Source organism: Triturus cristatus, chromosome 7, assembly GCF_964204655.1.
Source record: "Triturus cristatus chromosome 7, aTriCri1.1, whole genome shotgun sequence".
In the NCBI taxonomy this organism is placed as follows: domain Eukaryota; kingdom Metazoa; phylum Chordata; class Amphibia; order Caudata; family Salamandridae; genus Triturus; species Triturus cristatus.
Window position 1 is genome coordinate 1045930783 of NC_140590.1, and position 1153433 is coordinate 1047084215.

General features: G+C 45.5%; 2 protein-coding genes across 7 annotated transcripts in view; one reads left to right on the forward strand and one right to left on the reverse strand.

The window, feature by feature from the left end:
- Nucleotides 1-261944: 261944 nt before the first annotated feature.
- RBM27 (RNA binding motif protein 27) lies at nt 261945-953884 on the reverse strand. Of its 4 annotated transcripts, XM_085618109.1 has the most exons (24): nt 953666-953872; nt 887927-888045; nt 887402-887568; nt 877244-877326; nt 869300-869473; nt 854963-855156; nt 820898-820996; nt 735127-735390; nt 699552-699770; nt 651937-652071; nt 626879-626968; nt 605731-605880; nt 583252-583393; nt 537148-537301; nt 461428-461700; nt 419121-419249; nt 402298-402420; nt 401191-401265; nt 400854-401018; nt 372559-372663; nt 347225-347416; nt 333412-333498; nt 303045-303155; nt 261945-265481 (listed from the first exon to the last, which is right to left on the reverse strand). In XM_085618109.1, the coding sequence occupies exons 1-24, from the start codon at nt 953722-953724 to the stop codon at nt 265398-265400; spliced, it is 3393 nt and encodes a 1130-aa protein (XP_085474235.1). In that variant the 5' UTR covers nt 953725-953872; the 3' UTR covers nt 261945-265397. The 4 variants fall into 4 exon arrangements, with proteins under 4 accessions (XP_085474235.1, XP_085474237.1, XP_085474236.1 ...); XM_085618111.1 differs by lacking the exon at nt 820898-820996; XM_085618110.1 differs by lacking the exon at nt 626879-626968.
- A 97292-nt stretch (nt 953885-1051176) lies between these two features.
- The window catches only part of LARS1 (leucyl-tRNA synthetase 1), a 497298-nt gene continuing 395041 nt past the window's right edge, over nt 1051177-1153433 (forward strand). Inside the window, exons 1-8 of one of the 3 annotated variants that reach the window (XM_085618114.1) lie at nt 1051177-1051315; nt 1083506-1083624; nt 1089804-1089891; nt 1106540-1106620; nt 1108716-1108859; nt 1128637-1128798; nt 1130061-1130173; nt 1131242-1131305. In XM_085618114.1, the coding sequence (XP_085474240.1) occupies nt 1051310-1051315; nt 1083506-1083624; nt 1089804-1089891; nt 1106540-1106620; nt 1108716-1108859; nt 1128637-1128798; nt 1130061-1130173; nt 1131242-1131305 (777 nt within the window). In that variant the 5' untranslated portion in view covers nt 1051177-1051309. Of the gene's footprint in view, nt 1051316-1083502; nt 1083625-1089803; nt 1089892-1106539; nt 1106621-1108715; nt 1108860-1128636; nt 1128799-1130060; nt 1130174-1131241; nt 1131306-1153433 lie in introns of all 3 variants that reach the window. The other 2 variants (XM_085618113.1, XM_085618116.1) reach the window with 2 other exon arrangements.

Consider the following 1153433-nt stretch of genomic DNA (forward strand, 5'->3'; position numbering starts at 1 on the left):
TAAGGCCATGCCCAAACTGACATCACGCTTTCTGTCCAGAACTGTCAGTGGAGCTCCACCTCTGGACATATTAATCTCGTCACGCAGGTGCATCTCAGTCGCACTAAAGAGTGTGCTCATTAGACATGTGACTTAGATGTTCCTTTGCTCTCCAGACAGTGCATAGTCCTGGCTGGCACCTCTGGAGCCCAGCTTCGGCTGCAGAGATTAGCCTACAAAAAAGGGGACAAGAACTTGTAAGATAACAGTTCAATTCAAGATTAAAAGTAATGTATTTTATTTATTTTATTTATAAGTCTTGTATAGCGCCTGAATCATCCCCGGAGGGATATCTCTGCGCTTCGGACGATATTACCATAAGGCTTAGCTGAGCAATGTTAGAACCGGGTGGTCTTAAGAAGCTTTCTAAATTGAAGAATGTTAGAGCATTGTCTGAGATGAGTGGGAAGCTGATTCCAGTAAAGTGGAGCGAGATAGGAGAAAGCCTTCCCGCCCAACCTTGATTTCCTCACTCGGGGAACCAAAAGAAGGGATTTGGCACCCGAGCGAAGGGCCCTGGAGGGAACGTAGGGCTTACATTTCTCCACGAGATAGGAAGGGCCATTATTGTACAGGGCCTTGTGGACGGTGCAACAGGTCTTAAACTTAATCTGTTTACGTACCGGAAGCCAATGCAGCTGTTGATGGAGGGGGAGGGAGGCAATTTTTGGGGGGGCCTTCAAGACCAGGCGAGTGGCGGTGTTCTGCACCACCTGCAATCTGCTTAACGAGGCCTCATTGGCTGAGACCAAGAGAGCGTTACAATAATCCAAATGGCTCAAGACCATTGACTGAACAAGGGTAAGGCGCAGGTGCCCAGTGTGTACTTCTCCACTAAGCTGAAGCACACCCATGGAGGCCACAGGCACTTAGAGGAAGAAACAAGAAAGAATTGTTATTTGCAAGTTTTCAAGTATTTGAAAGACATCACAAGAATGTGTGCTCAGACTTTTTAGCTAAGCTCAGAGTGCGTTCAGTAAGAAAGGATTACAAAGCAGTGCAGTGTTGGAAATATTGCCACAAAAACTTTAGAACAGGAGAGAGTTTTGATTAGCACTCTATTAGGTGGGTGAAGGGGTGTGTGATGCTAACTTCCTCATATGTACCCGTTAGATGTTCCAGAGAGAGAAATCAATATTCATTCCTGAGGAGAAGAGCAGGTAATGATCCCTGAGCGTGAGTATAGGAATGACGATCCACTGAAAGGGGCATTAGTCTCATAGAGTTGTACTTTCCTTCCTAGAGACATCCAGGGACCCTGATTGAGGGCGTCCAACCAGTCAGAAGGCGGAAAAGGGGAACACTTTGGTGGGTATCATGAGTATACAAGCGCAAAACATAAGTAAAGAGAACTCCAGTGAGTCTTCTATTAAAAATCTATCAGTGTTTACCTTTACAGTTCTGTGTTAGGACCATTAGAAGCAAGTACCTGAAGACTACCACTCATCCCAGCTACACGCAGCCCAGCCAGACCATGCTAGTCTATCTTTCCTTCTCCTTCTCCAAATCCCCTTTCCCCTGGTCGTCTGGTGTTGAATCTAAGTTCATATCACTTTTCTGGACCAGAAAGGTAGCAGCGTGGTTGTACAGACCACTTCAAGAATATGTGTCACTCACACAGGAGGAAAAGCACAGCTTAGTGCTTTCGGGTCTGGCAGTGGTCAAACAAGGTTGCCCGCTGTTCTCTGTATTACCTACCCAAGTTTTTATGTTCCCTGAAAACAGACATGCAATAAACTGACAGGAAACAATTTCATACCTTGATGTTCATTGATGACTTGGGTCATGAGTTAGAATTTTTCATTAGAACTGCATTACATCCTATGGGACTTGTAATAAGGTGGATGGGATATTCATCACATTTGGACAATCTGCCTGTCTGCAAAACTCTAAATCATGCTTTAAATCAGGATCTTAAATGCCTGGCAAGATTCAGAACGAAGTGGCAGGGCTCTTCGCAAAAATTAAAATAAAATTTACCATTGAAGATTTCAATGTTATGACCTGGGGACTTGTGCTTCCGAAAATAAAAACAGAAAAACTGTAGTGAACAACCAAAGCTTGGAAAGGGTTAATACAAATTCTGCCTTCTTGGTATCCGATTTGCACCCTTCACTCATGAAGCTACACATAGAGAAAGCAGCTGCCCAAATGGATCTTGTGGAAAAGGGCATATTCAGATTTGCTAGCTGCTTCAATAAAGCATATTAGATCCGTCGCTGAAAAAATTAAAATGCAATAGAGCTCTCCAAAACACAAGTCTAGGCAACAGAATCTTAAACAGCAGAAAAATGGAGACCTCCCAGATGTGCTTCTGGAAACATGTTTTCACGGTCCTCAAGCATAATCAATGTCTCTTGTAGAAGCAGAATGGGCCTGTGTGAGAGCAGCCTCTGAAGTTAAGAAATCCCTTAAAGGAGTTCTTCAAAGGATTTTTTTAATCTTTATTTATCGGTTCACTTAACAAAGAAATGCACCACAGTTAACGAAGCCATACATGCCAATGATGGACAACTTACAGAACTTTAGCAATGAGAGGTAATTGAAACACAAGTGGAACAGAGCATATAGAACAGCCTGGTTCCATGTGCAGCCAGGGACGCTCCGAGATTTTGAGGCCCTGCAGAGGAACATGTATGTGGTGCACAAAAACATCTGCAATGAGTCAGCGGTAACTATGTGTGTGCAATGCAGCCGACCGCCCAGGTGAAAATATGTGTGCTATGGCTGCTCACAGCAGACCCAGCAGCACGCACAGTTAGTTCTGAGATGTCTGGCCAGCATGCTGTAAGTGCGCAGGGGCAGCCAAATATCGTGGGGGAGGGACGCTGGTGGTTGTAACTGTGCATACAATTCACTAGTGGTATCGCAAAAAATTAAGCTTTTTAGCCACTGTGCAGAGTTAGGACCGCCCCGCCTCTCCAGCACATCGCAACGTCGCAAGGGAAAAAGCAATCGCTACAAATCGGCGAACCCCCTGTGGGACGTCACACACCGTAGCCTAGGGCATCAGGGACCAGTGATAAGTCTGTCATCTGGGAGATTTTGGAGAAAATGTCCACCCAATAGCGACTTCATGTGGGCACGTCCAGGCAAGATGCATAAAGTCTGCATCCATGGCGTTACATTTAAGGCACTTCAAAGGATTTTCGACTGAACCAGGAGTGTTGTTTAGAGGTCATTAAGAGTCCGGACTCTTCATCTGTAGCAAGAGAAGCAAGTTGAACTTCAATGAGAAGCCATTTCCGGAAGTAAGGAGTACAAGCATAAGCAACAACTCTTATAACCGCATTAACAGTAGTGTTTATTATATGTTTTTTAAAGAGATGGGGCCTAAAGGAGGACGAATGAAAATAAAAGAAAAATATTATTTTTCTTAAATTGCTAATACAGCTACTTAGGCTTGTCTGTTTTTCCAAGAGGAGGATGACCATGCCCTGTTTTCTGAAGATGCTAGTCCCTCGATAAAGTATTACCCACTAGCAAGTGAATGATTGGTACAAATATATGGGCACAAACTTTCACAACCATTGGCAAGGCCAATAGGTTTGATATAGGCTGCCAATCTTTAGCCTCGTTAATGCCTGTTTTGTCATTTTAAAAAAAAATATCACTTTATTGTTGGGGGAGCTATTGGATACACGCCAATGTAAAAATGCCTGAAAGCAATAATATTTTGGGTCTCAACAAGCAGTATTGCAATATTGTCGTAGCAACCCCTAGCATCGTAGGGAGCTTCGTTATGTGTGGATGTGCACCTTCTGAACGAGCACAATGCAGTCACTCACAGTGAAATTAGACAATGGCTGAAGTTGCCTGACCCATTTCCCCTGTTATATGCTCTAGTAGCCCAAAGAAATATGTGAATGACACAATGGCAGACCAATGAATGAAGAGGGTTGGCTAAAAGTAAGTCTAGAACATACAAGTTTAGCAAAATCAAAAGGTGTGCACTTATTGTAGAAGTCGCAAAAAACGTAGGCGTAAAATGTGATACCTCCCTCTCTTTCCACCCTGAAGCGCTTGCACTGGCAGGAATGTCTTTCAACCTGATTAAGTCTCTTAGAATGTTTTTCGACTTTCTCCCACTGGCTACAAGGAAAACAGCCCCTTTAGCTCTCATCGCCTCCAGACTCGACTATTGTGATAGTCTCTATGCAGGAGCTTCGAAAGTTACACTCCACAAACTGCAGATGGTGCAACACGTGGCAGCTAGGCTTGTGCTAAAACTCTGCAGACGGAGTTCTGCTTCCGCTGCACTAAATGCTCTACACTAGTTACGGGCACACAAAAGGATCCTTTTTAAGATTCTTGTACTGGTCTATAGAGCATTCAGAGCCTTTGGTCAAAAATACCTGACTGCCAGATTCAAGCATTACACTAACACAAGAACTCTGAGATGCCTTCATGTGTATCTTCTCAATCCACCCCTTCCCTATTCAGACTATAAACCCGAGACAGCAAATCCTTTTTCCTAGGTTCTTAGGCATGGAAGCAACTTTCAGCTCTTTGCATCTCACGGAATCAGAAGCCCTATTAAAAAATCTTCTGAAGGCCTGGCTCTTCCTGGCCCCCGAGCCTCTCTTCTATTCCCTCATTTAGCCATCTGTGCATCATTCCCTTCTTTTTCGGCCGAGTATCAGATTTAATTTAAGCGCCAGGATGTTCCATTGGGATTGACAGTGCGCCGTATAAGTTTGAGATTCATTCATACATTCATATGCCAGACCTAAAACTCCATGCCGAGCGGGAGTTCCTGCTGAACTGGTCAGCATAGGCCAGCCAGAATGACACGGCCTTACTGAGCTTCAATACCTCCAGTATCCCACGAAACCCCTGCAAGAGGACCATACAAATAACACTCCCTCCATCATGGGGATTTTACCCCAGGAATCAAGGGACAGGCGGAAGATATCACTGTGCAAATCTATACTGGGAAAGGCACTGTTTTGCCTACAAGTTTAAAAGCGTATTCTTCACATAAAAGTCACAAGACCCGCCTTCAATACGACTTAACCAAAAACACCTATCTTTCCTATATTTTCTCCAATCGTAGAATTCGTTTTCAGTGTTTAGGCCTCGCCTATATCGTGCTTTGAGAAAAATAAAGGCGGAGGCTGCCAGAGACCATGCACACCTTGAAGAAGTTGCGTGCGAAAAAATTGTAAGCGCCATTCAAGGCACTACACGGATAAATGTCATACAGCAATCAATTCTCTGCTCCGCCCTTCATGCTATCTGCCGTTGAGGGGTTCCTCGCTTTATCCCCGCCCCAGAATAAAGCCACCCGTGCATAGGCAGCTATGACGCCTGAGTTGCCCATGTGATTGTTTGACTTGGTCCCATTCCCTTTGTGTCGCGTGACAGTCCGTTCTGCATCTTCAGCACCCTGGACAGCGCATTGGGCGAGCTGAGCTCCCTCCTCTCGCATGCAAGGAGAAAATATCCACTTCACGCACGCGCAGTCTGTACACCACAGACCGCCACCTGGAGTACGGTTTTCACACCAGCACAAGCCCGTGCGTTATTCTATCTGAAATCGCATCAGCGAGTTGTAGTTAACGTAGTGTGTGTGATGCGTAATGCGTTGTGAAGAAAGTTTCGGCTATGGTGTGGTATATAATGGGAGTTTTCTTTTCCGGTTGTGGTCGTTGTTGTTCTAAGTCAGACTGTGGTCGGAGTATGTCAGAACTATACGGACCCATAAAGCAGACACTATTCAGAAGCGACGGCAACCTTAAATGCACAGGAATTCTGGGGGAAACGCGTGCTCCGTCCCAAGGATGTCACCTCTTAAAAAAGTGTTTGGGTGTCAGTCGCGAGTGTCATTGAAATTTTGTATTTCTTGGCCGACTGGAATTCTGCGGCAAAGGGCGACCAAATTATATGGCAGGGTTTAGTAACAACGAGGAAAGAAAAGAAAAAGTATGCGCTGCATCTGGCACATTCCTTGACCGTATTATTTGACTATTTGACATTTCAAAACACATTAATACTACCTTGGCAAACTTTTCACCTCATTAGTGGCATTTTATTTATTTCTTTATTTGAGACTTTTATATAGCGCCGGCTAGACCCGAGGGTATCAGAGCGCTTTACAGACTTGTGAACAGAGACCATGACATTAATACGCGGACTCACAGGTGACATAGTGTATTCCCATCCGAACGCAACAATAAGCACCTAAAAAGTGGCCACATAACCTTTGCATTGGGCTACCCACTGCGCAGCACAACGCGTGGTGCTTTTTTAAGTAACTATATCCGTTTGAGCCAGAAACAACATGTTATCATTAAAACTGTACATTATGCAGCAGATGGTGGATTATGTGGTAATTCCCCAATCATGTGAATGAAACTGTAGGAACACAATCACTTAATTTCAGTGGCTCGTCGCATTTCTGATCTTGTTTGAGTTCTGTACGTGTGAAAGTTATACTAGCAGGACATATGTACACTGGCCTATTGGGAAGTAGATATGTATAAACCTACAAATTGGTGGCTCAACAGGGCCACGAGAATGCCAGGTCAGGAACAGAACAGTAAGGACACCTCCTGCTGCCATCAATACCAATTCGCCTCAGGAGGCGGTGCCCAAATTAAATATTACATTGCTAACGTTTAGGGTTCTCAAGGCTTCCAGGGCCAAACTCAGTATTTCCATTCTACATGATATGCAGTTATGATTGATTGAGGAAGTACATCACAAGCCACCATAAAAGGAATATCATCTTCCAGCACTTCCAGGCTGGACATATCTATTAAAAAATATATATAACACTTAATAACGGTCCGCAGCTTCTCTCTTAGAACTACTACTGCAGATAAGTGACATGAAGTGGGCAGAGATAAGCTGACATATCTAGGGTCAGACAGGATGGTCAAGGAAAGAGGATTGGCTTAAAAAACCTAGGTCTCCCGGATCCAATGTCCGCAATTTAGTGCTAGTGCACAACTTCTCCCACCAAAATAATGGATTTAGTGAAACAAAACACAATCAAACATGAACAATGAAAATACATTGGTCATAGTAATAAGTGCATGCACAGGACAGAACAGAACAGAAAAGGCATGACTGTAACATATAGGAAGGCAATTTTACACGTTAAATTCTTGATTTAGAACTAGACAGAGGCACTTCTCACATCTAAATCTTGCCACTACCTCACCATGCTCACACCACAAGTGTCTGGGTTGGGGGTTGGTCAAGCCAAAGTAGAAAATGGCAGGTAGTAGCATACATCAGCATGGTGGTGGACCCAATGCCATACTTGTGAACTAGTTCCATCAGCAGGTCTGTCTAGCAGAACCTAGGGCTGGTTCACTCAAGTAAAATGCCGGCCTTCACTCCAAGACCAGTTGAAAGCCCCAAGGTCCTCCAATGGCCCTAGGTAGGTCATACAACCCTGGAGGGATAATCCTAGGGATGCGATAGATCTCCAGGGTTGCCAGGATAATGCGATCTCTGGCTCCCTGCCTTATCTTCAGGGAGTGCCAGTACCTTCTGCTAGCATGACAATTGTTATGGTCTAACCTAGACCAGAGGATGATTGAAAAATATCTACTTTCCGCATTCCAAGCAGGTTTTGGGAAGGGACAGAGTACAGCAGATCAAGTAATGAGACTAAACCTCATTTGCTTGAAATACACTGTCCTTCAAAAGTCACCATTGTACTTGGTTTTTATTGGTCTTCAAGCCTCATTAAACAGTGTTGATTGCTCCATTCTATGGTAAATTCTAAAGCAACAGGTGTTCCCTACAAGCTTTTAAGCCTTCTAGTTGCAGTGCCCTCAGGTACTACTACCCGGGTGAAATATAGCACAAGGGGCAATCTAACTGCAGAGATACCAATTGAACGGGGCGTCAAGCAAGGCTGCGCATTAGCTCAAACATTATCTAACTGCTATATAAATGACATTGTAAAAACACTGGTGAACCTTGACCTAGACGTACCAAAAATAAACGAGCCAATACCAATACCGTTTTTCGTGTATGTTGCGGTTCTAATAACTCGAACAGAATTATCCGTAAACCATCTTTGGCAGGGTTTGAGCAATTCTGTGTTTCCAGAAGTCTCACCATTATTGTTGGAAAAACGAAGTATATGATTATCAGTTGAAAGACCAAACTCAAAGCGATGGTCTTTACTCGGGCTGCATTATGCAACTCCCTTAAGCAGCTGTTTGGGCACCTAGTGGATTCATTGAGTTCCCTGGATAAGGAGCATGTTTTCCACCCTTTTTGAAGGTTATTGTGTGACCAAGAAAGTGCTGGCCCTGGGAACCTTCTTGCAGTCTAAGAAATCTCCTTCCCGAGAAGCTCGAACAAGTCCCTCCTGCCAAAGACTGCCAAGTCATTACTGCCCGTATGAAAAATGATGAGTGCCGGTGGTTGTGGCCCCCCGCTCAACCGGGACTACTCCACCAGATGGCACAGATCTTCCAAGCAAAGTCCTCCATACCAGCCAGTGCATCTGAAGACCAGCCACTCTGGCCTGGCTTTGGACTTCTCCCTGGTTAAATGCGGTTTCTGCTTTTTTCAGAAAGGTATGGCCAAGAACCCACACGCTGACAGCAGTCCTGCTGCCTGATGCAAAAAAATGAGGAAGGGGATTAGATGTGATCAATACACGTCTCCTATGGCCTAGATAAGATTGTGGTGAACATGCTGTTTATAGCAATCTGACTTCCATCTCCAAATCCTTTTAACTGCACTCAATTCAAGGCCCAAACCCAAAGTAGAGAGGCTTTCTAAATCCTGAAGGAGTGGAAGTGAAGTTGGAGTCATCTAATCCTGCTACTTGCAATGCCATAGAAATAAACCTTCTAAACTGAAACCTGGTCTGGGGACAATTAGGATTAAAGCTCATGAACACAATCAGACCCGAGACTGGTCAATCCTCAATATCCTTCGACTACCCCAAAATCTCCTGTTCGGCCCTCCCACACTGGTTAGTCATGGAGAAATGAGTGTGACCACCAAGTCCTCTCCTAACCAGGATAACATTTGCATAAGTAGCCCAAGATGTTTTTAATCCTGCAACCAGTTCCGACATTCTGAATGGGGGGGTTGGGGGGGGGGGTGGCATGCCGATACCCTGGGAAATGGCTATTAGAGCCGGATTCAGACTCTTTTAACCAGAAATCTTTCATAGGGTGTACTACACCAGATCGAGATTGTTTGCAGTAGCTTGAATTACAACTGATCGGTGTCTGTAGGGTGTACACAGTAGAACACACTCATACACACAATATGGAAATGCCCTAGGGTGCTGGATAGGGGGTCCAATGTAGGGTGTCTCAGACCCTGGGGGACACTGGAGCCTAATCCCCAGGGGGTACTGCTTGGAATCTGGTGTGACAAAACACTAGACAGGTATGCATTCTCTCTTTGTAATGTAGGGCTAATGGGCCACATAACAGTAAAAACACCTGAGATTGGGTCCATCTTTCAAAGATACTACTCGTCCTTGTTCACTCACCAAAATTTGGACAGAACATCCTAAAACAAGCATCTGAACAGTTATTCTACCCTAATCTCGAAGGTGAGTTTAGCTCCCTACAGGAGGATATCACTATGGATGGAGTATGCAGGAGATCAAAAACCTGCCACTTTGTAAGTCCACTTGCCCGCTGGCCCAGACGGTTTCTTGGCTTCCTTCTGTAAGGCCTTTGCCTCACTAGTCAACAAGCCCCTCACAAAAGTATTTAACTACTTCCTGACCTCCCAGACTGTGACGGACTGTATGGTGGGCTCCCACCTCACCTTACTTCTTAAACCAGACAAAACCCCTCTGCTAAGCACCTCATATCGGCTTTAATTTCACCCAACCATCGAACTTTATTAAAATAGACAAGCTAAGGGGAATACACGGTTGGCAGTGACCCTGATGGAGGTGGCTGAAAGACGCAAACAAAAAGGTCCTTCTCTCACTAGATGTGGAGAAGGTCTTCAATAGAGGTGACTGATCATACCTTGCAAAGCTGCTCGTTGAGATCCACCTAGGACCCAAATGAGAACCTGCATTCAAGCCAACTATAAAAAAAAACCTCAGCGAAGATTTAGATTAATAATGAATACACGTCAGATATACCTATCTCAGGGGGACGAGACAGGAATGCCCTCTCTCTTCCTTGGTTTTTGCTTTACCAATGGAGTCTTTAGGGACCAACTTATTACGGTATCCCAATGTCAGTGGCGTGACGGTGGGAGGGATAGAACATAAACTGGCCTTATTCGCCGATGATATCATCTGTTTTCTTACTAGCCCAGATCAATTGCCTCCAGGCGTAGTCAGAGCACTTTGCAGAGGTCTCAGGCTTTAAGATAAACTACTCCAATTTCCATGGTAATGGTGTGGCGGATCTCCAAGAGAAAGCACTGGAGATTGTCCGACGGGTGGGATTTTCATAGACCGAAACATCCATCAAATATCTGGCCATGTATTTACCACCAAACACCTGCTCACTATATGAAGGTAACATCCCTACACTCAGTTAAACTCTAAAGATTTTTACAGATGGGGTAAGCTCGAGATCTATGCTTGTTAGGGAGGATAAATACCTTAAAACTGAACTTCCTGCCCGCTTGCTTTATGCACTATAAATGCTCCACTTTAAAATTCCAGAGCTGACATTCAAACAAACTTGTAGAAAATGTTTGATTTTGAGTGGCAAGGTAAATCCACTAGAGTGGCACACTCGACTCTCTTTCGCCCACTGGAATAAGGGCCTTGGGTTTCCCTGATATTATCATATTTGCTTGAGCGGCCCACGTGTGTCCAGTCCTAGACTGGAACTACAACCCAGACAATAAACTATGCGTGCAGGTGGAACAGGCCTTCTCTACAGTTTCAGTTCTAAAATATACTATGGCTGAGGCACAGGCTGAGCTCAGGCACACACACCCCTCATGGCCACACTACATGCACTCGAACACTGGCAGCCAGTGGTGTCGAAAAAAGAATTTCCCACTTATCCATTCCCAATTACCCCCAAAGCCCATAATCCAGACTTTCCTCCTGGCACCTCAGACCTGGGATATACCTCTTGGAATGCTGGGGATCCCCCGCTCCTGAAGGACTCTTTGAAGATGATGAGCTTTTAATGAGAGAAGCCCAAATGGATACATTTAGCTTGAATAGAAGGGCTCATGATCTGCTTACGCAGGCGCTACATTGGGTGGGAGGAAGAGCAGTCAGCAACACGATCTACAGGGAGGAGTCACACCTGGAATCCCTTTTTAGCACCAATGTTAGATGAAGGTGTATCTCCTGGTTATATCGATATATCCTGGAACTGAGCCCCCCCACAAAAAGCACGTCATGTCTCACTTTGGGAGAAAGATTTAGAGGTTGACATCTCAAACGAAGATTGGAGGGCAATGTGGAAGAGAGCAGCCGGGTCCTCCATGTGCACACAACATAAAGCCAACGCTTGTAAGCTACTAACTAGATGGTACCTCACCTCCACTTGTTTGAGTGCCTTGTTTGGCAGCCCAGACTCCTGCTGGAAGGGCTGTGGGGAGCAGGGACCCTACCTCACACATGGTAGTCCTATCCTTATCTTCAAACTTACTGGCACAGGGTTCTTATTCAGATACCTACCATAACAAACGTTACTTTCCACACCATCCCCTAACGATACTGTGGGTCATCCGGGAGATCATGGGATATACCGCCTGACCACTCCAGGGGAAAACTGATCTCCCGCCTACTGTTGGCCGTCCGGTTCAGTATAGCCCAACTGTGGAAACTGCCAACTACACCATCCATTAACATGTGGTGGGAACAAGTGTGGTCAATTTACACCATGGAGAAATTATAGGTTCTGGTCAATGACCATATCTATACGTTTGAAGAAACATGGCGCCCTATCATAACCTACATGAAATGGGAACACAGAAAGAGAGGTGCCCCAATGATAGTAACACGGACCTAGCGTATCTCCTGTATCTGCGAAATGTCCTAGTCAGAAGACGAGGGTTCAGAGACCGTCAGTCTGTGATGATCCTCCTCAGAAGTTCAACAAGAAACTCTGAAATAACTGTCTCTTTGCTTATTAAGATAGAGTTGCATTATTTTTGTTTGTGTACATCGAAGTGTTAATCTCATTGTAAATGATGTAACCTAGTCAACCCAACTTTTCTAACAAATTGTCATACCCGCTAAAGGCTTGCGTCTCACACAGATGTGTGTTTGTTTTCCTTATTACCATTTTTTTTTCTTCTTTTGTCCATTTTCTGTCAATTGTTTATGCATGTTAAAACTTCCAAAATCAAGTAGTTAAAAAACAAAGAAAAAGGCTTATGCTGAAATGTGCCTCCTTTCAAAGGCCTCAGATTTTACTTCCAGATGCATAAGTTCAAGGAATAACCTACATAATGAGAAAATGTCACCCTGTGTGGAACCCTCAGCAGATGACAAATGAGATGTTGAAAGCCCACTCATAGGTCCTCTTTATCTTAATTACTAGACTGGGTGATACAGGGTCAGGAAGCATTGAGTGTAAAGACTTCAAGCTTGTTCTGGAAAGAGGGTGGATTTCTCCACTTCCCCAGGATGAAAACACCATGACTCATGCAACTTAAAATTAGATAATGGATCAGCAGCATTGTTCAAGACACCAGGTACATGTTTAGCTCTGACCAGGATGTTTTTTTCTGTAAAACAAATCAGCACAATCTCCTTCAACAGTCTCAACACCATTTCACACTTAGCATGCTGTAAGTTAATGGACTCAACAACTGACATACTATCAGATCGGAATATAACCGACTGGTTGCAAAAGCAGTCTGTTCACACATGGATGGCCACACGAATAGGGAGCAATTCTAGAAAGGTAACATTCCCGCCAATGCCAAATTCAAACCACTGTTTGTGCACCTTGTTGTGCACACTGTTCCCACCCCAAAATTTGCTCCAAAGCCCACAACGCCTGTTGCATGCGTAAAAAGGCCGGATTTGTGATTTGACACAATGGAGGTGGGCTATACCACTGAATTTTTCCAGGAATCGTGTCCAGATCCTAAGGTCCTGTTTTATCTCCACTGATAGGCAGCTCCTGTGGTGCTTCTCCCCAAGCCAAAGAATATCCTGGGAGATGGACCTCGAGAAGGTGCACCCCTGTTGCAATAATCTGGAGATATCCCACCAAAACCTACAACTCAACATACGCTCCCCTCCTAGTCTTATTCTTCACCTCTGCAGTCATGTGCAGGCCCAGCTGACCCCTAGGACAAAGAACCTTATAATGTGACTGGTGAATAACCGACCTTTCTCATCTTTTTTTATCATTGCCCCAACATTGGCTGATACAGCAGTGGTAGCAAGAGATACGGGGCTGTGAGCCTGAGGAATTACAGTGGCCTGGGAGTAGCCCGGCTGTTCTACACAAGTAGTGGCAATAGCCTGAGACTGGTAGGACCCCTGGCCACTAGTAGGCGCTGTGCTGTTGCGGTCTGGTTCTGCTGCTTGTTTGCAGACACCAGATCCTTCAATCTCTTTGTTGTAACCAGTACCTCACCTTTGCTGATCGAAAAGCTGCTTCCACTGCCCTTAAATAACAAGGTAAAACTCACATAAGACTTGCTACAGGGTCCTCGTCACCATTCATATATCCTCCCACATCACCCCTGGACCAGTGACGGCTGGCATCTACCAGGAGGGTGGGGCAGGCGGACACATGTGCAAAATTAAATTAGAAAGACATACCGAATGACGTCCTCCGCTCCGGAGTTCCGTCACCGACGCCCACAGGAACTGGATGCTGCAACTCCCTTAAGCAATCCTGGTGCTGCTCTCATGCTGTGAGACCAGTGCCCTGATTGGAGGGGGCGACCTCACCCGGCACTCCACAGTGCCCTGGAGGCCTGCACTAACTCTAACTGAGCATGTCTGAGTGGCCATCGCAAGACACTCAGCAGTCGCCCCGCCCCCGTCCTGACGCTCTGTTCGGGACTCGAGATGAAAAATAAAATGGTGATAAATTACTGTATTTTTTTCACCTTAGGTGCTTGGGGGGGGGGGGGGATTTAAGTGGGGTGACGCTTCTCTGCTACAACGGAGGAGCCGCCCCTGCGCTGGACCCAGGCATTTGCTCCATCTCCTGCTCTCCAACTGGAATTACCAGACCAGGGTCAGCTTGCACTTCCCCAGCGACTGCAGCCTGAACCATGGTTGGATTTGCAGATCGGGACTTCCCTCTCCCAGCTAAAGCTGCCCCTTTTCTAGGGTATTTGAATAGCTGGGAAAAGCCAATCTAGGTGGCACCCCAGTCCTACACGGACGCTCTGCGCCATGTGCAGGAGCTAAGGTGTGCTTGGCATGGGTGGGTGAACACACTCGGGAGGCGTCAACTGATTCAGGACGCCCATCACTGAGGCCACATCTGTGCCCCTTCCCCGGGCACCCTTTCCCTTTGCCCGCTATGGGGCCTTACTAACCCCCAGCAGTCACCTGAGAAACGGGTGAGGTTTCAAAATCAACCTCCTGGTCTGGTAGAACTACAACTACCCTTCAACAGTTAGACATGAGAACCAGGCAAATGTTATACTTGTTTAGCCCGTGTCAGGTCCACCAAAAATCTAGAACTCTCCCCCCTGACCCCACCCAGCCTCATATCGCTAGAGTCCCCTACGGCAGAGTCCAACTTTGTTTCAATTTAGCACAAAAGACAAATTGTATTATTTTTTGGGACTTTCAACCGTAGATATAATTACTTACCTCAATACTTAGTTTATCAAACTCAAATCGATGACAGTCTGAGGTGGGCCTGCCTAGGATCGAACCGGTGAGCTACACTTATCTCTGCTTCAAAAGTCCACCCCAGAGAGCTGCCTCTGTAAAGCGCCTCGTGGATTGTACATAGCGTTTTCCTCTTTCGGAAGCATGGACTAGCGGGGGCTTTGACAGCCAAACAAAAGGGTGACTTAATCAGACCCTCGCGAAGCCAAAAGGGTGTAGTGAAGAGCCCTGGCACACGCACACAAAAAAACGCGCCATGGCTCCTGAGAGGGGGGAATTCGGGCCGGGTGGCGTCTCTCTCTGCCCTGATTTATGATAAAAAATTTAGAGCGAATCATTTATATTTCAACGGGCCTAAACAGCTGCATGAAAGTTTTATCCAAAGTGGCGCTGTATTCATAGGCGGCTCTTCAGTGCTGCGGTACAGTAATTAACAGATGTCTACATTGCAAGGCTGTTTCACCCGCCAGACAGAGGGCTTCTGCTGCGCCTAGAGGTGCGCCCAGGACGCTAGATCAGGATTCAGGTCCATACCGGAGATTGTGTTAAGGGACCTGTCAAATATGGCACTTAGCTGTTGTTTTTTTTCCATAACACAACTTCCACTGCGAACTAATACACATAAAAAGCGATAAAACATGCTCTTAGCCCTTTCTTTCTTCGGCACAGCTTTTCATTAAAATAATACAATCATAAAATCACATTATCAGCGATTAGGAAGTTGATTTCAATTTGTAAAATGCAAATTTCCGAACTAATGCCTTTTTCAGAAAGCACAGGGAACACCAGCATTAGCCATCTGACTTTGAAAATGCAAATTTAAAAGGATGTGGCTTGGTCCAAATAGTTTGATTTTTGGACCAAAATTATTAGAAGGTGAACTTTTTAATTTGATTATGTTATAGATTTTTTTATAGCACTCTAATCCCTCATTGGTTTATCCAGGCGCTCAGTAGAAGGTGTGTGAGGCCAGCCCTGGGGGCTTACTCGAAAAATTGGGTCTTCAGTTCTTGTGAAAGTCAAGAAGAGAGGAGAAGGCTCTGATGTGTTTATGCGAGGTCATTCCAGGCCTTGGGAGCCAGGAACAAGAAGGTGCGTCCCTCCTGCTCTGCTTTTGTGTATGCCTGGGGTCAGGTGTGTGCAAGTGAGAGAGCGCAGAATGGAGAAGGCTGAAATCCTTTCCTTGCCCTGCTTTTACCACAAGTAAACACTGGAACTTGCTTGCCATATTTTTTCAGTTTGAAGCATAGATTGATAATGTATCCGTCAAGATTTCTATCAATCTCTTTCCAACTTTATACTTTTTTTTAATGTTTGTCCAGCTATTAAATTGTGGAAAAAAAAGTGTCGGGGCTCTTGACAGGAGGAGGCAGCTTGCACCAACCCATTTTGCCTGTTAGCGCCGCCTAGAACAGAACTAACTACTAACCATGAAAGTGGGGAGAGGATGTGGTGTAATGGCTGGAGCTGCCGACTTCGAAAGCCTCAGCGTGGGCTCAACATCCTGTGATGCTGGTCAAATCACTTAATCTCCCCCTGCCTACCATAAATGAATGTGTCCTTAACTGGTGCTCATGAAAAGTGCCGGTGTTGATGATTAAGTACCGATGCTGAGCACTGGAAAACACCTGCTCAAATTAAGCACTGTGTTTGTCCTTCTCTCTTGCTATCAATATATTTGTGGTATTTGTCTTTCTACGTGTAGACACACTGTAGATGTGTAGCTTGTCTCTGCATGCGTAATTTACACAGATAAGTTAGATGGGACTTCATGTTATATTACATTTGGTTTAATTGGAATGTAATCAGAAATGACAAATGTGAAGTCATGAGCAGTGTGTTTTGAGTGATGATGGCTTTAAAGGTTGCATAGTAAACCATAAATGGCAAATTTGGGGGTATTTTAGGTTTTATACCAGAACCAGAACTTTTGTTGGAGTTATTGCGGCATGGTAGCAGAATATTCTGGCCAAAGTATTGTTTGCCAAAAATACTCTTTTAGATTTTGTTAAAAAGAAATTGTGATATTTTTATAAATTAAACGTAGGCCACAATATTGATGTAAGTTTGTTATCAATATTCTTATATGCAGCCATTATTTCATAGAAGTTGTATGGTGCTTTTTTGTTTATTGACACTTTCGCTTAGTAAAGGAAACTAAACTCGTGTAACTAATGTTTTTCATTGAATTTCATAGGTTCTGCAATATGTGCTTCAACACACCTGGTTTGTATGCCTTTTTTTGGGCTAATTGAAAATGTGCTAGAAAATGTGCTCCCAGTAGTTCCCCAGAAAGGCCTGTGGGGCTCCAGCATCCCACTGTCTTTGCACGCTGCTTTCAGTGTGTGCAGTAGAAGGTATTTGAGGAGGTGGAACTAGTAGGGCTTCAACCCTTTATCTGCATTCTGATGCAAAGGTATCCTGATCTTCCCTATGTAAAAGTCCACCTGTTCTACTGTGACCGAGTCTGTTTACACTCTGGATCCGAGGAGCTCGCTTTAATTAAAGCCATGAAATATTCATGCCCTGGCCTTGTCTGTTCACGTTACACCTCAGAAACAGACAAGAGAAGTCGCAGCCATCACAATACCCAGGGAAGAGGGGGGCAGAGGCCAGGGGCCCAGATGGCCTGCCGCCAGCATCCTTCCACTGGCACAAAGCGTTAGTTTGCCTTGTGTTTGAGAGATGCCGCTCCCCAGTGCTTAATTTGTAAAATATTAAGTGCCAGGGCTCTGACCAGGAGGCCACTGCAGCGTGCACCACCCATCGTCCCTGTCATCTCTGCCAAAACAACTACTAACCATCTCTCTTGCATGTTAATGTGACAGTTCAGATAATTCCAGGTCCCCAAAGCTAAAGGAATGGCTGGGGAGGCAGGTGTTAGTAATTTTATAATGTATATTGTTTTCCTAAATAACTGTGATTCTGCTCACCTCTAAATTACATGAGCAGCTCCACCTTGTGGCAGACTGCCCTAAGTGTGGTGTTGACAATTAGGTGCCGAGCACTGGAAACCACTTAAGTGCCGGTGCTCAGCACCGGAGAGCTCCGGCTCCAATTAAGCACTGCCGCTCCCGAGTCAGTCACTCTGTCTCTCCCGTTGGCTTTTGGCAGGTTGGTTGGTGGTAGGGTGGGTGGGAGCATGAAAGTGTTGTAAGACACTGGAAATAAATGGAACACAATTGAACGGGATAGTCACCAAGAAATCATATATTCAGTGAATGTTGAATAACTGATCTAATTTGTAGCCTATGACACTGCGACTCTGGGGTATTCTGCCGCTTCAAAACAATCCCTTGTTCAGGGACTTCAGTCCTTTCTGTAGTGGCTCCATTGAAATACGTGCGCATGTGGGCACGTAAATTCAATGGCCCATATTTATCAATAAACCACGGGCCAAATTCATGAAAGGTTTTGCGTTGCCCTGCGCCATTCAAGGGGAAGCAGGGTGACTCAAAACCTAAAATGAGATTTGCCACCCACAAAAGGCCACCTTGCATGGAACTGTGTGGTTTGATAATTCTAGACTATCTAGATTTATCAAACCACACAGGGCCATGCAAAGTGACCTTTTGTGGGTGGCAAATCTCATTTTAGGTAGCACATATCGCTGCCTTGCGTTACCCCGTGGTACAGAGGCTTGCCATGGGTGGAGCGTGGGTATTCCTACACACCCATCCATGTATTCTGACACATTCCCAGATTTACCAACACTGGTAGATCTGGGAATGCATGAGAATTACACACCTCCCCATCAGAGGTGCAACGAGGAGAAATACCTTTATTTCTCCTCATGGTTTCCTCTTTCTAAGTGTGCTGCACATGTAGAAAGAGGAAAATGCATCTGAGAATCGTTTATGAGAACATTGTGTCTCTCCCTGCACAAAAACAATCCTGCCTACAAAGCAGGCACACTTGCTCCATGGTGCCAGGGTGCCTGCATTGGTGCTAGGCAGCAGTTTGCACGCCTGCTCAGGCAGATAGACGGAATGCGCCATATAATATTAAATGCGGCGCATTCCTGCCCTCTCCCTTTCACACAGAGCAGCAAAGCGGCTTGCTGCGTTGCGGGAAATATTGATAAAAATGGGCCAGTGTTTATTCTCTCTAATTTTGAACCTTTTGGTTTGAGCTCTGTAACAAACTACTATTAGTGTTTTGATCAAACTTCCAGGCACTTTATTCAGCATGTGTCAGCCACTGCCCAGAATGCAGTTTGGCTTTCCTGGTTTCAGCCTCGTACACCACTAACCTTTACTATCCAATCATGACATTTACACTAAGCCAGCATTGTGTAGCTGATGGTCAATGTTTCCTTAACTCATACATTTACTTCAGTTACCATATTGCCTATAGCATTGATCATTATGAATAGTAGAGCACAAACATGGACATGTAGTTATCAATGGTGAGCACCCTGTCTCCTTGGTGGCAAGTGCCTTCAGGTAGTTGCGAGTAGGCTCACCTATTGTAATTTACACTCTAGATAACATCACATGTTCTGTCGTTTTCTGGCATGCAGTCAAAACATGGGTCATTATTCAGAATAAAACATTTTGCATTTAATTATAGGCATGAAAAGGGCACACACTCTCGTGTTAGACCTCCATTCATTCAGAACCTATTCCCTTTAAAATGTACTGAAATGCAACAAACAGCTTCACTTTTACCATTATTACAAAATTGACCAAATATTTTCACGAAGTGTCCCCCGGGGGCAGGTATGTTGGTGATGTGTCGATGATCGGAAGTTGGCCCCTGGAAGTGTGGACGTAAGATGTGTTATTCAAACAGTGATCTACAAAGTATCGAGTGTGCAACAGTATTTTTGGGACATCCAGTTTTAAGTGAACCATTACAATTGGAAGACATCCAAATGTCCAGTGCTTTTAACTTCACGAAGAGAATTTTGCTACACGTAAGTTATCTTCGTGGTTTGAGCCTTGAAACTTCAAAACATTAATGTAATCCATGTCAGCAATTTAGTTCTGTTTATATGGGATGTAATTTATTATTGTATGAATTCCCTGAGTTCTCTCAGTGTTTTAATTCCTTTTTGACCCATTGGAAGGTACTGTGAGGAACTCACACTGCCTCCTGCCTCAACTCCAGACCTTTCTGTCATGGTCCGTCACAAACACTGTTTATAAAGGGCCACGATTGAAAGTGGTCCCCCCACCACTTTCGAATGTTGTCAGCCGCCACAGCACACACCGCAAAATTAACTTATACATTTATGTAAATAGTATTGAATATCCAATGTATTCTCTTTGTCTTATTTTCATATGTACAGGGCTGCCTTGCACCTGGAAGCTGTGTTTGTGATATATAAATCATCTAGATACTTAAAATGAATACAGGCCTGTGGACTTAGATGAGCATTGCGTACTCACCGATTGGAAGTTCTGGTCCTGGTATACTGTAAAACCCTCTGTTCAGGCTGACATGAAGATTTTTACCTGAATATGCAAAGATGGTGAAATGCCCTCATTATGGAGCAGTGCCACCTTCCTGGCATCACTCCAGTGCAAGTTCTACTCTTTACATCATGAATGACGTGGCAAATGGCATAATCAATGACATCATTGTTGAAAGCATATTCTAAGATTCCACAGCCTGTATTTTGACCGCTGGCGTTCCTCCATCAAATTACATCGTCATTACATCTGATGCAATCAATGTAAATACTATGTGCCACGTTAGTATTGTACTGCTGAGATGCTGCTATGGAGATATCACACACTATATAAAATATTTGGATGTTGCTTCACAAATGCTCTAAACACCTTATCTTGTGCAATAAAAGGTACAGTAGGCAATGCTGTAGGCATACACTTTCATGAAGAAAATAGCTGTGTACCTGCATTTATGTGCACCGTATTTTTTACACATTTGCTAAAGTAAAAATAAATTGTAGGTAACAGCAGGCGTGGCTACATAACAAAAGGCTAGGAAGCCTACCCAGCATTCTATCTTTATTTAAATAAAGAGAGGCTTGTATAGCGCTAACCAGTCACCTTGGTTACTTTAGAATGCTCGGCACAGACGGTCATAACATGCCTTGCTCTTCATTTCTTTTACAGCACATGGCATACATGAATGGTAAGACTAGGGGGCCGATTCACAGAACTAACTTAAGACAAAATCCTAAACTTACTACTTTTGGTATTCACAGAAGTTAGGATTTTGTCTTAAGTTTGTCTTAAGACAAACTTAAGACAGACTTAAGACAGTCTTATGACAGACTTAAGACAAACTTAAGACAGACTTAAGACAGACTTAAGACAGACTTAAGACAAACTTAAGACAAACTTAAGACAAAATCCTAACTTAAGTCTGTCTTAAGTCTGTTTTAAGGTTGTCTTAAGTCTGTCTTAAGTCTGTCTTAAGACTGTCTTAAGTCTGTCTTCAGACTGTCTTAAGTCTGTCTAAAGTTTGTCTTAAGACAAATTTAAGACAAAATCCTAATTTCTGTGAATACCAAAAGTAGTAAGTTTAGGATTTTTGTCTTAAGTTAGTTCGGTGAATCGGGCCCTAGGTGAATAATTGTAAATGATTAACTTTTTGTTAAAATATGAAAAAGAACACGCACAGTTTTACATTTCCGCAGTCCCGCTTTTATCAAATTGTTCCGAAGAAAGTACTGGTAAAGGAGCCAAAATCTGAAGTTGCTTTTTCTATTCCACCACGGTTGCTGCCTGAAGGCGCTAAAAGTTCACTGAACGGCTGCCGTCAGTTTGACTACCAAAGTAGGACTATTTTTTTTAATAAAAACAAATTACTAATTACCTTTACGCCCAGGAAGTTTTTAAAATTATTTTAACTTTAATTTTTCTGTTTGTCACTGCCAGGTTTTCCCTGGAGGTGATAGAAAAAAGCACATTAGACTACCCCCCCCCTCCCCCTAAATTGGGCGGCAGTGTGATGTCCTTACATTAACAGCCAGCACTCCATCAGGCCATGGAGTAAGTTTCCAATGACAGCCAACAGGGCACCCCTGACAGAAAGCTGATGGTCTTTCTGACTTACCATAGGGTGGGTGGACGAAGATACTCGGTCACCTTTGACTCTGACGGAGAAGCCCATCCAACAAAGTCTAAATCAGGCCCTAAGTCAAAAATTGCGTACATGTTGAGGGGGTTGGGACAATGTGGTACTAATATAAATTTGATCATTAATTATTTGGCAAAGGTTGGACAGAATGTGATTTTGTTTTCTCAAAGATGAATAGCTATTTCAATATACCGGCTATGTTGTTTGTTCCTTTTATTAAATGACAGCCATTGTCAACTCATGAAATAGTTTGGCTTTTCCTAATCCAGTCTAAAAGGGGAACCTCTGTCGCTGGGTTTTGTGCTTGTGTCAGCAACATTTCTGACAGTGTAACACTGGTAAAGAAATACCTGCTGCAGCATATGACAGAGCTGTTCCATTGCACAGTCTGGTAGAGGAAATATAGGGTAACCCAGACACTAAATTATGCATCAGCTAAATGGCCCAGCATCAATTACCTGGCATGATGCTCTTATTCATTAAGAAGATTGAACGGCGCAATTTGACAAAGCAGGTGGAGCAGGTTGCTTAGGTACCTGTCCCGGAACACCAGTTGCTGCCTGTATGATAAAAAGTACTTCTGTAAAAAGAGGCCAATCATCAAAAGAATGTGCTTGTGGGTGATACCATGTGCATCTATTCTTATGCAGCCAAACCCTGCATCCTGCACTGATGGAATGGCCTTTTACATTGCTGCCTTAGGAAGACTCCGCTACCAATGTAGTGACACCATAACATATTTTCTGAAACTTGTTATACGTAAAGCACACTGTCACCTTTGTTTTTTATGTCCACAATTTTTCAAAAACTGCCCAAAAAACAAATAAATGAAAGTTTAAAAATCTGAAATTCTTCTTTCAGTCCTGCTCTGAAGATCCAACTATTTTGGCTCCATTCTCAACACTTTTCAAATACATCTTCCAGTCGTAAAATGACGTGTGGGTAACCATGAATGCTGAGTTATCAATAGCCACATTGATGGCTGGTGTTGTCTAAACTGGAATGTACCACTACTGGAGACTAATGTTAAAGTCTAACTTTTTCATGAAAAAGGATCTCGGTTAACATTGAAGAAAATTTGAGTGATATTAGAAAATGTGTTTAACTTTGTCTTAACCATGGAAAAAACATAGAAAATGCTTCATTAAAATATGATAAATAAAACCTGGCGCTTTCAACCGTAGGAGAAATGCTTTCTTGAACGTGTAAAACAAATGTGCAGTTTAAATAAAGCAGTAGGCCCTCATATCTAATGTGCTTCTACGATTAGGCCTGAAAATTTATTTCGGACTTCAGTTTGACATTTAAATAAAATGCCTTTTAGAAACTGCTGACCTAATTATCTGACTGCAAAATTATTCATCACTTTAAAATGTGCTGCTCTAAGAGAAATGTGTTTCTTTGTTTGCTCACATCATATGATTTCCTTATTTCTCTAAACAATGTACTTCGCTATATTTTATAACGAATAGAGTGTTACTAATGCTAAGCTTACTGATAGAAATGTTTTGTTGCTTTAGACTAGCCCTTTGTCCACACAATGGAATACTGACAACAGCTAACAGAATAAGGCCCGCAAAGATTCTCATGAGAAACTTCCCTCATGTATCTAGTGCAAGACATTTAGAAACTTTTATATTAACTGCTCACCGGCATGTATGCTTACCGTGGAAAATTGGAGGAGAGACAACAGACCATCGGAAGCCCCATTTCCAATGGACAAGAATGACTTAACTGTACTGAATGTTGCAATAATGTTTTATGTTTTCATATATACGTGTTCCCAGTTAAAGATAATCAAGCCATTGCAACCCTATGCTTTGAATCCTTGATGATTTTAATACAACTCTCTATGCTTTATGCATTGTTTTGCCTTATTCTTGCCCAATAATGCTGTGTGCTACTGCTAACAGCGATTTCCTTTTACACTGACCCGTTTTGTGGGGAGATCATATTGATCATATCTACTGCTGTGGTTAATTTCCTTTGGTTTAATAACAGTTGCTACTGCAACTGGTTGGGGAACTCGGCTGAGTTTCCGGAACTGCTCTTTAGGGAGAGTTCATTCTTTGACAAACTAGAAGCTCCAAAATCGTGCTCTTTTCCAAAAGAACTCTTTATGGGTTTCTTATTTAGGTTAGGACTCTTAGATTAAGATAGGGACTATTTCCATTATGGAACACGCTATCTATTTTATGCTGACTCTAACAAGACCTTTTTTTTCGATATTTCTGTACTTGGACTAAACTGAATAAAAAACGGCAAAAACAATACTAATCTCTTAATGAGAAATAAATTTGAAATTATTCTAAACCTCTCATCGTTGACTGAACTTTACAATACTGAAAGTTGATGATTTATTTAAATGAATTTCATTACAGATCCATTCTAACACAGTGACAAAGATCCATTTGCCTGAAAACAGAGGGATGCCAAAAGTAGGAGGGCAGTGTTGTAAGTGCTTTGGGTTTGCACCGGTCATCAATTGGTCCTCCAAATTTTGGGCGCTGACAGATTTGGTAGCAGAGGGAAGGTTTACGTCCTGAATGGAGCTATAAAAGCTATCCCAAACCTTGCTTAAAAGTCCTGATTCCTGATTGCAATGTCTAGAATCTGAAGATCCCACAAGATGGTACTTGAAAGCAATTGCAGTTTTGAAGGTGTGAGTATTAATAGGGCTGATGTTGCGGTTGTGAGTGGGTTGTATTCTGTTTTCTTTGGGGTGTGCGAATGAATGGTAAGAGTCTATAAAAGAGGTTGAAGAAAAGAGATTGAAGATTTCAGGCTCGTCGTGGCTGAAAGATCCCAAGATAATATAAAATGTAAACTTGTTTGCAGGATTTAGGTGTAGTGTGTGAGGTACCATCACCTACATTGGTCATATAGTTATTCGAGATTTGTTTGTGATTGACTAGTACTGATTGATGTTAGTGAAAACTAATTACGCAAATGGGGAAACTGCATTGATTTGGGTGATTTCCCGCTGATCGAGAACTCACTTGGGATTGTGGAAAATTTCTTGAGTGGTTGTAATACTTCGATTGTTTTAGCAGAGCAAACAAGAAGATATTTAACATAGTTGTATGAATGCGGAGAAAATTGTAAAGGAGTGAAATTGTACGTCATCGTTTTTTGCATTGTGATTGGTCGGTTGGTGTGCTTTCGTGCTGCTATTGAATGGTCACGTCACAGTGCTATGCTGGGATTGGATCTTTAAAAAGTGAATACTGTCTTTGAATTTGGTAGTTGGTTTCATGAGAAATAATAGGCAAAATTGTATTGGGTTGCTGGTAAATGTACTTGTACGGAAAAGAATCATAACATTAGTTTTGATTAAAATTGTTGTAACCAAATTGTTATCATGAAATTTTTTTAAGATTTTAAGAAAATGGTGAGAGGGGATGTTACTATTCCTGTACGTAAGGGAGAGGTGGCACGTCCTGATGGTACTCCTGCGTACATTATGACTACTGAACATGGTTTGAACGTGTCTTTGGCTTCGACAGTGAAATAGAATTACTGAGAATGAGGGTGCATTGAGTTTTCCTAGATATGGGACATTTAAGACCAGAATGCTGTATTATTTGAGGGTAAATTGTATGAAATTTAGCCACCACCTTGACTCATTCAATAGGAGGCATTTAATGTCTGGGAGAAATTTGCAAGGGAAAAAGAGAAGGAAAAGTACCAGAGGAGAACTGGACACAGAAAGAGAGAGACCTTTAGATATGCCAGCTTTAAGGACAGAACTGGAGGAGATGATAAGAGGACGTTTGGAATTGAAAAATGTAAACAAATACCAGAGGAAAGAATTAATTTATCTGTGTAAGGAAGTTACACGAAGGGCAGCTTTGGTACATGATCATCGATTGACAGAAATAGCCAAGAAATATGAAGTGGATCTCACCAATAACATAAATTTGCACCAAAGTTACAGGACAGAGTTATATGATCCAGTAATAGAAAACATGAAAATTACAGGAATGCGCTTGCATATTGTGGAATCAATCAAATGCCTCCTCAGATGGAAGGATATGGAAAAACTGGAAATTAGATGTGCAAGGAGCATAAACAGACAAAGAAGGAAACAGCGTGTGGAGGAGGACAGGATGAACAACATGAGGATGAAGTGACAGTATATCCACTTAGAGAAATAGCAGGAGGAATGTATGTGAACCTTCCTTGGAGCATAGGTGATTTGGCAGCATTTCCAAACAATTTTTCAAATTTGCGAGATAAGCTAGTGCAATTGTATGCACAAGTTGAGAGATTCATTAAAATGTCTAAAGTACTGTGGACTGATTTGAATACATTATTTGACATTGTGGTGCCTGCTGATTTATGGGCTGAATGTAAGACGGTGGTGCAGTGGCCAAAAGAAAAACTATCTAGAGAGAAAGGGACGAAAGCAACATCACCTGTGGTAATGGAAAACTATGAAGCGGTTGTTACCTTTTTAAAGGGTAGAGTACCTTCAAAATATATGGATTGGCTCAAGATTAAAAGAACCATACAAGAGCTGAAGGAGACAGTTCATGAGAATTATGAGAGATCGTTGCAGGTGTTTCAGCATCACAGTGGCATGAGTATCTTGAGGAAAGCGAAATGGGGATTTTTGTATCCCAGTATGTTTTAGGATTGAAGCCTGAGACATGTGCACACACAACTCAAAGAGTGATCTGTTGGCAAAATAAATCTCTTGATGAAATCCTGCGATATGCTACATAGTGTAGTGATGAATTGGACATGAAGCAGAAAAAGATGGAGAAGTTCATGCTGGCCCAGATCAAGCTAGTTCAGAAAGGATTTCCAAATCTTCCTTTTGTAGGAAATCAGGGAAACATGCAAGCAGTTGGTGCCCCACCACCTGGTTTTCAGGGAACTCAAGGAGAAATTAACATGTCACAGGGTAGAGGTGTTCCTTTAAGTATAGGACTGGGATCAGATGTGGCTGCTATGAAAAAGATTACTGCTTGTCACATCTGTCATAGAATTGGACATTGGAAACAAGAACGTTAATTTGATACTGAAAATACCGGAGAAAATATGCAAACACCTTGAGGGGTGCAGGTTCTAAAAATGCTTATGCAACAGATGCAAATGCCAATGCAGGGACAGGTCTTAATGATAGCTCCTGTGCCCACACAAATGGGAAATCCTAGATTAAACTTAAACCAAATGCCATAAATGAACACATTGACTTGGCTCAATTTCAAAAGCCTATACCACAGTTTTAGAATGCTGTACAACAATTCCAGTTTCCAAGCCAGAACTCACAGCAACAATTCCCTTTATTTGAAACTGATGGCTCTGGTTCCGCTAATTCCCAATGACGGTGCCAGAAAGAGGAGAGATATTGCTTACTTGGCGCAGTCTTGGAGGAAGTCTAAAGTGGCCCATATGTAGATGCTGAGGTTTATGGCCACCCCGTATCTTTTCTCATCGATACAGGAGCTACCCCTTCTACTGTAAGAACAGTGGAAGTTCCAGACCTACCTGTCGTGGGGAAAACTATCCAAGCAGTTGGACTTATAAATAAGCAAATACTGAATCCTATATCAGAGAATGCCCCATTTAAAATAGGCACATTTAGAGAAAAGCATAAATTTGTGTGACACAGGTCCTGTGAATCTGTTAGGAAGAGATCTACTATGCAAGTTAAATTGCACGATTTATATACACCGCATGGTGTCGTGTTCCAAACACATGATAAGGATGTAGATTTTATATTGATCAAACGGCAAGCTGAAGTAAGGATATTCCCTTTATTGACCATTGATGCATTACCTGAGGAGTTGAGGGAAAGTGAATACAGAAGTATGGGATTTCACAGGAAAAGACATCAGACTTATCAAAGGTATAGAACGGGTCTGAAAAAATTTCAAATGCTGTCTACCCCAGAACGCCACCATATCATTTGACTCCAGAAACCATCGCAGGAATAAAACCAGTAATAGATGATATGTTACAGAAAGGGATCTTGAGGGAAATAATTGGGAGTAAATTTAATTCCCCAATTGTGGGCTTACAGAAGCCCAATGGAGAGTACAGGATAGTACAAGATTTGAGGGAGGTGAATGAGATAGTTGTGCCCTGTGTCCAGTGGAATCAAATCCAGACACTGTATTGTTTCAAATTTACCTTGTACTGCAGGGAGGTTACTGTCATTGATTTATGCCAAGCTATCTTCTCAGTTTCTTTGCGTGAAGAAAGCTAGTATATGTTCTCCTTTGTGTGGCAGAAGAAGGTATTAACATGGTGTTGTGTCCCACAAGGGTATACAGAAAGTGCACACATTTTTAACCAGATTCTGAAAAGAAATCTGGAAACCCTACAGCCCTGTAAGTTCACCCTTGTTCAGTATATAGATGATCTGTTTGTGGCATCAGAAACACATGATGCATGTAAACATGACACCATCGCACTCTTGAATCACCTGGCTGAGAATGGATGCAAAATGTCTGCAGGTAAACTTCAGTACTGTTAAAAATAAGTTCAATATTTAGGAGACATTATTGTGAAGGGAGCTAGAAAGGTGTCTCTAGAAAGAATGGAAGCCATCTTACAGAAACATCCACCCCAAACTCAAAAAGAGTCAGAATGTTTTTGGGAATGGTTAGCTACTGCAGATAGTGGATACCAAACTTTTCCTTAATGGCAAATCCTCTACTGAGGTAGACTCACAGAGATGTGTCAAATCCGATTCCATGGCACAACGAATATGCAAAAGCACTAAGAATGCTTGATTATTACAAAACAATTCACTTTATTTTGCAGCGAGAGAAATGGGTGTGCTCTCTCAGTGTTGACACAAATGCATGGAGGAGCTTGAAAGCCTGTAGCCTATTTTTCTACTACACTTGATCCTGTAGTGGCAGGTCTTCCTAGTTCCCTAAAAGCGGTAGCCACGGTAAGCATTACTTTGGAAAAGAATGAGAACATAGTGATAGAATACTCTTTAACTGTTATGGTCCCACACTCTGTGGAGCTATTGATGACAAGAACTAAAACACAATACATGACTCATAACAGATTGACTCGTTATGAGCAGAGTATTTTGTCCGCAGACAATATCACATTAAAACATTGTACAATCCTGAATTCTTCAACGTTATTACCTGTAAATGAAACTGATGATAAATGCAATGATTAGGACCATGAATACCTAGGTGTCACGGAATTGTGCACCAAACCCCTCCCGATATTAAGGATACACCACTAATTGAGCCGGACCATGTGTTATTTGTGGATGGTTCCTGCCTAAGAGGAAAGAATGGCACACTGAGAGCAGCATATGCCATATGTGCCATGAATGATTTTCTAGATAGAAGCATCATGGCTTCAAACAGTGTTCTCTGCACAAGTTGGCGAGATAAATTCCCCTTACCAGAGCCTGCAGTTTAACTGCGAAAATTAAAGTTACCAAATTTACTGACAGCCAATATGGGTTTGGTGTGGTTCATGATTTTGGGCAGCTATGGTCTCAGCGTGGTTTTCTTACTTCCGCAGGAATGCCAATATGGTATGGGGTCCATGTCAAGAACTTGTTAGAAGCATTACAATTGCCAGGAGAAATTGCTGTAGTTAAATGTCCAGGTCATCAAAATGGAAGAGGATACATTGCCATGGGCAACCGTTACGCTGATTCAGTAGCAAGGTATTGCACACTGTTGGCTTGTTCTTTTAATGGAGCATTTACTTGTGAATCTGAGGAAGAGAGTTCTTTTGCAATGTTGATGAGAGTCACGGACACATGGGATGAACTGAAACGAGTACAGGAAAAGTGTCAGAAGCAGAACAGAATGGATGGGTAAGAGGAGGATGTGAGAAAGATGCAAATTACATTTGGATGTCAGTTGATGGGAAGCCAGTGTAGCCCAATAGCTTACTGTTTCAAATGACACAATATTACCACAGTACACACATTTGGGAAGGGATGCCATGGTGAGACTATTTAGACAGAGTTGGTACAACCCCAGGTTCAAAATATTTGCAAAAGAGATCTGTCACATGTGTGTAATATGTCAGCAACTGAATGCTGGGAAAAGAACACATCACTTTGACATACATAGGGAGATCAGGAGATCCTTTTAACAGGATGAAGATGCATTTTATCAAGATGCCTGTACATAACGGGTTGAGATATATCCAAGTGATCGCTTGTATTTTCTCAAGATGGGTGGAAGCTTACCTGACAAGAAGAAACAACACTCTGACTGTAGCAAAGCTGTTATTCAGGGAACCGATCTCTAGGCACCGCATCCCAATTTCTCTTGAGTCAGATAGAGGAACACACTTCAACAATGAAGTGATGCAGATGGTCTGTACAGCCTTACAGAATGAGCATTGATTACATTTCAGTTACAGACCAGAAGCATCAGGTATCGTGGAATGAATGAATGGTATCATCAAGTCCAAAGTGGCCAAATGCTTTACCCTTGGTGATAATGAGCATTCGAAGTACCCCAGACAGGAAGAAAGGACTATCACCACATGAAATCCTAATGGGCGGGGCAATGAGACTACCTGCTGTGCCTGCAAATGCTCTTGTGAATATTACAGACAACATAATCTTGGATTACTGCAAAGAATTGGCTGACATGATTCATTCTGTCTCTCATCAGGTATCACCAGTCATATCAGACTTCCACCAAGAAACATGCCACAACCTCAATCCCTGAGATTGGGTTGTATTCCAGAAGTAGGTCTGAAAGACTTGTCTTGAACCTAGATGGAAAGACCCCTTCCAAGTGATCTTGACTATGAACACTGCTGTTAAGTGTGCTCGAGTTGCAAATTGGATTCATGCCTCACACACCAAAAGAGTGAGCAATCCAGAAGAGGTGCCCCAGCTCTTATATCCTGGGAGATGAGTTTTGGTTTTTGGACTGCCAGAAGAGAGACCACCCAGACCATTAGCACCAGTGCCAGTCTGGCCACAACAAGAAGAAAGGGTTGAAGATCAGCAAAAGGAGAGACAAGTGCAAGTGCCGTAAGTAACACAAAGTGGCATTGAGATCTCTGATGAAAGTGAAGCAGAGGTAGAAACACAGGTTGAGAGTGCTCAAGGAGTGGAGCAAGGAGACAAGAATGACCCAAGGCCAGGAACAAGCATCAGAGTAAGGAGGACAAATCGACAAACAGAGTGGCCAAAATGTTATGAACACAAGAACCCAAGGAGCAGTATATCAATAGCTCGGATTTCAGAGATTATACCCGAACAAGATGAAACAAACAACTAAAGTGGAATAAATCTGAATCAACAAGTAATACGGAGAGCCAAAAGAGCACGAGTACCTTGTCGCAGATACTACAAACCTGAATGGTCCTATTAATTGAACACTGCTCTGAATGTTACACTAGAAGACTTGTACAACGTGAATCCTGAACTATCAGAGTCACCCTGAAACCCGAAAGATATCAGAAATAAATGTAAAACATTTTGAAGTAAAAGAATTCGGAAAGACAGTGAGAAAAGACTTTGAACTGAGAAGAACCTATGCACTATAATGACAAATTGTTTTCATGATGCTTTTAAAGTGTTATTTATATTTGAAAAAATAAATACATTTTTATTCTGTGCTTTTATGCTCAAACCATGACTGAATGAAGATGATTTTGACTTTGAACTATACCTTATAGGTGTATTATTTTATTTAATTGTTTTATAGAAAACTAACCTATGCCCGAGAAAAAACTACGGAAGAGTTAGGGATAACATTTTAGAAGAACACAGAGTAGGTTTAAGGATTGTCTCTTTAGAAATCTAAACTGCTGAAAGAAAAAGAAAAAAAGGACACTAACTATCATAGGAGCCATTTACTAAAACTAATGAACTAAGCTTTTGTTTCACTCATAGAGAATGTGTTGCATTAAAAACAAGTGTAAATATATTGTGGGATTGATTTTTATGATAACAATAATAATGATCACTATAGCTCTAATAGGGTTTTACTTAACACCCGAGTCAGAACTTGAAACAAAGAATCTTGGTAATACACAGACTTCTAACATTAGAGGAAATTCTTTTAACTATGCCTTTATAAGCTATAAAAAAAGACAAATATTCCACTAACATTTATTCTAGCTTATTTTAAGAATACACCAATACTATAGATGCAAAGGATTGCTATGTTTGTGCTCATTTACCCACTTCTGTATCTGAGGAGCTTACACACTATCACATACCTTTGTCTTATGCTGTTTCCTGTAGTATTTTACTATCATTGGTTTATAGACAGGGACATTTTGAAGACTTTTATTCTAATCATGATTTAGTACTTTCTAGAGTACTCTTAATAGAGAGCATGAACTTACCCCCGCAAGTAAAGGAGATGGACGGCGCTTGGTGTTATTTCTTTCCACACGCACCTGTAGATAGTGTAAAGGCTCATAAAAACATTTTAACCTGTCTGATGCAACCTGTAGAAAAGGCATACATAATGGCATTAGAAGAATGTATGGAACAAAGAAGAAACCAAATTCAGAAAGAAGATGGTTTACCCTAAACTCAGACTAGACAGCTGACATAAAAGGAAGATCTGCGTTTATAAAAGGCGAACACTAAAAAGGACAAGGCATGTAGGGATTAATAGTTGTTAACATACATTCAAATTGACAGGGGGATCTTGACAGAAATTACAGGGAGACAAAAATATAATTCCAGGGTATATTTGTGGACAAAACGTGTATTTTCTGTTGCCAACTGATTGGGCGGGAACTTGCTATTTAGGCATATTAATCCCAAAGATGTATCATGTTACATGCTTAGATGCGCTAACATTCACACCAGCACATAGACACAAACATAGTGCAGAAACTGGAACTGGATTAGTAGGTGACCTATTTGGAGCAGCAATGCCACCTGTAGGTGTTATCGTAAATGAATAAAAGATTAGGAAGTTAGCAACAGTTGTTGACAAAATGGCAACTAACACATCTGGAGCTTTTCTTGCAATTAACACAGAGTTAGTTGCCATAAGGTCCATGGTTTTGTACGACTGTCATGCTTTAGACATAAAACTTGCAGAAAAAGGCGGAGGTTTCCAGATGCTTAAGTTAACTCACTGCTGTTCATACATACCTGACGAAAGAAAAGAAATAGAGGTATACAAAGAACATTTCAGGTTTAGAACCCAAATTACAGGAATTGGAAACACCAAGGGGTCTATTAGGATGGCGGACAGATGGCCGCTGCCAGGCCGGCGGTGGCAATCGCCAGAGCGGCGGACATCCGCCCGCGATCGCAACCCTGAAAACCCCTGGTCCCATTAGCATGGCAGTGCCGACCGCGGCAGTGAGAATCTCTGCCCGCCACCTTTCCGCCAGTACCAGTCCGCACGCATGCCTAGCAGGCGAAACTGGACCGCTACAATGATGCTGGTGCAGGGCCAGGCTCCACCGGCACGATTATGATGCCGACAGTAGCCAGCCTTTCCGCGGCGGTGGAACCGCCATGGAAAGGCATGCAGAGAATGTCTCCGGGGGCCCATTGCGGGCCCCTAATCGGTTGGGGGGGGTATGGGTGCACTGGGGGGTCTACCTATGCTACATGTCCTTGTACCAGGTGGCAGGCACTGTGCAGTGCCTGCCACTCAGTGCAGTGACATGCATGACATGCTCCTTTTCATACCGTGGCAGTGCTGCTGGCAGCAGCAACCGCCACAATGTTAATCGCCAGAATCCGACCGCCGCGGTCGGATTTCGACTGCGGAGCATCCTAATTGGCCCGGCGGTTATGCCGCGGTCCTTGCTGGCTGTCTTTTCCCGCTACCATGGCGGTCGGGGAGAATTTCCGACCGTCATCCTAATAGGCCCCCAAGATTGTATGAAAATTTTGGAAAAGGATTAACCACAATTGGGAATTGCTTTTCAACAGCGGGTAAAGGTATATTGAAAGCTTTTTTATTAATACTAATGGTAATAATGGAACTTTGTTTAATATTTCTTCATGCTCTATACTGCGTTGTAAATATTTCATACGCAAAAGACAAGAAAATCTTCAGAGGAAATTATATGAAAGGGATATGGGAATGCATGGTATTATGAATGATGACTACATGAAAGCTCTAAAATTCAGTGGGGGCAAAGAGAAAATGACAGGACTCAGCTGATGATGAACGTGCATTCTATAACAAATTTACATGTGAAACCTTACTGAGTGATGGTTTAAAAACCTCCAAAGGGAGAGACTGTTAAAGTCTAACTTTTTCATGAAAATTGACCTCGGTTAACCTTGAAGAAAATGTGCCTGCACTGGTCATCAATTGGCCCCCCACATTGTGGGCGCTGACACTAACTAAAACGGCACAAATTTGTGTGGAATAAATCAAAAACAATATTATAAAGATTAACATAAGAAATATATTCATCGGTTAGAGATAATTATTTTAGGTGCTTCTTGTGCGACAGGAGGTGTAACTTCACTACTTTATGATGACATCATTTCTGCCTGGGACCCCAAGCTTCAGCACAGTTGAAGAGCACAGAGCAAATAGCTGTTAATTGGAAATAACATGGAAAAAAAGGTATGCGACCAAGGACATCGATAGACACAAAGAGCATCCTAAACTTCCCAAGCAACCATCAAGAATAGCAAACATGCTCTTTGGCAGGAAAAACTAAATCTGCTTGAAATCTACCTAGATAATTTTTCAGCACCATACTAAGATCACTGGACCTGTTGGATGCCTATACTATTGTTACTCTGTCATTAAGTTTCCACCATTGATCATTTCTTACAAACCAAAGCAGCTTCTATGAGAACAGCATTAAAGAGATGATGGTCGCCCTTTCCTTAGACCAGGTCTAATACTTGTTTGTGGTATTTAAAAAATGTGGGCTGGGCACAAATTTATTTAAAAAGTAAGGTGGCTATGCACTGAGCGGATGGCACAAGTCAACTGTGGGGGGTCACCTCTCATGTAGAATTCCCATACAACATAGCACCTGAGTAGGATGTCTCCTGTCACCGCTTCTCTTCATTTTGGACCATTAACCATTGCTATCTGCTCCTCCTTACAGATACAGGCCATACCAATAAAAGCTGGGCCCATAAACACTCTTAAATGTCAATTATAGTTTGCTGATGGTTCTACAGCCCCAGAATTGTATCACAGAATTAATGGCCCTGTTAGACAATTTTTCAGCTTTCTCTGATTATAAGGTTAACTGTGAAAAATGTGAGGGGTGCCAATATCCAATAAGACAACAAGTGCCTGTGTGGAAGGGGCTAACATGCTGTGGGTCCTGAAGAGGATGAAGTACCTAGGCATGCTTCTCAGCAAAGGAATGACACATATGGCGGAGGACAACATGATGTCCTTGCTAACTCAGATGAAGTTAGTCTTTGTGAAATGGTCCCACCTTCAACTGTCCTCATACTGAAGGTTTCAGGCAGTGAAAATGGTAACAACACCTCTATATAACTGAGTTATGGGGATACTTCCCATCTCTGCCCCGCAGGCCAGCCTGCTTAGAATAGACTCCAAAATCCAATCTTTCATATGGATCCAAGTTAATATGTTGTATGCGCACACGGAGACGATGGGAATATGACTGATCACATAGGTTCCAAATACCTTGCACAACACCTCTCGCAGATGAGTTTCTGGCTGTCAGACATTTGGAACCCCCCTGCTGTGGATACCAATATAGTGAAATATGCTCATGGGAAAGCATGAACTTGGTATCCTTTATAAGTATAAGACTGTGTCTGTAAAGATAGACATTCCCCTGATTAGACATATGTTCTATATCTGGAAGACAGCACACTCTCTTTTACATGTACACCCCTGGCTTTATACCTTTACCCCTATCTGGAACAAAGCAGGCGTGACAATAGGAGTTAAGTGGCTCATCTGGCAGTAGTGGAGAGTAGAGGGGATAAGCACTCCCATCCAGCTACTTAAAAGGGACACTTTGAAGCCCTTTGAAAACCTCTGTAGTGAGTTCCGCTTAGAAGCCCTGTATGGATGGAATTATCGCCAATTGGCCCATTACCTTAGTTAGGGACTGCGTGGAGACCCTCTATTACTCTCAGACTCACTGATCTTGTCCTACCTTGCCACATGAGGCTAGCACCTAGGGGTTGCATCCAGGATGTACAAACTCCTCATCCAACACACCTTATTGTCCCCCACTAGGGCCTCCACTAGGGCGCATTGGCAAGAGGTCCAGGGACTGGACTTTTCCGCAGAAGCCTGGTCTTCATTGGTGACCTCACAGGACACTTTCCTCAGGGATTAAAGGTTGAAGCTCTTGTACTTCAAGCTTTTACATAACTGTGGTTGGTCACCGATCAAATTGCACCTGGTGGGTGTACTACCATAGGCTAATTTTTGGAGATGTGAAATAATTGATGTTCTTTGTGGGTGCAACAACCTAAAGGCCTATTTGGAATAGGTCTGGGCAATACTGTCTGAGCGGGAAGAAATTCATGTAGTTATCACTACGCCTAGCCCTTTAGCATGATATTTCTGACAGCATCGTTCCCACTAAGCACAGACAAACATGGGTAGCAACAGGACATGCAAAAGCAAAGCTGTGTGTTTTACGGTACAGGAGGAAGAGGAGAGAGAGTGGTTGACGGAAATGTTCAAAATTGTAGATTGTGAACGGTTCATCTACAAGGTTAATGGACAAATGGACCTATATGCACAAATATGGGAGCCCCTAATGTGTCCTTCTGATTGAGTCGGCCCACATACCCTAAAATCCTCATAATAGGTCAATGTCAGAGCAAGGGATTCTGTCATGGCACTCTTCGGAACCGATTACATGGGGATTGTCGGATGCCTTCAGAGGCGGGGAAGACTACTATTGAAGCTAGCCTCATTTTGGGATGTTCTAGTATTGAATTCTATCATATTTTACATTACTCTTGACAGGATGGGAAGACGAGGCTATTATTGTTACTTCTGCTGCTGCTGCTGTTGTTGTTGTTGTTGTTATTATTATTATTATTATTAAGTATTCGTGGCCATGGGGCAGTTATTTCTGTGAATTTTTGTTTCATCGGCTTGGATACCCTTCGTATGTACCTGGACGAGAAAACTGCAAACTACTTTGAAAATGGACATGTGTGTAAGTTCTTGTACTTGCATGCTTCATACTTGTGTCCTTTTCTTTTCTTGTTTGCCCTGACAATCTCTAAATGATTGCTAAAATATAAGAAAGCACACTCAAAGCATAAATAAAAGAATGGCATTGAAGTATCTGGTTATCCTTACACTGTTCCAAACCCTCTGTGTTTTCCACAATTGGTCATGATTCAAATCTTGCTGAGCATATGCTTCTTGTTACTCATGCTGCAAAGTTAAGTTTCAATGTATGTCTAAGGGAAAGCACTTATACACAAAAAGTGATAGACTTACATTATCATCCAAAACCTGGGTGGGCCAATTGTCAGAATTACTTTCGACTTCCCAGCTTTGCAGACTCATCACTGGCCATCCGGAGAATATTACCACGAAGCTGCATACACATCAAGATCATAACAATGTTCACAACAATAACCTGTTAGGACTTTGGCATGGCTGTGGGATCATCATAACTTGCTTAATTCCACAAAGGCAGATTCCATGTCAGCCTGTCTCTGCTTAGACTTTTCTTGCCTTATAAACTGAGCAATATTTATGTCATTCTGCTTGCTTATTTATATTTAGGTTTATTGCTCACTTTCTAGTAAGCAGCCTCTATGTTGGTCTGGATATTGACTTATACTTAGATTTTCTTTGACTTTTGAACTGAGCAGATTTTATGATAGTCCTCTTACTGAATTATACTTTGATTCCAGCTATTTATGTGCTTTAGAGGGGTGACCTTATATTGATCCACTTGCATTTACATTATTTGATGCATTATTCATGCAGATTTAAATTTGAATGACTGCTTTTTGCCTTCTGTAATGATTGTTAAATTTGAATAAACCATTATGGTTTTGACTTTCAATTTTGTCCTGTGAAGCTTCTTTTATTTGCACAAGGGCCTCGCCTAATGAGACTCGCACTGCGCAAGTCTCTCAACCCTTTTAATTTATTAATTAAAAGCATTAACAAGGTCCTTCAGAATTCCAATTTATCTCTAACACGGCGTAACATCCATATGAAGCCACTTCTGCACCTTATTCAAAACTATGATCTGTTACTTTGGTCAAGCATGATATTCATATCTTATTAAAGATTAAGAGCAACAAGGATCAATACAGCACAACACTGATATGCCTCACGAAAGTGAAATCATGAATGAGTCAGAGTTTACTCCAACTAAATAGTCTAAAGACAGAAATGGTTATATTCAGAAAATGAATGAGACTCAAAAACTTGTGCACATATGACTTCTCCTAAACTTTATATAAGGAATTCATTTGGCAATAAAGAATAAAAGAAGTATTTTGTTTCCGTGATACCTAGCTAACTCTAAACTGTAAGATTTTCTTTGTAGGAGAAAATATAATATTCTATCTTATTTGTCTCAAATTATTTATGAAAATTCAATCGAACAATTTAAGAGCTAATATCACTGCCAGCCGTCAACTGAGGCTTGGTTATTTAACGTTTTCTTTATCCCAGGATTTCAAAGAACTTTCTTGCCTAACCTCAATAAACAGTTGGTTGATTTCTTCCATTAAATTCACATTGGAAAAAGTATGTTCTAAAAGACAGAGGGCCTCATTTCCGAGGAAATGACACAGTGCGGCGTTGCAAGCCATTTTGCTGCACCGAGCGATGTCATTTTAAAAGCACAGAAATGTGCTGTATTTACAACAATATGGCGCATCCCTGTGCTCTCCCCTGCACCGGCCCTAAAACAGCAGCCGTATGCCAATGCCGGCACCCGGTGCAAGGGTGCCTGCGTTGCAGGGATGATTGTTGCTGTGCAGGAAGGAATGCCTTCCTGCACAAAAGCAATCATCAATGGTGTTTTCCTCTTTGTATGTGTGCTGCACCATGCCCTGAGGCGTAGGATTCTGATGCATTCCCAGGTTTACAAAACCTTGCAAATCTGGGAATGCGTCAGAGTCCATGTGTGTTGTGTGGGAACACCCACAGCAACCCCCTTGGCACACCCCTTTCATGCAAAGTAATGCATGAAAAGGCGCTTTATGTACAAGGGCATGAAAAGCCATACAGGATGGCTTTGAGTGGCCTTGTAAATAACGGACAGCACACTGCACCGCCGATACATCAAAAAAAGTGACGCACGGCAGTGCAAGGGGCTTGTAAATAAGCACCAGAGTATTTTCCATTCCCTCTAAATTCTAAATGAGGCTCCTGAAAAGAGCCAAAATCTGTGTGGGGAAGCGTGGGAGTGAATTGGGTATTACCAAGGGAATTGACCCAGAATTACCAGTTCTCCACAGTTACTGCTCATTTCTCAGTGGATCCCAATGGGTCAGTTTGGTTTCCCTATTAATTTCACATCCCTGAAGTTAACCGGAGACGAAGACTTAACATTCTTGCATACATGTCACTTGTAATGACTCTCTAAGTGGGTTATTTCATTCAGGAATGGGCTCTGGTGAGAGTCTATGCTTGTCTGATAGGCGACACTCTTTTTATGTTTAATAGCAGTCTTTAGCTCATTTGTAAGCACCCCCAGCTTTGCCGATAAAATAGAAATAAAGCACCTTTCTCACGACTGCTTTTTCGGGTTGGTGAGCAGGTGAATATGTCATTGCTGCTGTATTGACTTTAGAGGTGGGCGCACGTCACATGCAGTAAGTGCACCAAACACCTCTGGATTCCCTGTTTGAGGGAAGCAGTGGGAATATAAGAATGCATTTATTGAGACAGCTTTTATTCTCCATGCATGAAAAAAGGACCAAAAAAGCCAGTCTACTTGTGCATTTTCTGCAAAGCGACAGAAATAACTCAATTCAAGTGAACGAATAATGTGAGCATGGGACATATTAGCAGGTCTGCTGAGATACAATATTTTGTGTATTGCAAATGAGCCTTTTGCCCAAAACGTCTCAAAGCAATTGCAGACAAAGAGACCTCGGGGGATTCCTCTGAGTCTATTGGAACCTCATGGGAAGCCACATGGCCACCCGGCAGGCAAGGGCTAGGGTTGCTATGTTAACTTGCCCCCTGCAGCTTTCCCAGTAGATTTCTTCAATGATGTGCTTGTTTCAGGATCAGATTTAGATTTTTCACTGTGCAAATGCTGATCTTTTTATCCCCTTGTGTAGCCTGTTTGTAAGCCCTCAGTTTTGATAGATAAGGAAATAGAGGCACTGAGACATAAATGGATTTGCAGTCATATTACAAGCGTTTCATAGTAGTTGTGCTTCCAAGAGGGGTCTGTATGCTCGTTCTGTACATGATCTGTTGTCAGGAGTCATTGTTGATTCTGAGAGTCTCTTCTGTTTCCTTGAATATGGGATTGGACTGTGTTATCTTGTTCTTTAATCACTGATAACAGGTGGGTGCAGCAGCCCTTACTTTATCTTCGACCTCACCCGCCAGAGGGAAGAATAACGCTCTTCAGTAGCTTCTTTTTATGACACAATTAGTTAGATATTTAGTTGATTTTGTTTCTGTTAAGGCACAGAGAACTCTAGTTCCAGATTTCCTTTTATGGTGTGTGCCAGGAAAAGGGTCACAGGAAATGTGGCCATTTTTAATAGGGCCTGAGCAATGTTTAGATTCCAATAAGCAGCCATCTTGGAATGGTATTGTAAAAAGTCGAACAGCCAAACTAGTAATAATAAAAGAAAACAGGTGAGGGAGAAAACAATACGGCAGCCTGCTCTTGTGTTCTATGAAGGAAGCCTGCTCTCCAACCCAATAACCCCCTCCTCCAGCATGTAGTGAACACTGAGGCCCACGCACTGGTGCCCAAGAAGCAAGATGGGCCACAACCTCAGCCCGATGGCATGTCTCTATCAGCAGCATTGCACTCCTTCAGATCCAGACAGGCAATCCTTAAATATACAAAGGAAGAAACCCATCCAAAAATAGCAATAGAACGAACTAGCATCAACAATGTGCTATGATGTGACTTCAAAGAAAAGGTTGTCACAATCTTATTATGCCCTCCTTTGCAATCACACTGAGGAAATCAAAAAAAGTGATGGGTTGATTGCTTACTCCATTATTTTTTGGCCACCATCCCACCTCGAACAGGAATTAGCTATATGCAAATTATCCTTGGCCCTGCTCCAATAGGAACAGTGCAGCCAGAGCTGCCAGGCTAGGTCGCCAATTGAAACACAATCATAGCACAGACCAGTTTCAGCCTATTTGGGCTCATTAGTTAGGGTGCTGCTTCAGTCCTATGGCAAAGTGAGCATGGCACCCATTTATGGGTATACTCATTGGACTTAGGTCATTGTATTTAAGAAAACAAAAAAGTGATGGGTGAATTGCTTTAATTCAGCCACTGTTAATTACTCTATGCTACAATCCAGCCCATTGTGTTTTTGTCAACCATGACAGCTCAGACAAGAATAAGCCATGAAGAAAAGGATGGGAAAAACATGACACAGGATGACAGAAGGAACATGGAAGAGTGGGATAAAGGGACGGAGAGTATCTGGCAGTGGATTAAAAGGCATGAGTTGGGTTCACACTACGCAGCCTTGGTATTCGGCACGCTGACCAACAATAGCACTTTCTACTGACTTCTCATCAAAACCTTGGGCCCTGACACTTATTCTTTCACAAATTAAGCACTGCACCTGGCTCAAGACTTAAGCATTACCTCACTGACTTAAATAGGTTGAAACCAGGCTGCTGTTGCTTGAGTTACCGTCTGGAGGGGTTCTGGCCTGACCGTTCAGGGTGGACTGTTCCTATTAGAGAAGGATCAATACTGATTTTCAAATGGCAGGTCTGTGTGTACAGTGGCATAGTGGGCAAAAAATGATGGTCTGGAATGTGTCCTGAGTGATCACCAGTGGCTGAGATTAATTCAAACATTCTTTCCATCGCCTTGTTATCATAAATGCCCTAACTAGTCACAGCTGAAGTATACACTCTGCAACGTATATTATGCATGGGAATGTATGCAAGTAAATGCATGATTCAAAAGAGATATTTTCATATATTACAGACGCATTCATGTTCGTATACCTACAACTGTAAAGTAGTGAATGAAGAAATACCTGCATACATTTAGAAAGCTGTATGCATCTTTAAACATTTGTTCATATAGCCGTACTAGAAAGCAAAAAGGAAGGAGTGCAAATGGAGCTGTTAAGAAGCTTTGCACGGCTGTTACCATTTATATTTGGACCCTCTCAATAGAAGGTAAATCATGATAAAGTATCCTGCAAGATGCATTTATTTGTGAGAACATTGTAGAAAGTGTGTAGTGTGATATTCGTGCACTTCTACATAAAGGATTCTCAGAGGTTTCAATCATATTTTTATTGGTGCTCGGATGTGACTTTTGGATTTTATGAGCACAATCAATAAAACACAACAGTGAACCCAAAATTACAATTGTAAATCGCATGTATGATTCCACTAATGAAGGGGTATTTGACGCAAAATGATAACATTTTAAAATAAAGGTGAGGGAATCTTAGTTGGTGCATTTATAAGGGAACACATCAAAAAGTAAAACAAACGTTCTGCATGTAACGCTATGGTGCTTGGGTGCTTACCGTCTACTACATGAGAGATGCTTTGCAGCTGTAGACATATGTGCATCTTCAGCCTACCCCTTCACCTCCCGACACACACACTCGTAGATCTGTGGATCACTTTTTTTTACCCTTGGGGTTATCTACAGTGCTTGGAAGTAGGGGGATCCTGACAGATCCTGGTTCTGGCAGCTATTTCTTGGTCGGATCTGGGATCCGACCGACCCAGGGAAATATGTTGAATTTGTCCTGGTGTCATTTTCCGACACCAGGACACAATTCAGGAGTACCCGCACGTTGTCATCTTTCTGTTCGTTCGAAGTTGCAACCTGCAGGCGGCAAGAGGGCTTTCTTCTGTTTTTACTTCCCGCTCGACCCAAAACAAGGGCCTAGTTTAAAGGGCCACCAGCCCATCTTTTTTTGAAGTATCTTCCTGGCCGCGAGCCACATCGAGCCGAACACTTACACGCCAATGCAGTACGAAAACTAAGGAACACAGCTGATTACTTTATAAGTGCTTTAGAGAAACTATGACGTGGAGGCAGGTCTTTCACTTTGTTCATCAGCACATGTAAGAGATGTGCATGCACTGTAAGAATGCCAAACGCATCTGTATATATGAGTAATTACACAAATAATCATTTAAATGGCACCCACTGTTCTTTTTATTCAATTCTTTTATAGCGCTGCTCATCCCAGAGTAGGGTGTCAGAGCACCTTACATCACACACAGACACAATAATACACACAAGTGTGCAAATCAAAGTATATGATACATTACATAAGACAATGAAGGTTATAAGGTGTAGGAATCACATATTACTTCCCAAAGGAACCCTTCTTTGCAATATACAGATAACAACAGATTGTCAAAAATAAAAATAAGGATCGAAACCCATGACTTACAGTTTGCATTCAACTCCTTGATGCTGATAAATAGATCATTGTGCTATATTAGAAGAATGCAACTTATGAACTGAAAGTAACAAAACAATCTCAGTGTCAAAAACAGTAGCCCACTTACCTATCTACATAACATACACATTTGTGATCGGTGTGTTACAGGATGTGCTTCGCTGCAGGCACATTAACCCTCTCTGCTACTTTATGAGTCAAAAGTATGATTGGAAAAAACACATAACTCTCGCAGAGGTGCATTAACCACCAGCGTTATCTTACTGCTGTTATCACTCCCTCAAAGTTCTTGGCCTCACATAGATATCTGCAGCAGGTGACTCAACCCTGTAAAATATTTTAAAATGCATCCTCTTTGTGACTAATCAAGTAAACTAGAAAAAGATTTACTGACATATTTTTATTTGTTAGTTTCTTTGCAGCAATTTTCTTTTTAATAAATGCAAAAATTGATTGTTGGACTGCTTTTCAAGCACACCCCATCGTGACTCCAACCCTTTCCTCTGCCGCACATTGACCCCCAATTTATGGGTTCTCAGAGAATATTTTTCCGAAATCCGGCGCTGAGCATCTACCAAGTTGGTGCAGGCGCTCTTGCTGGGCAGTACAATTTTAAGAACAGACAGACTTTTATAATGAATGGTAAGTTGGCGCTATGTTTTGCCTTATGTTGCACCACGCGAGTGCCAGTACGCTGCTACCGATCGAGATTGGTGAGGCGGGGGCAGGGAAACTACGTTTTGGAACAAGATAAAGAATAAAAAAACGTACCTGGCCTGCCGGCCACTGCCTCTTCTCCCTGTCTCAACCGGCTGCAGGAAGGCGCAGGAAGCACCCGGGCTCCCAGGCTCCCCTTAGCCAATCACAACGCTGCAATTTGGCGTTGTGATTGGTCTGAGCAGCGAACCATGGTGCTCAGACGGGACTGGGAGGCTTTGCATGTTCCTCACCAGGCTGTGTAACGCAGGCTTGGTGGGGAAGATGCAAAGTGCGCAGGACCGTTTGGCCGGCCCTTGTGGGCTGGCCAAGCATTCCTGCGCACTTAAGGAGTGCAAACCACTCCTCTCTCTTCTCTGGCCAGCCCCGCCCTGAAAACCACTCACTTCAATAGGAAAAAGAAAATGATATAACAATACATTATTATAATTTTATTTTTTCTATTCAAGTCAGTGGGGCGACGCTAGGAGCCGCCACTGCGCACGTGCAAAACTTTTAACGTGTACCCCCCCTCGTCTTTAGGAAGTCAGGCGCATGGCAATGAACGGAGCCTCAAGCAGGATCGACCAATCGCCAATGTGAAGACTTGGTCTCCAACCTTAAGGTATGGAAGGGGCTCTGGCCCCAAGACCGCTCATAACATGGCTCCCTCTTTAAAAATAATGCTTCAAACCAGTTTACATAAATGTGGCCCCCGGAGGAGCGCGCGCGCAGAGTTTTTGCGGGGAGCTTGTCCCAGTGCATGTTATGACCTCAAACACTCTTTTGATTGCTTTGTGGGTGAATTCGGTTTACAGAGAACTATAAAACCGCCGGGAACGTGCAGTCTGGCTGGCACGGACCCCTTTTTTTCCTACATTTGCTATAATTCAGGGACTCTCCATAACGCGCGCGGAGTCTAACAAGGCCCGTTTGGCGAGAAATTAATGAGGAACAATCATTAATAATTCATGCGTTGAAACAGTAGGCTTGCTAATGTTTCTGCTAATCACCAGAGCAGAACAGATGTATCTTTTTAAAGGCTAGCTTAGAGGATATGACGGGGAGCGTTACAGAAACACGAAAATAAAAAAAAATTCAAGGGTGCCACGGTGGTTTTGAACGCCGCCACCGCCTTGGAAGTTGAGAGCGTGTCATTTAGCGGTAGCAAGCTGCAGTCAGAGCAAATACTTCCCTCTGTTGCACGCTGCTCAGCCATTTCATCTTTTTTTCCGGCGCAGGAGCCGGAGAGAGCACCTTTCATCTTGTTAAAAGAGAATATTTTCCTACCGTTTGGAATTAGGAAATCTTGCTTGATGTGATGGAAAGAAATCTCTGATTTCTGCTCTTTGCCTGAGTCGTCTTTAGCTTGTGCTTCTGTTCAAAAGAACAAAACAAAACGAGGTAAAAGGTTGATAGTTTATGATTTTTTGTGCTCCAGGGCCTCGCGTGCGCACCGAATGAATGAATGAATGAAATAAAATTTATAATGCGCAGAAACTTAGCCCAAAGGGCATCAAGGCGCATCCGGTGTGCCCTGAAAGTCCAGAACGCAAGTCGCTCTGGCCATTGCGGAAGGAGGAGCTCCCCTGTCCATGGCCGGACAGAGAATCAAAGGCAGCGCGGGCAGAAAGGCCAAACACAGACCTTCTCCCTTCCTCCCCTCGCGAACCCCCCCCCCCCCCCTTTCCATCTACCCATTTTCTCTCTCTCCCTCTCCCCTACTGTCCCACTCTCTCTTCTCCCACTCTGATCGCCTTCTCTCTACATCAGCCCCTGACCCCCTCCCTCTTTCTCTCCCTTGAAGCCTCCCTGTGCCTGCTGCAATTAAACTAACCTCGAGGAGCTGGGGACAGAGGCACCAGGGGTGGCCCTGGGCTTTCCAAGACTCCTGGGCCCCAGCCCACCGGTAACATGGCCACTGGAATAGAAGTCCAGTCGGCCCCGCCCCAATCTCATCTTCCAGTTCCTGGCTTTTCTCCCACTCATGGTACATTTCTGACAGTTGAACTTCCGCACAGTGCCTCGAGGCGTGGCTAAAAGGCGACCCCCCAAAGTACTGAGCATGAATGAGTGGAGTGAAGTCTGTCAGGTATCCGCCAGGGCCGCCATGACACAAGCAGTGCCGCTAGCCCCCAGCAGTTAACCTCGGTGTCCGGCCTCCAGGACTCCTGCCAGCGTAGCCCTGGGCTTGTCCCGAAGAGCGACTGACAGCTGTATTGGGCTGTGCCCTAGGCGCTTTGTTAGGTTGAGCCTCATCAAGCTAAAATAATTAAATTGTCCTATTAAGTCATATTAAGTCTCGCTGTGGTGCGGGGGCACAGACTCCACACAAGCGGAAACATGTCCAGCAGAATCGTGAATTGTGCCCCACACCCTTTGAAAGCGGCTGCAGTCTGTCCCTTTCATACTGCAGCTCCGGGCCCAGGCTTTTGTTCGCACTTCTTCCCTTTTTTGTTCGCACTTCTTCCCTTGGATGGTAGTTCCTCTAGTTGTGGTAAAGAATTACCACGTATGCTGTATGTGTGTTAACCAGTTTCACAAGACTCGTTTTATATCTTCTATTTGGTCTTCATTCTGTAAACAGATCTGGGATCCTACAAAAATAGGTCTCTTGGCAAGTGCTCCTCTGTCCCATTTCATGTAGCTGGAAATAAGTAATCTCTTCTTATTACACAGCGAAAAGTGCTTTCTGACTCTCACATCTATGTCACTCCCCCAGACAGCACAATTTCCCATTCATTCATTATCTCTCAAGGTAAGCCAAGACAGGTGTAGATGGCCGGTGCCTCTTCTGTCTGCCATTCAGTGTCAGGTCAACGTTGGGGCCCCGTACCTGTGGTGTACTGACGTCACTCACATGTCACATGCAGTCACCGTAAAGGAGGCAGATGCCCATGCTTCCTGTGGTCTATGCTCCACCTCTTGACACACACCCCAAAAGCTATGGCTGCCCCTTCTTACCCATGCTCCAGTGGCCAATGCTTCATCCAGACAACTTCCTGGTCCCCTTCTAGTCTAAACACACAGACTTTGAAAACATTTTAAGAGCAAGATAAAACACCAGCTCAACCACCACCAGCAAACTAGCCAATGAGGTTATTTTGGGGAGTCTGCACAATGCTATAGTATATCATTTTGGGGAAGTTTACAGTCTAAGTGGAGTTTTGTCATGTCTAACTGTGTTGTTTACAGAAACATAAAATAAACCAAATATTTTGGGTGATGCGTCAAAGTGACTGGTTCCTCAAAGGTCGCTAGAAGCTGATGCACCTATAGGACGATTACCCAAAAGGTGATCAGCCTTTACCAAGATCCACAAGTTCACCCCTATCATTATGGGCCTTAAAATGACATCATGGGGCACCATAGAGGTCATTTTGACCCACTGGGCCTGAGAGTGCCCATCCTTTCTTCAATGTCCATTATTTCCAGGGCTTTCTCAGTGGATAGGCTCTGTGTTTTTGCATGTAGTGCAAGTCTGAATTAAAAAGGATTGTATTTTCTTTTGATCCTAGTCCAACTTCTGTATAAACACCTTGTGGGAAGCTGGCTCTGTATATACTACACCAAAGTAAGGTATAGTGTGCACAGAGTCCAGGGAGTCCCCAGAGATGTAACAGAGGCTAAATTAGATAAGTACCAACAGCTCTCTTTGTGGTAGTGTGGGCGAGCAGTTAGGCCTATCAGGAGGGTGTTTTAAGCATTTATTGTATTCACTCAATTAAGGACTGATTTCACACACTCAGAGGCAGAATCCAGACCAGTTGGGTAATTATAAGAAATGTATGCTCATGTTTTATTTTTAGAACCAAGCAGGACTTGGTACAAGTCGGTAAAATGTACATGCAATTGTGAAACTTTACAAGGTAAAGTAAATGGGAATGGATTTACAATCGTCACAGGTTTGTATATGCTTCAAAACAGTTTAAATTACATAGAAATGACTTTTGATGACTTTTGTATTACTTTTGCATTACATCGACTACTCAGTGTGGTATGCTTAGATACCACACCGTGGATCCTACAATACAAGGTAAGTAAGACTTTTCTAGGTTTGCAATATAGTTACCTTTCTCTCATACAAAAGTTCAACTCGACAGAACCTTTTTATGAACAAAACATCACAACATTGGTTCCTATGGGGAAAATAAGGTTATCCGTTTGCAGGTAAGTAAGGGACCTGCAAGAATAGTTTTTCACGGTCAGAACCAAGGTTCAGGTAGGCATTCAATGTGCATCACCAGCGGCACTGCGGCGGCTGGGTTCAGAGTGCAGGGGTCTAATGTTAGCCAATGGGGCTAAGGTGGCCGTCGGTCAAAGACTGCTTTGGAGCAGGCCACTTGGCTGGAGGAGCAAATGTCCTGGGGTTAGGATCAGTACTGCAGGGAAAAACAATCAGCACTGGAGCTGCACCACCAGCATGCACAGGGGAGGCCGTATGCAGAGTGCCAAGGCGACGTCGGGGACCCTGTGGATTTCAATGGAAATCTACAGTTCGGCAAAGATGCTGCAGGCTCAGGTAGGGAGGCTTCCTGAAGGCGACCACCGGCTGGAGAGATATGTTGTGTTCCTGGGGGATGCCTGGACACCGTTGGTTGGGCCACCCAAGGATGTGGGGCATCAGGTGCAGGGGTGACTTTTGGTGTCGGGTTCTTCTTACCAGCTCCAGTCGTGGTCCGGGGGCACTTCAGGTTCAGGCTGCAGGCATCGGCTTGAAGCTTGAGGGAGGTCGGGGACCACCAGATCCCAGACCAGGAGGGTTGGGAAGACCTCCTGATGGTGTTGGGCTACTCAAACTCGGGCCATGGGCGTCGAGTGCAGAGAGGTGCAAAATTGCGGAGCCGCCTATATCTGGATTCTGTGGGTGAGTCTTTGTTGAGTAAATCCGGTGCTCACGGGAGACAGAGTCTGTAAGATGAGTGCAGGGCAGATCCTAAGGGCTCTGGGGGGCTGCTGGACATGACAGGGTTTCTGCTGTAGGCTGGTAGGAGTTGGGACAGGCCGGTAGGGCTGGGGCCAAAGCAGTTGGTGTCCTCTTCTTCCTAGGTCAGCACTGCTCTTCGGTCCTTCCTCTTTCTTCCTTGAATTTGAGGAGGCAAGGTTCAGGGTCGCCACTCAATACTAAATTTAGGGGAATTAAAGGGATGTGCAGGTCAGGCCAATGGGTCCCTTCCTAGGGGTGGGTATACACATTATTATGCCATCCTCCAGTGGGAGGGGGCATAAGCCTCTTCCTAATTGGCTGGGTCCCCTCATCTTCAAGTTGAAGGGGACTGAGATGAGTGTTTCACCTCATCTCCCCTACCCGAGGGGTGGGGTTGGCAAAGGTGGGTACACCTCTCCTCCTAACTTGGTTTTCCCGCCAAATCTCCTGCCCAAAGTAGGGGGAAAAAACGGTGGGAGCCAGTTGGTAGGGACAGCAAAAGGCATGGACAGCTTGGAAAGTCGGCAGGCCTTTGAAGCTTTCCCTACGTGGACCCAGCCCATTTTGGGGAGGAGGCATGGCACCTCTGCCCTGTCTGTTGGTGGCAAATGGCGGGCAGCCATTCAGGAACCACACCAGGTCTGGTCATTTTTCAGGGGGCATCTCTGAGTTGCTCTCTGAGTGAATTTTACATTAAATCCCAGACTGGCTTCTGTGTGGGTTTAATGTGTTGAGAAGTTTGCTACCAAACATCCAAGGTTTTAGTAAAGCCATTTTGGAGCTGTGAAGTTCGTAATGACCAACTCACAGACTGTAGGACTTGGCCCTTTATGGCTAAAGTTCCCTAAACTTTTTTCCTTCCCCTAGACCTTTTTTCTGACATGGTGTTGCCAACTTAGATGCTTTGGGCACTTTGCCACTGCTGATCAGTGTCAAAGTGCAAGTGCTCCCTGTATAAAGTGTTATCGTAATTGGCTGTCCATAATTGGTATATTTGTTTTACTAGTAAAGTCCCTAGTAAAATGCACTTTGTGTGCCAGGGCTAGTAACACAAATGCTACTCGTGGGCCTGCAGCACTAATAGTGCCACCCACACAAGTAGCCCTACAGATAGAACTCAGGCCTGCCACTGCAGTGCCTGTGCGCAGTTTGCTAACTGCTCCGTTGTCCTGACAAGTGCACCCACTTGCCAGGCCTTACGATTCCCTTTCCATGCACATCAGACAACGCTATGGTAGGCCCAAGGTACCCCCTAGGCAGGGTGCAGTGTCTGTGAAAGGTAGGACATGTACTGAGGTGTGTATTATGTCTTAACAGTGAAATACTCTCCAATTCGTTTTTCGCTGTTGCAAGGCTATCTTGCCCATAGAACACAATGGGGAAGGCTGTGTAATATGCTTCCAGCCTATCTTACCATAGGCTTAAGATGGAGAGGGGAAGTTTAGTGTGCCTGAACTCACAATTTAATAACATCTTTTTTGTGAAAGTGGTTTTTGAATTGCGTGTTTAGAAACCACACTTTTAGAAGTGGCTGGTTTTCTTGTTCTAACAATTCTGGGTGTCTCTGCCTGGTTGTGGATTGACTGTCTGGATTTGAATGCGATAGGATCTGGGAAGTGTCTTGACCCAGGGGAGGGGTAGGTGGGACCTCAATAGGCTGACCTGCATCTGGAGTGCAGGGGGAGGAGTAGCCCCTGGAGGTGAAGAGGCCTGGGCTGCCGCCATAAAACACTGGCTCCATCTCCTGCTGAGTGATTGAGGAACCAGACCCCCACTATCAAAGGAAGAAGGTGCCACTGGCAGGGAGACTTCCAGAACTGATTTAGACAGGGGTCAGTGCCCCCTGAGCTCAAAGACTTCAAAGACATTTAGGGGTATAACTATGAGAGCTGAAACCCCCGAACGTTGGACTGATCAAGACTGAAAAGGATTGAAACTACTTTGTGGTCAAGAGGAACCTCTGCCAAGGAAGAACTGCTGAAGAGACTGAAGAAAAGGACTGACCCTTGCGGTGTGTTCTGGGACTGGCCTGCAGTTTGCTGCTTTAACTAAGGAGAGGCTAAGGGACTTTGCTGTGTGCTGTGTCACCTGCTTGAAAGGACTTTGCTGTGTGCTGTGTCCTGAAGTAACTTGTCCCCAAGGGCCCGAGGAGAGCTGGCTCCCTGTTGTGGAAACTCAGGAACATCAGAGTTTCCAAGTGTGTCTCAGTGGCGCTGTGTGCGAGTGCTTTTTGCAGCCTAAAACCTTTGTAACCATTGCATCGGGACTGTGTGGCCCAAAGCTCCTCCAAGTCTCAGCGACGCTGTGTGCGTGTGCTTTTTGCAGCCTGAGACTGTTGTAAGCATTGCCCGGGACTGTGTGACCCAAAACCCAACTGAGTCTCAGGGACGCTTTGTGTGTGTGCAGCCTGAGACTGCTGTGGGAGTCCGTGGTGCTGGTTGGAAAGTGCCCCGTGACAGCAGTGCCGCCGCAGCGTGATTCATCATCCACACTGCTGTGTAGCTGTTGTGGCCCGAACCGTCATCGTAACGGAGGCTGTGGATCAAGATCGCCGCCGCAAGCCCGAGCCGCAAAGTGCTGAAGGATTTCGTAAAGCTACGGAAGTTATGAGGTGATCGTGATCATTGTTCGCAAGAGGAATCTGCCCAAGATCGTCAGCAACGGAGAAGACAGTGCTGTAACCTGTCCGGCTACAGCGTCGCCTGCATTGAAGCTGTGACGACATCGGAAGTACCGAGCAGGACGTCCGACGAGCGGGGAGAGAGAGAGAGAGAGTGAGGCAGCGCATCCCCCAGGTAAAGCTTGGACTCCGGTCGGGAGACGCAAGCATGTGTGGCCTGGGGAGGCGCAGGAGGAGTACCAGAGTGCTCCCGTCTCTCTCCCGGTGCATCGCGTTAGATGCGCTGAGTCCTCGAGCGGCCCGGACCTGCCCGGCAGTACCGGGGCCACCCTTGGAAGGTCATGACTGTTGTCTATGGTTGGGGCCTAGTGGCGCCCGCGCTAATCACATCGATTGACCTGGTATTATTCCTGTATTACGAACTGCCTTATTACTTGCATTAGGGATAGTATTAGCTTTTTTTTATTGAGAGTTTTATTGAGGTTTTAAAACAAACAGACATGAGACTCAATATGGCAAAGTGGCAATAGCGATGGCACACGTTGATCAAAAATGTGACAGCAGAGTACCATTAGGACAGCAAATAGGCCTATTACAGCGATATCATCTCAACAATCCGTGCTACCTCACCTATATCCAGACCCTTCCTCCAACTACAGTTACAATGTGATATAAGCGTTAAGAAGATGGTCAAATTGTGCCACTCTCAGTATGTCGGCGAAGGGCTGTCACTAAATGTCAATATGTGTGGAGTGGGTCAGGTCGATTCTTGCGTGGCGTCAGCTGCTGCCACTCCGCGCTCCGTCTTAGTTGCGAGGTAAGTTTTGTACAATTCCCAAAAGTTTTTAGGTCTGCTCCGTGGCGGAAGGAGTTCATTAAAATGTTGCGTTTGTGTGCTACAGTATATCATATCACGTGACCACTGAGCTATCGTGGGAACTGGTCCCCGTGACCAACAAATTGCTACCCTGCGTCTGGCTAATAGCAGTCCCATTTCCACCACGCAGCGTACCCCCTTTGGTATCTGTTTAGAGTAGCCTAGCAGGGCAAGGGCAGGTTTCGGTGTGAGTGTCAGTTCAGTTACAGGGATTGTATTATCTCTGCCTTATGAACTGCCGGATTACTTGCATTGAGGATTGTATTATTCCTGCATGACGAACTGCCTGATTACGTGCATTGAGGATTGAATTATTCTTGCATTACGAACTGCCTTATTACTTGCATTAAGGAGTGCGTTATACTTGCATTAAGGATTGCATTATTCCTGCATGACGAACTGCCTGATTACGTGCATTGAGGATTGCATTATTCTAGCATTACGAACAGCCTGATTACTTGCATTGAGCATTGCATTATTATAGCATTACGAACTGCCTGATTACTTGCATTGAGGATTGCATTTTTCTTGCATTACGAACTGCATTAGTCTGATGATGCGAACGGCATAACAAACTGCATAACATTACATTAGGACTGCATTTGAACATTGTGAATGGCTCATTGATACCGTAAGAACCTACAAGTGTTTGTTGGCCTAATAACCGGCAAAGTGAAATATTACAAATATGCATATGTTGGATCCTTATCGTGTGGTCTTACCGTATTTTTCTTCTTGATAAAGATACCGCTAATTTCATACATCAGTGTGGTGTCCATTTGTGGTGTTATCACTGTGTCAGTGGGAGTGTGGTTGCAAATGCTTTACACATTGCCTTGAAGATAAGCCTTGCTGCTCGAGCCAAGCTACCAGGGGGTGAGCAGGGGTTATCAAAGAGGGTGTCCCTCCTTTCCCTGACTAAAAGCAAGGGTCCCTATTTGGACTAAGGCCACTGCCTCAGCCAACTGGAGACCCCCAGTTCTAACATAGACCATATACTCTGTATGGCTTTACTACGCTTACAATGTCTAAGAATGAACATGGACACTGTAGGGATACAGGGCTCATGCCAGTGTACCCTCATCTGAAGGCTAGTGCACCCTGCTAGAGGTGTGACTTACCTAGGCCCTAGGCAGTGGGTTGAACGGCACACAGGGATGTGTCCAGAAAAATTGTTGCAAAAGGCACACACCTGTTTTTGCTATATTTATCAGAGTTTAGAACAGCTACTTAGAATATATGTGTTCTGTACCTGGCCCGGGAGCTGCCTGTCTCCCGTTCATTGTTAATGTAATGTGTATCAAGTAGATGTGTACCTGGATCCTGCAAAATGTATTTAACTAACACATTAAACTTAGGTTCACAAGACATTTATTCACTATTATTCAATGAATGGCTTTGAAAAACACACTTATTATTTGTTAAATCATTATTCAATTTCTCACCTCCGTACCAACAAACATTAAACTGAAATAAAAAAAGTAATCAATACATGAACAGTTGTCAAAGTCTTTCTTGCGTCTGTAGATTCCATTACATAGTTATGTTGCCATATACATTACAGGATACACACATCCCTTCCTCAGGGGCCTGTATATACAAAAAACATAAATGAATATTTCTATCAAAAACAAAGACTTTAAATCCAAGAATGATAAGTAGCTTACTTCGGTGAATGACCTATATCATCCTCCTTTTTTTTAGGCTATTGTTAGTTTCACCCATTTGAATATTCCAATCGGTGATGTTTCTATTTATATCCACATTCATATGTGCTTTGTGCCACCAAACCTCCACTACCAACTACCATTAAGCTGCATTAGTCACTGGAATACAGATTAACACCACTCTTAAGTACATGTCACCGCACTCTAGTACTCACGAGATAATAGAATTTTCAGATCCTCTCACCGGGGAAACAATCACCCAATCTTTTTGAAAATGAACGTTATCAATAAGTACTGCATTACTTGCCCAGATTAATAAATACAAGGACTATTACAACTAGCATCTCCACCTACCGTGCTTGGTAAAGCCGAAGTCGGAGACCTCGAAACAAATCTGCTCTAGTTCAGCATTGTATTGGTTCCTATGAAAAAATGAAACTATCAATATTCACTGACTCCAAACACACAACCGGGCCCCTTAAACTTTGGTACGCCACTGATGAGATCAAGAGTGTAAAGTCAAATTTACTCAGATGTAAATCACCATTTTCGATTGTAAAGCCAGTCGGAGGTGCAGACTTAAATGTCTCTATCATTCCCACCTCAGAGGAGTCTTCTGAACCAGTGTTTATAGGTGTAAAGCTAGTACTTATAACTTTTCACACATAGGCAGAGACGTCTGCCACAGCAGTGGAAGTGTACCACTGGGAAAGTATAGGGAAATAAAAAAGTTTATCAGACTATAAAAAATAATATAACAAATATTTCAATATGAAATCCTTTAAAAGATGTATTTTTTAAGCCTAGAATTTATAAAATAAAAAGGTACAGTACAATAACTTAAATGTGTATTAAATAATTGATAAAAAATATATTTACTTAAGTATAAAATATTGTTTCTTAAAGGGTAATGGAAGAAAGTTGCCACTTACATTAAATGTTTTTTTATTAGTATGTGTCAAAAATCGTTACCAGTTTTGTATAGAATTAACATAAAATAATTTTATTTTCTTAGCAAAAGTTTAAATGAAAGTTTATTTTAACATCAAAACAATTTTTTTTTAAAGTTTGTAAAGATATAATATATAATTATTACTTATATATAAATATTTATAATTAAACAAAAGTAGAAATACTTATCTTTATTTAGCATTATTTCCTATGAAGTGATACCTTAAGTTCCTTCCCCCATTATTTTCTACAAGAGTGTGGTGCCACATTTATTTCAAGGTTGGGCTGGAGTAAATTTACTACTGCTTTGTGAACTTTTTAGCTGCAGTACCTTTAAGAAATGCAGTTTGTGAATAGTAATGGCCTTACTCTTTTGTGGCAGGGTGTTTGTGTTAGCATTTCCATCCTAAACCAGTTCTAAACATTTCCTACACCTCTTCCATGTCATAATAAGTATTTGCCATTTGTCTGACACGCTCTCTGTCCCTTTCTCATTTACTACTAAAACGTAGACCTAAATGTGTGGAGATTTCCGCAAACGTGGTGAAGACCTCAGCTCAGAACAGATAGGAGCAGCGGAGAAGGAAGTCTCTGCCTGTAGGGTTGTGAATAGCATTTTGTAATAGAGTAGTATTACTGTAGTAAAACTTCAAGACGTACAAAATGGAGTTTTTGAATAGGCCCCACAACATGTAGTCATTCACTTAAAGTATGAAAAGTCAACGTCTTTGATAAACATGCGGGTCAGTAATTTAGAATGAATCAGTGCCATCCCTGCTTTCTTCAAATCTCTGTCCTTTTGCATCACCCTGCAATACAACCTGACAGTTTAAGAAAGGAAAGACGGTGTACGAGTGGTCCTTGAACCACGGTTCAATAAGTCTGAGTATGTGGCACTCTGATTCGAATGAGAGTTCCCATGTACCTAAAGCATGCTTGCTAGCCATTTGAGTGTAAATGACGTCTAATCAGACCCCCCAGTATTTTGCAGCTTTGGGTGGCAAATGTGGCGGCCAAAAAAGCCAGATTTGCGACCCAAAACCTCAAAATTCGTGGTATTTTTGCAGTGGGCAAAATATGTGTCGCCACAAAAATACTGCAGACTTCTGCTTTCTAATGGCCGGCAGAGTCTGCAGGGGGCACACAAAGGTGTGAGGCGGCCTGCAGGCTAAATGCTCAGGAGTGGGCGAGGTTTTTTTTCTAAGGCAGGTGACAGAGGAATTTGTCACCTCTGCTGTCCGCCTGTTGTTCACCCTCCCTTTAATGGCTCAGTGGCAGCACAGAGCCAGTAAAGAGAGGGTGAACTGCATTTTTTCCGTTTTTTTAAACATATTTTGAAAGCACTTTTGTAAAAATCGCGGCATTTTTACAAAAGTGCCGATTTTGCAAGTTTTTTGCAAACTTTGAAATCCTGGGTGGTCTGTCTAATGTAATGATGGGCTTACGATTGGATTTAGGTTTAGACGGGATTTGGAAATGATCAGAGTTTAAATGACTATAGTACTTGGAGTTCTGTACTGAAGAACTCTGATGGGAGTCATGGGGGGGGGGGGGTTTGGATATGAAGCGTATTTGAACTGTTTATATGTCCAGCCAGCTGCTTTTTTTTACCAATGGAGTTGGATGGCTGAGGGGATATAAATAATTGTACAGAATTAAGGCAACCAATCAAAATACAATAAATCAAGACACAATAATAATTAGTGATGCATATACTGTCAAATAGAACCAAAGACAACAGTGATTATGACAAAAATACAAATTAGGCTTTTATTAAGAATAGAAACACCATGGAAAGGGTCTTATACCTGATTTTAATGTTAATAAATCATTAACTCGCAATGGATAAGGTCCGCGTAGAACATGGTGTTATACGTCCTATAACTCTGAGTATAGAGAGATAAATCGAATGTTACAGTGAACAATTTATATGTAGTGATCATGCTGTATAGTAACGATAGAAATCATCTATCTTATATTATGACGTATGGCTTGTTCCTATGGGATTTCCTGATTTGATCCCTGTTTCACCGTATCTAAGATAAAAATCCAAAAAACTTCTCTACTCTTTCTGATGTTATCTATATCTGTACCTGTTTTGGAATTGATTTTTTCCAGAATTAACCACTGGATGTCTTCATGGCTATGTTCTTTCTCCCTAAAGTGTTTCACTAAAGGGGCTGCCATCTTGTGTGTCCGTATCGCTGAGCGATGTTCTGTAAGTCGTGTGGCTAAAGTCCTCGAGGTTTCCCCAACGTATCCTAATCTGCACGGACACAACAGCAGATAAACAATATTTTTTGTTTTGCAGTTCGTGAATGACTAACTCAAAGGGATGCCCATTATGTTCGAATGTTGTGGTGATGATTGCACTGTCACGTGCCTTACATTGAGAGCATTTATTGTTGCCCTGGATAAGTGTGCTACCATCAATGGTTTTCTGGATAAATGGATGTTTGGTATTAATACGTGAATGGACAATGTGATCCTTCAAATTTTTGTTGCGCCGATGTGCAAACATTGGACGCGGTAATTTGTCTGTTTCTTCTAAGTTAGCATTCAAAATGTGCCAGTTGGCACCTATGATTTGACGTATTTGTTCATTTCCTGTAGAGTGCCTAGTGACGCATACTAGAGGAGGTGTAGATTTTTCTTTTATATGATTAGATAGAAGGTGATCTCCATCGTAAAATCTTGCTCGTTTGTATGCATCTCTTATCACCCATCTTGGGTAACCGCGTGCGCTAAACTTACTTTTCATATTTTCTGATCTACTGTCATGATCAGAAATGTTTGTACAATTTCTCCGGAGACGGAGGAACTGTCTGAATGTTATGCTTTCTTTTTATTTGTCGGGTGAAAACTATTGTAATGTAGAAGAGTGTTTTTTGCCGTGGGTTTCACAAAGAGGTCAACCTGTAGAGTCTGTTTTTTTTCTTTGATTTGAATATCAAGGAATTCTATACTGGTAGAACTCATGTGTGCTGTAAATCTAAGGTTCTGATCGCACACATTGATCCAAGTTAGGAACTCAAGCAATATATTAGAGTCATTGGTCCAAATGAAAAGACATCATCTATATAGCGTGCCCAGTTTTGAATTGATTCAAAAAAGGGAGCTATTTCATTGTATATATGGATACTTTCAAATTATGCCATATATATATTCGCTACAGTCGGGGCACATGCCGTCCCCATACTTACTCCTTTAATCTGTCTGTGGAGAGTACCGTTAAAGTCAAAGGTGTTACTTCTAGTACAATTTTTAGAATCTCTATAATGAATGCAGAACAGCAATCAATTTGATGGAATTCTATAAACCACTTCACAGCCGTGAGTGCACCTTCTTGAGGTATATTGCTGTAAAGAGATTCTACATCTAGAGTGACCAACATGTCATTGGAGCTGTTGAATGGTAAACCCTCCACTGCCTGAATCATGGCTTTTTTGTGTCTTTTATATAAGATATCATTTTTGGCACATGTGGGCATAAGATACGGTCTATGTATTTAGAGATAGGCTCAGTAACTGAGTCGATGGTAGTTACTATTGGTCGATAAGGAGGATTGTTTTTATCCTTATGAATTTTGGGAACACCATAAATGGCTGCCATTTTTGGATGTTCCATGTTAAGGAAGTCAAACTTCATTTGACAAATGGTTCCTATGTCTAATGCTCTTTTTGTACAGGTAAAAATCTTTCTTTGAACACGTGCAGTGGGATCTATTTTGACTAGCTGATAGTAGTTTGTATCATTAAGAAGCTCTTGCATAGTTTGTATGTATTTTTCTGTGGCTACAACTACTATCCCACCACCTTTGTCGCAATTTTTTATTATGACATCTGGATTTTGTCTTAGACTGATTAGTTCATCTAGTTCTTCTCTGTTTAAATTAGGTGGTGGACGAGAAGACGAACTGATGGATGTTTTAAGTTGTTTGAGCACCACATTTTCAAAAATCTCTACTTCTGGTCCAAGTTGGTCCAGTGTAGGTGTGAAGATAGATGTAGGTCGTAAGCCTGAACGGTTATTTTGAATCGTTTGATCAGAATCTCCACTTCTTGCAAAATATTTTTGGAGACGTATCTTACGAAAGAATGCCATTATGTCCTGATGTAATTCAAAGATGTTAATACCTGTATGCGGTACAAAAGAAAGGCCCTTAGACAAAAGGAAAATGGTGGATCCAGATGGTGTTTGTTTGGACAAATTAAAAATGGGTATATCAGTTACAACCTCCAGTACTGGGCATTCCTTGTCACCAGAAATTCCTGGTTGTTCTGAAGGTAATTGCCCCGATTGAAAGTACCTTGATATCTGGGTTGATATCTCGGTCTCCAGGGGCCTCGTCGTGCCTGTCGTTTGCCTAAAAAAGGTTGACCAGAAGTTTGAATCAATTAACAAATAGCTCTATGTCCTTCTTGATGGAATTGATTGGAGCTACCTTCCGTATCGGAATCTGATGTATCCGAAAAAGTAACATCTTTTCTCATGGGGCGTTGGTATTCATTCGGTTTATATTCTTGATATTCCCTCTGTTTGAAGAATTATTCATTAAAATATGGATAAGTTCTTTCCTTAGTATTCAATCTTATATCTTTTTTTAGTTTGTCTGTTTTTCTCTTAATCAGATAATCAGAATAAGACATGACCTCTTTATCAATATCATCTAGGATTTTCTTTGCCTCTTCTAAAGCATTATTTTGTTTGATATTTTCTTCTAACGTGTTCAATTCTAAAAGTAGGGTTTGTACCAATTCCTTGGCTGTTTCTATGATTAAAATCATGAGGTCACGTGAGCATCTGTTCGCTATAAGTGACCACTTTTCAAGGAACGAACGTATTTGTACAAAAAGGCCTGGAATAGTCCTTACCCTTAATCCTTGTGGTATTACCCCTGCTTTGAGATAATCCCTGAAGTTCTATTCTACAGACCTTTTTTTTAAGTTGAAGTAGAGCATTCAGATCTTCATTTGTAGCTAAATTGGTGCTATGGCCCTGATTATTTATAGTTGCTTGGGATCCTACTAAGAGGGCATATTGCTCATCTGAGAATCCCAATGTTTGTAATGTATCCATCATTTGAAAAAGTGAATGAAAAGCCTCAAGTCAGAGGAACAACACACAGCAATAGAAGAAAAACCCAAAAGATACGTGTGGTTCGTTTCCTAGTTGTTCAATGCAACAAGGGAAGAATAATAAAAAATATATAGGATATAAAGCCACATCTTAAGTTTCTCTTCACAATATTGTTGCAAGATACAATGTTTGATAAATTGGGCAATGAAGACTTTGAGAGTGGTCAATAGCACTTGGTCATGACGGAATATTTTGACCTGGCCAATCTGAGAAAATTCTCGTAGAAGGATTTCATATGAGAAAATTATGGAAAAATTCTCCTTGAATTATCTCAGATTTCTTGGTTTTTATCACAATAGCAACATAGAGTAGATGACGAATATTGGCCTCCTGTGAAGAGAAGAGCTTCAAGAAACATCATCAAGGCAATATGTGAGGGGAGAGGTGGGCGCAGCAGCCAGCGTGGCTGACTCCAGGGTGCGGGGCTCACGGTTCGATCCCCGGCACTGGCAGCAGCTCAGCTCAGCATCGTGCGACTCTGGGAAATAGCTCACTTAATCTCCCCAAAGTCCCCCAGCGCCTTCAAAACCTTAAGGGTGTGATATGTTCGCACTTTACAAATTGGAATTATTATTTTTATATTATTATTATTATATGTCCATGAATGATTGACAGTGAAGTAAAATTATAGAAATCAATCTTTTTGAAATGCCATGGTAGTAAGAAGTGGTGCTCCAAAATTAGCATTCAGGTTAGTGAGATTTCTCATGCGCTGTTAGCACTTCATTTTCACCCGAGGTAGACTACATCCAAAATCCAGACAGGGGTGACATTGCTACAGAGCCTCGGAAGAGCAGACCCGGAGAGTGCTGAAAGGACAAAGATGTGCGAGCGAGATTAACTGTCTGCTAGGAACTTCCATTTTGCGCTGCAGAAAACACGATTCACACTGCACCCCGAACCAAGCACACAAGGTGCTCTCAGGGGAGGCGAAGGATCCAGTTATGAAAGTCTGCACGAAGTTACCAAGACAGTCAGTAGCGTTTGGATTTATCAAAATGCCAGTAGACAACCCCTTCATCACGGTGCAGTAACCTCTCAATCACCTGCCACCAATCAGAGCCCTATTAGGTGACATTAGTCAACCTCCACTATTTATTTATTTATTTTATTTTATAAAGTTTTATATAGCGCAAACTTGACCCAAGAGGGTATCAGAGCGCTTTACATTAGGATTGTTATGTTAAAAGTTACATCAGTTACAAGAGCATAGGAAGGTACAATACACAAAAATAATGTTTCAAGGATTTGTAGGAGGGAGGGAAGGAAGGAGTCAGTAGCAGGCAGAGGAGGAGAAACTGTGCCCAATGTCCGGCTGGGTAGGTGACGGTCAGGGGGAAACCAGGGCCCATCTCATCAATATCTGTCTAGCAGCTCCACCGGATATCAGCCATGTTGCTCAGGTCTCAGCGATCAGGGGAATCAGTTTTGAATTTATTTGATTTGATAAGATTATATAACGCTGGCTAGACCCAGAGGTAACAGAGTGCTTAACCAGAGGATCGTTCCATTACAAGGTACATCTGAAAAGAGTTTATATAGCGCTGGCTAGACCCGGAGGTATCAGAGCGCTTTACCAAAGAAACTTTGCATTACCAGCTACATCAGTTACCATAGCATAGTAACGTAGTAAGGTACAGTAAACAAACAACGAGGTTGAAAGAATTCGTAGGAAAGGAGGGGAGGAAGGAGCCATAGCAGGGAGACGAGGAAGAACTAAGCCCAATGTCCGGCTGGGTAGGTGACGGTCGAGGGGGAAACCAGGGCCAATCTCCTCATTAGCTGTCTAGCTGCTCCGCCAGGCATCAGCCATGTTGCTCAGGTCTCAGCATTCAGGATTAAAATAGCTGAGACCCGAAGGTATCAAAGCGCTTTACATGACATCTACATGACATCCTTATTGTTCCAAAATTACATCAGTTACAGGTTACAACGGTTGCAGGGAGAACATATAGAGATCTTTGAGGATGAGGTCAGAGGAAATGTAGAGGGGTAAGGGGTGGGGTAACAGGGTAGGGGGAGATGCGACAGAAAGACGAAGGGAAAAAGCTGCCCAAAGTATATCACTCTTACTCTTCAATTAACGATAAATTAGCCACAACAAAAGGATGACAGGTCTTGAGGAGCTGTTTGTTGAAAGGTAGGTGGGTGTTAGGGTTATGAGATTTATATAGCGCTGGCTAGACCCGAAAGTATCAAAGCGCTGTACATGAGGATCCAAGAAGTTACAAAATCAATTGGGTTACAATTTGGACCGCTTTCCCCCCTGTTCAACAAAGCCAAGCACTCTACTGAAGCAGCAGCAAAATCATTGAAATATTTAAAACCTCTGAGCAAAGAAACACAATCCATCCGAGAACTAGTAGGTAGATATCGTTGACAACTATCTATATGGGATGTTTGGCCCAACATCTTCGTAATGGGAGTTGCACATGTATACAGGGCCGGCTTTAGGGCAGAGCGACCGGTGCTGCTGCACTGGGCTCTGACCTGTGGGGGGGAGGCGCTGTGTTTAGCAATAACATGATTGGAGAGATGAGGGGCACTCTTGCCCGGTGGTAGTGAGTGAATCCGAGGGGGGTGTCATGGGAAATTATTGTTGCACCGGGCGCCACCAGCGCTAAAGCTGGCCCTTGGTGTATGCACAAGTGACAGAAGGATATTCTATACATAAAGCATGGAAGTGATATTTTTTCAGAACTTCAAAAATGTCTTTGGTATGGGTCAAGGATAAAAAATTTGATATGGGTGGGAAAAGCAAACTCTCCCATGGAAGTGAACTGGAAGAGTCAAGGCCCGTTCTGAACTTTTTTTAGGGTCCTCAAAAGGGCTGCACTGTACGCCCTGGTTGTCCCCCTTTTTTTAAATTCATCTCTTTGTAGCCAGAGTGATGCTTTCAAAGGATGTTCCTTTAAAAAACGCACTAATTTGTTCTTCTATTATTCCAATTTATCTTTATTTAACTTCCCCCGTTTGTCTCCAATCACAGCATCAAACACCCCAATGTAGATTCTAAGCTGTTAAAGATTGCTGCTCCACTGTCAGAACACATGGACCCAGCGTGTGAATATTAAATACCCAGGTATTTGCCGGCGTTGATATGAATTTACGGAAAGTGGCGCTATCATGTGATACATTGATCTCCCTCTGTTTAATGGGGTTTTGGGGGGGGCAGCCGACCAGCGGGAGACCTGCCACCCCTGGGGAGTGTTGGGCCGGGGAGGCAGCCGTACCACGTGGGCTTTGGGCTTGTTGGGCTTGTTGGGCTGGTTGGGCTTGGCTTGGGCGGTTTTTGGGCTGGGTGGGTTTAAAGCCGGCCATTTTGTGTCGCGAGCCACCATTTTGGTGGTCGCGACACGACAGCCAGCTGGGGAGGCTCTGGTGGCATATTTTTGATATTTGTGGCCTGGGTCAGTAGGTTTTGGCGGGGTAGCGTGGGTCTGGCAAGCGGTGCGGGAGTAGCGTCGGTGAGCGGTGGAGCACACACGCGGCATACGGACGAGGAAGTGAGGACTTGCTGTGCGGCGATTACAGGTGGCAGCGATTGCGCAAGGGGAGGATCCGCGCGTCATGGAGGTGCCGAGGCTGTTGGAGGAGGCGGGCCGCCTGGATATAGTGCGGCCCGGAGTCAAGGTGAGGCCTCCCAGGCGCGCCGCGAGTGGGGTGGTGGCAGCGGTGTTGGCCTGCGACCCGCCGCAGGCGCAGAAGCGCGCCCCGGCGGAGGAGGGGGGGCACGGCTGCATGGTGCACGCGGCCGCGCAGGTTAAGCGCCCGCTGGCGGGGAAGCCGGGGCAGGTCCGGAGGCCAAGGTTGGTCTTTCAGGATGGGGCGGGAGGGGCGGCGGCGGGGGGGGGGCGCGAGCGAGTGGAGCGAAAGGTGGGAAGCGTGGCCAGGGGCAGAAGGGCAGGGGAGCTGCTATTGGGCGAAGGCGGGATAGCGCTGGGGACGCCCCCGCACCAGGGCCTAGCGGGGTGGTGTCACCCCTGCTGATTGAGAGTGAGGGAGAAGGGGAAAGAGTAGGGGGAGGTCAGGTGTGGAGCTCACCAGCAGGGCGGCCGCAGGATCGAGGGTGTGTGGGGTCTGGGGAGGGGGGCAGGACTGGGGGTCTGCAGGCTGGGCCGCCAGGGGAGAGGGGGGTCCGGCAGGCGGGAGGGGGAGGGAGTAGCCTTGGGAGGCCTACTGGGCGACGGGTGGGGGTGACACAAGGGGAGGGGTGCGGGGAGCTGGCACTTGGGGGTTCTCGGCCTGCGTTGGAGGTGGAGGGAGGGAACGGGGGCTTGGGGGGGATGGGGCGTGGGAGGGCTGGACACGGGGGCGGGGCCAGCAACGGGGCCGTGAGGGGCAGGGGCAGCGGGAGGGTCGCAAGGGTTCGGCACGGTCCGGCGGGAGCTGGAGTCTTTGGCGTGGAGCGACGGGGGAGAGAGTGGGGGCGGATGGGAGGATGGGGGGTGGAGCGGCAGTGGGGTAGGGGTGGGACTCTGGGGGCAGGGAGGTCTACGCTGTTGTGGCGCTGGGGACATTCCTCGGGGGGGAGGAGGGGCTAGGGGGGTCGGGGGGACGCTGGGGAGTGCGGCGGTTCGGGGGATAGGTTTAACCCCGGCATGTTGGACACCACTTCTTTCTTCCGACAGGTAGGCGTTGCGAGGTGCTCTGGAGAGCTTCATGCGGCACCAAGCCACCGAGGGGATGGGCCGGCTCTACCTCATGCGGGCGGTCGCGCTTCCACGAGGGACCCAGTTGTTGTGCCATACAGGAGGCGGGGCGGTAGGTCCCCGCCGGCCTCACCCCGAAGGGTCGAGGTGGCCTTCGGAGGATGGGGTCGGAGTTTCGACAGTCCAGACCGGGCACACGAGGAGCAGCGTACTGGCGAAGGAGTGGGAGTGTGGACTTGGGAGAATTGCTGCGCACATGAGGGGAACGGGCGGGGTTGAGCAGGCTGGAGCCCGGTGAGGGCGGCCTATGGCCAGACCACGTGCCAACAGGGCTGGAGTCCGAGGAGGGCGGCCCATACAATTTGGATGATGATGAGGAGAGTGTGGAGGAGGGGAATATATGGGAGGGTCGGTTTGGGGGGGGAGCGGAATAATGCTTGTGCTAGTTTTTTGCAGCCCCAGAGATTCAAGAAGGATAAAGTAACTGCGGAACTGGTTAGGCGGCGGGATCCAGTGCGGACGCCGACCTTGACACCAGGTAAGGCATGGCAGAAATTGGTGACGGGCGGTTCCTCACAGATGGGGATATCGGTAGGCACGGATACGAGGGGAGAAGATGGGGGTGCGTTTGAGTAAGGGAACGTATGTGAGGGACACAGGGGTGGGGACAGACGGCGCAAGGGCCGAGGGGACAGGGACCACGCAGGGCACGGGGGCTGGGGGGACGCCCGCTAAGGGTAAGGAGGGGAAGGAGAGTCATGAGGTCCCGGTGCGCAAACTCCCGTATATGGGCATTGCGAAGCCGTTGGGGGTGCATCTGTCTTTGGCCACCAAGGAAAAGATCTGGAAAGGGGAGTACGTGGACATCTTGAAGCTCTTGCATAGGGAGCTGACGGCAAAGGAGGGGTCGAAGGAGGAAGAGCTAGAGCTGGCTCGGTTCCCCCGAGTGCCCTTGAACATAGAGAACTGGTCGGCGGGTTTCTTGATCTTTGCGAGTGTGTACTGTGATGAGTACCCGGAAAGGTCAGTTGCGCTGTTTAAATATATGGATGTGATGCGGCGGGCTCAAGTAACGTATGGGGTTACGCTTGGTCGCGCTATGACGAGTAGTTTCGGGCGCGTTTGGCCTTTGACCCGGAGGCGAAATGGGGGGTGATTGATTCGGACCTCTACCAGCAGATTATGGGCAGGGCGAGGTTTGGGAAAACGATTCACATGGCCAGTGGCTTGCCACTCGCGCCTCGTCCTTTTCCGGCCCGCCCCACCCGGGGGGGTGGGGCAAGGAGAGAGTGCTGGGGGAACCAATATGGGAGCGTGTTGGGAGGTTGCGCGCGGCAGTATTGCAAGTTCCGCCACGAATGTTCTAAATGCGCAAAGCGGCACCCGGTGGTGTACTGCTGGGGGACAGGGGGCAGCCAGGGGCAGCAGTCCGCCCGACAGGGCAACAGTCCGGGGGCAGGGGCGGTAGGGGGTGGCAGGGGGCTCTGGGAAAGGGCTCATACGCCAGTTAAACTGGACCGGCTGGAACACTTCTTGGCGTCTTATCCACGGACTGAAGACACTGGGCTGTTGCAACGGGGGTTTCGGGAGGGTTTCCGGCTGGGGTATGAGGGTCCGCGGATTGCGCGGTGGGCCGAGAATTTGAAATCGGCACAGATGCATAAGGCGGTGGTGCGGTAGAAACTGGGCAAGGGGGTAAGGGAGGGACGGATGGCAGGCCCCTTTCGAGGGACCCCTATTCGGGACCTGATCGTGTCCCCTATAGGGGTAGTGCCGAAAAAGGAGCCGGGTCAATATCGCCTGATCCAGCATCTGTCGTGGCCTGAGGGGGCGTCGGTCAATTATTACATAGCAACCGAATTGTCGTCGGTGTCTTACTCGTTGGTCGATGTGGCGCGGTGATTGGTGGCAGCGGTTGGGTCAGGCGCCTTCATGGTGAAGTGTGACATCAAGTCCACTTTCCGGCTGTTGCCAGTGCACCCGGAAGATTACCAACTACTGGGGATGCAGTTCGACGGTTCCATCTCTGTGGATAAAGCGTTGCCCATGGGGTGTTCAATCTCCTGCGCGCTGTTTGAACGTTTCAGCACCTTTCTGCAGTGGGCCTTTTTGTGGCGCACGGGTCATGAGACGGTGACGCACTACCTGGATGACTTCTTCCTGGTGGGACTGCCCGGTTCGGCGGACTGCCAGCAGCAGCTGGACAGTTTTACAGAGCTCATGGGCTACCTGGGTGTGCCCCTGGTGCCAGAGAAGACGCAAGGTCCTAGCACGGTGCTGTCATTTCTGGGAATAGAGCTGGACTCGATGGCTATGGAGGCACGCTTGCCGGGGGACAAAAAGATGCACATGATGGGGTTGGTGGACACTATGTTGGGGAAGCAGAAAGTGACGGTGAGAGAGGTGCAGGTTCTGTTGGGACATTTGACCTTTGCGTGCCGAGTGGTGCGGGCGGGACGCACGTTTTGCCGGCGTTTGGGGTTGTCCTTGTCCGGTTTGACATTACCGCACCACCATTTGCGGTTGTCGGCGGGCACGAAGGAGGACCTGCATATGTGGCGGGCATTTCTGGAGCCCTTCAATGGTGTCCTATACTATAAAGAAAAGGCTCCCACTAGGTTAACTAAAGGTCCAAGAGGAGGGGGAAAAAAATCAGAGAAAAACAGTAGAAACCTCTTACAGGACCAATATTACTTTTACAAAGACCTATACAGGTTCTCTCCTGCCAACAAAGATCTGTGGTTAAAGACACATAAGATACAAAGTTATTTTTACAATCATTTTATTTTTTTCACTTTTTTCAATTTTATGAATTCATCTTCAATAATAACATCAAATACTTTATAAACAGTGGCCATATGTTGCAATTAGACCATCAAAGACAAATGTCTTATTCAAAAATGTAAATACCCCCACCAATTTAAACACACAAAAAGAAAGAAAATTTCTCATCATACTCACTACTCCAAACATACATCAGTCATCCTCATACTGTTAAAATAGCAAAAACATTCAAAAATTGTATAAGGTCCAATGAAATCAAATGGAGAGAAAACAAGCACTTTAATGATTGTTTCTGATGGTATTGAGTCTCCTGGGACCTCTCCTCTATCGTGATGGTAGTATTTAAGGTCTTGGCCTACGCGCGTTTCGGTGGAGAACCACCTTCCTCAGGACCAACAATAAGAGCGAAGAAGCCCTTAAAATGAAGGGGGGGTATCTGAAGTGGATACAACCAGTTATTTCAGCTGAGCATTCTGGTCATTTTGATAGTGTCAAAAACTCTTGTATTTATCCGGTTCCCACTGAGGCCAGTCTATTTCCTGTTATATTTGTATGGGTAAAAGCATGTACTGGTCAGTCTACAATTAATAAGAGCATCAGCCTCTGTCAAATTCCGATGGGGTGAGATGATGGGCTGTGTGTAGAGTGATTCGATATCACAATAGCTGCTTAGAGCAGTCTGTCAGCAAAGTACACGCATCGCAGTCGGAAACCTCAGCAAGAGTTGTCAAAGGAGGACCTGCATATGTGGCGGGCATTTCTGGAGCGCTTCAATGGTATCCCCATGGCTCCCCCGGAGGAATGGGAATAGGACGTGACCATCTCCTCGGATGCGGCAGGGGCAGGCTGTTTCGGGCTGTAATGGCAGGGGAGGTGGTGTGCGGAGATATGGCCGCTCGCTTGGCAGAACGGGGAGGAGCATTGCATTTCTGGAACTGTTTCCCTTGGTGGTGGCGGTGATGGTGTGGGCCCCGGAGCTCGTACAGCAAAAGGTGATGTTCAAGGTGGATAACATGGCGGTGGTGCACGTCGTGAATCGACAGTCGGCCAGGGATCCGCAGGTGCTTAAGCTGTTGCGGGTTTTTTTAATGCAATGTTTGCAGCATGACATTTTGTTTCAAGCACGTCATGTGCCAGGGGTGGACAATGACATCGCGGATGCTTTGTCTCGTTCACAGTGGCAGAGGTTCCATGGGTTAGCCACGGAGGCGGACGAGTGCAAGACGCCGGTGCCAGCCGGGCTGTGGTCAATAGGAGAGAGAGGGTCGCGCAATTGGTAAGAAAGTCTGTGGCCGATTCTACCTGGAAGGCATACGTGCAGGCATGGCGGGAGTTTGTGGCGAGTGGGGCAGTCAGACACGACAATCCTTGGGTGAGGAGTGAGCAGGTGGTGCAGTTTATGTTGGCAATGATGGACAGGGGAAGGTCGAAGTTGACGATTGCCGGCCAATTGTCAGCCTTTATGGGGAAGATGTTGTGGGGTTATGCACCGTCGGCAGGCGAATTGGGTGCACGGTAGTTGGAGGGATGGGTGCGAGAGAGGGGTGGCAGGGCACGTCAGCGCTGCCCCATCATGGGGGGTATTCTCGGTGGCTTGATACGGCTCATGCCGGATATCTGCCGCAATCGGGAGGAGGTCCGGTTGTTTTCCACGCTGATGTCCTGGATGTATTTCGGGGCTTTTCGAGTGTCCGAACTAGTAGGGCCGCGGGGAAAGCAAGGACTGCGGTGGGGGGAGGTGGAATTGCGGTCGCGGGAGGTGGCGGTTCTGTTGCGGCGCTCGAAGACCGATCAGAGGGGCGAGGGTAAGTGGGTGGTCCTGGGTCCGGTGGTCGATCGGGAGGTGTGCCCCGTGGTGTGGGGGGGACGATTGGCGGGCGGGGGGAGGACAGAGGACGAGGAGGTTTTTCGCCGGACTGACGGAGGACGAGTGACGGCGGCGCAGCTGCTTTGGGTTCTACAGCACGCTTTACAGGCATTGGGTGAGGATCCCAGAAGTTTTGGGACGCACTCGTTTCGCATAGGGGCGGCAACGGACGTGGCGTGGAATGGGTGGGGGAGAGAGGAGCTCATGCGCTTGGGGCGGTGGAAGTCGGATTGCTTTAAGCGGTACATCGGATTGAGGGGGCGCGGGATGGAGGAGGAAGCATGATGTGGGAGTCAGTGGTTTACATGTGTCTCTTTTCAGGTGCAGTGGCGGGGCCGGACGTGGAAAAGCTGTCGATCCTCATCATAGGACATTTGTTTGTGAAGCGGGCGGAGCACGCTGAATGTGATAGGCACAGGAATCTCAATTTAGGACTGGATCCTAGGCTTTTCAGTTGTCGGTGGCAGGGGAAGGGGGGCATAAGGTGACATGAGTTATTTCCGATATTGAATCAGGTGGTCAAGGTGGGGATTTGTCCAGATGTCTTAGTTATTCATTTAGGCGAGAACGACTTGGTACAATGCAAAGGCTTGGCATTGTTGAAGCAAATGAAGCGGGATTTGATCGAGATCCGACAGCGGTGGTCCGGGTGCCATACAATATGGTCAGAATTTGTACCCAGGAGAATTTGGAGGGGGGCGGAGCGTCCTGCGGCTATAGATAGAGCGCGTAGAAAGATCAATAGGGATATGCGAGCCTTTTTCGATAAGGAGGGTGTCGGGAGGATGGAGCACCCGGAGCTGCGCTATGCGGCGGTATACTTCTTTAGAGAGGATGGGGTTCATCTGTCCCGCTATGGCATTGAATTGTACATCATACAGCTAAAGGAGGCATTGGACAAGGCACTGGGGGTGCACAGATACCCGAAGCGTACGTATTCCTGGGAGGGGGGGGTCGAAGGGTGTCCAGGACACCCTTCGAGTGGCATTTTTCCTAGTTCATTCGGGATAAGGTTGGATGGTTACAGTTATGAACAGAACATACGAAGTTTACCTAGTTAGGTAGGTGTAGAGAAGTTAGGAATGGCCAGTTGTTATAATTGTTGCAGGGGGGGGAAACATGTTAGGGGAGGGGGTGGGGGTAAGGTAGGAAGACTTTATTTAGTGAGGCTTAGTTTTGTACAGCACAGGCCAAGGGAATTTGGATGTAAGGTGCACCTGTTTCCAATAAAGCGGCCTTTTTCACACCAAGAAATGTGTCGTGGTATGTGCTGCCTCCCAGGTTAGGCCCAATGGAGTTTTGGGGGGGTGGCTGACCAGCGGGTGGCCTGCCCCCCCCTGGGGAGTTTTGGGCCGGGGAGGCAGCCGTACCACGTGGGGTCCGGCTTTGGGCTTGTTGGGCTTGTCTAGGGCGGTTTTTGGGCTGGGTGGGTTTAAAGCGGCCATTTCGTGTCGCGAGCCACCATTTTGGTGGTCGCGACACGACAGCCGGCTGGGGAGGCTCGGGTGGCATATTTTTCCCTCCCTCCCACCCTGATGGCGATTATCCTCGTTGGGGGGGTGGCCCTCGGGGGACTTGGCTAGTTCATGCAGTTTTCCGGTTGGCTTTTTGGGGAACAGGTGCATCAGGGGGGGTTCATGTTATGGGGGTTGTCACTGGAACAGGTGCGGGTGTGGTGAGTTAAGCTGTGGGGGCGTTTTTCCTAGTTCATTCGGGATAAGGTTGGATGGTTACAGTTATGAACAGAACATACGAAGTTTACCTAGTTAGGTAGGTGTAGAGAAGTTAGGAATGGCCAGTTGTTTTAATTGTTGCGGGGGGGGGGAAACATGTTAGGGGAGGGGGTGGGGGTAAGGTAGGAAGACTTTATTTAGTGAGGCTTAGTTTTGTACAGCACAGGCCAAGGGAATTTGGATGTAAGGTGCACCTGTTTCCAATAAAGCGGCCTTTTTCACACCAAGAAATGTGTCGTGGTATGTGCTGCCTCCCAGGTTAGGCCCAATTGAAGCCAGTGCACCGCCAAGTTGTTCCAGGCACTTAAGATCTACTTGTGTGCTACACTTTTACCGCATTTAAAACCTTTCTGCACATCGACTGAAGACTTGGATGATAGAAATTATGACAGTAAAATGGCTAGTGCTTCAAAGTCTCTTTATGTATAAAACCTGTGCTACAAAATAAATAATTACAAATACAATAATCAGTAAACAGACGTCTTCTGGTGCAAGACCATCATCCTGTGAGTTTAGAAATAAAATATTGACCACTTCATCTTTCGTAAATCCCAATAAGGTCTTTACATTCAGAGATAGACAGATACAAACCATAAATGATTGCTTATTATCCACAACACACCTTCTCCATTTCCATTCGGATGGTAGAGAAAGAAGTTAGGGTAGCTACTCGAAAGTGTGACCATAGACAATGAGGGCTGGCTTTAAGGCAGTGCAACTGGTGCGGCCGCACTGGGCGGTGACCTGTGGAGGGGGCGCCGACCACATGGGGGGGGCGCTTTGTTTAGCAATAACTTATGATTGGAGCGATGAGGGGCACTTATGCCCGGTAGTAGTGAGATAATCCAAGGAGGCGGTCATGGGGTCTGGAGGCGCCAAAAATGATTGTTGCACCGGGCGCCACCCGCGCTAAAGCGGCCCTGTAGATAATGAATCATACATGACTATAACTATACGTCTTACTAAGCACTAAATTAGAATGGTCCCTGCAGGAATACACAAAATGCAAATCCATTAAAAAAAGTGCCCCCTGTAGCCCAGTCAGCCAAAATGGCAACTAAGGGCGACACACATCTGTTTAGAATACCCATAAGACTACGGGTCATATTGAGAAGAGAGCAGTACCTGGACAGTAACAGTTTTCCAACCTCATTAAGGGCCACATGTACGACACGTTTTAACGGTTGCAAATGGAGAATTGGCGGCTTGCGATCGCTAAAGAGTCATTTGGGATTTAGTAACCCTATATTGCAAGTCGGTAACCTATTACCGACTCTCAAAATTGGGTTCATGAGTCAGTATTAGGAAGGGGAGTGTTAAGGGTGTCCCTTCCCAATAGGGAGTTGCAGGGGGATATGCAAATGTTTTGCGACTGGAATGCAGTCATAAAACATTCAGATTTTACCGACTTCGTGAAGGATGTGGTAACTCATTCGCAAACGGGAATGGTTCCCCAAGGGACTCCTTCCCCTTTGTGAATGTGGGCGCCAACATTTTTTAAAAGAAATCAGTGGTCACACGGACCACTGCCTACTCTTAAAAAATGAAAATGAAATAAAATACATGTTAAAAAAATTTAAAAGACTTACCTGATGCTCCACTCCCGCTGACGCCTGCCTCGTGGTTCCTCTCGTCCGTCGGCCTGAAGGGGATGGGCCCCCAGGGCACAGGCTCCACACACAATCCAGAGGCTGCTCTCACCTGAGAACAGCGCCAGGATTGGTCTGAGCGGCCTCGTTTGCACCTCAGACGGCGAATTGGAAACTGTGGCTTTTCTCCAACCCGGCTGTGTAACACAGCCAGTTGGAGAAACATAAGTGTGCATATGTGTTTGGCCGGCATAGGACGGCCGGCCAAACACACATGTTCATTTATAAGTGCATACTACTCCTCCTCCCTGCCATGCCTGGCCCGCCCCGCCCTATACCTATTGTATTGCAGGGCTCAGACCACATAAATAAAATGATAATCACATTGTGTCATTATCATTTTACTTATTGTCTGCTGGCACGGGCTTGGGGCGACGCTCCTCCGCCATTACGGAGGAGCAGCCACTGCCTACCATTATGTTTTTTACCCAAGGTCCCTCCTGCCTGGACACAGTGGCAGCCCTGGGGGTCAGGGGCGGGCGAGGGGTAATGGCTGTTTTCTGTACCAAAAAACACTAAATTGAGTGAAAGAACTGTGGGTGGGATGGGAGAAGTCCTGATTCTCTCGCAAACTGTACGTCAGCAGGAATGCTGAACACAAAATGGCCCACTATTGCTATAAAATAAATGTATCTGTGATGTATCTAATGTATGGTGGTTGAACTCCACTTCAATATTTTGCAGTTCTATAAGTTTTACTGTAGCAGAAAGTGTGCTTTTGTGAATTGCTGTACTTGGGCAAGTGTATGGTTAGGAAATTAAATATGGTTACTTGGGTGGGACGATTAGTGTATAGCGATTGATGCTGACTTCCGTTTCAGCAGAGTGCAGAGGGAAAAATAAGTGGAATAATCTCAAATTCATAATTGTAGCCTTACTGCTCCTGAAGTGTTGCAACCAACTCTAGAACCGTCTGTGCAGGAAATTTGTGAGATACAAGTGGGGATCCAGCCGGGTTCTTCACATTGAATCTTAACAGTTTGCTAGGCCTACAAATGTTTTTCCTTCAGTATGGATTCTGCTGCAAATCCTCTGCAGGCAATGGCATAGGCGGCCACCAAAACTAAAGGTGACTTAGAGGTCACAATCACAAGTTTTCCTAATGAAGGTCATAAACCAACTCCTTTCTCCGAGTACCTTCAGTTCCACTCAGTCCTCCACCAGTGCTAGTGGGACTAAAGAGCATTCCTTGTGGAGTAGATGGTGCAAGTATAATGACTTCTCACTAGACACCAGTAAAAAAAAAATCTTTTGATCCTCACAATTATTTGTCTTTTTTACCACAATGTGAAGTGCATTTCCTGACTCAACCTTTGGTGTTCCCAAAGGCGGCATTAGCTTGAGCAACCCTGATGATAAGTGGTTCTTATCATGTACTAGCACAATATGAAAAAATTCATAAGAGACAGCCATATTTGGTAAACAAAGCACACCCGATAGTCAGCTCATGCTCGCTAACTTACCTTACGCCAAGGGCCCAAAGACAAGATCCAATATGCAAGTAATTTTTAATAATTAACAGCAGGAGCTGAGTGGACTGATGAAGCTTCTGTTGCTGCATATTACCATGCTGTGAATGAAGAGTTAAAGGAAGGCTTTGTCTTGGTGTACAAGGGCCATGATTGATTCAATTCTTGGAATGACTGACATGGCTGCACAAATAATTACAGAGCAGGGAGGGAAACTGAAACCACTGTCAGATTAGGTGAATCAAATGGGTCTAGCTTCTTGTACAATATATTTTCCCACTGGTGATCTCTGTAAGTTGATTAGGTCTAACTTAGCTCTAGCAAGTATTGGAGACTGGACCTCAGTTAATGCCCTGGCCCACCACAGCGGTCACCCTGATAGTATACAGTGTTCCAATACCTTAAAGTGACTGTAGCTCGGCGGAGCCGCTACTGAGCACCCACACGTAGCCTAGTTTTGATGGCAAGAGAATGTCTACAAGGCTTTGTTCTGTATCCCAGAGGGTCTTCCTTATAAGTGGCTTTTTTCTTTTCTGCGTTTCTGATGTGCACCAAGCTAGGGGACGAGGTCAACAATCAGGGCTCCATGCCTCACCTGGCCTGGAAGCCAAATAATTCTCAGCTCCTGCATACAGAGACTTGAACCCACCATCTCCTTAAAATGCAATGAGGCCTACATGGCTTGGTGAGTGGTGCAGAGACTGAGAAGGTGTAGTTGATTACTCCTGAGTTGCTTTGTTAACCATGAGGGAACAGCGCCTAGGCTGGCACTTTGGCATGCGAGAAAAGATCGCAAGATGAATATCTCCGCACACATTAGCTTCTGAAAGGCACTTTTACGATTCAATAGAGGTTGCATTTGAACCCACCTGGTGGGTGACAGCTGGCCCTGCCCCTTGGCGAAGAGGCATTGTTCGATTATCTCAGCTACTCTTTCCCAGGGCTGTAGCTATCAATGGTGCAGCAGATGCAGTCACACCAGGGCTAAGGGCCTAAAGGGACTCTATCTACTTCAATTCTGGCAACTGTGTACTACCCACCAATAGGGGTGTGTCTGGAGGCCCATTTTCCTTGCTGCATTATGGACCATGGTGCTCATATTATGCCACAGCTCTGACCTGTTCGCTAACACTATAAACAAGATAAAGACCATCGAAGAGGAGGAATAACCAAAGTATTTCACAAGGTGCCCAAATATTCTAAGATTTAATTGTGCTGAGTCATCATCACACTGTCCCGCCTGCCCTCCCACAGTTGGCCACCTGTTTGCAACCTGCTGCTGACTGTGGACTGCCTGCAGCTGACCGTGTCGCAAGTATGGAGAAGGATAGGGGGCAGGGAGTTCCAAATGAAGAACGGCCAATGGGGGTGTTCTAAACAAGGGATGGTCAAAATAGACTGGGGGCCGGCTGGTAGGTGGACTTAGACATCCACCACTTAGAAGGTAAGCTCGTCCTTAGAGATGCTGTCCCTGCAGAAAACCACTTATGCAATGTTATGGAAATCGCTGTTATTCAACTACAAACGTTTCTTGGTCTTCATCAGCTACATTATCCTAATCAACCAGATTTCAGACCAGGAGTTTTACGATAACGTCTCAGTTGTGTGTTTTTTTAAACAAGCTTCATACATGTATGGGGGAAAGCCACAGGGCTGTCTCTGCAGGTCTTATTTGATTACTCTGGTGCTGCATTTGGAACAGTCATTGATAAGCAGCTGTCCCTTAGTTCAGGACTTTCTTAGTTGAAGGATTCACAGGGTTGATCTGAACGGATGATCATTGTAGAGCCCACTCTCACAAGTCCATTCTAATGTTTTCTTTTTTACTTTGCTTTATATATATATATATTTTTTTTTTTACAAAGCCATATGCCGACTACACTATAATGTGAATCAAGATCACAGAATACTTATGTAGCGAGCAGCAGCCATTCAAGCTTGCATGAATTTAAGCCTCACTGAATTGACTGATGAAGCCACTCTTCGGCATTTGGGGCCAAGACATGCCCACAGCAAAGTAGCAAAATCCAGACCTCATTTGAGACCCTGATGCGCTCCGAAGACCGCAGACCAGGGTAGTCCTGAGAAATTGCATGTTCTAGTTCTCACGTGAAGGCACTTCCAACCAATACTCCTAAATCCGTGTCATCTTAAATGTACCAAAAACTACAAATATCATAAAAGGCTACCTTTCGCCTAATTTACAGATCCACAAAGGGCAATCATGTGCCTCGCGCTAAGCAGGCATAACTTAATCGAAATGTGCTTATGTTTAATTGTAAAAAAGGACATTTACGTTTGTTAAGAACTTCGAGTTTACATCTGAGAGATGAAAAGAAAAAATGTATCCCTCCTCTGGGGAATGTCCATAGATACAGCGGGCTGGATGTCAGGGTTACATTTTTTGTGCATGACAAATTCCTAACCCCATTTAGTGACAACATTTTGACAACTATGCAGCTCGATTGGTTGGGTGGGACGAGGCCAGGCCCTCCCATGCCATGTCTTATGCATATCTGCTCCGGATCACATCTGTGAACACATTTCTACTAATCTAAAAGCAAACTATATAATGCACAGCTGGGGAAGGGCATGCAGTGGGGACAGCAGGAACCTTGTCATCAGATATTAAGATCTCCATTCACACATTGAGGTCACGCGCTCCCGTCGTTTGTCGCTCTGCTGTAAGTAAGGAGTCGCTGGCCACACAACGGGCTTTTGCCACTTACATACACCGCAAAGCCCACGCAGTGCCAGCGTCTGCCAGCCGGGGCCCCATGCCATCTCGCCATGTTTTATTGAGTAACACAGTCCACTGGGCCATGTAGCCGACATGGCTCTCTGTAAACTTCACAGCAGAGTTCCTCCGCCACACTGCTCGCTGACACAGACCCATCCTCAGCGGCGCACTCCTCAGGCACTCCGCATTTTATCCAGAAAACGATTACAATAATAATTTGCAATTAGATTTCTCAAACACTTTCTGGCTTGTGGGAATATAGGTTGATTTGCAACTTTTATATTGTTTCCATATTTTGTATTACTTAATATTATAGGGTCACATGTATAAAGTGTTTTAACAGTTGCAAACCCTCAGATTCAGTAAAACACTTTTTTTTTGCGTTCAAACATTAATATTTTATCACAAACTCAAAGGAGGTGGTAACAAATTCGGAAACAGGCAAGGGTCCCCAAAGGACCCCTTCCCCTTTGAGAATAGTGAAAAAGTTCATCATCATCATAAACCTTTATTTCGATCATCCAAGGATCATAAAAGTACAAATGCAAAAAACATGTTAAAACCATCCAATTGACATCCATAAATGTCATACAAATCATATTGTCTCAGGGGCTTATTAACAAGCCCCTTCCGCCACCTGTACATCACTTTTCCCATGTTAAAAATGACGCAAAAGTGGCGCAAGAGGCTTGTAAATAAGCCCCTCAGAGTGCAAACTTTATACACTTAGATCCACGATATCTTATGCAGAGCATCATGCGGGTTCCCTGCTCCCCGTAACACAGGATACAAAGCCAGGGTAATAGTGGTTAGACATAAATAACATAAAACCAGCATTGCGGAGTACCTAGAGACTTGACGGGCCACCCATCTGGAAAAATTGTGTTCTGAGGAATTGGGGTTTAATATGTATAAAATATCCGACTGGTCCTTAAATCAACTACACAGAAAAAAAGTGTGACTGCTCAAGTAAAGAACACGTTCTTCTAGTGCCCACATATGGACCCAGCTTATTAGACCTTTTAGACCTAGAAGGGTATACAAAATAGCAGTGGACCACTAGGCATGAAAAAATATTTAAGATTAAGGAGCAGTCCTAATCTTATAAGACGTTTGTAGACATTTTCATTTTTTTAAACGCATCCCATCTTCCTTTTAGTGGAAAGGGGCTGTATTATTATTCTTTTATTTTTTTTAAGATTGCTTTAATTAAAAGTAATCACAAACAGGGCGGGCTGCTGACCCGGCAGACCACCATGCCTACGCGCAAGCTATCTCATTAATATTTATGAACCAGGTTGAATTGTGACTCACTATGATTTTGTGGGGCTTATTTACAAGCCCCTTGCCCCGCCTGTGCGTCACTTTTAATATGGGAAAATGTGACGCTGCACAAGGGGCTTGTAAATAAGCCCCTATATTCTACAAACCTACCTATTAATACATGGGTAGTTTTGCAAAATAAGAATGCATTCGGTAAAAGCAGATGCAAAACTTGCGACCCCTGGTACCTAATGCATTCTTGGTACATGAGGGCAATAGGTCCCAGTATTATGGCGATTATTTTGAGAGCATTTCTATCTCTAATTAGCCATTTTTATTTTGTACTGATTTTATTAGTCTTATCTACATGTTTGAAGTGTATTTTTGTTCAGGACAATTTACTGTAGCTGGTATTTTCGACTTTTGATGGTAAATGTATGCTCCTCGTAAATTTTATATATATATATATACACATATATATATATACATATATATATATATGTATATATATATATATTATCTACTGGCGGTCGCCAGTAGATAGTTATAGTTAGGACCGTGTTTCCATAGGAAATCCGCAACATTCTATTTGGAATAACTTTGGCGCCGGTCGACGAATCCTCGCGAAATTTTCAAAACTAATGGGGCGCTACGCTCCGCTCCTACCCTGAAAGTCTCGGGGGGGTTCGTCAAGCGGGGGCTGAGAAAAAAGGGGGGTCCCAAAACGCGTTTTCCCCATGCATTTTTCCATAGGACCTTTAGACACAGCTACAGCCCGAACGGCTGAACAGAATTACTTGAAATTTGGCAGAGAGGTAGTCCTCAGGTCAAGGATGTGCCTTTTGTAGGTCTGGTGTAAATCTGTTCAGTAGGTCCTGAGAAAATAGCATTTAAATCAATATATATATCTGTAAGCGCGCTCCGTGCGCTTACCGTAAGCTTCCCGTACGCGTACGGTGCCATACGCGAGCTCAATTCTGATTGGTGGTTACATGACTGTAAACATTCGAATCGGTCGAAATCAGGAAGTGTCGGCCGCCATTTTCTGTCTCTCGCACTGAGAAACAAAGGTGGGGAACGTGAAACGGGGGCAACGAAGAGAGTTGCAGACCCCCTAGTGTTTGTCAGGGTGTGCGCATAGTGAAAAACCAGAAAAAAAAATAAAAAATAAATACATAACTTAGCATTTAAAAAACCGTACAAATTCACTGAAAAAACCATAGGTTTCACACACGTTATAGTTAGGAATTATCATTTACAAAACCTTGCAAATTCACTTAAAAAACCATAGGTTTCACACGTTATAGTTAGCTGTACATTTCACTCGTAAAAAACCAACGAAATTCCACATTATAGTTAGATCAGGTAACTATAACTTGCGCGACCGCAATCCACAATGTGTAATTTCAGATGTCATCATTGATGTCATGAGTGATGTCACTGACCATGTCATGAGTGATGTACTATGTGACGTCATCAGCAGTTTATTGTGGGCGCGCAAGTTATAGTTACCTGATCTAACTATAACGTGGAATTTCATTGTTTTTTTACGAGTGAAATGTACAGCTAACTATAACATGTGTAAAACCTATGGTTTTTTAAGTGAATATATATATATATATATATCGCTTTAGATATAATACTATTGCCTAATTAAACATGCATTGTAGGAATAGGGTATGTCAGAATATCGACCACAGAAATATCATGTTACAACAATATTGTTGCAAAAACATCGCCAGCCAAAATATCAGAGTGGTAAGCAAATATTGGCAAGTGTAGGTTTATTATCCTTAACTCCGCATCTAGTTATACTGAAGACATATGTATCGTCAAGGTATATGTGGATTTAGGTGTAGTTAACTTATACTGACCTATATATACTTACCTTGTTCATATTGGTTGTTATTATTTTTGCTACAATATTTTTGTTGCACAATACTTCAATCTGGGTAGAGGAGGTGGCCTAACAGGCTAGAGCCGTCGACGTCGAAGCAATGTATTCAGGTTCGAGTCTTGGCAGGGATGTTCAACATCCTGTGATTCTTGGCAAATCACTTAATCTCCCCTTGCCTAACAAAGTGAATGTGTCCTTCTGTAAGGCAACTGCTGCTCATGTAAAGTGCTTTGATAACTTCGGGTTGAGTTCGGCGCTCTATAACTCCATGAAAAAAATATATATATTCTTATAGCATACCCACTGAGACAGGCCCAGACTGGGAACACAAACAGGCCCTGGCAATTGAGTCTGACCGGCCGCCGGGGGAGAGTGTGGGGAGTGGGGGGGATGCAGAGCATGAAAAGCACTGCAGCTGCTTTTGTTACAGGAGGCCGATAAAACTGGCCCCCCGGTAACAAAAACGTCCCTGTCCAAAACCGGACCCCATGCTGGCTCCCATCGGGGAAACGCCCAGTGCACGCTACGGCCAGTCCGGCCCTGCACTCAGATGCAGCTAACTTTTCACTCTCTGCTGGCGATTCTTCATTATATATTGGCTAAACCTGAATGCCTCTTCTGCACATTAAGTTTTCCATTTATCATTTTCTTTCTTTTTAGTTTTTCCTGGCCAAAATGGTCTACCTATGAATGTTCTTCAACAGTATCTTAAATTGTTCACAATAGACCTTTGTTTCCCTTAACTATCACCACGTAACCCAGGTACTAGGCAGGCGTTTCTGCATTTAAACGTATGTAAACATAAATACATACAAAGAAAATATTTTTCCATCTGTATTTATGTGTAAAAATCCGTATACATGGAAAGCAGCCTTACTCTCAGATGACAAAATTAAGAACTATGATTGAAAATGTACACTTTTTTCAGGTACATGTATCCCACTGCCTTTCATGTAAAGTGTCTAAAAAGTGCAAGAATTGTGCAGTAATTAGATTTTTATTGCATTCAGCTGTTGTAAAGTGATTTACCAAAATGCAAGAAAAGTGCGTTGTAGACGGGAAAGCCATGCAGTTGTACATCAGCTTGTTCCTGCCCTTCCTTTACTTCCTGGCAGGGACAACACAAGTGTTACTGCTTTCTGCTTGAAATGCAATCTATCACCAGCCTGTACCTCAAGAGCACAAGCACGCCAGAATACACAAATGTGTTTATCCAGAACCAGATATTGTCATTACTAAAGATTTATATTGGACTCATCAGTCGGGCCTTTTTCTGTTTCCTGCATTTAGAATTAACATCTAATTAAACTATTTTAATTGATTCCCTCCTGTCGATTGTTGCATCATGTTTTCCCAGCTCATTTACTTGAATTGGTGTTATAAATGATAATGTCATGAACTCGCCTTGTATGTATTTTATCTAATGTGCTTTTATGATCCAAAGAACCGAAATAACGTTGAAATTGAATGAATTGAATTGAACATCTAATTTGCTTGTGCCTTCAATCTGCAAGGTCATCTTGCATCCCTCACAACATCTAGAGGAATCCATCTGCAAGACGACCCCATGGGGACGTGACATGCCTAGTTCCATCCCTATCATCATTATATTCATCACAAATTCAGGCTTTCACCAAATAGGACATCCTAAACTCTCAACATATTCAGATATGAACTGCTACATAACATAAAACAAACATTGAAGGATACAGCACAAGCACAAATGTCTCGCAAACAAATTCTGGCAACCTAGTGCAACCTTAACTGCCAGCAGGAGCCATTTCAATGTTTTGGCCTATGTCCCAACCCGTTACGAGGCCAGGGGGCAAGTGGAGGATATTGGGCCTCAATCGTGGTAATTGGGACCTTTTACCCCACATGTCCCAGTGCCTGACCTACTACAGCACTGCATACTGGGTACTAAATACACCCTTTATACACTTATGCTCTCAGTAGAGAGATACTGGAAACAAAGGCTTCTCAGAGAGATAGTGTGAGGGGCAAAGAGACAACACTCAAATGGTTATGTAGCTGAGACAATAATTGCTGAGTACTTTCTCTGCTGAAAAAGAGAAGTATTTGTATTAAACATTATAATGCAACACTACACTGAGTAAGGTCAATCAGGCATAGGGTTCTAATATCAGTGCTACAGAATTATAATCACTCAGATTACAACTAGGTGAGATTATGGCATGGATGAGAGCTCACTATGGCATGTGTGAGAAGCCTTCCTTGTTCTGTAACCTGTAAGTCAGTTCAATCATGGCCCACTACTAAAAGAGTTCTATATGGAGTATTCAGTTTAGAGGACAGTGCATGGTCAATATTCAAGTTCACTTGGTTGGTTTACCTGAAGTATTTGATGCTCAGGAATCTTGAGCAAGGGGCCCGCATACCACAGCAGTGGCAGCAGTGGGCTGCCCACCCTCATCCCAATCTCAGTCAAGTAAAACAGCAGCACAGGTCCAAGTGGTTCCATCTCCCAAACAACAGGGAGCTCCACCAACGCTGGTGTTCACAAGTCATCCAACTATGGTGTCGGCTCCCGGCATAGTCAATGCAAGTCAGTCTGCTCCTAAGGACAGCTTAAAAAATCACAGTTGTGCTGATTGTCACACTCTCAGGTGATTAATTGTGCAGGCATATAAAGCTTGGTCAGGAAACGTACAGTGAGGTTAGGAGACCCAATCCTAGACTTGGGTTAGTGCTGGTTACACTCCTGTTATTCAATCCACTCTTCTGGGTTGCCCCGTGCCACCAGCATAGCAAATGGGCTTCTCCTCCTCGACAATCGTCTCCCTGAAAAGTGAGTGTTGGACCTGACATGCTTGGCATGGTTTCCCCCCTACTTTTTGCCTTCCATCACATGACTAGGTGTAGCCAGAAGTTGGTCTTTGTGTATTTCTTCCAGTCACTGAGGGGGAATAGGTTTTGGCAGGATGGACAATCTCTGTCTTAATAATGGGGCAGAGCTGCACCTACCACACTTGCACATTATAAATCCTCTACTTGAGCACACTCACAAAGTATTTTACACTAGTCTTTTGTGTCCCCAGACAAGCTGGGGCCAGGGCAGAAAACCAGGAAATTCCAAGCACCTCTGGATTGGAAACCTCCAGAACTATCCCCTACTTCAAAGCTGGAATGAGGTATAAATATTGGACCCTCAGACCCAACTTTTCAGCACACTTCTGGACCTGTGGACCTGTTGTGCTGCTCTGCAAGAAGTACTATCACTCTGTTGCCCTGCTGCGCTACTGCCTGAGTGAAAAGGACTGGACCTGCATGTTGAAACCAGAACCACCAGAGTGACACCAAGGGTTAGTTGGCTTTCCTCCTGATCAGAGCCTCAGGGACAGAAAAGGCTCCATACCACCTTGAATCCAGCATCTGACTGTTTTGAGCCCTACCCCCAAGTGGTGCCATCCCAGTCCTGAACCCTTGGAGGTGGGCCTGAAGGTGCTCTGCCAGCCCAGCTGTGGTACTGCCAGCAGAACTGACGCAGCATGACTCATCTCCTCGCAGCCGCAACGGACCTGCCACTGCACAACGCATCCTTGACACAGGACATCATATCGATACCCCCTTTGACTGGTATCCTCGACGACAATGCAGGACTCTGCATTGCAGCCCCACTGCTTCCTCGGAATCACCACTGAGTGACACAGCCTCAACGCAGGATCTCGCAATGCTCTGCAAACCAGGTTTTAAGTTACGTTGTTCAGCGGGCCTAACTTGAGGCCACATGTACAAAGTTCAGAAATTGCGATTCCCTATTAGCGAAAAATAGGGAATCACAAATAGGGAATCTCAATTAGGGAGGTACATAGGCCTCATGTGGTGAAATTGCGACTCGCAAAACATGTGAGTTGCAATTCTAGGAATCGCATTTTGTGACTTCCAATTCTGCAAAAGCATTCACAAATTGCAAATGCAATTTCAAATTTGAGAAGAACATTTCCTGTAACAAAGGCCACACCCAAAGCCCAAACACCTGGCTCAGGAAGTGTTAATTATTGCCTTCCAGAGAAGGAGAGACCAAGAAGGCATGGCAGACTGCTCTGACTGCTGAAAACTGGCAGCCACTGGAGACAACATCCCCACCCCAAACAACAAGGCAAGCCAGCAAGGAGAGAAGGAGACAGGGGGCAGAACGAGGAAATATAAATTCAGTGAGAAGGAGATGGAAATTCTTACGGAAGAAAGATGCACCCATCACATACACAATGCATTATCATTGACAACGTACCGCCCAAAGACATGTGCGGCAATGTGGTCCTAGTGCTTTCTCCCATCCTCTGCTCTGCTCCCATCTCGTGGCTGCTGTACTGGTGGCTTAGGATTTTCATCCTTTGACTCTGGGTCAGACATCTCGATGTGTATGCCTCTCCTGGTGTCAATATTGTGGAGGATGACACACATTGCTACCATCTTGCAAGCTATATTAGGAGCATATTGCAACACCCCCCCAATCTTGTACAATCACCTAAAATGTTATTTCAGTAGGCCAAATGTCTGCTCAGTAAACACCCCTTGTTATATTGGTGCTCACTGTGGGAGGTGGGAGAAAGGTATGGTGTGAGAATCCATGGACGTAGGGCATACGCATTGTCACCTGTAACTCAGACATAGTTGTGAAGCTACATTCCATAAAAACGAATAGATGACCACACACATGTATCTCTGAGTAACTTTCTACTCTGTACCTAATAGATATCCATAATCAAATTCACTTCTTTCCAACCGCTATCCTGCTGTGTCTAAACATGAAAGAGTCATGGGTGCTTCCTGGACACTGCAACAGTATATCAGTTGATACTGTGAGCATTACATACCACTTGAGTGCTTTTCCTGTTTCTGAACATGTATTCGAGATGGAAGAGGGGACATGTGGGCACATGTGTCCCATCTATACACACGATGACATTGGGAAACTGTGCAATCATGTAAAACTCTAATTTGGTACTCTGCGTTTCCTGGACGTTCGTGGGTAGGTATATGTGTTGGTAAATGTATATCAGCATGGTGTCTAGGAAAGCATGAAAGAACAGTTATAGAGATCTTTGTGACACCCCTCCTGCTACTGCAGTCACACCCTGGTAACTGCCAGAGGTGTAATGAGCACAAAGACCTGTACATGAGTATAGATTGCATTATTGCGCCGGCTCCTGTTTTCTAGATGTGGGTGTAAGGGTGCAATAATCTCCAATATGACAGTGCTACTTAGCCTGTATGTCTCATATATTTCTTCCTCATCTTGTTGAAAAAGGGTCAGTCTGGCTCTAAATAACCGCTCTTGTCTCCGTCTCTTCCTCCGCTGCACAGCCAATATTTGTATCCTCTGTGCAACGAAGTAAAGAGCAGCCATTGTGGTGCTCCCTGATGCATTGTGGGCCAGTTTATGTACTTTCCACCCATTTACCACCTGTTACAAATTAATGCTAAATTGCATGTGCAAAACCTCAATTTTGTGACAGTTTGCTATTTGCGAATGTGATGAACATACCGTTTGCGAGTCGCAAATAGGGATTTCCCATTCACTAACTTTACCAACTCACAAAACAGTCACATCATTATTTGGAGTTTGCGAATGGCTTTTGTACATTGCAGACAGCCATTTTTGCGGTCGCAGACCCCTTTACGACCGTTTTGAAAGTCACGAATGTTTGGAACATGTGGCCTGTGGTCCCTGTATCTGGCCTGTGCTCATTTCGACAGCATGAACTTATGACTTGGTCCCAGTCCAGCATGACCAGATAACCACCATTGGTGCTGTGTGCTTTTAGGCACTATTTTACATAAAGCTTTAAAATTGCTTATCTCTGGTTCTACTGATTGGATTTTTGTCATGTTGGTCTCAATTAATTTATTACATTATTCTCTATTGTTCTAAATTGGTGTGAGATTTTTCTTGTGTTGTGTTTTCACTTTATTACTGTTTGGAGTGCTGCATAAATACTTTGCACATTGCCTCTGAGGTAAGCCTGACTGCTTTGTGCCAAGCTACCGGAGAGTTGAGCACAGATTCATTTGTGGTTTGCTTGCGTTCCACCCTGACAGAAATTATGGCTACTGCTTGAGTAGAGTTTCACCCCTCAACCAGTAACCCAATTTCCTAAAGTTTTCAACTCCTTTCCCTTTATCAGCAGGCACGAGGTAGATCCAAGGCTCTTTGAGCAAGATGGTGCAGACTTCAGATGATGTCTACTTAGCTCCGAGCAACTGGCTGTCAAATACAACAGCCCTGAATCTCAGTAGTTCTTTGACTACTATGTGGAGCACTCCTTCCCTTAGTCATGAAGAAAAAGGAAGTGGAACCAAGGGGGATGGTCTGGGTCCTACTCTTGAAGCTATTTTTAGGGGTAGGGGGTAAACTCTGCTCTGCTGCAGAGTTTGTTGAGTTTTGCCAAGTGGAGATCGGAGTTTGGGAAAACTCCTTCAACCGCCTCATGACTGTGTTTTTCTGGTGTGCGGCTCGCCAATGTTGAGTTAGCGAGTGAGAAAAAATGAGTCCTAGACTGCCTCTTGGCGAGATTTCTCAACACAGGCCGTCGCGACGGGTCACTGCTCGTATTGAGAAAGATGCTCCTCACTTTGCTAAAGCTGCCGATTGAGTAGAAAATCTACAGCAGGGCCCTCTGGCACTCCCGGCTCTAAAAATCAGCACAAGCAGTGCAACGGCCCGAAATTCAGCCACTTGCAGAACTCCACAGAATCTTGCAGAGTTACGCAGAGTAAAACTTTGCGAGTACCTACCGCCCCTAGTCATTTTCTTGTCACGGGATGTTGATTCCAATGTCAGTGTTTTGGAATCACTTCGAAGCAGTTCACTTTCAAAAGTATCTTCTCTGTTTGCAGCACAGGCACAGTCTTTAATGATAGTAATAGCTCTCACAACTGGCATTGTCGCAACCGTCGCCAGAATGCAGTCCCCAAAACATAAATATAATAAAGTGGGAAGACTCTAGGGAGAGACAAAGGGACAGGCCCTACCTAGAAGATTCCCCATGCTCAACAAAAGAGAGCTTTGCCCGTCACCTTCCCACACCCACCATCAGTCAATTGGAGGTGCTCAGAAGAGGACTCAGCAGACCCAGCTAATAAAAGGTCAGTTTTGCATTTCTAAAGAAGCCCTGTCTCCATCCTCCCATACTTCAGTGTCTGTGGCTACGCCGTTCGACTACACTGTTGCTGTCTGGGGAGGTTGTACTAAAACCTCCATCTTTTGCTATGGGTTACCAGGGGCATCCAAAATGGATCCAACCGGTCTTTGCAACCATACACTCACAGTAACCATGGAGTCCTGCTGCCAGTAATCATACATAGGGCATGCACATGACAGGCCCATAGTAAAGTCACTGCATTGTCTGGGCATTATATTGAAGTGAAACTTTAGTCAAGTAGAACCTGTAGACACCACACTCATATCTTAAGAAAATGGTCAGTTTAGCATTATCAATCAGAAAGAACGGTACGTTGCCACCTCCTATTCATTTATATGCCCCAAGAAATGGACGGTAATCGCATGACGACTAGAGGGTGCTCTTGGTGCACCCTTCCAGACATTTGAGTAAGCACCTGGGTTTCACGGTTAGCTACAAGGCCTAGGACTTAGCACACCTGCAGAATTATCATGTGTGCTGGGCCAAAAATGCTGAGATATCAAATAACTTACAGCTGGGGTTACTCAGGGTTGCACGCCTTTACAACCATGCATGGGACATTCCCATCCCAACAGCATAACACAAGGCCATTAAAAGTTGCCCTATGAAAAGGTACAGTAACACCCCACAGTGCATTACTCATACAAACCAGTATTGTCCTTTCCAGCGCAAATCCCTGTAGCTATTATCCATAGGAAAAGGTGAGTACAGCTAAGACAGGACGGAGTCTAATTTGTGCAGAGCCTGTGACTTAAAATTGGGCCCAAACAACCTTGGCCCCTAATTTTAAACTTACCACCTCTCAGAATTAGATAATTTGACATGAAATTGTTGACCGATGATTTGGAGTTTCACGGTGACTTGGATGGCAACAACACCAGATGCTTTTTGGTGCTCACTAAAAGAATAAGAATACCTACTATCTTCTGTATTTCCATGTTTTCCACTATTTTAGTTTTGTTTTTCAATCCTACTGTAAAATGTGTGTTCACTAACTACTAATGACTTTTACCTCTCCGTCACTGGATGCTTTGACAAATACTTACCATAGTCACAATGGTGACTGCTATGGAACCGGAGTGGTGGGCGGGGTGAGGGAGATAAAAAAGTAAAAAGAGATCACTTACCTGATTTACGGCAGCAGCTTCTCCTCCATCCTCCTCTCTTCCTGGCTCCCGAATGCACACAGGCTCCCCTAAGCCAATCACAACGCTGCTGTCACCAGCATGACAGCAGTGTTGTGATTGGTCTGAGTGGTCTGTTTGGCTGCTCAGACAGTGCCTGGGAGCCTTGGGACACAGCCAGGTGGAGACATGGTAGGTGCACATGACTGTTTGGCCGGCCCAAGACAGCAAGCCAAACTGTCATGCGCACTTATGGTGCATACATATTTCCACCTCCCTGTGACCCCAGCCCCGCCCTGCACTAACCTGGCCCTGTAGCCCGTACTAAAAATAAAATGATAATAATGTTGTGTTATTATTATTTTCTTTTTCCTTTTTCCACTGCTTTGAGAGCAACGGGGTGACAAACCTCCACCTTGGAGGAGGAGCAGCCACTTCATAATCAGCTATACTAGACATGCTTGATGTACACCAGATTAACACAGATGGAACTGTAGACCATTCTTTGAGAGGTAAGAGTTCTTGGGTGGATGTGGCCATGAGGACAATTAGAGAAATTTTAACAGTAAGGTGCTTTTGTAAGGTGTATGAGTCTTGGTCTGTAGATTCAGGTGGACATAGAGCCACATCATACCAACCATGGGGATACACTAACTTAAACCACTAGTGTCCACTACCCCAACCATTTAAAATTCCTAAGGTCCTTGATTTATCCTCCCACATGTGACAAAGTGTTATGATCCTCAATTCTCTCAAATTTATAAGATGAAATAGAAAAACCAATGGAAAACATTCATATAATTTCGGACCAGGGCCCATCGCCTGTGGCTTTCCTTCTCACTCCATTCACCTCTCCCTGATCCTCTGCTCTCTGCTTTCATCCCCTTCTGCCTGTACCTCATGCTAATCAATTTGATCGGCCTCTCTTTCACCGCTTCTGTTCCTTTGTACTTTTTTCGTGTTTGTAGTGCTTTTTATGTTTTTTTGTGCCCTTTTTTGTGCGTTTTCTGTGCTTTTACGCTCTTTCATGGTCTTTTGTGCCTTTAGTGCTTTTTACACCATGTCTGCCCTCCTGTTGTTCTCTCTGGAGTCCCCCACCACTCTAAAATGCATTTTCCCGTGTCCTGCCTCTCCCGCTCCTTACCTGTTCTTCTGTCGAATTCTCCTTACCACCTCTTCTTCCCGTGCCACGGTAGCCCCACCCAGCTACCCCACGCCCACACTCCACCCCCCCCAGGACTTACTTAATGGTGGCCGGTGCATGACCCCGTTGAGCAGGTGCCTAGGCCCAGCCCCCCCCCACTTACTTGGACAGGTCCTCCAATCATTCAATCCTTTTGTACCCAGCTCCTTGGCTCGATGTTTCCTGCCTCATTCCTTCCAGCTCTCCCTGTTGCTCTACTCTGCGCTTTCATCCCCTTGTGCCTGTAGCTCATGCTAACTGTTTTGTTCGGCCTCTATTTCATCCCTTGTGCTCCTTTGTGCTGTTGTGTGCTCTTTTTGTGCTTTATGAACTCTTTTTATGCTCTTTTTATGCTTTTTATGCCCCTTTGTGCTCTATCGTGCTTTATTGTGCCCTTTTGTGCTCTTTCTGTGTGTTTGTTATATTTTTGTGTTCGTGCATACTCTTTTGTGTTTTTCCTCTTGTTACCACATTTCAGGCATTCTGCCCCCTTGTTATGCATCCCGGGGCCCACCACTCCCTTCCTGCGCTTTTTCCCACCTCTCCCTTCCCCCTGCTCCTTACACCGCTCCTGCCGCGTTCTCCTTCCTGCCTCTTCTTACAGTGGCATGGTATTCCCGCCCACAGACCCTTCACGCTCCTCCACACTTCCTGGATGTACTTAATGGCAGCCTCTGCACAGATGTATTCAGTGGGAGTGCCGCTGGCATGCCAGTGGCTTCCCCGTCTGCACCTGTCCATACCTGATTGGGCCCAGAGCCAGAGACGCTGGTCCGATAATCCCCCCCCCCCCAGTGATACTCTGCAGCGCTCCTCCAATCACTCAAACCGGGATACCTCTACCCCCACTGCTGCCGCACCACACACCACGGTAGGAGTTTTCACCTGCACCCACTGCCGGTTCTCCTGCATCCACCAGCCCACACACTTCATGCAAGCATGAGCAACGCCATCAGCGCTCCCACTCAGCACCTCACTCGAATGCCTGCTGCTCAACACACAATTGCTTAGCAAACAAGCAACTGTAATCCGGGAACTGCTGAGTAGCGACGCGCCGGACGTCTTCATCTTCACTAAAACCTGGCTGAACTCCACTTTGGCACCATACACCACTGTGGCAATCCCAGCAAGCTACAATATCTCACAATAGGACCACATCCTCAAACCGGGAGGACTCACAGTCATCTACAAAAAATCCATCAGATACTCAATAATCCATGTAGATCACCAACTTCATCCATGGAATATCTGCACATCAAGCTGCACATCTCCCAAAACTTCCCCCTGAACGGAACCCATGCCTACCCACCATGAACCACCTTCACCAGCCTTATCACCAACTTCATCGCCCTGCTCACCATCAATTCCAGAACCTACTTACTCCTCAGTGACCTCAACTTCCACCAATCCCTGCACTACAACACTCCTCGAAAGCCTGGGCAACATAGGTCGTATTTAGCTTAACTCAGGACCAACACACACTGCAGGACATGCGCTGGACCCCATCTTTACCACCAGTGACAGCATCAAATACAACTCCACCTTCCCGCTCACATGAATCGACCACTCCATCATCCATTCCAAATCAACATATCACAAGTCAATGCATCCACCAGTTCCAGCTAACCAAGCCGCAGCTGGGGGAAAATCTCAGAAGCAGATTGGCTCAGCGTCCGCAGCATGGATCAACCCAACACCACAGACAACCTCAACAAGGTCTCACCAACTTCTACTGGATTAAGAACTGTGTGGATGCCATTGCACCCATCAAACCCAACAGATACAGAAGATCCAACAAGCAGGCCAGCTCTAACACAGAGGACCTTTGAGGCATCAAACAGAACTGCAAACATCTAGAGAGGAAGTGGGGAGCCAGCCACGAAACCACCGATGGAACCCCCTACAAGGCTGCACTCAGATGCTACCACCAGTAGCTGAGAGACACCAAGAATAGAGCGCTAGCTGATTGCATCGAAGGAAGCTCCAACAGCTGCAAAGAGAACTTCTTGTTTGTCAAGGACTTCACCACACCCACAACCTCTGTCAACAACATCTCCCCCTCCCACCTCCCACGAACTCTGTCACGACCTATCAAACTTCTTCCACAGCAAAATTGCAAACATCTACAGCAACTTTTCACACCCTTCTGACCATAGGGAAGTCATCGCCAACCTACCCATCACCAACCAATACAGCCACCTAACCGAATAGACAACCATCACCAGACACTGCAACACTCATGCAAACCATCCACTAAGGGGGCCCCAATGGATCCATACCCCCATCATGTCTACAACCAGGGAACAACACCAATCAGCACCGCCTTCACCCACATCATCAACACCTCCATCACATCCATCATAATCCCGGATGATGGGAAACATGCAGAGGTCAACGCCCTTCTCAAGAAACCATCAGCCAACCCGAACAAACTGTGCAACTTCTGACCAATCTCCCTTCTCGCCAACCAAGCAAAGTGATTGAGAAGGCTATCAACAAGCAACTCTCAACCCCCTCAAGATCCACCATCGACTGGACAATACCCAGTCAGAATTCAGAAAGAACCGCAGCACCAAAACAGCACTCATTGTGGCCACCTATGACATCCTGACCGTCCTGGACCAGGGAGAACCAGCAGTCCACATCTTGATCCACCTCTCCGTGGTTTTCAAAACTGTCTCCCAATGCACTCTCATCAGAAGACTCCACGAGATTGGCATCCAAGGTTCCTCACTAAGCTGTATTTGCTCATTCCTCTCGGGAAGAACCCAAAGGGTCAGATTGCCATCCTTCACGTCAGATACCAAGAACCTGATCTGCAGAGTCCTCCAGGGATTATCCCTCAGTCCCACCCTGTTCAACATCTAGATGGTACCGTTCACCAAAATCATCAGATCCTAAGACATCAGCATCCCCTCCTACGCCGATGACACCCAACTCATTCTCTCCCTGATGGACAAGACAACCACCACCAGAACTAACTTCACCAACTGCATGACAATGGTAGCAGAGTGGATAAGAAACAACTGCTGAAGCTCAGTTCCCACAAGATGGAAGTACTGGTCTTTAGAAATAATAACTCCGTATGGGACTCTACCTAGTGGCTGACAGAGCTGGGACCAACACCCACAGACCAAGCAATAAATCTGGGAATCATCCTAGACAACAAACCCAACATGATGGCCCAAGTCAATGCAGTAAGGACCTCCTGCTTCCGCCTCCTATGCATGCTATAAAAGATCTTTAAGTGGCTGCCACAGAACACCAGACGGACCATAACACAAGCACTCACCACTAGTAGGCTCCACTAAGGCACCGCGCTCTAAGCCAGAATCTCCAAGCAACTCCTAAATAGACTACTGATCATCTAAAATGCCACCACAAGACTCCTACTCAACCTCCCATGCCACACCTGCATCGCATGGTACCTCAAGGAGCTTCACTGGCTCCAGATTCGCAACCGCAGGTAATTCAAACTTCTCACACACATACAAAGCCTTATACAGCACAGGACGGGCATACCTGAACAGCTGCATACACTTTCAACAGCATGCCAGAAACCTATGCTCTGCTTCACAGCGACTCACACACATCCCTCACATTCCCAAAAGCAAAGTAGGAGGTCGCTCATTCTCCTACATCACTCCCAAAGCATGGAACGACCTCCCTCAAAACATCCAAGCCTCCTTCTCAGACTTTCAGTTCCTCAAGAGGCTGAAGACCTGGCTCTATGAATAATTCTACCAAGACTACTTGCCTACACACCTACTCAAATGCTTCGGTACCGTCATGGGTGATTAATGTGCCTTACGAATCACCATAACATAACAATATAACATTAATTTCTGAAGCATACTTGCTTCAAATAAAAGTTCTATCCTCTAGAACTTCTACCTTCACTGTCTCCACCTACCCCAATTGAAATCCTGTGAAACTCAAAGGTAAGATTGCAAGTGTTGATGTTATGCATGTGTGTGTGGCTGCGAGGTGAGATATTAACGGTAGAAGGGAGGCTGCCCTGCACAGAATGTGCTGCTCCTCCCACTCTTGACCCTCAATTGAGGTAGTCTCACAATTTGATGAGGAATAAGTAAATTACTCAGTCAATGTGTCTGATCTCCGAACTGGACTGTCATAGATGCTTTCGTAAAACATTGAAATCTCAATTGTTCTGTTCACAGCCTCAGCGGTGGCCGCTCCTTTAGAGCAGAGGAGCGCCGCGCCCCCCGCTCCCGCCACCACCAGCAAATAAAACGATAATAGGACAGATTTAAAACCTGTTTTATCATTGTTTTATTTTAATCCCCTGGACCCGGCCCCAGGACTCTGACAAGTCTTGGGGGCGGGTCCAGGGGATGACATTGCTGGTGGGGGAGTGGTGGGCACTCCCTTCCCTGCGCATGAGGTCTTTGGCTGGCTGTCTCATACCAGCCAAACACCTCATGTGCAGTGAAGCTCTCTCCAGCCCCAGCTGCGTTGCTGGGGCTGGAGAGAGCAGACACAGGCTCCCAGTCTGCCTGGGAGCGCAAGTTGCAGGCGCTCAGGCCAATCCCAATGCAGCTTTGAGGCAGCGTCAGGATTGGCTGCAGTGCATTCTGGGAGCCTGTGCAAAGAATCAGGAAGAGCGTGATGCGGCGATGTTAAGGTAGGTTTTTTAATAGTTATTTATTTAATTTGTATTTGTCCCCTGACTCCCACTCCCTCCCAACCTCTCTCCTCCGGCCCGGCCCGCCCTGCCACTTTGGCAGCGGACGGGCCACTAATGCACAGCCTCCACTTTAGTCTTCTTTTCAAGTCTTGCCTACACAGCACATGTGCTGTGCTTGCAACGGGCATTGTTTACAATAAAAGGCTTGAATCACACATATTGCTTACGATTTATTGGCATCAATGTCACTCTTCTATGTTGCCTCCTAATTGGCCAGCGCTTGCTAAGCGGCACTTCCTTTTCTTTCTGTGGTGCATGAACCTGGCACAGATTGATTCTACTTAATTAGTTTCCATCTGCTGATCATGCTCCTATTCAGGTACTATTTCTTTCACTACCGCCGCTGGGCTCCATCTCCTTTACCCCCAACCTGTATGATATATATTGTCACCTGCCCCTCCTGGTTTAAAACACATTTATTTGTAAACAAACCAGTTCTCGTAGAATAGTTGTACATATTAACAAGCTCTTGCATTGGATCAAAGGCATCAGACATTTACATAGACAGTAGGTTTAGATCATTGGTAACCTATTGTACTGTATTATAATTGCATTTATATAGCGCTTACTAGCCCTGACCAGGCTTTAAAGCACTATACGGCAATTCATTGGCAACTTGGACAATTTTCCATACCAAATAATGGCACTCCAATCCACATCACACCTCTCAAAGGCACTCCACTCCTCTTAACGCAATGCCACTCTACTCAACACCACGTAATGCCACTCCACTTAACTCCGTTCTATGCCACTCTACGCACTCCACTCTATGCCACTACACTGTGGCACTCAACTATGTCACTCTACTCTACACCACTCTACTCTATGCTACTCCACCCTATGCACTGTATCCTACTCTATTCTATGCCATTCTATGCCACTCCATGTCACTTTACACCACTCTACACTACTCCACTCTCTTTTGTGCCATCCCACTCTACTCTACGCTACTCCACACTCTACACCACTCTGCTCTACGCCATTCCATTCCACGCCACACCAACTCACTCTATGCCATTCTACGCCGCTCCAACTCACTCTACTCTATGATAGTCCACTCCACTCTACGCCATGCCACTCCACTCTATTCTACATCAATCTACCTTATGCCATGCCACTCTAAACCACTCCATGCTACTCCGTTCTACGCCACTCCATGCCACTCTACTCTCTACCACTCTACTTTAGGCCACTTTTCTGTATGCCACTCCACTTCACTCTACACCACTCCAGTCCACTCCACTCCAAGATACTTCATGCCACTCCACACCATGCCATGCCACTCTGCTCTGTCACTTCCCGCTAAGCCACTCTGTTCTATTGCCCTTTATTACACTCTGCACCACTCCATGCCTCTCTAAGCCACTTCTCTCAATGCCACTTTATTCCCTTTTATGCTACTCAACACCACTGCACTCTACTCTATACCACTCCACTATACACCTATGTACGCTGCACCAATCCACCTCACTCTACACCACTCTACACCACACCACACCATTCTACGCCACTCTACTCTACGCCACTCTACTTTATACCACTGTAATCTATGTCACTCTACACCTCTTTTCTCTATGTTATTCCACTCTACGCCACTCCACTCCACTCGCCTACACTCTATGTCACTCTACACCCCTTTTCTCTATGTTATTCCACTCTACGCCACTCCACTCCACTCGCCTACACTCTACGCCACTCCACTCCACACCACTCCAAGTATTTCAATTTATTCCTTAGTAGGAACAGACTGGGGCTTCACCATGCACGGTTTCCACCAGCTGAGTCGGAACTGTGTGCCTGAATAGGCCAGGTAACCCCGGGGCCTGCGTATTTTGCCCCATTCCAAGCTTGGTTGCTTGTGATAGCGGTAACTGGGATGGAAATACTGACCGATATCGGTAACTGCTATCTGCAGTTACCGGCCATCTCATAATGAGCGCCAGGCTGTAATGGAGTGAATGTGACCACGCTGATGTTTCTGCTAATACTGTGCCCATATTATCCAGAGCGCATTAACTCCAGAGCTATTACTGACCTGCAATTCACCCGGAGAGAATAAAAATGGTTATTTCCGGGTCTTTGGGCTACGAGGAAGTCAGCGCAATATACTGATTTGATGCCAAATAATTTTCACATGAATTCCTTGAGTGCCACGAATGCATAATTCATTAGCATTTAAATAAATTACAGGCAGGAGGCGTGCACTAAAGCCGTCGGTGGGTAATGCACAGGATGCCAACCGACATCTGCCCCAAAATGAGCGAAACATTAAAAGTTGCATAATAACATGTTCCATTTATGCAGAACGTCTCTTCTCTAGGGCACGAAGGCAGAAAATAGAGGTTGTTTTACACGCCATACCACTAAATCACACTCTATAAGGGGTCAATTTGTCACAGTTGGTGCTCATTAATTATGTGGGGGGTTTGCACATTCCATTGCCCTTCCAGCCTCCATTTCTTATTTATTTGGAACATCCTGTCTCAAGCAAGTAATGCCCAATAGTTTGCAATTTTATTTATTGTATTTACTCACTTTTGCACAAAATGTTTTACAAACACAATAAAACGCGGCAGTATAATAAAAAAGCAGCTTGCAGCCATTAAGCTCAAGGTTGGTTAAATAGTTCAGAGATGGGCTTTGAGCAATGTATTAAGCGCGTACATAGTCTGTGCACTCATCATAGGGTCAGGCAAGCTCATTCCACAGTTTAGGTGGCAGGAGAACAAAGGTGCACAATGAGTGACAACCAAAGGGCGCACTCTATGCACGGAGTCATAAGTGGGTGGTTTCTATCATATTCCGAAAATTGCTTTCTGTTGTATAATGTATCTATTTGAGATATTATTTTATCGATTTGTAAGACACACACTATAAGAGTAAGTTTATCTCAGTGGCAGAGACAGCTCAATTACTGATCCAAATTAACTACAAGGCAAATTCCTTTACAGTGAGGGGCAGGCACACCAGCTCAAGCTGAATTCTTCTTTCTTAAGTTAGTTTCATGTACACTCCAAGGGAATGAAGTATGTAACTAGAACAGGGGGACATCCCATCAAAAGCAGCCACCTCTCTCCTTTGCCTCAAGACCATAACTGACTCAAGCGGCCAACAAGCCACACTCCACGCTTACCACTCTATTCATGCATCACTTCTCAAGCAGGCTGAGTAGTGACATACAGCATAAGGCATAGATTTATCACCTGGGCCAGCACAACAACCCTTATGAACCAAGCCAAAATCATCTGGGAGTTCTGAACTCAACTCTTGAATAGAAAGATTTTTGTGGCTTTTCTGAAGCTCATCACTGTTGGCTTGCCTTTAATGTCTGGAAGAAGGGAGTTCTACATTCTATTGCTAAGTACCCAAAGGCTGGGGTGCCTTTTCTGCTGAAACTGAGGTCTTGGAATCAGTAAAGTGTTGAGATCACCTAATCTAAGATTGCATAGTGGGAACATACCTGCTGATTCCCTGACCCCCCCCCCCCAAATATATACTAGAGCTTGCCCCTCTGTATGCCAAAGATGCTCATTTAGAAGTGATACCCTTGGATACCAATAGCCAAGGAAGAAACTTTTAATGTACTATGGTACTATCATATTTTAATATATTGAGCTCCGTCCTTGTTTTGAACATATGTAAGATGGACAACTTGGCAGTATAGGAGACCTCCAATTAATGTGGGACCTTAGACAAGTTTGGAGTTTACGAGAGATCACACGGTATTTTTGTGGTGTATTTTGTTACTGAACTGCCGCATTTGATATAGCTGTTGGAGATAAACAAAAGTTGACCAAACCATTAATCCTATGTTTCCTTCATTGTTGAGTTCTTAGTCCTAGATGCCACTTAGATTTCCCACCTTTTGTAAAAAGATGTGGGGATGCTAAATAACTTATGTGGCAAAGAACATTTGTCTTCTTTTTATTGAAAAGATGCATACAGAGTAACACATTATTAAACAACATATAACCAGTGGATTAGTGTCCAGAACCAATCAATCAAAAAACCTGCATTCAATTAAAAGCAAAAAAATACATCATAGGAATGCAATATCTCATGTGAGGTATAAATTCATTGAATTATCAGGCTATGTATCCGAATTATATCAGGCTTCCAAATAATCTTTAGGTGTCAACTTTTAACATCTCTTTTAATTATCAACATTTCAGATTCACAGAGATCTATGAATTGATACCACCCTTTCTGGGCAGTTGGTGTGCTACCATCTAGCCAACATTTTGAAATAAATACTCAGTTCGACATTATAGATGCAAAGACAAGTCCTGGGCAACTGATAGGAACATCTTGAGAATAACCTAGCAGTATCATTTTTTTTTTAAATATGAGGGATCAAAAAAACCTTGTGAAGGTGTGAGGTCATGGTATAAATCCCTTAGTTACCATTGTATTTGGAAAATCCAACCACTTGTGAGAGCCTGTGTAAAAAGCAAGACCGCTAGTATAATTTTATGCAAAGTAATGACCACCCAACCTTATAAAGTGAAAGCTCTAATTGAGTAATTGCTCTATGGGAGCATGAGGAATCAATTTTTCAACAGAAAGCGATGGGAACAAGAAGGGAAACAGCACAGAGGAGAAATAAACATTTTGGAAGTATAACTATTTACCAATCGCACCGGGACCTTTCTGCAAGCAAAAATACCAAACGAGAAAGTGAAGACTCGATCTGAAGATTTAAAGGAAAGACCCTTTCACACATATTAAGAACCTCGCCACACCGTTTACTTCAATCCTAGGACGACAGTTACAATGCGGAGCATCGTTTTACTTCAGCTGCCCCCTGCTGACCAAATATTTAACCTAACCTCACTTTATAGGCATTTAAACTCCCATATATATTCTATATAGCTACTTTACATATTACTATTTTTAGCTACATATAGTCTTTAAAAAGAAAAATGTCTGAACAACAGTTATCTTCTTTAGTTGAGGGCAAATTAGAGGAATTAGTAAATAGGGCTTTAGGAAAATTGATGGGGTCGCTGGATGACACCATCAATAAAAAATTAGAAGCCCTCTCAAATAACCAACCAATTGACCAACCCGGATGCTCCTCCCGGCATGATAAACCCCGGAAAAAAGGCCATCAGGTGACCACCCTCATAAAAAATCCAAGAAAGCTAAAGGGGGTCATTGAGGGTCTACCGGATGACGCCGGTGATGAACTCAGTGTGTTCGACACTGTGGATGGACATGACGGCCCGGTTGTCCCTTTACACAGTGAGTCTGATAAGGACCACACTTATGAGCCAGAACTATACTTGTCCTGCTCTTCAGAGTTCGACTCAGATTATGAAGACACGCCCACGACTAAAAAAGGGACATCTGATGAGGCATCATTGGCCTCTGGGTCTAAGATGGGGATTCTTGACCCACTTGGGGACAATATGTTTGACCCCCTCCTGATTAAACATCCCCTGTCACCCGAATGGACCCCCTCCCTGCATGTGGCTAAATACATCACCTTCTGGTTGAGAAGAGAGATCCCTAAGGATGTAAGATCTCGTTTCCGGTCCGAATGCCCTCGACCATCACTCCCCGATAAAATAACCAAAACACCTGAACTCGACCCAAAGGTTGTGTCATTCATCAACAAGGGAGGCTAAGACCCTAGAAGAGGCCTGGATAAAGGCTTGAAGTCCTGCCAGGACAGACTCCTTGACATTACTGGCCCCCTCACCAAACTCTTCGAGATGGCCGAGATGGCTTACCTGAACGATACCCAGGTGGACCCAAAAGAATTACGAGAGTGGGCTCAGAGAGCTGTTTGCCTCCTTGGCAATGCAAATACGGCTCTTTGAAATAAAAGACGGAAGAGTATCCTCCTAAAACTGGACACCAAATTAATTGAACTAGCCACTAAAGAAGGAGGACCTTCTTCCCAGGGCCAACTCTTTGGCGATGAATTCATAAATGAGATGGCGAAATATGTGGGGATCTTCAGCTCCATACAGAAATCCCAAAAATAAATAAGAAAGGTGTTCAACGATAGAGTTTTTGCATGGGCCGGGCGAACAAGGGGTCGGTTCCCCGGCCGAGGTATATCTTCCTCAAGACCCAACATACCATGAGGAAATAGGTCCTTTCAACCATCCTATGGCTTATATTCCATCACCTATCCCCAAAGGCAGAGAGGCCGCTTCCGGAACTCCAGAGGCGACAGGAGACAAAGAAACATCTCATCAGGTAGGTCACATGACAACATTTCAGATCCCCCTATAAAGGTGGGAGGGAGACTAGCTCAATTTTGTGGAAATTGGAACCTTGTAACTTGGGTACTACAAACAATCAGGGGATACCGAATATAATTCACAGATATCCCCTTTCAAGACAAAATCCCAAGGGAAATCAGTTTTTCCCAACAACACTCAAAATTAGTAACAAAAGAGGTACAAGACCTATTGGCCAAAGGTGCCATCAGAGAGACAACCGATCCGGGGGTTGGCTTTATCAGCAACATATTTCTAGTGGAGAAAAAGAACAAAGAAATGAGACCAGTCATAAATCTCAAAGACTTAAACGAATGGGTGGTATATCGTCATTTCAAAATGGAGGGAATATACCTATTAAGAGACATCCTAAGGAAAGGGGGCTGGTTAACAAGACTAGACCTCAAAGACACCTACCTTACTATCCCCATCTGGCCTACACATCAAAAATACCTTCGCTTCACATGGCTAAACAAAGTCTGGGAATTCTCCAGTCTCCTGTTCGGACTATCTTCAGCACCTTGGTGCTTCACAAAGGTACTCCGTCTGGTAGTGGCCTGGCTCAGGGCAAAAGGAGTAAGGGTTGGGGAGCGAGATGCGGAAATTATTCCACAGGGGGACGTTGGTCAGACCAAGAGAGGAACATGCACATCAACTGCTTGGAACTCTTAGCGGGCTCATTTGCAGTCTACAGTTTCACTCAAGAAAAGATGAAATGTTGTGCAATGCTTCGCATGGACAACATTTCAGCAGTCCAATATGTGAGCAAGATGGTAGGACCACATTCCAAAGATTTAGCGGACCTAGCAAAAGACTTTTGGAGTTATTGTTTGAGCAAAGGAATTTCAGTTGTAGCTCAACACATTCCTGGTTTGAGCAACGGAGTAGCAGACTGGTTCTCCAGGAACTTCAGAGACTCCAGCAACTGGAGACTGAACAGGGAGATATTCCTACACATTCAACACATATGGGGTCCTTTCAACATAGACCTCTTTGCGGACAGATTGAATACTCAACTGACACAGTTTTTCAGCTGGAAGCCAGACCCTCAAGCAGCTGGGGTGGATGTCTTCCTTCAAGACTGGAGAGGTCTAAGGCTGTATGCCTTCCCTCCATTTGTTATGTTTCCCAGGTTCCTCCTACAAACACGCAGATTCAAGGAAACAGTAGTAGTGGTAACTCCACTTTGGAGATCCCAGGTGTGGTTCCCTGTTATTCTGGAAATGTCAATAGACTTCCCCTTACTAATACCCCATTTCGAGACCTTTGTCCTAGGCCCTCGAGGAGAAATACATCCCCTGATAGAGGAAGGCTCCCTCCCACTGATGGCATGGAAGATTTCCGGAGACAATGGGAAATCCCTGGCCTTTCGTCAAATGCTTTCAGACTCATATCTGAGTCATGGGCACCTGGCACGAGAAAAGCATATAGACTGGCATGGAATAAATGGATTTGTTGGTGTGTTCAATGGGGTATCAATCCCATTTCAACTGATGTAGTCCATGTAATAAATTACCTAACAGAATTATTTGAGTCAGGTTTGTCTTCTAAGACAATAAACATTTATAGATCAGCCATTTCTGCCGGTCTTTGCCTGATAGATGGATTGCCTGTCGGTCAAAATGCTTTGACAAGGAAGATTATGAGAAGCATTAGGGTCCTCAAACCCCCTATGCCTAAGTACACCTCTCTGTGGGATGTTAAACTGACACTTAAAATTCTAGAGAATTGGGGTGATAATCAATATTTGTCGCTTAAAAAACTCTCTTACAAGCTCACAACCCTCCTGTGTCTGGTTTCATTTACACGTACATCTGACGTTAGAGCTTTAGATGTCACCAGTAAAGCATACCAACCCGAGGGAGTATGTTTCTATATTAAAAGAAGAACCAAGACCCTTTCCTCTACTATCTTCTATCCTTATTTTTCTGGAAACCCAAGACTGTGTGTGGTGCAATGCTTGAAAGAATATGAAAGGAGAACCCTTAATCAGAGAAATGGCGTAACACAACTATTAATATCTCATAAAAGGCCCCATAAAGCCGTTTCCCCCTCTGCCTTGGCTAGATGGGTGAAAGATGTCATGATTGAAGGGGGTGTGGACATCTCTATTTTTGGAGCACATTCACTTTGCGGCGCCTCAGCTTCCAAAGCTTTCATTTTGGGAGGGGATTTACAGGACATTCTAAGAGCAGCCGACTGGTCTAATGAGAGCATGTTTAAGAGTTGTTACTTTAAACCAATGTCTAATGCAATTGAGAATGTATTGAATGCACTTTGAACTTGCATAATATTGGCCTCCGTGTCATGCCATAAAATGTAGATTTTCCACAGCCTGCTGAACTGAAAATCTGGATTTTATTAAGGACACAGAGGCTAAGATTATCCCACCACTGATACCCACCCGGGTAGAGTAACGTATTCTTTACTTTCTTTCAGAGTGACGAACTTTGGACCTGGAACCTTTCATTTCCTGGACTTATTTATCAGGAATTTGTTTGGATTAAAGTTTATCTCGTTTGCAGCGCAAAATAAAAGAAGGACGATGGCTGCCTGTAGCTGGACTTTATAGATGTTTAGAATGTTCTCAAAGTTCTAAATTCTTGTTAATTGTTGCTGCTGTGAGCTGGCAATAAAAGGAGATTGCATAATCTTAGCCTCTGTGTCCTTAATAAAATCCAGATTTTCTGTTCAGCAGGCTGTGGAAAATCTACATTTTTCAACGGAAAGCGATGGGAACAAGAAGGGAAACAGCACAAAGGAGAAATAAACATTTTGGAAGTATAACTATTTTAATAACATTGTAACTGCCCTTGATCCCCAATGGAAGTTTGTTTCATTTCTGAAGACTAGGCTTCCTAGAGGCCTGTAGAGTTGTAGAATGAAACTGGAATATTTCAGATAGGTTTGTGGAAATTTGAACCTAAATTTGGGGTCATTGATACATAGTATTTTTGAAAATTTATAAGTTAGCTTGAGACAACCCCAAACAAACTGTTTGACCTCAATTTTGACAAAGAGAAGAGCGGTTGAATGGTAAAGATAGCAATGTCATCTGTGTAGGCTGCAATCTTGCAGGAAACTTTATGAAGAAGCAACAAAGGAATGTAAAGAAACTGCATACAATATTTAAGATAACGTTGTAAATAAAGAGCAAAGAGTTGTGAGACTTAAAGGATGTCTCTGGCAAGCGCCTCTTGTTATTGGAAAGCTCTGTGAAACTTAACCCATGCTCACAACTTCAGCTGTTAGATCCCTATATATTTTCCTAATCCAGTTGAGCATTATGGGGCCAAAACCGAAATGTATAAGACCTTGCAAAAGAAATAGTCATTAGGCCCTGTTGAATGCCTTTTTGGCATCCAACAAGATCATCCCAGCTGGCTTATTCTAGGAAAAAGCTTTATCAAAAATGAGGTAGCTATATAAGTGTGTAATTTAGTGCCCTTTGAGGGTTGAATCAAGGCAAGAAAACCACTAAATGAGTTTCCTTCCAAGAGGAAGGGATTGTGTGACATTAATTGTTAAACTCGGCAACGAAAGGGAAAGGATAGAAAGAAAACTCTCAGAGAATTCTAGGGGGATAGAATCAGGGTCTATAGCTTTCCCTAAAGGGACATCATTAACTGCTTTACTTAACTTCTGTGCAATTTTGGGGGTCTCTCTATTATCTAACACTGTGTATGTATTACATGCTTGATGTTCGCTCACTTGATACAAAAGTCCATGTGGGCAAGGGCGGAGAACACATTTTCTTGGTAGAGTTGTTTGCAGATATTCTATAAAGTAGAAATAAGTGACTCTTTATTACATAATATTTTGCCCTGTGAATCATGGATGCCCACTATGTGATTGGTTGAGGCCTGTTGTTTCATTTTCAGGGCAAGAGTATGACCCACACTTCATTGTTTTCAAAATATTTTATTTGGTTTTGCAGAGCCTCGCATACTGGCTTATCCCATACATATATTTGGAGAAGCATCTTGATTGCCAAGAGATGAATAAGTACTGCTTCTTGCATGACTACAGCTTCATATCTTGTCAGAGAGAGTGCATATTTACCTTCCAATCTCATAAGAAATGGGTCTTTGCCTCTAGAGATTGTAAATATAAGAGCAGCACTTCTTATACAGCATTTAACCAACCCCACACAATGATACGAGGGCCAGTGTTTTGTTATTTGCAAGATATTCTGTGATTAAACTGTTCATGTATGCAGGATATGTTGATTCAGCAAGAATATTTCTATCAAACGTTAATTGCTGATAGACTGACAATGCTTCAAAGTAACTCTCAAGGATCAGTAACATTATTGGGTTATGATCAGAGACCATCTTAGGGTGCATCTACATCTTAGCTAAGGGGGTGAGACTCTACAATGCGAATAATACTATTAGAGAACATAATTTGTGAAGCACTGAGCCAGATGCAAATCCCAATTGAGTTGGTCAATAAGAGCGCCAGACATCCTACATGCCTAATGATGACATACTGTTTAATGCTGTAGCCCAAAAGTGCTGCATCTGTGTGGCTGAATGAGGGACTGTAAAGTCTTTACTGAGTACAATAGTATAGAAAATTGCGCTACTGGTTGAGGGGGATTATCACCTTTTGGAGAGTCTTTGCTGCGAACAATAAGTGAGACAACAAGAGCATTGTAGGAAAGTGGGGTGTTCTCTGCCTGCTTTTGGTTCCTGTGGTGCCTCTTTGCTGCCGCCGCATTTCTGCAATTTCCTGATTACCCCTGGTGGGACGAGGGTCCCAGGGGCTACACTGCTACTGCTGCTCCATCCGCGCCACTTCTACCCTTCACACTGTGGGGTGGACTGCAATCCCCAGAGTGCACCGCTATTCTACACACCTGCCGCGAGTGAGGGGAAGGTGGGGCCAATGCGCTCATAGCGCAGCCTCTCCCAACGCGTCGTGGGACGCGCGTGGGACGCAGCCCTGTCGAAGCCAGGACCAAGGGCGGGCCCGTCTGTGCCCGTCCGGGACCGTCAGAGACCGGGCCGGGCCACCCCTCTGACATCTCTCACCATTCATGCTCTGCAGTGGCGAGTGCTCTGCAACGCACATCGCATTATCGGGACAATTGCCGCTGGGGTACCGGAGTGCACGTTGCACCTTGTGCCTGCCTCCTGGACTTTGTTATCTTTTCTAGACATTTCCCACGTAACCCAGGACGCTTGGGGCCCGTCTTAGCCCGTTAGAGGAGACATACGATTGATCTGGTTGAATAACATTACGTGTAAGATATAACTATATTCAGGGGGGGTTTCATCAAGATCGCAGATATGAGTAAAAGGAAAATGAACCAGATAACCAAAGCGGCTAAAACTAATTCGAAATTAGCCGGCCAAACATCACTGCTGACTTTCCTATCTGGTGCTATGGGGGCCATAGAAGAACAAATAGTTACAGTAGAGGAGACGATTACCAAAGGGAGGTGGGGGTAATATCGGAAGACTTGTTGCACCTAAGCACTCTGAATATTTCTACCCCCTCCCTAAACGAGAACTTAGATGCACAGGGAAGATCGAATGGGTGCATACAGGAAATTTCCGATCACATAGAGACGAGCGATCAAGATGTGAATTCTCAACCACCCCCGAAACGTATTAAGAATCCGAGTGTGAGCGAGGATGTAATAATCAAGGAACTTGCAGGAAAGATCATGATAGACCGGCCCAAAAAACTATTATCTAAGAAAAGGAAAACCCCTGTACATAAACCATCTGCACATAGAAATCAGGGCAGTATAGGAAAAGTAACATTGAACACGTTAATCGAGGGACAAACATTGGCCTTAGAAAATATATTTTAAAAAATTGATGAAATGTATGCCCATATGTTAGGAGCACTAGGGAAATTAACTGATAGAGTGGCGATTCTAGAGGGCTGTCTAAATGGAAGAAATAAAACCGCTGCAGGGGTAACGAGTATCCAAGGCAATGGGAATGTATCTAATTTAAATGTACGAAACATCTCAAGTGGGTCAAATGGCATGAACCCTTCCGCTACCCCAGTTTTAGATCAGGTATCCAGACCGCCTTTTCAAAAAAACATTCCCAGTGGAAAAGAGCATCTGGGAAAATCTGGACACAAAATACAGGATGCAGGAAAAAACACTAATCCAGGGAGTAGTTCAGGGGCACTAGAGACAATGATGAAACATCCATTAGCAATCCCAGTGGCTGATCGATTAGACCTACCCCCGGCGGCCACACCCTGCATAGTAATCCTGGCCAATGTCCCCAAGATGCTTATATCAGGGCAGGAAACATGGGAAGAACTTCGCAATAAATCATTGCACTGGTTAGGACGACACACTGACCTTAGTGAAGCATTGTTTAAAACTTTTAAAATGGCAAGACAGGTCATGTGGGTTGGAAAAGAACGTAAAATCCTAGAGGGTGATTGTATAGTCTTAACATTCAGTGACCCCAGATTAGTGCATACAATCTTGAACAGGAGAGGGAACTCATCTTTTAATTATAGTGAAATAAATGTCTTACCATTGGGGGATTTTTATACCCCTTCACCCACGTACCCGCAAAGAAATCAAACTAGGAATCTGAGCAATGATGCAATCAGACCATGGACCGTGCCACTCCAAAATCGATTTGAATTACTAGGGTCGATGGAAGACTTAGATTGACCAAAGGCACAGTACAGGAGGAGGAGTGGTGTAAGGAGGGACACACGGTCTTTCAAAGAGGTTAATACCTCTGGTGCACAGGGATATGATCACCATATTATACAGGTGAAAGCGAGACAAACTATATTGAACACTGAAGACAGCCGGGTGGGGGGGACATATTGGAGGATGTAATTGAAAGGCAACATACTAATGAACACAGACTTAATAAAGAAGCAATCCCGAGAGAGATAGGGAGCACGTTAGGAGATAGTATGACTGCAGCGGATTCAGGGGTAGGAAATAAGAAGCCGGAAATAAGTAAAACATGTAAAATAGTATCTTGGAAGAACATTTGCCAGGGGATATGTGTATCATATGGGTTGGTGATTTTAACTGTTCCCTATGTCCATATAGCCAACAGGGCATTTGTGGCCTAGGCAAAGACAAGGAAGACACACTAACCCATTTCTCTCACACAACTATGGGGGATCTGTTAAATGAAATAACCTTCCAATTTGACTTGGGCTATGCGAACGTATTATGCATACCCCCTGTACCCTTTGAGCCCACTTTTAATGGGAGGGGGTGTAATTCAGTAATAGATTTCGTCCTTATGTCAAATAGGTACTCCTGTAAGGTCTGTACCTGCAAAACATGCGAAATAGTGATGAGTGATCATTACCTGATGAGGTTAGACCTCTATGTAGAAGGGGACACAAAATCTTCCAAAGTGAAAGAAACAACTTATAATTGTACAATAAATCTTGCAAGTATAAATGGATATACCTTAAACTGGGCTAAAGTGGATCCCACGGTATTCCTTGAAACCCTAGTACATAAGATCAACGGGGATTTTGAAATCTGTCTCTCGCAGACAGGCGATGATGTACAAATCTTTGAAGCCTTCCTTAGGATAACAGAGGAAACACGAAATTTACATACAAGGGAGCAGAAACAGGGTGTGAATAAGGCACAGGGCTGGTTTAACAGAGAATGCAGCAAAGCCCATGCCCATTTAATGAAATTCCTAAAAAAGGAAATTAGAAGTAAAGAAGAGGTGAGACTGGCCAGAATAGATTACCAACTAGCAATAAAAAAGCGAAATATCCAACTGAAAACGGCAGCAAGGCAGGCTTTGCACCAGGCATGTATAACTAAGGATAGTACTGATTTTTGGAAGGCAGTTAATGCTCCCTTTTTCGTAAATAGGGAAACTGATATTATTGATGCGGTAATCACTGAAGACAAATGGGTCAATTTCTTTAAGGACCTTAATAAGGATGAAGTTTTAAATCAGAGCGAGGGAATTGTTGCTGCAGTAGAGGGAGATGCTAACGCACATCTCGCATCCTTTCCCCTGGATATTGTATTCTCCTATGAAGAAGTCATAACGGCCATTAACGAGAGTGCCGCAGGGAAAGCTCCAGGACCTGACTGCGTCCCCGTGGATGTATACAAGTCTAATATTGAATTATGGGCACGCTCCTAACAAATGTTCTGAATAGTTGTGACCGCCATAGGTTTATCCCCACTTGGTCAGATGCAATTGTGATCCCTATTTTTAAAAAGGGAGATAGAAATGAACCTAGTTGCTATCGCCCAATCTCTTTATTGGATGCACTCATGAAAGTTGCCGGGGGGGTTATCTTAAACAAATTACAACTTTGGGTAGAAGAGACAGGCTTATTATCCAAATTTCAATATGGGTTTCGGGCAGGGTTGGGAACGAACAAACAGGGATTAAACTTAGCATTAATTATAGGCAAATACTCATTAGCAAAAAGGGGAAAGTTTTTCTTGATGTTTGTTGACTTAAGCTCAACCTTTGATTGTGTAAATCATGACAAACTATGGAGTACATTAAGAGAGATGGATGTTGATCCCAATTTGCTACTATTCATCAAGGAATTGTACAGGGGAGCGGGGGCGAGGGTTCGGTATGGGAAACAGGGGGAATGCTCAACTAAATTTAGTATAAAAAAGGGGTTAAGACAAGGATGTATACTCGCCCCTTTTTTTTTCCCTATACATAAACAGCCTAGGACTTTATTTGACAGAACACAGGCAGGATTCAACGCTGTGAAAACGCTTTTTTGCGCTATCTTTTAGCAGTCCCTGGTTCTACTGCTACGCTTGTATGCCATAGGGAACTTGGTTTGTCTTACATATCTGATATCATCAAAGTAAATCCCCTTTTATAGTGGCATAAGGTCAGGACTTCTGGAGAGACTGGTTTTAATAGAGACGTAATTGAGGACTGTCTCAAACTAGATGGGGTAGCCAGCATACCATGGATTAATTATGTAAAAAATCTATTGTATGATATCGGCCATCCTAAATACTTCGATTCCCCAAATAGCTTGGAAAGGATATCCAGAAAAATTCTGAAAGTAAATTGTTTAAACCACCTAGAGAACAAGTGTTGGCTTTCTGAAAAAGTGAAGAAAACAGTCATGGAGAATCACTTGATGCTGCGATGTCAAGGTATGCGGTAAAAAAACAATGGTTCGGGTGTGGCCAAAAGGTCCAATAATAAAGTGATCCTAAGGAGAGCACTTATGGTTAGAGAGTTGAAGATTAATTATTTTAAAGGAGCAAAAAAATTAATAATGTATCTAGGGACATAAGTCATTTCATGTGAAACATTTATTTCCACAACAATAGAATTCAGGTGCTCACACAATAAGTGAAAGAGGCGTGACGTGCAGAGTGATGGTGAAGTTTAAAATAGAGGCATCGCATTGACAACAATAGTGTAAACTCCCCAAGCAACTTTATAGAATAGGAAGAGTTTTGTTGTAAAGGGTCAACGGCGTTTCGATCTCAACTGTTCGAGATCATCATCAGGACATATAACGGGTGAGCAAGCTGAATTGATGAAATTATTCGTAGCGCAAGGAAGAGCAATTGAGGGCTTCAGAAAACAGCTGAGGGTAGACGAGTTCACCCAGATTAATTCGCTGAAGGTACGGGCGTGAGAATATCAGGTGTGTGTAAACTTGAAAGGCAGGGTCAGCTGTATAAATTGCGCGTTACTAAACGTGAACAGCCCAAGCAGCATGACGCGCTGAGCTCCTCTTCCAAGACTTTCCAAATTTGAACTGGGAGTGACTTTAACTAAACTTATTGAAATCATTAAGCACAATTTATACAGCTGACCCTGCCTTTCAAGTTTACACACACGTGACATTCTCACGCCCGAACCTTCAGCGAATTAATCTGGGTGAACTCGTTGACCCTTTACAATAAAACTCTTCCTATTCTATAAAGTTGCTTGAGGAGTTTTACACTATTGTTGTCAATGCAATGCCGCTATTTTAAACTTCACCATCACTCTGCACGTCACGCCTCTTTCACTTATTGTGTGAGCACCTGAATTCTATTGTTGTGGAAATAAATGTTTCACATGAACTGACTTATGTCTCTATGTACATTATTAATTTTTTTGCTCCTTTAAAATAATTAATCTTCAACTCTCTAACCATAAGTGCTCTCCTTAGGATCGCTTTATTATTGGACCTTTTGGCCACACCGAAAACATTGTTTTTTTACCGCATATTTCACCCCAGGTTCACGTATTGGGGTACCCTTGTTTTTCATAAAACGCGATGTCGAGGTACACAACCCTATCTGTTACAGGTTCAGAGTAGCTTTTCCTGCATGCTTTTAACACGGTTTCGCTGTGGGTCCTTTTTTAGAATGGTTACCTTCCCAGAAACAAATACTTGGTCTAGAAATCTGTCACTATGCCCCGTGATGATATTTCCACACAATCCACTCTACACTGCATGTTTTTCTGTAAATACTATGACTTACCAAGGAGAAGGCTTTTAATTCCTATTCTAAAGAAGTGGGGACTTAGACAATGTAGAATAGCATTTCTGCGGTTACAAACCCTAGAAAATGAACAGATAATCATGGCTACTTCGTCTTTTTTAAAAGCTATTATCAGATATAGGAGTACTATGTATTAATCTGTTTTTTAGCATCTTTTGTCCGTGTTAAAGATTTCTTTTTTAAATATCATGAGCTGCTTTTATACATTTTACAAATTTGGTAATATAGTATTAAGATGTGTAATATAAATGTGTTTGTTATTCTGTACTGTGCTTTTATGGTTTTTAAGGTACAAAAATCGAATAAAGCAGATTTGATTTGGGTTACTGGTTGAGGGGGTGAAAAATAACTCAAGCAGTAACCATAATTCTTGTCAGGGTGAACCACAAGCAAACCCCAAATTAACCTGTGCTAAACCCTCTGGTTACTTGGCACAAAAGCATTCAGGCTTACCTTTGAGGCAATGTGTTAAGTATTTATGCAGAACTTCAAACAGTAAGTCAAAATTACTTTATTCAGCTTCAAAAGACCATAAAAGTTTGAACAAACAAAAATACATTACAAACTAAGAATTTCTACATACAAACTTGATCAATACCAAGAAAGAATCCAATACAATTGTTTCCAAGGATTCCGGCCACTAAAAAAGAGATATAAATCTTCTTAATATCAGATACTATATCAGATCAGGGGGGTCCTGAGGTAACATGTGTGCAAACACACCCTGTGGCCGTTTTAAGTTGGGAAATTAAGTCCCCTTGAATCCTGAGGGTCTCTGGGGTCCAACTAGACTACTAGCTACCTCCAGTAAGCGTCACAGAGCTGCGTTGCACAGAGGTGTAAAAAGGGGCCTGGCCTTAACCACCTCTCTGCAACGCAGGCCTGTGGCGCTTACTGGAGGTACCTGGGGGCCTAGTTGGCCCCCAGGGGCCCTCAGAATTGAAGGGGACTTAATTACCCAACTTAAAACGCGCCACAGGGCTTGTTTGCACACGTCAACTCTTGCCCCGCCCCTCCCTTTACCACTGTGCAGAGGCGCCCATATTTTAAGTTGGGGGATTAAGTCCCCTTGAATCCTGAGAGTCCCTGGGTCCAACTAGCCCACCATGTACCTCCAGTAAGCACCACAGACCTGCGTTGCAGAGAGGTGGTCCAAGGCCATGCCCCATTTTACACCTCTCTGCAATGCAACTCTGTGGCACTTACTGGACGTACCTGGTGGGTTAGTTGACCCCCAGGGACCCTCAGGATTCAAGGGGACTTAATTCCCCAACTTAAAATGCGCCACAGGGCACGTTTTCACACTTGTGACATCAGGCCACGCCCCCTCCCTGCACCACTGCGCAAACGCACCCCCTGGTGCGTTGTAAATTGGGGGATTAAGTCCCCTTGAGTCCTGAGGGTCCCTGGGGGCCAACTAGCTTTTTGTGTTTCTATAAGTGATTGTTTATAAGACTAAGTATGTGTAAGTTTCTGTAGAAGTAAGTGTGGTGGTGTGTGTATAACTGTATAAGCTAATAAATGTATGTTTGTTTCTTTATTAGCATGAGTGAGTATGTGTGAGTAACTCTATGGATGAGTGGCATTGTGTAACAGGATGTATAGGTGTATGAGTACATATGATGAGTGAGTGCATGTATGAGTGACTGTATAGGACTGTTGGTGAATGAGTGGATGTGTATGTGGTTCTTAGAATTACTTAAGAGGTTCTTGTAACTGGTATTGGTATGTCCATTGTTTTGAAAATTTCAGTCTCTATTTTTGAATGTGTGTATCAAAGGTTATATTAGGGGAAGAGGAGGTCTGCCACTCTATCACAAGGATGATGTCATCAGTGATGTCATCAGTGATGTCATTTGAGATGTCATCAGTGATGTCATGAGTGATGTCAGTGACCATGTCATGAGTGATGTAATATGTGACGTCATCAGCAGTGCATTGCGGGCGCGCGAGTTATAGTTAGCTGAACTAACTATAACGGGGGAATTTCATTGGTTTTTTACGAGTGAAATGTCCAGCTAACTATAACATGTGTGAAACCTTTGGTTTTTTCACTGAATTTGCAAGGTTTTTTAAATGCTAATTCCTAACTATAACATGTGTGAAACCTATGGTTTTTTCAGTGAATTTGCAAGGTTTTTTAAATGCTAATTTCTAACTATAACGTGTGTGAAACCCATGGTTTTTTCAGTGAATTTGTATGGTTTTTTAAATGCTAATTCTTAGCTATAACATATGTGATTCCCATATTTTTTTTTATTGATTTTTTTTTTTTTTTTTTTTTTATAAATTCTTATATTAAATGTGTTTTTTTTTTTAAAAAACAAGTTTTTTTTTAAACTTTTTATTCTCTTAAAACACTGTTTTTTTTCTTTAAAATCTGCAATATTTCAAGATTTATTTTTTTTTATTTAACAAACAGGTAAGATATATTAGTATAACTTTGAAAATATATATATATATTTTTTTTTTTTTTAGTGCGCGTACGGTAAGCGTACGGTTTACGCAATGTCCGTAATTTATCTACGCTGTTTGCGTATAGTTACGCAATTTGCGTAGCCGCGCGTACTGCGCGTGGGGCGCGTACGCGTGTACGCTACACGCGCACGTTACGCGGAAGTGTTGGGGAGTGACTGTTATGCGCATGCGCTTGTCTTTTTTACGCGCATGCGTACTTTTGCCGTAAGCGCACCGTAAGCGCACCGTAAGCGTACGGTTGGTCATGTGATCATGAAACACAACTTTTGATTGGTTGAAACTACTTTCAGTTCTAGAACTCTCCTACACCACACCCATTCCCCTCATTTCTGCTTGTGATCCCTTAGGAGAAGGAGCTGGGTTGTCTTTGTGATACAATGGCAGAACAGCAGAGCCCTTCTGAGAGTGAGGCTAGCAGCACTACCTTGAGGCAGAGAGCGAGGAAACAAAAGACCTCTTACATATGGGAGTATTTTTCTTTTCCAGAGGGCCAGCAAAAGGTAAATGCACCCTTAGTGACTTGTAAGCTGTGTGGCCGTGTACTTTCAAGAGGGAATCCCGACAGGAAGTATTCCTTCGGGAATCACACCATGATGAGACACCTTAAGGATGTACACAGAAGGACACATGCTCGACTTACTGAAGGTAACCCTTCAGTAAATCAACCAAGCACATCCACAGCAGCTCAGCCTGGACCATCATCTGCAGTGCCGAGTCCTTCTTCTGCAGGTCAGGTGAGCCCTTCATCTGTGGGGGGAGCATCTCCTTTTTCTTCTCCTCAGGAAATTAACCCTCGGTTTCTGAGGGTTGAAATACGGTGCGCCACTTGTCATGATCTAATTTGTTATAGGGAGACCAGTATTTCCCTAGTGAACAATAAAATAGATCAGCACACTTGTCGTACCGTCTAACATTCCCATTCTTTCTTTCCTCTGTCCCTGCATGAACACAACGGCTCTTTTAAGAGCCAACCTTACCTTTCATCTATTTTTTATATATGTTTTTAAAACTTTTTTTTTTTTTTTTTTACCGTACGCGTACGGTACGCGTAATTTTTTTTTTTTTTTTTAAAAACACTAAAAATCAATTATCACATTACAAGGTCCTTGAGAGACTACAATGAAAAACTGAAAATGTGATTGTGGAGAAGTGGAAAAAAGGGACCATGATATTTTTGACTTACCATACCCACTCAAAAAATTATTTATTAATTAACATTTAATTTTTATTGTTTTAAAAATGGTTCAAGTTTTCGAAAATTTTCTATCTCAATCTGAAAAAAAAGAAAAAAGTATTAATATTTAATAAAACATTTTATAATACAGTACATAATTCCTGTGTGCACACAAAGTCATGCTTTGAAATTAGACAGAAAACGAAATTTCTTTGCCAATTGCAAAGCATACTTTCTACTACTTTTTAGGCAAGTGAAAAGTACTTTTACAGACTGACACATTATGAATCCACTTTTCAGATTCTTAAAAAAGCACATGTCCAAACTGCTTTTTCAGACCAGCACCATGTGTAACCTGGTTGACTGCCTACACTCCAGCAAGGGCAACCAGCCTTAGTGATGCTGAATGTATTTGCATTACTGACTGAAACCTCAAACCCCACTCGCTTGTGAATACTGTGCATGATTCCACAGGGTAAGCAGCTGGGTGTGTGCTAAGAGTCTGCTTCTGCACCAAAAAATGGCTCCCCCTTTCCATCTAATGCAACTGTGAAATCACCAGAGCAATACGCAATAAATCTCTGCCTGTAATTCCTATATGCACACAGAGTCATGTTTTCACATTAGTGACAAAACGAAATTTCTTTGCCAATTTGAAAGCACACTTACTACTCTTTTTTTTGGCAAGTGATAAACACTTTTACAGACTGACACATTATGAATCCACTTTTCAGATTCTTTAAAAAGCACATGTCCAAACTGCTTTTTCAGACCAGCACCATGTTTAACCTGGTTGACTGCCTACACTCCAGCAAGGGCAACCAGCCTTAGTGATGCTGAATGTATTTGCATTACTGACTGAAACCTCAAACCCCACTCGCTTGTGAATACTGTGCATGATTCCACAGGGTAAGCAGCTGGGTGTGTGCTAAGAGTCTGCTTCTGCACCAAAAAATGGCTCCCCCTTTCCATCTAATGCAACTGTGAAATCACCAGAGCAATACGCAATAAATCTCTGCCTGTAATTCCTATATGCACACAGAGTCATGTTTTCACATTAGTCACAAAACAAAATTTCTTTGCCAATTTGAAAGCACACTTACTACTCTCTTTTTTGGCAAGTGATAAACACTTTTACAGACTGACACATTATGAATCCACTTTTCAGATTCTTTAAAAAGCACATGTCCAAACTGCTTTTTCAGACCAGCACCATGTTTAACCTGGTTGACTGCCTACACTCCAGCAAGGGCAACCAGCCTTAGTGATGCTGAATGTATTTGCATTACTGACTGAAACCTCAAACCCCACTCGCTTGTGAATACTGTGCATGATTCCACAGGGTAAGCAGCTGGGTGTGTGCTAAGAGTCTGCTTCTGCACCAAAAAATGGCTCCCCCTTTCCATCTAATGCAACTGTGAAATCACCAGAGCAATACGCAATAAATCTCTGCCTGTAATTCCTATATGCACACAGTCATGTTTTCACATTAGTCACAAAACGAAATTTCTTTGCCAATTTGAAAGCACACTTACTACTCTTTTTTTTGGCAAGTGATAAACACTTTTACAGACTGACACATTATGAATTCACTTTTCAGATTCTTAAAAAAGCACATGTCCAAACTGCTTTTTCAGACCAGCACCATGTGTAACCTGGTTGTCTGCCTACACTCCAGCAAGGGCAACCAGCCTTAGTGATGCTGAATGTATTTGCATTACTGACTGAAACCTCAAACCCTTAAAGTATTCTTTATTTTTACCAGTACACCTTAATTTATGGTGAAAACATAGTCCATATTATTTTACATGTTCTTCACATTTAAATTTCTCCCAAAACAGAAAATAATAAACACAACTTCAACAAAAGGAATCCCATTTCTATTATTCATTTCTTAATTTACCATATACATCCCCTCTCAAACTCTAAACTCACCTTTAAAATTAGTTAGTTGTGAAAGAAATGTGGCACTCAAACAGCAGATTATCAGAGCCAGGATCTCTGTTCTTTACACCTCTCTCCTCTCAGCAGAACCAGATAATGGCAAACTTTCCCTCTCTTTTTCCACACATATACATGTTAGTTTCAAATCTCAGTGCTTCCCCCTTTTTTTCAAATGTAATCACACATTTCTATTGGTTGAAAACCAACCCTTTTCCAAAAGTACCCTTCCCCCAACTTGACTTCTGCCTAGTACCCTTCCCCCAACTTGACTTCTGCCTGCTACCATAGCAACAGCTCATGGAACACTGCTGTGTGGAGTTAGGTCAGAAGTTCACCAAACAATGTTTCAATTCCACAGAGCAAGAGTGCTTGACTTGTCAAACCTAACAGCAAATCCATAGTACTGTTCTTTGGTAATACATTTTTCTGTACCAATACAAAACATGCTTCTATTAATTTACACATACAGCCTAGTTTTTATTCTAGAATGGTATGAAACAGCCAATCAGTTCTTTTTTTTATGAAAAAAATATGTATGCCTCCATTTCCAAACTGTCTTTCTTTTCATATTGCCATTCTACTGAAAGACACCTCCTGAGTGCATCCAGTTCTCCTTTGAAGATGTTCACAGTGTGGATTGTAGGGCACAGCTATGTCTTCTGGAGTGAAAAGTATGCAGAGAAAACAGATATGGTGAGAGACCTTGCTTTGCCAAATGTAGACATTAAATGGATTGGTCAGAGAGGGTTAAAGTGGCACCAATTGATGCCATTGGTGAAATCCTTCATGCACATCCAACACCCTGACCTCATAATAGTGCACTGTGGTGGCAATGACCTAGGCACTTTGACTGGGGTAGGTCTGGAAATGCTTATGAAGGACACCTTTGCACAACTGTTTTCACTTTTCCCTAAAACTGCCTTTGTGTTTTCTAACATATGCCAAAGGCAAAAATGGAACTGGTCCAATCATTTCTGTCCGCAGATTGACAAAGCAAGAAAGCACGTCAACAAATCTGTTTCTGCTTTCCTCCGTGACTATGGTATGGGTTCCATTTACCACAACAACTTGCGTTACGACATGCAAGACATTTATAGAGGAGATGGTGTGCACTTCAATGATGAAGGGAACAGAGTCTTCCTCTTGAACCTTAGACTCTGCATCGGTACTTACTTGTAGGTACCACTAAAAAATCATTTCATAAACACAACGGCTCTTTTTAGAGCCCCCTAATATCTAAACACTTAAATCTGAATTTCATTTCTTTTTTTTTCTTTTTTTTCTACCGTACGCGTACGGTAAGCTTACCGTACGCGTACCCCGCGATTTTTTTTTAACCCCTTCCATGCTCATGACGGAACGGTTCCGTCATGAGCCACGGTTGAGCTGTGCTCATGACGGAACCGTTCCGTCATGGGCCCGCCCGCGCACGAACCCTTCAGCACCGCGGCGGAATTCGCCCAGCGCTGAAGGGGTTAAAATCAATAAATGTTGTCTTTGTACTTTTCTGTCCTTCTTTGACCCCCTTACAAATGTTAGGGGGTCTGTAACTCTCCTCCTTGCCCCCTTTTCAAGATATCACTCTTTTTTTTTCTGAGTGAAACACACGAAATGGCGGCCGCCGCTTCCTGGTTTCGACCGATTTGAATGTTTACTAAGATCTAAGAGCCAATCAGAATCGCGCTCGCGCACGCCACCGTACGCGTACGGTAAGCGTACCGTAAGCGCACCGTAAGCTGGCTCAGATATATATATTGATTTAAAGGCTATTTCCTCAGAATCTACTGAACAGATTTACACCAAACCTACAAAAGGCACTTCCTTGACCTGAGGACTACCTCTCTGCCAAATTTCTAGTAATTCTGTTCAGCCGTTCGGGCTGTAGCTGTGTCTAAAGGTCCTATGGAAAAATGCATGGGAAAAACGCGTTTTGGGACCCCCCTTTTATCTCAGCCCCAGCTTGACGAATCCCCCGAGACTTTCAGGGTAGGAGCGGAGCGTAGCGCCCCACCTATTTTGAAACATTCGCGAGGATTCGTCGACCGGCGCCAAAGTTATTCAAAATAGAATGTTGCGGATTTCCTATGGAAACGTGGTCCTAACTATAACTACCTACTGGCGACCGCCAGTAGGTAATATATATATATATTCACTAAAAACCATAGGTTTCACACATGTTATAGTTAGGTGGATATTTCACTCGTAAAAAACCAATGAAATTCCCCCGTTATAGTTAGTTGAGATAACTATAACTCACGCGCCCGCAATTCTCTGCTCATGACGTCACATATTACATCACTCATGACATGGTCAGTGGCATCACTCATGACATCACTGATGACATCATCCTTGTGATAGAGTGGCGGTCGCGCGAGTTATAGTTATCTCAACTAACTATAACGGGGGAATTTCATTGGTTTTTTACGAGTGAAATATCCACCTAACTATAACATGTGTGAAACCTATGGTTTTTTAAGTGAATTTGCAAGGTTTTTTAAATGCTAATTCCTAACTATAACGTGTGTGAAACCTATAGTTTTTTCAGTGAATTTCAAAGGTTTTTTAAATGCTAAGTTATGTATGTCTTATTATTTTTTTTATATATTTATTTCTCAATCAACTACGTATTAAATTTTTTTATTTTTTTTAATGGTTTTTCACCGTGTGCGCACGGTGCGCGCACCCCCGTGATTTTTTTGAAAAAAAAAATTAAATGTTTTTTTCTGCCTTCTGGGTCCTTCAGGGACCCCCTGACCAAGGCTAGGGGTCAGGAACTCTCTACCCTGCCCCCTTTTCACGTTCACCACCTTCCTTTTCCACTCTCGCACTGAAAACAAACAAAATGGCGGCCGACACTTCCTGATTTCGACCGATTCGAACGTTGACTGACATGTAACAACCAATCAGAATTACGCTCGCGCACGTTAGGGTGCGCGCACGGTGCGCGCACGTTGCACGGCTATAGATATGTATGTGCTTTTAAATGCAATTTTCTCAGGAACTACTGAACAGATTGACACCAGACCTGCAAAAGGCACTTCCCTGACCTGAGGACTACCTCTCTGCCAAATTTCAAGTAATTCTGTTCAGCCGTTCGGGATGTACCTTCAACTAAAGGTCCTATGGAAAAATGCATGGGGAAAACGCGTTTTGGGACCCCCCTTTTTTCTCGGCCCCCGCTTGACGAATCACCCCGAGACTTTTAGGGTAGGAGCTGAGCGGAGCGCCCCATTAGTTTTGCAAATTTCACAAAGATTCGTCAACCGGCGCCAAGGTTATTCAAAATAGAATTTTGAGATTTCCTATGGAAACACGGTCCTAACTATAACTATCTACTGGCGACCACCAGTAGATAATATATATATATATATATATATATATATATATATTACCTACTGGCGGTCGCCAGTAGGTAGTTATAGTTAGGACCCCTTTTCCATAGGAAATCCGCAACATTCTATTTTGAATAACTTTGGCGCCGGTCGACGAATCCTCGCGAATTTCTCAAAATAGGTGGGGCGCTACGCTCCGCTCCTACCCTGAAAGTCTCGGGGGGATTCGTCAAGCGGGGGCTGAGATAAAAGGGGGGTCCCAAAACGCGTTTTTCCCATGCATTTTTCCATAGGACCTTTAGACAGGGCTACAGCCCGAACGGCTGAACAGAATTACTAGAAATTTGGCAGAGAGGTAGTCCTCAGGTCAAGGAAGTGCCTTTTGTAGGTTTGGTGTAAATCTGTTCAGTAGATTCTGAGAAAATAGCCTTTAAATCAATATATATATCTGAGCCAGCTTACGGTACGCTTACCGTAAGCTTACCGTACGCGTACGGTGGCGTGCGCGAGCGCGATTCTGATTGGCTGTTACATCTAAGTGAACATTCGAATCGGTCGAAACCAGGAAGCGGCGGCCGCCATTTTCTCTCTCGCACTCTGAGGGGGGGGGCTGTAAATAAAGGCAAAAAACATATAAAAGGGCTGTTTAGACAGCGCCCATGCACATAGCCATGTTAGTTGAGTCCTCAAAGGCCAAAAACGGTAAATTTTTATTTTTTGAAAATTTCGCCGATTACGCTTACCGTACGCGTACGGTGCGCTTACGCTAAAAATTTTAATAAAAAAAAAAAACACTCTCTGTGCATGGCATATTATTGTCATCACTTACAAATTAAATTTAACAGATTACCTATCACAAGGAAGCGCATAATATGTCCTCCATGTGCGCACGGTGCGTAACGTGGGCACGCGGTGCGCGTAGCGCACTGCGTGCCCACCTTGCGTGTATGGCACTAACTGCGTAAAGTGGGCGCGCGGTGCGCGAAGCGCTTCGCGCACCGTGCGCGCACGGAACGAACTGCGTTAAGTGGGCGTGCACGCCACGAATGGCGTAAAGTAACTTAGCATTTAAAAAACCGTACAAATTCACTGAAAAAACCATAGGTTTCACACACGTTATAGTTAGGAATTAGCATTTAAAAAACCTTGCAAATTCACTGAAAAAACCATAGGTTTCAGACATGTTATAGTTAGCGGAAATTTTACTGATAAAAAACCAATGAAATTCCCCCGTTATAGTTAGTGCAGGCAACTATAACTCACGCGACCGCAATCTTCTGCTGATGACATATGTGTCTTTATGAAAAAAAAATATTTCTAATATATGTATAGCTAAACATTTATGGAAGAAGACATGGGCAAATAAGTGTCTAAATACAGTATTAGCATCAGCAGAGGATTGCGGTCGCGTGAGTTATAGTTGCCTGCACTAACTATAACAGGGGAATTTCATTGGTTTTTTATCAGTAAAATTTCCGCTAACTATAACATGTCTGAAACCTATGGTTTTTTCAGTGAATTTGCAAGGTTTTTTAAATGCTAATTCCTAACTATAACGTGTGTGAAACCTATGGTTTTTTCAGTGAATATATATATATATATATATATATACCCTTGTGCTGAGAAAAAGACATCAGGACAGTTAGGTAAATATAATTTAAACAAAGTTATCTTGGACCAGTTGTTATCAAAGAAACTTGTATTAGTTCAAGATTCAAGCAAAGCCTGTGCACATTCCTCTGACGAACAAAAGTAATACTGTGTTCCCCGTATGGTTTTTAATTGAGCTGGTTCTTGCAAAAATAAAAACCTTTGTGCCAATGGATTGAAAGCTTGGAATCATCTAGCAGAGTTCATAACAACACTGATTAACGACGAGCAGTGCTTTAAATGGGTAAAGAAAAGCGCAGATACTCACCAAATTGAGCTATGACTGAGGGGGCGAGTGAGGAGGCGGGTTTAGGGGTGGGACCAGAGGCGGGTTTAGGGGTGAGACCAGAGACGGGGTTACTGGGAAACATTTACTGTGAATCAATATTTTCTTGGCTTGAGTGATAGCTGCTACATTTCTGCAGCCTGTGGTTTGAGAAGGGTGGTGTTAGAATAACTATCAGGGTGTGGGTGCTGCAATTAATATTACATCTCTGAAGTCATAGAGACTGTGAAAAATCCAAGCATCGCACAAAAAACAAACGTAGCAAATGAGCCATGTTCAGCATGAAAGTGGCGACGGTGTGGTATCTAACTGGTGGTGCATGGTGTGGAAGCTCACTGTCGTTTAGAGGCAGCACATTTCCCTTTGACATAACCATTACATTTGCACAAACATGCAGTTTTGCTTATAAAACTATACATCGCACCAATGATAATTTGTGGATAGTTTAGTGTAGCTAGTGTGTCATGGTACTGAGTGCAAGGAAGGAAACGGGTCACTGGCCCCTGTTTGATCTGTGAAATACAGCAATAATCTGGTTTCAATGGGCCCTCCAGGCCTCTGTGCCACTGCACCTGCTGCACCACTGGAAGCAAGGCCCCCTGGTTGAAGACAATATGTATCTTTTGTACACCAACCAGTAAAATATCATGCTTTGTTCTGATCCTATTAAATTCGTTCATGTCCTTTCAGAATTACAAAATAACTACTTCATTTGTCCTTTCCTACTTCTAATGTTGAAATATTTGTACAGTTAATTGATAGGTTTTACATGTTGTTGTGTGTTTGCAAAACATGACATCCTAAATACTTTGAAAAATCCTCACTCTGCAGAGAAATAAAAGTAAACATCAAACTCCATGTCAAAAGACTAAGCAGCAATTTGTCAGATGTATCACCTGACATTCGACCTCTGTGGCAAGAGAATTTGTTTTTAAAGTTAAATGCATCTTGTTGCTCTTTCACCTTCTTAACGGTTTCGTGCTTTTGGGCGGGGGGGGAGGGGCGGGGGTTACCTACAACTCGACATAAATGTTAAAAAAACACATTTCAAAAATCAGCCAGACAATAATGTGAGATTGTGCTCATTGAGCACCAGCATTGGCCTCGCTGAAAGTGATAAGTCCAACTTACCTTTTTAATCTTCTGAAGATCTGTGCAGCAGGCGCTGCATGGGTGGAGGGTCCAGCAGCTGCAGGAATCCAGTCCTGGAACCTCAATGACGCTGCAAGATGGGGGGCCAGCTGCAGGAATCTGATCCTTGCTTGCTTGGTCCAGGATGGTGCTGGATGCATGAATCCAGTCCCGGGTCCCTGGGTAGCACTGGAGGGAAGCCTGCTCAGTAGGTGTTGCTACTGAGTGCCCCTTGTCGACCATCCTCACTGCTGTACGGCAAGGAAAGAAGGGAAAGCCATTGCAAGCAGCATTTTTAAAGGGCTTCCCTTGGTTTATGACACACAGTGACCCATTTGGGGATGTCACATGTAGTGTTGCCGCCAACATGCTCGTCACTGCCAGTGTGAAATGAAAATCATGTGAGCATGTGCCGCAGTGTAGAAATGCTATGTATGCTCATATGATCACCATTTTTGGGGAAATGCTGACATGCTGCAGGCAGTACCGGTACTCACCCTGGGCACGGAAATGTTCCGGTACTCAGGAAGGAATAAAAAAAAGTGTTGTTACTCAGTACCGGTGAGTATCGGCCCATTTAAAGCACTGAGCACGATGGCAAAAATCTGTGCGTATGAAGAAGTATGAGTACCGTCTTGACTTGGTTAGATAGATGAGCTGCCTGATATAGTACGTGTTGGAGGATAAAGTTACCAATGCATATGAGACTCGCTTGTGGGTCATCGAGTTTCTATTTTTGCTTTGGTTTCTGAAAGAGAAAGAGGTGAGCTCATTGGACTTGACAATCTATATCCCATTCTTGCAAGTCTTGGAATGCATTCAGGAAAAGCTGGACATATATCATTGGTGATCATCCCCTTCTGCCCCTTTCTCTATGTAAAGTACCTGTAATTTATAAAGGCGCATGTGGTTCTTCATCTCTTCCAGCTTATTCAGCACTTCCTGAGATTGTGTCGGCTGTATCCAATGCTGCTGCTGGAGCTGTGCTGTCTTCTAGTTTGCTTTTGCGCTTTACAACCTCAGCTTTTCATGAGCCAAAGAGTGACATTTGCTTAGATATCCTGAATACCACACTTGCGCTTTATTATGAGCCATGGGTAAAGAGGCAATGTCTACCTTTGGACTCTTCTTGATGAGTGTATAGAAAGGTATATGTAGAAGTCAGCAATCTCTCCAATCGATGTTGACCAGCGATGGTGGGCAGATTTCGGGTAGTACTTGACTTGAACTGACTTGTACTAGTCTAGCCTCTGCCTCATGGGAGAAGGTTCAACCAATGAGCAGAGTGATCCCATTGTAGGGATGCATTTTCTTTCTTGTTACAATCACTCTATCATTTATACCTTCGTCTTCAAATGAGCAGAAGCCTGAGAATGAGTCTGGACATATAAAGTATGCTTATCGATGATCTCTCCGGAGGAGAGTAAGCAATTAGTATAATTCACTACATCTTCGGGGTTGATCATATCGGTTTCAGACTCATAATCGGCATTTGAGCCCAAACTTGAATCGCCTGACATGAAAAAACTGCTTCCTGTGACCTGGTCTTCTCACTGATCTGAATATTAGGTTGAGTAGTAATGCTTGCATTTGTACTCTTATAGCTCTGAACATTGATTTGAAGCGGGTACACATGAGATTCTCTCGGGGGCAGAGAGAAATACTGTGCTCTGTTCAGTCGAGATCCCAGAGCTGGAACCTAAGATGCTGTCTGTCTGTGTTAGCCAAAGAGGTCAACCAGTGTGTGCAAGTAGTTATATCTCCTGTATGAGAAATGGCAGATCTATCTACAGGCTTATAAGCAGAACACATGCTATCTACCTCTTTGCGCTTTACAGCTCCCTGCTCTGGTGGAATCTGCATACCAGGATCCTTGGTTGAAGAGTCCACAAGGAGCATAACGGGTAGCTCCGGGCTCAGCCTCCCTAAATGCTTCTCGAGACAAGCGATGATCCTTAAATTGCTCCTTTCCAAGTCACTCTGTCTACAGTTTACTTGCCTGCTTTACGCCAAAAAGAAACCCTTCATGAATCGTCCTTTGGTGCATGACTACCCAGATTCCAGATTTGGCAGCTATTATTTAACCAGGTCTGCAATCCGGGTTAGCCCCAGTAATCTACGCTGAATTTGTTCTGGAGTAGTAATTTGCTGACACATTCAAGAGCACGTACATGTTGTCTGCCTTCCCTTGTGACCACCAGCCTGCAGGTAGTGAAGGTTTTTTTAATTTTCACTTACAGCTGGACCCAAAACAAAGGCCTGATTTAAAGGGCCATCAACCCTCCTTTTGTTCAATTGACACCCTGGCTAGGAGCTATCTGGAGCCTATCACCTAGATGCCAATGCAATGGAGGGAAACAAAGGCACATTGCTTGTTATCACTTCAAAATTCCTCAAGAGAAACTATGATTTGGAGGCAGATTTTTGACTTTTTTTAACCCCTGTATATAAGAGATTTGTATGCATTGTAAGAATACCAGATGTATCCGAATGAGTAAATACATTATTGATGATTTAACTAGCTCATAATGTATTTGATAACAGATTTTTTTATTTATTTTATCACAGTGCCATGTATCACATTGTAGAGTGTTGGTCCACTTTAAATCCCACGCACACAATGAACAGGGACAATATATCATACAAATGTGTAAATGAATGTACAGGAAATGTTACATATGACAATGATGGCTAAAAAGTGTAGCAATCACCTACTGGGAGGCATTATATGTTAAGCGTGCATGGTTGGGGAAACAAAGTCAGGATTCAAAGCGCAATTCAGTGTTTCGGGTTGTCTGTATTGATAAATCTTTATTACTACCCAAAGGAATCCTTTTAGCAAACTTTGAATAATGAAGGATTGAGAAAAAACTGAGGTTATAAACGCATTCCTTGCAGTTTGCATGCGGCTTCTTGATGGTTTTTCGTAACTCATTATGCTATACTAGGATTTTAACTTATGAACTGCAAGTAAGAAAAAGATCTGTGTCAAAATCAGCACCCCACTTAACCTATCTATTTAAAAAACAAATCTAAGATCTTGATTGTAATAGGATGCGCTTTACAGCAGGCACATTAAGCCTATATTCTACTGCATGAGTCAAAACTATGACTAGTCAAAACACAGATCTCTCAAGCAAGTGCATTAACCACAATTAATTTTATATCCTGGAAAATGCTGGGCCACAAGGAAAATATAGCTACTTTGCGACCAATTAAGTATGCCTCGACAGATTTACTGCCAAAGGAACAAATGATAGATGGAATGGTGTGCAATGCAAACATTCACCCCAGTCACAAAGATCTGGGTTTAATCCATCATTCTTTTGCTCACCATGCCACCCCAGTTTGGACCCAGCAATATGCAAATCAGTCTTGACCCTGTGCCTCATGGGAACAGTCCAGCCTGAACTGCCAAGCCAGGTCCTCCCTGGACCAGAAACAAGCATCCTGGGACTGGTTTTGGGGCATCACCCCTAATCCGCCAGGCTATCTTGAATCCAGTGGTGCAGAGAGCGCAGGACCCATGTCTGGGCATACCCTTCCCACTTAGAGCGACAAATGCAAAAGGAACAAATGATGGACAGAATGCTGAGCAATGCAAACATTTACCCCCCAGTCACAAAGATCTGGGTTTAAACCATTGTTATTTTGCTCACCATGCCACCCCAGTTTGGACCCAGCAATTTGCAAATCAGTTTTGACCCTGTGCCTCATGGGAACAGTCCAGCCGAACTGCCAAGCCAGGTCCTCCCTGGACTGGAAACTAGCATCCTGGGACCAGTTTCGTTGGCATCAGCCCTAATCAGCCAGGCTATCTTGAATCCAGTGGTGCAGTGAGCACGGGACCCACATCTGGGCATACCCTTCCCACTTAGGGCGACAAATCCAAAAGGAACAAATGATGGACGGAATGCTGAGCAATGCAAACATTCACTCCCAGTCACAAGGATCTGGGTTTAATCTATCCCTCTTTTGCTGACCACGCCACCCCAGTTTGGACCTAGCAATATGCAAATCAGTCTTGACCCTGTTCCTCATAGCAACAGTCCAGCCGAACTGCCAAACCAGGTCCTCCCTGGACCAGAAACTAGCATCCTGGGACTAGTTTCGGGGCATCACCATGGCTGGGTTTAAGCTGGAATGGCATGGGGAGCAAAAAACACAGTTGATTTAGGCCCAGCTCTATGTGCTGGGGTGAATGTTTAACATTGTTCAACATTCTCTCCATCAATTGTTGTTTTTGCATTTGTAACCCCGAGTGGAACGGGTATGCCCAGCCGTGGGTCCCATGCTCTCCATGCCACTGGAGTCAAGCTAGCCTGGCTGATGAGGGGTGAAAACCCCAAAACCGGTCCTAGGATGCTTGTTTTCAGTTAAGGGAGGACCTGGCCTGGCAGTTCAGGCTGAACTGGTCTCATTGGGCGCAGGGCCAAGACTAATTTGCATATGGCTGGGTCCAAACTGGAATGGAAAGGGGAGAAAAAAAATATGAATTTAGGCTCAGATCTGTACTGGGGTGAATGTATGACATTGTTCAACATTCTGTCCATCAATTGTTTTTGCCTTTATTCAACAGATTTACTGTCACCTTTCTCCTTGTTGTCAATTTGTTTGCAGCAGAGTTTTAAAAAAATGAATAAGATGACTTTCACATTCGCTTTTTATGACAACTCCTCCTGACTCCACTCCGTCTTGTCGGCATACCTCCACTCGACTCCTCATTTATGGGTTCTTCGAGTGATTTCTTTCCGACCCCAGGACTGATTTGGTGAGAGGTCGGAAATGTCCCAAGAGGCACATGTGCGTTTTTGTGAGCTTGCAGCAGACCAGGCGTGTAGCTGGTGTGTCATGGTCCCTAGAGCAAAGAGGATTCCTCACCCCGCACCCCACGGTTTCTGTTTGAATGGTGAAATACAGCAAAAATAAGGTTGTAGTGGGCCCCTCAGGTCCCTGGGCCACGGTGCCACTGCATCGGTTACAGGAATGGAAGCTTCTCCCATACAGCAGACTCGCTTTGAAGTATAACAGGCAGAGACGTTTTAAGGCATGGGCAAAGTGGGCTCTGGCCCAGGGCCCCAGCCTTTCAGGGGGGCCCCTTGGAGCCAGGTCTGTGCTGCAGATTCTTGTCCGAATGACTTTGAATAATTCTTAAACATATTTTCTAAATACCGTTTTCCATTCAATTATTTTAAATGAGGGTGATGTGTGAGAGTGCATTACAGATATTTTGCAGAGAAAATGTGTTTATGTTTCATGCAACATCCCTAAAAAGAAGTTTCTTTTAGACCAAAACAGGACCTCACATATGAGAAATGGGAGGGTGTCACACAGAGATTATTTGCAATAATATTAGTTAGCTGCTGCTGTGATACAATATTGAAAACACATAATTATATCTGTATATTAGATATAAACACAGAATTTCAACAAGTGTGTCTATGCACTGTCAGTCACATGTCCAAAGAGGACATGAAATAGCTGAAAATGGATCATAAATTCGAAGCTGTTCCAAAGAGGGGCCCCAAAAATACCTTTGGCCCAGGGCCCCCAAAATCCTTAAGATGTCCCTGATAACAGGCAGTGTGAAGTAAAAAGCCACTTCAATCCCATGTTTCGGCAGTTTTCATCTCTAAAAGATGGTTTGGCGCACCTTGTAGTGACAGGTTTATAATATGTCCTTCATGAGAGAATCCAATACAATGACGCAATGATTAAGATTTCAATCAGCTAATGGGAATTGCCAAACAATAATACGTGGTAGGTTACGTAGCTTGACGTTTAATGCTTGCTACTGTTTAAGCTTTACACAGCAGAGTTACATTTCCCGAATCCGACGCTGTTCCACCCTTAATAGGCGAAAATGTAAATACTTACAAACGCAGTACATTTTAAAAAAATTACTGGGCTTATGTATTCAGAGACCGACGAACATCAACGCAATCAACTCTGCTTGGGAACATTAAAGAAGAAACATAATTTAAAGTAAAGTAACACCGAGGTCACGGCGCTGGCAACCCCATTTTAAAGCTGATCGCATTTTCGCACAGATTATTGCAGGGGTCAGGGAAGATATTGCTTTACAATATGTTTATCTGCACATTAGCATAAATAAATGTGGTTAGAGGCGGTTTCCAATATTCTGTTTTAGCGAGATTTACTGCTCCGTTTCCCGGGGGAGCTTCGTTCGGATTCAGGGCACACGGAAGAGAGAACGAGAGGCGACGGGACCGCGGGTTTTGACGGACACAAATCAAATGCCTAGATGACAGTGACATTCTGTACGAGTGCGCGCTACAGCGCCAAGCAATAACGTGTAAGACAGAGGGGGAGGAAGGGTGGCACATCACGGAAACTGAGGAAAGAGATTTCACAGCCATGAGGTCTAGACACTGCAGAATTTAAGCAAACTCTTACAGCACCCCTCAAGACAAAAAAAAAGACGCCCCTATTTTATAAATGAGTTTTCTTAAATGGCAAAACCCGTAACGTTTTTATATGCCTGTTGGCACTTTGGGCCTGCCCGAGTCAGGCAAGGTAAGGAACAGCCTCACGGTAAACCCAGTACAGCGCATCGGGGGCGCCAGATTGCCAAATGATAAAACTTCTCTGTTGTGAAAATAAGGTGTAGAATTGGCAAAATGCCACTTTTTCACGTGGCAGCGAAGATCCTTGAATTGATGCAGCATTTAGGATAAGTGCAAGCCTTATGTGCTTATGATTTACTGAAAAAAACATACACATTTATTAATGCCTTCTTAATACTAAGAGGCATATTTACAAGCCTCTAGTGCCACCCTAACGTCACTTTTTTCGACGCTCTGTTTGTGCTGCGTGCTGACCCAAATTTACAGGGCCACGCAAAGCCACTTTGAGTAGCTTTACACGGCCTTGTAAATATGGCCCTCTTTCACGCAGCACTCTGCGTCAAAGGGGCGTGTCATGGGCGTTCCTGTGGGTGTTCCCACCTGTGCTTTAAATAGGAAAAAATAAGTGCAGGTTATGGTCGAGGGGTGGATTTAGGGCGGAGATAGGGGCGGGGCTAAGAAGCTGGGCAAGGGTAAACAATTAAAAAGATAGACATTTTAATTCTTTTTGGCCTTATGCGTAGAAAAGTGTAAATTTAATATCATCTTTCAGATTTTCAATGTGTACGGATTATCTCAATGCATGACACGCAAAAAATATTTTGCAATTCTATACCATGGACAGTAACAAATACTGTGGGCACTAAAGAAAGAAAACTTGACAAATGATATACCAGGATCTCATTCTAACATCTGTGGTTTTCTTTTTCTAATGTTTAATGTATTATTACTACTGTGCCCAAAAATGTCAAACCACATTAGATCAACTACAATGTGTTTACATAGTTTATTCTACTCCATGGCCTATACATTGGGGATAATAAACCGCAGGAAATACTACTGGCGTTACCCCTAGAATTAAACAAGGCACTTTACAATCAATGTTTACCCCAACCCATTACTATACCGCACTTCCAGCTCCAAGAATTATCTGGGCTGTTTTTTTAATTAAGATGTAACGTAAATACATACATTTGCAAACCCATCAGCATCACAGCTTCGAACTATATGGCAATAGATGACTTTTAATACAAGCAGGAGATTCCAATGAGTAGGAGGGTAGGTTAAACAAAATGGGCAGTTTTAACTGCATGCCTGCAGGGCAGCCTGACGTGAGTATCCCACGGTATAACATTTAAACGTGTATGGCTTGTTGCAAACCTTATCATGTCTTAGAAATGTTTAACCACTTTAAACCCTAGCAGGAGGAAAAGTCTGTTATAACCTTTACCAAATGAATGGCCTCTTCGAGCCAAGGTACATTCGCTTTGAGACAGTGCGGCCGCCGCCTGACCACAGAAAAAGGCAGATCCCCTCTGGTGAGATCGGGAGGCCCTGACCTGCTGCAAGCTGACCCTGGTGTGCACGATCCAGAGACAGGGCCGGCTGTTCTGATGCAAGGCCTGTGGGGCGGTCAGCTATACCAGCTAAGGTGGCTGGAAATAACAGCACCTACACAGGCAAACATGCACAGGAACATACTGGCCCTCACACACACTTACATATTTCTTTTTATAAATGCATATCTTCGCTGGTGTCCACTCAGCTGTGCCTCGGTTACCACGCGCTCTGCTTCACTCTCACAGTTTCGCCCCCTTGCACCTCAGCCTGGCTGCAGAGATGTCTTGGCGCACCCTGCCGCCCTCGTGCTGCTATTGGCATCACTTATAGGTTTCCTGCAAGTCGCGGTAAGCAGCAGATTCTACCTCTGAGACAGACAAGATTGTCAGCAGCACCTTTATATTCCACTGAGCTTGCTACCCGTATGAGTACCGGTGCTGTCCTCATCCAAGGGAAATTGCCAGTACTCAAGGGGTGAAAAATCAGAAGTTCCGGTACTCAGTACCGGTGAATACCGGCCCATTTAAAGCGCTGGTTCCCACGCACCACCCATGGGTTTTTGACACTGCCCCAGATTTACAAAGATTCATAAATCTGAGGCAGCGCCAAAAATTAACACCTTTCCAGAGGGGGTGCTAAAGTGGCACAACGAGGAGAAATACTTTTATTTCTGCTTGTTTTTTGCTCTTTCTATGTGTGCTGCATTCTGCACAGGGGCGGCTCCTCCATTGGGGTGGAGGTGCGTCACCCCACTTAAAATCCCCCAAAGCCTCAGAGATGAAAAATAAAATGGTAGTTCATTACCATTTTATTTTTCATTCCCTGTCCCGAGCCTAGAATCAGGTCAGGGGTGAGGCCGCTGCTGACTCACAGCAGCAGAGAGGAGGGTGGGCTATCTAATGCACTGTTTAAAAATGCACATGTCTTTTTGTCTGGCCGTCTTGCGACGGGCAGCCCCACATGCACACTTTAAACCTCTCAACACAGCTGTCTTAAGACAGCTGGGTTGAGAGCAAGTGCAGGCCTCCAAAGTGCTATGGAGCGCAGAGTGAGGCCGCTCCCTCTAATCAGGGTGCTACTCAATTGTTTTATGTGAGTAGTGCCAGGATTGGGCAAGGGAGTTTTAACATCCAGTTCCAGTTCCTGCAAAGAAGATGTCTGGAGCGAGGACGTCGCATTAGGTAAGTTATATTTATTTATTTATGATATTTTGCTGTGCGTGTGCCCCGGCACCCCTCCCCGTAGATGCCAGCCGCCACTGATTCTGCAGCACACATAGAAGGAGCTAAACGCTATTAATGATTGTTTTTGTGCAGGAAGGTGTCCCTTGCTGCACAAACACAATCATCCCTGCAACGCAGGCACCCTTGCACATTTCAAAATATTACTTTAAAAATCCAGTTTGGATTGAAGAAATGTTGCAATTTTTTCAGTTAAACCAAGACATATTTTTTTCTCTTCCTTAAAGCTATTTTAAATAAATATGTCCTTACTTCCTCTACCTCTGTGAAAACTGGGCAGACTCCTGATTCTTTCCGCCAATTTTCGAGGCACTTGTGTCTGCAACTTTCACTTGTATCCTAAGTATGCAGATAGTTTTGGAAAATGCACATAAAATGTTTGTAAATACCAACAAAGTTACACTTGTCTAAGTATTACTACATTTACATGGCATTTCCATGAACACTCCCCTGACACTCCTCTGGGAATGAAAACAATTGAAACTTAAGAGAAATGTTATGAGTGTGCACATTCCAGTAAATGGCACACTTTTATTTCACTGACTTGAGACACTTCTTGCACTTTTGTAAATCCAATGTAATTTACTCTTATTTTCTGACATAGCCTACGTTTGGAGACTTCTTTTGAGAAATGGCCAGGAGTTTGTAATGGAACCTACTCTTTGTTTCACTAACTACTGTTGTTTCATTTGGTGGACACACTTTGAACCTTGTTTGACGAAGTAACAACTTAACTCACATTTTTTTACCTTTTTTCTAAGGTGGTTAAATAGAGTCCTGTAATTCCGATAATGTCGTCATCAGGCAGGTCTTGATTTTGCAACTATCAGCTCTCGCCCAGATTGTTACCGTGCTCTTTAAGGGGGCCTATCCGCAAAAAATAACGGGGCATATTACCAAGCATTGCGTTAAAATGATCGCCGCTTTAGCGGCAGAAAACTGCCACTAAAGCGGCAATAATGGGCTTGATAATATGCCCTTGTGAATTCCCATAGAAGCCCATGTTGACACCAGAACCAGATCATTTTAACGCCGTTTGTTGATTATATGCCCCATAGACATTGTGCAAAGAAATTATAACTTTGCCACCATGACCTTACTCATTTTAGGCCACAGGAAGCACATCTCTCCCACTCTGGAATCATGAAACCAGCCCCACATTTAATATTCCACCCAATTTCTATGATTCATCTATTTCATTCTCTGATATTGCCCGAGTTGCCAATATGACCCACCCCATTGTTCATGTCTTTGTTTCGAATCTGTTTATTGATTATACTTTGAACAGGGAAAAACAAAAGAAAATATAGGAGAAAGTAAATCCCAAATAACATAGCATACGAGTAGAGCAATGCAGAGACAGGCATTAAAATATAAACCAAGGCGGGATATGGGATCTGTGAGAGAAAGGGAAGGGAATAGTGTGCTGTTTCCTTAGCTTGAGTTACAAATAAGCATTGGTTTAGAAAGGAGTCTCCAATCGATAAAGCACCATTTTGTGGGGATCTCATGAGCCCAACCCCAAGGAAGGGACGAAGTGAGTGAGGTTCATGCATGTCTATGTAATGTCTTACTCGTGCATTCACCGCTGCGCGTTATTGTCATCAGATTTAGGGAATAGCGGCTACATAACTCAACCGACAAACAGGGGGAGGGTAGACGAACCCCAGATAGGGGGGACAGGAAGGGGAGGATGCGTTCAGGTCGTCATTGGGGAGAATGGTTAGAGCCCTTTTAGGGGGGGGGACATCCCCTTACGGGTCCAATGGAACACGAGAAGCTGTCCGTCCATCTCTGGAATAGGGTACTAGCTGGTCATCAAAGAGTTGTAAAGCTCTCAGGCGAGGAGGGACCAAGTGGGAATGCGCTGTCTGGGAGAAATACTGAATTAATGGCTGCCAAGTGCGAGTGAATTCAGTGTCTGTATGGTTAATACGGGCCATAAGTAACTCCAGGGCCAGGACGAGCCATAAGCGGAGGAACCATGTGTCGATAGGTGGGGGGTTAGGTTTCTTCCAGTATAGAGCTATGGACTGTCGGCTGCTCCTAGCATTTGTGTAATTAGGCGCCAATCAGCGTGTGCCATGGCTTCCAATGTAGAAGGTCTGATGGTTAACTTGGTCACTATCGGGGAGCTAGGAATAATGAATCCCTCCGAGTCTTCGATATGACTAAGGATTTCTTTCCAAAATAGCGTCAGACTGGAGCAGGACCACCAGATGTGAATGAGGTCGCCTCCGTCCCCCTGACACCTCCAACAGGTTGGGGGGAAAACCGGTATCATCTGCTGGATACGGGCATTCGCGTCATAAGCTTTTAAGCCGACTCTCGCTGTGGAAGGCTTTGGTAGATTTTTGGGATGTCACGCCACAGACAGTCCCTGCTCTGTGAGGGGATCTCCTTCGCCAAGATCTATGTTCCATTGTTTTTGATACGTGTAGGGTGGATGTGGTTGCAAATGTTGCAGAACTTTATAAGTGTGAGAGATCAGTCTCCTAGAGCCCAGTCGAAAGTGATGAATTTGTCACACTGGAATAAATCCTGTAGTATGCGGCACTCGCCATCCGTCCAGGCGCTAAAGGCTCGAGGTTGCAAACCAGGAGGAAAGATGAGGTTGCGTGCTATGGGGGTGTTAGGGGACGGGAAGGAGGCCAGGCCTCGAGTTATCGCCAGTTTGTCCCATATGTCTAAGACCGTTCTTGTGGGAGTGGCTATGTATGCACTACGGGGGCGAGCCCACAAGGAAGCCAGGCTAGATCACAAGGAGGCCTGCATGCTACAGCCCGGTCCATGTGGAACCAGTACTTTTTACTCTCCTGAACCACCCATTCGGAGATGTATCGAAGATGGCAAGCCCAATAATATTCAAGAAGGTTAGGGCACGCTAGCACCCCGATCTCGGGGCAGCATCAGTACCTTGTTGGAAAAGCGTGGACAAGACTTGCCCCAGATAAAGTTGGTTAAATCACACTGGCGTGACAGAATATCAATTTGTGGGATTAGGGTAGGGAGGGTTTGGAATAGGTACAATATCTTTGGGAGGAGTGACATTTTGACAGTGTTAATGCGTCCTAACCAGGAGAGGGGGAGGTTACGCCATCTGCGGATTCATTCCCTTATGGCAGATCTATAGCTCGGCCAGTTGGCTTGAGTCCAAGAGGAAAGCGAAGGGGTCAAGTCGAGCCCTAAGTAGCGTATAGTCTTCTCGGACCATTTCCGAGGGCTTAGATTTTATAGGTCTTGTATCTCCGAGGTCGATAGCGTAAGATTTAGCTACGTTGATCTTAAAACCTGAGGTGCCCTCAAAATTGTTCATGTTTGAAGACTTCCTAATTATTAGACAACCTATCAGAAAGAAAAATAAATTGAGATTCAGAAGTAAGAGCTTAACCCTTTCAGCAACACAACTCTGGGGCAAACCTCCACCAGGCCAAAGAATCACAACACACATCTGAAGCTTATCTTCAGAATAGCCGTCCCCATTGAAGGGACTGTGATGTCACAATAGAATCTCAAAACCGAAGCAGACATCTAAAGAAGTATTGGCAGCCATTAGGTCTGGCACTGGCTGACAGATGTTTGGCTTTGTCAGTGCTTTTTTTGTTTTGTCATGGTTTTTGCTAAATTTTATTGTTAAGGAAGCTGCCGGTCACTGCTTAGTTTGAGCAGGTGGTTGGAGGAAGGGCCCAACAACACTCAGTTTTTGAGGGACAGGGATTCTGACACAGGGCCAGAAAGAGAAACATTGAATAGGGGGAAAGGAGGAGGAAGAGAACGACAAGAAGACAGTGAGAAAGGGAGTAAGAAGGGATGAAAAAGATCCTGAAAGAGTGAGATAAAGAGATAGGAAGTGTAGAGAGATGAAAGAAAGATGCATGAGGAGGAATCAAGACTACACAGCCTTGAGATTCCATGAACCTGACATTTGACAGCACCAGCGGTGGGCTTCAGAGAAAAACCTTGGGCCCCAGCACTTCTTCTTTTACAAACTAGACCCTGCTGCAGGGCCCACATCAATCTTTAAAAAGTATCTAAAAGTAAAAGTTTTTTTGGGGTGTTTAAAAGCAAACATCGTGATAGCAGTCCCATGCACCGAAGGGAACTATTTTGTATGTTTGGTTGTGCTCCTTATGAAAGGACAAAATGCGTCATTCACAGTAAAGTCAGCTAATGGCTGAAGTGGGCTCAGTCATTGCCCCATGATGTATGCTGTAGTGGGTGAAAGAAAAATGTGAATGATACAACACCAGACCAATGGATGGAACAACTTATAAGCACATTATTCATATAATTTTAGAAAAATCACAAGGCCTCGCTAAAGTGAGACCTAAAAAGAAACATTCTAAATGCCTATTGTTGGAGGTGTTTTGAGCTAAAGAGCTGGAGTAAAGAGAACTGCTTTATTCTCTCTTCACTGGTGTCGGCTCCTTGAAAAAATAAAAATTGTCTGGTAGCAGCATGAGCAGAGCTGAACTAAGCTCCAGTAAGAACATACCTAGAACCTGTGGTCACTCTAGGGACATGGTCGGCACATGATGTCTGGGAGGCACATACACTACAGGCTGCCTGCATGCAGCTGGGCAGTTCTAAGACCATGTTTCGAAAAGGCAAGAAGCTTCCCTCCCAGTGCGTTTTCACTTCCTCACAGGTCAATAAAGGAGCGGTAAACCACTGATTAATTATGGGGAAAAATATCTCTATTCACTTTTATTTACATGAGATCATTGAACATGCAGAAGCCGTAATCTTTTTTGTTGTCCGTTCATTTCTAGAGTCATTTAAAAGATGATTTTTTTTATATTAAATTGACATTTCAATTAAATATTCATTCTGCTAATCATATTTTAATGGGCATTTCAGAAGACGGAAGGCTGTGGTATAAACCGAGTCTTCCTGGTAAAAATAGTTATGTGGCTGGAGTAACGTTGACATAATCCACGAAACACATTTAGGGGTAGGATTTCAAAGAGGAACCAACAATGTTTTGATGATGTCCTTGTACAGTGGGTACATTGTATGAACTGTTCCACGGCGAATAAATATTACGCGTTAATAGTACACATTGGGGCATATTCTCAAGGAGCTATCGCCGAGTTAACGGCATTATCGCAGCCAAAGTCGTGATAAATTTATCACCCCATTCACAAGCCAGTGCTAACAGCCCATAGCACCAGTTTACCCGTGATAGCAGCCGCAAAAACCATCACCGCAGATGACCCCGGCAACTATCGCTAATGGGACACAGAGTAGGCGTTCCCGAGCAAAAAGCAGCGACAACACCACACCGCAACATTCTCAACGACCAGCCAGATCGGCGATAACATCCCAAAACAGGCGATGAGGTGCATTAGCAGCAGGAAATTAACACCTGCTCTGACCTGGTGTAAAGTCGGACGGCAGCCTGCACCACAAAAGGGAGCCCAGCCCAGAGCCACACCTGAAGAACAACAGATGCCATAGAGCCACTGAACATGCAGGATGGACACCCAAGAGGGCCACAACATCCACCGCCACCACACCCAGGGCACCCCCCCCCCAGACACCCACCTCCCCCCCCGAACCAACACTGAGGCAGAGCACACAAAGGCAGCGACCTCACAGACCCAACACCAGAGAATGTCATTGCCCACTACATGCCCAAAGGGACAACGTTACTCCGCATCATGACCACCATTACCCACAGGCTGATGGTACCAACACAGCGGACAACCAACATCCCACCTCAGACAAAGCAGCTGGCCGTGCTGCAGCTGCTGGCCTCTGGTACCCTCCAACCAACATCCGCCTGAGACGGAGGAGTCACACAGCCAGGGCAATCCAAGTCCCTCACAACGGTCATGGATGACACCATCAGCTTGGTATCCCACTATCTATACTTCCCACACACTGCGCAGGAACAGCTGGAGACCAAGCAAGGCGTGTATGCCACAGCTGGCTTCCCGCACGTGTCAGGGGGCAATTGACTGCACACATGTCCTACTTGTGCCCCCTGGCAACACTGCACACAATAAGCGCAACAGAAAGCGCACATATCCCACCAATGTGCAGGCAATAGTGGACCACCGGGGAATCTCCGCCAACGCCGCCGCAAACCACCCAGGCAGTGTGCACTATTCCTACACCTTCCGACAGTCCATCATCAACCTGCGCCACCAGGATGGCACCCACGGAAATGCACTGCTCGTTGCCCAATACCAAATGCATACACCACACACCTAAAGTCCACAATCATGCAACACACAACACAGGAATTGCACATGTCACAGGCTCACATACAACATGCACACCTACCAGACACAACAGCACAACTCACTGTGGGAACCTGGGCCAGCCATGTACATTAGCCATCAACCGCATGGCACCTGGGTCACACAATAGCAGAATGTCGGAAGAGGTGGGGACCAGGCATGTGCGAAGGAGGCAAGTGACCGACCAATCAGACTGTACACAATGCCAAGTGTGGCGTGGATGTGCCAGCCAGACTGCAGTATGCAGACCACACACATATCCATGCCGACACACACCACTGGTGTTTGGAGTGTAATGGACAGTGGACACAACCATGTCACCCCAGCCAGTGGGGAAGATCTCGGAAATGTAGCTTGTTACGTCCCCCCCGTAAGCCTGAACGGAGTGGGCTGGCCTGGCGTACACCAGACCAGCGTAGGGGTGTGAATAATAGGCATGTGACTCTGGGCGTGGTCCTCTTCCGGAATGCCGAACGTCTCTGTCAGGGCAGCACCTTTCACCCCGCCACGAGGCCGACGCCGTGAGCAGTGTTTCCAGCGATCCTGTGTGCCTGCTGCACCCCGGGACGCTGGTCCCCGAACCAGTCCTGCCTGCCCCTGCGCACCCAGGCCTCAATGCCCACCTGCCGACACTGGCGTGTGTCAAAGAGGGCCCACCACGTGCCAGTTCAATCTCCAAGCCCGATGCCTGCAACTCTGGCAGCCACCTCAGACCATCACGGCCTCCGCAACACAGGCCTGCAGGCCTGCAGTACTCCTTTCCCGTTGACGTACTCCACCGGCATGCACAGCGGACAAGTAGGACACACATTTGGAACGGAGTCTTGATTACACCATGGCAGAGTACATGAGTTAAGGCTGAGTTGATGTCACTATACTCCCTCTGATGTGGTGCCACCAAGTCTGTGCATAGGACTACCACCAAACGTGTCTGTGGGCCCTTCGGCCTGCACTGTGGTTCTGCAGGCCTCACACCAATACAATGCAATCCTTCACAGGTAGGACACGGCCTCCTCGCTGGCTGCACACCCGCTCAGCTCTGGTGCCACTACCTGTTAGCCACAAATCTAATACAAATGCCATTCCAACGTTGTGTGTGAGAGATCCAGGAGGAGATGGCTGGACAGCGGTTGGCCCGCACTGACCGCTGCCTCCGGCCGACACTGCGGCCAACTAAGTCGCACTTTTGGAACTGAGTCTTGATTACACCATGGCAGAGCACATAAATCATGGCTGAGTGTATGTCACTTTACACCCTTTGATGTGGTGCCAACAGGTCTTAGTGTTACATCACAGCTGCAAGATTCTGTGGGCCCACGCGGATTACTGCTCTCGGCCAACGCTGCGCTCGAGTAGGTCACAGAATTGGAACTGAACATCGATTATTCAAAGGCAGAGTATGTATCATTGCACGCAAGAAGAGGCGTAAGAGGATGACGCATTGCATTTGGGAGGAACAAAGGTTTATTATTAAGGAGGTGATCAAACACTACCGACAACTGCCCTGATGTCACTAACTCTGTGCATCGCGAGCCTACAACACGTGGCCGTGGCCCACTGCTGACCGCTGCCTCCGGCCTACACTGTGGTCCAGTAGGTCACAGGGTCTTGATTTGGCAATGCCGGAGTTCTAATCAGTGTACTGGCATCATCGCAGACTGCATCCCCTCTCAGCCCCGTGGCACTAAGTCTGTTCCCCGACATTCATGGACACTCTCTGGTCATACATTGAAGGCGTCTGAGTCTATGGACTAGAGGGTAGTTTTCATCCTCATGCAGCTGATACCGATTTGGTGGTGGCAACGAGGCAGTCGCTTTCCACTCCTCCATTTGCTGCTTCCGGATAGCTTCTGCCCTCTGCATCATGCCCTGGAGGGCACCTTCCACTGTCCCCCACAACCCTCCACCACATCCATCTTCGACATCGGCGAGGACCCGCACAGTCTGCGTGGCCCTACCTCAGCGGACCGCAAGTCACCGTCCCGTGGCGGGGTGCCTGTGCCGGCCACTGTGCATCCAGGGCCACTAACTCTGTGCTGGTCAGGTCAGGGAGATATTGGATGGCCTCTGAGGCGATGGCCTCTGAGGCAATGGCCTTGGGGTCATCAACGCCATGTGTCTGTGGCCCTGCGCTGTCCACTGCCTCCGGCCTCAACTGCGGCCCACCAGGGCTCACACATCAAATCGAGTCCTGACCGGCCCGGATGTCGCATCACTGCAAGAGGCACACGCCACCACTGCCAGGACCAACTCCAACCGCCAACTACCAGTGTTGAAACGGTCGTACTGGCAGACTGACAGAGTTGCTCACACCTGTCGTGGATGCCATCTTCTGCCTGGTCCCCTGCTCAGCACTCCAGGTGCCACTAACTCAGTGCACCATGAATCATCGTCCATTATTGTTTTTGTTATGTGCTGTGGAGAGTTCACGCAGCAATGTCACCTCAGGCAGTGTGGGAGACCTGGGACGACGATGGAGAAGATGATGCAGGTGTGACACCCTCCCACTGCAGCTGCATCAGGAATGTCCCGAAGGGACACAATCCTAGACATTTTCTTCACATGAGCGCGCTCAGCCCTAGTGCCCCAAACTCAGCGCACTGCACTTCTGTTTGCTCATTCTGTGACTTCTGGACTTGCTCCGGCTACCTCCATGATGCTACGCAGTTGTCCCTGTAATGCTGGTGTTGTCTGTTTCCGTATTCATAGTGTTCACTGTTGTATTTGTCGTCAGCACCAACAACTCCTTGCGGGCTGGCTTGCACTCACCCCACACACATCCAGCACAGGCGTCACTGTACATGTGGCCCTGCCAATAAAGGAGCCGGGCGCACATGCCCGTAGCCAGTTCAACATAATGTCTGCATGTGTCCCTGTTGTCTTGTTGTATGCATTAGGGCTCTGGGCCCTACGACATTACATTGTGCTGTGTTCAGCGAACGCAGACATGTCACCGCAGGCAGCGGGTTAGAGCTTGGACATGTAGCTTTGTCGTCGCCTACTCAATTCGTAAGGGGAGTGGACTGGGCCGTCGTACGCAGAGCCAACATGGGTGTATGACTGATATGTGGGTGCCCCTGGGCATGGTTCTGTACTGGGAATGTGCATCTGCATGTGTCTCTATGGCAGTGTGGGTTCCCTTTGTGGGGTGTGTGTGGTCCCTGAAGGGTAATGGACACCCACGTATGTGATCTAGTTCACCTTCCATGGGTTCGGAACACACCCGCACCTGTTCGGCCACCTCCTTTTGGCGTTCTGACACCTGGCATTGGGGTGCCATGTGTGGGCCAGTGAGGTGTCGTGAGCCAGCCGTGCTTGCGGGTGCTTCCTGCTGTGTGGTCTGTTGCAGGGGCTGGGTTCTCCTCTAAGAAGCTTATCTGCCCTGGTCCTGGTGGTGGGTTGCGTGGGATGTCCATGGGATGTTGTAGGGCATCTGTGTCGAAGGTGTGGTGGTCATCTCCGGCATCACTGATGGGTTGTCTGGTCTGACCTGCTGGAGGTGTTGTTTGTCCCTCTGCAATGTGAAGGGGAGATGCATGTTGACATTGTGTTGACATTTATGTTGGCGCATTGTTCTTGTAGACATGCAGACTGTGTGGCAATGTACATTGTGACTGTTTGGGCGGTGCTGGCAATATGAGGGGGGACAGTGGACATTTGGACTACATGACTGATGTGAGGTTGTACACGTACATATGCATCTCACAGTTCCCTGCTCTGTCAAATGTGATTGGCCTGTTTCTGCACATGGGCGGACCCAGTTGTGTCCCCTGTTCTGCAGAGTCGGTGTTGCACTTTGTGCCACATTGTCATGGGATGTTCTGTTATTGCTATGTGTGTGTGCTGCAGTGTGCCACGGGGATGGGGGACATGACCCTGGGTAATTGTGATTGTGCAGTGTGCTACACATCATTGTGCATGTGTGCCATTATGCCCATATCCCCCGTCCCCCCAGTCCCTGGTCGTTACTCACCCTGTTGTTGTTGTGTCAGGTCCTCTCGAGCTGTGTCTGTACTCCCACCTCCTTGCACCGTTTCCACACTGATGACTGGCCTCCATTTCCTCCAGCTCCTCCTGTGGCACAGGACTCCAGCCTCCTGTCACCGTTGCTGCCTTCCTGTTGGCAGCAGATTTGGGCCTGGTTTAGGTTTTTACATCATGCCAGCGCCTCTTGGCCTCCTCGACACTCCGGCTGCATTCAAGGTAGTCTGATTGTGGGTCAGTTGCTGGTAGTGTTCTGTCACCTCCGTGACGCTGGTCTTGTTTTCCTGCGGACTGCACCCCGTCTTCCTCTCCCTCTTCTCCTTGGCCTACCCCGACCCTGTTGGTCCTTGCTGGTGGTCTGTGGGATTCGCGTTGGCCTCTGCGCTCGGACAGGGTGCATCCATGTTGCTACGCACTTTGGATTGTTTCTGGTGTGTTGTTTTTGTTGCTTTTATAGTGCATGTTCCCGCCAGACGCGTGGGATTTGCAGGCCTGCCACTGGTTTTCACTGCATTTTGTATCGCGATTGGCCTCATCGCAGCTTTATTTGCGTTCGTGTTTCGCATTTTTGTGGCATGGCGTTGATTTTAACGTGGCCATTTGATGCGTTATCTGGTGACTATCGCATGGTGCCGCCGTTTTGTGAATACTTGGTTAACACGGCGTAAATTTCCCGCGATGGACTGCGATGTTGAAGGTTGCGTTAAGTTACTTTTGCGATGGTTATCACACGTTCTTGAGAATATCCCCCATTATCATACTCATATCAACCTCGGAAGGATGAAAGGCTGAGTCGGCCTTGTCAGCATTCTTGGTACAACTATGCAAGTGAAACTCTACCCACTAAGCTACCATGCCAAACAAAAGTTATGTTAGTAACTTAAATGTCTGCACTTATTTGATTCTTTAAATGTGTAGACACATTTGAAGTAAGTGGCAGGAAAAACACTATTCACCACCATGGCAGGTAACGTGACCTCTCAAAGACTTTCACAAAATGGTACTTTGATCACTCTAACATAATGGCATTCCTGCCCCTCTCCCAGTACCAGGTTAGAGAGACTAATTAGTTTGAGACCGGTAATGTATCCTCATTTTGTGGCACATTTACGATGCACACAATTTCTGGTGGGAATTTAAGAATGTTCCGCTGGAGTTTTCTGCTCCAAATGCCTATCGGATTGTGATTTCAAGAGTATGAGTACCATAAATATGGCACCCCGCAAGGACTCGCAAATCCATGCAAGAACCCAATTTATGACTGCATGCATTACTCATAAAGTCCTCTTAAAACTCAGCTCCCTTACCACAAACACTGCTAGCCTCCAATACTTTGCAAAACACCTTTACAGATTGTCTTTACAAGTTGAAAACTACTCTGACTTGCAAATGTGGGACACTTTTTTAGCTAACTTGGTCACTAATGGTCCCCCTTTTAATTTGGTGCAAAAGCCTGTTTTCTGTCCCAGTCTGACCCTGGCTCCTCCCCAACCCCTCTTTATGGACAATAAGTCCCTTCCAGCCTGTCAAGGACTGCTTACCACTCACCGCCTCTCTGTGGATTGGAACTTCTGGGCGCACCATACCTTCTGTTGTAGCCCAGGGCTGATAATTAACCATCTTACTTATTCAACATTTATTCAAGGTATTTATTGTAACTAAGTGTCTGCTCGGATCTCCGTGTTCACTGTATTCCCTGTCTGCCTGCATTGTTTATAAAGTATGCTTTTGTATCACAGAGCAACCCAAGAGAACAAGGAAGTTAGACTACATGACTTACACCCAATACTAAATACAGATTCCTAACCAAATTCAAATACATCAGTCATCCTCGACTCTGGTCAGCAAAGAGAGCTCCCAGATCCAACAGTTCACCTTAGACACAAAACCTGGCATCGTCACATGCAGAAAACGGCTAGAAGTCGTTTAGTGGCTCGCGAGCACTCCCGTAGCGGCACATTCATATCAAGTCATACTTACTTCACAAAACTGCAATTTTACACATTAGGCAACCCTGCTGGTGCCATCATGCACAGAGCACGGCTCCAAGCTATATATTGACAAAACATTGACCCTTCAACTGCACATACATTTACAGGATATTCTTGCTTAGACCTACCATGTGATCCTTACTCAGTAGGGCGGGTGGAGATCACAGCAGGATAGGCATGGTAGAACTTGCTATGGTGCGGTAAACGGATCACCCTACTATGTAATCTCAGCCTCTCGTGGTCCTTTTGCTCTCCCCTCCTGAATCTCCCAGCTCCTTTCTTCTGTGCACTACCTTCCTCTTCCAGGGCACCTTGATCAGGCCCCCCCATCCCCCATAGTCTAAAATGGTTAATATTTGATCTGCTTCACATTATCAACATGCTTTTAGACTAAATAACCAGAGTTGAGTTGTGCACGGTTGTTTTTAAAGCCTGCATTGTTGTATACTGTTTGATTTTCCACATTAAGGGCTGTGCACTTGATTATCCGAAAACCTGCACCCTTCAGTACTGTGTGCTTTGCCTTGCTTCTCTTCCACTGGATATATAACCCAATTATCATGAGGATCATAAGACTTTGACATAACCTCACATGCAAGCAACACAGCTTTGGTTAAGTAAGTAGTTAACTGTAGTTCTAATACAAACTTTAAACACATTCCCCAAACCAAGGCCCTGAAACCTCAACACAGAATCAGGAACTACTTTTCCCAGGAGGCCACAGAACTCCCACAATGCTTGGAAATGCTGGCGGCCATCTTGATGATATTAGGTATAAGTGTCTACATTTGCCAGAGCGTGCTTTGTAGGCAACCAAGATATTCTGTTGCTGCAGCCACAACCTTGATGCCAGATGTTTATGAAAACCTTACAGATTGTTTTCCCTTTTAAGGAATGGTTGTTAGTTGAAGCTGGGTATGGAGAAGTATTCCAAGACATTAAGTTGTATATTGGGATGAACTGTTTTTTTTGTTTTACATTTTACCAAACAAGAAAGAACATGAAATATAACAAAATAACACAACTCAAGTAGCACATCTCATACCAAGCTTTCCATCTGGCTAAGTATCAACCAGAAGAATAGCCACGAAGAAAAATAAAAATGGGTATTCACATAATAATACAAACCCCAATGCCATCATCTCTGTGGAGAAAATAGAATACAGCCTGTCAAGAGACATTCTGGCAGAGCCTACTTGTGAGAACACAATTTCTTCCTTCCTCGTTAAAATTTCAACCTCATTAAAACGCTCACCAATGCTAAGATTCATTTCTGTATCAGCTGCTGTCAGATGTCCACACTTGGCTGTTTCCAGCTTAATATCTGTGGTCTCACATTTAGAAAAGAAGTAGTCTCTGAGCTGTCGATTGAACCACTTCCTGACATATTGCCACACTCAAAGTAGATCATACATCTCCATTGATATGACCACCATAGCAGCGAGGGCAGAACTTTGCTTGGACCGGTTTGCTTGGGTGAGAGGGGTTTGAACAATTTCATCAGTGTCGTAGGTGTCAACCTACTGTAGACTTAACTGATCATCAGATATTTTCTGAAGGTCAATCAATCAACTTTATTCGGTTTCAGCATATAAACCCATCAAAGTTATTAAAAAATCAACATTTTATAAGAATAATGACACAATTCATCACAAATAAATTACAATCCACAATAGTCCATGTTGATTCAAAACCTGAGGTATAAAGTTGAGTACATATACTCTTAACCCTCGATTAAAATGTTTTTAAACAGTCAAGAGAATAGGTCTCGAAGCCTTATCTGAAATGTATGCGTCATGAGGGTAAACATAGACCCTGACCATTGCTAACATTTAATCAAGGCAAGCCCTGGCCTTCATAGCAGATTTCAGATAACTAAGAACAAAAAAAATGCATTTTTCATGCAACAGTTGTAAATAAATGAGAGCTGGACGGGCCTGTGAAAAATTCAATCTCTTTAAAATCAGGGCAGTAAAGGTCTTCCGAGGGACTTCATAAAGTTTACAAAATAGTGTAAAATGTAGCAGATCCTGTGGAGACTCACTGTCGCAGCCACCGGGTGATAACAACTGCCCTCTCCTACACCCCCTTGGTGTGGCCAGCAAAAAATGAAAAAGGCCCAGGCGAAACCTGGTAAGCAAAAACGTTCATAAATGCTTAAAAGCCCCAAGAGATAAGGCTCAGCTGATGGGGTTGTTTTCAGCATTAGGAATTTGCGGACGCTAGGTTACCTCAACTCCAACTCTTCCTTCTCAAGTTTCTTTAAACTACTAAAAGCCTCCCTTATTAACCCCACGTCCATTTTAGTTACTGATTCAGGGTTAGTACACTGATTCAGGGTTAGTACACCGATCAGCTCTACCTAACATTACAAAACTGCTCTTAATGTATCTGAGCCATGGTATGTGGAGGGCATGGTCAAGGGTCATACACTCTTTTAAAATCAGTTGGCTCAGTGAAGATCCCTCGCTCAACCAAATTTTCAACCAAAAGGTTAAGGGGCGGACGGCCAATGTATCACCTGAATAAGATACCCCCAGTTCTTCATGTACCACCATGTTGGACATGCCCCTGGGAACGTGTAGTGACTGAGTCCAGACGTGTGGAGGATCATAGGATGTTTATTAGTAGTAAAATACAGGTAATCCAGAACAATCCATTACAGGTAGTCAAGACCCATCATAGACCAAAAGTAGGCCCAAGATAAAACCCCACCAGGAGCAGCTTGTCTCTTGCTCAGCCCTTCCCAACTGACTCACTGGCTCCCAACATTCTGTGATACCTCATAGAATGAACATTCCACTGGCTGAGTGGGAGATCACATGCATAAATACACAGCCAGGATATAACATATCCCCTTTTCTTCCATATAAAACAAATAAATAGCTTCAAGTGAAAAAAATAAAGTAAAGAAGAAAGACAAAGAGTAAGTCAGAAACACTACACGGAACAACCACAAGAAGATGCAAAACAAAAGCAAAAATGACCAAATTGAGAAGATGCAAAACAAAAGCGAAAATAACCAAAGAGAGAACACCATCCTCCCTTCTAGCACAACAACAGAAACAAAAAGAGATAACCTCAATGACTACCCCAAGATATACCTGCTGGCCAGGCATGTATAAAAAGAGACAATCGAAAAAGGACGTAAAAAGAACACAAACATAGAAAAGCAGAGAAAAACACAGAACGAAAGAATCCAGAATCCACAAATGACATCAGTAAAAGATATCACAAGGAAAACTGGTGTATAACAGGAAAAAGTGAGAAGATAAACAAATGAATCACTCACACTTCCCATTAAATAAAAATTTCAAAAACAAGAATGTTGATGTTGAATACCAATTGAAAATTTGTAAACAAAGCACATTAAATTTGAGAAAAACAACAGATGGTATTCAGACCAGATACCCTGTGAAGGTAACATAACAAAATAAACAGGTGGTAAACAGGTGCAGACTGTGCACTAAACAGATGAGCATAAAACCCAATAAACACACCACCCAAAAAAATATATTGTGCACTGTTGTGAACTAACAGGTAAAACTAAAAATGTTGTGCACTGTTGAGAAAAACGACATACCTCATGTAGAGGTTAAATATCGTACAAAGCAGTGATGGGACTGTAACCCACACTACTCACCTCGAGTGGAGGTCATTAGTTGTGCACTAAACGGGAATGTAACCCATTTAAAACACCTCTTGTAGAGGCAAATACGTTGTGCACGGTACAGATGGGACTGAGACCCATATAAGACAGACCATGAAGTGGTCCGCATTGTCCACAAGTAGAAGAACAAAACACTTGCGAAATACCTCTTGCAAAGGTAATGACAGTGTGCACTAAATAAAAAGGAATAAACCCTAATATAAAGGTAAAGAGATTGTGCACTTGTGCAAAGAGGAACGACGCCCATAGAAACATTGCACACAGATCAGGAAACAAGGCACCCGATAAAGAAAACAAAAACCCAAGCTGTAAACCTTGCCTTTGCCTTGACAAAAGTTCTTAAATACAAACATTGAATGGTGACCATAGTAACGTCCTTAAATAGTACCATAAGACAAAGCAGTGACAATATACCAAAGAAGTTTCACATTTTTTTTTTAAATGCAAACATATCACTCTTATAAGATAAAAGTCTCTCGAACTTATGCTCCGAAAAATGTAGATGCAGCGTATGTCACCTGATTGTGCTCAATCCCCAGACTCCACAAAAATCCACAAGTAGCTCAAAAACCAAAAGAGCCTGTAAATATAGCTCCCACGACGGCTCCACTGACAGAAAAAACTTGAATAAACTTTATTGAACACGTCGTTGGCAAAACGTGGTTGCCAAATGTAGAGATTCTGCGCTTCATGTTGAAAAACGTGGTTGACGACTGAAGAAATAAAAAAGAGTCTTGAAAATTGAACAACAACCAACCAAAAGATGGCGGAACGTTTTCAACGTACAGCCGAGTGGCTAACATCACATTTGGGCAGCAGAAACCATGCCCACTGAAGATGGAAAGGCAAATGGGGCACATAAACTGAGAACTCACCGCAAAAATTGAAGGCAAGATCCGGTGTCCAGTGTACAGTGACTTGAAAAGAAAAACTCACTCTCCAAATGGTGGAACTGTAATGACACACCTTCAATGAAAACGGAAAAATTGAGCTTTATTGTAATGCGGAGCGTGCTTGGCAATGCAAACTGCTGGACCCATAGGAAACCAGAGAGAGTGGCTGGTGTCTCCAGCCACAAGATGGCGGTGCGCAATTGACGTCGCTGCAGGGTGGCTCACGGTACGCCGGTGCTCCTCAAAACAACTTTGACAGAGGAAAAGCACACGTCATAGAGGAACCATGACGAACATCGCAGGACTGCAAAGTAGAGGTACGAGGGAGCGTGCTGAAAGATGCTTGCGCCAACATTTTAAAAGTAAATCCGGCAGTTGAAAATGCAGCGTTGCTCAAACGACCCCAATAATAAAAGACATTAATTGTCCCAAACTTGTCAAATTGCTGCCGATCCCAAAACACACACTAGAGGCAAGAAAAAAACGCGAAATGTCTCCTCACGAGAGATTACTGAACTCTCCTTACAAAAGTGCCACAATCGCAGCCACGTGGCGCACACCATGCACAGTGTCCATAAAACAAAAACTTGTATGTAAAACCACTGCTTACTTTTCCAGTTGCGCAGCTGAAGACTGTAGGTTAGATAAACACACTTCACAGCGCACAAGAAGTACAAACAAGATCGTCCGATAACCTTGTAAGCAGTGATTCAAGCTGTAGTTTAAACAGACATTGTAGAACAGATTAGAGCTGCCGTTGAACAGTTGATGTAGGCACAGCATTCAGAGACTTGAGCTGCAGTAGACAGAAACTGGCACCATTACATAGAGGGCGACTGTTGTAGCGGTCACTGGTGGGGCTATGATGTGCCAGATAGTTGAATATTCGCAGCTGTGGTTACATGAGTTGCTTGTAGTTGCTTGAGCTTGATAGTAGGGACTCTAGACTTGAAGAAGAAGGTTACAGAGGTAGCAGATGCAGGTTCTTTTTAAATCGTCGCCATAAAATTGTAGTGACTGAGTCCAGACGTGTGGAGGATCATAGGATGTTTATTAGTAGTAAAATACAGGTAATCCAGAACAATCCATTACAGGTAGTCAAGACCCATCATAGACCAAAAGTAGGCCCAAGATAAAACCCCACCAGGAGCAGCTTGTCTCTTGCTCAGCCCTTCCCAACTGACTCACTGGCTCCCAACATTCTGTGATACCTCATAGAATGAACATTCCACTGGCTGAGTGGGAGATCACATGCATAAATACACAGCCAGGATATAACAGAACGCCTAGTAAACGTTTCAGGAATGCGTTCTCAGTTACTTGAAGGTCATCTTTGGTAACATGCTTCCATATTTCGCTACCATAAGACGCTGTCGCAACACTCTTAGCCTGATAGATCCTTAAAAGCGCAGCGATCGGTCTCATTCCCAACTTCGAGGTGAAATTAAAGATAGCCGCATTTACCTGCACCAGGTCTCCCCTCTTTCTTTGTTTTAAAGGGCCCCATTTCATCTGCTCATTCATTATGACTCCCAAGTACGAGAAGACATCAGTGCGGGGTACTTTAGCAGAACCTTCCCTGAATTAAAAGGATTTATTTGGGCAGATACCCACCTGTATAACAAAGGATTTAGAGTCATTAATAGATAGATCACGATCCGACATAAAGGCAGAGAGTGCGTCAAGCAGGGTTTGTAGCCCCGTAGCGGTCCTTGATATAAGGACCGCGTCATCTGCGTATAGAAGGACTGCGAGACCACGTCTTCCGACATGCGGATAAACTACCCCTGTTAAAAATAGTGCTATATCTTAATCATTAATATGTAAATTTAAAAAATGGTGCTAGGATACACCCCTGGCGTACACTTCTCCTTATGTCGAAGTAACATGAGACTCTTACATCCTGCGAGGATCGGACATGGGCCTTAGTTGCCTTAGTTGCACGATGAAGATCTTCTAAAAAATAAACAATGTTCCTGTCTACCCCGATATCTAACATGGACTGCCAAAGCTTGATCCTATTCACGCAATCAAACGTGGAGGACAGGTCCTTTCTCCTTTCTAGGAGCACTCAGCCCACCACCTTAACCACCGAGTCCAACAGCAAGATTGGTCTGTAGCAGTGTGTGCTTTCACGATCACCCTTTTTAAAAACTCGCACTATAGTTGAGGTAGCCCAGGACGCAGGGAATCCAGTCCTTACCACAGCATTAGCTACTGCAGCAAGGTTCGGAGCCCAAAGAGTTGGGTCTGATTTGAGGAGATCCGGGGGAATACCGTCAGGTCCTGGGGCTTTATTACTTGTCAACCCAACAATGCCCTCCTCGATCCCTTCTATACTGAAGACCAGGTTAGAGGTGACTGCCTCACGAGTTGGCAGGCAGTTATGCTCGACGGGGCTCTCGAACATCGTTTCAAAATGGAGCACCCACTCGTCCTCTGTAATATGTGCGCCTACTGCACTGCCATCATCATGATTTAGAAAGGGACTATTGATAATGCTCCAAAATCTGGAGCTATTCCTCAATGTACTGGCCTCTATTATCCCCCTCCATGCCTCTTCCTTCAAAGCGGACTTGCGTTTGGCTAGTGCCAATTTGTAGTCTCTTCAACTCGATCTAGCCAGAGTCTGATTTCTTGGGCTACTATTCAAGGCTTCCCGCAACTTTCTTGCCGCCAAGGAACACGAGGAGTCAAACCATCTAGGGGTCTGAATTACTGGACGTCGGGCCGAAATGCTTAAAAGATCGCCTATTGTGGCAGAGATGGTGTTAAAAGCTATTATGACCTCCCCCGGGGTTGTATGCGGTGAAGTACACAGAGCTAGCTCGCTAGCACATGCATCTTTCACTGACTTGTGAAATACGTCTGGGTAGATCTATGACCACTTTAACCGTCTTCTACCATCTGTAGGTCTTACTGAACCAATATGCCCAACTCCACAGTAAGGGACCAAGGAGTTCAACACATAGAGGATTAGGGTCACTATGGGCACTTGCTTGTATCGTAAATCCCGCAAATAAAGCTTGTACAGACGATGAGATTAGTATGAAATCTATAAGTGAACCACCCCCTCTCCCTTTAAATGAAGGGACAACAGCCTTGCTACATGGGTCACATAATGATAAGAGAGATATTAAATCAAATTAGTGTGGAGAGTGTTTAAAATAAATTCCCCTCACACGTGGAGAACCAAGATCGGCTACCATTACTACCCTGTGATCTCCACATGTGTGGATGTTGAAGTCTCCAGCAATCATAAGATTTTGGAGACCAGCGTTACAGTGTTGCCTTATAAAAGAACCTAACATGGTGATATTACACCCACCATTAGAACATAATGGTGAATTGTAAAAATTAATGAGACACAGTTTGTTAGACCCCTTACTTAGTACTAAAGACTGTATACACAAACTCAATGTGGGCAGGACCTCAATCTTGCATTCCACAGCTAAGGAGATATAAATTGCAAGACCACCCTTTGGTCTGCCTGCCGGAGAGGGAGATGCCGGGACGAAAAAAAGACTTGTAACCCTCTAAGAATAAACAACAATCCATCAGCCATGTTTCCTGCAGACATATCACACAAAATTGCTTCACAAATACAATCCACGGCGGATCAGTGAACTTGTTGGCTAGACCTGCAACATTCCAGAATACAAAGTTGTAACATGTTCACCCAAGCACCACTGGCTATGCCGTGGAGAAACCCGCTATTCATTGGATTTCTCTAAGTCCATGGGGGAGGGACCACCGAGTCAGTCGCAGGCATCAGTCGGGGCCAGGAAGGTAAATCAATTTGACAGCTCCAGAGGGGGTGGACCAAAATCCTGTCGTCTTAAAGGCATCTGATTCGGGTGGACTAGGGTGGAGGGCAGATTTAAATAAACATTCCTGATAGGTCAATCTAACGGCAACAATCTGTTAAATGGAACCATGTTGACGTTGTTGATGTTATTCCTAAGTTTATACCGCATTGACTCTGGTTTATAAAGGAAGCCAAGGGGTAAGGCCAAGATGGATGACTTGTGACCAGAGGGAGCAAGGTGTAAATCTGTGACTAGGATCCTTTCAGCGATGTGGGGTCTATTAAAATTTATAATAACACAGTCACCTGTACAAGATTTAAAAGAGCTGCCGATCCAATTGATCCTTTGCGCCATGTTAATATTTTTCCATCCTGGCTGAAGAGGGGTGAAACCCCGAAACCGGTCCTAGGATGCTTGTTTTCAGTCCAGGGAGGACCTGGCTTGGCAGTTCGGGCTGGACTGTTCCCATGAGGCACAGGCTCAAGACTGATTTGCATATGGCTGGGTTCAAACTGGAACGGCATGGTGAGCAAAAAACCAATGGATTTAGGCCCAAATCTCTGTACTGGGGTGAATGTATGACAGTGTTCTGCATTCTGTCCATCAACTGTTATTCTTGCAAAATTTTTCTCCACCCTCAATCCTATGGTGGTGTTATGCAACAACCAATGTAAGACTTTGTTCTTTAGTTGGAAAAAATCCTCCTTTGTACCCAGGGGAGAGTTGGCACATTCCCCAATATCATAACATAGGGTGTTGATTCAGCAGGCAAGTGAATGACCGGTAGATCCTGCATAGAGGTGTCCCCTCCCTCCTGCAAATGCCCCCCAGATAAATGGTTCTCCGAGGCTAACTGATCCCGTGTGGCCAGCCTGTCCGTATAGCAATGGTTAACACCCGGGGTGGGCACTGGGGGGCTAGCGGGTACCACCCCCCCTAACAACTGCGGATGTACCCTGGTGTGTGTAAGTGAGTCTGTCGGGATAGGTCTCTCCAAAATTAGAGGGGCCACTGGGGGACCAGGTTCTATATTGGCATCTACCCCTCCTGTTGATACACTATGTGTAAGATCAAATAGGCCCTTTTCAATCACCAACGTTGGATTAAGGATCACAATTTGGAGTCCAATAAAGTCCTCATCGATACCTGAAAAGCATTTAGAGCGCCAATCAAATCTGCCTTAGTCAATGTTTGTGAGGACGACGACGACTCAAGGGATATCAAGTTGGGTCTTGATTTTTTGGAATTACCCCCCATAGATATATTCTTCCTTTTTGTACCTGTTCCTGAGCTTTCCGGATCGGCCACTATTGAGCTCCCTCGTGTTATGGGACCAGCGACTTTCAGATTAACTGGGTGCTTGCTGAAAGTAACTGCCCCATTCCCTTGATTTGAGGGTACATTATCGTCCTGTGGTTGTTAATTATCATAGCCGGAGAAAGAGGTAGCTGTTGGGCTAAAGGATAGCTATTGGTCCCAATAGAATCATGCGTTGTCCTTCACAGCCCAGAGATGTTTATTAAATCCCCATCAGCTCTAGGCAAAGATGATTGAGAGTCAGCGGGCCTGAGGGGCATGAGGGGTGGAGAAATGACAGGAGACGTGGAGAGACGTCGAGTTACCAACTCAGTCTCCTTGTCCAACACAGCTGCAGCTCGTTGGAGAAACAACTCCATGGTTACCACTGGGGCTGTGGTACCTGCCGGGGTCCTCCCGGGGGCTAGGGTCGCCTTGTGCCTCACCATATTAAGTCCAGATTAGTCTGCTTAATAGCAGGTCTAAAGTCTCGGGCCCAAAAGCTATTTAAAAGGATAGTTGATTGACTTAATTGGCTTATTTCAATTAAGACAATGTCTTTGCGATAACAAGGTGCTGAGACCCCCTGCTAACAGACACATGGCGTTCTTGATGCCGAGGTCAATACAGTACAGTACAGGGTAAGGCAAACTGCCTTCCTACCTTGTCCTTGTCCACTGCCAATGCCACTGAGGAACAGGCTGTAGAGTGCTCTGGAGCATTGAATCTGGGCACAAGTTATCCTAGTGAAGTAGTATTGGATGTCCAGTGGCAGAACCAAGGGGGTAGGCCCAGCCCAGCCTTGTCCTGTCGCGGACGGGCGCAGAGGGGCACTTCCTTGGCCCGGGCACGCCCGCACGTGTCCCGTACTGCAGGAGCCCAACGGACGATTAAGTAGTGCCTCCTGGCACAGTTCAGTGACGCTGGCGGCTGCACGTCGCAATGAATGCTGGTGCCAGTGGTTCCCCCGGTCTCCGGTACAGCAGGGGTTGAAAGTACAAACAGACAGCAAGCAGAAAGCAGATTCTGAAGGTCACTCCTGAGACAATCAAATTACCTCAGTCAGAATGCCCAGAACTTTGATGTGAGACCCTCCTCAGATTATCCAAAACCTCAATCCTCTCTTCTATGGTGACAGAGGCACCCACAGCTTTAGCCTTAAAAGATTTCGCCTCATCCAAACGGGTATCTAGATCCTCCACCTGGCCTTCAAGGGACTGTACTTTGCTGTTTGCACCATCCTTTATTTGCTCCATTTTCAACACGCTACCCGACAGACACTTCTACATCTTTTCCAACTCTCTGAGGGTCAACTGAATAGATCTTGTTCGCTCCTTCAAATCTCTATACAGAGTCAAATGGGTTTAAGCAATGACTTTTCACTCTAGAACATGACCCTATCCTCACCAGGATATGGGACACGCACTCATATTTGCTCTTTAAAGCTGCTTTCGGAAACTCAAAAAAATCCTTTTAACCTCTCCATCCGTTCGCCATACTTGCCACCAAGTGAGAGCCCTATGTCGCTCTGCAGGGTGCTGCCTCATGAGATGATACCCTGATGTGCAGTGCCAGGCCAAAACTCTAACCCTGCTGGCATTCGATCACTGGGAGACCAGCATCACTCTTCTCTAGCTCGTCTCAACGTCCATCTGTGACCTGTCACCAATCTGAGGTTTCAACCCATGGCCCACGTTTGTGCCGTTTTGTCTCAAATGGGTAACCGACCTGTTGCTCCCTCAGGCAAATCGCGGATGGTACCGGGACTAATGCCCCTTCTTTCACTGGAGAGCCCAATTCACCTAGAGAGCCACCTATGGCTCTCTAATCAGATGCTTCAAACCCTACAGAGGCCTCCACTCATGGAGCACTGTTGATGGCAAGCCAGTCCCACCCATTACCAAACATTGCCACTTACTTACCAGTATACGCTCTGGGCTCCAAAGCAGCTGAAGCCAGGCAGGGGTAATATTTGGCTCCAGTGAAGTTGAGCAGGCCAGAACACAGGAGATTGATATGGGATTCTAATGGAAGGCAACCATCTTTGAGGCCATCCCGCCCTGTCCCCTTCTTAAGTCACATTTTGGAAAAAATGTTAAGTTAGTTTAAAGTACTGTTTCACACAATTCCACTTTGAGGTATCTACTCTACAGATCTGTTACACATTTGGTTTTAAAGGGCTGTGCGATGAACGGAGCGGATCCTTGTGATATTTACAGACTTGTGAAATTTTACAATGCATGTGTTTGTATCTAAGTCATAGAAACAACCCGAATACATATCTGAACGAGACAACATGTATTCAAGAAAACATAAGTTGACAGAATGCCGTCCAATATTCCAAAGATACCGAAGTCTCGAGATATTCTAAGGAGTATCCTCTACAATCCAAATAGACAGCGACCAGCAGAGTGATGAGTGAAAGTGGTGATTTTCAGTGTCTCTAATCTCTCTCTTGTTCCATTCCCCTTTCCCCGTGTCTATTGCTAACCCTCATGTTCCTGTTGTAAATGGTTGGCCTTGGATACCGTGAAGTGCGGAACTGAATTTCATTCCCTTTGGATCTGGAAATCAGTTTAGTGCATTCTGAAACCAACATACATCTTAAAAACATTCAGATAAAACTACCTGGAATATACTACCCCTCACGTAATGAACATTGAGACATTGCGACATACCTGGGTAGAGATGCTTGACTAGGAAACCATCAGTACTGTCTGCGCAATGGACAACTAACCAATTAGCTGAAGGAAAATGGCTATGTCCTGTGGCACACCTTTCCATGCTCCAAGCACATTTCAAAAAACTTTATCTGAATTTAATTTGTCTAATTATTATATCACCTAACACAAATCATTAGTATATTTGTGCTAGAAATTTGGTTTCAGGTTGGCAGAGGTATGCACCCTGTCCAAGCAGTAATAATAATCCTAGTTAGGGTAAGCCTCAAAACACCCTAAATTATCCTGCGCTCACTCTCTGGTAGCTTAGCACAGAACAGTCAGGCTTAACTTAAGAGGCAATGTGTAAAGTATTTGTGCAACACTTCAAACAATAACACAGTGAAAACACAAACAAAAAAGACTCTACACCAGGTTAGAAAAATAGATTATGATTTTATAAATAAAACAAGACCAAAAAGACAAACATCCAACAAGAGGAAGTCGAGATATGAATTTTCGAAGAATAACTGTAAAATAGTGCTTAGAAGCAATAAACGCTTAAAAGAGATATCTGGTCATGCTGGACCGGTGCAAAGTCTAAAGTTCAGGCCGACCACGATGGAGGGCGACCCGTATACAAGGAGCCACTTGGGCTTGATCTGGGATGCGTCGTAGTTGATGAAGATTTGAGGTGCTGCCGAAGCGATGCGTTGGTGCTAAGCCATGAAGTGGATGAGATGCTGCAATTTTGTCAATTTAACTGAGGCGATGCATCAGTTCTGAGTGTGAGGCACTGGTTCTGAATGCAATGTGCGGCTGCTTCTCCTGCAGTAGGCAATGCATCAATTTCCAAAGGCGATGTGCTTGCTCCAAAAGCTATGCTCAGGGTCCGCTCCACGCAATGATGAGAATGTGCTGGTTCCGACTCACGCAAAGGCAAAGATGTGCCGATGAGGATGCATGAGTTCTGGTTGGAACAGCACTTTATACCTACTTCCAAGGGCCCTGAACTGGATTGGCACCACATGGCTAGGCAAGACTTGCAGCAAGAATAGTCTAGGTGCTGTAGCAGTATGAGTTGAAGTCTTTGATGTCCCTGAGACTTAGAACAGGAGGCAAGCCAGCTAGCCCTTGGAGTCACTCTGTGTTCAAGTGAAACAGGTCCAGTTCTTCGCACCCAGGAGAACAGCAGGCAGAATGGCAGATCAGCAATGAAGGGGCAGAGCCGGGCAAGAGTCTAGCAAAGCAGCAGTCCAGCAGAGTGGCAGTCCTTTCAGTAGCACAGAAGTTCTTCCTCACAGAGTGGTCACAGATCCACAAGTGTACTGAAGTTATGGTGTCAGAGGTCCAGTTCTTATGCCCAGTTGTGCCTTTGAAGTGGAGAAAAAGAACGTGGAACAGGAGTATACCCGTATACCCAGTTGAGACCAGGTGAATTATGGTACCAAAACAACAACGTCTCAACCAGTGATTGCAGGGACAATTTTAGGAAAATGCATAAATCATCAAGGAGGGGAAACGAGAGACCAAAGTAGGAAAATTTGTTGTTATTATTATACAAATAGTTACAACAGCACTATAGTACAATTAAATCAGTTTAAAGTAGCCAAACATACACCAATTGTGTACTGACTGTGCTTAGTGCAAGTGATAACTGCATTGACACAAGTGATATATACAGTGTGAACGGCGCAAAGTGAGAAACCAACATTAATCATAAACAAATTACATAAATACAATGAATAATTTGCAATACAGTATTAATCCTTAGGTAGCCGTGAATTACACTGGGATGTCGACAGCGTTTCGACCTTATACAATTAAGGTCATCATCAGGACAATGGCTACAATTTGAAGGGTGCTGAAGTCAAATCTACATGGAATCAAACATAACGCTAATGAATAGACGTTATCAGGAACTCATAAGTAGACGTTATCAAGAAGTCTTCGCAGGCACAAGGAAAATATTCAAAAACAGGCTATCTGTTCTTTTAAAGCCTGTTTCGGTCATCAAATTATAGTCCAACTAATATGGACGATATCCACGGTATGGAACCAGAAATCTCTTTTCAGGCAAATCGGTCGATTAATCTCCAGCAAAACAAGAGGAATCAATACGCCAAGATGACTTAATTCCGCTTATTTTGCTGGCGATTAATGACCGATTTGCCTGAAAAGAGATTTCTGGTTCCACTAATCGGTTACCTCTTTCTTTGGTTGTGCAATTATGGCACTCTTTCGCATTAAATCTGATTAAACAGCTCAGATTTTTGACGTGTTGACGTGTTGGCTCCGACTTGATTCAGCTTAGTTGATTCGGGGTACTTATTGAACTTTACATATATACTGTATTTATGTAATTTGTTTATGATTAATGTTGGTTTCTCACTTTGCGCCGTTCACACTGTATATATCACTTGTGTCACTGCAGTTATCACTTGCACTAAGCACAGTCAGTACACAATTGGTGTATATTTGGCTACTTTAAACTGATTAAATTGTACTATAGTGCTGTTGTAACTATTTGTATAATAATAACAAAAAATTTTCCTACTTTGGTCTCTCGTTTCCCCTCCTTGATGATTTATGCATTTTCCTAAAATTGTCCCTGCAATTACTGGTTGAGACGTTGTTGTTTTGGTACCTTTGAAGTGGAGAAGACTTCAAAGAAAGATTTGAAGTGCACAGAGGTCCTCCCTCCTGCCCTGACTCCAGACTCCTACCGGGGGTATGCAGCCCTTTGTGTGTGGACAGGACACCGCCTATTCAGGTGTAAGTGTGAGGCTGTGCCCAGTTACTCCTTCCCATCTCCCAGGATGAGAGTGGTCGTCTAGAGGGAATACACAAAGCCCAGCTGTCACCCAACCCATACTGAACATAGACAGGCAGCAGGTACCAAATGGCTAAAGTAAGTAAATGCCAACTTTCTAAAAGTGGCATTTTTCAAACCGTAATTTAAAATCCAACTTCACTATAACTTGTGACTTTAAAATGTCCACTGACACCAAACTTGAAAAGTCTATTGCTTCACAATTGGGAATTACACTTAAAGGTGTAATAAGGTAATCCCAATGTTGCAGTAGTGAAAAACGAGATTGGTTGTTTTCCACTGCCATGACATGTAAAACTTAAAAGTACATGTCCTGCCTTTTAAATGTATTGCACCCTGCCCTGTGGGTCCTACAGGGTCTTCCTTAGGCGTGACCTATAGGTATAAAAAGAGAACGTTTAGGCCTGGCAAGAGGTTTATCTTGCCAGGTCGAAGTGGCAGTGTAAAACTGCACATACAGGTTACTACAATGGCAGGCCTGAGCCATGGTTAGAGGACTACTTAAGTGTTTGACACAAAGGGTGCTGCAGGCCACTTCATTTACAGGCCAAGGGCACATGGGTGCACCTTACTAGGGACTTACAAGTACATTAAATATGTCAGTTGGGTATGAGTGAATGTTGCCATGTTTAGGGGAGAGAGCACAAGGACTTTAGTACTGGTTAGCTGTGGTAAAGTGCACAGAGTCCTAAAGCCAGCAAGAACCAGAAAGGGAAAATGGAGGGAGGAATACAAAATGTTGGGGAAAGAGCACCCTAAGGCTGTCAGGTCTAAACATTAGGCTTTTAAACACATTTCTACAAACCATACAAGCAAATAAACATACACAATCAATTGATGGAAAGTCCAGAACCGTACAATAGGAGGCCCTTGGTCTTGAAAGAGCTGCAGTGCAACCCTAATGTTGAGGGCATTATTCATATGTAGATAATATAGTTTTTCAATAGTGAAATGAAGCTCATCACATATACCAAAACACCTTCTCTTTTCCAACAAAATCATTACCTCGTGAATGCAGCCAGTAATGATTCTTTATATCATGACCAATACAACATAGGATCTTACTTTTGATGTAATATTCATTACACAAAATTCAATTTACAGGCATCTCAAAATATCTTGTATACACTGCACCATTATTTCATCATCAGATATATACTACTGACATTACCTCATCTTACAAATATAACCATTGAACTTCATAATATGTGGTAGTAATACAAATAAAACTACCATCTATGAATCAAGGGACTGTGCATGGTGGGGGACTGGGAGTTTGGTTCACCTGTCCTTACTGTACACCCAGTAATATAGGAAACACAATCATTACTGGATTGGTATTTATGGATCTTGCCCTATGGTGTTTTGGTAGCCATCACAACCTCCATAGAGGTTTCTCTGCAATCACCTGTTCTTTTCGGTGGTTATAGGAATCAAATCAGACAACGACCTCTGTTGGGGCATTTTCTTGCACCTCTCTATATTTTAGCACACCAGCTCTCCATTATGCCCCTGTGCCTGCTGACCCTTGCCCTTCTACTCTCCCAGATGACGTCGTGGAGGTAAGTTCTTTCAAGAGTTGTAGCTCGGTTCTTGGTGCCACCCACTGGCACTGTCAGAAATGATGACAGACGCGCCAGCCTCCAGAGGAGATCTAGTACCCTGCATTCTGCTCAGGTGTGCCTCAGTTTAGGGTAACTGGCTTTGTACAAGGAGTCTGTCGCCCTGGTCACATGTAGATCTAGGTATAGGTGCCTGTCTTTCACACACGACAGCCTACCCATTTACCTAGTGTCTCTTTTTTTCTGCAGGCTATATATTAAGGTCCAGCATCATGAACTTAAATTTATTTGAAAAGCTGATAGCGGTTTGAATCGGTATGTAAAATCTGCATAGGGCAGGACAATATTTTATTATATTATTTAGACACTGTTTAATGAGTATGTTTGCCGTTCTAAACCTTACAGTTGAGCTATCACTCACGTAGGGTGGTAAGAATCCCTCCCCTTAGCAGTGTCGAAATACACCCTGTGGAGGCCCCTAGGCAGTCGCAATTTCACCCCACTCACAAGTTATCTCCTAATACGTTTTAATTTTACCAACCAACAATTTAAATTATCCAATTGTTTACACACAACTAAAAATGATCAGTTATTAATGTTATGAAACATTTTTTTTTTTTTTTTAAATAAATCACCAAAACTTTTAATATTCACTTTCCTCAATTTATTTTTGTTGAAATCTCTCAGGATATCTTGGAAGTCTACCTTTTGCAAGACGTGGTAATCAGTGGAGTCTTTACAGTTTTTGTTTCTTTGAGTGGATTCATTTATTTTTATCTTTTAGAAACAATTTAAGAAAGCTTGATTGTAATTTTCTTTCAAGATCAGATCAATATTATTTTGATCCGTAGTCTCGGGCCCCTAAAAGGTGTGTGGCCCTTGGGCCGGTGCCTAATTTGCCTATTTGCTAATCCGGAACTGTCCCTTGGCTCCTGTGGCAACATCAACTTCTTAGTTACAGCAGCAGCACCCTGACCTCTACTTTGGCCACGACGTTGTGTGGTAACACACAAACTTTTGTGACTTGAGCATTGCTTGTTATTTATGTTTCTCGGTTCTATTCATTTTAAATCTGGCCTTCTTCACAGGCACTATTTCACAGAAGCTATTTTATGGAGCTATTCACCATTTAAGACTAAGGTAATCTATCATTATTTCTGCACATGATGCCATGAAGTTGATGTTGGAAGAAATGCCTCTTAGCTATCAGCTATCATATATCTCACAATCACATTGTTCAGAGGCTGAGATTTCTAATCAATGGCATGTTGTATATTAGTTGTTGTTTGTAGAGTTATTTTTAACTATACACGTTATTTTTTCATGTATTTATTTTCCACCTCAAGCAGGGTTAGGAGGATATCCATATGATCCTTATGGTACTGAGTGTATTTAAGTTGTATATACTTCCTATTAGACATGAATTAGGCTTTGGATTCAAGGTAGAGTTTATTAATGTCAATTATCTACTAATACAGCTCAGCTCTGCAAAAGTTGGCCAGAGATTATTTTAGTATTTTATCTAGAATTAATTTCCAATTTTGCATCTTACCTGCTTTTAATGATCAGGTAATGCATTTCTTCTTCTTTGTTAAACAGGCCATTCTACTTGTTCATTCATTCATCTTTCCTAATAATAGCAGACTCGTTGAATGGTCGTTGTGATTTTTTGGCGACAGACTCACAGGAATAATGTGGAGGATCAGGTGTTTAGATGTCTACGTCTAGTTAGCAGGGCTGTCAATACAACTAATCACTGCTCAGTGTCTTTGTCAGTGAGCTGGAGGGTCTAAATCTGCCATGTCATAGAGCACCTTCAAAATACCAATAAGACACTTCCTCCATTAAATTGAGGAATGCTGTTATCTCCATTACATCCTATTATCCTTGGACTTCATTAAATGGCGGGTAGTAATGGAAAATCCACTGATTTCGGTAGTATTACATCTGGAGGAATTTCCTTCACAACACATATGATCAGGACTCCATTCCTAAAAACCAGTGGAGGAACTAACTCACAAAAGTAATTCATAATGATATCACATGCAGTCACATTACCAGAAGTTACATCCCTGGAAATTAATTCACACTCCCGTAAATGGGAATGAACACTTTTACATACCTTCTGTACAAATAAATAGAAAATTCATGAATGTAGATGTTGATTAAGAACCTACATACTTTACATTCTAAACACAAGATGATGGGCGGAGCGCTGAAACTTTTCAGACACTCACCCCCAGTCACAGATCTGGGTTGAATCCATCATCATTCTTTAGCTCACTTCGCCACCTCAGTTCAGACCCAGCTACATGCAAACCAGTCTTGACCCTGTGCCGCATGGGAGCAATCCAGCCCGAACTGCCAAGCCAGGTCTTCCTTGAACCGGAAGCAAGCATCCTGGGACAGGTTCCTGGGTAACACCCTTCATCAGCCAGGCTAGCTTGAATCCAGTGGCAAAGTGAGCAAGGGACCCATGTCTGGGCATATCCTGCCAACTTAGGGCAATCAAAGCAAACACAAGGAGATGATGAATGGAGCGCTGAAACTTTTCAGACTCTCACCCCCAGTCACAGATCTGGGTTGAATCCATCATCATTCTTTAGCTCACTTCGCCACCTCAGTTCAGACCCAGCTACATGCAAACCAGTCTTGACCCTGTGCCGCATGGGAACAGTCCAGCCCGAACTGCCAAGCCAAGCTATCTTGAATCCATGCCTTGCTGATTAAGGCTGTTAGCCTGAAACCGGCACCAGGATAGCTGTGTCTGAACTGGAGTGGCTAAGTGAGCTAAAGAACGATGATGGATTCAACCCAGCTCCGTCCATCATCTCCTTGTGTTTACATACTTGACATTGTCATTTATACTTGAAGTTTATGGCGTTGGAACTAAAGGAGTTGGTATCAGGGATGGCATAGGCATAATTGAAGGTACAATAAAAAAATGAGACATGGAGGCTGAGTTTGTCAGACTCACTGTACCACCGTGATGATGTCTGGACTTTGATGCTGCTCCATCTCAGCAACCTTGTAATTTGAGGAGTCTAACAAGTCACTGTGAGAAAACAGGGGGAGAGCGTAAATGGGAAAGACACACATCACTACATAGCACCCTCTCTTGGACATGGTATTATTTAGTCTCATACACTTGAGTCCTGAAGAGAATAAACAAACATGTACTGTATAGTCTTTTGAAATGAACTATCCCACACTATCTAAAAAACTGTGTATGTAGTTTAGAGTTGGGTAACACTACAGCAATGTATGCTTGTCCATAAATGGTTTGCTTGCAACATGCAATTTGAAATGTTAGTCTGTTTACCTCTTCTACGGTGTGACGATATATACACGCATAACCTAATGCTTCAACTACTTTGAATAATATTGAATGTAAGACTTACTGTCACCCATCAGCGCAGGAAGTGAAATCGCTGGATCTCCCATCGTCCACCTACACAGGAAACAACATCACTGAATTAACCATCATCCATCTGGACAGGAAGTGATATTACTGGTCAAGGGAGTAGCGAGAAAATTATAACTACCCCCACTTAGAACTAAAGCTGTCACAACACACAACATGTGAAGCAAGTGAGTCCAGCCTTCCCTGGAAGAGTGCCCTCCTCTCTTCCACCCAAGCACCTACACATTCATAATTTTACCTTTACATCCACCCGCTGATATCCACTGTTTCACCTTTCCATTCTGCCATTCTTTTATTGTTTCATCCATCATTCAGTCTTTCCCTACTTCATACGTCCATCCACTCTGCCATCCATCTACCCGCTGTACCATCCATCCATTTGCCATCAATTCACTGTCATAAATCCATCCACTCTAACATCCATCCTTCCATCTATCCACTCTGCAATCCATCCATCTACTCTGCCATACATCTATTCACTTTTTCATCCATCCACCCTGCAATCCATTCATCTATCCATCCACCCTGCCAACCATCCATTCACTGTGCTATTCATACACCCCTCTGCCATCCATACATCCATCCATCATCCATCCATCAACTCTGTCATTCATCCATCCACTCTGCCATCCATTCAGTCATCCTTTCACCGACTCAGCCATCCATCCATACTTTTACTCTGCCATCTTCTCACTTGTCCATCCACCTATTAATCCCTTCACTCAGCCATCCTTTCATGTGTCCATCAGGCTATCCATTCACTCACTCATCCATCCATTCCTTCACTCTGTCATCCATTCACCAGGTCACCTAACCATTCACTCATACATCTATCAACTTATTCAACCACCCACTCATTTGCCCACACACTCATTCATTCATTCATTCATTCATTCACCCACTCCTCCATCCTTCTATTCACTTTTCCTTCCATTCCATATTCCTTTCATCTTTCCTTTTTCTATCATCCCATCTTTCATTCTTCCTTGCTCCCACTTACTCTTGTATTGATTCTGTATTCAATTGATTAATTAGATGCAGAGGCTCATAAAGAACCCCACCCCCGCTATAGCTGCTAAAGTGTGGGGTTCACGGCGCTCCTGTTACTGGTTTTCCCACCTAAACTGTCTTTAAAAGAAGAAGCCAAGCAAGAGGACTTCCTTTGCCATCACCCATCAGCAAGGGAAGTGACATCACTGTATCTCCCATTATCCACATACACAGGAAGTGACATCACTAAATGTCCCATCATCCATCTGGACAGTAAATGACATTACTGGTTTTCCTGCCAAAGCAGTCATCAAAAGAAGAAGCCACGCAAGAGGGCTTCTTTTCCCGTCACCATTCAGCACAGGAAGTGACATTACTGGATCTCCCATTATCCACCTACACAGGAAATGACATTACTGAATTTCCCATCATCCATCTGGACAGGAAGTGGCATTACTGTTTTTTCCGCCAAAACCATCTTTAAAGAAGAAGCCAATCAAGAGGACTTCATTTCCCATCACCCATCAGCACAGGGAATGTGACATCACTGGATCTTCCATCATCCATCTATACAGGAAGTGACATAATTGAAATTCCTATCATACATCTGAACAGGAAGTGACATTACTGGTGTTCCCTCCAAAACCGTCTTCAAAAGAAGAAACCAAGCTAGAGGACCTAATTTCCCAACAGCACAGGAAATAACGTCACAGCACCCTGCACTTCTCCAACCTCCCAGGGACTACTTAGTTGCAGATGCTACAAGGATGTGCAGTGACGCATGCAGCGGGTGTACCACTGGTGCACCACAGACATACCAATAGCAAGCCTGTCTGCACCCACCGCACCTGGACCAGAGCCACGAACCCTGGTCCAATCACTGCCCAGCGATATTCCGTATTACTCCTTAAATCGCTAGACCCAGATGCAGTATCACCAGCTGCTGCTGTGCTGCGCCTCACACCATGATAGGAAAATTTACCTGCCCCCACTGCCAGTTCTCCAGCAGCCACACACCCACACTCCCATGCAAATACTGACAACGTCCTCAATACCCCCGCCCAACACATATGCCACACAAGCACCAACAAAGCTTACACCCCCGCACTACACCACACACTCCGTAGCAAACCCGCACATCAACACCCATTCACACCACGATCACACAGTAAACAGACAACCAAAATATAGGCCCTCCTGAGTTGCGATGTACTCCATGTCCTCTTTATCACAGATACCGGGCTCAACCCATCTTCATCTCCCAATATCGCCAAGGAAATCTCAGTGGCCTACAAGATAACTCAACAGAACCACCTTCACAAGCCAGGAGGAGGACTCATTATCATCTACAAGGAATCCATCAAATGCACAACATCCACAGAGAACGCCACCCCATTCATGGAACACCTGCACTTCAAGCTGCAAATCTTTGAAAACTTCACACTGAATGGAACCCTCACCCACCTACCACCCAGACCACAACCCACCTTTATAAACCTCATCAACACATTTATTACTCCACTCACCATCAACTCCAGAGCCTATATCCCCTCGGTGACCTCAACTTTTACCTCCTCAAAAGCTTAAGCAACACCAAACTCACCCAGCTCATCCAAGAACCAACACATCGCAGGACACACACTGGACCCCATCTTCACCACAAGCGCAGCATCAAATACAACTCCACCACACCCCTCACATGGACCAACCACTCCATCATCCACTTCCAAATCAACACACCTCAAGTCTACACCCCTTCTAGATTCAGCATTCAGCTGGGGCAAATTCACAGAAGCAGACTCGCTCAGTGCCTTCAGGACAGATCAATCTAGCCTCACAAACAACCTTGACAAGGACATCAACAAATGCATCGAGAACTGCATAGACTTCCTCGCACCCATCAAATCCAACAAGCATAGAAGATCATACAAGCAGGCCAGTTGGTATACAGAAACCAAACGACACGGTAAAAAGATAGAAAGGAAATAGAGAGCAAGCCACAACACCACCAACAGAACTACCTACAAGGCTGTACTCAGATGCTATCTCCAGCAAATAAGAGACATTAAGAAACAAGCATTGGCGTAGCCAATAGGTCTCGCCTTTGGGACCTTATAAGTGTTGAGCCCATGCAGCATATTACCCTCGACTTTGGGAAATACAAGCACAAAAACATGTAATATACATTAATATGCCAAACAGCGTCACAGGTGAGACCTGCATGTTTTGCCAATGGGAGACGGGTGCAGGGAAAATCAAAGGAAGAAAGTGTTTATTCATGATTCCTACCACATCATTTTAAGGCTGCCATGGAAACAGTTAAAAAAACAACCCCTGATGTACTACAAATATAGGAACGTGTTTGTGTAGCCTTACTATGATTATCTCACAGCACACGCACTTTCATTTCTCGTTTTAAATGGAAATATAACAAAAGAAGTGGCGTTCAGGATTCAAACTGCCCGGTGTCACGTGATGCAACATGCCGCCATTAAAGTCCACACACCCTAGTAGATTTTAAGGCTTTCTTCAAAGTACCACTAGTAGTGACTCAATTCGTTGCAACAAGTGAACTACACAAACATTTAAGAAACTATTTGGTTGTGATGTACAACTATTTAACCACATAAGGTTGGATTACTCTTTAGCTAAGCCTCATGCTCAACAAACATGGATGCATGCCTGTTGCTAACAGATTCAACTTCACAAAGGAAGACAAATTCAAAAACACAACTCCGCTCAACGGCATAAAGGGGCGGCTATTGCTTCATGCCATACACGCGAAACTTTAGATGCATATTTATTTAGATGCTCATGGATGTTTAGGGTGTGCAATTCTAACGATTTCCGGCCCTTCCTTACTGCCCTCACCCCTCCTCCTACATGAGCTCCAGTACAAGCAAGCAAGCATAGAAGAACAGCGTGTCCAGGTAGAGCGCGTATCCCTCCGCCGGGTGGCTCTTACCAACCCTGCTGCCGATTCGCTGAAGGCAGCCCAATTCCCGGATGTAACTGTTAAAATTGTTAAAATTGACCATAGTTTGAATTAAAGTACATGGTAGTACACCCACGTGGCAAAAACAAAGAGCTACTGCTATCCACCTAACTTAAAACCCACGGCTCCCAGAAACAACTTCTGAACATGACAGCCTATCTCAAGTGGCCACTTCCAGTAGGCCACAAAGTGGGAGCACAGTCTTGATGGCATTGAGTATCAGGAGACTGCTTCTCTTTCATGCCGGAATGATAGAAAGAGTGTTGGGAAGTCTCCTGAAACAGAGTAAAGGGCTGTCATAGCGTAGACATGGCTTAGGGTCATTAGCATATGATACTGACTCGGCTAAGGGATGTATGTATTCACGGATGTAACGGTCATGGCCGCCAATGGGGACTCGAGGAGCTATTGTCGAAAACAAGGTAATTCTCGAGAAACTGCGTGATGGTGATGCGTGTAGCCATCATTCCCTTGCGAGGAGTCATCCCTGCTGTCTCCAGCTAGGCTCGGGTCGCGTGATTTCTTCCCCGTTTCGGAGCATTGAAACGGGAAACGTTGGTTGACTTTCAATCCTGCCAGGGGGCGGCGGTCCGGGTAATGGTTAAATAGAAAAAAAAAGGCCCGGCCGCCATTTGTTCACAATTAACGCAAGCACCAGACGCGAGCGTGATAATTGGAAACAGATGGCGCTGCTGCTCTCAAACCGTAGGCGGATACAAAAGTGGGACATGCACCCGCCTTTGTCCAATTGCATGCTGTCTTTTTATAAAGACGCACGCAAAGCCCAATAGCATGTGAGCATCACACGCACAAGCTTCAAGAAAAGCTGTAGAGATGCCAAGAGGCCCTCTCCTAGAGCTGTCCTCTAGGCGAGATCTAAAAAGCACCAGTGGTCCTCATTGAAGGAAGCTCAAATAGCTGCAGGGAGATTCTCGATTATTATGGATTTCACCTCACCCTCAGCCACTGTCACCAACATCGCTGCCTCCATCAACTCTGTGACAACCTATCCAACTTCTTTCGCAGCAAAATCGTAGATATCTACAACAACTTTACACACCAACCCAACCTCAGAAAACATGTTGCTAACCTACAAACCTCCAGCCAAGGCGGCCACTTCACCAAAAGGACAACCCTCACCAGAATCAACACAGCAGCAATCATGTGGACCATCCACCCAGGGACCCAATCGGACCCATGCCCCAATCAAATCTACTGCCTGGGAGCATCACCAGTCAGCACCACCCTGACCCACATCATCCACACCTGCATCACGTCTACCACTTTCCCAGATTAATGGAAACTTGTAGAAATGAACTCGCTCCTCAAGAGTCCCAGAGCCCACTCAAATCAAGTGAGCAAATTCAGACCTATCTCCTTGCTTCCCTAGCCAGCCAAAGTGATTGAGAAGGCCATCAACAAGTAACTCACAACCCACCTCAAACTTCACCATCTTCTAGACAACACTCAATCAGAATTCAGAAACAATTATAGCACCGAAACAGCACTCATCACGTCCACTGATGACATTCAAATCAACCTGAATCTACAAGAAACAGCGTCCCTCATCCTGCTCTACCTCTCTGCTGCCTTCGACACGGTCTTCCATAACACCCTCATCAGAAGACTACACAAGATTGGCATACAAGGATCTGCTCTCAAATGGATCTATTCCTTCCTCATGGGATGAACCCAAAGGCTCAGGTTGCCACCCTTCACATAAGAGACCAAGAAATTGATATGTGAGTCCCACTCGGATCGTCCCTCAGCCCCACACCACTCGCTATCATCATCTGATCACAAGACATTGCCATGTGGCTCAGTGGGACACACATTTGCATGTGTGACAGTGCAGGATTAGATTCCATGAAACTACACTTGCTTACAAATTCCACTTCGAAAGAACAAGATCACAACACTTACAAGGTCTGAACATATATTGTGCAAATGTGGTTGTTTGTTGTTTGTCGACGCAGTTATCTATAGAACATAAACAATGGAGGCCTGACTAAAGTCTCGGCTCAGAGCAAGGATGCTTTTTGTTATAAATAAACAAGCATTTCTGGGTTTAGGCGAGGAGAACTTGTTGTCATTGCAAGACCACTACACACTGACACCTCAGCCCAGCTGCTTGCTGTAAGAAAGGGCCCTCTTTTTGCATGGTTGCCCACACTTTTTGCTAAACTGCTGATGTGCTTTGACTGAGTGTGCCCTGGGTTCCTGCCAAGCAGGTACCCAGGGCCTATGTTCTTAGCCAACCCCACCCCTCAGGTGGGGGAGGCGAGGCACAACTCTCAGTCCCTGCGATCTTGCAGATGGGGGCATCTAGCCAACCAGAGTGAGGCATATGTCACCCTTCTACTGGAGGGTCACATAATAGGGGGTGTACCTACCCCAAGGAAGGGACCCATTGGTCCCAACCTTTAGCTACCTGTAACACCCCTAAATTTAGTATTTAGGGTCACCATTGAACCTTGCCTCCTCAGACAAGAACCAGCCAAGAACAAAGGAAGAAGAAGGACTGAAGTAGCCGTGCTAGAGCTAAGAAGAGGAGGACGCCCACTGACTTGGCCCCAGCCCTACTGGCCAGTCCCTATCTCAAACCTGAAGAAGCAAAATCCCGGTGTGTCTTGCAGCCAGGAACCTCAAGAACCCTGAGGACCTGCCCTGCCTTCCACAAGAAAGACTTTGTCTCCCGTGAACACCGGATTTGCTCACTTAAAGACTCTGGCTATGGCCGAATCCGCAAGTCTGCACCATTCTGCACCTGACACCCACGCCCGAGTTCGATTGGCCCAAAACCACAAGGAGGTCGCCCTGGCCATTCTGACCGGAGATCTGGTGATGTCCAACCTGCCTTGAATCTCCCAGTGAAGCCTGCAGCCTCTTTCTTGAGGATCCCCCCGAACGTAACCGGAGCTGGTAAAGAAAACCCAATGCCTAAAGACACCCCTGCACCCGAAGTCCCACGACCTTGGGTGGCTCAACCATGTAGGAAGCTGGCTCTGTATGTACTATACCAAAGTGAGATATAGTGTGCATACAGTCCAGTGGAACCGCAAAGGTAGGCAGAGGTAAAAGTAGATAGCACCTTACTCATCATTTGCCGATTGAATGTGTACAACAAAAGGTTAACACTACGCTCTGATAAAGCCTTACTGCTCGCTCACACTACCACAAATAGAGAGTAACGTGCTATCTACTTTTGCCTCTGCCTACCTTTAGGGTTCCACTGGACTCTGTGCACACTATATCTCACTTTGGTATAGTACATACAGAGCCAGATTCCTACACATGCTGATCCCTCTGCGAGGAGGGATGTCCAACTTGTGACCAAGACAAGAACCTACATTCTTTTCCTTCAGGTAACGGGGGGGTGGATCATCCTATAGGGGATTCCTGGCAGAACACACACTCTAGACACTTAGGTTAGGGAAAGCATAGTAAGAGTACGCTATCTAGATATTGTTTTATATGTCTGCATATATGCATTTTTTAAGCAAGATGGTGGAACTGTTCATTCTGTCGGCTGTCATTCTGATAACTACTCTTATCTGCTTCTGTCTATTGATCATTGCAGTACATATATTCTATACAATAATAACGATGGTTCAATAAATATTGAGAATGCCCTTGTGTGCATATTCCTCTGAGAGAGAGCACGAGTGACTGAGCGAAAGGGTTCTAGATCTGTTACCACGATTCCTGGGGGAGTCAGGGTTGTCATGTTCTGTGGTTGCCCAAGCCATTTGTGACCTGTCTAGGGTTAGGGGTACTTATGGTGACACTATGAGCTAGGTGGCCACTAGGCCAACATATCCTGAGGAAGTACACAGAATCAGTTGGGCACCATCCCAAAGTTTATGTTGCCCAACAAACACGCAGATCCTACTGGAAAGTGGAAACTACACGCCTTTGCAACGCTAACAGTGGTAGAATGGGTTCTTATTTAATGAATCACCTGAGTAGTTCTCTTGTGTATTCTCAGAGACCCCAACTTACCTCCTAACCGGGGACATCCATGGTAGTAGGGACTAGCCACCACAGCTGAGTAGGTAAATTCTAAGTATTGGCTGTAGGTTGTTCAAACTTGAAGTCTTCAAGGGATTTATTCCCATTGTGTTACCGTCTGTGTAATTCATTTAGAATAATGTCTGAAGATAGAGGACTTAAAATTGCTGAGAACTGCAGACATGCGGTCACTCAGTAACATTTTCAACATGGTCTCACATCTAGGGTGAAGATGTCACCTTCGATGTTGAGGCTCATATAGCATATAGGACAGAGGTGTTCTATTCTTGGGTTACATTCCCAGCTGCAGACAACATAATATGGTAACTTCACACGTACAAAGAGGATGAAATATCAGAAAGTTATACACCATACGAAGAAATAGAGATTCTTTCAACACACAACAAAAAACGTTGGACTCGATCCCCTTAGCAATGAGGGAGCGAATATGGCCAGTCTTAGCCAGATACACACCGCATCCTAATGTTGATAATTTATCAGGAGCACACATGCGAACACTAAACAAAGATTTAGTAATAATTTATAACTGTTTAACACAGTCCATAATGCGAACATTAACACTTAACCCTGCACGTACTGCTCAAGCTGCACAACCACAAGAGGCTACCATGGGCATCAGCCCACAAACACTGACTGCAGTCATGGGTAAGGTTCTCATCAGATGGGAGGAGATTCTTTTCTGCATTGCACAAAAAACAAGTCCACTTGAAGTGGTATTTCCCCGTATTGGTGCACAGGAAAAATACTGAATATTAACCATTTGCTTACAGATGGGGATGGCTTCTCCTGTGGAAGATTGCGCAACTGGGGGTACAGTCTTTGCTGCAGTGAATACCAAAACACATGGTACCCCTACGTTGGCTGTTTTGCCTGAAGTGCTGAAACAGATCCAGAATGAGTAAGCAGCAGCACCTGCCCCGGACTTGGGGATGAAACTGGTGGGCAATTTTGTTGAGTAACATAAAGGGGGAAGTACCAGCATTGGGTATATGCTAGCACCTAAGGAATTTGGCTCTGGCACGACAGGAGCATGAATTACCTAAAAGTATTGAAGATACCTATGCTACGCTGGGTAGAGATAATTTAGGAGCCAGACCTAGTAAACCACAATTAAAGAGTAACTCAGAAAAGGATAACTTTAATAACTTTAAGCAAGCACCCGACTCTTCTACAAAGAAGAAGTGAAGAAAATAAGAAAAACAGAGACAAAACAAAATCACAGGGTGGATCTCTAACACAGGAAACCATTGAAAAGCACTATAATTTGCATAACCGCGATAGCATTAGACCGCCTGACAGGTATCAGGATGCTGATGCACATTTGTCTCATTCATTTTAGCATTCATCCGATAAAGGCTCAGAGAAAGTTGGATGGTCAGAGCGCAGATCGAAGGAGCACGTGAAACCAAAGGACTCACAATGCTCATCTGACTACATCATTAAACAGGAAGATAAACCCAAACCTGCCAAGCCTCAAAAAACCCTTAAAAAAAAATAAGGTAGCCGGACTCAACGCCAGGCATGCTCCGGAAATTGAGGATACTGCTTTTGAGCAGTATACAATACAGTATGGGCAGTGACAATGCGGGACAGCGTGGCAGAAGTCACAATAGTTCACCGGAAGTTGATGGATTGCCTGGTGGGAGTAGTGCTAAGTGAGTATGTCACAGTGGAAACACCGGATCCTAGGGTAAGTGTCCCACATTGGCTATAAAACATACAACTTCAATTGGAGGAGGACGTACCTAGGAACATTAATGTTCTCTTTTGAGAGGACTTAACTCATGGTTAGGATATTCTTTTGGCTGAAAAGGATTGGCCACCTGATTTTGTAATGGATTGCCCAAACAGAGAAACGCTAATTTTACCTGCTTTTTCCGATCTCGTTCCAGAATCAGTTAAACATTAAAATGTCAAGTGGGTTCTAGCTCCTGCGTTATACTACAACCATAGGGGGTGGGATGACGGTTCCCCTTACCGTGAAATACCACTGAGGACAACCCCACAACCTCAAAGACAAAACCCTATCAAGAATGAAGCTAAAAAACAAGTTAGGGAAATCCTCCAACAACTTGAATACCAAAGTGTAATAGAAAGTTGCACCTCATCAATTAATAATCCCTTTTTTCTTGTGATGAAATCCGATCATTCAAATCATCCAGTATTAGATTACAGACTCTTAAACACAGCTCCTTGCACATCTGAAGTGCAAAATGCACACAGTGCCACACTAATGAACAACATAGTGTGGAAAAACAACTCTTGATCAGTGCTTAATTTGAGCAGGTGCTTTCCGGTGCTCAGCACCGGCACCTTAATCCTCAGCACCGGTGCTTATAGCACCAAATAAGGACACACTCATTTGGAAGGCATGTGATTTTCCACAGAATCAGAGGATGTTGAGCCACGCAGAGACTCGAACCCTGTTCCCCAGCTCCGAAATCGGCAGCTCTAGCAATTAGGCCAAGTCCTCTCCTGAATAATAAGTGCCGGGGCTCTAGTCAGGAGGCAGTTTGCCCCAGCACATTTCTCCTGTTAGCGCTGCCTCCTGAAGAGAGCCCAGGCACTTCTTATTTTACAAATTAACCACTGCTCTTGATATCTCCAATGGATTTTTTTTTGCCAAGATATAGTGCCTGGAAGCAGACATCTGACTTCACTTTCAGTGCTAAGCTCTCGGTAACAATTCTGTTGATTGCCACAGGGGTATAAGAATAGCCCCTGGCTGTTTTGAGCCAGAGTAACAAAGCTTCTACAAAATGTTGATGACCAGGTATTGTCCTATGTTGATGATATATATCTGAAGGATGATGACCTCTTGGAACAGTTGACAAGAATAGACTGCTCAAATGGGCCAATCTTAACATCCTTTTTCAGGGATATGAGCTATCAAGTGAAGGCAAAAGTCTTGAAACACACTTCTTAGAGAAATGTGTGTCACTACAACCTCCAACTACATTGAAAAGACTATAATCCATACTGGGATTCCTAGATCTTGGCAGAACAAACATTCCACAGTACGCAGAAAGGGCCAAACCATTCTACGACTTGATACGTCCAGACTTTTCCAATGCACATTGGAGTTAGGAACACAGAAATATTTTACGTTCTGTACAAGCTGACATGATAGCTTCAAAACACTTACACACACGTGTAAGCACAACAAGCTGGTGATCTACGTCATCGCGGGGCATCAGGGTACACCAACGCCATGTTCAATGAAGGTGGCGCCGTACCGATTGAATATAAATCGCATTTATACACCAGTGATAAAATGTGTTTTGCACCTACAGAAAAAATACTGACAGCGGTCCAGACTGCTGTGGTGAGAGAGCGAGCCCTGGCTCAGGATAAACGCATTATTGTCGTGACCCCAGTGCTGACCTTAGATGTCATCACCAGAGTCAGCATTCCATACACTAAAGCATTACATCCACAATGGATTCAATGGGCTGACTCACTCACTGCAACAGATGTAGATTACAGATTTGATTCTACACTACAAGCACAAGCTTTTCTGCATTACGAACAAGAATATCCTCTGGCTAATGAAGTAATGCCTCTGGAAAAATATGATGACATCATATACTGATTGTTCTGCCCAGTCTGCCGTAGGGACTAAGCACCAATACTCAGCAGAGTGCACAATTGTAAAAGGGTGCATTCATGATGGAGAATTGCATCCTGAGAAAACCTACACCCAGTCACTTGGTTACTGCATGGCACAGTTGGCTGAACTAAAGGCGCTAATTATGGCACTGGAGAATGCGGATCCTAGATTCCCACACTCATGCTGTGCGATTTGTATATTGTGTCCAGTCTTACAATGAATATCTACACTACTGGAGCCAGAATGAATTCAGAGATTCAAAGGGCAGCACGATAAAGCACAAGTTGCTTTGGAAACAGGTGGCAAAGCTGAAAGACTGCTTGCCAAGGACTCATGTAATAAACACATTGAGTCATCAATGTGCTGGCGTTCAAGTTGCAGGGAATTCCATGGCTGATCAAAGGGTGAAAGCAACAGTTTGCAAGGCTGCAAACACTCGTTCAAGTACAAGAAAAGACAGAGACATCATGGTGGCTGTCAATGCTGCTCGCAACGACACCCAACTGCCAAAAGGCTTTCCACTCAAATAGTCCAACAAGTTAGATGCACATAACATTCCATGTGCTCACATTCCTGGAGTGGGGGATAGAGTAATAGCAAACACTGATCACAGGATGGGTTTAATACTAGCTGCACACGAGGGTTTGGCATCTGCTCATGCAGGAGTGGCTGCTACAATTTCACTACCGCAGCAAAGCTACTGGTGGCCAGGTCTTTATAAACAGCCAGCAGATGAAGGGTTCCACCGTGGCGCATTCAGTCCAGACACCTCTACTGATATCAGAAAAGCCTCCGGCTTGTGTCTATTTGGACCATTGAGGCCACTTGGCATCAGATGGAGCTTACAAGTGCATCTTGGTAGTAGTGGATTCCTGCTCTAAATTCGTGTGGGTATGGCCACAGAGGTCAGCTGACACCCAGACTGTTATAAAGTATCTGAGAGCCTTTATTGGGTCATACACAGTCGCCAAATTACATTTCCACCATGGTCCGGCATTTAGCTCTAGTGTTTACAAAGAGGTTATGGGCCTGCATTTCTCTTCTCTCAACCATACTGAGGTAAGCTCAGTGATGGAGAGGAAAAACCGTGACTCAAAGCAGTCTTTAACAGCTAGGTTACTAGACTCAGGTCACAGTTGGGTCCATCACTTATATGAGGTCCAGAGGGCACGCAACAACCTGCCTAGAAGATCCCTGGATGGTCGGACTCCCTATGAAATCCTGTTTGGGGTAAATATGTGGGTCCCAGACCTCGACAATCCCAGCACAGTGCCGGCGGAAACACCTTTTGATATCAATGAATGTTTGGCTGTTTTACAGGAACTAAATGACTTTGGGAATGAACATAGCAAATACAAGTAAAGCGCACCACCACTGGGAAAGTGAAGGAAGTGCCAGCAAGACCTGCCTGGGTTCCCTAGGTTGGGGATCTGTTCAGGGAGAAAATTGTGGACAAGAAAGAATTTGGGCCATCTTACAGAGCACCTGTACCTTTCCTGGCTGTTGAATGTACCAGAACTGTACTTCTTCTGCCTCTTGCCTGCCGAAATGACTAGAGATTCATCTCCATTGATCTGATCAAACCACACTAGCTGGCCAATTCTCAACAGTAAGCCACTTGGGCTCCCAGGTAGCTACCTTCCTCCTCTCGCTACCATTCAGGAAGTTCAGATGGAAGCTTTAATAACTAATGAAGCATCCACTCTCCAATGAGAAACAATAATAAACAACAACAAAGTATGCCTTCTACCTCTTGCTATAACAACTGTACAGTCAACTAGTACAGAAACACATATTTCTATTTGGAAACCTGAAAATAAAATGGTTTACTTCAATGTACCACAGATCGACTCTTCACCCAGTTCTACAAAGCCAGCTGAGCTACCAAAAATTGATCTGACTGCCTGTGGCTACTTCATCAACTTTGATAACATCTCTTCAGATTCATCTGATCCAACGCCACCTCTACCGTTTAGGCTGAAAGTGCTTATCTTATATCTTTGGCTGAAAAGGACATATTTTGTTTCCCCATGGTTCAACTTTGGATTACAATTTTGTTACTGTTCCTGGTCATTTGGATTGGTTTTGTGAGAGTCTTTTTTCTACTTCTGAATGGACACTATCTCTCAGAACGGTCAGCAGTACAACTGGTGAACTTGGTTCTTAAACCTTCTCCGACATCACACCGCGAATGAAGAGACCTTTCCCTGGTGAACATTTCAGCTGTTCCAGTTCCTGATGGGATAGGGTATCCTTACACATGTATGGTCCCACTGAACCTTTACAAATCCCATACCTAATTCATTGAAGTATGTCATTGCACCTAGTACTGTTGCTGACGATTGGGACATTGTTACAGTGCATGAAATGCTAGAAGATCTAGAGAATTCTACTGTGTTTTCCTCTGATGAATTGTATAAAGGTAAATCTAATTATGATGAAATATTTTGTTTTCAACATTGTGGTAATCATTTTCTGCATAAAACAAGTATTACCCATGCTGTTTTCAATGCACACAATGGGAACAATGCCATACACTACCAGGGGGTAGTTAAAAACATTTGCACATACGTTTTCTTATTTTACTGGGTATGATACATCTGACTCTGCCTATTATTACTAAAGGCTTTCTCCTTCACCTGAAAAGAAAATGCTGACCCACACCAAGCTGATATATTCTGCTTCTTTTCTTTCCAAGCTGTCTGTACATGGTTTCGACTTTTGTAGGGACATTATAGATGCAAACTCAACTTAGGGGACAAAAGACTGGCAGGATCAGGGAACTGAGACTTAGTTTAGAGCATGTCTAATACCACAAGAAATGATTTTCCTGAATAAAACAGTGCAACAAATGACATGGCTTGGATTATCTAAAATGAAATATTTGAACACACCCCTAATGCCCAAATCCGCATTTTCTTGAAAACTGACAGCAGTTTACAAAATACAGAGAGGATACATTAGATACCACTATTACATAAAGGCTTGTACAATTCATAAGACCCCAAATGGAAGGGATGGTTAGTTTGGCCACTAGACACGAATGGATGTCAGGCACGATTCCTAGATGACATCAAGTGTTTCCAAACAAGCAGGTCTGACATATGGTATGTGCAGTCTGAACACTCGGGTGGTGGCAACATACAGTGTTGGTAAGTTGTGCCTTGATTAGCTAAAAACCTCAACACTGTCTCAGGTGAAAGAATACTTGTCCCTTCTATCTGATGACTTGGAACGCAAGAACTTTTTATTAGGCCCTCAAAAACCACCTCAAAAATTATTCCTGTATGCAATATACAATGAAATATGGAAAGTTTCTCAGCAGGAAGCTGCTGAAAAACTGCGCGAAATTGACAGGGCCAATTTAGAGAAAGCTCTAGCAGTGAATGACAATGATATGACCCCCTTGTCCACTATAATAAACCCTTTGGGAAACAGTGTCATCATCAATGGACATTGATCAAGAAGACAAGTCTGCATTATAACATCGGCAGTCACAACTTAGGTCTATTCTACCATTGAGCTGGAAACCACAAAAACTACTTTCTGGCCACGTGCCATGGCATCATGTCAATGCCACATGTATGTTTTCACCTTACCGCCCTACAAAACAGCAGATACTCATGGCACGTAAAGATGAAACATACACTTTGTTACACATTATAAAATTAGAGAAGTTACCTTTCACCGTTGCACAAACAACACCCGCGGATTGGATAATCCATGGGTGCATCACCCTGCTGATTTCAAGAATTCATTTTCAGTACTGTCTGCAATACCACCAAGTGGCCAGATATGAATCGCTGAAGGAAGGGTTTGTACAGGAGTATTAGCAACTACCTTTCAAATTTCGGTGTCGAAATAAAGGAACTGAAGTTTGTCTCAGAAGTTCAGACTGCAAGAATACTTTAAGTGGATCCGTTTCGCTTCACGGGGCCTGTATGCTTCTGTGGCAAACTTATCGTGCTACTTGAATGGTTACCCAGTTGATGTGATATGTCAAGCTTTCAGATTGCTCGCTAATGGGAGTTACCTGAAGTTGAACAGTAAAGATTGCTGTGTTATGCCTATCTGGTGAAGGTTTCTTCCATAGTCACTTGTTGTACACAAGTACGGTTTCCACCTGCCCGAATAGTGAGGGAGGCGACGCTTTGGCCTTCGATAAATCTTACCAACCTGCATTTTGATGCCCTGAGCGAACTGAAAGCCTCACTATTTCAGAAGGATGTAGCCTTAACATCTGCAAACGAGACGTTTGATCTTCAAGTTGCAAGGTCCTCTTCAGAGATACAGGTGCTACTCCGCAATGACTTCCCACTACAGAGTTGGTGCACCATATTTTTTAACATGTTTAGAACAAGAGGAATAGTGCACTTTTTTAAAAGTATAGGCTCTTGGTTGGTTAGCACCTTCCGGACAGTTTTCAGTCATTCCATCATTCATACACTGTGCTCGGAAGCATTTTTTGAAGGTCTTCAGCTGGTCCTTTTCCTAATTGTTGGGATTGTGATCTTAATATTTCTGCTCCGCAAAGGATGTCCCATTTTAAGAACAATTGGAGCTGACACTACCACATGTGCTACGGTGCCGTGAATGCATTGTGCAGTGCTTTGGCACACCCTTGTGCCAATATCTGAATCAGCATTGGTTCTTATCATTTCGGCCTGTTTGGCTTCAGTGCACGCAGCCCGTATTCTGCTGTCTGCTGTCTGCTGTCCACTTTCGAGAGTGCCTTGGACTTGTGCCTCAGAACACAATTGGTTGAGCCTGCGGACATAAATGTACTGGTGAACCCCTTAAAGGCCCATTTGTATTGCTGTCCACTGCGTATTCCATTGCTCCTGGCCGCATTCTACAAGAACTTCCTGGGATGCTTCTGCTCCTGGGAAATTGGATCTTGGCTCTGGTTCAGCGAAATCATCACTGGCTGTGGTCCCTCCCTCAGCGGATGCTGTGGGGGCTGGATAGGAACCCATTTGTTCCACAAATATGCTCTGAGGTGTGCCTCTGGGATCATCATCTGCAGTTGCTGTGAACAGAAATGTTTTGTCCTCCACTTGTAACATATAAACATTTGGTTATTCCGTTTGGTGGGAACTTTTAATTCGGCCTGTTTTTAACATGCTAAATTGTTTTTAAATTGGCTTTTATTTTTGCTTTTCTGTTTTTTAATGGCTTTCTTTGTGCTTTTGACCTTTATCGCCTTTTTTATTGGTTTTTAGATAGATTTGAGCATTTTATATGCAGATGCTGCAGCATTAATTGTCACAGCTTTCTTCCTATTTAGATAGCTTATTAGTCGACTTCCGTTTAGAAATGGGTGTAATGTGTCTTACTTAGCTCCAGTGGAAAAAACTGCATTTTACATGCACATATTTTTCCAAAGTTGCCTTTCCCCTCGCACAATGACTTTTGACACACATTTGTTTGCATGACAGTGCAAGATTAGTTTCTATGAAATTGCACTTGCTTACAAATTCCACTTCATAAGAACACTGTCACAACACCTTGAACATCCTGTGCAAGGCCTGAACATATATTGCGAAGATGTGGTTTTGTTGTTCGTCCATGTGGTGACACAGCTATCTATAGAACAAACAATGTCGGCCTGACTAAGGTCTCGGCCCCGGAGCAAGGATGCTTTTTGTTATAAATAAACAAGCATTCCGGGTTTAGGCAAAGGAGCACTTGCTGTCATTGGGAGGTCATTACACTCTGAAACCTAAGCCCAGCTGCTTGCTGATCCCTCTGTGGGATGTCCAACTTGTGACCAAGATGGGGACCTACATACTTTCCCTTCAGGTAACGGGGATTGGATCATCCAATATGGGTTTCTTGGCAGCACACACACCCTAGACCCTTAGGTTAGGGAACACATAGTAGGAGTACACTATCTAGATATTGTTTTATAAACTTACATATATACATCCTTTTAGCAAAATGGTGGAACTGTTCATTCTGTTCATTGTCCTTATACTGCTCATTACTCCCATCTGCTTCTGTCTATTGATCATTGCAGGAGATATATTCTATACAAGAATCACAATGGTTCAATAAATGTTGAAAATGCCCCTCTGTGTATTCTGTGTATATTTTTCTGAGAGAGAGCACGAGTGACTTAGCGAAAGGGTTCTAGATCTTTTACAACAATTCCTGGGGGAGTCAGAGTTGTCATATTCTGTGGTTGCCGAAGTCATTTGTAGCCTGTCTAGGGTTAGGGGTACTTATGGGGGCACTGTGAGCTAGCTGGCCACTAGGACAACATATCCTCAGGGGGTGCACGGAATCAGTCTGGCACCATCCCAAAGTTTATGTTGCCCAACAAGAGTGTAGTTCCTACTGGAAAGTGGAAACTACATGGCAACATCACCATCATCTCCTACGCTGATGACACCCAACTCATCCTCTCCCTGACTAACAAAACAACCATGGCCCAAACCAACTTCACCAATTACAAGACCATGGTAGCAAACTGGATGTGAACCAACTGCTGGCAGCTCAACTCCGACAAGATGTAAGTACTGGTTTTCAGCAACAAGGCCTCCCCATGGGACTTCACCTGGTTGTCGTCAGAACTATGACCAACACCTACAGTCCATGCAAGAAATCTAGGAATCATCTCAGACGACAAGCTCAACATGGCAACTCAAGTCAATACCGTATGCACCTAAGTCTTCCACACCCTATGCATGCTGCAAAAAATCTTCAGATGGTTGCCTCAGAACACCAGCTGGACTGTCACGGATGCACTCATCACCAGCAGGCTGGACTATGGCAATACTCTACACCAGAATCTCCAACACAGACTCCAGACCATCCAGAACACTGCTGCAAGACTCATACTCGACCTCCCATGCCGCACCCACATCACACCACACCACAGGAAGAAGCTTCACTGGCTCCCCATTCACAAGTGCAGCCAATTCAAACTTCTCAGACACACATACAAAGCCCTACACAACACAGGACCAGAATACCTGAACACCTGAATACACTTTCACCGAACCACCAGACACCTATGCTCTGCCTCAATCTCACTCACACACATTCCCCACATCCGCAAACTAAAAACTGGAGGTTGTTCATTCTCCTACATTGCAGCCAATACATGGGACAACCTCCCTAAACACATCAGAGCCTCCTACTCACTTCGTGAGTTCCGCAAGAAGCTGAAGACCCAGCTCTTCATATCAGCACCTTCAGGACCACAAACCTGCCCAAGTACCTGAATACCCTCTTGGTGATTAGCGCGCTATAGAAATCAAAATACCATAGATTATAATCAGCTCAGAAAAAATATCAAATACTTAGTTCAAGGTCTTTAGAAGGAATGGGAGAATGTCACTCTGCAGGTGAAAACATAAGTTTAGTTCAATAGAATTAGTTGTGAAACAACACCAGCTTTTAAGAAATGTCCAAGACCATACAAACACTGATGGCAGCACTGCAAGTACAATCAGTTTCACTTAAGAAATTCAGCTGATACTATGAAGAGAATTTTTCAGAGATGATCATAGCACAATTCAGTCTTCAAACTTGAGTGAGATGCGAGCATCCAAAAACGGCCATTGCATAGCATTGCTTTGCTAGCGTTCAAAGATGGCCATCACCTTCTAGTTCACGTTTTTGTTGTATAATGTGTAACTCTACCTATGAGGAAACCATCTTGGTTTGGGAAGGATTCACCAGAAACGAACCATTTTGGCCTCCATCTTAGAATTACAGGAATTTGCTTACATCTGCATTCAATATTGAATATGTAATATCAATATTCCAAATATAAATATTCTGAAGAACTAAATGTAAGGAATCATAAAGGTACCAAATGCCTATGTCCATCTCCATAGATTAGCCCCTGTGATGAATCCTCTCCTACTCTTACTACAAGTTATGCATATTGCACTGATGTTCCTGACAGAGGTTAGTAATCATGCACATGTTCTATCAGTGGTCTGAAGCGGTCTCTTGAATGCATGAACGCTTTACAAATACAAGTTTATATATGTAGAAATGTGAAGAGAACATGTTTGATTTTATTGATTTTCTTTTTCTAAACCAACCATATGTATATTTTCCACATATCAATGTGTAATTGGAAATAGAAATGGCTGAAAGGCAATCACTTTTAATACTGGTGCAACAAACTTGAAAATTACATTTAAGATTGCTTTTACAAAAGAAAGAATATTTGAGGTGCATTTTTCAATCATTATCTGTTTATGCATTTGTTTCTTGCGTTCCCCCCTCATTTAAAGATGGTAGGTTTAATGGGATGCAGGTAGGAAATCCATGGATAACCCACTCTTGGGCCATTCACAGAGACAGAGAGTATGGAGCGATCAACACATTCCGAGGTCATGTTAGAAGTACATGCAATGACATACCCTATTTGGAAATGCAAATTGATCCGGTGGTGAGGAACACGGTGACAGCCTCCATCGGCTTCCGGCAAGGGGGAGCAGGAGTCACCTCTCTAAAAATTGTGGGTGAACTTTGTACGCCCAGCCTCACACCTGCCTTCTAACGGCATATGTTGGAGAAAATTCCACTGGCGGATTCAGCTCCAGCGTTACAGTTACTCCCCAAAAATAGACGTATATTCATTCCATTGTCACTAGATTCTGAATCTAGCTGTATGTCTCACATAAAGTGTAAATCTAGAATACTCCCTGGACCCCAATGTATAAAGTTTGATAACCCAAATTTCAGCCCTCCATCTCAATCACTGGAATTCCTTCACAACAAATGGGTAAGTGCCTATACATTTTTGCCAAAGATGTGATGCATGTAAATTAACACAAATAAAATATTGCTGCTTCAATCCACGTGCCCAACACAAATAAGGTACAAAAACTGCTCGGGAAATACTGTTGGCGAATACAAACAAGCATTGGCATAGCCAAAAGGTCTCGCCTTTGGGACCTTATAAGTGTTTAGCCATGCAACAGTTGCATAACTAAATACTTATAAGGTCCAAAAAGCGAGACCTATTGGCTATGCTGTGCGGCCCCGAAAGTAAAAGTAATCGCGGTAAAGCTCGGCACGCGCACCCGCGCACATGCACTGTAGCTCTAGGCTGGCCTGGTAGCACTTTTTGGAGCCCTCTCAATAAGTCTCGCCAGACCAGCGCATGCGCTGGGTCAGGCAAGACCTAAAAAAGGGTGAGTGGAATGTTTGAATTAATCTCAGCCACTGATAATGATAGGGCTGTATGCCGGTCAATCGTTTTTTAGCCCACCATACCACCTCACACAGGACCCACCCGTATGCAAACCAGCCTTGGTCCTGCTCCAATAGCAACATTTGAGCCTGAACTGCAAGGCCAGGTCCTTTCTGAACTGGTACACAAGCAACTACAGACTGGTCTCTGCCCATTTGGAGTCTCTTCGGCAGGGCGCAGCTTGGCTCCAATGGCACAGTAAGCAGAGAACCCACACCTGGACATAACCTTCGCACTTGGAGCCAAATTACACTCTACAGTAGAGGCCCAAATAGGCAAAAAACAGTCTGGGCTGCTAGTGTTCTGGTTCAGGATAGGCCAGGCCTGGCATTGCATATGGCTGGATCCCGTCTGGTGGGCAAAAAACCCACAATGAACTTGGAAGTGGCCACAAGTAATTACCAGCGGGTGGGACTAGTTCAAGCGTCCCACCGATTACTATTTGTATTCCTTAGGGCCATGCGCTAAGTGCGACAGGTGTGGGTCCTAAGCCCCCTCTGCCACTGGAGACTAGCTGCACTCTAGTGAAGAGGCCCAAACAGGCCAACACTGGCCTGAGGTTGCCTGTGTTCTCGCTCTGAATAGACCAGGCTTGGTCGTGTGGGCTGGTGTTCCTACTGGAGTAAGAAGACTAAGCTGATGTGTCTGTGACTGGACTCTGTCTTAAGTTAGATTGTTTTTCCTGCAATGGTAACTAATGTATGCAAACGTTTTTTACGACCGGTTTTACCACACAGTACCATTTACCCCAGATAAGAAATGACGCACGCAGTAAGACAACCCCATGGTCGAATGAGATGTACGTAAAGATGTATGATTTTAAAACCTGAAGTAAACATGTATTTTAAACTTAGCTCTGGGAATGGCTGCGCGAAGTAGGATCCAAAGTTCAGTTAAATGAAAACTTCTCAAACGAGATCTGCCCATGAACTTTTGGTTTGTAACGCCACCTACTGGCCAAAGGAATGCATGACGCCTACCCTAACATCAGTTGATGAAGCTTGTAAAATGAATCTCAATTCACCTGTAGAACACGCAGGACTCTGCTTCTAGTTCTGAATCGTGAAATAGTATATGGACTGACTTCGGTTTGATAACCTGCAGTTTTTAATGTATGCTTTATTCTCCATATGTGCAACAATTACTAATTGGCATTGGTTATCCTGGAGCGCCACAGTCCAACTGGCAATTATCACTCTGAACATTTTCTCCAGCCTAGGCACTGGGTCCGACTCAGACACTTAACTCTAGTAAAAGGAGCTTTACTATTAAAGAATGCGAGTCACTCCTTGCACCCCAGTCTCCACGGTCTACAGGATTTAACACTGCGAAATGATCTTAATGAATTCATGAAGGGAAGTATGTGGTGTGAGGTGGTGTAAAGTTTTTCACAGATCTTGTGGACGAAGAAGTACTGCAGCCTCCATCGACCTCTGGATAACTCAGCTGGTGAGGGCTGTGCTGTTTTACCTCCTATTACATGCTCTCCATCTGAAATCCCGCCTCATCTCGTGGAGACAGACAGATAGATAGATAGATAGATAATTCTTTGGTCCAATACTGGTGACATCCTAACCCATTTCCTTCTGTAAACAGTTGTCATTCAATTAAGACTTGGGCCATGCATAAAGTCAGCACATGGTTACATAGATCCAAAATACTTAAAGTACTTAGATGATCTTTAGTCTAATACCGGTGACATCATGACCCATTAGGCTGAGCAGATTTTGATTATCACCAGAATGCTTAGATGGCAAAATAGACCCATATTAAATGTTACCCACTGTGCATTTGTTTTTCATTAAATGTTCATTTTGGGGGATTTCGTTTGGAAAATCTGTTTTCTTCAAAATACAGCAAGAAAATAGGCATTGATTGGCATTAGAATGTTTAGGTTTTGTGTACCTTTTATTAATAAAATGTTGCCAAAATAATGGACAATGGTGAGGTCCAGTGGATTGTGTGATTCTGTGGCTGCAGTATTTACAGCATAATTACTTGCAGATTTCACAGCTGCCATTTGCAGCACTATAAAAAAAACGAACTGTTATTCTAGCCTTTCATTTCACCTCCATTTCCCACCCTCAAAGTGGGAAATCAAAAAATCTACAAGCATGCTACATGACGGCCAGTAGCCCTTGGTGGGAGTGGAGTGTGTATCCAAAAACGTAATAAGACCCCGTCTTCCTGGGTTAGGGACGGAGGTGGCGGGAGTGATAGGCGGGAGCATAGCAGGTAATTAAAATGCAAGAATCCCAGAGCGGGCATAGCCTCAGGCCTGGCTCCGGTGCTTTGGGAGGAAAGGAAAGGTGGATGGAGGAAAAATGGTCTCTATAAACTCCTTTTAAGCTTATGGACTGAAGCAGTACCAGGTTTCCTTTACAGTTTGCTACTTTTATTCTCTTTCTTCCTGTATGCTAGGTTACTACCTCTCTGGAACGTGCTGGAAGGCATCTTCAAAGTATTAAAAACAGTTTCAATTTACACTCGAGTATAAAGGATTAAAATATATTCAACGACATTCCACCTAAAAATCCTAACATGGAGTTTGCGCCACCTATCTCAGATCAGACAGAATAGAATGCTGGGAAAGAGCTGTGACTCGTGTTCATCGTCTCATTGTTGCAACACTTGGCCATGCCACTTTACAGTGCAGGCACCATGACATGTATTGACGCTCTCAACTGCCAGCTCACCCAAGCCGACTCAGTTAAATCACTGGGAATCACTCTGGATCCCAACTTAGACATGATCAAACATACCAAGACCACTGCAAAGAGCGCCTTCCTCAACCTAAAACTTCTATACCAAAGAAAACCCTTCATGCCTCCCAATGACCTTAAACAGGCAACTCAATCCCTGGTGTTGTCCAGGTTGGACTACGGGAACACATCCCTCACAGGCATAGCAAGAGCCCATCTTGCTCCCCTCAGATTAAGGGTGGGCGTAATGTGCATAAGGTACCTACGCGGAGAGGCACGGAGATGGAACCAATCTCTGCATAGTTCCCTTACGCACATCCCGCCTCCCGCCCACAGTATTAAATACATAAAAAATTAATTTTTAAATAACCTTACCTTATCGGCGGTGTCCTCCAGCGCGTTTTCTTCCGGGAACTGCGCATGCGCGGGAGTCCGCGCATGCGCATTCCTGCCGAGGAATGCGGATGTGCGGGCTCCCGCGCATGTGCAGTTCCCAGAAGAAGACGCGGTGGAGGAGGATGGAAGCCCGGAGACGCCGCCGATAAGGTAAGGTTATTTAAATATTCATTTTTTTAATGTATTTAATACTGCGGGCGGCCAGCTTCCGTTATGCCCCGAGTGTGCGGAGATTTGCCCTGTTTCTCCGCCTATTATCGCGGAAGGCGGAAGGGCAAATCTCCGCACATTCCATGGGAGGAACGGAGTTGTTCGCCCACCCTTACCTCAGATCAACTCTTAATGCAGCAGCCAGGATGGTCACTGGAGTAAAGAAATATGAACACCTCTCCTGCTCTCAGAGAGCTAAAATGCCTCCCAATCGAAATGCGTGCCAACTTCAGAATTGCCTGTCTCACACACAAAGCTCTGCACACTGGGCAACCTGCCTACTTGGCCGCCAAACTCATTAAGGCCGGCCAGACAAGAACCCTCAGGAGTACTTACACTCTACTTCTCACTTCCCCGAAAACTCGCAAGCAAAAAACACTATCACGCTCCTTCTCTGGAAACGCTCCCAAAATCTGGAACTCCATTCCAGTCCATATCAGGACCATCCCCTCCGTCCCAAAATTCAAAAGTCAGCTCAAAGACCTCTACCTCAACCGTACTCTCCCGAATGGTTAACTGGACTCGTCGCGTCTCATTGTTTACCAATGTTTTTACTGTGTGTACGACTGCCATACTATGTGCTCGATTTTTTTCACTATAAATGTTGTAAAGCGCTCCGATACCTCCGGGTCTGGCCAGCTCTATATAAAATTCTTAAATTAATAAATAAATACATACATGGTGCTGGCCAGTGCTGGAAGTGAGCAATGCATAGACGTATTGCATTGTTAGAGCCAGGCTCCACTTTGTGATGGTTGTGTTGTCTCTAAGCAGCCTCTCTACAGAAGAAAGCATCAAGCCCATACATTCCCATAGGCACGAGCAAACCTGGCCCTCTGCTTACCACCTTCACACAATAGCCATGCAACCCGGACATGGCCCGAAGACATCCAAGCACTTCTCCAACAGTAGCAGGATACAAGTGTACAGCAAGTTACAGTTACAATAATTACATTGACATTTGCATCTGTAGATGCGACCAGGACAACTGCAGCAGATTGGTCAGAGGTCTTACACAGTTCAAGCATCAATTAACCTTGTCGCTGCAAGGCCTTCCAAACCCCTATTCCCCCTCCCCTCCCGTGCTAAGCCTTTTTTGTCTATTAGGGGTAGTTCACGCTTAGACCCCTGTAACTTTTTGTCCGCATAGGTATCCATGCCAAATTTGCATCCTTTTCTTCCAACATCTTGAGGATTCTAAAGGTACCCAGGGTTTGTGGATTCCCCTGGAGGGGACCGAGAAATGGGCCAAAATACACCTAATTTTCATTCTTTTCGGAAAAAAGTGCTTCAGAACAAAGGGGTAAAGGTGCTAAAATAACCATGTTCCCAGATTTCAGGAACAGGCAGACTTTTGTTAGAAAACCAAAGTTTTCTACACAATATTGCATTTTACTCGGGCATAGCCTATTTTTCCTATTTTTTGTACTGTCAACCTCCTTCCAGTTAGTGGTAGAGATGGGTGTGAAAGCAATAATGGATCGTGGAAAACTATACATTTCTGAAAAGCAGACAAACTTCTAAATTCAGCAAGGGGTCATTTAGATTTAGACCCTTCATGGTTTTTCTATAGATCTAACAATTGAAATAAAGTATTAAAATTGAGTTGAAAAAAAACAGCCCTTTGTGCCAATGTTTTCACCTGTAACTTCTTCGAATTATGGCAGATTTTTTAAAACAATATACTGTTACGTCCGCTGGACCTTTCTGGTTGCGGGATATATAGGACTTGAGGGTTCATCAAGAAGCCGAGATACCCAGAGCCAATAACTGAGCTTTGCTTTGAAGAGGAAGCTTTTCATTTTGTTTCAAAATAGGATGAAGACTCTTAACAAAACAGTGTTGTGCATGAAGAGACAAAACCAGAAGAAAAGATTAGTGAACAGAAGTATCTTTTGTAGAGTTTTTAGTGGATAATGGATGTATACTTCTAGTACAGAGCCTTTCTTTAATGAAGACAGCTATCTTCAGGATAACAGATTAGTTTATGCTATTGATGAAAGCGGATGATATTTTGAAATTTAGAATGGCAGTCCTATAGCAAAAGACGTGATGGTACCTAGAAATGTAGAATAAGTTATTGCAGAAGAGGTACAAGGGAGGCATAGTCAGGCCCCTGTATACAAATGGAATTATAGTAGTGTTTATAGTATTAGTCAGCAATCCATTGATATATTAAGGAAATTCCTACGTATATTTCCAAGGTGAAGTGTAAAACAAAAAATAAGCACTTTACAAAGTTTGGATCCTTGCAAGCTGAGAAAGCATACAAATTTGAAGGGACACTCACTAGCTTGTCTATCAAAGAAAGTGTGCGAAAACACCTTTCATCATTTTAGGATGTGAGCTGTACACCACTCAACAATGCAAACTTTAGTTAGGAGACTGTATTATGTGAAAACTCCTACTTTATGTTTAGGAGAAATGATTAGGGCACTTTTGCATGGTACTGTGGCAGAGGTAGAAAAGGTTTGTGATGATGTGCAGTTTAAATTCTTTGGTCCAGAACAGGACTGTGGGGAAATTGAAGAGTTGATAACAAGAGGCGTTGTAGAACAGGATTCAGGTACTACAGTTGATAGTTGTGTAAAAGAGATTACAAAATGTAAGACAGTATGCACTGAAAATGTATGTTTGTATATGCTATCAACGATGTCACTACAAGAATCAAACGCGGACTGTTGACTTATATTTAAAAAGTGAAATAGAGAATAATGATAACTGGCAAATGTTTGCACTGTATTTGTTTGTAGATAAAAGACTTCACTTGTCCACACAACAAGTTATATGTAAGTACTGCTACAATAAATTAGGGAATATAAAATGCCTGCTACAGCTGTGCATAACAAGTTAGAACTGGATCCCATTCCAGAAGCACTTCAAGGTTTAAATATTTATGAGTCCGTTCTGATTCAAACTATACATCCATTTCAGGCTGTAGTACGTATGGAGCCAAACACAGGCTAGTTACCCTCAACAGAGCTGCAAAAAGGTCTAGAAGGTAGAGTAGTGTATTTGCCATTAGATATCAAGAAAAACATTGAAATGTTATGGGGTAGATAGAGATTTAGAAGAGGGACTAGTAATTCTTGTAAATTGTTGTGCCTACTAAGAATAAGAAGTTAAAAAACACAACTTTATACCTGGTACAAAACAATGTTTACTATAGAAATGTGGAAAGCCTGCAAGACATCTCACACATGGAGGATCAGACATTTCCATCAACAGGTCAGATTGAGAAGGTGGATCGGTCCTGGACAGAAGAAATTTATGAACATTATAGCATCAACCCTTTGCATTCTAAAGAGGTTATTTGTGATGCTATTGAGCTGTTTCAAATGAAGGAAGCAAAAGGTCCTCCATTAAGTGTGTGGGGAAAAAAGTTTAGAAGCCCTGTGTTTCCCACATCTTTTTCCTAAAGGACTAGGTAGCAGGTATAACGAGCTGCCTGTGAAAATACCTGCAGCTGAGTATAGATGTAGTAGACTTTATTCAGAAGACACTAGATTTTTTCTATACCGTATATATTTTACCTATTGTTTGAGGGTGACTTGTCTTGAATCTCATATGCTGTGAATCATATTCTAAAAACTGGAGTTAATTTGCATAAAATATCAGCAAGAGAACTTTTGGAAAGAGTTCAAGAAAAATATGAACACTTGGAATAAAATTTAATATAGCCCGCCGTAGCAGGCTATACCGGCTATTAAAGGCCCGCTGCAGCGTTAAAGGCCCGAGCCGAGGGCGAGGGACTTTAACAAAGCACCGGGACTTTAATAGCCGGTATAGCCCTGCTACGAAGAGCTATAAGGCTATTAGAACATTCTGCCACTAGAGGTTAGAATGTTCTAGCAAATAAAACAAAGCCTTGAAGGAGCGCAAGGGGATTCAAATCCCCTCAGGCTCCCTGAAGCCTTTGTTCACAGCCAGAGCTGTGAACAAAGAAACATTGGAATGTTGGAGCTTATACCAGCCATTATAAGCCCAGAGCACTCCATTGTTTTCAATGGAGCTTCCAACATTCCAATGTTCTAATATAGCCTTATAGCCCGCCGTAGCGGGCTATACCGGCTATTAAAGGCCCGCTGCATCGTTAAAGGCCCGAGCCGAAGGCGAGGGACTTTAACAAAGCAGAGGGACTTTAAAAGCCGGTATAGCCCTGCTACGAAGGGCTATAAGGCTATTAGAACATTCTGCCACTAGAGGGCAGAATGTTCAAACAAATACAACGAAGCCTTCAGGGAGCGCGAGGGGATTCAAATACTCTCTCAGGCTCCCTGAAGCCTTTGTTCACAGCCAGAGCTGTGAACAAAGAAACATTGGAATGTTGAAGCTCCGGGCTTATACCAGCCATTATAAGCCCGGAGCACTCCATTGTTTTCAATGGAGCTACCAACATTCCAATGTTATAATAAACCTAATGGCATGTCAGCGTGGTACTAATTAATTTTGGTATCAGCATCTTGGTGAACTCAAGTGCATGTTGAGGAACCTTGGAGCTCCTACTTGGTTCCTGATGCTGAGTTGTGCTAACTATACTTGGGATGACCTCTTAGAATTCTGGCAGGAGGCAAATTCAAATATTAAAGACATTCATTTGAAAACGCCAGGAGAGTTGTGCTCACTAGACCCTGCAAATTTTTGCAGATATTTTAATCACAAATTTCAAGCAATGATGATTTATCTTGAACAAAACAAAACCTACCTCTTTGTGAAGTGATCGATTTCTTTTGGTGTAAAAAGTACCAAGCCAGAGGTGCTCCCCATATTTGTTTTGCAGATATATATAGCACGAACTCGACCCGAAGGTATTAGAGCGCTTACGTGAGCACCAGTTACGTTACACAAGGACACATTTATTTTTTGGAAGGCACAGGAGATTAAGTGATTTTCCCAGAATCACAGGATGTAGAGTCGATCCCGAGGCTCGAACCTTGGTTTCCCAGCTCCAAAGTCGGCAGTCTAGCCGTGAGACATCATCCTCGCCCCAAATTCACATGCTATTGTGGGTAAAAGATACCCCAAAGTTTGAAACAGACAATGATGAGTCTGTGTTGTCTTTTTATTGATCAGTATGTAACTTGCTCCATCCCAAAGGAGAGTAGTGATAACATTTTAAGACAACAAGTTCTACGATTCCAAATCATAGATATGGAAAATACGGTCAGCAAAGATACAGAGCAAAAGAGAAATGTAGTTAGATCCCTTTCTGCCCCGCCCGGGGGGGCAAAATGTCCACTGGATGGCAGGGATTTTTTTGGGGCAAATTTGAATTAGGGTGGGGGCTCCCAAAACGGGCATGCCCATGCCCCCACCCCCTCCCCTGCAAAAATTACAGCCTTCCTGCCCCCCCTGGGGGGCAAATGGAACAGTAGCCCCCAATCTGCCCTGCGGGAGGGGCAGAATGCTCACTAGATGCCAGGGATTTTTTTGGGGCAAATTTGAATTAGGGTGGGGGCTCCCAAAACGGGCATGCTCATGCCCCTACCCCCTCCCCCACAAAAATTACAGCCTTCCTGCCCCCCCTGGGGGCAGATGGCGCAGTAGCCCCCAATCTGCCCCCTTCGGGGGAGCAAAAAGCCCATTAGACGCCAGGGATTTTTTTGGGAAAATTTCACTTAGGGTGAGGGCTGCCCAAAACAGGCATGTCAATGCCCCTAGCCCCCACCCGCAACAATTACAGCCTTTTTGCCCCCCCCCCCTTGGCGGAAGATGGGGACAGTAGCCCCAAATCTGCCACCCCGGGGCAAAAAGCCCTCTAGACACCAACGATTAGTGTGGCTTTTTTTTATGCGTGGGGGCTGTCAAGAATGGGCATACCAATGCCCCCACCCCCCCCAAAAAATAGTCACAGTGTTTCTGGGGGGGCATATCGGGGCTACCCCCCCACACCCCCCCACACCCCCAGATATCCCCCCCAGGGAGGCAGAAAGCCAACTAGGCACAGAGTTGTTTTTAGCAATATGCCTACCTGTGGATTTTGGGCCCTAGCGCAGCCGGCACATAGGGAAACCTAGCAAACCTGTAAATTATTGAAAACTAAACCCCCAGGGGAATCCAGGATGGGGTGACTTGACTCGCTCTCACCAGGTTCTGGTACCCACAATCCCTTGCAAACCTAAAAAATTGTCCAAAAAAAACAAATTTTCCTCACATTTCTGTGGTGGGAAGTTCTGGAATTTGCATGGAGCCACAAATTTCCACCCACCCCGCGTTCCCCAAAGTCTTCAGAGAAAAATAGTACCTCACTTGTGTGGGTAGGCCTAGTGCCCGCGACAGGAAATGGCCCAAAACGCAACGTGGACACACCACATTTTCACAGTGAAAACTGACCCTCTTCTTGCAAGTGCCTAGCTGTAGATTTTGAACACTAGCTCTGCCGGCACCTAGGGACACCTAGCAAACCTATACATTTTTAAAAACTAGACACCCAGGGGAATCTAGGATGGGGTGACTTGACTGGCTCTCACCAGGTTCTGTTACCCAGAATCCCTTGCAAACCTAAAAATTTGTTAAAAAAACAAATTTTCCTCACATTTCTGTGGTGGAAAGTTCTGGAATCTGTGTGGGTCCACAAAATTCCACCCACCCCGTGTTCCCCAAAGTCTTCCAAGAAAAATGGTACCTCACTTGCATGGGTGGGCCTAGTGCCTGCGACAGGCAAGGGCCCAAAACCTATTGAGGCAACATCAAAACTACCTATCACAAAACTACTTGGTTTTGCAAGGGGGGTCCCATGAGTTTTTGGCCCCGGGCTTGGCGGCCATCTAGGGAAACCTACCAAACCCACACATTTCTGAAAACTAGACACTCCGGGGAGTCCAGCGAGGTATGGCTTGCGTGAGTCACCCAGCGTTTTCCTACCCAGAATCCCCTGCAAACCAAAAATTTAGCTGCAAAAATCACTTTTTCCATACATTTTTGCGTAGGATCACAGTGCCGGCACAAACGTCCTACCACCTAGCGTTCCCCTTGTTCTCCCGAGTAAAATTATACCTCATTTGTGTGGGTGTCCAAAGCAGAACTGGCTAAAAATGTATTTGTAAAAAAATGTAGCGCTTAGAATTCTCGGTGCTATACTCTAAATCCCTATGTTTTGGGCTCTTCCTAGCCACAGGCCTTTGGCCCACCCACACAAGTGAGGTATCATTTTACTCGGGAGAACAGGGGGAACGCTGGGTGGTAGGACATTTGATCCGGCACGGTGATTCCACACAAAAATATGTGGTCAATGTGGTTTTTTCAGCTAAATTTGAGGTTTGCATGTCATTCTGGGTAGGAAAACGTTGGGGGATCCACGCAAGACATACATCATTGGACTCCCCCAGGTGTCTACTTTTCAGAAATGTTTCGGTTTGGTACTTTCCCAAAATGGCCGCCGAGCCCGGGGCCAAAATCTCAGGTGCCCCCCGCCAAAACCAGGTAGTTTTGCTATAGGTCATTTTGAAGTCTCCACAGTACGATTTGGGCCATTTCCTGTTGCAGCCACTATGCCTACCCACACAAGTGAGGTACCATTTTTATCGGGAGACCTGGGGGAACGCTGGGTGGGAGGAAATTTGTGGATCCACGCAGATTCCAGAACTTTCAAAATTTGAGGTTTGCAGGGGATTCTGGGTAGGAGAATGATGGGGGACCCACGCAAGCCATACCTCGCTTGACTCCCCCGGGTGTCTAGTTTCCAGAAATGTGCGGGTTAGGTAGGTTTCCCTAGATGTCTGCCGAGCCCCAGGCCAAAAACTCATGGGGCCCCCCCTTGCAAAACCAGGTTGGTTTGTGATAGGTAATTTTGATGTCGCCTCAATAGGTTTTGGGCCCTTGCGTGTCGCGGGTCCTTGACCCACCCACGCAAGTGAGGTACCATTTTTATTGGGAGACCTGGGGGAACGCTGGGTGGGAGGAAATTTGTGGATCCACGTAGATTCCAGAACTTTCCACCACAGAAATGTGGGGAAAATGTGTTATTTTTTTATTTATTTTTTACAGTTTTTTAGGTTTGCAAGGGATTCTGGGTAACAGAACCTGGTGGGAGGCATCCTGGATTCCCATGGGAGTCTAGTTTGAAAATATTTATAGGTTTTCTAGGTTTCCCTAGGTGCCGGCAGAGAAATGGTTAAAAAACGACAGCTAGGCAATTTGCCAAAAAAGGGTAATTTTTCACTGCAAAATTGAGGTGTGTCCACGTTGCGTTTTGCGCCATTTCCTGTCGCTGGTACTAGGCCGACCCACACAAGTGAGGTACCATTTTTCTTGGAAGACTTTGAGGAATGCGGGGTGGGTAGAGATTTGTGGATCCACGCAGATTCCAGAACTTTCCACCACAGAAATGTGGGGAAAATGTGTTTTTTTGGACAATGTTTTAGGTTTGCAAGGGATTCTGGGTAACAGAACCTGGCGGGAGGCAGTCAAGTCACCCCATCCTGGATTCCCCTGGGTGTCTAGCTTTCACAAATGTATAGGTCTGCTAGGTTTCCCTAGGTACCGGCAGAGCTATGGTTCAAAAACTACAGCTAGGCACTTTGCCAAAAAAGGGTCATTTTTCACTGCGAAATTGAGGTGTGTCCACGTTGCGTGTTGCGCCGTCTCCGGTTGCGGGCACTAGGCCAACCCACACAAGTGAGGTACCATTTCTCTTGTAAGAGTTTGGGGAATGCGGGGTGGGTGGAAATAGTTTTCAAAAATGTATAGGTTTGCTAGGTTTCCCTAGGTGCCGGCAGAGCTACGGTTCAAAAACTACAGCAAGGCACTTAGTCAAAAAAGGGTCATTTTTCACTGCGAAATTGAGGTGTGTCCACGTTGCGTTTTGCGCTGTTTCCTGTTGCGGGCACTAGGCCAACCCCCACAAGTGAGGTAGCATTTTTCTCGTAAGACTTTGGGGAACGCGGGGGTGGTGGAAATTTGTGGATCCACGCAGATTCCAGAATTTTCCACAACAGAAATGTGGGGAAAATTTGTTTTTTTGGACAATTCTTTAGGTTTGCAAGGGATTCTGGGTAACAGAACCTGGTGGGAGGCTGTCAAGTCACCCCATCCTGGATTCCCGCAGGTGTCTAGTTTTCAAAAACGTATAGGTTTGCTAGGTTTCCCTAGGTGCCGGCAGAGCTAGGGTTCAAAAACTACAGCTAGGCACTTTGCAAAAAAGGGTAATTATTCATTGTGAAAATGTGGTGTGTTCACGTTGGGTTTTGAACCATTTCCTGTCTTGGGCACTATGCCTACCCACAAAAGTGAGGTACCATTTTTATCGGGAGACTTAGGGTCATTCAGATTTGTAAGGCAACTGGTATTACCTATTGACTTTCAATGCATTTCTGCCTTCCAAATGAAAGACACTGTGTAAAAAACGAAGTCATTTTGAAAAATGACCGATAATTCTCATGTTAGTATGAGTATTCCCCATTTCGGAAATGTGCAAATATCTACTGTTTCTAAACTCTATATTTTGTTCCCATTTCAGAAATACATAGGTGTCTTTCATACCGATTTTTCCATTATATACATTTTCCCACAATAATTGCTATATACCCGGTACATAATAAAAAGACATTGCAAATTGCTGCTCAGTTTTTGACTCTGGGTTCGTCGGGTTCTTGGTGAACCTACAAGTCCTATATATCCCCACAACCAGTAAGGTCCAGCGGATGTAACGGTATATTGATTTCAAAGAGCTGTCATAATTAGAAGAAGTTACAGGTGAAAACGTTGACACAAAAGACTGTTTTTTTCAACTAATTTTTAATTTTTCCTATATTTAACTGTTAGTTTCTATAAATAAACCTTGATGGATCTACACAAATGACCCCTTGCTGAATTCTGAATTTTGTCTACTTTTTAAAAATGTATAGCTTTCCAGGATCCATTATTGTTTTCATACCCATTTCTACCATTAACTGGAAGGAGGTTGAAAGCACAAATAAATGCAAAAATAGGCTATGTCCCAGAAAAATGCCAAAACTGTGTACAAAATGTTGGTTTTCTGACAAAAGTCTGTCATTCCCTAAAAGCTGGGAAAATTGTGATTTCAGCCCCACAAACCCTTTTTTGGTACTATTTGCAGGGAAAACCCCAGACGCTTTCATTTGCAGCAATTTTTTCGCATTTTTCCCCCCAAAAAACTAAAGTTAGCTGTATTTAGGCTAATTTCTTGGACCCCTCCAGGGCAATCAACAAACACTGGGTACCTTTAGAATCCCCATGATGTTGGAAGAAAAGGACGCAAATTTACCTTATGTGGTAAAAAAGTTACAGGGGCCTAAGCGCGCACTACCCCAAATAGCCAAAAAAAGGCTTAGCACAGGGGGTAAAAGGCCTAGCAGCGAAGGGGTTAAGGAAGAGAAGTCCATTGTTTGTTTGATGCCAACTCTTGAGGAGTGTAGTAAATTCAATGAGCAATTATTGCAACTGGTAATAGAAGAGATGGTCGAAATTAGAGCAAATGATAAAATGGAACATCAAGGCGTTACAGTGCTACTAACAGAAAAACTGCAATCGATATTGGATATTTTAGAAAAGTCTGCGTCGAAAACTGCAGAAGAAGAAAAACAGATATGGGGGCGTGGCCGACTGCCGAGCATGGACGACGTGAGCTGCGCGAGCTCCGTCCCCAGCCCCGACACTTTGCAACTTATCCTGTCAAAACTGGCACGCCGTTGTCTGATTTCGACACCGCAAGCGGCGGAACACCGCAGGAGTATAACGGCGGCTGGACGAGCTTCTATCTGCCGGAAAAAGCCGCAAAATTGTCCAGGAGCTCTGGGCGGCCATCGAAGGCGGGGCGGAGCCACAAACCAGCCGCCTGTGCATGGAGATCGGGCGCCCTGACTACACCTAATCTGGGGGCAACCAATCAATCAATCAATCATGGAATTTATAGCGCGCACTACTCACCCGGAAGGGTCTCAAGGCGCTTGGGGGAGGGGGTCTGCTACTGCTCGAACAGCCAGGTCTTGAGCTGTTTCCTGAAGGCGAAGTGGTCCTGGGTCAGCCGCAGGTGGACGGGCAGGGAGTTCCATGTCTTGGCCGCTAGGTAGGAGAAGGATCTTCCTCCGGCGGTGGCTCTCTGGATGCGAGGGACGACGGCGAGGGCGAGGTTTGCGGATCGTAGCTGTCGGGTGGGCGTGTAGAAAGTCAGGCGGTCGTTGAGGTACCTTGGGCCCAGGTCGTGGAGGGATTTGTGTGCGTGGGTGAGGAGTCTGAACGTGATCCTCTTGTTGACAGGGAGCCAGTGCAGGTCTCTCAGGTGGCTCGAGATGTGGCTGCGTCGGGGGGCGTCCAGGATGAGACGGGCGGAGGCGTTCTGGATACGCTGAAGTCTTTTCAGAAGCTTGGCTGTTGTGCCGGCGTAGAGGGTGTTTCCGTAGTCTAGTCTGCTGGTGACGAGGGCCTGGGTGACAGTCTTCCTGGTCTCGGTCGGGATCCATCTGAAGATCTTGCGGAGCATGCGGAGGTTGTGGAAGCAAGATGAGGAGACAGCGTTGACTTGTCTGGTCATCGATAGGGAGGAGTCCAGGATGACGCCCAGGTTGCATGCGTGGTCCGTTGGCTTGGGTGCGGTGCCCAGGGCCGGGGGCCACCAGGAGTCGTCCCATGCGGAGGGCGACGGTCCCAGGATGAGGACTTCTGTCTTGTCCGTGTTCAACTTCAGGCGGCTGATGTTCATCCATTCGGCGACATCTTTCATCCCTTCGTGTAGGTCGGCTTTGGCGGTGTCGGGGTCTCTGGTGAGGGAGAGAATCAGCTGGGTGTCATCGGCGTAGGAAATGATGTTGAGGTTGTGTTGGCGTGCGATGGCAGCGAGGGGTTTCATGTAGATGTTGAAGAGAGTGGGGCTGAGCGACGATCCTTGCGGGACGCCGCAGATGACTTCGGTGGCCTCAGAGCGGAACGGAGGGAGGCGTACTCTCTGTGTTCTGCCGGAGAGGAATGAGATGATCCATTCCAGAGCAGTCCCCTGGATGCCGGTGTCATTGAGGCGTTGGACTAGGGTGCGGTGGCAGACAGTGTCAAATGCTGCGGAGAGGTCAAGGAGGATGAGTGCCGCTGTTTCACCTTTGTCGAGCAGGGCTCGGATGTCGTCGGTGGCTGCGATGAGGGCGGTCTCGGTACTGTGGTTGGCTCTGAATCCGGATTGCGATGGGTCGAGGGATCCGTTCGTCTCGAGGAAGGCGGCCAGCTGCTTGTTGACTACCTTCTCGATGACTTTGGCAGGGAATGGAAGGAGCGAGATTGGGCGGAAGTTCTTGAGGTCGGTCGGGTCCGCTGTTGGTTTTTTCAGTAGTGCGCTGAGCTCGGCGTGCTTCCAGCTCTCCGGGAAGGTGGCTGTGTCGAAGGAGGCGTTGAGGATGTCTCGGAGGTGAGGTGCGATGGTAGAGGCGGCCTTGTTGAAGACATGGTGGGGGCATGGGTCGGTCGGAGATCCGGAGTGGATGGTGTTCATCATGCGTGTCGTGTCTTCGGTGGCCACTTTGGTCCATGTCTGGAGGATAGCGGCGGGGTGTGTAGGTTCGGTCGATGGGTGCGGGGGTGGAGCGCCGAAACTGTTGTGGATGTCGGCGATCTTGCGGTGGAAGTACGAGGCGAGGGAGTCGCAGAGGTCCTGCGAGGGAGTGATGTCGTTGTTGCCGGCGCTGGGGTTGGAGAACTCCTTGACGATGTTGAAGAGCTCCTTGCTGTCATGGGCGTTCTTGTCCAGTCGTTCCTTCAAAGATTTCTTCTTGGTGGTGCGGATGAGCTGATGATGTCTGCGGGTGGCGAGTTTGAGGGCGGTCATGTTGTCGGTGGTCTTGTCGAGGCGCCAGGCCTTCTCGAGGGTGCGGCAGGCCTTCTTGGAGTCCTTGAGTTCGTCGGTGAACCAGGGGGCCTTCTTGCTTCTGGGCCTGGTGAGTGGGTTCTTCAGTGGGGCGAGGTCGTTGGCACAGGAGGTCAGCCATTGCGTGAGGTCGAGGGCTGCTGTGTTAGGGTCCGTTGTCCTGACCGGTGGGTTCTGGCTGAGGGAGGTGGTGAGCTGGTCGACGGTGATCTTGCTCCAGTTTCTGTGGGGAACCTGCTTCGGGTGGTGCTGGACCGTGTTCTTCTTGAAGCTGAAGTGGACGCAGCTGTGGTCAGTCCAGTGGAGTCCGGTGCAGTGGCTGAAGGTGACGTGCTTGCTGGATGAGAAGAGGGGGTCGAGCGTGTGGCCGGCGTGGTGGGTGGGGGTGTTGACCAGTTGCTGGAGTCCGAGGTTGGCGAGGTTGTCCAGCAGGGTGGTCGTGTTGCGGTCGTTGTTGTTCTCCAGGTGGAAGTTGAGGTCCCCGAGGAGGATGTAGTCGGCGGAGGGGAGGGCGTGAGGGCTGATGAAGTCCGTGATGTCTTCGCAGAACTGTGCGCGTGGTCCCGGGGGTCTGTAGATGAGGGTGCCTCTGAGGGTAGTCTTGGGGTCGGTGTGGATCTGGAAGTGCAGGTATTCGGCGGTGTTGAATGCGTCGGTGGAGTCAGTCGAGATGCGAATGGTGTCTTTGTGTACGATGGCGATCCCTCCTCCGGTCTGGTTGACGCGATCCCTCCTGATGATCTTGTAGCCGTCCGGGATGGCTATGGCGATGTCGGGGGCTGAGGAGGTGTTCGTCCAGGTTTCCGTGAGGAAGGCGACATCTGGAGATGCGGTGTCGAGGAGGTTCCAGAGTTCCACGGCGTGTCTGTGGACGGAGCGTGTGTTGATCAGGATGCACTTGAGGTGGTTGCTGTTGTCCGTCTTGGTGGGCGTGGTGCTTGTTTGGAGGCAGGAGAAGTTGCAGGATCGGCAGGCGAAGGGTCCATGGGTGTGTCGCGGGGACGCTCGGTAGCACCCGGGGGCTCGGGCGGTTTTGAGTGCGATGAGCGTAGTGAAGTCGTAGGTCCTGCGGGGAGGCTGGCGGGCGCGGGGGCCAGGGGGTCTGGCGCTGGGCGCGGTCCAGGCACGGACGGGCGCAGACGGGCTTACCTTTGGCGCACCTTCGGCGCTCAATCGGCGCTCCCGCTGCGCGCGTCCGCTGCGCGGTCGCTCAGGGGGCGTCATAAATAAGGAGCCGGGAGGGAGGGTCAGCTGGGAGGCGGGAGCGGGTTGTCCAATGGGCAGTGGGGGGAGGCGGGGACTGCAGGCGGGAGCAGGAAGGAGGAGAGCGGGTCAGCGGTGGCGAAAACGGCGGGAAAAAGCGGAGCGGAAGTCACCGGGGCAGCGTCGGAGGTCAGCGGGCGAGGAGGGGCAGCAGCGGCAGGAAGCGACAGGCAGGAAGCAGGAGGCAGGAGGCGGCAGCGGCGTGAACCAGGTGAGTGGCGTCAGGCGGTGGTAACAGGGTGGGCAGGTGCCAGGCAGCGACAGGTAGGCAGAGCGGTGAGGGGGAGCGACCGGCTGTGGGGGCACAGGGGTCACACTGACCAGCCCGCTACTGTCCCTTTAAATAAGGAGCCGGGAGGGAGGGTCAGCTGGGAGGCGGGAGCGGGTTGTCCAATGGGCAGTGGGGGGAGGCGGGGACTGCAGGCGGGAGCAGGAAGGAGGAGAGCGGGTCAGCGGTGGCGAAAACGGCGGGAAAAAACGGAGCGGAAGTCACCGGGGCAGCGTCGGAGGTCAGCGGGCGAGGAGGGGCAGCAACGGCAGGAAGCGACAGGCAGGAAGCAGGAGGCAGGAGGCGGCAGCGGCGTGAACCAGGTGAGTGGCGTCAGGCGGTGGTAACAGGGTGGGCAGGTGCCAGGCAGCGACAGGTAGGCAGAGCGGTGAGGGGGAGCGACCGGCTGTGGGGGCACAGGGGTCACACTGACCAGCCCGCTACTGTCCCTTTAAATAAGGAGCCGGGAGGGAGGGTCAGCTGGGAGGCGGGAGCGGGTTGTCCAATGGGCAGTGGGGGGAGGCGGGGACTGCAGGCGGGAGCAGGAAGGAGGAGAGCGGGTCAGCGGTGGCGAAAACGGCGGGAAAAAACGGAGCGGAAGTCACCGGGGCAGCGTCGGAGGTCAGCGGGCGAGGAGGGGCAGCAGCGGCAGGAAGCGACAGGCAGGAAGCAGGAGGCAGGAGGCGGCAGCGGCGTGAACCAGGTGAGTGGCGTCAGGCGGTGGTAACAGGGTGGGCAGGTGCCAGGCAGCGACAGGTAGGCAGAGCAGTGAGGGGGAGCGACCGGCTGTGGGGGCACAGGGGTCAACGAGTGTATTTTAATGAAAAGCAGAGTGAGGAGACCGGTGCTGTTTTCTGTACTGCTCGGGGCTTTTCCGCCTTTTCCCTCCGGCGGGGACATCAATACCGCTGCGTAGCTGCTACAACGGAAACACGATCCAAGATGGCGGCCGGCGGCACCTTCTTTCCGCAACGCTGAGTTAATCAACAGCAGTCGACTACACAATTAATATGATGGGGTATGTGCGCGACCACTAGCGATTCTTCCCTCCTCTGCCTGCGGCGAGCACTCAGGAGAGCACCCTACTAAGGTGGCTGACTGCGGGGCCGGAGCGGCTGGGGCCAGTACATAGCCTGGGACCTGACTGGCTAACCTGCGGGGACACCGCTGCGACCTGGGAGTATAACAAGCGGTCCCCTTTGATTCACCCCCGCCTTACACTGGCGAGGACTGAAGGGACCTGGCCCGAGAAGCTGTGTGTGCCCCCCAGGGGCATAGAGAGTGCGTGGCAGCGCGGTGGCTGGGCACACCTTCGTGACCGCTGTGAGCCCAGAAAAAGAGCTGGCACGTTGCTGATTTCCCACCGGAGCTCCGTGCTGGATTATCCCCGAGCACGCAGGTGCTACTGTCTGGGACCTGAAACGCGTCACTTTGCGCCTTGGGGGTGGCGGCGCCCCTGTGAATTGCATCCCTGACGCCTCTAAGAGAGATTGCTACAGTACGCCACACTGCTCCAACGAAAGAGCGGACTCGCCACCTCGAGGAGGCGTAGGACCGGAGGTGGGGAGGGCGTCACATACCGCTGTAGGTAGTACACTACGATATTCATGGCTCCTCCTCCGCTGCCATGCCTGTTGTAGCCGCTGACTCTGCCGTGGGTGGTCTGTCACCCGGACATGCTGTTTAGCGCTGTTCTGACCCTTCTGCACTGTTGGGTACGATCTGTGCTGTTGACCCTTGTCGCATCCAGCTAGAGAAGAAAATACCAACCATATATATGGCTTGGGGCAACGACCTACCATCCCCTGGCACCTGAGCAACCTGGAGCAGAGACGCGTGGGAACCCGAAGAAGCACCATAGGGCGCCCTAAAGCTAAACCAGCAGATGCCACGATGGACAACGCAACGCAATCCTCTACCGGTGGACACCCCTTCAGTCCCTCGGATAACGAGGTTATCCCACCCAAGGGAGTGGACCTCCATGCTGCTAAATTGGACTTGATACTAAAAGAAATCCGGGATTCTCGAACAGCGCTGGAAACCCGCATGGACACAATGTCAACGGGCCTCACCCTTTTACAAGCCGATCACAAAAAGCTGGCCGAGAAAGTCAGATCGAACAAGCTAGCCTTGGACGATCTTATCCCACAACAAACGCTGCACTCCACGCACCTCGAAGACTTCAAACGCCAGCTCCGGGGACTGCAAGATAGGGTGGAAGACGCAGAGGGGAGGTCCCGTCGCAACAATGTGCGCATTTTGGGGATTCCGGAACGCAGCAAGGGGACTGATCCCATGCGGCTCGTGGAAGACTGGCTCAGGGATAAGGTTGCCACGACGGGACTTACGCCTCTTTACAGTGTGGAGCGAGCGCACCAAGTGCCGCCCAGACCGGGTGCACCCCCCCCCCCCCACCCACTGATAGCACGCATTCTTAATTACAAAGATCGTGACACCGTCTTGAAGTCTGCCCGGGAGAATGCGCCAGTGAAATTTGAAAATAGAACTATCTCAATCTACCCAGATTTCACCCCGACAGTCCAGAGGGCGAGAGCGACGTTCCTAGAGGTAAAGAAAAGATTGCACGACCACAGCCTGAAGTACGCCCTGCTCTTCCCGGCACGCCTAAAGGTGATCTATAATCACAAATCATACTTTTTTGAAACTCCTGAAGAAGCAGCGGAATGGGTCAAAGTCACTCTCACACCAGATCTCTCTCAGGACCAGCTCCTGCAGAATCATTCCAGCACCGCTGCGACACAGCAGGATCCGGGCATACATGGGTCTGGTCTTGGCCTTGGGAGTCTCTCCTCGAAAACAGCACCAACGTAGGAGCAAATCAGCACCAGCCAAGAAAATGCGCTACTCATGGCGGCCGCCCTGGCGGTGCATGATGCTCAGACAGTCAACCAAGTGGAACATATATCAGACACTAACACAATTTGCTCGGAGTCGGATACCAGCCAACCACTATTTCCCTCGATCACAGCGCAGATGGCGAATGACTTTTGACTTTGATGGGGTGCCCTGCGGTGGTAAAGTATACAACAGCGCATGATGTGGAGTCATGATGTTAAGACTTGCTGATACGGCCCTGGTTGCATGAGCTTCCTGGGGCACAATTCTACTGTTATGTAGGGTTGTTTGTTTTAGTGCAGATATGGCCTTCACCCCCGAGCGACTGCGTGGTTTTATTTAACTAGTGTTGCCCATGTTGGGCTAATGGTATGGGTTAGGTCCTCGATAGTTTTACAAGGGGAACCTAGTGTTGGGATGTTATTGGGGGGTTATGTGCTCAGATCCCTCTGTACATGTTATAGCAGGGCCTCTTTAGCGGGTTCTACCCATACAAGAAGTTGTTCCTATGGCGGCGTCACCTAATACATATACTTTTTGTACATGGAATGTGCGCGGACTGGGCTCTATCCACAAGAGGCACAGAGTCTTGGCGCAAATTAATAGACGGAGAATCTCCATTGCATGTTTACAGGAAACGCACCTTACTGGGGACGAACAGACTAAGTTACAAGAGAAATTGCGGGGACAAATATTTGCCACTCATTAATCAGCTTTCTCAAAGGGGGCGGCGATATGGATGAGGAAATGGAATACAGTGCCATTCACAATGTTGGAACAAAATATAGATAGTAACGGTAGATATGTTCTACTGCATGGTTTACTAGATGGGAGACATGTGGTGCTGCATTGTATATATGCCCCCAACACTGAACAAGACAAATACCTGGCTGCACTTAGTGCAGTTTTAACTGACTGGGCCGGTTACCAATGGATACTGGGCGGGGATTTTAATGCTGTGTTAGATATTGCCTTGGAGAGATCCCACCCTCCACTACATGCTACAGAGAGCAGGAGACAAGCGGAAGCACTTTATGGATGGGCACAGGGATGGGAACTGAGAGATGCCTGGAGAGCAAAACACACGGGACACAGGGAATACACATTTTACTCCCCACCGCACGGCTTGCACACTCGAATAGACCGTTTTCTATGCTCCACCACATTGCTGCACTCCACATGGGGAAAACACTGTCGGATTACTATCCGGTGGAGCTACAGATACAATGGGGTAAGATACCGACACCGATCCCCACATGGAGATTGCAGCCAGACATGTTAGAAGAAAAGGTTTTCCGGGCGGCCCTGTCAGAGACGATAAAACAATATTTTGAGGTGAATGTGGGTACTGCTAGCTCCCGGCAGATAGAATGGGATGCTTTCAAGACGACAGTGCGGGGGGTGGCCATCAGTACTAGAGTTGGGGTAAGGCAGGCGATCATTGACAGACTAAAGAAAATAGACGACGACCTGGCTGTGGTGGGAGGGGAGGCGGCAGGAACATGAGACCAGCTCAAGCAACTGCGTGAGGCTAATATACAATATGCTGAACTATTAGAGGAGCGTAGAGTAGTGGACTACCGACTGTATACCCAAATGCAACACTCGCAAGCAGACAAATCTGGACCACTGCTAGCGCGCTTGGTACGTAACGCCCCTGCTCCCACCCCAATAACGCACATACTTAACAGCGCTGGGGAGGAGGTCAACACACAAATGGACATCAACATTACATTCAGAGACTATTATGCACTGCTTTAAGCCCCTCCTACACCGCAGACCACGGTCCCTTTTGACGAAATTTTTGAAGGTATTTGTATGACCCAACTCACACAGGATCAACAAGATGACCTGGCGCGCCCCATAACAGGCGCGGAAATCCGGCACGCCATTAAGACCTTGCCGCGTAATAAGACCCCTGGGAATGACGGGGTCCCGGCTGAGTTTTACATCACGTTTGCTGACCTCCTGGTGCCTCATCTGCAAACCCTTTACCAAGAATCTCTCACAGGCAACGGTTTACTGCACACCACATTGCAGGCACTGGTGGTCTCGTTGCTGAAACCAGACAGAAACGCCCTGCACATACACAATTACAGACCCTTGTCCCTTCTTAATACAGACTACAAAATCCTCAGCCGCCTCTTGGCCATCCGACTTAACCAATTTATCCCCCTACTCATACACCCGGACCAGTGTGGCTTTGTGTCAGGCCGCAGCACGGCCCTTAATATCAGGCGCTTGCATCAGATTATGATGGGTACGCACCCCTCGGGCAGCAAAGAGGGCTGCATCTCCCTAGACCTTAGACAAGCGTTTGACTCACTAAGATGGGATTACATGTTTCGTGCCCTAGAGCGCTACGGCATACCACAGACATACCTAGCATGGGTGCGTTTGTTGTACACAAACCCCACTGCACGGGCCCGTACCGGCTGTCATATTTCAGACCCATATGTGGTTGCCCGGGGGACGCGGCAGGGCTGCCCCTTATCCCCTTTGTTGTTTATTTTAGCACTGGAGCCCCTACTGCACAAGCTTCGCGCTGTTGCGTCCCCTCGGGGTGTGGCACTGCGACCCACATTGTCTCTGCTTACGCAGATGATATCTTGCTCTATCTGAAAGACCTGAGTACCGAACTAGACCCTATACCATAAATATTCGATGCCTTCAGCGCAATATCAGGCCTTACCATTCATGAATCTAAGTCGGTTCCTGGCGCAGCGCTCTGAGATACATTAGCAAAACAACACTGTACGCCCCTACTATACCTTTACTAGATCGGGTACGCTCTCCAACCGCGCGATTCGGGCAAGGTCAGAGTCCGGTGTTACGACGATGGGGGATTTTTTCCAGGATGGCATTTTGATGTCACATGCGGAATTAATGCAGACGCATGGCACGTCTGCCACATTGTTTCTCCTGCACACTCACGTAACCCACTACATTCGCACCACATGCGGACCCACGGGGGCTGAGCCGCCCACGAACGCACTTCTCACAATGCAGTACATGATGGGCAATGGTGCCCGGCTAGTAAAGTGGCTGACCCACGGGATCAGGAGCGAGAAAAAGCTCTCTTTACTGACAACGCGAAACAAATGGGAGGGGGATGTCGGTCGCCCGTTTTCGGACAAAGAATGGTGCAGGATCCTGGAATTCCCTAAAAAGGTATCGAGGAACCCTAAATTTAAATTCATACAGCTAATGGTGCTCCATAGAGCGTACCTGACCCAGCGGCGCCTACAAGCTATGTTTCCAGGCACGACGGATGAATGCCCGCGATGCAGAGCGTCACAGACGGGCTTACTACACACGCTATGGTCATGTCATTACTGGGAAAAGGTTCATGTCAGTCTCGAGGCGGTGGTCCCATCCCGCCCATATGACTCCTTCGAATATTGCATCCTGGGATTGGGCCCCCGCACCAAGAAAGGAAACCCCTCCTCGCGTTTTGTTCATCTTGCGCTTCTTCTGGCCAAACGTACGGTGACCACCCGCTGAAAGTCAACCAGACCCCCATCTCCAATGGACTGGCATGCCGAGGTACTTCGATGAGGTGGGAGCAGAGGGAACAGAGTTAATCAGGGAGGAATACAGGGGGCTAAGACGTACACCTATTTCAATGGAGTGGCATGCACTGTTGAATGTTTTTGCTGCGCAGAATGTTGATGACTGATGACCGCGCCCCACCTTAGGGACTGAGATACTCTGAGTAAGCTCGCGCCGGTAGCGCAAACCGACGATTCCGTATCATGCATTGGTGTACTGGCAATAACCACTGACGGGCCAGAATGAAACGGTGTACATTACCGCCGCACTGCATACACTGGAACATGACAGGAGTTAGGATACACTGAAATAGGATCTGAGCACGGGGAGGGGGGTAAGGTACATATATATATATATATATATATATATATTCCATATGCAGGGGACTCTCACTTGGAAACGCCACACGTTGCAGGTTAAATTCTTTATTGGCTGGCGGCAAGAACACAGACAGGTAAGTTTCGGCAGTTCCTCCGTTCTTTCAACTTTCGTGCCATACGCGTTTCTGGACCAAACGTCCCTTGTTCACTGGCTAAGTTCATGGAGGGAAGTCAGGTGGGCAATCAATGACGCTGAACTCACAGCGTGTTTTAAGTCCTGCCTTAGTGGGCGTGAACAATAGGTGCATTCTGGTATTCCGAGTCTTAAATCCATAATGAAGGCCACCTTGTGTCCCTCCCACCAGATTGGATTCACAGATGGATGTAGCTCAAAACGAAATCCCGCTTGCATGTTGCCACCCATACCTTCAATGAAACATGCAACTCCTTTGTCACCACTTCCGTCATCGGTGCCGTGGATCCGCTTGGTTCGCGGGGGGGCGTTTCCGCGGCCAGAGCGAGCCGCTAATATTCCATATGCAGGGGACTCTCACTTGGAAACGCCACACGTTGCAGGTTAAATTCTTTATTGTCTGGCGGCAAGAACACAGACAGGTAAGTTTCGGCAGTTCCTCCGTTCTTTCAACTTTCGTGCCATACGCGTTTCTGGACCAAACGTCCCTTGTTCACTGGCTAAGTTCATGGAGGGAAGTCAGGTGGGCAATCAATGACGCTGAACTCACAGCGTGTTTTAAGTCCTGCCTTAGTGGGCGTGAACAATAGGTGCATTCTGGTATTCCGAGTCTTAAATCCATAATGAAGGCCACCTTGTGTCCCTCCCACCAGATTGGATTCACAGATGGATGTAGCTCAAAACGAAATCCCGCTTGCATGTTGCCACCCGTACCTTCAATGAAACATGCAACTCCTTTGTCACCACTTCCGTCATCGGTGCCGTGGACCCGCTTGGTTCGCGGGGTGGCGTTTCCGCGGCCAGAGCGAGCCGCTAATATTCCATATGCAGGGGACTCTCACTTGGAAACGCCACACGTTGCAGGTTAAATTCTTTATTGCTAATGTTTAATGTCTTAAATGGGCGTACTATTGCTGGTTAATATACTGATAAAAGCGTCCTTATGTGTTTTTGTACCGTCTAATTCCTGACCTTTTAAAATCAATAAAAATATTGAGGAAAAAAGAAAAACAGATATGCATCTGTAAAAAATTTCTCTACTCTTACGTCGTAATTTAAATGTTGAACATGTGCTAGTGAATGGCGCAATGGGTAAAGTTATGAAATTTAATAATTATCCAAACATAAATGATGTGGAATACTTAGCCATAACATTTGATGATATTGCTGAAGTTAAGCAGATTGGTAGATGCGTTGTACATTTCCTTCTTGTGAAAGACTTGTATGTCCAGCGAAAGCAGTTCCCAGTGTCTTTAGTGTATGCAGTAACTATTCACAAGTTACAAGGTTTAAGTGTAGCTACAGGTCTTGTTAATATTGGTAGTAGTGTATTCAAAAAAAGGAATGTCATATGTTGCTTTGCCGCAAATTAGAACATTGTCTGGTTTATTTCTGATTGATTTTGATTAGAAGAAAGTAAGTGCTGATGTGAGCTGTGTAACAGAGTATAATAGGTTAAGCACTCAATATGCACCTCATTTAGGCCAGTATCCTGTGGTTCAAAGCAGAAAATATCTAAACAGTCTATCAAAGTTTAACAGAAAGATGAACAAAAAGAAAATCAACAAGGAGAAAAGAAAACTAGAGCACAATGAGGAAATACAAGGCTATCACTTTGATAATAAATCTGGAGAGAACTGTTATGCAAATGTAGTGTTAAATGGACTATATAATTTGCCTCACTCGTTTAAAGAAACGGTAGATAAAAGAATTTCTTCACAACTGTGTAGTTTACTTGAAGAATTAAGAAGTGATAGAAGTATTATACATTCTGCTACTGGAATATGAAAACTCACTGATGACTGTACTGGATCAGCAGTGTTCTCTCAAAATCTTCAGCAGGATGATCAAGAATTTCTAATGGTAATACAAGGACTATTAGATTAGGAAGATGTGAATATCAATGAATTATTTTTTGTAACTTATAAATGGACCCATAACTGTGAAGATTGTGAATTTATGTCTAGCACTGAAATACATTCAGAACGATTCCTCTACTTGACATTACCAGATTGTGAAGCTGTGCCATTTGAAGTTTTAACTACAAACACCCATCAAGATATGACCGCTCCAAATTGCAAAGCAGAACTTAGGTCAACGTTGTTTCTACAGAGGTATCGTAAATATATCATAGTCATGCCACAACAATGCAGAGTGGATGGTACTAAGTTAGGAACTGAAATTACAAACTTTAACGCTGCACAAATTTCCATCTCAAAAAGAAGTTTCACAACTACAGCAATCATATTTCGTGAAGTAGTTAATATAACCTCTGGACACTACACAATATATTTAAGATGTCAAACAGGATGGACAGAGTGCAATGACATACAAGTAACATTCAAATCAAGACTACCCAAAAAGTTACCAAACGAATATCTGCTGTTTCTAGAACTGAAGTTCTAAGGAGAATCTAAGATAAGACGATTTGGTATTGTGTTGATATATATATATGTGGATTATGTGTTTCTGAGATATTATTCGGCCTATTGGGGGTATTGTCTACAGCAAGCTGTTAGAAGTGAAGGACTCTTTTTAACTAAGGAAAAGGAATTTATAAATATTTGAGGACTACATTGTGTTACTACAGATAAAAAGTAAATGGAGGTGCATAGTTGTGGCATGACTATGGTATAATACCAGTAGCCTTAAGTTGCATGTGAAACGTTCCTTCACAACTAAAAAAAAAAAAAGTCTCCTTTTGTTTCTGCTACAGCAACTTCTACATTGTACTGAGAGTTATGTTTTTCATACATGGACTAAGCACACTTAAGATATCATTTGGCCTAACAGGGATGTTTACAAAAGGATATGCAAAAATGAAGACTGCTTCATAATTGTTGGACATTTTGTATTAGATATAATATCAAAAACAATGTTACCATACAGTTTTCATTAAGGTAGTAAGCTATCAGCAAGCCAGTATTTAAAAAAACTTGTAATGAGTGCAGTTAACAGTATAACATAGTTATCATGATCTACAGTGCACATTTGTTTTTTGTTTTTTTTACAATCCATTGATTGTTTTTTCCCCACTGTTTCATGATAAGCCCTCATACAAAGCACTATTGTAAGTGAATAAGTATGAAGGCTGAAAACAGGAAAAACAATAAAACATTTGTCAATGTTGGATTAAAGTTTTGGTTAAAAAAAATATTGTATCTTGTTTGGTTGCCTAACGTTCGAAATAAAATTCTGATAATTTTTGTCTTTTTTTATTTCTTTACAGTGGTTAGGTGTCAAGATACATTACGTGTGTCAATTCACTAATCTAGTGATGGATTCATTGAGTTACTAGTCATGTACTCATCCCATCTCCCAAGCACAACTGTTGCAATAGTCCAATCATCCAGCCACTACGTAAGCAGTCATCCAATCATTCAGGTAGTGCACTTGAATTCATCTAATCTCCCATCCCACTACTCAGGCACTCATCCAATCATCCAGGCGCTACCCATGCACTATGCAAACACCCAGACACTATATATGCACTTAGCCATTCACTGAGGCACTGCCCATGGACTCATCCAGTCACCCAGGTACTAATCATGGACTCATCCAATCACCCAGGCACTATCCATGCACTCACCCAATCATGCAGACAGTATCCATGCATTCACCCAGACCCTATCTGTGTACTCATTCAATCACCAAGCCACTACCCTTGCACTCATCCAATGACCCAGGGTCTACCCTTGCACTCATTCGATCACCCAGGTGCTATTTTTGCAGACATCTACTCATCTATCGGCTATTCACGCACTCATACAATCAACCAGGCACTACCCATGCACTTATCCAATTATCCAAGCAGTACCCATGCACTCATCCGTTCACTCAGGCATTATCCATGCACTCATCTAATCACCCACACTACCCTTGCACTCATTTATTCACTGGGGCACTACCCATGCACATATCCATTTACCCAGGCACTACCCATGCACTAATTAATTTACCCAGCCATTATCCATGCACTTTTACATTTACTCAGGTACTACCATTGCACTCATCCATTCACTGAGGCACTACCCATGCACTCCTTCCTTCATTCACCCAGGCACTAACCTCCAACTCATCCATTCACCCAGGCCCTACCCTTGCAGTCATGCATTCACTCAGGCCCTACCCTTGCAGTCATCCATTCACTGAGGCACTACCCATGCACTCATCTACACACCCAGGCACTATCCATGTGCTCACCCAATCATGCAGGCACTATACATTCATTCACCCAATCACCCAGGCACTATCTATGCACTCACCCAATCACCCAGCCACTACTACAATTACTGAGGCACTATCTTGAACTCATCCAATCACTAAGGCATTACCTTTCCAGTCATTCATTTACTTGGGTACTACTGTTGCATTGATCCATTCACTCGCGCACTACCCATGCACTTATCTATTCACTCAGGTACTATCCATGCGCATATCTAATCACCTAGGCACTAGCCTTCTACTCATCCATTCACCCAGGGAGGGGTATCCATACACTCATCAATTCACTCAGGCAGTATTGATGCCCTCATCCAAAGAACCAGGCACTACTCATACATTCTTCCAATCACCCAGGCATTACCCTTGTACTCCTCTATTCACCCAGGCAGTCTGCATGCGGTCATCCATTCACTCAGGCACTACCCATACATTCATCAAATGATTCAGCACTACCCATGCACTCATTCATTCACTCTGGCATTAACCATGCACTCATCCATTAACCCAGGCATTACACATGCTCACGTCAAATCACCCAGGCAATACCCTTCCACTCATCCATTCACTAAGGCACTATGCATGCGTTAATCCATTCACCCAGGCACTATCCAAAAACTCGTCTAATGACCCAGGCACTGATCTTGCACTCATCCATTTACTCATGCACTCACCCAGGCACTGACCATACACATATCGATTCACGCAGCCAGCACCCATGCACTCATCTATTCACTTAGGCACTACCTACGCACTCATCCATTCACCCAGGAAAATACCCATGGACACAATCACTTAGGAACTACCCTTGCACTCATCTGTTCACTCTGGTACTATGCATGCACTCATCCATTCACTCAGGCATGACCCATGCACTCATCCATTCACCCAGGCACTACCGATGCACTGACTCATTAACCTAGCCATTACCCATGCAGTCAGGCACCACCCATGCAGTCAGGCACCACCCTTGCACTCATACATTCACTGAGGCACTACCCTTGCACTCATCCAATCACCCAGGTTCTATACATGTACTCCCCCAATCATGCAGGCACTATGCATTCATTCACCCAATGACCCTGGTACTATCTATGTACTCACCCAATCACTACCCTTGCACTAATGCAATTACCAAGGCACTACCTTGCACTCATCCAATCACTCAGGATTATCCTTCGACTCATTCATTTACTACCATTTCACTGATCCCTTCACTCGTGCACTACCTATGCACTCATCTATTCACCCAGGTACTAACCATGCACATATCGAATCGCCCAGGCACTACCCTTCTACTCAGGCAGCAATTGTGCACTCATCTATTCACCCAGCCACTATCCATGCACTTATCCAATCACCCAGGCACTACCCTTGCACTCATTCATTCACTGAGGCATTATCCATACACTCATCCACTCACCCAGTCATTACTCATTCAATCGTCCAGGCAGAACTTATGCACTCATCCAATCAACCAGGAACTACTCATACTTTCTTCCAATCACCCAGGCACTACCCTTCCACTCATCCATTCACTCAGGCACTATGCATGTGTTCATCCATTCACTCAGGCACTATCCAAACACTTGTCTAATGACCCAGGCACTACATTTGCACCCATCCATTTATTCATGCACTCATTCATTCACCCAGCCATTATCCAAGCACTCATCCATTCACTCAGGCACTAATGTTCCACTCTTCCATTCACTCAGGCACCACATATGCACATATCCATTCAGCCACACACTACTCATGCACACATGCAATTACCCAATCACTCAGGCATTACTTATGCACTAGATTTACTCAGGCACCACTGCTGCACTCATTGTAACATCCATACACCAGTCACACACTCAATCCAACATATATACATACTATCTTTTTTAAACAGTAAAATGCGGTTACAAGAAATTCTTTTTAAGGCTTTTGTAAAGTTTAAAATATTTTCGTTTTTTATAATAACAAAAATGGTAACTGGGACAGCAGGAATTGAAAAAAATGTGCTGAACATATAAAAGAGGGAAAAAATAGCATGTACGCTGTTCTGCTGCATTGTGTAATAGCTGTAAGAGACTGCTCACCAGCACTTATGACAACACTACTGTCCATGCAGTACGTGGCAATTCTTGCCATCTCTGGAGCCATATCTGTTGCAGTAATCTGCAGCTCAGGAGGGAGTGTTTGACCAGCAATTGTTGCTGTTGCCACTGAAGTAGATGGTTCTTCAGCTTCCCTTTGCTTGATCGCCCGCGAGAAGTTTTTTATGATCGGTTTTTGGATGGTATAGCATGGACGTTGTCCCGCATGAATATTTCGTGTTGGTACCTCTTTAGAGAGGGCCTTCTCGCAAGTTGTGCAATGCACACGTTTGGTAGTTGTTTATGATTCACCTGATGAGATTGTAAAGAAATACCAAGTCACACTGGCCTTTGGTTTTTTCAGTGAATATATAGCTGGAGAGCTACCAGTAGCACACAAGGTACTAGTTGTAGAAGCCTGGTTTACGCCTTTTAGTCCAAACATATATTTTTTTTGGAACAGGATTGCATGCAATATTCTCCACCTCTTAAAATTCTCTTGAATATAGGATTACAACAGCCAATTCAAGTTGTTTGAAATGTTAATCTAGGATAAGCATTTCGCCCTCTAGTTTCCTTTTAATTTCGCAAACAAATCTAATGCAATGGCCCCTGGTCATACATTGAACACTTCACATTTGAACAGAGTCTGGGGGCAAAGTATTGAAGCATCTCATCCACCTTGGTGCCTCAGAATGCAGGATCTCTAACGGCATGATTTGGAGAGGCCAAGAGGAGACATGTTCTTGTCCTGACACAATCTATTCCCATCATCAGGTGATTGTTTGTGACGAGAAATGGTTTTAAACAAAAATTCACTCTCTATGATGCATACTGCCTTGTAGTAAAACAAAAAATCTGCCCAATCTCACTTACAAGTCGTGCATAAAAGAAGAACAAAGTCTTCCTATGTGACAGATTATGCACCCACCAGGAATCTTGCAAATCCCAGTGGACACCCATTCCTATATGGCTTGGGACCGCACAATCACATGAAAGGTGAAGATGGGGAGGAAATCTCCAGTCATAACTAACTACCTACCTACCTGGATCTATGTTCCTCTACTCAGTCTCAGGCATCTTTGGATTCAGTGAAAAAGTGTAACTGCCATCTGAGAATATAATTTTGCTGGGAACGTCAATATGTATTGTACCCCCACGTCACGCAGCTTAAGTGTGATTGCTAGGAAGGAGGCCAATAGCAGCTGTACCGCTGGAGTGTTGTTTGGGAATATCATCACTATGTTGATTTTACCTGAGCAGTAGCCTGCCTTCCGGACTATTTAGACAACTTTTAGGAGTATGCCCCTCATCTATGTTTGCAGGCAATCACAGGTCTTTGGGGGGGGGGGGGGTCGACTGATGAGGGCTAGATGAAGCTGGAATCAGCGGTCACACCTACATTCTATGATCTTTCTATTGTATAGGAGTCTGAGCGTGCCTGTGGTACAATGCTCTGGGCCAGCCACTTTTCTAGGAAGTTGACAAAGTTACCATTGGCAATGCTTTCGGGAAGTCCCACCACCTGTATAATGTTATCTACAGATCTCTCTTTTGAGTCCCCTGCCCTGTATTTTAAAAACACTGCAACCCCTCAGTTTGGTCTTACTTGTTTCTTAAGTACTTTCGAGCACTTCCACTCAGACTGCAATGGCATCTAGAATTTTCACTGATCGGTCACTGGACACTTCCCCTTCCACCATATACTGTCAGATACTGTATCAGTGCCGGCATTGGTGGTTTCCACGCAAAGCTCCTTTTCCGAGCTTTGGCTTTTCACCTAGTTGTGTTTACCCAATATTGCCCCTGGACTAGGCACTCAATTGTTTCTTGCACTAGGTCCAAGATTATCAATTTTCGCAGCAGTGGAGCTATCCCAGTAATCGCAAGTTCACCTCTCCCCACAAGAGATACCTAAGCAGAGTTTAGAAATACAGGCTGGGATGTAGGGTGTCGGAAGGGGTTGTGGATGCCAACTTAAATTCTGCTGTACGCATATCCCTATGTAGTGCTTCCAATGTGTGTGCACGGATCTTGAATCAAAATGTGCTACCCCTCCTTACTACAAATACAGATGCCAGTGCCAGCATCTGCAACTATGTTCCTGTGATGATGATTGTGGCCTTTGGGTGGGCCTGCCTATCCCACATGACTCTTCTAACCCACATAGGCTGTCAGGCCCACAGTGTGCCATTGTCTGTGCCCTGGACAACGGCCTACCCCACTCTTCTTTCCTGGGCATTTAGTTAAACCCACAACATGCCACTGTGTGTGCAAATCCCAGTTGTCAGCCACCTTCCGTGACAGCTGCTGTCTAGGCTGCAGACATTCAGTTCACCACAGCCACTATTTTGTGTCGGTGTCACCAGCTAAAGGACACCCCAAGCTGGCCTCCTGTTCCCCTCCATTTTCGTCCTGTGCTAACTTTGCTACGGGTCTCTCAAACATCCTGTAGTTCGATGTGTCTCCAACCCTTAGCCGGGATCCTAGTCTACATGGTCCACTGGAAAGGAGCACCCATACAACACCTCCCATGCAGCGTACACCTAGTGACGCCCTGCGTGGACCATGCTGGTTCTACTGGGCACTGTCACTTGTATCAAGATAGACGCTTCGTCTGGTCAAAAACTTAATGTCTTATGTGAAGCGAGATGCCAGCGACCAGGCTGTTGGAAATATTCCTGCAAGGACCCGCGCTTGAATGGTTATGCTGAAGGCTATTTCATGAATGTATGGGCGATTTTACAGAGAAGGGATAACTGGTACAATGCTACCTGTGTTTTTTATGGTTGTGTGCGCGTTAGGATGTCAATTGATTAGTGATTTGGTATTATGCGAGCTTAAATATGTGCAGAAGTCCAAGTTCATTTTGGTAAGCTATAACTGAATGAATTCAGAATCGTTCGGTACTGTTAATGATAGTATTAATTCAGGCTTGTTTGGGGTTCCATCCCAGACAAGTACTCAAAGTTCACTGTTACTGTTCTGATATTGCTACTTGATCAGATTTTTATGTGCAGTCTAATGTTGAGAGCACACAGTGTATTTTTATTGTTGTGGTTGGCCACGAGTCCTCGGAGTGGTTTCATAAAAAGTTGAAGATAGCATGATACAGGAGGGGTTCTTCAGGTACTCTATACATCATCAGATGGAACTAAAAGTAGCCATCTAGACTAATATAGATTTGTTGGTTAGGGAGGGAATCACCACTGCAACAATGTGTATTCAAAGCTTGTAGGCTGTACAGTGCTCAACAATGCTTAGTGGTCAATTGAGTCCAAAGAAGCTGACCAAACCACAGTATAGATGAATTACACTGTTGGTGCTGCAGAGCAGCACCTATGACCTATACAGTCACTATCTCAGTGCTGCAATGTTATTTGAGATGAAATGTTTTCAAGCAAATGGGGCTTGCTAATTTATTCAATTAATTTGCCAAGTAAAGGGGAGTGACAGAAGAGGCAATGATCTGGATTAGTTAGCGTTTGTCAATAAAATCAGAATTTGTCCCATTTTCATTGCTTCCGGGAACATGCCTTAAAGAAGGGAGACACATGTTGATGAGATGTGTGATAGCTTCTCCATAAAGGAAATACCGATGAAGTAATCTTCATGAGTGGTGTCATTGAAGATGTCTGAAAGGTTAGTGGTCTGAATGTTGCCCTTTTGGTAGTCAGAGGGTACCAGAGGTACACTGGTTGTGTACTTGGAGCAATCAGATTATTTGTAGGTTTTGTTTACATGATCTATTAATGATGGCTTCCCACTTACTAAGATTTTTGCAGCGCCTTTCTGGGTTGATGCAGTGCTGACAGCTTTGAAGTGGGTTCAGATTTGTGCTTTCCATGTAACAATGTACTGATCTATGGGCTTTAACAAAGTGTAATACCAATCCATCCTTAAGGTTGTATTAGTTTTAATATCTGCTTTATATACTAAGCAAGTTAGGTCTACTGTCTTTATTTTAACTTATCAAAATAACAAGGACCCCTATGGCTTTTAACACAGCCTCTTCAAATGAACCAATCATACCGATCGTCTTAAAATGGGTATGTCACCATAAACAACCTAAGCTTACTATACTGATCATAAATATTCAATAAAAAACAATCTAAACCCCCTATTAACCCCTGTGCTGCTAGGCTAACCCCCCCCCCCCCGCAAAGCCTTTTTTTTGTGGCTATTTGGGGTAGTTTGCGCTTAGGCCCCTGTAACTTTTAACCACATAAGGTATCAACTTCCGTCCTTTTCTTCCAATATCATGGGGACCCAGAAATTAGCCAAAATACAGATACATTTTGTTTTTGGGGGGAAAAATGGGAAAAAATGTGCTGCAAATGGAAGCGTCTGGTTTTTTCCCTGCAAACGGTATCAACAAAGGGTTTGTGGGGATAAAATCACCATTTTCCCAGCTTTCAGGGACTGACGGACTTGTGTCGGAAAACCAAAATCTTTTACACAGTTTTGGCATTTTACTGGGACATAGCCTATTTTTTGTGTGTTCAACCCTCTTCCAGTTAATGGTATAAATGGGTATGAAAGCAATAATGGATCTTGGAAAGCTTTACATTTTAGAAAAGTAGAAGGAATTCTGAATTCAGAAAGTGGTCATTTGTGTAGATCCTTCAAGGTTTCCCTATAGAAACTAACAGTTGAAAATAGGAAAAATTGAAAATGAGTTGAAAAAAACAGCCATTTGTGCCAACATTTTCACCTGTAACTTCTTCTAATTATGCCAGATGTTTGAAAACAATATAGCTTTACATCCGCTGGACCTTTCTGGTTGTGGGGATATATAGGACTTGTAGGTTCACCAAGAACCCGAAGAACCCAGAGGCAATAACTGAGCAGCGTCTTGCAATGGTTTTTTATTATGTACTGGGTATATAGCAATTCATTTGGGAAAATATGTACAGTGAAAAATTGGGATGAAAGACATCTATGCATTTCTAAAGTTGGACCAAAATATAGAGTTTAGAAACAGTAGCTATTTGCACATTTCTGAAACTGAATACCCATACTAGCATGAGAATTATAGGACATTTTTGAAAAGGACTTCTTTATTACAAAGTCTTTCATTTGGGAGACAGAAATGCATCGAAAGGTAATAACAGTTGCTCTACAAGTCTGTGTTACCTTAAGTCTCCCCATAAAAATGGTACCTCACTTGTGTGGGTAGGCTTAGTGCCCGCAGCAGGAAACGGCTCAAAACGCAACGTGAACACACTTCATTTTTCCAGTGAAAACTGACCCTTGTTTTGCAAAGTGCCTAACTGTAGATTATTTTCAAAGTTTGAGGTTTGCAAGGGATTCTGGGTAACAGAACCGAGTGAGAGCCAGACAAGTCACCCCATTCTGGATTGTCCTGGGTGTCTAGTTTTACAAAACCTAAGAAGAGACTCCTGAGGTGTGAGCCGGGAGTCAGGTAGTGTGTCTGCCTGGAACGTTCAACACTGTCAGACTTGTGTATTGAGCTGTATTTTAAAATTGCGCCGTAAATAAATGCTTAAAGTTTTATCACTCGCGTTGCATTTAAGGAAAAATACTAAAAACATTTTAAAAGTTGCATTCATTTTACCGGTAATCTCCCTGTGATCTGTCCTGAGGTGCCGAGGGGCTGCTTCCGCTGGCGCAGGGGTGCTAGCAGGAGAGAAGCTGCTCTGAGGAACCGGGAGGTGGAATTGCGTCCACCATCTTGGGGGAAACAGCAGGCAACGCTCTAGCGGCCCGGGAGGGAATGCTATTTCAGGGGGCACTGACGCGACCGCACAGCGGCCGTGCGCCAAAGGCAAGCCCGTCTGCGCCCGTCCGCGCCAGACCGTCGCCAGATGCCACCCTCCCTGTCCTGTCCCCTGTTATACTCCGTAGCTACTCACGCGATGAGCTGTTGAGATTACAGCCTAAATGTTCTTCTTACACATATAATCCCCTTGCTGGTCCTTTCAAATGTATTGGATGTGCCTTCCAACTGCCGGGGGTGCCACAAGACCCCGGCCCCCTTGGTTACACGGATTTTAAGTTTGAGTATAAACTGTTGGTCATTATCAAAACATCATGCTGAAGTTTTTGATCTTTTGGAAGATGAATCCCCAGACGTTCTTTTCCTAACCGAAACCTGGCTTACCCAAGACTCCACTACTGAATCTTGGTTGGCTCTCCCCCCAGGTTTTAACATGAAGAACCTAAACAGACTGGGGAACAAGGAGGCGGTATTGCAATCATCACAAAGAATATCTATTCCTGTGTTCTCAATAGAGAGAATGTGGTGGGTTGTGAAAGCGCTCTGTTTAAAATTAGGATGAACCCCAACCTCACCATTTCCGTTTTTCTTATTTATCGCCCACCTGGACCTTCGGGGGCTTTTCGGGAAGATCTGGTAAATAAGACCGCGCTGTATGCCAGCCAAGCGGCAAATTTCAGCTTTATTGGAGACTTGAATCTCCACTGTGATGTTGTTGAAAAGACCGAAATTTCGAGCTTTCTGGCCGATCTAGAAGCACTCCAATTGATCCAGTGGGTACAAGAGCACACTCATGATGCTGGACACCTACTGGATCCTCTATTCTCGAATCTTACCTGGCTGATGACGGATCCTCCAGCCCCACAGTGCTGGACAGATCACTTTTTGGTGACCTTTACACTAAGATGGCAGGGCCAGCTGAGAGAACATTGCCCGACTTCCATCTTTAAACGACCGTGGCACAAGCTAGACAGCAGTAAGCTGTCGGCGTACTGGTCGAGCCATAGGCCTCAACTACCACAAGATCTGGAGGTAGCGGATTTGCTAGTCCATGACTGGGTAACAGCAGGTCTGGACAATTGCATCCCAGCTAAGCTGACGAGGGTAAAACGGGACCAACCTAAACCTTGGTTCAACGAGCCGCTATCTAAGGCAAAGAAGCATTGTAAACAGTTGGAACGTACATGGAGACGCTCTTACGATGTAGTGGGGAAATCTAATTACCGAACAGCCATTGATCTTTATCATAAGCAAATTCGGAGAGCCAGGGCTAAGTATATAGGAAATACTATCCTAACAAGCTCGAATCCATCTAAAACAATTTTTTCCTTGCTTAAGATTATGAAGACCGGTGATATGGCTAAAAGTTCTCCAATTTCTCCCAATAACCAATGCGGTGAGCTGGCCAACTACTTTATTAACAAAGTGGATAAAATATATCAAAATCTACCGGTAGCCGCTGATCCTGTTACGAAGATTGGGCCCACTGTCCCGGCCTCCCAAGGCCTAAATAGCTTGCTATCGTTTCCAGCGCTATCTCTAACAAGTCTGGAGGTCCTGTTCAAAAAAATTAAATCTGGTTCACCTATTGATCCATTGGCCCCAAAAAATCTTTCTCAAGTCATGCCATCCATTCTACCAGTGTATCTTGAATTGATGAATCTCTCTCTAGAGTCAGCTATAGTACCTGCAACATGGAAACACGCAAAAGTTATCCCTCTGAAAAAAACATCGCTGGACCCAGCCAAGCCGGGTAACTATCGTCCCATTTCGCAACTTCCTTTTTTAGCGAAAATGGTAGAACTAAATGTTCAGACTATTCTGACAGAGTTCATTGAACAGAACACTATCCTTGACCCGTCGCAGAACGGTTTTAGAGCCCGGCATGGCACTGAGTCTGCCCTGTTGACAGTGACGGAGGAAATCCGAGGGATACTGGATGAAGGGGACTCGGCGGCCTTAGTTCTTCTCGATCTAAGTGCCGCCTTTGACACGGTCTCCCATGAAATCCTACTGAAGCGGCTATCTGATATTGGAGTGAGGGATCTGGCTCTCGACTGATGCCGAGCCTTTCTAACGGGAAGATCTTTTCAGATTTGGATGCCACCATTTCAATCCCGGAGGTAGCCTTACAACGAGGAGTGCCTCAGGGGTCAATCCTGAGCCCCCTCTTGTTTAATATCTACATGCAACCTCTGGCCCAGGTGGCTCGGAAGAGGGGTCTGTCAATGGTGTCATACGCTGACGACACCCAATTAGTGATTGCCTACTCTAAAAAGAACACCGCCAATCTAAGTAGATTCAGGGAAGATCTGGTTGAGGTGGCAGACTGGATGGCCAGCAATTACCTTCAACTTAACGCCAGTAAATCCGAGGTGTTAGTATTTGGAAAAGATCGGGACCTATGGTCTGATCACTGCTGGCCTGACAACCTTAAGCCAGCCCCTGTGCCCAAAGAAGCGGTCAAAAACTTGGGTTTCTGGATTGATAGCGGACTGACTTTTGACTTGCAAGCCAAGGCTGTGGCTGGGTCGTGTTTTGGCCTACTGCGTGGTTTGAAGCCAGTACTGGGCTTTTTTCCCCCTAGAGATCGTCAGACCATCATCCAGGCGACTATACTATCGAGACTAGATTATGGGAATGGATTGTATCTTGGGGCAAACAAGTCCAGTATCATGCGTTTACAGAGAGCTCAGAATGCCGCAGCACGTATGCTAGTGGCACTCCCGAGATCTGCAGCCGTTGCCCACATCCTCCCCAAGCTGCATTGGTTGCCGGTTGAGAAAAGAATTCAATTTAAAACCTTATGTGTTGCTCACAAAATTCTCTCTCAACAGGCTCCATTGGGTCTATCTAAGCTACTTCAACCATATACACCTCAGCCATCTCTTAGATCATCCAATCAGCTGCTGGCTATTGTACCCCGGACGGTGAGAGCAAAAGCTGGGGGGCGGTCCTTCCGCTGTCTTGCAGCGTTCCTGTGGAACCGACTCCCTCTCTCCATCAGACAGATACAGACTCATTTCTCCTTCCGCAAGGCAATCAAGACCTGGCTCTTCCCTGCCGATGTATAATCGCCTCCTGTCCCTCCACTCTCTCGTGTCTCTGATCGCGCTGGGACGCCCCATTGCTGGGGCAGCTATGCGCGCTATAAATCTGAAAAAATAAAATAAATAATAGGTGTGCTAGGTTTCCTTGGGTGCCAGCTGCGCTAGGACCCAAACTCCACAGGTAGACACATTCAGAAAAAAAGTCTGTGCCTAGTGGGCGGTCATCCTGGGGAGGGGGGAAATTGGGGGCTATTGCCCCGGTATGCCCCGGCAGAAAGACTGGCTTTTTTGTGGTGGGTGCAGTTGCGGCTCGTGGAGGGAGTGCCACGGGGCGGGGGAGGGGGCTAGTAAACTCCGGCTCACGGCCGACCCGAGTAATGTAAATAAATATATAAAACAAATTTCATTGTGTGCGCTGAAACACTTGGGGCGTTTCAGCGCGCGCTATGAAATTCGTTTTATTTATTTATTTACATTACTCCGGGCGGCCGTGAGCCAGAGCTTACTAACCCCCACCCTGCCTCACTGCCCCGCGGCACTCCCTCCACGAGCCGCTACTGTGTGGGTGGGGATATTGGGATGCCTATTCTGGGCAGCCCCATACATATAGAAAAGCCAGCATAATCGCTGGCGCCTGGTGGGCTCTCTGCCCCCCTCCACCGGGGGGCAGGTCAGGGGCTACGGCCCCCATCTGCCTCCTGGGGGGGCAGAAAGACTGTGGCATCTTTTTGGGGGGAAGAGGGGACATTGGCATACATATTCTGGGCGGCCCCCACCCCTATGTATAAAAAAACAAAACAAATCCCTGGTGCCTAGTGGGATTTCTGCTCCCGGGGGGGGGGGGGGGGACCAGATCAGGGGCTACTACCCACAAATGCCTACCAGGGGGGGCAGAAAGACTGTGGCATTTTGGGGGGAGGCATTGGCATGGCCATTTTGGGCAGCCCACACCCCGAACTTTGGGTGAAAAAATCCCTGGTGCCTAGGGGACTTTTTGACCCCCCCCCCCGTCCGAACTTTAAAAATGTTTTACATCCCTGGTGCCTAGTGGGCTTTCTGCCCCTCTCCCCCAAGGGGGCAGATCAGGGGCTATTGCCCCCAACTGCCTCCTGGGCAGGGGACAGAAAGTCTTATGTCTTCTTTGGGGGTTTAGGGTGGGGGCTTTGGCATGACCATTTTGGGCAGCCCCCACCCCTGGCCTATAAAAGAAAAGATCGCTGTCGTCTAGGGTGCTTCCTGCCCCCGTGGGGGGGACACAGATTGGGGGCTCCTGCCCCCATCGACCCCCTAGGGGGCAGAAAGGCTGTCTGGCAAAACGTAATGGGGGGAGCACAGCTCTTGCCCAAGGGGCCGCTCCCTCCTCCCTGGTGGCTAGTGGGGGGATCCCTGCTTGGGGATCGCCATCCTGAGGTGATCCCAAGAAGGGATCCACTAGGGAAGGGTACCTTCAGAAAGGGGAGATTCTCTCCTTTCCAATGATACCTCTCCCAAGTGTTTCGGTGTTGGGGGTTGAAATAGCTCCACAAGCAACAGAACATTGAAACAAACTATGTTTCAGTTTCATTTTCAATGTAATGACAGCAGAGCGCCATGCGCGTGATCGTCATTACATTGAAAATCAGCAACGGGCCTCGGGAGGGCTCTTCCCCACCTCCCGAGGCCCCCCCAAAAAATGGAAATCCCTCTGCTGGATTTAGTGCCTCTGTCCTCATGAGGGAACGGTTATGTTATGAGCACAGGTGCTCATGAGGGAACCATTCCGTCATGAGCACCGAAGGGGTTAAGGCTCTTACGATTCTAACAGTAAAAATGTTCTACCTTCAGCATTTGTCCGAGGGGTAACAAACACTAAAACCCTTGCCAACTAAAAGAAGTTGGGAGATGCAATATAGCAAAATATCTGTCTACAGGTTTTAACATTGTGCAAAAATAATCCACCCATAAAGGTTTACTGGCTTTAACAAACAAGCTACTTACCTTTGGTAACACTCTTCGAGGTAGAGACTACCTTACCACATATCCCTCGCATTAGAGTATTCATCAGAAATCTGACTGGATCTGGTAAATCTCATTTCCTCTGAGCAGCAGTGGGTGGAGTTGATCAACTCTGTGAAGTGACACTGTGGTGCCCATATAAACTCCACCCTGGAGCAATTACATCAGTGTCTTTTGCGATTATTTTGCAGAACCATGTAAAAACCAGTGCTAAACCAGTGTGCAGTGTTTATTGGGATCAATAGGTGAAGAGCCCAGTTTTCGGAGCGGGGAGGATGGGAAGGTAGGTGAGGAATCTGTGGATAGCCTCTACCAGAAAAATCGTTACCGAAGGTAAGTAACTAGTTCTTCTGATAGACTTCTAACCGTGGATTTGTCACCTCATAATGAATACATAAGCTATACCTCCTAGGAGGTGGGTCTGAAACTGTTGCAAAACAGAAAATACTGGAGGACCAAACAGGCAAAGTGCCCCTCTCAACAGCCCAGACTATCCAAGCAATAGTGCTTCATGAACCTGTGGAATGACGCCCATCTAGCGGTTTGTCAGATTTTCAGGACAGTTACGCTGTGTACCAACACAGTACCAGCAGCCTTGACAGAATGGGCCTGCAATCCCTCGGGAGGCTGCTTCTTAGGTAATGCGTAGTAATTCTTAATGCAGAGCACAATCTATCGAGAGGTGGTCTGCTTCTGCAAAGCCTTGCCATTTTTCGCTCCACTAAACCTATTGAAAAGTTGATCGCCCACCTGATGGTCTTTGATGTGATCAACCTAGAACAAGAGGGCTCCTTTCAGGACCAGGAAATGGAATCGCTCCTCCTTGGAAGGATGAGGTGGAGGGAAAAAAGTAGGCAGAGTGATACTCTGACCGACATGAAACAGGCGAACATTCGGCAGAAAGGAGGCACACGTCCGAAGGATTAGTTTGTTAGGGAAAAAGCTGGTGTATGGAGTGTGAACCGACAGCTTGATGCTCACTGACTCTCCTAGCTGATGTAATGGGCTCTAGAAAAAACGTTTTGATAGTTAGGAGCCACAGAGAACAGCTGTGTAGATGTTTGCAGGGAAACACATGAGAAATGTGAGAACCAGATTGAGGTCCCACTAGGGCTTCACAAATGCTGCAAACCTTTGATAAAATGAGCCACAACTGGCGATTTGAACAGAGGGGGTTGATCTGACAAACGCAGGAAAGCCAAAATAGTCGATCGATAATCCGTAACAGTGCAAGATCTCAGACAGTTGTTCAGGAAGGGGGTCCACATGATGTGAGGCGTATATAGTTTTAGTGGCTGCTTGGCCATCAAGACGGCATCATAGACCATAGGAGAAAGGCAAAAAAAAACCTCTACTGTTACTGCTCAATCTCCATGCATGAAGGTGGAGTGGGCACAGATTGGGGCGCAGGACCCTGCCTTATTGCTGGATTAGAAGACTCCCCTGAAGGGACAGCCTGATTAGAGGACCAATATTCATGCTCAGGAGTTCGGAATACAACACACTTAGTGCCCAATCCTTAGCCCCTAGGATGACTTGGCACGGTCACTTCTGATCTTCTTGAGAACTCAGGGCAGGAGTGGTATCTTCAGAAAGGCAATAAGAGTCCTGATGTCCACTTGAGGCGGAATGCAACTCCAGGAGTGAACTTTTTTCGAAATTCCAACACAGAAGAACTGACATTGCGCATTCTCTTATTTTTATCTTACCTCACCACTGTCCGATCAATGCAAGATAGGTTTCAAACTCTCCAGGCCCACTCAGCCCTTGGTATTACATCAAGCATCCCCATTTTGCCAGATTACGGGCAGAGAGCAATTTGGCAAGTGGATAGATTGTTATAATCCTTGGACTTTTCTTTCAATCTAGTCAGTCAGTTAGCTGCTGCTGGAACTGCACTCTCTTCCCTAGAGCAGCAGGCTCACATTCCAAACACATTTTAACCACTCATTTACATCTAGTGGGTCTGCTAAATCAATGTTTTTACAAATTATATGCCAGGTGATGAGCATTAAATAAAACCCCAATTTGACTCCTCTTGGCACAGCTGATAAGAATTTCGAAAAACTGCTCCAAATAAAATAATATTCAGGGTTACCTCAATATTATCACAAACAATGTCAAATATGGTCTTCCTTACAGCTTTTCAAAATGCAAACACCAGACAGGAAACAAACATACACATGCCATCAGTTACAGGAGCATTGCATTTCCTAAAGCACAGCATGCCATCCTTCACCCACTTCGCCATTGTTTTCAGAGCCCAGTAAGCCCCACGGAGGGTAAAAGGGTGATTTATCTTATGAATGGCAGAGCTGAGAATAGCATAGAGAGCGTTTAAGGATTCTTGCCATAAAATGTTCAGCTCCTCATCCGGTAAACATCCATTCCAAGCACGGTAGATGGGAGGCCTCTCCTGATCCTCGGCCGCACATAATGCTCTGTACAGTCTTGGAAACTTTTTCTTCAACTGCACCTCACAATGGAGCACTTACGAAGCCAAAGCGGTTACATTTTGTCCATCTTTACGCCAAATAGCACAAGGAGTTTTGGTGATATTTGAACCTAGAAAGGATCCCTTCAGTCTCAAAGCTCAAAAGAACCAAGCCTTTACACAATCAATTCATTAAGTTTCCCCATCGTGTGATATTCGCCTTATTCAAAGGGAAGCTCAATTTATCTACTAAATAATCTGGAGTACCAAGCGAGTCTCAAATCAGAGCAATGATATTATAATATGGAATTTTACACTTGGACCTCAAACAGGCCTATACTCTAGCAGCCGAAATCCAATACTTCCAGCCTCACTTTCTTAAAAGTACTTTGGGTACCCAGACGTTTAGAAAGACCCTTCCTTGACCTTTCCTTAACAAGGACATGGATAAATACAGCCTCCCTCTATCTGATAAGTCGGGGATCTCCAATAGCATCTTAAATGGCTTAAGTTAGAAAAGCAAGCAATACGTTGTAAATTGGGCACTTGTAGCCCACCTTTCTATAATCTGCTTCTTACAAGCAATACTCAGACTCTCAGAGTCCCTTACAAATCTATTGAGAGGCTTACAAGTTTTTGGATAGAAGCTAAATGGAATATTGTTGAATACAAATGAAACCTTGGGCATAATACACATCTTTATTAAATCTACTCTTCCATATATCGACAAAGGGAGTGTGAATAATTTTTCCAGTCTTAATCCCATTAATGGAATATCTAGACACTACCTCCAAAGTCATAAGGTACGTCTTCAAAATTTTAGAATGCCATTTCTGGACATATAGTAAATATCAACAGATTATCCACAGAGCACCACTTTCTTCTTCAGCCCTGGTATTTCAAAGGGGACTATTGCATCCTTCACTCTCAATTTTTCAGCTAGGGAATCTATAAACAAGTCAGAGTATCGGTGATAGAGAAACTCTAGCCATGTGCCGCTGCTTATCACAACTCTGTTAATCAATAACTGACCCAGATCCTAGACGAGGAATTACAATTATTAGCCTTTAAGACATTCGGGATCACAAAATTCTCTAAACTCACCTATAGATATTCCCAATATACTTGTTTGAATGCCTTTGCTGCATCAATAGCCACAACTGCAAGGAGGAGGCACTGAGACGAAGTCTATCATATTTATGACCTGGTGAGCCATCCAAAGCTACAGCCCAGGAGAGACTCTTTCTGATCCCCATATTCCAGCTTCCTATTAGCCCCAGAGTCTTCTAGATAATACTTGAAAAATATTTGTAATCAACAATTAACGAGATTGGTCTGAATGATTCACATACATCTGGATTGTTATCCCCTTCCCACTCACCGAAGCAGGATTATTTTGTCCTCTATCTAAGATACTATTAAATAGTTCCTTCGGACTGAAATTACTTGGTCAACTAATAGTTCATAGGCTCCCCCTGGAATGCCATCTGGGCAAGTAGCCTCCCCACTGCCATATTATCAATGTTTTTTGTGATTTCCTATTCTGTAAATTCCTGGTTCAGCATTGCTTTGTCCTGAAAAATTAGTGATGGCGACTAAGATTTTCAAGACAATTCAAAATGCTTTATCTTGCTGGCTATAGAACCTCGATATAAAGGGGACTGATAGAACTCAGTGTTTATTATGCCCTGACCTTCCAAGGCAGGATCTTACCAGCCCTTTCCCCATAATCATGCAGCTGGATGTTTCTAGCCTGCCACTGGGCTTGCAACTTCTGCTTTAATCTTAATATGGCTAAAGACGCGCTTTCTTCCAGCATGCTACTAATAGCGTTATACTCCTGTTCCTGCCCAAGGTTGATCAATTTTTCTAATCTCTTAATCCCTCGATTTAGGTCTATCTTTTTGTCTCTCCTGTTTGGTGAGTTTAAAAGCCCAGCTAGTAATCATACCTCTCGAATAAGCCTTATAAGAGTCCCAAATCACCTCAATCGATTTACTGGCTAGATTTTCCTCAAAGAAGAGCTTAGTATGTGTGAGAAGTTGGCCTGGCATATGCTGGTCACTAGTTATAGTGGCCACCTTGCACCAGTCCAATTTGACTCATGGTAGATAGGTTTAAGACAACCTTTTAAAGAAAGCTATCCTAGTGGTAGCTGTGGAGAGCAGCCTTCAGGCTAAGTCTGTGAGGAATGTAAAGCAGCTTGTTTTACCTTATAATCTCTTGAATTACCAAATGAAAAGGTCACCACACAGGTATATATATCAAATATATATGTATTTATTCTTAGATACACTCTACTAATCTCTTTATGAGATTAGAACCCAGATACACATTCAAATGTCAACACTTCTCAATAAATTAAGCACAAATATGGCTGTAGCCCTAGGGGCGTACCAGACCATATACTAAGAAAATGGTTTAACAAACTCGACTTGCAAAATGAAAAGGCCTAGGGCCTTGGGAATCGCTGGGGCTTCACTTCTGCAGTGTTAGCAGGTAAGTAAACAGCCCATGGGAGACGCGTGCAGTGTCTAAACACAGCCACGGGTTTCCTATTGGTTTCAATGGCACAAGTCGCGGTTTGCAATTTAAAGTTTTAGGGCACTTCGGAGAAGTCAACAAGCAAGCCACTTACAGGGTAAGTATTCCGAGGGCCAACACACACTTGGGCACCGGAGTGCACGAGTTACCTCACCCACGGAAGCTGGCTGCATAAAGTATCTTTTGGTGTTGGGTCGCGATGCTGTTTTCAATGGAGATCACTGAAGACTTGCTGCTTGGGACGACTGGAGAGGTGTCCGCTGGAATCCGAAGATGGATTGAAGTTGAAGAGGACCTGAAAATTGAGGGGACAGAGTTCAAAGTCACTTGCCAGTGACCGGTGGCCAGCAGGGTGGATGACCACTGATGTTGCGTCGCTTCAGGTCCTCGATGGTGATTGGTCTCTTCGCTCACGAGGTCCAGGAGAGATCGACGATGACCAGCAGCTGGATTCGGAGGGTCCCTCGACGTCTGCAGCTGATGACGGTGTCGGCAGCCGGATTGGAGCCAACAAGCCTTGGCAACTGCAAGTCTCGTGTGGAGTGAAGATTGAAGATGGTGCAGACCAGCAAGGTCTGATGGACTTACCCAGCGAGGGTAAGTGAGGGCAGGCCCGGAGCAACCAGAAGAGCCCTTGAAGTCGATGAGAAAGTCTTCAGGTGAGTCACTAGCCAACGGGCAAGCAACCGCAAAGACGCCTTTGCAGGAAAAGTTCCACAGGAGCCCACGGTCACTCGGGACGGGGTAGGCCGCTGACTTTCGGTACCAGACCTGCTAGGGACTTGGACTACAGATAGTCCAAACCACAAGTTCGTAGAACGTTGTTTAGGGTTTGCACTCGAAATCAGTGCACGGTTCCCTGGTATTGCTGTTCCTCGTCACTCGTGGGGTCCAGACGCCACAGCTTCGCTGGGGACTCAAAATGGCCGTCGAGAGGTCAGGAAATCCGCTTCAGGGGACGCAGGGACTTCGGCGGGAGCGGTGAAGTTTGCTACCGTTGATCAAGTTACTGGTGCCTGCCAAGCAGGGGAGTCACTCCTTGACTCCAAGGGAGATTCTTCAGTCTTCAAGAGATAGTGGAACGTCGAAGGGCCAGGATTCTTCTTTGTAGAGCATCGTCCAGGTGTAATCTGAATTGCATTGGCAATGCTTGGTATCTTATAGTGAAGATAGGGGAGGGACTAGCTCTATGACCACTCCTCTAGGAGGGTCAGGGTAGTGGGTGGTTACACCCACTTCCCTTTGTCCAGTTTCGCGCCAGAGCAGGGGCAGGTAGCCCCTGAACCGGTTTGAGCTGGCATATGCACAGAGGAGCCTACTGCTCCCCCAGTGCAGGACTTCAAAGGCACTCTAAGAGTGCACCCACCCAGCTCCAATACACTAAATCCTGTCTGGGAGGTGGTAACACCTCCCTGTGACAGGATACCCTTTGCTGGACATCCTCCACTGCGAGTTTCGGTCAGCAGCAAGAGGGCAGCCCGGTGTCTGTGCTGGTGGCATCCATTTTGTGATGCCAGGGCTCTAGAAGATTTCTACCGTGTAGTACAGTGGGTACATATCGTCCCCTCTAGAAGGGTGGGATCCTACTCCCACACCAGTTACTGGTGTGGGGGTAGGATTCCAAGTTGTTTGACACCAAACACGACATGTTTTGATGCAGTCATTCCAAAGTTAGCATTTACCGCAAGGTTATAATGCACTTAAGAGTATATGGTTTAACCGCATCCACAAACAGCAGTAGAGAATTGACTCTGCTAGCCGCAGAGGGGTCCTGCTCAGGCAGAAGCACCCCCTCACATAGTAAACCAAGCACCCTGCCCTCAGGATTGTTAGGGCCTGCTAGAGGGGTGACTGATAGGTTTATAAGTGTGTGTGAATGGTGAGATATAGGAACCTATACCTCAGTGAGGAGTGCTAACACTACCTCACACAGGCTGCAGTAGCAGGCCTGTGGTGTCAGATTGTGAATGCTTCCCAGGGGTGGCACAATACATGCTGCAGCCCCTGGTAGGCCTGTGAAGTACCAATGCCCTAGGTACCGAAGGTACCATATACTAGGGGCTCATAAGGTACCACAGTATCCAATCACTAGTGCATCTAATATGCACACCAAGTTGTTTAGAGAGATCAGTTAGACTGGGGCCCTGATTAGCAGGGACCCAGCCAGACTATAGTCAGAAACCAGTGTATACATCAGAAAAAAAGTGGGGGCAACATAAGTGCAGATCCTACTCTCCTACAGTATGCGCCTGTAAGAATGGAGACGAGGTTTTTTTTTTTTTTTTTTTTTTTTTTAAAATCAACCTCTTCTCCACCTCCTCCTTATTTGTCTAGGTCCCTTGTCTAATGCTACAGCCAATAACGAGTGATCAAATAAAACAAAAAAATAATAAAAAGAGCGGTCATGTCACTTCAACCAACTGGCCCAAATTCCTCCTATGAACCAACCAAAAGTTGATTCTGGGCCCAAGTCCATACAAATCACTTCTTGGATCCAATGAACAATTTACTTACCTTTGGTAACGATGTATCTGTAAGAAACATTAGTTAGTTAGATTCCTCACCTTAGAATATCCCCAGGCGTCAGGCTGGATCCGGAAAGATTTTTCGTCAGCAATACCCCGTGCGCGTCGCTAGCCGTCGTCCGCGGCTCCGCGTCAGTTGTCGGCGTCGTGCGCCGGAATGACATCGGAGTACTTAGACACCGTCCTCGCGCGCTGACGTCAGTTCTTGTACACAGCTTTCCGCGCCAGGGACGCAGAGCCATGCAAGAGACAGACACTGGTGCCAAAAAGTCTAGGGCCCTGAAAAGGATAACCTTAACCCTAACCCTAGATGGCAGTTCGCGGAACGGGGAGGATGGGTGGGTCGGTGAGGGATCTAACTAAGTAATGTTTCTTACATATACATCGTTACCGAAGGTAAGTAACTTGTTCATCTGAAAGAAACACGTTAGATTCCTCACCTTAGAATAGATACCCCAGCAATGCCAACCCTGGTGGTGGGTCTGCGAACCAAGATCACACCAGAAAGTCCTGGAGAACAGAACGGCCAAAGAAGCCGTCTCTCCGGACTTGGCTGTCCAGGCAATAGTCCTTGGCAAACGTGTGCAGCTAGGCCCACGTTGCTGCCTGACAGATGTCCAGCAAGGGGGCTCCTCGGCCCAGGGCAGTAGTCGCCGCTGTGGCCCGGGTGGAATGAGCTCTCAGCCCAACAGGAGGGTCCTTTTTAGCTAAGGAGTAACAAGCTTTCATACACAATACGACCCATCGCGAGATGGTTCGCTTGTGTACTGCCCGCCCCTTCTTAGCGCCCACGTAGCCAACAAAGAGTTGGTCGTCCACCCGGAACTCTGTGGTGTGCGGTCCAAATAAAAGGACAGCGCCCGTTTTTGGTCCAGACAGTGGAGCCTCTCTTCCTCTTTGGAAGGGTGCGGAGGCGGAAAGAAGGTGGGCAACGTGACAGACTGCCCGACGTGAAAGGCAGACACCACTTTTGGAAGAAAGGAAGGACGAGTCCGGAGGACAACCTTGTCCGAATGGACAGAAAGAAAAGGAGGCTTAGAAGATAGAGCCTGGAGCTCACTCACCCGTCTAGCCGAGGTGATGGCTACCAGGAAAGCAGTCTTAAGAGTCAGAAGACGAAGGGGACATTTATGAAGAGGCTTAAAAGGAGCGCACATCAGAAATGTCAAGACCAGGTTCAAATCCCACTGAGGCATTACGAAGGGGACAGGTGGAAACATGTGAGTAATGCCTTTGCAGAAACGAGAAACAGGGGATTTGAAAAGAGAAGGCTGATCAGGAAGCCGTAAGAAAGCAGAGATAGCAGAAAGATAACCTTTTAGGGTGCCTAGAGCAGAGCCCTGCTGGGCCAAGGAAAGAAGAAAGAGAAGAACCTCAGAAAGAGGGGCGGAAAGGGGATCCACAGCCTTTGCTGTGCACCATGCCACAAATTTGTTGCACCTGCAGGCGTATACCGTTTTTGTGGAGGGACGCCTGGCTGCCAGAATCACATCGCAGACTTCAGGAGGCAAGTCAAATGGCATCAACTGTCGCCGCTCAATCTCCATGCATGAAGGTGGAGACTGGACAGGTTTGGGTGGAGGACCGTCCCCTGCTGCTGCGACAGAAGGTCCTCCTGAAGAGGCAGTCGAATCATGGGATCGATTGATAGACTGAGTAGCTTGGGATACCAGTATCTCCTTGCCCATTCCGGAGCCACAAGGATGACTTGGGCCCGGTCGTGCCTGATCTTCTTCAGCACTCTGGGCAGAAGTGGTATAGGCAGAAAGGCGTACAACAGACCGCAACTCCACTCGCGACGAAAGGCGTCCCCGAGCGAGTGCCGCCTTGGAAACTCCAACGTGCAGAACTGCCGACATTGCGCGTTCTCTTCGGTGGCGAATAGATCTAACCAAGGCTCTCCCCACTGCCGAAAGAGGCCTTGCGCCACGTCCGAGTTTAGACACCATTCGTGATCCATCATGCACCGGCGGCTGAGTTGGTCTGCTCTGGCGTTCAGAAAGCCCGCCAGATGTTGAACCACCAGGGTGATGCCCTGATGTTCCAGCCATGTCCAGAGGCGCAGAGCCTCCTGACAAAGGGTCCACGACCCCACCCCGCCCTGTTTGTTGCAATACCACATGGCGGTGGTGTTGTCCGTGAACACCTGCACCACACTTCCCGACAACGGGAAGGAATGCCTAAAGTGCAAGTCGGATCGCTCTCAGCTCCAAAAGGTTGATATGGAGCCGAGACTCCGCCGGAGACCAGAGTCCTTTGATCTCCGCCTCCCCCATGTGGCCCCCCCAGCCCAGGAGGGACGCATCAGTCACTACTACGTGCTCCGGTTGGGGTAGGGAGAGGGATCTGCCGCTGACCCAATCGCGGTCCGTGAGCCACCACTGCAACTGCTTTGCAGTGCCCTCCGAGATCAAGACCTGGTCGTACAGGTTGCCCCGATGCTGGGCCCACTGAAACTTCAAGTCCCACTGCAGTGCCCGCATTCGCCACCTGGCGTGATGCACTAACAGGATGCAGGAGGCCATCAGCCCCAGAAGCCGCAGCACCAACCTGACCGAAACCCGGGTTAGAGGCTGAAAGATGGGAATCAGAGCCTGAATATCCCGGACCCACTGCTCCGGAGGATAAGCCCGGAAATGCGCAGAGTCCGGAACCGCTCCGATGAAGAGGAGCTGCTGGGAGGGACTCCGATGAGACTTCGGCAAATTGATGGAGAACCCCAGCAAATGCAGGAGGTCGGCCGTAGTCTGGAGGTGGGAGACGACTTGCTGGGGCGAGCCCGCCTTCACAACCAGTCGTCGAGATAGGGGGAAGACTGGAACCCCTGATCTGCACAGATGAGCTGCGACCACCGCCATCACTTTCGTGAACACCCGAGGGGCACTGGTGTGTCCGAAGGGTAGTACAGTAAACTGAAAATGCTCCTGACCCACCGTGAACCGCAGATAACGCCGGTGACCCGGCAGGACGGGGATCTGAAAATAAGCGTCCTGCAAGTCCAACGCTACCATCCAGTCTCCTGGGTCCAGGGCAGCCAGAACTTGAGCTAAGGTGAGCATCTTGAACCTCTCCTTCCGGAGGAAGGCGTTGACGCTCCTGAGGTCCAAGATAAGGCTTAGGCCCCCTTTGCCCTTCTTGGGAACCAGAAAGTAGTGGGAATAACCACGGACTACTTCTGGACCAGGAACGTGCTCAACGGCCCCTATGGCCAAGAGGGCCATAAATTCCTACCGTAGAAGATTCAAGTGATCCCCCGACATGCGGTGGCACTGCAGTGGCATGGCTGGAGGGGTCGTCTCGAAGGGGAGGGAGTAGCCCCTTCGGACGATTTGCAGCACCCACCTGTCCGAAGTGATGGAACGCCAGTGGAGCAGGTGATGGCGAACTCTGCCTCCCACTGGCGTGGAATGGGCCTGAAAGCACGGACTAGGAAGGCTTTGAGGCGGATGCTGCTGGGGTGGATGTGGATGGACCGGCACGTTGTCCCCCTGTACCGCCTTGGCGGAATCCACGTCCGCGACCGTGTGGAGGATGGTTCTGCGGCCTGTGGCTAGGCGGACGTGAGGGGGTGCCCTTTCCTTGGCCACGAAAGGGGTGAAAAGCGGAAGTTTGCGGGCGCGGGGCCGAGAGACCCAAGGACTTGGCCGTGGCCCTGGAGTCCTTAAAGCGCACCAGCGCACTGTCCGCTTTGGCGCCAAAGAGGCGATCGCCATCAAAGGGCATGTCCATGAGGGTGCTCTGGACATCCCCGGAAAAAGACGTGGACCGCAACCAGGCGTGACGACGAAGCGCCACCGTGGACGACATTGCCCTGCCAAGCGAGTCAGTCGTGTCCAAACCACATCGGATGGCATATCGCGCTGCGTCCCGCCCGTCGGCAAGAGCCTGGGCGAGCAGTGTCCGGGCCTCCTCCGGACACAGGGGCAGCATAACCACAGAGATTGGGAGTAACGGTCCAAGAGACAAGCGGTGTTAACAGACCGCAGCCCTAAACTAAGGGAGGAGAACAGCTTTTTGCCAAACTGCTCCAGTCTCTTGGATTCCCGATCCGGGGGAGCGGACGGGAAGGAGGTCTGGGAAGTAGAGGTCGGGATAACCAGGCTCTCAGGGGTGGGGTGTGGAGACAGAAAACGGGTCGCCCGGAGCAGGGTGGTGGCGTCGGGCCACGTTCCGATCCACAGGAGGGACTGTGGAGGGCTTGGACCAGGTGCCCTTGAGAACGTCCATCAGTGCTTCGCTAAACGGCAGCAGAGGCTCCGAGGAGCTTGCTGACGGTTGGAGCACTTCAGTGAGTAGGTTAGTCCTCACGGCCATGGTAGGGAGCTCCAGCCCGAGGGCTTCGGCCGCCTTACGTAACGCCACAGAAAAGGTAGCACCTTCCTCTGAAGCCACGGTCGGAGGAGAGATGAAGCCAGTGTCAGAGGAGGTATCAAGTCCACTGGCATCCCCCAGCTCATCTGTCCAGTCCCGTGATAACTGGCTCTGGTGAGCCAGAGGGTCTTCAGACCCCTCCCAGTCGCCCCGTCATCCGATTCCTGATAAACAGGGGGAATAACCGGAGCCGGATGGAAGATGAAATGGTCATCCATCGGCGTCGGATGCGGCGCCGGGCCCGGACCGGGGCTGAACCGGGGAACGGCGTCGTCTGGAGACGGCGCCGGGGGTGGAACCGGTGTCGGTGCCGGCGGAGAAGGCGTCGTGAGGTTGACCGGCACCGACTGAGATCCAGGCCTGGATCCCATGGGGACCTGCGGCGTCGGGACCGAAGTCAACGACGGCGCTGGGGCCGGAGCCGCCGGCTCGCTAGGCCGCCCAGTCGAGCCCGCGGGGCTCAAAGGCGCGCCGGCAGGCGTCGACGGCAGAGCCAGGCCCCTCATGGCCGAGAGGAAGGCACTGATCTCTGCCGGAGTGGCGTCAGTCCCAGGGACCGGTGGGTATGGGGACGGACACGGCTCCTGTGGAGCCTCGGGGGTGGTACCACCCTGACCCTCGCGCGAGTGGAGTCTGAAGAGCGGTGTCGTCTCTTGGACTTCGTACCATGCTTCGACTTACCCGAAGACTTGGAACCCGACGAGCAGTGATGGTGGCTGCGGCTCCGCGACCGGTCCTTTGACCTCCTCCTGGACCGGGACCGTGAACGGCGCAGAGCAGAGTACTGGAGCTCGAGAAGCTTGCGGGACCGCTCCCGCCTAGCCTTCGAGGTCAAGGCCTGGCAGTCGAGGCACGACTCAGAATCGTGGTCAGCCCCAAGGCAGTAAAGGCACCGGCGATGGTGGTCCGTTACCGACATCAGTCGGTGACAGGAGTCACCGGCTTTAAACCCAGGCATCCTACCGGCACCAGTTCGAGTCGACGAGTAGACAAAAGAGTCCAAAAAGGTTTAGTCAAAAAATGACTAAAGGGGTAAGCTCTTCCCGGATCAGCGCGGTCTGGCGCGGAAAAAAGAAGAACTGACGTCAGCGCGCGAGGGAGGCGTCTAAGTACTCCGATGACGTCATTCCGGCGCACAACACCGACGACGGACGCGGAGCCGCAGACGACGCCTAGCGACGCGCAAGGGGTATTGCTGACGAAAAATCTTTCCGGATCCAGCCTGACACCTGGGTATATTCTAAAGGTGAGCAATCTAACTAACGTGTTTCTTTCAGATGCTGCTTCACAGCTAGTTTGCTTAATCTTGCTTCCATTAGATGTCTCTCCTTCAATAGCATTAATTGGGCACCACTAGCTATCAAAACTCCAATACTCTGCCTATTTCTAGCTATCAGTCCATTGACATTTCAGGACATTAATTTGACTGTCTACTCATGTATACTACCCACCTCCCTGGAGAGGGCACAACTTAGGTGACAACGACAAATTCGTTTTAAAGTGTTTTCCCTAATATGCTCCCCACACTGACATTCAAAATCCTTGCAAACCTCCATAAATCTTCTGGCTATACTTAGCCAATCTGTGAGTTCTTCTATATCTTCACACCCGAAATAATCAAAATGTTAACACTTTCTTCTCTTTCCTTTTTTTTGTATATATTTTTTATTGAGTTTTTAAATTTTAAATTTCCGTTTTTGACCTCTGTAACAGTTTGCTACGACATGTAGCGGCAACATCTATAGCACACTTAATCTTAACATCAAGCTCTCAATATTTTTCTGCAATGGGTATGATGATATATTAAATTGCACGTTTTACATTTGTCCGACCACTGCATGCACGGCTCGTTAGATCATGCAGTCTTTACAGTTATTGCATTGCGAGTATTGCATCGGATCAAGTTCAGTTTAAGTTCCACTGACATTTTGTGCATGCGATATTAGATGGGAGGAAGTAAAACAAGGGAGATGGGTTACAAAACTTGGAAGAGAGCTGGAACAACCTCACGTGCTTGCTGGTATTTGCACATCTTTTAGTGCACCCCATGAATTTTCTTGGAAAGTGGTGTCTGGTGTGCGTGAGCTCCAGTCTGCCATTGCATAACAGAGGGACAACGGGTCTGATATTTACAAGTGATTTAAGGTTGCTGGACGCATGCGCAGTTACCCTAAAGAGTCAGGCGTTTGCAAGGGTTGATCTGATTGATGCACACATTGTTGTAGTGTCACCAGGATCGCTTCCCAGCCTGCATAGATAAGTATTTTCCTGAGGCCCATGGTTTCTTCTCGTAGAATCGCTACTCCCTCAGCTCTGGCCCATGCAAGGGTAGAATGCCTCCATGCTTGTATGTGCTGGGGATCAGGTGCCTTCCATCGTTTTGTGATTAGCCTCTTGGCTGTCCCCATACCCAGGTCCAGGTCCATGCCCAGGTCTAGGAATCTAGAGATGGTTTTAGTGTTTCGTGTCCTACGGAATATGTGTAGCAGGTATGTTGGCCAACCAAAGGGTATCTCTCTCTAGGTGCAGGTGTGGAGTGTGGATGCCACCGCCTCCCATTATGCGCTCAACCTGGCACAGCCCCAGATCATGTGCACCAAGGGAGAATGTTTGCATTGTCAGCATTCCGTCCATCATTTGTTTGCTGTAACACTTTTCGCCCTAAGTGGGATGGATATGCCCAGACATGGGTCCCTTACTCACTGTGCCACTGGATTCAAGCTAGCCTGGCTGAAGAAGGGTGACATACCCTGAAACCGGTCCCAGGACGCTTGTTTCCGGTCCAGGGAGGACCTGGCCTGGCAGTTCGGTCTGGACTGTTCCCATGGGGCACAGGGTCACGACTGATTTGCATATGACTGGGTCCAAACTGGGGTGGCGTAGTGGGCAAAAGAACGATGGATTTAACCCAGATGTTTTGACTGCGGGAGAATGTTTGCATTGTCAGCATTCCGTCCATCATTTGTTTGCTGTAACACCAAGTCTGCATCTACAGCAGCACACCGGGAGTCAGCAAGGTGAAAGTATCGGTTAATGTTGGCTGGTGTGAGGTACGCCCTCTGCGTTGTGTAGTACTGGATTTGTCTAAATTTAGCGTTTCTGGGGATCTGCACTGGGCTGGCCAGCTCCCATTCTTTATCTGTGAATTGTCGGTCCAGATCATGTTTCCATTTGTGACGGAGGGGGTCTTACCACGAACCACCGCATCAGGTGCCTACCGCGTACAATGACATGTATATATTTCACAGTGAGGTGCGTTTGCGGTTCAGTGGCGAGATTCCCCCCCCCCCTCCATTTCTCAGAGAGCGTAGCTATCAATGAATGGTGTAGGAGGAATTGCCCTGCAGTGAACCCTTCGTCAGTCACTAGTGTGGTGTAGGGAACAAGTGAGCCTTCACGTTCGAGATCGCCCAGAGTTTGTATACCTGCGTCATGCCAGTGCTGAAGTTCGGCGGCTGTAAGCATTGCCCAGCCAGTAGGAGCACCCTCCAGGGGGAGTGCTGGGGCATAGGGCATTGTGCCCCGAGTGAGCTAAAGGCTTCTGCGGTAGCACTTGTACGCTACATTTAGGTATTGGGGCTCGGGGGGCCACAACCGTGTGCCGGGGTGGAAGAGCGCAAGGATCTGGGGGAGCGTGTACGAGGGGCATGTGGTGGCCATATCGTCGTGCTGGTGGTTTGCCATCCATCTGGCGATCCATTAAAGTTGGGCTGCAAAGTAGTAGTGCTCAAAGCACTGTGCCGGTTGGAGCCCCAGATAAAGTCCCTGGTCATCCTCTACAGTGCGGCAAAATAGGAGGCGGGGACATAAATGGGCAGATCAGCAAAGTAGTACAGGAATATCTACAGGGCCACCATTTTGAGCAGTGCCACTCTACCAACCACTGCGAGTGGGAGCATACTTCAGACTTGCATCTGAGATTTCACCGCCATCAGCATTCTGCCTAAGTTTCCATAGAAAAGGTCAAGCGGCTGGCGATACACGCGTATGCCTAAGTATCAGAATGTGTCAGTGCTCTATAGTACTCTCACACCATTGAGTAGAAGTCCTCAACCGCGGCTATCTTCTTTAAAGGTATACAATTTAGATTTAGCTATATTTACTTGCAGCCCAGATAGAGGTGCAAATTCCCGAAGGATTTGGGCTAGTGGTTTTGGTACCTGAGTGATGTCCCTTAAGTAGATCAGCAGATCGTCTGCGTACAGCGACACCACATGTGTGCCATCGCCCAGCGGTATGCCATCGCGTAGCTGTGTTCTCAGTGACTCTGCTAGTGGCTCCATTGCGAGTGCGAAAAGGAGAGGGGACAACGGGCAGCCCTGTATCGTTCCCCACCGCACCGGGATGCCAGCTGAAACGTATGGCCCCAACTTCACTCACCAAAGGGTTTGTGTCGAGTAGGTGGGTTAGCTGTAAACAAATCTGGGCCTAGTTTATATTTCTCGAGAGTTGCAAACATGTAATTCCACCCGAGAGAATCAAATGCTTTCTCGAGAACGAGGCAGCCTGCTCTCGGCCAGTCGTACACAGAGTAGGTTGCGAGTAGAAAAAAAACGACGCAGATTGAGTGAGGTGCTGCGGGATGTCCTGAAGCCGTTTTGGTCAGCGTGTACCAGATCGGGGATTGCCTGCGCTAACCTGTCCGCTAGGATTTTCGCTAAGATTTTATCACTGGTGTTGAGCAGGGCTAGGGGTTGATATGAGCCCATGTCTGTTGGGTCTCTATCGGCCTTGGGCAGAGAGATCAGATGTGCTTCACATAGCTTGGGAGGGAGTCGCCCTTCGTCCACTGCAGCCGCATTAAGGGCACACAGCCGCTGGACCAGCGATGCTTGATATGCCTCGTAGTATTCTGCTGGTAGCCCATCCGGTCTCGGGGTCTTCCCCGTGGCCAGGGACATAAATGCTTTGCTAATCTCCTCTACCGAGACCCAGGCATCCAGTATCTCAATGTGTGTCCGCGACGCCTCAGGCAGTTGCACCAGCTCTAGAAAGGACGAGAGGATGTGTGAAGCATAGCGACTATGGGATTGGTACAGCCGCGGGTAGTGCTGCATTAGGGCCTCATGAATGTCCCGCTGCGTGTGCACTAGAAGCCCTGTGCCATCGCGCAGCGCAACTATCGGTGTTCGGGCATGCTCTTGGTGCATCAGCCAGGCTAGAAGACGGCCTGCGCGATCAGCAGTAGCATGAGTGCGGGCCGTATGCGCCGTGTAGTTGTGGCAGTGGATGCGTTCCATCAACTGTGCATGTTGTGTTCGCAGTTCTCCAAACGATGACTGACTCTACCTTCACCTTCCCCTTCTATCTCATGGCACAGCAGCTCTAGTTCTAGTTTGGGCTGGAGGCGAGGGTTTTTTGTGTGTTCCATGTCGCACCCATGCAGTGTCACCTTATTGTGACTTTGAGAGCCTCCCATTCAATTAGCGCATCGCCTGCTGTGTCTTCATTAAGTTAAAAATATGCAAGGATAGCCGTGCCCAGGGAGGAGCGAAAAGGTGCATCTTCGAGTGCGGCTGTTTGGAGTCTCCACGTGGGAGCGCTCAGATTCCCAGGTGAGTGTCAGTATCTGGGGGTTGTGATCAGTGTGTGTATGGTCCAAGTAATCTATATGGTGGATTAAAGGGAGCAGCGCGGGGATCCCACTATCCTATTTAGATGTACATGCAGGCGGTGTACCGCTGAGTAGTGTGAGTAGATCTGAGTCTCAGGATTAATGGCGAGCAACATGTCTAATAACACCCAGTGAGCCAACCAGTCTGAGAGCCTGCGCGTTGGACGTTGCTGCTGTCCTGTACAGGGGCGGGAACGATCTGTCTAGGTTTACATTGAGCGCAGAATTAAAGTCTCCCCCTAGGAACCAGGGGACTCTGCTCCACCCTGCTAAGATTTTTGTGAGGGCTTCAAGGAATGCGGGGTGACTGACTTTCGGGACGTAAATGGATCCAATGAGGATCGGTTGACCATTAAGCCTCCCGCTTGCAAGTGCATATCTGCCTTTGGAGTCGATTAGTGTCTTTTCACAGGCGAACAGCACCCCTGCTCTCACCCAGATAAGGGCGCCTCACACACGTGCCGAGGAGCTGGTGCCATGTATTTGGCCCCTCCATCGGCGGCGGAGGTGCCCCAGTTCCACGTGGGACGTGTATTTCTTGGAGCAGTGCTATATCGGTGGCTCTGCGTCATAGATCGAGTATCTGCATGATGGTGTGTATATACCGCGCACATTCCATGTGACTACATTGACCTGTGTCATACCTTTTTTTTGCGCTTACAATGTTGGCATTGGGGGGGGCAGGATGTTACAGATCCTGGCCTGCAGGGATGTGCTCCAGCTCAGCACTATTAAAAACAGGGGACATATGTGAACTAAACTGAATATAACCATGAGGGCAAGCTCCAAGTGAAGGTTCGTCCTAACTATATTGCCCACCCTCGGGCTAAAAACTTTGTCAAACTGACGTGTGGCGTGGGTGTGTGTGATGTGTCGGCAGCAAAGAGTGGTGTGCCCCTTGTTGCCATATTTCAGTCATATATCAGCACGGCCCATCCGTAGCGCAAGGGAGGAAGGCGCAGGCCGCGAATGTCCCCAATATAGTGTTAAGCGTATGCTAGACATGTTCATGTGTGAGGTAGCGCCGCGCTGTGTGAAAGGAGACAGTGAAATAGTCAACATTTCGTGTAACTCAACATTTGCCGGTATGACAGGTACTTGCGTGGGAACATTCTGCCGGTATGGCAGGTACTTGCGTGGGTTATGCTCATCAGTTCACAGGAGGCCTTGGGAAGAGTCATATAATGTTATCAGCCGTTTGCGGCATAACCTCCGACATTGGGAACTCTTCAGGGTCCTCGAGTCTGGATGGCGTGGAGTCCCCGGTGGTTGAGGACCTGGTCGGATTTAAGTGGCTTTCTGATTGACACGTTGCGGTACCCAGCATCGCGGCCATCTGTAGTGCCCCCCCCGTCTATCCGCCTCTCTCTGTGCCAGGTCAGGGGCCGTGGACGTGGCAGCCGTCTCTGAGCGGTGCTTGATGTGCCTGGTCCGACGGTTTTGTTTCCTGTTGGACTTTCTAGGTTCTTCTTCTGCAGGTGGTCTGGGACCCGTCAATGTCCCTGATTCTGCTAGCCAGTCCCAAACCTCTGCGGGCGAATTGAAGCGCATCAATCCGTTTGCCGGAGCCGAGCTGGAAATAGCAGTGAGTAATTTAGGCCAAGGTCGCGGAGCTGCCTTTTCACTGCTGTGTATGCACTTCTGCGACGCTGGACTTGCACCGTGTAATCTGGAAAGACTATGATTTGGCTGCTTGCTACATTTATGCTTGGCAGCTTGCGGGTTTCGGGGAGGATCCAGTCTCTGACCTTGTAGTGGAGGACTTTAAACAGGAATGGGCGCGGGCAGGCTCCCAGCAGTGGCTTTTGCGCCGGGACGCACTGTGCTCTCTTGACTACAAAGTGAGGGGACAGGGTACCAGCAGGAGGCAAGTCTCTGATCCAACGTTCGGCATAGTTCTCCAGCTGCCGTCCCCCCTCTCCCTCTAGAAGTCCCATGATGCGAATATTTTTGTGGCAGGAGTGCTTCTCTGCATCCATTTTGTCTTCAAGTTCATGCACCCGGTCTATCAAGTCTTGGAGGGCTGCAGTGTGATTACGTGTGACTGGCTTGAGCTCAGCGAGTGTTTGGTCCTGGAGGTGTACTTTATCTCCAAGTTTGTGATGGTCAGCTTTCAGAAGGGTGAAATCGGAGGTAACTGTCAATTTTGGACTCCAACGAGGAGCGGGTTTGGTCCAGCGCCGATCCTATCTTTTGCACAGCCTCCAGAACAGCGTCCAGTTTGGAAGCGAGCGTGGCATTTCTGTTTGTGCCGCTCACCGCCGTTGTCTGCTCTGAGCTACCAGTCAACGCACTTAGTTGCTGGGTGGCGGTATGTAGGCAGCCCATTACTAGCTGCTGTGCTGTCTGCATCCATCACAGGGCTGTGGTGGTGTCACCAGGGCAGGGTAGGGACCGTGCTGGCGTGGTAGGCCCAGTAGCATGGAGGAGCTGCCCTCGCAGCGTATGAGGCTGACAGTTGCTAGTATGTGCATGGGCAACCTGCACACCCGCGTGTTATCGTCAGGGTACCACCTCCACCCTGGGTAGGCTTAGGGAGGTCTGATCAAGACTGTTGTTTGTAGGTAGTCTTAGCGGTGGGTTCGCTTGTCTGTGGGCGCTCACTTAGGCTTCACAGGGCATCAATTGACTGCTCGTGTTAGGGCTCCGCAGGGCAATCGCTTCCATCAGCTTCTCAGGCATACAGCCTAGGCCCGATCCGACCTCCGGGCAAATCTGTACCTGGGCTGGTTCCGTGCTGGTGAGCCCCCCGCTCCGTTCGTGCAAACGAGACCCAGGTCAGCCTCACAACTAGGCCCAAGCGGCGACAGTCCACCCCCACTGCATTTTGCGCAATCGTCTTAGGGCAGTACAAGGTATGTGGGTGAGTTGGGCACCCCGGTGTAACTTCAATTCAAGGCAAGGGGGAGGGGAAGTCCAGGGTAGGCTGCCCGCTTCAATGCTCTCAGGACAACCTCTCCCCTTATGGTCCACAGCTCAGGTCCAATGTATGTGCTGTGTTTTTCCAGGGTCACTGGCAGTCCAAGCACCATCTCTCCCTCACGCCACCACAGTGGTGTACTGGCAGTCCAAGCACCCAGCAGCAGTAGGCAGCCTCCTCCCTCCTACAGCAACATAGGGGAGCGCCTCAGTGGCAGAGCCGGGGGGCACGATGGTGCAATCAAAGTCCAACGGCCCAGGAGGTGCAGGGCCACACCAAGTGGGCCGCCTCCGAAGGCCCTCACTCCTCTGCAGCACCACACGCGTCCCCACGGGGTTTCTGCAGGGCTTAAGCGTCCGATACTTCACCGCAGGTGGTCTCAGTGTGGCTTAGGTCGTCCTCATCACCTTGTTGGTGGCAACCGTTCTGACAAATGAGGAGCAAGTCAGGGGAGCAGGCCGCCCACCCCTATGTGCTCGCCACAGGCCTGTCGCACAGCACAGGGGGTCAACGGGCCGCCTCAACGGCCGTTCTCCTCCATCTGCACAGCGGCTCATGTTGGCAAACACTTTCACACCACAACAGGAGGGCACTCAAATTCCCAAGCAGCTTGCCGTCTCCTACCAGCTTTTCCGGCGGCCCGCATGCGTGCAGGTCCACGCCCTGCGTGGTTGCAGGTCTACGCCCCGTGTGGGAGCAGGTCCACGCCCCGCGGCCGCCACAATAGGCTGCCATATTGCAGCTCACACGGGCCTCACCACTGGGCCTCCGCAGGGCACGCCGTCTCTTCAGCAGTCCGCAGGTCTCGTTGGGGGGTCACACAGGTAGCAGGCATCCGCGGTCCCCCTCGACGGTGACCGCTGCAAAACACCAGTCAACCGGAGGAGTTCGGGCGGACCGCAACCGCACCTCTGTAGGTGATCGGCAGCGCGATCCACAAGCACCGGGTCTCACAGGGTCTCAGTCACGCCTTTTTTCACCTTCTCCTCCTGCATCCGCTCTTAAATTAGGGTTGCCGCTGATCAGACACCTATGTGCTGGCTGGGCACCTCCGGATGGCGGGGATACCGAAAATGGACAGGATAATTAGGGGCAGAAGGACGGAGCTCTAGTGAAGCATGTCCGTCATGTTTGGCTGGCTGGCCATGCCTCCCTCTTTCCAACTTCTTTCCTTACCAGAGACTGAATTAAACCAAAAGAAAATAGTGAAAAGTATCAGTAAATGAATCCTATGGAGTGCACATATTTAGCCGATAACCCAGTAGATAGCCCACTTGAGCCGAACCAAAAGCAGAGATCATCTGACTTATTTAGCTACCTTCACGCTTCGAATCAGATCATACAACTTCTCCTCTGACCTCACCTAAACCGTCTTATTATTCCACATCACTTTAAAAAAGGTGGAGAACTTCATTTGCGCCTTAGAGCCCAGCCCTTGAAGCTCAACCATTCCCCGCCCCTCTATCAGCCTTCGCTTTTCTTCCGTGGCCTTACAAACATCAGACCAGCTCACACATGACTTCTTCATCTGGTATGGATTTAAAGTTCAAGGCAGTATTTAACATTAAATCCTTCACCGTTAAGGACTGAAAATTAACCAGGATCTTCCTTGGACACTTCCTATTTGGGTTTAGCTTACAAGTCTCTAAGAACTCGAATTTCAGCTCCTAGAGCTTTCTTTAATACAGCTTTTTTCCATTGAAGAACCTTCTTGAATCAGATTGAATGACTCTTTAATGTCTGCTCCCTTTGAGCCGTCCGGGAAATTGGTGATGTTATTCCTATGGCCCAATTTCTATCCTTTCTAATGTCTCATACACTGCTTTATCTCTGACTTTTAACTTATCTTCGGCGCGTTCTTCTCTACCGATATCTTCACCACTGCTTCATTTCATTGTTCAAGCGGCCAAATCAGCCTGCATCTCTTCCACCGCACTACCTTTATCCTGAATATCTGTCTTCTTAGTGTCAGAGACAGTAAATCTAGTTTTTAGCTCTTCTTCAATGCCCAATAGGATTCTTTCCAGGACTTTTATCTTAGAGCATTGAGTGGCACCTGATCTAACTGGGGAATATTATCTTGGAAAACCTTTTTACTAACTGAACTCACCATCCCTTGTTGGACAACCCATTACAATGCTGCTGCTTCCCTATAGGTACCTCTGCGTAGATTGGGGTCTACAAGATAGTCAACAGGGAGACACCTTGCAACCTCAGCCTCACCAGAATCACCTTGGTTCGCCAGAACTTGAAACCTGTATGACAGGGGTTCCACCTGTTGCACCCCATGAGGCAACAAACGGACATACATACTCTTTGGGGGCATTAAACGTCCCTTAAAAATTGTATCCCTAGATGGTATCTTTCTCAAGCAGCCTTTCTCCCTCTAAACACTCAACCTTTTGGGGGTGGGTAGTGAAACAACTTTGATCCCACAACACTTTTCCCACAAGCACCTCCCAGCTTAGCCATGTTATTAAAATCAATTGTTCTAACACCCATTGACTGAGTAGGAGCTGGACGGGGGGGGGGGGGGGGGGGGGGGGGAAGGAGGGAGGGGTTGTGTCTACCCTACTGCAGACAAGCCTAACCCACTGCACTCCCCCCTCCATCCCAACTCCTGTAATACTGCTGCCAGGGGACTCCTTAACGACACTAAATAAAGATGTAACTAAGGAATTGGTATTAGGGTCTAGGGGTCCGCAACCCCCTGTATACTCTCTCCCTATAGGTGGCAATTTGCTCAGGGCTCCTATGCTCCCCACCCCCAATCCCTTCCTTGTACCTGTATTTGTGTCTATTCTTTTAATAGGGGGTAATCTTGCCTGCTTGGTCTTCCCTTCAGATGCCAGGTTTTCATCTACCTCAGCTGGTACCGAATATGAGCCTTTGAGTAGTTTATCTTGAGATGTTTCCCCTTGTTTATTAATCCTACTACAGACTTGCCATGCTTATTGCAGAGGCCATTTCCCCATCATCAACACAGTCAAATCCCAAGGTTCCTGCAGTAGCATTATTAGCTGGGACCTCTCTAATTTTCCAATTCCACCCTCTTGCTGACATCCACCCAGACATCGGTCCTCTGCCGCCATCCAGGACGGCCTCAGGTTCTGTTGCCGTTGGGCTCCCACGTGTGCAGCTCTCACTGCCTCCCTGTTTTTCCTCTACACTCTTGGGCCTGGCAGGCTGCAATCTCCTACCCCCAGCAACAACACAGGTAGCTCCAGGACAGCCGCCTGCTCTGAAAGGGAAAACTCCACTCAACTCTTCATTCCCTCTCTCGTGCAGCAGAAGCACTACCCCCAAATGATGCCAGGACGCCAGTGCCCCAGGGAGCTGATCATAAGAGCAGCCTATCGTAGCCAGTAATCACCTCAATGCAAATTCACAATAATTGCACCTATCCACAAAACAATCTATAACCAACGGTCCTTAGCTCAACCGTTGCTAAGAGATGCTGCCCAGGTGAGCGTCTCCTGTGACCAGGTGAGTCTCCTAGAAACAGTGCCTCACCTTACTGCCATGTTCCCTCATGGCTGCATCGAGCTGACATTGTGTGTTCTAAGTGGTGGCGAACAGATCGAGCCAAGGTTCTACACTTTCTCGGAAGAGACCTCATGCCACCTCCAGATGTAGTCGCCATGCATAATCAACAAGGAATTGACAGCTGAGGTTGCCATGCTGGCATTCAATGAGCCTGCCAGGTGCTGTACAACTAGGAAGCTGGCCTGGCTCCCCAGCTAAGTCCAGAGGCCCAGGGCCTTCAACCTTACCCACCCTGTTTGTTGCAATACCACATGCCAGAGGTGTTGTACAAGGACATCTGAACCAGCATTCCCCTGATGGATGGGAGGAAGGCTTTCAATGCAAAGCAGATTGCCAAGTTGATATGGAGCTGGGATTCTGCAGGACACCAAAGTCCTCTGATCTCCACCTCTTCCAGAAGTGATACATTGGTCACCACTGTCAGGTCTGGGTGTGGGGAAGGCAGAGAGGTCTGCCGATGGCTCAATCACGGTTCATCAGCCACCACTGCAGATCTTTTGCAGTCTCCTTCGAAATCTGGGCCAGGTCGAAGAGAGTTGCTCTGGTGGTTCACCCTTGTATGCCATCATCTGGCGTACTTTACCAGTAGGATGCAAGAGGCCATCAAACCCAGTAGCCTCTGAGTCAGTCTCAATGAAATCCAGGATTGAGGCTGAAACATCGGGATCAAAGTGTAAATATCCTCAACTCTGCCCTGGACGATAGGCAAGGAACTACACTTTATCCAGAATGGCTCAGATAAAAGGAAGAGCCTGAGGAGTCAGGTGTGACTTCGGCATGTTGATAGTGAGCCCCAGCGAGTGCAAGAGGTCCACCAGAGTATGGAAGTAGGAGAGTACTGCCTTGGGCGAGCCCGCCTTCAGCTGACTGCCATTGAGGTAGGGCAAGACAGGACCTCCCCCCCTACCCTCCTCTGATCTCTGAAGATGAGCTGCAACCACTGCCATCACTTTCCCAAACCCCGGAGGGCTCATGGTAAGGCTGAAGCAGTGAACTGAAAATGCTTGGGCCCTACCATGATCCTCAGGTAATGCCTGTAGACTTGCAGGACAGGGATGTAAAAAGGAGAGTTCTGCAAATCCAATGCTACCATCCAGTCTTCCAACTCCAGGGTAGACAAAACCTGACCAGGAAAAGCATCTTTAATTTCTCTTTCTGTAGAAAGGCGTCAAGAGGGCGCAGATCAAGTAGCCTTCCGTCCTTTTTCGGCACCAGACAGTAGGAGGAATATCAACCACAACCTACTTCTGGCACAGGCACACTCTTGATAGCTCGTTTTGCCAGAAGAGACTGCACTTACTGACAGAGTAAGGATATATGGTTGTCCGTCAGCTGGTCTTAGGATGTGGCAAGGGCAGAGGGCGTTCCACGAATGGGAGATGTACTCCTTCCACTCAATCGGAAGCATCCACTTGTCAAAGGCAATTGCAGACCATTGGGGCAGGTGGTGTCTGACCCTGCCACCAACGGGATGACTGTGCTGGATGGAGGGTGCACTAAAGAGGCTTAGAGGCTGTGACAGTCAGAGGGGTGGCAGACTGCACAGCACGCTGGCTCTGGCAACTACATCCTCTTTGGGATCAAGGACCACGAAAGAACTGTGCATGCTATTGGACTGGTAGGTACAGTTGATATTGCAGACACCCGTAAGTGTCCTGACCACAGCCACATTAGGAGCGAAAAAACTGTGGCTAGGTTAGGGCAGACGGAGACAGCCCAAAATACCCTGGTGATGACCTAGCTCTACTAAAAGCAGTGAAGCACCATGCCGGCTTGGACGTCAAATAGATGGCAGTTATCGAAGGGCATGCTGATCAAGGATGCTTGGAAATCTCCCAAAACCCAGTGGAGATGCTGCGGCACCGTAGAAGTCCTTGGAATTAAGCCCACACCTTATGGTGAACTTCGCCAACTCCCGACCGTCCACTAACGCTTGGGTGAGAATAGCTTTGGACGCAGCTGCGCCACAGAGTTCCATAACGCATGGGAATATCAGCCCAAAAGGCATGCGGTGTTCACGGACCGCACGGCTATGCAGGTGGAAGATGAAATGCACTTCCAAAGGTGTACTGCTTCTTGGATTCCTAGTCTGTGGAGTGAAAAGGAAAACATTGTGTTGACCTTGGCCATGGAGGCCTGCACAACCATGCTCTCCTGGAAGAGGTGCTGAGAGAGGAAGGTTTGGTCTCTCCGGGGCCGGCTCATGGCTCTGGGCAATCATGCAGTGCACAGGAGCCATTACTCGACATTAAGCCCCAGCCCCCAGGGAGAACATCAGTGAGGGCTTAATTGAAGAGTATAGACTGTTCAGTGAAATCCTCCTGGGTGAAACACCTGTCAAGGCGTTTGCCCTGATCTTAACTGCTTATGGCTGCAGGTCAAGAATCTCTGCTGCCCTGTGCATCACAGTGCCCAATGATGTGCCTTCTTCCGAAACCTGGCCTGAAGGTGAAAGCATGCCAAAGTCTGGAGAAGTGTCTAAACAACTGGTATCACTCAGCTCCTCACACCAGTTAACTACTGGCTCAGGTTCCTCTTCCATTAGGCAAAATCCTTCTCCTCATCCCCTTCAGAAAGGATGGGAAGTTCAGGAGTTAATAGCGCCTGGACAGCAAGGGTGATGAAGAGCTGGTCATCGAGCAGCCTCGGTAGGGTCAGGGACAGCTAAAGGTGAGAAGAGGCCGGGGTGGAAGAATGCACCGGTGACGGAATTTGCCAAGATCCTGGGGAAGATCCAGAGGGCCTGGCTGGCTTCTGGAGCAGACTCGCCGTCAGTACCTCTCAGCTATGTGGGGAGACCCAAGACCCCTTGGGTCTCCCCACATAGCTGAGAGGTGCAGAGGGAATTGGAGGCACAAAGATAGCATGCATGGTGTCGTAGTAATCCTTCAACTGAGCAGGGGCTGCTCTGACTCCAGGGAACTCTGAGAAACGCAGAGTTGGGCCAGACGTCAGCTCTGCAGGTTGAGTGCAGGAGTGGGGCCTCAAAGTGCGATGATGCGAGAAGGAGAACTAAAAACCTTTTGACTTCTTTTTGAACTTCTTTGACTTGCCCAACTTCAGAGTGGATGCCCTGGAGAGTGAAGAGTACCACCATGGGAACGGCTCCGAGATCTCTCTCGGGAACAGAACACTAAACAGCATGGGGTCTTTTCCTGCCATGCCGCCTGGAGCTTTAATTACCTTTCTTGGTTCAGTTTGGGGTGCATGGCATGGACTTGCAGTCGTTGAAGGCCTTAGGGTCATGGCCTGACCCCCAGGCCCCAGAGGCAAACCAAGTGAGGATCCAACGCTAAACATTTTCTGAAGCAATCTCCACAAGTTTTAAAACCCATAGGCTTTGGGGGGACATGTCCCTAGCACACTGGGATCAAAGGCTCAAACAAGCATTTACAATGCAATAGGTCTTGCATTTTCGAAATTTTGACCTATTGGTATTGTAAATGACAATGTCTTTTATTATTGCAGGTTTTTTAAACCCACAAAAGGCATTGTCAATTACAATGCCAACGGCTCAAAATCTCGCAATTGCAAGACCTATTGCATTGGAAAGCTGAAACAGAGAGCGCGGAGTCCCTGAAGTGGGCGCCGAGTTCAGCATTAAAGTAAAAAAAAAAAACGCTGATACAAATGCAAGTGATTTCTTGTCTAGCTAAGGACAAAGATCCGCAACTGAGTAAACGCAATGTCAGTACTTAATTTGAGCCGGTGGTTTCCGTGCTCAGCAACGGCACGTAATTGTCAACACCGGTGCTTAAGACAGCTGCCACATGGTGATGGCACGGTTTGTGTAATATAGAGGTAAGCAGAACAGTTGTTTATTCATTCAATATATATTAAAAACAACTGAAACCTGCCTCCCGAGCCTTTAATATAGATTTGGGAGCCTCGAACAGTCTGAATTGTCATACTTGTAGGTGTGTGATTGTTAGTAGTTAAGTAGGTACTGTTGGCAGCGCACGGGCAGTGCAGATGGGTGTGCAAGCTACTGTGGTCCCCTGACAAGGGCCCTGGCATTTGTTGGTTTCATTTTTTACAAATTAAGCACTTTATAATGTACTGTTATAAAAAGAAGTAAGGTGTTTCAGTAGATGTGGGGTTAGAAAGTTTTGGAGTTCAAAATTAAATACGGTTGTCGCAGGTGATTTCTAGAATGTCCTGGAGTTTAGGTGCAGCTCAGGAGAAATGCATTTTTTGATGACTTGTGCTTCATCAATCTTTCTCTTCTGGGCAAATGCCAGCTAGTCCATCGTGAGCGTTCTGTGTCTAGCACAATTCTCCCACAATGACCCCTCCAAGGGCAAGGTGGACCGGCACAGAGAACTTTAAAGATGGAGTCCTATTTAGGCCTGTGGTCGCTTCCGGGCGCTCGCTAATGAGATTCTGTGCTCGAGCTGCACAGCTTCATTATGCAACCGCCGCTCTAACTCAGCGACTGAAAACACAAATACCTGCAATGCAATAGGTGTCACATTTAAATGCGAGACCTGTAGCATTGGAAAGAAGTGGCTGCCATTGCCCCTACCAGCTGCTTAAAAAGAAAAATGTACGCAAAGCACGTCATGCCTGCAGTTAGAGAAACTCAATAAAAGAAAATAATGCTTACAGACTTTAGAACACCTACCTTGTAACAACCGAAGTAAAAGGGCCAGTCGCTATGGGAAGTTACAAATGAAGACAGGGCGGTATTAAGGAAGGACTAACAAGCCTATTTACGAAGGACAATGACAAGCCAATGACAAATAAGGGCAGAGAGTGGGTGGGGCTTCTATTCCATACTCCACTATAACAAGTCTCGAAGAGCAGCACATGCGCGCTGACCCTAGGCTCGACCTAACAGAAAACTTTGAAAAAAGTGGTCAGAAAGTGACAGAGGTAGCTCTCCGGATCCACACTGTTGGTGCGGAAAGGAAGAAACTGATGTCAGCGCGCCAGCGGTGGCATTTATATGGGAAAGTGATGGCACTTCTGACGCAGATAATGCAGAGCAGATAGACATCACCAGACACTACCAATCGGTGCACAGAGGTACTGCTCATGATTTCCAGTCTGATGCCTGGGGAATATTCTAAGGTGAGGAATCTGTGGTCAGAGGTTTCTATCAGAAATATAGTTTTTGCACAAATACGTAGGCCTACTACTTTTGACATAAATTTTCATAATAAATAGCTCAGATCAATGGTATCTAATATCACCTTTCACAATGCACCAATCAGGCCTGTAGCTTTCATCACTGGCTTATCACCATGGCAAACTTACAGCTTACCATATTGCTCTTAAGCTTTTCCGCAAGGCAACTAACACGTATATCATAATAAAAATGTAAATGTGTATTAAATTAGTGTTGGAAAATATTATACAACCTCTCTTAAGAGGCGCTAACAAGCATTATCAAAGTGAATATCTACTCCCACCCCCACCACAAAAACCATTGCCTACTACAGATTTCTCTGGCTCTGCATGTATCTAAATATCTGTTTACAGTTTAATACCAATCAATGCTTAAATGCTTCTTGACTTTAAGGTGTGCTTTTAATAATAAATGAGGCAGCTTGCTTCTTCTATAATATTTAAAAATAAATAGATAAGACCTATGATATCTGATAAACCGTTTTGCAATTACCCACTTTAACAAGGGCTTTTCTCCATAACTAATCTAAACCTACTGAATTGAGAATAAGCTTTCCTATATGGCAAATCCTCAGGAATAGTGATAAAACTGCACATGGTAATCTGTGACTTTCCATGTGACTAAATTGCTGTGAACCGACATTAACACCGTCTAATATCAATCCATCCTCAGATGCCTACTTTCTTTGTCCTAACTTGTCATAATAAACCGATAAGACTTAGACATTATGAAATATGTTTCCCAATGAACAAATTAGGCTCATTGCGCTGTCACCATATTAAACCTATACCTACTGAGCTGAGCTAAGCTTTCCTGCAAGGCAACCGTAACTCAAAATTGTAAAAACGTCCAAAATCAGAGTTGGCAAAACAATAAACAACCTCAATGAAGAGGGTTTAACAAGGATTGTCAAAGTGCATACCTTCCATCTCTAGAGTAAGTCAGAGTACATGTCCAACACCAAAACCCTTGCCTTGTCCAGGAATTTGTGCAATTCAATTTAACACAATACCTACCGATAGGCTTCCACACTATGTAATAACAATGCATAATTAAATTCCTACTGGCTCTAACATATGCCTTATAAAATAAGTATGTCAATCCTGCTGTCCATCTTAACCTTTCATAATAAACCAATTAAGCCTAGGATAGCAATACTAGGCGACTAGGCGCCTGATGTACTATACCCAGTCGCAAACCAGGGATGTGCAATTTGCACACTGGCTGGTTTGCGAACGAGAACAAGATTTGTACCACAAAATGCATTCTGATCTCAAACAGTTCACTAGCTGTCGGTCACAAAACAAATGAAAACTAATCAGGCATGTTTCAGTGTACAACCCTGTGCGAATGCCTGCAAATGCAGGGATGGAGGCCTGCAATGAACAGCAGAACTGGGTCCGTGCAGCTGCATTTCCAAATAGGATATTTTTTTTAACAGCCCCTGTCACCTAAAGGGAATGGTGTTGCTGTTTAAAAAAAGAAAACAAATCCATTTGGGAAGACATCAGGATAATAGACGGGCCTGTGGACCACTGCATGCTCCCTAAAAGTCACTGCTACAATTCTTCAGGGACTGTTTTCATTTTGTAAATGAGACACCATCACCTTTAAGGTGTCAGCATCTGATAAATGGTGTGCAACTGAGGTCACAAACCATTTATGCATTTGTCTCCAATTCATAGACAGGAGTAGGACAATTATTTATCGGCCTTTCCGATTACCAATTTGAAAAAGTTTGCAAAATCCTTTTTACAATTTGGAAAGACTTTTCTGGGTATCACTCCACTGCACTTGCATGGTATGCACAGCTTTGTAAAAAACACTGTTTAAACACCGAGAGTTCTGCTAGTATGTAGGGGCAAAAAACAATACACAGAGAAATAATATTCCTTAACTTCGGTAATTATTGTGGACACTATTTAACCACACTTTCCTCACTTTAAGAACATTCCCCAGGCGTCGACTGAACCCACAAACAGCAGTGCATATAAGAGCCAGCCTGAGTGCGGATATTAGTTTTTTGCTCGACTCTTTATGCACCCTCACATGTGAAACATGAACAATTGTCTATCCCAGTGTGAACATTCCTAACTTAGGACCTTTTTAGGTATTAAAGAGATGCCACGCCACCGAACAGCAAGGTGGGAGGGCAGCAAGGAATCTGAAGTATCTAATAGACAGAGCGTTACCGAAGGTAACTTTTTCTTATGGATACTTTTAATCTTGAATAAATTCATGGGAAAATGAGGGTTATGCATCCTTGCCAAGATTGAATGGAACATTAGTATCCCTCCATCATATTAATGTGAGGTATGTGAAATTAGTTCCTCCAATCACCTCCCTAGACCAACAGCATTTCTGTAGGTGTGGTGGAGGGCAAATACAATAAGCACCGATTTTGCCCACATGACTGTGTTGTACCAGTCTTGGCAATGATATTGGGGTAGAGTTCATCCCCAGTGCACCATGAGGCGAAGAAGGCTCTTAGCTTCACTAAAAGCTTAAATACTTAATTTAGCAGACAAGATGATTTGGTATTCTGCGCCCATAGCAAATTAAAAAGTTATAGTGCCATTATAGTGCCTAATGATTTAGCTGCTTATAGACACATTTGCTATAAGGCTGAAGAGACATTTTTCTGATCATGGGTGCAACTGATGAGTTTTAGCTACCACAGGAGGGTATTGAGCCATGTCACATTAGTGCCTTGTGGAAGGATGTGGTTAATAGATGCGCAATGGTGATCCAACACTCAACAGATTGATATATTTGGGCTGTGGAATGTAGGATCCTTGCTAGACCAGCAATTTTGATCTTCCGCCATGGGTAGAAGAGGTTGATAAACATGCCTTTTTCTTATTGTGTTGATGTGGAGGCCCACTGTAGTTATGCCCTGGACAAATCTCTGATGGAGTGTGCATTGTGGAACGGTCATGGAATTAGAACCTAATGGGATGAAGACATAAAAAGTGAGCAAGGTAGATTAAACAGAATCAATAAATGTGAATGCCAGGGGTTCAGACTGTTTGAGATGACTACGAAGTGGCGGGTTGGCGGGGAGGGAGGGATTAGGAGTCTGATGCATCGTTAGCTGTAATGAGTTACATGAATGGAAGGGTACAGGTTTTGAGTTATCTGCAACAAATGCTTGTGCATCGACACCACTATGGCTGTGGCTTAAATCATTGCAAAAATGTATGCATATGGAATAATTGTGTGGACTACTGTAGCGGAGTCACTGAAGAAATTGCTTTATAAGTGTATAAATTCAAATGCTACACTAGCTCATGATCCAGATGTAAAAAAATGAAGCGATTGGTGTATGACTTCAATAGAACACTGATTACTGTAAACAGAAATTAGGAACCATAACACTGGTTGTAAAAAAATAAAATAAAGAAAAGTACAAAATGCGTATACACTTCCCAATGAAAGGAAGGCAAAAGTCAACGCATTAAATTAACAGACATTTTAATAAATAAAGATGGCCTCCCCACTGCCACACTCCCAACCAATGGTACCTCCTCATTAAGTCAGAGAACCAACCATGATTATATACAATTGAAAAACAATGCATCCTGGACCAACTTTGATATTGTCTCAGAAGAAAGAAATCACCAAAATACTTGCATGCATTATGCCAACTTTGCATCCCTCCGACCCTCTGCCCTCCTCACTGGACAAAAAACTCAGGCACATCATGGCCACTGCACTGTTCAAAATCATTAACTCCTCCCTTTCCAGCGGCACTATGCCAACCTCCTTTAAAATGAGCCAAGCCCCCCCACATAAAAAAAGAGGACACAGATCCAAATGACCTCAACAATTACAGACCAACAATTAACCAATCTCTCCTTGCTAAAACCACTGAAAATTGGGTGCTCTCACAACTTAACTACATTGAAAAATTCAACCTGCATGACGCCTTTCAATCTGGGTTCAGGAAAGGCTGTAGTATTGAGGCTGCAATCCTGAACGTCACGGATGACCTACAGAGATCTCTAGACAATGGACAAGCATGCCTCCTAATCCTTTTGGACCTCTCCATGGCCTTTAACACGGTCGGCCACAAAATTCTCCTAAATACCCTCTCGCAATGTGCAGGCATTGTCCTTCAGTTGTTCGCCTCCTACCTAAACCAACGTTCTCACCTAATCAAACTAAAAAATTCTACCTCACCAGCAATATCAATTCACAAGGAGTCCCCCAATGGTTCAATCGGATCCCCTGGCTTGTTCAACATCTATATGGAAACCCTTGTTCTAAACAAAAGCCAGAATCGCCTACCACCTCTATGCAGATGACACCCAACTCTACATTAAAATGTTGCCATCCAAAGGCATCCTGCACTTAAATAACACCTTCTTCATGGTTCAATCCTGGCTGACCAACAGCAACTGAAAAGGTAACCCCAACAAGACAGACCTCATCATCATCCAACCCAAGAGGGGAAGTCGCTGCCTATCCACACTTGACTTGACAATCTAATTGCACTAAACTGTAAACTTTCCATCTCTAACTCTGTTAACTCTCTTGGGATCACACTTGACAAAAACCTGAACTTGAAAGACCATATTAATGCCTAAAAAAAAGTGCCTTCTTCACCCTAAAACACCTAAGAAAAATAAAACCCTTCATCCCCCCCATTAGACTTGAAGACTGTAGTTCAATCACTAGTCTTCTCCAAGCTCGACTATGGTAACGCATTGATCACCTGCACCCTAAAAACATTCCTTATTCCCATAAAATCCACACTCAATGCAGCGGCCAGACTCATCTCCAGGGAGAGCCACTTTCACATCACTCCCACTGTCAAAAAAATTAACTGGCTACCAATCCAAACAAGAAGTATATTAAAAACAGCCTGCATTACCCATAAAGCTCCACACTGAACACCCGTTTACCTCACAAACTATGCAAAATTGGCCAAAATAGAACTTTGCGAAGGACGAACTCCCTACTCTTAATTCCACCCAAATTCAAGAAAGTAAAACCACTCACCTGTTCGTTCTCTACAGGGATGCACCTAGAATTTGGAATGCCCTGCCACAGGATCTTTACGCCACTCAAGCTTTCCTCCAGTTTAGGAAAAACCCCAAATTACTTCTCAAGAAATACCTGAACCCTGCATCCCAAGTCAAACATATGTGGATACACATTTACCCCAACTCCTAGTGAGCCTGATCGTCGCTACCTCTGGACAGAACTGTGCACTTACTCCTCTTATCCCTATTCCAACTATCCATCACTACCTCCGAACTCCTTCATCCATCCATTCCCCCGCCTACTGTTATTTGTATACTGTATACAGCATCATATTTTTACGTTGTATTTTCTATCCTGTATTGTGACTCCTCCAGCGAGTTTTTATGCTCTGTTCTCCCTGCAAATGCTGTTGTGCACCCTGTGAAGCACTCCGATACCCTTTCATTCCCCACATATTGTTATTTATATACTGTATATTGCATCATTATTTTCCTTGCATTATCTCTTCTGTATTGTGACTTTTACAATGATTAACGCTCTTCCGTACTGCCTGAAATTGCTGCTGTGCAAACTCTGTGAAGAGCTCAGATACCTTCGGGTCCAGCTTGCGCTATATAAAACTCGAAAAATACATACAAATAAATACAAAAAGTACTACTCCAATTGACTGTTGTAATTTTGAGGAATGGTTCTATTTTTTTCCAATCTTTTTAAATGGCAATTTTTTTTTTTTAATCTTTTTTGTTTGTTTTGTTCTGTCCGAACCATTCCTTACTGTATCTTTATTGCAAAGTCAACATGCTTTTGAGAAATTCGGATGGCAGTCAATAAAACAAACATTACATATTTAAATGTATAAACACTTAAGAGATTGAACAATATCTCATTATACTATTACACAAGTTTCACAATGTTGTAAAAACTATAATACAGTTATGCTACAAGTCAATAGGAACCTGCTTTCCTTTTCACATGATTTTGGATTTAACAGTTTGATTATTTGCTTTCATTTTTATCTCAACAGAACTACACTTCTAAATTAAACAAAAGGCTTTAGAAAATGTAACAAAATGTTTGAATGCAAACTCATTTGCTATGAGCTCAGACAATTAAATTAACCTGGTGACATTTACATTGCATGCTAGAAGGCCTCAAACATAATAAAAAAAAGTTGCCAGAAAATGCTAAGGCATATCTAAGGTCATGGTAACTACTCCACAGAGACCTTAAGTTGCTACATTTTTAATCTGGGGTGAGGAGACAGAAAAAAATACAACTAGTTTCTATATGGATTTACATAACAAAACTGAAGTAGCTAGTGGATTTAAATTACAGCTACTCAAACCACTTGGTAAAACCCAGTTTAGTGTGGCTCCACAGATAATGTTGAACTAGAAATGCTCAGCACTGCCTATTTAAAGGTTGAATGAAAATTTGTGTTTTACGCTCAGAAATGCTACTACTACAATTTTATTAGGGGAAGATCGCCTGCACTTATTAGGGCTAAAAGTTAACCAGCAAATCCAGGAGTAGAACAAGAAAGTTGCCCATCGACCTTAAAACAAACCAAAGAATTACCGTTAATACATAGCTTCTTTGGGTGCTGACAACAGATTAGTGTGTTGAGTATTGAAATATTTTTCAAATACATTTTAAAATTGGGTGTTGGTAAACTAAGTGTATGCATGCAGTAACATTTCTGATTTGTTTCACAGTTCAAGTTAATCAAATAAAAAGTTGGCACACTAACAAAGCCAACCATCACCTTGGAAAGCCGTATTTTATACATGCCAAAATGTTATCACTGCAAGGGCCCAAACCATATGAAAAGGAAAAATTGTGTTCAACAGTCAGTTGACGATTTTTCTTACAGCTTCTTCCAAACCACTGTAATCATTACTTTCCCCAAAATACAAAAATACAACAATTCTTATTGAAATCTATACGTTGTTAAGTTTAGTACATAAAAAAGTAACATATTTACAAAATTATACAATTAAGAAAACCTCTGTACAAAAAATACATATAAATTCTTTGATCCCTCCATCACATTTTCTATTTCCGTTAAACAGTCTAGAGTTCTTGAACGTAGGCGGGTATCCTCATGTGACACTGAGCCAAAGATACGAAGAATATGGGAAAGGCCACAGAAAAAAAGAGAATTGTTTTTGCTGATAACCAAACACTTCTTTCTTCTTAAACAGTTCATTTGTGCCAAGTTAGTTACCACAGAGGAAAAGGTCCAGTAGATCAGAGAAAGTGAGCAATACATTTTTTCTCACACAAAATATGAATTATGCTATCTTATCCGACCTCCCAAAGTGGGCTTTAATCCTGTATAAATCCATGTACATGCAATACATTCCCTATGATAGGATTTGAAGAATGTACACAATGCGTTTTGAATATTGTCAATAATATCATACTTTCTAAAGGAATCTGTCTACATACCCCACAACTGTATGTACAAATAGTCAAGTTTTCCTGGGTGAAAGTAACTTGTGGGAGATTTATAACCCAATTCCATTTTTGTTAGAATTGGCTGCAGGCAAAATAAGCTGCACATACCATGAACATCATAGATTCTGTGCAAATTTGTCAGCATGTTTAACATACCATAAATCGCATTATAGTTTGTTATCGGTCATTTAAACCTTTCAGTTGACAGTCTCTCGCAATATCTACTCTTGTTAACATTTAGTGTATAGAATGAAATGCATAGTAACACCCTGTGAAGATACTGTATGTTTGCTACAGTAAGTACACCTAAATACAGTGAAAATAAAACATCTAGTGAAACATGAACAGGCAAATGGAGAAAGCAGACTAACCGCATTCAATCAGAAAGATAAAAACAATAGACAACACTTTTCAAACAATAACTCAAATAAAGTAACCTCTGATAAGACAAGGAAGCAGTCAGAAACACTCCACACAGGCATTGTATCAAACCGTTTAGAACACACTAAGTGTGGGCGGGAAAGTAAGAGCAAATATTAACTAAAAATAGTAGCTCTTACCACAAAAAGGCTAAAAGAGTTATCGTACTGAAACAACGGGCTGGACGAATACATTCAACAAAAGAAAACTAATCACCAAGATGCTGAACTTTTAGTAGTCTGCACTAAAAAGCTTGGGAGAAAATTATACGTTTATATGAAAAAGTCAACATTTGAGGAAAAACTCACGAAGGAGAATAGTTTTTTTCATAAATTAAAAAAGCAGATTTGGTCACAGGATTTGTGCAGCAGTTGTAAAGCTGTACATGGAACTACAGTTTTTAAATAGGCGGTCACAAGGACTCGCTTCATTTTGGAATTGGCCCTTTGAGGCACATTTATCAAAGTGACAGGGATTAATACTGAAATAGCAAATCAGAAACAGGATTAAGACAGCAGGAAATTTCATACTGGTGAACTGGGCAATTTTATCATACAAGATGTGTGGCAGGGTTCAGGGGGATCAGTGTGAAAGTATCTATGCTGCTTATTTTAGCAAAGCAGGATCCTTAAATGTAAAATTACCCATTTTTCTAAGGACAGCATTAGTTTCGAACCACAACCTTGATCTGTATGAGTGTGCCATTGTGTGAGGACTTCACAACAGTGTGGACAATGATCAGAAGACTACAGACAAAAAGACAAGGACAACCAACAGAGAGATGCCATAGAAAGCCAAAAGAAAGGATTAAATGCACTTATCTCTACACTTCTGAAGGATTGCCATTCATACTTAGTGCAATATGTTCAATCCATTCATCATCCAACCAATCATTCCACCCACCAGAAACCCAACCACCAACAAACTAATGATGAGTCAACGCATGTATGTTTTGGGTTAAGTAGAATCTTAACAATATTAACAATCTAATTGTTAGAACGGGTGGGAATTACCCCACGGACTGCTTTCATTACATGGAAACTTAGTTTACCTTTGGTAAATTTAGTAATTCCATCAATGCATCTTGTATTGGTAATGGGCTCAAGTGAGTGTTCCATTTCAAGCACAAAAAGAAATGAAGAGGAGAAATGTTTTTTGGCTCATTTTGACTTTCTTTAAATAAATGATAAAAAGCTATTTAACATTCCTAAAAATATACAACTCCAAAATTAAATTTCATCTTCGCCAAGAACGAGACTCATCTTCATCTTCGTCCTCGTCGTCATCTTCATGCAAAAACAACTCAGGTGGTTCCGTTTCCTATAATTGAAAATTGGTAAAATCAGTCTTTGTAGGGAGTGAGTGGAAAAATTCTCAAGTGATTTGGGGTGCAAATGTCATTTAGAAAAATATCAGTCAGGTCATTCTTTCTAACAATGAAGTTCACAATGTACCGTACACAATCATTTATTTTCTGTGTCAGGTGTTTTTAAAAATCACAACAGATGTAATAATCTATAAACTTGCTTAACATTGTCTTGCAGTTTCACAATACAATCTAAATATCTGTAGATTTGGGGACATTTGTAAGGTCTAATAGGGATTACGATGGCACGTTCTGCAAGGAATTTTAAAATTGTCTGTTGCATACTGACAGCAACATTACTTTGGTGAATGGTTTTATCATTTCATTTTTTAAACCCCTGTAATAAATACTCACTTTTCTCAGGAAGTTGTGAAATGCACAACAGCCTATACAATATGAAAGACATGCTAATATTACACTCCTACCTGTAAAGACATAAGGGATTACAGCTAACAAAGACCCTACTATAACACTGAAAATGTCTTGACATTTCCATATGTTTATACATGATAAACACAGAGCTGAAAGGTGAATACCAGAAACATACCAGGCCTTGACAAATCTACTCGCTATGGCGAGTCGGATTTTATCAGGGCGAGCTATATTTAGGGTCTACTCGCTCCTGAAGCGAGCTGATAAATAACAGGTGTTCTGTTCACTCACAAAGTGAAGGAGAATTAAAAATGGGTTTAAATCTTGTCGCATTTATTCTGAGTTCAGAGAAAGAGGTCAAAAGTCAGTTTACAACTACTTTTCTTTCTCTGACTGCAACATTTGAGGATTTTATAAAGTGAACTGTCTGACAAACATGCTGTATAAAAAGTGTGAAATGAAAGGTTGTGGGATGTCATTTTTTCCTAACACATTTAAATAGCTAAAAAATGAACTGTACAAACATTTCAAAATACATTTCAGTAGTTATGAAAACTCTTGATTTGAAATTCGGTGTGGTGAAAAACATATTTGAATAGGATGAAAACAAATTCGAACACTTTACATGGTGATGTGCCAATGATAAATATGGTTACTGAAAACAAATTTCTACAGATTATTTATACACAATATAGTTTTAAAAGTAAAACTGCATGTTAGTGGGAATGCTTTTGGCCATTTCAATGAAAAATGTGCTGCCTGTAAATGACAGTAGACTACCATCACATGCTTTAGTAATATATTTATTAACCATGAGTTTTTAAAGATGAACTGAGAAACAATCCAGCTCATACTGGATGGCAATGCTATTAATGAATTAAGAGGCATGTCTGGTGTATTATGTATCCTATATGTGGGCTTAATTCCTACTATGCATGGAGCAAACATTTAGTCTATTAAATCAAACCAAATAGCTTTTTGTACAGCAGGAATTCTGAACTCACACACTGAAAGGTGCTCGCTTAAGTGATAATGAAGAAAAAGGTGGCTCTGCAAAATAAAATATTTGCCTAGGATGACATAATGAGACCAGTTTATGGGTCAAGTACATTACAGTTGGGTTGAGTAGATTATAGAAGTTACAAGACCTGCAGGTCTAGTAATATTTTTATGATTTTTCAAGGCCTGCTTACATTTTTGTATTCATCTTCAGACTATGGTCTATCCTTCAGTCAGATTCATGTACTACAAGTCAAAATTCTCTATCACAGCCCTCAATTACATAGGTTTTTTCCAATCTATAGCCTTTGCAGAATAAATCTATGTTAGTCAAAGCCAAACTTTTAAATGCCAGATTGCCAGTCAAATAAAGGCAGTTTGATGTTGATCTGTATGAAAGCACGTACTTGGACATATCAGTTTCACTAAAACATGGCTAAAAGGATTGTTCCTCATAGTCTTGCTCATTTATATATAACGGAAAACAATTATCTGTTGTGATCACGTCACCCAGCTAAGTATGTATGTGGTATTTCTATAATGCAAACCTGCCCCAAAAGGTAGCTGAGTGCTATCTAAGACAACCATAAAGTCAACGAGTGATAGGAAAGGTAGCTGAATTGAGGTCTGTTAATGCTTTATGATGTATATAGCATTAGTGAGTCTTCCACTCTTTCCAAAACAGAAAAGGAATTGGGGAAATTTTGATAGAGGAATGTTGTTCCAGATCTAGGATACATAGATGGAAAAGGCCTGCTTTTTTTTTTTTTTTAGTCATCTTTCATACTTCTTAGTCTGTAGTCTGATGGTATCCTGGATGCGGACGTGCCAAGGACCACCTGAGGCTGGTTAATTGTCTGCAATACAAGTAGGAGTGCTGTTAATGACAGATTTGCAAATGAGGCAGCATGTTTTGAAGATGGTGCGTCCCAGCAAGGGGAGTCAAATGGTTTCCATCAGAATAAGGGTTATGTCATCATAATTCTTCAGGCCCTAGATGAGAGCTGCTGCAGCATGCAAGATACTCTTAAGGGATACCAGTGTGAAGAAATTGCCACCATGCACCCAGCCAGGCTGTGGTCTGGTTATCACTACTCACTAGCGTTCTGAGCACAAATGGGAAACTGCTGTACCAGGGATGAAATCAAATCGCTCACCGTTTCATGTAAACTTAATTAGAAAACATACTTTGTTTAATCACGCTTTGAATTCAAACCTTTTGCTCTTACATAAGCTGAAGAATCAGACTGCATGGATCGTTCCTATGTTTTGACAATGTAGTGGTGACAGGCAATTTGAATTTTTGGTTAGAAACCTCTACAAATGTTTTACAGTATTAACCCATTGCAGTGGGACATTTCCTTGAACTCTATTGGCAAACAGTGATTTAGTCGGAAGATCGTATGCCTGTCATACGGACTGACAATTACGAATCCCTTACTACTGAAATGCCATGGCATGTCTCGTGAGTGTGACGTTTCCAACTAAAGAAAAAGGGAAGAGACACGCAGGAATTGGTTACTTACTTGCAACTCAAGTTCTTCAACCCTGGCATCTTTCATAGATTAACATGCTTGAATAAATTACCAGTCATCAGCCTGGGAATCAGCAGTACTTTAAAATAGCAATAAACAGTGTCAAAATGGTTACAGGCTCAAAGGTGTTTTTTTAGTGATATATTAAAAAAAAATGTTTTAAACTGAACTACAGCTAATGAGGGAACTGTACTCATTGTTTCAATCCACCTAGAGGCCACCACAGCTCAGATTTCACAGCACAAGTGTGAAGGATACAAACTGCAGGGATGAGCCTCAGATCGAACAGAAGGTTGCATGTTAACCTGTGAAAGATACAAGTGCTGGAGAACCAACGTTAGAGATGGGTAAATATTTTTTTCTTCATCACTGGAACTTTCAAAGATGCATATGCCTGACCCAGCATAGCAAGTAGTCACATAAAACATCAGATGAAAGGGAAGCAGGCTCACATTCATTTACTGAATTGTGCAGACTACTTGGTCCGCTTGAGAGTCTGCTACAGTAGTCCGATCCTGGCAGTTGTGTGTGGTGAACGTGTGCCTGTTCTTTTACGTAGCTTCATGGCAAATATCTGTGAAAAACACTCCTGCATAAAGTGCATCCGTAACCATCATGTTTCTGGTGAAGGGTTAACTCACTTTACGTCCGAGCGGTTGTTCCGCTTTCCTGTGGCAGCGAATGATGCAAGCAGATGACTGAAGGGGGCCCCTGCCTGGGCAAACTAATTATCTAATCATTATGTAAAATTTAAATATGAATGGAACTTTAAGCATGAACCTCAGACTGGTTAAGTGGAGTGACTCCACCCATGAGTGAAGTGCAGAGAATTCTCCTTTAGTGTGAACACGTCCTGCTCTACATGCAAACGCCAAACCCAAAGCCAAAAAGGTCCATCATCTTCCAACATGGGTACCTTAAATATGCTTCATAGACAGGCCATAAAGAAGATATAATAAGCTGGCTGAGCAGAATGTTAAGTTCCCATGGCGCTGAGGGATTTGGACTTGAGGAAACTCTTGTAATAGAGATTTAAGGAACTGTTTGACAATCCACTGTGAAGAGGATGAAGGATCATTGGCCGGTACGGACATGGAATTTAGAACTTTACTCCTGTATCCTATGCAGAAGGACGTCCACTTAGCAATGCAGCTTTTGGTCATAGAAAGGACCTCTTCCAGTATTGCTTAGCAATCTGACGAATTATAGGTGTTCAGGAACCAAACTAAGGTTCAGAGATTGTAGATCGGGGTGTTAAGACTGGAGTCTGACCTATGCAGGCTGAAAAGAGAACCGTGCTTTTAGATGTATTGGAAATCACAATCACCGTAGAGCTTCTTAGAGGCACTGACCATAGCTCCTTAGCTTGTTGCCACTGTAGTTGTAGTGCCTGCTGAGTCAGTCTCATTCAGAGGAAGCAAAATGTTATTAGCGCTATGCAGCAAAACATATAAACCAGCAGTGACTGGTTCGCTATAACTGGGACTATGCTGTACTTGCCAAAGCGTGTGTCTATAGCGTGTAGCTTAGAGATGCGTTCTGTTGATGTAAATGCTTTGCTGAGATGTGTATCCAGGATTGCATTTAGGAATAGGAGCAGTAGAGCAGAAGGAATTAAAGATTTGACAACAGTGAACATCAAGCTCTGTTGGTGAACCAGGTTGATGCAAGCAGCTATTGAGAAACTGGCTTCCTGTAAGGAAGAGGCCCTCCAATGGCCAATTGTCTAACTGAAAAAGTTACTTAAGTTCTGTATGAACATTTCTGTTGGATGTTAAATCTTCCAGTACATGCCTTATCTAATGAATACCCTCTTGGTGCTAAACTGGATCAGGACATTTTTCTGCCTGTAAAAACACTGAATGGACTCTAGTCCCTCCAAGCCTAAGCGGATGGCTACAGGGCATAATAGTTTTATGTTCTTTGTAAAAACCCATTTTTGAATCACAAGGTGGCCCTCAGAAGCATAACAAGGTTTTGTAACAGTGAAAGGATCTCTTCCTCTCAAGACTAATATAATTTGAGAGTGGAGTTTAGGCCTGGTGTGTTGCCCTCGTCATGGGTCTGTAGTTACTGTATTCTTTGATAATACCTGCACTGGTGGTCTGGACCAAATCTTCATAACCTCACTTTCTCGCCTGTAAAATACCAGATTTTCTTTTCTTTATTTTGTACTACCTTAAATGGCAATAAAAATTCTTATGTAAAAATTTCAACAACGATCCCAGTACATGATGTTTGAATGACATGGGATGTTATTAACTACAGTGCTAACGGGGAAGTAGGGAGGGTGGTGAGAAATTTGCTGGGAGATCGAGTTTGCACAGAAGTCTTGCTACTGAAGTAAAAGTTACTTACCTTCGGTAACGCTATATCTGGTAGAGACACAGTCTAGCCGCAGATTCCTTAACTTTGAATTCTCCCCAGGCGCCAAACTGGATCTGGAAATTTTTCAGCATTACCTCTGCACGCCGGCGTTGTATGGCTCCACGGTGACGTCATCTCCGGATAGGATGTCAGAAGAGCCATACAAGTCCCCTCCGGCGCGCAGACGTCCGTTTCTTTTGTGAAACCTTCCGCGCCAGAACGCAGAGCTACTACAGAAATTGGTTGTGGAAACTGTGTGCCAAAAATGATCAAAAACCTTTAAAATATGAATAAAGAAAAAACATCAAATGGTATGTTAATACAAGGCATAGATTTTAAAGTATCCTCCAATAAAATCAACAAAACGCAGTGCTACATGAAACCCTCCATCCTGGTGAATAACCTCCATATGACGAAAGAGACCACACACTCTATAGACCGTTCATCAATGGTAATGAACGGTATGGCAATAGGCAAACAACCAACACCACCGGGTTTTTCGTTGAACCACACCATTACGTGATATATTGACAGTACCAATGTCAAGGTATGAAGACACCAAGAAAACTTTCATAGAATAAACAAATGAATTGACACTGTTCACTGGTGTGTTATCCACAGTGAAATAGAAAACCCACCCCCACTCTACCAACCACACACATTTGGAAATGGATGGTGTTGCAGCATCTAAACAAAAATAAAGTGGCCTGGCCAATCGGTTTGCTAGCCCCAACATAGATTTAGATTGTGATCACTGGTATATAAACCCTGTACTGAAAGGGTATAACTTTAACCTCAAAGGTCATTTACGGAGCAGGGAAGATAGGCAAGGCGTTTAGGAATCTGTGGATAGACTGTCTCTACCAGATATCTGATAGAGACATCTAGCCACAGATTCCCTAACTTTGGATTAAATACCATAGATATACCCCACTGGAAGAAGGGTCTGCAAACTAATCCTACAAAAGTTCTCAAAGTGAACTAGCCGGTCAAAAATAACAACTGATCAAATGTATGTAGGAACAGCAGAACAATAGCTTGGCTCTTAATAGAACCTATGATCACCTGTTACAACCTTACAGGTCTGAGAGAATCGCCCCTTGAAGGAAAAGGGTTGAAAACCCCTGAAAAACCATCAGAAGACTGACATTAACCCCTTCCCCAAAAGCGGCAAGAAAACTCGATGATCAAAAGGGGGTAAAAGCATGATAAAAGTCATATATTCTGCATTATTCATAACAAAGAATCAGAGAATGAACTAATTTCCCAAAGGGAAAAATGAACAACAATACCTTGTCACCAGATACTTCGATTGGCCCAGCAATTCACAGAATTTCACTGGCCAATAACTACTGCCAGAATGCAACAATGTATAAAGCTGGTCTCCATATGACCTTCAGTGCCATAGTCTGATAGACTGAACACAATTTCAAGCCCCAAATAAGCGCAAACACCAAGGCAAGCAAGAAAAGAAAATCAACTGCATTTTTGATTAAAAACTTTTTTTTACTTTCCTTTTTTTTAAAAAAAGACAAATCTGTGTAACACATATAATGCAATTGTGTATACTCTGTATACATAAGAACTAACTAGAACTGAGAAACCAGTTCCAACAAGCATTGACATAGCCAATAGGTCTTGCCTTTGGGACCTTATAAGTGTTTAGTTATCCCGCACAATATCCTTGGTGCAACAACATCAAGTGTTGCATGGCTAAACATTTATAAGGTTCCAAAGGCGAGACCTATTGGCTATGCCAATGCTTGTTTTAGATCATGTTAACTGATTGGCCAGGCTCACAGATCAAGCAGAGGCAGTACAAACACTTATATTAGCCTTTAACCACTAGGAACTCCGGTAAGTAGCATTTCCCGCCATGGTTTTAGCGCATATGTTTTCATTAGAGAAAGGGACTGATCATGCGCAAATCAGTCTTGGTACTGCCCCAAAAGAAGTAGCCCATTCGATGGGAACACAAGTTAGCCCAAACATTTGTCAGCACCATTAAGTATACCCAAGTAGTTTTCTGCCATTTATTTTGGGATGTTGCCATGTTCACCCTTAATGGCCAAGGGTATGCCCACACATGGGTCCCGTTTTCGCTGCACCACTGGATTCAAGTTAACCTGGCTGATGAGGGACGATACCCTGAGACCAGTCCCAGGATGCTTGTTTCAGTTCCAGGGAGGACCTGGCTTGCTAGTTCAGGCTGGACTGTTCCCATGAGGTGCAGGTCAGGAATGATTTGCATATGGCTGGGTCCAAACTGGGGTGACGTGGCGACAGTGCATAATTTGAGCCAGTGATTTCCGGTACTTAGCACCGACACTTAATCATCAACACTGGCACATCACCAACACAACACCAAAGGTGACTTGCCATAAGAAAATCCTGTCTGTCAAATGGTGGCCTAAAGAATTGACACCACAAGAAACTGGCAAGATTTCCAAAGAGATGGAAAATGCTGAAAGTAACAAGTAGATCCTCTGCAGCAGACCGGAAATGTGGACCAGGCAGAACCACTTGTATCAAGAACATATACAATAAAGAAAAGTCTATTATAAAATAGTCTCCCAAGACTTTCATGGATGATTGGTAACCAAGTAAACGTAGGTCCTGAGACTTGTTGTCCCAACACTTACATCACTAACCTTTGGCTGCGAACTTACTGCAACACAAAGTGGAGCAGGAATAGGAGTTGCCTGCATTTGAGGAAATATTCTTGTCTACAGTAGACACTGTTCCTTTACCCTAAAGGAAGGGCTCACAAGCAGATAGCACCTAAAGGTATGCAAAGTATAAACTCTTAAATAGAGCAATGCTCTGACTTCCTCAATCTCTTCAAAATAATTGCACTCCTAATAAATATGTAGTCCGCTCAAGAAGAAAAAACAAAATACACTGAATACACTGGTTAAGAAATACCATAGAAGCATGTAAATGTAACAGAACACCCCGGGGGTGTCACAAGAGGAAAAGAGCAGGTATTAGCTCACTACCATGGTCCTCAAGGGAACATACAACTAAGTCCAAAAAGGACTAAACTGTACATCATAGAGATCTATAGAATAGAAACAGACTACAAAAGTAGTATTTCTTAAGAGTTATACAATAGCAACTAATACTCCACGTAGAGTTAGTCACATACCCAATAAGGGGAATAACCGAGACTAAGCTCTTCATCAGAGTACAACGAAAGAATAAACCAGCTACACAGCTGTAAATACTATCCAGAGATTTAAAAAGTCAAATCTGGAGACAGATCTTCTCATTATAGGCAAAACGTAGTGCTTAACACTTCACCACTACAAGACATAGCAGAGTGAGGAGATAATCCTTAAAAATAATAACCACAGCAGTGGATACATAAGAAATAAACAAAAGATCTGATAAGGTCAAATTACAAATGGCCAGCAATGAGGCGTTGTACCGAAGAATCAGCATGGCTGTCAAATAAACAGGCTCCAACAAAAAGCAAGAGTTTCAAACTCTCCCAAACATTATCAAGAAATCTCGAATCAAACAAACGTGCCTACGGAGAGCAATTGATCGAGCCATTGCTCTGCCAATACAATCTGTTGTGTCCATCGCCTATTTAATAATAAACTTTGCCATCTCTGGGCCATCCTGCACAAGCTGAGAGAGTTCAGCCCTGACCCCTTCAGGAAGGGAAGGAAGCAGTTGGTTGACTGAGTCCCACAAAATATAGAAGCCCTTCCAAAGACACATGAGGTGTTCAACGACCTCAAGGTCGAAGTAGTCGATGCAAAGATACTGTGGCCACACATCTCCAACCACATAGACTCTACCTGACAGAAGCTAAGGAGAAACCTCCAAACTTGGCGAAGCTGTAGCAGTTTGCACAACGAATCCTTTAGCAGTAGGGTGTCGGGAAAGACAAGCAGGTTCCTTCCAGAGCAAGATGACGACAATGCGAAATGGCACGATCAACAAAGATATCCCGACATTGGCCTTACCCAAGTACCTAGTAGAATGTCATACAGAGACACTCCATAAGGTAATAAAGGTTCAACACCTGTGCCACCCTGATGAAGCAGATACAATAATGGATCAGATGACAAAGTCACTGATGGAAGCTGCAATTTTAGCATTCCCGCAGCTCTCGATAGCCTCAGCGAAAGCTTCAATAGCCTCCTTTGCCATTTGTGGCGGAGAAAGCAGATCAAAATTAGGACAGTTGCAGACGGCTATCTCCACCACATGTGGCCAAAGATCCTCCTACTGGAGGCTGACCAAGACCAACGAAGCGGTTGATGTCACTCGTGTATGCAGAGTCTTGCAATACTGGAGAAATAGCAACATAACCAGCCTCATACCCAATTTGTAAAGGAGAAGGTGCAGGAACAGTAGTGGCTATAAACGGCATCACCGGCGCCGCTCGACATCGGGGCGTCGTCGTATCAGCGTGCACCATGAATGGTGTCGCAGACGTCGACCAGCGTTGTGACCACGTCACCGATGTCACAACGGGAATCCACACCGGGCTGTGTCCCGATTTCATAATGACTCCAGGTACGATGTTGAGGTCCACCATCGGTGCCGAGGGCGACCCTGCCAGCGTGCTCCAGATCAGATTCCCTTCAACCTCTTTGGGGCCAAAGGGCGCACAATGGGGAGGTGTTAACCCAAAGAAGGATTGCAGAGCATGAAAATATGCCTGCGTCTGGGTCATAGTCACCCCAGTTCCAGGATAAGGAGGGAGGCTCGGGGTCGACTCTTGCACTAAGGAACAGGAGGAACCAGGAACAATGTCATGACTTCGTGAGTCGGAGGACCTACGTGACCTCGATCCCTTCCAATGGGATATCCACAACTTGGACAAACGATGCCCATGGGAACAGCTCCTTGAATGGTCCCTTGCAGGAACTTCAAAGCGGGAATGAGATCAACGTCGCCTAGACTCCGATCAGGAGAGCCATGCCATCAGCAACTTCATTCGCATTTCCTGCAAGGACTTCAGCTTCAGCCGCTTACGGGCGTCGCACTCCTCAGGGTCGTGCTGCTCTCCTAAGCATCACAAACAGATGGAATGCAGATCCATAACGGACATCTGTCAAAAAAAGGTCTTGCGTGTCTTAAAACACAAAGGCATAGGCACATTGTTCCAAGACGCAAAAAGGCGTCGAAGAAGGCCAAAAACAGAAGGCCTGAGGAACAGCTTCTCCGGATGCACGTTGCAACACGGAAAACAAGAAACTGACGTCCACGCGCCAGAGGGGACTTGTATGACTCCACCGACGTCATATCCAGACACAATGTCAACACGGAGCTGTACGACGCTGTCCCCCAGTGCACATAGGTACTACTGAAAATTTTCTGGATCCAGTCTGGTGCTTAGGTAGAAATCAAATTGAAGGAATGTGCGGCTAGATGTCTATCAGATGGTAAATATTTTTTATTCTGTTGAATGCTTCTTTCTGCAGATTCCTCACTTACTGAATAGGCCCAGAGACATTATCCACCAGTAAATGGGACTGAGTAGCACTGAAACCAAGAAAGTAACAACACAGCCCATCCCAAGTATCTACCACTGTGCACCTGAGCTGTGGCACATTTTGCAAAATCGAGTAAGGATGGCTACCTGAAAAAATAGCTAGCAGGAGAATTCTGTTTTGAGCAGAAGCTGCCATGGCCTCCATGGAGTTGACACAAACACCAGCTGGAAGGGTCTTTCTTGGCCAAGATGTAACCCAGCTTTATACAAAGGGTAAGCCAATATGAGATCATGCGCAGGGTTACGATTCTGCCTGTCTTGCCTCCAGCAAAGCCCAAAAAGAAGTGATCATCAAATGTCCTGCTGTATGCTGTTGATAAAAGATACCTCCTGGCTTGGATCGAGCCTTGGCAAGTGCTCCTCTTACTCATTAGGATGATGAGAAAGAGTAACCAATGATGGTGATTGACTGGCCCATGTGGAAGGGAGATCACTTTTAGGGAAAAAAGACAGATGTGATGTACCAGTTTGTCTGTGAAAGGTGGCTGGACTAAAAGGGCTTGTAGTTAACCAACTCAATGGCTGAAGTCATCACCACCAGGAATAGTTTATGTCAGTAAATGCATCGGACAACTGTGCAGGAATGTTACGACCAGATTCAAATCCCACGACAGAAAAAAAAAAAGGCATAGGAGAGAACAAATAAAGCAGATCATTTAGATAGCACGCCACCAAAGGAGATTTCAAAACGGAAGGGTGAGCTGGTAGACAACAAAAATAACTTTGTATTGTGGCGACTGCCAAACACAGCACTATAAGGGATAATACAAAACATGAGAAAGGCGAGAATATAAAGGGCTCAAAACCACCAACTCACACTAATAAGCAAACTTTGATCAGCGGTCCACTTAACTTTGTAGAAGGTTCTCTGGCAGCAAAAAAATACAGCAAACATCTCTATTTGGCACTGCTTCATTTCCAAACATACAGCATGAAATTACTGGGAGATAGGACCAGGCAACCCTGCTGTGAAAGCAGGTATGGTGTTTGTGGAAGTGGAAGCACTTCTAGCAGATCAGAGTCTCAATACTTTGTCTATCCTGGAATGATCAACATCAGCTGAGCTAGGTTGTCTTGCATGTTCTGCGGGACCTTTGACTAAAGTGGGATTCAGCAGGAATGCGTAAAGCAGACTCAGTGGCCCGTCGAAACAGAAGGCACCATTCAGAGTTAAGTGTATGGCAAAAAAAAGGATGGACTTCTTGTTCTTGGCTATTACATTGACAGGTCCATTTGTTGGCACCCCATTCTGGAGACAATCACGTCCCACACCTTGGGATGGAGTTCATATTCATGCTTCCTAAGGAAAAGGAGGCAAGATACATCTCTCCTCACACTGATCGAGCTCGAAAGATGGGCCACCACTACAATGATGCCCTTCTGCAGAGCTCTCGCCATGAAAGGCCTCTGAACACAGGTTCCAAGAACCCACAAAACCCAAATTGTTGTTAAAGTTGCCACAATACCTGTAACAATCTGGGTGGATGATATTCCCTGAAATGAAGTGAACAGGACCTGCAGGGCAAGGCAAACAGACAACAGCTTTGACACATTTAAATGCATCTGTTGCTCCAACATGGACCAAATGCCTAGTGTACATATTATCCAGATGGGCATCCCAACCCAACAAGGAGGTATCCGTAACTACAGTACCTTGCTACTGTAGGAGACCAAGGACGATCATCCACAAGGCCTGAGGGGCACATCACCAATACAGATCAGGGGGGTAGTCTGGAATATCTGAACCCAAGCCAAAAGGATCTCCTTGTGCTGAAGCTACACTGAAGGGTCCCTACAATATACCCGGTGTATGAAACTAACAGTATGCACAATGCCATCAAGCCTTAATGTCACTGCATCAGGAAATAAAGGCAGGTGTCCTAGAACTCCAGAACAGCCAACCAATCTCCTGCATTAACGACCAATAGAACCTGGCTCAGTTCAAGAGACTGTGAACCATAATTGGTCTATGCCTCCTCCAGGAAGTAAAGGGATTACAATTCTGCACCATTTTCCTTTAAGGGCACCAAATCTAATGCTTCTTTGAAATGGAGCACGCAGTCAACAGTCGTAGTCATCTATTTAACTGGTGACAAAACAGGAGATCACACCCCTCCCTTCTTAAAAGTTGGTACTGTTGGTAGTGATGTTTAGTCCGGAAGGCCAGGCTTAACGAGTGCACTGTGGTAGGAATGTTCTTAAAACGCTTCAAACAGGAGCCATCATTCTTGCTGAATATCATCCTGGTGTTGAAAGGCATGTTCATTAGGGTTCAACTGAACTGGGAAATCACATCCAGTCATGCCTGTGCAGAATAACCATTGTGGTAATGGACTGAGTTGCTGTATCTGCTGATCTCTTTGTATCACTGCTGACAGATCCAAAAAAGGCTTCTTTCAGTGCCAAACATAGCCAGTTTCTCAAACTTCCATTCAGCATGGACATCAGTTGAGAAGGCATGTGGAATTGGCAAAAAAAGAGGGCAAGAGTGCATAAGTAAAAATAATTCTGCCCATAGAGTCAAGTTGCCGATTCATGGTTTGGAGGATCCGTATGAAAAGCATGCAGGTTTATTATGGCAGATGGGAATTGCACCACCAGGCTCTGTGATTGGTCTATGGACTGTAAAGCCCGAAAAGGGTGTCTCCTAGGCATGGACCATGTCTTCCCATGGAAGCAAGGCCTCAGATATTAAAGATTATGTTTGAAAGACGTAGGACAGGATTATGGATTTTGGTTCTGTAGTAGATACTGGTTAATTTTAGGACCCTCTGCAAACTGTGCCTGGAAAGATAGAATGCACCAAGGTCACTAGTGTTTTTTATAGGTAGGTAAAGACCAGAGTCTGTATTATAAAGAGGGAGGAAGTGATGAGCTTCTGAATCTTCTGCCTCCATGCACTAGTAATCCCTTCTGGGCATTTCCACAGCATTGGAATCTGACCCTCAGAATTCCTTAATATTGCCTAGTCGCTTGGCTCCAGAGAGTGGTAGAACCAAAGGTTCATCTTCAAAATAGGCGACAACTATTCATTTTGTAACTTGGTTGCTATTAGCAGACTTTGAAGTTTTTGGATCACAAGACAGTACCTTAGGAGTTGCATACTTTTTCAGAAACTGCACCAAGACTAGAGCCAGTAAAGGTGCGGCTTTGGGTGGCATTCAGGTTGCCAGAATTACCAAGCCTGTACAATCCGGCCCACCCTTTGGGAGTGGTCTCAGAGTTATGGGGCTGTCCAAAAATCTCCAGCATGGTCAAATAAAAGGTCTTATCCTGTGCAAGGTTGGAAAAAGGAAGTGATAACTCTGTTTTTCTCTTTTTGAAAACCAGAATTGTGACCTCTGTTCCGGTAATAGCAAAACCAAGACTGCACATGGTCCTGGGAGCAGGGTCCTATTTTTCAAGGAAGATGAGGATTTCTCCTTCCAATGTTTTGAGCTTTTTCTGGTAAGATCCATTGGCAGATTGTTCTCTAGCAGAACATACACTAGAAGGAGAGGACAGGAAATGCTTTGGGGTGTCCTTGCATGCCCTCACCAAAAGGCAGCACGTTGCCCTACTGCCTTTCGAAGCAGTACGGAACAATAGATGCAGGCCAAGTGGACTTAGTCTAATCCAAGACAGTACATACTGATGTTGAGTGGATCCAATCAACATCTTCCTGTGACACTGGAAATAGGGATTAAAAGCTCAAAATCATAGAAAGTGACAGTTGACCGATTAGCTGTCGTATAACCAATTTCGTTGGTGAGGCACAAAAAAGGTCTTCAGACCCACATCGATGAGGTGTAGAAAAATAGGAACCAACAGAACTGCATCAGAAATTCCCTCTGGAGGTTGAGTAGATTTCAGATGAAGCCTCGTGGCACACCCTTGTGGTGCCAGAAAGCAGGTGCTGAGGGGACCAAAGTTTCCCAATGCAGTCTGGTGCCTGGAGGACATTCCTAAGGTGAATAATATGAAGGTAAAAGATACCATCAAAAATTGAATTAAATAGTAGCCCTGCTTTTGAGAAAAGACTGCCACTGGAGCGAAACACTTTTTGAAAATCCAAGGAGTAGATTTCAGTGTTAATATGGAAATCTATGCATTCATGGATGAAAATGAAATTTCGTCCTTATTAACAGAATCGCCAGTTGTGAACTTCATATCGACCTCGACTCGCAAAATGTAGTCAACCAGGCCTTGAGACCAAGGAGCAGGATTGAGGATTGATAGGTCACAGGTGGGAGGGTGCGTAGCTGGCAGGCAAAACGCTTAGACAGGAAACTCTTGATCAATCCTACAGATAGCCGAAGCGATATTACAAGGGTCAAGGGAGATTACCCCAATAAAGCACATGGCTGGAGGGGGTAGGCGCACTCCTTAAAACACCATAAAATTCAGATACCACATGAGTTAGGAACATATAGCCAATCAGGACCTAGCACACGCAGTGATCAAGCACTCTCCATGCCGGACATCTTGAAACATTATCCACGGGCCACATTGTGTCCAAGCGAGGTCAAGACCCACCTGTGGTAACCATTAGACAATTAATATACAACTCCAAAAGCAGCAACCAACATTCCTCACCATATATGGTACGCCAGAAACCTTTATAAGCCATCATGTTTTGTATAAAAGGACATACACTGAATTCAAATTGACAGTCCTCAGACCTTGTGCCTGTAACTGTTCTCCCAGCTGTAATGTTCAATTAAACAAACTGCTCTTGTTTTGCCAAATACCTCTTGTCTTCTGTTATTTAAGGAATTTCAAACTCTAATAACATTTTGTCGAGCCAGCCAGGAGGGATTGGAACCTCAAACCTGCCTGCAGCTTAAGGAAGGAGATCCCACCTGGCCAGATTCACGATTACACAACAAGAAAGGTGGGTAGGCACCGCAATTGATTGGAATTACTGCTAAATTACCGGGGCGTAGGACCGTCCTGAAGCAGCCGTCACAGAAGGTAAGAGACTACAATAGAAACTCAGTCTAAAGCATTTGGTTTATGGTAAACTATGGAGAAGCATAAAAAGATAACATAAGCACTTGTGCTACTGACAGTGTCTGGCATATTACCTATTTTATATGACCTAACAGAATCAGTCGTAAGGGGTTCTTCGAGGCATTCCCGCTGAAGTCACTTTTTTTTCGATAACGGAGTACGCTAGTTAAGGAGAAGACAGCCCTTGATCATTCCCAGGACGCTGATTTTTCAGATCTAGCTATCCTAATTGAGTGAAGTTAATACCTCAGTCTCAAAGTATTTTTAGTTCAACATTTTCTCAGTGCTAAGAGCTTTCTTAACACCCTTAGTATCTGGAAGGAGTGTGAGAGGTACATCTAGCTTGGACCCTGGGCTTTTAACAGGGTGGAATTTGGAATATAGAGAAAAAACTGGACGCAGGAATCTGGGCGTAGCATGTGTGTGGCCAGAGGGGCCAGTGGCTCCCGAGATTTACGATATGGTTTCTATGATTACCACCTTTATTTAGGAGCAGATATTGGCAGACTATCCAGCTCACTTAGGAACGTGTTCCATGCAAGTCTTCTCTTTTTAAAGGATAACATGCTGAGAGCGCACTCATTTTTTGACTAAGTAATTTTTTCCCCGTCAACCATTATTGAATTGTATTATGTATGGGATGATTTTGTATTGATTGTTGATTGCAAACTGTATTGTGTGAAAAAACTATTATGGGCTATATGTGAAGAACCTAAAACCATTAGCCCCACAATGCCGATAGTAAGGAAGGCGTCGGCAGCTCCATCATATGCAGGGATGGCTGTACTCACCCCAGCTCCCCGTGTATTAGGATATTTAAATTCAATAACCGTAGAAGCCGACGAGCCCCCATCGAAAAAAGGGCAGTTAGATCTAAGCCCGAGAAAACCAAAAGCAAGCGAGCCCAGGCGCCTCTAGCGCAGTCCAAGTCCCTAGGGAAGCTCGCCAAAAGCTTGACTCCCCGTCCACAACGCTCAAAACGTGACACATCAAAGGCAAGTAAAACACACACTCCCACCGGTTCAGTTGAGTAGAAATGAGTGTCAGGAAAGTTTGTGCGATTCTCTATAGCGACTCCGTGAGCTTGGGAGAGGAAGGGAGCTCCAGTTTCCTGGGAACCGATGAGGATGGGGCTACAGGGATTGCCTAGGTAGCCGAGCAGGAAATGGAGAGTGAATTTGAAGATGAAGCCAGATCAACAAAAGCAGCGTGTAGCTCAGAGTAAAAGAGACGTGAGCTGATGCTTGAGAGAGAAAACGCACGCAACCAAGAGTTAGAGCAAGAGTACAGGACAGCGATCTCCTTACATTAGGAAAGCGGGGCCAGGTACAGGGTGTAGCGCTGGGAACAATTGGAGGTAGATGAAAGGCTACTAGCATGGCTCAGAGCCACACTGTACGGTCAACAAAGGAGAGCAGGCTGGCCAAGAAATAAGGGAACAAGGCAGCCTGGTACTTATCCAGCTACGACGCAAGAAAAACAAAATGGCATCTGTGCGTACGAACAAGGGGAGCAGCAACAAGGATACGTGCTGCTCTGCACGGATGCACGACACAGAAATTAACCTAGTGGGAGAGAATAGCCAAAAAAGGAAGGCAAGACTTTTGCGTACCTGTTTTGCGACCTAGTAGCGGAATGGACTGAGGAGATGGACCAATATGACAAGTCTTGACCGAAGGAAGGACTGTTTGAGCCAGAGGACATGGCAGTTGCGGAGGACTGCATCAGGCATGAAGGAGAACACCCCAGTTGGAACTTCCTCTACATACAAAAATGCCTCACAAGATGGGATTGCTATATTGAGGAGAAGCCTGTGGAGTCACCTAGAAAAAGAATAAACCCGTTACTACAGAGGGGTGCGGCGGGAAGTATATACGTGCCATGGGCCCCTATGGAAAAAGAAGGGTTGAGAACAAAGTTACAGTCCTTTCTGGATGGGAAAGGGAAATGGATTACATGCTTCGAGAGAAACACCACAGTTATCAACCTAGCGATAGATGACATTAAGAGCCTGCTAAGACGCCTAACTGGGGAGCAGACAAAAACAGTGTTCACCCAAGCTCGCATTCCAGCTATCACGCGAACAAATACCCAGCATTTTGTTATTTAAGGGAGTTCAAACTCTAGTAACAAGGGAGAGCTGTGAATTGAAAATACTGTCCCCTACAGAGAACTACAGACAATGCCCGTGGTTTGGGTTTATGGGGATGTGAAACTAAGCGTCCTAGCAATCCATGGAGGATTGGAGCCTGCCTACTTGCAGCAAGAGGAGCAGTTCTTGAAGGGTTAATATCCAACAGGACTGCTTTTGAAGAACTTGTAGAGATCCCAGTAGTGCAGGATCAATCGCAATCATCACAAAAAAAGAATCCTTAACAGGGACTAAGGTTCTTTTGTGCCTGTAAGATTCCTGTAGCTTCCTTGAGAAGAAAGTCAGATATTTAGCTTCAGCTTAAGATTGTGAAAATGGAGTTGCCATGTCGGTGAATGATAAGTTGGTGGAAACTCACCTTTGCGACGCCCACTGTTGCATTAAATATGGCAGCCAAGGAACTAGCCTCTTCCTTAATAAAGCATTTGTTTCTTATTATCTGTCCTCTGGGATGTGATCCACCAAAGGTGAGATGCAGTTTTACATCTGACAGTGCTTCCACACTAGAATGCCATTAGCTACCTTTGAGGCTGCTGCCATGCAATTAACTCAGATCAGATTGTATATATGCGTTCCATCCCTGGCTAGGGAGATGAGCCCATCGTGATGAGTTTTATTTTGCACAACCTTTGGTCCGCCTTCACAATCATGGAACCTGGTTTAGGATAACCAATGCGAAATACTGGTGTGGAACCTGGTGCTCTAAATTTATTTGCTAGATATGCACAACTGCCTGAACAGTGGCTAGCATCTTCAATAGCTTCAATCCATCACTTCCTATGAAGACTGGGGAGAGGAGTTGGCCTAACGGCTAGGGCGGTCAACATCGAATCTGGGGAACTGGGTACAAGTCTCGGCAATGACACTGAACTCCTGTGATTCTGGACAAATCACTTCATCTCTCCGTGCCCAACAAAAAATGAATGTGTCCTCATGTAACGCAACTCGTGCTAAGTAAAGCAGAGGGGAGAGGTGTGGCGCAGCAGCCAGGGCGGCTGACTCCGGAGCGTAGGGTTCATGGATTGATCCCCAGCGCCGGAGGCAGATCAGCTCAGCATCATGTGACTCTAGGCAATAGCCCACTTAATCTCCCCGACGGCCCCCAGCGCCTTGAAACCCTTATGGGTGATTAGTTTGCACTTTACAAATACCAGGTTATATAGGTTATAAAGCGCTCAGATACTCAATTTGGGTCAAGTTTGCGCTATATAAAACTCAGTAAAAAAAAAAAATTTAAAAAAAAGAATCTACTTCAGAGACTTTCTTGGGTCTTCCTTGAAGTCACAGAGATGCTCAACAAGCATCAGTGATAAGCTAAAAGCCTGGTCTGTACTGTCCAACCAGTGGAAACAAGCAATACCAACTTAACATTGCTCAGACTGCAGGGGTGTTTGCTCTCCTTTCTGAAGCTCTATGAAGTCTCTCCATTCATCATCTTCCTGCTGATCCTCCTAGTCTTGATGATGAGCAGTTAGATCTTCCTCTTCTTTCTTTTGGTTATTACAGTGTAGTTCTTCCCTGCCCATGTCCTTAGTTGTAGAATACATTGGCAATGTCAATCGGTGTGCTGGAGTGAAATTGAGGTTGTGTAGGCAACAGCAGATGGGGTGGAGGCTGCTTAGGTAGAGGCAACAGTGGTTATTGCTGAAAAAGCACAAGTAGTGGTGCCAGCAGAAACACACAATATTGCTGCCACTGAGAGACTGGCTTCTGGATAATTGCTATTGTCTGCTGTAAGGCACTGGGGAAGTTTATAGGGACTTGTACCATACGTATGCAATGACGCGGGTTCTGGGTTTGTAAGGGTGTTTGTAGCCATGTTGCTGGCTCTAAAGGAGGAGGATGTAGGGGTAAGTGGCACCTTTATACTCCTGTGGTTCTGTGAAAGTTCCTCTAGTTTTCACCACAAGTGGTGAGCCCTTACTTCATATAATTGGCACTGGACGTCTAAGCTGAGTTAGCATTTAGGCAGTATCCGAAGCCTGCTGCTCCTCACGGTCAGCCTTCCTTTTAGGGTCCAGGATATATACTGGCAAATGTCTAAATAACAAAAGCAGGGAAACGGAGTAAGCAACAAAGCTTTACTGAGGGAGGAATGCAGACATCCTTGGCTATGATCAAAAATAGAATCAGTGACAGTTACGATCAGGCTATTGAAAAAATTCACCAAAGGAGCCGTTTCCGTTGATAAAAGTCATCGTTGATGAGAATCATCGATAGAAGAGGCTGGCGCTTCATCAGTAAAATTGCTAACTAAAAGAAGACAGATGCTGATAACACAGTCATTGTGGGTGCCGCTGCCAACAGAGTCGTCTTCGTGGTCGATGGAAGGTCATCTGTCAATGACTGTTTAGGCAGGAATGCTGACAGAGCTTCAGAGAACCTGGAATTTTGCATCACCGTGTGTGTACAGTGCTGTGTATCTTTTTCCGACAGCTTTTCAGTAAAAGTTTTATTTTTTCCCCCATTTTGGGGCACATCATATTTCTTCCTTAGATAACTCTACCCCTGGAAGCTTTATAAGCTTTCTCTTTTTCTACACATTTGTTTAAGTGCTTAAAGAAACACTGTGCCCAGAATCATCCCTCTTAAAGGGGGAATCCTTCTCTCTCTCTTGAAAGTACTAGGCAAGATATGAGTTACCTATAACTTTAGTTCTGCAGCAAAGGTATACTTGATATAGTCACCTGCTTGAATCATCCCTGTCATCAGGGGGGAATCCCTGTTAACTTTAAATGGCAATACATACGGTTGTTGAGTCCTCTGGCCATTTTAACAGTATTTGTTTCGTAGCACATCCACCTCAGTTGAACCAACCCAAACTTCATTCAATGTGGTAGAAGTGCTGAGCTCTCCTACTCCTCTGAGAAGCCACCAGAGATCAAATTTCATAGCACAGGGATAATGAGTACATATAGCAGTGAGCCAGTGACTACAGAGGAGGGAGGGTCGCATGTGAATAAATGAAATATACAATGGGACACCATCACCTTTGGCAGTGCTTGGGCGCAAGAAGGGTTTCCATGCCCAGAGACTGTCGCCCACACTGGGGGACTCCAAGCCCTACCGGACATCGCGGCAGCATGGGGGCGGGATTACCGCTGAACACGTTATGAAGCGCTCACATCAATCCCGCTGCGCAGGACGCACTTGGGAAAAGCCCGGGCCAGGGGCGGGCCCGTCCTGCACATGTCAGTGGGAGAAAGAGGCAGAGCAGGGCCACCCTTCCTTGGCCCTTCTGCTTGTTGAAGTAGCCTCCGAATGACAGAGTGAGTATTCACAAAGGGGCTCTTCACCATAGGTACAATGATTGACTACGTCTCTCGAAATGGCAAGGAGCCTAAGCTGGCAAAGAAATATGCAGCAGAAAAGTAAAAGTTACTTACCTTAGGTAACAATGTATCTGTAAGAGACATAGGTTAGTTATTCATTCCTTACTGTAGAATTACCCCCAGGCGTCAGAGTGGATCCAGAGAACTTTTTCTTAGCAGTACCCCTGTGCGTCGGTAGGTGGCGTCAGTTGACTCCCCATCCGTTGTGGGAGTCGTGGTCGCTGGGATGACGTCACGGTGTCTACTTTGATGCCGCCCCTGCTCGCTGATGTCAGTTCCGACATGATTTTCCATGCCAGAAGTGCAGAGCCATGAAAAACACTGACCGCTGGCGTGCCACAACTAGGACTCTGCAAGGGAGTCCCTATCCCTAGAAGTCAGTTCGCAGAGCGGGGTGGATGGGTGGGGCAGTAAGGAATCTATAACTAACCTATGTCTCTCAGAGATACATCGTTACCGAAGGGAAGTAACTTTTACATCTGAAAGAGGCCGTTAGTTGTAGATTCCTTACCTTAGAATAAATACCTCAGCAATACCAAACCCGAGGAGGGTCTGTGAACCAAGTTCACACCAGAAAGTCCTGGAGGACAGAACGGGTAAAATAGCCGTCCCTCTGGACTGGACAGTCCAGATAGTAATGTCTGGTGAACGTGTGCATAAAAGCCCACTTTGCCGCCTGGTAGATGTCAACGAGCGGGACTCAGCGTGACAATGCAGTAGTTGATGCCGTAGCCCTAGTGGAATGAGCACACAGCCCCATTGGAGGTTCCTCTTTCGCTAAAGTGTAACACATTTTTTTTTACTAAGGACAACCCATTGGGAGAGGACACGCTTTTGACCAGCCCGGCCTTTCTTGGAACCCTCATAGCCAATGAAGAGTTGATCATCCACCCAGAAGGCTTTAGTGCGGTCGAAATAGAAAGACAGCGCACGTTTTGGGTCCAGACGGTGGAGTCTCTCCTCCTCCTTGGAAGGATGCGAAGGTGAGAAAAGGGTGGGCCGAGTAATAGTTTGTCCTATGTGAAAAAGGATAAACTACTTTAGGAAGGAACAAGGGTCTCGTCCTAAGCACCACTTTGTCCGGATGCACAGAGAAGAAATGGGGCGTAGAAAAAAAGCCTGGAGCTCGCTCACTCTGCGAGCAAAAGTGATGGCAACAGAAAGAGTGAGGAGCCTGAGAGGACAGTTGTGAAGAGGTTCAAAGGGAGTGCACATAAGGTAAGGTAAGTCAAGACAAGACAAGATTCAAGTCCCACTGGGGCATTATGAAAGGAGATGGAGGATAAGAGATGAATAATGCCCTTAACAAATCTATATACAATAGGGGGCTTGAAGAAAGAGGGCTGATCTGGTAAACGAAGGAAAGCAGAAATGGCTGCTAGATAGCCTTTTAGATTGCCCAGAGCAGAGGCCTGCTGGGCCAAAGAAAGAATGAACAAGATAACTTCAGAAAGAGGGGCAGAGAGGGGATCCACAGACTTTGCTGTGCACCATGCCACAAACTTGTTCCATCTACAGATGTATACCGTCTTCGTGGAAGGACGCCTGGCTGTCAAGATGACATTACAGACTTCGGATGCAAGGTCAAAAGCTGTCAATTGACGCCGCTCAATCTCCACGCAAGGAGGTGGAGGCTGGACAGGTTCCGGTGAAGAACCGTCCCCTGCTGCTGCGACGGAAGATGCTCCCGAAGTGGCAGTCTGATTGGAGGATCGTGGCCATGCTCAGGAGCTCAGGGTACCAGACTTTGTGCCCAGTATGGAGCCACAAGAATGACTTGGACCCAGTCACGCTTGATCTTCAGCACTCAGGGTAGAAGTGGTAAAGGCGTACAAGGAGGCCGCAGTTCCACTCGCAACGAAAAGCATCACAGAGTGAGTGCCACCTTGGAAACTCACAGGCTCAGAAGTGCTGACATTGCACGTTCTTTTAGGTGGCGAACAGATCTAACCAAGGTTCTCCCCACTGTTGGAAGAGACCTTGTACCACCTTTGAGTAAAGATGCCATTCGTGATCCACCAGGCGTTCAGAGAACCTGCCAGGTGTTGAACCACCAGGGTCAATCCCTGATGTTCCAGCCATGTCCAAAGGCGAAGAGCCTCTTGACACAAGGTCCATCACCCCAACCCGTCTTGTTTGTTGCAGTACCACATGGCAGTGGTGCTGTCTGTGAAAACCTGCACTACTTTCCCCTTGAGAGAGGGAAGGAATGCCTTCAGTGCCAGGCGGATTGCCTGAAGCTCCAACAGGTTAATATGGAGACCAGACTCCTCTGATCTCCGCCTCTCCTAGATGACCGCCCCCATCACAGAAGTGACACATCTGTCAGCACTGTTAGTGCTGATTGGGGAAGGGGAAGGGATCTGCAGCTGACCCAACCCAGGTTCATTAACCACCAATCCAGGTGTTGTGCAGTTCCCTCTGAGATCTAAACGTAGTCAGAAAAACTCCCCTGCTGCTGCGCCCACTAGAACTTCAGGTCCCACTGCAGAGCCCGCATATGCCACCTGGAATGATCCACCAGCAGGATGCAAGAGGCCCTGAGGCCCAGCAGTCTCAGGGTCATTCTCACCGATATCCGGGATAGAGCCTGAAACATCGGTATCATAGCCTGAATATCCCGGACTCTCTGCTCGTGAGGAACTACACTGTGTTCAGAACAGCTCAGATGAAAGGGAGCGCCTGAGAGGGAGTGAGTCAGGTGAGACTTTGGCACGTTTATAGTGAACCCCAGCGAGTGCAGGAGGCCCGCCGAAGTCTGGAGGTGGGAGACAACAGCAGGGGCGAACCAGCCTTAAAGAGCCAGTCATAGAGATAGGGGGAAGACTGGAACCCCTGATCTGCGCAGATGACATGCGACCACCGCCATCATTTTCGTGAACACCCGACGGACACTGGTAAGGCCAAAGGGGAGCACAGTGAACTGAAAATGTTCACGGCCTACCGTGAACCGCAGGTAGCGCCCGTGGGCTGGCAGAACAGGGATATGAAAATTGGCGTACTGCAAGTCCAGTGCCACCATCCAGTCTCCAAGGTCGAGGGCAGACAGAAACTGAGCAAAAGTGAGGATTTTGAACTTCTCTTTCCGGAGGAAACGGTTGAGGGCCCGGAGATCTAAGATAGGACGCAGGCTTTTGTCCTTCTTCGGCACCAGAAAGTAGCAGGAGTAGCATCCAAAACCTACTTCTGGCATCGGTACCCTCTCTAATGCTACTTTGGCCAGAAGAGCAGAGACTTCCTGGAAGAGAAGCACCAAATGATCCTCTGGCATGCGGTCGAAAGATGGTGGCCTGGAGGGAGGGGTAGCCTCGAAGGGGAGGGAAGTAGCCCCTCCAGACTATTTGCAAAACCCACCTGTCTGACATGATGGAGTGCCAGTGAGGGAGGTAGTGGCGAATCCTGCCGCCCACTGGCCGTTGATGGGCTTGAAATGTCAGACAAGGAGCTTTTGGAGGCTGCTGCAGAGGGGTGAAATGGTGGACTAGCCCGCCCGCTGGCTTCCAGAACCGCAAGATCGCTGGGTCCCATGTCCGTGCAGAGGCTGGGAAGCTTGCATGAGCCGGTGGCTAGAATGGGCCAGACGTGGTGGGGTGCCCCTTCCGTAGCCACGAAAGGCAGACTGCGGTGGACGGTAAGACGCAGCGCGGCCCAAGGATCTTGCCATAGCTCGAGAATCCTTGAAGCGCTCCAGCGCCGAGTCTGCCTTGTCACCAAGTAGGCGACTGCCATCGAAGGGCTTGTCCTGTAGGGTTGCATGGACATCCACCGAAAAGCCAGACGTTCTCAACCAGACGTAGCGCCGAAGGGCTACAGACGTGACAATCGTTCTGCCCAGTGAGTCGGTGGTATCCAGTTGACATAGAATCGTGAATTTTGCTGCGTCCCTCCCATCTGCCACTGCCTGGGAGAGAATGGCCCGAGCCTCCTCCGCGCACTGAGGTAGCACTTGCGCAACCGTATCCCATATTGGATGGTACTATCGGCACAAGAGGCACCCGGCATTTACGGACCGCAGTACCAAGCTGGAGGAAGAAAACGTGCGCTTCCCAAGATGATCCAGCTTCTTGGATTTTCTGTCTGGGGGAGAAGGGAATGCACCCTTGGAGGAAGAGGTTTGGACCACCAAGCTCTCGGGGGGGAAAGGATGTTGGGTGAGGAAAACTGGGTCGCCTCGGCCGGGTGGTGGCGGCGGGCAATCGTCTGTTCCACAGGAGCCCCTGCGCTGGAATTGGACCAGGTGCCCAGAAGGACATCAGTGAGGGCCTTATTGAAGGGCAAAAGGGGTTCAGAGGAGGTGGCCTCAGGCTGAGGCACTTCTGTCAGGAGGTTTGTCCTGACCGCCACAGAAGGGAGCTCGAGGCCCAATGCCTCGGCTGCAAGTCACACCACCACAGCGTAGGACGCTCCCTCCTCCATAACCACGGTAGGGGGAGAAAGCATGCCAAGGTCTGGAGAGGTGTCCAGACCACTGGCGTCACCCAGGTCCTCTCTCCAGTCCGGCTCTTCAAGCTTGTCTGCTAAAGGGTCCGGATCCAGTCTGACCCCTGGGGGTAATTTAAGGTAAGGAATCTATAACTAACTGTCTCTTTCAGATCTGTACTTCAAAGGAAACTGATTTGTAATTGGACTAGGATGAAGAAGCCATATTCACCAAAGGGTTTGAACAGCCTGGCTTACTTTGACTAAAGCCGAAGACTCAAACCAAAGATAACCCTTTTTTTAGGGGGGTGCATAAGTCAAGTCACACTGTGTCAACCCCCAGATCAGACACTTCGCCACGCCTTACAGCTAAAAAAACACAGGAAAAAAAGCTCCATGATTTCAAAACCAGTCTACTGTTCAGCTGCTTCTGGTTCAAAGCCAGACTATTGAACAAACGTGCTTTTGCTATTGAACGAACTTGCTCTCCGAACCATGTTCAAACCAAATCAGCCTGACGGCCAGTCACCACTTCGAGAATTCCTTGCCTTCCAAGCCTGCCAGAATCACTGCCACCAGGAGCTCTGAGGACATATTACTGCTGGTCAATACCATGGAGAATGTACTTGATGCCTTAAAAACCACAGTTCAGACACTGAGTGACAAAGTAAAGGAACTTTCATAAGCTAATGGCAGTGCTCCGCAAAGGACACTGGACACTCAACCCTGTTACCATAAACAACTTTCAAGTTGCCGGTAAAGACTAGTGAATGTGGCAGAGGAAAGGCAAATAAATGTTAGCAATTCTATTTCTAATGCTATGCCAACTGGCCCGTTAACAAATAGAGTTAACTGTGGTCATGTAGGTGAGGAGAGTTCACTAGTCTTAAAGTCAAGGCTGCACACTAATATGGGAGATTTATTCCTCAGCCCAGAGTCATCTAAGACCGCCTCCCTTTCCCTCAAACGATGTCAGATGGGTCCAGCTCCACTAGTTGGTCGAATATCCATCGGTACCATTCAGGAAAGTTGTTTCCTAATCAAATCGATCTAAGGAACCTTTTATCTATACGACTTATGTTCCAAAATTAAAGGCGGCCAAATGGAGTCCATGGAGTCACTAGTTAAACTGACCCAGTGAATTTGCTTATAGTGGAAATATCTTTCTTTATTACACTCTGCCATAATATATGCACATCGCTTGCCAAACTGCACAGACTAGAACACCACTAAATTGTATTTGAGAAATCATACCCAAACGGGCTTTTAGCCCTGGATGCTCGAACTTTTGTTTTCATCTTGGCTCTAATATAGAATTTAAGAGCACCATATTCAACCGGCCAGTTTAAATAGGACAGGTAACCTTGCCCAAAAAGTTGCCCAAAACCCTCCCAATGATTTAGTCCTAGTTAGTGACACAGTGCACTCAAATCCCCAAGAAGTTGTTAGCTCTGTAAAATCTCCATCAAAAGAAATCGACCGACTACATCAAGTAAATTCTATTAACAAGCCAGGGGGTAATCAGGCTTAAATTTCAGCCTGTAGATTATGGAACACACCTTATCCATATTAAATACTGTGACTCGTCTTTACAGCATTAATCCTTACATAGCAACTTCACTCATCCTTTATCCATAAACACCAAAATCCTTGTCCCACGTGAATCGTATCCGTCCCCATCATGCAGTAACTCAAATGAACAATGTACAACTGCAAATGGGTCCCTGCTCCCTTTTCTATTACTGTATTGGAAAATTGTTGGACAATTACAGACCCAGATTAGGGAACCTTGATTAAGCTTTTTGACACAATACTTTTGCAAGAGACGTGAGCTCTATAAATATATCATAGTCTGGTTTACTCTACCTTTAGTATAGAAACAGTACCTTCCAGAGCTGGTAGCCCTTCTGAGAGCCTTCTAATTTGCGTTAAAAATAAGACAACATAACTAAAAGAAAATTAGAACTCGTTAGTAATGTTATCTTGGGTCGATCTATAAGGGGAAGAAATGGTACTAAGGTACATTTATACAATGTATGTAACCATTCTGTGCAGAGGAATAATAAAAACGAAATTGCCCACGCTGAAAATGTGCGCCAAACAACTCTCTGATAGATCGAATAGTATACCGGTCATAATTGCAGGAGACTAACACATTTGAGCCACTAGATGGCTTAGCTTCGGCCATTGACGTAGAAGACGAAGCCAGAGTGATAGCATGACTGGAGAGTAAACCTTTACCTTCATGGACAGTTTCTGCCACACAACTATTGTCAATTACCCTGAATAACAGTTTGCGAGTCTGTAACAGGGGATTCACATCTGACGGACAGTGTGCGTATTCATTAGCTTGGGGCACAAGCCAGAGTAGAATCGAGGATGTACTCTTTAGAGATTAACCTCTGGCATGCAACAACTGATTCTGAAATTCTGACTAGATTGGATCACGAACATAACACCCTTAAGCTATCTCAGAAAAGTAATCTGTTGAGGGACACCACTGATTTGGGATCCCAATCAGAGACAATCGTAACTTTTGAAATAAATGAATGTCTACTAAATGGTCCAAGCTATGTTTTGAAATAGATCTACTAAAACAAATTTACAACACCTCAATTGAAATTTTGAAACCTCTTACTGAGCATCCATCATCTGCAGCCCCTTTACATGATCATCATAAAGACCTATTTAAGGCTCTGCGCCATTTATGTACAAAGGAGCTAAAACGGAAAAAAGGTCCAATGGAGCAGGCCTCAGCATCTTACGCCAAGGAGTGCTGGAAGGCCAAGGGGCAACTAATTGAACCTGTTAAAAAACTAACCCGAGAGGCAATTATCGTTGCCCGTTCTAAATATAAATAGATTACAAACTACCAAACAGAGTTGGATTGATTTAAATTGGTTAGCCATGGTCGAGGCATCGAAAAACAAAGACCCCCAGACGTTTTGGCATATACTCGCTCATGGCAGCTCACAAACCTGTAGCTTCATTTAAATATCCATTCAACTGCAACAGTGGGTGGAACACTTTTCGGATATGTATGCCCAAATCACTAAAGGGGCAGAAGTAATACTGCCAGATGCACAGGACCTGGCAACTGCAACTAATTTCAGTCCTATACATTTCACACTTGACAATACACTTGGGGCCATTCAGTCTTTGCAATCCGGGAAGGCACCAGGCCTGATAAAGTTCCAGGTGATCTGTTCCGCTCAGAACCCTCTATATAGGGCCCCTATTTAAATGCACGGTCAAACAGGATTATAGCACATGGGAAAAAACCCTACTTGTGGCGTGGTGACGAGTTAATCTTATTGTTTATAAAAGGTGACATTCGTTTCTAACAACTTTCGGCCCATCACCTTAATTGATAACCTCCAAAATGTGTTTTTGACATCATGTTCTAATTAAACTACTTGACTGTAATGATGAGGTCTCTATTCTGTCTCCTTTTCAGGCAGCCTTTCATTCCAGGGTAAGCGCAATTGATCAGATCTTTCAATTCAGCCTTATGGTCTCTAAATACCTTTGGCTCTCCAGCGAGCATTTATATAGGACCTTCGTGAACCTTACGGTCGCCTTTGACCTAGTGCCTAGGCAGGAACTATGGTCCACCCTTGCAACAATGGCTATTGAGCCTTCACTGGTAGATGTACTCATCAGATTACACAAGAACACTTTTGCACAAGTTAGGTGGGGGATGGGTGACAAGTTGACTGACTGCATAACAGCGGTGTGACTGGGATGCCTTCTTGCCCAAACGTATTTTTTTATATAAACAACGCGGTTCATTTCCTTAGCGTGTGCAACCATGACTCCCCCAAGCTGGGTGGTTGTCCTGTCTCAGCACTGCTATTTGCAGACGATACGCGTCTGTTATCTTGTACCACGTCTGGGCTCCAAAACGTACTCAATAAATTTGTAGATGTTTGCAATCTTCTTGGTTTAAAGGTGACCACCACAAAAACTAAAATCATGATTTTCAAACCCCACAGATCAAGCAATGAAGGGGTCGACACTGCAAATGGTTGATAAATTTGATTATTTTGGAGTCAGAATTTATAAATCTACAAAGAGTAACACTCGCATTCAAAAATGTGATACATGGCAACCACTCCCAAATCTGTCTCTCCCAATATTGAAGCTAATAAGGTAAAGCGACAGGCAGCAGCCCTGTATGGGGCCGAAATCTGGGTGACTAAAACATAAGTGGTCGGACCCTTAAAGAGAATAGTTTTCTGAGGCCACTGTTTAGATTACCTCAGAGCACCGTTATGACCTCACTATTCTTTGATACAGGACTCAAAATGATTGGTGAAGTAGCATTGCTAAAACCCCTTCTCTATTGGTTCAGTTATGGTCTACCCCCGAACTTCAGCAATACAGGCTTGCTGCAGAGAAAGACTTGAACTTGTGCAAAACACACCTTTTGCCTTGGTTTACATATGTTGAATTCCATCTTAATTCTCTGGTTTATGTACTTACTGGAGAAATCCTTCATCAATTAATACCGGTGCTAAGATTGCAGTAAAAACTGCTTTTTGTAATAGTAAAGCCATTGTCCATCACTGTAATACCAAACCTGGGGGGCTAGTGGGAGAATTTCTATCCATCAAACCTGCATCCACATTGGAACCGTAATTGGATGCAATCCAACCACCACAGGCCCGCACTTAGTTTAGAAAATTCACGCTGGGTACATTGGAGATTAAAATTACAAGCAAAAGGGTAACCAACCAAATCCAATTGTCAGCATGTGCACTCTGTAATCATGCGATCGAGGACGTTAAATATGCCTTATTCTTTTGCCCCGCATATGATAGGCCAAGGCAGACTTGGATTAGGACACTTTGCATCATTCTTGGCCTGAGACACTTTAAAGTGGCCTATCAAATCTTACGGTCTGGCACTAATCCTTTGGACTAAGTTGGCATTTATACGTGATGTGGTTACACAGGAAGAGAAAGGTATCACGTTTTGACCATTAGCCTGCTCTCCCATTACAAATTGTTTTCCCTTTTTGACTGCCGATCAATTCTGTATATTAGTATGTCTATATCAACAGGGTTCTATGCAGTCAGATTATACCTGCACTTTATTTCACTACAAGCTGCTATTGATCATTCAGTGAGTAATTAAGATTGCAACTTTAGATGTTATACAAGCACCCCTTACCTGCTGAACTCCATTTTCTATGTTAAAGTTTAAGCAGAATTATACGTCTAAACGTTTTTTGTGTGTGATTTTAAGATGTTTTGACATGTTTTATGGGTTAGTTCCTGAAATAAATTTAATGAACATTCTTGAAAGATACCAACGCTGAATACATGGAGTTACTGATAACTAATTTCTTCTCCGGCAGTGGATCTTTCATATATTTCCAAGCTTGAACCATTAAAGCAAGCAGTACATACAGTTTGTATAAAACTGGAAACAGGCTTACCAAACCAAAAAAGGTAGCAAAGAACTGCTTGTCCCACTGCTGATTCGGATGCTGCATTCAGATCAGGGCTGTAATGCCCATTTTGCCACATGGCGGCAAAGTTGTTATCTTGTAAAGCCACTCCAGCATAGAGCACAGGTGCTTTTGCCGTGCTTCTGGAAGTATGCCCCCACTCTGCGCTGGAGTGGACATACTTTGCAGTGCTGTGAAAGAAGATGATGCAGTCAGGCAACCTAAGTACGATTCCTTGTTTGGAAAATGGAGGGCTAAATGAGAGAAATAACTGATCTGAAGAACATCAATCAATGTTTTCTCCAAGTAGAGCCTTCTAATGCCGGCACCCTGTTGATGGCTCCTTTGGCCAAAAGAGCCTGAACTTCCCACCGAAGCATGGAGAGATGATCCTTCTTTAGCCGATCTGAGGACATGGCATGGGCAGCTTCGTTCCTCGGAGTGGAAGGGAGAAACCCCGCCAGACAATTTGAAACATCCACTTCTCCGATGTTATGGCTTGCCATTGCGGCAGGTGGTGCCGGATCCTGCCTCCTACAGGGTTGCCAGAGTTGTTGCTAGGGCATTTTCAAGAGATTTTGAGGCTGTGGCTACCGGGGGGCATAGCTGAACAGATCTCTGGCTTTGGTTCCCCCCGGACATGTGGGAAGCACGTCTGTGGCCGAGAGAATCCTGGGAAGCCTTTTGGCCATTGTGGCTTTGATGGAAAGGACATGGCTGGTAGCCTATATCATAACCATGAAAGGAGTGAAAGGAAGAGTGCGGCAGGTATGGGACCATGGCGAACACCAACAACCAGGCGGTGACCATAATCTCCCTGAAGTGGTCACGCGCCTAATCAGCTTTGTCACCAAACAGCAAGTGACATAAAAGGGCAAGTCCAAAAGGAATGCCTGGACATTCTCTGAAAAGCCAGTTGATCTCAGCGAGGTGTGGCAGCTGAGTGGCACCGATGAAGCAATGGCCCTGCCCAGAAAGTCTGTTGTGTCCAGCCTGTATCTAGTGGAAATTTGCTGCATCCTGACATTGGCAACAGCCTGAATCAGGATGGCTTGGGCCTCCTCCAAGGCCATAGGCAGCACTTGCATAACCTAGTCAAATACTGTGGCTATATTAGCCCAAGAGGCATGCGTTGTGCACCAACCGCAGTGAAAGGCTGGTGTAAAAGAAAATTCTTTACCCCGAAAGTATCCAGCCTCTACGATTTCTTATCCAGGTGGAGTCTTACGTAACACACCAGGATCCACTTTGGAGGTTGAAGCCTGCATCATTAGACTATTAGGGGTGGTGCGCTGGGTGAATGGAAGCAGAGTCCCCAGGAGCAGGACGGTGGAGACGTGCAATCGTCCTATGCACTGGGTGCATATGGAGGGATTGACCCGGTCCCCAAGCACGACACAGAGAGGGCTTCACTGAAGGGAAGGTGGGGTTCTGTGAGAAATACCCCCGGCTGAAGCACCTCTGTCAGGACAGTGGTCTTGACTTCCATGGAAGGTAGCTGGAGGTCGAAAACCTCAGTCGCCCCCTCCTCTCCACCAAAGCAAAGGACACCCCTTCCTCTGTAGCCACACAGAGGAGAAACCAGGCCAGTGTCTGGTGATGTGTCCAGATCACTGGCAGCAGCCAGCTCTTCATTCCAGCCGTCATTCAATTAGGCCAATGGGTCTTCCTGGGAATCAGGGTAGCCCATAAGAATCCTCAGATCTACCACAGTCAAAATCCCCACTAAGGCTGTTAAAAAAGGGAGGCACTATCTCTGACCCGGACAGTTGCTAGGATCCAGTCAGTGCCGGTGTCTATGTTGAGTGACGTCGGTCGGGGTCCATAACAGAGTCCGGAATGATTATGGGCTTGGTGCCAGATTGCCTAACCCCGGCAAAGTTTGTGGATTTGTGACAAGAGTCCGTCTTGATCCAGGAACTGATCCAGAGGGCTCAACTGGCACCAAGGGTGAACCCACAGTTGGAAATCCAGTCGGGGCACCTCCCTGAACCATCGGGCCCAAAGGTGCTCTAGAGGGGCCTGGCCACTCAAATATGAGGTGCAGGGCCTCAAAAAACATTCTTCAGATATCATATATAAGATGAGATTTAAATGGCAGCGTTTTACATCTGTAGTCTTAGGTAATCTGCCAATTTATAAACAATAGGGCGAATGCTACCATATTTGTCCTGATAAAGACCCTTTGGAAATAATTGGACGTTGGAACTCAACATGTTGACTGGCATTCAATGTTGTGTTAAAAAACTACTTAAAATGTAAGTTGTTCCTTCAAAATTCATACCGCTTACTAGACCACAGGGTTTTTACCTTTTGGTATATCACTAGCGTGCTTTTTTTCCTCTACTTTTGACACTGTTATCCACAACTGCGCCGAGGAGCACCTATTTAAAGATTTTGATTGTATAGGAGCAATTATTACACAGCAAATAAAAACCACTGCATTTTCATATATGCAACTTGATATATTTGTGATGCCAAGGAAGCGTAGTCTGAAGGCTTTCTCAAAGCAAACCATTTCAGGTTCATCTGGGCACAATGGCTATAAGTGCTGAAGTCCTATTCTGCCCCCAAGCACCAAAAGCATACATGATGGGGACGTGTACCAGACATTTTGCAACAGTCCCTACAAGGCTTGAACCCAGTAGTCTTAGGGGGTGACATTTACCTTGCTCACTGGCATATTTACTTTTGAGAGAAAAATTGGTCTAGTCAGGGATCAATGCGCAGCACTGGGTCCACGTCTGGCAGCGCAGAAAGATAGGAACTGATGTTATTGTGTATGGGTGGCATTTATACACAGCTAAGCGAGTCACTTTCCAAGTGGAACAATAACATTGTGGAGCAGAAAATTAAAATTTTATATTGGTACAGTGCACAACAAAAATTGTGACTGTAGTAAAAACCAGGAATTTAAAAATGTTTTCCCCGTAAGAGGGGATAGTTGAAGGGTCAGTGAGGAATCTGCAGGTAGCGAGAGTATCCACGAAAAAGATAGTTACCAAAGGAAAGTAACTCTTTCCTCTGCTGGATACTTTTACCTGCATGCTCCTCACCTCAAATAAATTCCTAAGTAATACCTTGAATGAGGAGTGTGTAGAGAAAAAGAGAAGATTAGATAATCTTGAAATAAGGAGCGGGCAAAGTGACCATCTCTTCTTACTTCAGAGTCTAAACTGCAATGCTTGGTGAAGAAGTGCAGAGATGGCCACGGGACACCTTTGTATATGTGTGCTATAGGTATTCACCCAGCTGAGGCTGTTGTGAAAGAGTTGTGAAATTAGTTCTTACTCCTTCCGGAGGACCTTTTTCAGCCAGAACTAACAGATTATAATACACAGGATATCCCAATTGGAAATTGAGAGTTTCTGAACTGCTTTACCCTTTCTGCAACCACTGTAACCAATGAACAGCTGGTCATCTAATCTTATGTTCTTAGTATGGTTGACGCATACATGGAAATTGAGAGTTTCTGAACTGCTTTACCCTTTCTGCAACCACTGTAACCAATGAACAGCTAGTCATCTAATCTTCTTCTGAGGTCTAACCTGGGTAGCTGTTGTGCTCCCGTAGAGAGATACAGAGTTAGATAAAAAGACTGATAGTGTGATGGATTGTTGCACATTGAATGGGGAAACCACCTGAGGGTAGGAAAGCAGCCTTAGGTCACAGCATCAATTTGCCTGGGAAGACGCACTTGAATGGCGTGTACAGAATGGGTTTGAAGCTCATTTATAAGTTAAGCCAAAGTAATGGCTACCAAGAAAACTGTCTTGAGGGCAAGTATTGTTAACCGACAGTGCAGGTGCTCACATGGAGTCCCAATGAGAAACATCAGAACTATGTTAAGATCCCACTATGGCATAATGAATGGTATTGGCGGATACATGTATGTTAATCCTTTCAGGAATCTTGATACCACCGGAGATGGGATCAGGGAGGAACGGTCAGGTAGGCAAAATAAAGTTGATAAGGCTTAAAGATCTCTCAACACCTTAGCTAATACACTGTTGTTGTGCTAAGGACAGTACAAATTGTAGTACGTTGTCAAGGGATGTTTAAGACTAATTTAGTGCAGCAGGAAACATTTTGTTACACCTTCCTGAATAGATGGATTTGGCAGATGGGCGAAGTGGAGAAAGGATCATATCCACCGCTTCAGGTGGGAGCTGACAGGTGCTCAGATCATGCTACTCAATCTCCACCCATGAAGGAGTGGGCTATAAAGATTAAGGGCAGAATCTGCCCTTCTGACGTAGACAACAGGCCCTCTCTGAGCAGTAGTTTAAGAGGGGCTGTTATAGTGAGATGCCATAGGTCTGTATACTACACCCTTCTTGGCCAATCCATGGTGACAAGAACAATCTTGGTGAATTTTCCTGGAAACCGGAGGAATCAAAGGTATGAGAGGAAACGTAGTGAAGAGGAAATTTCCACATCAACTGAAACACATAGCTAAACTCCCTGCAACAGATACTGGAAGGTGCAGAATTTAAAGTAATTAGCAACGGCCTGAATCACGAATGAGTCCACCTGAAATATACCCCATACAATGAAAAGATCTTGTGCTATCTCAGTGTGGACACACCACTCATAGTTAGCAAGATGACATGACTGAGGCAACCAGCTCTGGTGTTCAAGGAGCCTACCAAGTAATTGGCCAGCCACAGGGTGAGTTGATGCACCCATGTCCAGAGCCTCAGGGCTTCTCAACAGTCTGAGACTGCCCCCCCACCATTGTTTCAGGTAGGACATTATGGTCAAGTTGTCAGATAAGATTTGGACTGACCGTGAATGGAATGGAAAAAAGCTTTGGACGGCAAACACTTAGCCCTCAATTCCAGCATATTGATGTGTAATCTCTGATCTTCTGGAGACCAAGGATCTATGATCTCAAGGTTCTTCAGATGTGCACCCAAACTGAAGGTGGAGGCATCAGTTATCACCGTGGTCACTGCTGAAGGGGACCAAAAAGGGCCTTCTTCGAATGTGGTTGGCTTCTGTTCCCCACCTAAATATTTCTGCTGCAGTGCCTTTAGAGATCACTATGAATTCTGTCAAGGCCTCTTGATGCTGGAACCACTGTTCGGAGGCACCAATGAAGGGCCAATATGAGCCTGAGTGCATGTTGACCAGAAGGATGCAAGAAGACAACAAACAGAGCAAGCATAGGACCCTTCAGGACCAGCACTTGAGCTCCCATCTAGAACATGGGAACAATATTTTGAATGTTCTGTATCCTCCGTGGTAGGGGGAAAGTTTAAAGTGGGATGATATACAGTACTGCCCCAATGTGCAGAAGGCGCTGGAAGGGTTCCAGGTAAGATTTGGTGAAGATTGATCAAAACTCCCAAGTTGAACAGCAATGAAGTTGTCAAAGTTGTCGAGGTTTTGATGAGCCAGTCATCCAGATACAGGTAAACAGCTATGCCCATTTGCCGGATATTAACCCAATAGGAAGTACTGGGTACTGGCAATGCTTGAACATGCCCTAACTCGCAAGTACTTCCTGTGTGCCAACATGATCGTTATGTAGCAGTACGCATCCTTAATATCTACTGACACATCCAGTCTTCCAAGTCCAACACCATTAGCACCCAGCTAGAGAAAGCATCGTGTATTTGTCCTTTCACAGGTATCAGTTCAGAAACCAGAGGTTGCAGATTAGACGAAGACAGACATTCTTTTTTGGTTACAAGAGTAAGATTTGAAAGTAGATGGCTAATATCTGGGTGCGCTAATATTAATCTTGAGTTTTATACGTGTCGAGTGGGTTACTGAATAGAGCAAAGACATATTGGTAATGTGTTCCATGAACAAAGACTACAAACTGCAAACCTATGATAATTAATACATTTCAAAAGCTAAATCCGCACAATGGAACTCCAAGAACAACTCAGCGGGTTAGTGTCCAAGCTGCAGAAAATGGTCTATCTACGCTTATTAATTTGCACTTGTTTACTAAATGGTTAAAAGCAGTGTCACACAATATGGTAAAAGAAACACACATTCAATTATCGGGAGTGTGGCTGAAAAGGAAACAAACTCCATCACTGGCTTTTCTGAAAACAACTGCCAATACATGCAACATTTTCAGGAAGGCTGCTGTACACAGGGTTTTCTTACTTAATTTCATTTGGGCAGTTTCAGAAATACAGAATAGACCATTGTGATACTTTTGAGTGAATGTAAATTATCATCTCATAAGGTGCAGCTAAAGACCAGTAGGACATAAAGGACTACAAATGAAGACTTTAAGGAAGGAATGAAGATGCATGTATCCTGGAACGAGGATTATCGTACATCACATTTCCATAAAGAATGAACTTGGGAGTAACAGTCAGCCGTTCTCAAGTTTAAGAAGCTATTATCAATTTACCTCCTCCTTGGATTCTTCCTCTTCTATCTCTGTGGAAATGGAGGGCGTTTTCGGTTTATGCCAGGACACTTGAAGTCTACGGCCTCTGAATCTTGAGCCTTGGTTGGCAGCCTGCATTAAAAATCAATCAGAAATATTTACTGTAGTACACTTTGTGTGTTCACACATCTATAGTCTTATGAAAACAAATTAAAACAATCCTAAATTGATCCTTTTGCATAGTTCAGAGGGGGATCGTCGAGAACCGTTGTAAGAGACAACTATTATTTTTGGGGCTTACCGTAGCAAAAAGGGACATTGCCAAAATGTGGAAGGCGGCTACACCACCACTAGTTGGGGTGTGGAAGAAAGCAATAGAGCACTGTATGGGTCTAGAGAAAGCCATCTTCCAGGCAAGGAGATGACCCCCAAAACACCCTAAGATATGGCGGCGTGGTGCTGATTACCATGGTTTAGTCTTGGCAAGAGTACTGACTGCCACGGCTCATATTGACAATGAAATACACGGCTCACATTGACAATAAAATACAATCCTCTAGTGTTTCGCTTTAAAGATGAGGACTGGGAACTAATAATGTACTTGATTGGGGGTAATGTTGGGGAAATGTGGGGTGGTTTTGGAATATGTGTGCCTGTTTTTGTATCAGCAGATGTACTGTTAAAATGCAATAGAATTTGTCATGAAAAAAACCCCAATTAGAATAGCTATACAGGAAGTCTTAATAATTTTAGACAAACATTCGGTGCAATTTTCTATGAAGCATCAATATTGCAGGTCACTTAATTCCAGCCTGCAATCACTGTAAAACCAGATGTGCTTTTGCCAATACAAGCTCATTCAGCCATTTAGTCTATTTCTCCCATTTAATTCATGTTTAATAGACTTCCTGTATTACAACTTGAACAATCAAACCAGGACAGGATACAAACTTTGCTCAGTAAATAATTTAGTTGTCTTTCACATCTGGGTCTTCCATTCAACCGGGGCCGCCTAGAAGGTGCAGCAGTTGTCACCGGGTGCAACACGCTGCAAGGGACAAACAGGCCAGCAGCTAGCAGCTGCTCATCAAAGGCCCGCTTCCCAGCCGCCATCTAGAAAGGTGGAGTTGCCACCCCTAACCAAGCATTCCCTTTATGGGACCCTGCTTTGCCAGGTCGGAGATAAAGGGGGCGGGGAAATCAGATCCCGGCAGTAGGGTGACAGACAAAGCCTTCTCAAAGGCCGCACTCCCACACTTTCCCAAGAGCCAGTCAGAGGGGGTTGGGGGTGGGGTGACTCGTCAGTCCTTTGCCTGCGAGACACCACAGGAGTGCGACGGCCTGCGCTTTATATACTGCGAATGTTACCTACATCGAGAGCGCCTTGAACTGGTGTGTTCTCCCCTAAAGGGGCGGGTGATCGGCATTCTGAAGAGACTTGACGCCAGGATGTGCGGGCAAGTGGTGACCACTTTGCTCACTTTCTGTGGACGCCAGGTTCAGAGGCCTTGAGACGGTAAAGTGTTGATGGCTCTGTAAGCATGCAGCGATCGGAGATTGGTACAGATGGGCCTCACTGCTGCTGGTGGTCCTGTGTGGTGTCCTGGGGCAGGACTGAAGCATCTTATACTATGGAAGAGAGCATGTGATCTCACATCCTGTTTGGCTGCGTATTGTCCGCAACAAGGGTGTCCTCCACACCCAACTTCACCTCCAGGAGGTTCTGTGAGGGTGCCCATTCAGCAGTGTTTGTGCCTGGACACTGGCTGTGACAAGTCGGCGACTATCCTTTGTGCCCAGGTCTGCTGGCTGGCGGTGCACTTAAAACCATGGGTAAAGACAATGCTGCCCACGCTCAAGCAACCAACACTATAGCTCAATATACCACTCCACGCCAGGCCGTCTAGAGGATAACGAGGTAAACAAGTGCACTGGATGCTCAGATTCCATCAGGGGAAGATGCAGAGTCATCCAGGTCTGACTTTTTGGTGGCCATACTAAGCTCCTGCACTGCCCTCAAACAAAAAATGTAAGCTGTTTCAGTAGACGTAAATCTTCTCCAAGTCGACTTGCTAACTGTCTCCAACAAAGTCAAATCTGCAGAGGGCAACATTGCTGAACTGCAGGAAGAGGTAGCGGGCCTTAACCTTCATATGGCACAGATGGCTACCGCCACTGCGGAACTAGGCAGGCAGGCTGAGGACGGAGAGGGACGCTCACAACGAAGCAATATCAGCATCTTGGGAGTTCATGAACAAGCGGAAGGATCGTCTACAGAACAATTCCTGGAACATTAGGTACAAAACTAACTCAAGCCACAGGGCTTGTCTGAACCTTTTGTGGTTGAGAGGGCCCACGGAAAACCGGTGTCGGACCCGCGCCCGGTGGCTCCCCTCGTGTTCTCATGGCTAAAATCCTCAACTACCATGATAGAGATTGCATCCTATGTGGTGCTAGCGAAAACCTGGTCCCCCCACTTGGGCAAAGCCAAAATTGCAATCTACCCATACTACATTAAGCAAGTGCAGGATCAGGGAAAAACCTTCTTTAATGTCAAACAAAAACTGAAGGCGCTTAACACCAGAAACCTTATTCCCTGCGAAACTTAAAGTCTGCCATCAGGGGAAAGCCCATTTCTTTGACAGCTCAAATGAGGTATGAGACTGACTCGAGCTCCGGGGTGACAACCTGGACTCGTTGGCGGGCTTCAGCTGGCAACAGTCGAGAGGGATATGCTCTTAAAGAACTAAGCATCAACACTGTTCGAGGGTGACAGGCTCTAATACTCAGCCATTGGGTCCCTGGAATGTGACTATCAGCTAGGACAGCACCATGTGGCTGCATAGCGTTTACCACCCACACACTGATTGGGGCTCAGATCTTCCATCGCAGTCAGATGACAGTGGAACTGGGGCTTCGAGCCCAGCAACGGACTTTGTGCCTGATACTCTGGTCGCCTCAGAGGTGAGGGAGCATGAGGAAGGTGAATGAATATTGATGCTTAATGTCTGCACAGCAATGAGGTCGTGAACGATGACTGAATGTAACCGTGCCTGTGGGATATGGGTCGTGGATTTGTGTTAGAGGTTGGCCAGATAACTGTCTGCACTCAGTTTTGGAGGGGGTTAAATGTGGCAGATGATGTTGTTGGAGGTGTGTCATACGGCGCTGGTGATCACACCATCAGACATGGTCACTTACTTCTTAAATATAGGGTAGCGTCAGTAGCGCCTTTCCCTGATGCACAATTTGGTTATGAAGTCTGGCCAGGTGGCTGTTCAACTGTTAGTTCTAGCCAGTCTAAGTTGGACAGGCGGGGATGCTGTGTGAGTCCTGGCACATGCAGTGGGTAGGTATAGATGGTCGAATGGTTGCACCATATCAGTCTGTTGGTGTGGGGGGGAGGGAGGGGATTCTGGTTTATTTGGTTAGCAATGTTTGGACTGCTTGGTTGATTTAGATGTTTTTCAGCCGCTGGGCACAATTGCTTGGGTGGAGTGGTGGTACGAACTAGTGCGCCAACACCGGGATGGGGATTGACTGTTGATTCCTCACCTGGAACATCCAAGGTCTGGGGACTTACATTAAATGCCACAGAGTACTTACATTTTTCAAACGCCATAAGATCAGTAAAGCACGCATGCAAGAAACGCACCTTGATGACTCTGGGGCCTCCAGATTAGCTAAAAAAAAAAATGTTGGGATCAGATGTGCTATGCCTCTTCTACGTACGCCAGGGGAGTGTTTATTTGGGTGGCACCGGGGATCCTTCTCTCCCTCACATATATAAGGTTAACCCCACTGCTTATAGAAGAACTAGCACTGGTTGCGATTGATCTAGAAGAAACCTTTGATATGGTGGACTGGGGCTACCTTCTTGAGGTAATGCGGCTTAAAGGCTTTGGCCCAAGATACCGTATAAGAATATGGTTGCTTTAATCGGACCCCATGACAATAGTGTACATTAGATGATGTCGCTTGGAATCCTGGCAGTTGGGCTGTGGTACTGGTACCCAGCAGGGCTGCCCACTGTACCCTTATTGTTTGCTCTTGCAATAGAGCCCCTTGTAATACGGGTACGTAGGGACGTGAGTGAAAGTGGCATACTAATGGGTGCAATATCGCACATTATTTTGCTCTATGCTGACGATGCCCTCTTCGATCTTAACTCCCTCCGTCAGGCAGTACCAAAACTACTGAAGATGCTGAATGATTTCGGAAAGGTCTCAGGACTTCGGTTTAATCGGGATGAGTATCTGCTGTTCCCCCTTGCCTCTTTGGCCGGCATCACAGTACACCGGCTACCTGCTCTGGGCCTGATATGGGAGTTGACTCAATTACGTTATCTTGGGATCAGGGTTGCACACACACATTGATTACAGATACAGCTGAATGTGGACAGGGTCCCTGATGCTTTATGGACATCAGTAACCTTTTGGAAGACACCGCCACTCTCATTAACGGGAAGAATGGCCATAGTAAAAATGTTTTAGTTGACTTTCTGTCTTTATGTCTAACAAAACATTCTGTCCTCCCCCTTCCAGAGTCATTAAGCAACTCAATTGTATTCTTATATCACTGCTTTGGGCGGGTCAGCATTGCAGAGTGGCTCTGGCTACTAAGATCAAACGGTACGAGGACGGTGGACTGGAAGTCCCCCCGCCTTGATTTATATTACTATGTCTCACATCTTCAGCATACGGCCAGCTGGTTAGATCAAGACAAAAACTGGGAAAAGAGTCTTAACTGGCAGCAAAGCAGTCAATTGGCTGCCAGAACTCCTCATGGAGGGGTCTGGACTCCCTGCGTACCTTCCGTATATAGTCAGACGGCAGCTGTAGGAAAGTAAGATCTGCTTTCATGGTCATCCCCACTTTTTGCTGGTGTCAGTATGTTTTACTGACTAGTCTGACTGGGATCCTGCTAATCAGGACCCCAGTCTCTGTGCTTCTTCCCTAAACATGGTGTGTAATTAGGTACACTTCAGATTGGCTATTGGTGTGCCCTAGTAAGTCCCTAGTATATGGTACTAAGGTACTCAGGGTATAGATACACCAGGGGTCCCCAATGGGCTGAAGCATGTATTATGCCACTCATGGTAGACCTCTCAAATTGAGACTACAGGCCTGCCATTGTAGCCTGTGTAGGCTGGTGCTAGCACCACTTACAACAGGTACAAGTTTCCTTATATCTGAGGTCACTGCACTTAAAGAACAAGTTACTTACCTTCGGTAACGATGTATCTGTAAAAAACATTAGTTAGATTCCTCACCTTACAATATCCCCAGGCGTCAGGCTGAATCCGGAAAGATTTTTCGTCAGCAATACCCCTTGCGCGTCGCTAGGCGTCGTCTGCGGCTCCGCGGCCGTCGTCGGCGTCGTACGCCGGAATGACGTCGAAGTACTTAGACGCCGCCCTCGCGCGCTGACGTCAGTTCTTGTACATAGCTTTCCGCGCCAGGAACGCAGAACCATGCAAGAGACCCACACTGGTGCCAATAAAGTCTAGGGCCGTGAATAGGATAACCTTAACCCTAGATGTCGGTTCGCAGAACGGGGAGGATGGGTGGGTCGGTGAGGAATCTAACTAACTAATGTTTCTTAGAGGTACATAGTTAGCGAAGGTAAGTAACTTGTTCATCTGAAAGAAACACGTTAGTTAGATTTCTCACCTTAGAATAGATACCCCAGCAATACCAACCCCGGTGGTGGGTCTGCGAACCAAGATCACACCAGAAAGTCCTGGAGAACAGAAAGGCCAAAGAAGCCGTCTCTCCGGACTTGGCTGTCCAGGCAATAATGCTTGGCAAACGTATGCAGCGAGGCCCACGTTGCTGCCTGACAAATGTCCTGCAAGGGGACTCCCCGACCCAGGGGAGTCGTCGCCGCTGTGGCCCGAGTGGAATAGGCCCTCAGCCCAACAGGAGGTTCCTTTTTAGCTAAGGAGTAACAAGCTTTGATGCACAAAATGACCCACCGAGAGATGGTACGCTTGTGCACCGCCTGCCCCTTCTCAGCGCCCACGTAGCCAACGAAGAGTTGGTCATCCACCCGGAACTGTTTTGTGCGGTCCAGATAGAAGGAGAGCGCACGTTTTGGGTCCAGACGGTGGAGCCTCTCTTCCTCTTTAGAGGGAGGCGGAAAGAAGGTGGGCAGCGTAACAGACTGCCCGATGAAAGGCAGTCACAACCTTAGGAAGGAAGGAAGAGCGAGTGCGGAGCACAACCTTGTCCGGATGGATAGAAAGGAAAGGAGGCTTAGAAAAGAGAGCCTGGAGCTCACTCACCCTTCTAGCAGAGTATTCTTTTTGAAGTTTTTATATTGTGAATTTTCATTAATTGTACAATAAATTAAACTTCTAGCAGAGGTGATGGCTACCAGGAAAGCAGTCTTAAGCGTCAACAGACGAAGAAGACAATTATGAAGTGGCTCAAAGGGAGAGCACATCAGATATGTCAAAACAAGATTCAAATCCCACTAAGGCATTATGAAAGGGACAGGAGGAAACATGTGAGTAATGCCCTTAAGGAATCGAGAAACAACAGGGGATTTGAAAAGAGAAGGCTGATCAGGAAGCCGGAGGAAGGCAGAGAGAGCAGAAAGATAACCTCTAAGAGTGCCCAGAGCAGAGCCCTGCTGGGCCAAAGAAAGAAGGAAGAGAAGAACCTCAGAAAGAGGGGCGGAAAGGGGATCCACAGCCTTTGCTGTGCACCATGCCAAAAATTTGTTCCACCTAAAGGCGTATACAGTTTTAGTGGAGGGACGCCTGGCTGCCAGAATCGCATCGCAGACTTCAGGAGGCAAGTCAAATGGCATCAACTGTCGCCGCTCAATCTCCACGCATGAAGATGGAGACTGGACAGGTTCGGGTGGAGGACCGCCCCCTGCTGCTGCGACAGAAGGTCCTCCTGAAGAGGCAGTCGTATTGGGGGATCGATTGACAGACTGAGTAGCTCGGGATATCAGTACCTTCGTGCCCAATCCGGAGCCACCAAGATGACTTGAGCCCGGTTACGCCAAATCTTCTTCAGCAGTCTGGGCAGAAGTGGTATAGGCGGAAAGGGGTACAACAGACCGCAACTCCACTCGCGACGAAAAGCGTCGCCTAGCGAGTGCCGCCTTGGAAATTCCAACGTGCAGAACTGCTGACATTGCGCGTTCTCTTCGGTGGCGAATAGATCTAACCAAGGCTCTCCCCACTGTCGAAAGAGGCCTTGCACCACGTCCGAGTTGAGACTCCATTCGTGATCCATCATGCACCGGCGGCTGAGTTCGTCTGCTCTGGCGTTCAGAGAGCCCGCCAGATGTTGAACCACCAGGGTGATGCCCTGATGTTTCAGCCATGTCCAGAGGCGCAGAGCCTCCTGGCAAAGGGTCCACGACCCCACCCCGCCGTGTTTGTTGCAATACCACATGGCGGTGGTGTTGTCCGTGAACACCTGCACCAAACTTCCCCGGACAACAGGAAGGAATGCCTTCAGTGCAAGTCGGATCGCTCGCAGCTCCAAAAGGTTGATATGGAGCCGAGACTCCGCCGGAGACCAGAGTCCTCTGATCTCCGCCTCCCCCATGTGGCCCCCCCCATCCCAGGAGGGACGCATCCGTCACCACTACATGCTCCGGGTGGGGTAGGGAGAGGAATCTGCCGCTGACCCAATCGCGGTTCGTGAGCCACCACTGCAACTGTTTTGCAGTGCCCTCCGAGATCAAGACATGGTCAGACAGGTTGCCCAGATGCTGGCCCCACTGAAACTTCAGGTCCCACCGCAGAGCCCGCATTCGCCACCTGGCGTGATGCACTAACAGGATGCAGGAGACCATCAGACCCAGATGCCGCAGAACCAACCTGACCGAAATCCGGGATAGAGGCTGAAAGATGGGAATCAGAGCCTGAATATCCCGGACCCGCTGCTCCGGAAGATAAGCCCGAAACTGCGCAGAGTCCAGAACCGCCCCGATGAAAAGGAGCTTCTGGGAGGGACTCAGATGCAACTTCGGCACGTTGATGGAGAACCCCAGCAAATGCATGAGGTCGGCCGTAGTCTGCAGGTGGGAGAAGACTTGCCGGGGCGAGCCCGCCTTCAACAGCCAGTCGTCGAGATAGGGGAAGACCGGAACCCCTGATCTGCGCAGATGAGCTGCGACCACCGCCATCACTTTCGTGAACACCCGGGATGGCACTGGTGAGGCCGAAGGGGAGCACCGTGAACTGAAAATGCTCCTGACCCACCGTGAACCGCAGGTAACGTCGGTGGGCCAGCAGGACGGGAATGTGAAAATAAGCGTCCTGCAAGTCCAACGCTACCATCCAGTCTCCTGGATCCAGGGCAGTCAGAACCTGAGCTAGGGTAAGCATCTTGAACCTCTCCTTCCGGAGGAAGGCGTTGACGCTCCTGAGGTCCAAGATAGGGCGTAGGCCCCCCTTTGCCCTTCTTGGGAACCAGAAAGTAGTGGGAATAGCAACCACGGACTACTTCTGGACCAGGAACGCGCTCGACGGCCCCCTTGGCCAAGAGGGCTGCAACTTCCTCCCGTAGAAGATTCAAGTGATCCCCCAACATGCGGTGGCACTGCGGTGGCATGGCTGGAGGGGTCGTCTGGAAGGCGAGGGAGTAGCCCCTTCGGACGATTTGCAGCACCCACCTGTCCGACGTGATGGAACGCCAGTGGAGCAGGTGATGGCGAACTCTGGCGTGGAATGGGCCTGAAAGCACGGACTAGGAGGGCTTTGAGGCGGATGCTGCCGGGATTGATGTGGACTGACCGGCACGTTTACCCCCGGTACCGCCTCGGCGGAATCCGCGTCCGCGTGCAGGTTGGTTCTGCGGCCGGTGGCTAGGCGGACGTGAGGGGGCGCCCCTTCCTTGGCCACGAAAGGGACGAAAGGCAGAAGTTTGCAGACGCGGCCCGAGAGGCCCAAGGACTTGGGCGTAGCCTGGGAGTCCTTGAAGCGCACCAGCGCACGATCCGCCTTTTCGCCAAAAAGACTAGTGCCATCAAAGGGCATATCCATGAGGGTGCTCTGGACATCCCCTGAGAAAGACGTGGACCGCAGCCAGGCATGGCGGCTGAGCGCCACCGTGGTTGACATCGCCCTACCCAGCGAGTCCGTAGTGTCTAGTCCACATCGAATAGCATGTCGTGCTGCATCCCGCCAGTCGGCAAGAGATTGGGCGAGCCGCGTCCAGGCCTCCTCCGGACACTGAGGCAGCATGTCCTGCACCGTATCCCACAGAGAGTGAGAATAACGGTCCAAGAGGCAAGCAGTGTTCAAGGACCGCAGTCCCAAACTAAGGGAAGAGAACAGCTTCTTACCGAACTGTTCCAGCCTCTTGGATTCCCGATCCGGGGGAGCAGACTGGAAGGAGGATTGGGAAGTAGAGGCCTGGATAGCCAGGCTCTCGGGCGTGGGGTGTTAGGACAGAAAACTGGGGTCGCCCGGAGCAGGGCGGTGGCGCCGGGCCACGTTCCGATCCACAGGAGGTGCTGTGGAAGGCTTGGACCAGGTGCCCTTGAGAACGTCCATCAGTGCTTCGCTAAACTGCAGCAGCGGCTCCGAGGAGCTTGCGGACGGTTGAAGCACTTCAGTGAGGAGGTTAGTCCTCACGGCCACAGCAGGCAGCTCCAGCCCAAGGGCTTCGGCCGCCTTGCGCAGCACCACGGAAAATGCAGCACCCTCCTCCGAAGCCACAGTCGGAGGAGAGATGAAACCAGTGCCCGGGGAGGAACCCAGGCATCCTACCGGCACCAGTTCGAGTTGAGTAGACAAAAGAGACAGAAAAGTTGTAGTGAAAAAGTGACTAAAGGGGTAAGCTCTTCCGGGATCGGCGCTGTCTGGCGCGGAAAAAAGAAGAACTGACGTCAGCGCACGAGGGCGGCGTCTAAGTACTCCGACGTCATTCCGGCGCACGATGCCGGCGACGGACGCGGAGCCGCAGACGACGCCTAGCGACACGCAAGGGGTATTGCTGACGAAAAATCTTCCCGAATCCAGCCGGACGCCTGGGGATATTCTAAGGTGAGGAATCTAACTAACGTGTTTCTTTCAGATACCTATAAGTCACCCCTAAGGCAGGCCTTTCAATCCTGAAGGCAGGCTTCTTGTTTTTAAGTGTGAGGGTACCCCTGCATGAGCAAGACAGCCCTACGACCTCGGAGTCCATTCTCCTGGGTTGTAAGTGCATCAGCCATTACAATACACAGAGTGGCCATGCATCATTACTCAATGGCTATCTCTAAACTGGCTGTAACGAACCCTGTCGTGTTTGGTATCAAACATGTTGGAATCATACTACCACACCGTAAACAGTGGAGAAGGTATGATTCCATGCAACGATGTCAGAGATATGAATCCATGCACTGTAAAGCTCCGCCAGGAGGCCCTCAGTGCTCCCGGTACCAGTCTCCTAGACCCAGACAGCAAACTATGGCTGCAGCCAACCAGAGACCCAATTCTGCCTTCCTGATGCTGAGCCAAGCTCGAGCACGGGACAGCAGGACAATAGGTTTCCTGCCACAGGGAGGTGTGACCACCTCCCAGACAGGACTTAGTGTATTAGGACAGGGTGGGGGCACTTGCCAGCGCCACTAGATTGATTTGATGGGCACATTTGGTGCCCTCTTTGCATACTCCAGTTGGAACCAGTTCAGGGAGCCGTTGGCTCCTGCTCTGGCATAAAACTGGACTAAGGACATGAAAGTATCCTCCCCACAGTCCAGCCCCTCCTCTGGGAGGAACCCCTGAATCATCCCAACCCTTTCCTTAGGGTACTTAAGGGCTTACCTGTGGGTGGGTTCCTAGATTCATCGTGGGACAGTATTCAGATCCGAAAGCACTGCGACTTCAACCGTCTGGGCACTTTGGACTTCGCTGGACTTCGGTTTGGGAACCGAGACTGCAACTGGGAACTATACTGCTGCTCCTGGTCTCATCGTCCTGCAAGTCTTCTGCAACGTTCGTGCCTGTGTCTCATACAGGTTCTTCACAAGACCTGTGGACATCCAAGACACCCGAAGGATTTTCCCTTGGAGTGAAGGAGTCACTCCCCTGCATCTGCAGGCATCCCAAAGGAGCTTCCTGGTCTGCTGATCCTGGGCTCCCACAGACTCTGAAAGGCTCAGCAACACAGGTGAGGTTCTACAACTCCCTCGAGGTCTGCACAGTTTTCTCACCGAGTTTGAGGCCAGTATCCCTCGTCTGAACCGCTGGAAGAGAACCCCTGTGCAACAAATCGACTTACCATTACTAAGGCTTGTTGACTCTCTCCTCCAGAGATCTTCGGGCTCCAAGATGCGCCAGCCCCAAGCTTTTTCTGCAGCCAAGATCTTTGTCTGCACCGCATCCCTTGCACCGTGGGCCTTCATCCTTTGGTGAGCTGCTCGAGGTCCTTTTGCTACTGGTGTGTCTCTGGGCTGTGGGTCCTCTTGAGGGGTTTCTTTAGCTCCAGGTAACAACCATACAACTAAGCTGCTCTTGGAGCTACTTCATCAGGATAACAAGAATCCTGGAGGGGCAGAAGAACAGGACAATGTGGGTGGGGATGCTCCCGAAGCGGGGGCACCAGGGGTTTCCCTAGTGACCTCAATTTGGAGTATGGTCAAGAGGAGTCTAATGACTCCACACTGGCAAACTCCGATCCACCGGGAAATGGTGCTGATGGCACAGTGGGAGCCCCCTCTATTCCTCCTGGGAGGGTTCAGAGTAGGCAGAGGTGGTCTAGGTCCCCCCTTTGTCGAATCCAATGCTACAGACACTGCAATAGGGACCTCCATTATCTAGCAAGCGGTGACAACTCCTTGGAAAGGGAATACCATATATTCCAACTTGAGAGAAATAGACTCAGGCAAGAACAGTGGTCCTTGACAAGGAGATCCTAGACGTACAGACAGCTAAGAAGAAACTGGGACTAGAGTCCCACGGTGACTGCAATAGTGTTCGTAGAATCAGGGAAACATCCTTTGACACTAGGAACCTGAGCAGGATAGTCCCTCCTTATAAGGAGGGGGGTGCCATCCATAAACGGATCACTGCTTTGGAGAGGGTCTGTACAATTCAAAAGGTCCCTCAAGGGCAGTGGGCAGCTATCCTGTGGCTCTCCCTTGCTGACAAAGGTAGAAATAAGCTCCTCACTGTTAGAGAAGAGGGTGTTGACAACTATTCAGTCTTAAAGAGTGCGCTCATTGATGGGTTTGGCTTAACCACTGAGCAATACAGGATTAAGTTCAGAGACACCCAGAAGGCACACTCCCAGGACTGGGTAAATTTCCTTGACAGTGCTATTAAGATTCTGAAAGCAAGGTACAGGACTATGAGGGATTGTACAGTTTGATAATGAGGAAGCACATCATCAAAAACTGACAGAACCAACTACTGCACCAGTACCAGGTGAACCCTGATCCAACCTCGCCTCAAGAATAGGGAACGAAGGCAGACAAATGGGTCCACAAAAGAGTTAAGCAGAAGAACCACTGTGGTGGAGGTGACCAAAGAAGCAAGCTTCTTCTAAACCCTAGGAGAAGGTAGGGAGAAGAGGAAAAGAAGTCTTCTCATGGTCCCCAAAAACCTGCATCTGGGGGCGAGTCCCAAAACTCCAAGAAAGGTAAAAAGAAACCTTGGTGTTATTTATGTAAAGACCCATTGAACCAGAGATGCAGATTGTCCAAAGGCCAAGGAATCTACTACCACTGCCTCCAAGGCAAATGCGCCCCCAAGCATCAGTACAAGTGATGGTACAACAACCAAGGTATTAGTTGGGTTAACCTTGGGTTCTGAGGTTGGTTCTGGCTTAGTCAGAACTCCAACTCAGCCTGTTCTAGTCTGTGATGGTGGCATTGATCTTGCCACCTTACTAGTAAGCCCCACTAACTTGGGAAAGTACAGGCAACAGCCTTTAATCAATGGAAAGGAAGCAATAGGTTTTGGGGACACAGGAACAAGTATCACCATGCTGACAGAGAAAATTGTTTGTCCTGAACAAATCATACTTGGACAGATGTACCAAGTAACCAGCGCTAGCAATGTCAGGACTGATCATTCCTTGGCAGTTGTGAATCATCTCAGCTGGGGAGGGGTAACTGGACCTAAGGGAGTTGTGGTATCGCTAGACCTTGGAAGAAACTGGCTCTATATATACTGCTCCAAAGTGAGGTACAGTGTGTATAGAGTCCAAGAGTCTCCAAAGGTTTGGCAGAGGTTAAAGTTAGATAGAACCTTACTCTCTAAAGTGGTAGCTTGGTCGAGCAGTAAGGTAGTATCAGAGGACAGTTAAAGCATTTGATGTACACTCAGTCAGCAAATGGTCTCACACACTCAAGAACTGAACTCTAGATCAATTGTTTTGTATAAAAAAAATATACTGTTTTATTTCTAGAACCAAGCAAGCCTGGTACAGGTAAGCATAGAAAATACTTTGCAGTATTAATTGACTTGTTTGAACACAGTTCAGAATTGCAGTGCAACTGGTACTGGTTTTGATTACAGGTTTAAGACAGCAGTGTGCAACACATAGCAGGTAGAGTACATTCAATTGAATGAGCTTTTTCAGAAAAATGCAGTTAATTACTTTTCAAATTACTTTTCTAACCACAGGACTGGATCCTCGATTCAGCCCTGGGACATTTCCTGAAAACAGGTGAGTAAATGCGTTTTGGCTAAAGTTATGATTTTTAAGGAATATTATTGTATTTCAAAAGTTGACACTTCAAAACTTTTTCACATGGAATCACCAATGTTATCCTATGGGAGGAAATTCACTTCGCAGGTAAGTTAGGTTATCGTTACTTTTTCTTAGTCAGTGCTGGATCCTGGATTCAGCACTGGGACATTTCCTGAAAACAGTTGAGAAAATGCGTTTTGGTTAATCGGACGATTTTTAAGGAATATTTGCAGTTTTCAAAAGTCGACACTTGGAAATATTTTGGGAGAAAACGTGTCAATGTTATCCTGTGAGGAAAAATGAGTTATCGGTTTCAAGGTAAGTAATCGATCTTTTGAGTTAGGGTTCTGGGGTTAGACTTGGGGGTGTCCCAGGGTCAGTGATGCACTGTTGTTGCACCTTCAGCGGCACTCGGGTGCAGAGTGTTGAGGCCCAATGTTATCCTAGGGGGGATAGGGGGACTCCGGTTGGTGGCTGCTGGCAAGCAGGCCACCGGGTTGTGGGAGCAAAGCTCCTAGGGTTAAGCTCAGGGCACGTTGGGGACCAAGTTAGCACTAAAGGGGCACCCTCAGCGGCGCTAGGGCAGCCTGGAGCAGTTTTGAGGTCGGTGCCCTGTTGAATTCAATGGAGATTCTCCGGGACAAAGAAACACTGCAGGCTCCGGGACGAAGATCTTCCAGGAGTGACCACCACTTCGAGGGGTAAGTTGGGATGTAGAGGGATGGTTTTGCACCACTGGGTTGGGCACACAAGGCCGTGGAACGTCGGGTGCAGGGGTGCCTTTAGACGTCGGGTTTTCTTACCCGCTCTGGTCGCGGTAGGGGAGAGGGTCTCCTGGATTGAGGCTGAAGGCGTTGTCTGGAAGCTTGAGGCAGGTCAGGGGTCGCCGGATCTCGGGCCAGGATCGCCGGGGGGACCTCCTCGTGGTGTTTGTTCACTCAAATACAGGCCGGGCTCGGCGGGTGCAGAATGTGCTGGATTTGCGGTTTCTGGCTGGCACCAGAAGCTGCAGTTCAAACACGTCCGGTGTTCACAGGAGAAACAGCTTGGAGAGTGAATGCAGGCAGGTCCTCCGGAGTTTGTGGTTGCTGGCCACTGGACACGCTAGGGTTTTGCAGGAGCAGGTTCGAGGAGAAACAGGCCTGTAGGGCTGGGGCTAACTCAATGGGCGTCGTCCTCTTGTTAGCTCTGCACGGCTTCTCGTCCTTCTATTCTTGTGGTTGCTGAATCTGAGGAAGGAAGGTTCAGGGTGCCCCTAAATACTACATTTAGGGGTGTTACAGGTCCCTTCCCTCCGTTGGGTACACCCCCTATTCTGCCACTCTCCAATGGGATGGGGGGCAGGAGCCTGTCACTGGTTGGCTGGGTCGCCTCCTCATCAAGATGGCGCGGACTCGACGTTGTACTTCACCTCGTCTCCTCCACCTTAGGGGCGGAGTTGGCAGAGGTGGGCACACCTCTCTTCCTCACTTTGTTTTTCCCGCCAGGTCTCCCACCCAAAGTGGAAGGTAGAACCAGTGGGGACCAGTTGCTTAGTACAGCAAGTGGTCTGGAGAAGCTCACAAAGGCGACATGCTTTTGAAGCTTCTCCTTCGTGAACACTGCCCATCCTGGGGGAGGAGGCATGGCACCTCGTCCCAGAATGTGCATTGTTTCAGGCCCCCGAGAGCAGAAAGCTCTCGACCCAGGGGTCCATAAACATGTCTGGTGATGGCAGCCTGCGCAGCCACTCAATCAGGTCACTGGGAGTTGGTCGAGTTTCAGGGGGCATCTAAGATGCCCTCTGTCGTGCATTTTACATTGAATCCCACACTGGAATCAGTGTGGGTTTAATGTGCTGAGAAGTTTGATACCAAACTTCCCAGTCTTCAGTGCAGCCATTATGGTGCTGTGGAGTTTGTAATGACAACCTTCCAGCTCCATATAATCTTAATGGCAGCACTGCACTTACAGGGCCCAGGAATGGACTTGGGCACTGTAGGGGTACAGGGCTCATGCACCTGTACCCTCACCACTTGCATAGGGCACCCAGCTAGAGAGGTGACTGATGTATGCCAAGGCAGTGGTTTGTGGGCATGGCACACAGGGATGTAGGCCATGTTGTCTCTTTGTTTTGTTTGGCACCCACTCAGCCTGTAAAGGCAGTGTGTGTGTGTCAGGGTACAGGGCCTCTAAGGGTGGCATGATAAGTGCTGCAGTCCTTAGAGGCCTTCTCTGGTCACAGTGCCCTAGGTACCTAGGGTACCATTTACCAGGGGCTGACATGTGGCCAGAGATGCCAATTGGGTTTAGGCTTCAATGCAGTTTTAGAGAAGGAACACAGGCACCTGGTACCTGATTGGCAGGAGCCCAGGGCACACTCAGTCAAAGTACATCAGCAATGCAGCAAAACGTGGGGTCATACTATGCAAGAAAGAGGGCCCTTGTAGATTGGCTGTTGGGCAATGATTTATAAACTTCAGCCTGTTCTGAAGTAGAGTACAGGACTCATATAGAGATGATGGGCATCTAGGCCAGTGTATTTGCTGTCACTAGGGCTCAGGCCAAACAGCTCAGCAGTTTGGGATCACTGGATCCTGAAAACATTGACCAGATTGCTCCTAAGAGAAGGAGCAGGAAGGATAAGGAATTATCCTCCTCTCAAACACCTAGTGAGGATCAGTCTCCTGAGGTGAGATGATCCAAGTCCCTGTGAAGGAACTGTCCGAGAGGAACTTTGGACAGACCAAGCAGAGTTCTTGGGGGCAGGGGCCCTTCCAGGGCAGACGAGATTGGAGCAGCAATCCGGCCCCTTTCTTGAACAACTCAGACAGCAAGCTGCTGCTGAGGAAGCAGGGAATTTCAGTGGGTCCCATAGAACCTCCTGGGAAGATGGGCCTCTGTAGTCTGAAGGTAGAGACCCCAAGCTTGGTGCTACCAGGAGGTTGGTAATACCCCAGAAGTTCAGCGGAGTCCCGCTTCGCAGATGGGCGCTGTGTGAGCAGCTACAAGCAGGCAGCTTTAGCGGGGCAATCTGGCAGGGAGCAGAGTAAGCCGCTACATGGAGGTGGCTTCAGCAGGGCAAGGCAGGAATCCTGGTCCAGAGTAGGGCAGATAATTGCTTGATGGTCGCCCTATCTCACAATGTGGAGGTCTGCTGGAGGATACGGCATGGCACAGAAGGGGTTCTGGTCTAGGGCAATGGCAGACAGTAGTCTGATGACTTCCCCCTAATAGGGGCCCTTGGGGAGCTACGCATAGCTGCAACAACTGCAGTAGCCCCTCCTGAATGTGCATGGCAACAGGGGCGGGGAGGGGGTTAAGTGAGTCGTGAGGAGCACGAGAGTCACCAACGTCGTGATTGACCACTGGATGGTCGGATCTTACCTCCTTAGCATCAAAGCTGGTGGATTCCCTTTATTGCCACCAAACAGTGCCAGGATTCTGGTGGGCGACGGATGAGCTGGGAGACACCAGTGACGACAGCTAATCTACTTGGCTGAGAGTTGTGGGACAGAGACAGGGGGACAGAGACAAGGGCACAGAGTCACCGCAGCCCGGGAGCCACTCCAGGAATCCAGCTAGATCCTGATAAGGAACCCGGGGTGAGACATGTGGTCCGAGGGTCCTCATTACTGTCACAGTGTTTCACGGAAGGAAAGCAGGCGATCCATGCCCTTACCCAGCAGAGAGATCACTGTAATTAGGGCAGACTGTTCAAGCTTTGGATGGGTGGCTAAAGCAGGGATAAACACTAAAAAGTGATCTCAAGTATAAACGCCTCTTAAAGGCTTGACCCTCTGGCAGCCATCTTGTATTAAAAACACTAAAAATGCTTTACATTCCGGGCTCCTAAGTTAGGCCTTACTGTCCAATAGTTCAGGCTGTAGTCTAGTTCAAAAACCCTATGAGAAATTGCACAGGAAGCCCCTCTATTCTTGGAACTCGGTTGGCAGATCACTCTCTCCATGCAGGACTAGACAAAGTGTCACTTTTTTGGGGACATTTTGTAAAGATTTGTTAAACAAGTTATAAGCGAATCAAAAAAATGATTTTCCTATGGAAACTAGGTGTTAACTATAACTACCTACTGGCAGTAAGTAATGTTTTATATTTTAGTTATAAAGAAAGAAGAACACATATATATATATATATATATATATATATTATCTACTGGCGGTCGCCAGTAGATAGTTATAGTTAGGACCGTGTTTCCATAGGAAATCCGCAACATTCTATTTGGAATAACTTTGGCGCCGATTGACGAATCCTCGCGAAATTCTCAAAATAGGTGGGGCGCTCCGCTCCTACCCTGAAAGTCTCGGGGGGATTCGTCAAGCGGGGGCTGAGAAAAAGGGGGGGTCCCAAAACACGTTTTCCCCATGCATTTTTCCATAGGACCTTTAGTCCGAGCTACAGCCCGAACGGCTGAACAGAATTACTTGAAATTTGGCAGAGAGGTAGCCCTCAGGTCAGGGATGTGCCTTTTGAAGGTCTCGTGTAAATCTGTTCAGTATTTCCTGAGAAAATAGCATTTAAATCAATATATATATCTATGGGCGCGCTCCGAGCGCGTACCGTAAGCTTACCGTACGCACACGCCGCCGTGCACGAGCGCGATTCTGATTGGTTGTTAGATCTAAGTAAACATTCGAATCGGTCGAAACCAGGAAGTATCGGCCCCCATTTTGTCTCTCGCAGTCTGAGGGGGTGAAAAACAAAGGTGGATAACGTGAAAAGGGGGCAGGCTGGACAGTTCCTGACCCCCTAGCCTTTGTCAGGGGGTCCCAGAAGGACCCCCAAGGGCAAAAATTATTTTTATTTTTTTTTTCAAAAAAATCGCCAAATGCGCGTAGCGTACGCGCACGGCGTAAACGGAGAAATTCCGCGAGGAGAAATTCCGCGAACTTCGCGTAACTATTACGCGTACCGTGCGCGCACGGCAAAAAAAAAATTTCAAAAAGGAAAGCTTAAAAAAAAATAAAAAATTGTGAGGTAAGGTTGGCTCTTAAAAGAGCCGTTGGGTTAATACAGGGATGGAGGAAAGAAAGAATGGGAATATTATAAGTGTCTACAAACGTGCTGGTCTATCTTATTGTTAATAAGGGAAACACTGGTCTCCCCAAAAACAATAGGACCACAACACGTTGTACACCTCATTGCAACCCTCCCAAATCGAGGGTTAATGTCCAGAGGAGCAGAAGAAGGTGATGCTCCCACCTCAGAGGAAGGGCTCAGCTGAGCTGCCGATGATGTACTCGGCTGAGCTTCTGAGGTTGGGCTCAGGTGACTTACTGAAGAGTTTTCTCCAGTATGTCGAGCAAAGGTCCTGGGATGTCTATCCCTAAGGTGTCTCTTCATAGAGTGATTTCCAAAGGAATACTTCTTCCTTGGATCCTTCCACGGTCACAAAGTGTGCAAGTGACCAATGGAGCATTGACCTTTTTCTGCCCCTCTGGAAAAGTAACATACTCCCACACAAAAGAATCCTTTTGTTTCCTCCTTCTCTGTCTGATGATGGTGCTGCTAGGCTCCCTCTCAGAAGAGGTCTGCTGCTCTGCCATTGTATCTCAATGTCAATTCAGCTCCTTCTCCTAGGGGATCTCAAGCAGTAATGAGGGGAATGGGTGTGGTGTGGAAAGTTTCTGGAACTGAAAGTAGTTTCAACCAATGAAAAGTGTTCTTTGTGGATCACATGACCTACCGTGCGCGCTCCGTAAGCTTACGGTACGCGCTCGTAAACAAGTACGCATGCGCAAACGTGACGCTTACGGAGCGCTTACGGAGCGCGTACGTAAGACGCACTCGCGCATGCGCATTACACGCCCCTGCGTAACCACGACGTTGCTTCCGCGCATGCGTGTACACGTACGTATCACGTAAGTGCACTGTACTTATGACGTACGGAGCGCGTAGCGTCAGCTTACCGTACGCGCATCGTATCACGTAAGCGCACCGTACTTATGACGTACGGAGCGCGTAGCGTCAGCTTACCGTACGCGCACGGAAAAAAATGCATTAAAAAAAATTAACCATTCCATAATGCAGGATATAGTACATATATTATTTTATACATAGGTTTACCAAAAATCTCAAAAAATTTGCATTTAAAAAACCGTACAAATTCACTGAAAAAACCATAGGTTTCACACACGTTATAGTTAGGAATTAGCATTTAAAAAACCTTGCAAATTCACTGAAAAAACCATAGGTTTCACACTTGTTATAGTTAGCTGGACATTTCACTCGTAAAAAACCAATGAAATTCCCCCTTTATAGTTAGTGCAGGCAACTATAACTCACGCGACCGCAATCCTCTGTTGATGCTAATACTGTATCTTTAGCTATACATATATTACAAATATTTATTTTTCATAAAGACACATGTCATCAGTGATGTAATATCTGACATCATCAGCAGAGGATTGCGGTCGCGTGAGTTATAGTTGCCTGCACTAACTAGAACGGGGGAATTTCATTGGTTTTTTACGAGTGAAATGTCCAGCTAACTATAACATGTGTGAAACCTATGGTTTTTTCAGTGAATATATATATATATATATATATATATTCCAACTCAAAGTGCCCAAGCATATCTGGAGGCACACACCGCTGCTGTTAACCGCTGAATCACACCAACGATTAAATTAAAATATAGCAACCAGCAGGATCCGGGATTACAGTCTTTCTGCCGACGCGTTTCGAGGATGTCACCTCTTCTTCATGGGCGACTGCATTGCTAAGTCAAATTCGGAACGACCAGCACACCATTTTGATCAGTTCCCGCCCTGAGTGGGTGTTGCTTAGTGCACAGGAGGATGCTGGTAGAAGTAGTATATATATATATATATATATATACATACATTATCTACTGGCGGTCGCCAGTAGATGGTTATAGTTGGGACCGTGTTTCCATAGAAAATCTGAAAATTCTATTTTGAATAACTCTGGCGCTGGTTGACGGATCCTCGCAAAATTTTCAAAACTAATGGGGCGCTCCGCTCGGCTCCTACCCTGGAAGTCTCGGGGTGATTCGTCAAGCGGGGGCTGTACCTTTAGTCGAAGGTACAGCCCGAATGGCTGAACAGAATTACTTGAAATTTGGCAAAGAGGTAGTCCTCAGGTCAGGGATGTGCCTTTTGCATATATGGTGTCAATCTGTTCAGTAGTTCCTGAGAAAATTGCAGTTAAAAGTACATAAATATCTATAGCCGCACACCCTGCGCGCACGGTGCCGTGCGCAAGCGTAATTCTGATTGGTGGTTACATGTCAGTCAACATTCAAATCGGTCGAAATCAGGAAGTGTTGTCCACCATTTTGTGTGTGACAGTGAAAAAGAAAGGTGGAGAACGTGAAAAGGGGGCAGGGTACAGAGTTCCTGACGACCTAGCTTTTGTCAGCGGGTCCCTGAAGGACCATGAAGGGTGAAAAAAACATTTAATTTTTTTTTTAAAAATCACGAGGTGCGCGCACGGCGAAAAAAAAAAAAATAGAATTAAAAATACAATGTAAGTGTTTAGATGTTAGGTGGCTCTAAAAAGAGCCGTTGTGTTGATAGAGGGACAGAGGAACAGAAAAATGCCAAAAATTATAGGGTGCCGCACGTGTGCTGCTGTATCTTGCTCTCTATTAAGGGAATGCTGGTGTCCCCATAAGAGAGAAGAGCATTGCACGCATTGCACCGTATATGCACCCTCTTAAACAGAGGGTGTATATCCAGAGGAACAGAAGCAGGTGAAGCTGCCGCCGCAGATGAAGTGCTCGGCTGAGCTGCCGATGATGTGCTCGGCTGAGCTGCTGCGGATGTGCTCGGCTGAGCAGCTGGAGGGTTTTCTCAAAGCAGCTCGAGCATAAGCCACAGGATGTACATCTCTAACGTGCCTGATCATAGTGAAGATACTAAAAGAGTATTTCTTTTTAGGATCTCCTCTTGATAAGACACGATCACAAAGAGTGCAGGTGACTTTTGGAGCATTCGCCTTCTTTTGCCCCTCTGGAAATGTAAAAAATTGCCATATAAAAGAGTCTTTCTGTTTCCTCTGTCTCTGTCTCACAAGGGTCTCCTGCTCACTCCCAGAAGATGACTGCTGCTCTGCCATTCTCATGTACTGGAGTACTGGAAAAGCTGCTCAGCTCCTTCTCCCAGGGAATCAGAAGTAATAATGAGGGGAGTGGGTGTGGTGTTGGAAGTTTCTGGAACTGAAACTACTATAAACCAATGAAAAGTGTTGTTTCTTAATCACATGCCCTGAAACTACTATAAACCAATGAAAAGTGTTGTTTCTAAATCACATGACTTCCTGTGCGCGCACGGTGCGCGCACGGAGCACGCACGCATGCGCGTACGGAGCACGCACGCATGCGCGTACGGAGCACGCACGCATGCGCGTACGGAGCACGCGCGCATGCGCGTACGGAGCACGCGCGTACTGAGCACGCACGACATACGCATGCGCACCTGGTGCACTTACCCATGCGCACACGGAGCACATACGCATTTGTTCACCGTGTGCGCACCGTGCACGCACGGACAAAAACCCTTACAAAAAAAATTATTTTTAAAAAAGTGTTTATAAGTTTATAGAAGAAATTAACTATGCTGTTCAACTCTATCCAAATTTAAAAAAACAAAACTGAGCCATTCCATATTACCGGATAAAGTTAATCTATAACTATATATAGAGGTAGCTTATTGTAAAATAAATATTTAAAAAATATAATAATACATTCATAAATTAGCGTTTTAAAAACCTTGCAAATTCACTTAAAAAACCATAGGTTTCACACACGTTATAGTTAGGAATTAGCATTTAAAAAACCTTGCAAATTCACTGAAAAAACCATAGGTTTCACACGTTATAGTTAGCTGGACATTTCACTCGTAAAAAAACAATGAAATTCCCCTGTTCTAGTTAGTTCAGCTAACTATAACTTGCGCGCCCGCAATCCACTGCTGATGACATCACATATTACATCACTCATGACATGGTCAGTGACATCACTCATGACATCACTGATGACATCTCAAATGACATCACTGATGACATCACTGATGACATCATCCATGTGATAAATTACCACATCTTCTCACACCCTAATATAACCTTTGATACACCGACTCAAAATTTCAGAGTTCCATTCTCAAAACCATACATACTCCAATACCTATAACTACATACCCACTTATTAACTGTTAGGTCTACATACACCTCCACTCATTCACCTGTACAGTCACTCATACTTATAGTCACTCCATACAAGACTATCATATGCATTTATACACCTATATAGACACTCACACACCACCAATCATCCATAGAGGTACTCTCACACCTAGTCAGTCATGCAAATAATTGCACTCCCATTTACTCACCTATGCGGTTATACACACTCAAGTTCACGTAATCATAAAAATAGTACCACATTCTTACGCACTTATAGAATCATTGATACAAGCACACACTCATCCATACAGTGACTCTCACAATCACACAGTCTCACATCTACCCACTTATATACTCTTACACGCATATATACTGCCTTACACATATGTAGTTAGTCACAAATGTACCACTGAGATATACAGTCAATCCCTAACACACCCATACATACACTCACTCAACCATACAGTCCATCACAGATGCACTCTTAAAACCATGCACCCATAGAATCACCCACTCACACATCTATGCATAGAGTCACACACACCCTACCCACACAAACACTCAGGAACCCATACAGATACTGAGACAAGCAATCAATAACTCATATAGACACTCATATAGGTATTCACAAAACCATGCAGCCACTTATACACCAACATACAGAAACATACAGACATTTACCTAGTTTAGTCACTAGTCTGCCTTAAGATACATTTAATGACTCACTTATAGAGTTAGTTACGCACCACAGAAAATCATCCATTTACACACTTGTACACCCACTCATTCTTCAACAGGCCTTTCCCTATATATATTAAACATTAAAATTGTTCAGAAACACATACTCAATGGATGATGTCATCAGTGATGTCATCAGTGATGTCATTTGAGATGTCATCAGTGATGTCATGAGTGATGTCACTGACCATGTCATGAGTGATGTAATATGTGACGTCATCAGCAGTGGATTGCGGGCGCGCGAGTTATAGTTAGCTGAACTAACTATAACGGGGGAATTTCATTGGTTTTTTACGAGTGAAATGTCCAGCTAACTATAACATGTGTGAAACCTATGGTTTTTTCAGTGAATATATATATATATATATATATATATATATATATATATATACACACACACACACACACATTTATGTATTTTGCCTAACATATATATGCATTTAATAAATTCATGTTATTTACAATACATATAGGTGGAGGAGTGTGTATATGGCTTTTTGCTTCTTTTTAAGAAAATAAATGCATGGCACAGTATGTAAATATGATTATAGGGAAAACACCTGTAAGAGTATTACAATATATTTAGATAAAAAGCAAAAATCAAGCTTTGTATACTTAGCCACAAGATACACTAGTAAATCAGGCCTTGTAAATATTGCAGTTTCTATGTACACTTGGGTGTGTATATATAGGGGGCTTTATGCCTGCTAATAAAACCTTTCTAAGTGACGAGTGTATATATGTATGCATGCATATTATATCACTATATATTTTGATGTGTGTGAGAAGTTGGCCTGATGTATGATGTCACTAGTTCTAGTGTACACCTTATATCAGTCCAAACAACCCTTATGGTGATTGGTTGTAAAGTCAACCTTATAGACCAGCTATCCTAGTGGTAGCATGGACAAGAGCAGTCTTAGGCTAAACTCTGAATGGCATGTGAAGCCAGCTGTGATACCATATATAATCCCTTGAATACCAAATGAAAGGACACCACAACAGATATATATATATATAAAATAAAGTGTATTTATTCTAGTCAAACCCTCAGCACTCTTTATGAGATTCGAGGTAAGTACAACACAGTCTTATTTAAGTATACATTAAGTCACACAGGTAAGTAAAACAGTTAGGCCCTAGGGGCCACGCAAACCATATACTAAAGAAGTGGTATAAGGACCACTGTCACGGAAATAAAATAGGCCTAGGCCTAGGGAATCGCTGGGGCTACACTACACTACCAACAGTTAGGAAGTGGGAGGCCCACGGGATTCAGGTGCAGAGTGGAAACACTCATGCGTAATGCGTATAGTCGATAGAAATAGTACAGTTCTGAAATAAGCAGTTTAAGGACACTTCTGAAGCAACTAGAGAGTTGAGACTCGGAAACTAGACCCTAGGATAGTCACTACCCTTGTGAGCACCGAAGTACCCAAGTTACCTAGCCCACAGGCAGCGGGTGCATAGGTCTGAACTTGCGTCGGGTTTCGTCGTGGACTTCTATGGATGCCTGAAGAAAAGTTGCTGACAGGCAGTCAGTGCAGAGTGTCCGGTGGATCCCAAGGCCGGGATCAAGAAGGAAGTGTACCTGCAAGCAGAAGGGACAGAGTCAAGGTCACTAGCCAGTGACCACGTGGAACCAGGAAGGAACCAGGCAATGTCGTGAAGATTGCAGGTGAAGGGTGAAGCTTGTCGCTGCAGCCACGGGTACCAGGAAGCGGCGAGGACAACCAGGACCAGGAGGCGAGCTGTCCCACGAAGGCTCTTGCTGTCGGCGGCGTCGAAGTCGATCTAGGACTCACCAAGCCTTGGCAAGCGGAACCCACGAAGAACGGAGGACTTGCTTCTGGTGCAGACCAGGAAGGTCTGGGGTGCTTCTCTTTTGCAAAGAAGCGGGAGCCAGTCTGGAGGAGCCAAACCAGCGGTGAAGCTTTCAAGGTGTGTCGTCACAAAGGCCGCTAGCCAACGGGCAAGCAACCGGACAGACGCGGCAAGCATGAAAATGCAGAACGGCCCCACGCAGGACTCGTGGAGTGTGGGGGGCTGATCTTCGGTGCAGATGGTGCTTGGGGTTGGGGCTTCTCAATCCCCGGTGCACAACTTCGAGGGTACCTCAGAAGCTGCGCTGGAAGATACTCGCCACTTTTCCCAGGTAGCCGGTCCCACGTCTCTCGTCGCCTCCACGGATCTCAGCTCGGCTGTGGATGTGGATCAGGGTCGGAGAAGTCTGGAAGTCAAGGCTCTGGTCGGGCTCTGCAGTCGGTCCCTCGTAGAACTTCAGCAAAGCAAAGGGTAGTCTCTTGATGGTGCCTGTTTGCACAGGGTAGCCACTCCTTGGCCACAAGGGAGATTCTTCAGTCTTCTTCTTTTGTCGAATGTCGAAGGTCCAGAGTTTCTGTTCAAGTTGCAGGTTCAGGATAATCTAATCTCCTGGGGCCCAGCTACCACTCTTATACCAATCTGGGGGCTGGGTTGCCTGCTAGGTCACGCCTTATGGGTGGGACCTGGGAGGGGGGTGGTTACACCCCCTTCCCTTTGTCCAGTTTCGCGCCAGGACTGGGGCTGGTGTGCCCCAGCACCGGTTTGAACTGTACTATGCATGGGACACCTTGTGTGCCCCAGGCAGTGTCTCGTTTCATTCATCCCTCCCTGCCCCAATACACTAAGGCCTGTCTGGGGTGGTGCTCGCACCTCCCAAGGCAGGAAACCTATTGTCCAAGCTTCCCTTGCCGGGATCACTCCCAGCAGCAGGAGGTCAGACTTGTGTCGTGGCAGCAGCATCCATTTTGTGATGCTGGGGCTCTGGTTAACTTTAACCGGGTAAGTAGGTTACAACATGTCTTCTCCCTCTAGAAGGGAGGGATAATATCCTCATCACCAGAAATGGGATGGGGGTGTTATTCCAAAGTGTTAGACACCTTACACGACATGTTTTGATAAAGCCAAACCATAGTTACCATAACCGTTTAAGATTATAAGGCACTTTAAGAGTATATGGTAGGCTATATCATAGAACAGCTATAAGGACATGGTTCCGAAAGCTGCAGACAGGCTCAGCTCATGCTAGAGCACCATCTCACATGTTACCAAGCACTCTGCCTTCAGGATTGTTAAGGCCTGCCATAGTAGTGACTGGTAGGTACACATGTCTATATATAAGATAGGTATAGGAATACTACACCTAAGCAAGGAGTGATTACACGACCTTGCCCCAGCTGAGTGATCAGCCAGTTGCGTCATAATGGAAGGCCAGGCCAGGGGTGGCATAATACATGCTGCAGCCCCTGGTAGGCCTAGGATACACCTATGCCCTGGGTACCTAAGGTACTCTGTACAGGGGCCAATAAGGTGATCCTATCCAAATGGGTTATGCACCTAAAGTACATAGTATCAATTTAGAGAGAGACCAGCAGGGCTGTGGGTCTGATTAGCAGGCCCACAGCCACATCTAAGTCGAAAACCAGTAAAGCAAAGCAAAAAGTGGGGGTGAACATAGAAAGCAGACCCTACTCTCCTACAGACTGGATAGGCCTCTACACAAGTATAGCATAATTTCAGTTATTTGTTAAATAAAAAATCTATTCCCATCAGCCTTTGTCCCATTCCTCCTCTCTCTGAGTCATGTGAAACTTCTCACTACTATGAACTCCCACACATTTTACAAACTTTCCTGTCCTTTTTTAGACAATACACCCAACTAACATGCGCACACGTTCACTGCTCTAAAAAAAAAAAAAACATACAAATTCTCATCATTCTATCCCTACTCAAAATGCGACTAAACGCATAAGAAATCAAGAGCACAAACTTACCACAACTTGTCCAGAAGGAAAAAAATAAACTTCATATTATTAATGTACCATTTAACTTTAACTCTCTCTAATCTTGTGTTCTGGAGAAGCATGCTACTTGCTGCAAAGCGATTCCCCTCGTCAGGGTAGTAAGTTCTACATAAACACAATTAACGAAGGGGGCGTGGCTTCGGAGCCGATGAGGATGGACCCGTGAGCTGGGAGCTCCGCGTGAACCCCACCGCTTATCCTGTGACAAGAGCAGTCATACCGACTTTAAATATCGTAGACTGTGCCCGTTGGTGCCCGAGACTGCTGGGGGCGAGTTTGGGCGCCCTCCGATCCCTGGTGCACTGAGACTCCGGGGCCAGAGGACCCCGACCTGCGTTCCTGAAAAATGGCGGCTGCGATGGCTGTCCGCCCTTCCTGGTGATCCGTGCGCGAGGTGTCGGAGTGTGGCCCTCCTGTCCGGAGGGTCCCCCCTGGATCGTGACGGGCTCCACTTATCTCCTACCGAGGCCTGGAGCTTTGGCTGTGCCAGGAGTGGGGGTGGTGATGTAGCAGGGCGCCGCAGGCTCCGCTTGTTTCCAGGAGTGCCCGGCCGTGTGAATACTGAAGGAGGATATCGGGTAAGAGCTGCGGAGCGGATGTGACCGGACGTCGGAGTTGCGGGATGGGCGGATGAACGCTGCTGACGCTGGGAGCCCTGCTTGGTGGACTTTGCTGCTGATCTGTGCCCAGTGCGCTGCCGACTCGCAAGGCTCGATTATAAAGTATGTACACAAATATAAAAACAATAAGCAGGGTGGGGGAGGGAGGAGGGAAGTGCACAGAACAGGAACCCTCCAAAAGCCTCTGATGAGAGGGAAACAAATAAATGCTGTGTGTGTTACCTGGGAATAAGTGTGCCTGCAACAGCAGGTAGGACAAACTCATTAAAAAAAATAGTGCTCACAGACTGTAAATGAAACATACTGAGTACCAACATAAGTAAAAGGGAAAGTCCTCATGGGAGGATACAAAAGCAGAAAAGGAGGGATTACTAAGTATATTTACGAATCAAAAGCAACCCTTTAGAATGGACAGGAACAGGAGCTAACTGAAAAGATGGGCGAAAAATGGGCGGAGCTTCTAGGCCATACCTGAATATAGCATGTCTCGAATTGACAGCGCGGCCTAGGCGACACACGAAAATGAAGAGGTGGAATATCTGGATTGTTACCTTGGACGAGGAGTGTCTTTGGCAGTGAACAAACTGGTGCTTTGAACTCAAAGAATAATGCCTATCTGATGAATGTGATCTTTGCCTTGATGATTTTGACCTTATTGGGAGGACCTTTGAGATACCGGAGGTAGAGGAGGTGACAGCACCACAAGTTTTGACGCAGCTGTAGGTACCACAAGTAATAGAGGGATTGGGGAAACAGTAAAAGGAGATGCTAGATGGTTAAGTTGAGTCAATCTCTATGAAGAAGAGAGATCACCGGAGAAACAGTTCTAGTCCGAGGTGGTGCACTCTTCTCTGGATTAGCTGGCACAGCCAGTCTGCTGATAAATGTATGGATCTGCTTGATGGCGTGTCGTACAACATCAAGGGGATCTTTAACATCATGCCATTTCTCAACATTCCTTGCTTTAACAAATCAGGTCTCGACAGTAAGAGGTTCTTCGATGTCAATGTCTCCACGATGAGTGACTACCGTGCAAGTCCTCAACATCCTGGATCTAGATGCTGACCGAGATCGTAACCTCTTCTAACCTTCAGATCTCTTTCCAGATCTCCCTCTGCGGGAGTCATTAGAGACAGGTGGAAGTCCAGCGAGGAAGGAAGCCCATGCTCCCCAGATATTCATTTAACAGACTACTGTCATATAATGGACCTACTGCCTAAAGTGAAGAAAGATTTTGTTTTCCCTGTCTTTCAATGTTGTCTTGACATCTGCCTGCTGTGTGTGTATGGTCTTAGGGGTGATGGAAGACAGTTAAACAGAGTGCATGAGGCTTTGCCTGGGCCTTTCTTCGCCTAAAAACAAAAAGAGGATTTAACAACATGGTGCTGCCTTTTTGTGATGAAAAAAATGAACATTTTCTGTCAGGAAACTGAAAATAAACATTCCTACTATTGAACAACACCATGGGCATCAAAAAAGCCAACGTTTGGAAAGGATTTTAAATGAAAAGGTAAAAAAAAAAGTGGCACTGACAGGACATGGGATACTGATAGAGCGTGTCATCTTAAAGCAGTGCCAGTACTGAACAACTCCGGAGTGCAGCGTATTAACCTTCTTTGCCTGCTTTTCTCTAATGAGAGACCTTTAAAAAAGGTCTCTCATTACTTTTTCTACTTCAGTTACATTTCTAAATTAAAATTGCCATCAAGTTAAAAAAAAAAAAAAGAAAATAAACAAACATTGGGCAAGATAAAGTGCTCTAAGCTGTCAAAAGTCATTTTTCAGTTTTAAATTTTACTTTTCTGAGAAAAGATTCTACATTATTTTGTAAAAAGAGCTCCAGAGCCTAAGAAGGGGTGGGGAAATTCTGTGCTTATGATTATCATAGGAGATCGTCTGAAGGAGAAATCAATAACCTTGCTGCGGTGGTTATAGATGCCACACAGAAAACAACTCTAAAGTAAAAATGTGCACAGTGCTGGAAAAAACAGTGTAAAACATTATCATAGTATTCCCCAAACTTGAAATTTAGGAATATTCCAAGTGTAATATGTAAGCAGCAATTAACTCAATTTGACAGAAAAAATCTGGAGGGAAAAAACTGATAAGCTAGCTATGCTCATTTTTACTGCAAGATTTTGCCTGATTATGATATGAGAACCAAACCAGATACTGTGTCAAAAGCAAATGATCTTTCTTTATGTCATATAAATATAATGAAAATGGGTCCTAAAACAGAGTAACTCTATTCAGTTACTTCCATGCAAGCAAACAATGTCCCAAGCATAAGTCATGCATGCTCCCTCAGAAAATGTACATTTCTAAATAAACCAATAAAAAACATTTTCAAGATGCCCAGCATAAAGCGATACATCAGTCTACTTACATTTTCAGCTTCTGATCTAGTCTTGAATATTAAAACCACAGTTAATGGAGAATCCTCTTCTTTCAGATCTTCAATACTTCCGAATTTCTGAAATTCAAAGTCATGCACTGTGAAAAATGTTCTGAAATGTTTTCAGCTCAGAAGCTGGTACCTGCCACTGCCAAAAAGGATGTGGACACAAAGGGACTCGAAGATAAATCCCTTCTGTAAACTTAATTGGATGCAGAATTGCTGCCATCTAGGAAGGTAACCATTTTTTACAGCCACAAAGTCCACACTAAACACAGACATTTTAGATTTTTAGAAGGCTAAGAAATTTATGCACACACGTGTTTGGAAGGCTAACAAAATAATTTTTTTCTTTCAAGAGGTTTGACGCTGCAAAGATGTACCACTGTGTATAAACTTAAGACTAAATACTTGAAATATTCAAGGCCTTCTGAGAAAAGTTTAATTACAGTTTTTCCCCGATAGGAGCATACATTTTCCCTTTCTGCAAGCACTGAAAGATGGTTAGTAATATGAGAAAGTGTGTATTGAAGAATGCAACAGGGATCCCCTCTTAACTAAAGGCATTACATTTGAATCCCCCAGTGCCTTTGCATTGATGAATCCACTCTAATAAACCTTGAACTTCTGTTTCGTCTTCCAACCCTGCCCCATAAACTTACATTTACTGAATATCAAATCACGTGTCCTCTACAACTACCTCCACAACTGCCTATCCTCCTCCTCAATCACCACCGCATGTCCTCATCCACAACCTCCAGTACTCTTACTATCACCAATAATTCTCAACCACCTGTCTTCCTGCACCATACCCACCCCACCACCATTACTACTATCATTTCTCTACCTCTAACACCTGTCATTCTGCATAACATTTGTCGTCCTGCACACCACCTGATTTCCTGCATAATTAGCACCACTTGTCCTCTTTGATCAAAACACCGTATGTCCTCCTGCACCAGCTCTACCTGTCTTCCTGTGCCACCAGTCCTCGTCCACCACCATCAATTGTCGTCCACCCCACCCTGCCTTCCTATGCTACACCGGTCCTTTGAGTGGAAAACAAAGAAGTGTTTGACATCAAAAGTAACAAAAAAACATCTGCACCGTTTCTGTGGTGAAAACATATACACTTCAAACAGTGAGGCAACAAGTAGGGCATAGCCCCAATCTTTTACCTATAATCTGAATGTCAAACACTAGTTTGTCATCAAACATTTATGATATTTTAAAATCCTGAATCCAGGGGTACAGCTGACCCTATAAGGCCGAATTAGGCTGCAACTATCAAATTACAATGACCCATGTCCACTATCTGCGCTAACGCATTACAGCAGCTGGTTTTCAGTTATAGATTGTGCCTCTTGATTAATTAATTTGAAAAGACTGAAACATTTGCAATAAAATGTGATTTGTTGTTTGACACACAAAGCCAAATCTAATTTGTGTTGCATGGTCTCACATACTTGCAAAGGAGCACTGTATGATTTCCCACCCACCTGAGTGATCTTTCTTGGCCACAGTATAGTAGATTTTAATCTAGAGGGTAACCCAACATGAAATAGTGTACCTGGACATCAAGTTTACCTTGAAGCCCGCAAAGAGCTGATTAGCCACTCTTTTGTCATCTGCAGAAACTTTAGTAAAACACTGCATGCCAATCAGACTACGTAAAAAACAGTTTCTCCAGTTAGGAAATTTAATTGACTGAGAGGGCACTGCATGATTGCTTTCTTGAGAATCTTTATTGATTAATCATCCTGCTCTGGGCCTTTCTGTCTGAAATAAGTAAGCAGTAGACAAATATGTTCCTTTGATATTTCAAAACTTTCTCAACTGTGTGTTTTAAATAAGGGTGCGCTCTACTTTACTAGCCCGTGCAGAAATAAAGGTTCACGCCTTGGTGGAATGTTGGGCCTAATTCAATCTTATACATCAAGTACCCAATCTATATTTAGTTTTTAACTGCCATGCTGGGAAGATTGTGATAAATGTACCTCTCCCAAAGCTGGATGGTGGCAGAAAACTGAAGCAGTGATTGCTTCCCTATAGGCTTTTACTGCAGTTCACATAGTTGGCTGTTTCTGTATCTGAAAGGCATGCAGTGCTGACAAATACTTTGTTGCTGCAGTCAAGTCCCTTTCTATAACAGTTTGTGCTCTCTCTAATGGCAACGCCCGTGATAACCTCTATTCTTTCGCCTAGATCCACAAATCTTAAGAGCTAGACTACATTCCTTATTCTCCTGTGTTCATCAGCATGTCAGCCTAAGAGACAAAAGGGAGGAAAGGGCAAATCAAAGATTTGTGGAATTACAGATGTTATCTGGTGCCACAAAGATCTTTATAGAGAGCCCATAGCACTACTAATCAGACAAAAGGCAAGCCCTAATAGAGTGCACAGAAGAAACCATCCCTGGTCTGTGATTTTTTTTTTTAATTTTCAACTTTTCCTGTGCAGCAGCCGGTCCACAAACCATCCATTGTAGATATGCTGAAGACTACAGTTCTAGCATTTCAAGAGGGTTGAGGGTATAGCTTCTATCATGTAGGTGCTGTCCACTGTGTCCACTTTCCAACTTTCTTTTTCAGCAGGTGCAATTGCTGGTCTCTTGCAGCACTATATTGTGTCTCCTCAAATACAAAAAGAGTATAAATTGAGACTGTCCCACATGATAAGTCACTCTGTTATGGCTCAATGTACTTTTTTCAAGTTCCTCTCTATAGACCTTACTCATGTAGAAGTCCTGAGAACTCTTGACGTTGAGCTTCTTACTCACTGTGCTACTTACATCATCAAAAGCAATAACATCCTCCTGTGCAGGAATATGCAATACGAAAATTGTGATTTTTACAAAGAGGTATCTACACTTTGAAGATGATGAAGTTGACTCGTGCATGCTAAGGAGGTATAGTCAAATTAGGGATTTTCCTTTAAAGACAGTCATCAGCTAGTTATGTCCTATCCTGTCTGACCTTCGACTTAAGACGTCTCTAGAGGGGAGTCAGCTCTACATCTTCCAAGGGTGTGAACAGATTACTTTGTCAATGGTGCTCCAAACTTGTGTGCCTCTCCTTGGTCACTCAATCCTAGTGCCTACACTTTTCAATCTATATGCTGAACACCTGAGTTTAGTATCTGAAGGATCATGTGACTATAATCATCGTTATGCTGAAGATACACAAACTTACATCAAAAACACATCCATACACAACACACACTTTGGGACTCGCACAACATCCTAACCCAATTATCTCTGGAGCAGTCTCTTCCTGTGGAACTCTCCTCCCCCCACAAAAATACAAACTACACCCATTCTCCTCTTGTTCAAGAAATGACTAATAACTCATCTGTTTTATTTCCATTTGAACGTTTTCTGACTTGGCTCTTTGCCAAACAAAGAACTCTAAACAGAAGACAGTGCATCTAAAATGTTGTCTTTTACTTATTTCACTTCTCTGGCTCTTCTACTTATGGTGTACATTCTTTTTTCCAAAACAAATTTATTGATTTTACAAGATATACACAGCCCAAAGGCCGACATGTAAAGGAAAATAAAGCAGAAAAAGAAAAGGTTAAACAAAAGCAAATACCGTGCACATTAAGCCTACTCACACCCGCATTCTAACAAAAGGGCACAGAGCCAGTCTAGCTACCAGGGCACCTGGTCCACTCTCCCCCAACACTATCTCATCACATAAACAGACAAATGTTACAATTTAACAATTGTCACATAGAACAGACAGATCCTAACACAATGGCCCTGTAATCCTCCCACGCCTTCCAGGTCTTTAGGTGCTTCTGCGGACATCCTGAGCCCTATACACCGCCACATCCAAACGCATACAGCAATTGTAATTTTATTTATATAGCACTTACTACCCCTGACGAGGAGCCAAATCACTTTTCGGCGAGTAGCACACTACTCCGGAACCCTAAAATTGAAATTATTATAGGGTAATATGTGTTCATTTGAGCAGTGGACATGCAAGTCTGTTAGTTGCATTGAATAAGATAATGGAGGGATTGAAGAGTGACGAGACGAGAACGTGTTATTTGAGAGATCATAGTAGTAAGATGAGGCTTGAAATGAGTAAGAAGAGTATATGGAAAGATGGAGGAGGGAAGAGTCTTTAAAAAGGGATTAGGGAAATCATAGTGGTAAAATGAGATTTGGGATGAGTCAAAGCAGGGATACATGAGGGAAGAATTGAAAAAGGGTTGCTTGGGAGATCATAGCAGTAAAAAAAGGTTTCGGGTGAGCCAAGCATGGATAGAGGGGGAAGAGTCTAGAAATGTTTATTCATAAGATCATGGTAGTAGAGTGTGGTTTGGGATGAGTAAGAGAGTGGAGGCAGAGGATATATTGAGAGAGGTATAGGGTGAGACAGACTAGTGCATTGGAGAGTCAAAGGTGTTTTTTCTTTTACTTCATCTATAATAGGAGTAAAGTAATACATATATAGATACATAACTACATAGAAAGGGTATGCATTCTTCCACATCCCCCAAGACAGGGGTGTGGCCTTCCACTCTCTTGCTATATGTTGCACATCCATGATTATTTGTAAAGCACCCCCAATTTTTCACGGTAGAAGCGAACTACATTGTTCTAGACAAACACAATACATTAATACTCTTCTGAGTGGTTATGCGTCTTGGATCTCTTATGCCTGCAAATTATCGTGGAGGGAGTATTTAATAAGGTGATATGCAAAGAAAAATCAGGCCACTTCTGGATGAAGGAGGAACTATATTAGTCTTTGTGGTAGCAATGGAAAGTAGTTTCTCCATTGCCAACTCAACTTGTTATGAAGAAGGTTAAGGTTTTCTAAGAACTCGAGCTCATCTACGTTTGAACCCTAGACTTCAATGGCATTGACAAAACTTTGATAATCCAACCACCTCAAAACCGAATGAGACTGCAAAACTGATGTTGACAAGGAATGAGCAGGGAGGTGGTACAAATATTAGTCGTGGACAAACGTAGATTGGTCATACTTGGTAGCACCAAGGGGCAAACAGGAGGATTATTCTGGCTCACGAGGAAAAAGCAGTATCACAAAGTGCATTGTTCAATACTCTCAGCTAGGCACCCACGTGAACACTCTCCATTCTACTACAGAGCTTCTCTAAAATGTTACACTTTTAATTAAGCATTTTTAGTAGGCAGATGAAAGTCCTGCTTATCATTCAATAACGTCTTCCACCACCACTAAGGGCACTTGTCAAAGAGAGCCGGTCTAGTGAATGAGGAAAGACTGGAGAAACACCTTATCAAAACCAGAATGAAAAGACATTGAAAGAAACCAGACTTCTACTTTTCAAAAACTCTTGAAAAGTTAAAGCAAAGTCCTAAAATGTTGAGACAGCACAATATCCCCTAAACTTGATTTCTAAGTCTACTCTAGCCTCTAAGAAGGCTACTGCCTCTAGACATCCTAGCACAGCAAAAGGAAACCATGGGCAAGTTACCAGGCATAATGGGGCACAGCTCTACAATATTTAAAGTAGCAGTGACCATTCTCCATAAAATCTTTTTATTTTCACGGATTAACATTTTTTTTAAAGAGGTGTACTGTGTCAAATTCACTATCCATATCGGAGTGAATTTTAACTAGCTCCTAACAAAAAAGGATAAACTGTTACCTTCCATAGTTATGTTCACGTGAATGATCATCACATTTGCAAATGCATAGTTAACAGCTGTGTTCTAGGATTCAGCACTTTGAAGACTTTCCACAGTTCATAAATATCTTGACTATGTGAAGCTGGAAAATGTATCAATATATGCGGGCCCACCAGAGCAAACTTGGGCAAGAAGAAAAGCACCTGAGGCTTCATGGCACCACCTAATAGTGCTAGAGAGCTATTGCTGGGGAAGTAGTTTCCAAATCCAGTCTGGTACACAAGAGATATTCTTAAGGGCAGGAAACTGTGGGGAGATATCGTTTTTTTCCATCAAAACTTTGCTTCCCACCTCCCAGCTGTTAAGATTTGCTCAATCTCATTCCCCATAATCTCTGTGAGCTCAGTGCCAGTACTGTGGTAAGTGTACCTGTCTCAGTCTTCCAAAAACAATACGTCACAAATCTCCCAGGGAGTTCAGATTATACCATTTAAGTTGCATACCTGCATCCCTCAATCCTTCGGCTGTCAACCGATGGTCAGAGTAAAATCAAAGTGTATGCAGGACCAACCAGTGCACTGGTATTAGTTCCTATTACATTTTCGGAGTCCCATCAATTTATGTGAAGAGTAACCCAGAGAGCATCAAGCATAGTGACAATACAGCATTTGATATGGAACATACAAAGATACAGTATCCAAAAATATTGTTACCAAAGGTATCTAACTTTCTTCTGATGGAGGGCTCACCTGGCAGATTCCTTGGTCTATGAATGAGTATCAAAGCAATAGTTTCCGGAAGGTGGGTCTGAGTAGTGCCGATTTGCCAAGAATGTCAGGGAACCAACAAAAAAAGTATACGTCATCACATGCTCGGGCAGCAGTGTTCAGCCAAAGTATACATGGGTGACAAATTGCGCCCAGATGTCAACCACCAGCCTCAGGTTAGAGCAGTACAAGCAGACATCGCCCTGATGTAGTGGGCATGAATGCCACCCGGGGTTCCTGTTTTGGCAAAGGTATGGTAGATTTTAATCCAAAGGGTACACCCAACATGAAATGGTGTACCTGGACACCATGTTTCCCTTCCTGGCTACAGGAAAGCCCAGAAAGAGCTGATTATACACTCTTGTTAGGTGCAGAAAAGGTAATAAGACACTGTATGCCTGGATCTAAACTATGAAAAGAACCAGTTTCTCCTGTTAGAAAAATGAACCGACTAAGAGGCCATGGAGTTCACTAGCTTTGTGGGCTGACATTGCGCCACTAAGGAGCTGGTTTTCAGAGTTTGAAATTGAACCAAGCAACGATACACTAGAATCTATGGGAATACGATAGAAACGTTAACACATGATTTAAATCCCATTGAGGAACAATAAACAGTAGGAGAAACAAGTGGAGGGAACATTATAGAAACGATCAACTAGCGGTCACTTAAAGAAGGCTGGTCAAGTAGACAGATGAAGGAAGGTAGGGCAGCCGAATAACTTTTCTCGAGCAGCCTCTGCCAGGCAATGCTGAGCAAGAAAAAGTGCAAAGTGTAGAACATTAAAAAAGAGCCACTGAAATGGGTTCAAGCCATCCGAACCTCAGTGAAAAAACTTGTTCCAGTGAACTGCTTAATTTAATTTTTTGGCAGGTTTCCTAACAGCCCAGTTGATGTCTGCAAATTCAAGTGAAAAGCAAAAGGACTCTAGTTGGCAGTGCTTAATCTGCACGTAGGCAGCCACAGCATTTGGGATTAAAGATCTGGCCACCCTGCTTCAAGAGCAGGTCCACATTATTGGGTTAAATAAGGGGAAAAAGTGAAGGAGTTCCATCTGAAAGGCATACCAAAAACTCTCCTCTCCATCTCGGTTGCCAGAATGTCCTTCAGAGGGGGTTGTGACCTTTTATTCCTTATACTCTGGGGCCTGAACTGCTAAGGGCTCTGAGTAACTGGGCCAAGTACAGCCCCTTCAGTACTGGACTCTCAGTGGTAGCGCGAGTCCAGCAGTCCAAGGTTCTTCAGGGGGAGGTAAGTGCAAGATATGCGAGGACTTACAATTCAAAATATATATATAGTATCCAAAATAAGGTGATGGTCGAGTCCAATACAGATTTTATAAAAGCAGTATTTGCTAAGCTTGCCAATCAAGACTTATTGAGCAAGTTATGTACCTTCAGTAACGCTCTTTCCAGTAGACATTACCTCACTGGAGATTCTTCACCTTCCGAATATTCCCCAGGTGTCCGACTGGATCAAGAAACTTTTTAGCAGTACCTCTGTACACCGGCAGGTGGCGCCATGTGGCTCTGCACTCTGCTCCGGAAATAACACCTGGAGCCTATTAAGCACCACTCCTATCACTGACCTCAGGTGCTTTCTGCACTGACGTCAGGTGCAAAGTCTCAAAAGCAAATTGGTGTGACCAATGTGCAAATTCCTAGACTTGGGAGCTTATTAATAGATCAAGTCCAACCACATGAAGGGCAGGATCTGATAATACAGAAAGGGGAGGATAGGAGTGCTGGTGAGGAATCCGAGGCCTGATAATTCTCTACCAGAAAGAATTACAGAAGGTAAGTAACTTATCCATCTGATATAGGCTTCTAGCAGCAGATTTTTCCCCTTTTGAAAACGCAGTATCTAACTGGGTTTGGGTTTCTAAATGGACTCAAATCAGAAGGTCCTGTAGAACCGAGCAGGCAAAATGGCCCTCCCATTGGACCGGACACTCCTGACAATAGTGCTTATGAACCTATGTAGGGACCTCCACCTAGTCCCCTGGCAAATTATTCTGCATGCCAACGCAGTGGAAGCCGTGTTGGCCCTGGTAAAATTAATATAAGTCCTTCCAGAGGCTACCTCTGAGTCAATGAGTAGCAGATCTTATTGCAAAACACAATCCAGCTGGAGAGGATCACTATTGCAAAGACTTGCCTTTTTTCACTCCAAAGAAGCCCCATAATGAGCTGAAAACCCACCCAGTGTTCCTTTGGTACGATCAATGTAAAAGCTCAGAGCTCTCTAGAGATCCAAGCAATGGAGTCTCTCCTTCCAAGAGGGGTGAGGCAGATCACAGATTGCCTGCCAGCAGGGTGATGGCTGACTGATGTGGAAGTGCATCACAACTTTGGATAAGAAAAATGCTTGAGTCAACATAACCAGTTTATCTGGGTAAAGGTGGTGTACAGCAGCAGTGACATAACAAAACTTGAGGGGGCCCTGAAAAGTAAATGTAGTGGGTGCCCCACGCTCCGGACCCAGTCCGGAACTCTCCGTTTCGGAGGGGGCTTTGAATGTGGGGGCTTTTGTTACGTTACTGTACAGCAGGTTGACACAAAGAGCTTCAAGCTCATTCAGTCTCTGCACCGATGTTATGGCGACACCATCATCTTGAGGGTGAGAAACTGCAAGGGGTAGCTGTGAATAGAGTATCTATCAGGAACATAAGGACCAAATCGAGGTACCACTGTGACATGAGAAAGTGAAAGGGAAGAAACAGATGTTGCAATCCTTTTTAAAACTGCACAGTAACTGGAGACGTAAACAAAGGCTGATCTGGCAACTGCAAAAAAGCCAAAAAATACAGTTTAACAGTGCACTGAACAAATCATGACCGGGCAGGGGCTGGGAAAAAAAAAAAGTAACAGAACGTCCAATAACTTTGCTTGGAGGGGGTCTATTTGGCGTGAGCCACACCAAACTACACATCTGTCCCAATGACAGGTGTAAACAGTTGTAGTCAAAAGATGCCTGGCTGACAAGAAGATGCTAACCAACTCGCGGAAGACCAAAGGCATTCCGTTGTGATCTCCCAGTCTCCAGTAGCACAGGTGGAGACTGTGCAGGCCTGGGTGCAGAACCCCACCCTGCTGCTGAAACAGCATATACTCCCAGAGAGGCAGCCTGATCAGAGGATAGATATTCAATCCCAGTCCTGAAAACCACACTCTCCATGTCCAATCTGGAGCCACAATGACTCAGGTAGGTCCTGATCTTCTGGAGAACTCAGGGGCAGGAATGTTAACTGTGGAAAGGCATGCTGGAGTCCTGAGTGACACCCAAGGGGGAACGAGTCTCCGAATGAGTGACGCCTTTAAAACTCCAGCGCACAAAGTGCTGACACTGAGCATTCTTGGTGGTTGCAAACAGATAGAGCCAAGATTCCAGTAACCAACACTGCAGTTCTTTTGCAGTCTCCGCAGAGTTCTGGACTTGGTTAAAGAAGTTCCCTCTATGTTGGGTCCACTGAGATTTAATGTCCCACTGTAGAGACTGAATGAACATGCCACTTTGTATGCTCGTCCAGCAGGATGCAGAAGGCCACCGCAGGGTACGTACATTCCGATTTGCGATTCCCAAATATTAATTTCTACAGTTTTGCTATTTAGGAATTGCAAATTAGGAATTTCGGAAGTATGGGCCAATGTATCATGAACTAGGCAGATCATGGCTGTTTTGGATAGCGTAGGCAAGAACAAATTGGAGATCTTTGAGGAGACCAGAGGGAAACTGGCAACACTGACTCCCAGAGGCATGTAAGCAGCGTCCCTGGAAGTAGCTGTCATTTGTTTTGCAGAAAGACAAACTAGTAAGCTGTGGAGGGCTGAAGTCTGATCTACTAGGAGGTGAAAGGGCATATCCACCAGTGCAGATCTAGCATGACTGAACTGAAAATCAGCATCAGTGCTGAGAGGCTCTCCCCTGATATTACAGGCATTGCTTGCTCAAGTACCATTGAAGGCCTCTCATTCGCAATCTGGTATGAGACACCAACATAATTCATGAAGCAATCAGTCCTATCCGGCTTGGAGTAGAGGGAATAGGGTCCAGAGTCAAACATCTGAATCACATTCTGAATATCAACAATCCTCTGAGGAGGTTGAAATGGCTTCATGCAAGTCATGTCTAGCACAGCTCCTATGAAGTTCATTCTCTCAGGAGGCACAAGATGGGACTTCATGATGTTGCTCATGAAGCCCAAGTCCAGAAGAAGAGTCATGGTGTGCTGAAGATGTTTTATGGTAAATGCAAAAGACCGTGTCTTCAGCAGCCACTTGTCCAAGAATAGAAAAACATGGACTCTGGACCTCTGCAGTTACGACGCCACTGCAGACACTGAATGGTGAAAATGTTATGGTGAAGTCAGCAGTCCCAAAGCCATAACCGAGAACTGACAGTGCTTAGAGCCCAACGGTAGATCTCAGGTAACGTCATGAGCGGAAAAATTGACAGATGAAAGTAAACATGTTGGAGATACAGGGACACCAGCCAATCATTTTGCCAAAAGAAAAGATTCAAGCACAGAACCAGAACTGATCTCAGTCCCCCATTCTTCTTTGGGACCAAGCTGTAAAGGGAAAAAATATCCTGTGCCACTTAGCTCCATTGGTACCAGTATAGCCCCTTTCTTCTGCATGGCAAGAACTTCCAACTCCAAATTGAATATGGTGTAGAGAATCATATACTAATGGAAGGAGAACAGTCCTCAGTAGAGAACATGAGGGGTAGGGAGTAACCCTCTCTGATTAGCTGGATGACTTAATGCACTATCATGATCATTTCCCAAATGGTTTAGAAAAGGAAGAAACTCCCCTCCACCAGAAATTGTTGGCAAAGTTTGGGTAGGAGTTTCAAATAAGTTTTGAAGCAGCACATCCAGCAGAATATGCAAGAGAATGGAGCTGCTGCTGTTAATTGTGATGGCATCCCTCCAAACCACTCATACCCCACTTATCGGTGTTTTTAAACAAGCTGCGAAGGTAAGCTCTGACAGAACTGTTGAGCCCTGGAATAGCCCTGAAACTACTCCTGAAATGTTATAGCGGAATTGTTTTGTGTGGAGGCCAGACCCAGCAAGCATGCTTTGGCTGTGCTGGTTTGAAGTGCTCCAGGGAGCAGTAAGCATTCTCTCTGAAAAGCATTTGCAAACAAATGGCACGTCTGTGAGGGTTGCCTTGACATCTCTCACAAATCCTTTGGAAAGCATCCAAAAATGACATCAAAGTGACAGTCGTGCCTATGGATCAATCCACAGTGTCCACAGGATCTGTTTGGAAGCTTAAAACTATTGCTGACTAGACCATGTAGCCAGGCAGGCTGTGAAATCGATTTCTCCAACAGCCCAGTAGTGCCTTGGTGAGTCAAGTGTGACGTCACCACAGACAAAGACTTTCCATCGCATAAAGTCCAACCTCTAAGACCCTGGACCTGATGGGGCCATAGGAAAGGCATTTACAATCAACTTAACATAGGCAGCTTGAACTACTGGTAACTCCAGTGAGGGATACAAGCTATAGGTCTGTGTTGTTGAGCAATCTGCCTGTGGACTGCCAGCCCCAAGAATGTATATGCGAAACCAGCCACTACGGGTCCAAAAAGAGCCTTGTTAAAAGGTAATACAAGCTGTGAAAAAGCACAGAAAGGCATCAAGTTTTTGTCAAAATGTAGCATCAGTGGAGGGGAAATGTTAATACCAGTGCTTCTGTTCCGTTTTGTACGTTCAATTGAACTAAGACCCTTTCTCTAAAGGAGGCCGAGATGGGTAAGGGGCATACCCTTCTAGAAATGTATTCAGGCCACCTGTGTTTTTCAAGCCCAGGTACAGGCTAGCATCTGTTTTATAAGAAGGAAAGCTGTTGTCAGCGTTCGGCCATGATCTTTGTCAGGTATGTCTAGATCATTAGAATCTGAATGGTTCCTTCATGTGGGTTAATCTGTGGCCATATGCCAAGGGGTCTTCAACAAACAGGCCCAAAACGTATTCTTTTGTCATTCGGATGTCAGCCATTTTTTTTTTTTTTTTAAACTGTTTTTATTATTTTCATGTTCAAGGCACAGATATTTCTGACATATTTAAGCATATACATATAATCATTACCTTTGTATTGACGAACATTGTGGCACTTGGTGTTATAAAATCTTAAACATTTCCTTAAACTGGTAACTGTCTTCACATTACATTTCCAACTCTCCTCCGTTTTCATTGCCTGAGTCCTCCTCTGCTTCGATGTCGGGGGGGTTCACAAATGTATCCCCTGTATTTATTCCATGCCCCCCATATCTTGTTCCATTTCCGGGGACAGCCCCGATTTACAAACACTGCTTTCTCTGCCACCATGGCCAAATCGAGATCTCCACACCAGGCGGCCAGTGACGGTGTTTCCTTCGCTCCCCACTTTTGTGCGATGTTGCGCTTTGCCACCATTATCCCCATTGTTACCCACTCCTGTGCTGGGCGTGTGAGGTCGTTTGGCTCCCATACATTTAGAATGCATCTTCTAGGCTCGGGCGCCAGCGATATTTCCTCCACTTGCGATATGGTCCTCATCACTTTTACCCAGTATTCCACTATTTTGGGAAATTGCCACAAGGTATGGAGGAAAGTGCCCTCCTCCCCACAGCGTCTCAGGCAGTACGGATGTGGTGCCGACCCTATTGTGTGTGATGTCAGCCATATTTAATGCTTCAGAGGTGGTGCCAAAACTGGTTTAAATGGAGGTGGCTGTATCATCAGCGGTGCTAAGAGCATGTAGGTTGGTACCTTGGTGGGCACTGGGAGCAGCACCAAGGTGAAAGCATGTCACAGTGCAGAGTGGGTGATGCTGGGATTGATGGCATAACTTACTTGCTGGGGAATTTCATTGGTGAAGCATTAAGAACAATAGATTCACGTCAATGAGGTGCAGTAAAACAGAAAAGGACACACGTGTGCCTTAGATACTCCAATGTCATAACATAATGACCATATATACAGAATTAATGTAGACATAGATTTTCTTTTTAAACTTTGGCCGAAGTGAACATTCACTTTCTGACTACAAACCGAGAATGTAACCAGTGAACAGGATGGTGATCACGGTCAGCTCAAATACAGAATCATCTGTGAACGATCAGTCCAGGAAGGTACAACAACAAAAAAGTGATAGAAGAAAATCAGCTCAATAGATGTCTTTAATGTAAATCACTGCACTATTTGACATATAAAAACAAATAAAGAGAGGAGTTCTGTTCATCCATTGCATGAAAATATAGCTCTTATTATGATGGACAACAGGACAGCGAGTTCTCACAAATAATGCTATTAAGTTGAGAAAGGAAAACATTTTGCAAAGTGTGCTCAAGCAATCCACAACAACAAACCCAACCTCTTCAATCTCTTTCCCAATGATTTTCTTTCAAAGAACTTACTGCGAAGTGCTGCAACAAGTCTTCCTTTTCCTCTTCCATGAATCCCGACACAGCAAGTGATTTGGGTCGATGATCTACCACCATGGTATTCATTGAGCCCCTGCCTCTCCCACCACGGCCCCGTCCCCTGCCTCGGCTCTGGGCAGGCATAGTTTTACCACGACCGGTAGACAAGAGGCCCAAGCGAGCAGCCTAGTCAAAAGAAAAGATAACTGGTCTGAAAAATGCGGAGTGTGCACATTACATAAGCGAAAGCATTTCTTTATTGACTTTTAAGACTATATTAAAAAAAGACAACATTTTACACAGTGATTGCCTATTGGCCAAGCAACTTACAAACAGGGAAGTCAGAAGAACACCAGTCTAGGATAGGATGATGCAGATTGCATTAATGTGTTTGTTAGGCTAGGTTTCAGTAAAGCAGCTGTAAGAAATTAGGTCATCAGTTGAGAGGGGTCAAGTACCCACCTCGAGTAATAATCACAATCCTTGTCAGGGTGACCATTAAAGTCACTAAATAAACCTGAGTTCAACTCCTGGTGGCTAAGGTAATGAGCAGACTAGCTTAACATATAAGCAACAGATAAACAATTTATGCAGTAATAAAGTCGAAATACAACACATGAAAAGTCTCTTTAAAGTGCGTCTTCAATGTTGTATGAAAAACATCAGCAGCTCTGGCAAGTAGGTCTCAAAACACTCCAGCAGGATCAGACACTGATGTCAACAAGAGGACTGACCAGTCTGGCAGGTGGGGACAAAAGAAGGGTGCCAGCCCGGGTGTTGGCGACATCTGCATATTGAAGTGTAGGCATCTTTGATGTTAAGTCCTTGTGCCCAGCCCACAGGCCATCCTGTCAAGGGCACACAACCGCACACCACACCCAAGGCCTTTTGTCCTCATCTTGGGAGCAGTTTCACACCCCACTCATGCCTCTTTAAATGCTAATTGCGAGCTGACAGAAGATGCATAGCAAAATACAAATTTAGCTTCCAGGGATTTTAGGCGTGGCAAAGGTAACTTTTTAAAAAGCTTCTGCTCAAACTATTTATTACAAGCCCAACATCACCAGTGAATTGGGCTAGTATTAAATATTTCATATAATCCAAAAATTTAATTTGCAGCCCTTTCCTAGGCAAAAATAACATTAAACTTAATATTCTATCCCAATGCTTTCCTACGGAACAACTAACCCTACTATAGTAAAAATTGCTTGAAGGTGTTTTTCACTGAAAAGATGTGTTTAACATTCAACTTTTACAGGTCCTACTTTTAAACAGCATGCACTGTTGTTTATGGGCAATAAAACCTACTCAGGGCGAGTTATTAATATTAAAAAAGAAGAATTAAGCCTGTCAAAAGAGGTTATTTTGATAGGTTGAATTTGCAGTTTTAAAAGTGCACAGCCAAGCTACAATGGTAGGCCTGAAGACATGCTTTACAGTGCTTACAGGCTCTGGGTACACTTTGCACCATGTATTAGGGAAAGATTAGTTAATTAAGCATGTCTACAAGGATCATTCCAATTTTTGCCATGTTGAAAGGAGGAGCACACGCACTTTACCCAAGGTTAGCAGGGGTGAAGTACACACTGTTGTATGCCCAGCAAAAATAAGGTTCAGCAAAAAGGAAAAACAAAATCCAGGGTGTCGAAGGAAGAGATGGGTGTACTAAAGCAAATTAGTTTGGAAAACTTTTAATGAATTGATGACATGATGAGGGGAGTTGACAGAAGGATTTCAGGAGACATCTGAATAAACTCCTGCTGGTAAAGTGAGTATGAATATCAGATTGAAAAGCGCGACAATCTCTGCAGAGCAGAGTGCCCATTATCAGTTCATCCACTTTGACTCTCAAATTTACTTAATATTCCAATTGGAAACTGGGTTAACACTGAAGCCTAAAAAGCATTTGACATCAACTAAAATTCCATGGGGAATCTTTATTGGTGGATTTTATGGTACCAAAGAATGGAAAAGTAACTTACCTTTAATACTAATTCTCCTGCAGCAGAAATGTAATTATAATCATAAGCAAACCTCCTTCCCCCCTCACCATTGTACAATTTATTTGCACTAGCTGGAAGTTTGTCCTAAATGCTGGTAGGAACAAATGCTGGAGGAACAAGTTACTGACCTTTAGTTACACTCTTTCTGGCAGATACTTCACCAAACCGCAGATTTTTCACCATTAGAATACCCCCAGGAGGAGCGCGCGTGCGGCGGCATCAAGATGGCCGCGCCCTGAAGAGCTCCGGAGCACCGAGCTTCGTCGTTTCATCAAAGGGACCTCTGCCCCGAATCGCCGGCATCTATTAAGCGGTATGGGGACGTCGGAAGCGGCCGGGACTGTACACCAACTTCCGACGTTAATTATGCCGGTCTAGACCCCTAATTCTTCATTTTTTTCACCACCTCAGAACACCAGAATATCGCGGCCGCCATTTTGTGAGCTTCTGAATCACTGCGCAATACTCGGCTTGAACCTTGCTTAGCCGTCTGTGTGCGGACGTTTTTTTTTTTTTTCTTCTCACAGTACTTTGCCTGCCTCTCAAAATTGGATTGCTCTATCACTACTGCATGAATTTAGTGCTGGTATGGTTTATATGAAGGATGTGCTCGAGATGGCTCCGTCTGTATCCTCACTCTTCTCCTCAAGTTCACCTTCTGGACTATTTTAGTACATCCTGTGCCGGTTTTGGTATGTCTGCTCCGTTCTACTCTGCGCACTAATGAAGTATTCAGACTTGCCCAGTCAGTGATCTCTGTGCTTCTGTTGACTGCCTCCATTTTTTGTTGCTTATTGCGCAATAGCAGCTATTGTCTGTGGCCAGTGGTTCTTACACATATCAGCGTTGTTGGGGCTGTTGGTTCTGCGCTCTTGCTGATTCTGCACCTCGCTGATCATTTTCACTGGTGTTTTGGTGGTCCATTTCTTCTCCTTACAAGTGTGTGATTGTGTTTTATTCTCCTTTTCAACATGGATCACTCGCAATCTAATAAGCAGCATGGGGCCACAGGATCTTCTTCAGGAGGTCGCAAAGACTCTGCAACAATTACTAGTAAGCGTCTTAAGAAAGATTCTTCCCCATCTAAATCCCCTCTTCCCCTCACGTTAGAGGACGTCATGGACGAATTGAGCCTTCTTCGCCCCTTCATGTCTGACACCTCAGCTACGCTCCAAAGAATTGAAGAGAAATGGTCAGGCTTGGACTTGAGGCTCTCTGATGTTGAACAAAAGATAAGGGACGCTCAGAATGTTATTGCCAAGGTCAACAGTCTCACCAAAGAAGTTGCCCAACTCAAGAAAACTGCACAAGACTTAGAAAATCGTAACCGGCGTAATAATTTGCGCATTTATGGTATTCCAGAAGGTTCCGAAGGGTCAGACATGATCTCCTTCCTAAAGACTCAAGTTTTGCAGATTGTTGGTCTTCCAAAATCAACGGAGTTTAATATCCAAAGAGCGCATCGTCTTGGTCCTCAAAGCGCTTCCTCCTCCACCAAACCAAGAGGTATCATTGCCTATTTTTTGTTGTATTCCGATCTCATGGCAATTCTTAATGCTGCCAAACAATCTAAACAGTTGTTCTGGTCTGGTCATCGGATTTTCTTCAGTCAAGACGTATCTAAACCAACTGCCAGCCGACGCAAAGAATTCCTTGATCTCAGACCTGCTTTGAAATCCATGAACGCTCGTTACGGTCATATACATCCTTGCTTCTTCAAGGTGACTTTCAAAGACAGAACATTTTCCTTTGAAGAACCCGCTGACCTTCGGAAGTTCATCCACACGCATCGAGGAGAACTTATGGAGCTTAGCAAACCTTGAATGTTTTGTTATGTGTTAACTCTTCTACTTTTTAGGTTGTAATTTTTACCGTCATTAATTCTAATTGTATTTTGTTTGTACTTTCTTCCTTTCGTATAGATTCTCCCTGTGCTGTTGTCGAAGACCCCTGTTCACACCATTCGTTTGTTCATAATGTCTGACCCATCTCGTTGCTATTCTGTATAGTGTCTGGTAAGTTCCTTTCCTTCTTTGTCTTAATATTTATTATTCTTTCAATGGAGTCTTTTTTCTTCCGTCCCTTTATATAGTTACGTAATATTATATTTCTTTTTCGGTGCCCCCCTCTGTGCGATGGCTGTCTTGGCTTTTGCCGTCCCCCCTCCCACATTAATGTTTTTTCTTTTCTGGTTTGATATGGCTGAAGCTCTTTGGCTTTTTGTCATCTCTTTTTTCCTACCTTTTTTGAGGACGACTGTGTTCCTTCCTCTCTCTGCTATATCCTCTCTCTCCCCCGTCTTCCTTCTATCTTTGGCAATGCTTCCCTTCTCCACCCTCTTTTAACTCTTCCCTCCCTTCTTTTCATTATATGGTTCCTTACTGTTCCCTTTGTCCCTCACTATGGTTGACTTATGATATTCTTTCGTTTCTCTCTAATGTCCATTATCATTTTAACCTTTTCATCATTTCTCTACTCTTGCTTTCTCATCTCTGCCCCTTTTCTAACTTGTCTTTATTTTCAAGCCTATTCTTACTTAAATCTTGTAGAGGAGTGGTCTTCAAGTTATCTCATGGAATGTTAAAGGTTTCCGCAATCCTGTCAAAAAACAACGTGTTTTATCTCACCTGGCTACATTGAAATGCCAAGTTGCCTTGCTGCAAGAAACGCATCTTAAGTTGCAAGATTTGTCTTCATTGCGTAAACGATGGGTAGGAGAAGCAAATAACAAAAATGGTGTTGTTATTTTATTTCATAAGTCGTTAAGTGTTCAGTTACAAAATGAGTTTCACGATAATGGTAGATGGTTGTTTTTACATACTATTGTTAATAACACTCAACTTTCCTTTTGTAATGTTTATGGTCCAAATGCTATTGATCTAACATTTTGGAATTAATTTTCCTCCCTTCTTTCCTCACATGCGACTGAGGATTTGATTGTGGGTGGTGACTGTAATCAACTCATGGACCCCTTTTTGGATCGGAAATCACAGACCAAATATGTCCCCAATAAAATGCAGAAAACCTTTTTTAACGCTATACCCTCTAGAGGACTCAGACACTTGGAGAATCTCTCACCCGGACACATTGGAATTCTCCTTCTTTTCCCCCGTTCATGCATCTCATTCCCGTATTGATTACATTTTCCTCACTCCACATGTCTTACAATTCATGACCAATTCGGAAATAGGCTCCATCCTAATTTCAGATCACGCTCCCATTATTTTAGACATAGACTACCCTTCACCTTCCCCCCCCTCTCGTCGCTGGCGTTTTAATAATTCTCTCCTTTTAGATCCTCAGTTTGTTGAGCTTTTTACACCCTTCATGGAGGAATTCTTTCTTCATAACCTTCACTCCACTTCTCAATTTCACTTTATTTGGGATGCATTCAAAGCTGCCGCTAGAGGTTTTATTATTGACTTTGTATCTCGGAAAAAGAGAAAGGCTCTTTCACAATCCTCTCTCATCCTCAAACAAATGAAAGACCTCGAGCATCAATATTTTACTACAAACTCCACGGACACATTATTCTCTCTTTTCAAGGCGAAAATGAAATACAACAAACACTCTTGGGACTCTGCATCTAATAATCTCCTCAAATTCAATGCTAAAATGTATGGCGGACGGAACAAATCAGGTAAATCCCTTGCTAATTACCTTAAGATCAAAAGACAGAAATCCAAAATTGTAACTATTATTGATAATCAAGGAGTTCCTCAATCTACGAATGACATAATTCTTGATTGCTTTGTCCAATATTATACCTCCTTATACACTCCAGAATCCACTGCTTTTCCAGAACAAATCGACCCCTTCTTCCAAACTATTCCTAAACCCCCTGATAATCGTACGGATCTTTTCTCTCTTGACGCTCCTATCTCCGAAAAAGAAATAATCAATGCCATTACTCGTCTCCCGAAAGATAAAACACCCGGTCTGGATGGCTTTACTGTTCCTTTTTATCTTAATTTTAGACATATTTTAACACCTCATTTACTCTCGTTGATCAACTTTTTTCTGATCAATGGTGAATCCAAAGGATCCTTTACCCAGGCAATGTTATGCTTAATTCCTGAAAAAATATAAGGATCCCTCCCTCTGCAAACATTATAGGTCTATCTCTTTAATAAATACAGATTGCAAAATGTATGCAAAAATTCTAGCCATTCGAATTAACAAAGTTATCCCTGGCCTCATCAACATTTATCAATCTGGCTTTGTTAAAGGCCGATCTATTACAGATAATTCGAGAACTCTCCTTAACATCATTCTACTTGCCTCAAAAATGGACTCCCCAGTTGCTGCTATCACATTAGATGCTGAAAAAGCATTTGACAGAGTAAGTTGGGATTTTATGTTTGGAGCATTGCGTTGGCATGGTTTTAGCCCCCCTATTATCCATTTTATTCAATTACTTTACTCCGCCCCCTTTACTTCCATTTGGGTTTACGGTTCTCAATCTAAGTACTTCTCTCTTCATAGAGGTACCAGACAAGGTTGCCCCCTTTCTCCCCTTCTTTTCATTCTTGCTTTAGAGCCTTTCCTAGAAAAAATTCAGCATTCGCCATCTTATACTGGCCCGAAATTACATAATGTTGATATTAAATTCACTGCCTATGCGGATGATATCCTTCTATACATCTCTAATCCATCAACCTCTTAACCTTCTCTTTTCTCTTTATTAAAAGAATACGCTTCAGTTTCCGGATACAAATTAAACATTGACAAGTCTGAAGTTTTACCTTTAAACAAATGTTGCCTTTCCCATATGTTTTATGGTTCTAGCTTTGATTGGAATCCTAGGAATATTAAGTGCTTAGGAATTCTCTATGCCAATACTATTGGAGAAACCATTAAAATCAACCATACCGAAAGACTTAAAAAGCTTTCTGAACTTACTGAGGGTTGGTCCCCTCTTTTCTTATCCTGGTGGGGGAGGTTAGCAACCATCAAGATGATGCTCCTTCCCATTGTTAATTTTTATCTCTCCATGCTCCCCATCTCTTCCTGCTTTTTTCTTTAAAATTATATACAGTCTTTTAACAAAATTTCTATGGAACAATCGCAAGGCCAGGCTTTCTCTTTCCCGTCTCCAGCAACCCAAAGAGCTAGGTGAAGTTAATTTTCCCAATCTTACTCGGTATCACTCTGCTTTCACATTAAAACAAATTTGGCCTTTTTTAGCAGACTCCTTGTGCCCCTCCTTAACAGCTTGGAGGTCCCTTGAGCTTGCGCAATGTACACCCTTTTCATTTCTTACACCTACTCGCCTCACCCAGCCTCCAAAGCGTTTTCTCACCCCTATATTTAAACATTCCAAAGCTCTTGCCCTCTCACTGTCTCGTTCCTTTCTTTCGCAAGCTGAGTTTCATTCCCAAACTCCGATTTGGTATAATAAATTCTTAAAGATTAATAACAGAGCATTATTTTGGAAGGAATGGATTGACAAGGGTATCATCACCTATAATCACTTACTTAGATGCAATTCCCCGAAAGAATTCTCAGAAGTTCGTGACTCTTAATATATCTAACGCATATTCTTCCCAATTTCCCTTGCTAAAGAACAACCTAGCTTCTATTATTTCCTCAAAATAACTCATTATCCACTACTGCTCCGACCCTCTCCCCTATACCAGATTTTTATATTCCTCTTAAAGCTGCCGTCATTTACAAATTACTTTCCCATCTTTCTGCTGATAGGCCCAACCAAATCTAATTTAGAACTTTTATGGGAAAAGGATCTTGCCCAGAATTTCTTCCTACAGGTCTGGAACTCTATCTGGTCTAAAATACAGTTTCCCGCTAGCACTACACAAACTTTATATTTTTTTTATAATAGACTTTTTTTCACCACATCTGATCTCCATAAATTTAGACTACTTGAATCCAATAAATGTTGGTCCTGTTCACATACTGAGAGTGATTTCCTCCACATGTTCTTTCACTGTCCACAGATCAAATCCCTTTGGTCTCGCATCTGGTCAAAACTAAATGACATTTTAGACACAGACTTTCCTTTTGAAATTGTTCATATTTTTTTGGGCGGCTTTTCGCCTATATGGAATGTTCAATGTAATGTACGCAAATTTATAGATCTTTATATAGCCATTTCCTTTCAGATTATCACAACAAACTGGAAAGATACTTTAAAAATTTCATACAATGCTTGGTGGAACTTATTATGTCATCATCAGACTTGACCGTGCTTTCGCCACCACAGTACCTCTGTTAATCAAAAAGGACTTGTTATGGTCTCCTTTAACCAATTTTCTTTCTAGACATACCCCCTGACTTTCCTTCCTTTTATTTATTTATTTATTTTCTTATTGACCTATATTTCATTTTTATTTGTCTACGGAACACTTATCAATGAATTTGTATTTTACATAGCCCTTTCTCTCCCCCTCCCCCTCTTCTCTTCTTTCCTTTTCTTTTCCCTCCCACAAAAAACACCTTTAAAAAGCTCTTCTCATTGGTATTGTTTATAAATCCCTCCTTTGGGATTGAATTGTATTTTTCCTTTTTTATTATTGTTCCATTATCCTTTTGCGATGCTTCTCTTTTGTACTTATGTTTTACTATGCTTAACTTACTCAATAAAGCTTTCTAAACTAAAAAAAGAATACCCCTAGGAGTCAGACTGGACCCGGAAGCTTTTACAGCCATGCTCCTGCTAGGTGGCATCATGCAGGTCTGTGCGGACTTCGTTCTGATCAGAAGTGACACATTAGAGCCACATATAAGAGCCAGCCCTGTGTGCAGCTGTCAGTGTTTTTCTTTCGCGCCTTTGAACGCGGATCCAGAGCTAAGCTACCTTTTTTTCCCGCTGGATTGACAAACTTTTCTCCAAAAAAGTGAAATCTGGTGTTCAAAGGAATGGTGTTTTCCCCTAAAACGAAGGGGTTCAAACCATGCTGATGACTGTTGTAAACAGACGTTAGTGACAGACTTGCATGCGATGTGCATTTGGTATTTGGGCTCAGGGAACAAACCGCAGTTGCTTGAAGAAATCAAACCCCATGAACCCAAAGGATGAGCATCAGAAAAAGCCACACAGCTCCTGCTTGAGGTCGATAGTGAGGAATCGCTTACACTCTCAACACCATTGCCAGACAGGTCCATTTTACGATCAAGGTTGTCTTGTAAGTCAAAGTCCATATAGAAGCAGAAACACAAGAAGTATAAGCGGGACTCGTCCCCATCCTGCCACTTTCTATTACTAGAGAAGTTGCAAGAGAGTAAAGGTGCCAAATCGGTCTCGCTCCCAATCTCTGGTTGAGGAACAGATTTCACAATTGACCCCAATGCACCAAGAGCTCTCGGGATCATCGTCGACACTGCAGCAGATAAAGACCTTCAGGGAGGAAATGTTGCACATTTGTACAGTCTTCTGGTTCTTCTCTGGTGTGCTTTCGGGCCCAACGATTCGCAGGGCTTCCAGTCAGGTTACAGCTGGGTCCTTCGATGTTGATGCTTACCCAGCCAATACCAGAAAAGGACCCTTTGCTGATGTCCAAACTCACCTCGGTCCAAACCGAGATTGTTTCACAACTTAATTTCAGAGCACCCATCGATTGCACCAGTGTAGTTCGAGTTAGATCTGACTCTCCATAGCAAAGGCAGTTTTTGTTTGTTTAATAACTTTGGCGCCTTTCTACGAATCTGCACAAAACTTCTCCAAAAAAGTTCACTCACTTCAGCTTGTTCATGTAAAGTTTTGCACTGATCCATCAAGCGGGGGCCAGGAAAAAATGAGGGCCGCGGGAGGCTTTTCTCCCGTTATCCAATGGGCTACTGCGATCCCTGGGATAGTATAGCGGTACCTCACTATCTGGTCGCCAGTTGCAACATCTCCGAAACATGTTGGGCAGCCATTAAAGGACTCGTTCCACTTACCTTGAGAAAGTTTAACACAAAATAAACGAGCACTGATAAAGCTAATAGGTCAAGGCCTATAACAGAGCTATTGGCTTTGTCAATGTTTTAGTCAGGTTGTAGAGCAGTGTAGCTCTGTGCAGCATGGATAACAAAAAAAAAAAATTAAGTGCTGTGCGTCAACGCTTTTTTCTGTTTATTAAGGAGAGACAGTGGGTAGGCTGGCATCACTGAGGAAAGAAAGGTGAGTCAGGGGCATCACGAACAACAGAGGGTGGGAGGAGGTGAGCATAAGCACACAGACAACAGAAGGTGAAAGGAAGGAGTTGAGAGCAAGCACAGAGACAACTGTGGGTGAGAGGGGCTGGGGCACGCAATGCAGATATCAATGGAAGGAAAGAGGGTGGGTGTGGGCATGCAACACAGATGAGGGAGGGACACAGAGGGGGAGAAGTACATGAGAGGGCCAGCTGAAAAAACGTACTCTGATAGATTGCTTAAGCACAAAAAAACAGGAGCACCCAAAAAAATGAGCAGTGAAGGGACACACGTAATGCGTCCATGCGCCAGGTGAGAAACAAAAACACCAAGAGTAAGGAAGTCAAAGGCAGATGACCATTTATCTAAAGGTTGTTTGAATTGTCACTTAACTAAAGGTTGTTTGAATTGTTAAAGTATCGAAGAGTTCTGACTAAAGGGGTTCTAATTAAACGTTCCCAATTCCTGCAAAAACCTAAGGAAAGAATATATTTAGCCTAAAGCACGTGTTTTGAAAAACCTATGTTATGAACTTGAACTGCTTTTATAATAGACAACATAAATATAGCAGATATATATTTTTTTACTTTAATAAGACCTCAAGCAATACTATATTTTGTGGCACAGCACTGTGAAACAGATATGCCGAGACTTCGTGCATGTTTAAAAACTAGTTTATTCAGTAGTTTTCAGGACCCATTGGTTTCATCTGCACCATGGCACAACTGTGATCATGCTGTGAACAGTGTTGGAGTCACGGAGTACCAGGAAGAAAGGAACAGGAATTTAGTTGGATGTGAAAGGACGATCGAAAGTCCTTGGGGATAGGTGTACATCCCTGAGTTGCAGCAGGTTTTTTAGTCTTTTCTTTCACCAATCTTATGCCTTGAATCTCAGGTCGTCCCATGTGAGCCCTACAGCCAGTCAAATGCCTCCATTTCCATGTTGTAGGTAAAAAGGTACCTAGTCCATCAGATTTTATGAAAACATTAGAAAAATAGAAAGAGACTAAACACTTGGTGTCTATAGATGCCAAATGTCTTCCCAATGATCTTGTTGGTGGTTACAATGATCCTCCAGACTTTGTTTTGAATAACTTACATGCATTCAAACTTCTGGAATAATAAAGGTGCTTGATGCCACGTGCCAAGGAGAGAGAGTGAGCCTGTCTAATTGACGAGGACCTGTATGAAGAATGTCATATTTCTTTTTGATAGAAATAAGTCTCTCCTCTGAAGTAAAGACTTTTCTGTCAGCTATGCTCAAAAAGGTGCATAGATAATTAATAACCAGAACTTGGCATTACATTCATTTGGAGGAAAGATGTAGATATGTGAGAGTTGAGCTGCGATTTCTGGTAAATTAATAATTGTGAACCAAAGCAGACTTGTCTTACTGAAATGTGCTACTACATGCACAGTCATTTACACAAGATTTAGTCTCCTACCTGTGGCCAAACTAAAAAACTTTGTAATAGTAATGAATACAATACCCTTTTCAGAGCAAGATATTCCTGCGTTCCTAAAAATGCTATATAGAAGTGCATGTTTTAGAGATCTAAGGCACATAGCAAACTGAATTCTGAAACCAAGGAAAGGTTTAGTGTCAGGCCGGCATTCTGAATTTCAGAAATTCACATCAGTTTGTATTACCATATCGAATAAACTGGGTGCCCGTAATGTACGCACCTTATACTAGAAAAAAAACTTTTATATGTATGGCCTTCAAACTCGTGGTACATCATCGAACGTCTTCAGGTTGATGCTAGAGATACTCAGTGACACGTACGTTGCTCAGACATTTCACTGTAATCTGCCATTTTAATTGTTTGTCAATCTGACCATATGTTTATTTCATGGGGCCTGGCAACCTCAGTACACGTTCTTTGGTACAATATATTGCTATCTTAGGTTTCACTAGTACATTTGACAATGCTCCAAACAAATTCTGTATCTTTTTTACTTGGGAGAAACACAGCAGGTATTGCTAAATACTTTTCTTGGGTGATGTAACAATTGCTTATCGCAGCGCTGAAAACACTGCATCCCAAAATTCCTGTATGTTGGGGCAATCCCTGATTATATGCAAAAACCTTCTCCAAGTCCATCCACATCTAGTGTATGCTCTGAATCTCTCTTTTCTGATCAATTTGTTTGTTGTCCTGAGATAGAAGTTGAAAGACAAACTACTTTGCACAAGAAAGTATTGAAAGTGGATTCGTTTTCCTTCTTGGGATGGAACCAAGGGGGTCCACCACTCGTTTTTTTATAAGAAGAATGGCTTCTTACTCCAAATGCTCCAGCTGATGTTGAAAAGAGCAAATTTGTAACATAGCAAAAGAGATCTTGAATCTCAAAGTGCATTGTTGTGTCAGGAGCAATTTCGAATCTCTCTGCTAGACCATAAGAAGTGGTCTAACGCGCATGTAGGACAATTGGACAAGTCACTGAAGACGGGACGGGACAGGAGAGTCATTGTTTTAAGCTGCAGCAGAAGACTGTTCACCTTTGCTGTCAAGATTATTTTGGGGGTTAATTGTTGATGGTTTCTCATGGTAACTGTTCTCCAGATTTCAAGCAAAAACACTAGTAATGATTTCCATTTATCAAGGCCAACCACCTTTTAAGGTACAGCTTTGACTTTTATTTTATGTAGTTTCTCGCCAACCTTGGAGCTAAAAGCAATTGTTCCTAGGAAAAAACAAGCATTGGCATAGCCAATAATTGGCATAGCCAATAGGTCTCGCCTTTGGGATCTTACAACAGAGCAATCGCACTTGACACTCCCATGAGGATAGAGTGAGACAGCCTGTGGATTTCGGGTGAGTCAAACCTAGCATATCAGATAATGTATGTGGAGTGTAGCTGAAAGCACAAAGACCAAGCGCTACATGCTGGAAAGTGAAAGAGACAGCCTGTTTAAGTGTGGCAGGAGGCTTGTTTTTTATTAATTAAATAAGCAGAATAACAGCGAAAAGTCTTTTCAGAGCGGGGGCAATAAGGCGAGGGATGACAGGACTTTTCTGAGCCGCTGAACCCTCTCTCGCTGCATCTGCTGGCAATAACCAATGACCACGGCTGTGCACCCACTTCAAATATAGTTTTTAAGAACGCATTTTACCACATTTCCTTCACACACAAGTAACATTTTTATTCACGTTCTGCTGCCGTTTCTTAGAACTTCCGACTTCAGCAGATAATTCAACCAAGGCAGATGTAGACGAGGGAATGTGCCGAGGATCACACAGTTTTCTTTTTAAACTGGAATGCGAGCGTAGGTTTTTGGTTGTGTTGCAAGTCAACCTTCAGCAACCCGCACAGTCGGCAGAGTAGTCAGGGAAGAACAGACCCCAGGGGTTATGCTTTCATTCATGCCCTCTCATCCGCACCGGTTTGTTTTGAAAGCAAAGTGAAGCAATGTATTTATTTGTAACAGGTGCGACCGGTCTGGTGCAGAGATGAACGCGCACACGGATCCGCATCATGGGTTTTGGAATACGTGACACTCGGCATGCTCTGCCTGGAGCGATGGTAGTAATGTGTCATGGGTTCCGCACCGGGTGGGGGCTGCTGCCCTTCATGATTTCACTCAAAGCAAAATGGCGCCATCTCTCCCTGCAACATCGTAAAAAAAAAAAATCACATGGTTATTTTACAATGTTGCTGGGAGCTATGCTGCCGACACTTTGCTTTGGGTGAAATCATGGACGGGAGACAGCCGTTTGGCCGCCATCATTTAATAAAACGGAGAGGGAGGGCAGTGGGGGGGATATTGAAGGCACTGTCATCGAGGAGGCAGGGCGGGATGTTGATGGCACGGACAACGGGGAGGGAGGGCGGAGGGATATTGAAGGCACGGTCAACCAGGAGGGAGGGAGGGCGGGGGGATACTGATAGCACAGGCAACAAGGAGGGAGGGTGGGATATTAAAAGTACGGTCAACGGGGAGGAAGAGAGGGGGTTAGAAAGCACGGACATCATCAGTGGAAGGAAGACAACAAAGCACGTCCGCTCGCTCCTGTGGGCAAAATGCCGTGGGAGTGACCCACGAGGACGAGGAATGAAGCTGCCACCCTGCTCGCAGCTGCTCGCTCCCGCAGGCAAAACACAGTGGGAATGAACATTACAGAAGAGGTGGGACATGCACCCGCCTATAGACATTTGCGTGCTTTCATTATTTGAAGACACACGCAAAAGCCAATTGAATGTGTGTGGGGGAGACAGACCCACACAGAGTAGTTTAGAGTACTTACAAGAAGCCTCGCAGAGCAGCTCATGCACGCTGTGCTAGGCTCGACCTAAAAAGGGTCATCCTGAAGCTACGATCAGCGCTAGCAAAGGCTGCATGAATAGCCTTGCACAGCCTATTCAAATGTCAGTACTACCGAAGATATGTCTCAACACAAGTGGCCCTTCTTGAAGGATCTCTTTGAAATCTTGTTGCTTTTCTACAAGCGGACCTCAATCAACTTGTCTGCAAAAAGTCTCAAAGGGGTCCTTTAATAACTTCCAACCTGGCATGTTGCACTTATGGCTTCACAGCTGATATCCAGGAATTCATTTTTCTTGTCTGAAAGAACATTCGTTTTTCAGGCTGAAGCATGCCTTTTCTTAGTTGGTGAGACCCCCTCTGAACTGGGCTGAGGATCCATACTTAAACCGAGACGATCCTTCAGTGGTACTCTGCACTTTTTAAATACATGAAGGAGATGCTTTCACAGTAGTCTAAGGTCGTGCTGGGTTCAGAGGGAGAAAGGGAGTATGTCAAGAATCACTAATATTTTGGCCAAAATTGAGGTGGATAAAAGGTGCCTGGATGGCAGACCGTGATCGCTGATGTGATGCACAAGTTACTACTTGTGTAACGATATAGCAGTAAGAGCCATTAGTTAGTGATAGATTCTTTACCTTTGACTATCCCCAAGCTTCAGGCTGGATCCTGAAAGTTTTTGTAGCAGTACCCCTGCGCGTCAGTAGGTGGCGTTGTGCGGCTCTGCGTCCGTCGCTGGCGCCGTAAGCGCCGAGATGACGTCACGGAGACTACTTAGGCGCCACCCATGCGCGTCTACGTCAGTTCTGTACACAACTTTACGCGCCAGGAACGCAGAGCCATGAAAGAAACTGACCACTGGTGCCAAGAAACTAGGGCTCTGAAAGAGCTGACCTTAACATAAGAATCAGTTCGCTGAACGGGGAGGATGGGTGGGGCGGTAAGGAATCTATCACTAACTAATGTCTTACAGATATATTGTTACACAAGTGGTAACTTGTGCATGTGAAAGAGACACGTTAGTGATAGATTCCTACCCTTAGAATAGATACCGCAGCAATACCAACCCCGGTGGAGGGTCTGCGAACAAGATTACACCAGAAAGTCACAGAGAACAGAACGGCCAAAGAAGCCATCTCTCTGGACCTGACTGTCAAGGCAGTAATGCTTGGTAAAAGTGAGCAGTGAGGCCCACGTAGCTGCCTGACAAATGTTCTGCAAGGAGACGCCGCGTCCTAAGGCAGTAGTGGCTGCCGTTGCCCTGGTGGAATGGGCACGCAGCCCCACAGTAGGCTCCTTCTTAGCCAATGAGTAACAGGCCTTAATGCAGAGAACGACCCACCGAGAGATGGTCCGCTTGTGCACAGCCTGACCTCTTTTGGCGCCTACTTAGCCAACAAAGAGCTGGTCATCCACCCCGAACGGTCGTGTGCGCTGCAGGTAGAACGAGAGCGCACGTTTTGGGTCCAGACGGTGGAGCCTATCTTCATCTCTCGAAGGATGCGGAAAGAAGGTGGGCAAAGTGATGGTCTGCCCGATGTGGAAGGGCATGACAACCTTTGGCAAAAAAGAAGGAAGGGTCCTCAAAACCACCTTGTCCGGATGAACAGAAAGGAAAGGAGGTTTGGAAGAAAGAGCCTGGAGCTCACTCATTCTTCTGGCAGAGGTGAAAGCTACCAGGAAAGCCGTCTTAAGTGTGAAAAGACGCAAAGGACAGGTATGAAGGGGTTCGAAGGGAGCGCACATCAGATACATCAAGACAAGGTTTAAGTCCCACTGAGGAATTATGAATGGCACGGGAGGAAACTTGTGCGTAATGCCTTTTAGAAAACGGTTAACAACCGGGGACTTCAAAAGAGAAGGCTGATCTAGAAGCCTTAAAAAGGCAGAGATGGCCGAAAGATAACCTTTGATAGTGCCCAGAGCAGAGTCCGCTGGGCCAAAGAAAGAAGCAACAGAAGGACTTCAGAAAGGGGATCCACAGCCTTAGCTTTGCACCATGCCACAAACATGTTCCACCTGCAGGCGTATACCGTCTTAGTGGAGGGACGCCTGGCTGCCAGAATGACATCACAGACTTCGGGAGGAAGATCAAAAGCTGTCAACTGTCGCCACTCAATCCCCACGCATGGAGGTGGAGGCTGAACAGGTTCCGGTAGAGGACCGTCCCCTGCTGCTGCGACAGAAGATCCTCCCGAAGAGGCAGTCGGATCGATCGTCATGCTGAGTAGCTCGGGATACCAGTATCTTCGTGCCCAATCCGGAGCCACAAGGATGACGTGGGCCCGGTCGCGCCGAATCTTCTTCAGCACTCTGGGCAGAAGTGGTATAGGCGGAAAGGCATACAACAGACCGCAACTCCACTCGCGACAAAAAGCGTCGCCGAGCGAGTGCTGCCTCGGAAATTCCAAAGCGCAGAACTGATGACATTGCGCCTTCTGTTCGGTGGCGAATAGATCTAGCCAAGGCTCACCCCACCGCAGAAAGAGACTTCGCGCCACGTCCAAGTTCAGACGCCATTAGTGATCCATCAAGCACCTGCGGCTGGGTTCGTCCGCCCTGGCGTTCAGAGAACCTGCCAGGTGTTGAACCACCAAGGTAATGCCTTGTTGTTCCAGCCATGTCCAGAGGCACAGAGCCTCCTGACATATGGTCCAGGACCCCACTCTGCCCTGTTTGTTGCAATACCACAAGGCGGTGGTGTTGTCCGTGAACACCTGCACCACACTTCCCAGGACAGAGGGAAGGAATGCCTTCAGTGCAAGTCGGATTGCCCAAAGCTCCAACAGATTGATATGGAGCCGGGACTCCGCCTAAGACCAGAGGCCTCTGATCTCCGCATCTCCCAAGTGGCCTCCCCATCCCAGGAGGAACGCATCCGTCATCACTGTGTGCTCCAGTTGGGGAAGGGAGAGGGATCTGCCATCGACCCAATCGCGATTCGTGAGCCACCACTGCAATTGCCATGCAGTGCCCTCCGAGATCCGGACATGATCGGACAGGTTGCCCTAATGCTGCGCCCACTGGAACTTCAGGTCCCACAGCAGAGCCCGCATATGCCATCTGGAATGTGTCACCATCAGGCCCCGAAACCGAAGGGTCATCCTGACTGAAACCCGGGACAGAGATCAGAATCATAGCCTGAATATCCCGGACTCGCTGCTCGGGAGGATAAACCCGAAACAGCGTCGAATCCAGAATAGCTCCGATGAAGGGGAGCTTCTGAGAAGGACTCCGGTGCGACTTCGGCACGTTGATGGAGAACCCCAGCAAATGCAGGAGGTCGGCCGTAGTCTGAAGGTGGTTGACGACTGCCTGGGGCAAGCCCGCCTTCAACAACCAGTCGTCGAGGTAGGGGAAGACTGACACCCCCGACCTGCGCAGATGAGCTGCGACCACCGCCATCACCTTCGTGAACACTCGAGGGGCGCTGGTAAGGCCGGAGGGGAGCACGGCAAACTGAAAATGCTCCTGGCCTACCGTGAACCACAGGTAACGCCGGTGGGCCGCCAGGACGGGGATGTGAAAATATACATGCCGCCACGACGAGGATGTGAAAATATGCACGTCCAACGCTACCATCCAGTCTCCAGGGTCGAGGGCAGCCAGGACCTGAGCCAGAGTCAGCATTTTGAACTTCTCCTTCCGGAGGAAGCAATTGACGTTCCGGAGGTCCAAGATGGGGCGCAGGCCCCCTTTGTCCTTCTTGGGGACCAGAAAGTAGTGGGAATAACAACCACTCCCTACTTCCGGCCCAGGAACGCACTCGATGGCCCCCTTGGCCAAGAGGGCCGAGACTTCCCCCTGGAGAAGTACCAACATGCGGTGGCACCGAGGTGGCATGGCCGGAGGGGAGGACAAAAAGGAAGGGAGTAACCCCTGCGGATGGATCTGCAACACCCACCTGTCCGATGTGATATCGCGCCAGTGGGGGAGGTGGTGGTGGATTCTGCCACACACCGGCGTGGGGTGCTCCACAAAGCTCGGATTAGGAAGGTTTGGAGGTAGAAGCAGCGGGGCAGAGGTGGACTGACCCCCACGCTGATTCCCAGACCCGCCCCTGCAGAAACCGCGTCCGCGGCCACGCTGAGGCTGGTTCTGCACAGGCTTGCTGAAGGAACGTGCCTGGGTGCCTCTGCCGTGGCCACGAAAGGAACGAAAACCAGGAGTGGCCGGGCTTTTGGTGGAAAGACCCAAGGACTTGGCCGTGGCCCGCGAGTCCTTAAAACACTCCAGTGCACTGTCGGCTTTATCGCCAAACAGGCGAGTGCCATCAAAGGACATGTCCATGAGCGAGCTCTGAACATCGGCGAGAACCCGGTGGATCGTCGCCAGGCGTGGCGACGAAGCGCCACCGTCGTAGAAATCGCCCTGCCAAGAGAGTCAGCGGTGTCCAAACCACACCGAATGGCGAACTTAGCCGCATCCTTACCCTCAGCAACTGCTTGGGACAGCACAGCGTGGACCTCTTCAGGACACCGAGGCGACACCTGAGCAACCGTATCCCACACCGCGTGGGAGTAGCGGCCCAATAAGCAAGCGGTGTTCATCGACGCAGCCCCAAGCTGGCCGAAGAGAACAACCGCTTCCCGAACTGTTCCAGCTTCTTAGAGTCCTTATCTGGCGGAGCCGTGGTAAAGGCACTCTGCAACGTCGAGGCTTGAATGACCAGACTCAGGCGTGGGGTGAGTAGTCAAAAACGCGGGTTCACAAGGCGCCGGGCGATGATGCCTGGTGACATTCTTATTCACCGTAGCCCCTGTGGCTGGCCTCGATCAAGTGCCCAACTAGACGTCAGTGAGGGCGTCGTGGAAGGGAAGCAGGGGCTCCAACGAAGTAGATGCCGTCTGGAGCCCCTCAGTGAGGAGATTAGTTTTGAGGGCCGCCGTAGGAAGATCGAGGTTGAGGCCCTCAGCAGACCGACGGAGCACTATCGTGTAGAAGGCACCCTCCTCCATGGTAGGCGGGGGGAGAGGCAAACCCCGGGTCAGAAGAGACATCGAGGTCGCCGGCGTCCTCTAAGTCGTCCACCCAGTCCTGCTCGGAGTCACACTGACGGGCAAGAGGGTCCTCGGACTCCTCCCAGTCATCCTCCACCTCCGTTGCAGGGGTAACAGACCGCGGAGCAGCAACATACGGCATCGGAAACGGCGCCAGCTGGGGCCGAGCCAGCGCCGCCTCCCAATGCGGATCCCAGATAGGAACGAAATGGTCCTGGAACTGGGGCAATGGCGGAACAAACTGCACCCCCTGCGGCGTCAGAGGTGGGCCGACAGCGCTGGACCTCGTGGCGCCGGAGCCAACGGCGCAGGATCCTGTGGCGCCGAAGCGGGTCCGCCGGCGGCGCAGAGCCCAACAGGATCTGGACATGGGACCGCCGGGCCCGAAGGCACGCCGGCTGGAGCCCGAGGCCTAAAAAGACGGTCCATGGTTGCAAGGAACTCTTGCACCTGTTCGGGAGTCGCCGATGGACCCGGATATGGCGGGTAGGCCGCAGTACACCCTGGCTCCAAAGGAGCCGCAGGGGCAGAACCCCTGTCCCCCTCGTCCGCATCAGAGGACCGGCTGGGGGACGTTGGAGAGCAAACACGCTTCTCCGACTCCGAGGGCGAAGACTTGGAGCCCGAGGAGCGACTGCGGCCCCGCGAGCGTTCCCGGGACCTGGAACGGCGTTGGGACGAGTGCCGGGCCTCCAGCAGCTTCCGGCGACGGCAGGCACCACAAGACTTAAATCCAGGCATCCCTACGTGCACCAGGAGAAAATAGGGGGGAGACAAAAGTCTCAAAAGTGTAGTCAAAAAGTGACTAAGGTACGTGCTCTAACTGGATCTGCTCTTGCCTGCGCGAAAAAATAAAGAACGGACGTCAGCGCACATGGGTGGCGCCTAAATAGTTTCCGTGACGTCATCTTGGCGCTTACGGCGCCAGTGTCGGACGCGGAGCCGCACGACGCCACCTACTGACGCGGAGGGGTACTGCTACAAAAACTTTCCGGATCCAGTCTGACACCTGGGGATATTCTATGGTAAGGAATCTATCACAAACGTGTTTTTTTCAGATAATACAGATTTGGAAGGTATGTTATTGTGTTTGCCATTTTGTGTTTTATTGCAAATACTAATAAAGTGTTTAATTAAAAAAACAAAATCAAAGCCACTAATATTTTAACTTTCTGTAAAGGAATGTTCAGCTTGTTAAACCCTCTGACATTTATAGGCAACATGCCTTGTATGGTAATGCTGGCAGAAACACACAAGAGTATTTGCTAGGTCTGAAACCTGAGTCTTCTCATTCAGCTAAGGTATGGAGATGATGCATCCTGGAGGATCCTGAAGCCATCCAGATGGAAATTTCAAGATGGCACACTAATTGTCTTGGAGAAACATAGCTGGAAAATGTTTTGGTGAAGAGAATACTTTCTTTGGCATATGCCCTTTGTGCAACATATTGAAGGAGTAGGGAACAATTCTGGAATCATATAATCAGTATTTGACTACTTTCTAGAAAATAAGCCCAGTGAAAAGACACATTTAACAGATTTTACTGGTGAAGATGCAGTCACTACTGATGTCTTCGAAGTTGGTGAAACTGTTTAACTATACAGATTTAAGACTGTCATTCAAGTTAAGAAGAACCTCTGAATCAAAGGAAAACCTGAGACTAAAGAACAGTGTCACAGCGTAGAGAGCTTCAACGTCCATAATTCATGTCAAGAATGACCTTACCAATCTTTCAGGAACTATTCTACTCCTTTGGAGGTTAAGGGATAATTATGTATCTGAAAAGGAATTACAAGGAGGTAAAGGAGCAGGCTATGATTTGACAAGTTGCAGTGTGAAATAGTGGAGTCGCTGTGCTACAGTAGTGTAGCGGCCCAGAATGAGTACAAATACAAGATCTGTGGTGGGCTTAAGCCATGTCCTTGTGAGTAAGAGGATGTCCAAATGGATGTGGGTGATGAAATCAGTGTTCTCTTCTGTGTCCTTGTCATCAATTGTAAGAAAAGGCGGAAACACAACCAAGCGTCAAGACTGATATCAAAGTCCTTCAGCTGGCCTACCATACCAATCCCCAGGAAGCCTACTGCAAACAATCCTTTCTAAACCTGAGAAGACCTCCAAGCCAAGATAGATTTTTTCAGACGAGGAACGTTTTGATGAACTCTGCAGCATTGTTGGAAACCAGATGTGAAGCTTGGCTATTGGTCATCCCATGAAGACTGCCTGTCATCTACGTAGGACTTTATTCACTCTAGTTCAGGGGGGTTTATGAGTGTGCCATCCCTAAACATAGGTCTGTGCTAGATAACCATTTACAAAGCTTCATGAAACACTGAATTTTGCAGTTCTAACCACTGACCAGGAAAGCACAGGTGAAGGGAAGGGAATCTGTTTTTGTCACTGATGCTAATGTAATGTAAGACAACTCCAGGTTGTGACTACCATTTACAGAAAATATCATTTGGATGCAATATAAACTGTGCATACCAAAACAGATGATGGCAGTTATCATGCCCCTGTGTATCAGGGAAGCCTAATGGAAAATCAAGATAATTACTTTGTTACAACAGCAGCATGGCAATCTAGGAATATAAGATTTGTGCTCCTATTAGCTGAAATCTCTTGCAAATTTCTAAAGTTACTAATCCCTTTACCTGGAAATCAACTGTGAAAATTTGACTATACAAAAGCTGTTCAAAGGGCTTTTTCTTTCAACAAAGGACTGACTGAGAGCAACACTGCTTGACTAAGGCAGAACCTGATCCTGTCTGAACCATTTTGTTAGACTACAAGCTTCTTCATTAACAGCAACACATCAAACTGATTGGAGTTTGTGAAGAGTTGCCATCAATTGTACCCTTTTAGAACATTTAACTTGGTTTGCTCTAGGGTTTGCTATGGGCTGCTCCACTGTTGTTGCCTGAGTGGACACTACAGAGCATTAACCCTACATGCCTGCAACCAGTGCATCCCATGGGGATGGTTTATTGGTGTTTTTGGGAGGCTCTTATACAATACTATCACTAGCAAGCACACACTAAAATATAAATGCCACTATTTAATGCCACTTTTGTTTGTTTCCTTCCTCCCCAGATGGCCTAAATTCACTTTAAGGCCTGTCCTCTGTCGCTTTTGGGTTGTGTCTGACCAGCATTTACTATGTTCACATTCCTCCTGTGCAAGCATGTGGGCTAACTTCTGGTTGGTCCCCATAGGCAGGGCCACTGGAATCATGAGACCGGGGAGAGACAAATTATGTGACTGGGTTGAGTAAATTATGCAGCAAGAAAAGGAAAATTATATGGCTTGAAGCAGCAGAGTTTGCAATACCATTTCTTGATTATTTGGTCTTTTTTACACTTGTTAAGATCGTATGTGCATTGGTTACAGCACATTTGTACCAGTTTAACACCCAAATACAGCAATAAGCACCAGAAATGTGACCAGTCAACCTTTGCAAAGGGCATTCCAATGCACGACAATACATGTTGCTTAGTTTTTATTAACTTTTGAATGGTTTAAGCTAGAAACACTTTTTTCCTAAAAACTGCAGATCATGAAGCAGATGAGGAAATATGTGGCAAATGCGGAAAATCTAAAACTATGGAAAAATCGCTGAAGCCGCACAATTGCATAATTTCCGTGGCCCTGTCCATACACACACTCATGGCTGTTGGTTGCACAACTGATACTCTAGGGAAAAACCATACAGGACATTTCACTGTCTGTCTAAATTGTACACCGGACACTCCTGGATGGACTTTACAGATCTACCATGACAGTCTACATCTAGTGCATACCTTACCCCTTTGCAGCTCCTGCGTGGACCTGACAGCATTTACCCTGGGATCATGTATGGAGTGCATTTATGTCGTTACTAGTGACACTCTTATTCAGGTTCTTTAAAGCATTTACAATGATCCACACTTTCACCAGACACCCCAATAAACAAAAGTAAACCACGTACAAAGTATCTGTCATCCCTCTTCCTGCCAATTACATGCTTATGCGGAGTGAACCGGGTCAAGATTAGAACATTACTCTGGTCAATAATGTAGAGCAGAAAAATGTTCTCATAATGTTCACAATGTAATTCAACTTCCTTTCAATCAGCCGCTCCATGAAAAGTGTGACCGCCTACTCAACTATTAATGCACTTTGGTGGCCAACAGCAGTATGGAGCACTATACAAATGCAACTACAACACATCTGTAAGCAGCTTTTCACTTAAGTAAATTTTGATCCACAAAATCTCTAATAAAAAAAACAGGAAAAAATGTCACTTGCAAGCATGTTCGTTTTTCTCCAAGCACAGCTCTGCTCAATGGGCGTCTGTAGTTATTTACTACCAAACAGTTTGAAGATTGAGATAATTTTAACTCAAGATATGAACGTTTTTATTTCAGCTCTAATATTTTCTATTGAGGATAGCCTATTTCGACAAGAACAAGGACAGGGCAAGAACATTTTGTTTTTAAGAAATCCCCATTTAGTCTTTAGCCCAGCCAATCTGCCTAACTTCAAAGTGACTTTAGTTTATCCAGGTCTTTGATTAGTTGTCAGAGCTCATAGGAAGCCTCATGCATACCTGTTGTGTCCTGATGAGTTGCCTTGTGGAACAGTAAATATGTCGCTGAGATACAGCTGGGGAAATTAAGAACATAGGCCCATAAAGGTTTCAGCAGTAATGGAGGTAATGCCATATTTTACGGTTTCCTTAGGCGGAGGCCTATTTATACAAGCAATTAATGTATATTATTGTTTGTTCTGTGATAGTGTGCTACTTTCGAACTGCTACAGAATAAATCAGTGGTATTCAAAAATCCATATCTATAATGTTCAACAAGCCTTTGGTATAGAGGATTTCTTTACTTTGTTCCCTACCTAACACTCAAAAACCATCAGATACCTGCTTTGAATAACGGGTCTGCAGTCAAGTTCCTTAGAAAATAACTGAGGACTTGAAAATACGCCCAGAGTAGTCTAAGTAAGAACCAATGACCTAGGAATAGGTTTCAGGAGTAAAAGAAGCTAATAACTGATGTCTCTCTCCCCCTTGTCTTTCACAAAGGTCATTTATAAAGACGACACCCTAATAGGTTTGACTACAAGAGTTCTGATCTGGGGCAATACTGTGCGCAAGTTGTAGATCAGCATTTCAAACAGATGAAGAGAGAGCAGTGCAAGTCCAGGAAAGTAAAGGCACCAAACTGATTCTTTTCTGTCTTTCCTATGCAGGTGAACATGCTACTTAAACCTTTACTTGTATGGGTTACTAGGTGAGTGTTTATTCTCAACCCCTGTTCCCTTCAGGTTATATCACTGCGTGAGCTCACTTACAGTGGAGAATGTATGACTGTTGATTCAAATAGCCTCTGCAATCTTACCAAAGAAAATATTGAGTTCCAACAGGACCTGGCAACAGAAAAGCTAAGGTACTGTGGAAGATCTTGAACTGGTTCATTTATTTAAAATGTAAACTTAAGGTGAATTTACATTTGTGTGTTCTATTCTCTCATTCCTGTAAGGCATTAAACTGAAAAACAAAAACAACTGTACCACTCTATATAGCGGGAAGAGTAAACTCTTGTTAGAGAGTCCAGATAGCTCTTCGTTTACTTTTCTCCAAATGGATGTAAAATGTCCGAGAAAAATAAACGGTTTACCACGCTTCTGCTGCATTAAAGACAGAAGAAGATCTTCCATTAATTGCCTTGACTAGGGAATTTGTTCAAATTACAACTCATCTAATTATATTACCCAAATTCTCGTTCTTAAAATGGTGCAAAAAATGTAAATCACACTTTGAGGTTAAAAAGTTTAGAAGGCCCAACTTTTATTCCCGACACCATTCAACTGAGCGCATATAACAGACAAGTACTAGAAAATATCAGTTTCATGCAAGAAATAATTAGCATACCTCAACTTGCAACTGAGAAAGCTTTTTCCGCAACTCTGTTGCGTCTTCTCCAGATGTCAGCCTTTTGTGAAAATCCATTTCAGCATCTAGCAACTCCTTCTGAGCCTTTAAAGAGGAAAGCAAATCATTTTAGATGTGTATATATATATTGTGGTAGTCATAATATTTTGTCCAGTGGCAAATGATGAATTGCTATCACCAATGTAAAGCTTGCTTCCAAAAATGGGTATTCTTCTATATAATGGATTAATCAGAGGCAGTACCTAGTGACAGTCAAGCAGAGGAGCAATACAATACTAACTTGGTATCTTATTAGCAAAGTCAACAAGGATCTTCAGAATGGGTAGCTGGGTTGATCAGTGAGAAATTTGCACACAGATAAAGTATCCACCAGAAATATTGTTACCGAGGGTAAGTAACTTTTTATTCATCTGATGGATACTTCTTCCCGCAGACTTCCTCACCTTTGAACAGACTAAGAACCAATAATGCCCTTGACTGGTGGGACTGCAGGACTAAACCAGAACGTTGTGAAGGACAGACAAGGTAAGGTGCCCATCTTTCCTCACTTCTGTATCCATGTAGCAGTGTTTGGTGAAAGAATGTATGTTAGACTGGGCCGGGACAGAATTTCAATTCCACCCGATTAATCAGAATAATTTTGGCAATTCCACATTACTCTTTGACGCCTACTCAAGTAAAAGTAATTTGAGGTGGTAAACTTTAGCGGCTGCTCACTCGTGCTATTCATGTGGGTTGTATTTAATGGTAAGAAAATACTGCAAAAGAAAAATTACTTACCTTGGGTAACGCCTTGTCCGGTAGAGACTTTATCTAGTCACAGATTCCTTATCTTAGAATATTCCCCAGACGTGAGATTGGATCTGGAAGTTTTTGAGCACTACTCCAGCGTGACAGTAGGTGGCATCGTTTGGCTCCACTTAGACCGCACCATAAATTAGGTGTACAATACCTATATTGGCACCACCCCAGCGCACTGACATCAGTTACGTTCGCACCTTTCCACACCTGGAGCACGGAGCCACAAAGAACATGGACAACTGTGCGAAATTCTAAGGCTCTTAATAGGGTGACCCTAACACTAATCAGCTCGCTGAGCTGGGAGGGCCAATAAGGAATCTACAGCTAGATCGAGTCTCTACCAGTTAAGGCATTACCGAAGATAAGTAAATTGTTCATCTGATAAAGACTTCCAGCTGCCAAATCCTAACTTTAGATTAGATAGTCAAGCAATACCTCTCCGGAGGCAGATCTGCAAAGCTGACTAAACCAGAATTGTCTAGTAGGACCGAACGGGCGGAGTGCCCATCACGACGGACCTAGCTGTCCAGGTAGTAGTGTTTGGTAAAAGTGTACAGATATACAATGATGCTGCCTGACAGATGTAGAGGACAGGGACTCTGAGGGCTAACGTAGTGGTCAAAGCCTTGGCTCTCATGGAATGAGCACTCAAGCCCTCAGGAGGTTGCTTCTTGGCCAATGCGTAGCGCATCTTGATGCAAGGAACTATGCATGAGGAGATGGTCCGTTTCTGCACAACCTTCCCTTACTTGGCACATACATACCCATGAAGAGTTCTAATCCCCCGGAACTCTTGTGCAAACAAAGTAGAATGACAGGGTTCTTTTTGGGTCCACACAGTGCAGTCTCTCCTTCTTTTAGGAGGGATGAGGCAGAGCAAAGAAGGTGGACACGTTGATTTCTGGCCCAAATGGAGAGGAGTCAACCTTCAAGAGGAAGGAGGCTTATGTCAGAAGTATTAGCTTGACTGGATAAAAGGTGAAATAGGGAGGGTGTGCATTGAGTGTCTGTAAATCTCTGACCCTCCTCACCAATGATATGGCCTCCAGAAAGGCAGTCTTTATGGTCAATAACCAAAGATGGCAATTGTGCAGAGGCTCAAAAGTCACACACATCAAAAAAATCAAAACAAGGTTAAATCCCACTGGGGCAAAATAAATGGCCTGGGAGGAAATATATGCTGCACGCCTTTGAGGAACCTAGCAACAAGTGACTCAAACAAAGAAGGGTGGTCCTGGCAACCGCAAACAATATGAAATGGACTATAACTAACCATTAACAGGGCCCAATGCAGAGCCCTCCTGGGCCAAAGATAGAACAAACAGAAGAATCCAAGAAAGAAGATCGATGTTCCTAGAAGCACACAATACAACAAATGTATCCCAGTAACAGGCATATATTAATTTGGTGGAGGGATACCTGGCTGCCAGAATAACAGCAGACTTTGGGAGAAAGGTCGAAAGCTGTCAACTGTTTTCGCTCAATCTCCATGCATTAAGGTCAAGGGTGCGCAGTTTCGGGTGCAGGACCCTCCCCTGTTGCTGCAACAGAAGATCCTCTCGAAGAGGCAGCCCTATCAGGATACTAGACTCTCCGTGCCCTATCCAGAGCCACAAGAATAACTTGGGCTCTGTCGTTCATCATCTTCTTGAAAAAACTGAGGAGGAGTGGTATTGGATGAAAGGCATAAAGGGCAAAAGGCAAGAACGCCACTTGAGCTGAAAAGAGCCCCAGAGCGAGAGCCGCTTTTGAAACTTCAGCACGCAAAACTGCTGACACTGTGCATTCTCAGAAGTGGCAAACTGATATAACCAAGGCTCCTCCCCAATCTTGAAAGAGATCTTGCACCACTCTCTAGGTGGTGCTAGGCATCTTACACTGAGTTCATCCACTCTAGTGTATAGAGAGTCCTTCAGGTGATGAACCACCAGGGAAATGCTCTGGCGTTCAAGCCATTGTCCAAAGATGCAGCGATTCCTGACAAAGGGTCCACAACCCCACCCTGTTGGTTTCAGTACCACATGGCGTTGTCCGTGAAAATCTGCACCACCCTTCCCTTGATCAAAGGAAGACAGGCTTTCAATGCTAAGTGGATCGCCCGATGCTCCATCAGATTTATACGGAGTCCAGAATCCGCTGGAGACCAGAGACCTTTGATCTCCACCTCTCCCCGATGGCCACCCAATACCATGAGTGATATCTGTCACTACAGCTAGCTCTAATTCGGGGAAGGGAAGGGAAGGGGTCTGCCACTGACCTAATTGCTGTTAGTCAGCCAACAGAGGAGATCTTTCAGAGTTCCCTCTGAGATATTGACTATGTCGGAGATATTCCATTGATGCTGTGCCCATTGCGACTTCAGGTCCCACTACAGAGCCCACAGATGCCAAAAGGCATGCATTACAAGCAGGATGCATGAGGCTATGAGGCCCAACAACCTCAGGATTATTCTCACCGAAATCCAGGATCGAGGCTGAAACCTAGGTATAGCTCAAATATCCTAGATTCGCCACGAGAAAATGGGCCGAAACCGCACTGTGTCCAAAACCGCTCCAATGACAGGGAGCATCTGAGTAGGAGTGAGGTGTGACTTTTGCACAGTGATAGTGAACCCCAGCGAAGGCAGCAGGTTTGCTTTAGTCTAGAGGTGGGGGATGACTGCATGTGGAGAGCCTGCTTTCACCAACTAATCGTTGAGGTAGGAAAAGAATGGAACCCCTGACCCCCGCTGGTGAGCTGCAACCAACTCCATCAGCTTGGTGAACACTTGAGGAGCCCTGGTAAGGACAAAGGGGAGTATGAAGAAATGAAGAGGCTCTTAGCCCACCACAAACCGCAGGTAAAATCTGTGGGCAGGCAGGAGAGGGAAGTGGAAATATTCATCCTACATGTCCAACGCAACCATTCAGTCTCCCAGGTCCAGGGCAGACAGAACTTGGGCAAGCATGAGTATTATGAAGTTCTCCTTTGTCAGAACAGACTAAGAAGGTGCAGATCTGGAATAGGATGAAGGCCTCCATCCTTTTTGGGCTCCTGAAAGTAGCGGGAATAGCAACAATAACCTACGTTTGATGCTGGCACCTTCTCAATGGCTCCCTTGGCTAAGAGAGAGAACACTTCCTGAAGGAGTAAGAAGAGGTGGTCTGCCATCAGCCAGGCATATGTGGGTGGCCTGGGTTGGGGAGGGTCGTCACAACAAGGACGGAGAAGCCCCTTTGGACCCTCTGCAAAACCCAACAGTCTAATGTTACTGAACTCCAGCGGTGCAGGTGATGGTGTATCCTGCCTGGCACTCAATGCCCATGCTGGTGGAAGGGCAAACAAAAAGGGTTTTGGGGCTCCGTCAGTGGACTGGCCAGACCTCTGGCTACCAGTCCGACGTAGCTACGAGTCCAGATCCTGGGCTACAAAAAGGCTGGGAAGCCTGTTGGCCATGGGGGCTGGGGGGTATGAACTTATCTGGAAAGCCTTTTGTGCAGAAGGCAGACTGTGGTTGACGGGGGAGAATGGTGAAAGCCCAAGGACTGAGCCATAGCTCTGGTGTCCTAAAGTGCTCCAGCGCGAAGTTTACCTTTTCTCTAAAAGGACAAGAGCCATCAAATGGCATGTCCATAAATGAGGCTTGCAGATCCACTGAAAAAACTGTGGTTTTCAGCCAGAGATGGCGCAGAAGGGCCACTGGCAATGAAATTGCTCTACTCGGTGAGTCGACCATGTCCAATCCACATCGTATGGAGAACTTCGATGTGTCTTTCCTGTCAGCAATAGCTAGGGAAAGTATGGCTCAGGCCTCCTCCGAGATCATAGGTAGCACTTGCGCAACCAAATCTCAGATCGTATGAGAATATCGGCCTAAAAGGCATGCAGTGTTTACTGAGCCCAGAGCAAGGCGGTCAGAAGAGAAAATCCTATTGTCAAAGGTATCTAGCCTCTTGGATTCCCTATCCACTGGACTGGTAGGGAATACACCAGGGTTGACAGTAGAGGTGGAGGATTGGACTACCAAGCTCTCCGAGGTGAGGTGCTGGGTATGGAAACTGGGGTCCCCAGGAGCGGGGTGATAGCAGGCAATTGCCCTATGCATAGGAGCCCTTGTGCAGGTCTTGGTCCACGCACCAATAGGACGTTAGTAAGGGCTTCACTGAAAGGGAGAAAGGATTCAGAAGGGGCGACTCCCGGCTGAAGCACCTCTCTCAAGACGTTAGTCTTGACTGTCACTGAGGATAGTCGAAGGTACAGGTCCTCAACCACCCTACGCACTACCATAGCGAATGAGGCTCCCTCTTCCAGAGCGACGGTAGGAGGAGAGACCAAGCCAGGGCCCTGTGAGGTGTCTAACCAACTGGCCTTCACCAGTACCTCATACATATTGTCTTCAGTATCATCTAGAGAGATGCTGGCAGCCATGAAGGTCCTCAGACACCTCCCATACGTCTTCCTCTCTAGATCTCGTGAACGAAAAAGGCTCTAGAGCATGGTCCAGGTAAGCGCTTGAACTGGCGTCTGAAATAACGATAAGGATAGCGCTGCTGTGGGGCATCTGTGGCATGGAGGGCGCCATCACCTGAGCAGGCCCTGAAGAAGGTCTCACAGTTGGATCCAAGGAGACCGACTGGTGCCGAGGGTGAACCTGCATGCGGCGTTTTAGTGGGGGATCCTCCCAAGCCTATGGGACCCAAAGGTGCTCCAGAGGAACCGGCCACCCAAATATGATTTACATGGTCTCGTAAAAATCCTTTCAGCTGGGGAGGGGTCACTCTGGATCCAGAAAAGTTAAGAACGCATGGAGGGGGAACCTGACTAAGGCTCCGCTGAAGCACGAGGCCTGGAGTGCCGATGCTACCACACGTAGTGAGAAGGCTTCACAGGGCGCAGCGTAGTCAAAGACCTCGGACTAATTCAATTTCATCTAGCGGTTGGACTTACCCGACTACTTCGAACAAGAAAGATGACCACCGCCAAGTGTATCTCCGTAAGTGGTCTCAGAACATTCTGCACGACCAGGATCTTTAGCATCACAGTCCACCAAAGTCAGGCAGTGAGCGCTCCCTCAACACCTTTGGGTGCATAGTGTAGCAGTCCTCCCATGTTTGAGTCGCGCCCCTCTCCAAGCACCAAAGACAAACCAAGTGTGGGTCTGTAACCGACATCTGCTTGTGACAAGCACCACGTGGTTTGAAACCAGCCATTTTCTTTGGGGACATCCTGTCACACCAGAAGTGATCATTTCTCAAAAAAGGGTTTGACAAAAGTCAAGAGAAAAGCCAGCTAGAAAACGACAGAGGGTAGCTCTTCACGGATCTGCACTATATAACGTGTAAAGGAATTAACTGATATCAGTGCGTCAGAGGAGCAACTATATAGGTACCCCACACATTTCCGGTGCAAACAACAGAGCCGAACAACGTAACCTACCAGCTTGCAGCGAGACTGCTCAAAAACACCACCTTTGGAAGGAAGAAACATGTAAACCAGGTGGGAGGATGGGGACCAAGACCTGCAATTCGTTGACACAGAGAAGGGGTCAAGGCATCTAGGAAAATTGTTCTTAAAATTAAAAGCTGGAACAGTGCATTGGCTCAAGTGGGGTTACTGTAAGAAATATTAGAACCAAATTAAGCTACCACTGAAGCATTATAAAAGAAGTTGCCAGACACATGTTTGTTTATCAAACATTAAGTAAGATAATCGCAGATGGAGCCTTAAACAGGGAGACTTGATCTGGAACACAGAGGAAAGCAGACAGCTCTGAGAAACATCCCTCAACTGTGCTTTTTCTCCCGTTGTTCCTTCTCATACGTAGCCTAGTAATTGACACCTACCCTTCTAATCATTATCCCTCTTTGATAGTCAAGACTTTGGTGTAGAACGGATCTCACCTTCCTCGCCCCTCCCTCTTGCACATACCAATACTATAACACTCCACTAAGAAACGTCAGCAAACCATATATTTGTATGACCCAAACTAAATCACAAACCCTACAGCCCACCGTATCCCACCAGACACATTCAACCCTCCTTTGCATTCTTTGATCAGACTATCCCTCCTCCCACCTCATTTTAGCCTTCTCTACACCACCTCTTTTACCAGAGCCCATTTTCTTCCTTCCTTCTTTGTCCTATGCCTTCCAGGAGCGCAAAAAAGGATTGCCTAATGGCATCAGTTCCAGGCAGAAGTGAACAAAAAGAAACCAAAAATATAGTAATAACCCTTGCGGACAACCCATCCTAGCACTGACAGTCTGCCACAGGATCAAAATGCACCTTCAATGTAATTGCTATATCAAAAACTAACATTAATTACACAATTTCATCACAGACATGCAATTAAACTGGCCATTCATAACTGAAACCTTGGCAAAACATCTGATTGTTGTTCTTGGGCATCAACCCACTAAGCAAAAGGAACCAGTTTTTTTTCTTTTTTAACCTTTCGCAACATTCTTTCTGGTGAATTCTAACCTCATACCTTACCTCATGAATATCCCCAGATGCCAACTGGATATGCAAACTCAAAAAGCAGTGCTCCTGAGTGCCAGTAAGTGGGGTTGTGCAGCTCCACATCGAGTTAGTTCCACTCTGGAACTAACAAATGGAAAGCATTTAAAACCCACCCATGCATGCTGATGTTATGTTCTTTTGGAGACTTGTTTGTGCACTCAGATGGGGAGCCCATGTGCAGATTCATAAACTGGGACCTTTCTAAATTGTTAAAAGGAGACCATTCCACAGAACAGGGGAGAGAGTGAGAAATCTGCAGTTAGAGTATTCACCAGAGAGTTACAGAAGGTGAGTAAGAAAACAAGTTACTTACTTGTAACTACAGTTATCCAGTATTGGTATCTTTCATAGATTCACATGCCTGAATCATTCCCCGTCGCCGAGGCGGGAGTCCCACGGTAAATACAAAAGTAGTGCCAAAAATAATAATAGTAGTAGGCCCCAAAGAAAAGGCCTGAGGCCTAGATCGTAGCAGCCTATCGACATCATTATGCCAAAAGAACCAAAAAGTTGGTACCAACCGATCAGCACCTTCTAGAACACTCAGCAGAGCCAGTTCTCCTCAGATTTTCCTTAACACAAGTCGGAAGTAAGTGTCACAAAACAAAGAGAACTGACTCTACGGGAAGGAGGGTGGGTGCATGTGAATCTATGAAAGATACTAATACTGGATAACTGTAGTTACAGGTAAGTAACTTGTGTTCTTTAAAAGTATTGGGGGTATATTTCATAGATTTGCATGCCTGAATCAGAGTAGTAAGCAGTATACCAAGTATACAGTCGTTTGCGGATGGTGGGAGACTAGTGCTGATAAACTCCCAATTGCATCCACAACTTGTTAACAAAAGGTATAATAAACCAAACCTTATAATTCAAAAACATGTAACATACGTAGGGAAATGAAACCTGCACTGTAATAACATTCTATGTCAGACATGCCATCATTGCAGAAATGTCATTGACATGAAAAAATGCAAGACATATATAGCATTTGAAAGACTGAAAAGGTACCTGAAACTGACCTCAAAGAAAAAGATGGTGTAGGACAGCTTGTCCGACTGCTGCATCGTCCTGATGCGTACATTGAAGGCAGTAATGTCTCGTGAACGTGTGGACATTCTTCCATGTCGCAGCACAACAGATATTTTCTAGAGTCACCCCAGCAAACAACGCTGTAGACGCTGCCACTGTTCTTGTGGAGTGGGCCTTGGATTTCCTTAGCAATGGCCTGTGAGCTTTGTCATGGCAGAAATGGATTGTAGATGCTATCCATCTGGCAATTGTGGTTTTTGTGACTGCAGTTCCCATAGTAGTTTGGCCGTAAGCCACGAACAACTGGTCAGATTTTCTAATGCTCTGTTTTTTAAGGTGTAATTTTAAACATCTTTTAATATCAAAAGAATGTAAGGCACATTCCGCTGGTGTAGACGGATTTGGAAAGAAAGTCTTTAATTTTACCGGTTCTTTGAGGTGAAACTGTGACGGTACTTTAGGTATGAATGTAGGATCAGTCCGGAGGGTCACGTAGTCCTGAGTGAAGTGTAGAAATGGTTCCTTTATAGTGAAGGCCTGAATTTCACTCACTCTTCTAGAGGACGTTAGAGCCAGAAGTAAGGCAACCTTCCAGGTGAGGAATTTGAGTTCGACCTTGTGGATCGGCTCAAATGGGTGTTTCATTAGTTGCGTTAAGACAGTGTTGAGTTCCCACTCCGGTGGAGGAAGCCTTATCGGAAGAAACGCTCGGAAAAGTCCTTTCATGAATTATTTGATCAAAGAGGATGAACATAATGAAGGAAGTTGAGCACCCTTTCTGAATCTGGAAAGTGCGGCTAAATGGACTTTGACTGATGAGAAGGTGAGCCCAGACCTTGCCAGATGTAACAAATAAGGAAGGATCTGTTCCGCAGGAGCTTCCACCGGGTGAACATTGTTAGCTTTGCACCAACAGCAAAATCGCTTCCATTTTAGACGGTAAGTCTTAATTGTGCTGCGAGCTCGCGATTTTGCCAATTTGTCACAACAGTCCTGAGGGATGTTAAGGTCCTTGAATTCTAAGAAATCAGGAGCCATGCGTGTAAATGTAGAGACTGAGGGTCCGGGTGAAGCACCTGACCTTTGTTCCTCGACAGCATTGTGGGTGTCGGAGACGACGGATCGGCTGGTCCTGGGATAATAACAGAAGCTCTTGGAACCAGTACTGGCGTGGCCACCGGGGTGCAATCAGGATGAGACGGCAGCCCTCCAATTTCATCTTTCGTATTACCCTCGGGATTAAAGGTATTGGGGGGAAAAGCGTAAGCACGAATACCTGACCATCGCATGGACAGGGCATTCCCCCTTGATCCCTGTTGAGGGTATCTGCTGGCGTAATATCGGCATTTTTTGTTGTACTTCGTTGCGAACAAATCCAGTGCCGGCTTGCCCCAAGCTCTGAACAACCTGAGCACTTGAGTCTGCTTTAGCTCCCATTCGTGGCAGTCCGATTGGGACCTGCTGAGCGTGTCCGCTAGGGTATTGTGGAGACCCCTGACATGTTGTGGCGTGTGACCCATTCCCACAACTCCTGAGCCTCTCTTGACAAAGTTGCCGATCTTGTCCCTCCTTGCTTGTTCACGTAAAACATGCTGGTGGTATTGTCGGTCCGAACCAGTACCGATGAACCTGCAATCATTGGTAGGAAAGCTTGCAGGGACAGGAAAATTGCTCGCAATTCCAGGCTGTTGATATGTTGTTTCTTGTACTCTGGAGACCACTTTCCTTGTATCTGTAAATCTTGGCGATGACCTCCTCATCCTTCCATGGAGGCATCCGTTGTGAGAACAAAATCTAGAATATCCTGTATAAAAGTGAGTCCTTCTGCTAAGTTGGGCATCTGTGACCACCAATGCAGAGCGTTTTCATGCGTGGTTGCCACTGAAGGTGTAGCTCCACCTGTAGAGGTCTCATTCGGAATCTTGCCAAAGGGACGAGATTTATTGCAGAAGAGCACATCCCCAGGAGTGAAGCTAAATTGTGGACAGAAACTGACTTTCTTCTGGAAATCAGAATTGCCAGCTTTTGAAGACGAACCTGCCGATCGTGAGATAAGAATGCCCTGCACTGGACGGTATCCAGCAGAGCTCCTAGAAATGGTAGGACCTGCATCGGGCGTAACTGAGATTTGCTCCTGTTCACAGTTAGCCCCAGAGAGTTGAAAAGATGAAGAGACGTAACGGCAATCTTGACTGCTCTTTCCGAAGGACCCTTGATTAACCAATCGTCCAAATACGGGAATACTTGGATTCCCCGGGATCTTAACACTGCTGCTACAGGAGCTAGGCACTTTGTGAAGATCCTTGGAGCCGATATTAGTCCAAACGGGAGCACTTTGAGCTGATAATGGGCACCAGCCACAGTGAAGCGAAGATATTTGCCATGCTTGGGATGTATTGGGATGTGGAAGTAAGCGTCTTCCATATCCAGAGAAGCCATAAAATCTCCCTCGTTGAGACAACCTAGAATCTCTGAAAGTGTGACCATGCGAAATCCTTGTTTTTTGAGGAATCTGTTCAGGTTGCGAAGGTCTAGAATCGGGCACCATTCCCCTGATTTTTTTTTTTTCTCTGATCACAATCAAGAATAGAAACCCGTCCATTTCTGATGTGATGGAACCTTCTCTATTGCATTCTTGAGGAGCATCGTTAAAGCTTCTTTGAATAAGTGAAGACGAGTGGGAGGGGGTCCCTTGGAGGAGTGGTGGGTGGCTTGGTGACAAATTCTAGGGTATAACCATTGTTCACCAGGTTTAGAACCCATTGGTCTGAGGTAATTTCTTGTCACTTGTCCACAAATCCTGGAATTTTCGCACCCACGGGAAGGGGAATAGGTGTGGAAGGCGCCCTGCGGAGATCACTGCTTTCTGTTGGCGTCCCGTCCTTGATTTTGAGATCGTCTTCGACCGTCCTGACAAAAGAAACCAGACGTGTTGGATTGCCTGTATGAAGATTGGTAAGTTTGTCTATATTGGGGCTGGCATGGTCTATTCTGCTGGTTTTCGTAGCCTCCTCTACAGGAAAACCCACGCCCCCTTGCACCTCTGAAGGTTCCGCGTTTGTACTGCAATGAACCCAAGGATCTTGCCTTATCTGTATCAGTTTTTATTGCCTGGAGAGCTTCGTCGATGTGTTTTCCAAACAACGATTCGCCATCATAGGCCATGTCCAATATTTTTGTCTGGACTTCAGGTCTGAAAGTGGTGGCCTTAAGCCAACCCTGGCGTCTGAGTACTGCGGCCAGCTGGCGAAAATTTGTATTGACAATGTCTAGTGCGCAATCTATGGTTTCAGATGCCGCGCGCTCTCCCTCTAATAGACTTTTTCTTGCTTCCTGTCTTTTGTCTTCCGGATGAGCTCAATAAGTCCAGCCATCTCTTACCACATTTGGCGGTCATAACACCCTAATATTGCTAGGGAGTTAGCTGCTCTGATGGATGCAGCTGCCCTTGTCGGAAACGTCTTGCCGATCAAATCAAGACGACGCCCTTCCTTGTCCGGTGGTGTAGTAATGGGTGCTGCCGGGTTCTTAGATATTTGTTGGGCAGCCTGGGAAATGACCGAATCTGGTCGAGGATGGCCAATGAGACAGGATGGACTATTGGCCGGAGCACGATATTTCTTATCTATTTGTGGAAGCACTGCTGGCACACATGCAGGATTTTTCATGATTTTGATCCCTTCTTTCCAGATGTAATCAATTATGGGGACAGCTCTCGTAATCTTTCTGAATTCCTCCTTAAAATCATGTAGGAAGCATTCAGACTGTTCAACCGTAACAGGCAATTGAAATCTAGCAGCAGCTCGCTGCATTAGATTATGAAATCCCCCTATATCCTCTGGGGGCGAATCAGATGGTAGAGGAGTCGGTGGTGAAGGCATAGGGATAATATAAGAATCCCAAGGATCTGCCGGAATGTTCTCTGGAAGGTCACCCTCTTCAAATTCCTCTTCAGAGGACGTGTCCTGACCCTGATGCAGGTCTTGAGGAGGGTCTGGAAGCTGAGGTGTTGGAACAGGAGCGTCAAGTGAAGGCAAAGGATCCGGAACCGGCACAGGTGGTGGTGGAGCCTGTGGAATAACTTGCTGTGGGGGAAAACGCTGTCTGTAATCTGCTAGCATGGATTGAGGTCTTGTATTAGAGTTGGAGGCAGATGCGACATCTCACTCTGGCGAGGTTGTTTATGGTAAGCTCTGTGATGCGGGACGACAATGTCCTCTTGATAAAATTGTTCTTGATAATCCTCCTCCTCTTCATCATCGTCATCCTGACATTTGATGTGTAGCTCAGAAGAATGACGAGCCAACCCAAATGGTCCTTCTTCCTCTTCGTCCTCGTAATCATCATCCTCTTCCTGCACATATGTTTCCAGGAGATGTGAGGGAGTAAGCGGTGAAATATTGCTATATTCATGTCTTTGAAATGTTTTGAGCAGACAACTCCTAGATGAAACAGGTGTTGAATGAGTAGGAGCTATAAGCAATGCAGGTGCCGCAGACTGAACAGGTAAATCCACAGTCGATGGATTCGTCGTCGATGGACTCGTCGTCGACGGGCTCTCCGTCGATGGATTCGTCGTAGACTGGCTGGACGTCGACGAGATAGGTGACGGGCTCGACGTCGACGAGATAGTTGTCGACAGGACCCTCCGTCGACGGGACCCTCCGTCGACGGGACCCTCCGTCGACGGGACCCTCCGTCGACGGGACCCTCCGTCGACGGGACCCTCCGTCGACGGGACCCTCCGTCGACGGGACCCTCCGTCGACGGGACCCTCCGTCGACGGGACCCTCCGTCGACGGGACCCTCGTCGACGGGACCCTCGTCGACGGGACCCTCGTCGACGGGACCCTCGTCGACGGGACCCTCGTCGACGGGACCCTCGTCGACGGGACCCTCGTCGACGGGACCCTCGTCGACGGGACCCTCGTCGACGGGACCCTCGTCGACGGGACCCTCGTCGACGGGACCCTCGTCGACGGGACCCTCGTCGACGGGGTAGTAACCAGCTGCATCTTCGTCGGAACTTCTCTCGTCGACGGTGGAGGCTTCGTTGACTAACGTCGTCGATATGGATTTCGACACGGACTTCGTCGACGAGGTCTTCGTCAACGATTCCTCGACGACGGGGTTATTTGACAGGATAGTAATCCTCGTCGACAGTATAGGAGTGGTGATAGACATCGTCGAGACAGTCTCCGTCAACGAAGGAGCAGAAGAAGTGACAGAAATCGTCGACGAAAGCCAGATATTTTGAAAGGCTTTTACTCACAGTTTTTGAAGACGTCTTGTTAGAGTCCTTGAGAGCAGAGTCCTGAGGAGAGTGCGCTGACCCAGAGGAGATGAGAGGAGTCCTCTGAGAAGGGCCAGAAGTAGAGTGGGAAGATTTATGGTGTTTTTTCCCCTCGCTTGAAGAGCTGTAATGAGACCTAGCTCTCTTGCTGGAAGCTGAGGCTCTATCATCCTCTTCAGCCGAAGAGGATTTAAGCCATAACAGCACTCTTGCCTCCCTATCCCTAAGAGTCTTAGTAGGGAAGGTCCGGCAAATTTTGCAATCTTTTGCCTCATGTTTAGGGTAGAGGCAGTAGATGCAGTCCATATGCTGGCCATCAACATGGACTCTTCTTGGCGCAGGTTCTGCAGGACTTGAACAAGGCTTTCTTGTCAGATATCATGGAAAAAAGTAGAAAACTGAGTGGCACTCAGGGGAAACTCCCTTGCACACGACGTGCGGTGAAAATCTGAGGAGAACTGGCTCTGCTGAGAGTGTTCTAGAGGGTGCTGATAGCGGATTGGTTGGTACCAATTTTTTGGTTCTTTTGGCATAATGATGTAGATAGGCTGCTAAGATCTAGGCCTCAGGCCTTTTCTTTGGGGCCTACTACTATTATTATTTTTGGCACTACTTTTGTATTTACCATGGGACTCCCGCCTCGAAGACGGGGAATGATTCAGGCATGTAAATCTATGAAAGATACCCCAATACTGGATAACTTGTTATTCTGATGAATTTCTGTAACCGCATATTCCTCACCTCATGAATACAAAGCAAAGCAACACCTCCCAAAGTGGTGGGCCTGCTGAATCAAAAAGATAAAAAAGTCCTGCAGGACCAAATAGTTAAAAACCACTCTGTCAAGGCAATAATACTTTGTGAATGTGTGCAAGGATGCCTACATAGGAGCCTGAGAGATATCCAAGGCAGGCCCTCTGCATGTCAACACCATGGGAACAGCCTTGGCACTGGTAGAACGAACCCTCACACTTTCTAGAGACTGCTTATTAACCAATATGTAGAGATCCCAATTCAATGGGCTATCCATTATGATACAGGCTGTTTCCGCAATACCTTGCATTTCTTTGTTCCAGAACAACCCACAAAGAGCTGTTCACTCACTCAATGGTCCTTAATATGATCCATATAAAAGTTCAGGGTCTTTTTGGGGTCCAAGTGAAAAGAGTCTCTCTTCCTCTTTCGAGGGTTAGGGAAGAACAAATTATATCTGAAGCGTAATAGCTTGTCTGACATTAAAGGACATCACTACCTTTGGCAGGAATGCAGCTCAGGTTTTTAACATCAGTTTGCCTGGAAAAAAGGTGGTAAAAGTCAGCTAGATAAGTGGGGGCTGGCAGCTCACTCACATGACAAGTTGATGTTATCACAACCAGAAAGACTGCTTTCAAAATTAAGATGAGTAAAGGAAAACTGTGCAGTGGTTCAAATGGTGTACACATTTGGAAAGTAAAAACCAAACAAGTCCTACGGTGGCACTGCATATGGTTTTGGCAGAAACATATGGTGCTAACCTGTAAGAAATCTCATTAGGTGATTTGAACAAGGGCGGCTGGTCCGGCACATGAAAGAAGGCCAAAAGTGCAGACAAGGAACCTTAAACATTGTCCACGACATATCGTTTCTGGTCCAAAGAGAAAATGAAGAAAACAACATTCAACAGTTTGGCTTGCAACAGGTCTGTGGCAGGTGGTGCACCAAGTCACAAACTAATCCCAGGGTACACATTTCGTGGAAGTGCACCTCACTGCTAAGATCACAAGAACTTTGGAAGGAAATCAACTGCCACCACTCAACATTCAAGTATGGAGGTGCAGGTAGCACAAGCCCAGGGACAAGACCCTGCCCTGAGGCTCGAAACAAGGTCCTCCTAAAGCGTCATCCTGATTGAAAGACAAATGCTCAACCAAAAAGCTCTAATAATACACATTTGTAAAGCGCGAACAATCACCCGTAAGGGTCTCTAGGCACTGGGGGCCGTCGGGAAGATTAAGCAAGCTATTGCCCAGAGTCACATGATGCTGGGCTAATCTGCCGCCGGCACCAGGGATCGAACCGTGATCCCCAGATTCCGGAGTCAGTCGCTCTGGCCGAGGCGCCACACCTCTTCCCATATGGAATGGTCAAAGAGCAGGATGCACGAGGCCACTAGAGCAAAAAGCTCTAAATACTGCACTCTTGTAGCCCAGTCTGGAGCCACTAAGATGACTTGGATCCGGTGGTTCTCGATCTTCTGCAGAACTGTGGACTGGAGAGACCGCAAAAGGAAAGCATACAGGAGTCCTGGTGCTCCTCTCTGAGACAAATGAGTCTCCGAGAGAGAGGCTTCTTGGGAACTTCAGTGCACAAAAGTGTTGACATTGCACTATTTCTGCAGTGGCGAAGAGATTGAGCCATGCTTCTCTCTATTACTGGAAGACGCCCTGCACCACCTCTGGGTACAGCAGCCATTGCTGACCGCTAGACATTGACAGCGGAGTTAGACCTCCCTGGCGTTAAATAATCCTGCCAGGTGGTTCACGACCAGGGAGATGACCTGACAACCAGGCCACCTCCAAAGATGCAGAGCCACCGTGCAAAGGACACCCACTCCCCTGCCTATTACAATACCACAAGGCAGCAGTATTATTCATGATAACCAGCACCAGCCTCGCTTTCATGGTTGACAGGAAGGCCTTCAATGCCAAGCAAATCGCCCGCAATTCAAGTAAATTTTTAAAGAGGCGGGTCTTTTATCTTATCTCCACATCTAGGCTCAATGAGACTTTAGATCCCACTGTAGAGCTCTCACTTACCATATGGAATGGTCAAAGAGCAAGATGCACAAGGCCACTAGACTAAGAAGCCTTAGAGTCATCCTCACTGAGATCCAGGACAGAGGCTAAAACAAGGGATCATAGCCCAAACGTCCTGGAATTGTGGATCCAAAGGGAAGACCTGAAAGCTCACCATATCCAGGATGGCTCGGATGAAAGGAAACCTGTGCAAAAGTGTTAGGAATTACTTTTGCTTGCTAAGTAAGCATCCCCGTGATGTGAGGAGGTTTGCCATCATCTGGAGGAGGTCCACGACTGAGCCTGGCTTCAACATCAGTCATAAGGTATGGGAAGATTAGTATCCCCGACCTCCAGAGATATACAGCAACCAACGCGATCACCAACACTCGAGTGGCACTGGTGGCGCCAAAAGGCAGCACGACGAACTGAAAATGCTTGAAGCCCACCTTTAACTACGTGTCCTGTAAGAGGTCTTTGGTACGCTCATTAGTTTGAGTAACAGACTTCACTTGAGATGATTTTGTAGAGCGTGACGAATCCATTTGTTCTCAAGAGGTAATTGGCTGTGGAGCTAGGTATGCTGGGTGTGTTTGTGAATGAGTTGGTTCAGTGCATAATTTGAACCTCAAGTTGCAGGTGGGTCCCACTGGCACTCATTTTAGAGATCTGGCACTTGTTTTTCCTCATCAGACTTACACCCAGAGCAAGAGAGAGAAAAAACATAAAAGGGGCATAGAGAGGGAAGATAAAAATGGAAAATAGAGAAAAGGGAAGAAAGCAGGGATAGAAAAGAACATGTGAAAATGCAATAAAAGAGCAGAGAGTGTCAGGTAGTGGATGAAGGAGGCGTGAGGTGGAATCCAGACTATGCGACCTTGATATTAAACACTTTCGAAGTTCATACTGCTGGCAAAACACTGGCCACGAACGGTTATTGTTTTACAAACACAATTACTCAAGCAGGCTCCCATGAGATCCTAGCCTTTACAGTTTTCAAGGGTGCCCATATATTACTGGGAGGAGCAGTCATTTACAATCCTACAGGCCAATATCCCGGATTAAGCACTAATTAACTTGCTCAACTTTTTCACCTCTGCCTAAAACAGAATCAATTCCTAGTCATAGGTGATTTTAATCTCCATTATGAAAATGCTGCTACTCCAGGTGTTAAACACATGGAAAACGATATGGCCATAATGCAATTAACTCAGAGGATATCGGATCCAACCCATGTGGCTGGACACACACTGGACCTAATGTTCTCTAACATAACGACTAATAATATTCACGAAATTAAACCACTTACATGGACAGATCACTCCTAAATTTCCTTTTCCCTAACTATACCAATTAAGTCATCTAAGGCTGAAGCTACACATCAATTAGGGATAAGATCTTGGAACCTAATTACTCAGGAAACATTTCCTATGCACTTCACTCACTTAGATCAGGACACAATTCACTCTCACTGTGCTAGCACCTCAGCCGCTCACCGACAACAAGAAATAGAGAAGTCGCTTGACAAATGTGCCCCAAACTCAAAAAAAAAAAAGACGACTACCAATTTGAGATCAGAAAAATTTTACACTCCTGAACTAAAAATAAACAAACGAAAATGTCGCACTTTGGAGCACAAATGGAGACTGTCAAAGGACAACACAGATAGACAGAACTACCTAGCTGAACTGAAAATCTACCATCTTGCTTTAAAAAACGCAAAAACAAAGTACTATACAAGAAGGATAGAAGATAATAGCAGCTCGTCCAAGGAACTCTATAAAGTTGTTCGTGAACTTTGTAAACCCACCAGCGTATCACAAACCATGGCTCCCACGGTAGAGAACTGCAAACTAATAAATAATTTCTTCACTGACAGTGACAAAAATATATGCATCATTCGACAATCCACTCGAAGACGATAATGTTGATTGGGAAAATTTGGCTCCTCATCCCTCTGCACAAACTCGCCTAGACACACTGCCTCCTTTTTCAGAGGAGGAAGTGACCAAAGCTATGATTGAGGTCAAGGCGGGATCCCCCCTCGACCCCTGCCCGCATTTTATTTTCACCAAACTAGCACCAATTGTATGCCCTCATGTCACTAAAATATTCAATCAATCTCTAGAGCAAGCATCATTCCCAGACATTTGGAAGAAATAGTATTTCCACTTTAAAAAAAAGCAGGACTCGGAATATATGGCCCAGCTAACTATCGCCCCATCTCTCAACTACCTTATTTAGCCAAAGTTTTGGAGTGCTTAATAAGCAACTCACCACCTTCCTTAAATCTAATAACCTATTCGACCCCTCACAGACGGGCTTTAGAACCAATAACAGTACCGAAGCAGCTCTACTGGCTGTGTCTGAAAATATCAGATCACTAGTTGATCAGGGTAGAGCTGTAGCATTGATCCTACTAGATCTCATTGCGGCCTTCGATACCGTTTCTCATATCAGTAGGAAATGGGGATTTGATATCTGCTGCTACGCCAATGATACGCAATTGGTGATTTCCTTGATATATAGGTTGACCAACACAAACAAAAAATAACCTAATCAACTGTCTCACTGAACTCGCAGATTGGCTGTCTCAGCACTGTTTAAAACTAAACGCTGGAAAATCTGAAATCCTGCTTTTCGGTGGTGCCCAGGATATCTGGGATAATAGCTGGTGGCCCCAGGCACTGCCCCAGACCCAAGCGAGCTGCAAGAAAATCTGGGCATCATCTTCAATGACACCCTATCTATGGTGGACCAAGTACGCACGTTGTGCGGTAAAGCCTATGCTACACAAACTTTTCAAACGGCTCTTTCCCTGGATTCCACAAAATTGCAGACAAACGGTCACCCAGGCTCTGCTTATTAGCAGACTTGATTATGGCAACGCACTTTATGTAGGCATGGCTATCTTCTCGCCAGACTCCAGATAGTTCAGAGTGCTGTCGCCAAACTATTATGTAAGTAAAAAAAGGAATATGCTACTTACCAGTATGCATCTGTTCTTGGCATGTAGAGCTGCAGATCTACACACTTGTGCATAGATCGCCATCTGGTGTTGGGCCCGGATGTTTGCAGTTGTTTTTCCTCTTGGAAAGTCTTTGGAAGTCACGAGGTCGGTGACTCCTCCTTTGGATCGTATTGTGCATGGGCTTCGGCTCCATCCTCAGATTGTTTTTCACCAGCAGGGAAAGATGGAGCGTAGTAACGGTGAAGATGCCCATGTGTGTGTTATCTAAATAAGATAGACTGGAACAGATAAAGGCAGCCGGGGAGGCAGGTGGGCGGGCGTGTGTAGATCTGCAGCTCTACATGCCAAGAACAGATGCATACTGGTAAGTAGCATATTCCGTTCGAGGCATATGAGCTGCAGATTACACACTTGTGTATAGATCATATAGCAGTACCCACCGTTAGCGGCGACCACCAGTTTCTGTTGCAGTGGTTTGAAATAATGTTTTGAGTACAGCCTGGCCCACACTAGCTTGTTGCTTAGTTTGCACATCTACACAATAGTGTTTAGTGAAAGTGTGCGGTGTTGACCATGTAGCTACTCTGCAAATATCATCTAATGGGATGTTCCTTAAAAATGCCATTGAAGCCCCTATTTTACGTGTAGAGTGGGCTTTAGGGGGGACGGATAGCTTTTGTTTTGCTTTGTGGTAGCAAATCTGAATGCATTTGACAATCCACCTAGCTATCCCCGACTTGGAGATGGGGTTGCCTTTTTGTGGTGATGAGAAAGACAAACAGTTGTTTGGTCTTACGGAAAGGTTGTGTTCTCTCTATGTAGTAGAGTAAGGCTCGTTTGACATCTAATGTGTGAAGAGCTCTTTCTGCAACAGTCTGTGGTTGCGAGAAGAATACTGGTAGTTCTACAGATTGGTTTAGGGGCAAGGGAGAAATGACTTTAGGGAGGAATTTTGGGTTGGTACGGAGAACAACCTTGTTCTGGTGCATTTGGAGAAAAGGTTATTGAATGGTAAGTGCTTGCATTTCAATGACCCTTCTGAGGGAAGTGATGGCTACAAGAAAAGCGGTTTTCCATGTTAGGAATTGAAGTTCACATTTGTGTAGAGGTTCGAAGGGAGGCCCCATTAGACTGGTGAGAACGATATTTAAGTTCCACACAGGTGAGGGTGGCACTCTGGGGGGAATTATTCTTTTAAGGCCTTCCATGAAGGCTTTAATGGCAGGTACTCTAAAGAGTGATAGATGTTGCCTGTTTTGTAAGTAAGCTGCTATGGCTACTAGGTGCAGTCTAATGGACGTATAGGCTAGATTGCATCTTTGTAGATGTAGTAAATAGCCTATGATGTGTTGAATGGACACATCTAGGGGATTGATGGTATTGATGTGACAATAGACAACCAAACGTTTCCACTTGGCCGCGTAGCACGCTCTTGTGATGGGTCGCCTAGCTTCTTTGATGACGTTCATACAGTCAGGGGGAAGATTTACGTAACCGAATTCTAGGATTTCAGGAGCCAGATCGCAAGGTTGAGCTGAGCTGGGTCCGGGTGCCTGATCTCTCCATGGTTCTGGGTTAAGAGGTGTGGGGAGATGTGTAATTTTTGGTGAGGTACTATGGATAGTTCCAGCAGTGTGGTGTACCACGGTTGTCTGGCCCAAGTTGTAGCTACTAGGATTAGTGTGAGGGAGTGTTGTTGTAGTTTGCGCACCACTAGTGGAATGAGTGGGAGAGGCGGAAAAGCGTATGCAAATCTGCCTGACCAGTTCATCCATATCGCATTGCCTTTGGACAATGGGTGTGGATATCTGGCGGCGAAGGTTGGGCATTTGGCATTTTCGTGGGTGGCGAAGAGGTCTATCTGTGGATGCCCCCACATTTAAAAGTACGGGTGAAGAACTTGTGGGTGGAGTTCCCACTCATGGAGTTGTTGTGTTTGTCTGCTGAGCAGATCTGCTATGGTGTTTTGGACTCCTGGGACATGCTGAGCTAGGAGAAAGATTTTCTGGGGTATGGCCCATCTCCATATGCTCTGTGCTAGCTGAGAGAGCTGTGGAGAGTGTGTGCCGCCTTGTTTTTGTATATAGTACATGGCTGTCATGTTGTCTGTGCGGACTAGGACTGCCTTGCCTGAAATCTGTGTTTGAAAAGATTTTAGGGCTAAAAAGATGGCTAATAACTCCAGATGGTTGATGTGGAGTAACTTTTGTTGAGGTGTCCATCTGCCCTGCATGGTGTGATGTAGTAGGTATGCTCCCCAGCCGGAGAGCGATGCGTCCGCTGTCAGTACTATCTGAGGAACCGGGTCCAGGAACGGTCGCCCTTTGGAAAGGTTTTTGCTGGTCCACCACTGCAGAGAGCGAACGGTACGACAGTCTACCAACACCAGATCTGTTAATTGACCTTGGGCCTGGTTCCATTGGCGCGCTAAGCACTCTTGGAGAGGACGCATCTGGAGTCTTGCGTGAGGTACTATGAATATGCAAGAGGCCATCATCCCTATTAGTTGCATAAACACTCGAGCTGGAAGCGAGTGTTGTGCCATAAATTTTGCGCGTAGAGCCTGAATGCTTGTAATCCTGACAGGACTGTGGTAGGCTAGCGCTCTTGAGGTGTCTATGGTGGCACCGAGGTATTGTTTTATGTAGGATGGTTGTAGACGGGACTTTGCGTGGTTTACTGTGAAGCCGCGTTCGTGAAGCAGCTGGATAGTGGCGTGCATGTGTTGTACACACTGGTTGTATGAGCTGGTTTTTATCAGCCAGTCGTCTAGGTATGGGAAGACATGGATGTGTTGTTTCCGCAGGTGTGCTGCCACTACTGCTAGGCACTTGGTGAATACTCGTGGTGCTGTTGTGATTCCAAATGGGAGTACTTTGAATTGGTAGTGTTGGCCATCCACTACAAATCTGAGGAACTTCCTGTGAGCGTTGTGCACAGGAATGTGGAAATAGGCGTCTTTTAGGTCTAAAGTGGTCAGGAAATCGTTGTGGGAAAGCAGTGGAAGTACCTGCTGAAGTGTTACCATGTGAAAATTGTCTGAGTGTATGCATCTGTTTAGGGGCCTGAGGTCTAGGATGGGCCGTAGACTCTCATCCCTTTTTGGTATGAGAAAATATAGGGAGTAGACCCCCATATTTTGTTGTTTGGTAGGAACGTGTTCTATCGCCCCTTTTTGTAGGAGGGAGATTACCTCCTGCTTTAGTAGTGTTAGATGTTCCTGTGACATTGGGCGTTGTCTGGGTGGAATGTTTGGGGGGGTAGATATTAGTTCTAGGCAGTAGCCTGATCGAATTATTTGTGTTACCCATTTGTCTAAGGTGATGGTAGTCCAGACAGGAAGGAAATTTTGGAGTCTGCCCCCGACCGGAGTGGGATGGTCTGGGGGGAGTGGAGGGAGTGGAGGGAAGTCATTGGGTAGGTGCGGAGGCAGAGCGGGCCGTGTTTGTCTTGCCTCTGCCTTTATTATTGTTGCCTCTGTAGCTGCCTCTTTGGTAACCCCTTGTAAAGGTGGATTGGGTAGGGGCCTTATATGAAGTGGAAACGGTGTCAGAGGAGTAGCCTCTGGATGTGCTCCGAAAGGAAGAGCGGCGAAAGGAGCGCCTGGGAGAGTGTGATTGTAAGGCTCCCATAGACTTTGCCGTATCAGTGTCTTTTTTCATTTTTTCTAGGGCCTCATCTACTTTTGGGCCGAACAGATGTTCCTGGTCAAAGGGGTGGTTCAGGATGGAAGCTTGTACTTCTGGTTTAAAACCGGAGATCCTTAGCCAGGCATGACGATGGAGGAGGATGCTGGTATTAATGGCTCTGGAGGCAGTGTCAGCTGCATCTAGGGCACAACGGATGGAGGTATTGGTGATGGTTTTGCCCTCCTGAATTAACTCGTTTGCCCTATTCTTGTATTTGTCAGGGAGGTGTTGCATTATGGCTTCTAGTTCGTCATAATGGGCCCGGTCGTATCTTGCTAGTAGCGCTTGTGCATTAGCGATACGCCATATGTTGGCAGCTTGTGATGCAGTGCGCTTGCCGGATGCGTCCAAGAGTTTTGACTCTGTCAGGTGGTGGTGCTTCGCCTGACGCTTGGAAGTTGGCCCTCTTTCGTGCTGTAGACACTACCAGGGAATCTAGTGGTGCTGGCCCTCTGATGTAGGAGGGAACTGTAGGGGCGGCTTTATATTTTTTGTCAATGCGCGGGTTAGTGACACTGGCTCTGACTGGGTTTTTAAAGACCTCCGGCGCGTGTTTAATAACTCCTTTGAGCATGGGCAGTATGGAGGTGGCCCTGTGCGTAGTGTCAAAGGTATCGAGAAGGAAGTCCTCCTCCACGGGTCGGTATGGAGATCCACCCCGTGATAGTGTGCAGCCCTCTGGAGTAAGTGGTTGAACCCTAATGAGTCTAATGGTGGGAATGGTCTCGAAGGGTAGAGATCATCTTGTGGGACGTTAGGCATGTGAGGGATGTTATAGTCGTCCCACCGGTCTGGGGAGCCTGTGGGAGTGGGGTCCCCTGTAGCTAGGTCATGGGGTACGTCCCCTATGTCATCATAGACATTGTCAGTATCATCATCATCCGGAGAGGGTGTTGGAGAATGATGAGGTGGGGGTGGAGAAGAAGGTGGAGGAGGTGGGGGTGGAGGAGGTGGTGAAGGCATTCTGAAAGGGGAGGTAGCTGAGTGCTTCCTCTTTGGAGGTGGAGCTGGGGCAGGTTTTTCCAGCTGTCTCTTTTTGATGCTGAGCATCAAGTGTCCGGTTTTGGGTTCCTTGATCAATGTCTTTTGCAATGGATCCGGTGTAAAGAGTTCTTCCGAGGGTGGTTTGTCCGTCGGCGCCGAAGGCATCGGGCCGTTGGTTTTCTGGTTTTAGAGTCTAAGCTAGTCCGCTGTTTGGAACTATGCGGCTTGGAAAGGGCCGTTTGTTTACTCGGTGCCGAGATGGTTTTCGGCTTCGAGATATCGATGTCGATGGCCTTGTGTTTTTTGGTCAGTTCCAGGGATGGTGTCGGTACCGAGGAGCTAGAGCTGGTTTTCGGCGCAGAGTGTTTCGGTATGGAGCTCGGTGCCAAGGAGGCCATTTTCTTTTTCGGCGTCGGTGCGGAGGAGTGTTTCTTGGCACCGACGGTGGGCTGGCTCGAGCCCGAGCCGCCGGAAGGCTTAATCGGCTTCTTTACCGGTCCCGAAGGTGCCGTGTGGGAAGCAGTGTCTTTGGTCTTACCTAGGCCCAGAGACGAAGGCGTGACAGAAGCCTTTTTCGATGCCGTTGAGGGTGTGTGTGTGGGGGGGGTGTTAGGAACTCACAACCCTCTGTGCCGGAGTGATGTCCTCCACATCTGAATCGTCGGCTTCGGAGGCGTTGACAAGGGCCTCGTCGGTGTGGTGTTCTTCTGGAGCGTCGACGCCTTCTCCTAAGATGTCATCTGGAATCGCCGTCGATGAGTGTGCCATGGTCCTTCGTGCCCTTCAGGCTCGAATGATTTTCTTGGACCGGAAGGACTTGCACGCCGGACAGTCTCGAGCCTCGTGTTCAGGGGAGAGGCAGATGTTACATACTGTGTGGAGATCGGTGTGGGAGAATCTGGACCCACATCGAGGGCACTTCTTGAAGGGAGTCCTTTCCAATAGCCAGGACCGGAGCTTGGGTAGGCCCGAAGGCCGTCGTCGACGACTGGAATCGAAGGTCTTGATTGATGAGAGGCGCGCCGAGTGTGGAGATCGCGATCGAAACACTGTTATTTAGGGTGAGGATTGCGCGTCGATTGGAGAACTGGAAGCTGTTCGGAACCGGAGCGCGAAGATCACATCCGAGCCTGATGGCGGAAAAAAACAATCTGAGGATGGAGCCGAAGCCCATGCGCAATACGATCCAAAGGAGGAGTCACCGACCTTGTGACTTCCAAAGACTTTCCAAGAGGAAAAACAACTGCAAACATCCGGGCCCAAAACCAGATGGCGATCTATGCACAAGTGTGTAATCTGCAGCGCATATGCCTCGAACATACAGTTTAGCATCCCTCTGCCTGAAGGAATTACACTGGCTCCCAGTCCGCCAGACAGCCAGCTTCAAGCTCATCTGTTTTGCGCATAAAACCCTTCATAAAAAGGGACCACAAATCCTACATAATAAACTACAATTCCACATCCCTTCGCGTATCCTGAGATCACGCCATCAAGCTCTTGCCTCTATCAAGCGCACTTCCAAGGCCAGAATGGGCGAGTGGTCCTTTTCCAAATCAGCCGCGGTCCTCTGGAACAACCTACCCCCTGATCTTCGCCTGACAGACTACTACCTACTGTTTAGGGAAAAAATTGAATACCACCCTGTTCCCTAGAAACTGACTCTACCAATGATCAATTACACTTTATTCTAATCCGTTGTAGCGCCGTGATGTCCCTTGGGATGATTGATGCGCTTTATAAATACTACCAAATACAAATACAAAATACAAATTAAGCACTGAATTGGCTGTTGTAGTGGTGAAAGAAACCTGCTACATCTTTTTAACTGAATGTGAAATAATTGAGCCATCTGTATAGGTGGTGAAGCGGAACCGCAAATTCAAGAGGCTGCCTATATTTGTCTGGCCGTTTTTCCTCCTCATCTGCGTTTCCTGTGATAAAGTGTGTAATACAAGCATCTAGCTCCTCAGCATGAGAATCTTTGTCGGAGTGTGAGCTATTGTCATTCGTATACACTTATTCTCTTGTCAAGCTCTTGTTCAGGGAGACAATTACTGTGATCCGACCCCAATGAGGAGGCATTTAGAGCTGGCCTGACAGTTCTGCTGTTATACTGACTGGTGCCACCAGTGTTAGTGACAGCAGCAGAGAGCTTATAAGAGTTTGTGGGAAAGCTGTTGTAACAGTAGTCATCTGGGTACTTGAGGCAACAGTTGTTAATGCTTTAATAGATGTGGTTGTAACCACTGAAATTGTCATCAATGGTAATTATGTAGTTGATGATGGGTATTTATGGGTCATCGACAATAGTAGCTTCATCAATAGTGTTTTCGCCAACAAAATTGTCTTCAACAACACTGTCCTTGTCGCCGATGGTGTCTGTAGACACTGACAGATCTGCAGATGGTGGACTAGTATGATGGCAGGGCATTCACAGATAGGTGTTTTGAGGCAGACTTGCTAATCAACGTGGAGGTTTTCATCGGCAGCAATACTGGTTTCAGTCACAAACCCTTAGATGGAGTCTTTGTCAACAAACCACTCGTCTACGATCCCAATATGGACAGCATGCGGCACAGCCATCGGAGATGGAGACATTTTAGCCTCTTTTTTGGTGGTGAGGTTTTTGTAGTGAATATAATAACTTCACAATTACCAAAATTCTGTCCCTCCAGTGCAGGGGCAGAGGGCCTCTTTGAAGGTGTTGTAAAGGTTCTGAGACTGCTTCAGAGGCTGGATACGTAGAAGATGATGCCACAATAGCCTGGTGATTCTGCATTCTGAAATTGCAGCAATCTGTGCTCTCTATACTTTAGAGATTTACTGTTAAAGGTCACAGAAAATTTTACAGGCTTATGGTCTGATTGATGAAGACAAAAAATATATTTAATATGGAGGTAATCACTCTAGACCAAATCAAACACAAGGAGATGATGGACGGAGCACTGAAACTTTTCAGACACTCACCCCCAGTTTCAGATCTGGGTTGACTCCATCATCGTTCTTTAGCTCACTTCGCCACCTCAGTTCAGACCCAGCTATATGCAAATCAGCCCCAACCCTGTGCCTTATGGAAACAGTTCAGCCCGAACTGCCAAGCCAGGTCTTCCCTGAACCACGTATCCTGGGACTGGTTTTGGGGTAACACCCCTCATCAGGCCAGGCAAGCTTGAATCCAGTGACAAAGTAAGCAAGGGACCCACGTCTGGGCATACCCTACCAACTTAGGGCGAAGAAATCAAACTCAAGGAGATGATGGACGGAGCGCTGAAACTTTTCAGACACTCACCCCCAGTCACAGACCTGGGTTAAATCCATCATCATTCTTTAACTCACTTTGCCTAGACCACGTATGCCAGCTTGGCCCCTCAGACCTCAAATGATCAGTAGTGTTTGGCTGAGGGATTTTATCCAGGATTCTGATCCATAAAAACATTAGAAAATTACTTTTGCTTTTGGAAATGATGGAAAGTACACTACATGCTCATTGATGAGTCCACGATTTAAAAAAATCAAGAGAGGAATACCTCAGCAGAGCTCAGGGGTTACCACTGCCTGTTATTGAGCTGTAGAATACCAAGCAGTTGGAGACTGAGCATGGTTGGAACCCAGAGCCCTCCATCTGACTGGTTTACATCCAGTCATATAATAAGGTATGGATATGTAAGTGTGGTGTATTAATGCTTGTGGTTTTGTTTTCAAAGCTTTGGGGAGAGGATATGGCCTAATGGCTAGGGTGGCTGACCTCAGAACTGGGGAGCCGGGTTCGAGTCTCGGCAAGGACGCTCAACATCCTGTGATTCTGGGCAAATCACTTAATCTCCCTGTGCCTAACAAGAATGAATGTGTCCGTCTGTAACACAACTGTTGCTCATGTAATGCGCTCGGATACCTTCGACTCAAGTTCGAGCTATATAAAACTCCACAAAAAAAAGCTAGGATATATATTGACTGCAGATAGTTCCCAACCTATAAGGAGATATGTAAAGCATACAAATCCATTATAAAGTCAATGCTGCAGAACATAGTTTCTGCCCCAGAGCATAGTAGGATTCGACCCACAATAGCCTTGTTAATTTCAACCTCCATTTTAAATTTTATTATCTAAGCTGCCACTGAGCAGGTCTTGAAAACATATTTCAATCATTCCCATAAGCTACTAAATAACATTCTGCCTTGAATGTACTTATTTTCTCAAGCATGATGCTAAAATGAAAAAACATGCATACCTCTGTCTTTGACTTGGGCTTGGAGGATGCTGAGGTAGTTGAGGAGTTTTTTAATTCATCCTTCAACTGGGAGATCTTGACCTCAAGCTCTTTCAAGGTTTTCATGATTTCACCCCTTTCCTCTGCCTTCATGGTTTTGTTCTTTTCAAGTTTTGATATCAACATCTATAAATACACCAAATGAAATGTGCATTATTTAAGATACTCTAACCAGAACGAAGTGGATCTATACCAGCTATCCTTCAAGCACAAAAATCTATTTTAGTTTATAGTATGCACTACATAAATAGTCAACATTGTCCACCCGAAAATAAAATTAACTATTACCAAGACTCACCTTTTGACATTCTATTTGTTTTTCTAACATTTCTTGTTTCTTTTTCTTCATGTCATATTGCAGTTTTAGTGCTTCCTTTGAAATGGAAAAATAAAATGTGAAAATGCCACAAATATAATTAGTCATGCACCTTTTCAATAGGTACAATAATATTATTAGTGTATCAAGTTTAGGATTCAAGAAAACAGCAGTGCGAATAACCTTAGGAATAATTTTTGCTGGCCATTAATTTCATGCAGAAATAGTGACTCAGGCTCTTCCTACACTTTTAAGTTGTGTTCAGATATTCATCACAAAAATTTATTATTATTATTATTATTATTATTATTATTATTATAAGTAGTTTCTAAAGAAAACACCCCATAGAATGAGGATTTTTCCCTCACAACTCTTCCAGGACACTACAACCCCAAAGCCAACTTCCAAAGCATGAGACATCTCATACTGTTCAGACTACTCAGTTCCTAACATGCTGTCTGCTACTGTTGGCTCTGTTAGGGTGAGACTTCATAATTATGATCTTCTGGATGTAAAACAGAAACCTATTTATAGCCCAATTTCCCTTCCAATTATGAGCATTTATTTTCAGTGTTGCGAATATTGTCAAAGTAACACTATACAAAACACTTTGTCTATGCAACATAATACAATATTTGAATACAGCAAGCTGCAGTATCAAATACTGTCCTTCAAGAGCAAGCCACAGTCTTATGAAAATAACACAGAAAAAAACAAACAAATCGACCTAATCTGCCTATTTTGCTACATGATGGAGCACCCAGAGGCCTTGCTTAACTTATGCTATCACCTAGTAAATTGTTAATTTAGTGCTCTTCATAAAAGATACGATTGAGACTTTCCATTTCTTTATTCCCATACAATGCAAAATTTCTTGCAAAGAAGAATTTGGCATTACAGCAAAATTTGAATTCATATTTGCTTTTCTTTCATCATCAGTAATCCCAAAAATACACAATACAATTGAAAGCAACCATATTAGGTATCTTATATAACACAAAGATTAAAACAAAGCTCACAAGTGGGCACCAATCTTAAAGTTAAATGCAACCCTTTAGATAGATGTCCGTTACATATGACAATTCATACCTGCTTCTTCTTTAAAGCCTCTTGAGCATCCAATGGCTTAGACGAAGTTAATGACTTGGCAGAGGATTTCATGTTTGCAGGGCTGTATACCGTTTTGGTGTGGTTAGTTGTAGCAGAAAATGGCTGAAAAGTTTGTTTTTTTAAAGTCAGATGAACAAAAAGGTTTATTAGAGGGATTGAAAGAAGAGACCCAGTTCCAGACATACCTGACCTCTTTACTGCTTGTTTCAAGTTGAATTAACAGTTGTAAATAAAAAACAACAAATCTTTCAAAATAGAATAAGCTACTGAGGTCTTATGCTTAGAAAGACCAATTTAGTTAAAATACACAACGCACTCCAAATCAACACTTAGTTATAGAACAATAGATTTTATTTTTTATTTGAATTTTTGCATGGCACAAATCAAAGAAGCACGGTTATGGTACAATCAAGGGAATAATAAACAGTAACAAAACGAAAAATAAAACATAAGGAAGCATTGCCCATCTTGGACTGATTATCCACCACAGAATACTGATTATTGCAATAATACCTTCCATTATTTCTCAAACCCCGCCCAAAAAAATAAATAAAAAAATATATATTTTTGTGACAAACATAACATCCTGTAAGAAAGTAAATATAGCAACAAATAAGCAGATACGGGCACCCAAGCCTTCTTACCCACTTTTCAAACAGCCTACGCTAAGTTAGCTGTACCCAATCGGTAACAGGAGCCCAAATTCTACAGCCCAGGGCCTTTTTTCTTCTCCCTTTGGTCTTATAGATTGAGATTTCTAAATTATATGTAGCTAGGAATCTCGACCGCCAATTAAAAAAGATAGGTGGATCGGGACTGATCCATTCATTCGTAATACATGATCGAATTATTGCCATAGCAATAAACAATATACCAGTCACGAATTTGACTTTGGATTACCCTCCCTATCAAATCCCACACCCAAAATTACCGATTCCTCTGTAATTTTTATCGATGTCCCAAGTATCGTACCCAGAAAATTCTCAATCTCTTGCAAAACAATCCCCAATCTGGGACAGGAGAAAAACATATGGACTGAATCTGCAGTTTGTAATCCACACCTATTGCATTTATCCCCCTTCGATGCCCCCCATTTAGCGAATTTCCCTGGGGTATAGTATAAATCAAACAGTGACATAAGATGCTGACTCCTTAGTCTACCAGTCATTAGAATCTGGTTCGCCAAACCCAAAGATTCTTCTATGTTTATACCAACGATCCCGAGCTTATTCTCCCATTTATCATTCCACATATCCATGTCATCCGGAAATGTTTCCAGTATCTGTCGATATACCTGCCCAATTTAAGTTTTTTTTCCTCACTTTCTAAATCAGGGGAATTCTTGCCAACTGTGTCTGTACTCCAGACCCAAGCCGACCCAGAAAATTGCCAACTTGGAGGTATTTTAAAAAGTCATGCACTGCTAGGCCGAACTTCTCCTGCAGATTTAAGGAGGACAAAAATTGGCCCCCATTAAGCAAATCACCCAAACAGGCGAGATCCTTCAATCCCCATCTAAATGTGACTAGATCCCGAAATATAGGAGGAAGCAAACCAGAGGCGGTATATAGGCATTAAGGTTTGGGATGTATAGTTTTCGCCTAATATGCTTCCAGACTTGATATGCAGCCTTAAGTGTCTTAAACTTGTTTTCTTTTTTATAATAGCTGTGCTCGAGTATCTTTACCAATCAACTATTGGCCTCATCCCCCATCCCCAAAGCATAAATAGATGGCCTATTAAATACTGTGATTTCCGCCTTACCCCCCACTAAGAGGGGGCCCATAAACTGTAGCATGGATGCCCAATAATACACCCAAAAATATGGGATACCCCATCCTCCTCGGTCTCCTGGTAAAATCATTCTTTTAAATGCCCTTCTCGGTCTCTGATAGCTCAGAAGAAATCTGGAGCAAATCCACTCTAACTTAGTAAAACAAGAAACAGAAAGTTCAAGGGGATTTGTTCTAAACATATATAAAAACTTAGGAAGAACCATCATTTTAAAACATTACAGCGCCCATGAAGAGAGAGATGTAGATCTAATCTTTCCAAAGTTTTGTTTACTTTATCCATCACTGGTATGATATTCAGCTCCGGGATCTAGTCCACTTCCGGTGTAATTTTAATTCCCAAATATGTTGCTGAAGTAGCTATTGGTAGATTTGCCGGAAACTTGGTAGATGATGAAGCAGCTGAGTTTTGTCCATATTTAGTTTATAACTGGAAAATCTACCAAATTGTTCAGCCAAAATTCTTATAGCAGGAAGTGCCGAAGTGATGTCACTAGTGAGGACCACAATGTCATCGGCATACGCCAATGCTCTATATTCAGTACTATGGGCTCCTACTGGTTTAATATTAACCCTCAAATTAATTTTATTGAGAAATAAATCAATATAAAGTGCAACAATAGATCTTCTGTATGATATTTCATAAGGAAATAAACAAAATAACGAACGTTAGCCAACAGTGTAAATGTATGCAAATGAATAAAAAGTATTCTATTCTTTCTAGAGAACATTACTATCCATAAGGCATACCAGTGCTTAAGACAACAGAGCAAGTTTATTCCACAAATTCTATATAAACTGCAGGAATGTTAACGCTTTCCTGAACTTGGATTCATTTCCTATCCGGCCAATCGTAATAGGCAAGAAATTCCTAAGTTCTGGAACCTGTTAATCATAAGAGCGGCCTCCACGTCGAACTTTCTTGATTTTTGGAATTGCCATTGTACATGACGAAGCAGAGCCTAATTTCCTTCTCGGACTATAGGGTTGAACTAGATGGGGAATCAATTGAGGGCCTTTTTTATGTTACCGTCGATAGGCTATACAAAGTGCCTTAGATTGTATCCCTTGTTTTATGGGTAACCAGTGCAGCGAGGATAAAAAGTTGTAAACTAAATTAAGCTTTGGGATCTTTAACAGCAGTTGGGTTGCGGCATTCTGCACTACCTACAATCTCTTTGCCACATATAAAGGACAACCAAGGTAAAGGGAGGAGCCATAGTCAAGATGCAATAAACTAAGAGCCTGGACAACGGCCCTCAGAGTCGAAAAAGGGAGCACATCTAGTATCTTCCTAAGCATTCTTAGCATGCCATAACAGTTGGCTACTAAATTCCTGGCCTGTGTCTTAAATGCGAGTTTATTATCTATCCAGATATCTAGGCTCTTCACTACAGTTTTAGGTGTAAGAAGACTTCTTAGTGAGTCTGCCCAACTAATCGAAGACCAATGATCACCGTCACTGCCAACTACCATCACTTTGTTTTTTTCTCCCTGTTAAGTTTCAAGCAACAGTTTGCCATCCAGTCAGCTGCCTCCTTCAAACAAGGTCCGAGTTGAAGCGTTTGTGATCGATTATTAGGTGCAAGAGAACTATTTGCGCATTGTCTGCAGACAATAGTAATGACAAACTGTAAGACAGCACAATTTCTGCCACTGGACTGACAAAGACTAAATAAATGTAGGGTTTAATGAAGAGCCTAGGGGCACGCTGCACTCGAGGGAGCATAACTTCGGAATAACATGGTTTGTCATACACTTGAAAGCTCCAGTCCTTAAGAAAGGACGAGAGCCACTGAAGTACTAGGTTAGTCTCGCCTGCACTTTTAAGTCTCTGTATCAGCAGCGGTTGGGATACAGTGTCACATGCTGCACTTAGGTCCAAATAACATAACTGCTGCTGAACCCATTTGGTCAAGGATCTGCTTAATTTCCTCCATCACTTTAAGAAGCACATTTTAAGTACTCTGTCTTGGAATAAATCCCATTTGCGTGGGGTGCAGAATATCATTAATTTCTAGGAATGGTGATAGATGTTGATTGACGTGCTTCTCCAGCACTTTCCTGATACCTCATAGCAGGGTTATCGGTCTATAATTTTCAGCTAATTGCTGGTCTAAGGAAGTTTTTTTTTTAGCAATAGCTTTACCACTGCTTGTTTCCAGGATGAGAAGGACCTCTGCCCACCACAAGGATTGTGCAAGTATTAGATACCGCACTACGCCAACACATTTTGCTGACAGTTTCTTCCATCTACTCTCATATTTGATGCCCTACCAGATAGTCTGAAATAGCTTTTAATTACCCCCAGGCACCAGATCCGGAAATGTTTCTACAGCAGAACCTCCGCACGTCGGCAGAGGGCGTCGAGCGACTCCGTAACAACGTCATACACCAGTTGCAAGATCAGCAGAGTTCATATAAGCACTCCCTTGATGCGCTGAAGTCAGTTTCTACTGTGACTAATGGTCACGCCAAAACAAGGAGGAGTCACGTACAGAAGCTGCTTTGTGGACGCAGGCAGAGAGGCCCAAGGACGGGCCGCAGCCCGCAACGCTTTATTGACCAATGCCACCTATTGACGAGCAGGAGTACTGCTTGAGAAAAATCTTCCGGATCCAGTCTGACACCTGGAAAGTTCTCAGGTAAGGAATCTGCAGCTAGATGTCTCTATCAGATAGATCAACGCCACAAGTGGAGGTCCAAACAGAGGAACCAGAGTAAAGAACTGAAGTAACAGATGGAGAAGCAGTGCCTACAGTCTAACAAGCGTGGAGGCCAGAAGCAAAAAGAAAATTTCATTTTGCACGGGACGACCTGTGCCCGGACAACAAGCCATGTAACATCATGAGTGAGGATCCGGATGCCACCCAAGATCGTATTTTGTATGCTCATCAGTTCAAGGGAGAACAAACACCCCTAGGGGTTGGAACTGTAGCAATGCTCGAGAAAAGTGAAGGAAACTCCTCGGAAAGAATACTAAGGAATCACCAACCTCCATGCAAACCAACCCAGAGTGGGTGGTCAATGAACCAATGTTCGAGAAGAAACGATAGATGAAAAATAGAAATAAACCCCAAAAAGTGGTAGAAGGCACATCTATAGAACATCCAGGTCAGTAACTAAACAATGGGGTTGGTAGCGGAGGTGTCATGGAAGTGTCTCCAACAAGCACAAAACATTGTCCAAAGCGAAAAGTAACAGCAGCATTGCGCAGGGCAGGAGCAGATTAAAACAGGACATGCAGAGGCATAGAAGGGAAAGGGTCGGTAGAGTAGGCCACCAATGCCAAGATACGGACAAGGTACGTCCACAAGGGACCTAAGAGAGAAAGAACGGGCAGGAGCCAGTCTTGTCTGTGTATAGTGAGAATTAGCACAAGAAGTGCTAACGCCTGAAGAGAGAAAGAAGGGACACCACTTAGGTCAGGACCAAACAAAGCATCCTAAGCCGAGGGCCAAGCCCCTTCCCTTGCTCGTGCTGGGAAAGAAGGGCACCAGATGGAGTGGAAGGAAAGAATCCCCTGGCTAGTGTGGAGAAACACTCAACAACCAGGGGGGGGGGGGGGGGGGGTGGTAGGAGCAATAAGAACTCCTGTGCACCATCTTCCGACTTGCACTGTTGCACCAAAGCACGGCATGTGGAGTCCACTATAAGGGGTACTATCTTGTCAAACATCTGGAGGAATACCTGCAAGGCATGCAGAAGTAGTACCCTGTCGGACAGGGAACAAGGCAACGGTGCATCCACACAATACCATGAAAATACCCCAATCAGAACTTGGGGAGAAAGCTAAAGAACATTGTGCAGCCACTGGCGTAGAAATCAAACAGGGCCAAGACCTAAGATGCGCCCCAATAAACAACCAGGGACCACAACCTGTCATCAACAGGGTAAGAATGCAAAAAAACAAAATACCTGCCAGGGCAGGAGCACCACACCGGATGCCATTTAGAGGCGAAGAGTGAAAAGAAGCTAACAGGCACCGCCCTAGAACGGCTCACACATGCAAGAAATCAAGGGGACCATCCCCGGACAGACTAAGTATGGGGTGAAAGAAGAAGACGGGAGAGCAAGCAGGGGTTATGATCCTACTTAAACCAGACTGTCCGGAAAATGGTGCAAAGCTGAAAAAGCCAGAGGGCCAAACAGATGGTGACCATCGAAAGGCATGGCCACCAAGGTGGATTGAACAGCTTCCAAAAAACCAGAGGTGCGTAGCCAGGCATGCCGGTGGAATGCCGCCGACGGAGCCATCGCCCGCATGACAATCTGTGGAATGTATACCACATGGAATCAGCAATTTAACTGCCTGTCGGCCATCCTGGGGTGACTGGGTAAGGGCAGCCCAGGCCTAGTACGGGAGTGAGGGGAGAAGGCATGAGACCAAATCCCACAACACTGAGAAAAACATGCCAGAACACAACTGGTATTAAGTGAGCACAAAGAGGAACTGGTGGCAGCAAAGCTATACCGACCACGAGTATCAAGACTCCTTGACTCCCTGTCTGGAGGGAGGTCCAGAAGGGTGCCCATGTCTGGGCAGGCTGTAGCAGTCTGAACCACAAAGCTGTGTGGAGTAGGCTGCTGAAGGAGGCAGCCCAGGTCTCTAGGAGCAAGACTATGCTGATCAGTTATCCACCTGTCCGCCGGAGCCCCTGAAATGAGCTTAATCCAAGAGCCCAGCAAAATATCAAACAGGGGCTCACTGAAGGGGAGCACAGGCTGTGCCCCCATCTGACCCCGATGAAGCACCCCAATCAAGGGATCAATGGCCAGCTCCACAGAAGAGAGCTGCAGCTCCAGAACCACCGCAACCCTCCTCAGAATCTCAGCAAAAGACGAGCTTGTATCAGTAGCTATGCTAGGAGGAGAAAACACGCTTGAGATGAGGGAAAACTCGAGGCTACTAGCCTCACCAAGTTCAGACACCCAATGAAACTCCAGAGGACGCTGAGCAGCGTCACTCATGTCATCACCAACTTCACCAAAACACCGGTCTCCCAAAGTGAAAACAGCTGGGGGCTCCTCCAAAGAAGGAAGGTAGCCAGGGGTGACCTGCTCTACTGATGTCAACTCCAGACGACATAGGGAGTGATGTGGCAACACCTCGACGAAGAGAGATACAGTAGTGGCGATCAGCGCTGTCGACTTTGGTGCCGGCTGAACAGACACTGGCGTCGCAGGTGGGAATCCCAAGGGGCTTTCCACCGGAGCGAGACCTGATCTGATCACGGATCCAAAGGGCCTCGCTGATGCTGGGGGAAGACCCCATCAGCGTGAATTCAGTCAAGGTTCCTCTGGGCTCCTTGGGGCAGAGACACCCACGAGAGGGAGGAAGATAACCAAACCTAGCATTAAGAGAGCTAATTCTCTCAACTGATCCAGGGTTGCCTCGACACCGGGGAGTAACAGAAGGCACAGGGTAGACTCTCGCTCCGACTTCGGAACCCAAGGATGTGGAGGGGCGTCAGATGCCGCACGTATGTGAGGAAGGCCGCAACTTCACCCTATTACATTATGACTTACCAGTCGACAGAGGACGAAAGACGCTCGTGGGAAGGATTCCTGGAGCAGGGCCTCGAGAGGTCCTCAGAACAAGAAGACAACCACGACTGACGTGGGGCCTGCGATCACCGAGTCACCAGGAGGGTCATGCTGCACTCCTGCAGCACCGAAGGCTAAAGTGGAAGACAAAAGCCATACTCCTCTGAGTCGTGGTGAAAACCCAGACACCACATGCAAATAATATGAGGTTCCGGGGCCGACATTGGTCATCCACAGGACCCTGGAGACACCAGAAAAAAGTGCATTGTGTTGTCGTCAAAACTTTGAGAGAGGCCGAAAATGGCCAGAGGAACCGCTCTCCGGATCCACGTAGAAGCACAGAAAGGAAGAAACGGACGTCAGCGTGTCAGGGAAGGGCTTATATAGACTCTGTTATGAACAACAAAAGAGTGAGGGAGGAAAAAAGGAGCGCTGGCCACTCTCAATCGCCGAGGAAAATGCAATCAAATCAACGAGAGAGTGCGCCTTGAATTTATCAAAAGAGCACTACTGTAGAATCCAAGTTGGTTTCTTTAGAAAGCCCTCACTCACCAACCTGGTTGGTGACATGCTTCATCATCGGGCCCCACCGGGAGAGGCCGAATGCCACCCCGGTGTGCTTCGAAGCCAGAATTACTGTAGAGCTGGTGATGTGAATGGTGTGTGGTGATAGTTAAAAAGTCTTATTTTTGTCACCAAAAATAATTTTAATGGAAGCCAAACAGACATATATAAAAACAAGGTGTAGGACGTATGGACTGAATAGATTGCTCAGACAAGTCACTTTGGTGTGGTCAACATGTTTCAGCCTATGTGTTATGTTTTAACAGGCATTCGTCAGGACCTTAGATGTATGTGAAACCCCGGCGGTATGGGCGCGCTAAGGCCCACCCTAACCTGAGGGTTAAAAGTGTGAAAAAATGTAAGAATAAAAGACATTTTTGTGTTGTAAAAAAAATGGCGACTCCCGCAATGGAGAGGAACCGAGTTTATTCTGGATAATGGACAGACCAACAAAGACAAACGAAAGAGAAAGACACACATGTAGAGATTAGACATGGTCTTGCAGGTTTGTCAATGGTGGACATACAGTAACAAGTGCTCTGCGTGGTGCACTTAAACGGTAGCGCTGAACATATGTCTATTATGAGATCAGAGAGTGCTTACACGCTGTAGAAAAAAGGTTAAACGGTAACCGTAAAACATAAACGGATATGAAGGGCCCAGGACAAGCACTAGCATTAAGGCAAAGTCATTGTGAAAGAACAATATGCGCAGAGAAATAGACACACAGTGTGGTTGGGCACTGAGCATACATTAATTAGATTATCTCTCACTTTGGGTGTAGAAACTTACTACACCATGGGTCTCGGGAGGGGGGGTGGAAGCTACAATGGCACACCCTAGGGAAAAGCAGGGAAAGGGGAAAAAAAGAGGACCAGGGGGATCCTTGCTTTGTTGAAACTCACACCCGCTAAGCTTGGCACCCGCTTGGCACCTAAGCGGAACCTCTGAAACCGGACCCCGATGGTAAGTGAGAGCGGGGGCCGGTGTGCTGATAAAGAAAAGATACGAACCTCGCGCTGAAGAGGCGAGGGAGGAAGGTGTGGCCACAGAGGGGGGCGTGCCCGTATAGGGCGTGATGACGTTGTAGGAGCAGTGTCCAATGGCGCTGCATTGGACAAACCGATCTTGACGGTAACCAATCGGCAAAGAGGTTACTATGCGAGTCTTCATTGTCAAGGACACAGAAGGACTCGTAACGCAGTTCCGTGTACGTAATACATTCAGCTCGTGTGAATCGCTATGTTACACACCGGCTGATGACGGAAACAGTGGAATGCTGCTTAAAGTCCAAAATGGGTACATGACGATTTAAAGGCATAATAACAATAAAAATTACATGTAACCAGGATACAATGGTGGTGCAAAGGAACACGGGAGGATGGGCTGTGTAAAAGGATTAAGCTCTGTTGCGGAGCGAGATATGCAGAATGGCATAGCGGGGAAGCGAGGGTCTGTAGGGTATACAGTGCAAGGTGGCGGAGGGGGTCTAAAAGAAGGGTGGGGTTTAAAGAAAGGGAGGGGTGGGTTGGTAGGAAGGGGCATTAAATGTCTGAAGGCTGGTCAGTACTTCAGGGTTATCAGGTATCAAACTGTCGTCATGAGAGACAGAGGGTCTAAAAAAAAAGGGGGGGGAGGGAGGAGGGGGTCAGTACTTTATATGTGCCTTCAGGGTTAGCAGGCATCAAAATAAGGTCATGATAGGCAGAGAGGCTAAAAAAATGGAGAGCTCCCTATCATAGGTCAAGGCTAGCACTAGATGCGTCATTAACTAGTGATGCAGCACAGATGACCAAGGAATATAGTCATTTAGGCCCTGGAGGCGAGTGTCCAGACGGTACACCCACCTCTGTTCCTTCTCAAAAAGGATTTTCTGAAGGTTACGTTCTGAGTGTACTTGCTCGATTATGGTCCACCTGAGGTCATTAGCGGTGTGTTTGTGTTGCATGAAGTGGTCGCTTAGTTTGGTTGTAATTCTGCCACAGCAGCTATTACTCCGATGTTCTCCTATGCGTAGTTTGATTTTGCGTGTCGTCATGCCAACGTAGCGTAGCGTAGTCCACACGGGCAAGTGATCAGATAAACTACATTAGTAGAATTGCAATTGGTGTGGGCACGCTGAGTCCAGATCTTGCCTTGTTCCAGAATGAGAGTTTCTGTCTGGCTGGTGAGATGGCAGATGCTGCAGGAGGTGCAGGGGTAATGACCCGTGATCTTAGGCAGGCCCCAGGCTTCTGTGATAGTGGGATCCCTCATCTGGTTATTTCTCGGGCGTGTGTGGACTAAGGTGTCTTTGATACTGTGTCCTTTTTTGAAGGAGAAAAGAGGCTTTTCCCACTGGCGGTTGTTGCTTGTGAGTATACTCCAATGTTTATTGACCACTTTCTTGACAGCGTTGGAAGCACTACTATAAGTGGTTACGCATGTCAGGGGTAATTCCTGTTTGTCTTTGGGGTTGTCTTCCAGTAGTGCCTCCCTGGGCTGGTTACGTGCTCTTTTGTAACCTTTGTTAAGGACATGGTCTGGGTAGCCCCTGTGTTTGAGTTTGGTGGTCAGATCCAAAGCTTGTTGGCTGAAATCTTCAAGATTGCTGCAGTTTCTTCTCACCCAAAGGTATTGGCCATAGGGTAAATTTTCTCTAAGGGACCTTGGGTGGAAGCTTGAAAAGTCTAAGAGGTGATTCCTGGCTGTGGGTTTGTAGTGGGTCTTGGTGATAAGACATCCACTGGATTTTAAAATGACTACATCCAAGAACACTACAGATTGTGGACTGCTAGTGTGGGTGAATTTTAAATTTGGATCTAGAGCAGTGGTTCCCCAACTTTTGACTCCTGAGGACCCCACTGGAAGTCGGGGACCCCCAAGCAATTTGTATGATTTAAATTTCAAACGTTAAAACAGTAATTCGAAAACAATAAACATGTGTGCACACAAAACAAATACTCGAATTACTAAGGATTTTAGGGGCATATTTACAAACCCCTACCACCATGGAAACATCACTTTTTGCAACATTCGCATGTCGATGAGGGCTTCGCCTTATTTACAAGGCAGCGGTAATCCACTAAACACGGCTTAACGCTGCCATGTAAATAAGACCCCCTTTCGCGCAATGCTTAGCGTGAAAGGAGTGGCTAGTGGGTTTTGCAGTGGGCGTTCCACCGCAAAACCCATTGATTTTGATGCTGCCCCCTATTCACAGGGGCAGCGTAAATAGAAGGCAGCGCCAAAATTAACACCAGAGAAAAACAGGTCTTAAGTGGGCAAAACGAGGGGAAATGTTTTATTTCTCCTTATTTTTGCTTTTTCCATGTGTGCTGCCTTGTGCAGCACACATGGAAAAAGCAAAACGCCTTGCATTGTTTATGTTCAGGAAGGTGACCCTTCCTGCACATAATCATTAAAAAATAAAAGGCATTTTGTAACTTCCATGTGTGCTGCATTTAGCAGCACACATACAAGTGACAAAACCCCATTTCAAGATTGTTTATGTGCAGGAAGGGGGGACCTTCCTTTACATAAACAATCTTCCCCTGCACGCAGAAACCCTTGCACTCTGTTGCAAGGGTGCCTGCATTGGCGCTACACTGCTAAGTGTAGCACCAGCACAGGGCGATATGTAGGGCTGCATTATATTCTTGTAAATATGGTGCAGCCCTGCGTTTCTGAAGTGGCGGTGCGTGTCGTTAAGCCACAGAGGCAAACGACACGCTCCACCACTTCTTTTGTAAATATCCCCCTTAGTATTTTATATTTGAAAGAATTTGCAAAAAACTAAAATTTTAATGGGAAGGTTGGTGCTGCATCTCTGTGAATAACTTTTAAATGGTTGGTTTTATTTCGCAGTACGAGGTTTCTACTCCTGCCAGGACCAGACTGGAAACCCAAAGCAGCCCTGGCAAATGTTTTCAGACCAGTCCCCATACGGTGCACACCAACTGCATTGAGTGTGTGTAAAATCACACGCTTTTAATTAGACTGTTTTTAAAGCAGCGCGGAAACACTCTGTTATCACCACGAGTTAGCGCGTTTTAAAGGAACTGCCATTTTATACGTGTTGAATTATCTCACTGTTGCTCACCTGCCTTAGCGCTGCAGCTCCGCCCACCCCGGTCCATCACGGCGTGTGCCAATTGTGGTGAGGGCCGAGCAAGCAGACGCATTTCCTGGGAGGGAGGAGGGGAGGATTTAACCTGACTCCTCTATTTAATTTCATGTGCAGGCGACCGCGCAGCGGACGCGCGCAGCGGGCGCGCCAAAGGCAAGCCCGTCTGCGTCCTTCCGCGCCGGTCTGGGCCCAGGTCCCCTGATCCCAAAACTTCCAGGGATAGGATTACCTACACCAGAGGGGAGCTACTTATATTATCTAAACCACTGAATCCTACATGTAAACATAGGCTAAGTGTAGACAAAAACACATTGAAGTGCTGGCACTGCCAAACCAACTTCAGACCAGAAACCCAGATCAGTAAGAACCAAATGTGGCGTTTTGCTCTGCTCAATTGCAGATCGTTAGCCAAACACAAATATGAAATTAAGGATCTGCTTGAGGAACATAAACTACACGCCCTATTCCTGACAGAAACATGGCTTATTGAGAGTTCCACCCCAGATGTTTTGGATGCCATCAATGATGATTACAGGATGATGAGGCAGGACCGTTTGGGGCGAACTGGAGGAGGTATAGCCATAATCCATAAAGTCACTTTGACATGTGACGCTAAACAAGTTGATATAGATGATTGTGAAGCTCTCTCATATACTTTATCAACCAGAGAGGGCACCACATTAACCGGATTTATAATATACAGACCGCCGGGCCCAGCTACTAAATTTATATCAAGTCTGGTGGACACAATAGTGCAACCAGCCCTTAGACACAACAATTTTATGGTGCTTGGTGACTTAAATATTCATTTTGACAATAAGCAGGACGATGGAATAAATCTCCTATGTAAAGACCTACTGACATTAAATCTAGCCCAAAGGGTCACAACTTATACACATCAAAAGGGGCACATATTAGACCCTATTTTCACTAACTGTGAAGATGTAACGGTTGGACTTCCTTGTCCTATTCCGTGGTCAGACCACTACCTAGTTGTTTTCTCCATACCCTTACACAGGAAAATACCGAAACAGCCCAATCAGAAAATAACTACAAGGAACTGGAATACATTTAATTCCACCTCCTTTTCTCAGGCACTAATAGAAAGGGAACCCAGATTGGACAATGACACGAATCGTGCAAATGACCAACTAGACTCATGGATCTGCGAGACACTTAATGAAATAGCACCATGGAGCACAAAGATCCCCAAAAGGAGGGGTGCTACCGCACCATGGTTCAATAAAGAATTGGCTGTAGCCAAAAAGAAATGTAAAAAGCTAGAACGTATATGGAGGAAGAATTACTGCAATAAGCCTAGAGAGGAGTATAAGTACGAACTAAAACAATATCACTCACAAATCACGAAAACCAGAGGTACATACTATACAGAGAAAATTAATGGAGCCGAGAATACTCCTAAAGAACTATTCACAATATTGAAGTCACTAAAAACACAGAAGGAGTTGGATGAGGATCCTACCTCCAGGGAGAACTGTGACAAAATTGCAGAGTTCTTTGCCTCTAAGGTCAAGAACATCGATGACACCTTCCCTATAGAGGCAAGATTAGGTACCAGCACTATTGACTCTAATAAGGAATTCTACGCAGGAGGAACGTTGGACGTATTTACCATACACAGTCTAGCCGCACTCAATGATATAGCTAGAGGAATAAAATCCGGCTCCCCCCTTGACGCCGCTAGACCAGATATAATTATGGAAGGTGGCAACCCTATCATGCCCCATATCTTAGACATTATCTCTCGCTCCTTCCAAGAAGGTCTGCTCCCCGATAAATGGAAACAGGCTATTGTCAAACCTCTGAAAAAGAATCGCCGTATTAAACATACTGTACTAGAAAACCTACGCCCAATCTCTCTACTACCTTTTATAGCAAAGATAGCGGAGAAAATAACTAATAAATAATTAACTGACCATATAAATAAATACGATCTATTACATCCTTCACAATCAGGTTTCAGATGTGCGCACTCAACGGAGTCAGCATTACTCTATGCTACTGAAGCATTGAGGAAACATGCCGATGAAGGGGATACTGCTGCACTGATCCTTCTTGATCTCAGTGCAGCTTTCGACACTGTATCCCAACAGCTGCTCCTACAAAGACTGGAAGCATGCGGTATTCGGAATAAGGCTTTGCGCTGGTTCAAGTCTTTCCTCTCTGATCGTAGTTTTAGAGTGGCTCAGAAACCTTACCTATCAAAGAGCATGTCTCTAGAGCAGGGAGTCCAGCAGGGTTCTATACTAAGCCCTACCCTCTTCAACCTATACGCAAGTCCCTTGGCTGAGCAAGTGGAACAACACAATGTGTCAATCGTCTCATATGCTGACGACACACAGCTAATTGTCCTACTGTCACAAAGGGAGGAACATGCAGCCACTCGCTTCTCCAATTGCCTATCAGAGGTTGCGAACTGGATGTCACTGTCTCAAACTAAACGGGAACAAAACGGAGGTAATGATTGTGGGGAAATCGCCAACCATTTGGTCGTCCGCTTGGTGGCCAGTCTCCTTAGGCCAACTACCCAACCCTAAAACTGAAGTAAAAAATTTAGGAATTTATTTTGACTCCGATTTGAGCTTCATCAACCAGATACACAGGGTTGCGGGCAAATGCTACGGAGCTATTAAAGTCTTGAGGAAAATTCTTAACCTCCTGCCCTCTAGTGCCAGAAAAACCATTGTCCATGCGACAATAACCTCACAACTGGACTATGGGAATGTTCTATATCTTGGAACCACTAAGGGGGGACTTACCAAACTACAGAGAGTACAGAATGCTGCTGCTCGACTAGTACTTGGCTTACCCAGGAGAGCAAACACAGAATGCCCTGAAAAAACTTCACTGGCTGCCAGTAGGAAAGAGGGTCATATTTAAGGCTTTGTGTTATGGGCATCGCATCCTCACGAAATCCGGCCCTAAATATCTTCACTCGCTCCTGAAGGAATACAAACCTGATCGAACTTTGCGATCCTCGGATAAGGCCTTGGTTAAAATACCCAGGATATATAAAGCAAGCCCGCTCCTTCAGGTATCAAGCCGCAAAGACCTGGAATACTCTGCCAATAACCCTAAGAATGGAGACTTCTGAAATACACTTCCGCAAACAACTTAAAACATGGCAAAAATGAACTATTATAGATTCATACTAGCGCTTCTCCCTCTTGTAACTCTCTCTCTCCTGTGTCATAGCGCGGGGACACACCGTTTGTGGTGTAACCAAGCGCTTTAAACAATGGTGCAGTCTATAACATGTTTATCACTTTACATCACACACATATAGAGACAATTAATCATAAGTGTAAATCAGTGTATAGAAAATGTTACATAAGGCAAAGGGGACTACAAGGTGTAGGATTCACATGTCATTTACACTTGTAGGCATTTTTAAAGAGTGCTTGGTCTGGAGAAGCACAAAAAAACTCGGGATTCAGAACATAAGACAGTGGTTAGCATTGACTTTAACAATAAAAATGTATTTCCACCCTGATAAACCTTTTTAGCAGCATCGGGATAATGAAAGACCGGGAAAAAACATAAGTTACTAACTTGTACCATGCAGTTTGCAAGCAGCTCTTTGATGACAGTTTATAGGTCACTGTGCTAGATTACGGTTGTCACTTATGTACTGCACAGTAACAAAATAATCTTTGTGACAAAAGCAGTAACCCACTCGCCTATGCACATAAAATACTGTTATTTAAAATGCATGGTACGCGTTCTTTGCAGCAGGCATATTAACCCTCTGTGCTACATTAGATAACTCAAAGCTGCCACAGGACAAAACTCTCATCTCTCTCCAGCAGGTACATTAATCACTGATGTTATCTTGACACTTTTATTGTTGCTGGAAAACTGCTAATTATACAAGTGCAGTGCTTTTTAAACTGCTGCCTGCGGACCCCCTGGGAAAGTGTCAGGGACCCCTGGGGGTCCCCGGAGCACACTTTGGGAAACACTGATCGAGAGTATTGACCCATTCCAGTAAAGCCAGAAGATCACTCTCGGTGCCGTGTCAAATTAAAAGGACATCGTCTATATATCTCTTCCAAAAACTTATCGAGGAAGAGAAAGGGTTGCCGATGCTCAGAATGTGTCTACGTTCAATATCATGAACGTAGAGTCCTGCCAAACTAGGCGCGAAAGTGCTGCCCATCGAAGTGCCTGTTACTTGTAGGAAGATGTCCCCTTTGTATTCGAAAAAGTTTCGTTTTAGTGCTAGGGTGGCCAACTTGGATTCTACAGTAGTGCTCTTTTGATAAATTCAAGGCACACTCTCTCATTGATCTTATATAGTCTCTGCCAACTTCGCCTTCGGTGGACGACATCATTATGGAGTCACTAGTCACCCTTTACCGACATGCAGAGGTGCTGCTGTAGTAAACTTTCCTGATCCAGTCTGGCGCCTGGGGACAATTGAAAGGTAAGGAATCGGAGGTTAGATGTCTCTATCAGATAGCAACTTTCAGAATGGATGCAGCTGCTTGATAGTAAAGGTGGTTGCAGTTATCAGTACTTTTCGATTCAATGTCTGCCCAGTAAGTAATCACTGAACACAGCCAGTTGTTTAATTATATTATTTCTCTAAAAAATATATAGAATGCAGCACCTGTTAACAGAATAAAGAACGTAAACAGCAGGACTGGTCATTTTCAGTGTTGCGATGCATTATAGCAACATTAATACAGACTTAACAGGGGAGTTGAATTAAAATGTTTGCCCTGAAATCAAATGTTGTAAGCTAAACTACTGCAATGGTTACTTACCTGGCAGTCATCTACAGTAGAAGTCGATTGGTTTGTCTCACTTTGGTTCCCACTTGCTTGTCCAAGGTTATGCTTTGCAGATACCTTATTAAGGACATATGCACCTGGACCTTGTGGCTTAGGTAAAGCCTGGAAGAAAAAAAACAGGTGATAAGATATTTTACCTCAGATGCAGCCAACGCTTTTAAATTTAACTTTTTTCTTATTTAGTTTATGAAACTAGAGGGTGAAAGCACTGAAAAAGTAATTTTATTATTCCTAATAATGTGCTTTGGATAGGACATGAACAAGTTTCAATCGAGAGTTTAAAAAAGCTTAGTGACATTCAAACATGACGAAAATAAATTTTAGAGGGTGGCAGAAAGTATTAGTTTAAGGCCTTCCTGAAAGAAGACTAGAAAACTATGGCATTTGTCCAAAAGAGAGTACATCCGTTTTTTTTGCTGTGCCAGTACAGGTCTTATTTTATACTTGTATGGCTTTGAATCTCATTGCTTACAGATGGAAAAAGTAGAGGATTCGGAGATCACAATAGCTCCTGGAAACATTTAGTATCAGGTCTTGGTTATATGGACAGATGTATAGATCATGCACAATATTTTCTATTTGATCCTAATTTCATTGCAGAGGCCAATGCAACTGTCCAAATACTGAATAGGGATGATCAAATCTGCTGCAAAAGAGGTATGTTTTGCTGCTGGATGGGAGGCGATAGGGGGCGCACAGGCAAGATGGATGCATGGCTGTGAAGCTCCTGCAGCCCAGATGCCAAATCCGTAAATATCCTGCCCGTCTACCACTGCCAGGAACCTGATGTGACAAAGAAATGCCCCGTTAAATGAAGACCTGGTAGGGAGTGACCACTGGTACGCTGTAATCCTCTACGGAGAAGGAGAATAGCGTGGGCCGCATTGGAGGCCTGGCGGACTGGTCGTGGGCTATGCCGCCACTGCGGAGCCTGGAGGGAGACCCCTACCGCTGGAGCGGCACAGTCAGAGACAGCGTGGAGACATATTGCTGCCACCGTGGCCCGGCCACGATAGAGGGAGTGGGACGGAGCATCAGCGAGGATGCCTGCGTCCCTAGATGCAGTGATGGCAGAGCACAAAGGAGACTGGTGGCTGCAGATTGGGAGATGGCAGATTCAGTAGAGAGCCAAGGTGTGTAGAGGAAAAGCCCGTGGTGTCAGTGAGACGTTCCCAGGAACGAGAGCTGAAGAAGGCACAGGTGGCGGGTCGATGAGTTATCCCGCATAGGTGAGGCTCGAGGTTGCGGGCGAAGGGCGTGTGAGGCAGCACAACGGGAGAATTGCGAAGAGGCGCGAAGCCGTTGCAGGGCACACGCCGGAGGAAGAGACCGCGACCCGCAATACCATTAAGAGACACAGACACTGGACGCCGAGAAGAGTGAGGAGTAAACACCAACCATGTAACCTAGAAAGGTGGAGTATGGCAATGGACCACAGCCATTAGAAAGGCTGAAATCAAGGAGGTGAGACACTACTAATCACAGTGAGAAAAATACATTGTGGAATATACGAAGCAATACAGTAATTAAAAGCACAAACTATCACTGGTCAGCAAGTCCAACAGAGCAGGTAAGCAGCAACAGGCCAGTGGTCAAATGGCAACACCGGTTCGAACCGATAAGGTAAGGAAGACAGGCACACAATTCGGGCCGGAATATATAGCGGTGGAGGGCGTCAGACTAGCGAGGCCACAGGCCACTGAATCGAAGTGAGTACCGACAGCTAAGACATTAGGGGAACGTTGGCATAATAACTAGCTGGGGGGAAAACATGGGCAAAACAGAAGGCAAGCAGTGCAGGTTGTCTTTTGAACCCTGGAGGGCAGGTGGTGCCAGTCTACATTTACAGAAAGGGAAATGGCAGAGGGGCCAATTCTGCTCACGAGGCTGCGGATGATGTAAAGTCTACTGGAGTCCATGAAGCATAGCCTCACATCCATAGAAAGCAAAATGGACTCGATATGCTCCCGAGTTGACTTCCTGGCTCAAAAACTGAAAAACAAATGATGGTAGGCTGCAGGAAGCAGAAAATAGGCTCTCGGATCTAGAGGATACATCGGAGAGTAGAAAAGGACAGCTATTGCAAATGGAGCGCCTCTTAAAAGTCATTGTCGCAAAGAATGAGGACTTAAAAGCGTGCTCTTGGCGCAATAATGTATGCATTATGGGGTCGCCGGAGAGAACCAACTCAGGGCGCAAGGGGTCTATGTGGAATGGATGGTGGAGACGCTGCACAGGGGCGGATGCCCTTTCTATACAGCTTGTAGTTGAGAGCGCTACGCTCGCTGGGGCCCGGCGTCCTCTGGAGGTACCGCCGCGGCCTATAATCGAGAAGATACTCAACTATTGGGACCGGGATGCCGTCCTTAACATCTCCAGGGAAAAGAAGCAGCTTGAATTTGAGGGGAATAAGATCGCACTCAACCCGGATTTCACGCTGGCGGTGCAGGAAGCCAGGAAGAAGTTCCTACCAGTCGAGCAGAAACTGAGGAAGGACCAAATAGACTACTCAATATTATAAAAAGCTCACTCACCAGGGAAAACAATGCTCCTTCACTAATTCACAACGGGTGGAAGACTACCTAAAAGGTTCAAGATGTCGAACAGCAGGGACACCGAGACATCGCCTAGGAGGTCCCTGTAACCCGCATCGGTGCATGGATAAAAGGGGTCGGGCTGGGGCCGACCGAGCATCGACCTGGAACCAGAGGGCACGACTGAAGTGTGTCTGGAATGAGGATACCTAATAGTGGCAGAACAACGGGCACCCACTGAGAATAGCCCATATGTCGTCACTTTAACATATGACTAACTGCAACTTCAGGAGGAGGTAACAAGACACTAACGATCTCGCATCCGGGCACCCCGGGCACCCCCCCACCCGTGCAACAGGGGAAGGGGAGCGGCTGTGCCCCCAAAAAATAAACACCCCAGAAAGAAATCCCTACCGAACTTCTGTGAGAACCCTTTTATACTCTGTGGTCTCTTTAACTCTACATTCTATTTCTCTTAATTCTTGTCTCTTTCACATTTCCCTTCTATTTGTAAGGGGTAATTCACTAATACTATAGTAGTATCAGTGGTGGTTACTGTTTAGTGATCACCTCGTAATAGGGACCTACCTCAGTTAAAAGCCCATATGGAATATAGACATAGTGAGACCCAGCGACATCTGTGAAGCGGACAGGGACTGGAGGGAAAGACTTCAGACACTATCAGCTCAATCACTAGGCATTAGTTTATGGGGCGGGGGGACCTATGTCTTCGACAAGTTGGGGATGTCGATGTGGGGGTGGGATGCATCTGCACAAATGTACAGTACAGGACTACAAATTGAAGCCATTACCTGTCAGGGTGGCCGGAACAGCAGGAGATGGCAGCCCCTTGCCAAAGCACATACAGCAATATACTTTCTCCCTTTCAAATGACGGAGCAGTGGGGTAAGGCAGGACTGAATTTACAAACCAAGTGCTGGGAGAAACCCTGAAACGCAGACGAGTCCTAGCTTATCTGGATAGGCACAATATCATGTTAAAAGGAAAACACATGGCACACAGAGCAGACTCTGCATTTGCTTCCCGTAGGGTGTGACAGAGGTTTTTCCGCATACTCCACATACGCCATAGGTAAGGCGATACTAATGAAGAAGAACATGCAATATGTGGCGATGGGGTATATGCAGGACACAGAGGGTCGATAGAACATTATGTGGGGGAGACTGGCGACATACTCTGACACACTGGTTTGCTGCAATGGACCGAATGTAGATTACCCGTATTTTTTTTAATGTCCTCTCGGGGTAGGTGCTTGACATAGGGTCCACATATGTAATATGGGGGGCGGGGAGGACCTAAATACATCCTTGGAACATCGTAAGGACAGATCAAACCATCACCCACATCATTACACAGCCACATAGAAGCAGCTGCAGCAGATCCTTGCAAACCACTACCTAATAGACGCATGGAGACACCTGCACCCTCAGCTAGAAGGCGGCACCCATTTCTACGCAATACACTAAACTTGGTCCAGAATAGACTACTGGATAAAATCCAGAGGGATGGGAACATAGGTGACACAAGCTTACCATCTGGGCCGCACTATCGAATCATTCCCAGGTCCGAATTACACTCGCCCCCGTCTCACTGTGTCTCAAGTCGCCTGGAGACTTAACCCTACGACCATGCTAGATGCCCCCTTTCAGAGAGAGCTGGGGCAAGAGATACAATAAGTTTTCCAACAAATGTTGGATCAGTACTGCGCCTCACCACTGTATGGGAGGCGTTCAAGGTCACTATTAGGGGCATATGCATCGTAAAAGGAGGTGGTGTGAAGCAGGATACACGCAACACTCTCACCTGCCTGGAGGCAGACCTTAAGAGGCTGGAAAAAGAACGTGCAGAATCCCCAACAGCGCCTACAAAAAATAGCCCTCAGGGATACGCTAACAGAGTCCAGGGAAACAGCAGACCAGGAATGCCTGTTACGGGGACAATATTTCAAGGCGCGCAGATATGGAGAGGGAGAGAGACCAGGGAAAGCACTTGTGGATCAAGTCCACTGCCCTAGATTTGCCAATTACCTGCTAGAGATAGGAGATACCAATGATAACCTACATAAAGACACAGCCAATATCCTACAAACTTTCACTAGATTCTACTCAACATTATGCTCTACGAGCGTGTGGCAGGCTACTTCCTTGGATACTTATTTTGAAGATGTGGCAGTGAGGTAGCTCAGGGCGGCACAAAAGGAATTCCTGGCAGCGGAGAACAAGGAGGATGAGATTAGAGCAGCAGTAATGCAGCTCCGATGTGACAAGGCACCCGGCTCAGATGGTCTACCGGCTGACTTCTATAAGACATATGTGTATTACCTGGTCCCAATTCTTAAGAAGGTATACGACGAAGCTAGGGAGGACGAAATCCTTCCTCAGTCCATGAGAGAAGCAACCATAGTCTCCCTACTAAATGTAGGGAAGCCTGGGGATAGATGCAAGTCATACCGGACATTATCCCTTTTAAATTGGGATCTTAAGATTCTAGCCAAGGTGCTTGCGAATAGGCTAAGCCTCCGTATGAGCTTCCTGGTACTGCCTGATCAGGCGGGATTCATTCCAGGGTGCTCGTCTTCACATAACCTACAGACTGTATGCTCATTGCTACAGGATGTACACCTGGACGCCACCAAAGAGTTTGATTCGGTGGAGTGGGGGTACCCCCTGAGGGTGCTGGGGCGGATGGGGATCCCCTCTGGATTTCTCTGCTGGATAGATTTACTGTACCATCAGCCGCAGGCCACGACATCGGTGAATGGCGTGTGCTATGCCCCTTTTTAGGTATCACGTGGGACGAGGCAAGGGTGCCGCTATCGACCTCTATTATTCACATTGGCTATAGAGCATGTGATACGGTACTTCATCAGACATATTCTGATATCTCTGTATGCGATGATATTACTTTGAATGTCTGGATTTCACAGATTAGCCTAAACCCCATATTACAGGAATTTACTGTCATTGGAGGAATCTCAGGAATTACTATTAACTAGGCAAAGACGCAAATGTTTCCATTAACTACAGTCACTCGCCAGTACTATCTAGATTACCCTATAGGTTGGTACCAGGCGGAGGTAAAGTATTTAGGAATAACTGTCACTCGGGACCGAACAGAATTGATATGGACCAATTACGGTCGTGCCCTGACGGACATAGCGCATTGGATCGCCTGCCCCTCTCAATGGCAGGACGTACATCATTGATAATAATGATAATACTGCCCAAGCTACTGTACCTGTTTCTAAACATACCATACAATCAGGGACAATTTTTTTTCTAAAGAGCGCCAATCACAGCTGATCAGACTGGCATTGGGAGGGAGACAACCCAGGCTAAAATGGTATACATTAACTCGCTCCTTTTCACAGGGGCGCTTTGAGGCGCCGGACATATAAATATACTATAAATGCGCACAGGTACACTACTACACTTACTGGTTTCATCCTCCCCCATACATGCCGCACCTAGCCATTGACCAGGGAGACAGGGACCCTTTCCCATTAGCGGGATTCATCGCACATAGACCCTAGGGTCAGGGATTTGGACTTCACCAACGGTAGACTGCACTAATGCGGCATGGAGGGACAGTGCAGCTAGAGTTGAAATACAGCTGTTTTGCTCACCAGGACTGCAACTCACAGTATCCGGACGTTGAGGAAACAAGAGAAGTTGTTTGTCAGCGAATGCTGCAAAAATTCAAAATGAAAACATGGGGGAACCTCTAAAACAAAGGCCTTTTTAGAACTAAGGAACAATTCTTTCACCATTGTGAACCTACGCCCATGGAGCTGTTCATGTACGTGCGACTCCACCAGTGGGTTAGGGCCATTACACCGGACTTCCCTCCAGATCCACCTACGCTGAGCCCACTACAGACAATCTTACAATGCGCTTCCCCATCTCATGTAGTCTCCCTGCTATATCACCACACATATGTATCGTCGACAGAAGCCCCAGGCACCTCTAGGGCCCGTTGGGAGACATACTTGGGCACACCCCTCTCTGACAAACAGTGGAAATATTGCTGTAATCAGACTGGAAACATCAGCAAACAGCCGCTTTAAGATAATACGTAACAATTTTATCCACAAGGCTAAGATGCGTAGGTTCCAGATTCGGACAGATGATAGATGTGACAGGTGTGGGCATGGGAACGCAAACTTTCTGCACTTCCTGGAAGTGCTCGCAGAGATGGTAGGTCCCCTATTATGGCCTTACTGGGATATGCTGAAGTTGAGGCCGCCTATAGGAAATTTACAGCATTAGGGCTTTTGTTTGCGAAAAGAAGGGTAGCTTGTAGGTGGGGGGCGGCGCAGGGGACTGAGATTTAAGGACTGTATTCAGGACCTTATACTGTGGCAGGAACAATGTCTCATATATGCCGAGCTCCTCCTGCCAACCTCCAGGCCAAAAGACATAGGATCCTCTACGAATGCATGTATTAACACACACGCCTTAGAAGAGTGGGGAGAGCATGATGAGCTCTTGTGGGAGGAAACAGCAGGAGGAGGGGCGAAGAGGGAGGGCATGTGGAGCATTTCTTGTGAGTTGTGGACCTACCTCCCGGAGTCAGACTGAATTGGTTTTTCGAATATGGCATGTATTAATTCACCTTCTCCAACTATTGCTTAACATTGTTGATGCAGATATCTCATTGTTGTTTGTATCCTAAAACTTGAATTTAAAAAAAAGTTTTGCTGCTGGATGGATAAAAGCTTTAAATGAGGAGAGGTATGACAGGTACATCACAGAATGCATTGCTCACTTAATCTGGTCAGGGTCTTACAAATGCTTACATTTCTTTAGCGAATAAAGGTAGAAGTGAGCTCAGTGTGCAACTCTGTGGATGTGATGGATGAGGGTAGTTTCAAGAGTGAAGCTGGGGAATTTAGCTAATGAAAAGATTAAGTGGCATATCTATTGATGCAACAGTTTTCTGCTTTGTATGCCATTTTCTTTTTTTTGTTTTTACACGTCATTGGTGAAGGAGTGGAATGAGCAAGGTGGGAATGTAAGTCATGCTGTGCTTTGTGCACTGCACATCGTAACTGACAATTTACAGGCCATTTTTGATTTTGTATTCACTGACTGTTTAGTATTATTTTTTTTCCCATGGAATGTCCATTTTTTATGGTGTATCACTTGCTATATACCCAATCTGGACTGAATTTGGGCTTCAGCCTGGAACAATGTGTAGCCCCCTTAGGCCATGTGCAGAGATCACTAGCTGCATGCCTGTCTGAAGTTGTACTGATATTAATTTGGAAGCTACCAGATTACATGTAGATTCAAACAGTACCAAAGTTATTAGTGAGTTAAATTGCATTACCCCATTTATCTTTGTCATCCCTTGATGGATTTGCATAAAAGTATTCATTTACCAAAAATCTAAGTCTGCTAAAAGTCTGCCAAATTTTCTCCAGCTCCATCAAACTATCCCAAAGTTACTACTAAGTCAAAAATGTTTGTACTTTCCATTAACTCACCCTCCATTGTATCTTCATGAAACCTGAAATATCTGCGGTGGGCGAAACTTGCAAATTCCTCCCACATTGATGGAGATTAATCAAACAGCCCTAAAGTTCTAAGCAACTGAAAATGTTATTGCCCCCCTTGTAACTGTAGCCACACATAGATTTGATTTGAATTATTACTTACTGAGCGCATGACTGCCGAGGCGTCTTGGCGCGGACTGTGATACATAGATACCCAAGGCATCCTGACTCTGGTTGATTCGATTTTAGAGAACAACCAGGTTTTCAACTCCTTCCTTAACCTCAGCCGATTCGGTTGAAGTCTGATTCAAAAGTTTGGCTGCACAGAATGACAACATGCGCCCCCCCCCCCCCCCCCCCCCCCCCCCCCCACCTTGCCTTGCAGATTTTTGGAATACAGACAAAGCCCTTCATAGAGGATCTAAGTGTTCTAACTGGAGAGTACATGCAAAATATTTTCCGTATCTCCCGAGAGATTCCACCAGAGGGCCTTGTGTACTAGACAAAAAGATTTAAATTTAGCTATTTGTTGGACAGTAAGCCAATGTAAGGCTCTAATGGCCTCTGAGGTGGGACGATCCTTAGGGATATTCATGAGCAGTCTGGCATCGGCGTTTTAAAGAGATTGCAGCTTCCTCTCCTGCACCTTAGCAATCCCCACAAAGAGCACGTTGCAGTAGTCTAGTTTAGATAAAAAAAAGTGCCACTATAACGGTCTTTTGGGAGTTCATACGCAATAAAGGGAAACATTTTTCCTCAGTGTTTTTAAGAGGAAAAAGCAGGAGGAGGTTAGCTGGTTGACTTGAGCTGAAAGGTTGAGCTGATCTTCAAGGATCACCCCCAGATTCCTGACCTTGGTAACCGGGCGAGGACAGACTACTGCATCCATTGGCCACCAGTTGTTATTCCATAACGAAGGTCCCGTACCAAATTCGAGGACCAGGGTTTTATCAGTATTTATTTTCAGGAAATTTTGGCTCATCCAGATCATCATGTCTTTCAGAAAAGCATGAAAACTGTTGGCCACTAGCTCTGATGGTTTAGACACCAAGACTATAAGCTGCGAATCATTGGCATACATGATCGCGAGAACCCATGCTTCCTGACTAGGTTAGCCAGCGAAGACACAAATGTTGAAGAGGGTCGGTGACAAAGCAGAACCCTGCGGGACGCCGCTTGGGAGCTGAAAAGTTCCAGACTGTAGATTCTCCCAATTAATATTTTGTTCCCTGTTTTCTAGGAAGTAGGAGAGGAGGCTCAGAGCGGTATTCTCTATTCCCACATCTCCCAGCAGCTGCACCAGCACCGTATGGTTCACAGTATCAAATGCCGCCGAGAGATCCAGGAGAATCAGGACTGTTCTGCCCACCCCATCAACTATCCTCCGAATCCCCTCAGTGGCTAGTACTAAGGCTGTCTCCGTTGAATGACAATGCCTAAAGCCATGCTGTGTAGGGTCCAGCAAGGAGTTGTATTCTAGATATTTTATCAGCTCCTTGTTCATGGCTTTTTCCAGTATTTTTGCTGTCAAAGGCAGCCTGGAAATTGGCCGTTAGTTTTTAGGCTCTAAGGGATCAACGGCTGGCTTTTTAAGAATTGGCCTTATACAGGCCTTTTTCCAAGCACTAGTATATTTACCCGTTTCTAGAACTTGGTTCAAAAGAGGACTGAGATGTTTACGGATAGTTTTTGATACTAGTTGAAAAATAACTGGAGGGCAGGGATCATTAGGCGAACATGATTTTACTAATATCATGAGATTATGAACCTCCTCCAAGGTAAGTGCCCTGAAGTGTAAAAGCCTCCCATGTGCTGCCCCTACATTTAGGTTTAGAGGGCTGCTACCTGGCGTGGTAATAACTGAATGTAAAAGATCGTTTTAGATCAGTTGTACTTTATTCTGAACAAATGTAGCCATTTCATTATAAAAAACTTGATCTGGCCTGAACGGAGCAGTATGATGAGGTTTAACTAGTGTGTACACAGTTTTAAAAAGTTCCTTAGAGGAATGTGCAGCATCTCCAATTTTAGTGGTGAAATATACCCGTTTGGCTTCAATAATTGCGTGCTTGTATTCTTCTAAGTTTACATTGTAGGCTAACTTGTGCTGAATACTGTAATCATTCCTCCAGGTCCGTTCACCACTTCTACATTTCATTTTTATAATTTTTAAGTCCGGACTATACCAAGGTGCAGTTGCTGATGCCCTTTTGACTGTTTTATTTATTTCAGGGGCAATGCCCTGTACAACAGCCCTAATCCAATTGTCAAACTGGTTGGCTGCTGTATCATGGTCACTATCTAAAATGGGCAGACCAGGGTTCAAAGCATGTTCCAGGTCCTCCCTTTTTATACTGTTCCATTTCCGGACGCTCTCCTTCATAGCAGGAATGAGTCGCGATTGATTAGGCATTGTTTTGGCCACCTCAAAGTATATAGCTCTGTGGTCAGTCCAGGGTAGCAGTAAAGTCTTTGTGATAGTTATATCAGGTTCATTTGTGAAGATGCCGTCCAAAGTATGGCCTACCAAATGTGTGGGTTCGGATACTATTTGGGAAAGACCGTATGCAGCTAAATTATCTACGAGTCAAGATGTATCAGGATTAGTCTCTGATTCGAGGTGATAATTAAAATCCCCCATAATGGTAAAGAAATCAGACTCCAAACTTAACTCTAAAAAATTCAGAAGGGCCTACGAAAAAGCGGTTCTAGGCCCAGGGGGCCGGTAGATGAGAAAACCTTGAAACGTGGAGCGGTCATTAAGTTTAAAAGAAAACAATAGCGCCTCTGCCGGGAGCAACGGTGAGGCCTCATGGCGCAGTTTTAGGTAGTCTCGGTAAATCAAAGCCATGCCCCCGCCTCTACCCTCTGCCCTGTCCTGTTGTACCACTGCATATCCCGGAGGAAGGGCCACATTCCAATCAGAGTCAGAACTGACGTCTGTCCAAGTCATAGTTAAGAAGATAATATCTGGCTTGTCTGACTGTAGAAGGCACTCAAATTGATATTTGTGTTTTATGAGTGATCGCGTGTTTAATAACATACATAATAGAGTATGTTTTTGCACTTGTGTCTCAAACCTAATTTATATGGAAGGGCTTGTCTGAGATCATGGCCTTTATTGCATTCTGAGGTCCCCTTACTCTCCGTTTATGATGTAGTTAGTTCGATTAGTTAACTCCGCTCGGCCCCGGTTAATGGAGAAAAACAGAAACCACAGCCGAGGCATTTATATATTTCAGACTTTATCCCCCCCGTCAGCGGTTACATGCCTGGCACTCACCATTCTTAATATCACAGAGTTGTTGCTGGCTGTATTTATGAACAGGAAATTGACCAGGGGTTCAATGTTATTGCCCCCCTTGTAACTGTATCCACACAAAGAGGAGTTGGCATACAAACAGAAAACTAATACATTCATGACTCTACTAAATTCTATGCAGTTTCATCACCCAGTGGAAACTTTATAAGCAAACAAACGTTTTTGGGCATCCCCTTTTTAGCTGGATAGTTCTAGATGGCTCTGCACAAGTTTGAAAAATACTAGGAGTGGCCTCAACATAGTAAACACCTGTCAAGACAAAGTGTTAACACCGATGACCACCACGCACATTTTTCACATCAATATCTCAAACTACTGTATGGATTTACAAAAAAACCACAATTTACACAAAACCAACAGATTTTAGTTCTACTTTCATCCTACGTTTTGAATAAACTTGTTCAGCAGTTTTTGCTGTAGGCACCAGAAAGACATTCCTCAGCTATATGTCTTCCATTAAAAAATAGAGATTTTCAAAATTGCAATTTTTGTCAATCATTATTTTGACAAATGTCATTGGCTGATGGAGCAGACTTTGCTTTTATTCCAGCCTTATTGGAAATCATAAGTTTTGACAAAATCATGAATTTAGCACTTTGGAAAAAATATTCCACATCAATCAAGGGGCACCATGAGGGGATTCCAAATCCAGGGGGTTGCTGGGTGGCAGGGGTGTGGAGTGCAAGCAGAAAAAGCCAACCCCTTTGCTTGGATATAACGATATTCAGCAGACAGTTTGTATTCAGACTAAAAGCACCATTTTTAAAAAAAAAGAAAATGTTCATATTAAAAAAAAAAAAAAACATCTTGCTCCATTAAGCCCAAGGACGTACACAGTCTGTGTTGAGCAACTGCAAAGGGTTGGGAGCAGGTGGTGGCAGAGGGCCTGGGACAATGGGAATGCACACCGAAGGTTGGATGCACAAGGCAGTTTGGGTGCATTACCTGGCATGTGGCCCGCATGCAGTGCACAGATTTGAGGATGCACTCTGCAATGAATGGATACATAGCAGGTGAATTAAGTCTCATACGTCAAAATAAAAATGTACTGAAAAAAACATCATTAAAGGTTAGTTATGATTCAGGAAATAAACCTACAAAACTCCTAAAATTCCTCGGATATGGTCAGGAACAAACAACGCATGCCAAAACTCACAGAGATGATAAGATTTCTCAAACTCAGGAGAATACGTAAATATTGTTTCCAACTGTATTCGATCTAAGCAATTTGTTGGTGCAATGTAGATTTCTCTTGTCATTAATAGTTGGCCAGCTGAACACTATAGACATGAAATTTGTCAGATATTTAGCATTTTTGTTTCTATATCCCTGCCAAGCCGTGACCTCACTGTTGTTCCACTGGTTCTCTAGAGTGTGGGGGAAAAGAACGGGTTCTGAACAGGCTTGCGGTACTCACAGGAAATAAGTGCAATGGATTTTGGAAATCACCTGCAAGTGAAACGCATGTTTAGGCTACCCGTCTTTTGGTTGCAGGAATCAACTCCAGGCTGTATGCAAACATATCTGTACCATATATTTTTCAACATCTATACAGACAAAAGACTCGATCAATGGGTGTCAGATCTCCCTTGCTCAATTGGCTATCTGAGAGGCAACATTGAATATGCTGGTCCTGTGATTTTGCAATGAACTATCATAAAACAATAATTCATTTTTGGCCTCCTTCATCCAGAAAAAGGTATGATGGTTTGGTGAATGCATATCTCCTTTCCCCTGGGACTCTGGAGTGTCGCAGTTACCTGACATGCATAGTTTTGCATTGTAGCCCAGGTCTTCCCGGCACAGAAACAAAGCACCCCACCCCCAGTAGACTCCTGGAAGCTTTATAGGCTTTAGTCCTCAGTTTTGAAAAACCCAGTACCATATGGAAACATACCACCACATATTTTAACATCTATACATCCCAAGGTTTCGTTTGCTGATTGTTAGATACCCTCACCCCAAATGGCCGACTATAGAATATGTAGGTTCTGATATTTATTTGCTATTTACTTCCTTTAACCAAGGATTTCTCTTTGCTCTGCTTCACCCACAAAACATATGCTGAACTGGATTATACATATCTTCATTCCCCCTGTCTTCTGAGTGCCAAGATATCAAGCATGTGGAAATGGGTTGGAATCCTAGCTTCAGCACTTGGCCACAAAAATTATACAACACTTGGGTAATAAAAAAAGCTAAATGTCAAAAGCTACTGCAAGGTTCAGTAATGTTCTGATGACAATAAATAATTATCAAGTTCTTACTGGTGCTACTCCCCCCTAAACACAGACTCCTTATCTTAGACTATCCCAGGCCACCACTTTTTCTTCTGAAGCATTCTTCCAGTTTCAGATTTCCTACTTTAGAATAGATACCAAAGTAGTACTTCCTCCAAGGTGGGGGATCTGTGAAGTGGGCTCAGAGCAAAATGTCTTGAAGAACCAAGCAAAGGAAGTTTCCCTCCTGTCAGACCTGGCTGTAAAAGCAGTAGTGCTTCGTGAGCGCATGAACCAAATACACATTGTAGCATGGCATATATCAAGGACAGGAACCCAGCTTAATGGCCATGGTTAAATAAACTCAGACTTTCTGGGAGCGGATTCTTAGCCAGTGTGCAGTACTTTAATGCAGAGGATTATCCCCAACCTGGCCACACAGCATTACATTTCCTCGCTCTGGAGAACTACACAAAAAGTTAATGGCCTACTCGATTGGTACGACTTTGTAAAAGCTTAAATCCCTTTTGGGGTTTGACCGATGGAGCCTCTGCTCCTCTTTCCCAGAGTGAGGGGGAGCAACGAAGGCTGGTAGAGTGATGGATTGCCCAACCAGACAGGGTCAGAGCCATCAACACCAATTTGCCCAGGAAAAACGTGATGTAGGGTAATTGCACGGACATTGCCTACAGTTTCACTTACATGACAAGCTCATGTAATCCCCATGAGGAAAACAGTTTTGAAGGTCAAGAGAAGGAACGAACTGCTATGCAGATGCTCAAAGGGCATACACAAAGAATGTTGAGACCAAATTAAAGTTCCTCTGCGGCATTACAAAGTAATTGGGAAAGAATGTGTGTCAAACCTTTAAAAAACCGCTTTACAACAGGCGATTTGTTAATAGGGCATCTGGTTTTATGGTATTTATGTTTTTTAACCGCTTCAGTGCTCATGACGAGTCCAGCTCGTCATGAGGCACAGTGGAGCTGTGCTCATGACGAGGTGGGCTCGTCATACCCGTCACGGCCTGCCCACGCGCAATTGATTCCCCGCCTGTGCGGGAGAATCAATCAGTGGGCGGGGTCGTGACGAGCTCAGCTCGTCACAAGCACAGCTCCACTGTGCCTCATGACGAGCTGGGCTAGTCACGAGCACAGCGCCACCGCCCCCCCCGCGCTGTGGGGGAATTACCCCCCGCGTGGAAGGGGTTAACATTACTGTGTGTATTTATCCACATTTATTTATGGCCATCTTATTGGTATTTATCCAAATTTATTTTGTGTTTTCAGTAAAAAAGGAGTCATAAAAGGTACATTTCCCCATTTAACTGATGAACCTGCTCTCATACTTTGCGACCTTAGCAAATTAAGCAGCCAAATATAGCAAAATATTACACCCACAGGTAAATATCAGCTTTATAATACACATATATAATTAACCTATCCCTGTATTTAGGGAAATCTGAAACGGTTTTTTTTTAACTTCCCACGCTGTCTATCTGCTCAGCTGTTGTCCTAGAAAGCATGATAGTGAGCATGGAGATTCACCCACAAGAACCAACATTTTCAGTTTTTTTTCTGCTTTTAAAAGTAAATACAGATAGGAAACACTTTGTTTTATGTCTGTATTTATCTGTAAAAATCATTAAAAACTGACAACTGGGAGGATTCTTTATAAACAAGAATGGCTGGTCAGGCAAAAGTAGAAAGAGGAGACAAATACCCTTTTAGAGTATCCACTTCAAGACCTTTCTTAGCTGAAGACTTAACAAATAAAAGGATATGCTACTGCTGCACCTTTAATAGTTGAGTGTAGCGCAAATCACGCCAGTTTAGAAACTTGTCCCTAACACACAGCATACACTCATTTCATGGACATATGCCTGGCAGAGAGGTTGACATCCACCCACCTTGGGGTCAGCTGGAAAACAGTTAACTGCCTCCAATCCATTAATTTAAGTTGTGCAGATCCAGGTGGAGGACTCTGCCATGCTTGCTGGGAAAAGAGGCGCTCACGGGGTGGCAGCCAGATCAGAGGACAGATGTTCATGCTCAGGATTTCTGGGTACCCCACTCTCCTGAGCAAGACGAGCTTCATAGTCAGATGAATGGCCAGTAACTCCAGTAGGTTGATATAGCACATCTCCGGAAAAGATCAATGGTTCAGCCCTGAGCATTGGGTTGATTCCCACTGGGCACAATATTTTGCTCTCTATGAGAAAAGGGTTTACGTCCTTTTATGTTAGCCCGAAATGCATTCGATTTTGGATAATTGAAAGGATCACGATGATGGCCTTTGAAATTACATATGAATTGATTGAATTGAAGTTCATTATATAAATTCATTGGATTACAAATTTCGACTACTGTCTTTTTCAGTGTACAACATAAAAGGACTTAAACCCTTTTCTCATAGAGGGCAAAAGATTATGCCTAGGGTGATTCAACCCAATGCTCAGGGCTGAACCATTGATCTTGTACTCAACCACGCACATGATCAAAGAGCGATACCCTAGGAGCACATCAAACTTAAATACCTCAGTTAAACTTTTCATTTAAACAAGAGGCTGTGCACGGGCACATATCCACGACATCTCTGGAAAACCCAGTGGACTTAATCCAGGTATGCCTACAAAGGACAAAATTAGTACCCACTGCCCTGGTATCCAGCCTGGTACAGATAACATATTTGGCCATGCCCAGACTATCAGATATCATCGGAATCCAACAGGCCCCAAGATCCTCCGGGACTGCTGTCAAGATCAAGCTGGCCATGTCCCAAAGGGCATCGTTCCGACAGAAGACTGCATTTAAGAAACGTAGAGTCAACCTGGCAGAGAAGAGCACATTTTGGCCACAGGAGTCTAGCCTTTTGACTTTTCTAACTGGCAGATTGGTTGAAAATGAATTAGATTTCACCCTACTGGTCGAGGCTTGTACAATAAGGCTCTATGGAGTGGGGTGTTTCTGAGAACATTTAGGTACGAGCCACCTGCTTGTTCACAGGCAGGCAAGAACCTGGTTTTGACCAAGGTAGCCACAAGATCTGTGAGGGCATTGTTCTGTAGAAATTCTGTGAAAACATTTATCTTAGTAACAATGGAGTGCAAATGTAATTCCAGTTGTTCAGCTGCCCTCCGGACTATCATTGCAAACAAGGAACTTTCCTCTGTAGTGGTCCATGTAGCGAGTCATGAGATATGAAGCCCACTGGTGTTTTGTAAATCATGGTACAGGTTATTATCAGTGTAGCGAGGAGGGAGGGAGAAAGCTATACTGCTGTAATAAACCTCCTGCGTTGCAACCTGCTTTTGCACAGTCAGAATCGGAGCAACAACAAAAAAAAAAAAAAAAAAGAGTGGAGCCTGTGCTAATTGATGCAATGTGATAGAAATACATGGTTAGAGTCAGTGTGCATGACAACAGGTTGTGCTTATAAAATCTGACAGTGTATCGGTCTAGCGTAAGTAGACGTCTGTTTAGGATCTGACACGAGTGTCAGACAGAGGTCAACTACTGACACCAAAGATGTCAGCACAGGTGACGGGCCCTAGAAACAGACATGGATCTAGGGTGTAGAGTGGAATTCTGTACCACAGGCAGTTGGCCTAAATGACGAGTCCGGTAACAAGAGTGAGTACACAGTTCCAGGGAAGAACCTGCCAGTGAAAACCAGACTGGTGGCCCCTGAAGTTCCGGCACCAGAGTGAACAGAAGCACCCCAAAAAATCTGTAGCTTCGCCTCTTTGAAGGTCTCGATCTGCTGCAGGGTTACAGATAGCCTGAGACCTGGATGGTGTGCAACTAACATCACAACGACCTCCTACCTTCTCTTTGGAGTCAGAGTGGCAGGATGGAGTTAGGTCCTACTTAACTCTATGCTTTCATTTCTCCTTGGACTTATTGGAGGACTCAGTGGGAAGAGAACAGTCACTGGAGCAGCCCTGGGACAGAGACTTAGGCCAGGTTCTTGACTTGGAGTGGTAGCTACATGAAGGCCACGTTCGGTGACAAAACTTTACATTCTAGTCTCAAATCGCCTTCAAGTGCATGAGGGCATAATTATCACACAACTTTGAGTAATGTCCTGAGCCCAGGGACCAAAGGCACACCTTATGCAGCTCCATAACCGACATCAGCTCCTGCAGCATGGTATGAATCCAGGTGTTTTTGGTGGGGGGCATAGTTCCCTAGCACACTGTGAGAAAAGTCTGGAATTGTTGGAAGACTGACAGTCGGAAGTGGAGCTCCGGATCAGTCAGTAGAGACAGAAAGAAAAGAAGAACAGGGGTGGTGTTTATTTGCGGCTTCGCTCCATTACTTCTTGGGTGGTATGGAGTCAGCGCAGAGCTGCAGTACAGCACTTGGCGGCGCACAGGATCACTGATACAAAAAATTCTCTCTGAATCCAGCCTGGCACCTGGACTTTCAAAGGTGAGGACACTGTAGTTATTAGAATCCATCAGATTAAAAAAAAAAATCTTTATAAAAGCTATCCATATATTAATGCAAATGTCTAGAAGACCTTTCTCTTGCAAAATGTAGTGTTCTACCCTGTAATCCGGTTTAGAATGATATAATTCAAAACATTTCTTGATGCAGCATTTAGGCTGATCGACAAGAAGAACAACAGAATCAAGAATCTCTCAACTTCATTTTTCCAGCACATCATGCAGTGTTTTTGTTCACTTGTCTTGAATTAGATGGCTCTCAACTGGCATAATAGCCCCCTGAGAGGCGTTCAACATTCTTACACCGTTCTGCCTCCAGGTCAATAAGCTGGTTGTAAAGCAGACCAGAGGGGAGAGAGCAAAGTGGAACTTGAAAAATGCAATTTTCCGACTCCTCTTGTAGAGGACATATGAATTGCGAAGACTAACTTCCACAAGGTAAGGACATTTTATTTTATTTTTCTACACCATGTTATAGATTCTTTTGTGACATTATGCAACCGCGTAATTTGATTTGTTCCATCGACACCACCCATGTATCGGTTGTAGCCCAGGGGACATAGAGGGTTTCCAACAGGTGTGCCCTGACTATAAAAGTAACTTCTATTGTTGACATGGACGGATGACAAAGATGTACAAGCTTTTCATCTGTGGACAGGAGTTCTGTGCACCTTATTGTTGCGGTTTCACCCCATTCTTGTTTTCTTGCTACCAACTGAACAGGGAAGCCCTTTCTATTTTTGCAAACTGTGCTACAAACTAGAGGGCTGCTGGTACATACAGCTTTGAATAATGGCAGGCCAGTATAAAAACGTATTATTTACAAATGGTAGCCACAATGTTACATGAGGTGCACTAAGTTACAAAAGATTTTCTCCAGGACATGGCTAGCGATACCCCAGATCAGTTATGCATAAAGATTTGTGTTTACTATTTGCCCAGGAAGAGTGTCACTAAAATATATGTGAAATAACTCAGTTGGTGAGAAATGCTACACTTCAAGAAACACTCCAGCAGCTGCAGTGAATAGAATAATCGTGGGCTAATAAAAGTTTGGAGCAACCCACGGACAAGACTGACTAAGGGTTAGGGCGTGCAGTTACAATGCAAGATGAACAAGACTCTGGCTTGCAATTCTGGGGCTCAAGGTGGCTGTCCTGAGTCACAGCTTGTATTTCTACAGACACAGTGGACACACTGCAAGTTACAAAACGTTAGCAGGCTTGCGACAGAGTATACGTTATATCAATTCCTATTAATTTGGTAAATCTTCATCACTAGAATTATTAAATCTGACCTCATAGGGCACCTACTCTGAGCTGGAGCCCATGGCGGCACAGTTTTCCGTCAATTGCTCTTCGTTACCAATACCCAACTGCGGTTCTTCTGCATCTTTGGCCATCAACATTTCTGCCACCTCTTTAGCTGTGATGCGTTTTGCAGTTTTTCAAAAATACATGCAAGATATTTGTCACAGTGGTTTTTTTTTTAGACCCTGTCTTTGCTGCAAGTGCACAGATTTAGCTAAGGAATTGGTGAACTTTTATTTTATGATTGGCAAAAGAAAGAATTTACTTACCCAACAGAGTGTGTGTAATAATGTGACAGGAGTAAAGGAATACATGTATGCAGGAATATAGAGAGCAAACCTAGCCGAAAAATGGTAGAGCATTGTACAGGGAGGAAAGCGGGTACAAACAAACTGTGATGGGGTTAGCGGACTCTAAAGAGGGAAAGTGTCTTGCTAGTTCATAAGAATAAATGGGAGAGGGTGTGTGCATGAGAGTCAGATGTGCTTTTTAGAGAACTGAGCAACTATTTGCTTTCCTGTGTTTGGGTGAATGGCGCTTTATTTCTCAAAATGACATAAAATTTCAATGTGCTTGGGTGTGCTGCATTTGTCTGAGAGTGCTTGTAAGAGAGAACGAGAGAGCGAGAAAGACCGCGCGAGAAAGACCGCGCGAGAAAGACCGCGCGAGAAAGAGCACTTTTCTGGGTAGTAAAAATGGGAAAGTGTGAGCAGTGGTATATGATACATACAGGAGGTTATGTATCCCCTGGAGAAAGTGTCTGGTAGAAGATTTGTGTGCCTGCGAAGAGTTGTTAGAAATTCAAAGGCTGTGACCTAAATGTGTTTGAGGAAATTCCATGGTAGGAGCGGTGCATTGTCACTTTCTACCTTTCTTCGTTTCCCACAGATCCTTCTTGTATATGACTGTGGTGTTATCAGTGATGTCATTAATCATGTCATAACAGACGCAAAATGTGAGATCATAAGCAGGATATTGTGTGGGCATGAGTTATAGTTATCTCAATAAACAATAGCCGGTGCATTTCTGTGTTTTTTTTAATGTAGCTTTTTTTAATCTTATTTCAAAACCCAACAATAACATCACAAAAAAATACACTGATTTTTTTTTTTACACAAGGTAAGATCCGATTATCATTCCCAAGTATAACATCATTTTAACATTTGTTTTTTCCAGTGAAGTAGTTATTCTTTATGCCACAAAACATGTGGGGGGGGGGCGTGGCTACGACGGCAATGGAGGCAGAAGTGTCTTGGTAGAGCTCTGTCGGAGGCTGCCCTAAACAGGCTTCCATCTACGGTTGCAGACATCCGCCGGATTTCCCGATCGACTACACGTTGCTATGACCGTACCCTAAAACTCCGTTGGAAGTTTCAACCTGCTCGGAACCCACAAACCGCGCCGAGACCCCTGGGTGTGTGGGCTGCCCACTGAGCTGCTACTGTGCAGGCGAGATCGACTACGTGAGCCTGTGGCTTGGCCCCACCCACAGGGCCGCGGAAAAATGGCGCAGCCCCCACAGAGCTGGTCCTGGGTGCATCACCGCGGCTTCCCCGGATAAATACACGACCGGAGAACACCGAGAAGCCACGAGACATCGTAGCGAATGAGAGTGGACTGCCCGCACGTCTCTGCAGACCTGCTTCGCGCCGCTGAGCTTACGAGAGAGCAGCACATTCCCCATGGGTCCTTTAGCAGATCCTGTTGAGGTTGTTGCCGTGCGCTGATGGCGGGGGTGGGTGGGTTCTCTTTGGTTCGTAGCGTTTTTGAGGGTGGGGTTTTTCTTTCTGGGTTTATAGGCTTGTTTGGAAAAGCAGATGACGGACAGTGGATCATCCGGACCAGCCTCGACATCCTTCTGAGCCCCCATTGAATTTCGCCGCCCGACCCTAGGGTTGTGGGCTGAATGGCTGTGTAAGAAACTTACGGCGGGGGGACGGAGGGGTGTGTCTCATTGATCTTGCTTGTTATATAATGCTGGTCGATTATGTAACGATTTACTGATTCCTGCAATAAAAATATATTTAAAAAAAAAAAAAAAAAATACGAGAGAGCAGCACACCCGAGCTGGAGATGCTCACATGGCGCACCTGAAAGGTGAGGCGCCGCTGCTCCGCCATTGCTCTGAGACTCCATATCCTCCCGGTGCACTGGCTGAAGTATTGATCGGCTGGGCCCCCCCTCCTGTGCACCGGAGACTACCGGTGAGTGAATTATCTCAAAGTTAGTGGTGGTGGGGACCCACCAACACACGCCCGGAGCTTCACTTTCCCTGCAGGGCCGCCAGTGAAACCACATGCGCTACCAGACGGCACGGGGAGCACATCTGTGACTGTTCCAACAGGGGATTGTCCAGCCCGCGCCAGGGGACCCTCGACTGGTGTTGCATGAGGGACCAGGCGTTGATCACGATCGGCTTCACCCAATGCTTATTCCAGACGTGGGACCCACACCTCGGCCGCGATAGCCAGGGTTCCATCAACTGCGCCATACGCCTAGACCCTGTAGTAAAAGCGAGCTGACCACTGGGGCACAGGCTGTGCCTGGGCATGTCATTCCTGCTGAGATCGTGACTGTGGGGGCACATACAGTCCATTACACCAGCGCTTTAGACTCTGACACATCCACATAGTGAAACTACACGTGGCGCGGGCTGAGACACAAACTTTGGCCGCCTGCTCCTGGGCACACACCGGCCCTGGGGAGGGCCACCTGGGCCTTTGGGGCGCTCCCTGCAGAGGAGACTGCTATCGACCAGATGACGGCACCATCCTCCTGACCGCATTATCGCCATCACGGTGGGCCCTACGCCGAGTCATTCAATGTTGTGACTATCTTTTCAGTGCCTCTAAGCCTGGAGTGAGAGGCAACTGTATTACAGTGAATGCGCCCAGGTGTGTGCACGGGGACCCCTTGCCGGTATCCTGAGTTGTGAGGCGCTTGCCGTACGATTCTACTTGGCGCAAGCACGAGATTGACTGCAGAGCTTCCAGTCCCTGGAACACAGCATCCGAACGACCGCGTATAGTGCGCGACACCCCGTGTACACTCTAATGTCAGGTGGAACCCATGCGCGGACTGGAACAGGAGTAGTACAGGCCCCACCCCTTTCAACCAAGCCTAAATCAGATAAGATGGCGAAACAAGGGCTCATGGACCAAACTTCTAACAAGCTAGACGCGGTGCTTGCTGAGGTTGGAAGATACCATCAATCAAACCCGCACCTCCTTGGAAACCAAAATCGATAAGGTGGCAATAGACCTCACTCATCTACACGCAGATCACCGGAAACTGGTGGATCGCACCGCCGTCTTGGAAGCAGCACTTGCTGACATCAAACTGCAGGTGACGCAAACGGATAAACGTGCAGAATTTACTAAATCTAATGGAGTTCCTGGAAGAAAGGGTTGATGATGCCCAAGGACGAGCTTGACGAAATAACGTGCGCATAGTGGATCTGCCGGAGGGGAGGGAGCCCGCTTCTTACGTGGAAAACTGGCTCCGAGAACTGCTTCCTGAAGGGACCCTCTCACCCCACTTTGTGATAGAGCGCGCACATTCCAGTTCCAGTGAGGCCCCCTCCTACGGGCTCGAATTCACGGCTCCTTCTTATTCGGCTCCTCAACTACAGAGATAGGGATTCTATATTGCAAGAAATCAGAAAACTACAAAATATTCAAAAAGACAATCACAAAATAATGTTTTTCCCGGACTATACCATACAGGTACAGAGGCAGAGGTTTTCATTTATGGCGGTGAAGAAACGTCTCCGACAGAGCAATATACAATACTCCTTGCTATTTCCGGCCCGCCTAAGGGATGTTGCCAACAGCAAAACGCACTTTTTTTCCACATCGGAAGTGGCGGAGGATTGGATCGATATTTTAAACGACACGGGAACTCAAGACTCAGGCGCTATGGCAAAGATGCCAGAGTCAAAGGCTCCTTTCCGCCGCCTCAGGAGAGAGCGAAGATCAGCGAGGGCACGGACACCACCGTCACCTGCTGCAGGCCCACCTCAGACCTGATCCTCAGTGGACAGCGAGAGGCACTTCAGGCAGTGGCTGAAATCAGCGGCTCCTTAATGACCGAAGATGCTTCCAACTCCAGTCACAATGAGCAAACGAGTGATGATGACCGGGCTTATGGCCTACAGACTTCACAAGACTCATGCGACCAGCCGAACATCACCCCGCAAACGGCTGATGATATAGTATGAACATTGCAAGACATCGCTGCTGGTTGTAATGCTGGTACAGGTACTATTGTTTGAATGCAATGGTGGGTAGCCGTTTATGGTATAGTCTTATGAGAAGGTCACTGATAAGAACTCAAATGCAGTTTTGGGTACAGGGATACGAATATGATCCGGGTCATGAGGATAAGATTTAGTCAACCTACTCTACTACTGACTTTTGCGCTCCTACCTATACCTTTAATTCAGTGGACGGCATTATGTTAGTAAGAGTGGTCCGCCTTTTTGCTTATATTCAGCCTGGAGATGGGGAGCCTCCACGAAACAGTCTGCACACTTGGACAATTTTCACAGCGTAGTGCGAAGCGCACACCCCCCTTAATAGATTTTTTGTTTTGAGAGGTCATTTATTATATGCCGGATTATGAAGTACAAAGTGCTGAAAGTCAGAAAGCTGGGGGAGTCGTTAACTGTTGGGCAAATTGCACCAAATGTGTTTAAAGAGCTGACACGTGACTGTTCATTATCGGGGGATTACAAACGCCATGGTTTCACTTGAAATTGGTACATGGAACATGAGAGGCATGCACACACCATCGCGCAGATATCAGGTATATTCGTACCTTAAACAACATCATATACAAGTAGCTCTCCTTCAAGAGACGCACCTAGCTAAAACAGAAATTGTGGATTTACAACTACACGGAACAGGATACTAGGCATTTGCACGTGGTGCACTCATATGGGTTCAGCCAGGGGTTCCATTTAAAATTACAGATTTGTTGGTAGACACAGAGAGTAGGTATGAAGCAGTTAGAGGCACACTCTATGGCAGGCAGATTGTCATTGCGTCGCTCTATGCCCCCAACACAGAACAAGCTGCTTTCCTAGACAATTTATCACACGTGCTAGCGCCATGGCATGATATTCCCATGGTTTTGGGGGGAGATTACAATAGTGTAAAGGACGTCTCTCTAGATCGCTCCTTTCCGCCCCTTCCAGGTACAAGCCCACGCAATGCTATGAAGGCGCTGACTAGCTGGGCAACACAGTGGCACTTAAGGGACATATGGAGGCATCGCAACCCCCACAATAGAGTATACTCCTACTACTCAGGTAGTCACGGGTTACATGTGCAATTAGACCGTTTCGTGCTCTCAGAGGAGCGGCTACCACATGCCTCCGCAGTCTACTATCTGGGCAGGACGCACTCGGATCATAATCCGCACATTCTTGAAATGAACTGGGAGCACACCAGGCCGCCGATTTCCACCTGGCGGCTGCAACCGGATGTCCTCCTAGATGCACCATTCTGCAACCTGCTAGCCACTAACATCACACACTACTTTGAAGATAATGTAGATACAGCCACAACCGCACAAGTTGAGTGGGATGCATTTAAGGTAGTGGTCAGAGGCGATTGCTTATGCGCGCAGGCGGGTATGCGAAGGCAGCTGGAGGCTGAGCTAACAACTTGAAAATAAGCTGCTTCAGGGAGAGGGCGAGGCACTTTGAGTCTTGACAGCATCGTTAGTGCGGGATAGAGAGGAACATTCCCGACTGCTAGAGCGACTTAGTCATTTAAACTACGCGGCACACTCAGCGTGGACACATCACATGGGGGACAAACCAGGTAAATTGTTGTTGTGACTGATACGGCAGGATGTTGTGACCACGCCTGTGACGTCTATAAGAACTGCTCAAGGCATCACTGTACATACACAGGGAGACATACATAAAGCCCACTATGCTGAAATGTACAAGTCATCTTTGCGAACTACAAACACAGACATACAGGCCTATCTTGCACTACCGCAACTAGCCCCGAGCCAACAAGAGGAACTAGATAGCCCTATTCTGCCGGAGGAAATTAGAGAAAATATTTTCTCCCTCTTGAATGGCAAATCTCCGGGTCCAGACGGGTTGCCGGTAGAATTTTACAAAGCCTACTCTGACATACTAATACCAGAGCTGCTACGGGTATACAAAGCGGCAATAGAAGACTCAGCACTCACAACCACGCAAAATGAGGCGCTGCTGATCTCCCTCTTAAAACCAGGCAGATATCCGGGTTTCGTAGGCTCCTATCGCCCGCTGGCACTGCTGAACACGGATTACAAAATATTTGCCTCCATTTTAGCCAAACATACAGCCCCATTGGTAAAAACATTGATACATCAAGATCAAAACAGATTTGTCCCAACTAGAAGCACCTCTCTGAATATACACAGGCTGTTGAGAATCCAGAAATATGCCTTGGAATGCTGGCCACGCTCTGGCTGTCTGGATCTGGAAAAAGCCTTCGATTCACTAGAATGGCCCTATCTAGCAGCAGTATTACGCAAATACGAGCTGGGAGAAGGATATTTGCAAATGGTGCAGTCATTATATCCGCTTCCTACAGTGCGGGCTCGCACGGGTAAGCTCATCTCTGATACCATACGAGTCCGGCGAGGAACCAGGCAGGGGTGCCCAATCTCCCCACTGCTTTTTTCCCTTGCCATGGAGCCGTTGGCAATCCTGCTTCGGGAAAGCGGCATGGATTGGGGCATTCCCCTCGGGGACGGGCTACATGTGGTTTCTCTATATGCAGATGATCTGCTTTTATATGTAAAAGACCTACATAATATCCCTCCAGACATATCTGAACTCTTTCGCATATTTGAAAAAATGTCGGGACTCCGGGTAAACTGGTCTAAATCGGGTGTCTATTCTTTTGATAACGACGTGGCAGAAGCAAATATAACCATTAATAGGACTGCACTCACCTGGTACCCACCAACATTCAGATACTTAGGCATTTACATATATAGGACCCCAACGTATATACTGGACGGTAACCTAGTGCGAGCTATCTCTTCAGTTAAGGCACAGATACAGTTCTGGAAACCCTCCCATTAAATGTAATGGGTCGCATCACGTTAGTCAAAATGATAATAGTACCGAGATTGTTGTATTATTTCGAAAATCTTCCAGTATATGTTAACGTCAGAATGTTTTGAGAACTGAAGGGCTTGATCCGAAACCTGATCTGGAACAAGGGAAGGCCCAGAATAGCACTACAGAAACTATATGCGCCACCAGAACAGGGTGGATTGGCAGTTCCCAACTGGCCGCCCAGCTGCAATGGGTCACAAAATGGATGAGTGGCAGGAACCTGATGGACACAGCGACCGTTTCGCCTCCGTGGACACAGACCCAAGTATATAGTCTGTTCCACTCTCTGGCGAGATTCCCCCGTTCGACTCGGGTACACATTGAGCTGGCCCATAGATGTTATCGGAGAAGCCTACCACTCACCAAGGGCACAGTCGCTTATGCTCCAGCATTGCCACTCACCGGAACACCCAGGGGCAGAGAGATTGTGACGGACATAGCGCTGACATCCTGGCGTGAGGCAGGAGTAGAAACGATGGGAGACCTGTATGTAGATGGCACTCTTTCTTCTTTTGAAGTTTTGGCGGCAGACAGTGGCATACCAGCAGGCCAATTCCTCCTACATGCGGCTATAATGCGGAATCTGACGCTAGCGTGGGGAGACTTGACAGCTGAACAACCGAAACACCTGCTAATGCAGTATTTGCCTGTTATAGGGGAGGGATCGCATGTGATTCACTGGCTAGTACAAGCTTTGCTCACTCATGTATTACAACCAGTACAGAGTCTCCGTAAACGTTGGGCTGAAGACAGAGGCCAACCCTGGACTGATAAAGAATGGGAACGCGTACTAGCCAGCGCTACATACATACTGTGTAGCTCAAGGTTTAAGCTTATACAAACATATCTTACACAGGGCGTATCTCTCACCGGATAAAATAAACCAATAATTCAATATTAACACCTCCAGCTGTCCACGATGCAGACTTAATGGTGCTGACTTCCTACATATGATGTGGTCCTGCCCCTTGCTCCTGACATACTGGTACACGATTGCAGAGACACCTGCGACATGCACCAACACCCAGATGCCCAAAACGTGGGAGGTCTGCATACTGGGGTTTTATGCTCACACCAAAGACAACCGGGTGAGCTCCAGATTACGCGATCTGGGACTAATAACTGCAAATAGACTGATCACCAAACGTTGGAAACACAAGGACCCCCCTGCGACAATTAGCTGGAAAAAATCCCTAGAGGTGTGGGCACAGGCAGAGAGCACCATACTCCACAGGGAAGAAACAGCGGGGTTGCGCAAGTACCCAATAGCGCAACCCTGGGATGACATCCTTAAAGCATTTATGCATCCTAATGCTGCACCACGCACACCTCCTACGCAGCAGGCAGGGGACAATGATGACAACAACACCCAGTGAGTTCAACATACGGCATGTGTTGTTGTACTCTAAAGCATTTGTAGAGATAGGACTTTAATTTGCATGACTTAGAAACATTCCATGACAACAAACTTTATCACATGACACCCTGACTTCTTTTCAGCCATGTACAGAAGAAATACAGCTCAAATTAACAATTAATAATTCGACTTAGCCACAGCTTATGTTAGATGGCACCTCTCACAATGTTACATCATTGATCTCATATTTGATGATTCCTTTCTTCCTTTTTTTTCTTTTTCTTCAGTTGTAGTTTCATATTAAGATGATAATATCTATCATCTTTGAAGATCTGCAAAAGTCTTGATTCTGTGATATTGAAGGTTAAAGTTTCGACATGTGTTATATATGTAGAGAGTATTTGTAAGTAATTAGGCGTATTTGAAGATTGGCAGCAAATTGATAGGGCGGTGCGCTCATGATATGCAAATACTGTTATGCCACTAGAGATAACATACGCGTGTAAAGGAAGAACACAATAGTCCATACATGTACGCAAATGCACATGCTATAGCTGTATATTTTGCTGTGATTACATGATGAAAATGTCTGATCTCATATATACAGGATCATAGCAGTATCGTCTTTAATGTGTGTAAAGCATGTAAAATTGCATGTTTACATTGAAAAAGAGAAAATTAATAAAAGATTTATTTTTTATTTACTGATGTAATATGCGAGGTTATAAGCAGTACATTGTGGGGGCGCATGTTATATAGTTAGCTTTGCTAACTAACATTTTTGAGATGTTTTTAGTTCAATGTTGGTACTGACATACTCACCTAATTTTACCTTTACTTTAGCAACTAATTTTAACTTTACTTTAACCTTTGTTTTTTTCAGTCAATTTTAAGGTTTATTAATGTCAAGTATTATTTTGTTACCCTACGTATAGGCCCTGTGTGGCGAGGGTGGTCTTAGCTGCACACAGCCCACAGCCTTTGGCTGTGCACACCAGGGAATTGCCAACAGGGCCCGGCCTATGGTATGGTCAGGTCAAGTGGATAACCCACCCACAGCCAGCACCGTTGTTTACTACTAGCATGGGTGGTGCAGGGGCAAATGGGAGGAGCTTGTAGGTTACTTGGCAACTTTGCATACTCCGTAGAAATTAAAAAGGAGATCCTTGTACTCTCCTCTCAGACCAGGAGATGACAAAGAACCCTCTTGCCTTGGTCAATCACTACAGAAGAGAATGCCCTACAATAAATCAACTATGCATTCACCTCCATCAAGGATTTCAGATCGATTTTCAAGGTGCAACTGTAGAGAAAAAACACTGTCCATCAGGCAGGAAAATGGCAGGACCACTGTTGCATACTACTAACCTGGACGGGGCAGGCCAAACGGGTAGAGCTTGTCGGTGATTTGGAAACTCTGTTTTTTATGGGGAGGGGCAGGGGCACACGGCAACTCCACCACCAACCCCCTTCCTGAGTTTTTAAAAGGCCTTATAGAACTCACCCCCCCCCCCAAACTCCATCCCCGAGAAAATGTTTCCTTTTTTAATTTTGGTTAGGGATCAGCACGGCCCTTGTCCCCGAGCCTATTCTGGCCCTAGGGACCCTCAGCCCCCAGGACCCATGTTTAATATAGGTGGCTGCCCTGGTGCCGACCCAGGGCTCCCACCATACACACATTGGGTGTGATGGAGGGAGCCCGGAAGCATGCTGCAGGAGCTGGCAATGCTGCTGCCCTGAGGGAGCAGCTATTAAAGCCGCTCTCTTCGGGCAGGAGCAATATGTTGATCTATTTCCCTGCCTGTATCAGTGCGGGCAGGGAAATAGATTAAAATGCTGCTCTCAGCTGCCAGGAACATTTTTAAAGCTCCTGCCCGCTGGGAGCAGACTTAGTGTTTGCTCCTGTTTGACGGGAGTTTTTAAAGTTTGTTCCCGCCAACACAAGTTTCCCAGACAGTGCTGGTACAGGTAGGTAAACTGCTGTGTCCTGGGAGTGGGCTTCCCAGAACCCAGCAACTGAGCCAGCCTCAGGGAATGGGGTTCCCCAGAGCCATTAATGACTCGGGGAGGGGGCCCGCTGCCCCTCCCCTTTTTTTTTTGCTTTAAGTAGCGGCTCTGGTGGACGAGGTCCCCAGGGTATTTTAAATACTCGAGGGTGGAGTGGGGGAGCTGTGGCCCCCTTCCCTTTTTTGGTAGTTTTGACCCCAGTAGTGGACTCCCAAGGGCCTTTAATGGCTCAGATGGGGGGGCATCTGCATCCCTCCAGTTATAAATGCAGCCCCAGGGCGGGCTCCCTCGGGCCTGTAATGGCTCAGGGGTGGGAACTTGCATCCCCTCCAATTATGAAATGCGGCCCCAGGGGTGGGCTCTCTAGGGCCAATAATAGTTCGGGAAGAGGGGGCCATGGGCCTGGGGGATACTTCTCAGGGGCTATAATGGCTCGGGGGGGGGGCATTTTTTCAATTTTGGTCGGAGGTGGGTGGGGGTCCTTCTGGGCCTTTCCCGCCATGGGGCCTGTGTGGGGGAGGTGAGATATCCCTACCCTGCCCCCTTATATCTTTCTTTTGATCAAACTTCATGACAGGGGGACTAAGTCCCAGAGTCTTGTAAGGGCTGCCATTAACATTTTTCTCATGTTGCTGGCAGCCAATCAGAGCACTTGCTCCCGGCGTGAGCGAATTGGCCCAAGGAAAATAAAGCTCCATAGGCTAATCAGAACGCTCTATATTTTAATTGGGGTTCCAGCGAGAGCCTCAAGACCAACAGTTCAGATATACAAATACTTTTCACCCTTAATTTCTATAAAACTACTTAACGGATTTACATCAAATCACAAAAGCAAAATCTGCAGACTAAGATCTAGCTTCCTGACAAATTTGGTGCAATACCATTCAGCAGTGTTTGCTGTAGCGCTTCTTAAAGAAGTCTATGGAACATGTATGGGGATTTTGCGTTTCGAGGACCTCCATTTTTCTCTGCCCCCACTTAACAGATCACCCAGAAATTTTCCATGCACCAACCAGTCAAAAAGTAGCACCTTTTTGCAAAGTTTCATACTGATTCAAACAGATCAAAGTTATTAGCAACCCACTCAGAAGCTTTTAGTGGAGATCATAGAACATATACCAATAAACTACAATCAGGACGATAGAACTGCAGGTGATAATGAACTCAGTAAGGTGGCGAGCTTTTGGATTGCAAGTCTTTAAAAAAGTGAGCACTATTTCCAAATAAAGGAGTTTGTCTCATCTGAAGGAAACATTTTCTTTGTCTGTCTGTAAGGCAGACCCAGATACGCTAGAACTTGTACAGGGAAAGTTACAGATTTCTGGTGGTTTATTCTTAGACTTAGGGCATCATTTAGATAGCGGTCGGTCGGACCGCCGACTGCTATCATGGCGTTCAGGAGACCAGTCCGACCGCTGAATTAGGAAGCTACCGCTGGCCTGGCGGTCACAAAGTGCTCCTTATCGCAGTGGCATGTGCTGCGGCCAAGGAAAAGGGCCATATCACAAGCCGCCATTAAAAGGAGTACCTCCTGCACGTCCATGGAGAGTGTGCCATGCACCATGTCATGCATGGCACACGGTCCATGAAGGTAAGTGGGTGCATTACATGTGCCCCCAGGGCCACTTTGCAGTGGCCCATGACGGACGAGGGCCCCGTTTGGGGACCCCAATATCCCTTTCCAACAGCCTGTACGTGGCGGTATTTCCACCATTAACAGTCTCTGGGGAAGGGATAGCCAAATCCCGACGGTAGTTTCTGGCTAGGCACAGCTGCCATTCTAGGCCGCAACTTCAACCATGGCTCCGCCGGGATCTGAAATCCTGGCAGAGGCAGCGGTCCAACTGCCAGCATTATAATGCTGTTTGTTTTTATCCGCCAGCTGTCTAGATCAGGAAAAATAATATTTGTTGACATTGAAGGCAAGCTGCAGCTATTGTCATGCAGCTGGAAAATGTTCAAGGAGCGGACATCAGACCAAATTGCAGCACTACATATTTGTTGAGCAATACAAAGAATCTCTGGTATCTTCTGTGTCGGTTTGCTTTTGGTATATAAAAGAAGGCATCTTGTACATCCGCAGCACACATCCAGTCCTCTGGCTTGAAACAAACAGAAATTTGATGGAGTGCTAACCTACATATTTTTATCCAACCATGCAAAGATCCAAGACTGGTGTGAATTCTCTCAACAACTTTTTTCTGAACCAGAAGAAAAGCCTCTTCTCCTGTGTTTAGGGTAAGGGACTAGATCTATTGCATTTTTATTGTTGTTGTAAGAGTTCTCTTTTTGCAATAAGCTGTGGATGTGCTCTTAAGCACAGAGATTAGCCACCAATTACAACAGTCTGCACCCACTTTGTGATACCCTTCTCCTCCGCCAGATGCGTAGAGATTGCGCCATCCTCACTGGAGTGGTAAACAGAGGGAATTGCAGGGAGGAGTCATTGACAACTAACCGAGAGCACTCACCCGGAGGAGTCAGTAGGTTGAGGCGGACGTGATTATTCTTTGAGCCACCCTCTGTTATCAAGAGTATCTCATAGCCCTTCTGATGATGTTGCTTCTGCTGCAGTTACAGCAAGGGAACCAAATCATCTATCAAGGATAACAGTGGTGTTCTCTGCACCTGTATTAAGACCAGATTTTTTTTCCCAAAACCCACGGCCTGTCAGATTTCTTTTTCACATTTTGTTCCTCAGCGTGTTAGTCAAACCGGGATGAGCCAGCAAATGGGGGTTGAAAAGATTTTAAGCTGGGCATCAGACTTCAGGGTAGTCGGGTGCAATCAGAAAGAATGCAGTAACTAGATACCGGCAGCTCCGCAGAATCAATATCCTCGTTAATCACCTGACTCTAAACAAGGAAACCATTGCAAACCATTTTATCAATATCCTACCTGCGATGTTGCAGTAGGTCATTGGTGAAGAATTTAAGGCCATCCCACATATCTGCTTTTATAAGCCCTGCAAAGTATTTAATGCGTGTTTTTCACTCCAACTGTACAAATCTGTCTGGGGATGGTTAGGATTTGGTCAGTTATTTTTATACCTCTCAAATACCATTAACGAGCCGGGTAATAAGGTTTTAGGGGAAGTTAGAACACTAAGGTTCTGCGAAGAGGACCAGTCCACTCTATCAGAGGCCTTGTCGGAATCTGCTATGCCTTGATTTTCCAATCAAACTGCTTTTTTATTATTACATACCATTTTTCGATTTCTAGTCAAACTCGTGATTTAGGTGAACCAGAAAAGTTAGCACTATACCTGATCTGGTTGCCAAAATGTTTGCGAAAATTGTGCCAATAATGTTCAAAATAAAATGGACATACGAACTACATCCTCCGTCAATCCAAGTTTGATTCTATTATGAGGAATAATGTGGCCTCCATCATGGAGAACGTTGTTTCTCCTTTGAGCATGTGCTGTTAATTACCATTGCCAAGTTCTCTTGTTAGTCGAGGGATAATTTACTCTAGAAACTGGCTGACAATCAGTCTGGTAGAGGGCAAACGTTAGGATCTATATTAATTTTACCACCTTGTCTTTTTAGATGGGAGCATTGATACATATTTGTGCCCGCCCATCCAGGGAACAGAAAGCAGCTGCACTGAGGAAGGCTTCAGCCCTACCGAGAGGTTTCCCGAATTGCTTCAATGTCCACTGTTCTTCAATGAGGAAGGTCCGGTTTTCATCTTCAAGTTTCTCAACCCAAGAGGGGGTGCTAGAGGGTGCACGGCAACATGGCCGCACTCTAGTGAGGCTCTGCCCGGCTGATCTTTTATCCGACAAATATTCGCATGTAATCATTGCATCGCAGTGATGAAAATGTGAGACCTGTGTTGGGGTGCGCTCCTACCTACACTAGCGGCAGTTTGGAGTCCTGGAGGCCGTCGCAACGTCCATATTTTCAACTCCACTGGGCCCTGCGGCGCATTGGTAAAATGGCAGCGGCTGTGGAGGAGTGGTTGTCTGTGGGTGCCCGTTGCCGCTTGCGACACCGGAGGCATGAGTAGCCAGATTGGTAGGACCAAGAGCTGGAGGGGTGAGCGGCGACCTGCCTGTGAAGTGCACTTGCTGAAGCCGCTGGAGAGGCAAGAGGGTGTTGCGATGATGTGGGCCGCGGAGCCCAGGTGGCTGAGGTGCAGAGCAGCCACACCGAGACAGCGCTGTAGCTGGTGCCGCCCTTGGTGAGTGGGGTGCGGCCTGGCCCAGGCTGGTAGCTGCAGCGGGTGTAGGCCGCGGCCTGCGAGCTGAGGCTAGGTGCTGGTGTGCGGGAGAGGTGAGGGCCGGAGCGCTCATGCGCCATATCTGTCGGGTGGCGCTGCAACTACCAGGCGTTGACGGACTGTGGGTCCTGCGGGGTTTAGCTGAGAAGGGTGTGTGAAGTGGCCGTACCTGCGTTGCAGTTAATCGTTGGCCTGCGGTCCCGCACAGGTGTCCCTAAGTTGCGGTACGACTGCTGCTTGCCGCCATGTGCACCCCAGTCCAAGGCTGATCTGTGCAGTATTGCCCCTGTCTGTGCCACAACACGGGGGAGGCCAGTTGGGACATTAAGCGTTAGCACCCACAGGTGTTGGGACTGCCTGCTTGGCCAGGACGCCTCTATGCATAATTGTGGCAATGGTACAGCGGTAGCTGACTTGGTCTAGGTCTGGGGGCCCTGGGAGCTTTTCCTGTGCTGCATAAACGAACTTCGGGTTTCTTGACTTCAGGACATTCTGGCCCGCGGCTCTGTGGTGGTTGCCTCTTGTGCCTCTGCTGGTGTCTACGTTGCTGCATGCCGGACTGCCTGTATAACGTCTACTCTGCATCTAGCCCTTCGCCCCAAACCTGCTTCTCTTTGTATCGCGGATTGCTGGAATGGTGAGCCCCTGGGTCTGCATGGGACTACATTACCGCATTGTGTGATCTACTTTTGGGCACTTCACCTGAGCATAGAATTCGGATCTCTGTGTGCATGTGTGTGCACACCTCCTGTGGCAGAGGTGCCGTTAAGCCACACGCCCACCCCTGTAGTGGATCTGCCTATTTCCTGGGCGGGCTGTGGGCCCTGTGGCACCGGGCTCTGTGGCTGCGGGGCTGGGTGGCCCGCTGGGAGTTTAGGGCTTTGCGCTGTGGACTGCTGACGAGCGCTGGCTGGAGGGGCCTTTGATTAGGAGTGCCTTATTGTGTAGACCGCTCTTCCCAAACTGCTGCGTCCACCATATACCATGGGGAAGACGGATACGACTCCGCCTCGCCACACGTCTGAGGCGCGTAAATCAGGAAAGTCCCAGCAGAAAGCAGCCTCTGGCTCAGAGGTGGAAATTCCGGAAGAGGACCCCTCTACACTGGAAACCACGCTGATGGCTATTCAGAAGAGTCTTCAATCCATTGAGGGAACTGTGTCAGCTATGAATCATAGACTAGACCACATGTCTGCACAACTGGCACAGCAGAACGTGAGAATGGGCAAGGTGGAACAAAGAGTCAACAACAGAGGAGGGTCTCAGTGAGATTGCGGGAAAATCACTTAATATGGAAAAGGTTTTGGAGCTGATCCGGGCAAAAAATGAGGACTTGGAAACCCGATCACGTCGGAATAACATCAGAATCACGGTCCTTCCGGAGTCTGCGAATACTGGTCAGATGGAAACTTCATAGAGACTCTGATAAAAGATCTCTTTGGTCCCGAGAATCTTTCCGCCATGTTTATAGTTGAACGAGCCCACCGTTCACTGGCGGTGAGACCGGTGCCGTGTACCCTGCCTCGCCCCATAATCGCCCGCATCCTAAACCATAGGGACTGCGACGCCATACTGAGGCTGGCAAGGGAAAAAGGCGCCATCGCCCACCAGGGGAACTCACTGTCCTTTTTCCCCAGACTTTACAGTAGCAGTTTAATTTGCTCGTTGGGAGTTTGGCAGTGTGAAGAAACTCCTCCAATCAGAAGGCATTCCATATTCCATGCTGTACCCGGCTCGCCTGCAGGTTATTCCGGAGGGAGACTCCAAAATTTTGACTACGCCCAAGGCGGCGATGGAGCAAGCTGAGGAATTGAAGGGTCTGCGCCACGACTACCAGTCTGAGATGGACGAAGGAGATCCCAGAGTTATCTGTACTGCGTCTGTAGGACTGCTGACCAAATAGTCTCCATGCAGGCCCTCTTAAGTGTTCCCTGTGTGTAGGCTTAATGTTCTATATGAAGGTCTTTATTTGCTGGTCTTTAATTGTTAACTGCGATGCAATAGCACCTAATGTCTACTTGTTCGATCCTAGCACAGATGCTAGATCTGATCAGTCACCTCCTGCATAGTAGGAGGCTAGTAGCACTCTATTACCCTCCTGTATGGGAGTTCCCCACGATATGCAATTGTTTGGGTTGTTGATGTTTGGGGTTGTTCACTCAGGGAAGGGATAGCTTTGGCAATTTGGGAACGCTGAAGTGGGTAGGGGAGGAAGGGATGGGCGGGGTTTGGTGGGCACTTCCCGTTGCACTGAGGATGGTCCTGGGCGAGATAGTCATGCTGTATGTTCGCTCTCTTGCATGCCAATGATAGTAGCCGTGTTGGACCTCAAACTATATTTCATTATTAAACACAACACGCACTGGTGGTAGCATTAAGTTCCTTACATGGAAAATGCGAGGCCTTAATAGTCCCAAAAACAATTCACACCGTCTTTGCCCATCTGGACAGGTTGGTTGTACAAGTGGCCTTTTTGCAAGAAACGCATCTCACTAAGCTCTCTGAGAAAGGTATAGGCGCTCGTTGGGCAGGGGTGGTGGTGGCCTTCTCTTTCTACTCCAGGGGGGTGATGATTTTGGTAAAAAAGGGGGTTCCCTTCACGGTCCTATGCTCCGAGACGGATATGCATGGCAGAGCGGCGATGGTGCATGGCAAGTTTGGAGGTGTATTGGTCCTCCTGGTGAATGTTTATGGTCCGAATGTTGATGACCAATGGTTCTTTGCGGATGTCTGGGACTGAATCTCCAAATTCCCCTCAGTGGAGATTGTGTGTAGGGGGGACTTTAACAATTGCCAGGATGCAAATGTGGATAGATCGGTGAGTGGGATCGCACAACACAAGCAAGCGACAGATGCTTTATTGGGGATGATAGAGGCCGGCAACCTTTACGACATTTGGCGTTTGAAGCATCCGGTGGCGCAAGAGAGTACCTTTATCTCCACGTGCATGGCACATGGTCACGCCTGAACTATTGGCTGGTCTCGGAGAGAGTGCGTTCGTGGGTGGTGAATGTGAGTCACTTGGCCGAGAGGTTGTCAGACCACTCCTCCGTTGCACTGGACATGCAGGTACCTGAATGCGAACGGCCCACCTTCACGCGGCGCCTACAGTAGTCCTCTCTGACAGACCTAGATTTTAAGTGTACGGTTGGTGAGTCAATCCACAATTTTTTTAGGGAAAACGAGGGCACTGTGACGAGCACTGGCGTCCTCTGGGAAGCATTTAAAGTGATCGGGGGTCTGTATAGGAGCACAGGCCGGAGTGTTGAGGGACCTGCGACGGCGGATCAGTAAGCTCGCGGCAGAGATTGCCGCTTTGGAAAGGGATTATGAGTGTTGTTTTGTCCCGGATAAGCTTTCTGTGATGCTAGGTCTGGGTACTGAACATAACAAAACTGTGGATCAAGAGATGGCGCACAGGTCTCGACGGAGCATAGCTCGCTATTATGACGAGGGGGGCAGACCCAGTAGGTCTCTGGCTCAGAAACTGGTGGCGTCCTGGAGTCATGACGGCATCACCGAGATGCTCAACACAGAGGGCGTTTTGCATTACACTATGCCAGAGATTAGTAGAGTGGTGCTGGATTTTTACTCCATGTTATATAGGGATCATGCGCAGGTGACGACCTCTGATATTAATGCATACCTAGATGACATTGTGCTCGGATGGTTGTCCCTGGTGCAACGTGAATATCTCACACAGCCGTTTGACGTTGAGGATGTCAAAATGGCCATAATGTCCCTCCCCACGTGCAAAGCGGCGGGCCTTGATGGCCTCCCCAGTGAGTTCTACAAGGCATATGCGGACGATCTTGCGCCTGTTGGGACGTTTTTGCAGAGGACTATGACTCTGGAACGCTACCACCCTCTCTGAAGGAGGAGCTACTTGTTACGCTACTCAAGCCGGACAAAGCGCCTAATAGGTGCGATTCGTACCAGCCCTCATTTATTATCAATATGGACGCCAACATTTTGGCAAAAATGATAGCCAGCAGACTCCAGCCTCTTATTTCCAAAATGGTAATCCCAGATCAGTCGGGTTTTGTGACACGCTGCACTACTTCGAGCCGGACTTCCAGGCGGTTGCTTTACTACTTGACGCAGCAAAGGTGTTGACTCCCTTCTGTGGGATAATATGTTTACAGTCTTGCTTTGAATGGGTCTACCACCTTTCTTCCTCAAATGGATTAGATTGTTGTATAATGCCCCAGTTGGGCGGATTCGGGTGAATGGCTGGGTCTCTGAGGCTATCCCTATTGCAAGAGGCACGCGACAGGGATGCCCTCTGTCGCCGATGCTCTTTGCGCTCACGTTGGAGCCCCTTGCTTGCAAGCTCCGCCAGAGACGCGCACAGGCAGCGCTGCGTTTTAGACAGAGACCACTGGTGGTTTTGCTCTACGCGGATGACATGTTGCTCTATGTGCGTGAGCCCGAACGGTATCTCCCGGAGCGGTTACGTGAATATGTGAAGTTCGAGAGGTACTCCGGACTTAGTATAAATTGGGCGAAGTCCACGGTGTTCCCGTTGACGGCTGGTACAAAAGAACTGGAATTGGACTTCCAACTGGTGTGGTCCTCTCATCCTGTGAAGTACTTGGGGATCTGGCTGCATAGAGATCCTGGTGTCGTGACTGCTGAAAATTATGGACGCCTCATCACTAAGATCACGTACCAGGCAGCGAGGTGGGCTAAATTGCCACTCTCCCTAGCGGATTGTAAAGCAGTCGTGAAGATGTCGATGCTGCCCAAACTTCTCTACTTGTTCATCAACATCCCACTTCACCTTAATATTGTATTATTTAACAAGCTTCAATCGGCCTTGATAACAGTCGTCTGGGGTGGCAAGAAACCTAGGTGTAGTTGGGATGGGCTGGTGCTACCCTTCGAGAGGGGAGCCTTCGAAGCTCCTGACATGAGGCTCTCCTAATTGTGTGTGCAGGTGCAGTATGCACATTTTTGGTATTATCCACAGCGGCTTCAGCCCCACACTGCGATTGAGGCAGACTCTGTTCTCCCTGTACCATTGGTGGCGGTTCCCTTGACTGCAGGGGGTGGAGGGCCTAGAAACGAAATTAACCCCGTCCTATGTACGGCATGGGCGTGGAGGACGCTTGAAAAACGGGCGCGGTTATCTTACCTCTATGCTCCCGCGTTACCGCTTGTGGCTCACCCGGAGACTGCCACTGGCACGAGAGCCGGCGGCTGTGACAGCATTGAGGGCAGTGGGCATCACAAAGCTGGGTGACTTATATAAACAGGGTCAGATTCGATCACTCTCCGACGTGCAGGCTGGCCGGGGTGTGATGCTGGGTTTTACCTATGTGCGGGTGCGGCAGGCGATTAGAACTATTTATTCTGATTACCCAGCGGAACCAACTCCATTGCAAGCACTGCAGGCAGTGCTGGCAGGTAAGGAGCGCAAAGGGCTTATAACGAAATTGTATAATGCATCTGTCCAGGAATGTGAGCCTCTTCATTCGGTATTGGGGATGCTTGGACGCTGGATGTTTGACAGTTCTGCTGTACGCTCACTGGTCGCTTGACGGCGAATTGTAATATCCGTATTATCCATTTTAAATTCCTGCACCAGTTACATTACACGCCGCTCCAGTTGAAACATTTCGGCCTGCGTGAGAGTTCCTGCTGTGTGCGTTGTAGTCAGGATGATGCGGACTTCCTGCATTTGGCGTGGGGTCGCGCTGGGATACATGCCTTTTGGACACAGGTCTGCTTACTGACGTGGTGATGGAGCCTGTGTTATGCGATCCAGCTGTCTGCCTGTTGGGGTGGGTGAAAACCCTTAAGCTATGCAATCGGAGACTGGTAGCGGTCTCAACATTACTTGCTTAGCGGGCAGTGGCGCAGTGCTGGGGGGGCTAAAACCAAACCAACGCTGGCAAAATGAGTAAGGGACATGATATATTGCAGGGAACAGCTAGAGATATAATCAGAGGAACTGCCTGAGGCCTCACGCCCCAAGGACTTCTGGGCCCCTCTTACGCGGTACCTTCTAGGGAACACAGATTTACAGTGATTAAGATGTGTTATGAGTGCGCTATATGAGCTTGATGTCTTGGGACTATATATATGAGACTTGTTTTTATATTCAAGGTGTGTGCTGCCTTTGGATCAACCATATTATACGAAGTGCCGGGAAGGGGGACGCGGGGGGGGGGGGGGGGGGGGGGGGTTTGGGGGCGGGGTGTTCTTTGAAACACTGTTGCAACATGGAAAAATTGCTTTTACAATTCGCCTGTAAATGATTGCTGAGGCCCAGCAATTGGGCATGTATGCTCTTGTTTAAGCGGTCTGATAATCACATTTAAAAAAAAGACAAGCGTTTGCAATGCAATAGGTCTCGCATTTATAAGAGTTTGAGCTATTGGCATTGTAAAATTACAATGCCTTTTATTTATGTTTTGGTTTTAAAAACAAATAAAAGGCATTGTCATTTGCAATGTCAGTAGCATAAACTCTTATAAATGCGAGACCTATTGCATTGCAAATGCTTGTTTTTTTTAAAAATGTGATTATTAGACCGCTTAAACAAGAGCATAAACTCGCATAAAAGCAGTGTGCGACGTGCAGCAGTGTGCGGCGTGCAGCAGTGTGCGGCGTGCAGCAGTGTGCGGCGTGCAGCAGTGAGTAATGCAGCAGTGTGCAGCAGTGTGTGGCGTGCAGCAGTGTGCAGCAGTGTGTGCCGTGCAGCAGTGTGCGGCGTGCAGCAGTGTTTTGTGTAGCATTGTGCGGCGTGCAGCAGTGTGCGGCGTGCAGCAGTGTGCGGCGTGCAGCAGTGTGTAATGCAGAAGTGTGTAATGCAGCAGTGTGTAATGCAGCAGTGTGTGGCGTGCGGCGTGCAGCAGTGTGCGGCGTGCAGCAGTGTGCGGCGTGCAGCAGTGTGTGGCGTGGTTTGTAAAAAACAAGAAAAGCGGACATCAAAGGAAGGGTGGGCGGGAACGAGCATATGGGGTGTGAGTTATAACAAAAGTTAATTGTTGTAAGAGGGGATGCAGGAAGTGAGGCAGAGCGCGCGCTGGCGAAAGCAGTCTGCTGCTTTCAAGTCCGATGCCAGATGCCAGCTTTGCGCTTGAATGCCTCACATGCACTGGCCATAAACCGCATTCCGAAGGTCTTGTGCGGCTTACTAAATCTCTCTGAATGCATGAGGCGGCGCAGGAAGTAGCTGGTGGCAAATGAAATGCGCGTGGTTGTGCGCGTAACCGCCACCCAATCCGCCTGGGAAGCCTTTGGGAGCATTTTCTGAAGCCCCTACATAAGTCTCGCTGAGCGATCGCTTACGCGATAGCCAGGCGAGACCTAAAAAGAAAAGTGTTTCTCAACCCAAACTCACTAGTTAGTAGCCTTCCAGGCTCGTTCCCTCCCTAATATTTTGGAACGAACCACGGTACATTGTGCTCTCTTGCTTCCCTCTCCACCCCCACTCCCCCAATCATCTATGATTGTCTCCACTGTTTATGCCACTGATTTTGACTAGTTTTGGATTGTGCATTTTGGTAATCCTTCTTGCTCTTCTTCAGGAGAATCATCTCCAAATTTATTTAGTCCTGGGGCTGCTCTTGACTGCCAGCACTGCTTTCAGCAAATAACAGTACTTTACTCCTTACATTACCTGAATCACTGGATCGGTCTAATGAAACAAGAGACAGGCAAATGGTAGAAGATGCAAAGATGTGAATGTGCTTGAGAAGCACTTGTTCAATGATTTCTCAGTCATATACTTTAAAAGTATGTGGTCAGCTATTTAGGCAAAAAGTCAAATGACTGAATGACATGCTCTGCTCTCTAACGAAATAGTTAAGGAACGGAAGACATTTACATTTTTAATTCTAGCCTGTTAGCTAATTAAACAAAATACTGAATCAACTCCAAAGGCTTTCACAGGTGAGCTTCTTTCGATTATTGAATACTGGATTACAAACGAAAAACAACATCAGCAAGCAGGTCAGCATAATATGGTACCACAAAATGCATTAATATCTTTTTTCCAACAATCCTGCTTGCCAATAAAACTAGCAACTTTTAAAGGTATATATCCATTAAGCACGACATCAGTTTAAAATATAAGTGAAGCTCTATTACCGCGGTGCCACCTTATAACTGTACACGTAATCCTTAACAACGGAATTCAAGGCAAAGAACAACAGTAAAACAAGATGGCATTGTGGCTTAGGTAACCAACTTACCGTGGGTATATTTACTGGTGGTGATGCTGCTGGAGCTGTGTGATTAATCTGTGTTTGATGATTGTAATGCGGCGCCTGGTGGTGGTGTTGTGGTGGTTGTGACTGCTGATGATATGGTTGATGTGCTTGATGTTGCTGATCGTTTTCTCTGTGCCACATTAATTTTATAAACCGGTTGTTTAAAACTGCTTCTGTGCTAGAAATGGCCCGCCTGGCTTCATCGTTGGCTACATACTGAATCAGAGCACCTTCAGGATCTCCTTGAAATGCAACCTTAAATATAAAAATAAATGTAGTTAACTCAAAGCACGTAGGTCCGATCCCAACTGGAATAATAATTGGGTAAAGTAATTTTTACTAAACAAGTAGACTAGATGTTTTGTGCTTCACTGTGTCCCACGTGTTAAGTCAAGTGCATCGATAAATGGGTCAAGTACCTACCTCTCAAAATAATAGTTTAGTTTATTTATTGTCAGTACCATATAGTAGTATAAATTAACACCTTCCCTTTATATGCTATGCTACCTGATGAATTTGTCAGTCAATGTCTTTATATAAAATTCCTAATTTAGGTTCTAAAATAGTTAAGGTAACAATACTGAAATTTAGTAGCGATGTAGCCAACTCCCAGTTAGCTCAAACACAAAGGTACCAAAATCCACACAGAAGCACCAATATCCTCAAGAAACCCTGCTGAAAATAAAATGGAACAACGTTCATGTACATCTCCAGACTCTGCAACATGTTCCACTGATTACCCAGTAAACATATTCCTGAATAAGTGAGACTTATTTAGGCCAGGGTTTATTTAATCCTTATGCTCAAGCACCAACCATGATACCTTTACTTCTCATCCTTTAAGGAAGGGATGGGTAGTAATTCAACACATTAAGAAATCAAAGCACAATTGCTTTGACAGAGAGGGAGCTGCATGTTCAGCAGCTTCCTCTCTGTCAAAGCAATGCTGGCTCCCTCAGGAGGCAGGGAACCGGCAGGGGCCTTCAGGATCCCCGTGGTCCCCATTAGTGGTAAGTGGGTGCCCTGAGAGGGACCAGGGCACCCACTATAGAGCCTGGGCTTTAGGGGATGGACTCCCCAGGGCCAAAAGCAGCCCTGAAAGGTGGTCAGTGCCCCCCCTCCCCATTTAAAAATTGCCTGGCTCCGGGGACAGGGACAGGGACGAAATTGAGCCAGTGAAGGGTGGCAGTGTAGCCCTACTCCCCTAATATATATATATATTATTTAAACTACCGGAAAGTCACTGCACGGCAGCCCCCTTTCACCAGCACTCTGCAAAAGCACCTCCTGGTGCATTGCTGCTTGGCAAGGGGGGAGGGGGGTCCCCACAGAGGGTCCTTGGGGGGGCAACAAGGCCTCCTGTTACCTCCAGTAAATCACACACAGTGGGATTGCAGAGAGGACTTCGGAGGCCACGCTCGCTTTCTCCACCACTCTGCAAACGGACCTCTGGTGCAGTGCTGGTTGGACAATGAAGTCCCCTTGGATACTGAGGGTCTTTGGGGGCCAACCAGCCCCTCCTGTTACCTCCAGTATGTCCCACAAAGCACGACTGCTAAGTGGACTAAGGAGGCCATGTCCACCACTCTAAAAACCCGCCTCAGGGCGCACTGCTGGTTGGGGGATAACGTTCCCTTGGTTCCTTAGTGTCCTTGGGGGCCAACAACCCCTCCTCTGACCTCCAGTAAGTCTGACACAGCAGGACTCCTGAGAGCCGGTCAGAAGCCTGTCCCCTTTCTCCACCACTCTGCAAACACGACTACCAGGTAAAAACAGACATTCGATGAAAAAACAAAACAAAGGTTACAGGGACGTTATAGTTAAGCTCAGATTTCATTTTGACTAAATCAGTGAAATTCAGCAGTTATAGTTACCTCAACTAACTATAACTAACGCCCCACAATGTACTGCTTATTACCTCACATATTACCTCACTCATGACATGGTCAGTGACAGCACTGATGACATCTCAAATGACATCACTGATGACATCCCTTAAGTGTAAGTATTTTCTAAGTAGTTATTATTGTTAAACATATATACTAAGCGATTACAAAAGTTAAATTAGTATATTAGGTGTACTACTGAGTGATACTACTTCTACATATATAATATGTGTGACTGTATATCGGTGTGTAAGTGGCTGTGTGGGTGAGTGTGTGGCTGTGCGAGTAGCTCTATAGATGTGTGACTACTTGTATTGGTCAGTGAATGGGTACGTGTGTGTGTGGGTGAGAGAAGTTGTATAGGGGTGTGAGTGGGTGTGCGAGTGGTTCTATGGATGCAGTCATCAGTGATGTCATTTGAGATGTTATCAGTGCTGTCACTGACCATCTCATGAGTGATGTAAATTGTGAGGTCGTAAGCAGTGCATTGTGGGGGTGTGAGTTATAGTTATAGCTCAGGTAACTATAACTGTTGAATTTCACTGGTTTTGTACGAGTGAAATCTGAGCCTAATTAGAAAGTCCATGTAACCTTTGTTTTTTTTCAGTAACTTTCCACAGTTTTTTAATGTTATTTCTTAACTATAACGTTCTTGTAACCTTTGGTTTTATACGTGAATTTCTACGGTTGTTTAAATTTCATTTCCCAACTGTAACTTGGCCAAATGGGCAGAGCTTCAGGTGATTTTGCACATTTGTATCCTCATAGTCATTTAAAGGGAGACCCACGGACTCTGCTCTCAAAAGGTAGGGACAAGAAAGAATCCACTCATCACAGTAACTACACATTGCGCTCCAAAAGATCAATGATGCATTCACCTACACAAAGCATTTCAGATCGTCTTTCAATGTGGAACTGCAGAAAAACCCCACCTGCTTTGCCAAGCCCAGGATCATTTGACTACAGAAGTGAAGCTTCAAGTGGGGCATCAGCTATGTTTATATATGTAAGTGTTTCATGTTGAGGTTTAGTTGCTGCAAAAATTAAGCAGGTCCTCGTGCCAGCTCCCCTTGTGACAGTTCTCTTGTCCAGCTTGCCCATAATCCACTACCCATTGTTGCCTGTTTACCTGCTGCGCGTTTCTTGCCGTTTTGCCTTTTTCCTGTCCTGTTTTGCCTTTTTCTACTAATGTATCTGTTTTGCCTTTTCTGCTCTGTTTTGCCTCTCCTGCTCGTTTTTCTGCCCTCCATGTTGCCCTCTTCTGCTCTGTTTTGACTTTCCTGCTTATTTTTCTGCCCTCCGTTTTGCCTCTTCTGCAATGGAGAGGGGGGCTTAGCCAACACTCAATGGGGGAGGGGTGTCGTGTGGCCCTCATGGACCCAATTGCCTGAGGCCCGGCCACATCAACCCGGGTGCCCTGGCCCCACCTAGGGCACCCAGTGGGCTTTGATGGGGATCATGGGAGGAACCTCAATGCCCCTACGGTCCTAGCCGTTTTCCTTCTCCGCCGGGAGCTGTCACTGATCCAGCACGCAAGGAGCTGCTAAATATGCAACTCCCGGTGCACAGGTGCAATCTTTGTTTCCTTGCCCCCATAACAGGGGGCAGGGAACCAGGTGAAAACTCCGCACCAATCAAACGGGAGCAGTTTGACAGCTCCCGGTTTCTGTTAGTGTTTGCTCTCGCTTGGTGAAAGCGGACACAGCTCCCGCCAAGCGAAAGCAAACTGCTATCTCCCAAATGTGGGCACCTCGGGAAACAGCAGGAGCTGGCCCTGGGGGTTTGCGCTCCCCAGAGCCGGTAATGAGGGCCCGTTATATAGCATGCAAGTGCCAGCCCTGGGAAGATGGTGGTCCTCGGGGTAATGTATGGCCTGGGGGGATGGGGCATGCTGCATCCCGTCAAATTTTAATTATATTACAGGACCTGGGGAGGTGGTGGTCCTCAGGGCTTCAAAGAGCCACAGGAGGGAGGTCCGCGCGGCCCCCCTCCATAACAGAAATCAAGCGCCGGGGAAATGGTCGTCCCCAGGGATCCAAAGAGCCTTAGGAGCGGGTGCCTTTTTGTTGTTGTGCTGCATGCCCCCGGGACCTAGCCTACCCGAGGGCTAAACTGAAAACTGGTGCAGGAGACCGTGGTCTTTTTTTTTTGCTGCAAATTCGGAAATAACAGCGATTTCGCAGCAAAATTGTTTTTTTGTTGTTTTTTTAAAAGCTTTTTTGTCCTGATGATGTGTGTGGGGGACCCCAACACCAGGGCTAGGGGGTCAGGGTATTCCCACCCCCTTGTCTTTATTTTTTACGTTTTTCTTTGGACTCAGCGGAGCCTAAACCCCAAGATGGCTGCCAACACTACCGGGTTGAAGTGTCGGCAATCAATTAAATCTCTGCCCGAGATCAGGAGCATTTGCAGGGGGTTTGCGCCTCAAGATATACAAATTTGTTTTTCTTTTAATAACTCTAAAACAACCGAATGGATTTATAACAAATACCAAACAGCGTGCTTTCTGCACCAGGATCTAACTTTCTACCAAATTTGGACTAATTCCGTCCATCGGTTTGGGCTTTTTGTCATCCCCTTTTTCTCGGCCCCCACTTAACAGGTCACCCCAAAACTTTCCAGGTACAATAAAACCAAGCTGAAAACTTTTTTTTGCAAAGTTTGTGAAGATTCGTCATAGGGCGCCAAAGATGTAGACAAGTCAAAAAAGGCTTTTTCTATAGAAACTAGGTCCTACCTATAACTTACTACTGGCGACCGCCAGTAGGTAATATATACACACACACACAAATACTTATTATCTACTGGCGGTCGCCAGTAGATAGTTATAGTTAGGACCTATTTTCCATAGGAAATCCGCAACATTCTATTGGGAATATCTTTGGCGCCGATTGACGAATCTTCGTGAAACTTTACATACTTGGCCAGCTCCGCTCCTACCCTGAAAGTTTTGGGAGATTCGTAAAACGGGGGCCGAGAAAAAAGGGGGGTCCCAAAACGGGTTTTCCCCATGAAATTTAGGAGAAGTGTAGCTCACTGGTTAGAGGAGGCATACCCTGAAGCAGAGGTCAGACCCGGGACCAGGGTTCAATTCCCGACGCGGCAGGGTCCGGAGCCCAATTGTCCACGGACTCGATAATTCTCGCTTCGGTGCCCACTCTAAGCACGAGTTCACACTATGCAGCTCTGGGCAACAAGCTTGCTTAATCTCCACAACGGCCCCCCCGCGGCGGGATGCCTGGCTTTCACCTTGGGGATGCCCAGTACGGGTTATCTCACAGGGAAAAAACCAGGACGGGTTCCCAATGCAAGCGCCAAGATGCCCAAGGGTGAGTTGAGCGCTATATAAGAACTAATAATAATAATAATAATAATAATAATAATTTCCCATAGGATCTGTTGTCGCAGCTACAGCCCGAACCGCTGAACGGAATGACACCAAATTTGGCAAAGAGGTAGTCCTCAGTTCGGACTCCTGCCTTTTGCATATTTGGTGTGAATCTGTTCAGAAGTTCCTGAGAAAATTAGGGTAAAAAAGTTAGTGATATCTATGGCCGCGGACCGTACCCGCACCGTAAGCGCACCCTCCCCGAACCGAGCGTGCACCCTCACGATCGCGCTCTGAATGCTAATTGGCTGTCGAGCGTCTCTCTACATTCGAAACCAGGAACTGTTGGCGGCCATTTTCTGCCTCGGTTGAAGCGAGGCTGAAGATGGAAGGGGAATAAGTGTGTAAAAGATATAAAAGGGGGCAGAGTGGAAATACCCAGAAGGACTCCCTGTGTCCCCCCCCTTTTTTTTTTTTTTTAAAGCGGCGAAATGCGCGCACGGTGCACGCATCCTATCGCGTTGGATGCACGGATTCTCTCGCGGTGGGTGCGCGGATCCACGGCAACGTTTTTTGAAAAACGACAAGAAATCATTGGTTGTATAACAACTTTCTACACTGAAAGGTAGGGTGTATATTTTTGTTTTTTAAAGGTATGATTGTTATTGGTTAACAAAAACAGATTGTAAGGAACATTACATATGATAAGCTGATATGTTGAAAAGTCAAGCACACTTCCTGCCTTGTGTAGGAACATTGTGTGCTAAACTTGTGACCTGTGAGCTCAGTGCAGTGTTCCATGAGCTGTTTCTATGGTAACAGGCAGAAGGCAGATTGGGGGAAGGGTTGAAATGTATTTCAGTTGGAAAGGGTTGAAATGTTTAACCAATAGAAATGTGTGTATGCTTTTGAGTTTATGTGCGAAGGATTGTGATTTGATGTTTACATGTATATGTGTGGAAAATGAAAGGGAAACTTTTTCATTCTTTGCTTTTGCTGAGAGGTGCACAGTGCTGAAATTCTGTAAAAGAAAATATGGTGAGTGACTGATATACTTCTTAATCTACAAAACAACTTGAAAGATTAGTTATTTAATTGTGAGGGGATGTATGTAGACTATTTTGATTTTAATCAGACTAATGTATTTTTCCTGCTAAAGTGTAGGGAGTACTTTTTTTTCTCTACAATCTTATTGACAGTGTGTGTGCATGTGGAAACCATTTTGTGATAAGGATTTGTTTTTTTCATGTGTTTGTAGACAGATAACTATGCAGTTTTTATATTTTGGTAGAATTAGAAACCAGTCATTGTTTATGAATTTGTGAAATGAGTTATGTTTGTGCAGTAAAATGTAGTACTCCTTGTAGATGAAGAAATGCGTTTTGGTATAGTGCAAGGGATAGTGGTGCTTGTCTAGAATCACACTGAGTGTGTGTGCATTTGGGAACCACTGTGAGAGCAGGATTGGGTAATCGTGTATTTTCTGACAGAGAGCTCTTTTAAAACCGATCATGTTGTCAAGTTTTAGTAGCATTAGAAGCCAGTCTTTGCTTATGTGTTGATGAAATGAGCCAGGCATTGACACTAAAGTGCAGTCCTGAAATATGAAGATTGTGTGCAGTTCGCTTACCACTTCCACTGTAGTGAATGAGTTTTGGTAAACTCCTACGGATAGTGGAGCTTGTCTAGAATCACACTGTGAGTCTGTGTGCATTTGAGAACCACTGTGAGAAAGGCATTTGGTAACATTGTGTATTTGCTGACAGATAACTAATTTAAAACCTCTCATGTTGTCAAGTTTTAGTAGCTTGTCTTTGCTTATGCATTGATAAAATGAGTCAGGGTTTGACACTAAGGTGCAGTACCATGTACTATTCTGTTCACTGTGGCAGAACTGAAAATTTAAAAGTTTTACCTAAGCACTGTCCTAGAAGTAGTCTGATTAATTAGTCAGTTTCTAAGTACCAAATAGACTGCTTCAAATGTCTATGCAGTATGCATGTAGTGTTCTAACATACTATACACTTGTCTTTTACACCTTCAATTCCCTAGTCAGTATCCATACACTTCCAGGAAATATCCTGTCACTTCCTTTGCAGTCCTCTAGAGACCCATTCAACAGCATGTACTAATCCATTCACTGCGCCAAACCCTAATAAATTCACCCAGGCACTCTCCTTGCTGTACTCTAATCATTCAGTCAGTACCCAAGTACTCATCCAGTGACCCAGGCCTTAGTATATGGACTGCTTCAAACCCTTATCCACTATGCATGCAGTCCTCTAACCACCTACACAATTGTCTTTCTCACCTTCAATTCCCTAGTCAGTATCCATACACTTCCAGGAAATACCCTGTGACTCCCTTTGCAGTCCTCTAGTGACCCATTCAGCACCATGTACTAATCCATTCACTGTGCTAAAACCCAACCACTTATAAATTCACCAAGATACTATATTTGCAGTACTCTAATCATTCAGTCAGTGCCTAAGTATTCATACACTGAGCCAGGCTTTAGCACATGGACTGCTTCAAACCCCTATGCACTATGCATGCAGTCTTCTAACCACCTAAACACTTGTCTTTCACACTTTCAATTTCCTAGTCAGTATCCATACAGTCCAGCACTTGTGACTGCCTTTGCACTCCTCTAGTGACTCATTCAGTACCAAGTACTAATCCATTCCCTGTGCGAAAATCCTAGCACTTATAAATTCGCCTAGGAACTCTCCTTGCTGTACTCTAATCATTCAGTCAGTACCCAAGTAGTCATGCAGTGAGCCAGGCCTTAGCACATGGACTGCTTTAAATGCCTATGCAGTATGGATGCAGTCCTCTAATCACCTACACAGTTGTGTTTCACACCTTCAATTCCCTAGTTAGTATTCATACTCTTCTAGCAAACACCCTGTCACTCACCCAGTGTGTCTCTTTATAGTACTGTAATCATTTAGTCAGTTAGCATGTAGAGTTTTAGTGAGGTAGGCTTTAGGGCATGAACTGCTTCAAAGTAGTATGCACTATGCATGTAGTGTTTTAACGATCGTCACACTTGTGGTTCAGGGCTATAGTTTTAGTCAGTTTTTATATACAATGTGTTTGTACAGTAATGGAATAGTATAAATTTGAAAGTTATTAATATACATTTATTTGTGATTCTTTTTTACAGACACAGAACAGGAGTGTTTCTCATCTGTTTGCACTCTTCTCGTGCAAGATTGTTTGGATGAAGGGTCCTTAGGTGTTTCATCATACTTGCTGTGCCGCACGAGTATTTTTTGTTAGGATCCCCTCGTAACAGAACTCTTTGGCAAACCTTGCGAATGAAGAAGGTGGCATTGGTCTTTGTTTGCCCCTTGGAAAAAGTTAAAAATGTCTTCACCACTGATGAAAAACGTTGTGGGCGTGGTGCCTTCTGCAAAAAAAAAAATCCTCAGATTCAGTAAATATTTTAAAGCGGCAACATTTACAGTTTTTGTAAGTTAAACTTATAACATTTTTGTTAGCTTTATACATTTGATACATCTGTGATTTGTTTCTTGTGGTATTTTGTTAAGAATACCATGTTGTTCATGTTGTTTTTTAACAATCTTTTTGATTTTCCAGGTCTGTCGTCGACATCCGTGGTTCCCACAGGAGTGTTCTGCTTTGTTGTTTTGTATTGTTGTTACATTTTGTTTATTAGTTTATTGTTTATATTTATGTTAATAAAAATATAAAGTTTGAAAATAGTTTATCGTTTATATATTATTATAAAAAATAAAGTTTGAAAAAAAAGAATTAATAATGTTTTTGGTTGTTCTCTTAACAGCTGTGTGACTCTTTCTTGTTCTTATTACTGTTATTTGATGGAGTCCACCATGGTGTTAAATTTTGGGGCACTTATCGCTGGAATACTAGTGATATCTGTAGTTTGCACCAACTTCTGAATAGTGTGTTAGATTCATCTCAACTTTACTTCCGTTAAAGTGCCGATAATGAAATGGAGAGTAGCCGTTCCCGTGCAAAAAGACATGAGGTGCACCTTTGCGATTTATTCTAAATACTAAAATCCTGTATTGCATTGCACTGAGGTATTGGCTGCACTTACAGTGTACACACGAAATCTATTAAGAAATCTCATTGTATTTATATTGATTGGGAATAGTGAGTCAGGTGCTGGATCTTGACGAGATACACTGCTCAGTTCGTATATTGTTCTGCACACGAAAAAAATCACATCACAACTTTCACACCAATTGCAATGCGAAACAAATTCCGGCGATAAGACACGTTAGCACCAGGGATTTTACACCTGCTTTCTGCTGGTGTTAAGCAGGACAACTACCTGCACCATGAAAGGGAACACAGCCAAGAGCCACACCAGAACACCCACAGGTGCCATAAAGTCAATGAGCATGATACAGGGATACCCATGAGGGCCAGAAGACTCATCTCAACAACTCCAGGACCGCCAATGCCCCCCAAACCCATATCTTAATAAGTGTGTCCCTGTGGTCATTGTCTTAGCATGATAGGCACGAGCCCTGCAACATCACAGTGTGCTGTCACCTCAGCGTTGGCAGTGAGCCTGGATGTGTAGCTACATACGCATCCTCCTGCATGCACAACTGGCGTGTGCTGGTCTGGGGTTCACAGGTCAGTGGAGGGGTGTGCCTATCCGGCAAGGGGAACGGGGTGTCACGGACATGTCCGTGTACAGGAAGTGCGGTAAGTGTGTGTCTGTGTTCTGGTGTGGCCTGTTACAAGAGCCGCAGCAGTCGATGTTGTAAAGTGGCATGTACCATCTACAAATGGCACTGTGATGTTGTTGGTGGAATGTAGCAGGACATGCGCAAATAGGCATTACAATGGCGTGCCGCACGAGTGCACGAGATACAACAGCTCACCGTACAAAAGTGTGGGGGCTCGTGGGAGGGAGGAGCCGCCGTTTGGCAACATAACACAGTGAACTCGACCGTGTGCCACATGCTGGGCATCTCATCCATGATGACCACGGTCGCAGACATCCCACAACACCGACTGGCCTTTGTACACATCCTGTATGAATGCAGCGTGGTTTTCACTTCTATGCTCGTTCAGTGGTGTGATGTTGGCGGGTTGTGTGACTTGTGCTCCTTGTTGGTGTGTTTCATTTTGGCTATTGTTTGTCTATACTTGTGCTGTACTTAATTGTGCATGTGTGCCATTCTGCCCATCTCCCCTCATCCCCCCACTCCCTGCTTCTTCCTCATTCTGGTGCTGTTGCGTCTATAATTTTGTTGCTGCACACATAAATACATGTAAAGAATAAATTAGAATAGTTCCTGGATTCTTTTAGGTTTCAAAACTTCTCTATTGGTTTCTTTTTAATTTTCCATATGAACCGTTTTTTTAATATTCAACAACACATAGAAGTCAGAAGTGCAACGTATTCTATCAACACACTTTCTAGAACATTCTACAACACGTGCAGGTTAAAAGTTCATCAATTTTTTTTAAACTTTACGATATTTTTTTGTAACATTTTCTTGAACATTTAATGACACGTGCAGGTTAAAATTTGACGATTGTTTTAAATTCGAACAGTGCCTTCCAAATGCAAGTAGCAGGTGTGGTTGAGCTGAGCAAATTTTATCCTAGGATATGTACTCCACGTTGAAAGTGCTTTTTCTTAACCAATCACAAAGATGCTTTTCCATAAAACTAATGTGCTCCCTACTTTTAAAAAAGAATGCTTTTCATGATATCTTCAGAGATACGTTATAGATAGGAATTAGCATTTAAAAAACCTTTGAAATTCACTGAAAAAACAATAGGTTTCATGCACGTTATAGTTAGGAATTGGCATTTAAAAAACCTTTGAAATTCACTGAAAAAACCATAGGTTTCAGGGGTGTTATAGTTAGCTGGACATTTCCCTCGTACAAAACCCTAGAAATTCCCCTGTTATAGTTAGTTCAGCTAACTATAACTCGCGCCCCCACAATGCACTGCTGATGAAGTCACATATTACATCACTCATGACATGGTCAGTGACATCATCCAGTGACTGTGTTTCTGTAAATTTTAAATATGTTTTATATATTTATAGTGAAAGGCCTGTGGAAGAATGAGTGGCTGTACAAGTGTGTGAATGGATGATTTTCTAGGTGCGTAACTGACTCTATATGTGAGTCATTAAATGTATCTTACTGCAGACTAGTGACTAAACTGTGTGAATGTCTGTATGCTTCTGTCTGTTGGTGTATAAGTGGCTGCATGGTTTTGTGAATAGCTATATGAGTGTCTATATGGGTTATCGATTGGTTGTCTGAGTGTTTGTGTGGGTAGGCTGTGTGCGACTCTGTGCATAGATGTGTGAGTGGGTGATTCTATGGGTGCATGGTTTTAAGAGTGCATCTGTGATGAACTGTATGGTTGAGTGAGTGTATGTATGGGTGTGTTAGGGATTGAATGTATATCTCAGTGGTACATTTGTGACTAACTACATATGTGAAAGGCAGTATTAATGTGTGTAAGAGTATATAAGTTGGTATATGCGAGAGTGTGTGATTGTGAGAGTGGCTGTATGGATGAGTGTGCTTGTATCAATGATTGTATAAGAGCGTAAGAATGTGGTACTATTTTTATGAGTAAGTGAACTTGAGTGTGTATAACTGCATAGGTGAGTAAATGGGAGTGTGATTAATTATTTGCATGACTGACTAGGTGTGACAGTACCTCTATGGATGATTGGTGGTGTGTGAGTGTCTATGTAGGTGTATAAATGCATATGATAGTCTTGTACGGAGTGACTGTAAGTATGAGTGACCGTACATGTGAATGAGTGGAGGTGTATGTAGACCTAAGAGTTAATAAGTGGGTATGTAGTTATTGGTATTGGAGTATCTATGGTTTTGAGAATGGACGTCTGAAATTTTGAGTTCGTGTATCAACGGTTATATTAGGGTGTAAGAAGATGCAGTAATTGATCACATGGATGACGTCATCAGTGATGTCACTGACCATGTCATGAGTGATGTAATATGTGACGTCATCAGCAGTGCATTGCAGGGGCGCAAGTTATAGTTAGCTGAACTAACTATAACAGGGGAATTTCTAGGGTTTTGTACGAGGGAAATGTCCAGCTAACTATAACACCCCTGAAACCTATGGTTTTTTCAGTGAATAGTATATATGCATATTGCAGAGTGTAATATAACATTACCATTGGTGAGTGTGGATAGGGGCCTATACTTGTAAGAGTATCTCTCTCTATATATATCTACATATATGGATATATCTATATATTTATTTATTACCTACTGGCGGTTGCAAGTAGGTAGTTATATTTAGGACCTAGTTTCCATAGGAATAAAGTAGCTAATAACCTTGGCACAGTTTGACTAATCTTCACAAAATTTTCAAATTTTGTTTGCCATGCACTTCAGCTGCAGTCTAGAAAGTTTTGGGGTGATTCATCAAGTGGGGCCGAGACACACGGGGTGGTGTTTTTTTTCCCCCATGCAATTTAACATAGGGATTTTAGACATGACTAGAGCCCAAACCGCAAGGAGGAATTACACCAAATTTGGCAGAAAGCTAGCTCTCAGTCCAGAAAGAGTCCTTTTTGTAATTTGGTGTAAATTCATTCAGCAGTTTTGGAGTTAATAAAGAATATATATTTCCAGCCTAATATATATATATATATTCACTGACAAAAACATAGGTTTCAGGGGCGTTATAGTTAGCTGGATATTTCCCTCGTACAAAACCCTAGAAATTCCCCTGTTATAGTTAGTTCAGCTAACTATAACTCGCGCCCCCGCAATGCACTGCTGATGACGTCACATATTACATCACTCATGACATGGTCAGTGACATCACTGATGACATCATCCAGTGAGTATGTGTTTCTGTACAGTTTTAAAATGTTTTATATATTTATAGTGAAAGGCCTATGGAAGAATGAGTGGGTGTATAAGTGTGTGAATGGATGATTTTCTAGGTGCGTAACTGACTCTATAAGTGAGTCATTAAATGTATCTTACTGCAGACTAGTGACTAAACTGTGTGAATGTCTGTATGTGTCTGTGTGTAGGTGTGTAGGTGTGTAAGTGGCTGCATGGTTTTGTGAATAGCTACATGAGTGTCTATATGGGTTATTGATTGGTTGTCTGAGTATCTGTATGGGTGCCTGAGTGTTTGTGTGGGTAGGGTGTGTGTGACTCTGCATAGATGTGTGAGTGGGTGATTCTATGGGTGCATGGTTTTAAGAGTGCATCTGAGATGGACTGTATGGTTGGATGAGTATGTATGGGTGTGCTAGGGATTGAACGTATATCTCAGTGGTACATGTGTCAGTAACTACATATGTGAAACGCAGTGTATATGTGTGTAAGAGTATTTAAGTGGGTATATGTGAGAGTGTGTGATTGTGAGAGTGGTTGTATGGATGAGTGTGTGCTTGTATCAATGATTGTATAAGAGCGTAAGAATGTGGTACTATTTTTATGAGGAAGTGAACTTGAGTGTGTTTAACTGTATAGGTGAGCAAATTTGACTGTGTTTAATTATTTGCACGACTGACTAGGTGTGTCAGTACCTCAATGGATGATTGGCGGTGTGTGAGTGTCTATATAGGTGTATAAATACATATGATAGTCTTGTCCGGAGTGACTAAGTATGAGTAACTGTACAGGTGAGTGAGTGGAGGTGTATGTAGACCTAAGAGTTAATGAGTGGGTATGTAGTTATTGGTATTAGAGTATCTATGGTTTTCAAAATGGCCGTCTGAAATTTTGAGTCGGTGTATCAAAGGTTATATTAGGGTGTGAGAAGATGCACTAATTTATCACATGGATCATGTCATCAGTGATGTCATCAGTGATGTCACTTACCATGTCATGAGTGATGTAATATGTGACGTCATCAGCAGTGCATTGCGGGGGGCGCGAGTTATAGTTAGCTGAACTAACTATAACAGAGGAATTTCTAGGGTTTTGTACGAGGGAAATGTCCAGCTAACTATAATGCCCCTGAAACCTATGGTTTTTTCAGTGAATTTCAAAGGTTTTTTTAAATGCTAATTCCTATCTATAACGTATCTCTAAAGATTTCATGTTTAACGATTTTGCTTGGATTTCTATATTTTTCCAATTCAGTGTGTCAATTTCATGAATTATGTTTTTTTTAAAATACTTTATCACCATTTTTTTAACTTATTTTTTCAATTAATTCTTTTAAAAATTAAAAATTATTTGAATTTAATGGATTTTTCAAACATACTTTTTTATATTTTCCCCCCAAAAAATTTAACTATATGTTCAAAACTTTATTTTATATATTTTTTCTCCATGTTTTTGGATCCGCGCACCCAACGCGAGAGGATCCGTGCACCAAACGCGATAGGATGTGCGCACCCTGCGCGCATTTCGCCGTTTTTTGGTTTTTTTTTTAATTTTAAAATCGGGCCCGAGGGGGTCCTTCTGGGACCCCCTAAGCACCTCTGGAGGGTCATAGTATTTCCACTCTGCCCCCTTTATATGTTTTACACACTTATTCCCCTTGCTTCTACAGCCTCGTTTCTACCGAGGCAGAAAATGGCCGCCAACAGTTCCTGGTTTCGAATGTAGACAGACACTCGACAGCCAATTAGCATTCAGCGCGCGATCGGGAGGGTGCGCGCTCTGTTCGGGGAGGGTGAGCTTACGGTGTGGGTAGGGTGCGCGGATCCTCCCCGGCCATAGATATATATGTACTTTTAACTCTAATTTTCTCAGGAACTACTGAACTGATTAACACCGTTTATGCAAAAGGCACGAGTCTGAACTGAGGACTACCTCTTTGCCAAATTTGGTGCAATTCCGTTCAGCGGTTCGGGCTGTAGCTGCGACAACAGATCCTATGGGAAATTGCATGGGGAAAACGCGTTTTGGGACCCCCGTTTTTTCTCGGGCCCCGCTTGACGAATCACCACAAAACTTTCAGGGTAGGAGCGGAGCGGAGCTGGCCAAAAGTTTGGAAAATTTCATGAAGATTCGTCAACCGCGCCAGGCTTATGGGGAATAGAATGTTGCGGATTGTCTATGGAAAATAGGTCCCAACTATAACTATCTACTGGCGACTGCCAGTAGATATATATATATATATATATATATATAAATTTCGCGAAGATTCGTCAACTGGCGCCAAAGATATTGGCAAAAGAAAAAACGCTTTTTGAATAGAAACGAGGTCCTAACTATAATTACCTACTGGCGATATCCAGTAGGATATACATATATATATTTTTCAGGACCTCTTCATTTTCAATTGTGCATCACGAGGTCTCCTTTTCCGATATTCCTAAATACGATTGTGTTTGTTATGGTAACTAACATTGAAGAAGGCATTGTTTGCCAAAACGGGACTTTCACTTTTCACATGCTTGCCGAATAAACCCTCAACTTTAAACTTCCTCACTGAGTGCCTCCAAGTTTGTCCACGGATGGGTGGATCGTATCCTGTTATGTGACGCAACTCACCACCGCGTAGGAGTGCACCCGGGAGGCATGGTACGACCTCTGGTGAACTCTTATTGAATACACACACACGCACACACACACACACACATATATATATACATATATATATATATATATATATATATATATTCACTTAAAAAACCATAAGTTTCACACATGTTATAGTTAGGTGGATATTTCACTCGTAAAAAACCAATGAAATTCCCCCGTTATAGTTAGTTCAGATAACTATAACTCGCGCGACCGCAATCCACTGCTGATGATGTCACATATTACATCACTCATGACATGGTCAGTGACATCACTCACGACATCACTGATGACATCATCCTTGTGATAGAGTGGCGGCCGCGCGAGTTATAGTTATCTGAACTAACTATAACGGGTGAATTTCATTGGTTTTTTACGAGTGAAATATCCACCCAACTATAACGTGTGTGAAACCTATGTTTTTTTAAGTGAATTTGCAAGGTTTTTTAAATGCTAATTCCTAACTATAACGTGTGTGAAACCTATGGTTTTTTCAGTGAATATGTACCGTGTTTTAAATGCCAAGTTATGTATGTATTATTATTTTTTTTATATATTAATTTTACAATAAACTACATATTTAAAAAAAAACTTTTTTTTTTTTTGGTTTTTCACCGTGCGCGCACGATGTAAAAAAAAATTGTATTGTCTTTTTCTGCCTTCGGGGTCCATCAGGGACCCCCTGACAAAGGCTAGGGGGTCAGGAACTCTCCACCCTGCCTCCTTTTCACGTTCGCCACCTTCCTTTTTCACTCTCGCACTGAAAACAAACAAAATGGTGACCGACACTTCCGGACTTCGACCGATTCGAACGTTGACTAACATGTAACCACCAATCAGAATTACGCTCGCGCACGTTAGGGTGCTCGCACGATGCACGCACGGTGAGCGGCTATAGATATGTATGTGCTTTTAACTGCAATTTTCCCAGGAACTACTGAACAGATTGACTCCATATATGCAAAAGGCACATCCCTGAGCTGAGGACTACCTCTCTGCAAAATTTCTAGTAATTCTGTTCAGCCGTTCGGGCTGTACCTTGGACTAAAGGTCCCTATGGAAAATTGCATGGGGAAAACGCGTTTTGGGACCCCCCTTTTTTCTCAGCCCCCGCTTGCGAATCCCCCCCGAGACTTTCAGGGTAGGAGCGGAGCGGCACGCCCCACCTATTTTGAAAATTTCGCGAGGATTCGTTAACCGGCGCCAAAGTTATTAGAATGTTGCGGATTTCCTATGGAAACACGGTCCTAACTATAACTGTCTACTGGCGACCGTCAGTAGATAATATATACACTGTGATCAAGGCCTCTGGTAGGCCGAAACGCGTCATGGCGGTGGTGCAGTTTTGGACTGAATAAAGAAAACCAGCACTTACTATTGGGTCCATGTTCGCCTCTTGTACGTCTATGGTGTGCAAATTGTGAGGCGATTCCTTGTGGTATATATATATATATATATACACACATTTATTTTTTCGTGCGCTGTGCCGCCATGACACGTTTCGGCCATTGCAGGCCTTGATCACATGACGCCCTTATAAGTCCTTCCCCATTTAAAGTGCAACGTGCAAAAAACAATATGGAAAACAGACTATCGTTCTGATTTCCAAAGTCACAATACAAGTTACCAGTACATTGACACGTTTGTAGAGGCTGATCGTGACTGTGATAACTATGTACAAAATACATATATAAATTACTTTTTTTTAAGAGTCCAATGCTTCTCAAGTTGCAATAAAATACATTTTTGCTTGTTATATTGCTAAAAGAATGTTAAAATCATAAACGACCAGCCTAAAAACAATATCAAAGAGAACTGCTGTCCTAGTGGACTTTCTCTGATACGGATAGTTGTAAAGTGCAAAAAATTGGTACAAAGTGCAAATTTTAGTTTTGCTGTCAAACTCCAAAATATACCTGGTTTCTAGTCTCCTTTAGATTGCCTCTCTATCTCAACCTCGTCTTAATGGCAGGACTACGTCCACGGCATAGAATTTTAGATGTTCCAAGTTATTGCCATGGACCTCTCTGAAGTGGCGGGCCACCGGATAGGATGGATCCATATTTGTTACGGACTTCACGTGCTGGAAAATCCTCTTGCGGACCTGCTGTTTTGTGCTCCCCACGTACCGCAGTCCCCAAGAGCACTCCAGCATATCGATGGCAAATTCTGTTTTGCATGTAAGGAGCTTATTGATTTTGGTGGGTTTATTGGAGAAGGGCATACAATAAGATGTTTTACTGATTCCAAACTTGCACGCCCTACACGAGGAGCATCTAACAAAACCTTTCGGACCAGCCAGAGCCTGATCTAACTTCTGGGCTGCTACTGACTAGTAAAGCACTAGTGGGTGGGGTCTTCCTTAAAGTTATTGTAGGTGTCTGTGGAAGTTTGTCCTCTACCACTGGGGAGATATATATATATATCTAACAAAGCATAGTCTCCAATCATCCAAAAGACAACACACCTTGGCCACAGATTTTCTTATGCGTGATTAATTTGGGCAAAGTCACTCTACACACTTTGGCGCGTCCGCTCTTTGCTCAGGAGTAGCCTTGCTCCGAAACGCATAGAGTGAATTTGCCGAAATAAATCACGCATAAGAAAATCTGTGGCCAAGGTGTGTTGTCTTTTGGATGATTGGAGACTACGCTTTGTTGGATTGTGAAGGGTTTGCGCCCCTACCACGGCCCGCCATTGCAAGTGGTGCGGGTTCCGACGCAACCAAACTGTTGGAGATATATATATATATATATATATTCACAGAAAAAAAACATAGGTTTCAGGGGTGTTATAGTTAGCTGGCCATTTCACTCGTACAAAACCATAGAAATTCCTCCGTTATAGTTAGTTCTGCTAACTATAACTCGCGCGCCAGCAATGCACTGCTGATGATGTCACATATTGCATCATTCATGACATGGTCAGTGAAATCACTGACATCATCCAGTGAATGTGGTTTAGTTTGAAATTTAAATAATGTATTATATATATATACCAATCTGTATTGAAGATTGAGTGGATATATAACTGTCTGGATGGAGGATTTAGTAGCTGTCTGACTGTTTAAGTGAGTAATTAAAAGTGTCTCACAATACATGGATTAGTAACTAAACTATGTGAATGTGTGCATCACTTTCTCTGTTGTTGTAACATGCTGCATCAGTTGGTCACTAACTACATGAGTGTGTATATTAGTTATTGATTAGTTGGGTGAGTATTTGTATGGGACACAGTTTGTGTGTGTGGTTGGCTGGTGTGTGTGTGTGTAACTATGCATAGATGTTTGAATGGTAAATTGACTAGGTGTATAGGTTTAAGAGTGCATGTGGAAACAGTTGTTTGGGTGAATGAGTGTATTTGTGTGTTGGTGAGCGAATATATGTTTTAGTTGTACATCTTCAACAAAGTAAAAAAATAAATGGCATTGTATGTGAGAGTTGGTGTATATAAATAAATATGTGTAAGAGTCAGTGATTGTGAGAGTAACTATATGAATGAGTGTATAATTGTAATGATGATATTTTTAACATATGAACTATGAGTTACTATGTGTTTGAATACATGAGGTGTTGTTGGATAATTGTGTAAGTGAGTAAATGTAAGTGTGATTAATTTTTTTCATGAGTGAGTAGGATAACTAGAACGGAGGAATTTCTATGGTTTTGTACAAGTGAAATGCCCAGCTAACTACAACACCCCTGAAACCTATGTTTTTTCTGTGAATTTCTAAGGTTTTTTAAATGCTAATTACTAACTATAACGTCTCTGAAACCTATGGTTTTTTCAGTGAATTTCAAAGCTTTTTTAAATGCTAATTTCTAACTATAACTACTCTGAAACCTGTTTATCAGTGAATTTCAATGGTTTTTTAAATGCTACTTTTTAAGTGTGATAGTAGCTATACCTTTTTTTGTACTGATTTTCTACAGTTTAACTGTTTATTTAGAAATGTTTTATTCATTAAATAACATATTTTTCTGAAAATTGCAAAAAAAAAATTTAAAGTCAAACTGAAATATTGATTAATTTTCTTGTTTTCATTTTAATATATTTATATTCTCTTTAAAAAAAATTCTATTTTTTTTTCCAGAGTTGCGCACTCAAAGCGTACACATCACGGTGGGTGCGCGCATTCTAGCCGCCATTTTAGAAAAGTCGTGAAGGATCCGCGTACGGTGTGCGACGGCTGCGTGTTTTTCAGTTACATCATATACATTTAATATTACGTGATGTGCGCGATTGGTATGCGACCAGTCCGTGACTCCTGCTCCTGCGCATTCGCGACACATGCGCATTAAGGTACAAGATGCTTCCGCGGTTGTGGGTCCCGCGTGACGTCCTATACGTGCTGGGGCACGCTGGGTGCGCGTCTCCCGCAAAAAAAATGTATGTTCCAAAATGATATGTATGTGTCTTTAACATACATATTAGATCTAGAGATTATCTAAGATATTCATAAAAATAATATATTTGTACTTATAATAAACTTATATTATTTTTAAATATATTTTCGCGAAGTCGGGTGCATGCATCATGAGTGCAGACAACCAGGTCAGCAAAGCTGCTGTAGAGCCAGAGAAACCAGGTCAGCAGAGCCGTTGTAGAGCCAGAGAACCAGGTCAGCAGAGCTGCTCTAGAGCCTAAGAAGCAGGACAGCAGAGCTGCTCTAGAACCAGAGACCCAGGTCAGCAGAGCTGCTTTAGAGCCAGAGAACCACGTCAGCAGAGCTGCTCTAGAGCCAGAGAACCACGTCAGCAGAGCTGCTCTAGAGCCAGAGAACCAGGTCAGCAGAGCTGCTCTAGAGCTAGAGAACCAGGTCAGCAGAGCTGCTTTAGAGGCAGAGAACCAGGTCAGCAGAGCTGCTCTAGAGGCAGAGAACCAGGTCAGCAGAGCTGCTCTAGAGGCAGAGAACCAGGTCAGCAGAACTGCTTTAGTGGGAGAGTTACTGAAAACTGGCTGGAGGAGTCCTCCACCCCAGACTTAGTGGCCACCTTACCACCAAACCACACCGCCCTCTGCCACAACAGACCAGGCAGCACTAGAGGGGGCGGAGTAGCAATTCTACATAAACAGCTAAAAGTAGAAATCATCTGCACCGGAAAGCATCGAAGGGGCAGATGTTCTGGGGGCCAAGATCCGCTCCCCGACCACCTGCCTCATCTTCCTGAAAGTTTACCATCCCCCGCAAACCCCGCCGAAATTCATAGAGCTGTTCACAGAATTAGTCAATGACATCAGGACGCAATATCAATGCATCTTAGTGATGGGAGATCTTAACTTCCACTGGGATCAGACTCCCAGGGAAAGCCAGGCCAAACTACTAGACGAAGCACTGTCATCCCTAGATCTCAAACAACTGGTGAAGGTTCCTACACACGAGAAGGGCCACACACTCGACCTGGTATGGACATCACACCCTTTCACTGGCCCACTAGATATCAGTCCCTGCGCATGGTCTGACCACCACTTAATCAGCTGCAAATTTCCACCCACAAAGCATACAGCCCACCGCACCCCTGAGTGGAAGTCCTGCGGAGCTGGGGGAAAATCAGAGTTGAAGACCTGACTAACACCTTACACAAATCAGCCTCCCCGATCCCACCTTAGGGCGACACCGATGCAGCTAGCATCACTCTGTCCTCCAGGCTGAAGCAGGCCATAGACATTGTAGCCCCTGCACGCAGAGTGCGAACCAGGGATAAGGGCAAAGGGGCACCCTGGTTCAACGACACCCTAAGAGACTTGAAACAAACTCTACGGCAGCGGGAGAGAACCTGGCGTAAAGCCTACGACCCTGACACCCGTGTAAAATACCTCTCCACGCTTGCCACTTACAAAAAAACAATCCTAGCTAGGAAAGCTGAATTTTACGAACTTAGGATCGCCACCGCAGACGACACACAAAAGGAAACCTTTTGTGTACTCTCAGAATTAAGACAAACTCAGGCACCAAAGCCCTCCCCAAGTCTGGAAGATTGTAATAAATTTCAGGCTTTCTTTCTTGAGAAGGTCAAGGACCTACTCAACGTTATCCCCGCCACCCCCACTGTTCCCTGCCTGTTGATGCCCGAGCCACCAGCCCCCTCCTACATTCAACCCCTCACCACCTTCCCCACTACGACCAGCGACTCCCTGTCCCCTCTAATGTAGCGGGTCAAGTCTGGCTCACCCGCGGACCCATGCCCGCCAAGGGTTTTCAAGATGTCCCTACCTGGGATCGAAAATGAGGTGCTGTCACTCCTCAATCAATCAATCACTGGCACTTGGCCACGTCCCTGCCAACTTCAAGGAAGCCCAGGTCATTCCACTTCTAAAGAAACCAGGGGCGGATGTGAAGACCATAAAAACTACAGGCCTATCTCCCAACTTCCCTTCCTGGCGAAAGTGCTGGAACAGCATGTGCTAAAAACCCTCTCCCACCATATAGAAGCAAACAATCTCCTACAACACAACCAGGCTGGATTCAGGGCCCATCACAGCACAGAAATGGTCATGCTAGCAGTGTTAGACGATCTCAGGCTTCGGGCCGACAAAAAGAAGCCGTGTGCCCTGGTCCTGCTGGACTTGTCCGCAGCGTTCGACACCTCAACCACAGCATACTCCTGTCACGAATCTCCAAACTAGGTTTCCAGGGCACAACCCTGAGGTGGCTCACATCCTTCCTCAGTGGCCGTTCACAGAAAGTCCGACCCAGGTCTACTCTCCTGTGGGGTTCCACAGGGCTTGGCGCGGTCTCCCCTTCTTTTCAACGCCTATTTACAACCCCTGATAGCTGCACTGAACCTCATGGATTGTCAGATCTACAACTATGCCAACGACACCCAAATCACCATCCAAATTGATAGCTCCTCTGTCTCCCACGCCAGAATGCAAAACATCCTTAAATTCCCTGCCAATTGGATGACGGCCAACTCCCTCAAAATCAACCCTGATAAAACCGAGATTTTGGACGTCAACACTGACTCCAATCCTTGGAGCGACCTCTTCTGGCCCCAGGACTTGGGCACGAACCCAGAACCAGCAGTGGTTGTAAAAAGCTTAGGGATAAAGATCGATGCCAAACTCAACATGACCCAGCAAGTGTCCGCTGTGGTGGGAACATGTGTTGGCCTCATGAGACTACTGTGTAAACTGGCCCCCCTCCTTACCTTCTCTACTCTTAGACTAGCCGTGTCGGCCATGATAGTGTCACGTATTGACTACGGAAACGCCCTATACATCGGCCTCCCGGAAAAATCATTAACTAGACTTCAGGTCATTATGAATGACGCAGCCAGGCTGATCTTCAGGCTCCCCAGGAAAATCCACGCTACCCCCCTCCTACGCCAGCTGAATTGGCTACCTGTCAAGCAGGGAGCCAAATTCAAGGGCTTCTGCATTGCACACAAAGTCATCTATGGCCATGCCCCCACCTACATTAAAGACCGCCTAAACCTCTATACCCCTAACCGGACCCTACGATCCTCAGAGGCATGCCTACTGGCATGTCCCCGCTTCAGCCTCGCCACCATGGGAGGAAGAGCTTTCTCTAACTCGATCCCCCCACTCTGGAACAAAATGCCAGAGAATCTCCGCAAGGAGCAGCCCTTCTCCCCTTTAGGAAAAGGCTAAAAACTATCCTCTTCTCTGGGCTCTCCCTAATCTAAAACCACCCCCTGGCCGGACGCTCCTCTCACTCTTGACAGCGCTTAGAGACCTGACTGTGATAATGCGCTCTACAAATTTGAATCACAATCATAATCACAACCAGGTCAGCAGAGCTGCTTTAGAGCCAGAGAACCAGGTCAGAAGAGCTGCTCTAGAACCAGAGAAACCAGGTCAGCAGAGCTGCTTTAGAGGGAGAGAACCAGGTCAGCAGAGCTGCTTTAGAGAGAGAGAACCAGGTCAGCAGAGCTGCTCTAGAGCCAGAGAACCAGGTCAGCAAAGCTGCTTTAGAGCCATAGAACCAGGTCAGCAGAGCTGCTCTAGAGGCATAGAACCAGGTGAGTAGAGCTGATTTAGAGGAAGAGAACCAGGTCAGCAGAGCTGCTTTAGAGCCAGAGAACCAGGTCAGCAGAGCTGCTCTAGAACCAGAGAACCAGGCCAGCAGAGCTGCTTTAGAGCCAGAGAACCAGGTCAGCAGAGCTGCTCTAGAGCCAGAGAACCAGGTCAGCAGAGCTGCTGTAGAGCCAGAGAAACCACGTCAGTAGAGTTGCTTTAGAGCGATTGAACCAGGTCAGCAGAACTGCTTTAGAGCCAAGGGACCAGGTCAGCAGAGCTGCTCTAGAGTCAGAGAACCAGGTCAGCAGAACTTCTTTAAAGCCATAGAGCCGGGTCAGCAGAGCTGCTTTATTTATATTTATTTATTTATTGCAAATAAATATAAATACATGTTCAGATAACGGAGAGGCACACTCTTAATCTGCTAACATGAGCAGCCACAAATGCCAAGATCACGGAAAATGCTTTAAGTGCGGATGGGAGGACAAAGGTCAGTACTGAAAATTGGTAGTAGTCAAAGATTTTTACATACCTCAAATGATGTTTTTGAGACTACAGAAACAGACTGAGGAAACTGCACAAGGGAAAGATTTTACACTGGTCATCCTTCTTGGGCATAAAGACACGACTAAGGAGATTGTGTGTGCTCTCAAGATGTAGACAGGTCGGGTAGAGTGTGGGGAATTTCTCCTTTTGAATATAGTGCCCTCACACACCCTTTCGAGTGTCCTGCTTCATCATAGGGCGTTGCTCCTCGTGGGGGTGGCGCTGCAGTCCCCCACGGGCCCCGCAAGAGGGCTCTTTGTCGGAGATCTTTTGTTTGGAGACGCCGCAGTTGTGCATGGGGGTGTGTGGGCCTATCTAAAGGGAGGTGGGTGGTGCGTTAAAAATTACTGGATAGAGTACAAGACCTTTATTCACAACTCTACCTAGTAAAAATTAAAAATAGTGATCCTGGAGCTCCTCTTGGAAAAGAAATAGAGAGGGCAGATGTGAAGATAACTGCTGCTCTCAGGATAGTGAGTGAAAGTCCTAATAATAAATGGTCAACATGTTTCGCGCTTCATGGTGGGTCCTTAAGGGATCCCAATGCGCTTCGTCAGGACCAAACTATAAAGTGGGTGAAACAATTGTGAATATACGAAACAGGTTTCAAGTAAGGTGCTGTGTTGTAAACCTGTGGTACCTTAATAATAGGGAAATACAGCGTCCTCGCGCTGGTAGGTACTCCTTCTTATTTGGATAACCTTTACCCAACCTGGTAGGGTAGAAATACAAAAAAGACACACACATGGATAGAGGAGAGGGAAAACAATAAAAATAAAACATAGCATCTGGTAATCATTAAACATAGTCTGTAGCGATTACAATGTAACCCAGCACAAGGAGTATAATTTCAAACCATGCTTCTAATGATTACATGCAGGTACAAACGACTTGTGTTAGAAAAATATCCAACATCGTGCAGTATACCGCTATAGTGGGGTGCGAGTAATGTTTGGTCAGATTGCAATACTCAAGTGCCATCAAAAAGTTATCTGACAACCTGTGTAAAGAGACTGTCAACGGTCATAACGTGATAATGGAACACTATTACTCGTGAAAATCTTACAAAAAACGAAACTACATGATAAAGCCTACCCTCAAAGTATAGGGAACGGGCTCCATCAGCAACGCGGAGTAGGCAGAAAGAGAGACTGGTGAAGGGAAACAGAAAGGTATACCATGGATGTTGGTTTCTGGTAAAATGACGAAAGACTCAGAGCGCATGAGCTCACCTCTTCGTTATAAGTGGATACTCACGGGTGCTCTTTCGCCAAGGATGTGGTAACCTACCCCCCCTCCGTACAGCGCTGGAATGGATGAGGGACGATGTGAGAACGTGCTTGTTAAGTATGTTCCTTCATTAGTGCTGAGTTCCGGGTTGGGGCGGTCCCGGGGCGCCGGACAATGACGTCATGACGTAGCGTCATGTGTAGTCATGGTGATTTTGGAAATCTTATGACGCTATTGGTAGACGTGTTAGCGTGATGCGATTTTTTCTTTTGGAAATCGGGGGAGTTGCTTAGTGCCAGAAAATGACGTGGTAGCTCTGAACAATCCGTTGTTATGGTGACCGGGGGTGTGTACGATGCGGTCCGAAGTGTCAACGCATTCGTAAAGATACAGGCTTACATTTATCTAGAGACATCAATAAAGTTTTGAGACATGAAAAATTGTCGAGAAGAGTCTCATGAAAGAAAGTGATGTTCCTGGGGGGAGTGTGTTATGAAGCCATGGTGGTAGGTCGGCGCCAGGGAATGGCGTGAATAAGTCGTGTTCATACAATGCTTTTGACCTTTATGTTCGTATTATAACGAGTAACTCATCATTTTTCTAGTTACTCCATGCATCAGAGTGTGTGTAATGTTGATGCGCAGGATGGAATTAGAGGGAGGTCTCGGGTAGGGATATGATATTACATTAGTCTAATTATTATCAGCATAGACAAATTCAATGTTAGAAATGGAATGTCATGTTAACTCAACCCAAGGAATTTCGTCATTCAAGCCCCTAGTATCACATCTCAATCTGTGGACCCATCGTTGTTCCTGTCTGAACAGAGTGCGTTTTGTCCAGTAAGGGTTGGAGACAATGATGGTCCATCTCAAACTGTTCGCTGTGTGTCCTTGTTCTGCGAAATGTGTCAATAATTTCGTGTTGGTTTTCCCTCGTCTTATGGTGCTTTTGTGCTCCCCCATACGAGTCTTGACTGCTCTTGTGGTCATACCCACGTATCTCATGTTGCATGGGCAGACTATAGTGTAGACACAGTTGGTTGTGTTACAATTCGTGTGTCTGGTTTGGCGCCAAGGTGTCGTGAGGCCCAAGTCGATTTCTTTTGAAATCGTGGTCTCTGCACATGTAGAACAGGAGCCGCACGGGTAATGGCCTACTACTGGTGGTAAAGACCAAAGTGTGGATTGATGTGTAGTTTGTAGTCTTGGCCTAGTGTGTACCAGGTGGTCTCTTAAATTCTGCGTACGTCTAAATGCAAACAGAGGTGGTGGGCCAGGGTCAAATGAACCTGAATTCAATATTGGCCAATGTTTCTTGATCGCCTTCTGTACACTGTTGGAGCTGGGAGTGAATGTAGTAACACAAGTCATGGTGTCTAATCCAGATTTTTCTTTTATCTCGAGGAGAGATTCCCTGGGGCTGTTTCTGGCTCTCTTTTGAGCTTGACGAATAATGTTTTTCGGGTAATGTCGTTTAGCCAGATTGTTTCTGAGAAGATCAGACTGTATCTCAAATTCCTTGATAGTGTCACAATTCCTCCGAAGACGTAAGAATAGGCCAACTGGAAGGTTGTTTCTGAGTGCCCTAGGGTGGTGGCTGTCATAGATCAGGAGGTTGTTCCTGTCTGTCGGCTTCTTGTAATTAGTGGTGTGAAGGCAACCATTCTCCAATGAGATAAGGAGGTCCAAAAAGGGGATTTTGTGACGTGATCTTGTGCTTGTGAATTTTAAATAAGGGTTGAGAGTGTTGACCCAATTGCAGAATTCCATGCATTGTTCTTCATTCCCTCGCCAAAATAAAATGACATCGTCTATGTAACGGCGCCATAGAAGAATGTGTTCCTTAAAGGGGTTGTTATCTCCTAGAATGTGTCGTTCTTCAAAATGGGCCATGTAAAGGCATGCCAGACTCTGCGCGAATGTGCTTCCCATGCTCGTGCCTTGTATTTGATGGAATAGTTGCGATTTAAAGGCAAAGAAATTTTCTTTTAGAGCAAGGGAAGCACAGTCGCAGATAAATGGAATGGGAGTTATGAAGGGCCAAGGTTTGATGTTCCGGAGGGTGTCCTCTAGTACTTCCAAGAGAACCTCAATCTCATTGAACTCTTTCCAGATGCAGACAAAATAGACTTCCTAGTGACCATGGACGTGGAAGCCCTCTATACGAACATACCGCAGGACGCCACTTTGCAAGTGGCCCATTTTGAAGAACGACACATTCTAGGAGATAACAACCCCTTTAAGGAACACATTTTTCTATGGCGCCGTTACATAGACGATGTCATTTTATTTTGGCGAGGGAATGAAGAACAATGCATGGAATTCTGCAATTGGGTCAACACTCTCAACCCTTATTTAAAATTCACAAGCACAAGATCACGTCACAAAATCCCCTTTTTGGACCTCCTTATCTCATTGGAGAATGGTTGCCTTCACACCACTAATTACAAGAAGCCGACAGACAGGAACAACCTCCTGATCTATGACAGCCACCACCCTAGGGCACTCAGAAACAACCTTCCAGTTGGCCTATTCTTACGTCTTCGGAGGAATTGTGACACTATCAAGGAATTTGAGATACAGTCTGATCTTCTCAGAAACAATCTGGCTAAACGACATTACCCGAAAAACATTATTCGTCAAGCTCAAAAGAGAGCCAGAAACAGCCCCAGGGAATCTCTCCTCGAGATAAAAGAAAAATCTGGATTAGACACCATGACTTGTGTTACTACATTCACTCCCAGCTCCAACAGTGTACAGAAGGCGATCAAGAAACATTGGCCAATATTGAATTCAGGTTCATTCGACCCTGGCCCACCACCTCTGTTTGCATTTAGACGTACGCAGAATTTAAGAGACCACCTGGTACACACTAGGCCAAGACTACAAACTACACATCAATCCACACTTTGGTCTTTACCACCAGTAGTAGGCCATTACCCGTGCGGCTCCTGTTCTACATGTGCAGAGACCACGATTTCAAAAGAAATCGACTTGGGCCTCACGACACCTTGGCGCCAAACCAGACACACGAATTGTAACACGACCAACTGTGTCTACACTATAGTCTGCCCATGCAACATGAGATACGTGGGTATGACCACAAGAGCAGTCAAGACTCGTATGGGGGGGCACAAAAGCACCATAAGACTAGGGAAAACCAACACGAAATTATTGACACATTTCGCAGAACAAGGACACACAGCGAACAGTTTGAGATGGACCATCATTGTCTCCAACCCTTACTGGACAAAACGCACTCTGTTCAGACAGGAACAACGATGGGTCCACAGATTGAGATGTGATACTAGGGGCTTGAATGACGAAATTCCTTGGGTTGAGTTAACATGACATTCCATTTCTAACATTGAATTTGTCTATGCTGATAATAATTAGACTAATGTAATATCATATCCCTACCCGAGACCTCCCTCTAATTCCATCCTGCGCATCAACATTACACACACTCTGATGCATGGAGTAACTAGAAAAATGATGAGTTACTCGTTATAATACGAACATAAAGGTCAAAAGCATTGTATGAACACGACTTATTCACGCCATTCCCTGGCGCCGACCTACCACCATGGCTTCATAACACACTCCCCCAGGAACATCATTTTCTTTCATGAGACTCTTCGACATTTTTTCATGTCTCAAAACTTTATTGATGTCTCTAGATAAATGTAAGCCTGTATCTTTACGAATGCGTTGACACTTCGGACCGCATCGTACACACCCCCGGTCACCATAACGGATTGTTCAGAGCTACCACGTCATTTTCTGGCACTAAGCAACTCCCCCGATTTCCAAAAGAAAAAAATCGCATCACGCTAACACGTCTACCAATAGCGTCATAAGATTTCCAAAATCACCATGACTACACATGACGCTACGTCATGACGTCATTGTCCGGAGCCCCGGGACCGCCCCAACCCGGAACTCAGCACTAATGAAGGAACATACTTAACAAGCACGTTCTCACATCGTCCCTCATCCATTCCAGCGCTGTACGGAGGAGGGGTAGGTTACCACATCCTTGGCGAAAGAGCACCCGTGAGTATCCACTTATAACGAAGAGGTGAGCTCATGCGCTCTGAGTCTTTCGACATTTTACCAGAAACCAACATCCATGGTGTTGGAAACAGCCCACTCCCACTCCTCAGGGTGGTGATGGACTTCCCCGAACACACTGTGGTAGCTTGGCTCGAGTGGTCAGGAAACAGGCGCAGTGCTAAGCATACAATATACCCATACAATAACCATGCGTGCATCCGTTCCAAAAACGACTCTACACCGTAAAAATTATGAAAATATTCTTTCTTTATCTTTTTCTCTTAGTTGCTGATTGGAAACATAAATAGGTCAATCACAATATACAAGTTTCAATTAGTGCAGGTCAAATAAATATTGGCTGTTTGATGAAATAAATAGGGGTGATCATAAATAACAGGGCATAAATACAAGTGCAATATATACAGACAATTAAATACTTTGAGGCAATAAATACTGTACCAATAAATATTGTACACCAACAAGTCCTGTGGACCTATAAATATAGTGCAGCAATAAATAGATAAAAATTCAATAAATACAGTATCCCCAATAAATAATTACAAGTATACAGCACCCCTCATATAATCAGATGACACTTCACTTCTTAAGGGCTGATTTGGCCCAGGCACAGCTTGTAGGGTTGTGGAAGGCTTGAGGGGGGAGGCTACTCCCTGGCTGGGACAAGGCTGAGGCCTAAACTGAGGTAGATCAAAGGGGGGAAATACCAATGCCCTGGCTTTCCTTCTCCACACAACCTCTCTAGGTTAGTCCCAGTTCACCCCAGGCACAGTCAGATGGGTTTCAGCACCTCCCTAGCCCCTTAGAGCAGTCTCTCAGGTCTCCACAGGGCCTTAGGCGCCCTCTACTCCACTTACTGCCCTTTTTCTGATGTTCCGACGCCGCTGGAGTCGTGTCGACGCCGTGAGGCGGTTCCGGTTCGGTCTCGGCGGCCTCGGCACAATGTCAGTTCTTTGTCGACGCCGGTAGGCGGTTCCGGTCCGATGTCGGCGGCCTCGGTTCGATCTCTACCCCCGATTCGACGGCGTCAGGCAGTCTCTTCACGATGTCGACTTCGGGCGGCTCCGGTCCGATGGCGCTCTCGACTCCGATGACGTCGGCCGGCCTGGCCTCGATGTCGACTTCCGGCGACTCCGGGGTGCGATCCTCACCCCCGACCTCCGGTGCTCCTCCTCACAGGTTCCGGGCGACTCCGGAGTGCGATCCTCACTCCCGACCTCCGGTGCTCCTCTACCTCGGTCTCCGACGACTCCGGAGGGCGGACTTCACTCCTCCGATGACGCCGCTCGCTCGACCTCGGTTCACTTCCTCCTCGACCTCTGGTATTCCTCACGACCTCTGTCGGCGCCCTCTCACGACCTCAGGCGGCTCCGGGTACGACGTCTGCTACTTCAGTCAGCGCCGCTTCTCCACCTCGGGCTCCAGGTCTTAGGCTACTCGACGCCAGACTCCAGGGAAACCAGTTTCCAGGTCAGGATCTTGCTGCTTTCTTGGTTCTAAGGCCTGTTCCTGCTGTCCAGGTCCTTAGGATAAGTTTCTTCTGTCTTCTTCCCACACAGGGCTATAGGCTGGGATCCATCAGTAGGGACAAGTATCAAGGGTGGGTTTATGGACCCCACTCCAGGCACAAGTTTCCACCCCTGCTGCTTCACTCCTTCCTCCTTCACTGTTGTGCTCCTCTCTCTTCACCAGTCAGGTGCCAACTGCCAGCTCCAACTGCCAACTGCCTCTCTTATCCTCCCAACATTCTAAACCGCCTCCAACGGTCACAGGGTTCTGGAATCTCCTGGAATGTTCTGGAAGGTGCTGGTAGGTTCCAGTGGATGCTGGTGATGTCACAGGTGGCCACCATTTTGTGCTCCAGGCCCTCAGACAGAAGTTTCAGGGGTAGCTAAAATGGTTCCCTGAATCTGTAGCAACACTAAAAAGTCTGGTGGTTCCCAAAAAGGAAAAATTCAAACTGGGTTTGAGGCAAAAGTGGGACAAAATAAATAATGATGAGGAGGGACCACCCAAAGGGCTGACAGGTCTAACACGCGTCCCCCCCCAGCTGAAAGTGGGGAGAGCTACCCAACCCCTTGGGAGTTCTCATCACTAAGGCGGAAATACCTTGAGAGACCGTCTGCATTGGCGTGGTCCACTCCAGGCCGATGTTCCACCTGAAAGTCCATCCCCTGTAGGGAAATAGACCACCTCAACAACTTGGGATTCTCCCCCTTCATTTGCATCAGCCAACGAAGGGGTCGGTGGTCGGTCTGAACTAGGAAGTGCGAGCCAAACAGGTATGGCCGCAACTTCTTCAGAGCCCATACCACTGCAAAGGCTTCACGCTCTATTGCACTCCACTTCTGTTCCCTGGGAAGTAGTCTCCTGGATAGGAAGACCACGGGTTGATCCAGACCCTCTTCGTTGAGTTGCGATAACACTGCCCCAATGCCATGTTCTGATGCATCTGTCTGGTCAATGAACTTCTTGGAAAAGTCTGGGGCCCGTAAGACCGGGGCCTCGCACATGGCTTTCTTCAATTTCTCAAAGGCTTGCTGACAAGCCTCCGTCCAGACTACCCGTCGAGGTTGTTTCTTGGACGTGAGCTCCGTGAGAGGGGCTACGATGGTACCGTACCCCTTCACGAAGCGGCGATAGTATCCCGTGAGGCCCAAAAATGCTCGGACCTCAGTCTGTGTCTTGGGGGGTTCCCAGGCCATGATGGCCTCGATCTTCGCCTGGAGGGGTTGCACCGTTCCCCTACCCACCAAGTGTCCAAGGTACACTACCGACCCCTGCCCGATCTGGCACTTGCTGGCCTTGATCGTCAATCCAGCTTGTCTCAGGGCCTGGAGAACAGCTTGCAGGTGACGCAAGTGATCCTCCCAGCTGTTACTGAAGACGGCTATGTCATCCAGATAAGCAGCAGAGAAACTCTCCATTCCGGTGAGGATCTGGTTTACCAGGCGCTGAAACGTGGCAGGTGCGTTCTTGAGCCCAAAGGGCATCACACAGAACTGGTAGTGGCCATTGGGCGTGGAGAAGGCTGACCTTTCCCTTGCTCCATCAGTCAAAGAGATCTGCCAGTACCCTGAAGTAAGGTCAAAGGTACTTAGATATTGGGCAGCTCCCAGCCGGTCAATCAATTCATCCGCCCTAGGGATCGGATGAGCATCAGTTTTTGTCACTGAATTCAGTCCCCGGTAGTCCACACAGAACCTCAGTTCTGGTTGGGCACCCGGTGGTGCAGCTTTCGGTACTAACACCACCGGACTGGACCAGGGGCTGCTAGAAGGTTCAATCACTCCTAGCTCCAGCATCTTAGTGACTTCACTATGAATGCTGGCCTTCACCTTGTCTGACATCCGGTAGATCTTGGACTTCACAGGTGGGCTGTCTCCTGTGTCCACGTCATGGACGCACAGGTGAGTCCTACCCGGGACAAGGGAGAACAACGCAGAGTACTGCCCCAGGGCCTGGCGACAGTCCTCCTGCTGTTCAGGAGTTAGAGATGGGGAGAGAATCACTCCCTCCACCGACCCATCCTTTTCTTGAGACGCAAACAGATCAGGGAGAGGCTCGCTTTCCACGTCCTCTCCTCCGTCAGTCACCATCATCAAGATGACTTCGGGCCTCTCGTGGTGGGGTTTGAGGCGGTTGGCATGCAGCACCCGCAGGGGCTGACGAGGGGTCTTCAGGTCCACCAAGTAGGTAGCCTTACCCTTCTTCTCCAACACCTCAAAGGGTCCTGACCAGCGATCCTGGAGGGCACTAAGCTCTCCTGGTTCGATCACCCACACCTTCTGGCCAGGCTCCAACTCCACCGGGTGAGCGTTGTGGTCATACCACGCCTTCATCACTGCTTGGCTGGCTTCCAAGTTGTCAGAAGCTTGCTTCCACAACTTAGCCATTTGGCTCCGGAAGGCCAGCATGTAGCTCACCACATCCTGGGGGAGCTTTCTGGGAGTTCTTTCCCATCCGTCTCTCACCAGGTTAAGAGGTCCACGTACAGGGTGCCCATACAGAAGCTCGAAGGGGCTGAAGCCCACTCCCTTCTGTGGCACTTCCCTGTAAGAAAAGAGTAAACAGGGTAGGAGGACGTCCCATTTCCTCCGCAGGCTTTCAGGCAGACTTCTGATCATGCCTTTTAAGGTTTTGTTAAACCTTTCCACCAGACCATTGGTCTGGGGGTGGTAAGGAGTTGTGAACCGGTAGGTCACTCCACACTCCTTCCACATTGCCCGCATATATGCTGACATGAAGTTGGTCCCCCTGTCGGACACAACTTCCTTGGGAAAACCCACTCGGGTAAAGATTCCCATCAGGGCCCTAGCCACAACAGGTGCTGTTATGGTCCTCAGAGGTATTGCCTCTGGGTACCGTGTGGCATGATCCACCAGAACCAGGATAAACCTGTGACCAGCTGTAGTTGGTGGATCTAATGGACCCACAATGTCGATGCCCACCCTTTCAAAGGGGGTGCTAACGACAGGAAGTGGTTCCAGGGGAGCTTTCAGCTTCACCCCTGTTTTCCCACTGGCTTGGCAAGACACACATGTCCGGCAGTAGGTATCGGACGACACTTTCATCTGAGGCCAATAAAAGTGTGGGACAAGACGGGCGAAGGTCTTGTCTTGCCCCAGGTGTCCTGCCAATGGTATCTCGTGAGCCAACTCTAAAAGGAAGGCTCGATAACGTTGAGGAACTACCAAGGCTCGTGACGATCCATGTAGGGGTGCCTTGGGTTCACTGTAGAGGAGGCCATCCTCCCAGTAAACACTGTAGTTCCCTTCAACGTTCCCTGCTGCCTGGGCTTCGGCCTGTCGCCTCAGCCCCTCAAGGGTAGGGCACTCCCTCTGGCCCTGGCAGAATTCCTCCCTGGACGGGCCTCCCTCCACGTGCCACTCGGCCGGGATGGGTAAGTCCTCCAGGTTGGTAACGTCCCCCTCCGCAGACTCCTGGCCCACCACCTCCGGTGGCCTATCCGTCCTACGGGGTGGAGACGCCGAGGCAGGCTCCTCCTGTCCTCGGTTCTTCCCTTGACTGGCAGCTGGCTGGGCCTTTGTTCCAGGCTCCAGCCGGAATGAACTCCCTCTTCGGGTAGTCTCGGACCTTGTGCTAACACAGGCCCAGTCAGGTGTACCCAGCATCTCGGTGTGAGTCCGGTATTCCACCTCCTTCCAAGCGTTGTGCTCCATGTCATTGCCCAGCAGACAATCGACTGGCACGGCAGGGCTTACGGCAACTCGAAGTGAACCTGCAACCCCCCCCCATTCAAAGGGAACCTCGGCCACTGGATAGTGACCTGTTCTGCCGTCAGCCATCGCGGCTGGGTGGAGTACATCGGGAATTACCTGCTCTGGAGACACCAGTTGGCTACGCACCATAGTCATACTGGCTCCTGTGTCTCTCAGAGCCTCCCCTCTTTGGCCGTTGATGGTGATCCACTGCCCATACTTTGCGGTATTTGCGGGCACCTGGATCTTAGGAACCATCTCCCGTTCTCCCAGGGACACTAAAGTGACACCCGCCCACTCCCTTCCCTTAGTTAAGGGCATCTCCTCCCCGAGCACTACACTAGCTACTCCGGGGGGCTTTCCTCCAGTGGGAGGGGGTGATCGTTTCTGACACTTCGGATCTCCTTTATAGTGTCCAACGCCACCGCACTCGTAGCAATGGACAACCCTTGGCTGCTGACTCTGGCCAGGATTAGGGTTTCTGGGTGGGTTAGCCTTAGAGGTGAATCCTGTTCCCTTCCCTTGGAAGTTATTTTGGGGGCCTTTGGAGAACTCCTTTTTCTTTTCCCCTCCTTCTTTCTTCTGGGGGGCGCCCTGTCCGGCCTTTTGAGTATCCCCTCCAGTCCCCCTTGTGGACACCCGGGTACTAGCCCAAATGTCCGCCTCCTCAGCAAGCTTCCGGGGGCTGGTCAGCTTGCTATCCACCAGGTGTTGCCGCAGTTCAGGGAAACATTTCTCGAGTAGGTGTTCCTTCAGTACTAGGTCAAACAGCTCCTCGTAGTTCCTTACTTCACTGCCCTGAATCCAACCTTCCAGTGCCTTCTTTGCATAGTCCAGGAAGTCCACCCAATTCTGTGTGCCCAGTTTGTGACTACCCCTGAACTTCTGTCTGTACTTTTCAGGTGTTAGTCCAAACTTTCTGATGAGCGCCAGTTTCATGGTGGGGTAGTGGGTCTGCTCATCCTCTTCGAGGGCCAATAAAGCATCCCTACCAGCTGGAGGCATGTACCTATACAATCCTCCTCCCCAATACTTCACTGGAACCCCATGGGCCCTCAACGAGACCTCATAGGCTGCTAGCCACTTGGCGATGTCGTCACCCGCCCCATAGCTAGCTACTATGTCCTTTGGCAGGTAAGGTTTGGATTCCCTGGTGATTTCTTGGTCTTTGCTGCCACCATTAGGAACAGTTGGTGCCCCAATTCTTAGGATCTGAAGCTCTATCTCTTTCAGTCTTATCTCATGAGCCATCCTCTCTTTCTCCGTCTCATGAGCCAACCTCTGTTCCTCCTTCTCCTTCTCCAGCTTTGCTAAATCCCATGTGAGCTGTCTTTTCTCTCTCCGATCTGCTAACTCCACGCTGGATAAGCCCCCGCTAGAGACAGTGCTGCCCTTCCTAGAAAGTGTCCTGGGCCCTGCTGACAGGTTCCCCACCTCAGGTTGGTACATCTCAGCCCCCTCGGGGTCAGGCTCTCCATCCCTGTCTTCCTCCTCAGCCTTGCTTTCTCGGCGTGCCTCCCCCCAAGCCCTTAAGCTGGTTTGGAGTGCACCCTTCTTTGCTCCTGGGGGACAGTACACCCCTTCCCGCTGGCAAAACTCCGAGTTGGGCCACAGTGTACGTTTCTAGATTCTCTAGTACAAACTCCATCTTGCCCACTCAGGTTAGAGGACAGGTTTTGTGCAGTAACAATGCAGGGGGGTACCTTTAATAATACCTCCTCCCACCACCAGAGTAAATTTGGAAAAAACAAAAACCCACAATTAGGAAGGCCGCTGTGAGAAAACTCCCGGTGTAGGCCTATGGACTACCCACAGTTATTGTTGAGTATATGTAGGCACAGCTCTATCCCACCACTGAACACCAATTTAAGTTGGAAACAGCCCCACTCCCACTCCGCAGGGTGGTGGCGGACCTTCCCAACACAATGGGGTAGCTTGGCTCGAGTGGTCAGGAAACAGGCGCAGTGCTAAGCATACAATATACCCATACAATAACCATGCGTGCATCCGTTCCAAAAACGACTCTACACCGTAAAAATTATGAAAATATTCTTTCTTTATCTTTTTCTCTTAGTTGCTGATTGGAAACATAAATAGGTCAATCACAATATACAAGTTTCAATTAGTGCAGGTCAAATAAATATTGGCTGTTTGATGAAATAAATAGGGGTGATCATAAATAACAGGGCATAAATACAAGTGCAATATATACAGACAATTAAATACTTTGAGGCAATAAATACTGTACCAATAAATATTGTACACCAACAAGTCCTGTGGACCTATAAATATAGTGCAGCAATAAATAGATAAAAATTCAATAAATACAGTATCCCCAATAAATAATTACAAGTATACAGCACCCCTCATATAATCAGATGACACTTCACTTCTTAAGGGCTGATTTGGCCCAGGCACAGCTTGTAGGGTTGTGGAAGGCTTGAGGGGGGAGGCTACTCCCTGGCTGGGACAAGGCTGAGGCCTAAACTGAGGTAGATCAAAGGGGGGAAATACCAATGCCCTGGCTTTCCTTCTCCACACAACCTCTCTAGGTTAGTCCCAGTTCACCCCAGGCACAGTCAGATGGGTTTCAGCACCTCCCTAGCCCCTTAGAGCAGTCTCTCAGGTCTCCACAGGGCCTTAGGCGCCCTCTACTCCACTTACTGCCCTTTTTCTGATGTTCCGACGCCGCTGGAGTCGTGTCGACGCCGTGAGGCGGTTCCGGTTCGGTCTCGGCGGCCTCGGCACAATGTCAGTTCTTTGTCGACGCCGGTAGGCGGTTCCGGTCCGATGTCGGCGGCCTCGGTTCGATCTCTACCCCCGATTCGACGGCGTCAGGCAGTCTCTTCACGATGTCGACTTCGGGCGGCTCCGGTCCGATGGCGCTCTCGACTCCGATGACGTCGGCCGGCCTGGCCTCGATGTCGACTTCCGGCGACTCCGGGGTGCGATCCTCACCCCCGACCTCCGGTGCTCCTCCTCACAGGTTCCGGGCGACTCCGGAGTGCGATCCTCACTCCCGACCTCCGGTGCTCCTCTACCTCGGTCTCCGACGACTCCGGAGGGCGGACTTCACTCCTCCGATGACGCCGCTCGCTCGACCTCGGTTCACTTCCTCCTCGACCTCTGGTATTCCTCACGACCTCTGTCGGCGCCCTCTCACGACCTCAGGCGGCTCCGGGTACGACGTCTGCTACTTCAGTCAGCGCCGCTTCTCCACCTCGGGCTCCAGGTCTTAGGCTACTCGACGCCAGACTCCAGGGAAACCAGTTTCCAGGTCAGGATCTTGCTGCTTTCTTGGTTCTAAGGCCTGTTCCTGCTGTCCAGGTCCTTAGGATAAGTTTCTTCTGTCTTCTTCCCACACAGGGCTATAGGCTGGGATCCATCAGTAGGGACAAGTATCAAGGGTGGGTTTATGGACCCCACTCCAGGCACAAGTTTCCACCCCTGCTGCTTCACTCCTTCCTCCTTCACTGTTGTGCTCCTCTCTCTTCACCAGTCAGGTGCCAACTGCCAGCTCCAACTGCCAACTGCCTCTCTTATCCTCCCAACATTCTAAACCGCCTCCAACGGTCACAGGGTTCTGGAATCTCCTGGAATGTTCTGGAAGGTGCTGGTAGGTTCCAGTGGATGCTGGTGATGTCACAGGTGGCCACCATTTTGTGCTCCAGGCCCTCAGACAGAAGTTTCAGGGGTAGCTAAAATGGTTCCCTGAATCTGTAGCAACACTAAAAAGTCTGGTGGTTCCCAAAAAGGAAAAATTCAAACTGGGTTTGAGGCAAAAGTGGGACAAAATAAATAATGATGAGGAGGGACCACCCAAAGGGCTGACAGGTCTAACACATGGTATACCTTTCTGTTTCCCTTCACCAGTCTCTCTTTCTGCCTACTCCGCGTTGCTGATGGAGCCCGTTCCCTATACTTTGAGGGTAGGCTTTATCATGTAGTTTCGTTTTTTGTAACATTTTCACGAGTAATAGTGTTCCATTATCACGTTATGACCGTTGACAGTCTCTTTACACAGCTTGTCAGATAACTTTTTGATGGCACTTGAGTATTGCAATCTGACCAAACATTACTCGCACCCCACTATAGCGGTATACTGCACGATGTTGGATATTTTTCTAACACAAGTCGTTTGTACCTGCATGTAATCATTAGAAGCATGGTTTGAAATTATACTCCTTGTGCTGGGTTACATTGTAATCGCTACAGACTATGTTTAATGATTACCAGATGCTATGTTTTATTTTTATTGTTTTCCCTCTCCTCTATCCATGTGTGTGTTTTTTTTGTATTTCTACCCTACCAGGTTGGGTAAAGGTTATCCAAATAAGAAGGAGTACCTACCAGCGCGAGGACGCTGTATTTCCCTATTATTAAGGTACCACAGGTTTACAACACAGCACCTTACTTGAAACCTGTTTCGTATATTCACAATTGTTTCACCCACTTTATAGTTTGGTCCTGACGAAGCGCATTGGGATCCCTTAAGGACCCACCCTGAAGCGCGAAACATGTTGACCATTTATTATTAGGACTTTCACTCACTATCCTGAGAGCAGCAGTTATCTTCACATCTGCCCTCTCTATTTCTTTTCCAAGAGGAGCTCTAGGATCACTATTTTAAAGTTTTACTAGGTAGAGTTGTGAATTAAGGTCTTGTACTCTATCCAGTAATTTTTAACGCACCACCCACCTCCCTTTAGATAGGCCCACACACCCCCATGCACAACTGCGGCGTCTCCAAACAAAAGATCTCCGACAAAGAGCCCTCTTGCGGGGCCCGTGGGGGACTGCAGCGCCACCCCCACGAGGAGCAACGCCCTATGATGAAGCAGGACACTCGAAAGGGTGTGTGAGGGCACTATATTCAAAAGGAGAAATTCCCCACACTCTACCCGACCTGTCTACATCTTGAGAGCACACACAATCTCCTTAGTCGTGTCTTTAGGAACAGTTACCCTCTTAATACATATACATGATTCTGAGGGAGCACGGGTACTGGACCTATTTCCAATTACGCTCCCGGTCCCCCCCTCTTTTTGTAGCATGATTCATCCTTCTTGGGAAATATTAGGAGTGGGATACGCGTTCCTCCCTTCTGGGGGTCATTCCGTTGTACTTTCAGGGAAACAAAAACCTCATCAAGATGGGAGTCAGTTTGAAAGAGGAAGGCGCAGAATGAACAGGAAGAAAATAAGTCAGAGCATCCAGATAAGGGTATAACCATTTTCTATGATCCGCAGGACCCATTATTCTATAGTTATGGCCCGGTACAAAACAGTGACATGCACCTACCAACCAGGTGATCGTGCTGCTGCAAGAGCAAATTAAAGTGACTTTCTAGGATTGTCTAGAGAAGAAGGCGACTGCTACTGTTTCCCTGTAGCAGGACCCATGCCACTGTACTGAAGAAACAACATGCTGCAAAGGCTGAACAAGACAAGGTTGGTCTCCAACTTGCAGAGTGCGCTCCAGAGCAGCTGCAAAGCATTTGGCACTGCAGATAAAATTGATGGAAAGGCAAAGCCAGACCCATGGAAGGACATGGGGCCATGCTCTGTTGAAAGCGTTAAAATGAGAAATCAGCCTTTTCACCAAAGTGCCATTCTCTAACAAACCCAACAGTCATCAAATTAGCTTGCAGATCTCTGGAGAACTCATGAAACTTAACCAGACATACCTCAGAATTACCACACTTATGTTTATAAAACAGGCACCATGTTTTTAGCGCCCAGCCAATCTCCAATTATATTTCTCTGCATCCTCATTAACTTTTATATAAGAGGAGACAGGTGGTTGTATATGATCAAGCAAGATATTCCTGTGCAAATCAGAAAGCAAGTAGGTGCTGTTCGCCGTGCACAGAGCCAATCTGTGGATAAAAAAAATCTTAAGATCCATAGAGTCCAAGCTGAATAAACCTATGGGTCCATGAGCGAAGCCTATGATGACCCGCTATCAGTCTGCAAATAGCCAGTGCTGGAAAAGGCTTTTCCCAGGCAGCCACAATCGGATGACACAGAGCAGAATTTATCCAGGTTTTTGAGGAAACCATAAAAATGTGTTTGACCTTGGTGTGCAAGTTAGATGTGATCTCTGGTGCCAACAAATGTAGCCCCAGGACCAAGGCCACCTATGCAAAGACAGAACAAAAGAGTCAACCACTTAAGAAGGGTGTCCTGAAAGCTTATGCATTATCAGTTTTAGGAGCGATATCAAGAAAGAATAGATTACATCCATGTGAAAATAAAAAGGTAGAATTTTAAAAATAATTTTCAGAAGCATAATGCAGTTGGAGATTAAGCTGCAAATGTGGGAATGAGAAGAAAGAATATGATCAAGAGCAGTTCCCAGATTATGCAACAGAGGGAGCCTCTGCAGGTGTAGGTCATACTTTATAAATCCACAGGCACAGGAATTAAAGAACAAAAACAAAAAAACCTCAGTCTTAGAAGTATTAAGACATAGGAAGTTTCCATTCATCTGTTGGAACAAGTTACTTTCCTTCAGTAATGCCTTTTCTGGTAGAGGTTCCATCTAACGACAGATTCCTTACCTTAGAATATTTTCCAGCTGTCAGACTGGATCCAGAAAATCTTGAGCAGTACCTCTGCACCGTAGCAGGTGGCACAGATGGCTCTGCGTCAACATCATCCACGCCAGATCTTTTGTGGCAGTTTCTATATAGGCGCCACCCAAGCTTCTTCATGTCAGTTTCTTTCGTCATATATTCAACACCCAAAGATACGGAGTCACGTCAGATCCCACATTCTTATATTTGCGTTAGCTAATTAGAACCTTCCAGAAGAAGTACCGTTCACAGATCTGGGAAGATAACAGTTGGAAAGGATGTGCTCCCAAGCCTTTCAGAGACTGCCCCTTTCATAATGCTAAACAGATTTTTATGCAAATCGAGAGATCGTCTACTCCTGCACCGCTTTGACCATCTTTGCTCCAATTAATCTGAAGAAAAGCTGATCATCCAGTCAATGTTCTTTTTTATGATTTATGTAATAACCAAGGGCTCTCTTAGGCTCAAAAGATGGGGATTCTCCTCCTGCTTAGTTGGATGAGGGTGAGCAAAGAATGTCTGAAGGTAAATAGTCTGACCACCATGGATGGGGTTCTCCACTCTAGGCAGAAATGAGGCATGCGTGAGAAGGACCAGTTTGTCCTGGAAGAAGTTAGTATAAGGTGGGTGAATAGAGGGCCTGAAGCTTGCTCACCCTCTATGCAGATGTAAGATCCACCAAGAATAACATCTTACGTCAGAAGCCTAAGAGGGCAGCTACACATGGTTTCGAAGAGGGAACACATCAGCTAGGTTAAGACCAAAATCAAGTTCCACGGAGGCATTAAAAGGGGGCATTAAAAGGATAATGAAAGGGAAAGGCAGAAACATGTGAAGCAAACCTTTCAAGAAACAAGTCACAATGGGTGTCATTAACAGGGAAGGCTGACCCAGAAAAGCAGAGATAGCTGAAAAATACCCCTTAACAGTGTTTAGAGCCAGGCCTTGACAGGCCAACAACAACAAACCGTAACACCTATGATAGTTTCGTATGGAGTGAGTCAACGAGTCGGTCTTAACGCAAAGCCACAAACTTGTTCCAACAGCAGGAGTATAGATTTCGTTGAGGGACTCCTGCTCCCAGAATAACATCAGCCACTTCAGATGGGAGATCGAACACCCTCAGCTGTTGCCTCTCAATCTCAACGAATGAAGATGGAGTGTGTGGAGGTTGGGGTGCAGGACACTGCTCTGCTGATGCGACAGGAGATCCTTCCGAAAAAGCAGCCTGAGCTCCGTACAGATTCTCATGCCTAGGATTTGGGGATACCATATTCTCTGTACCCATTAGGATGACTTGGGACTAGGATGACTTGGGACCAGCCAGTTTAGACCTTCTTAAGGACTTTGGGCAGGAGTGGTATCAGCGTAAAGCACTTACAAGAGTCCCAATTTCCACTCCAAGCAGAAGGCGTCTCAGAGTAAGAGCGGATTTGAAAACTCAAACACACAAAAAAGCTGACACTACATGTTCTTGGTGGCAGTGATTAGATCAAGACAACTTTCTCCCCATTCTCAGAACAGCCCTTGCACCACCTTCAGGTGTAAGGAATATGCTACTTACCAGTATGCATCTGTTCTTGGCATGTAGAGCTGCAGATCTACACACTTTTGCATAGATCGCCATCTGGTGTTGGGCCCGGATGTTTGCAGTTTGGTTTTCCTCTTGGAAAGTCTTTGGCAGTCACGCGGTCAGTGACACCTCCCTTGGATCGTATTGCGCATGGGCTTCGGCTCCATCCTCAGATTGTTTTTCGCCAACAGGGAAAGATGGAGCGTAGTAATAATAGTGAAGAAACCCATGTGTGTTGTATCTAAATAAGATAGACTGGAACAGATACAGGGAGGCGGGTGGGCGTGTGTAGATCTGCAGCTCTACATGCCAAGAACAGATGCATACTGGTAAGTAGCATATTCCGTTCGAGGCATATGAGCTGCAGATTACACACTTTTGCATAGACTACATAGCGGTTCCCAACCTTAGCGGCGACCACCGGTATCTGTTGCAGTTGTTTGAAATAGTGTTTTTAGTACAGCCTGGCCCACACTAGCTTGTTGCTTGGTTTGCACATCTACACAGTAATGTTTAGTGAAAGTGTGCGGTGTTGACCATGTAGCAGCTTTGCAGATATCATCTAAAGGGATGTTCCCTAGAAAAGCCATAGAAGCCCCTATCTTTCGTGTAGAGTGGGCTTTAGGGGAAACAGATAGCGTTCGTTTTGCTTTGTGATAGCAAATCTGTATGCATTTTACAATCCACCTAGCTATCCCTGATTTTGAGATGGGGTTGCCTTTGTGTGGTGGAGAGAAAGAGACAAATAGTTGTTTGGTCTTTCTGAAAGGTTGTGTTCTCTGGATATAGTAAAGTAATGCCCGTTTAACATCTAACGTGTGCAGCGCCCTTTCTGCAACAGTTTGAGGTTGTGAGAAAAATACCGGTAATTCTACCGATTGGTTTAGATGAAAGGGGGAAATTACTTTGGGTAGGAATTTTGGGTTGGTACGGAGAACAACCTTGTTCTGGTGCATTTGAAGAAAAGGTTCTTGTATAGTAAGTGCTTGTATCTCACTGACCCTTCTAAGGGAAGTGATGGCAACAAGAAAAGCTGTTTTCCATGTGAGAAATTGCAGTTTACATTTATGCAAAGGTTCGAAGGGAGGCCCCATTAGCCTTGTGAGAACGATATTTAAGTTCCACACAGGTGAGGGTGGCACTCTGGGGGGAATTATTCTTTTAAGGCCTTCCATGAAGGCTTTAATGGCAGGTACTCTAAAGAGTGATAGATGTTGCCTGTTTTGTAGATAAGCTGCTATGGCTGCAAGGTGCAGTCTAATGGACGTATAGGCTAGATTGCATCTTTGTAGATGTAGTAAATAGCCTATGATGTGTTGAATGGACACGTCCATCGGGACTGATGGTGTTGTTATGGCAATAAACAACAAATTGTTTCCACTTGGCAGCGTAGCACGCTCTAGTGGTAGGTCGTCTAGCTTCTCCGATGACGTTCATACAGTCAGGGGGAAGATTTAGGTACCCAAATTCTAGGATTTCAGGAGCCAGATCGCAAGGTTGAACTGAGCTGGGTCCGGGTGTCTGATCTCTCCATAGTTCTGGGTTAGGAGGCATGGTGAGAGGTGTAGCTTTTGGTGTGCTACTACCGAGAGTTCCAGCAGCGTGGTGTACCACGGTTGTCTGGCCCAGGTTGGAGCTACTAGGATCAGTGTGAGGGAATGCTGTTGTAGCTTTCTCACCACTAATGGAATTAGTGGGAGAGGTGGAAAGGCATACGCAAATTTGCCTGACCAGTTCATCCATATCGCATTGCCATTGGACAATGGGTGTGGGTATCTGGCGGCGAAGCTTGGGCATTTTTTGTTTTCGTGGGTGGCCAAAAGGTCTATTAGTGGATGCTCCCACATCTGAAAGAACGGGTGAAGAACCTGTGGGTGAAGTTCCCACTCGTCGATCTGCTGCGTCTGTCTCCTGAGCAGATCTGCCATGGTGTTTTTGACTCCTGGGACATGTTGGGCTAGGAGAAAGATTTTGTGTGGAATTGCCCATCTCCATATGCTCTGTGCTAGTTGAGAGAGCTGTGGAGAGTGTGTGCCGCCTTGTTTTTGAATGTAGTACATGGCCGTCATGTTGTCTGTGCGACTGAGGACTGCCTTGCCTAAAATCTGTGTTTGAAAGGATTTAAAGGCTAGAAAGATTGCCAGTAACTCCAGATGGTTGATATGGAGTAACTTTTGTTGCGGCGTCCATGTGCCCTGCACTGTGAGGTGTAAAAGATGAGCTCCCCAGCCGGAGAGCAATGCGTCTGTTGTTAGTATTATTTGTGGAACAGGGTCCAGGAACGGTCGACTTCTGGAAAGATTTGTGGTGTTTCACCACTGCAGAGAGCGATGGGTGCGACCGTCTACCAACACCAGATCTGTCAGTTGCCCCTGGGCCTGGTTCCATTGGCGCGCTAAGCACTCTTGGAGTGGACGCATCTGGAGTCTTGCATGAGGCACTATGAAAATGCAAGAGGCCATCATCCCTATGAGTTGCATAAACACTCTTGCTGGAAGAGAGTGTTGAGGTATGAATCTTTGACGCAAAGCCTGAATGCTTGCAATCCTGGCCGGATTGGGGTAGGCTATGGCTTTTGAGGTGTCTATGGTGGCACCGAGGTATTGCTTTATGTGGGATGGTGTTAGCTGGGACTTTTGGTGGTTCACCGTGAAGCCTAGCTGGTGAAGTAGTTGGATTGTAGTGGCGGTGAGGTGTACACATTGGTTGTAGGACATGGCTTTTGTCAGCCAGTCGTCCAAATATGGGAAGACGTGAATGTGCTGTCTTCTGAGGTGTGCCGCCACTACCGCTAGGCACTTGGTGAATACCCTTGGTGCTGTTGTGACCCCGAATGGGAGCACCTTGAAATGGTAGTGTTGCCCGTCCACTACAAATCTGAGGTACTTTCTGTGAGCATGGTGTACCGGAATGTGAAAGTATGCGTCTTTCAAGTCCAGTGTGGTGAGAAAGTCGGTCTGGGAGAGGAGCGGAAGTACCTGCTGAAGTGTTACCATGTGAAAATGGTCCGAATGTATGTATGTGTTTAGAGGCCGGCGATCTAGAATAGGTCGTAGAGACTCTTCTCTTTTTGGTATTAGAAAATATAGGGAGTAGACCCCTAAATTTTGCTGATTGGCGGGAACTTGCTCTATTGCCTGTTTTTGTAGGAGGGAGATTACCTCCTGTTTTAGTAATATGGAATGTTCTTGTGACATTGGGCGTTGCCTGGGCGGAATGTTTGGGGGGGGTAGATGTCAATTCTAGGCAGTACCCTGAGCAAATATTTTGGGTCACCCATTTGTCTGAGGTGATGGTCTCCCAGACTTGAAGGAAATTTTGTAGCCTGCCCCCGACCTGAGTGGGATGGTCTGGAGGGAGCGGGGGGGAAGTCATTGGGTAGGCGGTGTGGCAGAGCGGGCGGTATTTGTTTTGCCTCTGCCTTTATTGTTATTGCCTCTATAGCCGCCTCTTTGATAACCCCTTGTGAAGGTGGATTGAGCAGGGGATTTGTAGGAAGTGGACGCGCTGAGGAGTAGCCTCTAGCCGTACCCCAAAAAGGAAGAGCGGCGAAAGGAGTGCCTAGGAGGGTGTGACTGCAGGGCTGCCATAGATTTCGTCGTATCAGTGTCCTTCTTCATTTTCTCGAGGGCCTCATCTACCTTTGGACCGAATAGGTGTTCTTGGTCAAAGGGATGATTTAGGATGGAGGCCTGTACCTCAGGTTTGAAACCTGATACCCTCAGACAAGCATGGCGACGGAGGAGGACGCTAGTGTTAATGGCCCTGGAGGCTGTGTCTGCTGCGTCTAAGGCACAGCGTATGGAGGGGTTAGTTAGTCTTACCCTCTTGAATTAACTCATTGGCCCTATTTTTGTATCTTTCTGGGAGGGGGTGCATTATGGTTTCTAATTCATCATAATGCGCTCTATCGTATCTGGCCAATAGCGCTTGAGTGTTGGCGATACGCCATATATTGGCTGCCTGTGACGCAGTGCGCTTTCCTGACGCGTCCAGTAGCTTTGACTCTTTGTCAAGTGGTGGTGCTTCGCCGGACGCCTGGGAGTTTGACCTCTTCCGTGCAGTGGAAACCACTAGGGAATCTAGTGGCGCTGGCCCTTTGATATAGGCAGGATCTGTGGGGGCAGCTTTGTACTTTCTCTATGCGTGGGTTAATGACCCTAGCCCTGACTGGGTCCTTAAAAACCTCTGGCGCATGTTTTATCACCCCCTTGAGCATAGGTAGTAAGTAGGTAGACTTATGTGCGGTATCAAAGGTGTCGAGGAGGAAATCCTCCTCTACTGGGTCAGTGTGTAGCTCTACCCAGTGATAATGTGCCGCCCTCTGAAGTAGGTGGTGGAAACTTAGTGAGTCTTCCGGTGGAGATGGCCTGGAAGGGTAAAGGTAATCTTGTGGGACGGTTGGTATGTCTGGATTATTGTAGTTGTCCCATGGGTCTGGGGATCCTGTAGGGGTGGGGTCTTGGGGCACATCCCCTGGATCGTAATATGGGTCCCCCTGATCATCATCGTCTGGAGAGGGGGTCGGGGAGCGATGAGGGTGGAGAAGGCGGAGGTGGAGAGGGTGGAGGAGGTGGGGGAGGCATTCTGAAAGGGGAGGTAGCAGAGTCCTTCCTCTTTGGAGGTGGAGGCGGAGCCGGTTTGTCCAAATGTCTCTTTTTAGAAGAGAGTGCCAAATGTCCAGTTTTTGGATCCTTGGTAAGAGTCTTTTGCAACGGATCCGGTGTAAACAGTTCCTGTGACAAGGTTTGTTCCGTCGGCGCCGAAGGTTTCGGGGCCGGTGACTTTTTAGGCTTGTCCGTGCCGTGCTTAGCACTGGGCTTGGGAACCTCCGATTTCTTGGTCGGCGCCGAGGTGGGCTTCGGCGTAGAAGTGTCGGTGCCGAGAGCCTTATGGGGTTTGGTCGGTACCGAAAGGCTGGGTTTCGACACCGAGGACTTTGGTGCGGAGCTCGTTGTCGAGGTAGAGGCCGGTCTCTTTTTCGGTGCCGAAGTGTGTTTCTCGGCACCGCTGGAGGGCTGGCTCGAGCCACCGGAAGGCTTGTTTGGCTTCTTCACCGGGCCCGAAGGTGGGGTGTTTGAAGCAGTGTCTCTGGTCTTGCCTAGGCCCGGAGGCGAAGGCATGACCAAAGCCTTTTTGGGTGTCGGCGCGGGTGCGGGAGGGGGGTATAGTACTCACGACCCTCTGCGTCAGGGTGATGTCCTCCACATCTGAGTCGTCGGCTTCGGAAGCGCTGACGAGGTAGTCTTCGGTGTGCTGTTGTCCCGGATCTTCGACGTCGTCCCCGAAGAGGTCGACTGGAACGGAGGTTGAGGAGTGCGCCATGTTTCGTCTGGCCCTTCGATCTCGAATAGTCTTTTTCGATCTGAAAGACTTGCAGGCCGGACAGTCTCGAGCCTCGTGTTCCGGGGAGAGGCAGAGGTTGCACACCTCATGAAGATCGGTGTGGGGGAATTTGGACCCACATCGAGGACACTTCTTGAATGGAGTTCTTTCCATCAGCCAGGACCGGAGCTTGGGTAGGTCCCAAGGCCGCCGTCGACGACTGGAATCGAAGATGTGTCGAAGAGAAGGTGATTGAGGAGATCTGGATCTGAACAATACCGCGATGAGCGAGGATTCCGCTTCGATCGTCGAACTGGAAATGTTCGGAACCGGAGCACGATGTATTACATCCGAGCCCGATGGCGGAAAAAAAACAATCTGAGGATGAGCCGAAGCCCATGCGCAATACGATCCAAGGGAGGAGTCACCGACCGCGTGACTTCCAAAGACTTTCCAAGAGGAAAACCAAACTGCAAACATCCGGGCCCAACACCAGATGGCGATCTAAGCAAAAGTGTGTAATCTGCAGCTCATATGCCTCGAACATATAATTTGAGGTCCATAAGGTGAATAAGGCGGAGTTTGTCTCCTCTGGTGTTCAGAGATACTGCCAGGTGTTGTACAACCAGGAAGATGATGTGATGTTCCAGGCATGTCAAGTGGTGCAGGGTCTCCTGGAACAGGATCCACAACTCACCCCGGTCTTGCTTGCTGCAGTACCATATGGAGGTGGTGTTGCCCATGAACACCTGAACCAGCATCCCGCTTTGATGGATGGCGGAAGGGTTTTAATGCCAAGTGTATATTCTGCAGCTCCAAAAGGTTATTGTGGAGGTGTGTCTCTTCTGTCCTAGGTGGCCATCGCAGCCCAAAATACAATCTGCCTGGAGCACCAACTCTCTGATCCAGAGTTATGACCTGAACAAACTTATTAGTTGCTTTTGCCACCAGAAACCGTTGAAAATGTTGGCAAACTATTGCGTCATCTGCCGCGCTGTCTAGCAGAGTCAGAGCCCATCCCTTATTCTGTAGCAAAGTCGGAAATATTTGTGGCTTTTTTAAATGCAATGCTTGCCACTGTTTTCTTCTTAAATTGAGGATTTTGTTGTGGAAATTTTTCTTCCCTTTTTTTGGGGATGTCAGAAGAGCATTGAGAGTCCTTCGGTTTCACATACTGCTCTGACCTGTGCACTGATCGTCTACCTCTCTCAGATAATTATTGAAAGGAATGAAAGGGACATGTATCAGTATACTGATACCTATAAGGGTGTTTAATTGTTTCACATTTGTGCAGATTACAGGGCTTTTCAGAGGACTCCTGTCGAGGAGATCCACCCAATGGTTTAGCTTTTTCCTATTTTTCTTATTATCCTAGCTTTTTGTTTTTTTTAAAGAGGAGTATGGTGCCTGTTTCAGAATTATCTCTAATTTGTAGTTTATTAGGTCTGACCCCAAAATTATCTAGACTTGTTGATGTATGAGTTTCAACAAATTCAGGTAGTTTGCGCCCTTGGTCTGCCAAAGCAACCTGCGCGAGAAGTTGGCATACTGCCAATTCTGCTGCGTCCCCTTTAATATTACTTAATATGACTGAGGATACTGTAGCAAAATTGCCAATTAACTTCATCTCTGCATTGATTTTGAATCCATTTAAAGTACATTAGGCAAAACAGCTATGAATGGTGAGCCATGATGGACTGATTAGATCGCAGCGAACACTGTGCCCCATGGGGCATAGTCTTCTACCAGGGAAACCATCACTAAAGGTAGGCACATTGTGAGAATTCTGTGTTTATCTTGTGGTCCCGTATGAGGAAACACTGATTCAAGCTGATTTTTTTTTGGGTGCAATCCAGAACTGAAATTCCCTCCACATGGTAGGAACCTTACCCATAACTGCATTAATAGTTACTGGACTAATTGTGGCATTGCCAAATACGGTTGTGCAGCTTGTAAAGCCTTTGCTGGGGTTGCCATAATTGTTCGCATCAACAGAGTTAACCGCCTGTATAGACTAACTATAACTATGTTGTGAGAGCTCCTATTTGTCAATATGGTGTATAACTGGCTAGGATTGGCCTTGCTGCTCCATCATTGCTAAAGGGGCCCATTCTAACGTTTGCTAATGGATGTAGTGGGGCACCTTGGAACAAATGTGTGTGTTACTACAATGTTAATGACATTCCTAAACCTTCATAAGCTCTGTAATTGCTTGGTATGGCTGTTTCCGTGTATGTGTGAAAATGTCCTTTGTTTACATTTGCTGCCGGAAATGTTACCCGTTAAAAGAATACCTCTGTTTTACAAGCTTCATGTGTCAGAGGTTGGCCTGGTATATGCTGCCCACTAATTAAAGTGGGCACCTTGTACCAGTCCAAACCACCCTTATTGATAATTAGGTTAAAGACAACCTTTATTGAAAGCTATCCTAGTGGTAGCTATGGAGAGCAGCCTTCAGGCCAAGTCTCGAGGGAATGTAAAGCAGCTTGGTTTACCAGATTATAACCTCTTGAATGACCAAGTGAAAGGAGAACCACACAAGATATATATATATATATATATATATACACACAATATATGTATTACTAAAGACTCTCTACTAGCCTCTTTATGAGATTGGAGAGCAAGATACACAATATTAAAGCACTAGAACAGGGGTACTCACAAACTTTCTCTCGGGGGCCAAATTTACAGTGTGGTTAGTGGCCGAGGGCCGCACCGGTGGGGGCGGGGTCAGTGGTGGAGGGGGCGGGGCTAGAGCAACAAAAAAAACTGACCATGAGGTTGAACACAGACCCCTGCAGCGGACGCATTCGTCCACTGAGCCGCCAGACCCAGCATACACACACACATATGTATACAGTTCATTGGGGATTTGTCCATCAGAAGAACCGCACTTGAACACAAGCTGCTTTTCCCCACAAGCTTTTATTAGGTATGGTTCGTCGCACTTGCCTGTAATTATTCACACCTGACTGAGCCCGACGCGTTTCGATGACTCTCTTCCTCAGAGGCTCACACAGTCAGTAGTATGCGAATGAAAGTTCCCCGAGTCCTTGTTTGGCAGTATATCGTACGCAACGTGCTGTCTCATATAGAGCAGCCCATTTGGTCATACGACATACTGCCAAACAGGGACTCACTCTCTCCCGGTCTCACTCTCTCTCTCCCGGTCTCCCTCTCTCTCTCTCTGTCTCCCTCTGTCTGTGTCCCTTTGTCTCCCTCCCTCTTTGTCTCCCTCCCTCTCTGTCTCCCTCCCTGTCTCCCCCTCTCTGTCTCCCCCTCTCTGTCTCCCCCTCCCTCTCCCTCCCTCTTCCTCCCTCTGTCTCCCTCCCTTTGTCTCCCTCTGTCTCCCTCTGTCTCCCTCCCTTTGTCTCCCGCTGTCTCCCTCCCTTTGTCTCCCTCTGTCTGTCTCCCTCTGTCTCCCTCCCTTTGTCTCCCTCTCTCTCTCCCTGTCTCCCTCTCTCTCTCCTGTCTCCCTCTCTCTCTCCCTGTCTCCCTCTCTCTCTCTCCCCGTCTCCCCCTCTCTCTCCCTGTCTCCCTCTCTCTCTCTCCCTGTCTCCCTCTCTCTCTCTCCCTGTCTCCCTCTCTCTCTCTCTCTCCCTGTCTCCCTCACTCTCTCTCCCTGTCTCCCTCTCACTCTCTCCCTGTCTCCCTCTCTCTCTCTCTCTCTCCCTGTCTCCCTCACTCTCTCTCCCTGTCTCCCTCTCTCTCTCCCTGTCTCCCTCTCTCTCTCTCCCTGTCTCCCTCTCTCTCTCTCCCTGTCTCCCTCTCTCTCTCTCCCTGTCTCCCTCTCTCTCCCTCTCTCTCTCTCCCTCCCTCTCCCTCCCTCTCTCTCTCTCCCTCCCTCTCCCTCCCTCTCCCTCCCTCCCCCTCCCTCTCTCTCCCTCCCTCTCCCTCCCTGTCTCCCTCTCTCCCTGTCTCCCTCTCTCCCTCCCTGTCTCCCTCTCTCCCTCTCTCCCTCCCTGTCTCCCTCTCTCCTTCCCTGTCTCCCTCTCTCTCTCCCTGTCTCCCTCTCTCTCTCCCTGTCTCCCTCTCTCTCTCCCTGTCTCCCTCTCTCTCTCCCTGTCTCCCTCTCTCTCTGTCTCCCTCTCTCTCTCCCCGTCTCCCTCTTTCTGTCTCCCTGTCTCCCTCTTTCTGTCTCCCTGTCTCCCTCTGTGTCCCTCTGTCCCCCTCCCCCTCTCGGTCTCTCTCTCTCTCTCTCTCTCCCTCCCTCTCGCTGTCTCCCTCCCTCTCTCTCCCTCTGTTCCCACTCTCTGTCTCCCCCTCTCTGTCTCGCTCCCTGTCTCCCTCCCTCCCTCTCCCTCCGTCTTCTACATCTCTCTGCCGCTCTCTGTCTGAGAACTCATTGTCCTTGTGACGAAAATTAAACATGCACCCATTCTAAAACCCGCCAAGTTCTACAGGCCATGCTGACCTGTAAGTGGTAAATGGTTGAAGATTAGATTCTGTGTGCTGATTTTTGGCGTCATCGGTGATCTTTGGCAGTTGCCAGCCCACAAATACAAACCCCCTGAATATGGGCCAAACGTACGTTAAAAATATTTTACTGTCATTTATTTTTGGAAAATGGAAAACAAGCACAGTCCAGCAACATCAGTGGACAGTCCAGCAACATCAGTGGACAATTAAACTATGCGTCATGTCTCATGTTTATTCACATCTTTGCTTGGATCAGTATGTGGCAAGAAGGAATATCTATTTACAATCATTTAACCACCTGTGTGGCAGCTCGGGATGAGACAGCTTCCCGGGCCACAGCCGCACCCGAGCACTTCACAGGTCTTTAAAAGACCATTTGCATGTTAATGACGCCTCGCTGTTTCACCCCTTCTAAGAGGCCCTGCAGCGCCACTCTGCTTATTGCTTAAAGATTCAGCCCCCCCCCTGAAATCAGCTCCACTCTGCCTATAGCTTAAAGATTCAAGCCCCCCCCCCCCGCCGAAATTTGGCTCTAGTTGCGCCTCTGCTTGCGATGTTGAAAACTAAAACAGCGATCTGATTAAGCATTCACTAAAGACATGAATTCCCCTTCCTTAGAACAAGTTTCTCTTCTTATGTTGACTAATGTCTGGACTCCATCTTGTATTGTCGTGTCTCCACGTGCTCTGCACGAGAAGAATCCTATCTTTGTGTTAGTTGTCCTTGTAATCTGCCTAGTAACAATCTATAAATAGCTCCTTTGTCCGTCTGGCGCATGCCCAGACTTGACCACATCTGTTATCAGTTAGTCCTTGTTTGACCATGTTTTCGCGGGCTTAGGAAATTGCTTACTCCGCCCACATATTGGTTCTGTATCGAAAATGTCCATAAAAGGTAATACTCTTAGCTTCATGTTGTATCCACCCACTTATGAGCCCTTCTGTTGTGTATAAAAGGGGACCGTGTATGCAAGTTCTTTGTGCTACCCTATGCAATACTGGAGAAGTGTTGTGTAGGTTGTAGGACCACCCTTAAGGGTTAATAAACTTTGTCTTTGTATTTGCAGTTTCCGTGCCAACTTCCTTCAAGCTTTTGTTACAGGAGAGCGAACCCTTGTATTCTGCGGGCCTAGCTGGGGCCTGTATTCATCAATTGGCGCCCGTCACGTGGGGCTCATCGGCGACTCGGATGCTCGAAGGACTGGTCGTGACGAAGGTGAGGAATTCGGCCGGGGATGTGATCACTGCCAGTGGCGGTTTTAGCCCTGGCATCCCGAGGTTTTCTTCCTTCCCTTCCGGACTGACCTTCTGGGTGGCGCCGGTCCTCGACTGAGACCTCTTCTGTCGGTTTGCCGCGACAGCCGTTTGGGCGAATTTTGGAACTTGGCAGTTGGAATCTGTACACTCTTGATTGGTAAGAACCGTTGTACGGTACTTGCTCCGAGTTTTGAAGCCTGGGTTGGCTATTTGAGTTTGATTTGTGATGACCGGTCATATTTTGTATTGATTATTGTGAGAATATATGCGTTGCAACACATATAGGCAGGTAATGTGGAGATATTTCTCCGGAGTTGTTTAAATCTGAACGGCGCAAAGTTTAAGTGCCATTTTTGATAATACTGCACATTTTGCATTATTTTTGAGCATGCCTGCTTTTAGCGCACTCCGTAAATGGTGCTGCTGCTTTGGAAACCGGTTAAATCTCGAGGAATCTGCTCCAGCCCCCCCAGAGGGGACTCCTAATAGGGACATGTATGTGAAGCATGGTCTTTCCTCTATAATGTACAGCACAGTGTGGAGGAAATACACCAAAAAGGATCCTGAGTTACGATGGCCTTTGTATGGATCGTTTGATATGCGTAAAATTGAGTATGTGGAACAGTGTATGTGTAAACGGCGTGCTTGGCAAGACATGTTTGAATGTGTACGGTTATGGGTGAAGGAAGTGCGTGAGCGAGAGAAACGTGAGAAAGCGCTGTTTGATAAAGAGCAACGGAAAAATGATCATGTGAGAGCGCAGGAAGCGAAGCGTCGGGAAGAAAGAGAACTGGCGGAGAGACAAGAGAAAGAGAGTAGGTTGCAAGTCTCGGGTCAATATGCTGTCCGCCAGCCACTTTATCCTGTCCTTACTAATCTTGAAGATGATTTTTATTTATTAGATCGTTCTCCGCCCCCTTATGTTGGTGCGTCTGCTCCGAGGTCACAGGATTCTGGATCGGTTTCGGATAAGGTAGACACGCGGTCGATGTTATCAGTTGAGCGTATGGGTGAGCTTCGGAAAATTTCTCTTCGTGCGCTTAAGGGCAAGCTATCTCTTTCTGAATTATTGGAATCTTTGGAAAACTGGCGGGATAGAGAGAAGCTGTATTTTGTTGAAACTTTTTCTGATGAAGTGATTACTGCCTTTCGGAAATATTCAGATGTTTTCGAGCCTGATGCTGTAGTATCAGATGCTAAAGCATTACGTAACGGTGTTTTTTCTCCCTCTAAGGTACCCGATGCGGTCCGACGGCTGTTTGCATTGCGGGACGCGGCGTTTGAACTTAAAGAGAGAGCGCACCTACAGGCAGCGGAAAAGGAGCAATCGGATTTGCACATCGGCGACGGACAACCATCTACTTCCCATTCAGATAAGGGCGAACTAGTGCATGCTAAACCGATGCGAGAGGCGGCACCTTTGTATGTTCCTCCTAAAGGAGCGGGAAATAATTCAGATATCTCTTCCCCCGATGCTAAGGGATATTTTGTGTATAATTGGGTTTATACTCCCTGGCATAGGGCTGATGTTATGGCATTAAAGAATGCATTGCCTGACCCCCGCAAGAATCCAGCGGCCTTTTACGAAGAGGTCGAAGGGGCCTTGAATTCTTGTACTATGACTTTAGCGGATATAGATTAGTTCTTTGGGCTCATTTTACCACCGGATATGTGGAGATCTGTGCGGAAGGTGGATGATGTTCTCGCTTTTAAGGCTAGGTGGTCCGAGATTGAGGATGAGGATAGGGAGAGAAAACCCGCGCAAAAACCACCGCGGATTATTTTAGATCTTCCTGCTGCTATCTTGACTAAATTGAAAACAATTATCCCCCCTAAAAAGATTGACTGGAACATGTTAGCCTCATGTAAACAGAAGGTTGATGAATCAGATTCAGACTTCTTTACGCGCTTTGAGGAGACATTTCATGATTTCAGTGGTCAGTCGCTCACGGATGATACGGGTCGACATCTCTTTGTTGATAAATATGTGGCGAATTTATTACCGGAAAAAGCAGCTCGATTGAAAGCGAGTGAAAGTTCTTGGTCCACCTCGTCTCCGGCATCCCTCCTGACTATGGCTCAGTATTATGAGCGTCAGGAACAAGAAGCGAAGGGGAATGAGGAGAAGAAATCGAAAGATTTGAAAACTAAGGTGATGTTAGCACAAGTATATGGTCCGCCTCGTCGGGGTGTTGAAAGAGGTAGAGGAGGATTCTATGGTCCCCCTTCTGGTCGGTCAGATGTTAATAGAAATCAATGTGCGTATTGTAAACAGTCGGGTCATTGGGCTAGAGATTGTCCGGTATTATATGCATCTCGTCAGGGACGTGGTCAGGGACCACCGCGAGGTAGAGGGGGCTTTTCGAATTTCAGGGGGAATTCTAATGATCGTGCTCGCTTTGAGCCTAACGTGCAGCAACGAGATAGACCTAATGTATTTGATCGTCAAAATCAGTATCAGATGTCTGGGAATGACCGTTCTGGGTACCATGACTCACAGCATGCGTAGGATTGCGTTGGATGGGGGTTAGAATCAGTTGAAGTGCCGGTTGATCAGAAGGGTCCTTATGTTTCAGAAAATGTCTTGGGTTTTACTGATCGGTTCCTAGTTGATACAGGAGCTACTCGCAGTGCACTGTCCAAACAATTGGTTCAGAGGGCTCCCCCATATGGCTTAAAGGTTACATCGGTAGGGTTTGATGGTACACTCTCTCGAAGCCCTCTTTCCCGACCCCTTGCATTCCATGTAGACCACTTTTCTGCACCCTGTCCGTTTTTGCTTGCTCCGAACACGCCCGACAATATTATGGGTCTTGATATGCTCAAACACTTCAGAGCTACGATCCGCTGCTCCCCTACTGGAGTACGTGTGATATTAAACGATAATCACCCCATGACAGAACGGATGTGTGTGGTTGCGGAGGATACTGTATTGGCTTCCCTCCCTCATTCTTTGTGGGCCACTTCGGATACTGATGTGGGACAGATGGTGATTCCGCCTGTCCACATTAGTGCACAGGAGGGTGCGGTGTTGCCACGCCTCCCTCAGTATCGCATTTCCCAGGAGGGGGAGGAGGCACTCATACAGATTGTGCAGGATTTGATTAAGGTGGGAGTAGTGGAGGAAGTTCCCTATAATGTCTGCAACAGTCCTATTTTACCCATTTTGAAGAAAGATACTGACACTAGGGTTTATCGTTTTATCATTGACTTAGGGGAAGTGAATAAGATAGTGATACCTCAGTATCCAGTGGTTTCTGATATCACGACGTTACTTACTCTGGTCCCACCAACGGCGACCACGTTTTCAGTTATTGATTTGAAAAATGCTTTCTTTTCGATTCCTATTCCCCCTGATAGCCGATACCTTTTCGGCTTCACTTTGAATAATAGGTCTTATAGATTTTGTAGAGTCCCTCAGGGTTATACAGAGAGCCCTAGTATTTACAGTCAAGCGTTGAAAAGACAATTGGATTCCTTTGCTCTGCCTGATGGTGTCGCCCTTATATAATATGTCGATGACATCTTGTTGGCGGCCGACACTCCTGAGCTGTGTGAGGAGTGTACGTTATCTTTGCTTTCCTTTTTGGCATCGCACAATCACAAAGTGTCGAGGAAGAAATTGCAATTCTGTAGACCAAAGGTGACTTATTTGGGTCACCTTTTGTCTAAGGAGGGGCGTGCACTCACACCAGATCGTATTCAAGCAATTTTGGACACGCCAGTGCCTTCCACACAGAAGGATGTGCGTGCATTTTTGGGTCTTGCTTCTTTCTGTAGGCAATGGATATTGGGGTTTTCACACATAGCTAAGCCTTTGTTAGCCCTTTTGACAAAAGACACACCGATTCCTCTTCCCTGATCAAATGAGTGTGAAATTGCTTTTCAGCAATTACGACAAGCCCTTTGTTCAGCACCAGTGTTAGGTACCCCTGATTATATGAAGCCCTTTTCACTGTATGTGCATGAGAAAGATGGATGTGCATTATCAGTTTTAGTGCAGATGCACGGCGACAAGCAGCGCCCTTGTGCCTATTTTTCGGCTGTACTTGATCCTGTTGCCAGAGCATTACCTGGTTGTTTTCGCTCGGTTGCGGCGACAGCTGTGTCAATACGCCAAAGCGAGGGAATTGTGTTATCTCACAAACTGTTGGTATTAGTCCCCCATGCTGTCGATGCCCTGCTTAATCAGACAAAGACGCAGCATTTGACCAGTGCTCGATTAACGGGATATGAGTTGAGGCTTTTGGCTCCTCATATTACGTTAAAGAGGTGTGCAACGTTAAATCCAGCCACATTGTTGCCGTTCCCGGAAACTCAGTCTGAAGCACGGAAAGCACATGATTGTATTCTTGTGACTGAGGAACAGACAAAGGGTCGTATTGATCTCCAGGATACGCCCTTTACAGATGTAGATGGAGAACTGTGGGTGGATGGATCATGCCTGAAGCTACCAGATGGTACGACTTCAGCAGCGTATGCAATTACCACATTACAAACAATAGTGGAGACTGCACGCATACCGCAGAAATCAGCTCAAGCAGCGGAACTGATAGCATTAACGCGAGCATGTGAGCTCAATACAGGATTGTGTGTGAATGTTTATACAGATAGCCGCTATGCCTTCGGAGTAGCGCACGACTTCGGCCTACTCTGGAAGGAGAGAGGGTTTCTAACGTCACATGGAGCACAGATAATGTATGGAGAGTTAGTTCACAACCTTTTGACTGCATTAACATATCCAAAGAAGATTGCTATAGTTAAATGTAGTGCCCATAAAAAGGTGGTTGATAAAGTTGGAGAAGGGAATGCTTTAGCAGACCGGGTGGCACGAGAGACTGCGATGCAGCCTGGTGCTACTGCAATGTATGTTGTGAAGTCGCAGGCAGAAAGATGGCACGATGCTAGGAGAGAAGTGCTGGAAATACAGAGGACCGCTTCCGATAAGGAACGGGAGCAATGATCCAGAGATGGAGAATTGGATGATGAAGGGTGTTGGAGAAGTAAGCAGATGGATAAATGGAAGTTACCCACAGCCTTCGTACAACCTATGGTTCAGATGGCACATGGACTAGCGCATGTCGGAGCTTCCGCAATTGTTAAATTACTCACACGAGTTTGGGAGCATCCGGAGATCGCTAGTACGGCAAAGAGGGTAGTGCAGACCTGCATGATTTGCCTGAGGTACAACCCAGGAAAGGGTACACGAACTCCAGCAGGAGGATTCGCGACACCTACTGCACCCTTTGAGGTTTTGCAGATGGATTACATTCAGCTTGAGCGCTGTAACAATCTGAAGTATGTTCTAGTATTGGTTTGTGCCTTCAGTAAATGGGTTGAGGCATACCCTACGAAAGACAATACTGCAATGACTACAGCCAAGATGCTATTGAAGGAGTTCTTCTCTCGACATGGTGTTTGCAGATTGTTGTGGAGTGATAACGGACCTCATTTTATAGCAGACGTTATCAAGTATGTCCTGAAAGGCCTAGGCATTACTCAGAAGTTCCATGCAGTCTTTCACCCTCAGTCTGCGGGATTGGTTGAGAAATATAACGGTACTTTGAAGCTTAAGATCGCGAAGATCCAAGCTTCGACTTCTTTGACTTGGCCAGACGCTTTACCGCTGGCATTATTGTCAATTAGATCGATACCGCATTCTCAGACCGGTCTCACACCCTACGAGATCCTGTTTGGACGCCCAATGAATATTTGGGGTCCACCAAAACCGAAGTCAGTGTATGATGTACCTTGTGTAATGATGAATGATTATCTGGCACAGTTAACGGATAATTTGGTTTCCATTCATCAACAGGTTCGAGAGGCGCTCCCTGATCGGTCCACCGGTGAAGGCCATAATCTCCGACCTAGCGATCAGGTTATGATAAAGGTGTTCGAAAGGACGAACAGTCTGGAGCCGAGATGGGTTGGTCCTGAGCAAGTCCTGCTCGCAACGAGGACAGCTGTGCGAGTTTCCAATCGGAAGAACTGGATCCACTCTTTGCACTGTCGTAAAGTGCCGCCTGGATTGGTGGAGCCTGCTGTGTTGACCGACCATCGAGAAATCCTGACTGCGGAGAAAGGCCGTGCTGTGGAACCGAACGACACTGAGGAGCTCTTCCCGGACCAAGCGATTCCTGGAGGAGGAAGATATCATCTTCGACCGAGGAAGTGATTTTTTCTGTATCCAGATATGTTGTCAGAACGGCCCTTAGGTTAGTGAAACGGAGAGCCAATGAGGCAAGGGGGGGGGGGATCAGCCCTGCATTAGTGTAGTGACACCCGTCTTGGCCCGCTGGTGAAGAAATCAACGGCTGCCTAAGGGGAAGAGTTCTGACAACCTTTTAGTTTCAGGAAGATATTGACTTCTTATTACAAGATGGAGAAGAAGAAGATTTTTTGTGCGACAAGCTTTATTATCATTGTGGCTATTGTTGGTATAACCACATGGTTTGTTGAGGACGTGACTCCTGCCCGTGAGTTGCTTGTTTTGACCACTCCAGTGCCTGAGGAGCACTACTTTTATACCCTTCCGTATCAGGAATTGAAGCATCGTCAGTCTTATTTGAATAACACTTTCATCCAGATGTTGCATCATACCCATGTTGCCACAAATGCTACGAACTGTTGGATATGTGGTATGATGCCAGCTCATCAGAAGAAAGGAGGAACGCCGTTCATAACTCTTCCTTTCTCTCATAATGGCTCTTGTAGAGCATGGTACACTTTGCTTTTTGCCACACGGAAACCTACAGTGGGACGATTACTTTTCAGACTTAATAGGGAATGTCATCAAGATAAAGATGGCTATCCACAAGCGAATGGGACAATATGGGAATGGGAAGAATATTGACCGGACAATGAATCGATCCCCTACATTTTCACGAATACCAGAGACACTGCAGGGAAGGAACAATTCGTGATTCAAGTGGCACAAGCTCAAGCGGATCTGTGTGTTCAGAGTGTGGGTTATATTCCTGTTGGTGTTAGTGATTGTATTATTGTGTTAAATATAGATGGATTAAATAATAGTACTTTCTTAGCCTCCCATAATACATACTTTGTATGTGGGAATAAGGGCTACTATCGTTTGCCAGCTGGCTGGTCCGGAGTATGTTATGTAGCGTTCTTATTACCCCCTGTATTTTTAGCACCTGCATCTTATCATAAAGATTTGAAGTTGTTGAATAATGTGACTGTAAATAGGTATAAACGTACTCTATCCATTGATGATGTTGATCAAACCGATACTAGCTTACAGCAGTATGTTGATTTTAATCTAGGATTGTTTTTCTTTGTTGGAGCTGCCCTAAATAGTAGGAAGGTTCGAAGATTAACGAGAGTTGTAGAGGCTGTGACGAATCAAACCACTGCTGCTCTTGGGAATCTTACGGAAGAATTACAAATTACTAGAATTGTTGCATTGCAGAATCGTATGGTATTAGATGTTATGTTAGCTGACCGAGGTGGAGCATGTAAAATTATCGGAAGTAGTAGTTGTGTGTTTATTCCTGACCATACGCCATCAGTTTATAACGCTATTAATAAATTGCATAAAATCGCAGCTGAGATTCATACAGAAAATGGCACTTGTACCTTTTCTGGATGGTTTTGGGCATTGATCACTGCATGGGGATGGAAGGTTTTAACTGGTCTCTGCATTATTGTGGCAATTCTGTTTTCTTGCTGCATTTGTGTTCAGTGTGGTCCTTTACTCTGTTCGCTATGTGTGTCATTCTGTATTCCTGATCAGAAAGCTATTGCCAATGTCACCTATCAGAAACATTTAACCAAAGAGGTGGAAGAGATGATGAAAATTGATATATATGATGATTATCCTAATAAGCCGAATGTCTTCAGTAAATGCTGAAAGGGTCGTCTGTTGAAAACTAAAACAGCGATCTGATTAAGCATTCACTAAAGACATGAATTCCCCTTCCTTAGAACAAGTTTCTCTTCTTATGTTGACTAATGTCTGGACTCCATCTTATATTGTCGTGTCTCCACGTGCTCTGCACGAGAAGAGTCCTATCTTTGTGTTAGTTGTCCTTGTAATCTGCCTAGTAACAGTCTATAAATAGCTCCTTTGTCCATCTGGCGCATGCCCAGACTTGACCACATCTGTTATCAGTTAGTCCTTGTTTGACCATGTTTTCGCGGGCTTAGGAAATTGCTTACTCCGCCCACATATTGGTTCTGTATCGAAAATGTCCATAAAAGGTAATACTCTTTGCTTCATGTTGTATCCACCCACTTATGAGCCCCTCTGTTGTGTATAAAAGGGGACCGTGTATGCAAGTTCTTTGTGCTACCCTATGCAATACTGGAGAAGTGTTGTGTAGGTTGTAGGACCACCCTTAAGGGTTAATAAACTTTGTCTTTGTATTTGCAGTTTCCGTGCAAACTTCCTTCTAGCTTTTGTTACAGGAGAGCGAACCCTTGTATTCTGCGGGCCTAGCTGGGGCCTGTATTCATCAGCGAGGCACTGGTTTTGCGCATGCCTCTTTCATCCCTTACCCAGTGAATGCAGCCCCCGAGGATTAACAACAGGCGGCATTGCAGTTGATTGCCAACTGTCTGTTGTTTTACACGAGGGCCGCATGGAAAGGGCTGGCGGGCCGCAACTGGCCCGCGGGCCGTACTTTGAGTACCGCTGCACTAGAACAACAGTAAATAGCACAATACACAGTGGGCCCCAGGGGGAGACCAAACCATCTATTAAGAAAGTGGTATAACAACCCCGACTTGACGAGACACAGTGCCTAGAGCACGTAGAATCGCTGGGACCCCAAGGAACCACCCAAGGTAGTGACACAGTGGACCCACGGGCGACGCGTGCAGTGTGAGAACACAGCTGTGAGCTCCGTACAATCCTATGGGAAAGTCGCGGTTGGCATTTTAAAGATTAAGGATACTTAGGAGAGGATTTTAACAAACCCTTTCAAACTTAGAAGGTTCTAAGGCAAGCACCCATGTGAGCACCCGAGTACTCGTGTTACCTAATCCAGGGAAGCCGGGTGCATAGGTGTCAAATGGTGTCGGGAATCTTCGTTGTTTTCTATGCGAGATGCTGCAAAGTGTTAATGCCGTGAAGAGGAAAAGTGTCCGGTGTGATCCAAGCCTGGATCGGAGATGTGAAGAACCTGAAAGCAGGGGGGGGACAGAGTCTGGGTCACTTGCCAGTGACCAGGGGCTCGGTAGACAAATGCCCACCGATGTCTGGTGCCTCAGTTGCAAATACTGGGATCAGCAGATGTCTACGCCGACCAAAGTCCGCAGGCGAGCTGTCCCACGAAGGATGTTGAGTGCTGGGGGGGGTCAGTGTCCGGATTGGAGACCAACAAGCCTTGGCAACTGCAACCCACGCGGTTAGATTGAAGATGCTTCGGTGTGGACCAGCAAGGTCCTGTGGACTCTCCAAGCGATGGAGAGTCAGGGCACGTCTGGAGCAACCAGGCAAGCCCTGTGAAAGTTAAAGTTGCCTTCTCAGGGACACACAGATCGACGGACCAAGGATCGCGAAGGGACCTCCAGAGGAAACAAAAGGCCAGCCCACGGAACACTCGTGGAGTGTAGGCCAGGGATCTTCGGTGGAATCACTGCTCGGGGTCGGGACTACACGTAGTCCAAACCACAGCCTCAGGGATCACCAAAAAGCATATGCTGCTCAAAATGTGCACGGTGTCCAGGGGTTCGGGTTGCACGGTCCCCACGAGGGCTTTGGGTCTCAGGTTTGCTAAGAGCACTGATCGGCCTCGGGAAGCTTGGAAACCCACCTCCTGTGTTGCAAAATCTTCGGAGTCTGTCGGGAGGTGCGTGAATGCAAAACGGTCAGATGCGTTGAGGTGCCTGCCTTGCAGGGGAGTAACTCCTTTACTCCACGGGAGATTCTTCAGTTGTCCACCAAAGCGTAGATCGTCGAAGGATACTTGGTTTCTGTAGCAGAGTTTAGTCCAAGTAATAAAATCCTGTAGCCAGGGGTTCATACTTTATACCCAAGGAAGGGGTGGGACAAACTCTGGGGACCCATCTATGGGAGGGTCAGGACAGAGGGGTGGCTACAACCATGTCCTTTGTCCAGTTTCACGCCCCTGCAACCAGTTTGAGCTGGACTATGCAGAGGGACCCCAAATGTGACCCCAGTGCAGGCATCAAACCACTCTCAGAGTGCACCCGCCCAGTCCCAATACACTAAAGCCTGTTTGGGAGGTGGTCACACGTCCCTGTGACAGGAAAACTATTATCCAGCAGTCCCCTGACGGAGTTTCGTCCAGCAGTAGGAGGGCAGACTCGTGTGTGGCTGGCAGCATCCATTTTGTGATGCGAGGGTCTGTAATGCTGGTGCCGGGTGCACCGGTGCGGTCATGTTTCTCCCTCTAGTAGGATGGAATCATACCTCCCACACCAGTTACTGGTGTGATGGTATGATTCCAAGACGTTTGACACCAAACACGACATGTTTCCATGCAGCCGGGCCTCTACAACACAGGTAACATCTCCTCCAGTAATAGGAAGCCCTTGTTGTAACATCCGTGTTAATGCATGTCTGCAGTTACGTGGTATAACGACCAAACTGAATTAGCCATTTCAACTAATGGAATTCAGAAAAGGTATACTTTAGTGAGATGTTCCTTTTAAAGGTTCAAGCTTGAACAACCTACAGACAGAAATAGAGGTTTCCCCCCTATTTTGCTGAGGAGGAGTTTTCCCTATCATTACGGACGTCTCCAGTAAGGATGGTGACCAGGGGCTTCAGGCACACATAAGAAAAATACTAAAGAGATCCATTAAATGAGTGTCTGACCTAGAACATTGGTGAGGCCATGTTGTTTGGCTCCTACTAATTCATTAAGACTGCGTTTGGGCAACGTAAGCATCTAAACCATGGGGGACTGGTTCCGCTCATACCATCAAAATATGTTGACCTTGTTCCTGGCTAGCTTCCAGTGCGCCATCTGGACCTCTGAACCTTACACGGTATCAGATGATGTCTGCAATATCAGAACATGACTACCCTGATTCCCCCAAGGATATTGTGGAAACAGATCTAACCTTTCGTTGTTATCTCAGGCATGCCTAAAGGGAAACACAAGAAATACACAAACTGGCATTTCAATCATATTGAAGCAATTGGATTCTTGTGTAAAATACAAGTGCTGCAACGATTAGTAGAATAAAACCAAGAATGGCAACCAACATTATCAAAATGGTGAAAAAGATTAATAATTCAATCATTATAGTTGTTGCATGAATTATAGGAATACATATAATCCTACTCCTACCTAATTCTGGCTAACTTAGAGAGCATAGGGTCAATGAAATGCTGCCAGATGCCTCAGAGTGGTCTAACTCCCCATTTACCTGTGTGCATGCGTCATCTAGTAGCTAGCCTGGTTTAGAACAGGCCCCTGTCCCACTCAGGAGAGTGATGAGATTCCGCTGGTCTGGAACTGAGGCACGGGGTGACCGGAACAATCAACAGAAATGTTCTTCTACCAAACAAAAGCTTGGTGCAGCTTATACAAGGAAAACTGTACCAATTGGTTCTGCGCCCAAGCTCCGGTCTGGCTGTCATTGTCGATTCTACCCACCCAGAGCTGTCCCGAACAGAAACCAACACGGGCAGTTTGTGCAGTGTACTTGGTCTCTGAACAAAGTGTACAATAGTATGATAATGTGGCTACAATTTTTTTTTATTTGTAAGCAGAACACTGAGTACACTATGACATGCAAGCCCAAAACTGAGGCCTATTTGAAAGAATCTATATCGAACACAGAATAGGTCATATAGAACTCGGACTCATAAATGTAGGAGTATGTATTGTATGCAACGTGATGCACTGAACATGACCATGTTTTGCGTTTTCTTGTATCGCAATAGGCGGAATAGCTGTATAACATGTAAAAGGCAATAAAGTTTGTTTAAAAACAAAAATGGCATGCAAGCACACAATCACATTTTTTTTAAAGCAATTGTCTAAAAAGATGTCAAATTTAAACCTGAACATGTAAAAATGGGAGTGTATGTGCACGGGCCCTATTTAACCTCCCAACACTAGCTCATTATCACTCTAGCCCTCTGCCGCAGAGCGAGTTTTGCCACGTGGCCTGTTCTTTTCTATAAGGTCTGATCAAGATAAATCTGGATAATGATCGCGTACAGCTTGATATCCAGGATCTCCAACTGACCTTCTGACTAGGAGTCCACCTCACACAAAAATCTGAGAGAATAGGAGACTGGAGGGGGGGAAACCGGGATGGGGGATGGTATGGTGGCGACGAAAGGTGGGGAAAGGTCACTGGATAGGGAAAGGTCACTGGATAGGGAACAGCAGAGAATAGCTTGGCTGCTGAGTATAGGGGGTTGTGGACTGGTGGTAACAACTAATGTACGCATTTCTGCAATGTCATGGTTATTTTCGCTGTCTTGGTTCTTAATAAAAAGTGTTTTTAAAAAAAAAAAAATCTGAGAGAAAAAGGGTTAATGGTATTCCATACCCTCTCCAGTCCAGTCAGATTGCAGCTGGCCTTTATTCATATTTGAGAAGAGACGCAAGGAGGATTTAGTTAAAAAGCTTCAGAACTGGCAATAAAAGAGGGGCGCCTGTAAGATGGGCGGTGCAAGATCAGCATCTTAGTCGACATTCAGAAGTTTCAACGGGAGACTATTACATTGCCCAGCACTAGTTTTACCCCCCTTGCAAACTGTCAATGTTAGTAACAGAGTCAGTAATATTGCCCCCTCGTATCCATTCCAAAGCACTGGGCATTTACCTAAATGATGGATGTCTCTGGGGGCAAGGCATTGCAACTGGGGGATCTCATTCTGGGATGAAGACCGTGTCAGGTAGACAATCTGCTGAACAACTCCTGATATCTAGCCAAATCTGCTCTATAAAACCTGGTTGGTCGTCTGAAGCTTTTGACTTGTTTGCCTTGTCTGGATTAGCAGTCTGTTTTATACTTCTGTAGATACGGTTGATTTGCAGAGACTATCAGGTCCTTTGGTTTGATCCCGAAAGAAGTCTGTAGGAAGGAGACCCTTACATTGAGGGAGCTCTTGGGACTGAGCTGCATCTGCGGGTTCCAACATAGGAGCTGTTATCAGGAGTCGGGCACGCAAAGACAGCTTTCCTGCAACATGAGCTCTTCAGGGAGGTTTGATTAAGGTGTGTGTGTGTGTGTGTGTGTGTGTGTGTGTGTGTGTGTGTGTGTGTGTGTGTGTGTGTGTGTCCCACACTGCCTTGAGTCTTCATGAGAAACCCCATGTTGTGTGACTTTGCAAGTTGCATTCGAGAATGTGGGCCAAAACAGAACTGAGCATAGACTTCAGGTGCCACGACAGAAGAGAGGCATGTAAGAGTTTGGTCACCAAACTAAGGTAGCGCTGAAGAAGTTCACTGAAGGCACAGTGGCATTCAGGTTCGCCTTTATTTTTTCTATTAGTTCATTAGTATATTTTACAAAAGTCTTTCAAAGGGAGCCTGAGGCACTGGGATTATCAAGAATTTAGGAGGACGTTGTAGATGTTACCTCTGCTTGACAATGAGCCTCACCATGGTGACATCTTCCCACCCTGCTCAGACTATCCACTCTTGATAAAAGCTATACAGCTACACGGTCCTGAAAGGATACTTCCACAGTATCTTCTTACAAAAATAACAAATAAGGATCCAAATTAAGTGCGTTTTACAAGATAATTTCTCTAATTAATTTTGATCTTTGCTGATTGGATTTCCCCAGAATATTGGGGTAATTTGGTACAACATGGGTTTGTTCCTTAAAGGGACACAGTAACTTATGCTAATATAGGTACAGCCATGTTCGATACTGCAGCTACTCTAGACTATCCAGGCAGGATGATTCTGTTGGATGCTGAGAAAACACGTGATTGGGTCATCTGACCCTTTTTACCTAAAACTTGACAAGCTTTGGCATCAAACCTTTAATTTGTAAGTAGAATCAAAGCTCTGAATACAGGATTATCTGCTCAAGGTGCTTGTACTTGTGTGTGTGTGTTGGGGGGGGGGGGGGATTATTTGCCTATATTTTAACCTTATGTATGGAATCTTATATAAAACATCTTGAATAGTTCCCAAATATTTTTTCCCAGATTCTCCGTGGCACTGCTCCCAAAATAGTCTCTTTTGCAGAAGAGACTGCAATTTTCACTTCAGACTCACCCAATCGCTCTTCCTGCCATCGAAATTGAGCCATTCACTTTGGCGTGGTTTTGGGGTGCCTCATCAACATTTCTAAAACATTTAACTTCTTTAAATGGAAGACCCTTAGCTTTTCACTACATCATGCCTGCAACATATCAAGGTGTCAAAGTAGCACCCGAATCAAAGAGATAATTAAACTGAATTAAGGAACATTGCTGGCCTCTTACATTAGGGATTATAGGAAAATGTAATGTTATCAAAAGAACTTGAGTGTCTAAATTATTATTAAGTTCAGATATTTCTCTTCTTATCTTTATAATCATGCTTCATCTGGCAAAGCAAGCAGCCTTGTAGGAATGCAACTCTCATGCAGCTTTCCTTACATAGCAGAGGATGGTCACTACCTAGTCTCAAGTTTTATTAATGGAATGTTTTCCATTTCTAACTCTCCCCAATGTTAAGACTGACAAATAGCTCCTGGCCTCTCCAGGAACTATATGATGATTTAACAGCTTTCTCTGCATTTTTCAACCCATTATATGTCAACAGAATTCTATTTAAGACCTTTGCCATCTATTCACATATCTGGGCAGCAATTACACAAAGCTCATTGGATACACTTCTTTGGTATAATCCATTCCTAGCCAGGTTTTCTCATGATACATTTGTCTAATAATAGTCTAACACTAAGCTACAGCATCTAGGGCAACTGTATGATGCATCAGTATTGCACTCGTTGGTTCTCTCTGTCTTCACTGTCATCAGTTGCCGCTACAAGGTCTTTTAAGTACTTACGGATGCACGAGTACTTCACCCATTCTCCACACTCTTATCTGAACTTCAAGCCATTCCCCTTAATCAATTTACTTGTCAACCAACACCATAAATGTTTTGTAGGCCAAGTAGATCACCTATTGTTGGAGGGACAGACTGATAATCTAAAACACCTACCAGATAGACACACTTGGTGAATTGGTCACGAAAAAACAAAATATGGAAGAGTATAATTTGAAACCATAAAATTATTAAGGTTTCACACCGTATGACTGACCAGCTCAAATGCATTTAGGATTTATATTGCACTCCAAAAAAGGCTCCATATATGGGGATAACTTAATGATTCGCTATTCTTTCAATGTTGTACTCCAGTCACTGACACAACCCCCTTATTTATTGATTGCACAAAGACCCAGACTTATTGGATTCAGGCCTATCAGGAGATTAACAAACTGCAAGTTATTTCTCTCTGCTGCTCCAAAAACAAGCATTGGCATAGCCAATAGGTCTCGCTTTTGGGACCTTATAAGTGTTTAGTTATCCAGCACAATATCCTTGGTGCAACAACATCAACTGTTGCATGGCTAAACACTTATAAGGTCCCAAAGGCAAGACATATTGGCTATGCCAATGCTGGTTTTTGCTGTTAGCTCTTGTGTTCGTTCCTAACTTACCCTTTGTGGGTCAAAAATGAGGGTATCGTATGTCTTACTCATAATACGGTTTAGGCAAATAGAGAGGAAAGTGGTTATGTAAGCCACTTGTTTATTCTGGAATGATAGGTATGATGTAAATTGTGGCAGTAACGATGAGGCTGTTATCTACCTCGTCGGGTATTAAATATGCTCCCAGTTTTAACAATATTAGAGCGTTTACAACACCCTAATCCAAAGGGTAGCAGAAAGTTTGAGGGAAAATAGACAAAGAGGCACTAAAGTAAAGGGAATGATAAGGATGACATCTCTTTCTCTGATTAAATGATATCGTTGCACATTGTTTATGTCAATTAGCCCTCCCAATCATGGGAATGTTCCATGCTTTTTAAATTTAAGAGATTGAAACTTGAGTGTTCGACGTTGGTCAGTTCTATACAAAACTGAGTGTCGTGCTCTCACGTCCCTCCAATAATGTACATCTCATGTGCCCCATTCGCATTCACACAGTGAGTCACGCGCCCTACTCAAGTTTCCTTGAGAGTGTCAGGGGAACCAATGACGTTCGGGTGTACGAGTGCTGTGCCCAGGAGTGCTTCCCTGATGTGTCTCTAGAACTCTGCTGGTGTATCTACCGTCTTTCTCCGGTGCCCTATGCATCTGCTAGTGCAAGACTGCTTCCCAAGCACTGCCTGCTGCTCGTGTGGAGCGTCCAGTTGTCATGGTAACACACCACCGCTGCCAGGATCCGCACTCGCATTCCCGCCTAAAGGTCAGCGAAAAGTGCAGTGGATTCCTTTTGTCTCCATCCCCTCCCGAGGATCCCAACTCACCTCTTACCTGGGTCAAGAAAACAAGTATAAAGCGAATATGCACCAAAAAAGAGCTAACCTAGGGCGCAGGGACAACGTCCAAGGTAGAGCTGCTAGGTCCCAAATAAAACAAAACAAGGCCAATTTTCCTTGAAAAGAAACCCACAACAAGCACAAATCCTACCAAAGGAAGCCCAAATAAAAAACTATGGATTATTACAATTATAACTTGGATATGTAATGAGGCAACCACACAGCATTAAATGCACGTGAAACTAAGTACATTGGCGCCCAAAACAGGTTCTTCTTTACATTAAGTGATTTTGACATTGCCTTCCTAGTTTCAGACCTATTTTAATTTAATTTTATTTATTTTTATTTTATTATCTATTTTACTTCTAATTATTTAATTCATGCACCTTCTTTTGAAATTCAAGACAGTCGGTTTCTTTAAAAGGAACACTTATCGTAATCATCATCATCATCATCATCATCGTCTTTATTCAAATTTTTAAAAAATTCATAGAAGACACAAACATATACAAAAGACACAATTATCAATAATCTGATCCTTATTAAATAGATAAAATCGTCCTTTAAATATCTAAAAGTTCCAATTAAGACAAAAAATCAAACATATCGGCAAACTAAAAATTACAGTTTAAGACAAGAATTAAACATGGCAAAAGACTAAAGATGGAAACATTTTAAAAGTGCAATTCAAAGTAATACTTCTATTCATAGAAGGGGGTTTACTGCTAACAACCCATGAGACCCTATGGTGGATGCTCCCGCGGATTCCCTGAGAGCCCTATGCCTTAAGGACCAAGCCCATCCCAGGTATTTGGCTAAGGCAATTGAGAGTACTGGAAGAGTACTTGTGCACAGAAGTCTTAGAGCAACAACAGAACTCCTTGTGGCCAAAATTTTACACAAAGGAGCAAGCCATGTCCTTCTAGGGCTGGCGTATACGGGGCAGACAAACAGAAAATGGGCAATTGTTTCCTCATGGAGGCCACAAACGGGACAGATCCCTACACTTACTCCAGCCCACCCATTAGTTAGAACCCTGAGTGGAAGTGAGCCTGCTCTAATTGGAAGTAAAGTTTCCGATCTCTGGGTTGGGTGATCAAATCCCAGTAAGGTTCAAGAACTGGGGAAACCTTCGCCTCCAAAAAACGGCTGGTCATTGTAGGTGAGGCAGAATCATTCCAGACCCGGTGATTTACCCGTTCCCAATATTGCATTTTCAGGGATCTCTTTGAAGGGAACCCGGTGGCCACCGGATCACTCCATAGCCCCTCCATGCCCAGGTCTATCATAGTTTCCCGGAGGTTCCTTAACCACCCAATCTTATGAAACGCGTCGGCCTGTATTACATCCATAAGGCCCATAGCATATGAGTGAAGCTCTGGAGTGGTCCAGAGTCTCCTCCAGTAAAGGACCGGGCGGAGTTTGGCTATGTCCTTAATTGCCTTCCTACCTAAGTCGTACCGTAATGGGACCAAGGGCGTGCTCTGCGGGAGGCCGACTATGTTACGGTAGAATTTATTTTCAACGACTGTTAGAGATGACAATGCGTCGAAACCCCATAACTCGGCCCCATACAACACTGAGCTTAGAGCCTTTGCCTCATATACTTGGAGCAATGGTTTGATAGGCCTAGTGTAAGATTTTTTGTGTATCGTAATAAGAACTGCCCCCTTAGGAGTTGATTGCAGCGTACTACTTTTGCTTTGGTGACTGTCTTCCTGTATGCTCTGCCAATGAGCTGCCATGTTCATTCCAAGTATACTTATATTCATGGGTTGGGTGCGCAGCACCCTTTTGCTGCTATCACTTTCAACAACGGCAGTTGTGAGTGGGGCTTTTGAGGAAATACCTTATAGTTTAAGGGTTAAACAACCTCCAGAGAAAACTGCAGCAAGATACGATGAACCTTATTTGCGATAACAAGCACAAGAACCTAAGTTTCGCTTTACTATACGTAACATAACTCAAAAATACAAGCACTTTCAATCACGTGATAAAACGCAGGCGGTGTTGCCCGTCCTGCAGATCTGTGCCCTCAATCTCACAAAGTTGAGTTCACTCAGTTTGGTTTCTGCAATGTAGAGTTTAAATGCTAAGTCGACCCTTACTGTTAGATTAATTCAAATCGTTACAGTGTGCAAAAGTCTACTTCTAGTGCAAAATAGTGCTGTCATTTAAAAAGATTAAAACAGTAGACAATGTGCGAGTGCAAAAGGAACAATAACTAGATTTGTATGCTAAGTATGCTAATATCAGAACAAGTGTGCGTTTAAAAAAAAAAAAGGCAATAAAAGCGTGCAGGCTGCAGCCGTAGGGACGACAGAGGGTGAGAGGGAGGTAGAGAGGTGCGCGTGCGTGCTTGCGAGCACCAGGCCATCTGTTTTGCATTATCGCACACGCGTCTGGGCATGATAATTCAAAACAGATGGTGCCTGTGCGGGTAACCGCAAGCAATAGGCCACAAGCACAAGCGTGTGGTGAGCCTTTTGAAGCCCTCTTACTATAAGTCTCGCCAGAGCAGCGCATGCGCGCTGCACTAGGCTCGACCTAAAAAGGATATTGCTCAGCTCTTCATCAACAATTTACTCCAAAAATATGGGTATAATCTTTGTTGCAGGTGTGTTGGCAAGATCAGATTGGCTAGATAAAAACTCTCCTCTCATGCTGCAATGTAAATCTCTCTGGCTTAGAGATGTCCACTTAACAGAATGTTGAAGGTCAGCACTTAATCTGGGATCTGAATATATTTTGGATAAAAACTTGTATACCCTGAGAAGACTGTTCATGTACTCTCACGAATTTATCCTTTTTGTAATGTTAAAGACTTAAGTAATCTCTATATGTATTTCTAATGTTTACGGATTTTGCTGCCAATAATTACTATTCACACAACAGCAATTTTTCTATAAATTGTAACATCTTTTTGGGTGCAAAAAAAGTAAATGTGTGTAGTGCCTCAAGCTGCAACAGGGCGTAGGGCACCCCATAGTTTTGTGACGAAGATTCAAATAGCTTTGTATCCTGAGTGTTCTGCTTGAAACTTGTTTGTATGGTGAGAATAGTTTTGCTTCATTTCATGGTTTGAGTTGGTAATTAATGGAAGCTTCTGAGTGGTACAGCATAGGCCGAGTTTCAGTAGTCTTGTCTGGGCAGTACCAAAGCCCTGGTAAGTTTAATGTGGTATTTATTTTACTTGCAGAAGAGGTAGTTTTGTTCTGCCACACTGTCAAATAATCATGTAGTTACTATTTCTGTTGGTTTAAGAAAAGCATTTTTGGCATTCAGCCACTTATTCTATTGACTGTAAATCTTACTACGTTTATTGTAGTTTTTTGTACTGCAGGCCCACAATATGGTCAGCCTGCCATATTGAAAGGCTTAAATGTGTCTATTGTAATTGTTACATACAATAGTCTCCGCTTATCCCCAAGAGTTTTGTCTTTGACAATTTCACTGCACATCCATCAGTCAACGTGAGTAGGTTTATGTTAATAGTTTCATAGTGTGTTCAGCCAGCTTTCAGGCATTAACCGGAAAGGACTATTAAAGAACTTTAATTACCATAGAGGAAAGGGTTCTGCTGCATCATGCAAGCTTTTGTTTGCACTGAGTAGAACAAACAACTGAACTGATAAGTAGGAGGTTTAGAGCAAGATCTGAACTGGATGCAAGACAGAGCACTTTATAGATCTGAATACATTCGCTTGAAATCAAAACCAAGGGCAGACCACTATAAACAGTGCACTGTTAGAACACTAGAAATTTTATCCATACAACTGGCATATATTTATATAATTGCACTGCACTGTCTCTGAACTAGTAACTTTGATTTTATTATGCAAATATTTACAAGAGGTTTGTAAATGCAAACCATATTTCTGAACTTTGATGAGTGCAAGTGAGTCCATTACGCCCACAGTATAAACACAACCCTGTAGTAGCTGTAGGGAGGACATTATGCAGTAACTTGCATACAAGGTAACATAACAAAGATGTATGCAGACAAAATGAGTTGCCTTTTTAACTGCATAATAACTTGGAGCAGCACTGAGGTAAGATCTTACATAATACAGGGATCATTTGTATCCAGCTGGGAGTGATAAAAATCATGATACATAGAATTGGGAGTTAGACTGGGTATTATTTACTACTTCATGAGGGAACGAAAGGTCTGTGCAAATCCATACAACAATATTTTTTTCAGCTTGGAATGCCAGTTTCGCCAGACTACACCAATTGCATATAGTCGGTAGTAATTCTCCAGTTATGGGGATTTCAGTCTTCCGACTATTGACCAAGGTAACGCTGCTTCACTTAGAAGCAGGTGCATTTGAGGCACTTTTTAAATCTTTTTTGAAGTTGCTACCAACTCAAATCTTAAAATGCATGCCCTCTGCATACATTTGGAAGAATATTCAGTATTGAGAGATGGTCTGAATCAGATACGAGATCTATACGGGTGGGTATGAAGGGTTTCTTCAAGTTCTGGTTTACCCTCGAGCAATCCAGATTAAACCACCTAATGGGTTTATTATCAGGCCTCATCCTAGTAGATCTTCGAGTACCCGCAATGACTGAATATTTTGGTGAAAGCTTCTATAGTTTGGCAGGGTAAGGGATTTTGTTTAGTACAGGTGGAAAATACATTAGGGTAGTCCTTTAACACACTTTCAAGTAAAACGGATCCGTTTACATTTGTACACCTGAGGCAAATGCCATTTGTACCATGGGTTTCAATATCTTCCGCCATCTGTGGACCTTAAATATTAAATGCATTCATGTCATGTTGGTTTATTCTTTATTTGCTTAACATTGTAAGGTCATTATCTCGAATCCAAATACAGAGGAGATGCTAGAGCTCTGGAATTCTTTACTGGATTCTCTTCAGATCATTTTTAACAGCACCTGGTTTTGTGGACGTTGGTACAGGGGAAGAGGTGGGAGATAAAGTAATTGTTTGCAGGACAACGTTAAAGATTTATCCTGTCCAATGATTCAATTTATGTACAGGGATGGAATGTGTTACAGATGAAAATACATCTGCTTTGTGCATGAACTGTTGGGCCACGTAAACACTAGTTTTGGTGGTAATCGCCATTTTGCAATACTTTACTAATTAAGATTTTAGAAGACACTAAAATTAAAAATTACACAGCTACATTAATAGAAAATTCAATGTAGAAAATTAAAAAAATACAATACACAAATCATTAGCCTCTGTAAAGGCACCAGTCTGCATAACCAGCTGCAAAACATATAGAGGGAATATTAAACAATGTTTTATGACTTGCATTATACGATTAAGGCAACTTGTGCTTTACCTGTATATTAACAATAGTCCCAAATTTACTGAAGTGCTCATTCAACTTGGTAATGTTGTTCAACTCTGGAGGCACCTTTCGGACTTCAAGTTTGGTGTTATAAAACTGGATCCTTTTGTTAAACATGGGTTTGCTTACGTTGTTAGATCCTTGCCTGCAAAATACATAACATGAAAGTAGGTTGAAAATATTCAAGCATTATTTCAAGGACAAGAATCGATCATCAGAAAAAAATATTACACAAGGACAATGTAACTTAGGATTAACAGTTGTTCGCTACTGAGTAAACTGAATGATCAGACATCTGGAAAATCCTCAAATCATACTACTAAAAATGATAAGAAAGGAGTTACTTTTTTGAAAGTCCAGTTCTACTGCATTATTTTTTTTCATAGATTCACATACTTGAATCATTCGATGTCGTCAAACTGGGAATCCATGACACTTGGAGCATAGTAATACATGATGTTAAACGTCCATAAGCTCAAAAACTCATTGAAAACAACCAGACTTTCAGTCAATTAGGGTAAGCACTCTACTACTCCCTCAACCTCAGAGGCAGCCACAGCTCACAGCAGCACAAGGGTGAAGGATAGTAAGAATATTTTGTGAACCTCTGACCGAGAAGTGATGGTTGAATGTGAACTACGACAGATATCAACACTGGAGAACTGGAGATAAAGGTAAGTAACCAATCTCTTCTCCAACAACTTATATTTCATAGATTCACCAACTTGAATCAAAACAGCCAACAGTATTCTAAATGACTGAACATGATGCAGATTGAGAACCAGCAGATAATGTCCGGTTCAACAGGAGGTGACATCTGCTAAGGCACCCAAAAAGAGCTGATCAGTCGTTCTAATGTTCTTCTCCATGTAGAGAAACCTGCAGACAACCAGCGAGTTCAATCATCTTAATGCTGATGTTGAGGTGTTTGGAAAAAAAGAAACGTAGAATAACTTTTCAATTTATGTTAAAGTTTGAAGGAACCTTGGGCATGAATTCTGGCTTAGGGCATATGTTTACCTTTTTCTTCGTTAAGAACAAGAATGACTGACTGTGGGCCACGTTATATGGCTGGAGCTTCTCATAAGAGTGATTACTAAAGAGACTCAACAATAATCAAAGGTACTGTTCTTATTTGTGCTGGACTGTCTGCCCCATACATTGCTCTTTTCTGCACTCTGAAAGCCCCGTTGTTTGAAATATCCCCCTTATTTAATTGAAAATGAACAAAGTCAAGGGTACTCTGGGTAACAGGGTGGTGGGTACCTTGGATGCTTTTTTATCCAGGGCCAAATCAGTATTGACTCAAGAGATCCTGGATACTGAACGTAGACTTTCCTTAGAACCCCTCAGTTCTACGAATAGGTTATCAGCCACACCGGAATTCCTCTCACTACCAGAACTAGGTGCTACTGAGGGCTCCTCGATTAACATATCGCGGTCTCAGACCATTGAGGAGACGGATATTCCTGTGGTTGAGGAAGTAGCGATCGTGGATAAAGGGATGATTACCAGGGGAAAACAGGGCAAAAATAAAACAATCAAGGCTCCAAACCCCAGAGAAAAGGGAAAAAGGGAACATAAGCCACTGGGTGCACATGGAAACGAGGGTGGGATAACAGTTAACGCCCAAACCCCTGATATTACTGACATTGTTAATATTACCGGGGCGAGACAGGTAACTAAGAAAGTCATCGAGGGTAGCCAGGTACACGAGGGCAATTCAGAAATTCTAGAAATGTTACTGAAAAAGCTTCTGGATCCGATCTTTAAAAAGCTTACAAGTATAGAGGATAGACTAGCAATTATAGAAAGGAACAGTGGGGGGAAACCTGACAGCAGACCAGTCACGCAGGACGCTCGACCACTACACAGTGTCTTAACCTGTACTTACTACTCAATAAATATACTGTGGTAAATCCTGGTTCGATTCATCTCGCCTTCATGGACCTCTCATCAGCTTTTGATTGTGTCAACAAATCGAAGCTTTGGTTGGCCATGGAGGCGAGAGGGGTTGATGTGGGGTTGACCAATTTTCTACGGGATTTGCATTCTTCAACACGAGCAAACGTTAGGTACGGTAAAGATTTAAAGGTTACAACTGACTTTTCCATCAGGAAAGGCGTAAGGCAAGGATGTATTATGGCCCCATTTTTATTTAATTTCTATATTAATGATCTTGAGAGGACCCTGGAAGAGACTGGTGCAGATTTTCCGCGTGCAGCGGGAAGGGGTATTCCTGTCCTGCTGTACGCGGATGATGCTGTACTTTTATCTAGAACTGAAATTGGGCTCCAGACCCTGTTAAATTCTTTCCATGGGTTTATGTCCAAGCTAGACTTGAAGATAAACAGTACAAAGTCATATACCATGAGCTTGGGCAAACGACCAAGGAAGACTTTTATTTTTAAAACAGGGGGAGATCTAATTCCCAACACTAAGGTGTTCTCTTATTTGGGAGTCCTATTAGATGATAAATTAAAGTGGGATGCCGTTATACATAAAAAAAGGGGGGAGATGGCGCGGGCAAATGCAGCAATCTTCAACTTCGCTTCCAAAATAGGGAAGAAACCAACAGGGGCTATGCTCCAGGTATATAGAGCAAAGAAATTGCCATAGCTACCTATGGTAGCGAGCTGTGGGGACGTGCTGAGATAAACCCTATACAGGTCGAGGAAAATAAGTTCCTAAAAAGACTCCTATGTGTCCCATTAAGTACTCCTAACCTGGTGGTCCATGAAGAACTGGGAGTACCTTACATAGCCGACCAGATAGCAATGAGCCCCATGACTTTTTGGCTACAATGCTGGCTCAACCAAGACATACCCTTGACCCAGGAAATACTTTGGGATGGTCTGGCTTTGGAGAACAAGGCACGGATCCCGTGGTTTTCTTATATCAAAAAGGGATTCGAATCAATAGGAAGGGGCTCCTTGTTCTCTAAGCCTGAAGAGATCCACAAAAAGGATATTCAACTGGTTAAATTCCTCTTTTTGAATTATAGGACACAGGAAAGGGAAGGGATTGAGCTTACTAAACCCAGTGTCCGAACACATATTGCCTTAATAACCACCCATACTGCTGAACCTTACCGAATGTCTACTCTTACAACCCATGAAAATTTTTTATTTACCAGGTTTAGATGCAATACATTTCATCTTCTACTGGCCAGACCCAAAACGGGTCATTTGGGACAGATGTTACCGGTATGTGGGTGTGATGAACAGTCTCCACAAAATTTAATACATTTTATGTTTTTCTGCAACTTTTACTCTGTCCCAAGGAAAACCTACCGGATACCAATCTTAATGAAAATGAAGCTTACCCAGGTTAAACCTGCTCTAATGTTTTTACAATTATTGCATATGGACTGTATATATTTTATTGTCTGTTTTTTAAAATCTACAATGAAATCAAGAGCGGATATGGATTGTTAAACTGTCAATGGAACTTTACTTCTTTTTAATTGGTTTGTGATTTTTAATCTTGTATGTATGTGACTTTTTATGAATTTATATACTAAATTCGAAATAAAGTATCTTTTGACTTTGACTTTTGACTCTGACTGTAAAAGTTTGCAGTTCTCCTACCATTCTTGCGGATGTTAGAGCTGGAATGGTCAAGGTTTTCCAAGAGAGGTGTTTGAAGTCTACCCTATGAATACGTTTGAAGGGCAGCAGCAGCAGTTAACCAAGTTTGAATGTTACCTGAAGCCATTAAACCAGGGGGAAGGCTCTGAAGAGCCACTTTATGAATTGCTTAATGATTTTATAGCAAGACGGAAGCTAATATTATGCAATATTCGTTTATTGCCACCATACACTGCAGCATATTCAAAGCTTCTATAACAATAGACCTTAGAACACCCAAAACATTCAAAAAAACATTTTAAAAAACCCCAGCAACTAGTCCACTTCCTTCTTTTATTGCTGCTGCTCACAGACATAAGTACTCTTTATATTATTTGACTATTCTATGGTGAAAGATTTTATTTATAAGCTCTTTGGAGTGCTTGTGCTTTGTATAATATAATTTGAGGATAATTTGTATGGTATGGTGTGTTTATATTAAAATTAAAATGTTTTAAATTTGAAAGGGTAAAGAGTATTTTAATATCAAAAGCTTGGTTTGTTAATTTAAAATAAGTAGGTTTTATTTTTGACGCTCGAGTTGTGTGCTATCTTTAGATGAGAGGTAAAGTTAATAAAAAGATTGGTGGTTTCGTCTTCGCGAGCCATAGCCGTTTAAGGTAACAGTATGGCTCGCGAAGACGTTGCCATGGAAATGCTCACCGTGTTTGGCTTTCTCCTTGAGGCGTGCAGTCGCGTGTGAGGCTTCGTGGGTGAGTAGGAGTCAAGGCTTGTGATGTTCTGGCGCGTGATTATTCGTGTGTGCGCACGCACGGCCGTTTTAACTGTTTAGGTTGCCGTAGCGTGTTCACATAGGTTGCTATGGAGATGCTTGACATTTTTAGTTTGCGTGCTCGTGACGAGGCATGCTTGAGCGTCTGAGGCTTCCATAGCGGACGCTTGACATAGAACATTCGTGTCTGCTGAATTTATCGAGAGATCAGTTTCTTTAGCGCAGAGCTTTATCTTGGTCAGTCTTTGAAGCTGATGTTTAGAAGTATTTTTAAAGTTGATAATTTAGATTGTGAGTGATGTTTTAGCAACTTATTGTTGTTCATATCTGAATTTGGGTTTAGTAATATTATATTGGTTTGTCTAAGTATGGAGCTTAATAGAGTTGAGAAGAAAGGAAAATTGTGTTTTGGTGGTAATTTTGGCAAAAGATGGAGCAAGGAGAGGGCTCTGCAGAGTTTACACTTGAGGAAAAGTTAAATAGAGCTACTGAAAAAATTACTAGTGAGGTTTCTTTCAGGATGGAAAAAAAGTTCTAACTTCTTGCAAAAAAATCTAATGTTCCAGTGGAGGAACAGTTTTGGTCTGCTACTGAGGCTGGGGTAGCAAAAAAATAATATCGGTCAAAAAAAAGCTTCACGTAAAAGGAAGCATGTTTCAAATGATGTTGGAACAGTGAAAAGAATTAAGTCTACGAAGGTATAACATGTTTGCTGTTGAGACAGCCATATTAATGATGCTGAGGACATCCAGGAAGGGCGAAACAAAGGCCCGGGAAGTTGTTGAACAAAGAAAATAATAGGAAGAAAGCACAAGGTGGTGCTTTGTGATGGGTCCTCTGGTAGTAATGAGGTGGAACTCAGATGTTCCTCCGATTTTGAAACTGAGGAAGAGGACTATACAGATGAAGATTTGATAATTGAGGTTAAAATGAAAAAAAGAGGATGGATCAATTTTTCGATACTTTTGGTAATTCTATGTTTGACCCTCTCCTGATCAAACATCCTTTGTTGCCTGAATGGTCTCCATCAGAACATGTGGCCAAGTATATTGAGTACTGGATGAGGAGAGAAATTCCCAAAGAGGTGAGAGTCAGATTAAGATCTGAATGTCCAAGACCCTCTCTGATAATAAGGTGGTGGTGACACCAGATTTAGACGCAAAAATTATTGCTTTCATTTCTAAAGGATGACGTCACCCTAGGAAGGGTATGGATAAAGGCTTGAGGTCTTGTCAAGACAGGCTCTTGGACGTTGTGGGTCCATTATCAAAGGTTTTTGAATTGGCAAAGGAGGCTGATGTAAATATGGAAAATGTTGATTTGGAGGAATTGGGTAAAATGGATTCAGAGGGCTATTTGCCTTCTTGGTAATGCCAATACAGCCCTATCTATTGAGAGAAGGAAAAGTATTTTTTATTAAAAATCGACCCAAAGTTGGCAGAATTGGCAGGGAAGGAAGAGGGGCCTTTGGCTAAGGGCCTTTTATTTGGAGATACCTTTATTCAGGATCTTTCAAGGTATGTAGGACCATTTAGTTCCCTGCAGAAGTCACAAAAGGACATTAAAAGAGTTTATCAAGAACGTGTTTTTGGACAGGCCGGGCGGACAAGGAGGCGGTTCCCCGGCCGTGGTCAGGAAATCAATAGAGGCTCCTTTACTACAGGATTCATAGGATTTCAGAGTCAACTATCCTGTCGTGGAGGAGGATTTTTCCGCAGAAAAATAGGTTTTGAGGAAGAAATTTTCGAGAGGAAAGGAGCGGCAGAGGTGCAGGCCGTAAGTCAAGGCCTTTCTATTATCCCGTTAAAATTGGGAGGCAGACTTGCCCAATTTCAGGAAAATTGGTTGGTGATTACAAGGGATCCTTGGGTGTTGGAAACTCTCCAGGGTTTTCGAATAGAGTTTGTCGGTATGCCAGTGCAAACAAGGTGGCCCAGAAGGTTGGCTTTTCAGATGGATCAAGAAAAGTGGATAGATTTAGAGATACAAGAGTTGATCGCAAAAGGAGCAGTTGTAAGAGAGTTGGAGATGACGAGTGGTTGTGAGAGCAACATATTTCTGGTCGAGTAAAAAGGCAAAGGTATGCGTCCTGTCATACATTTAAGAGAACTGAACGATTGGGTGGTGTATCATCACTTCAAAATGGAAGGGATGCATTTATTAAAGGATGTTTTTTACAAAAGGGAGATTGGATGACTCGTCTGAATTTGAAAGATGCGTATCTTACAATACCGATTTGGATGGGGCATCAGAAGTTCTTGAGGTTCAAGTGGAAAAGGGGTTTGTGGAAGTTTGTGTGTCTGCCTTTTGGACTGCCCTCGGCACCTTGGTGCTTCACTAAGGTTCTTCGCCCAGTGGTAGCTTACTTGAGACAGAGGGGCGTACGTCTGATAATTTAACTAGACGATATATTAATTATGGATAAGGACAGATCTGTTTTGAAACGTCAAACAGATCTGGCAGTGAATCTATTAGAATTTTTGGGTTTTGTTGTGAACAAAACAAAGTCTCAATTTGTGCCAAGTCAGCAAACACAGTTCTTGGGTTTTGTGATACACTGAGGGAGGTTTTCTGAGGTTACCAAAGGATAAGGAAGGAGTTAAAGAATATTCTACAGTTGGATTGTGTCTCATTGAGAATGTTAGCCCGTATTGTTGCACTACTTTCTACTACTATTCAGGCAATTTTTCCAGGTCCTTACATTATCGGGCCTTACAAAGGTTGGAGGCGCGTCACTTAAGGGATGGTTTGAAGTACTCAGAGAAAGTTTGTCTTTCTTTGGAAGCGAGGCAGGAATTGATTTGGTGGTGAAAGAAAATATGGAGGCATGAAAAGGGAGTGCAATTTTTGGAGAAAATGCAGATCTTGTTATAGAATCGGATGCAAGCTTGGAAGGATGGGGTGCAAGTTGTGGTGGTTGAAAACTGGTGGTCGATGGACAGAGCAGGACAAGAACTTGCATATAAATTGTTTGGAATTATTGGCAGGTTCTTTTGCTATAAGATGTTTTGCAGAGAGAAGTGTGAAATGTTCAGTGATTTTAAGGATGGACAATGTATCAGCTGTTCGTTATGTCAACAGGATGGGTGGACCTCGCTCAGAGGGTTTGGCAGATGTTGCAAATGTTCTTTGGGAATATTGTTTGGAGAGAGGCCTCGCTGTTCAGGCAGAACATATTTCAGGTTTGACGAATTCAGTCGCAGATTGCCACTCAAAGGAATTTCAGGGATTCAAGCGATTGGATGTTGGACAGAGATGTGTTCAGGAACAGCATAGTTAAGTGGAGTGCATGTTTACGAAGTTAGAGAGCACTTACTCATGCCTAGTTTTGCAACATCCTTTAAAACATTTTGGCACAGAGAGTAAACACTGTCAATTTGGTTCAAAGTGATAAATAATAGGCATTGTGGTGTTCTAAGTCTACCTCTACGAGTAATGTCAAGTGCACTTTTTTGAATCAACATAGGTATCTCACAAGGAGTCTGAGTAATTGTGAGCGATTCACCTGAAGGCTTTTGTAACACTTGGCGTCTTGCATTTACGGTTGGGTGGAGGCAAGAATAATCAAACCTTCCAGTAAATTAATGCAAATAACATAACATGTATGTATTTGAAAAAGAAGAAAAGACCAGGGGCAGTACAATACCCTAAGGCTTGAACTATTTTTTTTTTTTTAAAACCTAATTTTATTGGTTTTCAAAAGTTGCACATTTCATACAGTGGCGTGAAATTGCATAATAACTATCATATGACTTGTAATATGAAATAACATCATGTCCGCTTTCCGCAGCTGTTCCCTACTCCTGCAATTGCTTACCATAGTGCTCATCTCAACAAATATATAACCCACAACAATAGCGTTCCCTCCCCCCTCCCCTTCTTCCTGGGTCCATACACATCTCCCGCTGTCATTTTCGGCATGTACATAATTTCTTTGCACACCATACACTTTGCAAATTTCTTATTGCTTTGTACGTGTCTGCCCGTATCCCGGCCTCATACCTTACCCTGCGTGTTGTTATTATTGGAAGTAAAGTCTACGTCCATGGCTCGACTCGCTTCCAGCATGGCATTCCACTCCATCGCAATAGGAGTCCTCCGTAACCCTCTCGCTTCCTCCCGTCTCAGCGCTGCAATCTCTGCTCCCACCCCCATCTCACCACTTCAGTATGCCATGCATAAATTGTGGGCGGCGTTTTTGATTTCCATCTCATGGTGATCGCTCGCACTGCCAATAGAAGTGCTAAGTTCACAAACCTATTCTGTACTTTATATTTGGAAGCTCCCTTCCTTAATCCCAGTATACAGCTCTCGATTGTAGCAGGTATCTCCCTGTGTGTAATCTCCGCCGTATGGCGTCTGATCGAGTCCCAATACCCTCCAATTCTTTGGCAGGACCATATCGTATGTATAAGGTCTGCTCCCTCTAATCGACATCTGGGGCAATGATTTTGTGTAGTTGGGTACATCTTGTCTAATCTGTGCGGTGTAAGATATGCCCTATGTAAGATCATGGTTTGGCTGTACTTGAACCTCGCATTCCTTGATACCTTCTTCGGGTGTTCCATTACCCTCTCCCATTCCTTGTCCTCTAAGGCTCTGCCTAGGTCACCCTCCCATGCTGTGCGCAGCGGCGTCAGGTCTATTTGTGTATGGGAGCGCATCCCTACATATAGCCATTTGATGAGGTGCCGAACCCTCCCCATATAGTACAGTGTTTTAACCAGATCATTCGTGGATGGCTCTTGTCTTTGTGGGGCCCAATGTGTACGGACGTATTGTAATAGTGCTGCGTGTAAGTGATATAGGTGGTCCGGAGCTCCGGTTTCTCGCACGAAATTATCGTGGTCCATTAATACCCCGTCTCCGAAAAGGTCTGCCACCGTGCTGACCGCCACATCCAACCAAGGATCCAGCCTGCGCGACGCCAAGCATCCATCTTGTAAAGGTATACCAAGCAGAGGTATGTTCCCGGCGTACGCAGGGGATGCTCCAGTCTACTGCAGAGCTGCCCTCCAACAGCGCAACGCCGTGCGCAAAAGGGGGGGGGGGGGGAGGAGATCCCGCGGGATCCTACTGTGCGGTAGCAAGAGGGTGTGTAGAGCCCTTCTTTCAACATCCTGTTCAGTCATCCCTATTTCTTGTAGGTTACGCCCCGCTGTCCAGCCACTGCAATTGACAGGCATAGAAATAAGCTCCGAGATCAGGCACTCCCAAGCCGCCTCCAGAGGTGCTGCGTTGTAACTTCTTAAGGCTAATTCTCCGCCTACCCGTCCCCCAAATAAGGTCAATTAGTAGTGTATTCATCAATTTAAAAGTGGTGCCCGGGAGCATAAGTGGTATGTTTGTAAAATAATAAAGCAGCCTCGGGAGGACCACCATTTCTGCTATTGCCGCCCTGCCTGCAACTGACAGTGGCAGGGCAGTCCAAAAGGTAATGCTAGATCGTAAGGCTCTAAGGGCTCTGTTTAGGTTGCCCTCTATCATGTCTGTTTGGGACCGATAAACTTAGGCTTGAACTGTTACTGTTACATTTCACTAGATCTTTGGTGGTCTCATGCTATTTAGCTGTTTCAGCAAGTACAAGGTGAAGAAAAAAAATCACACCTGCATGGTTCCAAAAGACTTCAGAGATAATCTCGTACTGGGGTAGTGCCCTCTTCCATATGACATAGTTCTGCCAATTGCTACAATACGACTGTCCTAACTGGTTGATTAAACCTGCTTCAAAATTAAAGATTTATTTTTTGGCAGACTAACATGAGTGGAAAAGGTATAGTTTCTTGCCTGTAACTCCAGTTCTCTCGTAGGGGTATTTCCATGATAGTCATAAACCTTGAATAGTCCCGCGCATCTGCGGGGACCCCGGAGCATTTTGCCAATATAAGTTTTTAAGTGCTGAAGTTCGCCTTTCTTCGGAAAGGTCTTGAAAAGTCACTTAAGTCATAATGCAGCCTAGGGGTAGGGTACAGTGGTCAGAGTTCTTTATCTTGGAATGACAAAAGAAGAGACTGAAATTACATATGCTCTCAGTACATGAATCTTTTGTAATGGCACAGAAAAAAGAACCTTCACAAACCCTTTTGCTTTGAGAAAACAGAGATGAAGAAGTGCAGGGCAATGTTGCCCATAGGCTGCCATTATTAGGGAAGAAAAATTAAGATGCTCCTTTAAGAGCAGAGCAACCACCAATATCCCATCATGTACAACCAGAGGCAGTTACCTCAGTTCTTTTTGAAGGCTATGCTAAACCAATAATAACGGAGCATGAAAATATCTGTCTACTCCACCGGGGAGGAGGGAGGGCTGCTTATGACTATCATGGAAATACCCATACGGGAGAACTGGAGTTACAGGAAAGAAACTATACCTTCGTTCGTAGGGAATTTCCATGTATAGTCATAAGCGTTAAAAGTAATAGCAACCTCCTCCCCCCCCCACCCCCTCCCCCAGGCGGGTGTAGTAGACAGAAAACATCAGGAATGTACACCGCTAGGTAAAGAGGTTTCCAGAGGGATGCCGGTGCTACTTGAGCATTTGTCCTAGCATCTGTGTCCAGGCAGTAGTGTCTAGTGAGCATATGGATTGATCTCCAAGTAACTGCCTTGCAAATATCCGCTAAGGGAATATTCCTCATTAAGGAAGCAGTAGCTGCCTTGCTCTGGTAGAGTGAGCTTTGGGCCTACCAGAAAGATTTGTTGGCTAGCTAATAGCAGCAGAGAATGCAAAAGACAATCAGCCCTCACTGTTTCACCTTGCATTTGGTCTGATCACCACCTTATTAATTTCACGCTCACCACTATCATTAATCCTAAAATTGCCTTAAAAGGCGGTGGTATATCGAGGAAATGGAGCTCCATTGATAAACACGCCTTTCTCGACGCCCTAGCCAGGTCCAGCCCTCCCTTCAACTCAGATGTTGATGTCATGAATACTGCTATCTCCGACTGGTTACTTAAGGCCTGCGATTATCATGCCCCTCTCACAAAATGTACTCGTTCCCGCCACTCTGACGCCCATAAGTGGTTTTCCACGGAGCTTAAAAAACAGAAGCTTGAGATAAGGCAAAAAGAAAGAAAATGGAGATTACACTACACTTTGGAGGATAAACTTCAGTTCTCCTCAGCTCGCAACGACTACAAAAAGACCATACGTGAAGCCAAAGCCGCACACTTTTCCGCTAGAATTCTTAACGCTCAAAATAAATCTAAAGAGATCTTCTCCATTATCAACGATCTATGTAATTCAGTCAGAAGTCACCCTGATCAGCCATCCACTCAGGAGTTTTGTAGTTCTTTGAACTCATTCTTCTTGGACAAGATATCCACGATAAAGGCCAGTATCCCCGCCATATGTTGCACAGACCACACTGATCTGGTCACGACTAATCCCGTTACCTTGGATCATTTTCCAGCTTTATGCCCCCAGCTCTTTTCAGAACTACTGGTTCGAGTCAAATCTGGGTCACCTAACGACTGTTGTCCCCCTCATATTCTAAAAGAGGTCCTGTCCGTCCTCCCCCCATGTTGTACTCCCTCTCTTAAATGAATCCCTCTCCCAAGGTAAGGTTCCCTCTGCTTTCAAGAATGCGATAGTGGTCCCACTATTAAAAAAAACCGGGGCTGACCCTCTGAATCACTCCAACTATCGCCCCATCTCTTTGCTTCCCTTCTTAGCAAAAATTCTTGAGGCCCACGTCACCAAGTACCTCTCGAATTTCATCGAACAATCCGACTACTTGGAACCCAATCAAGCCGGGTTCCGTCATGCACACTCCACTGAAACGGTCATCCTCGCCATACTAGACACCCTGCGAGCAAATGCGGATAAAGCTAATCACCAGGCCCTCATCCTCCTAGATCTGTCGGCCGCGTTCGACACGGTGAATCATCATATCTTATTATGCCGTGTCGAACAAGCAGGTATACAAGGCTCTGCCTACAACAGGATCAAATCTTTTCTTCAAGACAGAACGCAGGCAGTCCGTCTAGGCACTTTCACCGCCCCCAGGATGGTCTCCTCTTGTGGAGTCCCCCAGGGATCGTCCCTTTCCTCTCTCTTATTCAATCTTTATCTCAGACCCCTCATTAGTTCCTTAAAAAATATGAAGGTCACGACTTTCATTTACGCAGATGACCTTCAACTTATTTTCACACTAGACGGGCCAAACTCAGTCTCTGAATTCCAAGCTACCATGTTACACATTCAGCGCTGGATGAATCTCAATCATCTCAAACTTAATCCTGGCAAGACTGAGCTAATCTTGCCAGGTATTAGCGCAACCAGGTGGGGCCCTTCATTTTTGGCCTGCTAACCTTGGACCACCTCCTTCCCCCTCCCCCTCAGTAAAAAGTCTCGGAGTGACTTTGAACGCCGACCTTTCGCTCAGGGGACAAGTGGGGTCCGTAGTTTCCTCATGTGTTTTTCAGTTGAGGAAACTCAAGAAAATCGCTCACCTACTTACCCCTTCGGACCTTACTCAGGCAGTGATCGCCCTTGTACTATCGCGTCTCGATTTCAGCAATTCTATCTACTTTGGCCTGCCCATGTTTCTGCTCAAACGTCTTCAAATGGTACAGAGCCAGGCAGCCAGATTAATAGTCAAGCAACCCAAATGGCACTCTGCCAGCCCCCTTCTGGCTAAACTACATTGGCTCCCAATCGTACAACGCGCAGCTTTTAAGATCGGCTGCCTTCTTTTCAAAGCTCTGCATTGTAAGAGCCCTAAATTTCTTAGCAACCTGATCGTGAAATACAAACCACACCGCTATCTACGGTCTGGCAACCTCATGCTACTAGCTACTCCGACCATTAAACCGAAACGCCAGGGAGGGCGTAGGTTCTCGCACCTGGCCTCTGGAACTCGCTACCTCTGGACATCCGAGTGCAGGAAAACTTATTGAGTTTCAGAAAGGCCCTTAAAACACAGCTGTTTGCACTTTCATACAACTAGTCCGCCTGCCGCGTCTTCTTGTGACAATTAGCGCCATGAAACCTTCGGGTGTACGTGTGCTATACAAATTTCTTTTAACATAACATAACATCACAATCCACCTAGAGAATGCCTGTTTAGAAGTAGCTAAATCTATGCGTACTGGGCCATGAGTGATAAACAGCTGTTCTGAGCTACGAATGGACTTGGTCTTGACAAATAGAATTTTAATACCCTTTTAACATCCAGCATTGGAGAGCTCTCTCCGCTGGAGACAAATGGTTTGGAAAGAACGTGGGTAAAACGATAGTCTGGTTTACGTTGAAATCTTAGACAACTTCAGGGAGGAACTTAGGGTGTGTGCGCAGCACTGCTTTGGAACAGTGGAAGAATGTGTAAGGCTCCGAAGTGCAAAGGGCCTGGATTGCACTAACTCTCCTAGCTGACGTAATTGCCACCAAAAGCAGTTTTCCATGTGAGATGCTGTAATGAAGCTTTGTGAATAGGTTCTAAGGGAGGAAGCATGTGGCGAGAAAGGACTACATTCAGCTCCCGCGGAGTAGAAAGGCGTCTAATGGGAGGAAAAACCTTCTTTAACCCCTCTAGGAAACCTTTAATAACTGGAATCCTAAAGAAAGATTTGTGAAGGGCTTTTCCTGTATGCCATGAGAGTAGACGAGTGGACCCTGATTGAAGAGTATTGAAGGCCAGATTTGGCCATGTGTAATAAATACAGGAGAATGACTTCCTCCTGGCAAGAGTTGGGATCGATCTGTTTGTAGGAGCACCAAAAGCAAATCAGTGGTACTAGAGGAAACACGTAAAGAAATTTGTTTGACCAGTCGATTAGGGCATTCCCTATTGATCTGGAGTGGTAGAATTTGGCGGCGAACTCGCAGCATTTTTTTTTTTCCTCTGTGGCGAACAGATCTGTAGAAGGTGGGCCCCACAAGCTGAAGATATCTTGTACGAATCTTTGTTCAGCACCCACTCGGGGATTTCGTTGAGAACCCTGCTGAGCATGTCTGTGTGGATATTCTGCGCCCCTGGCAGATGTGCAGCTACCAATGTCAAGATTCCTGGTGAGGAGCCAGTGCCAGATTAATTGAGCTTCTTGTGACAGGGCTCTGGACCGCTCTCCCCCTGCTTGTTCAGGTAGTACATGGTGGTTGTATTGTCCGTCTGAACAAGTAGGGTGTTGGTCATGAATGAAGGATGAAAAGCCTTGAGTGCCAGATGTACTGCACGAAGTTCATGAAGATTGACATGTTATGTCTGTTCTCTCGAGGACCATAGACCTTGTATCTGTAGGTGATCCATGTGGGCTTCCCACCTGAGCACTGAGGCATCCGTGACCATGGTCTGTTTCGGTGGTAAAAAGGCATTACCCTCAGGAGACTTTTCTGGGAACACCACCACTGGAAAGATCCTACAGTATGAGTTGAGAGGGTGATCTTGTTCTCTCAGTTCCCTGATAACTAGTTCCACTGGTCCTCCAAGCAATCCTGGAGAGAGCAATGTGGAGGTGAGCATTGGGAGTCAGAAATATGCAGGAAGCCATCGAGCCCAGGAACAAGAAGACTATGTGTACTGATGGATGGGTTATCCGTTGAAGATTGAGACATTTTCGGAGAATGGATAACAGTTGTTCCTCCGAAGGAAACACCTTTTCCTAGAAAGTATTGATGGTAGCTCCTAAGTAATGTAGTATTTGAACCGGAGTGGATGTAGACTTTTGAACATCGACGTGCAGACTCAAGCGATTAAACGCATTACACGTTCATAGGAAATTTTCTTGGGCTACTGTGAAGGTGAATGCCTTGATCAGCCAATCGTCCAGATAGGGATATACAAAGATTTTGTGTTTCTGAAGATGCACTGCCATGCATTTGGAAAAGGTCCTGGGCGCTGACTTGATGCCAAATGGTAGAACCGCCTACTGGCAGTGGTTCAGTCCAACGACAAACCGGAGGAATTACCGATGGGACTTTGCAATAGGAATATGAAAATAAGCATTGTGCAGATCTATTGAACAGAGCCAGTCACCCTGTTGCAGTTGAGGGTATATTTTTGTAAAGCCAGCATCCAGAATTTTTCCTTTCTGATCCACTTGTTTGCGATGAGAAGGGCGAGAATAGGCCTGAACTCCTGTCTGTCTTTCTTTTACACTAGGAGGTATCTGTAGTCGATACCTTGACCTCGTTGATTTCGAGGGACTGGTTCAACCGCTTTCTTGTGACAGAGTGTTGACTTCCTCCTGTAAAAGCTTGAGGTGAGACGTGGACGACCCCGGCGGAATGGATGGTGACAGGGCAGTGAATCGGAGACAATAGCCATGTTTGACAATATTCAAGACCCAGGCATCGGTTGTTATGCGTTGCCACTCTGCCAGATACTTTGCAATGCTTCCCCTTGCCAGAGTGGGTAACAGAAGAGAAGAGTCAGGGTTTTGCTGCAGCGGGATGTTGTCCTCCCTGGTTAGCTTGTTGGGAGTTTCATCCTCTAGGCATCTTGCGCTGTGACTGGTAAGGTTGCTGATATTGTTGCGATCTGCCAGACTGCCATTGAGCGCTTGAACCCTCTGTGAGGGAAAATGGGGGTGGGTAAGGGCAGAACGAACACCGCTGTTCTTTAGATTTTTATAATCACACCGCTTTTATGGTATCCATTTCCTTTGTAATTCTCGCCATTTCATCGCCGGCGTCCGAGTCGAAGAGGGTGGAAACGGAAAAGGGTAAACTCTGCAGACGTAACTGGGCGTCTGGCTTCAAAGATGTCAATCGCAGCCATGCATGTCGACGTAAAGAGATCCCGTTGCAGTAACTATGGGCAGCTAAAATTGAGAAATCTGCTGCCGCATTGAAAACCTGATTTGAGACCATAGCTCCCTCCTGGACAATTTCTAGAAAATCTTCCAGGTGCACGCTTGAGAGATGATCCGCAAAGTGGAGAATGGAATCCTACAAGGCACAGTTGTACCTTCGTAGGAGGGCTGTGGCACTGGCCACTTTGATGGACGTAGAAGCAGTGCTGCAAATCTTGCATCCTCACAAATCCACCTGTTTGCTCTACTTATCGGGGAAGAAGTAGAAGATGGTGAGGTAGCATGAGATTTTCGTGCCGCCAAAATCACCACTGAGTCAGGGGGAGGATCAGCGCGTAAGAATTGTAGATTCTGGTCCAGTGGTCGATATTTCTTTTGGAGCCTTGATGGCGCTGATTTGGCCGCAGCAGGCATCAGGAACAATTCCATGACTGGATCTAGATAACCTGGTAGTAGTGGAAGTAACCGTCTAGAGGCCATCCGTTGGTGGAGGGTCTCAAAGATGACAGAAGTCAATGGAGTTGGGATCTCCATAGGTATGCTAAATTTCGATGCGCCTCGAACCCGGACCGCCTTTAAAGTGTTGATATCATCAATTGCGTAGGACTGAGGTTGAGGTGAGTCTGTCAAGGTAGGAGAATATCCTCTGGTAGACGAAGACGTATCCCTATGGCGATGGCGTTGAGTGTGATCTTGACCTGCGGTGAGATCAGCGATGTGAATGGCGTGATCGCGTGGAGCAGCGTGAGTGTCTATGGCAAGAACAATGGCATGTCCTTGAACGTGATCTCCTAGGAGCCTGTGTGATGGGGACCTGAGAGTTGGTGGCGCTGTTGGAGCCGCTGAGTCCAGTTGAGGAGAGACCGGATGGGAGAAGCAGGTATCTCAACCAGTGATGAAGATCTGGAATGAGACTCAATTGAGGAGTAGATTCTCCTTCTTTTGGAGGGTTTTCGTATCAGACGTCGATGAAATCCTTGACTTTGACCTCTGTTGTGACTGGCCTTCAACAACGATCTGCTCCTCGACATCGACCCCTCGATGAAGACCGGCTTCTCAACTTCAACCAATCTCGTTAACGTTTAGCTGTCGATGTCAACCTCCTACCTCTCGGCGACGATGAGTCGGTATCCCTCGTCATCGACACCTGTCTCGACGTCGGTGCGAAATGGTTCTTGACGTCGCTCGAGTGGTTCTGGACATTGAGTGTCGACGTTTACCTTACGTCAAGCCAGTCAATGACGGCGAACATGTCAGCGCCGTACCTCCTCTCGACGTAGATGGCCTCCACGTTGACCGGGACCGATAGCGTTTTCTGCCTGAAAAGTGAGTCTCAGACCTCCCACATCCAATGGAGGTTGAGGGAAGAGCTCCGTTGGAAGAGTTACCTCCCCCACGCTCAGAGGTCCTACTGGCTACTTGCTATATTCTCTGCGAATCTTCTCCCCGTCACGCAGGGTACATCTGGAGATGGTCTTGCAGATGTCACAGGCAGCAGGCAGGTGAGAGAATGGTACACAAATAATGGGTCTGTTTTAGGTTTTTTTCTGCCACATCTACGACATTTGTTGAAACTAGATTGCATTTTAAATAGGCAAAACGCCTCTTTCATATCGAAAAAATACTTTGCTCCACAAAGAAAGACAAAAGACATTGAGTGAGGCAAGAAATAGTGAACTTTAAAGAACTAAATTGTAGAAAAAAAAAATAAAAAGGTTGAGGTCAATGCTCCAAGGGTCTTGTCAAAATGAGCCAGGAAAAAGAACTGAGATAACTGCCTCTGGCTGAGCATGATGGAATATTGGTGGTCTCTATACTCTTAAAGGCACCGTCTACTTTTTCTTCACTTATAATGGCAGCCTATGGGCTACATTGCCCTGCACTACTTCATCTCTGTTTTCTCATAGCAAAAGGGTTTGTGAAGGTTCTTGCTTCTGAGCCATTACAAACAATTCATGTACTGAGAGCAGATGCAATTACAGTCTCTTCTTCTGCAAATCCAAGATGAACCACTGTAACCTACCCCTAAGCTGCATTATGACTGACTTTTCAAGGCCTTCCCGAAGAAAGGTGAACTTTAGCAATTAATAAATTCAATACGACAGTAGATGAAACAATCGATAGACACCCGCAGCAGCCGGGGGCGCGACCAAATGTGCGAATGGCAGAATTTATCACAGCTATGGGCCTAATGGATATAGGGCGTGCACTTAAACTGAATGAACCGCCATTCACCTTGTCATGATCCACGGAACAGCGCACCGCCGGCCCGGACTTACTGAGAGCCGCGGGTGGGTGGACCAAAAGACTACAATTCCCGACGGGCGTCGCGAGAGACGCAGCATGTGACTCACGCTACGCCCGTCGAGAACGTAAAAGGGGAAAGGTCGACTCCTTCGGAGCCAATAATTCTTCGTAGCCAGAGAGCAACCAGGACGCGCTGTATCGCGGTAACGGACTGAACCAGTCAGAACGGAAGGAGGAGGAAGCAGTACGCCGACGTTTCCCGGAGTCATCACTACCGAGGTAGGGGTGTGGGGTGCCGACTTCTTCTTCCGTGATCGGAAGAGTGAGACATGGTCTCAGTATTCTTAAACGTAAACGGGAAGCTATCCCGGTACTTTTGCATTGTTAACCCGCTCCTCTGTTGGAGAGACCAGCTGGTCTCATGCAGAGGAGCCGTCACGCCTCATTTGCCTAACAATCGTGCATTAACCGCACGCAACAAGCAAGTCAATCTCTCGACGTGAGAGAACAGAAGAAACGACATTAGTGCTGCCTGTATGTTCACGGTCTTGTGTACAGAGAAAATCGTACATTCTCAAGAGTGATGTAACGAATGAGAAGTACGGTTGTGAAGAGAGAGTATTGTTGGCAAGTAGGCGGGAGGTCAGAAGATCCCCCACCACCGCCAGTCATCATTATTGTTTCTTTTCTGTTTATATCCAGACATACGAGAGAGCCTAGTCCAGACGGGGTGGTGACAACTCCGGTGGTGTAGAATACAAAAGGAATTTGCAAGTGGGTACATGCAAGAGCAGGTTCTGCCGTGATGTAATGTTCTCAGTGATGGTGTGACGGTGATATTCATGTATGTCCAATTTCCCTTTTGTATTTGTATTAGTTGCCTGAAACCACTGGTCACTGCCTCTAGCTCTCCCATATAGGTCTTTGACGTACCTTTTTCCTTTACAGGTGAGGGGGCAATCTAGGTTGGAAAACATTGGTGTGTATGAAACCGTAAGTGTTTCATTAGACCAGAACAGGGTCTCATAGTGTCTTGTGTTCTTTGCTTTTCAGATCTCCCTCCCTGCAGTCCCCATCCTTTCCTTCCCCCGCTCGATCACCCCAAAAGTCCGTGAACACTCACGCCGGACTTGGGGTCATCCAGAGGTGGGCCCCCCTAGAGCATCAACACAGCCCCGGGGACATCGGAACGGAGGAACCTGCCACACCTATTTCTCCAACACACACAAGAGTTCCTCCTGTATGGATTATTTCCTGACCCATACTACATCAACAAGAAATTTTAGACATCCCCAGGTTTTGCCAAGGGCGATCTCAGATCACTCCCCAGTTAGGGTTGAATTCACATAATGGGAGCGCATGCCGCGTACTACTATTGTCCTCAACCCGTGGTTGCTAAAAATACCAGACATCAGAGAGGAATTGTGTACGCAACCTGGTAATTACTTTGAAGACAATTTGGGTTCAGTCGATTTGGCACTCCCTATATGGGAGGTATTCAAAGTGGTTTTGAGGGGGCAGGCCCTGTCTCTAAAAACAGGCTACACCCAGAACAAACGTCGCCTACTAGTTCAGTTGGAGGATGAGCTCAAACAACTGGAACTTAATCACATAAATGGGCTGACAGAAGACACACAACACTGTCTTGCACTCAAGCAGGAAGAATACAAGCTCAAAGCTAGACGACATATGATGGCCAAACACCTTCATACCCACCATTGACTGTATGAATTGGGTGAATGGTCCGGTAAAACATTGGCGTGGTTAGAGAAGAGAGAGCAAGGGGATAGATGGGTACAGAGGCTAACGCTACCAAATGGCGAGGTGCTTACTCATCCCAGAGATATAGCGGAGGTATTCGCAGACCACTTAGAGAAAATATACTCCCCCTCTACCAACTACACAGCGGAAGATTCCAGCCAACTCCTCTCCGACAGTGTTTTGCCAATACTCTCTGAGCTACACAGAGACACTCTTGATAGTGCTTTGACAGACAAAGATTCAGAAAGCCATTAGTCAAATCCGCTATAGGAAAGCGATGGGGCCTAACAGCCTTCCCATCGAGTTCTTGAAAGTAACAGCCTCCCAAGTGGCCCCGCACCTGCGAGCTATGTATAACGAAAGTTACCAGACCAGAAAGCTGCCCAGAGACCAGCGTCTTGCCATCATAGTAGATATCCGTAAACCACGGTAGTCAGGGGACAATTGTGGCTCATACAGACCAATTTCATTGATCAACGTAGAGGCTAAGATCTTAGCGAAAGTGCTTGCCACTAGACTAGTTGCAGTTATCTCCTCTTTAGTTCACCGGGACCAATCTGGCTTTATGCCAGGTAGGAACACAGCACTCAATATCCACAGTCCCCATAACGTGCTCGTACAAAGAGAATACATGGAGGAAGATGCAGTGGTTCTTTCACTGGATGCCTCTATGGCTTCCGATTCTATAGAATGGCCATACTTATTCGCGGTTCTGGGGATGTTTGGATTTGGTCCGAAGTTTCTGGGCTGGGTGCAATTGCTTTATACGGATATACAGGGACAAGTAAGAGTTAACAATTACACATCCCGTGCCTTCACACTGCGAAGGGGTACCCGACAGGGCTGTCCTCTATCGCCACTAATCTTTTGCCTCATGGTAGAACCATTCGTGGCATGGAGACGTTGGGAGGTAATGAGAAGGGGGCTGAAATGGACAGAGGATCAGGAGGATCGTGTATCATTATATGCTGATGATATACTGTTGTATCTTGCCTCCCCCTATAAGTCCATATATACGGTTTTGAACATCTTCACGTACTTTGGAAAGTATTCCGGTTATGCGATTAACTGGAGCAAGTCGGTACTGTTTGTGCTTCAGGGACAGGTTCCTCGTCTTCCGGCGGACTGTACGATCGAAGTGGCCAAGGATGTTTTCCGATACTTCGGAATCTTTGTCACATCAGATTAGACCCTGTTTCATGACCGTAACTTAGCCCCTCTGCTAGCTCGGTTGCGAGCAGATGTAAAACACTGGCGGTCCCTGCCTCTGTCCCTAGTGGGCCGTGCTGCCCTCTTTAAGATGCTGGCTCTTCCGGGGTTTTTATATATTCTCCAGAACTGTTCGAATCGTTTCCCGGATACATATTTCGCAGCGGTCGAGAGTGAGGTCCGTACGCTGCTGTGGGATGGCAATGCCCCTCGGGTGGCACTGAAAAAGTTAACAAAAGGGTGGTATGATGGGGGAACAGCGCTCCCTGACCTTAAACTCTATTATTGGGCTTCGCAACTGGTAGTGGTGAATCACTGGATGTACCACCTCTCTAATGTACCGGCATATGTGCTGGACAGATATCAAACTACTTGGGAGCATTGTATTCCAAAGTTAAGAAACATAGATATTTTGGACCCACTTCTCATACGGTTGAAATCTGGCACCAGGTGAATTCACGCCTGGGCTGGGCTAATATCCTTACAAAAGCGACGCCACTGTGGCAAACCCAGAGACTGGGCACTCTATGCCACCAACTAGGGTTTGACCAGTGGGACATGATCGGGATTTCAGTGGTGGGAGATTTTATCAAAAAGGGTTCTATTGTTAGTTTTGAGGAACTCCGGGGGCGTTACCAAATGGCACAAGGGGAACCGTTTAGATACCTACAAATTAGACATGCCCTTATGGTGGTTTTTTCAGACCACAAAGACATACCAGAGTCGTCGCCGTTAGAGGATCGACTGCTCGATGGGCCATTACACTCGAAAGCCATATCCTTAACCTATAAAAAATTATGTAATAACCTGCCTGACACTTTCGATAAACTTAGGGAGCAGTGGCAAAGTGACCTGGGGCCTATCGATGACGACTGGCAAACGGCCCTGATGTCACCTAGAGAAGCAGCTATTACCCTCCGCTTCCGACTGATTCAACTTAAGATTCTAAATCGGTCCTAGCTGACAGGGGTCACTCTGGCCAAAATAGGCGCCAGGACGGATGCGTTCTGTCTTTGGGGGTGGAAGCAAGAAGCCACCTTTTACCATACGATCTGGGAATGTCCTGCGGTAAAGCGTATATGGAAGGGAGGCACAACTCTCATTCAAACTGCATTGGGGAAGGAGTTAGCTCTTACACCGCAACTGGGTTTACTTAACATATGGGCTGCCACAGACCTCACAGAAATTGAGCAACAGATGGCAACATTAGGATATACATTAGTTAAGTGAGAGCTAGCACAAAATTGGGGGGCGGAGGACCCACCGTCCATTCATACATGGGTGAAAGAGCTAGACAAGTGTATGGTAGCGGAAAAGGAGGTATTTATAATACGCGGATGCCCTAAAAAGTTGGACAAGAAGTGGAAGAAATGGAATGTATACCGGGGAAGTATATGTGTATCCCCAAAGGGGAAACTAGAAATGAGAAGAAGTGGAGACGGAGCTGTGACAGATTTGTAAATGTGACTCATAATCCCCTAAGTCTTGTAAAATGTGTTGGATAATTGCAAAGAATAATGAACAGTAGGGTGTAAATGACTATTGCTAAAAATGTATTAAAAAGATATATATATAAAAAAAAGAAATTCTATTGAATACAGTGCTCCGGGTCCCTGCAGATGGGCGGGACTACTCACCGCTTATGACTACAAATGGAAATCCCATAAAAGAGAAATATTAAACTGTCAAACACAGAATAGCCAATGTATGAAAATAAGTGTATGCTCACAGCATCAACTGATGAAAGGATCTTCAGATGTGGGCCACCACAGAGTAAGGCTGCAACTTTGTGACCTTTCAAACATGACTAGCCATACTCCTTGAGTTCATTTGAGTCTCTGACAGATTAGCATAGCTAGACAGTATACCCAACAGTAACAGACAACAGGGCATTTCCCACTGAGAGGACAGTTGATGTCAGGGTCCACATGACATGGTCTCCCACTGTAAAACGCATACACCTTTTGCTCAGTAGTGCTGACTACTTGCATTTCTGAGACACCAACGCAATTGTGGTTAATGCATGACATTACCCATGTACGTTAAGGTAGCTCCTTTCTTCCATGTATAGAAGAGCACGTTTGACCATATCTCCAATGACTCAACCACCAGTGAATAGCACAACTGGACTGCTTGTACTAACCATTGTGCTGTATCTCCTTTAGTAAGCATCACTCCATTTATTTGTGGCACATGAGCCACAAACAACTGTGCTTTCCTTGTCATGTTTTTCCTCCTGCTCGAACTACATAACCCTCCTAGCATCCAAAGTAGGTGGGGAGCTTTTACATACTTGACTGAATTTTGAAATAATGATAGTAATCTAATGGGTTTATTAACATGGATGCATTGATTCAACCTTGGGAATAAACAACTGGCTTGTTCAGATAACTTGCCTTTTATTTATGAACTGTAAATTAGGCTCTTGGATAGTTTGTTAGAATTTCACTAAATATGCATATATCATTTCTATCGAGAAAAATTCTGTTTTTGCTAAATGATTCAGTGTTGTCTAAATGGAAGCTTCGTAAGTCGTGAGATTTAAGTTCCAAAACTGTGCTGGAACCATGAGTGGAGAGCACCACTTTCCTTCCTGCTGAAATCTTAGTATCTGGTACAGTAAACTGCTGTTTTCAACTGATGCCTTGTGGATGCGGGAATAGTAGAGTAATATACTCATAAAGTTCGATGTCTTTTTACAGTCCAGTAAATAAATCATGCGTGCAGTAACATCTGTTTAATATGTGGTTTGTACGTGGACCATTGATTTTATCCAACTGAACACAATTAACCCACTTTGCTGCTCAACACCTTGGTGTTGCTGCTATTCTTGCCTCCTAATCTCCTCGATACACCACTGTTATAAGTATGAGTGGTAAATTTTTAGGACTACTGAGTCATGCCACTAAGTTCAAAGTTTTGGGTTTCAAGCGACGTATATTTCACATCTACATTGTTGGCATGTGGAAGGGGAGGTAGTCAGCAGCAATTGCAAGTTTGTTTTGATGCGATTTAATAATGCTCTACTAAGAAGTCTATACGAGAAATAGGGTGATAGCAATAGGGGAATCCGTTCCATCACCTTTTTTACAAATCGGCACAATCATCGACGTAGCCCAGGATGCAGGTACTGTATAAGCAGCCAGGGAATTGAACAGATTCGTTAAGGAGTGAAACCCAAACGTCGGCATTACACTTATAAAGATCTATAGGAACACCAACTGGGCCAGGCACTTTATTGGGAAGGTGTGTGTGTGTGGGAAAGGGGGGTGGCATTGTGACCTGTAGTTACTTCCTCCATGTCAACTTTTATCCACATCTGTTGTTAACAACCAAAGAAAGTGTTATATTTATTGATGGTTAAAGAATATACTGCTGAAAACTGTTGTATCCGGCACTATGCCTCAATGTGTGAAGTGAGGGAGTCCTGTTGCGGAAAGAACTTCAAATGTGGATTACGGTAGACCTGAAAAGCCTTCTGTCTTTTAGTTTGTTGTCTTCAATTAGAATACTTACAATTTTGGCACCAATTTCCTTCTTACTCGCACGTAAATTGCACGATTTGCTATGATACTAACTATGTGAATGATAAATCTGCCGAGCCCATGTGGTGCTTTTGGTATCATGGCTATGTCACACTTTGCACCACTTGATCAATACAGTTATCAGTGGAAAAGTAAAAGCCCCAACCTAAATCAGTGATTGAGCATTCCTCAGCAACTGCGGGTGTGCAAGTCTAGATGTGAAGCTTCAACATTTTGACGTTTCTTTTGTGGCAAAAAGATCTCAATCAAAAACATTTATTTGATTAAAATACAAATCATAAAAGTACAGTAAAAATGTAAGAAGCACTAAAAATGGTGATTAAATTACATGGTATGATAAAACTGCATACTTGTTCTACTGCAAACATGTTAAAGAACCAACAGCTATTTAAATATGTGGATCACTTAAGGCCTGTAAAAATGATCAAGAAGATCCACAATGCCTAAAGTTCTACGTTTTCAAATACTGGTTTAAAGAAACCACCTAGTATTTGATACAGTAATCACTGAAAAACAAAGAGCAAAAGTGCTTGAGGAAGTCACGTTAGAACAAGGGCACATAGATGTATTTGTCTCCTCGCACTGACCTAACCGCAAGCAAAGCAAGTTTCTAATAGTGCCAAGTCTGAATCTCAACAGTAACCTTTGTTCCCAATGATTTGATGCAGACCGCAAGCATGGTTCTTAGTAGGAGATCGTAAACAATATTGGGGAGTGGGGTTTTTTAATGTCATCCTCAGCCCTCAACCTTATCCTTTCCTCATAAAAAGCTGATTTCAACCAAGACGCATCGGATTTGGTAACGCTTTTAGTTTAGTTAAAAACAACAGTCCTGCCCAGTCTTAAAAAAGCTAGATTTTCCATAAGCAAGCTGTAGGATAAATCTTACCTTCTCGCAATCCTGGCATTCCGAAATTATTTGTTGATCTACAAGCGCCTTGGTATTATTCCAAATGAACAGCCACAATTTCAGGAGGGCGAGCCTGACGTTATCCTCAATATATCTCAACCCAAGCTCCTTTTGTCAGACAAAGTACAGACAAACAGGTGGTTGAGATAATAGCCTGCAGCAAAAGCGATCTTCTTCAGTTTGAAGGCTAACTGGCTTGGAATACCCCCACACACACCAGCACCATAAGTGGGCACTGGGATCCACTGCGTGTTATAAATTTCCAAAAGAGTTGCTATCGGTTCCCCCCCCTACCAACAGGGTTGGGTTGAAGAAAGCACAGAACTAATTTAATGAGTCTAGTAGTAAGGCTACTATTCCGGGTTCAAGGCGAGTCGTATTTCACCCCTGGTACGTGAGGAAATATGAATTTTTATGGTCAATTGTGTCCCCTACCTTAGACCCCAACGGCTCCATGTACATGCTACAAGTACATGTATGTTCCCTCCAGTTCCAGCTATGAAGACGCAAATACATGTGCGTCCAACGTCAACATGTCCTCTCTCAGATCCGCCATGAATGGGCCGAATATTCCATTCCTAAGTATGATTGGCCACCGACTTTATATGGTTCACTTTTCTAGTTTTACAGTTCAGGCGAGTAGGCCCTGAATTCTGCCATCAAGCCTTTTCCTGCTTCTACCTCTGAAATGCTCCAGCCTGGACCTGCATCCGTATCCCTGAACTTTGTCCTACTCCCTGCGCGGCTAACGGTGCCTGACGCGGCCTGTTGCCTGCCAAAAACTGTATTCAGCCTTCAAGTTATCTGCTCCGCTCCTCATCCAATGCATTCCTGTCTAGTAGTTTAGGTAAACATCCTTCCAGCTACCGAGCAAAGAGCTCGGCCTCGCTGTCTTTATGCAAGTAATTCATAGCCCCTGTTACCATGGAAGATTCCTGCCCCCTCGCATCTCATGTAGACACATAGACGCTTGTACATGCACTAACAGTCAGTATAGAGTAGATTCCGTCCGAGAGACCTTTCCTTTTGGATAAAACAGTTCCTTAAACAAAGATATTAGATACGATTTGGGATTAGGTTGACCTGACCCCCAGACTTCTGTCTCCACATGTAGAGCTAAATGTCAATTCCCCTTCACCCTCTAGTTGCACGTCAATCACACGTCATGCGGCTGCACGCGCATCTCTGCCAAACATTTCTGCTGACACTGCAGGATTCTCTTATGGATCCACCCACTTGTGACATCATTTTAAATGACGTTTCTAGTATACGCCTGTTATTACGCCCATTTTCATTACGTATGTGTATTCTTATCTGTATTATCAGCTGTTACGCCTCCTGCATCTGTCTTAATGCAATGCTTTTCATATATATATTGTTACTTGTCAATAATGTATTGCCTATCCCTTCCTGAACCTTCGTGGTGATGGAATAAGATTGCCTGGTTCGAACCATAATTCCTTTGTAAGGAATAAAGCCCTTTTCAGAACCTCTAATACCACGGATTCTGCCTCTTATTTTGACTGAGTTATTCTTACTAGACTTTTCCGCATAAAAAAATAGTACAGGTAATTTAAATATTTACCACATAAATTGGCGCCCGAACAGGGACACTTTCTCATCTCACGCGCCGGAGGTGCGTTGCAGGCCCGGTCCCCTGCCACAGCTGAACGGACAAAAACGCGTACCCGCAGGATTTCCTGTATCTCCCTCCGGCCAAGCGGGGGTGACTGAGGCTGCGATCAACACCCAGACGAGGCGGTGAGAAGTGCGAAGTATCCCGACCAGAGCCTAGCTGAGAGAGCAAGATCCGAGGTATACAGAGGCCCACCAGGTTCCGAAGTTCCGAGTCCAGTCGAGTCCAGTCCGATCCAGTTCAGTTCAGTTCCGAGGCCTTCCGTTCCGTGCTACCCGGTGAGTACCGTTGCTGGGGAGGCATTTAGACGTGCACATTGGTTTGTGCCGGTCCTGACGGGTTTGGGTACACAGATCCGGTCTGCACTGTTTTAGCAGTGTATCTGTACTGTTTAGCAGTATATCCAGTATGTGTTGTATATAATTCAGTATTATCTAGTATTAGTATTATGTCAGTAACTAGTTTTCTTCTAATTATCATTGTTCGTTAAATGTTAAATGTTAAATGTTTACAGTGTTTAAAATTGTGGTATGAATGAGTGTTCATTATTGTGTTTATTGTATTAAATTGTGTTCAAACCCAGTTCAAGTAAGAATCAAGTAGCAAGGTTTAAAGATGCCGTTCTTTTCAAAATTAAGACAGATCAAAACTAGAAAAGGAGTACTCGAAGAAGCTGTTCCCATTCCACCTAGGGACACTCCAGGGTATTTTATGTACCATAAGCATGGCCTGGATGCCGTGTTATATCTTGACTTATGGGTGGACTACACCAAGGATCTAGCAGAAATTCAGAGGTGGCCCGCAGCTGGGACATGGGATGCAGATTGCATCATTAGAGTAGAAGAAGAATTATGGAAAAAGAAAGCCAGACAGTCACAGAAAGATGCCATTGAGTTATGGCCTAAAGAGTCGCATAGGCGCACAGAGAAAGCGCTCAGACAGGAAGAGAAAAGTAGGGAGAACTCAAATAAAGCCCGAGAAAACGTATTAGTTGAGGAAGGTATCCGAGTAAAAACAGAACAAGTAGATAGACAACGAAACACTCTTATGAATGGTATGTATCCTCTTTTGGCCAAAAGTTTACCTAAGGCCACCCCGGAAATACCGAAAGATTTGCCACCCCCGTTACTCCCGATTAAGGCACATCCCAAGACCGCAAAAGATATTTTCCTTTCCTCCTATTTAGACGACGTAGCTCCCGAATATGTTAATGTTCCACCACACACGCCACCTGTCGATGGTGCTCAACCCCGAGATCATCCGCCCCCAACTCCGCAACCACAAACTCCTCCGCACAATCCAACCCTTCCAGCATCCACAGTTTCTACCTTACATCCCACAAATCCTTTTATGCCTAGCACCTCAGAAGGTGCGACAGGAGGTGCGGCAGCAATTTTCGCCACACCACCATTACGAAGTAAATCGTCTCTTAGAGATTTAGCAAACCAACGTACACCCCAAATAGCAACGTCCGACATGTTTAAGGAACATCTTGTAGATTGTAGATATGATCCAGTGCCCGGTAAAAATGACAGAATGCTGCTATCATCACTACGTATACGACAAGCTTCAATGTATTTAACGACACTACCAGGAATGATTCAACATTTAGACAATATATATCGCTTTGTCCAAACGGGGCAAGGCCCTGAAAGTATTGACGAAGCCATGGAATACCAGAAAGTGGATATACAGAGACTACTGTTACGTTTCTTCATAAACTGTTTGATCAGAGACAGAGATAGGTCCGAGGTAGACCAGGATGAAATGCAAGTACTTACCAGATGGGGTCAGAATATATCAGAGGGAAAACATGATAAACAGACATGTATAGTAGCTATGTGCCGAAAGATCCGCAAGGACGTAGAACGAATACATAAAGCCGGATTGGAGGCAGGCAAAACTGAATCAGAGGGAGAGGAGGAGGAAGAATCAGAAATGCCCACAGGACAATTAGAAACGATAGCTTATGTAGGTAGGGGAAGACCTTGTAACAATACCAGATACTTTAATGATCCGATACGTCCGATACGTCCAGAATGTAACAGACATTTTCAAGCTCCTATGCTAAATACGAAGTCCCCTGAACACTTGTTCCAGGCTGCTGATAAATTACTCCGAGACCGAAGGGGGTATCACATGCTCGATTCTATGGATGAACAAGAATTAGCCAGGTCAGCAGTACAATGGGCTGACAGTTCTGAAAAATACAGTGATGATGCGCTAGCACACACGTTTTTGAACCTTACCCCAGACGAACAGCGTTTAGCTGGTATATACATGATACAACACCTCCTTATATTATATAGAAGCCAACACTCCGACCCTGGTCCCCTACCTGATATACTGATAGAATTACTCACGAATAAATGGAGAGGTTCAGGTACTGATTTAATTAAAGAAATTCTAGAATATCGACACCAGTACATTGTCTTCGTATGCCCAGAACATGTTTCAGTTCCCCCCAAGTTGGAAAGAAAAACGTATCACATAGACAGACAGAATCCCTTACGCGAAGTACACCCAATCAGAGGTGAAGACAATACATTTAAACGCGTGTTTGTGTACACGCCCATAACTAAAATTGAATTATTAGAAATGAAGAAAGTAGTACCTAGCCATGACAAAGACCCAGCAGGTTTCCACCGTGAGATAAAAGACATGTTACTCATGGGAGAGTATACTTATCCTGACATTATGAAAATATTGAAAGTTTTATTGCCTGCCGGTATTTACGAGAAACTCAAAGAAAAGGAATGGGAGGTGGGAGACCAAAAGATAGATTGGACAGCACTAGAAACCGAAGAAAAAGCCCGAGCTGCAGGTTCAGGGCTTGGGGAAAAGACTACAGCATTACCAGGATTATTAGTGCAGGTACTACCACGTTTATTAACTACGAAAAAGGAAGACTGGGGTGCAATTTCAGCCTGTAAACAAAAACAAGATGAAGACACTAGTGATTTCTATTCCCGATTTGAAAAATGTTTTGGTATTAATAGTGGCATAAAAGCAAATAGTGAGTCGTATCCGCATCTGTTTGTGACAAAATTAGTTGAGAATTCCCTGCCCCAAGTTAAGAGTAGAATATTAAAATTCGAGAGTACTTGGCAAGGTAACACACCGTCACAGATTAACAAATGTTACAATATCATCACAATAGGATTAGAGAAGAACAAGAACATGAACAAAGACGTATGAAAGACACGAAAATGAAAATGCTTGTTGCTCAGTCAGTCCCAGCTGACGGTCATAAAAAGGGTACGACACAGTCCAATGATTCAGAAGGTCCTGTTAGAGGGACATGCAACTATTGTAAACAGCCAGGTCATTATATACACGATTGCGCAGTTCTAAAACATAATATCTCTACGGGTATAACGAAAGAGAGACCACGTCCGCCTAGACAGGATCAGATCCAACAACAAGTACCTCAGCATGCGCAACCTACGCCAGTTCCACAACAGACCGCACCACAACAACAACAACAACAGCCACAGCCTATTGTTGCAACACAAAACACGACACAACAGATGTACCAGTATGCACAAAATGACTATCCAGAGTATCAGCGCTACACATGAAATAGCCTAGAGAGGGAAGTTGGCCTACCCCTTATTGAGGTTCCCGTAGATCAAGAAGGTCCTTACGTACAGAGTCACGTATTAGGGAAAGACAGAAAGTTTCTACTCGATACAGGGGCAAGCAGAACCACTATCAGTCACAGCGAAGTCCCAGGGGCACCCCTCTCAGGCTCACAAAATATTTCCCTTGGTTTTTCAGGAAAGCCCACTATTAACGAAGTATCGCAACCACTTGCATTCACAGTCGGTCCATTAACACGGACTACAGATCTATTGCTTACGAAATCATGCCCAGAAAACTTGTTAGGTATAAAAACATTGAAGGCTCTAGGAGCTGTAATATGTTGTTCTCCGGAAGGAGTACGACTATTTTTGCGTGACTTTAAAGGTCACTATGTGTCCAGAGACATGGATCACCGGTTACAGAATTTACCCACACATTTATGGGCGCAAGGCCCCACTGATGTAGGTTGTATGCACATTACACCATATCGAGTCACACTCAAAACAGGAGTGGTATTACCACGAATACGACAATACAAGTTACCCCCAGATGCTGTAGTGGCTTTACTGCAAATCATTGACGAGCTCATTGCACAAAGAGTGGTTGTAGAAACGGACTCTAATGTATGTAATTCCCCGATAATTCCGATTCTTAAACGAACTGATCCAAAAGCACCACCAGTATATCGGTTAGTTATTGATCTGCGAGAATTAAATAAATGCATTGTACCACAATACCCCGTGGTCCCAGATATCTCTTCATTGCTAACAGCCATAGATTCAGAAGCAACGTTCTTTACTGTAATTGATCTCAAGAACGCTTTCTTTAGCGTCCCAATCGATCCGGAAAGCCAATATTTGTTCGGATTCAGTTTAAATGGACGAAGTTTTAAATTCGCACGCGCACCTCAAGGATTCACAGAAAGCCCCAGCATCTATAGCCAAGCACTGAAAAGAGAACTTGACAGTATCCATATGCCTGCTAACACTGCCCTGCTTCAATACGTCGATGATCTGCTGATCACCGCCCGACGCGAACCTGAATGTGAAAAAGCATCACTGACGGTTTTACATTTCTTAGCCGACAAGGGGCACAAAGTGTCCCCTTCAAAGCTGCAATTCTGTGTCCAGCATGTTGTGTACCTTGGGCACTTGCTGTCCAAGGGGGGAAGACAGCTTACACCCGACCGTATCCAGTTAATTGTTAACATGCCGCCACCCAAGACACAAAAGGAGGTACGGGCATTCATTGGCCTCACTTCGTACTGTAGGCAGTGGATCCCTCAATATGCATTCCTAGCAAAACCACTCATTCAGTTGACAACACAGGAGGCAGCGACATCGACTGTCCTCCCTTGGGCTCAGGAACATACACAAGCTTTTGAAAGCTTAAAGAAAGCTTTATGTCAAGCACCTGTTTTAGCAACACCATGTTACAGCAAACGTTTTACACTTTTTGTTACAGAACGAGAAGGTACTGCTTTGTCAGTACTCACGCAGGAACAAGCAGGATCACACAAGCCATGTGCTTACTTTTCCAGTACATTAGATCCCGTAGCCCAGGCTCTTCCTGCGTGCCTGAAATCAGTCGCAGCAACAGCTTTAGCAATCAGACAAAGTGATGCCATAGTGTTAGGACATCAATTGACAGTACAAGTACCACACGCAGTAGAGGTTCTCTTGAACCAGACCCAAACACAACACTTGACTATAGCAAGACTGACGGGTTATGAATTGACATTGTTCCAGCCACATATAGAAATCAGACGTTGTAGTACATTAAATCCTGCCACACTTTTGCCATTAAGTGGAACAGACCCATTGGCACATGATTGTATTGAAGTTATCACTATTACGACGAAACCCAGACAAGACTTGACAGATATTCCATTATCAGATCCAGACCTGACATTGTATGTAGATGGTTCATGCATGAGAACAAGTACAGGAGAGTTAGTGGCCGCTTATGCAGTCACAACAGACACTGAAGTTATTGAAACAAATTGCATAGATACCTTGTCAGCTCAAGCAGCAGAGCTCATCGCTCTGACACAAGCCTGTATTCAAGCCAAAAATAAGAAAGTCAACATATACACAGATTCACGTTACGCATTCGGAGTCGTCCATGACTTCGGCGTGCTTTGGCGAGAGAGAGGTTATTTAACTTCTCACGGTGCCCACATCCAGCACGGTCCCCTTATTCAAGCTCTGTTAGATGCAATACATCTGCCGACTGCAATATCGATTATGAAGTGTAAAGCCCATACAAAAGTGACTGACATTATTTCTCAGGGTAACGACCTAGCTGACAGAACAGCTAAACAGACTGCTCAGAATCAGACTCATACAACTGACACGACAAAGACAATAGTTCCGACACCAACACACTGCATGACAGTTAAAGATCCCGCCCTTGATGTAATTGACATACAAACACATGCTACACCAGAAGAAATAAAGAGATGGACTGAATTAGGAGGGATCCAAACGGATCAAGGATGGATGACGAAGGGAAAATCTATATGGTTTCTCCCCGACTCAATGGTTCAAGTCATCATTAACACAATCCATAGTCCAGCGCACCTAGGAGAGAAAGCTATGCTAGACAGTATTCAACACATTTGGTTCAATAAACACTTGCGAGCAGCAGCCAAACAGAAAGTACGTACCTGCATGATTTGTTGTCAGTTCAATCCAGGAAAAGGCGTACCTGTAGAGCAGGGTGGATTTCAACCCCCCGATCACCCTTTTGAAGTCCTCCAGATGGATTATATCCAGATGGAACGATGTCGAGGATTCAAATATGTCCTCGTAGTTGTATGCGCTCTTTCCCGGTGGACAGAGGCGTATCCCGTCTCAGATTACACTGCCCCGACTACTGCCAAACAGTTAGTTCGAGAATTCTTCCCACGGTATGGTTTGCCCCGTGTTGTGTACTCAGATAATGGCCAGCCATTCTCATCCGAGCTAATGAAACATGTTTCACTTCTGTTAGGCTATCAATGGAAATTCCACTGTGTCCGACATCCCGAGGCAGCAGGTCTCGTGGAGCGGCATAATCAAACTTTGAAAATTAGACTGTCCAAAGTATGTAGAGAAAAAGGTGTCGACTGGATAGTAGCTTTACCAGTTGCGCTCTTTTACATGAGAATGGTAGCACATTCTCGAACAGGGCTATCCCCGTATGAGGTGATCTTCGGTAGACCACCAAATATGTGGGGGACGCCTATACCCCGTAAAATAACTGATGTTGATTGTAATATGCTGACAGATTACCTGGCTTCCTTGATGTCTGCACTTCAATCTTGTCGTTCACAGGTAGCTGCAGCTTTTCCCGATAACACTGAGGTGAAGCCCCATGACGTGGTTCCGGGAGATCTTGTACTGATAAGGAACTTCGACAGAAGGAACCCGCTGGAGCCTCGCTGGCAGTCGCCTAAACTCGTCTTATTGACCACAAGGACAGCTGTGAAGATTGAGGGACGTAAAGGGTGGTTGCACTCGAGCCATATCAAAAAATTTCATGGACTATCTTCCGACTTGAATTATCAGCCCTGCATTCCCTCACAGACTGACTCAAAACTCCCCCTGGTTGACAAGACAGAAAAGGAAAACTATAAACTGAAACTAAGGTCTAGCAAGTCAGACAATTTGATTGTTTAAGTCCTCTCCAAGGTGAATCGGTTGAATTTGTCTCTGACATGTATCCTCTAGACCGAAATAGAGAGAGAAATAGACAGAAACAGCTCAAGAAACATGCGTACTGTAAATCACTTCGTAGTCACTGTATAGTGACATTGTTAATTATGTTTTTTCTAAGTCTTCTGATTATCATTGTCAGTATATTATTACACATGTATTACCCTATTTCCCAGCGTGCTTTCAATGCTACTGCCGAACATTCTTTTAGCGAATTACCCCCGCATGAGTTGTCCTATAGATTTGCGCTGCGCAACAATACATTCATTAGTATGTTACATCATTCTCATCAGACCAGCAATGCTACAAATTGTTGGATATGTGGCCGACTCCCTCCCTATCAGAAATACAAGGGAGTTCTGCCTCTCTTTCCGTATCCATTCACACACAATGGCTCCTGTGGAGCATGGTTTAGTTTGATTAATTCCCTAGATTCAAATTCAGTAGTTTATCAAGACAACTGGGTTTGGGGAAACCTGAACCTAGTTTTACTTAAAGTCTGCTACCCTAACAAGGAGGGACTTCCCAAAAGAACAGGAACTGATCTATAAAATGAAGTATATGGATTAGGTAACTTTACACTTAATCTCATGATCCTGAATGTTGAATCCGAAGCTACACCAATCTTGCCCGCTATGTCAGTATTTCCAGTTAGAGGCGAATTATGTGTAAGAAAGAATGGTTCAATACACATGGGCCATAGTAAATGTACCACTGTAATAGAATTCAGTGATAAAGGCAAATCTACTTTTAGAGCTTCTCGTCACTCCTACTTCATCTGTGGTCACACCGCATACATACGCCTACCCCTAGATTGGGATGGTACCTGTTACATTGCATTCCTTCTGCCACCTGTTTTCCTAGCCCCGCCTGATTACCATAGGAATACCCATTTAGTACACAATAGACAGCAGAGAGATCTCCCGATTGTCGACTACACCGAAACAGCATGGGAGCAATACACAGATTTCAATAAAGGTTTCTTTCCCTACATAGGTACAGTCACTAATAGTAAGTTGATACGTAGATTAACTAGAACCCTTGAAGCAGTAGTGAATGAAACTACTTCCGCCTTAGGCAACTTAACAGAGGTGCAGTCTGCGATGCGGATTGTTGTTCTTCAAAATCGTCTTGTCCTTGACGTCATCCTGGCCGATAGGGGCGGAGCTTGCAGGGTCATCGGATCAAGTTGCTGTGTTTTCATACCAGAAAATGTGCCGTCAGTATATAAAGCCATAACTCGACTTCATAAGATTGTAAGCCAGATACACCAGAATCCAGGCACCTGGACTTGGTCCGGTTGGTTCTGGAGCGTGTTGTCAGCCTGGGGATGGAGGATCGTATCCTTCCTAGGTATTGGCTTTCTCATTCTATTCAGTTGCTGCTTGTGTCTACAATGTGGGCCAGCGATTTGTGGTCTGTGTGCCACATCGTGTATCCCGCCTTCGAATTTTCATTCAAGATCCCGGAAGAAGAAAGAAGAACAAATGATGCTATATGAACAGATTGATGGATTGATGAAGATGGATATTTCATAAGGGTCCGTAGGGGACAAGGAGGGAATGAGGAAATATGAATTTTTATGGTCAATTGTGTCCCCTACCTTAGACCCCAACGGCTCCATGTACATGCTACAAGTACATGTATGTTCCCTCCAGTTCCAGCTATGAAGACGCAAATACATGTGCGTCCAACGTCAACATGTCCTCTCTCAGATCCGCCATGAATGGGCCGAATATTCCATTCCCAAGTATGATTGGCCACCGACTTTATATGGTTCACTTTTCTAGTTTTACAGTTCAGGCGAGTAGGCCCTGAATTCTGCCATCAAGCCTTTTCCTGCTTCTACCTCTGAAATGCTCCAGCCTGGACCTGCATCCGTATCCCTGAACTTTGTCCTACTCCCTGCGCGGCTAACGGTGCCTGACGCGGCCTGTTGCCTGCCAAAAACTGTATTCAGCCTTCAAGTTATCTGCTCCGCTCCTCATCCAATGCATTCCTGTCTAGTAGTTTAGGTAAACATCCTTCCAGCTACCGAGCAAAGAGCTCGGCCTCGCTGTCTTTATGCAAGTAATTCATAGCCCCTGTTACCATGGAAGATTCCTGCCCCCTCGCATCTCATGTAGACACATAGACGCTTGTACATGCACTAACAGTCAGTATAGAGTAGATTCCGTCCGAGAGACCTTTCCTTTTGGATAAAACAGTTCCTTAAACAAAGATATTAGATACGATTTGGGATTAGGTTGACCTGACCCCCAGACTTCTGTCTCCACATGTAGAGCTAAATGTCAATTCCCCTTCACCCTCTAGTTGCACGTCAATCACACGTCATGCGGCTGCGCGCGCATCTCTGCCAAACATTTCTGCTGACACTGCAGGATTCTCTTATGGATCCACCCACTTGTGACATCATTTTAAATGACGTTTCTAGTATACGCCTGTTATTACGCCCATTTTCATTAAGTATGTGTATTCTTATCTGTATGATCAGCTGTTACGCCTCCTGCATCTGTCTTAATGCAATGCTTTTCATATATATATTGTTACTTGTCAATAATGTATTGCCTATCCCTTCCTGAACCTTCGTGGTGATGGAATAAGCTTGCCTGGTTCGAACCATAATTCCTTTGTAAGGAATAAAGCCCTTTTCAGAACCTCTAATACCACGGATTTTGCCTCTTATTTTGACTGAGTTATTCTTACTAGACTTTTCCGCATAAAAAATAGTACAGGTAATTTAAATATTTACCACATACGGGAAGCTATTCACTACTGACAGAGATTTGCCATTGCAGTTAATGGGTTTCAGGTAAAATTTCTTACCACCAAATGCCATAATATAGGAATTACTATAGTAAACAACCATCTCCAAGTCTGACAGATGTGGCAAAGGACTGCATTTCCTAATCTTGCTCTTAATCCTGGGCCTAGAGTGCAGTGCAGTGCAGTTTTCGGTTTGCAAGAGAACATCTGGAATCAAACCACCCGTGAGTTGACTTCTCAGAAGCATCATTCTCAATTTGCTACATATTTCTACAGAAACCTGAACGATAGACCCCATGTCTTGAGTCTCACCAAGGTAAGGAACATCTGGAATCAAACCACCCAAGAGTGATTTCTGAAGGCATCTGCAAGGAAATCTGTGGGATTCTGCAGTTATCAGATCAGTTGCTTGCTATGGTTCTGGGTATACAGAGAGCACCCCCCAGGGCCTGGATGCAGTTTGGGTGCCCAGTAGATCAATGATCAGAGTGATCGGCTTATGATCTCCAAAACAGATTTACTATCTCATCTTCATTAATCATCTTGAGTCAGGGATCTGGATAGCAGAAGATAGTCAATAACTGACAAACAATAGCGACTAAAGAAAGTTGTTCCAAAATGATTCTGTGATGGGGTTAATTCATGGATGCGAGTCAAATCCCTTTTCACTATACAATTACCCAAATCATGTCCCCTTGTGTTAGATACTGAAGGAGGATGGGATAGTACACAATATATTCTGTAGTCTAAGTGAAGGTTTCCTACAGTTAGCAGATAATTAACTTCCCCACAAATTTAAACATCACTCTCCCTAAGTGGAAATCTATTTAAGGACAGCACTCTTATCCACAAGTTGGGATAATTTTCCAATATTTGCAATGCTAGAATAAGAGAAGTCATCATTATAACATTTTAACATGCAAACAGTAAAATTATTACAATATTCAATTATCAAAGCCTGAATCTCATGGCTGGCAGTAATGATTGAGGCAATCTTGGCATTAAGGGAAAGATTCACACACCCCCCCCTCCCCCCCCCCCCCTCGGCTCTCCCCAAGCTTGAAGGTAGGGCTGCAAGTGAGTGAGAGGTATGACCGCTCTGCAAGATTTCAATAATCTCCCTTGTTTCCTGCAGCACGATGAGATTATAGGGCTCTATGCCCTGTGACATTCTAACTTGCTATACCTAAAGCGCCAGATTTATGCATTGTCTCTGTTGTGGCTTGGACAGAAAATCTCACTTTCGCAGTGGTGCTGTAAATAGGGTTAACTGATTTTCGTCAGTAGATACCCTTTAGACTTTCTAATGGAGAAAAGCAGATTTGTAGGGGAAGGGTGCTTTCAGCTAAAGTAGCTGTAAAGGCAGCTTTACTCCCCAAAATGGAGGCGCAAGACAGGCTTGGTTTGTAGAAAATAACCAAATGGTTATACATGGATGTTACATGGCCCTCATTATAAATTACACACCCTGGAAAGAAAGTAATTAGCCTGTTTTGGAGTTTGGTATTGAGTCCAACAGCGGCACCCGAAACATTTTTAGAGGGTTCAAATCCATGCACTCCGTCTCACAAACAGTATTGTAATCAAGTTTCTCAAATCAAAATCCAATAATCTATTAAGCCAGTATGTTTAATTATTTTTTAGTTGGTTATAACTTTCAGTTGCGCCTTCGACTAGCGAGGGAACATTCGTCAAAATAAGCACATATGGGCCCCATTATGATCCAGCCCTGGTTGCTAAAAATCCCACACATTAGGGATTCCTTGCAGCAAGACACTGATTACTACTTTGAAGAAAATACTGGGTCTGTGGCGTCGGCGATAACGCTATGGGGCGCCTATGGGGCAGTGATAAAGGGAAGAGCGTTGTCCATTATAGTGGGACACAGGGCTGAGCGTAAGCGACGAGTTAGCGAATTGGAGGCAGAGATACTTCACCTCGAGCGCGGTGTTTCGCAGACCTCTGCCCACGAGACCCAACACACACTCAATGTTAAGAGACAAGATTATAGACAACTGCTCTTTGAGGACGCCAACCGGCGTGCCCTTGCTACCCGGCACAGAATATATGAGCTGGGTGAGCGCACCGGTAAACTTTTGGCATGGTTGGAACGTAAGGAATCATCTGCGCGGTGGGTGGGCGCGATCAAAGGGCCGGATGGTGTGCTGACCACTGACCCCCAAAACATTGCTGAAACATTTGCAAAGTACTATGAGCAAATCTATACTACGCCACAGCACTCACAAGCACGGTGGACGGCAGACCTCCTTGCCACTATTGGAATGCAATGTGTTTCCCAGCAGGATAAAGTGGCCTTGGAGGCGGATATCTCGGTTGAGGAGATCCAAAAAGCCATTCAAGATATCCGGTCCGGCAAGGCCATGGGCCCCAATGGAATCCAGATAGAACTCCTGAAACCCATGGCTATGAAGCTTGCGCCCCACTTGCTGAATTTGTATAATGAGTGTTATGAGACTGGCATCCTCCCAGAAGATATCCGCACCGCTACCATAGTGGTCGTCCGCAAACCCGGTAAACCAGCGGATGAGTGCGCATCGTACCGACCCATTTCCCTGATCACTGTGGAGGCCACAATTTTAGCTAAGCTGCTGGCCAATCGTCTGCTTCCATATCTCACTGCACTGATCCACCCTGATCAGTCGGGATTCATGCCAGGCCGTAATACTGCACACAACCTGAGCCGTGTCCACGTGGCACTGGGTCGTGCGGCAACACTCCAAGAGGAAGCACCTGTGCTCGTGCTTGATGCCAAAATGGCATTTGATACGGTGGCCTGGGAGTATCTCTTTGCTGTCCTGGCTCATGTGGGGTTGGGGCCCCGGCTGATCGGATGGATCAGACTTTTATACAACTTGCCCATGGCCCACGTATCAGTTAACCATCGTTCGGGCTCCTTCCCCCTAGGCTGCGGCACGAGACAAGGCTGTCCGTTGTCACCGCTTCTCTTCGCTTTGGCCCTTGAGCCACTCGCGGTCTGGATCAGGGGTGACCCTGAGATCAGAGGCTTTAAATGGACAGAAGATCATGAAGACCGTATTTCTTTATATGCGGATGATATTTTGTTGTATCTTGCATCCCCGGCGCGCTCGCTCCGTCGTGTACTCCATATTTTCCATATCTTTGGGGCCCACTCTGGTTACCAGATCAACTGGTCCAAATCCCAGATGTACCCCCTCTGGGGTGACCCACCACACAGTCCCAGGGGATACACCATACCGGTGGCACCACAGGGTTTCCAATACCTCAGCATCTTTATAACATTAGATCCAACCCTATTTTATGATCGAAAACTATCGGGCCCATTGCAGAGGTTCAAGGCAGACGTGGCCCATTGGAAGACGTTGCCCCTCACACTCTTGGGTCGTGCATCCTTATTGAAGATGCTTACCCTCCCACGCTTCCTCTACGCCCTGCAGAATACGCCCATTCCGATCCCCGAATCCTACTTTTTGCAGATCGAGGCAGCAATTAGAGACTTGTTATGGGATAGCGGACCGCCTCGTATCGCAATGCAGAAACTTACCATGGGATGGTATGATGGTGGAATAGGATTGCCGGACATACGCCTTTACTACCAGGCATCGCAATTGATCGCAATCAACCGGTGGGTGTTCGGATCCCATAATGATCCCAATTTCCGTACCGATCGATGGCTCCTGGGAAAGGGAGGTTATAATAGAGCACTATACTCAAACCACAAAAACCAAGGCTTGACTGGCCCTATTGCCCGGACAGTAGAAATTTGGCACAGGCTCCAGCGGCGCATGGGGTGGTATGGGCGGCTGACTAAGGCCACCCCACTCTGGGAGGCTGATGGCCTGGGACAGCAGAGTACCTGCGCAGGGTTCGATAAATGGGACCTTATCGGTATCTCTACGGTAGGGGATGTATGGATCAAAGACAAAAAGGCGTCATTTGCGGAGCTCCAGCTCAAATACCAGCTCGCACAGTCAGAATATTTTCGATATCTTCAAATTAGCCATGCTATTGACGGCGCCCTTCCCGCTGGTGCCCCCCTCCTAGACTCCTCTCCTTTGGAGGATAGGCTGCTGCTGGACCCAATGGACCGCAAGGCTATCTCCTTGACGTATAAGAAGCTAATTAACAACCGGACCGATCCAATGCGGAAATTAAGGGCTAGCTGGGAGACGGACTTGGGGGAAATGACCGACGAGAACTGGACTGAAGCGTTAGCTTCCCCTCAAGAGGTAGCAATGCCGATGCGACCGTCTCGTTCAGCTCAATATTCTGCATTGTGTATATTTTGATGCGAAACTGTTGTATAAATTGGGGAGACGACTGGACACGCTCTGCCTACGACACTGTCACCAGATAGGTACATTTATACATATTCTATGGACATGCCCCCACATTCAGCAGTACTGGATAGACGTCACCCGACAGATGGCGATGGCCATAGGTAAGCCCATATCCCCCTCTCCCCAGCTCTGCCTCCTTAGTGTTTGGGAGGCTATGGCCCTCACCCAGGCGGAGCAAGCGTGGTCTGCCATGGGTTGGGCCATTGCTAAGAGGAATATTGCCCAGAAATGGGGGGTGGACACCATACCGCAGCTGCGTGTTTGGGCCACTGATATGGATCAGGCCATGGCGGCGGAGAAAACTGTATACAAAAGCCGAGGCTGCCCGCGGAAGTGGGATCACAAGTGGGGACGATGGAACAAATACCGGGGGGACATCTGTATTTCTCCTACGGTGGAACTTAGGAGAGAGAGACTGGCTACATTGGAGAAAGTTGGGGCAAGCACGGTGACCTGAAACCCTCAGGCCACCAGACATACGATGTGCACGGGGGGCTCCCCGAACCTAAAATGTACATGTAACCCCCTTTGTACTGCTTCACTAATTGGTCTGATTCAATTCTTGCTGCCCTGAGTATATTGTCTGTTAGTTCCAACGCCCGAATGTATACTTCACCAGTGGAGGTGCTAATTAAGTGTCATTACTGCTGCAATGTTGTAATTTTTATTTTCAATAAAAATGGTTATTAAAAAAAAAAATAAGCACATATGGACAGGCTTCAGGTGGAAGGTTGATAAAGGGTAGCTTCTGTGTATGGCCTTACAGATGTGTGGAACGTAGATTAGGAATCTGAGCCGGCAATGACAGCACAGATAATGCCATAGGGGCAGAAATGGCGGAAAAGCCCCCATTATTGGATTTAATGCGGTTCTGTGCTACGGCGCAGGACCACATCGCATCCTTTTCATTGAGTGCTTGACTTAGCCCATGCTGTGTTTCAATTCTAGGTACTGTACTTGGGTGGTAGTGGGTTTGATTAATATTGCAGTCCCGAGTGGTTCTATCCTTCCTGCCCAATAATAGTGAGTCACTCTGCACAAGCCTATCACCCAAGGACTTAACCAGCTCCTTCAATGAAGCCTGCAATTTACCGTATAACTTGTCACATAAATCATCAACGTCAATTTGGACTGCAGCATCTTGGTAAGGTAAATTCACCACCATATTTGTTCCAGACTCTTGTGACCACTGAGGTAGCATTAGTGTGCTTCCTTTTGCGCTTAACTGGCGGAGTGACAACAGGAGAAATGGCAACAGGGGGAGCAGATGCTTGTCATGCCTCCTAGATGTTATAAGCATTATTGGTCTGACCCATAAAGCCACCAGAACATTACAAAGTGCGGGGAGCAAAACAATTGATGAAAAGACAACACTCTGCAAGCTCGATTTCTTTGCTAAAGACATCCACAGCTCCAACAATAAATTTGCCTATGGATCTGGTAACTGCGCTTGCGCTAAGGCCAGTTAATGGGCTTGCATCACTTACCCTTTTTACAAAGCCGAAAGGACCATCAAATTCTTCCCTTTAAGACACTTCAGAAGCTCTAGAGGCACCATTAAGGCACCATCAACAAAAAGCCAAAGAAAGGTGGGCCAGTCCAGTATTGGATGAGTGCTTCCTGCTAAGTGAAGGGGGGAGGGGGATACTAAGCATTTTAAGTAGCACTGCAGTCAAGCCCCACATTCTACAGGAGGCGAAAATACAAATGGCAGTGTGGGCCTTGTAGTTTAGCCATCCTCCATACTAGCAGTCTGTAAAGATCTATTTTTGGTGTTCCCCAGGTTTTAAAGACTTCTTAGACAAGTCCCTGATCCAACTCTAACTTGATTGAAATGTATGTCTGCACAAAAAAACTACCTTTACATTTTGTTCTTTCTTCAAATGATTCGTCACCAACACAAGATATCACTGAGTTGCCCTGTACTGAATGTCCTGCATGAGTTTTGAATGAGTATAATATTTTCTTCCTCGTTGCTTATGTCAATAAGACATTGTCGTGGTATCATTTTAATTTCTGATACTTTAGCCTGTATCTTACTTTGGAAAGCTTTTAGCAGTAACTCTTTTGTCCCAAAACAATTATGAAATTGATTACATCGTCTGGTGTCGAATGACCTCAGCGCTGTAGTTTCCCTTAGAAGCACAGGCCATACTGTGTGTGAGCTAACTGGTTGTGACTGTCACTACAGGGACAGGCTGTGTGGAACATTCTGCCCTTCATCTTATATTCTACTGTCCACTATTTTAATACTTTTTGTACTCTGCTTATGACAACCACCAGATCCGCTCAGTCCCATAGAGTCTGAGCCCACTGGTTAGGTAACAATTGCTGAACTGTCTCATGAACAGAAGTATGTATAATCAGTTGTATGGATATCGCCATCGCTCAAAAGATTTTCAATACAGCTCACACTGTCTGAGACATCTGATCACAGTGAAATTGTTCCTGGAACACCAGCAGTCTCCTTTGCATTGGTACATGTCTAGCTGTTGCTCCAAGAAAATCTTTTTTTGAGGTGCGGCTCAGGAGACATTCAAAGTGAATTCAAACAGGTAAAGTAGGTGTATAACCTTATTGATTTGCTTATGTTGATGCTTTTATAAGCAGTCACCAGATTTTGGATATAACTTGTTCGGGAGCCAAGCTATAACTTAATATCGGTGATATATGATCAAATCTAATTCTAGTGAAAAGGAGTTTTAGTAGGTGTGTAACAGTTTTGAGGGGAGCAAAGGAGGATTGAGGAGCCCCCCTCTGGAATGGAATTTACAAAATACAGACTGGATGACTAAACACATTGGCAGCTATTTTCTGTTTGATTGGTGCTTGGTTTTCTCATAACAGTGATGCTGTAAGAAGGCAGATTGGGCTAATCCGTTCACGTGAGGGATGAGGAATATGGTAGTGGTGTGTTAAGCACAAGGATTTTAAGTTTAAGGCAACTAAAGGAGAGAAATCTATCTTGAGGTCATCAAGGAACAGTGCCTTAAGCTTATTTTTGTGTCTGGGTGCGATCAGAAGAAATGAAATATTAGTGCTCAGCATCAAGAATTTGAATGTGTAGTTCCATAGCCAGAATCCAAGTGTGTGCTGTAATTGAGGGATGACATTAGCACATATAATAGTGTCAGCATCTTCTATGGCTGGAAACTCTTGACCCATCGACTATCACACTTAGTAGTTTGAGACACAGACTGAACATGCTGGTGTGGAGCACGGAAGAACACTGTACAACAAGTGCCACCTTTCCAATGAGGTTTTGGCTGCTCTCTACCCTAGTGGGCTAGATTGTTAATATGTAAGCCCCAGGCACACAATAGTACAGTAAAACTAACTAAATAATAAAATGACTCTACCACCTCCTCATCCTAGAGAGTTGCATCAGAAGTAGGATCAAAAGTTCAGTATAAGTCACTTTTAACGAAAAGTCATCAGCAACCCTATGTCAAAACACCTTTGTGTTTACCATAGAGTGTTTCAGGCATCTTGACAATCTTTGGTTTAAAAATAAAAATAATAAAAACAATCCTGGCACATGGCGGTTTTATAATCCCCTGCCTAACCAAATTACACACCTTTCACCAACTAATTCAAGGAACCTTTTGTTAGACCTAGGGCCAAACAATTTGTATCAAGAAGCAGAAAAATGCATTAAAATAATTTTTCTTTTGGGGTCATCCTTCTAAAACATGGTCTTTGGAAGATCAAGAAAGGTCACTGGTTTAGGTTAACAGATGACTCCATGTCATCGAACTCCATTTTCCAGTACTTGACTTTGCCTGAACAACCAAATAAAAACTAAAGATGTAAGCTGCAATTCTTTTCAACTTAACCAAACTGCCTAACTTGCTTATTTAAAAAGGAAATCCAAGAATTGCTACATGGTGTCTCTGATGACAATGAGCCATTTGGTATAGCTGTGCGAAATATTTCATTCCTCAGCCGTAAACCAGCTGTCTCACCTTGCCAATTCAGCCCATACATCTAGATTTCGTGACATGAAGAAATTATCTGCTGGGTGAAATCTTGATTTTAGATATTGTTTACTCTATGTTTTTGGAACTCTGGTTTATTAGTGAGATATTCAAGTCATGCCAGAGGTTGATGTTCTTTTGCAATTATGCGCAGAGCATTTGAATTTAGAATACATTTTGACAATACAACAGTAAAAATCCTATAATATATTCACACATTAGCTTTTAATATTTGATCATTTAGGTATGTTCATGAATGTAAAAAACTGTTTAAGTTAGCGATTTAGTTCACAAAGTGCTTACTTATCCAACCAGGGCTTCTTTGCAGGTGGACCATCCACAGTGGGCATGGGCCTTTTCCGATCTGGTTCAACTACAACTCGGTTGATAGTGTTCTCAGTTGTAACTGGCGTAGGTGAATCCGTCTGGATGACAATATTAGCGGCTGGAAAGCAGTAATGAAGAAAAATGATTAGTACATTGATCTGCTCTGCAAAGAGGTAGGAGTGTAGGAAAGAGAGGAAAGGGCAGAAAGGGCACAGAATTAAGTGAGGGGAGCCTTCATATGTGGAATGGCATCTAATAGTTTCCATGGTTGCTCACTCTGTAGCGCACTGTGCCTTTTCACAAGGACTATATAAGCTTTCAACTGGGTAGACGCAGGTCCCAATCACAATCAGGGAACAAGAAATCCCTTCTCCAAGAACACAGACCAAAAAAAAAAAAAAACATTTTGACACTCATTCCTTAAGTGGTAAGAAACAATACTTTTTTTTGTTATTGAGCACATATATTCCTGCCTAGATCCAGAGGCCAGCAGGGAATAAAAAGATGAGTCATCAAAATGATTTACTTCCCTCTTAAACCCAAATTTATTTGGGAAATGTTATCTCCTTAAACTCTGTTGAAAATAGGAAAGGGACCAAGCAAGTTACAAACCTGAGGTGTGGAAGTGAGGAAGCAAACTAGTAGTGTTCGTAGTCAACTGTGAAGCAAAGGAACATCCTGTGGGACTGCAGGATAGGGATGTGGAAGTGGGCATCCTGCAGGTCGACAGGCACCATCCAGTCTTCTGCTTCCAGTGCTAGCAGAACCAGAGCAAGGGACAGCGTGCTGAACTTGTCTTTTTTGGAGGAACCAGTTCAAATCCCGGAGGCTGAAGATCAGACGAAGGACCCTGTCCTTTTTGGGGGATAAAGAAATATTGCGAACTTTCCTGTCCTGGTACCAACTTCACTGCCTACTTTAGGAGTAAGGATTGCACTTCTTATTTAAGGATGTGCAGATGGTCTTGAGGTGGCTGGGGAAGAGAAGGATAAGGCAGAGGATTTAGAAGAGGAGGTTGGGCACACTGCCTTTCTTGACCACATTCTGTGTATTGCTTTATTGCCTGTAAAGGGAATTCACCTTCTGCTGATGTTGTTAGTGTTGAGTGGAGTATTTTCGGCATCCTCAAAAGGATAATTCTTTGCTGAAACCCAGAAAGTTTTAATCCCTTCGATGGGACTGCAGACCAAAGAACCTTGCTGTGACTTTATGGTCATTGAAGGTCTGTAAAGTGGAGCTCGCCTTAGCACCATAGAGAGGAGAATAATTAAATGTTAAATCCATTAGCATGGTCTGGACGTCCTGTAAAAAGCCTGTGTTCCACAAACAGGCCTGTCGACGCAGAGAAACACATCCCATTGCTTTTGCTACTGAGTCTGCAGTACCCAGGTAAGATTGAATAATTGGTGTTGCAGCAGCCTGCTCATCCACTATCAGCTCTGTAAAAGAGGTTTTGAACTCAGATGATAAGGAAGGGATGACTGCCTGGTCTTGCCCAGAAGGCGAGTAGCATTGATGGACATAAGAGCCATACTCCCTGCCACAGCATTACCATACTGTTCCATCTTCTTTGACTCTCGGTTAGATGGTGTAGAAGGGAATGATCCAGGAGTCAATTTCGATTAACAAAGCTTGTACCACCAGACTTTCTGGAAACAGATGTGTTGAAAGGAATTTAGGGTCTCCCGGAGCCAGTTTTTTAAGTGCTGAGCTATTGATCGTGACACAAGGGTGGACGTAGATAGTTTCTCTCATATGACCAGTATAGGCTCCATTACAGCTTCATTGAAAAGTAGCAGATGTTCTATTGAGTGGGAGGTGGGTCGCAGAAATTCTGTAAGAATATTCGACTTAACTTCCATTGATGGAAGTTGCAACTCTAGCATTGCAGCTTCCTTCCTTATTATAGAGCTATGAGTTCACTTCTGCAGAAGGAAAGCCCCATACAGGATAGTAGTTCCCACTCTAGGATAGTGTCAAGGCCACTGGCCTCCTTCAAGACTTTAAAATAAGGATCCATTATTGTTTGTCTGATAACATTAGCAGTATTTTGATCTTCTTGAGAGTCTGAGTCACTGAAGAAATATATGCCCTCTTCAATCAGCCTCTGTGCTTTCCTTCCAAAGTGGTCGGGCATCAGGGGTAGTGTTCTAGTAATAAATAAAGTAACCTTTTAGACAAATTGGTCTGTATTTAGTCTTTGAGTGTTTGACATCATTTCCTGCCAGAGTGTGCACAACCAATGCTTAGCACTACCCTCTGATAAGCCTGACTGCTCAACCACACTACCACAAAAGAGAGTAAGGTATTATCTACTTTAGCCTCTGCTATACCTTTGGGGATCCACTGGACTTTGTGCACACTATACCTTTCATTGGTATAGTATATGCAGAGACAGCTTCCTACAGCAGGACTCATCAACAGTTTAGTAATCTGTGATTTCTGTAGATTAATTTTAAATCCTGCAGTTAGTCCAAATTATTGGAGAACTGAAACTACTAAATCAGTGAGTGATAGGGGTTTGTCACCATCAATATCACATTGCGTGCACATCGGCTGAGTTTGTGTTCATGCTGCTGAATGTTAACCCTAGTAATGTGGCTTCTTGTCGTAACAGTTTGGAAAGCAGCTCATAGAGGGTGTACAGCAAGGGGGAAAAGAGGTAACCCTGTTTTATTCCTCTAGGGATTTTAAATATGGAGGTCGAGGAACCATTGTTTCAGACTCTAACTTGTGGATCATGGTGGTTACTGAAGGTCCATGTCTGAAATTTAAGTCTGAAGCCCATATATTTCATCGTGGCTGCCAAGAAAGGCTAGTGTACCTGGTCAAATGCCTTTTCAGAATCCCCTGCAAATAGTAGCGTTTCCTACTAAAGTTATTAATAATATGTAGTAGATACTGTGTGTTATCAGAACAGTTAAAAATCCTGCCTGAGCAGGGTCAATCAGCTCTTGCATATTAATACCAAATAAACTGGCGAAGAGTCTGGCGTCTACATTTAGTAAGGAAATTGATCTATACAAGGCACATAGTTGTGGGTCCTTGCATGGATTAAGTATGAATGCAATTGCTACCACTTGCATTGTCTGGATTTTGTTTTAGTGTCTCCTGTTCCATTGAAGAGCCTGATTAGTACCAGTGCTAAAATGTGGCAAAATGTTTTAGAAAATATAGGGTGGAATATCCATCCGGTTCCAGCGATTTTTCGGGTTGGATCTTAATTGGGCCCTCCAATGTTTTTACCTGGAACTCTGTTGGCTTAGGTAGGGTGAGCTCTAAAAAGTCTGTCACACTCTGATCATGAATGTCTTGTGCCATAAATACGTTCTACTAGCATTCTCTGATTTTGGATTTAATGACAGATTTTGTAGCTGCTAGTCTGACTATTTTTGTTTCTACGGTGGTGACATGGCCCTGTGCCACTCTAGCACTTAGCTGCCAGGTCAGTAGTTTCCCCACCTTTTTAACTTTCTGGCAATATTTCCGTTTGATTCCAAGTAAGGGGTCAACTCTGAGAGTTGAGTTCTGCTTGCTGTAAGCTTGTGCCAGATCATAAAGGACCTTTTGTTTGTGTTGTTACTCTAGTTCTTTTAACTCTGCCTTGATCTGTTGTCTTTCTTGCTATTTTGTGCTGAGAGACACATCAGTGTGCCTCAAATCATTATCAGTGCATCCCAGAGCGTGTGTATTTCAACAGCACCAGTGTCATTTTCCTTTAAATACGTAGTCACTGATTTCTTAATTTATTTTAGTTTTTTTGCTGTTGAGAATAGTCTCTGAGGTGCCATCTATTAATGTTGGTCGTAATCAGTGCACAGTCTGAGAGGGGCTGTTTTCCTATAAAGGGGTCCAGTTGGGCATATGTTTTATGGGTTATAGAGAAAGGAGTGTAGCTTTTACTATGTGGATGGCGGTGCCTCCAGGTAGCTATAAGGACTATTTCTATTAACTACTTAATACCTTCCTATATCAGAGCACACAACTGAACTGATATCTGTAAAGACCTACCCAGATCGTTACTCATCACTAGATTAAAGCCCTCGCCTATAAGGATATCTTTGTGTGAGGTATGAAAGGTAAGAAACTTTTCCTGTCCGGTATTAGGTGTGTATATTGAGGATATTGCAAAAGTATATTCTCCCTTAGAGACTGACCGTTAAAAATCTACCTAGTGATTCAGCCACTGCTTTATCCATGCTCCCCTTATAGCAACTGGCCACTACGATGGCCACTTTCTAGTGTCAAAAGATATGATGTGTCTGGGGAGCCACCTCGAGTGTAGTCTGTGCCAATCTTTGAGTGAGTTTATTGTACTAGGCAAATTTCACAACCGAATCTCTCAGCACTGATAAAATCGCCCCTCCTAAGTGCGATGTGAATATCCCATATGTTCAGGCTCAGAAAATGAATGTCCAGAATTTATAGACTTGAGAGTTATAGTGTTTGTATAATGATCTTGAATCAAGCAGAATGTGTGGCATATCTCTAGTCTGGGTGACAAGTCACCCCTATGCATGTTACAATTATGTGCTACCACCCCCCAAGGCCCCCAGAGAACGAATAACAACCAAAGAATAAGCTGTAAATATAACAGTCACCCACAAATGGCTCTCTCTAGCCTGTGGGTCAAGGAGTTCCTTCTCAGGGAACAGTAAAGGTGTCCTCTTCGTTACCTCCGTGTCTCTTTGATGCAGCTCTACAGCCTATCATTGCTTACGTAGTCCTGAGAGCCCTTCTTGCACAGGTTTGATCGATGTCAAGAGAACTCCTGATTATTGTGGCCCATTTCCGTTATCCTGGGTCTCACCCTTCCTACGTAGCTGTGTTAATAGAGCCAGTCTCTCTCCTTGTGCTATTTATTTTGTTGGCTTTGTGCTTATCGAAGAGTTTTGGATTCTTTTCCATCTGCCTGATCTGCTAGCGGGACATCGTAGGAGCGGCGAGGGAGACTTTCTGGTGATATGGCCCCACTTTTGTAGCTTAATAGCTGAGAGAGCAGATAAGAAACCTTACTTCCATCCACTTTATATCCGTGGTTACTTCTAAGAATGACTCTTTCTGTTGGCATTAATTAGGTGGCTGTTCCCATCTCCCTCTGTTTATGCCAGTGGATGCATGTGATCCAGAACTATATCTTCTTCCTCCACTGTAGGAAGGACTTCCCTAAAAAGTCTTAGAACATATGCCACCAGGTCTCCTCCCTCTTCACCCAGGGGTAATCTCTTGATACAAATGTTCTGCCGTCAAGAAGAATTTTCAAGGTCATCTAGGTGTGTCTGACTAGAGATCGCTTGATTATAAAGGTAAAGGACTTCTTGGTGAAGGGCTTCTATTTCTTCTTTCCGGGCATCCCCAGCATTCTTAAGAGCTGAGACTCCGTCCCAAATTGATTCATGCCTGTTTTAAGGGTCTGAACTTCCTGTTAGACTTCACAGCAAAGAGCCTGGAGATCAGATTCCAAGCCCTTAAGGAGTTCTTCTAGAAATGTGCAAGTCACCAGTGCTTCTTGTGAGTTAGAATCGTTGCCAGTAGGAAAGTCTTTACAGAGGTAACTAGTATACAATTTGTTCGAAGTGTCTTCTTTGGCTGTGCCAGTCTCGTTTGAAGGTGCTATTACTGAGGAAGGTACAAAGACCCCTCTTCACCAACCACGCTGAGCTGCTATTCCCTGCGACTGGGCTAAGGTTCTCTTGTGGAAAGCTGTGCTGCTGCTGTATTCATTTAACGCGACTTAGTCCAAAAAGTGAGTTGCAGGTTACTGAGATGGGTGGCAGACTCTGGGCTTTAGTACTACAGAGATCAGGGCCCAATATTGATAGTGGCACGTGCCTCATAAATGGCTACACCCAAAGGCCATTAAGAAGTACAAGTTTAAGTGTTGATAGAGGACTGTGCCTTCTTAATCAATTTTTCATAACAGAATAATTTCCAGAATTCAACGGTCGTTTTCTAACATGGTGTGTTTATTCCAAAGAATTTTTCACACATAAAACAAAGGACAGCCAACACGTGTTTCGCCCGTGTGGCCAGCCGGCCGTGGGCTTTCTCAAGGCAGGTAATTGTCGCTGGTAATCCAGTCCTGTGACAGGCATGTGTTGCGGTCTCTGCGGTCCCTGGAATGACCAGGTTCAAGTCCCACTGGGGCATTACGAAGGACACAGGAGGAAAAATGAATAATGCCCTTTTGGAAACGATTTACGACAGGGGACTTGAAAAGAGAAGGCTGAAATAGCCGAGAGGCAGCCCTTTAGAGTGCCCAGAGCAAAGCTCTGCTGGGCCAAAGAAAGGAGGAACAAGAAAACCTCAGAAAGATGGGCGGGAAGGGAATCCACAGCCATTGCTGTGCACCATGCCACAAATTTGTTCCATCTGCAGGCGTATACCGTCTTAGTGGAGGGACGCCTGGCTGCCAAGATAACATCACAGACTTCGGGAGGCAGGTCACACGACGTCAAATGCGGCAGCTCCATCTCCACGCAAGGAAGTGGAGGCTGGACAGGTTCGGGTGGAGGACCGTCCCCTGCTGCTGCGAAAGAAGATCCTCCAGAAGAGGAAGTCTGATCGGAGGATCGATGGCCATGTGTAGCAGCTCGTAATACCAAACTCTTCGTGCCCAATCTGGAGCCACAAGAATGACTTGTGCCCGCTCGCACTTAATCTTCTTCAGCACTCTGGGTAGAAGTGGTATGGGCGGAAAGGCGTATAGAAGACCGCAACTTCACTCGAAAAGCGTCGCCTAGAGAGTGCCGCCTTGTCAATTCCAAAGCGCAGAATTGCTGACATTGCGCGTTCTCTTCGGTGGCAAATAGATCTAACCAGGGCTCTCCCCACTGGTGAAAGAGACCTTGCACCACCTCCGAGTGAAGACACCATTTGTGAACCATCATGCACCTGCGTGAGTTCGTTCGCCATGGCGTTCAGTGAACCTGCTAGGTGTTGAACCACCAGGGATATGCCCTGATGTTCCAGCCATGTCCAGAGGCGGCGGGCCTCCTGACATAAGGTCCACGACCCCACCCCCCTTTATATGTTGCAGTACTACATGGCGGTGGTGTTGTCCGTGAACACCTGCACTACTTTTCCCTGAATAAATGAAAGGAATGCTTTGAGTGCAAGGCGAATCGCCCAAAGCTCCAGAAGATTGATGTGGAGCCTGGACTCCCCCGGAGAGCAGAGGCCTCTGATCTCCGCCTCCCCATGTGGCAGCCCCATCCCAAAAGTGATGCATCGGTCACCACTGTGAACTGCGGTTGGAGAAAGGAGAGGGATCTGCCTTCGACCCAATCCTGGTTCGTTAGCCCCCACTGCAATTGATGTGCAGTGCCCTCCGAGATTTGGATGCAATCGGACACGTTACCCTGATATTGTGCCCACTGGAACTTCAGGTCCCACTGCAGAGCCCACATATGCCATGTGGCATGGTCCACCAGCAGGATGCAGGAGGTCATCATGCCCAGTAGCCCGAGGGTCATCCTGACCGAAACCCGGGATAGAGGCTGAAAGATCAGAATCATAGCCCAAATATCCCAGACTCTATGTTCGGGAGGATAGACCCGAAACTGCGTTGTGCCCAGAACCGCTCCGATAAAGAGGAGCTTCTGAGAGGATGTCAGGTGTGACTTTGGCATGCTGATGAAGAACCCCAGCAAATGCAGGCGGTCGGCCGTAGTCTGGAGGTAGGAGACGACAGCCTGGGGTGAGCCTGGCTTCAACAGCCAGCCAGAGAGAGGGTAAGACTGGAACCCCTGATCTGCGCAGATGATCAGCGACCACTGCCATCACTTTCGTGAACACCCAAGGGGCGCTCGTAAGGCCAAAGGGGACGACGGTAAACTGAAAGTGCTTGTGGCCTACCTTGAACCACAGGGAATGCCGGTGGGCCGGCAGGACGGGGATGTGAAAGTAAGCATGCTGCAAGTCTAACGGGGGGCGTGGTTTGGACGCCGATCGGGATGGCGGCGTGAGCCTGCAGCTCCGTGCCTAATCCCCGATATTTATCCTGAGCTCCGGCCAACACGCGCCGCAGCTGGCGCGAACCTGCTGCGTTGAGCACCGGGACGGCGGTTGACGCCGCGCACGAGACGGCGGGGGCCCAGGCGAGGTGCTAGAGCCGGGACACGGAGCGGGACGAACGGCGTCTGCTGCACAAGATGGCGGCGGCCCCGGACGGAGGAGAGTAAACAACCCAGACGGAGGCTGGTGACCGCGGAGCAGCCGGCCGATGGTGTAGCGGAGCGGGGCTGGTCACCTATTGCCCGGGGCTCTGGGACCACGGTGTTGGGGCGCGGCGCTCTCCGCCGTAGCGGTGAAGACCGATCCCGCCGGCCCCTCCGCCCTCGAGGCACCCGACACAGACTACGGAGGGGACAGCGGAGCTGGCGCTGGACACCGGAGCAAGGCGCCTGCCCGCGGGCGACTGCGGCAGCTGAGCTGCGGAGGGGGCGAGAGCGAGAGCTGCGGAGGAGCTGGCGGCGGAGCCGGACGACTCGCGCCCGTTGGTGGTGGCGGATGGTGATGGCGGCCTGAAGAGATAACAGCGCTGGGCTGCGGGAGAGCTGCGGAGCGGAGGGCCTGAGGACTGCGTGGAGGCGCCCTTCCCCCGGAGGTGAGGTTGACCCATTGGGGTGAACTGAGCGGGAGCGACCCCGGAGCTGGAGCAGGAAGGTGGTGAGCCCGCGCTGTGTGTGCGCTGTCGTTGGGTGAAGCCGCGGAAGACCCGTGCGCTGGTGGCGGGTGGCCTTGGCGCGAGGACGACCTGCTGGATTCGAGCGGAGGGGCCCTGGGCTGCTGGGTTGCCGGGCCCTGGGGGAGCGGACCGCCCCGAGGAGCACGCTGAGAACGGGGAGCGGGTGCCGGGCCCTGGCTCTTCGCTCCCGGAGTGGACGGACGGCGAAATAGACCCGCCTGCTGGCGGGGCCCTGAACTAGAGCTGGTGCGGGGCGGGATGGCCACGAAGGGTGTCGCGCCGCATGTGCCCTCTAGGCACGACCGGGCGGCGGAATCGGCCGCAGATGGAGGACCCCAAGATGACCCGGGGGACACAGCGCAGGAACGGCGCTTAAACAAACGGCTGGATGGGATCCTGGAGGCCATCACGGCGACCAAGGAGGCCTTGCATCAGGACATAGCGCAGGTTGCCACTGGGCTGGGACTCTTAAGGGCCGATCATGCCAAACTGGCGGACAGAGTCAAAGACAATGAGGTGGCGATCCGGGAGCTCAAGCCGGCGGCGGCGACCGCAGAACGCAAAATCGCTGAGATCCTGGGCCGTTTGGCGACACTGGAGAGGCGAGCGGAAGACGCCGAAGGTCGCAATCGGAGAAATAACGTGAGGGTGGTGGGCCTGCCGGAAAAAGTTGAAGGGGATGACGCCGTGGCATATATGGAGGACTGGTTCAGGAAGGCCGTGGCCCCGGAGGGCCTCTCCCCCTTCTTCTCCCTGGAGCGGGCGCATAGGGTCCCGGCTCGCCCGCCGGCGCAGGGCCGCCCTCCCAGACCCATGTTGGTCAGGCTTTTGCATTATAGGGACAGGGACCTGTTGATCCAGAAGGCGCGTGCAAATGGCCCCTTCCAGGTGGCCAACAGCTCGGTCATGGTGTTCCCAGATTACACGCAGGAGGTGCAGAAGAACAGGGCTTCTTTTCTGGCCGTAAAAAAGGAACTACGGATCGAGGGCCTACAGTACTCCCTGCTGTTCCCAGCGAAACTACGGGTCATCCTGAGCGGGACGACCCACTTCTTTCAGACCCCTGAAGAAGCGTGGACATGGCTGGAGTCGTATCGGGCGGGCACGGCCCGGGGAAGGGCAGAGGAAAAAGGGAGGCAGGAACCGGTCCAAGTGCGGAAATCCCAACGTATCCGCAAGCGCAACAAACTTCAGAGAGCGGAGCGGGATGGACAGATGGCGGATGACAGACGGAGGGCGCTGGCAGCGACGGCGATCATAACGGGCTCTCAAGGGGAGCAGACTTCAGTGGGCTCGGATTCTGGAGAGGAGGCCGGGCAGTCCGGCGGAGAGATCTCGGAGGCTGACAGCTCCGGGGGGCCGGTGGTCACCCCACAGACGGCGGATGGACTATTTGACGGGTGATGCGGGGGGGGGCCACATTTGTGACTCTGGGTCCTGACTGGGGGTCCCGGTGCTCGACGGACATGCAGGTATGGTGTTGAGACATTCGGGGGATGCTGGGTGCGGGGCGGGGGGCTTGGCCTGCCCTAGGTCGGTTCTGACCACCCTCGAGCAGCCCTTAAGGCTTTCTGTGGAGACGACCACAGATTAGGGACGGTTTGGTGGGGGGCAGGTTTGGATGGGGGCTGATAGTGCGTTATTAGGTCCTGTTCTGGGGAGTGGGTGGGGGGGAGTTTGTGGGGTTGTTCTGGTTGCGGGGTTCTGTTGCGCTGCTGTAGGTGGGCCTGGGATGTTGGTGTGCTGGGGGGGTACGGGTTGCAATGGGGACATTACCTAATTTGAAATGCCTCACGTGGAATGTTCGTGGCCTCCGCACTATGTCGAGACGACACAAGGTCCATGCCCATCTGGTGAGGCGAGGCATACAAATCGCACTCCTGCAGGAAACTCACTTGACTCAACAGGAACTCACTGCGCTGCAGAGGAGATGGCGGGGCCAGGTGTTTGGGACTACATGCTCAGCGTTTGCCAGGGGAGTGTTGATATGGGTGCGGGCAGGAATCCCATTTCAGGCCACGACTCAGTTGGTGGACCCGGGGGGTAGATTTGTGGTGGTGGAGGGGAAGCTCTATGGTCAGGATGTGGCCTTATGCAGTATATATGCCCCCAACACAGATCAGGCCCGCTTTTTTGTTAGCCTGACGGGTTCCTTGGCGCACTTTTTGGCGGGCCCCATATTGATAGGAGGGGACTTCAACTCGATCACTGATGTGGCACTGGACCGGTCGCATCCGCCGTTGGCTGACTCGCCGGTGCGCCGATTAGCGGCGCACAGGGCGGACTGGCAGGAGAGGTGGGGGCTGATAGATGTGTGGAGGGAGCAACATCCGGGACACAGGGACTATTCCTTCTTCTCCGCGTTACACGCGCTACACGTTAGGATAGATGCTATGTTGTGCAGCAGGGACTTGGCGCCAGTGATGGCACACACGGAGTACCTCACTAGGACTATATCGGACCACAACCCGCTGCTGTTGACGTTGCAGTGGCGGCGGCCGAGATCGGCGGTCCCGACATGGCGCTTGAGGCCAGAGGCATTGGAAGATCCAGTGTTTGGTGATGCGGTCAAGCGGGGCGTAGAGCAGTACTTTACGGAGAATGAGGGTTCAACGGCCACGAGGGCGATGGAATGGGATGCCATGAAGGTGGTGACCAGAGGCGTTTGCATGGGAACATTTGCGAATGTGAGGACTACTATCCTGACGGCTCTAGAGAAGGCGGAAGGGGTGTTGAGGGAACTGGAGCAGCGTAGGCCTGAGCGACCAGAATTGCAGGACAGGCTGCTTGAGGCAAAGGAGGTGGTAGCGACGGAAACTGAGCGGCTGAGGGGCTTTGACTACAAGCGGTATCTCGTCAGAGTGCATGCGGAACGGGACAAGGTAGGAACGCTACTGGCTAGACTAGCGAACCCGGAACCCCGGGGCTGCCCGGTTCTAAGTATTAGAACGGAGACGGGGGAGATGGTTTACTCGCAGGGGGCGGTGCTCCAGCGGTTCAGGTCATACTATTCGGTCCTCTATGAGAGCCAGTGGGGGGTGGAGAACTCCGAGATAACTGATTATCTGGCGACTCTTTGCCTCCCCCGGGTAGATGCGGAAACTGCGATGGTGCTGGGAGGCCCCATTACGCTGCAGGAGATTCGGGTGGCTATTAAGCAGATGGCCAGAAACAAGACGCCGGGGGTAGATGGCCTGCCGATCGAATTCTACGCGCAGTTTGTGGATGCCTTGGCGCCCAGGCTCTTGCTGGTCTACACTGAGGCCATGGAGCTGGGGAGACTCCCCCAGTCGATGAGGGAGGCCTTGGTGGTGCCGTTGTTGAAGCCCGGCAGGGATGCCTCGGATGTGACGTCATATAGACCTTTGTCTATGCTGACGGTCGACTACAAAATATTGAGTCGCATATTGGCCACTAGATTATTACCGCACATGACCAAACTGGTTCACGGGGACCAAGCCGGTTTTATCCCCACCAGGAGCACAGCCTGGAATATTCGCCGCCTGGTCCGTATCATGGACAGCGTCTGGGACCCAGCACAGCGGCCGGCAGTGCTCGCCGTGGACATCGAAAAGGCTTTCGATAGCCTCGAGTGGGGATACCTCGACGCGGTGCTCGAGAAGTCCGGCCTGGGGGAGGGGTTCGGACGTTGGACACGGGTCCTTTACTCCTCTGCTGCGGCTGGGAGCGGTCGTGTCCGCAGCATATCCAGTATGCAGGGGTACCCGGCAGGGTTGCTCGTTATCTCCCCTGTTGTTCGCCTTGGCGATGGAGCCTTTGGCGGTGCAAGCGCGGACAGGAGCGGCGTACGGCGGGGTTCGTTGTGGGGAGGAGGAACATCATATATCCCTGTACGCGGATGACCTCCTGCTGTACCTGGAGGACTCCGGTGATGCCTTGGAGGGGGCTGTGGAGATGCTCTCGCGCTTTGGCGAGCTCTCGGGCCTCAGGGTCAACTGGACCAAAACCTGCGTTTTCCCGCTGCGGGCAGATGTCCCGTATTGCCCTCCCACTCGGGATGTGGTATGGGAAGCTAAATGCTTTACTTACCTGGGAGTCCGGATATACCACGATGTCGAAAATCTCTTGGACGGTAATGTAGGGCGCTGCATAAGGGCATTGAGGGGGTGCATGGCCTTCTGGGCTGCCCTCCCGCTCTCGGTGCTGGGCCGGGTCGCGTTGCTAAAGATGGTGGCTCTGCCCCGACTGCTCTATTACTTCCGCACACTGCCGATATGGATCCCGCAGCGGATCTTTAAAGAATTGAAGTCGCAGATCATCAGCTTCCTATGGGGGACGGGACAGCGACGGGTAGCCCTGACGGTTCTGATGCGGCCTAAACTAGAAGGGGGACTGGCGGTCCCCGATTTTGAATTATACTACCTGGCGGCGCAGCTACAAGTGCTGACACAGAATGTGGCCAGGGTATTCCGGGGCCCGGAGCTGGGACGAGGGACGGGCATCCAGAGACATGTCCTGTCTTACATAGTCATGCAACAGAAATTAGACCTGAGAGATTTGTCCATCGAGGAGCGGACTCTCCGGCTATGCTGGCAGAGGGGCATGCGGAGAGCGAAGACGGTAAGACCTTATGCACCGGAGATCCCGCTGGGGATGCTGACGGCGCTGCCGCATGGAGGCGACTGGTCCCCGCTAGCGGAGTGGGAGGAGCTGGGGTTGCAGATGGTGGGGGACCTCTATATAGATGGGGTGCTAGCCCCCTTCGGGGCCCTGCAGGAGCAGTTTGGCCTCCCGGATGGGAGTTATCTCCTGCACGCGGCGGTGAGCGCGGCGATACAAAAACACTGGAGAAAGGGGCTGGAGGAGCCCTCTGTGGCACTAACCTGCCAGTACGTGGCAATGGCGGCGGGCACGATTAAGGCGGTGACATGCCTACAGGCTAGACTGCTGCAGGAGGGGTTGGAGCCGCTTGCGGCATTGAAGGAGCGGTGGGAGGAAAGCATAGGAAAACCCATTCCGGACACGATCTGGAGCCACATCTTGCGGAGGACATGGAAGGGTAGCGGGAATGCCCGCTTTCAGCAGGTGCACTTCTTCATCATTCACAGGGCGTATTTGACCCCGGGAAAGATTAGCCGGCACTTTAAGGTACAGGAGGCCGCTTGCCCGCGCTGCCTCACACTGGGAGCTGAACTAGAGCATATGCTGTGGGGGTGCCCGAAGCTCGGGTCGTACTGGACTGAGGTGGGAGAGATCTTGAATACTGCGACGGACAGGGAGGTCGAGTTTGATATGGGGGCGTGCCTGCTGCTCTGGTTCCCTCACACAGCAAAGACAAAAGTGACGAGTAAATTTATTGACTTGGGGCTTATGCTGGCTCAGAGAGAGATTACGTGGCACTGGAAGTCCCGGGAGGGCCCATCAATCGGGCGGTGGATCTCCGAGTTATTAAAATGGTCTAGATGCGAGAGTGAAGTCAGACGGCGGCAAGCGATTAAGGCGGACAATGAAAAGGGGTTAGAGTGGGTAAGGGCATGGGAGCAGATCGAGCAGGCCCTGCAGGATTGCCGGCTCGAGCGGCCGGAAGGGGAGCGTGAGGAGAACGGAGGTCCTTGAGGCTGAGGACAATAGATGTACCCCCTGATGGATGGCACGACTTAGAGTTAGGGACCACTGGAGGGGCCCACAACAGCAGCAGTTGGGGGGTGGGATGGGAGGGGGGGGAGTTCCCTGAGGTGGGAGGGTAATGCTATTTTGAGTTGGATGAGGAATGTAGCTGTTGGGACAGAAAAGCAGAGGCTCCCATGGGGCATGATCCAGGCACCGCTGTGAGGCGATAGTTGTGTTACAATTGCTTAACTGTCTATATATGCCGCCCAGCCCCCGGGATGTGGGCTGAATGGCCGTGTGCATTGCTAAACCGAAGAATATGATCGGAGATTGTAGGGGGTGCCGGTTGCCCCGATGGTTATGTTGCTGAAAATGTTGCAATAAAAAAACATGTTTTAAAAAAAATGCTGCAAGTCTAACGCTACCATCCAGTCTCCAGGGTCGAGGGCAGACAGGATCTGAGCGAGCATCAACATTTTGAACTTATTCTTACAGAGGAAGCGGTTGACGTTACTGAGATCTAAGATAGGACGCAAGCCTTTGTCCTTCTTGGGCACCAGAAAGTAGTGGGAATAGCAACCACGACCTACTTCTGGGACAAGAATGCGCTTGATGGCTCCCTTATCCAAGAGTGCCGAAACTTCCTATTGGAGAAGGGCCAGATGATCCTCCGGCATGCGATGGTACTGGGGTGGCATGGATGGAGGGGTACTCTCGAAGGGGAGGGAGTAGCCCCTTCGGACTATTTGTAAAACCCACCTGTCTGACGTGATGGTTTGCCAGTGGGGGAGGTGATGGCGAATCACGCCGCCCACTGGCATTTGTTGGCCCTGAAAGGTCAAGCCAAGAGGGTTTAGAGGCTGCTGCAGAGGGGGCTGTGGTGGACAGGCCCGCCCGCTGGCCCCCAAAACCACGGCGCTGGTTCCCCCATCACTGGCCACGCAGGGGCAGGGCACCCCTTCCGTAGCCACAAAAGGGGAAAAAGGCCACTGCGCAGGGCGAGTGGTGGAGAGGCCCAAGGATCTGGCTGTAGCCCCAGAGTCCTTAAAGCGCTCAAGCGCGTTGTCTGCCTTGTTGCCGAATAGGCAACGGCCATCAAAGGGCATGTCCTTAAGAGAGTAGATTGGACATCCCCTGAAAAACAAGTAAACCTCAACCAGGCGTAGCGTCAAAGTGCTACCGACGTGGGAATCGTCCTGCCTAGTGAGTCGACGATATCCAGCCTACAGCGGATGGTAAACTTGGCTGTGTCTCTCACTTTGGCAACTGCCCGACAGAGTACGGCCCGGGCCTCCTCAGGGCACTGAGGCAGCACTTGCGCAACCGTCTCCCACACGGAGTGGGTGTAACGGCCCAACAGACAGGCGTTCTTTACCAACCGTAGTCCCAAGCTGGAGGAAGAAAACATCATCTTCCTAAGATGGTCCAGATTTTTGGATTCCCTATCAGGTGAAGTGTTAAGGAATGCGCCCTTGTAGGTGGAGGCTTGGACCACCAAGCTCTCAGGGCGGAGGTGTTGGGAGAGGAAACTGGGATCGCCCGGGGCTGGGCGGTTGCGTCGGGCAATCATACTATCCACAGGAGCGCCTGTGTTGGGCCAGGACCAGGTGTCCAAAAGGATGTCTGTCAGGGCTTCATTAAACTGCAGCAGGGGCTCCGAAGAGCTCGTCTCTGTCAGGAGGTTAATCCTGACTGCCACCATAGGCAGCTAGAGTTTAAGAGCCTCGGCCGCCCTACACAACACCACTGCGTACGACGCTCCCTACTCTGTAGCCACATTAGGAGGAGAAAACATGCCACGGTCTGGTGAGGTATCCAGACCACTGGCTTCCCCAAGTTCCTCTATCCAGTTCGGCTCATAACCGAACTGGTCAGTTAAAGGGTCTTCAGACCCCTCCCAGTCTTCCTCACCCTCGTCTGGCTGCCAATCTGGTCTCAAAGAGCCAGGGTAGAACAGGGGAAAAAAAGTACCCGTCGGCGCCGGATCCGGCATCAGTTGATGCTGGTCCGGCTCCGTGTCTACCTCGAGGTGGAGGCCGGGGTCAACGTCGGTTGGGGACACAACCAACGCCGGCTGCGGACATGGTGCCGGTGGAATCTGTGCCGGGGGATACAAAACAAGGTCAACCGGCGCGAATCTGGATCCAGGCCTAGATCCAAGGGGAAGGCATGCAGGTGGAGTCTGGCTGCCCAAAGATGGTGTGCATCGCTTCGTAAAATTGATGAAACTGGGCAGGGGTCGCTCCAGGTCCCAGAAAGGAGGGGGGGACCCCCAGAGTCGACCCTTCAGGCTTTGCACGCGGAGCCGCGGGAGGGACACCACCCGCATCCCTCGTCGTGTCGGCCGACGGACGGGGAGAAGTTAAAGAGGGACCTGCTTCTTCATCTTCTTGTGCTTCGACTTACCCGACCCCGAGTGCGAAGACTTGGAAGAAGAATGATGGTGGCTTCGCGACCTGTTCCTCGACCTCCAACACGACCGGGACCTCGAGCTGGTCAGAGCACGACTAGGGGTTGTGGTCACGCTCTAGGCAAAAAAAGGCACACACGGTGCGGATCCTTCACCGACATCAGTCGACTACAGGAACCGCAAACATTGAAGCCGGGTATCCGTCGTGCACCAGGAGTCAATGGACTCAAAAAACGATGTCGACAAAAGTCGAGAAAAAAAGTCAAAAAATGACTATGGGTACTGCTCTCTCCAGATCTGTGCTTGCTGGCGCAGAAAATGAAAGAACTGACGATAGCGCGCGACGGCGGCGTCTATGTAGCTACCGCGATGTCATCCCAGCGACCGCGACGCCAACGAAGAAATCGACCAACGCCACCTTCCGACGTGCAGGGGTACTGCTGACGAAAAACTTTCCGGATCCAGTCTGACGCCTGGGGTTAATTCTAAGGTAAGGAATCTATAACTAACTATTTCTTTCAGATGTAGCAAGACCACATTCCGTACAAAAAAAACGAAACAAGCATTGGCATAGCCAATAGGTCTTGCCTTTGGGACATTATAAGTATTTAGTTATGCAGCACAATATCCTTACTGCAACAATATTAACTGTTGCATGGCTAAACACTTATAAGGTCCCAAAGGCGAGACCTATTGGCTATGACAATGCTTGTTCTAACTTTCAGCCACCCTGCAGTGCAACATGGCTAAAAGAAATTGACAAAGCCAGTAGCTCTCCCACGGGCATGACTTATTGGCTTTAGCCAATGAGCGAGACCTCCTTTAGTTCAGGGATACCATATGCTCTCCAGATCATTTGGGTACTTGTAGAGTTATTTCGACTCAATTGCACTAACAGTCACAGACCGACGATCCGCCGCTGGTCTGTCCAAACCTCAAACAGATGTTTCCATTTCTCGCACAAAAAGGAATATGCTACTTACCAGTATGCATCTGTTCTTGGCATGTAGAGCTGCAGAGTCACAAACTTAGGATAGTAGATCGCCATCTGGTGTTGGGCTCGGATGCTTGCAGGTTGTTTTTGTCTTCGGAAGAAGTCTTTGGTCACGCGATAGAGGACTCCTCCCTTGGACGACAGTGCGCATGGGCATCAACTCCATCGTCAGATTGTTTTTCGCCATGTGGGAAATGATGGAGTTTGTAGAAAAGAGAGAGATGTCCATGTGTGTTGTCTAAGTAAGACAATGCTAGAACAGATACAGGTCCCGAGGAGGTGGGTGGGCATGTGTGACTCTGCAGCTCTACATGCCAAGAACAGATGCATACTGGTAAGTAGCATATTCCATTCGAGGCATATGAGCTGCAGATCACACACTTAGGATAGACTATATAGCAGTACCTCCCCTAGCGGTGGTCACCTGTATCGGTTGCAGTAGTTTGAAATAGAGTTTTAAGGACAGCCTGACCCATAGAAGCGTGTTGCTTTGCTTGCACACCAACACAATAGTGTTTAATGAAGGTGTGTGTTGTAGACCATGTGGCTGTCTTACAAATATCTTCTAGGGGAATGTTTCCTAAGAATGCCATGGAAGCCCCTATTTTGCGTGTGGAATGTGCTCTAGGGGGAACCGTTAGTGTGCGTTTAGCTTTGTGGTAGCATATTTGGATACATTTAACTATCCACCTAGCTATCCCAGATTTGGAAATGGGGTTGCCTTTATGTGGTGGTAAGAAAGCAACAAACAATTGTTTTGTTTTGCGTAATGATTTGGTTCTGTCAATGTAGTACAGAAGGGCTCTTTTGATGTCTAAGTTATGAAGAGCTCTTTCAGCTACCGAGTCGGGATTTGGGAAGAACACTGGTAGCTCTACTGATTAAGATGGAACGGAGATATGACTTTTGGAAGGAATTTCGGGTTTGTTCTAACAACCACTTTGTTACGGTGTAATTGTAAGAATGGTTCTTGTATGGTTAAAGCCTGGATTTCACTCACTCTTCTGAGGGATGTGATAGCGATAAGGAAAGCCACTTGCCATGTGAGGAACTGTAATTCGCATTTATGTAGAGGTTCAAATGGGGGTCCCATGAGCCTTGTAAGAACAATGTTTAGATTCCACACTGGAGAGGGTGGTAATCTGGGAGGAATAATTCTTTTTAGTCCTTCCATGAAGGCTTTGATCGCAGGCACTCTAAAGAGTGACAAGTGTTGTCTATTTTGTAAGTAGGCTGCTAATGCCGCTAGGTGGAGACGTATGGATGAGTATGCCAAATTACATCTTTGCAAGTGTAGCAAGTAGCAAATGATGTCCTGGATGGATGCATCCAGTGGGTTTATATGATTGTTAGTGCAGTAAATGGCAAATCTTTTCCTTTTTGCAGCGTAGCAGGCTCTAGTGGTAGGTCGTCTGGCCTTTTTTATAATATTCATGCAGTCTGGTGGTAGGTTGAGATAACCAAACTCTAGGACTTCAGGAGCCAGATTGCCAGGTTCAGTTGACCTGGATCTGGGTGTCTGATTTCTCCATGGTTCTGGGTTAATAAGGACGGGGAGAGATGCAGTTTTTGGTGGGGCACTAGCGAGAGTTCCAGTAGTGTTGGGAACCAAGGTTGGCGTGCCCATGTGGGAGCTACTAAGATCAGTTTGAGAGACTGTTGCCTGAGCTTGCGTACCACTAATGGAATGAGTGGGAGAGGCGGAAAAGCGTACGTAAATCTGCCTGACCAGTTCATCCATATTGCATTGCCCTTTGACTCCGGGTGGGGAAACCTGGCGGCGAAGGTTGGGCATTTTGCGTTTTCGTGTGTGGCGAACAGATCTATGTCTGGTTGCCCCCATTGTTGGAAAAAGGGTATTAGAACTTGGGTATGTAGTTCCCATTCGTGGATTTGTTGAGTCTGTCGAATTTACAGATCGGCAATCTGATTGTGAACCCCTGGAAGGTGTTCTGCAAGTAGGTATATTTTCTGGGGAATGGCCCATCTCCAAATGTACTGTGCGAGCTGGGACAGCTGGAGAGAATGTGTGCCTCCTTGTTTCTGTATGTAATACATGGCTGTTATGTTGTCTGTCCGAATGAGCACAGTTTTGTTTTGGAGATGTATTTGGAATGATTTTAGTGCTAGGAACACTGCTAGCAGTTCCAGGTAATTGATATGAAGCATTTTTTGTTGAGTGGTCCATTTGACCTGAGTGGTGTGGCCGAGGAGGTGGGCTCCCCATCCTGTGAGCGATGCGTCCGTTGTCAGCACTATCTGCTGAAGAGGCTCTAGGAACGGCCGCCCTTTGGAGTGGTTTGTTATGTTCCGCCATTTGAGAGAGCGATGTGTGCGGCTGTCCACCAACACCATATCCGTAAGTTGTCCGTGAGCCAGGTTCCACTGACGTGCTAGACATTCTTGCAAGGGACGCATTTGAAGTCTTGCATAAGGCACAATGAAGATGCATGACGCAATCATGCCTATGAGTTGCATGAACACACTAGCTGGAAGAGAGTGTTGGATTTGGAATTTTGCGATAAGATCTTGCATATTGGCTATCCTGGCTGTGGAGGTGTTTATTGTGGCTCCCAGATACTGATGTATACGAGCAGGTTGGAGGTGAGATTTGGGATAGTTTATTGTGAATCCCAAGTTGTGTAAAATTTGGATAGTTTGGTGAGTATGTAGGACACACTTGTTGAATGACTTGGCTTTTATTAGCCAGTCGTCTAGATACGGGAAGACATGAATTTGTTGCCATCTGAGATGTGCTGCTCCTACTGCTAGACATTTTGTGAATACTCTGGGTGCGGTTGTTACCCCGAATGGGAGGACTGCAAACTGGTAGTATTGTCCGTCCACCACAAACCTTAAATACTTCCTGTGGGCAGGATGTATGGGAATGTGGAAGTAGGCGTCCTTGAGATCTAGTGTGGTAAGGAAATCGCCCTGTTGCAGTAGTGGGAGCACTTGAAGAGTGATCATATGGAAATGATCTGAGTTGAGATACAGATTTAGGGGTCTGAGATAGAGTATTGGTCTTGGAGTCCCGTCCTTTTTGGGGTTTAGGAAGTAGAGGGAATATACCCCTGTACCCTGATGTTGTAAGGGAACTGGTTCTATTGCGTGCTTTTGAAGCAATGAGAGAACTTCTTGTTTGAGTGTAAGATGATCTTGTGACATGGAACGCTGTTTGGGTGGTATATGCGGGGGGTCGTTGTGAGTTCCAGGCAGTAACCATACTGGATAATTTTTCTTACCCACCTGTCTGTTGTGATGGAGTTCCAGACAGGTAGGAACTGTGTTAGTCTTCCCCCGACCGGAGTGGAATGGTCTGGGGGAAGTTTAGGTCTCGCCTGACCCAGCGCATGCGCTGGTCTGGCGAGACTTATTGAGAGGGCTCCAAAAAGTGCTACCAGGCCAGCCTGGAGCTACAGTGCATGTGCGCAGGCGTGCACGACGCGCTTTACCGCGATTACTCTCACTTTAGCGGCCGCACGGCCGCTTTGATGTTTGATCGTGATCAGTTTTACTTTCGCAGCCGCACGGCCGCTGTACATAGCCAATAGGTCTCGCTTTTGGGACTTTATAAGTATTTAGTTATGCAACTGTTGCATGGCTAAACACTTATAAGGTCCCAAAGCCGAGACCTATTGGCTATGCCAATGCTTGTTTTGTAAGCCTTCGGGACAGTACATATACATTAATCAGAAGAGTTTACAATATGTGTCATTTTGAAAGCACCCAGGGCAAACGATGTGATGCGTGGATAAAATCGGGACTCTTGGCATCCATAAATTCACAAGCCTCATGATTTAGTTTGAAATCCTTCAGTTTACTGCTCCATACACCAATGTGGCAACTTTAAACTTCACTCTCTTATTTGAAGTTTCTATAGATCGCAAACCTGGCGCCGTAGCATTAAAGCACATGGCACGAGCACCAGATGACGTTGCTTGAGATCACCCATCATCTTTAGATAGATCAGAAGCTAGCTTAGCGTCAGGATTAAATGCCACAGCTCAGACTGTTTATAACTATTCAAGCATGCATTATCCAAATAATACTCATGCTGAGCAAAGGGGAGGGAAAAGTAGAGAGAAAAAGCGGAGAGCAAAGGGGTCAGGGTGGCGAGTGCGGCAACGGATGAAAAAAAGCCCAAGAGTGGTGCGCGTGCGCTTGGGAGAGCGAGCAGCCCATTTGTTTTCAATTATCGCGCCCGCGTCTGGGCACGATAATTGAAAACCAATGTGGCCCGTGCACGTAACCGCAAACCTTAGGCCGTACACGGTTACATTGACTGGGAAAGGCGGGACATGCGCCCGCCTTTACCCACTTGCGTGCTGTCTTTTAAGGAAGACGCACACAAAGGCCAATGGAATGTCAGGACTTCGAGCACGAGCTTGCTCTCTCGTGCGCGAATTGCTGGTCAGCTCCAAGAGGCCGTATCCTTAAAGCAGCGCATGCGCGCTTCGCTAAGGCTCGACCTAAAAAAACAATACAGGGCCAGTCATGAGAGGTGCAATTACTGCTGAGTGGCAACTTAGAGTACTCTAACCACAGTACAAAAGGAGCAGTGTTTACTGACTATTTCCAAACTATGGCCGAATTTAGTCAAAGACTGGATTTCAGAGATACAAATCAAAGAATGCATGTCATTCAAGTTTACAACATGGCTGCAGTGTAAATCAGAGTAGGCACAGTCCGATGAGGTATTAGAGTACCTCTCATAAGTGATCCCTAGCTTTGCTTCAAAATCTGTTGCTCCATTTATTGTTTATAGAATAGCACTTGAAAGAAACCTACCCCTCGGATTAGAGTCCATATCACCAGATGTAAGTCCAATTAAATTTGAACGCTGTGTCAGAGATCTTGTGTAGAACTGTCGGAATTGCGATCTACCAGAGACTGTAATACTAGGAGCTTCTGGGTTGTAGCCATCAGGCTCATAGGTATCTGTGCAGAGACAAAAAATGAAATGGGACTTCAAATATCTAATCACAGGTCTGCCTTCGCAGAATAAGACAAATATTCCTCAGCATAATTTCACATGAAAATATCTTTGGAGCAGCAAGCTGTAATTGAAATAGAAAAGGGAGTAATGTACAAACCTATTTGTAAGCAGCAATAGGAATGCAGATCAAGCAAGACCAAGGAATGAAAAACTGTAACATGTGCTAGCCAGCAAGAATGACAACCCTTCAAGTGGTACTGCAGCTTGTGCGACTTAAGTCATTTCTCGCGATCTTATAGGAAACCCAAGGTAGATGACATACTGGACGGTAAAGCAATCAAAACATTTCAAAAAGTGCAAAAAAGAATATTATCTGTAGTAAAGGCGTAACTCTAAAAATATACATAACTAAGACACGCTATGGGCGATCCCTTTTACACCACTGGCCTGCCTCCTTGGGGGTTACCCACGCCCTACAAAGTGAATAAAACACACTGGATTTATTGATCTGGCATCTATACTAGCAACACGTGAATTGGCAGTGCAGAGCAAAACCACTGGGGGACCACGACTGAATAAATGCTGAGATGAACTGGTTAAATGGGCAGGACTTGAGAAAGCGGTATTCTTTCTGGAACTGAAGGGAAGATGGGGAACAATTGATAAGACTAAAGCACTGTAACATCATGTAGATAGTCTACTGGCCCCAGAAGTTGACTCAGATACACCTAAACTATCTCTTCTTTAACTGGAGGATTCAGAGGTTGGAGGCAAATGACTTCACGGGAGATGCCATGGGTGGGATTTGAAGCTACAGAGGTGACCTCAAAATTATACTGGTCATTATGAAGGATTCAGCGGGTGAAAGCAACTGGCTTTGCATGGGAGGGCTTAGGTGAGGGACAGCTTGGCAGAGCATTATGGAACTCTACATATGTCAGCATGGTAAGGTTAACTGAAGATGGGGTTATTGGGTGTTGACGTTTGTTAGTTGCTAGTTGTAGAGGTGAAGCGGCATGTTTTAATATGTTATGCACTCAGACTGCAACATGTTAGAAGGACACTTTTAATCTGTTTTACTCTCTACTACTACAGTGCATAGATCATTGTCTGTTTCTGATGTACTATGTCCTGGCATCTTTTTTTTTTTATTATATCAAGACAACAACATTTTGTTTAAAAGAAACGTCCTATACATAGAAAGACAGAACTGGACAGACATAACAGACTACACACACTGGAGAATACAGTATCAGAGGCATTCCGCTGCAAGATGATGATATTTATAAATAAAACTAATTAATAACAAATCCAACTGACTGCAAGAACGGAGGGTAACATGGTAGAGAGACATAGGCCTGATGGAAGACAGATTGGAAAGCAGCACTAATGCACCTGAGAGGTTTGGCTATAAAAGCTAGACTAAGACTGATTAATCTGGAAATTCTACACAGAGCTCATAATAATAAGAGTAGGTTCCACAGAAGCTAGTACACTCCATTTAGAAAATGGGAGACAGAAGAAATAAAATTCCTGCACACATTCTGGGGGCTAACCACACATGCTGAAGAGAAATTAATACAGAATAAGCAAAGATTCAAGACTGCCCCGAAATTAATCCGATAGGGAATTCCCAACGTTGTGGATCTTGTAAGGGCCAAATTTATGTCCCATGGTTTGCACTTTATCATAGCTAAGAGAGATATAGCCAGACAATGAGGCCGCAACCAGGTAACGAAAAAGCACACATGACTAACATGGGTGGGTGAATGGAGGCTGGATGGTGTACAAGTTGACTGAAGAAACTGGATAAGATCTGTGGCAGGTGGAAGAGTTAACAATGGCCCGTTTCCTGGCACGCGCATGGGTTTCCACGCCATAGTTAGATTGTTTTGCCACACGGCAGGTGAGTATGGAGATGGAGCACAAAAATGCAGAAAGATGACCAATGTAGGAGAAAAGTATGAAGAAAGACAGTTAATGAGGAAAGATCTCTGCGACAACAGAAGGCTTGTGAGGAGACGGGTGACATGAATCTACAGCACTGCATGCCTCGAACAGATGCTTACAGGGTAACATTTCCTTTTTGTGGCATGTGTAGCTGTAGATACACATGCGGTACACAGAACTGGAAAGCAGTTCTCCCCAAGGCTGGGGCTAACCACAAGATGTTGCAGAAGATTGGAAAAATGTACTTAGTACAGCCTGGCCCACTTGAGCTTGGTGCTGTGCAAGAACACTTACACAGTAGTGTTTGGTGAACGTGTGTGGTGTGGACCAGGTAGCTGCCTTCCAGAGTCATTAAGATAAAATACCCTCTGTCTCAATCAAAGCGGAACAGCAACCTGTATACCCTCAATGTGGCAACAGCTGTATGATGTATGCCGCTCGTGATTAATACCTAGCCCTGTTGAGACAATCCCTCTAATGGCAAGCGCAATGGACGCTGCATGTTGACCCTTTTTTTAATCACATCATTTTTTTCACGCACACTTTCTCCTTTTTATCCTCATTGGATCCACTCCCCACACACCCTCATGCACCATCCGGCAGTCCTATAAAAGATCTCCGATAAAGTGACCCTTCGGGGGGCCCATAGGGAATTGCAGTGCCTGCCCTATGAGGAGCAACTGCCCGATGATGAAGCATGACACCCCTCGGGGTGTGGGAGGGCATCAGAGGACAAAAAGTGTTCTTTCCAGTTTACCTGTGGGTACTCTTACCTAAGGTTTTCTTTCTTTGTTCACATTTCTTTTTAAATGCACGGGTGACTTTTTGCAGCCTTAAGTATGGGTGACTTTTTGAACCCTGCTTTAGGAACAGTGGCCTTTTGTTGGTTTAAATGTATGCATTAGGAGCATGGACACTGGACCTTTATGGATCCTAGGTCCCTCCTCTTTGTGTGATGTAGCAAATTGAGGTAACCAAATTTTAGGACTTAAGGAGCCAGCTACCCAAGTTGAGCTGCCTAGGATTGGGATGCCTGACCATGCTTTGGTGTTGAGTGAGAAGGGCAAGCCTGTTTGGGGAAGTTCTCGTGAGGGACTACAGACTCAACGAAAGTTGTGAACCATGGCTGCCTGGCCCATATGGAGGCCACTAGGACAAGGAAGATTTGCTGAAGCTTCTGAATCACAAATGCAAGGGTTGGGAGAGGCAGAAAAGAGTAGACAAATATCCCTGGCCAGTTCATCCACAGTGCACTGCCCACGGACTGTGGGTGTGGAAACCTGGAGTCAAAGCTTAGGCATTTTCAGCATTTGCGAATAGTCTATGTAAGCAAAATCACCAACACTGCAAGCACGGAAACAAGAGTTGGGAGTGGAGTTCCCATTTGCGGCCACATCTTGCTAGGCAAGTTTGCTACTCTGCTAGCTAGGTGAATGACCTAAATCCAAATGCTTCGTGCTGAAGCAGAGAGATGGAGTGAGTGAGTGCGTGCCCTACTGTTTTTTGCAGGAAATATATGGCAGTCACGTTGACTGTTTTGATTAGAACTGTCTGCTGATGCACATGGCAAAAGAAAGCTTTTAGAACCAGATGAACTGCCTGGCAAATCCAGATAGTGGATGTGGATGGTCTGTTGAAGAGTGGGCTCACAGACCTTGAACAGTCATGTCCTGATGATGCCCTCCCCACCCCCCGGCCAGCAAGAGATGAGTCTGTGGTGATGGTCACCTGGGGGATTGGGTCTAGAATTGGCCTGCCTTGCACAAGGCTGCTGCTGTTCCACCACTGCAAAGAGTGATGAGTGCTGGCCGCAATCGAAGCTTGATCCTCCGATAAGCTCTCCGCTTGTGACCAGTGTGCCGCCAGGCACTCCTGGAGCAGATGCATGTGTAAGCGGGCATGGGGAACAAATAAAGGGATGCAGGAGGCCATCATGCCAAGGAGGTGCATTACTGTTCTCACTTTTCACTGATAATTTGGTTGAAAAAGAGGCATCAGGAGCTGGAAGGCTTGATCCCATGCTAGACTGGGATAAGCTTTCCTGGTGAATGAGTTCAGTATTGCTCCCAGGGAGGGGCTGTATTTGTAGGGGTTAGAGGTGGGGCTTGCTCACTGTTTCGGCTCCAATGCATCCGCAGGTATCTGCTCTGACCAGTATTTTGGCTTGAAGGTGTTATTTGGTGCTGGCGCCGAGACCTCAGATGTCATTGAGGGAACTGTTAGCACACAGGCTGGCCAGGTCTTGAGCAGCTTGATCAGCGCCAGGGTCGGGAGCTGTATCGAAAGCCTAAGGTCGGCACTGGCCCTGGTGGGAAGACAGTGTCATCCCAGAAGGCTGTATCCCCAATTGTAGGCTAAAATGCCTGTTCTCGCTGTGGTGCGAACTAGTACTCATGGTTGTGGTTTTCTGATGCTGGACAGGCATAGGCTGCGGGTCTGGGACCTCAGTGTCTAAAGGGGAATTTGGTTCCAGGCTGAAGGAGGAAAATTGTTCAACCTCAACCTCGCTATCCGCTTCTTTGAGGTCTTCCCCAAAGATGTTGGGGGTATCTTAGTCTTGGTGTTGCTCCACAACGCTTCGAGAAACCCAACAATCTGGACAGTTGCAGATGGTCTTTCTGAAGCAGGAGGTGACACACAGGGGTTACAAACTGCATGTTGGTATGCCCAAGAGTACTTTGAGTGGCACTGTGGACAGTACAAAAAAGGCGTTTTTTTCCACCACAGTGCTCGCATTCTCGGACACGAGACTCGACGGAATAAACCCTAGAGGGGAGAGACCCCGAGCGGGCCACCTATTAACTCGAAGACGCGGTTCCGATGGCTGGGCGACATAGGAGGCGATGAAACTCAATGCAAGAAGGACTGTCCGAGGCTTCGGGGAACATGGGACTCAAGAGGCCCCGGAGTAGAATGCTATGTGGCGTCAACTCAAACCCACAGCGAAGCATGTCTGACGCCGATTTAACTATTGAGTTGATGCCCACACACATTACCAGTCATAGGAGGAGTCACTGTACCTCGTGACTCAAAAGACTTCTTTGAAGAAAAATAAGATGTACATGTCCGAGTCAACCACTATATGGCAGGAGTATGCAGAGCAAGTGTATCTACAGTTACACATGCCACAAAAAAATATTTCCCTACAGATGTGATTACTAACAGGTGGTCAGTGGGTCCTCCTTCAGTAGGTGTTGAATCCTTAACTCCGAACTGTGGAGCTCTGAGTGAAGGACTGTAATAAGCCTGCTGTTATTGTGGAGTGGAGTTCATTACATGTTTAAGAAATTATCGATAACTGGTTTCACTTGTCAGGGATCTCTGGTCCATCTGTATTGCTAAAATAAAGTTGCCGACTTCTTCTCTCTTATGGGTTTTATAAATGAGTCACAGAGTGTCTGGCGTGGCACGTAAGAAATCTTGATTTATGTAATCGTTGAAGTCTATTCTATCTCTTCCATCTCATTATCCCAGCTTGCAGTCTGATGAATGGCATTCCAATGATTTTTGAGACATAAGCACGTTTTACATGCTGCTTAGGCACCACTGTTTTGTGAAACCGTGATTATTTCTTTGTATCAATACATTGGCTTTAGTATGCCTTATTTGGCTTATTTACCTTGAGGGCTTTTTTAGTAGACTTGTGTGTGTTTTTCCATGAAATCTAATTATTTTGGGATGCAGGTGCACATGTAAATTTGATCAACTTTCCTGCAAAGATGATTAACGCTTTCACAGAGGTATGGTTACCCTGCAGATACACCAGTACTGTTTCTTAAATTTGAGTGACCTCAATGGAGCAGTTTAAGAGACAACAAGGCTTTTGAAACATAGAAACGATTTTAGAGACAAAGTACTGCCCAGAGGCGGCAATCCCCAAGGATTACCGGGTGCCACCTTCTCCCTCTGTAGTGCTGTAGATCGGGCAGTGGGATGAAGTTGTGAGATATGGTGGGCCCAGTGGGTTTCCAGTGTCAATAGGTATTATTTGCAATCCCTTTACTGCAATCTTGTATGTGGTGTCAGTCTGGTCCAGAGCATTTCAGTGTTCTTTGGACCTGGCTGGCTTTGGTCCAAAATGGCACTATGTTCGGGCATTCCCACAGGATATGGTAGAATGTGCCCTCCCCCTGACACCCCCCTCACACACAGCGGGGACAGGCTCCTACCCCATGAGAATAAGTGGGTACACGGGTAATAGACCCAGTGCAAAATTTTAAATTGCACGAGGCGGAACCGCATCCGTATGGCAATTTCACAGGGGCCCTGCAGGGTGTCCTGCCAGTCCTCCTCTTCCAGGCGCCCAACATCCCCCTCCCATTGTCCGCGTAGAGACACCAAGGGGTCAGGCATGTTATTAATGAGCTTACGGTAGATGGTGGTTGTTAGTTTCCCCGAAATAGGGTCCAGTAGGAGCCTATCCTCCAACGGTGAGTATTCTGGGAGCAAAGACCCCAAGTGGATGTGCGAGCGCAGGGCATGTGTGAGGCGCAGATACTGATAATGCTGGGAGTCGTGCATGCGGTACTCCTTTCGGAGGTAGTCAAAGGATCTAGGGGCGCTCCCCTTCCACACATCACCCAGGTACTTTATACTAATCAGCCGCCATCCCCTGAAGCCGGACAGTTTCGATACCTCAGCTAACTGGTCCCCGAACCAGAGGGGCTTCCTACCCGTGAGGGTGCCCGCCCACCCCAGGAATTTATTGGCCTCCCGCCAGCACTGTATAACCACCGCGGTATGGGAAGGTAGGTCCCTGCAATGATTTCGCGAGTACAGAAGCTGTTCACAGTTGCCCCCTGGCATAGCATGTCTATCCACCCTGTAAGCCAGCTCCGATCCCGCCGCGTACACCCAGTCATTGACCACCTGCAATTGGGAAGCCCAATAGTACAGCTGGACGGCCAGCCCCCCGTCGTACACTCCCCCGTGTGAGCTTTCGCAGCGCTATCCTCTGGCTTCCCCAATCCCAGAGCAGCGTCCGCAGCGACTGGGAGATGCGCTTGAACACTCCCCCGGGATCGGGTAAGGCGAGTTTTGCAAGATGTAGAGAAGGCGCGGCAGGGCTAGCATCTTGAAGAGCGCGGCGCGCCCCATCAGGGACAGAGGCAGGGATCTCCAGTGATGAACGTCCGACGCTAATCTCGCCAGGTGAGGTTCCAACTGTTTAGCGAAAAACTCCCCCCTGTCCCTGGTAACATACACCCCCAGGTACTTGAAGCCCTCAGCGACCACCACGGCAGGGCACCCAGTCGGAATTCGCGGCAGGGGGCCGGAGAGGGGATAAATCAGTGATTTGGCCCAATTGATCCTATAACCGGAGTAACTGTCAAACAGGTCAAAGAGATGAAGCGCCTGCGCCATGGAGTGATACGGCCTAGCCGTGTAAAGGACAATATCATCGGCGTAGAAGGATATATGCTCCTCCCACTCCTCGCTAAGCGATAGGCCCCAAAAAGCCCGGTCTCTACGAATCCAGTGGGCCAACGGTTCCAGAGCCAGGGCGGAGAGGGGACAGCGGACACCCCTGCCTGGTGCCCCTACGCAGGGGAAATGCACGGGACAGCGCCCCATTTACCCGCACCCTCGCCATCGGCTGTTCATACAGCAGGCGCACCCAACTACAGCAGACTGGTCCAAAGCACAGGAGCTGTAAAACCATAACTAAGTACAGCCACTCGATGCTGTCAAAGGCCATGGATGCGTCCAGCGCCATCAATGCCGTTTGGGTGTCGTCCTCCCCCTCAGTCATATACAAAACCCCGTAGATGCGTCGTAGGTTGAGTCTACTGCTCCTGTGCGCCACGAATCCCGATTGGTCAACATGTACCAAGTCTGAGAGAACCGTGAGCAGTCTTGTTGCCAGGGCTTTGGCCAGGACCTTGGCCTCCACGTTAAGGAGCGAGATAGGTTGATAAGACGAGCACTGGTCGGCCGGCTTCCCAGCCTTGTGGATGACCACAATTGTGGCTTCTCGTTGATTCGGCGGAAGCCTACCCACTCTCCGCGCCTCAGGGAACATCTGCCTCATAGGGTCAATTACAATATTAGCTTGCCTCTTGTAAATCTCCACAGGGAGTCCGTTAGGCCCCTGTGCCTTACCAGCCTGGAGGGAGTTAAGGGCCTCGCCCAGTTACTCCCTCGTGAAGTCTGTCTAAGGAGCAGGCGGACAGCCTGGAGGTAGAGTGGGCAAGGCAAAATCCCGTAGGAATTCCGCGCAATCCGACTCCATCCTGGTGTACACCGGGGTATAAACCCCCTCGTAGTATGACGCGAAGACCTCAGCTATTGCCATGCCAGTCGCCACCAAGGACCCGGACTCATCCTTAATTTCAGCCACCCAGGATCGCTCCCAACCCCGCCTTGCGAGCCAGGCCAGTAGTTTCATACATTTGTCCCCCACGTCTTATATCCGATGCTGCGTGGCCAGGGAATACGCATGCGCATCGCCCTCCGCCAGGGACTGAAGTTCCTTCTGCTTGAGGGCAAGCACATGACCCTGCTGCATAGAAGGAGCCCCTCCGATACCTCTCTCTAGAGATGCGATTTCACTTTCGAACTGTCGGATCTGGAGCCCTTCCTCCTCCTTCTGGGCGCCAATCAGCGCCTGGGACTGACCCCTCATCACCGCTTTGTAAGCCTCCCACAAGACCACCGGGGAATCGACCGAACCCTGGTTCTCCGCGAAGTAGGATAGGGACCCCTCCCTTAACTTGTTAACAATGGAATCGCCCCTGAGGGGCCACGGGTCTATTCGGGAAAAAGCGGCCCTAGCAATTGCCGGCCCCCTAAGAGTGACCCGCACCGGGGAATGGTCTGATATTCCCCTAGCCATGATACTGGAGTCCACAAAGTCTCCCACCTGGTCCCCAGGCGCAGAGATATGATCTATTCTGGAGAAGGACCCATGCCTAGCGGAGTAGAAGGTGTAGTGCCTTTGGGAGGGATTCTGTGTGCGCCATACGTCACAGAGCCCTAGTGCTGTAATGAAGCCCTGCAAGCCCATCTCCCTCCTAGTCCCCTGCCTCTCCCCTGACCGATCCAGGTCCTCATCCATAACAGCATTCGTATCGCCCCACAGCACCAGAGTGCCACGAGGAAGGCCCGCTTTATGAGCCCCCAGTTTTGTAAACATCGGAGCATGCAAACCGGGTCGGATGGAGCGTGCAAACCGGGTGGGATGTAGCATGAGCTCAAGACTATTGTGCGCCCCTCCCATCTGACCGCCACGGCTGCCATGCATCCCGTGTCCTCCGTCCATGTACCTGTGGTCACGACTGGGAGGGCATTACGGACAAGAATACCCACCCCCAGGAACCAGACGTGAACCCAGAATGGGCCACCATTCTATAGCCGAACCGGTCCAGGGCCCTGCATCTTTTACCCCGCAGGTGGGTCTCCTGGAGAAGCACACCGTCAGGTGAGTGGCGCTTCAAATATTGTAGGACCAAAGTGCGCTTTATTTTATTGCCCAGGCCATTGACGTTCCACGTCCATATCGTTAGGTGTGCCTAGTCCCCCATTCCAGATCCGCCCCCACAGACCCATCCGGCCACTTGCCTCCCACTCCTGTACTAGCATAATGTAGCCTTCGAGCTTTGAAGTTGAGACACCTAGAGCTAAAACATAAACAACCCCAGAACTCCCTACCCTCCCCATCCCATACCCCCTCCCTGCCTACCTGCTACGTGGGCCCCCAACCACCCACCTGAAAAACACGCAGATTGCCTGTCGCCCCATCATCCCCAACACAACAAAATGAGGGAACCTGTGTCTGCAACCGCAGAAGAAGACATCGATTAGGGACGGATTGCCCACCCCATGAACGGAGCGCAGTTAAACTCTCCCGCCCCCCCCCATACCCGGCCCGCACCGGAGTCCGGAGTGTTCACCTCCGGTCACAACACCCACCCAGAACCAGCAACTTTGGAGGTGTCTATCGCCAAACCACCCTTCCCCCGAATGTCCCAGAGTGCCAAGGACCCCAATGTCAGTCAGCCCCCCCCCCACCTCCCGGTGCCAGATCGCCATGTACCAGCGCTCCCATTTCAATCCCTCAGGTGCGGTCTGCTCCAGCTGCCGGGACTCTCGTGGCTGAGTAGTGCTACTCTGGGACCCCTGGCCCACTCGGTTATGGGTCGATCGGCACGAGCCGTTCTGACGGCCCACGGTCCGCCACCCCTCCATCCAGTCGTGCGTTTCCGTCGGCGAATCGAAGAAGTACGCCTTCTCTCCATCCAGAACCTTGAGTCGCGCAGGATAAAGCATCATATACCTCAGGCCCTGATCCCGAAGGGCTCTCTTAACACCCTCAAACGACCTGCGCTGGCGCTGAAAATTTAGTGTGAAATCCGGGAAGAAACAGATTGTGGCCCCCTCCAGCCGTAGGTCCCCGGACACCCGAAACGCCTGCAGCACAGCATCTCGGTCTCTATAGTTCAAAATGCGGGCGATGATAGTACGCGGTGGAGCCCCCGGCTTAGGCCTCCCCTCCCCCAGCGCGCGGTGGGCCCTCTCCACCGAGAGGAAGTTAGACAGGCGCTTTGGCTTAAGATGCTTAAGTATGAGGTCCTCCACGAAGCAGTCTACGGACGGGTCCTCCATGCCCTCCGGGACCCCCACGATGCGGAGATAATTGCGCTGCGCCCTGCCTTCCTGATCCTCCAGGCGGGCGGCCATGTCCGCTTTATTTTTCGTGAGCGTGGCCACCTGCTCCTCGAGCCTATTCGTTTTGGATTGGAGGCCTCCAATGCCACTCTCCGCCTTCGCCACCTTGTCAGACATCTTACTCAAGTCTGCTCGGAGCAGGTTAACCTCCTCAGTTACGGAGTCCAACTTGGGCTCCATGGTGCCACGCAGGTCCTTTATGGCGTCACGCATCTCCATGATGGCCAGCATAATGTCCTTAAGCGATGGGTCAGGCCTGTCCTCAGCCGCCCCACACCGCTGGCTCCTGCCCTTAAGATCATCCTCTCGGCCCATGGTGACCGTGTATTTGTCGATGTGGTTCACTTGGCTCTGAACGATCGGTTTGTTGCGGCCCATGGTCCCGAGGGGGCCCGCACACCAAGGCCCCGAGGAACACACTCCCATGTAGGCCGGGTGGCACCACGCTCCACCCACCGCCCACAAGACTCGATCCCACGCTGCACGTAAAACTTTCAATCGAAACAGCACCTCGATGCCACTCGTGGCCTCCCAGCCTGCGCCACTCGTGAGAGACCAAGCGGAGCCCGCCGCACCCCGGAGGGGGCCCAGCCAGCGCCCCGCAGGGGCCCGCTATACCGCCGGCCACAGTTCGTAGTCCGGGCTCAAAAGGTCCAAAACACTCTCCGCGGCCGCTCCTGCCGTTCCCTTCAACGCGAGCCCGCTAGAGAGCGCGTATGGTAAGCTGCAACTTGAACAAGGCCAGACCACAAGCAGCACCAACACCTTGCTGACTGCAATGCGCGCAAATAGGTATGGTGGGAGAGTCCCTGTCGCGTGCCCACCGCTGTCGATCGCCTGGGGCGGGAAGCGCTTCGCCGAGTCCAGTCACCAGGCCCTCCGAAGCCACCAACTTGCAAGTCACTGGCGCTGACAAAGCGCACTCCCAGGACCCACCACCTCCTGTGGGCCCACGCACTCACGCCGGGTCTGGGGCCTCCCCATTGGCTCCGCGCACCAGGTCCAGTGCTTTTCCCTTCTCTGTCCGCCCGCGGGTCCCCAAAGGAATGCAGCACCTCACCGTCCTCAACAGCAGTCCGCCACTGCCGCCCAAATCCCTGGCTCCGGCTGGAGACGCTTCGCGTGCGGAGCCAGCCGATGCGCCCCACTTCAGGCACACCCGGGCTCTCGCTGTCCCGTGCCGGCACTAGGGCCCAGGTGGCAACACCTTCAGAGGGGGCGGCCGCCGCCGTCAGCGCTCCCGCCGCCCCGGAGCGTGTCGTCAACAGGGCCGCGGCCACTCCTGCTCCAAGAGTCACAGGACCGCCAAGCTCAGCCCCGCTCTCGCCCGCCAGCCACCCAACGGACACCTCGTCTGGCGCGGAGCGTCAAGGACAGAGCTCAGCGGTGGCGGGCGCCATTTTACCGCTCCTGGTCTTGCTGGCAACGCCGCTGATCCGCGGCCCGGGATTGCAGTAGGCAGGCCGCCTGGGGGGGGGGGGGGGGAGAGCGAAGTCCCACCGGACGCTCACAGAGCGGTAAGTGCCGTTAGCCGTGTCAGGATGTCCGATTATGACGGATTGCGGGTGAAATGGTCGGATCTGCTACCGCAGCTCGTCTAATGTGCGGCCATCTTCTTTGGCTGCATGCCACGCCCCCCGGGATTCCAGTTTTTGAAAAAAAAGTAGGCAAAAAATATCATCTCCGAGATTCTGGGACTACACTCAAAAAGAGTGAATCAATGAAGGGGTATCTAAAACTCATAGGTATCCCATTACAGACACTGAAGTTTAGCTTTTCAAACTGATTCCATAATTTTACTTTCCTTAGACTGGATGCTGTAAAGTCATGCCTAGTAACAAAGATTCAATAATGTACAGCAAACAGTTTATATCCTCAGTAAAGAGAGTTTTAAAAAAAAAATAGAAACCCAGAACTACTATGAATCAATGGACTTTAAAAAGTTCAAATTACTAACAACTGGGATTCTTGCCCGTCTTGTTTTGGCATTCCGGATAAGTTTTTTGTAGTACTTTCTTAAAAAACTTAAAACTTTATTGAAAAACTAAACCAAATATTGCAAGCAGGAATCTTCCCGTGTGTTCTGAAAATGTCTTCCATCAGGCATTAAGTAATTCACAATATTTTTTATTAAATATTCCTATGCTAAACATGCCACTAACCTCTCTCTACTCCCGCATTTATTCAAAAGAGTTTCCTAGTAAGGTGATGAAACAAGTTTTAGCCTTTTTCCCACCTTTTAACGTCACCCAAGGGTTTAAGTTCGCCCGCTGACTAAAGGTACACATCAGAGTCTCGAATTGGGGAAAGTATTCACTCTCCAGTGTATAGACTGATCTAGTAACGCTTAGAAGTCTGAAAGCGATAAAAATTGTTCCACAATTGCACCTCTGGCTTTGGACAAGTGACCGTACTGAATGGTAGATGACAAAAATGACAGCCTGAAGCTAAGTTAAATTAATTCAGATGAACATTATTCTGATTTATATCAACTCTTTGAGCTGGGACGTTAGTGAACAGAACACACCATTTTTCATACATACCATTCTGAATTTCTCAAGTCAAAGCTGTTGTACATAAATGCTAATTAAAGTCACTCATAAGGACAGTGGATTAGAATGATAGGTATGGGTCCTAGCGCAAGCAATTATCATGGATGAGAGGGCACCCAGGCATCTTTGCACGAGTGCCCCGTCACCTGCTTCACCCCTGATAAATATTCTCATGTGTAATGATGAAATGAGTATTGTCACGTTCAGAACATAAATATTAGTTGTCCATATGAGTTTCGAAATAATGGCTGTGCATTCATCTTCTGTGTGGGGGAAATATAAGTTTACCAATATGTGTCTTTTATCATTTAACCAAGTTATATTTTGTGTGGATCTTTCCCAGTCACAAAACCCCACCTTAGGAAATTAATATAGTCCAAACAAATGCCCATTAATAAGATTCCCACACTAATTGTCACTGCCATCTTTCTTCATTAATCTGATGACTCCAGCAGACAGAACTCGGTGTAGTGTAGATGTTAATAAAGACTAAAGATACAAGCAATAACAAACAGTTTATTGAGAGCATACAGTGAGGAAGTATTCATACTCAAAATCCTTACACACATCTGATTTAGGCAGTTGTATAACACTGCAATCCATTAGAAGTGTAACACACCTCTCTGACAACCTCACAAATTACATTGTACTCCTAATGTGTCCAATGGAACAATAAGACTTTTATTGCAACCAGATAAAATAACAATTATAATATAAGAACACCACGAGCCGACTAAAGTCTTTAGGAATGCAATATTTCAGGACAGAAAAGGAAGATGTGATGTTAGTCTCTTCCAACTATACTATCCTTCAAGATATATCATTTTTTAGACTACCTTGGTTGAAGGAAAACAGTGCAATAGTAAGCGGAGATCAACTCACTGGTTGTTTAGAAAAAACAATGTCTTTGGAAGGCAACAGGTCAAAGTAAAAATCTGGTCATACCTCAAGTGAGTTGAACTTTTTTGAGGAACAGGTCTTCCAACTTGATGAATCCGCCCAGATCTATTTATCTATATATCTACTAAAAAAAAAACAAAGGCTACAGGGACGTTATAGTTGGGTTCGCATTTTACACACACAACCATAGAAATTCAGTCTGCGTTTCTGCTGAGACAGTAGGTCCTCCCGAAGAGGAAGACTAATCGAAGGGCAAATATACCAATCATAGGCAATCAAGACAGATCAGGCACGGTCTTTCAGTAACGATATTGGCGGGAAGGAGTGCAGAAGTCCCTTGTTGCATTCAAACCATAATGTGTCTCATATCAAGGGGCTTGGATGAAACTACAGTACACAAAAATCCAGACACCGAGTTCTCATCAGTGTTCAAAGACTCTGCATTATCTCAGGATGGAGCTACAACTTGGGATCTACCATTGCCTGCCCAATTCATCCGATCTGGCATTCAAGGACCATTCCCAGGAGTTGGCAATGAGAAAGATTTTCTTCTGTTATAACCACCTCTTGCAGTGCAAAGCCGCCTGTAACAGGGTCCAGATGCCCTCTCTGCCATGCTTGTTGTATTCACAAATGGCAGTAGTGTTATCTGTGAGAGCATCCACCAGTTTCCCTTTGAAGGACAGCAGGAAGGCTTTGAGGTCCAAATGGATTGCTCAAAACACCAGTAGGCTGATGTGAGCAGGCTCTCCACCAGACACCAGAGGCCTCTGATTCCGACCTTCCCCAAGTAACCACCAGCAGTGATGAGCTTCACAACTGTAGGTTCTGAGTGGTGAACGGAAAGTGGTGGTCCATAGGTCAGATTAGCAACAGAGACACGCCACTGCATAGCCTGCGCCAATTCCTTAGAGACCAAAATGGAGTTGAAGAGGAAGCCTCGATGCTTAGTCATCTGGGTTTTGAAGTCCCAAGGAAGAGCTTGCATATGCCATCTGTCATTGGGGAGGAAGCAGGAGTCGAGGAGTCCACCTAAACCGGGGAACCACCCAGAAACTTTTGCCTAATTAGTATCCCCGAAAAGTGTGCTGTGGATTTGCTTTCATTAATTCTCTCCAATGCAAACTTCACAGTTTCCCCAAAGAGTCTGGACCCATAGAAGGGGATATCTGTTAGGTGATGCCTGCACCAAAAAAACACATGTTGACCTCATCCACACACGGCGTCTAAGCACGATAGTGGTATCAACCACCCTGCCAAGGAAGTAGATAGTGTCAATGCCTGGCCACATTACGTACTTGACTGCATCCTGTACATCATGTACTGCTAGAGAACCTCTGAGGTCCTTCAGAACTACCAGCAAGATCTCGCTGTCCATGTCTCACAAAGCATATGCTAAACTGCATAGTAGGCAAACTGTTTTTGTGGACCGAAGGGCCATGCTTTTACACGACAACATCCTTTTACCAAAATCGTTAATCCTTTTGGATTTCTTATCCAGAGGAGCTTTCAGGAAGAAATTATGATTGACCTTAATGACCGAGGCCTGGACAAGCATAAGGTGCTTATTTAAGAAGTCCAGATCACATGGGGCAGACATATGACACTGCGCTATAGGCCTCCTAAAAGGACGGCAAGACAGGGCTCAGACCATGTAGCCATCAAGGTGTCAGTGAGAGTATCATTAAACGGCAGCAAGGGTTCCAAAGACATTGGCTCTGGGTGAAGGATTTCAGTCGGAACCTTGTGTTTGTCTCAATGGAGGACAATTGAAGCTCTAGCACCTCAGCTATGCTGTGGATCCCCACTGCAAGCACCGCTCTGTTCAGGGGAGATGTCTATGTCACTGCCGTTTTGTAAATCCAATTATAAGGCATCATCAGTTTAATGAGAAGGGATTAAACTACCACGATCCTTATCTTTAGCAATGTCATGTGGACCCTGTCTCTGGTACACAGTCAGAGTACCAAGCAAATCTAGAATGGAATCTTTTCTGATAGTTGTGTTACAGCAGAAGCACTGGGTCACTCAGGTTGGATAATGATAAGCTGTACTTTAGTAATCTCATATCGTGATATCGGTCGAGCTCAGATTGAAGTTGCTTTGGCATGTGAAATTTTCCCTGCACCAACGCACCCATTGGCACCACTGTAGTGGATACCAGCGAAGGTGCTGCTGGAACCAGCGTGGATCTTGGTGCCAGTATGGAAGTGAAAACTAAATACCAAAGGCACAGACAGCAAGGGCTGGTGGAAATACACCAAAGACATGAAGAATGGCCTCCTTGAAGTCCACTATCTGCTACAGTGTGGACACGCCCTAATGAACTCTGTCACCTGGCCCCAATTTGGTAAATCAGTTCTGAAACTGGGGACTTGGAGTACTATATTTATCTTGACGCCGTACCTTCTCGTTCGAGCTAGAGTTGCGGGATGGAGTTGATTCCAGTTTAACTTTTTTATGTTTGCACTTATAATTCACTCAGAATTCAACTTACCAGAAGACTTCGAGAAGAAAGTGGATCATTTGCAAGAACTGCCTAGTGACTGGGACAGGGCACATGACTTGGAGGGGGGAGTGAGGCCTCAGTTTCTCCTTCAACCTGTTCTTAGATTTGGCAGAGTATAGCTTCGCCTTCCAGTTCCGGATTGCCTTCAGGTTCATAAGGAAACATATGTCGCACAATAGAGTCAGGACCAGAGCCCAGGCACCAAAAGCAACAGGGCCTTAATCAGTGACAGACGTCAGTCTCCTGGAGTCTCGGCATGGTTTGAAGCCTCTAGTGTTCGGAGGGGACATGATTTCCTAGCACAGATTCTGCAAATTTGGGATCTGTCGTAAGAATGACAAAAGCTGGTTGTAGTGCTCTGGATCCACGTTAAATGGCATGGAAAGAAAGCAACTTATGTGAGCACAGAGAGGAGACACTTTTAGGTGCCTTGGTTCTGCCCTGTCTAGGGTGGTAGAATCCTACGCAGAGTTGCACGATGCCACAGGTCGGCGATCAGGAACAGTGCTAATGAAATTGTCCGGATCCAGTCTGCTGCCAGGGGATATTTTGGAGGTGATCAATCTGTGATGAGAATTATCCATAAAAGGCTTCATAATCTGCAAACATATTCACTATTCCCCAAGGATGTCTTTTGTAATGTCCTTCACTATGTTAAAGTGTCCATCAATTATTAAGTCATTTACAGCTACCTATAATGCTTCTGTATTTGCATCTTTACTAAATCTTTTCTGTTAGGAGCATACGAAACGATCAGTGTCTACTTCAATCTATTTTTAGTACTATCATCAAGGATCAACCAATTAAATATGGAATAACTTTTAATACTTCACATATGATAATTTGAGCAAAAAGTATTGCAAATCCACATGTTTTGTGGTGTCCTGAGGAATAAATACTGTCTAGGGAACGAATCTGAGGAGGGAACAACTTCTCTGGAAAAGGTGGGTCTCTTGGATTAATAAAAGGTTCCATTTCATGTTATGTTATGTTGATTTGCATAGCGCACTAATAGCAAGAGAGTATCCAGGCACTTGTGCAGGTGGGTGTTTCCCCAAGGTGCTTATATTAACAGCCAGGTCTTCAGCTTCTTGCGGAACTTAGGAAATGAGAAGGAGGCTCAGATGTGTTAAGGGAGATTGTTTCAAGTCTTGGGTAAAATTTAGAATGAGTGACCTACAGTTTTGCTTTCACAGATGCAGTGAGAGTGTGCAAGTGAGAGTGAGGCAAGCGTACGTGTGTGGTGGGTTGGTGAAAGTGTATACGGCTGTTCAGGAATTCTGGTCCTGTGTTGTGTAGGGCTTTGTATGTGTGTGTGAGAAGTTTCAATTGGCTGCGCCTGTGAATGGCAAGCCATTGAAAGCTTCCTGACACGCAGTGTGATGTGGGTGCGACATAGGAGTAAGAATCTTGCAGCAATGTTCTGTGTAGGATTTGTTTGGAGATTCCGGCATAGAGATCAGTGCAGTAGTCTAGCCTGCGGGCGATGAATGCATGTGTGATCTTCTGGTGTACTGAGACAATCATTTGAATATATTTTCCAGCATGTGTACGATGTGGAAGCAGGAGGTGCAAACTGCGCTGATTTGAGTTGTCATGTTGAGCTTGTCATCTAGAATGATCCCTAGATTTTGTGAGTGGTCTGTGGGTGTTCTTCTAGGCTCCAATGGCCACCAGGTGGAGTCCCATGGGGAGGTCTTGTTGCCGAAGATCAGTACTTGGGTCTTGACGGAGTTGAGCTTCAGGCAGTTGGTTCTCACCCAGTCTGCTACCATGGTCATGCAATTAGGGAAGTTAGTTCTGGTAGTTGTTGTCTTTTCAGTCAGGGAGAGGATGAATTAGGTGTCATCGGCGCAGGGGATGAAGGTGATGTCTTGTGATCAGATGATGTTGGCAGGTGTCATGTATATGTTGAAAACGGTGGGGCGGAGGGACGATCCCTGGGACTCCTCATATCAGTTTCTTGGTCTCCGATGTGAAGGATGGCAAGTTGGCCCTTTGAGTCGTTCCCTTGAGGAAGGAACAGATACATTCCAATGCGGATCCTTGTATGCCAATCTCATGGAGTCTTCTAACGAGGGTACTCTGGTAGACCGTGTCTAAGGCCACGGAGAGGTCAAGTAGGATGAGAGGCGTTTTTTTCCGCAGTCCAGGATGATTAGATTGTTGTCAGTGGTCGCAATGAGTGCTGTGGTTCTTTATTGTCACTGAGTTTTGTCTACAAGATGTAGACTAGCATATTTAAAACGGTCTTGTGTTTCACTGGGACATTCAATCCCCTTAATGATAATACTCATAGGTTTAATGTTAAGTTGTGCTTGCCACTTTGTGCTGCTGCAGATGCAAAACTGTAAGTGTATACGACTTGTTCTTATACTTGGTCGGTTGGGTAGGCTTCCATACTGTTGGTAAATCTGTCCCTTATTACTCAACCTTAACATTAAGGCAACATACCTTAAAACTAATCTTATAAGAAACCAATCTTCTAAATAAAACAGATGTGGTATTTCAATCTCCTTTACGATACCCCTACACATTTACTTTAAGACTTTAGTTAAAAGACGTGTTCCCCTTCCACCTCCCCAATATCCTCTGAACCCAGAAAATCATACCTATATTTAAAGGAGCAAACCAACGCTTAAGTGTGTTTTCACCTCCCTGTGAGTCTGCATCAGAGTATTCTGAGCCCTGCGGTGAGTCTCTTGTACCTTTAGCTTCTTTCAAGCATTTTTAACACTTTAGCATATGCCACTGCTGTGCTTTTTGGAGACTGCTTCTTTCTTCGTCTTTAGGGGTTTTCCCATACGCCACTGTGACTGTAACCATGTATATTTCTGTTCAGATTATCTGCAACTTTGGTCATTTCCTCTATCTTGTAGCACACTATTTCTCAAGTAGCTTTAACAGATGTGAAAAAGATCTTTCTCCCATGCCACATGAAGATTATGCAAAATGGATGCACACAGCAATATGTATTATTTTGCAATTGCACAAAGCCTGTTTATGACTAAAGTCTCTTTGTAGTGATAGAGTTGAACTTTCCAAATCTTGAAATATTCATACTTTGTACATAGAATACCACCACTACCCCCGATCTTGAGCCAAAGACAACAGTTTTTTTTCATCAAAATAGTCAACTCCTTTAAATATATCGGGGGCCCTCCCTCTTTCAGGTTCTTCATAAACCCCAGCTGTAGGTGTGACCTAAACTAGATTTGAAGGGAGGGGTCATACAACCTACCTCTATCACAGTGCATGGTATTGTATCTCGATCCTCTGCTCCTCGTGCACTCCCTCTAATGTCTGCTGTTATTCAGTGACCTATTTCCAAGGTTTCACAAGCAGTCTTTCTTAATTTTGTCAATAAATGAACTCCCCCACATATGGTGCTGCTCTTCAGACTATTCATCAACTATCTTTCTGAGATTGTCCTTCTTATGTCAGAGCAAGGTCATGGAAATACACAGCCTTTAACCTGATCTTTTATTCAAAGTAATTTAAGAAGAGTCTAGAAAGATCAAATTCGATGTAGGTTATTAAGATCGCGTTATGCACAATAAAGCCTCTGCATACGTACAATGCTAAGTAACCAAATAAACACAAACATTTTAGCCAAAAACAAATGTAACTTGCGGGGAAGACATGTATTGTTTACTATTAAAAACCTTCACCAAATAATCAAAACAGCACTACATCTCCAAGGCAAAGGCCAAACATTTCGATAAAAGACTACACACTCATTTATGGCCTATCCCTCTCTCGTAGTTTTGTATAACGGAAAGAATGTTGCTCAAGCTTATCAATTCTTGTAATTTCATTAATAATGAAAAAGACCATCACATTTAAAACACACTTCCTCCCCCAAATTCCTTCACACAAGTACTGTTACACTACAGAACAACATTCTGCTCACTTTATAGTTTACAACAAAGATTCCTCTCAAACTAATGCGTTTATCTTAAAATCGATGGTCACTCCATGAAAATAACACTAAATGAAGTAAGAGTTCAAACACCTAAAGCATACTTCAAATAATTACAAAGAACCTTTAGCTGCATTCTTATCAATCCTGGGCCAAGAACATCACCACATAAGCAGTGGGTCTCCACTTTCGTAATAACATTTGCATATTTTTACTTTGCTAGTAAGAACTAAGCTCACACTCAAGTACATTTTCCTTGAAGTACCACCGATAAATACCATTTTTATAAAGAGAACCTTCCCTGTCCACTTGTGAGTTCAGCCTATTTAACTATGCAACTTAAGAAGCACCCACTTGAATACATGCGCCGCCACCAACACCATAGTTTAAAGCAAGCTGTATGAGTAACATTTCTAGAATGTGTGCCGATTTCTTTTCCAGGCATGCATTACTAGGGGTTTTTTTGCCAAAAAAACAGGAGAAACAAAATTTGTACTGACCGTCTGTATTTTTACTAAGAGGTGGTAAAATGGGCCCTCTACTTCGGGGAAACGGTTGCATTCCCTGTGCCAAAGGATAATTGCAAGAGACTGGATAGAATGGAAACAAAACATTAGCTCTTTTACGTGGCTCACAGAAAATATAAAAATGGAGTGGGGGCTTACTCCAGCACTAGATGGTCAGTTATAGAGCACAGTTAATAAAAAATTTTAAAGTATGATTATTTTTCGACCTATTCTATCCAATGTATTATCCATCCATTTGTAAAAACATAAAGGTGTACAAATCAAACAGGAGTCTAAAAAACACAAAACAAACAGTAAAATACTTCCATATGTAACCCCTACCTTCAATGGGCACGTTTAACATCTCAATTAATGAAAATGTTGCACCAAGAACAGCATTTAAAAACTTGACAAAGCACGGACCAAATCACAGGATTAACAAACCACAATAGCTAAGTGTTCCAATGCATATATTAGAGTAGTCAAAAATATGAATGTACAAAATAACAAAATAAAAAAAACAATCAAACCAAACAGTAATTTCAAGCTACTGCATAACTGGAATGGTGTCGAAGATGGTACAACATACTTACCTTCATAAAACTAGCACACACTCCTGCAAAATTCACTAGAATTACAATCCAGTTCTCAAAATAAACACAGTAAAAATGGGTCATAATAAGACAAAGGGCCTTGAGAGTACACTACTTTGCAAGCAATCTATTTTGTGATTAGAGTAGTACGCCAATCCGGCTACCCTGAGCAGATCATCCTAAACCCCAAGCACATGCAAGAAAATTTGGTGGCTGTGCTACGTTGCTTGAAAAAATGATTAACTCTGGACTTAGGTTTCTCAGGTATACAGAACTTACTAGCCCAATCTTCTAAAAGAAGAGTGATTACTCAGCAAATATACAATTTCATACTTTCGATAGCAGACACAGATACGGGGCCATAAACAGCACAGCTAGCAGTGCACTTATTGTACGAGTGTGAAACCTGACATACCATTCTGTCAAGTACACTGGTCTTGCTTTGCGGACGGGTGTCAGTGCTATGCGGTGTTCTATTTCAGATCTGCAGACACTGGATCACCCAGACTGTCAAAAGGGTGACAAGCAAAAGTAGCTAGCAAGCGACTTCTACCACTAACCGCGAAAAACCAATTATTGGTTGCAACATGCATTGTTGTTCTTTCAGTGAGAAAGGTAGCAATGTAAGGATATCATGCTTCAGGTCATCACGACTAGCCCAGTGTTTATTTACCAGTAACTATGGGCCTGGAGACACAAGACACAGTTTCAGTGGGTGCAGATCTGCAATCAGTAAACTTCTGAAGACACAGGGGCAGCTGCTGATGTGTGAAAACAGCCTTGCACTCACCCGACCCCGGCAGCAGCACAGAGGGAGCAGACAGTGCGCACCTTCCATACTGCCTCAACCTTGCTCTGCCCCTCAACCGCTGACACCACCAGCCATCTAGCGGATGCTTTCCACCTTAACTGAGCATGTGGAAAATATAGCAGTTTTCTTAACGTAATTGGCGAAAACCACATAAAAAAGGGCAAGGAAAAAGGCTAAAGAATTCCCAGGCATGTGTGGCTATTCCCTATTACGGAAAAAGAGAGTTCATAATTTCTGGATTCCGGGTCTGGGATAGACACGGGATTTTGGAATTTCAGTCCGTTGAAAAAACCTGCTAAACTCAAAAAGGAGTACTTAAACGGACTCTATAAAGCCAGGTTCTGCTTTTCTTGACCTGGAACTGCATCCTACCGTGGTCCATTTGCTAGATTCACCCTACCTCCTCATCTCTCATTGTATATTGCACTTCTATTTGTGCTGCTTCCCAGTTCCTCAGTCAGTGCTGCTCGCCACTACTGAGCCCCAGGGCTTCTTCTTACCCCTTAGCTCTGTGCTGCCCTTCCCCACCCACTCTCAATGACCCTTTGCCTCGCTCTGCCCAGTCTACATTGTCCTGCTCGTTTCACCCTGTGCTGCTCGCTACGCCTTTTGGCTCTGCCCTGCTTCCTGCCCATTGGAGACTGTGCTGCTCTCCAACCCACTTCACCCGGAGCGTTTTTCAGCTCCTCTGAGCTGCTCTCTGCTCCCTCTGAAACTTGCAATATTCTCACACTGGCTACTATTTTGAGACCAAAAACCGTAGGATTTTTTAAGTCTTAATATTACTAATGAGAATGATGATGATGTCACCACAAATGAATATATCTGAACTTACCACCTATGATGTCACTACAGAAAATGAAATCACAAGGCGGTGAGGCGAACGATGCTCCAACCGAAATCCCAGTACATGCAGCAGGACACAGTAGCTGATACAGGTTAATTTCTGGAAACATTTTAAAGACACAGAGGCCCATCATGAACACACATGATCAGCACTTAATAACTTGCCTACGATCACACCTACGACGGGGGCTCGTCTGGTGGATGCACATTTGCAGCCTCTACTCTGTGTAATATCTCATACAACGAGGGATCACCACCGTCTTCTCCCAAAGAACAAATGTTCCATAGGAACACTATGAACTCAGCCTCACCTTTTTTCACCCATCTCAATTCCTCTCCTTCCACTATGACTCTACTCTACCCGTACCTTTCCATCCTCATCTCAACGGCCTCCATATTTATTTAGAGTTTTGTATAGCGCGAACATGACCCAGTTGGGTATCAGAGCGCTTTACATACGGTTGCGGAAGACCTAGGAAAACAGCTAGTGGAGAGAGATCAAGGAAACATGGGACAAAATACAAAAGGTGCAGGATAAAATTAAAGCGGACATAGGAAGCAAGTTGGGTGAGAAAAAAATAGGGCAATATACAACAAGAGCAAACCTGAAAATATGGCCGGCGACAGAGGGTCGCAACAAGTGATATGTGTACAGTAAGCTAGAGGCAGGAGGAGCAAAGCATCTTGTTCAAGGCATTGTTCATTAGTAGAGCTTTAACTTCCCTTTTGAAGGCAAGTGTAGAGGGAATCAGTCTTGTTCCCACTGGAAGGGAGTTCCAGATTCTCGGGCCGACGCCAGAGAATGAGCGCCTGTAGGTTTTAAGCTTATTAAATTTCTTTGGCTTGAGCAGCAGTGTCCCGGTGCTTCTTGTGGACCTGGAGCCCCCAGATAGTTTGAGCTTGTTTGTCAGGTAGAGTGGGGTGTTGAAGTGTAGTGCTCTATGGGTCATGCAAGCGATCTTTAGTTGGATCCTTGCTTCAAAGGCAAGCCAATTGATCGAGTTCAGGTCCGGCGATATGTGGTTGGTCTTCTTAGAACCCGTGATGAGTCTAGTAGCAGCATTTAGAGATGCTCTGATGGGGGATAAGCGGAGTTTCAGCATACCTATCCTTCAGTACTTCCAAGTATGTTGAGCAGAGCAGTGGGTGTTTGTGCAGCCACCTTTTGATAAGTGAAAGCGATCACTTTCATTTATCAAGTAATTGACACCTTTAGCCATCCCTATTTCTTTAACCAACAGCCTTTCGTATTCTAGGACTCGTAGTTTAAATTTGAAAGTATGGGCCTAAATTTTGCTGCATGCAAAAGTATTGCAAACTAAAAATCCACAGGCTGGAGGTGTCAGTTTTTAATTGCATGGGCCACTAGGCAATCTCCAGGAGATTTAACAAAACTGTACGGGCCGACCATTAAAATAAGTAGAATACTCTGCCACTGACGTCATGTCCAGAAGCCCTAGGCCAACGGGCCAACCTTTGACCATTGTACTTTCCTTGAAACCGTTAAATCCCTCGATGTAATCATTGGGTCGCTTTACTCCATCAGACAGAGCCAAAGTGTGAGCAACAAAGAACAGAGTAAACGGAAGATAAATTGCTGAGATAAAACAAAATGCACTTTGTTGAAGTGTTCATTTCCCTCAGCAATTGCATCCCTGCTGTGAATGTGAGCAGCACAAGCAGAAAAGAAGTTAGTATGCAGAGAATGCACAAACAGTATAAAGAGCTTAGAGAAGCAGGATTCCATTACTGACAGTAACTAAGCACGTAAATAAAAAATAAATAAGCGCGGCCGCTATAGTTGAAGCGGACGCGCTATAATTTAAATAAATTACGAAAGCGGCCAGTTATTAAGTAAATAAATGTGCAAGTCCGCTATAGTTAAAGCGGATCCGCTATAATTTAAATATATACATTAGTAAAACCAGAGGGCCTGCTGAGATGTTGTGGGTGGAATAGGGAAGATCATTAAAGAAAAAAGTGTTTACAGACTTATGAAGGAGACCGCGTAACACCACAAGTAAAAGATCAAGTCCTCATGGGAGGTAACAAGGAGGGACTAACAAGCCTCATAATCAATCGGAAGCCAGCATTTACCAAGGACAAGGACACCAGCCAATGAAAAATATGGGAGGAGAGTGGGCAAGGCTTCCACAGCATACACTACTACAGCACGCCTCGCAGAGCAAGCAACGCATGCGCGCTGCTGCTAGGCTCGACCTAAAAAAAACAAAAATTACAAAAAAAGAGTACTATGCACACATTCAATGCAAGTCTCAAAAAGACTTAAAAACAGCGCTCTGCCTGCTGTTGACACTATCCGTGGCAGCATACAGGGCATCCTGGAGATTAGGCTTCAAAAGACAAATAGCCCCTCTAAAGACTGTAAAGAATCATTGAGAAACCAGGTTAAAAAAAAATTACAAATGCTTCCTGGGAGTAAGCAGAGGCAAGGAAGGCCACAGCAGAGTGGATCATCAACCCCACACTTTTATCTTCCATCTTTACAGAATGGCTTATTAACTTAACTGCAAGCACTGGGTACCCATTCATTGAGCTCACTGCAGAAGAACATGGAAAAGCCGAGTCCTCCCCCGTCTAAAGAATAGCTGTAAGACCACAGGCTTAAATTCAGCAGTAGGGAAGAATCAAAAGGGCTATTCTACTACAGAAGCCTGACGAGTGGATTGCCCCAGAAAAACCTAATCGGATTTAGAATCCCTAAAGGTTTTTTTAAGAGACCCTCACCCACTAGAGTTCATCGTGGCATGCTTCATCATTGGGCCTACACCCAGCCACCTAATGTTGCTGAGTGGGTTCAACCTCCTCACGGTGGATGCACATCCAAACTGAATTGTTAGTGAGATCTGTGAGATGTGTGTTAAAATTAACTCCGATATCATAGTCTGATTTTCTAGTGTATCCGGGATACATGGTAAGGTTCAATGGAACTGAGAGATGTGTTTGAGGGTGATCATGATCTCTGACAATCTGCGATTGTGGTCTACATGTTTAGCCACCTGGGCCCAGACCGAGTCACGTGGCTTTCCTCAGAACCTAACTGTGACAGATCTCTATATATCAATACGAAAGCGAACACTATCCTGTGTTTGGGGTTCAAAACATTATTAATCAAATAATGCAAGTGCGCAGAGGAAACCTCTTAGTTCATGCAAGTCACTGACTTGCACCGTTCCTGGGTATGCTGGCCCGGTAACTGCACGATGAAGACAGCACATGCAACATAACTTTATACATGTTTTTAAGTCAAGTTATTCTGGAACCGAAAGTGCATCTCTCCACTAGTGGATATCATGGATTGCTCTAGGTCCAGATAACGTATGTATGCATATGTGTTAGCATTGGTACAGAGATACATGACATGCATAGAAGTATTCTCATGGTAGCCCCTCAGGCTTTGCTACACTATATCGTTAAATGTTAATGAAAAAAAAATTGTGACCATTTCTTGTGCCAGACTGCAGGCTAGCAAGTAAAACCTATTGACAAATGATATATTTAATGTCTTCAGATACCTTCTAAAAGGGCTTATCGGGTTCCACTGTGCAACTTAAAGTTGGCTGAACCCTGCAGTAACACTGCTGGTTAAAGAGGAAAGACAGTTAGAAAATTTCCTCAAAGTAAACAGTTTCTCATTATAAAGATAAAAGACCTATCCCCAGCCAGAGCATTTCACTTACTTCATCAAGGGTTCTAGCCTGGACTGAATACCTAAACTGACCTCTGCAGCCTGCATCTTGTGGAAGAGAGGACTCTATGGAACCTAAGAAATGAGCCCGCATGGAGTTTCATTCCTCCACACCCTTGCGTGTGTACTGAATATCACGCGACACTTAGGCTGGGACAAAACAAGTGCTTTCACATGTGTATATGGGCCCAGATAAACATCAGCGTGTAGGCGGGGCCAATGTTGGTCCCTCTGCATATGTCAACAGCACTCATATTAGAGCGCAAGATAAAATGAAACAAATTTGTAATAACCATGGAAATGGATAAGTGGTATCCCTTAGAGAAATATTAATTTTAAAGCCCTCATTCTTAGGGAAATCTTTGAGGAAACCCTTACATGAAGTGCAGATGCATGATGATTGTGTGACTGCACAAGTGCTCATAATGGAGCGAAAGATGCAAATAAAAAAATATGTTAAAAAGAAGCACAGAAACGGAAAAGTGGTATCCCTTCGAGAAATCGTAATTTAAAGTGCAGATCCTTGGAAGAAATCTATATACTGCACGGGTACCGAATCGCTCCATTTTGGTCAAGTATGCTTACATGCCTATAGGGGTGGGGTGTGCACTTCTCTGTATACTCTAAGAAGCTGCCCCAAGCTCTTCATGAGTGTTTAGAACTCAACAAAAATCATTTCTTCTAGGCTAGCTACAGAATGTTATTGTTCAATCCAGTCTAATGCATCTGAGACAATCAATCTATCGCTGATCTTTTTTGAAGAAAATTGTTAGTCTACTGGCATTCTCCATGGTCAGAATGACACATATGAGGTCCTCCAGAGTGGATGTTGCTTTTGTGTTCCCCTATGCGAACACGGCTGTTCCAGCATGTCATACAGATGTTTATCAGATTACAAGGGATAGTAATCATATACACTAAATGCGATTTATTGCAGTTAGTGTGTTTACACAGTCTCCAATGTTTTTCCCACCCAAAGTCAATTGACTTTGCTGCTGTCGTCAGTCAACAAATGCTGCATGAACCGTAAGGGAAATGTACCATTACTGGTTGGAGACCCCAAAGCTGTTGTACTGTTGTGAATTTCTTCAGGGGTGTGTTAAGGCAGGTGTTTGTCCCTCAGATTCTGGCCTCTAATGCACAAAGTTCAGCTTTCCAAAACTCAATTACCATGTTTTGATAATGCTCCAGTTCAGTTTTATGATTAAACAGTCATCATTAGTCAGTTCTTTTATTGACAATCTCTCATTCCGGGTGATGTTCTGGAAGGTGATGGATGTAAATTAATATTAAAACGAAAACTGAGAAATCACATTGGAGGAAACCAAATCAAGGAAAAATCATTTGGAGAAATGACAATTTTAAGGGAATATAATTAAATCACAAATTAAAAAATAATTTTAAAGTAGAGAAAATTTTAAGGAAAAATGCAAAATGACATTAAACATGGGTGGAGTTTACGACAAGTCAGGGTTTTTTGGCTTCAGGGATGAGTAATGCATAGGGGTGATGAGGGGTTTTAGAAATCAGGAATGGGAGGACTACTGGCATAGATAAAGGATTTTAGGGTTTACAGATGAGTGGAGTTAGGGGTCGAGGTGTTTTTAGGGTTTAGGGATGGGTAGAGGTTAGGGGTGGTAAAGAGATTTTAGGGTTTAGGATTGGATTGAGTTTAGTGTGGTGAAAGGCTCTAAGGATTCAGGGACAGATGAAGTTCAGATGTAGAAATAGGTTTATAGCTTTCGAGGAGGAGAAAAGTTTAGGGGTGGCGAGGCGTTTTTAGGGGTCATGGATGGGAAGTGTTTAAGGGTGGCAAGGTTTTTTTAGGGTTCAGGAATGGTGGCGTTTGGCGTGGTGAGGGGCTTTAAGGTGTCAGCGATAAGGGGGGTTTAGGAATAGAATTTATTTTTAGGATTTTGAATTGGGTAGGGTTTAAGGGTTCAGAGATGGGTGGAGTGTAGGGTTGGAAAGGGCTTTTGAGGTTCTGGGATGGGTGTAGTTTAGGTATGGTGAATAGAGTTCAGGAGACAGAAATGGATGATGCTTAGGGGATGTGAGGGATAGGGGATGGAGTTTTTAGGGAATAGTGAGGGGGTCAGCGAATTAAAACTATCCGCAGAAATTATTTGACAATTTAATAGTTATACATCTGAAATAATGTCCCCTAAAGTAAAGCACAGAAATGAATACCTTCAACAAAACTGTTTCTGAAGTTAAAGCCTGCAACCATTGCACTTACACCTTTCAAAGTAAGCATGCAAATCCAATTTCAAGCACAAATAGATTCCTTGATTTGGTTTCTATGGAATGGAAAATGCTTTTTTTTTTTTTTTTTAATGAAATCGCATAGAATTCAGAACGATCTTGAATGTGGCAGTTTCATTCTCCCTAAAGACTTTTGCTGGAAGGCCAGTATCTCAACTAGGACAGTTGTGAAAGAGGGACAAAATGTTGAGCTTTCTCCAAGATTTGTGTCACTGATTGATTCTGGTTGAAAATTGAATTCAGCAGCAACCCAACACTAAAAATAGGTTGTTAAGTATGTGTTCTTTATCCTCTCCAAGACTGCACTGCTCTCCAAACCATCTTTAACCTTCGCTGCTTCCTAGTCCCTTTTTACCCTTAAATGCTCTCCCACCCTTCTGAACAATGCAGCGTTTGTCCCCTCCACTATATACTAGCCACTTTTCTTTCTAACCCCTGTGGACCCTGTGCTGCTCTTTGCCCATCCTGCTGCCTGCATCTTTGAACCCTATTGACAATTTGCTGCTCTCTGCTCTGAGTGTGCTGTATGTTTGAGCATGAGCTGCTTCATCCTCCCTTTGGACCTGGCACAGGTCCTTACATCTTAAATTTTGAACTACGCTCTTCCCCACTTCCCCAGTAGTGTGGCAACTATTTGTCATTTGTATAATGAAAAATATTTACTAAGCTTGACTAAAGGACAATTAAGGTATTGATTGGGCAGCAGTAGTGTAGTATATGTAGAAAATAAGCATCCACCACGGCCACCTATATGATTCTGTGTATTATACACCACCAAACATCTGTTCAATATGTAAAAGCAAAAACGACTGGCATTGAAATGAGAGTTAATATAGTACTTTCTAAAGTTATCCTGTTTTATAGCACTCCAAGCATTCTCAAAATATTTAAACGGAATATAGCAACATAACTTAACTGGCCAAGAAAACATGATTTGATCCAGTGGGATCAACAACCAGGATTAGTAACCACATTTTTAGATTTGCAGTTATGAAGTTCCTGAAACAAACGAATTAGAGCATACACTCACTTACATAACTTTTTTATTTTAAATGATATTGCAAATCACCTCTGAGTTACATGACCTCAAAAAGAAATTATGCCTTCGGCATTGTTCCTCTATATGTTCATGGAACTCCTTGATGAGCGCAATATCCTTATAATTTACGGCAAGGGCCACTTTATCCCACATACAATACACAGCTGATGGGGAGAGAAGCCTCTCGAGATCTAGAAGACCTAAACCCACCCCCCACACTTCGGTGTGGGGTGGGTGGAATACAGTCTTAAGCTACACCCTGGAGATGCATATTCTATGGGCTGAGGTAAAAGCAGGGGTATATGGTCTCCAGTGGAGCGCTAGCTGCATGTCATCCTCTTGGAGCTTCAAGCTATCCAGTTGGTCCTGAAAGTCTTCCTAGCGACCAGCAAAGTCATGCTGGTGCAGGTTCTCACAGACAACACAACCACTAAATGGTAGTTCAACAAATGGTAACTCCACCTCTAGAGGTGGTGGATCATCCACGGATTATCCTGGTGACCAAACATCTGGCGGGGTCTTCGAATGTCAGAGTAGATGAACAGAGGAGATGTTGGCTGGTGGTTAACAAATGACATCTTCATCTTCGGAGGGCTCAGGACATCCACAACCACTGGGGGCGTATGGCTGGATGTGTTTGCCACTGCTGAGAACACACAGTGCTAAGGCTACTGAGCACTGAAGTTTACACTTGTCTTCAACCCTGAAAAGCAGCAATAGGGGTGTCAGTGCACACATTCATCAAGAACTACTTCTTTGACTGCTAGGTGTGCATAGAGGGTCATTTTGACCGCTTAGTCCTGTGGAGCTGTTTGGTCTGAGTTCACTCCTCAGAGCCTGGGAGGTTGTACATGTGTATTTCTAAAATTGAGGAATCAGTGGTTAGAAGTAGCCACCTGAATAACAAGTTATTTACATTCCATAATGCTTGTTCTGTTGGATAGTCTATCTAACTGTAGGTGTTCTATTATGCACAGGCTAGGTAATCTACTGACTATAAGGAACCTTAATTTTCATTTGTCAGTCACCCACCAAATATGGTGGCATTAGCAACAAACCACAGATCCATTTTTCTCGGCTTGATTTGTATTGGCATATGCAGACTCGTCTTCTTCTTTCTTCACTCAGGTGGTAGATGTCCAAGCAGCTTGCAGCTTGTCTGGTACTGCCAGGGCTCGAGTCAGGGTACCACGCGGGTGGACGGCGTCCCCCCACTTATTTTACCGGGAGCTCGATAACTGGAGCAAATGGAGCCACACATTCACTCTTTGGCCTCTCTGGGGCGAGATCGGAGCTCATTCAGAATGCTGCTCACGCGCTGGCTTCTCTGATGCAATCGCATCTAAGGGGTGAGTGAGGGGAGGCAATGAGTCTGATGCAAGATACCTTTCGTGACGTCCCTTCCTGTCGTGACGTCAGCGTCCCCCCACTTCTTTTTCTAGGACTTGTGCCCTGGGTACTGCCCTACATATATGACAGAGGACCAGTTCAGCTACGCTCTTCCTCTTTGCGAGCCACCGCTGCCTGTGCAGATGGTGTTTGGGCAGCACATCTGCTCCTGCCAACGTCTCAAGAGAATGAGCGCATCACTGAAAACTGAGTATGACCTGGAACTGAATGACTGCATAAAAGTGAACCAACCCAACACTTTGGTTGTAACACTTCGGCTTAATCTCTTTCTGCAACTGAATACTCATCTACACTGAAAGATGAGACATTTATATGAATAAATGAATATATGAAGAACAGTTGCGATACTTACTGGAAATGTGGCTGATGCATAAGCCTTACTAAACTTGCTAAGCATACTTTATCATCTAGATGCATTCTTTCATATTTTTTCTAGGCAATCTCGTTTAGGATATTATCTTTATTAGAGATGTGTTGCTTCTCTAGATCAAAGATTTGTTTTCAAAGTTCTAAAAGCTTATTATTCACCTTGTTAGTCATGTTGGATCTAATCTTGACGATTACATCACTTAGTGTGGTCTTTGAAGCCTCCCATCTAAGGATCACAGAGGATACATCATGTTTATTGTCTGCAAGAAGTTCTGTATTGTCTCCTCAATAGTACGAAATTTTGGTGTTTAAGTATCTCATCATTAAATCTTCTCTGTGTTAGTTTTGTTTCAGGAGAGGGGACAGTAATGAACATAGTTATGCAAGAGTGATCCGATCACACCCTAGGTCCGAATGTTGTTTGGTCGACCTTTTTGATGGAGTGTCCAGAGATAAATAAGCAATCAATACAGGAATAGGAGTTGTGTGGAAAGGAGTAGAAGGTTTGATCCCTTTCATCTGGGTTTTGGGTTCTCCATGCGTCAACAGGATTAAATCTCGAGCATAGGTTTTTAAATGCTTTATGGCGTTTTCTAGAACGGTTAAAAAACATCTGTCTATTGTGGGATCCAAGAGCAAGTTAAAATCGCCTGCAAAAATGATGGTTGAGAGATCTTGGATCCTTTTTAGCTGTGACAAGAGATCATTCCAAAAAGATGGGTCGTCTTGTTGGAGTGTATACATTGACCACACAGAACTCGTTTTTTGAGAGTTTGGATATAACTCACCTTCCCCGTTTGTCTGTTAAATTGAAGACCATATTTATATTCGAGTTCCTATCGATCAGGGTCAAGACTCCATTTTTCTTACCAACAGCTGGGAGCACTCTACGTCAGAAAAATCAATATTTTTGTACAACAGTGACAATTGATCTGGATTTCTTGAATAACTATATCCCCCTTGAGTTTGTATATATAATCAAGGTTTAAAAATAAAATAAAAAATATCATGTGAATAATTCATTTCACATTTAATGAAATTATTGGGATATTTTGTTGTGGATCAGGCATGATTACATTTTAAAGTAGTGTGGTTCCTGAATAGGAACTGGTATTTTGTTCAGAAAGTTAAGACTAGAAAACTGTGAAATATTTAGTACAAGGGCTCTCGCATTTGGACGATAGGTTGTTAAAGCAGCCAGGGATGGAGGAAAGGTGTTAACTGGCGAACCTCCTTGACTTTGTTTACTATCCTGATCGTACAAAATATATCTTTGTGTCAGCAAAGGAAAAACACCTTTGCATCAGACTGTACCATTTCTTCCTAGCACTGACAAAGAAAAAGAAACGATAAAAAAGAAGAACACAAAACAGTACAGTAAACTGGATGGTGTATACAGCCAGGCCCATCCTGTTGGGACTACACCCGCCCCTCTACCCCCCCAGATCTCCAACAGGAAAGGCGAGAGGAGAAAAAACTCCTCCACAGAAATGACAGAACAATATAAACCATTAGGAAGTGTCTACACGCTGATAGAACCAACATGCTTAGCTGTTTTATGCATAGTGGAAACTAGCAATTTTTGCTTGGCGAAATCTTCATTTAGTAGTGGCAATTTCAATGGGGAACTGGAAAACAACTGGCTAAACTGAACATATCAGGTGTGGCATTCTAATGCGATTCATATATAGTCTACGGATGTTGCTTGAAGGTAGTAGAAGATTTATTAGAACCTGAGGCATAGCCTAGAGAATAGTTGAATGTAATGTGGAATTCAGACTGGAAACAGATAGGTATTAGACATGTATCAGACAGATTACTAATTTTTTTAGACACTTATCTATTTATCAGCTAATTAGATTATTAAACCACTGTATGCCCACCTTTAGGCAGGAGGCGACATAAGTCATCAACGGTTCTTTACATTGAAGTAACACTAACATCATATACATCTTGGTAGAGTATTCAATTTAGCTTCACTTGCTAAACGAATGATATGCAGATATTAGCAATAGACCGACCAGTAGTACAATATATAAGGCACATACATGTGAGTCAGTCGACTGCTACAAGTACGTCTGAAGCCTTGCTCACATTATGGAGAGAGTTAAGTTCAACCAGGCTGTAGAACCTAATTGTGGTGGACACAGTTCCACGGTATGAGTCAATGCTTGCTCGTAGCAGCTCCAGTCTTGTTTGTTGAAGTGTCCATATCTGCATTTTCTTTCTCGTCCAGGAATTTCGAGAGGGTGATACGGTCATTGAAGATGTGTGGGAACCCCAGTATTGTCACTCAGTATGTTTCAACAGTAGATTTAGAGTAGTTCTGGGAAACAAAGTCCTTGTTGCCTTTCCTTTCCATTGTATGTGGTTATATTTACTTATGAATGCAATAATTGTTTCTACATCTTGGTAGCGGAGTGACTTAAATACAATTGGACGCAGGTAGGTCCGATTAGGGTATTTACTTGTTTCAAATTCCAGGTCTTATTCAAAGATTATGTTCGTGTTTTGTATTAACCATTTTTCCAGGAAAAGGAGGCACGATCCAGCTGCCCATTTTCAGTATCCTTTGAGGATGCTGAACATGTGAAGGCTCCCGCTTCTGTCCTCCAGCGCATCTGGCTCTCTGGCTAAAGTACGGGTTGTGCAATTAAGGGTCTAGATGATTTTGCGTTATTTAGCTACAGAATCTTCTCTATTGCGGATTTGTCTTTAAAAAGCCAACAAAGTGGGTAAAGGTTTAGCATCATACCTGAAAAGAGACTGCAAAAGTATGCAATTAAAGATGAACAAGGTGAGGTCTACACTAACCCTAGTAAAATTGCGGAGGTCTTTATGGATTTCTGCCAAACCCTCTTCAAAGGCAACACCACCCTTGACCATAAGAAACGCAACGCACACCTAAATAAAGTAAACGTGCCTAAACGAACATATGTAGAGTTAGAAACGATCAATGGACCAATTACAAAAGAAGAAATATCTTGTGCTATTAGAAGACTAAAATCGGAGAAGGCCCCTGGTTCAGATGGATACACTGCACAGTTCTTTAAAGCATTGTCACCAACAATCATTCCGCCTCTAGTGAATCTCTTATCACACTTCGCCATTTCTGGACGAGTTACGTGCTTTCTGGCGGAAGCTATTATCACTGTTACCCTAAAAGGGAACGATGCACAACTCCTGAAAAAATACAGACCAATCTCTTTGATTTATTTGTACTGCAAAATCTGTCCCATGATACTCTCCGCCAGACTACAAAAATACATCTCTAAACTCATCCACCCTTCTCAGGTTGGGTTTCTGAAGAATTGACTATTCACTTGTAATACTCTGCTATGTCCTAGAAAAGGGAAAGCTCTCAAAGTCCCCGACAGTTGCAATCACACTAGACACAGAGAAAATGTTTGACAAAGTTCATTAGAATTATTTAAAACAGATTCTGGAGAAGTTCAATCTCGGTGAGTCCCTCATTAGAATGATAATGTCACTATACCACAATCCGATAGCTAGAGTGAGATTAGGCAGCTTTATTTCAAATGCATTTCCCTTGGGACAAGGGACAAGACATGGTTGTCCCCTATCACCTCCTCACTTTCTCTTAGCTTTAAAACCCTTTCTAAACCACCTTTCGCAAAAATAAAGGTATATCAGGGGTTTCATTCAGTAAGCAAAACCTAGAATTAGCTGCATACGCAAACAATATCTTAATTACTACCTAGGACGCCCCCTCCTCTATTTCCGTACTGATGACATAATTTGAAGAATTTGCTGAGATATCAGGTTTCACCCTCAAATAGGGACAAATCAGAGGTTAAGCTCCATAACAATATAGGAAATAAAGATATCCAAGGAGACTCATGCCTTGCATGGCAACCAGGATGCATTACATATCTAGGAATATAATTGTATAGCAACCTCATCACCACTTTAAAGTTTAACGAAAACTCATTCTTCAAGAAGATTTCTAACCTTCTAGATGGCTATTCACCCAAATTTATATCCTAGTGGGGTAGGGCAGAGACTATAAAAATGGTGATTACTCCTCTAGTCAACTAACTAATCAGTATGCTCCTTATGTCCCTTTCAGAAGTCTTTTTATCTAAAATAGACAACACTTTCAATAATTTATTATGTTAAGACAAAAAGCCGGAAAGATCACTCAAAAAACTTAGGCTAGCGAAAGGTAACAGTGGAAACGGCATTTTTATTTAAGCAGGGCACCAACTAGTTTCTTGAGAATGCAGGCTATACACCTTTAGGGGTAATTTTAGAAAAATCAATACTAAACAACAAACCTATCAGTGCATAACCAACAATGCACAATCCTCACAACATATATATCATGGATAACATCAAGAAAGCTTTCCTTAGGATGGACTATAACTCAAAAATCAAGATCCGTAAATTTAACCTGGGATGCACTTGCCTCAATCACAAAATTAAACTCAATGGTCAACCTGGACTATAGTCTGATTGGTCGGATATAGTGATAAACTTGATCAAAGACATCTTTGATGATAACTTCCCTCTTCTCTTTTCCATATTACACTCTCGCTTTGGGTTAGATACCATGGACTATTAAAAATTCTTGAGATTAAGAGTCTAGATATTGAAACGTTCATTGCTAAACAGTATCCATTCGCTCCCGACTCATCTATAGTCTATACAAAGCAGGTGTTATTGTAGCCAAGGTGTAGAAGTTACTCTTAACCAAATCCCACAGATCCAGAACTCGCAACAAACAGAAATGGGAAGTGCATCCTTTCAAAAAGCAATAGAATATTTGACTGGGACCGCATATTTAGAGCCACTTTCTCAAGTAAGATAGCTCCGACGTTCTATCAATTTAAATAAATGGTTATTCACAGATTCTACTGCACTCGATAAACTTAATCTCACACAAGATCCCAAGAGCTGGAACTATATTGAACAAAAGGGCGACCTCACATATATGCTCTTTGACTGGCCCATGCTCTAATCTTACTGGGATTCCGTCTTTGCATTCATCAAAAACACTCTACATATTTTCCCACACACAAATTCTCTTATATACGTCTGGGCCCACTAGATAGATAAAAATTAAGCAGATCGAGACTTACTACACCTAATGTTAACTCTTGCCTGCAAGTTCATCCTCAATAATTATTATTATTAGGTTACTAACTGGAATAACTTCAGTATAGTCTCATTTCACATGAGCCGCAAGTAGTTCACATTTTTAAGATGTTCGGACAACATCTCTCTACAGTGCTCCCCATGGCGCCTATCTCATAGGCCCATTTAGACCTCACTTGATGTCTCTACATACCACTTTGAACCTCCATAAAACCGTACACCTCCACCAGATGACAGACTCATTTATCCTCTCACAAGAGCGGCCATACACGCCCCTTACTTATGGTCTTCACCAACCAAATCAACTTAAATTTATCTCCTGATCTGTATCTAATCCTTCCTCACTTAACACAGAAAAGACCTTAATTACCTACATTAACTGTTTATTCTCATGTGCATATAAGAGATACCACGATGTTTACCTAAATGACAATGGATCTCATGTAATGTGTACTCATCCAATCAGATACAAAACTGTCCAAACGTGTTAATCATAGTCTTGTACGTTTTCCATTTGAAATATGTACTATTACTAATGCAATTGGTATGCAAAACCTGTACCCCATTACTTTCTGAACCCATTATTAACATGCCTTTCATGACAGAGTATACCAAGATATACCATTAGCAACGTTAAGCACTATATTTGCTTTTGTTACTTAAAAATAAATATATATATAACTGTCCCTCTGCTTGCATTACTCCACTAAATATTTTTCCACCGAGTTTATCTACTTTCACAGTTCACTGTACTTTGTTTCTAGCTATGCCCCTTCTAGCAGCCATAAAGGAGAATTCAAGCTGGAGACAGAGGTCAGTGAAATACCTTTAGGGCAGTGGTTCTTGACCTAGGGTCCATGGGCCTCTGTGGGTCCACAACACCTACTCAAGAAATCTGCAACTCTTTAACCAAATGTATTGGCTTAAAAAAGTATATATACATACAGAATGTACATTTTTTAATTTTAAAACAGGAACTTGAACCTAAACATTATGATAGTAGCCTTAGATTGAATCTTGGGAGCCGTACAGGTAAACCGACCCATAATACAGACAATTGGTCGCCCCAATTAAAGCACTAGTATGCACCGACAAAAAGAAAGCATACAACAGAAGCAAAAGTCAAAACAATATGCCCGAGCCCATCCTATAGCGTTCTCCTTTAAAAACAAATCTCAATTGTGTAATGCTCCAACCTTCCTAGTGAACATATTTTCGTATAGGTTTTGTCTGTGTATTAAAGAAAATATTTAATAATTTATGTGTTTAATATATATTTGTTTCTGTAGTTTATGTTGAGAGTCCAATCGTGGACATTGCTTAGATGGGGGTCCTCTGTGTTCTAATGTTGACTAGGGGTCTCCAGAAGTCGCTGAATGAAGAACCACTGCTCTAGGGAATGGATGTGTGAAACGAAGGCACCACTAGGGAGGAGGTACAGCAAGCTTGGCATTGACCAGTGTACTCATGATAGTCCGCAGTAGCTTGTAAATCTGTGCATCATTTATTCTTAATACGAGAAAAGTGAACATTTATATCTTAGCAATTTTGTAGCTCTTGAAGAGGGTCTTGTGTGACAACTCCAAAAGCTTTTAAATGTGCCTTTGTTGCTGGGGAAAAAAAAGGGACTTTCAGAGGTTCAAGTGTTTTCCATAGCTTCACACTCTATCTGGTTAATGCTCCTGTGCTTAACGGAATAGCAATTGAGAGAGAATTCATCTAGTTAGATTAGTAAGAATGTTTCTATCACACAATTAATGTAACTAATTTAATTGCCTCATCGGCCAATAATTAGAACTCCCTTCGTTCATCTAAAATGGTGGACCCTACCATGAGGAGTGGTTGTTGTTGATGGGGTGGAAGTGGAGAGAAAAACTAGGCAAGAAAAAAGGATTTCTCAGAGTGTTGTCTGGAGAACCAATTTGAAAATTAAAACAATTCCACTTCAGACACAGAAGTTTACCTGAACTGGTTCACATTTTTCCATTCCAACCAAGGGAATGAATGATGACTCGCATTTGACCAACGTTTATACATCACCACTCCACAGACTATGCAAGGGCATGACTTGCGATGTAATCAGGCCACAGAAGCTATATAATTAAAATAAAATGTTGAAGCAGTGTTCTGTCTATAGATCAAGAGTCATCAACACTACCAATGTTAGGGGGGGGGGGCATAATTATGATTAAGCCAGGCAGTGCATTACCCACACACCACATTAGAAGCAAACAAGAGACAGCCTAAACACAAAACTGGTTCAGTCACCCTACACCATAGGAGAATGCTATTTACCCCCAGAAGAGTGGTTACCTTTTCATTTAGCCAACCGCATGTTAAAAGACTAAATGGAGTCTTCACATTGGATCTGGCCGGAGCCAAAAATTCTATATTATTATGGCGCCACAGAATGGTGATGTCAAATTACTAAAAAAGAAAAGGCTCAAAAACGTGGCTATTTTTGCAATTTACGGTGAGTGGTCCAGCTAGTTAAAAAATGTTTGCCTGCAACACCACGAATCCTTGAATCGGTTCTGGCTCTGGTACAATGGACAGCTCTTCGAGAAAGAGCTTTGCATGCCCGTGCTACTGAGCGCCAACCTAAATGGCATCTTATTTATAACAAAGAAATGCTTGGTTCGATCTCCACTGCTGTGTCACATTAGAGAATGCACCATGTAAGCTAATTGAGTCTCTTGGTATTACATGCATTGTTACTCTGGTCATATTCCTTTTCAAGAAGCAGAAATCGAGAGAGTCAGGTGTTATGTGGAATCTCAGGGGGCGCAGAGCTTACCTTTTAAAAGCCAAGTGTGAGAGTCCACTTAATGGTTCTATGCAAATGCATGCCTGAGTAACCCATATGAAATGTAATCACCTCTATACTTCGAGGCTCTATAAAAGTATAGAATTGATACAGCTCAGGAAGGAGCCTTTTCAATGACTATGGAAACTTCTTGGAAAAATTCTTCATAATCACAGTACTGTACAGATATGTCTCAACAATTACCATCTTTATTAAACTTTTCTTTTTTTTTTTTTTTTCCAAGTATCTCTAGAGCTGTTATTTTCGGATAGGGATACACCTATGAGGGTACACCCAATGGTTTACAATTTGGCTCTAATTAATAAAGCTTTAAAGTTGTTTGGATACATAAAAACAAATGAATTTTGCACACACAGACACCCATATCCCACCTCTGTCTCTTTCTACTCTTAAACACCACCATTCAACTGATATGGAAATGTTGATAACATAGCACATTCTATGGATTGGTCCCTCTTGACCGATTTTAACATGAGTAAAAGTAAAGCAACTAGTACCTTGATATTCAGGTATTTAGTATGTATTAATGCCTCGATCCTAAACACTTGACTTTCAAATTTGTGCACGTTTATAATTGTAACCGCTGTGCAAACAGATGTTTGTGCAAAGGATCTAAACATTCTAGACATTCATAAATAAGCTTAAAGATCTTAAAAGCACTTCTTCTGTCATTGCAATACTTGGAATTTTGTCAGATGTTTTCAAATCAATATAGATGCATTGGACCAAAATGTGACTCTTTTTATAGTTTTTTAAATCCATTGGCAAGCCTGGTGTGAGTCTTTCAAACCGCTATACGTATGATGTTGTTCTTTAAGTGTGACACGTACTGATATGAAGTTCACTTTTGGTTAAACAACTCCCAAGAAACCAACAAACCCATGTTTTTTAAAGGCAATATAATAGGCTAGCAAAGTATTCAGGTGCTTTTTAAAAGACAATGCAATAGAGTTTTAGTTGCTCAAAAGGGATTAACAAACACTAAAATCTACATACACAATGACTCGCTTCATTTCCAAAATCAAGGAACTGAATTTGATTTCTAGTATATATGCTTTGTAATTAACTTGACTTTACAAGCTGGCAAATATGCTATGTTTATAAATCATTGGAACAGATGCAAACATTTCAGGAGCAATTTTTCATGCCACACTGGAACACAGTTTTGCTCATGCACAGTGTGATTCGTAAAAGCTGAAATTTTTAAAGAAATTATCCACTATGAAAATGATGCTAAAAGTAAATACCCTGTGTGGTTTTCAAGCCATAACAAAGTGCAACTAACACAACTGTTATTCAGTTTGATGTCCCCGCTTGTGGTCATCCGATAGTGGCTGTTGCATTAGGGCAGGTGTGGCTGTGCACTCCAATTACACCAGCTGCGCCTGTGTGATTGCTTTACAAACATTCCTCAGTTCTTTTTTTAGGTCTCGAATCTAGACGGCAAGCATGCTCCATTTCAAAGAGAGACATGCTGTAACAACATTATGAGCGCCTGCCTGACCATAGGCTTACCATTTACTGGCACCATCCTTGCTCCACTTTGTGCTCCCCACTTGTCAAGGGCATGCGTAAGTCGTGCCTCTTCCGTTGTTTAGCCCACCCCAAGAGCACTGGCCAACTGCTGCTAAACATACCTAGCGGCCATTATCATGCTTGGTTTCGGCGCTACTTTTTTTAAAATGGGGGACCAGTCCGGCTACAGTTTGCCTTACAATCTGCCACCCGGTCTTCCGATGGCTGGGACGTCCTACCCGTGACTGAGCAGCCGCAAGCCAGGCAATGTGCGGCAGGTCCAATTATTTTGAAGCGCGTGTGTAAAGCGCTGCAAGACTTGCCTGAAGCCAATGCAACTTGCGGCAGCGGAAAGTCATAGTCAACTGTTGCAGTGCTACTGAAAACGTGTGGTGTGGACTTGAGCCAAATTGTTGCCAATTTGTAATGAAGACACAGCAAGTGCCTGTGTTATCCTTCAGTTTGTATTTAGAATAAACACCAGCCGCAGGAACAGGATGTGGGCAACCCCAAGTATCCTGCCTCTTCCTTCCAATTCTTACCATTTGTAGTTTATATCCTTTAAGGTATGCCTTCCCACTGCATGCAAAATCACATGCTCGTTGAGAGCTTTATTTGGAAGAACAATGCTGCTGGCACTAACATAGCCACCGAGCTGTCTAGGGCGAGGGAGAAGGTTGAAGTGCAGTCCTGCATTTGCAGTTCCTGGTTACATTACTAAAAAACTGGTAACTGCAGCCCAACGGCCTCTGCTTATATGCGTTGAAGAATGTGCCCAGGGGTTAGAGGTCAAATAAATCTTTCAGCCTCAATTAGCCACCTTCCCTATCTCACATTCAGCTGCCTGCAGCATTATTTTTTTATCAAGTTATAACCTCCACTATGTTTCACTGGGATTGGAATTAGCACCCTAACTCACTCACAATGTCCCTATTTTTAGGACTTCGCTCTATATAGAGCACATGCTGTGAAAGTTTCCAGAGCGCTCAAGATGTTTCACAGCAATACCAAAGGGGATGATCATCCCCTTTGGTATCACTTAGTTTGCGCTAAGATGTTTCATAGGCAACTGTACACCCGAGAACCAGAACAGTATGACCTAGAAGCAAGGTCTTTAACGAGGAGTTCGCCACTCCGGTACCGATCCAGGAAAAGCAAGAGCAATTCCGTGATACACTCTGTAGAGATGTACCTCCATCAACACACACAGTCGCAAAGTTACAGAGAGGGCTGCTGAGGGGAATGATGGGCAGCATTGTGGTCACGCAAATATACAACTCTGATGTGGATTGGGTATTTGAAAATAAATCCATTATTTGTAGTTTATTAATCTCTCTGTATATCTAGCAACTAAGTAGATTGCTCAATATTTAGTTCAGACTGCACTGTGGAAGACAAATTACTAAAGTAGGGACTCTCCTAATGTCCCAATCGCTATTCAGGAAGTGTGTAATATAAATAAATCACTATCAAGTGGCAGATTCTCTAGACCAGATGGACTACTGGTGGAATTTTACAAAGAATATGCAGATATTGTAGCATCACCCTTGCTGAAAGTTTATGTAGACATAATTGTGACAGTCCAATTTCTCTTCCTTCGACCGTGAGAAGCCCTAATTATTTCCTTGCACAAAATGTTGGCACATTTTCCTACAAACCACTATCACTAATTAATAATGAAAGTGCGCTTTTTGCAAAAGTCTTAGTTAGTAGACCAATGCCTCTTGTGCCTTTTTTGAAGCTGCTGAGCTAGTCCGATCTTATCAAGATAGATACACAATACATAACTTGCGCACTCTGGTAGCAATGTTTACACTACACTAACAGGACACTAGTGACTGCTGCGCTTTTCTGTGAAGCAGAAAAAAACATTTGATTCACTGGAGATGAAGGTTTGGTAGACGTTCTTCCGAGATGTGTAGTTGGTATGTTCTTTTACAACTCTGTCCATCTTCTATACTCTTATGTGGCTAGACTACAGATCAACAGGTTAATATCTGAACTGTTAATTTCCTGTGGTACAAGGCAGGGTTATACTTTATCACATTTAATACTTGGTACAGCAATAGCTTCAAGGGCCTAAAAGCTTCAGAACAGCATTCCCAAAGAGGACTATTTCGAAGAGGTCAACCATCGATTGCTTCTCCTTATGCAGACTATGTACTACTAAATGTCCAAAATCCTCACAAGCACTCATCATAACCTATGAGTGAGATGGACAGGTTTGGTGGATTATCTGCTTTAAATATAAACTGTTATAAATTGGAAATACTTCCTCTCATGAAAGTGACAAAAGTATTTAGTCAGGAAAATTCCTTCTAGCTGCATACAGGCCCATTCAGATATTTAGCCATTCAAATAAGCATGAACATGGAGGAACTATTGAAATATAATTATGATGCAACTATAGACAAACTAGACACCCAATTTCAAAAATGGATGAAATTACCCTTATCAACATAGTGTAGAACTGCCACATTAAAACAGTGGTTTTGCCCATGTTTGATACTTGTATCGCAATCTGCCATGAAATTATCGAACATTCTTTTTCGCTTAGCAAAGCTCTATGCTGCTGCTGGTGTGGGCTAGTGAGCAGGATACTGCTATCTTGAGTAGTTTACTAGACCATATAATTTAGATGGACTGGTAGTACCAGAAGCCCGATTCTTCTACCTCAGGCACACGTGTATTACTATCTTATTTAGTGTATAGAATGCACACTATAGACATTAGATGATAGAAACTACTCTTGGGCACAACCACACTTGCTGAAGACAGTTTTTCTTTTTTGAAAGAAGCGGAAGAGGCTAACCTCTCAAATTTATAAACTTCTTTAGACACATAAGCTTGGCAAGAGCAAGGTTCTTGCAATCGCTGCTTATGTCAATAGCATTATACATAATATTCCCTTGATGCTTGAAAGTAGTTCTGAAAAGATCCTCCCTGTGCTGTAGCAGCACCAGAGCTGTAGCCTTTTTTTTACAGGGCTAATTGTTGACGCTGTACCTATTAACATATAGAGGTAGCAGTTCTTCCGTATCACTTTTATTACACTGTAGACCGGTCCACAGACACACAGCACTGCATCCTATAATGAAGAATGCACAACCAGAATATGTAGCTCTCACAAGAATTACATAGCTACATATGAGGAACAGTCACCTTCTTGTACTCACAAGCCATGCAAATCCATGTTGTTGCTGTTCCCCAGGCTAGAATATACTCCAAGGAGGCTTGGGAGTAACAGTGACAGACGGGGCCACTGAGTCCCGTATTGTGGAAGACTATCAGTAGCATATCTTATTACAACGCCAAACTCCTAAAACCCACTTCAAGCCAGTAAAGCTGTGAACAGTGAGTAACCAGCTTCCTGATGCAGTAGTGGACCAGGTTGTTTTCTGTGTTAATCATTTCCCAAACATGATCGCAGCACTAGAAGAAAGGCCATCAACACTGAGAAAATTGCATTCAGCTTCAACAAGTTTAGGTGCAAGGATGCATCCACTGTGTCCCACTCATAAATGGGGCAATTCATAAACCCCAGCACATTCTACTGGAGTGAAGCCATCACTGAGTGAAAGCTGTTTAGGGCTTCTAATAGTATTGCCCTGACCGAAAAAAGCATTTTCTAGAAATTCTAGATTAAGCACAACATACACGTTTGAAGCACATTAAGTCAATTACAGTAAGTCAATTTACTAACAACGGCTGTTAAGAAAAATGAAACACGGAGTGTTTTTTTTTTTTTTTAAAGATGTGCTGTTGGGGTTAGTCGAAAAAAACTTGATAATGACCAATGAAGAACCCAACAAAAATCCATCCTGCCAAAGAAATGTTGATTAAGTGTGCTGCAGACTTTACAATGGCACAGGAAAAAAGAGGTCCAAAGGCAGAGTATCAAACATAAGGCAACATTTTCAAACCGCCAAAATTGGCACTTGCCAGCAAGGAGCAATATAAATATATATTTCATCAAAAAAATTGCAAAGTAAGAAAAAATATAAAAACAGTAGATGAGGGCAGGGCTCACAAATACATATTTATATTACAGGAGTTTCCTTAATGAGAAATGAAAGGTAAATAGAACATTTGCTGAGAGACTCATTTTTTCCTCAGGATGGAGAAAAATAGGGTAATTTCTCCAGTACCAAAAAAAAATAGAATCAGTGCAATTAACATGAACACAAAAGAAAACTCGGGTCAGTAGGAGTGTTAAAAGACTCTTCAAGATAGGTTTTATGGCCTTGTTTTTGATTGGAACAAATAATCATAGAAGGCAGATCCCGCAGTCAAGGGCTTCATTACTATACTTCTACACAAACAGTTTTGGTTAAAGCACTCCAACATTCATGTGAAAAATGGCTAGTTTCTAGACCACTAATTTCAAATATGATTTGGATCGTGGGATTCCAATGCATTTAATACATTTAAATTGAAGGCTGTTGGATTTTCTAAAATGAGACAAAGGTAAAAGATTACAGGCATAGAAATACTGCTTTCACACATCATGTTGTCATACTAAAGAAACATTATCTAAAACATTTGCTTACTTTCGGATGCTGTATACAGCAGGTTCGGAGGTAAGGGAGGAGGTAGTCTTGCTCCCACTGGTGCATGAGTGGGTACCGTAGCTGTTCTAGGCTGTTCACGGTTACTAATTAAGTTCGACTGAGTTAATGGCATCCCTAAAAAAATACGACAAAAGTCGACATTTAATAAAGCTGTTGAATGGCCGTGTAATGCACACTAACATAGTTACTTCTAAATTTAATTAGCAAATTCAGAGAAAACATTTTGAAACACATTTGCATCACAGTAATAACCAAACTGCTTACTACTACCACTACTTTCTGCCAATCCTACGTTTCCATCACAGGTGTCCGCTGTGTTTTCATACACAGAAGAATATCATTGCACTTGGCTGGGAAACCAGAACACTTTTTTTAATGTGCAAACCTGTGAAACAAAAACTACTCACTTAAAAGCTTAGAGTTTCACATAGGAGGATATCTTTAATCTTCATCTAGTTCTCACAATGTCCTAACAGTAGATGAATCTAACCCCAGGTGGAAAAAGACACACACAGAAACCACTTTCACATAGTTTAATAAACATCACATTTCAGCTAGCATTCAGTAACGATGTGCATCCATTGAATAAATAACCAATGAAACCTCCGAAATAACTGAGCACTAACATTTACTATAAGAGTTTTAGTCCCCCCACATCACGGAAGAAAAATTCTGACCCTCTCCTAACAAAGCTGCATACGCTTGTTGAGGTTTCAAAATTTTAATGAATGCTTAGTTCTCTGTAAATCCTGAAACTGTATCTCAATGGGTTGGGGTCTGGACTTTGAAATGGCCATCCTAAAATTCCATTTCTTTTTGGATCATGGTCCTGTTGCATGATGTACTTACAGCAAAGAGTTCACTGATGGACATCGGATTTATATTTCCCTCTCGAATGAGCTGGTATAGGGAGGAATTCATGATTGACTCTAAATATAGTGAGGTATCCAGGCTCCAGGGCTGCAAAACAGGCCTCAAGTCATCAAACAAACAATGCTTGATAGATGATATGAGGTTCTTTTATTGATACACAGTCTGTTTAATTTTAAATAATTATTTTATTAATTTTTCACAAGAAAAACAGAAAACAATTATGAGGCAATACAAGCACAATACTATCCTCTTATTCGAGAGATGTGTTAACAGATGCATAAACTGGCAGAAGTATTCTGGTTAATCCAGGAGCTGTTTTGCAAACCTAAGCTGGATAAAGCCTTGGTGTACTTCGCAATCTCGATTAGAACCACTTATCGTGGCAAGTTTGCTGGATAGCCACTGATGGGTAGATAGGTAACAGTCTTGAACGATCTCAATTCATTAAAAATGGTTCTCACTGTGGGATGATGTACTTCACATTGTTTGGAAAGGGCTTTCTAACCCTTTCCAGATTGATAAGCAGCAACAATTATTTTTCTGTGAACATCAAGGATATCTTTCGTATAGACATGATGCATTACCAAAAACCCAAATTCTGTAGACCAGATTGTCAGTTTTCGATTCTACATACAGGTGGTAGAATTTCCCAATTATCAATAACTCATGTGCACATTTCTAGCAGCACCTAGTTCAAACTGCCTTCTTAAATGATAGGGCAACAGTGATGGTGCGCCCTACCAATGCTGGGACGCCCCGAGTCTGCTTCTATATCTCCGCGCTCGTGAGGCTCCACATCATGTTTAAGTAGATATGGAGCCCGAGCCACTGGTGCATGGAAAGGAGCTAGCAGTTTTTAAAGAAAAAAGAAGAAGCTTTTCTGAAAATCATGCTGCCATTTAGACACAATGGGAACAGCGCCTGACCACCAAGCCTGGAGTATGGATCTGTGTGTGTGCGTATGTATACAACGGTGGGTCTGGGGGAGCTGTTCCTAGGACTAGTCCCCAAGATCAAAGGGCGCAAGACTCCTTCCCCCGTTAATGCCCTCATTGGATGTCTGGTCCCCCTTACATAGCCTTGGCTAATACACAGTTTCCCTTGGGAATCAAAAAATAATTGGCCCTGTGCCTTTCCTTAAATGTTTCCACAACCTCCAACTGTTGAACATACAGTTAATATAATGCATATGTCCAGGAGGAGGTGGAGATAGAATTAATCCCATGGGATGAGCAAATAGGCTCTAGCTCCGCTGGAGAAGAAGTTACTGGAGCTGGCAGCTGGCCACCCAGGACCCCTCCCTTGAAGAAAAGACCAATTAGGACCATCTGGGTCCGGAGAACCTCTAAGGCCTGCCAGACAGCTTTTAAAATGAAATCGAAGTACTCCAAGGAATCTAACCACATGGAAGACACTTCTGACTGCCTCAAGAAGCTTTTCTTAAGAATACATGCTATTCTTTTGAATGGCATCTCCAGCTACCCAGGGACTTCAGACACTCTCCTCTCCAATATCACACAAATCGAGGGCTATGGCACTCTGGATGACACTACCCTCCAATTCGGCAAATTAGACCCCGTTCAGCCTCAACACCCTAAATCAGTCCCACGTGATCTACCCCCGTCCTGATGAGGGCCTAAAGGACAAACATGTCATGCCCCAAGACAAATTGGACCCTGAGGATATCCATCATCCTCCGAGTGGGCCCCGGAGGACAAAGTAGCAGCATACCTCCATAACCCTCAAAACAAGGAAGTCCGTAACAGACAGCAGGAGGAATGCCCCAGCCCCTCTCGCGAATGGAAGCTATCCCTCACTTCCAAAATTGATGAAAATATGGCTACCTTCCTAGCAAAATACCTTAAAAGAACCCAAGAAGGGCAATGACTGCTTATGGAGCTGTTGCTAGGACAAGCTGCTTGATATTGTGGGGGGAATTAACAAACAAGTTACTTACCTTCGGTAACGATATATCTGTAAGAAACATAGGTTACTTATAGATTCCTTACCTTAGTATCTCCCCCAGGCGTCACTGTATCTGGAAAGTTTTTCGTCAGTAGTACCCCTGTGCGTCGTGGTCGCCGGGATGACGTAGTGGTAGCTACATAGACGCCGCCCAAGCGCTGACGTTAACTCCATATATGACTTTCCACACCAGAAGCGCAGAGCCATGCAAGACACTGACCACTAGTGCACAAAACTAGGGCCCGGAAAGGATGACTTTAACCTCAGAAGTCAATTTGGAGAACGGGGAGGATGGGTGGGGCGGTAAGGAATCTATAACTAACCTATGTTTCTTACAGATATATCGTTACCGAAGGTAAGTAACTTGTTCATCTGAAAGAAACAGTTACTTATAGATTCCTTACCTTAGAATAGATACCCCAGCAAAACCAACCCCGGAAGTTGGTCGGCGAACTAAGTTCACACCAGAAAGTCCTGGAGAACAGAACAGCCAAAGAAGCAGTCTCTCCGGACTTGGCTTTCCAGGCAGTAGTGTTTGGTGAACGTTTGCAGCGATGCCCACATAGCTGCCTGACAGATGTCATTTAGGGGGACTCCTGTCCCAAAGCAGTGGTAGCTACCGTCACACTGGTGGAACGGCGCGCAGTCCCACTGGAGGCTCTTTCTTTGCCAAAGAACAGCAGGCTTTGATGCACAGAACGACCCACCTGGAGATGATACGTTTGTGCACGGCCCGACCTCTCTTAGCGCCCACTTAACCAACAAAGAGCTGGTCATCCACCCGGAATTGTTTTGTGCGATCCAAATAGAAGGAAATTGCACGTTTTGGATCCAGCCGGTAGAGCCTCTCTTCCTCTTTTGAAGGATGTGGAGGCTGAAAGAAGGTGGGCAAAGTGATGGTTTGACCAATGTGGAAAGAAGTAACCACTTTGGGAAGAAAGGAAGGTCTAGTTCCAAGGACAACCTTGTCCGGATGGACAGCCAGAAAGGGGGCGGCTTGGAAGAGCTTGTAGCTCACTCACCCTGCGTGAAGAGGTGATGGCCACCAAAAAGGCAGTTTTCGAAGAAGCCCGAGAGAACAGTTAAGAAGCGGCACAAAGGGAGCGCACATAAGGTAAGTAAGCACTAAGTTTAAGTCCCACTGGGGCATCATGAAGGGAAAAGGAGGAAAAAGATGAGTAATGCCCTTAAGGAATCTATTTACAACAGAGGACTTGAAAAGAGAAGGCTGTGTAGGAAGGCTAAGGAAGGCAGAAATGGACAAGAGGTAGTCTTTGAGAGTGCCCAGAGCAGAGCCCTGCTGGGCCAAAGAAAGGAGGAAGAAGAGAACCGGAGAAAGAGGGGCGGAAAGGGGATCTACAACCTTTGCTATGCACCATGCCACAAATTTGTTGCATCTGCAGGCGTATACAGTCTTAGTGGAGGGATGCCTGGCAGCCAAGATAACATCGTAGACTTCGGGAGGCAAGTTAAACGACATCAACTGTCGCCGCTCAATCTCCACGCAAAGAGGTGGAGGCTGGACAGGTTTGGGTGGAGGACTGTCCCCCTGATGCTGCGACAGAACATCCTCCCGAAGAGGCAGTCTGATCGGAGGATCTATGGCCATGTTGAGCAGCTTGGGATACCAGACTCTTCGTGCCCAATCCGGAACCACAAGAATGACTTGGGCCCGGTCTTGCTTGATCTTCTTCAGCACTCTGGGCAGAAGTGATATAGAAGTGATATAGGCGGAAACGTGTATAGAAGACCGCAACTCCACTAGCGACCAAACACGTCGCCTGGCGAGTGCCGCCTTGGAAATTCCAACACGCAGAACTACTGACATTGCGAGTTCTCTTTGGTGGCGAATAGATCTAACCAAGTTTCTCCCCACTGTTGAAAGAGACCTTGCACCACCTTAGAGTGAAGACTCCATTCGTGATCCATCATGCACCTGCAGCTGAGTTATTCTGCCCTGGCTTTCAGAGAGCCTGCCAGGTGTTGAACCACCAGGGATGTGCCCTGATGTTCCAGCCATGTCCAGAGGCGGAGGGCCTCCTGACGTAGGGTCCACGACCCCACCCAGCCTTGTTTGTTGCAGTACCACATGGCGGTGGTGTTGTCCGTGAACACTTGCACTGCTCTTCCCCAGACAGAGGGAAGGAATGCCTTGAGTGCAAGACGAATCGCCCGAAGCTCCTGAAGGTTGATGGGGAGCCCAGACTCCGATGGAGACCAGAGGCCTCTGATCTCCGCCTCCCCCATGTGGCCGTCCTATCCCAGGAGTGATGCATCGGTCACCACTGTGAACTCTGGTTGAGGATGGGAGAGGGATCTGCCTTCGACCCAATCCTGGTTCGTAAAACCCCACTTGGTGTGCAGTGCACTCCGAGATCTGGATGCAATCGGACAGATTCCCTTGATGTTGGGCCCACTGGAACTTCAGTTCCCTCTGCAATGCCCGCATAAGCAATCTGGCATGATCCACCATTGCAAAACCCAATGGTCTTATGTAATTGGCCAATAGTGGTGCAGATGATGGCATATGGGTGGTGCCCATAATGGTTGGAGGGGAAACTAAAGGGGTTTGGAGGCTGCGGCTGATGGGGGAGTGCTGTCTGGACTGCTGGCTACGTGTCATACGTGATCTATGAGATCTGCGTAATCTTGCATGAAAAGGCTGGGATGCCTGTTGGTCGTGGTGGCTGGGAGGGTATGGACGCAGCGAGGGCTCCTTCTGTGGCCACGTAAGAGGCAGAATGTGGACTGGGGAGAAAATAGGGGCCATTGACAAGACGAAGGACCTGGCCATAGCTATGCAGTACTTAAAGCGCTCCTGCGCTGAGCCCACCTTCTCTCCAAAAAGACGAGAGGGCATGTCCATAAGCGAGGCTTGAACATCCCATGAAAAGCCAGTGGTTATCAGACAGGTGTGGCTCTGCAAGGCCACAATGAATTTGCTCTACCCAGCAACTCGATCATGTCCAGTCCACATCGTATGGTAAACTTTGCTTCATCTATCCCCATCACCAATAGCTTGTTAGAGTATGGTTCAGACCTCCTAAAAGACTATAGGCAACACTTGTGCAACAGAATCCCAGATCATATAGGAATATCGGCCCAAAACCCACGCAGTGTTTACCAACCACAGTGCAAGGCTAGCGGAAGAGACCATTCTTTTATCAAAGGTATTGAGCCTCTTGGATTCCCTATCTGGTGGAATGGTAGGAAATGCGTCAGTGTTTATCTCAGAGGTGGAAGCTTGGACCACCACGCTATTCGGGATGGGGTGCTGGGTAAGGTAATTGTAGTTCCCCTGAGCAGGGTGATGGCGGCGGGTAATTGTCCTATGCACAGGAGTACACCTGTGCAGGGCTTGGACCAGGTCCCAAGTAGGACGTCGGTAAGGGGTTCATTAAAAGGGAGTAGGGGTTCACAAGGGGCAGCTCCTGGCTGAAGCTCCTCTGTCAAAACGTTAGTCTTGACTTCCACTGTGGGTAGCTTATGGTTCTAGACATCAATCGCCATATGCACCATCATAGCAATGAAGCTCCCTCCTCCGTAGCCACGGTTGCAGGAGAGACCAAGCCAATATCAGGTAAGCTGTCTAAACCACTGGCCATCGCCAGTTCCTCATACCAGTAGTACTAATTTCCATCTACAGGATGCTGGTATACACAAGGGCCCTCTGACCCCTCCCATTTATCTCCTTTTCCAGACCGGTCACATGCAAAATCTAATGGCTCTAATCAAACAGAATAGTTCCGGTTGGTGCTGGAACTGGCGTCGGGTGACGCCAGTCAGGCTCCCTGTTGGAGTCTTTGCTACAGAACCAACATGGGATCCATGGGTCCCAACTGGCGCAGAGGGCGAATCCGCCGGCGATGATCCAGTGGTGGCCCTCCCACACCTGTGAGGCACAAAGGCGCTCCAGAGAGACCGGGTTGCCCAAATATGAGGCACATGGTCTCATTAAATTCCCTCTGCTGGGCGAGTGTCGCTCCGGCTCCAGAATAGTCAGTGAAGCGCGGAGCGAACCCTATATCAGGCTCCACAGAAGCATGAGGCCTGGAGGGCCGACACTCCTGTGCCTTGTCAGAAGACATTTAGCTCTACGAAATCAAAGACCTCTTCTGCTTTTTCGATTTCTTGTGCTTGTGATCTGTGCCACTGACATTAACTTGAGTGGGCTAAGGACTTTAAGCAAAAATAACCTTGAATATCATCATATAATGAATGGTTTTAATAAAACTATCATACGACCCTTAGCCTGTGAGCAAAAGTAACATCCTTAAATATTCACTACTTATACACCTCTTGTGCTTATCTGCTAAAATCCCATAATACAGTGTCCACTGTAGCTTTGTCCACACCCCTTTTCCACACAAGTGGAACAATGCAAGTGGCTAGAGAGCGATTTAGGATCTTCATTAAGATTGGTAAAATGGAGGGGCGCTAGTGAGCCCGAAGCAAGATGGCCGCAAATTAGTGCAGCTCTGCTGATCGGGCTAAAATCTGCTAAAAATCCTGCATTTCTTCTAGCCATCTCAGCACGAGAGACGACTATTCTGCATCCTCCGCGCTTAATCCACATTTTAATGTGCATATTAGTGTAATTGCTGCTGAATTTGTGTAAAGACCGCTCCTCGACTAGACGACAACATGGCGGCCGTCACGGACTAAAGACTGCTGATGAAGCGGCTAAATCATTGCGGTGGCGTCGGAGCGTACGGAGTGCTGGGACGGACTGAAGCCACCCACGCGGACTTCAGCTCGTAGAAAGGATTTCAAGGTGAGCGCTGCGCACTGAGGTAGATCGGACGCCGAGCGGCTTGGCGCTCCTGGGCAGAGTGGAGATGGTGCACGGAGGTAGGGCCGGCGGAGCCCGAGGTGCCGTGCCAGGTTTACGATAGTGCTCGCCCTGATTCCAGTAAACGGCGTCGAGTTTGTGGAGTGGCGCCGTTGACGACTCGCTGCTTCCCGCTGCCGGGGTGCGAATGCCCAGCGGCGGTGAAGGTGAAGTTGCAGGCTGCACTAGCAAGGGTCGTCTGTAGAGCGCCTAACAGTGCGGTGGAGGGACTGACCGCTCAGCCCTGCCATCATTGGATAAGCAACAGATAAGAATATAGCTGTGTGCGGGGCCCATATTTATACTGGTGTTGGAGCTGCTATGCCTGCCAAACTGGACATGTGATATTACCTGTGGGATAAAGATAGCGGCCTAAGTTGCGACTGGTCCCAGCGGATCATAGTGGTGGTGTGACCGTTGAGCGGTGTGGACCCCCCACAAGAGCGAGATATTAGAACCCAGGGGCTTGCCTGTTACTGGTTTGGTTATACAGACTTGCGACTAGAGGGGCTGATGCCCGATTGATGTCAGCGTTGAACACGAGGAAAGGTCGCGCTGTATAGTGAGCCTGCAGGCCCTGTTGCTAACGGGGAGATCAAGGCGGGCGCCATTAGAGGCGTGGTGCCTATCACATAAAATTGTGACTCCCTCACCAAGGAACTACTACAGAATGCTGTAGAGCCAAGGCCTTGTGGTACTGTGGAACTGACCGTTGGCTACTGGAATAACCGCAATATCCTGTCCAGCTGACGGTGAGGTGCGATGGAGAACTTTCTTGCCCCGCTGCAAGAGGGCCGCACTGGAGGTGGCCTGTCCAAAACCAGGCTTTGCGGGATCACTAGCTTCTGTGGGGTGTTCTTCTCATGACGGCTGGGGACAGGGGTCCAATGTGAAGCTCAGCTGTGGCCGCAGGTACAAAGATGGGGAAAACAGACAAACAACTGTAGTCCAAACTCTTGTTTGATTCTAAACGTCTTAAAAAAACGCAGATGCAGGCTACCTCGGACACTGAGACTGATCTAGAAGCGGGTGGCAGCAGCAAATTGGAACGAATGATGCTGGCCATGCAACAAAGTTTGCACACAATTGACAGTAAAATTGATAACCTGAATTTCCGTGTGGATACCATGACGGCAAAGCTGGACAAGCATGGAGTGTGCCTAACAGAGGCGGAGCAGCGTATCTCCAACACAGAAGATAAGGAGGAAAACATCACGGAGTCGTGTACCCAGATGGAGAAACTACTGGTGGTAATACAGGCCAAGAACGAGGATTTGGAGGCAAGGTCCCGGCGCAATAACTTGCGCATTACGGGGGTGCCTGAATCTACCAACACGGGGAAAATGGAACCCTATGTAGAGCAAATGCTCAAAACCATGTTGGGTGCAGAACATTTTTCTAACGTGTTGGTGGTGAAGAGGGCTCATCGCTCTCTCACGCCACGCCCTGTCCCAGGAGCACCCCCGCGCCCAATAATTGCCAAACTCCTCAATTATCGGGATAGAGACGTTGCACTCCATCTTGCGAGGGAGATGGGCACTACCAAGTACCAGGGGATGGAGGTGGCGCTTTTCCCAGACTTTACAACGGCGGTGCAGCATGCCCGGCTGGAAGAAGTTGTTGCAGGTCATGAAGATACAATATGCCATGCTGTACCCGGCGCAACTCAGAATACAGCATGGTAGCAAACCTAGAATCTTCACGTCCCCATAAGACGCTATGCAGTTTGTAAAGCAACTGGAGCGACGCAAAACGACTAGAATGGACGGAGATGAAGCGGATAATGAAGATTAAAGAAAGCAGGTTGCATGCTGGTTCTAACTGGTATTGATGTATATAATTTTTTCAATATATGTAGTCAAGTATTACTATAACCCTATAGTTTGAAGGCACCGAGGCTCCTACGAAGGGTATTGCCACAGGGATGTAATATACAGTATTTGCAAGTGTCATAAGATGTGTAGGGGTGATAGTTATTTGGGGATACCTCCAAATGGACAATTAACGCGGATATGCCAATGCATTAGCATACGATGCAGTTACACACATGCTGATACGCCTGATACCCTAGCTGTGACATTGGTTGATGGGTTGGATATAGGGATTTTTTTTTTTACATGACTGTTTATATACGCTTATTTTTATTGTTCAATAATTGCTCGTTATATGTAATGGATCCATTACTCATGGTCTATGTGGGCTATGCGGCTGGGAACTGAATCAAACCTTTTTAGATGAATGCTGGTTGGGCTGTGGGTTACGTCGCATCTGTTTGACACTGCAACAAGGCAGGGGTTCTTCCTTTGTGGATGCTATTGTGAACCATAATGACATGTGATGTGCTAGGTGGCGGAATATGTGTTGCCCTGACCCCCCCTTATTCCAACGAGGGGGTCGGTGGGCAGCTAGTGACCGCCAGAAGGGTACAACCCAAGTAGTTCATGGTTGGGATTGTTGTCTGTGAGCGGATTAGCTGCTTACAGCAGGATGGGGGGTTAGATTTGTTCTTGGTGTTCCTTGCCTTAGGGTTCCTTAGAATGATTGGGATGCTTAAGTGGGAGGGGGGGGGGGGGATCAGTTGGGGGTTTGTTCAAAGACATCATTGAGCAAGGCAGAATACATGACATTCAGACATCATGCGACAGCAATAATAGATGCAGTGTACAAAATTCCTACATAGATAAGGCACAGTACTGATGGCCACTGGGGATGGTAAGCTAACCTGGATAACATGGAATGTTAGAGGTCTTAATCTGAAGACAAGGCAGGTGCTGGCGTATCTGGATCGTCACAACGTCCAAGTGGCGTTATTGCAGGAAACTCACCTTACCAAATATGCAGCTGCAGTAGTGGCCACTAGATGGGCTGGGGTAAAATTGGCATCCTCCTACTCCTCGTATGTGAGGGGAGTTATTATTTTAATTTTAAAAAATCTCTCGTTTGTAACCTCACTGTGAGAGATTGCAGGAGGGACTTACTAGTGTGTCGCCATGGGAGGGCTCTTCCCGTAGAGCGCGAACTCCTCTCCACAATCAGGAAGCGCTGGACTGCCGAAGACTGGGAGGCTGGGAATCCGGCACCGAAATCACCCGTATGCTCTGAATATGTGTCACTTGATTTGCGAAACATAACCGCGGTGTGCCTTAGCCTTCCTAGCCCAAATTCTTGTTACGAGCACTACGTTTACTCAAGCTCTGCTATATAGATATATATACATATAGGCGCCACGTGTTAATCGGCATTGAGAGGTCCCGTTGACACTTCAGAAATACTACTTTATTTTGGTTCTCCCCCGCCCCCTCCCCCCCTCCCCCCCTCACAAACAGTCCAGCAGAAGAAACCCTGCGAGCACTTCGTGGACGGGTGTATTATTAATAAATAAGGTAATCTAACTCATAACTGACGGCTCACTCTTTTTCCTCCTATGAGCCTCCGGGGAGACAACCATAACAACGAAGAGGAGGAGCCGGGAACATCAAACTCTACATCCCCCTCGGGCCCAGCCAAGGCAACATCGGGAGAGAAACCAGAAGGGACACTTCCCACACAATATACCTTTTCTGCTAAGGACAATAAAAATCTTCCTTTCGGCAAATATATACAGCCTCCTCGCCTGTTTGTCAAACCTGCCCTCCCACACTCACATGTGGACATAGATGACAATGGTCAGTATGTAATAGTGCAGGGAAAATTGTGCGGTATGTTGGTGACAATCCTCAATGTCTATGGCCCTAATATTGACGACCCTGGTTTTTACGAGACACTGTGGAGCAAGGTGCAATCGTCTGTGGGGGCGATTTTAATGTAGTATTAAACCCTGCGATGGACCGTCACTCCAATGCAGAAGCCACAGTCAAAAAAGCTGCACAGGTCGTTAAGAGTGGTATGCAGGATCTGTCTCTTATTGTTCTCTGGAGGTTGACACCCCCAGGGGCACGGGAGGGTACCTATCACTTCTATACACATCAGTTCTGTTCACAACGGGACTATTGGTTGACTACAAGTGATGTAACACACTGATCACTAAGGTTACCCACTTGCCTCGGACACTCTCCGATCATTCTCCATCACTACTCACAATGCTAATACCCATGTATACCCCACCACAGTTCCAACGGAGACTGCAATCCACCGCGCTGCATGACCAGGTTTATCGGGAGAGGGTGCGGGAAGCCACTGAACATTATTTTACTGAAAAGGTTGGGTCAGTAAAAAGTTTGAGCATTCTGTGGGAGCAATCAAAGTGACAATACGTGGAGTATGCATAGGCCTGCAAGATAGGGTGCTTAAATCACTAAAGGGATCTATGAAACAACTTGAGCAAGAGTTGGCTTGTCTTGAGCGGCATTATGAAAATACATCAGATAACGCTACACTAGCGTCTGTGCGATTGAAAATCACTGAATATAATGATCTGGCGGAACAAGAGGTGAGGCATATGTCCCGGTGCTGGACAGCTAGATATTATGGGGAGGGAGGCCGACCGGGACGGGCCTTAGCTGCCAAGATAACTGAACCATGGGCGAAAAACCGTATAGTGCAATCTATTGCAGATGGTGACACTAGGCATTGCGACAACAGGTATTCTTAATTCGTTTGTGCACTACTACAAATCCATGTTTAGCAGTGGACATACTTCTGATGACGATGAAATAGCACACTACTTCGAAGATATAGCCCTGGTTTGGTTGTCAAAAGGGCAACAGGACTTTTTGATGCACCCGCTGACATTAGATGAAGTATGTGACGCCATACTCGCTCTGCCTAATGGCAAAGCTACAGGCACAGACGGGCTCCCAGTGGACTTTTATAAAGAGTACATCGACATACTGGTACCACATCTTCACGCTATGTTCGAAGCCGCTTACGAACAGCAACGGCTAAAGACACACTGTGTGAAGCACTAATTATAGCTCTACTGAAACCAGGAAAGGAACCCAATAGTTGTGAATCCTATAGGCCATTGTCACTAATGAACACTGATGTCAAGATATTAGCTAAAGTGCTGACAACCAGGTTGAGGTTGCCATTGCCGGTCATGGTGTTACCTGATCAATCAAGACTTATTCCTACCCGCTCCACAGCGCACAATCTAAGGACGCTTTTTGCGGTGATGTATCTTCTGGAACCTACCCTGCCAGCTGCCGCGATCCTACTGGACGCCGCAAAGGCATTTGATTCCATCTCCTAGTGGTATATGTTTGCAGTGTTACATCGTATGGGTGGGCCATTTATTTATACTAACTGGATCAAGTTGTTGTACACCGATCCAGTGGCTCGTGTGCGTATTAATGGGCGGACGTCTGACACATTTCCAATTAGGCGCGGGACAAGGCAGGGCTGCCCTCTATCGCCTCTGTTATTCGCAGTGGTGTTAGAGCCACTGGCCTGTATATTGCGACAGAGTCATGCGTGGGCGGCTCTGCGCTTCCTCCAGAGGCCATTAGCGGTGTCCATGTATGCAGACGACATGGTCGTTTATGTGCGCGAACCGGCGGTGTATTTGGAACAACTTATTAGAGAGCATATTAGATTTGAAAGGCATTCAGGTCTGGGGATTAATTGGAATAAGTCGGTAGTGATCTCTCTGACAGTTGGCATAGCGCAGGTTAAACTGGGAAAGCCATTAGAATGGAGTGCAGACCCGGTTAAGTACCTGGGTATTTGGATTCATAAAGACCCACAGATCTTTATACGTACAAACTATGGCACTGTGATTTCTCGACTTGCACAAGTCACTAGATGGATACGACTACCATTAACGTTTGCCGACAGGGTGGCTTTGATTAAAATGGTGGTCCTACCGAAATTTTTAGATTTGTTTGTAAATATACCCATTATATTGAGAACACTTTTTACTACACTGCGCGCATTGCTGATCACGTTAATCTGGAGAGGTAAAAAGCCACAAGTTAAATGGGAGGTATTAACGTTGCCGTATGAGATGGGCGGGTTCACGGTGCCTGATGTGCAGTTATACTATTTGTGTGCACAAGCGCAATATGCCTTTTATTAGCAAAACGTGCCACCATTCACACCACATTTTGCGGTGGAGGCAGGGGCGGTCCATCCAATACCACTGAAAGCAATGATTGTTAACGATACCACGGTGTTTGAAAAAGACGAAGTGGATACAGTACATTGTACCTCTCATGCCTGGAGTGAACTAGGGAAGCGTGCCCAGAGGTTACCACTGTATGCGCCGGCCATGCCACTGGTGCACCATAAGGAAATATCAGTGACGAGTGAAACAGGCTCACTAAAGGCTTTACAGAGAGCAGGTGCGCACACTATGGGCGATATATATCCCAACGGAAAATGTATTGATCTCCAGGCTTTTCTAGGGGACAAGGATAAGCCTGTCATGCTGACATTCATACACAGTAGACTACGGGCTGCAGTGAGGGCGTTGTATCCCTCTTTCCCTGATGAACTGCCAACTCTAGGGGCTTTACAACTTATATAATCTACGCAAACTCGGAATAAATTGGTTACTCGATTGTATAAAGCTTCACAGATAGATGAGACGGCTGTTAGTTTAGGCTCCATGGGCAAATAGAATGATATATTGACCCAAACGTTAACAGAGGATGAGTGGGCAGCGTGTTGTAGGCGAACAGGTCAATTTACTGCAAATGGAAATCTAAGGCTAATCCACTATAGATATGTTCACCAGATGTACTATACGCCAGCACAACTCTGTAAGTATGGCCTGAGGGATTTGCACTGTTGTAAATGGTGTGGTGCAGATAATGCTGATTTTCAACATTTGGCATGGAGCTGTCCCAAGGTGGCTGACTTCTGGGAGAAAGTTACATTGGCTTTAATAGAGATAATGGGTGAACATATAGCGTGTTAAATGAATATTTGTCTTTTAGGGAATGTGTTGCAGCTTAAAGCTAAACATCGGAAATTAGTGGCTATGGCACTATTATTGGCAAAGCGCGTAGTCTCAATACACTGGGATGTTAGACCTGCACCAATAGTGACACACTGGCTGAAAGACATAGCATTGTCGTGATCAGCTTACTTATTATGCGGAAGAACTGCCAAGTGCTTCAAGCCCACGTGACATCTGGGGTCCATTCACTGCCTATATGTTAACTAAATCGACTGACTAATGGCATTCTATGTGATGTTAATGTGTTTATTGTGCATTTCTGCTATCAAAAGTGCTTTAATATCATCTGATCAAAATGAAATTGTATCAAGCTGCTGCTATATATTCTGTATCACAGTGAAAACGATAATGCTGTTATATTGATGTTATAATATGAAAATCTATAAATAAAAAAAATAAAAATAAAAGATTGGTAAAATGATGCTACCTGCTTTTATAAGGACATCTGGTGTGGCTGGGTCCACTGGAGAGGCAGACGGACATGATGACATCTATATTTAGAGACGGGATGGAGGTCACCTGGGCTGTCGCTATTAGTTCTTCCATAGGGGTTGGACAAGGTAATGTGCTTCTTGGGAGGGAATCTAGGATATTCTTTACTTTATAATAATAAAAAAAAAAAAAGAAGAGATGAATAGGTCACATCCCTCAATGGAGGGCCTGCAATACAAGTCGGATTAGTAATTGGATTATTAACTACAGTCTATAGCTCCCTAAATTAATTGATGGCGTTTTCAATTTTAGTACCGAAATAAGAAACTCTGGCCCGTCTTACGGCCTGTTGATATTTTCTTTACAGTTTATCTGTAGATTATTTTATTACCCGAGCCATACCAATTTCTCCAAATTCTTTCCTTTTTCTTGGACTCTTTCCTAAGCTCCACCAGCTCAGGGCGTACCATGGAGCCTGGCCTTGATTTTGCATTGGTATCAGGGATTTACACGGAATGATAGAGTCAAGTGACGGTTAACCACATCTCAAATTTTGAATACATTTCAGATGTACTGTCCTCCGTGACCGTTGTAGATTCCTTAAGAGAGTTATGCCGTTTGCTCAGATGGGAGTTTGTTCCATAATCTTCTGGTTTTTGAAAGAAGAGTCTCTTTCAATCATGTTGTGGGGAGGTCAAGACAGAAGGGGACTATAAAGTAATCAGATCATAAGACGGGAAATGCGTGTTCTGTGGCTAACTGTGTGATTTTAGATTAGATTGGGTCCAATAAATTGCCCTGACTGTATGTCACAAATCTGGTAATTAATTTTAGCTGTAGTGTTGCAAGATCTTGTGCTAGTCTATTTGCGATTATACCTTTATCATCCTGAAAATGTAAGTGGAGGCCGCTTAGCAAGGTAAAGTTAGCTTTCTTTAGGCTAGTTTCAGCGACAATTTCAGGCAGAGCTAGTGTGAATTGAGTTGTTGGAACCGGGGGACGGAAAATAATGATCCCATGTTGTCCTTTCGGGATCTCAAGGAGGAATTTAACCTCTATAAGACCCAATTTTATAATCTCTGCAGCTCCGTTATACACTGGTGGAAAATCATTCAATGTTACAGGATTTGTCAGAGCACAGTCCCCCTCAAGTCCAAATTCTCTCAGCGCAATTGGGGAGGGGCGGTATCTCGCAAATCTAACGGTCCTTGGTTGCGAATTTCCCTGAAACTTTCGGAACCCTATGGATCAAGTGGCAGAACTGGATGGGAAAGAGATATTTGTATTTTTGTAAACGGTGTAGCAGATAAAGTTAGTTCCTAGTATATGGTGGATGGTTTGGGGTTATGATCAGGCCACTCGACTAGCTCCCACATTTAAAAAGCTGCTGTTGGTTGCAATGACAGTGGCTAGATCCTTATTGCTTGATAGGTGGCGAAGACATTTGATCCCTTTAATAGGGGAGTAGGTGGAATTAAGAAACAAGTGGCTGTATGATCTTCGCTGCTGGGGGGTGAAACACTATGAAATTTGATCAAATGTGACAAAAGGGAGGACAGGCTCTTCTGATATATCTTGCTTTCAAGTGTCTCGCATATTTAATGAAATGTGCAAGAACAGTCTTCATATACGGTTTTGAAATTCACTTCTCAATGGGGTATAGTGTTCATTACTGCTCTACTAAAATCAAATCATTTAGTTACTTTTTCTAAATTGTCTTTTGCTCCAGTTTATTCTTAGCATTTCTTCGCCATTCTAACCAATGTATACCCATTTTATAAAGAGATTCCTGCCAACATGAGTTTTGCAAAAATATCACTTCTTCAGGGCAGTTTTATTTCCAAGTCAGAAACCATTTTCACACAGAAATAATTGTGTTATCTTATATAAGTGGCTACCACTGGTAAACAAGTTTCTTACCTGGGGTGACGCCTTTTCCGGTTGGAATCCTATCTAACAGTAGAATCCACACCTTGAGAATGTTCTTGCCCAGCTGTCAGACTGGATTTGGAGATGTTTTTATAGCAATTCCCTTGCATGTCGATAGGTGGCATCATGCAGCTCTTCATCGGATCCTTCCATGCCCTGAATGTGACATCAGGGACCCTATATACATGCCACCTCTGTGCACAGACCTTAATTTCTTTCTGAAGTCTGTCCACAGTAACGGAGGCTGAGCCCACAGAAGTCAGAATATGCCTGCGAACAAACCTCTAGATTGGGATCCTACGTTGGTGGTTCCCTAGAATCACCAGGCAATACAACTGGAGAGATAGTGTGAAATACCCATGCGCCAGACCTGGTTACCCAGGCAATAGTGCCTTGTGAAGGTAAGAAGGGACACCCACAAGCAGACTGGCAGATGTCCAAATTTGGCACACAGCGCCAGCGCAGTGATAGCAGCCCTTGCTCTGGTGAAATGAGAGTGCAAGCCTTCTGGGAGCTGCTTTATTAGCTAGCCCAAAGTAGATCTTAATCAATAGCACAATCCATTAGGAGATGATTTTCTTTTGCACTGCTTTCCCCTTTTTTTGCGTGGGAGAAGCCCACCTACTGTTCATTATCCAAACAATGGTCTCTGGTCCAATCAATGTAAAAGATAAGAGCCCTTTTAGGGTCAAGACGGTGGAGGATTTCCTCCTCTTTTAAGGGGTAAGGCAGAGCATAGAAAGACGACAAGGTGATGTATTGTCCAATGTGGAAGGCCACGACTACTTTTGGCAAGAATGTCACTTTCGCTCAGAGAACCAATTTGTCTAGGAAGAACGTGTATGGCTACTAGACAAATAGGGCCAGGAGTTCATTCACTAGCCTTGTCGCAGTAATGGCAGTGAGGAAGACCGTTTTGGTGGTCAACAGACACAGGATAGCTGTGCATCAGTTCACAGGGAGTGCATATGAGATAAGTGAGAACAAAAACAGCTGCTGACTGCAAATTTGCAAAGAAAGGTCTTAGTACTACAAGCTTGTTCAGATGTAAATCCGAAGGGACCCTTGGGATAAATTTCAGACTGGTTCAGAGAATAACAGTCATCTGTAAAACGCAGGAAAGGCCCCTTAATTGTTATTGCCTGTATTTTGCTCATTTGTCTGGCTGATGATAACACCAGCAGTAATGCTACTTTCCATGACAGGAATTTGAGGTTCACCTTGTGTAATGATTCAAATTGACTCTTCATTAAATGTATTAGCACTACATTCACCTAAACCGCAGGAGGAGGAGCCGTTATTAGTGGGTAAATCCTGAATAGACCATTAATGAATTGCCTAATGACCCTATTAGACCACAAAGACGGAGAGCTTGAGGAGCGTCTATATCTTGATATTGCAGCGAGATGTACCTTAATTAACGCATGGACCAATCTAGTATTTGTTATGGTGATGCTTCAATAGGATGTGCATTAGCCTTCTGGCACTGCAGAAAGAACCGTTTCCATTTCAATCTACAGGTTTTTGTAGTTGCTGTCCGCTCTGACTTTAGTAAGAATGTCACTGCAGTTTTGAGGGATATTCATTCTGCAAACTTATGGAATTCAGGAGTCATGCGGATAAGTGTAGAGAAGTTGGGTCTGGATGAAGAAACTGGCCTTGATTCACCGTCAAAAGTGTCTTGGATGGTTTAAGGTGAATATGGTTGGTTTCTGTGATCAGGAGCAGCTCCGGGAACCCATACTGTCTGGTCAATCTGGGGGCTATCTGGACTAAACTTCACTGTTCTGCTTTCATTTTGCTGAGAACCCTTGGTAGAAGAGGTATCGGAAGCATATGCATAGATTCCTGCCACCTCATCAAAAAAACATTCTTCCACGATCCTGGATGTGGATGTCAACTTGCATAAAACTGGCATTTCCAGTTGTATTTTGTTGCAAAGTGATCCTGAGCCAGCTTGCCCCAGAGAGAAAAGATCTTGTTCAGAGCAGACTGATCATGCTCCCATTTGTGGCAGCTGTTCCTGGTTCTGCTTAGGATGACCACCATGATGTTGCTTTCCCCAGGAAGATGCTCCGCTCGAAGTGTTATCCCATGTGTTATGATCCAGTTGCAGATTTCTTGAGCTTCCCTGGAGAGGGCGAGTGCTCTTGTGTCCCTTTATTTGTTGACATAGTGCATGCTGGTGGTGTGCAAACACTGACAAATCTGATATCCTTGGCAGGGAAGCTTGAAGACTTAGGTAGATTTGCTTTGAGTTCCAGCTGATTGATGTGCATGCACTTTTGGTCTGGAGGCCACTTTCCACGGATCTGCAGGTCTTGCAGATGACCACCCCAGGCCTCTGAGGAGGCATCCGTAGCTATCATGTAATCGGGTATCTGAAGCAAGAACGCTAGGCCCTTCGATAGATGGTTGGCATTCGACCACCAGGTTAGTGCTTCTGTCATGCCTGAAGTGATTTTTATTAGATTGTTGAATGATCACGCTGTTTGGATCCATTGCTTGTATAGCACCTCCTGCAGAGGTCTTATTTTCAGGCAGGAGAAAGAGATGAGGGATATCGCTAAAGACATCATCCCCTAGGAGCGATTTCAACAGGCGCACTGAATCAGTCTGAGGGCTAAATCCTTGAGTCTTCGTTGTCTGTCCGGAGATAAAAATGCCTGGTCTTGGGTGGTATCCGAAGTTGCTCCCAGGAATATTATACTGCTTGATAGAAGGGTAGATGATTAAAGGTTAACAGTGGGACCTAAGCTGTTAAACAATGTGAGACACGCTTCTGTAGCTCTTGAAGTTTAACCGGCCGCTGGTGCTTTTATAAGCCAAATCATCGAGGTTTGGGAAACCCTTTTTCCTTTGGAAAAGCTGCCACAGGAGCGAGGCATTCTGTAAAGATGCGGGGAGCTGATTTGAGGCCGAATGAGAGGAATTTGAACTGATAGTGGGTACCGGCTATAGTGCATCTTAGAAATTTGCGATGCTTGGGATGCATGGGGATATGAAAATATGCATCCTGTAAATTCAGTGTTGTCATGTAATCTCCGTGGGTGAGGAGATGCAGGATGTCTGGAAGGGTGACCATTCAAAAGGATTGCGTCTGTAGATATTTCTTACATTTTTGGGGATCAAAAATGGGTCGCCATTCCCCCCCCCGATTTCTTTTTTATTAGATAAAAACGGGAATAGAAACCTATTCCCTTTTGGGTGTTGGGAACCTTTTCTATTGCTCCTTCGCGAAACATGGTGAGGGCTTTCTTCCAAAGTAAGTGAAGAAAAGGTGGGTGCACTCCCTTTGGTGGAGTGATGGACGGTTTCTTGATGAATTCCAGAGTATGACTCTAGGTGAGGAGGTCTAATACCCATCTGTCTGATGTTATTTGACACCATTGATGAGAGAAGTTAGAAATTTTTGCACGCCCAACTTGAATAGTATTGGGTAGAACCGTCACTTGAGGGAGGGCACTATTTTCTGTTAGCGTCTCTTCCCATAGGGGGGTCTGATTTCATTATAGCTTGCTATAATCTGATGCAGGTGGTGATCGATAGGACTGCTGCGGGTAGGATGGCCTATTGTAATGTTGAAAGCGTTGATATTGCTGATAGCAGTGGTAAACTCCCTCTGTAAGATGAAAATACCCTTCCTCGCGCTCCTTGAAAGGGCAATTTCTGAAATTGCAGAGTGCCCAACAATTTTGCAGTGTTGGTATCTGCCTTATTAGCCTGTAAGGAATCATCCACATGCTTTTTAAATGGGGCTTCGCCATCATAGGACATGCTCAGAATCTTAGTCTGTACCTAAAGCTGGAAAGACGTTACCTTCAACCACCCCTGCTGTCTTAAGACTGCAGTTCCTGCCAGCTGCTGAAAACCACTTGAGGCTGTATCCATAGCACAGTCAATGATCTAGACGATGTTCTGTCTCCCTCTTGTATTCTATTTACTTCTGTTCTTTTGTCTTCAGGCACGAGGTCTATGAAAGCACCAACGTCAGACTACATTTGCCAGTCATATCTCCCCAATATGGCCAAGGAATTGGCAGGACAAACTGTGGATACTGACATAGTGGAAAATCTTTTGACGATGTTGTCCAGGCGCCTGGCCTCTCTATACTGTGGAGCAGATATAGGCGTGGAGGGATTTTTTGACCAATGCTGAGCCACCTGAGATATCAGAGTCAGGCTTTGGGTGCCCTACTAGACAGGCAAATCTTCTGGCGCCTTATATTTCTGGTCTATTCGCTGTAAGACAACTGAGACCAGTGCGGGATTTTTCATTAAATTTGTGCCTTCTTCCCAGATGTAATTCAGTAACGGGATTGCTTGCACAGATATCTTAGCAAGCTTCTTGAAATCGTTAAGGGAACAATAAGACAGTTTAACTGTCATTGGCAGTTGGAATCATTTTGCATCTCTCTCCTTCAGGTTGTTGAAACCACCAATGTCAACCGGAGGATGATCTACCAGTTGTGGCGCAGGTGACAATGGAACTGGAATTAAATATTCATCCCATTAGTTGAGCATGGACAGATTATCTGCTCTTTCTCCCTCTTCTCTATCATCTGAGGGATCATCCGTAGGAGGTGCCGCAAAGTTGGGCACATGTCATCCTGGGTGTCAAGGGTGGCGTAATAGGCCTCAGCGTACTTGGGGATGGAGGTGGAGCTCTAGGCTGTGTTGGGGACAGTGGATTAGTAGGATCTGGACACCTTTTAAAGTAATCCTACAGCATCCCTTGCAGGTCTTGAAATAGGGTCAAAGGAACCTGAACCATACCTTCTTATGAAGGAGAGTGGTCAGAATGCTGGACATGTTCCTCATGCTGCTTGGGCCTATCTGGTCTGCTGGGGGGGGGGGGGGCATAGTATTCCTCACAGTACTGTTCATATTCCTCAAACTGACATATGAAGTGGAGCTTAGAAGGGCTGTGGGCCATCATCTGACTCTTCCACATCAAGAAGGTGACTTGGAGAGAAAGGAGACACTTTACTTGGGAAAGTATGCTCAGGAAGCAAGGATTTTTTTTCCAAATTTGTACTCTTGTCGAGTCAGTGGTTGCAGTATCCAGCTGCGAGGGATTTTCGGTGATCTTTATGTCGACAAAGTGATCTTCATCGACAGGGCCCTTGCGGACGGTGTCGTCTGTTGTACAAGTGCTGTTGACGGAGATTTTATCGATGATATCTTCGCCTACGATGTCATGGATGGCATAGTCGGTGCAGACACCGTAGAAGTCAAAATAGTTGCTGTTGTCGATGCTGGCATTCGACGGCATGGTAGTCAATGTTGAGATTTTTAAAGCAATTTTTGGCTTTGGTGTCGATGGCTCTGTGGAGAACTTCTCTGGTCACACCCTAGACTTAGCTGATGGAGTGGTGCGTTCAGACTTTGCTGTTTCTGAGGAGATGTTTGCAGTACTCTCCTTTTGGGAATTGGCTCTGACAGACTTAGACTAATGTCGAGTCTTCTTCAAGGCCTTCCAAGACTTCTTTGATGTCCTCTGGTCACGTGATCTTTCCCTTTTGTTTGATCTTGTCTAAGACGTTGAAGAGGTGTCACTGTCTTCTTCCTCAGAAAGAAGAGATTTTTCGGATTTCGATTTTTGAAGTCAGAGAAGAAGTCTCCCCATCTTTTAGGGTCTTAGTAGAAAAGGTACGACAGATCTTGCAGTCTCTTACCTAAAGTGTAGGGTAGAGGCTGTAGATACAGACCTTGTGGGGATCTTCAGAATGAAGCCTTTTCTTCCCAAAGGTGCCAGAGGGCCTGAAAAAGCCTTTCTTTGAGGACTAAGACATGGTAGAATGTAGTAGCCAAGTCCTTCCAAACCAGTTGAAGAAAACTGAGCAGAGCTCAGGGAGACTCCCTTCATACAACAAGCGGTAGAAAATCTGAGGGACTCTACCTCTGTGGGGAGTGTTCTAGAGGAGGCTGTCATCCGATTGGCTGGAGTTTGGTTCCTTTTAAATGATATGGATAAGTTAGTAAAGTGATTGTTTAATTGTCATTATAGGATATGGAAATGCTATGTACTGCTTTATTATGGTGCTGTGGGACTCCCACTTCGACAACAGGGAATGATTCAAGCATGTGATTCTATGAAAGATCCAATATTGGAAAAGATGGAATGTCTGGGCTCTGAGGTGAACACATTTACATGTAGGGTGTTTCAACAAGACATTTCAGTCTGCATTCGGGAGGATACAGTATCCATTTTAAAAAGAGGTGAAGGCAAAGATTCAATGGCGGTTTTAACTCATGGTAGCCGGAATGGCAGGGTCATCTTTTGTTTGAGCCCAAGCATGCCCATGAAGTCATACGGCAAAAAAACAGACTGTGGCACAAGTTACAGAAATAACTATAGGAAATTATTCAGGATAAGAGATTAGCCTACAGATACACTACCTAGAGCTCCTCGTAGGTTTGTTTTTAAATTTGTGATCAAATCCTTAATGAAAGACAAGGTAAGGAATTCAATACTGCTACAGATAAATATGAAGTGTGCAGTCAGGTACATCAATTATTTTTGGAGCAGAAGGTGCAGACTTTTGTCACACCTGGCCAAGCCTGTAATGTCAAATAGTGTGACAGCGGAAAACTTGCTGAGAGAGTCGAAAGCGGTGGCAGAGTGGCATTCCACATAGCTAAACGATTTCAGCAACTGGAAATTAACACCATGGGTGCTACCGGTACTGATGAGCAGGTAAGGCTTCAGCTAGATGGATCCCATCTGCTTAACCTTCTAAGTGGTAGTGCTGGAGACCAAAAATGGTGGAGACAGATGCCTTCTTGCAGGATTGATGCAAAAAGGTTAGACTAAGCTTATCCCAGGTTACAATGATTGCGCACATAGTCTGTCGGACAGCAAATCTGGCACTGAAGACAGCACTTTGGAAGCTTTCAGTTCTTCTCCAACTTTCTTAGCTTTACCCGTTGTCTCCGTCCCAGACTTGGAGGATTCTGAGAGACACAACAGGAAACCAGCACCCGATGTTGGAGTGGGTCTCAAATTACTGAAGATTTCAGGAGATGCTGGCAATTATCATGAATTTTGAGTCAGGCTGCCCAAGTCATCTAGAAGTCTTGGAAAATCTTCAACCATACTAGATACAGGTCAGCATGCAAGAGCTAATTACAATGATGTGCAGACAGCACTGGATCCCTTAGGGGCTCCAGAGACAGAATTTGTTAATTTATGACTGACATGAGGAATGAGAATTGGCCAATAGGATTATGAATTAATTTAGGTCAACCTTTTCAATGGGTCACTATGTGGTAAATGGCTCACTGAAGTGTGAGCATCTTCTATTTTGTAAACTGTGTAAAAGGATCATATAAATTAATAAAAATTAATGGTGTTATGCAGTAATGAGATTCAATGCTCTCAGCATTAGTGAGATTTACTTACAGCAAACTGTAATGAACATCAAAAGTCCCAAGTAGTAAAGAGACAAAACGGCCCAGAATCAGTGGGACTGCCCAACACAGTAATTAGTATGAACTGCACAAGGCAGTAGAGATTATCAAGATAATGAGGCAATAAAAACTTCAAGGGGTGCTTACAGTATCCTCCAAGCCTTTAGGAAGAACCAGGAGTCATTCCTTTCTCTTCCCCTCCCCTTGCGCAATTGCAGTGGATAGGCTGAAGGGACGGGGATCCCATGCTTTCTTAGTTTTTTTTTGGCCCACCTGGTCTAGGAGGGTTCATTTTTTGCCCCCCTTACAATCAATTATGGGGAGGGAGATGGTGAAGTTTCTTTTAAGGCCCCCTGTTGCCTTACTCATGGAGGCCAGAGACAGAGGGAGCCGTCACGTCCCTTGACAAATGGCCATTGCTCATCCCACCTTGCCCAAGAACGCAAGAGTTGCCTCTACCAAACGCAATGTATAAACTCACCATTGATGCAATAGATGGAATTAATATTATCCTAAAGATAAGATGACATATCACAGTACCCTTAATATTGTGAAAGAGCTAAACATGATTTTTTTTTTATAATTTATTGGTGGTATGAATTGTTATTTAATTACTTTGTGCTTTTAGATTATGTAGTTACTTATTGGTGTAAGTATTAAGAGGTCATCATCGTATATGTGGTGCGAGCTGGGGTATGATTATCTGCTGTGCGAGTTAATGTATTGCAAACACAACTACAACCTGCAAATTTCAATGGTAATACGGATTTAATACTCAACACAACTCTACATAAATTATGTTTGTCAATTCCAATTTTTTTAAACACATGTTAAGGTGTTATAACCAAAGATACCAATAACTTCACTTTAACCTTGCATTTTTCAGTGGCTAATTACATTTCCTGAAAATTTACCACATGCAGCAGTTTCCTAAGGCTACCCTACAGCTAATCGCCGCTGTTCACAGCCTTTGTTCATATGCAACAGAGGGTGGTCACAGGACTTGGCTGCTTGCCAGATCATGTGCCCATCCCAGCAGGCCAGCACAATATATGCACGTGTTTCAACCGTGGGTAGTGGGGGTTGGCCACAGTACTGAAAGAGATTCATACACATTCTAAAAAAGTTAAAAACCAAAAACAATCAAAATTTTAATATTTCTACTCAGTTGTGATAATCTTCCATATGATGTAGACAAGCATTGTGTAGTGCTAGCGATGCAATCATTTCAAATGCACACTACTCATTGTGGAAGGGGCAAATGCATGGACGGGATGGACTGCCTCCTTATTCCTTAAGGAAGGTCAATGATGATTTGAATGTGAGGACTGAAATCAAATAACCCTAATAGCTATTGAGCAAGGCCAACAAAAGGACTCCAAATTAGTTAGAGTATGTAAAGCAACTTTTTGGAGACCACAAGAGTGATTCTCCAACTGCTAAAGGTTTACATATTTAATATTCCAGATATTACTGAGAATTTTTTCCTGCTATTATCTAGTCGCCTGCCCTCCTTGTACGACGTAGAAAAGATTGGGGTAAAAAGTACTCTTTGACCAGCACTGTGCAGCTTGAGCAATGTCTGAATAAGGTATTGGTTGTCAATCAAAGAGGCAGGTGAGTCCTCTGGCGCTTTGTATTTTTTTTATCTATCCTCAGGAAAACTGCAGTGATGGTCGTGGTGTCTACATGATCTTCAATCCTTTCATCCAGATATAAATCTACTATCCGTATTGCTCGGACTCTTTTTCTGGATTGCTCTTTGAAATCGAACAGAAAACAGTCCGATTGTTTAACAGTAATGGGTAGCTGGAAATGCTTGGGTGCTCTCTCCATTAACGTGTGAAAACCTCTATTATCTTCCGGTGGAGAATCTACTTATTGTGGAGCTGGAGGGGAAGGTGGAGAAATGAGGTAGTCATCCCATTCAATGGTAACGGTTTGATTGTCCGGTATTTCGCCTTCCTCTCTAGCCCCATCACCACCGTCTGTTGTAGAGGAGGCATGGAGATGCAGGATTGTGGTGTCATTCCTGGTGTATGTGGAGGAGGAGGGATATGCTCCGGTGATTTAGGTGCAGGCGTAGGTACTGCTTCAGGTGGTGGTTGTGCTTCAGCTGGAGTTGGGAATCGCTTGTAATATTCCTGAAGAATGCTTTGGCGGTCTTGCACCAGAGCAGCCGGATGCTGGACCATGCCTGGTGGTGGTGGTGGAGCATAAGGAGGATATTGCTCCATGAAGTGGTGGCTCTGATAGACCGGTTCATAATAACGCTCGTCCTCCTCTTTCTCTAGCTATTTGATGCGCAGTTCTGATGGGCTGCACCAAACATTTCTTGGTCATCATCCCCGACTACTGAAGAGACAATAAGTGGAAGAGGGGATACCTTAACAGGAGATCTATATTCAGGGCAAATGTTTTCTGGACATGGTAAAATGCCAGTCAACAAGGTCGGCAAAAGTATTGCTGACATTGCATGCAAAAGCAACTTTGGAGGTTTCTTTTGTTTGAACTTCACAGACTATGACGAGAAGGACTTTTCTGATGCCTGTCCTCGAAGAGGTCGTCGTCGACGGTGGTACTGACTCTGTAGTGGACGGCATTAGTATAGTCTTTGCCGATGTCACAGTCATCATCAACGAGGTAGTCTTCGTCGATGCGGATACAGTCGACAACGACGGGATGGATGTCGATGGAAAAAGCATTAAAGGACTCCCAGTTGTCGACAAAACTTTGCTTTTAGGTGCGTTTGACGATGGTTTTGGCGGCGATTCAGTGAACTTGGCCTTTTTTATCCCAGTTCAAAGGAGGATCTAGGCTTTAATGGGAGGGCTGTAGAAGGAGTAGATGGCTCAGATTTAGAGTCCAAGGAAGCCCTTTTTCGTTTTTTAGGTCTCGGCTGGCGAAAGCAGCGTGCATACGCTGTCTCGTCATTCTAGAGCTTCTTGGAATCAATACAGATTCCAAAGCTCTCAGAGGCAGAGTTGAAGCCCCGCCCATCTTTTTAATTGGTTCGCGTCATCTTGCATGCAAAACGCTGGCTTCTCATTGTAAAGGAGGCTTCTTAGTCCCTCATGGTTGCCGCCTTGTCTCCTTTTGGCCCCGCCCACCGGGATTTGATCTTTTACCGGCAGCGTGACACTCTCTCCTTCATTAGTCCCCACGCACTTTTTTCTTCTCACTCAGCTTTGGCAAAGTCAGCCGTGTGTTTATTTTTGCATCGCGCTTTCACTTAAAGTGAAAGCGGGATGCGAAAATATACACTCCAGGATGGCACCTCTCCCAGATTAGTGCTTTGTTAATATACCGGTCACCCCACCCGGGCCGTGTTCAGAGACAAGATACTGGTTGTACGAGCAGAGACTGCAATAATGAAGGGGCCGCCGAGGGGCCAGGCTATGAATGGTACTATACACCCCCTCACGGCTACAGTTTCCATCCAGGGGGGCCCTATCATGCTGCCCGGCAGAGGCCCGATTCTTAAAGGCTGACATGCGCCTAACACTGTGGTGGGGCTGTGTGTTCTCTCATGACGAAGAAGTCCCAGATTGATGCAAACGGACCAGCACTGATGTCTGAACCTTGATAAAACAGCACCAGTCGCCTGCTCACCTGAGCTGCCTTCACAATGCCTGCAAAAGGGCAGCAGAGGCGCACGTTTCAAGGCGCTCTAGTGAACCAGTAACTCCCCAAGGAAGAAGGAAAACAGCTCGTCCGGCCTGTGATAATGGACTGGAGGAGCCCGGGACCACCAGTGTGTGTCAAGTACAATAACGGCCCCTGCAAGGGCAGGGAACCACACACCTGAGCAGACCAAGGCTGGACCCCCCCCCCGCAAACCCCTGGCCGGACTGAAATGCACCTGAAAACGGTGGCAGAGACCGGATGTGGCGCACACACCCCTACGGCTCCAGGAAGAGGAGATGTAAAGTACAGCATGGAATCATGGCCCCCCCAAACTCACCTCGCACCGACCAGACAGTGAAATCTGTGGCACGACCTACCGACAGTGCCCCAGTGTTCCCCCAGAGGATGCCAGCTATGCCCACATGGGGTGGAACTGCCCAGCACTGCAGGGGTGGGTGACACCGTTGGTGATGGTAGCGCAGGCCGTGCAGACAGGTGCACTGTGAGGGGGGGGGGGGGGGTAGACAGGCACCAGGGCAATGGGCGCTTCTATGGTTAGGGGAGGGGCAGATGTGGATTGTGTCTGCCGTCCTGGTGCCACCAGCGTCCCAGTGGGGGCCCGAGCGGCCTCTATTGCCACCTCTTTACCGCGGGGGTGTCATTCCCAGTATCTGGTGGGGGCCATTCATGTATGCAGAGTCTGCAGGGCTTGAACACAAGTGGCCTCACTGATAACCAGGTATGGGTCATCAGTGCGCACTAATCGGAGCACAGAGTCCTGGCAACATTCCAATATTTTGTGTTAGTGAAGTTGAGTAAACTTGCCTCTCAGACAACCCCCCCCCCTTCTTTTCATAATACTTAAAACACCGAAGCCGTGTTTTGCAAAAAGGAGCAGTGTGCAAATGTGGGCCAGTTTTATTTAGGGTGCCCGAGCTATCTGGTATCCCAATACACCCGGCTAGTATGGTGGAAAGATCTGCACACTCTGCTAAGCGAGAAAATGAAAGTACATTTACAGACTCTGTGCTGCTATTGGCCAAACACGGGGTTAGGATGGGACAGAAATCGGTCCATGCGCCGGGCAGCAAACTCCGGTGCGTTTGCATGCGTCACTGGACATGCTGAAGGTATGCATCCATGTAGACTGGTGCGGGCGCATGCGCAACTGGGCCATGCCGAAGGTATGCATTTATGTGCACTGGGGCGCGCACAAGCAACTGTGCCATGCTGAAGGTATGCATCCATGTACACTGGCGCACGCGCCGCCCGGCCATGCTGAATGCATGCATCCATCCATGTACACTAGTGTGCGCGCATGCTTCAGTAGGCCATGCTGAATGCATGCATCCATGTATGTACACTGGTGCGCACGCATGCGTCACTGGGCCATGCTGAATGCATGCATCCATGTACACTGGTCTGGGCGCATGCTGAAAACATCCCTGTGTGAAAAAGCAGCAGGCACAGGTAGGCAGACCACTCTGCATACATCGCAAGGGATTCTGGGGACATTAACTAGGAATTCAAAGGCTGACCCCCCCTGAGCTCCAGGGCCTTTCAGAGGAATGGGGGTTCCACCGGAAGTACACAACAAATGTAATTAAATGCAAGTCCCATATAAGCCAACCCACAAACAGCAGCCATTCAATCATGCAGTCCAAATTGAGTCCGGCAGCCTGTAGGAATCTAGAGTGCTTGAAGACCCCAGTGTGGTTTGAAGCACTACATAAAAAGTTCTGAACTGCCAAGAAAGTGCTTTAGGCCGCATGAAAAGTAAGGAAAGCGCTATATGAATGAATACATCACAACAGCAAAAGTGCCATTTGCTCTCTTGTGTGCATTTTTTTCATGGTGGGGGTTCTGCACCTCTCTTCTAGGGCTGGGGGCGGAGACAAGCGGTGATAAGGGCTTGAGTTATAAGGCCACGGGCAGCGATACTGGCCAATGGGAGGCATGAGAGGGGAGGGAGACCAGATAAAACCCAGAAGAGTTGCAGAGGAGGCACTCAACTAGAGAGAACCAAGGTGAGGGGAGAGGGCCGGAGAAGTATTGGAATTATAGAACCGGTGAGAGGCCAGGCCGCAGGAGAGCAGAGATGCAGTTCTCTACAAGGAAAGAGACCGCAGCTTCATCACACAACAGTGGGAGACCCGCAGCTTCATCACACAAGAGAGCACGGCGACCCCCGGTACCAGGTCACAATGATGCCTCTGCAGGGTGACGACCCTCTGTACCCCAAGCAGCCGAAGAGCAGGTCCCTGTTCTGGGAGGGGAAGTTCCTAGAGCTCGACCAAGTCCTGGATGAGTTTAAGAAGCAGGGGGTCCGACTGGGGGCATTGAAAATGCAATAGGTCTCACCTTTGATTAAGTTAAAACCATTTACTTTGCTAATGGTATTGTATAGCACAGCAAATGGCTTTAACTTAATAAAAGGCGAGACCTATTGCATTTTTAATGCTTGTTCTTATGAGAGGAGCATTGAGTAGATCTATGATGGGTCTTTTTAAAGGCATTCTTACTTCTCTGAGGGAACTAATGAGATCTTTAAGTTTTTGTAACCATACTAAAAGTCCTCACTCATTCAGGGAGACTCCCTTACACATGATGTGGGGGGAAAATCTGAGGGAAGATGCCTCTGTTGGAAGTGTTTTAAAGGGTGCCTTTCGCCTGAATGTTCATTGTTCAACTTTAGCCCTTTTTAGGTCTCGCGCCTAGCGTTGCAGTGCACAGCCCTGCTGGCGCAGCACGAGACTTCATCTAGGGGGTTCTGAAAGCTGACCACACGCTCGCACGTGTGTGCTTTTGCTTTCGTTGGCTGCAATTCGCTTTTGCGTGCTTTTAAAATAAAAATAAAAATACAGCACGAAATTGGGCAAAGGCGGGCGCATGTCCCGCCTTTGCTCCGCCCACTTCCCATTGGTGTCTGTTACGCGCAGCAGCACGCGTTCGCCTCGCTCCCGCGCGCACCTCTAATTTCGATTACTGCCCCCCCCCTCCTCTGTGGTGCACGCACACCACTGGTTTCTATTCCGTGCTTGTTCTCAAAGTTGTCTTTCCTTTGGGTCTAGAAAGCGTGCCCATCGCCTCCTCAGCATTCTACATATTTTAGGGTGGCACTGTCAACGCGCATTGTCCCTCGTGGTGTGGGCACGGCCTTTGCAGACTGACTCCACGTGTGTCTGCCTGATGGTACCACTTGCTTCACCCTGGCTGTTCATACAAGGACAACGATTGGCACTGCCAGCGCACACATGACGGGAACGTGCACTTTATTTGGGGTGCTGCTGAGGGGTAATACTTGTTTTTTAAGTGTTTGAAGATAAATTTTACCATCGCGTGGCAGTCTAAAATGGCCACCACGTTGGGCCATTATCTAAACGCTACATCATGCCCGCCCACCAGTTCACCCAGTAGAGTCATGTGATGATCTGGTCACCTGACCTGTCATTTCCTTGGTCTGTGGGAGTTAATCTCAATGTTCTTCGGGAGGCTGAGCGCAGAGAGCTGAGGGAGTTTCTTGGCAAGTGTGCGGGGACAAAGGTAAGGGACGGCGGGTACTAAATTCCTCCGCCCTAATTGACAAAACTTCTAATGTAGATATGTTTTGGACTGCCTGTGACACGCTATTTGTTACATTGCCATGTCGTTTCTAAATTGTGGATATCTCATGTTGGGGTTGCATTCTTTGGATCCTTATAAAAAACTGGTTACTTGCCTGTACACTATGGTTCTCCAGTATTATCTTTCATAGATTCACATGCTTGTATCTTCCCCGTGGTCATGGTGGGAGTCTCCCGGTAACAGAATGACCACAGCAGTACTAGAAAAAAATGCATAGCAAAATCCCATAGGGAATCCTATTTGGTAAGCAAACCTCATCATTATTTGGTCCAAAACTCAGCCAATCAGCTGCCAGCCCTGACATCACACTCCCCAGCAGAGCCATCCTACCTCAGATTTCCAGCCCAGAGTGAGAGACAAGGATATATCTAGAGATAAAGAGGTTCTACCTGAGAAATGGGGAGGTGGGCAGGCCGCATGTGAATCTATGAAAGATAATACTGGAGAACCATAGTGTACAGGTAAGTAACTAGTTTTTTCTCCAGTATTCAATCTTTCATAGATTCACATGCTTGTATCAGAATAGCGAGCAGTACTTATCCCAAACTGCATTTCCAGGATAGAACCCCAAATAGTCTGTGGGCTCTGCTCTTCTGTGCAGAATATTAACATACATTACAGTTTTCAAAATATATCAGAACATCATTAGTTGAGAAGACATATAAACATTTGTAATATGCGAACCAAAACATTTACATATATATATATATATTAATTTAAAAAACCATAGGTTTCACACACGTTATAGTTAGAATTAGCATTTAAAAACTTGCAAATTCAATTAAAAAACCATAGGTTTCACACAGGTTATAGTTAGGTGGATATTTCACTCGTAAAAAACCAATGAAATTCCTCCGTTATAGTTAGTTCAGATAACTATAACTCGCGCGCCCGCAATCCACTGCTCATGACGTCACACATTACGTCACTCATGACATGGTCAATGGCATCACTCATGACATCACTGATGACATCATCCTTGTGATAGAGCGGCGGTCACGCGAGTTATAGTTATCTGAACTAACTATAACGAGGGAATTTCATTGGTTTTTTAGGAGTGAAATATCCACCTAACTATAACCTGTGTGAAACCTATGGTTTTTTAAGTGAATTTGCAAGGTTTTTTAAATGCTAATTTCCAACTATAACGTGTGTGAAACCTATGGTTTTTTAAGTGAATTTGTACGGTTTTTTAAATGCTAAGTTATGTATTTATTAATTATTTTTTTTAAGGTTTTTCACCGTGCGCGCACGGTGCGCTTCGTGCACCGCGCGCGCGCTTCGGGCGCACGGTGCGCATCGCGCACCGTGCGCGCACCCCACGATTTTTTTCAAAAAAATTAAAATGTTTTTTTGCCCCTTGGGGGTCAGGAACTATCTTCCCTGCCCCCTTTTCACGTTTTCCACCTTTTTTCCCCCCTTTCCTTTTCAGTGCGAGAGATAAAATGGCGGCCGACACTTCCTGATTTCGACCGATTCGAATGTTTACCGACATCTAACAACCAATCAGAATTTCGCTCGCGCACGGCACCGTGCGCGCACAGTGCGGTGTAAAGGTTTTTCAGCTTTGACACGACACAAGGAGATCGCCGAAGTTATCCACCGTGAAATACTGGATCTGGAGAGGGCTAAACCTTTCCTGGGACCAGAAAAGGCTACAAAGAGCAGATTTGTTTTTCTGAACTATTTTGTTTTATCGATGTAAAATTTCAGACATCGTTTAATGTCTAAAGAGAATAGTGCTCTTTCTGCAGATGATGAAGGATCTTTAAAAAATGTAGGTAAAACCACCGATTCATTCAGATGAAAGTTGGAGGGGACCTTAGGAATGAACTTTGGGTTCGTTCTCAGAATAACTCTGTCTTGTCTGAATTGTAGAAATAGTTCTGCAATTGAGAAGGCTTGGATCTCGCTGACCCTTCATGCCGACGTGAGCGCTAATAATAATGCGGTTTTCCATGAGATAAACTGTAAATTCGCCTTATGTATTGGTTCAAATGGCGGTTTCATGAGCTGTGCAAGAACCGTATTAAGCTGCCAAGTAACCACTGGTCTTTATACAGGGTAAACATCCTGAAAAGCCCTTTGAGAAATTCTTTAATAACTCTGAGACCAAAGAGATGGGAGGTCAGGAACTCTCGTGGACCTTGAAATAGCAGTCAAATGTACTTTTATAGACATTATAGAATTTGTTCCGAGGAGACATGAAAAGGATGTAGACTTTTAGATGCACACCAATGACAAAATCTCTTCCATTTAGCCGAATATGTTTTATTTGTAGAGATTGCTCAAGATCGTGACAGAATCTCCCGGCATTCCTGAGGGATATTCAAAAGTTAGAACTCATTTTCGTGAGGTTCCATGCTGACAGGTTCAGCAATTTCAAATTTGGATGCAGTATTTGGCCGTTGTTCATAGTGATTAGATCCTGCACTGATGGAAACTGTATCCTGGGTGTCGCTGATAATTTGAGAAGTTCTGAGAACCACGCTTGTCTCGGCCATGCTGGGGCAACTAGAATCAGATGGCACGACTCCGATTTAATCTTTCTCAAGACTTTTGAGATTAGCGGAAATGGGGGAAATGCATACGCAAACATCCCTGTCCAGCACATCTGCAGAGCCTCGCCCCGCGACCCTCTTTGTGCAAACCGGCTTGCAAAGTGTTTGCATTTTGAATTGTGGCGATCCACGAACAGATCTAGCGTTGGAGTGCCCCATTGCTGGAATACTTTGAGAAGCGGTCTTTGGTCTAATTCCCACTCGTGAGAAACCTTGGACAATCTGCTCAAAACATCTGCTCTGGTGTTCTCCACCCCTGGAACATGTTGGACTTGTTGTGATTCAGAAGCCACTTCCAAATTTCTTGCGCTTGCTTCGACAATATTTTTGATTTTGTACCCCCTTGTTTTAGAAGGTAAAACGTGGATGTTGAGCTGTCTGTCTTGACAAGGACTGTCGAATCGTGAATCCTGGGGAGAAACGCTTTTAGACCCAAGAAAATAGCCTTTAGTTCCAGCAAGTTGATGTGGAGCTGAGCTTTGCTCTTTGACCAGTGACCCTGAATTTCGAGCTCCTGGAGATGCGCTCCCCTACCTTGTAGCGAAGCGTCCGTCATCATCACAAAACTGTAATTCTGTGGTTCGAAAGTCAGTCCTTCTGTTAAATGATCTCTGATCTTCCACCATGACATGGCCTTTAGGATCTGAGGAGTGATAACTATTCGATCTTCGAAGGATCCCCGAGACTGAATCCATTGCTTGTCTAGCAGTTCTTGAATAGGCCTCATGTGAAGTCTGCAATTGGGAAGTAGGGGAATACAGGAAGACATCATCCCCAGCAATGATTTGTAGATTCTCTCTGAAACGTACTTTATCTGCAAATGCGACGTCAGATTTATGATTTTTTGAATACGCTCCTCTGAAGGATAAGCTTTCGCCTCCTTTGTGCGAATTATAGCTCCCAGAAATTGAAGGGACTGCAATGGCATAAGATGTGATATTTCTAGGTTGACTGTCAGACCTAGACGACTGAAAAGGTCCATGCACACTTGTAGAGAATGTTGGGTTTCTCTGAACGAACAACCTTTTATGAGCCAATCGTCTGGATAAGGGAAAATGTGGTGACCTTGAAGTCTTAGATGTGCCGCTACTGGCGCCATACATTTTGTACAGATTCTTGGCGCCGACTTTAGATCAAAAGGTAATACTTTGAATTGATAATGGCGCCCGCCACCATGAAACAAAGAAACTTTGTGATTTATATGAATTGGGACATGAAAATAAGCATATAAGAGGTCCAGGGATGCCAAATAATCTCCCTTGCAAATCAGGAGTATTTCCTGCAGGGATAACATTCGAAAAGATTTCTTTTTGATGAATTTGTTCAAACCTCTCAGGTCCATTACCTGCCTCCATTTTGATGTGTCTTTTTTCTTTATTAAGAAGAAATGCGAATAAAAGCCTTTCCCTCGTTGAAGGCGCGGAACTTCCTCTATTGCTTCCTTTTTATAGAAGAGATAACATTTTCGCCTTGAGGGCTGAAAGATGTTCTTGTCTCCTGCGTATAGGAGGATGATTTGGTGGCTTTTGTATGAACTCCAGGGTATGGCCTTGTTGAATCACATCCAAAACCCATCTGTCTGTTGTTATCGACAGCCAAGCCGGGTAAAAGGAGGAAAGGTAATGATTGTTGATGTTTGAACATGTGACGGGCGCCTTGACAGAGTCACTGTCGTCTATTGGATTGTTGCGATTTACCTCTCGCAGATCTCCCTCTGGACTGTTGCTGGTATGTGTTTGAGGAACGAAATTGTTGATTACTGGAAAATTGGCGATATCCCTGTCGATTGTACGGCGGATATCTATTGGATTGGAAAGAAGATCTTTGCATATATTACCCTCTGGATCCTCTCCTCCGAAAGGACTGGAACCTGCCCTGCTGAAGAGACCCCAACGCACGCGCTGTATCTGTGGCAGTTTTGATACTTTGGAGGGCATCATCCACATGTTTTCCGAATAGGTTCTCTCCGTCAAACGGCATGTCCACTATTTTCGCTTGCACTTCTGGTCTAAAAGAAGAGGCCTTAAGCCATCCTTGCCTTCGTAGGGCCACTGCACCTGCCATTTGCCTGAACGCCACTGAAGACAAATCCATCGCAATGTCTATGGATTCCGAGGCCACCCTAGCTCCATTCTGTAAAATAGCGGCCGCTTCCTCTTTCTTATCCTCTGGCAGATGAGCCAGTAAAGGTGCTATATCTGACCACATTTGCCTATTTTATCTGCTGTTGAGGGCTAACGCATTTGAGGCCTTTATGGAAGACGCTGCCATCACAGCAAAGCGCTTCCCCGCACCATCCATTCGCCACCCTTCTTTATCCGGGGGAACTGCAGAAGTGGAAACCGGATTTTTGGAGCTTCTTTGAGCGGCTTGCATCACTACCGACTCCGGCCACGGATGTCCAATTAAACAAGCAGGAGAAGATTCTGGGGTCCTCATTATTTTTAATCCTTCATCCCAAATGTGAGCGATAATTGGAATAGATCTAATGGATTTCCGTGAATCCTCTTTGTAATCAGAGGAAACACTCCGCTTCTTGTACTGGAAGCGGAAGCTCAAATCTTTTTGACGCTTTCTCCATGATATCATGGAAACCTCGAATATCTTGTGGCGGAGAGTTCTTCGGTGAAGGAGATGGCGACGGAGTGGTTGGAAGGATGTACTGATCCCATTCATCGCCAACCTGAGAATCCTGAAGAAGTTCCCCTTCTTCTGGTTGATCCGCGTCACTCTCCTCATCCCTAATTCTAACAATAGGGGAAGATTGTATTTTCTGAGCTGAACTCTTGGGAGAGGAATGAGGTGGTGGAACTTGAGCAGGCGTAGATGAAGTATTAGAGGTTTGAGTGTTCGTGTCAGGAAAACGTCGATAATAATCGTTTATCACAAGCCGCAAGTCTGTTACTAGAGAGATTGGCATTGAGATAGTGTCCTCTCGCAAAACAGATTGAGGTTCCTGATGACTCTTCATCTTCTGACTGCAATTCCAGCAGATTAGATGGAGAAAGCGGAGAAATCTTTGTCCAGCCAGTAAAATCTGAAGATTTCTTCATCGCCGACGAGCCCGTCGATGATGGAATAGATTTTAATGAAATTGACTTTGCCTTGGGAGACTTAAAAGATGCTGTTGACGGAGCTTCTGTCGACGGAGTTCTCGTCGACGAGGAAAGATGAATTATCGTCGACGAGGTGGTTGTCAACGAAGTCATCGTCGCCGACGATGAAGTCGTCAACGAGGTCGAAACCGGCCTCCCAGTCGACGGGCCTTTCTTCGACGACGATGTCTTAGTCGTCGCCGTCGACGCAGCTGTCGTAGTCGATATGGTAGTCGTTAACTGAGTCTTCGTCGACGGAGCTGTCAACGGTTTTATTGAAATCAAAGCCGGCGACGCCCCAATTTTCGTCGACGGAGCTGAAGAAACTTCTCTGGACTCAGTAGATTTTTTAAGAGGAGTATGAGGAAGCGAAGATGAAGAAGCTTCTGTCTTTCGTTTTCTGCTTTTTAAGCTCTATCTTTTCCTCAGAAGCAGAAGATTTCCTCTTTTTAGATGATCTGGATTCCTCTTCAGAGTCAGAATCTGAAGTGACCTTCTTTTGAAGCCACAACAGCAGCCGTGCCTAACTGTCACGCAGGGCTTTCGCAGAAAAGGTTCTGCAATGCTTATAGTCCTTAGGCACATGTTTAGGGTGCAAACAATACAAGCAGTCCTTGTGGGGCTCTTCAGAAAACAGTCTAGGTTTTCCACAGTATCTGCAGGGCCTGAAAAGCCTCTTTTTAGAGCTTTCAGCCATAGTAAACAAAAATATGAAGCACAGTACCTCAAATGCAGTAAACAGAAAGGACTTCCAGATGAACAAGAGGTCAAAAGTTCACACAGGAACAAAACTGATCAAGGCTCAGGGAAACTCCTCCTCACACGTAGGCGGTTGGAAATCTGAGGTAGGATGGCTCTGCTGGGGAGTGTGATGTCAGGGCTGGCAGCTGATTGGCTGAGTTTTTGACCAAATAATGATGAGGTTTGGTTACCAAATAATATGATTCCCAATGGGATTTAGCTATACAGTTTTTTCTAGTACTGCTGTGGTCATTCTGTTACCGTGAGACTCCCATCATGACGACGGGGAAGATACAAGCACGTGAATCTATGAAAGATTGAATACTGGAGAATTATGATTTGTGTCAAGTGTCTGTATATTTGCCCTTTATTGCCTTGCTTTTTGTGTATTTGACCATTCTGGGCTCAGTCTTTTGTTTTTGTGTGTGTTAGTTATAGCGTAACACCTTCCTGGTATGTGTTCGCTGTATCTGTAGGTTATGCCTACTGCAAGGCCCTTTGTGGCTTACCTAGAACTTAGTGGGAGTTGGAGCCTGATCTTTGCATGCTATTGGTTAGCTTTCCTATCACTCATGCCTGTTTCTTATTCATTTAGGCACAAGTCCTAAAACCACAATTGTTTTACCTTGAGTGAGCGTATGCGGTTACTATTCGCTTTAAACTATGTATTTGGCTTGTGTTTTCTGCAATTTATGAAGGCGGCAGCTTGGTGGTGAACGGAAACATATCACTGGATTATAAGTAATTGAAGAGCAGGGCAGTCGGAGTGCGCTGGTAATCCAGTGATATGCTTCCGTTCACCACCAAGCTGCCGCTTTCATAAATTCCAGAAAACACCAGCCAAATACATAGTTTAAAGCGAATAGTAACCGCATACGCTCACTATGAAAGTAAAACCAGCGCGCTCCCACTGCCCTGCTCTTCATTTAATTAGGGTCATTTGTACTAGTCTGCCCACCGAGCGCGCAACTATCATGACCGAATGTCTCTCCTCTGCATCAATGGACAAGAGCTGTTTTACGAGGGTGGACGCCGCTCACAGGATGTCAACAGATGCGTTTCATCACTGTAGTACAGCAGTGATTGATGCTGGCTATGGTTGGTATTTTCAGCAGTCGCCATAACTCGTTTCCTTTGCCTCGGCTTCAAATATTAATTGCCTGCTCCAAGTCTGCCCTCTTTTCATACAATGCAGCCTGCTTTTCTTTAACCCGGTGTTCGGTGTCCGTGTTGTGTTGCCTTTAGCACCTCCTTCCCCATGCCGTTCAAGTTGTACATTTCCCACTTCCCTCCTGTTTTACATGTTTCTCTACTCCAAGCCTACCCCACATTCCACTTTTCATTCACCCGGTCGTGTTGTCTTTAGCCCCTCCCTCCCCTCCTCATGTCGTTCAATTTGTAAATTCCTCTCTCCCCTCGTGTTGTCCATGTTTTTTTCCGTGGCTTGCTAACTCGTAATGGCTCTCGGGGTGCTTCTCCCCACTTCAGCACACACCTCGACGCCCTCTCCCCAGCCTTGGAGCTCGCATGCATGGCGGGCAGGACCAGAAAGATTGCATTTCCAATGCTTGTTAGTGTAGTCAGAGCAATCCTCAGTAACGGTAGACCAATACTAAAAGAGCATTTGTAATGCAATAGGTCTCGCTTCAGTGAAAATTTGAGCTATTGGCGCTGCAAATAATAATGCAACGCCTGTAGCTCAAGCTTTCTGTAATGCGAGACCTATTGCATTGCAAATGCTTTTTAAAGAAGGACATAGGTATGCTATTAAGCTGAACCATGCATTCCCTTACGGCCTATAATAGTAATACATACGGCTTACCATAGACCATCGAACTCCCACTTTGACGACGGGAATTATTCAAGCATGTGAATCTATGCAAGATACCCCAATACTGGAGAATAGTAATATAACCCTCTTGTTACTTCTTCTAAACATTACTGACTGAGAAAATATTTCTTGCTCGGTTAAGGTATCTTTCTTTTTTGATAGTGTTATTGATGGTGTTCATGATACCATCCATATCAAGTGAGGGACAGGGCAGGTGAAACCTCGACACATGAGGTTGTTATTGATCAAATGAAAACAGAGTGCCACTTATTCAGGAAATAAGGACATTTTAAGCACCGAAGAATTTTACATATTGTAAGTGCAGAGGTTAAAAATGATGAAGGCCGCACATTTAAAGCACAGGATTACTTGCTAGACCAAGGAGATAAGCCTTTGTACTTCTAGACTGGTCTTTTGTTAGTGCTTACACCAATTTGAGGGCTTGTACCTGACGTGGAACATCCAGTCTCCTTCCCGCACCTCTGATTTCCTGGCTGGTTCCTGCCTCCCGCCGCCGCAACTCCTTCCATCGCGGCCGCGGAGTGGAGGTGGGGACTTCACATCCCAGGATCCCTAGCGGCCGGAAAGCCGCCCATGCTGTTTTTGCGCACTGAGGCGCATTTAAACGGATTACACCACCGGCAGAGCGGGCGTTCTGACACCAATTTGAGGGCTTGTACCTGACGTGGAACATCCAGTCTCCTTCCCGCACCTCTGATTTCCTGGCTGGTTCCTGCCTCCCGCCGCCGCAACTCCTTCCATCGCGGCCGCGGAGTGGAGGTGGGGACTTCACATCCCAGGATCCCTAGCGGCCGGAAAGCCGCCCACGCTGTTTTTGCGCACTGAGGCGCATTTAAACTGATTACACCACCGGCAGAGCGGGCGTTCTGACAGTCTCCTTCCCGCACCTCTGATTTCCTGGCTGGTTCCTGCCTCCCGCAACTCCTACCATCGCGGCCGCGGAGTGGAGGTGGGGACTTCACATCCCAGGATCCCTAGCGGCCGGAAAGCCGCCCACGCTGTTTCTGCGCACTGAGGCGCATTTAAACGGATTACACCACCGGCAGAGCGGGCGTTCTGACACCAATTTGAGGGCTTGTACCTGACGTGGAACATCCAGTCTCCTTCCCGCACCTCTGATTTCCTGGCTGGTTCCTGACTCCCGCCGCCGCAACTCCTTCCATTGCGGCCGCGGAGTGGAGGTGGGAACTTCACATCCCAGTATCCCTAGCGTTCGGAAAGCCGCCCACGCTGTTTCTGCGCACTGAGGCGCACTTAAACGGATCACACCCCCCACGTCTGTGGCCGTCAGGGGCAGACAGAGGCTGGGCTGGGCCACCCCCCTTTCCGCCAGCAAACAAGGACATCGTGAAGCTAAGGTACGTCACACTCCAGTGACCGGACTTCGTACGCCCACCAGCTTCTCACGGACTGGTTGCGACCATTCCCTAGTTTATGTTACCCTGTTACCAACATTATAGTGCAGGACTGATTAATTTGTATATATTGTGATCTTTGTCCGGTTAAGCATGGAAAAACGCAAATGCGCTGTGGGCACGTTAGATGCCTATCTATTGAGAGCAGAATGCTTAATTGACCAGGAAATACAATCCACCGAAAGGAGGCTCTCGCTAGACCCAACAAACAGAGTACCCAGACCCCCTGACGTTCCTAGTGTCTCCCCAATGAGTAATTCACCCACCTTGTTATTTACTCCTGACTCTCCAGTCTCTAACCCCTTAAAATCCCTGGAGTGTATAGAGGCAGTGCCAAAACCCACTCCTTTACAAACCAAAGGACCCCAAACCCGGGGGAAAGCTAAAACAAAACAGTCAGCCGGTAGAGGGGCTAACCCAAAAGGACGCCCCAACAAAGAGGGCAAGAAATTACTTCATCTTGTCTCCCGGAATATAGGCACACAGACTGAGGAACGCAACCAAAATCCCTACGCCAAATTAGAAACCTTAAATGAAACGATAGCGACAACATCTAAAGAAAACTGTACAGTCCATTAAAAAAAATAGTGAACCAAGCAATAGAGGAGAAAATGAGCGAAATGATTTCCACACTCTTCGCGGTTTTCGAAGACAAATTTGCCCAATTAGAGAAAATGGTACTCGAGGGCAGATCACGACCCAACTCGTATCGCATACAGGGTAATAACAGTCAATCCATCTCTCAGGAGGCACAGTCCTCATCTCCCACAGAAGAAATTCCCAATAACCCTATTGAAAAAAACCCTACTCCCAACACTACAGGCACACTGGCAAATAATCTGCGTATAACGGGAGACAACAGACCAAAAGTTATAGTGGAACAAGTAACTAACTCCCACAAAACACCCAATCAAGATAAACCTAACCTCACAAAATTCCCTCCAATGCCAAACAAAGAATGTTTAAATTTACCACCAGCTGCTTCCCCCTATGTTTTAGTTCTAACAGGCGTCCCACTTCTACATAAAGGTTCAAACGAGTCATGGGTTTCACTCAGAAACAAGGTTTCGGACTGGCTTTTTAAACACACCTATTTCCATCCAAATCACATTAACCAGATACTGATGGTCAGGAGGGTGGGTTGGATAGGTGATTCTCACAAAAGCACTACCGGAGACTGTATAGTCATAAACTTTAAATCACCCGGTCTCGTGAGATCTCTTCTTGGGATTAATAGGGGAACAACACACGAAAACACAGTAATTAAAATGGAGCCGCTCGACTTCTTCTACTACATACAACCAAGAAGTGACTACTCAAGGAATGGGTGTATCCTGTTACAAAATAGGTTTAAACAACTTGCATCATTAGAGGAACTGGATTGACTACCAACATCGTCAGACAATCCTACTCCCATGATTGCAATTCAGAAGCCCACCATCGCTAATATTCATCCTAGCATAAATTTAAGCCAGGATAATAGCATGGTGTATTCCACTCCTCGCCACCTTGCCTTTACCACCTTAACAGGGGACCCCCCTACTTCAAAATCTAACAGTGTGCCCAATAATATACCCTCCACTATAGAAGGACAACATAACTGGGCTAATACAATTCCACCCAAGGCCTCTTCCGAAGCTAAAACAAACGCCCCGACAACTCTTAACAACTTACATAACAATCTTCTGTCGGACCAAAACCTGAACATAACCTTCTGGAATGTTTCAGGCCTGAGGTCAAAGGTCAATAACGAGGGGTGGATAAACTTTGTAAAAGAAAGCGACATCATCTCCCTTCAGGAGACATGGGTAATTACACCTATCCATATTAATGGTTATAAAACTTTCTTCAGTCCAGCCCTGGCCTCAACCTCTGGTAGAGCAAAGGGCGGCCTAGTGACCTATGTTTCAAACTTAATTCCTACCCTAAAAGTTCAAGCCCTTAAAAATGAGACACACTATCAAATTCTACGAGTAACCATAACAAAAATGCCACCCACTTTGCTAGTCAATCTATATAATAATCTTGCAGACGCAAAGTTCACGGAGATTATGAAAGAAATACGTCATTTCTTATCCGAACAAATCATCCAAAACAAAGGAAAAGAACCAATACTAATATGGGGAGGTGATTTTAACCTCACACTGTGTAAGAACAGACACAAAGGCAATTGCGGCTACACAGATCACTTAAACAACAATATTACTCATTTTCCCCATTCCCAAAAAGGGGCGCTTTTGAACGAGACCATGATTCTCCTTCAATTAGCTTTTGCAAACGAATTGCTCGACCCCCCAGCCGCTTTCGCTCCAACCTTCAATGGCAGAGGACTATCTTCGTGTATTGATTTCATCTTGGTGGGAAATAATCCCTCCGAATCGATCAGAGCAGTCACTACCCACGACTGCGCGTTCAGTGACCACTTCCCACTATCTATTACCATCCGAACCACTGCCCCAAAAAAGAAGGCACAAACACTCTACCATGCAGACACTATCTCAATGCCCCGTCCAAATGGCTATGCACTTAAATGGTCTCATATTGACCCCATAGTCACTCTAGAAACTATACTTAAAGCAGCACACCCAGCCTTCCTAGTATGCTTAACGGATACTTCATCCCCACAAGAGATCATAACAAATTACGGCAAAATAATATCGGAAGTTAATGATGCCCTGAGTGTGAAGTCCAGTGGGAAGACGTTCAAAAAAAAGAACCCCAAGTTCAGGTGGTTTAACTCAGCGTGTACTACAGCACACAAAATATTTAAAAAAAACCCTACACAAATCCCCAAGAGACGCCAGAGAGGTCTTACAAGCTAGGAGAGCATACAACACAATATTAACATCCAGGAAGAAAGAATTAAAAGAGGCACATTGGATCGCCCTTCATGATAGCTGTATTAACAACGACCCGGCCACCTTTTGGGAGATCGTTAATTCCCCATTTTTATCAGGCCCTAAAGATCGTGGACTAATCGAAACAACCATAACCGAACAAGAGTGGATAAACCACTTTTCAGAAATATTTGCAAACCCTGAGGGAATAAGCAGGCAGACCTATATTTTTCCAACCGACCTGACGGACCCGTTAGACCTGGACTTTAACCTCTCTGAGGTCAATCGGGCACTGAATATAAGCAGACCAGGGAAGGCCCCGGGCCCTGACGGGGTCCCTATGGACCTCTACAAATCAAACACCGACCTTTGGGCCCCCCTGTTACTTAAAGTCCTAGTGGCAATAGGAAAGGTAGGACCTAAAGACCCATATCCCTACTGGATTCCCTAGGAAAAATAGTAGGGAGAATTCTCTTGGCACGGCTGCAAGACTGGGCGGAAACAAACGACATATTATCCGATCTCCAATTCGGTTTCAGAGAGTGGAGAGGTACCATCGAACAGGTTTTAAATCTCACACTCCTGAGAGGGAAGTATGTCCAGGCAAAGGGTGGCAGCCTCTGCTTGGCATACGTAGACCTCTCCGCAGCTTTCGACTGCGTGGCCCATAATAAGTTGTGGAGCATAATGATTGAAATGGGAGTTGATATTAAATTGGTCAATTATATTAGGGAAATCTACTCCAACGCGACCACAAGAGTAAGATACGGTATAGGGGGGCAACTAACGTCATCTTTTGGGGTCAAGCGGGGAGTCAGGCAAGGCTGTGTCCTGGCCACCTTCCTTTTTAATTTGTACACAAACGGTCTGGAAGCAGCCTTGTTGAAGGGTAGCCAGGACCAGCCATATGTTCAAACTCGCCCGATCCCCGCCCTCCTCTATGCGGATGACGCAGTTATAATCGCTCGCACTCCCCTTGCACTACAACGCGCACTGGACAGATATAAAAATTTTATGCATCATTTGAACTTAAACATCAATGTCAAAAAGACATTTATAATGACTTCAGGTAACCAATTTCAAAAAGGGAAAAAAAATATCTACCTAAATAACATACAAGTAGAAAACACTACCACCTATCCATATTTGGGAGTAGTAATAGACAGTAAAGGCACCTGGAAAAGTTCAATAGAGAATAGAAAATTGCAATTTCAAAAGGCCACAACAGCATTGACCAAGTTCGCAAGAAATCTGGGTAAGAGAACATCAAAGGAAATGCTTGACATTTATCATTCAAGATGTGTCAGCACGGCAATTTACGAGGCAGGAATATGGGGCAACGTAAGAGTAGACCCGATCCAAAAGGTAGAGAACAACTTTCTGAAATTTTTATTGGCCGTCCCCTCGTCTACCTCAACTTTTAACATTCACAGCGAAGTGGGTCTCCCACACATCACAGACGTGAAACGGATGCAGCCAATTCTTCTCTGGCACCGTATTTGGACTACAACAGAATTAAAACTAACACAGGCACTTATCACTGACTGCATGAACCTGGACCACGAGTCTAAAATCACTTGGTTATCATACGTCAAAAAGTCTTTTTCAGACATGGGATTCGCTCACTTTTACTTTAAGCCCCAAAACCTGATTTCAATCTCAAGAAAGAACTTACGAGATGCATGCCTAACCCATTTAGCAGAGCTACGCCTGGCTCTTGAAACGACTAAACCCTCCGTTCAGCATTCTCTCTCTATCCAAACTACAGATAAAATGGAGCCCTACCTGAATCTAAGTCTAAGTAACTATGAAAAATTCTTACTAACAAGATTCCGTTTCAACATGTTTCATAGACTGATCACCTTCCCGGTGACAAACGACTGGGCTACTAATTTGAATTTGTGTCCCTGTGACGGTCTTTCTCCCCAGTCGACTTTGCACGCAATTATGTTTTGTAACTTCTATATCGTACCAAGAAATCTGTATTTGATACCCCTATTGAAACTGTTGGCCCTCAAACAGTGTCGACCTGCTCTGATGGCTCTTCAGATGTTAGAGACAGATTTAGTGGTAGCAAATATGACAAAGTTTTTAAAATTTTGCGTGCGGCACAGAACGAACCTTTAAATTGAATTCTTTCAAACCGAAAGTATATGTCCCATACAGTAACATAAATTTATCATGCCTAAACTGACGGTTTTTTCCTTTTAAAAATAACACATAACATACCCTATGATATAGGGATTACCCCCCTCGGCATCCTAATACTGCTTCTGGGGGGATTGTTTTTGTCAAGGCTTTTGCTCATACAATCTACACATAGATAACAGTATACGCAGCTAATAGGCACTTTTGATTGCAAGTTTGCACATATTTTTACTTCCTAGGAAAAAATTATTCCTTTATTCCTTTCCCTTCTTAAACGTTTTCCGTTTCCTTATATTGAAATGTTATCAATTGTAACAATCACAGTGAAAAGTATATTCCTAGGCAATCAAAATTGATACAAATATCAGCCACTAGGCTAATTGATATAGAACCAAAAACATTAGAAAAACTTTTATATATAAACAAACATATGACCAAATATAAATAAGAAAGATAAAACACAAATGTAAACATTCAGGATATATAAAATTGCGGCAATAGATTTGAAGACAATCTATTGCCGCAATTTTATATATCCTGAATGTTTACATTTGTGTTTTATCTTTCTTATTTAATATTGTGTTCATTGAATAACCTTTTTTTGTGTTATTGTACCTATATTTTAGTCTGTATTTTGTTAAGAATTTTTGATATAATTTTTATAAAAAACGTGTCTTTTTTTAGAAAGTGTATTGTGTTTTGGTCATATGTTTGTTTATATATAAAACACTACGAGTTGCTGACAATCAAAAGATGATTTTTAATTCTATTGTTATATGGTACACTGGCTTTTATTAAAAGTTTTTCTAATGTTTTTGGTTCTATATCAATTAGCCTAGTGGCTGATATTTGTATCAATTTTGATTGCCTAGAAATATACTTTTCACTGTGTTTGTTGCCCTGTCCTAGGAATTGGCCTGAATATTCTACAGGGGGTCCTTGTTACTTTCAATCAATTGTAACAATATCATTGTTTTTTACATGCAAATGCTTTTATGGTTTGAAATTGCCTTACCGAATAAAGCTTTTAACTACTACTAACTAGTGCTTAATAATAATTAAAATTAAAATGTATTTGAACAACAATTAAAAACTATCAGAATAAGAACGATCAAAACTCCTTAGCAGCCAGGTACGAACGGGATATAAACAAGTGGACATAAACAGACATGAAGATTGGAAAAGTAAATATCTACATACATAAAGATTTAAATCAAATGCTTCTTTCCCACATTTGTATGAAATGAAAAAGAAATTGCTTTAAAGATATCCCCATTACTGTGACTTGGCACTGTTTATGTTCCAATTTAACAAAGAGTACAAAAAAGGTACTCTTAACACATCTACTCACCAGGCATGGGTGGCACACCAGGAGGGGGTCCCTGATTGTGTGGTACTGGCATTCTCATGTTGGGAGGTGCTGGCAAAGGAGGCATAAGCATACCAGGAGGAGGTAATCCAGGAGGTGGGGGAAAAGGAATAATGCTAGGCAAAGCAACATCATCTACGACTAAAGGGTCATTTCCATGATCAAACTGGCAAAGATCCCCACGTACGCAAAATCCCATCTCTGTAAATAAAAAGAGAATATAGATTAGGTCTCATTTTGCATAATTATAAAGAAACAGGTGTAATAATAAACAAATGCAGCTCAAAGCAGGTCTGACCCAAACACCATGCTATTACAATAAAACTCCGTGTAGAACCCAAGAGACTGGGCAGTATTGTTTTAATGCCCCAGGGAGCTGGAGGTAGTTTTTGAAGGCAAGCAAACCATATTGCTAATTCTTAACTTAAATGAGAAGGATAATGTGTCCTGTATAAGACATTTAGATATTTCAGTTGTGGTTTTAAATAAAAACTTTTTTTTTTTTTAAAGTTACTTACCGGTACCTTCAGGCTTGGAAACCCAAATGAATTGTTGGACACAGGAGTATTAGAACAAGCATTTAACTTCTTTGTATCCCACACGCTCATCTAGCCAAACGTCTAATAAGGTGAAATGGCTCAAAACCCCTCTCCTGTGTTGCCCATTTCAATTACAATTCAGTAGCAAAACTGTAGAAAGAACAGAAGTAAGCCTCAAAGCAGTGGCGAGTAGGTGGGTATACATGTATTTATTTATGTAGCATTCCTATAGGGCTCATCTAGCAAATAGGCATGAGAGCTCTGACAGGGTCAAAGACAATTAGAACGTCAATGAGTCAGAGGAGATATAGTTGACTTGTGGACTGCTAAAGTACAGTTATATAGATTTCTTTAAATAGGGAAGTCTTAATTGCTTTCCTAAATTGGAACAGTGTTGGGGAGGTCCTTTTGGATACAGGGATGTTGTTCCAGAACCTTGATACACAGATGCAAAATACCTGCTGCAATGTTTTTCCTTTTTTACACTTCTTTATTTAAAGAGAGTTTTCTAAAGAGCTAACATGACCCTGGGGTATCAGAACTCTGCAGATGAGAATATATAAATGCTAACGCAATGAGAAAGAATATACTAGTTAACAATAATTAGTTGAGCCTGGTGCCACAGGCAACAAAATAAATTCTTGTGCAAGCCTTCAGGACGTCACCGTTATCGCATACTCTTGGTCAGTTCCTATTGAGTATCTTTCAATCAGTATAGACTTCACTCCTTTTTTATGGTTTAAGTAGTATTTATTGAGTATGCCTTAAAGTCGGTACAGTACACCCACCTACAACCACCGGCCGGTGGGGAACCTTCAGTCAAATTCAAATTTTTATTGATAGAAACGGAGGAAGGAAGAGAACACTCACCTAAAGGGCAAGGAGAAAAAGAAGAGAGCAGAAAAGAGAGAAAAGAGTTCCACCCATAGAATATGAGTCGGCAGGGAACTATGGCTGGGGAGCCGGTAACGGGGCCTTTGGGTCCGGCATCTGGTCTGCGGGGAAGCATAGGACTTTGAGGTATCGAGGGCAGGTAAGCTCCACGAACTCGGAAGAGAGGTATGCCACCGTGGACACCCAGGACTTATCAAACTTAGGCAGTGTGCGGTGGATCCCGGCAGTGATTCTTCCCATACCCACTATGTCCCACAATTAGTACAGCCAGTCTGAGTCAGAACCTCCACTGTACCCCCATTTAGCAAGGAGAACCTGTTAAGCCGCCCCCAGTGCAAAGGTGATCGCCCTGCCCCTACAGGACCTGAGGGTACGTGAGAGGATTGGGTAATCCCAGAAGAATATAGCTAGGGAACCTAGGGAGTTATGTCTGGTATATTTGGTCGATGATAGGTAATATGGTCTCCTAGAACGCTTGGATCTTGGGGCACTGCCAGAGAATATGGGAGAGGGTATGGGAGAGGGTACCCTCCTGGCCACAGTTACGCTAACAAAGGCTGCTACCACGGGGTTTCCATTTCGCCGGGGTATAGTACCAATAGTGCGCAAGTTTTAGGAGCATCTCCTTCCCTGAAGTACTGCAGGAAGATGCCCGGGCCCTCTGTACAATGTCCGCCCACCCATCTCCACCTCCTACCTGCGCTGGGGTCTTTGTCTGAATCCTTGTCCTGTTGAGAAACCCGTAGATGTCCGACAGAAGACGCTTGTTGGAGGTGCGGTAATACACCAAATCTCAAATTTTGTGAGGAGTCGTCCCGTGTGTGGGCGAATATGCGGTTGTGTGACCCAGTGGTGCAGTGCCAAATATTGCCAGTATGCTGTCTTGGGGATGCCATAGTGGGCTACCAACATGGTGCAGTCCACGGCCGCTCGCTCATCGAAGAGGTCCCCAATGCGTTTACATTGTGCGTCCTGCCAAGGCAGATAGGAGTTACCCCTCAGGGTGGGGGGGAAATCCGGGTTCCCAATAAAAGGGGTCAAAGGAGAGACCACAGAGGACAGCTGGCATTTCTCCTGTACCCTGCCCCATGCCCTCATGGTGGCGCGTAGAACTGGGGAAAGGTACGCACCCAACGGGCGGAGGCGTCGAGGAAGCCAGGGAACTTTCCATATATGCATCCCTGCCACTCGCATGTCTATGAAGCACCAGTGTTTTTCAGATGCAAGTTGATACCACTCAACCATCCAGCGCAGTTGCGCCGCCTCATAGTAGCGCCCAAGATGGGGAACTACCAGACCACCTTCTTCTTGTAACACGTAGGTGAGATGGTAGGCCATCCGCGGCCTCCCCCCCCCCAAATTGCGCAGTTGATCAATCGCTGCATTTGAGCCAACACCATGGGAGGTGGGCAGAGTGGGAGCATCTGAATAATATAGAGTAGACGCAGTAAGATCACAATTATGACGGCCGCAATTTTACCCAGCCATGAAAGGGTATGTTTCCTCTAGGTGTTCAATTCGCTGCGGACCATTTCTAAAGCCTGTAAGTAGTTTACCTGGGCAGTCTTCAGTGTGGTGGAGAAAACCCTAATCCCCCACTCGTTTTTTAAAGGCCCTTGTAGAGGTGACTATGCGCATCTCTGGTGGTAGAGAGTTCCAGATCCAGTAAGCACTCCCAGTAGAGGCGCAAGAGTAGGTTCTCTCTTTCTTGAAACTCAGCGGCTCTAGTAGGAGTTAGATCAAGCTTTTCAGTGCACAGCTGCCACCTGATATGTTGAATTTCTGAGGCAGATATTTCAGGGTCTCACACAGGAGCGGTTTTGTGTGTGACACAGACTATCTTTAGTGTGCCGCACGGTTCGAAGGGTAAGCTGCATCTTAGTCTGTAGACGGAAGGTGTTCTGGCTGTGGGTGTGCTGAGAACCACCAGAGTTGGTGAGTTTGTCTATAAGATAAGCAAGGAGAAAAGTTGTGATGGCTTTGTAAATGATAGTGCTGGTTTCGAAGATGGCGTAGACTAGCAAGGGGAGTCTGCATAGACCCATCCAGATGAGGATGATGTGATCATAAAGAAGTACTAGTTGCCTTGCGTCAAGTATATGCAAAAAGCTGTGGTTATCCCTGGCCGGAACACCACACACAATTTGTGTAGACTTGCACATATCTGGCATGCGCCGGACTTGGGGGAGGTGGAGTGGGCTTTATGTCTCCTAGATATTCAACTTCCATTCTGTTGAAAGGGACTATATATGGATGGTACTTGGGCGGGTGGGATTGGGAGATAAGTATTTGAAATGGTTAAAACTACTCTATATTAAACCAACGGCTCGGGTCCGCCCTCGCAACCAGGTATCGGAAAGCTTAGAACTCCAGAGAGGTACCCAACAGGGTTGCCACTCCTTTTTGCCCTTGCGACTGAGCCCTTGGCGATCACCCTTAAATGCAAGATGGAGCAATGGGGGATTAGGTTGGGGACAACTGTCCATGAAATGAAAATGAAATGAAAAGTGAATTTATAAAGCGCGAATTGCTGCCCAAGGGCGTCCAAGCGCTAGTTGTGGGGTCAATGTATGGCGATGACACATTGGTATACCTCTAGCATTCTGAAGAGGTGGTCCCGGAGCTCCTTAGGGAATTAACTGGCTTTGGTGAGATATCAGGGCTTCGCCATAACCCGGGTAAGTCTAAACTCTTCCTTATGAGAAGCCTGGAGGACAAGGAGGAGGACGAGTTACCCATAGTGGGGATGAATAAGGTCAGAGACACGGTCCGTTACCTTGGGGTTAGGCTGGTACACACGCAGGAAGCCTACCTAGAACGCAATATGGGGAAATGTGTGGAGGGTATCTGCAAATCAATAGAGTTCTGGCAAGATCTGCCCTTGTCCCGGATGGGGCAGGTAGCCCTAATAAAAATGGTAATTCTTCTGCGATACTTATATACTATGCAGAACTCCCTCTACTATATTCCACAGGTGTATTTCCACCTGCTGGACCGTCTATTGGTTGACCTGTTATGGAGGTCCAAAAGGAAAAGGGTGAAACTGTATACACTACGGAGGACGTGGGAGAAGGGAGGACTGGAGGTCCCTAGGTTGGGTTTCTATTAACCCCTGTTCCGGACCTCCTTATGTTGGGATCCCGGGTACCCGAGGAGCTCCCATATATCAGACACGTCGCTACAATTTGGGAATCCGCAATAAAAACTGCGGTGAAACGAGCACCCTATGCCCCGGAGCCCCTGCTATGGTCAGTGGTTCCGTTTAAACAAATAAGTCAAACAATGTCTATTACCAGATGGACGGAGGGAGGCTGTCACATGATGGGACATTTGAACTCAGGACAGAAGTTCCTCACTAGGGAGGTGGCGGAATCGAAGTTTGAGCTGGGTAGGATGCAATACCTTCAATACGCAAAGATCTCAGTGGTGGCAGGAGAGGTGTGGCCAGCGTTCTAGGAGGAGCCGCCCATCACCGCCACGCTTCAGGCTCTTGTGACCTTGGCAGGGGCCGTAGACTGGTATCTCACATTTACAGGGCGTAAAGTGAAGACCTTGCCGCACACCCGCTCTCGATTCAAGCTAAGTGGGACGCAGTACTGGAAGAACCTTTAACGGACTCGGAAAGGAAAAGGGTGCATGAAAGGGTTAAGCGAATTAGTTCTAATACCAGATTTAAAGTTATCCAATTCAATATTGTCCATCTGACTCAAAGTGTACTTCACAAAATATACCCGGACTGCCCTGCTAGTTGTCCAAAATGTGGTTATAACGAGGCCCAGTTCTTGCACATGATATGGAATTGTCCACAGCTAAGTCTCTTCTGGGGATCTATACTGGAGCGCTTACGACAGGTGACAGGGTGGACACACCCCAATCCAGTAAGGAGGTGTTGCTGGGTCTTCTCCCTAGGCCTAAAGGGAAAAAGATTACACATAAGTTCCTCCAGTTGGGTCTGGTGTTGGCTAAAAGAAGGATTGCAATTAGTTGGAAGGGTTTGGTGCCCCCACGGTGGGAAATTGAGCCAGAGATTTACGGGAATAGGTGATGGAAGAGCTAATTCGAATGAGGTGTGTTCGAAGGGATGAAAAGCTAGAAGAGGATGCAAGGGCCTGGTACACCATGACCATGTGGATCCCCATAGGAGAGGGCCTCACCTCACAAATGTCGGGGTAACTACTCATTGACTCTGACAGATCTGATGAGGAGGTGCAGCCACAGGGCACTCTCAGTCTGAGAACAGTGGAGAAACTTCGTTTTCTATGTGACCGAGCGGGCGGACGGGGGGGGGGATAAGTTAGGTTACTATGTTACGATATCCTTACCTGAGAATTACCTGCTAATGTCCAAATACAGTACTAAGCTTATTAACGCAAGATTTCAGTTACGAACAATTTATTCCTTGACAGTTCTTTCTTTGAGTACCCACAATTCTTTGAGATATGTACATATTGCTACGATTGTATTGTACTGTGTTTTTCTGGACGTGGACAAATCACAATAAAAAACTTCTTAAAAAAAAAAAGTATATCCAAAAAGCACCCACCATTCCAAAATGCCATGTACATTGAAAAAATAAGCAGAGACCCAGTTTGAAAAGATAGAGTAATAAAATAAAAGGTACTTTAAAGAAAATTCACTAACAAGGTCATCTGTATCACAGCTTGGGACGCGGCCAAGCATTTATGGGAAATTAATAGTCAACTTTCGTGCAACGCAGGATGGAAGAAAAGAAATGAGAAGATTTTGAGTAACTACAACATTTGCAACCTACAACACGCTACAAGTCTATAAAAGTGTGTGCTACGTGAGTGGTGAGATGGCTGTTATACTGATCATGCACTACTAAAAGGTAATGCTCCAAAGGGTAAATATACTATGAGCAGGATGACAAAGCGGACATCTTGCAATCAAAAACCTTTGCATCTCTTCTACGGTCAACTACCTATGACTGCATACCTTATCTCCCTTCTATGCAAGTAAACCTTGATTTCATATTGCTTTTGGATCCAGCATCTTTGAATGCTTGGGAGGCTAAAGGGAAGGAGTGGTCAGTAAGCCAATACAACTCCTTCAACTTTCGACAAACAGTTTGCCAAAGGGTGTTTTATCACAAGCAGATATTTCATTTAGCTGAGATGGAGAATTAAAAAAAAAAACATTAAAAAAGGCACAGAATTGTGAAAAAGGAGATTTAAGTCCAGAGCACCGTAAATTTTACCCATATAGAGTAAGCAAGCTGTTTTAAACAAGACATTGATCTTGAACGGAGTACTAAACTACGGCTCCTCCGACAGCCATAAATATATGATGCGACAGCATGAGAAAATTTACTTGGGAGACCATGGGAGTAGTGGGCTAATTTCAGGAAAAAGTAAATAAGTTATTCACAAAGCCAGTGCCCGTCAACTGTGCCTTCACTGGTACTAATGTTGTTAGAGACAGCGTTTAATCTATGGTGGCTTTGTCACAGTTGGAGTGTTTCCCAGTAACAAGATATATTTATACATAAAAGGTAACGTTTATTCTGAAAAGTACTCTTGACCCAGATAAGAGAGAGTACATGGATCCAATTTCTGATGGATATATAAGCAGTTTTGTTTGGTTAAGCAGATTTACCTCATATACAAGTCTGGATTCACAAAAAGTTATTGCAAACTTTTAAACAAGTTTGCTTGATGCGGACACAAGCATGCACATTATTAGAGGCGACCTCAAGTGTAAAATATAAAAATAACTGAGAAAAAAGTATTCTCTATGATTGAAGACAAGGTGGGAAAACCTATGTGTGGGACGATTTTAGACACTTCAAGAAAACTTAAATTCATAAACCAATTCCCCCACCAACAATACAAAAAAATTGAATGTGCTTTAATGGTGAATGAATGTAATATTTCACAGCCAAAAGTACACATGTGGCAAATACGCTATGCTAGTTTCCCACACTCTAAGAAGAGTAGTAAAAGTGGGTTTGGCAATTTTAAATTATTGGTTTACTTTGTGGTTTATTAGTGTAGGAGAGTAGGATCTGCTTCCCATGGGTACCCACACTTTTTGCTGGTGTTTCACTGTTTTTCGACCATAGTCTGGCTGTGGCCCTGATAATCAGGACCCCAGCATAGCTGCTTCCTCTCTAAAATGGTTTCCATGTATATTAGGTACATCTCTAATTGGATTCTGGAGTGCCTTATAAGTCCCTAGTATATGGTATACTATGTACCAAGGGCATAGGTACCTCTGAGGCCTACCAGGGGCTGCAGCATGTATTATGCCACCCCTGAGAAGCACTCCAAAATGAAACTACAGGTCTGCTACTGCAGCCTGGGTAAGGTGGTGCATGCACCCCTTACTGTGGTATAGGCTACCTATATTACTACCATTGCACACAGATATAAAACCTATAAGTCACTCCTATGGCAGGCCTTAATCCTGAAAGCAGAGTGCTTGGTTTTTATGCGAGAGGGTGCCCCTGCAAGAGCAGAGCCCCTCTGCAGCGTTCGGAGTACCTCCTCTGATGCGGTTCGTGGTGCAGCCTGACCATATACTCTTAAGTGCATTATAACCTCACGGTAAATGCAAACTTTGGACTGGCTGCACGGAAACATGTCGTGCTTGGTGTCAAACACTTTGGAATACTACCCCCCCCTTGCCAGTTCTGGCGGCGGGGGTAGCATTCCACCCTTCTAGAGTGAGAGACATGTAACCACTGGTCATACCGGTAAAGACTTTCTAGAGCCCTGGCATCACAAAATGGATGCCACAGACACGGGTCTGCCCTCCTGCTGCTGGACGAAACTCCGCCAGGGGAGGCCTGGACAATAGGTTTCCTGTCACAGGGAGGTGTAACCACCTCCCCAGACAGGCAGATGTGTATTAGGGCTGGGCGGGAGCACTCTCTGGTGCCTTAAACTCCTGCACTGGGGGCACACTTGGTGTCCCTGTATAGTCCAGTTCAAACCGGTTGCAGGGGCTACCTGCCCCTGCTCTGGTGCGAAACTGGACAAAGGAAATGGGTGTAACCACCCCTCTTTCCAGACCCTCCCATAGGTGGGTCCCCAGAGTATGTCCAACCCCCTATCTTAGTAGAAGTATAGAAACCCAGTCCTTCAGACTTTAGATTACCCTGGACGAAACTCTGCAACATATATCCTGGACCTTCGATTTTCTATTTCAACTAGAAGACAGAAGAAATCTCCCTTGGGGTCAAGGAGTGACTCCCCTGCTTGGCAGGCACCAAAGAAGCAACTGTCCGGTCTGCAACTCTGAAGCTCCCGCCATATGCTGAAGTCTTTGCATCACCAGAGGTGGATTTCCAGACTTCCCGAGGCTACCCTGAGTCCACAGCAAAGCTGAGGCCCGTGGCTATCGTGGGTGACGTGTAACGGTGACCCCTGGACACCGTGAACTTTTGCCGGTACATCATCTTCCTGGTCTTCCTCGAAGTTGTGCTTTGGGTTCCGAGTGCTGTAGGTGCCCAGCCTTGGGCACCTACAGCACCGAAGATCTCTGGCCCCCACTCCACGAGTGACCCGTGGGCCAGTTGCCAGTGCGACTGCTCGAGGCTCCTTCGTGATTGCTAGCCCGTTGGCTAGTGGGTCCCCATGAAGGCAACTCCTTTTCTGCTTGGGCTTTCCTGGTTGCTCCAGACGTGCCCTTACTAACCCTCGCTGGGTGAGTCGCCCAGACCTTGCTGGTCTGCCCCGACGTCTTTCTTCTATTTCCACTTGACTTGCTGTTGCCTAGGCTTGTTGGGTCTATTCTGGTCGCCGACACCGCAGCACTCTACAGACTTCGTGGGACAGCTCGAATCCAGCTCCTGGTAGTCGTCGATGCCTCCTGGACCTCGTGGCTGAAGAGTCAAGACACCAGTCAACTCACCTGAAGCACCCGACACCTGTAGGCATTGGACTATCATGCCCCTGGTCACTGGAAAGTGACCCAGTCTTTGTCCCCTCTGCTTTCAGGTTCCTTCCATCCTCGATCCAGGCTTGGATCTCGTCGGACACTTCTCCTCTTCACGGCAGCAGCACTTCTTTGCCAGCTTCCATTGAAAACGACGCCACGACCCGACACCAAAAGACACCTATGCACCTGGCTTCTCTGGGTGAGGTAACACGAGTACTCCAGTGATCCCGTGGGTGTTGGCCCTAGCCACCTCTAAGTCAAAAAGGGTTCGCTTGTAGTCGTCCTCTAAGTGTCCTTAACTTGTAATTTTCCAACTGCGACTTTCCCCATAGAAGTTAACGGCAATTCGCGCCTGTGTTCTAACACTGCACGCATGTCACTACCATGGGTGGTTCCTTGGGGCCCAAGCACTTCTAAAGGCTGAAGGCCTTGTGTCTAGTTCAGTCGTGGTTCTTATACCACTTTATTGGTATATGGTTTGGTACGCCCCTAGGGCCCAAACGTGTATTTGTGCTTTTACTGTTGAACACTGACTTGTAACTTAAGTACTTCGAACTCCAGCCTCATAAAGAGACTAGAGGAGTGTGTTTTATCTTAAATACATATATTTTAAATATATACCAGGTGTGGTTGTCCTTTCATTTGGTCATTCAAGAGATTATAGACTGGTAAAACAAGCTGCTTTACATTCCTTCAAGACTTAGCCTGAAGGCTGCTCTCCATAGCTACCACTGAGATATCTTTCCACAAAGGTTGTCTTTAACCTATCACCATAAGGGGTTGTTTGGACTGGTACAGGGTGCCCACTTTAATTAGTGGACAGCATATACCAGGCCAACTTCTCACAATTAGGTTCTTTTTTTTAGCTTGAACCTCTGTGCCTGTTATTCCAGGTGGACATACTCTCATTGTAGGAATGATTAAAAGTGTAGCATGGATAGTATCTAAGAGGCAGACCAACAGACTGTGATCATGGAGTGCATTTACCACAAGGCATCTGGACAGATTAGATGCTGGTATGCTAGGCAGTGGGCACCCTCCCCCCTTTTGATTGGTTCCATGTTGATTTATTGTGCCGACGGGCTCCCTGGAATGCACTTTGGCTCTGGGAGTGGTACAGAAACCAGAAAAGACTGAGCAGAAATTCCAGCACTCACACATCTCAAGCAGTATGCTCAACTGTAATAGGTTTCTACAGATGCACATCACTGGCTGAATCAACAATGGTGAATAAGTCAGAGACTTTCAACTAAAATGAGTGTTATCATGCACTACCTTTACTACAAAGCATCTCGCTCTCTTTTAGTAGCTTGCCCAGGGTTGCTGCAAGGCCAAGGACCTGGCCATTTCAATATCCAATATGATGGGTTATAGTGCTTCATCAATATGATTTCTGAAACAATGCTTAGACCAAGAGAATGTTCTAGTATTCTATGCTGTACAAAAAGCTTGGGAAAGCCACACTCAGTCTCAAAACAGCTGCCTTGCCCAGCTGTTTAAACCAGTAGTGCGACTGGTGAACTTAAAAAATTGTGGGGGCAAACAGCCATCTCAAAATCAGCCAAGTGAGCAGATTCTGGTATGGTTTCTACTGTTCTACTCACCTTCCTACGAGAATGGGTCCAGATGCCATACTGTACAATACAATTTTGACAAATATCTGCTAAAATGTCACTGATTAAGTCTCGGCTAGCGTTGCAGGGCAAAGCGCTGCTCGCTCGGCGAGAGGACTTGAAGCCCCGCCCATAATTTTCATTGGCTTGCGTCATCACTTATGCTAAACGGTGGCCTGGTATTGGAAATGGGGTATTTTGGTTGCCGCCCTTTTGCTTTTTTGTTCGGGCCCATCCGAACTGACTCGTCTGCTTTGCGACTGTCGCAAAGCATTTTCTTATCTTTGTCGGGCCATCTGTTTTCACTCAGCCACGTGTTTATTTTTGCATCGCGCTTTCACTTAAAGTGAAAGTGAAAGCTCGATGCAAATATAAACACAGCTGAGTGAAAACAAATGGCCCCCTGCCTTCCCGCAATGGCAAAGCTGCTCCATGTACTCCCTGCGCTTCCTCGTTCTCAAGGGACCACGAAACGGTGAAAAAACAATCAAAATTCTTGGGTAACAATTTATATTTTGATATCCGCGCTCCTACAGTCACGACAGGATGACCAGTACCGCACTTCTTCTAATTATCGATTGATTATCGGTAACTCTGACCTAGACAGCCCACACCCCGCCGGCTCTCCTGTTCAAACCTCTCGTGGACCCCCTGTTGAGGCCCCGGCAGTGGGACCTGTAAAAGCCCCGGCTGTGGGACCTGTTGCTGCCCCGGTGCTGACGGACTCTGTAAAGTGCGGTACTTTCTGTGACCGGACAACGGGTGCGATCACCCATGGTGCACCTAGTGTCCCGTCAGCTCCCCCAACCGAGCGGACTCCAAGGACCGGGGTGGTGGAAAGAGGATTTCAAACACTAGCTGTCCGCTCTACAGACAGACCCGGGACTAGGGCTGGAGAGAACAGGTGGCAGAACGCAACATAAGCCGCGGAGGAGGGTAGGGCGAGGGGGGGTCCGGCCGCGCTTAGAGGTTCACCCTCTTAGTCACCAAGAGCTTCTTCCACTCTGTACCGCTTCTAGGCACTCCGCGGCGTGAAAGAGCAATGTGATCGGCCGTACTTGCTACATACTTAAAATGTATCCGAACGGGCACATAATAACATATCCACAAGTTGTCAAGTCCGATATATACTAACGTACACAAGTTAGGTATCCAGGCCGACACCACTTACCTGTGAAGTAACAGGTTGCACATTCATACATACAAGGCATCCCGCGATCGCTTGAATGGGTGCCCGGGGCCAAGAGGCTGAATGACTGAATGTATGTATTTAAGACTCAGTGGATGAACTGATTCATCCACTTTATATGATTCTTTCTTACATCGCACGGAAGACCCTTTGTGTACCAGCGCACTTTGGAACCAGCTGTGGATTAAAGCATGTCACGTCACACAAGATAGCGCTATATGCATGCCAGAATATGCGGAAAGGACACTTTTAGGGCTTTAAAAGTGAGCTTAAGACACAGAAATATTGCTGGACAACAGTGGTAGCGTGCAGGATACCTGAAGTGCACAGCGTGAGATTTGGGTTCATGGTGAACTATCCTCTCCTCCCTGTCCCTCCACATCCCCACCACCTGGAAAACACGCTAATTAATGTTTAGCGGCCTAAAGCCCTCTTTAAAGCGCTTCTGAAGGCTGTGCGGGCGCCGGTCCATGGTAAACTTTTGCAATCCACACACAAACTATGGATTTATAGAGGCGTTGTGGGCGCGCAGGCCTGTTATCAAGGCTGATAATTATACACTGTGTTTTCAGGTGCCCAACTGATAACCGTGCAGGAGGTAATGAGTATTTTAAAAGGTTTTAGTTTAGAGGAGTCAGGCAGGGGCCCGCCGTCGGCGTGCACTGATTCCACTGCACAGCTTTTGAGCCAATGAGGGGCTGTCCAGACCACCTACCCCCCGCTAACCCCTTGCCCAGGGTCGCCCTTCGCGTGCACGGATGCCACTGCAGGGGCTTTCCAGTTGATGCGAGGGGCCTTCCAGACCCAGACGTGTGCACCAGTTAGCAAACCTCATCTTAATATTTTACAACCCTCGGTAAAAGATTTCAACATTTCACTGGGTCAAGTTATAGACTTTCAATAATCTGACAAGATAGGAGACTTCCAAGACTCTACCAACGTGTATTACTAGTGCCCAAGCTATGCTTCTGGCAAACCTTAAATAGATGCTGTTTTTCAAATAAAACATGTATCAGAGACAGCTGGGCACTCACAGCTGTACTGCACATACATGGCGCGAGCTGGGGCGAGTGCACATTAGCAGTGCCTAATGGACTTGACACAGTTGAACGCAGCACAGGCTCTATCCCAACATGGATAATATTTTGAAGCCTGTCACGTTTGTCTTTTTTCTTAAACCTACTAGTAAATATGTTTATTCTACTTGGAAGTAGGCATCCTACAGCAACAGAAATAAGACATCAGCACACTTGTGCACATTTCCAGAAATATATGACTAACCCATGGTATGGTGGTGACTGCCATTTATAGGGCGCACATTTTTAATTCAAACAGCCTCTTCAATGGCTACTAAATTTCCGTCAAACGTGCAGTTTTACAGATACACCTACATAACGCGGTGCACAAATGATAACATGGGACATCTATTTTTTACGGGATGCTGGTTTCTGAAGCTCGGTGGGGGCCCCCCAGCCTGCACCATTCTCTCCAGCTACCCAGGGCTGTTCGAGCATTTTATCAGCACTGGCAAGGCAGCATTGCCACTGCCGAGCTGGACGCAGCACTCAAGGCGCTCTCCAGTGAGTCACCACAGGGCTCTGCCCTTCACCACACTTTTTTTGGGGGAACTTTAACAAGCACAGCGCAGACTTTATGGACACCGCGCTATGCAATGCAATAGATGTTGCTTTTGGTATTGTAAATAACAATGCCTTTTAATTTTTTTAAAAGCATTGCCATTTAACAATATCAATAGCTCAAAATAATGTCAATGCGAGACCTATTGCATTGTAAATGCTGTTTTACATGTAGCTCTGAATAGACAAATATGAAATATTCAAATACTTTCATGGCACCGCAAGTACATCTGACACTTCCCAACAGTGACTTGGAAAGAAGGGGGTCAAACCACGTAAAAGTGTGTATTGTTCAGCAAAACGTTCTTAAAAATGGCTCAAAAGCAATAGGTTTTGAGGCAGTTCAAATAATACAAGTTGAGTTTTGACATGGCCTACTATCATACTGCAAGATGTATAAAACTTTATTCACATCTACCCTTAAAATAATTGTATGTTTCCATCCTGTCCATTATAAGTATGTTATCAGTTGTATATTATCAATAATGTCCTTGGAAGAAGGCGAGACCATGTAAAGCCACACATCACAATTTTAAGCTGGAGTAAGGTCTCCCTCGGGTTAGAAATGTTATGAAGGCTCAGTCACTTCAACTACTGAATCAAGATAGATAGGAGGTACAGATAATAGACTGATGCTTTAGCTTATATCAATCTCACAGGCTCAGACACTTGACTCCACCCTCAGGGGAGAGAGGCAAGAGAGGTGCAAACAGACCTATTCATTCCTTAAGCTGCATTAATTTAGAGGCCCAGGCCTCAAACTGAAGTAGTAATTACACTGTCCTAAAGATCTACTTCAATCAAGATGATAAAAGGCTTCCATGCGATCTATGAAATGGGAGACAGCAGCAAATGGCTTAATGCACAAAGGAAATTACATCAGCAATAAGTGAACTCAAATCGGTAATGCTCTTTCAGACAAACTATCTAGCCACAGATTCCTCACCTTCTGAATATTCCCCAAGGGTCAGACTGGATCTAGAAACTTTTCAGCAGTACTCTGCTGCACAGTCAGGTGGAGCTGCGTGGTTCCGCACAGACACCGTTCTACTCAGGAAGTGATGTTTGGCGGCTAGATAGTCTACATAGTTGCCACCCCTGCATGCTGCAAGTTGCTCTACAGGTTGTCAGTGCCCTTAGAAGTAGAGTCCCAAGAGCAAATTGCTGGTCACCAGTGTGCTGATTTCTAGACTTTGGATCTTAAATTTAAAATGTAACAGACAATGTTCTGAACAGAAGCATCTAGAGGTAGAAATTTGCAGTTATTGCGTAAACAACAAATCGTTTTCATGTTGCTGCATAGCAAGCTCTGGTAGTAGGTTTTCTTGCTTCTTTCAGAATAGTCATACAGTCTGGTGGTAAAATTAAATATCCAAACTCTATGACTTCAGGAGCCAAATTGCTAAGTTGAGCTCCTTGGGATTTGGATGGTTGAATTCTCCATGGTTCTTAGTGAGGAGACTGGAGGGGAGGTGTAGCTTTTGATGTGGAACTACTGAGAGCTTTAACAGGGTGGTGTATCACGGTTGACGGGCCTATGTGGGAGCGACCAAAATCAATGCGAGTGATGTTTGAGTTTCCGAACTAGACACGGAAGGAGTGGGAGAGGCGGAAAAGCATAGGCAAATATCCCTGACCAATTCATCCATAGTACATTGCCTTTGGAGAGAGGTTGCGGGAACCTGGAGGCAAAGTTTGGGCATTGTGCGTTGTCTACTGTGGCGAACTGATCTATTTGTGAGTATCCCTATTGTTGAAAATATGGAAGGAAAACTTGGGTATGAAGTTCCCACTCATGTATTTTCTGACTCCTTCTGCTGAGGAGGTCGGCAATTTGATCAAATTGTCTGAGACAGGCATGATGTTGGAAAGTGTGTGTCCCGCCTTGCTTTTGTGCATAGTACATTGCTGTCATGTTGTCTGTGCTGACTAGGACAGATTTGCCTGCAAGATGAGACTAAAAAGCTTTCAGTGCTAGAAACACTGCTAGAAGCTCTAGAGAGTTGATGTGGAGACATCTGTGTTTGTCGTCCCAGAGACCTTGAATTGTGTAATGATGGAGTTGTGCACCCCAACCGGTGAGAGATGCGTCTGGTGTTAACACGACTTGTGGAACAGGGTCAATAAAAGGCCGCTCTTTTGATAAATTTTGTGGGTTCCACCACTGCAGACAGCAATGGGTGCGGCTGTCTATCAACACTAGATCTGTTAATTGACCCTGTGACTGATTCCACTGACGTGCAAAGCATTATTGTAATGGACGCATGTGTAGTCTTGCACGAGGTACTATTGCAATGAATGACGCCATTATTCCCAGTAGGCGCATGAAAGTCCTGGCTGGCAAGGTTTGGAACTGCAGCAATAGAGTTTGGATATTGGAAACTCTGGCTGCACTGGGGAGGGGTAGAGCCGTGTGAGTGTTGAGTGGCTCCTAGATAAGATTGTATCTGTGAAGACTGTAGGTGAGACTTTTGAATGTGGACTGTGAAACCCAGTAGGTGTAGCGTGGTCTGAGTGTTTTTGTAGACACTTTTGGTGTGTGCTGGCTTTGATGAGTCAGTCGTCTAGGTAGGGAAGACATGAATTTGTTGTCCTCTGAGATGAGCTGCCACTTCTGCTAGGCATTTTGCAAATACCCTGGGAGCAGTTGTTACTCAGAATAGAAGCACTCTGGACTGATAGTGTTTGCCTGCAATCACAAATCTGAGATATTTGCAGGAATGTGAAAATATGCGTCTTTCAAGTCCAGTGTGGACAAAAAAAAAAAAAGAATAATATCGCCTTGCTGTAGGAGAGGAAGAGCCTGGTGAAGCGTTACTATATGGAAATGTTCTGACAGTATGTAGTGGTTTAACTCGGAGATCCAGAATTGGTCTTAAGGAACCGTTCTTTTTGGTAATCATAAAATAAAGAGAGTAAACCCCTGAACCTTGGTACTGAAAAGGAACTGGTCCTATGGCTCCCTTTTGTAAGAGATTGCACCTCTTGTTTGAGTAACTGCAATAGTCTGACGACAATTTGTGAATGCCAGGCGGAATGTTTGGTGGATTGAAGGTGAGCTCTAGGCAATAACCATGCTGGATAAGGTTTAACACCCATTTGTCGGTTGTTATATATTGCCACATGGGGAGAAACTGTTGAAGTTTTCCTCCAACAGGTGTTAAATGATCGGGGAGAAGTGACGGCAAGTCACGGTTTACTAGAGGAAGGGGTGTTACGTGGTGTGGCGCCTTTACCGCTGCCTTTGGAAATGCTTCCTCTACATCATCCGCTGTAGAAACGTCTAGAGGGAAAGGATTGATTATTGCCTTTGTAAAAGGAAGCATTTGGGTCAGAGTATGTTGTTTTGGACCCTGCTCTGTAAAATGAGCTGCAAAAGGAGCCTCTATTGGATGGGGACTGGAGAGCTCCCATGGATTTTGCCACTTTCAAGATTGGTTGACTACAGGACCAAAGAGGTGTTCAAGGTTTTTTGATCTGGGGGAAACAACAGGGCCCCCAAATGCTAAATCTATAATTGGCAGCCCACACCTGGAGCTTGTATATATCTCTGATCTACACTCTGCAGTGTCAGCCGCAGTATCTCTGAGAACTGACAGTGTTGTACCTCATGAGTTACAGGATGGTAACTCCTATATTGGACCGGAAGCTAGAAACATGCCAATTCTGACCGCTGAGGATGGAATTGTACACACAGCCGATGGTACAGCAGATGTTGTTGAGAGTGTTCCTGTTGGTTGAAACAGGACAACAATAGCCTGACCTTATTATCATGGAACTTATCAGGGATTCAATCAAAGCTCCATGACCCCGAATGGTTCATCGGCCTAGGAGATGCTGATATTTGTGTTTTCCAAGAAACCTGGGCAGTTGACAAGGTGCATATCAATGGCTACACCTCATACTGTGTGGATGCCTTACCGCCGTTCATGTCAGGTAGGGCCAGCGGTGGCCTGTTCATTTTGGTTAGAAATACTTTAGTCTGTAGACACAAGCAACTTTTGATAAACTCCCTTGACATAATGGGTATCAAGCTTACATTTCCGTCCGGCTTAGTCCTGACTGTGCTTAATGTTTATGCTAGGACAGAACCTCCTAATAGCGAATTCATAGTAGTCTCTTTACCAGACGATCTAGTAGATGGTTTTCAAGTGAATTCGAAAATTACAGTTGCTGGGGATTTCAACGCTGTGTTCGAGCCTTCCACTCTATTAAGTGCTTCTCTCGAATAGAGGAGGAAGAGTTATGGGGCATCCCTAATGTGGTAGCTGGTAAACATTGTAAACGTTACTCAAATGTTGCATTACATATTGCATCCCTATCTGCTGGTAGGAATCTGAGGGCTTGCAATGGAAGAACTATCAGATATAGGACGGAAGGCTACCTTTAAGAGGGGTGCCAATGCAAGTACAATAGACTATATTTTTATTGATGTTAGAATCTGGCCACTGATAGAGGACATGATCATTGAATCAAGGTCAGATAGCGACCATAACTCTTTACTTTTAAAATTAAAGGGCAAGGCTCTGGATCAGGACGTTCATCTCCATTATTTCCAAATTACCAGAGCCAACCCTAACTAATAATTGTAGAAGAGTTACATGGCCGAAAATCCAAGCTGACCAGGACCTGTACGCTAGGATATACGAGTTCCTAGTGGCCTCTTTAGTTAACTTGTGTGGCTACAGGGACAGTCTTAATCTAATCGATGCTCCATATGTTATTTCAGTACACAACAAACTTTTTAAGGCCCTAGAATCAGTTTTTTTTTAAACCGAGTTGCATTGGAAGACCTGTCAGTGTAAGACTGTAGTTGGTATAACAATGATTGTAAAGAAGCTAAAACGGCACTACTAAAAGCAGTTAGAGAGTGTTCTAGAATGGATATAATTTCAGCCCGTAATAATTATAGATGAGCACTTGGCAAAGCAAAGCACGATCATGCTGATACAAACTGGAATGATCTGGTTTTAGCAGCCCAAGCCAGAGATAGTCGCATGTTTTGGCTTATTGTGTCTAAGGGCAATGTGGAAAACCCTATCTCCAATAACCACCACATACCACAGGAAGCTTTGGTGGAACATTTCTCGCGCCTATATTCCGATGATGTGGCCATTACGGATTTACACACTGATCAGGTTGCCCCAATTGTAGACAACTCCGTTTCCGACAAGACCGTAAATAACCCTTTACTAGTTTTTAGCTTAGAGGACACTATGTCTGCAATCAGTAAATTAAAAGCAGGCATAGCCCCAGGACCCGACCTGATACCGGGGGATCTGTATAAAAAAGAACCAATGATATGGGGACCATACATAAATCTTCTGTCTAACAGTATCTGGCTGGTGGGAATATTCCAGAAACATGGAGGGGAGCAGAGATAATAACTATCTTTAAAAAGGGCGATCCTGCTATCCCCTCCAATTATAGGCCCATCAGTCTAATTGACAAACTTTAGAAGATTTTTGCTAGGCAAGTTTTAGATAAACTCCAAGAATGGATGGATGCCAATAAGGTGTTGTCCCCTGCCCAAGCGGGCTTCCGTGCCAAAATTAGCATGTGTGACCAAGCCTTCAGGTTTTCCCTGTTGGCATGGAAGGAGTAGTTTCTTACCTGTAACTCCAGTTCTGTAGTAGGGGTATCTCTGTTATAGTCATAATCTATGAATAATCCCCGCCCATGTGCGGGGACCCCGGAGCAATCAAAAATATCTCTTAAGCTGTCCCGCATTTGCAAACCTGCAAAGACACTTAAGAGACAGACAAAATAATACAGCCTAATCACCACAAGGCTGCACTGGCCAGCACTTCCTCTGAAGTGAACACAAAAGCCAAAATAAAGTTGAAATGTCATTTTTATTCACATTTGACATGTTCCTTTATTATCACACACTCCCTTCACCAAAATCCCTTTAAACAATAGAGAGGAAGGGGTGGACAGACAAGCCCTATAGGCTGTCATTATGTGTCTGCTAAAGGGATACCGTGCCTTTAAGAAACTCTCCAGAGACCCCCGGTATCCCAGGATGCACAGCCAACACAAGTTACTTTCAGTTCTTTTTGAAGGTGTATAACAACAGGCCTGATACCGTCAGGTTACTCCACCGGGGAGGAGGGAGGGTCGCTTATGACTATAACAGAGATACCCCTACTACAGAACTGGAGTTACAGGTAAGAAACTACTCCTTCTGTAGTAGGGGATCTCTGTGTATAGTCATAATCTATGAATAGAATGGCAAGCCCATCCCAACCAACAAGAAGCGGTGGAGTAAGACCAACCACCAACAAATCACTGTGCAAACAAATTCCTTAGCGAAGCCTGTCCAACCTGCGCATCTGCCCTAGCATCAGAGTCCAGGCAGTAATGCTTTGTAAACGTATGGACTGACTTCCAGGTGGCAGCCTTACAAATGTCAGCAATGGGAACATTCCTAAGCAAAGCGGTGGTAGCCGCCTTTCCTCTAGTCGAATGTGCTGTAGGCTTACCCCCTAATGTTTTATTAGCTTTTTGGTAACAAAGCTGAATACAGGAAACAATCCATCTGGAAATGGACTGCTTTGAGGTAGCTAAACCAGTTCTTACCGAACCATAATTAACAAACAGTTGATCCGACCTGCGGATATCTTTTGTCTTATCCAGGTAGAATTTCAACACCCTACGCACATCAAGTGAATGCAGAGACCTCTCCGCCGGAGAGGAAGGATGCTGAAAAAACGTAGGCAAAGTTATCATCTGATTCACATGGAAATCTGATATCACCTTGGGCAAAAATTTAGGATGGGTACGCATCACTACTTTAGAAGCATGGAAAACAGTATACGGCTCTTGGCAACACAGAGCCTGAATCTCACTCACCCTCCTGGCCGATGTAATGGCTACAAGGAAGGCCGCCTTCCAAGACAAATGCTGCAGCGAAGCCTTATGGATAGGTTCAAAAGGCTCCCTCATCAATCTAGATAACACCACATTCAATTCCCAAGGTGGAGAAGGCCTTCTAACAGGGGGGAAACACCTTACGCAAACCCTCCAAAAAATCCTTAATCACAGGGATTTGAAAAAACGAGGTTTGAGAAGGGCCCTTCCTATACGCAGTCAGAGCTGCGAGATGAACCTTAATAGATTGGAAATTAAGCCCAGACTGAGCTAACTGCAGCAGATAAGGCAAAATAACGTCTTCTTTACAGGATGTAGGGTCAAAGTCCTTCGCCTTGCACCATAAGCAGAATCTCTTCCACTTATAGGCGTAGGAGGTCCTCGTAGACGGTCTCTTAGCCTCTTTTAAGATCTCCATACAGTCCTGAGGCAGGTTCAAGTGTCCATACTGCACTAGCTCAGGAGCCATGCTGCCAAACTCAAGGACGAGAGATTGGGGTGAACCATCTGCCCTCCGAACTTCGTGAGGAGGTCCGGCCGGCACGGCAGGCGCCGGTGTGGCAGAACAGACCGGTGAAGAAGGTCGGTGAACCACCATTGTCTCGGCCACTCCGGAGCAATCAGGATCATTCTGGCTCTGGATTGCGACAGCTTGATCAGCACCGCCGGAATCAGGGGAATGGGTGGAAAGGCGTAGAGAAAGCTGTTGGACCAGCTGATCCATAGTGCATTCCCCAGCGTCCCTGGCTGGTAGTACCTGGACGCGAAGTCGCGGCATTTGCTGTTTTCTGCCGTGGCGAACAGATCTATATCCGGAGTGCCCCATTCTGCGAAGACGTCTCTTAGCACGTCGTCGTTTAGCACCCACTCGTGGTTCTCTTGAACGAGTCTGCTGAGCGCGTCTGCTTGGGCATTCTGCACTCCCGGCAGGTGGGTCGCCGTGATCGTCAGATTCCTGGCCACCAGCCAGTTCCAGATCGCCTGTGCCTCCCGAGACAGGGTGCGTGACCGGGAGCCCCCCTGCTTGTTGAGGTAATACATGGTCGTAGTATTGTCCGTCTGAACCAGCAGGGAGGACGTCCTGAAGGAGGGATGGAACGCCTTCAAGGCCAAGTGTACTGCTCTGAGTTCCAAAAAGTTGATATGGTAGGTCGTCTCCATCTGCGACCATATCCCCTGAATCTGAAGAGGGCCCGAATGCGCTCCCCAGCCCTGGAGAGACGCATCGGTCACTATGGTCTGGGCCGGAATGTCCTTGTGAAAAGGGGTCCCCTTGCAGACATTCTCTGGGGAACACCACCATTTCAGAGACTGCCGAGCGTGCTGAGACAACTGGATCTTGTCCTCCCAACGCCCCCTCCTCTGGTCCCATTGATCCTCCAGACATTCCTGCAGGGGCCTCATATGCAGACGTGCATTGGGGGTGAGGAAGATGCAAGAAGCCATCGACCCCAGTAATGAAGACACCGTCCTCACCGTAGGAGAGCGGGCTGAGATGAGATGCAGAGCCTTCCCACGGATCGATAAGCGTCTCTCCTCCGAAGGACACACGCTTGCGGTCAAGGTATTGACTGAAGCCCCAAAGTACTGGAGACACTGCACAGGGATCGGCACTGACTTCGTCATGTTGATGTGCAGCCCCAGACGGTGAAGCAAAGCCGCCGTCCTGTTGAAATGGCACTGGGCTTCCTGATAAGTGGACGCTTTGATCAACCAGTCGTCCAGGTAAGGGTACACAAACACCTTGGTCTTCCGCAGGTGTGCCGCGACCACTGCCATGCACTTGGAGAACGTCCGTGGCGCAGACTTCAGGCCAAACGGGAGTACGGAATACTGGTAATGGTTGTTGCCTACCAGAAACCTCAGGAATTTGCGATGCTTCGGTGCGATCGGCACATGAAAGTAAGCGTCCTGCAGATCTATGGCGCACAGCCAGTCTCCTCGATGCAACTGAGGGTAAATCTGATGCAGGGACAACATACGGAACTTTTCTCGGCGGATCCACCTGTTTGCTTGACGCAGATCCAGAATAGGCCTGAACTCGTTCTTGTCTTTTTTTCTTACGAGAAAGAACCGTGAGTAGAGACCTTCTCCTTTTTGCCTCAAAGGAACAGCTTCTATCGCCTTCTTTTTTAATAGAACGTCCGCCTCCCGCTGGAGCTCCCGCACCATGTAAAGGGAGCGCACTGGTGGAATCTGTGGGGGCGAACTGGTGAAACGAAGACAGTAGCCATTGCAAACAATATTCAGCACCCACTTGTCCTGTGTTATTGTCCTCCACTCTGCCAGGTAGTGTTGAATACTTCCCCCCCACCGGAGCGGGTAACGGATGAGGGGGAAGTAACTTTTCAGGGCTTCGACCCGGACGGGCCTTTGTTCCCCGCCGAGGACTGATGCTGGCCTCTGCCCCTCTGGCGCTTCTGAAAGGGCTGCCTCTGGTACTGCTGCTGTTGCTGGGGCTGGTGCTGGGGGCCCGACTGACGCCCTTGGCCCCTCTGCTTGGTGTAGCGCCTGCCCGAGGAACGGAAGGACCTCCTCTGCTCCTTAGGCCGCTCCAGCCCCACCGCCTTCAGAGTCTCCGCCTCAGCCTTCATGCGGGCCATCTCGTCATCCGCATGCGACCCGAACAACGTCGTGCCAGAGAATGGTAGATTGGCGATCTTCTGCTGCGCTTCCGGCTTGAGCGGAGTCAGCCGCAGCCAGGAATGCCTCCTCATATGTATGCCGTGGCAGTACCCATGGGCCGCCAACAACGACACGTCCCCCGCCGCACTGATGATCTGATTAGAGACCATCATGCCCTCGTTCAGCACCTCTTGAAAATCCTCCCTCTTGTCTCTGGGCAGGGAGGCCGCGAACTGTTGCAGGGAGTCCCAAAGAGACCTGTCATAGCGCCCCAACAGAGCGGAGGCGCTAGTGGCCTTCATTGTAGTAGCCGACGTGGAGCACATCCTCCTCCCCAAGGAGTCCATTTTGCGACTCTCCTTATCCGGGGGAGCCGTGGAGGAAGGCGTCGTAGAGTGTTGCTTACGAGCCGCCGCCACGATAACAGAATCCGGTGGGGGGTCCACTCTGAGGAACGCCGGATCCGAGTCAGGGGCCCTGTACTTCTTTGACAGTCTCGAGGGCGCCGGCTTCACCACAGCCGGCGTTAAGAACACCTCCATCGCAGGTTCCTCCAGTCCTGGGACCAGCGGGAGGAGGGGGCGCGACAGATGTACTTTATGCAAAGTCTCAAAAATCACAGACGTAGTGGGAATAGGGGTAGTCACTGATATCCCCAACTTCGCAGCCCCTCTCAGCAACACCTCCTGGAACGTGGCAATGTCATCCACTGGAGAGACGCGGGAAGGAGGCGTCTCTGACGGCGAGGGCGAATACTTGCCAGCCCCCGGAGAGTACGTGCCCCTCGACCCTCTGGAACGGGACCGATACCTCCGTCGACCATGTCCAGAGCGAGTGGAGGATCTGCGCCTACTCCGTGATCGCCTGCGAGGGCGAGAGCGAGATCTCTGCCGGTGAGGGACCCTCGGGGGAGGAGGCGGTGGCTGCGGTGGTGAGGCAGGCAGCTGAGGCACGGGCAGAGGCAGCGGAGGAGGTGGAGGAGGAGGAAGAGGAGGCGGAGGAAGAGGAGGAGGCTGAGGAGGAGGAGGCAGTGCAGGCACCGGTGGAGGCGCCGGTGGAAGGTCGGGCACCGGAGGCAAAGGAGGCCGCTGGGTACGCAGCGGGGTCAGATGGTCTGAAGCCCCATCACTTCTAGCCGGAGAGCCCCCATCATCATTGTCCGGGCTCGCGGCCACTCTCCTCTTCTTGGCGGGCCTGTCCCGCGGGGAAGCCACCGAAGGCGAACGTCCGCGCCTCCCCGATCCTCGACTGGAGATCGTAATCACCGAGGACGTATTCCCCGATGTCTGGGACGTCGAACTGTACCTTGACCTCGAACGGCGTCTCTTCGCCCTCGACGACGAGTGCCGCCCCGCAGTCGATCGTCCTCTCGACGTCGAACCAAGTCTCCTCGACGTCGACCCATGCCTCCTCGGAGTCGAGCCCCGCCTTGATCGCCGTCGCCGGGGTGTCTGCCTCGACGTCGACTGTCTCCTCGACGCCGACTTCTGGCGTCTCGACGTCGACCGCCGGTGCCTCGGCGTCGACTGCTGCGATCTTGACGTCGATCGTTGGTATCTCGACGTCGATCGTTGATGTCTCGACGTCGATCGTTGGTATCTCGACGTCGATCGTTGATGTCTCGACGTCGATCGTTGGTGTCTCGACGTCGACCTGCGTCTCGGCGTCGACCGCCTCCGCCTCGACGGCGGGCGTCGGGATCTCGGCGTCGACTCCGTCAGCGTCGAGCCGTGGGTAGACGGCGGCGAGTGCAGTCCATGGGGCTCGGTACGACGTCGATGTGTTGTCGACGTCGACCGTGACACCTGCGACGGCGACCCGGTCCCGGGTCTCGCCGGCCCCTCCCTCGACGTCGAACGCCGAGGCTGCCGCGACCCAGGGCCCTGGATCGACGGCGAACATACCGGTGCCTTCTCTCTCGCCGTCGACGTCGTCGCCTTCGACGTCGAACGCGACCTACCAGCCGGTAGGTGTCGTTTCTGCTCCTTTTTCTGCCCGGAGGTCCCTCCAGGGGCTGAAGCATGGGCGGAGGAGGGGGAATGGGACCCTCCATGCCCTGAAGTCTCACCGGTCCTCTGCCTCTCCTGTCCCTGAAGGCGAGTCTTCTCCCGGTCCCTCAGGGTCCTTTTCGAAAAGGTGCTGCAGATGTCACAGGCAGCTGGGACATGTGAGGGCGACAAGCAGAGGATACACACCTCATGTGGGTCCGTCTTAGCCTTCTTCCTCCCACACTCAGGGCATTTATCGAATAAAGCCATGCTGAGAGTGGGCCAAAACTGCTCCAGATTGCAGGCAGTAGTAGACAAAGGCTTTAGACGTCGAATGAAACCACTTTTAATCCAAAAAATCCGATTTTAATCAATTAAACCACCCAAAAGGGTAGAGCTCAAGCTCCAGGGTCCTGCTAGCAGGAGCCGGAAAAAAGAACTGAAAGTAACTTGTGTTGGCTGTGCATCCTGGGATACCGGGGGTCTCTGGAGAGTTTCTTAAAGGCACGGTATCCCTTTAGCAGACACATAATGACAGCCTATAGGGCTTGTCTGTCCACCCCTTCCTCTCTATTGTTTAAAGGGATTTTGGTGAAGGGAGTGTGTGATAATAAAGGAACATGTCAAATGTGAATAAAAATGACATTTCAACTTTATTTTGGCTTTTGTGTTCACTTCAGAGGAAGTGCTGGCCAGTGCAGCCTTGTGGTGATTAGGCTGTATTATTTTGTCTGTCTCTTAAGTGTCTTTGCAGGTTTGCAAATGCGGGACAGCTTAAGAGATATTTTTGATTGCTCCGGGGTCCCCGCACATGGGCGGGGATTATTCATAGATTATGACTATACACAGAGATCCCCTACTACAGAAATACGTGCTATTCAGGAAACAGCGGCTCTATGTAGCATTTGTGGACCTGCGAGCCGCTTTGGATTTGGTTCTGCGTAATCTATTGTGGAAGACCATGCGTGAACAAGGGGCCCCGGAAAATCTGGTGTCTATAATTGCCAGATTGCACAAGGACAATTATGCCCAGATCAGGTGGGGGGAAAAAAGGGGAATTGACAAAGGATCTCAATACAACGGGGGTGCGTCAAGGGTGTGTTCTCGCCCCCACACTGTTTTCCCTAATGATCAATGATGTGGTTAGTTCACTAATGGGTTGTAAAAACGATGCCCATTCAATGAATGATGTAAGAGTCCCCATCCTCCTCTTTGCAGATGACTCTCTATTAATATCCACAACTCCCATGGGTCAACAGGCACTACTGGATAAATGTTTGAGCTTTTGCAAAGAGAGGAAATTGGAATTGAACACCACTAAAACTAAATTTATGGTGTTCGGAAAAGTACGGGGAGGCGTAAGGGAGGTTAAGATTTTAGAAGAACCATTGGAGGGGTAAAACGTTTTGATTACTAAGGCATATGTTTATGAGACACTTAGCTGGGAATATCAGCTGGGGTAAAGTTCGCTGATGCTATGCCAAAGATATAAATCAATACTAAGATTCTTAAAACAGTCGTATACCCAACCTCTTTCACCGGCCCTTGAAATTTAGCACGTGAAAGCCCAAAGTGGAGCCTTATACGGAGCAGAGATATGGGGATTTAACTCCGTAAATAAACTAATAATTTGCGAGAACAATTTTGCAAGGGCTCTTATCTCGCTAGCCATCACAACACTACTCACCCCCTTCTTCTGTGATCTTGGTATAAATAGAATAGGCGATCTAGCCGCCCTGAGACCACTAACTTATTGGCTGCGCCTTTGGACCACCCCGCAACTAATTGACTACCGTAACTCTTTACTGGAGATCCTAGCACTAAATGGGGCAAAACAACTACCGTGGTTCAGACATATTGCCAAATGGTGTAAATTACTGAACCTGATGGCCTTTTGGGAGCACCCAGAAAAGGCCACAAAACGTGATATTCTGACCCTCAAAGCTACGTACTGGAGTGTAGTAGGGGGGCAATATATTAATAACCAAAGAAATGGTCAGTTAACATCTAACTTTTTAAATGTTAAATCAAGTTTCCAGTTAGAACCCTTCCTTGATTTGATTTCACCAACTCTTGCCAAGAGCCTGTATATTAGATTTAGATATGGCAACCTGCTACTGAAATTTCCGGGGAAAGAGGCGACTGGTCTGATTTTAGATCTTTGTCCCGCTTGCAGTGAAGCTCACGAATCTGAAGAACACATCTTGTTTGTGCAAAGTATAGGCAGTTGCGCAGGAAATGGATTAGACCACTATGTCTCAATCTGGGAGCTAGGCAGCACCAGATTGCATTCAGGATCTTAAAATCGGATACAACAGGGCCAATAGTTTTTGCTCTTACTCGTTTTCTATTTTCCTTCTGGCTGATTCGCAAAATATAATTATTATAGCAATGAAGTCATTTTTAATTCATTTTTCCTATGTTGTACACATATTTTAAAAATCAAGTTGGCATACACGGTCCAGTATACTAAATGATCGGAAGACTATACAGCACGCTATTTTTTAGTTTGACTACGTAGAATGAATTTTTATATGTTGTTTTATGCTGTTTTGGGATGTCATTTGTACTTGTGATCCAAACGGTTTAATACTATTTTAATTGTATATATATTTGTGTTTTATCTTTTGTATACTTTGATGGTGTTTTGTACAAATGACCGAATAAAGTAATATGATTAGGTGTTCCTTATGAAAGGAAGTGTAAAAAATGGACTGTTAAATCTCAGGCTTAAACCCCGAGATCCTAAGCCATGCATGCATTCTAAGGAGAATGCTGGTATTGATTTCCCTAGCTACAGTGTCAGCTGCATCTAAAGCACATCTTATTGAGGACTTCGAGAGCAGCTTCCCCTCTTCAACTAATTGCTGTGCCGTAGTTTAGTGTTCATCTGGGAGATGTTGAAGTAGTTGCTCCATCTCATCCCAGCGTGCCCGGTCGTACTCAGCTAGTAGGCCCCGAGTGTTTGCAATGCGCCAGTGGTTAGCGACTGGAACAGCTACTCGTTTTCCAGAGCCATCTATAAGTTTGGATTCGTTATCTGGGGAGGTGCATCCCCAGAGGTTTGCAAGATAGCTCTTTTGCCAGCATTGGACAATACTAGGGAGTCAATAGGTAATTGTCCCTTCATAAACACAGGATCTGATGGTGAGGCTTTATATTTTTTTATCAACCCTTGGAGGTAAAATACATGCACTGACAGGGTCTAACAATATCATTTGCATGCCTCACCATTCCTTTAAGCATAGGGAGTGTTTGACTTGACCTATGTGTGGACGCAAGTGTCTCAAATAAAAAGTCCTCTTCTAATGCTTCTTTATGTAATGGTACCACCCCCCCCCCCCTCCCATGATACTCTGCTGCTTTGGCGATGAGCAATTGAGTTTTAGCTAAAATATGTCCAGTATCAGGACTACATCTTTTGTTTGGGATATAATATGGCCTTAAGAACGTCTAGAATTGGTTTTGGAGGCTAGAGGACAATGTCCTTGGATTTCGGCGTCGAAAAAGACTTCTCTTTAGATTGTTTGGGCTCCAAAGCGTATTTGTGTTTCTAACCGGAGGGTTTCGGCAACAAAGCATGTTTGTGTTTTGAAGCGTAGGTTTTCGGCTCCGAACCAGATTTGTCTTTGAAGCTTGATTTCGGATCCAAAGGTAATTTTGCCAGACTCGGTCTTAAGCCAGAAGGCATGGCGGTTTGTTTCGGTGTTGAGCCGGGGCGTCGGAAACATTGTCTCGGTGCCAACCTTGGCCAGAAGGCAGAGGTGATGCCGTAGCCTTATGAGTTTTGGAAGAGGATTTAGGGAGCAAGGGGTCTTCGGTACTCAAGGCAACCCTGTCCCACAGGTACATCTTCGGACTCCAGATCGAGCTCGGAATCGAACTCTGGAATGGAGAGGGCCTCTTCTTCCTCTGCGGAGGATGCTTCGATCGCTTCTTGGTTGGATTGTTCCCCAAAGATATCCGGAGTGTGTTGGATGCTTTGGCGCTGCATCTCTCTTCGTCGAGCCCGACGATCACGTAGAGTCTTCTTGGACCGAAACGAATTACAAGCGTCAGTGTCTTCATCCTTGTGCTCCATAGAGAGGCACAAGTTACAAACTTGATGTAGGTCAGTGCAAGGATATTTGGCAGGGCACTGAGAACAGAATTGGAATGGAGTCAGTTTCATCAGCAGAAGGCTGGATCGACGCGGCTAGGCCATACAGCCGCCTACGAGGTTTCTATTGAAAATGGGAGTTTGCCAATTGATTTGATACGCAGAAAACAGGGAAACGCATACTGAAACAATACCGTTGAGGGTAGAGTGTATTGCGCACCGAGGGGAACCCAAAGAACGTTTTTCGAACTGGAGTGCAGCAATACACGTCTGAACCAGATGGCGGAAAAAACCAAACAATGGAGTCGATGCCCATGCGCACTATCACCGAAAGGAGGAGTCCCCTTATCTCGTGACTAGGAAGACTTCTTTGGAAAAAAAAACAACTTGCAAACATCCGGACCAAACACTAGATAGCAGGAGTATGCAAAGCATGTGTATCTAGAGCACACAAGCCTCGAACACAGTGTTTCTTTTTACATGGCTTCCATAATACATAAAACAGACTAGGCGTAACTACCATAGGTCCAAGAACACCTATGAAGATGCCCTCTTTAGACAATGGAACTATTATAATGCCAAGGTTGACACAAAATTCCAAAAAGCATCAGGATTGACCACAGTAGTGCTAAGGAGGGTAATATTATGAAATAGAAGCCGCCCCATCGCTAAAGGTAAACACACCACAACACCACAGAGCGCTGATCCCACACAGCACACAGAAGCACTGCGGAGAAGTGAATGAGGAAAAAAATGAAGGTATCTCACTTAGCTTGAGATAGTACATGTGTGAATAAGCCCAAGTGTACACCTGAGTGAGTGCTCCAGAGTGTACGCACTACTGTTTGGCAATCCTGCAACCAAAATCATGAGTGAAGTGCAGCAAAATAATGCCTTGATTTTCTCCCTTCCTCTGCTCATATTGCGGTTCCGTTTCATCTATCTGTCTGGAGCAGCCACCACATAATTAAATTCAGAGTTCATAATATCCAAGGTCATACTTATGATAAAGGAGCATATCATTTCACCTTTTTGCGAGATGCTTTGCTTTCAGCTCTTCTTTTGGAATCTACGTCGTGGAATTCTGAAATGTTCTGCATCTGCTAACTGCAAATCCCAAGCATTAGGAGGGCTTTTGAGGCACGGACAAAGATATGTTACAGTTTCTCTGTATGTAATAAGACCAAAGTCTCAACAGATGATATTCCATTAGGCTATTAGATAAGAATGCACATACAGTTGCAAAAAGGGAAGACAAGGGAGACTCCAAAGTTGAAGGATGAACCAAAGGCAATATGTATTTAGAGCAGGTGTCGGAAAACAGTTGTATCAGCACTGTTTACACTGAATGTAAGCGTAACCTGAAAACCCTTTGTGCACATAAGTGCTCGTGACACACAGGGTGGACGGCGCAAGCGACAAGTGACAAAGCGATGAACGGTGCAGGGTGAACAGTTGTGAAAATATTTACAAGGTACTTTAGGTTCACAATTAATTATTTACAAGAGTTTTACAGAGGATTTCACAATTTGTGAACCAGAGGATGGCGCCAAAAGTTGCCCTGGGAAGTAAACTGCGTTTCAACCCTTGGTAAGTCAGGGTCATCTTCAGGACCAGGTTACCGCCGTGTTGGTGCTGATATGGTAGAGACCAGGAAGAGTGAATCACTGGTCGTGAAAAGTGAATCACTGGTCTCTGAAGGCATTATACCACTGACTGAGGAATCATTGTGTGGCTGGATTGCCTTCATATTGCAGGATTAGTGGCAGAATGAGGTTTAAATTTAAAAGGGAAACAGTCTCTCTTTGGTCCACACTGACAAGTAGAAATTTTAATTTTCTAATTGAAAGTTAGCAAATATGACCAAAGTTCATCGGCAGGTGGCGAGCTGAATCTGAAGGTGCAAACTACTGACAGGATTTTATTTTATGCCATTCAGCACCTCCTTCAACTACATGATTGTCCTTAATGTTCATCCCTTATATGCGTAAAGTCTTCTGTTGCCTCACAGCATCTATGGCACTGGGTTAGCAAAAAAGCATAGGGCGCTTCTGAAGGGGTACTGACAGCATAAACACAGTATGGTGCCACAAGACTATGCTAAGAAGCCGAAGTTGGAGAAGGCAGTTTTGGTGTGGTTTCCAAAAAAAGAGAGAATAAGGTTGAGGAACAGGGTCCTAAAATCTTTTCTTAAATTTATCAATCATTGAGGACTGTGATGCCATTTAGCACTGGACAATTAAAGCCAGTCAATAAGCATTTGTATACCTGTGCTGTGGAGGAAGGTAGGTGGAAAGGAGGCATCACTCCAAAGGTCTTCATTCTCATACTTCATTTCCTTCATTGGGAATGAAACCTATCTAATATGAAGCAGATCCAAAAGAGTTACTTTAGTGATCTAACATCTTCCTTTTTTCCCTCTAATATTCTCCAGAGAGCGTCAGGATGCATCTTAATCAGGTATAACCAAAGTATTAACGGCATTGCAAATTGTAAACTATAAACAAACAATGCTTATGATAATGGATGAGGGAGGTTCTCTCATTATCAAAAGAGAAGTCATTAATGAATGTCTTGTTAATTTGAGCACGGGATATGTCATCAACAATTACTTTGCTGATGTAAAATAAGGTCCCCGATCAAAGAGCAATTGATGATGAAAAATGAGTCTACAGGTGACACCTACCTTGACTACAAAGGTCTAATCAACAAAGAGGCTGCTGGTAAAGTAACTATTGTATTAGGCAGCACAGAAGGTTTGGTTGCTGTTTGAGGGGTAAATGTCCAGTGCACTAAAGGTAAGGCCTCTAGGTAGGGGAAGGCAAAAAAGTTGCAACAAGAAAACCCAGGTCTGATTTACACATTTCACTGTATCACCAGAGAAAGAACATCCAAAACGTTCAATGTTGTGCCTTTTTAAAATTACAGGAGTCGTTCAAAAGACTAGACCTAGAGGAATCCATCCAATAGAGAGAAAATCAGATGACCTTCTCAATTCTTGCTTGAAAAGAACATATTTTCAGTTCTATGGCACGTTTTTGACAAATAAGCAATTACTTTGACCCCACACATTTTTAAGGCCTAAATGGATACTTTCTACCAATAAGAGGCAGAACAGCCATCACAAAGAGGAAAAATGTACGATACACAGTAAGTATCGAAGAAAATCTTTTCTACTGGTCATGCTACCCAATGATCTGTCATGAGGGAGGCCAAAAAGGCTGAAATTGGGAGCAGTAAACTTAAGTAAAATGAGCTCCCCCGAACCAGGCTGTCTTCTGCAGTAGAAGTAAACAAATCGGAGCTCTGTGACTAATACTTTTATTTATTTATTTAGAGTTTTTGATAGCGCGAACATGACCCAGTTGGGTATCAGAGCGCTTTACATACGGTTGCGGCAGACATAGGAAAATAGCTAGTGGAGAGATCAAGGAAACAGTGGGACAAAATACAAAAGGTGCTGGATAAAATTAAAGCGGACATAGGAAGCAGGTTGGGTGAGAACGAGAAATAGGGCAATATACAAAAAGATCAAACCTGAAAATATGGCCGGCGACAGAGGGTTGCAACAAGTGATGTGTACAGTAAGCTAGAGGCAGGAGGAGCAAAGTATCTAGTTCAAGGCATTGTTCATTAGTAGAGCTTTAACTTCCCTTTTGAAGGCAAGTGTAGAGGGAATCAGTCTTGCTCCCACTGGAAGGGAGTTCCAGATTCTCGGGGCGACGCCAGAGAATGAGCGCTTGTAGGTTTTAAGCTTATTAAATTTCTTTGGCTTGAGTAGCAGTGTGCGGGTGGTTCTTGTGGACCTGGTGCCCCCGGATAGTTCCAGCTGGTCAGGTAGAGTGGGGTGTTGAAGTGTAGTGCTCAATGGGTCATGCAAGCGATCTTTAGTTGGATCCTTGCCTCAAAGGGAAGCCAATTGAGCGAGTTCAAGTCCGCCGATATGTGTTTGGTCTTCTTAGAACCCGTGATGAGTCTACTAGCAGCATTTAGAGATGCTCTGATGGGGGCTAAGCTGAGTTTCGGCAGTCCACATAGAGTAGCACTGCCGTATTCTAGTCTAGAGATGACAAGTGCTTGCACCGCCGATTTAAAGTCGTCTTGGGGAAGGTAGGGTTTGAGTTTTCTAAGGATGCAAAGTTGGAAGTTCGCTCCTTTGGCGATTATCTGATGTGGTCTTGCATGTTTAGGTTCTGGTCTAGCATATATCCCAATGATTTAGTGGAGTCAATGATGTGGGGTGTGCAGTTGAGGGCGGTGAGGTTACAGAGATATTTCACAACACTGGTGGATTTACTAGCGGGTGCAATAAGGAGGAATTCGGTCTTGAAGGCGTTTAATTTGAGATGGTTGGAGGTTAGCCAGTTTAGGGTTTTGAGAAGGGTTCCGTTGAGAGATTTGATGTCATCGGGGGAGGATTTTTTTATGTAGAGTTGGGTGTCGTCCGCATACATGTGATATTGGATGTTGGAGGCTTTCAGGATTACAGTCAATGGTTCAAGGAAGAGGTTAAAGAGTGTGGGGGAGAGTGAGGATCCTTGGGGGACACTGAGTGTGCAGTGACTAGGGTTGGATAGAGACTGGTTGGATTTGACTCTCTGAGTTCGGTTGTTGAGGAAATAGGAAAACCATTTAAGGACCGTGCCCGAGAGCCCCATCCTGCATTCCAAGAGGTAGAGTAGATTGACAGTGTCGAATGCAGATGCGAGATCGAGCTGAATTAAAAGGCAAGCTTCATTTTGCTCAAGTAAAGTGAGGGTGTCGTCCACTATGCGAGTGATGGCCATTTCAGTGCTGTGGCCAGTGGGGAAGCCCAATTGGAAAAGGTCAAGAAGCTGGAATTGCTCAATATGTTTGCGTAGTTGTTCATGAACACATTTCTCCAGCAGTTTAGCCAGGGTGGGTATGTTTGTGATTGGCCGGAAGTCGTTGAGGTCAACGGGGTCAGCCGAGGATTTTTGACAATGGGGAGCACTAGGCCAGCCTTCAGGCAGTGCGGGATCTCACTTTGAAGAAGTGAGGCGTTGATGATCTTGGACCAGAGGGGTGTTAGTGATCCTATCATATCTTTAACGAAGTTGGGGGGGGAGGGGGTCATTGATGTGATTTGAGGGTCAAGAGAATATTGAGGATGGTAATGTAATTGAGAGAAGTGAATCGACTCCATGAAGCATTGTTTTTGAGGGAGAGACAATGAGGCGAGGACTAGGGTGTGGAGACAGAGGAGTCAAGAGAGGGCGAAAGATTGAGTGCGGCAGACCTAAGATCTGCTTCGATTTTGTTCATCTTATCAAGGAAGAATTCAGCAACCACGTCACAGTGTGGTTGCGGGCGAGAGAGGAGCTGAGTTTGGGTAGGGGTGTTGTTGGATTGAGATTTAATCAGCTCAAAAAGATGTTTCGGGTGAGTTTTAGCTTTGTCCAGTTGGTATTTGAAGAAGTTGGCTTTCACTGATCTAATGAGTTTGTTATATCTACTTCTTTTGAATCTTGGTGCTTTTCGAAGATCCGAGGAGGAAGTGGATCTCCAGTTGTGTTCCACTAGTTTTAGGCTGTGTCTGTCCGCATTTACTCTGTCATTGAACCAGGGTTGGGAGTCTTTTTTGGGAATTCTTTTTAGCTGAAAGGGGGCTGTGGCATTCAAGGCAGAAAGCATGTCGTTATTATAGTGATCAGTGAGATCGTGAACGTCGTACATGTTTGCAGGCAGTGAAAGGGAAGAATTGCAGCGCTTTATGAGCTCATTAACTTTGCGTCTACAATTTTGCTATGGACATTGCCAGCCAGAAATGGCCTCAATTTTAGACAAATTCTTATCCTGGTCACATCATTGGCTGCCTGTCAGACTTAAACAATGAGGCAGCTGTGCTGTTAGCACCAGCACCTTAAATTGTATGTGTTATAACACTGTGTAAGCACTTAATAAATCACTCCCAGCTGACAATAGGGACTCAATTAAAACACATTCATCTATGAAGTATCCAATGCTGGAGAACATACACAAACACAAACCAGTCCAAGATTCAGTGCCTCTGACTCTGAGACGCTAGATCATAAAGCAGTTCACCACTGTCCAGATTACATTCCAGCTTATAGAAAGTTCAGACAATGTGGTCTGCTACAGAATTCCTTTTCCTAGCTTGGCTGAAGCAGCGCATGTTCTCACAACAGTAGAAGACGAGAGCATATGCATGCTTACCATCATAATCTCGGCATCTTTGCTTTGGGAGCAGAGGGTTTCTGCTAAATGAATTCCCAGCACCATGGTTGTTGTAGTAATTAGACCAGCTCTCCTTTGTGTTCTCAGAGTGATGAGCTGGTGCAACCACTGTGACTGCACTTGGGATTGCTTGCCCGCTAGATGAATACTGATCAGAAGGCTTGCTAGATGGCATGGAAACTGGATTATAGGTACTCTCCAACTCATTCCTTTCGGACTCAAACTTAGTTCTCTCACGGTGTTCTAGAAATGGGAACAAATGAAATTGGTTAATATAAATGGCAGCGTATTGCTCAAGTCTAACCAGTGCATGCAGTAAATCATAGAAAAAGGAATCAAAACTTGACATTAGAATGTTGTGTCATAAGACCTCTATATAATAATGGTACACATAATAGACAGAAAATACAACTATGGAAATTAAGTAGTTACAGTTCAAAAAGTGAGCTTTTACTACCACACCACCAACAATTAATGGGGTAAAATATTCAATATCAACAACGGGATTTCCTATAAAAAAATAAATACATCTGCATAATCTCTACACTCACATATCATGCAAAGTGTGGCACCACTGCTACATATATTAGAACAGCTGCAGCTCCATTCAACATGCTCAAGTAAATGCCGACGGCAAACACTGCAATACACTTGTGAATACACCAGTTTTCTTCTGGCTGTGGTCCCTCGACTATGCTACTCCACGGACTGGCATCAGAATGCCTTAATGAAGCCTGTGTTGGTCTCCAAGCACATTTGAAATATTTTCGTTAGACCAAGTAAACAAACTATATATGTGGTGCCTATGAACCATAGCATCCTAATCGACAATGCAAAATCTCAGTAATTTAGCTCAATTCTTTTCACTTAGCTAAGAGAAAAAAAGACTGCTGGATAGTGATATACAATAAGATAGGACAAAAGCGGCGCAAGTTTTCAAAATCAATAATAAAAACAGCAGCAAAGAAAATGTCAATATCATTTTATTTTCTTTCATTCAAAGTGATAGAAGACAACTTTGTTTTTCGATTTTTGTTGAGAAACTCTAAAATATTACTACCCATCAAACCAGACCTACTGTTACTCATGTATTGATAGTATATATATTTTTTTTATTTGATTGATTTTCGGTAATTACGCAAGAGCTAGAGTTTTTTACGGCACAATTTACAAGCATTGGCAAAGCAAATAGCTCTCACCTATGCAAGAGCTACTGGCTTTATCGGTATGTTTTAGCCACGTTGTACACCAGTGTGGCTGTGTTCAGCATGGCTAAAAGTTACGGGGGTAAAGGAGCGTAGTGTTATGGAGTGACAAAGAGAGTCTTGGAGTGCCAGAAATGAGTGGTATGGAGTAGAGTTTAGTGAAGTGGAGTGTCATGGAGTGCTGTTTAGTGTTGTGGAGTGTCGTGGAGGGAGTATAATGTCAGAGTGAAAGGGTGTGGCGGTGACACGTAGTGTTGTGGAGTGGTGTAAAGTGGAGTCGATGTTCAGACTGGAGTAGTGTAGGAGAATGGAAGGGCATGTTGTGGAGAGGAGTGGAGCAGACTGGAGAAGTGTATCGTAGAATTGAGTGGAATGAATTAGCATTTAGTGGCATAGAGAGAGTTTCATAGAGCGTTGTAGAGTGGAGTAGTGTCGTACAGTGATATAGAGTGTTGTGGCACAAAGTAGAGTTTAATATAGTAGAGCGCCACAGAGTGTAGTGGCAAAGAGTCGAGCAGAGTGGTCCATAGTGAAGTGGCATAACGAACAGTGATGAGGAGTAGATTGGCGTACAGGTCAGTGGCGTACAGTGCATTAGTGTTGATCAAAGTGGTAAAGACTGCACTGACGCAGAGGACTGCGGTGGCGTAGAGTTCAATGGACCAGAGTGCAGGGGCACCGAGTAGTGTGGCATGCAGTGGCGTAGCATCAAGTGGCATAGAGTATTGCAGAGTATAGTGGAGTAGTTGGGGTAGAATGCATCAGTTTTGAGTAAAGTTGTGTAGAGTGGGGGGTAGAGTGGCGGGGGGCGTAGAGTGGCTTAGAGTGCAGTGGCACTGAGTGCACTGGCAGAGCAAAGTGTTTCAGAGTGTAGTGGTGCAGGTTATAGTGCAGGGGCATAGAGCAGTAGCGTAGATTGCAGTGTTGCTGAGTAGAGTGGCGTAGAGCGAAGTCGTGCAGAGCAGAGTGGACTGGAGTGGCGTAGAGTGCAGTGGCTAAAAGTGCAGTGGTGCATATTAGAGTGAAGTAGAGTGCACTGGCATAGCGCAAAGTGGTGAAGAGAGCAGTGTCAGAGTGCAGTGGTGCACAGAAGATTAAGAGTGGTGTAGAGTGGATTGGCATACAGTGTAGTGACGTAGAGTGCAGTAGAGTGGCGTGGAGTAGACTGGTACAGAGTAATGTACTGTAATGGTAGATATATATTGCTTACTACTCCAGACCAGGTATTGAAGCCGTTTGACAAGTAGCATGCTATTCCGGAACACAAAATGGATTAGTGGTTGGTTAGTATAGGGAAATACAAGTTGTTAAGTCGAGCACTGGACATGCAAGTCTGTTAGTTGGATTTAATAGGGTAGAGAAGGGAAGAGTCTAGAAAGTGTTATTGGTGAGAACAGTGTTAAGAGGAGGTTTGGGATGGGTAATAGAAGGGATAGGGAGGGAGGAGTCTAGAAAGAGTTACTGGGAGATAATAGTTAGGCCTGGGTGGTAAATTCCGTTCCGCTTACGGAATTTGGGTAATTTCGCGTTCCGCGGAGAACGCAGAATTGCCCAAAATCCTGCGTTCTGCGGCTTCGTGGAATTTTTTGCTTGTTCGCGTTCTCAAAATGCGTGTTCGTGAGATATTTCCCTCCCGAGCACGCAAACAGCGTTCGCGAACAGGAAAAAAGCATCATGAACAAGCAATTCTGCGTGTTCGCGGAATTTCTGCGTGCTCGCGGAGATTTTTTACCTTTACGCAGAGCTTTGCATAGCGCAACTATGCAAATTCCGCCCACCCCTAGTACAATGACATTTGGGATGAGTCAGAGTGGAGGAAAAGGATATATTGAGAGAGGTATAGGATGAAAGAGTAGTGCACTAGAGAGAGTTGAAGGGTTTTTCTTTTTACAGTACGAGTAATGTACTAAACATATAGATATACAACTACATTGAAAAGTATAAATGTATATGGTAAATAATAAAGAGATATAAAGTTGTATTATATAAAGCACCATATGTGCATTTATGGATACATCGGTACAAACTAAGACTTTCAAGTGTTGCTATATATAAAGCTATTTTTGGTGCATTTGTATGAATAATTTTTTGGGGGAAAATTTTATTTTATATTGTTCCCAATATGTCAATATTAAAGCACTTCTAGATACACTTTTTTCATGAGGATATTTACACAATGTGATGGATAAAATAAAACCGAGACTGATAAGCATCCAATCAAATAACATACGTAAACTATGCAGTGACGTGTATACACATGTTAAGCAAAAATGAGATATATATATATACACACACACACACACACACACACACACACACACACACACACACACACACACACACACACACACATATATATATACACACACACATACACACACTCTAACCATAAATAATACACACATTTGTTAAGCAGAGCTGTAGGTAGTAGGTTCTTTTTAGCAGGATTACCCACACTTGTTGCATGGTGTCAGGGTGTTTTTTACCTTGTCTGCTGGGATCCAGCGAATCAGGCCCCCGGCAACTGTACTTTCTCCCCTAAATTGACATGGTAAGTACTTTGGTACCTCCACAATTGGCTACTGGTGTACCCTTGTAAGTCTAACTAATTGTCCAAAGCCACAAATCCAAATGCTACAAACATGCAAAAAAAGTCCTCATAAAGAGGACGGAGTCCCATCACCCACCGAAGTGGCATGCTTCATCATCTGGGGCCTCCTTTTAACCACAATCTGGTGTTGTTAAAGAGCTACAACTCCAAGGTGGCTAAAGAAGGAGGAGCTCACGGATGTTTTCTGGGTCTTAATCACCTAGTGAGGCCTTATGCAACAGAGACTAAAGCTACTCTGGGTGTGGTGAGATAACGTGAAGCGTGCAGTGTGTGTTCTAAATCAGTTAAAATTGACTATCTAATAAGAAATATGTTTATTGAGTATCATTAGATGTCAAAGAATAAAAAGGAGTGGTCAACATGTTTCAGCCAAGAATGATCAAAAACTGGTGATCATGGCTTTCATCAGGACCAAATGCTACTACTGCAACATTACCCAATAACAGGTGAAAACAAAATTTTTGCGCAGGTACTTCATAAAGAACCCCTGCAGCCCCACTTACCATCTATTGAGTGGTTTTATCTGCCGGAGGTATCATCTAGATCCTATTCAGGTGCATTTTGTTTTCACCTGTTATTGGTTAATGTTGCAGTAGTAGCATTTGGTCCTGATGAAAGCCATGATCACCAGTGTTTGATCATTCATGGCTGAAACATGTTGACCACTCCTTTTTATTCTTTGACATCTAATGATACTCAATAAACATATTTCTTATTAGATAGTCAATTTTAACTGATTTAGCACACACACTGCACGCTTCACGTTATCTCACCACACCCAGAGTAGCTTTAGTCTCTGTTGCATAAGGCCTCACTAGGTGATTAAGACCCAGAAAACATCCGTGAGCTCCTCCTTCTTTAGCCACCTTGGAGTTGTAGCTCTTTAACCACACCAGGTTGTGGTTAAAAGGAGGCCCCAGATGATGAAGCATGCCACTTTGGTGGGTGATGGGACTCCGTCCTCTTTATGAGGACTTTTTTTGCATGTTTGTAGCATTTGGATTTGTGGCTTTGGACAATTAGTTAGACCTTCGTAGACCCACGGATTTGTTGTTGTTTGCAGACTTAGATATGAGGGGATTTTGCCCGTGCTGGTCTTTAAATTATCCCTTTGACCCCCGTTGTTTATCGGTAATATTGTACCCTTGTAAGTCCCTAGTAAATGGTAGTAAGGTACCCAGGGCACAGGTACACTTAGGGGTCTCGCTTGGGCTGCAGCATGTATTCAGTCACCCATGGGAGTCAAGTTAATCTCTGACTACAGGCCTGCCGTTGCCCTCTCGGGGGTTTTCTCTTGCTTCAGTGGGCTCCCCTGCTTGCTCAGGGCCAACTCTGGCTCTCCATTTGGTTGAGTCCCTTGGACCTTGCTGGTCCCACCATTTGCTCCTTTTCGTCTTCCGCACCAATTGCAGCTACCAAGGACTGTTAGTGCTCCCACCAGACACCGACCACCAAGACTCCGACATCCGACTAGGGACAGCTTGTGCACGGCTCCTGGTCTTCCTCAGTGTCGCCAGGTCCTCACAGCTGCAGCGACAAGGTCACCGTCGACACTTGGGAACCTTTTGACATCGGCGGGCATTGTTCTTCCATGCCTCCTGGTCACCTTCGAGTGGCATAGACCCTGTCCCTTCTGCCTGCAGGTTCTTCACTTACAGATTCCACCCTTCGATTCCACTGGACTCCTTCAACATCTTCTCCAGAAGCACCTTCTTCAAAGTCTTCCATTGTTGTCTACAGCAGGTTCTCAGCTTCCCTGGTACAGGTAAGCTGGTTCCTGGGGCATCCTGGGTAGGGTGGCTCCCCGATCTTCGATCTTCCTATGGGTTTCTTCGAGGTCCTTCGGGAAGGGTAGTTCTAGAAAACTGCAACTGCGAATTCTCAATTGAATTCCATTAGGCACGCAGATTTGTTTCCACTCTGCACACAGCCTCCGTGGGGTTCCTGGGTACTTACCTTGGGTGGGTCCTGGTGTACCCGGCTCCTCTGGTTCTTCTTGTCCATGTCCCGTTCTTCTTTGCAGCTCGCATTCCACTTTCTTAATACATGGTTGGGTCTACCCCTGGAGACCAGTGTATATTTGTGCTACTTACCTCATTCTTACAAAGTATTCTTGTGTATTGTGTTGATATCTCCGGATAGGAGAAATACCAATGTGTTAGTGATAGTGTGTGTAATAAATAAGATCTATTTTTCTTTATAAACACTGTGTGGTTTCTTTTCATCTAACCTACACTACTGATTAAAGTTGGTAAAACGGATTTACACTCCTGAAGGCTGATCTCCACAGCTACCACTTTGAGAGCTGTCAAAGGTTATCAAAGTCCACTAAAATCACCATAAGGCTTGTCTGGATTAGTGCAAGGTGAAATCACTTAAATGTGTGCACCATATACTAAGCCAGCTTCCTACAAGAGCTATAAGAATATCTATACATTTTTAAACTATAATTAGCATGTATATTTGTACAAAGAAATGGACATATCAAGATACATGCATATAATCAAATTATAAATGGTGTATGCTGCACATGAGTGTGAGAATTGTGGTTATGTAGAAAAGAGCCAACTATTGAGCAGTCTTCTGAAGACAAGATAGTGATATGTGGATCTTATATTTGAGGGTAATTAATTCCATAGGTTGGCTGCTTGAACCGTCAGGTAGTCACATTAGGCCCAGGCAGAAACACCACCATTTTACGTGTTCACATTTAAAGTTGACATATTTACTTGAACGTTGACATTTGACACATATTTGCTTGCATGCTTGTATGGATAATGTTTCACAAAATAACTTTGCTTACATTTACACATCTTCGCAGGCATATCATCAAAGCCTTGAACATTCTGTACGAAAGCTAGAGTTCACTGTGCAAAATGATGTTTATTACTGTTCGCTTGGCAACAGCTTCATCAGGATAGAATCAATAATGACAGCCTGACTGGGACATCGGCATGGCAACATGGGTGGAGTTTATTATATAAAGAACATCGCTTTTTTGTCTAGTTAGAGGAGCATTTCGCTAACACTGTCAAGGTCACTTCATGCTGGATTTCCAGACAAGCTGAATCCTGTTTACCTCCTGAGAAGGATGGTGTCCAGCTCTACACCAAGACAGGTTCCAAGACGAAACATGCCCACTGAGGGATTAGATCACCGTACAGGGATTCTGACAGATTCACCCACCCTAGGCACACTAGGATAGGGAGAGCTAGGTAGAAGCACAAATAGAATTGCACTTATATGAAAGGATATATTCTATGTAACAGCAGGATTGGTGGAACTGTTCATTTTCTTTACCATTCTCATGATGCTTCGTTTCCTTCTACTGATTATTACAGCGCACGTACTTTACACAAGAATCATACTGCTTCAATAAATATTTAAACGCCAATTTGAGTATTTCGTGTGCTTTTCTTTGGGCATCCATGAGTTTGGCACAAGAGATCTAGATTGGTTTCCAGATTTTCCTTAGAGAGTCAGAGTTGTCATGGTCTGAGGTTGCACATGCCACCTGTTACCTTGCTAGGTACGTTAGGGGTAGAGATAGTATACTGTGAGTTAGCCAGGACTAAGGTCAAAATATCCTGATGGTGTGCATTGAATCAGTCTTGCACAGTCTTGACATTTTTGTTGTGCAACAAACGCACACTTTTACTGAGAAGGTATGAACCATACGACAAGGCACTACCAAAGTTCAAACTTGGGTACTTATTTAATGGGTCTCCCGAGTACTTTTTCTTATGTGTGCCCAAAGTCCCCGACTCACCTACTAACCGGAGAGGTCGGTGGTGTTGGGGAATAATCATCCTCAGCTAAGTAGATAACCCTTATTTTCTGGCTGCAGCTTGTTCAAGCTTGAACTTTTAAAAAGATCACACCAAGATATTCCAGATATTCAAATGGATAATGCAGCATCAGTACCATACCTGTAAACTGCAAACATGTACACAGATGCTGCAACAACATGGGCTCTCCCTTACGGGGGGGGGGGGGGGGGGGGGAGGGGAGGTTAGCTTCAGGGCAGAGGCTCACAAAGCATACAGGACAGAGGTATTCTATTCATGGGTCAAAATCCCAGCAGTAAATGCACAATCAAGACATTTTCACTGTTACACTGTAGCTATAGGTCCAAACAAGTACACAGCTTATGCAGTACTAAAAATACGTTTAACATTTCAAGAACATCAAAACTGGCTTAAAGGTGCCCTACCACATATAAGAAACAACTTTAGACTACGTCCCCTCAGTAATTTATTTGAGATTCATAAAGCGCAGCAATTACCCCGAGGCATCAAGGCACTAGAGACCGGCCATCCAAAAACAGGAAGGAAAGGAAAAAGAAACTACAGATAGATGCTAGACCGAGAAGGGAGCAACATGGCCAGTCCTAGCTGGTTAAACACCACATCCTGATATAGCAAATCTTATTGCACCAGAGCTACGTACACTGTACACAAGTCTGGTCAGAATATAGATGTTTGACACAATACGTAATGCGAAGAATGGCCATGCTCAAACTGCACAACTACAACTGGCTACGCCAAGAATTGGTCCAGTGACCTAAATTGCAATAATGATTCCCATCAGAAGAGAAGAGATTCCTTTCTGGATTGCTCAAAAACAACAAGCTTGAAGCAGTGTTTCCCCGTACGGGACTCCAAGAAAAACACAGAATTCTCACAGTATGCCTGCCGGTGGGGATGGCTCCCCCAGTGTAAGACTGTGCCACTTAGGGCACAGTCTTTGCTACAGTATATACCAGAATACACAGTGCACCCTCATCTGCTTTGCCTGACATGTTAAACCAATCAAGAATGATTAAGGGGCGCCCCAGCCCTGGACTTTGGGATGAAACTGATGGGAAATTTTGCAGCAGTGTCCCTAATCAGGTTAAGTAATTTAAAAGGGGAGGCAGACAGCGGTTTATACAGGTTGCTCCGCAAAATCAGGAGTGCGAACTACCAAAAAGTATTGAAGAAACCTATGCATCAATAGGTAAATATAATTTGGGAGCCAGACCAAATAAACCACAAATCAAGGGTAATTATGGAAAGGATAACTCTAAGCAGGCGTCCAAGACTTCAAACAAGCATTGGCATAGCCAATAGGTCTCGCCTTTGGGACTTTATGAGTGTTTAGTTATCCAGCACAATATCCTTGGTGCAACAACATCAAGTGTTGCATGGCTAAACACTTATAAGGTCCAAAAGGCGAGACCTATTGGTTATGCCAATGCTTGTTATTTTTTACATTAAGCCATGCTGCACAGCAGCTAATCTTCTTTGCAGCATTAAAAAAACAAAAAAAAAAGTCAATTGAATTCACATAGGGAAAACTATTGCTTTACCAATGCTTGTTTATTAACTGGCTAAGGTGGTAAGGCAAGCCACCGCCTCATGACCTTGTCCACTTTCCTTTGCTGATGACGGGTTCTATTACTCCAAAACAGGGACTAAGGCTGCAAGAGCAAACGCATCTTTCTTCTAGGTCTACTTCTATTGAGATTTCCAGCTTGCGTTAACCTGTATACACAGTTGCCATTTTGGGATGGTATAGGATTTGCAGAAAATTCCTGGATGACGAGTGAAAGTTACGAGCTGACCCCAGGCTGTATGCAAGTGAGAAAGCATATGTAAACCATGTGCAGCATGGGGTCGGAGCTTAACGCAATTGAATGCTGCTGATGTCCTAGGAAGTGGCAGCAAATTATTTGAAAGGGGCTGCAGCCTGACGAGCAGTACCATGATACTCCATGCCACGGTTTTCTACTGTATCATCCAATACTCATCGCATGCTTGGAGCAAACCACCCCCAGCATATTAATCATGTTTACCACTTAATTTGTAGAAGGTAAAATGAATAGATCATATGCCGGTTGCTGTTTGCGTGTTTAAAACGATAACGTGCAAAGTGTTGTACAGAAGGACTTGACCAGTGAAAACAGCAGAAAGAGTGTAAAGATTATGGCGAGCGAGCGAGAGAGCGAGAGCGAGAGCGAGAGCGAGAGAGAGAGGCAAGCCTGGGAGTGGTGCGCGCGCAGTCTGCTCTTTTTGGAAGCACATACTCGTGCTTGTGGCACGCCCATGCCCGCTCCCGCAAGGTGGATGCCGCCACGAGTATGAGCTTCGAAAAAGAGCAGAACGACAGCTTAAGGTCCTCCTATGCAACGCATGCGCACTGCGAAACCTAAAAAGAAGTGAGATTAAAAGAATTTAAGAGACTGGGATGGATCTCCTCAACAGGAGTCCACTGAAAAGCGCATTCATTTACGTAACCGTGATTCAATTAAACAGCCTGAACAGTATCAGGATCGCGATGTAGGGCCTTTCTTGTTCTTTTCAGGAGTCATCCAAGAAATGCTCATTGAGAGGAGGATGATCAGACACAGATCAGGGAAGTATGTGAACCCAAAGGAAGACTCGCAACACTCTTCTGACTACATAATAAAAACAGGAAGACAAACCTCCACAGTCAAAGGCTTAATTTAAAAGGAAGAAAGTGACAGGATCAAAGCCAAGCATGCCACAGATAGAGGATACAGCTTCTGAACAGGGAGTGGGCTCGGACTATGCTAGAAAGCGCAGCAGAAGTCTCAATAGTTTGCAGGAATCTTGTGGAGTGTCTCGCGGCAGAAGCAAGGACTGACTTCGCCTAGGTGTAAACAACGGACCAGAGACCGATTGTCCTTTGTCAAGTATACGAATGGCAAATCCAGATGGAGGTGCATTTACAATGTACTATCAATGTTTTCTTTTTTTTTTGTGTTGAAATTTTTTATTGAATTTTATAGAACAAATACATCAAAGCATAAACGACAGAAAATAAGGAGAAAATAAATCCAGGTTGAAAGAAACAATGCAGAAAGATACTGATGAATAAATATGATATAAATATGCATTTAAATAGATAAATACTAATTGAAGTAATAATTATGACAAGGCATAGAATGATACATAATAAAGAAATAACCTATAAGGAGAGGAAAGGAAAAGGGAAGAAGCCTAGACAACAAAAGTGCAGGAAATATAAATAGATAGAACAAATATAAAGTGATTAGATAAAGACAAAAGAACACTACAACGAATAAAGCAGAGGATACAGAAGGCAAAGAAAAGAAATAAACAAAGAACAAGAGAGGGTAAAAGCTGGTTAATGTGCTTGGGTAAAAGTAGAGGCAGAGGAATTAGCAGCATTTGATTTAAGAAATGGAGACCAAATTCGGAGAAAGGTGTCAGCTTGATCCTGAAGGTTATAGATTGTGCGTTCATGTGAGGCAGTCTGGATCATCGCTACCAACCAGTCTTCCTGAGAGGGAGGTAAAGATGATTTCCAATGACGCAGGATACATATTTTAGCAGTAGCAAGTGAGGTATGAAAAAGACGGAGTTGTGGTTTCGAGAGCTTTGGAGAGTGGCGTAAGTCATGTAGGAGAATGTTAGTTGGTGTAAGTGGCAATTTTAGGGGCATAGTGGAATTTAAAGTAGTACCGATGTAAGCCCAATAAGATTGGATACTAGGGCATTCACAAATGATATGAGTAATATCACAGCCTGAATTGGTACATCTCCAGCAGTTAGAATGGGAAAGAAGACAAGCTTTGTGCAATTTGACTGGAGACCAATGCCAATCGTGTAGTATTTTGAAAAGACAAAATTTGAGCCTTGATTCACGGGCTGCCTTGTTCAAATTCTCTAGAATAAAATCCCATTCAGTGTCGGAAAAGGAAATTGAGAGGCGAGCTTGCCATTTACGCTGAAGATCGTGTGAAAGAGATTTAGAGAAAAGATGGGACGATAAAATTTTGTATATACCAGAAGTAACACCTTTAAATTTCCCCCAAATGTGCAAATAGGATAAAATAGGGGAGTCTTGCAGTAGCCATGGCGATGACCCCATATGGGTCTTCAGACATTGCTGGAGCTGAAGGTATTTAGAAGAATGATGTAGGGGAAGATCAAATTCTACCCTTAGCTGAGAGAATGGCTTAAAATCCCCATCATGCAGAAGCTGATCCGGATAGAGGATACCTGCAGCACGCCATTCAGGCCAGGATAACATACGACCATTAATACGAATGCCCGAATTATTCCATAGGGGAGCCTTGATGTGAATTCTTGGATTCGAACCTAACAACCTATGACTTCTCTGCCAGGATTTATGCATGGCAGATAATATCGGATTTTTCGGGTCGAGACGACTAGTGCCACTACCATACAAAGGAGTAAGATTCGATTCCGAGGATAGAAGATGTCGTTCTATTTGGACCCATTGTGGCAAGTCTTTAATACCAGGTAAAAAATATGAGAGTTGGGAAATATGTAACGCCAAAGAGTAGTGTTCAATGGATGGAAGACCAATGCCGCCTGATAACTGATGAGCCTTCAACTTGGTTATGGCAAGGCGAGGCTTAGCAGTACCCCAAATGAAGGTTTTAATCTGGGCGTCTACTGACCGGAGTAAGCATAAGGGAATCTGTAGGGGAAGCATGCCCAGGATGTATATAAATCTCGGAAGAGTAACCATTTTAACAGCCTGAGCCCTACCCCAAAGAGAAAGACCCAAAGCCTTCCATTTATCAAAATCCCGTTGCATTTGGGAGATAAGAGGAGACAAGTTATCTGTAACCATATCTTGTAGTCCTTTATTAACTAGGACACCCAAGTATTTGAGGCGTGAGGACTGCCAGTGAAAAGGAAATCCAAAGATGGCTGCTTTTGTGGTACCGTTAGAAATAGGCAAAGCCTCACTTTTGTCCCAATTAATCTTATAACCTGAAAAGGAAGAGAAATCATTAATAATTTGAAGAAGAGAGGGGATCGACCGAGGAAGACGAGTAAGAGTGAGTAAGATATCATCAGCATACAGGTATATTTTGGAATGTCCAATGGGGAGGGGGATACCAGAAACCTCATCAGATTGACGGATGGTAGCAGCCAAAGGTTCCATAGCCAAAAGAAACAGGAGGGGGGATAATGGACAACCTTGGCGTGTCCCTCTCTTAATTGTAAAGGTATCAGACAGAAACCCACCACAATTCACTTGAGCAGAAGGATGATTGTAAAGTAAACGTACTTTATCAATAAATTTTGTACCTAAGCCAAATTTTTCCATGACCGTGAAAAGATAATTCCATTCGATGCGGTCAAACGCTTTTTCTGCGTCAAGTGAAAGGGCTAACGCATCATCTGTAAGATGTTGAGCCGACCACAGTGCATGGGCCAGAGAACGCAAATGATTCCAGGAAGAGCGTCCCGGTACAAAGCCTACTTGGGAATGGTGTATCAAAGAAGGCAAGACTTTACGCAAACGAGACGCAAGGATACTAGCCAGTATTTTAATATCAGAGTTCAACAGGGAAATGGGACGATACCTACTGCAAAGCTGGGGATCTTTACCTGGCTTTGGTAGCACAACAATAATAGCTTTGTTAGAAAGGGGGCCTAATGAAGATGCAGCATCTGCCTCCTGGAATGCGGCATGTAGAGTGTCAATAATATTGTGACCTGCCCAACGATAGAATTCAGGAGGAAATCCATCCTCACCAGGGGCCTTGTGATAGGGCAGGGCTGCGACCGCACTGGAAACATCGTCCCTAGTTATTTCACCCTCAAGGATGGCCTTGCCATCCGCTGAGAGAGAAGGGAGATGCACCTTTGCAAGAAATGCCGTCATCTTGTCCGAATCCATTCGATTATCAGAAGTATAAAGGGATTCGTAAAAGGAGGCGAACTCATTGACAATATCTTGAGGTTTTGTGCACAAGTGTCCTTGCGCAGATCTGATGGCCGGAATGGCCATAGATGCCTCCCTTTGACGCAACTGTGCGGCTAGTAACCTTCCCGCCTTTTCTCCTTGCTCGTAGTGTCGACCTTTCATTTTCTGTAAAGCGTATTCTGCTTTAGATGTAAAAAGACTGTTTAAGGCCATTCGGGCTTGTTCGAGCAATTTACGAGTTTGTAAGGACGGAGAAGTGATGTATAGGCGAGAATAGGTTTGTATGTCATGTTCGAGCTCCATTTGTCTCCTCGCATTTTGCTTATTAGCGAGTGCTGCATCACGCATTAATTGTCCCCTTAAAGTAGCCTTAGCTGCAGCCCAAAGAGTCCTGCTGGAGGTCACGGACCCCTGATTAGTAGAAAGATAAGTTTGAAGGTGTGATTGCAGTTGGGATTTACCAACAGGAGTCCTGTGGCGCTGAATGTTCATTCGCCAGGGCTTACGTCCAGGACTAGAAAGTCCCAGTTCAAGGGAAAGGAGAACCGGAGAGTGGTCAGACAATGCCGCTTCCAGAATGCAAGAATCTGTGACCAACTTAACTGCGTTATGTGAGATGAGGAAGTAGTCAAGACGAGAAAACGTACCATGAGTCGATGAAAAGAAAGTATATTCCTTATCCGTTGGGTGACTGAAACGCCAATGGTCAACCAACCCGATATCTGAGATAATGTCACCTAGCAAAGCTCTATCTGACGCATTGCCCCTATCTAATGGGCCAGTTTTATCTAGAATAGGATCTTGCGTCACATTCCAGTCTCCACCAATCAAATATTGCGATGCATTAATTTCGAGCAACAAGCGGGATAGTTGAAGAAAGAATGTTTTTTTGGTACCCGTAGGGGCATATACAGACCCTACACAAATGTGAGAATCACCAATTTTAAGTTTAGCAAATACGTAGCGGCCATTTACATCTGATCATGTTTTAGAGACAGTGACCGGAAGGGATTTGCTAAGAAGAATTGCAACTCCACACTTGCGGAGGGGACCTGCGTCCGTGGATTCATCTTGTTGAATGCTACTATGTATAACCTTACCCACCCAGTCTCTACAAAGTTTGTCTGATTCTAGAGCATCCAAATGGGTCTCCTGAAGCAAGGCTACATCTACATGCTTAGTCTGAAGGTAGGAGAGAACCTTCTTCCGTTTTATGTAATGGGTGAGACCCTGTACATTCCAAGTAATTGCATTAAGAGAGTGTGTTTTTGCCATATTAGAACACTGCAAGTATCAGAAACAGGAGAATGAAGCACAAAACAACGTGCTAAACCAAACACAGGAAAAAGAAAAAGAAATGACAAAAAGAAGGGGAAACAAAAATAAAATAAACGGAAACGATACTCTGATTTAAATGGAATACATGAAAGAAACGATAAGAAGAAGAATGAAAAAAAAAAGGGAGATGAGATTTAGAGAAGTGATACAATAATAAGGAAAACTATAAAATATTGAGTAAAAGCAAGGAGAAATCAAGAGACCGTAAACTGTTACCCGCGGGTCTGGGCGCACTAGAGCACCGCCACGGGAAAAGACCCCACAGAAAAAGAGAAAAGATTAGGAGAGTAGTAATGATATAGAAGGAAAGCCCAGAAAAGCATTGTGAAAGAAAACATAGGTACGATAAAAAGGTAGAAAGAGCAAAATAGAGATTAATAAGCAGTATTGCTTAGAAGGGGGGAATCTAGTAATAATTAAATGTAAAGTAACCTAAGATCATAACGCATACAATGCGTGTATAAATAAGCATAGACCAACATGCAATCGTGCAAGCAGAGTAATAAAACTGTAATTAAACCATTAGACGCCAAAGCGCCCAAGTAAATGCGGAATCATTAAGAAATATTTAAGCAATAAATTGTAACAAGAAGAGCGATGAATATAGGAAGAAGAAAGAGTGATATTATTAGGCAGAGAAATAACAGCAAGCAGACTAAAAGAGAAAAGAAATAAGGTAGAAAGCTAGAAAGAAAGAGGTAAAAAAGGACAAGTAGATATTATAAGAACAGCAAAACATGTCAGAAATGTGTTAAATAATTAACAATAAAAATAAGACTCAAGAAAAGAGAGTCTACATTTAACTGCCAGTAGTATTAAAGACAACTTCTTCCAGGAGTGAGGGAATTATTCAGTCCGCATCTGAAGGAGTTTTAAGAGGAGAACGTGACTTGTCTCTCTGCAAATCTTGTGAGAACGTAGCAACCGAAACCGATTGTATTGCAGATTTCCTATCTTCTTGTGAGCGATGAAGTCGTTCAAGATCCCTACCCCGAGGTCGGGGGCTGCTATGAGGGCGCCTGTTGCGATCTGACAATGTAGTGGAAGACTTAGAGGGTGATTGGGACTGAACTTGCTGTGAGGATGTAGTGAGAACCTCCATCTCTTGAGGATGAAGACGGTCCAGGAATTGTTGAAGATGCTCTGGGTCGAAAAAGTCCTTCGAGACTCCATCTTTGGTAACGCGAAAGCGTGCTGGGTCAAATAGGCCATATTTGATACCTAATTGACGTAGTTGAGGTCTCATGGAGAGAAAGGCTTTCCGCCGCTCATTAGTTTCCTTGGAGAAATCAGCTGCCATAAAAATGCGATGACCTTCAAAAGAAAAGGAGCCTTGAAGCCGAGCAGCGGATATTATTTGTCTTGTTTGTTCATGACGAAGAAGACAGGCAATAATCGGTCGTGGGCGCGCGGCAGGATCACCACGTGGAGGGCCAATTCTATGAGCCCGTTGTTTCTCCAGAGGTGGATTGAAAGGAATGCCAGTTAGCTTTGGGAGTATACGACACAGAAATGCACTGGAACTCTGCCCTTCAATGCGCTCTGGAAAGCCAAAAAAACGGATGTTGTCCCTCCTACTTCTGTCTTCCAAATCAATGAGTTTACTATGGAAGAGTAAAAGGTCCCGGTCTTGATTTGGAAGAGATTCCAATCGATTCTCCACTGCCAGAACTCTAGAATCAAGGGATTCAAACTTCGTATGAAAGTTGGTAATTTCTGTCTTAATTGATTTAGTCTCCTCAGCTAGTGATGCAATTGTAAGGTGCATGTCATCTAATCGACGACTAACCTCGGAAATTTCGTGCAGGATACGTTGCAAAGCTGCCGCCGACGCCTGCCCACCATTAGAGACCGAAGCCTGAGGTGAAGCGGAAGGAGAGGAGGCATTGCCTTTTGTTGGCATATTGGTGGACTGCTTGAGAGCTTCTGCAAAAAGAAGTGGTTTAGAAGTCTTGTTTCCTTGCTTAGAGGCAGACATTTGAGGAGAATGTTTGATAAAAACTTTGATAGTACGTAAAGCCGTCTTGCTGTTAAGGAATGCTTATATGTAGTTGCAGAAAAATACCAAGACATGCAAAAGTAATACACTTAATAACTGAATATGTATGACATTAATAAGCTAAAAGGAGCTTATATCGCATTTCTAGACACTAAAATGTAAAAGTACATCATTGCTTAGTGACCCCCAAAAAAGTAATTACACTTGTGAATATGATATCAACTGCCACTATATTCAAAGGCACGTAAATAGAAGTAAGATAAAATGAAACATCATATCCGCGCTTATGGTAATAATAAGCACAGTTACATGCACAGCGAGATGAACAAGGCTGTAGAATGCAAGGTAATCATAGTCACAGCAGAAAAAGCACAGCCTAACTGAAGAAGATGACAGGGGCACTATAATGGCATTGGAAAAAAAAAAAAACACTCTTGTGCGAGACATACAGACTGCGCTAAAGGAAGCCATGAAGCGCCAGCTGTAACCAAAGTCAAAAAGGCGCGAAACTGCAAGTGTAGCAAAAAAGTTCAGCTTGGAAGAACAGTTTAGTGTGATGGGTCACAAATTAATTTGCTGACCTGATGAGACGCACATTGACTGGATGAGGTGGATGACATAAGTGCCACAACAAGATTATAGAAGGAAGTAATCCTACCAGTAGCAGAGCGTCGACACGTAAAAAATCCTAACTCCTGTCAGGCGACATTCCTGAAAAGAAATATTGCAGCAGGCAGGTTAAAAGAGGTGCGGCTTCATGAGGAGGTCGGTACTTGTCAGGAGCAACGAAGGCGCGGCCTCATGAGGAGGCGGGCGCCCGTCGTCAGCAACGAAGGCGCGGCCTCATGAGGAAGCAAGCGCTCTTTAGCAGCAACAGGGGCGCGGCTTCATGAGGGCAGGCGCTCTTCGTAACAGAGGCGCGGCTTGAGGAGGAAGAAGAGGCAGCCTGAGTAAATATGTCAGACAGGCCCTGCCGGACACGCAGCTCCACACAACCCTGTCATCGAGGCAGACAGTACCAGGCAAACTTCGCCGTCACATCGCCGAAAACTCGCCCAAATCATGCCCACCACCTTCCGGCTGTCGCAGGGCACAAGAAAAGGACTCCAAAGCCGATGTGAGGTGAGAAATTTCCGTTAAGGGTCCATCCCGCGACGGAGCTCACTCGTCAGGCGGCCATCTTCCTGCGTGGCCAGACCACGCCCCCCTCAATGTTTTCTTTTGACAGAATCGGTCATTCGGCTACGACATTCTCGACATTTTCTTGGCCACCAGAGTGGGTTAGGGATTGTCCACAAGGAGAAACAAGCTCCAGAATTACAGCGCAACCACATGGGTTGAGTTGATGGCTCTCCTTACCACACTGTACCTGTGAGGTCCACCCCACAACCACAAAGACAATACCCCATTAAACAGGAGGCCCAAAAACAAGTTAGAGGGAAACTCACAACTTGAATACCAGGTAGTATTAGAAAGTTGCACCTCACCAATGAAAAATCCCTTGTTTCCAGTAATGAAACCAGACCATTCATTTGGTTTAATCTTAGATTATAGACACTTGAACACTGCTACATGCACATTTGGGGTACTAAATGCACATAGCGCTGCACTAATGAACAATAGAGTGTGCACAAAATACAAAACCACAATAGACATTTCAAATGGGTTTTTCTGCCAAAAAATGGTGCCTGCAAGCAGGTACTTGATCACATTCAGCGCTCTGATTGAACTGTTTTTGAGAACCCAATAAATCAATCAAGGAATTGTAAGCGTACTACTCACCCGTGAGGGTCTCAAGCCGCTGCTGATTGCCTCTAGGGTATAAGAACAGCCCCATGCTGTTTTCAGCCCGAGTCACAGAACTATTACAAGATTTTGATGACCAAGCACTGTCCTATTTCGAGGACATCTACTTAACGGAGGATGACTTAACGCACTACACCAGAGTAGATCGCATAATTTTGGGATTTGCTCACATGGGCTACAAATTTAAGAAAAATCAAAGACTGCCCATCGTAGTGCAGTTCTTGGGATACAAGCTGTCAAGTGAAGGCAAAATCCTGTAGACACATTTCTTAGAGAAGTGTGAGTTTCTACAACCTCCAAATACATTGATAAAATTCCAATTAATATTAGTTTTTCTAAACGTTGGCAGAACATGCATATCAGATTATGCACAATGGGTAAACCCGTTTTACAGCTTGATTCGTCCAGACTTTAAGCACACATTGGACAGCTGAACACACACAGATTATAAATTCAGTACAAGCGGACAGGTTAGCTTAAAAATACGTACACATGTGTAAACAATACAAACTTAATGATCCGTATAATTGCAGGTACAACAGAATACATCTATGTCACATTCAATAAGGGAGAAACTGTAACAATTGCATATAAATCGCATTAATATACTCATGCAGAAATGCTTTTTGCACCAACAGAAAAGATCCTGACGGCAGTACAGCTAGCTTTAGTGAAAGAAATATCACTGGCTCAGGGAAAACAAAAAATTGTCAGGGCTCCAACTCCAGCCTTAGATGCTGCTGCAAAGGCCAGCACTCCAAACGCGAAAGCTTTACATTCAAGATGGATCCAAAGGGCCAACTCCCTCACAGCATCAGATGTAGATTACATACTTGACTTTACACTACAAACACAAGCATACCTTCCATACGAATATCCTCTGTCCAATGAGATAATGCCTCTAGATCAGTATGATTTTCTAACCTGAACTGATGGTTCTGCCCAGCCTGCAGAAGGGACAAAACACCAATACTCTTCTACTTGCGCTTCGGTGAAGGGTAAAATGAGGCATGGAGAACTGCAGCCTCGTAAAACGTCATACGCAGTCATTTCGTGATTACAGTGCACAGCGGGCTGAACTGAAAGCTCTAATTCTGGCACTTGAAAATACTGATCCTGAATTCCCTGCACTAATAGTGTGTGATTTGTATAAATGTGTCCAGTCTTACTGAGTATTTACACTACTGAAGCCAGAATGGATTCCGAGCTTCCAAAGGACTAAAGGATATATAATCAAACATAGGATGCTTTCGGGACAAGTGCCCAAGTTTAAAGCTAGCTTGCCATAGGCTGTTCTTCTCATACTTATCCATCAACTGGTAGGGATACACCTTGCAGGGAATTCAGTGGATGATGAAGCTGCAAAAGCAATAGTGCAAACTGCTGCAGTCACTGCAGTAACTCTTTCAAGTACAAGGATAGATTAAGACATCATGACGTCTGTCAATGCTGGGCGCAATGGCATCCACCTACCAAAAGCTTTCCCGTGGAAATACTCCTACCAGAGAGAAGAGGCTAAGAGCAATGTTTAACAGAAACTTTCTGCTACTGGTGAAGCGAAGGAAGCACTGGCAACTCATGCTTGGATTACAAAGATCGGGGATCTAGTCTGGGAGAAAATAATTGACAAAAAGGAATTCGGGCCATCTTATAGAGCACTTGTCCCTGCCCTGGATGTTGAAGGTACCAGAACTGTACTTTAACCACCACTTGCCGGTAACAAACACAGGCGATTAGTCTCTATTGCACTCATCAAACCACATCATGTGGCTGGTTCTACATAGTGGGCCCGAGGGCTCCTGGGTAGTCATCTGCCTCCTCTCCCTACCTTACATGAAGTCCCGTTATAAGCTGTAACCATATACAGCTAACACTGACGTATGACTACTTCCCGTTACATAATCAAATACGAATACACAGATTTCAACTCTATAAGCAGACAATGATGGTGTCTACAAAATGCTGTTACTGGAGTCAGCTCAAGTTCTACACAACTTCACGAGCCTCATACATTTGTACAAACAGCCTCTGTATACTTTGTCCACTTTGATGGCTTCTTTTCAGATTTGTCAGAGCCACTCCACAAACAGGAACACATGAACATTTTATTTGGCTCAAAAAGACATACTTCATCCCTCCACAAACATACATTTGGATTACAATTTCATTACTTTGCCTTTTCACTTGGATTTGTGTTGAGATAGTGTTTATTCAGAAGCAGGAAAAAGACAAATCTCACAGAACGCTCTGCTGTTGAAATAAGGAATATGCTACTTACCATTATGCATCTGTTCTTGGCATGTAGAGCTGCAGATCTACACACTTGTGCATAGATCGCCATCTGGTGTTGGGCCCGGATATTTGCAGTTTGTTTTTCCTCTTGGAAAGTCTTTGGAAGTCACGAGGTCGGTGACTCCTCCTTTGGATCGTATTGCGCATGGGCTTCGGCTCCATCCTCAGATTGTTTTTCGCCAGCAGGGAAAGATGGAGCGTAGTAATAACAGTGAAGATGCCCATGTGTGTGTTATTTAAATAAGATAAACTGGAACAGATACAGGTAGCCGGGGAGGCGGGTGGGCGTATGTAGATCTGCAGCTCTACATGCCAAGAACAGATGCATACTGGTAAGTTGCATATTCCGTTCGAGGCATATGAGCTGCAGATTACACACTTGTGCATAGATTATATAGCAGTACCCACCGTTAGCGGCGACCACCAGTATCTGTTGCAGTGGTTTGAAATAATGTTTTTAGTACAGCCTGGCCCACACTAGCTTGTTGCTTAGTTTGCACATCTACACAATAGTGTTTGGTGAAAGTGTGCGGTGTTGACCATGTAGCTGCTTTGCAGACATCATCTAATGGGATGTTTCCTAGAAAAGCCATTGAAGCCCCTATTTTACGTGTAGAATGGGCTTTAGGGGGAACGGATAGCGTTTGTTTTGCTTTATGGTAGCAAATCTGAATGCATTTGAAAATCCACCTAGCTATCCCCGACTTGGAGATGGGGTTGCCCTTGTGTGGTGGAGAGAAAGAGACAAACAGTTGTTTGGTCTTACGGAAAGGTTGTGTTCTCTCGATGTAGTAGAGCAAGGCCTGTTTGACATCTAGTGTGTGTAGAGCTCTTTCTGCAACAGTTTGTGGTTGCGAGAAGAATACTGGTAGTTCTACAGATTGGTTTAGGTGAAAAGGAGAAATGACTTAGGGAGGAATTTTGGGTTGGTACGGAGAACAACTTTGTTATAGTGCATTTGCAGAAACGGTTCTTGAATGGTAAATGCTTTTATCTCACTGACCCTTCTGAGGGAAGTGATGACTACGAGAAAAGCGGTTTTCCAGCTTAAAAATTGGAGTTCACATTTGTGCAATGGTTCGAAGGGAGGCCCCATTAGTCTGGTGAGAACGATATTTAGGTTCCACACAGGTGAGGGTGGCACTCTGGGGGAAATTATTCTTTTAAGGCCTTCCATAAAGGCTTTAATGGCTGGTACTCTAAAGAGTGATAGATGTTGCCTGTTTTGTAGATAAGCTGCTCTCTTGCAACAGCAAGCACTCCTCACGACTATCACCAACATGGCAACCTCTCATAATAAACTTATACTCCTAGGAGATTTCAATCTTTGGCCAAACGGCAGCCTAGACACAGGTCTAGACAACCTTCTGCTGTCCTGTGATAGTGTGGGGCTTTACCAACTGATAAAGGACCCCACTCACTCCGCAGGCAACCGGCTTGACCTTATCTTCTCGACCCCAGGTCTAACTCAAGTAGGCGATATTCTACCCATGAGCTGGACAGACCACTCGCTCATCAAACTGTACATCAATAACGCCACAACAAGTAAGCCCAAAAATCACCCACCACCACAATTCTCTTATCGGAACTGGAAAGCTTTAGAAAAACTCAGCATTTCCACCAAAGTCTTCGAGGTGGAGGAAAGTTTTTCCTCCACCAGCTCGGTGGAAGACAATTACAGATCCCTTAGCTCGAGAATCACTTCCATCGCGGACTCTGTTGCCCCTCCTAAACTCTGTAAACCTAAAGGTAGAGCACCCGCTCCCTGGTACAATGACTCTCTGAAAACCCTCAAATCAACCTGCAAACAGGCTGAGAGAAAGTGGAGACACGGATACTGCAACAACAATAAAATCCTCTGGAAAAAGTCACTCCGTGACTACAAATCCGCCATCGCAGAGAGTAAAACGAATTACTACTGCTCTACCATAGCCAACGCGGCCAACAGTCCAAAAAGTATATTTCAGATCCTGGACAACATCTTACATCCCGACTGCGTTAAGAACCCCATTCCCCCATCTCAGTCCCTTTGTGACAGTCTTGCTCAGTTTTTTACTGACAAAATTGAGACCATCATCATCAATTTGGCAACGCCCCCGTCACACACTTATCCCACTCCTCCCGAAGTCAGCCCCACCAATTCTGACTCTCTGAGGTCAGCCTGCCCTCCTACGAATAGGCTACTGGCTTTCCCCCTTATTTCTCAAACCGAGTTTGAAAAAGTTGCACAGGGCATCACCTCGGGATCCCCCCTTGATCCTCTGCCTCCGAAAATCTGGAAAGCATGTGGGCACGAACTATTTGACACTCTCCGGATGAATTGTAATCAATCCCTCAGCTGCGGCTTCGTTCCCCGCCCCTGACAGCAAGCGCTTATCACCCCGCTACTAAAGAAACCCACGCTAAACCCAGAATGTTTATCCAACTTCCGCCCCATATCACTCCTACCTTTCCCGGTGAAGGTGCTCGAACGTTGGGTCAGTAAATGCCTCTCAGCCCACCTCGAGCAGCACCACATTCTGGACGAATTCCAATTTGGTTTTCGCCCAGCCCATGGCACTGAAACTGCTGTGCTCACTGCCATGGAGGAGCTTCGAATGCGCGCAGACAGGGGCCAAGCCGTGGCCCTGATTTTATTAGACCTGTCTGCCGCATTCGATACTGTCAATCATGGGATTCTGCTCGAGCGCTTGAGAGAGGCAGGGATCGACGGCACGGCCCTGATCTGGTTTCACTCCTACCTCAGCGAAAGAAAACAGGCCGTATCCCTCCCTCCTTTCCAATCGGTCTTTTCCCCTGTCCCTCACGGTGTTCCCCAGGGTTCCTCTATCAGTCCGATTCTTTTTAATGTTTACTTGAAACCACTGGTCACGTTAATTAAATATCATAACATGACCACAGTAAACTATGCGGACGATACCCAGCTCCTCTTCTCTTGGGAAGGCGAAGATTCCATCTCCTTGCAAGCCTTCCATGAATGTCTAAGAGACACTGCGAGCTGGTTGCATCAGAACTCCCTTCAGTTCAACGTCTCGAAAACCGAGGTGCTGTTCTGCCCTGCGAGTCGCATACCCCGCCCTCTGCCCGCTGAGTTCTGGCCCCCGGAAAACTCCAACAACCCGTCTTTAAGGCACTACATGGTGCAGGACCCAGACCTCTTCAACGTCTGTTCTCTTGGTACATCCCCACCAGAACACTCAGGTCCACAACTGCCTGCCTTGTGAGAGTGCCCAGATGTAAGAAGGCCAGGACGGGGGGAAGATCGTTCAGAGTAGCTGCAGCCAAGCTGTGGAACAGTCTGCCTGTCGATATCCGCCAAATCCCCCATCTCCTCCCCTTCAGGAAACGAATCAAAACATGGCTCTTTCCTCCACCCCTTTAGACCGGCCAGCCACAGTCTTTTCCCCCCCCCCGGCAATAAACCCCCGGAGTAGCTACCAGCGCCAGGATACCTGCCAGGTGACAGCCGCGTTCTATAAACATTTTAAATAAATAAATAAATAGCTGCGAGGTGTAGTCGAATGGATGTATAGGCTAGATTACACCTTTGTAGGTGGAATAAGTAGCCTATGATGTGTTGAATGGAAACGTCTAGGGGATTGATGGTGTTGTGACAATAGACAACAAAACGTTTCCACTTGGCAGCGTAGCACGCTCTAGTGGTGGGTCGTCTAGCTTCCTTGGTGACATTCATACAGTCAGGGGGAAGATTCAGATTACCGAATTCTAGGACTTCAGGAGCCAGATCGCAAGGTTGAGCTGAGCTGGGTCCGGATGTCTGATCTCTCCATGCTTCTGGGTTAAGAGGTGTGGAGAGAGGCATAATTTTTGGTGCGGTACTACAGATAGTTCCAGCAGTGTGGTGTACCACGGTTGTCTGGCCCAAGTTGGAGCCACTAGGATTAGTGTGAGGGAGTGTTGCTGTAGTTTGCGCACCACTAGTGGAATGAGTGGGAGAGGCGGAAAAGCGTACGCAAATATGCCTGACCAGTTCATCCATATCGCATTTCCTTTGGACAATGGGTGTGGATATCTGGCGGCGAAGATAGGGCATTTGGTGATTTCGTGGGTGGCGAAGAGGTCCATCTGTGGATGCCCCCACATCTGAAAGTACGGGTGTAGAAATTGTGGGTGGAGTTCCCACCTGTGGATTTGTTGTGTTTGTCTGCTGAGCAGATCTCCCATAGTGTTTGACTCCTGGGACATGCTGAGCTAGGAGAAAGATTTTCTGGGATATGGCCCATCTCCATATGCTCTGTGCTAGCTGAGAGAGCTGTGGAGAGTGTGTGCTGCCTTGTTTTTGAATATAGTACATGGCTGTCATGTTGTCTGTGCGGATTAGGACTGCTTTGCCTGAAATCTGTGTTTGAAAAGATTTTAGGGCTAAGTAGATTGCTAGTAACTCCAGATGGTTGATGTGGAGTAACTTTTGTTGAGGTGTCCATGTGCGATGGGTGCGACTGTCTACCAACACTAGATCTGTTAATTGACCCTGGGCGTGGTTCCATTGGTGCGCGAAGCACTCTTGGAGAGGACGCATCTGGAGTCTTGCATGAGGTACTATGAAGATGCAAGAGGCCATCATCCCTATTAGTTGCATAAACACCTGAGCTGGAAGGGAGTGTTGTGCTATGAATTTTGCGCGTAGAGCCTGAATGCTTGCAATCCTGTCAGGATTGGGGTAGGCGAGCGCTTTTGAGGTGTCTATAGTGGCACCTAGATATTGCTTTATGTGGGATGGTTGTAGATGGGACTTTGTGGTTTACCGTGAAGCCTAGCTGGTGAAGTAGCTGGATCGTGGTGTGTGTTGTACACACTGATTGTATGAACTGGCTTTTATCAACCAGTCGTCTAGGTATGGGAAGACCTGAATGTGCTGTCTTCGCAGATGTGCTGCCACCACTGCGAGGTACTTGGTGAATACTCGTGGTGCGGTTGTGACTACGAACGGGAGCACTTTGAATTGGTAGTGTTGGCCGTCCACTACAAATCTGAGGTACTTCCTGTGAGCGTTGTGCACTGAGATGTGGAAATAAGAGTCTTTGAGGTCCAAAGTTGTGAGGAAGTCGTTTTGGGAAAGTAGCGGAAGTACCTGCTGAAGCGTCATCATATGAAAATGGTCTGAGTGTATGTATTTGTTTAGGGGCCGAAGGTCTAGGTTGGCCCGTAGAGTCTCGTCCCTTTTTGGTATGAGAAAATATAGGGAGTAGACCCCCATATTTTGTTGGTTGGTAGGAACGTGTTCTATTGCCTTTTTGTCTAGGAGGGAGATTACCTCCTGCTTGAGTAGCAGTAGATGTTATGGTGACATTGGGCGTTGTCTGGGTGGAATGTTGGGGGGGTAGATATTAGTTCTAGGCAGTAGCCTGACCAAATTATTTGAGTTACCCATTTGTCCGAGTTGATGGTAGTCCAGACCGGAAGGAAATGTTGGAGTCTGCCCCCGACCGGAGTGGGATGGTCTGCGGGAAGTGGAGGGAAGTCATTGGGTAGGCGTGGTGGCAGAGCGGGAGGTGTTTGTTTTGCCTCTGCCTTTGTTATTGTTGCCCCTGTAGCCGCCCCTTTGGTAACCCCTTGTGAAGGTGGACTGAGTAGGGGATTTGTATGAAGTGGAAGCGGTGTCTGAGGAGTAGCCTCTGGATGTGCTCCGAAAGGAAGAGCAGCGAAAGGAGCGTCTGGGAGGGTGAGATTGTAAGGCTCCCATGGATTTTGCCGTGTCAGTGTCCTTTTTCATTTTCACTAGGGCGTCGTCCACTTTTGGGCCAAACAAATGTTCCTGGTCAAAGGGATTTCCATGGTTCTTCTGGCTCTTCGGTCCCGAATCGTTTTCTTGGACCGGAAGGATTTAACACTCCGGACAGTCTCGAGCCTCGTGTTCAAGGGAGAGGCAGAGGTTGCACATCTCGTGGAGATCGGTGTGGGGGAATTTGGACCCACATTGAGGGCACTTTTTAAATGGAGTCCTTTCGATTAGCCAGGATCCGAGCTTGGGTAGGCCCAAAGGCCGCCGTCGACGACTGGAACCGAAGGTCTTGCCGAAGTGGGGAGATCGCGATCGAAACAATACCTCGAATTGGGGTGAGGATTGCGCGTCGATCGTCGAACTGGAAGCTGTTCGGAACCAGAGCGCGAAGATTACATCCGAGCCCGATGGCGGAAAAAAACAATCTGAGGATGGAGCCGAAGCCCATGCGCAATACGATCCAAAGGATGAGTCACCGACCTCGTGACTTACAAAGACTTTCCAAGAGGAAAAACAAACTGCAAACATCCGGGCCCAACACCAGATGGCGATCTACGCACAAGTGTGTAATCTGCAGCTCATATGCCTCAAACACAATGTTTTGAAGCCCCATTCTTCACCACACAAAGTACGAAGAGACCTTTCCCTGGTGAACAGTTCAGCTGATCCAGTTCCCGGTGGAATTGTTTGGGATAAGGTATCCTATGACTTTTTTTGGACCGACAAACTCTGCAAGACACGTATGTATTTTGTATATCCTTGAATTATGTGATCTCTCCTGGTACTATCTGTGATGATTGGTACACTAACACAGTGCATGAAATGCCTGCCGATTTATACCATTACACAGTTTTTAATAGTGAAGAAATGTATGATGTTACATCTAATTATAATTAAATAATGATTCCTTCACCAGTGGAAGGTGTATCCCAGTATGCACTCTTTTAAACTTCAAACTGTAATAAATTTCCCACAACTGTCTGTAATTGATAAACTGTTTAATTTCACAGTCTCCAATTGATTTTGTTGCTTTAGAGAATATTCATTGATTTCACATTTCAGGTTTGTTTAGAACCACTTCATATGCATGGAATCCCATATTGTTAATATGAATATTTGTGAAGGAATCATTATTTAGTCTTAAGCCACATCCCTCTTGATCTGGGGAGAAGATCCCACAGCACCGAAAACATAGTGAAACGAATACACAGCAATTGAAAGTTAACGAAGGAGTGCGACCGACATATAACTTACATCTAATTATAATGAAATGTTCTGTTTTCACCATTATTTCAATAAAACAAGTACTCCACATGCAGTTTTTAATTACACCAAATGTGAACACTGCCCTACACCACCACAGGGTACCCCAAAGACATTTGCACAGAAGTTCACATTTTTCAGGTCATGATCCAGCAGACCCAGAGTCTTATTATTTATTATAAACTTACACCATCTCTAACAAAGAAAAATATGTTCACCAACATAAAATTGATTTATTCTTCATCTTTCATTTCCAAGTTGTCGACACAAGGGTATGACTTTTGGAAAGAAATTTCTGATGTAAAATTAGTATGGTTAACTTGAGATTGACAGGTTCAGGGGAAAGAGGCTTTATTTAGAGAATGCCTTATACCAAACCAACTGATTTGCCTGAATAAAACCGTGCAGCGGACATTCGGTCTCAGCTTGGCCAAGATAAAGGATCTAAATACACCAAATGCTCCCAACATTTCCACGCTTTCTGAATTGGCAACGATCCACAAATTACACAGAGAAAACACGTGACAACATGCTCAGAAATGGGATATACAAATCATGTTCCAATCCAGAGGGATGGTTAGTGTGGCCATTAAATACTAACGGATGTCAGACACGTTTTAATGACAACACAAAGGGGTTTAGGATCAACAGACCAGACCCACATTACGTGAAGACGGAAGATGCAGGCGTGGTCAGAACATATAGTGGGAAAGTTGTGACTAGAGTGGCTAAGACATTCAACAGTGTACAAGGTAAAAAGAAAAGCACCTGTCTCTTCTTTCTGGTGACATGGCCCTACAGGATTTTTTTGCTAGGTCCTAGAAAGCCACGTCAAAAGAGCTTTCTGCATGCAGTATACAATGAAGTGTGGAAAGTTTCACAGCAGGGCGACAGAATAGAGAGTGATGTACCACCCATGATTTTTTTCTTGTATGCTAGGGCTTTGAGGCGATGTGCCAATCTGGAGCGGAGGTTTCTTTATTGTATGAATTTGGTAAATGTATTTCTGATGAAAAGTTGTCCAGTTCCATGTATTGCTTTGTAGGTGATACAAAGTAGCTTGACAGTAGATCTTCTGGCAACCTGTAGCCAATGTAGGACCATCAAGGCAGGAAAGATGTGGGCTTGTGGCTTTACATGTAGAAGTAATCTAGCAGCAGAGTTCTGAATCTATTGCAGTCTTTTCATAGTTTATAAAGATGATCCGTGTTAAAGGCCACTGGTGTATTTAAGTTTAGACAGTACAAGAGATAGATAGCTTGGATCTTGTGTGGAAATCCTAGGTGGGGGAGGGGGAAGATGCCTCGCAGAGTTTTCATAGTAATGAAGCTTGACCTTGCTAACGTATGCACTTAGACATTCATTGATAGCTTGGAGTCCATGGTAATTCTAAGGTTTCTTACTTCCTTGGATACTTTAGGAGGTGGCGCCAGCTCGTCAGGGCAGGCGCTGAGTGAGTCATAGTCAGGGCCACTGGAATTATGTAGCAGGAAACAACCAAATTATGCAGCACAGTTGACCAAATTATGCAGCACAAAATGCTAAATATGCGGCGTAATGCTGCACATTTAGCGATAAAGGCAATGGCGGTCTCGTTTGGAATCTGATGCTCAATATTGAGTACATGTTTTTCATGTGATCATATTAGGCCTCTAAACCTACAGTAGAGTGATGTGTCATAGGGCTCAGTGGCAGTGTAGACTATTGTAGAGTGTAGCAGTGTAGAATAGTGGCTTAGAGTATATTGGTGTAGAGTTCAGTGGCGTGGAGTGCTGCAGAGTAAAATGTAGTGGGGCAGAGTATATTAGCATAAAGTGCAGTGTCGTAGAGCAGATTGGTTGCATGAAAAGGGGTGTAGACTGCAGTGGTGTAGACTGCAACAGCACAGAGTTGAGTGGCATGGGGTAGAATGCAGTGGTGTGGAGTGGATAATAGTGTAGTGGCATACACTGCATTAGCTTAGAGTGCAGTGGAGTAGAGTATAATGTTGCAGAAGGGAGAGGTGAAGGGTAGAGTGCAATGGTGCGGGGCCGGGTGCAATGGTGCGGGGCCGGGTGCAATGGTGCGGGGCCGGGTGCAATGGTGCGGGGCCGGGCGCAATGGTGCGGGGCAGAGAGAGAGCGAGCGCGCAGGGGCAGCGAGAGCGCGCAGGGGCAGCGAGAGCGCGCAGGGGCAGCGAGAGCGCGCAGGGGCAGAGCGCGCGCAGGGGCAGAGCGCGCGCAGGGGCAGAGCGCGCGCAGGGGCAGAGCGCGCGCAGGGGCAGAGCGCGCGCAGGGGCAGAGAGCGCGCAGGGGCAGAGAGCGCGCAGGGGCAGAGAGCGCGCAGGGGCAGAGAGCGCGCAGGGGCAGAGAGCGCGCAGGGGCAGAGAGCGCGCAGGGGCAGAGAGAGCGCAGGGGCAGAGAGAGCGCAGGGGCAGAGAGAGCGCAGGGGCAGAGAGAGCGCAGGGGCAGAGAGAGCGCAGGGGCAGAGAGAGCGCAGGGGCAGAGAGAGCGCAGGGGCAGAGAGAGCGCAGGGGCAGAGAGAGCGCAGGGGCAGAGAGAGCGCAGGGGCAGAGAGAGCGCAGGGGCAGAGAGAGCGCAGGGGCAGAGAGCGCAGGGGCAGAGAGAGCGCAGGGGCAGAGAGAGAAAGGGAGAGGGAGAGAGAAAGGGAGGGCAGGTGCAGAGTGAGAGGGCAGGGGCAGAGAGAGAGTGAGAGGGCAGGGGCAGAGAGAGCGTGAGAGGGCAGGGGCAGAGAGAGCGTGAGAGGGCAGGGGCAGAGAGAGCGTGAGAGGGCAGGGGCAGAGAGAGCGTGAGAGGGCAGGGGCAGAGAGAGCGTGAGAGGGCAGGGGCAGAGAGAGCGTGAGAGGGCAGGGGCAGAGAGAGAGTGAGAGGGCAGGGGCAGAGAGAGAGTGAGAGGGCAGGGGCAGAGAGAGAGTGAGAGGGCAGGGGCAGAGAGAGAGTGAGAGGGCAGGGGCAGAGAGAGAGATTGAGAGGGCAGGGGCAGAGAGAGAGATTGAGAGGGCAGGGGCAGAGAGAGAGATTGAGAGGGCAGGGGCAGAGAGAGAGAGTGAGAGGGCAGGGGCAGAGAGAGAGTGCAGAAAGAGTGCAGAGGCAGAAAGAGTGCAGGGGCAGAAAGAGAGTGTGCAGGGGCAGAGCGAGAAACAGTGTGCAGGGAGAGGGAGAGAGGGAGGGAGGTAGGGAGGGAGGGAGAGCGCGCGCGCAGTGGCGAAGAGCGCAGTGGCGAAAAGTATTGTAATGTCGAGTAGGGTGCAGTGCAGTAACTTAAAGTGGAATGGTGTAGAATAGAGAGGCGTAGACTGGAGTAGTGCAGAGATGCAGTGGGAAGTGGTGAGGAGTGATGCAGAGTAGGGTATAGTGGAGAATACATGGTGTGATAGCATACTGCCATTACAGACAACCCCTTCTATTTAAATAACCATTTCATTTGTACAGGCGTACAGTTTTATTGATGAAGTATACAGCGCACAAATGTGTATAAATGTCATCACTTAGTGTATTATAAATAAATAAAAAGAAAGCACACGTTTTGGATCCAGACGGTGGAGCCTCTCTTCCTCGTTAGAAGGATGCGGAAAGACGGTGGGCAAAGTGATGGTTTGACCAATGTGGAAAGAAGTAACCACCTAGGGAAGAAAGGAAGGTCTGGTTCTGAGGACGACCCTGTCCGGATGAACAGCCAGAGAAGGAGGCTTTGAAGAAAGAGCTGGTAGCTCACTCATCCTGGGAGCAGAGATGATGGCAACCAGAAAAGCAGTCTTTATAGTAAGAAGTCTGAGAGGACAGTTATGAAGCAGCTCAAAGGGAGCACACATAAGGTAAGTAAGAACCAAGTTCAAGTCCCTCTGAGGCATTACAAAGGGATCAGGAGGAAAATGATAAGTAATTTCCTTATGGAAGCGATTTACAACAGGGACTTGAAAAGAGAAGGCTGATCAGGAAGCCTAAAAAGGCTGCAATGGCTGAGAGATAGTCCTTAAGAATGCCCAGAGCAGAGCCCTGCTGTGCCAAAGAATGGAGGAACAAGAGAACCTCAGAAAGAGGTGCAGAAAAGGGATCCATAGCCTTTGCTGTGCACCATGCCACAAATTTGTTCCATCTGCAGGCGTATACCGCTTTGGTGGAGGGACGCCAGGCTGCCAAGATAACATCACAGACTTCGGGAGGAAGATCAAAGGCTGTCAACTGTCGCAGTTCACTCTCCACACAAGGAGGTGGAGGCTGGACAGGTTCGGGTGCAGGACTGTCCCCTGTTGCTGCGACAAAAGATCCTCCCGAAGAGGCAGTCGCATCGGAGGATCTATGGCATTGTGTAACAGCTCGGGATATCAGACTCTTCGTGCCCAATCCGGGAGCCACAAGGATGACTTGGGTCCGGTCGCACTTGATCTTCTTTAGCACTCTGGGCAGAAGTGGTGTAGGCGGAAAGGCGTATAGAAGACCGCAACTCCATTTGCGAAGAAGAGCGTCGTCGAGCAAGTACAGCCTTGGAATATCCAACACGCGGACATTGCAAGTTCTCTTCAGTGGCAAATAGATCTAACCAAGGCTCTCCCAACTGCTGAAAGAGATCTTGCGCCACCTCCGAGTGAAGACATCATTCGTGATCCATCATACTCCTGCGGCTGAGTTCATCCACCCTGGCGTTCAGTGAACCTGCCAGGTGTTGAACCACCAGGGATATGCTCTGAAGTTCCAGCCATGTCCAGAGGCGAAGGGCCACTTGACATAGGGTCCACGGCCCCACTCCTCACTGTTTGTTGCAGTACCACATGGCGGTGGTGTTGTCCGTGAACACCTGCACTACTTTTCCCCGGACAGAGGGAAGGAATGCTTTCAGCGCAAGACGGATCACCCAAAGCTCCAGACGGTTGATGTGGAGCCCTGACTTCGCAGGAGACCAGAGGCCTCGGATCTCCGCCTCTCCCATGTGGCCGTCCCACGCTAGAAGTGATGCATCTGTCACCACCGTGTACTCCGCTTGGGGAAGGGAGAGGGATCTGATTTTCACCCAATCCTGGTTCATTAGCCACCACTGCAATTGACACGCAGTGCCCTCCGAGATCTGAACACAATCGGACAGATTCCCCTGATGCTGTGCCCACTGGAACTTCAGGTCCCACCGCAGAGCCCGCATAAGCCACCTGGCATGATCTACCAGCAGGATGCAGTTCATGAGGACCAGCAGCCTCGGGGTCATTCTGACCGAAACCCGGGATAAATGCTGAAAGATCGGAATTATAGCCCGAATATCCTGGACTCGCTGCTTGGGAGGATAAACGCAAAACTGCGTTGTGTTCAGAACTGCTCCGATAAAAAAGACCTTCGGGGGAGTCAGGTGTGACTTCGGTACGTTCAAAGTGAACCCCAGCGAGTGCAGAAGGTCCACCGTAGTCTGGAGGTGGGAGATGACATATGCTCACAATAGTGTATCCAAACCCCAATGTGGCTCCTACAGCCTTCTCAACTCCTTATGGTGGCGTATACCACAAAAAGGGGGAAGGAAAAAATTCCTTTTGTTATTTAACCCTCACACACCCTATTGGTGTCATGCTTCATCATCGGGTTCACCCTGACTCCTAAAGGTCAGGGTGGGCTCAACCGTATTTCAGGGAGCTCTTAGGAGATGAAGGCCAGGGGAACTTAAAGATAAAAATCCTACTACACCCTCAGGTATCCCTTTATTAATGGGGATGTAGTGGATGTTAAGAAGATAATTAAAACGAATATTTTTGGAGGTTATGGTCCTAAGACCCTAAAAAACTGCCAACATGTTTCAGCCCAAAATTTCGGTGGCTAAAAATGGTCCTGAGCTTTCGTCAGGGCACCATGATATTCCCTTTCTGGTGTAGACCACTTTTTTCTGCCCTATATATTAGTGCTGAAGGTGCAGAAAACTGCAACCTTCGTGACAATAGTGACAGTAAAAAATAATCACAGTGGGGAAAATACTTATCTTCCTTCTTCCATTAACGAAAAATTCCGCCTGTACAGAGAACAGAGGGCAGGACAAAAAACTCATCGCATTGTAACCACAGTCCTGAAGTGCAATTATACCCATCATGCATAGATGCACATGTCCTTTATATTCCTGGGTCTATGTTTGTGTGACGAAAAATGGCAGAGCCTTAATGGATCCATCGTTCCAAACCTGCCCATTTGGCTGTGTGCGCATTATAAGATCATACAATTTGTTATTTAAATTTAAAATCGCCTATTCCAAATGCACCACACACACAAAAAACAACCCGTGTCATAATTCATATGTCTCACAGCAGTGGTCTCACATGTACAAGAGTTATCACACAAGGCATCGGTATTCTCTTACATGTCATTTGTGCCTCATTTCTTTGCCAATACACTATCAATCGACAGTATTTACTTATATGTCAATCGTGCCTCATTTCATGCACATACACTTTCACTCATCCTTACCCAATTAGAGGGGAATACAAGTATCAACGGGCTCACGATGAGGTAGCCTTGTAGTCAAACACTATTTAAAAGGTGTAAAGAATAGAAGTAGGACACTCCTGTGATAGAGCTCAATTCATAACCAAATTCCAGAGTACCTCTATCATTGCTTTAGCATGTCCTGCCCAGCGGTTAACCTATTCGGTGTCTGTGATCCCTGGCCTCACGCTGCATTGACAGACGTGCCCCTCTTTATGTGAAAAATCACTCAGCATTGCCGCCGGCCTGAAGGCGAAGTGTGAGGGCAGGGCGCTTCTGGTAAGCGTCACATCCGAAGCGCTACCCGGAAGTGAGAACTAGAAACCCCATTATCTAATGGTAATTGTAGTTCCATTTTAGACCGCTGTAGTCTACCTGCGTCAATGTTACTCGGGGTTTGTATATCTAAGGCTATTGGGAAGCCTTTAGCAACACAACCTTTTTAGATTAATTTAAAAAAAACACAGGTAGAGATAGAAATTGGGGCAATCAAACTAAAAAACTGCAATTTGTTGGTCATACTAAATAAATTATAGCGAGTGTCTCTTTTCTCAATTAGAGAATATTCGCTACATCATACATCATACCCATTCGTGACCATTGGTCTGGGGATAGATACAATGGGCCATACAGAGATATTTTGCCATATAAACAAAGTTCCAATATTTACAGATGTTAATGGGACTTTGAGAAGCAGTACTCTACATCTGTAAAATGTTTGTAATGTTTGATGGCGGTAATGTCTGTAATTTATACCGGGGCACAATCACAGTATTTATGAGAGAATTTCTACATATTGGCCTTTGTAAGGCATTCATATGCAGCCCTCGTTTGTAGGTGTCTCTTTTGGTGATCACTCTTAGAATATGTTGTTTCATCATTGGTTTCTTATATGATATGTTGCCTCTGACTCTGAAGAAATCATGTGTACATATAGGTGGGAGATAACAGCCTGGGGCGAGCCTGCCTTCAACAGCCAGTCGTCAAGATAGGGGAAGACTGGAAGCCCTGATCTGCGCAGATGAGCTGCGACCACCGCCATCACTTTCGTGAACACCCGAGGGGCACTGTTAAGGCCAAAGGGGAGCACGGTGAACTGAAAGTTGTCGTGGCCTACCGTGAACCATAGGCAACGCCGGCAGGATGGGGATGTGAAAGTAAGCATCCTGCAAGTCCAACGCTAATAATCCAGTCTCCAGGGTCATGGGCAGACAGGACCTGAGCTAGTGTCAACACTTTTAACTTCTCCTTCCGGAGGAAGTGGTTGACGTTCCTGAGATCCAAGATAGGACGCAGGCCTTTGTCCTTCTTGGGCACCAGAAAGTAGCGGGAATAGCAACCATGAACTACTTCTGGGGCAGGAACTCGCTCGATGAGTCCCTTGGCCAAGAGTGCCGAAACTTCCCGCTGGAGAAGGGCCAGATGATCCTCAGACATGCGATGGTGCTGAGGTGGCATGGATGGAGGGGTAGTCTCAAAGGGAGTAGCCCCTTCGGACTATCTGCAAAACCCACCTGTCCGACGTGATGGTGCGCCAGTGGGGGAGGTGATGGCGAATCCTGCCGCTTACTGGCAATTGGTGGCCCTAAAAGGTCAGACTAGGAGGGTTTGGAGGCTGCTGCAGAGGGGGCTGTGGTAGACTGGCCCACGCGCTGGCCCCCAGACACACGGCAGAGGTTCCCACATCCTAGGCAGGGCTGAACAGCTTGCGCCAGCCTGTGGCTCTGGGCGGGATGTGGCGGGGCACCCCTTCCGCAGCCCCGAAAGGGGAGAAAAGCAGACTGCGCAGGGCGGGTGATTGAGGAAACCAAGGACTTGGCCGTAGCACGAGAGTCCTTAAAGTGATCCAGCGCTTTGTCTGCTTTGTCGCCGAACAGGCCATCAAAGGGCATGTCCATAAGAGTGGATTGGACATTCCAGGCGTAGAGTCGAAGGGCTACGTCTTGCTTAGCAAGTTGGCAGTGTCCAGTCCACAGCGAATGGTAAACTTTGCTGTGTCTCTCCCCTTGGCAACTGCACAGGAGAGTATTGCCCGGGCCTCCTCTGGGTACTGGGACAACACTTGCGCCACCATATCCCACACGGAGTGGGTTGAACGGCCCAACAGACATGTGGTGTTTACCGACCGCAGTACCAAGCTGGAGGAAAAAAATCTTCCTCCCAAGGTGGTCCAGCTTTTTGGATTCCCTATCAGGTGGTGCATTAGGGAATGCGCCTTTGAGCGTGAAGACTTGGACCACCAAGCTCTCAGGGGAAAGGTGTTAGGAGAGGAAAGAGGGGTCGCCTGGAGTCGGACGGTGGCGTCGGGCTATCATCCTGTCCACAGCAGCCCCTGTGTTGGGCCTAGACCAGGTGCCCAAAAGGATGTCAGTGAGGGCTTCATTGAACGGCAGCAGGGGCTCCGAAGAGGTTGCAGCCGGTTGAAGCACCTCTGTCAGGAGGTTAGTCCTGACCCCCACTGTAGGTAGCTGGAGGTCGAGAGCCTCGGCCACCCTACACAACACCACTGCGTAAGACGCTCCCTCCTCCGTAGCCACGGTAGGAGGAGACAACATGCCAAGGTCTGGGGAAGTATCCAGTCCCCAACTCCTATCGCCAGTCCAGATCATAGTCTAACTGGCCAGTTACAGGGTCTCCAGGCCCCTCCCAGTCCTACTCACCCTCCTCTGGTTGCCAATCGGTCCTAAAAGAAGCAGGGTACACAAGTACCCATCAGCGCAGGAACCGGTGTCGGTCGACGTCGGTCCAACTCAGTGTTCACGTCGGGGTGGAGGCCGGGGTCGACGCCAGCTGGGGACACAACCGGCGTGGGCTACGGACGTGGTGGGCTATGGACGTGGTGCCAGTGGAGTCGGCATCAGGGGAAGTGTAGTCAAGTCAACAGGGCCGATTTCGATAGACGCTGGCTGCTTCGGCCTGGAAGACCCAGGGCCCACAGCAGAGTCCACGGAGCCCGAAGGCACGCCGGTAGGGGTCGGGCTGCCCAAAGATGGCATGCATCGCTTCATAGAAACTCCGAAGCTGGGCAGTGGTCACATCGGGTCCCGGAAAGGGAGGGTAACCCAGAGTCAACCCAATGGGCTCCGCACGAGGAGCCGCGGAAGGGGCACTAATCGCATCCCTTGTTGTGTCGGCTGATTGACAGGGAGAAGTCGAGGAGCGACGATGCTTCTTCAACTTTTTCTTGTGCTTCGACTTACCGGAGGAGTGCGAAGACTTGGAAGAAGGTTGGAGGTGGTGGCACTGGAACCGGTCCCTTGACCTCCCACGTGACCAGGACCTCGAGCGGCACTGAGCAGACTGCCGGGCCTCTAGAAGGTTTCGGGACTGCTCTACGCAAAGACTTCGGGTTCATGGTCTGGCAGCCAGAACACGACTTGGAGTTGTGGTCGGATTTCAGACAGAACAGGCACACGCGGTGCGGATCCGTTAGCGATTTCAACCGTCGCAGGACCTGCAAACCTTGAAACCTGGCATCCCTGACGTGCCCCAGGAGTTGAGAAGACTCAAAAACAACATCGACAGAAGTCGGCAAAAAGTCAGCCAAAAAGTGACTGGAGGTACGGCTCTCTCGAATATGTGCTGGCTGGTGCGGAAAAAGAAAAAACTGACGTCAGCACGTGAGGGCGGCGTCTAAGTAGCTACCGCGACGTCATCCCGGCGAAGACGACGCCAATGACGAACGCGGAGCTGACTGACGCCATCTTTCGACGCGCAGGGGTGCTGCCGATGAAAAATTCCCTGGATCCAGTCTAACGCCTGGGGTTGATTTAAAGGTAAGGAATCTATATAATTGTCTATTTCAGATAGGGAATGCAACTACCGTCTTAACGCTGAGACTAGTGAGTCACAGTGCAATACAAAAATGTATGAAAAGGTAACGCTTAAAATAACAGTCTATTAACTAAGCCCTATTATAAACTAACCACACTTGAGTCAACAATAAAATTGTTTTTTTTAAAAATGAAAAGCAGGACAGGATGTTGTACTCATTTAAGTAGAAGAAAATATCCAAATCTGAAGATAGTTTACCGAGCTTAAACACTGGCAGCTATCTTGTTTTTTCCTTTAGTGCAAAATACCACAGTTTTCACCACAGTAACACATTATCATTAACCATTTTAACCACCTTGAAAAAAAAAGACTGAGTCTGACTTCCCCACATTCAAACGCATGATCACATTCGTCAGGGGCAAGTGTTCAGCTCAATGCGCTGAGAAACACTGGACGGGCAACCTCTCAAACGAAGAAATTCTTAATTTAGACTTCGCCCAGGGAGTATGCCTGATGGTGTCCATTCTCACAACGCCAATTCTGCCAAATTAATTGGTTGCTCCAGGCTAGACTGACAAACTACCACTTAAATCATGCACAACACATTTTTGCATCAAATAAAGGCCTTCCACAAAGTTTCACACATGATTACACCTACACAAATGACATCAACATCTAAGATTCTGTGTCAGGACTGGAGACAAGAAATATGCTAATCTTTTTCCACTCAATTAAACAGTAGTCTACATTAAAGTACAAGAAACTAACTTTCCCAGAAGCCCATGGCGAATGAGAGGCCAAAATAACATTCACCCATCCTGCTCAAAATCCCTTCAAAGTCCCTTGTTGACTTCAATGCATCCTCTTTCTTCACTGCTTCAACAGCGGCAAGAGGAATATCTCTACCTCTATTCATTTAATTGTTGTATTTGGCATGGTTCACTTAATTATTACTAAGATGTGTGGTTTTCATCACTTCATTGCCTTGAAGGGGTGCCGTGGGAACATACTCAACGCTCATTACGGAGTCGAAGTCATCTGACTTATTTATTCAGTGGGATCACATTGGAGCATTTTGGCCTGCCGACCACTAGATGGTGTCTGCACCGGCAGACTTGCAGCCCATAAAGACGCGTGCTTAACTCCGTGACCACTGTGCACGCACTAGGGGTGGGCGGAATTTGCGAAATTCACTTTCGCAAATTATCGCGAAAATGTTAAAAATCTCCGCAAACACGCGGAAATATTGCAAAGACGTGTACGTTTTTTTCCCGCCCGTTCGCGGTATTTTCTGCGTGGTCACGGCTCACCAACTAACCCATGCGGTTGCTCGCGGGCGCGGCCATCTTGTTCTCACTTGTCTCGCGGTGCATGATCTCGAGAAGAAAGACGTGATCGCGCGACGAATGACGTTACTGCGGGCGCGAACTGTCGCAAGACAGCGCAAATGGCTACCAACAATCCAACATCTCGTGGAGAACGCGACCGGATCGGGAAACCTTGTCGGCGAACGCGGGGATTCAGGTAAGGCGATCGCGCGAGAATGTATTATTTTACAGCGCGAGCAAGCAAAAAATTTCCGGTAAAATGCGGATTGCGGAAATTTGTACATTTTTGCGCTCTCCGCAGAACGCGAAAACGTCAAATTATCGCAATTTCCGCGAGCGGAACGGAATTTTAGCCCATGCCTAGCACGCACGGCTTTCAAATTGACAGCAGAGCGCAGCACGATTGCCAGTAGAGCCTTGAGCTCCAGGCTGCACCTGGATCAAGCAGGGGTCTGTCTTTTTGTCAATTTCATAACGAGACGCTGACACCCCTCAAGGTCCATACTCGGTAAGTGGCACAGACTGATAAATCGGACCGTGAGGACGTTACTCAGGTTGCATACTGCACAATGTATGGCTTCGAACCCATTATTGAGCCCCCAGGTCTCCCAAAATTTGCTGTGCTTGCTCCAGTACCACATCTAGCTTCAAGGCTTCAGTAATAGTGCAGAGCTCTTTCCTAACTGCAGCATAAGGAGCTCCGAAACATATGCAGAGGAAGAATCCCTCTCTGTAATTCCCTTTGATGATGAGTTTTGTGAGGTGGTAGATGCCCTTATATATCAGGCAGTGGCTATAGCCGCCTGTATTGGCAGCTATTACAGATAGCTTACTGCTGTCTGAACCCCCTTCCCATCAGTGATGAGCACCCTAGGTCACTTGGGAGTAGTCAACCTCGGGTACAGTCTGCTACCAACCCTACCAAGGCACGGGGATTAAGGAGACATTAACAAAGGGTGATTTGGATGCCTTCAACAGGCGAAAGTAGACACTTTTACCAAGGTCTCTTACCGGAACCACTGACTTGGGAGTTCTGTCCCGTACCTCTAAGGGTGGCAGCACAGGCGAAGTTTTTTCTAGTTAAGTACCCTTGACACCTTAGAACCCTTTGACGGCGAGGACTTACATGGGGACCCGAATGGGAATCTAGGTCTCACAAGGTCCTGTCGACCTCTTCCTGCAATGCAAGACCAGAGTGTTGGAGAATGGTGGGGAAGCGATCATGACCTCGCCCCTTTGTACGGGCACAAGGTCCCAGGAACCCTTCTGGCATCCCCTCTTCAAGCTGGTCCAGTCACTGACTACACCCACCTGCAGGGGTATCCCTGAGCCCTTTATATTTGGGGCCTTGTCTGCGGCAACCCCACACAACCCGGCCTAAAGACATCTGGCAACCACTTCGAGATTACCCATTGTTGAAGGAACACGCAGACCTGGATGGCTATGAAAGGACTCTACATACTACAACCTGTACAACACCCTATTCATCCACAGACTGCAATTACTGTGCTGTTCCGTGACTAGTTCACCCACCACCCCCTTTCCTACTGTGAGAATTATATATGCTGCTGTTATGTGCTTACTGTCTTTAAATGGCCCTTCCAGAAACATTGATATAAATCATTATGGAAAACCATTTACCCACAGAAGAGTGGGTTGATTTTGTATATTTTTAGATTCAACAAAAATGATAGTTAAAAAGAAAAAAAACAATCTTGGGGCCATGTTTGCAGTCTCAATAAAAAACAGACCACCTTTCACTAATATGCTGGTCCAAGCGAAGGTGCAATTTTGTGTCTGCACCAGAACCAGCATATTGACTTTAGTAGGTACCACTATCGTCGTCTGCGTCCAGTGCGCCTAGTTAAAGGTGTTTCCTTTGTTAGCGCTAAGCTCGCAGGGTATGCCCAGGCGTGGGTCCCTTGCTCTCTTAGCCACTGGATTCAAGCTAGCCTGGCTGATGAAGGGTGTTACCCAGAAACCGGTCCCAGGATGCTTGTTTGCGGTTCAGGGAAGACCTGGCTCTGCAGTTTCGGCTGGACTGTTCCCATGAGGCACAGGGTCAATACTGATGTGCATATAGCTGGGTCTGAACTGAGGTGGCAAAGTGAATTAAAGGTTGATGATGGATTCAACCCAGATCTGTGACTGGGGGTGAGTGTCTGAAATGATTCAGCGCTCCGTCCATCATCTCCTTTGGTTTCGCTTTGTTCACCCTAAGTTGGCAGGGTATGCCCAGACGTGTGTCCCTTGCTCACTTTGCCACTGGATTCAAGCTAGCCTGGCTGAAGAAGGGTTTTACCCAGAAACCGGTCCCAGGATGCTTGTTTCCGGTTCAGGGAAGACCTGGCTTGTCAGTTGGGCTGGACTGTTCCAATGAGGCACAGGGTCAAGACTCATTTGCATATAGCTGGGTCTGAACTGAGGTGGCAAAGTGAGCTAAAGAATGATGATGGATTCAACCCAGATCTGTGACTGGGGGCGAGTGTCTGAAAAGTTTCAGCGCTCCGTAAATCATCTCCTTGTGTTTGCCTAATTCTAATAAGGGCCCATTAATATTAATTGTGGGGATATGCAGGTTTCTGATTATCAGCAATTTCAATAGTGTCTGTGCCTTGAGAAACAGATGTCTAGATCTTGGCTTTCCCTATTTGTTAGGATAATGCATTGTGATACGGTTGTTCAGGTGAACAAGCAGAGAGTTTATCTTCATGCCAGGAAGAAAAGACTTGAGGCAGATGGTTTACCCTGAACTCTAGCAAGTTAATGTGACATGTCTTCTTTCTAAGACCATGTCCCTTGCATTTGAATACAGCCCATGCGTTTATAATGGCAGAAGGAAAGCATCCATCACAATGGTTTGACATGGAATGAAAGTGGACCCTTTTCATAAGGCCCTCTGCTTGGCAGCACTAGCAACGAGAACAGTGCACAGCCTTTGGGAGCATTAGACCATCATCCCAGCTGCCATAATATTGGCACCAATTATCTCCCAGGCACTGCTGTAGAAGTTTCTTCTGCATTCAGGACTAGAAACATGCAAGAGGTCATTGATCCAGCAAGGGCAAAATGCGACGGTGCGTCTTTCATGTGGTCTTCAGAAAGTGGTCACATTTCAGCCTATGAAAAGACAGTCTCTCCTCTGCTGGCTGCGCGTCTTAAAATGTATCCAGCTAATGACTTAATTGAACTGGCATTGAAGACGACCATGCCATGACGCAGCCCCCACTTGGACCTTGGCCACATGTATGAGCCCTTCATCCAAGAAATGATAAACGAAAATGTTCATCTTCCTCAGAGGAGCCGCGAAAACAGCAATGCACTTTGAGAAAGTTCTGAAGCAGACTTGAAGCCTAAGGGATGGACTCTGTTTTGATACTGTAGGAAACTGGAGTACTATTTTGTGAAGGGGGGGGGGGGGGATACCCATCTCAACGAATAATTACAACACTTTATAGGATGAACCCTCAACATCACTAAATTAACTTGAGCACAGCTGCCTGGTAGCTATGGCACAGAGCACACATGCTTAACTTAGGGCAATGTGTAAAGAATTTATGCAGGAGAGTCAACAGGATGGGCACAGCCCTCAGCATTCTGCTGAGCTCAAAGGAGTCATCCCTGCCTATTCCAGCCGACCTTAAATCACTGTGACCTATTAGGTACTCCTGGGATGACTTTCGCATCTTATTAATGTCAAGTACAGTCTGGGAGAAGCTTGTGAATTTTAAGCAGCAAAATAGTTTTCTTGATATCTCTTTTCACTGTGGCTGGTCTCGTTGTGCTTTTGGATGCTAGTTGCTGTTAGGGCTGTTAACATCAAATTTCTAAAAGTCCTACTTTTCAATACCATGCCCCCTGCTCTCTGGGCTGCAAAGCCTCCATAGGGGTAACATTAACAGGCAGTCCTTAAGCATTATGGCATCCCAGAGTCCCTGCTAGCCATCCCAATGAAAATTCACACAGGAACATATACCTATGCAAGGAGGGGGAACCATGGGGAACATACGAGAATGACTCATATAGCCAAGGGTGTTAAACAGGGATGTGTCTTGGCCCCTACTTAATTTACCTTTTATATTAATGAGGAGGTAGAGTGGCTGAAAAAGTGTCAAAAAGATGCATGTAAATCACGGAAATCTACCATCCCAGCACTCATGTTTGCTGGTGACATCTTGCTGATATCGAGAACTTTAATGGGCGTTCAAGCATTGTTAAACCAATTTCCACAGTTCTGCTCCTGTCGAGGCCTCGAGATCCATGCAGGAAAAACAAAATACACGGTCTTGAACCCCTATTGCACTTATAAAGGTAGTTTGCCAGTAGAGATAAAGTAAATTAAGAGAGTGAAGCGCTCCGACTACTTATGAGTAGAATATGCGTAGACCCTGTTCTGGGCTCCGCAAATAAACAAAATTAAGTTGGCACTACAACAAGTAAGTGGAGAATTTCACTAGCTCGCACTTACACAAGACTGTTTTACCTATTTTTAAAACTGTGTTAAGCCGGTTTTAATTTTAACTGCACCTGCATGGATAGCGTGCTGATACCTCTGGGGAGACAAACGTTTGGGCCACGATTATTACTACAGATTATGTGGCCGTGTTCAGTGCCACCAGTCTGTTTTTAACTGCAATTTTTTTAATCCGTTTTGAATTTTAGTTAGCACTTGTAACATGCTGACACAAACCACACACTTACCACCTGGAACATCCTCCCCACCCAGGACAGCTCCTCCACCATGAAGTCCATCCACTCAGGAGCTCCCACAGACTCATGCCCATACCACATCTTCAACCTCGGCAACCAAAGGATCAGCCAGGAATTCACCACCCGACTCAACACGTCTATCACCGCGATAACACTTCCTAACGACTGTAAACACGCCAAAGTCAGACCAGACCACTACTCAAAAAGCCCTCTGCCGACCCCAGCGAATTCCAATATTACCGGCCAATCTCGCTGCTCCCATGTCAAGCGAAGGTACTGGAAAAGATCGTCAAAAATCAACTCATGACACACCTGGAGCAGAACCAGCTTCTTGATGCCTCCCAATCCACCTTCCGCAGCAATCACAACACCTAAACCTCCCAGATCGCAGCCATAGATTACATCCAAGCCCTCCTAGATGGAGGAGAAACAGCAGCTTTGACCTTCCTCGACCTCTGGTAGCCTTAAACACCATATCCCACTACAAACTGATCGAAAGGCTCCACCACATCGGCATCCAAGGGGGCGCACTCAGATAATCACCTCCTTCCTCACTAGAAGAATCCTTTCACCTCTGAACCCAAAGAGATCACTGCGGTGTCCCCCAGGGCTCATCGCACAGTCTGACTCTCTTCAATGAATATACGACCCCGCTGCCCAACATCATTAGATCCCACAGTCTCAACATAATTTCCTACGCAGACGATACCCAACTCATCCTCTCACTCACCGATGACCCCCGCACCACCAGAACCAACTTCTACAGATGCATGACAAATGTTGCAGACTAGATGAAGAACAAATTCCTGCAGCTGAACACAGACAAGACAGAAGTACTGATATTTGGCAACAGCAGCAACACATTTAACGACTCCTGGGGGCCATCAGACCTAGGACCCGCACTTACTCCCTCCAACCACGCTAATAACCTCAGCATCATCATTGACAACAAGATCACCATGACATCACAGATCAATGCTGTCTCCTGAGCCCGATTCCTCACTCGGAGCATGCTAAGCAAGATCTTCAAGTGGCTACCGCTACACACGAGACGCACCAGACACAAGCCCTCATCACTAGCCGACTGGACTACGGCAATACCATCTAAGTAGGCATCACCACATACCTTCTACAGAGACTTCAGACTATGCAGAACGCCACAGCCAGACTCATCCTCAGCCTTCCCCCGACTAACGCACATCACACCCCACCTCAGGAACCTCCACTGGCTCCCCGTACAGAAGAGATTCCGATTTAAGCTGCTGACCCACGCACACAAGGCTCTACACAATCAAAGGCCTGCCTACATTAACCACCACCTGAACATCCCCCAACTATTAAGACTACGCTCTGCCTCCCTTTCACTTGCCCATACTTCCCCCCCCCCCATCTGCCGAAGCAGACGTGGAGGACGCTCCTTCTCCCACAGCAAAGACCTGTAACAGCCTCCTCACGCACCTCTCGACCATCACCTCACTTCCGGATTTTCGATTGCCTCTCAAAACCTGGCTGTATGACTAAGCCTCCGGGCCCAGCATGCACCTGAAATCCTCATTAGGAGATTAGCCACGCTTTATAAATCCTGGTTGATTGATTGCTAATTTTGGATTACTAAGGTTGGGGCATTATTTCAACATTGACTACCTGTCAGTGTTTTCTACTGTTGCTTGTCGCCTCTTTGTTGGCGGTTTAGTCGCTGCTAAGGCAATAATATTTAATGGCACCCGTCCACGTCAGCCGTGGCCAGGAACCCTGATTCCCCACAATCAGAGAGACAGGTATTCACTGCAGAACAGCTAAAGGCACTTCAACCTACATGTCTGACAGATTGCCGAGTTTTAGAGATCGGTACTAGCCTTCTAACCTGCACTGGCTGTAACGTTGCCGTTTCCCCTTTCGTGACGGTAATGGCGGCACTGTTTTACATTAACGTTATGCTAATAGACCCAGAGCAATGCTTAACACTGACTGTTGTATCTCTAAGTCATAGGAGGCCCCTTTCACGTTAAGGATTGCAGGTATTTTAGCATGAATTGACTGTCTCTTTCAAGACATCAACATCAGTTTAATTTTCTATGGGACAACAACACGAATGTCTTGGTTTTTTTTTTTTTTTTTTTTTGAAACCGTTTATTGCAATCTCAAGAATATACAAGTATGGGCCTACAACCTTCCGGCCGGCCGCTAGAATGACAGGAGCATATGACATACGTACAAAAACACTTGGCGTTGCAGAGAAGCAAAATCAGGAGGTATCAGCGTCGTGGGCCACATCACTCTGACCCCACAATACGGTTTCATTTTATACAAACAACACAAAAACCACACCCGCAAGGCAACCCGCAATCGAAAGTAACAGCACGTGCTCCCCGAATGGGGGACCCAAGCCATCCACAGGAGTCTAAAGAGGGGAAGCGGGAACAGATAGAGGACTGGGGGAACTCCGTGCTCGGGGCTATGGAAAGGAGTCAACTAAGGGGACGGGGCTGGTGAGGCCGCAGGCAGCAGTGGTGGCGCGCAGATACCCCCGCGGTAGGCGTTCCAGGGGCCCCATACTTTCACCCATGCCCCAGGCTTACCCCTCGCCACATACACCACCTTTTCTCGGAACATGCACCAATCCATGTGTTCTTTCCAGGCCGACACCGCCGGGGGCCTCTGGGATCCCCACAGTTGAGCAATGTCACGCTTAGCTATCATATATCCCAGAGTCACCCATCGCGTCTGCGGAACCGAGTAGTCAGTTGGTTCCCACACATTCAGCAGGCATCTCCTCGCTTCAGGCAGCAGCGCGACATGCGTAACCACTCGCAGGACCTCATGCACACCACGCCAGAATCGCTCCACCTTCGGGCATTCCCACAAAATATGCAAAAAAGTCGCCAAAGCACCACACCCACGCTTACACAACCCATCCTCAGCATAGCCCATACGCAGAAGCCTTGGCCCCGTCATGTAAACCCGATGGAGTATCTTAAGCTGGACGAAGCGAAGACGAGCCGGTATGGCCACCTCCTTCGGAGAGGCCACCGCGGAAATCCAGTCTTCGTCGTCCAACTCCAGCCCGTCGGCAACCCAAGCCTCGCGGAGGCCAGTCAGCAAGCCCAAGCGATCATTAATCAATTTTTTGTAAATAAGGGAGATCGTGCTGTCCGGAACGTGGCCATCCAGCACTCTATCCTCCAGGGGGGAAGACTCCGGGATGGAGGCGACGTCTGGGAAGACTGAGCCCAGCGCGTGACGGACCTGCAAGTACCGAAAGTATTCACTGCCCTGCAGCTGAAACTCCGTCTGCAGCGTCTCGAATGTTTTAAATCCCCCCCTCGTCCAGAGGTCCCCCACTTTACTGATGCCGATCATGTCCCACTTCTCGAAGCCCTTCGAGGTCCACAGGGAGCCCAATCTCTCAGACGCGTACAACGGTGATGCCCGGGTCAAACGGTCCTTCCACCCCATAGCTGCGTTAGCCGCGTGCCATACTCGTACCATGACACGCGTAGGTCCCGTCAGGCGGGGTCCGGGCGCGCCAGAGTAGAGCGCTCGATTATAGTCGCCACCAGGCAGGAGCATCTTGTCCATTTCAAATGCCGGGTTTAAGGCGGGCCCGTAAAGGCCATGATTAATTGCAGCTAGCTGGGAGGCCCAGTAATACCGTTTAATATCCGGGAGGGCAATCCCCCCGTCGTACCATGGGAGCGTCAACTTCGCCAGGGCAATACGCGGCCTCCCGTCCCAGAACAGGCGGCGCTGTAGACTCTCCACCTCACGGAAGTAGCGCGCCGGGACTAAATCCATAGTATTCTGGAGAGCTTACAGGAAGCGTGGCAACGACATCATCTTAAACAATGCCGCCCGGCCGAGCGGCGAAAGCGGCAGGCGCCGCCAGCGCGCGACGTCCTCCTTCAAGCGCTGGAGGGGGGGAAGCAAATTCCGCTCGTAGCGGGCCTCCGGGTCCAGAGTAATGTAAACCCCCAGGTACCGAAACCCCTGTGAGGCAATCTGGATCGGACAGCCCCGCGGGAGGACGGGAGCCTCCCCGGAAAGCACATACACACACGATTTAGCCCAGTTGATGACAAGGCCTGAGTTGCGGCCGAATGAGCGCAAAACATCAACCAGGACAATCGGTGATTTACGCGGGGAGGCTAGGTACAAAAGGATATCATCAGCGTATAGGGACACACGGTCCTCATACTCGGGGGTCCAACGGAGACCACGGATGGAAGGGTGCCACCGCAGCCACTCCGCCAGAGGTTCCAAGGCCAGCGCGAACAGGAGCGGCGACAAGGGACAGCCCTGTCGCGTGCCCCGTCCCAGCTCGAATGGGACCGATACTCTTCCATTCACCACCACCTGCGCCAATGGGCCCGAATACAACAATTTGACCCAGCTGATGAACCCCGGGCCAAATCCAAACTTCGCCAGCATAGCCCAGATGTATGGCCACTCGAGCGTGTCGAACGCCATGGTGGCGTCTAAGGACGCCAATATGGCCGGCTCCCGCACAAACGGGACACGCGCGAGCACCCCGTGCAAGCGCCGCAGATTAAGGGCCGTGTTGCGATGGGGAATAAAGCCGGACTGGTCTTGGTGGACCAAATCGCCCACCACGCCGACCAGCCGGTTGGCTAGCACCTTGGCGAGGATTTTGGGCTCCGCATTCAAGAGCGAGATAGGCCGGTAGGATGTAACCCGGTCTCGAGGTCTCCCTTCCTTGTGGATCACCACGATTGTAGCCAGACGTTGGTCCGGCGGGAGGGAGCCCAGCGAGTGGGCCGCCAGGAACATCGCACGGAGGTGGGGTGCCAGTACATCCGGTCGCAGCTTATACAACTCGATAGGGATGCCGTTCGGGCCCATGGCCTTGCCGGATGCGACCGAGCGTATGGCGAGGGCAATTTAGTCGGAGGTAGGAGCGGCATCTAACGACACCCTGTCTTCCACCGAAAGGGAAGGCAGCGCGATATCCCTAAGCAGGGCATGGGAATCCTCCTCCGAGCAGGGAGAAACCGGGGAATACACCTCGCGGAAATAATCCGCGAAACAAGAGACAATGTCTTCTGGCTCGGTGACACGCACACCATCCATCCTCTCAATCAGCGGGACCACACGACTCGCTCTCTCCTTTTTATCCAACCATGCAAGCAGTTTACCAGCCTTATCACCCACATCATACAGTCGCCCCTGTTGCTCTCTATAGAGGCCCCTGGCCGCCTCCGTGACGAGGGCCCTGTAGGCCGCCTGCTTAAGTTGTAGGACATGTAGTGCAGCGTCCGTCACCCCACCCTCTAGATCACCCTCCAATTCAGCGATTTCGGCCTCCACCCGGGTCACCTCCTCCTGCTCGCGCCTCCGGGCATGGGATATGAAGGAGAGGGCCTCCCCTCTAAGAACTGATTTGAAGGCTTCCCACAGGGAGATAGCCGAAGGGACGGACCCCACATTCTCATCGAAATACCGCTGCAAGGATTTAATTAAATCAGCGCGAATAGTGGGGTTGCGCAGGTACCAGGCATTGATTGGAGCTACCCTGCCCTCCCCCCTCGGGAAGACATCAACCTGCAACAGGAGCGGGGAGTGATCTGAAATACCCCGCGCCAAATGGCGCACCTCTCCTACCCTCCCAACATAGGCCGCAGGGACAAGGACATAATCAAGCCGTGAGAGGCTACCATGGGCACCCGAGTGGAAAGTGTACTGCAGCTGCGTGGGATGTTTTAAGCGCCAGCAGTCCACCAATCCCAGTGTATCTAAGAAGCCGGACAGCCACGCCTGCGCCCGGGGGAGGTCCCTAGGGGGGTGACGATCCACGGTCCCAGAAACCACCGCATTGAAGTCCCCCCCAACCACCAGAAGCCCCCCCGGAAGGTCAAGGAGGAGGCGCCCTAAGTCTGCAAAAGTCGTAGACTGTAACCCCGGTGGGACGTACACTGATACACAGACAACTACTTTACCCTCCATTCTCCCCACTAAGACAGTGTAGCGTCCCCTCTCATCATGGCGCACCTCGTCTATTTCCAACGGGAGCAAGTTCTTCACCATGATGCCCACCCCCCGTGAGCCCGACGTGAAGCCCGAGTGGGCCACCAAGCGATAGCCACGCCGATTCATGGCACAAAAGGAATTACCAATAAGGTGTGTCTCCTGCAGAAAGACCACATCTGGCGAAAGTCGTTTCAGATACTGCAGGACCACACCTCGCTTAATCCTATCCCCCAGTCTGTTAACGTTCCAGGACAATAAAGTCAGGTCCCTACCCCCCATCACATACAGAAGCCATCATTCGTCCCCCCGAGAGCACCTTAAAAACACCAATACAATAAAGGGTTTGCCTTGCGGTAAAAACGAACAACACCCCACCCCAACCCACCCATCCCAACAGAACTCCCCCCTCCCTGCACCCCTGCATGAGCTCAAACAGCCCCCCCAAAGTGCAGTGTGCCTGTCGCCCCATGAATGATTAACTAGTCCCCCAGAGGAGGAGGGAGAGCCCCCAAGAGACCCCGTACCACCTCCACAGGAGGGAGACTTAACGAACAGTCAAAAATGACGGCAATGTTGTCCAGAGCGAGGCCTACTATTAATCCCTCAGTCCTGATCCGGCGAGCCCTCCCCTCCAACCGCGCCCCCCCCACCCCCCCGGCCCCGATCCCCGGGCAAGGAGTCCAACCAGTCCCCGGCCGCCTCGGGACGATCAAAAAAGTGCGTGCGGCCATCCACCTCCACCCGCAACTTAGCTGGAAAAAGCATTGCATACTTGAGGTTCAAGTCCCGTAGACGACGTTTGACTCCGAGAAAGCTCAGTCTCTGCTTCTGGACCGCTGGGGTGAAATCAGGATAGAAGTTTACGTCCATATTGTCAAGTCTGACCGGTCCTTGTTGCCTAGAAGTCTGAAGGATAGCGTCTCTGTCCCGAAAGTTGAAAATCCGGGCAATGAGAGGCCTCGGAGGGGCTCCGGCCTTAGGTCTTCCTCCGGGAACCCTGTGGGCACGTTCCACCGCAAAGAATTTACTCAGCCCCCGGGGCTGGAGATGGGTGAGAATCAGGTCCTCCACAAACAGGTCCGCCGCCGCCTCCTCACGTCCCTCCGGCACCCCGACAATGCGAACATTGTTCCTCCGGGCCCGACCCTCGGAATCCTCCAGTCGACGATCCATCAGGGCGCTCGCCTGACCAAGACGGCGCACCTCCTTTTGGAGGGCCGCCACGTCCGCTGTAAGGCCCGAGGTGGTGTGGGCCAAAGAATCGACCCGGTCATTGGTCTTGGATAAATCAGCCCTCACCAGGCCAACATCCACGTGGACCGAGTCAATCTTTTGCGCCAGTGTGTCAAAGCGCTGGTCCACCGAGGCCTTCATCTCGGCGATAGCGCCCACGACATCTCGCAGGGTCAGATCCGCGGGCAGCGCAGGAGCATCAGTCGGGTCCTCAGGGGACCTACGCGGCACCTCGGGAGATCCCTTCTGGAGGGTGTAGCGGTCCATGCTGTTGGACTGATGGGCTGCGCCACGGCGGGTCGATTTCACCTTAGCCCGGTCGCCATCTTGCTTTGTGGACATGGTTTCGGTCCCCAAATCGTGCCAATCACCTCGGAAAAGGCCGACAAACCAGTTCACGGGCTCCGGGGGGGGGGCAACCACAGGTCCGCAGGACGGATCACAGCCGGCGGGCCAGCAGGGCACCCCAACGAGGCCACACCACCGCACACCGCCCCGCAACCCAACCTCGCCTACACAGCAAGGAGGGTGCAAAAGCGAAAGTGAAAGTGCGGGGTACGCGAGTCGCCCAGCCCTGCCCGCTGCTGTTGATCACTTTGTCTCCGGATCGCCCCGCAACTCCAATCCGGGGGGCCGGCGTGGAGAAGGCCGCAAACCTCAATCGGTGCTCCCGCCGGTGTCCGAGGTCCAATTTGGAAGCGGAAAACGGGTGACACCTCAGCTCGGGCTCACCAACACAGTCCCCTCATCTAGGACAGGATATTTTCAGGATTTATGTAGGAGGTCACGGAGGTCCTCGGGAGCCTCGCACCTACGCAGCCATCTTGGTTGCGCGCTAGGCTCCTCCCTCGAATGTCTTGTTTCTTACTGAGACCTGGCTACATGAGGGATCAGCACTAGACCTAATTGAGGCTTTCCCACACAACTACTCTATAGTCAGGAAAGATAGACAATATAGGATAGGAGATGGATTACAATCATTAATAAAAACGATTTTCAATTCAACGTTGAATATTTCTCTGCTCCGGTTTGTGAAACTTTGCGTTTTGTGCTCTCGTTTACGCATACATTTACGCTATCAGAGTTCTTAATCCATCGCCCTCCTGGGTCTGCGGGAAATTGGTGAACCTATTTTCTGGACTTAATAGCCCCCTTCATATTAAAATTCGCCAACTTTGCGATCTTAACCTACACTTGGAAAACTCCATGTGCAGCCAAAGTACCTCCTTTATAGAGGATTTGGGTGTCCTCAGTCTTGGACTGCGTAACTCTACCCAATCATACAGCAGGCTATCTTATAGATTCGGGCCTTTCCAACGAAATGGAGCTGATTACAGATCCTCCCCTCCAGATACTGTGGTCTGACCATTTTGCGGTACCATTTAAGGTTAGCATTCCACACTGCCCTTCAACAACACTGCCAGTACTCTCTTCTAAATGCAGGAATTGGTCAAAATTTAATGTTTTAGTTCCTGAATGGTCTCAATAGCACTCTGTCAATTTTAAAACACACTCTGTCAATTTTAAAACAAGCAGCGGACATGAAAAAGGATCTGGTTCACGACTGGCTTATGGAGGCCGTGGAGAAAACTCTACCGGCCATAGATTAACGCTTAGGCCAGTGTCACCCACCAGCTCCCTGGTTCAATGTCCTGCTCAGACAGGGGAAACAAAACAGTGTAAAGTCTTGGAAAGATTCTGGAGAAAGGCTTATACAGAGGACGCTAAAACTAATTATAAAGTTGCTTTAAAAAAATATCATGGGCTCTGCATATAGATTTGTGCAGCGTTTTTCTCTGATAAGATCTTAAGTATCCAAAACTGTCCTAAGACACTTTTTAAGGTGGTGCAGGAACTTTCCAATTCTAGTAACTTACCCCCTACATTCTCACTCTCTCAAGACTTAATGTGCGGCTCCAGCACCCTTCTTCACCCTCAAAGTGAATAATATCCATGACCAATTGGCGAGGCATTGCACAATTGGATAACATACGGCAGAAGCAGTAGATGAGGAAATCTTTAACCCTATACTGGTTGGGGATAATGATATTCTGGCAAATCCTGCATCCACTTCTACAATGGGGACATGGTCTATTTTAGATATGGCGATCTTTAAGACCTTACTACATTCTATCCAAATCGGAATCCCCACTGGATCCTTTACCGCCCAGCAAGCTTGGGTTACTGGATGCCAGTTAGTTATTAACGATAATAGATCATCTCAATTCCTCCTTACGCAAGAAATATGTACCTCTGAGGTGGAAACACGCAATGGTTTTTCCGCTTTTGAAAATAACTAGCTTGTATTGGACCAATCTGTCGAATTTTCGCCCTATATCCCCGTCACCCATCATCAACATTTGGGAGGAACATGTTAATGCTCAGCTTACATCATTTGTGGAAGCTGAAAAATGTTTGCACCCCTTCCCAATCGGGCTTTAGGGCAGAACACAGCACAGAGTTAGCCCTACTGGGCTAACTGAGCACTTGAGACAAAGACTTGATGAGGGTCGAACAGACGTGCCTATTTTATTAGATCTTAGAGCGGCTTCTGACACAGTGTCTCACTCCATCCTGGCAGACAGATTGTTGTCCCTGGATCTGGAAGGTTCAGCACTGGTGTGGTTTGCATCACTCTTGAAAATCGGACATTAGAAGTATTAGAAGTTTTTTTTCATCTACTGCCAGGTCTGAATCACAAGCCCTAACCTATGGAGTCCCACAAGGATCAGTTTTGAGTCCCCCCGCTGTTCAACATTTACGTCAGCCCTCTGGCGGATGTAGTGGAGAGCTGCAGCTTGACCCTCATTTCTTGTGCAGATGACACGCAGATCATCTTTAGATTGTCATCTACACAGTATAGTGTACCCTCTATCTTAACCTGGGCTTGAGTTGCTTCTCCTCATGGATGAGCAAAAACTCGCTCAAGCTAAATAAGGGATAAAAAGGTCATGATTCTGGGCCCACAACATTGGCAGGGCTCTCCTGGGGCTCTGAAGACTCCATATTCAAAGGTCAAAAACGTTGGATTCCTGCTGGATGACACGCTTTCTATGAAACCTCAGGTGACCAATGGGACTGCCACTTGCTATGCTGTGCTTAAGTGGCAAAGAAAGATAATTTTGATGATCCGATAGGGACATGGCACCTTTAAGAGTATGTGAACATTTATTTTTTAAGATCACTGTTTAGACTTCCCAATAGTGCCCCATTTATTTCACTACATCTTGATCTGGCCTTGAGCAGGGTGGACAAAGTGACCAACCTTAGACCATTATTGTATTAGATTAGAGTCTGGTCTGTGCACAAACTGGAACCGTACAAAGCCTGTGTAGGAGAGTGGCATCGACTGCATAGTTGCCCCCAACTTTTTGCTGATGTTTTGACTGTTTTCTGACTCTAGCCAGGCTGTGGCCCTGCTATCCAGGAACCCAGCCTATCTGCTTCCTCTCTAAACTGATGTGAGTACCCTAGGTACATACCCATTGGATACTGAGGACACCCTATCAGCCCCTTGTAGATGGTACCCCAGGTATCCAGGGCATGGGTCCCTCAGAGGCCTACCAGGGGCTGCAGCACTTATTGTGTCACCCCTGGGACAGCCATACAAACTGACACCACCAGACCACTACTGTAGTCTGGGTAAGGTGGTGCTTGCACCACTTACAGGGATATAGGCATCCTGTATCCCACTTAATACAACACATATATCCCCATAGGTCACCCCTAAGGCAGGCCTTGCTAATCCTACAAGGCAGGGTCTGAGATGTGTGTGAGGGGGAACCTCTACCTGAGTAGGGCCCCTCTGCAACTTTCGTAAAACTATTGCCGGGTTGTTTATAGTGCAGTCATACCATATACTCTTAACCGCATTATAAGTAATCGCGATAGCGTGATAACGAGAGTGGCTGCACAGAACCATGTCGTGTTTGGTGTCAAACATGTAGGAATCATACCCCCAGTCCAGCCATGGGAGTGAGGGCATGATTCCCCCCTGCTAGAGGGGTGATATGGTAAAAGCGGCAGATTTTAGACACCAATTTAAAAGTGCATACGTAGTACAAAATGGATGCTACCCGCCACCCACACGACTCTGGCTGCCTGTTGCTGGGCAGAACTCCAGCCACGGCAGCTGGACAATAGGGATCTTGTTGCAGGGAGGTGCTCCCACCTCCCCAGACAGACTATGTGGATTGGAACTGGGTGGGTGCACCATAGGATGCATTTCAGACTTACACGTAGGCTTCTCCAGTGCCTACTTCTGCATACACCGCCTCAAACCGGTTCAGGGGCATCCTGTCCCCTGCCCAGGCGGGAAAACACACAAAGGGGAGAGGGTGTAGCCACCCTTTCCCACCTGAACTCTCATTGGTGGGCTCTGATTTAGACACTCCCCTAATCCTTAGATAAAGGTGGGTGCAGGGTCCCCAGAGCCTCAGATTAATCTTGGACTTCACAGACTTGAACCTTCGACTTGCTGCCGCACAGCTGAATGAAGAAATCTCCTTTAGGGTAAAGGAGTTATCCCCCTGCTTGGCAGGCAACTGAAACACTGCAAGTGACCCGGTTGGAACTCCGCTGCTCCTACGGACATCGAAGACTTCTGCCTACCCTGAGGTGGGTTTCCAAGCATCCCAGAGGCCAGTGAGTGTGTACAGCAAAGCTCAGCACCGTGTACCCCGTGGGTGCAGAGATCCCCAATACCCCAGGACACAAGCCACCTCTTGCACAGCACACGACCCCGACCAGTGGGGAAGTTGTGCTTTGGCCCATTATTGAGCCAACCTCTCAGCATTACTTGTGCCAAAGGACGACGCTCCAGTCCGCTCCGGCGACCCGTGGGCTCATCTTTACGCACTCCAAATTGCCGCCTCCCGCGGTCCCTTGTCTCGCGACTGGTGGGCCCTAGCGTAGGTCAATCTTTACTTTAAAGGGCTCCCCTGGTTGCTCCAGGCCTGCTCTACAGTCTCCTCGCTGGAGACCTTGCTCAGACCTCGTGGGTCTGCACCGTAGCTGTTTTGTGATCCTTGCGTGGGTTGCGGCTGCCAAGGCTTAGTGGATCCAATCCGGACACTAACACAGCAGCGGCCTTCATCCTTCGTGGGTCAGTCGCCCTCCAGAAGCTGGCCTTCGTTGAAGCCTCCTGGACCCCGTGGCTCCCGATCCAAGCTACCCATCTTCCACCTGGAAGCACCCGCCATTGAAGGGCTCTTTCTCCTGAGCCCCCTGGTCACTGTGCCGTGACCCTGACTCTGTCCCCTCTGCTTTCAGGTCCTTACCTTCAAGATCTACATCTTCAACCTACACGACATCGGCGACGCTTCATGCCAGCAGCAGTTCTTCACCTTTTTCCATTGAAAACAAGATCGCGACCCGACATCGAAAACGACCTATGCACCCGGCTTCCCTGGGGCAGGTAACAGTGGTACCTCGGTACTGTCGTGGGTGTGGGCCCTCCAAGAGCTTAACTCTAAGCTGCTGAACTTGAACTCCTGCTAGAAGTGTTTAGATTGTTGTAATTTCCAACCGCGACATTCTCCATAGGGTTTAATAGAGATCCCAACAGTAGTTTATACCACTGCACGCGTCTCCCTTGGGTCCCCTTCCTCACTACCTTGGGTGGTTTCGTAAGGGGCCAGTGACCCGGAGTGCCCTAGGCACTGTCTGTAGAACTGTCGTGGTTTTTATACCACTTTTTTTATATATGGTTTGGTTCCTCCCCCCCCCCCCCCCCGGGGCCCTATGATTCCAGTGCTATTTATTGTAACTATCCATGCTTGTTTGAATTGTATCTTTACCTCCAGTCTCATAAAGAGACTAGTGGGATTATTCTTAGAATAAATACATACATTTTATATATTTACCTGTGTGGACTACTCTTTCATTTGGTTATTCAAGAGGTTATCTATGGTAAAACAATAAGCTTAACACTCCTTCAAGACTTAGCCTGAAGGCTGCTTTCCACAGCTACCACTAGGATAGCTTTCTTTAAAAGTTGTCTTTTAACCTATCACCTTAAGAGTCGAATTGGACTGGTGCAAGGTGTCCCCTATAACTAGTGGACAGCATATGCCAAGCCAACTTCTCACAGCCTGGCTACGTGATCTGCTCCACCTGGATACATATTGTACTATTCCTTGGATTAGCAACATTAAATCCTGGCTATTAAGGCTAAACCTTGGGGAATTATTGGAAAATCCCATATCTATCAATTATTATTCAAATTCAAGGGTCAATGATTGCTACTAGCTGAATGTTATGGAGAAATCCTGGATTGAAAAGCGAGTAGGAGGACAGACACATTTTTAGCCCATAAATATATTCCAGAATACAAATAGTACATGAATAAAACTGTACCACGCAAAACAAAACGTTTGTCCTTTTAACTGAAGATAGGTATCCTGCCAGTAAATTCCTTCTTTGCAAAATGGACAAAACATACTGTGACAAATGATACTTATTCAGTCTGTCCCACACTAAGGGAAACTGAACCTATTTTTTTTTTTGCCCAGCATAGTGTGCCACAAGGAAAAAAAAATATTAGTTCCTACGTTTAGCACGGAGTGCAAGACACATCTGGGAGGCAATGGAGATATGGAAAGTAGATAGTTAAGAAGAGATTGTTTTTGCATTTTGAAAGTTTTTACTTTGGGCAGGCCCACTAAGCTCGCATACAGAAAGATTTTAAGACTAAACACTGCACTTTATGGATACATTTTAGCTGATTTTATTGTAAGGGATGCATAAGAATATGTATGCTAATTTCAGGGAGGTGGAATTCCTATAGCCCGACGCCCAGGGCATATTGTTTGGGGTCAAGGGCAACAAGTTTTCTTGTGTATTTTGTCCTTGGGACAAGTAAGCAGCACAAACCCTTTGGCTGCCAGTTTGCAGTACACCATTATGGATCAGGGCAGGGCACTTTTTGCAGTTAATGTAATATTTTTGCCCATATGTAAATGCTGTCCAAACTTGCATTTATGGTTCATTAATTGAAAGCCTTTATTATTAGGGTAAGCGCTCTAAGTAAATGTTGTAAGCTCCAACTGCACTGCTGACAGTGGTTCCAGTATAAAAATGTGTACACGTTTTCAAAGTTTAGCAATATAAGGCTATTTATAATGCTTTCTGATTTGATGCAAATATTTCCAGACGCTTGAAAGCAAGATTGAGGATTCTTTGCTTTCAAAATAAAAAGTTCATAAAAAAAATGAAATTGGGGAAAAAAACATTTCGGTAATTTCAGTTACCATTTCTTTGCAGCATCATTGAGTAACATGTGTTGATGCATGCTAGTATTTCTAAAAAATATTCATAATGTAAAATCAGTGCAACCAGTTTCAAGTAGATTATGGGAAACAAACAAACAAGCATTGGTTAAGCCAGTAGGTCTGAAATTGGCGGCCCAGCTTTTTAGTTTTGTCAACATGTGACTTGATTTGTCATTTTTATTAAAAACCTTATTGGTGTGGGAGCTGCTGGGTCCTCACGATTATAACAAACATTAGCAAAAGCAAAAATTGTTTTTTGGTCTCAAAAAGCACACACTGCCACAGTAGTTACTGGTACTGAACAAAACTACTTTTGTGCAGATATGCTCCTTGTGAAAGAGCAGAATGCTGTCACTCACAGTGACGATACCTGATACAGAGAGAGAGACAGAATTTTAATAAACACAAAAGCTCACAGTCAACGCCAGACCAAATTAGGGGCACAATTATTAAAGAAAGTCTCAAAAGGCCACCCATGTTATATGTCCTTGCATTAAGTGAAGCTATACGTCTGTTGTGAATTCCAAGAATTAACAGAAGTAGGAAAAGAAATCGTACTCCTAGAAAATATTTATGAACTGCATTTTAGCATGAGCAAATTTGCATGTGTAGATTTGCTCATTCGAAAATCTGAGTGTTTGCAAGTTCACTTTCCCTCCAACCACTTTTTTCCCAACTCTGGAAGAGGTTTACGTCAGCCATTGTCAGGAGTACATTTTCAACATTTCTCAGTATGGGAAAAGATTAGAGAAGAGTTCTTGAAACCCCTTAAAACATGCATGTTAGTAGGTTTGCACAGACTCAAAAGGGCATTCTAACCCTGGAACTTTTGCTTACCACGACCTTCAGCCCCGGTATGTAGATCTGCAGAAATGTGGCAACATAAGGGCATTACAAGTGTTCCAACACTACTATGGTACGAGCCTTCGCATCATCAGAGAGGCTATATCCGAGCTCTTATATAATGAGCTTGTTGCCATAATTTGTCGCTGCACTACTAGGCACCAAGTGGATTTTGTTACAGGGCAAGTAGATTTATGAAGCAACCTGCCCCATGGACAAGTAGATATTTTATTAAATTCCACACCCCTGTAATTTGATCACTTCTTCAATTTTAAGTACATGGTATGTGTTTTAATAACAGTATTGTTTTTTTATTTTACTGATGGAAATGTTATCATTATATGAACTTATGCATGTTTTATGGACACATACCTCGAAATAAACTATTTATGATGAGCACAGTATTTAAAAATGTTTTTAAATGTCAAAAGTTTTTTGGGGACAGGTCAAATTGCAGTTTTTTCACTGCTACATTCATGCTACACTACTAGGCCTGACGCCATGTTTGCACTGCCACTGTAGTGGATGACACAATAGGTGCTGAGGTTCACTAGCGGCATTAAACGTCCACGCCCTGGGTACACTTTGTACCATATAGTAGGGCCTTACAGGCAAGTTAAATATGCCAATAAGGTACATGCTTACTCAACTGTGTTTTAATGGGGGAGTATAGGCACTTTACTTATGGTTAGCAGGGATAAGTGCGCAGAGAACTGAAGCCAGCAATTATATAGGGTCCAGCAAAAGGCTTAAACTCTTGAGTAACCATGTGGAAAAGGCAGATTTCCTACAAATAGCGAACACTGCCTACCACAAACTTCAAAATCTTCAAAAATATCAGCACGATGTGAATGTGAAAATCAGCACCCAAGGGATCTGTGGCACACATCGAACCAGATGGGAGTGTCACCATTTGAAACTTTTCCTTTTTTACTTCTTGATTACCTTTTTTAGCATCAAGAAAGGGTGTGCCTTCTTGCTTGGAACCTTTGCTTTATTGAGGGACTCTATGCATTGCAAATTTGTCTATGAGAATGTGGACTACCTCTTGAAACAAATCTCAAAGGTATTGAGAAGACGTCTAGGGTGGAATGGCTGGAAGATTGAATGGAACCTCAGGAGAACAGCCATTCTGCACAATATTCAGTACCTATCTGATTTCTGGCACATTTGTCACTCTAACAAAAGGACAGATGCTTTCCCTGATTGGCGCGATTAAATGAAGATGAGGAAAGTAGGAATCATTGTTTTGACAGTTTTCCTGCAGCAGCAATTGCTCGACAGCAGCCTCTCCCACCCAAAGGCTTATAAGACTGGTAGGGTTGCTTTGATGTTGATGCTATTACTGCAGCCAATGAGGGTTTTGAACCCTCATTGAAAATCCCCGATCGTAAGGTTTGTATCGGTGGCTCAGTACTAATTCTCGAAACCCACCGACTTCAAAGTTTAGAACTGTCTGCATGTATTACATTACATCATCAGCATGGGATCCAAAAAGGGCGTTTCCAGAGTGAGGAAGATTATAGAAATTTCTGTGGCAATTCCGGTTTAAATCCTGTAAGCCACAGCCATGAAGTATGATGCAAGGTTAGGTCAGAACAATACCTATGAGCAGCCAAGTTTGCAATATTCATTTGATTAAAACCCATCATTCCTTTTTGAAAGACCTCATGGAAATACTCGCCGTTTCAAGATCATTCCGTTATGCAGGACCTCATGGGAATACTCTCCTAATGTTGAAATGATACCCACAAGGACCCATTGAACCTTCCAAGCAAGGCAGTACCACTTAGACATCTTCATTGCAGAGGTACAGTGAAACATCCTCCTCAGTGTCCATTCTTTTTTACTCATCTTTTCAGGAGGTTCGGAAGAGAATTGATACTTTTTGCTGTTAACATTACATGGGGGGGGGGGGGGGGGGGGGGTGGCAGAGATATCTGGTCAGGTTCCTAATTTGTAGACCCGCTGAAAGCCCGTCATGCCTGAATATCTTTCTATGCAGGTAGCAACACTGAAATTGCTATCTATGATAGGAACTTTGGGAAAGACAGGGAAGGGGAGTGCAGTACAGCAGATTGGTAATTCTCTGTATAATAAGTTTGAAATGCGTACTGCTTTTGGTGGAACACATTGCTGTGACAAGTATTATCCAACCAAAAATCCAACTCACAGACTCGGGACAACAGCAACTCCCCGGCCAGAGAATCTAGAAGGTAAACAGAATAAGAAGCACACAAATACATAAGGAAGGTATGTAGAAGGCCTAACTAGGAACCGTGGAAAGAAAACAAACGTGTGGCAGGAAGAATGGGTGAAAACTAATACAAGTGCAGAAAGCCACTGCAAATAATGAATGAAGGGAATTCAACAATCATGGGCCAAAGGAGTTCTTAAATATGGCTCTGGCCCCACTGACCTGGAAACGACCCCAACCCAGGAAGCGAGTAATCAGGCTAGAGTGTGGGTAGCGGTCTTATGTTCTGAATCTTTTTTTTTCCGCTGAAAGCCTGAAACCTGACCAATATTAATGCGGAAAAGAGGATCTTGATCTGTTGGTATGTACTTTTATTTTCTTACCTACAGGCAGCAGACTTAGTCTCGCCTGCTCTAGGCCTGGACCCCACAGACAGAGGACAAAAAAGGAGCAGTGGTTCTTGAAGAAGAACAGTGGTGTATCCTCTCAAATGTTGATGGATATAGTGGACTGGGAAGTCAGAATTGTTATGTTGAGTTTTGCAGCTTCTCTGACTAGCACTTACTTGAATGCCGTTAGGTTCAGGATTGGTAAGATTCTACCTGAATAGACTCAGTAACGTCTGAAGAATACTCGCAGGTTGAAGAAATTACCAACGTTGTGTACTAGCTTGTACAGGAATAATGTAGATTAACTGAACATCTGGAATGATTAGAATGACTACTAGAACTTTTGGAGTGACAATTTGGGGTAATAGGTGTTGGTGACTTCCTAGGGGGTGATCAGGCCAGTGAAGCAGGAAGCTGAGGAGGCATGAGTGCAAACACAGGATGTATATCAGGTTTACCAGAGCCACATGAGAAGCAGGTAAAGGAGAAACTGGAGCTGGTGGACTCCTGATGCTGTGGGGAAGGCATGCTGGAAGCAATGGATAATTAGGTCACTGCAGACTAAGAATTGCGTGTTGGCAAGTATGTCCTGGAATAATACAAATCTAGTCTATGTGGCATTCCTTTTCATCATTTGCGGACGCATTTTGCAGAAAGATGGAAGGACTTCCTTAATACCTCAACGTCAAATGTCATTTCAATGCAGATAAAGTCTTTCACATCAATGTACCAGATGGTTTGATGTTGAATGGTGTCTTATGCAAAGAAGCCCTCGACGGTGAGCAGTCCATGGAAACACTAGAGCAAGATGTGGAAGACGGGCCACCCTCTTCATAACCCCCTCAGACCTTACTGATGCAGAATCCAGACACCTTCATTAATCCTCCTCCAGACAATGAAGGCAATATTCTCCTTGGCCTTTTAAGTCCTACTAAACATTTTCTGTCAAATGGGACAGTCCTATGCAGATGAGAGTTGAGACAGCACACACCACAGACCTTGTGAGCACCTGAGAGTGCCATTTGCTAACAGAAAACAGCAAGGATACCTTCTTTACAAAGGAAGACATCTAGTAAAACTGGACTGGAAAATGTACGAAGTACAAAAACTCCAAAAAGGCTGAGCTCAGTGATATGGGATCCTGTCACCAGAAGTTGGAAAAAATTAAGAAATCATTGCGAGGGCATGATGGGATAGAGGGCTCTTCCTTAAAGGAGCAGAGCCAGACCTACAGCCTCTGTAGGGTGAAGCCTATCTAACTACACTGATCATTTCCATTAAAATGAGATTTATGGAAGTATTGTGTAACTTTTCTTTATGTTGTGACAGTTTTGATTTTACAATGGTTTTTTTAAAGAACACAAGTAGAAATTCCCCAATATAGCCTAAAACATTTATTTTGTCAAAAGTGCTCTTTGCTATTCTATTAATACACTCATAACCTGAAGACATTTGGACCTCTTACAATCCTAAAACTTATCACAATCTGAACTAAGGTAATCTTTATAACAGCCAATAAGTTTCAACCCAAAACCAAACACTATTTTAATAACGTGTGAATAGCTGGCTTTACCCATTTCCTCTCCATCAATGTCAGGTTGCTGGGGTTTTACATCAATTCCTATTTTAATCTCAAGAGCACATGAATTAGGCCTAGAGTGATTGAAAAAAGATAAGTGTCTTACAGAAAGACCAAATCCCCCATCCAAACAAATCAGACTACTCACGTCACACAGTTTATGCTTTCAACGTGTCACATATTAATGGAGGCACCATCATACTCAGACAGTCGATCCCACCGACCTCCCAAAATGGAATGCATATAAGCAGTCACCTATATTGCCATTTCAAGTATGACCAGTTTACCTTAATCCTGAAGGACCTTCATGTGAGATAACTATGCTCAAATGGCTTATCATTTACAAGGCTATACAATCTTTCAAACCTAGCAACAAACTTAACTTTGAATAGCCTCACAGGCAGCACAAACCAGATGAAAATAGAGATTCAACGCTGGCAAAAGCCTGTATCTATATATTCAAGCCTTCTCCTGCAATGCCCCAACCATCTGAAACAAACTTCCTATTCAACAGAACCTGGCATAATACTCTTGTCCTTCTAGAAGATAAATTTAAAAGAAGCGGCTACATATCCTAACTAAAACTCATCCAGTACAATTCCAAAAGTCTCTCCCCTTATCTCTTTATGGTACTAGAGAGGAGACTACTAACGTGTCTAAATAAAGTATGAAGGCACTGGGTTGATTGGTTACAAAAGAACTTACTGGTGATCTTTGAGGATGAAATGGGCCATGACCTAGTCTCAGATTGACTTTACTCATGAAAGACTACCTAGGTAAGAATTTTAGATTAAAATAAACTAGATGGAACTCATTAACACACTTGTATCCAGAAAAACCTGACAACGGATAAGTCCACCTGTGCGGTCATCGGACATCCTTTATACCAAGGAGAATAAGGATGTCATCTAACTGAGCTCGCGCCAGAGTGAAATGATAAAAAAGGGGCGCAATCTGGCCTTCTATGAATTATAAAAATTAAGGACAGAAGGGCTATTCTCGTACTACTTGTAGAACAAATGAAATTTATTATTTCTATTACTGTATATCTTGGAGCGAAGAAGGACGAAATGGACAGTGTGTTCCAGCACACCCAGAATTATGCTGAATGTGGAGAGAGGAGAGGTGTTGCGTTTTGGCTTGGCATGCATTAAAGTGATGTCAAAGTAGTGTTGAGTGACCTTGAAACGACACACCTAAGTGAAGGGAAAAAGGGAGCATTTTGGTTTAGTGGTGAAATGCTAACTTTGGAACCAGGGTTTTAACCCCAGCTTTTGTGCGATTCTGGGAACATGACAATCTTCCTAGGCCTTACAATGTAAATATATGAAATGCACTGCCCCTGTAAATTAGTGAAATGTGAATGTGTAATTCACAAACATAAAATATGCACTTGAGGTACATAATCTGACACTGCATCCTATGCATCCAAACTTTTCCCCAAACCCGTATTTAATGTCGCAAGGAGGTTTAGATGTCATTCAGCATCTACACTGACAATGGTAGGGAAGACAAGATTGTGTATCAAATAGTGTAAAAAGCGGTTCTTCATGAATAGCCCAATTCTTCCCTGGTCACAAAAAAGTCTACTTATAAAATATTCAGCTTTACACACACCGAAAAGAAGCAGGTGAAGCTTAGGAGATACTCTGAAAAACCCTACAAACACTGAACAACTTGTGCACGTACAGGATGACACAAACTGCTAGACAATCTAACATTCATATGCATGATAATGTTGCCAATAGTGTGATTCATCACATTAAGTGAAGTACATAAAACTAGTCTCACAAACAGAATCTGAACAATTGCGCAATGGTCTGCTCAAGAACAATTTTTCAAAATAAATGTCATAGAAACTAACTACAATTTACACACTAATCACTAACATTCCCTCCCAAAGAGTAGCATGGTACCCGTATGAAAAAGGCCAAGTGTAATTACTACTATAGACATACAATATAATACAATACCATCCCTCCATTCATTCCAGTGTTTTGATTGGTTCAGGAGTATGTGCTTGCTTACGCCTTTATTCCTTTCTATCATAATCACCACCCCAGTACCAAAATCTTACTCCAAGGAAAAGGAAGAGGGGAAAATATTAAGAGTAAGTAAGAAGCCAAAGATTTTGCTGCTCTGAAAGTCACAAGGACATATTAGGCATGATATTCCCGATTAGAGCATAATTCCAGAGTTAAAGAAGCTCAGAATGGAGCAAAATAAGTGAACATAGTTTCTGCATCTGGTTATAGCTGGGTTCTGAGAGGGGAGGCAAGAAGGTGGCAGCTGCTTGTGATCGCGACAGGAGGGGGAGGCAGGCAAGTGGGTTAGGGGCAGTAGCACAGCAGGTCATTCGGTAGTTACCCTCCAGATCTTACGGTTTGTGGTTGCTGGTACTGCAGAAGCTCTATAAAGCAGCCAGAGAGCAGAGCTGCAATAAAGACTTATTAAAGCTGTTCAACACTGGGGAGAGGAGTTGGCCTAACGGCTAGGGGCGGTCGACCTCGAATCTGGGGAACAGGGTTCGTGTCTCGGCAATGATGCTGAACATCCTGTGATTCTGGGCAAATAACTTAATCTTCCCGTGCCCAAAAAAAAGGAATGTGTACTCATGTAATGCCACTGGTGCTATGTAAAGCGCTAGGATACCCGATTCGGGTCAAGTTTGCGCTATATAAAACTCTCTGGAAAAAAAAAAAAAAAAAAAATATTAATAAAAAACACCGAGTTCGTACCATTTGGAAAGAAAACAGCGCTGCCCTTTGCTTGATGAAAATGTCATTGAAAACGAACAATATCTGCTGGCTAGCTCGAGGCCAGAGAGGAGGTTCTAATACCAACTGGCTATAAGGCACGTAGAGGTCTCTTGCAGTGCGGGACAATGATTGCAGGGGACTCCAAGCCCCAAAATGCACTGCTGTCTATTTGCTTGTGGTCAGACAGGCGGAGCCAATGCCACTGTGCTACATGGCTATAGCAGACTTTGTCCAAAATTGCCTAGAGGAGGTTGGGATTGCCGCCCGCCCGCCCCCCGTCCTCCCCCCCCCCCTCCCAACAACGCTGCATTTAAAAGGTACTGTTCCCATGATATTGCTTGAAATAGTGAGACACAAGGCTGTGTCTAATAAACCTGCTTCAGCTACACCTCCAGCCTTGGAGGCTTTTTCATATTTCCGAGCAAGCAGAGGGGGCTATTGACAAAGAAACTGAATTAGCAGAGAAACAGCACTCCCTTTCCACAGATTCCTCAACAGCTTTGCCTCCATCAACCAGGTCTTCAGCTGCACTGGCAATTGCCCAAGGTTATGCCGTTAATAGGGTACCATTTGGTTGAACCTAGTATCATACTGTCTCAGACTAATGTCGGAATGACAGCTCCCTTTTTCCAAACTGACATGCGCCCCCCAATAAAACGGAATAGAGGTAGCCAGGGGTAGATGAGAGTTGGCAGGAAGGGCAAAATGCCTGCAGACCTGAAAGAGCCGGATTCCCAACTGGCAAGTTCCAATATTGAGGTCATTAATTTACTAAGCAGTAGATTTACTCACATTGTGGTGAATTCTCGGTCTGCTAGTCACCCGCTTGGAGTCAGTCGAGAAGTCCTTGCTGGTTAACGCAGATTCTACAGTTAAATTGCCTATCAAGCAAGTAAATGTAGTGACAACACTGACTTTCAAGATATCAGCACATAAGACTGAATGCTTCCAAGTAAAGGAGAAAAATGACCCGCTCCAGTCTGCAGATAGCTTCGCCATTAGCAGGCCGACCTTTGGAGGGGAAGATAAATCCTTTCTGCATACAACCTGTTCTCAGTTGCCTGCCCTTTTGTTGTGGTACTAGCCAAGGCCCACAACTTCGAGGTCGAGCTGTAGAGACAATGGAGCAATTAACGATTAAGGTGACTCACTGGCAACACAAGAATACTAAACCCAAAGGCTGCTTGTTCAAATAAATCTTACTTGTACGTAGAGTAGATTGGGTGGAGGCAAGAGTTTGAGGGTGACTGGGTCATTGTTAATTTTAGGAACCCCTCTGCAGTGGAAGATCTAATGAGTCCATTCTGTCCAGCTCGACTTTACCCAGACACTAGAAAATGCCCAGAGGTAATATTTTTATATAGGCCACAAAGATTACCTTTGCCCGCAAAGGTTCCAGTGCCTACTAGCAATCGGTTCACTGCGTTAACCAATTAATGACAACAATTAACAATGGGGGGAGGTGACAAATCCAATGACTCCCATTTTTCTCCAAACCTATGGCTGGAGATGGCTGTCAGACCCAGACTGTTCAATGCCAATTGTTGTTGCACCATGTGATATTGTCCCTCTGGGCAAGGAAGGGGGGCTGGTAGGGTTCCGAACTAGAGCACCATGACTGAGGCAATCCCACAAAGCGGGGGCATAACATTGACCATGAAACCCTCTATGAACGCAGACCCACTACTACTCATGGAGGAGGAACTTCCCCACTGGGGTCGGAATTCGTTAAACAGGAGGACACACTGATTGCCACTTGGAATGTCAGTGGGTTGATACCTAAGATGACCAAGACCAACAGGTGCTTCTTAATAAATATCCTTGATATTTGTATGCTGCAGGAAACATGGGTGCTTGAGGTGGTACATAAGTTAGTCGTCTGCAATTTCCAAGTAACAGCTATGAATTCACGTGCAGGGTCTTCATCAAGCGGCCTATGCACATGGGTCAAAACTTATAAAGCCTGTAGTATCAAACAAATCTCCATCCATTCAAGAGATCTACTAATTATATAGATTACGACATTTAGTGGGAAGGTCATCCTGCTGGTCAAGGTCTATAATATAAGCATCAGCCATTCTGGAGATTTGCATTCACTGAGCCAAACTAGCAATTTTTTTAGGTGGGTGTGATGAGAAGGCAACCTTAGTTATAGGGTGACATTTTAACAGCTAATTTGAACGCTCCAATTTAAATTTGTGATGTAGCAAAGGCGGTGAACGAGTACTGGGGAATCCCCGTTTTTGTGGTGAAAGCACTATGCAACCCCTCTAAGCAGCATTACAGTTAATAGAAATGTCATTGTCCTACAGTGTTCGTGCTTGTAATGCCCATTCTTCTTCGGATAGTATGGTTACCCCTACTTTCAGTAGAGGATCTAAGCAACATTGATTACAAAATGCTTGATAAACCTGCGGGGTGAAATATGTGACATACTGATGATTGAAAGATACAAGAGTGACAACAATCCTCTGGTATCATCTTTAAGAAAGCCCTTAATCCCTGATATTGCAAGGGAGGAGGGACTTGAAAGTGCCCCGTGGTTATTTTCAACAACCTCAGAAATAATAAACTTGCAAATGTTATTAGCCATGCATTAGGTATGAAATCCATCTATGACGCAACCGCTAATGCATTGGAATTAATGACTTCTAAAATAGATAACCCTACTAACCTACTGCTTGGACATACTGTTGTCTTTGATGAGATAAAGGAATTTTTCATGAAAAACTATAGGAAGGCTTCCGTTAAAGTGGGAGACAAATGGTACAAAACAGATTCCTGAGCTGGGAAGCTGGTCCTCTTAGCTGCAATCAAAAATGGGAATAGAGATTGAATAAAATAAGAGGGCATACAAAAAAAAAAAATACTCTATTGGGAGCAAGTCTGATTTGGGAAATGATGCAGTGGGAGGGACTCTTACAGGCAGCAAAAGAAAACGATGCCGGGAGCTTTTGGTGTATTGTAATGCAAAGGGGATGCACAAATTCGACAAGGCCGAAAGTGCACATTCAGAGCAGCAAATTGGTTAACCATTTTAGGTCTCGCGCCTAGCGATGCACTGCGCAGCACTGCTCGTGCAGCGAGAGACCTCTTGTATGGAGTTTGAAAATCGACCTAGGAATCGCACACGCTCGTGCGTTTGCTTTTCCTTTTGGGACACGTTATTGGCCTTTGCATACGTCTTTTTATTAAAGACAGCACGCAATTGGCCAAAGACAGTCGCATTGCTCCGCCCATGGCCTATTGGTGTCTGTACCCGCACCGCTGCCATGTGGTTTCAATTATCGTGCCCAGACACGGGCGTGATAATTGAAACCACAAGGCTCGCTGTGGCGCGTGCACCACTCGCGGGTTTCAGTGTTTTGCAATAGCGATCGCTTTCACTGCCGCTTGTCTGAACTGTGTTTATTTATTGTAGTGTTTTGGCACATGACTGCAATTATAAAATAAAAGTAAATGACCCATTGCTTTAGCTTGCCAGGGCCACACCTGTTGGTTATGGCAATGTCTGAAGAATCTATAACATAAGGCCCTCCTTCGCTGAAGCGGTCGCTGCCAGTCCTATAAAATATCACCTCCCGGGAGGTGCTGCTGATGAGCTTTCTCTCTTGCTAGGGCAGGACTGCTGTGAATATTGCAGCCCACCCCGCCTGCCACCTCGGGACCAGTGAATTCCCGGAAATGGCGTGTTGTAGGAACAGAAACTTTCTTTCACTTTCAGTTCTTGGCTTGTGCCGCGTGGACTCGTGAGGCGGTAGATGGTGCACCCTGGGTGTGGTTTATAATGCTGGGGCTGTGGGAGAGGAGCAGGCAGACAGATCCTGCTAACGCGGAGAAGCCTCGAGGCGCCTTAAAGCAGGGAACAGGTGAGTCCCTGTCATGCGAGCAGTGTCTGTTTGCGGCACTAACTTTCTGTTGTAGCCCTGCATAGCGCCCTGTACAAGCTCTAGGGCACCCAGGTGCTGCAGCAGCTAAGGATAGACAGATGCAGAGATATAATATGCTGCCGAGGCTGCGAACGAGAAGCCTGGATGGATATAGGTAGGAGGGGGAGACGGGAGAGTTACTCCCTGCGTCATCACAGCCTTACGTCTAAGTCGTCCATCATAACCCTGTACACACAGTTCCTGTATCTGTAGTGTTGATGATCAGGTAGACGGGGCGGGGCTTCTGCCGGCTCAAGGATGAATGCCTTTGTTTTTAAATTCAGCCTTTTACTTTATGCTATGAACTTTTGTTGTGCACCATGCAGATTTAAGCGGTTCTAGGCAGTGCAGCAGTTAACAGATTCTATCATTTCATCATAAAAAGCACAGTGCCTGCCAGATAGCTAGACCGACAAACACAACGGTACAGGAAGAAGTATTAGGTTGCAAAAAATGGAGCATGTTAGGACTGGATGAACGAATGGATGGACTAGAGAATGGACAGGAATGCATAGCGACTGCTACTACCCCAGAAGTAAACGCAGATCCACGCCATTTATGTAATTTATTGCAACTTGTGAACACACACTTTTTTGGGGGTTGCAGTTTTATATAGCGCAAACTCGACCTGAAGGTATTGGAGCACTTTACGTATTCATTTTTAGTTCTCGCCTAGTTCATTGCACAATGGAAATTGTACCTTATTCTAACTTGCCACCCAATTCATAGTTAAGCAAACGGTTTATCCAGTAAGTAAAGTACAACATGAAAGTAGAAAAATACTGCCTATCTTCAAATTCACATAATTCTTTTATTTCTGTTCACTGCGTTCTTGAAAGCAGTATCTATTTACTAGCCATTCGTTAAGTAAACGCGATCTTCTGACTAATATCTTCAGGGAGAGAAGTTGACATTTAAAGAAAATGCTTGACTGCATACACATGCCTCGAACCACAAACTTTTTCCAATACCTTATGCTTCCTCGCCATTGGCTCCTGCTCCTTCTGCCACCACTGCTTGCCCAGGTCATCTGCCATCTTTTTAAACACTCCGCGCACCACAATTAGGCCAAAACAGCACTCATCTGCAAGATTCACACAGTGCGCCAGCTACTCTCACACTTTTGGCAGCTTAGTTTGTGCAGCTTTTACTTTGCATTCCAAACCTCACACCGGCGTCAGTCCCCACCTCTATTTTTTTACATTACACAAGGCAACATATCAAACCAGAACGCCAAATTCCCCATTTCATATACCGGCCCTGGCTGTGGACGAAATAATACGCTAATCATTCACTTTTATATACGGAAAGGTAGATTAGCAGGTTAACGCTTAAGCTTTAAACGTGTTTGCTTAGAGCACACATTTACAGAAAAATACTGGTTCAAGATCGGGGATGTAAATAGCGGCTTGCCTACAGCTATTTCGACACTCTGCACGTTTAATAGCACATGCTATTATTACTACTCTCAACTGTACTGGTTTTATCACCGTAAAGAGGATAATAATCTGAGTGAGCCCAAAGAGATTAAGTGATTTTCCCACAATCACAGTATATTCAGCATATCCTAGGAATCAAACTGATTCTCAGTTCCAAAGTCGGCAGCTCTGGGAGTGTAGCGTATATTAATTACTAACTTATCAGAAGATGAGGGCTTACCTCTATTGTATACAGTATTGGGCTCTCTACCCAGCCATTGCTTGGCACTCCGTTGGAATCTTTGTCATTCTGCTTTACTGCATCCAAAAAGCCACCAGAGCCCATGCGTCACTTCCATTCCTTTGTCTGGCATAGGGACAAGGCACAGATTCATTACATTTAAATGGTCTCCATTCGCTCGTGCCTTCATGTAAGTGCTCTTCAATTGAAGTGCTATTTTTTTTTTTACACGTGTTGCTGCATTCCTCTCCCACCCACCACTTTCCATGTTGCTGACCACTTCACCCCCACCACTCCGATCTTGCTTATTTTGTTTTCAATGGGATAGTTGCACCGCACACAATTTCACAACTAACGATTCCAATCCAACCCACAATTCCACTTCATACCACATACATCCACTCCACCCCAAACTGCATAAAAAAGCACATTGTCAGTTACAACGCCAATAGCTCTAACTCACAAATGCGAGACCTATTGCATTGCAAATGCTTGTTAATCTTTATAATGTGATCCATTTGAAAATCCTAGTTCTTCACAGGCAATTGATAGTACTTAGGGAAGTGATTTCTTGAGAGTGGATACAGCATTAAAGGTTTCATTATCAGATACTGAAGGAGCGATAAGAGGTCCAAAAGCTTGGCAAGGCCCGACGGCTTGGATAAAATTCCAGCCGATTTGTTTTTTAAATCTAAAATTACCATTTGGATCCCCTATACAGACTAATGCTATAGCGGCTGCTGCCCCCAATCCAGATACGTGCGATGGTGCAAACATAGTGGCAATATACAACAAGCATTTACAATGCAATGGTCTCGGCATTGTTAAAGTTAGAGCTATTGGCATTGCTCATGACATTATTTTTGTTTATGTTTTTGTTTTTAAAACAATTAAAGAAACGGCATTGTTATTTACAATGTCAATAGCTTAATCACTCTCAAATGCGAGACCTATTGCATTTGCACCCACACACAAATAGAGCCACCCACACACACAGAGCCACCCACCCACACACACAGAGCCACCCACCCACACACACAGAGCCACCCACCCACACACACAGAGCCACCCACCCACACACACAGAGCCACCCACCCACACACACAGAGCCACCCACACACACACACACACAGAGCCACCCACACACACACACACACACAGAGCCACCCACACACACACACACACAGAGCCACCCACACACAGAGCCACCCACACACAGAGCCACCCACACACAGAGCCACCCACACACAGAGCCACCCACACACACAGAGCCACCCACACACACAGAGCCACCCACACACACAGAGCCACCCACACACACAGAGCCACCCACACACACAGAGCCACCCACACACACACACACACACACACACAGAGCCACCCACACACACAGAGCCACCCACCCACCCACACACACACACAGAGCCACCCACCCACCCACACACACACACAGAGCCACCCACACACACAGAGCCACCCACACACACAGAGCCACCCACACACACAGAGCCACCCACACACACAGAGCCACCCACACACACACACACACACACACACAGAGCCACCCACACACACACACACACACACACACAGAGCCACACACACACACAGAGCCACCCACACACACAGAGCCACCCACCCACCCACACACACAGAGCCACCCACCCACCCACACACACACACAGAGCCACACACACACACACACACACAGAGCCACCCACCCACCCACACACACACACAGAGCCAGCCACACACACGCAGAGCCACCCCCACACACGCAGAGCCACCCCCACACACGCAGAGCCACCCCCACACACGCAGAGCCACCCCCACACACGCAGAGCCACCCCCACACACGCAGAGCCAGCCCCACACACGCAGAGCCAGCCCCACACACGCAGAGCCAGCCCCACACACGCAGAGCCAGCCCCACACACGCAGAGCCAGCCCCACACACGCAGAGCCAGCCCCACACACGCAGAGCCAGCCCCACACACGCAGAGCCAGCCCCACACACGCAGAGCCAGCCCCACACACGCAGAGCCAGCCCCACACACGCAGAGCCAGCCCCACACACGCAGAGCCAGCCCCACACACGCAGAGCCACCCCCACACACGCAGAGCCACCCCCACACACGCAGAGCCACCCCCACACACGCAGAGCCACCCCCACACACGCAGAGCCACCCCCACACACGCACAGCCACCCCCACACACGCACAGCCACCCCCACACACGCACAGCCACCCCCACACACGCACAGCCACCCCCACACACGCACAGCCACCCCCACACACGCACAGCCACCCCCACACACGCACAGCCACCCCCACACACGCACAGCCACCCCCACACACGCACAGCCACCCCCACACACGCACAGCCACCCCCACACACGCACAGCCACCCCCACACACGCACAGCCACCCCCACACACACACAGCCACCCCCACACACACACAGCCACCCCCACACACACACAGCCACCCCCACACACACACAGCCACCCCCACACACACACAGCCACCCACACACACAGCCACCCACACACACAGCCACCCACACACACAGCCACCCACACACACAGCCACCCACACACACAGCCACCCACACACACAGCCACCCACACACACAGCCACCCACACACACAGCCACCCACACACACAGCCACCCACACACACAGCCACCCACACACACACACAGCCACCCACACACACACACAGCCACCCACACACACACACACAGCCACCCACACACACACACAGCCACCCACACACACAGCCACCCACACACACAGCCACCCACACACACAGCCACCCACACACACAGCCACCCACACACACAGCCACCCACACACACAGCCACCCACACACACAGCCACCCACACACACAGCCACCCACACACACAGCCACCCACACACACAGCCACCCACACACACAGCCACCCACACACACAGCCACCCACACACACAGCCACCCACACACACAGCCACCCACACACACAGCCACCCACACACACAGCCACCCACACACACAGCCACCCACACACACAGCCACCCACACAGAGCCACCCACACAGAGCCACCCACACAGAGCCACCCACACAGAGCCACCCACACAGAGCCACCCACACAGAGCCACCCACACAGAGCCACACACACAGTTACCCACACACAGACAGCCACCCACGCATAGAGCCACCTACAAAAAAGCCACCCACACAGAGCCACACACAGAGGCACACACATATAGAGCCTCCCACACACACAGAGACACCCACTTACACAGAGCCACACACACAAAGCCACACACACACACACACACACACACATAGAAAAGCGGTTTTAATTTTATTTATTTTTTAACTTTGTGTTTTCTTCTGTTCCCAAAAAATAAAAGCGCCAACATTAAAAGGTAAAAATAGAATATAAATATTTTACTATTCGTATGCGAAATGTTGAAATTGTATTTTGATAGGTAGGATGTGGTGGAAAAAAGGAAAAACATTTCAAATAAAGATAATACCGTTGTATGGTACTTCCTACGCGGTCACGAATTAAGAACTCCATAGGATTTGAAAGTTCATCAAATTAAATAAAAAATGGATTCTACTCGTGCAGGCATGTGTAGATGGTATTGTGTCCATTCGAATATTACAAACATGGTAACTAAATCACCAAAATTATTGAAAAATCAATATAACCCCCCAAAAAAAATCGCTTTGAGAAAATGACCCTTTGTTGTGTGTTAACGCATATATGAAGTCGGGATAATCCCTGAAAATGTGCCTTTGCACACATCTTGGGCGTCGTTTCTGCTTCTTCTCTGAACATTGTCATTTCCTAAGAAATTAGGGTTTCAGGTCTCTGGGGTCAATGAAGGCAGCCCGTTTCTAAACGCTCTAAAATTGGCAGAAAAGGAAGCGAAGGCAGCAGACGATCACACATTGCGAGCGTCAACCGAGGACACCGAGCCACCAAGACACAACTATGGGTGAGCAAACTTTCTCTCTCCCAAAGTTGCCACAATTTATGCAAGCACTGAAATTAAAAGATTTAGGCAGACAAAATCACCACGTGAAATCTTCAGGTGGAAGTTGGGACTGTCACACATTTTCTGAGTTGTTGGTTGTGAGGGCAAAAAAAAACACAGGTCAGTGGCATTCTAAACAGTTAAAGATGTAAGAAAAAGAGTACAATTTTCAGCACCAACTAACACCTGTGAGAAATACTGGCAGTGTGATGGGAAAACTATGCTAGGGTACAAATGCAGTTAAAGCTGAAAAGTCCACGAACTATGCGTAGCCAAATAACTACTCAAAACGTTACGGGTGTAATAAAACTCTGTGCACTCCTCATACAGCAAACGAATTACACCCAGGCTGCAGATGTGTTTTGCTACTGTTTAAAAATTTCCGAAACGGGCTTTCAAAAAAATGCCCTCTTCAGTTTTTTTCTTTCAAATTGTTGCTCTTTACAGAGACATTTTAAGCGTGGTTTCAGCATTCTAATCCATACAACAGAGAAACATGGTTAAAACTCCAGCCCTAACAAGGCGTTCAGACAAACTTCGCCCTAAAAAAAAAAATCTAAACAGCAAACCAAGAGAAAAAACAACTTTTGATACATTACGAACACATAATGAAGGATACTTGCTACCTACAAAGATTCAATCTACACACTCTCTCCAGATTCTCAATCGAGCCAGTCAAGCGTGCAAACCGACGCTGTCGCCAGCAAAAGCATTTCCTTTCACCGTGGCAGCCAGAAGCAGGGGAATACAATGGAAGTGAGCTCGAGTTATGACACCGAAAAGGCCAGACGAGCACGTATATAATCAACTCCACATGAGCCACTTAGTGCCCCGGACAATGAAAGGCCCCACGTCTCACACTCGCAAAGGTCGCGGTACCGAGGGGGCTGCGAGAGGGGGGCACGACGACAAAAGGCCATAGAGAGCGGCAGCCAGCTGCAATGTGAATCAATGTGTTCTTAATTACACACAGTGAGAGGGACAGCAGAGAGGGAGCAGCGCTACACAAGCGAGGTTAGTTCAACTCAAAGCAGGCCTTTTGTCGCTTCTCGGGCGCCCTTCACTGCCTCTCCTCCAACAGGAGGAAACAAGCACACCACTGCCTTTCTCCGAGGTGAAAGCAGAAATGCCTCGGAGAAAGGCAGCCGCGTTTTCGGATTCGGGGGCGTGTTTTTCTCGAACAACACGCCCAGAGAAAAATCGACAAAAACACGCCCCCGAATCGCAAAACGAAGGGGCTTGTTTGGAGAGACAAGCCTCTTCTCCAATGGCTGACCAGTATTTAAGAGGCCAGCCAATGGAGAAGAGGAGAGAAGAGGGGCGGGTTCAAGCCCCTCTTCTCCAAGTCATTAAATCTCGCGAGCGAGACTGCGCAAGCGCAGCCTTCGCTAACCGAGACCTAAAGAGTGTTCAGGTAGGGTACCAAGTAACTATCACCTAATTAGTTTAATAGAAAGCATGCAGAAGATTTGCCAGGCACATTTCGGACAAGCCAACTACTTGGATTGCAGACGATGTACTCAGCCATCTTCCGACAGGGTTCAGAACGGGAACAAGCATGGTGGAACTTGATGGAGGAAGCCTCTATGTAGCCTTTGTTGATCTTCGTGCAACATTCAACATTGTACCCAGGGAACAACTTTGGGTGGTATCACTGCTAAATACATTACATACCACAAACTTGGCGCAGGGGCGCAACGGAGAATTGACAAGAATTCTAGAGAATCAGGGCTGGATTCTGGCCCCAACTCGGTCCTTCTCTTAATTAATGGTTGCTTAGATTTCCTCTTCAGCTGCACCAATGATGCCCCCAAGATGTCAGGAGAAATTCTGGCCTTGTTTTTTGCAGATCATTCCCTGCTAATGTCAGAGTAAACTTGAAGTATTTTGTTCTGCTCATAGGTTGGAGATAATCACCTGTAAGACCAAGCCAATGGCGGTTAAACCTCACAAGAAATCCAGGGTCGAGGTTTCTCCTAGCAGAAAGCTGTCTAGAAAGAGTGAGGGAGGTCGATTACCTGGGGATAAGGATATTAGATTCACATATTTATTAAAAAGCACTGCTATCCTAAAACAGAGGATTGCCCATCTCCAATTCTTATATAAGCCGGCAGCACCAGCTCTCAAGATATACAGAGCACAAGCAGTAAGCAGAGCTTAAGTATCTGAACTATGGCGGCACTCAATGCTTCATGTTCAGAGAAAGCTGAAAATGTCTTCATAAGGTCAGTGCGGTCTATGTGCCAGAGTACCCCTATGCTTCCTTTAAGACTCTATTTGGTGATGGACTCTATAGCTGCACACGTGAAACTGAGGGCAATCTTATATTGGCTCAGGGTGTAGACAAGTAAGGATTTAGCTCCTTATAGGGAGGGGTTACACAAAGTGGTTGGAAGGCACAATATAAACAAAATACTGTGGTTGTCATATGTTTCGAAAATAAATCAACCCTAGACCATGGCTTATAAAATTAAAGGACAGAAATGGATTCTGGCATTGGTGTTATTTCACGACCAAGCAACATCCAGTGAGCTCCCTGGGTAGGCTGACTGACACATTTTGTTTGTCTAAATTGAATTATAAATTTGAGGATTATTTACACCAGATACAACACCCCTGGAGCGAGGTTGCTTTACATAAAATTCAGACTCTGGACCTTGCCAATCACCTCTTGCATCTAGGCGGCCAGCTCTGGATGAAGGTAAATTGTATGCCCAACCTGTATGTTACACGAGAGGAGACAGAAGGACATCCTTTAATTTTCTGCAAATCTTATATTAGGCCTAGGTCAAAATGGTTAAAACCATAGTTTAGCATACAAGCTTGACCGTAGTATTTGCAGTTTCCGAATTCTTACATGCTGTTTGGTTTGTAAGGACCAAGGCATGGCAAGAAGCTAAGGCAGCACGTTGAGTGATATGGAACAGCTGCTTATTGTACATGAGAGGGAAAGTGGATTAACTTGAAATTGATTTAAAATGTGGTTTTAAATGTTTAATCTGTATTGCTATTGTTAATAATGTAGTGTCAACAGATCAGTGTATCAGGTTCGGCTAAATAAATAATAAGAAATCCGAAATGTTACGTAATATTGTTACACACCCCACAGAGGAGGGTAGATAGGTCAAGCAAGTTTACTAAAAGTAGAGCAGTATGTCAAGGACTCAGGGTACTGTGTGTACTATGCGATCTACATAGCACCTGGCACATAATCAATAAACAGAGAGAGTTATGTCACACACCGTATTACCTGCCCTCATCCACTCTCCATTAAACAACGTAATGCTGATGAAAAGTTAGAGCACAATGGGATCAATATGGTGCACAGCAAAAAATACAGGCAGTATATTATACTCTTTGCAATTTACCAAGTCACCTTTCTACAATCAATCAATGTAACTCCAAAGTCATTGTGAAATCAAACATGTATATAATATTAACATTGTAGGGATTGGAGCAAAAACCTAAAGGGAGGTAAATTCACATCTCCATGACTCCTACCTTCTTTTTAAAAAAGAAGACAAATGTGGAAAACAATCGATTTTTCTTCTTTTAAACTGTTTTCCTTCCCTCTTACATGTAAATACAAATTATTAGCACAAATATTTAGTATAGTATTTTTACACGTCCCTTGGAGAAATAAAGTGTTGCTTCTTCCCTGATCATTTCAGCTAAGTAACTCATCTTCCTCCATCTATGCTCATTTCCATAAATCTACTGATATGCGGTGGCCTGTATTATAATTAAAGAACAAGTTACTTACCTTCGGTAACGATGTAGCTTTAAGAAACTTTAGTTAGTTAGATTCCTCACCTTAGAATATCCCCAGGCGTCAGGCTGGATCCGGAAAGATTTTTGTAGCAATACCCCTTGCGCGTCGCTAGGCGTCGTCTGCGGCTCCGCGTCCGTCGTCGGTGTCGTGCGCCGGAATGACGTCGGAGTACCTAGACGCCGCACTCGCGCGCTGACATCAGTTCTTATACATAGCTTTCCGCGCCAGGGACGCTGAGCCCTGCAAGAGGCCGACACTGGTGCCAAAAAATCTAGGGCCCTGAAAGGGAGAACCTTAACCCTAGATGTCGGTTCGCAGAACGGGGAGGCTGGGTGGGTCGGTGAGGAATCTAACTAACTAATGTTTCTTACAGATACATCGTTACCGAAGGTAAGTAACTTGTTCATCTGAAAGAAACACGTTAGTTAGATTTCTCACCTTAGAATAGATACCCCAGCAATACCAACCCCGATCACACCAGAAAGTCCTGAACGGCCAAAGTGGCCATCTCTCCGGACTTGGCTGTCGAGGCAATAGTGCTTGGCGAACGTGTGCAGTGAAGCCCACGTCGCCGCCTGACTGATGTCCTGCAAGGAGACTCCCCGTTCCAGGGCATTTGTCGCCGCTGTGGCCCGGGTGGAATGGGCAAGCAGCCCAACAGGAGGGACCTTTTTCGCCAAAGAATAGCAGAGTTTAATACACAACACGACCCATCGCGAGATGGTCCGCTTGTGCACAGCTTTACCCTTCTTCGCACCTACATATCCAACAAAAAGTTGGTCGTCCACCCGGAACTGGTTTGTGCGGGCCAAATAAAATGACAGCGCACGTTTTGGGTCCAGACGGTGGAGCCTCTCTTCATCTTTTGAAGGATGCGGAAAGAAGGTAGACAGCGTGACAGATTGCCCGATGTGAAAGGGAGTCACGACTTTAGGAAGGAAAGAAGGACGGGTCCGGAGGACAACCTTATCCGGATTAACCGAAAGGAAGGGAGGCTTAGCTGACAGAGCCTGGAGCTCACTCACCCACCTAGCGGAGGTGATAGCCACCAGGAAGGCAGTTTTCAGAGTCAGTAGATGAAGTGGACAGTTGTAAAGGGGCTCAAAGGGAGCGCACGTCAGAAAAGTAAGAACAAAGTTCAAGTCCCACTGAGGCATTACGAATGGAACAGGAGGGAACATAGGAGTAATGCCCTTGAGAAAACGGGAGACAACAGGGGACTTGAAAAGAGAAGGCTGATCAGGAAGCCTTAAGAAAGCAGCGATTGCAGCAAGATAACCTTTCAAGGTGCCCAGAGCAGAGCCCAGCTGGGCCAAAGAAAGAAGAAAGAGGAGAACCTCAGAAAGAGGGGCGGAAAGGGGATCCACAGCCTTTGCTGTGCACCATGCCACAAATTTGTTCCACTGGCAGGCGTAAACCGTCTTTCTGGAGGGACGCCTGGCTGCCAGAATGACATCACAGACTTCAGGAGGCAAGTCAAATGGCATCAACTGCCACCGCTCAATCTCCACGCATGGAGGTGGAGGCTGGACAGGTTCGGGTGGAGGACCGTCCCCTGCTGCTGCGACAGAAGGTCCTCCTGAAGAGGCAGTCGTATCGGGGGATCGATGGACATACTGAGTAGCTCGAGATACCAGTACCTTCGTGCCCAATCCGGAGCCCCCAAGATGACTTGGGCCCGGTCGCGCCTGATCTTCTTCAGCACTCTGGGCAGAAGTGGTATAGGCAGAAAGGCGTACAACAGACCGCAACTCCACTCGCGACGAAAAGAGTCTCCGAGCGAGTGCCGCCTTGGAAATTACAACGCGCAGAACTGCTGACATTGCGCGTTCTCTTCGGTGGCGAATAGATCTAACCAAGGCTCTCCCCACTGCAGAAAGAGACCTTGCACCACGTCCAAGTTCAGACGCCATTCGTGATCCATCATGCACCGGCGGCTGAGTTCGTCTGCTCTGGCGTTCAGAGAGCCCGCCAGATGTTGAACCACCAGGGTGATGCCCTGATGTTCCAGCCATGTCCAGAGGCGCAGAGCCTCCTGACAAAGGGTCCACGACCGCACCCCGCCCTGTTTGTTGCAATACCACATGGCGGTGGTGTTGTCCGTGAACACCTGCACGACACTTCCCCGGACAGAGGGAAGGAAGGCTTTCAGTGCAAGTGGGATCGCCCTCAGCTCCAATAGGTTGATATGGAGGAGAGTCTCCGCCGGAGACCAGAGTCCTCTGATCTCCGCCCCTCCCATATGGCCCCCCCATCCCAGGAGGGACGCATCCGTCACTACGACATGCTCCGGTTGGGGTAGGGATCTGCCGCTGACCCAATCGAGATTTGTGACCCACCACTGCAGCTGGTTCGCAGTGCCCTCCGAAATCAGGGCATGGTAGGACAGGTTGCCTCGATGCTGGGCCCACTGAAACTTCAGGTCCCACTGCAGAGCCCGCATCTGCCACCTGGCGTGAGGTACCAACAGGATGCAGGAGGCCATCAGCCCCAGAAGCCGCAGCACCAACCTGACCGAAACCCAGGACAGAGGCCGGAAGATGGAAATCAGGGCCTGAATGTCCAGGACCCGCTGTTCCGGCGGATAGACTCGGAACTGCGCCGAATCTAGAACCGCTCCAATGAAAAGGAGCTTCTGGGAGGGACTCAGGTGCGACTTCGGCACATTGATGGAGAACCCCAGCGAGTGCAGGAGGTCGGCAGTAGTCTGGAGGTGGGAGACGACTTGCTGGGGCGAGCCCGCCTTCAACAGCCAGTCGTCAAGATAGGGGAAGACTGGAACCCCTGATCTGCGCAGATGAGCTGCGACCACCGCCATCACTTTCGTGAACACCCGAGGGGCACTGGTGAGGCCGAAGAGGAGCACGGTGAACTGAAAGTGCTCCTGACCCACCGTGAACCGCAGGTAACGCCGGTGGGCCGGCAGGACGGGGATGTGGAAAGAAGCGTCCTGCAAGTCCAACGCTACCATCCAGTCTCCAGGGTCTAGGGCAGCCAGAACCTGAGCTTAAGTGAGCATCTTGAACCAGTCCTTCCGGAGGAAGGCGTTGACGCTCCTGAGGTCCAAGATCGGGCGTAGGCCCCCCTTTGCCCTTCTTGGGAACCAGAAAGTAGTGGGAATAACAACCACGACCTACTTCTGGACCAGGAACGCGCTTGACGACCTCTTTGGCAAAGAGGGCCGAAACTTCCTCTCGTAGAAGATGCAAATGATACCCCGACATACGGTGGTTCAGCGGTGGCATGGCTGGAGGGGTCGCATCGAAGGGGAGGGGGTAGCCCCTTCGGACGATTTGCAGCACCCACCTGTCCGACGTGATGGAGCGCCAGTGGAGCAGGTGATGGCGAACTCTGCCGCCCACTGGCGTTGAATGGGCCTGAAAGCTCGGACTAGGAGGGCTTTGAGGCGGATGCTGCCGGGGTGGATGTGGACTGACCGGCACGTTGACCTCCAGTACCGCCTCGGCGGAATCCACGCCCGCGTGCAGGTTGGTTCTGTGGCCAGTTGCTGGGCGGACGTGAGGAGGCGCTCCTTCCTTGGCCACGAAAGGCGGAAGTTTGCGGCCGCGGGGCAGAAAGACCCAAGGACTAGGCCGTGGCCCGGGAGTCCTTGAACCGAGCCAGCGCACTGTCCGCCTTCTCACCAAAAAGGCGAGTGCCATCAAAGGGCATGTCCATGAGGGAACTCTGGACATCCCCCGAAAATGACGTGGACCTCAGCCAGGCGTGACGCCGAAGCGCCACCGTGGTGGAATTTGCCAGACCCAGCGAGTCCGTGGTGTCAAGTCCACACCGTATGGCATGCCGTGCTGCATCTCGACCGTCAGCAAGTGGCTGAGTGAGTCGTGTCCGGGCCTCCACCGGGCACAAGGGCAGCACGTCCTCCACCGTATCCCACTGAGAGTGGGAATAACGGTCCAAAAGGCAAGCGGTATTTAAAGACCACAGTCCCAAACTCAGGGACGAGAACAATTTCTTGCCAAACTGTTCCAACCTCTTGGATTCCCGATCCGGAGGAGCGGACGGGAAGGAGGATTGGGAGGTTGAGGCCTGGATAACCAGACTCTCGGGGATGGGGTGTTGGGAGAGGAAACTGGGGTCGCCCGGAGCAGGGCGGTGGCGCCGGACAACGTTCCGGTCCACAGGAGGAACTGTGGGGGGCTTGGACCAAGTGCCCTGCAGAACGTCAATGAGGGCCTCATTAAACTGCAGCAGAGGCTCAGTGGAGCTTGCTGTCGGTTGAAGGACCTCAGTGAGGACGTTAGTCCTCACGGCCACAGCAGGCAACTCGAGCCCTAGGGCTTCGGCCGCCTTGCGCAGCACCACTGAGAAGGCTGCACCCTCCTCCGAGGCCACAGTCGGAGGAGAGATGAAACCAGCGTCCGGGGAGGTATCCAGACCGCTGGCATCCCCCAATTCCTCTGCCCAGTCCTGAGAAAGTTGGGCCAGAGCGGCCATAGGGTCATCAGACCCCTCCCAGTCTCCCTCGTCATCCGATTCCCGATAAACAGGAGGAACGATCGGAGCCGGGCAGTAGATGAAGCGTTCACCCATCGGCGCCGGCAGCGGCGCCATGCGTCGCCGTGCCGGCGTCGGGCCTGTACCGGGGAACGACGTCGTGCGGGGACGGCGTCGGAGGTGGATCGGTGTCGGCGCCGGCGGAGGAGTCGTCGTGAGGTCGACCGGCGCCGACCAAGATCCAGGCCTGGATCCCTCGGGGACCTGCGACATCGGGGCCGGAGCTGTCGACGGCGCCGGGGCCGGAGCCGCCGGCACGCGAGGTCGCCCAGTCGAACCTGCGGGGCCTGAAGGTGCGCCTACCGGAGTCGACGGCGGAGCCAGGCCCCTCATGGCCGAGAGGAAGGCACTGACTTCCGCCGGAGTCGCGTCAGTCCCAGGGACCGGCGGGTATGGGTACGGACGCGGCTCCTGCGGCTCCGACGGGGGTGGGACCACCCTGACCCTCGGCCAAGTCTCGCGACCGGTGAGGGGAGTCCGAAGAGCGATGTCGTCTCTTGGACTTCTTGGAGTGCTTCGACTTACCCGAAGACCCCGACGAGCGATGACTATGGCTGCGGCTCCGCGATCGGTCCTTGGACCTCCTCCTGGACCGAGAGCGGCGCGGAGCCGAGTGCCGAAGCTCAAGAAGCTTACGGGACCGCTCCCGCCTAGCTTTCGATGTCAAGGCCTGGCAATCGAGGCATGACTCCGCGTCATGGTCGGCCCCCAGGCAATAAAGGCACCGGCGATGGTGATCCGTCGGCGATGACAGACGTCACAGGCTTTGAAACCAGGCATCCTACCGGCACCAGAGTCGAGTCGATAGACCAAAAAGCGTCAAAAAAGTTAGTCAAAAATGACTAGGGGTAAGCTCTTCCCGGATCGGCGCTTACTGGCACGGAAAAAAGAAGAACTGACGTCAGCGCGCGAGGGCGGCGTCTAAGTACTCCGACGACGTCATTCCGGCGCACGACGCCGACGACGGACGCGGAGCTGCAGACGACGCCTGGCGACGCGCAAGGGGTATGGCTACAAAAATCTTTCCGGATCCAGCCTGACGCCTGGGGATATTCTAAGGTGTGGAATCTAACTAACGTGTTTCTTTCAGATTGAATGAATCTGAAAAAAACTAGCTGGGTCAAACTTCTTGAGAGACAGGCTCTTAACCAGGAATATCATCCAAAGTTGGGAAGATCGGCCAACTAGTCTGAATAGATCTGCAATTTGTTTGAGCTTGTTCTACTTGTTACTCTTACAGGAAAACGTTTAGTTACCTGTGGATTATAGCAATATACAGGTATAAACAAATACAGTTTGACATTGCCAGTACACTGCCTATATAACACAGATGAGTTGTTCTAACTGACCTTCATTAAGTTCTAAGTTGGATTTGATGGACAACTTATTGTTCGGTGAGCCAGGATCTCCTTCATCTGCGTTCAAAGACTCTTCCCTTCCTTTTTGGTCTGTCAGATAAGGGAACACCATTTAGATGGAAAAATCTTTGTTAGGTTGCTTGGTGCAACCTTAAAGTGGTCAGTACTAATGCAATCTACAGATCACCTTAATTGAAATACCAAAATCATTATTAAATGAGTAACAGCTGCTTATTACTGCAGGAATGAATACAACATTCTCACTAATCTTTAGTAAAAGTCAATATTATGCTGAAGGGGAGTGGCTGATAAGAACTTTATTGTATCACTCCTCCTCTACCCTGCCAAACTTGTACAGATGAAACCGTAAAACAAATGGAAGGTGCCTTAGGGAAATCTCCAAGCATGCATACCTAAAGCTGAGTGATCTGCAGAGGTTTCCAGTTTTGAGGAAGTAAGACCAAATTTGTGAAGGCAAATCACTGCATTGTGAGAGAAAACAGCAAATGAGCAGTGGCAGGATTTTCAAGAGAATGACTGCCTTTAGGAGAAAAGACTAAATACCTAGCATAAGAGTCTTAGACATCGTACTGGCTTGAATATGGCTTAAAAAAGCCTCTCCTCTGAGTAGTTGGAACTAGGGCTTTGGAATCGATGGCTCACTTTACTGATTGGCAACAAGGGGGGTTCACCACTATATAAATAACATAAAAACAATATTTTCTGACAAAGAGGCATTTCCTGTCAAATTCTTAAACATCCAGTTTTCCTGCATTTCTAGTCTAGTAACAAGCAAATAAATTTTCAGTCAGTACATTTAAACAACCAACTAAACATAAGGATGTAAGCGCAATCTGTGACAGGGACAACACTATCAGAAGTAGTATAGTAGAATTCCTGTAATTGAATGCTTAATAGTAAGAGGGAAGAACAAAATAGCACATTTATACATGAGCAACAAAGAAGGGATGAATAACCAAAATAACTTTAGTAAAAAATATTCTATACAACTACAAGCTTTTTTAAAAGACTGTCCAGTAATATCTATTTTACCAATCTAATAGTGAATCTATAAGGAATCAAACAAGTTCTTTTGCTTCACTTCGGCGCTATTATTCACTAACGGGTTCACAAACGTTTTACGATGTTTAATAATGGTACTGCCATCAGTTAATATTAGCGGCAGCTCACAATGCCGTTTAAAATTTAAAAAAGGGCCCAAAATGGAGTGGAACAGAATATAGATGTGGAGTCAAAATGAAGTAAAGCTCCCAGCTCTAAAGCTGAGAAAGGGAGCTGGGGACTCCAAACATACAAGAGTGAATTAAAGTTTGGACGGAGATAAATTAAGTGGCGAGGCAGGTGAGGTCCTAGCCACTATTAACACTGTCCATTTACTTACACCTATCACTGGCCCTCTCATTACATTACATTCTATATCTGGGAAGAGGCAAGCAAAATATTTATTGGCACAAAAGGAGCTCTAACAAGAACAATGTTCGGAAAGTTATACACCCACAGACATTACACATCTAGAAAATTATTTTAACTATTTAAGTTCTGGTGCAGAGATTAAATGAGTATAAGGAGTTTGGAGACGGAGTAAACAAGTCAGTAGAGAGGTTTCAGAAGTATTACCACAGAAAGAAATAGCCATGCACATGACCCAAGGCAAGAACATTTCAGTAATACAGACAATCTAAGTAAGGTCAGCTGCACCAGTGCGATTTGCACACCTGAAGTGTCAAAGCACAGGTCCAATAACATCAAGCTCTGTTTCTCTCTGAGAGGGGCGTGGCCAACCGCCGAGTAAGATGGTCACACAGTAGAGCGGTCCAACCGAACACGCCCGTTCAAGCCAAAATGTGTGTAATGATCTGGTGAAAATGCTGCTTTAACTTTCTGCAACCGTGCCGGAGCCTGTCTGGAGTGGCCGGAGCCTGTCTGGAGTGACCGGATCGTGAAACTGGGTGAATCCTGCAATGTAGAGTGGAGATCGGCCCGATCTCGCAAGATACAGGCCTGTCAACGCAGCCTGTGAAGTGGAGGAGGGGCGCTACGCGGAGGGCGCCGGACAAACACAATCATCGGAACGGACATCCTGAGACTAGCCCAGTTAAGGTCCGTGTCGGGGCATACTGGAGCGTCCGTGAGCTGACCCGGTCCCGATGCAGAGGTTTTGTGTGGCCACAGGCGGCCTGGAAGGCGAAGGAGTGACGCACAGAGCACCGGGGCGAGGCTACAGCACAGAGCACACCACGAGAGACGTCAGTTCAGCCCGCCTGCAGTGCATATGCTCGAGGGTGCCGATCACTCAAGAACATCGACCTACACTGATGATCCCTGGAAATACGTTGCAACGGGGTGCCATGGGGGCCGGTATTCAAAGGTACGGCAGCAGCACGGAAGAGAGGTCTGTGAAGAGCAGCGGCCTGGAGTGTCAGACAGTTACTAAGATCTGTCTGCGGCCCCTAGGTACGTGCCTGCCTAAATACCCCGGGTGCTAAATCCAAAAGGCAATATACTGCTCCAAACATACTGGAACAAAAATCTAACTTAAAGACATCGATGGCCTGTGAACATATGCACAGGATGACCCCTAAAAATACTTTATGAAAACGACTTGGCCTGCATGCGTAGAGGAGGCAGTATTGGGGGCCCCGGGAGCCTTGGAGTGTGCAGTCGGAACCAGGGAACAATAACAACCGCCTGAGACAACCCGGCCAAAAAGCTGAGCATTTGAAGAAGGCCCAGAAATTGTTAGTGTAGGTCCGGTGGGCGCAGACAATGATCTTGGCAACAGAAAGAAATTGTTCACAACAATAACGGTGAAAAGGCGGAAGTGTGATAAGGAAATACTTGTGTGTCACTGGGGCGATCGACAACACCTGATGGGCAGATGGGAGTAATTTGTCCCAGATAGACAGCGGAGCGAAGTGAGCCGTGACCTATCACACAGACTACCTCAAAATCCACTGTGGTCCAAGATGGCTGGAGGAAGAAGTGTCAAATAGGCCATGCAATCCAAATTAGATAAATACGCCTGGCGTCTCTGATGACGATCGGGAGGAATTGGAACAGGATCTAGTAACTACAGAGAAAAAGCTATACATGATTCGCAGGCGGGCAAGGCGATGGGCCCTAATGGCTTGCCAATCGAATTGTACAAACTCGACCCTAGCATGCTTGCGCCTTAGCGGACAGCAATGTTTCAGGAGAGCCGAGAGATAGGAACACTCCCAATAGATCAGAGGTTAGCAACCATAGCGGTTATACACAAAAGTGGGAAGCCCAAGAACGAATGCACCTCATATAGGCCGATATCATTGCTTAATGCAGAAGCCCAAATCCTAGCGAAAATACTGGCCACCCACTTACTACAAGTTATAACCAAATTGGTGCTCCCGGACCAGTCCGGCTTTATGCTGGCCAGGAATACTTCCCTTATCTTACGACGGCTCCATGGAGTGCTGGATCGAGTCAACACAATACAGGAAGACGTGGTGTTGCAGTCATGGGGTTCAACACGATTGAATGGTCCTATATGTTCTCAGTGTTAAAGAAATTAGGATTTGGCCCAGGCTTTTTGAGTTGGGTGCAGCTCCTGTACAAAAACCCACTGGCCCAAGTAGTGGTCAGCAACCGAAAGTTCCCAATGTTTGTGCTCAGAAGGGGAACCAGACAGGGCTGCCCTCTTTCCCCGTTGCTCTTTGCCCTGATGTTGGAGCAGTTGGCAATGTGGATAAGAAAAGACCCTATTATTAGAGGACTTAAGTGGGCCGAGGGCTGGGAGGATCGTATATCATTATATGATGACGATATACTGTTGTATTTGGCGTCGCCCAGTGCCTCCCTGAATAGAGCAATGCATATCTTTATTGCATTTGGGAAATACTCTGGCTATAGTAACATTGCTTCACATCAGCCATCTATGTTGTGTGTGTGGTAAGCTGCCTCCACTACCAAGGGATATCATTATCAGTGAAGCTGAAGTAGGACTCAAATACCTGGGGATCTATGGCTCTGAAGATTCTATCCATTTCTATGAATGAAACCTCTTGCCCCCACTACAAAGACTTAGATCTGATGTCAGACATTGGAAATATCTCCTGCTGTCCCTTTTGGGGCGTGCTGCATTATTCAAAATGATGTCCTTACCACGCTTTTTTTATGTGCTACAAAACTCGCCTCACCCGGTAGGGACAGACTATTTTAATCTATAGAAGGCGCCCAAAGAGAACTTTTATGGGGGGGAAGCTACCCAGGATATTCATTCAGAAGCTCACACGAGGGTGATATGAAGGAGGAATTGCACTCCCTGATATCAAAAGATACTATTGGGCTACGCAACTTACTGCAATTAATCTGGGCATATATAGGCCCCAGGGGCACCCTGGATATCAAATTGATAGGTGGTTGCTCCCAGGGGGAGATTTCACGAGGGTGCTGTATACCAACCCCACTAAACTGAGGCTGTCCGGCCCCGCAATGCATGCGGTCCAGGTGTGGCCAGTGGCTACGAAGAGCCTTTATTGGGAGGCTAAAGTCACACGGGCTACCCCACTATGGGACACGGAAGTCCTTGGCAATCTCAGACACACTAAGGGCTTTGACCAATGGGACTTTATCAGCATTTCTAGGGTTGGAGATCTGTGGAAGGCGAGAGGGGTAGTTAATTTCACCCAACTACAAACGGAATACGAACTCGCTAACACAGAATATTTCAGATACATACGGATCAAGCACGCACTGCAAGCGGTGATGGCAAAGGGGGAGACCCCACCGGAATCCTCCCTGTTGGAAGACAGAATTTTAGATGAATACATGCCAGTGAAATCCATTTCCTTGACTTATGAGAAACAAATTAATAAAATGTCTGACCCCCTCCTCCAGCTCCGGACTAGGTGGGAGCATGAAGTGGCAGAGCTGGAGGATGAAGAATGGCTTGAGGCACCAGCTTGCCCCAAAGAGGTAGCTATCTCTTCTATGCTGAGACTGCTACAACTGAAAGTGCTCCACAAAATAAATCATGCGGGCCCTGCAATGGTGTAGATGGGTTATAGAACCGAAACAGGATGCATGAGAAGATGTGGGCAAGAGGGCACCTTCGTGCATATACTCTGGGAATGTACATATATTCAGATGTATTGGTCTGAGGTACCAAAATGTATGGCGGAAGTGATGGGTTGTGATATTGACTACAGTATAAAGATGTGCCTCCTGAATATATGGGGTCCTACTGATCTAAACACCAAAGAGAGAATATGAGTGACACTTGGAATGATAATTGCGAAACGGAACGTTGCAAGACTATGGTGGGCACAGGAGCCACTGTCATTAGCAGCATTGGAAAGAGACATGGATTTGTGCATGTTGACAGAGAGGACAGTGTATGAATCTAGAGTTCCAACAAGTGGTCACAAATTTGGGAAAAATGGAACAATTACACAGGAGGTATATGCGAGCCCCCGCAACGGAGAAAGGGGCAAGACTAAGACTAAGTGAAAGATGGCTGAAAATATTTCTGTAATGGAACGGCTATGATCTGTGGGAAAAGTTAACAAAAGCTTTGCACCATTGGTCGCTTAGGTTTGTAAAGTGTTTGCTCTGTGTAAACTTGTCATCAATAAAAAGTTATAAAAAAAGCTCTGTTTCTCTGCTCTTCCGGATGGTTCTAAGGACTTTATATACATTTAGTGATCCAACGATGTCAAAGTCAGTGCACCCCAATTAAAATACCCCACTGAAACCCTCCAAAAACTCAAAATAAAGCTTGGGTCTCAAAAATGTTTTTCTACCGTGGCAGAGGGGAGGAAGACCAGTACACACTTCACAAAATCAGTGTTTCTAAAACTTTGGAGGCAGAAACCAGGTGCCCTTGTTATAGGAGGGTCAAAATGGAAAGCAGTATCTGAATCAATAGATGCATCAATGAATCAATGATGGAGGCATCTAAAAAGACATCGCTCCAACAGTATCAGTATTGAATAATATTCAGCTACATTTACTTAGGACTGCTTTGTGGGTTGCTACAAACCTCATTGAGCTTTAAGATGCAAAAAAAAACAACCAATTAAGAAATGCTGTATTACAGAGACTTTCAAGAAAGTTGAAGCATGGTTTGGATGCTCACAGTGCTATGGATAAACATGGTTCTCAATACACAAACAATAAGCAACTTGCGGTTTTGAGTTGTCTGAAAACCTTCGGAGATGAAACACCATTGAAATGATGTTCAGGAACACTATAGCAGTGATTTACTCTGTAAAAATGTCAAAAGGCTGTTTAAAACTAACACCTACATACATTTTTAAGACAGTGAAACAGTCCATCCACAATATGGACAGCTAAATAGCAAAGATCAACTAACCACCTAAAATGTTAAGAAAGGAATATGCTACTTACCAGTATGCATCTGTTCTTTGCATGTAGAGCTGCAGATCTATACACTGTGCATAGATCGCCATCTGGTGTTGGGCCCGGATGTTTGCAGTTTGTTTTTCTTCTTGGACAGTCTTTGGAAGTCACGAGTTCGGTGACTCCTCCTTCGGTCCGTACTGCGCATGGGCTTCGGCTCCATCCTCAGATTGTTCGCCAGCAGGGAAAAGATGGAGCGTAGTGATAATAGTAAGAAACCCATGTGTGTTGTATCTAAATAAGATAGACTGGAACGGATACAGGTAGCCGGGGAGGCGGGTGGGCGTGTATAGATCTGCAGCTCTACATGCCAAGAACAGATGCATACTGGTAAGTAGCATATTCCGTTCGAGGCATATGAGCTGCAGATTATACACTGTGCATAGATTATATAGCAGTACCCAACCCTAGCGGCGACCACCGGATTCCGTTGCAGTGGTTTGAAACAGTGTCTTTAGTACAGCCTGGCCCACACTAGCTTGTTGTTTGGAGTGCACGTCTACACAGTAATGTTTTGTGAAGGTGTGCGGTGTTGACCATGTGGCTGCCTTGCAGATGTCATCTAAGGGTATGTTCCCTAGAAAAGCCATAGAAGCCCCTATCTTTCTTGTAGAGTGGGCTTTAGGTGGAACAGATAATGTTCTTTTTGCTTTGTGATAGCAAATTTGTATGCACTTTACAATCCACCTAGCTATCCCTGATTTTGAGATGGGGTTGCCTTTATGCGGTGGAGAGAAGGAGACAAACAACTGTTTAGTTTTTCTGAAAGGTTGCGTTCTTTGTATGTAGTACAGTAAAGCCCTTTTAACATCAAGTGTATGTAGAGCCCTTTCCGCAACAGATTGAGGTTGCGAGAAAAAAAACGGTAATTCCACCGATTGATTAAGATGGAAGGGGGAAATGACCTTGGGCAGAAATTTTGGATTTTGTGCGAAGTATCACCTTGCTGTGATGTATCTGTAAAAAGGGTTCTTGTATAGTGAACGCTTGTATCTCACTAACCCTTCTAAGAGAAGTGATAGCTACGAGGAAAGCTGTTTTCCAAGTGAGGAACTGTAGCTCACATTTATGCATTGGTTCGAAAGGCGGACCCATTAGCCTTGTAAGAACTACGGTTAGATTCCATACAGGTGAAGGTGGTGCCCTGGGTGGAATTACTCTTTTAAGGCCTTCCATAAAGGCTTTAATAGCAGGCACTCTGAACAGTGATAAATGCTCTCTGTTTTGTAGGTAAGCAGCAATTGCTGCTAGGTGTAGACGGATGGATGAGTACGCCAGGTTACACCTTTGAAGACTGAGCAGATAGCATATGATGTGCTGTATGGATACATCTAAAGGGTTGATTGTATTGTTACGGCAGTAAACAACAAATCTCTTCCACTTTGCGACATAGCATGCTCGAGTGGTAGGACGTCTGGCTTCCTTGATAATGTTCATGCAATCAGGGGGAAGGTTAAGGTATCCAAATTCTAAGATTTCAGGAGCCAGATCGCAAGGTTGAGCTGAGCTGGGTCCGGGTGCCTGATTTCTCCATGGTTCTGGGTTAGGAGGCATGGGGACAGGTGCAGTTTTTGATGTGGTACCACCGAGAGCTGTAGTAGTGTGGTGTACCACGGCTGCCTGGCCCATGTTGGAGCTACCAGAATGAGTGTGAGGGAGTGCTGTTGTAGCTTCCTTACCACTAATGGAATTAGCGGGAGAGGTGGAAAGGCGTATGCAAATTTGTCTGACCAGTTCATCCATATCGCATTGCCTTTGGACAACGAGTGTGGGTATCTGGCGACGAAGCTTGGGCATTTTTTGTTTTCGTGGGTGGCGAAGAGGTCTATCTGAGGATGCCCCCACTTGTGAAAGAATGGGTGAAGAACTTGTGGATGCAGTTCCCATTCGTGCATTTGCTGCGTTTGTCTGCTGAGCAGATCTGCCACGGTGTTTTGTATGCCTGGGACGTGTTGTGCCAGGAGAAAGATTTTTTGTGGAATTGCCCATCTCCATATGCTCTGTGCTAAGCGAGAGAGCTGGAGAGAGTGTGTCCCTCGCGGTTTTTGAATATAATACATTGCAGTCATATTGTCTGTGCGAATGAGGACTGCCTCGGCTGAGATTTGTTTCTGAAAAGATTTCAGGGCTAGAAAGATCGCCAATCACTCCAGATGGTTGATGTGGAGTAACCTCTGTTGTGGCGTCCATACACCTTGCACTGTGAGGTGTAATAGGTGCGCTCCCCAGTCGGAGAGCGATGCGTCTGTTGTTAGAATCACCTGAGGAACCGGGTCCAGGAACGGTCGCCCTTTGGAAAGGTTCGTGGTATTCCACCACTGCAGAGAGCGATGGGTGCGACCATCCACCAACACCAGATCCGTCAGCTGTTCCACTGGCGTGCTAGGCACTCTTGGAGTGGACGCATGTGAAGTCTTGCATGAGGCACTATGAAGATGCAAGATGCCATCATCCCTATTAGTTTCAAAGCTTGTATGCTTGCGATTCTGGCTGAGTTGGGATAGGCTATGGCTCTTGAGGTGTCTATAGTGGCACCGAGGTATTGTTTTGTGTGAGACGGTATCAAGTGGGACTTTTGGTGGTTCACCGTGAAGCCTAGCTAGTGGAGTAGTTGAATGGTAGTGTTTGTATGCTGCACACACTGGTGGTAGGACGCGGCTTTTATGAGCCAGTCGTCCAGATAGGGGAAGACGTGAATGTTCTGTCTTCTGAGGTGTGCCGCCACTACTGCCAGGCATTTGGTAAACACCCGTGGTGCGGTTGTGACCCCGAAGGGGAGAACCTTGAACTGATAATGTTGGCCGTCCACCACAAATCGGAGGTACTTTCTGTGAGCAGGGTGTATTGGAATATGAAAGTATGCGTCTTTCAAGTCCAGTGTAGTGAGAAAGTCGCCCTGACAGAGGAGTGGGAGAACTTGTTGGAGAGTTACCATGGTCTGAATGGATATATGTATTTAGAGGCCGGAGGTCTAGAATGGGCCGTAGGGTCTCGTCTTTCTTTGGTATTAGAAAGTACAGAGAGTAGACCCCTTAATTTTGCTGATTGAGGGGGACCTGCTCTATAGCTTGTTTTTGCAGGAGGGAAGAGTACCTCTTGCTTTAGAAGTGTGGTATGTTCTTGTGACATCGCACGGTGTCTGGGTGGAATATTTGGGGGGGTAGAAGTTAGTTCGAGACAGTACCCTGACCGAATAATTTGGGTCACCCATTTGTCTGATGTTATGGTCTCCCAGGTTTGAAGAAAGTCTTGTAGTCTGCCCCCGACCGGAGTGGAATGGTCTGGGGGGAGCGGGGGAAAGTCATTGTGTGGGCGGTGTGGCAGAACGGGCGGTGTTGGTTTTGCCCCTGCCTTTATTATTGTTTCCTCGATATCCACCTCTTTGATAGCCTTTTGTGAAGGTATTTTGAGGAGGGGACTTATAGGACGAGGAGGCGTTATCGGAAGAGTAACCTCTGTTAGAGCCTCGAAAGGAGGAACGGCGAAAGGAGCGTCTAGGGGTGTGTGAATGTAGTGCTCCCATAGACTTCGCCGTATCTGTATCCTTATTCATTTTTTCCAGGGCTTCGTCCACTTTGGGGCCAAATAAGTGTTGTTGGTCAAAAGGGTTGTTTAATATAGATGCTTGGACCTCTGGTTTAAAGCCTGAGATCCTGAGCCAGGCGTGACGGCGAAGCAGAACACTGGTATTTATAGCCCTGGAAGCTGTGTCTGCTGCGTCGAGGGCACATTTAATTGAGGTATTGGTGATGAGCTTTCCCTCCTGTATTAGCTCCTGAGCCCTGTGTTTATGTTTGTCTGGGAGGTGTTGCATGATAGCCTCCAGTTCATCGTAATGCGCTCTATCGTAACGTGCAAGCAGAGCTTGTGTGTTAGCAATGCGCCACATATTTGCGGCCTGCGAGGCAGTGCGTTTACCAGACGCATCTAAGAGCTTTGACTCCTTATCTGATGGGGGAGCCTCCCCTGAGGATTGAGAGTTAGACCGCTTCCTAGCTGTGGATACCACCAAAGAGTCTAAGGGAGCAGGTCCTTTAATATATGCAGGATCTGTGGGGGCTGCTTTATATTTTTTCTCTATCCTGGGGTTTAATATCCTAGCTCTGACTGGGTCCTTGAACACCTCTGCAGCATGTTTGGTTACCCCTTTTAGCATGAGCAATATTGCTGTGGCCTTATCTTGTATGTCAAAAGTGTCCAGCAGGAAATCGTAGTCAACTGGCTCGCTATGTAATTCTACCCCATGGTAGTGTGCCGCCCGCTGTATTAAGTGGTGGAACCCCAGGGAGTCCTCTGGAGGAGACGGCCTGGATGGATAAATGTCATCCTGAGGCACATCTGGAACATCGGGGTTGTGGTAATCCTCCCATGGGTCTGGTGTCCCTGGAGGTGTGGGGTCTATTGGGGCGTCTGCCGGGTCATAATCTGGATCTCCATAATCAGGGTCTGGAGATGGGGTTGGAGAGCGGTGAGGCAAAGGTGGTGGAGATATGGGAGGTGGAGGAGGTGGAGAAAGTGGAGGAGGTGGAGGAGGTGGTGGGGAGGGTACTCTGAAGGGGGATGTGGCAGAGTCCTTCCGTTTTGGCGATGGAGGAGGATCTGGCTTGTGTAAATGTCTTTTTTTGGAAGACAAAGTTAAATGACCAGTCTTTGGATCCTTTGTTAAAGTTTTTTGATAAGGATCAGGCGTAAATAGTTCTTCTGGCACCGAATCATCTGTCGGTGCCGACGTTTTCGGAGCAGAGGGCTTCGATGGTTTCTCCATGCCATGCTTTTTCGGGGTCTCCGATTTCTTTGGTGCCGAGGCGGTCTTCGGCGCCGGAGCGTCGGTGCCGAGGGACTTATGCTTTATCGGCACCTAGAGTGCAGGTTTCGAGCCCGATGACTTCGGAGCCGAACTGGGCGTGGTTTTCTTCGGTGCCGAACGGTGTTTTTCGGCACCAGGAGTAGGCTGGCTCGAGCCCGAGCCGCCGGTTGACTTATGATGCTTCGACACCGGGCCCGAAGGTGGGGTGATAGAAGCTGTATGTTTGGTTTTCCCTAGGCCCGGAGGCAAAGGTGTAACCTGAGTCTCTTTCAGTGTGGGTACGGGAGTGGGAGGGGGTAAAGTACTCACGACCCTCTGCGCCGGTGTTATCTCCTCCAGGTCAGAGTCGTCGGCCTCGGAAGCGCTGACGAGTTCTTCCTCCTGCTCTGTGTGCTGCTGCCCCGAAGCTCCGGTGTAGTCTCCGAAGATGTCGGGTAGAGCCGAAGTCGATGAGTGCGCCATGGTGCGTCGAGCTCTTCGATCCCGGATGGTCTTTTTCGATCGAAAAGACTTGCAGGCGGGGCAGTCTCGAGCCTCGTGTTCAGGAGAGAGGCAGAGGTTACACACCTGATGGAGGTCGGTGTGGGGAAATTTAGACCCACATTTTGGGCACTTTTTGAAGGGAGTCCTTTCCATCGGCCGAGACCGGAGTTGAGGGAGGCCCGTAGGCCGGTGCCGATGTCTGGAATCGAAAAGTGCCGCCGAGAGAGATGAAGAAGATGATTTCTCTTAAGAATCTCGATGGACGAGGATTTTCCGTCAAAGGTCGAACTGGAAAGGTTCGAAGCCGGAGCACGAAGTATCACATCCGAGCCCGATGGCGGAAAAAAACAATCTGAGGATGGAGCCGAAGCCCATGCGCAGTACGGACCGAAGGAGGAGTCACCGAACTCGTGACTTCCAAAGACTGTCCAAGAAGAAAAACAAACTGCATCCGGGCCCAACACCAGATGGCGATTTATGCAAAAGTGTACAATCTGCAGCTCATATGCCTCGAACAGGAAGTTCTTACCTGCACCATACCACGATCTTAGGGATGTGTTCGACGAGGACCAAGCTAATATTTTACCACCGCATCGCAGTTATGACTGCCAAATAGACCTGATCCCAGGAGCGGTCGTACTCTGTGGAAGGGTGTACGCCCTCACCGAGCCGGAAAACAAGCATCTGCGCCAATACCTGGACACTTACTTGGACAACGGATTCATAAGACCGTCCAAATCACCCGCAGCTTCGCCACTCTTCTTTATACCTAAGGCCAATCGTGAACTTAGAGGCTGTGTGGACTTTAGAGCGCTAAACAGCATCACCATTAAAAACCGTTAACCCTTGCCACTCATTCCAGTATTACTGGATCAAGTACGTCAAGCAGTGATATATACTCGCTTGGATCTGAAAGGAGCATACCATTTGGTACGAATGCGCAAAGGCGATGAATGGAAGACTGCTTTCCGTACCAGATATGGCCTATTTGAGTACTGCGTAATGCCATATGGATTATGCAACGCCCCAGCCGCCTTTCAGTTCTTTTTGACAGACATACTTCGGGAATTCCTTGATATCACAGTCATCATTTACATCGATGACATCCTGATATATTCAGAAAGAGAAGAAGATCACATAGAACATGTTCGTGCAGTTTTGCTTACCCTTCGAAGACATCGCCTATATTGTAAGATAAGCAAATGCGAGTTTCATGTAAGAAAGGTGGAGTTCTTGGGAATACTACTGTCAGCTAACTGTCAAGAAATGGCAGCACGCAAAATACAAGCAGTGTTAGATTGGTTACCTCCCACTACTGTGAAAGAATTGCAATGCTTCTTGGGATTTGCCAATTTTTATAGGCGCTTTATTCAGCAATTTTCACAAGTGACAGCTCCCTTGACCAAACTACTGAAGAAAGATGTTTCCTATACATGGACGGAAGATGCCCAGAAGGCATTCGATGTGTTGAAAACTGCCTTCACCACTGCACCTATTCTGGCTCACCCTGACAGTGACGAGTCCTACATAGTTGAGGCGGATGCATCGGATGTGGCGATAGGAGCCATCTTATCACAAAGAAACAAGGATACAGGGCAACTACACCCGGTGGCCTACATGTCCCGCAAATTAAACACGGCAGAAACCCACTACACGATAGCGGAAAAGGAGCTCCTAGCTTTCAAGGATGCCTTTAAGGAATGGAGGCATTATCTAATGGGGGCAAGACATACTGTAACGGTATATACAGACCATAGAAACCTGCAGTTTATGAAGTCAGCTCGCTTGCTTACACCACGCCAACTGCGGAGGATGCTATTCTTTTCTGAGTTCGACTTCATTGTCACATATAGACCAGGGACAGAAAACAGGAAAGCAGACGCTCTATCTCGCCGTGATAATTCCCTTGCTATGCACAAGCCAGAAGTACACGCTATCATACCCCCCCGAGAAAATCGTTTGTGTACTTCAAACGGATGAATTCTTGAACCAAGTAAAACAAGCCATAAAAGGCTCATCGTGGAAGAACTGGATGAAGGAGAATACCGAATGGCGCTTAAAGGACGGCCTCCCCGTGCGACACCATCAGTTGTTAATCCCGACCACTGGGTTACGACGAACTGTCTTCAATTGGTGCCATGAAGATCCATGTGCTGGACACACAGGAACAGAAAAAACTCTGGAGAAAATTCTACGCCACTTTTGGTGGCCCAATATCAGGCAGGACATCATTAAAAGAATCCGACAGTGTGTGGTGTGCTGTCAGGCCAAGGCAGACCATAGGAAACCCGCAGGATTACTGCAACCTTTACCCACTCCCGAAATACCATGGGAAAATGTGTCAATGGACTTTATTGTAAGTTTACCTAAGGACAAGGGATATACAGCCATTTTAGTGGTAGTGGATAGCCTCACGAAGTTGGGCCACTTCATTGCTTGTGCCGGTCTCCCGTCATCATCTCAGTTGGCTACATTACTACTCACGCATATCGTTCGTTTTCATGGACTACCCAAGGTCATTATTACAGACAGGGGCCCTCAATTCACCAGCAAGTTTTGGAAAACCTGGTGCGCAACTCTGCGTATATATCGAACAACACGTCCACAGCCTTCCACCCACAAACAGACGGTCAGACTGAACGTCTTAACCAAACCCTAAAGAAATACCTACGCTGTTAGGTAGATCAAGCAACGGACGAATGGGTGGATCTACTCTGGTTGGCCGAAGTTGCATACAACGACGCCCAGCATAGTTCCAGTAAAATAACACCTTTTTATTGTACCTATGGATTCCATCCTCGTTTTCTCCCCATGGTAAAACCTCACTACGATGAGAAGATACCTAATGTACAAGAAAGAGTCACAGTAATACAAGAGAATTTGAAAACCGCCAGGGAGAACCTACAGAAAACCAAGGAACAATACAAGAAGCAAGCTGACAAGCGGCGTAGACAAGGCCCAACCTATACGCGGGGTGATTTCGTGTGGCTGTCTACAAAGAATCTACGATTTCGCAAGTACAGCATTTTTAATCCGCGATACATCGGGCCGTATCGCATAGTGAAAGAGGTAAACCCCGTAGCATTCAAACTTGCCTTGCCCTCACACATGAAGGTTCATCCGGTCTTTCATGTTTCACTTCTGAAACCCTCTGCTAGACCAACAAGACGACCGCCATCCCCTATCATACTTGACGGAGAACCAGAGTATGAGGTAAGGAAAATACTTGATTCCAAATGGAGAAGCAAGTCCTTATGGTATCTTTTGGCTTGGAAGAATTATGGACCTGAAGAAAACTCATGGGAGCCAGCAACTAATGTTCACGCCCCTCGTCTGGTGTCGCTCTTCCACAAAAACCACCCAAGTAAACCTGGTCCACAGAAAGGGACCCCGAAAGGAGGATGTGCTGTCACGCTCCTCCCCCTCCAAACATTGCACGAACCAAATAGCCCCATGAACGTACCTCGCGGTGGTGGGGGCATTCGAGAGACAATGAAAGCACAGGCCCTGTGGGAATGGTTGATCGAGTGGTGGGGGCACAACAACGAAACCACGGAGGCAGAAAGCACGGAAGCGGATGGGCGCCTCAGAACCAAAACCACATCTCCCATGTTTCCCTGCACCTCCGCTACGGACGCCGATCACGTGGGTAACCCGGAAACAGCTTCAGGTTAAAACGCCGCTCTGCGTCCCACTCGCTGCTGGTTATTCTTCAAGGCAGCCGAGGATTTCGAGACAACCGACGATTCCGATTCCAGCAATCAGCCCGTGTAGGGTAAGTGTGCACTTGCACCACTGGGAACCTAGAGAGCAGTTCAGCTCCCGTTGTGGTGAACGTAGAGTCCGCACTTGTTCTGAAAACGAATCATACGCATCAAGCGATGTCCTGCATGTAAATATTTACGAATGCTGAACTGTGTATTCCAGTCTGAATTACCACGCAAGCCGTGAGCGATTAGGTGTTTAGGGTCCTGATGCTTGTGGCTTTCAAACTGTTGACATTTACTACGTTTAACGGAGTTAAAAGAGGCATTTTAACTCCTTTTCCTTTGTGTATTAACAGGGGGTTTAAGAGGCGGCATTCTGCTCTTCCCCTGTAAAGTGAAGCACGACTACTATTCTGGTGTGTATGGTTACGTTTGTGAGGCAGTGTGTTTTGTCGCATGATTACAGTGGGATGAGAGCGTGTTTTTCATGATGCCTTCCTTTTATTCTTAGAAGCCAAAAGTAGCGCTCAGAACTAAGTATTGCTTGTGTGAAGTCCAGGATGAGTACACCTGGAGAACACAAGTTTTATTGATTTACAGGTGCGACAGGTTCGATACCCCCACAGACTTGAGTTAACCCCGCAGTATTCTGGTAGAGCTAATGTGTCGAGTGTCTTTTCCTTTTCAGATCTCCCTCCCTGCTGTCCCCATCCTTTCCTTCCCCCGCTTGACCATCCCACTCACCTGTGCTTTAATAGCATCAGGGTTGGGGCTGTCGAGAGGTGGACCCCTTTTGGCATCGATCCGCTCCCGAGGAATCTTCGAGTCAACAACTTATGACTAATGTGATGATGTCTTATGTTTATGCCTAAGGCTTATTGCAATGTTGCTAAGTGCAAGGTATTGCCAGTAGGTACTGGCGGTTATGCATTTATTGCTGATAGTCTTACATCTATACCCTGTGCCTTGTGATGGTTCTGGCAGCGGCCCGATTCGCCCTGCCTTGTACATAGACCCCTGTAAATTGCTACCTGGTGCCGGCTGGCACAGTGTATATGTATCTGTGATAGTTCTATAATGTGTTTTACCTAATACACAAGTTGTTTTTATATAACCTGGTGTGGAGTCTCTTCTGTAGTGTGCCTAGTGTGAGTGTGGGCTGCGCAGATGCTTTACACATTGCCTCATGAGTTTAGCCTACCAGCTCCGCGCCAAACTACCCGTTTCTAACACATTCGCATTAGTGATCACCAACAATACTGACCATTGTATCTCATTCTCATTGTGGTCTTTTTGTTGATAATGCTGGACTAGGGACCCCCCCTGAACTTTGCATCTTATTCTAGATTTATGCTGCAAGATGCGAGTTTTTGTCAATTGACAACAGACTCTAAATCTATTAAGATCAATGGTAAAGAACATCACCAAAAGATCTTTTCAAATTGCAGCACCAACAATGTTGTTTATTGTCTGAAGTGCCCGTGCGAATTGTTCTATGTAGGACAAACCACACAAGCTGTAAAAACTCGCATCTTGCAGCATAAATCGAGAATAAGATGCAAAGTTCAGGGAGCGCCCCTAGTCCAGCATTATCAACAAAAAGACCACAATGAGAATGAGATACAATGGTCAGTATTGTTGGTGATCACTAATGCGAAAGGAACTAATCTGCAAACTAAGTTAGACAGATTAGAAGCATGCATGATTAAAAAATATAGGACGGCGACACAGGGACTAAATGTGCATGATGAAATGTGGGCACTGGTGTAACTCCTTACAAGATATATATTGTGGTCTGAGTTTTAAGCACCGAGATCTATATATTATCAAAATTACGTGATTTCTCATATGAGATGGTAGTACTGCGGAGGTGGGACAGTTGATGTCCTGAGGTTCTGCATACCGATAATTGTTCTCCTCTTTCCTGCATTGGTCCACCACAGTTGATACGGTTTTTATCCGTTGGCTTGATAATACATCCATTGATTTTCATCTATTATTATTTTTGTATATTTATTTTATGCTTTGTTCAGATATTGTTCAGGTGAGGTGTTGGATACGCAGAGGGATTCTAAGAGTAGAGAAGTATGGAGGTGAGATACCTTCTAATTCTATTACAGGACCGGAGGCTTCGTATTATGCTTCTCTCTGCAACGGGCTAAACTATGTTTCTCTAACCCTGGGCCTACCACACATGCGTGCTACGAGGCACCACCAAGTAAAAAGAGGGGGAATAAAAAATTAGCTCGCATTCGCGCCAAGAATTTTCAATTCTATTAAGGACACGGAGGCGAGGATTATGCTTCTCTTTCTATGTATTGCTACTCACAGCAGCCAATGAAAACTTGTATTATGTACACAAAAAACGACATTTACCATGATGCATGTATTACATCACATCCTGCAATGCCCCATAAGAGCCACCAACACCGGAACTTGTCCTCTTTCTTTGCTGCTCACGCAGAAAGAAAAGTGCTCTAGAGTTTATCTTGCTTTGCATTCTTGGTGATGTGATTATTTTACGCTACAGCATATGCTACTTCATGTTTATGCCTTAAACTGTGTAATTCATCTGCATTGCTTCACGTGTCTTGTGCATGCCCTCGGGGCGCTGTGACACTCCCGCTGGGAGCGCTGACTGTTTCGCATACCAGGCGGCCCGCTGAGGCTTAAGCGCATGTTTTAGACAGCGCGTGTTCGCACTCTCCTCAGCTGACTCGTACCGGGCGTTCTGCCTGCTCTGTGGTTAGCGCGTCTAGCGCGCTTGTCTTGAAATTTGCATATTAGGAATTACCAGTACCGCTCCACTTTCGGCGGGGATCTATTATGAATAAATTATAGCGCAAGGCTTCCCTAATCAGCTGGTGCGCTTTGGAGCCTGTTACCTTAGTTTTTTGTCTCGTTTCCACGTGCGTAGCCCAATTGGGCTATATTTTGGTAGGATTGGGCTACGCACGTCGATACTGCCCGATTTTTATTTCGTTTTGATCATTTCACCGGGGTCTTTCATCTTTGAGCACTACTTTACGCCTGGCTGGCTGCAAAAACGATTTGGGCCTGGAGGGAGCACACCTCCTTGAACATATTGGCTCTTTTTTGGCTCCACTACGCCCTGAGGGCTGAAATAATTGTGATACAGCTGTTGCTGAGGAGCTAGGTACCTTTCCTTTCTGATCTGTGCTGTGGGTTGGCTCCCCCCCCTTTACTCCTCTTTACTATTTGCCTGATGAGCAAGTATATCTACAAATTTGGTTCAGCAATGGAGAATTGGGTTCATTATGGAGGATAATGATACCTCGTATGAGGAGGAAGTGGGTACCCCTTCCATTGAAGAGAATATTGTTGAGGCCCTGGACGCCTCGGTCGGTCAACAAGGCCCTGGAGAAAGCGGTTCCGGGAACTGTGCAGCAGGAGTTAGCTACTTAGTTGAAACCTATAACCAAGCAACTGGAGAAGTTTGCGAGGCGCCATGGATTCACTGCCCCAGCTGGGGCTCTCAAAGATGGCTCTCAGCCTAAGCCGTGGCCCCATTCTGCCTCTTACTCTTCGCTTCCTCGTCCCGATGCGGACAAAGATAAGGGTCAGGATTCCGATACAGATCCCGATACAGCCAGTTCTGATACCCCTGATGATTCGCCTCCTAAAAAGAGAACGAAGAAATCCAAAAACGTGGAGGTACCACAAGCTATCCCTACTCCATTTACCTTTAACCCCGCGGACATCGTCCATCCCAGGTCCTCGGATTGGCTACCCACCCCTGAGGTGGCGGCGTATTTGCATGACAATCTCCGCAAGATTTTTAATAAGGAAGTGCGTAACAGACTACGCTCCGAATGTCCTCGTCCTGACATCTCGGACAAAGTGGGCGAAACCCCTGAGATTGACTGTAGCCTTTTGACCTTCCTCAATATGTTCACGAAGGACCCAAAGGAGGGTATCGATTGCACCTGGCGAGGGTGCCAGGATAAGTTCTTGGATGTGGTTGGCCCTTTGGCCAAGATTTTAGAGATGGCATTGGAAGCTCAAGAATTGGGGAACACTATAGATTCCCATGTGTTGGCGGGTTGGACCCAACAAGCTATATGTCTTCTGGGTAATGCCAACTGCGCTATTTCCACGGAGCGGCGCAAATCCATACTCATGCGCATGAATTCTAACCTAACTTAGTTGGCAGCAGCAGAATAGGGACACTTGGCGGACGGAAACCTTTTTGGCGACCGTTTTGTCAAGGATGTGGCCAAAAATATGTGGGCACATTCACGACCTTGGATAAGGCGCAGTCAGGAATAAAGCGAGTTTTTCAGGCTGGGGTTTTCAACAGGGCGAGACGAGGCCGGGGACGCTCGTTTGGCCGTCAATTCTCACAAGGTCCTCAGCGATGAGACTTTGGTTGTGGCAGAGGAGAGTGGGACTCTACCCATGGAGGTACCTTCTATCCCACCAGGCAACGCTTCAACAAGCAACGCTTTAATAAAGGATCCTATCGGGGAGGCTTCCAGAACACCCAATCTACAGGTGAGTGCTCCGGACCCCTTCCTTCTACCTTTGGGGGGGGGGGGGGGACGTACTCAATTTTTCTATCGCAATTGGGTTCAACTATCTCAGGATGCCTGGGTCTTGCAAACAGTTCAGGGTTTCCATCTAGACTTCTTCCAGACTCCCCATCAGGCCCATTGGCCCAGACAGCTTTCTTTTTCTCGACAAGAATGCGATTTTATAGATTCCGAAATCGAAGGATTGCTGGGGAAAAACACACGATAGCACCTTGCGACAAGGGCCCTCGCTGTTTCTGCAGCAATATTTTTCTAGTGCAGAAGAAGGGCGGAGGTTACAGGTTGATACTCAATTTAAAGGACTTCAACCATTACATGACGTACAAGCACTTCAACATGGAGGGTATCCATCTCTTGACAGATCTCCTGAAACAAGGGGACTGGTTGGTCCGTTTTTTTAAAAAAAATTTATTGTGCAGAGAAAAAGGGTACAAGCACGGGCCTACAACCTCCTGGGCCGGCCGCTAGTATGCAGAAATGATCAAGCAGTGCCAAAACAATGGCTGGCCCGCAGGGGCTCCGCTAAATGACAGGAGATCAGGCTGCACCTACAGGAAGTCAGGATACACCCTTTTAACATAGATATCAACAAAAGTAAAGAAAAAAAAAACAAGGCGAGAAACATTGAAGGGCGTCTAATCATAGCAGAGGAACTCCACACAGGACCACCCGAAGGTGGTCGATAAAAAGGGGGGTCTGAGAGGGAGGGGGGGCCACGGGCAAACCAAATCTATACTCGGTGGTACGAATATTTGATCCTTCCTTTCGGACTTTCCTCGGCACCATGGTGCTTCACCAAGGTTCTGAAACCAGTGATAGCTTATCACTAGATGATAGTCTATCTAGACGACATTCTCATTATGGCGCAATCTCCACTGTTGGCGGCTCAACAGTTGCGCATGACCATCCGTATCCTACAAAATCTGGGATTTGTAATCAATGAAAACAAATCTGTCCTGTGCCCCACCCAGATGATAGATTTTCTGGGGTTCGTCATAAACTCTCAGACTGCTCAACTCAGTCTTCCACGCTCCAAACTTCGAGACATCAAGAAGGAGCTGTGTTCCCTATTAACCAAACAGATGGTATCGCTCAGAGTGATTGCCAGGATAGTGGGTCTCCCAGCATTGTCCATTCAAGCGATTTTTCCGGGACCCTTACACTACCAAGCCCTTCAGAGGCTCAAGATTCAGTCCTTGCAGAAGGGTCTCTCCTACACGGACCTAGGGCCTCTCTCCCAAGAGGTGAGGGAGGTGATCCGGAGGTAGTCATAGAGTCCGACGCCAGTCATTGGGGTTGGGGAGCGCGCTGCGGAAATATTTCCACAGGGGGACATTGGTCCCTAGACGAGCTAAATCTCCACATCAATTGCCTAGAACTCCTGGCAGGGTCGTTTGCTATCAGGACACTATCTCCCAAACAAGTCTCGTATTGCATCCTTCTGCGGATGGACATCATCTCGGCGGTCCAATATATCAACAAACTGGGGGGAACGAGATCCTCCATGTTGGTGGAAATTGCAAAGGACTTTTGGCATTATTGCCTGGACCATCAGATTTCGGTCGTAGCCGAATACATTCCAGGTCAGTCGAATGTAGTGGCGGATTGGAATTCACGCCATCTCAAGGATTACAGCGACTGGCAGCTCCAACCCCAGATAGTGCAGTGGTTGCAGGAGATCTAGGGCCTTTGCGAGATCGACCTGTTTGCCTCCAGACTGAATCGTCAAATGACCAAGTTTTTCAGCTGGAGGCCGGACCCGATAGTTCTGGCGGCGGATGCTTTTTCACAGGATTGATCTCTGCACCTGAATTATGCGTTTCCACCCTTCATTCTAATTCCCCGCGTGTTCACACAGGTGATGCGGCAGAAGGCGGAAGTGATTTTGGTGACTCCCTTGTGGAAGTCGCAGCCTTGGTTCCCGATACTGTTGGAGGCGAGTTGCGACTTCCCCAGGAGGATTCCATGGTCCTCAACGATGCTCCAGGGCCCTCATGGAGAGATGCACCAGATGATAGTATCGGGGCAGTTGTCCCTGATGGCCTGGAGACTTTCCATCAACGTTGGCAAATGCCAGGTTTTTCGGAACAAGCTTCAGGCTTTATCAACCAAGCGTGGGCCCCCTCTACCAAGAAACGGTATTCTTCAGCCTGGAGGTGTTGGGTTCGTTGGTGCGTGTAACACATGGATCCGGTGGGGGCAGACTTACCCTTTGTTGTAAATTTGCTGTCCGAAAAAGCTTCTGAGGGATTGGTATATCGTTCGGTTAACAATTTCCGCTCCGCCATATCGGCGGGACACTCTCAGGTTGAAGGCAAACCAGTAGGGATGCATCCTTTAGTATATAAGCTCTTAAAAGGTGTTAGAGTAGCTAATCCACCCAAGCCGAAGTATTCTTCCTTGTAGGATGTCTTGTTAGTTCTTTCCTTATTTAATCAATGGCCCAGCAACAATATGTTGACAAGGAAACAACTATCATCCAAACTGGCCATGCTGTTATGCCTGGCGGCCTGTAGACGCTCTTCAGACGTTAAGGCTCTAGATATTACAGGTAGAGTATTTACTCCTGAAGGAGTTTCTTTTGATATCACGTCTAGGACTAAAACTATGTCACGCTGTGTAGAATATCATGCCTTTCCTGATCATGCTAAGCTTTGTGTGGTTAAATGTCTTAAGGCCTATGAAGACTGAACCAGGTCTACCAGGCAAGATGGTGTGGTGCAATTATTGATTGCCTTGCAGAAACCTTACAAACCTGTCACTGCGGCTACTATAGCCAGATGGTTAAAAAATGTTATGCAGGAAGCAGGTATTGATACTCAAGTGTTTGGTGCACATTCTGTCCGAGGCGCCATGGCTTCTAAAACGTTCATGTTGGGTTCTACTGTCCAAGATATCATGTGTTCTGCAGATTGGTCTTCTGAGTCAACATTTAAACAGTTTTATTATAAACCGGTGGGTGATATATCCTCTGTGGCTTTTAATCAGCATTAAACTAGCATAATACGAAGCCTCCGGTCCTGTAATAGAATAAAAAATTAGCTAACATTTGCGCCAAGAATTTTCAATTCTATTAAGGACACGGAGACGAGGATTATCCCACCCGGTTACATTACAGTATTGTAATTATTACCCACCCGTTTGCATTTATATTCTCATTACGCAGAAGTTATGGGTTGTTCTATCTCTCCCTACTTCAGGGTCTGAAAAAAGATGGATTAAGTGTAATCCTGGTTGAAGAGGACGTTCCTCCCAGCTGGTCTGGTTCTTCCACTTTGGAAGCTATTGTTGGACTTCTGGTTATATTATTGGACTTTAATGTTCTAAGCAAAGAAAGAGGACAAGTTCCGGTGTAGGTGGCTCTTATGGGGCATTACAGGATGTGATGTAATACATGCATCATGGGAAATGTCGTTTTTTGTGTACATAATACAAGTTTTCATTGGCTGCTGTGAGTAGCAATAAATAGAAAGATAAGCATAATCCTCGCCTCCGTGTCCTTAATAGAATTGAAAATTCTTGGCACGAATGCAAGCTAATTTTCTATTCCCCCTCTTTTTACTTGGTGGTGCCTCGTAGCACGCATGTGTGGTAGGCCCAGGGTTAGAGAAACAGTTTAGCCCGCTGCAGAAAGCATTAGAAACCTTCATCGATGTTCCCGTACGTTTTTAGTCAGGATCTAGAAATGTTGCCAGTCCCTTTAGCCGGTGGGGAAGGGGGCGTGGATTGACTTGACCGGAACGTAAGATTACATGTGCGGCGTGCCCGCACTGTCGTCCGGCACCCCAGCGAGAGCAGCGTTGTCCGGAAGAAGTTGGCGGCGAAGAGGCCGTTCCTTTCAAGTGGGAGTGCGAATCTTAAACGTAGTGCAGGAGACGCCCTATTGGTATCGAACAGGTAAGAGCCTTGCTGCTCGGAGGCCCTTGCCGCCTGGGGGTTCTGTTCATTTTTTTCCAGTGGGAGCGCACTCACCATTATTAACGGGGATCTTGGCTTTCTGTCAACAGAGTAAGAAAGCGTCCGTTCTCCCGATGACTCTATTTTCCACCGCGATCCCGGTATGTGATTATCCGGTCGAGTGAGATTCTTGGGCATGATACCTGTAAGAAATTGAAACAGTGACCTTTAGACTGGGCGTAAGAGGAGTACTTTTTCTGGAGAAATGAGACCTCCAACTCTAGATTTCTCTCATATTTTTCTCGCTGTTTTCAGCAAGTCCAGATTCACTGCGGCATCTAAGCCCAAATTGGTGAAGCGGTTGTGGCATGATTAAAGTAGGTCTTATTGGAGATGTGACCGCTGGGATAGTGGGTTAGTGTGGCACATGGTTTCCTTGGAATCAAGCACTTACACGTGGTTTGTGGTTTTTTTTTAAGGAGAAACTTTTAGAACTGATACCACAATATATAGGCACACATTTGGGGTGCAATAGATGTATTATCACCTCGACTCTGTTGTTCAATATTTTTTTATTATGCTTTTTGCTTTCTCCTGTGGTGGACACTTTTATGGCGGAGTACATTTTCCTGCATGTGCACCTTTTTGTGCATAGATAATACAGGGTTTGGTTGTTCAGATGGGAACAAAGGGTATATTTTAAAGTGCGATAAGTTGTTTTGTAGGAAGTATTCGATTTCAATTGTGCTACCCTTGTCCTGAGGAGGCCCGACTCAGTGGACCGAAACGCGTCGATACACAAAGAGGAGGAGTCCATCTAAATTGAAATTTGATGTTCAAATATGTTTTGTTACACGCTATATAAATGATTGATTAGATAGGAGGTTTCCTCTCTGTCTAGGTGGTGTGTAAGCGGGATTACCTCCCCCTGAATTGCTGAGATAGTGCATTTTGAGTACAACCAGGTTTAAATGGATGGGTACTACAAAAGATTCTGATCAACTTTTTGATTGTGATTGTGTGTTAATGTATTTGTATTGATTTTTGCTCTATATTAATAAGCTATAATTGTATAGACACCCATATCTATAATAAAAGAAAGATGTTACTGAACTGAGAACGTCCTTGTGAGTCTTGAAGGAGCTGATAAGTTAGAATTGGGGACATTGCTCCCATGCATGAGACAAATTGTTTGTCTTTTGGCTTTAGTCCCTGGTGTATTTTTCCCTGGACATCTCTTATTTTGTTCCCACTTAGTCCATGCCCAGACGCGTACATGGGTGATTAGGGTATAACCCGGCTTTTTTTGGCACCCGAGACCTCAGCAACAACCTGTCTAGGAAACAAGATGGTGCTTAGAGTTCACTCACGCTCCTAGGCTGAGGTAATCATGATGAGAAAGAAAGTCTTCAAAGTCGAGAGACGCAGCAAGCAACTATGCATCAGCTGTAAAGGCATACAGATCAGAAACATCATGACTAAGTTGAGATTCCACTGTTATATCACACACAGCTTGGGAGGGATCAGGTGTGTCAAAACCTGTAAAAAAAATTCATTACAACATACGATTTAAATAAGGAAGGTTGGTCCAGTAAAAGTAGATAGGCTGAAAGAACCGAAAAATAACCTTTGATAGTACCCAATGCAAGGCTTTGCTGGGCTGACAAAGTAAACAAAAAGATATATGCCAACAGCTTTGCTTGTAAGGGATCAATCTAATGAGCACCACACCTGGCCACAAATGTGTCCTAGCACCAAGCATGAATGGATTTTGTGGAAAAAACTAGTAACTTATCTGTACACTGTGGTTCTCCAGTACGGATATCTTTTATAGATTCACATGCTTGCATCTTCCCCATCGTCATTGTGGGAGTCCCACGCGGACAGTAAAAATAGCAGTACTGAAACATTAGCATATAACTCCATTGAAAAAGAAACCACAATTTAGTAACCTTTCATCAGAATGTTATAACATCCTAAGTTCAGCCAATTAGAGTATAGACCTCAGTGTCCTTCCCCTACAGGGCCACCATATCTCAGATTTCGAGCACAAGTGCATATGTAAGTAACTCAGAGGTATAAAATGGTGAGCCAAATCAGGGAGGAGGAAAGGGCACAAGAATCTATAAACTATATCAATACTGGAGAACCACAGTGTACAGGTAAGTAACTTATTTTTTCTTAGTATTGTATCTTTTATAGATTCACATGCTTGAATCAGATGAGCAAGCAGTAAACCAACACTAAGAAAAGAATGGCGGTGGGTAGACGAACTATCCCACCATGACGTTAAAGGAAAATACTGTAAGGCGAAAACAGGTTGCATACAATTAGGTATATAAAATGCAAGGATAAAAACAGCAAAAATAAATACAAAGTAAAGAGGCTAATAGCCACATACCTTAAGCAAAGTCATCGTAGTGCAGCTTGTTCAACCGTTATATCCGTCTTTTTTCAACCAGCGAGGCAGTAATACTTCGTAAACGTGTGCACTCATGCTGCTGCCCTGCAGATGTTCGGGAGAGATGCTCCTGCAAACATGGCTGAAAAAGTTGCAACCTTCCTCGCTGAGTGAGCCTTCGTCTTTGTAGGCAGCGGGCGGCCAGCCTTTTCATGGCAGAAAATTATTGCTGAGGTGATCCAACAAATACTTGCCCATGTCACCGTTTGTCCTTTTCTCGAGGCAGAGAAAGATATCAGCAATTGAGATGATTATCGAAAAGCCTTCGTTCTTTGCAGATAAAACTTCAAACAACGTTGAAAGTCCAGTGACAGCAAAGCTTCTCCGCAGCCAAGGACTGGTTGGGGAGAATGTAGGCAGAACTATAGGCTTGTTGAAGCGATAAGTTGAAGACACTTTTGGTATGAATGAAGGATTAGTACGCAGGCGTACCCGGTCCTGTAGAAACTGAACATATGGTTCTTTTATGGTGAACGCCTGGATTTCGCCAATGCGTCTAGCTGACATGATGGCCAAGAGAAATAGCACCATCCAAGAAAGAAACTTCAACTCACATTTGTGGACAGACTCAAAAGGCGTTTGCATAAGCTGCAACAAAACTGTATACAGCCGCCAAATTACTGGAGGAGGTTTAACAGGCGGGTAAGCCCTAAAAAGTCCTTTCATAAACTCTTTGATAAGCCTATTGGACCACAATGATGATTGATCCAAACATCATCTATATCTAAATATGGAAGCGAGGTGCACTTTTATGGAAGAATGTGCAAGTCCTGCTTTGATGCAGAAGATGAGGCAACACCTGCTCTGGTGTGGAAGAAAAAGAGTGATGTGACTGAGAAGTACACCATGCACAGAATCTCTTCAATTTTGCCATGTAACACTTGAGCGTGGAAGGAGCTCGAGACTTCTGCAGTATTGACCTGCATTCCTCGGATAAGTTCAAATTTTCAAATTCAACGTGGTGAAGAGCAAAGGCGATAAATGAAGAGAGGGAATTTGTAGATTAACTACTTGGCCCGATTCATGGAGAGAAGATTTTCCTTTGGTGGAAAGAGAATTGGAGCACACTAACAGGAGATACAGCCAGGTGTACCAGAATTGCCTCGTACATCTGGGGGCGATGAGGCGACATGGTTCTCGCTTCCTTCTTTGGAGAACTGGAGAGAAGAGAGGATGCAGGGAAGGAAGGCATAGACGAACATACCTGCCCATGAAAACTTAAGAGTCTCCCCAAGCATCCAAATGAGCAACTCTGCTCACAAAAAAAAGTGCCCTTTTTGTTGAACTAATCTAATTTTGGACAACACCCAAGACTGGAAGACCATTTTCAGTTTCAGCTGTTGGTCGTTGAGCTCCCATTTGTGGCATTGCTTGGAAACCCTACTGAGAGAGTCAACCCACTCATTGTGGACTCCTGGTATGTGTTCCACTGGCAAAGCATATCTGCTGAGCTTTTGAAGGTATAGCTCTAGAGATCTCGTGCCACATTGCTTTCGAAGGCAGACCATGGTGGTGGTGGTGTCCACGAATTGCAGTGAACCTGCAATTCGTGGAGGTGAGCCCCTATCCTTCCATCTACACATCTGAGGTCATCACCAGCTGCAGCACTGAGTGAAGGAAGGAGAGACCTTGAGAAAGGTTTACTTGACCATCCACCAGGACATCGCAGCTCTCATCGCTGCAGAAATGTGAATCATGTTGTTGAAAGATCCCAGAGATAGAGTCCACTGCGCATCTAGCTGCTCCTGCAGCGGTCACATACAAAGACAGCAATTGGGAATTAACGGGATACAAGAGAATATCATCCCCAGCATGGACTGGTATACTCTCACAGAAACTGACTTTTTTTTAATGACAGAAGCTGTGTTGTATCCTGAAGACGTAAAATTCTTCTGTGAGTGGGAAAAGCTTTGCCGAGATCTGTGTGGAGGCATGCCCCTAGAAACGTCAGATTTGGAAGGGATGAGGGACGATTTTTGCAAATTGAGACAAAGTCCAAGAGACTGGAAAAGATTCAGACAGTCTTGCGCCGAGATTCTGACTGCCTGGAAAGCCAGAGTTTCTATTCAACAGTCGTCCAGGTAGGGAACATCTGGTGATCTGAACATCTAAGGAAAGCTGCTATCGGGGCCATGCATTTGGTGAAAATTCTGGGAGCAGTTTTTAAACTGAAGGGAAGCACTTTGAATTGGTAATGGCACCTGCCACTTCAAACCCGAGAAATTTGTGATGTTTGGGGTGTATGGAAATATGAAATAGATATTGAGGAGATCGAGAGAAGACAGATAATCTCCTTTTGATGGATCTGCTGGAAAGCATGGTGAGGAATAAGTGGGAGTAAAACCCTTGATTGCATTAGCTGAGGGGTACCTCTTCTATGGCATGCTTGAAAATAAGTGATACTATTTCTTCACTGAGATCGGGAAGATGACGAAGAGGAGCTTTCTGCAGTGGGACATTTGGAGGGTGCCGAACAAACTCCAGGGTGTGACCATGCTGGAAGATGTCTAAACCCCGTTTGTTTGATGAAATGGATTTCCATTTTTGAAAGAATTTGGAGCCGGCGGGACCAAATTGGAGAGGGACTGTGGTGGCAGGGGCCTGGCGATTCGCATTGCCATCTGCTTAATCCCTGTTGGTCTTGAATAATAAGGCCTGGCATTGGATCGGAAAGTTTGGTTATAAAAGGATAGTTGGTAGGTATGCTGTGGATAAGGTTTGGTATCACTGGTGGAATCGCAGCCAAGATAGGTATTGCCCTTGAACTCTTCTTCAAAAGGGCTGAAAGCGGCATTGCTGTGCACTGCCTAGAGACTTAGCTGTGACTGTCCAATTTTATGGAATGTAGTGCTTCATCTATGTGCTTACCAAACAGACACCCCCCCATCAAAACCTTGGCTTGCACTTCTGGAGGGAAGGTAGACGCTCTCCACCAACCCTAATGACAGCACCGCTGCTCCTGTCATCTGGCAAAAAGCGGTGGATGAGATCCATAGGGATCTCGATAAGCTCTGAAGATGCTTTTCCCCCCTCAGACAGAATGTTCTTAGCCTCCTTTTTATCCTCCGGTATATATTCCAACAGAGCGGAAATGTCCGACCAGTCGGTCAGATCTTACTAGGGTGGCCATGGCATTGGAGGCTCCAATAGAGGTGGCCGCCAGAGCAGAGAACCTCTTTCCGATGATGTCAAGACGGCAACCTTCCATGACAGGTGGAGCCGTACAAACAGACGATGGAGTTTTGGCTCGCCGCTATGCTGCCTGCATAAGGACCGAATCCTAGGATGTCCAATGAGACATGTGGGCGAGTTCTCAGAGGCCTTGTGCTTTTTGTACAGCTTTGGTACTATTGCTGGTATGGCAGCAGAGTTTCTCATGAGTTTGAGGCCCTCTTGCCACAAAACATCCACTATGGGGATTGCTCTGATGGAACGTCGAGTGCCTGGTTTGAAGTCAAACAAAAAACATTTGTCCTGTTAGCTGGCATAAGTAGACCAAAGTGCTAGGAGGTACGCTCTAATAGATCATGAAGCCACCAATATCTGCAGGTGGTGAATGCGCAGAAGGTGGGCTAGGAGACTGCAGCATGATAACTATATAGTCATCCCATTCATCATGAACGTCCAAATCAGTATGGACCTCACCTTCCTCCCTGTGTTGATCCGCATCCTGGGTGTCCTCCGCGATGATGATTGGTGGAGGCAATACTCTTTCTCTAGTGGACTTTGTGTGCTTTGGAAAGCAAGATCAATAGGAACCTATAGAGGCGGCGGAGGTCAATGAGGAGCGTTAGCATCAGCAAAGCGTCTGTAACAGTCATCTATTGTGTACCATAAGTCTGACACCGAAGAAACCGGAATATTAACTGATGGTTCCCTAAAGTGATGGAGTTCCTCCTCTCGGTCATCATAGGGATAATGCTCCTGAAAAGAATCAGGTCACTGTACAGAAGGATCTCTCTCCCTTTAAGAATATTACCCTGAAAGATAAAGGGATGGATCATTATCTTCAATGTCCTCATCATCCAAGTCCTGGCATTTGGCCCCTAACTGGGATGGACTATAAGCAGGGCCAAACAAGCCTTCATCCTCAGACTCTTGAAAGTCCATTAAACAAGCTGGAAGTCAAGGGGATATCTTTGAAAAGTCCTGTATTTTTTTTTTCTGTGGCTGCAGGAAGCTGGTATTCCCTCTCGTCAACTGGCTCAACGACAGCGCCGTCGCTGATAAAGCAGTCTGCGACATGGACGACGCTGCGTGGACGATTTTTGTCCGAGGGGCAGCTGTCTGTAGTGCTGTCGACAGGCCGGTGGCAGACGGCAATATCCTAGTCAACTGTAATGGTTTCTTTGACGAGGACGACATAGTCAATGTCAGTAGGGAGCCTCACGATGCTGCTGCTATCACAGTCTAGACCAGAGTCGTAGTGACTGTTGCCAGCGAGGTCATCGACGGTGCAGAAATGTCAGCTTTCCTCATAGATGGTGGAATCTTTAAAGATGAAGCTGTCGACAAATTTGGCACTGAAGATGATTTTGGAATTTCCGCCTGAGGTTTTTTGAGGTGTTTATCCTCAGATTCATCCTTTTCCTGGGACTTGAATCTTTTAGAGTCCCCATGGTGAGGAGAGGAGATGTCTTCCTTCCTCGTTCTAGAAGAAGAATTAGCTTTTTCCTCATGTTCAGACCCCGAGCCTGAGGCAGCCTTCTTCTTTTGGAGCCACAGGAGCAACCTACCCTCCCTATCCTTGAGGGTTTTGGCTGAAAAAGTGCGGCAATATTTGCATTCCCTGGACTAAAGGTCAGGGTAGAGGCAATACAGACATTGTTTGTGGTGGTCTTCTGAGAAAAGTCTACAATCCCCACAGATCTTGTAGGGCCTAAACAGTCCTTTCTTAGGCTCTGGCACTTTAAAAGAAAGAACAGGCAAAGACATGGCTCAATAGTACATTGAATGTAGCTGAATAGCTGAAAGCTGGAGGTCAAAAGTTGAGAAAAAACACAGTTACGAAGCAGGGCTCAGAGAGACTCCCTATCACACATCGTGCAGTAAGAAATCAGAGGTATGGTGGCTCTGTAGGGGAAGGATACTCTGAGGTCTCTATTCTGATTGGCTGAACTTTGGATGTTATAAAATGGTGTGGAAAGGTTACTTAATTGTGGTTTCTTTTTCTACGGAGGTCTAGGCTAATGTTTCAGTACTGCTGCTTCTACTGTTACCGTGGTACTCCCACCATGTAGAAGGGGAAGATTAAAGCATGTGAATCTATAAAAGATACAATACCGGAGAAGGAAGCTTGGTGGCATGAGGTATGAGACGGAGTGTCAGAGCCATAGTCCTCCAAGCGCCCAATCTTTGCTGAGCATTGTAAGCTGGTCAGAAAAGTTAGAGGGACATATACCTCCCCTTTTGTGACTGTGATAATGTCAACAGATTTGGAGGCAGACTACGGCACAAAAGTTAGCATCGAGGATGGTGCTCATATGAAAGTCATGCTATGGCCAAAGTTGAATCAGCCAGTGCCTTAGAAAGAAGGGTATCCTCTGAAGCAGTACCAAGGATAAGTTTGTGAAGGTGAGGCATCAGATGGTGTGTGGATCCTAGCAGCAAGTATCACCCAACACTCAATAATCGGTTCATCCTTGAGGAGTGGCCCAGAAAAACCTAAAATCTGATATCAATAGGCACTCGCTGAGATCAAGGACAAATGTAAATATTGCTTCTTAAAGTCAGAGCTTAGAAAAACTCTCCCAAGTATGCCTTAACGAATCACTGAATAAAAACAGTCCCTCATTTTTCATCTAGTGGATTACCTCGTTTATCAGTGTTGCCTGATCTTCAGAATAAGAGGGAAAAGGTACGGAGATTACAAACATAAAGAAGCAGTGTTCATAAGATAAACCAAACTGACCAGAAGGGTACGTAAGAACCCTATAGAGTTATACATACTTTCTAGAATGATCACCTAAAACAAAGGAATATGTATATGATCCACTGTTTAAACCTGCCCGTAGCAATAACTCATTCCTTGGAGCAGGCGTCAGGGCCTGCAAGAACTTTTGCCCCTTGAGAGCAGCAATGTGGTACAAAAACTAACATTACACTATTCACCACTTCCATTCACCCACCACCACCCCCCCCCCCAAACCACACAGATAGAAAGCTAAACAGCAGGAACCCCAGAGAAGAGTACATCACAACAGCCTGACTCATCTAGGAGGTAAAACGATTGCTACAGAGTAATCCGGCATTTAAGTATTCATTAGGGTATTTTTAATTATGAATTTCAAGCAAAACATAACCCATGTCAAGAGACGTAAAGTGTTGCATTGGACACAAAGTTGGTATTAAAGGCAAGAAAATCAAAGGTTTTTATTTTTTTACACATTTGTCTTGAACCAAAACTTTATGTATAGCTTGCTTGGATGTGAGCAATACAAAGGTACAAGGGGAAATCTACTAGTGAGGCAACAGAATGGTCAGGTAAAGATGGAAAATGCATATCCTATAATGTTAAACAAAATTATTGAGTCAATTAACGGCAGAGAGGTTATTGTCATTACACATTAAGAAAAAAGTTCTGAACGAGTAAGGAACCTTCAGACCAACAAGATGAACCTCACCAAATCTGAATCTAAATGCTTTGACACTTGATTTAAAACCATGTTGAAGAACACATCGGTACTTGAGATATATTTTCACATATTATAATTCATGGCAGATTAGTTGTACTGACTTTGTATGGACGATCAGATGATGATGGTGATCTCGCACTACCCTATTTCTATAATCCTTTCATCTATTCGACAGGTTGGATAAGCTACTTACAGGTGAATCTCTCCTGCTTTTATGAGCTAGTGTTCCTTTCTACAATAAAACACTCACAAATTGAATAGGAATTAGCAGTATGCTAAACAAAACAATCTTAGGAGTATCCGATATGCAACAGAGTTGTTTCTGAAATGAAAGGATGGTTTGTTCGGATCAATATCATCGGTAGCAACAAGGGCCATCACAAGGTATTTTGGTGTCCAATGCAAATTTCTTTTTGAACACTCTTCCTCCATTTATTTTACATCCACTGGACGTTCAAAAAGCACTACAGAGCTAATTGCTGGTAGTGACAGTAGATTTGATCAGTAAAAGGGTGCCATAGGTGATTGCTTATGTATAGAAATGGCACTAGTAGCACTGCACCACAGGAAAGATACTATAAGATCTAAAGAAGATCTTTAAAGTCAAACATAAAACAACTTTGATCAATGAACACCTATATAAAAGTGTGCTTACAAAAAACATGATTTCTGCCTAAATTCAAATCCCGATTTTCTTTTTTTAACCCACTCATACCCAAGCCACCACAGACCCCAAGTCATAAAATAGGGAAAGGTAAACACTGCCAGTTCAAAACGTTTATGAGAATTACTAATGAGCGAGTATTTCGGATAATAGTACAAAACTGTAAGGGATCACCAATATAATACTTAATATTATAACAAACAAAAATAAATAGACATGCTATGCCTTAAAGGAAAATGGATGTGTATCAGTAATCATTCTCTACCATTTTGCAGAGTGGAGTAGTAAAGGTGATGCAAAATGTCTCAATTACAAGTAATAAACTTTCACACAAGACCTAAAAAAACAGACATGAAAAAACAAAATAGTAAACTAATTAAAATATTAACTTAATACTGATATTAACATTCACATATATGTTATGAGGTTTACCTCTGCTTCGGTTTGTGTCCTGTTCTCGATACCTCCCGCGATTGGGACTTCGACTGCGACCTACTGGACGGCTTTTAATAGGACTTTTACTTTTTCCTCTCCGCCCGTCATATTTCTCTCTGTAGAGATCATTTCTTTCATAGTACCGGTCATGGTCTCGCCACTTGCCATCTTCCCTTTTCTTCTCACGAGGTCTAGGACAGAAACACACTACCTGTTACTTGTAATGCAAAGATAGAAATTAGAGAATGAGATATTCAATTGCGTTCAGTGTAGTTACTGTAAGTGATAATAAAGATCTGCGATTGCAGGGATGTCCATTGTAGAGGTAGGAAGCCATGGTAGATTTTTAAGATACCAAAGTCCGATACAACAGTTTGAAAAAGAAAAATGCACAATTGATTATACAAAAAATCTGGTATGTTTCCACCATTCGTGGAGCTCTTTTACAGTAGCTACAAGGAGGCAATTGAGGTTATATGCAGTAAAGGCAAGACTGCTCTCACAAAAACTGGGTAATCAGATACACCACTACAACTTATTCTCTGTTAAACAACCAAAATCATAAATGCAGTAGGCTCCCACACAGCACACAATCAAAGGTATTCTGTTTGTACTTTTCTTTGTACAGATGTAGTGCTAGAGGCACACTTGTGGTCTGACACCCTGTGATGACCTTTGACTACCATTATTTGAATTGACTTTGGTGTGTTATTTTATCCTAGCCTGAATGTACGATGTCCTGCATATGCCTTGTTTCTCTTAACGGTTTCTTTCTTGTAATCTTTCAGTGGGAGCTGTCACGGAGTAGGACAGCCTTGCCAAGAAGAGTGAGTGAGTGAGTGAGTGAGTGAGTGAGTGAGTGAGTGAGGCGTGGCATCTACTTTTTAGTCTCCAAGCGCAGTGTTATGAGCCGTGGTGCACAAAAATGTGCACTGTGTTGTACATTGAGAGATGAAGTATGTGATGCTATAAGCAGTAGTGCACAAATGTGCACAGTATTGTACCGTGGGAACACTGATTAATTTCTTACTATTGGCTTTGACATGGCCTCATGTCATCCTGAATTCTGACTCTGCCTGGCTTGAGCTTTATATGTGCGCACAGCCAGGCTCGCAAGTTGTTTGGGTTAATCACGTTCAAGGATTGTTTTTGTGATTGTTTAATGTACCCTGGAAGGCTTTCGTGAGCTTCGTCAAGATAAAGGCAGGAACATGCGAGAATGTAGAGGGGACGTGGGAACTCCTTTCTGCCATGAAAATCTTACCTGGAAGCTGGCCAGTTCCAGTAAGATTCCTTTGGCGCGAAGAGGATAACTCTTGAACCTTCTAGTGTGTGTTTTGAGACTATAAAGCTGTGGTTTGTTGACAGCTGAGTTGGGAGCTCACTTACAGAGCAGACGTACTGCTGTAAGACAAACGGAACCTGAGTCCCGGTTGAGAGTCCAAGCCAGCTGTGAACAGGCCTCCCCCCAGCGTGAATTTGCAAGGATGTCGAGTGAACGATCGGATGAGGTGACTTGTTTCTGACTAGTGCTATAGTGATGCGTGGTTCCAGTGGGTGTGGTCATTTGAGGTGTTTGACTTTTGATTATTGCCATTGTGATGTGTGGCCAATGGCTTTGATCATTTGAGGTGTTTTCTTTGTGATTCAGTGTATATATCTTTCTGATCTCTTGCAGGACGTCCAACATATTTTCTTGAGTGTTAGCTCATATTATTTGCTGCTTGTTTATTCATTATTATTCAAGCATTTAACTGTTGCATTTATCAAGGGTGTTATTATTGCTTGCATATAAATATACATCTCTATATATATTTGAATGTTATTCATTTTGGCATCTTGGAAAGCCTTTCTGTTAGAGAGCATTGTATAAATAAACCCCAAGCCTTATTCTAAAAAGAGTATTTGCATTTTGTAAAATAAAACCCTTTTCTAGGTGTTGTTGTGTTTTATGCCTCCTGCTTTGCCTTGTTTGATCCACCGTGTGGGAGATTCTGTATTATCTGAAAGGCGAAGCAAGACAGAGGATCACATATTTGCAGGCAAGCAGAAAAATATTGCTCATTTATTTTATAAACTTTTCCAGCATATTTTATCATCAGTTTGTTTCCCACATTTTTATTTTCTTTAGTGATGGCTATACTCCAACCACGTCCCCCATCTGATTTTGTTAGCACATTTCATTCTGGGGCTCAAGAGTTCTAAACTTGACTTGGTGACATGCTACACGGGTGAAACAGCAGTTTGTTGATCAACATTTCCCACAATTGGAGGGTTTCGCCATCACTTTCAGCTCTACCTGAACTATAGAAGACAGCACTTTTCTATCCATACTAGTCTAGTTTCTGGCTTACACTCTAATCACGGTCCTTTGCACGTTAAAGCCAACTCCTATCCAATATTTCTTTACTATGCCTTTTACCAGTATCAATAGTTTGCCTTCAGTTTCGTTTTTGTGCTTATTATCAGTAGACCTTCCTTATGCAGGTTAACAGCCGCCTGTAATAACTTATATTTTCTGAAACCTGTCCCCCCCCCCCTCCTCTTCCGAACACCCTGGTTCAGCATTACAGCTGTCACTCATCAACAACCTAAAAGTACTGCAACAGCTTCCTTCAAATTTCCTTAGGCGGGATTTCTTTATTTTTTTATTTTTTAAAATCAGCAAACACTTGCAGAATTCCTTCACAGGTGTACTTTTCCAAGTTAAAAGAATGTTCTGGAGGGTTGTACACAAAACCACATATGCCATTACCACGCATTTGCCTTTAAAACAAAAACGTTAATATTTTGCAGGTAAGATACATTCGCTTTCGCCCTCTCTCATGTCTGTCTATACTGCGCATATGTTGTCCGTATAAAAATAAGTATATTGCAGGTAAGTAATGAATATGTACACACATATATTCCCTGGTAAATCAATGTCTGGTTTAAACTGACAGGGGCCTGTTTGTGTGACTGTCTAGACTAAAGGCACAAAGGGGGTTGAGGTGTGCCCTGCATATCAAGAATGCCCAACACCAGGCTGATGGGCCTTTCTGAGCTAGAGTGGAGGAGTTGTCGTCACTGACAACTGAATAGGGCTGTGCCTAGCCTCTCACAATGCTGTCTCCATCCCCCTGGAGTGTGTCTGGAGCCACGACTGGGCAAGGCAGGACTTAAGCACTACAAAGGCTGTCCTTTAAAGAATGCCTACTTCAAAGGCTAAGTACTGGACCTAAAACCCTACACTTTTAGAACACTTCTAGATTAAGGACTCTGCCAAGAAGAAGAGCTGTCAGGAGGAGGACTGCCCCTTTGCTGTGTGTTGCTTTGCTAGATTCGCCTGCAGGTGCTGCTTCAGTCTGAGCAGTGAAAGGAACTGGACTTTACTTTCTGAAATCCTGCTTTCCAAGTTTCAAGGGCTTGTGCGAGTCTGCCTTCTGTTGGAAGTGTCAGGGTCAAAGACTTCACCTACAGCACCTGGACTCCATTGCTGGGAGTTCTATACCTGCCAAGTGATGCTAATTCCAGTTCTGGGCCACTGGAGGTATTTGCTGGGTTTTAATCTCCAGAAAAGCATTCCTGATGCAGTATCCAATGCCGCTGCCTGCCCCAAAGCCCTGGTCCCCGCTCACTGAGTGTGTGCATCACTGATCTCAACTACACCACAGCTTGCATCACCTCTGTGTGCACCACCCTCGGCGACACCACATCCCCGGCACTGCCGATATCAGCGCTCCACACTTTGACCTCATGGACCTCGATCTGCAACATGTGGGACTTCAATATCTCACGAACGCGCAGAACCGACACCTAATGTTAAATGACACTTGCCTCTATCAATTCTCATTATATAAAAAAGATTTACGACAATATGTTATATATGAAAAAAATGTATGCTGGATATGTTGAAAAACGTGAGGTTTCATACTGCATCGTAAAAGCATGCAGAGTGTTTGAAAAGGACAAAATGGAAACGTAATTCAAGAGAGAAACAACGCTATTTATATATGTATGTAATCACTTGTTTTGAAAAACAAAAATATAGTTAACAGAGTGTGGTAACAATAACTTTCAAAATGCGTCAAAATGAAATAATGACTGCCTAATAAAGCTTCTAAAATTATTAGAATGCTTAATTTAGTAATAACTGATAGTATACAAAACTGCAGCTTCTTTAACATTACGTGATAAAAACTAGTATTTCAGAGTGACACGTTAATATTGGTTTTGGAAAATGATGAACATGCAAAAGATGTTGTAAAAAGTTTTGTAGTGCCTAATATGGACTTGTAACCTCTGGAGAAAGATACTAATTGAGATAAGTTAAAGGAAGTTGAAATGCACTTATTAAAGTGTGAATTATAATAATCATAAAGTGGAAATGGTTCAGCGAAATTCTATGTAAAATCAAAACTGAAGTAGTCACTTCAGATGCTGTGAGAACTTTTCCTAAAGTTTATTTTCTGTAAATGACAACAATGGACTCACTTTTGATTAAGCAACACTTTTGACAGAAATGTATCAATATTATTCAAAACCCAGAGTGCGCCTGGGAACGGACAGATTGTGAGCAAAGTGAAGTTTTCTTACTTCCGTGGAAAGGAAGGAAATAGAATACAACTGGAACTTAATGAATTTGCAAAGGGATTACTTAATGCTTCAGGATTTTTTAAGTGAGATATTGATCACACCACGAGCAGCCCATCGTGAGCAACCAATGGAAAACATATGGGGTGATGGAAAAGATACTTTGTGGGTGTAAACCATGAACTTTTGGAAGTATAATTGCCCCTTAGAGGTGTAGCGGGGGTTGGCTGTCATTTTTCATTTTCCCTACCTGGCATGCTGTTGGACTGAATTTGAATTTCCTCAGTGCCAAACCCTTTGAACTGAACTTTTCTGACTGTTCTGAACCTGCACTCTGCCGATTAGTAAAGTTGAGCAGGAAATAACCTTTCGGCTAAAGGGTTAACTGACTCCTTTTGTGACACGCTGTATTGGATCTCTGTCTCGCCCAGTTCCATATCGAAGACTGACTAATCACTCAACAACCTTTTTGGTTTGTATGATCTGACAACTGAAATACGAATTTCCTTTGTTTCTCTCTCCCGCTCTCACTCTCACTTTCTCTAGGTAACCAGCAAACGTTCATTATCTGCATTGTATTGTGTGGCTACTTGTACTAAATTCCCAGTATTATATCTAATTTGAATTGAGATTTCATGCACTGTTCATTGAAATTGAGGCTTTAGATAAATGTTTTTCTGGAGTTTATTTTTTTTTTAAATTGTACTTCTCTTGTTCTTTAGCTCACTATTATCTTGTCTTAAAGCTAGTGCTTCAGTTTTAAAGAGAAAGGTAATGAAAATAGGCATGTGTTTAGCAGTTCTTTATTCCAGGTCTTCATATGGAAATTGCCTCACGTTCTCCAAATATCCAAGTCCATGTTAGCTCAACAAAAAGATCCATTCGAGGAGCAAGGTTTGATAATTAAAATGGTTAATAGATTGTAAGCGACAGGGAAAAAAATTATGTTCATGGGCCAAGTTGGTGATGATCAATGGTAATGTTGTAGAGAAATGAAATTTGGTAAGTCTTCCGCTGCAACACTATCTACTTCAAGGAAATATATTTTTGCTTTACTCTTAAGAAATTCATGTCTAAGCTTGTGTATATTGGATTTTTGTCATTTTGGCCTCGTTTTGATTAGATAAGTATTGGCTATTTTTAGGTCTCGCGCCGTCTCTCCGAGACATGCTGTATTCAGGTATGGACTTGAAGCTCTGTCCATCTTTCAACTGGCTCCCGATCCTGTCCTTCCTAAATGGTTGCTTTTGATTCATGAATAGGTCTAGTAGTCCCTTCCTAGTACCGCTTTTTTTACTTTTGTAACCTCCCATGAAGACTGGCCCTTTTATTTGTGCATTTACTTCGCAGGATTTATTAATAGTCTGTGGGCACTATTTTCTTAAAGGACTTTCTCCACTCAGCTGTTGCAGGCAGGACACTCTCTCCCGCAACCGCTTGTTTCTATTTTACTATCTTTTCAGGAACTTTAAAAAAAATTCTAAGCAGGTCTTCACACACGTCTGTGTTTTGAGTGGCTCTGTGCGTGCCTTTATCTTGCTTACCTTGTCCCCACCCACCCAAATCTTGTTTTGTCTCTACCCCGATCCAGTTTGTGGTCACCCTCCAACATACAAATGTGTCTTTCTATTCACACCCTGCCAACTGAGGCATTGGCCGCTTCATAGCATTTGATTTTTCTTCACGGATGGGTTGTGCTAAGGTGATGATGGAAGACGGCAGTAGTAACCCCTGCAGTGTGTCACAGGAGAAAACTCTGCACACACCAGTCTTTCATTCCAGCATCGCATTACAGTTTGACTTGTTTTTGTGGGCTGCCTGCTCATGGTCACATAACTCCGGACTACAGCTGGCACCTCGGTTCTGTGCACTCAAACACATCGGAACCTCTCTTCCTCCCAAAACAGATGTCTCCTTAGCGCAAGTGCCTTGCGTAGTACCCAGAGCTTCACAGTATGCCCCATCTAGGGAGCCTGCAAGGAATCCTCCAGAAAAAAATTGCAGTGCCAGTTCTCGTTTCAGAAATTGTTAAATGTCTTTAGCAAGCCTATAAATAATGAAATCGTTGAGCCAGGTCACCACACAATGAGGCTACTTCAAAGAATAATAAAAAAAAAAAATACAAGCTTTGCATAATTAATGCAGAATATAAAGACAATCAATAGTAGAAGGGGAATCCAAGCGCAATCATGTGTGCTTTTTGTAAGCGACACTTGGCTTTTTTGTTGCCCGGTCTTGCTAATAAATTGGGCAAGTCATTTCAGAGGATTTAGGGGCTACTTTTGCTGCACTAAGGATTGAACAGATGACTGCATAAGAAGCCAATAAATCCGTACACTACCACCAAATAGCGGATCGCATATGTGAAGATGATAGGGTCTTCCTAACGCACAGCTTACTAACAGTTACAACCACTAAAACAAAACAAGTTTAAGGGATTACGTGGAAGGTAGACGATTTGTTCTTTTGGTTGCCAGCAGAGAAGCTGTTCATGAGTGCTGCAAGATTTCTGTTGGAAGCAGTGTAGGCTTGAAGGCGCCATTGGTTGTTTCGTTTCTTATTGCTATGTACACCACACCAAGGACCATAGCTGAAAAGCAATTGGGACGCTTACATCAGAAAACACTTGCACATGTCGACTTCTTTGCAAGTACTCTCCAGTAGTTTCAGAATACTTTCACAAAGAGGGAGGAAGCAGCTGTTCAAGTCTCTTAGGAAGACAGCATCCTTTTACTGTTAATTTATTATTAAAAAGTCAATAACATACAATGTACACATTGTGTCCAAACGCTGTAGAGTGTGCCTCGTGCCTGAGTTACATAAATAGAAACAAACTCTTGCACCAACCAGAACATACAAAGAAACTTTTTCAGGTGAAACATTTCTGGAGCAAAAAAAATTATACGGTTAAGGCTTGCATTTTAAATGTTTAAAAGAAGTCCTCTAACAAATGGACAACTTTAGTTTATACCCCATGACATAAAAGTCACAGCTTGCACCGCTTGTCCAAATCCACACCACATAATTGTACCACACACAGCACATTTGAACATCTCATAATTCCATGCCACACAATTCAACTATAAATAATTCCACTCCACAACATTCCATACCAAATAATTACAAACCACTTTTCCATTTCACTCCATACCACATTATTCCACTTCACATAATAGCACTCCACGCAACTTAGTACCACTCAAAACCACATTACACTCCACACAACACAATTAAACTACAAAACACTAAACTACACAATTCCACTTCACCCTACATAATTACACTTCACACCACATATTTACACTCAACTCCAAAACACAACAATTCCACAATTCAGGCACACACAATTCACCACGCAACATACTTACACTCCACATAATACCACTAACCACATAATTCAACTCCACATAATTACACTCCCCTCCATAAATCCACTATATAAATCCACTATATAAATCCAGTCTATGCCACATAGCAACACTCTACATAAATACACTCCACGCCATGCCACATTATACCACTCAACATATTTTTTATTCAACACCACACACTTCCACGTCACACAATTCAACTACAAATTCCCATTACACACTACATACTTCAACAAACCACATAATTCAAGTCAACACAATTACACAACACACCACATACATCCAGTCCACACCACAACATTCCACATCATGCAACAAAATCCAACATCACACCACATAAATAAACTCCACTACATACCACTCCACAACTCAAAAAACCATTCCACATCATTACACTCCAGAACACACAATCCCAGTCAACATAATTCCAGAACACTCAATATCACATAATTACGATCCACATAATTCCACTGCACACCTTGCCACATTATTCCACTACACAAAACCACTCCACACCACACAAGTCCACAACTAACAGTTCCAATCAAACCCACATATTTCCACTCCACACAACATACATTCATTCCACTCCAAACAGAAAACTCATAGATAAAAGACACTGTCATTTACAAAGAAATAGCTCTAACTCTAAAAAATGCGAGAGCTACTGCATTGCAAATACTTGTTCTGAAACGGTGTGGTGTTCAAATTGTAGTGGTTTCACTGCGTTCCTGTGTGTTTAGGTACAAATGCTCTACACATTGCCTCTAAAATAAGCCTGACTGCTTGTGCCAAGCTACCAAGGGGGTATCTTAGCTGTGTAATCCCCTTACCCTGACAAGAAGGAAGAGATCCTACTTGAAATGGGTTTATAGCATTGCCAACAAGAGACCCTCATTTCTAACAGACACACACAAGTAAATATATGTATATATACACACACATGCATATATTTATATACACATACGCAGGAGCCGAAACGCATTGACCGTCCACGCTTGCACAAATGGTGTACTAAATAAACACTAATTTGGTTTAAAGTGCCATGGAACTCTTGTCGAGTGGAGGTGTGGAGTTTGGTTGAATATATATACACACACATATATATATATATACACACACACACATATATATATATATATATATATATATATATATATATATATATATATATATACATACACACACACATATATACATATACACACACATATATACATATATATATATATATATATATATATATATATATATATATCACAAACGAACTCACGACGAGTAGTGAGGCCCAATACTGCAGAGTTTGTTTATTCACAAGTTTAGCAGCGCCAGATTCCATATTCTAACGTTTCGGCATATCGCCTTGCTCACAGAAGGAATAGATGACACTCAGGTGTGCTGGGGCGCGCTATTTTTAAAACGTGAGTCACGTGACTGGATTTAACATACTTCAAGTCCCATAGTGCCTTGTGATGGTAGTTACATACTAGAACTGGAAGTCCTCAGATGTTTTTTTACAAGATGGTAATTTCTTTTCAACACACGCACTGATGTAGGTGTGGAATATTCTTTAACACAGTCAGGTGAACTATTAAAGTCTCTGAATTAGTTCGTATTGATACTAACTTGAAAACGAACATCCTCTGGCAGCACGATCATGGCAGGAGGTCCTCCTGTCTGAATCTCTTCCACGTGCCATCCCTTTTCGCTGTATTAGCCTTCCTTGGTAGGTGGGAAGCACGAGTGGATCAGGCTCCTCAATCAGATTCCAAATACAGTTCCCCGTTCTGGAGCCCAAGACCCTTGCGTGGGGCCGCTCTGAAGGGTCTTGGGCTCCAGAACGGGGAACTGTATTTGGAATCTGATTGAGGAGCCTGATCCACTCGTGCTTCCCACCTACCAAGGAAGGCTAATACAGCGAAAAGGGATGGCACGTGGAAGAGATTCAGACAGGAGGACCTCCTGCCATGATCGTGCTGCCAGAGGATGTTCGTTTTCAAGTTAGTATCAATACGAACTAATTCAGAGACTTTAATAGTTCACCTGACTGTGTTAAAGAATATTCCACACCTACATCAGTGCGTGTGTTGAAAAGAAATTACCATCTTGTAAAAAAACATCTGAGGACTTCCAGTTCTAGTATGTAACTACCATCACAAGGCACTATGGGACTTGAAGTATGTTAAATCCAGTCACGTGACTCACGTTTTAAAAATAGCGCGCCCCAGCACACCTGAGTGTCATCTATTCCTTCTGTGAGCAAGGCGATATGCCGAAACGTTAGAATATGGAATCTGGCGCTGCTAAACTTGTGAATAAACAAACTCTGCAGTATTGGGCCTCACTACTCGTCGTGAGTTCGTTTGTGATGTTTTTGATGGGCTGCTCCGTGCCCATTGCGTGGGGCCGCTCTGAAGGGTCTTGGGCTCCAGAACGGGGAACTGTATTTGGAATCTGATTGAGGAGCCTGATCCACTCGTGCTTCCCACCTACCAAGGAAGGCTAATACAGCGAAAAGGGATGGCACGTGGAAGAGATTCAGACAGGAGGACCTCCTGCCATGATCGTGCTGCCAGAGGATGTTCGTTTTCAAGTTAGTATCAATACGAACTAATTCAGAGACTTTAATAGTTCACCTGACTGTGTTAAAGAATATTCCACACCTACATCAGTGCGTGTGTTGAAAAGAAATTACCATCTTGTAAAAAAACATCTGAGGACTTCCAGTTCTAGTATGTAACTACCATCACAAGGCACTATGGGACTTGAAGTATGTTAAATCCAGTCACGTGACTCACGTTTTAAAAATAGCGCGCCCCAGCACACCTGAGTGTCATCTATTCCTTCTGTGAGCAAGGCGATATGCCGAAACGTTAGAATATGGAATCTGGCGCTGCTAAACTTGTGAATAAACAAACTCTGCAGTATTGGGCCTCACTACTCGTCGTGAGTTCGTTTGTGATGTTTTTGATGGGCTGCTCCGTGCCCATTGCGTGGGGCCGCTCTGAAGGGTCTTGGGCTCCAGAACGGGGAACTGTATTTGGAATCTGATTGAGGAGCCTGATCCACTCGTGCTTCCCACCTACCAAGGAAGGCTAATACAGCGAAAAGGGATGGCACGTGGAAGAGATTCAGACAGGAGGACCTCCTGCCATGATCGTGCTGCCAGAGGATGTTCGTTTTCAAGTTAGTATCAATACGAACTAATTCAGAGACTTTAATAGTTCACCTGACTGTGTTAAAGAATATTCCACACCTACATCAGTGCGTGTGTTGAAAAGAAATTACCATCTTGTAAAAAAACATCTGAGGACTTCCAGTTCTAGTATGTAACTACCATCACAAGGCACTATGGGACTTGAAGTATGTTAAATCCAGTCACGTGACTCACGTTTTAAAAATAGCGCGCCCCAGCACACCTGAGTGTCATCTATTCCTTCTGTGAGCAAGGCGATATGCCGAAACGTTAGAATATGGAATCTGGCGCTGCTAAACTTGTGAATAAACAAACTCTGCAGTATCGGGCCTCACTACTCGTCGTGAGTTCGTTTGTGATGTTTTTGATGGGCTGCTCCGTGCCCATTGCGTGGGGCCGCTCTGAAGGGTCTTGGGCTCCAGAACGGGGAACTGTATTTGGAATATATATATATATATATATATATATATATATATATATATATATATACACACACACATACATATACACACATACATATACACACACACACATATATATATACACACACACGCATATATACACACACACACATAAAATACACATATCATAGCTTATTAATCCTCAAAACTAAAAATACCCTTGCCAAACAAAACTCCTACCCACTCTAAAAATACCCTTTCCACTCAAAAACCCTTACACATTTTAAACCGTAAAATACCTTTGCCACCCAAGAACCCTTACCCACCCTAAACTATGAAAATGCTGTTGCCACCTAAACACCCCAGCCACATTAAACCTTAATAGTACCCTTGCAACCCAAATAACCATACCCATCCTAAACCTTAAAAATACCATTGCTACCCTAAAACCTTTACCCATTCTAACCAAACCCTAAAATACCAATGCCACTCAAAAACCCATACCCACCCCAAACCCTAAAAATACCCTTGCCACCCAAAAACCCATACCCACCTTAAACCCTACAAACACCCTTGCTGCCTCTCAGGCTATCATCCCTTCCTGGACCTCAATAATCAACGCCTCCCTCCTACAGGGCTCAAGTTGTCCCCATCCTAAAAAAAAAAAACCTACGCTGGACCCTGCTTCTGCTGAACTATAGACCCATATCCAACATCCCACTCCTAGCCAAAGTTCTGGAAAAATGTGTGCAACAGCAGCTGAGCCTACACATCAACTTCCACCTGCTAGATGACTTTCAATCCGGGTTCAGATCTGGGCACAGCACGGAAACCACCCTCCTCCACATCATGGATGTCGCCCTCCAAGCCCTCGACCAAGGCAAAACCTGTCTGCTAATCCTCCTAGACCTTTCTTATGCCTTTGATACGGTTAACCACAAAATTCTCCTTGAACGCCACAAACTCAGGATGGGGTTGGATGGCACCGTCCTTGAATGGTTTAGATCCTTCCTCCAAAATCGCTCACAGAGTCCTCATCAACAGTAATCTATCCGCCCCCTCTCTGGTTAGAGTCCCCCAAGGATCAACCCTCTCCCCTACCCTCTTCAATCCTTACCTTGAACCACTCACCGAGGTGCTAAGTGCCGCCAATATCTCCTACCTTATGTACGCCGACGATACACAGATCTACATAAAAATCTCTTCACCGGAGGACATTTCTCCCTGAACGAGGTCCTGAAGCGGACAGTCCACTGGCTCCCCGCCAACCAGCTTAAACTCAACGCAAATAAAACTGAAATTCTTCTAATCTCCCCACCCAAAACCAATCCAAACATCCAGGATTGGATCAAGACCATCACAGCACTAAACTGCCCTCCTACCATTGTTGACTCGGCGAGGTCCCTTGGAATAAGCCTTGACGGCAGCCTGAACATGCGTGGCCATATAAACTCGATGGCCAAAACGGACAGATTCCACCTGAGTTACCTAAGAAACCTAAAACCCTTCCTCGATGTTACCAACCTTAAAATGGCAATCCAGGCACTAGTCATTTCCAGACTAGAATATGGATGCTCTACTCTCACAGGGCTACCCAAGAACTCTCTGGCCCCATTGAAAGCCTGCCTCAACACCGCAGCCAGACTCCTAACTGGCTCAAAGAAATTCAACTACATCTCTCCCCACCTTAAAGTTCTGAACTGGCTTCCCCTTGAGGCCAGAATCCAATTTAAACTGGCCTGCATTACTCACAAAGCTCTTCAATCCAATTCCCCTGCATTTCGCGCCCAAAAACAAGTGATATCCGGAGGAGCCAGAAACTCCCGATCTGCCAAAGACATGTTGCTGCAACCAGCACACTTCCGGAAGAAAAAAAAACCTACAATCGGGCCTTCTCTGGGGCCGCTCCAAGAATTTGGAACTCTCTCCCACCTGCCATCAGAAGACTTCCGTCCTTGGCACACTTTAAAAAGGAGACCAAAACCTTCTTAATGGGCAAATACCTCGTCTAATGATTACATTACAATCACCTCAGCGACATGTTCCACCCTAGCATTATCCACGGCTTCTACAGATGATACCTATTCCTGCACTCCTGGGCATCCCACCCAAGAGTTGAGACTGCGTGCCTTCTTTTATAATGTGTCTACCCATTTTAATTTTTATCCCACATGTAGCCGGGACCTTAGACTGCGTTCTTTTTCTTGTATAATGTATCCCCTATTTTACCCAATTGGTCCCTCCCTTCCTAACGCTTTGTATACCATCCGTAATCCTGTAAAGCGCTCTGATACCCTCACAGGTCTGGTTCGTGCTCTATAAAACTAGAAAATAAATAACATCTACATATAATACACTTACCTGTGAAATACTTAAATGTTCATGGTAAAGGAGTATTCGTGATAAAAATTTGCATGGTAAAGACGTCTGGTAAAACCCATGATCTGTAATGGATACGTGGTAATGATATTGCATTGTTCTGGGTGTGTTATAAGGGCGATGCACTAGCAAAGTCACAATCCCCAGTGGATGCCATTGACAACTCCTTTAGTACATTTGTGAAATGCAAGTTAATCACCATGTACTACTAAACCAAGCACACAAGATGTTACTTATCAGAACACAAGCTGTCATCAGAATCATGGCAGTAATAAACGGGGACTTTGCAAGCTACTTTTAGAGCTGTTGAAGGATGGTTTTTTCTCAACATTCATGTTTTTCCAATCAGTAAGTGTTGAAACCCATGATGGCCTTCACAGAAGCAAGAGCCAACCTTTGTTTTTGAACTAATTACCTCTCCATTGAGATTCGATTGTACATGTCTGGACGCTCCATCATGTCTTCCAACACAGGTCTTCTGTTACCACCGAAACTTGACTTATCTTCGTTGGGTAAGAGGGTTTTCTCCAAAGGGGGCCCTCGTGCATGAAATTCAATCCCATCAGGAATCCTTCGGGAGACTTCATTACTTCAAATTAGAAAGACAGAGCAAGTTATTTACCTGGTACCAATTGTTAAAAGACTCCCCATTATGGGTACACTCTTCACAGTGTTCATTTTACTTCAAAGTTCACTATCTCACACCATTTAACAGAGGAAAGCTAGGACTGTTTATGTTTGCACAAAGAAACCCTTTGGCCAGTCCAATCTTGGAGTTGGTAAGGAGAGGGATGGTATCAATCACTATAGTATAAAATGGTTAAATAAATGGTATTTAATACAGCCTTATTCATTGATCTACTTAGTGAATGAATGTGACAGGAGATTCACTGTAGGGATGATGTAATGAAACCTTGCTAAACAAAGATGATTTGCACTACCACCAATCATCTACACCAAGTTGAATTTTGTTGTGTGTTCTATACAATTAACTGAAATAGGATTAGAGTTTTTGCAAAGTTCAAAAAATGTGGTCATACTTTCACCATAGACATATGGAAGCCAGTTACCTAATCAAGCTACTCTGTCATATCACATGGCTTACATATCATGACTGGCCCTAGAAGCTTCCAGAAATATGCCTTGAAAAATAACCATCACTTTTCGATGCCAAGAATCTTGATGAAAAACTTTGTGTGCTGGGGCAAAACTAAATGCAGAATTCACCTGGATGTTAAAACGCTACATCCCCTTCTATTCCTCAAACTAGGCCAAATGCGTTCTTGTGCCTAGATTGCCGGTTTTGCCTCAAGTTACTGTTACTAAAATCCCAAGCCATAATGGATCTTACAGGGTAAAAAGACAGTCAACGAACAAAGTCCTACACAAACATACAGCACAAGCACATCATGTGAATTAGACTTCAGAGTCTGGATTACATAAAAAATCCCAATCTTTAGAATGAAGAACAATCATTTAGCAAAGATGATATTTATCATTTTGTTTTCTGCAGGATAATGCTTCACCGTCAGAAATGTACTCAGTGGCGGGGGAGCTATCTATAGAGAATGCCATTACATCTGCACCGGACTAATGATTAAACCAGAAAATGGAATCCAAGTGCAGCTCAGGGAGGAATACAATCTTAAGTGCACAAATAAACAGGTTCCGACCATACATCAAAAGTCAAGAAGTCAGTTACTAACGAGACATCCGGAAGAAGGTGTTTTTTGTGTCACATAGTGACAATACAATCAAACTATTAAATCCTGTGAATGCAATGTGCCATTGTAGAACAATACTGTCAGTTTAGAAAAAATAGGCAGTCTGTCCTTGATTCCGATAGGATACTTGTAAACCTAGTATGGTGTGTTTATAACAGAAGTTGGAAATTAGTAATGCAGACCTTGATACATAAATGCATATGCTTTTAGATTGACTGTAAAGCCAAACTCTTCAAGAGCTACATAAATTGGGGGGGGGGGGGGGGTCTACTTGTGGGTATGGGCCTCATTGGATAACATGAGTGTCTGCCTTTATGCTTTAGAGGGCTGAATATCTCAGCATTTTGTGCAATGTAATAGTTTGAAGCACAAGTTTAGTTTTTTTTAATATAACCTTTATAATCTCTCACATGATTGATTCTTGGATTTCTACTTAGTCTACAATGAATCCAGTCTTCTGAACAATGGCGTAATCTTAAGTGATTTCTAGGATGGGGATGCACTACTGTCCGGACAATTGCTTCATCGATTCTTCCACTTAAAGCTGTTCTTCACTCTGCAAATTGCCTGCTTTCTAAGTCACTCACATTTGATCACATTACTGACAATTGTTTGGTTGTATTGTTTAAATTAATATCTTTGCTTTTCCTTAATCATATGCAACCTCTCTTTCATGGAGATGGTCTTGCGTTATTTTAAATACCTAGAAGGATATCCATCCCCCACATTTGGAACTCATTGCCTTCAGAGTTACCACAAATTCTTACCCTCATGATATTTTCCTGCAATATCAGCTCTAATTACTTTAACTACTAGCCTATCCTACTTTCCGACTGATCTAACTGCTTTTTATCTGGATATGCCTTTGACGGTTTCTGCATGGCTATTTTACTTTGCAATTTTATTTTTTACTTGCAAGAGGTTCAAATCCTTACTTAAATAATTGTTTATGTATCTTCTTTTATAATGTAGTTATGTATAGTATTGAATTACCTTTGTGTGTTTGAACCGGTCCCTGTCAAAAACATAAAAAGGTCTGAGTATGTCTGAGAATCCACAAGCTTATCTCCAAGCTGTGAGCACCACATGACATATTAAGTCACATTCACAGCAGCATTACGAAGTTCTAGTAATCATTTCCTTGCAGACATGCAGCACAAAGTGCACACTGCACCACAAAGCAACTTTCTCTAAATCAAGGAATGCACTACATTCATTATGCATACTCTCAAACAAGTATTACCATTATAACATAACTGTATAACCCAAAGACCGTAGGACCTGGGTATAGTTTGGTACCTAAAAAGTATCAAAGAGGAAAGAAATCTGAAACAAACACTAGAACCACAAAATATGCAAAACATCACATATATTAAGGTTCTATAATATATGCACAGAGTTCAACATACAATATCTGCTTCATCGTGAGAAATAAGTGATCAAAAAAGTGCTTGAGCAGAAGTGACAGGTGATTAGCATATACAAATAAAATGATGAAAAGATAGATCGCAGGTAACTGCACAAAGGCTTTCTAAAGGACGGGTAGACAAATAAATGTCCTTGTGAAAGTGGATCAAGTTTTAATCAATTAATTCCCTGGGTTTGGCGTGTTTTTAAAGAATTCAATACTCTCCAAACAAAAAACGTGAAAGAACTCATCTAGAGTAGCACAAAAAATTGTCCCAAAACAGGGCAAATAAAGGAGTAAGGACGAGAGTACAATGGCTCCTCATCTAGGACGAATGTGTCCTTAATAATCTAATGTGGAAAAACCACTGGTCAGAAAAGGTGCGTCTCGATAGCATAATATCAGAGAACTTCAATATGAGGTCACCGTTTTTTCCACATTATAGATTATGCAGGACACATTACTCCTAGACTAGGACCCATTGTGCCTTCTTCCTTACTCATCTATTTGCCCAGCTACTGAACTCTTTAAAACACACCATCGCCATTTTAATCACCACTATCCCTATATGCAGGTTGCCCGTGGCATTCTGTCTAGATAAAGACAGACAGTTAAGGTTTTGAATGACCGCTATATTGGGTCGAAACATATGCTTGGACTACATCACTATCTTTAACAAGCATTAGCATAGCTAATAGGTCTCGCCTTTGGGACCTTATAAGTGTTTAGCCATACAGCACATTATCCTGGGCGCTGTGCCACCAGGGATTGAATAGCTATACAAATACTACATACTGGGTCTTGCAGTCTTGTTCTGGGTTTCACTACAATAACAGTGCATAGATACATTAATTCAGGGCTTTAAGGCAGATGAAAAAATTGAGGAGTCTCTCAAAGGAGCATGGCCTGTGTAATTAAGGTTGTGACTTAACAACACCTAAGCTAAAAACTTGTGCTTAGCATAGTGTGCCTCCTGACTGGTATTTTGCTTTTTCTATCAATCACTCTGATTTATAATACGGCAAGTAACATTATACCTACCACAAGCCAGGTCTATTGGCTTTGTTAATGGTTATTAGTTGCACAAGATAAATAAGTAGCAAACATGGCTTCATTATAAATAATATTGAAAATGCTTAACTTCTGAAATGATGAGATTGAAAGAACTGTAACTGGTCTATTTGAAGTTGAATGGCAGTAAAAGGTGGTACTGTTTCAGAGTTAAGATTTTTTTAATTTGGGTGAGCTCTGTTATATTTTGGACAGTGACAGCCGAAACTGTGCAAGCAGACACACTTTGTGTGACTTATGAGCTTGGGCACACCATCCAAAGCATCCCAAACCCAAATCATTTGATGTCTACCAAAGAAACAGGGTATCATTCTAAAGCTGGGGGTTACCAGTGTTTTCACTTTCAGGAATCTCATTTATCTCAATCTAAGGTATAAAACGAAAACTGGTAACTTCTTTCATGTTAATGCGGATTACTAAGCATGGGCTGCACAAGGGAATTTTGTGGAAGAGAAGTTAACAGGGGGAAAGGTGACGCCACGACATATGAAATCACTGAAAATTACAGGCAGTGACGTGCGGGGGCGGCACAGGGAACTTCCTGAATAGTACATTTTATTGACTTGTTTTGAAGCTTGGCGAGCGCTCACGCAGCTTTGTTTTGCATTGCAATAAAAGATAGAAATATGAAGCACGCCGTCCATGAAGCATGGCCATGCCGATACTGACACCGAGGCACACAACAAAACAGGCGCAGTGTACCGCTTGTTTTAAAAAAAAATATATTGGAAAAAACTGTTCGACAAGTTGGCCAAAATAAAAGAAAGGCAGGCGGCCCCCATAAAAATCTAGCGCAGCGTTCCGCGCTATATAAAATATATAATTTACAAAATAAAACAAAGGATTTGGGCAGAGCCACATTTAAGCGGATAACTGAGCATGGGCTGCACAAGGGAATTGTTGTGGGAGAGATGTTAATGTGACGAAACGACATATGTAGACACTGAAAATAATAGGCAGCGACGAACGGGAGAGGCGACACAGGGAAATTCCTTAATAGCAAGTTTTACTTGCTTGTTTTGAAGCCTTGGCGAAACTCACGTAACTTTGTTTCGCATTGTAATAAAATACTGTAATAGAAAGCACGGCATATCTGAAGCAGGCGCTGTGCTGATACTAAAGCCGAAGCACACAAAGAAACAAGTGCAGCGTGCCGCGCTGGTTTCCAAAAGATATTATTGAAAAAAAACAGTGCGGCAAGCCGGCCAAAATAAAAGAAATGCGGGCTGCCGCCATGAAGTTCAAGAGCAGCTTGCAGCGCTCCATAAAACAATATATTTTTTTAAAAAAAAGGATTTGGACAAGCCGCACTTTAAGAAAGGCGCATGGACGCCATTGCTCAAGATCAAACGAAGCATGCCAGTTTGCTTACAAATGTTTGGGGAGCTGCGCATAGGAAACCAACAAGCATTGGCTGCGCGCTTGCGTGTGTGCGCGCGGTCTGCTCTTATTCAAAGCACATACTCGTGCTTGTAACGCGCCGCTGCGCAATCCCGCAAGCTGTATGCTGCCACAAGCACGAGTATGTGCTTGGAAAAAGAGCTGTATGACGGCTAAAGGTCTCCTATATAGCGCATGTGCGCTGCGTAGGCAAGACCTAAAAAGGTGATCAATTGGTTAAAACATGATTCTTTACCACAAGAACATTTATTAGGCTACCCATCATTACGTTAGACAGGCTTTGTGCAGTACTGCATGAACTGCTATCTATATATTTTCATCATTTTAATTCTATATACCCATCACCTATCACTTATGCATGAGCACTTGTTTCTCACGATGGAGCAACCATTATATTTTTAACTCTGTGTATATATTATAAAACCTTAATATACATGATGCACTGCAAATGTTATGCCACTGGTGTAATTGTTTCCGTTTTCTCTCCCCTTTGATACTTTTTAGGTCCTAATTTAACAGTAATTATTGGCTCAATGAGAATGTATTTCTTTTTACAAATAATTTTGATAGTTATCATTTGGACCATGTTGTTGCCTAAACAAGTAAGCTGAAGCAAACCATTGCAAGGCAGAATGTCAAGATCATCGGTATAACAAGGTAGTGCTTATCACAAAAAGTGTGAATAGTAGCCCTATACATTTCCACTTAAGTCTGCTAGCTGAACTGATAATTCTACAGAGCTTATGCCAAAGGTTTCCCGTTTTATGTTTTGTTTCTGAGAAAATCTATGCCTCAGTCCAGAAACTGGTACATGAACTAGAATATGTACTAAAGTGATGACTTGTTCAATATAACAAATGTGATGGATGGCCACTTAGTTTCTTGGCTAAGGTGGATTCAAAGACCAGGAGCAGAACTAGGTTTAGGTCTCAATATGAGAACTAAAGCTAAATACCCAAGACAAAAGAAGCAGAAGCGAATTAATCATTATTTACCTTTCCAATACAGCACATCAAAATACTGAAAACACACAATTATTTACACGCCAGCACTTGCAACTCCAGATATACCCTGATTGAAATAAAGTATTCCTCACTTCACAAAGTCCACCTTTTCCATGTTCAGTTATAAAAAATGGTAGACATATTCACGAAAAAGATCAAGTACTTTCGATTGAAAACATACTTTAGCTCACGACAGTCTCCCTTAGGTATCACATTAACATATCGTCTTTTTCATGATTGAGACACCCCAGACGTTAAGATTATATCCATCTCATCAAATTTCGCTTTATATTTTTGAACTAAAGCTACATTGGGAGTGTGTTATGCAGACAATCCATTTCTACAGACCTCTTGAACTGACATCCAGAAACTAATTTGTTTGAGTAGGAAAAAAAAAATGTGTGTGTTTCTCAGTGATTGGGTTAGGATACATAAAATAATTATTTTAGCTACATTTCTGTGAAGACTTACAATTCCAAGCAAACTTAATACCACCAACGGGACTATGGACATTGTGCAAGCATGGCTTCTGAGAAGGCTTGCTTTTGGACTATTGTTAAACTACACCTAAAATGGATCCATACTTTCCAGAATCAAACACTGAAAGAATGTTTACTCCTTCTCTTAAACTAAAAATTATTTTTTAAAAATTAGATCCAACCACTCCCTCAAACTTTCAGGTCAGGTTTTTGCTCATGTCACCGCATGGAAAGCAGTGCTTACGTTTCTTAGATAATACCCTGAGATGAGGACATGAATGGGCAGTCTGCCGTTATTCCACATAAAATTCAACTCAAAAATGTTATCAGACTACATTATTGTGTTCAAAATATCATGACTACAAAAGTATCCAAGTTAAGTATATATTTTTATTTAAAAAAAAAAAAAGAATCGAAGTTTAACATTGATTATTATATGACCATAAAGTTGTTTTACTGTATATTTTTTTTGAGTGAAATATATAAATATTTACTTAGAAAATGGTATACTTGTTCATTTTTCCAGGCTATATTCATTGGGTGTTTGGAAGGGTAGAGTTTTTTTAAAATTATTTAGTAATTAATTTTAATGGATAAATCTGTTAATTTAAAAACGTTAATTATTATTTAATTTTCTGCTATTTGTTCAATACATTTCTAACAATATTATACATTTAAATTTCAAGTTAGGGGCTCATCAGATTGAGAGGTAGTGTTTTATAAAATGTAAAAAAAAATCATGATAAATCACCAATTAAAGTATTTTTTTCATGTGTATATTAATTGCTAATTGCTTACCATTTTACTTGCTTGACACTTTGTTTATATGTTTCAAATTTTTCATTAATTTATTTTGGGTCTGTGGGGCTTACTGGGGGGACAGGGTGGATAGCCGCTGAATTATATTTTATTTACCTGGATTCATCTATTAATTACTTTAATCTGTAAATCATCCAGGATGTTCGCTTTTATTTAATTAATGGAGATTGCAAGTTTAATTTCAATGGGCAGAGCACTCAGTTCATATACAAATGATCGACAGCATCTGAACAATGACAAGGTGTTTGAGGATAAATCGCATTGCATGATAGAAAAATGAGGCAACAAGATTTCACCTCAATGACCTATGATGCATCAAGCTTTCCAACAAATCACAGTCATCATATTTTAACCCACTAGAATTTTTTCAACAGGATTTGCCTCCACCTGGAAACAAATTAAGAGAGCTCAAAGGGATATTGCAGAACTGAGATTTTAGAATCAGACGCACACCTCATTTCACTAGAATTAGAACGGGTCTTCTGTGGACTAGGGTGTTTCTTTTTCCTGCCATCACGTTCTTCATCAAAAGACATCTGAAAAATTAAAGAGAATGAATTATACTCCTGATCACAAAATGATTTCATAGATAAACCAAACAAATTATTACAATGGCTTACAGTGGCTTTGAACAAACTAAATTAATCATTTTTTCTGTACTGCCAATACAGTGTTCCTTTTCCCCCAGAAAGGATGTGTGAGATTGGAAGGATATACAAACACAAATTTGTTGAATATTACCCAGGTCCAACTGACCATCAGGACAAAGATTTCTTAATAAACAGAAATATTAAGTCAGGAATGTCGGGGGGCACACACAAACATCAAAAGCCACACACAAACATTAAAACTTCCCTTTCCATACAGAAAACGAGTTAACGAAAGGGCAGCAATGCAACCACTCTCGGCAAGCAGAAGTCGCATATTATGCTCAAAGCCTCCATAGCACCTATGGGTGCCAGGTGGCCCAAGGTTTCTGGACCCCTTAAGTGATACTAAGATGGGGCATTGGTGCAAAAGAGAGCACAAGATTTAACAGAAAGACGTGAAATGGGAGTGAGAAGGGTTAGGGGCCTGAAGAGAGGCAGCAGGAGAAAATATGCTTGAGAAAAATAATGCACCATTTTATGGCCCTGATATCCGTCACCTTTTTACCCCACACCATTCAATGCGGTCCCAGGGCAGCACTTCATGAAACTTTTTTCAAACAAAACTTCCCTGATGCAGTGCTAGGCACGTCATGAACCAATATCCATACGAGACCCCCACAAGGTTTTCTCATGATGATTGGGGTGCAATCCCAACTCCAGGTTGAGCTAGCAGTGCAACCTAAGGAATTTGAAAGCCTTCAATGAGCAGGAGGCAAAAGTGTGCATGGTATGCACAACAAGCCCATGGTATGCACATCAAGCACCAGGCTTGGCACCAATCGCGCTCCAGATTTAGGACAACTTCAAGTTTGTCACACTCATCCAAGTCCTGTTCACAATCTAGAGGTAGGTTTCCTTGGCACTCAACACCATCAGCGAAGTGCTCTTCAGAGCTGAAGCTTTTAGATACCAAGCAGACACAGACTCCAAGCTTTCACTTCCAATCAAATGTAATTGTATTTCTTTTTACATTTGGGTCAGTGGCCTGTCCGCAAAGCCAAAAGTGGTAATTTCCAGAACAACAAACAATAGATCTTTATTTTTGGGGGACCTCCAAATCAACCCTTTATTTAATCCCAATCGTACTTTATCTCTTCCCCTCCCTAGTCCCTAAAGTCACATGCATCTCCCTCCACCCAACCCTAAATTTACACTTGCCTCTAGCCATGCCTAAACCCGAAAATTTACACATACCTTTTCCTCTACCCACCCCACAACCCCTGAATTTACCCATAACTCCCTTTATCTCTACCCACCTATAAATCCTTAAAAGATCCTTGCCTCCTTTTACCTGAAACCATCCCTAAGGCCTGAATTTACCCTCCTCTCCGTTCAACTCTATCCACCCCTAAATCCAAAATTGACCCTTACCACGGGGTTACCTCTACCTGCACCTTTACTCCCCTTTTTAAAAAAATAAACATTAAACATTTTATTTTGAAGAAGAAAATTAAAAACCTTACATGCATGGTAAAGGTCATGTGTGGTGACGGCTGTGTATAGTCTGTATACCACTTTTGGTGTGGTTATGTGCAGCGTTTCTTTCTGTGGCACTGAGCAATGAATCCTATGAGAGTTAAAATAGGAAATGTAATTTCTTTATTTACCCCAACCTTAAACCGCATTGGGTAGTTATATTTCAACCACACTTTCCACTAAAGAAGCATTTTTTGATTTTCTGTAACTTGTGTCCATATGGACAGGTCTGTACCAAATTTCCCACTTTCTTGACATATGATATCCAAGTTCTTGAGTGCACACTTTCATGCAGTTTTGTCCAGGAGAAAATAGGAGGCGACAAGGGGGATTCCTCCCCTTCCTCCCCCTTAAATCTCCCCTCAGACATGTACATAAAACTGACAATCTTGGTTATATTCTTCGCTGCAGACCCTTACAGGGCGGGTACCTCCATCTGCGAGAGTGGATACTCAGGCAGAGTTGCACCATTCACGGAAAAAACTCCAAGACGGGCACTCCACGGGTTTAAAGTGCTATTTGAACACCTCAATGTATTTTGGCAATATAGGATACATTTAGGATATACATCAACCACACTGGAGGGTATATGGTGTGCATTCATATAGGTATTGGAGTGCGATCCAATATACCAGGTAATTTATAATTTCAAGAATTATGGCTATGTAATGTAAAAAAATCAATTTGGTTGATATGGTTGATCCCATTATATAATTGAACAAATGTATTTTAGGAGCGTTAACTTCTCAATCCATGGACTCATTGCTAAAAAACCAATTCCCTTCGGGAGGTGGGAGGTTGAGAAAACCGTAATGTACGAAGGAGAACTTTCTTTTAATAACACCACATTGTTATGATGATCGTACTATAATATTTGGGCACAACCCTAACTTACTAAGATTATTTGCACTCTAGAGTTAAAGCAATAACTGCAATAAAAAAGGAATAATAAAGGAAAATAAATTGTGAGGATTGTTGCATCTAAACCGTTCTATGACGACCGACATCTAACAGCCAGTTTTTCATACCATGTATTGCCCCTTGTTCTAGGTCTTTTATTGGCTAAGCATTTTAATATGTGGTTGATTTAAAGGATCATGAGAAATAACACACTAAGACAGTGATAAAGGCTTTTGCCTTGCCGAACGGAGTAAGTTTACTAAATTGATGCGATTAAAGAACAAGTTACCAACCGTCAGTAACCTCATCTTGGTAGAGACTATCTAGCCGCAGATACTTACTTTAGAATCATACCCAGGTAAAAGACTGGAGCTGGATATTTTTCTTAAGCAGTACCCCTGCGTGCCAGTATTTTGACTGCTGGATGTCTTTAAGCAGGGACTTATTAGAAAGTCTAAACGTTTCACCTTTATTTTTGATTTCAGCACCTAGCAATTGTAGAGATCTCTTCATTTTGCCTGGTTATTTTTTTGGGGGGACATTCGCTTGATGATTTGCCCTCTCATACCATATGTAAGGGTGTCTCATAAAATTACCGTGGATTTGACAGTGTTCGCTTTCCCTGAAAGAAGAGCTCTATTTCGTTTTGTAGGTCAGCAATGTCAGGTGCATTTTCTAGAATTTCAGTGTTTAGGTGCCAGGTTTGACTCCCTGCCTTGTAAGAAAGTTAAGAATGGACATTGAAATTGCAGCATGATCTGAGACGAGGATTGGGTAGATTGTGGCATTGGAGGTGTACTTTAGAAGGGAAGCATCTATAAGTTGATCATCAATACGGGTGAAAATAGAATGTGGTGGATAGAAAAATGTAAAATCACAAGTTTGTGTAATCTCCAAACATCTAGGAGGCGGTGTGAAGAGCAAAGGTTGAGCAGCTGTTTATGTGCCCTGAGAGTTCTGTATATGAATGCGGAGTGTCGATCTAGAATGAGGTCCATTGGAAGATAAAAATCCCCTCCTTCTATTGTTTTGGATCCCTGCTAGACGTCTGCTAATGTTTTAATAAAGGGTTAGGCTGAAACTTGGGTCGTCTACGCTTGAGGCGTATATGTCCATGACATCAACCCCATTGTTTAGCCTAGTAAGCAGCCATCCATATTCACACCAGATTTCTTGGATATTAGTGTAACAACCCCATTTTTTCCCGCTAGCTTCAGAGCAGGTCACGTCTGACACTCAACCTTTCCCCATTGACAGGGGTTCTTTAAAGTCTATTTTGGTCTCTTGTAAGAGTACTAAGTAAAAAATGTAAATGTAAATCCAGTATTTGTAAAGCGCACAGCTACCCGGAGGCATCCCGGCGCTGGGGGCCGTCGGGATGATTAAGCAAGCTATTGCCCAGAGTCACATGGTGCTGGGCTGACCTGCCACTGGTGCCGGGGATCGAACCGTGAGCCCCAGCGTCCGGTGTCGGTCACCCTGGCCGCACCGCAAGCTTGTTGCAATATTAGTCTAGGATTTGAGATCTTTTGACTGGATGTTTCACCCCCACGATATTCAAGGATATAACTTTTATAGACGACATTGGGTCTTTTCCTGGGTTGCTGATGGGCGTGCTAATGTAGGGGGCACTAAACTGGCCTTAGACGATCAAAGCCAACTCTTTGCAGGACCAGATATCCCACTAGGGAGGGGTACGAAGGGGAAGGGAGGGAAAGAACAACTCAGGCTCTCCTATACTATGGAGAATCTCAAAGCGACAGAAGGCGTCTTCTCTCAACAGGAAGTTTGTAAGAGAAGTGGCGCATGGGAAAAGTCGTGGCGGAGCACAGATGATGCAGGTGTGACCGGTGCAGGAGGTTGGGCAGGGAAGAAGTTATGTGGGTATGGGTGAATGTAGAAATTATTGAATGAGAAGAGTCATTGTACACAGCACCCATAACTTGAACATCTTAATACAACAATTGTGAAGAGGAGAACCTATGACACAATTAGCCTGGGACAGATCAGTACAGTCCGGGCAGAGTTGAAGTTTACAATAGAGAGTGAGCCCAATCAAAGTTCAGCCACATTAGAAATAGATATGGTGCAAAATACAGTTTGCAACCTGCACTAAGAACACATTTCCTGTTAATAGATTACATATACATTACATATACTAAGACGAACCATTAAATATGTGGGTAAAGATACCAGTTTTGGAACGAACCAGGTTGGCAAGAGGCCAGACACGATGTGGGGGGCAGACTGAGGACTAGCATGGAGAGGAGTGGATACTCTGCCGGAGGGGCTGCGGGAAAACCTAAAGCCCATGGAGGAGAGATGAGGCATGGGGACAGTGAGCGAGCTCCAGAATCCTACCACGTAGGCAGTTGGGAGTATAGAGGGCACCAATGTCCCTAGTCACGTCTAGAAGACATGGAAGGACGTTCCATGCAGAACAATACGATAGTATTGGGAGTATCAGAAAATGCGGCAGGGCCCAGTGTCTAGCTATTCTTTGTGGACTTTATTCTCAAAACTTTACAGCCTAGAAGTATTGCGAAGTTCTTATTTATAGAGTGAGTGCATTCGAGCCTCTGTTGAGCCGCCAAACCCACGTGCCTCGTGCTTACTATAATAGCTAGAATTTTCAACTGTAGAGAAAGGGATGTGATCCTACAGGCGGCAAAGATAAGGGAGCACCTGCAGTATGAAAAAACTGAGATAAGGATATTTCCAAACTTTTCTCTCAACGTGCAATGACAAAGGCACAGTTTTGACAAAGTAAAGCACACTCTCTGAGAACATGGTATTAAATATATGATGTTCCTTGCAAAGCTTCCAGAGAATGCAGAAGGCAAGACAAACATTTGTAACTCTTGAAGAAGGCTATGACTGGATCGACGGAAGGCGACCAGTGGCAAGGAAAAACACTGGGAGCAGGAGAGGATCAACCCCACAGAATCAACGCGGGGGAGAGTCACAGAAACTGTGGCCGGAAGGTGAAGTATCATCATTCTCTGGCAAGCAGGAAAGCCTTCCCGCCTTGCAGAGGGAGGCAATGCAGAATCTGGAATTGAGAGACAGTAGGTCGGATCATAGGGGAGAGAGACGACAGCTCAGTGGAGGTGGGAACTCCTCCACTGATGAAGCACGCAAGGGGGGCTGGCAGTGATAGCGGGGAAATAGATGGCCCTGATCAGTGTTACAAGCATACAGGGTCTGGTGAGAAACATGAAGCCACCCAAATCCAGTAAAGACTTTAAAGCCTGAGCCCACACATGCAAGGGGTATACATATCCAGTAAAGGGGAGACCAAATGAGAGTAGCATCTACAAAAGCACGCAAAGCGACCACTAGTCCTAGGGTTTTAGATTTGATGGGCGACAGGGACCCTACCAGTTGAGTGAGTGAGGGGTAGGCTGACTGTATTGTCAAGGGACATTAACGGATTAGGCAGCAAGATAAGAAGGGTGATAGTGGCACCATATCTAAAATGGCAAGGCCCAGACATTTCAATGTTGCAGGAGACATACATCAAGGGCAACAGTTGTAAAGCATTGGATAGAAGCGGTTGCAAACTACAAGCACACTCTGGATATACAGCTGACTCATGAGGGTTTGGCCTGCTATTAAGAGAATAGACACCCTATTAGCCACAGGGGTGATATGTAGCTCAAGCAGCGATGTGGGAAGCCATCTAACTTAATCTCTGCTCAGTATATGTCCCATCCAAACAAAATACAGCGATGGAGGCACGGGGAGACCAGTTGGTAATACTACTGGCAGGAGAATTTAGTTCTTACCCATGGTATCTTGATAAAGAGACCTGTCAGACAAATTGAGGAAAGTGACTAAGCAACATTTTGAGGAAAACAAGGACTCAATGAAGTCCTCAGCTACAGTGTGTGAAGCCTAGAAGCCAACTTTGAAGGAGCATGCCATGTTGCGGATCACAGTTAGAAAAGTGCAAGAGGAAGCAAGGTGATAAGTTAGAAAAGGACATTTTGCAACTATTAGGAACAGTCGCAAGACTGATGACTCTGAGGCGGAGCACAGGCTGAGACTTAAACAGGTGGAATACAATGCCTACTTGAAATACCACTATGGCAACTGCCTTGGCCACCCAAACGCAGACTTTACGAGGTTGGTAGTTAGGCAGGACAGCTTTTGGCATGGTTGAGCAAGAGTTAGGTTCAGAGGGGACGGGCAGACTGTAGAGTAGAGTTCGCAAGATTCTATGCAGAGTTATATTGCTCCTCAGGTTGCAAGAACTCAGTAGTTTATCGAACACATTAAGATTCCGGTACTCTCAAGGAAAAAGGCACCAGAGCTAGACAAAGATACTAGAGAAGTAGAGATAATTGGGGCAATAAGGGAACTACAGACAGGAAATAAGCCTGGACCTAACAGATTACCTATAGTATTATAAAAGTAATGGCTGCTAAGTTGTCACCCTACATGCACAGGATGTTCCAGCAAGCGAGAGAGGGCAGGGTATTACCTAAAGACAAGCACACAGCCACAATAATAATGATAATGATACTGAAAGAGAGCAAGTTATCAACCAAAAATACCTCCTATAGGCCCATTCGCTGCTTAATATGGAGAACAACATTTTGGCCAATACTTTATCCACCAGTCTCAGGTGGGCAATCACAGACTCTCTGCATCCAGATCAATCAGTGTTCATGCCCCAAAGGGGAACTGTATTGAATATCAGATGATTGGTTGGCTGTACAGAACGTGTGAAGGGAGTATTTGAACTCCCATTTCCTCGGTAGCCGGTGAGGCTTTTGATACACTGGAGTGGTCCTGTATTTGGGGTGTTGATAAAGGGTGGGTATTATCCTCAACTACATTAAATGGGTAAAACGGTTATACCAGCAGCCGCAGGTCTGGGTTACAGTCAATGGGGACTGGTCAGACCTGTTCCAACTTCGAAAACGGACCCAGCAGGGCTGCCAAGTATTCTTATTTGCTATTCGGACTGGCACTGGAGCCCCTCAACTGTTGGGTTAGGAAGGACCCACTGGTGCATGGTCTCTGCTGACTGGCTTCGCTAAGTGAGATAAACCTGAAATCAGTACGCTGGGAGATTATGAAGCGATACCAAAGGAGATGATGGGGATTATGAAGAGCAGGGGACATGATCCAGTGAGTGACTCTCCAAGCAGAATATGAACTAGTGAGTACAGAGGCCTTCTGATACCTGCAGATTAGGCATGAACTGCAAACACATATATAAGAACCCACTGAGATTGACAATTTCTCACCACTAAAGGTGTCATGATTGTGCTACCGGTAGTACACTGACTGCCGTTGTTACGTGTAGAGCGACTTCAGGACACAGCCTTTCCAAAACTACACGTCCCGGCAGGCTTTGCGAGGCACGCCTCACGTGACCAACGTAACGTCAAATGCGGAAGTAAAAAGGCAACGGAAGACTTCTTCATCGCCGAGAATTCCTTTTGGATGTGCCTGTAACAGATTCCTTTGGACCTCAACTTTCTGGGCGGTAAGAGTGCGAAAGCACCCCTGGTTATATCGCCACTGACTGGAGGTAGGCGAACCTCGCTGTTACCTCCCTTACTCCTCTGTTGGCTGAGACCCGTTTTGGTCGGTCTCGTGCAGAGGAGCGTTTTGTTTCGTAGCCCTGAAGTATCAGCATTCTTATGTTGGCCGAGATAAAAACACTGTCAATATTATTGGTAACTGTTATCCCTGACGAACATCGTTTCTGGGCAGTAAGGGGACAGTTGCTATGTTACATGGATTACTTTGCACATGTTATGCTGGTGACATTGTGGATGTATAACAAATGTTAGCAGAGCACATTCTGGCTAAAGCAAGATGTTTATTGCTCCAAGGTCCAGAAACCAGCCTTCACTATTGTTTCTCTTGTGTTCTATACCTATTGCAGGAGAGAGCTTCCTGAGAGGGTGTGATGCCACATAGGCTAGGCATATTAGCCTCGCTTCAAGTACGAGTTGGTAGGTGAAATACGGGAAACTGAATCCTGCATTTTCTAATGTACTGCCATCCCTGAAGCACCTATCAAATCCGTATGTTCTTCTGTTTTTTGTCTTAAACACTAGTTGTGAACCTGCCGCTGTCCTTTGCTCTCTTCTGTATGTTAGGCTACAACTTCTTTGCTTTTCAGGTGAGGTGTAGGAGACATTGTGTATGATGTTTGTTTCCGTTTACAATTTCAGTGCCCTAGTATAACTCAGACACTCCGCTCATATTGCGTTTTTTGTATCTTTTTCAGATCTCCCTCCCCGCAGTCCCTACCCTTTCCTTCCCCCGCTCGATTAACCCAACAGTCTGTGTTGTACTGTAAGCCAGACTTGGGGTTGTCCAGAGGTGGGCCCCTTTAGAGCATCAGCACAGTCCTGAGGATATCGGAACGGAGGAGCCTGACAAAAGGATAGACTGGTCAGAAATTTCGGTCACATATATGGAGATTATTAACTCCACTGACCCGACAAAGAACAGACTGAGAGAATACGTAAATGAAGGGGGGGGGGGATATTGGGGGTTTTGAGGGTTCGATGGGGGGGTGAGTTAAGTGGTAAACACATCTTGGGCCGTCCTGTTGAACACCTGGGGGCAGGGAGGACCTTCGAAATACTCGATACTGTTTATCATCCTTGGCTTGTTGATAGCAAAAAGAATTATTGCCAGCCAGTGGGGAGCGCCACACCAATATCGGAAATGAATAAATGGAAAAAGCACAAGAAATGAGATCTAGAATAAAAAAGATAAACTGCAAATACAAAAAAGGACCTGCAAAGCTAATCAGAGCTGTCAGCATAACCCATACTTGAAACATGCATCTATTTCACACATTTCTTGGTCCAGAACACCGCTAATGGTGCATCCCATAACACGATAAACTGTAGCTTGGTGGTCATCATACAAGAAATGAAAAAAGACTTAACACAGACTCAAAGCAAAGACAACACTCTTCCAGCCACACATCTACACCGTGTAGCATGCTGTCCTTGAGCGCTAAAGTGCCCCACATAGGGGTGGTAAGCGAGAAACAAATACTGTAACACAATACAATGGGAGAGGTTCAGCTGGCTATGCCATCGAAACACCTTGACTTAGCAACCCATCTGTCAAAATACAGATATCACAATGGTAGACACCTGGCCCTTTCGTATTTTAGGCGGAGGAAAATGCCACAGATTTCTCCAATGCACAACAGTCATGCAAGGCAGGGTGGACTCTGGCAGGAAAAAGGAAATTTTCCTAATGCATAGGCAAGGACATTTTTCTTTTGATTTTAACAAATCTTCATTATGGTTTAGTTTCTGAAAAGTAAAAGAATGCTGAGTGGTCTGCATCAACTTGGCAGTCCTCCAAGCATTCAGCTGCGACTAAAGTGCATAAAGGGAATACAGCATGAACATCTTGAGTTTACTTCCAATCCTGTAGGTCTAGAATGTCTATCTTCATTGGTGGTTTGGACATACGGGTTAATTTTTCGACATTCCATTTTGGACTATAAGTAATGACTTTTAATGCTAAAAAAACACCACCACCTGAAGAACAAGTGTGCAAAAACATTACAAATGCACATTTTAGACATTACCTGAGTGGGTGTTGGAGCAGACAGCAGTTCATTTTCCAACTGTTGTTCCTGGACTTCCCTATTTTCCTGCTCTGATAAGAGTATTTCAGGTTTCGACTGCTCTGGAACTTTAAGGTAGTCCTTTGTATAAAGGCCTTCAAAGAGTTTATCTACAAAACCTGTAGTTTCTGGAACAAAAAAGGGAAAACCTTTTTGTAGTGTAGTAAAATAATTTGGAAACTGAACATATTAAGAGCAATGGCATCTACATAAAGCATACATACTTTTTTTAATATATCAAAATATGCAACTTCCACATAAAGCGGTTAGAGTTTAATAAAATAGTTTCCTTAATTTTCCCTTAACACTGTTAACTCTTCTTAATGTCCTTGCTGTCACATATTTATTAGTTAAAAGCAACAACTATCATGCGGGGTAATGAAACTAAGGGAATATGCATAGATGGCTTCCAGTAGCTTAAAACAGCATATGAGCAAACTAGCATCATATCTTACATTAAATAAGTACAGCAATCTAGAGGCATACCTTTTTGCAAAAAGACATCCAACTGATCAACACAGAAGGCTCTCAGGTCCTGTTCAGATTTGTCCTTCTTCACAAGTGCAACCACATAGTTCGCTAAAGCATTTGGGTCAGCATCACATCTAATCAAAAGAAACATAACAAAACGTGTTACTCTGTTCCAGGGTCGTGCTCCAGGTGACCACATTGTGTAAATGTTGCTTGCAGATAGAACCTGTTAGCAAGCAGAGACGTAAAAGACCAAAAAGCATGAGCCGGAAGAGTTTACAATAAACCCTAAACCACAAGAACGGTGTGCATGTGTTGCTGCAATATTATGCATTTTTTGCTCCGAATTGTTTTGGGAGACCCAAAGGACTTCTGATGAATCCAGCTCAATCTGAATAGGCGTCTAGATTCGTAAAAGTGTTAATTTTAGTTGTCCTCCCAGGGATGTTCATACAGGATTCCCTCAATGCAGATATGGTTCGTACACTGAACGAACAGGTGGACAACAATCAACTTAAACTAGAATCAGCGAGAACTGTACTTCATTAAAATAAATATTTTTTCAAAAAGAGAACCGTTCAGTTCATTTACTCCTAGAATTAAAATCATTGCTCTTTGTATGTAACACAGCAGAAGAGCATAGCTATTTATAATAATACATTGAAAAGTCTGTAATCCTGGTATATAAACTTTTACTTATTACAGTCGAGTTGCGCCTAGCGATTTGTGACATTTGTATAAATACGTGAAATACAGATCCACTATTTAGACCTATATTTTACCGCAAAATGCATTCTTTAATCCATTTTCGACATAAGGATATATTTTGCACTAATAAACAAATAGCGTCAAAAACATAAGCGAAGCAAACAACAGCCGCTTCCATTCAGGCTGTTTTAGTCTTTCCCATGCTACAACATTGCAGCGATCAAAGCGTAATTATGCGAGATGATGTAATGGCTTAAAGACTGTCAATTTTAGGAAACAAGCAAATTACACCAGAGTAACTTAAATTTCACCCAGACCTTGTTATGAAGTCCCTAGTCACCTGTAATAATATATTGATGTAGCTGCTGAACTGTAATAACGTATTAGAGCTGAGTTTTGACTTAGTAAGGACTTCCACTAGGATGCCAAGGTGAAAGGTAGGTAGCAGAGCGTCATTACTGATGTTCCTGGTTATGATCTATTTTTTCTATACTGAACAGAGACCAGCACAAAGGAAAGGATTGTGGCAAAATGTCTATTTTGTGCACGCTATACTTCATCACAGGAAAGAAAGAATCTTTCTGCACATTCTTAGGTTCAGCCCTTTCTAAATCACAGTTTCATCAGAAGTAGCAATAAGACATCAAGGATTTAAGCTGGTTGTTCTAACCACGAACCCTTTGGAACCTATGCACTATCACGACCATATAGTGTTTGACTACAGGGCTACCCCATTAATATGTGAGGTCCAGCGCGGAATGGAATCTCTACCAAATCGGGGTAAAACGCACTATTGTTGTGAACGGGAAGAGTGAGTGTTACGGCGATTTTTAAAGGCAGGAACGTACGCGAGTGAATGACCAGAGAGTTTCATCTAATGTTTTACACACACTAGTGTAAGAAAGATGACAGTATGCGACCAATTGCCGCCACTACACGGGTATAACACGGATACGAGTGTGTTCTAGATACCTTCAAACGAACAAACACACACACTTGAAAATATCGGTTTATGGTTGGGTCGTATCACCTTCGGAATGTTTATTCACGGGGCAACAGCACAAACGCACGATACACAACCTTGTGAGCAATTTTAAAATGATACTATTGTGGTTATGTTGCTTTTGTCATTCTACAGATGGAGTGATAAATCAAAACACATACAAAACTAAGGAGCAGCTATCTGCCCTTAACATAAATAGTGCAGGGAAATTCCCAGACTATTCCATTTCCAGGGGCATACAGCCTTCGCCCTGAAGAAAGTCCAGCACCCTTCATGGGGCATTAGCAGACTGAAACATGTTGGCAATAGGGTCTTAAGACCATAATATCCCATACGACCCGACTTCTACAAATTTTTAATATCCCTGTGAGATCCAAGAATAAAGGGAAACTGGGATCTGATAGAGGACTTTTAATCTTTATCCCCCCTGGCCAAAAAATCTTTCTAAGAGCTCCATGAAACATGGTTGAGCCCACCCTGACTTCTAGGCGTCAGGGTGTCCCGATGATGAAGCATGACACGACTAGGGTGTGTGAGGGAATGTAAAAAAACAAAAGGAGGTGCTTCCTTCCCCACCCGCTGGTGGCGAACTACCCGCAGCTTCACATAGGGGTATTCCACCATTATCAGTTTAGGATCTATTTCTTATAGTCAACCGGTTCTGTCTGTTAAATAACTAGGGGTGTACCTTTTGTGAAACACTGTTGGGAGGTGTAACCAGGTTCCCCGGTGTTATAAATATCAGTCTAGCCACTTTGGTGATTGTTTCTGCTGGGATGGAGTTTCCTTGTGATGGTTAAACGAACGGCTGAATGGTCACTGAGATGGGATACCAGCAGCTGGTTCTGACAGCTGCCTGCTGGGAACAAGCTGTTTCAAGGCCTAACATACACTTTCTTTAGCAGTAAACATGTAATGTGCATTACTGAGGGAACTGTTTAAAATATTGCAAGAAGTATTTTGGTTTTCCTTGGCCTATGATGAGATATCTGCTCTGTTTTTAGTTGGCAATTGTCAGAAATACATGGATTATGGCCGACTGTGACCCATTACTACTGTGTTCTGAGTGCTTTGCTGCTACATGACCTTGGCTAGAGCCAGAGTCCTGTTACCGCGGGAAAAAGGATTTGCCTTCACAGAGCGTCCCTAGGGACTACGTTCTAAAGAGCCAACATTACAAAAATATTTTTGCAGGAACACAGCAAACAGAGGAAGCACTCCAGAACTGTATCATTCAGGGGCTTGCTGCCACTCTAACATACATCTTTTTAAGAAAGAAGAACGCCAAACAAAGTTATCCTTCCCTTTGGTTCAAAGGCAGCAATTCGGGCAAACCAGCAGAAAATAAGAATTTTCAGTAACTCTACAGCACAGTACCTAAGCAGAGTGCAAACCCTCTGGTGACAATGTTCACAAATCTGCCGAAGAATTGCCAACGAGGTGAAAAGTCACAACACACTGAAACACTGGGTGACACGGAATAAGCTAGTCCACCTTTCCTGCAAATGTTTAGACGTTCCTGGACCCTAACACAAACAAAGACTTTATGATATCCATGGCCCAGCCAGGAGCAGACCCCCATCTTTTCAGATAAGCCATAATTTTTCTTCAGTTTTGCTTAAACGCCAGAAATGTCAAATAGCCTAGCACAGGCTACAGCTGATTCAACCAATCCAGCATCAGGATTTGTGAGATTTGTTTCTCACCCTTCTTCACCTCCTAAACCGCACCCAGGCATTCAGGTAAGAATTGCAAAGATATGGGTCTGCATCTGCAATGAGTTAAAAATTGACATAAGCTGAATTCATAAATAAAAACAATCCCGAAATCCCATATGAATCCTGGGTTCCAAAGAGTATTGCATGAAGCCAATTTTACATAAACTAGAATTTTCATCTCACCTTTAAAAGAATGGAGGGTGCCATATGCTGCTGCCACCCACTAACCATTGTACTCCTTTATGCAGGTCTCAATAATAATGTTCCTGTAAGAAATTGATTATTTGCCGTGGGTGACAACCCAGTTCAAGAATAATCACAAACCTTGTCAGTATGAACTCAGAGTCACTAAATTAACTTGTGCTCCACTTCCTAGTATCTGTGGCTTAGACAGGCTTAACCTAGGGCAATGTGGAAAGTATTTATGCAGTACCACAGCAGCAATAAAGTCAAAAGTCAAACAATAAAAATAGCAACATAAAGAAGAAACCTAGACTACAATGTAGCAAACAAAATGACATTAAAAAATCCAATAAGGGGACCAGAGATGTGAATTTTTTAAGTTGTAGGCAGGAATTGTGCCAAGAAGCATAAACTGCCAACGATAGTCAATGGTCATGGTAGACTGGGACCTAGGGGCAATTAAAGGCTTGCTCCGATGGAGCACAGGTTGGATACACCAACCAGGTTTGTCCAGTCAAGGATTTTACCTTTGGACTTTAGTCCTTTAGGTCCCAATCAATCCACCAACCAAGGGTACTTCTAAAACCTCTACCGCTCACCAGAACCTCAGGAGGGGCACTTAAGAGACTCACAGGGTGTCAGGAAGAGACCAACAACAGGGTCCAGTTGAGGTCCTGTTTCTACTGGTCAGCTGCAGGAAAGTTCTCTTGTAGCTTGCCAGCCTTATTATCCTTGGAGTCCACTTCTTTGTCCTGGATACCAGAGGGAGCCGGTCCAGTCCTTCAGAGTTCCTCTAAGGTCACAAACACCATGTCTAGTCTCTTCTGTTCTTCCTCAGGTTCGCAGTGTTCTGAAGTGGGTGCCTAGAGATGCCACATTAATACCTAGAACCAGCTTGGAAGTGGGAATAACTTCTAGGCACGACACCTAACCAATGGGGTAAAAGTTCCTGGGGCCAACCCAACCTACTTTAGGCATTTTCAAGATGATGAAAGTCTTCAGCCATACTAAACTTGGACTCTCAGGGCTGGTTGTATGTGTGGGTGTGTGGGGGGGCTGGGGGTAGAGTGTATTATGATAATCCTAATTTCCTCTCACATACAACACCAAAACCCAGTTTGAAGCAGCCAGTGTGCCGCCCATAAACCCAGAGACAGGAAACTTGTGAAGCAAAATTACGTTTATCAAGCAACACGACCGTGGAGACATAAGAATAGTCTTGGCATCCTGTTTTCTACCTTTCAAGTACACCTCTAGTGTTTTATGTGAACTTAGACAATTCAAGCAGGATTTGGTACCCCAACCGGATATGAAACTGTAATGCCAAAGAGGGCAATGTCCACAGCCACCAATATGCAGATTTCTGGAGGTTCAGAGGAATCGTCTCTGCCTATTCATGTTAGCCTAATGTCCTGGGAGGCATTTCACACCGATTCAAATGCTGATTATTGGCTGCGAGACGTTGGGGAGCAAATGCAAGTTTAGGCTTCAGAAACATAGGAAGGGAAAAGGTATACCTCTAAAATGTACTTTTCCGTAAACTTCATAATCCAACATCACCATTGAATTGGATTTTAAGAACTATTAAAAATAGATGCTTAATTAATTTTCAAACTAGTCCCATTCCTGAGATACAATATTAGGATTATAATCAGTACTCTGGTTTTCTGCACGTGATAGCTAGGCCTGCCTCTGTGAAAATAGCTTTTAGGGGCTAGTCACAGTAAGGACATGTTAACATGACATTTCTACATGTCCTACATTTAAATACCATGCATCATGCATTGTGGACTACAAGTACTACATAGGGATGAATTATTAATATTTAAAAGGACACTGCAACAGTCCGACTACACTGGCAGGCCTGAAGCCATGTTTGCACAAATAGTGGATGGCACAACAGATGGCTGCAGTTCACTAGTGACATTTAGCTTTCATGCCCTGTGCACAATTTGAACAATATACTAGGGATTTATAGGTAAGTTGCATATGCCTATCACAAGTATGAAAATGTAATATTGTTTAAACGGGGAGTTCAGGCACTATACTACTGGTTAGCAAGAGTAAAGAAATTTCTACAGCCAGCAAAACTATAGGGTCCAGCAAAAGGTGATAAATCCAGGGTGTCCATGCAGAAAATACTGCTTTCCTCATCTATCAGTTACGCTTCCTGCATGGCACATTGCAGTTTTCCCTATGCAAGCCTAATTGTGAACTGTGTTAAATGCATTTTCTTTTGCACACGTTACTATATAGACACGCTTGCTTTTGTGCCACATTGTACTTTCACACAGAACCTGCTTGAGTTTGTGTTTTGTCCTTTTCCTGTGATTTAGTCTGAACACCACAGATTAGGTCAAACAACAATGCCCCAGGTTATTCTCTCTGGTCAGGCACTAGCACCTAGACATAACACGAGAACGCAGCTGTTTGTGCGCACAAGTCTTGACATATAACTGAGAAGAGTTTGAGAGCACACACATGGCGCGAGGGTTCGGAGACAAGACTGTTACATCAGCTGAGATGTTGAACGTCTATCTGCTTATGCTAAGGTACGGGGTCTTCCACTAATCCCAGAGATCTTTGACATATCATTCAGCTTCAGTAGAATTGGAGGGGAGCAGGGATTAGGATATTCTGTCTTTTAACATGACAAGGCTTTTTATGGTATATGGTTTATTGACCATGCTGACGACATTTGGTCTATATGACACCACCGGGTATGGGTTCCCAAGCAGCAGGGCCAAACCACTGCCTTATCTATATACCAAAAAATTGCCAATGCTGCTAAGCTTAATAAAGCTAATTATTTAGGCTCCTCACCTATGAGCAAAACTATACAAGTGGGTTGGACTCACGTTGTTAGATTCAATCTTTCATTTTATTTTTGTATTCAATTATTATAAATTTCTTTGGTCATTTATTTACCAAATTTTGACGTTTCACAAAAATCATATACAATACAAATAAACAAATTTTTACATTAAAACATCCCCCTCATGCTACTCATACACACTAGCACTACTATTCTCCATCAATCATTCTCATACATACCATCATACACACTGAGCTTATTTTATCAACAAATACAAGAATATTTTATCAAAACAAATTTTTCACAGTGCCATAGGTCTTGTTATATACACATAAGTATATCTTTCATAAATTTGCAATTTTAATTTTTCTCTCTTCTGGCACAAAATATAGGGTCTACGCGTTTCAAACTCCTAACAATCATGGAGTTCTCATCAGGACCATCCACTCTTTCTTTATGGTAACTGAATTACCCTTTGCAGTAGGACCGCGGCACGGAACCACTGTTTTTTGAATTGTTCTCTCTCTGGCTAAAGTCGTTTTTCACTTGCGATGTAGGGAGGATAAATGAATCGACACGCCTCAGTTCGTGTCGTGGCACACTTTGGCAGGCTTAGCTCGCAAACCGTATCATAAACGCGTAGACCCTATATTTTGTGCCAGAAGAGAGAAAAATTAAAATTGCAAATTTATGAAAGATATACTTATGTGTATATAACAAGACCTATGGCACTGTGAAAAATTTGTTTTGATAAAATATTCTTGTATTTGTTGATAAAATAAGCTCAGTGTGTATGATGGTATGTATGAGAATGATTGATGGAGAATAGTAGTGATAGTGTGTATGAGTAGTATGAGGGGGATGTTTGAATGTAAAAATTTGTTTATTTGTATTGTATATGATTTTTGTGAAACGTCAAAATTTGGTAAATAAATGACCAAAGAAATGTATAATAATTGAATACAAAAATAAAATGAAAGATTGAATCTACGCGAGTCCAACCCACTTATAGTTTTGCTCATAGGTGAGGAGCCTAAATAATTAGCTTTATTAAGCTTAGCAGCATTGGCAATTTTTTGGTATATAGACGACATTTGGTCGGCATCTGTTTTCTAATTGTGACACGAGTACTGCATTTTAGGACACTGTAGTTTAAATAAATATTCTAGATTTCCTTTGGGTCTCTTGTTTATCTTATTGTGGATGAGTGAGAGAGTGAAAGGGTGCGTCCTGTTACCACGATCCCCGAGAACGTCAGGAGTGTTGATTTCTGGGGTACCAATTAATTTGCTTCTTTGGTAAGGTTTGGAGAGCAAGTGAGGCAGTAGTAGGGCTAGGGCTCATAGGTACTGAGGTGCTCTGGTTGCTCAGTCCCTGAACGCCAATGTTCTATGATCCCAAGCATAGTTCTGTCCCTGAACAGAATCTCTGCAACAGTGTACACAATACTTTACACTATGGCTTTTATATCTCATCTAGACAACACACATGATGCAACATACATATGTAAGTGATTAGGAGGGTCCTGTTGGAAATTACTTACAATTTGTATGTTTGCTGGATGGGACAAAGAGATTCTAATAATTTGGACTAATATTTATTCAGAATTTATATAATTTATAGCATCTTGGCATTGTATTTCATAATGAATTCAAATTGCTGTGCTTGGTCATCTTTTGTTTATCCAGAATATTTCATTAACTGCTAGAACGAGAACACTAAATTACTGTAATACTGAATTATTAGATTATATTTGCTTTGTAAATATCTCAGTTCAACTCTTAATTCTATGTCAGGACCAGAGGTAGGTAGGACACACGCTCCGGCATCCGACTGAGAACCACACGCAGATGATTATTTTAAAAATTTCTGATTGTTCTGGAGCGCATTTAGCACTTTGGTTTTTAAAGAAAATTAATTAAAACTGTTTGACCATTTTTAAATTGATGAAATTGCATAATTGTAAATCTGACCGGAGTCTGGGAATTGGAAGGAGGCGGGGGCAACTCTCCGGTCCACCGCGGTCGTGCTCACTAGCGGCCGTTTGAGTGGAGAGAGGCTGCCGAGTAGGGAAAGTGGCAACCTGACTTTGGCGGCCATTTTCTAGAGTTTAGCATTCTAGTTGCTGATTCAGGGGTCATAAATTCAGGCTCTGCTCGGACACGCAGCAGTCGCGCCGAAGGTGCACCTAAGGCAAGCCCGTCTGCGCCTGTCCGTGCCTTGACGCTGCCGGCTGCCAGGAAACTGCCCCCTGTAACAGGTAGAAATGACGGTTCTAAAGTACTCTAAAGAAAGGTTGCTGTACCTAAGGGACAACACTTCGAGTAGGTGCTGTAAGAGAGAACTGTCAGGGAGAATTGGAATACTAGTCAAGAGATGTGGCCATTGTCGGTGGTCGGACACACAACGTAGGCAAAAGGCTGATCCACTCTACGCCCAGACCCAATACAAGCTAGGTAACAAACCCGTTAAAGTCTTACGTTCTGGGAATAACTCCCAGCGGAAAGCAGACCTCGCAAACACAGACGCAAAATGCTTGCTAACAGCCATGGAGTCATTAGGGCTCTCACAAATGATCCAGGGCATACCCTGGACAATATTTGCGTTAATATAGGCCTATCAGTAGATTCCCCGCAGGCTCTGACCTGGACTGATCATTTGGCACCTAAGTTCACCGCAAATGAGATAGGCAGGAGGCCCAAAGCCCCACTGCAGAGTGATTCCTCGGAGAGCGTGGAGGAAAGTCACCTGGGGTCCTTCAACCAAGCTTTTAAACCCCCCTCCTTTGATGTAGAAGAGGCTAGTGACAAGGCCTTAGATAAATGGGAGGCCTCCATCAAAGACACTCTAAATATTATAGTGCCATTTATAGCAAGATGGACATGGGATAGGGTCAGCTCTGCCCCTTGGTACTCAGAGACTCTTAAAAAGGAAAAGGCCCAGTGTAGAGGCAAAGAAAGAAAATGGAGGAAAACCAAGCGACCAGAGGATAAACTGGCCTTTTCAGTGTCACAGAGTTTACTTAAAAAAACTGTAATACAGCTAGAAGAGACCATCTTGGATTGCGAATACAGGAGGCTAAGAACTCCTCCAAGGAGCTTTTTAAAATACTCAAGAGTTCACAAACCCTGAAGTAAATACACCATCCATCACTCCCACACAACCGCTATGTAATGATTTAGCAAATCATTTTAAGGATAAGATTGATAAGATCTAACGTTCCCTGTCGGTAGGAAAAGTTCTAATGGATTACCCTCTTCTGGGAGAGACCCCTCACTACCCAGACTAGACTCCTTCACAATCATTACCATAGAGCAAGTGGAAACCTTGCTGGCGCAAACTAAATTCGGCGCACCCACAGACCTAGTGATGCCATTTATCATGGCGGAACTAGCCCTAATCCTAGCTCCCTCACTTACCGAGGTCTGCAACATTGCCTTGGCCACGGCCACCTTCCCAAGGAACTGGAAAAAGGTGCATATAAAACCTCAGCTTGAGAAGGCGTTGGCAGACCCGACAGAGCTGCAAAATTATAGGCCAATCTCCCTTCTTCTAAGCAGCTCAAAGGTCATGGAGACACTGGTAAATAAGCAACTGATGGGATATCTAGAACAGCATAATCTGCTCGACCCCTTGCAATCAGGATTGCGTGCAGCACATTGCACGGAGGCGGCATTGGTGGAGGTTACTGATACCATCAGGATGTTACTGGACAGAGGGACCCCCAGTATGCTGGTGCTTATGGATCTATTGGCGGCTTTCGACACCATCTCCCACCGTGTCTTGTTGGACAGGTTTCGGGAGATTGGTGTCGGAGTATGAGCCTGGTCGTGATTGCAGAACTTCCTTAACAACAGAACTCAATGTGTCCAATTAGACACATTTGTCTCCCAGATCACGGCAGTAGACAAGGGTGTCTCGCAGGGCTCAATCTTAAGCCCCACCTTATTCAACATCTATGTGGCCCCGCTGGCCACCATTATTCGATCCTGTGGCTTTGAGACGATCTCGTGTGCGGATGGCACACAGGTGATTGTCCCGATCGAGACGGACCCAGCGGAGACGAGGGCTAAGTTTAAGGCCTGTATGTTGCAAATTGCCACCTGGTTGAGCGAGTACTTTTTGCAGTTAAACTCCAATAAAACGGAGATACTCTTGTTTGGGAAGGCCACGGAGATATGGTCCTCGGAATGGTGGCCTGTGGAACTGGGGGAGGCTCCTAACCCAACGATACAGGCACGGATCGACAACAAGCTCTCGCTGGAGGAGCATGTGAAATCAGTATCTGGAACCTGCTTTGGTATCATATGGATGTTGAAGAAAATCTTTTCATGGATCCCTGTGAAGGACAGAAATACCTTAGTACAGGCCCTACTAGTCAGTAGATTAGACTATGGCAATGAGCTTCTAGTAGGACTCAGGGAGGCTACAAGTAGTGCAAAATACAGCGACACGACTGGCCCTTAATAAACCAAGACGTACCCCCTCCTGCCCTCTCTTTCAACAGCTGCACTGGCTGCCTGTGAGGAAGAGAGCAATATTTAAGCTACTAGTGATGGTGTTTAGAGCACGGCAGGGGACAGGTCCGCTATATTTAAGGAGGAAAATAATAGCTTATACACCTGCTCGCTCACTAAGATCTAGCAACCGGAATCTGCTTCTCCCATGTAAAATCAGAAAAACCAAAATGGGAGGATGCGCTTTCGGCGCGCCTGCCCCAGTCTGGAACAATTTAAGAAGCTCTTAAAGACCTGGCACTTCTGAAGCCGTACTCCCTGTCTTAGCCGCTAGCAATGTGTCGCCAAAAGCGCCGAGAGATCCCTCCTGGGATGATTCGCTGCGCAATATGTCTTAATAATAAATAAAGGCTCCGATTATGCGATCTTCTTTCTTCGCTTAATTCCCATATCATTCAAACAATTTCATCTAGCTTGCAGTATAGCATGTATCTTTTTCAATAAAAAACTCCAATATGTTACTTAGCACCATGATTAATCTTACGCGGATTGATCTTCAATAAGAAATATAAAGTGACATATTAAACACTTCATATTACAAAATAAATAAATCACATTGTTGAGAACATTTTTCACAACCCCTCCCCTTACTTCCACTACTGTCCTTTTCTGAAACTCAGATTAGCACTAGAGGGAACAAATAAACAAGCAAATCTTCTGGAACGCAGAAGTGTGATAGATATTTTGAAAACAGCAAAAGAATGCGAAAGGCAGCTGAGAGGAACTGGGGTGAAGCAGGACTGTGATTTTGAACTCACACCGCAGACAAAGGATGGAGGGTGTCTTACCCTACCCAGCTGGTGGCTGAATCCCAAAACACGTGAGGAAAGGGCAGAGGGGTTGTTGAATAGAGGATTCGGGCTCGCCACATTTAGAAAGAAGGCGTTGTTCACTGACATTTTGTGGGGTCTCATACAATTACTACTGCTAAAAGCGGTTGAAGATAGCGGACTGATCAACGCGGAAGTGAATTGGAGTTCCCTGGGATAGGTTACCATCCCTACTCTTTGTTGTATAGCTTTACACCGAAAATAATAAACCAATGAATACTACAGAAAACCTACCATCAAGATACTTGATCTGCCAAAATCAGGCATTATGGAGTTGAACATAGTACATAAGCAAAGTTGGACGGGAGAAAGCATGAGGCACCCTTTCTTTTAAATAGATATCTTAAATGCTTCAAGCCTTAAATCAAATATTAGATTATGATTGCAGTTCAACATCCTCAACAAAAAAACTGGCGGAACTTTACACAGTCTGAACATATACATGCCAACTTAGAAGTTCACATATTCTGTCAAAAATCAATATACATCATCATGAACTTTAATTTTGTGTGGTGACTGCAATACTGCAATTAGATGCCATCACTGACTAGAAATTAAAGATAAAACGCACTGGATTTAAGTCTTAAAAGCTAATCCATAAAGCCTTAAGATTGTTTTATTACAATGTTGAATATTCAGCAATCCTGAATCACAAGACAGACCCTTTTGCGCCAACATATAGGAGTTCTCACAAAAGGATTGCTTATCTATTGAAAAGAAATGCAGCAAACTCAATTGCTGCAGACACATTACTGTATAGTAAGCAATTACATGGAATATCACTCAAATTGATGGGGGAGCACACTGGGGGAGGGATGGGGGGGGAGGGGTAGTAATTTTGTTGGTGGGGAAGTGGAGGGTAATAGTTACCAGAGTGGGGAGGCTGTTAACAGCCAATGAGAGACGGGAAATAGGAACTTGGATAATACCGTACACTCTTATGGATCTGTTGCCTGATAGTATTGTATGTGAACTCAAGAGAGCAATATATTACTATGTATTGTATGCACCTGTTGTGTAAAGGATGGCGGTATGAAGGCGGTTGCGAATAATAAAAAATGTTATTAAAAAAAAAAATGGAATATCACTCAAATAACTCGTGTAGTTGTCACACCTTTCCGTTTTGCATCAGATGGTACATTTTTCTTTTTCACGGCCTTCAAATGATCACATGCTACTAGGGAGCAAGAATGATAAGAAAAATCGTAAATTAAAAGTGTATGCATCAGTAGATTGAGGCATGATAGAATAGCTTTCTTTATAGATGGGAACAAAAAGTAAATATGGTTTAACCGCAAGATAGACTGAACAATCCTTAGTCTCAAATTGTGAAATAGTTCACATTCATATCCTTTATATAGAGAACGGCATACAAAAGTGTGATTATGTGCTTGAACCCAGTGATCTTATTTACATTTATTGCATGTTTAAAATGAACAATTGTTACTTACCTGTAAACAGGTGGTTCTCCAGTATTGGTGTCTTTCATAGATTCACATGCTTGAATATTCCCCGTCGGAGTGGGAGTCCCACGGTAAATAATATAGCAATATATACAGCCATAATATATATATATATATATATATATATATATATATATATACACACACACATATACATAAGTAATCATATAAAAACAGAGATATAAGTAAGTAATAACATCAAGAATGTCCCTATATGAAATTTACATAGAGATACATGGAAAGAGAAAAAAGACATTCGTAGTCTATCTCTGTCATTATGTTAGTCCAAACTACGGCCAATCAGGCGCCAGCTCCTCTCTAGAACCTTCTCCTCAGAGCTTCTCACCTCAGATTTTCGTAGCACCAAAGTGACCTTAGAGTGTATGAGGAGAAGAGAGCCTCTGAAGGGAGGAGGGAGGGTCGCATGTGAATCTATGAAAGACACCAATACTGGAGAACCACCTGTTTACAGGTAAGTAACAATTGTTCTTCTCCAGTATTGGGGTGTCTTTCATAGATTCACATGCTTGAATATAGAATAGCTAGCAGTAACAATCATCATTTTTTCCATGATCACAGAGCCTTGAAATTATAATGACAATCAATCTTCTCATGCATATGACAGTACTGAATAACTGTAATTGTATAAATGCATCATATGTCAATTATAAATGGAAACAATATGGAGGCGGGAGGAAGAGGCTCACCTTATTTAAAAAGATTGCGTAGCACTGCCTGTCCTACTGCAGCGTCCTCCTCGCTTAAAGTTGCCAAGCAGTAGTGCTTAGTAAACGTGTGTCTGGTCGACCACGTAGCTGCTCTGCAGATGTGTTGCAAAGGTACTCCAGCAAATAAGGCAGTAGATGATGATACTGCCCTAGTGGAGTGCGCTCTCACTGAAGACTGTAGGGGTTTGTTTGCCCTTTGGTGGCAGAAAGCAATAGCTGCCGAAATCCATCGTGCAATGGTCGGCTTAGTAACCTGACGTCCTTTATGACAACGTCCATATGCTATAAAAAGTTGATCGGATTTTCGAAACGAACTTGTCCTACTGATGTAGAATTTTAGGCATCGCTTCACGTCCAAAGAGTGCAATCTTTGCTCTGCTGGTGTCTGAGGGTTGGCAAAGAAGGTCTTTAACCCCTTCAGCACGGCGCGGATTTCCGCGCCACGCTGAAGATTCCGTGCGCGGGCGGGGCCATGACGGAACGGTTCCGTCATAAGCACAGCCCAACCGACGTGCATGACGGAACCGTTCCGTCATGCGCGTCGAAGGGGTTAATATTACTGGTTCATTAATATGAAAATCAGTAGGCACCTTGGGTAGGAATGATGGATTGGTGCGTAACACTACAGCATCCGGTTTGAACTGCAGGAACGGAGGTTTGATGGTAAAAGCATGAATGTCACTGACACGACGTGAAGACGTTAGTGCCAGAAGTAGTGCGACCTTCCAAGTTAGATACTTTAAGTCGGCCTTGTGAATGGGCTCGAATGGAGGTCTCATCAATTGCGCCAACACAACGTTAAGATGCCACAACGGAGGAGGGCGCCGAATTGGCGGAAACTTCCGAAACAAACCTTTAAAAAATTGGCGGATTATTCTTGAGGAACAAAGGGAATTTGATCCATCCTGCCGAAAACGGGAAATTGCTGCCAAGAAAACCCGTAGGGTTGCATGAGACAAACCAGAATTAGCTAGGTGCAAGAAGAAAGGTAGTAATTGGTGCGCCGTGGAGTGTATCGGGTGGACTCCGTTAGCAGCACACCAGTGGCAGAATCTTTTCCATTTGAACTTGTACGTCCTGATTGTAGAGGGTGCTCTTGCTTGGGCCAAAATATCCCTACAATCCTGCGGGATGTCTAGATGGGCGAACTCATGGTGTTCAGGTTCCAGGCCGATAAGCTCAGTGAGGAGGGATTTGGATGACAAATTCTCCCTTCGCTCATCGTGAGCAGATCTGTCCGATGTTGCAGGAGGATTGGTTGACATTGGGACATCAGAAGCAGTTCTGAGAACCACGGTTGTCGGGGCCAGCGTGGGGCTATTAGAATCAGGTGGCAAGGTTGTCTCTTCATTTTCCAAAGGACCCGAGGTATGAGGGGAATTGGAGGAAAGGCGTACGCAAATAGATTGCACCAGTTTATCAAAAGGGCATTTCCCTGCGAGCCCTTGTGGGGATGCCAGCTTGCATAATTCCGGCATTTCCGGTTCTCCGGCGTAGCAAAAAGATCCAGTTGCGGACGAGCCCATATTTGGAATATCCTCTCTAGAGTGGGTTGGTGTAATTCCCACTCGTGGGTCGACGAGGAGGACCTGCTTAGGGAATCCGCTAGGATATTGGCTACTCCTGGTAGATGTACTGCTGTAATCATGATTTGATGACTGAGAGACCAGTCCCAAATTCTTTGAGCTAACCTGGACAGACTTGGGGATTTTGTTCCGCCTTGTTTGTTTACATAGTGCATACAGGTTGTGTTGTCTGTTTGTATTAGCACTGATTCTCCCTGGATCAAGGGCAGAAATGACTTTAGAGCAAGATAAATTGCCATCAACTCCAACCTGTTGATGTGCCAAGTTCTTTGATGTGCTGACCATCTTCCTTTTACGGAGAGATCTTCCAAATGTGCACCCCATCCCTCTAATGAGGCGTCTGTCGTGATTGTCCTGTCCGGCGGCACCGACAGAAATGACATGCCTTCTGTGAGGTTGGCTGGATTTGTCCACCATGCGAGTGCTGACCTCATTTGATCTGTGACACGTACCATGTCGTGGAAAGAACCCGTGACTTGACGCCACTGAACATCCAGTGCTTCCTGAATAGGACGTGTTCTCAGCCTGCAATGAGGAACTAAGGCAATGGAGGATGACGCCATCCCCAGAAACGATTTTAACAATCTCACAGAAACTGACTCTTTTGACCTGATCAACACCACCAGCCGTAGTATCTTTTGCAGACGCTCTTGGGAAAGAAACTGTCGCGAGAGCGTCAGCGTGTCAGCAGTATTACATAACCCACTAACCTGAGCCAGCCAGCAGGAACGATGTAGGAGATGTATATCCCCCTTCTTCTCCCCTCCACTGACACCCACCAAGGGATAAAACCAGAGTGGTGCGGAAAGCGGCGGGGAGAAAAGGGAGGAGAAGGGACAATGGCCTGGGTCCAAGACAGGTCTTCGGATCTGAGGCAGGGAATGCAGGGACGAATTCTAGGCGGTGTCTGGCATGGATACTATGGATGAGAAAGCAAACAATGAGTCAGGAAGCACTATAGGTGAAGGAGTCTCCCAAACCCTTTCCCCCCACTCTCGCTAACTCACTGTTCTTATGAAGGATGTCTTCCAGTCTTCACGGAAAGGGATTCGCCTGGTGTGTAGAACCCTACTCCCTCGCAGGTGTCCCGCCTCAACAGTCTCCCCAAAAGGATGCCAATGTCTCAAAAGAATGAGTGTCCGGAGGCTGCAAGGAGCGCTGGTATGGGCTCAGGAACGGAGGACAAGGGAGGACTCTCCAGCCCCCTACAATCCGGCGTCTTGTCCTCCTCCTAACACCCAGTATACCAGCGAGTGCCCACAACCACAATGCACTGTTCCCCGGTTCCTTCACCGTGGAGCAAACAATAATGCGAGGAGTAATGTTTCTCCCCACCGAGCGCCCAACCGCTGTTCCTGCACAGCGCGAGCGTGGAAAGCCTAACTAGCGTGTAGTCAGATGTCTCCTCGCTGTTCCTTCACAGCGGGAATGACTCAAGATCAAGGAGGAGTTTAGTGCACTCCAGTGCGGGTTTACCTGATGTCCGTTGTGCTTCGGGGATCTGGCGATGTCCGTCGCGGCATCTGCTGCTTGGACTCGGTCGTCCCACGTAGCGTATTTCTCAGTGGAGTCTTTTAGGAACGTTTCCGTTGTCCGTGATCCGGGTACGACGGGGAGGGGGAGTACCTCACACGGCACTCTGGGTCTTCACTCTGTGCGAGCTCCAAACAGGAAACTGGGGCAAGATTGTCAAGCACCTCCTCCTAGTGGAGGAGGTCCTTTATGGACCGGTGCACGCGTACTTGGATGACGCGAGTCCTTCCGGCCTGTCCCAGGGTTTTCTGGGTTATGTAGTTCACTGCCGCTGTTTGTGGTGTTCGCGTGATCGCGACAGAAACGCTCTTGCTGATACCGTTTCCAGAGTTGCTCCCAGAAAATCCCTTTGTTGAGCAGGATGAGGTTGGGATTTTGCTGCATTTATGGACAGACCTAATGAGCGAAACACGTTCTGGCACAGAAGTATGTGTTGTTCTAGGTGAGTGCTTGACTGGGATTTTAGGAGAAAATCGTCCAGATATGGAAAAATCTGCACTCCCTGAAGTCGCAGAAACGCTATCACTGGAGCTAGTACCTTCGTGAACACACGAGGGGCCGAGCGCAGATGAAACGGTAACACCTTGAATTGGTAATCGTGTTGACCCACTCGAAAACGCAGGAACTTTCGATGCCTTTGTAATATCGGAATATGAAAATAGGCATCCTGGAGATCTATAGTTGCCATGAAATCTTCCTGCGAGAGTAGACGCAAGATGTCTACTAGCGTCATCATACGAAAGGATTGGCTCTTTAGGAATTTGTTTAATGCCCTTAAATCGAGGATGGGCCTCCACTCCCCGTTCTTCTTTGTGATTAGAAAGAATCGGGAATAAAAACCCTTTCCCCTTTGCGATACTGGCACCACTTCTACAGCTCCCTTCTGCTGTAGAAGTCGAACTTGATATAAAAGTTCTTTTATGTGAGCAGGTGGTGGTCCGGAGGGTGGTGTGGAAGGAGGGAATTTGGTGAATTCCAAGGCGTGTCCCTTCTTCACAATGTCCAAAACCCAACGGTCCCTTGTGATGGAGGACCATTGAGAAAAGAACAGAGAGATTCGACCTCCAACCATGCATGTCCGGAAAGAGTCACTGTCTCTTAGATGCGTTTCCTCTGTATGAGGATTTCCCTCTATACGACTTGGAGGCCTGCTGTCGTGAAGATTGCTGTTGCTGGGTATTGGAATATCGGTTGGATCCTTGATTATAGGGTCTGTATTGATTATTACCCTTTCGAAAGTTGGAGGAGGTGCAGCGTCCGCGTGCACCACGAAAATTCTGCCTTTGAAATTGAAGGTTTCCTAAAGATCTAGCTGTCTCAGTGTCCGTCTTTATGGATTAAAGTGCCTCATCAACGTGAGTTCCAAATAACGCTTCGCCGTCATAAGCCATGTTAAGAATCATGGACTGTACTTCCTGACGAAAGAATGTCGATCTTAACCATCCTTGCCTGCGCAGAACAGCCGCTCCGGCAAGCTGACGGAATCCCGTGCAGGCGATGTCTACTGCACAATCAATTATCTCCGTCGATGCTGCTTCTCCTTCTTGAAGCAACTTCATTGCTTCCACCTTAGATGGCTCCGGTAAGTCTTGCAGCACATCTGAAATGTCAGCCCACACCTGTCGGTCATAGCGACCCAATATGGCCAAGGCATTAGCTGCTCTTACCACAGTAGAGGCCATTGAAGAGAACTTACGCCCTATGGCATCCATTCGACGTCCGTCACGGTCCGGTGGTGCTGTGACAGTCGACGTCGGATTCTTTGCCTTACGTTGCGCTGCCTGCGTAACGACTGACTCAGGTTTAGCCTGTCCTGTGAGGCATGCTGGGGTTCCTATTGGTGCCTTATATTTCTTCTTCGCGGCGGGATGCCTGGCTTTCACCTTGTGGATGCCCTGCTGGGTTATCTCACAGGGGAATACCAGGACGGGTTCCCTAAGCAAGCGCTTAGAGACCGGTTGGTGATTTGCGCTATATAAATATTTGCACATTTACATTTTCTAATCGAGGCACCTGTGCCGGCAAGGTATTCGGTGTTTGCATCAACTTCTTGCCTTCCTCCCAAATAAATTCCACAATAGGAATAGCGTGAGTCTGTTTAAACGGCTGACTTTTGAAATCATAAAGGAAACAATCTTCCTCTCTGCGCTCAGTTGTTAGTTTAACACGTTGCGCCGCCCTCTCCATTAGTTGATGAAAATTCGCTATGTCCACTGGAGGTGAATCCCCTGTGACTACCTGAGAGAGGGATGGTGTCTGTACTTGGTAATTGTCCCACTCCGCCATATCATCGTCATCGTTATCCACATCCCCATTATCATCTGGGATTTCACCCTCTTCTGTTTCTTCCTGCGGAGGCTGATATTGAGGCAACAACCTCTCTGGGACCTGCCTTGGTGGTGCAGACGGCAGCAGAGGTAAAGGATTCTCTATTGGTATCGGTGGTATAGTTGGAACCACAGGAGTTGACGGGACCTCAGAACCTTGTGGAGGTAGCGGAAAGCGTTGATTATAGTCATCCAACATGCGTTGGAGATTAGTTATAAGCGACAAAGGAAGAGTCGCCGTTGGTTGTTTCGCAGGCACCTGCTGCATGTACACTGGATCTTCATCCTCACTGCTGTCCTGGCATTTAATCATCAAGTCAGATGGGCTTTGCGCCGTTCCAAAGGACTCCGGCAGACCCTCGGACTCCTGATCAGAATCCGTAGCAAATAAAGGTGATGGAGGCTGCGCCTCTGATGAAAGCGACGCTGAAGATGCGTGAGGTAGCTGTTCTCTCCTTGACCCTTGGGCAGACGATACCTTGTTCAACTTTATCCTTATGAAAGAACCTGCCGTCGACTGCTGTATGGTAGACACTGTGGATGTCTTCGGAGAAGGCCTCGTCGACGGAGCTGTCGAAAATGGAACGATTGTCGACGGAATAGGCGTCGGTGAACCTTGTGCCTTGGAAATCGACGTCGACGGAGCCGCCGTCGACGAAATCATCGTCGACGGAGCCGCCGTCGACTGAGTCATCGTCGGAGCCGCCGTCGACGGAGTTGTCGTCGACGAGGTCTTGGTCGACGAAGCCACCGTCGACGATCCTGTCGACGGGATCTTTTTCTTCTTCTTCGTCGACGGAGTGGTCGTCGAAGAGTTCGACGACGTCTTCGTCGACGACACGGGTAGCGTCGACGGTGCCTTTACCTTCTTCGTCGTCGACGATGTAATGGGCAAAATTGAAGTCACCGCCCTTGTACTACTGATGGTCCCCGTCGACGAGGATAACGTCGACAGAACGCTCGTCGACGACAAAGCAGCTGATGTCGTCGTCGTCATAGTCACCGTCGACGAGCCTGATATCGCAGATCTCGTCGTCGGCAGCATCGTCGACGAGGCGGACAGTCTTTTTCCTGAGGACTGTGAAGTAGACGCCTATTCAGCCTGAGAACTGTGTCCCTTAGGCGACAAAACAGTAGGTGAGACAGCAGAAGTGGAAGCTGTCAGAGTCAAAGAAAGCTTCTTTTTCTTGAGGAAAGGAGATGGTAACTCCTGCACACTACTGCGCTTAGAGGCTGGTTGAGAACGGCCAGAATATAGACTTTCCACATCAGAAACTGGGTTATCCTTATCCTTCAGTCTCTGTAGCCATATTAACAGACGGCCTTCTCTATCCTTTAAAGTCTTTGTAGAAAAGGTTCTACAAAATTTACATTTTGGCACCTCATGATCTGGGTACAAACAGTAAATACACTTACTGTGTGGGTCCTCAGAAAATAGACGCAGCTTTTCACATGAAGAACATGGTCTAAACAAAGATTTCTTTCTGGAAGACATTCTGACTGACAAAAACTGAGCAGAGCTCAGGGAGACTCCCTGTCACACGACGTGCGGTAGAAAATCTGAGGTGAGAAGCTCTGAGGAGAAGGTTCTAGAGAGGAGCTGGCGCCTGATTGGCCGTAGTTTGGACTAACATAATGACAGAGATAGACTACGAATGTCTTTTTTCTCTTTCCATGTATCTCTATGGAAATTTCATATAGGGACATTCTTGATGTTATTACTTACTTATATCTCTGTTTTTATATGATTACATATATATATATATATATATATATATATATATATATATATATATATATATATATATATATATATATATTGCTATATTATTTACCGTGGGACTCCCACTCCGACGACGGGGAATATTCAAGCATATGAATCTATGAAAGACACCCCAATACTGGAGAAAAAAAAGGGAATACTAGCCTTTCATACAGAATATTTTCAAGCACAAGTGAAAGTAAAATCGAAACATGATTCCATTTAAAGAAACGTTAAATTGAGAAACAAAAAAAGATACAGGCTCCGGCTTCAATTAGAAAGTACCCTACCACATAAAGAGAACCCTCCAATGGTACATACATTTCACGTAGGTCAAAGAATACAAGCCCCCCCCGCCCCCCCCCCCCCCCATGCATTGTCAATTTTCCATCAACAGCTGCCGGGAAAGCAGACTGAGATGACAAATAGAGGAACTCTATATAGTTAATAGATGTCACTCACTCAATGATTTTTTCAGACAATGTAAGATATTTTAACTGTATACAAGTTGTCAAATATAATGGCAAGCCCCTCAAAATACACTTACTCGAATTAAACACCTTCTTTGCTTTCCAAATGCATGAATTTTCTCAGATAATATATATTCTGTTACTATTTGAGGACAAAGCACACGTATAAACGAAAACAATTTGAAACACTTAAGTGAAAGGTCATGCCTAGTATGTAAAACACACACAATTGGTGGACGGAATGCAGAACAAATCAAATCATTCACCCCCAGTCAAGAGATCTGGGTTAAATCCATCATTCTTTTGCTCACCATGCCACCCCAGTTTAGACCTGGCCATAGGCAAATCAGTCTTGACCCTGTGCCTCATGGGAACAGTCCAGCCCGAACTGCCAAGCCAGGTCGTCCCTGGACCGGAAACAAGCATCCTAGGACCGGTTTCGGGGTTTCACCCCTCTTCAGCCAGGATAGCTTGATTCCAGTGGCACAGTGAGCCCAGGACCCACGTCTGGGCATACCTGGCGCACTTAGGGCGAGAAAGCAAAACACACACAATTGATGGACGGAATGCAGAACAAATCAAAACATTCACCCCCAGCCAAGAGATCTGGGTTAAATGCATCATTCTTTTGCTCACCATGCCCAGTATGTACCAATATTGCTGCAATCTTTAACACTAGAGTGTATTGACAAAAAGGATCAAACTTCAAAATGTCCATATTGTAAAATTTCACTTCCACTGTTATCCCTACCACAAAGCACATGTATTGCATTTTATGTCGCAAGAAGGGTTTTATAAAGGAAATAAATAAAACAAATAGAGAAACCACATTTTACTCTATTCATCTTGAGTACTGATTGGGTGTGCAGGGCTTCTACGTGGAACAACTTTTTCCTTCAACCTAGGAACACTTTTCTGTGGCAGTCATGAGATGAGTAACCAATTTTAAACTAAATAATTACAAAAATATTTTAATTTCTCCCCCCCAAAAAAATCTTAATTCCAAGGATATAAAATAGATTTAAAAACTTACTCAATGAGAGTTGAAGAATTCTAAAGAGAAACTCAAGTACAACAATTCTATGTAAGGACCAGAGGCGAGGATCATGCATTTTGCCATTCTAAAGCAGCTAATGAAGCTCTTAGACACATCAATGACCAAGTCCACATTTTAGCTGCCAGGTTTCCTGAAACTCTGAGGGGGGGGAAGAAGTGGTCCAAGACCAAAATATCCCACATACTGTGAGCCCCTAGGAAACTTCAGCTAAAGACACCAAAACCACCCCAGAATACCCCCAAAAAAGTTACATTGGGCACCTGGAATTGTTTCATAAGTGAAAGGAGACTTTCTGCAACAGTGCATGAACGCTCTCGAGGGGCAGAAAACACTGGAGAGAATAACAACCTAACTGTCCCAAACACCTTCCACGTGGCGGGAGTACCTGCATGAGGAGAGATTAGTATGGATGATGAGAATATGTCTAATGAGGAGCCGGAGATGCAGCATGAACTGGCGTCCTGGACCTCTGCTGGCTGAAGGGGTGAATGATGGCCAAATCTTTACATTTTCACAGCCAGAGATGACGCTTGTACCAAGTGGCAAATAATATGGTAAAGAAAAGCCTACAGCCTTCAAAGAAAGAGGTTAGGGACAGTTTGAAGGCCCCTGTCATACTCTGGCGGACAGGTTTATCCTGACACAGTAATGGATGCAGAAATTTGCACTTTCTTGGAGAAATATATGAAAGATTCCAGGAAAAGGGTAAGAACACTCTTGAGGGGGGTGGGGGTGGGGGGGGGGGGGGGGGGGTTTATAGGCTTTTGAATGTTGCAGGGCCCTTCATTAAAATCCTAGATATGGCAGAAGACGCCAAGGCTTCAGAACTTCCTTTGTCTCCTAAAACGGTTCACAGATGGGTCCAGAGAGCTATCTCAATCAATCAAACAGCATTTGTAAAGCGCAGCACTGTCACCCCGAGGGATATCTGGGCAATGTGTCTCCGTCAAAGAGCCAGTTCTTGAGTCTTTTTCTGAAGTCTGCCAGTGAGGAGGCTGGACGGAGCTGGAGGGGGATGGTCGTTCCAGGTGTTGGCAGCGATGTAGGAAAACGAGCGGCCACCGCTGCGATGGATGCAGGGTGTGAGGGGGCAAGTGAAGAGGAGCACAGGTGTTTAGAGGGTTGGTGGAGGTTCAGTCGATGGATGATTTAGATAGGTCGTGGAGGGCTTTGTAGGCGTGCATGAGGATCTTCAACTGGCATCTCTTCTGGATGGGAAGCCCGTGGGGGTCTCTCAGGTGGGGGGTGACGCAAGTCCATTTGGGGAGGTCCAGGATGAGTCCGGCTGCAGCGTTCTGTATGGTTTAGAGTCTTCAGAGAAGCTGGGTGGAGATGCCAGCGAGGGTGTGGTAGTCAAGGTTGCTGGCGACAAGAATATGAGGGACGGTCTGAGGGCAGTTTTGTAAGTTGCTCTGTCAGCGGGGTTCTTGGTGGTGTGCCACCTTTTCTCCAGTTAGTGGCAGTTGTGCTTGGTAGTCCTGAGTTCTGGAGTGTAGCAGCTGGCATTTTTGAAAGTCTTGTCAGATTTTGTAGGTTTCAGTGGGATGACTGTCGGTGCTGTTGGTGATCCAGGAGGCAAAGTTCTAGTCCGGCCTAGTCGAGGTCTGTTGAGGCCTCGGGTTGGGAGGTGGTGAGGACCATTGTGTTTTGGTGACCTTGCTCTAACTGATGTGGGAGGAGATCTGACGCCTGGTGATGATGTGCTGGGCGTGGGTGATGGTGAGGTGCACAATGGTGTGGTCAGTTCAGATGAGTTCTGTTGGGTGGCTGAATTTGATTCTGTCGCTGAAGGTGAAAAAAAGGGTTGGGTGTGTGTCCAACTTTGTATGTGGGTTCAGTGACCAGTTGGGTGAGGCAGATGTTGTTCAGGTTCTCCAGGAAGACGGAGTTGGAACCGATGTAGAAGTTGAGGTCACGGTTAGAAATGGGGGTCTCTAGTTGGCAGAGGTAGGTACCTCTGTTCAAATAGGGACTCTTGTTTCTAGTCACGGTAAGGGGGATACACACTTTAGATAACCCCTGCTCACCCCCTGGGTAGCTTAGCACGAGCAGACAGACTTATCCCAAAGGCAATGTGTAAAGTAGTTGTACTCAAAACACACAGTAATACTATGATAACACCACAAATGGACACCACACCAGTTTAGAACAATCATTGGCATAGCCAATAGGTCTTGCCTTTGGGACCTTATAAGTGTTTAGCCATGCAACAGTTGCATAACTAAATACTTATAAGGTCCCAAAAGCGAGACCTATTGGCTATGCCAAGCAGCCGTGCGGCCGCGAAAGTGATCGCTATCAAACATCAAAGCGGCCGCTAAAGTGAAAGTAATCGCGGAAAAGCGCACGCGCGCCCGCGCACATGCACTGTAGCTCTAGGCTGGCCTGGTAGCACTTTTTGGAGCCCTCTCAAAAAGTCTCGCCAGACCAGCGCATGCGCTGGGTCAGGCGAGACCTAAAAATGAAACCGCAAGTTTAATTTTTTCTTTTTAAATGCATCCTGTTATCCATTAAGGAAAACGGACTGCATTTAAAAAAAAAAAAGGATTGTCAAAAAGCAATCACAGACATGGTGGTTTGCTGAACTCAGCAGGCCACCATTCCTGTGATGGCTGTGCCTCCTAATGGTTTGCAAATTTCGACCTACCACATTTATATGCATAAGGTAGGTCTATTTAAGACCCACTAGGAATCGCTAATGAAACTCAAAAGAGTTTCATACATTAGGAATACCGATTTCCTAGCTGCGATTCTGAGAGATTTGCAATTACGAAATCGGTATTTCTAATGTTAGTACATCTATCCCCAAGGGATTTCCCCAGAATCAAAGGATGTTGAGCCAACGCAGAGCCTCAAACCTGGTTCCACAGTTTTGAGGATGAAAACTCTGCCCATGGTGCCAAATCCTTCCTCTCCCGTCCGTTTGTTATCCTTCCTCCCTCGTTTCTTTTAACCATGCTGCACAGCATCTGTGCTGCTGTACAAAATGGCTAAATAAAATCATTGACAAAGCAAACAGATCTAGAATAGGTGAGACCTATTGGCTATGCCAAAGCTGAATTAAATATTTATTGCAAGCAGATGGCTACTTTGTCTGGGCAGTGGCATGTTGTCTTTTTTCTTTCTGTGGCATATGTTTGCAATAAAAAAATAAAAAAAATAGCCAGTGTGCCAGCTTGCCAAGGCTAGACCTATTGGCAATGGCAATGTTACTTGTATTTACTATCTGGTCCTGGAATTTAGATCATGTCTCCAGTGTATGACAAAAGAGAGCTGAGCGCTGACTGCCCAGAAGAACTGCCTTTATTGTGACTGACGCTGCAAGAAGTGGCCCAGTTCTCATTGAATGCCTGTGGGCGTCAGTGTCCTAATAGAACATCACAAATGGCCCCAGTAAAAAGAGCTGCAAGAGATGCTCTCTGACAGCGTGCTTTATGATCACTCCTAAAAACACAATATACATGTAAATACAGCCAGCATCCTTGAGACTCTAGCCTTTGCTGAAAAATCTAAGAGGTTTCCCTACCTTCTCATGACTAGCATTTCACAGGACAACTTTTAGAAAGGACCCAGTGTACCTCAAAATAGGATCATCCCTACACGCCCTCTATTACTTATTACTTACACGACAGTAAAACAGTCATCGAGGCATGTGACGACATCAAATTAGCTCTCAGACACCAACGGCACTCGGCTGCCATCGATTAGAGAGAGAGAAGAGGCTGCGAGCAACCTTTGGAACTCTTCCAGCGGCCTCAAGGACATACAAAATGGATGGGCCTGGAGAACGGCGCGAGACTGACGCATCACTCCTCCCGCTGCGCTCCGTGATGTTACAGCAGATGGACCGTGCTTCTCTTCGCCTTAACAACGGGCCAGAGGAATCCATCACCAGCTGCTGGCTTACCTTAACCACATTTACACAACCAGGGGTCAGTTAATTACGTCATCCAAACCAGAGGTCGTCTGATTACGTCTTTCACGCCTCCAGCCACAGGTAAATCCCCCTGACGACAGTTGCAATAATAAAACGTTAGCACGTCACACATTTCGTCTGATGCTTTGCATCGATTTATACGTCACGGGAGTCACACAAATGACTAACACTGCACATACAAATAAATATATGCAAAGCCTAGATTTGCATGCACGCTCTTAACATATTAACAGGTGTGTGCTTACATTTTAGTTGAAAATGCCCTTTATCTTTTTTCTCTTCTGCACAGATATTTTCTTTACCCCCCATAAGATAATGAAATATAAGGGTGCTTGCATGTCCTTTACACCTAATGTAAATACTCATGCCTCACATTACTTAAGCTAAAGTTAGGTGTGTAACTTGAGCATGAAAAACATTGAGGGACATTTTTCAAAACAAGCATTGGCCACGCGCCCGTGAAAGTAACGGCTGCGCTGCCGTGAAAGCGAAAGTAATAGCGATCGCGATGAAAGCGAAAGTAATAGCGATCGCGATCAAAGCGAAAGTAATAGCGATCGCTAGGACGGGAAGCGCTGTGTGGTAAGCACACGAGTGGTGCGCGCGCAGCAGTGATTGCCGGCTGCGCCTCTCAAGCTTTAGGCCACAGGCAGCACTTTCAAAATCCCAAATACAAAATGTCTCTCCGAGCCAGCGCAAGCGCTGGGGCTCAGCGAGACCTAAAAAGGAAGCATCTTTATCTAAACTCAACAAGACCAAAACGACAAAATCCAACATACATGTGATAAGAATAGGACTTTAAAAAGGTTTTCAAGCAACTGGGCCCACAGATAATGGATGCGTGATTTCTCAAAAAGTACCTGTTGATGCGTCAAAATTGACAAGGCCAAACAGCCTCAGAGATGGGAAGAGTCGAGAAACAGACATGCATCAGTTCTTGAGACTATGGGGGAGGCGATGCAACAATTCTGCTGTACGCAGAAGTGATGCGTCGAATTCGGTCTGTATGGGGGAAGTGATGCATCCACTCAAAGATGATTTTGGTGCACGGTTGATGCACCGGGCAAACTTGCGGCACAGGTACGATGCGTGTAATTCCGGGATTCGTCTGCGATCATTGTGGGGGCGTCGAGCAGCGCTGCATCAGTGTTAGAAATGGGATTTATGGCTGGCTAAGGCGTGCGCCCAAGCTAGGCAGAAACCACCACTCTAGTCAGGGCAAGTAAGTTACACGCCAAAGATAACCCCTGCTCACCCCCTTGGTAGCTGGCACGAGCAGTCAGGTTTATCCCGGAGGCCATGTGTAAAGCATTTGCACATGCATACACCAGCAACAACATCCCAGGCACAATACAAAAGGAACTCCCCACAAGGTTATATCAAAAATAGCCTTTGTATTATTATAACACATTAGAATAGTAAGCACATATTTTACAGGGTGCCCTCTGGCACTAGGTCATATTTACAAGGGATTATTTACACCTGACAGGGCCCACTGGACCACTGTGAGTACCATCACAAAGTGAACTTAGTAAATGTAGAATTTATCATAAACATAGAACACCACTAGTGACTACTGGTAATCACTGTACTTAGCATCAGCCTGTAACATAAACCACATTATGCACAGTAGCACATTAGGCGCCAAACGCATTATACGCCAACCTCATCAGCATAAACATATTATGCAATTCTCTCACAAGTCTAAACACATTGGACCCTAACCTCCTAAGCAGAACTACATTAGGGAATAACTCTCACTAGCATAAACCATCATATGCGAATCAAGCTCATAATCATAAAACACATTTAGAGGTATCAACACAGGTGCGTAAATCATTCTACAGGAATCACATTTCCTAGCACCCAAAATCACAGTAGGACCTGGTGCCCTATAAACTCCACCATCCCCCTGGCCAACTGGCCATCGTAAAAAGGCTCAAATGCCCGGTGTCCCAAAAGTCAGGGCGCACTGCCACTGCAGCGAAAGTCAAGGGTGCGCAATCTGCGCAGGCCTAAATGTAGCAGCTGGCACTGAGTGCTGCGCAGTTGTGAAGAAAAGTACTGGGGCAGAGGAGTGCATCTCACTCCCAGCGTAGAAGACATGTCCCCAAATAGGGAACAACCTAAATGGTGCAGCTGCCCACTACTAGCTGGGCAGCTGTAAAAGTGAAGATGCGGCATGGACTCTCACTGGCCCTTGAAACCAATCTGCAAAACGTGGGAGCCATCTGGGCTCTGAAAAGTAAAACATGCCCCTGTTGGAGCAACCACGGGCCCCTCAGGCCCTTGAAACAAATTATGCCCCACGTGGTAGCTGCCCTCTAGCCATCGGGCCGTGGGAAACAAAGGATATGGGCATGGCACCTCGGTGCCCTCTGGCCCCTATGGTGCTTGGAAATAACTTGCCCCATCGTTGGAGCCCGCAGGCTCAGAAACAAAACATGGCACACGTTGGAGCAGCCCGCTCTCCTGGCGGGACCGCTATGGCTCTGCAAATATTATGTCCCGTCGGTGCAGCTGATCCTTGCAAAGTGGGACAGCTGGAGAGTAATGCCCAACAGGGGTGGCACGGGACCTCGGGACAACCCCCCTCCCCCTCCCCCTCCCCCTCCCCCCCCGGGGGCCTTTTTAAAACAAATATTGCCACATGGGCCGCTGTGACCGGGTGCCTCTGCCAGGCACCCTTGAATGGGAACCCCACTCACCTGGGCTCTTCAGCGGCAGGGCTCGTCTCTGCTCTCATCCCGTGGTGGGGGCAGGCACCGGCAATGTGCCTAGAGTCCCCTCCGCCTCCCGTCTCCACTTGCTGGCGCCCGCGGGGCTCTCCCTCAGCCATGGGAGCCCCACACAGGCAGGTGCCAGCACTTTCACTCCGGGCGGCTTCTCCCGCAGCGGCATGCGTGGGACTTCCTTCGCAAAACCGGAAGTCCCGCCCGCCGCCAGGCACCGTGTTGCCCGACTTGGGACTCGGGCCGCAGCGGTGATTCCTTCTCGGCAGTAAAACGCGGGGTGTGCACCCGCGTCTAAAAATCAAATTAACGCGGACAACGAGGGGTAGGCTTCCTCCTGATTTAAAATACAGAGCGGGGTGGGCGAATAAGATAATTAGCAGGCGACCATGTGGGGTTGGCACCCACGAGCAAAATATAAAAATAAGCGGGGTGGGCACCCGCCACTGCAGGCATCACGACATTGAGACAAAGCGCTCCCAGGCGCTAGGGGCAAAAGAATAAAGTCCTGTTTGTGGAAGAGTAAGTCCTCTGGCGTCAAGAAAAGCAAAGAGGGTCCCAAACAAGGTCTCCCAGGTCCAGGGGCAGGGCGGGGCAGAGCCCAGGGAGGCAAGCCTTCCCCTGGGCCCCAGCAGCAACACACTCCTGGCAGATTTGAGTGCAAGAACAAGAACATTTTCATGGGGTCACAGCCCCTTCTTTTATACAGCATTTTCCTTTGTTCTGCAACTGTAGGGCAAAGGGAGAACCAGATACAACTGGTTCAGGGGCACTTTGTTTTGCTCGGCTCCCCTCTCTATTCACAGGACAGGCCAGGGAAGTTAGACGCACCACAGGAGGTGGAGCCAGCATTGTGAAGGGAAGGCCCAGCCCCATTCAGGTCCCAGGTGCAACTCCTCCCTCCCATCTACATGCAGATCTCTCCATTCACCACCGGGCAGACTCACCCTGGCTCCTGTCAATCACAAGCCAGACAGGCAATTCACATCACACAGCACGCAGACATGCCAACTTCTAGAAGTGGCACTTCTCCACCAGTCACAATAAATCTGCGCACACCATTGCGCAGCATTTATTCTCACGAGTTCGCACATACCAAACTCGCCCCTGCACTCCTCTCACATCAGGAACTACCATGGACACACATATCCCCCATGCATCCCTATGGGAGGGTAGGTCAGTCTCACTAAATGTAACACAGAGCGCACGCACGTTACACTGGGACACAGTGATAAAGTGCCTAGAGGCCTAAATCTACTAACACTACATAGGGAAAAAGGCCAGTATAAATGAAAAAAGTTTAGGGGTGACCCTGCCAAAAGGGCCAGGTCCAACAATCTGTTTCTTCAGCAGCAACCCCTCAATGCGTCGGTCCTTGCAGCGACGATAGGCGATGTTTGGAGATTCTTCTTGCACAGCGGTGCTGCGTCAGAAAAACAGCCGCAAGAAGAGTGATGCGTCAATTTCTTCCGTTCTTTAGGTTCCTTCCAGCTCCCAACAGCCTCCAGAGGCACAGAATTGGCACAGGCACCTCCTGGCAGGTCAGAACTCACAGCAATAGAGTGCAGGGGAGCTGGGAGTGAAGTCTTTGTGGCCCTGAGACTTCAGACTAGGAGGACAGCACACACAGACCCTTGGAGATCTTCTTCAAGCAGGTTCAAAGCAAAGTTCCAGTCTTTGTCCTCTCCTTGGCAGAAACAGCAACTGCAGACCAACCTCACACAGTAGAGGGGCAGTACTCCTCCATACAGCTCTTCAGCTCTTCTCCTTGGCAAAGGTTCCTCTTGAGTCCAGAAGTGATCTGAAGTTCTGGGGTTTCTGGTCCAATACGCATACCCCAGAATGTCTCTGTTCTCCTTGTGCAAGGGTCTCTGAGCCCAGTCCAAACCAGTTATGTCCTCACTGGTTCAGTAGGACCACAGGAGCTGGAGACAGTATTGTGCAAGGGAGACAGGCCCTATTCAGGTGCACGGATATCTCCTCCCACTACTCTAAATTCAGCCAAGGTATATTCAACCCAGCTCCAGGTCATCCAGGATGGGCCAGGCACACCACAACCCCTCCCCCAGGGGCTGTCTACAGTGAAGGCAGTCAATCCACAAACAGAGGGACACAGAATGGTTAAACAAGAAAATGCCTACTTTCTAAAAGTGGCATTTTCAAACAAACAATTTAAAAAACATATTTACTAAAAGATGTGTTATTAAATTCTGAGTTCAGAGTACCTAAACTTTATTTCTACATCTTGACCCAATGGGAAGTTATACTTGGAAAATGTTACAAAGCATTTCCCATTCTATCCTATGGGGCAAGATAGCCTTTCAATAGTGAAAAACAAAACATTGGACATGTCACACACACCAGTACATGTCCTACCTTTCACATACACTGCACCCTACCCAGGGTGGTACCTTGGGCCTACCATAGGTGTGGCTTACATGTAAAAAAAAAAAAAAAGTGGGCAGTTTGCACTTGCTAGGTTGACATGGCAGTTAAACTGCGCACATACAATACAATGTGGGAGGCAGTGCAGGCTCTCGAGTCGCCTAGGTGGGAAGCAGAGGGCGAGGAAGCTCCGATCACATCCCAGCAGCGGAGCCTGCTATGATGTAACAAGAAGCATGCTGGGTAATGTTAACTCTGCCCTGTTGATAGGTGGATCCCAAAATGGGAGAGCAGCGTGTTGGCTGAATAGGATATGTGAGAAGCCAGTCCCATTGTGCATGGGTTCCTCTTCAGAGACCCTTTAATAGAGGAACTGGATAAGTTTGAGGCAACTTTCACAGCCCTGGATAAGGCCCAAACTTCCATAAGAAAGATCTTTGAAGAGGTTTGTTTTTTTTATTAATTAATTTATTTTAAATCAGGGCCAGACGAGCTACCAGACGCTCTCCGGTGTCACCATTAAACAAAGTCTTCAGAGAGGGTAACGTGGATGAAACAAAAGGTTGGTACGTTGGAAGACAATTTGGGACCATACCATCCAGCAAATATGCCAGAGGCACAGGTGGTGTCTGTGGGAGTGCAAATGTTCCAGGAGGCTTTCAGGTAAGGATTATTCCTTTTACCCCTTGTAAGGTTAGGTGGCAGATGGAGGTTTTTCCTAAGAAAATCACTGGAAATATGAGGGGATCCTTTGGTAGTGGAGAGTGTTCACAGGATTCACGGTGTTATGGTACCCCGGTGCAAATATCAAGATCCAAGCCATTGAGGTTCTCAGAACAGGAGCCAATTGTCATAGATACAGCAGTGGCAGAGACAGCAAGAAAAAGAACCATTTGTAGGACGAGGATACACTCCAGCGGTTTTGTAGGCCTTACCATTCTGGTGTAGAAAAAAAGCTGGGACTAAATAGATAAATTAATTAAAAAGTTGAGGAAGGCCCACTGGACATACTGGCTGTTGCTCAAATAGATGACCAGGATTGTGGGACGACTTCTGTCAAACTTTCAGACTATTTTTCCAGGTTCTCTCCATTACAAGATACTGCTGAGATGGCAAGAATCCCACTCCAGAAGCAGAGTGAGGTATTCTGAGTTGCTGACGGTCACATGACAGAATTCCCGCAGAGGTTGCATCATATGGAGGTCTAGAACAGCACGGAAATAACCAGTTCTACCAAAGATGTGGTGATGGAGTCAGAAACAAGTCATTTGGGGTAGGGAACCAGATAATTCCAATGGAAGAAGATAAAGAAATAGATCTCCAAATCAAATGTTTGGGCAGTCAGCGGAACCATCTGTGATCGGATCATCGTCAAGTTACTGAGTGTCTTGTTGTATACTCCTGATATGGACATGTCAGCGGTCAGGTGTTTCAACTGGATAAGCCCACTCTTACTGACGGACCCTCTACTCCGCTCCCAAGATGGGACATTACTTCCTCCCCGTCTCATCCCTTTGAGCCACCCGTTACATTCAGAGAGTTTAAATGCCTATTCTTGCAGATTAGATCTTTAACCCATACTTTAGCTTATAAGCACCAATCTCCCCTACGTTTGAGCCAATAGGGAAATAGTTGCGGTGTTTTTTCGTTGCTGCTACATGAGTTACATTATCTTAAATAGAGCGCTTTCTCAATATTGCATTAAGAATTGGAGAGATGATGAGATTTCTACACTGTGTACAATGATACTACAGTCCTGTAATGAACGCTATGAATATAACGCTGTCTAAAAATGCTTGACTGGCAAACTTGTTTTGATACTGAAGTTTATTAATACAAGCGCCCTCATATGCTACCTGCATACTGGCTATGCAAGAAACGTATGGAATATTTGGCGAAATTGTCACAAAAATATATATATATATATATTTTTAACGGGTATATGAACTGACTGGGGGGCATTCGTTCTAGGCAACTAGGAGAGATGATAAAGAAACTTTGCTTGGAGCGTCAGATCTTTGTTATAGAAGACTACCTTTTGGGTTGACAGAACTGGATGGCAAGCTGTAACTCCAGGTCCATTCAGGATGTGAGCGACTCAATGCAGCTCCGATATAGAGATGGGGTTCAAACTAGAAGGATGTGTGTCAAGGTGCAAGACTGTTTAATTTGGAAACTGGATCCAGGAGTGAGACTCCAATCTGGAGTTCGAAATAATGGTTCGCCCTGCTGCTACAGCTATCATGGAATCTTTTAATACCTGTTTGTACCCATCTTTCCTTCCATCCTAACGGACTCTAAAGGGGAGCGGAATCAGCTGGTCCTAGATGTATCCTCACAACTGATGCCTTGGAAGATTACAGGGTATGGTGGACTACACAAAAAGCAACAGGGTGAGGAGTCTGCAGAGTCTCATAGTGTACAAGGACATACAAGTGGTGTACTATATTGCTACACACCTGCTAACCTTTCCTTTTGGCTTGGGAACTTAGTGTTATTAATGTTAGATAAGTGAACTTGGCAACAGCTGCAGAGTAGTAAAGTGAAGAAAGACGATGCATAAATCTCACCTGTGTCCTTAATAGAATCAAAACTGTCCCTCTTGAATGGCTAGGAAATTCTACAGTCCACCCACAAGGACCAACCACCATTGGTGTCTAGCTTTTTCTTTGCCGATGCTTGGTTTCTTTTCAACTGTTTATATATATCTATCAATCAATCTCCTCACACAGAAAGCAAGGGATGACGACGCAGTGTACTGGCCATAAATCAATTTATTTTGGACAGCTGATAAGATGCGTTTCGCCTGTCCCGCAGGCTTGTTCACCAACGGTTCGGTTGGTGAACAAGCCTGCTGGACAGAGTCTTATCAGCTGTCCAAAATAAATTGATTTATGGCCAGTACACGCCGTCGTCATCCCTTGCTTTCTGTGTGAGGAGATTGCTATATTGTCTGGACCGTGCTTGGGTGGTCCAATTTTTGACGACGCACCCGCTGTTTTGGTAGTGCGGCGGCTGTAACGAAGCATGGAGGAGATAAATATATATATAAAAAAAACAAGACCGCAGTGTTGTTGGGGGGTGGAACAGCAGAGGAGCAGGTAGGGGTGAGAGTTTGTGAGGCAGCGAGCGAAGGGATAAACAAAATAAAGCCAGGTGGAGTGAGAAGTGGAAAAGCAAATCATGAGGGAGAGAGCAACACAGGAGGGAAAGAGCAACACAGGAGGGGAGTAGCACACAAGAGAGAGCATCACAGAGCGCAGATGAAGATATTTGGCAGGAAGCAGCACAATAGGGTGAGAGCTGGAAACCACATGCCCTGCTTACCTAAAAAGAACAAAAGTAATTCCCTAGAAGGAAACAGTGCAAGGTTTCAAATCAGCCAATTAAAAAGAAGGTCAGCAGGCTATGCGCCAGGGTAAAGACAAACACAGGAACACGAGGGAAAGCTATCAAATAAGAAGGAAACGAGAGTGAGAATAAAGCCAACCAATAGTAAGCAATGGGCAGACTAAGTTCTTGGTAAGCTGACACAAGGACATTAACAACCAGACAGCTTGTGCTGTCTGGCAACTACTTTGTGAGTGGAGATCCTCCCTGAAAACGGGCAAAATGAAGTCATTCACAGCGAAGTGAAATAATGGCTGAAGTGGGTTGACTGGTGTATGCTACAGTGGGCAGAATAAAAGTGTAAATGACACAAGAACAGACCAATGGATAAGGAGGGATAACCACCCTCCCCCCCCTTGTACATTATACAAATAATTCTAGCAAAATCAAAACGGTCTGGGCTAATGCCAGACCTATCAATTGTTGGTGTTTTCACTTTCCTAAATTGTTAATAATGAAGGAAAAATAGAACAAATAAGGGATTAAATGAAATAAAGGAGTGTTGATGAGGAGAGAACGGAGAGGTTTAAAAAAAAAATGGGGAACTCCGGGGTCTCCAGAAATCTCCAACAGCCTATTAGATTGTAATCCAAGTCCAGGTCATGTAGGGGGGGGGTTTATTCCAAAGTATAGGAAGCCTTCTCGCCTTGAATCGCAATACAGAGGAATCCCTATTAGATTTGTCTGCTTATGTATGCCCCTTTTGAAAGAAAGCGGCATACGTAAGCAGCCAAGGAATTTAGTAGGGAGTCCACTGTATTGTATACTTTTGAATAAACCCCTTACATGACCTAGACTTGGATAGCAATAGGCAAAATGTATGTGGCACAAGCAGGGGAGCAGTACACTGTTCAGAGAGCAACAAGGATAACGGATGGAGAAGAGAAGCACAATAGGGACACAGCTGGAAAACACATGCACTCTTTTGGAGTGGTTAAGACAAAACCAAAAAAAAGTAGGTGCCTACAAGTGAACAGTGGAGTCACCCAGGTAAAGAGGCAATACTCTAGGGGTGGGACAGACATAAGATGGACAAGGCAAGCCATCGAATAAGCAAGCAAGCAAATGATTGAAAGGAAAAAGCACCCAATGGAAGGGCTCCAGGTCCCAGCATGTTCTTGGTAAGCCCTTAATTCAATATCTCTCGCAACAGACAGAGCAGGTGCTGTTAAGTAGGCTCAAGCTTAAAAAATGCAAAATATTCCCTTCCATAGTTTTACTCCAATTACTAATGTAGAACCCAATCTCTCCTATAACTTTAACTTAAGGGTGTTTTAAGTGTGAGGGAATCACGGAGGGTAAATTCACAAAACAAAAAAAAAAAAAAAAAAAAACAATTTACATTTTTAGGTGACAATACACTTAGGTTAGGCATATAATTTCTTTTGAGAATTAGGCTTAGTTTTAGTCTGCCTCACTCAAATACCCCCTTCTCTCACATACATGCTTCTATTAAGTTGGAAGCTTGCCATTCACCAATTTCCAGTCCTATGGGTTACTCACGGAGGCAACCAATATTGAAAATGCTGAATATTGAAAATGCTGGAATTCACTTTATTTTCAGTTATACTCTCTCTATGTAAAACATCACATCCCCTAAAATTCATTGCACTCCCTATAATTTCCAGAACAGACCACTCACTGGCCATTAGCAAATCTGAAAGCAAAGTCTGTCTGTCTGGAAAACTAAATCTATGCTAAATGCAGGTGTGCACATATTACAATTATGCAGGAGAAACATTATCAAACACGAGAAATGTGCTAACACAAGGTAGGCTAAGTGTATCACTTTCCCTTCTCTACATATGTCAGATGGGAAAACACAACAGGAGACCATTATGTACTGGCTACATCCTCACCCCTAACCAGCAAACAAGGAAATCTGCTAAGACTGTATAGGTAGTCTGAAAGTAAGGAGAGACTCCCAGCCACAATGAGACAACCAGTTTCAGTAATGGTGCGCAAGAAAGTCAAAGATCCACGAAATTACACATCATGAACACACTGGTCAATGATGAACCTGGAAGTTTAATTACAAGGAAAAACTAGAGCAGGCAGAATGAAAAAATACCATTTTTTTAAAACAAACTTTATTAGGTTTTAAACAGTCGTCCAATAAGTTACTTCTGGATAAAAATTACATTCAAACAAGAGTTTCCTTCCATGAGCTTCGGTTACTTTCAGAATTGGTCTGGAATATCATAGCGCTTGCCCAGGTCTCTATCTCCCTTCTATTGGTCCAAATAGTCACTGTTCAACCTTTACCTACCCTCAACTAACCCCCCCGCCCTTCCCACCCCCCAGGCGTGTCACATGTGATTGGGCTCGTATCCTTCTACTCGGGATGTCCTACTCTGCGCTCTAATCGCCATTATGGCTCTGTATTGCTGGTCTATCCGAGGGGGCAGCTGCCCCAGTTTGTCTGCACTAGGAGGCGGCATATGACATGATTTAGGGTGTGGGGGGTTCAACCTTCGCCTTCAGGGGCATCTTCTGCTAGGTCTTCATCCCTCTCACCGTCTGGGTTCTTTAGCAGTTCCACTAATGCTATCCATGCCCTGGCTATTTCCAATGCCTTCTCACTACCCGTTCTTTTTGATGTTTGTAACCTGACTGCCCCCTCGCATTCTGCCCATTTACCAAATTCTTTATTCCATCTGGCTATGCTAGGGCTCCCTCTCGCTTTCCAATCCCTGGTGATGTCTCTTTAAGCTAAGACCAGTCCCAGGTTCAGAAACGTACTTGTCACCTTATTCTTGGCTGTGTGTGGTAACCAGTGTAATAAGCAATATCTCGGTGTTGCTACTATCTCTCTAACGGTCACATAAGCTAATAATGTGGTTACTCCTTACCAGAAGCTTCTCAGATTCGGGCAATCCCATGACATATGGAGGAATTCTGCACCTTCCAAATTGCCCGGGGTAAGCTCTGTGCAATACATAGAATTGTACCAATTGGAACCTAGCATTTCTAGAACTGCTCCATGCTCTTTCCACTAGCTCCCCTCACGCTTTTTTCAGCTATCGCCTCGCCCAAGTCCGCCTCCCATTTTTGACGCAGCTCAGTCAGAGGTGAGAGAGTTTTGTGTGCTATACGCCTGTAGAGGCATGTGACTGCCTTAAAGATACCTGCAACTGTCAGCACATATTGGCACCCTGCTGATGTCTGCGGCTCTGTGAGTGCCTCCCGCCAGTGTTTTCGTACGGCCTCTGTGAGAGCCATGTGTAATAAGAAGTCTCCCCCCCGGCAAGCCATTTCTCTCCCGGAGGTCATTAAATGGGATCATAGTACTCTCTTCATATAAATCTCCCCTTGTGGATATTCTAATCTACCCCTAGGCCTCCAATCTACGCCAATCTCCCCCATAGGGCAGTGCCTCACACATAGCCAATTGGTCATTTAATCCGTGCTCGTCTCAAACTACTATTCCAGCATTTGCGTGTCGTTTTTAATTCAGAGGGGATAGTGTGGTCCCGTATGGGGAGCTTCAGTATTACCTGAGATAGTAGTTGTATGTTCGGAGTTTCCAGGGGTGTGGAATTTAATAAAATATCTACTTGTCCATGGGGCAGGTTGCTTTATAAATCTACTTGTCCTGTAACAAAATCCACTTGTACCTTTGGTGCCATGTAGTGTGGCAACAATTTCTGCCAGCAATCTCGATATGTAAGAGCTCTGATATAGCCTCTCTGATTATGCCCTGGCTCATACCATAGCAATGTTTTGAATATTTGCAGTCCCCCTATGTTGCCACGTTACCGCAGATCTACATACTGGGGCTGAAGGTAGTGGTAGGCAATAGTTGCAGGGTTAGAATGCCCTTTTGAGTCTGTGCAAACCTACTAACTTGCATTTTTTAAGGGTTTTCAACAACTCTTCTCCAATCTTTTCCCATACTGAGAAATGTTGGAAACCGAGTCCTGACAATGGCAGACGTAAACCTTCTTCCAGAGTTGGGGAAAAAAGTGGTTGGAGGGAAAGTGAACTTGCAAACACTCAGATTTTCGCATGAGCAAATCTACACATGCATATTTGCTCATGCTAAAATGCAATTCACAAATATTTTCTGGGAGTACTATTTCTTGTCCTACTTCTGTAAATCCTTGGGAATTCTCGAAAGCCACATAGCTGCACTTAATGCAAGGGCACATGCCATTGGCGCATTTTTGAGACTTTCTTTAATAATTGGGCCCCAAATTTGGTCTTGCATTGACCATGACCTTTTGCGTTTATTAAAATTCTCTCTCTCTCTCCCTCCCCCGCCTCTCTCCCCTCTCCCCCCCCCACTGAGCGATAGCATTCTGCTCTTTTACAATGAGCATATCGGCACCCAAAGTAGTTTTGTTCAGTGCCAGTAACTAATGCGGCAGTGTGTGCTTTTGAGACCAAAAACAATTTTTGCTTTTGCCAATGTCTGTTATAGCGGTGAGGGCTCGGTATCCCCCACACCAATAAGATTTTTTTAAAACCATGCCAAAACAATTCACACATTAACAAAACTAAAAAGCTAACCACCAATTTCAGACCTATTGGCTTAGCCAGTGCTTGTTTACTTTTATTGAAACTGGTTACACTGATTTTTCCATTACGAATATTTTGGGGAAATACTAGCATGCATCAACACGTTACTAAATAATGCTGCAAAGAAATGGTACCTGAAACTTTTCAGTAGTTTAGCAAAATGTATTATTTCTTGCTTTCGTTTTGTTCTGCATTCTGTCCATCAACTGTTTTTGCATTTGTCACCCCAAGTGGGACGGGTATGCTCAGACGCGAGTCCTGTGCTCTTCATGCCACTGGAATCAAGCTATCCTGGCTGAAGAGGGGTGAAACCCCGAAACCGGTCCTAGGATGCTTGGTTCCAGTCCAGGGAGGAACTGGATTGGCAGTTCGGGCAGGACTGTTCCCATGAGGCACAGGGTCAAGACTGATTTGCATAAGGCTGGGTTCAAACTGGAATGTGGAATGGCATGGTGAGCAAAACAATGACGGATTTAGGCCAGATTTCTGTACTGGGTGAATGTATGACATTGTTCTGCATTCTGTCCATCAACTGTTGATTTTGCATTCGTGTTTTTATGAACATTTTATTTTGAAAGCAAACAATCATCAACTTCACTTTCAAGCTTCTGCAAATATTTGCATCAAATCAGAGTGCATTTTGGGAGCATTATACATAGCCTCATATTGCTAAACTTAGAAAACGTATGTTCACATTTTTATACTGGAACCACTGTCAGTACAGTCAGAGCTTAGAACATTTACTTCGAGCGCTCACCCTAATACTAAAGGCTTTCAATTAATGAACCAGAAATACAGGTTTGAACAGCATTTACATATGGACAAAAATATAACCTTAACTGCAGACAGTGCCCTCCTCTGATCCAAAATGTTTACGGCAAACTGGCAGCCAAAGGGTTTGTGCTGCAGGGGGTTGGGCCTACTTGTCCCAAGGACAAAAAACACTTGAAAACTTGTTGCCCGTGACCCCAAACAATATGTCATGGGCATCGGGCTATAGGAATTTCTCATCCCTGGTTTCATCTCCCTGATACTCCGTCCCCCTAAATCGTCCTGCCACCCACTTTGTGAGCCACTGCAACTGTCAAGGTAATGGGCCTCAAAGTCAGGTACAGCTAAACCTCCCTCTGCCCATGGTCTCATAAGGGTGTTGAGCGCTACTCTCTGTCTACCAGTTCCCCATAGGAACCCCGACACCATTTGTTTCAAATAGGGTAAATAGTCGCGCCGGTATCCAAATGTGTAATGTACCAAAGTAATACAAAAGCCTTGGCAATGTCACTATTTTTAGGAGGGCAACTACCGATAGTGAGAGGGTCCCCCAGAAGTAGAAACTACTCTTGGTTCCCCTTAGAGCTCTCCCTATGTTGCCTTCCAATAGATCCCCTTGTGAATGGTATACTTGTGTGCCCAGGTATGTCAAACAGCGGTCCTCCCACTTTACTCCTTCTGTCTCTTGTGGACCTACTCTATACGTCTTAGTAGGGAAGAGGCACGACTTCGCCCGGTTAACCCTGAAACCCGCCACATTTCGTAGGGTATTAAGGAGCCCCTTAGCGCCGCAAAGCCATTCTCTTGTGTATGCCAGAAACATCAGTACAACATCTGTATATAATCCAATATGATGCATCTGCCCGGACACATCCAGTCCCCGAAAGTGCTGGCCTGTTCTAGCTCGAGCCGCCAGCGGCTCCATAGCCAGGGCAAACAGGAGAGGTGACAGTGGGCATCCATGTCCCATACCCCGGCTCACTTTGCAAGTGTCGTATATAAGACCGCCCGTCTTGACCCTGGCGGTGGATTCTTTGTAAAGAAGAGCCGTACACCCCACAAATATAATTCCCAGCCCAAATTTCTGCATCACTTGGAATAAATAAGGCCATTCAAGACTATTGAATGCCTTTTCAATGTCTACAGCGAAAACAGTCGCCTCTTCCTTCGGGTAGGAGTTCGCCGCCAATACATGTAGGAGACGTCAAACGTTTAATGCCGTGTTTCTGGTGAGGCTAAAGCCCGCCTGGTCTCGGTGTATCAGTGTTGTCATACGAGGGAGGAGGCGGGTGGCCAGGATTCGGCTCAGGATCTGGTCATCCAAATTAAGCTTGGAGAGCAGTCAGTATGCTGTTCTGTCCCATGCTGGCTTCCCCGGTTGAAGAAGCGGGATAATGACCATTTCACTCGTCGACTCAGGCAGATGCCCCTCCTGCTTCGACTGGTTTATAGGTCCACCAGCCTAGGAGCTAATAGTTCAACATATGTTGAGTAGAACTCTACCGGCAGCCCATTTGTGCCTGGCGTCTTATTCCTGACCATGTTCTTAACAGCCCCTCTCACCTCGCCTATCTCTGTGCCCTGTCCTAAGCTGTCTGCTACTTCCTCAGCTAGTCCCAGAAGCTCCACGTCCTTTATAAACTCGTCTAGACCCTAGTCCATCTGGGCCAGTCTGCTCCTGTACAGGTCAGTGTAGTAGTCCAGAAACAGGTCATTAATATCCTGCTGTCTGCAGCGGGTCTAACCCCCCTCTTCCCCCTGAGTTCTACTATTACTGCCCCCCCTCCTAGCAGGGTTAGCCAACCAGGCCAGTAAGGCCCCAGATGTATCCCCCCTCAGTGTGGGCCCGTGTCATTTTTTATAATCGAAGCAGCGTAGACGTTCCACCTGTGCAGCCATTGCTTCCTTAGCCTCCAATAACTCCTCTTGGTTGTCTCTCCTTTCAGGCCTTTCCTTCTCAATCTCACAGAGTCACTGCTCTGCCACCTGTATGTCCTGTAATAACACCTTTCGTGTACCCACCATCTCCGAGATACAATGTCCCCGGATGACAGATTTAAAGGCGCCCCACTCTATAAGCGGGTTTGTTGCTTTATTAGCATTTTCTAAGAAGTATTGTCCAATAGCGGTACACACCGTCGCACGGTCCTCCAGTGCTTCGGGTCACAAGCACCAGGTAGGTATTTTGGGCCTCATGCGGGACCACACCAGTCCTAATAATACTAGGTTATGGTCTGAAATTGTTCTGATAAGATAGTCACTGGTTTGCACTCCCTCATGCACATCAGGGGAATACAATATAGCATCTAAGCGAACATGGAGCTCATGCATTGCCGAGAAAAAGGAGTAATCCATCTGCCCAGGGTGTTGGGCCCTCCATCAATCCACCGGTCTCCACCGCTGTTGCCACTGTCGACGCCCCTCTGCTAGTTTATGTATGGGAGCGTCAGAGAGTGGAGGGTGAGAATACTACAACAAATCTCCCCTGGGGTCAACTATTTGCGGCATGCACTGAAAGGGAACCCCGCCCTCACCCAGATCAGGACTTCCCTGGCAAAAGCGGAGAAGTTGGTATAAAACACTTAACCTCTCCATCGGCGCTGAAGAGCAGCTCCTGCTTTTGCCATTATGTGGGTCTCCTGAAGCAGGGCAATGTGCAACCCTCTCCTTACCAGGTACGCATGTATTTTGTGGTGTGGCAGCATAGTGTGCATCCCCTGTATATTCCAAGATAAACATTTAATATCTATGAGGGGTACCATTGTGCTAATTGGATCTCGCCCCCAGTGACTCTCCCAAGTGTAACACGCTTGGACCCAAATGACAACCTCTAACAAAATGAAAACCCCACTTCCCCTCCACAAGACAGGTACACACAACCAGTTCCCATCCAAACTTAAATTAAGAGCGACAAAGTCTTCTGGTAGTTGCGGGGCTATGTAGCTTACCCTCCTGGGCACGGAGCGCCACCAGACTGCATCCCCCAATGCCTTGACCTGATCAGCAGCCCTGTTGCAGATTATCTGCCTTATTAGAATAGGTGGCAATCCCCACAGTCACGTTCTCCAAGTTAGGCGCTCCCAGGGTCTCGGAGTCCCTCAAGTTCACACCGCAGGTTGCACCACTCAGACAATGTCATCCGCCATCTGGGGCGTAACCTCTGGCTATTCCGTCTCTGAATCCTCATTTCCACTGGCTACCAGCGATCCTTCTGATCTGTCCATGTCAAACCCACTTTTGCTCGAGCTAGGGCTAGAGCCACTTTGACTAAGTTCTGCAACTGCTTGCAGTGCTTTGTGCTGCTCAGAACGGAGCTCCTTGGAAGACGGGGCTCGAGACATACTTTTACTTTTGTTTGTACTCTGTTGTGTCAGGTCCGGGGAGGGGTTGCGTCGTTGCTGGCCTTGTCGAGAGTCCAACCATGCCCATGCTTTTTGTGGCGTAGTAAATAAACTTCGCTCCTGTCGTATCGGTTACCCGAAGGTGTGCCGGAAACAGCATTGCATAGGGGATCTGCAGCTGTCGAAGCTTCTTTTTGAGGGCCAAAAATGATGCTCTTTGATGTTGTACTTGTGAAGTCCGGGAAAATCATTATCTTACTGTTGTCCATCCGTAGGTCTTGCTTTTGGCGGGCTTGATGGAGAATATGGTCCCAGTCATGTAGGAGTCGCGCCACTATTGGACGAGGAGGGGCTCCAGGCTTAGGCGGTCTGGCTGGAACTCTAGCCAGTGCGTAGAATGGTGCGAGCCCCTTCGTGGCCACCTCAGCTCGGATCCAGTCCTCAAATTGTACAGTGACCGTGCCTTCCGCCTTCTCTGGCACTCCCACTATTCATAAATTATTTCTACGTGATCTTCCCTCGCTGTCTTCAGCCCTTAGCTCTAGGACCTTGATCTTGTCTTCTTCCGCACTGAGTGATTTTTGTAGAATAGTCACCGCTTCAGGGAGGTCAATGAGTGCTTTTTTCATAGTTGCAACGTGCTTAAGTTTGCGGTGGTCATCCTTCAGCAGACTGAGATCTGTCACTATCTCATCAATTTCGCCTCCAGCGCCCCTCTGGAGGCCCTGATAGCCTGCATGATGTCCGTCAGGGTGGGCCCCGTGGGAGCAGCATCTTGTCCCACCTCACGGTCTCATCGTCATCATCCATCTGGGTTCCAGTGCCCCCCCCCGTGCTAAGGGCGCCATACCCCTTCTTCCTGGGTACTTTCCCAATCCTCCTCTCCAAGTTCTTGCCCTCCCGGCGCCGGATGGATCAACTTACTCAGGTGATGTCCAGGCGATGCTCTTTACCTCTTCATGCTCTAACTGGGCTAGTTTCTGTGTGGGCTTCTGGTGCGTCGCTCAGTTAGATATCACGATCACCCATGGCAGACGGGGTCGGTTTCGCCCCTCGTCGAGTTCCAGGCCTGTGGATCACACCGCTCTTCTAGTACAGCCTCCTCTGCTCCTCTTCATTAGCCACCGCAGAATTTATGCAATGGCACTATCGCCTCTTTGGCGCCCCTTTTGTCCCCTTTGTGACTCATCAGCATCACAGTGGTTTATGGGGACCCCAGGCCAGACTTCGTGCAGCACGCCACCTGCTTGCTGATGGACGTGCGCACTATGCTCCACGTGTCCAGGTGCATACCAGACCGGTGTCCCCTGGGCCTTGTCTTCTCAAGCTTCACTGGGACATTGATGGCTTATAGCCCTGGAGGCCCAAGACCATGCAGCGGTTACTTCCTCCCGCTTCACCCTTCCTGCTGAGCCTCAGGAGGTGCACCACAATATCCTCCTTGCTCCAGTATGGCAACCACAGATCTCACCAGCGCAGCCCAAGCGGGAGCTTTCCTTCAGTCTTCCCAGCCCTCCTCACTCGAAGACCTTCCCTTAGCGCCTGGGCCCCCGATTGATTAACCCCCCCCACCCCCCGATTCCTCTTGGTGCGCCCTAGCTTCTGCTGGCTCCTGGGATGGGTCTCCTTCCCTGACCGCCAATGCAGGTCGTCCGCTTCCAGTGAGGCAGTTGCCGTCTGCACGCCTCCACTGGAGCAGGTGTCTCCTCCACTCCGCATGGCAAACAGGGCTCACACAGGGATGGCCGTCCGGCCCCTACCAGTGCCTCTCCGGGCCGCCGTCGACAGCCCCGGGGCCTCTCCTCTGCTACCTCCGGGGTTCCGCTCCGTGCTACAGGGATCGCTATTGTTCGCTTCCCACGCCTCTCCCAGCGCCCTGCATCACCAGGGTCTGCCCGCTGCCTCGCAGGCGCCATTTTGGCACTCTCAGCACTGCTCTTCACTGGGTCAATTATCGGTAATTTCTCCTCCGCCCTGGGTCATTTCATGGTCCTACCTCAGATCGGCATGATCCAGGAATAATCCGCAGTGCAGATATCTGAAAATAATTGCGCCCGGGGCTCAGGATGACTGTTAACCAGGGATACAGCGGCCGGAGCTCTGGAGTCCACTCCTGCTCACATCGGCGCCAGGCCACGCCCACGTGAAAAATATCACCATATTAGCCCAAAACAACCAGTACGGTTCATCCCAGGAAAGAACCCCTCCATTTTTTGAGGATATTATTTCATATAGTCAACAGGGTAGGTGGGCTGAAGGACTAATAAACGCCTCGGAGGATGTTAAAAACATATTTAGTTTTTTTGTTGGGAGTGTCTTTTTCACACCTTGTAAATGATTGATTTATGACCCAATGAATATTCCAGATTATGCTATTAGATCACAAGCTCTCAATACGAGGGGAAGTTTACAAGTTCATAACTAATAGATGGATTATGTAGGCCCAGTCACAGATCCTGGGTACTGAGATAACCATATGTACTTATTTGAAGATGGTGAGCAAACTGAAATCATACGAGACTTCAACATTACACAGTTTTTCTAACTGCAGACATTCTGGCTGGCATATGGAACTATCTGCCAGAAAAGGTAGCTTTATACCTTCAAGAAATAGAGCTATTTGAATTAATTTCAGGGTTGGGGAAAAGCAGATGAGGTTGTGTGTACCCCAACAGCCAAATTTAGTTGTGGGAAAATGACAGAGCTACATTGTGAAAAAGACACATTACACACATGTCCTAGGAATCATTTAAAGTTGATAAAATGAAGCAGAGTTTTGGATCAAGCTGCCACGGTCGGTAACAAGAACCAGAGTCTCTAAATGACTTCTAAAGTATAACAAACTACTCATTCAGTACCAGATTTAAAGGGTGTAGACTGAATCCTTAACTGACTAGAGTGTGAAAGACTAGAAAGAGAGTAGCACAATGAAATCATCACATGAAAATAGAGGCCGAGGCAGGCCAGATATTAAATTATATTACAGGCAGCTAGCCAAGCCTACGCCAGATAGTGAATTAGAAGAATGAATAACAACTATGGGTGGGAATTTTTTGTGTGCAGTAAGCACATGTGAATAAGGGATTAGGCGAGTATTTAGGGAGGTTTCACATATGCCTGCATTAGATTTTTTTTAAACTCTAATGCTGATGAAATGACGATTAGCAAAGGTAGATACCAATTATAGCAGTGAAAACTGTAAAACATGGTTATAGCCATTACACTGCCTGGCTCCAGGCAGCGCTCCTAAAGGTAACTGTGTGATGCTTCAGGCAATTATTTTTTCTTACTTTAATTTTTTTTATATAAACACACCTACAAGAGCAACCCTGCTTTTGCACTAGACCAAAAAAGCATTGTCAAAGCCAAAAGGTCTCACATTTTGGCAGCTATTGCAGACATTTGTCTTGCCAATGCTTCTTGACAATTCTGTTCAGTATTAGTAAAAAGAGAAAAAACAATTATAATAAAGCAGCTTCCCTCACAACACATGTATCATGTCCTAGCATTCATTTTATTTCACCAGCATAATTAAAAGCAATACTCCATAACAATACAATCACCCCCTAGAAAAGAACATCTCACTAATAAGGCTTTACACTTCCCTTAGGCCTTGTAAGACTTAATAAAAAGTTACCTTAAGCACAACCTATCAGCTGTAGATCATTAGCTCCAACTATGGGAGAGTGAATTTAAAATGCATCACACAGTGGGAAAGGTGATTATTTTGGGGTCCCCGCCAACTTAAGGTGAGGACCCAGACGACCTGGAAAGGAAAAGCATGTCCTGTGGAATGCTGTTGTGGTAGTCACCTTGCGTTTTGAATAAAGGTTTCAGCATGGCATTATGGAGCGAGTTTCTGTAGTGTAGTGAATATTATAGTAGCGGAGAGACCCAGTAAAGTTTTCCTTTTTTTTTTTTTTCTTTCCTTTCTGCAGCCTCCCAGTGAGTTTCCCATTTTAAATGGGTGCACAAAAAAAGTATTTGTTAGTCAAGTTGACAAAGAAATGCTTTTTTTGTAAAAGCGCCCCCATGACGCGCTTTCATAATAACGTCAGCCACAGCCGTTCATTACGCGAGCCACGTTTGAAGAAACCGCAATTAAAATTTTAAAAAAATTTTTTAAAAAAAAGTGTTGCAAGAGAGCTTGTCCTGCCTGCAACAACTGGAAGGAGAAAACCATTTAGCAAAATAAAGCTTGGAGGCTGTAATTAAAGCCTACCAAGTAACGACACATGTCATGGGAGGTTACAAATTGAGACAAGGGGGTACTAAGGAGGAACTATCAAGCCTATTAACTAATGAAAAGCCATAGTTTCCAAAGGACATTTACACAAGCCAATGAAAAATATGGGAGACGCTTCAAGACCATATCACAATACAGCATGCCTTGCAGAGCAGGGCATGCGCTGCCCAGGCTCGACCTAAAGGTGCGGCCAGTAACACACTTCCACGGCCAAGCTTTTCTAACAAGAAAAATAAAGCAACATGGAGGTTCGGGTGAGGGGAGCAACAGCAGCACTGCAGCGGGTGGATGATTAAAAAGCGTATTCCACCGAGTGGGATGGGGGGGGGGGGGTAGCTACAGAGAAGAAAGGTGCAGGTACACAAGGGAGCAACAGTGCATTGGAGAGCAATGGCAGACGTAGAGTACTGGCGGAAGAAATGTGCTAGCTGGGAGGCAGGAGAAACACCAAAAATGTGCGAGGGAAACTCATACTCTGGCAGCTTTTAATGACACCGGAAGAGCACAAGATCTCACTCAGGGCAAGGAGAGTATGAAGAAAGTAATTAGTTCTACCAAGAAAAACACAGGAGGGGGGTTACAAATATTCTACCACGCATGGAAAGAAATAACAAAGGATGCCTGGGTGTTAGAAACAGCAAAGGGATATGCATTAGAATTTAAAACAGACCATTTCAGGGAAAGGAACTCAAGGAAATGTTCTTTCCAAAAAGAGGTGCACGGAATAAAAGCAGAGGAGATTCAAGTTATGTTAGAAAAAGGGGCCATGGTAAGGACAGCAGAAGATAGAAAAGGGTTTGTCGGTACTCTGTAATGGAGACAAAGGATGGAGGCCACTAATCAATTTAAGGGAATTTAGTTGTTTTGGGCTTTACAGGCATTTCAAGATGGAGGGAATCCATCTTTTGAGAGATACTTTGGTAAACAAGAACTGTTTGGAGAAGATAGATATGAAGGACTCTTATTTTTCAGTGCACGTAGCACAAGAGAGTCAGCAAACTCTTCAATTCAGGTGGAAAGGACAACTTTACCAGCTCACTTGTCTTCCTTTTGGCGTTTCATCAGCACCATAGTGTTTTTCAAAGGTGTTGAGGCCAGTAGTGGGTTATCTCAGGGAAAGAGGAGTGATATTGCCAATTTATTTAGACGAGATATTGATTATAAATCAGGATGCAGAGACTTAGTGATTATACAGTATCATGGTTCAGGTGACATTAGAAAGCTTGAGATTTGTAATATAATCAGGAAAAATATCTATCAAAGAGCTACTGTGGCAGATGGGGATTTTGGGAATTATGGTAGACATGGTTAAGGTGACAAGAAAATTACATTGAAAAACTTGAAAGTGAAAGGTTTAATAAAGAAACCGGGGTTAACCATGCACGAGTTAGCAAGGGTGATTGGCCTACCGTCGTCATCGATTCAGGCAATTTTTCCAGCATCTTTAAATTACAGGGCCTTGCAACGTCTCAAGAAGTCAGATTTACACAGAGGTCTGCGGTATGGAGACAGAGTTGAGTTGATGTCAGAAGCACAGGAGGAATTGAGCTGGTGGTGTGAAAATTTGCAGGCTTGGAATGGCCAGACAATTTTTGGTGCGACCCCAGAATATGTGTTGGAAACAGATGCAAGCAATTTATTATGGGGAGCATGTTTAGATGCTCAGGAGACAGTAGGAAGATGGAGTATTTTGGAAAAGAAGAATCATATCAATTGTTTGGAGATGAGAGCATTAGAGTTAGCGATTCACATCTTTGAGGAAAAAGTACAGGATTGTACAGTTCTCTTAAAGATGGACAATATTTCGGCTGTAACATACATTAACAAGTTGGGCAGCAGCAGGTCGAAAGACTGAGTTAGCGAAGGATTGTTGGAAGTTTTGCATGGAGCACAAGATAAGCATGACTGCACAATATTTTTCAGGGAAGGAGAATTTAGTGGCAGACTGGAATTCCCGTTATTTGAAGGATGACAGTGACTGGAAGCTGATGCTGAGCGTTTCAGGAAATTCAGAGAATGATGGGCCTGCTGGAGTTAGATTTGTTTTCGTCTCGGTTAACAAATTAATTAGAAATATATGCGAGTATGAGACCAGATCCAAGAGCTGTGGCAGTGGATGCACTCAGTCCCAATTGGCGAGAAGTGAGGGCCATACGTTCCCTCCTTTCTCAATCATTCAGAGAGTTGTGATGCAGGTGAGGAGACAGAAATGCAAGCGAGGGTTAGGAACTCCTTTTTGGGTGACCCAAGCTTGGTATGGAACTGGCTGTGAACAATTCAATATTGACAGAGTTATGCAACGGGCCTTTTCAGGATGTGGACGGAAGAGAGCATCCAATAGTGGAATAAGGAGGGCGCAGCCTTCTAGTTTGGAGTATTTCAGGAGATAAGATAGACTTCCACAGTTATCAGAGGCTTCAGAATTATTATAAGAGTCATGGACACCAGGCACAAGGAAAAGGCACACAGGTGCATGGAACATTGGGGTACGCTGGTGCGTGGAAAGGGATTTGGATCCTGTACAGGACAGTGAGAATAGGATTGTGAATTTCTTGGCATATTTAAGAAAGGAGTGGCTTATAGGACAGTTAATTGTTATATATTGGAGATTGCAGATGGTCATTCTCTGGTTAACTATTTTTCTGTAGGAAGAGGTCAATTAATTTGTAGGATTATTAAAGGAATTTCGTTAAAGAAACCCCCTGGTGCAAGGCATAGTACTCTTTGAGATGTTGGTCTGAGTTTCACTTTGTTGGACAGATGGCCAGGTAACTAGTATTGTACACCAAAACTCTTGACATGGAAGTTAGCCACTTTACTGTCTATGGTTTCATTTAGGTTTTCAGATGGAAGAGCCCTGGAGATTACAGGCAGGTTTTATCAGCCACGGAGAGAGCTTTTTTGAGATAAGAAAAATAACTAAAACTATGACCGAATCGATTTTTTAAACCCAAGATTCGATGACCATCCAAAGCTGTGTGCAATGAGATGCATTAAAAAGTATAAAGGAAGAATGAGTGAACATAGATGTGCAGGAGTGGATCAATTATTGATCTCCTATGTGAAACCATAGGGCACAGTATCTACAGGTACAATAGCAAGATGGTTAAAGAGCACTATGAGTGAGTCAGGAGTGGATCTGGGTAAATTCTAAGTGCATTCAATTTATGGAGCAATGGCACTGAAAGTGTTTAATGCAGGTGAAAGTTTAAGTGAAATACTAAAAGCAGCAGATTGGCCAAATTATAGCGTTTTTAGAAACTTCTATTTTAGAACCGTCGAGCATGTCGCAGACCTAGATTTGAAAGACTTTAAACATGCATAATGCTAGCCTTCTGTCTTGACATCAAATATCGATTCTCAAGAGGTTAAATGTACAGACAATCGAGATTTTATTGCAGACAGAGGCTAGCATCTAGACCGGATGCCTAGATTGGTTGAGATGTGACACCCGAACACAGCGGGTACCGCCAGTGAATCCTTCACCTTCTGATGCTTCATGGGATTACTGGCTGGTTTTGTATATATTGTTATTGTGATTTACGCTTTTCTGTTTTAAGCACATTGAGCAGACACAGTCTGGGTCATAGGCTGAAACATGTCGACCTTTGCGGCATACAAGTGGGTTTAATCATTCCCGCAGTGCCACGCTGTTTTTAATCCTAGTTCAGGTTACTTGGTTACGTTTCCAGTTAGGCTACTACTGTACATAGACCCAAGGGTTCCTTTCTGTGATTTGATATTGATAATGCTAGCCTCCTTATCTTTAATAAAATAATTCTCTATACAGTTAACCTCTGAGATTCGACAATGTTACGACATAATACATCAAGTTTCGGTCAAACTCTTCTCCAGTGGCAGTGATGGTTTAATTCTAGAATGAATCACAAAGCTTAAAGTTCCTGAGCAGCGGAAGTGCATCCCCAGGCCCTTTAGCATTTTGGCTAATACATGTACAAACATGTACTTAACATCTCCAGTGGATCCATCAAAAGTTTCATTAAACATTAAAGCTAACGGGGGCGTGGCCAGCTGCCAAACATGGCGGTCGTGCATTGAGTGAGCTCCAGAGCCTGAGCTCAATTATCCTGAATTACTCTACATCCTGACTGGTAATTGCGGCGCCAAACCAGCCACAAGTGAAGCACAGCAGACGAGCAGCACACCGATGCCCAAACCTACGACAACCCCGGCTTTTGGAAGCTGCGAGACCAGGATTAGAGAGACGGTGGCCGCAGGGGGAGAGGAGGGGGGGGGGGGGGGGGGGGAAGGAGGGCCAAGTTGTGGCGCAGTTCACCACCTGCGCTGACAAAGTACCCCCTTCGATCGTGCGGTGATCTGGATCTGCCTGAACGAAGTTGTGGCGGTCCGTGTGTGGAGGAGGCTGCCCTGCGGAACGGCGAGTGGTTAACCGAGGACCCGACCTCTGGCTCTGGAGCAGGACGAACCACGAGCGATCTTGGCCCTACCCAGCGCGAACTATTGGTGCGCGGGGTGGACCGGAGACTGGGCCTGCACAGCGGGATCACACTGAGGGCCCCCTTGGCCACTGTATGTTGCTCCTGCCTGGGGTCCAGGAGTCCGCACGTTGCTCCCACCCCCTCTCTGTGAATGGCTCAGGATCGAGGGCCCGACAAGACGGGGATGAGTGGCAAGCGGTGGGTCTCAACTACATAGGCCCTCACGAACGATCTGAGTTGTTGGAGGGCGGGCCCCCCCCCCCCCCACAAAGGACACTGGCGCGTCAGTGGGACAGCGGGGACCGGCTCTTTCCTTTAGGATAAGCTGCTTTTGGGGGGTGGGAGCAGGGGCAGACACCACGAATTTTGTCTCTGTGGCCTGATCTGGGGGCTTGGCATTGCTGTAAGGAAAGTGTGAGGGGCCCACACCTGCTCTCCTGTGGATGATCTATGAGCGAGAGGACACCTACCGAGCAAGCAGGTACTGCGGGGGAGAGGGATGGGACAGTGGCTGTAGGGGCAAACATCTGGAGACTCCCTTCATATCCCCCGCCACCCCACCCCCCCCCCCCCCCCCCACCATCATTGATTCTGGCACACCCTGTACAACGGCATATCCAAGGTCACAATGTCCGGTGGTTGTAATCACGCTGGATATTATAAACAGCTGAGCGCATTGTGTTGGTGACAAAACGCAGCGAAGTATCCTCTGGCATGCGCTGTATCCCTTGCTCCTGCAGCAGTTTACCCTGGACCATAGGAGCTTGCTTTCTTTGTGACGTCTGCCCTGCCCGGCATTCGCAGTTGGGGCTGAGAGAGTGCCCAGTTGCCTATGCTATTACGTGACACCTGCGGTGGCTGACTAGCTGGGCTCTTCGTGCAATTTGTACACGGATCTCTTAAATAGCATGGAAGTGCTGGGGTATACTAGGCACTAGGGCCTAAAAGACCCTTCCCTCGCCGCTGCAGCCAGTCTGGACTCTCTGACGACCAGATTGATCGCTCAAGGGGCGTGACGCACCAAAAGCTACGTGGAGCGATGGGCCGCACACATGGCAAACAAGCATTGGCATAGCCAATGGGTCTCGCCTTTGGGACCTTATAAGTGTTTAGCAATGCAACATTGGCATAACTAAATACTTATAAGGTCCCAAAAGCGAGACCTATTGGCTATGCCAAGCGGCCGTGCAAGTTAAAGTGATCGCGATCACGATCAAACATCAAAGCGGCCGCGAAAGTGAAAGTAATCGCGGTAAAGCGCGGCGCGCGAGCCCGCGCACATGCACTGTAGCTCTAGGCTGGCCTGGTAGCACTTTTTGGAGCCCTCTCAATAAGTCTCGCCAGACCAGCGCATGCGCTGGGTCAGGCGAGACCTAAATACAGGAGGCAATAGCTACTAACTCCCAAGATGTGGACGATGAAGAGGCCACCCTGACAATGCAATCACTCAATACGATCCCACCCACAGAAGACGTGGGAGCACAGGATAAACTGGACTTGATACTTAACGAAGTCAGGGAGTCCAGGAGAGCCATAGAACAGCAAATGGGCACCCTCACCACTGGTTTCACCCTACTCAAAGCGGACCATAAGAAGATGTCGGACACAGTGAAGGAACATAACTCCACACTGGAAGACGTAGTGCCACAACACAAGGATCATGCAAATCAGCTTCAGTCCCTGATGGACAGTCGAAGACGCGGAGGGCAGGGCACGACGCATTAACATTCGCATCATAGGGCTGCCGGAACGAAGCGAAGGGTCTAAGGCGACGACTTACATGGAGCATTGGTTCCGCATGCACGTGGCCCCTGAGGGCTCTCAAACTTCTTTTGCGTTGAGAGGGCGCATTGGATCCCCACAGGAAGGCAGAGAGTGGGAGCCTCGCCGAGACCCTTAATTGTGAAAATCCTCTACTACAGAGACCGCGATATGCTACTGCAGAAAGCACGTGAAAAACCACAGATTCAATTTGAGAACTGTCAAATCTCACTATATCCCGATTACACGCTGCTGGTGCAACGGAGACAATCTTCATTTCAAGAGGTAAAGCGAAAACTACGCACCATGAACCTCAAATATGCACTGTTGTTCCCCGCCCATTCGAAAATAATCTATTACCAGAAGACATACTTCTTCGAGAGTCCGGAAGATGTCGAAGAATGGTTTGAAGTTATGGAACCCACCCAGGAATGCAAGACACTGGCGATCCCAATGAGTGACTGAGTCCACAAACGTGGGGTCCTTTCCTTGTCCCACGCAGAAGCAGGCCTGGACACGCAAGGAGGCAGCCCTGGCAGCTGCGAACACCTTCAGAGACAGCTCCTCCCTCAGACTGTCAGAATCATCAGAACACAGCACGGTTCGCTCAGACTCTGAAGGCAGCTGAACACTCTTCCCTACTGTGACACCGCAAACGGCAGATGGGATACTGGAATAACAATTGATCTTGATGGTCGTATAGCTGCAAACTGTTGTGGATGGAAGCGCTGCCGGCGCGCTGCTCTCCTACAACTTGCATATCATTTTGCCTTGTTTCTATATAAGTTGCTATGACGAATGTAATATCCTACATGATACACTCAGGCTCTAGGGAGCTCCAGGATAGGTGTTGCGTTTCGCGATGGCTGTGGCTGCCAGCCCCCACTTTGCAATTGCTACAGTTTATTGTGCATTTGTTTATTGTTCCTCTTGTTTGGTCTGGCCCGTTTTAGGTTGTAGGCATGACCCGAGATTACGTTTAGGCTACATGGCTCTGGTACATTAATAGCATTAAGTCTCACAAGATTGCATAATCCACTGCAAAGTAGAAGAATCACGTGAGTGAATGGCTCAGCACATGCCAGACAAATATACATTTATCACGTGGAACGTCAGGGGGTTAGGCTCCATATACAAACGATATAGAGTACACACATTTTTACTACGTCAAGGGGCGCAGGTGGTCTTCCTCCAAGAGTCGCATCTAATTGAAACAGAGGCCGCAAAAATGAGAAAGAAATGGAGAGGCCAAGTCATATCCACAAATTATTCTGCCATTGCCCGGGGGGGGTGACGATCTGGATAAGAGGGGGAGTACCATTTGTTGTGCTGGACAAACAAGCAGATACACAGGGCAGGTACATATTCCTACGCGATACACCAGATGGAATGCCGGTTATAGTTGGAAACATTTACGCTCCCAATCATGACCAACACAAATATTTCATGCGTCTGAATTCAATACTGGCAGGGTGGGAAGCGTATCAATGGATCATAGGGGGCAACTGTAATGCAGTGATTGACGTCACCCTGGATCGATCACATCCTCCCCTGCGGGACACGATAGCTACTAAGCAGGCAGAAACCCTCTGCGAATGGGTGGAGGGTTGATCACGTTCTGACACATGGAGCCTACGAAACACGCTGCACAAGGAATATTCCTTCTTCTCCCCGGTACACCAGGATAGATAGGATCATGTGTTCTAGCTCCATAGCTGATCAAATCACAGACACCACACACTTAGCAAAGACCTTCTCGGATCATAACCCCCTGGAGACAGTTTTTAGTTGGGGCAGAATACCTACCCCAGTTCCCACGTGGAGGCTATGGCCTGAAACATTGGAGGACTCGGCGTTTCGCAGCACGCTTTCCACAACACTGCAAAATTATTTTACAGAAAATAGGCACACTGCTACTACAATACTGGGCGAGTGGGATGCCGTGAAGGCGGTCGTTTGAGGTGCAGCAATTAGTGCCACAGTGGGAGCCACACAAGAGGTGCATCGGAAGCTACAGGACATAGAGACCAATATGTCAAGACTAGAACAGGAGGCAGCGCAGGACCCCATGAAACAAGCATCGCTGCAAAGAGACACGCATCCAACATGCAGAATTGCTCGGAACGCTGAGACTAATAGACTATAGATCTTACACACAAACACATCATACGGACACCAACAAGTCGGGTACTCTCTTAGCAAAACGGTTTAGAAATGATCCTCCCACTACTGGTATTAGCCGCAAAAAACTGCTGGGAGGGGAGACTGTGGACACAAAGTGTGTTATTAGTGACTCCTTTAGTGATTATTAAGAGGGGCTGTATAGCGCACCACACTCCTTGGGGGAAGTCTTCCATTGACAAGTTACTCACGGGCCTACCGTTTCCACAACCCCCGACTGGCATGCAGAAGGACCTGGAGGGACCTATTAGCAAGGCAGAGATTAAAGCAGCTATAGGCGGACTCTCGCGTAATAAAACACCGGGCCCAGACGGACTGCCTGTGGAATTCTTTGATATATACTCCAAGATATTAATACTGCGCTTGGAGGAGTTATACAAGACATCACTCGAGGTGGGACATCTTCCTTGCACCACTGCCCAAGCACTGGTGGGGTCCTTGCCCAAGCCAGGTAGGGACCCGGCAGACAAGTCAGGCTATCGCCCCCTGTCACTGCCGAGTACGGTATATAAAATTTTAAGCAAGGTATTAGCTAACAGAATTCAGCAATACCTTAATATGTTGATTCATAGGGATCAGTGTGGGTTTATACCAGCTAGGAGTACCTCATTAAACCTACGCAGGCTGCACCAGATCATGTCTACTGACCTTACACAATATATGAATGCTGGCTGTATATCCCTGAACATGAGACAAGCATTTGCTACGTTGTTGTGGGAATACATGTTCAGGGCTATCGCGCGCTTCGGCCTACCCCCTGAATACGTAAAGTGGGTAAGATTATTATACGCTGCACCCACTGCAAGAGTCCGCACCGGGAAGCTTAGCTCTAGGGAATATAGTATTCACAGGGGTACACGACAAGGCTGTCCCCTGTCCCCAATATTGTTTGTTCTAGCACTAGAGCCACTGGCTATCCGTATATGGCAAGAGGCCACACAGTGCGGTATCCCTATAGGCACATCAACACACCTGTTGTCAGCATATGCAGATGATCTTATTTTATATAAGGCAGACCTGTTGGGGGGATTGGGCTTGCTTCTCCGTATTTTTTGCTGACTTCGAATTGATATCAGGCTTGTCCATAAAGTCCAATGCATTTTTCTTTCATGACCGAACGCACCCAGACTGTATTGCTTTTGGAAAACTTAAGTTGCCAGTAGACCCACACACCTTTAAATACCTGGGCATTAACGTATATCGCTCACAAGCGGACATGTTGGAGGGCAACCCGGGTAAGGCTAGTCGGGGAATACGGTCGCAGGTAGCTTTCTGGACCACGTTGCCCTTATCGGCTACGGGGCGCATGGCCTTATCTAAGGTGGTAGTACTTCCCCGTCTTTTGTATTACTTCACAAACCTGCCGTTGTTAATACCGGCAACGACTTTTAAGCCACTTGACACTATCCTGATAGACTCGATATGGGGTACGGGACGACGTTGAATAAGCCTTAAGAAACTCCAACTCAGCACACGGGGGGCAGTCTGGGGGAACCATTCAGAGCGTACTATTATGCATGCCAAGTACAGTGGTTGTCCTACTGGGCAGCAGGCCGCAATTTAGAGGAAATTGATTACAGCTCCAGGCACATCGAGCAGGGAACACTCCATGCTTTACTGCTGCCCATAGTAAAACACCCCCAGCGCTACCACACCTCCTCCAGACGGCACTACAATGTTGGGAAAAGGCGCTATGATATACCTCTAGAGGCAGAAGATATGTCGCTAACATTCCATTGGTAGGGATACCACTGACGAGCGGTAGGCTGACGCAAAAGGTACTCGGACCCTGGGCGGATGTGGGCGCGGAGACTATTGGGGTATTTTTTGGAGATGGGGTACTTATGGATCACGACACCTTTACATGTGCTACGGGAGCACCTGCCACATTATACATGACCCATGCCGCCCTACTCCATTACATTAAAGGACAATGGGCTCCACAACGGGTGGTACCCCAGACAAATGAATTTGTCAAATCTCTGTATTATATGGGACACGGAAGCCACCTCATTAAATGGTTATACCTCAGCATTCGTACGCATGCCCAAACCCCGCTAGATGCCATGCGGACACAGTGGGTGGCAGATTTAGGACGGGACTTAACGGACAGGGAACAGGGGAACATATTGGAATACCCGCGGAAAGTACCACGCAATGCCAAGTTCAAGTTTATTCAATGTATGATTATACACAGAGCTTACATGACTCCGTAGAGGTGACACAGAATGTACCCGGAAACGGATCATCACTGCCCCGATGTAAATTACCTGAAGCAGACCCAATTCATATGGTGTGGACGTGTGTATGCCTTGGGGAGTTTTGGAGGGGGGTTATACACATATTGGGAAACATTACACACCTGCCCATGAGGAGCACGGCCCTTGAGTGCATACTAGGTATTCGTAGACGGACGAAACCCCAAAAGGTTCCGCTCCAGTTTTTGGACTTGGATCTTTTTGCCACTATAAATGCCATCACCATGTGCTGGAGGTCAGATAGAGCCCCCTACCCCATGTCTGTGGCATAATGAAGTGCTTAAATGGGCGGGAGCGGAAAGCGCGGCGCTGCGTAGAGAGGAAGTCCATGGCCTAAGGAAAAACCCAATCTCCTTGATGTGGGATGTAATGGTGGAAGCAAATAGAAATATCAACCCGGACGATACCGCAGCCCTCTCAAGTACCCAATAGTAACCGTGCTTAAATGGTTTATGTATACTAACCCCTGAAGATTACAGACGGAGCAATGTGATGAGAAACTGCATGCAAAATAATTTAACTAGATGGAGATCGTCAATTCATTTACACACTACACAACAAGAGCTGGGAGCGGGGGGGGGGGGTTTGAATGTGTTCTTTGGTGTTGATGTGTTATAAGTATTCTGATAAGCGACCTGTACCTTCGAGTGTGAGAAGACACTGCATAGAAATAATTGTTGAATGTAATCTCTCAGGATAATCACGATGAGGACTATGTAACATATTGGATGCAGACCTTATAAACTGAAGAACTATTAACGTTGTATAGAAGATATGTACAAAGTGATTGTCTGTTTGGTAACAAATGAAAAGGAAAAAAACCTAATAAAGTTTGTTTTAAAAAAAAAAACATAAAGCTAACAACGGTATTGAAAATCCCTCAGCTGACTTTCGAAGAGTAGATCATTTCATGCCTTCCTAGAACAAAACCAACTCAAATAAAAGAAGTGCTGGTTTGGCATCTCTTATCTAGACCCTTGTCATCCAGCACCAACCAAGGAGCTCCAACTCAGTGGCCAGGTGTTAAGCCTCTGGTGCCCCAAGCTCACCTGTATAAGGGTTTGAATCCTGCCTAGGCCCCTAAAATACCTTATGCTGACATCCAGCAACAAACCCCTGCAATCCGATTCTCACTTAACACAAAGCTACTAATTGAAGGTCACACACCTCAACAACCCCTCAACTACAGAATGACCCCTCTATCGTAATCTGATCTATTGACAACCTGTTGTGATTTTGCAAATTCTTGAAGACCAAGATGTTAACTGCCTCTTAAAAATCCTTAATTCCAGCTGATGGGTTGACTAAACTGACCAGGTTTGCTATAACACTCCCCAGCACACGTCGAGTTCAAGTAAAGCTTCACAAATAACAGTGCACCATATCAGCACAATTAAAACAACAAAAGAAACATTTTTTTTCCTTCTTCTCAATTCTTCAAGCAGCCTCCAACAGCCAACACGTGTTTCGTTGCACATAGGGAGGTTATCCCGCGACTTTTTCAAGGCCATATATTCTCTGTGAAAAACCTACTCGGCATTACATGAGTGGCAGCGTCCTACACAATTGAAATTTTGGCTTGGAGCTTTTGATAACAGGACAGTTCAAGATCTTTGGACTTCTATAGAGAAACAGAGTTTGGGGACGCTGCCAATACTGAAACCATTTGTGGGTCGGAAGAATCACCACAAATTATAGGTTTTCCACAGAGAAGATATAGCCTTGAAAAAGTCGCGGTATAACCTCCCTATGTGTGACGAAACAAGTGTTGGCTGTTGGAGGCTGCTTGAAGACCCACACAATTAAAGAATTGAGAAGAAGAAAATAAATTGTGTATTTTGTTGTTTTAATTGTGCTGATATGGTGCACTATTATTTGTGAAGCTTTACTTGAAATTGACGTGTGCTGGGAAGTGTTATTGTATTCAGTTGGCCTAGGCCTAATCAGGGGAGGTTGGTGGTTCTCCTCACCTTGCAGCACCGTCATCCAACTAAGTCACATCCTGATATTTAACTGTGCTATTCTTCTTAGTGGCGCCTTTGTACCCAAACAGAATACCACTGTCCGGATTTTTGCTTTGACCAGGACTGCTGTTAGACCTCATCCCACCTTTTTCGAGGGGGGTGGGGGGGGAAATCAAGGGTTATGGTACTCAAGTAACCAGGCACTGGCCAGAAAGGTCTGTATTATTACACAGCACAGAAGTTACCAAAGATAGAAAGTAGAAACTGGGTTGCTATTGGATATTAAAAATAATTAACTGGTGCAAAATAAGAATAACACCAACGACAGCAAAGGAAAGAGGAGCACTATGTTCATAACCTGCCGATGGTTCAGAAGCATATGTGCAAAAGTGCAATGTTATAGTAGTCCCACCTGTGGGCCAAGCTGTGTACTGCATCATATATTTAGGCAGAATTGAATAAGCGTGAGACAATCTTCAAAGTGTTTTTTTTTAAAGGGATACAAAAGAAACTCGACTATGATTCAATGAGGTTCTAATCCCTCCATTACCTGACCGACCAGCCCATATGGATATTAGCAACCTTAAACAAGCATTGGCATAGCCAATAGGTCTCGCCTTTGGGACCTTATAAGTGTTTAGCCATGCAACAGTTACATAACTAAATACTTATAAGGTCCCAAAAGCGAGACCTATTGGCTATGTCAAGCGGCCGTTGGGCCGCAAAAGTGAAGGTGATCGCGATCAAACATCAAAGCGGCCGTGAATGTGAAAGTAATCGCGATGCGCGCGCCCGCGCACATACACTGTAGGTCTAGGCTGGCCTGGTAGCACTTTTTGGAGCCCTCTCAAAAAGTCTTGCCAGACCAGCGCATGCGCTGGGTCAGGCGAGACCTAAAAAGGAGCTCCATCTGATATTTTTTTCTTGAGTTAAACAGAAACAGTGGGTCTTCAACCTACTCCCCTGTCCCCCACATACCACCCTTTACAATGACTGCAGTATAGTTAAAAGATAAATGTGTTGCTACCTGTGGTAGGTACAGACCTGTGCAGTTTGGTAAATGCTTGCCTGTTGGGTATGAAGCAAGATACAAGAATAGGCTCTCCAATGTTATCAGTCGGATACTCTGCATGCATCAGTTAGCGTACGGAAGATAAGATTGCACTCACCACAGGCAAAGAAACAAAACCACACAGACTTAAGGAGGAAAAGCACTGATTGCAAGAGGCTGCAGATGCAGCACCAGGACACACTGCACACGCTGCATGGAAAACACACACTAGCAAGATGTAGGTGGAGTCCAGGAGACACAAATATTGCATATACAGGAGAGGAGGAGCCTCAATAAGCAGACGAGAGGCTTTGCACTCAATGAATGAAATTACACACTTGCAGGAGACAACGTTCGTGTCAGGAAACTGCACATACTCCAGGAGACAAAAACAATGCACACATTGAAGAGGCGGAAAAAGCTCATACTTCAGTGTAGGGGTACACTACTTAGCACCATAGGCACTACACCTGTGGTACACTACAACAAGAGTCCAATCAGCCCATAGAGAACATGAGGGGACACTTCAAATACACTGCACATACTGCATTGGGATCCATTGAACACACTACACGAGCTGGAATTACCTTATTTCCTTTATGTTTTATATATACTAAACAGCATTTGGGGGAAACTGTAGGGATTTATCTCTGCCCCTTTCAAGCTCTCAAACCCACGCATATTGCAGTGAAAAAGGGGCAGTTTTTGAGACTAGGGGTCTGTGAGAACTGGTTTGTGGGGATACAAACGTGGGTAAGATAGAAAAATGGATAATACAGAAAGGAGTGTACTTGAGAGGGGGCGGGAAGGGGAGACGTTTTATGGCAGCGACGTGTCCAGCAGAGAAAGACATGAATTAGGAGAAAAATACCAAGCAAGACATATATACTTGTTAGATTATGGATCATTTAACACTTGATCTTGGAAAGTGTCCAGCATGAATTGATCAAAGTATGAGACAAAGAGGTCTGTAGTCACGTTGGAAAAGTGAAGAATAGGGGAAAGGAGGCTATACCAAGAACATGCTTGTTGGGAACATATAATGTGAGCAATAGGGAGTAGGAAGGGGCAGGAGAGCAACAGGGATCAGGAAGCAACATAGAGAGGGGAGATGACATTTGACCTGGAAAGCAGAACACAGTGGAAAGAGCAAAAACATATGTGCACTCCCCTAAAGTGCTGAAATAAAAACAAAAAATTAGTTCCCTGAATGACAGTCATGAAAGGATACAAATCATCCAATGAAAAGGATTTTAAAGTAGCAACGCTGCAGGAGAAGAACTAAGACAAGGAAAGAAAGACATCCAAAAAGAAGCAAGAAAATGCATCTGACTGAGTGAAAAAAGGGTAAGGCTGGCTCTAAGCCCACTACAAGTCACTGGTATGGTCCACTTGCGGTCTTTTGCAAGAGAGACTTAAAAATGAATCAGCTAACCCTAAAGTGGCTACCTTGGATACCATAAGGGCACATCTATGAAATATACTGATATCAGATTAATCAAGCAAAAACAATTTTTTTTTATAAATACTTGAGCAATTATTGTCCCAATGTTGTTGTCATACCATTACTACTCATTCAGCCAGGGCCCCACCACAATTCAGTGTTTAGGAGCAAAATCTTCTGAAAAACTTTAAAGAATATGGCCAAAGATTGCTCCACAGTAAGGTACCTACTTAACCGCAGCATCGGCAATTACATTCCTTTCCTAAAGATATGTGGATCTTTTAGCAGATTCTAGTCAGAAGTCACAGTTACATCAGAATGCATTGCACTGAAACGTAAACTAGCAAAGAGGAAAGCTACAACCAGTACAAGGCTGTTTTTGAGCGCTGCGTATGAAACAGCCAGCTTAGAAAGTTTGAGGACACATTGCAACATAATAAATGAGGAATCCACCACATATAAGCTGATTTTTAAGAGTGGACACAAAAATACAAGGATTTTAAAGTTGCACAAAAGCAAAACTTTTTTCCCCCTGAATGAATATTTCCCAAATATGCGTGTGATACAAATAAATAAATGCCAACGTTCCCCACCTTTAGAGCAAGTATTTGGAAGAACTTATCAGTTACTTCGGAGTTGAAAGAAGTTAGTTCCAAAAACTAGACTGCACCACTTGATATTTTTGCTAAAATCAATTAAGATGTTGGACACCCTACCTTATATACCAATGCTGCGTAGTGCCCCCAATGACCCCTAAGCTTCAGTAGTTAACGAAGGCTCGGGCAGAATTATCTAACCCACTTTTGCCATCTTCTTTACAAATTTAACAAAACAACACACTGAAAACGTGACCTAATTTTAAATAGGCTTTTCATTTGAGATCATTTCAAGAGATATGTCTAACTGAAGGCAGGGACACATATTTGGAACTGCAGTAGACAGCAACTCTTACTAATTCATTCATATTAGATGTTTGTCTGAAAATGGTTGTGCCAAATCCCATAGAGTTCACAAGAGAACAGTAAAGAGACTTAAGTTTCTCCTTCAATTTTGTGGTAGTTGCGCGCACTATACTCTTATTTATAAGCAACTTTTTTAATTGAGGTTCTAAATTAACACACTAGTCATTAATGTGGCGCAAAGTGATATTCCGTCAACAGGTCTTTTCTGAACAACTGACAGTCCAAGATTTGTCCATGAATATTGTCCAATCAAGCCCAGTAACAGTGTCTTGAGTCTCAAAGCTCTGGCGTGATTAAGCTCCTCTTCATTTTCTATTCCCGCCGCACCTTTCCCTACAGAATAATTTACTTGAGGTGAAGTACTTCAGAGTACTTAAGTTCGACTCTGATTTAGCAAAGGTTTTCAATTGTCAAAATCCAGACAGCCTCGTCCATCCACGGCAAGAGGAAGCGACGTAATTTTCCGGTCCTTCACGGAGATCAATAACATTGAACTAACCAAAAAGTGATCGAAATGTTGTAACTAACGCCTGTTAACTTCAACCTCTACATTTTTCATAGTAATGGACCATTTCCTACCACAGAAGGCGGCGTGGCTTTGTAACTTTGGCTACATGCCTTCTGATCAGCAGAATGTAATTGTACTTGATTGATGGTAGAGACCAGCTAAATACTAGGGCTGGTACTACAATATGTCCCTGGAGGTTAACAAGCATTATGATTTAGCTTAAATTTCATTTTCTCCTAAAAGCCTCTCAAGTGAGGTGGTTATGCCCAGACGTGAAGTCCTTTGTAACAATAATTTCAATCCTAGGCTGTTTGCGATCTCCTGGGGGAGCTCTGCCACATGGACTGGGCCAGCCTACAGTTCTGGAATTGGATTTGCTGATTCGCACAAAGTTGGACCAGATCTGTTAAAGCACACATGCTCTAAATAGGAAGCAAATTATATCACTGGCATTCTTATTGGCTTAGAACCATCGTCACCTCACTATTTTCGAGCACATGTTTTCACTTTAAGGTGCTGTCACTTGGCGGTGCATCCTAGCTGGGCACCACCCACCCTTATCTGCCACTGTACAAATCACACCTTTTATCCCAAGTAGACACTGGCACTAACCATGTCGCTGCGCCTCATAGATAGTGCCTTCTCACCCGAGTCAGTGCTACAATGCTAGCAGTGTCCAGCGAGACAGTATCCACGTTATCCGAGGCACCGTAATCTTATTGCTTAAACGCATCCCCTAATGATCCACTCCTCCCCAACTTCACATAGCTAATATCACCCGAAGGAAACACTCGCTCAACATGCCAGTACTTACTCCACAGATGTACCCCTACCCTGTATCAATGCCAAGTCTCCGCGTAAATTCATACTTCCGTATCAGTTACCCCCCTTCTCCCTTATCTGCCAATGGTCTCACTACAAATGATGTTCCCAATGCCTCCTTCCCAAAATGCTGCCAGGACCACACCCCCTGGTTAACTGCAACTGATAATGCAAACCTATGGCGACAGTTATCCCTTTGCCCCAACAACACTTTTCAACCTTTCCCCTCTAAACCTACACCCTCAACTCTAGACAAGGCAAATCCCTCTGCCGGTCACCAACATTCCCCATGTTCTGTTCGTTCCCTCTTCGGCACTCACATGGGCTCTAGCAGCTTCGCCAGCCAGCACTTTAACGCTTCCACGTCCTCTATCAGCATGGTGTCCTGCACGGAGAGTCACTGTGCTTCCATGGTAAGACCCCCGTTGCGCACGCCGGCTGACAGACTCCACATAGGCCCTTCAGCAGGAGAGCTCACAGGCCTCAACAGGAACCAACAGGACACATAAACTCGCCTTCCTTCAGGCCTCTGCTTTGCCGAGATAGACGGTGTCCCTCACCCAACTGAAACGCACGAATACGTGACAGTGGGTGACGCTAACCAATAGCATCACCTAGGGCGTATCCAACCTCTTGGGACGTAAACATGGTTGTGTGAGAGATCGCGTAAGTACTAATACAGACCCAGCAGCCAGAGCAGCCAGGAGAGGGGCGGGCCCAAAATTCTTAAAGGAACAGTGTACTGAATGTATTACACGAGGCTCCTAACGGGACGCAGGGCATTGATTATGCTGGGTTCTTAAAGGAACCGTAACGATGAATTGTATTATATGTTTTAAAGGAGCCGCAGGATTTTAGAAGACTTTTATTAGCACGGCCCTTGATTTATTGCCTTTGGCTCAGTACAAGTATTCCTAATGGGTAAACGGTAATATTTTTACACAAATTACATCACATAAAAGTGTTATTGTTTAATAGAACAGTCACACACATTTCACCTGATTCACTTTTGAGGGCAGCAGGCTATCTAGGGACACATTGGAACTTAATACGGTAACGTTTTACGTTCGTTTACAAGAAATATTTCTGAACTCTTATCAGTTTGTGATATAATTTGATTCCTGATAGGAGCATTAAGGAGCTACAGGAAATGAACGCTAAAAGCTCATTGGCTATATATACTAATTGCAGTTTGTAAAGGGGCTGCAGTATATTTCATTATAGATATATTTAAATGGTCAAAGTTATATTTATCTCATCGAGAGTCTACAGCACATATGTTAAATGAAATAACTAATGCATAATTACTGGCAAATACTGCATTATATATACTGTGTAGGAGAGTAGGGTCTGCTATCCTATGGTCACCCCAAATTTTTGCTTTTTGCTTCACTGGTTTTTGACATATTGAGGCTGTGGGCCTGCCAATCAGACCCCCAGCCTGCTGTTCTCTCTACTAAATTAAAACTATGCACCCTAGGTGCATAACCAATTGGAAGTGGATCACCCTGTCAGCCCCGGTACCAGTGTACACTAGGTACCCAGGGCATTGGTGTATCTAAGGCCTGCCAGGGGCCGAAGCATGTATTATGCCACCCCAGGCTTGGCCTAACAAATTTGACACAACTGGCTGATCACTCAGCTGGGGTAAGTTGGTGTAACCACCTCTTACTTAGGTGTAGTATACCTATACCTAACCTTAAATGGGACACCTGGTAACCTATAAGTCACTCCTATAGCAGGCCTTAACAATCCTGAAGGCAGAGTGCTTGGTTCCATGTGAGATGGTGCTCTGGCATGAGCTGAGCCTGTCTGCAGTGGTCGGAACAACTTCCTTCTACTGTTTCCAGATATCGTCATACCATATACTCTTAAGTGCATTATGAACCTCGCGGTTAAATGCTAACTTTGGTTTGGCTTTATCAAAACATGTCGAGTAAGGTGTCATACGAATTGGAATACTAACCCCTCGCCAATTCTGGCGACGGGGTTAGCATTCCACCCTTCTAGAGTGACACGACATGTACAGTACCTGAAACCCGGGTAAAATCAGACATAGCCTCAGCTCCACAAAATGGATGCTGCCACCACAGACACAAGTCTGCCCTCCTGCTGCTGGGAGTCCTTCCGGCTTGGGAGGTGTGGACAAAGGGTTTCCTGCCAGGGGAGGTGCATGCACCACCCCAGACAGGATTTTGTGTATTGGTCAGGTAGGGCTTGAAAGAAACCAGACATGCCTGAGGCTCACAAGGAGCCTCGGTGCATATGCCAGTTCAATCCGGTCCTGGGGCACACCAGTCCCGGGCCTGGGGCGAGCTGGACAAAGGATTGGGGGTGTAACCACCCCCCTTCCTGGTCCCACCCTTAGGGAGGGACCTAGCAGGTAGTCCGGCCCCTAGAATCCGCTTAAAGGTAGGAGCTGTGTCCTAAGACTTCAGACATCCTGGAATCAACTTGAAACTAAGAAGAAGACGGGAACTTTGATGCTCTGCTGCACAGAGGACTGAAGTCAATCTCCCCTGTGGTCAGGGAGTGACCACCTTGCTAACGCAAGCACCATCCAGCGAATCAACGTCTGCTTTGCCGCCGCCTCCCGCCGGAGCCCGAGCCCAGAGACTGACGAGACCTAGACCTCCAGACCTCTCACCGCCCGATCCACAGTCCCTGAGAAGAGGAGACCCGTGGAGGCACCGAGACACGTGGAGCCAGCCATCTTGAAAAGACCACGACAAGCTGCAAGCGCAACCACCGAGGCTCCCTCCAAGTTGTGCTTTGGGATCTGAGAAGCCCAACATCCGAGCAGCATCTGCACCAAAGGTGAGCCCTCCAGCATCTCCACGATCTGCGTGGGGCCCTTCTGCATTTTGCCACTCGACGCGCCTAACCGGTTGCTGGCCCGCTGGCTAGTGGCCATCTTGGCGACGAACTTCAAGAAATACACCACTGGTCTGGTTGCTCTAGACTGGCCCTTGCTCCCCTCCAAAGGAGCAATCCCTCTGACCTTGCTGGTCAGAACCATCAGCTTATTTCATCTCCAACGACAATTGCTTTTGCCAAGGCTTGTTTGCTTCGATCAAGTCGCCGATACCGCCGACAGCGAGAGCCTGCGTGGGACAGCTCGTGACTCGACTCCTGGACGTCGTCGACCTTCAGGGACCATGTGGCTGCAGAGACAAGCTACACCTTTCTTCCTGTTTGCACCCGACATCGCCTGGTACCCACCTGGTGCCACGCTGGTCACTGGCTAGTGACTGTGAACACTGTCCCCTCTGCTTACAGGTCTTCAACATCTCCGATCCACTCTTGGATCCACTGCATCCCTTCCGGACCGGTCGCCTGCAGCATCTTTGCCCCCAGGCTCCATTGAACAGATAGAAGAAACCCGACGCACTTCGACGCCTATGCACCCGCTTCCTGTGGGTGAGGTAAAGCTGGCACTCCGGTGCCCAAGTGTAGAGAATCATCTCTAGTGTCTGTGTTTCCAATCTTAAGTTCCTAGTCCATCCGGAAGATCCTCTTTGCAGTAACTTTGTACTTTTTACGCACCCATTGAAAACCTATGGGAACTCGCGTGTGACTATTTGCTCTGCACACGCAACCCGTGGACCTCCTGGTCACTAACTGAAGTTAGCTCCTTGTAGGCCCAGCGATTCTAGAGGCCCTAGGCCTTTTCCCTTTTCTGTTCGTGGTACTTATACCACTATTTTAGTATATGGTTTGAGCGGCCACCAGGGCCTATCCATATAAAGTGCAACTTCTGTGTATTCTGTTATAATCTTGTTTGACGATTTGTGCTCCTGTGCTCATAAAGAGACTAGGGGTTACTTTGAGAAATAAATACATATATATTTTGAATATATATCTGTGTGGTGTCCTTTCATTGGTATAAAAGGGGGTTGCATTTGGTAAAACAGCTTGCTTAACACGCTTCACGAGTTTAGCCTCAAAGACTGCTTAGCCTACGCGACCACTAGGGCAGCTAGTCCGAAAAGGTTGACTTACAACCACACCATAAGGGTTGCTTGGCATGGTACAAGGTGGTCACTTTAACTAGTGAACATCATATACCAGGCCAACTTCTCACATTGGTGAGCAGCGGTTGGATTTGAGCTTGCTGTGTTTTACCATTGTAATCTCTTGGTTACCAATTGAAAGATCACATAGGTACCTATAGGTACATATAAAACAAGATTAGATATACTTAAGTTCTACTGAACTTAGTTGTTGTAGAGCAAAGGGAGTAGCACACCCTGACTACAACTACTAGATAGGTTTAGTAGGTAAACCCAAGTGTAGGTAGATTGCAACACATCCACCCACACTTAAGAGCAATGGCTGGGGCAGAGGGGTCCACTGTACCCATCTCTGTTGAGAGTGACCCCCAGAGGGCACCATCCATCTTTGCTACCCTTAATCAGAATGAGCTCAGGCATTTGGCAACTCTTAGAGGCCTTAAACAGCCCAAGAACCCTACCTCTGCTGAGCTCAGAGAACTCTTACAGAACGATGAAAATCAAAGAGAGCTCAAGAAAGCTTCCCAGTTAGCCCCCTTGGGGACAGGAACAGGAGGCCCCCCTTCTGAAGATGCTACCGAGGTACCCCTTTCCAGTAGTCACCCCTTAGATGAGGTTCCTACTACAGAGGATGAAAGTGAGAAGGGTACTGATACAGAAGGTAGTGAGGATGAAGGGAGAACTAGCCCAGTGCCAAGTGTCATACTTGACCCAGCTAAACTAAGGCTATTGGGGACTGACAGTGGGTTCACCCCACTGGATCTCCCCAGTGGACTTAACACAGGGCTTGGGAGGCAAAGGAATCGCTCAGGTGAATCCAATGCTTCCCATGGCTCTAGAGGCTCTCAAGGTCACTCCAGGAGAAGGATGACCACCCCTCAGAGGAGGGAACTGTAGCGATCACCCATAACACAAGGCTTCGTTACACACCCATGCCAGGTTTTCGCCACTTTCATAGTTTGTGCCCCAAAGACTACGATTCCCAGCAGGCCATGGGGCGCATCTCCACGCCTGCAATACATAAGCTCCGCCGCCAGGAGGGTAAGGTGCTTGACAACAAGAAGCATATCAGGATTGTAATGGCGGATGGTGCTCCCCGTCGGAATTCAGCTAGAAGCATTGCCGCATATAGTCCAGTGTCGGGCCGTGTCCCGTCTCCTTAGAGAACCTCGAGGAAGAAGTATCCGAGTCCCATCTCCTCACAGGAAGCGTGAGCGAACCTTCGAAAACCGGAGTCAGGTACCGCGGAGAATTGCTCCGTAACATTTTCCCCTGCTTCTCCGAGTTCCTTCCCCGTGTTTGCAGCGTTCTGTGGCTTTACGTGCCTTCCGTGTACAAACATTGAGTGCAGGAGGAACGAGAAGTCCCGTTCGTATTTCCCCGTGTGCGCTGTGATAGAGTGCATATTTCGAGACTGTTATTTCATTTCCTAGAGTTAGAAAGGGCCAGATAGAATCATTTAGTATTCACGCGCATACTAGCAGCAAGACTTTGGACCGAAGTTTGTTTTATGAGGAGTTTGGCATGAAGTGGTTTCTATCCGGCTGCCATTGCACTCCGTTCTAAATACCCTTGTGTTGGTTCTTTATCTCCACGATTTCATTTGTTCTGTTTTCCCTTCCTGTGCAGTTTGTCTTGACCCGGGACTGAGTGAGAATACATCACTGTCCCCGCTCTACGAACAAAGGCTATTCAGGAATCCTTGCGGTGTCAAGGACCGTCGCCATTTCGGCTCAGCCAGAAACAAGCATAGGATTGCACCCCTTCCTTAAGTTTCCCCTTCCCTGCATCCCCCAGATAGCGTCTCTCGCAGGAGGGTTTTCTATTCCTCTGTTGGGGGCGCTGTTCAAGGGAGTCAGGGAACAATTCATCGTCCCTGCTGGAGCCCTGGAAATAAGGTTAGTGGCGTTATATGTAATACCGTGTGCTGCTGACAACCTGACAATCCTGACAGGAACATGAGGCCAGAATGCAGGAAGCCCAGCTCAGGATCAGGAAGCAGGAGCTAGAAGTAGCCCTGATGGAAGAAAAACTGAACAAGGCTAGGCAACCTAAAGAGAGTGGGTCTATACCCACTGGTGGCAGCATTGTCCCTAGGGACAAAGATAGGGTCTTTGATAATAGGAACCTGTCTAAAGTTGTGCCCCCCTACAAAAGTGGGGATGACATCCACAAATGGATGACTGCTCTTGAGAGAGCCTGCAAAGTGCAGCAGGTCCCTGAAGACCAGTGGGCAGCAATCCTCTGGCTCTCCTTTGAAGGAAGGGGCAGAGATAGACTCCTCACTGTTAGAGAAGAGGATGTCAGAAATTACAGAGTCCTGAAGAGTGTCCTAGTTGATGGGTTAGGCTTAACCACTGAACAGTACAGGTTAATGTTCAGAGACACCCAAAAGACACAGACTCAGGACTGGTCTGAATATGTTGAATGTGCCACTAAGGCTTTGGAGGGTTGGTTGCTGGGAAGTAAGGTATCTGATTTTACAGGATTGTATAATTTGATGATGAGAGAACAGATTTTAAATAACTGTCAAAACCAGCAACTGCATCAACACTTGGTTGACTCTGATCTGACCTCTCCCCAAGAATTGGGAAAGAAGGCAGACAAATGGGTCAGAACCAGGGTTAAGCAAAAGAACCAGAACCAGGGCCAAGGGGGTTATCAGAAGAAAACAGACCAAAAGGGTGGAGATCAGAAACCTAAAGACCAGAAGTCTTCAACAGGGCCCCAAACTACTGCTAAGGAGGGTGGGTCCCAACAGTCCAAAAAGAAGAAAGAAGGTCAAAAGAAACCCTGGTGCAATCATTGCAAAAATACAACTCACTGGACTAGTGATTGCAAAAAGGGTGGAGCCCCCAACACTGTTGCCCCTAAGGCACCTGCTCCCAGTACTACTGTTAGCAGTGTTGGTCCCCAGACAAAGGGTGTAGTGGGAATCACTATGGGAACTGAAGGAGATTCTGACTTAGACAGAACCCTGACACAGGCAGTCCTGATCTGTGATGGGGACATTGATTTGTCCCTGACTGTGAGCCCCAGTAACCTGGGCAAGTACAGACAGACTCCTTTAATAAACGAAAACGTGGCTCAAGCCTACAGGGACACATGTGCCAGTGTCACTATGGTGACACCAGGCTTTGTGGACCCTGGACAGTACATACCAGGTGAGAACTACCTGGTGACCAATGCCAGCAATGCCACTACTTCACATAGTGTGGCAGTTGTTAACTTCTCATGGGGAGGGGTAACTTGCCTCAAAAGGGTTGTGGTTAGTGCAGACCTCCCAGTAGAATGTTTGTTGGGCAATGACCTAGAGAGTTCTCTATGGTCAGAAGTGGAGTACAGGACTCATGCAGAGATGTTAGGAATATCATCACATGTCCTTGCTGTGACCAGGTCACAGGCCAAAAAGTGCCTCACTGAACCACAGGTCTTGGATCCTGGAACAATGGACCAAGCACCTACCAAGAAGAAGAACAGGAGGGTCAAGGCTGTGCCTTCCCCCCTGCCTCAGAGTGATGATCAGCCTTCCCAGGAAGCTGATCTAGAGGACCCTGAAGGAACTGTCCCTGAAGAGCTTGAACCTGATCAGGTTGAGTTTCTGGGGACAGGGGGACCTTCAAGGGCTGACTTGAGGCAGTCTCAGTTATCCTGTCCCTCTCTTGAACCCCTCAGACAGCTGGCTGCTGCTGAGGCTGCTGGGAATGCTCAAGGTACCCATAAAGTGTATTGGGATGAAGGGCTCCTTTATTCAGAGGCTAGAGACCCCAAGCCTGGTGCAACCAGGAGGTTGGTTATACCTCTGCAATTTAGGGGCTTCCTTCTTACCTTGGCCCATGATATTCCTTTAGCAGGACACTTAGGCCAGAACAAGACTTGGGACAGGCTTGTCCCTCACTTTCACTGGCCTCACATGAATGAAGATACAAAGGAGTTTTGTCGCTCCTGTGTTACCTGCCAAGCCAGTGGCAAATCAGGTGGCACAACAAAGGCCCCCCTAATACCACTACCTGTGGTGGGGGTCCCCTTTGAAAGAGTGGGAATAGACATAGTGGGTCCCATGGATCCTGCCACTGCATCTGGGCACAGATTTATACTGGTGGTAGTGGATCATGCCACCAGGTATCCAGAGGCAATTCCCCTTAGGACCACTACAGCACCTGCTGTGGCCAGGGCCCTGCTGGGAGTATTCTCCAGAGTGGGGTTTCCTAAGGAGGTAGTATCTGACAGGGGTACCAACTTTATGTCAGGATACTTGACAGCTATGTGGAAGGAATGTGGTGTCAACTACAAGTTCACCACTCCTTATCACCCACAATGCAATGGGCTTGTTGAGAGATTCAACAAGACCCTAAAGGGTATGATCAAAGGATTACCTGAAAAGCTCAGGCGAAGATGGGACATCCTTCTACCCTGCCTTCTGTTTGCTTACAGAGAGGTCCCACAAAAGGGGGTTGGCTACAGCCCCTTTGAATTGTTGTTTGGGCACCCTGTAAGAGGCCCACTGTGTTTAGTGAAGGAAGGATGGGAGTTACCTCTCAAAAAGCCTAAGCAAGACATAGTGGACTATGTACTTGGTCTCCGCTCCAGGATGGCTGAGTATATGGAAAAGGCATCCAAAAACCTTGAGGCAAGCCAGGCCTTACAGAAAGCTTGGCATGACCAAAAGGCTGTCTTGGTTGAGTTTCAGCCAGGACAGAAGGTATGGGTGTTGGAGCCAGTGGCCCCAGCAGCACTCCAAGACAAATGGTCTGGACCCCATACAATCCTGGAAAAGAAGGGAGAGGTCACCTACTTGGTAGACCTAGGAACTCCCAGGAGTCCCCACAGGGTACTCCATGTTAACAGGCTTAAAGCATATGTTGACAGGGCAGACATGGGCTTGCTCATGGCTACAGATGAGGGACAGGAGGAAGAGAGTGACCCTCTCCCAGACCTGTTGTCTCAGAACCCTGAAGATGGCTCAGTTGAAGGAGTGACCCTTGGAGGCAACCTCACTGCCCATCATCAGACTGAATGTAGACAGGTTCTACAATCATTTTCACATATGTTTTCCTTGATACCTAGTCAAACCGACAGGTGTACCCATGTGGTGGACACTGGTGACAGTCTGCCTGTAAAGAACAAGCTTTACAGACAACCTGACCACGTCAGGGACTGTATAAAGGCTGAGGTACATAAAATGCTGGAATTAGGTGTCATTGAACCCTCAGAGAGCCCCTGGCCTAGCCCAGTGGTTCTGGTCCCCAAACCTCACACCAAAGATGGCAAGAGAGAGATGAGGTTCTGTGTGGACTACATGGGTCTCAATGCTGTCACCAGGACAGATGCACACCCTATTCCAAGGGCAGATGAGCTCATAGACAAACTAGCTTCTGCTAAGTTTTTGAGCACATTTGACTTGACAGCTGGCTATTGGCAAATCAGATTAGCTGAGGAGTCTAAGGCCAAAACAGCATTCTCAACCCCAGGTGGGCATTATCAATTTGTGGTGATGCCCTTTGGTCTGAAGAATGCACCTGCCACCTTCCAAAGGCTGGTGAACCAAGTCCTTACTGGGTTGGATGACTTTTGTGCAGCATATCTTGATGACATTGCTGTCTTTAGCTCCACCTGGGAGGATCACCTGATCCACCTGAAGAAGGCTCTTGAGGCTCTGCAAAGGGCAGGCCTCACTATCAAGGCTACTAAGTGCCAGATAGGGCAGAGTAAGGTTGTGTATTTGGGCCACCTTGTAGGTGGAGGCCAAGTTCAACCACTGGAGAGTAAGATACAATCCATCAAGGACTGGTCTCCTCCAACCACCCAGACTCAAGTTCGAGCTTTCTTGGGCTTGACTGGGTACTACAGGAAGTTTGTTAAGAACTATGGGTCCATAGTGACTCCTCTTAATGATCTGACATCCAAGAAGATGCCCAAAAAGGTTCAGTGGACAGTAAGCTGTCAAAAGGCATTTGATGACCTGAAGGAGGCCATGTGCTCTGCACCTATCCTGAAAAGTCCTGACTACTCCAAAGAGTTTATTGTCCAAACAGATGCTTCTGATTTGGTTGTGGGAGCTGTGCTGTCACAACTTAATGTAGATGGTCAAGACCAACCCATTGCTTTTATTAGCAGAAGGTTGACCCCCAGAGAGAAGAATTGGTCAGCTATTGAGAGGGAGGCCTTTGCTGTGGTGTGGGCCCTGAAGAAGCTGAGGCCATACTTGTTTGGCACTCACTTCAAGATTCAGACCGACCATAAGCCCCTCTTGTGGCTAAATCAGATGAAGGGTGAAAACCCCAAACTGCTTAGGTGGTCCATTTCCCTACAGGGTATGGACTTTACAGTGGAGCACCGGCCAGGTACTGACCATGGGAATGCAGATGGTCTCTCCAGGTACTTCCACTTAGGACATGAAGACGAGACTGGTCAAGGCTAGTTTAATGTCCCTGCGTTTGGGGGGGGGGGTTGTGTAGGAGAGTAGGGTCTGCTATCCTATGGTCACCCCAAATTTTTGCTTTTTGCTTCACTGGTTTTTGACATATTGAGGCTGTGGGCCTGCCAATCAGACCCCCAGCCTGCTGTTCTCTCTACTAAATTAAAACTATGCACCCTAGGTGCATAACCAATTGGAAGTGGATCACCCTGTCAGCCCCGGTACCAGTGTACACTAGGTACCCAGGGCATTGGTGTATCTAAGGCCTGCCAGGGGCCGAAGCATGTATTATGCCACCCCAGGCTTGGCCTAACAAATTTGACACAACTGGCTGATCACTCAGCTGGGGTAAGTTGGTGTAACCACCTCTTACTTAGGTGTAGTATACCTATACCTAACCTTAAATGGGACACCTGGTAACCTATAAGTCACTCCTATGGCAGGCCTTAACAATCCTGAAGGCAGAGTGCTTGGTTCCATGTGAGATGGTGCTCTGGCATGAGCTGAGCCTGTCTGCAGTGGTCGGAACAACTTCCTTCTACTGTTTCCAGATATCGTCATACCATATACTCTTAAGTGCATTATGAACCTCGCGGTTAAATGCTAACTTTGGTTTGGCTTTATCAAAACATGTCGAGTAAGGTGTCATACGAATTGGAATACTAACCCCTCGCCAATTCTGGAGACGGGGTTAGCATTCCACCCTTCTAGAGGGACACGACATGTACAGTACCTGAAACCCGGGTAAAATCAGACATAGCCTCAGCTCCACAAAATGGATGCTGCCACCACAGACACAAGTCTGCCCTCCTGCTGCTGGGAGTCCTTCCGGCTTGGGAGGTGTGGACAAAGGGTTTCCTGCCAGGGGAGGTGCATGCACCACCCCAGACAGGATTTTGTGTATTGGTCAGGTAGGGCTTGAAAGAAACCAGACATGCCTGAGGCTCACAAGGAGCCTCGGTGCATATGCCAGTTCAATCCGGTCCTGGGGCACACCAGTCCCGGGCCTGGGGCGAGCTGGACAAAGGATTGGGGGTGTAACCACCCCCCTTCCTGGTCCCACCCTTAGGGAGGGACCTAGCAGGTAGTCCGGCCCCTAGAATCCGCTTAAAGGTAGGAGCTGTGTCCTAAGACTTCAGACATCCTGGAATCAACTTGAAACTAAGAAGAAGACGGGAACTTCGACGCTCTGCTGCACAGAGGACTGAAGCCAATCTCCCCTGTGGTCAGGGAGTGACCACCTTGCTAACGCAAGCACCATCCAGCGAATCAACGTCTGCTTTGCCGCCGCCTCCCGCCGGAGCCCGAGCCCAGAGACTGACGAGACCTGGACCTCCAGACCTCTCACCGCCCGATCCACAGTCCCTGAGAAGAGGAGACCCGTGGAGGCACCGAGACACGTGGAGCCAGCCATCTTGAAAAGACCACGACAAGCTGCAAGCGCAACCACCGAGGCTCCCTCCAAGTTGTGCTTTGGGATCTGAGAAGCCCAACATCCGAGCAGCATCTGCACCAAAGGTGGGCCCTCCAGCATCTCCACGATCTGCGTGGGGCCCTTCTGCATTTTGCCACTCGACGCGCCTAACCGGTTGCTGGCCCGCTGGCTAGTGGCCATCTTGGCAACGAACTTCAAGAAATACACCACTGGTCTGGTTGCTCCAGACTGGCCCTTGCTCCCCTCCAAAGGAGCAATCCCTCTGACCTTGCTGGTCAGAACCATCAGCTTATTTCATCTCCGACGACAATTGCTTTTGCCAAGGCTTGTTTGCTTCGATCAAGTCGCCGATACCGCCGACAGCGAGAGCCTGCGTGGGACAGCTCGTGACTCGACTCCTGGACGTCGTCGACCTTCAGGGACCACGTGGCTGCAGAGACAAGCTACACCTTTCTTCCTGTTTGCACCCGACATCGCCTGGTACCCACCTGGTGCCACGCTGGTCACTGGCTAGTGACTGTGAACACTGTCCCCTCTGCTTACAGGTCTTCAACATCTCCGATCCACTCTTGGATCCACTGCATCCCTTCCGGACCGGTCGCCTGCAGCATCTTTGCCCCCAGGCTCCATTGAACAGATAGAAGAAACCCGACGCACTTCGACGCCTATGCACCCGCTTCCTGTGGGTGAGGTAAAGCTGGCCCTCCGGTGCCCAAGTGTAGAGAATCATCTCTAGTGTCTGTGTTTCCAATCTTAAGTTCCTAGGCCATTCGGAAGATCCTCTTTGCAGTAACTTTGTACTTTTTACGCACCCATTGAAAACCTATGGGAACTCGCGTGTGACTATTTGCTCTGCACACGCAACCCGTGGACCTCCTGGTCACTAACTGAAGTTAGCTCCTTGTAGGCTAAGCGATTCTAGAGGCCCTAGGCCTTTTCCCTTTTCTGTTCGTGGTACTTATACCACTATTTTAGTATATGGTTTGAGCGGCCACCAGGGCCTATCCATATAAAGTGCAACTTCTGTGTATTCTGTTATAATCTTGTTTGACGATTTGTGCTCCTGTGCTCATAAAGAGACTAGGGGTTACTTTGAGAAATAAATACATATATATTTTGAATATATATCTGTGTGGTGTCCTTTCATTGGTATAAAAGGGGGTTGCATTTGGTAAAACAGCTTGCTTAACACGCTTCACGAGTTTAGCCTCAAAGACTGCTTAGCCTACGCTACCACTAGGGCAGCTAGTCCGAAAAGGTTGACTTACAACCACACCATAAGGGTTGCTTTGCATGGTACAAGGTGGTCACTTTAACTAGTGAACATCATATACCAGGCCAACTTCTCACATACTGGCTTAATTGTTGGTGGCTTCAGGACTCTGTGCACTTTGCCACTGCTAACCAGTGCTAAAGTCCATGTGCTTTAAACATGGTAACATTGGCTTATCCACAACTGACTTATTTATATTTCCTTACAAGTCCATATTAAAGGGCACTATATGTGCCCAGAGCTGGTAAATTAAATGCTACTAGTGGCCTGCAACACTGATTGTGCCACCCACTTCAGTAGCCCCTCAAACATGGCTCAGACCGCCATTGCAGAGCCTGTGTGCGTAGTTTTAAACTGCCATGTTGACCTGGCAAGTTAACCCTCTTGACACGCCCAAACCTTCCTTTTTAAATACATATAAGCCACCCATAAAGTAGGCTCTAGACAGCCCTAATGTCAAGGTGCAATTTAATAAAAAAGTTAGACATGTACTTTTAAGTTTTCCATGTTCAGGTAATGAAAAACTCTTAAATTCGTTTTTTATTACAGCAAGACCTATCCCATCACAGTTTAACATTGGTATTACCATACTACTGTTAAATTTAATTTCCAATTGGGAGAAGATAGACATCTCGTCTCCAGAATCACAATTTAAAACCACTATTTATGGTGATGTTGGATTTTAAGTTGCAGGTCTGATAATGCCACCTTTATAAAGTTGGAAGCTTCTTACTTTAACCATTCCTTGCCTTCGGCCTGTCTCTGAATACACATCTGAGATGGGTGACAGCTGGGCTTTGTGCATTTCCTCCACACAGGCACACACAAAGGGAACTTGGGTGGGACTGATAAGCCATCAACATCCTGATGGGTCAACCTGGACAGGAAGGGAGAGAGGAGCTGACACTTACAGCTGAATGGGCTGTGCCTGTCTTTACCCCTGAGAGTCTGGAGCCAGAGCTGGAAATGCAGCGACCTTGTGTACTTCAAAGGCCTTTCTTTGAAGCCTGCCCCATTTCAAAGTTACAACTAGGTATAAGTACTGAGCCCCTGGCACCACCCACTGAGTACATTTCTGGACCTGAGGCAATTCTGCCAGGAAGAAGGACTGCTCTGCTGCTGAAAGGACTGTCACTCTGCTGGACTCTGCCAGACACCTACTTTGCTGTGCCTGCCCTGCTGCGCTCCTTGCCAGGGAGTGAGAAGGGCTGGACCTGCATCTCTATATCCCCAGAACCAAAGTGACTCCAAGGGCTTCCTGGCTTGCCTCCTGGTCTGAAGTCTCAGGGACATCAAAGACTTCCAACAATGCTTCTACATCCCTGGGCTGGAGTGTTTTGCCAGTTTTCCTGCAAAATACACGCACAGACATCGTTGCGCCGGTCGGAACCACCACATCTCTCCTTGACGCTGACACATCACATGGCCAGCTGTGTGGCTTGATGACGATGCATCACCTTCATCGTAAAGGGTTCACAAACAACGCATCTCCGACTGCGGATCGGAACCGGAGCATCGCCTGCATCAGGACAAGGTACATAACTCTGCCAACCAGAAACCCAATTTCTAACACCTTCTCATAAGGTATGCAGTACATTTTGTACATGTAGTAATTAAAAGGATGCAAAAATTACATTTAAACCACGTTGTTCCTGAATGTGCCAAAACTTGTCACTTGTAGATCCTGAGTGGGACAACACTCCACACTGATGATGCAGCGGGTTACCAGCTTGGGCTACTCACATACCATATACTCACCTGGGCCCATAACATTCATACAATAAGCCAGTAGTACCACTGGAGTCAATTTTGATTTGCCTGTGAGATTGTTTTTACCTTTACCAAATTCTTACCAACTCGATCTCCTTGATAATAATTTTCCTCTGGTCAATGAATCTAGTTGCTAAGTTATATTAAGTAGAAATGACATTAAAGTTTTATTTTCCAAATAACCACAGACTCAAAGAGTTTCAAGAGTTGTATCTATTCAATAATTTTGTGAGTCAAAGATCAAATACAGGTTATACACCGTTTTCCTTCAGGAAGAAATGTAAGTCAGGTTCAATATAAGTCTCAATTTAAAATATCATGATGACAGTACCTAAAGAGGGAGAAACAGAGAGCAGTACAAGGACATATTACACAGAATTATATTGACCTAAGATAGTGTGAAGACCAAACCCCTGGCCTAGGAGTCAGGTGAAGTTCTCCAGAACAGGTCGGGAGATGAAGGATCAGGACAGGTTCAGGACCGTGAAGCTGACCTTTTCTGAGTGCAACGCCTGCGTCGCACCCCTCTCTGGCACTACTCTCCTCGATTTATCTTCCGCAAATCCCCTTCTAGATGATTGGCTTCTTCGATCTGTATCTCGGTTTCTCGAGCAGGGTCTCTGGTATCTGCAGTCTGCGCAGGGTCTGTGACATCTAACTAACTAAACTACCTTAGTTATACTATTCTATGTTCATGTACCACCCCGAAATGTTTCAATCTCGTGAAAACCCCTACTTCTGATTGGGCAAGGCAAGGGGAAGAGGTCATCACACCATGCTAAATGTAATAATTTACTTTAGGTTCATTGTTCAATGTTCCCGCCCCTTAATTTACTTTCCCAAGCTTTATTCCCACCCGCATTTCACATTATGATCAATACATTGTATATATTTTGTATATCTTCTTCTTCCTCAGTCCGGGTCGATGGGTTAAGTTCCCAAGAGATTCTTGCCAGTGCCACCTTGGCTGAGTTTCAACTATGTAATCATAGTACCGGGCAGGTTTGAGTGCGCTTGTGTATAGATCAGGTGGTGTAAGGATTTCAGTCACCCTCCGAGGCCCAAATATGAACTAAAAATAAAGTCAGAAAAGGATACAAAAATAAATGAATTCACTGTATACCACTTGTCTCTCCTCTATCCCCATTTACTTATATAAATTTTTTGCATTAGCATTTAGCAATAAGCAATAGCATGCGCATTAACATGTGAGTTTCAAACGGCCATTTTAGAAGATACTGCGCAGCTGCAAAGTTTTCCCTCCAAGCATAGAAAACGTCATACTACGTAGATGCAGTAGACACATGCGCAGTAAGAATCCCGTGTTTTTGGCGGCCATTTTAATGACACTCGGGTTACTGGTTAGTAATACACATAGACAAGCTTCCCCTAGATTCAATGTAATGCGTGTGATGCAATATTAGTAATTACAAACAGATTGATTACAGTGTTATACATTATTTGAGAGGATTGCATCCAAGCAAGTCTCTTTTATATGAAACCTTGCTCCATCACTGATGACAAGTGAATTTTAAAGAGCCCAAGACACGATTACATGAACAGTTTTGGAGCAGCGAAAATGTAATGCTTTATAATCTTAGTTAATCATATGTTAATCTGTGTTATTGTGTGGATAAATACGTATAAAGAAGGCACACTTTGTCTAATTGAAATATAATCATTTAACTTATAGTATATTCACGTTGACCAAATGTGCATTCTTAATTTTGATCAAACTGCGAGTAGGCCTCACCTGCTCAAAAGCTTTTCACTGTTAAACAGAATGTTGATTTAAAAATGTGCTTTCACGTTTTCCTTCTCATTGCAGGAACAAGATAACAAGCTTAGTTAGAAGAGGAGCTTGTTGTTTTGTTTTAGAAATATTATAGAAGATAGCATTATTTGCAAGTCTATTGTGATTTACACTGTGCATGTTGATGAGAAAGATCTTCCTGTGCCATGCAGTTCCGACTGATGATACATCCAAGGTCGTGCAGCTGTGTGAGCTTTTGTTCGATGATGGGAAAGATGAGAATTTACCTGCTCCATTGAGATAGTACAACCTGATTGGTCCAGTTCGGAGGCATTAATGGGAAGAAGTTCTGGACAGAATGCAACGTAATTAATTGTGTGTCTTAGAATAGTTGTTAGGAGATTTTGCATCAACTCTAAGGAGTGAGAAGCTTTGATAAGGTTGAACCGTCAGTCTCCCAGACTATATTGAAAAACTATACAATGGAGGGTTGATCTATCACTGTTAAATCCTGTCTTTTCGCAAGGCTAGTTGTGTGGCCCTTATTATATCTCAAGTGAATGTGGGATCTACACACGAGAGAGTCTCTAAGAGCTAATGCAGCTCCCAGAGGCCTACTAGTTAATAGCGCACCCAGAATATTCTTGGAAGACGCTACCTTCCGTAAAGAATCGGCCCAGGTAGCTTGGCATTGTACCAGAGATTAATTAATTGTAATAATTAAGAGAGCCCCAAGATGATCTGAAACCATCCTGTTAGACATACAAACCAGTGAAGAGGAAATGGTAGCTACAGTCACAGCTTTTAAGAAAAGGCTAGACGAAATCAAAGAAATGAATGAAAATAAATATTTTCTCACACAGTCCAAAATAAATAAACTCCAGAGAGAGCTAACACATTTTTCCTTTCAGTGAAATATACCCTTACTCAACCCCTAAATACAAAGTACCAACAGACTTTAATTCAGATTTATCTGAAACAAGCTCCTAGGACAATATATCTACTGATTCAGAAACATGGTGTAGTGACAATGAGCAAAAATGGGGCAACAAATCAAGGGATAGAAGGAGACCCTGGGCACGAACCTTGCAAGGGTACAACTACCCACCAGCTCCTCAATATTTCTAGGCCCTGTTTTCCCCGCAAAGCCAACATATGATGCCATTGGGTCCCCCTTTCAACCTAATGGTTCCCCCACATTTCCCAAACAATAAACAACCAACTTTCATGGTCAGAGGCGGGGGCCACAGAGGAAGGAGAATGAATGACATGGCTGCAGATAGAGAAATCCTCTCTACTGGCATTGCTGGAATATGTCACCAGTGTAACTAAGGTATCATGCAGATTTGTAGCTATGGCATTACTCCTCGCGAAAAGGGAACTCGCCCTACACTGGGGAATTAAGTGTGCACCAACTGTATAAAAAGCCTAATGTTCTACTTTGCCAATAGCAAACTATTTGCTGCACTACAGCCCCCCACATCTAGGCCTTGAAACATCTGGCAACCCCTGAGGGACTGCCTGCCTGAGGTGGACCCCGCAGAGGGAACCCAGTGAAAACATATGCAATTAGGTCCCTACTGAACAAGATGATGATATGCTGATTATAGCAAATGATGTCACAGGGCTAAACAGTATTAATAATGTGATATGTCTGGACTGTACTGTAACAGACTCACTCTAAAATCCGACATGAATGCCATGATTTCAGGATCAATGTTATGTACGACATATGTGATGTTTGCTATAATGCATGTGTTAATCTACACAAGTAAAACGACATAATATATTTCTATGACACCGAGAGAAATAAAGCAAAAATAAAGTTTAAAAAACAAACAAAAAAAAAACTCAATACCTACTTCAAAATGTTCCACTTGCTTACAGAAAACGAACATTAACAAGCCAAGTTCTGCTCAAGGTGACACTCCAAGATTCAGTAATTATTCCACCTATCAAACACTCCTACTCTGGAAATGCACCAACTACCTGCAATACTAGACCAGCATATATCCAACAGGCCACGTCAGTTTATGCTTTTAAAAGGGACATTCCTCAATGTGATTCTCTTTAAATCGATCTGCCACCCTGTGCCCAGGGCCTTGAGGTGCTATATCAAGAGCTTGCATAAAAAATAAAGGCATACGTATCACACAAGGCACTTAAATAGATCCGAGCACATTTATAATAATCTAATCAGTATCGATAACCATCAATAAAATTAACCAACACCTCTTGGCATACACATTTCACACAAATAAGGTACAGTTACTTCCTCCAGGGTTCTGAAATAGTTGTGGATACTGGGTTGCTCAATGTACAATCAACTTGAATATTACTATCCAACTATACACAAGATAAATTCTATCAGCACACACCTAGTGTTCAAGATTATTTCTGTGTTATGTAACAGATGTCCATGCAACAGTTCAATATTAATTAGCTACAATGTCACTCTCCGTAATCTTTGTTCATCTTCTGTTAGTCTTCAATTCACCTCCAAGTGTCCATAAAAATGTTTAAAAAAACACTTGGTACAGACACATGTTTTGTCCCAGAAGCATTTAACAGAGTTTTATCAGGGCCTACTACCACACCTGCCAATCAATGACACAATAAAATTGCAACAACGTTTTTGTGAAATAAATTGTAAAGAAATAAACTGGGAGTGCTATCGTGTCTGTATTACGAACTGGAAATGGTGTCCGAGGAAATGGAGAAAGACAAATTCATCATAAGAAGTTTGTAAATAGATCACTTCACATTGATTACATGAAACTTTAAAAGTAGCTTCAGTGCACTGATAAGATGATTTTCCAGAAGTGTCCTCATTATACAAAATAGCATATTAGGGGGATTAGGGATCCGGCCACCCCTGATGAAACGTCACACACTGTAAACAATCACAAATAGTATCCCAGGGCACAAGGGCAATGTTTACAGGTCTGTTATTCCACAGCAAGATTTGTGCTATAGAAATACAACTACATGCATACAAGTGCATAGTCCTGTATATAATTGGAGTCTCAAGTTGAAATCCCTGCCATTCAACCCAGCCTTTAATTCTTCCCAGTAAATAAAATATGAACTGCTTAGATGGGCAACATGTCATTCACAGGACTTAGAAGTCATCTAACAAATTCTACATAAAATAAGGTTTATGTTTTATTACTGGAGGTTGTAATTGATAGTGCATAGCAAAAGGCAAACATATCTCAAGAATCCACATATTAACTCCCCCAAAAATCTGTGCTATCTGTACTCTTGCCAACTAATTTCAGCTGCCTCTGTTAGCTAACAATGAATTCACATTCTGCCCCATCATGTGACTTCCATATTGACCTACACAACCCCATATACATATAGCTACCTTTTAAAAACAAAAAGGTAAACACCACTCATCCTTCCCCTTTAATAACAGACAATAAACCCTAATTAAGTGTCCCCCCAACCTGGTGAATCACATTTTGTTATTGTTATGATGTAGCCTAACAGGCTTATACAGTACTTTGGGAGCATGTAGTTCCTAGGACCTTCCTCAGTCATATGAACTACATGGTTTGTAATGACAACCAGCTTGCAAACTGAATCATGTTCTCTGTGCAAATTATTGTTAGCATCTATCCCTTCTACTGGTTGCCACTCATTCTTTCTGCTCTCAACAGGATTGTGACACCTACCTTCGCTGTCAAACCAAGGTTGAGAGTGAAGTAAGATATCATAATGTAATCTCACATTATCTATCATCCCATTTAGCACATTGTCTGGCTATCTCTCCTTTGTCCTGATAACAGTGATGGAATCGTCCTTAGCTGTCATTTTTGGAAAGGTAGTGGTGATTCCATTAAGGGTTAGGCAAATTGTGTTTTGTAACAGTATATGATGAATGAACTAGCACTCAAGGATCATTTTAGATTAGACACACCCACTCACTTTTAGTGTGAAATTAAATGGTCCACCGTGCTGCTATTAGATTTCCTGGATATGGTTGGTGTACTGCACAGAATAGAGTCTGGGCAGGGCTCTAGTAAAATAGAAGACTAAGGGCTTCATGTACAAAGGATTTTAGTCTTCGCAACCCCTCTGATTCAGTAAATTAAAGGTTTTGCAAATGCTAAGACCCTTATTTAAATGTACTAAACCGATTTAAAAATTCATAAAAGGTTTTCCGTATATTTAAATGGTTTAGGAAACCATTAGGAATTGCTCTTTTGGAAGAGGTTTATTAAGGGTAGTCCCTCCCAAATACCGATTCCATATGGAATGTAGTATTGATCTGTGACCAAATTCCGGTCACAAACCATCATTAATTTTCCATCAACTCAAAGGATGTGATGAGCTTTTCGCAAACGGGAAGGATCCCCCCTTTGTGAATGCTGACATAAACTTTTTTATAGGAGTAGACATTGGTCCATTGGACCACTGCATGGAGAACTAACTACTCCTAAAAAAAGTTTATGTAACTTTCTAAAAATATTTGTTATTTACATTTGTTTTTGTTTGTTTTTTTAAATCGGGCTTCAGTAAAAAAAAGATTGGCTTATTCAAAAGCAATCACAGATATGGTGTGATTGTTGCCAATTATAGTTCTTCGCAATTTCCAATCTTCCTAATGCATATTAATGAGGTAGGTTGATTTGCAAGCATTCCGTTCATAAAATACCACTGCATTCGGTGTGAGCAAAATGCGACCACTTTTACCAAATCAAATTTAGTACATTCTAAATAATAAAATGCAAATTGCAAATACTTTTTAGTCACAATTTATGATTTCCTATTTGGTATCTTTGTAAAGTAGTGGGTTATTTATAATTTGTTAGATGTGGGACACATGTGTACACTCTAAGCATGGCAGACAGGACATCTGCCAATTTTGGGCTGAGGTCTCATGCCCACCATACTCTAAATAGCCCCCAATACCTGTTACCCTGACAAGCTATACCAAATAACAAGGAATGCAAATTGTTGAGACCATAAAGGTCACCTGCTAGTTTGCACATGGCTCAGAATTTAGCCCGCAACTCGTAAAAAGAGCTAAGATGTTTTAAGGCTTATTTTCTTTGGACATGGTATTGATATGGAGACATAGTTTCCCAGGCAGAGAATCCAAAACAAGAATTGCATTAGAAGTTGACAAATACTGAGTTTTGGAATGGCAGAGCCATTTTTGCGATTGCACTGGATTATACTGATCCGTGGTTGAATTCATTCAGTGCTTTAAACTCATGATGTTATGTTATGTTAGGGGCATTTGTAATGCGCACAGCTGCCCCAGCTAAGGGGCGTCCTGGCGCCTGACAAGATAAACATAGCCACACCTAACAGAACAGCGAAATGAACAAACAGACAGCGCAGCGAGGAAGGGATTTAAAATAACAAATGCCCGATGATGAGGCAGCAGAGCACATTTGCGGATAGGAGCCTAGCTACTCGTGGCAGTGTTTCTATGCAAGAGTATGGGTCTCTGGTGCGGCCTATTGTGAGAAGTTGGCCTGATGTATGATGTCACTAGTTCTAGTGTACACCTTATATCAGTCCAAATACCCTTATGGTGATTGGTTGTAAAGTCAACCATATAGACCAGCTATCCTAGTGGTAGCATGGACAAGAGCAGTCTTAGGCTAAACTCTGTATGGCATGTGAAGCCAGCTGTGATACCATATATAATCCCTTGAATACCAAATGAAAGGACACCACAACAGATATATATATAAAATAAAGTGTATTTATTCTAGTCAAACCCTCAGCACTCTTTATGAGATTAGAGGTAAGTACAACACAGTCTTATTTATGCATACATTAAGTCACACAGGTAAGTAATACAGTTAGGCCCTAGGGGCCACGCAAACCATATACTAAGTAAGTGGTATAAGGACCACTGTCACAGAAATAGGATAGGCCTAGGCCTACGGAATCGCTGGGGCTACACTATACTACCAAAGGTTAGGAAGTGGGAGGCCCACGGGATTCAGGTGCAGAGTGGAAACACTCACGCGTAATGCGTAAAAGTCGATAGAAATAGTACAGTTTAGAAAGAAACAGTTTAAGGACACTTCTGGTATAGCTAGAAAGTCGAGACTTGGAAACTAGACCCTAGGATAGTCACTACCCTTGTGAGCACCGAAGTACCCAAGTTACCTAGCCCACAGGCCGCGGGTGCATAGGTGTGAACTTGCGTCGGGTTTCGTCGTGGACTTCTATGGATGCCTGAAGGAAAGTTGCTGACAGGCAGTCAGTGAAGAGTGTCCGGTGGATCCCAAGGCTGGGATCAAGAAGAGAGGAGACCTGCAAGCAGAAGGGACAGAGTCAAGGTCACTAGCCAGTGACCACGTGGAACCAGGAAGGAACCAGGCGATGTCGTGAAGATTGCAGGTGAAGGTGAAGCTTGTCGCTGCAGCCACGAGGACCAGGGAACGTCGAGGACGACCAGGACCAGGAGGCGAGCTGTCCCACGAAGGCTCTTGCTGTCGGCGGCGTCGAAGTTGGACTAGGACTCACCAAGCCTTGGCAAGCGGAACCCACGAAGAACGGAGGACTTGCTTCTGGTGCAGACCAGGAAGGTCTGGGGTGCTTCTCTTTTACAAAGGAGCAGGAGCCAGTCTGGAGGAGCCGAACCAGTGCTGAAGATTACGGGATGCGTCGTCACAAAGGCCACTAGCCAGCGGGCAAGCAACCGGACAGACGCGGCAAGCAGGAAAAGGCAGAAGGGCCCCACGCAGGACTCGTGGAGTGTGGGGGGCTGGTCTTCGGTGCAGATGGTGCTTGGGGTTGGGGCTTCTCAATCCCCGGTGCACAACTTCGAGGGTGCCTCAGAAGCTGCGCTTGAAGATACTAGCCACTTTTCCCAGGTAGCCGGTCCCACGTCTCTCGTCGCCTCCACGGATCTCAGCTCTGCTGTGGATGTGGATCAGGGTCGGAGAAGTCTGGAAGTCAAGGCTCTGGTCGGGCTCTGCAGTCGGTCCCTCGTAGAACTTTAGCAAAGCAAAGGGTAGTCTCTTGATGGTGCCTGTTTGCACAGGGTAGCCACTCCTTGGCCACAAGGGAGATTCTTCAGTCTTCTTCTTTCATCGAATGTCGAAGGTCCAGAGTTTCTGTTCAAGTTGCAGGTTCAGGATAATCTAAAGTCTTGAGGCCCGTCTCCCACTCTTATACCAATCTGGGGGGCTGGGATACCTGCTAGGTCACGCCTTATGGGTGGGACCTGGGAGGGGGTGGTTACACCCACTTCCCTTTGTCCAGTTTCGCGCCAGAGCTGGGGCTGGAGTGCCCCAGCGCCGGTTTGAACTGGACTATGCAAGGAACACCTTGTGTGCCCCAGGCATGTCTCATTCCTTTCAGCCCACCCTGCCCCAATACACTAAAGGCTGTCTGGGGAGGTGCTAGCACCTCCCCAAGCAGGAAACCTATTGTCCAGGCCTCCCTGGCTGGGATCACTCCCAGCAGCAGGAGGTCAGACTTGTGTCGTGGCAGCAGCATCCATTTTGTGATGCTGAGGCTTTTGGTCAGAGGCTAACAGTAAAGTATGATTTTAACATGTCTTTCCCTCTAGAAGGGGGGAATAATATCCTCATGTCCAGAAATGGTATGGGGGTATTATTCCACAGTGTTAGACACCTTACACCACATGTTTCGATAAAGCCAAACCATAGTTACCATAACCGTTTAAGATTATAAGGCACTTTAAGAGTATATGGTAGGCTATATCATAGAACAGCTATAAGGACATGGTTCCGAAAGCTGCAGACAGGCTCAGCTCATGCTAGAGCACCATCTCACATGTTACCAAGCACTCTGCCTCCAGGATTGTTAAGGCCTGCCATAGGAGTGGCTGATAGGTACACATGTGTCTATATGTAAGTTAGGTATAGGAATACTACACCTAAGCAAGGGGTGATTACACGACCTTGCCCCAGCTGAGTGATCAGCCAGTTGTGTCAAAATGGAAGGCCAGGCCAGGGGTGGCATAATACATGCTGCAGCCCCTGGTAGGCCTAGGGTACACCTATGCCCTGGGTACCTAGGGTACACTGTACAGGGGCCAATAAGGTGATCCTATCCAAATGGGTTATGCACCTAAGGTACATAGTATCAATTTAGAGAGAGAACAGCAGGGCTGTGGGTCTGATTAGCAGGCCCACAGCCACATCTAAGTCGAAAACCAGTGAAGCAAAAGCAAAAAGTGGGTGTGAACATAGAAAGCAGACCCTACTCTCCTACACAACCCCCCCCCCCCCCAAACTTAGGGACATTAAACTAACCGTGACCAGTTGAGTCTTCATGTTCTAAGTGGAAATATCTGGAGAGTCCATCTGCATTGGCATGGTCAGTCCCAGGTCTATGTTCCACTGTGAAGTCCATCCCCTGTAGGGAAATGGACCACCTAAGAAGTTTGGGATTTTCACCCTTCATCTGATTTAGCCACAAGAGGGGCTTATGGTCTGTCTGAATCTTGAAGTGGGTGCCAAACAAGTATGGCCTCAGCTTCTTCAGGGCCCAAACCACAGCAAAGGCCTCCCTCTCAATAGCTGACCAACGTTTCTCTCTAGGGGTCAGCCTTCTACTTATAAAAGCAATGGGCTGGTCTTGACCATCTACATTCAGTTGTGAAAGAACAGCTCCCACACCTAACTCAGAAGCATCTGTCTGGACAATGAACTCTTTGGAGTAGTCTGGACTTTTCAGAATAGGTGCACTGCACATGGCCTGCTTCAGGTCATCAAATGCTTTTTGACAGCTTACTGTCCACTGAACTTTCTTTGGCATTTTCTTGGAGGTCAAGTCATTAAGTGGTGTCACAATGGACCCATAGTTCTTAACAAACTTTCTGTAGTACCCAGTCAGGCCCAAGAAAGCTCTGACCTGAGTCTGGGTAGTTGGAGGAGTCCAGTCCTTTATGGTCTGGATCTTGCTCTCCAGTGGTTGAACCTGACCCCCACCAACTAGGTGGCCCAGGTATACAACCTTGCTCTGCCCTATCTGGCACTTAGTGGCCTTGATAGTGAGGCCTGCCTTTTGCAGGGCCTCTAAAACATTCCTCAGGTGGACCAGGTGATCCTCCCAGGTGGAGCTAAAGACAGCAATATCATCAAGATAAGCTGCACAATAATCATCCAACCCAGTAAGGACTTGATTCACCAACCTTTGGAAAGTGGCAGGTGCATTCTTCAAACCAAAGGGCATTACCACACATTGATAATGTCCTCCTGGGGTCGAGAAAGCAGTTTTGGCCTTTGCACTCTCAGCTAGTCTGATTTGCCAGTAGCCTGCTGTCAGGTCAAATGTGCTCAAAAACTTAGCAGCTGCCAGTCTGTCAATGAGCTCATCTGCCCTAGGTATTGGGTGGGCATCTGTCCTAGTGACAGCATTGAGACCTCTGTAATCCACGCAAAACCTCATCTCTCTCTTACCATCTTGGGTGTGAGGCTTTGGCACAAGGACTACAGGACTAGCCCAAGGGCTCTCTGAAGGTACAATGACTCCCAGCTCCAACATCTTTTGCACCTCAACTTTTATGCAGTCCCTGACATGGTCAGGTTGCCTGTAGATTTTACTCTTCACAGGCAGACTGTCACCAGTGTCCACCTCATGGGTGCACCAGTTTGTCTGACTTGGGGTCAGAGAGAACATATGTCTGTAGGACTGCAGAACTTGCCTGCAGTCCTGTTGCTGATGGTCAGTGAGGCTGTCAGAAAAGACCACACCATCAACTGAGCCATCATCAGGGTTCTGAGTCAACAGGTCTGGGAGAGGGTCACTCTTTTCCTCCTGCCCCTCATCTGTAGCCATGAGTAGCCCCATGTCTGCCCTTTCAACATATGCCTTCAATCTGTTGACATGAAGCACCCTGTGGGGGCTTCTGGGAGTTCCAAGGTCCACCAAGTAGGTGACTTCTCCCTTTTTCTCAACAATAGTGTGGGGTCCAGACCATTTGTCTTGGAGTGCTGCTGGGGCCACTGGCTCCAACACCCACACTTTCTGTCCTGGCTGGTAAACAGTCAGTACAGCCTTTTGGTCATGCCAAGCTTTTTGGAGTTCTTGGCTTGCCTCAAGGTTTTTAGAAGCCTTCTTCATATACTCTGCCATCCTGGAGCGGAGACCAAGTACATAATCCACTATGTCCAGTTTGGGTTGTCTGAGAGGTCTCTCCCATCCTTCCCTTACCAAACACAGGGGTCCTCTTACAGGATGCCCAAACAAAAGCTCAAAAGGGCTGTAGCCAACCCCCTTTTGTGGGACCTCTCTGTAAGCAAACAGAAGGCAGGGTAAAAGGATGTCCCATCTTCGCCTAAGCTTGTCTGGTAACCCTTTTATCATTCCCTTTAGGGTCTTGTTGAATCTCTCAACAAGCCCATTGCACTGTGGGTGATAGGGTGTGGTGAACTTGTAGTTCACACCACACTCCTTCCACATTGCAGTCAAGTATCCTGACATGAAGTTGGCACCTCTGTCAGAAATGACCTCCTTTGGAAAGCCCACTCTGGAGAATACTCCAAGCAGGGCCCTTGCCACAACAGGAGCTGTTGCGGTCCTCAGGGGAATTGCTTCTGGATACCTGGTGGCATGGTCCACTATCACCAGTATGAATCTGTGCCCAGATGCTGTTTTTGGGTCCATTGGTCCTACAATATCTATGCCCACTCTTTCAAAGGGGACCCCCACCACAGGTAGTGGTATGAGGGGGGCCTTTGTGGTGCCACCTGATTTGCCACTGGCTTGGCAGGTGACACAGGAGCGACAAAACTCCTTTGTATCTTCTGACATATGGGGCCAATGAAAGTGAGGGACAAGCCTGTCCCAAGTCTTGTTCTGGCCTAAATGTCCTGCAAGGGGAATATCATGGGCCAAGGTAAGAAGGAAGCCTCTGAACTTCAGTGGTATGACCAACCTCCTGGATGCACCAGGCTTGGGGTCTCTAGCCTCTGAATACAGTAGCCCTTCATCCCAATACACTCTATGGGTACCTTGAGCATTCCCTGCAGCCTCAGCAGCAGCCAGCTGTCTGAGGGGTTCAAGAGAGGGGCAGTCTAATTGAGCCTGCCTCAGATCTGCCCTTGAAGGTCCCCCTGTCCCAAGAAACTCAACCTGATCAGGTTCAAGTTCTTCTAGGACAGTTCCTTCAGGGCTCTCAGAATCCTCCTCCTGGGAGGGCTGATCCACCACCTGAGGCAGGGGAGAAGGCACAGCCTTAACCCTACTGCTCTTTCTCTTGGGTTGTGACTGGTCCATAGTTTCAGGATCCAGCACTTGTTCAGTGGTGCACTTTTTGGCCTGTGACCTGGTCACAGCAAGGACATGTGCATCTATCCCCAGCATTTCTGCATGGGTCCTATACTCCACTTCAGACCAAACTGAAGTTTCAAGATCATTGCCCAGTAAACACTCTACAGGAAGGTCTGAACTAACAACAACTTTCTTGAGGCCAGTTACCCCTCCCCAGGAGAAGTTAACAATAGCCACACTATGGGAGGTAGTGGCATTGCTAGCGTTGGTCACTAGGTAATTCTCACCTAGTATGATCTGTCCAGGGTCCACAAAAGCAGGTGTCACCATTGTGACACTAGCCCCAGTGTCCCTGTAGGCCTGAGCCATTCTTTGGTTGATAAAAGGAGTCTGTCTGTACTTGCCCAGGTTACTGGGGCCTACAGTAGAGGACAAAGCTAAGTCCCCATCACAGATCAGAACAGCCTGAGTAGGTATTCTGACTAGGCCAGAATCCTCCTCAGTTCCCAGGGTTAACTCTACTACACCCTGTTGATGGGAACCACCACTTACAGCTGAACTAGGGGGTACAGTTGCCTTAGGGGCAATGGTAGCTGGGGGCTTATCCTTTTTGGTGCACTCACTAAACCAATGTGAGTTGGACTTACAATAGTTGCACCATGGTTTCTTTTGGCCTTCTTTCTTTTTATCCTTTTTGGGACCACCCTCCCCCTGAGCCTTTTGGGGGCCTGGTGAAGACTTCTGGTCTTTTTGTTTCTGATCATTACCCTTCTGGTCTGCCTTTTTCTGATCACCGCCCTGGTTCTGGTTTTTCTGCTTAACTCTAGTCCTGACCCATCTATCTGCCTTCTTTCCCAATTCTTGGGGAGAAGTCAGATCAGAATCAATCAGGTGTTGATGCAATAGCTGGTTTTGACAGTTGTTAAGGATTTGTTCTCTCATGATCAAATTATACAATCCTGTATAGTCCTTAACCTTACTTCCCATTAGCCAGCCTTCCAGAGCCTTAGTGGCACAATCTACAAAGTCAGTCCAGTCCTGAGTCTGTGTCTTCTGGGTATCCCTGAACAACAACCTGTATTGTTCAGTGGTTAGGCCAAACCCATCAATTAGAGCACTCTTCAGGACAGTGTAATTATCTGCATCCTCATCACTAACTGTGAGGAGCTTGTCTCTACCTTTCTCAGAGAAGGAGAGCCACAAGATAGCTACCCACTGACTTTGGGGTACCTGCTGTACTTTGCAAGCTCTCTCCAAAGCAGTTATCCATTTGTGGATGTCATCCCCACACTTGTAGGGAGGGACAATCTTGCTCAGGTTTCTATTATCATAGTGCCTGTCTTTATCCTTAGGGATATTGCTGCCACCAGTGGGCTCTGACCCACTTAACTTTTGCTCTCTAGCCAGAGCAAGCTTCTCCTTGGCAAGGGCAAGTTCTTCCCTCTGAATCCTCAGATTAGCTTCCCTCATTCTGGCTTCATGCTCCTTTCTCTCAGGGGAAGTCATTCCCCTGTGAGAGGAAACACTAGAGATGCTAGAGACATGGGAGTGGATGGATTCCCTTGAAGGGGATCTGCCCCTCCTGCTTCTCTGTGTAAGCCCACTTGGGGTCTGTATGGGGGGACCCCATGCAAACTCCCATGTAAGCTTAGGTTAGCCTGGCTAAGTCTTCCTACTTGGCCCTGGCTGTCTACCTCTTCATCTGAAGTCCCATCTGACTCATCTGTGGTGGGTAGACCCTCCTTTGTACCTAGGGTACCTGCCTGTGAGGCTTTAAGAGCATCATACTCCTCTAGGAGTTGTCTTAGCTGAAGGAGGGTAGGGTTTGCACCCTGTTTTATTCCTCTGGAGGTACACAATTGTCTCATCTCCTGAAAAGTTAGGGTATCATATCTAGAGGAGGTCTTCTGCAGACCTGCCCCTCCTGAGAGAGCATCTACTTGATCTCCTCCCAGAGACATGATCTAGTGAGGGTGTGGTGTGTGCACCTACCTACACTAGTTGTTTCCACTAAACCTCTCTGGTAGTTGTAGGCAGGGTGTGTTACTCCCTTCCACCTACAACTACTAAGTCCAGTAGGACTTAAGTATTATAATCTATGTTATATGTACCTAGACAATATCTGTGTGATCTTTCAATTTAGTATCTCAAGATTACAATGGTATTACAACAGCAAGCTCAGATCCCAACCGCTGCTCACCAATGTGAGAAGTTGGCCTGATGTATGATGTCACTAGTTCTAGTGTACACCTTATATCAGTCCAAATACCCTTATGGTGATTGGTTGTAAAGTCAACCTTATAGACCAGCTATCCTAGTGGTAGCATGGACAAGAGCAGTCTTAGGCTAAACTCTGTATGGCATGTGAAGCCAGCTGTGATACCATATATAATCCCTTGAATACCAAATGAAAGGACACCACAACAGATATATATATAAAATAAAGTGTATTTATTCTAGTGAAACCCTCAGCACTCTTTATGAGATTAGAGGTAAGTACAACACAGTCTTATTTATGCATACATTAAGTCACACAGGTAAGTAATACAGTTAGGCCCTAGGGGCCACGCAAACCATATACTAAGTAAGTGGTATAAGGACCACTGTCACGGAAATAGGATAGGCCTAGGCCTAGGGAATCGCTGGGGCTACACTATACTACCAAAGGTTAGGAAGTGGGAGGCCCACGGGATTCAGGTGCAGAGTGGAAACACTCACGCGTAATGCGTAAAAGTCGATAGAAATAGTACAGTTTAGAAATAAACAGTTTAAGGACACTTCTGGTATAGCTAGAAAGTCGAGACTCGGAAACTAGACCCTAGGATAGTCACTACCCTTGTGAGCACCGAAGTACCCAAGTTACCTAGCCCACAGGCCGCGGGTGCATAGGTGTGAACTTGCGTCGGGTTTCGTCGTGGACTTCTATGGATGCCTGAAGGAAAGTTGCTGACAGGCAGTCAGTGAAGAGTGTCCGGTGGATCCCAAGGCTGGGATCAAGAAGAGAGGAGACCTGCAAGCAGAAGGGACAGAGTCAAGGTCACTAGCCAGTGACCACGTGGAACCAGGAAGGAACCAGGCGATGTCGTGAAGATTGCAGGTGAAGGTGAAGCTTGTCGCTGCAGCCACGAGGACCAGGGAACGTCGAGGACGACCAGGACCAGGAGGCGAGCTGTCCCACGAAGGCTCTTGCTGTCGGCGGCGTCGAAGTTGGACTAGGACTCACCAAGCCTTGGCAAGCGGAACCCACGAAGAACGGAGGACTTGCTTCTGGTGCAGACCAGGAAGGTCTGGGGTGCTTCTCTTTTTCAAAGGAGCAGGAGCCAGTCTGGAGGAGCCAAACCAGCGCTGAAGATTACGGGATGCGTCGTCACAAAGGCCACTAACCAGCGGGCAAGCAACCGGACAGACGCGGCAAGCAGGAAAATGCAGAAGGGCCCCACGCAGGACTCGTGGAGTGTGGGGGGCTGGTCTTCGGTGCAGATGGTGCTTGGGGTTGGGGCTTCCCAATCCCCGGTGCACAACTTCGAGGGTGCCTCAGAAGCTGCGCTTGAAGATACTAGCCACTTTTCCCAAGTAGCCGGTCCCACGTCTCTCGTCGCCTCCACGGATCTCAGCTCTGCTGTGGATGTGGATCAGGGTCGGAGAAGTCTGGAAGTCAAGGCTCTGGTCGGGCTCTGCAGTTGGTCCCTCGTAGAACTTTAGCAAAGCAAAGGGTAGTCTCTTGATGGTGCCTGTTTGCACAGGGTAGCCACTCCTTGGCCACAAGGGAGATTCTTCAGTCTTCTTCTTTCGTCGAATGTCGATGGTCCAGAGTTTCTGTTCAAGTTGCAGGTTCAGGATAATCTAAAGTCTTGAGGCCCAACTCCCACTCTTATACCAATCTGGGGGGCTGGGATACCTGCTAAGTCACGCCTTATGGGTGGGACCTGGGAGGGGGTGGTTACACCCACTTCCCTTTGTCCAGTTTCGCGCCAGAGCTGGGGCTGGAGTGCCCCAGCGCCGGTTTGAACTGGACTATGCAAGGAACACCTTGTGTGCCCCAGGCATGTCTCATTCCTTTCAGCCCACCCTGCCCCAATACACTAAAGGCTGTCTGGGGAGGTGCTAGCACCTCCCCAAGCAGGAAACATATTGTCCAGGCCTCCCTGGCCTCCAGGAGGTCAGACTTGTGTCATGGCAGCAGCATCCATTTTGTGATGCTGAGGCTTTTGGTCAGAGGCTAACAGTAAAGTATGATTTTAACATGTCTTTCCCTCTAGAAGGGGGGAATAATATCCTCATGTCCAGAAATGGTATGGGGGTATTATTCTGCAGTGTTAGACACCTTACACGACATGTTTCGATAAAGCCAAACCATAGTTACCATAACCGTTTAAGATTATAAGGCACTTTAAGAGTATATGGTAGGCTATATCATAGAACAGCTATAAGGACATGGTTCCGAAAGCTGCAGACAGGCTCAGCTCATGCTAGAGCACCATCTCACATGTTACCAAGCACTCTGCCTCCAGGATTGTTAAGGCCTGCCATAGGAGTGGCTGATAGGTACACATGTGTCTATATGTAAGTTAGGTATAGGAATACTACACCTAAGCAAGGGGTGATTACACGACCTTGCCCCAGCTGAGTGATCAGCCAGTTGTGTCAAAATGGAAGGCCAGGCCAGGGGTGGCATAATACATGCTGCAGCCCCTGGTAGGCCTAGGGTACACCTATGCCCTGGGTACCTAGGGTACACTGTACAGGGGCCAATAAGGTGATCCTATCCAAATGGGTTATGCACCTAAAGTACATAGTATCAATTTAGAGAGAGAACAGCAGGGCTGTGGGTCTGATTAGCAGGCCCACAGCCACATCTAAGTCGAAAACCAGTAAAGCAAAAGCAAAAAGTGGGGGTGAACATAGAAAGCAGACCCTACTCTCCTACACCTATGTCAGAAGTGTTTTGATACTGTGCAAGAGGGCAGTGGCGTAACGAAACTTGAGGAGGCCCCCTTGCAGGGTGCGTGGAGGGGCCCCCTCCGGACTCAATCTGGAGGTCTCTGGCAGAAATGCAGTGCTGAGGGGGCCCCCTGGAGGTTGGGGTCCCCCCGCACCGCAGGGGCTGCGGGGGTCTGTGTTATGCCCCTGGAGACTGGAAAGACTGCTGTCTCACTGCAAGTTCAACTTTACCAGTACACCTAATGGCAAAGCCACCAGTATGTGTAAGTCTACTCCAAGGAAGGCCTATAGAGACCGAGGGCCGGGAGCGTTATATTGATAAGCAAGACACATAGGTTTATTTATGGCTTAGCTGCAAAACCTCTAAAAGTTGTCGTTTTGCTGAGGAAAGTTAGTAGCCCCATTGGCTAACACAGGGTTAACTGCTGGCATCACAGCCTGGTTAACTTCTGAATGGGACTACTGCTGGAACCAGCACCTTCTGGTGGGCTGAAGGGGTACCCCCCGCCCAGGCAGAATCCACCGCTCCTGTCAAGTGCAGGTTATTACACAAACTGTACTACCTACGCTAACCCTTGGGTAGCTTGGCACTGAGCAGTCAGGATTATTACAGAGGCAATGTGTAAAGCAAAGGCATAGCATGCCACCACAGTAAATACACGGCACGTCACAAAAGAGAGATATCACACCAAATATTTTTTTTAGTCAGCACACACACTAATCAATGCACCATGAATATCATGTATTTATGGGCATAAATCACACTTGCCAATATTATTAGCAGTACTAGGCCCAATCGTGTTGATAGGATTTCAATATATGCGCACATGAGAAAAAGTTGTATTCTAAACCCCACGCAGCACACGCATCTGGTGCAACATGTTGTCAGTCTCAAGGCCACCCCCACAATCCTATTACTGCAATATCACACAGTTTAAGGGTGCACCTTGGGTACAACGGCATCAGTAATATGTATGTACAAAGAATGATAACACTTTTAGCAGCACCGCAGGCCGGGGTCACCCGGGTAAAACCAGTGTAAACTGTATGTACTTTTGGCAGGAAATCAACATATGAACCATCACCGCCGTTTAGTATCGTTAATCACAGGTGGTCCACAGACTATCACTCCCACACACTCTCTCACTCTGCACCGTTACACGATGCAACAGGTACCAGCCCAGTCTGTACCGGTCACTCTTGTACACATACACACCGACACCCTAATGTGGTGCCACTAATACCCAGCATGTCAATGGATAACACACTGAAGGCCCCATGGCTCCAAGTCTCCCACCACCCTTCTATTTAAACCCACTGTCCCCGACACCCTGGATGAAAGATCACCAGCCCCTCCCTCCAGATACTAGGCCACATGCAGTCAAGGTCACAATTAGTCTGGGTCCCTGGAAAGCAGGTGGGCATAAGTAGTCTAAATAAACAAGAGGTAGACGCAAACAAAGGGGTCTTGGCGACACTCGAGAAGTTCACCAATAGGTTGTAAAGCAGAAGCAAGTTTTGTTGCAATAACTGGTTAGAAACAGGGCTCCGCCCAGGCCTTCTGACACCAGCCCAGTTCTGAGAAGCACAAGGGGGTCACTCAGTGTCTTGACCTGCTTCTGAACCTTCTCAGAATTGTTCCTTTAGCCTAGTCACTTACTCTCCCACCTACCAGGCACCAAGACACCTCTGGGAGGGCCAATCAATCAATCAATCAATCAATCATGGCATTTATAAAGCGCACTACATACCCGTGAGGGTCTCAAGGCGCTGGGGGAGGGGGGGTGCTGCTACTGTTCGAAGAGTCAGCTCTTGAGGAGTCTCCTGAAGGTAAGGAGGTCTCCGGTCTGCCGCATGCGGATGGGGAGGGTGTTCCATGTCTTGGCGGCGAGGTGGGAGAATGATCTTCCGCCGGCGGTCACTCTTCGGATGCGGGGGACAGTGGCGAGGGAGCGGTCTGCGGAGCAGAGCTGGCGGGTGGGGGTGTAGAGGCTGAGTTGGCTGTTGAGGTACGCTGGTCCGGTGTCATGGAGTGCCTTGTGTGCGTGGGTGAGGAGTTTGAAGGTTATCCTCTTGTTGATGGGGAGCCAGTGCAGGTCTCTCAGGTGGGGTGTGATGTGGCTGCGGCGAGGGATGTCGAGGATCAGGCGTGCGGAGGTGTTCTGGATGCATTGGAGCCATTTCAGGAGTTTGGCCGGGGCTCCTGCATAGAGTGCATTGCCGTAGTCCAGTCTACTGTTGACGAGGGCCTCGGTGACCGTCCTTCTAGTTTCGGTGAGGATCCACTTGAAGATCCTGCGAAGCAGGAGGAGGAAACGGCGTTGACCTGCTTCGTCATGGAGAGGGTGGAGTCGAGGATGAGGCCTAGATTACATGTGTGGTCGGTGGGTGTTGGGGGTGCTCCTAGTGCAGTCGGCCACCAGGAGTCATCCCAGGCCAAGGGGGAGGATCCGAGGATGAGGACCTCCGTCTTGTCTGAGTTCAGCTTCAGTCGGCTGTTTCTCACCCAGTCGGCGACGGTCTTCATTCCTTCGTGGAGGTTGGTTTTGGTGGTGTGGGGGTCTTTGGTGAGGGAGAGAATCAGCTGGGTGTCGTTGGCGTAGGAGATGATGTTGAGGTCATGACGTTGTGCGACGTGGGCGAGTGGTGTCATGTAGACGTTGAACAATGTAGGGCTGAGGGATGAGCCTTGGGGTACGCCGCAGATGATCTCGATGGCTTCGGAGCGGAAGGCGGACGCTCTGAGTTCTGCCGGAGAGGAAGGAGGTGGTCGAGTCCAGGGCCTTCTCTTGGATTCCGGCGTCGTGGAGGCGTTTCAATGACCTTCACCGGGAACGGGAGCAGGGAGATGGGTCGGAAGTTTTTGAGGTCCTTGGGTCCGCCGTGGGTTTCTTGAGTAAGGCGTTGATCTCTGCGTGCTTCCAGTTCTCCGGGAAGGTCGCTGTCTTGAAGGAGATGTTGATGGTTTTCCGTAGATGGAGAGCGATGGTGCTACTGGCTTTGTTGAAGATGTGGTGTGGGTAGGGGTCTTCCGGGGATCCGGAGTGGATGGTGTTCATGATCTTGATGGTGTCGTCGTCGATGTTGGTCCAGGTGAGCAGGCGGTTGGTGCGGGTGGTGGTCGTGGGAGCGGGGGCTCAGCCGTTGCCAGGGTGGTGACTGCGTCGAAGCTGTCATGGATGTCAGCGATCTTGCGGTGGAGAAGGTGGCCAGCAAGTTGCACAGGTCTTGTGACGGTGGGATGTGATTGGTGTTGGAGCTGGGGTTGGAGAGTTCCTTCACGATGCTGAAGAGCTCTTTGCTGTTGTGTGCGTTGTTGTCTAGGCGGTTTTTGAAGGAGGTCCTTTTGGCGGATCTGATGAGGTGGTGGTGTCTGCGGGTGGTGTTCTTGTGGGCTGTGTAGCTTTCCGGTGTTCACGGATCCAGTTTTTTTCGAGTTTTCAGCAGGTTCGCTTGGGGGCCTGGAGGTCTTCGGTGAACCAGCTGGCTCTCTTGCTGGTGTGGGTGTTGGAGGGCTTCTTGAGCGGGGCGAGGGTGTTGGCGCAGTCATCGATCCATTGTCTGAGGCTGCGGGCTGCGGTGTCGGGGTCAGTTGGGTCTGCGGGTGGGCTCTGGGCGAGGACGGTGGTTAGCTGGTCCTCGGTGACCTTGCTCCAGCAGCGGCGAGGCATCTGCTGGGTGCGGTGGTGTGTGATGGGTTTCCAGAAGGTGAAGTGGATGCAGAGATGGTCGGTCCAGTGGAGTTCGGTGGTGTGGTTGAAGAAGACGTGGGAGCTTGATGAGAAGATGAGGTCCAGCGTGTGGCCGGCGGAGTGGGTGGGTGTTGTGACGAGTTGTCTGAGTCCGAGATTGGCGAGGTTGTCGATCAGGGTGGAAGAGTTGGATTCGTTGTTGTTCTCGAGGTGGAAGTTCATGTCCCCGAGGAGGATGTAGTCCGTAGATCGCGAGGGCGTGTGTGCTGATGAAGTCGGCGATGGAGTCGCTGAACTGTGTTCGAGTCCAGAGGGTCTGTAGACGAGGGTACCTCTGAGGGTGGTGTTGGGGTCGGTGTGGATCTGGAAGTGCAGGTGTTCGGCAATGCTGAGTGTGTCGTTGGTGTCTGTCGAGATTTTGAGAGTGTTTCTGTGGACGATGGCGATTCCTCCTCCTACTCCATTGATGCGGTCCTTGTAGGTGATCTTGTAGCCTTCCAGGATGGCTATGGCGATGTTGGGTGCAGAGGAGGGGTTCAGCCAGGTAGGTCTCCGTCAGGAAGGCGACGTCTGGGGTGTTGGTGTCAAGTAGGTCCCAGAGTTCGACGGTGTGTTTGCGGGCGGAGCAGGTGTTGAGCAGGATGCATCTGAGGAAGTTGGGTTCTTCAGTTGGTGGGTTGGAGGGCCGGATGCTGGTGAAGCTGCAGTTCCGGCAGGAGAAGGGTCCTTGGGTGTGCTTCGGGGCGGCCAGGAAGCAGGTGCGTGATCGTCCGGTGTTGAGTGCGTGGAGGGTGCTGGAGTCGTAGCGGAGGCGGGTGATGTGGCGCTTGCGGGGGCCAGTGATCCTAGCGCTGGGCGCGGTCCAGGCAAGTACGGGCGCAGACGGGCTTGCCTTAGGCGCGCCTTCGGCGTGCTTGCGGCGCAGCCGCTGCACAGCCTCCATATGAGGAGCTGTGGGAGGGAGGAGCAGCTGGGAGGCGGGAGCGGGGTGGCGAATAAGAGTGCGGGGCCGCAGGGACGCAGTGGCGGAAAAACGGGCGGGGAGAGGCAAGAGGCACAAAAATCAACTGTATGGGCACAGAGGAAGAAAAACAAGAACAAGAACACAAGTTATACACAGAAGCAATGGGGCACAGAGGGGAAGCAAAAACAGAAAAACAAGATGGTACAGAGTCAGAGGCAGTTAAGGCACAGAGAGCAATAATAGCACAGGAGTACCACTGTCACGGACCAATGCGGGTCCAGGCGGCAAGACCGGCAAGTCAGACAGAGCCGTGCAGCAGCGTGGGGAGCGACCTGCCTGCGAGCAGGGTCAGAGGTCGCTCCTTTCACCGCTGCGTGGCCTCCATATGAGGAGCTGTGGGAGGGAGGAGCAGCTGGGAAGCGGGAGCGGGGCGGCGAATGAGAGTGCGGGGGGCGGGGCCGCAGAGATGCAGCGGCGGGAAAACGGGTGGGGAGCGGCAAGAGGTACAAAAATCAACAGTATGGGCACAGAGGGAGAAAAACAAGAACAACAAGAAAACAAGTTATGCGCAGAAGCAATGGGGCACAGAGGGGAAGCAAAAACAGAAAAACAAGATGGTACAGAGTCAGAGGCAGTTAAGGCACAGAGAGCAATAATAGCAGGGGAGTACCAGTGTCACGGACCAATGCGGGTCCAGGCGGCAAGACTGGCAAGGCAGACAGAGCCGTGCAGCAGCGTGGGGAGCGACCTGCCTGCGAGCAGGGTCAGAGGTCGTAGGAGGCAGAGGTCAGGTGGGAAGAGGGCAATTGGTCCACTGTGATAAGGCCTGTGATGGTGCCAGGAAGGTACAAGCGATGAATGGGAAATAACACAGGGAAACCACGGGGTCTGAGGAGCACCCCTTCTGGTACACGTCAATCAGGGTCATGCCCAGGTACAAGGTCTGGTGTGTTGCCAGGGTGGTGACTGCGTCGAAGCTGTCATGGATGTCAGCGATCTTGCGGTGGAGAAGGTGGCCAGCAAGTTGCACAGGTCTTGTGACGGTGGGATGTCATTGGTGTTGGAGCTGGGGTTGGAGAGTTCCTTCACGATGCTGAAGAGCTCTTTGCTGTTGTGTGCGTTGTTGTCTAGGCGGTTTTTGAAGGAGGTCCTTTTGGCGGATCTGATGAGGTGGTGGTGTCTGCGGGTGGTGTTCTTGTGGGCTGTGTAGCTTTCCGGTGTTCACGGATCCAGTTTTTTTCGAGTTTTCAGCAGGTTCGCTTGGGGGCCTGGAGGTCTTCGGTGAACCAGCTGGCTCTCTTGCTGGTGTGGGTGTTGGAGGGCTTCTTGAGCGGGGCGAGGGTGTTGGCGCAGTCATCGATCCATTGTCTGAGGCTGCGGGCTGCGGTGTCGGGGTCAGTTGGGTCTGCGGGTGGGCTCTGGGCGAGGACGGTGGTTAGCTGGTCCTCGGTGACCTTGCTCCAGCAGCGGCGAGGCATCTGCTGGGTGCGGTGGTGTGTGATGGGTTTCCAGAAGGTGAAGTGGATGCAGAGATGGTCGGTCCAGTGGAGTTCGGTGGTGTGGTTGAAGAAGACGTGGGAGCTTGATGAGAAGATGAGGTCCAGCGTGTGGCCGGCGGAGTGGGTGGGTGTTGTGACGAGTTGTCTGAGTCCGAGATTGGCGAGGTTGTCGATCAGGGTGGAAGAGTTGGATTCGTTGTTGTTCTCGAGGTGGAAGTTCATGTCCCCGAGGAGGATGTAGTCCGTAGATCGCGAGGGCGTGTGTGCTGATGAAGTCGGCGATGGAGTCGCTGAACTGCGTTCGAGTCCAGAGGGTCTGTAGACGAGGGTACCTCTGAGGGTGGTGTTGGGGGCGGTGTGGATCTGGAAGTGCAGGGAGGTCATGCCCAGGTACAAGGTCTGGTGTGTGATACGATGAGATGCACCGGACACTTCAGGTCACACAACAAAGAGTTGCAAATTCTGTACCTCCCTGGAAATAAAGCACTCTGTCCGGCACACGTTGATGTAGGTTGCGCCTACAGTGCATCCTCCATGCATGCCAGCCCACTGCTGCACATTGCGTCCTCCATGCATGCCAGCACAATGCTGCACAATGCGTCCACCATGCATGCCAGCACACTACTGCACAGAGCGTCCTCCATGCACAGCATGAATCTAGACAGCACCAGCATGCCATGATAACCACCAGCCTTTCCTTCACTGAAAGCCATTCAGTGTAAAAAAAAACAACACACAAAATGGCGCCATGATTGAGAAGTCTTCTGCCTCCATGACACTAATTGGGGTGGCATGGACTAAATGTAGACAGAGCCCCCCCTCCCCTGTGTCCCTGAACTGTTGTTGTACAGATCAAGATGCCCACTAGCGTGACTTCTGGTAGACACTCATATGGTGTATTTGCATATGTGCTAATACTGTACAGTTTTACTGCACTCAGTAACACTGCATGGAACTAGTGCACATATAAGTACCACTACCCGGCAACATTGTGGGTGTGGTGTACATACTTAGAGTATGGACGTGGCGTTTGCAGATGCTGCCAGTTTTGCTCTCTAACAACAAAGAACTTGTAAGAATGCTGTAACAGATTTCTGCTTATTATATCATCCTCAGAGCAATTATACTGAAACTTCAGTGGCAGATTTTCTTATACATTTATTTACCCATGAATTTATTAATGTAACCCACAAGGTAAACATGTGAGGCCGGCATTTTATTTCAGGGCACACACCATCACTATGTGATATCCAGTGGTCGAAGTGGGGGAAAAAAAAGTAGGGGAACTGTGGGCGGAGAATCAGAGGGCAGGAATAACCTGTAGATTGGATCAGTGGGTGGAGTCAGAGGTGTGGCAGGAAGTGCAAAATATCCCAATTTTTTGTATTTGTTTCCCACTTCACTGACCAGTTGCAGCGTATTACGTTATTTATTTTAACAAATGGATACACATGTTTACTTAAGGTTTAATATGAGTTATTGACATTAAAATACATTCACAAAGTGGGATATGTTTCCAATAACAGAATGTCCCAAATATCCTTAAAAGTGTAATCGCAAGCCATTTGTCTCCCAGCCATGGAGTTTCTGTCATCAGCACTTCTTCTTCCTTTTTCCAGAAGAGCAGTTAAAACATGAATGGCAAAATATCCTAGTTTGCAATTGTTTCCCACATAATTATGGCTCTGCCATATTTGCCACATAATACATCATCTGCATAATGTGATGATTTTTAACTAGTAAATTGTTTATAGCGGAAACGGATCAAAAGTTCCTAAACAATTTGACTTGTGCTGCTGTGAAGTGAAGGGCCTTTTGCAAAGGTTGACTAGTCACTTTTCTCACTGATGCAGTTGTATGTTCCACTGGTACTAATAAGGAAAAATCTTTGCAGAGACTGTTAGCATGTGTAAAAATCACAACAAAATAAAGTATCAGAAAATTTACAGCACCACTAATACCAATGTAGGGTGTCAGAGCATTTTAGATCACACATATTACACAGAGACAATCAATCTTATGTGTGTAAATCACTGAATAGGAAATGTTACATAAAACAAAGGACTACAAGGTGGAGGAGTCACATAACAACCATACTAGTAGGCAGCATAGTTTAATAGTGATTGGTCTGGAGAAACACAAACTCAGAATTTAAAACGTAATGCCATGGTTGGTGGTTCTCTTTAATAATCAGAATTGATTTCTACCCAGATCAACCATTTTTCTGCAACATTAGGATAATCAAAGACTGGGGAAAAAACCATAACGCTCTAATTTATACCTTGCAGTTTGCATGCAGCTCTTACACAACGATTAAGAGCTCACTGTTCTATGTTGGGGTTTTAACTTATTAACTGCAAGTAACAATAGGGTCTCTCTGACAAAAGCAGTAACCCACTGACCTATTTAAATTATGTGCACTTTGTGATCTGCATGGTACATGTTCTTAGCAGTAGGCACATTAACCATCTGCACTTCGTTTCCATGAGTCAAAACGTCCACTAGACAAAACACCATCTCTCTAATAAGAACATTAATCACTGGAGTTATCATGGCATTTTTATTGTTGCAGAAAATTGTTGGAGGCCAGGAAGGAGGCAGCAAGTGTTTTTAAAACCATTTTATACTTGCAAACATGACGCCCCCACCTAAAGTCAGCGCCAGCCGCGGTCCATGCAGGTAACAGCTGTGGGCTCGGGTGAGGGGGGATTTAGAGGGAACATTAATTATTTATTTAATTTTCCCTCTGCATCATCCTTCGAAATCCCCCCTTACCCGGCCCCTCTGCCCCACCGCTGTTACCTGCACGGACCGCGGCTAGTCAGTGCCTGGTGCAGTCACACTGCTCTAGAGCCACCCTGCTCAAGGGTCCTGTGACCTTAGTGACAGAGTCACTGTCACTCTATGGTGTGCTGCTTCATAGGCCTGCCTGCAAGACTGGAGGTGGACTTCAGAATGAATTGTGGTGGACAGGCCTTCAAGGTAAACCCACACTTGCCACTGCTAGGGTCCACCTGCTGGTGCTAAGATACCAGGGATATTAAGATCTTGTGGGGCCTTCTAAGGTTTAGCATGGGGATGTGCTCCCTCAGGGGGAGTGGTCTGGTGGACTGGTCATGAAGGCTGAACCTGGTTCTCCAGTTCCAAATTCAGCAGCTCTGACCATAGTGCCACATCCTGTCCTTCACTGAACACCATACTGCGGGGAACAACCTTTACAACGCAACTTTTACAACGCACTACCATTACAACGCATTTTTTACAACGCATAATCCATTACAACGCATGATATTACAACGCATGACACTACAACGCATTTTTAAAAACTACCTTTACAACGCATTCCATTACAACGCATACTACCATTACAACGCATACCATTACAACGCATAATATTACACTATACTATCCAACACTTACCCTACTGATGCACCCCCTGGAGTTAGAATAGTAATTTTTACCCCTATACTATCCAACACTTACCCTACTGATGCACCCCCTGGAGTTAGAATAGTAATTTTTACCCCTATACTATCCAACACTTACCCTACTGATGCACCCCCTGGAGTTAGAATAGTAATTTTTACCCCTATACTATCCAACACTTACCCTACTGATGCACCCCCTGGAGTTAGAATAGTAATTTTTACCCCTATACTATCCAACACTTACCCTACTGATGCACCCCCTGGAGTTAGAATAGTAATTTTTACCCCTATACTATCCAACACTTTCCCTACTGTTGCACCCCCTGGAGTTAGAATAGTAATTTTTACCCCTATACTATCCAACACTTTCCCTACTGTTGCACCCCCTGGAGTTAGAATAGCAATTTTTACCCCTACACTATCCAACACTTACCCTACTGATGCACCCCCTGGAGTTAGAATAGTAATTTTTACCCCTATACTATCCAACACTTACCCTACTGATGCACCCCCTGGAGTTAGAATAGTAATTTTTACCCCTATACTATCCAACACTTACCCTACTGATGCACCCCCTGGAGTTAGAATAGTAATTTTTACCCCTATACTATCCAACACTTACCCTACTGATGCACCCCCTGGAGTTAGAATAGTAATTTTTACCCCTATACTATCCAACACTTTCCCTACTGTTGCACCCCCTGGAGTTAGAATAGTAATTTTTACCCCTACACTATCCAACACTTACCCTACTGTTGCACCCTCTGGAGTTAGAATAGTAATTTTTACCCCTACACTATCCAACACTTACCCTACTGTTGCACCCCCTGGAGTTAGGATAGTAATTTTTACCCCTACACTATCCAACACTTACCCTACTGTTGCACCCCCTGGAGTTAGAATAGTAATTTTTACCCCTATACTATCTAATACTTACCTTAAATGTAATTTAATATTATGCGTTGTAATGGTATGCGTTGTAAAGGTAGTATGCGTTGTAATGGTAGTGCGTTGTAAAGGTATTTTTTAAAAATGCGTTGTAGTGTCATGCGTTGTAATGTCATGCGTTGTAATGGATTATGCGTTGTAAAAAATGCGTTGTAAGTGCATGCGTTGTAATAGTGTGCGTTGTAACGTCATACATCCCCATACTGCCCCACTGAAAGAAACTTGCACTGCACTGACCCGCTATAAACACCTGGATGCGACTCAATTCAAATTACACACTAAATAGGAGCAATATGCTGCCTAAAAAAAAATTAACAACATCCTAGAAAAAGCAAACACTCATAGAGAATGCAATATTAAGTAAAGCATGTGAAATGTAACTAGGAACAACATGGTTACCTTTTTCTTTTTACACTCATTATTCAGAAATTAGTGAGTGCTTTTGCCTGAAAAGTTAAGTCCATGACTACAGGGTCCAGAAGGGACCCGTTTCAATGCCCATTGCTTATATCCTTACAAAACGTAAGCAGTGTGGTTTAAAAAGACCACGTTTGTGAATACAGAGCCGCAGTATGCATTTTGCTTTCCAATTCACCCATCAAGCAGGTATTTCAGTACCTCCAGGAATAGTGCACTTTCCCACCCAGGAAAAACAATGTTGTTCAAAGAGCTAGGAGAAAACAAAAGTAGCGCTTCACTGGAAAACACTGTAAAGTGGCGCTAATGTGTTTAGGGGTGATTAACTCAATCTGGCCACCTTGCAACCACTCTGTCTTGCTTTAGTTAGTTATTAAGTTATTTTTCATATTTTGAATGTTTTATTTCTCTCCACCCCGAGGCTGCACTTAGCAATTGAAAAATGTTGGAAAAAGCTGACGTATCCAGCAAGTGTTTGTCTTTTTTGGATCCATCTCACAGGGGAGCAAATAAACGAATGGAGGAAAGAGAAGGTAATACGAGTTTCTTGAAGTCTCGGCTTTACTAAATGAGGAGGAGCTCGACAGTAAGAGAGGGAAGAGAGAGGGAGAACAAAATGGGGGTGGGGGGTGTAGGAAGGTGGATATCTGACTATGGTTACCCCCAACTTTTTGCCTAGTGTCTAGCTGGTTTTTCGACTTAGTTGGCCTGAGATCCTGCCATTCAGGGTCTCAGGCTGTCTGCTCTCTCTTTAAAATGGACTCCATGTACCCTAGGTACATTCCCAATTGGTAAGGATCAGCTTATTGGACCCTGTACAGAGTACCCTAGGTACCCAGGGCATAGGTGTACCCTAGGCCTCCCAGGGGCTGCAGCATGTATTATGCCACCCCTGGTCTGGCCTTCCAATCAGACACAACTGGCTGATCACTCAGCTGGGGCAAGGTCGTGTAATCACCCCTTGCTTAGATATAGTATGCCTATATCTACCCTTATATATAGACACATGTGTACCTATCAGTCACTCCTATGGCAGGCCTTAACAATCCTGGAGGCAGAGTGCTTGGTAACATGTGAGATGGTGCTCTAGCATGAGCTGAGCCTGTCTGCAGCTTTCGGAACCATGTCCCTATAGCTGTTCTATGATATAGCCTACCATATACTCTTAAAGTGCCTTATAATCTTAAACGGTTATGGTAACTATGGTTGGGCTGTATCAAAACATGTCGTGTAAGGTGTCTAACACTTTGGAATAATACCCCCATACCATTTCTGGTGATGAGGATATTATTCCTCCCTTCTAGAGGGAGAGACATGTTAAAATCCTACTTTGCTGTGTAACCTCTGACCAAAGCCTCAGCATCACAAAATGGATGCTGCTGCCACGACACAAGTCTGACCTCCTGCAGCTGGGAGTGATCCCAGCCAGGGAGGACTGGACAATAGGTTTCCTGCTTGGGGAGGTGCTAGCACCTCCCCAGACAGCCTTTAGTGTATTGGGGCAGGGTGGGCTGAAAGGAATGAGACATGCCTGGGGCACACAAGGTGTTCCTTGCATAGTCCAGTTCAAACCGGCGCTGGGGCACTCCAGCCCCAGCTCTGGCGCGAAACTGGACAAAGGGAAGTGGGTGTAACCACCCCCTCCCAGGTCCCACCCATAAGGCGTGACCTAGCAGGTACCCCAGCCCCCCAGATTAGTATAAGAGTGGGAGTTGGGCCTCAAGACTTTAGATTATCCTGAACCTGCAAAACTGAACAGAAACTCTGGACCTTCGACGTTCGACGAAAGAAGAAGACTGAAGAATCTCCCTTGTAGCCAAGGAGTGGCTACCCTGTGCAAACAGGCACCATCAAGAGACTACCCTTTGCTTTGCGACCGTTCTACGAGGAACCGACTGCAGAGCCCGACCAGAGCCTTGACTTCCAGACTTCTCCGACCCTCATCCACATCTGCAGCAGAGCTGAGATCCGTGGAGGCGACGAGCGACGTGGGACCGGCTACCTGGGAAAAGTGGCTAGTAACTTACAGCGCAGCTTCTGAGGTACCCTCGAAGTTGTGCACCGGGGATTGAGAAGCCCCAACCCCAAGCACCATCTGCACCGAAGATCAGCCCCCCACACTCCACGAGTCCTGCGTGGGGCCCTTCAGCATTTTCCTGCTGGCCGCGTCTGTCCGGTTGCTTGCCCGCTGGCTAGTGGCCTCTGTGACGACGCACCCTGAAATCTTCTGCGCTGGTTTGGCTCCTCCAGACTGGCTCCCGCTTCTCTGCAAAGAAGAAGCACCCCAGACCTTCCTGGTCTGCACCAGAAGCAAGTCCTTTGTTCTTCGTGGGTTCCGCTTGCCAAGGCTTGGTGAGTCCTAGTCCAACTTCGACGCCGCCGACAGCAAGAGCCTTCGTGGGACAGCTCGCCTCCTGGTCCTGGTCGTCCTCGACGCCTCCTGGTCCTCCTGGCTGCAGCGACAAGCTTCACCTTCACCTGCAACTCTTCACGACATCGCCTGGTTCCTTCCTGGTTCCACGTGGTCACTGGCTAGTGACCTTGACTCTGTCCCCTCTGCTTGCAGGTTTCTTCTCTTCTTGATCCCAGCCTTGGGATCCACCGGACACTCTCCCCTGACTGCCTGTCAGCATCTTTCTTCAGGCATCCATAGGAGTCGACGACGAAAACGACGCATCTTCACCCCTATGCACCCGCAGCCTGTGGGCTAGGTAACTTGGGTACTCCGGTGCTCATCAGGATAGTGACTATCCTAGTGTCTAGTTTTCAAGTCTCAACTTCCTAGCTACTCCGGAAGTGTCCTAAATCTATCTATTTCTAAACTGTAATATTGCTATTGACTTTTACGCATTACGCGTGAGTGTTTCCACTCTGCACACGAATCCCGTGGGCCTCCCACTTCCTAACTAACGCTAGTGTAGTGTAGCCCCAGCGATTCCCTAGGCCTAGGCCTATTCTATTTCCGTGACAGTGGTTCTTATACCACTTACTTAGTATATGGTTTGCGTGGCCCCTAGGGCCTAACTGTATTACTTACCTGTGTGACTTACTGTATGCATTAATAAGACTGTGTTGTACTTACCTCTAATCTCATAAAGAGTGCTGAGGGTTTGCTTAGAATAAATACACTTTATTTTATATATATATCTGTTGTGGTGTCCTTTCATTTGGTATTCAAGGGATTATATATGGTATCACAGCTGGCTTCACATGCCATTCAGAGTTTAGCCTAAGACTGCTCTTGTCCATGCTACCACTAGGATAGCTGGTCTATAAGGTTGACTTTACAACCAATCACCATAAGGGTATTTGGACTGATATAAGGTGTACACTATAACTAGTGACATCATACATCAGGCCAACTTCTCACATTGGTGAGCAGCGGTTGGGATCTGAGCTTGCTGTTGTAATACCATTGTAATCTTGAGATACTAAATTGAAAGATCACACAGATATTGTCTAGGTACATATAACATAGATTATTATACTTAAGTCCTACTGGACTTTGTAGTTGTAGGTTGAAGGGAGTAACACACCCTGACTACAACTACTAGAAAGGTTTAGTAGATACAACTAGTGTAGGTAGGTGCACACACCACACCCTCACTAGATCATGTCTCTGAGAGTAGATCAAGTAGATGCTCTCTCAGGAGGATCAGGTCTGCAAAAGATCCCCTCTAGATATGATACCTTAACATTCCAGGAGATGAGACAGTTGTGTACCTCCAGAGGAATAAAACAGGGTGCAAACCCTACCCTCCTTCAGTTAAGACAACTCCTAGAGGAGTATGATGCTCAGAGGGCATCTCAGGCAGGTGCCCTAGGCACAGAGGAGGGTCTACCCACCACAGAGGAGTCAGATGGGGCTTCAGATGGGGAGGTAGACAGCCAGAGCCAAGTAAGGAGACTTAGCCAGGCTAACTTAAGTTTACATGGGAGTTTGCATGGGGTCCCCCCATACAGACCCACAAGTAGACATTCACAGAGAAGCAGGAGGGACAGATCCCCTTCAAGGGAATCCATCCACTCCCATGTTTCTAGCATCTCTAATGCTTCCTCTCACAGGGGAATGACTTCACCTGAGAGAAAGGAGCATAAAGCCAGAATGAGGGAAGCTAATCTGAGGATTCAGAGGGAAGAAATTGCCCTTGCCAAAGAGAAGCTTGCTCTGGCTAGAGAGCAAAAATTGTGTGGGTCAGAACCCACTGGTGGCAGCAACATTCCTAGAGATAGGGATAGGTCTTATGACCATAGAAACCTAAGCAAGATAGTCCCCCCCATATCAGAATGGGGATGACATCCACAAATGGATGACTGCTTTGGAGAGGGCCTGCAAAGTACAGCAGGTACCCCAAAGTCAGTGGGCAGCTATCTTGTGGCTCTCCTTTTCTGACAAAGGTAGAGACAAGCTCCTCACAGTCAGTGATGAGGATGCAAACAATTACAAAGTCCTGAAGAGTGCTCTGATAGATGGGTTTGGCTTAACCACTGAGCAATATAGGTTGTTGTTCAGAGACACCCAGAAGACACAGACACAGGACTGGTCTGATTTTGTGGATTGTGCCACTAAGGCTTTGGAAGGTTGGTTAAATGGCAGCAAGGTGCAGGACTATACAGGATTGTACAACTTGATTATGAGGGAGCAGATCCTTAATAATTGTCAGAACCAGCTTCTCCATCAACACCTGGTAGACTCAGATTTGACCTCTCCCCAAGAATTGGGAAAGAGGGCAGATAAATGGGTCAGGACCAGGATTAGGCCTAAAAATCAGGGTGGTGACCAAAAGAAAGATACCACCAAGCCTCAAGAGAAGGGTGGGGATAAAGCAAAAGAGAAATCTTCCTCAGGGCCCCAAAACTCCACACAGGGTGGTGGGTCCCAAGCTCCCTCCTCTACCACAGTTAAAAAGCCTTACTGCCATGTGTGTAAAACACCTGGGCATTGGAAAACTGACAGCAGTTGTCCACAGGCTAAAAACAAAACTGTTCCTCCAACTATTCCTGTCACACCACCTATTACTGTCAGCGGTAATCCCCCAGGTGGTGGGAGTGCCCCCAAAAATTTGGTTGGGTTTTCTTGGGGAACACAGGGGGACTCTGGCTTAGCCAATTCCCCTACAGCAGCTACTCTTGTCTGTGATGGTGGCATGGGGTTTGCCAACTTCACTGCCTGTCCCAACACTTTGGGTAGGTACAGACAGGAACCCTACATCAATGGTAGAAAAGCTGAGGCCTACAGAGACACTGGAGCTAGCATCACTATGGTGGCCCATAGGCTAGTTCCCTCTGAGCAGCTTTTGCCTGGTTTCTAATACCAGGTAACTAACATTGATGGCAAACAGAACAGTCATCCCATGGCAGAGGTATGTCTCAGCTGGGGAGGGGTCACTGGCCCTAAAAGGGTGGCAGTGTCTCCAACCTTGCCTGTGGACTGCTTGCTGGGGAATGACTTAGAACTCTCAGCTTGGGCTGGAGTTGAACAAGACACCCATTCTAAAATGGTAGGCCTTTCCAAAAAGGGTAGTGGGGTTGTGCCAGTCACAACCCCTGTCCAAGTAGCTTTCCTCCCTGAAAAGGTTGGAAGGGCAGTGGTAGCCACAGCCCAGGCACAGACAGACTTCCCTGTAGAGATTGGCAGAGCTGTGACAGTCACAGCTCAAACACAAACTGAGTGCCTTCCTGAAAAGGTTGGCAAGGCTGTAATGGTCTCAGCCCACACTCAGACTGATATAGGTGTAGTGAAGCCTGAAACTATGGATCACTCCACACAAACAGAGAGTAGTGGGGAGGAAGAAAAGTCTCCCTCTCCCCAGACATTAGGAAAAGGTCAGCCTCCTCAGGGATCTGACCTCACCCCTTGTGAAGGAACTGCCCCAGAGGTAGCCAGGCCTGGCCTGGCAGAGCCTCTGATGTCAGTGGCCCCTTCCAAGGTGGGACCCAGTCTGGTGCAGGTAGCCTGCCTCTCTCTACCCTGCCTCAGTCAGCCCAGGGCTGCAGAGGTCAGGGAGGCCAGTGGACCCCAAGAGGGCCCCTGTCCACAAGAACCCCCCCTTCAAAAGAATGAGGATTGCCTGGTTAGTTGCCCTAGCCAGGTGATGGGTAAAAACATTCCTGAGGGATCCCCTTCACAGGTAGTTAGGGACCTCCCCCAGAGGGATTCTGTTGGGCACAGGCAAACATGGGACCTTAGGGCCCCAAACCTGACCTGTCCCTCCAGTAAGCCCACAAAAAGGACCCAGCCTCCAGCTTTAGGTAGCCAGAGGCTGACCCTGAGAGCACAGTGCAACTCAGTTAGAGAAAGAAAGGCATCCATGGTGGAGGATGATTGGAGGAAGCTGAGGCCTCACTTTGGGGACACTCACTTCAGTACTCCATCTCAACACCAGCCTTTTACTTTGCAAAGACACACCAAAGGTAGAGATTCCCTATGGTGGAGACCCTATGATATCTTTAGGATGAGGGATTGCTTAGTGGACCATGAGACAGGGGGTAACCATGCCAGTGCTGGTTCTTCCTTATATGGCCACTCAGGCAATAGAGGCTTACCTTGTCAAGGCCAGCCTTATCTCCTTTTGTTTGGGGGGGGGGTTGTGTAGGAAGGTGGATATCTGACTATGGTTACCCCCAACTTTTTGCCTAGTGTCTAGCTGGTTTTTCGACTTAGTTGGCCTGAGATCCTGCCATTCAGGGTCTCAGGCTGTCTGCTCTCTCTTTAAAATGGACTCCATGTACCCTAGGTACATTCCCAATTGGTAAGGATCACCTTATTGGACCCTGTACAGAGTACCCTAGGTACCCAGGGCATAGGTGTACCCTAGGCCTCCCAGGGGCTGCAGCATGTATTATGCCACCCCTGGTCTGGCCTTCCAATCAGACACAACTGGCTGATCACTCAGCTGGGGCAAGGTCGTGTAATCACCCCTTGCTTAGATATAGTATGCCTATATCTACCCTTATATATAGACACATGTGTACCTATCAGTCACTCCGATGGCAGGCCTTAACAATCCTGGAGGCAGAGTGCTTGGTAACATGTGAGATGGTGCTCTAGCATGAGCTGAGCCTGTCTGCAGCTTTCGGAACCATGTCCTTATAGCTGTTCTATGATATAGCCTACCATATACTCTTAAAGTGCCTTATAATCTTAAACGGTTATGGTAACTATGGTTGGGCTGTATCAAAACATGTCGTGTAAGGTGTCTAACACTTTGGAATAATACCCCCATACCATTTCTGGTGATGAGGATATTATTCCTCCCTTCTAGAGGGAGAGACATGTTAAAATCCTACTTTGCTGTGTAACCTCTGACCAAAGCCTCAGCATCACAAAATGGATGCTGCTGCCACGACACAAGTCTGACCTCCTGCAGCTGGGAGTGATCCCAGCCAGGGAGGACTGGACAATAGGTTTCCTGCTTGGGGAGGTGCTAGCACCTCCCCAGACAGCCTTTAGTGTATTGGGGCAGGGTGGGCTGAAAGGAATGAGACATGCCTGGGGCACACAAGGTGTTCCTTGCATAGTCCAGTTCAAACCGGCGCTGGGGCACTCCAGCCCCAGCTCTGGCGCGAAACTGGACAAAGGGAAGTGGGTGTAACCACCCCCTCCCAGGTCCCACCCATAAGGCGTGACCTAGCAGGTACCCCAGCCCCCCAGATTAGTATAAGAGTGGGAGTTGAGCCTCAAGACTTTAGATTATCCTGAACCTGCAAAACTGAACAGAAACTCTGGACCTTCGACATTCGACGAAAGAAGAAGACTGAAGAATCTCCCTTGTAGCCAAGGAGTGGCTACCCTGTGCAAACAGGCACCCTTTGCTTTGCGACCGTTCTACGAGGAACCGACTGCAGAGCCCGACCAGAGCCTTGACTTCCAGACTTCTCCGACCCTCATCCACATCTGCAGCAGAGCTGAGATCCGTGGAGGCGACGAGCGACGTGGGACCGGCTACCTGGGAAAAGTGGCTAGTAACTTACAGCGCAGCTTCTGAGGTACCCTCGAAGTTGTGCACCGGGGATTGAGAAGCCCCAACCCCAAGCACCATCTGCACCGAAGATCAGCCCCCCACACTCCACGAGTCCTGCGTGGGACCCTTCAGCATTTTCCTGCTGGCCGCGTCTGTCCGGTTGCTTGCCCGCTGGCTAGTGGCCTCTGTGACGACGCACCCTGAAATCTTCTGCGCTGGTTTGGCTCCTCCAGACTGGCTCCTGCTTCTCTGCAAAGAAGAAGCACCCCAGACCTTCCTGGTCTGCACCAGAAGCAAGTCCTTTGTTCTTCGTGGGTTCCGCTTGCCAAGGCTTGGTGAGTCCTAGTCCAACTTCGACGCCGCCGACAGCAAGAGCCTTCGTGGGACAGCTCGCCTCCTGGTCCTGGTCGTCCTCGACGCCTCCTGGTCCTCCTGGCTGCAGCGACAAGCTTCACCTTCACCTGCAACTCTTCACGACATCGCCTGGTTCCTTCCTGGTTCCACGTGGTCACTTGCTAGTGACCTTGACTCTGTCCCCTCTGCTTGCAGGTTTCTTCTCTTCTTGATCCCAGCCTTGGGATCCACCGGACACTCTCCCCTGACTGCCTGTCAGCATCTTTCTTCAGGCATCCATAGGAGTCGACGACGAAAACGACGCATCTTCACCCCTATGCACCCGCAGCCTGTGGGCTAGGTAACTTGGGTACTCCGGTGCTCATCAGGATAGTGACTATCCTAGTGTCTAGTTTTCAAGTCTCAACTTCCTAGCTACTCCGGAAGTGTCCTAAATCTATCTATTTCTAAACTGTAATATTGCTATTGACTTTTACGCATTACGCGTGAGTGTTTCCACTCTGCACACGAATCCCGTGGGCCTCCCACTTCCTAACTAACGCTAGTGTAGTGTAGCCCCAGCGATTCCCTAGGCCTAGGCCTATTCTATTTCCGTGACAGTGGTTCTTATACCACTTACTTAGTATATGGTTTGCGTGGCCCCTAGGGCCTAACTGTATTACTTACCTGTGTGACTTACTGTATGCATTAATAAGACTGTGTTGTACTTACCTCTAATCTCATAAAGAGTGCTGAGGGTTTGCTTAGAATAAATACACTTTATTTTATATATATATCTGTTGTGGTGTCCTTTCATTTGGTATTCAAGGGATTATATATGGTATCACAGCTGGCTTCACATGCCATTCAGAGTTTAGCCTAAGACTGCTCTTGTCCATGCTACCACTAGGATAGCTGGTCTATAAGGTTGACTTTACAACCAATCACCATAAGGGTATTTGGACTGATATAAGGTGTACACTATAACTAGTGACATCATACATCAGGCCAACTTCTGACAGGGGGCAGCTGCCAGCCAGCGGCAGGGGAACTAGACAATGTCTTTGTCTTCTTTGGGCACAAAGGAAAAGACAGAGTCCTTTTCCTTCTCTGCCCGTTTCACCCGTACTGTGTGTAGGTATTCGGCTGGCTGGCTGGGAATGAAGAGGCTTGCTTGCAGCCGGGATCGGCTGAGTGAGGGGGCCCCTGGAGCGCGGGGCCCCCCCACACCGCAGGGGCTGAGGGGGCCTGTATTACGCCCCTGCGAGAGGGCCAGAGTTGTGCCCTTATTGTGATTTTGACATTGCACTTTGGCATGTAATAGAAATAGAATGCTTAGACTTGCCTATGAGCCAGATGGCTAGCTCTGGCTCAGCTTGGGATCCTTTTGGTCCCGGGAGCCCAAAACAAGTCAAGCCTGGACCCTCCATGATGGTAAACAAACGCAGCATGATGTCTTCCCCTCCAGTCTCCAACTGTGCCATCGCAGTGCGATGAAGTACCGCAGTGCAGTGTGTTGCACCAGTAGCACAATGATAATGCTTGCACACTATCTTTACTTGTGTCTGAAATGTATCTGACTTCTGCTTACTGCACACCCTTTTTTGTGTTTTCTCAGGTCAGGTCACCCCTTCTCCTCACCTGAATCACCTACTCCTGCACTAAATTAGAGGTGGGAAGGCATGAGAGGAGGGCGAGGACCCTGACAGTCTCTGTGGTTGCAGACATCGAATGTCATCATCTCTTTGCAGAGCAAGGGCACAATATATGTTTTCAGGACACGTCGTCTAGACTTCCTACAACCCGATCACAAATGTTATACATTCCTATGCAGAAAGAGAAAGTGGGAAACCCAATTAACCCTTGGAGGCTTGGGAAAGTTAACTATTGACAGGTAAATATGCCTACAAGAAATACCAATAGCGGCGTGCTGGAGGAGCAGCGTTTTACCTTATGTTTGACTATTGCGAGCATAAGTAGCAGTGGTCACATTTACTTGCTCCCACAGACGCCGACTGTATTTACAGCGGTTTGTTAGAGGAGTAGCGCTCAATTTTACGTTTGACGTCAGCAAACACAAGTACCAGCAAAACTTTTATAGGGGACTTCATAAGAACCTCACAATTGGACGTTGACTGCAGGGACAGAGGCCTGTCACAGGAGCTGTGCACCATCATTTGCTTGTTTGGAAGCATACTAAACCTGAGAGCTCTTCAATAGCTTATTTTTTCGGTGTATTTGACCAGGAAGATTTTACCTATAAACAGATTCAGTCATGATTAGACATTCCCCATGGAATGCTCATAAGGGTCATACAACAGTTTATTTCATCGTCCTGAAGATGGTCTAACGGATGCAAACACCAACAAGTCCGAAATTTCGACAACAGCATCTACTTCCTTATTGATTGGTTTTCTTTAGAAAGTGTTTTATGTTTTGTTCAGACTCACTTTTCTATTTATGTATTTTTGTTTGGAATAGATGGTCAAATCAATGACTCTGAGGTATTAGCAGCACAGAATTGTTTTGTAACCTCGGTTATTTTTGTGTTTCTTTAATTCTTTGTGCCCTTTTTATTCACACTCGTTTCATTAGTATCTTTTATAGATCATCTAGGAAGAAATTAACAATTGAATTGAGGATTCTTGAACTGCACGTTACCGGTTGGAACCTTGACCCATTGTTATACTAACTGTTTAACAAAGTACGCCTAAATAAATCCCTTATCGGCATATTTACCTGTCAACATTCCTATGCAGGCATTAGACAAAATGGAGAAGATGGGACAAAATAATTATTTGCAATGTTTGCCTGTAATACCCTGGAGGGAGGCAACAGTGGACAGAAAGTAATAGAAAAAATTTAAAATCATGTTGTTTCCAGTACCAGAGAGAAACACATAACTTGGCTTAAAATCACAAAGGAACAGTAGAGCTAATCTAAATTTAAATCCTGTTCTAAAACATTAAAAACTGAGAGGTGGGCATAATGATATACCCATGTACCAAATAACTGAGTCTCTCTGCTCAGTGCAGCAATGTATTTATTGTACTTTATATGAAGGCTGATATTTTGAGATTCAGATATGTGACCTTACAAAAGGGATTGTGCAGTCAATCAATCAATATCTTTATTCGGTCTGATTAGGAATAGACCATAAAGTACATAGAAATATTGCAAATAACCGTGAATACGCATACAATTTAAAAATAGTCTTACATTAAGAACAATTAAGAAAGGATATACATTCATAGACAGCTTTAAAATTCCATAGTACATCAAATATCCATACTTAAAAAAAGCAAAAAGTGCAAGTCATAAGTAAATTGATTGATTGATTGTGCAATCATTTTCACATTCGCACAAGGAGGCTAAAATTCATGATTCCCACAGAGAATTGCATTGCTGGCTTGGCTCATACTTGGACTCTTAGAGCCAAGCCAGACTTCAGGCTGGACTCTTCCCACAAATTCTCTGGCCAACTCTTAGAGATAGTTTTGTGGTTCTTTGGTGTGTGGTGAGCCCAGGTTTGGGAGCAGAATGGTCATAGAGGTTCTCTGACTTATTTGTGTGCAGCACCATGCCATAAGTGCTAGTGGCAAAATTGCAACCTGCTGGTTCATTTTGGAACGCGCTTCACCTTCAGTGCTGCTTGTGCGCTGTGCTTCCTGAGAGTCCAACTCTGTTCAACCAAGAAGTACAGAAAGTGCCGGACCCTTGAAATGAGTGCCGGTGCCAGGTAACGGCAAACACAGGCACAAATTAGGCACTGCGACTCACATAAAACCTTGGTGGTAGATGCTGGAAGAAACTCCAGGCAAGCCAATTGTAAATGACTTAATGCAGGACTTAGAGCAATTCAATTAGACAAATGTCAGAGGGTTCAAAGAGCGACAGCAAAAAATGATGTCAGGACGAGGCAGGAAATATCACCCCTCAGAGGCTGGAATTATCAATTCAGTTGGCCCCATTTCAGGATGAAATCAATTTCATAATGTATTTCTGGATGTAAACGTGTGTCAATAACCTTGCACCGCTCTACTTGGCAAACCAGATTTAATTACATAACCCCAGCAGAGCTGAGGAAGTAAAGACAAAAGGCTACTCCACATCCCCATATTTAAACTAAACTTCGAAGGAGAAGATCTTGTGCAGCGCACCTTGGCGCAGCCACAATGGATGAGATACTTGTCCCATCACGGTTCTTTAGACATACCTCTTTTAAGGGAACACTCCAAAGAGTTGCACAAAGAGACAGTCACTTGGTTATGCTCTCAATACAAGGGGTGTAATTTGTTCATTCAGTTAGTTAAATTAAGCTTAAGTAAATTAAGAGAGTATGCTCCACACCTAGAAACAGTAATGGTACAACTCCCTGGAGTACACAACTTCCAGGAAGATGCAACTTCCAGGAGGACACATCTTACAAAACAACTCCAAGTGAGTAAGATTCTTTAGAGTCCACCTGAAAGTGGTGTAGGTGCAACTATGAGGAAACACAACTTCCAAAACGACCAAGTAGTGCAACAGTCCCTAGGTGGTGCTTAATTTGAGCCTCTACTTTCCAGTGCTGGGCACCAGCACTTCATTGTCAACACTGGAACTTGTAACAATCTGCCACAAGGTGGCGCTGTCTCGCTAGTTTAAGGATGACCACAACAACAGTTAATTATTAGGTCAATATGCTTTAAAAATGACTACTACCTGCCACAAATGCCTTTCTCATAGCATTGGGGCCTGGAATAGTCTGAATTGTCACACTTGTAGGAGTGTGATGGTTAGTAGTTGTGTTGGTACTGTCATTGGCTGCGCTGGCAGGGACAATATGTGGTGCCCACTGCAGTGGCCTCCTGATGAGGACCCTGCCACTTAGATTTTTACAAATTAAGCACTGCCCTACAGTCCACTTCTGTGGGATAGGCACAATTGAAAAGTAGATGCATAACCACCAGGGGAAAATGTCTAAGGGAGCTAACTAGTAATTTGGAGTCTAGAGTCTATGGTGAACACCAAGAAGCAGCATAGGCGTAAACCACATGAAGATACAGATTGCAAAATCACCAGTCACCATCAAAAGGCATATAAGGAAGTCACCAATTAAAGTGAAACTCACAGTAAGGTTCAGGCTCGAAAGGCCACTATGCAATCATGTTGTCTGTCTCAAAACGACATGGGAGAAACGCACAAGACAACATAGATTCCTCAAAACCTCAAGCAACCCACATATATTTAAGAGACTATCAAGTCCACCTAGAAGTCACATAAAGGTCATCCGCAGGAAGGCACATAATATAACATGGAAAGTATCTGTTGTAACTGTACCCAGACTTCAAATGGGAACTAATCAGAGGCATCACTCCAGTCACAGAGGAGGAAGCTCAGCTTCCACTGATGGGCCAGCACATTGCTGAGGGCTTGCACTGCCTGAGCTTCCCTGGCATCACCATGCTTGCAGATGCCTGGAGAAGTGTTCCACAAGTTAGTATGCGCCCAGGCGAGGAGGGTAGCCGTGGAGTCACAGAATGGTATGCTGGCCTCACATTTGTCTTGCTGTCAAATTCCATGGATTCATGAAAGGGGTTGTGGACAAGCTCTATGTACCAGCCTAACCCAAGGTAGTGTTTTGACTAAGTGCAGGCAGAGAACTCCGCTCCGCCAGCGGAGTGTGCGGAGTTTTACCAACTCCACGCTCCACTGAGAACGCGGAGTTTGGGCAAAACTCCGACTCTGCAGTGGAGCGGAGTTAGCCAGCCCCCCCGACAAAAAGAGGCTCCCCGTCTCCACCCCCCTAATAAAAAATATTAAAACACAAATGTTAAAAGAAAAAAGGCACTTACCTGTACTGTGGCGTCTTCGGGCTGCCCTCCTCCTCCTCGCCATGGTCTCTCTCCAACAAACCCCTACGTCCAACGTACGTCTTGCGAGAACTACGCAGTTTTATTCAAGTATCACCCTGGCTGAAAGCTATCTAGAGCTTATTACCTACTTGCCAATGCAATGGAAGTAAACAAAGACACACAGCTTTTCACTTTTCAAGTACTTTGGATACACCACGATTTGGAGGTAGGATTCTGACTTTATTCAACACCCTATGCAAGTGTTGTTCATGCACTGTAGGAATGCAAAATGCATCTGTGTGTATGAGCAATTACATAAATTATTATTTAAATAGGACCTACTTTTTTATTTAATTCTATTACAGTGCTACTCATCCCAGTGTAGGGTGTTAGTGTGATTTACATCACACACAGGGGTACACTAAATCATACAAGTGTGTGAATCAAGGTACAGAAAATGTTACGTAAGACAATGAGGGCTATAAGGGGCAGGGATCCCATATCATCCATATTTGTAGACATTATATGTTAAGAGTGAATGATCGCTAGAAACACAAAGTGAGGATATAAAACATAATGCAGTGATTGTGGATGTCTGTACTAACACAACTTTATTACCTCCAAAATGAACCCCCTTCTTTGCAATCATAGAACTTCAACAGATTGAGAAAAAACCAAAAAGAAGTTAAACCCACAACTTACAGTTTTCATGCAACTCCTTGATGCCAGAAATAGACCACTGTGCTTTACTAGAAGGATTTCAACTTATGAACTGAAAGTAGTAAAATTATCTTAGTGTCAAAAGCAGTAGCCCACTTAACTGTCTACTTTAATAAAAATCTGTTATTTGTTTGTTACATAATGTGCTTTGCAGCAGGCACATTGACCCTCTATGCTACCTTAAGGGTCACCCCTGTGACTGGATGATACACAGAACTCTCCCAGAAGTGTGTTAACCACTACAGTTATCTTACTGTTAATATGACCCCCTCAGAATTGATGGGCACACAAGGATCTCTGCCACAGGTGTCTTAACCCTTTAAGATATCTTGAAATGCAGACTTGATCTCCAATTTATAGGTTCCAGAGGTAATTTTTTTCCAATCTTTCCACTTGCTCAGTCACTGGAAACGTATGTGGACACTTTAATTTTCAACAACTAAAACAGAAGCAAAGTCCGTAATGTAGAGGTGGGCAAGTCAACAAGTTATCAGGAAGAGCCAAGCCAGAGCCGAGCCAAGGGTCGGCTTTGGCTCTAAAAAACTGTGCACGAGCTGAGCACGGAAAATGTCCTGTAAATCATGCAACAAACATTACGTTAGGGTAAGATAAGATTCTTAAAAACTCATTAAAGTGTATTTTGTAAGCACGCAGAAGCTTTTACTATTTTTTTTTTTTAACTCTTTTTATTGTTTACAAGAACAGAACAAGGTCACAAAAGAAAATTTTGTTTCACCAAGATAGCAGAGTTGCCGCAGCACCGGCGACATACAGCGACAGTGTAGGACTAGACGTATGCACAGTAGTTCTGAAAGTAGGCTAGATTCAGTCCATAATCTCCAGGCCGGGCAGGCGGGCCTGCGGAGGCTCACATATGTCACCTCTGTAGGCGTTCCAAAGCGACCACATCTCCCCCCACTTTCTGGGGCACCCCCGTGCCGTGTATACGGTCTTCTCCTGCAACATGCACCAATCCATGTCTTTTTGCCAGTCCACCAATTTCGGCAGCGTCGATGCACCCCACAGACGACCTATGTTTCTTTTCGCCACCATTTGCCCAAGCGTGACCCAAAGTCTCCCCCGTGTAGATAAGTCCGTGGGTTCCCATATGTTCAGTATACATCTCTTAGCCTCTGTGCGAAGGTCAACCTCCCACACCTCCCGCATGCAGGACACAACTCGCCTCCAGTACCTCTGCACCCCTGGGCATTCCCACAAGATATGGAAAAAGGAACCAGTCGCCCCACACCCCCGACGGCAGAGCCCCTCCCCCCCCTCCCATCGCCTGAAGTCTTGTGCAGGAAACGTATACTCTGTGCAATATTTTAAGCTGCACGAGCCGGAGTCTAGCCGATATCGCCACCTCCCTTGGGGACGCCAGAGCGGTAACCCATTCCTCGTCGTCAATCTCAAGTCCATCAGCCACCCACTTCTCTTTCAGGGAGTCGAGTGGATCAGGGGGGGTTATTTATCAGTTTTTTGTACGTGAGCGAGATGGCATGCTCCGGCATGTGTCCGTCAAGCAGCCGATCTTCGAGCGGGAAGGCCTGCGGGGGTCGAGTCCCCGGTGGAATGTTAGCTTGGAGGGAGTGTCTAATCTGCAGGTATCTGAAATACTCCGTAGGCGCCAAGTCGTACGTTTCCTGTAAGTAAGCAAAAGATCTGATCCCCTCGGGCCCCGACAGGTCCTTCACCTGGGAGATCCCGATAAGGTCCCAGCTACGGAACCCCTTTGTGTGACCCAGGCTTCCCAGTCTCTCCGACGCCCACAGGGGGGTGGCCAGGGTCAAAGTGTTGGACCAGCCCAACTTACGATGTGCAGCGTGCCATATTTGCACCGAGTGCTTCGTCGGTCCGGTGAGTTGAAACTTGCCGGGTTTAGAGTACAGCGCGACATCGTAATTCCCCCCCGGGAGCAACCATCTGTCCATCCCGTAACCTGGGTCATTCCCATCATTATACGTCCCCTGATTGATCGCCGAGAGGTGAGCGGCCCAATAGTACTTGCGGATATCCGGGAGGGCTATCCCCCCGTCGTACCATCCCAACGTGAGTTTTCGCAGCGCTATTCTAGGCGTACCCGACCAAAGGAGGGCTCGCTGCGCCGCCTCTATAGCCACAAAGTAGGAATTGGGCACCAAGTCTGGATAGTTTTGGAGGGCGTATAAAAATCTAGGGAGCGCCATCATTTTAAAGCAGTGACAATGGCAGTCGCTGCCAGGAAGTTGAGTCACGCTGGAGCCGTCGCAGTGGCGGCAGTAAATTCTTTTCATACCGGAGCGTCTTATCCAGAGTGACAAACACTCCGAGGTACCTGAAGCCGTACTCCGCCACGGTAAGCAGGCAGTCGCTGGGAAGCATGGGAGGGCTGCCATGGAGGACATAGAGGACGGATTTGTTCCAGTTGATGCGGAACCCCGAGTTCCGCCCAAAACTAGTAAATATATCCATCGCTGCCACTATAGATCTCTGCGGTTGGGATAAGTAAAGGAGGATATCATCGGCGTATAGCGAGATTTTGTCCTCCCAGCCGTCCGTCCATCGTATCCCTGTGAGGTAGATGTCCTGCCGGATCCACGCCGCCAGTGGCTCAAGGGAGAGCGCAAATAGGAGAGGCGAGAGCGGGCATCCCTGTCTGGTAGTCAGAAACCTTGTTGTTGACTACCACCTGGGCCAGGGGCTCCGGGTATAGGAGGCGAACCCATGCCATAAAGCGTGGGCCGAAGCCCATTTTGCGGAGTACCGCCATCATGTAGGGCCATTCGTACTATTTTTTTATTACATATTATTTTTAAAGTATTTATTAAAAGTGAGTTTGTAAACAAGAAATGAGAAACTTCCTGCCCCGTCCTGAGGGAGCAACTTCATAGCCTATGAAATCAAACCCAACACACCTTTTTTTGTGCAGCGCACCTTCTGATCTCCTGTATCTGAAGGTGCCCTCATGTGTGATACTGAACACAAAAGAAGTTCGATTAAATAAAATATTTGCCTAGGATCACACAGTTTGGTAAAGCAGGGAAGCTGGGATTGACCCCAGACTTGACGGATATCTCTTTCTGACATCAAAGTTTAATGCTTTGTCCTTTAATTCGTGGAGGATGAGATTAGAGCCTGGATGACGGGCCGTATTCACATTTTATTTTTGGCAGTTTGACATAGGGCAAACACTGGCCCAAGGACATAACAGCTCCTAACAACAGACATAGCCTATGTTATACTTTTTTACAGCACAAGGAGATTTGCCAGGATTCATGGGATATTCAGCCGAGGTCGGGATTTGAACCAGATGATATCTGGTCGGCAGATGTAGCGACTAGCCACATCACCTTCAGTAAAAGCTCGGCTCATTTTGGGCTTAAGAATCCCAGAAAATCTTGAGCAGTCAGCATTTTGGCTTGAGCTTGGTTTGAGCTTTCAGTGGCCCGCTCTCCTCTACCATTATCATTAGAAACAGAGACTGTGAGGAGGAGTATGAACCTGGGTAGATAATGTAATGAGTGGTCCATTGTTTTAAGACTGAAAGGACGTAGTCGGGAAGCAATAATATATATTATGGCAGTGTTAAACTTCAGGCAGCGTTTGGAATTGATTGTTGACAATGGTAAACATGGAAACAGCTTTTTTTACAAGAAGTGGAGATCAAGAAGAACGCACAGAGCAATGTGCCATGGACTACAACGGCAACAGGTGCTGGTTGAGACAATACATATTTTTGCTTTCAGTCAGTGTGTTTTAATATATTGGCGCGGGCCTTGCAACTCCCCCAACAATAACGTTTTACAAAAAATAGGACAAAACAAGCACTGACAACGCCAAAGGATTGACGACCAATGACAGACCTATTTATTGATTTTGTCAATGTTTGTTGACTATAGAGATGATTCTTCATCAAATGTGGCCAAATGCCCTGGCCCAAGTGGAGGGGCATTTCGAGCAGGGTTCACGCCCTGAAGCTCCTCACATCAGCCAACTGTCCCCGCACGAGCTCAGGGCGCGAACCATGACGAAGACCTTGGCTGTCGAGTTCTTGGCGGGAATTCTACAGAGAGACACCGTAAATTGGTTTCTATTTTAAGCGGCGCAAAGTAATGCAATCAGAAGGCAGTGTTTATCCCCCGGACCCCAGGCATGCTGCACTCTGAGGGCCTCCAAAAGCACTGATTAGCGGCACACACCTGATGCACCCTCCCGAGAAACAGCTTGACAAGAAGACGCGAAAAAACACAACAAGTCCAATAAACCCTAAAGAATGCAATGCGGATGTCAGCGAGAACCTTGTATGCGTTCCACAAATAACCGAGACATGTATAGAGATTTAGACAGGGAGATAAAATGTTTAGTGCAGGAACAGCCTATCGTTGCTACATTAAACAAGCAGCGTGGGGAGACGGCCTGGCACAGCGTGCTGGGCAGGCTGGCACTGTTCCCGCAAGGTGGCACGGGTGCTGGGTAGGCTGGCACTGTTCCCAGTGAAGGCGCAAACTACAAACGTGCATACATTGGGTGAAGACATTATTTTGTAGGCTATACTAGGAATACTGCAATTTAATGTCACCTATGTGGAATCCAATGTGTGTCAGGTTAAAATTGTGATTTTGGATATGTATTTTTGTTTAAAGCAAGACAGCACAGTCGCGACAGGCAGATGTGAGAAGTGTGGAAAAGGTACTTTAATGAGAAAGGTCTGTGCTAAGAATATAATACCATGGCAACTTCTACCAGGCTAAACAAAACACCTCACCAATGCACATGAATCGCATGACAGCCAAGCACCCTTAAACATCTCCCACATAGATATACCACGTGACTCAGCCGCACACACCTTTCGATTACTATTAGTCCCCCAAGAATTGCTGTGCAAGTAGTGTCTTTAAAATGTTTCTCATCCAATACATGTCTGCTCTTCCTTGCACATAACTCCCACACTCCTCAATTTTTTATTTCAGTGTTTCTCAAGTCACATCGATCAGCACCCCTCCCTCTCAAGCTCCCTTCTCGTGGTCCAAGTCAACTCTTCAGCTGTCCCTCGAACTCGTCAATTTTCTGCTCCCAGGAAAAAAGTTCTGAAGAGTTTTCCTGTCCCATGTACACCTTGCTCACACTTGTACTCCTCCTGCATCACTCTTGCCTTAAATCTAACCTCGCAACCTGCCCCCCACTAGATTTATCACTGTCTCCCTTCACTCCAAAAGATCATATTAATTCCTAAGGAAGGCCAAGTGCGCGCCATCCTCCTGAAACACCTTGTACTAAAACATAATAACGCCCTCTTCTCTCTGTTCACTCCCTCCTTGTCTTCTGTGTTGCAGATGTTTTCAGTGTTTCTTCCATGCCGGTCTAAGCACCAGCTCCCTCCACACAATGCATGTACCTGCCCGCTGCCTCCTCAGCACCCTAACATCTCTCTGCCTTTTTGTTTCAGTAAAGTCACCCCCCTTCAACCGAACTAGATCATTCTTTACCAAATGTATCACTAATACCTCAGGGAAACCCTCCCTTTGTGTAGTTCTGTTAGTGTGGGCAAAGACCATCTCTGATGCATCTTCACTGTTCCTCTCCAATCTACCTACTGTGTTTGTACTGAAAGTGAACAGTTTCCTAACAGGCAGGGCCATTGGAATTATGCAGCAGGGAGGGGCCAAATTATGCGGCAGGGTTGAGTAAATTAAGTGTCAAAAAAAGACAAATTATGCAGCATAATGCGGTACATTTTATGATAGTGTTAACATCATTATTTTCTCATTTTTATACTTGTTAACACTGGCTAGGCATTGGTTGCACCTTATTTTTGTTTCAGTTTAACAGTCAAATATAGCAATAAGCAAACAGAAAGGTGACCAGTCAAGCTTTGGGAAGGGCCTTCCTCTGCGTGGCAACACGTGTTGCTGCGCTTTTAGTAATTTTTGAACCTTTTTGAGCTAAAGACAACATTTATTTAGTTAGAACTCTGCAGATTATGCAGCAGTGGATTATGTGGCAAATGTGGCTAATCTATAATTATGCGGAAAGACGCCGCAGCCTGCCCGATCGCATAATTCCAGTGACTCAGCTAAAAGGTCTCCTATCCACTTGTTTGGCAGACAATAAATGAATGACTCACTACAGATTCAAAACTGTGTCCTCTACTCATTTGCCTCTCAGAGAAACTCATCCTACTCGCTTCGGTTGCTGCTCCCACCCTAAAGGAGTTTGTCTCGTGTTGACTCCAACAACCCCAGCCTCGTCAAACATACCAAAAAAGCTTTAGCAGTTGGAAATTAGTCAACTGTAGCTTATTTTGATGTTTTGATAACCCCTTCACTGTTTCATTATATCCTGGTCTAGTCTGTAAAGACTGTCTCAAATTAATCACTAATTTATTAGCCCTTTAGCTCAACGTCCCGAACCACAACCTTTCAAAATGTCTGCCACTTAGCAATTCAGAATCCCTGAAAGCAACAAATAACACATCTTCCCAAAGACAATTATCGGACACTAGACTTAACACCGTCTCTAAAATCTGTGAAGTAACCATTGTTGATTTACGATCCAGAACCCTAAAAACCTGCAATCTATATCCTCTGCTTTTGTCATATGACCACTTGCCATAAAAGGTCACACCAGCCAACATTCCTGCTATCGCGACTGTCGTCATGCCCTTTGTCTATCAAATCCGTTATAAAGCACTCCACATCTTTTTGTGCCCCTAACGCTTTCTTTACCCACGTCGCTGCCCTAATCCCAATCAATTCTTGACAAGCCTGCCTGGAAGCCTTCCTTCTCCACTCTGCAAACAGCTCTTCAATCACCTGCACCCCCGCCCTCGCCAGCTCTGCTCTTTCTGCTAGCCCCTGGCTGCAACTTCTCAAACAGACTAAGCTAGCCAATGTTACCATGGACACAATGAATGCGTCTAGCGTGAAAACATGACGTTTGTCGTGCAACCTACCATGAAAACCCCCAAAGTCTCAGCACTCTCATTCCTTACTGCCTGTCTGTTTCACCAGCACAGCAGTAGAATCTATGAAGACAACAATTCTAGTACTGGCAGAGGGGTAACTGCCCCAGCAGAGGTAATTCTGTTACCTAAACTTATGTTTTAGTGTCATTTGATCTAGACAACCTTCCTCACAGCATAGGTTTGTCTACTGATTAGAGGCTGCATTTCTCAGGGTTTTCTTCATGTGACTCAATGACAGAGGTAAGTGGGTGATCTTGTGCAGAATGTTCCAGTACCAGCCAGAGGTGCGGAGACTGTGATATCAGCGTGGACACTTGGAGCCCTGGCTGAGGTGAGGACAGAGTTGGTCAGTTGGAGTCGTGGTCAGGGGCAGAGAAACACAGGAGTCAGGAGCTGATTGGAGAAGGAGGGTGGAGGCCAGAAGCTGATGTTGGATGCAGGTAACTATGATAGAAATCTTTGTACAGGTAGAACTATATTTTGAAGGTCACCCTGGGCCCTCTTAGACATATCCTGGGAGAGGTTCGAGATTCCTGGACCACAAACGGGTTGCAGCGCACCTTGCTCAAGAGAATCTCTGTAGGTTCAGATAGTAATTTAGGTGAACTTCCAGGACTCCTTCATGATTTGAGCAGCACGAGATAACAAAGTTGTTTCTCCTTTGTTTTCCCGATAGAGCATACAATAGTCATGTGAACCTGATGACATGGTTGAGTGAATCTTCTGGTAACCCGGGCTAGGACATGTCAGAGCAGGGGCGTGAAAGAGTTAGCCTATTTAATCACTATCCAAAGAGCTGCTGCAGTCAAAGAACTAAAGTACATGAAATGAGAAGTATTTTTTGTATTGTCAAAACATAAACAGCATGGGTGCCAGCAGAACTGATTAACGAGGGAGTCTCATGATTCTTGAACCCCAAAAAAGCTATTCGGGAACCCCAAAAAAGCCTCTTATTTAGTTTCCCCCAGTTTAACACCTCCTCCACTCTGTGTAATTTACTGGGTAAATTAAATCCCCCAAATATTTGTTATCCTAACCTCCTTATTTAATCCCATATGTTTGCTTGTACAGAACACCTACAGTGAAGCTGGCCTGAACCAGCAGAGGAAGGGCCTTAAACCAGCAGGCGCACCCCAACAAATTTAATACAGCCCACCTGGTCGGTGATAGCATTGCCCAGGAAGTATTGGGAACAACATTATAAAAGTTTCTTTATTTTGGAAATACCGTTCCTATAGTTGTATTAACATAAATGTTCCTGAATGCGTAATCTGTCCTGAACCTGCAGAAGATGGAAAGAGAGAGGCGAGGTGTTGCCTGGCTGTATTGTGTGCTGTAAGGAGTGAACAGACAGTAAAAAAAAAGCATTAGCAAATCAAATAACACTCACATTTATAATGCAAGTGTTATACTACTGGCTTTGCAAGTGTGTGCTTCAAAAGCATAGGTTAAAAACGTAAAAAGGAAATAAGTCAAAATACTGTAGGGAAAGAAAACATACCTTAAAGAATCTCAACAAAACATGTATTTAATATAATCAATCTTTATAAAAGGCATGGTTTATTTTTCCAATTTCAAGTAGGAAAATCTGAAAGAATAAAAAAAAGAGAAAAAATTATTTAAAAAGCTTATTGCAAAACTGACCCCCTTTAATAAAACCGACCCCAATGGTACAAAACCGGCCCCTACCCTTCCGGCTCACCGGGGAAACGCCCTGTGCCCGCTATGGCCAGTCCGGCCCTGTCATGCAGTCTGATTCAGGAAGTCTCTAACAAGAGGAAGTGGCTCAGGCTATTTCATACATAAACCAATGCACGATCGACAATGTGGGCTCTGTCTTTACAGGTGTGCTTTGGTGCCCGTCCAAGGCACATACACGCCGTACACACCAGCACCATTTTATCGGTTATTTTGAGAGTTTTAAAGTGACAAAAAACCAACAATAGTGATCGACAACCAGGGTTTTGTATATTCTAACCACACACTTGGCTACATTGGTATCACATTGCTTCCAAATAAACCAATGAATCTTGTTATGCAAACGATCCGATGGATTGTATCTAAATATGGCACATAAATTAACATTCTCCGACACATTAAATGCTCCACCTGTAGTACAAAAGACCCCTTTAACTTTATTGTTCACACTTTTAAACTAGAGGAATGCATACTCCACAATATTTTTTATAATTGCAGTGCAGCCATATGTCTGGAAGGCCACTGACTGCACTAAAATGCAGCTGAGCACAAACCACCGGAAGCTCGTGGCATATGTTACATCCCCAGAGCATCTGCAGCTTATGACCCTAAGATGCAATGAATTCGATTACAGTATAGAGAGTAAATATACACGCGCATATGTAGCTGCGTTTGTGTTCAAGCAAAATAGATAGAGATTTTCTAGCATGGTAAAAAAAAGCAAAATTCTTATTGGTGTACTACAGTTGGAAGCACATCGGACATGGAAACTCCAATTGCCCAATTTGCAGCGGAGTTTAAACTCTTTAATTAATATGATTGATAAAAGTTTTATAGTGTTGTAGTAGGGGGTTCCATATAAAGGAGCTGCTCTCCGACTAAAACGTGTGAACTTCCCAGAGTTCCCTACTTTCTTGTGTGCACAATTTATGAGGCACTCCAAGCCTGAAAGGGTATTGCTTTGATAAGTATGTGTGTGTGTAGCATACATACATACGCACATACAGATCCATATACTAACTGATGGCCATGTTAGGGGACTCGGACATTTCAGGAACACAAAAAGAATGTAAGTAACCAAGAAAAACAAAAATCAATTACACTCAAAAGAAGAGTAGTACATATAAAACAAAAAATGTATGATGTTATTATTTAAAGATCAAAGTTTTTTCTCTTGTTTACATTTTAATTCGTCTCTAATGGCAATAATAATTAGGAAATAACCTAAGAACTAAAAATCCATAATGGGTGTTCATTTAAAAATGGCCACTGATTTTTTAACATGGCCACACAAAGTGTTACACGGTCTTGATCTAAATAATAAAGATTCAATGTTATGCCTATTTGACCAGCCAACTAACAAAGAAATACAATAAACGAGACAACAAAATTAAAATCATGTAGTAAGGATCTAGTCCATAGAAGACATAAATCATAGTTTTTTTGATTGTGGTGACTGATCACGCCATCTAAAGGTGTTCCATCTGAAAGGTAATGAAAATGTTATTAATACGTTTCAACTGTCTTTTACCAGTTCAAAATGTATCAGATGTAATAAGGTATATTTGGTTTGGTACAACGGAAACCTAATGTAATTTATCATGACAGACTTGTGGCCACTAACTAGCAAGGCGCCAGGGATACCGACATTGTCTCTAGACCTCTACTAGTTGATAAAATAGTATCACTATATCAGACAAGAAGATAAATATTTACGGGTCATATTACCCCATCTCCCTCCCAAAAAATCCAAACTCCTTAATAAGTGTTAATATGACTTATCTTGCTAGGTGCAAAGGATTGCTTACAGGTTTTAGCTCCATCATTTCATCTAGCTTGGTCATTTGGCAATTCAGGTGTTTTTTCCCAGAACCCCTTTTGTAAGAAGTCCCTGTAGTCAACATTCTATGCAGCAACGAAAGAAGAGCAAAGTGAAAGGGCAATTTGCCACTGCTGCTGGTCTGTGAAAACAGGCCTTGGCAAAGAGAACAGGATTCTCCTTTGGGACCTTTGCCAATGTCTTACGGTGATGCTGTACAGCGCGGTCTAAAAGCACTTTTTATTTTTAAGGTGGGGGCCGGCACCACCCCTCTCCATCCCAAAAAAGGACATAAAGATGGCATCAAACAATGCTGAGGATGTCTTCTCAACATCCTGAACAGTGCAATAGTGCGATCCTTAGCACTTAAAATAAGTATACATTGATTAATATGTTAATGATCCTGCCAGTGCCATGTGTACACTGGTGGTCAGTGGATGCTCTCTGGAGGGTTACATAACAGATTTGCAGAGGATCATTATGCAGAGTCTTGCTCACCTGATTTATTTCTTGTAAAGGGATGTTGTGCTTCTTTTAGAATCCAACCGGTGAACGTGAGAATAGAATTTTTCTTGTCACTGCGCTAAACACAGGAAAGGTCAGAGCATCAACTGGTCGAAGTCGGTCATATTCCCCTGACGTCAAGTACTCTAGCATGCCGACTCGACTGTCCCTTGGTGTGAAGTACAGACCCCGTTAAATATCTTGGAATTTGGATCCATAGTGATCCATAACTAGTGGCACAGCACAATTATGGAAGGGCCATTTCGTACTTAGAGGATCAGGTCTCCCGGTGGTCCAGGCAGCTGCTGTCCTTAGCAGACAGGATAGCCATCATGAAGATGGTGGTGCTGCCTGAGTTCCTATTTCTTTTTATTAATATTCCTATTGTACTACCACAAGACTTTTTAGGTCTCGCCTGGCGAACGCAGCGCGAAGCGCTGCTGTCGCCAGCGAGCTCTATTGTTGCTGACTCGCGTTGGAAGTGGGACAGGAGATGGGCACGCGCAGGCTTTGGCGGATTTGAGTTGGTGTACGCGCACGTACAGCCACGCGGTGTGCACATCTCCTGTCCTCTTCCGTCCTGAGCAGCCTCATGCAATTTCATTTTTTTTTTTTTAATGCGCACACGCGCTCCAAGCACTTACCGGCTCCTGTTGGGACTCTGCGCTGCTCCTCTGCTGTTCCTGCCGGTCACTGCAGCAACACGCGAGGCTCCGTTTTGCTCACAGGAGCCCCGAGCCGCAGAACACGCGAAAGTTACAGGTACGGCGCATGCGCGGGCAGCCCCCTCCCTCGCAGGTCTCCTACTCGGCCCGGATATGGAGCTGCTTTCTCTTTTGCTTGTTTTTATTTCTACGGCGTCGGAGCGCACGCTTTGAGGAGACCTCCCTGCTCTGGAGCAAGCCCAGCCTCGGGATGCATTCACTTTCCTGACGACGTGTTTTTTGTGTGTTTTTCCCATGCGTGAATCACATGCACCCCTGCCCCAGTTACAGCGTGAGCACCAACAGGTACTCCTGTGGGAGATGTGAAATGCGGGCTCTGGTGCTATTTACAGAAAAGAACGACAAGCAATTCCGCCATAGTGACAATACAAAACGGGTCTTTATTCAGGAGAATTCACGTGGGGCAGCAGGTGTCTGCTTAATCAGAAAAAGGCTACAAATACGCATAAATAAACGTTGTCTACTATGCTGTTTGATTGGTGTCTGCAGGATACTTCTGTTCAGCTTAATGATTCCATCAGCCTGGAAAAAAACTTTAATAAAATGAATTACAGACAGCGAACATTGTACAGGAAGGATTTTGTTTTCCTTTTTTTCATTAACGACGTGTGATCGGACTACCAAAGAGTCAGATGTCTGTGCTCCAAGGTGTAAAACAGCAGATGCCGTTGGCATCCGGTGTCTTGCAAAGGCAAGCATGTCAGAAAGATTATGAATGAAAAGTGTATTTCCTGAACTCCAGAATTGGAGAGCTGATTCTCCACGTGGGATCTCCGTGGGACCTTGACATTGAGACATTCATGAGCTCCGGAGTGCCGCAGGACTTGAAAATATTAGAGACGGGCAAGCCAGCAAGTTAACAGGTCGTGCTGAGCCAGAGCAGAGCCAAGAGTCTCTTTGTTCTAGCAGCCTGAGAACGGGCCGTGCCATCCAGCTACCTGGCATGTGCATCGTGCGAGAACAACAAGGCTAAAAATACGATAACAACTCTTCAAAAAAAAAGAAAAAGTATCATTTTACTTTAGGACATTAGAATATTACTACAGTAAAGGACATATATTAGAAATATTAGTTTCTAGGAAAAAATGTAGACAAGGCATGGACGAGCTGGGCCCAGGGCCAGGCCTGCCTGCATTATAACCCCCGCATTAGGCCCACTCCAACCTGTACACGCATGTCATAACGTGCATAATTTTTTAAATAAAGTTACATCAGATGTGTGCATTTGTTTTTCTTGTGATAAATCTTAGTCGCGGTTTGTATTTAACATGTATGATATACTTTGCGTGATGCCTTCATAACTCACAATGGCCAGTCATAAATCATTATGACAGGCCCATAAATCATTCTGCAGGCCATAATACTTTATCTGACAGGGACCATCTGCATGACAGGCCATATGTCACAAGTAGATGACAGGTCATAAATCACCTTTGCCATATATCAATCCAGTCCTTTCATTTGCTTGTCATATTTATGATGCCTTTAGTTGTTGGGGTCATAAAGTTTCTTGTGGATTTTTCTCTGATCGCGTTGGGGGGTAGACTCTCATCACTGTTCGGCCCAACTCACTACCTTGTCAGTCCATTTTGAGCCCTGCCGTCTGGTGAGTCTGGGCTGCGAGTGCCATGCTCTGCTTACTCCCCCTGTTGGTATATTCACCCTGCTGTAAGGCATCCCCAGCTAAGTGGCCAGTGGCGGCTGGTGACATTTGAAAGCGGTGCGCGTAAAATTATTGTCGTAGTGCATCGCGGCGAGCGAGCAAAAAGTTTTGGAAAAAAGAGTGCACAAATTGTGCATTTTCAAGCATAATTAAAGTTTGAGGTATTGGTGTTGCATTATTTAGCATTATTTAGCAATTCCAATAGCTCAAACTTTAATAATGCGAGACCTATTGCATTGCAAATGCTTGTTAAACACTCCGGGCGCATATGATTACACTGACATGGGCCCGGAAACAGCCTAGGATCCGATGGGATACACTCAAACTTCTGTATGCCTCAGGGGCTTTAATGCACCTGACTTACAATATACTACTTGTGTGCCCAGGCCCATTTCACACACTACTGGTACGTTCTGCATGATTATGTGGCACACCTTGCAGTGGAGCATGATGATGCTTACCCCATTCAGCTCCAGGCTATACTGCCACATAAACGCGAGGGAATGACATGAACGGAAATCAACACGGTCCACTCCACAGCGAAAGCTTGGCAGGCGCTCTGATTGCAAGCCAGCAATATTCCTCTATATGCGCCGGCGCTCCCATTGCAGTTTCACCCCACCACATCGGTCACACAGGATGGTACACTGCTGGGACTGCTTGGTCGAGCTGGGCTGAAAACCATAGATGATGCCTACCCCGGGGGCAATTTTGTAGCTCTCAATGACATCTCACAGACCCAGCAGCATACATTCACATACCTCGCCTTAGGGCTGCTCCAAATGAGTTCTATCCCCATTTCTCTGCACACTGTGAACCTTGCTCACTAGTACTAGTACCACGTGCAGGAATTTGATCACTAAATTATATGTTGGGGTGCAAACAGATAGACGAATGACCCCAGATCAGGGGCTAGGGAACAGGAATGAAGTACTTGATAGCCCGCTGGAACTGATCAATTGGGAATTCTGCTGCAGACAGATGAGTATGCCTACATCGAACTGTAACTTGGGCATCATACACTTTAAGTATTTACACCAATTGTACTACACACCTTTCAAATTATGCAAATATGGTCTGAGGGGGATGTGAACGTAATGCGATGTGGAACACCAGATGCAGATTTTCACAGGTTTGTGGCAGCAGCCCTGTTGTTGGCAAAGTAGAGTTTTGCTCAGCACTGGGGCAAACGTGCAGTACCCACCAAATGGCAGTGGCGCTCGGATCTGGCATACTGTATGGAACATTTGGAACAATATGTGTAAGAGTTACGATGGCCCTCAAGGCCAAAAGACATTTGGGGTCTCCTAACCACATATCTGCTGTCCGTCTCAGAGGGATCATAGAGGGTGGTATCTAATGGGCGAAGGGATTCACTGGCAGTGTGGTTTTGATATCAGCACTTGTAGCAATGTTACGGCACAGATAATCTGCTCAATTAAATGTATGTGGCACTGTTGGGTGCAATGTTGATGTATTCTTTGCTTGTTTTTAAAAATTCAAATAAAAACAAAAAAACAAAAGCGAGAGACCAATTTGTGTTTTTTCAAGAAAATACAAGAGCGACAATTAGGTTGTTACAAAACCACATCAAAGGAAGTACTTGATTCCAGAGTGCACGTCTGTTGCGATCACCTATGGAATCTGAGCTAATAACCTTCAGTTGAGCTTCTAATGGGACTGCAGCACCGAGCGCCTACATAACCTCTTGTACAGTGATACTCATTGAATATTCTGAGGACAACTTACTTTTGTGAACTTCATCCATTATCTCCGGTTCCAGTGTTTGAGTGAGTATCCCATTATCCAACAACTGGCATGTATGCTCAGAGGCAGGGCTTTATGTGGGATGAAAATACTGTGGGGTCTCTCAAAGGGGCGTGGCCAATGCAATTAAGGGCGTGGCTTAAAACACGTAAGCTAAAAAATCTGTGCTTAGCATAGTGGGCCGCCTGACTTGTATTTTGCTGTTTCTTTCATTGCATCTAGCTATATGATACAACGAGTGACATCAAAAATAGAACAAGTCAGGACTATTGGCTTTGTCAATGGTTGTTAGTTGCATAAGATAAATAAGCAGCAACTATGGCTTGTATATAGTATTGAAAAAACTTCCACTTAAAGCCCTGGTGACACCACGACAATGTTGCTGCTCCTGAGTTTCAGAAAGAGAAGGGAAATCCAGAGAGAAAATGACTCTCTTTAAAGGATTTCCCTTCCCCTACAACGCTCCCCTGGCATGGCGTCATGCCCTAACTTCTCCACTGGTAAGCCGTGTGAGCACGCGCACATCGATCTGCCTGCTGTCATTGCAGTCCGGAAAAAAACGGACCGCCTGTGCCAGGGCACAAAACTGAACCCGATAGAGACCTGTTTCGAGGCCTCCTTGAAACAAGCATTTACAATGCAATGGTCTCGGCATTGGTAAAGTTAGAGCTATTGGCATTGCTCATGACATTATTTTTGTTCATGTTTTTGTTTTTAAAACATTTAAAGAAACTGCATTGTTATTTACAATGTCAATAGCTTAATCACTCTCAAATGCGAGACCTATTGCATTTGCACCCACACACAGATTAAGCTATTGACATTGTAAATAACAATGCCGTTTCTTTAAATGTTTAAACAAAAAAAACATAAACAAAAATAATGTCATGAGCAATGCCAATAGCTCTAACTTTACCAATGCCGAGACCATTGCATTGTAAATGCTTGTATGTCTGGTGGATAGGAACAAGACGGTGGCCGTCAGGGTGGATTAAATAGGTCCCTGTCTGGTGCAGGAAAGCAGATATCAAGTGCGGCTCGTGCTTTCCAGCAGTGAGGTACCTGGGAATACACACAACAGGCTTTTATGAAGGGCAGTAGCTAGTTAAATAGGAAAGAAGTTGCACTGCACGAACTTTTTGGTACAAAATGTAAAGAGCTGAAATCTAAACCTGTAACGCCACTTTCACTGAAATATCCTGCTCGTGACAGAAATACTGAAATACATATATTAATGACGTAGGCCCGGTGGATATTGGCCACACTTGTATGCGTTGAGAACTGGATGGATGGGCACTCAGTTATGTAATGAACATAATTTTTATAATCTGAAATTTAGAAGGCCAGAACTCCATCCTTCTTGGCTTCTCTTTTTTTTTTAAATACTATTTTCATTATGAATATTATTTGTCAAATATTTTTTTTATCAATCGAAACAAAATAATTTCAAAAGTTACAGATTTCATTGAATAGACAATAAATACTCAAACTATGGAAACAGCAGTCTCTACATTTACAGACTTTCTGCAACATCATAGTTTACTTTCAAAACAGAATTCGTGTTGCGCCCGAAATAAAATGTAAAAAAAGATATATACATATATATATATATATATATATATATATATATATATATATATATATATATATATATATATATATATATATATATATATATTCAGTGAAAAAACCATAGGTTTCACACATGTTATAGTTAGCTGGACATTTTACTGATAAAAAACCAATGAAATTCCCCCGTTATAGTTAGTGCAGGCAACTATAACTCACGCGACCGCAATCCTCTGCTGATGCTAATACTGTATTTAGACACTTATTTGCCCATGTCTTCTTCCATTAAATTTTAGCTATACATATATTACAAATATTTTTTTTTCATAAAGACACATATGTCATCAGCAGAGGATTGCGGTCGCGTGAGTTATAGTTGCCTGCACTAACTATAACGGGGGAATTTCATTGGTTTTTTATCAGTAAAATGTCCAGCTAACTATAACATGTGTGAAACCTATGTTTTTTTCACTGAATTTGCAAGGTTTTTTAAATGCTAATTCCTAACTATAACGTGTGTGAAACCTATGGTTTTTTCAGTGAATTTGTACGTTTTTTTAAATGCTAAGTTACTTTACGCCATGCGTGGCGTGCGCACCCACTTAACGCAGTTCGTTCCGTGCGCGCACGGTGCGCTTCGCGCACCGTGCGCGCACAGTGAGCACGCGGTGCGCTTCGCGCACCGCGCGCCCACTTTACGCAGTTAGTGCCGTGGATGGGCCATGTACGCACGATGCGCTTCGCGCACCGTGCGCACATGGAGGACATATTATGCGCTTCGTTGTGAAAGGTAAGCTTTTAAATTTTCGAATATGTGGTATATGCCTTGCACAAATGGTGCCCTTCGGGCACCATTTGCACACGGGGTGGGGAGAGTGTGGATAATTTTTTTTTTTTTTTTTTTTTTATACCGTACGCGTACGGTAAGCGTAATCGGCGATTTTTCTTAAAAAAATAAAAATGAATTTTTGACCTTGGGGGAACTTTGGGGACCCATTAATCATGGCTAGGTGGTTAGGAGCTGTCTAAACAGTCCCATTACATGTTGTTTGCCGTGATTATTCTTCCTCCCTTAAGAGTGCGAGAGAGAAAATGGCGGCCGCCGCTTCCTGGTTTCGAACGATTCGAATGTTTACTAAGATCTAACAGCCAATCAGAATCGCGCTCGCGCACGTCACTGTACGCGTACGGTAAGCTTACCGTAAGCGCACCGTAAGCTGGCTCAGATATATATATTGATTTAAATGCTATTTTCTCAGGAACTACTGAACAGATTTACACCAGACCTACAAAAGGCACTTCCTTGACCTGAGGACTACCTCTCTGCCAAATTTCAAGTAACTCTGTTCAGCCGTTCGGGCTGTAGCTGTGTCTAAAGGTCCTATGGAAAAATGCATGGGAAAAACGCGTTTTGGGACCCCCCTTTTTTCTCAGCCCCCGCTTGACGAATCCCCCCGAGACTTTCAGGGTAGGAGCGGAGCGTAGCGCCCCATTAGTTTTGAAAATTTCGTGAGGATTCGTCGACCGGCGCCAAAGTTATTCAAAAATAGAATGTTGCGTTTTCCTATGGAAACAGGGTCCTAACTATAACTATCTACTGGCGACCGCCAGTAGATAATATATATATATATATATATATATATATATATATATATATATATATATATATATATATATATTCACTGAAAAAACCATAGGTTTCACACATGTTATAGTTAGCGGAAATTTTACTGATAAAAAACCAATGAAATTCCCCCGTTATAGTTAGTGCAGGCAACTATAACTCACGCGACCGCAATCTTTTGCTGATGACATATGTGTCTTTATGAAAAAAAAAATATTTGTAATATATGTATAGCTAAAAATGTATGGAAGAAGACATGGGCAAATAAGTGTCTAAATACAGTATTAGCATCAGCAAAAGATTGCGGTCGCGTGAGTTATAGTTGCCTGCACTAACTATAACGGGGGACAGGCAACTATAACTCACGCGACCGCAATCTTTTGCTGATGCTAATACTGTATTTAGACACTTATTTGCCCATGTCTTCTTCCATACATTTTTAGCTATACATATATTACAAATATTTTTTTTTTCATAAAGACACATATGTCATCAGCAAAAGATTGCGGTCGCGTGAGTTATAGTTGCCTGCACTAACTATAACGGGGGAATTTCATTGGTTTTTTATCAGTAAAATTTCCGCTAACTATAACATGTGTGAAACCTATGGTTTTTTCAGTGAATTTGCAAGGTTTTTTAAATGCTAATTCCTAACTATAACGTGTGTGAAACCTATGGTTTTTTCAGTGAATTTGTACGTTTTTTTAAATGCTAAGTTACTTTACGCCATTCGTGGCGTGCGCGCCCACTTAACGCAGTTCGTTCCGTGCGCGCACGGTGGGCGCGCGGTGCACTACGCGCACCGCGTGCCCACATTACGCTAGATGGGCCATGTACGCACGATGCGCTTCGCGCACCGTGCGCACATGGAGGACATATGATGCACTTCGTTTTGAAAGGTAATATTTTAATTTTTTGTAATTTTTATAAGCCATGCACAAATGGTGCCCTTCGGGCACCATTTGCACACGGGGTGGAGAGAGTGTGGATAATTTTTTTTTATATTAGTTTTTTTTACAATATTATAGTTTATCTCAAGGTGTAATAAGCCATGCACAACTGGTGGCCTTCGGCCACCAATTGCACACGGGGTGGGGAGAGTGTGGATAATTTTGTTTTTTTTATAATTTTTTACCGTACGCGTACGGTAAGCGTAATCGGCGAAATTAGCGAAAAAATAAAAATTCCGTTTTTGGCCTTGGGGGATCTTTGGGGACTCCCTCAACATGGCTATGTGTGTGGGAGCTGTCTAAACAGCCCCTTTACATGTTTTTGTGCTTTATATTTCAACATCACTCTCAGTGCGAGAGAGAAAATGGCGGCCGCCGCTTCCTGGTTTCGGCCGATTCGAATGTTTACTAAGATCTAAGAGCCAATCAGAATCGCGCTCGCGCACGCCACCGTACGCGTACGGTAAGCGTACCGTAAGCGCACCGTAAGCTGGCTCAGATATATATATTGATTTAAAGGCTATTTTCTCAGAATCTACTGAACAGATTTACACCAAACCTACAAAAGGCACTTCCTTGACCTGAGGACTACCTCTCTGCCAAATTTCTAGTAATTCTGTTCAGCCGTTCGGGCTGTAGCCCTGTCTAAAGGTCCTATGGAAAAATGCATGAGAAAAACGCGTTTTGGGACCCCCCTTTTATCTCAGCCCCCGCTTGACGAATCCCCCCGAGACTTTCAGGGTAGGAGCGGAGCGTAGCGCCCCACCTACTTTGAATAATTCGCGAGGATTCGTCGACCGGCGCCAAAGTTATTCAAAATAGAATGTTGCGGATTTCCTATGGAAACGTGGTCCTAACTATAACTACCTACTGGCGACCGCCAGTAGGTAATATATATATATATATATATATATATATATATATATATATATATATATATAACATTTAATAGTATATTTGTTTTAATTTAAGTTTTACAATTGGAATAAATATGCATCTATTTTGCCGGACTATTTATAATATGTCACGTTACGTGTCCACCATTTCTAAATCTCAATACACAGTTTTGGGTGTCGGGAAGGTCAAGTTTATAAAAAAAAAAGTGGTTAGATTATTAGCACTTTTTTTTACAGAATACATGAATGTTATCACTGTATAGAGGTACTTTATGTACGCGTTTTATTTATTGCTTGGCGGCATTTTAATGTTGTGTAAAATCTTGCAAAATGTGCAGAAATTGTGAAAATGTAAACATTCGCAAATGAGCGAAAATTAAAATCAAATGGGAATTACTGGTAAAAGCAGAACGGAAAATTCGTCACACGTGGTTCGTGTACAATGCGCTCGCGACTTTCTGAAGACTTTACTCTGGGTATGGCTGATCCTACCACTAATATGTCAATATGATTTGTGTGACATCACCTTTTGTGTTATGATTAATGGTGGATGTGGTTGGAGTCTGAACTTTTTTTATTCTGTGCTTGCTTCGTCCTAGTTTAATTATTTTACAATGTGGTTGCCCGAAAGATGGAAGTTGTGCACACTGGGAGTGTGCGCCCTCGCTGTGTGAATCACTGGTGCCTTTGTATTATCGTGGCCTCTTCTGTCCCTCAGTCTACCCCTCACCTCCACAAGATGAACAATTCCCTCTGCCCCTCCGTGTTCACGTGAAGACGAGCAGTGCTTGTTTGCACCGGCTGCTGTTATAGCCGTTGTATTTCAAAGGTAAGACTTTTATTTTTCCCCAAATTATACGCTCTCTTGCTTTCCAAATCAAAGCTGCTGGGATCCCAATCTTTCTCTCTAATTACAGACTGCGTTAAAAAAAGTGAATTTGGGTTTTGAAAGTTCTTTCCTTTTACATACTCGTATTTTACCTGCGCGCGGCTGCTCTGAGGTGATTCGCTTTCTGCGCTGTTGGAGTAAATGGGGGTTGGGATTAGGGTGCCTGCCTTCTACATTGGGCCGTGCTTTGTTTTCAAGGCTTGGGGCATTGGGAGCAGGGGGCCGAGGCAGCTCCTTCGTGACCCTCTTCACCCCCTCTTCCCATCCCTCGCGCCCCCACCCCTCGCGCCCTCCAGCCATCGTCTGTGGTTATCTAATGCCTGGTTTTCCGCCGTTCCGAGGGCTGAGGTAAGCACAGCCTCCCTCTTTGTAGGACACTTCGACCCCCAGTCTGTGTGTGTGTGGGGGGCTGTCAGGACTCATGTGTAAAGTGCTATGCATTTGAGAGGGGTGTGGTGTGTGTACATTGGTGAATAGAGTGAATGCAGTAGGGGAGTGTGGGGGAGATGAAGCGGGGGGGGCGTTAGTGAGGGTGAGTCTGTACATGCGGGAGTAAACACAACAAGCCGAGGGCACCGGAAGACACCACCGCCTTTCTCCGAGGCAGAGCAGAAATGCCTCGGAGAAACGCAGCGTCCTTTTCGGATTCGGGGGCGTGTTTTGCTGTTATCTCCTCCAGCCATTGGCTGGAGGAGATAATTAGACTTTCTGCAAAAAACACGCCCCCCGATCCGAAAAGGACGGGGCATGATCGGAGTGACGGGACCTCTTCTCCAATGGCTGGCCAGCATTGAAGAGGCCAGCCAATGGAGAACAGGGGAGAAGAGGGGCGGGTTCAAGCCCCTCTTCTCCAAGTCATTAAATCTCGGATCGAGACTGCGCAAGCGCAGCCTTCGAGCCGAGACCTAAAAACTGCCGGTGATGAGACCCAGTGAGACCCGGCCCACTTAAAGCCCTGATCAGAGGTGCTCTCGTTCTTAGGGATTCACGTTAGACATAACTAAAAAAACATATTAACTATCAGCTACAAATAGACAGTGGTCCATTTATACTGCATGCAGTTACTTGTAGAATGAAGGCTACATAGATAAGTTCAGAATATTTGGCTATTTTTAGCTAAGGTGGGCGACTACCCACATTTTGTAGGTTTGTTCTGTAATTGTGGCTCCTGTCCCACTGCACAAACAGAGGCCCTGCAGGAGGTCAACTATCCTGCGTTTTGGTGCCCCACCATTTGTAACCCTCTCTCAGGATAAGCAACTCTCTTTCAGCCCTTTATGAGCTGTAAAGTGGCTGGGAACAAGGAGTTTCAGCACAGATGGGGGCTGCACAAAGAAGCTTCATGAGTACCTTTAGCTACAGAGGTACAATGCAGCTACCTGCCCTGAATGTGTGACTTCTGGGGACCTGTCATTAGAGTTGCCACCTTACTAGTCTTATACAAGCATGACTGGTATTTTAATGTCCTGCCAGTACACAAATTAGAAAGATCCCCTATTGTCTGTATGTTTTCCCTTTATCACTACATACTTTAAACTGTAAATGTTAGAAGAAAAACACTTTAAATGTGTTTTACCCCTGCCCTAATGACCCTTGACTGATAATTAAAGTAAACAGAGAGAAAAAGGCCATGCTGAAAATGATTACCAATTAATTCATATAAAGTTCTACTTAAGCATCATGTCTCGGCCTTTGCAGAATTTTGAAACGTGAACATATGGCCAGTATTTCATTCCGGGAAATGTGGTAACCATACAGGTCATTGCAGGAGTCCTTGGTGTTAATTTCTTCCAATAAGTCTGTTTGAAAGTGCCCTCATATCCTCAGATCAGTAGACAGGGCCACAGAAAGAGAAGGATTTGGATGAGATCAAACAGTTTTTCAGGGTAGTAGACCCAAGACTACAGCACACAGCTGTTGAGTGCAGCAAAGGCTATACCTTGGTAGATTTACCACCATATTGCATCTTGTGAATACACCAGGGGGCTGGGCATTGCCTTTGCCTCGAGTAATATGCAGTCCATTTGTTTTTAACCACACACCTTTTACTGGTTCAAAATGCTCCCTATATAGTGGAAAAGGAGCTTAGGAATAATTTCAAAATGTGATTACCCAAGAGCGCACAAATTGTCAAATGGGAGGCTGGGGTTAAAACCCATGTCTCCCTGTGCCAGTTCCAATTCGACCATAACTGGGATGGAAGTGTTGCTGATGGGAAGGCCAAGAGATTGCCCTTTGCAGAGAAACGTCACTGTGTTGTGGGCCATACCCAGCTTGAGAATACAGTGGTTATTTCCAGAGGGTTTAGGTAAAGTGGTAAAGTTGAGATTAGATGTCAAGTATCCTAGTTCCATGGCTAAAAGGTACCCACTGGACCACATCTAGTTATGTTGCCTACCTAGTTAGAAGTTCTGTGAAGTCGTTTTATAGCACTCGCTAAATTTTCTTTGGGTCTTGTAATTACTGAACCTTATGTGCAGTGGAGGGTTAATGAGTGGCACTTAACAATGATTATTTGAGCATTGTACAAATGATTTATATGATTAATAGCTGGCTTAATATCTACTAGGACAATGTTGCAGGTTAATAGTCGATACCCTTGTCCTGCTGGGTCTATGTGTTGCTCTTGTGGTATAAACAGCTTATTTTCCTCTTATGCACCTACTGCCTTTGAACACACTCTGGAATTCCTCCAGTAGCCATTCAGGCTCGGTGACAAACACTTGAAATGCGAACTGGATGAGCTGTAGCTCTTTTGCCACCCGACAACTCAACAGCATTCCTTGGCTCTTAGTGTAAAATTTACTTTGGCTCTTATGACATTACCTTTATATTCAATGTCAGTTAGGAACATGCCTGCTAACGGAAGGGCCTTCGGATATCCATAGGCACATACTTTTATCTTAATGGGTTGCAGTGGGGGCTGCTTCTCCGGCGCATCATACATCTGTGTGGCCATCACATTGATGTTAGCTCTGCTGGTGATATTTGCAGTCACCAGCCTTTTAATAATCAGTATCTGACAGCTTGGGTTGAGTGTGATGTCTTGTGGATTTGGTCTATGGCATGCACATTGTGTGTGGCCTCGTCTCGATCACCGTCTTTCAAGTCTTTTTTTGCCCTCTCTCTGGTTTTAAAGGGGTAAAAGCCCTCACAGCTTGCTTGGCTGGGTCTTATGTGGGACCAAGTAGACTGACAGACCTTTGCGGATGGTTGAGTGTCCCACGCGTCGAACACCGCTTCCTGGTGAATACAGTCTCCTAGATGAGGAACTGGTCCCTCGGAGCGTCCAGAGGGTCGATGGGTCTTTCCATGCTATCTGGTCTTCTACACCAGCGCAACCACTTTTGTGATTTGGTAGACCGGCTCACTCTTGGTGGCCTTCCTTAGACTGACTTCTTATGCATGGTCTGGCTTTCAACAGTCCTTTGGACAGTCCCAGCATTAGGATGTCTACAATGGCTTACCTGGTTCCTGTACTAGTTGCTCTCACAGTTTCTCTGATGCATATCCTTGAATAATCGGTGCTCGAATCTCTTCATTCTCCTCTTGGAGAGTACAGGTCCTGGCTAGCTCCTTGAGATGGACAAAAAAGTCAATAGATTCTTCAGGGTGTTGTTGAGCTTGTAGTAACAGGAACTGCTCATATTCAATATTTGCCATGGGCTCAAAATGCGCATTGATTGTCGCTACAATGGTGGCAAATGAAGGAGTAGAGGGCATTTGTGGTTCTTCTCTAAAACAGTTGTGGCAAAATGCATGTCCAGCGACTCTACCCACAGTAGAGATTTCAGGGACTGAGCGGGCGGTGGGCCTGCGATGACAAACAGTTCAATGGCTGGTATGGCAGCCACGTAGACAGCCCTTCTCTTGGCACTTTGACACTGGTAAAACACTTACCAATATTGTGTGTCCTCAGGGTCTTTTCCACACTCTCCTGCAACAGGCAGCCATACTGATTTAAGGGTGCAGCTCCAGCCACTCAGGGCCATGCCAGGACATGTCCATCCAGCATGTGACACAACTAGAGAGGCCTCCCCTTGCTATTTTGTTTTGATTAATCTCTTTAGTATAACGTTTGCCCATGTATGGCCTGTGACCCCCACTTGATTCCTAGAGATGGGCCAAACTGCCATCCTCTTTGTCTGCTGTACACAATGTACACAATGTGGATGGATTTCCTTTTGCTCTGTGCACTTGTTCACGATACTAGCTGCAGGACCTTCTCCTCATCAGCGTATTGCATCACACCAATGCCTTCTGGTGGCACAGCAGCACCGTAGTAAGTGTTTGGCAGCAACTTGTGTTCCCAGTGTGGTGGAGGCCAGCCTCTTTTCCAGCTTTCCTCAACACCACTGCTTCCTTCTGGCGCCACACACCAGGAAAGCAGGGTCTCAGCACCATGCATCACACCTCCACAGTGCTAGCACCTCACACTGCTCCGCTTCCACCAGACCATGAGTAGGCAAGAGCACCGCAAGAGTGTCTGCGGTGAATCGCACTACAAGCAACATCTGGCCATGTTGTGGTGTCGTGGCAAGAAGAATTGACCTGTAGGAGGAGATTTTCCTACTAAAAACATATACCTCATTTTGGTTATCTTTAGTTAGCATGACTATTCCACAGTAGGCTGCAGCTTTTAAAAGAGTGCTTGTTTAAAAGAGTGCTTGTTTATCTGTGTGCATGACCATTGCGTGTTCATGTTTTCATTTAGTTTGCAAAAATGTATTTTTATCATGCTGCAGTTTAATGTGCCGTTCTATCTGCTTCCAAATTTAACATTCCTACAGCTTCTCTGGTCCAGGAAAATAACTTTTCATCATGGAAGGTTATGTACGCTATCCGAAAATAGAATGTCTTTTATAATGTTTTAGATAAAGAAAACACAATTGTCATATAATGATATTACATAATCGAGCCGTACTGAAATGTTACTTGCATAGCAATCAATCAAACTATCAATTCATTTAGCACCAACTTGCATGTCCCCCCCCCCCCGCAGATTTATATAGCGCAAACTCGACCCGAAGGTATTGGAGTGCTTTACATGAGCACCAGTTACAGTACACAAGGACATATTCATTAGGTCTCGCCTAGCTATTGCGTTTACGCAATCGCTATACGAGACTCTAGTAAGAAGGGCATTTCAAAGTGCTCCCAAAAGTGGATTGCATGGCGAGCACGCGCACAATCACGTGCATTGTGCCGCCATGTTTTGGGAAGCGCTTCAGCCCACTGGCGCGTGCACGTGTAGCCACAGCCTCGGCATCATACTTCAAAGGGTCCGCTCCCCCGCCTTTACTTTCATTAGCGTAGGGATGTGCACACGCGCGTGCATTTTTTTGTCCGTGTGCTTTTGCTTTCGCCAGGTGTTGCCTAACCACGTTCCTCCCGCCTTGTGCTCGCTCTGCCGTCTCTTCGAAATGCTCGGGATGAAAAGAGGCCCCTCCCCTGGTGACATGACTCTGCGCTGGGACTGGACTCCCCATATGCCATCTCTCATGCACTTGCGTTTTTTTGTCCGTGTGCTTTCGCTTTCGCCAGGTGTTGCCTAACCACGTTCCCCTCGCCTTGTACTCGCTCTGCCGTCTCTTCCAAATGCTCGGGATAAAAAGAGGCCCCTCCCTTGGTGACATGACTCTGCGCTGGGACTGGACCCCTCATATGCCATCCCTAAGGACCCTGCTATTCAAACCTCGCACGCTGCTTTATCCCGTGTGCCCTGTGTTTTGGCTGACGCCGCGCGAAATATTCGATTTCGGCCGCACCGTCTTCTAGCTTTAGATGCTGCTGTGAACAATCTGGCCGGGCTTTGGATCACACACAACATCCAAACTGGATCCGCTGTGCTGGGAGGCATTTAAAAAACGCACGTCAACAGCAAGTCACTTGCACTCATAACATTGTGTCGTGTGATTTTATTATTGCCTGAAAAGTGCTGGACGCACAAGGAATTCTGCAGCAGGGGCTTTTTCAAACACATGTGTGCGTGTGCGTTTTACTTAATTCCATACCAGTGTAAATGTAAGTTTCTCAGCTGCTGTTGTACCTGCATCACTTGTGGGTGAGACATAAGCATGCAGTGTGCTATAGCTGCTGTGTGTTTCTGTGAAGGATGCTTTCATTTATACTGTCTTGTCCATGACGCAGCACTGCTAAGGCTTATGCAGCGCTATTAGAAGTACAGCAGTGTTGGTCAGTCGGGCTGTTAACGGCTTCCTATACTCCCCACCACATTGCTTTCTGAGGAGGAAGAGGGATGACGAAGACTTGCCCCCCCCCTCCACCGGGATCATCTTCTCTCACACAGACCATGACGCGCGATCTCATCACACACATCCTTACTGCAGGAAGAAAGGCGCTGCCCTGTAAAGAGCCCAATCCGTTACTTGATTCAGAGGGAGCGAGCGCCAGAGAGCTACAGACAATAAAAAATGCTTCTTCGACAAGTACTGCTCATTCACGTATCAAACAGGCCCTGGCAAAGGCCACAGATGGTTAATAATAGATGAATATTAATTATTGTGCAAGACAACATTAGAGGATGACGGTTGTGGTCCGTCGGCTAGACTGCCGACTTTGGTCCTGGAAACCAGTGTTCGAGCCTCGGGGTCGCGTCCACATCCTGTGATTCTGGGCAAATCACTTATCTCCCCGTGCCTGAATGTAAATGCGGTGCTCATGTAAAGTGCTCCAATACCTTCGGGTCGAGTTCGCGCTATATAAATATGCACACAAAAAAAAAAAAGGGATACTTGAAACAGTAAACACGTTCAAAGGGATTACCCTTCCCACAACAGAGAAATACTACTAATTATACTCGGTTTTACTCCCTTGAACTCTTGTGCATCCTCCGAGCTGCCTCGCGGGACAGATGCACGACAAGAGCAGCCATTTCAAAATTCACTAATTTCCCAATAAACCAGTCTGGGGGCGCCTCCAGGACCAAGATTCCGGAGGGCCGAAACGCGTCTTGTCCATCAGGCATCGGAGTGCGCACCCACAGACTGGTTTATTGGGAAATCTGGTAATTATAATATTAGTGTATTACACATGGCGCTGAATATAATCGGTTTCAATTCATTATTTAGTACAGATATTACCATGATTTAGATTTTAAGTCACTAGTTGACCTGCCTCCTATTTGAACGCTTGAACTGCAGGTCAGGCAGACGTCAGGAATGATATATTTCGGGTCAGTCCGCGGACCCCGGGAACGACTGTAATCAATGTACAGCACAAATTAATGAACACATCTGGCACAGCACTCAATGCGCTGTAAAAGTGGAGTAGCATAGAGCTCCCAGCCCTGCCCCCGTTAATAGTATGGCATTCCCAATGATAAGAGTCACTTTTGCCCCCGTTAAAAAATATAGCAGCTCTTCCGAGTATTCCCAGTACAGCCCCATTAAAAGTGCAGCAGTCCTACGGATAACTCCCAGTACAGCCCCAATCAAACTGTAGCAATACTTATACCCTTGAGCTGACAAGATGAGCCCCCCCCCCTTCCCCTTAAGTATGGAAAACAACTGTGCAGCATGGCTGGCAGCTACGCAGGGCCCGTAGTGTGTTCCATTCAATGGCAGGGCAACCACCAGATGGCACTAAGCTAACGCGGCTGTCAGCCTGAGGGCAGTTAAGGTGAGCACTGCAGCCTGGTGGCTATCACTGTTCTACAGTGGACTGCCATATGGTATCTGCCAGCATTTATTGCCCTTGGGACCCGGGCGGGAAAGAAGCAGGAAGGCCGGTAGGTGGGGAGGTCAAGAGGTTTCCGGCTGGGGCTTCCTAGACAGTTCTGGGCAGTCACGCACTCTTCATATATCTGCATTTTGGTATCTGGGACTACTGGCAGCCACCGGAAGGACTGGTCGAGTGATGCACAGAACAATGGTTAGAAGACCGCTCTGGATGTGTGTGTGCGCGCGCGTGTTAGTTTGTGGCGGCGTCTCAGACTATCTGTCGACACGTGTTGGATACGGTTATCAAGATTGGCTGCCGCAGGTGGTTGTGGGTGTTCGAGGTGGCTGTAGTTTAATGCATGCTGTTGTGTGTGCTGCCACCAGACTAACGTGGGTGGGACACCACGTGCCATCCGCCTTCCACCCTTCCTTGTACACTCAACCAGGACTGATATCTCTTCCAGTACAGGTAGAGTCATAAATGTAGTGATGGAGGTTACATTCAGTTTTGTTTGAGTATGCTGCGTGCGCTCCTTCGGCTCAGTCACCATCACCCTTTGACTGGTCTTTATTACGTTGCTGATGTTTCCAGAACCAGATTATGAATAAAGCACCCCCGCTGGTTTACAAGATTTCAAGCGTCCATTCATCGAAACACCCATTTAACCCCTTCGCTGCCAGGCCTTTTCCCCTCCTGTGCCACGCCCTTTTTTGGCTATTTGGGGAGGTGCGCGCTGAGGCCCCTGTAACTTTTTGACCACATAAGGTATCCACACCAAATTTGCGTCCTTTTCTTCCAACATCATGGGGATTCTGAGGGTCTCAGGGTTTGTGGATTCCCCTGGAGGGGTCACAGAAATGAGCCAAAATACAGCAAAATTTAGTTTTTGGGGGGAAAATGGGAAAAACGGGCTGCAAATGAAAGCTTCTGAGTTTTCCCTGCAAGTGTTATCAAAAAAGGGTTTGTGGGGCTGAAATCACCATTTTCCCAGCTTTTAGGGGATACCAGACTTTTGTCAGAAACCCAAACATTTTTACACAGTTTTGGCATTTTTCTGGGACATAGCCTATTTTTGCTATTTTTTGTGCTTTCGACCTCCTTCCAGTTAATGGTAGAAATGGGTACAAAAGCAATAATGGATCCTGGAAAGATATACATTTTAGAGAAGTAGACAAAATTCTGAATTCAGCAAGGGTAGATCCATCAAGTTTTTTTATAGAAACTAACAGTTAAATATAGGATAAACTGAAAATTTGTTGAATAAAAAAGACTTTTGTGTCAACGTTTCCACCTGTAACTTCTTCTAATCATGACAGCTCTTTGAAAGCAATATACCGTTACATCCGCTGGACATTACTGGTTGTGGGGATATATAGGACTTGTAGGTTGCCCAAGAACCCGACGAACCCAGGTCCAAAGACTGAGCAGCAACTTGCAATGGTTTTTTTATTATGTACCGGGTATATAGTAATTATTCTGTAAAAATGTGTACATGGAAAAATCGGTATGAAAGACACCTATGTATTTCTGAAATGGGAACAAAATATAGAGTTTAGAAACAGTAGATATTTGCACATTTCCGAAATTGGGAATACTCATACAAGCATGAGAATTATCAGTCATTTTTTAGAATGACTTCTTTTTTACACAATGTCTTTCATTTGGAAGGCAGAAATGCATCGAAAGTCAATAGGTAATAACAGTTCCTTTACAAGTCTGAATTACCCTAAGTCTCCCGATAAAAATGGTACCTCACTTGTAGGGGTAGGCATAGTGCCCACGACAGGAAATGGCTCAAAACCCAACGTGAACACACCACATTTTCACAATGCAAAATTACCCTTTTTAGGCAAAGTGCCAAGCTGTAGTTTTTTAACCATAGCTCTGCCGGCACCTAGGGAAACCTAGCAAACCTATACATTTTTGAAAACTAGACACCCAGGGGAATCTAGGATGGGGTGACTTGACTGCCTCCCACCAGGTTCTGTTACCCAGTAACCCTTGCAAACCTAAAAAATTGCCAAAAAAACCACATTTTCCCCACATTTCTCTGGTGGAAAGTTCTGGAATCTGCGTGGATCCACAAATTTCCACCCACCCCACGTTCCCCAAAGTCTTCCGAGAAAAATGGTACCTCACTTGTGTGGGTCGGCCTAGTGCCCACGACAGGAAACGGTGCAAAACGTAACGTGGACACACCTCAATTTCACAGCGAAAAATGACCCTTTTTTGGCAAAGTGCCTAGCTGTAGTTTTTGAACCATAGCTCTGCCGTCACCTAGGGAAACCTAGCAAACCTATACATTTTTTAAAACTAGACACCCAGGGGAATCCAGGATGGGGTGACTTGACTGCCTCCCACCAGGTTCTGTTACCCAGAATCCCTTGTAAACCTAACTAATTGCCAAAAAAAACACATTTTCTCCACATTTCTCTGGTGGAAAGTTCTGGAATCTATGTGGATCCACAAATGTTCACTCACCCCGCGTTCCCCAAAGTCTTCCGAGAAAAATGGTACCTCACTTGTGTGGGTCGGCCTAGTGCCCGCGACAGGAAATGGAGCAAACCGCAACGTGGACACACCTCAATTTCGCTGTCAAAAATGACCCTTTTTTGGCAAAGTGCCTAGCTGTAGTTTTTGAACCATAGCTCTGCCGGCACCTAGGGAAACCTAGCAAACCTATACCTTTTTGAAAACTAGACACCCAGGGGAATCCAGGATGGGGTGACTTGACTGCCTCCCACCAGGTTCTGTTACCCAGAATCCCTTGTAAACCTAACTAATTGCCAAAAAAAACACATTTTCTCCACATTTCTCTGGTGGAAAGTTCTGGAATCTATGTGGATCCACAAATGTCCACTCACCCCGCGTTCCCCAAAGTCTTCCGAGAAAAATGGTACCTCACTTGTGTGGGTCGGCCTAGTGCCCGCGACAGGAAACGGCGCAAAACGCATCGTGGACACATCTCAATTTCGCAGTGAAAAATGAACCTTTTTTGGCAAAGTGCCTAGCTGTAGTTTTTGAACCCTAGCTCTGCCGGCACGTAGGGAAACCTACCAAACCAACACATTTCTGAAAACTAGACACCCGGGGGATTCCAGGGAGGTATGGCTTGAGTGGATCCCCCAACGTTTCCTTACCCAGAATGCCCTGCAAACCTCAAATTTAGCTGAATAAATCACCTTTTTCACACATTTTTGTGTGGGAAAGTTGTGGCATCACCAGGCTGACACAAATTTCCTACCACCCAGCGTTCCCCCGGTTCTCCTGATAAAAACGGTGCCTCACTCGTGTGGGAGTCCCAAGTACCCGCGACAGGCAAGGGCCCAAAACGTATTGAGGCGACATGAAAATTGCCTACCTCAAAACGACCTGGTTTTGCAAGGGGGGTCACCTGGGTTTTTGGCCCGGTGCTCGGTGGCCACCTAGGGGAACCTACCAAACCCACACATTTCTGAAAACTAGACACACGGGGGATTCCAGGGAGGTATGGCTTGCGTGGATTCCCCAACGTTTCCTTACCCAGAATGCCCTGAAAACCTTAAATTTAGCTGAAAAAATCACCTTTTTCACACATTTTTGTGTGGGAAAGTTGAGGCATCACCGTGCTGACACAAATTTCCTACCACCCAGCGTTCCCTCGGTTCTCCCGATAAAAACGGTGCCTCACTCGTGTGGGAGGCCCAAGTACCCGCGACAGGCAAGGGTCCAAAACGTATTGAGGCGACATGAAAATTGCCTACCTCAAAACGACCTGGTTTTGCAAGGGGGGTCACCTGGGGTTTTGGCCAGGTGCTCGGCGGCCACCTAGGGGAACCTATCAAACCCACACATTTCTGAAAACTAGACACCCGGGGGATTCCAGGGAGGTATGGCTTGCGTGGATCCCCCAACGTTTCCTTACCCAGAATGCCCTGCAAACCTCAAATTTAGCTGAAAAAATCACCTTTTTCACACATTTTTGTGTGGGAAAGTTGTGACATCACCGGGCTGACACAAATTTCCTACCACCCAGCGTTCCCCCGGGTCTCCCGATAAAAACGGTGCCTCACTCGTGTGGGAGGCCCAAGTACCCGCGACAGGCAAGGGCCCAAAACGTATTGAGGCGACATGAAAATTGCCTACCTCAAAACAACCTGGTTTTGCAAGGGGGGTCACCTGGGTTTTTGGCCCGGTGCTTGGCGGCCACCTAGGGGAACCTACCAAACCCACACATTTCTGAAAACTAGACACCCGGGGGATTCCAGGGAGGTATGGCTTGCGTAGATCCCCCAACGTTTCCTTACCCAGAATGCCCTGCAAACCTCAAATTTAGCTGAAAAAATCACCTTTTTCACACATTTTTGTGTGGGAAAGTTGTGGCATCACTGGGCTGACACAAATTTCCTACCACCCAGCGTTCCCCCAGGTCTCCCGATAAAAACGGTGCCTCACTCGTGTGGGAGGCCCAAGTACCTGCGACAGGCAAGGGCCCAAAACGTATTGAGGCGACATGAAAATTGCCTACCTCAAAACAACCTGGTTTTGCAAGGGGGGTCACCTGGGTTTTTGGCCCGGTGCTTGGCGGCCACCTAGGGGAACCTACCAAACCCACACATTTCTGAAAACTAGACACCCGGGGGATTCCAGGGAGGTATGGCTTGCGTAGATCCCCCAACGTTTCCTTACCCAGAATGCCCTGCAAACCTCAAATTTATATGAAAAAATCACCTTTTTCACACATTTTTGTGTGGGAAAGTTGTGGCATCACCGGGCTGACACAAATTTCCTACCACCCAGCGTTCCCCCGGGTCTTCCGATAAAAACGGTGCCTCACTCGTGTGGGTGGTAGGAAATTTGTGTCAGCCCGGTGATGCCACAACTTTCCCACACAAAAATGTGTGAAAAAGGTGATTTTTTCAGCTAAATTTGAGGTTTGCAGGGCATTCTGGGTAAGGAAACGTTGGGGGATCCACGCAAGCCATACCTCCCTGGAATCCCCCGGGTGTCTAGTTTTCAGAAATGTGTGGGTTTGGTAGGTTCCCTGTAATAATGATGAAATGATGATGTATACAAGTAGTTCTTTATTGGCAACCTCGAACAGGCAAAGAGATGTACACACGTCCACAGCTACACTTCAACTGCTCACCCCGTGTTCCACCCACCACCACGAGAACATAGAACAAAGAACACTCATTCCTCATAGCTCTATTAAAGAGACATCACTACATTCCCCTAGGTGGCCGCCGAGTACCGGGCCAAAAACCCAGGTGACCCCCCTTGCAAAACCAGGTCGTTTTGAGGTAGGCAATTTTCATGTCACCTCAATACGTTTTGGGCCCTTGCCTGTCGCGGGTACTTGGGCCTCCCACACGAGTGAGGCACCGTTTTTATCGGGAGACCCGGGGGAACGCTGGGTGGTAGGAAATTTGTGTCAGCCCGGTGATGCCACAACTTTCCCACACAAAAATGTGTGAAAAAGGTGATTTTTTTCAGCTAAATTTGAGGTTTGCAGGGCATTCTGGGTAAGGAAACGTTGGTGGATCCACTCAAGCCATACCTCCCTGGAATTCCCCGGGTGTCTAGTTTTCAGAAATGTGAAGGTTTGGTAGGTTTCCCTAGATGGCCGCCAAGCCCGGGGCCAAAAACTCATGGGACCCCCTTTGCAAAACCAGGTTGTTTTGTGATAGGTAATTTTGATGTCTCCTCAATAGGTTTTGGGCCCTTGCCTGACGCGGGCACTAGGCCTACCCACGCAAGTGAGGTACCATTTTTCTCTGAAGACTTTGGGGAACGCAGGGTGGGTGGAATTTTGTGGACCCACGCAGATTCCAGAACTTTCCACCACAGAAATGTGAGGAAAATGTGTTATTTTGGACACATTTTTAGGTTTGCAATGGATTCTGGGTAACAGAACCTGTTGAGAGCCAGTGAAGTCACACCATCCAGGATTCCCCTCGGTGTCTAGTTTAAAAAAATGTACAGGTTTGCTAGGTTTGCCTACGTGCCAACTGCGCTAGGGCCCAAAATCCACAGGTATGCACATTGCTAAAACAAATTCGGAGCCCAGTGGGCTTTCTGCCGCCCTGGGGGGGAATCGGGGAAGGGGGTTTCATCCTGATATGCCCCTAAAGGGGCAGAAAGACTGTGGCTATTTTTTGTGGGGGTGTGGGCATTGGTATGACCATTTTGGGCAGCCCCCTCCCCCACGCATAAAAAAAGCCTGCGTACTCGCTGGTGCCTAGTGGGCTTTCTGCCCCCCCAGGGGGCAGATCAGGGGCCACTGCCACCATCTGCCCTCCCGGGGGGGCAGAAAGACTGGAATTTCTCTGGGGGTGGGGTGGGGTATTGTCATGCCCATTTTGGGGAGCCCCTACCCCTACACTAATAAAACAAAAAAATCCATGGTTTCTAGTGGGCATTCTGCGCCCCCAGGGGAGGCCAGATTGGGGGCTACAGCTCCCATCTGCCTCCCGGGGGGCAGAAAGACTGTCATTTTTGTGGGGGGAGGGTGGGGGCATTGGCGTGCCCGTTTCGGGCAGCCCACTCCCTAAAAACAATTGCGCAAATAAAATCCCTGGTGTTTAGTGGGCTTTCTGCCCCCCACCCCCAAGGGACAGATTAGGGGCCAATGACCCATCTGCCCCCCGGGGGGGCAGAAAGACTTTAATAATTGGGGGGTGGGGTGGGGGTATGGGCCTGCCCGTTTTGGGCAGCCCCCACCACTATTTTTTTTTTTTTTTACAATTCCCTGGTGTCTAGTGGTCTTTTTGCCCCCCGGGGGGGCAAATTGGGGGCCAATGTCCCGGGCAGAAAGGCTGTAATGGTGGCGGGTGAGTGGGGGCATTGGCGTGCCCGTTTCGGGCAGCCCCCACCCTAAAACAAACTGAAAACAAATCCCTGGTGTATAGTGGGCTTTCTGCCCCCCGAAGGGGCAGATTAGGGGCCAATGCTCCATCTGCCCCCGGGGGGGCAGAAAGACTGTGATAATTGGGGGATGGGGTGGGGGCATGGGCCTGCCCGTTTTGGGCAGCCCCCACCCCTATTTTTATTTTTTTTACAATTCCCTGGTGTCTAGTGGTCTTTTTGCCCCCCCCGGGGGCAGATTGGTGGCCAATGCCCCATCTGCCCCCCAGGGGGGCAGAAAGGCTGTAATGGTGGCGGGTGGGTGGGGGCATTAGCGTGCCCATTTCGGGCACCCCCACCCTAAAACAAACTGAAAACAAATCCCTGTTGTATAGTGGGCTTTCTGCCCCCCCCGAAGGGGCAGATTAGGGGCCAATGCCCCATCTGCCCCCTGGGGGGGCCGAAAGAGTGTGATAATTGGGGGATGGGGTGGGGGCATGGGCCTGCCCGTTTTAGGCAGCCCCCCCCCTATTTTTTTTTTTTTTTACAATTCCCTGGTGTCTAGTGGGCTTTTTGCCCCCCCGGGGGGGCAGATTGGGGGCCGATGCCCCATCTGCCCCCCAGGGGGGGCAGAAAGGCTGTAATGGTGGCGGGTGGGTGGGGGCATTGGCATGCCCGTTGCGGGCAGCCCCCACCCAAAAAAAAAACTTAAAAACGAATCCCTGGTGTTTAGTGGCCTTTCTGCCCCCCCAAAGGGGCAGATTAGGGGCCAATGCCCCATCTGCCCCCCGGGGGGGGGCATAAAGACTGTAGTATTTGGGGGGGGTGGGGGCATGGGCCTGCCCGTTTTGGGCAGCCCCCACCCCTATTTTTTTTTTTTTTAATTCCCTGGTGTCTAGTGTGCTTTTTACCCCCCGGGGGGACAGATTGGGGGCTAATGCCCCCATATGCCCCCCATTGGGGGCAAAAAGACTAAATGGTGCCAACGTCAGTTGGGGGAGCAAAGGCCCTTGCCCAAGGGGCCGCTCCCCCCTCCCTGGTGTCTTGTGGGTGGATCCCTGCTTGGGGATCGCCCTCCTGTGGCGATCCCCAAGCAGGGATCCACTGGGGAGGGGTACCATTGGAAAGGGGAGATTCTCCCCTTTCCAACGATACCTCTTCCGTCTTTCTACGTGCTCAGGGGGCTGAGATAGTCCCCTGAGCACGTAGAAAGTGAAAATGAAATGAGCCTCTTGGCTCATTTCAGTTTCACTTTCACTGTAATGACGTCGGCTCGACGTGCGCGCCGATCGTCATGACAGTGAAAGGATGGGGGGGGGGCCTCGGGAGCTGGGGAAGCTCTTCCCCAGCTCCCGAGGCTATTTTTAATTAACCCCTTGTGTGCCACGCCCTTTCCCCGCCCTGTGCCGGGCGTTACATTAGCGGGCGGGGTTCATAACGAGCTGGACTCGTCATGGGCACAGCGCAACCGCGGCCCATGACGAGTCCAGCTCGTCATGGGCACACAAGGGGTTAAAGGGAATCCCACTGGTGCCCGCACCAGAGGTACTCCCCAGGGAATGCCTCATGACGAGCTGGACTCGTCATGGGCACAGCGCGACTGTGCTCCATGACGAGTCCAGCTCGTCATGGGCACACAAGGGGTTAATTACGAAGAACTTTGTGCAAAACGTTAACTCGTTTCCTCTTCAGCTAGAGCGGGCTCAGCTTTAGTGAAACATGTATGTATTGAAATAGAAAAGGTGAACGCTTTCATTGGCTCGCTATTGATCCCAATTCATTAATACTAAAGCCGAGCTTCCATTTATAAATTGTGCATGACTGATGTCTAAGTGTTACCATGAATCACTTAATGTTTGGAGAGAATCAAAGCCGCTGAGATTAAGAAAAACATTGTTGTGCGTTGTTCCTGTCGTCAGTTGTGTAAAGTTGCAGGCAGGGAGCTGTGCCCTCTGGTTCGCAGGACAGCCCTGTGCGTCTGCTTATTGAAATTAATGGCTCACAGACGTTATTCAGATAAGTCACAGACTACCAGTGCTCCTGTTTCTCACTCATTCATTCAGGAATTCAGCATCGCTCGCAGCCTTTCGATGCGCAGGTGGCTTGGCAAAACCATCATGTTGCGCAAAACTGTCACTGAACACATTTAGCAAAACATGGGTCGTATGCGTGTGAAAGATGCCTTTTTGGGAGTCACGAGCAAAATTCTATAAGTGATCTTTGTCTACATCCTACATAATAATTGTATTGGGGCTTTATTTTTTTGCAAATTTGTAGGTCGGTTTTTAAAGAACCCATAATTTAGGATGCATGGGCTTTTCTTCGTGTGGGTGTGTGATAGACTGTTAAACTATTTTGTCTTTAATTCTCTATCAAGTGGAGTACACAACAGAAACAAGCATTGAAAATGCAATAGGTCTCGCCTTTGATTAAGTTAAAGCATTTGCTTTGCTAATGGTATTGTATAGCAAAGCAAATGGCTTTAACTTCATGAAAGGCGAGACCTTTTGCATTTTTAATGCTTGTTTTTGGTAGGCACGGGGAGATAAAGCGATTTGCCCAGAATCGTTGAAACGACGCCGAGGCTCAAGCCTGGCTCCCCTACTGCAAAGTCGGCAGCTTTAGCCGTAAGGCTGAATCCTCTCCACATGTGGTGTCTATTGGACAATAAACCCACCCGTTTTAGTTGCTCAGAGGAAATAAGCACGAATTTGGAAAGTCATTGAAATTCGTACCTCTCAACTACCTGCTGTCCGTATACTTATTTTCGGGACAAGTCCCGCTCCCGCTTCCCTTTGACGTTAGGTCATATGTTAGTATGCAGCTAGAACGAGACATAGCTTATTTATGCAACCATTCATTATTATGGCATACACATCTCCACTAAGTACGTTTGCAGCTGTACATATTCAAGACAGAATAGGAAGGTTGAACTGATCATATCGATTGCATCCGTTGCACTTAAATAAGCGGCGGGATTGGTAAACAACTTAACTACGCAGATTATTAAAAAAATACTAAAAATGACACAAAATATATTTTTTCTGTTGGGGAGTGCGTTGATGTGCATGTCAGTAAATTTTTGAAAGGACTTATTATACCGCGTGCTGAAAATGTGTGTAGTTCACTCCATTTAAATCCGAATTGTCTTGAGTGAATTACAGAAATAAGGCGTGCAATAATTCACTGATGTGTGAGTGCATCATAGATCTCTCTCTCGCCCGCAATGGATTTAAGTCTAAAACTCTCCATTCCAAGATGGCAGATTTATTCAATCCGTTCTGATACAGAAAAGGGACAAAATGCAGGAAGCCCGGGGGAAATTTGACGGCCATTTTGCAGTTGTAAAGTTTTCACCTTATGAATAGCAAACAGGAGGCAAAATCTGTTTTTAAAAGGTAGTATTTCATAATGTACATAACTACAATAGTTTTTTCACATTTTGTAACGGTAAAAAATGCAGTACATCTACTATAGAACAATCGTTCACCAATCGATAATTTAAGTGAGTATTAACGATGGGGTTATCTCGGGACATAAACACTATGTAAAACATATATTTCTGCAGATTCTTTTCTTGTAGTTTACTCATAACATTTGAAAAAGGAAGCCACACGTTGTTGCTCCAACATGGCCGCCCTCCTGATGTGTGCCTTAACTGTTAAGGCCGGGTCTTGCAGCATGAGGGAGATTCATCACTTCCTTTACGGCACTTGCCGCTGTCCGGACCGGCAGCTGTCTCTCCGTGTGTGTGAACTGTGCAGACTGGAGGATCTGCTTCACTATGGCGGTGAGTGCAAACGCAAACGTGAGCTCGTGTACTCGACCCGAAGAGCCGGCTTTGCGTCTCCTTGCTTGAGAGCGAGGATTTCTTTGCCTACTAGTTGCTGCTGATGCTATCTGTCGGAGGAGACTACTAGGAATGGATGAACTGTGACACTGCTCTCACTGTACTCTTAACAGACTACACACTGTAGACTACAGGATGCATGCCAGTCCCCTCTGTTTGAGGCAGACTTACACTTGTTCTATCGTAAAGCGTGTGTCTCTGCTTTCTCTTATTGATGGCAAGTCACAGTGTTTGTTCCCAGTCCCGTGCTTTTCTGTTAAAATCGTGGCGATAGATATTTTAGTGCAATTTGTCTGATGTAGCAAAGCAAGTCTAGAATAGGCTATCTTGTCAAATTAAACCGTATGGCTAAGAAAGCAATGGCACGTATAGACGTTGATCAGTGGCCCACAAATCCCTTCTTGTACGCTAATGCCAAATACCGGTAGAGGGCATCCACTTTCCCTGTGTATGTAATTTGAGTTCTATTTCGCCCCTTTCTGTGACGAAATTACTCGATCGACTCTTCGATATGTTTACATAACTGTCTGTGTGAGTCTGTCATGGGTTGTTACAGTTAGTGTAGTCTGTCCAGCATATCTCTGCCTGTACTCCTGCATCAATATCCGTCAGATATAGCAGTCACACAAACACTGACCATCCTTAAGGACCTACAGTGAGAATTGGGATAGGGCGATAGGCTAATCATAGTACTTGCCTTGTCAGCTGCACTACAGCATGCTCGCCACCCTGCTTCAGACCCTAAACTATTTGTAATCTAAACCCTTGGCCAGAATTGATGTTTATATTGCATCAAGGTGGCGCTTTAGTTCTTAAGCAGTGGTATTGTTAAATGACTCCGAGGTGAAGATGACTTATGAAGAAATGACTGGTACGACATTTACTATTATTTATCAATGCACCTATACATGATTCTTTACAGCTACCAAAAGTTGGTGGACTAAAGAAAATGTAAGGGGTCTCTGTCAGTGTGCGCCTGTTGTGCTGGTCTTCAAAACGGAAAAAGTTGGACCAGATGGCAAACTGTGATGTGGGAATGAAGGATTCAATAGGACTTTAAAGAAGAAATTTTAAAAAGCCATTGAAACAGGTTCATACCAGGCGCTATATTCATTCCTTTACCTTTTCAACCAGAAAAGGAGTTGAAAACAACAATTGGGTGAGCAAAATAAGAATATTGAATGAATGGCAAGAATGTGATAACCTGGCTCGCTAAACTTCATGAAAGTATTTGAGACACTTCATGTTGTTGAAATTGGTAGGTTTATAGTATAAATGGGTATTTTTTTTATGATAGGGCGAGGTTGAGAGCTCAGGAGTTGAGGGTGAAGGCAAGGTGAGTTTTTCACATTTCCTCTTAGGGGCCGATTCCGATCTCATTCGGAAAGTATACTGAATGACCCAGGCGCGGAATGCTTTCTGTACGACTCGGAGCGGGGGAGTCCAACATAACTAGTATGATGCATTTGAATATGATTCGGTCGGACTCCCATTGACTTTAATGGGGAGCCTATTGTAGTAATCAAGTCCATTCAGTAGTGATGATTTAAATAGGTTTATTGGAAGATGGTACAGGATCACAAGTAGATTAGATTAAGATAGTATAAAGACCAAGTTTAGATCAGATAAAGACCCCACCAGGAGCAGCCAGCAGGCAGCTCAGCCCCAGTCAACTGACATTACTCACTGGAGATTCCCAACATTCTGACTGCATCATCACATGAACATTCCACTGGTGGTAGACTGGCATTGCATCAACATTAGCAGGATATAACACCTATGTACCGAACGCGGACACAGGCTCCCATTGAAGAAAGGGGTGGCTGGAGATAATCGTGCACCCTGTGGTGGGCACCCCACGGTGCCTACTACACTGTGCATGGTTGGGAAGAGGGGACCCTTGGGTACCCCCACGGGCCTTATTCAGATGGCCCTGGGTGAAGGGGTGCCTGCTTTGAGCCCCCAAAGACCGATTCCGGCAGCCTTTTAGTTTCGGGCAAACCGATTGGAACGGCTGTCCGAATCAGTCATCGTACTTGCTCGCTCGGAAAACTTAGTTCATAGAGCTGTACGAATCGACTCCGGAAGTCTCTTATTCTCTGAATGACTTTCTGAACAGATTTGGTCCGCGCTAAGGCTTTCCAGGCATTGTACTTGCTTGTTCGGAACTGTGAATGAGTCGGTCGGAAACAAGGGCTCCGGATCGGTCTAGGCACAGGCGAATCCGATTTGGAGCCCTTCCGACCGAGATCGTAATCAACCCCTTTGTGTCTCATGAAGGTGTTCAGATTACATGCACATCCAGTTATTGGCCTCTCTTCAGAGCTCGCCGATGGACTTTCACAAATATGCCAATTTTAATTATGATGCTATGGAGAAGTGTACAGGAGTTACAGAGCTTTCAAAATATTGACAGCACCAAAGGGAAAGAAAATGCACTGTTTACAAGGGGGAGGAAATGTGCTTTTGTGAGAGAGATGGTGGCAAAGTGCTGGAGACAAGTGTCTACCAAAGGAAAGAATTAAAAGACCATGATGAAGAGGAAAGAAACTGTGCGGCATGCAGTAGGAGGAACTTTAGAAAGAGAGATGTGCAAGAATAGGGCATCAGTTACTTTTGCAAGGGAGAAAATATAGAGAAGTTATGAGGACAGGAGTAATTGAGACATTCACTGATTCAAAGTTTCTATAGTTGTTGTTGTTTTATTTATTGTTTTTTTTCTTTATTTTTTTTTTTCCTTTTTCTTCCTTTTTTTTTTTCTCTTCTTTCAATGTACAAGTACAACCTCCCCCAACACAGGACAACAGTACGCTCACCAGTGCTCTCCTTGTGTAAGAAATACATCCACATTAGCATTCCAAAGGTGCAACATGTGACTTGATGCATAGCACTGTACCAGTTTTGTAAAGTTTCTTTGACTATGGCCCATCTGCGGCGGTAAGAAGGTACGTTGTTAAAGGACTTCAAATGTCTTTAGGCTGCAAGGCCCTTGGTAGTGCTAAAGCATGGAGTTCCAATTGAGTTCTAAAGTAAGTCATATCTAGCAATCAGTTCTTTGTGGATGGACTTACACGAGCACCCCAATGCAGCGCTATTCTTCTTTTAGCCGGCAAGAGGGCCACCAATACAAATTTTCGATTGGCAGGTTGTAGATTCTTGACCCATCCCAAAAGGCACACTTTTTTGGATCACAATCCACTTGTTCCAACACCATATCAATTATTGTGTCGGTGATTTGGTGCAGTATTGTCTAACAGAGTAACACTGCCAGGCTAGATGGAGAAAGTCTGCTTTAGGCGCCCGCATCTTATCCACTATGCATCTTCCCTCGGCCCAAATTTATGTAGTTCAGCAGGTGTATGATATATTTGGTTTATGTTTATTTAAAGTGTATAATCCGCAAATTACAGTTTGATGAGAAGAAATTGAGTTGTGTCCAGCAAAACTGCCACTCTTATGGGTTTCCTCAGTATGGGATTCCAGCCGTCTAGCGCCTTATTCCGAGTATGCGGTTTATCTGATTGCGACACATTATACACTTTAGTGATCAAATGTCTGCGCTTGTCAGCAGTGAGTAGGACTTGTAGGGCCTTTAATGTTGGTGGTTCTCCTGGAAATTGTGGGTAGTAGTCACGTAGGGCACCCTGGAGCCGGTATATGTAAATGTTGGTAATGGGGTGTGTCTTTGAGTTTGTGTAATGCCCTCTAATGTCACAAATGTGCAATCACTGAATACTTCCCCCATAGTTGTGATGCCTGCACTCGTGAGAGAGCGCATAACCGTATCCTTCTTGGAAACAGTTTTTGCAGGATGATGGCGCAAGGAAAGCGCCGGTGCATATAGGAGGGTTTTTCTGGCCCGGTGTCAGAGCGCACCAGGCTGTTGCTGTGGAATGTACTGTAATAATTTTCAAGCGTGCTAGACCCCCATGTAGGGCAGTATGACCCTAAGTGCAGTCGGATAAGCATCATCCTGTTCCACTGCGACATGGGGCGCACATTTAGGTGGCGCATACCAATAATACGGGAAGTGTACCTGTGCACATAAACAGTAAAAATGAAAATAAGACGCATTGAATCCACTGTACACATATGGCATTGTGAGGATATCCCAACTGATTCTGGCCTGTTTCCAGGTACATACCAGTTTCACCAAGTGTGTCTTGAAAAAAATATAATGGCAACACTATGAATATGTTGATAAATTGATATTAGAAATGTGTGCTAAACCACCATTTTTAGTATTGCAATCCTATCTGCCAGTGGTAGTGCTAGTATCACCCACATAACGACTTGCTCTGTTGTATCAGACTACCAGTTCAGGTTCCCTATGAATCCATATGCTCAAGTATTCAACTGAGTTTGTGCTCCACACAAGCGGTAAATCAAGAGGGCACTCTAGGGTGTTGGGTGTTAAAGAAAATATGACTGACTTTGGCAAGTTTATACTCTGGCCCGTAAAGCGCTCAAATCACACATACTCCAGAACCACTGTTATCCATTTGCATATAGTGATATGCTAAGGGGCCGTAAGTTTAATGCTGATGCACAATGTCTCTTGACTTATGACACAAGCCAGCCATGAGGGCGAATAAGAGAGGCGACAGAGAGCACCCTTGCCCCAGTCCTCTGCATATGGGGAATGTATCGGACGTGTGTCCATTAATACATATATGGGATACTGGGTTTGTATATAGGAGTCTAATCGGGTCCAGAAAGGCCTCTGGGATCTCCATCCTTTCCATGAAAATAAACATATACCCCCATTCGATAGTCAAATGCCTTTGTGGTGTCTAATAGAACCACTATTCCTGGTAGGGATGGTGTACTGCTCGATTTTCCCGGCCCTATTGTGTTGATGGGTGATTAGGGTGACTTCAGTCTCTCTAACATTCAAGCCTAAGGGTTAGAGTAGTGAATGAAGTCTATTTTCTAGGCACTTCGACATGATCCTGTGTTCTTCCCCATAGATCAGGGCTTGCACACATATCCTAGGGGATAGATTCGTTAGTCTTAGGGATAGCCTGCCCTGTAGTGAGGGTATTTCATGGAGCCGTGCTGAATTCAGGCCTGGTAGGCCTCAAACGGGGGAGACTCCATCTTTCTTTCTGTTCCAGCAGCTTGAGATGCTTCTAGGTTAAAGGGGATGTTTTAGTTATGAGGTGTTATTCGCTTGGAGAGAACCGGTTCAGACCAGCCCTTATCGAAGGATTGTATTTTTCTTCATGCCGAAGACGCTACATCAGGCCGGCCGGCTGGGAAAGTGTCCTTGGCACGGGGAGGTACAAGAATTTGGTGGGCGGCAGGTTACGGGCTGGAATTTTCCATGAGAAAATGCACCTCTATATTAGTGAAAGTCTGAGGCAGATACTGGCACTTGCTTTTTAGTCCGTAGGCGGCACCTGGCCGTTAAGCAGTAAAGCTACTACTTATTCCAAGGAAGACAGATGACAAACTCGAAGGTGGAGAAAAACCGAGAGATAGATATTCTTCTAACAGAATAGCCAAAGAAAAGAGAGTAGCCGATGAGGAAGAGGTCCCAGTGACTCGGAGAAGGAGAAGGGAGTAGATCCGTGACTGCGGAGGTGTGACTTCCAGGCGAAGCCGAGGCACAGACGAGAAGGGAACCTAGATGACCATTGAGTGCAGGCTACATACGACCAAGGTGATGTCAACCCCTTTATTATTAGAGTGTACAACTTAATCTATCGCTTTTCTTTGCAGGTCATATGTAATATGTATTATGTTCTGTGAGCGTGTATGTAGTGACTAAATAAAGTATCCAGTTTGTAGTGAATCAACATGTACTGCGTGTTCTTGTATAAGAGGGTAGCCTATTCTTCTAGTCAGTTGTGACTTGATATGAACAGATGTTAATCCTGATCAGGTAAGTGGTAACTGAATAAGGGAGAAAGGAGCCCCTCGAACTGGGGAACAGGTTGTGCTCAACTAGCAGTCTTTGTGTGATCTGATACATAGTAACACTGGTTCCCTTGTTGTATGTCATGGTAATTATAGGATGAACTTGTGCTAAGGCTGCCGTCTGGGCAGGAAGTCCTGGGTCCATTTGGGACCGCGAGGCTAAGGCTGCCGTCTGGGCAGGAAGTCCTGGGTCCGTTTGGGACCGCGAGGCTGAGGCTGCCGTCTGGGTAGGAAGTCCTGGGTCCGTTTGGGACCGCGAGGCTAAGGCTGCCGTCTGGGCAGGAAGTCCTGGGTCCGTTTGGGACCGCGAGGCTAAGGCTGCCGTCTGGGCAGGAAGTCCTGGGTCCGTTTGGCACCGCGAGGCTGAGGCTGCCGTCTGGGTAGGAAGTCCTGGGTCCGTTTGGGACCGCGAGGCTAAGGCTGCCGTCTGGGCAGGAAGTCCTGGGTCCGTTTGGGACCGCGGGGCTGAGGCTGCCGTCTGGGTAGGAAGTCCTGGGTCCGTTTGGGACCGCGAGGCTAAGGCTGCCGTCTGGGCAGGAAGTCCTGGGTCCGTTTGGGACCGCGAGGCCGCCACTTGTATTATAAGAGGTCTTGATATATATATATATATATATATATATATATATATATATATATATATATATATATATATAGTAGGAATTCCCTGTCCTTAGGTGGTATATATATATATATGTGGTTTCTTAGGTGTGGATAGGCCCTAGGGAGGGGGTAACGTTCTGGCTGGGTTAGAGAGGCTCTGTTGAGCGGGTTCTATCTGATCCGAAAACCCAAGCAGAACAGATGGGTTTAATTGATGTAGCAAGGCAAATAAGGTGCGCAGGTTATGTGCATTCAATCTGGATGAGATCAACCCTAACTGGTTGGGTAAACCATGTTAGGAAGCAGAGGCTCGAGCCTAGTCGCTATTATCTTAACTGAAAATTTGTGTCTATATTAACGAGGGAAAGTGGTCTAAATGACTTGCAGTGTTCTGGTGTTTTGTCTGGTTTTAACAAGTTTACTATCAACGACTCACGCAGCGAGGGGGGTCATTGTTTTTTATGGTATGCTTCTTTGTACACAACGTGCACATGTGGGGACAGAAGTTCTGCATACTCTTTATAGAACTCTACAGGTAGGTCATCTATACCCGGTGCCGTCCCATTGGGGAGCTTGTGTACTATGTCCTCGACTTCTTCAACCGTTATGGGGTGCAATAGATATTCTCGCTGCCCAGTGGTTAGCCACGCTTGTGCTATGTCGTCTAAATAGGAACAAACTGTAGCTGACATGCGACTGCTGTATAGGCCAGCATAAAATTGCTTACATTTTGACCCTATAGAGGACAAGTGCCAGTGTACACCTGCCTCTGGAGAAGTTATCTTCACTATGTGGCCTCTATCTTTTAGTGTGCGTAGTCTCTCAGCTAGGTTGCGGCCAAGGCGCCCCCACTCCCCATAGCGGTGCAGATAAAAACTGTACATCTTGCGCTGCTAGAAAGTGAAATTCATTGAGGCATTCTCTAATACGGGCCAGAGTGGCATGTTTAGGCATAAGCTCTAATGCATATATCCCCAATTGTTAGTTTAAACACTTCCCACAGAGTGCCACGGCTTTCTACTGACCCCTCATTAGACGTGAAATAGTCTATTTGAGCCAACTTAAGCTCTTCTCAGAATACCTTGTAAAGCTGTGCAGTTGCATGGAAATTCCATGTAAATTGTGCATTACTCATCATTGGAAGTGATCACCATAGCAGTTCTGGGGCATGGTCTGAAAGTGTCTTAGGCATGTGTATGATCTCCTCCACCCTCGTGCACAGGTCACGGGATGGCAACCAGAAATCAATGAAGTAAATATACCTTAATGCTGGCCCACATGGCGTAGCCTCCAAATGTTTTCTATCCCATGCTCTTCCATTCCTGCCCTCAGGACACCAGCTGCCTGCTTACCATGCCACCCCATCGAAAGCAGAGTTACCATTAGTCTAGATAAGTTTTGAGGTCTCTTCCCCCCCCCCCCCCCCCCAACATTTACTTGTGACAGTGTATCGATTTTGCGGCAAATTAATGTAAAAATTCCAGGTCATCCACGTTAGAGCCCATACATGTTAATTGGTGTTTTGGGGTTGCCACAGATTCTACTCTGCACCATTGCTAGGCAGCCCTGGTCATCTACAACAGTGGTTTATCGTGAGCTGCACTCTTCTCTTCAAAAGTATTAGCACCCCTCTAGAGTGCGACGAATAACCGGACGCCAGTGTGTATGTTGCCCATCTATGGCCTGTTCCTTACTACATGTCGGGTGTGTCTCCTGTAGGAAAGCTGTCTGGATTTTTTGCCTGTCCAAATATGAGATTAAGAATCTCTGGATTTTCGTGGATTGTTGAGTCCCCTAACATTCCACAACACTCGTGTTATATGTCCCCCCTGCCGGGCCAGGTCATTATCATGTAGTGAATTGTACTGCCATGTTACCTGGGAGTTACTGTGGAAGACTTAGTGCTGATTATGTGTGAGGCAATACATTGGTGGCGTCAAACAAGTAACATGAGACCCTCCACCCACCCACTTCAGCGAAAGACGCAACTTCTAATAAACAATTGCAACATAAAACAGTCAGGAACACGATACAAAACCGTTGCATTTATTATACATATCCAAGTCATTCGAGGTGCACCCTTTTGGGGGCCGTCAGGTTCCCAGTACCCCTCCAATGGTACGGAGGTGGCCAGGCAGACAGGTCTCTGCCATCCAGCTTCAGTTGTATTGGCAGTTGGGGAAATTGTGCACTGCTGATGTTGTACTCCACTCTATTACTCCAGTTTTTGCATTGTGGAGTACGTCCACGTATTGTAGAAGGCGGGGATATACTAGCTCAGTGTTACATGCCCTCTTCTTAACTCTGCGCTGCCGGTTAGTTATGTGTCCATGGTGTAAGGGTTTGTAGGTGCTCTTTAGCAGCCTTTGGGTTTGCCCAGTTTTTTTTGTCACCCATCAAGATTGATTTGAAGGGTGCTGGATAAAGCATGGCGTACGGGATGCCCACTTTTTGGAGCAGACACTTGATGGGTGGGTATTCTCTCTGCTTTGCTTGCACCGTGGCCATGAAGTCTGGGTAGAATGAAATCTGGTTGCCTTTGTAATTTAGGTCCTTCTTTTTCCATGCCAGTCTTAGTACTGCGTCCCAGTAGTTGAGTTTTGCGATGATCCGTCTCCGAATTGCCCGTAGCAGTTGTTGCACCATCAGGGTACAGTGGGCTCTCTCCACCACTGGCATGTTGGACATATTCTCCTTACGAAACAGTGTGGTTATCATCTGTTCAACAAAGATTTCCATTTTCCTTGTGTTGGCTGATTCTGAAACGCCGGTGATGCACAAATTATTTCACCTTAAGCGAGCCTCTAAATCTAATTCTTTTCCTGGATCACTGCTAGTACTTTCTCGATGTGTAATTTTGCACTCACAATTTGGAGTTCATCCTCTGCTGTAGCTATCCGTTCTCTGCCTCCGTGAGTCACAACAATTACTTGTCTAGTTTGGCAGAGATATGATCCATTCGTATGTTTAGAGTCTGTTTTCCTGTTGATTGATAAGAGGTCTTGCTGCATAGCCATTGGGGTAGCCGAGAGAGCAGTTGCACCCTGTCAGCATCCTGTTCAAGATTGTACTGTCGGTCCTGCGAAGATTTGGCGGCCCGCCTTGACTTGAACATGCGGCGTATTGGACTTCTGCCAGTATTTTTCATGTCTGCGAACTGGCGGTTGACCCCACCACATGTGGGCACTGTGCGACTGGGAATCGATGATCGCAGTTTGTTATGAGCGAGCGCGTTCTCTTAGGACCTGATGGTGTGGTTAGGATAGTTTCTGTGGTTTAGCACATGCCCTCGGTTCTCCCCTCGCCGTGATGTTACCGGGCCCCACTGCTTATTTTGTAGCAGCCGTGCTGCTTACCCCCACAGTCGCAGTGCTGCGGGGAGGTCTGCGTTGCTCTTCACTGCAGCCGTGGGCCTGCCTCCTCGCTTGGATCCATGCGGTGCATTCCCCATGACGCTACACCACTCACTGGCTGCTGAGCGATCCCCCTAGAGCACCGGCAGTCACCCGAGCCACCAGGCGTGGATAAAATCAGAGCCTTGGTGCCGCCGGGGTCTCTGGGGTACAGGCGGCTTCTTGTCCTCACTGCTTTCTTTCGCCATGTTCTGCGGCCCAGTCTCTCCGGCACAGCATGCACGGTCAGCAGATGCGGGACTTTGTTGCCGTGCTGTGGGTACTTCCAGTCAAAAAGGGGCCACAGATGTCTGCCCGGCTGCCGCAACACTTGGGTAGCGAATTTGCAGCTTTCAGGAAGGCAGATTATTGCGCCCAGCCGGCACAGCTAGACTAAAGTGTGGCCATCTTGCTGTGGGCTCTCTAGTGCCCCCTGATTTAAAGTTGACAAAAATAATCCGTGTTTATTAATTTTATTTATTTATACAGTGCACACCACAAACCTAATTTCCTCTAGGTGGCTGGAAGAGAGTTAATCTGATGCTGAGTAGAGGAAGCATGAACAGAACTGCTGAGGCAGATTATATTTATTTGAGGAATTGTAAGATGTTTGGACATTTCCATAAGCTAAGCAGAGTAGATTTCTGTCTAATATCCAATGGAAGGGCATTCCAAAGGTGAGGGCCAAAAAACAGTCACCTTTCTACCTTCTGACAATTATTGTTAGGATATTGTTGACTTATATTAACAACCATTGGCAAATCCAACATGTCTGGCATGCTTAGGTATGTGTTTTCGTTTGGATGCAGTAAAAGAAAACACTCATAGATGCACCCAAATACTGGTAAAGTGTCTCTCTGTGTTAAGCACAAGATTTTAGTTCATATGTTTCTGGCCTTGCCCTTAGTTACCTAGGCGAAGCCTCTGGTAAATAGTTCCTAGTTAAGCTGTTTTGGCCACCCATTTCAGAACACCACAACTTTTTCAGCCCACTTAAACCACAGGGATTCAGTGTAAAGTTAGTTGTTAAGACTGTTGTCTATGAATCAGTGATCTTTAGTCTGCTAAAACTAGCCATAAAAGTATAAAAACTTTCACAGGACGTGCAAATGCAAGAAAGTAATTTAAAAATAAGTTTGAACATACAATTCTTTTAAGTTGGGTGAATACACCGCAATCTTAAGTACAGTAAAATAAACATTAAACCGTCTGGCGATGAAGCATAAATACAGCTGCATTTAAATGGATGCTCTATATCTCTTCCTTGTACTTGGTGCAGATCTTGTATAGCTAAGGGAGTCATGGCAAACTCAAGGACTATCTAGTTGCTTTTAAAAGAGGCAAATCTCTGCGGGACACGATTGTTCACACTCGCCCAAAGAAAAGAGGAGGCATTAGACAACAGACCAACACACTGTGGAACCTCCCTGAAGTGGTGAGACATTTCCCGTGCAGCACATGGAATGTATGTTGTCTAACAAAAGCCAGCAAAGACATCGATCTGGGTCTAAAAACTCCCTGGGAACAGAGGAAAATGTCAAACTGTAATAGCCAGAATGTCGTGTACATCATGATCTGTACATGCCATCTAAAATCCATTGGAATGACCACTCGGAAAGTGAAAACACGATTGAATGAACATCGTAGTACGTTCAGATGTGGAAAGCTGGTCACAAAAATGATGCGTTACTTTCAAACATCTGGTCATACTGAAAATGACTTCACATGGACAGTGATCAAAAGATTACCTAATACTTGTAGCGAAAAGCAACTTCTGAAACTTGAACAGAGATGGATTTATCGGTTGTCAAGCGTAGCACATGGGTTAAATGAGGAAATCTCATGGACGATGCTGAGGTAATATGATAAAAAAAAAAAAACTATCATTAACCCCTGGCCCACTTGATTGCGATAACGGTAGGGTAAAAGATACACAACTGGTTAATATCCATGAAGTTTTATCTGTAACACCCTTACCCTTCTCGATTATACCTAAGTGTAGGGACCAGATAACCAGCTTCCCCGCAGGGGGTCCAGACTATACATAATTCATGGAGAAGATGGAAAGAGACTAAAGTGCAGGGAATTGGTTTATAACCACTCTTGTAAGCACAAGGTTTTAAGATCAGACTTTGTCTTAGGCTTCTAAAATCACAGCACTACGCAGAAAGATATAGCTAATAAATAAATTTTAAAATAAAGCAGTGGGAACTATCATACCAAAGGAGATGCCCGTTTTCCCGAATTCAAATATAACTTTATTGGTCATACATCGATATATAAATACTATGTAGTTCCTCTTAGGACGGTAGTTGGTTAAGCTAATTAAGGTTTAGTAGACTGAAACGACATGCTACTATCCTTCTAGACTTTATGCCACTGTCCTTCTAGATTAATATGCAAATGATTTATTTTTCGATAATATAGACCACGTGGGATGCCTTTTTCACACGAAATGAAACTGGTACTACATTTCCCATGAGCAATAGCTCTCAGCAGGCACCGAGAAGGGACCGGCACTGGAAAAACCATTCGAACCAATTAGGTCGCGAGGCTCGAATCACGCCCTCCTGCACGCACGAATCTGAGGAAAAGAAGAAAGTATTTAAAACGCCGCCAAGCCATGATGGTTACTCGGCGGTGTGCAGGAAATAGGTGGCCAAATGGTGTCCGATCTTTGATGAAGAAAGTTGTGTGTGAAAATAATGAAAGGGACATGTCATTGCGCCACGTCTTTGCTTGAGCAGTGTGGCCGCGCGATTTGAGGTAACAGCACAGACATAACTTTGAGAGTTTGGCTTGTCAAGAGAACACGCATTTCTAAAGAACGTAATTGGGTCACTTGAGAATGATTGTGCATATAGAAACGCAAAGGAAACGAGTTATACTCAATAACCCAGGGTCCCCCAGTTTTTATTACAATGATAGAACAAAAGATGTACACTTTGGATGGGCCTTTATGTAACGAAAGGTTTTAAAATACAGCGCCGGAACAAAACACAACACGATTACTATTTAAATTTGTTGAAATCCGATTTAAAAAAAATCACGAACGGGTGTAACAATTCTGAATAATGTATGCCAGTGAAGAACCTTGGGCAATGATTTTTCGCGGCGAAAAATAACATTTAGATTAGGTGTTCTACTGTGTGATACAAATGAACAAAACCTTGGTGGATGTTAGAAACAGTAGAATTTAACCTTTTGCGATGTAACGAACCAAACCAGATAACGTCCCTGATGAACAATTGAACATGTAAAAACAAATATTTTACAATAAGAGGGCCCTGCTTTCCTTATCTCTAGTGTGTGACTACAAGACGGCACCATAACACACGAGACCCGCGTGGTGCTTAGTAGCATCATGCAGTAGGTGAGATTAGTATTGTGAAAGCGCTAACAGGCACCTATCTTTGCATGACACAACATCAAGATTATCACCTGGGGTGCAAGCTCTATTGGGGACACGAGTGAGTGTACGATCGGGCATGCCCTGTAAAAGACTGAGATATATGTTTTGAAGAGAACGAGAAAAGGTATGTGACATCAGGTGGAGAGAGTAGCGAGCACAACACCTTACCCTATTTTATGTTAACTTCACGTAGCGTGTTCATGGAAATTTTAAATGGAAAATAGAATAATATTTTTTTAGATGTAGGATCACTGGTGGTGTTGTGCAATCTCACAATATATTAACTACCCCAAAATCACCCAGACTTGGTGCGCATTAAACATTACTATGTGAATAACACATGTTCACCATAGTACCACTAGATCCTGAAACACTGACCAAGTTTTGTATATATCTCTGTTCCTTTTTGTCTTTTAGAAAAATTACTGGACACATAAGAAATCTAGGTGAGTGCAATAGGTCTCATTTGTGTTATGCATGAAATATTTGCTTAACATTAGGCAGGGACTTTCAAAAGTAGATATTCTAGCCCTGAAGAAGGCCCCAGACCCGGTAGGGCTGCTATCGAGGGCCGAAACATGTTAGCAGTATAAAGAGGGCACATTTGAAACAATTATTTTCAAAAACCCCCCATTGATTTCACGTTTTTTAGGTCTCGCCTGACCCAGCGCATGCGCTGGTCTGGCGAGACTTATTGAGAGGGCTCCAAAAAGTGTTACCAGGCCAGCCTAGAGCTACTGTGCGCGGGCGCGCGCGCTGCACTTTACCGCGATTGCTTTCACTTTCGCGGCCTCACGGCCGCTAGGCATTACCTATAGGTCTCGCTTTTGGGACCTTATAAGTATTTAGTTATGCAACTGTTGCATGGCTTAACACTTATAAGGTCCCAAAGGCGAGACCTATTGGCTATGCCAATGCTTGTTATCCCATGCCACAGGTACCCTAGGAATAAAATATAGATTTTGTGTATACCTGGAGGTATTTTTATATATCACCTATCTGGTTCCCTGCTTAACCAGTGTTACCTTATATAAGAACTACCAGAACATCTTTGGTTGAGTCCGCCCAGATAGTACCATCTTACCTGGGTGTGGAAAGACGCCTATGATGAAGCATGTCCCTATTTAGTGAGTGAGGCGTCGTCTCCAATATCTTTGGATATTCCACCATATTCAAGTGGTTACAGGACATACCAGTTGTTTGAAGGATCACCCGGTAAGGAACTGATTCTGGAATACTGCATACCTTTGGGATAAACAGTAAACCAACAGTTGCCTCTTGTGATAACATAGGGGGATTGCAACTGTGCTGCTTCTCCCACTCTCTCCTGTGAAAAAAAGTTTGTTGTTAAGACTGTTCTAGTTGTCAATGAATCAGTGATCTTTATTCGGCTAAAACTAGCCATAAAAGTATAAAAACTTTCACAGGACGTGCAAATGCAAGAATTTAATTTAAAAAAAAAGTTGGAACATTCAATACTTTTAAGTTAGGTGAATACACCTCCATCTTAAATACAGTAAAATAAACATTAAACCGTCTGGCGATGAAGCATAAATACAGCTGCATTTAAATGGCTGCTCTATATCTCTTCCTTGTACTTAGTGCAGATGTTGTATAGCTAAGGGAGTCATGGCAAATTCAAGGACTACCTAGTTGCTGTAGGTAGTTAAAAGCTTCTTTGTAATGTCTTCTATTTAATTCACGTAAAAAAACATTTCACATGCAAGATATACAATGAGCAAAACGGCATGAAGTTAACAATGCATGTGGTTGTGAATTCTCGAAGGGCCTCCAAGTAAGTGATGAAAACCATGGTCCCTGTATTGGGAATGCCTTTAAAGTATGAATGGTGGTAAATTGGAAACGAGTAAGAAGAAATCTATGATGGTTACCGTTATTGGAAACCAAGAAAAATACGGGCGCACAAGTCCACTATGGTTGCATACAGATGTTAGTTGTCTGTGAGGTCTGCAGCGTGTCTGTTTGAGATGAAAAGTGAGGAACAGACTTTTAACTAGATCACTTATGTTGCTATTACTCTGGGTTTGTGAACAGCTCCGAAAGCCATAGGAATGTAAGCGTCTGTTTTATGTATGCTAGCCACAGAATTGCAGAGACATTATCTAACGCCAGCCAGTCAGAAATAATGCATCTTGTCAATGGTGCCTCTGGGGGAGGGGGGGCTTAACCCCTTCACTGCTAGGCCTTTTTCCCCCCTGTACTAAGCCTTTTTTTTGCTATTTGAGGTAGTGCGCGCTTAGGCCCCTGTAACCTTTTGACCACATAAGGTATCCACGCCAAATTTTCGTCCTTTTCTTCCAACAACATGGGAATTCTAAAGGTAATCAAAAACCAAGTGAAACCCTGGGGTCTGTCAAAGTTTTAGAAAGTGTGAAAAACTGCTACATCAATAATGGATCAAATGATTCCAAGTATAAGAATGAAACACCACCTAAAGACGTGAATGGGCATATCCCTTTGAAGGACGAAATCCCTCACTCACCAGAGGTGACATGCTTCATCATTGGGATTCTCCATCCCAGAGGAAACCCCTAGTTCCTCTGGGGGCTGCAACTCCCTCACTGTGAGGGAGGAGCTCAAGGATGTTTTGATGGTAAGAATGTTGGGATGTACTAAATCCACAATGGCGAGCTGATGGTATGAGTGAGAGCGCAGCGCAAAAGAAAATATTTTTGATATTTATAATTTTAAGTGTGAGTGAGATTAAAACTAGCTCAAGAGCGTGAAGTACAGCTTTATTCGTAGTACGTGCTTGGCTAGAATTAAAATGATAATGCACCGGCAGTCAACAGTTATTTAGACCGTGGTGATGGTGAAGTTTGTCAACATGTTTCAGCCATAGAGCCTCTAATCGGGCACGGCTTTCATCAGGACAAAAAATAAGCTACTGCGTGCAAAAGAACCCAAGTAAAGGATACTCAAGGTCCGTGTTCTTATAATAAGTCCATCAATGGTGAAGACAACCTGAAAAAAACCCAAAAACAACATGAAAATAAGTGGTGTTTCAAAAAAATCAGTCTCTTATTGAAGACCGATAGGATGCGACTTACCCGTGAATATTGGGTAAGTCAGCCCACCTCTCACTGGCAACTGCTCAGGAAAAGTGCACCGCTCTATAAAAAGTAAGGTGATCAGTGTTTTAATAGAAATCAGATCTCCATCCTGACAGGGTAGTGCTATTCAAGTCTTAACCCTACAGAAGAGTCTATCAGAGATGCAAGTGTAACATAATGTAACGGCGGGAACTTAAGGTAAAAAATACTAAGACTTGCAGACAACCTTAGATTGCTTGTCAGAAAAAACAATGTTTAAAACATAAACCATGAGGCAGAGAAAAACAACACTGATGGTAATGCCAGATCCTCAGAGAACCATTAATTAGGTCAAAAAGGAAATAAAGACAAGCTAGTAGTACCCTGTTTCTCTCCCTATATATCAGGAGAACTGTGACAAGTACAACCGCCTGATTCTAAAAGCGGATACACGATTCAAAAGAATTATAAAGAGGAACCAACTCCAAACGACCTACCTGTCCGTCGGTACACCGGCGCCTCAATGAGCCTGAAGCCGGAGGTGCCGAGAACAGGAAATCCTCTGCTTTAAGAAGGCAGTCCCGTGTACCATTGGATTTTCTGAAAACTAGACACCCGGGGGACTCCAGGGAGGTGTGGCTTGCGTGGATCCCCCAATGATTCCTTACCCAGAATCCCCTGCAAACCTCAATTACAGCTGAAGAAATCACTTTTTTCACACATTTTTGTGTGGGAAAGTTGTGGCATCACTGGGCTGACACAAATTTCCTACCACCCAGCGTACTCCCCGGTCTCCCCAAAAAAATGGTGCCTCACTCGTGTGGGAGGCCCAAGTCCCCGCGACAGGCAAGGGCCCAAAACGTATTGAGGCAACATCAAAATTGCCTATCCCCAAACAACCTGGTTTTGCGAGGGGGGGGTCACCTGGTTTTTTGGCCCCGTGCTCGGCGGCCATCTAGGGAAACTTCCCAAACCCACACATTTATGAAAACTAGACACCCGGGGGATTCTAGGGAGGTATGGCTTACGTGGAACCCCCAACGTTTCCTTACCCAGAGTCCCCTACAAACTGACATCAAAATTGCCTATCACCAAATGTTTTGGGCCCTTGCCTGTCACGGGCACTTGGGCCTCCCACACAAGTGAGGCACCATTTTTATCGGGAGACCTTGGGGAACGCTGGGTGGTAGGAAACTTGTGTCAGCCCAGGGATTCCACAACTATCCCCCACAGAAATGTGTGAAAAAAGTGGTTTTTTTTTTCCAGCTAAAATTGAGGTTTGCTAAAAACAAATCTGTGCCTCGTTTGCTTTCTGCCGCCCTGGGGGGGATGTCGGGGTGTGGGGTTGCCCTGATATGCCCCCAAGGGGGGCAGAAACACTGTGGCTATTAGTTTGGGGGGTGGGGGCATTGGTATGCCCATTCTGGTCAGCCCCCACATCCACACATAAAAAAAGCCAGAGTAATCGTTGGCGTGTAGTGGGCTTTTTGCTCCGTGAGGGGGGGAAGATTGGGGGCTACTGCCGCCATATTCCCCCGGGGGGGGGCAGAAAGGCTGTAATTGTTGCGGGAGAGGGGGTGGGGGCATGGAGATGCACGTTTTGGGCAGCCCCCACCCTAATTCAAATTTGCCCAAAAAAATCCCTGGCATCTAGTGGGCTTTTAGCCCCCCCCCCCGGGGGCAGATTGGGGGCTACTGCCCCATCTGCCCCCCGGGGGGGGCGGGTAGGAAGGCTGTAATTTTTACGGTGGAGGTGGTGGGGGCATGGGGATGCACGTTTTGGGCAACCCTACTCTAATTCAAATTTCCCCCAAAATAAACCCTGGCGTCTAGTAGGCTTTCTGCCCCCCCCCCCCCCCCCCCCCCCGCGGGGCAGATTGGGGGCTAATGCCCCAGAAAGCCTACTAGATGCCAGGAATTTTTTTGAGCAAATTTTAATTAGGGTGGGGGCTGCCCAAAACGGGCATGCCAATTCCCCCACCCACGCTGGCGACTAGTGGACTTTTTGCCCCCCCCCCCGGGTGTGCATATTGGGGGATAATGCCCCCATCTGCCCCCCAGGCAGGGCAGAGAGCCTACTAGACGCCAGGGATTTTTTTGAGCCAATTTTAAATAGGGTGGGGGTTGCTAAAAACTGGCATGCCAATGCCCCCACCCGAATTAAAATTTCCCCCAAAAACTCCCTGGCGTCTAGTGGGCTTTTTGGCCCCCCCCCGGAGGGCAGATTGGGGGCTATTGCCCCATCCGCCCCCCCCAGATTGGGGGCTTCTGCCCCCCGGGGGGCAGGAAGGCTGTTATTTTTGCGGGGGAGTGGGTGGGGGCATGGGCATGCAGTTTTGGGCTGCCCCACTCTAATTCAAATTTGCCCCAAAAAACCCCTGGCGTCTAGAGGGCTTTTTGCTCCCCCAGCGGGGCTGTAATGGTGGCGGGGGGTGGGGGCATTGGCGTTCCCATTTCAGGCAGCCCCCACCCTAAAAAAAAAATGGTGAAATAAAAAATCCCTGGCGCTTTGTGGGCTCTCTGCCCACCCCTGGGGCATAAAGACTGTAATTTTGTGGCGAGGGGTGGGGGCATCGGCATGTCCGTTTTGGGCAGCCCCCACCCCTAATAAATATCCCATAAAAAATCCCTGGTGTCTAGTGGGCTTTCTACCCCCCCCCCCCCGCCTCCTGGGTGGGGCCGATTGGAGGCTACTGCCCCCATCTAACCCCCAGGGGGGGCAGAAAGACTGATCATGCCAACATTTTTATGGGGGGAGCAAAGGCCCTTGCCCAAGGGGCCGCTCCCCCCTCCCTGCTGCCTAGTGGGTGGGTCCCTGCTTGGGAATCCACTAGGGAGGGGTACCATTGGAAAGGGGAAATTCTCCCCTTTCCAACGATACCTCTCCTGAGTTTCTACGTGCTCAGGGCACTGAGCACCTAGAAACTGAAATGAGCCTCTTGGCTCATTTTAGTTTCGGTTTCACTGAAATGACATCAGTGCGACGAGCGTCATTTCAGGGAAACCAGCGGGGGAAGGGGGGCCTCGGTAGCCCACTGTGTGCCATGACGAGTCCAGCTCGTCATGAGCACCCAAGGGGTTAATTTAATAACGGGAGCGGCCACTCATACTGTGAAGTTGTGGGATGGAGAGAGAAGGGAGAACACAAAAAAGACATTGCACTTAACTTGCTCCGATGGCCGCCACCTTGCTCCCTATCCTCACGTCCCATGGGAACTGCTGCACACTGCGCGGGCGCCCATCTCCCAATCCCAGCACTGCTCACATGCTGGAAATACTATTCCCAGCATGTGAACAGCGCTGGGATTGGTCTGAGCACCTCGGTTCGCCGCTCAGACATAGACTGGGCGCCTGTGTTGGTTTCTCCACCCAACACAGCTAGGTGGAGAAAGGCTAAGTGAACATGACTGGCTGGCACTCTGGGGCTGGCCAAACCCTCCTGCGCATTTAGCAGTGCCCACCACTCCCCCTCCCCCCCCCCCCCTCCCCCTTCTCCTCCCCCCCCCCCCCCTGCTAAATGGTAGCGGCAGTCGTAGTTGGTAACCTTTCAAGTATTCCCCGGCGGTATTCGCCTCTTATACCATTCGATGATAAATCAACAGAGAGGCAGGCGCCGGAGACTGGAAGGCAGGAAACAAAGTTTTATTCTCTCCGGAGGAGAACACATCAGGTCAGACAGCAAGGTATCTTCACGAGGTGCTCTAACTGCATCTCAGAGACCTGGTCTCTTATACACACGTTTATGACTTTATTGCAGGTTTATCATACATGGCAAATTCTTGAGATCACTTTGATGCATGAAAGAACATCCTCAGAATCCCCGGCTCAGATCCGATCCCACACATAGATACAGTAGAAGTCTCCACCCCACCCACAGTAGGAGATGGCTATCACACTGCGGGACATTCCGCCAATTCCCGGGGGTGTGTGTGCGGCTGGTCGGGTCTCTGGGGGTGGGGGCCTTGATTCACTGTAATCCCTTTGATGTGGGGTGTTTCCCTTATAGTAGGGGCAATAAACTGCATCCGCAGGGCTAGGTGATGGCCTGGGATCGGTTTCGGACAATCGGGCGCAGAGGAAGGGGGTTATCAAAGAGGATGTATGACCATGTATGGGATGAAAGGAGGTGTTGGTCAGGCACGGGGTGCGATTCCATGGCAGGGTCGCGCAGAAGGAGAGGTTTTACGGCCCATGTATGAGAGAGCGGGGGTGGCGAGCGCGCGGGGGATGTTCGCAGCGCCTGAGGGGCGTGCTGGTGATCGGCGATGAGCGGGGAGAGAGAGTGGGGTGCCTAAAATGGCTGCCGTGCGTTTTCGGTGCGTGGCGCTGGGGAGAAGCAAGATGGCGCAGATAATGTTCAGTTGCAAACTAAATTTCCACCCCCCCCCAGTGCTTCAGCACCACTCTAGCTGGCCCTACCCCTCCCGCAGCTGACAGGCAGGCTGCAGGACACATAGTAAATAAAATGACAATAAAACTTTTTTTTTTTTAATGTCCTTGCCTCTACTGGCTTGGGCAGGAGGGAGGGAGTGGGGTGGTGACTCTTCTCTTCCATTTCGGAAGAGCCGCAACTGTTCAATAAGCTCCTCTACATATCCTATACTTGCCTCAGAGCGACACAAGAGGGTGGAATAAGGTTATGTAACAGACAGTAACCTTTGTAGGAAGCTATTGTGCACTCTTTTTAGCTGCTCTGTATTAACGTACGCCCAGCACCATGAGTACCTATCGATTTGCATCCGCTTCTATGGATTTGCACTAGCTTTCTCACATGTTTATGCTCCAGTCTGAAGGAAAGGTAAAAAAGGGCATCAAGTGACCTTTGACAATAATGAGTCATTTCTTTGAGTGAAAATTTCAAATTTGAGGCAGCATCAAAGGGAATGCTCAGATAAGTGAAGTTTTGGACTTTAGCCACCTTAGCCCCATTACTGTAAAATCTTTGAGTCTTCATTTTTTTGGGGGTCCACAAGTTCAAACGTAAGATGTGGACAAATTTGTCTTTAGCTCAAGATTGCTCATAAAGGAGCCGAAAGCATCTGAAAGCTTTGGAAGGCTGTTAGCAGTTCTTGCCATGAGCACTAAGTCATCTGTGTTAAAGTACTGAAACTGGATGGTTGTCGAGCATTCAAGACCTCTTGTATATACTTCAGTTTATACTTAAATGTGTATGTACTTTGTGGGCTTAGGAGATCAGTCATAGGACTTGTCTGCTTCCGCTTAGGGACTTTTTTTTTCTGTTCAACTGCCTCTATTTAACTGCCTTGATATAAAAACGACCAGTAGAGGTCGGTGAAATACCAGAATTGTTGTCTGCTGAGGCACTTACTTTTTTGTATTTTTCTTGCAACTCTTCCTATTTAACTCTCTTGATAGAAAACAACCAGCAGAGGTCAGTAAAATACCAGAATCCCTTTAGCATTCTCTAGATTCCAGTCCATAAAAGTTGTCATCCACGAGCACCTGTAGACGACAATATTTTTTTCAAATCTTGTATTTTATGTGATATGACCACTGAAGGCCCTGATTTTATATTAAAAACCGAGCTTTGGACTATACCATTTCCCGCTGAAAGGCAATATTTCTCTCCATGTGTTCCCATGCCTGGTGTGTCATGCAGTTTGGTGCTTACTTTCCCTCCATGTTAAGGAACAGTAAATGTTTCAGCACCCAGGCTAATGTGCTGCATAGCTAAATACATATAAGGTCCCAAAGGTGAGACTGATTGCATTACAAATGCTTGTTTTATTTATGCATTTGCATAAAATATGAAACATACAACAAAGACTGTGACTATTACATGTTGGAATCAATATGATAGCTCGGCCCTCCAGTATATATGCCTCCCTCCAGCACTTAAATAACCTTTGATTTGTAGCATCTGTTGGCAGTAGATACATATGCTTAGCATACTCCTGCCATCTAGTGTTTGGGCTCGAACATTGCATGATGTTTTTGTTAGAAAGGTCTCCTTAGTTACGAAATACAGTGACTCCTCCCAGTGCTTAATTTGTAAAAGAATAAGTCCCAGGGCTCGAGTCAGGACACTGCAGCTTGCACCATCCAGCTCTGCCAGTGACATTACCAACACAACTATTAACCATCTCACTCTTGATAATTCATATTACTCCGCGCCCCAAAGCTAAAAGCACGGTTTGGGTGGCGGGTATTAATCATTGTTAATGTATATTGAATTAATAAACCGCTGTTGTTGTGCTCATACCTAAATTAGGCAGACTGTACATGACCATTGGTTCCTCTGTTAAATTGCTTTTCTCTGCCATCGGGTTCAGACTTATTTTTCGGAGCTCCGGGATCAAAGCTTTGATGCTGTTTCTCCGAACCTTTGATAACTGTTATACATCACCATCTATGGAAACGCATAGAAGATCAGCCGATCGCGGATTCTTTATTTTTCACTGTTGCAAAGTCATCCTGTGCCCTGGGCACCTCCCAACATTTTGCTGACTGATGCGGGTGGTAACTGACTCTGACTGACTCTGGCCTCTGCCTAACCAGGACCAGTGCTATGCTGAAAGAAACACATTAGAATACAGTTAAAACACCTACATACACTAGGGTACACAGTGGTATGGTGTGGTACCCCTGTGATTGGCCTGATCTACCCTATAAGCCCCTAGTATATAACAGGGCAGGGTGAGTGGAACTACCTAGAGATCCCTAGTATCCTAGTACATGGCTGTTTAGAGGCCAGCAGCTCTTTTTGCTCTTGCATGTGTGCACTGCTGAAGCCTGAGGTCAGTTTAAAAGCAGCACTGGGTGCCAGGACTGCTTTTAAAAGGTAAATTGTACCCAAACTCGACATTGGTGTTTGGGGCACTTTAAAATGGATAACCTACAATGTTTTGGCATATTAGGGACCCCCAGGGCCTCCCCTAGGTATCCCAGGGGTGGGGGTCAGGTATTCATAAGGTACACCCTTATAAAATGAGTTTTGATATGCCTGGGTAAAGTGAAATTTCACATTTCACTCTCCCTCCCCACCCCCATTGTGGTAAAGTGCTGCTCAAATTCAACTTTGATGGTAGGAGCACTGTAGAGGGAGAATCTGCAATCTTTCTACAGATTCAGAACCCCTAAAGTCTCCCCTAGTTGCACATGGGGTGGGGTTCCTGTAGATATAAGACAAGTACTTATAAAATATGTTTTTGTAAGTCCTGGTGCTGGAAAAATAGCCCAAGTTATTTTTCCCATTGCAAATCCCCTGTTACAAAGGTTAACATGGTAGGAAGTTATTGATTAATAACTCTTGATAGGAAAGGGATAGAAATGCCATTCAAAGACTTCCCAGAATGGTATTAATAAATCCAACAATATCATATTGTTGAATGTCTCCTAAAGTGTACATACAAGACGTTATAAGACTTTCTTGTTTGTAAGTCCAAATTCAGCCTTCCAGTGGTCTGCCATGATTGGTCAGAGTTAAGTGGATTAGCCAGGCTGCCTTGAAGAGGTGATAAAGAGCCCCTGGTGTTAACCAGCTCTGCTGGCAGGGCAGTGTGCTGTTCCATAGGAATGCCAGGCCAGGGGGAGGAGTCGTAAACTATGCTCTTCAAAGGGGAAAGTAGAGACCATTGTCATTTACAGCTCTCATTGGTAAGAAGTAACCTCCTGCATGACCCAGAGAACTTGGAATAAGTATCTGAGAGGGGCAGAGCCCTCTAGATATGCTGCTTGAAACTTAATGAAGCAAGAAGTGCCCTGCTGACAAGTTTTTCTGTGCTAAGATTTCTAAGGTCTGACCCCTGAAAACTGCACCATATGAAACCACAGACCTGGGATTATTTTGCTGAGAAACAAACGAAAGAGTGGACTCACTGAAAGCTACAGGTTGAAAGAGCTCAGCTGGAACATCACCAACTAAATCTACACCTTGGAGAACCATCAGTGGATTTGTAAGGGTTCTGTACCATTGGATTGTCGGAACTGACGTCCTCAACTTTCAAGGACCATCTTAGAGCTTCCAGACCCTTGAAGTAAGTTTGAGACACTTTGGGACCCCTTGAGGAACTTCAGGAAGAAGTTTGGAGAACTTTGGAGCAATTTAAAAAAAGAAAAAAGCTCCATAGAGGGACCGACTCAACCTGGCAAGCCAGGCTGCCTGCCTTCAACCGCAAGCTGGCCAAGCCAACCAGGTTTGTCCCGCTAAAAGCTCCATAGCTTCAACTTCCAGAGATTGACCGGGATTAGGAGAAATCTAAAGCCGGCGAACCCTCACTGGATCCGGCTACATGAGGAGCATCAAGAGACCCCGTGAGAAAAAGCTCCAGAAAAGTCCGCTCGTAGAAAAGGTGACCGGGAGTAACCGCTAGAGCCAAGCTGCCTGCCTTCCATCGCGTGTCAGCCTGGATTCCTGGGTTGTCCCGCTGAAGCAATCTTGAAATATTTTCTAAGTCCTCTCCAGGGAAGTTGACCGGGCCCTTGTCTCAAGTCAAGCCGGCGAACCCTCACCGGATCCGTTCTGGCTGGGAGCTTTGAGGACCCTCGGGATGAAAAGCTCCAGAAAAGTTTCCAAGTGTGAAGGTAGAAACCGAGACCGACATCTGCCGGGAGCTGTAGCCGCTCAGGGCTCCATCGCGCCCCGCCTGTAACTTTGACTTTGGTCCGGTCTATCGCGAGCAGGTATCACTATGTTTTTAAGTGTAAATTAGGTATGTACAACAAGAATTAGGTAAAAAGTGAGTCTACGTCGTAGCTTGTATTTCTAGAGTTGAATTTTATTCATGATGTCGATGAGGTTCAATACAGCCAACGCGTTTCGCCCAAGCATGTGCTTCTTCAGGGCTGTAACATTATACAATAGATAAAACCTTTTAGTTTTTAAATTAAATAAACATTTTATCAAAAAGTGCAGCGAGATAGTAGATTAATTGTTCCGAGAAGGGGAGAAGCGAAGAACCAACCAAGAAGAAAGAAATAATAGTAAAAAGTAAGGTGATGCACGGTAATTGAAGAATCTACAAAAAGGGGTTTGAGACAAAAGGTGGGCTTATAGAAAAAAGGGCGAAGACCAGTGATAATAAATTTAGTGTGGTCGAATACTAAGAGAACAAGTGCTCGCTAGGTTAGGTAGGTTAAAGAGATTCGCAAGTCAGAAAGAAGATCCACGAAAGAGTGTCAGCAAAAGTGAGAAAAGTATATGTGGTCTCACAAATCCCAAAAATTAGAGAGGGGCTTCACTAATGAGGTCGTGCTTACCAGAGTAGGTGTAGGTTGGAGCGCCTGTGATTAGAGACAGTACGTCTAGTCTGTACTGCGGCTGACAAAGTTCGAGGTAGAGATACCTAAAAGGGTATGAAATTGCGCGGGTTAAGAACTAATAAAGGTAATAAGTCCTGCGTGACTAAAAGGCGCTAGGAAACACACTGACCTCTCTGTGAAATGACTGAGGTTATCCAAGATGAAGGAGAAAAAGGGGGTAATCTGCCTCCTTCGAATGAGTCCTTATTAAGGAAAAAGTAACCTGCGCGTAAATTAAAGAAAATAAATGATCAAGGATGGGACATGACTGGCTAAAAACGTGACTAATAATACCAGCGAAGTCAGCTAAGGTACATATATCTAAGATAAACAGTTCAAGTATAAAGACACCTTGTCACGTATCCTAACCTTAATTAAAAGTTTAAAAAACATCGGGTCTGGTATGATGACAAAGAGTCCAGTGTAGGTAGAGTGCAAGCGCACCCATTCTACAATAAATAATGTAATAATGGCAAAAGATTCCTGGTAAGGTCCTATACAGCTAAGCGCAAGACCGTACGGCAAGTAGGGTTTTCAATGGGCAAGAACACTGCCAGCAATACGTACGGATAAAAGTAAAAACATATTACTGCCGACTACGAGTGTGCAACGGTGTGGCGCTAGATTTAACAGAAAAAAATTATTTTGAGAGGAACAGTAATTAGAAAGTTCCCAAAAAATAACAACGGATTTTTGTCGTTTTGGTGTCATTTTAAAGTTAAAAATATTTCCTATTTTTATAAATTGGTGTTGGATTTTTATTATGTGTTGTGTCTTAATTATTTACTGAAATTGTATTTTTAAATGCTTTACATACCTGTCTTTGAAGTTAAGCCTGTCTGCTCGCAGCCACTTTACTAAGGGTTGAGCATAGGAATAATTTCCTAAGACCTATGCTGAGTCCCATCATGTGTTAGTGGCCTTATTGCCAGTGGCAGACCTACATTTGCCCCTACCAATAACCCACTTTCCAACATTCACCTACCTGGTCGCAGCTCGACTTGGCTTCACCAATTCTCCATTGACTACCTCACTCGATGCATGCAGTGATGGAAAAGGCACCTTTCAGCTTCTGGCCAAAGTATTAAGCGAAGTACTCCAGGAGAGCTCAACATCCAATCTGCTACCTCAATCTGTCTCTGGAACATGAGGAATCATTGTGTGAAGCCTGCTAGGCCTTTCGGTTGAAAAAGACTCTTTGACAATGACGTGACGGGAGGTGGGTCCTCACCACAATGCAGGCACGGAGAGCTGAATACGCCCCCATCATCTTTGGGGTCTATGAGAAGGTCTCAAGGATGAGGCCCAACACAACAGTGACTGAGATGCAGAGGCCCAGGGAGCCCCAGTGGACGTCCCTATCCTTCTTCCTAGCAGCGGAGAGGGGTCCAACTTCAACCAAGAAATGGAGGAAGCACGAGATATCTCCTCAATGGAACACGTGAATACAATGGTGAAAACCTCACACACCCACTCACACCCAAGCAAAAGCTAAAGAACAAAGACAGGCTCATGAAACCCTCTGCCCTCCGGCCATAGAGGAGGCCAATATAAGACAAAGGAACAGACAATCATCCCTCTGTCCAAACAAGTCTCCAAGGCAACTAAAGACTAAGGCACCGACTCCTTAAAGTCAAAGCCAGTTTCAAAGCTAGCATCCAAAAAACATGCATCAATGCCAATAAAGCCTTTGGAGGTGAAGACAGGGCATGAAAGACCTACAGCACTTTCAAAGCCTATGCCGCTGTTGGTGCCAAAAACACCTGCGGCACCGAAAGCGCAGTTAGCAACGAAAACGCCTTCGGACTCCCAAATGCATCAGCTCTGAAAAAGCCATTGACCTAGAAAACGCCCTCAGGATCAATGACTGTCAACGCCGAAAACTGTGCCAGCGTCCAAGACCTCTAAAAACACACAAGCCTATACAGACCCCAAAGAACAGGGTGTGGAGCCCATTTTATCACAAATTCAGGAGCAACGTGATGCCAGGTTGAAGATTTTAGTCATCAATCCAGATACAGACAGGTTGGTGACAAGGCCACCACTCCCACTTCCACATATTTTGCCTAAGTGGAAGAAGATATTTGTGGAAGTGATTATAGAGCCTCAAAGTCACATTTCCGCATAAAAAAAACTCAAGGACAAGGGCACCAGCCCCGTTCACGTCCCATTGGACCCTCCACCTTCTCTACCACCTACTCCTCCAATACTACCTCTGCTGCCTCCTACTCTTCGGGCACTGCCATCTATACTTCCTCCTTTACCAACCTCCCCTTAGCACTCCCATAATATTCACCCACAGGGGTCACCAGCTACCTCCTCTTTAGAGAACACCACTGGGGAAAACTTAGACCCATACTACAATCCCTTTTTATCAGACCCATAGGGTGATCCTGATACACTAGATGAACCCTGGGAGGACTATAATATTGACCCTGAGGAGGGGATACAGATCCTGACCTATACCTGTCAAAACCTTTCCCATCTGATGCCAACACCATACAATGAGGTACTATGCAGGGCTGTGGAATATCATAAAGTTAATATGCATACACTGGAATATGAGGAAGATATCCAGGTTGAAACAATGTCAAAAAGTCAGCGAACCCTCAAGTTCTTACCCATGCTAAAGGGCATGTTGAAGCCCACCATTGCCATATTTAAACAACCTGTCAATCCAAGGGTCCTAATGCCTAGGGTTGATCTAAAAAAAAAAATGCTAACCCTCACCAACACTCAACATAAGTTAAAGGCTTTGTCCCCTCAGATTCTCTGGTAGTGCATTCAGCAAGAAAACGAGCCAACTCAAATTACAGGTGACGCGACACCCCCCCCCCCCTACAGATCTGGGAAGCAAAAATGTGATGCTGCAGGAAAACAAGTTGCAGTACAGGTGACAGACCACTTTGGAATCGCCAGCTCCGAGGTTTTCCTGCCCTGGTATAATCTGGCTCAGTGGGACAAGATGCAGGAATTTTTACAGCATCTTCCTGATCTCTACAAGCCGAGGAACAGAACTAGTTGAGAAAGGCAAAGTAATCTCTAAAGCGGCAATTCAGTATGCATTAGATGCTGCAGACACCAATGCTAGGGAGGCTAACACTAGCATTATAATCCACCCCATGCATGGCAAAGGGTGGCGGGATGTTGCAAATATAGCAGCATAGAGGCTCCTTTCGTACGAGTAAGTAAAGAGGGGCAACAAAAGGAACATCTGCCACAGAAATGGGTTTCTTTCACAAGGATCAAGGCACCTATCCACCCTTAAACACCAGAGGGTCCTATCACAGAGGTCAGTAGAGAGGCAATAACAACAGTGGTCGCGGTCAATGATCCACTACCAAAGGATCCTTTTCCAATAGGCAGTGACTCTGTCTGCCCCCTCCCACCTCCAAACACTTAACACCAGTTGGGGGAAGGCTAAAGGAATTTCACACCCAATGCGAACAAATAACCTCAGATCTGTCGGACCTTTCAATAATAAAAACGGATATTGCCTAGAACTAGGCCTGGGCGGTAAATTCAGTTCCGCTTGCGAATTTTGCGGAGTTTGGGTAATTTCGCTTTCCGTGGAGAACGCGGAATTGCCCAAGATTCTGCGTTCCGCGGCTTCGTGGAATTTTTTGCTTGTTCGCGTTCTCAAAATGCATGTTCGCAAGATATTTCCCCCCGAGCACGCAAACGGCGTTCGCAAACAGGAAAAAAGCATCGCAAACAAGCAATTACGCGTGTTCGCGGAATTTCTGCATGGTCACGGAGAATTTTTACTGTTTCACAGAGCTTTGCGTAGCGCGACTATGCAAATTCTGCCCACCCCTACCTAGAACTCATCATCTCCACCCAATATCCCACCTTGTGCACAAACAATGGCAAGATAACACTTACTACTCCTACAAGAGGGAGTTCAAGCCCTGCTTATAAAAGAGACCATAGAACCAGATCCCAGAACAATACCAGGCACACAGGGTGTACTCATTATATTTTTCTTCACTCCAAAGAAAGATGGCATCTTAAGGCCTATACTACACGTCTGATCTCTCAACCAGTAAATCGTATCAGAATAATTCCACGTAAGTGGCCAACATCATCAATTCAAGGTGTTGTCATTCGGAGTAACTACTGCACCAAGAGTATTTGCAAAATTTCTTGCGGTCAAAAGGAAGGCTCGCACATGTTCCACTATCTAGACGATTGGCTGATCAAGAGTGCAACCAAGTAACAATGCCTGCACAACACTCAAAAGGTAATTAATATTCTTTACAATCTGGACTTCACTCTCAATGTTACCAAATCTCACTTCCAACTCTTGCAGATTCAGCTGTTCCTCTGGGGCTAACCAAACTCGAGAGCAAGGGCTTATCCCAATCAGCAAGAGTACAAAAGATCCAGCTTGCATTGTCTCTTTGTCAGCTACATCATCACATCACAGTCAAGACTGATCAGCCTTATAGGTATGTTGGCATCAGGCATTTCCATAGTGTGACATGCACTACTGCACATGCACTTCCTACAGCAGTGTCTACAGTCTTAATGGTCACAAGCAGAGTGGCACCTACAAGGTCTAGTCTTTGTAGAGCCGATGACCCATCGCTCTCTGCAATGGTGGAACAGTAACTATTTGTTGTACGGGCGGCCCTTCAAAGCCCTAGTTCCGCAAGTGACCAATACAACAGACAAATCCTTACACGGTTGGGGAGCACACAGATAATACAAACCTCTTTACACTGCAATTATCTATAGCTTCTTACGATTCAGTTAGCTGTCAAAGCTTTTCAACAACATCTTCTGCAAAAGGTAGTTTTAGTCTTTACAGATAATACATACATAAACAGGGAGGTACACACTCAATACAGTTGTCTCGCTTAGTGCAGCGCATATGGCATTGGACCATATTTCATGACATCCACCTCCTAGCCGAATACATTCCAGGAGTGGAAAACTACTTTGCAGATATGCTCAACAAAATCCAAGTACAGGTACACGAGTGGGAAATTGACACACCATTACTCCATCAAAACACAAAGTGATGTGGTAACCTGTTAGGGAGCATTTCAATTTATTTCTCCAACTGCTTCTCTTATGATTCTGTCTCCCTACTTAGATTTCTCTATTCTAAATCCTGGCACTTCCAAGAATTGGACAAGGGGGCTCACTCACGTCATCTGAAATGCACCATCATAGGCCATCTTGTCCAATTTTTGGATGGTAATACCAGGGAGGACTCAACCTCAAGTTGAGCTGTTTTGAGGGAGTTTTTAGAAATTAATTTTTTTCTGGACAAATTACTGGATCTAGTCTTTGTTTACCCCTGGAATGTATTTGGCTAGGAGGTGGATGTTGTGAAATATGGTCCAATGCTGTGTGCACTGTGCTAAGCAAGACAACTGTATGGAGTGTGTTCCTCCCTGTTTTTGTATGTATTATCTGCACGGACTATAACCACCTTGCCAAATACATTCCAGGGGTGGACCACGACTGTACCACGGTCATTTAGCCAGAAAAAAAATGCCTTGAAGCACAGCGAGGGGAAGTTGTTGATGCCTGAAATTTGGGAAAGCCTCAATTCCTGCCCTGAATTATTGCAATGAGCAATCTCTGCACCTGCAGTTATGGTGCCCAGAGTTACTGGCTCTAATTCTCAAGTTTGCTTATTTTCTCCATAAATAAGCTGGGGATATTTTGCTTTTATAACAAACTTTCTAGTATCTCCTCAACTTGTCCATTCTCTCTCTCTTTCTCTCTCTCTTTCTCTCTCTCTTTCTCTCTCTCTTTCTCTCTCTCTTTCTCTCTCTCTCTCTCTCTCTCTCTGAAGCCAAAGAGAAGGAGATTTACTCAGTTTTACTTGATAGAGATTGGTGCACAAGGAATAGATGTGACAGATTTTCAATAAATGATTCATGTTTAGATTCATTGCATATATGTGCTCCCATGTGAATTACCTGGACATCTGGCATAGACCCCTCCAGTGTATGTTACCGTTGTCCACCCCTCTCAAAAACCAATGTACTACCCTTTCTTCTGCTTCAATTAGTCCGAAATCCACCCTATGTGTTAGTAAAAAGGTAACTTTTGTGAAGGCGCAATCTTCTTTTTAAATATTGGGTTTCACATAACCACAGAAGCACAGTATCCTGGAAAATTCCCACTGGACTGGCCATTGTAAGTCTAAGATCAGACTTCTGATATATTTCTGTTTTTATAATTGTTACATTCTTGCAGAGCACACTTATCAAGTAAAAGTCCCAACATATTGATGGCTAGATATGTAGGGCTAGATATGGTACATGTTTTAATCTTTTTGTTCAGATCTGCACTTGGTACTTCTCATCGGTCTTTGATGAATGGGTCTCTGTCCTAATTAGATGGGGTGGTCCTACCTCCTGAAAAATAATTGAATGGGATTGTGGGGCTCAGTACTCTTTGTCGTGTGTCATTTGCCAGCCCTTGTTTCAGAAAAACAATAATTTGAATACTCTCTTGTATTTAGCAGGAACGGAAAGGGACAGCTAAGGTCGATTTTCTAAAGAAGATTGAAAAGGAAATCCAGGCAAAATGGGACAGCGAAAAAGTTTTTGAGGTCAACGCATCAGACGCGGAAAGCAAGACCAGGTACTGTGCAGTACAGGCAGGAAAGATGGCTGCCTTGTTTACACACTACCTGTCCTGTACTCATGGCCCTCTACATGAATGTAACTTTTATTGAAGTGGTTCTTAGGATGCATTTCGTATCATGCATGGTTTGCAGGTGTTCTGGCGTAGTGCAGTCAATTGATAGTTCTCAATATGAACCATCGGTTTATCCACCATCGGTTTATCCAGAAACTTCTCTAAAATGTTCTCTCTCTCTCTGTCTCTCATTACATTCACGGTTTAGAGACTATCTTTTGTGGAAAGCCATTTTATTCTTGAACTTGATTAAAATATTTGTGTATTTATTTTTTATTTTGTGTTTTTTTTTTTTGTAATGTGGACTTTATCCAAGCAATTATTACGTCAACAAACATTGAATGGCAATCTTTCTAAGATTAGGTTGCAAGATGATTATTCAAACATATTAACATTTACATTATGGATTAAGAAGTAGCCGTTGTTTACATAGGTACACTTATTTCTGTGCGACTGTACTTTCAAATAAAGAGTAATGCCTTTCAACTGCCATTCAGAGAGGATCAAAGCAGGATGTGCTTGTTTAAGTGAATTTTCAGTTTGGTTTTGATGGAGGTGGTAAAGTGGTCCCATCTTGGGACGATGATCCATAATTCTGTATCCAAGGAGGAAATCCTATAGTGTAAGGGGTCATGTTAAGGTCGTGTTGCACTGCTTACTATTGAAAAAAGAAATGTAGTACTGAGAAGAAGGCAAATAGTACGTTTTTTCCATTTGGTAATGGATGTTGTACATTTAAATGCCTTAAAAGTATTTATGCCTTCTCTAAATGCACAGCGATCTCGCAGAAGTAGCCATTTCTGTTTAATTAGTGTTGGCGTGATATGTTTATATTTTCATGTGGTACAAATCAATCTGTTTGCAACACTCAAGACGACTTTTAGAGTCCCTGTACTGATTGCAGTGAGGTTTGTGAGCATGGCTATTCTATATTGCAGCTGCGCTATAACTAATTCTTGAGCTACTTGTTTAGATCTTTGGTAAGTATAAAATGCTTACTTGATTTTAAGAGTTCTAGTTGCTTGTATGCGCATATTGTCAGTTGTTTTTTTCTTCCTAAGCACTTTTTGCCATGTAACTGCTTGGGTTAACCCGGGATTATTAATGTTTTATCTGTCTTCTAATGTGGGAGACTAATCTCCCTATATTATATATATTTTCTTTTCTTGTTACAGGTGCCTTAAGATATCAGAATAAGCTTGCAATAAGAAAATTATGCACCCATTCACTTGTAGTTTGCTCTTACAAGTGGCTTGTGATGTCGTAGAGCTTGAGGGGCACAACGGCCTTTACTAAGCATGAAAGAAGTTGGTGTGAGGGAGTCCAGACACATTTTGTGAAACAAAACTGTCAGTTCACTGAGACAACACTCGAGTGCCCTTGTAGGTGCCCGTGTTCCAACTTCCCTCATCACCGCTTAGAAGGAATTGAGGCTTTCTTAGCCAGCCTACGAAAATGAGCAGCACCAGTCCATCCAAGAAATAAGATTCATTTATATCACGGGTGAAGGGTAAAAGAGCAAAAAAATGTGCTCTTCTGCCCTTCAACAGTGAATAAAATGATTTTTTTTTCTTGTATGGGCCACCACTTATTCCTCTAGGCTTTCAAACATCGGCATTCATAATTTTTCAGATATTTTGCAGAGTCTTTAACCGCACACTTTCTTGGGTCCCTTCCATACCTTTTCTGGTCGCCCCAAATCGTATGTTTTCCACAGCAACACCTGCCCATATATATACATTGCTCTGTGTGTATATGTACCAGTAATTGTTTTATGTATCCTTGTTAAGGTCGGAATCTCAGAGCTATCCCAGATTCTCGCTATAACCATTTTGACAAACTATCTAACACAGCTCATTCAATGTTTTGTTATACCATGCTGGGGTATGATCACCCTGTGTTCTCAACAACATGAGTTTATCCTCCAAGGCTGTTGTTCTTTCCAGTTTTAAGGTCAAAGAGTTTCTACATCTTTTCAGAATCTCTTCCAGAGCAATATGGTATAAAAGAAGTCTCCCACTGGCCACATCCTCTAAGACCGATATCTTTTTCTATTTTCCTCAATAACTTTATAGGAAAATGGCTTTAAAATGTGCAGTGATACTAGTCTAAAACCATCCCTGATAGTCACTTCTTGATGATGTTACAAAACCATTTCCCATTCTGTATCCTCTAGTTCCAGCAGGTCTGCATACCATGTGTTCTTTAACTACTCCATTCCCCTGAGGTATTATGAAGTTAGGATTGAGACTGCCCTTTTTGACAGGGCTTCGTACAGCACCCTTTTTTCCAGTGCTTTGCCATCATGATTCTGGTGTTTATCTGTTATATGAATGCGTAGTGCATGCCAAAACCTTAGATCTCTGACCATTTCTATGCTTGTCATACGGAACTTAGCTGTCCGTTGGTAAAACAGTTTTGCGCCAGCAGGGCTCTATAGGTCAATCAAGGTGTATACCCCATTGCTGTCGCGACTGCTTATAGCTTATGCTAGTCTTCATGTTGCTTTCTTCAACTCACTAACTTCCATGGCAGTGTTAATCATTGGGTTTTTAACGTTTAGGGTCTCGAGTGCCTCTGCAATCCTTTATTTTCCTTATTTTTGGTGAACTGATTAAAGATTTTTCCATATTCAATGTAATGAAAGGCAGGTCTGTGATGTGGTGGATAGTTTTCATTGCTATCGGGGACAGTTTTGAGCATTTTCAGGCTGGATCTTACGGGGTTGCGGTCTAGAACAGTCCCTGATCGATAGAGGTGTTCATGATACTTTTCATTGGTTGGATGTTGCAGAACCTAAGAGGTAGCTGGATGGTTTGGTGGTGATGCTAGTTTCTCTCTCTCGATTCCTAGGGGATCAGGCTCCAGGAGGTCCCGATCAGGCTGCAGGAAGCTGAGATTATTTTCAGTTCTGGTCAAGATGTGATGAGATCAGAGTTAGCCCTTGTTCAGAGTTAAATTACTAACAATTTGTGTCTTTCCAAAGAAATTCGCTATTTTTCATGGATTTCATCATCTTTACAGGTGACAGTTTAGGTTTTAAAAATGCTGAATAGTTGTGTCTGATAATTCGTTTAGTTTATTTGGTTTGTAAGAAAGGTGATTTTTGATGTTTGTATGTTAGATTTAAAGTCTCTTCTTGTAGTTTTAGGTTTTTAGTCGAGATGAGTGTAGGTCGTTTTTACCATTTTAAGCTCCAGGGTGTGAATGCATTGTCTCCCTACTACAAGAGATGGCATAAACCAGATTTTGTAACAGGAGCTGTACACCAAACCAAAAAGGAGCCAGGAGCATCACGCTTTAGAAAACCACAATGGCTCACAGTGGTACCATGAGGAATGAAATCCAAATGGGAGGTTTTTGGTTCTTTCCGAGTAGAATCAGTCTAGAAAGAAAACAAAAAACAAACTAGCCCCACTAATTTATTTCAAAAATTCATTTTTTATAGACGTTGATGCAATTTATAAATGTTGCCTAAGTGCTCTGGTGGTCTTGTGATAGAAAGTGAAATAAAAAGTCTCTATATATGAAAATTAGTTAAGGGGCTGATGAAGATCGTAAGTGAGGAGGATGTATCTTCGTCCACAAACATAGATTTTTTCGAAAATATTTGTAATCCTAACCGTTTCATGTGTCCACAGCATTTCAACCATATTTTTACATAATTTGTAGGGTCATCGTCAGGCCAGTCAAATTTATAGAGTAAAAAAGACAGTGGCCTATAAATAAGGATGGATAATTAAAAATAATCAGTCAATTTCTGGTGAGAGGCAGTCAAGTAATCCAGACCAGATGAAAGAGGGAGGGGAATCACTCAGAGAAAAGCTGTGCCATCTGATCACATTGCAATCTATAAATATGGTAAAAGCAGAATTAAGGGTGACAAAGCCATGTGAAAGTAGCCAAAGGTGGCGCAGCATACATTAAAATACATACAGGTGGGAAGAATGATTTAATGTATATACCTGAAACGGTGCAGAGACAGAATATCGAGTCATAAATATCGAGTAGCACAAATATCGAGACATAAATATCGTAGGTAAGAAATATCGACAGCAAGAATATTGTGGTCAAGAATATCGATTTAAGATAAGTAATATCAATTTAAAAAATATCGAAGTGTTAAATATCGTTTGCAAAAATATAGTTACAAATATTGTTTTTATGTATTTTAGTATATATTGTATGTGATGTGTATTTTTGTATAAGAATTGTTTGTATTTTTAATATGTTACATTTTTAGTAGTTTTTTATTTTAATTTTTTAATTTTGCGATTTCAGTTCCGTAGCGGTGTGTGGGTTTATAGGGGAATATGGTGGGAAGTAATTCAATTATATTCTTCCACCATGTTTGTCCTATTTTATGAACCCAGCTTTAACACAGTTCAAAAACAGAGGCACAAGTCCATGACGCCATTTGTGAACAATCAGTGTGTCTCTAAATTACACAGCTCTATAATGCACAATCTAAACCGTCTATTTGAACTCTTAATAATAACTCTTTGTGTTTTTTATATAGTGCCTGCTATCACAGATAATATTTTGCTCTAAATATTAGGCACTCATGCCACCCCTACCTAATGGTATCTGTTTACAAGACTTGAAAGTTTTAAAAGGCTGAGGCACTGTCTGCAATTGAAACCCCTGACCAGCAGATCACAGCAGAGGACACAAGAACGCCCAGAGCTATGCAGCTTATAATACAGTCCTCGAAAAATCGTATAAATATGTTACTAGACCTGCAGGTCTAGTGACTTAAATAATCTACTTCACCTAATTATAATGCTCTTGACCCATAAACAGGTTTCAAATTGTGGTCCTGAGAAAATATTTAAATTCATTGAGCTGCCATTTTCTTCTTGATCACAAATGAGAGCACCTTTAAATACGCAAATTCAGCATATGTACAAAAAACACTTTTTGTTTCATTTAATAGATTAAACGTTTGCTCCATATACAATACAAATCTAGCCACATATAGGATACACATGACCACTGACTTGCCTCTTAGTTCATTACCCGCATTGTCATCAGGGCGGGGGCAGGAATATTTCTCAAATCATGTTTAAAAGCTATCACTTTTAATAAATCTATACCTGAAGCAGTAGCCCACTTATTTGCATTCAACAGATTTTCTATTGAAATGGCCACATTTCCCACTGACGTGGTTTTACTGATAAAACTAGATAGTGTGCAATGTTGAGAAATCGAGTTTCTGCAAATATTTATCCTTTGTGCATCACCAAGTAAAGTGTTCTAATTTATTTTGCTCCTATTTAAATCTTTGTTTGCATTACACTTACAAAAAGAGCTCTTTCGAAATTCATCATGTATTTTGGAATACTTGTTCTATCCATTTACAAGCTGTTTAAATGTTGTGTGTTAGGAAAAAAACAGACATTTTTCAGCCTTTTGTTTCACAATGATTGTCAGATATCTCACTTGACAAAAACCTCCAGGAGAAGAAACAATTCGTAAAAAGAAAAACTGACATTTGACCTGTGCCCTTGAATAGACAGCAAATGTCAAGATAAAAACAAGATTTAAAGGCTTGTTCATTTCTGATTCACTTTCTGAATGAACAGAAAACACGTAAGCTTTAGTTCACTCGCCAGAACGGACCTGTTGGTGCTAAAAATAGCTCAACCTGATGAAATCTGACTTGCTGTAGCAAGTAGGCGAGTAGATTTTTAGAGGCCTGCAATATAAAAATCTCTGAATCGGGCAGACTATTCCAAAACGTTGGTAAAATGTCAATCAGTAGCTGATGCATATTTCTAGAGAAGGTCTTGAAAATTTTCTGAGGCTGAAAAGAAGTTAATGCTATGTAATTATGTCCTGGATAACACTGCGTTAACATAGTCTGCTTGATGAAAGCATAATATCAGTTAAAATAAAGCAGTCTGGCATGTGTATCTCTCATCCATTGTCTCATACTAAATCTAACAAAGTCCAATGTCCATAGCAAGTTTTTTTTAAAATCTAGTGCTCAGGATGTTGCTTCAGCCAGTGAGTATTTTGAATTGGTCCACTACAAATAATCTCTCCTTAACAAGGATTTCAATGTAATGTTGTTTTATTTTAATCCAAAACATTCTTTTTCTTCCCTTCTCTTTTTGCAGCAAGGGCAAATATCTAGTCACCTTCCCCTACCCGTACATGAATGGGCGTCTTCACCTGGGGCACACATTCTCTTTATCGAAATGCGAGGTAGGCAACACCCTCTGTTTGTTTTTGTCAGGACAAATCCTGGCATGAGAATTTTAACACCTGTACCAGGATATTTGGAGCAAGTATTTTACAAAAATCGCTGCTGTCAGATTTGATAGTCTTTATGTTCTTATTTATCAGAGCCGCATGAAGTATTTCGTTCATTTTTTTTTCCCTTAATCCTATCTGTCCTGACCACCCTAGGCACAATACAACCGTTCTCATCTTTTATCCCATCAAGTAAGCTGTATCCCACTTTTCATGGAGTGACTTTTTCTTTATAGTTCTTACTATTGTATTTTGAGTTAAACAGGAGTAAAAAAGGAGAAAAGAACACAAACTCCCAGAATAGCACATAGAAGTGTAACATGCATTTAATGCAAAAATAGCCAGCGAACATTCAAAATAAGTAAGGTAATTGCTATTTCAGTGGACCTAAGCTTCACCGTCGATCAGTTGGAGCCAAGTAATGCTAAAACCTATACATACTGGTGCCATACATTTATACATTTCCTGAATGAAAGTGAACAGAAGCGAAAACATGTTGGAAGAATGCAAAAAGACATTGACAAGTCCAATACCTCTATCACCAGTAAAAGCTGACTTTACTACTTTCTGAAATCCTCTATTTCATGTGTCGACCTCAGAGGCTATGCTTACTAGAATCGTTCAATTAAATGTGCAGTGGACAACATGGAATAACAAAACAACACTTTTTTAAAAATGCATGAAAGTGTGCATTAAGGTTAATGATTTAGTGAGCTTCTACCACGTATAAAAACAAATGGCAGTTGATTAATAAAATGTAACAACAAACGTTGAGGCACATATGGGCATTGGCATTTCCACTTCCATAGTATAAATGCACGCATTAAGGCACATAAGCAAGTGAATTTACTTTCGTAAGCCCCCACACCCACCGCCCCATTTTTCCTGAAAGGCAAAATCCCTTCAACAGTTAAATGGTATATAGACAAATTATTTAAATTCTAAATGCTTCATTGAAATATTCTTCGTCATCCTCAATAGAATGAAGCCAGCCAGCATGCAGGACAATGCCTTTAGTATTACAAGTACTTTAGATGCTGCCCATACTCCGTTAAAAAGCACTTTGAAGTTATTGTGAGAAGATTAACAACCATTACAATTTCAATGAATTTTATTCTCCGATCCTGGAACTTCGTCGACATCCACATCCAGATGCTGCTCAAGTTGAAATGAACGCCATATTCAACCTTGTGTCATTTCATCACTATCTTTAATGTGGTCTTTCTGCTAGTGTGTGGTAAATGAGGTGTTGAAGAACCATCCGCAACCCAGCCTCCTCTCCTGTTACTTGTTGACTTTGTGCTTTTTTCTTTTACCAAATACAGCGTTCCTCAGCCTTTTGCCTAGGTTTGCGCTATAGAAATACCACGTACATACATAAGTATTGCACAGATCACCCTTTTGGCTGTTAATTTAAGGCAATTTTACTCTGTACTTCTGGGCATTTAACTGATATATTTTCAAACCTACTGAAATGGCAGTGGCCTTGGCTGCTTCTTCCAGTATCTGAGCATTGCCTCTAGTTTCTTGGTTGGCTTGTCCTACACCATAGTTGAGACGTAGCATGGAGAAGAATCTGTTTGTTTCATTGATCTCGTGGTTCCCTGGCCATTGATGGAGAGGGTGTGAAGGAGAGTAGAATCTGCTTCTTCATTAGGGACAGGAGGAAGAGAGTGATCCACTCCCTGACCTGCTCTCTCAGAACCCTGATGATGGATCAGTAGATGGTGTAGCCTTGGCAGGCAGCCTCACTGTCCAGCGACAAACTGACTGCAGAAAAGTTCTCAGCCAGTTTAGACATATGTTTTGTCTGACTCCAACTCAGACCACCTGGTGCACTCATGAAGTGGACACTGGGGACAGTCTGCCTGTTAAATAAGATTTATTAGTAACCTGACCATGTCAGGGACTGTATCAAGACTGAAGTCCAGAAGATGTTGGATTTGGGAGTCATTGAACCCTCAGATAGCCCTTGGGCTAGTACAGTAGTCTTAGTGCCCAAACCTCACATCAAAGATGGCAAGAGAGAGATGAGGTTTTGTGTAGACTACAGGGGTCTCAATGCAGTCACTAAGACTGATGCCCATCCAATCCCTAGGGCAGATGAGCTTGCAGAAACTTTGGCCTCAGCCAAGTGTCTGAGCACATTTGACCTGACAGCTGGCTACTGGCAGATCAGACTAGCTGATGATGCAAAGCCAAAGCATTTTCTAGCCCTAGTGGGCACTAGCAATTTGTGGTAATGCCCTTTGCTTTGAAAAATGCACCTGCCACTTTTCAAAGGTTGGTGAATAAAGTCCTTGCAGGCCTGGAAGCCTATAGTGTAGCATATCTAGAGGATATTGCTGTCTTTAGCTCCACTTGGGAGGATCACCTGGTCCACCTGAGAAATGTTTTGGAGGCCCTGCAAAAAGCAGGCCTAACTATCAAGGCCACTAAGTGCCAGATAGGGCAGAGTCAGGTTGTGTACCTGGGCCACCTTGTGGGTGGAGGCCAGATTCAACCATTGTAGAACAAAATCCAGACCATAATGGACTGGGTTGCTCCAACCACCCAGACTCCGGTCAGAGCTTTCTTGGGCCTGACTGGGTACTATAGAAGATTTGTTAAAGGTTATGGATCCATAGTGACCCCTTTGAATGACTTAACTTCTAAGAAAAGGCCCAAGAAAGTTCAGTGGACAGTCAGCTGTCAAAAGGCATTTGATGACCTAAAGCAAGCCATGTGCACTGCTCCCATTCTGCAAAGTCCTAACTACTCCAAAGAATTCATTGTTCAAACAGATGCATCTGAGTTGGGGGTTGGGGCTGTGTTATCACAATTGAACGATGAAGGTCAGGATCACCCAGTAGCTTATATTAGCAGAAGGCTGACCCCCAGAGAGAAACGTTGGTCAGCTATTGAGAGGGAGACCTTTGCTGTGGTTTGGGCTCTGAAGAAGTTGAGGCCATACTTGTTTGGCACTCACTTCATTGTTCAGACAGACCATAAGCCCCTCTTATGGCTAAAACAGATGAAGGGTGAAAACCCCAAACTTCTCAGGTGGTCTATTTCCCTACAGGGGATGGACTATACAGTGGAACATAGACCTGGGAGTAACCATGCCAATGCAGATGGACTCTCCAGATATTTCCATTTAGAACATAAACTCAACTGGTCAAGGTTAGTTTAATGTCCTTACATTTGGGGGGGGTGGGTTGTGTAGGAGAGTAGGATCTGCTTCTTATAGTTAGCCCCACTTTTTGCTTATGTTTCACTGTTTTTCGACTTTAGTCTGGCTGGGGCCCTGCTATTCAAGACCCCAGCCTAGCTGCTTCCTCTCTAAATTGATTACCAGTACTTAAGGTACACTCCAGATTGGATTCTGGGGTACCCTTATAAGTCCCTATTATATGGTATACTATGTACCCAGGGCATCGGTACCCCAGAGGCCTACCAGGGGCCGAAGCATGTATTGTGCCACCCCTGGGAAGCCTGCCAAAATGACACCACTGGTCTGCTACTGCAGCCTGGGTAAGGTGGTGTATGCACCCCTTACTGAGATATAGGTTACCTATTTCTTTCCATATCACTGCACATGTAAACCTATCAGTCACCCCTATGGCAGGCCTTAACAATCCTGAAGGCAGGGTGCTGGGTTTCATGTGAGAGGGTGCCCATGCATGAGCAGAGCTCCTCTGCAGCTTTTGGAACCTTTATTCCGGGGTTGTTTGTGATGCAGCCAAACCATATACTCTTAAGTGCATTATAACCTTGTGGTAAATGCTAACTTTGGAATGGCTTCATGGAAACATGTCGTGTTTGGTGTCAAACGCCTTGGAATCATACCCCACACCAGTACCTGGTGTGAGAGTATGATCCCACCCTTCTAGAGGGAGAAACATGATGGCACCGGTATACGTGGTACCAGCTTAACAGACCGTGGCATCACAAAATGGATGCTGCCAGTCACAGACTCGGTCTGCCCTCCTGCTGCTGGACGAAACTCCGGCAGGGGAGGCCTGGACAATAGGTTTCCTGTCACAGGGAGGTGTCACCACCTCCCAGACAGGCTTTAGTGTTATGGGGCTGGGTGGTTGCACTCCAAGAGTGCTTTGATGTCTGCACTGGGGGCACATTTGGTGTCCCTGTGCATAGTCCAGCTCAAACCTGTTTGCAGGGTCTATCAGCCCCGGCTCTGGCGCAAAACTGGACAAAGGAAATTGGTGTAGCCACCCCTCTTTCCTGACCCTCCCATAGGTGGGTCTCTAGAGTTTGTCCCAACCCTCCTTGGGTATAAGATAGGAACCCCTGGCTACAGTACTTTAGATTTACCTGGACGAAACTATGATACATAATCCTGGAACGTTGACTATCTACAAGGCGCTAGATGACTGAAGAATCTCCCTTGGAGTAAAGGAGTTACTCCCTCCAAGGCAGGCACCCAAGACGCATCTGACCGGTTTGCATCTCCGAAGCTCCCGCTGGACACCAAAGAATTTGCAACACAGGAGGTGGGTTCTAAGACTTCCCAGAGGCCGACCCGAGCTACCAGCAAAGCTGAGACCCATAGCCCTCGTGGGGACCGTGGAATTGAAACCCAATGACACCATGCACATTTGCAAGTGCATATGCTTCTCATCGATCCTTGAGGCTGTGCTTTGGGCTACTTGTAGTCCACACCCCGAGCAGTGTCTCCACTGAAGATTACCGTCCTACACTCACCGAGTGTCCCGTGGGCTGGTATTGTGTGATTCCTCTCGAGGTCCCTTTGCGATCGCTGGTCCGTCGACTGGTGGGTCCCTGTGAAGGCAACTCTAACTTTAATTGGGATTACCTGGTTGCTCCAGACGTACCCTGACTCTCCATCGCTTGGGGAGTCCCCAGGACCTTGCTAGTCCGCACTGAAGAATCTTTTCTCTTCCTGCATGGTTTGCTGTTGCCAAGGCTTGTTGGGTTCAATCTGAGCACCAACACTGCAGCACTCGACATCCTTCGTGGAACAGTTCGAATCCAGCTCCTGGAAGTCGTCGACGCCTCCCGGTCCTCGTGGCTGCAGAGTCTAGCTTCACCTCTTCGCACCTGAAACACCTGACATCGGTGGGCATTCGTCTATCGTGCCCCTGGTCACTGCCAAGTGACCCAGACTCTGTCCCCGCTGCTTTCAGGTTCTTCTGATCTTCGATCCAGGCTTGGATCACACCAGTCACTTTTCTTCTTCCCGGCAGCAGCACATTGCAGCAGATCGCCATTGAAATCAACGACGATTCCTGACACCATTTGACACCTATGCACCCGGCTTCCCTGGGTGAGGTAACGCGAGTACTCCGGTGCTCCCGTGGGTGTTGGCCCTAGAACCCACTAAGTCTAAAGGGGTTTGCTCAAAGTCCTCTCCTAAGTGTCCTTAACTTCTAAAATTCCAACCGCGACTTTCCCATAGAATAGTACGGGGCTCGTGCCTGTGTAATCACACTGCACGCGTACCCCGTGGGTCTCCTGTGTCACTACCTTGGGTGGTTCCTTGGAGTCCCAGCGATTCTACGTGTTCTAGGCACTGTCAAGTCGTGGTTCTTATACCACTTTCTTAGTATATGATTTGGTCCCCCCCTGGGGCCCATTGTATATTGTGCTATTTACTGTCGTTTTAGAACTGTATGATTTGTGTATCTTGGACTCTAATATCATAAAGAGATTAGTAGTGAGTGTTTAGAAATAAATACATATATGTTATATATACCTTGTGTGGATCGCCTTTCATTTAGTGATTCAATAGGTTATAATCGGTTAAACTAAGATGCTTTACACTCCTTCAAGACTTAGCCTGAAGGCTGCTCTCCATAGCTGCCACTAGGATAGCTTTCAATAAAATTTGTCTTTAAACCTATTAATCAATAAGGTGGTTTGGACTGGTACAAAGTGCCCACTATAACTAGTGGACAGCATATACCAGGCCAACTTCTCACAGGGTGGGCGGCAGCACAGGGACAACATAGCCAGCGTAACAAGCCCTGGCTCACTCATGAGGCAACCAGAGATCAGATTTATTTCCTCAGATGAAAAGACCATATCCTCCTTGACGTCGATTATGAAACCGCAAACCAGTAGGCACGTGGTGTTCGTAGGGTTGTGATTTGAAATGCAGTCTCTTGACCAATGTCATATTGACTTTGGCCCTGAAAGATACACTGGTTATTTCCTTTGCTAAAGAACCCCTTTTCAGAAGAGACGGAATGAGTAACGTCAGTCTGTAATGTCCAAGGGGATTGTTATATTTTTCAAGGCCTTGGAAAGGCTGATGTGACATGCCGGCTCATTCAGTCTCTGCCCATGATTGAACAGATCGAGGCAAGTTTTTTATTTTTGCTTTCTCTGATAAAAGGCACACCCTTTTTGTCCCCCATGTCCTCCTCTTGAGACCCCCCTTTGTTCTACCTTTTGACATTAATATGGATTCAACAATCTTTCTTTCCTGCAAAGCGACACAATGGTTCGCAATTGTCACTAATTCTGCTAACTCCTTAGTTTGCCATCCAGTTCAGATTGTTATCAACCGACTTCTTACATTTAGTATTAATCCCTGTACAAAAGGAACTCCTACAGCTTCCTGATCCATTTACGTCGGATGGGCAGTGCCCGTGTATCTTTCAAAAATATCCCTAATCCTGTCTAGATAATCTGCTGGCGACTCACTCACTCATATTTTTTTTTTTTTGTTTTTTTTTTTTGCTGTTCCAAATCTTGGTCCAATTAGTCTTCACCAGGTGTACATCCTCTACAGCATTCAACAACACATCTTTTGTCATGCTCATGTCCCCATCGTGTCCTGGGTCTTGCCTTGACCATGCTGACTTGTTTACCAAGCAATCTTACTTCCCTGGTTACTAACACAGGCAACAATTGATTCACATCCACCCAATTCGGTCTATACACTTCGATATGCTCAGCAGTTTATCACAGAACTATGTTGGGTTTTTCCTCTAATAATAGGCAATTGCTTCATAATGCTCAGAAGGTCACAGGGAATCCACGGGACAGTGATTCTACCTTCGGCTGCGGGGGGCCTCTCATAGGAAAGAGGGTGTCTGGAGCAGATGCGCAGGTCTTGATCAACTGTATTTTGTTGCTAGAATGAGGCGAGGTGGGAAGTGTCTTCTAGCCAGTTGGTCTGCTGTTCTTCTTTAGCTTTCTCTAGTGATTATTGGGCTGCGCTCTTGGGTATGTCTGCGCCCAGCTGCGACACAATGCTTTCATGCTCTGAAACAGTCCACAGTGGTGGTTCTATGTCCTGTCTGGTCACTAGCACACCTCTGACAGGTGGGTTTTGCTGTCAGTCAGTCACATTGCAGCACTCGCTTGAGTTTTACCTCCGTGTGCTCCTCTTTGCTGGCAGCCCTGTAGGCGCTGCTCTGTTTCCAGGTATATCAATGGTTGCACCCCAGGCTCCTTCCACCAGCATGTGGAAGATGTCCAGCAAATCCTCCTCCCTTTGATAGTCGGTCTTTTTCTCTTGGGGTTGAGTGAATCGGCAGAATTGATCGGTAGAGCAGTAGGAGCACAAGACCAAACTCTGTTCTTAAGGTGATTTATTTGGCATTCCAGTTTCTCCTGTGTTTTCTTCTCCTTCATACAACCCACTTGGGATTCATGCGTACGTTTTTTGGCCTAATGATGCAGTTGCGAAAAGAGTGCCCACTATTCAGCGTCTATCTTATCTTTAGGATCCTTGAACTTCTTTTGTAAATACCCTAATCTCTATATGAAAAGTAACATGTTCTGGAGTAACTTTCAGTTGGGCCTCGCTTGGTTTAGATTCTTCAGCCCCCATTACCCTTTCTTTGCCCCAGCACACCTGTAAAGTAGAACAGGGGGCTGCTGGCCTTGTACCCACAGCTCTTCCCATGGAGAGGGTAAAGAGGAAACTAGAACAAGCATTTGCAATGCAACAGGTCTCGCATTTACGTGAGTTTTAGCTAATGGCATTGTAAATGAAATGCCTTTTATTTGTTTTTTGTTTTTTTTAAACATAAATAAAACGCATTGTCATTTACAATGCCAACAGCTTAAACTCTGGTAAATGCGAGACCTATTGCATTGCAAATGCTTGTTTTTTGTAGTTCTTGCCTACTCGCAGCTTTAGCTGTCTGCCGACAAGAAACCTATTGTATTTTGATACGTTATCATATATTCAGGTTTGAGTCAAGCTACTTCAAATCTCTGCCTTTTTATATTCTTCCTTTTAGAGCTACAGGCTTCAAACATTGTCAATCACACCAGAGCAGCTCACTTGCAACAGGCTTTCTCAGTTTATTGCATTGGCTGCATGTGTGTCCATGTTAATTATTTCTGGTCTACTATATCACAACCAGGCTATTCACTGAACTAACGTCAGACCTATTACTGGCTTTGCCAATGCTTGTCTCAAATGGGGCTGAGGTCCGATTTACTTCGACGTATTAGTAACGACGTACCGTGGAAGTTTCTAGGTAGCGTCAGGCTGTGGACGTCGTTAGTTTTGTTTCTTAGTACATGAAACAGAAAGCACGCAGAATACAGTTTGTACCGCCTTGTGTCGTTGATCTCATCAAAAGGACACCTGTTGGGAGCAGCAGCAGGCCAGGTCCGCTGAGACAACGGGTCGACCCCCAGGTGCACGTGCGTGTTGCCCGTGCCCGCTCGTGCTGGTGCTGATTGGGCAAACGAACTCTGCTGGTCGGACGGAGGGAGGTCCTGCTTTATATTCCCCCTACGCACTGAAGGCTTGAAGCGGACAAACAGAGCAAGCGCATCTCGGGTGGTGAGTGAGCATTATGAGTTGGGCTCCCGGTTTTGTGGTATCTTTATTTGTTTACATTTCCGTCTGTGTGTATTTATATTTCTTTTTGGCCAGCTTATTTTCATTAATCCATATTTTTATTTGTGTTTTGAAAAATAAGTATATCTGCTTTTACTTAAAACTTGCACTTACACTCAGCTCTCTCTATCATCTCGAGTCTCGGCAACGTCTCAGCATTGTGTGATTCTGGGCAAATCACTTAATCTCCCCATGCCCATAAGCAATGAATGTAACCTTGGGTAATGTAACTGGTGCTCACGTAAAGTGCTCGACTCGAGTTCACGCTATATAAACAAATTCCCAAGAGGTCAAAACAAAGCATTGACATAAGGAAAGATAAATGGGCAGCCATATATGCAAAGTGAAATCAGAAAACCTGGATAAGTTAGGGATTCCCCAGTTAAATTGTGTGATTTTGTGCAAATATTCACCAAAACACTTTTTTTTCATTTTCGCATGTGGAAGCACTTTCAGACGTGAGTTCAGAATACCAGCTGTTTAAAAACCAGCGCGTCCACAGACCTCGACCCCAATCGCTGCGCGTGCCCCGGTCTGTCTCCCTTGAGAGGCATCTCGAAGCGCGTCCACAGACCCCGATCGCTGCGCGTGCCCTGGTCTGTCTCCCTTGAGAGGCATGAGGGTAACAATAGTTCTCGTTGGTGGCAGCGCTTCGCGCTGCAACGCCAGCGAGACCTAAAGGGTAGAGGCTCCCTTAACTATTTCTTTAAGTGATATTTTGGGTGGGATCCAGCATCATACACTCACACCCAAGGATCCCCTTGAGTGTGGCAGACCTTCAGATGCGCACTCAGAGGGGCTGCTAGCGAAGGAGCCGACTTCCGGGGGCCAGAGGGGGCGTTTTTTCCCCACAAATGAATCATTCAAGGGGCTATGCTTCGGGTCCAGGCGTTCATGTCTATCTTCTTCGTGTCTACACTATTTCTAGAACCCTCTGGCTCTGTACACTGGATTGTCATATGCAGTCTTTATCTCTAAACACCTCCCATTCATACCTACCCAACCAGTCTAAATACCCACTGCTGCCTACCCAAACAACACCTGTTAGTGCCCTTTAACACATTACAGGCCATGCAAGAGCATACATGGAAGACTTCATCTAATTTGGTTCAGTGTGCTTTCACTTTCCAGCCGAATCATCGGATCCAGCGCCAGTCGTGCTCCACCCAAGTCCCCCCTGAAGAAATCTCTCACTACATATGCCTGGGGTGGTTGTGTGGTCTTTATCTAGCGTTTGGTTCAGCCCCCTCTGTTCGTCTAGTTAAGATGGCTCCCATCACCAGTGCACCAGGCTCCTGTAAAAGACAGCACAATCAATCACCAGGACAGCTCACAGAAGACTGAATATCCAGCAAGCATTCAAAACGAACAAGGCAGTTGCCTTTTCGTCTCGACCAGAGCCTCACCCTCTATCAGTTTGAGCATGGGATGCTATAACCCATGCACTTTAGTGCTAATTTTATGCACTTTTTCTCACTGCAGGGGAAACAAAGTGAAAACACTTGATAAAACCGAAACCTACTGCTAGGCAGTAAAAATCAATCGCCAGGCTCTTCTTGTGGGGAGAATGTGACAACAGGTTAGTAAACAGATATATGTAGTCGCCAGCAAGAACTAAATCTACGGCTTTCTCAAACCCTCGCTGGGAACTGCTAACTTGAGAACGAGATTACACTTGTTAGAATTATTCAGCCAAATGTGCAGCTACAACACGCTGTAGCAAAACGAGACCTTGTTTAAAATGCGCGTAAGTGTGCTATTACACTAATGCTTTAGTGGGCTTCAAGCAGAGTCAACAATTAAGTGCCTGTAGATTAATAAAAAATAACATCACCTTTTAAGGTGCATGCAGTCCTTGGCATTTTGACAAATTTAATTTCTCAGGAGTTTTGGCAACCAAAGAGTTGAAAAAATCAGTACCACATGATTTACATTTAATTATTATTATCCCTTAACTGTATACATTTACATAGTTCATGGTAGATAATTAGTCCCTACCTTCACTTCAATAATTCTTGGAAGCAGCTCAGAACGATGTCGTAAGATTCATGGGTCCAGTTTAAACAAATATATGGTAGGACTGGCCTTTCTCAAAAATGGCAGACTATCACTGACCGTTATCACCACATTACTTGCAACTGATTACGAAGTCCATGCTAATAAAAGCTGGATGAAAATACATCCCCCTTTCAGCTTCAATAGAAAACGGACATTAACTAGCCGTTACAGCTTCCATAGGGGCTCTGTATGGTTTCCTACAAATATAAATTGCAAATTGCTATCACTGGACTTCCATTGTTGCCCTCGGTTCAGTAATGCTGAAAATGTTCACCTTGATTAGTTGCTTCTTTGGACAAAATATTGGCTATGAAATACCGTAGATATGTTTTCGGCATTTGATAAATATTCCGTAAGGGAGTAAACTGATATTTTATTTCGGCAGCCTTCCAGATAGACAAAAGTTCCACTGTAGGCTTCCCGAGACGTCTTCCCTTATAAGGAGAGGGGCAATCCTATACGCTAGTATAACACTGTGCAACAAAAGCACTTAGACCAAAACAGAAAGAATTAGGGGCCAGTAGGTGGATAGCTCAACCCACTCTCACATTATATCCACATGGTAATGATGAGAAGTCTGGGGCTGGATTTGAGCCAAACCTGCACCAAAGTGGTGCATCTAAGAGGTGTCGTCTTTAGCAAAACAACTTGTTTGCTAACCCATGTTCTTTCTGTAGCATAGAGCAGGCCCTACCAAGCCTGAAATTTGTGTCTGTGGTTGGCTGCAGATTTAGAGGTCATATCAGATAAACACCTATTGAAATAATAATCAGTTATGCATTTGATATATCGTACATAGTTAACGGTGATCCACGGATAATTTCCCTCAAGCCGCCCTTTTTTGTAAAATTCTGACATGGGACTCAAAAGATAGGTAGCTCTATGACCTAATAGTGGTTACTGGTGCAAGATTACTTCTACCCCAGGCTAAAAGCTATAAACCTGTTGGATCTTAAATGGTTTTGGAAACTTTTCAACCGTGGCATGACTGGACACAAGTAACCATCCCATTTAGTCACCATTGATATTCACATTGAGACTCACCTTTGTACCGCACCTAGAGGGCGTGCAGCGAAATGGCCGCGCAGCGAGATGGCCACGCGTTCGTGCAGCTCCGCAGGACCAGAACAAATATCGGCTGAAAATAACTGCAGAAGGCACTGAAAACTCGCCAAGTGTACCAAATGGCACATCGAAATGCTGGCGCTGGCGAAGTATGCTGAAATGGACTATGTTTTCACGCTATTATTAGCCAAAAAACAACTTTGAAGCTGGTGGACACGGAAGTTGCAATGCGAACTAAAATGGCGGCACCAGTATCCCCAGACCGAACATCGGAGAAATCACACGCAGGCAAGATCCTGAATATTTATGCGAGAAGTGAATATGCGCGAAGGAAAGCGGAGCTTTCACAAAAGATAACTGCGGTGGTTCACCTTTGTGCCACATAGCCGATTATCGTGTGTACCCCTGTGGTGCGACCCCGTGCATCCGGGCATAAGCTAATGGCTGCGCGGCGATGAGCAGAACTTTGAGACGCTGCCCATCACAGCCGCACTGAGAGCTGTTGAACCCCTGCAGTGCCGTGAGTATGCCGCCGCGAATTGGCAATAACTTCCATACCCCGCGACACACTAGGGACACCATATAGACTTGAGAGTGGGGCACAATATTGTAAAAATACGTGGGAAGACGCGTGACCGCATGCACTGAACACCCGCGCTGCTGTGGCACCTATTTGAAATAGCGCTAATACCTGGCGGCATCCTACTGAGTCCCCACCGTAACTGCCCGTCTGCTTCAATGCACGAACTGCACACCCACGATCTCAGGAGGCTGTCTGAATAATACCTGCACAAAACGTGGGCAAACATCAGGGCACTGCATCACTGAGGAGAAGCAAAGTACCCATATGAGCCCGAAAACAAAATACCTAATCACCAGATCTCACAGACGGAGCCAGCCCCCGGCAATTTCCTCACTGCTACGCGCGGCTAATGACAACCCCCATTATACCACTGCAACCCCAGTGAAACAGACTGGTTGGATCTGAAGGGTGGCACCAGGGCAACACTCATCGGGACCCTTAATTAGCCCAACATACAAAGATTAACTCCCGCTCTCATTCTCCTCGGGGTGCAAAATATAGATACATCAAGCAACATGGGCAAACTTGACAAACAACAGCTCAAACTATCGTTCGATACACGTCGCAGGCCCACACAGGCACTTTCTGATACTGAGATCGACTCAGAACATTCCAGAGACTCTTAACATAGACTACCTTTGATCTTCTCTCCTCTCCACTGATCCATGCATTGCCCAAGAATATTGCTGATACGCTGTTCCCCCACTCCTTTTATGTTATGTTCTACACCCCCATTTATGCGCATGTTTTAATACCATGGTTCGTACTGTGCAACACTGCATCTATCCTTTGTTTGACCATCCCTGTGAAGAGTGCCAGTACCGGTGTGACATTAATATGCCGATCAAACTTTCCCCCGGGCCACATCTTCCCTTCCCCTCTGCTATCATTTATTTCCAATGTTTCTCCGATCTCCTTATTCTGCCTACGCTCTTTCACCCTTAACTCAATTCTTTCTGCTAGCCCTCCCATTTTAGACCATGAGGGTTATTGACTTTGATTAAGCCACGTTCAGTTCGGCAGATTACTTAATTTATTTTCATAGTTTTTCCCTTCTACCTTCATCGTTAGCTGCTCTAGGGCAGTAGGCGTCTGTACTAGCGTACCTACTCTCATTTCCCCCTGTCTGCTGTATTAGTCCTCTCCTACTTCCCAACTGTCCCTAAATGGCCTCCATGTTTGTGCCCCTTGCCAAAGCACTCCCTCTCCCCTTGTTGGGGAGGGATCCAGCATTTTTGCCCCGGTGTCTGATTCCCCTCAGAGAGTCCACAGTGTTAAGGGTTTCACATATAGCGGAAAAAGTCCTTAATTGGCCTCCTTGAATGTGCCCTTTACCAAAGCATTCCTTCTCCCCTTGTTGGGGAGGAATCCTAGCATTCATGCCCTGTAGTCTGACACCCCTCTGAGAGAGTCCACAGTGTTAAGGGATTCTTCACATAGCGGAGGTCTGGGAATTTTCCCATTATCGCTGGGAACCCAGCACCTCCCACTGTGAAAGGCGCTCTCCTTGAAACCTTTTGATAATCTCCTCCAGGCTGATAGTTTAACCCTCTGATGTTCTTTGGCGACCAAGCAACCTTGAGCTGATGACCGGTGGAGTTGCCCTACGCAGCTATTGAGGAGTTGGCTCTGGTTCCCCCCTTGGCCATCACCTACTCATCCGATCGTCAGACACTGTTTCTTCTCTTGTCGCCCCCTTCTGTTTTTCTACCCCCGCCCTCTCCTCTGTCCTCCCTCACTCCTTATCTTCCTCTTCTATTCCCTCCCTCTCGTCACCAAATCTCTCTCCCCTGCCGGCCTTTCCCTCCCCATACCCGAGCCATCCCTTTGTAACTCTTGTATCTCCAGTAATTACGTACCTGAAACTGTTGTTACTATGTTTTAATGCAATTATACCTCTCCATGTAAAGCGCTCCGATACCTCAAGGATTAGCCAGCGCTATATAAAACTTTTCAAATAAATAAATTGCTTCTTAGTTGTGTGTTTCTTATTCAAGGGTTTTATACTATTTATCTGACTGGAAAGCCCACTTAATTGTCCTGTTGTGCACCCAGAGCAGTGGTTACTGAAACAAAGAGCAGACCTCTAGCAAGGTTTTTGGTATTTTTTTCTGTCACATCTATCCTTTTGACAAAACACATCCAATCACTTCAAACCTAATTTGATGTTCCTTGAGTGCAGCCCCATAAACTAAGACTAGCCACAGGGCAGTATTATAGAAAAATCTGAGTAAATGCTACAAAATCCTCTATCAGTCATAAATCAGGCTCACAATTTGCTAGTATCTTCTCATTCCTCTTTTTATATTTTTCTTCATGAATATTTTTGTCAGTTTCATGTTTTTAACTTTTGATTAACCATAACTAGCACTTAATTTAGATTTTTTTTTTCTTTTTTACTGTACTACTGTTAATCAGACCCTTGGCCTTAAGAAACCCTAGAGAAGTCTTTGATTACTTGACTGTGCTCTCAGAGGAGAACCAGCTGCCCAAACAGAGCTACTTTGTTATCCAGTTGAAGTAAAGTGCCTTTGGTGGCCACGAGCCATCAGTGGTTAATGGCAAGACCCTCAGGAAAAGTTTTCATGGCCATTATTTTACCATTGTGATGCTTCAGCGAGTATATGGGAGACACCTTTCAACCGTCATGCTTAGTTTTATCTGGCCAATTTCCAGAAGCAGCTCTGCACTGAAGGCATACTGAATGACTTGGAGGTGTTATTACTTTTATCTCCACTAAATAAATGTGTTCACTCATTTGCCCTTCACCAATGGGACCATCTGCCGTTCTGAAATAGTCATTCTTGTAGCACAACTGCGTCATCCTTTACCTGTCTCAGAACTCTTGTTCCCCAGTTTTGCATGCTAGAATTGAGGCACATGCAGATGTGCACATTTTAAATAAGGGATACACTTGTTTTTATTTCAAATGCTCTACTGAATCTCAGTGCATTGTATCAGTTTTGCACATCAGTGGGTTTACATCTGCATTGGCTGAACCTCTTGATTATTAATTTGATGCTTGTTCTCTTTTTTGTGCAATGGACTCCAAAAGGTTTGGCATGCAAACATCACAGTACACATTTATGACAAATGGGTTCAGGCTAGATGTGGACTCAGATGATCTCTTCTTTTCAAGCTATCCTTACTAGGGGAGGATGCTGTTGACCGGTAAACTACTAAGAGGGTACGAGAGAAGGTGACTGGAAAGGTTGGGGCATTTTTTCTTTTAACCGGTACATAAATAACTGTATAGGTGATGAGCTTTTTTCAGGAGTAGTAAGTAATGGTCCATTAATATGTGAGGTTAGTAACCTGACCGATGAGGAACACATTAGGAATCAAGAAGTGAAGAGGAAAGTATAAGACTGTTACTCTGGAAGAATGAAGAGATGCATTGGGTCTGTAGGAGGATGACCACTTTCAAAGTATGATGTGGATACCTATGAAATCTACTAAAATGTCTCTTCTTGTTCCGTGCACTGTATGTATGTGTTTTGTCAGACACATTTGCTGGACTTCCCTCATTGAAATTTATGTATGAAGCAGGTGAATTTGTTTATCATTTGGCACTTACAAAGGTTGTTGAAAAATAGCACAACACTGCTAATCCAGATAACCTCTTAGTCTTGATTCCTTGTTGGAAACATCAGTTCCAGCTCCAGGCATCTCCAGTGCACATTAATGAAGGTTGAGTAGATTATCGGTTGGTGGACATTTCCAGTTTTGTAGGGTGTTCTCCGCTTTCAGTATTTCCCTACCACTGCTTTTTCTTCTGAAAAGTCCCCTACCTGTACAGTGATCAACTACATGAGCGAACCCTCCTCTCTAGTTATGTTGATTCATTTTACTGTCCTCACTCGTTAGCGTACTCCTCCTACTGCTGAGAGACCCTTTCTAAATGCAAGGTTGTTTGCAGGTTTCACTATTTGTGACTGTCTACCAGTTGGTCGTGCTGACTGTCATAATTAGGCTGTCCGATTTAAAATGTTTAATGTTGGGCAGCTGTGTTGAATGATTTACCTGCATAATTATTTTTTTTGATTCCTCCTATCTTTTTTAAGTTTTCAGTTGGGTATCAAAGGTTGAAGGGGAAGAGATGTCTGTTCCCCTTTGGACTTCATTGCACTGGAATGCCAATTAAGGTAAGCTTTTGTGTGTAAATCGATTAAAGAAACAAGCATTTGCAATGCAATAGATCAATAGTTGGAGCTAATGCCATTGTAATGGAATTGCTTTTTAGTTATGCGAGAGAGAGAGCGATTTGGAAAGTGATAAAAAGCAAGAGATGGTATACAGAGTTAGTTATTTGCATATATAAGTGAGGGGTAGAGTGAAGAGAGAGAAAGAATGAGATTGAGAGCGAGAGAGAGTTATGTTAGAGAAAGGTAGAGTTTGAGAGAGCGAGAGAGTTTGAGGTATGTTGTTAAAGTTGGCTGTGTGGAGAGCTGCCTGGAAGGACATTTGAAAGAAGAACCACGAAAACCCATTCTGCAGCATGTAGATTTTTGTTTCAGAGCTCTCCCAGGCTGTGCTTAAAATAAAGCCCAACTCTTGAAAATATAATCCAGTCTCTTACCGCAATCAATAAAAATATAGAACCGGCTGTAGAGAGAAACACTTTTCCCCCCAGACAATCAGCATGACCAGGCATGTTTTTAAACTACCACACCAATGCAGAGAAATGGCCACTCCTAGAGACTTGGCTTCAACTGAGTGAGCCAATCTGTTCACATCTGCTGCGGTCAGTTTCTCCCTGTCCCTCCCAGTGCACACATTACAAATGTGCTCGCGCCGAGCCATGCATGCCAGGCGAAGGACTGATACCAAGCATGTCTTTGACGTCACAGCAGGCGAGAATGGCGAGTGAGTCCAACCATTCGTCGTTCCTTTTGGGGTTTTTTACGTACCTGCTTTCGGAACTTCAGACACTGATTGGAGTCCAAAAACAGGCGTCTTAGTTTCACGATAAAACATAAGCAAGCGTGATTTAAGCGAATGTTCTGACAGAGCAATCGTTCAAAAATACATTCTACACTTGATGTAATTGGGCTTATGCATGCTTTGTGCCACGCATAGAAACAGTGAAACAAGCCATGGTAGTGCTATTTTTATCCCACTAACCTAGCTACATTCAGTGCCATGAGATGTGTGTAACGCTGCCACTGTATGCCAGTAAGCGGCGAGTAGAGGATTGAAAGGGAAAATAGTGCACGCAAACCAAACATATGGCCCATATCAAAAGGATCCAGTCCGCGGGGCAGGAACAAAACAGCCATAAGATGGGATACTGGGATACATGTACTCTATTTCACGAACGAAGACTATGGAATTTGTAAATGCAGACCAAGCAACTAATGAAAAGTGGTGGGCGTGTTGTTGGTGTGTTCAAACCCCACCGAGGGATTATAGCAGGCACGACCCAAAAACTACAAATCTATACTTCACCTTAAGTCATGAAATTCCATTCATTGAAGTACATTGAAGACAGATACTCTAGACGTAACTGTTCTTTAATTCAAGAGATCAAATGTGATTTGAAATAATTAGTGTTATATAATTTTCTCACGAGTATTACCTCCTTAGTCCTTAGCAAGGAAATTTGAAGTGCAGGTAGCAGTTTCAAAGAATGGTATGCAGTACTCTGCTTTCCATCCTTTTGAGGTTATTAGAAGTATTACCTTTGACTCCTTGTTAACGCTGCAGGTCTTTGATGGTAAGCACAATCTAAATAGTATGTTATTCTCGTCTTTGTGGAAATCACCAGAAATGTGATTCTTTGACACATGTGATGTAGAAGGTTGACCTGGCACTGATTGGTGGCTTGGCACAAGAGCTATGCCTCTAATCCAAGTAAAAATAATTCAGGCCAATGTTTATTTGAAAGCCTGTGACTGTAATGTAGGTGAAATACCAGTTTGTTTTTGAGGTATGGTAAAGCGAAGAGCTTGCATCACTATGGAGGTATTTAGCCTCCAACGTTCTTAACCAGTCATCTACAAGATGATAGGCTATACTGCTTAAAATGTAGTGTTGCCTTCATGTGTTACCTTTCATGTTGCATAGCACAATAGCATTGAAAGAGCCATATGAAGAATGCATATCCAGATAACATGAGGTACACTTGGCATCCGTGTGTTATATTTCACTGAGTGTGGTAGTAGTTTGTTAAAGATGTATTTATGTATTAGCAATGTCACATCTCCACTATGTCGCTCTCTAGTAATGTCTTTCTCCTAGGCCTGTGCGGATAAGCTCAAGAGGGAAATGGAGCTGTATGGCTGCCCTCCCCAGTTCCCTGAGGAAGATGATGAAGACGAAGATGAAACACCTGTTAAAGCTGCTGATGACATAATAATTAAAGACAAAACGAAAGGCAAAAAGGTAAAATACACTGAATTGAAAGAAGAAGCTGCTTGTTGAACAGCAATGGAATCTGCACCTGCTTGACTGAACATATGTTGTTAATCAACTTTGATATGTGTTTGTGTGTTTATGGTGTGTTGCTGCATTATTACACTTATCATACTCCAAAAGTGCACAAATGTAACACACACAGACACATACACCTGTTACCATCCTTGTGGGGACTATGTGTGAACACCTGCCTTGTGGGGACTAACCTTTCCAAATGTTTTAAAAATATACCAATAACAGAAAGATGTTAAGAAAAAATTCATTATATAGGATCCTGCTTCAAATTTGCAAATATATTGTCATTTAATCGTGTGCACAGAACCATCTTTGTGGGGACTTGAACAGGTGTTACCATCCTTGTGGGGACTTACTCAATAATTATCATTTCTGATTGAATACATTCACAAACAAATGGCTACATGCTATTTTTAAGTACTTTACCTGTATTGTATGATGGTTTAGACACATATGAATATCTCTTTGTCTTCTAGGAGCATCCAGCAAATGAATGTTGATGATACAACATTTCTCAGTAGACAAATATTGTATATACAGTCAACGGAAAGGGATTTACAGATATCTAATCTATTGCTGAGTTCTCACAAACATTAAGGGAAAATAAAACTCCAAATATTTAAATTCATTTAAAGGCCAAAGAGCATGCAGTGTGGTCAGATGGGAAAGTCAAGTTGATATTACCTAGGTTTTTTTTTACATTAACTTCACCATCATCTTGGTATGGCTGTACAATAGTAGTCCCCAAAGATATGGCATGTGATTATAGTAATGTTCAAGAGCTGACAGAGGGAGTGTGTTGTGACAGTCATTTTCAAGCCCCTGCAGAGATAGTGTATGATTATATGGATGCCCAGGTTCCCACTGATAGTGTTTAATTACAGTCACTCTCAAGTCCCCATAGACAGAGTGTGATTATATTTATGTTAAAGCCCTTGCAGAGATGGTGTGTGATTATAATAATACTCAATTCTCTGTAGAAATAGTGTGTGATGATAGTTATGTTGAAGTTGCATGAGATAGTGTGTCAATAGAGTGATGCCCAAGTTGCCACACAGATAGCATGTCATTATAGTCATGCTCAAATCCTCCAAAAGATAGTGTCTGATTATTATAGTCAAGCCCAGGCCCCTAGAGATATAGTGTTTGGTTATAGTCATGTCCAAGTACCCCTAGAGATAGTATATGATGATTGTGATGCTACATTTCATGCAGAAACAGTGTGTTATTACAGCAAGTCCCAAGTCCCCACAGAGATAGTGTGTGGTTACAATAATATTCAAGTCCCCACATAAAAAGTGTTATGATAGTCATGTTCAACTTCCTATTTAGAGAGGGTTATGATAGAAATATTCAGATCCCTGGTGAAATGGCGTATTATATTAGTCCTGCTCAGATCCCTGCAAAAATGGTATTTGATGCTAGTGATGCTGAGGTGGAGTCACAGATAGTGTGTGATTATAGTCATGCTCAAGTCCTGCAGAGGTATTGTGGAATTAGTGAAGCACAGGTCCCCACAGAGATAGTGTGTGATAACACTTGGGTTCAATTCCCCACAAAGATAGTGTGTGTGGATTATATTGATGTCCAGGTACCTTACAGGGATACTGTGTGATTATAGCCTTATTACTGTCCCTAAAGAGATAGTGTGTGTGATCATAAACATGCCCAGGTCCCCACAGAGTTGGTGTGTGACTATGGTATAACCATGGTCACCAAAGAGAATGTGTGTGATTATAGACATACCCAGGTTCCCATAGCGATAGTGTCTGATTATAGAGATGTCCAGGTCCCAACAAAGATAGTGTGTGATTATAGACATGCCCAGGTCCCCACCGAGACAGTGTGTGATTTAGACATACCCAGGTCCCCACAGAGATGGTGTGTGACTCTAGTATTACCATGGTCACCAAAAAGAATGTGTGTGATAATTGACATGCCCAGATTCCCGCTGAGATAGTGTTTGATTAAAGAAATTTCTGGTTCCCCACAGAGATAGTGTGTGATTAAAGATGTGCACAGGTCCTCATAGAGATAGTGTGTGATTTTAGGGATGTCCAGGTCCCCCCAGAGATAGTGTGTGATTTTAGACATGCCAAGGTCCCCAAAGTGATTGTGTGTTATTATAGGGATGTACAAGCCACAATAGAGAGAGTGTGTGATTATAGACATGCCAAGGTCCTCACAGAGATAGTGTGTGATTATTGTCATGTTCAAGTCCCCGCAGTGATAGTGTGTGATTATAGGTATGCATTGGGAGAGTGCACAGAGTAGGCCTGGGTGTAGTTCGTGGAGTTTTGCTATGTGGAACTCCATGAAGTTACAAAAAAACTCAGCGAAGTTCCGTGAGTGGCAGAGTGCAGTGCAAACTGCAGTTTGTGCTGGTATTCCTGCCGCTTGGATAAAAATTCTACCCGAGTGGCAGCTCGCAAACGTACCGTTCGTGATTGTGAACTTACCGTTCGCGAGTGGGGAAAAAACTTTGCTGTACATAGCGAAGGAGAGTTTTCTGCACTTCGCGAGCTCCGCGGGGGCCTCCTTTACATAACCCAGTAACCCCGTCAGTGCTCTGGGCTCTATATGTATCATGAGTATTTCACTTATGGTTTTGAATATCTCTTTCCAATACGCCACTACCTTAGGGCAATTCCAGGCTAGATGCAAGAAAGTCGCCTGATCCATGTGACATCTCCAGAACTCTGCACTAGGCCTGAGACCCATACGGAACAACTGGACAGGTGTTCTGTAGTATTGGTTAAGGAATTTGAAGTAAATTAGCCTAAGCTTACAATTTGGGGACAGCTGTTCAAGTTGCGCACAGCAGAACTTCTATTCCTCTTCCAGGATGGATGGGTGCAACTGAGCGTTCCGTTGTTCCCTGCGGTTCAGTGTTAACACTGGGCAGTGTGTCTGCATAGAGGTGTATAGTCTAGTGATAAGTTTTTGAGATGATGGGGTAGTTAGGATATTCTCCAAGGCCTGCAGAGTCTGTGGGGGGGTCTGGAAATGTGCTATGCATCCAGCGACAGACCGCCTGTATGCGATAATAAAGCAATGTATATGAAAAGGAAGGGGGCGATGTGTCGGTGGACGCTTGCGGCTCCAAGAATCCCTTCGTCCGGTATAAGTCTGCATAGCTACAAATGCCAAGTGTTCTAGCCCATGCAATGGCACCTTGATTAACACTCCAGTGGTGGCATTTGCGTTTTTTTTTTACTAAAACAATTGAGGAAGCAAAGAGAATGTGTGTGTTGGCTCTTACGAAGGTTGTCCCAGGCCCATCTTAGTGTCTCAGTGGTATCAATAGTATGACGGGGGCGTTTATAGGGACGGTACAGTGCCACCTTTAAAGGGGTAGGCGCAACTATGTCGCACTCAACTGCCTCATGAGGCTGAAAGGGAATCTGGTTTACCCAATAGTATAAAAACTGCACCGGAGCGCAAAATGCGTAAAGAGGAAAATTCGGTGCTCCCAATCCGCCCTGATTCTGTGGAAGTGTCCGTGTTTCCCAAGCAACTCTAGCCTGCCCCCCCGCCCACACTAGCAAAATCAACAATGAACGTAGTTTTGTAAAAAAATGCTTGAGTGAGTATGAGAGGAACATTGACAAAAATGTCACGCAATTTGGGAAGGACGAACATTTTAGCAATGGCTATTCTGCCTGCACGGGACAGTGGCAGTATGGACCAAAGTTTAATTTTCCCCTCCAGCCAAGCAATAGGGCGATCCATATTCATGTTCCATATTTCTTGGGTGTCTCTACTTAACCAAATTCCTAAATATTTTACAGGGCCTTTTGCCCAGCTTAGCGGGTAATCTAATTCAAATGTGGTAGTGTCATCAGTAAGTGGGAACAATGTGGATTTCTTCCAGTTAATGTGTATGCCTGACAGGCCCCCAAAGTGTGTGATCTCTCTAGGTGCAGGCTGTAAATTAGTTTGGGGATGATTAATATATAAGGTGATGTCATCTGCATATTGTGATATTATTATCCCTCTGGATGAAAACCCCAGTCCTTTCTCTGCATGGTGTTGACGCAGACATGCTGCAAACGGTTCCATCGCTATCGCGAAAAGCAGGGGTGATAGGGGGCATCCCTGTCTCATTCTACGGTTTATGTCGAAGGCCTCTGTAATTTGACAGTTGACGAAGAGACTCGCGGTGGGGTCAGTTTATAGAAGTCGTATTATATTTTGTATAGTATAATTAGTCATCCAAAATGTGTTTGCGTGTTGTTCAGTTTGTAAGGGGAATAGGGTGAGAAATTAGTTAATTGAAAATAGCTCTCTTATTTTTTATGTTATATAAATATTTAATTTATAAATCATTATATAATTATTGCCTTGATCATTTAATATGTAAAAAGGTTGTTTTACTCAGACGATGTAAGAAATAATTAATAATATTTATAAACAGGTGTATATTATATTTATCATATTATTTTCATCTTTCTTTTATTTTAATTTTATTATTGTTTTATTTATATTTCAATTTATCTTTTTGGTGATTGTGTTTTTTTTTCAGTGGTAGTGAGAAGTAAATTCCATGTATTTTTATTTCCATTTTTCATTTATGTATATATTTATTTTGTATATTTATAATACATTTTGCATCTTATTTAAATTTACACCATATATATTTTTTAATTTAAATATAGTTAATCATTTATTCATTTTATGTTTTTAGATTTTTAAATATTTTTTATTTAAATAACTGTGTTGGATTGGTGTATGTAACCTTTCTGAAGTCTAATACTTTTTTTTACTGGTGCTTAGATTGGAGTGAGAAGAGTAAATCTAGGCTATCAAATTTACCCTTTCAGAGTCCAACACTTTCCTTATTGTTGCTTATGATGGAGTGAGAGTACTAAATCTAACCCTTTTGAATTCCAATCCTTTTCCTTCTGTTGTATATATTGGGGTAGGAATAGTAAATCTAATCCCTCTGACGTCCAACACTATCCCAGCTTTGCTTACATTGCAGTGGGAATAGGTAATCTAATCTCTCCAAAATTCAACAGTTTTCCTATTTTTGTTTAGGGTGGAATGGGAACAGTAAACAGCTCAGAAGTTCAAAGTCTTCCCTTACTGTTGCTTAGACTGGAGTGGAGATAGTAAATTGAACCCCTCTGAAGTCCAACACGTTCCCTACTGTTGCCTAGATTGGAGTGGAACAATTAATGTAGTCTCTCTGAAGTCTTAACATTTTTCCTTGGGTTGCTTAAATATGAGTGGGAATATTAAATCTAACCTCTCTGAAATACATACATTTCTGTACTGTTGCTTAGACTGGAGTCTAAAGTCCAATATTTTCATCGAGTTTTTTTATGTTTATTAGGCATAGTAAATGTGTGACACCTTTGAAGTGCAACACTTTTTCATACTTTTATTTTAATTGGAGTTTGCTAATTTATTTTTGCTGTTTCTTTTACATGCTGTTATATATTTTAAATTATAAATCTTTTTATGTTTTATTGTTTAAAAAAATATATTTTTATTTGACATTTTTATTTTTATATTATTATTTATTTACCTAATTGTGTTATATGCTTTTAATATGTTTTTTTATAATTTTTTCATTAATGTTAATATTATTCATGTAACTACAAATTATCGCACTACTTAAAAAAAGTGCTGTTCACCCTTCACTCCTATAAAATATATAGAAATCCATAAATAAAAATCTCCACCTATTACCACTTAAATAAAGTGGTAACAGATAGGGAACAACAATAAAACCTAATGCTTACCTATAAGTAACACCCTAACGCAGTGAAACACAAACCGCAGAAGCCAGCAAAACTATGATAAAAACTACATGGCTGCCACTTACCTTTGGTAAACACAGCCATTAGCCAATCACATATTCACTGCTCAGCCCCATGTACTGCTGCATACCGTGAAAATACCATGGTATAACTAGGCACAATATGGAAGTAATTTTTTTTTAAAGTTATACGTTTAGCACTACTTACACTGTTTACAGATACTACGCCTCTCCACTCTACGCCAGTCCATTATACACCACTACACTGTACACTAATCCACTATACGCCACTCTACTCCACCCCACTCCACTCTAGGCCACTACCAATAACGAGCATTTACACATCATATTTTATATTCCTGCCACATGACATTTACATTCATTCACACACTTTCATGCTACGTCTGTTTGAATTAACACTCCACTCTACACCACTCCACTCTACACTATTCCACTCTACGACATTCCAATTTGTCAGTCCGTTATACACCACTACACTGTATGCTAATCCACTGTATGCTACTCCACCTCACTCAACTCTAGGCCACTCCATGCTACACCAATCTACTTTACGCTATTATACTATACAACACTGTATTCTATTACACTTCAGTCTATGCCACTTCACTGTATGTGCCTCCACTGTGCACCTCTCTACTGTATGCTATTCCACTGTATGCAACTCCACTCTGACACTACACTCTACGTTACTCTATGCCATTCCACTCTGTACCGCTTCATCACTACACTACGCTATTCCACTAGACACAACTCCACTCAATTGCACTCCACTATACTCAGTTGCAGTATACCCCACTCTATTCTGCCACAATACACCGCATGCTACTATGATGTAAAACACTACATTGTTTACCATCCCACTGTACATCACTGCACTCTAAGCTTCTACAGTCTTAGCTATTCCACTGTATGACCATGTACGCTACGCTACTCCACTGTATGACACTCCACTGTACATCACTAGACTTCATGCCGCAAAACTCAACACTACTCCACTGTACGGCACTCCACTCTATGCTACTCCACTGTACTTAACTGTAGTTTATGCTATTCTGCGCTTCCCTACTCCACTGTATGCTGTTCCACTGTACGCCACTCCATGGTGGTTGTATTGCAATTGGGCTGTCAGAGCCACAGACTCCTGGTCGGACGGTCTCTTCCCCAAAACGATGGCAGTCAAATGCTTGTTCGACCACCATCATAATGAGGCCCATAATTATTTATCAGTTATGACCAATGACTTGCTCTGGGGGGGGCAATGGATGTTGGAATAGTATAATTTACTATTCCAACTTCAGTCTGTGCAACAGCAGGGAAGGTGTTGTATTTTAAATCCAACACCTATCCCCTAGAGCGACTTGTGGAGTAATGGCATGCGTTGTAACAACGCAGTTGTTGTAACAACTGCCTTGTAATGGCATGCAGTGTTCCGGTTTCATAGTAAACGATGTTTACCGTTACCAGGGATAATACACTAAATTAACAGCTTCACATTTCTGTATGCCATACATTAAATGCCAGGAGCCTCATTTACAAGTTTTTGGTGCGGTGCAGCGCTGCAAGGTTTGCTGCTGTGCGGCCCTGCATCAAAAGGAAAGGGCAGGAATGCGCAGTATCCATGAGATACTGTGCATTCTTGTACTCTTTCACTGCGCTGGCACACAAATGGCCGCCTTGCACCAATGCAGGCACCCTTGCACCATGGTGCAAGGGTGTCCGCATTATAGGAATGATTGTTTTTGTTCAGGAAGGGATACCTTCCTTTCCAAAAATAATCACTGGAGGTGTTTTCTTCTTTCTATGTGGGCTACTCTTTATGCCACCCCTGGACACCTTCTCAGATTTATGGTATGTTGTAAATCTGGGAATGTGTCAAAATCCATTGGGGACACCCACCAAAAGGCCCATGGCACGCCTCCCTGACGCAGGTTGAAGCAACGCAACAACTTGGCTGCCTTATATCTACGAGCAGCAAAACACACAAGATGATGGACGGAATGTGCACATTGGCAAAACATTCACCCCCAGTCACAGATCCAATATATCTACGAGGCCAGAAAAAGCCAGGCAGGGTAGCTTTGCGTGGCCTGGTAGATATGGGTTTGCATTCTGCGACGCTGGAGCATTAAAAAAGTGACACTCCAGTGGCGCACGGGGCTTGTATATAAGCCCCCCGGTTCTTAGTTGCCATTCTACTCACAAACCCATATTATGCAATACCTCAAAAACTCGGTACCAGCGATCTCCTACAGTAAAGCTGAAAATAGATGCTAAGTATCCTAGTTCCATGACTAGAGTGTATCAAATGGATCAGGTCATGTGGTAGTAGGTGACTACTGGGAAGTATTAATGATAGATACTGATATTTACCACCACTGTTTTAAAACTTACAACTATTTAATTACATTTGGAGACTAGTAGTTCATTTTCTAAACTTGTCTCAAAGGTTGCATACGCCAATAGTCAAGGCTTACTTCAAAAGATTTTAAAGAGATTAGAACTCAAAACACTGAATTAGAATCACACACATAAACTGAGATATCTTTTAACATGACCTGATTTAGAGGAGGGGATTGAGAATTAAAACCCGAAAATGCACCATAGTATCCCTGCTGCCAATAAACATTTCCTGATGTCACACACGCAGCATCTCTGTGCCTCTACACAGACAAAGTGTCCTGCGACGTGAAAATGGAAAGTTGGACTTCCTAAACACCATAATTGGAAATATACAGAATTCTTTAAAAGTCTGAGAACGGCACAAGTTAAGACTGTCCTGTTTGATACAACTCATTTGTTTTCTTTTCATGCCGTTTATAATTCCCAAACTTGATTTGAAATCGTATTGAAAACTCTGTTCCAGTTACATGTACAGCATGTGTTGATGGCCATACTATCCATACATGCAGCTGCCCATGTTTTAAGTTGCCTGGGGGGGGGGGGGAGTGCACAGATCCTTTCAGTGCATTAGAGGTGATTTACTTCGTGGCAGAACAATATTTAATGTGGAAAGATCAGTAAACTGAAATATTTTTTACTAAAAGAAATGCTACTATTGGAGTGCTCTTGTAAAGCGTTAGTTTAGGAAAAACGCTAACATTTAAATACTGTAAAGGTCCCACTCCAAAAACCACATTTGGCACGCATTCAGCATTTGTGCATAAATGCGTACAGCACGTATTTATTTAAGCAAGAGTTACTAATATTGTCACTGCATCCTGAAAAAACGTCCTCACTTTGAAGGGAGATATAATTTCTTTTGTATGGAATCTGCTTCCGAAGAAAGTTGGGCTTTATATGTAAATCAAAGACATGGTAACATAACTCTGAAAATGTTTATTTTTCTATGTAGAACAATCTTTAATGGCATGTTGTTGTACTGTGCTTTTGTCGAGGTGTCTTCATTTCACCTACAGACACTTCCCTAAAACTGTGTACCTTCCTGTCGAAAATGCGCTTTAAAAAGCTGCAGAACAACTTGGAGGAGAGGGAGGAAGGGGCTCGGCTGGAGCTGGGAGCGTCAAGACCCAGGCACTTTGTCATGTAGAGTGCCCCTGGCAGTGACCCATTCACACCTGCTCATGACAAAAGACGCATTCACCTGCAGATCTACAAGAGGGGGAGGGGTGCCACAGAGGATGGGGCACAGATGAAGTTCATTCTTTTGCAGGGACGGGGAGAGGGTGCTTTAGAACTCAGAACTGGGAGAAGTAGTATTTAAGTACGCTTAAAAGCTGACTTTAAAATCCATTCCTAACATCGATAGTAAGCCATTTTTAGGAAAATAACACAAGTGCATACGTAGAAAAATGCTAATTGACGCATTTGAAATCTGTAACTAGTTTTTAAAAATAATACATATATACTCCTTCATTAAAGAGATGATGTTCCTGAAAAACATCTACTGCTTTTGCTTTGGTCGTGATTTTTCCATGATTAGAATTTAATTTGTAAAATGTCTGGATATAAACGTTTCCCATCACGTACTGTAGAATTGGTTTCTGTGTGCAAGTTTCTAGCAAGTCTTTGCTTTTTAATTCGGAAGATTAGCCCTTAGAAGCTGGAATCTCAAACATTTCGGTTTTACTCCTTGTAATCCGTACCTTGTAGTTTCGATTTTCTGAATTAGGACTACAAACCGCAAAAAGCAAAACGACACAAGGCGAGTGCCTGCTGATAGATATTCTTGATTACTCACAATCCACCTGCTTCTCAGCCTAGAATAGCAAGAAGATGCTATATTTGGTGAAATTAACCCTTTTAGCTAGGAATGAGCATGGATTGCCATGTCACACCATTAAACTCTCAATCAATCAATGCATATTCAAATTTTACAAAAAAATCCATAAAAGAATAAAATCACAAAAAATACAGTATTTTTGTTGCATTAAACTATCAAATTATCCCATTCAAGGAAGAGAAGGCCGGGGGCACTGTCTCGTATGTCTGAAACTAATGTCCATTAGAGGCAAAGGCCAGTATCTTTGACTAAAAAACATTTCAACCGCAGGCCACTGGGGATACAAAGCAAACCAGTTACAAACATTATATTTTACTATTTGACCTGTGGCTCCTACATATTTTCTTAGTTTGAAAGTGTCATTAAGCTCTGCGGGCATTAAATACTCATACATTAAAGGAGATTTCACTCATTTCTTAATCCAGCAGTCCCTTGCTGATTTGGGATCTTTCTCCTATCCAAGTGGCACTACTCCTCACTTCCATTTCAAATTGTGTACTTGTGGAAATTACTGTAGCCACATAAATGTCTAACATAAATTCCTCCCTAATTGTAAGCTTGCCTCTCCAGGTAACCTTTGCAGAAGTTGCAAAATTAACTTTCCCAACTTTGCCCTACTAAGAAAAATCTAAGATAGGACTTAAGTGTCAACGCCAGTCAAATACTTAAAGGACTCTTGCATGACCTTTTAAACACACACCACTCTGCCTCACTCTCCCCCAGCCACCCCTTGACTGACATAGTTGTTGATGACCGGTCAGCCAGGCCCCTATGCTCTCTATCATCAGCAGGAAAGTACCCTCTTATCTCCTTAGGAGAGAATGTACCTCCATCATAGCTTGCTGCATGACAGTCTTCTGTTACCCGAATATGGTCGCCAATGAAGACTTGACTGTCCCCTTTCTCATCACTTTCTCCCAGGCTATGTCAGTGGTCAGGGACTTACTTTCCCAATCAGCAGATATTTTTGTGTGCGCCTGCAGGCATACATACTGCCTCCCTCAGGATGGCAATGACTACAAAGATGAGAGCAACCTTAACCCATGGAAACCCATAGGTCCTCCTTTATGGCACCTGAGCTGCGTCCAAGTCTTCAGCTCTGTCTCTTCCACCAAGGGCCATCGGCACTGATCACCAGGAACTACCACCATATTGGGGTGAAGGGTCTCCTTACATTGGACCAGTTTTGCCTCCTCCTACAGACAGTGGGAAACAACCACAGAGTTTCTGCTATGTTAGGTCCCGGAATCATGCCGGAGGCCCTGCTCCTCCTCAGTGCAGGTAAATGGTGACCCACAATTGCTGGTCGCTGTCTTCCTCCGTCAGTAGCTACATGGTCGGTAGGTTTCTTGTCCAGCATTTACAGCTCTTTGGCCATCCATCACTGCCAGGCAGGTCACCACAGTCACCCTCCTTTCCAATCCAACACAGTTGGGGCAATCGCATCAAAATTAAGTGAGGCAGTGCCAGACATTGGCAGACCCACATGCAGGAGATTCACTGCAATCCTGACTTCATGCTCACCTTGTCCAAAGCCACAGTAGGGCAGTTTGAAATGAAAACAGAAACAATAGAGGACTTGAAAAAATTGAGTGCTATCACAAGAAGCACTGTGATAGTTGAGTATATGGCATATTTTTCTGCTGCACAAGAATTTTGTTAGCTACTTTGTTGAGTGTGTGTCATTGGCTCTTTTTGTAATGTGTTGCAGTTGCATTTATAAGGTACTTCAATCCACTGAGGAGGCACCAAGGTGTGTTTTAAGAGAGGTAGCATGCTACTTCGTGGAAGTCTGGGTGCTAATTGGTTTAGTTGAATAGTGTTTCAATGTCATGCATGAGAACCACAGTTGTATTTTTATCTTTTTTATTGTTGCTGTGCCTTGGCATGTACTGATGCAAAAACAACAGTTGATGGACAGAATGCAGAACAATGTCATACATTCACCCCAGTGCAGAGATCTGGGCCTAAATCCATCGTTTTTTGCTCACCATTCCATTCCAGTTCGAACCCAGCCGTCCTAGGATGCTTGTTTCCAGTCCAGGAAGGACCTGCCTTGGCAGTTTGGGCTGGAATGTTCCCATGAGGCACAGGGTCAAGACTGATTTGCATATGGCTTGGTTCAAATTGGAATGGCATGGTGAGCAAAAAAACGATGGATTTAGGCCCAGATCTCTGTACTGGGGTGAATGTATGACCTTGTTCTGCTTTCTGTCCATCAACTGTTGTTTTTGCATTTGTCACCCAGAGTGGGACGGGTATGCTCAGACGTGAGTCCCGTGCTCTCCATGCCACTGGAATCAAGCTATCCTGGCTGAAGAGGGGTGAAACCCCGAAACCGGTCCTAGGATGCTTGTTTCCAGTCCAGGGAGGACCTGGCTTGGCAGCTCGGGCTGGACTGTTCCCATGAAGCACAGGGTCAAGACTGATTTGCATATGGCTTGGTTCAAACTGGAATGGCATGGTGAGCAAAAAAACGATGGATTTAGGCCCAGGTCTCTGTACTGGGGTGAAAGTCTGACATTGTTCTGCATTCTTTCCATCAACTGTTGTTTTTGCATTTGGCATGTACTGAAGCAAAAGGAGAGAAAGGACAGTGAGGCCCTCATTACGACGGGCCACGTTATTTCTGATGGGAACTACAATTGAAGCAACGTTCAGCATTACAAATATGGGTTATGCATTACCTCCAAGGACCTGGAGTTGTCCCCCATGAAACGTTGTGGCATGAGGAATTACTGACCAATTGGATGTGGAGTTTTTAATTTTTTTAAATTCCCCTGGTCGCTCTAATTTCTAAGTCGCTGTTTCTATAGATGGCTCTGTAGGTAATGAAGTTAAGTCTTAAAGGCAGAGCATCGGGCAATTGTAAGTCAATAGAGCACTGGAAGACAGGAGAGATATGGTCATGTAGATGGATTCTTTGCAGTCTTCCGAGCAGGCAGAACAAGGTCCCAGACTAGAGTCTTTGCATCATCAAAAGGAGAAATAGTGAGTGAGATGCCAGACAGGTGCTTGTGAGGTAAATGTGAAATGCAGAAAACTTCATAATAGAGTTTCCATGGTGTATAAAACATTTTTTGTGACTTGTGTCATTTAGGAAAATAGGCAAAGGCTACAATTAATAGTCTCGAAGGTTTCTCACTTGTATTAATATGGGTGGTACTGCACTAAATTCCTAATTTCAAATGTTTGTAGGCCAGTACTTCTTTCAATTGCTTCATGTTGGAAAAGAATCCCTGTTTTGGGCCAGTTCAGTTTAAGGTAAATACTGAGCATTCATTGGTCATTGACTTGAAGTCAGTGGTCTAGTCCTGAGGCTTCCAGGTCCCTCTGTCGTTTCTACTTTAAGATGACCTGCATGGGGTCAGTGCACTTGTAGCATGTTAAGTTGAGGGAATTGATGAATTTAGGTAGCGGTCCTAGGTAGGCATTAAAGAGCAATGATGTGATGAGTGAGTTTTAAGGAAAATTAATGTTGGCATTGGGTGATATGAATTGAGCAGAAAGATTATGCAGGGTTTATTGGAAAGGTAGGAGGAAAGGCAGTCACAAATACTTGCAATGATGCTACTATGAAGGAGTGGTGGTGAACTGTGTCAAAAGAAGCAGTTAAACCCAGCAGTGGAAATTCAGCAACTCTGCTCCTGTCCATGGTTGTCTTCACATAGTTTGAAATGTAAATCAGAATTCAGTTGGTGCCTCTCCAGTGGTGGCCATCCCTGGCATTGTGGTTGTTGCCCCAGCATCATACTGGCAGCGATCAACATATTTTGTGACATCTTGGCCAGCCACTGCATTATTGCACAGTAGTGGCATTGTTTCAAATATTTTAAGCATCCTTGACATTGTGCTGGACATCACTGAGATGTAATGGGCAATTCAGGGAGAATCTGTTCATGCAAGGGGTTTGTACGTTTGAGTACCTAAAGGACATGGCAGGCTGTTTTTATAAAGCATGCTAGTATTTTGAGACCAGGATTGTGTCTTTCTTTTCAGAAAAAGTCATTTTTCATTGGGCAATTGAGTTGTATGTCCCAAATGGAAAGCATTTATTTGCTAGAAAAAAAGGAATTGGCCCAAAATTATATGCTTATGTTTGAGGACAAATTGTGTTTACATAACGCATTGAAAGTTGATATTTGAGTGATAAAGCTAGCTGTCTCAGATCAGAAAGACCTATTGCTGCTTTAAATTCCTTTTTTTCTAGAAGGCATTTGCTACTATGGGTGTTATTTCATCAGACATGTGGAGAAATTTCATTTGGATGAAAAGATTTGACACTAATGTTGGTCACCTCTCCTGATGATTGGTGGTGGCCACTAGTGTGAGTAGGATGGTCATTATAATTGTCAACTCAGATGTGGTTACTATTGTAACAGCTATAAAATGTGATGGTACCTCTGGATTATTTTCAGTACTCATAAGTAGCTTTCATTACAGAAAGTTTGGAGACTCCGGAAGAAGCAACATTTTTTGAAATGCACAGGAAGACTCAGCATTCAAATCTCAGGGAAATAAGAGTTTATGGGAGTAAACCCCTGGAAGATGCAGTTTTCAAACCACCGGAGTATAATTGGCTTACGAAATCACCAACTAATTAGTTTTATAAGCCCTCAAGAAGTAGTGACAGGAAATTCACTGGAAGACTTGGCATCCAAACCACACCCAGATTTATTTGTCTATGGAGTTGTAGCAATGCACAAATAGAAAAACACTCCTTCCAAAACCACTACACAAAATGTCTAATTACCTCCCAAGTGGTGTAGGTGTAAATGATCTGATCAGGAACACAGCTTCTAAAAATCATCACAGAATTAAGTCTACGAAGTTTCCATTGAAGCAGCATGGGTGCAATCCATTGAAAGATGTAGTTTCCATAAAAAACCATGGAACTGATGATTTAGTTTTCTATGGGCCATCAAGAAGTGGCGACTGGAAACCCAGTGGAAGACTTGACTTCCAAACCATCCGGTTTCCGGTTTTGAGTTTATGGAGTACACATAGGTCACAGAAAGAAACACCTTCCAAAATCACCAGAAAAATGTCTAATGAACCCCCAAGTAGAGCAGGGGCCAACGAGCCAGGTTCCAAAGTTCATGACAGAATTTGGAGTCTGTGAAGCACCCATAGAAGCAGCATGGGCGCAATTCACTGGAATATGTAGGTTCCATAAATACCCAGGGAATAAAGAGTCTATAGAGCCCACCTAGTAGAAACATAGGTGAAAAACCTCCCAAAAAAATGCAGCTTCCAATACCACCAATTTACGAAGAGGTGGCAGGCCCTACGCTGATTTCAACACAATCATTGTTGTAGAAAGGAGTATAGTGTTCTTCCCAGGTACGGGAACTAATGTACTTCCTTCAGTTTAGCAACCAAAAAGTAGAACTCCTAATACCCCTGTCTTCTAAAGATCATGATTTCTTAAGGTTGGTTTTTTTAAGCCGTTTATTGCGCAGTAGTTCTTCATAGCATATAAGCGGACTTTTAAGCCCTTAGGTTTTCTAAGAATCAGAATGCTTGAGTCTGCGTTATGAAGTGATGTATTCTGTAGCCCATATTGCTCCTAACCCCTCCTTAACTAGAAAGCTAGACTGTGCATTGGCAGACGGAGGGGGTTAAAGTCTACTGTAGAGAATTTCAAACTGGTCCCAGGTTTTTTTTATATTTCTGAGATTCTCAGATGTTCTTAGTTCTATCAGAGGCTCTTCAATGAAAAAAGATGAAGCACAAAAATCTCGTAATCAGTTGTGTCTATACCATTTAGGAAAAAGGTTCTCTGTAGCAGCTCTCGGTGTTGGCATGATGGCCAGTTCTGATTTTGAAGTTGTGGCGTTGCTTTAATTTGAGCCATTTTCATTACTCTAGCTGTAACTACACCTAATAATGGCAGTGTTACGATTTTTACATCAAGCCTGCCAGACTGCTCAGCTGTCTGTTTGCAAACGACCTATTGTGGGCTTACATGGGCTTATAGTCAGCCTATTGCTTACCATTGGTTAGCTCTACTGTCACTCTTACTTACTTGCTTCTTTTTCAATGGCTTTCCATGTTACAGCTTTTTGATATTGTGCATGTCTCTCCCTTGGAGCATAACATCATTACTGTCTCTCTGACTAGCCGGCCTTTCATACCACAGGTTGACACTTGTTATGGCTTTTATTATTTATTTATTGTGTTGACTTTTGTTATGACTGCCAATATTTTTTTATTGTTCTCAGCATTTGCCATATCAAATACATACACAACTGATGATTACCCTTTACACCGCTCTACTACACGCTATGCCACTTTACTCCACTGCCTGACACTTTACTCCACTCTACAGCATTTTTTTCCAATTTGAAATGCTTGACTCCACTCTACAACACTTTACTCCACTCTACTCTTCTCCACTCTCCCAACGCTTTACTCCACTCTGCTTCCCTCTACTTCACTCTGACACTTTACTCCACTCTAATGCACTTTACTCCACTGTGCTACACTCTATAACACTTTACTTCACTCAATGATACTTTACTCCACAACACTTTACTCCACTCTACTCCACACTATAAAATGTTACTCCACTCTACAACACTTAATCCCACATTACAACACCTTACTCCACTATACAACACTTTACTCCTATCTACAACACTTTACTCCACTCTACTCTGCTCCACTTTACGACACTTTACTTCGCTCTGCTCCACTCTATGACTACCCTGCTCCACTGACACTTTACTACACTCTATTAACTTTACTCCACTATACTCCACTCTACAACACTTTACTCCACTCTACTCTACTTGACAACACACAACACTTTACTCCACTTTACATCACCTTACTCAACTCTTCATCACCTTACTCAACTCTTCATCACCTTACTCAACTCTTCATCACCTTACTCAACTCTTCTCCACTCCACAACACTTTACTCCACTCTAAGGCACTTTACTCTACTCTGCTTCGTTGTGTGACACTTAACTCCACTCTGCTCCACGTTATAACACTTTACTTCACTCTCTTGAACTTCATTCCATTCTATCCCACTCTACAACACTTTACTCCACTCTACAGCACTTTACACCACTCTACAAAACTTTAGTTCACTCTACTGTACATTGCTCTACTCTATGACACTTTACTCCACACTGCTCCACTCCATGACACTTTACTCTACTCCACTGCACTCTGTGACACTTTACTCCACTCTATTATACTTTACCCCACTATACAACGCTTTTTTGCTCCACTCTACGACACTTTGCTCCACTCTACGACACTTTGCTCCACTCTACGACACTTTGCTCCACTCTACGACACTTTGCTCCACTCTACGACACTTTGCTCCACTCTACGACACTTTGCTCCACTCTACGACACTTTGCTCCACTCTACCACACTTTGCTCCACTCTACGACACTTTGCTCCACTCTACGACACTTTGCTCCACTCTACGACACTTTGCTCCACTCTACCACACTTTGCTCCACTCTACCACACTTTGCTCCACTGCTCCATTCTACGCCACTTAAATTCACTCTGCTCCACTCTGCTCCACTTTACAACACTGTACTCTAGTCTACTCCTCTACCCAACACTTTACTCCACTCTGCTCCATCTGCTCCACTCTGACATTTTACTCTACTCTGCAACACTTTACTCACTCTACAACAATTCATTCCACATTGCTCCGCTCCACTCCACTCTATTCCAAAGCACTCCACTGTACTCCATGACACTCCACAACACTCCTATCCCCTATATGCCACTCCAGAACACTCCAGTCTATGCTCCTCAATTCTACATCACTCCACTCTATTCCACAACACTCTACAAAATGCCAGACACTCCTCTCCCTCTCTAACCTCCACAAACCTCCACTCTCCTCCCCTCCAGTCTCCTCCACTCTACACCACTCTACTCCACACCACTCTCCAATATTCCACTACACTCCATTCTACTCAATGGCACACCACTCTAACTCCTCCCTATGCTACTCCACAATACTCCCTACCATTCTACTCTACACTACTCCACATCACTCTATGCCACTTCATGCAACTTCACATTAGGCCTCTCCATTTTACCACACTTAACTCCACTGTGAAGTACGCTGGTGTACAAAATAGCTAAAACACATTGGCAGAGCCAATAGCTCTCGCATAGTTGAGACCTAAGGCCTTTGCCAATGTTTGTTATGATTGCTCTTCAACCACCCTTGGGAATGTCAACAAACTGTGTTAACTTGGAAAACTTTAGGAACAGTTATTACATTAAGCCGTTCAAATGTTTTAAATTATAATTACATATAATTGCAATATCTGAATATATCTTCGAAGTAGTTTACTATTAATATAAAACTTTCCCTTTCTGTTACAAATAAAATGCCCCAAGCTGTGGGCATAATGTTGCTTCAGTTCACTGCCTATTTAAACAAAGGTAAAGCAGTAGAAAGACACTGTCTTTCTGGTACAAGCATTAAAATGTAACCATAGGCATTGATGCCTCTAAATTACTTGCCAAAAACAATAACCTCAGTTTATTTGTATTGCATTCTATTGCACCATCATTCTTTAATTACACATAAGGATAAAATGGCAACAGTGAACTATTCTGGGTTTCAAAACTGACCCAAATTGCTTTTAGCAATCTTATAAAACCACTAACAATATTTAGACACAAAATATCAAAATTCTGTAGCTTCATGTCAAAGATTTATTTCAATAAATAGAGAAAAGGTTAATTTGAATGAAAAGTACTTGGATAAACATAGTGCTATGCAGCTTTTACTTTGAAATGTCTGTCTTTTCTGCTGATAATGTGTGCTTCTGGTGAGCAAAGTGTGTTTAAATGCAGTGTGTTTAAGACTGCAGTACCGCCTCCTGTCTACAGGGGCAGAGCTGAGCAAAAATCTAAACACACTTTATGAAACACAGGTCCCCACAAGGCAATTTTTAAAAAAGTTGTAAAAATTGACACAGATGTTCCTGAAGTCATTTTTTACCATTTAGAAGACATTGCCTTGTGGGGACCTGGGCTCAGGTCCCCACAGTGCAACCATGTCCCCACAGCGTGAGTGTGTTATCACACCCAAGTCCCCACAAGGATAGTTATACTCACTCACTCACAGCTTCGGATGCACAGATATCCTGCATTTCCACATCCATAAACCTTTCTCAAGCTCTGAAACAGTTACCTTTGTCTTTACATTTATGAGACTTGAGGCACAGCTCGACTAACTCTCCTTAGCACAGTGTGCTTCGAGAAAGCAGCAGACTCTCTAACCAGCTACACAACATCGAAGGTGCTCCTTCTAAGCTCTTTGTTCTGGAAGGACATAGTGCAAGACACATTGGGAAGACTTTTGTGGTAACCAGTGTCTCTCAAGTTCCACGACATTTGTGGCTGTTCTTGTCCTACTCACATCTGAGTAATAGTACATGTGGGATGAATGGTACAACTGCAGATGGAGAGCAGTTTTCTCAGTTAAAGCTGAATTGAGTTCTGTTGATGGTGACCAGCACATGCATACGTGTTCACACAAAAGGTGTTACTCAGGTCAGCTCTAAGGCAGTTTCCTGTTGGTTTAGTGAGTCTGTAAAATAAAGAAACATTGCAGAGGACTTGGAGCAAATTTGTCAGCAAGTCGGTGTCAAAGATTTATTGATGAGTTTTGCAATGCATAACCTTTTCATTTTTTGTGTCAGAGCAAAGCTGCTGCCAAGGCCGGCTCATCCAAATACCAGTGGTGGATCATGCAGTCACTTGGCCTTTCCGATGAGGAGATAGAGAAGTTTGCTGAGGCCGAGCACTGGCTCGGCTATTTTCCACCTCTGGCAATCCAGGACCTGAAGGGCATGGGACTTAAGGTACTGCTGGTGCATGCCCCTGGCTCCTACAAATTCATATTGAAGTTGCCAGAGCTTCTAATATTTGCATCCTGATGAAATACATAAACATGATGGCAGTTCGGAGGCTGTTACCCATGAACAACAATTGTTTTATGTGGCCGTGGCCAGCACACTGATCTCTTTGTTAGTTACTACGTTGTGTCCAGTATGTGTTTGCAGCCTCTGAGTCCATTAGACTAAACAATTATTAAATTCGATGTAGCTCCAAGACGATCACAGGGTCACTCATCTGTGCTGTAGCTCAGTGCTGTTTTCTTGTACAACAGGCCCTTAAATCTATATCCGATGAGCCATTATTTTATTTTAACTGAATTTCACCTTCCTGAATATTGAAAGAACTTGTTCTTAGTTGTCTCTTCTCCATATTTAAATCCCCTCTCCCTTACTGTTTTTTTCTCTTGTCCACCGACGTTTGCTGAGAATCCCAGAACGCTCTTCTCTCTGTTCTACTCTCATGAGCAGCTCTTCTCAGTTCTGCACATAGCATCGCCACCTGTCTCCATTTTTTTTGTCCTCTCTCGCCTCTATTTCCTTTGTTATGTAAGCCCCCCCCCGCCCCTCTCGCATCCCTGGCCGTCTCTCGGCACAAGTTCATAATTGACATAACAGTGGACCAAAATGGAGGATTGATAAGGTGTCCTTTTACTGGCCACTTTCGTCCTTGATGACTCTGTGCTTAATCAAAAACACTGTTCCAAAAACCAAGTAGACTAGATTGCATTTCTGACCTTCCGCATGCCCCCAGTTGCTTTAAGCCTTCTGCTCCAGTAAAGTCCGTTCTGTCAATCCAAATATCAACTCTAATTCTTTAATTAATTCTCCTTTTTGCACAAATGGTTACTCTATGCATCTCCCTGCCGTTTCCCCTTTTGCCTTGGCTAGACAGCTCTCCTCTTTAACATTTGATTCTTTGCTCTTGCCAAGTGTTAGCCCTCAGCTTCCATGCTGTGCTGTTTCTCTGTGAATTGGAGGCCAAACCTCCAATTCACCATAGTTTCTAATTTCTGGCCAAACATCCATTCGCTCTTTCTACTTGTTTCTTCTCCGCTTAATCATCAATCTACGTGGACACTCATTACTTGGAAAGCCTCACAAATTTTAACCCACCATTAATGTTGCTGCTTCTCAGTTATCACTGCTCAGGGCAAATAAAGTTAGTGATTGGGTTTGCTAACTAAGTAATATAACATTTTCTGATGTTTTGCTGTCCTGATGTTAAGGTGGACTGGCGACGATCTTTCATCACAACTGATGTGAACCCATATTACGACTCTTTTGTACGGTGGCAGTTCCTGACCCTCAAAGCGAGGAACAGAATAAAGTTTGGGAAACGGTGAGTATTGTTAATAATCCTAGATGTGAATTGTACACCATGTTCTAGAAAGTCTTAGCCATAGTATCCCTTTTGCTATTTGTTCCTGACAGGGCAGAGATGTTCATATGAGGAGTGGTAAGCTGGGGCTTTATTACCACATTACATCAGTATGGCACCTGTAGGCCAGAGCAGCATGAACTGAGGAACCGAGGTTTGATCTAAGAACTATAGTGTCCCTGAACACATTGGCATATATACTACTTAGTTCTGCGTCTTGCTCGAAAATATACGGATTACTTGTGTTTCTGCATTTAAGCCTATGCAAAGAAGAAAAACTTAATAAGGAACTGGTAAAAATCCTGCTTTCATTCTGAAACAGAAAATTGCAGCCAAACACGCCCAAAAATGTTAAATGAAGCAGAACTGTATGAATAGGCCCCTTGCATGGATACCCCCTGCTTCAGAAAAGGACCTTTAGTACCCACTGTCTTCCGTTTCTCTGTTATAGACATGCAGCAGACTCTTATTACGTCACATGTTCTCTTTCCTCCTAATCTAATGCTACAGATCTCTTTTACTGGTGTTTTGCTGCTATAGGTATATTTTCCTGTCTTACTTTTAAGTAGCAGCTGTACTTTTATTTGGCTCAAAGTCGCTTAATCATTAACAAATCTGATTTGGGGCATAATCTGAATTTGTTAGATTTTTTTGCTTCTATTGATTTTTATCATACAAGCTTTTTCTGTTAGATCTAATTGCTTTGTATGCCTTTGCGACATTTTGAGTTTTGTTTTTAATTTTGCTCTAATATTAAAAATATATAGCACCTTTACTGAAAAGTGTTTGGATACATTTCCCCACCTTCCATAAGGAAGCACTTCGTGATGTTACTCCTGGGATACTTCTGATGTCTTATCTTGTCATTTTTAACTGCACACATGCAGACGTTTGCCATGCTTTTAAAGTATGTCTCTATATTAAAGCTTCCAAGCCCTGCATATGTTGCATTACCCCTTCTTTTTGCAAATTCATTCATTCTGAGCCCATTATTTTCTCATTTATTTATTTTCTTTTTTTTTCCTTCAGCTATACAATTTACTCCCCAAGAGATGGTCAACCTTGCATGGATCATGATCGACAAACGGGAGAGGTAAAAAAGTCATGGGGTATGTCTTGGGGCCCTGAGGCTTGATGACGGTTTCTAGTTTACTGAAGTGAATATTAACATGTAGTATTTTGGATCTAATAAAATGTACTCCATACCTTGCTCAGTTCAATAGCCACATTTTGTTTGAAGGTGCTATCATGTACATTCAAGTAGTTCAACTCATGACCAGCATTGGAAAATGCCAGAAACTTGCAATTTGATTATCCCTATTTATTTTACATCAACTAATTTTTTTTCTAAATAAAGCTTAATATTCATTCAGAGACCAAAGAGTGCACAGTGAGAGGTATTATTATTGGAGAGCAACAGGCAGTGTTGTTGAAAACTCACCTGTATACTGTGAACAGATCTCAGACGACATCTGATTTCAGTTGCTGTAATAGTAGATGTCAATATAAAATAAATGCTAGCCTAGAATGCTCAGAAGGTTTATGTGAGAGCACAATGGGGACAATTGTGTAGGCGTGTATACTTTAATATTTCACAGTTGCCTATTAAATATGATTTCATCCTCCTCCTCAGAACAGTTAAACCCCTTGGCCGATGACCAAATTGTGTGCCAAGTTTATTTAAATTATGTGGCACAATCTATGTTGGTATTCTTTTTATCCATTCACGTATATATACACGTCCTCGCTGCTTTGAAAACTAGCCCGCACTGCGGTCCAAAATGGCGTCTCGTAATGGGTGGCTTCCTTATGCTCTTAACTCCAGCAGCTTGGTTTGAGTGGAGGAGCTAAAGCTCAAAGTCAAGCAGGTGCGGCGTCACCACGGCTTTGAACACCCAACTTGCAGTCCAAAATGGTGGCCCATGATGGCACCGCTTCCACATTTCTTAATCTCCTGCCGCTTGTTATGGGAAATCAGGAAGTGCAGACAAATTATTTAACCAAAATTGGGCAATATTATCGTAAAAATGTTCCCTGCACAGAACTTTTTTGATTGTTTGGCGCATATAGCAAATATGAAACGGATGTACTGTGTGTGTGCATAAATAAATATCTATCTCTCTGGGCATGCAACCTTGCAAATGCTGGGTGTTGTATAAAAATATGTGCTTGGCATCGTGTAAAAAATAAATAAATACATTGTGTGTGTGTGTGTGTATATATGTATATATGTGTGTGTGTGTGTGTGTATATATATATATATATATATATATATATATATATATATATATATATATATATATATATATATATATAATATTCACTTAAAAAACCATAGGTTTCACACATGGTATAGTTAGGTGGACATTTCACTCGTAAAAAAACCAATGAAATTCCACCGTTATAGTTAGTTCAGCTAACTATAACTCGCGCGCCCGCAATCCAGTGCTCATGACGTCACATATTACATCACTCATGACATGGTCAGTGGTATCACTCATGACATCATCCTTGTGATAGAGTGGCGGCCGCGCGAGTTATAGTTATCTGAACTAACTATAACGGTGGAATTTCATTGGTTTTTTTACGAGTGAAATGTCCACCTAACTATAACATGTGTGAAACCTATGGTTTTTTAAGTGAATTTGCAAGGTTTTTTAAATGCTAATTCCTAACTATAACGTGTGTGAAACCTATGGTTTTTTTTATGTGAATTTGTACGTTTTTTAAAAATGATAAGTTATGTATGTATTTTTAAAAAAAATGTTTTTCACTGTGTGCACACACCGTGTGCGCACCCCGCGCTGCGTGCACCGTGTGCGCACCCCGCAATTTTTTTCAAAAAAATAAAATGTTTTTTCAGCCTTCGGGGTCCTTTAGGGACCCCCTGACAAAGGCTAGGGGGTCAGGAACTCTCTACCCTGCCCCCTTTTCACGTTCGCCACCTCTCTTTTTCACTCTCGCACCCAAAACAAACAAAATGGCAGCCGACACTTCCTGATTTCGACCGATTCGAACGTTGACTGACATGTAACCACCAATCAGAATTACACTCGCGCACGTTAGGGTGCGCGCACGGTGCGCGGCTATAGATATATGTGCTTTAACTGCAATTTTCTCAGGAACTACTGAACAGATTGACACCATATATGCAAAAGGCACTTCCCTGACCTGAGGACTACCTCTCTGCCAAATTTCAAGTAATTCTGTTCAGCCGTTCAGGCTGTAGCTGTGTCTAAAGGTCCTATGGAAAAATGCATGGGGAAAACGCGTTTTGGGACCCCCCTTTTTTCTCAGCCCCCGCTTGACGAATCCCCCCGAGACTTTCAGGGTAGGAGCGGAGCGTAGCGCCCCATTAGTTTTGAAAATTTTGCGAGGATTCGTCGACCGGCGCCAAAGTTATTCCAAATAGAATGTTGCGGATTTCCTATGGAAACAGGGTCCTAACTATAACTACCTACTGGCGACCGCCAGTAGGTAATCTCTAATCTCTAATCTTTTTTGCTGATGTTGAATCTGGAGCTCGATCCACTCTTTGCCAGGAACCTAATTAAGGCAATGCTACTTTAGCAAAATCCATGACGATGCTGGAAGGGATTCGGAGCTGGGTGACCCCCGCCTCGATCGTGCCAGAGGACAGGCTTCGTTGCAGGTACTTAAGAAACAAAGCACTGAGCATGATTAATTTAACACGGGACAGTTTGAAAATTATACCCACTATTTACGATGCCAAAATGATGAGCAACTTTTAATATGAAGGCAGATGAAGTTTACATGATTCCCTGCAAGAAAATACGTAATGAGATGCATCATGGGACTAGTAGTGCGAATATAACTGTCACGTGATCTTCAAGTGAAAAAGCGCGCACTAATGCACTTTGCACATAAAGACTCCATCCTGTGACCAAGGCGAAAGGTCGCCGAAACGCGTAAGGAATAAGGAGATGAAATCCTGTTGCGTTGCTGTACCTGCAAATAAAGCTTTACCTCTGGTATTGGGCCTCTCTTGCCTCCGTGATAAAAGTCATTTGATGGGTCTCTCCGGGACCATTGTTGTGAGGCCGCCCTGATGGGTCTGGGGCTCCTGTGCCTGGAGGTCTTTTTTGCTGATATATATATCAAAGCACAATTTTTTCCGTTCCGGAGACCCGACCCTACAGGGCGGCCTCATTAACAGGCACGGAACAGCCCATCATAATAACAAAAAAAGCACATTGAGGCCCATTGTTGGGGACGTAGCTTTATTCAGCGTCCAACAGCACAGCATGCTTCCTTTCCCTAACGTTTCGGCATAAAGCTACGTCCCCAACGTTTCGGAATAAAGCTACGTCCCCAACAATGGGCCTCAATGTGCTTTTTTTTTTAATATATAAATATATAAATATATATATATATATATATATCTATCCTACTGGCGGTCGCCAGTAGGTAGTTATAGTTAGGACCCTGTTTCCATAGGAATACCGCAACATTCTATTTTGAATAACTTTGGCGCCGGTCGTCGAATCCTCGCGAAATTTTCAAAATAGGTGGGGCGCTACGCTCCGCTCCTTCCCTGAAAGTCTCGGGGGGGATTCGTCAAGCGAGGGCTGAGATAAAAGGGGGGTCCCAAAACGCGTTTTTCCCATGCATTTTTCCATAGGACCTTTAGACACAGCTACAGCCCGAACGGCTGAACAGAATTCCTTGAAATTTGGCAGAGAGGTAGTCTACAGGTCAAGGAAGTGCCTTTTGTAGGTTTGGTGTGAATCTGTTCAGTAGATTCTGAGAAAATAGCCTTTAAATCAATATATATATCTGAGCCAGCTTACGGTGCGCTTACCGTGCGCTTACCGTACGCGTACGGTGACGTGCGCGAGCGCGATTCTGATTGGCTGTTAGATCTTAGTAAACATTCGAATCGGTCAAAACCAGGAAGCGGCGGCCGCCATTTTCTCTCTCGCACTCTGAGGGGTGGAGGATTAACAAAGGGAAAAAACATGTAAAGGGGCTGTTTAGACAGCTCCTAATCACATTGCCTTGATGACGGTGTCCCCAATGAACCCCCAAGGCCAAAAAATCAATTTTAATTTTTTTAGAAAAATCGCCGATTACGCTTACCGTACGCGTACGATAAAAATTACCCCCCCCAAAAAAAAAAGCAACCACACTCTCCCCACCCCGTGTGCAAATGGTGCCAGCAGGGCACCATTTATGCATGGCATATTTCTAACTGAAAGATATCCTTTCATAACGAAGCGCATAATATGTCCTCCATGTGCGCACGGTGCGCGAAGCGCATCGTGCGTACATGGCCCATCCAGCGTAACGTGGATACGCGGTGCGCGTAGCGCACCGCGTGCCCGTGCGTGCACGGCACTAACTGCGTAAAGTGGGCGCGCGGTGCGCGAAGCGCACCGTGCGCGCACGGAACGAACTGCGTTAAGTGGGCGCGCACGCCACGAATGGCGTAAAGTAACTTAGCATTTAAAAAAACGTACAAATTCACTGAAAAAACCATAGGTTTCACACACGTTATAGTTAGGAAATAGCATTTAAAAAACCTTGCAAATTCACTGAAAAAACCATAGGTTTCACACATGTTATAGTTAGCTGGACATTTTACTGATAAAAAACGAATTAAATTCCCCCGTTATAGTTAGTGCAGGCAACTATAACTCACGCGAGTGCAATCCTCTGCTGATGACATGTGTCTTTATGAAAAAAAAATATTTGTAATATATGTATAGCTAAAATTTAATGGAAGAAGACATGGGCAAATAAGTGTCTAAATACAGTATTAGCATCAGCAGAGGATTGCGGTCACGTGAGTTATAGTTGCCTGCACTAACTATAACGGGGGAATTTCATTGGTTTTTTATCAGTAAAATGTCCAGCTAACTATAACGTGTGAAACCTATGGTTTTTTAATATATATATATATATATATATATATATCCAAAACCAAATTCTTTAGCTTCCTAAAGACGGTAACGCACTCCAAGCCAGAAGATTTTAAATGCTTTATTCCACCATTCTTGACAGACCGGTTTCGGTCATGACGACCTTTCTCAACGTCAAAAGTCCATTTACAATCAATCTTTTTAAATACATGGATGTTGATGGATATAGAAAGAGGATTTTCATGTTTCAATACATAAACATAAAAGAAGGGCCTTTGTGCTTATATTGCAGCATGGTGGCCATTTTAGAGTTACTATTTACAAATCATTGTAACATTTAACTGAAATAAATTCATTAGTGTTTTGACTACAAAGGAAGGGCATTTAACAATCACGACTTTATACAATGTTAATATCCACTCTAATTATTGTTGATATGATGCCAACATTTTTTGTATACATAAAAATTATTTAAGTTATTCCGCCCTGAATGGGCTAAGACTCATAGTCTTACTTTTGTTCTTTAACTGTCAAATCACATAATGAAATATAATACAACTAACAACATCATGTATTATGTTTCTAAAGGTGGAAGGGGGCAGCATATGAGACAATAAATTGTTTCTAACATATAATGAAAAATCAATTGAATAAAACGTGTCACATCTTCTCATTAAGTTCATTAAAGTTAATAGATAATGCTGTAAACATTGATTTGAAAAGGACAATAAAGACAGTGAAGGTTGGGGGACGGACTGGAAGGAAACTCACAGAACTATTACATTGTATCCTGAAAAAACTGCCCAAAAGTTGTATTCTTTATTATACATTAACCTATGTGTACCCATAGTTCTTCCTCACTATTTAGGCCGAAGGGTGCCAAAGTTCTCAATTCTAGAATGTACCTTGATTCTAGTTGGCGTAATGTTTTAACCCTATCACCTCCTCTTTGCTTTAGTGGAATTTGGTCTAGGCAGAAGTAACTTAATTTCCGACTATCACTTTGATGGTGCGAAGCAAAATGTCGTGCGACTGGATAGTTTTTGTCAAAATTGGTAATTGCACGCATGTGCTCCAACACCCTCTTTTTAGCAGGGTGTACCGTGCTCCCAATGTATAGCAAGTTGCAAGGACAACTCAGACAGTATATTACAAAAAAAAAAAAAAAAAAAATATATATATATATATATATAATTTTTTTTGCACCAATGGTCTGCAAAGACAAGAGGGAGGGTTGAGCCAGAGGAAGCTTATGGTGATATTGTGATTTCCAACATACCCTTTTCTTAATGGTTCCTGATAGTAGATTTGGTATTGTTCTTAACCTATTGTTGCAAAAAAAAAAGGGGGGGTACACTACAAATTGGCCCCATGGTATATTGTCGTTGAGACCTTCAGTGTGAGTTTTAAGCATAAACATTCAAGGTTGTTCTTTCACAAACAGTTTGGACTCGCAGTTTATTGAATCAGGCAGGTGTTTCGGGACCCCCTCGGTGGGGTCCTGTGCTGTCTGTCTTCTCAATAAAATGAGTTAACATTTTCGCTGTCGCACACCCACATTTTAGATTGCGGCGATTTTCGCAGAGCCTTGTCTTTACCTTGTGGGTCATCGTTCCCACATAGTGCAAACTGCAAGGGCAGATTATAAGGTATACTACCCTCTGAGTTAAAAATTGTGAATTTTGAGTTCCCATGTGGTGGTGGATTTGAAGGAAACCACTTTTGTGGCTTTTGTTAAGTGGCAGACACTGCATCTGCCACGTGGTATGAGCCATGACGGGGATATTGTACCCTGTGATCTGTCTGCAGTTCCTTTTTGTGGTAGTTTTTGCACTAACATATCCCTTCGACTTTGCTCCTGCTTGTGAGAGAGCATTGGTTTAGGAAATTGTAAGATGTCACTATTTAGGAAGTGCCAATGTCTATTGATGATCTTGGTCACTTGATTAGAAACTGTTTAAAGTAGCAACACATATAGGTCTCTCCTCTTTTGCTTTTTGAGAAGGGATGTCAAGTAGGCCTTTCCAGTTATTGTTTTGTGCTTGTTTTATAGCTTGTGCTACTATCCTTGATGGATACTTCCTGGCCTCAAGATTTGTTGCCATTGTTTCTGCTTGCACTTTGTAGTCCTGTAGTAGATAGGATCTGTTCCTCCTCAATCCAAGGAACTGGCCAAATGGGAGGTTTTCTTTAAGGTGGTAGGTTTAGAAACTGTCATACAGGAGTAGGCAGTTCTTGGCTGTTGGTTTTTCATGTGTTGTAGGTCTGAGTGTGCCCCGGTCAGGTATAATATTGAAGTCAAGAAAGGCTAATAGGGGGGGAGGAGCCAAGATGGCGACCGGGACGGCAGCGTAGGCTCCCGGCTCCGTGACCCTCCGCATCCCGCACAGATATCCTGCATGAGATCCTTAGCCTGCGCTATGTGCCCGTGTTGATGAATGAGAGCGGCAACCGATCGTGTGACTCCGAAGTTTCTGGCGGCGGTATCGCCGGAGAAATATCCATTTGAAGCTTGCGGCCTGTGCAACCCTGGAACCGGGACCTCGAGTGGATAACATGGCCGGGCGGCAGTTTAACAACAGCGGCCTTTGGTGACTGGGTGGAGTCGGACTAACCGGAGCGGTGCGATTATCGGCCTACATTTCGCCGTGGTCGTTCCTACCAATGAGCGTAGCGGAACGGGTGCACGCCCGAGGTGGCTAATCCAAGATTCCCCGGTGATTGCCTCAGCCTTCGCCGGTGAGCTGCCCGGCCGCCGCCCGTAACTCGCCCTGATTCTTGCGGACTGCTCCCGGATTCTCGCGGGCGCAGATCCGTGGTGGGGATGACTGTTGCCCGTGATCACACATTGGATATATTTTTTGCCTGCCCCCGAAACCCTGATTCCAGTGACATGGAACCTGAGGCGCTTGTCCCTGAGTCCTGGTCCCAATCTGGGTTGGACCTACCCGGCGGCCATCTTGACAGGACGAAGTCTACCATCCTGTACACTGGGTCGCAGCACGATTGGAAGTGTGCGACTATGAGGAGCGTGGTGGAGCGAGCGCCGAGAGCTGTGCTGGGGTATGGTGATCTTCTCGAGGCTCTCGGCGCCCTTCACTACACCTTGGTTCACGGCGCCTGGGTATTGGGGAGTAAGCTTGATGGGGTGGCATCAGCGTCGGAACAGTCGCTGCCTGCCTGTCCCCAGGTACACGGGGACTTCCTACACTGCACACAGGAGGACAGTGTCGTGGCCGCCCCTGTGGATAGCGACCAGCTGGAAACTCCGGACAGTATACTAACGTGTGATCGGTTGGCTGTGGGTCTGGTCTATTCCGGAGGTCTTGGATCTGAGTGGGGGGTGGTGGCCTTGTCCCGTGCGCGGCCTCCGGCGACCCAGGCAATATTCAAGCAACGGTCGCCTGCCCTGGCTGATTTCGCCTTGTTGGACCTTGTGTGCAGTGCAGATCCTGGAGCAGCACTGGGAAAGATGGCTCTCCATACTGCCGACTGTGTTGGGATTCAGAGACTTCCACCCTACCTGTGTGTGTCGCTTCATGTTCTTTTTTGGACGCTCCTCTTCTTTGTAACATTGGACATGGCACTGGGTCGCTGGGTATGCATGGGTAGATTCGCAAAGAGTGGCCAAGGATAAGGCTGATCCTTCAGAGGTGGTCATCTAATAAGCGGGCGGGCTCTGGGGTTGCGTGCTCTCACGGCATAACTGTCAGTGTAATAGGCGCATAATGCTCCCCATTCTTCTTTGACATGGTCGATTCGGTGTTGCTTATTGTTTGCTTTGGGGGAAAACATATTGTGCGGGAGGGAGACGCCGGGGGCATGTTTTGAAGGCCCTCCTCCAGTTTATTAATATTCTCTCTACCCCCCCGTCTGGTGGGGTTTCTTTTCTTACTCCTCTTTCTCTGTTTCTTCTATATTTCGGGTCTGGTTCCGGGGCGACAGGCACACTGCTGGGGGGGGGGGGGGCCGTACTCATCTGCAGAGGTGCAGGGTGGGGGGTTGGGGGAGGGGATCCTTTAGTCTTTAACCCCTTTTTTTCCATGGCCTCCTTTTTCTTCTCTTATTCTTCTTTGTCCTTCTTTTCTGGGATCAGCATGGTAGAACTCCTTCGGTGTTAATCGCTGCGTTTTCATGTGTGCCACAATTTCCGTGGTGTCTTCTGGGTTTTAGGGCAGGGGACTGCAGGCGCAAATGGCCGTGATATTCCTCCACATCCTGAACTTCCTGTTTCAGCGCCATTGACTAGATAAATTGCTGTTTATCGTTGACGTTTACTATTCTGCCTGCCATTTTTTGCTGCTGGGAAACTGTTTGGCACCTGATCCTTCCATCCTCTTTTATTATAAAACGAAAACCTTTTGTATCCTGGTCTCCTACTTGGGCTGGTCAGTGGCGAGAGTATACTAGCATGGAGATTCTGCTCCCCGAGGTGCTGCCTGTGATAAATATTGATTTTTGTTACTCTGACTGCTTAGCGGCCGGCCCCGGGGGTTGTAGGCCCATACTTGGTATTTGTTGAAATCTCAATAAAGGTTTTTCAAAAAAAAAAAAAAAAAGAGGATAATAGTATGGGAAAACTTCGAGAGATTGTTCTGTGTGTTCAGCCGGTGTAGAAAGTTTTTTGATACAGCTTTGTTGCCCTCACACATGACCAAGACCTTGTCAATATATCTTTTCCACAATTTTATGTTATTGCGATAGGGATTCTGAGGGCATAAGATCTTGTGTACCTCAAATTGGTGAACCTAGAGATCAGCACTGTTTGGCGTGAAGGTGCTGCCTGTGCTGGTTCTGTGTTTCTGTAGATACAATGTCCCTGCAAACACTAAAAAGTTGTGAGTTGGGGCCTATTTGCAACTTTCCATCACTCCATTTATAGGTGTTTGATAGTCCCAATCTACCTCAGAGAACATCTCGATTGTGTTCCGAGACTCATTGTGAGGGAGACTTGTGTAAATACTCTCCATGTCGAGGCCCATTAATAAGTGGATTTCTGGGTCAAATGAGGTGTCTCTTAGGAGGCATAGAACGTCCTTGGTATCTTTGAGGTATGAGTTTGTGTTTTGAACTGATGCCCTCAGGAAAGCATCAGCAAATCTGGATAATGGTTCTAAAATGGAACCTATCCCGACACTCTAGATTGCCCAGGTGGATTTTCCAGATTTGTATGGTTCTTTAGGATTGTGTAGAAATAGCGGGTGACCGGGGTTTTATTAGTGAGGTACACTCTCTAATTTTCTGATATCCAGTCATGTACTAGGGCTTGTTCAGTCATATTCTCTATTTGTGTTCTCAGAAACCCAGTTAGGGTTGTGGGTAGAACTATGTAATTTCTCTCATCGTTGAGGAGCCTCATGCATTTTTCTGGTATGCATCTGTTGACTGTATGACAATAACTTCCCCCTTTGTCGGCTGTCTCAATCTCTACATTATTGTTATTAGCCAGTTCTTTTATGGCTGCCTTTTCTTCCCTGGTTTTATTTTGAAAGGTCTTGAGCATGTCTGCCTTCTTGAAAGCCAGTACCTCAACTGAGACTGCCGTGGCGGCAGGGTTGAAAGTGGATTTCACTCCCAAACCACTATTTCCCTGAGTGTCATTGGTCAGAGATTTACCTTCAAAAAAGGCCCTTAGTTTTATTTTTCTGTTGAATGCATTAATTTCACAATTGAGTCTAGATTTGTCCAAGGTGGCTTTAGGTACAAAACCTAGGCATTTCTCCAGTATTTGCATCTTTGTGGTGGAGAGGCTTTGTTCCGTTAGGTTGACAACTAGACTGGTCGGTTGTTTGGGCCTGCTTGGTTGTTCAAGCTCAGTTGTATCTCCTTTGTCATGCTCCTGGTCAGTCACCCTGAACTTTTCCTGTTCGGGGGCCCAGTGTACTTGAGTTCTCCTCTTAATTTTGCCTCCTATGTGTCCTTGGCCCACCCCTAAAAAAGGCCTACATTGTTTGTAGGGGTAGTTGGGTTAAGTGTTGTTTTGCGGCTCCCATTGGTTGAAATGAGGTGGGTGCATCTGGGTGGTGGTGGTGTCTAGAATAAAGAATAATTTACCTACGAGGCAGGTATTTTTAATGTCTTCTTTCACACAAAAATACCCCTTTTCCTATTTTTTCATCAAATTTTTACATCATATAATATACATACAAGTGCTCCCACGTAATTTGTAGGTCACAGCGTGCTCCGTTCTGCAGCAGAATGGGATGGATCCGATGATGAAGCATGCCACCAAGGGGCAACTCAGGTGGATGTGGGTTATATAAAGTAACATTTTGTTTTCTTCACCTTGTGGAAGGTTAGTTCTGAGAAACTGATTGGCTCTTTAGTTTTCTTTTGGTACTTATCAGTAGGAGGAAGAGCATTTCTGTCTATCTGTCTCCTCTTTATTTTTGATAGTAATATAGGCCATTGTGCCATCACGAATGTGTGTGGTATATTTTACAAAGCTACGGAGGGTTATCCAAAGGGCCTGGCAGAAGTTGTCTTTTCAATGACAAAGTATACCTGTCAACTTTGTGAGATAAACTTGCAGGCCACGTGAAGCCTTTACAAGGTTGATGCCATTAAGGTGAATAGAATACATACTCATTTCTGTATGGTGTTCAAGAAATACATACCGGTTGAACCAATTAAATTCTGTTGAGACATTTTGTTTGTTAGTTGGGAGATTTCCAGTAAACAGGCTAACATCCACCAAATGTGGACGACTTGACAAATGTGCTGTGTCCAGCATGTGACCAAAGGCTATGCTTATTATTATGTTATTGGTGAATCCACTAACCCTTTAGGAAGGTGCCAAAATGATTGGATGATGTCATCAAGTTGGTTAATTCAAATTTCATCAGTGATGTAATTTAACATGTCTTGAGCAACGTAATATGTGAGATCATAAGTGCATGGCATGCATGTAAGTAACATTTAACTCAGTAAACTATAATTTCAGTTTTTTTCTTTTTTTAAAGTTATTTTTGTGTTATTTCACACCTAACTATAACTACACTTTAACCCTTGTATTCTCTAGTAAAATTCTAGTGTTTTTTTGGAGAAACTTTTTTTATGTAAACAGAATCTTCTTTCTATACCTACTATGTCATTTTAACCTTTTGGGTTTTTCAGTGAATTAGAGTTTTTTTTATGTCAGTTAAGATCTTCGTTTTATACCTAGCTATGACGTCATTTCACCTTTTTATTTTTTTCAGTAAATTTCTATTTTTTTTAAAACCTATTCAGCCAACTCCTCCGCTGAGCACAGCTTTTGGTCTGTGCACATCAGGAAGTTGGCAACAGGGCCTTTTCCTGAAACCAGGCCCACTGCTCATCCCAGGGAGTTTTGAGAGTTCACAACATGGTCAGTTGTGTGCCCTCCACAATATGTTGCACCAGTCACATTTTGTTCAGGTCTGTGGCAGAGCAGGCATTAAGAAGATTGGCATACTAACTGGGATTGTCCCCCTCTGACAAGAGCGTGAAGTCTCCTAAAAAGATGTAAGTGGATGTCTGGAGGGCAAAGAAAGTGGTGAAAGGATGGTCCCAAATCAGTGGAAGAGGCAGGACTATAGTAAATTATGGAAATGTAGCACTACAGGAGTGTAAGATGTTGACTTTAAATATCTGGAGCAATCCCTGCTGGACATCAGTGTAAGTAATAGAGTGGCTATAAGAGGTAATAGAGTAATTATAGCAATTTGTCAACTACTGTGTGGTTCCTCATGTAGGCGGATCATTTATTACAATTCATGAAGCGCTAAAGCTACATCTGGATGACTTAGGTCACATTTCATTGGCAAAATATAGATTAAAGACTTTTCCAAGATGACGTCCAAAAATTAGCCCTCTTTTAAAATCACTAACTTTTCCAAAACAATTTGGTATTTAAGGTATCAGGCCTACTTTGCTTTTCTCACTTAATCCCATCTCCCTCTAGAAGCGTATTAATCTATTGCACCTGTAAGGCACCCATTGTTTTCCACTCTCCTTTCATGCATACTCACTTCAACCCCTGCAGATGTGTTCTCTCATTTGGTCCATCTTCAAGCACTGTCACCTCTGTTCCCCTCAAAGCTCATTCTCGGAGTCCAAGTTAGGTTTTTCCTTATTTTCTTCAGATATTTTCCATCTATCCTCGGATACTCTTTCTTCTAGTTCTCTATACCCTGAAGCTCTTTCATACTTTCCCATATTTCGAAATTGCTTTCAATGCTTTGAGGTATCTCAGATCTCTGTTGGTTTTGTTATTTTATCTGTTTGCCTCCTGTAGTCTTTCCTCACAACTCCAAGCATTCTGTATTCCTTTCTGAGTAAGAATTTTCTTTTACTCTTCCACCCATTTGTATTACTATTTTGCCTTTGTAGCAATGACCGTTTCAACACAAACACACGTATTCTTCTCTGTTTGGGCTATGCCTTCATGTGCATCCACCACTGTGCCTAAGAAACATTAGGCAGTTTATTAATGCACTGGTTCACTCTTAAGCCATATCTGCCAAGTGGCTCCAGGTCATGAATGACGCATTCATCCTGTTCAAATATTTAGTCCGCAATAGGCCACATTTTGGACTTGCAGTATTAACTATCACTTCAAAAATTAGTTTAAAAAAAATCACAGCACCCAAAGTTCTGCTTGGCAAAAAAGATCAAAACTTTCTAAGGGTAATATGGTGGGGGTGGTGGATTAGTAGATTAACCCTCCCACCTGCAACCTGTTTCCACGCAGATGCCTTGCAAGCATACCATGAAGAACAAGAGCGATGTCCTGTCACATCCAGTTTATAGCTTGTATTATGTTATAGGCCCAGACAAACGTGCTACAACATTTGTAGGCTGAAAACCAGAAGATTAGATGTAGTCCCTTTACAATGTTAACTGACTACTGTTGCAGTGCAGTGATTCATAGAGTAACTACATATGCCATGGGACCACTTAGCAACTATGACTAAAGGTCACCTTGCATTGTATGGGTCCCATCGTTTTATCTGGTCTGTGAGCAGAGTTGTGTAGTCTATAATTCATTCTGGATTTGTGACCTGAACAATACTATAAAATTATTCTTGCCTGGAGTTGGCAGGTGAAAATGAAGCATTGAAGCTGTCCAGGGAGACATGATTGGCTTATCCGGTCCTAGTTTTCATGTTATGATACTTGTACTCTTGCTTCTTTGATAGGAAAGAAAAAAAATACAAGTGCCAGAATGTAAAATGGGCTAGACTCTGAACTTGATAATCAACACATAAGTCAAGAGCTCTGGGAATTGAGATACTCAAACTATATATGACAGACTTTGCCTCTATTTTCTATTTATTAAAAATATTGCCTACCTTGGTGGGCAAAACTGTAGAACAGTTTCTTGTAAATCGTGTCACATAACGTGCACTTTTTTGCATAATGTACTGATCTGTGTTTGTATTTAAATCACAATTATGCAGGGGTTTTTCAAGAGGTCGTGCCACCCCTTTTAGCAGAAAGATAATAATGATCCTTAGTCTTTGTCAACACACAACATAAAGCATCTGAATTGTTCTTGTCTCACAGCCTTGTTCTGAGGGGGGGAATACTGTGAGGGGGATGCTCGGGAGGTAAAGTGGAAGAGGTACACATGGGGGTGAGAAGTATACCAGCGAGATAGCATGGAAACAGACTTTCGTAAACTGCTGCTCAAAGAACAAAGTAGTGCCTGAAAAAGCGAGCAGTGGAAGGACACGCTGCTGCCTCAGTGCTCCAGGAGCGGTACAAACACAAGAGGAAAGAAAGTCTACAGAAGCTGACAAATTAGAAGAAAGCAAATCAGTCACAATAAAGCCAACCAGTGGTAAGCATGTGGCAGTCTCTAAGCTCACTGTAAGGTAACAAAAGGTCTTGCAAGAGACAGCGCATGTGCAGCCTTAGTTGAGACCTGAAAAGAACTTGAGAGAACCAGCACGATGCTCACCAATATCTAGTCAAATACATCCAAGACTATCAATTGTAGGAGAGAAGCTGTGCCTCCAACACAGATAAAACAGGATTTGTGAAGGGAAATCTCTCCCGAATACCCAGGGCCTGTAGGAAAGTGCCCCTTTTTTACAGTCACCCCCACGATTTGCCACTTTTACTGATGTTTCTCGTCTGATCCAGGCCCCAGTGCCAGTGCTCTTTCCCTAAAACGCAGTAAAATGTTCGAATGGTCACACAAAAAATGGCATAAACTTTGGCACCCCTGTAAGTCCATAGTAAGTGGTTCCATGGGTGCCAAAGAGGGTCCCTAAGGGCTGCAGCATGTATTATGCCTCCCCCCTACAAATTGCATGCCGCCTGCCATTTAAGACTGCGTGTCATAGTCCATACGGAGTGAAAACATGACATGGTACAATTCCTGTGTCATGCCAAAGTCACTGCATGTAATATATATGTCACCCCTACAGCTGGCCTTGTAGCCCTAAGGCAGGATGCATGTGAGGGCATATATGTGAGGGCATACATGTGAGATTTATCTGCATGATATACCCCTGTGCTGTTGATTTCAATTACTGGATAGTACAAGTGAACTGGGAAGCCCTCTTAAGTACATGTATTGAGCACTGGTCATTACGAGTTACCCAGCTACATGATGGCTTCACTGAAACCTATGGTGATGGTATCAAACACCTTGTCTTAATGTCGGACTTATGCCAGTACAAGATTTATTATGTCATGCACCCAGAGGACACCTTAGAGGTGCCCCCCGAAACACATACCACTATCTAGTGTGCTGGCTGACTGGTATTGCCTAGCCTGTCATCACAGACATGTTTCTGACCCCCTGCAGGTGTGAGATCACGCTCTCCGAGGCCAGAAACTGTGCCTGGCCGTGCCTGTCTGGAAGGAAGGTGTTCACACCTCTTCCAAAAGGACAGCTAGTGATTTAGCATATTAAGGCCAGGGGCTTCAAAGCCCCTGCCGCCTGTGTTATGCAGCCTGGTCTTCCTCCGGACCTGTGAGATGCCACCCCTGCCTTGAGGACCTTTTGGTACCAGGACAAGCTGGAAACTAGATATGCATTAGGCGTGTTGCACCACCAGGCTACTCATACCCCCTAAGGTGGGCTGCCTGATGTGCTCCACGAAAGATTCTACCATCTTGTTTTTGGTGGAATTAGGAACTTTGGGACAGGGTTATGCCCACTCCCCACAGGAAGTGATCATATAGGGGGTATATTGATCCCAAGGGCAAGTACTCCCTTCCATTAACACCCATAAATTAAGTATTTAGGTGGCCCCTTGACGCCATGAACTTAGATTCACCTGATCCAAGAAGGACAAAGAAGAACCGAAGAAGGCAAGAACTGAAGACTGGCTGTGGACTGTTGGAAGCTGGCTCTGTATATACTATACCAAAGTGAGGTATAGTGTGCACAGAGTCCAGTGGATCCACAAAGGTAGGCAGAGTTAAAGTCATATAGCACCTCACTCTCAATTTGTGGTAGTGTGGTCGAGCAGTAAGGCAGTATCAGAGGACAGTGTTATTTCCTAGAATCAAGCAAGCTCGGCACAGGTAAGTGATAAGTACTTTGCAGTAAAAATACAGATTGTACCACAGTTTGGATTGCAATTGTAAATGTACTTTGATTTGATTACAGTAGTGTTACTGATAATGCAATGCCTTTCAGAATACAGTAAATATACTTTGAATGGGATTTTCAGTAAGATTACAGGTAAGTTACTTTTGGATTACTTTTCTTACTCGGAGTAGTATACCTGGATACTACTCTGGGACATTTCCTGTAAACGTTTTTGTTGTTTTTAGTTAAGTAGTTGATAGTGGGAGTTGAGGTTCTGGGGGTAGACTCAGGGGTCCCCCAGGGTAAAGGATGCACTCTAGTTACACGCTCAGCAGCACTAGGGCGGCCGGGTGCAGAGTGCTGAGGCCCAATGTTATCCAATGGTGGTTAGGGGGCCTCCGGTTGGTGGCTGCTGGCAACCAGGCACTTGGTTGTGGGTGTAAAGCTCCTGGACTATAGCTCAGGGCAAATTTGGAAACAAAGTAGCCCCAAGGGTGCACCCTCAGCGGCACTCGGGCAGCCGCATGCAGGGTGCTGTTTCGACGTCGGGCGCCCTGTTTTTAGGTCTCGGCTGCGAAAGGCTGCGCTTGCGCAGTCTCGCTCCGAGATTTAATGAGATGGAGTGACTTTGAGAAGAGGGGCTTGCACCCGCCCCTCTTCTCTCCTGTTCTCCATTGGCTGGCCTCTTAAATGCTGGCCAGCCACTGGAGAAGAGGTCCAGTCACTCCGTTGAAGCCCCGTCCTTTTCGGATCGGGGGGCGTGTTTTTTGCGAGAAGTCTCAGGGAGGAGACAACAGCAAAACACGCCCCCAAATCCGAAAAGGACGTGGCGTTTCTCCGAGGCATTTTCTGCTGTGCCTCGGAGAAAGGCGGTGGTGTCCCGGCGTTGCTCCCTCACCTGATCTCCTTCGTACTCCCACGCTGGCTCCTGCGTGGTGTCTCTGGTCTTGCTGTTTAGGCCCAGCTCGCCCGGCAGCCTATTGCCTTCCTCCGCCATCCTTACCGGAAGTAGATCTCGCCCGCCACCGGCTCCTAAGGCACCGGAAAACAGACAGCACAGACTGAGGAGAGTGCGCGAGTTCCCGCAAGAACTGGCTGCCTCGCGAGAACTCAACGGTCGTTTCCCAATCGAGCTTCAGCAACCGAAAGTACGAAGCGTCCGAAGTACCAGTGGAAAGAGCCGGAGATACCGAGCCAACTGACGACGGCTGCTAACAAGTGACCCACTCTGGTTTGGTAAGTTTTAGGATGTTTCCCTTAAGCACGTTATTTCAGCCCCCGCAGACATTCAGTGGAAGGCGGTAGCCTCCCCTGTCTTGGTCCAGCTTGTCATCACAGTGGTTGCCTGAGAGAAGCTGTGCATGGCCGCGGTGTGAGGTATCCACAAGGACACCAGCTTTGCTCTCCTTGGAATGGGATACAGCTAAGAGCATCCCATGTCTATTTCGCCTGGGAGGCTTCCTATAATCGTGCATGCGGTCCTTGCTATATACCCATTGTTTACGCTGAGGAGTGAGGACGAAGCGGGTAAACGCACAAAATAGATCACTCAAAATACCCACAGCACAAATGAGCTCAACTTCAAAGTAGCAAAAATGTGCCTATGTTATTATGAAGTGGCGCCTTCTTTACGTACACCGCGCTTCCCCTACTCATTTTGTACATTAACGTGATGCAGTACGATTCGGTGTGAACCAAAGACTGTCTGTTGGTGGTGTAGACCAGCCATAAAGATCTTGATCATGTATACAGTATACACCCACAAGTGGATTGTCTAGGAATGCTTCATAATTCTCTCACCCCTGCTGGATGGTTTACTTACTTTAGCCTGATGTGATGAGATTTGTGATTTCTCTTGGCCCCCAGAATGAAAAGATATACCCACCAGTCTTGAGTCATGGAGCACCTGTCCGCTTCCTCCACTCCACAAGCTATTTCCGCTCAGCTTTGGAGAGTTTTTGACTTTTTATTTAATGATGCGGTCATTTTAACATTCCTAAAGCACTCCAATGACACCCCAATGAATGACACCCCATTTGTGTTAGATCTGAAATTCATGCTGTGGTCTGTTCTGAAGCCCAGCTGTATGGGCCAGTTTCTTTCCATTGGCCATTGCCCCCTGCTTCAACCATATCACATGGGGACGAACAAACCCGTCTTGTGTGATACTCGGCAGGTTATTGATCAGTGAGTTCCCTTCAGCCAACCCCTCAGGGTAGCAGACACATGAGATGTATAGATCGATATGCCATCGATCTATTTTATGACCCAATCTAGCGCAGAAAATATGTAGCAAAAATCGCAATTATGCTGCCAATAGCAAATATGTGCCCTCTTTGCATAAGGAACAAGCATTTACAATGCAACGGTCTCGGCATTGTTAAAGTTAGAGCTATTGGCATTGCTCATGACAATGCCGTTTTTTAAATGTTTTAAAAACGAAAAACATAAGCAAAAATAATGTCATGAGCAATGCCAATAGCTCTAACTTTACCAATGCCGAGACCATTGCATTGTAAATGCTTGTTAATTGGGAGCCTCCGGTTTGCAAAGGCACTGCAGGCTTGGGGACGAAGATCTCATGGGTGCGACCACCACTTCGAGAGGGGTTGGTTAGGCACCGTCGGTTTGGCCACTCGGGGCCGTGGGTTGTCGGTTGCAGGGGTGCCTTTTGGGGTCGGATCTTCTTACCAGCTCCTTGTCGTGGTTGGTGGACCTTCCGGATTTAGGCTGCAGGCGTCTGCTGGAGGCAGGTCAGGAGTTGCTGGATCTCAGGTCAGGATAGCCGAGGGACCTCCTCGTGGTATTTACCCACTCCAGCTCGTGCCGTGGACGGCGGGTGCGGAGTGGGGCGGATTTGCGGTGTCCGGCCAGAGCCAGAGGTTGCAGATGAACAAATCCGGTGTTCACGGAAGACAAAGTCTTTGTGCTTTAAGGCAGGCAGGTTCTCTGGGGTTTTCAAGGTTGCTGGCTGCAGGACACACTGGGATTTCGCAGGAGCAGGTTCAAGAGGGAGACCGGCCGGTAGAGCAGGGGCTAAGTCAGTGGGCGTCTTCCTCTTGTTAGCTGCTGCACAGCTGTTAAGTCCTTCTTCTTGTAGTTTCTTCTTGTCTGAGGGGACAAGGTTCAGGGGTGCCCCGAAATACTAGATTTAAGGCTGTTACAGGTAGATAAAAGGCAGGGATCAATGGGTCCCTTCCCAGGGGTGGGTACACCCCCTATTATGCCACCCTCCAGTGGGAGGGGAGCATGAGCATGTCCCTGGTTGTCTGAGTCCCCCCATCTGCAAGATGGTCGTGACTGGGAGTTGTGCTTCACCTTGCCTCCCCCACCTGAGGGGTGGGGTTGGCAGACCTTTCTTCCTCACTTGTTGTTCCCGCCGGTTCTCCTGCCCAAAGTGGGGGTCAGAACCAGTGGGGACCAGTTACTGAAAGCAGCATGTGACCTGGGGAAGCTCACAAAGGCGGCAAGCATTTGAAGCTTCCCCTTTGTGAACCCTGCCCATCCTGTGGGAGGAGGCTTGGCACCTCGTCCCAGGAAGTGCATTGTTTCAGGCCCCAGAGAGCAGCAGGCTCTCGACCCATGGGTCCAGAAACATGTCTGGTGGTGGTAGCTGAAAGCAGCCACTCAGCCTGGACACTAGTGGTGGGTTAGTTTTCAGGGAGCATCTCTAAGATGCCCTCTGGTTGCATTTTTCATTAAATCCCACACTGTGGGTTTAATGTACTGCGAAGTTTGAGACCAAATTCTCAGTTTTCAGTGGAGCCATTATGGTGCTGTAGAGTTTGTAATAACAAACTCTCAGCACCATATACTCTTAATGGCAGCACTGCACTTACAATGTCTAAGAATGGACTTAGGCACTGTAGGGGTACAGGGCTCATGCACCTGTACCCTCACCACTGGTAGAGTGCACCCAGCTAGAGGGGTAACTGATCTATGCCAGGGCAGTGAGTTGTAGGCATGGCACACAGAGGTGTGTGCCATGTCGACTCTTCACTTTGTTCTGCAACAAAACACGCAGCCTGCAAAAAGGGCTGTCTGTCTCTCTCTGTCTCCTTGAAGAGTGGCACAATGAGTGCTGCAGCCCTTAGAGGCCTTCTCTTGTCACAGTGCCCTGGGTTTAGCCTTAAGTGCAGTTCTAGGGAAAGAACATAGGCCCTGGGTACCTGATTAGCAGGAGCCCAGGGCACACTCGCTCAAAGTACATCAGCAATTAAGCAAAAAGTGGGGGCAACCATGCAGAAAGAGAGCACTTTCTCACATGGAATTGCACCAAAACCTGCCTGCCTGCTCCTGTCTCGACAGTTGCAAAGACCGGACTCGTCCTGCAGCTGTGCATCCTACAAAAGCCTCTGAGGGCTGCCAGTACTTAGCTAAACTGTAGCATCTCCCTTGAAGTGCATGAGCCACTTGCCTGCAGGCACCAGCCGACATGTCCGGTTCACTGATTTGCTGATCACTGGTCCACTGATGCAGCAACTGCCCAGGAGGAGGTCACTGTGCTCCAGGATGTCAGATGCTTCTCCCCTCTAAGTTTGGAGACACCAGGAACGCTCGGGTAACAATACCCGGGGTACCGGATCCCCTGCAGCAACCAAGACATGTTCATTGTCCAGCCCGGACACCAGCACCAGCAGGACCGACTTATCAACGAGAGACGTCCGCTTCACCGAGGCCAGCACTGAGAGGGACCCTGCTGTCCTATTTTGTCTCCAGGTCGACCCCAAGAGGTGAGAGCCAAACACTCAAGCGGCCTGCTGGAACAAACACCTCTGCATATGAACCCCACAGCCCGAGTCTGAGCCTTCCAACAGTGCACCTATGCCTCTGGGACCCTCAAGAACCTAGAACACTACCACATATAGAGCACATTGGGATTGCCAGAGCAAGACCCTGTCCACTAGTAAAGGATACCTGGACTCTCTGCACAGTGTACTTCATTTTGGTGCACTATATAGAGAGCCTGCTTCCTATAGGGCCACAATTGTAATTTCACAGAATTTTTAAATTGTGCAACGTTAATTCCATCCCTAGGAATTTGGAATGACAACAATTTCCCTCCAGTGACTTAGTCACAGGTTGTATGTTGTTCTTACCTGGTCTTCCATCAACCCTTCTACCAAAACTCAGGTTGGGCTGTACAGCACAGTATTGCTCTGGCAAAACCAGATGTCAAACTTTACCAGTTCAGTGCTTCTGAGACCACTTGATATGCTAGGCAAAGGGTCCTTGGTTCGGGAGAAAGTCCGAGACAGTTGTGTTACTGATATAGCCTTCCATAACCAGCAGCCCCGTGTCCAGCCCTTACCTACAGGCGTGGTTCCTGAAGCACTATGAAAATTGACAGACAGCTTACCAGCTGCACACATGAGGATAATTTCTCTGGGTCCTGAAATAATGAACCATTCAGTCCCTAGTCCTGCCAATCGCAGCCTAACATCAACGCCTGGGCTTCTAGGCAATCACAGACCTTCAAACATTACTCAGCACTTACTTTTATTATTGGCTATTAGCTTAAGGGTGCCACAGTCATCCTCCTGTTAAATGTAAATATTGTAAATACAGGTGAAAAATATTAGTAAAAAGACTTCAAATGCAGGAGCACAAAGTGAATATCTACTTGTCTTGTGGACAAAATAGTCCTGAAAACGTATTGTCCATGATGCAAACGCATATTATCAGGGTGTCGGGTGGTACAATTTACACACCTTGTCACATCTTTGATTTCTGTTTTATGCTTGTGGACAGTCAGTGTTAAGAAAAGCAGCAAGTGTAGTCCTTTGTACACAGCAATATGCGGATTAGGTGATTCAGCCAAAATGGG

Excerpts from the sequence above, each read along its gene's own strand:
- RBM27 (XM_085618109.1), bottom strand. The coding sequence starts at position 953,724 with ATGCTGATAGAGGACGTGGAAGCGTTAAAGTGCTGGCTGGCGAAGCTG. Across the intron at positions 401,266-402,297 it reads AGGCTTTAAAGAAGAAGCAG|GAAGCACTAAAACTGCAATA; the intron begins GTATGAATTGTC and ends TCCATTTCAAAG. Across the intron at positions 265,482-303,044 it reads AGGAAGAATCCAAGGAGGAG|GAAACGGAACCACCTGAGTT; the intron begins GTAAATTGATAA and ends TTTCAATTATAG.